Source organism: Suillus subaureus (assembly GCF_016647635.1).
Source record: "Suillus subaureus strain MN1 chromosome Unknown BJ212scaffold_1, whole genome shotgun sequence".
NCBI classification, from domain to species: Eukaryota; Fungi; Basidiomycota; class Agaricomycetes; order Boletales; family Suillaceae; genus Suillus; species Suillus subaureus.
The window spans coordinates 1-852,114 of record NW_024538557.1 but is presented as its reverse complement, the minus strand read 5'-3'; the positions used below and the strand labels follow the sequence as shown (position 1 = coordinate 852,114).

The following is an 852,114-nucleotide window of genomic DNA, read 5'->3' as shown; positions in this document are numbered from 1 at the left end:
CTACATCAGACTTTGTCCAATGTAGCCCCTATTCCTTCCAGACCTCCAGGTGTCCTGTCCTTCAGATGTCCTGCCCTCCATACCTTCATACCTCCAGACATCCTGTCCTTCATACCTCCGTCACCCTGTCCTCCTGTCCTCTGGACCTTCAGACCTCCTATCCTCCCATCCTGTTTCCTGTAGAAGTATTACCTTGCAGTGGGAACTCTTCTGAGCATTTCCTGCATTCCTCCGGAAGTCCTCCAGACTTTGTCAGACCATCATTGGACCTCATATGAAATGAAGGGCACATACTCAGGTAAGGGGCACAGTGTATGAGCTGAGGCCAAGCCCCTCTGAGTCAGTCTCTCTCTCCCTTGAGCAACATGGTTCTTAACAGCAAAGCACAGACTATGCACTCTACCTGTGGGGTTCCTATTAATTGCTGGGACAAGTTTGTCCTCACAGCGTGTTACCTCACTAACCGTGCACCCATCGCTTCCCAGGTCAGCCATACCCCATATGAGCACTGGTTTAATACCAAGCCCAATCTATCACACCTTTGTGAGATCAGTTGTCATGCATTTGTTCTGATTCAAAATTGTCATAATCCCAAGATTTATAACCACTCTGTGGAATGTGTGCTAATTGGTTATTCTCCTGACTCTAAGGCCTACCATTGCTACCATCATGAGTCTCACAAAGTGTTTGTCTTGTTTCACGTGTCTTTTATTGAATTGCATACCTCTAGTGACACTCCTTTTCGCCCTGGCCTTACTATCAAGAATTCCACTGTCCCTTCCCCTCCTTTGTCCCAGCATGTTAGCGTCACCAATGCCCTGGAGGACAAGACCCTACCTGAATAACCACAACCTACTACTCCTGGGCCATGGCATTCATCACACACTCCTGTTCCATCTGAGTGCAAATGTGCAGCTGAAGGAATCCCTTATGCTAATGCAACACAGCGGGCTGTACTCAAATCTATGGTTGATGCAGAGCATCTTTGCACACTTGACAATGAACAGGTTTACTCTGCAGAAGCAAGTGACAGCACATTGACTGATCTAGAGGATGAGATCACATACTTAATGGAGGTATTTGCTGCTATCCCTGATGACTTCAGGAATGAGCACCCAGATGACCCTACAACATGTGCCAAGGCCATGTGCTCTGAAAACATGTCTGAATGGACTGCAGCAATGCAGGAGGAGTTTGATTCCCTTCATGACCTTGGTGTCTACAAACTGGTCCCTCATTCCACCATTCCCCCTGGATGCAAAGTTATGAAAGGTTGCCCCATTTTTAAACTGAAGTGAGACCAACATGGAAACCCAGCACAATTCAAGGCCCAATATGTCTGCTGTGGATACTCTGCAGTTTGGGGTCAAGACTATACAAAGACATCCACACCAACAGTGCATCTAGAATCCTTCCACATCCTTGCACACATTGGCACAGCTCTTGACTGGGAAATAGAGCAACTGGACATCAAGACTGCCTTCCTATATGGCCTGCTCAATTCAGATGAAGTCTGTTATATGGAGCAGCCTGAAGGCTTTGTCAAGACCAGTTTCAAGGACCACATCTGGGAACTTCAAAAGGGCCTCTATGGAATGAAACAGGGTGGACTCATCTGGAACTGTACCCTCAATGAAGTGATGTTATCCTAAGGCTTTATTTGTCTTAAAAGCAAACACTGCATCTATTACCACCAAACTGACGTCAGCACCCTCCTCATCACTGTCCACATCAATGACTTCTTCACTGTTGGAAGTTCCAAAGCTGTCATTACTGATTTCAAAAGCCAAATTAAAACTAAATGGCAAGTGTCAGAGCTTGGAGACACACACTTCTGTCTAGGAATCTCTATTGCATGCAATTGTCTGGCTCGCACAATTTCCTTATCACAAACAGCCCTCATCAACTGTATAATCACACAATTTGGACTTAAGGATGCTGTACCTGTCTCCCTCCCTATGGAACCTGGCCTGCACCTATCATGCCGTGATCACTCCCCTTGTTCTGATGCTGAATGCAACACCATGTCTTGCACTCCTTACTGTTCCCTCATCGGATCACTGATGTATCTAGCCATTAGTACCAGACCTGACATAGCTTATGCCATTCAGCAACTCTGCAAGTTTCTAGACTCATATGGTCATGGGCACTGGGAAGCTGCTAAATGTGTGGCCCGATACCTTAAAGGCACTTGCAACATGCAACTTGTCCTCAGAGGTGACCACACAGCTCATCTCCTTGCCCATACCAACAGTGACCTTGCAAGCTGTCCAGATACACATTGATCAGTCAGTGGGTACTGCTACTCACTTAGCAGCAGAGCTGCTACCTGGAGTGCTCATCAACAAAAAATGGTTTCACTGTCAACATGCAAGGCTGAATATGTGGCAGCATCCAAAGCTGGCAAGGAAATCAGGTGGCTACATACCTTACTGCACAAACTTGGTTTCATGCAATCCTCTGCCTCTCCCCTCATGTGTGACAACAATGGTGCGATCATCCTCACAGAAGATTCATCCTTCCACACCCATGTCAAACACATTGATATGGCTTATCACTCTATTCATGAACATGTCTCCCTTCACCAGCTCAAACTCCACTATGTTCATTCCAAGGACAATGTGGCTGATATTTTCACTAAAGCCCTCACAAAGAAAGACTATGAACGTCTGTGCAACAACCTGGGCCTCTGGTGATTCAGTCAAGGAGGAGATATGCATCATGTCAAGGAGGAGTGTTGGTGCATGAATGTGCATGTGCAACACGACACGGTTGGAATTCCAACACAGATGCATATATATACTTGTTTCTCTGTGTTTTCCCTTTTCCCTCAGTCACTTACACACCACCTAGACACTAACAATATGTCAATAGATTGACATGTGTCTAGCTTTAACATTATAGACAGCCTTCACAGGTACAAATATTGACTGGCCAGCCTGTCACTTTGCTTTAGCTTGTGTGGAGGCTTTGTTGGGGTGTGGCATAACTGTCAGACTGTCAAGTACAGGGCAAATATGAATGGACTATGTTACAGGCAAACAATAAAAAATTAAATCAGTCCACATTTTGAAATATGGGCACTTAATTCAAAAAAGTTAGACTATGTGTCTTTTTAAGTTAGTAAGCCTTTGAGAAATATCTGATGAGGTTCTGAAGTTCAAAAAATGTGGTGTGGAGGAGTTGAAAAAGTGTTACGTGTACTGTAGTTAGTTGTCTACTACATAGTATTAGGTCAGTTAAGCATATGACATAAGCTGCTATGCTGTTGAATCTGCACAAATATTATTTGTGTTGCCCCGAAACAAAAATGTGTGACCACCGAGAAAATGTGTGTCCCCCTGAAAAAATGTGTGCCCCCCCCAAAAAAAAATAGTGTCCCCCAAAAGAAATAGTGTTGCCCCAAGAAAAATATTATATCACCCCCAAAAAACAAAGTGCAATTCCAAACGGTTTGTATGCAACTAGAAGACTACTTGATACAATCCATAATTTCACTTTTTCTCCTCTACAAGTTGAGTCACCATTGCTTTAACATCACCTTCAATTGCAATTGCCTCATTGAATGCTTTCTTAATGTGCCTTGAGAAATTGATTGCAGTTCCTTGCCTGCAGACACCCTCTTGAGCAAGGGTCGTACCATGCTTGAACTTGGGTTGCATGCTCTGTCACACATGTTATCAACAAAAATATCAAATCACAAAGAGAGACAAACTTACCATGACTGTGTCAGTGGCACATTTCACCACCACCCTGAGTGAGACATCAACATAATTCCCACCAGAACTATGATCACCATGAAGCTGGCATTGATCTGGATCCACAATACTATGAAGAGTAACCCAGTTCATTGCATATGGGACATAGAGTTGGTCAGTGTGAATGGGGCTAGAGGTGACATCAAGAGCAACTCTAATGAGATGCAACACACTTACGATTCATAGTTTTGAGACATGTATCCCTCAGAGGGAGCCCACTTAGCTGTTGAAAAGCAGAGAGGACCATTAGGTAAGTCCAGGGTATACCCAGAGTCTAGGTATCATATATGAGTCCCTATCATAGCATGGAGATTACATGTAAGACACTCACCTGAGCCATCACCTTTGATGGTCATGGAAGGCAGGCCTGCCCCATCAATTGCCTTGATACAGGATGCACTGACCTCAGCAGGGAGACTAGCTACCAGCAAATTCCAGCTCAAAGCCAAAATTCCTAAAGCACGAGAGTCCTTCTCCTGCCTTGCAGTCATCAAAAGCCTCTTATTGGTAAGGTTATTCACCAGACCAAAGACACGTGCATGGCAGGGACCTGCATTCCAGCCAAACTGAATCAGCTCCCCCCCATGAGTAGGCTATCCGACCTGTCAGAAACATATACTGAATTGAGACGGGAAAAAACTCACCCTGACTCCCTTGTGGTCATTGACAGCCTCATTGATGATATTGTTGACATAAGTCAACAGGTCAGGATGCTGGCTACACCTCCCACAGAGTACAGCAAGTGAGACCAAACCTATATACTAAACGAGTCAGACATGAAAGACAAAAGGACCATTCATACCATTGGAATTGATGAAAATAATGCTTTCATCTGGTTTGATCACATACCAAGAACCATAAACAGGAACAGAAAGGGTGGAACTCCCACTGTCAACCAGATCCTCATTGCCACAGTCCACTAAAAGAGTGCCCCGCTTAAAGCTGGTGTCATCAAAGTGATCATGAATGACTACTTTGACCATACCAGTGGCTGCAAGAGACTGGGCTGTCAGTGGGGTAGCATGTAGGCTGAGAGCCTTTGCCTATCAAGTACAGTGTAAAATAATTCAGCAACAGCAGAGAGAACACTCACAATGGTTCGTTTCTTAGAGCGAGCCACATTCCTCTTTCTGTGGCGATGGAGGGAATACTCACTGAGAGCCTCCTTGAGAGATTCTGGCACCAATGCAGCATTCTTGGTAGCCAGGAGCTGCATATGACTAGCCTGGATATACAAACACTCAGATCTTAGCATAGATATTGTAATAGAAACATACTTACAGATTTTGCAAGGCCTGGATCATCCCCAAAAGCAAGAAGATCCTTATCAAGATCTGATCTAATCTTAAGTGCATACATAAAGCATGTACTTCCAGCTAGATGCTCAAAGTCTATGCACCACCAGTATATTAGCCTAGATAATGATGGTAAAATATCACATACATTGTCCCAGATGGGTAGGATTTCTTGATTGTGAGGCCATGGTGGTGGTTGAAAGTGTAGTGGTCAGCAGCAGAATGGCTGACCATTTTCGCAATTTTGGCACTTTTCATATGACATATATTATTTATTTATTTTTACAGTATCTGCTGGATAGTGTAGTGGTAACTTGGTCCCTGTTGCATTGCTGTGCAGGATTTAGCCAGGAAGCTCTGCCATTCAACTCCCCCCATTGCCACAATTAATTATGCCATGTTATTCACTGTAGAGGTTATCCTAATCGTTTGTTGCTCATTTTCATTACATTTATGCTTTTTTTTTGATTTTTTGACATAAAATCCTGGCTTCTATGCAACAACCTATCGTCACACCCACAGTTTCTACTGGAAATATGTTACAGGGAGCTGAAATATGAAGTGACTGCTCTTATGACCCCCTCAATAATCCTCTCCTTGACCTTGAGCCCATCTAATTCTATCATCGCATCAACCATAACTTGTCTGCATGCAATATTCATACCATCAGGTAATGGGGCCTCAATGATGAGTTGGAGGGTCTGTGCCAGTGGGAGTGGGTTTGTTGGGTGGAGGATCACACAAGCTACTTTCTTCCACCAGAATCCTGACCATGCCTCCTTGCACTGGCTATGTAAGTGAGTCGAGCAGCTGAAAGATGGTGAAACAAGGAGTGAGGGTGGGTAAGCTGCCAATGCTCATTGTTTTCGCTCTATCACCTCTTTTGCCTGAGCGATAATTGTATATACTTTGAACCCCATCTGAGCAGCCTCAGTATCAGTAGTGTTCACAAGCGACAGTGATATGATCTCACAGATTGCCAGAGCAATCCACCAAGGTATGGAATATAACCGAGCAAGTTCTAGTCTGCAAGTAGGCTGCAGGGCAAGGTTTTCCAGCCCATCAATAGTGAACTTGATGCTATTGCTTATCATCCACAGGTGCAAAACCTTAAGGATAGCAACAAGCAATTGTTCCTCAGATGGTGGAGAAATCGAGCTGCTAGAACACACCAATTAAGCCACTCTATAATATACAATCTATATCATGGCTACACATACATGTGGTAAACCCAGTTGAGAAAATATGTAAAGTCCTCCTCTGAGATCTGATGTAGGACAATGAGAAGTTGCTCTGTACCATCAGTATCATAACCTGATGGCATAGCCAAAATTGCTTCCAAAGCAGGAGAATGCCAAACAAGTACACCTTGATGTACACAAAATAAGGTATTGCTAGCCTGTGGTAGAAGTAATCCAGAAACCAGCCAGAAATTGAGCAAAACTCGAGAGACATTCACTTTAGAACTTACTCAAAAGACAATGTTTCCATCTCCGAACCAAAACTCACCATGCCTGTGAGGAACCAATCTCTGATTGACATCCATGGTGGATAAGAGCTTCAGATAGTACTAGGTGGGCTTGTATAATGGCCAGATGAACTTCATATCGTCTCACCCACCATGGATTGACCAAATCAACAACAGTAAACACTTGGATGATTACATAACAAATATTGGTCAAAGTGCTGTGTTAACCTGACTCAAGCTACAATGGATCTACCTCCATTACCACAGCCTATTGATGGCTCAGGTGTCTGGCCTGATCATCTGCATCAAGCCCATGACACTCTGTTCTATATCTATCATCATGCATTGCAAGCACTCCAGACTTGCAGCAAACTGCACCACATACATTTTCATGCTGAGGCCATTGCCAATAATGCCATACCACTACTACATGCACTGTGTTGACTTTCACTATCTTTTGCCTTTTAGACTTCGTATTACCTTCTTGGCACTATCTGGTACTATCAGCTTCAACACCATATGCAATGCATCTTCCTGCTTCTTGACCACACGAACTCCTCTGCTTGTCCATTCACCGGTACAATTACCTAAGCTCTTGGTCTCTCATATTTAGTTCACGTCATCTCAACACATACCTCAGTTTGTTCTTGAACTTACTGAGGTATGTTATATCTCTTACTTGCTGTTCTATCTCATACTGATGTAACCTAGCGTGCGCTCCCACTAGGTAGATATCTTCAATGATAGTTTGTTCTTGAACTTACTGAGCATGCGCTCCCGCTAGTTATTCTAGTGATCACACTGGAGAATTCTTCTTTGGTAGAGGGCATTCCTATGTCCTGGGTTCTTCAAATCACAGCAAAACTTGGAATGCTACTGAAGCAGCTGCAGCAGGCTGAAACAACAGCACAAGGAGGGTAAGCCTACCGTATTTACTGCAGTAGTTCTAATATCTAGTCCTTTGCCAGTGAAACATCGAATATTTCAGTTCCACAGCCAATCACTACTGAACACACCAGAAAACCAGGGAGACCACGTAAGGTGCCAAATGTTCAGTTGTTGCATGAATTTGCCTCTCCTGGTCACCATCTACAACAAACCAAACTTGCACGAGTCATGGGTATCCACCGTAATACTTTGCACTCCTACTTGAAGCAGAACAATGTTAGCTACAAGTATAGCTTAATCTTGGATGCTGACCTGGATCATGCTGTTTGGGAGTTTCATCAGATGAAACCAAATTCTGGAGTTCACTATCTTACTGGCCATCTACGACAGCTGGGCTTGCAGATACAGCAGCAGCATATTACTGCCTCTATCCACTGTGTTGATCCCTTAGGAACTGTCCTCCAACAACACACTATGATTCAACAGCAACAGTACAAGGTTTCACGGCCAAATGCTCTGTGGCACATGAATGGTCACCATAAGCTGATTCATTGGGGTATCATAATCCATGGTATCATTGATGGGTATTGTCACACAGTAGGCTATTATTCTTGACTAGCCACCCATATCTGATAGATATTGACTTTTAGATGGTCACCATTCATCCCAGCACAAGCAATAGTGCATCCACAGTGCTTGAGGTGTTTTTGAATGCAGTCACTCTCTATGGTACACCTTCAAGAGTATGAGGTGATAGAGGCAGAGAAAACAAGAAGGTATCAGTTTATATGATCATGACTAGAGGGCCTAACCGTGCAAGCTTTATGTGGGGATCATTAGTAACCACACTTTAATTACTTACATTAGTTGTTCTAAAATCTGCTGCTTGCTAGATCAACTCACAACAGCAGGATTGAACGATCCTGGGTTGAGGTCGGCACTCAATTTGCTTGCATGTGGCATGCATTTTTCTACCAGCTTGAGAGGCTTCATGGACTCAATGTATCTAATGCCCAGCATCTTTGGCTATTACATGAGCTGTTCCTCAGACAGATTGAGTCTGACTGCAACACATTTCAAGCTGAATGGAATGTACACCCTATCTCTGGAGAAGGACATGATCAGAGCCCAAATGTATGTCATCTAATAGCTCAGACACAGCTAGCTAAATAAATTGATTTTGATTTTGTATCTATCAGGATATGAGGCTTATGGGCCAGCTCAAGCATGGACTATATGCTGACGATTGTGAAGGAGTCCATCCTGATATCATCAGACAATACTATGGAACTGCAGGAAGGCCTATTCATCGTGCACCCCATCAAACTGGAGCAGGTCATCCCTCAGATGAGGTATACTCAGCTTCTGGATCTACTGATGGAGAATCGGACGATGAAGAATCAGAAGAGGAATGGGAAGATATTAATGATGCAGAGGACATTGGTACAGAAGATCTACAAGAGCTTCCCCAGCTTATCGCTGCAGATCACAATGCCCATTTTCACCATAAGCCTGTCCGTGTCCCAAAACATGCCAGTCCTTTTTGCTCTGCTACTCTTTACGACACCTTTTGTCAAGCCCTTGATCAAGTACAAGAGGCAGAGCATATCCCAGATGGATTTGGTATCCTTCCACATGAATGGGATGATGATGAGTATCCTTCACATGAAATAATTCAATCAGGATAACAAGGGACCAAAGAACTACAAATTCCCTTACCTGACTTTATTTGGTGACCTAGGGCAATCCAGTGGTGTCGAGCACTCGATATTATGATCAGGCTTTTGGAGCTTGCTGGTACTGATGTTGAATCAGATAGTGACACAGATAGTACTACTGCTAGTGTTGGTGATCATAATGATTCTGATGGCTAATTACAATTACAATATCTAGACTATCAATATAAGAGTGATCAGTCTGAATTGACAATGTTAAGTTTAAAGTGACTATGCAATTATATGACATGAGCAGCCACAGATCACATGATGGGTAATGTGGTTGAATTCAATTATGACCACTTTCATACTACTACAATCTACAATCAACTTTCTTTTTTTAAATACTTCTGTCCTGTCTCTACCAGTCACTCCTTCACTACTCTTTGTTTTTTTCAATTCTTTCATATGGCTCTCAAGCATAAGTGACAAGCCAGCAGCTCTCATAAAACTTCATCTGGTTCCAATTTGCATCCTTCTACCTTGGAGTCTAAGCAGATGGAAACCTCTAGAAAATCAAGCTCAACACTAGCAGTTAACTCTATTCTGCAGGAATTGCTTGGAGGTTCAGCTGGATCTTCAACTGCCTATAGAAAGGCCAATAGTGAGGCCAACCAAGGTTTAAAGTCTGCTTCTCAATCACACAGCAGGTCTAAGGCCCAGATGGTCCCCAAAGTAAGTGCCAGCATGTTTGAAAAGGAGTTGTTGCTTATGCCATGGACTTGGAATACTTTTTTACTAGTCAAAGTCAGCTCATCCTCTTGACTTCCAGTTTATAGCTGGCAAAATCATTTTCATTCCTTGTGGGACAAAACAGGTAAGTAGTTGATATTGCGACTACTATTGGCTGAGATTACTGATTCTAACCTTGTTAGCCTAAGAAGACCTCACATTCATACATCCCCCTTCTGACACCTGTTCTTCACAATCCTCAAATGCCAACTCTGGTGGAAGTCCAGACTCTTGAAGTCATGAGACTAGTGATCACAGATCATGTTGATGGTATTGTCATCAGCAAGAACTGGTCTTTCATGCTCTTTGACCTCGAGCTTCACAAATTTTTCCCACAACTCTTCCTTTATCTCAATGCCTCGCCAAAGTTGCCTAATCCAGATTACGAGGAGCACCAAGATGAGATCTTTCAATATCTGCCCCAATACTATCTTTGTGTCAAGGAGAAGCAAAGAATCATAATCCCTCCTGGTATCCAATTCCCTGATGGATCATCGGTGGCATGAAATGCAAGGATGAATAAGAGAGGTGGATTTCGAGAAAATGTGGTCATTCTAGGTCAGTCCTTAGTTCATTCGCTTCACACAGACTACTGATAGCTTATTTCTTAGCCACTTGCCAGAGCATCCCAACATCAGTGTTACAAGGATGGGCGAAATCAAAAGAGAAGGATAAGATGCCCTCTCTCCCATCTAGATCAGCATCTCATGATCTCACTGAGTCTGAGAGCATATCTGATGACTCAGATGACAACTCCTCATCCAAGTCAAGCTTATCCAAGCCCCCCAAAAAAAGCAAATATCATCAAGGTACAGTCCATTGGTTTTGTTTGTTGATTGTCAATAGACTCATGATGAACATCAGTATTGACAGGAACTGACGATGAGATCCTGCCAGCATCAGACTCTGAAAACTTATCCAAATCAGCCACTATAGTTGACTTAACTGCAAGTGATGATGAATACCCTAATAACTTCTTCAGTTCCTTCAAGCTAGACAATCATGAGGTTGTAGCCAAGCCAGAGGTAGCAGTGGAGGCTGACCTTGCCCCTTTTGAGCCTTTTGAGTCACCTGGGCCTGTCTCAACACCCCCATCACAGACTGGTGAAATTTTTGCAACACCAACCTTACAGGCCTCTGGGTCTTTTGTTATTGATCCCAGTCTCGATAACCCATGGGAAGGAAATCGTCTCTTTGATTTCTAGGTCCTATCATTTAATTTGTAATTATTTTGCACCTATATCATCCAAGTCATACCCAACTTCCTATCACAAACTGACACTACAGATTTATCCCTCCTTTTAAATGCACTTTTCTCTATTGTGGTTTATATTCTGTTAATCGTACATAGTAACTGTCTCTTACTACAATCTTTTTAATTGATTTATTTCTTGTAAGTCCGAAGTGGAAATGAGCCTTACCATGATAAAAAAAACATACATAAATTGTCGGAATCATGCTTTGTTTTGGGGGGAGACATAATATAATTTTGGGGCGACACATTTTTCTCGGGGCGACACAATTTTTTTCGGGGGGGCACACATTTTTCCCAGGGGTCACACATTTTTGTTTCGGGGGGACACAAATAATATTTGTGCAGATTCAACAGCATATGGCTTGGCCTATTCGGCTGGCCCGCAGCCTGAAGCCGGGCCATGCACGTCACTACACGAACTGGACTCAGCCTCTCTCAGAGAAGGCCCAGGGTGGGCAGCACTCACTCTCGTATAGTCACAAACTGGAAGTGCCCTCCCCTCTGTGCTCGGATCCAGCCATCCATGGGTAGTATTCTGATGCTAATAAAGCCATATGTCATCACGCCCACAGCGACTCCACGTGAAAACAATGCTTCAGCGCGAGGCATGATATTGATGAGAGATTAAGGATGTGGTTGTGCAAGCCTAAGGGAGAGCAGGATAGTCGCCCATGGACTTCGAATGCTCCAATTAAGTATGTAATAGTGCTCAGCCAAGGAGTCCAGGCCCGGTACCATATGATTGCTGGTTATAGCGCTCACGATAAAGCTTCATGCACATCAGCAGGTCACAAATTTTATGCACGCAGTTTGCTCTTCCCAACAGTAAAGGCATAAGGACCTGAGGTACCTTACGTACAAGAAGCGGAATGATTTGTTTGAAGTCAGACGGTCCAAAGGCAAATAAAAGTACAATTTGAGTGGTCCAACTAGCCAAATAGAATCAAGAAGCCATCTAACCCCAGAGATATGCTTCATGGGTATACCTGCCACCCCTGGCTGCGCCAGCGCCGATAACACTGTTGATTTCTGTGATATCTTCAGTAGACAACTCGACATCTCCTCCAGCACAATTCTCTCGAGTGCGCTTTGCATGCCTTACAGCGATGTCAAGACCCATACCAATCACATGTCTAGACAGGAACTTACGAGGAACCTGGCAAAGGGATGACGTGCTTGCCCAGCGATGCAACCCAAGCGATGCTGAGTTGAGCAGAAGTTATATTCTTGCTCCTCGCAATCGCAGTCAACGCATCGACAATGGCAAAGTTGTGTTTGAAGTTCTGTAAACCTATGATGAGGTAATGATGAAGCGCATGTCGGGGAACTTACATCTTCCTGGAAACGAGGCATTGAGCGGCGGAAATCTCCCTCTGGCAAATGTGGTAAACACGGCAGATAAACGTCCCAGAGCGATGCTATTACCTGGAATGTCCTCAAGCCTCTTGATTTGACCAGTCAAAAACCCATGACCAAGCGGGCTAAAGATGATGTATGTCAGATCGGAAAATGCCTGTACTAGCATGGCACGTACGAGTATGCGATAACAGCAACGCCTAGCTCTTCGGCAGTGGCAATGACTGACAGAAAGATGAGTTACTCCAACGGAACATTATGTATGATGATGTACCTTTTCTGGCCTCCTCTCCGTATTCCCATGGGCTGACTTCAATCTCGACAGCAGCAATGGAGTGTACCTGAAACATACTAAGCAAATGTCTTGCCGAGACGCTCATATTATCCACGTACAGCATTACCGCGCCGCAGGGTGTCAGCGCTGCATTCAGACATGCCAATATGGTCTAGTTTACCCTCGTTCTTGAGTTCCACAAGAGCCCTGATCGATTCTTCCAAAGGAATATTGGGGTCTACACGTGCACTCTGGAACAAATCAAGGCGCTTGGTGCCGCGAAGCTTCTCATTGATGAGCTCAACGCTTCGTCTCAAGTTGGCGGGCCTGACGAGCAAGATAGCATCTCATTATAATGATGTGCAACCAAAACTTACGAGCCATCCGGCACCAGTGTGCCAGGCTTTACTCCTCCCTAAAAAAAACAAGGAGTTAATCATGATAAGACGGAAGCGGAATAGATCGTACCTTGATGGACAAGAAAGTCTTGTCTACGTAGTCGGGGTACTTCTCGAAGAACCGGGCGATCATCTCGAGGTTCGTGGTCGTTAAGTCATGCGCGTAGAATTCCCCTGTAGCTGAAGTTAGCACATATGTCTTACGTCGGAGACTTTTGCCTACCTCCGTTAAGGAACATCTTTGTTCCAGGAGGAAGGGCGTCCACGCCAGCCTTGATAGCTTCAAAACATTGTTCATCTGGGACTGGCTCGGGCGCCCATCTACACAATCGATGTAAACTTAATCCAACGACGTCAAAAGAAAACGCACGTCATCATCATCAATCCATGCTAAGAGGGGAAGGTCAGTGAAAAAAACAGGATAAAGACCAACATACATACAGCTACTTTACCGACAGTAACGTTAGATGCAGTACCGCCGAGAGACGTAGTGGCTCGAATAGACATTCTGATAAAGGTTCTGAGATTCTGGATTGACGATAGACCGCAGGAAGCTGGAGTGGTCTTTATAGCTGTCTAGGAAGTACGCATGAGCCGGCTGAGATATTTACGCAGTGTGTGCGGCAGATTTGATTATCGAGTGGTTGCATACTTTGTGAGAGGGGACGCGTTTGTCGGAACGTTGATTTTGATGACATGATCACTATTAGTCATCTTGCGACACAAAGCGTCTATCATGCGAGCGGGCCATCAGCGCTTCAGCAATGAGTCCGACCTTTCGTCAGCTTAGTATGCTAGGCTGATTAACGATTTTTCTGGCCATCAAAATTGCCCCCGTCATCGATATCATCAACGTTACGCTTCAAATTAGAACGCACTGCTCGCCGGGACCACCGAGTACCGAGGTAACGTTTCTCAATCGCCCCCTCGCATCACTGGTTAACGTCAATTTCGAGCGCCTGGAACAAGTTGACAACAACTCGAATCGCTCCGGTCGCGATTACCGACTGTTGCGGAACTTGAGGCCGAGGAGGTATTGATGAGCTATCATGATGTACTGGCAAATTTGATAGCTACAGAACTGGTGCAAGCCCCAGCAGAGCCTATGTATCCGCCTCAGCAAATCTGCAGAAGCCTTGAGTACGTAGTGTTGGTCGTTTGTCAGAACATCGATTTTGATGACGTGATCACTAGCCATAGCAGTCGCTCAGACATACGACTTACGTATCAACTGAGCACACCCTTTTGTCAGCTTAGTGTACTAGCCTGAGCCTAGGCTTCTTTTTGGCTTGATTCTAATCAAAATTGTCTCCGTTCTCGATACCATCATCAACGTAGGCCACACGACGAGCTCAAGGTTTGACTCTACGCTCGCACATAATCTTATGGTGATATCGCTAGGCTTGCAGATCATATCTCTCGTCGAGGAAAATGTACGCGGGCTTCAACGCTTTGACTACCTACCCATCTCCTTATCATTTCAGTCTCGCCCTCCCTACCGCATACCCGGAACACGGGTTCTATCTAAACTGTCTCAAATCGGCGAGTTAAATAAATTGCGTCAGTGCCAGTGCCGTCCCAAGTGGTTCAAGACTGCGATTCCTAGGGCATTCAATCACGAGATTATCATATACAGGAAGAATCACCTCGGGTACCCGTGGATGGCGCTGCTAGAGACCTCCTGGCAGCTCTGTCAACTCTGTCATGACTCACATGTTAGTCCGGTGTATCCAGTTGCGTCAGCCAGTTTTCATGATTGCTTATCACCCAAGGCCTCTTGCAGCCAGCAAATCAAAGGCATGATACATCTCATGATCTGCAAACAAGAACCCCATTAAGAACAGCTCAGGTCGGCCAGGGCGCCACACATGTCAGATCGAGGACCAAGATAACAAGTATATCAAGATAACATATTGTTTGGTTTGGGCTTGATGGCTCTGTTGATGTCATTGAACACTGCAGACCACCCAGCCCAACTCAACATTTTTTATCCAGGGCATTCACCGGAAAATTAGATTCACTCCGACCACCTAAAGCCTCCCAACCAAATACTTAGTGTGATAAGCGCCTCCACATCCACGTCATTCTTGACGTAGTTTGCGTTTGCGCTGTAAATATTTACATATATCAAAAACAAAGAATGCGATTACACCGTCCCATTGGCATTATGCACGAAGCAGCATATGTAGTATGATATTTGTCCGTCCACGAACCCATTCACTCTTTCTTAGCCTGTAGCTCACGCGCATGCGCACGCTCTGCGAGGTCCACTCCTACGAGGATTTTCGACGCTTTCCAGAGCTGCACGAGATTAATAATGTTCTTCCCTACACAGACGAATGCGCTGGGGATCGCGACAAGCTCGGGCCACGTGAGACCCGCGAGCCATGGGGAGTACACGCCGAGCCCGATAGGCGTGTCCACCCATTTCATGAGGTAGAGAGAAACGAAGAAGAGCTCGTTGCCTGCGCACATGAAGAACAGAGTGCGCTGTTTTACGCACGCGGTCAATTTGGGCAGCGTTAACGTACGAACGGAGTAAAACGCACGGAATCATTGTAGTAGTACCATAGGATACGACTGACTTCGCTCGTCACCAGCTTGTGGCTCCGCGAACCAGTTACGAGTGAGCTGAATGATATTCGGTGAGGACTAGTCAGGCCAGAACGAGAGCTCAGAACGCACCTGTACATGTGCATGTAATGGCTGGCGAAATCAAGTGAGATAAGGAGCTGGAATACCACTGCGAAATTCGGGTATGCAGACGATAGGTAGCAGAGCAAGCACGACGTCGTACACCTGGAGGTGCACAATATGAGTTAAAGTAGAAAGAATTGGAGGAATAGCGGGAAGAGATGACGCACCGATCTGTGACCATGTCCAACACTGCACCGAATTTCGATGTCTGTCCTAGGGCTCGTGCGGCCTGACCATCCACAGCGTCCAATAAACATGATATTACATATGCAAGAGTGCAGTATTTGGGGTGATAGCTCATGAAGTGGAGCGAAAGTCCAGCAAGGATGATGCGTGTGTACCCTATGTGGTCCGAGCATCTGAATCAGCGCATTGCAAAATCAATGCAGCAGAACTATCGCACCAATGAGATTAGGTATGAAAAGGAAGACATTTTCAGAATATGTCTGAGCTGTGGCGAGGTCAACTGCAACCTTTGCATCAACGACGTCGATTGAACCACGCCGGCGCATCTTGCGGGATGGATTTGCTGAACCGTTTTTTGTCATTGCAGGCGTACACTGCGGTGGGGAGTGTTGAAGGAGTCAATGAAGGAGTGAAACGCAGGTTCCGCCAAATTTGCACAGTTCTGAACTAACGTCAAACGCATGTGACGTAACATTACGAGTCTCGTTATCCTGTCACTACCGGCTGCCATCGGTAAAACCAAAAGTACCAGTCCATATTAAACAACTTAGTTAACTAATATCACTAAAGCAAGTCATGGAGGTAGCGTGGACCTTTGCAAAAGAAAGTAAGGGGTATACGACTCAGTCATGTCCGACTTCATTAACCACCATGATCCAGCTCCTTCAACCCGACGAACTCGACTTTGAGGGATGCTGGCTGAAGTACACACCCACACCGATGCCAACAGCTGCAAGGATGATAATGATGGTGAGCCAGAAGCAGATCCAGCGTTTTCGTCGGGCAGAGCGGGCGTGTTTTACTGCGACCTCGGTGTGCTTTTGTCTGCAAGAAAGTTAGTGGCTGTACGCATAGGTAATCATAACAGCTGCTCACCCTCCTTCGGTGTCATGTGCGACACCCGCAGCCGCCGTCTCGATAGCGTCAATTTTCTCTTCTTGCTCGCCTAGAAGGGTGGCCATCTGAAATAAGAAAAGAGCGTCCTTAGCAAATGCATCATACATGCAAATGTTGCACCTACGTCATTAAATAACTGGGCCAACTCTCCGAGGGTCTGTTCAATCCGGCGAATGTCTTGGTGTCGTTCCTGGACTTCTCGGTATGCAGCCCGTGAGTCCCCATATCGGTTTGAGGAAGTGAGCTGCGCAGCAGAGATGAACACACTCCTCTTCCAAGCGAATAAAGGCTCACTGCTTGCGCAAAGATTTGGCTTCCTCCGCCTTGATCATCATCATTCACCACAGCAGCAACTTCTTCAGGTGTAGCATCGGGTTTCACTGAATATTTAAATTAAAATGTGAGTGAAAGAATGGGAAATGAATGTACCTATTTTGAACTGTCGCTCCACACGCTGGCGGTACTGCTGGCGATACTGGCGTTCAACATCCTGGTACCGCTGCAAGGTGGCCATAAATTTTGTCCGAACCACATCAATCTGACAACCACGTCAACAGCTGTGTTGTACAAAATGGAAGATGACATACTCTGTTCTTGCGAATTTGAGCATCCGGGCCTGCACCAGTGGGTTTCTCGAGGGCACGGATACGGTTAGCGAGACTGTTGCTGAGTTGCCTGGTCTCGTCTGTGAGGCGTTCGAGCTGAGCTGCATTTGCTTGTGTTGCTGCATCATCAAGGGCGTTTAGGGAGCGTGAGTGGAATTCAGCGACGCGAGTGACATTGTCATCAAATTCTTGGATGGAATCTTGGATGGCGGTGGCCTAAGTCGAAATACGGGTTCGTACCGGAGAGAAATACGAGAATAAATAGACACACCTCTGCATAAAAAGCGGACAAAGGGTCTGTTCCTGTACCATTGCCAGTGCCGTTTGTAGAAGGTGAAGGGCGTGCTTGCATCTCATAGTCCCCCTGTCCTGGATCTGGTGTAACATTCTGCCGTTGCGCCTGAAAATGTCTCCGTTAGAATTTTTTTAAACATGAAGACTAGAAAAGTGAATACTCTGAGAGCAGCTAGTCTGTCGCGACCCATATTTTGTGATAAAGTCAAAGTCACAGATACGCCGGTCTGAGAGTGGTTGATGTGGAAAGGTGCACGGCCGCAGTGAGGTTCCTGTTACGTGAGAAACGAACTCGGCGAGAGTTACTTGGCAGTACACGTTGTAATGTCGTTGTTGGACTCAACAGACGACGGCCGCCAGTGCACGATGATGAGAAGAAGTAGTGCTCCGAGGACTAATATAATAGAATAAAATCTATGTGACAGCACAAGCTCCCAAGAAGGGAAGTTGTTTATTGTCTGAACAGCTTGACATCGCACCAGCATGCGAACACCTAGTGCTTTCATTCAAAGGTCGCGCTCACTGTTCAAAGCAACGTCGACGCGCAAGAGCATCCATCCTGCTATCCGGCTGGAGCGTATTTCACGAAAAGACGGAACACCGCCAGCACAGCGTGTGTACAAGCGTCTTGCTTCATCTACTCTACCAGCCAGCACGAGTTCGGATACACCAGAGCCATCTGCTGCTGGCCCTGCACCTCCAGAGGAACCTGAAAAGCCAACAAAAAAGACGCGGATATCTCCCGCTACTTCGAGTTCGCCGTCTACTCCACCTGAGGACAGCATACAACTGCCTCAGGACTTGAATGTCCTTTGGCTTCCAGGCGATGGTCCAGCAGAGACTGATTTCTTGAACAATAATAATCTACCTGCTCCAGAGCTCTTTGATGAAGCACTGACTAATCTACATATTACCCTTCATCCGCAGACTCAGCATAGAGCGGCCTATTCATCTTCATCAGGTCCTCCTTTAGAGCCCACCCTTGCCCTTTATTGTCCAATAGAGGGTGGTGAATATATAATCGATGCTACTGTAAAAGAGCTTGCTCACAGGACAGGCGCTGAAGTCCTCGTCATCGATGCAGTCCAGCTTGCTGCCGGTGAATGTGGTCATTTTGGCAAAGGTGCGCATCTATCCTATAACGAATACCCGTGTTTCTAACGCTGCACTTCATCAGCTGCAAACGCCCTCCAACTCCCCCGCAATCCCCTCCATTTCCAGCCCCCACCTGCTTCGAATTCCCAATCCTCCCCCCTTCGCGTTTCATTTGATGAAGACGACGACATGGACATGATGTCTCCGATTGCTATTCCTTCTCAAATGACCCTTCACCTTCTTGCGCCCACTTCAACACGTGGACGCACCTCCGTACTTGCCGCCTCTCGCAGCAATCCCGCCCCAAACCGTATTAAAACGTTCTTCGATGACCTCGTTAATCTGCCTTCTCCAAACGATACTAGCACGACTGGTACAAACACCACCCGTCGCCCACGTATCGTCTACGTTCGCGACTTTCCTATCCTCGCGTCCGCCTCTGCGACTTGGTACCCCCACCTACTTTCTGCTGTCCGCCAGCGCCGCATCGGTCCTCTCGCCCGCCCGTCGTCCCCAGTATACAACCCAATGACCATAATCTTTGGCATTACCCCACCCATCGCGCCCACACATGCATCTACATCCATGTCCGTGTCCTCTGCTGGTCCAAGCCAACATGGCCTCGTGAACGTAGCAGGACGCCGGAGGTCGCTGCACGCTACAGCCTCTACGCCTCCCCGCTCAGGTGTTGCTGACTGGGGCGAAGACGATGCCGCCGAGCGTGCCCGCGAGAAACGCCTCAAGGACCGACTACGCCGTTGGGAGAAAGACGGGGACACCGCTCTGCTCCAGGACCTCCCTGCGCTCTCCACTCGGCCTGAAGAGCCCGAGGGGGAACATGGGCCTCGGGGTGTTGTCGTCATTGGAGGATCGTCCATGCCGCCGATGCTTGAGTCTATGATTGCACAGCGCGGCATGGCGAACGGGAGTAGCGCACCGGAGAGCGAGGTAACGACACCTTTCTTCCGCGCGGCGGTGCTCGTGCCTGGGATGCGTCTGCAGGCGGAGGAACGCCTATGCCGCACGAGCCGTCGACGAGAAATCAATGAACTCGCGATGCGCATGGGTGTTGGCGCGGTCGGAGGTGTCCTTGAACGCGCGGAGGCAGCGGAGGTTAAAGGTGAAGGTGAAGGCCAGGAAGGAAGTAAGGAGGACATGTGGGATGACTGGAGCAATCAGTTCGAGCCGTGGACGAGCGTGCGGCAGATCGCAGACCGGGCGGTGGGGAGCGTCGTGTCTTCTGGACTTCCTCAACAGAAGAAGCTAGCGCTCGAGCCAACGCCTGTGCCGTGGACCACTGTGCACCATGCCTGGGCGGCTCAGCGCTCAGCGCATAATCTGCGCAAGTCGTTCATGCGCGACTCTGTGGTGAAGATAGTGAAGCAGAAGGATGCGGAAGAAGAGCATGAGGATGCGGAGGGCGAGGAAACAGAAGGAGAGAAAGTGGATGAAGTTGTGGAGCGTGTCAGGCAGGACCCGGACCTGGAACAGCATGAACAGAGGCTGTTATCTTGCATCGTGGACCCTGGTGAGCGGCCTCCGTATTCATATATATGCCATTTGTTCATCGTGATGATCCAGCTTCGTTATCAACAACTTTCAGCCAAGTTCACCTTCCAGAACATACCGTCGACGCTGTCCGCACAATCGTCTCCCTACCTCTACTCCACCCAGCGGCGTTCCAACAAGGTATTCTGAAGGAACACGGTATGACTGGATGTCTTCTGTTCGGGCCCCCAGGAACAGGCAAAACGCTGGTTGTCCGTGCGCTTGCAAAAGAAGCTGGTTGTCGGATGCTAATCATATTGCCCTCGGACGTCATGGACATGGTACGTTTCTCCCCGTTCTATCCCTCGTGACTCACTAAGCCCATACTTTAGTACGTCGGTGAAGGCGAAAAGCTCGTCAAAGCCGTTTTCTCGCTCGCACGCCGTCTCTCACCCTGTGTTGTCTTCCTAGACGAGATGGACGCACTCTTTGGGGCACGGGTGTCTGGGCGCGAGAGCGGCGGAGCATTTGCGCATCGTGGGGTCATCACCGAGTTTATGCAAGAGATGGACGGGCTGAAATCCTCGAGAGAAGATAGGGTGATTGTGATTGGCGCAACGAACAGGCCGTTTGATTTAGATGATGCGGTGTTGAGGAGGGTACCAAGGCGCTTGTTGGTCGATTTGCCAGGGGAGAGGGAACGCGAAGGCAAGTTTTGATCTTTTGATCTGATCTGTTTCATCTGACACGATTGCAGAGATACTCAAGATTTTGCTTCGAGACGAGACGTTGGCGCCTGAAATTGACCTTAAAGCGCTGGCAACGAAGACGGAGAGCTTTTCTGGATCAGACCTCAAACGTGAGATCAGCTGTGACGGATTTTGTGTCTCGATCTGACCCTTCTCTTAGATCTTTGTGTCTCTGCTGCTCTGGATGCCGTCAAGGAAAATGTTCAGGTTCCGTGGAAGCCTAATGTCCTCAAAACCTCACCAGCTAGCGAGCTCATCACACCTCCTGAGGTGGCTTCGCTGGACACTGCTTCTGCCTCGCAGACGTCTGGAACAGAGACTCGGACGGAGACTCAGGCAGATACCCAGGAACCGTCACTCGAAGAACCGGTGGTCGAACCACTGCCCCATGTTCGCGTCATCCATGCTCGCCATTTCACCAAAGCACTCAAGGAAATCACGCCTTCCTCATCCGAGTCTCTCGGTAGCTTAGCAGACCTTCGGAAATGGAACGAGGAGTTCGGCGAGGGCCGAAAAGACAAGAAGCGACACCAAGTGTGGGGGAAGGGTAGGTTCGGTTTCATCAACAAGACCGTACCAACACAAGAAGACGGGCGGGTGACGGCCAGCTGTGCATCACGCCCAAGCCAATCATCAATAGAGCAATAGTAGGCTAGGCTAGTATAGAGTACAATAAATAATACTCGTGAAATCAGCGAGTGCGCGTCGTGCGACGGCGCCCGTTTCCTTGTGTCTGCTGTGGGGCTTCGTCTTCGTCTTCTTCGTCTTCGTCGTCGTCCACATCCATATCTACAAGTGCCTTTTTCTGTTTGCCCTTGTCCCTTGCTTCTGCCCTTACCTTTTCGCTGTGACTGAGTCTGCGTCTGTAATGGTTGCGAAGGCTCCACTTCCATCTCCTCTTCGTCTTCCTCATCACTTCCATCCTCAGTACTTTTCCTCCGTACACGGCGTCCCTCGTCTTGACCATCCTTGATGGCTTCTTCGCCAACAGGGGTCATATTCTTGGGGTCCTGTGGCCAATCTTGCGAACAAGCTGGACACTTGGCATTCCGACTGCGATACTTCCTACAACAGTGGTAGTGCAAACGTGCCTTGCAATTCTGCGTGCTGCAGGCGACGCCACGAGTAACGATCTGATGTATTTGAGTCAGAAGCTGATGAGAAATAAGGTAGTTTGAGGGCTCACCTCATAGCATATGACGCATTCAAGACACTCTTCGGAATATGAGTTTTTGAGGTATGGAAGTAGTTCCAGCAACGTGCGTGTTGAGAGGGAATAGCGACCTCGCCTATAAAGCGGTGAGTCTCCTTGGATGTCAGAGATCTGAGGGTATCTCGCCTGCTCTTTAACAACCACCCCTTGGCGACAAAACTACCGAGCACGATTTCAGCTTGCGCTTTCGTCATGTTTGTCTTGAGAGAGTTGACTTCGCGTAGGGCGAGCAATGAGGATACAGAGTACGCCTCATGCGGGGCGAGCATGATTTGCTCCACCTGTAAAGGCACATGATGGGTAACATGATAGAAGGAATTTGGTATAACTCACGACTGCCTTGAAGTAGGCGATTTCAACTGGTGTGTAATCTGTAGCCATCTGTGCAATTTCATCATCCTTGCTGTTCACCTGTCATATTGTGAGGACAGTTAGGACCGCTAGTGTGCAGAATGACTGACCATAGCGTATATTTCCCTGCCAGTCTGTTCATCTGTCAGATGCCGAAACTCAAGGTCCAGGCAATTGAGAGAATTATTGATACTGATCACGAAGAGATCCCAGTCCTCTCTTTTGTCTGAAAAACGAATATCCAATGTCGGGTTTGCAACTGCAGATGGCCAAATGTCTACATCAAGCGAAAGGAGGTGAGAGCTGTGTACGTACCTTTGACAGCATCGATACATTTTTCCCAGAGGACCTGAGCGTGCTTGAAGGAAAGAATGCTACGTGAAAATATACCTTGGAGAAAGAGACGCTGAACGTCGTTTGCAGATACCATTGTGGCCAAGATACAAGACACGTAAAGCACGCGTCAATTAAATCGCGTCGCGTCGGTGGCTTCCGAAAACTCAGTCCACCATATATACGGCATGATAAAATTTGTTTGCAAGTCGTGTACTATCAGAGTCAAGTAAGTAGTCATATGCATATAGGCGTAGCGTCCGTGCCCTATCGTAATGTGCTCAAACAAGAGTAGTAAAAAATCACCACCCTACATTACAACTTTGGGACTCGAAGGGTTTTGCTGACCATCGCGGCTGCCCATAAACCGAAAATAACACTGACAGGATGGATATCCCCACGGCCACCTGGTGTTCCCCACAACGTAATGAGACCTCCTGGTATCCCCTGTTTGCCCTCAACCCAACCTCGTCGAACCCAGTATGACAAAATCGCGACGAGTCCGAGAGACGAAGGGATTGGAAGGCCCTCAAAGTACCTGGACTTGCCTGCTGCATCCTTAGGTATGATCGCAACAGTCGCGTTAAAGCGGGCGAGACGAGCAAGACCACAACATATGAAACCAGTCAAACATACGGTGTCAAGGTATGTCCGAAGGCCCACAGCAAAAGCAACCACAGCTGGTGCAACACCAAATGATACCTACCGTGCAATCAAATTAGGCGAATGAGGGGCGCTTATTGAGAGAAATTGCATACCAGATCTGCAAGACTGTCGAGTTCTTGGCCCAGCATACTGGATGATTTTCTCCACCTCGCAACTTTACCGTCCATGAAGTCAAACATCAATCCGGCCAGTGGGAGAGCAAGTGCCCACAACAAGTAATCATCATCGTTCGTCAATAAATACTGCGCAGATGAAAATATTGAGAAAGAGCCGCAGACACCGTTCATAATGGTAACAAGATCAGCTAGACGGAAGTTTCTGAAAGCAAACTTGTTAACAAGTCAAGAAATTAGGGAGAACACGAGGATCCGCACCTGACTAGGGAGAAATGGCCATCAGTATCATTGTATTGTTGGAGAGAACTGTCGTGCTTGTTGCCATTCACTGGACTGGGTTTACTTCGGACCATGCTGGCTTTATGTAAGGTAGTAGATGAGCAGACGACCAGCAAGAGTCACGGACGATGAAGCCAGCTTCGGGGTCCTTCCATTATAGCTCAAGGACTTCAAACACCGCATATAGATAATGATATGACAATCTATCCAAGTCTACAGACGCTAATCTACTCTACGGCCATTGCATCCCCTCGTTGCGCTTTCTCAATTTCTATGCTCTTTGCGGCGTACTGGTTTGGATGTGTGACACTTTCCCCTTCTCCGATCCCATCACCTTTCTTGACTCCTGCTGCTGCATGAGTGATCTCAAAAACTCGGGTACAGGCGACATGATAGTGTCCTTCTTTCACAGTACGCATGACCTCCGCCAGATCCGTCGATGTCAGTCCTTGTGATGAGTAAGTTGCTAATAAACTCGTTTGCAAGTTGTCTGGCGCAAAGTGGCGATATGGACATCCATGACAATCAGAAGGTCCGGGTTTGTCTGTTAAGAGAATCTGCTGACAACTGTATGGAATTAACCATCAGAACACTGGAGCTGGAATGTTACACGTTCATACCTCTTTGCTGGATAGTTGGCACGTTTCCCTTCCAGTCCAAACGAATGCCTGATATTGTACTTGTACTCTTTGTTGAACTTGTCGTCCGTAAGATTACTGAAAGACTTCCTCCAAAATGCAATCGCTTCGTCTATCGACAAACCAAGAACCTGATAAGTTACAGTCAACGAAGCTTCCACTTAGTTAGTAATAAATGTCCGACTTTGAGAAACAGGCCGTATTGCAGTCGACCAAAATGTTTCAAGTGACGGTCCCGTACGAGGCATTCGTGTAGGTTCCGCATGCACAAGGGGAAGTGTCGTTTTGCGAGGTCGTCTACCATATCTGCTCTGATCTCGTCGCCCGTAGCTGGACCAGAGTATTCTGACGCCACCCCCGCAACAAATCCTCGAGACATATGATTGAGTATTTCGGTTAGGCGTGTGTCACCATCCATGCGCATTATTGATCGAGCGGTTGACTGTCAAAAAATCAGGAAAGTTCTGGGGGGATCGGTAAAACGCTAACTGACATCGAGCGCATTTTCAAGGTTCGCCTCAAATGCTCGCAGAACAATGCTGAGTTGTTCCTTACTAGGAACGTATGCACAGCCGTCTTTTAGCAGGACACGCCGCTTATTGACGAGATCCGGCACTTGAGTCCACCTCACCTGTAGATAATGAGTAAAGAGCAGGAAAGGTAGACTGATCGACGCACCTTGTAAAGCCTCTCCGTCGTCGGAACTCCTTCCTCTGGCTGCTGTATTCCCAGCCCCTTCAGTTCACTAGCATACTGTAGCTTCTCCTCGGAGTTGACCTAGCAGTATCGTTAGTACGAGGAATGAGTGATATCATGCATTTACCTCAGTCCACTTAAAGTCCCGGGATTGTAGAAAGAGCTCTCGCTCTTTAGTATCATCACTCTCATATCTCACTCGAAAGAGAGCTGTCTCTGCTTTCACGAACCTCCTCCTCAAGTCCTCCCTACAAATCGGTTACTAGATGGGAGATCGATGATGAGGATGTGACGCACGATCGACAGAAAGCAAGTCTGAGTACGAAGTGACCCAGGTGGTCATTCCTCCTTTCAGTCTGCGTATCTACAGTCGAGGCACTACTGCTGTTGAGAGGGATGTGATCCTTGCACTGCCGCGTGGTCACACTCTTCAACTCCTCCCAAGATCTGTTACGCGCAAAAGACGACTCGATTTCTGCAAGAACGCGAAGGCGATCCAAGGCGTATCTTTCAAAATCCTCTAAAGAGACTTCATACCACGGGGACTTGTCGTAACTTAAAATGGATTGAGGTCACCTGCTGAAAGTAGGCGATAACATACATACAAGTTAAGACGGAAAGGCCACTCAAAAGAGTTTGCTGATTTGGACGAGTCAGATTTCGCTGGATCAAATTTCCTCCTTTCAGAATTGTTGTACATTGCGCGAAAACGATGAGTGGGCAGTCCAGTAGATATAATGCAGGGAACGCGTCAAGACACGAGGTGTCACAAACGCGTAAATATCCGTCACACTACAATGTCATGGAAAACTCACGGTACTATTAGTCAGAATCCAATCTGCAGTCCATGATTGATCATGTAATAGATCAGCAAGCTCGTCGAACTTCCCCGTAACTATCAATCATTTAATGAAATATTCAGCATGTGTCTATCATACTGGCTTTGACAGTAGACAACGGGGGAGTGTCAGTTTGATCGAGAACTGATGGCGGCCCAGGTTGGAAGTATACCTACCTCAAAAACTCCACGGCTATCAGTTCGATACCATTCTTGTTAAACCATAGATTACACAACATAATACGAAGACAATACTAAGATACTTCAAACATAGGTCAATAGCCATATATTCATCAGCGAGGTCCGGGAGTCGCAGAACGACCAGTTTTGCGCCGAACCAGCCGCGCGCCTTTCTGCTTGCCTGTAGCCCCAGGGTAAGGGTCAGGCGGGTCTTCCTCAACGTCAAAGGTCACTCCTGGTCGAGGTCGACTTTTCTTCCTCCTCTTCTGCTCCGCCTCTTCTCTATCCCTCCACTGGCTAGTTGCCACCATAGGATCGCGCGAAGGCGGCGGCATCATAGGCGGAAGAGGCTGCACTTGACTGACAGTAGAGTGAGCCGGTGACCCGATCACAGTGTTCGTCTGTGTGAATCATGATAAGACTCGACATCCGACAACATGAAAATCATACGTACTGCAGTGTTTCCATCACAGACGTCGAGAGATGCTCCAGACATGGTGCGATTTCTCTTGCTAGTCAGGAAACTGAATGAAGAGAACACATTGGACGAAGGCTGCTTGCGGTCACGAGGAGGATGTGCAGATAATGTGGTAATATCAGGGTGCTTCCTGGCTCTGTCCTTTGGTGCCTTTGGCTGAGCCGACGCTGATGAGGGCGGAAGAGTCGTAGTCTGAGCATGAGGTGCAGAAGCCACTGCCTTACCCTTTGATTCCTTAGGCAGAGAAGACGACTTAGAGTGCTGCATGGGCGGTGCTACAATCGCCGGAGACTTGTGCTGCTCCATAGATAGCTTTGGAGATCGAGCAACGGGACTCTCGAGAGGTTTAGAAGAGCCAGACCCCGACATGGTCCTGAACAACCCTCCAAGGAAACCACCCGGCCTCTTCTTCGACTCCTTAGATTCCGTTGACATCTGCCTCTGCCTCATTGGGGGCGCAGTTACTTGGTGTGGAGAGGCGAAATTCGTCTGCGGTATTTGCGGTGTCTTGGGCATTGAAGGTGCAATAGAGGAAGGCGTCATCAGCATCTCGGAATCATGGGAGAATGTACGATTCATATCTGGTGGCAGGTGAGCTCGGGACGGAGCAGGCGTAGATGGATGTCCTGAGACTGCAACACGGGCAGCCCACGAAGGTTCGGCTGTCTTGGAGGGGCGGGACGAAACGTTTCCTTGCGATGAACTGGGGAAAGGCTGTGTTGACGTAGCACTGGTGTTGACTAAAGGCTGAGAAATTTTACGAGGAGAAGGAGGACGTGCGTTGGTATTAGATGTGGAAACAGGCTGTGGAGTGGGTAATGATACAGTTCGATGATGGGGTATAGGATGCGTCGAATGCGAGGGTTTGGGTTGCTGAGTGGCGCTCGCTGGGGTAGCGTGACGATGAGATGCGGGGTATAATGAGTTCACGGCTGAAGCATAACGAGAAGCAGAAGAAAGTAAACCACGATAACGAGTAGAATCACTGGTATTAGGAGGGTCCTGCACTTGGGTTTTTGCAGATGGAGTGCTGGCAGCCGTACGGACGTTGAGACCTTGAGGAATGGTTACAGGAGTTATAACAGGACGAGAGGAATAAGGTTTCGCGTGGGCCTCTGCATTATGAGAGTGAGACGCGACAGCAGATGCAGCAACTGCTGCATATTGTCTGCTACCTTTTGATGCAACATCAACAGGAACGCTCTGAGCAGCATTCGACGGCGGAGCAACTGGTCGAGCGGTTTGCGTTGCGGCACCTGATGCGCTGGTAAGAGGTCGAGATGAATAAGATTTCGTGTGGGTCTCCGCAGTTGGCAAATTCTGAGGGTGAGGGGCGGTCACGGTCGTAGTAGGGGTCGCAGCGTATGATCTTCCTTTGGATGCAGCATCTATAGAAGCACTCTGAGCAACATTTGGTAACTGAGAAACATGTCGAGCACCTTGCGCTGTAATAGCTGGTGCGCTTATATATGTAGGCGGTGCTTTCGCGCTTGGCTGCACATCAGTCGACCGTTGGTACCCTCGAGGCTGTCCACCAGATGATGTCGTCCGATGAACAGGATCTTGGTGCGATGGAGCAAAAGTGGTCTGCGTTGGCGGAGCGGAAAACGGAGCACGAGAAGACGCAGAAATATATGCGTGCTGTTGAATCGATGGTGCAGGAGGAACATGGGATGAAGTTGACGCTACGGCGGTGAGAGTAGGTTGCACACTGGGGCTAGGCTTCACAATGGGGCTTGGCTGCACGCTCGGAGTAGGTTGCACACTGGGGCTAGGTTTCACAGTGGGGCTAGGTTGCACGCTTGGAGCAGGCTGCACACTGAGGCTGGGCTTCACACTGGAGGTAGGCTGCACGCTCGGAGTAGGCTGCACACTAGGAACAAACAAATCCTTCACCTTCGGTGCCTTCTCATGAGCACTCACATCCGAAGACTGCACTTTGGCAGCAGGAACACTCGAGGAAGCTACAGGAGCCTCAGGCTGAGCCGGAATATGCGTCTGCGTCTGCGGATACGTCTGCGAAGAATTCGCAGTCCACTTATTTCCGAACTGCGGAGACTCAGGAACTTCCTCGATGGTGACTTTGGGCCGTGTCGACCGAGGAGCCGGATTGGTTGGTGGATGTACGCTCGCAGGCGCTCCCTGGCTCGGCGAAGGGTGTTGTGAATCTGATGTGCCCTGATTAACTCCACTAGCAGGACCCGTACCCGCAGATGGTAATGCCGGTGTAGCTAGAGAAGCTTCGCGAGAGATAGTAGGTGCAGGAGCAGCAGCCTTTTGGTATGCGGAACTTGTGGTCGCAGGTGCATCACCCATTCCCCCGCCCGTCCAAGGCTTGCTCTTGTAGGAATCGGCATGTCCGTTGGGCAATGAAGGCTGAGCAGAAGAAGCAGAGGCTGCCATAGCCGAGGTATGAGTGGCAACTGGAGCTGGAGCAGGCTGCTGTAATGGAACAGCAGAGCCCGTGGGCGTGTAGTTGATTCCAGCGGGACTGTTGGGTGTCAGCTTGACAGGGAAAATGTCCTCTGGGATGTCAATCCCCGGTACTCTTGGTGGCGGAACCGGTAAAGGTGGAGGCGAAAACTGTCCAGCAGTAGCAAGTTGACCATATGACGAGGGAGACGGAGCTTGCGACATCGGAGACTGGGATGAAAATCCAGAATTCTGCTGGTGCGACGCTGCAGAACCAACAGGATGGACCGTCTGCGGCTGCGCGTCCGGTGGATGATCACGACTACCGGACGTCGTCCTCGAGATCTGTGAAGGCGGTGGGTACGATGGTGCAGGAAGACTGCCATATGGCGACGCCGGAGCCTGCGGTGCCACAGATTGTGATGTAAACGCTGGTGTCTGCTGGTGAGCCACTATAGAGCCCTGCCCGTGCGGAGGATGTTCATGGCTGTCGGACGTCGTCTTCGAGACCTGCGAAGGTAACTCCACAGTTTGGGATGGACGCCCAGGAGTCTGCTGTTGTGATACAGGAGGAGCGACAGGATGGGCATGCACGGTCTGTGGCTGCGTTTGTGGAGAATGCTCACGAGTACCGGACGTCGTCCTCGAGATCTGTGAAGGTGCTGGGTATGATGGTACAGGAAGACTGCCATATGGTGACGCAGGAGTCTGGGGAGTCAAAGACTGCAATGGACGCGCAGGAGTCTGCTGGTGCGATGCGACAGAGTCAACAATATGAGTATGAAACGTTGGCGTCTGCGGATGGTCGCGGCTGCCTGACGTCGTCCTCGAGACCCTCGAAGGTAAGGATGGCGTTGGAAGACTGCCATACGATGACGGAGACGGGGCTTGCTGCACCACATGTTGCGGTCCCGAAGCCTGCTGGAACGACGCAGTGGAACCAACAGCATGGTTGTGAACTGTCTGTGGCTGCACCTGCAGCTGTGTAGGATGGTCCCGACTCCCAGATGTAGTTCTCGACACTCGCGAAGGCGCCGAGTAAGACGGCGCTAGGAAACCAGAGTTGTGCGGAGGCTTATGAGGCAACTCTTGGTTCTCAGACAATGGCGTGGCTCCTATTACAGCAATCTGCGGAGGTGCAGGGAAGAGAAGGTATTTCGACTGCTCCGGCGTGGCTGCCTGCTCTGCATGTGAGTGGAACCTGCAAAGGTAGCTTCAATCTGCATACCTCTTTGACCTTCGCAAAGCGAGGTGAATTATCTGGAGAGCGCCGAGGTGTCCCGGAAGCATACACCTCCTTTGGCGTGCCATAAGGCGACGACCGCAGCGAGGGGTTTGGAGTTGGAGCTGAACGGTTTGCAGGGGGTGTTGTATAGTGGTTGTCTTGAGAAAGGACTTCACGCAGCTGTGGATGAGCTACCGTGGGCGGATCGACCTGATGATGTGAGCTGTTATAACCTGAATGCTTCTCCTCCCTGGTCACGTAACCATCCTTGAGCGGTTGGGCTCTTTGCACGACCCAGGATGATTTGACCGTACTCCCATCGGAAATCTGAGCGGTCGTCATGCGAGGAGCGATGATGTGAGGTTCTGGACGATCGAGTGAAGTTCGTGATGCACGAGCAGGTTGTGATGCCATCATCATCGTCTGTGAGGTGTTCATCGATGTTGAATGAGTAGGAGGTGTGGATGGTGATCGTTGAGTTCCTGTCGTATTATTGCCATGGGTTCCAGATGCGAGGTGAGTCTGTGAGCTCATAGGGGTTGGGTGTGCAGAAGGGAGGGATCCATAGCCCGACCCGATCTTAGGTGGACTCGAGTTCGTCTTATGAGCAGGTGATGAGGTTACAGGCGATTGGCTGGAAGCTACTAGACCCGATGAGGGCGTCGGTCTGGTCGACTCATTCTGATGATCTGCCGACGAAGATGAACGCTGAGGTCTTGGGCCAGAGACAGCTGGAGGATTGGAGAATGATGTCTTGTATGAGCGCGGTTGAGAGGGTTGCTGTTCCACTGGCGTACTGATCTGAAGGTATCGGGGCGGTGTGAAGTCTTCCGGTCGGTGATGACGGCTATGCGAAAGATCAATTGCTGCAGGATCTGTACGAGATCGGTCCAGCGTGGGTTGCTCCGGCCGGCTACGGGGGACTTCAGAGGATTGTGATCTGCCATGAGATGGCTTCGCCGCGGAAGCGAGGGATGCATGAGGATATCCTACACCATGCAGTTCATCTTTATGTAAAGAAGATTGTGACTTGTAAAGTACATCGTGAGCCTGGCGATCGGCAGGGCCCTCTCCTGCGACAAGAACAGGTATGGTACCCACATGTCCTCGTGATTCGTGTGGTAAAGGTGACGAGTTGAAGCCTGGCGTAACAAGGGGTATGTCCACAGTGTCAATTGACGTATGCTTTAGGGGCTGCCGCGAGTCATAATATGTGCCCTGCGTCGAGGTATACTTAGCCTGGGTGATTATCACAATCAGCTCCATCATTCAGTCGTCAAGGCTATCCAACACACCTCTGATTTGGACTTGGCGTCCTCACGCGGACCCAAGGGAGCGTCTGGACCCTGTCTCTCCCTTACGGCACTGTTTTGATATCCGTCACCTCTCTGTACGGGGCCTCCCGAGTGGTTTCTCTCCATGCGGTGCTGAAAAAAGGGTCAAAGGGAGTTAAGCAAGATTGTTTAGGTGTCCTACCTTCAGAGAAGCTCGTTCAGTGTCACTACCCGACTGAGCTCCTTGCGCAGCCGAGGACATATGTCGCTCGTGATGTGATTTGGAAGGTTTATGAGGAAGGTAGACAGGCATCACGCGAGGCGCGGGCGGTGGATTGCTTCCTACGCCTGGCGTATTACTCTGAGTCACAGCCTCTTGCTGGGGGCCTGTAGGCTGCATGTGCACAGCAGAAGTTTGGTTGTGGGAAGGGTCAGGATGAGGTCGGCGGGCCTTTGGCGCAGTATTAACATTATGTCCTCATATATAAAATCAGTTCGACATACCGATGAGACTCCGTCTTCTGTACGATGTCGCCTGTGACTAGTGATAGACTCGCGAATGGAGGGTTGGTATGCTTCCCTGCCAGAGATGGAAGCTTTGTCTGAATACACGAGGCCTTCAGAATCTGACTCGATCCTTTTCTCGCGTCTGTGCCTGGTTTGTTCCCTCTGCCTGTCGGCCTTTTCCTTCTCTCGATGCTGTTCAGATCTGTGTCTTTCACGATGCCTATCGATTTCAGCACTAGCCCTTTCTCTGTCGCGTTCTTTCTCCATTTCTCGATGTCTATCACGTTCCTGGTCACGATCTTTCGATCGTTTAGAGTAGATATCTTGAGCAGATGAAGGCCAATTAGTGGATGGTGTGGTTGAGTTTGCGGTAGTCTGTGGCTGGATAGGACGCGAAGAATAAGTTTGCCTGGAAGATCTTCCAACGTCTTCGGCACCGGAGACTTGTTCATATGATGATTTGGGGGTTGGGGCAGGTCGTCGATGAGATCTGGAGTCAATGGGTTCTGGTTGGGCGCGGCGTGAAGATGCCGATGGAGGATAACCCTTGGTGTTAGATGATTGGAGGGGTGCGGGGTTCTGGTAAGGTGTGGCTGAATGATAACCTGTAGATGGGTATTGGGCAGAAGAAGAACGTGTTCTACTGGCTGAAGGTGCAGCAGAAGAGTACTGGGGATGAGCACGAGATTTAGATTCACGATGACGGCGTTGTTCATAGTCACGGTCAGCAGGGTTCTCTGGAACCCAAAGTTTGTAACGATCGTCGTGAAGACGGTCTTCTCGTCTTCGAGTGGCCATTGAGTAAAAAAGCCAGAACGAAGCTTAAGCAGAGGATCCAGTTCTTGAAAATGGAACGAATAGAAGAATAAGAAAGAGAGAATTGACAGGTGCCGACCCGTCGACATGAGGCAATTGGACGTCCGGTAGTATGAAACTTCCTTGCTTAGTAGTGACTTACGTTCTTGAGGATGCTTGAGCGCTGGTAACGACAATTTGTGGGAACCAAACTTTGCAAATAGTGATGCGAGTTACTATAGTCAGTTCATTCTGACTTGGTGCTCATCAAATTGAACGGTACATGAGCGGCGTCGAGGGTAGCAGCACCATATACGCATGGCTCAGGCTCGATAAGCATAGCCATAGTTCATGCATGGGTCAAGGGCAGATAATGGCGGCCGGATAAGATTTCATTGCAAGAGTAAATATATAATACAACTAATGATGTCCACCATTGACCAGGAGCGACGATATCAATTGAACATCATCGAAACAAAGTGATCATGGCATCGTCAGAGAGTTTTGGAGGATTACTCCCAGTCTCAAAACGAAACTGGGAAGAGTCCAAAAGTCCGTCCGACTTGCTTTTACACGATTTTGACTCATTACCGACAGTGAGACAGCGGAAAGGCTGGTGGTGACACTGAGGTCAACCCTGTCGAGACAATTTAAGGATCGTGTGTAGGAACATAAAATAATCGAGAGCGTCGTCGACGTCGTTTGGTTGATCATCATCATAAAAAAAAAGAACAAGCTTCAAAGTTTCTAATTGGAGGGGTCGAATTTTTATGTGTGCTGTGGGGGGGTTGCTTACGAGAGCGATGCGGTCTATGACCGATTCCCACCGACCTTCGTCACTTCACTCACAAGCGTCACTTGGAGCATTATTGTCACGGATAATACTCTCTTCGCCGTACCATCAGCTTATTTCAATACGCTACAGTCCTAATTTCATCCTCTGAACTGCTCATTTGCAGACTTTCATGGTATGTCATATCATATCTTGGAAACGCCAAATTCACATTTCAGCCATACAAGAGTGATACCATGGATCATCTGGACGAAAAAGTCAACGGCGGTCCCTCCATGGAGATCATTGATGAAGTCGTCTCCGTTCGCGATCGTAAGCTCTATTTCCTCTGCATCATCAACTTACCCCTTCATATCATCTTATGTAGACGAAGCTTTTGCATCGAAGCACATGCCAGACCTAGGGCATGATGTCAAAGATTTTCAGGTCTTTACTTGGCGGATAAACAATTGGAAGAAATTGGAAAAGAGGCTCACAAGTCCTGACTTTGAATGCGGCGGTCACAAATGGTCAGTCTACCACAGGGCGCTCTTCTCCTCACCCTCACATTTCTCAACAGGCGCATACTATTATTTCCCTTCGGGAATTCAAATGCACCACCTAATGACACTGTCTCCGTCTACCTTGATTACGCTGATCCAAAGAAGTCCCCAGAGGGTTGGCACGCATGTGCCCAGTTCGCACTCGTCATTTCCAATCCCCATGACCCCACCATTTTCACAGTTAGCCGTAAGTTCTATCATTTCATTTCATTACTCCGCGATGCCACTACTTCATAGATGCTCACCATCGCTTTATCGCCGAGGAATGTGACTGGGGTTTCACCCGCTTCAGTGAGCTGCGCAAACTCTTCAATATTCAAGAAGGCCACTCGCGTCCAACTATCGAGGATGAGTCAGCCGATGTTACTGTCTATGTTCGCGTACTCGAGGATCCCACCGGTGTCTTGTGGCACAATTTTGTCAAGTGCGTACTCACCCTGCCGATCTTGGGCATTCTTATCGATTCCGTTCAGCTATGACTCCAAGAAGGAAACTGGCTACGTTGGCTTGAAGAACCAAGGCGCGACGTGTTACATGAATTCCCTTCTCCAATCTCTTTTCTGCACGCGTTACTTCCGAAAGGTAAGCGTGGCGTTGACATTTATTATTCAGCTAACGTGGCGTTTAGGCTGTGTACCAAATACCAACCGAGGACGAGCACCCTACCGAAAGCGTACCCCTCGCTTTGCAACGAGTATTTTATCATCTTCAGACATCAGATCAGCCCGTTGGTATGTATCACGTCAATTCACTCCGTGATCCTTCCCAAAACGTAATCCCCCAGGAACTACGGAATTGACAAAATCATTTGGGTGGAAATCATTTGACTCTGATCAACAACATGACGTTCAAGAATTTAACCGCGTGCTCCAAGACAAGTTGGAGACCAAGATGAAGGTATCAGAGTTCGGATCACATGCCCTGCAGTGTCTCATCCCGTCTAGGGTACGAAGGCCGAAGGTGCAATCTCCAAGCTCTTCGTTGGAAAGATGAAGAGTTACATCAAATGCGTGAACGTCGAATTTGAATCATCTGTATTTGAGGACTTCAACGGTAATATAGATTTTGTCCCATCCAGCACTATCTAACGCGTTATGTTATCCAGACATCTCTCTCAACGTCAAGGGAATGAAGAACCTGTACGAGTCATTCAAGGACTACGTCGCTGTTGAGATGATGGAGGGCGAGAACAAGTATCAAGCTGAAGGGTTTGGTCTCCAAGACGCGAAGAAGGGAATACTCTTCCAATCGTTCCCTCCTGTGCTCCATCTGCAACTGAAGCGTTTCGAGTATGATATCCAACGTGACGCGATGGCGAAGGTTCGTGGCACAAATCTTACTGTAATTCTCATTGATCAATCTCCTGTAGATCAACGATCGTCATGAATTCCCATTTGAAATCGACCTCGCGGAGTTTCTGGATGAGGACGCTGATCGTTCGCAGTCATGGAACTACAAGTTGCATGGCGTGTTGGTACATTCAGGGGATCGATATGGCGGACACTACTTTGCACTCATCAAACCCGATCGGGAGACGAGATGGCTCAAATTTGATGATGATAAGGTCACCCCAGTCACTGATCGCGAGGTATTAGAGGAAAACTACGGTGGCGAACCTTTGAATGGCATCACTCCTCCACTGCAACGCAATCAAGTACGAGCTATGAAAAGGTTCACCAATGCGTATATGTTGGTCTACATCCGTGAATCGGCCACCGATGAAATCCTTTCGGCTTGGAAGGACGAAGACACCCCGGCACATCTCAGTGGGTCACTTTTTTAACTTAAAAACACGTGTTGCTGACTATAATCACAGAACGTCGACTTGAGGACGAGAGACTGCAGATCGAAGCTAAGAAGCGGGAACGCGAGGAGCAGCATCTTTTCCTCACGGCCAAGGTTCGTGATGGTCTCGTGTCATTTACCTGTCCTCCTACTCACGTCAGCTTAGGTCATCACCGATGATACATTTGCTCATCATGAAGGCTTTGATCTTGCTACCTTTGACGAAAAGAACTGGCCACCGTCGGATCTACCGAGCTTCCGTGTTTTGAAGCAAGAAACATACAGTACTTTCAAATCGCGTGTTGCGAGCCACTTCAACCTTCCGGAGAACAAAATACGCCTTTGGGTTTTGGTCAACCGTCAGAACAAGACTGTTCGCCCTGATACTCATATTCCTGAGAATGAACCGACGCTGAGTAGGCTCTCGTCTTTTCACGGCTATTGATCCCTAATGGTTGCTGAAGCCGTCGAGGTGATTCGCAATAATATGGCAGCAAGGCAGAATGATCTTCGTTTGTATCTTGATATAATACCCGATCCAAGCAAGGTATGTCGTTATTCTGTGCTGCAGGAAGTTCATCGACGCGTTGTTACAGCCTGAGCCACCAGCGGGATCCATCATGATTTTCCTCAAGCACTTTGACATGGCGAAGCAGACTCTGTTCGGTATCGGTAAGGTGTATATGTCGAGGAACAGCAAAGTCCAGGATCTGCACCCTCTGATTAATGAACGGATGCGGTGGGCACCTGGCACTCCTCTGAAATTGTTTGAGGTGCGCTAGCAGAATTGCCGTTTGGGTGAAGTTCTTATCCTTGACTGGTTGTAGGAAATCAAGCCTGGCATGATAGAGCTGATGAAGCAAAAGCTCACTTTTGCTCAGAGTGAGATTCAGGATGGTGATGTCATTTGTTTCCAGGTCGACCACTCCGAGAAAGAGTGAGTATGCAATCCTTACTCTTAGCGATCTATGCTCAGTTTTTGTTAGGATCCACGACCTCGATGCCCAGGGTATGTATTCTAACCCGATACACTTTTACGACTTCCTCCAGAACCGCGTCATGATCATCTTCCGACCGAAGTTCGAGGACCCAGACCACGATCACCCAGAGTTCAGTCTAATCCTCAGCAAGAAGCACAACTATGACATGGTTGGTGCTCATCTCTACGTGTTAGTGGCTTGAGTAGCTGATGACTCGCCCAGATGTCGACGAAAGCTGGCGAGTTCTTGAGACACGATCCGATCAAGCTCCGATTCACAACGACTCACGCAACGAACGGATCACCCAAATCAGTCCTCAAGCGATCTCTAAACCAGAGCATCCAGGAAATCATGGTACCGAGTTATATCAATCCAACGACGACTGTCATTCTGTATGAGAAGTTGGATGTAAGCATCGTGGAGCTGGAGACGAAACGAAGCCTCAAGATTATGTGGACGGGGATCCATAATAAAGAAGAGGCTTCATACCCGTTCCTGCTGCCGAAGACTAGCTCGGTCCATGATCTTGCTGATCACCTGGCGAAGCAAGTAACGCTGAGCCCTGGAGGGACCGCTAAGATTCGTGTCTTTGAGGTATCGAAGGATGGGAAGTTCCAGAAGGAGTTTACGGGCTCAGAAATGATTGGGAACATCCCTGAACCTGTTGAGCTTTATGCGGAGGTATGCAAGCTATTGCTGGTTGTCTCTTTTTATCAGCGATTTAAACGTAAAACAGGAAATACCTCGAGACGAACTTGAAGCGGACGAAACTAGCAAGACTATCAGTGTCTTCCACTTCAATAGGGAAGTTGCACGAACACATGGTGTGCCTTTCCGATTCGTTGTAAAAGCTGTCAGTATCTTTGTCGTTTTACCATGGCTTGATTTTGACGAGTGATTCAAGGGTGAAAAATTCGCGGACACAAAGAAGCGTCTGCAGGTACGAATAGGTGCATCAGACAAGGACTTTGCCAAGTATCGGTTTGCCTTGATCCAAGTGGCTACTTTCAAGCAGCCGTCATACATTGAAGATGGTGAGCGCTTAACTTTATTGCGCAATATTACTGTTTTCTGACAACGACACAGAGGACACCATATACGACCACAAATTCGCGCCAGAAGATGTCCTTGGACTGGATCACATAGACAGGTCGGGCAAGGCAAGAACAGCAGGAGAGAAGGCCATCGTCATCAGAGGTTGATATGAAGCTGATATGTACGGTTTGGACTCGGATTGTGTTCTGTGCGGCGTCCTTTATCTTAAGCACATTGTACTTTTTTGTCTCAATTTTACGCAGTATCGACAATCGACTTTCAGCAAGACATGTGTATTGCATGAAATAGACAAGGTATGTATGAACGTGTGCTAGGGACTACTTCCGTTTCTTACCCTTCTTCTTGGACTGTGGGTAATGTGGCTTGAGTTGTTTGAGAGTGGTTTGGAAGTGGTACTTACGGATTTTGAAGATGGGGTATCGTGGCTCTCACCATCGCTTGACACCACGCTCTCTGCCTTTGTACTAGTAGCGCGAGGTAGCATAAGATTATTTGAAGGCTTAACAGGAGTTCCAGGAGCAGAATTTGGAGCACCTCCAGCTGCAGCTGCCGCGAGCGCAGCAGCATGAGCAGGGTGACCAGGTGGCGGTGGCCCGGGCATGAGGACTGGCTGGGGTAGGGGGAGGTCGATCTTGGCTCCTACTTTTCCATACTTTTGTTCTGAAAGGAAAGAAGTTTAGAAAGTTGTTCGGATATTACAGGTGAAGCAAAATACCTTTCAATTCTCTAGATGCTGGAGTCTCTTCGTAGACAGTACGCATCTTCTCATTCGCGATCATCTCACCGGCTGACTGGAATATTATGGTTCCCCATCCCTCAACAAAGGTATTAGCTTCTGCGACGACCTCCATTATTTCTGCTTCCAGCTCTTTCTCTGCTTGTAGGAGACTGTTCCAGAGGTCGTCGCCAATTGAGCCTTTCTGCAGAAGATTTTGTAGAGCGGGCTTGTCTTCACGGAGTCTAACCACGCGAGAAACGTCTGTCATTGCACGGCGAACAAGAGCAGCTTTAAGAAGGGCTTCATGAGCTGGAGGGTCTGTCTTCTGCAGTAAAGAAACGTAGACATCGCGTTCTGGATGTGAAGAAAAGTATGGTTCGTATAGCTTGCCTGTTACACGTTACACGTCAGTATGCACGATGATGAAACTACTGGTAGTTCTCACCTGCACTGCGTTTTCTGTAAAAATGACTGAAGAGTAATAAACTTGAAACAACTATTCCGACGTATAGAACGGGGACTAGGACTGAAGCCATGATGGCAGCTGGAGACGTGGACTTGCAAGATTGACCGTGACATTAAGCGCCACGCGGCAGCTTTGTCCATATTTGTATCCATGCCGGCGGAGCTGTCAAATTTGGCAACCTTGCTCGCCCCGGTTTCTTCAGTACCGAACTTCACATGCATGTGAGCGGACGTCTTATGTACTTGCGCTTGATCGGAGCACTTATAAGATACATCCTCTGCTTACTGCTTCCACCCAACTCACTGTTTTCACTATGATTGGTCGTTCTTCTTTTCTGACAAAGTCTGTCGCGAGAAATATCTCTACTAATGGCTTCAGGCGTCTGGCTTCCACCAAGGTACTTAATATCACTACTTTATTCGACATCGTCCTTGCTCAGAAAAAGCTCTCAAGTCTCTTAAAGAGACACTTCAAGAAGTGATCCCGGCGAAACAAGAACAACTTAAGAAACTGGTCAGTCACGCTTCTTCCAAATATAATAGCCTAACATTAGTCAATAGAAAGCCGAGCATAGTCAAGCTGTAGTGGGGGAAGTTAAGGTCTGAACAACGCCTCACGACCATTAAAGCTTATTAACGCGTCATATAGGTGGAGAACATCCTTGGTGGCATGCGTGGTCTCAAAGCCATGCTTTGGGAAGCTTCAGTCCTGGACCCGAACGAGGTTCGCGAAAATTCCCGAACTACAGGTGACCCGACGCTAAAGCATTATCCAGGGCATCCGTTTTCACGGATTGACTATCCCAGATTGCCAAAAGGTGCTCCCCCCAGCACCCGGTGGCAAGGAAATGACAGCTGAGAGCATGCTCTGGCTTCTTCTGACTGGCAAAGTTCCCACTCCGGAGCAAAGCCGTCAGCTGTCCGCCGAGCTCGCAGAGAAGGGAGAACTCCCATCTTTCGTCACACAGCTTATAGACTCGTATGTCCTTGCTATTGCGTCCATCGTCTGTTAATTTAATTTTGTTATTAGCTTACCAAAGACCCTCCACCCCATGACTCAGTTGGGCATGGGTGTTGCAGCTTTGAACCACGATTCCGAGTTCCAGGCAGCCTATGAGCGTGGAATCAAGAAACCGGAGTATTGGACGTACACTCTTGAAGACTGCTTGAACCTCATCGCGAAACTTCCTGCTCTGGCGGCCCGTATTTACCGCAATGTTTACCACCCCGAGAGGCCTCTAGAATCTGTTGACAAGAACTTGGATCTTGTTGGTTAGTATCTGGCTAGTATCATATGCAAAGGTATGCTTAGTGTACGTACAGGCAACTACTCCAACATGCTCGGGTTTGGCCAAAACGAGCACTTGACGGAGTATCTCCGTTTGTACATCGCGTTGCACGGTGACCATGAAGGCGGTAATGCTTCGGCTCACACTGCTCGTGAGTTCTCCTTTGTGTCGATGCTTTGTCCATTTTTCATGAGAACGATCAGACCTCGTCGGATCAACGCTCTCTGACCCGTATATCTCGTACTCCGCCGCTCTCTTTGCACTCGCTGGACCTCTTCATGGGTACGTTTTCAGTCATTGCACTTGTAGTTTAAACTTTATCATACTCCTTCAGTCTAGCAAACCAGGAAGTACTGAGATGGCAGATGGCCATGCAGAAGGAGATTGGTGACAACATAACTCATGAGAACATCAGGGACTACCTTTGGAAGACGTTGAAGAGCGGCCAAGTCGTCCCCGGGTATGTCCCGTGTGTGCTGAGTCTGACAGGGCATGCCCTAATCTGATGTTTAGATATGGGCACGGGGTCCTGCGTAACCCTGATCCCCGATTCGTTGCTCTCCAGGAATTCTGCAAGACTCGCCCAGAGCTACAAGCAAGTCCCATCATTCAGCTCGTGCAACAGGTCAAGATTTCTATTACCGTCATCTCCTAAATCATACTTATCTATCCGCTTAGACGGCCGAGATTGCCCCCGATGTTCTCAAGGAGCATGGAAAGGTGTGTGTGCTCGTGTGCGAGTGGCATAATCCTACTGACGCTATTCTTAAGACGAAAAACCCTTACCCGAATGTCGATGCAACTTCAGGCAAGTCCTTCTTCACATGGCATAGTCCTGGATCCTGAGAATCTTTATTAAAGGTTGCGTGTTGTACCATTACGGTCTGACTGAGTTCAAGTACTACACCGTTATCTTTGGTGTTTCCAGAGGTAAGATACCGCTCACTAACTTTCTCATATCACTGATGTGCCGCAATCTAGCTTTGGGAGCTTTGACCCAATTGGTGTGGGCACGAGGTCAGTATTGATGATGGTTTCCAATAGTGTGAAGGTTCTGATGTATGTGATGGATATAGCTCTGGGACTGCCTCTCGAGCGACCTAAATGTGTGTATCTGATGAAAATGGAACAAGTGATAGTGCTGATCGGTGTTTTTATTCAGCGTATTCAATGGACGCCCTTCAGAAGCTTATCAAGAACTAAATAGACATTACCATAGACGCTGGGATCTCTCTCATGGGTTGCCTCCCTGATTTTGTGTGGGCATCTGGTATTATTTTCGTTGGAACCACATTTATATCCCGCAAAATATGGAAAGACAATAAAACCGCAGCACATGGTAACGTACACTGGAGGGATTCGAAAGAGTGACAATATCATCAAGAAGGTCAAACTAGATCGATCACTAAAAGACGAAAGAGAGACTAGTCCAGAGTCAGCGAGTTCATGACGCCTATGAAGGTATCGGGTACCAAAAAATGACAAGGAGAGGGTAAAAGGGGTAAAGTAGACTGTCTCATAATGAGCTGTCCAGGTATACCAGAGTATCAGAAGCGTCTTGACGTTGGTTGCTGTTGAGGATGGGGTATTTGTTGTGGGTATGGCTGTTGTGGGGGTGGCGCACGGCCAGGGAGCATAGCAGATGGAGGGCCACTGGGGGGACCCGGCATGCGGTGCTGCTGAGGCTGGGGGTGACGTCCAGGAGCGAACCCTTGAGGATAACCGCCTTGAGCAGGACCAGGGGGGATGGACCCTGGAGGTGGCATGGACCCTGGAGGGGGTCCTTGTCCAGGTGCGAATCCTCGTGGAGGGGGGAACCCTTGTGGAGGACGACCGCCCGGGGCAGGTCCTGGCCCTCCTCCTTGGAGATGAGGAGGGGGTGGACCACGGGGTGGGTGCTGCTGCTGCGATGGGCCAGGGCGTGGTTGACTTTGGGGAGGGGGTGCGGATGTTGGACCGGGGTCATGAAGCGCAACAGGCGCCGGTCGACCACCAGGTCCAGGAGGACTGTTGGGCATGGGACCGGGTGCGGCAGGTGGAGGTGGGTTCTTCTCGGCGGCCTTCATGATCTCATCACTGTTTCACGTCAGCGTGGGATAGACATGTGATAAAGTAATGATTGACATACTCGAGAAGGTTCAGTACTGCGCAGAGAACGACCCATTCGACACAGTCCTCGTTTCCCTCTCCCAAAGTCTGCCAGACTGCTTTTTCCTCGGGAGATTTTCCAGTGATGCTAATTCTAGTTCCGCCACCGTTTGGACCTGGGGGGTTCTTCTGTACCTTTCCAAATTCGATGCGCTTTGGGGGTATATTGTGACCGGCATAAGCAAAGTAGAACATGCTCCAGAAAGCAGCATTAGGATTTGGTTTGGATATTTGAAAGAGGGGTAGATCGGGGGAGTCAGGGGATGGCAGGGAGAGCTTGTAGATAGGTGATATGACACCTGTATTTGCAATTGACCACTTTAGATTACGGGAAGCTTCGCATCGAACGGAGCGGGCAGCGGGAGGGTTTGAATGACCAGGGTCGGATGCAGTAGCTTTACCAGGATTCTGGCGTGGGGGGAAAAGCTTTGCGACACAGAGGTCACCTTGGGGAGAGGGAGTCAAAAGGTAATTCTCTGAATTCTAATAAGGAGAGATTAGAAGGGATTTAATATAAGTAATTATAACATACAAAGTTTGTATGAAGGTAAGAGTAGAGAATGTTAGACGGTTGACCTGTTGTTTCATTAATTAATGAGCAATTGGAGTATAAGAGGAGGAAGCTTGCCATGAGGAGTTACTATGAGAGTAGGAAGATGGTTTGGAATAGGCGGATGTGTAGGAGAGGTATATACGGCGTAAATGGCTAGATCACTGAAAATCAGCGATATGAATTTAAGAATAATTGAAACGTACCAGCCATACTGAGGATGATGAGAAGGATGAGGTGCAATGTTAAGCAAGGCTGGCACTCGTTACCATGATGTTCCTTCCAGAAAAGGAATATCATACCTTTCAGTAATTAATTCACTTTTTTTATTTCAAAAATTATTATACTCAGTGCTAGCTCCCTGGGTGACCGGCTGGTCAACGTTCATCTACTCTAATACAGTAGACTCGCTCTAATGTGGATTGTGGACAGTTTTATTGTTATAGGCATATGTTTAAAAAATTGTGACTTGTGACGGAAATGTGATGTTGAGTCACGGAGTGTTTCCTTCATCGATCCTGTCAGTGGCAGTCAGCCCTAGTACGCAACAGCAACGACTTTAGCTTTAATTCTGGTCAAGTGCAAACGATATAGTCTATCGCAGACTTTTGTTCTGCTATCATTATGAAGGGCTCAAGAAATCTTTCGTTAGTTGATTTATTCATCACTACCCGGTATCTATCTTACCTTTTCATGAACAGCTCAACAGGAAGAGTTCTCAAGATTCTTCCTCATCCAAGTCCAAAGATCAAAAATCTATATCTCCTTCGGCAGTAGCTCCTCCACCACCCCCACCAAACACTGGAAAGCCACTTCCTCAACCTGTTTCAACTGGTCTGCCAGGCGCATCAGTTAACAATTCTAGTAATCACTCTCTCACTTCACAAGCACAATCTTCCTCTGGTCGTTCCGCTTCTTCTACTTCAATCGCTCCTGCTCCACCAGATCGCAGGTACCCTTCCACAGTCAACCCAACCCCAATTCCTCCAATCGTCGTTGTTAGCTCAGACCCGACACCTGACCTAGCACCCCGCTCAGGTCCATATAGTTCTCCAGAGCGCAGTACAATTGGTTTAGATGGTAGTTCCACCCCTCCACGCGCCAACACCCTCAATCGTCTACGCTCTGGTCCACGCGATACAATCCCTATCGTCGGAAAACCTCCACGCAAGCAGCGTAGCAGTCGCTTCGTTGTCACCGAAAAGGTTGACATTGAAAAATTGCCTCCTTTCTCAGGTAATTACGCGTTCCGTCTAGACCCGTGTCGCGTTACTAATTGACCCATTTATCCAGATACTCCCCTCACTGAGCGTTCCATTTTATTTATCAAGAAGCTCAATCAGTGCCGCGTGTTGTTTGACTTCAATGATGCGAGTGCAGAGCTTAAAGGTAAACAAATAAAGGCACAGACCTTGCACGAAATGCTCGAGTATATCACTACTCAGAGGAACGTCATCACTGAAAACATATACCCCGAGGTTGTCAACATGGTTAGTCTCTCATCACCCAACATCCATCTTACACTCACCTCTCAAACTAGTTTGCTGTCAACCTCTTCCGATCAATACCCCCGCCCGTCAACCCCACCGGAGATGCTTTTGACCCTGAAGAAGATGAGCCTGTCTTGGAACTCGCCTGGCCTCATCTCCAGATTGTGTACGAATTTTTCCTCCGCTTCGTCGAAAGCCCAGATTTCAACACCAATCTCGCCAAACGATACATCGACCAACCCTTCGTGCTAAATCTCCTCGAGCTCTTTGACTCTGAAGATCCTCGGGAACGCGACTTTCTCAAGACTACCCTACACCGCATTTACGGTAAATTCCTCAACCTTCGGGCCTTTATCCGTCGGTCGATAAACAACGTCTTTTATCATTTCATTTACGAATCCGAGAGACATAATGGCATCGCAGAGCTCCTTGAAATCTTGGGCTCAATCATCAACGGCTTTGCCCTACCTCTAAAGGATGAGCACAAGACATTCTTAACCCGGGTGCTCCTTCCTCTACATAAAGTCAAGAGTCTTTCGCTTTATCACCCGCAGCTTGCATACTGTGTCGTGCAGTTCCTGGAGAAGGATCCAGCCCTAGCAGAGGATGTTATGCTCGGACTACTGAAATACTGGCCCAAGGTCAACTCCCCGAAAGAGGTCATGTTCCTGAATGAAGTCGAGGAAGTACTTGATGTCACCGATCCCTTGGAATTCCAGAAGATCCAGGTCCCACTGTTCCAGCAACTTGCGCGATGCATCAACAGCCAGCACTTCCAGGTCGCCGAGCGAGCCTTGCTATACTGGAACAACGAATATGTAGTCAATCTCATGAGTGATAATTTAGCTGTTCTCCTCCCAATCGTCTTTCCCGCGTTGTATACAAATTCCAAGAGCCACTGGAACCGGTGCGTCTGCCGTTTCTAATAATAGACTACTACTCACGTCTCGTTAGGACTATTCATGGGATGGTGTATAATGCACTGAAGTTGTTTATGGAGATCAATCCGGAGTTGTTTGACGATACGATGCAACACTACAAGCAACGGAAGATCGAGTAAGTTCGCTGACATTCCATGTTGGTTTAAGATGAACATAAGATGACAGGCAGCAACAACATGCTGTTGAGCGATATGAGCAATGGCAGAGAGTCCGCGAGAAGGCAATACAGAATGCTGGCGGGAAGTTGCCCACAGGATTTCAAGAGGTCGAACGTTTACCCCCACCGCCTCCATCGCCTAGCGATGATTCGGATATTCTGGACTTATCGATGGAGCTGAATGCAGTGTCACTTGATGGCGATCTTCCGGGTGACCTTGACGAATCAGGTATCGAACGAGTGCCCATGGCTGACCCTGGATTGGATGTGAGTGGCGTATCGACCATCTACAATCTTGGTGCACCTGTTTACCATGTGGTTTCAGCGTGAGTTTCCCCATATTGGAGGTGATCATTCGCCTGTTTCTCAGAGCCCTCATGTTCGACGAAAGAGCGTTCTTCCTGGTGCGTGCCTTTTCGTATTATTAAACCGCAGTTTAAGCTTATACCTCGTGTTCAGTGGATCCGTCTGTCATCCGCGACCTACAAGCTCATCGGAGCTTGGATGATACTCTTGGAATCGGGGGGCATCATACAAATGGAGCATAACTGCCGACTGCGTATATGATCATGACTGCGAATTGACAAGATACTATCAGACCCACATGACTGACGACATTTTCAATTCAATTCTGCGCTACCTGCCTGTGTTATATTTCTCGACCGACTATCGGGGCTATCTTACTTCGTACGCGGTATGTCATTTTATGTTCTGATGAGCAAGCCTGGAGCGTTTACAGCATTTCGTTATATGCTTCTGAAATTTCGTTTTACCACTACCGTACGATACATATCCTTTATAGAAGTATTTTGGACATTATCGTGACCAACAACATACCAATGTCATTTGTCTCAAGGGTTCATATAGGCGGTGCCATAAGGAGTATGCCGTGTTTATGTAATCGATCTACGTCAGGAAAGAACCCTCTAGAATGCTGAAGGAACGTCCTGGAATGACGAAGAATATCTTTCATATAAAAGGTGTCAGTTCGCGTTGGTTTTCCTTCACTGTTATCTTTTTCCTCAGTCCCGTATAGGTGAGCTCGCAGAGCTTAGACTTCCTCTAAACACATCCTTAATCCTCTCAAGAATCCTAATCTCTTAAAATGCCGGCCAAAGCTATTGGTATCGACTTGGGCACCACCTACTCGTGAGTTTGGTTTAGGGAGCATCATGGATCGTCATACTCATGAAATTATCATTATCTAGTTGTGTCGGCGTTTGGCAAAATGATCGTGTTGAGATCATCGCCAACGACCAGGGTAACCGTACTACCCCCTCGTATGTCTCCTTTTCAGACAACGAGCGGTTGATTGGTGACGCTGCCAAGAACCAGGTCGCCATGAACCCCCACCACACGTAAGTTTTATATTTTTGTATTTTTTCCCCTTTTTCTCGTGCTAACGCGTCTTGGTAGTGTTTTCGACGCCAAGCGTCTCATCGGTCGTAAATTCGATGATGCCGAGGTCCAGTCGGACATTAAGCACTTCCCCTTCATTGTTTTCAACAAGGGTGGTAAACCCTACATCCGAGTGGAGTACAAGGGGGAGCAAAAGGAGTTTTCTCCCGAAGAAATCTCGTCGATGGTTCTCCTTAAGATGAAGGAGACCGCTGAGTCCTACTTGGGTTACAACGTCTCGGACGCTGTCGTCACCGTCCCTGCCTACTTCAACGACTCTCAGAGACAGGCTACGAAAGACGCTGGCACCATCTCTGGAATGAACGTTCTTCGTATCATTAACGAGCCCACTGCTGCTGCTATCGCTTACGGTCTCGACAAGAAAGTCGTCGGTGAGCGCAACGTCCTTATTTTCGATCTTGGAGGAGGAACCTTCGATGTGTCCCTCTTGACCATCGAGGAGGGTATCTTCGAGGTGAAGGCCACTGCCGGTGACACTCACTTGGGTGGTGAGGACTTCGACAACCGTCTTGTTAACCACTTTGCGCAAGAATTTAAGCGCAAGCACAAGAAGGGTAAGTAGTTTTCTTATTTTTCAATTCCAATGCTAATAACGTAACAGATCTCTCTTCGAACCCCCGTGCGCTCCGTCGTCTACGGACCGCTTGTGAGCGTGCCAAGCGTACGCTGTCGTCAGCCACACAAACTTCCATCGAGATCGACTCCCTCTTTGAGGGTATTGACTTCTACACTTCCCTCACTCGTGCCCGTTTTGAGGAGCTGTGCGCGGACCTGTTCCGCAGCACGCTCGAGCCCGTCGAGAAGGTCCTCCGGGACTCCAAGATCGATAAGGCGAACGTTCACGAAATCGTCCTTGTCGGCGGTTCCACGCGTATCCCCCGTATCGTGAAGCTCGTGTCTGATTTCTTCAACGGCAAGGAGCCCAACAAGAGCATCAACCCTGACGAGGCCGTTGCATACGGTGCTGCTGTTCAGGCCGCCATTCTTTCCGGCGACACTTCCGAGAAGACCCAGGATCTCCTGCTTCTCGATGTCGCTCCTCTATCGCTCGGTATTGAGACGGCCGGTGGTGTCATGACCGCCCTCATCAAGCGTAACACCACTGTCCCTACCAAGAAGTCGGAGACCTTCTCGACATACTCAGACAACCAACCTGGTGTCTTGATCCAAGTGTACGAGGGTGAACGTGCACGCACTAAGGACAACAACTTGCTCGGCAAGTTTGAGCTGTCAGGTATTCCTCCCGCACCTCGTGGTGTTCCTCAGATCGAGGTCACCTTCGACATTGACGCCAACGGTATCTTGAACGTCTCCGCATCTGACAAAACTACCGGCAAGTCAAATCGCATCACGATCACGAACGACAAGGGTCGCTTGTCTGCAGAGGAGATCGAGCGCATGGTTAATGAGGCTGAGAAGTACAAGGGTAGGCTTATGATCTTCTATGTTATTTGCATACATAAATTGACTTTGTTATCTTACAGCTGAGGATGAGGCTGCAGCTGCTCGCATTCAGGCCAAGAACGGCCTTGAGTCATACGCATACAACCTCCGGAATTCCATCAGTGACGAGAAGCTTGCTGACAAATTCGAGCCCGCTGACAAGGCGAAGCTCGAGAGCTCTGTCAATGATACCATCTCGTGGCTAGATGCATCACAGGAAGCCTCGAAAGAGGAGTACGAAGGGAAGCAGAAGGAGTTGGAGAGCATTGCCAACCCTATCATGCAGAAGCTGTACGGCGCTGCAGGTGGTGCTCCTGGTGGTTTCCCTGGTGGTGCTGGCGGCTTCCCCGGTGGTGCACCAGGTGGTTTCCCTGGCGCTGGCGAGGACGGTCCTTCAGTGGAGGAGGTCGACTAAAGCAGCTGCCTGTTCTCTTGTTTGACTACGCATTTTACGTCATATCTTCATCGCATTGCACGGTACGAGTGTGTCATGAGCAAATAATGTCCCTACTACAACTTTGTATGCTACATTACCGCATTTCCTAGAATGAATTTCTCTCATCTTCGCATATATTTGTGGTGCAAACGTTCCTTGAATCAGATAAGTATAGATGATGTATTAATGAGTCCTGTCTCAGTATGTCATTTTTAGTCTTGCGTGCGTAAAGCAAGCTCCTACATCTGGAACGCTGAGCGTTCGCGATGGCACAACCACGCTCAAGAACAAGACCCCCTCAACAGATGACAAGGTTCGTTATATCGAAACTTATCAGGAAAAATCAGCACAAAACTAGTCCTTAGGAATATCTACGACCAACTCTTTCATCAAGGGTCAAGTCTCTCCAAGCTAAGAGATGCGATCGCAGCAGGCCGTCTTCTCCAGGCTTCAGATGGCGGTGTCGGTGTACCAGGGAGAAGTCTAGCATGGAAGGCAAGGCGAACGCAGTAAATCAGACTGTATGCTCATACCGACTCCTTTTAGCTGTTCCTCTTGAAGAATGTGCCACTGGAACTTCCGCCTAACGAAATACCAGTGCCTCCGCTGGAGGCTTTACGTGCCCATCGAAAGCAGTACTCTGAGCTGCTACTGGAGAAAATGCGTGCTCCAGATGGATCTTATGATGAGACTTTTGTCGTGCCAGGACTTACCATCCCAAGGAGGAACGCCAAGCCGCCGACAGATTTGGAGACGAACAACCCTCTCAGTTTGCATGATGAGGTACGCAACGCTTTTGCATGTACTCAACCATCGTGTTAATGATGCGCATTGAAGAATCCTTGGAGGGAATGGTTTGCAGCTGTGGATCTCAGGAAGACAATCCAGCAAGATGTTGAACGGACGTGAGTTCCCTTCCTAAAGATTTACAGTCCGTAGTACATCTTCCTCCTGCAGTTTTCCTGATATAGGCTACTTTCGCGACGATGATGTACAGCAGCAACTCACCAATATCCTGTTCCTATACGCTGTCATGCATCCCGATATTGAATACCGGCAAGGCATGCATGAGCTACTTGCACCCGTATACTATGCTGTAGGTATGTGATCCAACCGCTGTTATATCTTCCATGTGTCCGCAGTCTACGTCTCGTCTGCTTGGTCCGCTCATATAACTGTTTTCAAAGCTGAAGAATAAATATCTTTGGCTATAGATTATGACTCCACTGCCGATGACGCTACTTCACCGTCGGACGAATCTGTCTTTCGGGAGGTTTGCTCGCGGACGTGGATTGCAGCTGATTCATGGGCCCTTTTTTGCGCGATCATGAACGGCATCTCCAAGTGGTATGAGTGGCGCGAACCGTCATCTGTCGAAACGTCCTCTGCTCGTGGTCAAGTCAATTTTAAGCCATATATGTCGCCGATTACTCTAGCCTGCAACCACATTCAAAATGATCTTCTAAAATCCGTCGATCCTATTCTTCACGGGGTGTTGCAGAACTCGGGCATCGAGCCGCAGATCTATGGATTGTGGGTGGCTTCATGTTTTTTGAGCCCTCTCAGGCTAATGTGATCGATCACATCGTCAGACGATGGCTTCGCCTGTTGTTCACGCGTGAACTTTCTATGGACGATGCGATGATTTTATGGGATGGGCTGTTCACGAGCCCGATCCCAATTTCTGAGCTCGCTCAGTGGATATGCGTGGCTATGCTTATACGGATACGAACTAAGCGTGAGTTCTCGATATTCTCTCGGGTTGTATTCAGATAGTAATGATATGCAGTTATCCCATCGGACTATAGCATGCAGCTAACTTACCTATTACGTTACCCTCCCTCTCAGGCGGAAGATGGAGCCCCGCATCACGCAATCCTACTACTTCGTCAAGCGTCGTTGCTACAAATGTCCCGTACACCCTCCGCGGGTGCGATTGTGATGACTGAGAACCGCAACCTTCTAAACATTCCCCTGGAAGTACCGGATTCACCTGTCCAAATGAAGCGGAGGGCGCGTCCTCCAACCTCCTCATCAGATTTCCATGGAACTTCCTCTGGGCAAGGAGAGCATATGCGTCAATCTCCCTCATTCCAGATTGGGCTGCCAGAATTGATTGCTCGGGGGCTCATGGATCGCGGGGAGAGCCTTGGGATTAACAAGACTGTAATGAATGCGGTATCCGAACTGAGGGTAAGCCTAGGCAATATCGAGTGTGTGCTTTTCCTGATTTGTGGCATCGTAGCGCAACCTCCCCGAATTGGCCGCGTCTCTGGTTCGCACGCCATCCACGGCATCGGCGCCCTATGCAGCATATCCCTTGCTCGACGAGCAGATAACAGACGACAGGTACGTTTTGGAGAACGAACGCCGCATGGAAACGGAACGTGCTGCAATAGAGCTGAAAGCGCAGAATAAATGCCTTGGTGAATCGATTACTTGGATACTGAGCGTTTTGCAGTCCAAGGAATCATCGGAAGCTAAGGATGAGGATGCTGCGGGAGTTTCGGTGCAGCAAAAGGAAGCTCTCGAGTCACTAGCTTATGTGAGGGATATCCTAGGTGGGGGGGTTAAGGAGATTGACGAGCGCCGTCTGTGGGGGGCGGAAGAGTACAATAAGCGTTTGGAAGGTCAGAGCAAGCAAGAGTCTAGGGAGGCGTCTGTGTCCCAACCAAGACAACGTTCAATAACAACCCCTACAAACGAACATCCACCGCCGCCATTACAGCGGGAAGTTCGAAATTTCACGTCCGGAACTCCTGTGTTTCCTCGGTCAACGACATCTGCTCCATCACACTCTTCTTCGATGGCCTCAAAGACGATTCCTATGGCATTGTCGACTCATAATCGCTCTCAGTCATCGACTGGGGTGTTCTCCGTCAAGCCGATTACGATGCAGCGGACACCTCTTCGCCTATCATCTAATAATCCCTTCCAACGCACACCTGACGCGGGTGGGATTCCGCCTGCGCCCGTCAAGAGCGATCAAAGTCCGAAGGTCCGAAGTGAAGTGCAGCAGCACGACCCGCTGGGAGTTCTCAAATAGATTATTTGCTTGTAGTGGTTACAAGAGATGACGATCGCGCTAATAGATATCTGTGCATGGATTAATATATTTAGATTATGGTATGTACTAGTAGAAGGTCATTGCGGAGGTTGTACGGAATTTGATTGGGCGACCAATGGTGGGAAGGCCATTGGGCGACTCGCGCGTGATTTCCCATTGCAAGGCCTCCGGGTGTCAACAACTTTCCCGTAGCTCATCGGAGTCCCTCATTTATTTTTCTTTTTCGCCGTCGACGACGACAGCATATATGTTCAGGAAGTCGGTGTCCAAGGCGGTGCCTTCTCGGGCTCTACTTTGTTCTCAGCGCGCTTTTTCCACTTCACTCCCCGTCAGGAGAGTCGTCGCGTCTAATCCAGTCAAAGCAGAAGAAGTCAAGGTATATCTCTCAGCTCCCATGTCGCTTTCCCTGCTATTCTGACAGTTTTTAAGTCCTGGTCTTCAGGCAAATACCCTCTCATCGAGCACGAATACGATGCTATTGTCGTGTGAGTAGCGCTCCGGACCATCAAAGAATTATCAAAGTTGAGTATGCGACCCTTTAGTGGTGCTGGTGGCGCAGGTCTTCGCGCTGCCTTCGGTCTTGCAGAAGCTGGCTTTAACACGGCTTGTATAACTAAGTTGTTCCCAACCCGAAGTCACACTGTTGCAGCACAGGTATGTTGCGTCATGTTCAGCAGTATCTGACACACTCATATCACACTTTCAAGGGCGGTATCAATGCTGCTCTCGGTGTAAGTTTACCTTGAGGAGTTTTGCTCTTTTCACTGATGAGTAGCTTGTAGAACATGACGGAAGACGACTGGCGATGGCACATGTACGATACGGTGCGTGTCCTTTGATATGTTACGCTCCCGAGTCGTTTAGTTAAGCTGAATTTCGACAGGTTAAAGGCTCTGATTGGCTCGGTGACCAGGATGCAATTCATTATATGTGTCGCGAGGCTCCCAGATCCGTCTACGAGGTCAGCTTAAATCTTACGTGCTTGTTTCTTTGGCTTATTACTTTTTCCAGCTTGAACATTATGGTGTTCCATTCTCCCGTACCAAGGATGGAAAGATTTACCAACGTGCCTTTGGTGGTCAGTCTTTGAAGTATGGCAAAGGCGGCCAAGCATACCGTTGTGCTGCGGCTGCCGATCGTACTGGTCACGCCCTCCTCCACACCCTTTACGGCCAGTCGCTGCGACACAACACGAATTTCTTCATCGAATACTTTGCTCTGGACTTGATCATGCAGGATGGCGAGTGTGTTGGAGTCATTGCGCTCAATATGGAGGACGGTACGCTCCACCGCTTTAGGGCACATAAGACAGTCCTCGCAACCGGTGGTTACGGACGTGCCTATTTCAGCTGCACGAGTGCGCACACTTGTTCAGGTGATGGTAATGCGATGGTTGCTCGTGCTGGCCTTCCTTTGCAGGATCTGGAGTTCGTTCAGTTCCACCCAACCGGTATCTATGGCGCCGGGTGCCTTATCACTGAGGGTGACTGTCTTTCTGTAAGGTATCTGCATTGTGGCTGACTGTGCATTAGGTTCTCGTGGTGAGGGAGGCTACCTCCTAAACTCTCAGGGTGAGCGTTTCATGGAGCGTTATGCACCCACGGCCAAGGATCTTGCTTCCCGTGATGTCGTGTCTCGTTCAATGACGATCGAGATCCGTGAGGGCCGTGGTGTTGGGCCTGACAAGGACCACTTATACCTTCAGCTCAGCCATTTGCCCCCTGAAGTTCTCCACGAGAGGTTGCCTGGTATCTCCGAGACTGCTGCTATTTTCTCTGGAGTCGATGTCACTAAGGAGCCTATTCCAGTGCTACCTACTGTCCATTATAACAGTTAGTATATCTACTATACTGTCTTCTGGACTGTGGCTGACCTTCCGATAGTGGGTGGTATTCCCACCAGGTACACTGGCGAGGTGCTGACTGTTGACGAGGTGAGCTTGCGGTAGTTGTATTCGTCGCATTCCGCTCATAAGCCGTGGTCAGAATGGCAAGGACAAGATTGTCCCTGGTCTGTATGCAGCTGGTGAGGCTGCATGCGTGTCCGTTCACGGCGCGAACCGTCTTGGTGCAAACTCCCTCTTGGATCTCGTCGTCTTCGGTCGCGCGTGTGCTCATCATATCGCGGAGACCTTGACTCCCGGAAAGGCTCACAAGGCTATTCCTGAGGAGTCCGGCCTTGAAAGCGTGGAGTTCTTGGACCAAATCAGAAATGCAGATGGCCCCAAACCTACTGCCGATATAAGGCTGGACATGCAAAAAGCCATGCAAACCGATGCCGCTGTCTTCCGGTGTGTTCTACCAACTTCGTCCGAACGAAAAGGGATACTGACGATCCTCGCAGCACACAACAGACTCTCGACGAAGGTGTTCAGAAGATTCATCAGATATACAAATCGTTTAACAATGTTGGCATCAAGGATAGGAGCATGATCTGGAACTCGTACGGCCTTGTGTTTATATGATGTTGATTTCTCGCTCACGCGCTCACCTTAGTGATCTCGTTGAGACCCTTGAGCTACGCAACCTCCTACAGTGTGCCGTCCAAACTATCACGGCCGCCGCTGCTCGCAAGGAGTCTCGAGGTGCTCATGCTCGCGAGGACTACCCTGAGGTTGGTATCTACACCACACCTTATGAATCTATCTAACCTATTTGTAGCGTGACGACGACCACTGGATGAAGCACACCCTCACAATGCAACCCGATATCAACTCGCCTAATGTCACTCTCAAGTACCGAAGTGTCATTGGCGAGACTCTCGATGAAAATGAATGCAAGGCAGTCCCGCCATTCAAGCGGACATACTGAGTAGGGTTGTCTAATTCTAGATAGATTATATCTTCTTAACGGGTCAAAATTGCCGTCCACTGTATGCACGAAAAATAAATTCATGTATTTTGACAAAAATGGCAAAAATATCTATATATCAAGTTCCCGTGAAGTTCCCATGGTTGTTGTCTGACCACCATGTCGAGCAGAGCAGGTGGCCTGTACGGTGGTATCCAATTCTCTACTGGCGCAACCTTTAGCCTTTCTTCATCATCTACATCTGCTTCGCCTGCAACACCAACACCTGCAATCAAAGTAGAGAAAGTCGAAACTCCCGCAGCTCCAGAGGCTATTTCAGCACCAGCATCAAGTAATACAGGCAATGATGGAACCAAGGCAGAGGATGGAAGTATTGGAGGAACAGAGTCTGGGTCTGTAGGAAAGCTTTCAGCCGGTATCTCCCCCTCCTCTGCACATCGAGTCTAGAAGCAAAATATTGACCGTTGCAATCATCATGCTACTCCTCCGAACTCGCACAGGGTGGTCCGCTGCGCTTGCGTTTGCCCCCGTCCGTCGTGCACCAGCAAAACCCAAGCCCGCTTTAACTCGCCTTCCCATGGGTGCCAAGGCCCTGCCCACTCCTGCAACAACTACAATTTCCGCTGCCACGCCAGCTTCGGGCCTCTCCGCAACAGCCGTCGTCTTCGCTCCGCCGGAACTGGTAACTACGGATCAACAAGAAGAAGTCAAAGACAACACCGCCCAGAAGGACTCCACTTGGCGCAAAAAGGAAGGCTGGGGCAAGAAAGTCAAACCTCCATCCATGATACTTGATGAAGATATCAATGGCTTCAAGGCTCAGCACAAACGCAGGGCTGGTGGTGGAGGCGGTGGGAGGAAGGGGAAGAAGGTATGTATTTCTTTACCCAACTTGGTGTCTTCATTAATTCTTGATATGTAGAATAAGAATGCCCCAGTTGTGGCGATATGGGATCCGTTGGAGCCTTACGACACTCTCAAGCCAAATGACTACAACGAATATAAAATATGGAAGCAACGTGACCGCGTCGAGCGGGCATCTGAACGTGCGGCTGAAAGGAAGCGTGCTCGTGAGGCTCTCGACAGAGGAAGTGATCACACAGGTAGCGACAGTGAAAGCGAACGCCCAAAAAAGAGTGGTGTGCAAACTAACTCTGGATATGTGGGGAGGTTTAACTTCTGGTTTCAGGGAGATTTGACAATGGGTCTTTCGACAAATGGTCTCGTGCGGATGACGAACGTCCCCGTGGGCTTGGTGCCTCCGATACTCCCGCAGTTCATGTGGATCGCAATATGTCAGGAGAAGAGGCCTTTCAGCGGCGACTTGCGATGTCTGCTGGTGCTGCCGCTCGAGTACCGTCACCGACTCCTGTGCCTGTCGATCATAGCTTATCAGGTGAGGAGGCCTATCAGCGCCGCCTTGCCATGGCCTCGGGGGGTAACCGCACGCCCGCGTTCTCTGCATCTGCTTCCCCTCCTCATCAACCGTCACCGGGCGGCGCCGACGATGAGGAAAGTATCCCTGGACTGTCATCGAATACTCCGCCGTCTGTTTCCCAGAACCGTGACGAAACAGGGGAAGAGGCATATCTACGCCGGCTAGCAATGTCATCGAAGCTCCGTCCTACAGCTTCGCCTTTCGAGCCATCAAGCCGACCACTCGCTCCCGTAATGCAGCCAGCACAACTGGTGATCCCCGTGCCTCCAACGCGTTCTCCCCCTCCGTTGGCATACAACCCCTTTGCACCGCCGACGAATATTCCACCGCCACCACCTCCCCCATCATCTCAAATACCAGTTGCGCTTGAAGACAAGGTCAAGGCTGCTGCAAGTATCGCAGCACGCCTTAGTGCGCTTGCCGCGACTGCAGGACAAGGATCAAGTCTACCTGGCCCACCACCGCAAGAAGACGCTCAAACACGGTATGCTCGAGTACAATTACCATCGAATATGTCTGACAATTTCATCAGTACTGACCCAGAGGGTTTTGCAGCTCGTTTGATGGCTAAGTGGGGGCACAAGGAAGGTCAAGGTTTGGGTGCCGATGGGAGCGGTATTGTAAATGCTCTCACGGTCGAGCAAGTCGCTACCCAAGGCAAAGGCAAGAAGGGTCAAAATCAAACGCAGGGTCAAGGCAAAGTCAAACTAGCTATGGGCTCAAAGATGGGTCGGATCATCAATGACAACGAGGATGCGAAGGGTCGTGAAGACCGTTTAAGGTTTGGGGAGTCCAGTCGTGTGGTGGTACTAACCAATATGGTTGGACCGGAAGATGTGGACGATGGCGATTTGAGAGATGAAATTGGTCAGTCTCAGACGTTTCATTTGTCAGATTTCGATTGAATTTTTTCAGGTGAGGAGTGTTCGAAGAATGGAACCGTCGAGCGAGTTATTGTACATCTGACTCAACCTCCGCCGGCGGACCCAGAGGAATCTGTCCGCATATTTGTATTGTTTGCTGGCCCCTCTGGTGCGTGGAAGACCGTCAGGGAGTTGGATGGCAGGTACTTTGGAGGGAGGGCTGTGAGGGCAAGATACTTTTCGGAAGCTGCTTTCTCCCAGCATGACTTGGATGTTCCAATTGCTTAGCTATTGGATTGGCGTAGTTGGTTGATGTTTGGTTTATTAAAATATTTGAACTTGCCCTGATGATATGATGCTGATACTTAACTTAAGGAATCCTGACAATCGGTCACACCCAAAAGGGTGCAAAGTTATGATTGTAGCTCTACAGTATGGTGAATGCAGTGGATATAAGTCGTTGCGCCATGCATTGAAATTCTGTAACATTAGAAGGGCAGATTGAACAATGGCTAGCGTATCGCTAAACTACCACTCGGCAGTTGATCTTTCAAAATATTTCCGCCGCGCATCGCGGCTTAGTATATGGACTGCAAATTTGCCTGCATCAATCATAGCCCACCCATTGAGCATCCTCCGCTTAGAATTGGGTGGAAGAGGCAGCGGTGGGTCCATAGACAACAGCTGAACAATTTTCAGTTATTGCGAGGTAAGAAGGGCTGAGTAGACACACAGTTTTTCGCACTTGACGTACGACAGCTTCTATCGATCCTCGATTTTCGGTGCCTTCTTTCACCTTACGAAAGGGTGGTTAGCAAGAAGACAAAGAGGACACCAGTAGGATACACACTTGCGCAGTGACTACCCAGTCCCATATACCTCCAGGCTCTTCAACAAGACCTTCACCAGAGTATGTGCGCCCGCGTTTCCGGCGGCCCTTGGGTAATGTTCGATGTAATGGAGGACCAGGAAGAGCGGTGACAGGTCGTTCGACACTACAAAGTCGACGGCTCTAGCAAAGGCGATTTACTGAGTTGCAAAAACAATTGCCTTATCCCGGCGGAGATGTTTTCGGGAAGCTCATGGGTTTTCGGAGCAAGGTGAGGAGGAGTATGCCTAGTTATTGATTGGACTGGACCTTCAGTATCAATGAACCATGGTAGTGGAAGGAGGTGTTGCCCCAGTGATGCTCCTGGAAGTGAATCCAATACGCGATGGACCTGGGCCTGCAACCGCACGATGAATGCACCGAAGAGTTTGCATGCTCGCAATATGTGACTAACTATGTCACGTACTGACAAGTGTTCACGGATCTGTGTCGGAGTTCGATTATATGACGATCGTGGAAATTGGCATTGCTGCAATATTGAGCTGAACTGACTGGCGCACGTCGAGTATGTCCGCTGGCCGGCGAACGAAGTGATCAATCCATAGTCATAATATTCCTTTGCCAATATGAATAGTGCAGTTTACAAGTTGAAGGTCGCAATGCTAAAAGTGTGGATGAAGATATGTATAAAAGATGCAAGTAGTGTGGTATAAATGACCAATAATGATAATACCGAGTTCCAAATGAAATTGTGATGCCGATGATGATGATGATGATGATTCAAAGGTAATATGAGAACAAGATGAGAGATGAAAGTGAAGATTTCAATAGATGTTGTATTCGTTCGTAAACGAGGGCTGGGCCACTGAATACGTCGCATTGTCTTGGTACCCACAGCGGCCTTCAAAGTACCCCGAGCCGTATTTCTGCAAAAACTCGTCCAGCTCGGCTGGTAGGGAGTTGTTCAGATCGTTTCTGGAGACGGGCTGGAACTGAAAGTTGACATCAGAGAATAGCTCTTGGTCGAACTGCGGCATGTGGAGAGTGGAGAGATCAGCGGGGACAGTTGGGGGCCGGAGGTAGTGGGAGGTGGGGATGGGGAGCTGAGAGGGCTGTTCGTAGACAGAGGCGAAGCTCTCGGTAAGGAGATCGGGGAAGAGTCGCTCCCAGGGAAGTTCAGTGAGCTCCCCTGAGAATTGGGGGATACCGGAGTCGCTGGACTCAGCGGGTGAGAGCACATCGCAAGGGACGAGGCCTGCGAGCTCGGGAAATGTTAGGTCATTGAGATCCAGCGATGCAGGAATCTCTATCTCCGGCTTCATAAACTGAGTAGAGGGGTAAGGCGCCGCGGCGGACCGTCGGGCAGCTTTGTCACCGGTGTTGCGACGCGCTTTGGGTTCGTAGCCGTGTAGTTGCTTGCGATGACGCGTCAAGCTACCTGGATCGGTGGTGGCAAACGCGCACCCAGGGTGAGGGCACGTCTTCGAGCGTTCACGAGTGTGTGTCCTCATGTGCGTCTGCAGATTAGACTTCTGAAGGGTCTTGTAACCGCAGTTAGGGAATGGGCATGCATGCATACTGATCAAGATAGCAAACAAATCAGGAACCAGCTGAGATAGTGATAAGGTACGAGCACGTACAGAGCCTCCTTGTGTTCATCGTGAGTACGCATGTGTCTAGGAAGATCTGCCTTGCGGCTTATAGCCTTCTGGCAGACAGGGCAATCAACAGGTGTCTGAAGATAAAATGTCATAAGTACAAGGCGCGGGATGTGAGGTAGGCTGGAAGCGTACCATGTTACGTCCTGCAGCAGGCATATTGTGATAATGTTTAATAGGATAGAAGGAGTTATGAATGATCTATGGAGTGGAATTAAATCCTTGAAGTGAATGAATAGCGAGTGCGTTGTGGCAAATCCACACATCTTGCGCGCTTCTTTTAAAGCACCAAGCGTGCTATGGACATCGAGTATGATTGCTTTTCTGCGGCGCTCATTTCTGCCTTTAAAGGCAAAAAGCGCGAAGCAATCGTGTGCGATGGTCTGAGCATAAGGGACGAGCCACTCGGTTAGCGGGGAAGGCGAAAGAATTGGAGGAGGGTTCGATTGCGTCTCAACACTTTTCATTTTTTGCCTTGTAAGGTAATTTATGGCTACCTTCTCAATGTGGAAATGAGTGGCCCGCACCGGTGTTACGTTCAGGCCTGAAGGCCTGGGGAAGTAGTAGGGTCCCATAGACCCTTCTGAAGAGAGCTCCACCTCGATGCACCGTCAAGGGCATTGAGGTGCTGTCGAGTTTCATTCCATAGTATGAGCCTCAGGACGGCGTTCGCAGTCAATGAAACATTAGAATACTCGGAGCTCGAGGACAATGAAGAACAACAAGACCAAGTTAGTGAAACTTGAACTGTGACTGCCCCCGGCAGCAACATCGCTTACGTTATCAAAGGCAAAAGGCAACGATAGGGGCTACGTCTTGTACTAAACGAACACTACTGTCATATTCTGCCTCGCAGCTCCCGTTCAAACTAGCTTAGCAGCTATCAAGTACCGTAAATTAATATTCAACTTTGACGGGAATACTTCAAGTTCAGACAGTGATTCCAATGGATTATCAGATTATTCGATATCACTTTCGGGACAGCTTGGTAACATTGTGTTGCCGTCGATGCTTTGTGCGATCTCAACAGCATAAATGAAGCTTCACACTGACAGCGACTACTAGATGACATGATTCAATCGGACATACTTAAGAGAGAGCAATCGTGCTTTCCTGACATGATGTGACGCGTTTTTCGTGTTACAACGAGTAGAAAGGTTCCTTCTCTGGAGTTGCAAAGAGTTCATCTATTGGTCTTATCGGATGAATTTAGCCAAATCAAACTGTAGCAGCAAGCGAGGCATCGTTGAGTAGGTCGCAGAGGAACCACGGCTAAGGTGAGTGCCACGCGTGCACTGAGAGTACTGTCGCCAACTGGGTGACGCCCTCGTCATGATTCTGATAGAAATGTCTGTATTCTCCTTGAAGCTACTGAAGGACATAAACACGACGAGGAGTGTGTGTGATGGAAAAAAAACGACGTACAATTTACACATCTTTCCAGCAGTTTGTCCATTTGGCAGTTGATGGTCCCGGAATGCAGAAATACAGCATTCACGCATACCCAATGCACTGTCAACATCAAATTCATCTATTTTCCACCAGTCCATGAAGCCTGAACAGACTCGGAGATGAAAAGCATCCGCATCTGGGTAGCAAGCTGCAGTGAGGTAACCCACAAATTTCAGGTTCTACAAGCCGTCCTTCGTCAAACAGCCATTGTTCAGAAACGCGAAAGACCGCGTCATAATGAGGATTGGCTAGTAGCAATCGCTGAGGAGGTCAGGTAAAATGAACTCTGCGGGCTCGGAGTCAGAACGAGCGGTCATATGGATTGCAGGGCGTGCTGGTGTTCGACTTTGACATGGTGCTCCTAGAGGCGTGTGATATGTTGCTGATGGCATAAAACTTGCGACGGGGGTATTATGGTACGGTTTGTGAGGTGTAGACGGTAATGTGGGTATGCCGGGTAACACCCTGAGGCGGGGGATGTTTTTGCGGAAAGGAAAGGGTCATCAAAGTCTGTTCGGCACCGTTGTGTTATTCGTAGTAAGTTGACTGCGATTTATATGGTGTACATGCGGCAGTATCAATCTGGTTAATCCATGTTGTCGATATCCGCAATTTCTGCGTCACTCCATTCTATGAAGGTCGTCGTTCTACTTTACGACCCGGTACAGCCAGGGGTTGGTTCTTTATAGCCGCAAGACGTTCCATTGCACCCAATCTAAAGGTGGAAGGAGCAGGTAGGGTGGTTTTCAAAGAATCGGAAGCGGAGGACCGATGACTTGGCCCATTTGCTGTTAAGGCCGGCCGAATAGGCGTATCAACGGAACTGGGAGAAGTGACAAGCTGATCGTCTCCAATCAAGGCAGAAGGCGACTCTCCAGACGATGGAGATGTTGGGAAAAACAGCTTGATAGGCCGTTTCTGAGGATTGAAGGATTTTCTCGCCTTGTTGAGGCCACGCTCCGGCTTATCGAGGTCAAATAGCACGGGAAGATCGTCTTCGTCAGTTGCAATGTGCCGCCAGTCCTTCTCAGGTTCTTCGCTTGTGATGTGCGCAAACGGTGGGTTGATCGTTGGTTTCTTGTCTAATGCCCACTGCCCATCGAGCTTCATCGACTGCGCTCGAATGCTCTCGAGGCCTACACGGAGGTGTTGTATGAGATCGGGGAGAGGCATGCGGTAACTCAGGAGAGAAGGCGACATAACATATGTCCAGTCTTTATCCATGTAAGAGAGGAGGCAAAGGAACATTATTTTCAAAACGTACCTTGGAGGATCAGATGCTTGGTAGGCGCAGGATTCAATACCAGCCCAAGATTAGACGGGGTGATCGACGATGCCAAACTGGCAAGTTTTAACTCGCGACCCGAACGATTAATTTTTTTCTTGGGCTTTCTGACAACACTCGAGGATTCTTCAGGTCCACGCTCCTTGCCCACTTGTCTACCTTCGACGTTGTCTTTCGGCTCAGCATCAGCGCCTCGGGTAACAATGAGCTCAAAGGCAGACCTGATGCGCATCGCGATCCTGTTGCGCACCACTGCCCTTTTATTCGTATTCTTTTTCGAAATCATGAAGAATATGCTCATATCTAGTCTCTTGGAACCGTCCTTCCGTTCCCCCCGCGGCACCATGGCAGAGCGCTCCACCCGAGACAAGCGCTTGTCGAATTCAGGGCGCAGGAGCGCACCCTTGGGTACAGCGCGTAGCATGAATGCAGGGCAGGAGAAATGCGGAAACCCGTGGGCTTTCCACCGGGTGGCGGGGTGCGTTGGGTCAACGGCGCGGGCGGGGTTGTACGATGCAGTACCAGGGAAAAGTAATGGGAGAGGGGAGCCAGGCGTTACATTGCGACGCTTTGAGGAAAAATAATGAGAGAATGCGACATGAAAGAGAGAGGACGCACGTTGATTGAACGGAGGCCTGGGGCTTTGGGTAGTCTAGAGAGGTCAAGACATTTCGGCATGTAGCTTGCTACCGTGACGTTTCACCGTGATATCGATAGTGAGTTAAGTTAGTGTTTCCACGAGGTGAATCGAGTCGAATCGAGGTGGTAATTCGACCCAGCTAGGCACTTACAAGTTGTAACCTCGCAATGAGTTCGGGAGCGATACGGCCCTACGGACCGCTAGAGATGCTTACAATTATTTGTAGCTACACAATGAATAGACAGAACTGTAATAAACTAATTACAATCAATCTACCTTGCATTCACGAGCTCTCGAAGATTCCCAGCAGCTATCGGCTCGTCAGCTGCTCTTGGAGTCACAGGTCCACATATTGTGTAGTCCCGTTCGTTAGCCACCAGGTCCACTGTGAAATTGAGGCGGTCTTACTTGTAAACGAACTTCAGAACTTGTAGTGCTTCAAGCGTGGTCGGAGATAGATTACTGCGCCGTAGAGTGCAGGTCTCTTTGCTGGATGAAAACATGCGCTCGTAAGGCACAAACGAAGCTTGAGCAGGGACTCGGAACACATCCAAACCGACACAAAATAGAAGCAGGAATGTCTGTTCTTTTTGCTAGCATGACATTTGTTAATCCTATGAAATTAACGAAGGGATTGTATGACATTACTGACATACCTCCCAGAAACTAACTACATCTGGTATACCGCGGCGGTCAGCCGTTTCGAGTAGTAGATCTGCACCTTCGTAACGAGAAAACTCGCACTCAGCATCTTTCCTATCCTGTTTGAGTTCCTTGTGAATGCGTTCCTCCGCGGTGCCAGTTAGTGCCATCATGAGTTCGGAGACGATGGTGGTCATTGGTGGGAGCCGGGAGGAATAGTGCTAATAATAGTAGTAGATGCTGACTCGAGTTACATTGAGGTTCGTATCCAGCACACAAAGACCGAGAAGCAATCGCTGTTGAGCTCCCGCTGCGATACCAAACATGCAGATGGTTCCAATCAGGTCTGGGCCTGGCTAACTTTGATGGACGTACAAAATGAGGTCACCTGGACACCAAAAATCCTGTAATGCGCGAAAAAGATGCACCGCTCGTAGTATCTATTCTCGAGCATTTTCGACATCCTGGGCCTCCGTGTTCCTTCAACTAATCGAGCTTGATGCTTGTGTTGACAACTTTTGTTCATGCCATGAAAAGGAGTTAAAGGAGTCTGGTCATGGGTCAACAAGTGAAAAAATCGAAAAACACCCATTGAAAGTGCATATATGCGTGTTTTTCTTCCTTCGTTGATGTACCGCTTCAGTTTATCGAGATCAACATCAATATAGCGAAACAACTTCCATATCGTGCTTTGTGATTGGGTTCACTGATGACTGAGCACTTCGTAAGCTGACAGGGTTGGTATCCACTCTGAAGAAAGGAGTTCCTATGCTACATCAACTGATCTTAAGATTATTCTGAAATTATTGGTTTCACTGAACTTACTTACCGCTGGTGGTTCAAAACGCCTGTGCAGGCTGACTGCGACGGCTCGCACGTTTATTTCGCAGAATTTGGAACCATTTGTGCGGTCCCGAATAGTCTCGTGCTTTTGGAGTTTGTGGGGCGGCGGGGGCTAGAGCGTGAATTGACCACGTCAGAGTTTGCGAAGGACCTCCAGGATGAGCACATGCAAATATCAGTGATAGTGGCGGAAGCTTGCTTGATGATAGGACGGATGCTTTCAACATGTCCGTAACAGTACAAGGCGAAGAAGGTCCGAGGGATGGTACATTGGTAATTTTGAGAGCGGCTGAGGGCCATGGCCCGATAAGCGCCTCCAATCAGCGCTCCACTATCTCCCACAGCCGATCCAATCATCTCCTCCAGAAATAATTTTGTTGGGTAAACTCACAGCCTGCACTTCCGCGAGGCTGAGTGGGATAAAATAGATGTCTGCGTCATCTATTGGATACTAGTACACAATGAGTATCAGCGGAGTGACCAAGCAACTATGATAGGGAATACCAATTCACCGGCCACTGAGGAGGCTCATTAATGACATCATTTATTCTTCCCTGCATTGGCAGGTGGAGTCTTCGAACAATAAGAATCATACCGGTACGCCCTGTGTAGTGTCAGCACCACGTCTTATCAAGAGAGGTTCTAAGATCTAGAAGCAGTTAATGGCGGAAGCTCTGTCAAGAGGTTGGACTGGAAATTAGTAAGGGCGAGTCGCTTACTCGACTAGAGACGATATAAATTAGGGTGACAAGATAACTTGACGCAGGAGTGGTCACGGTATTAATGGAATATATATATATCAAACTTCCTGAAAAATCGAACGTTAAGACTGTTGCATCAATGTCAACAAGACCATAGCGTCGGGAAATCAAGGTCTTGTCGCTCGTCACATCTGTAAACGAGACCGCGTAGTAAACATGACGAGTTTAGGAACACATGCGGAGACCATCTACGAAAGGCGTGGGCAGACTGTGAGACTCGCGATGAGACCACTCACCGTGTCATTCAAGTCGACACAGAGGGCTACATATGTGTATAACCGATTCCAGATCGGCGTCTGGATGGAGAGAGAATGGCCCCGACTCGGTGAGTAGTGAGCGCGAGCACATATAAGCCTGAAAGTCAATGCTAGTGCGGAGAAAACCAAGTCACAAGACAACGCGGATCGATGACGTTTAATTGCTTCCGACGCAGGCCGTCCACATGCATACCAAATATGGTGCCCTTCCGTCCAGATCATAGCCTGTTACCAGTGACCCCGTGCATAGCTTAAACGGTCCTTTGACAAAGTCCAATACGACCAGTTGCTTTCAGATATCGCTGGACAAACGCGCAGTAATGGGTGTACGAGCTGGTGTTGTCGTTTGCATAACCTCCTTCTTACTCGGTCGGTTTATTTTTTCATGACCTCCTCGGCGTCGATGTGTCAGGCTAACATCTACGTTCAGGTTCGCTCTTCACTCATTGGATCGCAGACTCTCTGACTCTGTGGAAGTCACCGGTAACTGACGAGCATTTGTGGACCGCAGCCCTTTACTACTCGATACTGACCAAAGGACCCAGTACAAATTTTATATGTACTCTTTGGCATCATTATACTTGGCGGAACGACCATTTTTTGGAGTTTCAATGATTTGGAAGCGGGCAACTTGATGTTTGACGGAGGGAGCATCTGTATGTATCCCTCTCAAGTTCTTCATCAAAACGTTCATCATATGCTCTACTCTCTAGTCCTCTACGGTGTCGCTGTCATCATGTACGCGTACTCCGTCATTCCCAGTCAGTCGAATTATAAAACCATGGGTAGCAATACTAAGGAAGTTCATTCCAGATCTCATGGATAAATTCACGACAATTCCACCCCACCACATAAAGGACGCTTTTCCACGTTTACTGAGAACACCTACTCTCGACCTGGCGTCAAACCACCTCGTTTGCAGCGTAGCGCTGACAGGTGTCCTGATACTTCAGGCTGGTCGGTGGTGGGCTGAACTAGCTGATGGTGATGATGAGGAAGGCTACCTCTCTGAAAAAGTTGACGGTGACGTTGGAGAGGAAAAAAAGTCAACAACTCCCCTCGCAGCAACCGCATGATGAAAGCCACCCTTTCGCCCATTATTTCCATGCAGGGCTGCTTCCCAGTTATCCATATCTTTAGCACTTGTGCGTGCTCGAGTTTCAGTCCACTGTTGGATAGTCATAGCACCATCTAATACCCTTCACGATCATCACAAATCGCATATATTGGTTCCCGGGTCCTCACCTCTTTGTGCAGCAACAATGCTTCCATTGCACATTGCACGAGTACTATTTACAAGTCATTAGTTATTGTATTTTATATACACGACGATCGCAAAGACTTGAATGATGACAGTTTGGAGATTCCAGGACAATCCATACGATCTAGTCGCCTTTGCTGGCCGAAGCCTCAGTATGAAGTTCTTACGGTACGTAGGGATAATAGAGTTGTGCTCTAGTCTATGTGTAAAATGTCTGAATAGGCCTTACTCCTGAACAATGTCCTCCTTCCTTGGTCTCGAGTCCTTGATTTCTTTGCCCTGACCAATTAACGTTTGGGCCTCATCATCAATCTCGATACCTAGCCTCATGATCAGATCACGTCCCCATTAGATGACCGGGTTACTCACCAAGACCCTCTTCCCTTACAAGACCAAGCACGTGCTCCAGCTCCACAAACCCATCTTTGTCGACATCTAGCTTCTGGATCACTGCTTGTCCGACCACGTCGTCGGGCTTGTGCTTGATCACAGCGAGTGCCTTCTCTAGGTCCTTCACAGGTATGCGTCCCTGTGCATCCGCAGAGAACATCTGCAAGGAATTACCAACACGTGAATCGTATTCTTGCAATTGAGTGTCGATTTTTGTGAGCATTGTCCGGATACGTTTTGTCAGCGCCCCTGAAGGTGACTTGGGGTCCTGAGTGAAATAATTAGTATGGAAATTGCAACAAAATTCAAAACACTACCTCTTCCGCCTGAAGGTTCTCTTCCATAAGGGCACGAAGCTCATCACGTTCTTTAAGAACACTAGACTGTGCTGACAAAATCGACAACGCTTCGCCAAGCTCTTCAGTTGTTCAGTGGTCATGCGAGCGTTCTCCTCTTCAAACCGTTCCGGGTGAAGCTGCACCAAGCAAGTTAAAACATAGAAGCTAGGGTAGCAGGTCAAAGTCACCTCAGTGTCAGGTAGAAGAGACTGTGCGGTGCGTGCTTCTGACTCGTCAGCCTCACGCTTGGCACGGCGCGCATCTTCTTCCTTTTGCTCTTGCTCTTCTTCATCTTCAATGAGCTCCTCTTGTTGTTGTAGAACTTCGAGTTTCTGTTTGTAGCTAGCACTGTCCGAGTCAACCTCCTAGTTCAGCCTCATTTAGCTGGAAGTGGTCGGCGTCAATGATAGGGAGGAGAGTGAAAAGAAAGTACGAACCAAGTTATCTGGCAATCCGCTAAGGACACTTTCAAGGCTCTTAATTACAGTTGTTTTTCCATCTTCATCTTCACCTGGCTTGCGATCGAAATGAAAGGCTCGTCCGAGAATCAACAGTACACCAGAAACACGATTATGAAGATGTAGCTGAATCCATGTAGTCAACTCGTCCCGAAGTCGCGCAGGAGAAACGCCAGTGGTACGGATACCACGCGATTGACATGCAGCCTGCAACTCCGAGGTCGATAATTCTTCGACACCTTCAGAGTAAATGACTTGATCATCTCGGCGAAGGTTCATGAGACGGGAGCGAATAGCACCCCGAAGGAAATTGTCCGTGCCGAATGCATTAACGCCCATGTACCGACACATTGAAACGAGTTGCGGTCGAGACAAGTTATCAAGAGTAAGGTCATCGTCAAAGAGTTTAGCAACATTGATAATATCCGTCGCAGAGGGTGACTCTCCAGTGGAACGGACCCTCCTGAAAAACTCCTCGAAGGCGTCCGAGCCTACTATGTGGGCATTTGCCTTCAAGCCAGACTCTCGCAACGTTTCCTGAAGGAACTTTGCCATTTCGAGTCTCACTCGAAGGAGCTTTCGCTGTTTCTCTTCCTACTCGTACATTAGTCAAGCGAAAGGTGAAAATATGCGACAACCCCTTACAGCAGCAAATTTGTCTTCAAAAGTCGAGGGAAGCATATTGGGAAATAGTTTCAAAGCGACAGGAAGTAGGAGCTCCATGAAAGGCACAATGACGAAAACAGCAAAGGGTACGAGTCGAAGCAAGTCCTGGGTCGTACGCTTTAGCTAGATACCAATTATCATAAACTTGGCCGTCAGCAGTATCAGAGATAATATGCTCGCCTGTCGCCGTTCTCTTCGGGTCAAACTCTCTCCATGAAGAATCTTCCACTGCAGTCTGGCGGAGATCCTGACTTCTGAAACAAGTAGCTTCGAGCCATGCCAATAGTGCGCTGCTTCGTGTTTCACTTTTTTCCAAGCCCGAGTCATGAGCGGTGCGTCAGAGGTAGGATCCTTAGGTGCAGGGGGTGCAGCCTTTGGTTCAAGAGTGGAAGAATCATTGGTAACAATTTTACTCGTAGCATCACGGCTTGCGGGAGCAGATGAAGAAGTTGATGTGCTCTGGGCGCGGTGAGAGATGAGAGCATAAGTAGCAGAACGCGGCGACACAAGGTGGGTGTGTGGACCAAGAGAAATGTAACGAGTGGTTCGTGCTTCGACGAGTTGACGGCTATAACACCGCGCAAAAGCAGTTTGCTGGGAGCGCGGTAGCCATACCGACATGGACGTTAAGAGCAAATTTGAAGAGTTCTAGCTGGATTACTGGTCGACCATAAAATTCGCGGAATGACACCGACGTATGTCGTTCGGCAGATTGAAAAAGGCTTCAGAGCGCATTCTTTGTTCTTGTTTGTAGTAGGATCTAAATCTTGATCATGGACATCTATGACCCCTCCAGTGCAGCTTATAAAAAGGCCAGGCGACAGTACTTGAAGACGACAAAGAGTAGAACTAAAGATTTAGATGCAGAATGGACCCCATTCCGAGCAGCGGAGAAAAGATATAAAGCACGTTTCCCCCCTCCTGATCTCAGCCACGTCCTAGATTTATCATCAGCCACCTGTGATGCTGTGACACTAGCCAGTGGTCAGAGTTTTTATTGCAACGGGGTTGAGATCAAATTTCTTGATACGAATGAATCGACGTCTTCTGGCGTCGGTAAAGCATTTGCAGTCCCCCACGTCCCAGGTACGCAGGAGGGCATACCATGTAGATGAAATCAATAACCCATTAACCAGGTCTTGTTATACTTCCATCGTTTGTTTCCCCTCAGGATCAGCGACGACTAGTGCAATGGGCTCTTCGTGACCATGCACGGCATCCCAATGAAACAAACCTTGATGCTCATTATATCCTGCCCAACGAAGGGTTATGGAATGCACATCTTAATTCAGATGCGCCTTTGATCAGAACACGAGCATACCCAGAGTTGTCAGGATGCAAAATACGGAAACTCTGGATCAAGGCAATTGGTCTCTAATACACCAGCTGATCCCGCCAATTTTCAGTCGATGTTGCATTCACCGAAGCCTCCGCCTGCGCCGTCTCCGACTGTTTCGCCAGCTCTCACCCACTGCACTTATCTCAAGGTTGCGCTGGGCAAATATCGGATGGTCATATCATTGGGGTAGTAAGCAATATGACTTCACCAAGGGCAAAGGTCGTGTCGACAATGAAATCGGAGCCATATGCAAGCGGGCTGTCTCCGCTGTTAATTGGAAAGAAGTATTTGGACAATCGGACGAGGAAGGATGGGTTGATGAACATTGGAGAAGTTGGCATGAGACATATGGTATGAATTCTCGATTTCTCAACTTCGCCTGACTAACTGCGGCGCTTGTAGAACCTGATGCTGGCATCGTTAATTACTATCAAATCAAGGTATGACATATGCCCGAAATAATCGAGGAGTGTCTTAATAATTCCTGCAGGACACTCTCATGGCACACGTAGATCGCTCGGAAGTCTGTGCTACGTCACCTCTGGTTTCGATATCGTCAGTTATCAAGGCTTATCTTCGTTGATCATTAATAATGTTGATGTGGCGATTTCGCGACAGGCTGGGCAACGCCGCTATCTTCCTCATCGGTGGTCTTACTAGAGATGTGGAGCCAACGGCGATTCTTCTTCGCTCGGGTGATGTTGTGATAATGTCCGGACCTGCTTGTAGACGGGCCTATCACGGTTTGTCCGAGCCCATCGTCTGTTGACATGAGATCTGATCCAAATCTGCCAGGCGTTCCCCGTATCTTGGAGGACACTCTGCCTGATCACTTCTCCCTGAAATCGGATGGCGAAGGATTCTCTAGTTGGACATCATATGAATTATACATGCGGACAACTCGGATTAATATCAATGTCCGACAGGTTTTTCCAAAGGGGTTCGATCCTGGCCTACAAGTGGAGAATTAATGATATTTTTAGTGTCGTTAAACTACTGTATAATTCCACTTATTTAATGTTCGTTAATTACCCATAGCTGATTATGGATAGAGTGGAGAACGCCTTTTACTTTGACAGGCCACGAGGACGATGTATTCCAAATTGCTTTCAGGTTTACAATTAGCTCTTTTCAAATCGATCCATGGATCTTTGTACTACCTCCAATATCGGACCCGATTATCCAGATTGCAGTAAGCCTACACAAACCAGGGCGGCGCGATATTTGCCATATCGCGTAGGCTAGATATGAACCAAATGAAAAATTACCTTGTGCTCCAGCTTTCAAACAAAAGGCAAGTTCAATAACCATTCTAAGCGCGAGATATCCACATGGATACTTACATGACAGAAGTGCTGTAGCATGAAAAAATAAGAGCATCTGCACCGACTGCGGGGGTGCCTCGGGTCCAACCATCAGTACTCCTCTTCGTACCTATCCATACTAGTGCAATGCTTCGAAAAAGCATTCCCGGGCGAGAGGGGCCGCCAAGCGCTTACCTCCTCGGCAGCATCAGATTGAACGTGTCTTGGCGTCGCCGGCGCCGATAATCCGCTTTCGACCTCACACTCCTCGTCATCAACCTCCTCCTCCTCCTTCCCGCCTAGAATACGTGCCAGGGCTGCCATATCGACGCGTCCCGAGCCACGACTCACCTCCATTCTGGCGGTTTGTGGTCCGCGATCTGCGTGGTATGCGACTGTGTCATCTTCTTCTTGCCACTGCAGTCGGAATAGTGGCTTCAAGGCCTCTTGTTCCTCACTATTTCGAAGAAGCTCTTCTAGTTCACCGTCTACAAATAACTCGTCGTCTCGAATGTGTTCCGCAGACCCGCCACCTCGGCTAAGAGCCAGTAGCTGGAGACGAGAAGGAGAATGCTTCAAATCGTACGACAAAGTACTGAGGAGATGCGTCGTAAATGGAACAGTTGGCGGTGTTAAGATAGGCGAGGAAGAATCAGAACGTGCTGTCGAAGCGCCCGAGTCCTCGGATACCATAGGATTCGACAGAGTATAAGATTTCGCGGACAAAGGATTAAGCAGAAAATGATACGCATTCTCGACGCTATGATCCTTTGTCTTTCGTTTCTTGCGGGGCTGGTGATGGCGAAGCTCAGGAGGCTCGCTGATTGGAAATGTCTCCGAGAAAAATGCCTCCTCATCCTTCTTGCCGTCGTCGTCTGCCGGATCCGCCTCAATTACGATACTAGCCTTTCCAAGAGCGGACATTTTCTTCGTCCATATCTCCTCTTGAAATTGAATGACATCTATGATCCCCTTCGCAACAATAGAGCGTTTCGGAACTTTCGACCGAGCAGAGGGACCACGACCCTTTCCCTTGTACACGAACTGATCGAGCCAAGGGACTTCTCGAATCCATTCCTCAATTAGATCATAGGATGCTTTGTAACGCGATGTAACTACACCACGCGCAAAGCCAAAGCGCGACGCGAGCGCGTTAGCCAGCTCACTTAGGTGAGGCAGGGGGCTGCGCGTTTCCGCTTCAAGTGCAAGAATGAGCATTGCACAGGCAATAGGAGGGGTGGGAGACTGCAGTACGGGTATAGCGCAAGCCTCTCGGCTGATAATACCCGATAGGGACGTAGCAGTACGCAATACCGCATGAGGCGACAATGGTGTGAGGATGGCAACGAGATCTGGAGGTAGATGAGAAGTGGAAGCTTCAGGATGTAATAAGGACTGAAGATGAGACAGGAGGATGGGAAGATGAACAACTGGGTCTGATGAACTTAGGTCAAAATCCAGAAGAGATACCACGGCTACAAATGCGCGCGACAGAGACAATGGTGAGTCATCAAGGAAAAAGGCAATGTCGCGGAGGGAATCCGACTTGTGTGCCTCACGTAGGGCGATGGCCATGGATGCACCGGCAGCTAGCTTTGCCTTGCGTCCCCACCTGTATTTGCCCTTTGTCATAGCTTGTGTGAAGATGGCTTCCGCACGTGGGGACAGACCGGGATTTTTCAACTTGGTCAGGACGGATGTGATGAAAATGCTCATGGCGATCTGACACGGCGTGCGGGAGTGAGTAAATAGTGTCCAAGAAAAGAAAAGAAATAAAAAAATAAACCCACAGCGTTCCCTCTGTCACGCGCCTCTTTGTGCTGCCCAGCAAGATTCCATCCCTGCTTGTGAATATTTTTGAGAGGAGCCGCAGAGGAGGAAAGCCATGAAGTAGGTTGAAACTGGCGCACGGAAGAGTCATGGGATTCTGTATGGGAAGCAAGGACATACTGAGCAGAATTAGACAAGGTACCACATTTTGTGCAGATGGAAGAGCAGACGTCGTCGTCCCAGACAAAAGTTCCCCCACAGTCGGGGCAGGTCATGCATGTATGTATACTTTGACTAAGGACAACCGTGTGATGCTACAAGGTTGGTAAGACCCCGAAAACTCTGTACTTCCAGGGGTATCGATGGTGGTTCTTTGATTAGATCAACTCCGTTTGTCAACTTCAACTCCACTGTGCAGGACATGTTCGTAAGGTTCAACCGATTAAGACCCTCATTAACTCCTATTTCCCCCTCAAACAGATCCAGTTTAGGTCGCGTTGTCCTTGCTTGTCACTCAGATGTGATCAGGGTCTCTGCCTAACTCTATATGCAGTGTGAGTTTCTTATGCTTCTGGTGCACAAACTCCTCAACCAATTAAAGATTAGTCCCTTCCCCACTACCAGCGCCAATCTGATTCCTGATTCACTTAAATAGCGCGCTGCCCTTTCTGTTAACTTCAACTTAGGCTACCATGTCCCCTCCTACTACTGACTTTGAATCCAAAGGCTCCAGTCACGCCAAGCGCAGGCTTTCCAGCGTTGGCGCCGCGGGGAAACCTGCTGTTCATGCCTACTCCTCCCTCACTGTAAGTTTGATCGATCATTTCCTCTCAGTGCATCATGTTGATGCTGATTGCGTGTTATAAGCCTATGTGGGCAGGTATTGCTGGTGCTGTTGTGAATGGTGGACAAGGCTTTGAAATCGCAATTTCCATACATGACTCCGTCTACAACACCGATTTTGCATCGGTCATCGTGCCTTACACCTCCAGCGATCCCACCAAGTCCGCATCTGAGATTGCGAACCACGTTCTTCAGACCATCAAAAAGTTCTCTCAAGAGCACTTGTGCAAGTTCCTTGGTGCCGGTGTTACCCTCGGTCTTTTGAAAGAGGCGAGTATCCACTCTATCTCGTTTGCGATCGATCCTTACATATTCGTCCAGTGTCCCAATCTCTGCACTCATCTCTGGCTTGAGACTGATGTCGTCCCAATCGTCTTCAATATCAAGCCATTCCACACTGATTCTCTGACGCGCCCAAACGTCAAGCATCGCATTTCCTCGACCACTGGTTCATATGTTCCCTCTGGTGCTGAGACCCCCACAGTCTTTGTTGATCCATCCCCACTTTTGGATCAGAACAACAACCTCCAGTCAGGTGTCGCCACGAAACTTCCGATCCCCCGTACTCTCGATGAGCAAGCTGATTCTGCTGCCCGAAAATGTATCATGTATTTCGGCCCTAACAATAACCCTCGCCTCACCATCGGTCCCCGTAATCAAGTCACCGTCGATGCGGCTGGCAAGATCCATCTGATAGACGATCTCGACGTTTACAGGAAAACTGTTGGACCAGGTACTTGGAATGCCGTCAACAAACTCGCGGACGAATTGCGAGAGAAAAAGGTCAAGATCGGTTTCTTCTCTTCTACACCTCAGGGAGGTGAGTAGCTTATCGTCAACCAACATATATCTGATCATAATCCCGTGGTTTTTCCTGGCGCTTGTAGGTGGAGTAGCTTTGGTGCGTATTTTTCATGGGTCCCGGTATAGTTTTACTCACGCTTACGACAGATGCGACATGCTCTCATCAGGTTCCTCACTGCCCTGGATGTTGACGTTGCATGGTACGTAACAATCTCCGCACCCTCATGATTCTATTTTTGTCGTACCTGGGTGCTGATGTTCGGCGACGACTGCTAGGTACGTGCCGAATCCATCGCCAAGCGTATTCCGCACCACGAAAAACAACCACAACATCCTGCAAGGTGTTGCTGCTCCAGACCTTCGCCTCACCCAGGCGGCGAAAGATCAATTCGACGCATGGATCCTGAAAAATGGACTTAGATGGACTGCAGAGGGTGGTCCCCTGGCCCCTGGCGGCGTTGACATTGCTTTCATCGGTGAGTCCTTAGTCCTCATTCTCAGGTATCGAGCCCTCATCACTGTACCATTCAGACGACCCTCAGATGCCTGGTCTTATTCCGCTCATTAAAAAAGTCAGACCGGAGCTTCCCATTGTCTATCGGTCGCACATTGAGATCCGCAGCGATCTTGTGCATGTGAAGGGATCTCCTCAGGAAGAAGTCTGGAAATATCTCTGGAACAACATTCAACTGGCAGATCTCTTCATCAGTCATCCAGTCAGCAAGTTCGTCCCTAGCGATGTCCCTATCGAGAAGCTCGCATTGCTGGGTGCCGCCACTGACTGGTAAGCCAGGCTCAAGTTTATTGCTTCATTCGTTGATGTGTTTGTTTGCAAGGCTTGACGGGTTGAACAAGGACCTCCACCCATGGGATAGCCAGTTTTACATGGGCGAATTCCGGAACCTCTGTGTAAAGGAGAAGATGGCCGAGCTCAAATGGCCTCAGCGCGACTATGTCGTCCAAGTTGCCCGCTTCGACCCATCGAAGGGTATTCCAAATGTCATCGACTCTTATGCTCGCTTCCGCGTCATGCTCAAGGAGTCCGGAAGGGTTACCGAAGCCGAGGTGCCCCAGCTATTGATTTGTGGCCACGGTGCTGTCGATGACCCTGATGCCAGCATCATCTACGACCAAGTCATGAACCTCGTCAGCTCGCCTGACTACAAGGTATACCAGTCAGACATCGTTGTGATGAGGTTGCCCCCGAGTGACCAACGTGCGTGATCATCGAGTGTTCGAAGTTGCTTAGGAACTAATTTTCATCATGCACGCAGTTCTCGACGCTCTGATGGCTAACGCCAAGATTGCCCTTCAGCTTTCCCTTCGTGAGGGCTTTGAAGTCAAAGTTTCCGAAGCACTGCATGCCGGTATACCTGTCGTGGCTTCCCGCACTGGTGGTATTCCTCTTCAAATCGTGCATGGCAAGTCGGGCTACCTCACAGAGGTTGGCGATAACAATGACGTTGCCAAATACCTCTTCAACTTGTATACCGACGAGAAGTTGTACTCGGAGATGAGCGAGTACGCTCGTACACACGTCTCTGACGAAGTTGGCACTGTCGGAAACGCCGCTGCTTGGCTGTACCTCGCCGTAATGTACAATCGCGGTGTGAAGATCCAGCCTCATGGCGCTTGGCTCAACGACATGTTGAGAGAGGAGACTGGGGAGCCTTACGTTGAGGGTGAACCTAGACTGCCTCGTGGCGGGCTGAACATGCAAGGTTGAGGACACTAGAATCAAATGGATCACTCGCTTGCTTTTACGAAATTGTGAAGACTCATCTTGTAGTTGTTTCTAGATCCTAGCTATTGTGGCTAGTAGATGCTATGTATATCTCATAAACTGTTACCCTGTACTGTACATGTAGTCCTTGTTGCAATTCGTTGAACTCTTATCAGTTGAACAAAGTACAGAAAAGTACCATTAGCAACTGTAACCACAACGTTCGGCAGTAACTCCGAGTTGTGGCGACTCTGGTAAACTCTGCTTTGTTTTTTGACAAATGCTGATTCTATAAAAGCGGATTTCGTTGTAGCTCGTTGTTGTCTTTCTTATTCACGAATATTTTGTTGGCTGCAGCCCCTTGATTAATAGCTCGAAGATGATGGAAGTCGACACTCACTCGCCATCCACAAGGATGACACGCTCCTTCAACTATTCACTGAAGAGGTCCCGCTCTCCTGGCTCCCCAAGCCAAGAACGCCAGCCAGTGGGTAACTTCAACTGCTACAAGATAGAATAGCTCACAAGTGGTTTGTTGTATGAACAGAAACGTTCATCACTTGCTTTACAGGATACGTATCTGAGTCGACGAGCATCTTCCAGTGTATTTTCTACCAACCAAAACTCGAGCAATCATCATCAACCAAGCCCAGATGATTGGGTGAGGCAAGCTAGCGACCTCTCTATCGGACGCCCGAATAGTGTCGATCCTGTTCCTTTGCCAAGTGTGACTGGTGATGTACAGGATGAGAACATGGTAAGTGATGTTTGAACTTCGTATTGCTCGTCAATGTGTTTCTTTAGTTGTCCGATTGCTAACTACATCCCAGGCACTCGACCCAGATGAACATCTAAAGTCTTGCTCCTCGGTGCTTGTCTTTTCGCCACCACGGCTACTACAGCCATCACGGGCACACCCTACAAACACGCAATTAAACGCATCACAAGCGTACATTGGTCCTCCTCAGCGCCCATCTCAAATCGTCGTCGGACTGGCAGATGGGCAGCCATTAACACCAAGCTTAATCATGACACATCAGCAACAGCCTTCTTCGGTATACGTGCAACCTGGTATATCGTCGGACGGATCATCAAACCAGCAGGAATTACAGTCGGTCCCAACTCAAAGCCATGACTTTTTCCAGACTACATCATCTGAAATACCAATTCCACCGCCACTTCCGATCAGCCAATCTCCAGGACCTAAGTCAACCTCAGGGAGAAAGCAGCGCTTTACGATGGGGCCACGTGCAGACTGCCTGAAATGCAGAACGGGCGAAAAGGGGCACTGGATGCATTTCGACTAGACATTGGAGTAGCAACCTTACTTAATCTTAGAACTATAATACTTTACAGGTGATAGCTAACTTGTGCAGCCTACATCACATTCATGTTGTCTTGGTCTTCAGGATCCTGGACGAGGGCCCAAAATCATAGTGTTTTGCTTTGTTTACCGAAGCCGTTGGATTTAAACATGTCATAACAACCTAATCTGTCACTTCAGTTTTTGGTTTTGGAAATTTTGGAATGGAATCCCTGTACGACGATGGCCACTACTCTTTCCCTATTCTGGAATTTGTCATCAGCATCGAAAAAAGAACGTATCAATGCAACAGTCAAGCTTGTTAATTCCCTTGAGAAGTTTCAGGGACAACACACTCCCAAACCTGAGGTTTCGCCAGGCTCCGAGGATGATGAGGAAAACGTTGGTCCAACGGATGGCCTAGATGTCTTGAATGCGCATGATGTCGCGTACTCCATACGGCGGCTTATACGAGGACTTGCGAGTCCTCGGGAAAGTAGTCGGCTCGGCTTCAGCGTTGCGCTCACCGAGGTATGAGTCTCCACCTTCGAGAACTATATTGCGACTTCACATCTATTAGTTACTTTCTCGGCTGGACACTGTCACATCTGCTCAAATCATCTCAATGATCGTTGATGGATCGAAAATTCAAGGGTCTATGACTGGTCAAGAAGAACGTGATGTCTTATTTGCTCGCCTCTTTGGACTTGCCACTGTCATTCACTCTGGGCTCCTTGTACGGCAGACCCCGTTGTCGACATCTCCTTCGTCTGCCACAAATTCGTCGAGTCTTGAGAGTTACAAGGAGCTTGTCAGCCATCTTCTTGTTCTCGCTGAGAAGAAGTCCTGGCTACGAGAATGTGCTTGGTGGACCATCGGGGAGGCTATTGATGCTGTCATAAAGTCTTCCGTTTCTTGGAAAGAGGAAGCTCTAGCTTCTACGCTCGAAGTTGTGTACGAGCGTGAAAAGGACATTTGGACACCAGAAACGGTCGCCATAACGTTAAAATTACAGCCTGCAATGCCCAAGCATGACTGGAAAAGCACTCTAACGCCGACATTCAAAGATTCGGCCATTTTGGCTCCCGCTAACTTTTCGTCCCTTGGGCATATATTGAAGGTTTGAAGTTACATGTCTAACGTGAGAAGGATTTATTGATATTTCCCGTCTGCTTAGGAAACTCCTGGCGAGGATGAGTGGCAACAGAGTAATACGGGGACATGGAAAGCTCAGTTGCATTACGTATGGAATATCATTTTCGACAACTTTCTCCCTGAGAGCGAGCCAGGATGTCGCCGTAATGCATTATTTCAAGAGTTCTTCCGAGTGGTGGTCGACGGTATGTTTTCCATCACGATTTCTTGAATTTCAATCGATGCCCTATACAGAGACATTGTTCGGGGTGTCATCTTCTCCTGAACGGAAGTTCTGGGGGTTCCTTGTCTTCAAAAAAGCTTTACGCCGTGTGGATAGTACCGATCTTCCTATGCTTTTCACCAAAAATTTCATGCGGTCTTGGATCAATCATCTTTCTCACAAAGACCGTCACCTTCACAAAATTTCCCTGGATGTGGTGCGCCAGCTCTCGTCTTTTTACTCATTCGCACATTGCTAATACTACAATAGGTCAAAGACATCCAAAACCTCGTCCAGCAGAATCCTGAGCTTGGTTACACGTTGATTCTGCAGCTAACTGGGATTCATGGGAGCCAACAGTTTGATAAACTGACTAGAACGAAGACCATAGAATCAATATTGTCGAGGATGGACAGCGATGGCATCATGAAGTACATCCAAAGTTTACTCGAACAAATAGATGAGTCTAACAAGTATGTGCAATTTCGTAGTCTCCTAAGGCTTCTCATAACACAAGTACAGTGACGCTATTGCAGAAGAAGCTAAAAAAAATTGGATCGCAGACCAGTTCACGGCCCTCGTTCGCAACGGTGCCATCCCAAAACGTGAAGACTGGATTCAGCTCATTCTCAATTGGTTTACTGTGCAGGGGTTATACTTGGTCAAGAGAAAGTCTACCAAGGGGCTCCTTGCTGCGGTATGTATTGGTTTTCCGACCTACGAGACCATCAGGGTTGACACCATCGCAGCTCCATGTCACCCCCTCTAGTCTTGCTTCTGAGGATTTCCGGCGGATTTGTCGCGGCAAACTTCTTGGTTGCCTCGCTGATTTAACTCCATCCACCGTATCGCAGAAAGGTCTGAGATAAGATTGGCAGTTACTTGATGGCTCTGACTCAATCTGATCAGGTGACAAGGCGCCAAAGGAGGGGGCAATTGATGATGAATCCTGGATATCGAAAGTTTTCACTGTGGTCAATCATCTGGACAAGGACAGCAAGCACGTCACGTCTCTATCGGAGCCAAGTCAGGAGGAGCAACTGCTACTTCAACAAGCTCATAAGACAATAGATCATCTCAAGCAGGTTCGTCGCTCCAAACTTGCGTTTTATTATATTTATTGCTTCAAATCAGGTTGATGGTGACGTGAGAGTGGCAGCTAGAGGAGTAGAGCTTCTCCTGTCAGCCTCTTTGCTTCATCGTCGCTGCGCCAACTTAGACGATGATGAGGTTGATGCGGGGATACTTGAGGCGAGTATTTCTTCTACATTGTGCAGAATTAGCCTGATAGTCGTCGCGATTCAGACTTGTATTGCTGCTGCCGCAACCATGTTTTCTACTGACAACAAATCCAAAAATCGCAGAAAATCGCATACCATTTCACAACCAGACTCCGACTTTCCCAAACCGATAGACATGCTGGTTGATGTACTCATTGGTTTTCTTGAAAAGTCTACGTCTTACCTCCGTGCAATGGCCAACAAGACCTTCTTATGTATCGCTAGCGCAGCCACAGAAACTACAATAGATCTCATCGTTGCCGTCAGTAATCATTGCTTGCTTATCGGTTGTACATCTTCTGACTTTGTTTGTGTACAGCAATTGGAGCGCCGCAACCCAGCCGATCTGGTCGCTGATGAAGAAGACGAGACAGAGAGCACAACAAGTGAAGACGAGGAGGAGGATGCTGAATGTTCCGACGAAGACAATGAGTCCGATTTCGATGATGGTAACGAAGCTGCTCTCGAACTGCGGATGAAAATTGAGGACGCACTCAAAGCAAATGGCGCCGAGGCTGCCATTGGGGATACCGATGAGGAGTCTGAGGAGGAACTAGTAGATGACGAGCAAATGATGGCCATTGATGAACACCTCGCAGAAGTCTTCCGCTCCAGATCTAGTGACAACAAACAAAATAAAAGTATGGCAAATCATCATCATCGACGATCGCATAAGCTTAGACTCCCACAGATGTCAATGCACAGCGAGAAGCTACTCACTTCAAGAATAGAGTCTTGGACTTGGTCGACATTTTTACGAGGAAGATGCCCCAGAGTCCTCATAACCTGCGTCTAGTGTTGCCGTTGATCGAACTCACTACTAAGAGCGGTAATGACGAGCGCCAGCTATCTGACAAAGCTCGTGGCATCCTCAACAACAGGCTCGCAAAGCTCAAAGATCCACTCCAGGAGGTAGATCGAGAATATGCAGAGACTATACTGGATGAGCTGCATATCAAAGCTCGTAAGGCGCATTCATCAGATGCGCTCGTGACCCTCAGTCACTGCAGTCTTTTCATTTGCAGGGTATTAACGAACGTCGGCTGCGAGACATCTGTTCTTCGGTTGTACAGGGAGTCGATAGCAGACTTCATGACCCGCAAGGCTTCCTCGTTGAATATTACATTTTTCAAAGATTTCATCACTCGTTATCCGGCATTAGGATGGCGCCTCCGCGATGACGTACTGGATACGTCTCCAAAAGCCATCAATGCATATAGGAAATGCCAGGCTTTCCAGCTGCTTAACACAATTCTTACTCTATCGACCTCGGCGGTGAGAGCCTTAATTTACTGTTACATTCAAAACGGACTGATGAGCCTACTATCATTATTAGGGTGACTCACAGGATGTCTTATCTTTCATTCTGAAACTCCACACAAGTGTTCTCCACTTTATCGATTCAGCATGCGATGATCAAGTCTCTCTCTCGGCCGCACAAATCAAAGACCTTTTCAAACTAGCCATGCTTGGCGTTCGTCAAGCAAGCAAGGTCGATAGCAACAATCAAAACGTGTGGGACTCAGGGGCTTGGCGCACCCTGCATGGACGGCTTATCGCTTCGAAGCGGTTCGGTTCGTCGACAGCTATTCTCAAACTGTGCTCTCAAGTGGAATCGGCTTTACAAGCCCAACACGGCGGACAACATAATTTGATGGCATCAAAAAGGAAGGCTGAGGAAGTAGAAGCTGAAGGTGTCCCATCCGATGCTAAGCGGAAGAAAAAGAAGAGTGTCCCCACTAGCTAAGTCAATCGTAAACTGCCGTACTGTAGTTCGGAGCTCTTCCAGTCTCATTGCATCTTGCGTTGAAAGAGCACGAGCGATGGCACCCATAAGTTTGCGTGTCCTGTAAAAGTGTTAAGCTAAAAGGGGGTGAATGATAAGCATGCACCGACCTGGAGCGTCGTGTGCGCTGTTCAGTGACAGTCTTGCAAAGCTCAGAGCGCTCTGATGCAATACGAAGAATATCGTCCGGAAGACCTGCAAGGCGACCACACTCGACTCCAAACGACTCCAAAGCAATGCCAGGGGTGAGTTGATACAAAAATGTCACATCCCGAGTTCCATTTATTCGCATTTCCGTTGTATAGCTCATGTGCAAATTTTGCACTTCCTCGGAAATTTTCTTTCCAACTCTGTGGCTACTAGCGGATAATGTGTGATGAACAATGTCTTGCACTTCACGCGTTCCACTAGATGATGAAGGACGGCGTTCGCAATGGCCATCTGCATGAATGCTGTCACATAAAAATCTGATGAAATCAAAATTGCGAACCCACCCCATCAGCAGTGGATGTACCCCTTCCTAACTCGTCAAGAATTACTAGACTTTTGTGAGTTGCCTTTTGTAGTATGTCGCTCGTCTGTGCCATCTCTACCATGAAAGTCGATCGTCCGCGAGCGAGTTCATCGGACGCTTCACGAGCATCGAAATCAGTGACAGTGAAAACTAGAAAACAGTTGACGCACCTCCCATCCTGCTGAAAACCTCATCTAACAGGCCAAGCCTGACAGCTTTAGCAGGTACATAGGATCCAATCTGGGCCATAATTGCGATGAGAGCAACCATGCGCACAGCAGAACTTTTTCCACCCATGTTGGGTCCCGTAATTACGCTGCTCCTAGGATAATCACCTCCAATGCACAACGTATTGGGAACGAAGGGATCCGTTCGCAATGCCTCGATCATCGGATGTCGTCCTTCTACTATTTCCAGGGAATCCTCTTCGGTGAACTCTGGTCGAACGTACCCTTCTTGGTGGGCCACATGTGCCAGACTCAGTAGGCAATCCGCTATGCCTAACTTATTGACCACATCTCGCATTACTGAATAGTGGTCTGAAGCGATGGAACTGAGGAACGATGCAAAAGCTTTGTTAGCTTCCGCATTTAGAGCTTCTTTATACCGAGATAACTCATCAATGAGCCTCTTAGCCTCAGGGGTGTGATAACGCCTCAGGGACTTGGTTCTGTTGGTCATAAGTGTAGAACGTCTCGCCCACTAAAACACTTACGCAGACATCACCACCCAATTGGTGGGCACCGTTCGATCCTCCGACTTCTTGATTTCAACCAAGTACTATATTGAATGCTCAGCACAACGTTCATTGCAGTTATGTTTGACGCACCTCAATACCCGCGATAGTCGTCCACGCGAGGGACGGTTTACGGAGGAGTTTACGGACTAAACATGCAAGTTAGGCAACATCCTTACTTGTGGATGAAACTTGTTACTAGACTTCAACTCCTCATCAAGTTCTGACTTGACAGTTTCGATTAGCTTTAAATCTAAGGATTAATAGCATGAGAGAAAGGGTAAGGGACATACAGACCAACTTGTACTCGTTCAAGGCAGGAAATTGCTCTGGATCTGTCCACAACTCATCTTTTCTGCCACTGCTGGCTTTCTTGGTGTCAATTTCACCTAATAAAGCTTTTATCGGTGCCTTCAATTTCGGGAGGGCAGAAAAAATATCATTCAAGAACTTTGAATGAAACTCCTCTGAATGTTCCGGGAATGCACTGGCAACAGTTCCGAAAGCCGAAAGAAGGGAAGCGAGTTCTTGACATGTGCACTGGAGCACGATTATAATCAATATGCCTAAAACATGGATCTCCTACCTTCCCGTATTGGATACGGCACAGACCCTTGGCAAGGTCAGGGAGTCTTTTCAAGACACGGCAAAGCTCCACTAGTTGTGGTGACTTGCTGGACTTAATTTCCTCCACAGCATCTATTCTCTGGTTCAGGATCCTGGTCAAATAACGGTAAACGTTGCAATTGCGATGTCCCGGGAAGTACTTACAGCTTGTTTGTCAACGGCTTACCAATCCAATTCTTTAACAGCCGCGCCCCAAATTTCGTGGATGTGTGATCCAAAATCGACATCAATGTACCATGCGTAGTGAAATCAGTCTGGTTCTGGTATATTTCACTGCAGTTGTACACGTCAGGGACATTGTTATCGGATAACACTGATCCATACGAACAGGTTAGTCATGGTATTGCCGTTGAGAAGCATATGACTTCTCTCGGTGAACTTTGTAAAAAACTTCACGCTTAGAAGCGAGTCTGCAATGCTGAATGTTGAGAGGTATTTGATGGAGTGGGCTAAAGATATGACAACTAGTTGCGGAAGGCCAGCGACAAGAGCCAGAAGTTTGTCTGCAACGACCTCATGAACATTCACAATACGTAGTTGCAACATTATATCTGACCTGAGCTAAGCTCTTCAGTGCTAGCAGTGGCTTTGGTTGTGTAAAAGTTTGTGATAAAATCAAAAGCCTCCGAGCCGCTCAGTGTAGAGTTGAAATTTTCCGTCCTTATTCGTTGGTCATGAGAAGCGCTGGAGATTGTAAAAATGTCGTCAGCACAAGTTCTCTACCTGAGAAATAAGACCGCGCTTACTTCGCGAAATGCGCCAAAACCTTTTGAGTCATTTTGGTAAGATCTTCTCCGGGAACTAATAATTCTGCAGGCCTTGTGTGGACAAGTCTCGTCTAAATAGTGATGCTACAGCGTTTAAATTAGGATTATGTTAGACCTACCTCGAGCTCGACGCGCATGACGGTATCTGGATGTTTTGTTTGTTAATAATTTCGGGTGGTTACTCGATTGTCCATACCATGAAATTCGTCCCAAATAACGTCGCCGGTACTTGGCGTAATCGCAATCATACCAATGCTGATTTCGCCTTCAGCAGAGTCGGGTTTATGACTCTCGAGAAGACACAAGAGGGGCGGTGCAGAGTATTTATCGAGGTCATCGACAGAACCGACCTCGTCAACATAACTATATCAATGTAAGTTGATCGGTTCGGTGTGCAATAAGGTCTGTCCTTACGTTGCCGCCGTGGACAATTGAGTAAGTTTGCGCTCAAAAAGTGTGTTCTTGTTCTCGCTCGCTTTCTTGAGGGCGGCTGTCTCTGTTTGCTCGATAATACCAACTTTGTGACCTTTGGAGAGGAGCCTAACTCAGGGTCATATAAGTTTCAGGCAATAATTAAGGTTGAGACTTACTTCTTCATATGTACTTCTTTCCTATGAACGGGAATAGAGGCAGTGAGAAGGTTCCGCTTCATATAAGCAACAATTCCGAGTTCTCCGCTGGCAATCTATGGTGCCTGAGTTTGGCAACGCGCGAGGATTCCACGTCTACTAAATTCACTTACTTTTGCACTTTCCTCGTGGAAATAAAACTTGTAACCCTTCTCAATCATTAGGATCGTCCCGGGATGATCTTTAATGAATGATAAAGCCTGCATTAATGAAATAAATAAGCGAGCAAGAAGGTCGATGTAATTCAGCACAGAATACCTGAGCCTCGTAGGGTGTATAAGTCTCGCCACCAGGCCCGACCTCTGCGGCAGCTTTTGTCTTCCTAGCCATAGGCTTCACACGCGATTTCTTCCTGCCTTTGATGGGTACGAGAGAGAACATTGCTCGGAGTTCAGTGAACGCAGGGTCTGAATCATTTCCATCCTGAGAACTATCATCGTCCACACTCGAGTTCTCTCTGTCTTTAGCATGTCCCGACTGTGGGCCCGTTCCGAGTAGAATGCGTTCCAAATCTACTCGTGAGCGCGATTTATGATCTTACGCTCGCAGTGCCAGAATGCTCCCCTCTGGAGGAGGCGTCAAAACGCCATTGACTAGTAGGGGACTCAGGATGTTTCGACTTCAGTTTCTTTATAGGGGGTTGCCTTTCGACGTCACTGTCAGAATCATCTATAGTCAAGTCTATGGGGGAGTGCGAGGAAAGGAGTGAACGCTTCTTCGTCGCGGAGCTCTGGACGAAAAATGAAGATATCTGGGGTTGGGTTTGTCTACTGGCAGACTGTCTTTCCGGCATCCTGGTCGCGTCAAAGACTCTGAGTGAGGTCGCGTCACGACGATGGACTAGTGTTGTTACGTCACGTGTTTGCAGTGATTTAACTTTCTTCCAAAGTTCAATGTTCAACTTCAACAGGTTTGCTTCAACTTAAGTTGGATTTGTTATTTTCTTGTTGTCCATCCCTTGCTTCGTCCATGTACCGCGGACTATTTTCACGGTCAACGGCTCGTTTAAGGTTCTCGTGTGACTCGAGCGTACACTCTTTCTCTAGGTCATTCGCTACTGCTTCATTGCCTCCCGATGGTACAGTGGTGTCGGAGACAAATCGTGAGCACTACAAGACTGGCTGTTGTGATTATCTATTTATGTACTTTTAGGTGCTGAAGCCACTTTGAAGCGTTTCTGGGAGACAGTAGGAATTTCAAAGAGAGATGATGGACTCACTGTGACGCTTGACATGCGAGCGTTGAAAACACCGTCTGGCAATACTCTGCTGTTACCCAGGAACAAGCGTCTAGTTGCAACACTCATTGCAAGTGAATGGGAAAACCAGGAAACTCTGTTGAAACCTCATGCTCTTCCCATGGTATGATTGCTCAATAATGACCTAACTCCTGCCATTGACCTAGCGCAGACTTCCATAGCCTCACGGGCCATCGATGCCTTCCATGATGAAAAAACGTGCTCAGAAGTGCGAGAATCTCTTCTTAATTACTTGGATACTGATACAATCTGGTGTGTATTTATTTCCACAAGACCGACCGATCTGATCATAGCTCTATAGTTTCCATCACGATGACCCACCTCCGTTGGTAGAACTCCAACACAAGTACTGGGATCCATTGATTGAATGGGCAAAATCTACTTTTGACGTTGACATACAAGTCTTTACCTCAATTTTACTCCATTCACAACCGGCAGAAACGCGAGCTAAGCTTGACATCATCTTGACCAAGATGAATCCATGGGAGTTGGCTGGTGAGTGTCATGAAGCTGTCATTGAAGCCAAAGGGACCACATTGACCATTCTAGCCATGGAACGTGCGACATATGTGACGAAGTCTTTCTTGATCGCGCTTGCCCTTGTAAAGAGGCATCTCACTGTTGAAGAAGCAGCTGTGGCTGCACAAGTCGAAGTCTCGAGTCAAATTCAAAGATGGGGAGAGGTTGAGGACTGTGAGTTTGGCATTGCTATCCTGAGGAGGCGTTCCTTCTGCAACTGCCTCCCCGTCATGCACTCAAGGCGGTACTGATTATAGATCATTTTACAGCTCACGACGTCGATTTCCACGATACCCGCAGACAGTTAGGGAGTGCTGCCTGTCTGCTTACCAATAGCTTCTAGATAATAGAAATAAATATCCACCTCCTAATTGATCATAATTTCTCCAGGTATATCCATATCGGCCGTGGATCGTCCGTACTGTTCGTGCGGAAAATTACCCTGTCCAATTTAGTCGCCACCGCCTTGGTCACTTTGGCTGGCTCCGTGACGTGTCCAGACGCCTGTCTTGACTTCTTGCACTTTCTCAAAATATCGATCTCATCCCCGCGAGAACATCTGAATTTTTCATTGGCATGCCGATCTATGCCGCCTATCATCGCCGAGCTAGGTCTGTAGGCAGTTCACTTGTGCGATTCGAGCGCTAAATATTCTCACTGTCCTACAAGAGCTCTCCAGACAGATGATAATACATTTTTGTGTTGTGTGAAATTTAGATGCTTATCCGTCGATACCGCTTACAATTTACAGAATCGTTCTACTGCATGTGGGCCAAATTTATTGACCGTCGGCCTTAAAGACACGACGTTTTAGATGACCATCATTCGTTCGCAAGGTTCCTAGACCCTTGCCGGGCAGACCACGCCAACGGCAATCTCACAAACAAGCGCGAGGTAAGGTGCTTGCGCGGCAAGCTTTCTACTGACAGGAGGAATTGAAGGCCCATTGCGCTTTACACACTAACCCCCTTCAAACTATACAGGTCACGGTGGTGGAGGTAACCAACCTGTTTGATTGGACGCTGGGAGAATCTTAATTTACAGTGAGACTAAGGTACTTTAAGGCACCCCGGACTCAGAAACTCGATCAAAAGCTTATTGATCGATCATGATCTGATCGGGACAAGATCAATGCCCGACCCAATGGATTTGCACAACCGCTGAGCATGCCAAGGCTGTATGATAGCACTTCCCCTGTGACCGTGCTCATGACTAACTTAGGGCTTCTTCGGCACTGTGCCTTGGGCGAAGATTAGCGGTGGGATACGACTTCAAGTCGAAAGTTCCGATTGCCTCACATGAATGCTTTTATATTTTGAATATATAACACCATGGCATCATGCTGACAACGATAACGCAAGTCTTGGATCCGTACGCCCTCGTGTCCCCCATTATTCATGAACAATAATATCCTGCATTGCCTCCTCGGCATTTCCCATCTGCACCGGCCATTACTGTGATATGAAGCTAGCCCGAGTGTCTGTAAGGCTGTGTCAGAGTTCGATGGGGAATACAGACGATGAAAAGAGTCGTGAAAAGGCATTGCAAAACAGAGACGATGAGCGTTTCGTGCGAGAACGTTCAAGTCTTGTAATCTTTGATGATATGATCCACGATGAGCTATATATACGGGTGTGAGCAGACGTACTGGCGGAAACGTGAAAGGCGTGGCGGTCCGGCCGAAGCGAAGGTACAGAGAGAGAAAGCGAGGGTGGTGGTAACAAAGGCCATTGGGAGTAAAGATGTGAAAAGATAAGGCTGTGCGTACTATGTCCAAACGAGCGTCCAGCGCCAAAACCATAGGCTTTCTTTGAAAGTTCAATTTGTCAAAGCACAGCGTGTCTGACTGAAACCAAGTTTTGTAATATCGGTGTGTGCTGATTAGTATGATGATCAAGGACGAATAACATCAATCATAAACTGGGTCACCTCGGACGGGAATCCCAAGCTTGACCAAGCCTGTCCAGTGTGGAGCGTTCCAACTAACACGAGGATACGGGACCGAGAGCCAAGTTCCAACCGAGAGTTCCTCAAGTTCGTGCTTGTCGGAGTTCAAATTAGCAATGCTTCCTAAACCTCTCGACAGTCCATATACCTCATGCTATTGCGAGGAAAACATATATTTCCTTGTGCGTCGGTTTCTGGAACAAGCGCAGGTGAAAACTACATGGGATATTTTTGCTGTCATTATATCGAATGTGACCAAGACGGTAAATCGTGCACAGCCGAATCTGCGAACTTATGTCACGGAGTGTAGGTTGCGCTTTGGAGTCAACTCAAGGCACCTGCTGCAAACACAGCAGTAATTTGGGATTATCATGCCATCTTGGTTCTGCGCAGCCGAATGGGGTCTCATTGTCGGTTGCTCAACATGACGCCGAGCATCGAAGAGGAAACTTGGATCTACGATTTCGATTCTATCTTAGAGATGCCTAGTCGTTGGGAAGGTATGCAGATATAAAATGCACAGGCGTCATGGATAATTTAATTCCGGATCTTGTCAAGAGTATGTTGAGAAGACTTTCCCACCAGATTCAAACATACCACCACAGTATCGGTGGTAAGCTTGCATGTCTGCTCCTGTCAAGTTGCTCGGCATCAAATCTCTAATATTCATTAGTCTTTTCAGGGTTGTATCTGGAGAAGAGTACTTGCATTATTTTGCATCGGACAGATCTCATATGGTGGGGAATAAGAACCTCCGCTTTGCGTGCGACCTGTAATGATGAGTCTCTGAATCTCAGTTATTTCCCGCGACCGACTCATCGATCGAGTATATTTCTCCCCCGCCTCCTTACCCTGTTATTTGTGGACCCCTGACTGCTGCGCACGGTTTCGCCAACAACCTCATGACACATTTTGTTTCAATGGAGTCGACATCTAAAGGATACGGGACAGTGACGGATCGAGAGGCGTTCGTTAGCTGGTTGCTCAGAAGTGTGATCATAAACTTGTAGAGTCGTAGTGTATTGCCGTGACATGTGACCCGCAGCGTGACTTGGTTCCTCAGTACCAACGTTCTCGTGGCACTGCACACACAAGTAGTAACCTTTACTCACTTATTGTTCTCTTTCGTTGCGATGAATGCAACATCATCGACGTCCATAGTAGCTAATGGCCTTTCGAGTAACGGGGCTACACCTCCTACCGGACAGTCAGAATGCTCGTTCAATGACAGTCACCGTGAGCCGACAAATTTTGCTGTGGTAGCTCAGAATGGTTTCTCGCAGTGAGTTGGCTGATTTGATGTCTATTCCTTGCGTGAGACTTTCTGACATTTGGGTCTACCACTCGAACGCGTGGCAATTGTGAAATTACTCAACCTACGCAGTCCTCCGTACCAAATGCACAACGAGGAGATTGTACATCACCTCTATCATGCGGGTTTTCAGACTGGCGTATGTACAGGATTCTTCTAGGAGACGAAACCTAATTATCACCCTTCTAGAATTATGCCGACACCATACTCGTAGGCCAATTTTCATTGCATCAGATTATTGTACCTAATACATATTTTCCATTTAGCATGTGCATCAAAATACCTACCGCCTTCACGCCATCGTTCTTTCAAGATCGCCGTTGCTAGCGCATCTTATGTCAACCTCACCTCAGTCTGGAGCTCAGCGTGTGATATATGTACAGCTTGAACATGAGCCAGAGGTTACACAAGAAGTACGTGTGCCATTTTCCTTATTACTCCGTTCATTTCCGGCCACCGTGCGCGGGGGAGAGATACGAAGGTCACATTTGACTCGAATATTACTTTCTTATCGCGTACAACCACCGTCCTCGGAGCCCGTGCTGAGCGGAATTTCTCATCTGGAGACTACAAGAGCTGACAGAATTATTATTACCCCTGCAGGGCTTTGCCATAGGTATGCATAATCGTGTCCTTGGTCACGTCTTTACCTGGTGTTCATTTCCGGGAACATTTTCAGCGCTAGGATATCTATATTCGTCGGTTTCGCTAAGTCTCATCCGGCCCGACAATGCACGAGGAGTGCTCGCAGCCGGTTGTCTACTTGGAGGCATGGATGAATTATGCGGTTATGCTTATGATGCATGCAGACAGTCGATCAATGTGGAGACAATCAATGAATGGCTCGAGTTCATCGACACGATCCCTTCATCACCAGATGGATCTCTCACCCCTGAGCTATCGCTTACGTCTGTCTTTGGCCACTTTGCCCAAAGGTTGCGAGATGATGTTTTTCACTTCCTCGTGGTGACACTCCCAAATGCCTTGGAAATTAATTCATCCGAGTCCGACCCATCACAAGGCCAAACTGGTCGTGACACCCTGTTGCGTGTATTTTCCCTTGTGCCCTTCGACATGTTTAAATCGGCGGTCGAATCACGCGCGTTTGAAATTGGTAAATGCTGCTATCGGCTATCAACATTGTACCGAACATTTATCTTCATATTCACAGGATCTGATCAAGCCCGTTTTAAGTTTGCGAAGGATGTTATAGAGGTGAGGAAGAGGGGAATCGCACGAGGGCACGGAGCAGAAGAAACGGTTGTTTTAGCATTCGGCGGAGGGCATCCTGGGGGAAGCGCCGTTCACGTCACTCGAAAGATTCGAAAGCGGCCCCTATGGAAGGTCAACTCATGAAACCGAATCTTGTTGGAAAGTCGTATTACGTGACTTTTACTCCTGCCATCCTAGTTGACCTATTTTTGCTCCTCGTTGACTATCGCCAGATTACTGCTCGCGCGCCAATGCTCAGTGTTACTTTCCAGTAAAAACCTACAAATAGGCTGATTCGATTTACGATGTCGATCGTGTATACCTGATAGGCAATTATCTTGGCAGTGTGGTTAATATTAGCCTTTTAGCTGCCCAGAACACTCCGGAACTTGTGAATAATTACTTACCTTTTACAGCTTCCAACACTTTTTCGATGAGCATTGATTGAATGAACATGGACTGGTTCAACGACCCAGATCTTCAGTACTTCAAGTTTCAGTCTTCAAAACTCGTTGTTTGACAGCGTAATCAACCTGGTGACACAAAAACACCGCCCAGAAACCCGCCTCCACCTCCCCCCACAAACCCTTTGTTCCAAGTTATCCCGCGTTCTGCGTGAACGTATCCACGCACAGTGCATCAGATTCCGGTTTATTGTAAGTGGTCGCCCCATATAGTAAAAAACAGGTTCCGAGAAGTACCAGAACGCTGTTTGACATTCCGGATGAATCACAAATTGTCCACCTCAATCCCGAAAGTGATGACGCCGATTCGCTGAATCACCAATACCGGAACTTTTCGCGGCTTTTAGATGAACGATGCATCGCCTTGCATCGCTCTATCTATACGTGTCTTCTTCCTCCTCGAAGTGCACCATGATCCAAATCATATGATAATATCCAATTTCCGTGACTGAGTATCACGAGTTGCATCAACCTGGGGCTTGCTCGACATGCCCCGGGCATATAAAGCCTGCAATCCACCACCATTATGAAAAACAACCAATCCACATTCCAATGGCCCACTCCTTCGAGATTTTCTTCACTGGACGGGATGATCCTCGCAATGGCTGCATCGTCATCGGCGAGGACACCAAGCCAGTATTTTTCGAGTTCGAGACGCAGTACTTGTCACCTTCCTCAGCACGTACCACTGTCAGTGTCATCTTCCAGACTTGGGCGGGCAACGCCTAACTTGCGAACTTCTATTACAGATATCTAGCAATCGCAATCCCGTTGCAGCTTTGCATTGGTTAAACGGTGGCCTCGGTGTTGCAACTATTGGTGATCGTGAAATTCCAATGACACACCTGGTCCAACAGGGATCGAGTACGTCGTAAGTCGGTATTAGTACTGTCCCAATGATGCCTTAATATTAAGTCGGGTTTCAGCGCTCGTAGGTTTCCTTCTGCGGATGGCCGCCATTATGAATGGCGAAAGTGTCACGCTGACCCCAGGTCGTATGAGGCAAGTTCACCCTAATATTTTCAAATACCATCCGCTACATGTTGAATCTCTAAAAAGCTGTTCTCCGGACCCAATACAAGAATCGCCAAGTTCCAGAAGCTCTCCCAAGCCACGCCGATTGGTCCTTCACATGGAATACTACAATATAGCTTTAGTCACGACCTTCTATTGCTCGAAGCCTTGGTCACTTTGAATCTTAATAGGTGGCTAGATTGGACCGGGTGAGGTGTTGGTCAGAAGAACAAGGAATATGTATGCATGTATTACTGCCTCTGTACGAATATCGATATCACCACGCCCAATGTAGACACAAATTCTCCATGCAAGCAAGACCAAGCTGACGAGAAAAGATCAATATAGCATAAAAGATTATTAACTCCAGCAATCAAGGATTTCTCATCGATCCTAACATGTGTTCCAGTTTTTCTTCAACCGTCCAATGCATATCGGTGTCAGAGTGGAATGATGATGGGGTAGAGCGGTCAGGGGGTATGCTACCAAAATTGAATGAACCAGCGTCCATTCCCTGGGAAAGTGACTCGATCAAACGACCAATATGAGTGGAGGAGCTTGGAGTTAGACAATTAGTACCGAACTTCTGCGTACCGAGCGCAAGAACTGACCTATAAAAAACCTGCTACAGCGTTAATGACGTTTGATGATGATGGAAAATTATTCACCTTGGTTTCAGGTCGGTTCTTGCTCTGTGATGGCTTTTTACGGGAAAGGAACGACGAACCACTGCCTTTTGACGTCGATCTGCCGTGTTCCTTGACAAATACTTGCAGACCTTCAGTGTTATCGCGCAAGGAATATTCGGATGCAAGACTGGTTCTGCTAGCATAAACTGATTCAAGGTCATCGTCGCGCAAGCCGTTCACTATTGACCTAAAAAAAGTCAGTTGTCTAGTGGGTGGGGTGGCCTTGATACTCCCAGAGAGCAGTACAAACCAGATTGTTTCGCCATTTGCCATCTCAATCAGTTCAAGGGCAGCACCGTCGGGATGACCTTCTTCATGAGAGCCTCCAATGTCCACCGCATCGTCAGCGGGTGCATTTGGATTTTTGCTCTCACCAGCGTACATGTCGTATCTGATGGTAAAAATTAGACACGGAAAAACAGCCAAAATAATTACCCACAGAGAATCATACGCAGAGTTCGGCTTCTCGACAGGTGCACCTGACGTTGAAGGATGTAAAAGGGCCTCAGCTTGAGCGGCCATTGATGTGGGTAAAGGAGGTGACCGATCAGTCGAGAATCGCTTTCCTCCGTTCGACTTCGGTGGCGGTGGAGTAGGCGCGCGGTCATGCACTGAACGACCAGACTGTGCAGACGTGGCGCTACCCGGCCGACGATGACGCTTAACCGAAGGCTTACGCGCCATCTGGCTCAAGTCGGTTTTAGATGCACGAAAGTCCGAGGGAAAGATAAGCGTTCTCCTAACAATAGTAGGATTCTCAGGAATGCCTTGGTGGTTGTGACTGGATTCCCCCGTCTTGCGAATGGAGAGTTTTCTCACAGTCCTATCATCTCCTCCGCTGCTGATGCCGCCATCATCGCTGAATTGTGGTTCTGGGAGAGGTGATCGAGATCGCATAGCTGAGAGGTCACCTCGTGCGATTGATGAGCCTGCCGCGGCGTTTGACGTACTCTTTGACAGAGACCAACCCGCTGTACGTGATGATACCGAGGCGGACCGTGCTAACAGATCATTTAATGCGGCTTGATCAAGACCAAGATTGGTAGCTGCCTCAAACAACTGTTTGACGGCAGCAGAATCGTTGCTCATCGCTGGCGGTCCATCAATGCTTGACCGAACGCCACCTACTATAGGCACGGAAGCAGAAGCAGGGACGGGTGCCGATGCGAGTGAAACGGTATTAACAGGAGAACCAACTAGGCCTTGACCATGGCTGGACGAAGTCGTCGGAGAAGGAGTGGTTGGAGAAGCTCGCGAAAGCCCATTGCCATTTTCAGTTTGAGCATCTACTACACGCTTTCGGAAGCGGGACATGAAGCCTCTCAGGCCAGGGGTAGCTGAGGCCGGAGGACTGGATATTGATGTCGGTGACTTAGCCTTGCCTAAATCTGTCGAGCTTCCATAGGGATAACCCTTGGCAAGAGGTAATGTCGGCCTGCGATTCAGAGAAGCCGAAGGGGGCGGTGCAGCGCTGGGCTGGAGGCCGAGAGGGAAGGGAGTAACTTCTTCACCGCTCGGAACTGGCTGTTTGACTCTCAGCGTATTACGGAGACGCCTCATCCTCTGGGTGATGTTCAGAGAGGGCTGATGGGTGAGAGGAGTAGGAGTATGAGTCTTTGCCTGTTGTGGAAGAGGGATAGTTTCTACACTGGTTGGTGCTGATACTAAATGGGGTGCAGATATTTGGCTGGGGGTGATTTTCTTCCGTGTCACAGATATGCTTGAGGCATTGGCATCAGTAAATTTCTGGCCGGAAGACGTCTTCATCAAAGCAGCAGTAGCCGCTTCTGCTTTCCGCCGAACTTCGTTGACGAGTTCGGTCTCATCTCGAGGGCTTCGTACCGAATCCGAGCGCAATGGGAGGTTATACGGTGACGCATTGGACGACAGCTGAATATCATCCTGAGTATGCGACGCGACTGGCTGAGTTGTTGCTGGTGGTACCTGGATCTGCGATGGATTATTGGACTGCGGTACGTCTTCTACAGGTGGACTGTTATTCTGTGGTGAATTCACAGTTCCTTGCTCGTCTCCGAAGCCAAGGGCGCGAGCTAAATCCCTATTGCGACGCGTGGTAGTAGGGGACGTCTTGATCTCTGAGGGATCCTCCAATTCCACCTTGTTATCGGTCACGACGCCAATCGAAGATGTGCGGGGGATGCTCCCCACGACGGAATCAAGCAATGCATGAGCCTTGGCAGCTTGATCAGGCGCTGGGGAGCGCCGTCCGGTGGCGGTCGCCTGTGAAGCAACCGGTTGTGTCGGCGGCGGGCTTGCAACCTGTGACTGCTCGTGAATCGTAAGTAAAATTGGAGTGAGAGAAGAGGACGAACCCTGTTATCGCGGCCGTTCTGTGAGTAGTTCGACTGCGAGGTCGATGGCCTCCGTCTCCGCAGCGAGTTGGTCCGCTCTCGAGGCTCTGTATTATTTTCCTTTGCGCGCGCGGCGCTCACCAGCTTGTCTTGAATGACCACGAAATCAGATTTGGTCAGACCTGTATACCGCCGTATGATGTCTTCAAAGTCTTCATCATCCTGCAAGCTACCTGGAGTTGCGGAGCTCGATTTGTCCAGATCATGCCACCTGGATTGTTGTTCGACATCGCTAAAGAGGTCGACAGTTACATCTTTCTTCTGCTCAGCAGACCATGAGTGATAACTGGATCCAGTGGACTCCAGCGAAGACTGAGATGAGTTAGCCAATGCTGAAAAGGCAACAGGCTGAGAAAGTCCAAGAGAGAAATGCGAGGATGACTTGTGATGATGTCTTGATGAACGGACGGTGGCATGATTGGAGAAACCCGGAGAGTCGTTTGAAGAAAATGCGGGAGAAGCGGTAGTGGACCGAGACTGAGTGGGAGTGGGGGACCGTATACTGCGGCTCGAAAACGAAAGTGAGGACCCATAGTTGACGACACCCGAAAGGCTGGATGGGGAACGATGATCTGCAGGAGCAGGACTAGTCGAACGATTCCATGATCCAGCATTGGGAGCTTGAGGGTAAACAGGACTCTCAGGAGGTGCAGGCACTCGAACTGGCCGGTTTGGAGATTTAGATTTATCCGCATTAGATTGAAGATCGGTGTCCGTGCTCAGACTGCCATTTCTACTGTGACTGTGACTAGAAGAACTACCCCGCCTGTTGTGAGTGCGGTTGGAGTTGGAAGGTGTACTAGAGGGTGAGTTGACATTCCAAGTGATGTTCGATGGAGTACCCGGTCGAGAAGATACGACCATAGGTCGGAAGGCGGAGCCCGTCAATGGAGATACGGGTTTCCTCCTGAAGGCGGATGACACAGAAGCTTCCTGGTCAGTACCGCTCGCGCTCTCGCGTTGACTGTCCGACGAGCATTGACCGCCAGCACTACGTGACAAAAACGAACTTGCAGGTGGGGCCACGGACGGCGAGATGGGTCGTGGGGTGCTACGAGATGCGTCTGAACCTCGCCGGAGTAAGCTTGAAGTGAAGGTAGTGGTGATGAGTGACGCTCCATTCACGTTCGGAAGTGTAGGTGACATTGCACGTGGAGTTGCGGAATGCGCCCGCGCATCATCAGAGTCAAATGAGGGATCACGGGGCGTCATAGGACGGGGCATTCCAGGAATGTAACCCGGAAGACGAGGGGTGGGTGAGATGGTACCCGCACGACCTAACGGGGTCGGAGAAAAACGTTGCCTCTCGTTGTCGATATTCAACTGTTTATCTGATGATATTGCGGTTCCGCCTTCATAGTCATTGGGTGATTGAGTCTGACAACATAGTTCAGTATGTAATGCATGAAGAAATCAATTTCCCCACCGAAGCTCCTGACGTCGAATCACTAGCTGGAGATGAAGCACTCGACTGTTCTACGTCACTCGACCGCGGAGCAGGATGTGCCGTTCTAGGCATGAGTATCTCATCCTCAGCCTCCTCTTCAAAGTCCCGTATAACACACTCCAGAGCAAGTTCAACGCGCTGAACGCTAACGGAACTGTTACTTGATGGATGTGTGGTACTTTTGTTATTGTCCGCAAGCGCCTGCGAAGGAAAATCTTCGATAGATGATATTAATGACGTGGAACGAGCCAAGGGAGTCTTGTCGTTGGGGCTGGAAGGTACTGAAGATACAGGACCACTGCCTTCGGGCGTTGCAGGTCTCAAACTCTCGGAGTAGTTTGACGAGGGTTTCTCTCTAAGACTATGATCGGAGTCTGATGGTGTTGAAGAAGCTGCGCCACGGCTGCTGCCGCTTCTTTGCGACACAGAGCGGAGATAGCTGTACTCGCGGAACCGTCCAGATGCAAAAAGATTATTGCTGTACCTCTTTGTTGAACGCGAACTCGGCGACGGGGATGAAGTAATAGATGAAGCTGGGTATGTGGTCGAAGAGGTTGTGGTGGATATATGAGAGGTACGCTCATGAGTGTAGTCGGATTCCGTTCCCAAGTCGGTGGCATTAGCGCCAGAGCCACCCTCAAGTTTGCTGCTCAAAGTGGTACTGGGCGCAGCATTTTTGGTACGCATCCGCCCTAGCGTCTCAAGGATCATGTCCTCTTCCTCCTCTGATATCTGGTTTGGAACACCACGGGCTCTTTGTTCCGCAAACTTGGACCTAAGATCGTCAAGTGTAAGAGGATCGCCGGAGGGGGAGCGGAGAAGCGTGAAACGGCGAGTAAGACTGGGTACCTGTATTGTGAGAGAGCTGTAAGGCTGACAAGACAAGTCTGTGACGTACTCTGGTAGTATGAGTGATGTCCGAAAGTCACTAGCAGGTGGGAGTGCTGGTAATTGCTTGTGCTCAGATGTCGGTGTGAACCAGTCTTCGTCAAAAGGGCGGTTCCTGCTAGGGTCGGACCTTTTGCTAAGGCACGTCAACAATAAAAGTTAAAGCGAAGAAGCCGTTTAAACGCAGCGGTGAGGTGACGAGATATATGATACGCGAATTAGGCTCGTAATTGAAAGGGTAGAGGAGCAGCAGCCAAGCTTACCGGAAACGATGCATGGTTTTTGCTGGCAGGAGCCCTCGTTTAGTACACGAGGCAGGGCGCTTGGATTATTGGATCTCGAGACTTTTCTGGGAAATGAGTGTGCAACGTGGTGAACACGAGTTGGTGTCTTTACGGAAAATATTCTTCTTTCAAACTGCTTTGAATAGGACCCGTCAAAAGATCCTAATGGACCTAAACTCCACACGTAAAGCAAGATAACGGCGAGCGGAATAAAGAAGGAGGGTGTGAGTTATATTCTTTCGCTCTTCCGAGCCCTCAGCGAACTGAGCGTTCTGACTCTGAAGAGACTCATGAGAGTCCAAGGGAATTGCCACAATTTTAGGCGGTGATGATATGCTCAAGTAAATATTATCTTACTAACAAGTCCATCCCGCCTCCGAAGAAGTTCGTCCAGCTTTTCACCAGAATAAATCATCGTTGAATGTCCTCCACATTAATGCCAACGAAAGCCGTAGCACCCTGCATGCCAAGCCCTCTTTTCGAGATTCAAGATTCTGGACCGATGCTCTGCTGGCTAGTGTCTTCGTTCCAGGCCTCGCGAACACAGATCTAACTCCCTTCGCCCAGCCCACATGAAGTGAAGCCGCAAACTAGCTCAAAATATGTAAATAATACACACACGGGCTTCAGATCAGTAACGCCCGCAAGATACCGAAATTCATTTATGATGACCCCTTTATCTTCTGCTGACTCCCTATAGATTAGGATAACTCAGAGCTGCGGTTTACTAACGTCCGAGCCTACATTGCGTATCTGACGCCAGTAAATGATCATGAGTATACCTCATAAGGAGCCCTTTATGAAACAGGGTAAGACGCCGCTTACCTCTTCGTGTACTCCTTTGCGGTAGCTAAGAACTTTGCTTTGTCGTTCTTCAACAACTGGAAATGAAATCGGTTAGGGGTCTATATCAATCACGGTCAAGACCCAAAATCTCACTGCAGCAATTTCAGGTTCGAACGGATCGTCCGGGCTTGGATTATTCACTTTCTCTTGAATGACTGCCAGCACTACAAATAAAACAAGGATCTGTTAGCCAGAGCAAATTACAGAGGATATTTCTGAGGTAAGTTTTACCTGTTGACAGCGTCACTGATGGCTTCCACTTGATGGGGTGAATGGATGGAAGGGTTTGAGTATACTATCCCTGCGGATGAAGAGAACGTTGGCCTCACCTCATCGCGAAGAATAGGAACGCAAATATGGCCCTCTTCGTTGATGCCGGGATGGTAAATCTTAGTTAAGAACGTGACCTAGTGATGCCGTGGATGAACCCTCACGTAAACGACACGAAAACGAAGTAAGAGCTATGAAGGTTAGAAACTCAATTGAACTGATGGGCATAGTGAAACGTTTCGGGGTTCGACTCGGGTGGATAGATATGCAACGAAAATAAAGGTTGATAACTCACGCTCGGCGCCTTGAATGGGAAATTCATCGGGAGCTCGATCTTGAAGTGAAATGTTCCGTTTTTATATGGGCTATCTGGCTTGGTGCGCAGTGATGTGAATGAAAGAGGGGGGAATTAAATGCACCTAGTGATGCTTACAGAACCCTTTACTGAACACTTCCAAACGAGCAAGTTATCTGCTTCTGGTTCGGCTGTCATTCCCTAAAGGCCGCTGGTTAGATAGAGTTACATCTGCTATACAACGGGTTACATACATCAAGGGGCCTGTTCGTGATATCTTGGAGCTCCTAGACATCATCCAGGGGCGTCGGAAGGTCAAATTCGTGGCATCCTCATGAAAGAGAAGGAGGGCACCTTCTGGATTCGCCTGTAAACAATTAAGATCCTGAATCGATAAATGGTTCGGCAATTCATACCTAAGAGCAGTCATCGTGGGTCTTCCAAGTTGTGGACCAGCAGTGATATCGACTCGGAGGTAGAATGACTGTGACTTGACCAAAACGGAAATAACGACAAACTCGACCAAATCCAGACAGCCTGAGGTGAATCTAAGAGCGTTCGTGCTTTGTTGCGACCTACTTTTGCCCGTCATCGCAAGCAATGGTAGTTGTTACAGACTCAAGCGTAGTAGACGGGCCAAACGGTTCAAGGCCATCTACGCCTTTGTTAGTTCCTTCAAGGAAACGCAAGGTCGCGTCTAATCCTGAAGCATCTCCTGCACCCAACGACCCAAACAATCCAAGCACAGCAGCCAATGTTGCCCTGCCCACCCGAAATGACTTCTTCTCTCGGCCTCGTCTTACAATATCCCGGTGCCCTACCTTTACGGATACTTCTGTAATCTATCATACCACAGAACAACTTGTTATGAACCGTATGGCCTTCAGATACGTCCCAGCAGGCGTTTCTCCCCCTGGTTCTGCCCTCCCATGTCGAACAATCGAAAGTTTACCCACGAGCTACAGAGTCAGCTGGGAGGATCGCAGCTCTTTTGTCAAGGTCACTCCTGATGGCCTGGGGTTAATTGGTGAAAGAGGTTTCAGGAGTGCGCGATGTAATGCACCCGTCCGTGAGGGCAAGTGGTATATGGAGGTTCGCGTCGAGGATGGCGGAGGAGATCGCTCTACTCATGCCCCAGATATCAGCATGCGTCAGGGAAGTCATGTCCGACTTGGCTGGGCGCGACGAGAAGCGCCTTTGAATGGTCCAGTTGGCCTAGACGCATATTCGTACGGCTATCGCGACAAAAATGGTGATAAGGTCTATCTATCACGCCCTCGCCCTTACGGTCGTTCCTTCCGTAGTGGGGATGTTATTGGCATGTACATATCCCTTCCACCTCGATGCAAACCTGATCCCCGTGACAATAATGACCCCGCACATATTCGACGCGAACGCATCCCTATCGAGTTCAAGGGCCAGGAGTATTTCGAAAGTCTCGAGTATCCTCAGAGCAAAGAGATGACCGCTCTTATGGACTTCTCCAATAAATCAAGTAATACGGCATCACTCCCATCTGCCTCTTCAAACAAGAAGGCTGCATCAACAAAAAACCTCCCAGAGCGAGGCGCACGTCCTGGACAGGTACCAGAAGCTCCCGTTCTCCGCCCTCTACCAACCTTGTCAGGTTCTCACGTCGCGTTCTTCGTCAATGGCGAATGTCAAGGCATTGCGTTTGAAGACCTATTCGATTACCTGCCTTTGCGCACGACGCCTACATCGAGGAAGAAGGAAAAGGACAAGAAACGAGCGCGTGAAGGGGCCCCTCAGGAACATAAAGAAAACCCTTTTGATGACGGAACGCTGGGGTATTACCCATTCATTTCCTTATTCAACTATGCCCGCGTGCGCTTAAACCCAGGCCCAAATTTTGACTTTCCGCCTCCCCCTGACATAGACAGTGTGCTCAAGAACACTGATCATAATGTAAATCAAGCTCAGACTTGGCGTCCCATTTGCGAGCGGTACCCGGAATTTATGAAGGAGCAATGGGATCTGGACGATCAAGAAGAAGAAGAGGCTGCACTGGACGCGGCCAAAAGAGTCGAAGTCGAGAAAACCGAGGCACAAAAGAAAGCGCAGAGGGAAAAAAGCAGACAGCAGACTGAAGCTCGGAAGAGGGCAAAGAAACATGCAGAGCTACGAGGATCTTCGGTTACGAGTGCCCATGGCTCCACAGTGGAACCTGCGGCTCCTAGTGGCGACCGTCTTGGGTTGTCTGTCTTTATCGCATTTACATCGCAAGCGACAGAGCGTGGAGCGGATCAAATACACTCTCCTGCACCAACAGTTGCGTCAAGTGGTGATCTCAATCACGTCCCAGAAGCGGAGAGTGGGTATAACTCTGAGATCATCGAGGGAGATGGAGAAGAAGAGCAACACGATGGATTCGCGGCAGACGTCGATCATCACGATGACGATGACGACGATGACGATAACGATGAAGTGTTTAGGGAAGCCGCAAGCCCCTACCGTAAATCACGGACGCAAAACAATAGTTCTTCTCTCATGGACATTGACCTAGAAGATCTACTGTAATACATAAATGTATATTACCTCACATGTATAGTCAGATATGCAGATGAAGGACGATAAGAAACATGAAATATACAGAAGCAATGACCTCTTGACTCGCGAGAGCGCAGTATATTCTGGTCCGAAAGGGTCGTCACTGAGCCGCATGGAAGGGCATGGAGCCTTGGCAGATTGTCGCACATGAAAAATTTCAAGATAATTCAACTATCCGGTTGTAGTTAGGAAAGTGACATGGGACTCGGGGGACTGCAGTGGCTGGCAAAGTCGTTCAGAGCAATACTACGCACTCGCAGATTTCGAACTAACCCTTTTTCTACAAATAGATTGTGTTGCATGGCGCAAATGCAATCTACTCTGATGTCTAGGGGCTGCACACATCGAAAGGTAAGTCTTAGTGGTGTTGATGACACGATCATATAGGTGGCCATGTCTCTGCGTTAGGGCGTTCAGCCCACCTCTCCCAAGCATGTCCACCGATGCGGGGGTTCAAGTCTGGATATAGTGGATCATAATAGACGGCGCAAAAGAGATGGCGAGCTTGGACATGTGCAAACCTATGTAGACACTCATCAGATCAGTGAGGAAACTTCCATATGAAATGGAGAAACCCACCGCCACATCGCGAGGACGAAAACGATCTGTAACAGAACTCCCACCCAAACCAGATCACGATTGAAAGAACCATTTTCACCAGTGATAGTCGGCTAGTTGCGAGAATAATAAGATGCGATCATATCAGATGCACCCTTTGTCTTACCAAAAGCCCGCTTCGGTCTTCGGCTCCCTTGGTATATTTGTCCATTAAGTTACGCTTACACTCTTTCACCGATTCGATACGAAGGGTTCGAGCTAATTGATTCCGAGAACGCCGCGCTGCCCTCGAACGTTCTTCGAGTTCTTCCGAGTAGCTCGGGTTCAATGCGAGATTATCAGGAGGTCTACATTCCTATCAATCAGCCTTTTTTGCGAAGCCATATGCTTACAACATTACCTATCTTCATCACTCAGCCCACTAGCCCATTCCCGGAGCGTTTGCCGTATTTGAGCTAGGGCTGCAGTGCGACAAATAGGTGGATTATCATGTAGGACTGATGAGCATTCAAGGACATCTTCCTGAACTTCTCTTCCCGTTACATTGATAATGCGAATTTCACTCTTGCTTGAGACACGGGGAGTACAAGTTTTAGCTAATGGCGAAGCACGAATTGCGTCTCCCGCGTCCGCACGCCCGTTCGCAATTGGTATAGGAAGTTCGTCAACCCTTTCTCGACCGAATGCATCAACAACCTTTACGACGAAGGCTTTTCTCTGTGGACGTGATGGTGGTACGTTGGCACGAGGAGCGGGTGTCATGTGGCGTCCAGGAGTGACGGGCCTAGTTAACACTGGCTTGTCTACGGCACCACCTTGAGAGGAGCCGTTGTTTCTTGTTTGGTTGGCGTTCCTCGATCGTGGTGCATGACCATTAGGCAGAGAGTCGGGCGTAGACGAGGGCATATCAGTTATAGGTGGCATTTGATGTTCAACTTCAGCAGTTGACGCCTCTGATTCCGTCACATCAAAGCGCACTTTGAGAATGTGCTTTTTCGTTCTGTTAGAACCAAACTTGGATTGCTCGTCATACCAATTCTGAGTTGTGGTCGACATCCACGCGCCTGGGGGCGCTGGGGTGCGCACATGAAGCGATTTAGTACGCGACAGAGGACGCATCAGGCGTGAAGAGTCCATTCCCTGCTGGGGTCTCAGGCTTTGAGCGCCGCTCGGGTCCAGAGTTAGCTCGAGACAGAGGCGTCCATGATGGTGATAATGATGCAGTCGGAGTCAGTTCAAAGGAGGAGACTGGAGGTGGCGATGTCACCCTCGGAGCGTGCTTGAGTGGAACAGGCGTAACAGTCCACACTCCGGAAGGTCTTGGAGTCTTCATCGCGGTGTAGTTCAGATGAGCGAAACTATCCTCATACACTCGCACGGGAGTGACATCTACTTCGTGTGCCTCTACCTCAGGACCGTCCTGAGAGGCAGAACTAGTCAGCGGTGGCGTTCCATGAGTGGAAGAGGGTGGCATCGTCTGCTCCTCGTCCTCGGACCCAGAAGACTTTAATGGAGAGTCTGGGACAGAATGGAACGAGGCAGCTGAAGTTGAGGCAAGAGCTCTGATTTGAATAGGTGAGCCGCTTTCTTGTAATAGCGAGGATGGTAGAGATGCTTTGATATGTATTGTAATGAGATGCTAAAGACTACCATGGGGTAGTGAAGGGAATTGACACACTGAGTTTATCATCTTCATCGTCACCGAGACTTTTCATCTTGCCCTTGTGCGGTTCCCTTGCACGGCCGGCAATGGGGGTAACGTCCGTCTCGCTCATGCCGGAATTGTTTCTACCCGGTCTTGTGAGAAAATATCTTCTGCTGGATGAACTTGATGGATGTGCGAGTAAGGCGCGGAGGCGCGCTACTGGAGTGTCGGAGAATATCACAGAAGACGGATTCGCGACGACTGGCGTAAAGTCAATATCGTTACTTTCCTGAGCGCTATGATTCAGACCTGGTGTTTGGTGGAGGAGCCTGAGACGGGGTTTTAAGAGGATCGGGTGTGATGAAGGGGTCTCCATGATTGGATCATCATACACCATCAGCGGCGGGCCAACGTCGAGTGCTGAGCCCTCATGAGGCTTGGCTGGGTTTCAGACTTTCAGGGTTTGTGTGGATAAATTAGGAATTGCCGCTGGTCTTTTCATCAGTAACTTGAAACCGGTGAGATTGGGAGACATGCACGTCCAGTGGAGTGTTTGTCATTCAGTTCGAATGCCCTGTTCTGCCACGTCAGAAATTTCGGTTCTTCAAAGTTACTCGGCAGTGAGTCTCGGTCGTACTTGGGGGCACTGGCAATCGCAGGCACTGGGGAAATATTGTGCGCATCATATCGCGACTTAATTAAAAATAGACTATGGAAACAGTTCGAGTAAGACGAGGAGAGTATACGTTAGTGATACAGTCCAGTAGTAAGAAACAATAAATACAGGTTAGGGTCATAGGTAAGAAAATCTCATCTTGAAACATCAAGTGTCACGTTCCAGGAAACCACTTGGGTGGAGGACTTCGGACTGGATATCTGGGGTGCCACGCTAGTGAAGCTTTCAAACACAAACCAAAACGGATTATACGCTTACCCAAAGCTGACGCCGACCCCTTTCTCCATCTCGACACGGATGTCGAATTCCAACTCTTGTGTCTCAGGATCGCAGGAAACCGCACACCAATTCCGTCGCCCCATTATATACTTGTTTTGGACGCGATGGTTTCCATTTGGCTCCTTCGTAAAAACAGGAAGCTACAAGAATTTCCGCGTGAAATTGCTGCAAATCATTTCTAGAATTCGAGACATACCATGACTTCATCAGTTTCTGCATGATGCAGCGTTCTATGAGTCTTGGTCGCCAAAGTGGATACCATTGCGATCACTCCATTCGGAGGCCTTCAATTGGCTCAACATGCTGCAAGATCACGCACAACAGATGGCGACTTCACTTACGGTGTGTTGACGATTGCACCTGAAACAGAACTAAATCTCAGAGTTTAAGAGGGAGTAGAAGGAACATACTTGTCACCACGTTGATCATATATCTATAATCGGTTTCAGGTGGAACATCTATCGTCCGGTTGTTCTTTCCTCCGTTGCTGCGGACCAGCGTTTTAAGAACCCCTACGGCTGCGCAGTGCACGTCACCAGAAAGAAACGAAATACGCAAACTTTTCATCCTTGCTATTCCTTGCATCTGTTGAATGAACCAGTTACGCTCTTTCTGCAAGACATATCCTTGTTCAGTTGGAGCCACACATGACATTGTTTTCGAACCTTGTGACACTTCGCAGTCCAGTGATCATTCTGCCCAGACCATCAGCTACATTAAAAATGCGTCATGAGAGAGTGACACACCAAATCATCTAGCAACTCAGCGTCCGCGTTGAATTTGTTCACAAAACTACTGAATCCCGCGGTTCCGCTGCGTCCAAGGGCAATCAGAGGATTCAACATGGAGTCTAGTGCAGTTTCAAGGAAAACCATTCGCGGATACGCAATAGGGATGCCTGTGGATAAATATGAAATAGAATTGATGCTGTGATCTCATTGAAGGCCGCACCAAGTTGTACAACGAGATGTTTTACGTCCGGAGGCAGATACCTGATTCGTTCAAAAGCCTTTTGGTACTCGAACTCACTGCAGACCTGGTTCCTTTTTCTTTCCGCACTTGCAGCGGTCATACATCAGCATACATGCTTCCAGACAGTGTGATGTAGTAACTACTTACCGACAGTCCAGCATCAGAATATGCACATCAGGTCCCAGGTAAGACAAAAACGAATGTGACGGTAAACCAACATAGGGACCTTGAGCCCCCAAAATGAGTGACTTGAACATGTGCTTCCCCGTTCTATCGTCCAGGTTGTCATGGAGAGCTACAACGATGATGTTAGTCTATGGGAGAGATGTTGCAAACCGCAACACACGATTGATAAAGCATTGAAAAAGCAAATAGAAAAAGTAGCCTCGCACTCCGATACTAAAGATGTTATGAACAAGTGAATTTCCCAATATATGAAAGCTACTCACTGCTTGAACACGGGAGACTGTTGAAGCTCTTCAGGATCTGTAGGACAACAGGGTCATGATAAAAAATTGATCAACAAGCTGTAAGTCACGTACAACTCCCGAACCCATCTATCTTAAAACACGCGAGGTTAGTCAGTGACAAGAGAATGGAGCGTAATCATATGCACCAAATCTACACATGTGCATAGATTGGTCAAAAAGCTACCGTTACACACATCAGGGGCTTACCGTGGTCATCTGCAGATGTCATGAGTGTGTTATCAATTATATCCAATTCGAATATCTTACCACACATATTCAACATTGGACTTAAAGAAAGAGGGAGTTAGTCATGAGTAACATGGCATATCTATGATTATCTAGCCCACATACATCGAGCTGTTCGCCCTCGCGAATGCCCCCATCCTGAAGGAGCTGCAGTAGTGATTGAAGAAAAAACGATCAATGCATGAGGCAATTTCACCGGTCAGAGGAAAAATTTTCTTGATGGAAGGCTTTGCCAACATCCATTCTTGTATTTCGGGCTCTCGAGTCAACCTAGCAGAGAAGCGTAATTATTCAGGGTGGCAGAGGTGCATAGACGCATACGAGTCGCAGTATAACTGATCGCCTCCTCCCACAAGGACATGAAACGGTCGTTCGACATGCTTCCGCAAGAGATCAATCCACATGGGGTCATAACCACTCTTGAACCCTGGTCCTCTGAAGTCGTCCGGATTCACACCAGCGCTGAAACCATTACACTAAGAAGAAGTGAGAAAATATGCAGCAAACAGGTTGTTTTAACCTTACCGAGTGGGCTGCCCACCGCATGTTCTGATGACGAGCAGGCACGAAGAAGGACAATTGTATGCCACCATTGATACGATACTTGATGCAGATTTCATTGACACCCAATTGTATCTGGATGGGGAAACGCCAAAATGTAAAGGTGCTGCATACATATGTTTCAGCGTTCAAAGATCTCTTTCTACTGTATTGCTCAGTTGCACTCACCCGCCATTCCCTGAATAGACGTAAATTTCCTGACCAGTGACGTGCTGGGTCTGATCATCCCTTATGTTTCCTTTTCCCTTGTAGTCATTGAAGTATGCCTCGTTTGTGTCAGGTAACTGCGCTGATGGTCCGGCCATTGCAGTAGCGTGAGGATCTGCGGGGTGCGGGCCAAGGTCATAACCCGAATGAGAACCCTGTGTGCTTGGAGAAGGTCGGGCAATCTCTTCAGGGTCCCACTGATAAGTCAAGACTGGAAATGGCTCGTAGGATGATCCTGAATCTGCGGCTAAAAAGGTTGTAGTTAAAATGCTTGATTGACCAGCCGGCCACAAGCGCAAGTGAAAACTTACTGACGATGAGTGCTGCGCCTCGCCAAAGACCATTTTCGTCAACTGTGTCGTATCGCAAAAGGGGCCCGACCATAAACTGAAGATGGGGTTCCATTCTGGCAAGCCTCTGTGCTCTAGAGCGTTCCACCGCAGGCATCTGTTCCAAGGAGACACCGGAGCTACCAGACGCCAACCACTCAATAGAATGGCTAGCAGAAGCGGGTACATTTTGGGCAGGATTATCGGTAAAATATTTTGGGGGAACAGAAGGCAGTGTACCAGGAGTCGGGGACGACGAGCGTGGTACACCAAAACTACCAGCCTGAGTGCGCACACTCCCATCAGGAAGTGGATCAATCTCGTCTACGGGTAGATATCTCCCGTCTGGCCCTCTCTGAACTTCAGAAAATTGACGCGCTTCCTGTGTAACGTCAGACTTTTGTGTAAATCGCTTCCAGGGCAACCTGAAGCATAGACTATTACTCGCCTTACGGGCTCTGCGCTGAGCATGCCAGCCCACGGTGTCCATGATATGCGAGAGTCGGGTCGTTTGGTGGCGGGTGGTTGTACCAATCCTAGACGTATGGATTTAAATACAGGGCAGTGCTAGGCTAACGTCATATTGCAGGTAATGCCACCTCCGAGACCTGTTGGATACTTACAGTACTCTGACTATAGTCTCTTTGGTGTCAAAACGTACGCATGTACCCGTATACTAAGTAGTCCCGGAAATTAATTGCAAACGCACAAATAGCTAAGTTGAGATATGGGTAATTTGTCTAGCAGCTAGCCGGCGTGTTCCACAATCGTTGTGATCAATTTGCCATTCTGTACCACTGTCTTCAGCATCTCGGGCATGGCCTGCTCTTCAAAGACACCATCTTCCTCCCCTTCGACTGGCAAGCTGACATTGATCGCGCTGCATTTTGCTGTAGTGATCTCAACACCAAGACACTGCTTCGAGAGGTAAATTTGCCCCGAGTCTGTCGAGTCAATTTGGATAGTAGGTGCCACCCCTGTAATTTGCAGGGCAAACGATGGAGACTTCGTGATGGAGACAGAAGAAACCACAGATTCGACTAGCACGGAGGTTTTCGTGCAATTAACTGTCATAGACTTTTGAGTAATGATACTGTAAGACCAAACCAGCAAACACTGACCCAAGGTGACGGCGTTGACTTTCCCCTTGATAATGACAGTCGTGTTCTTGCAAGCAAAAAGGTTGATCACTTGTGTAATATCCGCATTAGCGACCTCCAAAGCGGATTCATTTTCTTGATATTCCTGCATAACTATCAGATAAGTTACCTTATTTGAAACGAGATACCTACAATGATCCACTTGTTGCCCTCCAGTGCAAATTTGGAAGGCTTCTTGCCCATCAAAGCTTGGGGTTTGGTTGGTTTCACAGGTTTCTTAGCAGCTATCCGCATAATGAAGAAAAAATGATGTGAGGAGTGCAAGATAACTCACCCGTCCCGCTACTTGAAGGGACGACGCTTCCAGCTCGCAGGGCAGGGTTCTTGTGTGTCATCTCGCTTTTGTCCACTTTACGTAGTCCCTTTGTGACGTCCGCGCCGCGGTTCAAGTCCGCAAATACAGCAGCAACCCCACCAGCAGGTGCTGCCGGGGAGGATATTGATCCAGCCTGAGGTGGTGGTGGTGGTGGTGGTGGTGGTGGTGGTGGTGGTGGTGGCGGCGGCGGCAGCGGAGGCGGAGGCCCACTGACTGACTGTGAACGGGATGAATTGTACTCTGAGACCAGGATGCCCTGCAGGAAGTGGTCTATGATGGTTTGTAATTCAATGGCAAATGAATACCCACGCTGGCATTCCAAACAAGACCAGTGGTGTGGAATTCCATAACATAGCGCTTCATTGCATCAAGAACCCCATTGAATGCCCGAATCCACTCCGCGTGCCTTGGGTCCCTAGATTGAACGTCAACTTAGACCATTCCAATAAGATATCGGTCGCACTTTTCTTTGAAATCCTTGAGTATCCTGTTCGTATAGTACGCGGTACTTTCCTTTATCTCATTCACGTGTGGTCCCGGTTTGGGTTCCTGCAGGCCGTCGTCATTCAACAAGTATTTTGGCACGTCAAGATCATACCACAGTGACCCATCCAACGCAAGCAGACCCGTCTGCGATGACAGTAAGGTGATTGAACCAGTCCCGCTCCTTTCTTGCAGCCTCTTTAGCACGAGTTACGGATTCAATGCCTGCCCGGAGTGGCGAAAGGATTTCGGCAAACGCCTTCTGGTCGGGCTTTCTGCATGCTGCGGCCTGGTGAAGTACAGACCGCAGGGTAGCAAGTACTTTGGCAAATAGATCAACCTGAGAGATGCATATCTTCAACATGAGATATAACAAAAAATCGCGGAAGTATATGACCTGCTCATTCAGTGGAGGAGGTGCGATGGCTTTATTGATCTCCAGAAAGGGTTTAAGCTTCCCCTCTATAACAATCTCATCGTATGCGGTGACTGCCCGTGGCACTGCTGCTTGCACCTCAATCGCAGGTGGCGGCGGCGGGGATGTTGAAGCCGATGGTGTTTCAACAACCGCTGCGCTAGTGACAGTGCTGGTACTTTGTCGTTTCAGATGTCCTGCACTCCTGGAATCTTCTACATCTTCGAGACGCGATGTGATTGCTTCAAGCCTAACCACAAATTAATGTCAGTTCCCATAGAACTGGCTTCTACATATTAATGATGCACACCGCTTGATGAGAGTGGCTAGTGAGTAAAGCCCTTGAGCGGAGGATGACATATCCACAGAAATCCAATCCCCCCGACACTAGTGAGTTCCAGCAACAAGAAAGTCTTCGGGAGGCCTTACACGGTGATACGTGTAGGTAGGATGCGTAATATGGTGAGAGATATACTCAGTGAGAGGGCTCAAGGCTGTGTTGTAAGCTGCACGACTTCACCACACCGGAGTATTCCGCAGCGCCGCCATCTGTTGATCAGAGGATGTGACAACATTTCATGCAGCTACTAAATTAATAACTCTGGTTCCTAGTACCGGGGACTCAATGAATGCTTAGACAGATCTACTAGCAGTCATCTCATCATGTATATATGGTGCGCCCTAGGGTTCATTACTTGGCCTGTGTTTCCAGGCAGTTCTTCTCTTGCGCTCGTGCGCTTGCCTTCTTCTTCGCCTTCTTCCGTCGCTGACGTTCTCTTTCCTGTTGCTTCGCACGTTGCAGTTCGCCCTTTGATAGGCCAGGGTTGTGTAATTTGTCCAGCTAAATGAGTCCAACCGGAGGTGCCGGTGTTCAATAGGAATAATTTGAACTGGTTAGCCTATCTATGTAGGCGTGACAAGATTTTCAGACACGCCTTTTGCAGGAGCCACCGCCTAGCGAGCATGCGATTTGTTTGGAGTGATCGAGTTTCCTGACATGCTACACGAAAACCAGTGGGTTTATGAAGAAGTTGAACATTATTCTGGGTCTTATTGATAGACTGCCCGCCAGGACCACTGCCTTGGTCGTAGGTCAGTGAATATCCTAATTAACTAAAAACAGTTCGCATTTGATCTTTCACCTACCTCTAACGAATGATTCCTCGATATCCTCCTCACGCAACTCCGGAATCTCCCGATCTTTGTGAGCCCTCTTGAGAGCGGAAAAGTTGCGCGGCATATTGGCGCTATGCTGAGCAGCAGGTTCTATACTATAGGTTAGCTTAGTGACCAACTGCACACTTTTTGACGATAAAATGAACCTTTGCCCGCCCTTCTCTAATTTTCGTGCTCGTCTGCTGGAAGGCATGGGAGGCGGATTCTTGATACTCTCGTTTTCGCCGAGTTCGGTGTCCTTCGTGAACCGAAGGTCTAAAAAACAATTTAGTGACTTCAAATGAATCCAATCGCAGACCACACACTCCAAGCATCATCTCCATCTTGGGTTTGTGTTCTACGAGCTTGCACAACATTTCTGCGTAGCATGGTCGCAAGGTCACGGGCGAGTTGGATTTTCTCTTCGACCAGTTTCACGTCATACTGCGCAGAGCTGTCCAAATACAATGCTTCTGTCCGCATCCTGTATCGGAATGCTGAATTAAATTCCTAAGTATGGGAGTTATTACCATTGAATGTGTACAAACCTCTTTGTATGGGCTCGTCGCCTGCGAATCAGGGTGAGATAAGTCCATAAAAGAAAATACAAGATGACCGACCATGGAAAGTAGAAGCTGAAGCTCGTAGCAAGTCACGGTACGCTGAGCGCGCAACTGCTCTGAGGGTTGGCGTAACAGACATTGGTTGGATGGAAACCTACTCGATACTTTTATGTAAGGCAACCTACCGGGAGATTCCGACGTCGATCAATAACACACATTCCAAAAGGGGACTGAGCAGCAATTAGGGCGTAAGACGCGCTCCTTTTTTGGACGCGTCGCGTTCTGGCTCATATGAGGAAAACATGTCTTCTTCCTGCCTGCCCCATAAATCGTCCAACCGACCAATAAATGAAAAACTGAGGTCCTGTAGGAAGCAGCAGCTGAATGCGCGTGCTCCAGCGCGTACGCAGTGAATATATGTGCAGTCCCTTGAGCATAACTGCCATTTTCAAGGATCAATATGTATTGCACGCTTGTGTGTTGCATTTTCCGCTTTTTTCAAAGGCTCATCCCTTACCGTACCCAATTTCACTCATCAGACAAAATAGCGACCTAGCGGGACTCTCTATGGAGTGTAGATAGGGTCGATAAACCTATCTCAAATATCGACTCACGTGACTCGCGCGAATTGAGTTTGTTGACTGCTCAACGCGCCCTCGGAGTTTTAACACATCCCTCTCTCAAACCACTACCATCTCCAATCCATCTGTTTCCGCCAGTTACTCTGGTCGCTTCTGAGCATCGCAATTAGCACAGACAGCAAGAACAACACTTACTGCACTTACTGCAATCGCTCGCAATATGTCTGCAAAGAAATCCAGTGCAACGAAATCGGCTGCTAAGAAGAGCAGGGCCTCTCCCACCCACCCATCTTGGGTAGATATGATCAAGGTCAGTCGGGCAATATTCTAGCGTTCTCACCTCCTTCCTATACCTTTTCTTCGTCCGATTTTGAGCATCACAGAAAGGGTGAGGCATCCGCACCCAGGGGGTACTATAAAAGGCAGGCCCCAGGGGGAGCATACGCAACCGCGGGTGACATTCGTTTTTCATCTCCCAATGACTTCAGGGACTTCGTATCATACATTTTCACATCGTGCAGCATGCTAGATGGCACAGAACAACTTTCCTAACATGATACATTACTAAATAGGAGTGCATTACTGCCAATCCTGACGACGCTCGCGCTGGCGTCTCCCGTCCCCAGATCAAGAAGTGAGTTTGGGTATTCCTACTAGACCGAGGGATGTTTATAATCACGTAGATTCGTTGAGGAAAAATACAACCTCGTCATGGACAACGCTCAACTGAGTCATTTGAGCAAGGCCATCGCCACTGGCGCCGACAAGGGGACTTTTGTCCTCCCCAAGGGTAGGAAAATTATTGCGTAGGTCTCACACAGTCCCGTACTGATGACTACTGCGTAGGACCTTCTGGTCGGGTGAAATTGCCTCCCAAGGCCTCAAGGGCCACTGACACCTCAGCCTCAAAGGAGGTCCGTGCACCTACTGACTTGAACACGTGATGCGGTGATTGACATAGTGAGAGTAGAACAAGCCCGCGAAGGCTGCACCCAAGGCGGCTAAGACTGCCACTAAAGCACGTCCCGCCAAGACTGCCACTACGAAGGCTACAACCGCAAAATCCAGTACGGCTAAGAAGCCAGCTGTGAAAGTGAAGACCGCGCCAACTGTCAGGGCCGCTGCCGCTAAGAAACCTGCCTCTCAAACTGCCGCCAAGTCTTCAGCAATGAAATCAGCAGCTTCCACCAAGGCAAAGGCAGTTCCTGCAAAAAAGACGATGGCAGGCAAGAAACCTATCCCCGTTAAGAAGACAACCTCAGCATCTAAGCGTGGTACCGCGAAGAAGGTCGGATCGCTGGTATTTTGTGCATTCCGCGAGCTGCTCACTTTCAATGTTTCTAGGCTGTGACTGGAACGAGCGCACCCACTAAAGCGAAGGTTGCAGCCGCTAAGAAGACCACCGCAAAGAAACCCGCAGCGAAAGCAACGGCCTCGACAACGAGCAAGAAGAAGGTACGCGAATAACTCAAATGCGCTGTGATTGTCGTGGCTTGACTTGTTCATCCAGGTCGCCAAGAAATAGGTGACCCCCCAGCTGCCATCGATGATACGCTCATTCTCCTGATCACGGTACACTAAGGTGTAGAACTCAGTCTACGGCTACTCTACCTACTCCATGCACTTTTCCTCGCGCCTCTGATTGCACCTTTCTTATTTCTCGTATTTGATTTGTATTGTAATTTATTGGGTCCTACTACCTACCCGCCTCTCGACTAGCAAATCATCAATTCTCGTGTATACTGGGGCCTGTTGTCACGATCATATCTTGATTCAAACCTATTGCGACGTTCCACAGCAAGCTAAGATTCAACAAATTAGGGTCGTGGCGTAGATCTAGGGGTGCGACGTGGAACTCCAGAGTGTTCACATTTGATCCGGTAAAGTGCATGGACCCACCGCGCATATACCAGTAAAGACTCCGATTACTACCAAATTGGTTGTTTCACGGTGGCACCTGCAACTGTAACAAGCTGTCACGGCGCGACTTCGAGAAGGGACATGTCCAGACAGCCAAGTAGCATACAATCGTCGTATTCTTACTCGCACCAGCATCAGCTATCTCGTTCAGCTTATCCTACATTTCTCTCTCTACAAGAAACGATCAAGCTGCAATTGACATGGGCATCCAGGGGTATCCTTGAAGCCTTTCGGTGGGACGTCGTTGTGAAGACTGCTACAAGGTACCTTTCATCTATTCACTGTCTCTGTATTTTGCCATCCTACACACAATTCCTTGGAAACCTTACAGCGACCGTGAAATTCGCTCAAATATTCTCAAGTCGTTACTACTCAATTCGTTATCATTGACTTCCATCTACGTGTTCGACTTACTTCTACAACCTCTCGTGCATAACCACCCAAGCTGGCTTCGCCGAAATGTCGGATGGTTCTATCGCATCCTTTGGTTGTTCCCGGTCGTCGGAGCATCTTACTATCTTAATGTAAGTCCATAACCTGATCTTAAGCCCTTGCTTCAGCCATAAATGAACCACAATCAATTTACCAACCTCTTCCATTCAGAGTTCCTGGTGCAATCTTATCGCAAAACGGTCCTTTGTCCTTCAGCATGGAAACCGTGCAGCACATCAGCAGCCAGTTACTTATCACGGTATGCTGACCATGCTCGCCACGTCTGCATACCGTGCTGTCATGATTCTTACTTCTGTTATCGTGTCGTTGGCATTGGGATCAATACCATTTGCCGGATCGTGGATCAGCTTTGCATTTATGTGCTGGGTTAATGCGTCAGTGTATCAGCCGTTGGTTGATAAGAGGCACTTCTAACTTTTCTTCAGATATTATTGCTTTGAGTAAGTTACATGGCCCAGAGATAGCCGTTCTCACTGAAATACGGGTGCCCTCAGGTTTGTCTGGGTGGCGCGTAATTCATCATTGGCCCAAAGAGTGCGTCATCTAGAAGAACGATGGGCATACTACTTCGCATTTGGTCTTCCATCCGCTGTGATCTGCACGTGCGGAAGTGGACTGGCGAATGCTGCATTTTTCGCACTCATATTCCCCGCTGTATGTCTCACAATATGGATTCCTTCCTTCTATAGTTCTGCTGCTGATTTCTACCGATGTCCAGTTCATCATCATGGCCATGCATGCACGACCCGTTCCACAGGATCCTTACAATCCTGCACCCTCCACGGAGTCTACGAACACCGTACGATTTCCCTCGCCACTTGTTCCGATCAGGATGCCAGTCTTCACGATCGTCATTTGGCTGAATGATCTCATCGTCAGAGTGCTAAGTGTCGGTGGCAGCACTGGTGTTCGACACCGGAGGACGACGAGTGACACTACCGAACAGGCAGAAGAAGGGACAGGTGTTGAATTAAAGAACATCGGCCGTACAGCAAGAGGGCTTTCCCCCGCTGTTCAAGCAAGGAATCTTGGAGACAGACTACCGAGTAATGGAAAGGCACCTATTGCTGGGAGGCGAAAGAAGGACTGACGGATTCTTATGGCATGGTCATGATCTTACAGGCAACTTCCACTCATATGCAATTAGTAAACATCGTACACAACTTTCACGATTCTGTGTTTCTATAGAATCTATACCTCTTTTCATAATAATAATAAAACCAGTGGACATCAGCTGGGGTGAAAGCAGCGCGGTTCTGAAGTTTTGACATGAGGCACAGTCGCTTCTATATGCTATTCAGGTTTCATCCAAATCCTGCCCATTCGACAGATAAATATGATACAACTCGTGTTTCATCATTCCATTCACACAGCAAATGCGCCTTCTTTGTCCCGGTGCCCAGACGGCCATGTGCGACAATTTCCATCGGGCGGAGAGCGGCATCCGGAGCCTCGATGACCGATGCAACAAAGTGCGAATGATAACGGAGGGGGTCACCTGATAAGATGAATAGCGCAGGTCAGCACATATTTCAGTAATACTACTGATTAACGAAAATAAACACGCTTTCGAAGATAGGCGTGGGTGGCGAAGCGGGAAGATCTTCAAATAGAAAGGAGAACATACCAGGGTAGACTAGGTATTCGCCACCAAATTTAATCCCCCCTCCCATGTAGTATCCTTTCTCCCATAAGTCGCGAAAGACGCCGCAGCGTGCGCGCTCTTGTAGGGTCGAGGGATAGAGCCATATGCCAGCTTCGCGTGCGATAGTTAAGGACGCGTTGGAGTGCGGCACGTACCATTCCAACTTGGATGAGGACGCAGGAATGTTGACGGTATAAGATCCAGAGGGCATTACGATAGTGCTGTCTGGGGCTTCTCCAATGATAGCCTGTGAGGGGTTTTCAGATGTGGGATGAGGAGATGGGTTATCTTCTGCAGGAACGCCGGGAGCGGCATTGGCCATCGCACGTGCGCGACGCTCTTCTCGTTCTTTGCGCTTGCGCTTAGCACTTTCAGACATGGCGCGGTCAGGGTTAGAAGCTTCGATGGACCCTTTCTCTTCAGTTAGAGCTATTTGCTGCCTTATATCGTTAAGGCGCGCTTCTTTCCATAGTTTCAGGGCTGACTGGGACGGAATGTGATGGGCGCTGGGGTCGTCTACTAATACAGCAATTCCTAGATACATGATCACCGCCGGTGAATGGGGTGCATAAATTTAAAGACGACTGACCATTTTCGACAAGGAGAACAGCCTCCTCCGGCATCAGCTGAAGAGGTAATCCCAAGAATATATTCTGCGAGGACAAGTGTGGAAGAGTCCCAGTGAGGATGCCACATATATGATGATGTGATCGTAGGATGTTGATATCTGTTCGTGCAAGATTAGAAGCGTCGACATCAGATTACGATAATGACCTGCCGTCAACATCCCACACGTAGGCTTTGAAATTTGAGACTCGAAGCAATATAGGTTGAGTCATACCTGCGGTTGTGGCAAGTTGCACTGGCCCTAGGGTGATTTGAGAATTGAAGGACAAGGATCAATAGGCTTTAATAAGTCACAACGTAACCCCGACTGGCACCAACTTGGCGTAATGCCGTAGCACAAGTCATCAAAGATGTGTTTATCATCATGACCCTTTTCTACCCCTTCATCTCAAACCGTCGAATAGAGCAATTGGATGAGCAACACAGGTGAATGTCTACCGACTTCGGACATCTATCGAACACTGATCGGTCAGTCGAAATCTAGATAGATATGGCCGCTATTGTACAAGATGTCGCCATGCTCGTCGGTGACTCCCTCACTCAACGTGGATGGGGTCAAGGAGGCTTCGCGCAGTTACTTGCAGGTACGTATATCACAAACATTTTGTACGAACTATAATCCGAGGCTGCGACGTATAGAAGCCTACAATCGGAAGCTCGATGTTATCAACCGTGGCCTCGGGGGTTATCAAACGGACTGGGCAATTCCAATTTGCGAGCAGGTGAAATCCAATATTGCCATTTATGAATTGTGCTGAGCGTATTCGTAGATATTTGCCAAACAGCATGAGCAACATCGCGTTCCGCAGGTCAAGTTACTCACAATTTGGTACGGCGCCAACGACGCCGCACCTGCTCCCAGCCCACAGCATGTCCCGATAGACAGATACAAATCGAATTTAAGCCATATCATCCAAATGGTGAAATCGCCGACTTCAGCATACTATTCCCCCGAGACTCGTATAATCTTGATCACACCGCCGCCAGTAAATACGAAGCAATGGGACAAGCCTGACAGTCCACGTGTATTTGAGACGACGAGGTCGTACGCGGGGGCTGTCAAGGAAGTAGGTGAGAAAGAGTGTGTTCCCGTCGCAGATATCTGGACAAAGATATTCGATGCTGCTGGTCGAAGTGAGGAGGCATGCGAAAAATACCTGAACGACGGGCTACATCTAACCAATGATGGTTACAACGTACGCACAAACTGATTTCTGACCTGTCAGGCTTGCTAACTTTCAAGATTAAAGATCGTCTTCCAAGCCATCATGGACATTGTGGAGCGCGTGTATCCCGAATTAGATCCTACTCGAGAAACACATGCGAGGATGCAAACTGTGTTTATACCGTGCGTTCTCTTTGAATTCATTTCTCGCTGTAGGACGCTGATGCATTTATGTGCAGCTGGGGGCGTGGCTATTTTGATGCGGTCTCGTCGAACGCAGAGGAATCGGAGGCGTCGGGATAGGTACGAGTATATTCGGTGATGGGACGGAGTGACGTCGGCCGAGGTTCGTCCTTGCAATGTTTCAACCTCATGTTATATTTCCTACTCTACCTGTACTATAAAGAATACCCTCCCCCGTCATGTAAACATCTCAGCCTCTTACAAGATACTGAGATGTAAGTCGTATATCTTTGTACTGCCTCGATAACGAGCTAACGTGCACGTAGAATATATTATTTACTAGCTTCAAGTCCATTCCTGCTCTTTGCTTGCCTCTGGATCACCAGAGGCTACGAGTCTTGCTAGGGCTATTGGATTCATCACTCCCCAGTACCAATTCCACATTGTTCAGTGTCCTGAAGCTAGTTGAGGACACCTATGATTCTCACAATACTGACTTAACTCTTGGCCATCAGGGAATTGACCTGAAAATGACATAGCATTATAAAGTTCCATCTAACATAAAATTCATATAATCTCTGACAATCCCTATCATAATTGCACTCAGCCTGACAAAGCTTTAGATAGCTGGACTATGCTGGGGAAAACCACCAAAAATACAATTATGATACACATTGCAAACATCTGCTATCCTTGACAAAGGTTTATAATGCCAGGCTGCTTCAAACAAAACTGCCATGAAATTGCTGAAAGTCTTAACATTGACACTCATTTTATTGTTTTATATATCAAATCAATTTTAATTGGGGTTGGGGTGCACATATGTGGTATCAATACAGGAGAGAAGAGAGACATAGTACAGTAGAAGGTAGAGAGATAGAGACATGTCAGTTACCTGCCTCAAGAGGGAACAGAAGGACCACCAGGGAAGGCCAGGGAGGACATCAGGGAAGTGACATGAAAATGGTAAAGTTTTGTCAAGCTTTACCTGATTTAAAATTTGTATAATATCTATCAAAATGATAGTTCACTAGAAAATGCTTTATATACCTGGAGTAAGTTGGATGAAAACTGCCAAAAGCACAATCATGATAGTCTACCTGCAATTAATTGCCATTTCTCACCAAACTGGCAAATGTTGCCAACACTTGGCAGCCATGACAAAGTTTGATAATGTTGGGTGGCTTCAAACAAAAGCTAATTTTTTGACCTTTGTACACACATTTTATTCCACAAAAAAATTCATTTTGTAATTAAACAAACAAGATGTAAGTACATATATACATATATAACACAACAAAAGACAGAAAATGAGTATAAGAGGGAGGAGGGTCCACAAAGGAGGGTCTGTGAAGGAGGGTCCAGGAAGTAGGGAGGATCCAGGAAGGAGGGTCTGTGAAGGAGGGTCTGTGAAGGAGGAACCATGGAGGAACCATGGAGGAGGGACCACAAAGGAGGAGGAATCAAGGAGGAGGAACCATAAGGAAGGGACCAAGAGGGAGGAACCAAGAGGGAAGGCCAAAGAGAGTGAGAGTTCAAGATTCAGAGAGTAATTAAGTGGTGGTGGTAGCATTGAGAGAAGGAGCTAGTAAGAAGACTGTAATGTTGAACTTTGAAAAAATTTCGGACTTACATAAGCATCCTATAGGGCTGAGCCTCTTGATCCCAAGTGGTCACTGGTATAGGGATTTCATTTACTGTGGGCTTGTATAGGCAGATATTACTTAGTGTTATGTTTGCTCTATGCTGATTCTTGAGAGAATGAATGTGATTGAGTAAACAACAGTGACACTGAAAGTAGCAGGCTACTAGCAACATAAACAGGTATGAGGAGCAAGGGTTTAAGAAAGCTACTGGAAGGATTAAACAAGTGTGTGGGCAAAACCCAGTGGGTTTTCGACCAAACATGTATCTACACCTTTCTTAAATGGGCAAGAGTGAGCTGAGATACCCTGAAATCAAGGAGTGTGATGATGCATCTAGCATGAGCTCAGCCCCAAACATAAGAAGGTATGCAACACTTACAACAAACTCCCTAAGGCAGCGCATAACACATGAAAGGCTCTAGAACTGGACGGTCCTGCAGATATGGCACTAGGATTACAGCATGCTTGTGGAGATAGAGCAGGAAAGCATCACTGCTCCAATGACCCATTGTTTTTACAGATTTGAAAGGCACACCTCACAACAGGTATTCCAGAGTACCCCCAATTCTAACCCCATGGGCTTTCAATGACTCCCCACCCAACTGATCACTCGCAGATTGAAGGCAGCTGAGAAACTGGCTTTTCGTCAAGGGTCACATGCTGGTGTGATGCTGCCAACTGAAAAGTGGTGCAGACATGCCTGGGCTATTAATGATGAAGTGGTTCATGAGAGCTGCATGAGGATCTTTGACCCCAGACAGTGCCACCCAATACACTTCCTCCCCAGTGAGTGCAGTTTTGGTATGTGGTAAGTGGAAAACTGTGACCTGGAAACTGTTCCTATCTGTGTCATTCCTCATATTGGCCACTTTTACATGAACTAGTGGATCGGAACCCCACAGTGTTGGTACTGTGAATTCACCCATGCATGTGATTGTGAGAAAGGAGGTTGTAAGGCAAGCATAGACAGCAGCATGGAGAGGAGTCATGAGATCCAGCACTGAGTGCAATTGCCTGATCAAGGCAACAGTGAAGGGAGTGCGCTTGGGCCTCATAGAGGTTGCAGGTGCAAGGTGCTTGCCACCTTCCAGTGCTGATGAGACTTGGTCATGGTGAGTGAGCCAGGGTTGCCCATGCAGGAGGTGCCACACCCAAACAGAGTAAAGGTAATTTTTGAGGCTCTTGCCAGAGTACATACAGTGGCTTAAAAAACTGTCTGCATGTTTTGACATTTTTCACTATCTATGATATTGTGTGAGAATGAACAAATGGCTCAAGGACATGCTTATACCACATTGTAGTATGGCTTCAGGGCTTTCATTTGAGCCCTACACCGTGGGAATCAGTGGAGATATGGTGGAGATACAAGGCTCACAAAATGGTGACTCATGCAGACAGTTTTTTGACTCAAATATTTTACAATAATAACCAGGTATTCTAGTATTTTGTATGACCTCCCTTGGCTTTAATTACTGCCTCTATCCTTCTAGGCATACTCTCAATTAATTTCTGGCAATCCTCAGCTGTGATCTTTCCCCATTCCACTGCTACTCTCTCCCAAAGCTCCCATACTCCTTTAGGGGGGTTTTCATAGGCTTGAGGCTTTTTCTTGAGTGTTCCCCAGAGATGTTCAATGACATTGACATCAGGAGACTGTGCTGGCCAGTCAAGAACATTGATGTTATGTTCTTCAAACCATTCCTTAGCTCTTCTGGATGTGTGCTTGGGATCATTATCCTGTTGGAAAATGATATCTTCTTCATTAATCCCTGATTCTGCCAAGCCAGGCAGCAAGTGGTCATTTAAAATGTCCACATACTGCTCAGCATTCATCTTCCCCTCAACCTCAGCAAGCATTCCCACACCATTCCATCCCATACAGCCCCATACCATTAAAGAACCTCTTCCAAACTTGACAGTCCCATTAACCTCTCTGTCTGTTAGGCCATCTCCCTTCTTTTCCCATACATATACCTTCCCATCTGACCCAATCCTATTGATTTTGGTCTCATCTGACCATATAACATGCTTCCAGTCCTCTATAGTCCAGTGTTGATGAGCTAAGGCAAAGGCTAGTCTTCTCTGCCTATGTTTGATGGAGAGAAGAGGCTTTTTCTTCTTTGTTACTGCCTTGAGATGAGCTGCCTTGAGAACATTCCTCACAGTTTGTGAAGAGACAGGGGTAGTGATGGTGGAATTGATATAATGGGTGGCTTGGACAGCATTATCAGCCTTTCCTGTAGTGATATGTTGGATAATAGCCCTTTTGTCAGTAGAGGTAAGCCTGGATGGATGTCCTCCACAAGAGTTTTCCTTGTCTGGGTGGCTTTCTTTGATAAACTTGGCCACAGTGGACTTGCATACTCCAGTTCTAGAGGAAATTTGGCAAGCAGAGAGGCCAGCATAAGACAGAGAGAGGATATTATCTCTTTGAGCAGAGGAGATGGCTTTCATGGTGATTATGACTATGATACATGAGATATTCTGGTTTATATAGTTAGATATAGTCATAAAATAACATAATGACACCACTTCATAATTTATATAATAGTGGCATGATTTTTGTGGTGTCATAAATAATGATTTATATAGTTTTAATATACACTCAAAAAACTGTCCACATGAGTCATCATTTTATAAGCCTTATGTCTCTACCATATCTCCACTGATTCCCACAGTGTAGGGCTCAAATGAAAGCCCTGAAGCCATACTACAATGTGGTATAAGCATGTCCTTGAGCCATTTGTTCATTCTCACACAATATCATAGATAGTGAAAAATGTCAAAACATGTGGACAGTTTTTTGAGCCACTGTAGTTTTAATATGTGCTCAAAAAACTGTCTGCATGAGTCATGATTTTGTAAGCCTTGTATCTCCACCATATCTCCTCTGATTCTCACGATGTGGTGCTCAATCCAAAGCCCTGAAGCAGCACTACAATATGGTATCAGCATGTCACTGAGGTCTTTATGTATTCTCACATAATATTGTAAATAGTAAAAAATGCAAAAATATGTGGACAGTTTTTTGAGCCACTGTAATTAGTCAATGCATCATGAAGACCAAGGTTAGTCCAGTAGTACAGCTCAACATATTGGCCTTTGTCCAATTTGTGAAGGGCAAAATCAGATACTAACACATCTTCCTCATTGGCAAGGGGACATGGGTGCATGGGAATTGCTAAGTGTTTGAAATGATTCTTCTTCTGCTCATCTGCCTTTGTGGCAGCATCTTCTACCCAAAGAGTGATCTGTTGATGCTCCTGTTCCTCATTGGCAAGACATTGTGTCTCTGCCCTCAAATGATCATCTTCTACTACTTGCTCTTGCCATTGCAGGCAGAGAGCCTCATTAGTCACGACCCAGATATTACACAGTGTTTTAGCTGCTTGAGCCTCTGTGACATTGGCAGTGACCATACTAGTGCAGCTGATTTGATACCAGTCAATCATGAAGTCTGGGCATGCCAAAAACCAAGGGTCGGAGTGAAGTCTGTCCATTTCTGAAACATTGAAGGAGAGAAGCAACTTGTGAGATGTGGGTGCCTTGAAAGAGGCAGACTCAAACAGAGAGTAACTGAGCTGAGAGTAGTATCTGTAGTCTCAGAGATATGAGTAGTGAAGGCAGGAAGAAAGAAAGATGTGAGTTTTCTCTACTCAAAATAGCATAGACTTAATTCTAACTACATGCTTGTGCCTCACACTAGGGAGAACACGAACTTTTGGTGCTTATGTAATCATCATAGTTTTCACCACCTACCAGTACCAGTCTGAGACTGAGAGTTATTAGCATGATTTCCTATCCTCTCTGAGCACTGAGCTTAGTCCAGAAACCCTTTAGGGTTGAATAGCAGCTAGGCATAGCACATTTGACCCAACTTTATAAGGCTACTTTCCAGTTCTCTTCTTGTTGTGTTTCCCACACTGGTGACCATAGGTGACCATGCAGTTAAGAAATGCTGGTACACTTGCCTATTTTCATCAGAATTATATATTTTTGCCATATCTTATCCTTTGCTGCCAATTTGCTTATCTTATATATTATTTTGTCTACTTTTGTCATTACAAATAATCACATGAATTTTTGATCTGATCTTACCAACTACAACTACAAAAACTGTTGCCTCAGCGATTTCCTGATGGACCAGAGAAGGCCAGGAAGGAGAAGGGCCAGGGAGGAACCATGAAGGGCTAGGGAGGAAGGCCAGGAAGGAGCCAGGAAAGGCCAGAAAGGGTCTAGGTAAGGCCAAGGAAGAGTCATGAAGGACCAGGGAAGAGGACCAGGGAGGGTCAGGAAGGAGCCATGAAATGCCAGGGAGGAGCCATGAATAGTAGGGAGAGGAGGATGTGGGCTTGAAGGGCTTGAAGGGTTTGAAGGGCTAGAAGAGGTGCACAGTTAGAGTGTGGATGAGATGAGAGAAGACAACTGTTGAAGAATGTGAACCACAACTTACATAAGCATCATGTGGCATGGCTACTGTAGTGCAATGTTACCTTGTGAAGCAAGGTCAATATGGTGTGGAACATTTTCTGCCCTACTATTACATAAACAGAGGCATGTGATAGATAATCATCAATAAATAAAGATACATAAATTCAGATAAATCAGAACTGCTGTGAGAATTCTGATGGTCAATGTGTTATAGAAGATGGCAAATGAAGCTTACATTCATACTTGAGACCCAGAAGAATCCTCATTTTCTTCATGACATGATTTTTTCTTCTCTGGTTCAGAACTGCATCACTGGGGTGTGGATGTTTGTAGTTAGAGGTGTGATGTCCATAACCCAGCTTCAAGATGATGATTTTCTCAATATTGGCCTGGAAACTGTCAAAGTCACTAATGTGCCAGTGAAAAATGCCAAAGTGAACTTCAACAATGGTGCCATTGATCACATTCTGTGCATGAGAAGGTTCAACAAGGGAAGAGGATCTGCTTGAAAAGTGTACTTCAACTTGTCAAGTTCACATACAAGTTCTTCTGCAATAGGCCAGTTCTGAGTTTCTTTGTCCACTTGAGGTGCTCCTTTGAGACTCTGACCATGTGGAGAATCCAGCACAATCCTCTCCTATTTTAAGTGAGCATAATAACTCATGGCAAATGATCCATAAAGACTCACTCTTTTTTCAAACACATTTCTGACAATGCGAATCATCTTTCCTGTAATATCCTTGACAATCATATTTTTATGCTCCTTGGCAGTCCCAACTTGGTTTTGGAGAGTATCCAAAACAGACATCCCAATGTCAAAGTCCATGCTGAGTTCATGGTCAGCTGGATGAGTAAGGTAAAGCTGGTATTTAGCTTTGGCAAGAGGACTGGTGTCTTTTTTGATGTGATTGCCAGCTAGTCAACATTTAAGTCGAAAAGGAGAAATATGGCCAGTTAAAACACCTATAAAAGGAGATTGGTCGGTTTGATTTGCAACTTTGAAACCATTACTAGTATGCTGCCAAGCAATAGAATCTAAGAGACCATGATAAGCCAGATAATTTGGCTCGTGATGTTTGTGAGTGTGATAAGTGTGTGCATCAAACAACTGATCTCCTATGATTCATCATCATCACTAGTTTACATAAGTTGCAGATTAGTCATAGTTCTGGGAGACTCCCATTGAATCACCAGTCATATGGCGAATATCGCAAACTCTAGCAAGCAAGATGCAATGCAACTTGCTGAATATCTCACTATGAAAGATATAATATTGGAAGCTTGTCCAAATCTGCTTTCAAAAACAGCAATACATTGTTGAAGTGACCTTCTTGAAGCAGTATGACAATCATCCCTATTGCAGGAGACTGTTAGACAAGCTTATAATCAGAAGCAAGAACGGCGCATAGAAGAAAGGCAGACATGTCTCAAAAAATCTTGTCTGAATGATGATGTGATTGGGAGTGATGAAGATGACCATGCATCTTTTTTCAGAAATCCTGATGAGGACATTAAAAAGAAATCACTGGCACAGTTCATTGATCATACCAGTGATATGCACACTCGTCAATCTAGCTGTCTTTCTTGTGCCAGAGAACAGTTTATTAATGATATGCAGGGCATCTATATCAATGAACTACCAAATCAACATCTACTTACTCCCACCTTTCGACATCGCACACAGTCTCTAGTCCATGGTATGCTATTACATGAACCTGCAATAGCTCAATCTGATGACAGACAGTGGGGAGCAATATGTGCTGATTGTTATCAGGATCTTTGTGCCAAAAAGATCCCACTATATTCACTTGCAAATGAACTTTGGATTGGAGACATTATGAGAAACATAATAAGAAGAGAACTGGAAAGTAGCCTTATAAAGTTGGGTCAAATGTGCTATGCCTAGCTGCTATTCAACCCTAAAGGGTTTCTGGACTAAGCTCAGTGCTCAGAGAGGATAGGAAATCATGCTAATAACTCTCAGTCTCAGACTGGTACTGGTAGGTGGTGAAAACTATGATGATTACATAAGCACCAAAAGTGCGAACATAACACTAAGTAATATCTGCCTATACAAGCCCACAGTAATGAAATCCCTACAGTGAAACAGTGTTGGACCTACTTGATTTGTCCTTGTAAATGTTGAAGTTGTTTTCTGCTTGTAATGAAATGAAGTACTCACCTTGTTTCTGTCATTATGTTACAAGTGTCTACTTTACTGATGCTGATGCTTTTAGTTGCACCCTTAATATAAACTATCATATTTCAAGGAGGCCAGATAGGGGCTGAATGGATTCAAGCTGCTGAGGGTATTGTTCATGAGGAGTTTGAGCATTCTTATACAAGCACTAACAAGGCTGACCCAGTGGATGATGCTGTGGATGAGGATGAAATGCTAGAAATATCAGCAGTATGTATTATCTTGTCCAACTTTACTATTTTCTCACCATTTGTTTACCAGCAAAAAGCTTGTAACATCTTTGACAAATTTCCAGCTTTAGCAGCACCCAAGCAGTCAGAGCTCTGTGATGAGCTTGATTCATACTTCAGCACAGATCTAGAATATGTTGTGGACATCTTAGCTTGGTGGACCAAATGGAAGGCAATGTATCCCCAACTCTTCTGAATGGCCTTAGATTATCTGTCAATTCCAGGTGAGTTTTTTTATTAGCCCTGTGTCTGTCAGCAATTTATCTCACTCATTTGTATATGTAGTGATATCAGTTGATGTGGAGTGAATTTTTGGCTGTGGCTACCTCTTGTTGTCTCATGTCTGCAGTCACCTATCTGCCCAGTCTGTTCATGTATTACTTTGCTTAGGTTCATGGAGTCTTTTAGGGTTGGTCAAAGACCAAGATGTTATGGCTGTTGCTGTGATGCCTGAGGTAGTTGGTGAAGAGAATAAGCTTGACAACAGATGGAATTTGATTCAATTGTAGTTCATATTGCTAGCAGTATACATATATGAAATTTGGATGCATAACCATAGTACACCCCAATCCCCATGGACATGTACCCAAACCCATATCCAATAACATGGGTAATGGGTATAGTTTTGCATGGGTATGGGTGCAGGTACAGCACAGAATACCCATGGGCTACCTGTACTTTTGCCTAGTAGGGGAGGGCTTTGTTGACCTCAAATATCTTCCTATCTGTCAGAAAAAATTACCACTCTACACACTCAGAATATGTGCATGCAATAAGCTCTGATTTTGGACTTCCAATGCTGAACTCATTGTTATGATACATCTCACTACCTTGGTCCTCCTGCTGATGGCCAGAACTACCTTTCTTTGTCCCACTTGCTTTGGCCTCCAAACCAAATTGTCCTCTCCATGACTGAATGAGTTGGATTGGTCTACCTTATTCTGGTGCACTGATCTATCTCATATTCATTCCTGTGCCACTTGCTTTTGCCTTCCATCTGAATGAACCTTTTACTCCAAGATTTTGCACTAAATCTGTAATGTCACTCTCCTTCTCTCTGTACCAATGGGCAGTATACTCTTCCCTCTTTCATAAATGAATGGTTTACAAATTTTATCTCCATAACATATCTGAAACAGGGGGCTTCCTTGACACCTGGTGTGAGCCATTTATCCTTCAATCTCAGACAACATATGAGATACCACAGGGTGTACTGAGTAGTACATTCACTTTCACATTGTCTCACCATGTTGATCATTCATGTGCTTCTCACATCCATGACATATATCTACCAATGACTTTGTCCACCTCCTGTCCATTCTCATCCTGTGTTTTTCATTTGCCATCATTTTACCTACCTTTGTATCACAAAATTAACCTGAAGTTAATATGATCAGATATAATTTGTAATTGCAAAACATTATTATGTATATAACCCCTGTACAACTTCTGTAAAGTCCTCAGTCAGAATATCATCTTAGATCTGTTTTCATCTGCTCTCGCATCTTCCAGACTTTAGTCCATCTGAGTCTTGTCCTTTTCCATAAGGCCTAGGGATAGATTCCCTAGGCTAGAAATCCAGACCTTTGGATTTGTCCCCTATGTCTCTGTCCCAAGTCTAGGGATTGTTTCCCTGGGCTAGAGTCTTGCCTTTCTGGCACTTACCCTCTCTCTAGACTTTGGTCCACTTCCTGTCTCTCTAACTCTATCTATGTGTAGTCTACCTCTGTTTGTTTCTACATTGGACTTTGTCTAATGTAGCCCCTATTCCTTCTGGACCTCTGGACCTCCTATCCCTCTATCTTGTTTCCTCTAGAGGTATTGCCTTGGGGTCTCTTTACCTCCTATGCAGTAGGAACTCTTCTGAGCATTTCCTGTACTCCTCTGGAAGTCCTTTGGATTTCATTAGACCAATATCAGACTTCATCTGAAATGAAGGGCATATACTCAGGTAAGGGGCACATCATATGAGCTGAGGCCAAGCTCCTCTGAATCAGCCCCTCTCCCCTTGAGCATGGTTCTTAACAGCAAGTGAGTAATATAGAACTTAGATTGGGGCTTGCACCAACTTGATAACCAGACCTTTGATAAGGAGATTAGCAAAGGATGGCTGATCATTTATATGGATGATATCCTGATCTTCTTGAAGATGCTCACAGAGCACTAAGAATGAACACAGCACATGTTGGAAAAGCTTAGGAAAGAATCACTCTTTCTTAAGCCTAAGAAGTATACCTTCAATGCAAAGGAGATTGAGTACCTTGGGATGATCATCTGCCCTGGCCAAGTCACTATGGACCCTGCCAAACTAAAGGGTATCAGTGAATAGCAGACCCCATCCTCTGTCAAGGATGTCTGATCATTCCTCAGTTTCTGCAACTTCTATCAACATATCATCTCTCATTACTCCAATATGGCATGCCCCCTCCTTGATCTTATAAAGAAAGATATATCTTTCTCATGGAATGACTCTTGCAAGGCAGCATTCCTGAAACTGAAAGAATGCTTCCTCTCTGAACCAGTTCTGTGGAACCCAGATGTGATGCACCAATTTACGCTTGCCACTGATGTGTCCCTCCATGCAACAGGAGCTATCCTCCTGCAAACAGATAAGAACAGGGCTTATCACCCATGTGGGTACCTTTCACAATCATTGAACCCTGTAGAACACAATTACCAGATCTATGACTGAGAATTACTTACCATCATACATACCTTGAAGGAATGGCACCATTTCCTTGAAGGGAATTTTCATCCCATGATCATATTCACAGATCATGAGAACCTCTTATATTTCAGGTCCACTCAGAAGCTTACATACTGCCAGGCTCACTGGCAGCTCACCCTTTGCAATTTTGACCTTGCTTTCTACCACATGCCTGGAAGCAAGCTCACTGTCCCTGATGCCCTTTTGCATCAACCTGACCATATATCTGCCGATAAAGATAATGAGGATCTTGTGCTCCTCCCAGATTCACTGTCTGTGAAACTGATTGACTCAGAGCTTGCTGCAGAATTCCAGCAGCTCTCGACTGACTCTGATGATCTAATGATCAAAACTGTACTTGATGCGCTGAATGGTGTTTGTGCACCAGCAATGAAGTCTACACTTTTGGATTGGAAGTTTACAGATGGAATACTGTTTTATAAGGATTGAGCCTACATCCCCTCCAACCTCCAGCATCATATATTTTCCCTCCATCATGACCATTCTACCGTGGGACACCCTAGCTGTTCTATTACTGAGTGGAATATGAAGAAATCTTACTGGTGGCCCAGTGTAGAGACTCACACCTCTATATGGTCATTATAGGACGATGCACCACCCCTTCCTATGCATACTCCAGCTCTGATCCTCAGGATAAGTCACTCATGCTATTATGCAACTGCCATGAGTATGCAAATGCACTTGCATGTCCTGCACACCCACTCTAGGTCCTCCACTACAGTCTGTCCACCCATCCATGTCCTCACTAAAGTCCACTGGTGTGTTTTTATTATATTCTTATCACTCTGATGTATCTTCCAGACTGATTACAGCACTGTAAGTGCACATGTGTGTGCTTAGATGCCATTACATACAGATATCACTACCTACTTGCTTTACTCCCATACTACAAGCATCACCTAGTGCTCAATATAGAGAAGAGACTTATAGTTTTTAGAGGATTTTTTATCCTAGCACTCCCCATCTCTGTGTATTAGCAGTAGTTTGTGCATTAGAGCAAGTTAAAAGCTCCAAAAGTCTGAATTCGCACACTACCTGCCTAGACACGACCACTTCACACCAGCTCAATTCCTCCTTCACTGGATTTAGTTTCCAGATAGCCCTTGCCTCTACACTTTAGACCCCTATTGCATGTGCTGTGTTTCCATGTGCGCACTCTTACTTTCTATCACCCCAGCATGCTTTCACGTGCATCTTGATCGCGCTTCTTCCAGCATTCATGCATCCTCTAGCACCCATTTGGTTTCAGAGTCTCCCTCAGTCATTTTGAGGACTCTCTCTCAGTAGCTGTCCTTTGGGTCGAGTTCTGTCTCATATCCAGGTCTTGCTGTAGAGTTCCCCTAGTAGTAGTCTGTTTCTCTCATAGTTCATAGTCCTTACCTTTACTGGTATGGGTACCTATGTACAGAAGTATGTTGATGTCTGTGCCATATGCCAGCAGATGAAGGTGAACACACACCCAATGATACCTCCCTTGATGCTGATCCTGTCCTCCACCATGTGGCCATTCTCTCAGGTGTCCATTGATTTGATCATGGGCCTCCCTGTGTTGGGGGACTACAATTCTGTCATGGTTGTGGTAGACCATAGTCTCATGAAGGGGGTAATTCTCACCCCTTGCAACAAAACAATCTCCACAGAAGGAGTAGCTGAACTTTTCCTAAAGCATGTCTATAGGAGATTTGGATTATATGATAAAATTATCTCTGATCAAGGCTCACAGTTTGCCTCATGACTCACCAAAGAATTAGGGCAACTCCTGGAGTACCAAGTCACCTTATCCACCACCTATCATCCTCAGACAGATGGCCAGACTGAATGAATGAACCAAGAGCTAGAAACCTACCTCCATATCTATTGTAGAACAACACCCACAGAATGGGCCTAATGCCTAGAAATGGCAGAATTTGTACATAATTCTAGGAAGCACAGCACCTGTGATATGTCCCCTTTCTTCCTGATGATGGGCTATGAGCCCTGAAGCATTCCCTATGCATTCCCTGACCCAGCTATCCTAGCAGCAGATGACCAAGTCCAATTCCTCTAGAAAATTCACGAAGAAGCACTTGCATGCCACTCCCTTGCACAGCAATGGATGGTAGAATGATCCCATGGGCAGAAGTATCAGCTATGGAAACGAGGCAGTAAAGTTTGGCTGTCAGCCACACATGTCATCACTGGACTCCCCTTGAAGAAACTCACACCAAAAAGATACAGATCCTTTGTAATCATTGAGGTCCTATCACCAATCACCTTCAAGCTCAAGCTACTGGCAGCTTGGAAGGTTCACCTCATGTTTCATGCCTCAGAACTTTTCTCCTATCAGGAGATGGAAGTGCATGGACCAAACTATTCTGAACCTCTCCCAGATCTTATCGATAAGAAGGAGCACTACAGAATAGAACAGATTGTCCAACACAAAGGAACCAGCTCATGCCACTGGTACCTAGTGACTTAGGTAGGGTATCCTGACTCAGAATGAATGTGGTTGCCTAAATTGAAATTGAGATCAGCAGTGGAGGTCCTTAAGGAGTATAAGAAGAGGATGAAAGCAATGAACTGATTCCCCAGTTTTATGATCACTACCACCATCATTGAACATGTTACCCTCTTTAGTATCTTCCTCTGCCTCCTCTATATTGTCCTCTCTCTCTTCAGCCAGCAACTTCATCTCTAGCACCTTATTCACTCACCCTATGACTTAGACCCAGCTTCATGTGCTTTGGGAGGCAGTCATTCTTGACCTCCAATATACCATATGCCTTGACCAATACATCATGTTGACTAGTGATTACATGCTGCCAATAACCTTGACGTTACAGCCCAAGAACTACAGAACTTCCCTGGCACTAAGTTTAGCACCATTTTGATCTGTTACCCCTAAGCACTCATTAAGTGTTTAGTTATGCTCCTGCTTGAAATCAAGAACTTCTCTGGTATCATTAATAGAATGCAGGAAGAGGATGCCTTGAACACTTCCCCTGATGTGTCCCTCAGGGTTGTTGAGCATAGCTCCACCCCATTCATACCCTCTAACCTACCACCTGATGATAAAGAATGAGTAGAGAAATCACCCACTGAGTTAGCTATCCATGTCAAAGAACAGCACCGTGTAGATGAAGACTATCAGCTATACACTGAAGTACAACATCAGGTAGAAGAAGACCACCAGCTAGCATTAAAACTAGCCATTACCAGTCCCACTCCTACTCCTCTACCTGAAACCCTATCTCACAATGAATTGGTCCTCATTGCCTCTCAGAGCAAGCTGACCCTTATGCATTCTTATTCCCTCAGTGATGACCTTTATATTACTGACCCTGACTACATCCTCACCTCACAGATGGAAGACTTTTTGATTAACACCCTGGTATCACTGCATACCTCCAACTTCATCAACACCCCAGCTCCACTTCCCATTTCCCTGCCCTTGCCTAAAACTCAGAAAGGAAAAGGAAAGTGGCACCTCTGCCTCCAAACCAACTCCCTTATGTCATTTAGTCTTCCTCTTTCTTGCATCCACCATAAACACATCTCTTCTAATCCTGCCAAGTCAGATACTCAGGTGTCTATTAAATTTGCCCAGATGGAGGCTACCCAAACCACACAAGAGATATGGTCTAACTACATCTGCTGCATATACCATGTTCTCAACCATAAGCAGAAACACTGCAGCCATCACTTCTGCTGGATCTGCAGGAAGTTCACACCCTGCCACCTCACCACTGAGTGTTCTCAACTTAAGGGATGCACTCTCTTACAGCATGATTATTCTGACCCTAACTTCTTTACCAAACTCAAGAAGCTTGAAGCTGCACATGATCAGGTGGCAGCCTACAAGGAGCAGCAGTGGGAGCTTAATGCTTTGGATACAGCTGACTGGATGAAAGATGTTGACATTGACCCCTGCTATTACAATAACATGGATGACTGAACTTGTTGACTTCAAGTCCTAGAAATGAGGGTAATGTTACAAGAACATCTGCTAGCTTGGCCCCTATTCATTTTCCTCTTACTTCTTGTGCTTCACTGGACCTTCTATTCTCAGCTGATTACCCATTACCTTTTCTGGCTCATCCTTCTTTCTCCTTATCTGTTTCACTTGTATCACTTTCACTAATCATCATGACAGTTGTACCTTTCCTTTGGTTTGTCCAATAACTCACCAACCCTATGCCCTTACTGCCTAACCAGTACAGTTACTTACTTTGATATTCTGACTTGTTGTGACTCATCTCGCCCTATGCCCTTACTGCTCAACCAGTACCCTTACTTACTTTGGTATTCTAACTTGCTATGACTTGTCTCACCCTCTACACTTACCACTAATATGGCAGACCTGCCCTTATTTCTTCCAATGGTATATATACCTCTTGGGTAGCACTTGTATTCCTTAACTTGATTCTAGCTATCTTCCTCTCAAAAGCCCTAAGCAAGCTTTCATCCTTTATCAAGTATCTTCATTGGAGCTTATCACTGCCAATCTCCTTAGCCTTGAGAAGAAGATGATTGACAATGTGCCATCATAATCATCAATAATCGATTGTAGACCTAGCTTGACTGTAATAGGAAACAAAGTTGAATCGAGCATTGATGAACCAAGGGAAGTATGATGAGGAAATCAGATTCACAATAAGTGAAGTAATTTCCACACAAAAAGCATGACATCTATTTTTACAGAATCCTCTCCCACTAAAGTGGATGTCAGGGATCACAATTGCCATTTGAAAAACTCTGGAATTTCATATTTAAACTCACATGATGCTGAAAACTACTCCAGCAGTGGGTAAATTAGCTTCTTACATAGGATGGGGACTGAATTGGTCTTGCTATGATACAGGCAACTTGAGGGAAGGCTTCAGTCGAGCCCATGTGCAGCTTTGAGAGGGGAAATATTATACATGTAAGCACTGGCCTATGCTTTCTATTCTACCCTTCAACAAACATTATATCAAGCAAAGATGTTAAGGTCATGTGCTCAAGGGGGTCGGATCACAAGGGCTTGGCCTCAGCTCATACACTGTGCCCCTTTCCCGAGTATGTGCCCTTAATTTCCGGGGGCTAGAACAGTCGTCCAGAGTTTCCGGGGTTTGACTAGGGTAGATAATGGACATCCGGATCTGAAACGTGAGATAAATCCAACGGACATCCGGATATTACCTGGGCAAGCGGATAAGACTAATCCGGATGAGGTCCGGACTAGAAACTAACAGAGGATGGACTACCCTAAGGTAGAGTCGGAAATGTAGTCTAGGATGCAATCCTAAGACTTGGAATATGACAAGAGACTTATCTCGAGTCCAGAGGACACAGGAATGAGCAGGAACTAAGATGATATTCGAACTGGAGTATTTCCGAGAGTTACAGGAGGTTTATATACTGTAGGTATCATATAGGAATCAGTCAGCAAACATAAAGGCTATGTACAAAGCATATGCAGAGTCTATTAGTAAGTAGGATGGATCACAAATAATGAACATCAGAAATGAAATGTATGTAACAGATCAATAATCAAAAGGGAAACATGGTTAACCGGAGTCCGGAGACAGGGGCAGTCTAAATGGAGTTGGGTGCTGATATAGGGTTTGGATTCTGGAAGGGAGATAAAGATAGATCAGATCATTTGAGATCCAGAGAAGCGGATTTAGAGTTGAGAGTCTGGAATGGCATATGACAAAAGACAGACATGATATTCAAAATGAAATATGAACAAATTTGGTGCAAGGACACTGTGTGGCTGCATTAGGGACTCAGGGGTGAAACAATGCTAATACTGCATTGACATGGTGTCTAGACCCTGAGATAGCCACCAACATCTTCACAACAAGAGAAAATGCACACATGCTGGTACAGGCTGTGACCTCCACTTACATGCCACTATACATTATACTGCCCAGTATCTCTCTGTGGTGGATCGATGCATCTTTCCCTATGGAGGCTGTATTAGCAGCTGAAATTGCAGAAGTCCATCAAGGCATTCTGGACCAGTATGGATTCATCATCTACAATCTTGTCAGGGATTTGGATTGGAAGACATGCCCACTGCTAGTCCCATTAGTGGGTAAGATCACTGATACCAGACTGGTACATTGTTTCTTCTGAGGCTGCATTGTGGATTTCAACAAGATTGCACATCATGATCTACTGAACCTTTTGATCAATCAAGTGCCAGTCCATTATCAATGGTTCCCTACTGACATTGGGCCTTTTGACTCACACACTCTCAAAGGCTGAAGACTATGATGACTTGAATCAGGAGCAACATTAAATGAGGGTTGATGGAACAGAGGCTGTACTCTCTTAGACTCATTGCAAAGAAACAACTACCATTGTGGGCATGCCAGTAGTGACACTAGGTGTTACAAATGCTGTGCCCTCTCAGGCGCATGCTAAAACTCCTTGTGGACAGATGTGCATGGCTATGGGTACACAAGTAGTGTTCCTAGGCATAAAGAACACAAATGCTTCACAAAATGATGGACAAGCCAAGACAGACTTTTCCCTAAAACATGAAGACATTGGCCTCACTGCTCTATAATTCCAATCAGTGCCCCTGATTGTTTTTTTACCTCCTCAAACCAGTCCTCACTGGCTCCCACCCTGTCCACCAGCCCTTGTTCCTAATATGCAGCACCCACAATCACAATCAGTCTTGTTATCCTCTAATGAAGGCTTGCACCTTATCCACAGCACCTATAGGACAGATGCATATCTAATCATCAGACCACCTGTATACCTCTCAGGCATTACATTTCCAGCCACCCCAGTACCACAGTTAGGTATACTAGTTATGCTGTTTCAATCAGCTATTTGAGTTGTGCATAACATCTGCATTAATTCTGCTGCCTTTCCCATAGCCTCTGTACCAACCCTGCTCCAGCATAGAGCATCATACTGTGTTCTCACAACCCACTCCCAGGTGATCTAAATCTCTTCCAAGACTGGAAGTTATCCAAGTTACTTGGACACTCATAACACCTATCCAGGGTTGTTGAACCTCAAGACTTGAATTACTGGAATATTTACCTAGCACAGGTACAAGCACTACTGAAGTGTCCTTATGCACAATGGTTCTTAATCCTAGGGGAAATCTATGGCATCTTGCCCTCCAATTTGGCCCAGTTTCCCTTCTGAATCACACTTTCACAGGCCCCTCTTTAGATGTCATGATATGGGAAATAGGAGACGTCATTAATGGTCAATGGGATGATTCTGTGATGGCAGCGGATATTGCCATGCTGATTGGTGTCTCAGAAGCTGGATCTTGTTGGCCAACCCACAACATCTGGAATGCATCTTGCCGATGGAAAGGGTTTTGGTCAGGCACAGATGAGCAGTGGTTTCAATCACACCTCCAGAACTTATCCTCTGGGAATGTGGAAGCTGGCAAGACCCACAAGGATCGGAAGTGTTTCTTCAGACCCATTTTAGCAGCAAAGTTGTCAGACACATCCATATGTCTCAGAGGCATTTGCTTGTGAGCTGTGTGGACAATTGGGCTTTTTCATGGATCTGGTCCCTACCTGGGATTTGTCAGTGGATAGGTAAATAATTTGCATGTGCTACTTGCATTAAATACTATGTGTGTATATCACAGTGGCTTACAACAAATATGTATGAGTTTGTATAAGACCTTGATAACTTTGATAGTACTTCTATAGTGGTGAGGGTAAGATATCATAGCATTATATGGCTGTGAGATAATAATGTATGGAAATTATAGCTCATAGCTGAAGGGTATATAGTGCATGCATAATATCAAGGGAAATTTGTATATTATGATAATAGCAGCTAATAACAAATATATAGGAGCCTGATAGCATTGAGTGACAGCATAACAATCCTCTACAGCCACAAGTTAGTGATCAATGAGAATTGTGGATGTTGGTGATAACATTATATTGCTACAGTGGATCCTGACAGGACAATGGTGGCTATGTAACTGTGAGTTACATGGTGCATTGTAGCTATTGGTGATAACATTATATTGCTATACAGTGACCATAAAGGGGGGAGTTGTTATGAGGCTATGACAGCTATGTATGATATAAAGTGCACTATATCAACCCTAATTTTTTCAGAAGCCTCTCCAGCCTTCTTTCATGGTCCCTCCCTGGCCTCCTTCATGGTCCCCTCCTTCCTGGCTCCTTTGTGGCCCCCTCCTCCCTGGCTCTTTGGTGGTTCCTCTTTCATAGTCCCTCCAAGTATTACTTTCCCTCTTCTTTCATGCACACTATATACTAGTACTGTATAGATACGCACTTAGGTTTGTCACAGTGTCACACACCTGGCAAATTGAACCTAATTTGTGTGATGGTCACACCAATTTTGAGACCATTGAACCTAAATTGTGACATGCAGTAAAAACATTAAAAAAATAACTAGTGCAGCCAAAAGTCCTTGTACTGAGTGTTTGCGACATGTCTGCACTTACCATGACCCTCAGCCTCAACTTCCTCAGACCCATTCACTGTGGATTGAAGCTCCATGCCATCCACCACTTGCTCATAGCTCTCCAACTTGTTGTATATAGAGAAGATATTGTGTTGCCAGGCAGAAATAAAATTAGAGACAATGTTTGTAGAGCGAGCACTTCCAGGTTGAGCATGAGGATCAGCACGTAGCACTGCACATGTATACGAAGGATATTGTCTGCCTAATGTTGGTTGCTTACCAAATGAACCTAATCACAGCATGTCACACATCACACCCCCCCTGCGAACCTTCGAACCTAATGCTCATTTGGTCACACCTAAATAGGGCTGAACCTAAGTGCGTGTCTATACAGTATGTAGCACATGTACACATTTGTCAATAAATTTGGTTTTTGAAGATAAACTATCATAATCATCTACAGTATTCAGCACCTTTGAGTCTTTGGTGAGTTTGTCCAAAGCCCTCTAGGCCTCTAAAGCTTTGTGTATATTTGCCAACTTGATAGGTAATTGCAAACTGACTATCAAGATTGTACCTTTGGTAGTTTCCATCCAACTTAGTCCAGGTATTTAAAGCTTTCTCATTTGGACTACAATTGTGATATATATTATATGTATTTTAGAATAAATAAAGCTTCACATGGTTTTATCATTTTCAGGTCAGTTACCTGGTGTTGTTAGCTTCTAAATCATGAGCATTGTATGCTATGGCCAGAGTCCAATTGGGAAAGAGAGTGAGGGAAGAGTGAAGAGTGATATGGTTATAACAGCCTCAGTCAGCTCAGGTAATGACACAACAATCTGTCATTGAAATCTTGTACAATATATGAAGAATGGTATTACTTGTATAACTTATCAGTAACAATAGGATAGTTTGTGAGTATAACATATTGAAAACCAAATGTATGGTAAGAGGACCAACATAAGTCCTACTAGAAAAATCCAGAGAACAAGACAGATCAGGTAGCAGGTTTTGCCACTTTAGATGGCACTACAGCTTATGGGAAGGCTCTAATATTATGAGGAGCAATCAATTTTTGAGAGTTGTGGGGAAATTCCTACAGTAGATTTCTGGTTATGCTTCAATGACTTCCAGGGAAGCCACACAGATTTTCAATGTCTGATGAGTGTTTGGTTTGAGCTTTATCATTTATGATACTCAAACCAAACACTAATCAGACATTGAAAATCCGTGTGGCTTCTCGGGAAGTCGAAGTGTAACGAAAAATCCCATAGGACTCTCGCAACCGGACCGCAATGCCGCCGGTAAATTGAGGCCTCCAACCAAAATTAGAATTTTCCGACAACAACATAACCATAACCCCGACCACATGACTCCCAACGCGGAATGCCGTAGTACAAGTCAAAGATGTGTTTATAAGATCATCGTGCTCTGTTTCTACAACCTGATACCCCTTCATTTCAAATCAACCATCGACTAGAGCAATCGGGTGAGTAACATGGGTAAATGTCTACGGACATCTATCGAACACTGATCGGTCGGTCGAAAGGCGAGGATAAGTCTAGATAGTAGTATGGCCGCCAATGTACAAGATGTCGTCATGCTCGTCGGTGACTCCCTCACTCAACAAGGATGGGAAAAAGGAGGCTTCGCGCAGTTACTTGCAGGTACGTATATCACAAGCATTTTGTACGAATTATAATCTGAGGCTGCGACGTATAGAAGCCTACAATCGGAAGCTCGATGTTATCAACCGTGGCCTCGGGGGTTATCAAACGGACTGGGCAATTCCAATTTGCGAGCAGGTGAAATTCAATGTTGCCACTTATGAATTGTGCTGAGCGTATTCGTAGATATTTGCCAAACAGCATGAGCAACATCACGTTCCGCAGGTCAAGTTACTCACAATTTGGTACGGCGCCAACGACGCCGCACCTGCTCCCAGCCCACAGCACGTCCCGATAGACAGATACAAATCGAATTTAAGCCATATCATCCAAATGGTGAAATCGCCGACTTCAGCATACTACTCCCCCGAGACTCGTATAATCTTGATCACACCGCCGCCAGTAAATACGAAGCAATGGGACAGGCTTGACAGTCCACGTGTATTCGAGACGACGAGGTCGTACGCGGGGGCTGTCAAGGAAGTAGGTGAGAAAGAGTGTGTTCCCGTCGCAGATATCTGGACAAAGATATTCGATGCTGCTGGTCGAAGTGAAGAGGCATGCGAAAAATACCTGAACGACGGGCTACATCTAACCAGTGATGGTTACAACGTATGCGCGAACTTGAATTCTAACTCGTCAGGCTTGCTAACTTTCAAGATTAAAGATCGTCTTCCAAGCCATCATGGACATTGTGGAGCGCGTGTATCCTGAATTAGATCCTACTTGGGAAGCACATGCGAGGATGCAAACTGTGTTTGTACCGTGCGTTCTCTTTGAACCTATTTTTGCTGCAGAACACTAATGCATTTATGTGCAGCTGGGACCAAGTAAACGTACAGAATCCAAGACCATCTCTGATGAAACGAAAAGCGCAACTTTAGTCCTGAATATTGAATGTCTTTTTCTTAGATTTGTGGCATATTAGATCGTGTTCATGCATGAAACGAGATGAGAGGGAGGATTTGGAACTGTAGGTGTAACTTGACAAGGACGCGGCTGACTTTCATATCGGCCACACAATCCCGACCACATGATTAGTTTGCTGGATGCCACTTCGAATTCATAGGTTGCTGTTGAGAGAGATCAGCAACTATTCCCGCTCCTGCTCCTGCTCCTACATACATACCCACATACCCATTCCAAAGTTCTCATTTCAAATAATAGCAACCCGTCGAACAGCACAAGCTGGGTACTGGGCGAATGCTTACTGAGTTCAAACTTCCGTCAAATCCTATCCTGATCAATCGGTCATAAAACAAGGAAATGTATGGCTGCCAATGTACAAGATGTTATTATGCTCATCAGTGACTCCATCACTCAACGTGGATGGGAACAAGGAGGCTTTGCGCTGTTACTTGCGGGTATGTAGACAACATACATTTCGGGAACTAGAATCTGCGGCCACGACATCTAGAGATAAAACTGATGTTACCAACCGCGGCCTTGCAGATTATCAAACGGATTAGGCAATTCCTGTATGCGAGCAGGTCAAAGACATGCCTTTGTTGGGGACGAAGACAGGTGCTCGGTGGATTTTTAACAGATCTTTGCCAAGCAGCCTGAGCAGCATCAGGTCCCAAAGGCCAAGCTAGTCACAATTTGGTATGGCACCAGCTTCCAATTCATGACACGTCCCGAGAGACAGATACAAAGCAAACTTGGTCAGATGGTAAAATTGCCGACATCAGCTTACTACTTCCCGTATAATCTTGATTACCCCGTCACCAATGAATAAGAAGCAACGGGGTAAGCCTAAGTCAATGTGTTTGAGACTACGATGCCATACACGGAGGCTGTCAAGAAAGTAGGTGCAAGAGAGAATGTGCCCGTCGGACATCTGGACGCAAATATTTGATGGCGCCAATCGAGGCGAGGAGGGATGCAAAAGATGTTTGATCGATGGGCTGCATCTTAACAGCGATGATTGCGAAGTACGCATAACCTGGGATTCTGAGGGTCTGTCAAGTTTGCTGACTTTCGCCAAAGATTGTCTCCAAGGCTATCGTCGATATCGTAGAATGAATGTATCCTGAACTGAATCATTCTACTGAATCATCACATAGTCAAAATGTGTTCATACCGTGACGGTGCGTCCTCTCTGAAATTATTTCTACTGCAGTCGGACGCTAGCGTTCATCACTGATGTGTTTATGTGCAGCTGGGACCAAGTATGTTTACAGAATCCAAGACCGTCTCTGACTTGTATGCATTATTATGTATAAATTATAATTTCGTACATACCTGCCTGATCAAGAAACAAAAGACAAAATGCACGTGACGAATATCAACATACGCCAAAGAAGGGGCAAACAATTGTTCTTTTGGCCAGTCTTCTCATCAGCACATACCACTGGGGCGAAATAGTGCGTAGGACCGAATCAGTTGCGGAGGCAGGACACCTCATACCCTCAGCACGCGATATTCTTGCTTCTTGCCTAGTTATACCGCTTAATTGAGCGCGTCGCTGACCGTTTTAGGACAGGATCCAAATTTGTTGGACCTACAGTCCGCATCAAAATTCGCTTACGTTTTCTATTCTGTTCAAGTTCGTTGCACTGTGAGCAATACTCTGGCTGAAGCCAAGTTGGTTAAGTCATTTAGCAACGATAGCTCACTCTTATTCTGTACGCACTACCCAGGCGCGGCCTCCTCCGTTAACACTATCATTACGTTCAAGGTGAGCTATGCTTCATCTTTGGATGACCAACGCGCCGGCATAAGCAAACCATGAGGAAATTCATTTACGCGAAACTCCCAGTGGTTCAGCTTATATGGCCAAGTGGATGTTGCTCATTTTCTATTGATGCTTTTCTTTGTTCAGCTCTTTTCGTACCCTAAGCCATATAAGATCGCTGATTTTATCGTTGACAGCCACTACTTTCGGTAAATCCACCGGCCACAATCCGTTTCTTTGGGCCACATCTTCGTTCGGTATGTGTTTCTTCTCATAATCAAATGTCTGTGGACCGTGGATGTTGTCCATTGACTATTTCCTCTCTTCTTGGACACTCCTTTCTCTTGTAACATCTTGTGCTCAACCTCTCCAACTACCATCTTGTGCTCAACCTCTCCAACTACCATCTGGCACTCAAACGCTGTTTATTGGCTCGATTATTTGACTTGTTTCACATTAACCTCTCACGAACCATGTCTGATTCATTCTTGAAACGACTCACAGATTATCATTCGAACAAGCTTCCAAAAAAAGCTCAATTCCAATCTTCCACTACGGTTTCTCGCGACATGACCTTCTTCTCTACCCTTTCTTCGGCTTCGGCTTCGATGCAATACCTACACGCGCCACCTGCTCCTTCTCGCAAGCGCAGCCAGATGCTCAATCCTAAACGTGATGATATTGATGATTTCTTGTCTTCTGACCTTGAGCTGTCGTTTGCTTCTACCATGTCTCTCAACTCTCCTCCACGTGACACAATGACGCTCGCGCAAGATCACGATGTCCCAATGGATATCTCGCCTGCGTACCGCCCCCTTCAGAAGGAGAATGAGAAGACGAACAGGCCTACCACGCGCCCCCGTGCATCCACCAGTGCCGCTCGCATTTTCGGTCAGGACATGAGCAACAGCAATTTCTCCAATGACTCCGTCAGCACAAAAACTGGCTCTCAAGCAAACTTCAAACGAACCCAGCGCAGTGCGCTTCCTATGGAGTGGATAGTCGCCTCTAAGCCTTTAAGAACCTCTCAGACAATGGGTGGAAACATGTTTGCTCCGGTGAGTGATCCTTTTAGTTTAGACCAGCAGGCTTGTTGCTTACATGACTGCACGGGCAGCCGCCGGATGTGTCTATTTCTTTAGCGGCTGATGACGCCATGGACGTGGATCCTGTTCCCGAGGTTTCTGCGCAGGACCTGTTGCCCTCTCCGCCTCTTTCTGCAGCACCCGCTGTGACTGAGTTTAACAATCTGTTTTATGGGGCTATGTCCCAATCTTACTTAGACACCCCTGGAGGGCTGCAGCCAAAAAAGCGTCGTTCTTTATCTCCGGAGACCATTTCGCGGGTTGATCATGAAGCTTCGTCATCGCCTGCTCCTTCGTCCCCTTCGCAGCACAAGCTAGATCGCATGGCTACCTTCGCCAAACCTGCACTTCAGGGCCTGGGAGTCCCTCCTAACGCAAGCAAACGAGCCCGGCGTATTGTCTTCTCAGCCTTGGTACAACCCGGTGTTCCTTCGCCACAATCCGCATACCCCACGCTTGATTCAAACGCTTCGTCAGAGAAGCAGTCATCACTCGAATTGCCTCCTTCGCGACGTGCCTTTTCTATGGTGCCATCCACTGTCCTCGAACACTTCTCTGATGAGGGTTCTTCTTTCGACGATCCTGACATGTCCTCTCCCGCCCAGGCATACGCCAAGCGACAGCAGGTCAAGGCCATCCGCAGACGCGACGGAACGGAGGATTTCAGACCTCTGACTGGCGCGATCGCTATGGTTCAGCGCGATATGTTTGAGAGTCCCTCTGCGAAATTCATGGCTGCAGGATTGCCAGGATTTGGTGATAATGAGACACTGGGCAAAGTCTTACCATGTCACCGCGTGCGCGAGGATGGCTTGATGAGGGTCGTACCGAAAACTGTGATTGTTTTTATCTGCAATGTTGGTGACAACACTTAACGCCTTGTTTCCATTTAGCTGGATGACCTTCTTGACGGTGCCTATAATTCCCGCATCGCAAGTTTCCACGTTATCGACTGCCGCTTTGACTATGAGTACAATGGTGGACATATTCCCGGCGCCGTCAACATCAACACCACCACTGGCGTGGAAGAATTCTTGCTTGGCGTGCAGAAGCCTAAACCATCTGTTAGTGGCGACTCCCAGAAAAAGACTATCCTGGTTTTCCACTGTGAATTCAGTGCAAAGAGAGCTCCAACATTGTAAGCCGAAAATGCCTCGCCGTTTTCCCTCCTGACACTAATTTTGCGATGCCCTTCAGTGCTAAACATCTCCGTGCCAAAGACCGCGCGATGAATAACCACATATATCCAAAGATTCATTATCCGGAGATTTACATCTTGGAAGGCGGGTACTGCGAATATTACAAACAGTGTGCTTCTCGCTGTCGTCCTCGGGGCTACGTCACGATGGACGACCCCAACTTTGCACTTTCCCGCAAAGAGGACTTGGATCAGTTCCGCAAGGGCAGATTTGGACGCACCAAGTCATACGCTTACGGTGACCTGGCTTCGAAGGTTACTGGCATGACTCAACAGTCATCCAAGAGGAACACAGCGCCTGCTGGTGCTCCCCAGCTATTTGCTGCCGCAAACGCCGCTCGTACACGCCGTAATGGTCTCTCAACTGTGACTGAGATCGGTAATATCACCCAGACAGACGACGAGGAGACCGACATCGGCGACAGCCCCTGCCCCCCTCCCAATAAAGGTACCATGCTGTTATCAAAGGCGAAAAGACTGGGTCGTGTCGGTATGACCCGCTCTGAAACTTTTGATGCGACTCGCATGGCTGCGCATTAATTTTAACCCGACCTCTCCGCCATTGCTCCATTTCCTGCACATCCAAAGTGCCGTTTAGCGCGTTTGCATTTTGCATGTCCAGCGATTTCGTGATCAGCCTGATATCTCCCTAGTCTTTCTCTACCCCCATACCTGTCGAACGGCTGGAACCCCATTACGCTTCCCCGTTTCGTCCAAATATTCTCTCCGACAACCTCAGAAACAACCATTTGTCATGTCATGTTACCGCACGCTGATCTCCACGCTCGTTATGCTCTATGCTGCTCAGGCCTGTAAGGTATATTTTCGAACTCACGGTGAAGCCTTCCGCGATACGTCCCGCCAAGCATCTTTTCACCAGTCATACAAAGCCCCTTCACCAACCATCTGATCCATTGGACACTCCATTTGTTTGAATATTGCATTAGTCATGTCCTATCTTCTGGTCGTGGCTGCTCAACTCTCCTACAACTGTTTCATGTGCCATAGACAATTTTCGCTGCATCTCTTATATATGTTCAACATCTCTTTCCTCTCACTTTGATTCTTTATTTGCCTCGCATCTAAGACTATCGATAGCTATTTATGTCCTTTGTGGTCTTGTCCGTTTCCTTTCGCCTCAGTATTTATCCGCTAGGATTCATCCCTTGGCATCTTTCAATCATCAAATGTTAAACATTTATTCACCCTTACCTCCCGGCCTGCTGAGTACAACATGAGCTTCGATTCTGTTTCTGCTGAACATGGTTATCGATGGACAGTTGGCTTGTGAGAGCGTGCAGATAACCACGATTTTCTATTCACTTTTTGTTCAAAATCTTTCATTCATATTCGTTGGCAATATTTTTCGTTATGGACATGTTATTGCATAGCTTCGCACCAGTGGAGGAAGCTATTGTAGAAGTTATTATGCCTGGTCTATCACGAGTCAACGTGCTTGGCTGATCGCTAGCAAAGTGTGATTGAGGTTCTCTATCCAACACGCACCAAGGTCAGGGCAGCTATTCCCCAGCAAAATCATAATTATTCATGTCGCTAGAAGTACATCTGACTCGGAGATACTGATGAACGTTGAAGCTGTACGGGGGCTTGCCTGCTATACCTTTCAAACGGTAAAGTGACATTTAAGTTAACACCCGCTGTGATATTTAAGATGCGCTTGTACAAATCACAGAGTTTTTTGCCGCAAGTACTCAAGTCACTTCCACTGGAAGCTTGGAGTTATGCACAGTTCGAACGACGTGAACCATAGGAGGCAATCTTGCGTAAGCAGACTGCAGCGGCACAAATGTCAGCAACTGTCCTTGAGTTGGAAGATCATCTAGACACAAGATGTTCCAACGCGATCCTCGAGCTGGCGCGTTTCTCGGTGGTGACCGCGTGTCAGGCCAAGATATACGGGATCAGAATGGTATGTGGTTTGGTAGTCATTAGTCTTCAGCTCAAATGGTGCGTCGGATCAGTGACCGCGGCCCTGGCCATCGCAAATATTGTCAAAAGTTCTCTGGGTCCACTCGGGCTCGATAAAATGCTCGTTGACAACATTGGAGTGCGCATCTTTTGCTTTAGGTCCAAGCTTTTCTTTCTTACTTTCATTAGGAAGTGACCATCTCGAATGATGGCGCAACTATCCTGTCTCTTCTGTCTGTGGAGCACCCAGCTGGAAAGATTTTCGTCGATCTCGCGCAAAAGCAGGATAAGGAGGTTGGAGATGGTACAACCTCTGTGGTCATCATTGCATCTGAGCTTCTTCGACGCGCGAACGAGCTCGTAAAAGCGAAAATACATCCGACCACGATCATCACAGGCTACCGACTTGCTTGCAGGGAGGCTGTCAAGTTCATGCAGGATCAACTCAGCATCAAAGTTGATTCTCTCGGTCGTGATGCACTTGTAAATGCTGCCAAGACTAGCATGTCTAGCAAGATAATCGGAAAGTATGTTGTTTGGAAACTTTTCGCAGTACATTCCCTCAAATCCATTTGAAGTGATGATGATCTATTTGCCCCTATGGCTGTGGACGCCATGCTTGCTGTCAAGACTATTAACTTGCGCGGTGACATCAAGTATCCGGTCAAGGCTGTCAACGTGCTCAAGGCTCACGGCAAAAGTGCCAGAGAATCCCTGTACGTCCAAGGTTATGCACTGAACTGCACGGTTGCTAGTCAAGGTCCACATACTTTTTTCTTGCGCGAATTAATCACTGAAGTAGGATATCTAGCAATGAAAAAACGCGTAACCAATGCAAAAATTGCGTGTTTAGACATCAATCTTCAGAAAGCCCGCATGCAGCTGGGTGTGCAGATCCTGGTCGAAGATCCAAATCAACTAGAGGAGATCAGGAAACGGTTAGTTTCAAAGTAATTGTTCATTTGGTCCTTGTTTGAATGTGCTTTTGTAGTGAAGCAGAAATCACGCTGGAACGAATTCGCAAAATTTTGGCATCAGGAGCCAACGTTGTTCTGACCACAAAGGGCATTGACGACTTATGTCTGAAAGAGTTTGTTGAAGCTGGCGCGATGGCAGTTAGAAGGTGCAGAAAGGAGGACCTCCGACGCATCGCAAAGGCAACAGGTGGTACGCTCATCTCAAGTCTCGCGAACTTGGAAGGTGAGGAGACATATGAGGCCAGCTACCTCGGTTCAGCGGACGAAGTTGTCCAGGAGCGCATCTCCGATGACGAATTGATCCTCATCAGGGCACCAAGGTGGTCAACTCTGCATCCATTGTTCTGCGTGGAGCGAATGACTACATGCTAGATGAGATGGAGAGAGCGTTGCATGATACCCTTTCCATCATCAAGCGTACTTTAGAAAGCGGAGCTGTTGTTCCTGGAGGTGGTGCGGTTGAATCTGCCCTCAGCATTTACTTGGAAAACTTTGCGACAACCTTGGTGAGTTTCATACTTGTCGGCATTCCCCTCGGTGAGTTTATGATTACACATCAGGGATCGCGGGAACAGCTGGCGATCGCCGAATTCGCTGCAGCTCTGCTTTCAATCCCAAAACAGCTTGCCGTCAACGCTGCGAAGGATTCCACCGATCTTGTCGCCAAACTGCGTGCTTACCATCACGCCGCGCAGAACGCGCCTGCGGGTGATCCGAAAAAGGTGCTACTTCGCTACGGCCTAGACCTTATGAACGGAGATGTCCGTGACAATGTTGTGGCTGGTGTGCTGGAGCCGACGATGAGTAAAGTCCGGAGTTTGAAGTCGGCGTACGAGGCTGCCATTTCGCTTTTGCGGATTGATGACGCTATTCAGTGCGTACCGGGTAAGTGATTGCCACCCACCCGGAAGTCTGTCTCACTGATCCTAACAGAGCCAAAGCCGGAAGCAGACTCACATGGCCATTAAACAAAGACAGCCTTGCGTTGACAGTCTTACGTGTAATTCATACGCCTATAATGCTTACTTACATTGAAAAGTATGCAATTGTCCTTGAGAATGACCGGAAATGCACGTAATAAACATCTACGCGATTGTCACGTGATTGTTCCACGCGCGGTTTGTTTGTGGGGACTCGCGTTGCACTGCTTAACCTTCTCCTCACTGCGCTGCATTTGCAAAGTCATCTTAAATTCCAAATACTGCCTTCTTGGACAGAAACGCTATTCTACGGGGGACTGGATTTAATCATATTTCTGCCTGACTTATATTCTCATGCTTTAGGCCTGTGCTAATGCCACTGGAAGATTCGAAAGCTGTTACCAGGCCTGCATTTCTCCCACAGATCAGACAGCGTTTCCAGACCCTCATATGGACTTGTCTTGATTTCGACCTCGTCAGATCTGCAGCTTTCTATGCGGAACTTTACCTTGTCATGGACGAGAACAACCACGATGCGCGTCATCTTTATGCCACAGTACTTCTTCGATCCGGTCAGCCACATTCAGGGCTACAATTAGTCACTGGTGTTCATCAGTCGAGATGTAGCGGATGCTTGGAGATCAAGGGAAAGTGTTGTGCTGCTCTCGGTCGGCATAGGTTAGCACATGAAGCTTTTGACGCTAGTTTACAGGATCCCACCTATACCCCAACGGGTACGCAATTCCATTCCATATCGCCGTACACTTACTGACCTTCTCTGCAGCTTCTATGGGCCCCCGAACCTCGCGCGCGTTTCCGGAGGAAGCTGCAACACGATGTCGATCTGGAACGATGGCAATGAAAGGCAATCTTCCTGAGCAGGCTACTCGTAGTTTCCGACAAGCTCTCGCACTCAACCCCATGTTGTGGGAAGCATTTGAGGGCTTGTGCTCTCTTGGTGACCATCTTGAACTTATTATCCCATCCTGCAACTAACCTAGTTGACTTCCATTCTTAGGTACGTCTCCTGATGTAGACGAGATCTTTCCAATGCGCCCCGTTCCAGTGAAACAGGGTCCGCCAGAAGAGCCCCCACCAGTCAAGGCCCTCTCTGGCCCGATTACTACTGGAGTTGGATTTTTTACGCCTGATATCACTGCCAATACCACTCTATTTCGTGGGCGCAAGAACGTCCCTCAAGCTTTCCGAATGGATCCTCCACTAGATCCACACGACTCCATGTAAAGCGGTTACGACCCTCTCATGATGCAATATGTCTGACATGGTCTTCTGCATCATTTTTAGCGCTACTAACGAACCGTTTTTTCATACGGAGAACTCATTTCTTCACCCTCCACCCCGTAATTCTAAATTCGAGATTGTAGGGCCTGGCCCGTCTCAGCCCGCCGCTCGACCACTATCTTCAGCAGATGAGACTGGTCCCGTGCAGAAGAGACTTCGATCAACGATTCGACAAAAGAGCACTGAGACTGTCGCATCCAAGCCATCCAAGCTGACTGTGGACGAAACCTCGAAAAAGGCACGCGCACGCCCGGCCCTAAAATTTGCTAATATCTTCTCATCACCGGGTCGTCGTTCTCAGCCCGTCATGTCATCCAGGCCAGTTGCTGGTGGAGGAATTACTAAGAATGAGAGAGGGAGTGCTGCTGTTGCGCCGCGGCGAAGCACGCGGCTCTTGAGTGGCACTACTAGCAAGCCTCTCAAGGTTAGTGGTTGGATTTCGAGCCTGTTTACCTGGTCGTGTTTTAGTCTAATATCAATCACTGACTTGTTTCTTGAAGCATCCACCTCCACGAGATCGTCGCCGACAGTTAACTACCTCGCGATCACGATCAATAGACTCGGATGGCGAGGATGATGCCAATCTGCACGGAGAGGTCGCGTCCTCGACCTCGCCAACTTCGAATGCTCAGTCACCTCCCTCTGAGACATCTCCTGCGCCAAGCAATTGGACCGCAGCGCATGAACTTGCTGCTCAAGAGGCGTACGATTCAGAGATGGCAGACCAATACATCTATGATCTGCTCCGGCGATTTGCACGTGCTACTCGAGCTCTATCCAAATATGATTGTTACTCCTGTCTTATGGAACTCGACCAGATACCACTTGCACACCAGCAATCATCGTGGGTATTGGCGATGGTGGGCCGAGCCCACTATGAACGACTCGAGTATGCGCCAGTACGTAATTATCATTGGCATCACCATATACTCCTTTCCATTTACGTTATTTTTATTATAGGCAGAACGAGCGTTCAGGGCAGCTCGAGCTCTGGAGCCTTATCGGTTGGGCGATATGGAGGTTTACTCAACTCTTCTATGGCACCTTCAGCAGAACGTGCAGCTTTCATATCTTGCGCAAGAACTTATGAACATAAACCCACGCTCTCCGCAGGCGTGGATTGCAGTTGGCAATCTTTTTTCCTTACAGAAAGAGCGGTCTCAGGCACTTACGTGTTTTCGACGAGCTGCTGAAATGGATCCGACCTGTGCTTACGCGTACACCCTTAGCGGACATGAGTCTATTGATGAAGATCTGGATAAAGCTATCGGATTCTTCCAAACTGCCCTCCGCGCAGATCCGCGACACTACAATGCTTGGTTAGGTTCATGTAACACATTAAGTGGCTTCTCATACTGATTGACTTCGCCGCAGGTATGGTCTCGGCACCTGCTATTTGCGGATGAGTAAAATACGCCTTGCTGAGTATCACTATCGCAAGGCGGTTGAAATTCATCCAAATAATGCAGTTTTACTAGGTTGTGTGGGCATGGTGTGTCGCTTGTTTGATATGACTTTCCTGACTCTAATCCACCCTTGCTGTGGCTATCGGCTTCTCAGGCTGTCGAACGTCGGGGAGACAAGGTGGCTGCGCACTCATTATTTGATCAGGCAGTTCGCGTAGCACCAGACAACGCGCTCGTTCGTTATCGTCGAGCAAAAATCCTTATCTCCATGAAAAGATACGCTGTAAGTGAACACCTAGTTACCAGGCTATGATCGGGACGTTGACCTCCATTTTTTTTACATAACTTTTCTCCCACGCTCACAGGAAGCGCTGGAAGATCTACTTCAGCTTCGTGACTCATCTCCCGAGGAGTCAAATGTGGTGTTCCAGATTGCGAAAGTATATCGGTTGACGGGTGATGAGGTAAAATCGGCGCACTGGCTCGCCATAGCACGCGATACATCCCCAAAGAGCGTCAACAAACTGAAGAAACTTATCGATACCGTTAAGGACGAAGAAGGCAGGGATGACCAGATGGATGAAGGTTGAGGGGGCCGTATCTGTCGGAACGGTGTTCAAGTCGTGTAGATAGCGAGTCGGTGCATATAACTTTTTTTTTATCATTTGCGTGGTGGCGTTATCGCAAAGGAGGTTGTTTGGGTATGTTTGTTTTATCGGCGGTGAGCCGGGTAAATGCTTCTTTCCGAAGTGTATCATTTTGAGTCATTGTCACGATTTCTCTATTTGAAAATTCCTATATAAGACCGTCTTCGCCCCCTGCCGTCCCCACTTTTCCCTCCCCGTCCATCACCATGTCTGCATAACAAGCTCTTCGTCTTTAAACAGAGCCCCCTCTCCGATTCATCATTGCCGCGTCCCTTTAAAGAGCGTAGGCCCATCATTCTACTGAAGTATGGTTAACAAACTTGCCCGTAAATCCAACAACGGCACGATTTTGTTCGAACCCTTCATCGTCTATCGTATACACCGGTCAAACCAGTTTCAACCCTGGTAGAACAATCTTCGATTCGGGTATGTTATAATATATAAGTATGCCAGCAAGGAATCATATGCTAACGTTCTGTTTTGGACGCGTTAGACGCCACTCCATCATACGTCTTGGAATTCACCACCTCCCACATGTCAGCAGAACCCGTAGACCTTTCCACCATGGCCCGTTCCAAGTTACATTCAGCTATGGGAGGCAGCCTCCACCGCTGGGTACTTCTCAAAAATTCCATATTTCGGCCACCTCGTGCCTCCTATGAGCCCAGTGTGGCGACCAGTTCTTCCTATTCGAAACATATTTATATTTCAAGCGATGATAGGGATAACGAAGACGATGATGATGAAGACGAGTTGGATTCGTTCATGTTCCCTGATGCTTCCAAACTTGTGGGGGTCGGAGCCAGTACATCCGAAGCTGAGTGGCTCGACTCACTTTTAGAATCCCTAGTCGAAGGTGGAGGGGACGCATCGGATACCGACGTTCGCATATCCGTCCTAGCAGCCGAGATGATGAAGATCCCCCACTTAGCCCCTTAACGTCACCAATGTCTTCGTCGGACGACCTACTCAGCCATCAAGCATATGTTGTGCCATATCCTGTGCCATATCCGCCATTCCATCCACCACTTGTTCATCCATATGACCTTGGTCCCATCATTGAGTCTCCTGTTTCACCATTTCCAGCGTATGACGCTTTGCCGTACTATGATGCCGATGAGTTAGACGATCTATCGGTCCCAGAAGCTATAGAGGACACCTCCGACGACGAGTCCGACGCCCTTTCTACACCTTCCCTAGGGCGCTCGTCAGAACTTGACTTCGTGGACCCGACGTCCCTCCCTCTTCCAGGGCAACGGAGGAGGCGACGGTCACAGCCTCATGTGTACATCCGACACCCGGATTCTTATTTTGATCGTTATGCGCTCGACCCCCTTCCATTTCCCGATGAAGATCACTCCACTTCGTATAATGCTGTCTATCATGAATGTTAGTTTAGCCTTTCTTAACCTAGATTCTGCTCTTCTGCTCTATAGTAAGTAGTGTACATATGCGTCAATTTGTTCATGTATGTTACGTCTCATTTTGGGAATATGGTTCTCGCTTCCGTGTCAGAGCCCAGAATCCCGTCCTCTCACGATATTACGCTACCGCTGTGGGAGGAACGGGATTTAATTGACAGGGTTGGCACTAAACGTCCTAGTTACCTTATTGCGAAGAGCGGGATAATGGCACCAATGACAGCGGAATGGGGTGCCTCACATGTTGAACCGAAATGTTATTGAATGCCGAAGAGAAGCATTCTAACGTGGGAAGAGGATGGCACTCAAGGTGCGGTACTGTACATCGTGAGATCAGCCTGCATTCGTTGTTACGACGATCAATCCCACCTAGACGCATCAAATATGGAGATTCGACTTCTAGCTTCGACTGGGGGTAGCTGCAGGGAGGGTCCATAAAACTCAGCCTATCAAATGATAGTGCACACGTACTTGTCTGTGTAATCGCTGAACCGGTTTGCAACAAAGATGATACGCGCCAGTTGCTCTTCTGACCAATTAGCACCAATAATGTTTTCGTACAGCTTTAGGTCACAATGCGGCATATACAGGATTGTTGGACGTTCTACCCCGTGCTTTCCATCCTGGAATAAAATAGACACCCGTCGGACAGTGTCATACATAACAGAACAAAAGACTTGCTGTGTCTGGCAAGCATCGCATCCCAAAGCTCTGGAATAGTACCTTATCTGCATCCGTAAACACTGGATCGTATACGGACACGTCTGATGGAGCCTATACAAAGAACCGGCGTCAGAAGGAGTAGCGCCGTGACAAAATGTAACTTACTATTCCCAAGACTGTGCATGAACTGATGAGGAAAGCCAGTTGCGCTCGGGCCTCACGCGACGATGAGGGACTCCCCAGACCGAGACACAGCACGTCAGGACATGACATATTAGTCTTCCTCAGGGCGTCTTGGACGAGACCTGATACCAATTAACAAGATGCTCAGACAATGAAAGCCCGCCCCCGACCTAGACAAGTCGTTATCCAGCCATTAGATTCAATATCCGTTTTGCAACGATCTACGAGATCTTTCAGCAGGGGCGGTTCGTGTCTGTCATTACCTCTCCTATTCTTCTTTCGAGTACGAGCACGAGTCGTAGCCTGCGAATACGCGAATGAGGTATCTTCCATTGCCGAACAAGACCGTGACAGGTGGTGTGAAAGATTCGGAACGAGCGAATGCGCGATGCGGCTTCTGTTTAGATGTCTCAGAAAAGCTCCCCCACCGGCTCGCACAATGGCAGAAGTGGGCCGGAGTTCGCTAGCATTGATCCCATCAGTGTTGCGCCACTGGAATGATGCAAGACTATCGGCTTGTACAGAAGCCTGGAGAACACTAGTACTATTTCATTGATCACCAATATTGGCAAGTGCCAGCAGCAAAGAAAGATACCGCATGGTTGGTTTGATTTATCAATTTGTAGATAAGGTTGCATATTGATCTGTTACAATACAGTCTAGTGCTGTAGAGGTACATTGAAACTACAGATTCTGCAGAGCCCACAAATCATCTCCCAGATACGTGACAATCTCGACAGCCACATCTTTGTTCAATTTCCGCATGTCTTCTGTGCTGAGCTCGGTGATCCCAATTCCAACAGCGTGCTCTTTTCCCTCGGCATGTACAGCAACAGCGGTACCTTTTGGTAATGCTTCCTCAGATGGCGGAAGGTAACCTCCAGCTGAAGTCAATCCGGGACACATCATGGGAGCACCTGCTAGCAGAAAGCGAATTGCGCCCCTGTCGACGCCAACTTTGGGTAGAATGGACGGATCTATAGGCGGTGCATTTCACATATGTGTCACACTGTCAGACCCGAGGAATATTGACTTACACCGGTGAAGCAATCGAAGGGTGGGGTAGAACGGCCCATCAAAATGCTGGAAAAAGAGGGGTACGCTTTGGACGGAGTATATTGAGATGTGTTCTCTGCTTCTTGTCATGGAGACCAAGTACATCAGACGTCAGACTCGTCAGATTTGGATACCTGGAAGGACGTACCATTTTACATGGATCAAACTCTCCTTCTTGGGCCAGATCTCTTCGAGTGTTTCTGGTCCGATCTTCCACTGCTGAAGCACAGCAGCCCTTATCGATCGTTGTACAGAGGACTTGGGCGGCGTTTGACCTGCGATATCTGTGGAAGGCGTAAATCTGCGATGCAATCGTGAGCGAGCTGCTGTGTGAATAGAATGCTAGTATATACTTTTTGAACATCGTGATGGTAATGAATAAAGCTTGGAACTTCCTTCACCGCGCACACTACCAAACAGTACGTATACGTATCATTGCAATCTTAGTAACAACTATACACTGATCTCGACAACCTACGCTCGCATCAGCCCTGTTCCTCAGTTTCAATATCGCTCTGCTTCTATGTTCTGGAAGTAGTTTCCTTCCCTTCATATCGTGGTTTTCAAATACAGTGTGAACTCTTCTCTTGCGTAGATTCGGATTTCGCAACCCTTCCTTGATCGACAGTATACTAGTGGACAACGACAGTGGCATGTCTAGATGAAGATAATCAACTGCAGAAATGCAATTCGCAGAACACACGGCTCATCGACTGCTTTCAACGTGTAGACGTCCTGAAAAGACTTCTGGAGTATATGACTGGTCAGATTGATGACGAAGATAACAAGAGATAGTCCAAGTACGCCATATCTCCGGTACTCTGCCTCATGGGCCTCTTCACTGATCAGTCATAGGTACCCATATGTCGCTACAGAAGTTCTCTGCAGTGAAATGAAATACGGCCGATAGTAGAAACCTGCGTCGATTCATCAAACCAGCTGCTGACTGAAATGGTTCTTGACAAATCTTCTGAAGAGGTGAGGATGGTGATAGTCACGACTTCTTAAGATTAATGCTATCTTCTTCACCAAGAAATCGGCGGAGGTGAATGCCTATCTTTTCATCGCCGTCGAGTCCTTTGACGAGCCCAGAGCTGTGCTCAGATGCCCGCCTTCATCCGATCCCAACCATTTGTCGTGGAACGCCTCTTACAACACGTTGAGATGCCATCCATTGTTGACCTTCTTGTCCAGTGTTATTCAAAGCCCTAGGTGATACAGGCGTTCTTGAAGTATGTTCTTACATGCAGTATTCTGCGTAGCAGCTTACCCAGTTTCGCAATCCAGTGACTTTTGTCGGAGCTGCTTTCCCCAGCGCACATCAGCGACATGCACACAGTAGTTTCAGAACTGATCAAGGGTATACCTTGCCGTGGCTACTGCGTCACCCGCGCTAGGACTTAAGATGGTTTGCTTTGAATCTCCGTTCCAGGGGGCTGATACGGTCCGAAAGTGCGAACGTTTACATATGCAATGATTGCTTCTGAAGTTCTGCAAATTTGCATCGAGGTGAGCAAAGCCAACCTCTTGTATTGTCTGATTTGATGGAGCACGTGAGCTAGTTCCCGTCACAAACGACGTCATATATACGTACTCCGCCATGGCTCAATGTCGACTACCACCTTCCCGGCGGCATTGTTCCAATAATTTCTGTACTACTGTCTTTAAAACAATGCAGTCAGTTCAGAGAGACAGACAGACACACCGATGGGTACAAATCATACCACGAGCACATCCCGCGATACAGATCGAACTGAGGAAGATCAAGGAAGAAGACTGGTCCATCAGCCAATCGCCCAACCGGTACAAGCTCGTAATGTATTGCCTGCCAGGTTCAATGACCGTGTAACTGCGAGTTAGCTGCGTATTAAAGCCTTGGATATTATCTCGCCCCGTCCAAGAGCCCGTCTTTAACAGATATATACTACTTTCTTGTATTGCCTGGCCTACACACTAATACATTAGATATCGAGAACACAAGAAATCTTCGATAGCAGAATGAGTTGCTACGACAAAGGATGATAAAATGAGATCCGTCCACTTTTCGAGGAAAGGGAAGTGAGACGTAAAGTGCATGCAGGGTGAGATGGGGCGCGAGGAGCTACAGTACGTGGCAGAAGGACCGGGACTTCTCATGAGATATCCTCGTCTTTGTCCTCGAGCTGCGAAGGTTTGAGCATGCCAGGAATACGCATGGCCATCTCTCGTTCTGCTTGGGCCTTCATCTGCGCTTCTGCTTCCTTTTCTTCCAAGTATAACTCGGCATTATCGCCAGAGGAGAACTCTTTAAGCTGGATGAGGAAGTCACGTAGAGCGAGCTTAAAGCGGTTGATATCGCCGTGGAACTCGCCAAGACCCGAGACGAAGACTTGAACTTGCGAGCTGCAGAAATCATTCAGAGATGCCAGCAGAAAGGTGAAAAAAGGGACGCACTTCTGCACATGTGGGAATGCTGTCTTTAATAGATTGGCACAATATTCCTTAAGGAACACGGAATTTGAAACGGTAGGATCTGCCATCTGCGCAGGATCAAACAGGGGTGCCTGGATCTGGTTCGTCTCAACCAGCTGGAACATGCGTGCGAGCAGAAGACTTTGAAGTTTGAAACCACTCTTGTGGTCCGTGTCCGTGAGTACAAAGAATATATCTTGCACAATACTCAGGAAGTACTGTTGGAAAAATGCGTTGCTGACGGCAGTCTCTGCGCCTGCAAAATTGTTGACCACCTCAAGGCACACTAAAAGAAACAGTAAGCATGCCATCTCCATGTACGTGAAGTACGTGCTCACAGTTGAGTCCGGTGTCAGCAATGTCGCGCATCGTATGTTTAATTGCCCAGATTATACTGTCCATAAACAACTTGAACTGTGGCGGTGGGATGCCAAGCAGAGCTGTAAGTCATTAGTGCAAGGTCATAATTCTAAAATCAAGAGACGCATACCAGGGAAACAATTAAGGTTAATTGCTCGGAGGAGCTTGAAGAACCCAACGCGATGTTCTGGGAACTCAGAGAAGTCTTGGTTGATCATGGTCAATGTAGGCTCGAAGACTGCGTCAAGAATGGCAGGGACTTGGGGAGTTAACAAAGGCTGTGATTGTAGGACGGGGTGAGCAAGCAAGCACGGTATCGGGCATGCTATGCACTTACCCCGAGACGACTTGTAATTGTGGCCATTACGTTCAACACCTCAGCATCTCGTGCAGTCGGCACATTGCGGTTGTAGTCACCAAGAATCGCGTCCAGTAGTGGGGGCATGAAATTCGTATTCACGGCTTCAAGATCCTCAGCCTTCTTGATATACGTCTCCATCAGTTTCAAGATCTCTTTCTTAACTGTGCGCAACTGCCGTATCTTTGGCGTCTTAGTGGCGATGGTGCCTAATGATTGTGGATGAGATACGACACAGGAAGGAATTGGGAGGGCTGAACCACGGACCTTCCCGAGCTACCGTCTCGCTGATAATGCCACTGACCGCCTTATAGAGACCCAGCATATCTAAAAAGACCCGTCCCACCTGAGGCAGGTAGAAGCTGCCGATAGATGTACAAGCAGACACGTTCGTTTTGAGGACATTGGATAAAATCTTGATATTATCAAGGTTGCTTAGGACATCCATATTCTGCGCCGCTTGAGCCATGAGTGAATCCCACTTAATGAAATTATGAGCAAGGGACTTCTCGCTAATAAAAACATGGTACACACAGCGTTATTCGGTAGTTCCATCAGCTTAGCAATGAGCTTCTCCTGCTGAGGTTTATTGGGCTGCGCGGAAATCATGTAACCGACCGCCTCGTAGAAGGTGTGTACCTGTTGGAAGAAATAAGAAGGTATACCCAAATGAAATCACGCGGCATACCTGCTGAGGCGACAGGTCGACAGTGATACGATGGAGTAGCCGCAATATTTCGTCTACGAATGGCTCCTGTTCTCCCGATTGTTGCATGACAAAATGCCTCCTACACTTCTGAGCAATCTTGATGAACGTGTCGCATGCCATGTCTTGAACACCTGGAGGTGTCGTGCAGACATGGTCAGAGTGACAAGAGTATTTCGGCAATGGGCTCCTTACCTTCATGGGTCTCGTGCATGAACTCGAACAATTTATTGACGACTGTCTTCAGAAATTTCCAATGTGCCTTCAAGAAGCGCGGATACTGGCCGACAATGTACATGATATCTGAGGCGACGACAGCTTTATTGTCTTTGCCTCGTTTGATTTCGCACAATCCCAATAGATCCTTGATGACGGTAACAAGGAAGCGTTTTTCAGGTCTCCTCATCTGTAGATCGGGGGAGGGGATTAGAGCAGATCCGACGGCTAAGAAAATAGCACTTGCTCATAGCTCCTGATATGCTTCCTATGGCCCAGCAGAGCGTGTTCAAGTTCTGCCAACTCCATTCCGAACCATCGACTTGCTTTGCAAGCTTTTCTGTCAGTATATTTTCGGTGTCCACAACGTCAAGATGCGTAAGATAGACCAGCAACTCCCGCATCTGCTTATAGAGGACGATTGTATCCGATTCCTTCATGAATTCACGAACGATTTCACCCTCGTCATTTTCGACAATTAGCACCTGGAGCCACCGTTATATCGAAGAGACAAGAGAGGAAAAGTTAACCGCACCTCCTCTGGCTTGACCATCCGCTCGATGACAACAAGTCTCAAATTACTCAAGACGTCGCTGTAGATGTTCTTCCTCAGAGACATGCCGTTAAGCATGTTTCCACCGCTGCTCCCGAGGCTCAAGCCCATGAGTAGTCCGCTCTCGCCGATAGGGAGAGCTTGGATCTCGTCGTAGAGTTCTGCCACGAGTTTCGACCAGTACTCAAGAGTGATCTTGAAAATCTCGCGCTCGTCGACTTGGGAGATCTTGACCATGTAAAGATGTGCATTTAACAGAACATCACGGTTCGCCTCGGTCTCAACAGCGCGCAAATGGGTGGACAAGAAATTGGAAAGGAAGAGGGCCAGGTTAAGAACGAGCTCCTGACCGGCGTCTGATGCTGAAGAATATGCCGCAGCAATGTTGGTGGAAGGAGGAATCATGCGGTTGACGGAGGTCATGACCATGGCGAACAAAATGACAAATTTGGGATCGTATTCTGGGCCCACGTTCAATCCTGCAATCTCTGCTAGACATTTGAGCGTCACATTCCTGAAGTCGGGAGCTTCCAGGAACTGCAGAACAGTCAACTTAGTTCGAGGAGGAGTAATGACGATCTTACGCGATTCAGAAGTGTATCGATTATCATGGTCTCGAATATATATCCCAGAGGTATCCAATTCAAGAAACGCAGCAATGTTTCAAGAGTTGCCTTGATCAAACTTGACTTCTGAGCCTCTTCCAAGACTTCTGAACAGAGCTTGAAGATCTCGCTGAATTCGCCGCACATCTGATTCTTGAGATTCTTGATTTTGGTTTGCGTCATCTGCTCAGCAGAGAAATCAAAGACTTCTTCTGAAAGCAATCGCAATATGACCATATTGTTCTCGCACAAGGAAAGATTGGTTTTTGAGGACTCCACGAGTTCAGTAATGAAAGTCGGCCAGTTGTGTGGCCACTCCTGTTTCAGAATCTGAAATGTTTAATCCATAAGATCATCTATACTCGTGTATGGTGTACCACTCACTTGGACGAGAGCGAGGTTCAGTTTGTTGATGTATGTCTTCTCTTTCCGCATGGTAGTCTCGTCAGATGCCACCTTGACGGTGACTCCAACAACGAAATTACGGATTCCTACACGCGACGTTAGCCACAGTCAGTTATCTAAAAGAATAACCTACCTAATCTCTGTCCCTCTGGTAGTGTTTTCCATCGCGTCACAATGAGCTTTTCTAGAATTTGCAAGCCGATGTACTGCGAGTACGGAATCAGCCATCATGAACCACCTTTCGTACGGCACAGTACCTTGGACTGCGGAAACGAGGATCTCTCCAAAACGTCAGGAACCCTGGTCCATGCATCGGGATGTTCTTCAAACTGTGTAAGCACGTGTTGAGCCATTTGTTGCTGTACAAATGAATGTAAGTTCATCGCAAATGGCGAACGATATCTCCGCTGCTCACTTCCTGGCCAGAGCCGGTGTAAAATGCCATGACGACTTTATCCAGCAGGGATACATCGAACTCCCTCGAGAAATCGAGCAAGCCCTGGATGGTAACTTGAACAAGAATAAACGATGATAAAGCGCGAAGAGCTTACCTCCATGGTTGCAAGAATGCACTACACCTAAGCTGCTACGATATGGCGGTCAATTATTCCAGGTTCCGCCTTCGTTGAAGCGATGATGAAGGAAGACTACGAACAGCAAGGAAGGGATGCTGGGCAATGGGCATTGGGCACAGGGTCCTCCCCCTACATCTAATCTGCTGACATAATATCGCTTCATAATCAGCTCCTGTGGGCTGTGGCTCTAGGATCCGTAGATAATTAATATAAACATTTATTAAAGTGCAGACGCGTGTTGGACGCGTGTACAGACCTCCCTAGGCTACAAAAATGGCCAGTGTTGCAAGTTGATATACATTTTAACTATAATACCATGACGAGTTCGTCGGAACCGGATGCCATCACTTTCTATCTGGTGATCAACTTCTTCGGCGATCCCGATTCGATATCAATTTCAAGGTAGAATCACCACCAGCCAGCAGTAATACATTTGCACGGGGTAGGAATGTATCTGCAGCAGACCAATACAGTACTTGAATAATATTCTCACAAGCTGCCATCTACTTTGACTACAACTTTGCCAGTAGCTCGTGATGTCATGATGCGCTCGTATGCACTGAGAACGTCCTTGAATCCATACACGGAGTCTACCACCAGTTTGAGCTTGCCTTGAAACGCGGTAAACTTAAGATGCCGAACACACGAAAAATCCAGTACGATACCTTCTGCCATCAAGTCGCGCAGTTTTGCAAGATCTTGTGGATTGTGAGTTACGCTTACCATGCTGTAAGCTAGATGTCAGTTACGCGTAATGATTTGGGAGAAGAATGCACTGACGTCCACTTTGCATTAACACCGCAGAGGTACGATGGCTCATGATTTCGTAGCCCAGAGAAAGTAACTTTGAAACGCCGGTAGATCCCCCCCATTTCAGGTCTGGCCAAGGTCCGGTCGATATGAATACGCCTTCTGGCTTCATATAGGCATTCGAGTGCTTGTAAAGAGCGGGGTCAACCAAAGCAACGGCATCAAAGATGATGTCAAATTTAGGTAAGGGAGGATTTTCCACCAATTGCTCATGAAGAGGCTTGCTTGTATAATCGAGAAACTGGTGAGGTGTTAGCAAAGGAGTCACCACAGAGAAAAGCGCTTACTTCATCTGCCCCTGCGTTACGACAAAATTGTTCATTTCTTGACGAAGCACTGGTAACAACCTTCGCCCCAAGAGCCTTTGCAATATAAATAGCATTCATGCCAACTGCTGAACTACCACCATTGACGAACACGCTCTGGCCAGCTTGAAGCTTTCCAATGCTGACTAGGGCCTGAAAGGCAGTCTCCCCAGCTACAGGAAGACCGCAAGCCTCGATCGCAGAGACATTGGGTGGCTTCAAGACTAAATGAGTAGCAGGAAGCTTTGTGTACTCTGACAGCGCCCCTTGCCCCGTCTTCAACTGCAATGCTATCAGACAACCTGCATCAACATGGTATGCGTACGAGAATACCAATACTCACGAACTGGTATAAAACCGATAACCTCATCTCCTGCAGAGAACTCGGTGCCATTTGCATTCACGACCACGCCGGCGAAATCATGTTCTGGTGTGATTGGTCTCTTGGCAAGGATATTGGGCGTAGTAGACATGATCTTCCATCCTCTAATGAAATTCGAAATTAGAAGGAGTTCGATGAATGTCTTGGAAGGCCACCTACACCGGATTAAGTGCTGCCGCATGAACCTTTACAAGCACTTCCCCAGGTGAAAGGGGAGGGATAGCTACGTCTGTCTGGAAAACAAGAGATTCGGAAGGTTTGCCTCGCTTCACAGCTCTCCAAGCTCGCTGTGTCTTTGGGAGATTTGGAATTGGATCAATGCTCATGGCGTCGCAAACTTGAGTTTGAACTTAGATGTGCGGCCAACCAGGCTTCATAAACAAAAATTGTGGTGATGACTATGAGGGGCCCATCAGTAAACCGGTGAGACTCAGATATTGATAGACGATGGTAGTTATATATGCAGTGCTACATGGCTGGCCGCATCAGTAAACCGGTGAGACTCGAATATTGTACCTGTTTCCGATTTCCTATACATGACGTTATGTATCTACAACATATACTATCCTCCTGCAATCGGCACCCCACAGACGTCGGCACTTTCACTAAACTCGTATTTCTAGCTACTTCAACACAGAATCCTTAGCATAGATATCACATACAACTCCTTACGAGGTTGAACGACCATGTGATTGAAACAGAATTGTGTCCTCAAGGTGCGGATTTAGCAATAACGTGGGAATTGCCACCAAATTAATAGTTTGCTGATGGCGTACTTGGCAGCTACTACGTGATTCTACATAGTACAGCACTGACCACATAGAGGGACTTGACTACGGAGCCACGCGTGCTACTCTGACTTGTAGTCAGCTTGTTTTTTCCTGATGAAACATTGACTAGGCCTGGGATTTCGAGCATCCTCAGGCCAAAAAGAACCGCGGCAGCAAGTGACATCAACATTAGATTACAAACTCCGCGACAGTTTAGATAGATCTTCAGCGCTGGCTTCAGCCCAAGATCTGCTCGTCCTGTTCGTCTTTCTGTAACTTCCACCTACTCAAACCAATAGCAAGAATTTTCTTGAATCATTTGACCCAAATTGTTCTAGGTAAGTGAAAAATGCTGCAGCACGTAAGGTGCGTTGATTGTGCAAACGCTAGGCATCGAAACCCCTATTCAATCGCACTAGGATTGAAAATGACAGACTCTCATCACAGCGATTCTTCCATCGAAATTATAAGCAGCATTTCCTGTTGTGCTACAGGAGTTTCTGAAGATGAAGTTGTCTGGAGCGTCAGTGATGAATATTCGTCAGAGAGTAGCGTTACCGACAGTGACGCTGACTATGTCTTGTTGCCCCGTATCTCAGCGGAGGACTTTCCTGACGACGCTTCCGACGATAGCGCCCAAGAGGATATGCTGTTAACTGCATTCAATCTATTATCAGTCAACAAAGCAGAGCATGAACCATATGCGAATAAAGTCAACAAACCAATCCAAAAGACCCGCAAGCCAGCAAAGCACGAGGCCAGACAGGCCAATGCTGGTAATTCCGGACTTACATGTTCATCGTCTACGAGCCCCTCTCTCCATCATAACAGTGGAGCGAAGACTCCCAATGGTTATGAAGATGCTGCAGCGTATATTACACAGTGCGTATTTGCTCCCACTTCTTGAAATAATTTATCTTTATTGCGGGCAGGTACCTGGATGCTCCTGTCAAGGAGAATGATCCTAGCACGAAGCTCCTATTTCTGCAGGCTCTCGTTGTAGAATTTGGTATTTCCAAACAGCTACCCGCCAGCATATCATCAGCCACAAAACTGCTGAAGGCCTCTGTACACGTCAATATCAAAGATTATATAGCGAGACGGGGAAAAGACCAGGGTGAGTTGCAGCAGATCATGCAGCCCAGCAAGAGCGCCCTACGTAAGGATATTCGGCGAAGCAACCGGAGGAGCTCTTTGAAGTGGGTGAAGGAACATGGACTAAACGTCCTTCTAATCGGCTTTTCCAACTAATTTGCGGGGGGTTCCCATCCATTCAGTGTTGCATGGACCTGTATTTTACGACGACAAATGGCATCATTCTCTTGTTTCCACTGTACTTCATGATTTGAGTTCAACTCAAAGGACAACAACATGACTTTTACATATGACTACGGGAACATATAACTAGCAAGTTCACAGTCGGCATATTTATGCAATGAAACGTTGAGGGTATAAACAGCACTGCAACAGATCTACGAGCTCGATATGTGCAGAAGAGCTGTTGGAAATATGAAGAAGCAACCGAGCAAAATATTGTAATAAAAATAGACACTGCAGTCCTGCAATCTGTGTCCAGATGAAATGTCCAAGAGGGCAACCTTAAATTCCGTCCTCTGCAGCTGCTAGCATGATCCCAATATCGATTATGGCTTGATTCAAGACCAGGAGATTCTGGGGGTTAGCGCTGTTTGGCGCAGCGACAGGGGACCCAGTGGGGACAGCAATCCCACTGGCCACACCTGAGCTGTAATTGATGGACGTAGATGAGGCCGAAAAGGTGGTAGAGGCCAAGGAGCTGAAGTTGGAAGTGGAAATGAAAGTGGAAGTAGAAGTGGTGGTGGGAGTGTATGAAGACGTAGGGGGCGTCCATGATGACGTTGAAGTCGAGGAGGTGGTAGGATCAGGAGTCGATGTTGTCGCTGGGGTCCAGGTCGTTGCAGGAGGAGTCCAGGACGTTGAGGTGGTAGTAGGGGTCCAACTGGTAGACGTAGTAGGACTATCGCTATTGAACCACCATGACCCGTAGAGCACACCCTCCGACTCGGATGCAAAGTAGTCGAAAAGACCGGTAGAGAAGTCAAGTCCACCGTAAGGGCAGCCCATACACTAGCCGTCTTTGGGTGAGGTCACAGCATTGAATTACATAGTCAAATACAGACCTCATCCATGATAACAGCTTGGGCTGTTTTTCCACCATAAGAAATTGTAATTGACAAGAAACACATTGGGCCAGGATATCCACTGCCGTACTGGTCGACATTTAACGCCACAATCTAGAAATGACACATGATATGAGAAGAGGACGCCATTCAGACATCTTATCGATACAGACAAAGTCACTGGGAGCACTGTAGTCTCCGCAAGCACCCCTTTGAAAAAAGGAAGTGATGAGCAATTTTCAAATAAGGCACATCGATGGGACTCACAAGCCGACATCATAGAAGGTGAACCGAGCATTATCGAAGGAACGCTTATGGACATCTACATCACCACGGGCGCGGATTGCAACTTCTTGGTGACGCCTGCTCCAGTGGTTGCCATGAGTGTTAGCGAAACTGAAAGGAATGATTGCAGAGAAAAAACCGAGAATCGTAGTGACCCGCATTGCGCGATTTGTAAGGCAGGAATGGCACAAGTTCCCGGTGCGGGTGATCTGCGTTGGACCTGAAGTTGAAAGAGCGTATACACAAGGGAATGACTAGCTCGTAAGATTACAGCTTTGTTACTTGAGTTGAAGCAGCCTAGAGAAGGGAGTGGTCTATGTTACAACGGAAAATAGTTAAATCTCTTCATACCAACCGCTATCACACTAGGACCCCGGGGACACCCGCAAGTTACTACCAAACCAGTCTGGTATTCAATATTCAAGAGTAATAACAGTACCATCGAGTAGTACTTGCCTAAAACCGCCCCCGAAAAATTTGGATAGGCAATGGGATGTACGGTATTATGTGGGTATAGCAGCGTCTGGCTGAAGAATAAGTCCTTTGGATCTTAACGAGCTCGAGAAATGTCCGCAAAGTAGATATAGCAACGCCATACTGTTGTCAATAAATCCGCAGCAGACTGCGAATCTGAAATAGCTAATATTACGTCTGAGCGACACCAAGAAATTCGCCAAGGTACACCATTGCCAAGTTGAGGTTCATGAGAACGGAAGAGCTTCCGACAGATGCAGGAACAGACCCAGCGGTCTGCACTACAGAATCAGCACTTGTTGTGCTCGACGCTGAAGACAGCGAAGAACTAAAAGTGCTTGAGGTTGAGGAGCTGGAGCTGGAGCTGAATGAACTTGAGCTTGTCGAAGATGGGGATGGTGTAGGGCTGGGACTCGAGGTTGTCGAAGGTGGGGGAGGCGGGGTCCAGGTTGTAGTTGGCGGTGGCGGTGGCTGCGAAGTAGTGGTTGGCGGTGGGGGCGGTTGCGAGGTGGATGTGGGTGACGGTGCCGGAGCAGGGGAACTACCGAAGGACCATGTACCATAAATCACCCCGTCACCAAGTGGAGCGAAAAACTGGAAAAGGCCTTGCGAAAAATCAAGGCCGGCATAGGGGCATCCAGGACACTATGTTGGGTGTCAGACTGATCTAACTAGTATCGTGATGGGCTCGTTGTCTTTACCTCGTCAGTAATCTGAGCCTGCGCTGTCAACCCGTTGACAGTGATCGTGATCATTTGGTAGCAATATGAACCACTGCCGAATTGCTAGAAAATTTCACTGAATTGCATTACAACAACGCGGAAATTTGAAATTCTTACCGCTGAATTCAGTGCAACAATCTAGGCAATCAAAGTTAGCCTCAAGTAATTGTATAATTTCAATTGGCCACATACAAAGTCACCAGGTTGGTTTGTCGTACCACAAGCACCTAGACCGACCGCATAGTATGTGAAACGGGAATTGGCGTAATCGCGTTTGTACATATCAACATCTCCTGGCGCCCGAACGGCGAGGTCTAAATCCAGACGCTTTCCATGGCGTCGGTTGACTTGGTGAGCACTACTGGCTGACACCGAGTACCATGATAGCACGAACGACAATAACACTGACAACTGAGCAAAGAAGCGCATGCAGTCAGCCTAGAAAACAAGTAGAGAGCGTGAGGGTCGAGACTCGACAAGCAGGAAAACCGAAAAAAGAGTGACTAGTCGTTGCTGTGAAAACTTTGAACACAGAAGGTGATGGTCAGAAAGTAAACGCGAGCCGACGCTTGAAATACAATATATTATACGGAGTCACTATCACACAGTTTCACTTACGGCTTTCAGACGCCCAGCGGCCCCAGCCAAGAACTAGCTTGATTGGCCCTTAAAATAGAATGAGGGCACTGCCGATTGTTCCGATGTTCGAGTCGCAACGGGCTGCAACAATGGCAAGCGTGTGATTTACCATGATGTCCACGAGTACTATATCAATTGCTATGCCCTTCAATATGTCGCAATTCGAGACTCAGTACCTGCCCAGCGATATATAGCACAACTATCTTTCTCAAATTACTAGTAAGTTCTAGGGTTCTAGCCGCCCTCATTCTTACTACACTGATACATTCGTAATTCGACATATGATCCCATCATTTGAGCTCCACTTGGGTGGGAGGGTCGATAAACATCGTCTATGAACAAATGAGCTTGGTATGGGAAAAAAACACGACAAACTGTTAATACTCACTGTCACAAATTTTAGGACCTCGTCGATGGCAATCACAGGAAAGCTGAGATACAAAACCATTTGCCATTCAGCCCAGTTCAGTGGCGTTATTTGAAATAGCACCTAAGAACAAACTATTTAACTTGCCAAATTTAGTGAGATTAACGTGGAAGACTGACCGTGAAGAATGGAATATACAAAATAGCAAAATGAAGTGCCATGCTGAGAGTTATTGCCCCAACAAGGAACGGGTTCTTCCACACGGGTAAACGCAGTAGACTCTCGTTTTCAGATAGCGAGTTCATTGCGTTAAACATCTCTACCGTTACCAGAATCGACAGACTCATGGTTGTAGCTCGATGCGCCATAACGTTCGTGAACATCTCGCACCCAATTTCTGGAAAGAGCGTAGAGCATTGGTGGAAATGTGTCTGTCGGACTCATCAGTATGGAACGGATGTTTGAGTGAGGGCAATACATACAAGTTGATGGAATGTGATCTGCGGCCCTTCTGAGTAGAAGACGAACCACCACGCATATCCGAACACGGTAGCACACCCGACGTAAATGCCAATGACCATGTAACGGAAGAACAGCCATTTTCCAATAAGAGGCTCTCGACTGTTTCTTGGAGGAACCCGCATAATAGAATGATCTGATGGGTTGAACCCAAGGGCGGTGGCAGGCAAGCTGTCTGTAACAAGGTTGACCCACAGGAGTTGTACTGGGATAAGGGCTTCTGGCATGCCGAGCAGAACAGTCAGAAATATGCTATGGTAAACTGTCAGTATCTACTCGAGACGATAACAGTATATGGTCCTACCTGACGACTTCGCCAATATTCGACGAGACTAGAAATGGTCAGCAAGAACGACTGGGACAAAGTGGATTGCTCGTACTTAGGTATCGGATGAACTGCTTAGTGTTGTTGTATATTAGTCTACCTTCTTCTACCGCAAGCTCTATAGTCGCAAAGTTGGAGTCCGCGAGCACCATATCGGCAGCCAGTTTAGCAACATCAGTACCGCTTCCCATGGCGACCCCGATATCTGCCTTTTTCAGCGCTGGAGCGTCGTTTACACCATCACCAGTCTAGAAAGAGATGTGTTAGTTAGTGTCGGAGATGTCAAGTACGCTGACCAACCATCGCTACAACCAGCCCGAGACCTTGGAGGATATCAACAAGTTGGCTCTTGTGTGCTGGTTCTGTTCGAGTAAAGAGACTAGCACGTTGTACAGCCTTGATCTTTTCCTCAGCACTGAGCATATCTAGTTCCCGGCCAGTGTAGCTCTTCCCAGTCAAGTCCTCATTCTCCCCGAAGATCCCAATCTGCCTGCAGATCGTTTCTGCAGTGCCCTTATTGTCGCCAGTGATGCAGATAACACGAATACCAGCGGCTCTACAGTTCGCAACAGCGAGACGGACCTCCGGTCTTGGAGGATCGAGCATTCCAACCAGAGAAACGAACACCAGGTCCTGTTCAAAACGAGAATAATCACTAGTGTTTTGACTTTGATAGTGAGCGGGATCAACGTCTTGAACGTCTGCGTAGGCGAAAGCCAGAGTGCGGAGACCGATGGACCCGTAAGAAACCGTTTGCGCGAGGAGTATTTTACGTAGCTCTGCAGTTAATGGAATAACCTTGCCGTGCACCATGACTGAAGTACACCGGTCCAATACAGACTCGGGGGCTCCTTTGACAAAAAGGGCACCCTTTCCATTCAGTCGTACAAGGACAGACATCATCTTGCGGTCACGTGAAAATTCCATGGTGAGTAGCTTCGGGATGGAGCGCTCATAGTACTCATTCACTACACTCGCCCTTACGGACGGCGAAAGTGTGGAGAGGGACTCGGATATTTCTTTGTCCGGACAACCAATCTTCTCTACGAGGACTTTCAATGCAGCTTCAGTCGGCTCCCCCACATTACTATACGAGGCCTTGTCCTAGGAACACCAATAAGGATAGAGAACACCGATCGGCAGTGTGGTAGAGCTTACAGAATTGTAGACGATGTTCGCATCATTGCAGATAGCGCTAATCTCCGCGAGACGTCTGATGGGATCAGACTGCAGACTCACGGCCTTTCCTTTGGTAGAAGTGATCGAGCCTTGTGGGGAATAAGTTGTACCTTCAACATTATGGTCTTGTGGAAGGCCACTTTGCGCATTGATGATGAGGAACTTGAGTAGCAAGATTGGGTGAGATGCATCTCATACGGCAGTGAATCGTACGTTACCTTTGAAACACTCATCTGGTTGGTGGTAAGAGTGCCTGTTTTGTCCGAGCAAATGACATTGGTACATCCGAGGGTCTCTACACTTGGTAAATTCCTGACAATCGCGTTCTTCTGCGCCATCTTCTTCGTTCCTAGAGCCAAGCATGCTGTAATGACAGCAGCAAGACCTTCTGGGATAGCAGCCACAGCAAGAGCCACGGCAATTTTGAAGTAATAGATAGCGCCCTTCATTACACCATGGTGTGCAGGGTCCCAGAAGTGCTGGAAATTGACCAACCATACCAGGACACAAATCACGGAGATTACTTTGGCCAACATGTCACCGAAATCGTCAAGTTTGCGTTTGAGCGGAGTCTTTTCACTGATTTGCTGTGAGATTGAATGATGGATGTGGCCGATAGCGGTCTTCTGGCCAATGAAAGTGACGACGGCTCGCGCACTCCCATTGACTACTGTAGTACCCTAGATAATGATGAATACCTCGTTAAACGTCAAGGTAAGGAGAGCGCTTACAGAGAACAACATGTTTGTCATGTCCTGTTTCACGGCGCCTGTGTCAGAGACAACGTCGACCGACTTGTTCACGCTAACACTCTCGCCAGTGAGGATGGCTTGGTCCACCTTGAAGCTACTAGAGGATATGGACAAGATTCTGCAATCTGCTGGAATTTTGTCGCCAACTGAAACCGAAACGATGTCACCTGGAACGAGTTCAGAGGCATGAATGTGGGCCAATTGGCCAGACCTGAGGACTTTAGCCTCATCTGGTGAATATTCCTTCAAAGCCTACACGAACACAGTTAAATATTGGTGCGCCACGAGATCACACAATATAACTTACCTCTATGGCTTTGTCCGCGTTTGTTTCCTGTATTACCCCAACAGTTGCATTCGCGATAAGAATGAGCAATATAACAGTGGGTTCAACGAATGCTCCAAATAAGGTGGTATCCTCAGAGTCATCTAGCAATGCCAAAACGAAGGATATAACTGCTGACGCAAGGAGGATCATCACTAGCTGGTCCTTGAACTGTTCTAGAATAAGTTCCCATAGTGGAGTCGGAGGTTCTTCTGGAAGCTCTGCACAAGATGTTAGCTTCCAAAACAAAATGCATGAACAACGCAGACTGACCGTTCTTTCCATACACTTCGGCATGCTTTGCGGCGCGAGCTGCAGTTAATCCGCGAGAACTGTCAACACCAAAGTGCTCCAGGACATGCTCCGGGGTACTAGTCCAAGGGTGCTCCATGACCGTCATAACGAAAAGAAAAGATAGTACAGACACGACCCAACACCTTTAAGCACAGGAATTTGCTTTGCTATGTCGCTGTGAAATTTGCTGACGTGTCCCATTTGTTTGCGCAAGTTGTCGACCACGAGGACCGCTGGACTCACGAACGTTGTGAGTTGCGCGCTCGAAATCTCTAACGCGGGCGGCATCATCTGTCGATTAGGTTCATATGTTACATTACACGGTAGCAAGAAGTTGATGATACATGTAATACATATAAACAAGCACGCCATCGCACAAATCACCTTGCGGGGTAAGGTCATATTCAAATGTTGTGATCGTAATTATTCCCGAATATAATGCATGTTGTGCACACCCAGAGTCTGACATTCCCCACTTGCCATATGCATAACATATGTGCCAACTCTTCCAAGGCGTGAACAAAGTCTCGTCTCTGATCATGACTCGAGTATCTCTACTAAGTAATGGTATCACCGGTCACCAAAATGGCTGACACTTTTGTATGTCAACATCATCCTGTAGTTTTCCAGACTCTAGCTAGTACGTTCGCAATATATGTGTGAAATGGGGGTGTAGAAAAACCGCGTGCCATGGAGCAAGGTGAAAGTCGGCAGGGCCAGAACTCTAGTATTAAAGGCGCAACTCTAATATTACTTGTCAGCATCATCTTCTAGATTTATGAATCTGCTAGGCCTTATGCATATATGTCCTCACAGAAAAGCCTAATGGCCAGCAGCTCAGCTACTTACTAGGCTTGGCTGGCTATGGCCAGCTCATGAGATAACGATTTCGGGCCGTCAACCTGCCACCAAACACAAACACAAGTAAATACACTACGGTGACCTAATTGGCAGTGAACAGTCGCGCATACAACGGTCTCGCCGTTCAATTTCGCTGGTCTCTCTGAACTTGCCAACACGCTATCGTCCTTGGAATTGAAGCCATGGGCAACACCAGCTCGTCGTCTTCACGCGGCCATCACGACGACACCGTTGACTATGGTCATCTCGCTCCTCAGGGCGTCTACACTGGGCCCAAAGACTGGAATCATGGGATCGTCACCCAGCTCATCGTAGATCGCAGGCTTGCCCCTTTCTATCGACCTCTAGAAGATTACAATGAAAACTGGGATGATGACCAGATCATGTCAGCTAGGAGGGTCCTTCCAGATACTGACAGCGGCAATTCCGACACTCCCCCTACAAGGGTCGACTCGCGAGATTGCACAAAGCCAGCTCATCAGTCTAAGCGGCCTGGTGCATTGAAGGAGCCCTCCCGTTATCCAGAGGCTGCCATTTACAGAGGTGCTGTAGAATGTCCAATATGTTTCCTTGTGCGTTATCTCTCACGTGCGTCACGCAACCACTGAGTAACTTGTGCCTCAGTATTACCCCCCTAACATGAACCATTCAAGGTGCTGCGATCAGGCAATATGCACAGAATGTTTTGTTCAGATAAAGAGGACCGAACCTACGGCTACACATCTCGTATCTGAGCCAGCAGCATGCCCATATTGTGTGCAGGAGAATTTTGGTGTCGTATATACACCTCCTCCATGGCGTACTGGAATCGGGAGCGATGGAACGGTTCGTTTTCCTCAGACATATTCCTGATTATAACTGACGAGGTAACTTCATTTTTTGCTCATTGTTATTCAGTCACTGCCGGTATGGCCGGACATTCCCAAAGGCTTGCAGCAGAATATACCCAGTGCAGCTCAAAAACGTCGTAAGAGCTTTGGTCACGATAGTCCGGAAGTGGTCACTACAGGTAAGTGACTCATGTTCAAATGTCACATATCATCATGTCTTCCTGTGCCATAGATTCTATAAGGCCAGACTGGGAGGCTAAACTTGCCGCTGTTCGAGCTGCGGTTACGCGCCGTGCAAATAGGCGAATAATCATGCGTCAAGTAGGAGACAGACTCATCCCAGTTGGTGTGACCAGTGGCCGTGTTCATCCCCTACCGACCGGTGAGGGTCAGGACGGGGGTGAAGTAGACGGCGGTTCAAGTCGAAGAAGTCGGCGACATAGAAATAATGGTGGTCAACCGGATATTAGCCAGTTGTTGGGTCAGATGGGGCTTGGTGGCCAAGATTTGGAAGAGGTATTAGCTTTGTACCCTGATGTATTTCAACTGATATCCCTTTTCAGTTAATGGTCATGGAGGCTATGCGCCTCTCACTCTTGGAGCATGAAGAACAGCAGAGAAAAGAAGAAGAGAAGCGAAGGAAGGAAGCTGCTGCTGTTGTTTCAGGGGGGCATGCAGAGGGAGATACTCCCGGTCGGTCGAGTGAGGATCAGACGACCACAGACACAGTAGGGAACAGCACTTCCAATATCCCATTGGCCGCCCGGAGCTTGGAGTCGGGAGAGACAATAGCCGAAGCGAATCGCGGTGGTGGTCGGGCAATGACCCCTGTAGCAGGTCAACCAACCTCTTCATCTCACTCGCAGACACCCGTTGATACCAGCGCTACTCGCAGTGATGGGGCAATCTCGATTTCAGCCCACCCACAATGCCTGATACCGGGCACTTCATCCCCGATAATTGGTGATGGAACTGTTGATTCCACAACATCGGCCGTGCCCGATGGAGTAACCGAGCTTTCAAGTCAGAATGCTTCCATGTATATTGACAGCATGCAGTCATCCGCAGGGACGCCTGGTGCGACCTCCATATCGTCCTCCATTTCCAGTTCAAATACTCTAGGACAGCCATTTTATGACGCACTTCCATCTTCACCAGAATCGTCAATGGAGCAACCGTTGTTGAACACGGACTCGGTTTTAGCCAGGGCTGCCGCAAAGGCCGCTAATTGATGATCACCAATTGCGTGGTACCAGGGGGTGGTGTTAGCTATCGTGTCATTCGTCGTTTATAGATCCTGGGGGAGCATCTTTCGTAATTCTTAATGTTTGCATACTTTTTGAGCTTGACATTTCAGCCTGTTGAATACATCACACTGTATCTATCTGACATGTCATTTCATGAATTTGATTTTGTTTGCCGCTCTCATACTATGGCATAATTGCCGCGGAAGTCGACAACGGTCAACCTTCGTGGAAGATCCTAATATCATGTGGGCTAAACTCGGTGATGGCGTATACCTGGGTTCATCTATGTATCTGCGGCCCGAGGAATGATGGTGAGATGTTTCTCACTATTGCGGCGAAAGGACTTCATGGGCGGGTGCAATGAGACTCGTGTTTGCCTCATAGACGGACTGGTCACGAGTCTAGGGCTCTATATCTTGCCGGCATCTTCCCTTGTCCAGTGTACATGTCGTCTCACGGCGGGTCTGGAGAACAACCAAAGAAGTCGTCAAGCGGTACCGAAATCAATAGACATTACAAATGATGCGGTGAATGAATACGTGGCATACTGTCCAATAAGAAAGAGAGCTCAGCTCTGACGAGCAGAGATGCCGAAGGAAAATCAAAGTTACCGCCGATTTTGTTGGTCGGCCCAAATAGGTTTTCCCGCATCTGGATTGCTCTAGTTGTATAGAAATTGAATAAGACGGTTGTCACTCCACAGCATGCGGTAGAATACTAACCTGAGCATCTATTTGACGTTTTATGATTTGCTCTTGGACGAGTCTGGCTGCACGGTTTGCGTCGACCTTTCGCCGCAAATCAGGTGACATCGCCTGCGCATATGGTGAGACATGGTTCTACTGAACGCGAATGCAAAGTATGCCGTAGCCTCGGAACAATTGGAATGGTGCAGCATGGCCAACGGCGAAAGACAGGGAAAGAACTCACGGCATATGTCTGTTCAGGTGTAGGCACGGTCGCTACAAATTAAGAACAAGGCAGTGACGTTCAATCAATCAGGAGGAACAGGACAGAGTCGTCCAAAAAAAATGGGCGAATCAGATGGTGAAGGTCCCCGGGTGATGGTAGTAGAATACGAACCGCTCATCAAAAGATAACCAAGACCCATCACTGGCGCAGCGAAGTGCCGTGCATCATGTGCGTCGAAAACAGTCCACATTGCGCCGAGATCCCAACTACAATCAGCTTCTGTATTTGCCAGTTCGAGATAAGACTCACGACTGCCTCCTAGTAATGTCATCCTGAACCACGGAAAACTCATTGTGTGAGATTCTTGCGATTGGTAAGTTATCAAGTAAGGTCCGAAGGCATGGCCAGGTGCAAGCCCAGTATTTACTTATTTGTATCTTAGCATCATTGGCGCATCATACCTGGAACTCCGGGACCTGGACCACCGCACTCACACAAGTATACCCATCAACTGCCTTGGAAAACCGAGGTTGCGATATCCATCAAACAGTATCCGAGGATATGCGCCAACGAATTTGATAAGTATGCAGTGATAGTAGAGTTGGACGTTCTACAGTGAGTCGTGCTACTAGACTATGAAGTCGATGATAGTATTGATGGTTGAAAAAAGGACTATGCAGAGAGAACCTATGCTAGAGAAGGAAAGCATGACAGCGGAAAGCGGTGGCAATAAATAATGTAGAATGCAGAGAATCCGTGTACTAGCCTTCCGCTTGCAGAAAAGTCCGTATGACTTGTTGGCCGTTCAGCTTCCTCCGCTGGGACACAAAATCCATCATATCCGCAGTACTTCTGCGGCTCACCAATTCTATTCTTGCTAGTTCTTCCTCCCACGCACGCATCTCTACTTGTCCGACTTTCTCGAACAACAAGCTACCATCTGCACGAGCAGTACTTTCAGGTATTGGCGAGTGGGCTCCTTCCGAGCTTGCGCTTGAACTAGAATGACCAAGCCGTGGAGCTTCCACCCACTTCTGGTTGAAAGCACCATGAGTACCGCGTCCATTAGTGGTGGGTCCACTGTATGCAGTTTCGGGGCGCAGAGGGACAGGGTGTCGATTGTTATGATTGTGAGGAGGGTTATATCCCCGTGAATCGTACCCATGTGGCGTGTCACGGGGCCCGGCAGAAGTGTGGGGTCTGCGTATGGACTTCAGCTTGTACTTGCTTCCGGATTGTGGGGATGATACAGAAGAAAACTTGTGACTATGTCCATGTGGTATTTCATGCTCATGGCCGCCTTTAGGTGCAATGGGCGCTTTTTCTGGTACTTCGGCGACTGCAGGAGGGCTACGAGGCGGTGATGGTAGTTGAGTATTTGTATTTGGACGTTCTCGCTTTGATCGTTTGGGGGACCTAGACTTGGACTGCCCTGCGGCGGAATAGCGTGAGAGAGCCAATTGACGCTGAGCCTCGTTGGTCGAGACTACAATAATTTCTTGGTCATCAAGCTCGACCGTTTCAGCGCTCGAGTTAGGGGAGGAGACGATCAACTGAAACGCATGATTAGGCAAACAACAAGGGGAAAATATGCAATATACCTTTACGCGAATAAAAAACCTGATAGAAGCCATGCCGGTCTGAAGCGTTTCTCCAACCGTCCATCGGCTACTGGGACTGGTATCGGGCCAAGAAAATGTGAGAGTCTGACGCCAGGTTCCAGTAGAATCCCGAGTGAAGCGATGGGAAGATTCAAGATGAGCAAAAATATGTGTCGTTGTTCGTTCGCTTGTGTGAGTCACTGATGAGGTACTAGGCACTGATGATTGTTGTTGTGGCAGAAGAGGTCGCGTGTCAGATACCAAGGAAGAGGTTGAGGAAAGGTAGTGAAGATCATTGGAGGATGACGCTGCGGATGTAATGTCGTAGGAGTTCGCTGCGACAGAGTGACGATCATGAGAGTTTGATTCTTGGTTTGATGTGGGATATGAGTGTGACGATAATGTAGGGGCCGATGGTGTCAAAGTACCAGAAGGCGATGTCGGGAACTCGGAGAATTGTATTCTTCTTTCAACGACGGCAGTCGCACTGCGAATGGATACTGCTTGATCGAGTGGTTGGACGGTGACTTGTAAAGAAACGATGTCGAGGGGGCCGACGGGTTTAGTAGGTAGTATGATACGATAGCGGAGTGAAGGACCTTTAGACTTGGTGGATAGATAAGATGTTGGGGGCGGGGTTACCGGAGAATGAGGAGATACATTTCCTGGTAAGTTATGGCGGATCAAATAGAGATCATAATGTTTAAGCAAGCGAGAACCGACACCCGGAATGGGAGCGTGATTGACGACTAAACAACGTAAGAGACGAATCATTGAATGGCTGAAAGCACATACCGGCCTCGATTCGCCAACATATTCGATACTCTTGAAAGTAAAGAGCTGTGCTAGGTCCAGTAGTATGAAGTGGCATGGACAGGCGGAATGGATATTCCGCATTTCCTATATCTGCCCAGTCTTGGCTGTCTGGTTTCCTCCATAACGAGACGGAGTGCTCTACCAAAATATTGGATTGTACTGTGCCCAAGCGGCCGTGACGAAACTCATAACAGCGAACAAAGACTGTTATATCTTTGGCAGGGAGATGTTTTCCATCCTGCTCGATTTCAGTTCGGACGACTGAATGAATGGATATTAGAGGACGATATGAATTCACAGGAAGGTATACGGACCTCCTTCAAACTTGAGAGGTGTCAAGCCGAGATAGCCACTGCAGGGAAAGAAGCGGACGCCATTGTTGCCTTTTGGAGAGAGAAGTGTGAGCTTCACCATGAAGGGCGATTGGGACGACGTTGAGGTTGGTGTTGAGGTTGACTACGACGATGAGCAATTTAAAGAGTGAAAGAAAAGAGAGTGATGGAGGAAGAATTTAAAGACGCCCAGAAGCAATTGGGATAAATAAGTGGCCAATAACTGATACCAGAATTAATATTCATGACAGCGAGCGAGAAGCAAGAGCATCGCGACACGATCTCCCGATCTCTGATCCAGATCTACGGAGCACCGGCATCCTATTACTGCATATGGTATCGTCACGCCGGCTACTTGTCACACCCCTTCGTTTTAGAAACCTGCAGCTCTTTGGCAGAGCCTTCGACGACCGACCAGCCATGCCTTCGTCGTTCTACATCCCCATTCTCCTTGCGGGTATGATAATCACGGTATGTATCCTACTGCCCCAAACGTGTACCAGCTCATGCGTTGCAGGGGTCGAGTAATTCTTTGTGGACCAAGTGGCAGGTATGTTCAGCCTCGCGTTCAGAGACACAGCATTCACCTCCAGGGTAGGACATGCAATGCGTGGAGAACTGTAGCGACTCCAACCCTGCAAAGCACGTTCTTTACGAGCAGCCTGTATGGCAAACTCTGCAGATGTTCCGTCCGTAGCCCTTGTGTTTGTTTGTACCACGTTCTAAGCTAACTGTCCGAGCTAGTCGGCGAAATGCTTTGTCAGTACCCAATAGGCAGTCCGTCTATTCATATCTCACTTTTTGCATCTAGGCTTTCTCCCTGTAATTTATACGTGGCTCCGTGCACGTCAGCGTACTGCACCCGTATTTCTCCCGTCAGATTTAGAAGAAGACGTTCATGAGTCCGGCAAAATCGAGGAAACTTGTGAAGAGCTACGAGGCTGGAAAATTCTTCTTTTGTGGTTACCCGCTGCTTGCGATCTCACCGGAACAACGGTCCGTCGATCTTCTATCTTTTCCATTTCGCCTTGCAATCCGTTGGTTTTAGTCTCGTCCTCATTATCGATTAATGTGCTGACAACAAATTCCATTCGTAATGGATATTAACAGCTTATGAATGTCGGTCTCCTCTATACTCCCGTTTCCATTTATCAGATGACACGTGGAGCTCTCGTTCTTTTTGTCGGCACCCTTAGTGTCATCTTCCTACACCGTCGTTTATGGCTCTATCAGTACGTCCTTTGCTTCTCCCGTCGCATAGTCCTAACTTCGCCATAGATGGGTCTCTCTCTTGACAGTCATGGCCGGTGTCTCGCTAGTAGGATACAGCGGTTCGCTTATCAAAGACGTTGTACAACCCACCTTGCGTCTCTTGGGTACCGATCAGTCAGAGCCTGAAATCACCAAAGTCCTCGTTGGTCAGACATCTTATTACTTTTAATGGGAGTTTACACTCATCATACATAGGCGTCTTCTTCATTCTCTTCGCCCAGGTGTTGTAAGTATTTCATCATCCCTTACTTCACCGACTAAGAATAACTCCCACCTAGTACGGCAACACAGTTTGTTGTGGAAGAGAAGATCATGGCCCGTTACTCCGTGGCACCTTTGGTTGCTGTGGGCTACGAGGGTTTATTCGGTACCCTCTCCATCATCATGTGCATACCCATTCTGGCTATGCCGTCAATCGCTTCTAGTTCGCCTTTCTTTGACCTTCCTAGGGGTTGGTACCAATTGGTGAACACGCCTAGTGTCCTTTGGTCAGGGATCGCCATTGCGATTAGTATCTCCTTGTTTAACTACTTCGGCTTGAGTGTCACCAGGCATGTAAGCGCCACAGCGAGAAGTTTGACCGACACCTGCAGAACACTCTCAATCTGGCTAGTCAGCCTCGCGCTAGGCTGGGAGAAACTTCTTTTCCCCATTTCGCTGCTGCAAGTACTAGGATTCTCCTTCTTGGTGTAAGGAAGTCCTTCATATAGTTGTTACGTGGCGCTCATAAATCTTTCATATTCTAGGTATGGCACGGTACGTCTTTACTCAACGTTTTGATGATAGTGGTTGTTTAACGCGGTCTTCTAGTTCCTTTTCAATGGTTTGGTCAATCCTCCCTCTTTCCTCCACCCGCCCTTGGTTGTAGAAGAGACGGTAGGTGGCGAAGCGGAAGAAGGGGAGGCCTTACTCGCGTCACAGCATCTGGACGATACTGCTGCTCTTCCTGTTGACCTTGGTCAAAGTGGTTACGATGTTTTGCCGAAAGATGTCAGAGTTCATGCGCAAGGTGTCTCGTCAGCAGAAGATTGAGGCTTGAGGATTCATCAAGATGATATTTACACATAATACGTTGATCCATGTACATGCATTGATGCGGACGCCACATAATTGATGCGTACCGCCGTTTATTAAAGACGCCGTTCACGGACCCGCATGTGAACAAAAACTCAAGCACCATATGGTCCTCGACAGGGATCAGATGTCACGCTGCATTTATTGGATACACAGAACAATGGAACAAGGTCAAGAAAGCCTCGTGCCTTTCAAGTCTCGCAATTCCCCGAAGCGACTTTTGATCATCATCTGTAGTGATAGCGAGCTTTTGCGCCGAGAACCAAGCGGCGAATTTCGGCAATTTGCACGACTACTCTTCCCGTCTTCTCTCATATCAGTAAGAGGATGGACGTTGTAGACTGGATATGGGTTGGCTTCGACAGGTTCTTCCACCAACACGAGGCAGATCGTTAACTTATAAGTACGGTGGAGTCAAGGCTTCTCGAAGGTACGGGCGCGAACAGAAAGCGCACTATTCAACTCGAACTACTAAGCACCTTGGCAAACTCTATCACTCATTCAAAAGAGGCTTGAACCACTTATCAACGCTGCGTGTGTGCGGTGAAGGTGGCGCATGTACAAAACCGCCGAACCTGAAATCGCGCTAACCAGCGACTGAGTATATATATATACTTCCCTAGGAGGTTTACACGGAATTGTACTTAATTCGCGCGTTCGGGTAGTAGAATCACCCTAATAGCCTTGCCCGTTGATTACTGCGATAAGCATGTACGAACCGAGCCCCTTGGGAGTTTCATCGATCCCGTCGCAAGAAAGTTATTTGCATTTTACAAGGTTATACAATCGACGGACACAACGTGTTTTAAATTGGCGATCATCGTGGGTCTGAAAGTCGTACCAATTTGGTTCATGTTTCACCCGCCAGCAAAACATGTTCATGCTGTTACCAAGCTGCTAAAGTCTTTTGAGTAAGAAGACGAACCCAATGGAGGATGTTAAATATGCTTACGAGGTAGTGTGTCAACTTGAACACGAGACGACTCCTCATAAGGTCATTCAGAGGACTCGTTGTCACTGTCGCCACTAGTAGTGTCCAGAAGGGTTGCAGCTTCTAACTTCTCGATGTTCCAGCCAATCATCGATTTTGTAATGGCCAGAGCTTTCAATTGCTGTGCGATGTCGAACAACACCTCATCGCTGCAGAAGTAAAGATGTTCATATAAATACTAGCCATAATATCGGAAAATTAAAAGGACGCCGCACCTCGCAGATGCTTGGATCCAAACACAGAAGTCATCGATCCAGATTTTGTTATACACGTAATATACTTCATGATGGTCCAAAACATGTTTCATCTCCAATAAGTAACGCGTGACCATCCTTTTGCCCTTCGCCAAAATGGCTGCTACGTCATTCCGACAAGCATCGGCCATTGCGAAAGAGCGATAGAGAGGGAACGCAAGAGAACGCCGATAAGACGGCATCAAAGCTGAAGCGAGGTCATGATCGGTGAACCCCGACGTGGGGATAGACAGAGGAACGCTTTCTAAAGATACGTATGAAGGGGGATCCAGCGCTGAAAACGCAGGTATGAGTGAGCATATGGTCCAGGCGCTTTCAGGGGTGGGGTCGTGCTGTGTCGTGCGCCTGTCATAGGCATATGCGAATAACAAGGTTAACAGTGTCAGATACAAGTTTCGCTGCTGTGATTTTGTAGGTAGGTCTGTCATAATATGCTCAGTGTCCATATGAAATAAAGCGGAAACATCCCTCACATTCTTTGCGCGGTAAATGGAGCATCGTCATATTCTCGCTCTCGGTGAATATACATTCAGCATTTCTAAGCTCGGGGTCTTCCCAGGCAAGAAGTTCTTGAATGCACTCATCATCCACATAGTCCGCCCTAAAGGAGGGGGCAGATGAGCGATCAATTTGATGTGTTGTTCAGGGATCCTACATATAATGCTCCTCATCCCATTTCACTTCTTCATGTTGCAATCTTTTCGCTCGTCGTTCTTCTGGTAAGCAACTTTCAGCATCACTCCCAAGTTCATTGACATCATTTTCTGTGTGAGCAACGTGGGTGAAGTATCCTGTGTACATATCCAAGAACCCATAATATCTCTTCGTGGATAGTTGTAATGGAGAAGAGGATTCTGCAATAGTCTGGGGAAACTGCCAGTCGTTTTCAGCAGCTGGGAGATGGTTTGACGACATTTATTGAAGTGTGAAGTCATCGCACGCACCTTCCAATATTTCCCGTTGTTCAAGCGAGATTGCATCAGTTAAATCCACAAGTTCTTCCAGCTCGCTTTGTGGTGAAGTCTCAGACCCGATAACTTCTATAGCCGGTTGTTTTGGAACTTCGACATGACGAGGAGCCAGTAGCTTTGCTAGTAAATCCAAGTCAGGAAATTCTTGTCCCTTCGTCTCTTTAGTCAGTGTGACCGTTAAATATCCACTGCTTGGATCATAGGTTGCAGAGGATTGGTCGTCGTCGAGGACTGAATGAGGAAAATTTATACGAAGAAAATAAGGGTTGATGTGAACGGTCAACAAAGTCTCATCAACATTGATCTCCACATCAGAGGCCTACTTCGGGGATTTCATTGATCAGGCTTGGGACCATAAGTGCTGCGCAGACGTACTCTCACCGATGGGCAGTAAATTGATACTGCCACTGCTTCAAGTGTTTGGGTACAGTAAAACCGTGGGGTTATCATATTGCGATGACCGAAGTTGACTAGGTTGAAGACCGAGATGAAATGGCTGTTCAGGTTTCGTGAAAAACCCAGTAAATATATATCCGATCCTAGGATTTGATCTAGTAGACGGAATGACTGTCTTTCTTAGACTACTGGAGACCAGATTTGATGCGATAACGACGAAATCAAACCAAGTTTCAGAATCATCCACACGGTGCGATGACTCGGACTTGTCATTTGTAGGACCGAAGCAGTAACCACATACTACTACTTATACTTCAGCCTGAGGCTGAACGGTGGATGCTCCAATCACCATAGCCCTCGAGACTAAAATGGACCCTCAGGTAGTCTTCATTTGGCATTGCATGGTAGGCTTAGACGCTAATGTTATTTGCTTGTAGAAATTTACAGCGTATCCATCGCTCGCCGCTGTAGAACAGCTCATCATTCGCGAGAAGAGAGGCAACTGCGTCCCAATATTTATTCAGCTTCCTGCAGACCTTATTACACCATGCATGGCGTATCTCCGAATAGCCAAAGACTCCAAGTACAGCTTCCTGCTGGAGTCGGTTATTGCGGGAGAGAACATTGCCAGATACAGTTTTGTCGGCGCAGGTAGGGTACCCACCCGATGTTACTAGCTTTCAATTGACGCACATTAGACCCACTGAAGGTCATAAAAACTGGACCAAAGGAGGAACTTCAGGGAGATCCACTTTCTGCTCTACAACGGGAGCTCGCCGTTCACCAATATGTGAAAATTCCTGAAATACCAACTTTCACCGGAGGCGCAATTGGATACGTGTCCTATGAATGTATACAGTACTTCGAGCCCAAGACTGCTCGAGAACTCAGTGATCCTTTATCTATCCCGGAGTCTTTGTTTATGCTTTGCGACACCCTCCTCGTTTACGATCACCTATTCCAGTCCATCAAGATCGTCTCTCATGTCTTCTATCCCAAAGACGCCGGCACCACGAACCTTCCATTCGTATATCAAACTGCTCAGTCGAAAATCCGTCGGCTAGCAAAAGTACTTCTGAGTAACACAACTCCAGAAGTACTGCAGCCTCCAATTACGTTAGGAAATCAAGCCGTGTCCAACATAGGCAAGGAAGGTTACGAGTCATTTGTGACCAAGCTCAAGGAGCGCATTGTTGCCGGTGATATCATCCAAGCAGTTCCATCTCAACGCCTTGCCCGTCCAACAAATTTACACCCTTTTAATGCATACAGACATCTTCGCCAGGTCAACCCTAGCCCCTATATGTTCTATTTGGACTGTGGAGAGCTACAAATAGTCGGCGCCAGTCCGGAGACTCTTTGTAAAGTGGAAGAAAACAAGGTCTACAACCATGCCATTGCTGGAACCGTCAAGAGAGGAAAGACTCCAGCAGGTTAGTTTTATTGTTTGTACTGGGAAAGCTATCTTGACACCTTCTGCAGAGGACGACAAGCTTTGCAAACAGCTCCTTTCATCTGAAAAGGACCGGGCGGAACACATCATGCTTGTTGATCTCGCCAGAAACGACGTCAATCGGGTTTGCAAGGCAGAGACCGTGAAAGTCGATCATCTTATGGCGGTGCAGAAATTCAGTCACGTCATTCATTTGACGTCCCAAGTTTCGGGAATGCTGAGGGACGGGTTGACAAGGTACTTCACCGATGATCGTGTTCTCGGCAACTGCCAACAGTTTTTAACAGGTTCGATGCTTTCCGCTCCATATTCCCCGCGGGAACTGTATCGGGAGCTCCTAAGATCAAAGCCGTCGAACTGGTTGCCGAACTAGAGGGTGAACGGAGGGGAGTTTATGCCGGTGGCGTCGGACGTTTCGACTTCGCCGATGATGCAATGGACACATGCATTGCCATTCGTACAATGACATTCATGGATGGGGTCGCCTACTTGCAGGCAGGTGGAGGCATCGTTTTTGACAGCGTGGAAGAAGAGGAGTATGTAGAGAGTATTAACAAACTGGGGGGTAATCTACGAGCACTGAGTGATGCAGAGAGTAAGTCTTGTTACTAAATTGTGGTGTCGTGTTTACTGAAGGAGGATACAGAATACTGGAGTGAGGTTCAAGCGTCATATTCATAACAACGTTGAACGCACGTAGTAAAACTAATCTCTGTCAGCTACATATCGCGTAGTACCTCGTTCTTGGGCACGCATGTATCGAGATTGTCGTAGCTCTTTACTCTGCTCTTCTCTGTCTCGCAAAACTCTCCCTTCTCTTCCGGCTATGCTGAGAACACCTGCGATTAACTCTGCTGCTCGAGGGCTCTCGTCATTCGCAGGAATGGCATACATGACCACGCGAGGATCGACGTTCGAGTCGACAATGCCAATGGTAGGAATATGTTGTATTGCGCACTCGCGGATGGCGTGGATATTTGCCAGGGGGTTTAGGAAGATGACCAGGTCGGGTGTGACACGCTGCTCTTTTGCGACGTCAGACCCAAACAGCTGCAGTTTGTTCGTAAGTGTGCCAGGCAGCCATCTTTCACCAACATGGAAAGCCTGCGGTCCAATCCTCTCTGCAGCTTTGCGCACAACAGCGCGCAGATCTGGACGAGTGCCCACGAAGACAACTGTGCCATCCCTTGCAACGATAGCGCGAGTGAGGTTCGCAGCCCTCCGCAACAGTGGGAGGGTCGAGTCTAGGTCAATTATGGTGATACCGGCGCGAACGCCGTACGCGTAGGGCATGAAATTTGGATTGAGCAAAGATTTAGCGTGCCCAAAATGTGCGCCGGCAGCTATTAGTGCGGATAATGTTGCTTCAGACGGAGCGAGAGGCCGGTGCAACTGGTGGTGGGGTTGGAAAGCGTTATCTCGCGTCACATTGGAGCCATGCTTGCTGAATAAATCGACTACACAAGATAATAAGCAAAAATTAGTCTCTCACACGAAGAAAGACACTCACCGAGCATTTTGAAACGTATCCGGCGGTCTTGCAACAGCTGCCAATCATCTGGTGACTGCAGAGGAAATGGTTGTTCACTAGAAGTGAATACATTCGTCTATGCTGTAGAGCCGAAAGCTGGCTTCTACGCATACATCTTGTGGCAGAAAGCCATGGTCTTAGACCTGCCTTGGTAGACATGTCGAAGAATGGATCGTGCTGGTGGCAGTGCAAAATTTGATACCACTGGTCAGGCTGCTTACTTCAGCTGCGCAATCGATTTTTTTCGATTGCTCTTCTGCCCATCACCATCATCCGGCTCATCTCTCTCCTTACTTTTCGTTTATCTCTTTAAAAAATGGAAGACGCATTTGACGGCGCTATTGGCATCGATCTCGGCACTACATACTCGTGAGTACCCACAATTCCCCATGGTCATTCTATTTACACCGTTTCTTAGCTGTGTGGGTGTATGGCAAAATGATCGAGTTGAAATTATCGCCAACGATCGTAAGTTTCTGTGTTGTACGGCGAATTCGCACATTTATCTGTGTGCGCTCTGCAGAGGGTAACCGGACAACTCCTTCATATGTCGCATTCTCTGCGGAGGAGCGTCTAATCGGTGATGCTGCAAAAAATCAGGCTGCTATGAACCCCCGCAACACAGTCTTTGATGCCAAGCGTCTCATCGGCCGTCGTTTTGAGTGAGTGTCTCATGAAGTGTCCATCGATGGCCCTGATAACATGCGAAAAATTTAGTGATCCCGACGTCAAGAAGGTTGGTATGAGGATCCATAACTGAAATGAGATGCTAAATATGTCACTCCAGGACATGACTCACTGGCCCTTTGAGGTCGTAGAGAAGGAGGGTTCACCTTTGATTAAGGTTAACTACCTTGGCGAGGAGAAGGTTTTCAGCCCCCAGGAGATCTCGTCGATGGTTCTCACTAAAATGAAAGAGATTTCGGAGGCAAAACTCGGCAAGACTGTCGCCAAGGCCGTTGTCACGTGAGTTATTCTTTTAGTACCATCTGTGAATTTGTTCCGAGATGCGAATGAACAGCGTCCCCGCCTACTTCAACGACTCACAACGTTTGGCAACCAAAGATGCTGGAACTATCGCTGGCCTTGACGTTCTCCGTATTATTAACGAGCCCACTGCCGCTGCCATTGCATACGGTTTGGATCGTCAATCGAAAGCGGAGAAAAACGTTTTGATCTTCGATCTTGGTGGTGGAACTTTCGATGTCTCGTTGCTCAACATCAGCGGTGGTGTCTTCGCAGTTAAGGCCACCGCAGGTGACACTCACTTGGGTGGTGAGGATTTCGACAACACCCTCTTGGAACACTTCAAGAATGAGTTCAAGAGGAAGACAAAGCACGATATCTCTGAGGACCCCCGTGCGCTCAGACGACTCAGAAGTGCTTGCGAGCGTGCCAAGCGCACCCTCTCGAGTGTCACCCAGACCACCGTTGAGGTTGACTCGCTGTACCAGGTTAGCATGTCATGTGCGAACTCGAAGCTGGATTTTATCTGATGCATCCACAACTAGGGTGAGGACTTCTCTGCCAACATCACTCGTGCCCGTTTCGAGGAGATCAATGCTGCTATGTTCAAATCAACCATTGAACCCGTCGAGAAGGTGCTCAAGGATGCCAAAATGCCTCGTGAGAAGGTCGATGATATCGTCCTCGTCGGTGGATCCACTCGTATCCCCAAGATCCAATCTCTCGTATCGGAGTACTTCGGTGGACGCCAGCTGAATAAGTCAATTAACCCCGATGAGGCTGTTGCCTACGGTGCCGCTGTCCAGGCTGCTGTTCTCACTGGCCAGACCTCAGAAAAGACTGCGGACCTTCTTCTTCTTGACGTGGCTCCTCTCTCGCTTGGTGTTGCTATGCAGGGCGATGTCTTCGGTGTCGTTGTCCCCCGTAACACTCCCATTCCCACCAACAAGTCACGGACATTCACGACTGTTGAGGACAACCAGACAACTGTCACCTTCCCTGTGTAAGGCGCACACTAATATATCTCAACGTTACGCTGACGTTTTAACCTCCAGGTATGAGGGTGAACGCACCCAGTGCCGTGATAACCGTCTGCTTGGTGAATTCGAGCTGACTGGTATCCCTCCTATGCCTCGTGGACAGGCCGAGCTTGTTACCACCTTCGAGGTTGATGCCAACGGTCTTCTTAAGGTCTCCGCACAAGATCGTGCTTCTGGCCGCAAGGCATCTATCAGTCAGTGGCGGTCTTCAGATTTTTTCTGCAACTAACACTTTTGTTCAGGCATCACCAACTCCGTTGGTCGTCTATCATCGGCCGAGATTGACCAGATGATCAAGGACGCTGAGCAATTCAAGCAGGCTGACAAGGAGTTCTCTTCACGTCACGAGGCCAAGTCCGACCTGGAGGCTTACATCCACCAGGTCGAGGGCACTATCACCTCACCTGAGATCGGCATGAAGCTCAAGCGTGGTGCCAAGTCCCAGGTCGAGACTGAGCTTGCCCGCGCACTCGAAAAGCTTGAGATTGAGGACTCAACAGCAGATGAGTTGAGAAAGTCGCAGCTTGCCATCAAGCGGGCACTTCAAAAGGCAACTGCTGGCATCCGGTGATTGATAATGATTTTGATGCGTATTATGCAAGATAGAGCAGCGTAGTATTTCCATCATGTTGTCTGTTATTCTTCCTGTTTTGCATACCAAAATTTGGCGTTGTATTCGCAATGCATTTTTCTTCGTATCCATACTACATTATGTCTGGCATGGGATGGCAAACTGATAATATGGTATGTGTATCACTAGAACGTCATGATGTGGTGGTAGCTGCTTTGTGAATACGCAACCCGACCTCGAGTACCCATAGTTCTTCGTCAGCACCGTCACACAGAGCCTTATCGGCTTCTGCAAAAGCGAGAGCACACTTTGCTTTTTGTCGTGCAGGCAGCGTTGGGTGCAGAATGATTGTGTCATGAAGCTACAACAATGTTAGACAAGTTCAACTGCTTTGATAGATCACTAGCCTGTGAAAGAGTTTGTGATGCTGAGTATCCTTCTCGCATGATGTCCTTAACCTTTTTCTGGACGGCATTGAAACCCTTTAGTTTCCTGTTTGCGGGCAAGTCATCGACATCCATGTCCTCGACGACGGGAACACCGAGAGTCCTCGCAAAATCGTTTATTACAGCAGTTGGGACAACACCTGCTATCTCCTGGATGTCGTGAGGCGTGATTGGCACCGGAGGGTTGGTGGAGGAAGATAATCGAGATGCAGATTGCAAATATGTAATAGAACGACGTAGGTCACCACCAGAGGTCTCGATCAGGGTGGAAATGACATCGGGATCAACGTCAATTTTCTCTGCACTTGCGATGTAAGAGAGTCGGGATGAAGTAGATGTCGAATCAAGAGGCGTGAAACGAAATTTTGAACATCGAGACGCGAGAGGTTCGATGATTCTTGTAGCAGTCAGTAGCTGCAAGGAGAAACAGAAGTGCTCTCACCTTGTCACATAATTGCAAACAAGACAGAAACGAGTTATCCGGGAGTAGGTTTCCATTATACGTCGTAATGCACCTTGCGCATCTTGTGTCATGGAATCTGCTTCGTCGAGAATGATGATTTTATATGGCGGACAGGGATAGACATTCCCATCTGATGCCATTGCCTGTGCTCGGGGTGTTTGACGGGCGAATGATTTGATTTTCTCTCTGACTATACTGATGCCTCTCTCGTCTGATGCATTGAGCTCGAGGACTCGGTTTCGAAAGTTATCGGGTCTGGCAGAATAGTGAGTTTGGGCAAATCAAAATGACATCAGCCGCACCCAAAGAGTTGCCTTGCAAGCGCGAGGATGGTGGATGTTTTACCAGTTCCGGGGGGTCCATAGAACAGCATGTGAGGGAGCTACATTGCATGAGGAAGAATCATGTCATAAGTGAGAAAGGCTTGCATACATTCGTCGAGACCAGTGTTTTCCGCAGTACTGCGACTGTATGCTCCTGTGCTGAGACATCATCTATGGTCTTTGGTCGACTGCATGTAATGAGAGAAGCCTCACACGAAGTAAAGAGAACACACTGACTATTTTTCTACCCACGGTTGATGTGCTGGGTCTACAGAATGCTTCGACGCTGTTGATGTTGACTTTGCTTGAAAAAACTCCATCCTTGAACAAGTTTTGGATGTTCTTTAGAAATTGTCTCCTCAAATCTCAAGCACGCGGAGCGAGATGAAGCGCGTCAGAAACGCGTGACTGTCACGTCACGAACACGTCTCGGCAAATGTTTTCCCACATCACAATAGGTCACAATCATCCACGACGCGACTGGGCTAAAGCACGCGCTTTTTAGTTTCCGACTACTTCGTGATTCTAATCTTTCTGCACAAATGGCAGATACAGAGAAAAAAGGTATGTCTTGCACAAAAAATAATATGTTTTATAACTGAAATTTCCGTCAGATTCTTTCAGTGCATCAACATCTACCGGTGAGCACGATCGACCAACGTTCTATCCCTGATGCACTCACCCAGACGCGTCTTTTTGTTGTATAGCAGCAAAGAAACCTCTTGCCGAGCTTAAAAATGGAAAAGTTATCTTCAAGCAGAAGTCCATATCATTTGAGAAGTCGTCAGAAGCGATGCAAGGTCTGTTCTCCTACCGTTTCGAGAGCGTTCGATCTAAGATCTATGTTTCGTAGAAATCGTCAAGTTCCGCGAGATGCTCGAGCAGCGAATTGAGATGCAGGAACCCTCCACTTACTGCTATTCCAGACGAACACAAACCACTGATAGTGAAGCTTGCGCAAGAGAGGTCAGCTTGTAACATGACGACCGATGTAGGTCGTTACTGACTTCTATATCTAGTGAGAAGGGTGTCACTCCGCTTGCAAAGCATATCCGCTCCGAACTTCTGCCGTCTTTCGATGAGGACGATGACTCTTCACGCGAAAGCATATCAGTTGCTTTACCTCTTATTGTAGTAGAACATACCATTCAGTCGCTCATGGTCAGGACAAATTATGGCCTGGATGGTCCATTGGATACAAACTCCCTCCTATTGTGTGCGTCTGGCGATGGGAGGTCAAAGACGACTATCGGGATTGGTTACCCAAGTCTGCTAAGGAGAGAGCCGAGGCAAGAATAGCTGAACGTGTCCAGGTGTGTATTGTCTCGAATTCAGATTTCTTCCTTGACATCTCTTTTAGGCCAAGACAGACCTTCGCGCAGTCTTCGAAAGTCTACCGCAGGATGAGCGGGATGCTATCCTCGATCCGAAAGGTATCAACAAGCTCCCCACTAAAGACACCAATAAGCCCAATCCGCCGAGCAATGCAACCGCCGAACAGGCTGATGCAGCGGAGCTCAAGGACTCGTCGTCCCAGCGCGAGCCGAGTGTAAGTGCCAACGAACCCGAAAATATCGATGTATGTTCTCCTCTCCCTTGCCCATGTCACTGACTCACTAAGAAGCTTGGGTAGTCCGGGAGTGGAACTCCAAAAGCTCGACAGCGAAAAGTTACAGATGCAGAGAAGGTCGCAAAGGTACGCTAGTCTCCTGTGTAGCAATCTTATTCAGTTGACGCTTGTGATTCCAGGCCAAAGAGAAGGAAGAGAAAAAAGCAGCCAGGGCGGAGAAAGAGAAGAAGCAAAAGGCGACCCAGGACAAATCCCGGTCTCTTATGGCTAACTTCTTCGGCAAGGCGAAGGCCCCTCCTCGCGAGTCACCTTCAAAACCCGTTTGCGGGGCTTCCAATAGCGAATCAGATTTTCAGAAGACGTTTAAGCCTTTTATCTTGAAGAAAGACGCAGAAATGGCGCCGGTGAACTGGTTCTTAAAGCCTAGCAAACGAACTTGGAAGAAGCAGACCTCGGGTTTCAGCCCTGCAGACGCTATCGTCGTCGATGATGCCCAAGCCTCGGGGACGAATGACATTGATGTGTTCGTGTATCGCACACCGGTATTCAATCATGCCGAAGCCAATGCGCAAGGTGTGTACAACGAAGCACTCCAGATCATGTCACTGATATTATATACAGAGCGTCTCCAGGATGTTATGCGGTCGTTGCGGCCTCTTCGGCTCACGAAGCCCTGCAACCGATCGAAATCCTCCTTCAAATCCTTCAGCGCATGTAACGCGAAAGATATATATTCCCAGCTTAATGATGCTGAGATAGCTGGGGATACATCTCAAGTTCGCTACTTATCAGACATTCTTTGGGACAGGAAGATACTTCCAGCGAAGGTCTTGATTTTCCATGAAGATGCGCGTCCTGGCTACTATGGGTCTTGGACGAAGAACTCGCGCATCGTTGGTCCCAGATCACCTTTCGCTCGCGATTTGCTTGCCCGAGATTACGGGTACGATTCTGGAGAGGAATGGGAAGATGAAGGCGCAGCAGATGCGGACAACGTTGACGACGACGACGACGACGAGGGTGACGGCGAGGAGGGTGATTCTGATCTAGAAAGCTGGCTAGTGGATGATGATGAGATTGAAATTGTTCCGGATGACCGGGACCTATCACCTTCACTCTTGGACATACCCCTTCCCCCTCCCAAGAGGAAAGCAGAGCCTCTTAGCAAGCAGCCTGAAAAGAAGCGGAAGATTGTGGTCCCTCTCGTCCCCTATACCAAAGGTCCTCTGTGGGAGTCGGTCATAGGTCAATGTGAATATGATCCTTTTAAACCATACCGCATACAGCTATTTAATGGTACGTTCTTCACGGAGTTCTCTGAACCTTTTCTGATCGCCTGTTACAGACACGCCATACCCGATCGACCCCTTCACCTTCGTTGCAAAGACTGCCGAAGAAAGTCAGCAACCAAATTATGAGTCTAAGTTCGCAATTCCCTCCCTACCCAATCGACTATTAGGAAACAACAGCGCTGCAGAGTCACCAGCTGCTGCTGCTGCTCAGGCTTCAGCAAACAAGCGTGCTACCCCAGCGTCCACGCCGAAGACCACATTCCCCGATGCACACGTCCCTTTTCTTATCAGCAAGATCACGACCTTAGCGACAGCAAACCTCACATTTATCGTGGAAAGCGTTCACCAGGAGCTTCGTGAGCACAAAGTGAAAAAGAATGCTATCGAGGCAAAGGTACGGGAGGTGGCTGAGAAGTCAAAGGAGAAGAAAATATGGGTTATCAGGGAAGGGCAACAACTATGATCGTCGATTCCCTCTTGATATAATCCCTGAACTACTGTGATCATTTTAAGTGTTCGTGGTTTTGATTACTTCGCTTTTGGGAGGAAGCATATGGAACCTTCTATCTCGTACAGTGGTCCGGAACCTGCACCGTCGACTGCGTATAACCAATAATTTGTTTCATGTAGATTATATCCTATGAATCAAATTGGTTCGTTGAGTGAGTGACCGCAAATAAGCGGCACTCCATAGTCCATTGGTATCAAAGCTTGACATTGGAAGAGGGGCAAAATAAAATAGATATACGCATAACCATCACAGTTTGTGTAGTAATAGATAAGATCATCATGAGATTGCCAGCCTCCAAAGCTGAGCAGCATCATCAAAATCTGATTTACTTCCATCGGACGGGAAGGAGTGGATGTCATTAGATTCGCTGCCTAAACCAGATATTAGAACAAGCCTCCAAGGGATAACTCAAATTTAATACACTCACGAACAAGCATCTTGGTCACTCGCCCGTCCTTGTCAAGAACGGGTTCGAACCCCAACCCTCTGTAGATCTTCAAGCGCAATCTAGAGAAGCAGCGTGGTCAATCACCCGCTCTCATGTCATGCAGCATGGTACTCACGCAGAGCCATCTAGCTGAGTCTGGTGATCCTTGGCAGGATCTGATTCCTCTAATGAACGCGCTTGCTCTTTCAAGGCTGCCAGCTCAGCCTCTTTACTAGCTAGAGAGCCCTCCGCGTCACGGATAGCCTTGGCTAAGGACAGCCTGGATCCGTCGAGGTCGTTGAGATGGGATGCGTGCTTTTCCAAAGAGGGCACGTTCGGTGGTCGCATTGAAGATTTCTTGGCAGCCTCCAAGACGCGAGACAAGGCTTTGGAATAGGATGGTGATCACTGGCAAGTCGTGAGTACGGTAGAGATGACCATACCTTTCAAATCTGCATACGCCTCTTCGTTCTCTTTCTTTCCTCGGGCATAATTGACCTTCATTTGCTCTTCGGCTGCGGTTATTGTGAGGTAGTCATCCGCAGGATCAATGATGCTTGTCATCTCCCGGATTAATTTACTGTATTGAAGAGTTCAAGATTGTGGCGTCAATGTACGTGAAACATGAGATGTTATCGTTCGCGCACATGCATTCTTGTAGCTGAGGATCTTTTGATTGAAGGTCCCTCGCCATCGCGTGATGGTGGTTAACAGAGTAAGCTACATTGCGCCACAACCGCGTCACGGTCATGTGAAACTCACGTGCAACAAGAACCATGTTATTAAGACTAAGTGGTAGACTACAATTCATCCCCACTCTCGATTATCTACTTGATCTTCCAATATATAATACTATTACCGTACCCCGCGACTGCACACTGCCCGACCTCGACTTTCTTCTTCCATACGTTACCAGTAAGGTCCATCACCGGAGCTTTTCGTTGACCCAGGATAAATCGACCCCCTTCAGGACGCTCCAAGGTGGTAGGCACAGGAAGACTGCTTCTCTTACCAGTACCAAGCTGATAGTCGTGATTTGTTCCCCAGACGACCAGATCCCGACCCAAGCCACCCGGGCCCCCATGCGCTTGTGTATCCAAAGTCAGCAGGACATGGCCGGTAGGAGACACCGAGATAGCGTGGGGAAGGATGGGAGACATGGTCCGGCTAGCTTCGTTGTCTATGAGAGGCTTATGAGTGCATATAAGGTTGTGATAATGAGGTGCTGACATTCCCGGAGACCGCTGACGTTCTTTGCGCGGACAGGGTTCCCTTGGGCGTTCGAGTACAGGTTGTTCCCAAGTCCTCCCCATTGTCCATTACCACAGGTCAGAAGGTCCACATAGACGAAGGATTCCCCGTCCGTGCGTTCGGCGACGAAACATGTCAGATCACCACCTGCGCAATGAATTTAGTTATAGACAGCAAAAGACCTGGTATTCTCACTTGCCTGCGGAGATGTCAATGCATCTAGTGCGGACAGAACCGGGTACGTTTCTCGACAGGACCACTTCTGTCGGCAGTATAATCGTGTTAAGAGTCATGTTTCCACCCAGTCCAATCTGACTAAAATAATAAGTGTTAGCGAATTTTTACATGTCAATAGGTTTCTTTACCCGAACTCATTCGCTCCCCAGCCGAGCACCCTACCTGAATCTGTGATTACAAAGCTGGTGCGACCTCCAGCTGCAATTTGAGAAACCTTGATGCCTTGGAGAGAGGGAATTTCAAAGAGGGCATCTGAAAATCTGATGTGCTGATCATCTATTCCATCAGTGTTGGTGAATGTGGAAGGCGGCACAGATGACGCCACGGAACGCGAGAAAGGAGAAGCTGTGGCGAATGGGTCAGCCACTACCCTTGGAACTAGCTCGATGGGAATGCGAGACGGAGAGACGACGTCGGTAGAACTTGAAGTAGGAATGTCAAACTTCCGTAGACCAAGCTGACCATGTGTGTTTGCGTTTTTGTTCATGGGATGAACCATTGTCCGACCAGAAGATGTCAATGCCAAGAGGTGGTTTTTGCCTGCTGAAATGGATACGAACCTAGGTTGGTATGAGCTCATAGTCTTGGATGGCAGATTGATACGCACTGTTCACCCCAACCGAGTTTTTGCTTAGGTGTAATCTCCATGAAGTCAATGGCATTTCCTTGCGCTCCCCATATCCAGCCGGGTCCCCACAAGGACGTAGTACCAGCAGGAAGTTGCTTCGGAGGGGGCGCTTTTTGTTGTTCTGCATTAGCCGCGATGACATATATTTTCCCCGAGGCCGATAGAGCATATATTCGAGATTCGGTGAGCTGAAGCTGGATGATGTTCTAACCAAGTCATAAACTGAGTAACAATGCCTTCTTCAGAGAGCAAACTGTCTTACATGACCACGTAACGTCAATTTCGGTCCCTGCGGCTCTGATTCTGATGTGGCACTTGAGCCAAAGAATCCGTCACCCCACTGGTATACATCTCCCCTTGCATCTACACAAGCAGCATGTCGCTCATGAAGTGCCAAGTCGCGCAGCGCGACGCCTTTTAGCCAACTAGCATTTACGGGGTACTGTACCCGTTGGACTCCGGGTTCGTTTGGGTTGATTACGTTGTACCTGAACATGAGTTTGCCATCTAGTGAACATTGAATCGTACAGCTCACTGGTTGGAACCCCATATGACTGCACATATGCTCCCGTCGTCTTCTGTGATTCCGGTGCTGGATGTAGAAGATTTCTGGACGGACTTGGATATATCTTCTGGCTTCGGTGTTATGATAGCATCGTTGTGGATGGTAGTACTAAACGAATACCAGAGTAGGCCCGCGGTAGCAGCCGCAGAAGAAGCTATTACTACAGACCGAGCAGGTCGTGCTCTAGCTGCTTGTGCCGTATGTGAAATATGGGAGTGCAGGCGGCGAGATCGCCATGCTTGAGCAGCAGTACGTTTAAACATTATGCAAGTACCGCACAAGGAACATTTTGCGAAGTCCAAGCCCGTTTAACTCACAGACTCACCCCTGTTTGGGGGGTCGCAACCACTTTTTCAGCAAGTTGCTCTTGCTCTGCAACTGACTCGTTGCATACAACGTGAAGATGGATCCTTCAGCCCCACAGACGGTAGCTAAAGGCGTACTCATAACATGCGAGTCCGTCTTCCACCATGGCCATTCTCAGATTAATAAAGCTGACAATTGTCTTCCTCAGCTACTGTCTGCGGTTTGACTGCAGGGTTGTATGGCGTCGTCAAATCGCAACCACCAGGACCTCTATTATTGTTTTCAGCTTTGAATAGCGGCATTGCATCTGCAACATTCTTCAGTATGATGCGCATTCCCTCGGATATCCAACATAATTGACTATGCATCCAGGCATACGAGAGTACCTAGTTGGGCCTGTACTCGTCTTGTCGATGCCAGGAAAACAGTACGAACAGCGCAGACAGAGACTCGAGGAAGCCGCAGATGGGGCTCCCACCAACGTATCCCGGTTAACGTGGGGTGACATTCGCTCTCGTAAAGTACTCGACTCTAGCATTAGCGGAGCCTTGGCTGGTAGCATCCTTAACACTTGGAAACGTGAGTCGCTCTCTTATATCTCTCAACAATTCTCATTCCATTATAGGTGGAAGATCGGGAACTGTTCCTGGTCTAGCGACGGGCGCTGTGATGTGCGGGCTCTTCCAATGGGCGTTCAACGAGTTCGACATTCTGAGGATAACTCACGTATCCCGAGTGGTGCATACACAGCCTGTACCTGTCACACCCGCGGTACCTGTTTCAACATACTCCTTGCCCGTTGCTGCCCCGGAATCACCCAAATCACTCACAGACCGAATATTGGCTATGTTTGGTCGTAGAATATCCGACGAGGAGTATCTTAATAGGGTGAAAGCTCAAAGGGATGATCATCTCCGTAGGATCGAGCAACTTGAACGTGAACGCGATGAAAAGCGCGAGACTTGATATCTCATCGCCGCTCTACAGTACTCGTACTGTTACACCATCCCATATCGACTCAGAACTTCCTTTTTCCCATATCTTTATTACACCTCACCTCTCACTCGAAATCTATTCCCAGCGATGTTTGATGTCATAATTGTGTAGATCGTGCTGAGCTCGCACAACGCTAATGCATGCAGAACTGCGTCTCTCGCCTTTGAACACGCGTATATGTATACCCATCTACTGTCCGATCTAATTCCAGCTATCAAGTTATGCAGTTCCTTGATTGCGAATAGTATGGAACCACTTTAAGAAGTGAGGAACATCCTGTAAGGTCATCAGTCCTGATTCACGGTGCATAAGACGATGTGATATTCACCGCAGATATTTGGCCTGGCATACTGCTTTCCGTAACGAAATTCGGAATACTTCCTCCAGGTGTACTGGAGGTCGCCATTCGCCACTCTACTGTGCCGTCATCTAACTCGAGCAACCGTTCGACAGAGACATATCGTCCCTTCGTGCCTTTCTCTTCAAGCTTGGCAAGATCTTCGTCACCTGGCCCAGACAAATCAACTGGAATTGAAACTACCATACTAGATGCTTTGTATCAGAGGACGCTCGAAAAGGTTCGAGTAGTCATACCCAATTCTTGGAGCCGACTCATAGAAGTGTATTGTTTGCAACACTGTGAAAACACGCGGAGAGACAGGGGGAGGGAAAGTGTAGTACAAAGTCCAGATGGACTGAGTCTCAGAGATTCGCTTGACTAGCGTCACTTTCTTGATCGCAGAGACGAACCTTGATCGCAGGGACGTTCATGCTGTGGTTGAACGACGACGGGAAACTCACTGCTTCTCGTTCTCAGCTTTGTTAACGCCAATTTTGCTCCAAAACTCATCGAACGTCGCATCCTCCTTGGTGTGCTTGGAAACTCTGCAGTGCCAAGGGGCTCCGTCCCCTGGTCCCTTTGCGCGGGAAAGTGTTTGGACGGTGCCCTTTGAAAAGGTCTTGCCTACTTTCCAAGACTCGGTGGTATCCAGCACTTGACGACCAAGCGCAAGGATAGTTTCATCATCAGGGAATTCTAGAGTTTTGTAGGCGTAGCGACTGTTCACCACTAGAGCGACACGTACCTGCAGGTCTAATGGGGTCAATGGAGAGTTGAGACAACATGATGGTCGGAAAGAAACCTCAGATGATGGGGACAGACGCAGCAATACCAATGAGATTTATCATCTATATATAAAAGATGCGCTAAAAATAATATCCTGTACTATTTGAAAGGAAAAGTGCGCACTGCCGGCCACCAACGCAATCGTATATAGTGCTGAATGCAACGGGCGTAGAAATGCGACGATGGTTATACAGCCGACATCTTAAAACTGCAGGAGAACCACCACAGGGACTAAGACAAACCCCACTCATGCACTAGTTTGTGATGATGGGCCGCTCTTGGCGAAAGCAGTCAAGTCGACGAGACCAAAGTATCGACTGCGACCTAGCGAGGTTTCATCCCTTGGAAGCTTCTCGCCGCGATGCAGAACTACACCAATAAACTTCCGGTCTCCTCGTAGCCATTTTTGTTTGTAGAATCGTACGAAGCCCGGGGTGGTGGCATAGATAGTATGGTCGCGACCCATTCTGACCTGAGGAACACATGAATATCGCAGTTCAATGAGTAGGAATGTTGCGTACATTCTGCCCTGGGTGGAATTGCGTTCCTCGCTGTCGTACTATGATGTTGCCGGGAATGACGTGCTGGTCTGCATAGTAGGTCTCTAGCATTGGCGAGGCGGGTATGCGTGGCAAAAGGACGCACCAGAAAACCTCTTGAGACCCAAACGCTTACCCGGCGATCCTCCATGGTTTCGAACCGTTCCTCCAGCGCGTTTGGTGGCAGTCCGCACGGAACCTTTGTGCAATGGTGGTTAAAAAAAACAGGATGTTGACAAGAAAGCGTTCACGAACCAAGTAAAGATAATGGACTTCTTGCTGTTTCACAGCACCGAGCAAGAAAAGAAAAGGACATATTGTGACTGAGCCTCGGTCGAGAGTGAAGCCCGATGGATGAATGCAGTGGATGTTGGCGTGAGGATAAATTAGGGTCACGCGTCGATCGTAAAATCTCAACTTCCATTTATCTGCAGTGCGAGTCTGAGTACGTGAATTGTGATGCAGCTAGACGTATGACTATGGAGGCTCCTCAAACATCAATTTAAGTCTGTCCTAATGCTGGACGTCGTTGGTATAACGAAAGAGATAGAGAAGATGCAAAAAGCCTTGTCCATGTCTTGTAAAGTCCCTTTGAGATGGTGTCAAGAAAAAGAAATGTGGTATATCAATTGCAAGGGAATAAAAGGGTAACATATCTTGTGGAAGATGTGGGAGTACACTTGCTGATGATCCGGGAGAAAAGAAAAGAAAAATGAAGAATAAGGTTAATGCATATGTCAAGGTCCATCATGTTCACCGGATGTCAACGTTCTCGTCTTCTACAGCCCCGAGGTCGATGAATCGCGTCATACGCCTCCTCGCGCGTCCCTCGTCACGTATGCGTTGTGGATCAGGACTATCACCTCTTGAGGACGCACAGCTGCTGCCTCCAGCTAATGCAACGTGTTTCTCACATAACATCTGACCATCTACCTCCCAATATTCTGCCAACCGCTCTCCGCAGCCGTTCTCAAACTCACATAGAAGATGGTCTGGATGATATCGCTTTCCTGTGTGAGTGACTGCGCACGGACCCTCTATTGGCTGGCCACATGAGACTGCAGCGCATAGTGAGTCGTTCGCCTCATGGTAGTGGTATGCACATAGTGGTTTGCCATCGAACACGTAGAATTCCTTGTCCGGGAACGGTTTCTGCAAGATGACACATTTAAATCCCAACCACAGCCGTAAAGACCACACAACTCACCTGACAGATGTGACAATTGAAACAATCCCTGTGATATTTGCCTTTCAGTTGACCGTCAGAAGACGACACGGCCTGCTTCTCGATGGGAAGATTACACCGGCGGCACTATGATGAAACTTATTAGATGGAAACAGCAATCAAACACATGATACATACCTTGGGAAGGTACATGTTCTTCCAGCATCGCTCACACAGGATATTCCCGCCATCCATCTGGATCCACCTCCCATCGTCGACCTTCGTATCACAGCTCGCACAAATGCGGTCCTTCTTTGCCTTGTACCGTTCCCCTACTCGCGCGACTTGACCCGTTATACCCACGCGTTCGGAATGAATATGCGGATGGTGCGGGCTCGTATAGGACCGCGCTGGTAGCTTCGGTGGTCTGCTTTCCGGTGATACAGGGCCTGGTACTGTATTCGATCGATTAGGCTTTCCCGAAGCGCGACTCCCGGAGGGCCCAGCCATTGAGGCGAGCACTGAACCTGAAGCGAGGACCGAGACAGATGCACCTTCCTCAATCAGCGTTTCCATTGCACGTTCCAACGCTCCAGTAGATCGTGTTGTTGTGTGGGTGGCAGCCGAGGCGCTGCGCGTACGGCTGGGACTAGCATCGATCGTTCGCGAGGTGGATGCAGTAGGAGCAGACGAGGCTGAAGCGTTCCGCGATGACCGCTTCCGAACTGTGGAAGACTGATGCCTATCTTCGATACTTGGGAACTGGACTTTGTTGATCCCAGACACTGCGTTTGACTTGCGTATATCGAGTGGCATCACCACAGGCGTGTCGTTGTCAGAATCATCTGCATAGGCTAGCCCCGCTTCTGAATCAATCGATGGGGACATGGGTTCTATGCCGCTTCTATGACCCCTCCCTGGTTCGGCCGTATGTGTCGTATACACGCTCTCATCGTCGGAATCATCGCAAATGCGGTTTACAAGTTCCTTATCAAACGCGTCGAGAAATGGTAGGCGGACAGGAACAGCTGCAAACGGTGATTGATTCACGGTCTCTCCGCTGAGGTGTCGTGAGAAAGGATTCGAAATGGGCGAGGGGGATCGTGATGGAGTAACAATATGGATGTCAGCAGGCGATGACGAAAGAGGAGCGAGTTTCTGATTTGGGGATGATGAGAGGAACTGCACCCCAGTCTTGTCATGAGGAGGTGTGGACGACGTCTTCGGAAACTGCCCAGTGGTCGGTGTTGTGTTGTGAAGAGGCGACAACGGCGACGTGGAGTGAGGAGAGACAGGGGAATGAGGGTGTCCCGAGTGTGGAGAGAGTGGGGGTGTCATTGCGGCTGCAAAGGCAGAATCAGTGAGTATCAAATGAGAAAAACAGGGACAAATGTGATCCAACAGTTATGCAAAATAATTCATTTTTGAAAGGTACAAGTTTAATGTACAATCCATTGCCGCAAAACAGTGATAGATGGACACATAATTATATATGGGGTGAGGGAATATAAACACGAAAGATGCATAAGAAAAAGTGTCAGAGAAGGGCGCTCACCTCGCATGACATGGTTCATGGTAGCGTTGAGGTCCAAATACTTGGGAGCATTTGCCCGACGACTGTCCATCGCAAGAGATGCATCCCGGTGTAGACCGGAGCCAGGGTGAGGATGAGATGCAGCAGCCATCGCAGCTCGTGCCACAGCTGCAAATCCTCTCCGTCCAACGCCAGCCATACCAGCCTCGCCTCCGCATTTTGTGTCAATATTACGTTCACTATCTGGCACTGGCGAGCGGGTTGCGGGTGGTGGTGGCGGCGGCGCAAGGGCAGACGACAGAAAGGATACACCCCCTGATAGAGGGAGCGTCGAAGTACTGCGGGGTGGACGCGGGACTGACACAGGTTGCGGTCGTGCATCGGTAGGGTGGTGAGGTCGAGATATGTCGAAAGAAGGACGTTGTGCATCAAACGAAGGTCTAGTAGGAGTATCAAAAGAGGGGCGGGGCTTGTCCAGCGATGGCTTAGATGTAAGAATAGAAGATGTTCGTGAGCGATCAAATGACGGACGCGGAGTGAGACTCGGTGGAATGATAGAAGTATGAGAAGGGGTATTCGATGGCGTCCTTGTCATGGATGATGGGAGCGGCGCCTGCGGTATAATGGGAACATTGTCTCTTCGAGCTAGTGATGTAGTTCCTGACCGACCCACTACAGGTTCAGATACACCTGACTGACGTGGCTCATCTTCGAAAGGATTGGGGAAAGATGACACAGCGAGGGGCGATCTGGAACTAGTGCTTCCCGTGTTTGAAGGAGTGCGTGTCCTGGTGGGTGTGGGGGGAGTTGCGATTCGAATGGGAGTGGTGACGCGCTCTGAAGTGGATTGGGTTGGAAAACGAACATGGGGCTTATTAATGGATGTTCCTCCGTTGAGAAGGATAGATTGTGGTATTGGAGGACTAGCTGGGCTGTTGATGCGAGTAGTACCTGGATTATAATGCACAGTTGGGGGTATTCGTTGAAAAGGATCATGTTGAGAAGACCTGGGTGGATAAGCATGAGGGGGCGGGGTGCGGGAAGTCACAGATTGCTGCTGTTGTAGCGCTCCAGCCCTATTAGAAACAAGAATATTCTGTAACCTCTGTGGTAGAAGAGAGTTTGTTGATTTTGGGGACATGGGCGGTTTGTGAAGCGACAGTAAGGTAGGAGGAGGTTCTGATGAACATACGTGGTCACCGAGCTCCGCGAGCGGGACTGGCTGCAAGCAGCTTGAGCATTTTACGGTAGGAAGAAACTGTGAGATTCTCGGTGGTTGCTTTGGAGAATCGCTGGCAATTTGTGCCATAAGAAAGCACCACTAGTGATGTAAACGACCAGCGGTTATTATGATAGTCTAGTAGTATGCAATGTTAAATAACGATGACATGGAAGTTTTGGAAGAAGACATCTCACTATCGCTTGATATTTGGTGCTCCGACCAAGATGCGTTTCATTCCAACTCTTTGACCACCTATTAGTTATTTTTTAGACCCTCCTGGGATCTGCAAGAGATGCTCTGTCCATGCAGATCTGAAACGTGATATCATGAGAGTGATCCGCCGGATAGGGTGTTGCTTCTGCACCAAAATGGTCTCAGCGCTCACGTTCTCTCTCTTCCCCACTCCACGTCAAAAATTCGGACCCCATCCCACCCGATAGCCTACCGAAAGAGCGCTGAGCTGCAGGATATACAAGTATGTGTTTCAACATAAATGCGTCGCCAGCTTGAGCAACTTGGCCATGAGGCGGCCGTCACGATCGCCGATTGCACCCTGTGGTGTTCTAAAGTTCAGAACGTTAATTCAGATTCGACATGCAAGCGAGTCACACGGCGTCCGGGTCTATTCAACATCAATATATAAAAAAGCCATCGCATTCATGTTATCATAATAGATATAGTGTGGCGTATGTATGACATGCCAATGTTCGCAGGTTTTTACAGATTACAAAAACACACGCTAGCTTAATTAGCGAACGAAAAACAAGTAAAAGACGAAGAGTCCATCAAAGTATAATAAAAAGCTTCTGCATACTTCGGAACCGAATAATAATTGGCACGAGGCATGTCGTGTCCATGCTAACTATGAGTCTGTTGGGGCTGCAATTGACCAGACTGAACCATCGATGGTGCGTTTACTCCTGTTTGTCGTTGTCCCCCCGCATTTTCAACACCAGCGACAGATGGATTGAACCGAGAGAAGAACGAGTCCCATTGACCTAACACACAATTTAAACACGATCACGTATTTTAGAGTTGAACGGAGGACATACCCCAGTCAAACATACCTCCAGGGATGCCCTCTAGGAGGCCAACATCAGCCATCGCGAATTGCTCCAGCGTATTCGATGCCTGCGGAACGTCAAGCACGTTAAGGACTTGCACGCTACTAGGCGTGTCGCTCTTGACACCATTCAAAGCAGGGTTCATATTAGGGAAGCTAGTCCCATCACCACGCGCAGACGGAAGTGGCGTTATAGTGACCATCGATGAGCCGCCACGCTGCGAATTCTCAGTGGCCTCTGCTAGCGATCAATCGCTTAGCCCTGTTTATGGATTCTAGTTGCTTCGTTAGGACGAACCTTCTACTTCATCATCAGATGACGTCACAATTGTGCCCCGAGGTAGATCCTCATAATTGCGAGCCTCACCATGCGCAACGAAGAAACCTCCACCAGGACGCGAAGGATCTTTCTTATACTCCAGACCACTCAAAGCCCGTTTGCCCTTTACGCCGCCCGTGGGATTCAGCAGAGGTGGTTGATCAAGAGGGAGGGGTGGACCCTGAGTGGCCTCATACAGAAGAGCAATAATCTCGGCTGTCTGGAATACGAATCAATCAACGATGCCGAAATATGGTAATGGGAAAGTGGGGGTTACCTTTCGTCGGGCAGACATGTGGTCAGGAGAGATTGAACCTTCCCATCTTCGAACGCAATCTCGAAGCTTTCTAAGCTTAGTGGCCGCTTCAGCATCTTGCCGCCTTGCCCATGTATGGTACTACAACATAATTAACGCAGGACTATAGGAACCACATGAGCACAAACCTGGACAAGTGCGCAGGACGTTGCCGCGTAAGGGACTAGTAGCCAAACGTCATACATTCGTTCGTGAGTATCGAGCCAATCGATCGATTCGCCGGTCAGTCGAACTAAAGAAGTCCATGTCTCGACGGTTAACCCGAATTTCAGATGTGCAGGGCAAGCATAGGATATGCGCATGAAGACCCGCCAGAAAATCATGCACACCGAGCAGTAGAGGAGGTGCAAGAGCCCTGGGGTATTATTAGACCTTCATCGAAAAGCTTCAAGAGCAAGCGATCACGTACCGGCATCTTGAGGTGTGTCAGGACCGCAATACTGTAGGTTCCCTGGGAGGTTTTTCTTCCACGACTCAAGGTCGGACAGTAGGCTATACAGCATATCATCCGTGGTGAACATCAGGCCAGACGGGCTATGGACAGTCACGCAAGTGAGTCATACAGTGATAACAAAAATATATTTACAGACCTGTAAATGGTCTTGAGCACCCTTCCCAGTATTACGCTCAACCTGACGAGCTCGTCCATGTATAAATCATTGGGATCGCCAGATGAGGGAAGCCTAGCATCGCAGTCTTGCACATCAATCATGTACGGGTGACCATACGTCAAACTCGTCCTTCAAAAACAGTCAGCGTTTGATAGACTCATCTCGATATCTCCATACCATCTGTCACATATGACACATGCACCCCACAAACGTCTTCGCAGTTCGACGCTCTGTTTGACCGACTCTGCTCGGTGAAGCCCCAAGTCTTGAGCCTGGCACGCTCAATCAAAACTAAAAGCAATTCGATACAACACAAAGCCTACCATCCGTATCGCCGTACCCAACCGAATCCAGAGTGCCGAAAGAGCATTCGGAACGAATTGAGAATGGCTATCACCCATCATACTAAGAATAAGCAAGGCTTGCACGTTCGCGATAGAGGCCGTAGACAAAACATCTTCAGCCTTGATCACGCCATTAACCGCATATCGAATGGAGTCAAAGACACTCTGCGGCACCTCCCTCCTTGCAGCAGCAACCAGACACATCGAGTACAAGAGGATGGGGGAAGGGGAAGGATTCGCCAAGAATTCTTCTTGCGATACAACAGGCAAGAGAGGAGCAATCTCTTTGAAATAAGCATTAAGGAGGTTTTGGAGGACTTCAGGTTCGAGTCGCAAATCGATGGGCTTTGGATGCGAAACTTGCTTCTCGTCCTCTGGAACATTTTGGACGGAAATTACACCGTCGCCGTTTTTTGATACTTCCCAAGTGTGGTGATAACGTTGGTCATAAGACTCGTATATCCGGGAAGAAATTATAGGTTGTGAATGCAGAAGATGTACAGCAGCCGTCGGTCCTGAAACAAAATAAGATCAAAGAAAAAACTACGAAGTATAATTCAAGACGAACCGAAAACCCTTCGATCCCCAGATTCAGCTTGAGGAGACAACGTATTTCGTCGAGTGTCCGTGGACTTCTCCTTTTCTTTTTCTGCGGCCTCTTCTTCCATTTTTTTCTTTTTGAAACGTGTTTCTGTTATAGGCAGGAAGAATGTGCACTCAAACCCATATTGTTTGCAGTGCTGACATAGTGGTGGTTCTGAGTCCGTAAGAACGTCGCATCTGACAAAGATAAAAAGCGAGTGGATGAGTCCGACAAAACCAAGGGAAAACCCCAACCGCACCTTATTTTGCGACTTCTGCAGCTATCACAAGCCCTTTGTGTTTTTGTACGCTTCTTCGAATCAGACGCAGTCGGCGTCGTAGCAGTGGGAGTGCTTCGTTTTGCTGGAACATCACTTCCCGACGGACCTTCTTGATCCGAATCCTTCTCCACGGTCACCTTGCTACGCGAGGGCTCCAACTTTCTTTTCCGCTTACCAATTGCCGCAGGGGCGGAGGCTGGTACGGGTGACGGTGCGCTGGGTGGCTGTTCTGGCACTGACGTAGTGGAGCGGGGTGCACCGTACATCATCATTTGTTGAGGATAATACGGTGCATAGCCATGTGGAGCGGGGGGATATGTCGGGTGCATAGGATAATACTGAGAAGAGGAGTGGCTAGGCATACCAGGGCCAGTGGCGCCATTAACAGAGCTGGTTGGGGCGTAGCCCCCGGAAGGGTGTTGTTGGGTGAAAGGGGATGGATTTATGGGGTGGTAATTGTGATTCATCATGTAATGAAGGGGAGCTGGATAGGAAGGGATCGGTATGCCTCGAAAACGCGCAGCGTCTTGTTGATGCGGCTCAGTAGCAGGCCGAGCTGCTTAACGGAGCAACAAAGCATGTAAAAAACACGACCAAGAATGTTTAAGAAACAATTCCGTACCAGCACTCGTTGTTTGAGGATTTTCAACTGTACTAGTAGCGTTATTATTGCTCCGACGGCCTGGTGGTCGGCGGGAGTTAGATGAGTTCGGCGCGGGGCGTGAAGATTCCGAAGAGTTTGTTTGTTTCTTCTGCCGTGTCTTTCTCGAGGACGGCTTTGCAGATTGCGGGTTCGGCTGCTGCGGCACTGACTGTGAGTCGTTTGCTGAGTCCCGTACAGTAGTAGGTTCCATTCGTCAACCGGTTATAATAATTGCTCCTGTAACCAGCCTGAATTGCTCCGAAATGGCATAGAACCGAAGGTTATACGTACAGTGGACCACAGAGCCGGTGACTAAATGGCTGAAAAACTGAACAACTCCATTAGTGAGACATATCCCTCGACTGCAATTTTGCTGGCTCCGCACCTTGACTGCGTTTCTAAACACACGCGTGAGGGGTTGACGACTTGAGATGCGAGTATGAGGGTGATGGCATAGAGTGCCGTGTCATCATTTTCAGTCTCCGATACAATTTCAGTCTCCGGCCAGCATGGCAGACTCTCGATCGAGGGCTCCTTTAGCTATTCTTGTACCTTACCATGCGCGCGGGACTACGACCATCCACACGCTCCTCACAAGCTCTTCTGATCGGCGCCGCCTCCGCTGACTCAATTGCGTCAACGCACGACACTGCCGTCTTAACGTTAGAGTTAAGTATACGTACATGCTGGCAGCGACCACGTTCTCAGGCTGTCATAATCCACATGAATCCATTTTGAAACGCGTTCATTCAACCAACATTTCACAATGGAAGCTTGCACGCATGGAGCTTCGGGCCTCCGCGCCCTCCTTTCGTACCATTGATAGTTTGCTCACACTCAAGGTATACGATGACACCCCGCTGCACGAGGCTCTTAATAGAAGCACACCTCCAGCGCAAATCAAAATTTGAATTGCAAGAGCAGAAAGGGATAGAATACTTCCAATTTTAAATCGCGATGATTTCTTCCACGGTTCTTCTAGTGTCCATCTCTTCCCACCTCGGGCTAGCATCTTCAAGACCAGGGTTTATCCGCCGCTTGTCTTCCGTAACAGGAGCATGAGCATCGAGCCATGAAAGTCCTGCTGGTCGGCACAACACTTCCATGAGGTTGTGTCGCCATGAGCCATATGAAAATGCGTTGGGAGGAGCGGGACCTGGCACAAGAGATTTGTGCGCTTGGTTTCTAATCTGTGGTCATACCATCAGTCTAATCAAGGGACAGTTGATGTCAACGACCCACTTGTTCAATAGTGGTGATGTTTAACAATAATAGCTGCGTCAAACATGTCAGTGAGCGGACCACTGCGTATGGGAGGAAAAGTTTGCAGCTCACCCTCATGTGATAGACAAGGAGGGCTGTGACTGGCCATATCACAGTGATAGCCAGCGAGAATGCCACAGCACTACCTGCGCCTTCTCTCAACGCACTACTGAATTTGATACCATCTCGACGAGTAAGAAGATAGAGGTGTAAGGCGGATGTGCAGATTACGAGGCATAGCGTCAACACCTAGGAAATATTACTGTTGTGCTCGGGCGGAGGTTTAGGGTACTTACAGCAGACACCAGGAACGCAAAGAAAAAAGTGTAATTGCGTCGTCCAACACAGTTGTTCACCCACTGACAATGATGATCACACCCGTCGACACAGTTATTGCACTGCCAGAAGTTGTGTAACAGTTTATTATGAAGATCATAAAACCACGTACCATTTTGCAATGGCTAGAGCGAGGTGGGCGATACGTTTTGCACGTTGAGCAGTATTTGACTGCGCACACTGAGTATGTGTGTTCATCACACATCGGCTTACTAGACGGTAATTACTCACCTCTCATCGCGTACCTTGAGATACCGAGGCACAGGTTGCCTGACAGCATCATCTGAAGGCGACGTAGGAGGGAAAGGCGGATCCGGGTCTAAATTACGAGGTAAGATGCCAGGATCACGACAGGCCTTCAAATTCATTGAGTGAGCAGTGGCGTCGCGAACGATCTTAATTACACACCGTAGTCAGCATGCAGGATATAGTCAACAAGGTCATGTACGCTCCCACCGCCGCGACAGCGGGACTTGCATTATGCCAATACCATACACAGGTTGTTCCAAACCAGACGCCAGATAGACCAAGCACGAGCGTGAGAGACGCAATGAAAGCCCAAGGAGAATCGCCACCTGTAAGTAGCCGGCCGTTGCAGAAGAATCGATTGTGTGATGGATGTTGCTGGTATACGCGTTGCATGGGAACAACGGGCATCGCAGAGAGTGGCGCATGATTATCGGGAGGGACTGATATAAAGACATTGTTTGGAGTTGGAGAGAATGATTGAGAGTCGCTAGAAGCAATGCGAATGAGTTGCGGGGAAGGAGAAGATTTTATTCGGTGTGGAGGGGGTGATAAGTTATCGACAGAGTGGAAAGGTGGGTGCTCTTCTGCATAAGATAAGCGGGGACTCAAAGTATGACCGAGGCTACTACTAGATCTCCGTATGCTATCGAAGCTGAGACCGCGGAACACGCGTTCGAAGCTGTTTCGCATTCGGTTTGTGCTAGTTATCTTGTAGGAAGGATCTAAATGCATGGAAGTGCGCGCGGGAGCGCTAGCACTTGTAACGACATGCTTGTTGTTGAGGGGAAGTAGAGGTTCACGACTTTGCTTTAGCCGCTTAGATAGTTGACCATTTGTGTCTCTTATGGAAGCAGGATCACCATAGCTCCTCAGGTCAGATTCGTGAGAGATACGGCTAGTCAAGTTAGATAAAGGGTGTTGATCTGGAGGAACCGAATGGACATTAGGAAGGATATCATTAGAGGTCAAGGATATGGATGATGAGGGACGAGAATGGACTGGTCTGGAAGGGCGAAAGAATGATGAGGAGGGTAGAATGCCACCTGCATGGGTTGTACTTGGAATTGGGACTTGAGGTAGCTGAAAAGTGGTAACAGTCGGAGGAGATGACAAGGGATAGTCTCGGGTGACACGAGCCGAAAAAGTTGGCTTGAAACTAGCGGCATTAGATATGGAACGACTGTGTGGACTTGCTGATGTTGAACCCAAGCTTGCAGACCTTTGAAGAGCCTGCACGCTGTCCTGAAGGCGCTGTACAGGGGCAGCGCTGAAGTTTGATGACGGTAGTGGTAAGTGAGTAGGACGGTGCTTCCTTGGAGTATTGACAGAGGAGGACGGGGAGAAAGAAAGTGAGACCTGTGGTGATGAAGCCATAGAAATATTATTTAACAAGTGACCAGAAGCTGGCCCGCTGTTATTAATTGGTGGTCCTACAGAGTGCAACTTGGAGCAACTCCGGTCAATATTGGATGTCTCTGAGGACAACAACTCGCGAAGACGGTGAGCACGATATAGAGAAAGGAAGGTGTAAGAATCGAGTAGACCGTTGAGAGCGTTGACGAGTAAACGTTGTTCGAGTACTGCCAACGCGTCGTGTACAATGTGAAGGTTGGAAAAGGGAATTAGTTCCCAGGATTATCCCTTTATTAATTAAAATAGGAATTTGTTTCTCACGTTTAGAGCAGTGAACACGATCGTGTCATCCGAGTTCGCCATCACTGGCCAATGAATGAGAAACAACGAAGGCATTGCTTCGTAGTATCCTGCGAGTGCAATTTTTAGCATGAGCAGTATTAAACGTACTGTCCTGTTTGCTCATCTACAGGACATCGGCGTTCCTCATCATCTAGGGCCAGCAATTGCTTCTGTGACCGCGGCTACTACAGAAGCCTTGGTCATCGTCTTGGTTTCTCAGTTATTCCATGCAGCAGAATCAACATCCAACCATGTCCAACAGTGGGATCATGTCCAGAGGCTTTTAACATATGTCTATGTCAAAGCAACCAAGACAGCCCAGGACTTAGGAAAGGTATTACTGGACATTAGCAGTAGTGCTAAAGGACCCTTCAGAGAGTTTCCCAAATAATTTCGGGAATGGTATGGATATGTGCTTTCGAATTCAGGGCGGTACGTCCCTCCAATTCGCTCATTTCGTACACATTCCTCACGGCAGAATTATTAAGACCCCCCTGTAGCCCATCTCCCTGACTCTATCGAGACCCTTCCCCAAGTCTTCGTTGTTCCAGATAAAGCCATTGAAGCGCACGTGCAGCATTCCGTATGCACCACTCCTAGCTGTGATACCTCCCCGTCATCATACCCCGTCGTCGTTCTTGGTGGCACTTTCGATCACTTGCATGCAGGACACAAAATCCTGCTCAGCATGGCAGCCTGGATAGCTAGTACCAAGGTCATTGTCGGTGTCACAGGTATGATAATGCCTTGCACCCTGTCGCTCCCGCGACTAAATTTATCCTCGAGACGACGAGTTGTTGAGGAACAAATCGAATAAGAATGTCTTGGAGTCAATGGCAGTACGCATGGAAAGAACACGCTCTTTCCTGCAGCTCTTTCGCCCTGACCTTGAATATGAAATTGTCCCATTACGAGATGTGTATGGTCCTACTAGTTGGGATCCTAATATTCAGGCGCTGGTGGTCAGCATGGAGACTCTGCCCGGCGCGGCATCAAGTGGGTACCTCAACGGTTTTCTGGAATTGTTTACCAACACTCTCATACAGTTGACAATAAACGCTCCGTCGAGTCATTGCCTCCCCTCCGTACATTCGTCATCGACGTTATTTCTTCAGAAAGCGAAAAGTTGGTCCATGAGGACATGGAGATGTTGAAGCAGACAAAATTGAGCAGTACATTTATTAGGGACTGGATTGTGAAGAACGCTGTATAACTTTGGTATCACTTATATGTAGTTGTAGCAACTAGGTCCGGACTCAGAGATACAGAATCCAGATCTGATCAAGCCAATGATTACCCGGTTACGTGGTTTCTCGAACATCGTGTACAGCTACTACCAGGGCAATATCCATTGCTTAAGTACCTTCAGCACTCTCGATGATTTCTCATAATATCCCTGCTATCAGGTAGTAACATCTACCCTGTGTTTCATATCACGTCTACTCCATGTCCTTACCCGTCACTTCAAATCGGGTGAACTTTGAATTCAATCTTATTTTCGCAGTCGATCAACTCGATCTTCTCGCTGCACATAGACCGCCGTCCGAACCTCCTACGATATCTCTTAAGTTCCGACCAATAGCTGTCTACAACCCGAAATCCATCGGTTACGGTCACTTCATCACGCGGAGACTGAGCCCACCGAATGGGAGAAGGCAGTGGTCAGGACCAGACATATAGAAGACAGGCATACCCTTGCACAACTATTGGTTATGCGAACTTGTGGTAACTGCCACCTAGTACTCGGCGGACATCGACGAATGCAGATGTTGTGATCATGGTACGGCATATGCATGTCACTGCCTGGTATCCGCCTTATGACATACTGTAAGTAATCCTCTTCCACGAGTCAGTAGCTACCAGAGAGTACGGAATAAAAGGCATTGGAGTATTCGGCAGAACTTAAAAGCATGACTGAGTTCCCTCCTGGAATCCTCGCGTATCAGTCATGCTACAGCCGCTACCTGACCTATGCGTTTCTGATCTCATGCAGCTTGGCCTCGGTGCTGTGGCTTGTCTTGGGCTAGCAGGAGTGATAGCTTGAGTTTACCTTCCCGAATCAGAGAGTGGACTTTTTCCGCCCTCCCCCCCACTTGGAGACTTCGGGGGCACTTCATACATCCTCGCAAGTAAAGTTTCACATTTCTCTCATTTTTTGTGATGTCTACCATGTGTCATCGCCATTCAGCCCGTTTATCGCTCTAGCGGAATGGATTAACGAGCACGGTCCCCTGGTCAGCATCTGATCAGGAACTGAGAAAATTGTTATTATCGGCCGTCACAACGTCAGTCCCTTCAATCCATGTCGTTACATCCAGGCTCAAAATTGAGTAGTAAGTCGTGGTGGATATTAGGGCAGCTTGATAGCTGACCGTCCTTGCACCCGCTAGGAGCATGTGGCGTCGGATGCGTAGATTCGTTTCATGCGCGCGATACTGCACCAATAGCCCCAAACTTATTTTTCAATATGATCTAGTGCACTTTATGTGCATCTCCAGCCTAAATCAGCTGAGGGATATCAGCCCCTGCAGATGTCACACGCAAAGAACAATGTCCTCGATATCCTTGAAGATCCACACAATTTCTGGAACCATGCGGCAACGTAAGTGCCATCATATCGTATTATGATGTGTTACTGATAAGTGTATTGAAGGTATACTGCAACAATGATCACCAAAGTGGCGTTTGGGAAGACCACCCCTACATTTACTACTGATCCTAAAATCAGCCATGTTCGCGAATACTTCGCATAGTCCTACGCCCTGGTGCTTATTCGGTTGACACGATCGTGTGGCTCGAACACCTTCCTTGTTATGCCGAAGTCTTGAAACGGGGGTTTGAGGAACACTGATCAACCGAACCGCGTGAAACGGCAAATTGTACGCATTGTTTCGCCGATCCTCATGCGATGTCTGAACCCTTCCGCAGCAGAGTAATATTGAGGTTGGCCCTCCATTCGCAAAATGTGTGCTAGAAAATGTCCAACTCCACGGCTTGACAGAGACGCAGATGGCCTTTCTTGCTGGCGCCTTTTTTGCAGCTGGATCGGATGAGGTGAGGGTCCTTGTGTTTTATTTCGGAAGATGTCCATTTGAACACAGGTATTAGATTACTATCGCAATATGCACGGTGCTGATGGCACCTGCATATTTCCCTGAGGAGCAGGCTAAAGCCCAGGTCGATGTGGGTATCATCAATATTGTCGGTCCCAAACTTGAAGTTTACAACGTTCACACAGCAGGGTTGACTCACCGAACGACCCAGGAGGTCATTTGGGCAAATATTTCTCGACCTACTGATTGTGAGAATCATCATCTGGCCCATCAGGAAACTATTGTATTCCAGCTGGGACTACCGTGACGGTAATCGGTCATCATTGGTTAGTCTTTGAGGGTAAAAAGTAACATGGAACTGGCGGATAATGCATCAGGTCCATCTCTTGAGACCCAGTCGTCTTCCCAGAACCTCATGCGTTCAAGCCTCAGCGCTAGATTAATGACCAGGGTCGCCTTAGGGACGATCTTAAATTCTTTGTCTTCGGGTTTGGTAAGCAACCGTTCTGACTCGTTTCAAGCATAGCCTACTATGCCTCGGTCAACACGTTGCAATCAGGTAAAGGTTTCCTTCTACGCACGCCACTTCACAAATTCATTTAGATTGTTGATGATCGGTGTTCATAAACTCGCTCCTTATTCTTTCACCTGACTTTGGATGCTCCGAAGCCGCTGCGATACAATCGGAGCATCTCACTTACATCAAAGATAAGATCTATCCCCGCGCTGAGCTCGTCATCCTTGCCTTGGAACGTGCTGTCGCAGCACATTTCGAGGCAAGGATGAAGGAACGCGGAGAGGCAAGGTTGGGTTTGTAGCACTATAGATGCACACCGATGATATCCAACGGTGTAAGCTGTATTTTGTCCAAAAATCTATGATCAATCTGTGATTCTGATCTCCGTAGTTTGACCGCAGCACCATCTTGGCAAGCTGCATCACTGAACCGTAAATATGTAGTAACACATCAAACTTCTTCCACTGATACTAAGTGAGATCACAGTTTTACAGATAATGGGCCTGTACTGGAGGCGCGGATAGTCACTATTGCTCTGCAGGTGCTGCGGATTGATCTGGTTCCTTAAAATACCAAGGAAGGACTCCACGTATTATCTAGGCGCGCTCTTCAACACATCTTCATACTGTGCATTCGTGATAACTCTTGTCCAGCTTGATGAAGTGTTCAGATCCACGAGACCTGCGCCGACGTGCATCTTGGGATGGAGTGTCGGGAATTTCACAGCGACAACTTCTTGATGATCTACAACGTCAGTATAAGATGAAGATATCTCTTTGTACTCCTACATGTTTTGTTCAGCCATTGACGTCTTGCCTCGCAGATCACACACCTTCCTCGACCATGATTCCCCAACGCCGCTTTTCTACCCTTACACAGCTGCAAGAGTATCAGCGACATCGCTGCCGCTACCACAGCTCACCTGTGGATCCATCTTCATCCTCGCTATTCAGTGACCACACATGCGACAAGGAATCCTTCCCTCGAAAAACAACTACCATCCTCGAAGTCCATTCAGACGAGGTGTGGAACGTGGCCTGGAGTCACGATGGTACTCGTCTTGCAAGCGCAAGTAAAGACAAGGCTGCAATGATTTGGCACATTGGGGTTAGTTGGACTGACTCGCAACCTCTACCATGTTAATTTTACCCTGCAGCTCGAGGCAGGACCATCATCTTGTGATCGTATAGCAGAATTCATCTTGCGCGATCACCCATATCCTGTTAGTTGTTTAGCTTGGTCGCTAGACGACTCTATCTTATCTACGTCTATGGACCACCTCATTTTGCTATGGAACACAAAGGTTAACTTTAAATTCTCATATTTAATTTTGCCTCGCGATACTCATGAATTGTAGACTGGAACTCTGATGAAGACACTCGAGAACCATGCTGAGACAGTGTCTACCTTGGTATGGCTACCCGACGGCTCAGGGCTTATGTCAGGTAGCCTTGATCGCAAGATTATATCATGGGTATACTTATCGTATGCCATGTTGTTATCGCACCTCACCTCATCTTTAACAGAACATGGAGGGCGAACTACAGGAATCATGGAATGATATAGCCATACGTGTCACTGACGCTGCGGTGACTCCTGACATGAGACGCCTGGTCGCTGTTGGGATGGGATACAGCCCTCCCCCGGCGTTGGCTCGTGCCAACGTCCGAGACGCATTGCCATTCAATGGCAACGGTAATGCAGTGGTGCCGCGTTCACCAGAGAATCGAATGATCATTTACGATCTCAAGACGGGACAGGTTGAGCTGTATGTTTCAAGCATGTTTGTTTCAGCATCTTTGCTCATCGATCTTTGCACACAGATCTGTTCACATGGAGGGTGAACTTACTAGCGTGAAGATTTCCGAGGATTCTCGGTATGCATTAATCAATCACACCCCAGATGTGACTACCCTCTTTCTTGTATCAAACCCAACCATATCACTGACCATGCATCGAAGGAAATCCACCTGTGGGACTTGGAAGAGTTCAGGCTTGCACGCAAGTTCACTGGGCAACGACAGGGTCACCATGTCATCCGCAGTTGCTTTGGTGGTATCGATGACAACTTCGTCGTTAGTGGGAGTGAAGGTATAAACGACGTTCATAGCGTTCGACTAGTTCGTACTCACTAAACATTTCCAGATCGCAATGTCTATGTTTGGCATCGCAACACAGGTACACTTCTAGAGGTACTGGAAGGTCACGGTTTTGGAAGCGTGAATTCTGTAGCCTGGAACCCACACAATAAGCGCATGTTTGCGTCGTGTTCGGATGATAACACGATACGTGTGTGGGAGGCACCTGTTTCCGCGGGTGGACTGCTTGGAGTTCGGCATCTCTGTGTCCGAGCCAGAGATGACTGGAAAGAGAAAGGGCAAAGTAAAGTAACCTTGGATCTATGATGATGGAGGGTTCGTGCTACTCTTGGGGACGCAGCGAGCATCGATGATCTTTTGTGAATGATTTTGCATTCTCACTGCTACTTTACCCTCATCGCACGACATACAGTTATCCGGACGCTGATAAATCATCTTCATCACGACATATCATACATAGTATATAGATCAATATTATTAAAGTGGCAACCCCAGCAAGGACGTAGGATAGTGTTCACTTGATCGTATTATTTTTCAAATGTCACGTGATCCTTCGCGCCGCGTCGCACTTAAAGCTTTGAAGCCGGACATCTCATGGATGTGGTCGCTGACCGCTTCACATTCTTTACTTTTGTTTCTGGCGCTTTGGGCATTCACCTGGAGCAAGGAGCCCGGGGAGTCCGCATAGAACGTTTAGACTCGGAGTTCAGAGACAGATGCACCAGGTCCATTCCGGCCCTATTACGTCCCACCAGGAGCAAAAAGTTACGGTTCGTCATCTCCGCTCTTCACTTCACTGGTTCTTGTTCAACTCCTTTAATGACATGCACGTTGCGACGACCCTGAGTCGGACCGACAAGGATTTAGAAAGGAGCTGCTGCCCGGATGACGTTCGTGGGCACTATCATCGAATGGTTTGGTGGTATGGACAGTCATGAAATCGCCGCGGTGTTCATCGATAGGAAAAGTGCAGGAGATCGATACCTGGAACAATATGTAAACAGCAACGGATCTTCTGGACTTTTAACCTGCCGTACAGGAAACTCGCCATCAAGTTCAGAACCCTTGGGAAGGGACAAGGTGACAGCTTGGTTATTGACATAGATACCTTTGTTGTCACGGAAGGTCATACGACTCTTCCCATGACCCTTCCTCTGACCCTTGACCTGTCAAACACAGCAACCCATCCAGGACAGATCCAGTCCTTAGCTTCGCAGAATCAATGGACATTGGAACAAAAGGGCGTAACTAGCTTATCCGCCATGCAACTTACCGTGATCTTCGATACTCACGCTCTTATCATTGACAAAATTGAACTTAATCCCGTGTCGATTGGGGCCTCCCAGCATGGGCTGCCTTGTTCAGCCTCCGGACCCATGCCGTTAGGCCTCTCAAGGTCGAATCCAACTCATTTTGTGCCGACGGGACATTTCTGAGCAACGGAATTCTGATAAATGTCGGGGGTAACTCTATGGTCGGTGGGTACACGAGTGCAGCGGACTTCGGAGACCTTGGTGGCTTACAGGCAGTTCGCATCTTCGAGCCTTGTCCACCTGCCTCCGCTGCTCATTGTAACATCTACGAGAATCACTCCCGCATCTGCATGATTAGCCATCGCTGGTATAATACAGTCATTCGAATCTCCGACGGAAGCACTATGATCGTTAGCGGATCAAAGAAGTGTGTGTAGATGAATAACGAGACAGTGAATAACCCTACTATCGAATATCGACCCCCAAAGTTGTAGGATCAACGAAATGTAGTGACATCGTCCCTGGCTTCGACTGACTAAACACTGTTACTGGTTAAGCAAGGAGAATTTCGGCAACGCCGCACCCTAGCTGTAGCAGGCCGCCAAGAGGACACAGATCATGCCAATACTACCGGTCCACGTAGTTGCTCGAACAGGTAAAGTTACCAACCCTGCCTCCAAATAGTCGGTCGGTCAGGGATGGGTACCGCGGAGAGTGCAGATCAGCTCCACTTTAATCTTCCCGCATACTGTGGGCCTTGCACCGGCTTGTACCCTTCTCTCTTTATAGGTTTGGTTTGAACTCTGGTTCAGCCGCCAGAACGAAAAGCTGAACGCGAGGCACGAAGAGCGCCTTGACAGCCGGGGAAACGCTGCCTTCGGATATACGGGAGACATAACTCTAGCCAATGCTCCTCCTGTCCTCTTCTTTGAGCTGCTCAGCAGGCTACCGCTGTGCCTTTTGACACCTTAGACCTGCCCTGTCAAAGTGGCACTGCAAGATACGTATTATCTACAGTGGCGGCGAGCATTTCACAGCCCATCTCATTGCAGAGAACGTGGCATGGACGTACGATGGGCAAGTAAACGGCGGCCGATCTGGGGGTGTCTCCACGAATTTGTTACATCTCTGTGAGCTTAATAGACGAGAGGCTCACCTTTGCGTCTACGCCCTACGCTACATGCTAGGGGAGTCTGCATAATCAACAACGTGCGACCAGTAATAAAATCAGGCGAGTAGAGTATCCAACACCCGCCCTGCGTTGTCGCTGATATATCCTTGGGAGTGTAGGTATCGCATCCATCCGAGATGCTACAGTGCGCTGAATTGGCGAACCTAGTTGTCGGAAAGCTCACCGCTGAGGTCGGCGACAGTGGTGACTGGCCGGGCTAGGTTAAAAGTTGCGAAAAAAAGAGATGAAAGTGTTGATCTCTTTTCTCTCCTGCTCAGACATGGCTGTCAGGATTGCGAACTTGCAGCGGTGGTTGATACACGCAGTATGTATCACAATGTGTATACTGTGGTAGTATGTTCAACGGCAGTGTCGTTGTACAACCCAGCGGCTATAACACCCCTATTACCGGTCCACGTGATTGCTTGAACAGCCTTCCGTTTATGTCGTGTACCCTAAGTTCTCGCTACGCAGTACTTTGGCAGAGCAGGAGAGTAGTCACTGCCTTAAGTGCTTACCAGCACCCTCTCGATGATTTATCACAATTGTCCTGCTATCAGGTGGTAACATGTACCCTCTGTTGTATATCACATCTCTTCTCCACATCCTTGCCATCGCCTCCGCAACTGTCGTCCCAAACTGGGTGAACTTCGATCTCCACCAACGATCCAATCTTCCTGTTGCAGACGATCAACTTCCTTTCACCGCTGCATATACACCGTCGTCTGAGCCTCTCGCAATCTCTCTAAAGGCCCGACCAACAACTGTCTACCGCCCGAAATCTCTCGATGCTCACGAGCACGCTCGGTTACGGTCACTTCTTCATGCGGAGACTGAGCCTATCGAATGGGAGCAGATGGTAGTCTCAGGACCAGACATAGAAGACAGACATACCCTCTCACAATTAGCACGCATGACTGCTAACGCGTACCAGCTTCCAGGCCACAATAACTGGTACGACCTCGATTCGTCCTGGAACGTCAACGCCGTGAGTGCGTTTACCTACTACTTATGCTCGCTCTCTAACAGCCCTTTCAGAGCTTTCCATTTGGGTGGGATAACGACGAAGACGGATTCCGCGGCCACGTTTTCACTTCTAGAGATAATTCTACAATCGTGCTTTCGATCAAAGGAACCACGCTTCAGGGACCTACATCAAAGAAAGATAAACTAAACGACAATCTACTCTTCTCGTGCTGTTGTGCCCGCGTCGATTTTTCATGGATGTTCTCGACAGTTTGCGACTGCTATTCCTGGTCGGCCCTACATCAACGATGCGACGATACATGCTTGTCCAAAGCTCTCGTACAAGACAGCCTCTTCTATTCCACCGGCGTCGTAAGTCATCATCTGCATCAGCCACCATGAAAACTAATATCTTCACACCACCCAGAAACTCGTGAAAGATCTAATGTTTCTATACCCTTTCGCAGACATATGGCTCGTCGGCCATAGTCTCGGAGGAAGTCTCGCTTCTCTCCTTGGTTCCACTTTTGGATTGCCAGCTGTCGCGTTCGAGGCTCCTGGTGAAAGGATGGCAGCGAATCGTCTTCGCCTCCCACTTCCACCTCCCGTCGGAGATTCTTCGCGACCTCCGGTGCCTATTACGCATGTATACCATAATGCCGACCCGGTACCTCAGGGAGCATGTACTGGTGTTGCATCGCCTTGCGCTCAGGCTGGGTATGCTCTTGAAACGAGATGTCATCTGGGAAAGAGCGTCGTGTACGATACTGTCGGGAAACTGGGGTGGCATGTTGATTTGCGTAAGCATGTCATTAAGGAAGTCATTTTAGAAGTCTTGGACCTGGAGGACCGCTGGCCGGATGAAGACGGGAATGAGTGGGATGTACCTGTCGCCCATGAAGAAGAGGACTGCGTGGTTAGTATTTTGAGAGTGCTTTCGTTATATTTCATTCCTCTGACACCTTGTTCATAGGACTGTTTTAAATGGGAATTCGGAGATTACAAGAAGGACAAGGACGGATAATATATTACCAGCCGCTGTATCTATCATAATTTTGTATTCTTGCATATCAGGGATCGCCACTGGTGGGAGCACAAGAGAGTCTGTCAGGGACTATCGTATATTACTGCCATAACCATGTAGGTATACATCCAAATCGTACATGCTTCCAATGGGTATTTACCGTGCCGGATGGTAATCCCGTCCACCAATCGTCCTTCCTTGCACGATCACCTTCTTGATATTCCTGTCATCTCCGCAGAACAAAAAGCGTTCCAACCATTCTATCAAGCTCTTGTCCGCGCTCTGCGCAGTGACACCTTGAGTCAAGTCGCGACCAGGGTTGTAGCCCCACACCGCAGGGTTCCCCGTATCGTCTTCTCGAACGCTTACAAGGAGAGCATCGAACGCCCTCTTCTGCTCAAACGAGCCAATGCGGTCCTGTAGACAGCAGACTCCCGCTCCACCGAGGGTGGCGAGGTACAAGAGAGTAGCAATAGATAGTTTTTGATTGGTGAACCGTCCGGGCTGCTTCTCATTGCACTCGCAGTCACATTGGCATTCGTGGTGCTTGTGACCATGACGACCGCGCGAATGACTGTCTTCTTCGCCCGATGATGATAACTCCGAGTGGCCCCCGCTGCACTTGCATTTCTTGTTATCGGTGGCTTGTATAGCGAGCATCTTGGATGCGATGCTAGCGTGTTGGACCTCGGTGAGTATGGACGGGGAGTAGCCGCCAGCGACATCTGTACCCAATCCGACCTGATCGAAGAAGAACGTTAGTTATAGCAATTAGCTATCTTGAAACGGAGGACCAACCTTCACGCCGTGATCTAGGAGCATACCGACTCTCGCCATGCCACTGCTCAAATAGAAGTTGCTCGTCGGGCAATGAGCCACCCCCGAACCACGTTTAGCAAGAAGCATCATTTCATCCTCGGTGAGATGGACGCCATGTGCCAAAACGGTGTTATCGCGAAGTAAATGAAATTTGTCATAGACCTCTGCGTAACTGTTAGTCTTGAATAGGCTTTTAGCCAGTTCGACCTCGGATTTATTCTCTGAGATGTGCGTCTGGATAGCAAGCTTTGGATTTTTCTGTGCAATTTCGCTGAGACGCGTCAAGAGTTCCTCGGTACATGAGATAGCGAAACGCGGGGTGAGGATGGGATGTAGCAATGACTCGCCGCAAGTAGCTTTCGGTAGCTCTTCGATGTACTTGAATAAAGCCAAGGTGGTATCGACAGATTCCTTGACAGACGGCTCGATATAATTAGGTGGACAATTCCAATTCATGTTGCATTTCTGATGTGCAAGTCAAACGATTAGAATTTGGTATACCTTTCCAGAAGGATACGTACCCCGACAAATGCTCTTTGACCTGTTCCATCGTGTCAGCTGGTAGTTCGGATGCGACGAGGGTAAACTTACCTGCGGCGTGAACGAGACTGGCTAGAACCTTGGTCGCTTCTAGATGTAAACTACCATAATAACAGCATGTTGTTGTCTAATTCAGCGTCAAACATGATGATCCAGAATATGGACGTTAAATTGATCGCTTACACCCGAGTTGACTATGCGCCGTACGACATCAGGATAAGCGCGTTCGGCATATTTGACGTCCTTGAACCTGGCTTCCGTCGGGAATGTGTAATTATCGAGCCATTGCAGGAGCTCCATCTCCCCACCACTGGAAGACGCGCGTTAGGAGAGGACTAATATACTTGAGTCAGAATACTTACACGCCGAGGTTGGGAACTTGACAAGCATGCTACAGATACAGAAGATGGTCAAGATATGAATGCTCTAATGAGATACTGGACGGACTGTATGGGTATCCACCAGGCCGGGCATGAGGAATTCCCCGTCGTCCAAGCGAACGAGAGTGATGTCAGAAGGGGCGCAATCGTGCTGAGTGAGGACATCATTGAGCTTTGTGCTCTCTACGTCCTCGACGATCCATTCGATGTCACCCTGTGGAGATACACAAATTAAACATTGGGGAAGAGCAAGGTAGTCTGTGACTGATTGTGGGTTAATGACTGGACCATAGTAGACGGTGCACATCGTTATGGTTAGCAGTATGAGTGGGTAGAGGATCGTGGGGTGTGCAACACGAGCCGCTAAAATATAAGTACCGAAGACACTTGAGATCCGACCATCATTTTACGGTCGCGAATTACTGCCCTACCGGTTCCACAAGGTACGGTTCGTACTAGCACACCTCGTTATTACAAGTGCATGATGGCCTTGTGCCGAAGAGCCTGCAGTATATTGACGTAGTACGAAGAGAAGACGTGCACGAGTCTTCGATTGCCGGACATGCGTATTATCATATTTGACAGCAATCTCCGGCCTAATAGCGTTTCCGACGGGTCCCGTAGCGCTGTACAGGGAGCCGAGTACTCAAGTCTTGAGACCGAAGTCAGGTACTACGATATTTAGCTTACCTCCATTTGAGCCAGGTACCTGCAGGTCTCCCGACTAATCGATGGTATCTAGTCTTATCAAAGGATTTTGGATCAGTTCAGGGTACTAAGCACATGATATTTCTTAATGGACGTGGGCGTTGATGGTAGGCTGTGTGAGACTGACAGCCGTGAGCGCCATAACATGATCTTTTCTTAACAACGTTGTCGTCTTTAGTCTGTCCTTCGGTTCTTCGAATCGAAGCGCAGTCCACTACCATCTAGCTTGGCTGTTTCATCGTCCCAGAACTAGTCTAGCTAGCAGTATGTAACCTATCGTTATAATAAAAAGTGCCTTGATGTGACGGCCTGCCAGGCAGTGCCAGCGGTTGGGTGAGCGTCTTCTTGTAAACCCCTTCAGACATTCACAAAAGTTCAGCGCTCTTCACATCGTCTCCTGGTCACATTGAAATGATTTATCCGAAATTATAAAACCTGGATATTTAGTTTCCCACATTCCTTGTCTTCCTCATCCTCGCTATCGTCCAGTGGGCTCTGCGGTAGGCAGCTCCTGGTCCTAAAATCTTTGGTTGGAAGGTCCCTCAACCCGTAGTTACATCAGTGCACCCATTCAATGCCTTCCCTTCGTCGTTCTTTCTCGTCCTTGTCAGTTCGTTCGAACCCATACCCGACTTCACTATTAAATGGTAGTGCAAGTAACGCTCGTACGCGTGTTGCTGGTCATGGCTCTCGTCGTTCTTCCGACTCGGAATTGACCGAACGTAGGGTCCTTGCGGACATTGAGTGGTGGCGGGTTTCTGATGGGCAGCGTGACCTTGATGTAGCCCAGGACCAGGCTGAACGAGATCAGGATGTACAAGACGGCGTATATGTCTCCGCGGGCGGCGCCATTACTCTGTCGGGCTTCTCGGATAGTCCACAGACGCCCCCGCTGATGTTACACGACCTTCCCCCCATAGACTTCGCCCAGGTAAGACCTTGATACTATTCATTGATAGTGGTCGTGCCTGACCCTTGACGTCACCATCTAGTCTATCCCTATGAGTCAATTTGCCGCACTCTCTATAGCCCCTCACTCTCCTACCGGCAGGAGACACGGTCGCGACTCCTCGGTTTCATCCCTCGAGTCCACTCCTGAGATCCCCGAAGCTCCTCTGGAGAGCATCCGCTTCAGTATGATTGATGCAGATGCTGGCTCTCATGACCTCGAACTTCCTTCCGAATTGCGCTACCTCCTATAGGCGTCAACTCGCGGCCTTCATTCGCGCTCTTCGGACCGCGCACCTACACTTTCGCAGAGTGTCTTGACTTCGGAGAGGATGTTCATCACTTTTCCGACGGAGCTTCCTCCTTCTCCCCCAATCAGAACATCTTTCAATGAGCTCCTGTCAGTTCCTCGTTCTCAAACTCCATCCGCTTCAGATCCACTTCCTCGCCGCCGCCGGCAGACGCCACCCCATAACTCTCCATTTCATCCATTTTAACCTCATTTTATCGCATCTTTTGCATACCATTCACAGTTTGTAATTTCACGCGTACATCTCCAAAGCTTTTCAGACTGGGCACATGAGGCTTTGCCTCTCCATCAAAAAGCTGTTTCTTGCCTGTTGTTACAGAGCTTTACAATTTACGCCTAAGCAACGCCTTTTACGCTCCCGCATATTCTCTCCATTCTCGCGCTAATAATGGCGTCAAACTCAAAAGCGCTACGTACTTGTTGCCTCCCTATCTCCGTCATCATCTGTAACGACTAGACATGCATCCGTGCCCTGCTTTCCACCGATCTTGTTCCCAAAATGCTTTCCATCCGAATCCATATTGGCTGTGCTTTTACGACGCGTCACGACGTTTCTCCTCACGACTTAGTGTACTTGCAGTCACCCCAGACTTTGTACACTTGATGTTTTTGATATTAAAACAAGACCCTGCCTACAACCTATTGTGTGAATGTATCAAGTGAAACAAATCGATAGCATCGGATCGAAAGGCGTTCCATTCTTTGGGTGTCAAGCGAGGACAGCTATTGTGTGGACCCGATTCTTCCACATGTCCATATCCGGCGAGATGCATCCCCGGAACAAGAACCGAGACATCACTCAGTTGCTTCACGGGCGATCTGATAGTGGTGGGTGCGACAGGCGATAACAGCCCGATGGACGCACAAATCGTTTGTAATTCCGGTTGCCTATCATGAAAACGATCCGATGCGTGACGTGATAGCTGGATCAGCGATGCATGCCAGCAAACACTGGGGGCCCGGACACTCTGCTCCACCGCGAAGTGGCAAGAGGGCCATATCTTAATGGTACATTTGGTGGTGGGCCATGCCCTACTGAGGGTCCGGTTGATGGCGTTCGTGTTGCAGTGTCTGGCCCTCTTTGAGAGGGCTGCTGTAGCCGAGCGCGCGCTTTCCAGGCGTTCCTTATTACCGCAGAGCGCTCGAGGAGCTAAATTGAAATCAAGCACATGATTCCTGAACAGCGCATGAATGACATACCGCATCCTTTTCGACTCCATCAGCAATGCTTTGGATGATATTCTCAACTACCGTCCGATAGTTGCCGTGGGGTTTATCATCCCTAAAGCGCATCTTGCGCCAATGGGAAACAACAGGATCCCAGTAAACCTCGACAATCCTGTCATCAATCTGTTCACCTGATGACTTCATCCTAGCAGGTTTATTCGTCAACTGCAAAAAGTACTGGATAAAAGCCCTTACATCTCCCACTCATCATCGTCAACAAAGAGTTCATCGTAAGATTCGTATTTCGGTCGTCCTTGTTCATCGCCACAGTACACATAAAGTCCGAAGAACGGTTTCGCGTGATAGTCTGGCTTTGATATATCACTTTTTAATGGAGGGAAACGCAACACGAGCTTGAAATCAATGGAGTTCTCGGAAGGAGGTTTCCACTTCAGTCTTGGAATTGGAATCAGCATCGTCCTCTAGCCATGGTTAATAAACTCACATGTTTGGATCAGTACCTGACGTATACGGCGTCTCTACGCAGGTATAGATGAGGCCGTCATTGCCGTGTTGTAGTGTTGGAATGACCACCTGAAACACTTCTTCAACACCATAGGAGAAGCTGATTTTCTTAACCTTGATGCTAATAGATGTGTCATAAATGACCATATGTCCAAGTCAGATCACTCACTCGAAGGCCTGACCAGCAGCCATATGAGGGAGTTCTTGCAGCATCATTGAGAAGGGTTTGAAAAACCATTCTTTGAGACGCTACAAACTCAATTAGTACCTATATCTCCGGGACGATGATGAAAAGTACATACACCATATCGTTTGTCCAGTGTTCGCGACATGACATTCTGTCCATTAACCACAAGGCAGTCAAATGCGAGAAACCGCAGTGTCTCCTGGGGAGAATGTGACATTTTAACAAAAGCGTCCAACGGTTTTGCAAATCTTGTTTACTTTTTTGGTGCGAGGGTCTACATCGATGACAAGCTCTCCATCGACAATGGTATCCCCCAAAGGCAACTTCCTTCGTTCGTGATGAGGAAACCAGAATCCTGGAACCTCGTAATAAGCATTGTGTCTGTCGATCTAGGTGACGTCAAGGAGTGTACAGAGGCGAAGGAGGACGCGCACAAGGTAAACTGCTTGACTGCCTGACGTGAGGTCGGTTTGAAGGAAGAAAAGTACGCGAACGCCATCAGACTTCTCACACACCCAGTAACTAGCCAGAACGAATGAGGCGTCGGCAGACTGATTTTCACACTGACAAAGTCTGCTACTCACTCACGATCTTCTAGCTTCTGTAGATGTTCCGAGGCAAAACTGATTGGTTGACCACCAGGAAACCTAAGAACAAGCAAGGACATAAGCTTCTCGACCCGGTATGTCGGTTTGAGTTAGGTACTGTACCGCTCATGATCCAGCCGGCAAAGTCTCGCTACATAACTCTTCAGCCACCGGTCTTGCTCAGAGCGTGGCGGAATGACAGCTCCTGGTATAGTTGGGATTCGTGGCATAAACGAGACAGAAAGGAGAACAAAAATTAACCGAAGTATGTACGTTTGAACTTTGCTTGAGAATGTGCAAGTAATACAGCTGCTGACTTTATGTAAGCACGTGCCAAGCTGTGCCGCGCAGCGAACGACCGCTGTTCCACAAGAAAACCACGAGTGCAAATCGGACTGTAATACTAAGGAAACTGGCAATGACACGAAGATAGAAAAATAGCTGGTACAGTAGACTCTATAAACTGATCCCTCATCGATCTTCTGCCCATTCCTGAAGAAGATTTGAGATGATTTATAAGAAAGAGTTAAATGGTTGAAACTTACGTTCTCTTTTTTGATTTGCGCCTTGGATCAAAATTTAGCTGGTGATGACAGTAAGGAAGACGAACAAAACATACCTCTTCCTCTGGAGTGAAGTCATTGACGATGTTAAAGAGACGACGGATTTCATCAGGGGTCTTTCCCTTGATCATGTTGGCAACCGTTTTGCATCCAACATCGCTATAAGGTGATAAGTGCAAGCCGTGTAACCATCATCTTCGTGACTCACAGCAGCGACTTGATATCGAGATAATTTGCAGCGAGGATGATTTCGAACAACATCTCTTGGTCAACAGTTATGAACTTCTGGTCCCATTCGCTGATATCGGTTGTCCGCTTGCGGGTCTCATCCTGATTCTGGTCGGCGTCTGCGCTAGGCAAGGGTTCGCCCCTATGGTGTTCACAGTACTCTATGACCTGTGCAATAGTGGAGTGTGAGCACGTGGTTGTCTGTAGAGCAAAGAAAAATGTTGATCGATAAATATCTATGATGCTAACCTTCCTCAGTACCGCCGACGAAACGTTGGCCAGAGGTATGGATTGATCGGACTCTCCAACATCTGAGCAAGATCAAAATTACTCCTATGGGTGGCAACGATAGAAAGAAGAGTACCTTCAAGCATGTTCTTGATGAGAACACTGCGCTCAACAACCTCCTTGTCGACTACGAACTCCACATTATCGGAAGTAACGAGATGGACCATGTTAATAGAGCTGGTGAAGTGGTGACTGTGGTAGCAAAGAAGACGGTACACTCGTAGAACTTCACAATATTGGGGGACTTGTAAGTCCTTCGTAACGCTTATATAAGTTTCCTATCATTATTTAATGGAGAGAAATTATATAAGTTATTAAATAACTACATCTATTATGACTTTGTCCTGACTCCCGAGTGGATCGGTCTCAGCCAGTCTGCCGTCATTGTGTTACTATTGGATCAAGGGTCTGTCTATTGTAGGTAGTGTCCATCATAGGGTTTGGACCCATTGGACAAGAACCAAGGATTCAAAAACAGGAGTCTGTCTATGTAGTGACGGGAGACTGGTCTCAGCCTATCGCCATCGTGTTGCCTATTGTGATAGCAAAGAGTCAAAGAAGTAAGTCATTGCATAGAATCAGACCTCGCATTACTACACCAAACCTCCCAGCCAAATTAACCTCTTGACGCCATACTCCATTTTGGCATAGATACTGGTCATCTTCTGAGCTTCAGTAAGACTGCCCCCGAAATGAGTATTGTGTGATAAAAGCATTCTCACTGTGTCGCCCACCTGACTACATCGCGATATATGATAACAGGGGAATTCCCTGCGTCTTCACAAGCTCGCTTGATGCTGTCTACCATCATGTCAACGACTTGTTTGCAATTAGTCGCTCCTGCGAGGTCATCTGCAGGCTCTGCATATCCAGTGCTGGATCCACTTCTAACTCGAGCAGGGTCCACTGGGAGCGCTTTGAAAGCCGCAAAACAGACATTGGTCGAACCAGCTGCGTTTTCCACAACTTTAGACATGATACCCGACAGGTTGGCGGTCTTCGTTGGCTCGCGACGTGGCAGCATTGGCTTGAACTGACTGGAGCTACTGACCGAGACTGCTGGCGGCGACCTCGTCGGGGTGTCTTCTGGACAGTTTCTGATTGAATAACTCGTCATGCGCATGCTAATTTTATCGCTGGCATGCCAGTAAACCGAAAAGCCAGCGTTCTGCACGGGATCCCTGCTCGCCTCTTCCAGAGGAGAGATGATATAAGCGCCTGTTTGATAGTTTAGCTACTTGACCCGTCAACGAAAACCAATGCGACCTTTCTCAAGTCGTGCGATCGCACTAAGAGGGATGCAGATATACATCTTGGCCTTCTCCAAGCTATAGTCATAGCTCTTCGGGGCAGTCAGATGTTGCTGTAAGTCAATAATGCGCCATTGGACGACGTACGACAATGTACAGAGCGCGGGCACTCTAGTTCATGGTCAGAATAATGGTGAACAGATCATGGTTGATGCTCACCAATAGCAACACTTTCTCCTCGAATCGATCGTCGAATTTAACATTTAATTGCTCCGGGCTAAAGATCGTCCACCCGGATATCAAAGTTTCACCCTCAGACAATACGCGAGCGACAGAAGTTGCTATAGCTTCTGCCCTGATCTTTGACAGGCGAATGAGTTCTCTAGGGTCGGTCGACTGTAGCTTGATGAGAAATTCTTCGAAAACAGAGAGAGTCCTGTAGCCAAGCATAAAGTCGATGACAGCTTGGCAAAACCAGTCGCTGAAGGTTGCGCTATACATTCTAGCAAGGGAGTTTACACCATCGTTGAGCATACCCCTCAAGTCTCGCCTCCCAGTTCTGACTTATCAAGTTAATAGTAAAAAGATGCAAGGAAGCATTAGCTGACCTAGTAAAATCACCCTACCGACAGACAGTCGGTTCATTCTGGTTAGGTTTTAGAAGTGGATCAAACACTTACCTTCAAGGCAGATGTGCCAGCACTTCGAGGGAAGACTAAGGTAAGAGCAAGCTTTCCGACAGGTCGTTCTACACCTACTATGCACGACTGATCGCATCACCATTGTTGGCCCAGACTGTGTAATTCTCATAATACCGTCATCAAAAGGAACAACAACCACTGACCATCATTAAAGATAACCTCCACTCCCGACTTCCCGCTTTGGGGAGGACTCAGAAGCCCTACAGCCTCAAGCTGCATGCTCATCACATGCCTTGCAAAGGCAGACTGGCTGATGTGAGAAAGGGGGACAGCAGCGGGACCTGCAGCTCACTTGGACAACATTAGTGCGGTCCAGGCAGTCAATGCAATTAACCCTGAATACACCCTTCTGTTTTGATAGGAGCATGTTGTTCGAAACCCAGAAGAACCTATCATATCGAGTTCGCAATATCGAAGAAAGTGGGATGACAGAAAATCCATACCCTTGGCTTTCAAACACACGTTCGAGTTGATTGACGAGCCTGGAAATATTTTCGTACCTGCTAATGATCAGGAACGCGTTGTCCGTAGGCAGATGATACTAACTTCATTCCCCTCGTTTCGCGGTGGAAATCGAACTCGCAGTATCTGTAACAACATTCAAGTCATGTCATCAGAGTTCATCATCGTGAACTTACCGAACATCCTTAGCATCCAGTTTAGTTGCATATTCACGATATGCATTTGCGATCATTCCCTCCTTCCCATGTTGTTCTGCAAGATTGACAATGGTCTAAGTAAAGGTGAATGGCGTGATCGTATTAGACGTTGTCGTGAGCCCTACGTGTGGACCGTAAACAGGGATAGCGCGACGGAAATAGCGTTTGATAGCGTCCAAATTCTGTGCAGGGGTTCTGTCGGGTGCAAGGACAGGAGGTGGCTTCATACTGTAACCCGATTGCGTCCAGAATAGCGGAACTTGAATTGGGTCATGCAATGCACCGCGTATTTATCAGACAACTGCTTACTTGAGCCTCGGATTTGCACATAGCTAAAAACGTTGCTTATTCCATTCCTCTGAGGAGACTCAAACTCGGCGGAACAGTGCAAACTGAGCTGCTCACCTGAACCCTCATGATTGCTTCCGTTTCCACAAAATTAGCTACATGAGCTTCGTCGTCCACACCCCTACGCTGATATCGCAAACCAGCCCTATCTCTGGAACGTCGCGAGATAACAATATAATCAACGGGCCCCGCTGAATTATCTTGCGTAGCGGATGTATCTTTGGGTAAATCAACCGAGGAAATCTGAATGTATCCCTGCATTATTGGTGTCACGTAAGAGTGAAGCTGAGGATTAGATCGATCAGTTAATGCTAAACGAATGTTTGATTCAAGGTGCTTACACCAGCGTCCATAAATGGCTTGGATAACCATTCATTCCACCAAAAGTGAGGGTCGACCCGTCTCCACAATGGCATTGTAGCAGACGGCTCGAAGAGAGCGTCCACTGTGTCGTCCAGTGGGTTAACAGTCGTATCTTTCGGAAGAGCATCCAGCTCTGAAAGTAGCCTGTTTTGAGCATGCAGCTTGATAAATTGCTCATGTTTGTTCTGCAAAGATCTTGTGATGTCTGAGGAAAATAATGACTTGTATGTCTGGCAAGCTATGATGCGTGCACTCACCGAAATGTAGAGCAAAGTACATGTCGCCTTTCGTGAATTCTCTGAGACATCCGCGTAAAATGCGTTTCTCTAGCTCAGAGTTACGCTCCCCTGAGCTATCCGGTGGTGGCGCAGTTGCAGCTATGATAGAACTGATCACCTTGTCAGGTACTCCCTCAGCATCATGTATTATGGAATTAAGTAATTCTTGTTCATCGAGGAGAGACTCCTCTATATCTGCTCCCTCGGATACGCTTGATGCGCGCTTCGATAGATGGCTCCAGAACGACATGTGATTTGCAATCGTCGATACGGGAGAATGGGTCATCGACACATCGGAAGCAGGAGTTGAAGCACCGGATGATACAGGTGAGGCAGGTCGATCGGCACTGTTAACGGAGAATTTCACTTGATCGCGTGGGGTCAGGATCTTCACTTCCTCCTCGTCTGCGAATTTCACGTGAGGCCCCCCCGAGGTCCCTTCATCAAGGAACTGGATATCATCTACATCGCTCACAAGAAGTGAGGGTCTGTTTACGGACGTGTTACGAGATGATATGCGTGAAAGGATTGATTTGGCACGGTCCTTGACAAGGGGTATGGATACAACGCTTTTCACGCCATAAATCAAGTGTGAGGCATCAAACACTGAGCCCCGTGTGAGTCTTACTATGTTTGAGGACTAGAGGTCGCTCACATTGCCCGACGTCAGATCGAGACGTTATGACCAAGAGGTATGAGGCTGGCCGGAGTGTATTCAGTCTTGATTTCACCACGGGTGAGCAGAAGGCGAAATCTTGTTACCATTGAACAAGGTCATCAAACCGACAATTCCATAGATGACTACGCTCTCTTTCCAATCAACAGAAGGGCTTCCGCCATCACTGGGCAGCTCTGCTATGTTTGCTGTCTTGCCCCATGAAATGCGGACATATGACGTGGGGTGAGGTAGTCCCGCGTGATGCGGACGCATGAGCAGACCATCCTCTGATGCGAGCAACGCAATATGCTCGTGAGGATTGGGGTGTGGGACTGGAGGAACGACATAGTTCGGTTGCAGACCAGTCGTGGCCGCGGGGAGTGCTGTTGTACGACCAGCCATTGGCAGCTCGCTGGGAGCAGAAGTTTTGGCAGAGCTCGATCTCGTCGCGTTCTTGGATGACTTGGAGAACAGACGTTTCATGATTGCATAAGTTTTCTGTCGTGCACGCCGTTGTTGTACTAAAGGACTACGTCAGGTCCACCTGACTCCACCGTGCCTACCGTGACTATATCGACTCACCCTTCTAAATTTGAGTCGTCATGTCACGGTTGTAAAGGTGCACGGAGTTGTAGCCAAATGAGAAGTCACGACAAGAAGTACATATTGTCAGATTGTAAATTGATTCCTGGCCCCCCCAAAAAAAACACCTTAGCGAATTTAAAGGTACACTATGACGCTTGGAAACACTGCGTTCGACTTTTACTACTACAGATACACATCCATACAGTAAAACATCACGCCTGTGCTGGCGTTTCAGGAGGGTTGGCTGAACTGCGTCCTTCTACACGCAAGTCATAACCGTAACCATGACCAGGTGAGCCGGCAACGTTTCCTGGCCCTTCGTAGTGCAACTTCGTGATATCATAGTTTCCTAAACATGGAAGTAAATCACAGTGGACATAAAGAAATAACTTGTAACGTACCGATGAACTTCCAGCCATCCTCCTTCACGTGGTAGAGGTTGCAAGTGTTACCTGAGAATGCATCTCGGTGTCCAGCGGCATAAATACTTCGCCGTCCTAATTCTTGTGCTTCCTCATCCGTAAGATCCCACCGATATCCCTGATCCAAGACACCATAGGCAAACGTGCTTCCCGAGCCCACTGAGAACAGATCGCCTTTTAACCGCGTACCGTCAGAGTCAACGTAGAACACTGCTGGACCCTTCAGCACGAATCAGTTGTGGGTTATCTATATATTTACACTGGCACTAACGGTCTTGTCCCAGCCACAGATCATCGTACCCTAAAAACTGTTAATGGACTAGGCGAGAGACATGGCATATGAAGACTGACCATGCTCAAACCCATTCCCTTATAGCTATACACAAGGTTGCTCAAGTACTTGCTAGCAGCTGATACTGATATCCGTTCTCGATTTCTGAGTTCATGCAATCGACAATGCATGCCAAGGTATGTTTCCCAGAACTGGCAATCAGCTGAAGAGGATGCGTCAAGGCTAATAAACACAGAAAGTCAATTTCATACCAGCACCACCGGCCATCGTACCCAACAAGTAAGGGTTGATCTCAATGACCTTCTTGACTGTTCCAGATGCTAAAGGCCGTGTTAGAAAAGTAACAATGCAACCTGATATATACATACCGACATAGCTTCCAGCGGTAGCACGCGAGTCGACAGCCACAATTACGCCGCCTTGGAATCTAAATGCAAGCGTGGTTGTTCCGTGCTGGATTTTGATTCTGCATGACGGATCTGCGTGATCATCGGTGTGTAACCTCAAGAATGCGGCAGGCTGCGAGAGTTTTTAATTGTGCTGAGGACAATAATGGTAGACCCACGTCTGGAACAGATGGGACAACGAAGCCTGGCACTCCCTTTGCCAAGGTGCCGAAGCCAGCCTGAGAACCCCACGTAGCATCAGAGAAATCGTTGTCCTCATCGATCGCTGATTTAGAAAGACCTCTTGCGCTTGGCCCCGAATAACGCTGTAAGATGGAGTTCATGGTAGTTGGACGTGAGATATAATAGGGTAGCTGACGCGGCTTATGATTGTGACGCGTCCAAATGATGGATTCTGTGTACTCCTGTTTGGCAAAGCCTTCTGAAAGTAATACAGCCAAATTCATTTCCGACTAGACTAGTTTGTACTACTTCCACGTTTCTAGCCAATTTCCAGCTTCCAGACTTGTCACCTTGGGTGACTAGGTTTCACAAATGGTATGACACCCATGTGCTGTTCATTCTAAATTCCTTTCGATATTTCCACGAGTGCCCTTCGCAAATCGTCCTTCAAGTCCTAAAGATGCGAACGTTCAACCAAAAGAAAATCGGTAAACCACGCTGAGACTCACTGCTACCTCTTCTACACCAATGCTTAGGCGTACGAGAAGGGGATTTTCCTTCGGATCCGCCCTGATGCGGTGCTCTACCAAAGACTCGACACCACCAAGACTGGTTGCTGGCTAAGGTACATCAGTCATCAACGCACTCACCTCCTAGTGGAAGTGTCTTACCACAAAATACTCCAGTGAGTGCGGAAGTTTCTCCGCGTACTCTTTTTTTGAAAGCTTTCATTCGAATGAGGACAGAATTATGCATTGTGCACGTGTCTACGCACCAAGATCGAGAAACAGGCATTGAATCCACCTTCCATTTGTACCGAAGGGTTAAACCCATTGGCATCAGTCTCCTGAAGGCTAGAGTGCCAAACTTTGGTGATCACCCCACCGGGAATACCATCGTACTCCTGACCCTCTGAAACAACGGCTCTGCTAAGCCATTGTGCGATTTCCGTGCCACTTGCCGACTGCCTTGGGATGCGCAGATGCATCGTTCGAAGGGATCGTAATAAAAGCCAAGATTCCAGTGACCCCATCATATTTCCCATGTATACACGGTCGTGCCAGAACTGACAAAAATGGGCTTCGATTGGTTTGGGAATTCTATAACGCGTACCTGTTCACGTTCAGCCTCGGTCCTGACGATAATAATTCCGCAGAGCAAATCTGAGTGACCTCCAAAATACTTGGTTCCTGTGACAGGTCAAGATGTTATCATGTCGTGCTTGGGATGAAAAGTACTATACCGGAGTGAAATACGCAGTCTGCACCCCATTTAAATGGATATTGAAGGGGCGGAGGACCGAAGGTTGAATCTATCAGTAACTTCCCTCCGACAGCATGGATCTCAGTGACGACACATGAGCACCCCTGCTGATAATCTGTGTTCTTTTGAAACATACCTTGTCCGCATAATATTGAATGTTTCTGATAGGGATCCAGATCATCGATTTTTAAAACCAAAACAGCTCAAAGACTTGCCTCGATTCGCCCGTAGGGTTCAGGGGGCTCTCAAGCCAGCAGAGATCTCCCTCTTGGAATTCATCGTCTAGGCCAATGATCGGGGTATCAGTAAACCTCCCTTTGATGTAAGTGGCTATGGCGCCGTGACAACCCATATATCCTCCGGAAATCGCAATGCGTTTGGGTTTGAAGTGGACAAGAGCCTACCAGACCACGGGGTCATTCTGGTCAACCACCTGCATGTTACATCAATACATAATTACGCCAACTCACAGAAAACGCAGCAGCTAATCCTGATGCATAGGTGATTGCATGTCCTTGCTACGCAGATAAGGCATGCTCCAACCATTCTTGCAATGAGACCTACATTAACCTTGCTCAAGATCTGTTCCACCCTCGATGTGACATTTTGCGAATAGCGGGCGTAGACATGTTTCTCGGGATTCATTGCTCCAAGCCCCTCGGGGTCGCCATGAGGCACAGCCCGGAACGCTACATAGATGATAAGCTGCTGTCCTAGCAAGTACCGGCGAACTCACTCGAGGTGACAGAGATAGAAGGAGCCACTTCACTTCCTGGTCCGTGGTCTCCATGGACGAGTTGTGTACCGCTGAGTTGGCATGTTGGGCTTTGGGGACTCATGCTATTTACCTAGTAGTGATGAGATGTCCGTGAGCAAATTTCTGACGATAAGATGATAGCATATATATGAGTGTAGGAAAGTGACCCACTCTAAGACAGACATTAGGTCAAGTGATATTAATATTCCGATAGGGGGCGGGCCGGAGGTTATGCGATCTCTTGTGGGATACATTAATTCCTTTACGACAATACCAGTATGTTGAGCTAATACTACGTAGTAATATGTCGGTTTGCACACGAGAGGCGTGTCACACTGCGCTGTAATCACGATCTTTCCAACAAGTTCTTTCGACTCCTGGCATAATCCGCCACACGATACATCAACCCTACCCAATCCTGCACCCCATTCTTCCCAACGTCTCTCAACCACTCACTCGAATCCCCCGACTTCTCCAAATCTTCCCATCCCGACCTCACTTCCGTTTTCAAATCGTATAATTCTTTCTCCCACTCTGTGACTTTGATGAGCGGAGTCCCAGACCCCATGCCCTGTGCAAACTGATACAACGCATCTCGATAATTCCATTGATCTTCCCTATCGAATCGGAACCAGGCTTTGGCGATGTCTAGAGGTCTTGAAGCACCAGCGTGTCTAAGTTTGTCAGTGCGAGTAATGATATCGACAGTTTCCGCGATAGGATTTAGAGATGAAGGGTCGGAAAACGCTCGCACAATCGCATACGCTTGAGCCTCCATAAGTGGAAACGGCGCGACCCTTATGACGAGGCCCATGAAGGCGATGGAGGAGATAGGATATCGAGCTTGAAGCGGGAATAAATGCTTTGCAAGGGGAAACACGTGGTATGTTGAGTTGAAAAGCTCGCCGGGAGGTAATGGAGGGAAGTCCGGTGGTATGTTCTGGTTGATCATGGATGCCCCCTCCAAGAAAGGGAAATGCATATGGAATCCGGTCGCTAGAATACAATGGTCGATATTATCTTCCGTCGTGCCATCGTCAAAAACTACTTGTCCGTTAGCCTTGAATTCGATAAGCCGACCTCTCTGGATAGGGTTTACAGCGTCATTCGTCATTGCGCCAGGGGCATCGACTGAATGGACAACAACTGAAGAAACTATGCACATCTCGGCAGCAATGTCCTGACCGCTGGGTCCGCCTCCAACAACAAGTATTTTGTCCCCCAGAAAATCAGGTTTTCTATACCATGCAGAGTGAGAGGCTCTACCATTCTTCATCCAATCTGTCAACCCTGGCACTTCTGGTATACGGGGTAAGTGATAATGTCCATTTGCGACGATCAAGTGGTCATATGCAAAGTGTTCGTCCATCCGAAAGGGTTACTGTCCACTGCGTTGATTCCCATCGTGCATCTAACACCGTGGTGTCGAACTTGATGAGGGACATAAGACTGAAGTATGCAGCATACGACTCGAGATACGTTTGCACCACGTGTGCTGACGGAAACAACGAAGTCTCTGGCGGAAAGGAGTAACTGGTATATGCCATTATAGGATGAGGCAAATTCGTAGTTAATGAATCGTAAAGAGGCGTCATGGGTGCATTGTAGGCGTCAACAACCGGCGGGGCAGGCAGCCTGGACGGGATGGTGCTCAGCAACTGTTCACGTTTTTTTTTGGAGCAGTGTGGACTCACCATATTCCCCCGACGTTTTCCCGGGTCTCATACGCGATGACCGACCATTTCCCTGACTTGAAGTAAGCGGACTCTGATATGACTTTCAGAGCAGCAAGGCCTCCCGGTCCCGCTCCAATGATACATATCCGCTTCTCACACTGCGAATCATGTCGCGGCAAGTGTAGGGGAACACCTTAAACAGAAGCGATTAAGCACTAAACAAAATTGAGGGAAGCGAAGTACTTGGCAGTATTTCCATGGACAATAGATACGGCAGTTGTAGAGATCAAGACGGCCGGTAATCACAAAAGTGAGCACAATCGGTATCAAGATATGGGAGTGACATATATAAAAAGAACGCAGAGACTTACCGCACGGCTCCGAGTCGTTTGTGGCTCGTCCTGGTTAAGGTGTTGACTCATGCAAGTGGGAGTATTTCAAGAGTATTTGGTATGACTGTTGTGGAATCTGCGGGAGCCATCTGAGTCGCTTAGAGACTGGGAGTAGTTAGTAGATTTATTGACTGTTAGGAAATCCGTGGGAGGAGACTCGCGAGGAAGGTAGCTAGACTGTGGACAGTGCCACAATTATTGGTGAATTTCACCCATCACCCGGGCCAGCCTCACGTTAAACTCGATCAATTGCAAGTACTTCCACTAGGTTTGCTCCCACCTGAATCTCAAGCTTGCAGTTCGATTTATTGCTTGAGTAACCAAAACTAACATCATTAGACTCCAACGTGGTTTGTAAAGCTAGCGAGAATGCTGATACCGCCAACCACCACTAGCTGTGTCATACCGCGTGCGCTGGCGGCACCATGATCGACGTTTATCCATCTTGCATGCCATCCGCACAAAACCCACTCAAGCGCCAAACTCTTCGTTGACGTCATCGATATCTGCCATCTCACCCTCACACCCTCACGCCTCCTTGAGCTCCCACTTCATCTCCGTCAGAGTCATTAGATCGACTCCGCTTATTGTTTCGAGTGCCTGCAGTTGCTACGGCATGACGTGAGGCTGCTTGTAAGCACGACACCTTGAAGTCCAGATCAAATGATGCGAACACAGGTAGATATTTCCATTTACTTACCCTGGATAGGAAGGAACGCAAGGTATTCGGGCGTTGTAGAGTTCGTGGTTACGATATTCAAGAGGGTCGTTTGGATTGACAGGGATCTTGAAGATTGCTTGAAGAGTCTTAAACTTGCGAGAAACGTGCACGTGATGTGTAGTCAGTGATGCATTCACGGTGGTTAATCAATCTGACGTCCGCAGTCTACATTGGGTGGGGGTGTATGTTTGGAATCAATCGATCGAGAGCCAGGGAAGCTGCGAGATGAGAGAAAAATGTTCTTCAAGTTGGATTACCGTTTGACGGCAGAGGCTGGTTGTGGGAATAAGTAATTATGTAGAGGGGCTGACGTCGACGCCGCACACCGAAAATCAAAGAAGCGCGATTTGAAGGGGTACAACCTAGTAACAGTGCGACTCACAGCTGCAAGTTTGAGCGTGAAAGTACACGGTGATAAAAACCGTCGACGAATTTGGCAGTTATTTTCGACCGGTGAATATAGCTAACAGAACAGGTGACTATCATAACCACACGTCAATCGGTGAATACAATATCAATGTCTTGCGAGTCGTGTGGTAATTCGAAATCCACCGGTCACCAACTAATTACCCATTCATCAACTTGGTTAAACATTCGAGGCATAGGTCATTTTGCAGCCTCGGAGGCACACGACCGATAATCCATAACAGATGGCAAGTGGGAAGGGACTAATGACTCAAGAAGAATACAGAACCTGACGATCTCTTGGAAGCTGGAGCAACAAATATAAACCAGGGGTGCCCCTTACGTGCTCGCTTTCAAGCCACCTACACCATTGACTGTACAGAATGCGACGTACGTGTCCATTTCTTCAAAGGCATTCCTTGGACACACATGTAATAGATCCGCCATCTTAAAAAGTGCATCATTCACGGCCAGTAAGGTTAGGAAGCAGAAGAGTCAGATCCATAATGTGAACATTGCCACTTGAGATTCTGATGTTCTCATTGCGGAGATAACTACAGACACACGGTTGTTAATTTATTTCGGTATATTCTCCCGGGCTTGCTGCCGGATTCTTCGCCTACGAATGGTCAGCCGGTGTTCCAGATGTCTTGCGACAACTTACTCGTAGGCAACCTTGTCGTTTCTTTGAGAGAGATAAACCCTGATATTCCCATGCCATATAGACCGGTGAAAAAATACGTACTTGAACATAGTGTAGGCGTCGCTTTGCGCCGGATCGTTTACATTCGGATCATCCAAAAGATCTTGGATGCCTAGGAGAATCTAATGACATGAAAATCAGATTGATAGCATGGATATTAATACTTCACGGACTTGTTTTATGGTAATTGCTGGCTTCCATGACTTTTCTTCGTCAAGGATGGAAAGACAGACGGTTCCTGACGGATAGACATTTGGATGAAAGAGAGGAGGCGTGAATTTACCTGTACGCCATACACTCATATTTAAGCGAATGTCAGGTTCGGTTGTACGTACACTTCGGTGGTTTAGACGGATAATCTACACGTTACGATTAGTCAGTGGCGGCAGTCCAGAAATACAAAAAGTGAATCACCTTCAGGGAAGGTCATGGTAAGCTTGAATAGACCACCTTCCCAAGGCGTCTGCGGGAGTAGTTATGAGTAAATGGCGCGCATATTGTGATTGAGACTTACACCAGCCTTTCCAGGAATACCCACTTCCCACTCCATGAGGTTCATGGAGCCATCTGCACCTTTCACTGGCTTTGCGTAGAATCCCTAAAATATCGAGAGGAATATTTGAATTGAGCAAGTGGCACAAGATAGCGAGTCCAAATGAAAGCGCTTCAAACGCATGGAAGAAGCGGGGGGCTTACGAAGGGATGGTCCTTTCTCCATTGCTTGCGCTCCTCGGCAAGACGTGGTCTACAGATTCCAGACATGCTAGGCGAGAATTAAGGTATGGACAACCGTCAAGGTGACAATGAGTCACAATAAACAGTTTCCCAAAGGAACATCTTGGAAAGAGCGAAAGGATTCTGAAGGGCGTGATCTGCTTAGTCATCCAGTGCTTTTAGTAATCGTGAACCTTACGGTGTTCAATCAGGTTCGGTTCCAGGATCCACTAAGTCTGTAAGTAATGGTAATATTAACCCTTGGTCTAGGCAGAAAATAACGACCTTACACACGCCGTGATGGCACTTCTGATTGCAATCTTCACAAATGCAAAACAGTCCAAGAGCCCGTTGTGACTCGGAAATGGTCGATTACGATAAGATGCTGAAAGTTCAATCGACACGTGGAATCAGCACTCTGATCTGTACAGAGACCAGTGGGCGCACGATCCACCCTCGACACCCGCAGAAGCGAATTTATTATTGGATGGCGTTTGCGCAGGCCGCAAAGAGGCATGCGTAAATCTACGAGGCACGTTGCTGGTGAGTTTTTAATAGTAGAGCATAGCTACCTGAGATAGATCATGCTAACCGGTCTAAGATTTCTAAACCATCGTAGCCTTATCACATGGCATGTAATTCAGACCGAAGTACAAAGTCGTGTCTCTCAATGTGTTGACGATTCTTATGTTTCCCTATGCCACCGTATTGGATATAACGTGCTTCCCGCATGGAAGATGCCACACCATTCCCCCTAGGTGGAAGTTCCTGGGCCTGGAGCAACTCGGAGTCTCTGCATTGCTCTGAAGAAGCGAAGGCGAAACGCCGGGCGCCCCCATATGATGACGGTATTTAATCATTTTGATGTTATCAACATTGACAGCATTATGAAAACGCCCCACAGTCGAGTTTGTTTCCCAAGAGTTCTCACTCCTTCTGATGCTGGTGGAAAACATTCGGACGATGATCGTGTGACCCTTTCCAGGGGATCGTCCAAGAGATTTGTACAGTATTGAAACAGTCGCTGTTATGCCTTGTTGCGATGGCACAAAGCTGATCCGCTTGGTATCCTCATCACAAGATGTATTCAACAGTTGAAGAAAACGAGTCATCGATTGAGCTCCGGGCCTTCGATGAGCTCGGCAGCTAGTAGCCGTGAACCTCGAGGTTCTGATATTCTCACACGTCATGCTCTTCAGCACTCAGCCGCGAATGGCATTAATAATTGCAATGGGATTGGTACCTTAAACAGCGATGCGGCCGCATAGCCGATATGTTATGAAGGCGCTGAGGGCATACTAGCCATGGATCATAAAGAATTGTCACCCACGTATGAGTGTGGCTATTCGTGTCACAGGTGATAGCACTCGCCATGTTCGGGAACTGGTGGGGGCGTTCTTGCTGTAGCCAAATGAAGGAAGAGAGCCGGCATGTTGGAGACTATGTCGCTTAGCAGCTATAAGAGCTTGTAAATATGTTTCATCCCAAAAGGAAATTGCCTACATCTAGTACTTACTATTGGGGCGAGGTCCGCGGAACAGCTACCCTCCTGGACTTAGCCACACGCGCACGTATAATAATCTGAAGTAAAAGTTTCTCATTCGAGCCGAGCATCCTTGTTTGGTAGTAATATCTGCCACTATCACCACGAAGATGTCAAATAGGTGGTGGCAGGCGGCGGATTAAGTCTTGCTTAATAAGCTCGGTGCTGTTTAAGCTAAAGTTAACAAAGGGCACGCGTTAATGATAATCAGCACCATATAATCATGCAGCGCGTATTCCATGCTTTCTCTCCAATACTTAAACATTTCCCGCCGTACTCAGATAGTACTCAACTCGCTTCAATCGTTTTCTTGAAAAGACCGTTCTCATCCTTGTTCGGTACTCTACCCTGTAGAGTTCCCTGAGTGCTATTCCGAGGACGCCCTGTCCCCCGGCGGTCTACGGCCCTGTGACACCCTTTTCAATGACGTCCCCAAAGCGACATCACTTGCGTGAGTTGGCACTACTGACCACGTCTGCCTTTTGCTGACGTTCTTTATGTTGCAGACCTAATGAAGAGACCCAAATATGAAGATGCCCAAGGCTCTGAATCTTCACTAGTAGAAGATCAGGACACTAAGCCAGTTAGGTCGAGAGCTAGGAGGGGAGGGCTCTCCCTATTACCCACCATGAGCTTGGATGTTCTTTTCGAAGTAAGCTTCACTTCCTATGTAGTATACATCCAGCTCAATCATTATCTATCGCAATAGATTTTCGGGTTTTTGAAACCGCTTGACCTCCTCAGTCTAGCTCGCACGTCTAAGGCATTTAGGAATTTGCTTATGCGAAAATCGAACGCTTTCATTTGGAGAGCCTCGCGGTCACTTGTTCCGAACCTCCCCGAATGTCCACTAGATCTGAGTGAGCCACAGTATGCTTACCTTACATTTGATCCACACTGTCACGTGGGTCGTCTTCCATCATTTTCATAAAGGCATCCTCCAACAAGAAACGTACAGAACTGCAATGGAATCGGGTTCAACATCATCTGGCAGTTTCGAGTAAAATATTGTGGGCCGTGTCTGAGAATCCATACAAAGTACGAAGTTCCCTTGCACGTTCTTGCTCTAAATGAATATTGTTTTCAGTATGGAACCAGCATATTCAAAACCTGTGATCACTCGGCTCTGTCCAAACTTAACTGAACTTCTCCCAACATATATATTCCGTGACTTGCGCTTACGTATGAGTACCATCTCTCATGCACCGGCCCGGTTGACATTGATAACGGATAGGGTTCACGGAGATGATCCAAACATCGCAGTACGAGGCTCTCAGTCTTCGGCTCAACGGTTTAGACTGTGCCGAGCAAACACTGGTCATCGAAGAAACAAAGAAGGCCGTGCGTGCTATTCGCGAGGTATGCCACATTTCACTCGCGGGTTTCATAATTATAAATGATGTGGCCTTGAAGCACGCTGATGCTTGCAAAGCATGGCTCTCTGGAGTCAACAGGGCCCGATCTGATGAGTTACATCAAATACGAGAGTCGCGAAAACGAGTGTAAGTTCAATCGTAAGCTAGCTTTTATGTTCGCTGACATCCGGTTCTAGCATCAAGGAGTGGTTGGAAACAGAAGGGTGGAAACCTGAGATTGATTATCATACTTGGTGGAAAATATCCAAACATCGTGCCATCAAAGATTCACGGCCTCTTACTACTCGAAGTTCGTGTAATGATTTTTTTTGAAGCTCTGTAAATAATTTAATCTCACAGTTTGGAGCCGCATCCGCCCAATTCTAACGGAATATATGTCAGAAATGCGAACCATTCGCATGGAAGAAACGCTCTATAATTCCCGACGGAGGATTCTCCTCCAGGCATGGATCGATTTCTTGAGTGAACCTGCATCATTTCCGAACACTGACGTCGACGTATTACCTCATGTCGCTGACGTTGCGCGGTTCAAACCTTTCGACGACATCATCAGATCACCCGCCCATGTCGTAGTAGAGCGTGATACCTTTTTACCGGCTTTTGTTGCTCTTCCTAACCTGGTGAGGAACTGGCGGAGACAGGTTGATCAACAGCTCGCTGCAATCATCACGAATGGGTACCCAAAGGAATACGTGCCAGCTGGAGATATCCACCAACTTGCAACCAGTGTCTTTGTCTGCAACTCATGTGAACAGTTCTTCTTCTGGATTGATGCTGTTGCGCACAACTGCAACCTTGATTTTTCAAAGGGCTCAAGCAAGGAAAAGAATGATTCTTTTAAGGAACAAGTGACCCGCATCGCATATTATTCGCTCGGCTCTTCTCCGTGGTCTCCGAAATTCAGGTCCTCCACAGTACTCGCCATTCATGTCATTCGCAGTTGCTATCAGGATCCTCGGACCGCTACGCTTGCACATATGGACAACACAAGCGGCCCATTTTACTGCTTCGCATGTCATCCTGATGGCAAGACTATCATGCATTGGAGGAAGGGCGTATGTTCTGTGTTCTTGATTTCACTCTTGGTATCTGAAACCTTTGCAGCTCGAACACAACCATTTACACAACAATCGAGATCAAGTTTTTGAAGGTAGCAAGTCACGACTGCAATCGCAGCTCCTATCTGTGAGGCCGCCAAGAACATATCGATGCCTTCTATGTCGACGAAGTGTAGGTGCTGGTAGGCTTCTACGAAACATGACTTGCCACATCGAGGAACAGTAAGTGATACATATTGTCTCATGATCGGGTTGGTGGCGAACATTCATATCCATAGGCATGGCATTTTTAGTGTTCGAGAAGGAACCCATTATGTGAAAGAGATAGATTCTATCCCAGATCCTATCACACTGTCGTGGGACAGCGGACCTATCTGGTCAGAGCAAAATCCATACTTGTGACGTATCCTATGCATTATTCCGTGTACAGCAAATGCTCAATATCATATGTCCATTTTACCGATGTGCTATGTAACAGTGACAATCTGACCCCTACCATCTTTGAGTATGACCAATTCACACTCGATTTTGTCCCCAGTGTCAAGACAGATGACCTCGGTAGGATCTATGGATGAAGTCTTTATTTGGCGTTTCTCAAAGAACGAACGGCCAAGCACGACGTCAAAGTGCGGCTCCTCGGATAAGAAGACGGGGACAGAAACGGTCTTTGACTTGCTGGGTCGCGAGTGATTCAAACTCTGCGGTGCATTTGAGACGCCGTTAGTATGTGTGCCATCAGTGAAATCCGCAGCTGTCTTCAAGGTGATCGGCCATTTGCCAAGGTTGACGAGGCCGCTGTAGCCATAGTGCCCTGGTGCTGCGTCTCCTGGAATAAACCCGTGCCTTAACGCAAACTTGCGTGAGATGTAGACATGGCGGTAACCGTTCTTTAAGAGCATGCGAACTATAAAGATCTTGAATTTCAGTGTGCATGTAAGACCAAACAAGCGCCTGCCTACCATTGTCAACTGGGCCGATAGTGCCCAAAACAGTACGTACACCGTTTTCGCTATGAAATCTCTCAAAATCTCTTCTGTGCTTCGCAGCCCCTGAGATCCCTTCGGCATCTGGTGGATTAGGATGAATTGCCCTAGACTTGTGAGACTTGGCGCTCCGCGCTGACCGAGGGCGCGGCGAAGCTACACGTGTAGAGCTGAATAGGTAAAAGGATGGGTTGCAATACGCAGGTGGCTCTGGGAGTTGGGCTGTGGGATCGTGGACGTGGAGGGTTGGTGTTATGTCGGATATAGGCTGTTCGGATGAAGACGGTGCTTTCTGCCTCCACACAAAAATGGTGTAGTCACTTTCTGCATCAGGCATTTTAGTAAGGAAAGGGCGGGTGGATGCATAGGGACTAATACCATCATCCATATTCCACACTGCGTCATTCCAATTGTACTTGATCCAACCAGGACCAACGCGCTTTCCATGAAAGCCTGTATTTGATTTCCTCGAAAGCTTGTCATACAATTGCTGTATAGTATCATCTTTGACTGATAGACATACGGTCAGCTTCATCATATTATTGTTGAAATGCTTACGAGAGTGGATGAGCGCGAAAGAAGATGTGGGCGTATGGACATTGAATACAGGAGGGGAGACGGACATATCGAGATTAATCAATTAATAGAACTGGTGTGGCGGGCGCCCTGCGCCAATGATCCAGGTATGTGGTGGTGGTGGTGGTACAAGTACACTGCTAGTATCCCCACATTTTCTCACAACTGTGGGTCTTCCGGTTTCCGACGGCGTTCCGGTGAATCAGCGCTGAGCGGATTTCAAAAAATTGGAGAATGGTGGTGTATCGTGTACCAAATAATTAAATATCCAGTGTTCAACATGTAGAGAGCATGTGAGTGAGAGGCAGGAAGGGCCGCCGCTTGCAAGTTAGATATTTCGGCCGATTCATGCGCCACAGCAATGTTGACCCATTTTGGTCGAACACTTCTCTTGAATTGTACACAACAGCAAGTCCTCCGAATCACTGTTACTGGCCAGACGCCAGAAGGAAGACACTTATGTCTTTCCTACCACGTCTTTTCAAATCGCCAGCGGCGAATTGTAGAGCATATTCCTCTTTTTTCTCGTCTAAACCAGGCGGAGGTCGATACTTCAATTCTGCTAAACCTCCCAAGCCTGTCATTTCTTCTGGCAGAGCAAAGGTTGATAATGGAAACACCAGCGTCGTATCCAGTGACGGAACGAGCAGTAGCAGCTCTGGGAATGGGAGCGGCAAGATGAAGGTCGGAAGCGCAGATGAAAATCCTTCAACTCCAGCCTCGAACGCAGTCGACGCAACACGAAGTAATCCTTCCTTGCCATTTACATCCCCTTCAGCGTTTTCAAGCCAATTTCATCACCAAGTTCATCCCACAATATCGTCACAGGATTTCAATCTCCACCAATTTTTCTCGTTGCACCGACCACTTCTGCTCTTATCTCAGCCGCCATCTACCATCTTTGAGTCTGCGCCCCAGGATGCGCCTCTTTTTCAGTTACCGGAAGAGATGCCAAAGACTCAATTGCAGTCGGCGCAATTTCCTACCCTCGACGAGCCGCCAGAATCCTCGTTCGAGACCGATGCTGATGCCGCGAGGCAGCTAGGTCATGCACTGGTCATGAACCGCGTGGGTGGAATAGTGTCCTGGCAAAACACCTTGGCAAAACTTGGTTTGGGTGGGGAGACTGCAGAAGATAGCGCGGTTAACGCGAAAGAGTCTGCACAGGAGTGGGTCACTATCTACGCTGATAGCACAAAGCGTAAGAAGCGAAAGAAGATGAAGAAGCACAAGTATGTTTCATATTCCAATGTGATGGGATGATAGACTGACTGATTTCTCTCCTATCTAGGTTGAAGAAGCGTCGCAGAGTCAGTCATCCCTCTTCGGATCAACTTCCTTACTAACACATCTTGTCCTCGCAGCTCACACGCATGCAACGTCAGAATGCAAAGTAGATGATCTCCATTGAACATTTGGCCACCTGGCATGTGATGTAGCCTATTAATTTCTCAGATACATATTTTACATCCCTCAAATTCCACCCTCGCCCAATCAAATTATTTTCATGTTCAATCATATACGTTAGATGATTTTTGATTTTTTGCGGCTGAGGATGAATTCAATGGATATGTTTCCAGACCCGAACAGCGCCCCTTCTCTGGCCCTCTCCTTCCCACTCAAACCCACCCTTCCATACCTCTTCATAGCCCTGATCCCGGAATAGGTCCAACACGCCCGGCTCCCGTAGAAGCGCGCCAAATAGCACTATATATTGTGGCCACTCATGCCGCCAGCCTAAATCCCAGGATCGTGAACTTTGTTCAATAACCTGAAGTGTTTCCATGAATGTGACGTTTGGTACCGATGAAGCGAAGGGTGAAGGAGGGTACGAAATGTCCACACGCGATGGAAAATGCGTTCGCATATATTCTAGAGGCGCTTCGAAAAAGATATCTGTCTGGTCCTTATAGTCGCTAGGATGTTGAAGCCTGAGGGCAAAATATCAAACCCAAGTGAAAATTATGACAATGATGATAATTTACCCCAGTGGTGGCTCACACCCGAGAGCCCACATTCTCCCGGGTGCCGCGAGCTCGGGCCGGTGAAGGTAGGCCTGCCATGGGGTCGAATGGCAAGGTGTCAAGAACCCCACGGACGTCAGGCTCTCGGGAGGCAAGCTCCGCAAATACGACATGACTTTGATTTGTCCTACGCAATGGAAGAATACCACATATATTGAGGCTGGGACGGCCAGTAGGAGAAGGCATAGATCTCGAGTGCGAATTGAGAGTGAGAAGGTTTTAGGTATCGCGTTCTCTCTCTTCCCCCGGGAAACTTTGACCTCTGCTTTCGCGCTGCGACGATACAGTTCCACTAGGGACCTTGACGCAAAGATGTGTAACATCGGCAGGAGTGGGTGGAGAAAACGCCATTCTTTATGTCCAACAAATGAGAATACCGTCAATGTCAAAACGATACAGCCGAGCATTGTCTTCAGTTTTTTCTCGTCGTTCTTGACTGCAAGGTGCATACCATGCAGCACGAATGGCAAGGATGTAGAACTGAGAATTGGAAGGGCCTGAGACAGGTAATAATGCCAAGAGCTGGAGCCGTAGAACAAAGACACGGGCGATGCATTGACACGCAGAAAATTGTACAAACTCAGCGTGGGCCTGCCATAAAAGGCTGAATCGAGCGCAAAGACTGCAAGGATAGTCATAACTCTGTGAAAATTCTGAGTTGCCAATTGCTTCGCGCAAATGGACGAATGCAACTAACCCGATGACACAACAATCGCGAATGAAAATGGACCCCTGACTCAGGCGGAGCCCAAGACGCAGGACGAGAAGGCCAAACATGTAAACCCAGATGATAGCATTGGTGGGTCTGATTGCGCACGCCAGCGCAGCGAACACAATACACAAGCGCATTCTAGTCCTGTTCCTTACATATGAGATGTCTTGTCACAATGACAGCCAGTTTGGGTGACTGACAACTGCACCTGCATGGACCGTGCATTGTCCCAGGGGTAGTAGCTTAGTGCAATTGTTGTCAACGATGTCTCAAGGGAATTCGACATGGAACGTGAAAGTGACAACGAATGGAATAGAGATGTCAGAGAGACAAAGTACTGCAAGAGATCAACTTCAGTCGTCAATTACACTCGAATCCAAGAAATCGCACCGCCGTTGGTACAAACGCATCGTTGAGAACTTGTCTTGTGACTTCACGGACCCCTATATCTGTGATGGCAGCCAACAAACCATGGATGATGCGTGGGCCTACTATCTGACTCGTCGAATGAAGGTGAAGAATTACAGAAGAAATAGAATGCTCACGAGTAGCTCAGGGTATCTTTCATCAAGGCCCAGCGTTTTAATGAGCCAAAAGGGAGGTATATTCAACGCAGGGTAGATGATGCTCCGAAGGGGTGCTGGACTAACCCACTCCCATGTGAGGTGGCCATATCCAAAGACGTAATGGTGGGCAGGTTCTAACGCCTGAAAGTATTCATCTGGCTGGAAGAATCCTTGGGTGCTAAGAGCGATTACGACGCGAAGGACCAACGCTAACGATGCCATAGACGCTGCTCATAAGTGAGACGAAGCGCGTTCTTGGGTAGATTTAATTACTTAGTCGACCAAATATATTATTGACGTGGGAAATCAATGGTATTTAGACAAGGACATTCTGATTTCGAAATTAAACATAGTCAACATTAATATCGTTTAGGGGGCGAGTCCCTCAGTTCTCTCAAGTGACCATCTCATATCCACTGTATGTCCAGATTGTATTCATATCTCCTCACAGAGTTACAGTGTATATTTTGTTCTATTGTTTTATGTATCTATTTTATGAACTCTCCATGTGGCATGCCAGTGATTAACAAGCTACACTCAGCATGCTTCGTACACAACCTACCTAACCAACTGCCATATTGTGACAGACTACAGTTACTATCGTTGGGCCAGAGTTGCAAAATCTGACGACCTCATTTCATATCTCATTGTTTGCTACACATTAAGATGAGAAAATTATACAAAACCGTGGCTACATGTGTAATAAGGGAGCTCCAGCTTACAGAATAAACAGATGTGCTGAAATGACACTGCCAGAAGGATGCCGACTCAAAATGTTAGGAACAGTAGAGAGTTGCAAAACTTCCCATGAGCGTGTTGGCGGAGGTGTCACACTTTGTCACAGCGGCACGTTTGAACTCCGACGAACAGCACACCCAAATCCTCGGTAGCGTTGGGTAATCAGAGTTGATACTCCGCTCACAATTGTCACGCTTGAGCATTCTCTAACTGTCTTGATTGCATCGTCGATAACAACAGTAACTCTGCTTTGCTCTCGCTATAAAAATGTGGAGGAGGTGAGGATCGGTATAGAGAACCTCTCAAAAAAAAGCTAAATTTTTTTGGCTGGGATCTACACTTCCTCTAATTGCTTTACATGAAAACAGATGACCTGAGGCGATAAATTTGATGCCGAGGGCATTCATTATGTTTTCTATTTGAAAAATAAAATAAAGTACTATAGATCAGTGATAAAAGGTCTCATATACAAGAGTAGGAGGTCCAGAATGTGTTGTGGTGTATGCTATGAGGTGTTTTGTAACTCTCTACCATTTTGCAACTCTGGCCCAACGATAGTATTATCTGCATTACATATAGCTAGTCAATATATGGGTTGATATTACATCTTTGATGGCCGCTCTTAGCATTCAAGGTTTCTTCCAGCTAGATAAATACTTCCAGGCATTAGAACCCACCCACCACTACGTCTTTGGATATGGACACCTCACACGGGAGTGGGTTGGTCTACCCCTTCGGAGTATTATCTACCCTGCGTTGAATATACCTCCACTTATCAAAATGCTGAGCTTTGATGCAAGATACACTGAGCTACTCGTGGGCTTTCTAATTATTCTGCCATTTTTCATCTCCATTCGACGAGTCAGATAGCAGGCCCGCGCGTCGTTCGTGGTTTGTTGGCCATCGAAGATATAGGGATCCGCGAAATTACAAAACGAGTTCTCAACGATGCGTTTGTACCAACTGCGGCGCGACTTCTTGAATTAGAGTGTGATTGTTACTTCTGTAGAGTAGTAAGCCAATTATAATCGTTCATCGTCCATCCTACCTGCACGCTGAGGTGCATCCTACATCCTCTCTGCTTTGAACCTAGATATCTTTCCTCCCGGAACGCTGGTAGCTGCATCTGCCGCGCTCCTCGCAGGACCTGCGCTTAATTCTGTCACAGTCGAGCGCATGACACCAAGACCAGCATTCTGGATGCGGCCATTGCCCACGGGACCAGCATTATGGATGCGGCCATTGCTCAGAAGCTCCAAGACCTCTCGGACGGCCTCATCCTCGCTTCCGCTTTCCCCCTCCTCGCCGCCAACAAGATGGTTGTTTTCAATTTTTCCCAATCGAATAGCTTCTTGCAAGGATTTTTGTCGAGAGGCCGGGATAACTGATGGACCAAGCGAAGTAGAGGTAGATTTGTCATATGCCATGGCCATACGATCAGCCCTGAAACGCGACACGCTAGGTTTTTGGCGCTGATTTGGGGTAATGTCCTGTAATCGACTTTTTGAAATTTCGGGGTTGAACAAGAAGAAATATACTGACCCCTTGGTTCCATTCTTCATCATCGTGCGTGTGCGAAGTCATCGCTTGGGCGGCCTCTGCACCAATAACATGACGCTTCTTATAATACTCCAGGGCCACTTCTCGGTGGTGCTGTGCAGAATCCCAATCAAATTCCTCTTCGAGCTGGTCCTCATCTGATTCGTCATCGGAGTCACTGCCCGAAGTGTAAGACTCGTGTGGCAAGGATTCATCCGGCGAGCTGGGATTAGCAAATGTTTTCGCGGCCTCCTTGCGCTTATGTATATCCTCCATCCGCTTCTCCCTTTCCTCTGCTTCGTCTCTTTCCAATTGCAACCGTTCCTCTTCTTCAAGCATGTCCAAAATATGATCTCGTGTGCGACGACGCTGTTCCCTCTCTGAAGCAGATAGAGATGATTCTGATGTGAGATCCGGCTCATGAAATGGAGCCGCTGGAGAGTGAACATCACTGATATCCGCAGCAGGTTCAGTGATGTCTATGATCGGGAGACCCTCGTCGTTAAGAAGCTTTTAATACAGATCAAAAATTCAATACATATAGTGGACATAGGTTTAAAGACGCACTTCGCCCTTCTCATTCCGTTGCAAGCCTTCACCGTCACTCGCACCTCCGAGGATCTCATCTATTTTAAGAGCGAGATGTTTGAGTTGTGAAGGTGTTAGCTTTGAGGACGGACTCGTATCCGGTCCATTGAGTATCAGCGAATTAAACAGGGCCTGCAGGGCTGAAAAGCTCTCTTTCTGAGCACATCAGAGTTATTGAAGTTGTAATTACCCTCAGTATGGCTGTCATTCATGTCCTTCGTGTGACCCGACATTTAGTCAGTTATGATGTCAAGGGCTAACGGGGAACGCTAAAAGTCAGCTTGATCGGCAGCTGCGCCATGGGAAGGGGAGGCTTACAAACGGTCTGACCGTTTTTCAAAGACCGACAGAGACCGTTTCGACCGATTCAAAAAGCACGTGAGTTTGAGATCACGTGACCACTTCAACAATTTTGCCCCAGGCGACGAAGGCAAACGGCGACAACTTAGCGGGACGACCGAGCAACGAGTCAATGAAACAGGAACATACCTACCCCTTTCTTTCTTATTCTTAAGATAAGAGCCTCTTCTGAATTAGCCCAATAAAACACAAGAACCGTGTGAATTGACTGGGGGGGGGGGGGAAAGACTGCATTGGAGTGGATGTGAAACAAGTAAACTATTAGTGGGAAGGAGAAGGGGAAAAATTAGACAGCAAAAAAATTAGATGGCAAGGCAAACACGAATCTCGACTCTCTACAGCTGCTGCTGCTGCTGGAGGAAGTTGATCCTGAGCCACTGCTTGTCATTGTGGGTGATGATGTGGTTGTGGGGGGTCGATGGGTCAATGACGAAGTCTGCAAACAGCTGGAAAAGCACTGCGCCATCCTTGCGGATCTCAGTGCGTGAGGCAAGCAGCTTCACAAAGGCCTCAGTTTCAAGCAAGTCCATCTCTCCTGGTCCCTGCATGATGAAGATGCACTTGTAGATGCACTGAACAGCCAACAAAAACGCGTGCAGGTGAAATGTGCAGCCTTCGGAGAACAAGCCTTGAGGCTGAGGCCAGGGAGGGAGATCCTTGCCGCTCTTTGATACCTGCTTGACACCATCAGTGCAGTAGCTCCACTTGTGGTTGAGTGGTGAGTTTTCAGGGCCAGGGTACATGATTGTTTGGCAGCGTGAGCATGTCTGCACTTTTCAGAGCTAAATAAGCAAGTTCAGCAGCATTGTGAACACACTGTGAAAGGGCTTGGACTGGGACTGACCTTTTTCCCTCACTCTTCCTTGATGAGGGGCATGACAGGCCAATGATGGCACCAAAATGTCTCATTGTTCCTCTTTGCTGTAATCTAGATGTCAGAAAACAGAGTGAATGCAAGGACTCAGTAACTCACAGGTATACTCATCTTTGATGATGCAGTTCATCAGTTTGGGCTCAATGTCACCCAGTGCATGCAGGAGGGCCTGCGGGTTCTTCTGGATGACTGACTGGCCCGTTTTCTTGATGAGATGGCGATTGTACTCCTCCATTGCCAGTGCCCAGCGCTTCAAAGTCATTTGGTATGACAGCCACTTGAACTCGTCTGAATTTTGGAAGGTGAGTGAGTGAGGATCAATACCTGTGGAGATGGAGAACAAGCGCTGGGACCGGGTCTGGCCTGCTTTGTCAATGCCTGTATATCATTGATCGGAGGTGATTGGTGAGTCATCGAAGCCAACATTGGCAGCCTGCAAGAATTCAGGATGTACAGTGGCTCAAAAAACTGTCCACATGTTTTGACATTTTTCACTATCTATGATATTGTGTGAGAACTCACAAATGCCTCAAGGACATGGTTATAGCACATTGTAGTATGGCTTCAGGGCTTTCATTTGAGCCCTACACCGTGGGAATCGGTGGAGATATGGTGGAGATACAAGGCTCACAAAATGGTGACTCATGCGGACAGTTTTTTGAGCACATATTAAAACTATATAAATCATCATTTATGACACCATAACAATCATGCCACCATTAAATAAATCATAAAGTGGTGTCATTATGTCATTTTAAAACCATATCTAACTATACAAACCAAAAATTTCCACATGTCATGGTTATATTCACCATGAAAGCCACCCCCCCTGCTCAAAGGGATAATATCCTCTCTCTTTCCTATTCTGGCCTCTCTGCTTGTCAAATTTCCTCTAGAACTGGAGTATCCAAGTCCACTGTGGCCAAGTTTATCAAAGAAAGTCACACAGACAAGGAAAACTTCTGTGAAGGGCGTCCATCCAAGCTCACCTCTACTGATAGGAGGGCTATTATTCAACATATCACTACAGGAAAGGCTGATAATGCTGTCCAGGTCACCTATTACATCAATTCCACCATCACATTCCCTGTCTCTTCACACACTGTGAGAAACATTCTCAAGACAGCTCATCTCAGGTCAGTAACAAGGAAGAAAAGGCTCTCCTCTCTATCACACATATGCAGAGAGGACTAGCACCCTTCTTTTTTCACATATATACCTTGCCATCTGACCCACTCCTATTTATTGTGGTCTTATATGATCATATAACATGCTTCCAGTTCATGTAATCCAATTCTGATGGGCTAAGGCAAAGGTTAGTCATCTCTGCATATGTGTGATAGAGAGGAGAGCCTTTTCTTCCTTGTTACTGACCTGAGATGAGCTGTCTTGAGAATGTTTCTCACAGTGTGTGAAGAGACAGGGAATGTGATGGTGGAATTGATGTAATAGGTGACCTGGACAGCATTATCAGCCTTTCCTGTAGTGATATGTTGAATAATAGCCCTCCTATCAGTAGAGGTGAGCTTGGATGGACGCCCTTCACAGAAGTTTTCCTTGTCTGTGTGACTTTCTTTGATAAACTTGGCCACAGTGGACTTGGATACTCCAGTTCTAGAGGAAATTTGACAAGCAGAGAGGCCAGAATAGGAAAGAGAGAGGATATTATCCCTTTGAGCAGGGGGGGTGGCTTTCATGGTGAATATAACCATGACATGTGGAAATTTTTGGTTTGTATAGTTAGATATGGTTTTAAAATGACATAATGACACCACTTTATGATTTATTTAATGGTGGCATGATTGTTATGGTGTCATAAATGATGATTTATATAGTTTTAATATGTGCTCAAAAAACTGTCCGCATGAGTCACCATTTTGTGAGCCTTGTATCTCCACCATATCTCCACCGATTCCCACGGTGTAGGGCTCAAATGAAAGCCCTGAAGCCATACTACAATGTGCTATAACCATGTCCTTGAGGCATTTGTGAGTTCTCACACAATATCATAGATAGTGAAAAATGTCAAAACATGTGGACAGTTTTTTGAGCCACTGTATATCATTGATTGGGGGTGAGAACTTTGGTGAGTTGTCAAAGCCAATGCTGGCAGCCTGTGAGAATTCAGGATGTATATTGTTGATTGGGGGTGAGAATTGACATACTTCTGTGGTAGGATGTATATCATTGATCAGGGGTGAGAACTGACATACCTCTGTGGCAGTACCGCCAGTGGGAGCCTGAGGCTCTCCATGCCATGTTAGAAGATGGCCTGAAGCAAAGTAGCTGTCAAGTGTCTTGGTGCTGGCTGGACCCAGAGCCTGAGGTTGTTTTGTAGTAGTGGACCTGCTGTTGGACTTGTCATTGGAGTTAGGCGAGATGCAAATGGCCTTGCATTTGATCAGAGAGGGAGGTGCGACTTTGGCAGCAAGAACGCTATTGTTGGAAGCTGTCTAGAAAAGTTTGTCAGTTAAACAAATGAAAAATGGGTGGATGCCCCCACTCACCATACTGTTCATTGGGGGCTTGGTACTGGAGCCATTGGCAGTGTGCAGCAGCTGTGCAGCAGGTTGATCAAGGAGCACTGGATTAATCTGCCAGTCCTCAATCATGATGCTGCAGCTGGCTTCAGTCACAAAATCTACAGTCCCACCAGTGAAGCTATCTGTGTGAACCTCAAAGTCGTGCATGAGTTCGGCGTCCAGAGTCTCTTCCTTGATGAGCAAACCACCAAATGTGATTGCGTTATCCGATATGACCAGTCCAAAGGTCTCACCAGAGTTGACATCTGGAAGTTCTGGTAGAGGAAGCAGCCATGTGTCCTTCTTGCACTGTCTTCATAACTGAGGGTCTTATATAAATGTGTGTAAAATGTAATGACACCACAATTACACTAGGATAAGACTTCTTGCCAGTCCTCGATTAACACAGTCTACAACTTTTCTTCTTTCATGGTAGATAACGTGTGAGTTCTTGGGAGGCTTGCTAAACCAATCTATGTGATTAACTTAGCTGGAGCTTTTGTGTTATATCCCAACTTATAAACTTGTCTAGGATAAACCGTCTAGACACTGGAACGTGGTTCCTTGTTAAGATAATCCTCTGTAGAGACTACAGTCTCAAATATGAATACATTGACCAAAGACTGGTTGGTCAAATAGGCACAAAGTGGTGAGAAACTGGTCTCATGAATGAACAGATTGACCAAAGCTCACGTTGGTCAATATCAGATAACTAGGTGAGAAGCTGGTCTCACAAATGAACAGATTGACCAAAGCTCGTGTTGGTCAATATCAGAAACTAGGTGAGAAGCTGGTCTCACAAATGAACAGATTGACCAAAGCTCATGTTGGTCAATATCAGAAACTAGGTGAGAAGCTGGTCTCAAATAAACTAAGTTTCTATTGTAAGAAACTTATGTAATCTCAAGGGAATGTCTTTTCCCTGCACTTGGTACTTCAAAGGGGCTTTCTTTGTAAGCAACAATCTTCACAGTGAGTAGCTCAAACTGAGATTCAAATGATTGCAAGTGGGAGATCCTATTTTTTGGGGGGAGAATGGGCCCTCCTTATATACATTTTGTGTGGGAATATTATGTAAGTAAAAAAGCGGAGCAATGACATCAGAAGTGGAGCAGAATATTCCAGAAAGTGGAGCAGAACATTCCAGAAAATTCCATAGGTGGAGTAATGACATCAGAGGTGAGTCATTGTGGAGCAGAACATTCCAGAACAAATGACATCATAACTTTCAACAGAATACTTGCAGGAGTATCTGTGGAGCCATATGACATCATTATGACATCATACCCTGTAGGTACAATTTTGTGAAGTATCTGATGGGTCAGAGCATCCCCATAGAAAAATAAATCAAGGAAATACTAGAGAAAACAACTCAGAAATAATAATACAATAACAAGACACAAAACATAGGCTTTTTAGATAGGTTTTTGTTAGGCTTTGAACTTTTCTCTATGGTTTTCTCTAGCCAAAGTGAATAAGCCAAAGGCAAGGCAATACCTTAACCTTCTTGCTTCACAATATCAACTAGGTCATTGTGTGATTCCCATCTCACAAATGACTTTTCTTCAAGATATAATAAATTCATGAATCACAGAGGGGAAACTGAACTATATGACCAAGGTTTGAAACCAAGGTATGGGTTGACTAGCCTGATGCCTAAGCTAACAGACTTTGTCTTTTAGGGGGGCTACCTAGTAGTCATGTCCATGCATGATTCCCAAATCATGCAGGACACTGTTGACCATAGAAGGATAGTGAACTTGGTGACTTTTCTGCCTTTCACATCCTAGCAAGACAACAGTGTCTGAGATGTGGGTCTGACAAGGACACAACTTGGGAAGGATGGACAAGCAAAGGACCTTGAGAGCTGCATGGTATCTTCTGCAAAGAGATGGCTCTTGGTGCTCAACTGCATTGCAACTGCTGCAAGGAGACGTCAAAGTCAAGGCCAAAAGCCAGGAACAGCACCACTCACAGTTCAGACTCAGAATCCAGCATCAAGGGCTATTGCTTCACCACAATGAGCACAATGTATTGGAAGTCCTGGGAGCACTGGAGAATACTGCATGAGTCTTGTGTGCATGGCAAAAGTAATTGAACTGACATATTTGGGCCTTGCAGCAGGGGGCATACCAATCTTTTTCTATCGGTGTGCGTTGATGCAGGACTTGTTTGATCTCCTTGTTGAGCTGCAGCCATCTCTGACATCTGCTGGTCTTGACGAACATATCCGACATAAGTATCCATGTGCTGTCGTTGATGTGTTAACTAAACACACCTACAATCAGAGCTGCATCTGTTTGAGTATAAGTGCTGAATGCTGGAATATCTTGAGGCATTCAGCACTTATGAGTCATCAAACAGCTCAAACTCACTCACACTTGGACATTACTTCAATGGCACTGCTGGTGGCATGACCGTGGGAAGACAACTTGGGCTTCAAGTATTCTCAGAACCAGACGACCAGCTCAGCTATGATAACAAGTCAATCTCGCATGAGATCATCACCAAGGTCTTTCTTGATTTCATGACTCACACCAGGCAGAATGAGAGCATGCTATACTTAAAGTCACTATCTGGTAAGTACTACAAGGCCAAATAGCACATACATAGACTTACTCACTGTTTCTTTGTCAGCAATATGCAGTTCTCTCGATAACACCTTCAAGGCAGCAAACAAGGCAACACTGACAAACAAGGATGGGCAAAAGGCAAGGGAGATCAAGGGTGGGATACTCACTGTGTTGAATTGTCATATGCCATTCTGGACTCTCAACTCTAAATCCGCTTCTCCAGATATCCGGATCTGAGATCTGGATCTCAAATGATCTGATCTATCTTTATCTCCCTTCCGGAATCCAAATCCTATATCAGTGCCCAACCCCATTTAGACTGCCCCTGTCTCTGGACTCTGGTTAACCATGTTTCCCTTTTGATTATTGATCCATTACATACATTTCATTTCTGGTGTTCATTATTTGTGATCTGTCCTACTTACTAATAGACTCTGCATATGCTTCATACATGGCCTTTATGTTTGCTGACTGATTCCTATATGATACCTACAGTATATAAACCTCCTGTAACTCTCGGAAATACTCCAGTTCAAATATCATCTTAGTTCCTGCTCATTCCTGTGTCCTCTGGACTCAAGATAAGTCTCTTGTCATATTCCAAGTCTTAGGATTGCATCCTAGACTACATTTCCAACTCTACCTTAAGGGTAGTCCATCCTCTGTTAGTTTCTAGTCTGGACTTCGTCTGGATTAGTCTTATCCGCTTGCCCAGGTAACATCCAGACATCCGTTATCCACCCTAGTCAAATCCTGGAAACTCCAGATGACTGTTCTAGCCCCCGGAAATTAAGGGCACATACTCGGGAAAGGGGCACAGCATATGAGCTGAGGCCAAGCCCTTGTGATCTGACCCCCTTGAGCACGTGACCTTAACATGAATGAAAGCAACGAGATCATTGCTTGGGTGAGTGCTTCCATCTGACTTTGAAAAGCTGAAGGCTGATAGATAGTATCGCCCTGTTTGAAAGCGGTTCTGTCAGACATGTGCAAATGCTGAGATCATGGAGCTACTGCATGGCCTCAAGTGGCACCACAATGTCCTCAACCTCCCACAACCAAAGATGATGGTTGCCAACAACTGTTGTCATATTCACAGTGCAGTGGCTTCTGCCATGCCTGAGACAGAGGCCAAGCTGGATGTCTGGCATTTCAGTGCCATGTATGTAACTTTGGCATGAGCTATACTACTCTCCTGGCTAACAGGAACCCTCACCAAATGCAGATACATTGCTGCAATCTTGAACACAAGCAAAAGCCCATTCCATAGTGCCATTGCTGCTGATATTTCAGGTGCGATCCTCAAGAAACATGCAGAACATGGACATGGAGCAGAGTATTGGGATTGTGGTGAACAAGAGCAGTGCCTTCTTGCAGCTTTTGATAAATGGGCCAAGAAAGGTGTGTGGTCAGCAGCAGCTCAGAAAGTAAGTCTGTCTGCTTCATTAGGAGTGGAAATTGAGTCTCACACCAATCATATTCTGCTAGGTCCATCAAGAGCAACTCAAACATGTCCAAAAATGGTGTCTCAAGTGCTCAGATCAAGACCTCAGGTCTGACAGCAGCTGTGTCAAGGGCACACACAAAGGCTGGAACTCATTGCAGCGCGCCCAACCAAGTGGGATTGTGATGTTGTCTGCACTCAGTCATGACTTTGTCCTCCATCAAAACATTCGGGTCACTTCCAGTAGGTGTCAAATGATGCTCTTTGTCAAATTCACCCATGGCTCCCACCACATCCGGCTCTCTAACCACATTGCAAAACTCTACAACAGACTGTGCTGTCCTGCATGATTTGGGAATCATGCATGGACATGACTACTAGGTAGCCCCCCTAAAAGACAAAGTCTGTTAGCTTAGGCATCAGGCTAGTCAACCCATACCTTGGTTTCAAACCTTGGTCATATAGTTCAGTTTCCCCTCTGTGATTCATGAATTTATTATATCTTGAAGAAAAGTCATTTGTGAGATGGGAATCACACAATGACCTAGTTGATATTGTGAAGCAAGAAGGTTAAGGTATTGCCTTGCCTTTGGCTTATTCACTTTGGCTAGAGAAAACCATAGAGAAAAGTTCAAAGCCTAACAAAAACCTATCTAAAAAGCCTATGTTTTGTGTCTTGTTATTGTATTATTATTTCTGAGTTGTTTTCTCTAGTATTTCCTTGATTTATTTTTCTATGGGGATGCTCTGACCCATCAGATACTTCACAAAATTGTACCTACAGGGTATGATGTCATAATGATGTCATATGGCTCCACAGATACTCCTGCAAGTATTCTGTTGAAAGTTATGATGTCATTTGTTCTGGAATGTTCTGCTCCACAATGACTCACCTCTGATGTCATTACTCCACCTATGGAATTTTCTGGAATGTTCTGCTCCACTTTCTGGAATATTCTGCTCCACTTCTGATGTCATTGCTCCGCTTTTTTACTTACATAATATTCCCACACAAAATGTATATAAGGAGGGCCCATTCTCCCCCCAAAAAATAGGATCTCCCACTTGCAATCATTTGAATCTCAGTTTGAGCTACTCACTGTGAAGATTGTTGCTTACAAAGAAAGCCCCTTTGAAGTACCAAGTGCAGGGAAAAGACATTCCCTTGAGATTACATAAGTTTCTTACAATAGAAACTTAGTTTATTTGAGACCAGCTTCTCACCTAGTTTCTGATATTGACCAACATGAGCTTTGGTCAATCTGTTCATTTGTGAGACCAGCTTCTCACCTAGTTTCTGATATTGACCAACACGAGCTTTGGTCAATCTGTTCATTTGTGAGACCAGCTTCTCACCTAGTTATCTGATATTGACCAACGTGAGCTTTGGTCAATCTGTTCATTCATGAGACCAGTTTCTCACCACTTTGTGCCTATTTGACCAACCAGTCTTTGGTCAATGTATTCATATTTGAGACTGTAGTCTCTACAGAGGATTATCTTAACAAGGAACCACGTTCCAGTGTCTAGACGGTTTATCCTAGACAAGTTTATAAGTTGGGATATAACACAAAAGCTCCAGCTAAGTTAATCACATAGATTGGTTTAGCAAGCCTCCCAAGAACTCACACGTTATCTACCATGAAAGAAGAAAAGTTGTAGACTGTGTTAATCGAGGACTGGCAAGAAGTCTTATCCTAGTGTAATTGTGGTGTCATTACATTTTACACACATTTATATAAGACCCTCAGTTATTAAGACAATGGTTCAGACAAATACCAACAGTTGATAACGTAGTCATTCATGGGGGACAGGGTTTTCTATTGAACTTTTCAAGCGAATGCTAGTGATGTAAAATGGGCAAAGAAGTGTGGAAATCAATAACTGGCTTGAGGCAGTGCTATGATCTCAAGTAAAGTCAGTAACTGGTGTGATGCAGTGCTATGACCTTCAGAATAATATGTTGCAGCTGTATGCAATGACTAGAGCTATAATATATCCCTGTGGATATTTCTTACTTATCTTCAGCAATGGAGATCAAATTCACTAGTGAAATCATCCCAATACATGGCCTCGAAACCAACTCTCTGCTGCTCAGGCACTCACTATGAGTATGATGCAGTCCAGAACAGAGTACACCCTTTGATGTAGTCTTAAGTGGCCAAGCTCTTAATATTCATTGACAGATTGTAGGTCTTATTTGTCTTCCCTAATTGATGAATAATATGTGTGATTCTCCCCACAGAACTTTTCCTGTGTCTAAAAGAGAACTAAAATGAATACTACTTGTGTAATCAAATATGGCTCAAGTGTGTGGCCTCAAATACTTCTGAATAATATGTGAAGAATGTGGTAAAAGAATGGAGTAAATAAGCTAATATTTCTCCTAGTTGTCACTTATTTGTTCACTTAGATAATAGGGGTAAAGAAACTTCAGGGGTGTATGCACTGATCCCCCTTTGATTTCCCTAAACTTTGTCTCACTCTGATTGGATAATTGATACTTTGGGAATGAAATTGATTACTTCACAAGAGGGGAAAAATGAGCCCCTTATATACTACTATACTAGTGGCTATGCTATTGATTACTAATGTACTTAAATTAAATTGGAGTCACATTTGAGTCATGCTGAGTCAGTATGAATCATTATGAGAAAGGACTATAGAATGCTCTGGAATTTTACAGAATACTTGGTAAGAATGCTTGGCAAAGGCTGTGTTAAGACCATAACACTGCCATGCTTTGTAATAATGCTTGGTAAGGGCTGTGTTGGCACTGCCTTGTTGTTGTGCTTTACCAATCATCATCTTTCTAATTATAGTATCAATTTGTCAGGTTCCACAGCTTTGGATACATAGATACAAATAAATGGCATAAAATGTTGACACATGTTTATTTCATATACAAGAAAGATAAGTATTTTACATGGACGGCTAAGCCATTTCTTGGTGAAACATGCTTTGAAATGTCCAAATAAAATTAATGTTGTGAGAAAAATTCAAGTGACTTCATAGTTTAAAAAAAATAAAGTGGCATAAATCATAATATGGTCATGACCATGTACAAAACAAGTTTTGTGTGTGTCACTGTGCAAGCTGCGGGTAGTAGAACAGGTGCACAATATTGAGTGGCTTGAGGTACTGTACCTTTGGCTCAACAGCTCCACCACCTGACTGCTTTTGGATGTGCAGGTACAATGCAGGCATAAACCGAGGCCCAAGCAATGGGACATTCACTCCTAGCTTGCCAGGCTCACCTCTCTTTGACCGTGTTCTTGTCTTCTCCCACAGGAACTGGACATACTCAACAATCTCAGATTCCCACTGTAGCTGAAACTGTGGATGTGGGTTGTTCATATGGCTGTGTGCCTCATTCCATGTGCTGACTCATTTTTCAACCTTTTTTTTTGGTTAGTTGAGGGATTAAATGTATGTACCAAGTGTGCTTCAAGCCACTTGAGAAACTCATGCTAGCCCTCCAATTTTTCTCAAAGGTGTTTTTCTCAAGAGGGGAGACAGCTGTTGAGTGCTTGAGAAGAGTGAGGACTGTCTTCAGTTCGAAGACTGACATGAGTGTGATGGTGAAATTGTGTGTGTACTGGGGTGGCAGGAGATGGAACAAAAATGTGTTTTAGGGGTCAGGACTGTTTTGCTTTTGACTACTACAACCACCATGCTAGCATTATTCAATTTTTGGTTTAACTGCTGCACCAAGTCACCATTGATTTTATTTCCAATTGGTGGGTTGAGAACATTTAAATTTCCTAGCTATATTCATTCAGGGAAGCAAATTCAAGCTAACAAGAGCTACAGTACACAGTAATATACTCAATGACTCCACACTTGCACACTTCCAAGTTTGCTTTCACAGAAACAGGTGCCAGCAATGGCCAGACAAACAAGATTGAAAATACCAAGAGAGCTGTCACCACCAACAGCAGCCCAGAGGCCAATGCCAGGGTCCCTCCTCACATAGACCCTCAAATCCACACCACAGATATCACACAGTTCATGCAGTTCAGGTTTGAAGAGAAAGTGGGGAGACTCGCAAACCACTCAGGCTTCCAGCCAAGCATGATATGAGATGTGTACAAACACTCAAGTACCTTCAAGCAGGCAGAAAATATTGCCAAGGCCATGCAGGTCACTGCTGTGAGGTGTGCAGTATTGAAAATAAACAGGCAGGTGATGCCAAACAGTGATGGTGAGGATGAAGACAACAAAGAAGATGAGGAGGAGGAGGAGGAGAAAAAAGAAAATGACAAGGGCAAGAATGAGGACAAGAATGAGGAAAAGAACAAGGACAAGGATGTCAAAGATGAGGATGAATGAAATATTGAATGACACACCATATTGTAATGAGCTGTAAGGAAGATAGAATGATGTTGGTAATCCAGCACAGGAAAGTAGTGAAGCTGAGTGCGAGCGGATGTGTGAGGTGAATAAGGAAGATAGAATGATGTTGGTATCCAGTGCAAGAGTAGGGAAGCTGAGTGCAAGCAGATGTGTGAGGTGAATGGGGAGTAGGAAGACAGTCCTAAGGAAGATAGAATGATGTTGGTATCCAGCGCAAGCGCAAGAAGTAGTGAAACTGAGTGTGAGCAGATGTGTGAGGTGAATGGGAGTAGGAAGACAGTCCTAAGGAAGATAGAATGATGTTGGTATCCAGCACAAGAATTAGTGTACTAGTAGCCTTACCACAATGTTAAAGAGAAGAGAACTATAATCCAGGGTGTAACCAACCTGCAGGAAAGTGTACTAGAGAAATATAATCCGGGGTGTAACCAACCTGCAGGAAAGTGTACTAGTAGCCTTACCACGATGTTAAAGAGAAATATAATCCAGGGTGTAACCAACCCTGCAAGGAAGAAGTGTTCTCACCGTTAAAATTAGGATGGGCTAAGGGTTAAATTAGATGTCACGTTAGCTAGGGTCTGAGTCAAGGAACACGAACCGTTATGAATTCCGTTGGAACTGTGAACTGTGTAGTAATAAAGTGTGGGTGTGGGTGGGTGTTCAATGTCAACTGTGCCGGTAAGTAATATCGAACGCTGGCATCTGAATCTGACATCAAAAATAAGCTATCTCGTTGGGACTTTGTCTTCACTTGTCTTCACCTTATGTATTAAATCATTTGGCCGAAAGCCAATGGATGCAGTAGCGAGGTTTCGGTACTCCCAGAGACTTCCCCCTGGGATGGTTTTCCGACTTCCGAGCGCCGACCCCTTCCAAGTTCCTCAGCTCGCCTGCGGCGAGCCTCCCCTTCCCATGACCAATTTTTCGCTTGATCAGTGACATCGAGGTCATGTGACTTGCACTAGTATTTTGCACAACATCCTCGAAGTATCCCAAGGCCTGAATCCTCAAGGTCTCATACTGGAACAATTTCATTTCCCCATCCATCATTAGCAGACATGGTCGTCGCACACTTAGAGCAGAACACGTCTGCCACCAAAAACCGCCGAAGCATGAGTAAGAAGAAAGCACGCACGGCCGCCAATACCACACAAGTTGACGGCGACGAAGAGATGTCTTCGGGGGTTATTCCCCCTTTGAACTCGAATCACGCGACCGAAGATGACGATTTGATGATCGAAATTGACCCTACCCCCGCCCTAGAGGCAAGCTCGGCGCCCTCTTTTCCGGCTTTGCCTGCATCTGCGACACAATCTGCTCTGAAATCGGAGACAAGGCGTATACCAATACCTCCGCATCGCATGACACCCATAAAAAAGGACTGGATAAATATTTTCAGTCCTCTCACCGAGATCCTTGGGCTACAAGTGCGAATGAATGTTCAGAGGCGGTGTTTAGAAATTAGAGTGCGCGTTCGCCTGTCCCTGGAGATTATATGCTTATCGCATCGCTGCAGACATCAAAAGCTACCACAGAAATCGGTGCTTTGCAGAAAGGAGCTGATTTTGTGAAGGCATATGCTCTTGGATTTGACGTCAACGTGAGTGCTGATCGCTGATATCTTTATGCATCTCTAAGATTGAATTACAGGACGCGATAGCACTTCTACGAATGGACGATCTTTACCTCGACTCATTTGAGATTAAAGACGTAAAAACACTTCATGGCGATCATCTTAGCAGAGCAATCGGTCGGTATATAAGCACGCATTATATATTACTTCGCTTATGATCGTTTCAGGACGGATAGCGGGACAGGACGGCAAAACCAAGTTCACAATCGAGAACACTAGCCGGACTCGTATCGTGCTCGCTGACACGTGAATCTGTGTTCTCTTATTTCATCTTGACAGCATAATTGATGCCTTGGGCACACAGGAAAATCCACATCATGGGCTCCTTCCAAAACATCAAAATTGCGCGCGATGCAATCGTCTCTTTAATCTTGGGCTCACCACCCGGAAAAGTTTATGCCGGACTTAGGACTGTTAGCAGTCGTATGAAGCAGCGGGCACTGTAATTTTTGTGTATAGACAGATTTATCATCTTTGTTTTTCATACTTCATCATCGGAAACAGCGATACAAAACGTTGTGTACAAATCTATTGCTGGCAATACATGTTAAGCTCAAACGTCAGTCCGTGAGCAAAATAGATAACAGGATGAGAGGCAAACGGTCGAGCAACCGTGGAAGCTAGGATAGCATATATATTACTCTGTGTTGTCGACATTCTTTCCTTTTTTCTTTCCTTTCGTCTTCTTCGATGCTTCGTATTGGTCTACCGCAGTCATTTTCAGCAAACTGTCAATAGATACTTCAGTAATGCGGATAAAGAGTGGGGAAAAAGCGGTTGCACTTGTCCCAGGCAGTGTGGTCTACAGGGGGTCCATCACCGTTCCCTACCATCACCTGAAATCCGACACTAGGAACACCATCCACGACGACGTATATCCAACCTGGTCCTGGTGGATATACGGCAGGTCTAGGCGGACCAGTGATCTGTAGCGAATGTCCATCACTGAAGAGTGAAGAGCTCAGATACACCAGACGGCTGTTCGCGTGAACAGCATGGGTTACAAAGCCAAGATCCATCAGCGCAACTAAAGTGCATAATCGTAAGGTTGGCGGCTCGAGCTGGGTGGTAGTAAACCCACCTTTGATATTCCGGGCTTTGTCTGTGGAAGGTGGGAATTTGACACTCAGGGTGAGGTTCTGTCCATACAGGAGAGCCTTAGGGGGCTTGTGCACGAGCGGCCTGTTCTTTTTCATGTATGGAGGACCGATCCACTCAACTCTATACTCCGTCCCATACTTCACCTCGCTCCGATCCAAGTTCGGGTTGCTCCCAGCCACCATGATATCGCCACTGGGCGTCAGTGTCGCGACCGAGTGGTACATCCTCGGAATCGTACTACTTCTTATTCCCTCAGAGGAAAAGCGTTGCCCAGCTGAGGCGATGGGATCATATAAAACTGGCGTAAGGACTGGATGATCTGCGTTCGACTGCCCGACCTGATCGACTAACGTTGCCGTAGCCTGAGATTCCAGTTCTCGCGCCATTGACAATTAGAACCTCGCCAGTTGGGAGCAAGACTGCATCCGGCATGTGACGCGCCTCGGGCATCTGTTCGACCACCCACCCTGCAGCAATTCCTTGGTCGGTAAGCAGCAGGCGAGAGCACTGAGAAGATGCCGAATCTTGAGAAGAAATCTCGTAACCTGGTTTCTTGTCATCAATCGTGGAACCTCCGCACAACAAGATCTCTGCAGTATAACCATCTTCGGGGGACAAAGGAAGGAGGAGGCCAGCAGCTGCCATAGGATACGTAACTCGGCATTCGTTAGGGATCCGCGGAAGATGCTGTTCCTGATTCGTCCGCCAGTCGTATATTATAGCGTCTTGATTGGCGGCCATGAAGATCCTGTCGTCTGGAAGCGAGAACACAATGGGGAAAAGGTTCGCGTTGAGGGTGCGGACCAGGAACGGTAGATGTATAGGCAGACCAATCGAGTTGTGGATGGACTTTGGAGGCCAGTATTCGATAGTGGGGTTATTCACTGTCTCATTATTCATCCACCCACCCTTCTTTGATCCCCCAACGATCATAGCGCTTCCGTCCGAGATTCGAATGACTGTATTGTACCAACGGGGGCTAGCCATGCGGATGCGGGAGTGATTCTCATAGATGTTGCAATGAGCAGCGGAGGCAGATGGACAAGGCTCGAAGATGCGAACTGCCTGCAAGCCATCGAGGTCTCCGAAGTCTGCCGCAGACGTATACCCGCCGACCACAGGATTACCCCCGACGTTGATCAGAGTTCCGTTGCTCAGAAAAGTCCCGCCGGCACAAAAGGAGTTGGATTCGACCTTGAGGGGCCTAACGGCATGCGTCCGGAGGTTGAACAAGGCAGCCCATGCTGGATGCCCCCCAATCGACACGGGATTATGTTCAACTTTATCAATGATAAGAGCGTGAGTATCGGAGATCACGGTAAGCTGCATGGCAGATACGCCAGTTACGCCCTTTTGTTCCAATGTCCATTGAGTCTGCGAAGCGAAGGACTGGATCTGTCCTGGCTGGGTTGCTGCGTTTGACAGGTCAAGGGTCAGAGAAAGGGTCATGGGAAGGGTCATGGGAAGGGTCATATGACCTTCCGTGACAACAAAGGCATCTATGTCGATAACTGGGCTGTCAACTCGTCCCTTCCCAAGGTTTATAACCTTGATGGTGTGTTTCCCGTACGGCAGGTTAAAAGTCCAGAAGATCCGTTGCTGTTTGCGCGACACGTTGTTCCAGGTATCGATCTCCTGCACTTTTTTCCCATCAATGAACACCGCGGCAATTCCATGACTCCTGTCCAGACCACCAAACCACTCGATACCAGTGCCCACGAACGTCATCCGGGCAGCAGCTCCTTTCTCGTCGGTCCAACGCAGGGTCGTTGCGACGTACATGCTATTGAAGGAGTCAAGCCAAGAACCAGTGAAGTGAATGAGCGGAGATGATGAATCGTAACTTTTTGCTCCTGGCGGGACGTAATAGGGCCAGAATGGACCTGGTGTGTCTGTCCCTGGAGGAGTCTGACCGTTCCATGCGGACTCCTTGCCCCAGGCGAATGCCCAAAGCACCGGAAACGAAAGTAGTGCAAAAATAATCATATAAGAAGACAAAGGGGTATGATTTAGCAGAGGTAAAGAATGTGAAGCGGTCAGTGGTGTCCTTGAGATATCTGGGTGGGATGAACAAATGCGACGCGACGTGACGCGCTCACGTGACATTTGAAAAATAATTTGAGTAAGCTATGTAAACACTATCCTCGTCCTTGTCGGGGTTGCTACTTTAACAATCTATACTATGCATGATATGTCGTGTGGAAGATAATTGATCAGACTTTATGTTGTGCGATGAAGGAAAAGTAGCAGTGAAAATGCAAAAGCATTCACGAAAGATCATTGATGTCCACTGAGTCCCTAAGAGCACCACTTCACTATAACCCCCCATCGTTATAGGCCCAAGGTTGCTTTACTTTGCCCTTTCCCTTCCCAATCATCTCTGGCTCGGGCGCAGAGATGCCAAACCCTCGAAGTAGTTCACCCGCAGAAGCAGGTGCCTCCCACACACGTATCGTGTTATCGTCCGAACACGATGCAAACATGCGCTTATTGCGGGGGTTCCAGGCTACGGAATTCACGCTTCCCAAGCCGTGACCTTCCAGTACCTCTAGAAGTGTACCCGTGTCTCGATGCCAGACATAAACATTGCGATCTGGAAGTGTTTTGTGAGTGCGAACTGGCAGGACGCTATGAAGGTCGTTTATACCTTCACTCCCACTAACGACGAAGTTGCCATCGATGCCACCAAAGCAACTGCGGATGACATGGTGACCCTGTCGTTGCCCAGTGAACTTGCGTGCAAGCCTGAACTCTTCCAAATCCCACAAATGGATTTCCTTTGATGCCTGGTTAGTGATATGGTTGGGTTTGATGCAAGGAAGAGGGTAGTCACATCTGGAGCATGATTGATTAATGCATAGCGAGAATCCTCCGAAATCTTCACGCTAGTAAGTTCACCCTCCATGTGAACAGATCTGTGTGCAAAGATCGATGAGTAAAGATGCTGAAACAAACATGCTTGGAACATACAGCTCAACCTGTCCCGTCTTGAGATCGTAAATGATCATTCGATTCTCTGGCGAACGCGGTGCCACTGCATTACCGTTGCCATTAGATACAATGGGTGGCGATGCATCTCGGATGTTGGCACGAGCCAACGTTGGGGGAGGGTTGTATCCCATCCCAACAGCGACCAGGCGTCTCACATCAGGAGTCACCGCAGCGTCAGTGACACGTATGGCTATATCATTCCATGATTCCCGTAGTTCACCCTCCATGTCCTGTTAAAAATGAGGTGAGGCGCGATAACATAAACCCACGATAGGCATACCCATAGTATGATCTTGCGATCGAGGCTACCAGACATAAACCCTGAGCCGTCGGGTAGCCATACCAAGGCAGATACTGTCTCAGCATGATTCTCGAGTGTCTTCATCAAAGCTCCAGTCTACAGCTCATGAGTATCGCAAAGCAAAACATGAGAATTTAAAGCTAACCTTCGTGTTCCATAGCAAAATGAGGTGATCCGCAGACGTAGATAAGATAGAGTCGTCTAGTGACCAAGCCAAACAACCAACAGGATATGGGTGATCGCGCAAGATGAATTCTGCTATACAATCACGGGATGATGGTTCAGCCTCGAGCTGTGGAGTCGAAAATTAGCATGTTAGACGTTGCGAGTCAGTCCAACCAACCCCAATGCGCCAAATAATAGCAGTCTTGTCTTTACTCGCGCTTGCAAGACGAGTACCATCATGACTCCAGGCCACATTCCACACCTCATCTGAATGGACTTCGAGGATGGTGGTTGTTATTCGAGGGAAAGATTCCTTGTCGCATGTGTGGTCACTAAATAATGAAGATGAAGATGGATCCACAAGTGAGTTGTGGTAGAGGCAGCGATATCGTTGATATTCTCGCGACTGTGCAAGAAGGGTAGAAAAGCGGCGTTGGGGAATCATGGTCGAAGAAGGTATATAATCTGCGAGACAAGATGTCAATAGCTGAACAAAACGTATAAGAGTACAGAGAGATATTTCTATTCGGATCTCATACTAACGTTGTAGATCATCAAGAAGTTGTCGCCGTGAAATTCCCGACGCTCCATCCCAGGATGCACGTCGGCGCAGATCTTGGGGATCTGAACACATCATCAAGCTGGACGAGAATTATCACGAATGTACAATATGGAGATATTTCAAAGAGCGCACCTAGATAATACGTGGAGTTCCCCCTGTTCTGACGTGGTACTGTAAGGAGCCAGATCGTTCCGCAGCACCTGCAGCGCAGCGGTGGTTTTCCGCGCTTCAAGTAATTCGAGATACTTCTGCTTTCCAATGAGGAACCGCGCATCCTAAAAATAGAACCGTCAGGGACTGAGGAGTATGTCCACCACAGGAAGATATGTATACCAGAAGAGCGTCAGCATTAGTCACCCCAAGTTCAACGAGCAAAGGTTCTGCATGAGCCCAGGCGCCGCGCAGAATATGTTGCCGAAACTCTGACACCACAGGTGCTTCTAACGAGTACCCTGACTCTGCTTCGAGAGTGGCAGCAGATTCTCTGAAGGGAACGTAATAAGGGAAGAGCATGTGAGCCAAAAAAAAATCGCTTACATATACCCGACGTCTCTAAGACTTTGGATAACTAATCTCACGAACTCTTCTCGATCAAGATATGGGTCATCGTAGAGGGTGGTGCCTGGCAGTGACACTCGCGGGATGGATGAACTGTGCTTGGCGAGGCCGTTCCCCATTGTTGGAGATCCGTTTGAAGTAGTGCCATTTGACACTGGAGCAGAGTACCCATTCTCCTTATTTATTCCATTGGAATGACTAGCCTTGTCCAAGGTGACGCAAGACGGGCCTGCCTCTGGTACAGAATCATATGAAGAAGATAAATTGGAATGATTATCAGGCTCAGGAATTCGCATGGCGCTTAGGGGAGAATTAGTGACGCGAAGACTATTGTTGACAGTCAGGGAGGCTGAAGTGGAGTCCAGAGTATTTGTGCTATCGATTCTTTGTCGTTTGCGAGGCCTTGAAACTTCAGTATCTGGATATAAAGGAATGAGTTGTTAGTAGACATGATCTGGACTTTGAAACCCAAACGAACCGCACCTGCTGATATAGTAGACTGCAAGCCACCTATAGATTCCTCAAGCTGTGACCGATGTCCGGTAGTCGGTATCGAAGTAGTTGTATGGGCTTGTACAGCAGCTGCCCTTGATTGTGTGGTAGTAGATTGGCCGTGACTCTCAACCGTTGCAGATTCCAGGCTTGGAGACGGCCCTAGGCGTGTAGGACAATTGTCCTCTGCAGTATTTAGCTGAGTAAGTGAATCAATGATGGCAAGTTGATGATTCTGTGGCTAGCTATGTTCATGCAGCACCAGAGGTGCAATTGCAAAACTAGAATATTTACGAGGATTTCTGGATGATTTAGCAGTAGTTGGTAAAGGATGAATACCTGACGAAGACAAACCTTCACCTTGATGGGTTGAAGGGGACTTGGGAGGGCTTGGTCTAGCCAGTACCGTAAGTTCCTGAAATGGAAGTCCGCCGTCGCGTGTCGAAGGTTCGCACCCTTTCGCACCAACACGCCGCGAACAATATTCTGAGCACAAGGCCCACTCTGCAACGTTAATACATTATTGCCATTAGCTGGTCCTTGCCCGTGCCCAGCCTCGTCATCGTGTTTGCTTGCTGGAGGAATACGTTACCGGGCTTTGTGGCTTATCTTTAGCTCACGAATTACCATGAAACACGTTATATTGCCGTGTATCAGCAAATGGAAAGGATCGGAGCTATTACTTCGATATGATACGGCCACTTGCGGCACCACTAATCACTGGACATCTACTGTAGTCACCTCTTGTCACTCAAGAATGATGGAGCTTAGGTCTGCACGTCTGCAACGAGGTGCATGCCACGGTCCGCCCCCATCTCTGATCTGTCGTGTTCACATAATTTTGTGGTGCTCAGTTACGTGGACTACAGAGGGAGAGCGAATATTATTGCACAATAACGTTGGGCAATGTATGGTACTTGATAATGATTCCCCTCGATCCGATGTGACGACCACAGAATGGTGAAAGTCAATGCTAAATGGTACGATGAATGCTAGTTTTGAATGTGACGACCACGAATAAGTAATGAATGGTGATGTGAAGACGAAGAATGCGTGCTATGATTTCCGTAAATTTTCTGCGACTACTAGAAGTTCTGCCGTATACTTTGATGAGGTAGATATGTTACGTATGGTCGATATAGAAGAGCGAGTGACAAGCTAGTGCGGTTATTTTTTGTTTGAGTGCAATGTGACGAGAGTACGATGCAGAAGGAGTCGATCATGGTCGTAGGCAGAGCCGAGGAAGTCGCTTACTCGGATCATTGGTTTTGTCACGTCTGAGGTGCAAAGACATATTGGCGCGGCATGCGCAACGAGAAATGAATTTTGGGGGCGCGGTTACAGAAGACCGGCATCGACACCGCGCTGGCGCTCTCGCACCCGATCTCGCAAGCCGCTCCTGCCATTCCCATAACCCGGCGCATCACGCGAGTTTGGTCCGCCAAGCTCGTTGCGCTTGAAGCGGCCCCTGCGTTCGTGTGTCTCATCGATGGAATTAACGAAAGGTGTTTCCTCGAATTGCTGCACCGAGGACATCATCTTCGGAAGTGGTGACGAGTTGCGCCGTACACTTGGACGACCCCGAGTCAACGGAGCACAGGTCCAATTAAAGACTTGCTCGACGCTGCTGCGGCTATCCTGACGTTCGCGAAGGCCAGGAACCAGAGTCTGTTGGCGTGCACGAGAACGGGAGTTGGAGCGACTACTCGCATCGGGTTCGCGTCGCCGCCCACGGGGCGTCGCTTCGACAACAGGGCGAATGCCAGAAATAGCTAGCAATGAAGCTAATTTTGGTGTAGGAGGGGAAGCACGATTGATTGTGTTTCCTGAACTAGTGGAAAGCGGCGGCGAGCTGCGTTGGGGGGAGCTGACCTGCAGAAGAGAGAAATATGCAGGGAGACTCGCACGATTGCGGCTCTTTTTATACTTGGATGTAACAGTAAGCTTGTTATGCTCCTGCCCTCGCTCCGAAGGTTTCTCGTGGAAGGAAACGTCATTTATAGAGTCAGCGTCATCTTCAGCGGAGGAATGAACTTGTCCGAAACCTGAGCTAGATGTAGAAGATGTTCGGCGGTGAAGAAGGGGAATGGTTGAGCGGTTGTTGGTAGCCGATGGTTGGCGAGTGTAGCTAAGTCCTGAGGACTTACACGGATGTAAGTAGCCTGCGGACCGTGCGAAGCCGTCACCGGATACACCTGACTCTAAACCATCTCCTTCATAGACGGCTTCGTCGTCAATACTGACAGAAGCATAACCTTCCTCTTCAGCGTCAGTGAAGAGGGACCACGAAGCTGAAGAGGTGGACGAAGACGATACGGAATACCGGCCTCGCTTCTGGAAATTACTGCTGAGCGCGGTTCCTAATGCAGATGGCATGAGCGGTGGAACTTCGCCACCGGGAGTAAAATCGATGTATGGAGACGAAAGGGCACTGCTGGCAGAAGAAATAGACGGAGAATTGTACATGTCCGAATTTTCGCATTCATCACTGCAGTAAGCACGACTATATTGATACATGAAGTCAGAAGTAGGTAGCTGGGCATAGGGAAGTGCATACCCATCATCGCGGAGGTGTTTGGAGCATGTTAGGCATATCTCCTCGAACATGAGGCCTAGTTGGGCAACAAAGGGTACCGTAAAGAACTAAGCTTGTTTATGGAGAACTAGAGCACGCTGTTGAAGGCGTCGTCGGAGTGCAGTGATGGGACTTATGAGAAAAATGGAAAGGAACAGCACGGGCTTAAATACGGGGGAGGCGGTACGATGAATGGAATATTTGAGAAATAATAAATACGAATTAGATGACTCAATTCAGACAAGACCGGAAATCCAACTTGAATCAAAGCGTGTGATCTCACCGGAGACCCAAGGAACCACGTCACATAGCGTCACATTCGCACATTTGTACATTAGATCATTTGTCAGCAACGTTCTCCATCCATTGTTCGTGCACCGTCGCACGTTTGATTGCGCGACATTGAGCTGTCATAGGTATCACTTGACACCATTACTCGTGCTTTAGTTGAAATTGGGGGAAGCAACCGTTCACGAAGGTGTGAAAGACGTGAAAGTAATGTGATACCTGGCATATCACAGAACGCCAAGCTCTTAGGTCCGTTTATTCGCCCTCAGAAGAGTGCAATCCACTGATATATTCATCTCATCCAGTTCTGTCACGTAGTAGTAGACAGAACGTCTGCGAGTGACGTTACCACGGGTGAGATTCATCGTTCGCACGTAATAAAGTTGAGGACGGAAATACTGATTCGTCACCTGAGGATAATATCAAAAGTCTCGCACAGCTCCTGCAGCATGCACCCTAACACCGTGCATCATTATTGGACTTGAGGTACAATAGCCGCCCGTCGCACAGTCGTGACCTTGAGGGTGAGGACCAGACCAGTCGACGCAAGTCGCCCGTGATGCCATTGGTACCGGCTCTCAGCTCTGGACTTTCCCTCAGTAAAGGCTAGTTTCTGTAGAACCGTAATGAAGATTCACCCATTTCTAGCTCAGGCGGTCTGGAACCATTTGGTCACCGTCGGTCAATACAATATTGGATACATCCCGCGTCATAACCAAGAGTGTGTCACGCGGACGTAATACACGATACGCTGGGCCACACATGTATCTGTCAGAGGCTGTCACAGAGCCAGTTTAACATTCAGGCCTCAGGACTTGCAGCATTGCAGCAGCACGATCTTGGCTTCGTGGGACACATCAAGCTCAGTTAGCGCAGCAGTCTGCTGTTATTAATAGTCGTTAATATTCTTCTAAATTTCTTCCTCGATTTTCGTTTCCCCACATTTGGATCCGAAGTGCAGTTAACGTTTGTGCGGGTCCCGCGTCAACGTAAGGGAACAAAGAGAGACAAAGTTTCAGTGGCTCCAACATCCAAACGGGGCCCGTCTTCAGTTTCCTTTGTTTGTTGCGGTATATAAATACAGTCTCCATATCTGAACGACCGGACAAGCACGGGAAAGGTTCATCTGACCAAAACAATGGGATCAGGGAATGGACGACCTGTCGGGCATGATATTTGTGAGGAATACGCCACCAAGTGTAACACTAGAATGTTCCGGTTTTCTAAAAATCTTGCAAGAACCCATAATTGCTATCTAAATTGCAATTGTCAACCAAAATTATCAACTATCGCCATTGCAAGGTAATATAGGAACCGCAGGTGGAACTTCGTCGTGGTTATCACTGATCTCACGCTCCTCCTTCCTATGGAATGCTGTCGATGCGGAATTACTTTCCATCTCAGAAGCGACACCGTTAGAGGTGTCGGCTTCTGAAAGTAGCGAGTGATTGGCGTCATCGGGAAGGGGTGGAAGTACATCCTTTGCCGCCACATCTACATCTCCGGAAGAAGATTCTACTTGTTTGAAGTCTGTTATCCCGCGGGCGCGAGAACTGCTTCGTGAGGGTGGCACCACAACATCAAGGGTTGGACTCCCACTTCGATATTCTTCCACGGTGGCAGCATGGGTAGGTGCCCCCTGAGGAGGTGGTGGCAGCGGACTAGATGTCGGAGAAGAATTGACTGCGGGTAGTGGCTTGTCCGGCTTGACACTGTTTTTCCGTGACAGCAGCCCCTTGATGCGCTCGTTGGGACTTGCTGTGGCTCGGATATTACTGAACGCCGACTTCCGAGACAAAACCTTTTCCACAACCAGATTCTTGAGCATATTTGTGGGCGCACCGACGTTTTTCAGAACGGAAAATTTCTCGTAAAGGTAGTGCGCATCAGCGAGCATCCTGTCAAAGTCGTCACGAGGCGCAAAGATAGGGCAACTATTCTAGTCACCTGTCTTTCGCTTCTTGACTTTGCAAGTCGATCTTGCTGTATTCTTCGGATAGGCGGTGATTGATCGTAGCGAACACCTGAGACATCACATACTGCAGTAGGTCACGAATGTAAGCGAACTTAGGTTAGCACGTATAACATAAGTATCACAAACCTCCACAACTGGTGCGGTCAGGTACCTCGAGAGCACCTTGTGAAGTGTGACAGTCTCCTTGACGAGAAGTTCCATGTAATTATTGACACTTTCTCCCTGTTTGGGCCGATCCCAATCAACGTTCTATTTGCACTGGGTTTAGCTTTCAAGGCCCCGAGCCGCGGGAGAGATTACGGCAGAGGGCGTAAAACTTGCCTGTAAAGATTTGACATGTGCACTAGTGCGATCGCCCATAATAGAAATCAACTTGGAATGAATTTCACTCTGATGCTCTTGGAAGTCCTACATTTAGGACACGAGTGAGATTCGGTGATGACGTACGGCGGTTCCGGACGCACCCTCTTGAGTTTATCAAATTCGATTAGCATCACTGCCTGGGTTGGACTCAGGTGACGACGGAAAGTTTCTCGTACATAGGGAATGAGTGCGATCATTATGGACAAGGACTGTGACGCCAGCGCTGAAGGGATGACGTCAGTGGTTCCTAAGTGTCAGGGAGGATGAACAGTGCCTACCAAGATGTTTTGCTGTGATATTCTTCAGACCAGCTGACCGCATGGCTCCAGCGCCAAGAACAACTTGACAGGTCCTGGAGTTAAACGCCTTCAGAAACTCTATCACTCGACCCATCGTATCGATGTTAAGCATGGGCAGATTTACGACAAGCTTAAGGTAATCGAATAACAGGCCGAGGACAGCACCTGTGGCAGAAACACAGAAGTACGGTCCTTCGATTCGAAGGTACTTGGATGACGGCGCGGATCCATTCGGATTGCTTGAAGGAGGTTGGGGTAGTAACGGATTTTGGGCCGAAGTCGAGCTATCTGTCTCTCCTACGATAAGCTCAGGGGAATCCCGGACTGCGGAATCTACCAAAACATCTGCCATGTGCTGCAGTGCTGCAGGCACTTCCGACATCGGATTCCAAAGCTCGTCTTCGACAAGTTTTGCTGATTGGCTAATTCGGGCCTGATGGAACGCTTGTAGGAAGTGCTTTGCCTAGGAGTAACATATTGTTTTCATATCTGATTGACTTAGATAAAGGGACGTACCTGACCAAGGACCACTCCCCTCAGCCCCATGATCATCCGCCGGCATATCACTTCGCATTGCACCACGAAGCCCCACGAAGCATTGAAAAAGGTAAGAAAGCCGGGTATATCAAGTTGCGCATGCTGTTCGGAACGATATCCAATAACTATTGCCGCTAGCTTGTTCGAGAGGTCCGCAGTTGAAGATAGAATATCCAAGAGTTCTTCTTGAAATGAGATGATATCTACTGATGGTTTCGGCGCTCTGTAAGATATGAACCAGGAAGTATGGAAGCACAGTGAGCGATAAGGCGGAGAAGGAGAAAAAAAGGTCATACAGCAAACTTTGCAACACTTCTATTAGTATGCCATTTTGGGCCTGAATACCCTTGATACCATTTAGAAGACTCGTATACAGCTGTGAGAGAAGCGATAGGAACTCCCCATGCTCTTTGGAGCGAAGAAGATTTGCAAGTCCACTATAAGGAGCATAAGACAGTTGATAGTGGTACCAAGAAAGTCAATGCCCCGCTTACCTTAAGGCAGCATTGGGACCTTTGGACTCCTCTTCACCCGTATTGAAAGACGGAAGGTGCTAGAGAATAGAGAACAATCAACGATCATGCACCATTGAAGTGCCCAGCACATACATGCTTCATAATACCTTGCATTTCACTTGTCACAACTTCTCTCCATGAAACTGTGGCTTCGCGAATCCCTTTGGTACGCAAAAGGCCTTGAAGAACGGGCCGCAACCTATCCTTAAAAGAGAGATTCACGTTACCATTCCGCTCAGGTGCTCCATTCACTCGATCTAGTAAGTCAAGCTTTAGCACATTGACGAGCTCCGTGGTAAGCGAGGACGTTATCTCCATCGTCAATGCACGAACGTGCGCAGGAAGAGAAGAGAATGCAGTTAAGGAGGATAGTGGTATTGATGGAGCCTTCCTAGTCACTTCGTTTTCTGGGGGAGGCGATTCCGGCATAGATGGAAGAGGAGACGATCGTCCATTGGTAGGGACACGGACAAGTTCTGCGCGAGCTTCCCTGCCTGAAACTGGAGGTTGTGCTTCAGCAGCTGCTGGATCCCAGAGTGCTTCTACGCCTTCAATGACTGTTAAAGCCTCGCCCCACTGTCCCGCCGCAACTAATCCTTTTGCAACACCAGTCATCTCCAGCACGCCCCCGACCTCTTTGACACCACTACAGACAGATTTGAGATTGAGCAGTTTACACTCTGTCCTCACAATTTCTAGTCCTCGTTTGGCGCCTTTTTCGTCGACCTCCTTGAGCAGTCCACGGAGCTTCGATATCCGATCAAGACATTCTTCCGATTCGGTCTGCAGGTCTTGCAAGTTGGTTAATGCCGCAAAGAATGATGTGGACCGAAGAGAAATTTCTCGAACGAGATGCTGTTCGATAGTATCTGCGTGATGGGAGAGCTTCTCAAGAAGAGGGAGCGAATACGAGAGCGACGAAGGGTCTGAGGAATCTTCATCTTCTTCCTGGTGTTCTATGACTGCATTGAATATCTGTGGGTCGCCGAGATTAAATTGAGCGTCGAAGAACACCTGAGGGACGGAGCTAAGTGGTGTTATTAGCTTTCCTGCACGAGGCGTGCGTGGCGTAAGCGGAGTGTCTGTGGAATCACGAGAACTAAATGATGCGTCCGTCTGTTCTTGACCATCCCGACCAAGCTGCATGTTTCGCTCAAACCTCTCCCATTCCGGCGCAATGGCTCGAAGATACGGATCGAAATCCTTGCGTTTCACACGCGGTAAATTAGCTGGGAGCACAGTTGGGAGAGAGGAATGGGCTTTTGGAGGTGCCTGGCGTCTATGAGGATTATTGAGAACCGTTGAAATCGCTGGCAACAATGAGCATCACACATCGCATAATGACAGCGCAGCCTACCATTGAATCCCTGTGTTGTGCTACTCCATTCCTGTGGTAAAGCGCCGAGAGCAATATTGGTCGTTGACAGATTGGGCAGTTCAAGGCGAAAAGGTGTTGCGAAATAGTCACCTCCACGACCTTCAGTAGTCTCTGAAACGCTCCCTGGACCTCGAACACGAGAGGATGTATCCCAGTTTAAGCGGAATGGACGTGCAACTTGTGGTATTTCTGGTACTGGCGTGGCTGGCCTAGAGGGACTTGACGCATGATCAGACATGTTCTACGCTTGCTTGTGTGCAAGCTCAGTATTCGGAAGTCACAGAACACGTGGCTCAAACACGAAGATAGAGTAAATCCAGCTCGGCACGTCTAATAAGGTTGCCAGTTGTTTGCCAGCAAATGTGGTCGACGCGAACGTCGGTGAGCAAGTTTAAGAAATCCCATAAGTTACTACTGATGCGTTCCTTGGGGACCTCGCGAATTTTGTAAGATATATATACCATAACAGGATTTTTTGGTAATAAATGTCTCGACTTCGGCTGTAATCTTCCTATATTAGTTAAGGTTTACTACGAAAATACTTCAACGTCTTCAACGAATAAATCGTAGTACTATGTAGTGTTCTTCGAGCATGGCATCGGTTTTCAGTCTTCCCGAACCGCTCCAGAGGTTCCTCAGCAAATTCCCCTTGCACACTTACCCGCCAATTCCGGTTACCTCAAGACGTCCTTTGCAAAAGCCTACGCTATGGATTGCACCTCCTCGGACAACGGCAGCCGACCAAACATCTAACTCCGATATTTTGAGCGCAGACGCCGAGTGTCTGAAATGGCAGGCATATATCGCTTTGCGTGGGGTAACTGACATCGCTGTACGGTGGGACATCTCTCCAGAAGGTGGAATCGATGGTCGTTTGCCTTGTCTACATACTCCTGCGCTTGGAGATGCTAGCAGTGAGCTGTTAGCACCACGCTCTATCCCTGGTTGGGTGGATGGACGAGTTGACGGTGGGAACGATCCTCTCAATGGTTACAGTGATGAAACACTCAAGGACGAGAGCCACGCATGGGTCTCCTTGCTAGAGGGAGTAGTACATGCTGCTTTGGTGCGTGCATTCTGACTCATATGTAGACCACATCCTGACTGCCCTTGCCAGACTCTATCAGAGCCTCCACAACCTGCTCTCTCTCAACTCCTCCGGACAGCTACCGCTGGAGGGAGGGCCCTAGCAGCCACTCTCAGCCCACCACCTGCTCCTCTGACCGGCTTGAGCTCAGTACTACCATCGTATGGAACAAACATTACACTCTCATCCATCCAAGGACAGTATGCGGAGGCCATCGCTTCACTCTCAGAACGACTTGGAACTGACAAATGGTTCCTTGGCTCAGAGTAAGTCACTATAATATTCGCGAAGCTGCTACTTAGGTATACTCATTGATACAATGCAGAAATCCCACTGGCTTGGATGCACTCGCATTCGCGTACCTACACTGTCTTTTTTATAGCATAGACAGCACAAGAATCGAGGTCACTCGACGCGTGAACCTTGTTGCCTGGGAGCGGAGAGTACGGACGCAAGTAGAGGCAGCGTTCACTGTGGCCTAGTGGTCTGATCCGTGGATTTAATCATACAATATCCGTTACTGCTGGCATTCAACCTCCAAAACAAAAAGATATCTAAAAGTTGGTTATATCTTGGTCTTTCCGTTGACGACCTTGTGACCATTGGGTTTTCCTTGAAACCTTTTCACAAGCGCAACTATCATCTTGGTGAACCTGAGGTTTATAAGCACAAATTAGCCCTCCAAGACAATGGCAGCGGAAGTCTTACCAGAACCAGTTGAGACCTTGGAGCAAGACGTTGCCACCTCCATAAATGACGAGGTATGGTGTCAAAATTTGGTCGTCCACGCCACTCAAAGTCACGAAGAAGTCATATGACTGCATTTAAAACATCAGTGTAAAGGACGTCAGATTCAAATAGGCACCGACCATCATTCCGCCCCAGATGCAGCGTACACAAAAGAAGGTCGTAATGAGAACAATGCCATTGACAAGCTGAAGGACACTGCCTGTTTTTCCTGTCTTGTCCAAGAACCTACCAGCGAAGCTCGTCTACATCATCATGAGCATATCTAATTATGACCTACCAATGGATATTCAAGAATACAGTGCTCCTATGAACAGCATGAACAAGGAACTAGACGTCTGCTGTAATACATCACTTACAGCTCCCAAAACAAGAAGCGTACTGCATAGTAAGGAACAAAGGGCGTCTAAATGAACGTGTTATATGGCCTCTCCATGAGGCTCTGATATGATCGTATCACTCACAAATGAAAGGCCATATATCAGAAGGCACGAAATGCCTAGGGCTAGTTTATTAGAAGCAAGTTTGCGAAGCAACTCGTTGGACACGTACCATGGAAAACGAATCCAACGTCACTGAAATGGATGATCGATTCCAAAGTGTCCCAGATGAAGTAACTGGAGCGAACTCAAAAAAAACAGTGTTGGCGTTCGCTCAGAGTTGACTCACCCCGTTGCGATAGCTATTACAAACCCTGCATCTTCATGCCAACCAAAGGCGCGATTTTGGTCAAGGCTCGGGAGATTGAGACAGCGCCCGGCAAGGAATATGATCAAGATAGCATGGACGAGCGATGCCACGCGTATATTCCTGTAGTTGTGGATTATCACCTGCCCAAGAGGTGTAGTGTAGTCACCCTCACCAGTTGTTCTTCGCTCTCTTTCCTGCATTCCCATATGAGACAGGAAAGAGCACACCGCTTACTGCAGGTGAGAAACTATTGTGCACAGTAGTAAAGAACACGAAAGAGAGCAAGATAACATCGGCAAAGTCAGATATCTTGCCGATGCCCAGTTTTTGCGCCGCTGGCGCAGCAAACTCGCGAATTTGCAGGCGCACGTCTTGGATCATGGCACAGAGAGGAGTACGTAACTGAAGGTGTGAACCAACTGTACAGACGATCGAATTTGTGGTGCACTTCCTAAAACTGTTATGTGAACAACGGAACGCGTTTCAGAGATGGGCGCGAGTAGATGCAGCAGGAATTCACGAAGAGACATCTGTTGTTTATAACGAGAAACTAGGATATAAGAACAAACTGACAGGACAAGACTCCTGGTAATAAGGACAAAGAGCTCACATGTTGATCGAAAGCTATTTTCAAATAGTTCACTAGGTCTTGGCTCAGAATTTAATATGATAGTAATTGGCTTTATTGTCGAAGGTCTCTTCCTCAACACATATATATCACATAGATGCACTTCCAACCGAGACAAGAACTGATAAAAACAAATAAAACACGGAGCCATGCAAAAAATGAGAGAATGAATCATGCAAAGAGTGACATGCTCGAAATGGATAGACCTTGGAATGACTCGAAGCAGCGAAGGGTTTGCAGCAATATGTATACGACTGGAGTGTAAGAATGTGCAAGCCATGAAGCATCGTCCATCTGGTTTTGGAAAGTCACAATGATGAGGAGATGTAGGATATGTGTAACGAGCGTGGGCAGTTTGAGTGTGCGTAGGATGCGTGGATGTGTCGCGCAGGAAAGGGGTGTTCGGAGTCTCCTTCGGTCTCTCCATAGCCAGAAAATGAAAGGGGGTATGTCACGGTATGGGGTATAAGGAGTAACATATCACATCACGATACAGGTGCAGCCTGTTTGTGGAGGTGCGTACGGGTCCTCACCCTTTCCAACAGGTCCCCACACAGAAGGTACCTGAAAATAGGTTGTATGAGCGTAAATCACATAGGCACACAAAACGAAATTGTGGAGCCAGTCAAGGCGCTGAAAGCATTGGCAGCACAAACGCACCAGATGGTCTTTTGTGGTCTTGCAGTAACGAATTAGACTGTAAGACGGAGGTCGAGGGTAAGATCTTATGTGCCCGACCATGGTGGGAAGAAAATAGGACGGTACCTTGTGCTAGCTTCGCTCACTCTCATTCGCGGTCGCGCGAGATCCTCTCGCAGTCGTTGGTTGTGCTCTGTGAGCCTGCGAAGCTTTAGCTCCGACATAGATTGCTTATGTGGACGAGCGTTCATAGTGAAATAGTGCGGAAATGAGAACAAAGAGGTTAGCGAAGCTCAGGAAATCTTAAGAAGGGAATCTAGTATGCGCCTGCAACGACAGACAGCTTATGAGCAAAGAAATCAGTAGACTTGAAGTGAAAAACAACGGACCTGCCCACCGGGCCAAGATGTTCGGGAGAGAAACGAAGAACGCTCAACAGTGGGACATACCGTGTCGGAGTTCCAATTCATAGGCGTTGCAGTGCAATCAGAACTTGGAACCTTCTTACAGTTTCAACGTATAACACTCATCATGGTACGCCTTTCGTCACCAAGCGATAGGAAGTCAACGTCGAACATCCGAATACGGTCCACTGTGTCGAAAGCGCTCAAGTCATGTCAGATGCCATCTACACGTTCGGCCTTCAGGGACGTTACTGACAGCAAGACTGCAGTGATTAATACAGACAGACCACGCGTAATGGCCCGTAATAGACTTGTTTCACCCTCCCAGAGGATTCGGAATCGGCATAAATGCACCTGCGAACCTTATTACCAGTCTCCTACTAGATCAGAAGAACCCCCCGGCTACACTGAATATCGCGAAGAAGACGAATTTACCGACGTGGAAGACGCCATTCAGAGACACCAGAATCATGAAGACGAAGATGGTTCCTCGGACTCTGACTGGGACGAGCATGCGACTTTAATTGCTCTCTTAGACGACGGGTATTCACAAGCTTCAGGGATTGCTTCGCTGCTCATCATCATCTCAGGGAGGAGGCTCCTGAATTTGCTGATGGCGTAGCTATCGTTGATCGACTTTCACCAGTATTCCTTGCTCATCGCCGAGAAGCAACAGAACAGTTCAGGGAGACTCTCGTTCCGGTGGTCACTCGAGTAGGAGAGGCTCACAAATCCCTTTCGCACGACAACAATCCAACTTTGCTCCGTGGAGTCGCCCTATTTGACAAAAGCTCGAGAGCCCTCGAAGATGCTACAAGGCGTGAACACGATCAAGTAGTTCGGGCGTTTACTAGGGTGAAAGTTAGTTTGTGAAAGCTGCCTTTATCTCCTCGTTCAATCCAGAAATGGCTTTCCAGGAAACGCTCGAAAATTTATCTCTTCAGCTCCAAGATGTATGCGCTGAAAGTGACAAGCTCCTCAATACTTATGAAAAGGCCATCGACGAACTTGGTATTTTATCTCGGACTTCTTGAATTATGAGCCTAACCACGGAATGGTCCTTCCACGCAGTCCAACGACTTGGAGGTTATTCGAAATCGGTGCCCGGGGACGTCGAGAAACTCATATGCAAACTTGACCAGACAACGAAATCTGTCGCAGCCGAAGATCATGCAAAAGCCAAGGAGAAACTTCTGCGAGGCATCTTGGACAGATACTGAGTACAATTTGCCTTCTATTGCACGTCATGTACCTTGCCCGGACTTTCATCATGTCACTTTACTGATTCTGTTCTCCATACAGCGTGTTCTTGCCAGTGGATTCATCACGGAATTTTCGTATTGTTTGTATGACTTACGTTGTTATTTAAATGCCAATCCTTCAAGCTGTTCTCCTACCGTTACTGGTTATAATTAATCGAGTGACTGAATTACACTAAGAAGCTCTGGCGCTGAGCCTTCAGTCGCGGAGCTCAATAGTAAATTGGATGTACATTTCTAGTCTAGAATACGTTTCTTGATAGTTCTGCCCGGTCGCCGACTCGCTCTTCAAGTTCGTTATCCCAATATCCCCATGCGGCTTTGCCGGATCTGGTTCAAGACAAGTGCTGAAGCTGAAGTGTTGAAGCTAGCTGGTTAGGAGAGAACCGTAGAAAAGAATTTTATGAACAAAATATAATTGTCCAAATTTGGATGTTATCATTTCATTGAGGTCAAACCGGGTAATTGTGCCGTTGCAGACTTGTCTCCCCACCGTGATCACCACATAGTATTACTACCGTCTAATCCTGTGGTACCTGACTTCTGTGTGACACGACGCGCGACAAGTACAGTTATACGGCAGTTTATACAAAGCTGGTGAGTATTTTGGTCTCCAACAACTGACCACACTCTCATATCTCATAGTTTTTACTAATCAGGGACTTTCACCATACACGAATACCATAAACATGAGCTCTCGAGGCGGAAGGCAGTCAATGTCGGAGCTACGGTATCGTCGGCTGCTGGAGCACAACCAGCGCCTTCGAGAAGACTTGGCAAGGCCAAGAATCCGAGTTAGTGAAGCAGCCGCCAGGTGAGTTCCATTCGTTTGTCTCATTAAAAACCAGGCTGACTTGTTCGTAGTTTAATTCGCTACTGCAAGACGACGAAAGACCACCTCGTATGTTTTCTTCTTTGTGCGAGTTTTGTGTTGAAGTTGTGACGAATGAAAATTCACCCAGGTTCCGTCCGTGTGGGGTCCAGTTACCAAGGCAGACGACGTGTACGGCCAACAAAAAGCTGGAGGCGGTTGTTGTTCGATACAATAGCCTGGACGGTTCTGCGAATCTTCATTCGCCCACTTTCCCGTCTATATGTTAGCGCCCAACACAGTTCTCGTTTATACCGCTGCATTACGATGTGGACCCCACTGCTTCACTGACCCCAATAGTTTGTTTTCATCTCCTACGTGTACCTATATTCAACCTTTCATTAACTCTTTACAAACTCTACACCGCTTTCGATGTTTTGATCCATTTTTTGGAACAGAGGGTTTCGAACATATATAACCATGTTCATCATGTAAGGATGCTACGTGTCTTCTACAACTTGGCTATGAATTCGCGAATGCCACTTTCATTCAGGGCTCCAACAAACTGGTCAACCTTCTGGCCATCCTTGAATGCTATAACTGTTGGCAGCGCCCGCACCTGGTGTTGATGACGGGGATGAGAACTACGCAAGTTCATGTTAAAGTATGCGTACCTGGTATCTTAGTGCTAGGTCGAACTCCGAGTCTGTGTCCACTGTGACCAGGTCAAGCGAACGGCCGCTACCAGTTTTTACTGTCTCGTCGCTGGTCAATTTTTCAAGCAGGGGCGAAATCATCTTGCAAGGGTTGCACCACCTATGATACGCAGCTATCAGCACATATGTTCAAACGCCTATTACACCCGAAGCTACGTACTCTGCATAAAAATCAACCAAGACGGCCTTGTCACTCGCAGACGGGTTCAGAGCGACTTTTTCAAACGTCTAGAAATTCAGGTGCATGTAGCGCTTGTGGTTATGTTTGACCAAGCTAGTGCTATGATACAGACAGGAAAGGGTGCTTACCTTTTCATCGGCATTCAAGTAGTGCTCTTGGCACTTCATGGATCCATGAAATTGACGCAGGCCAACTGTAGACCTCAAACTATGGCCCACCGTCGACGCAAAGGGCAGCCGCGTCGAAGCTTTGAAAGTGACGGATAACATTGGGGCAACAGAGCGTCACGGTTAAACACGCTATATTAAAACAATTCGGAATCCAGTCCCACGGTCGTTGTTTCCTGGCTGTTTGCGTTGGTCCGATAAATCCACAGCTGCGCTGGCGATACCATGTAGTGTATGGTAGGGGGCAGAACTACTTGTCAAGGGTCAGTTCTGCCGGTTTAACCGGCAGAATTGGCAAAACTCTAGGCTGTGTGTACGACATTCCTAATGAGCGGTGTTCCTGATCCAACTCGCTAAAATCAAAAGCATTCCTCGAGCACTTCACCAGAGTCAATATTTGCTTTGAACTTCTTCAAACCTTTTCAACTCTTCGAGAGCTGCAAATTCAGCGGCAACGTCGTCGGGCGAGATACTGCGAAGGATGCTTCAAGATCCTGTGTAATCTTGACAGCAACTTCACGAGTGTGCATACGAGGTCAACTTCCCAGCCTTCATGGCTTTCATGGCGCTGTGGTATCGAAGATTTACACAATTTTTTCCGAGTGTTTCGAATGTGTCGACTGAGAGATTATACGTCGCGCAGATTGTGTTGTGCCGAGATCAGAGAACTCAGAATGTGCCCTTTATTTCGCCTGCATGCCCTACAATTGAGGTTCATCACAGCAACTAGGCCTTGAGCGGGTGAATTTCGGACTTGATTGGAAGGTTTTTCTACCATGAAAGGCTGTTTGCTTGGCCGTCAGCACCAAGACTTTATGGAGCCGTCAGTCGGTTTTTGTGCTCTATTGAATTATTCAAACATCTATGATATCTAAATGATATCTCCGCGAGCCCCAGATACTCTGGAGTCCTGACAAGTTCTGCCGTGTGTCAGGCACAACCAGTTTTGCTCGACGATATAATACGCCAATAATGCATCGCCCAGTGTGCGGCTTCTGCGAACAGGCGGGCCGTAATGGTGTACTGATAGTAATAGATCGGCACTAAGAGCTTCATTGTATTTACAAATGATATTATGTAATGTATATATGATAATTAAATAAGTAAATAAAATTAATCCAGAGATAATCGGTCTGAATCTACTCAACTTCGCATATCCCTACCATGCCGGTCCGCTCACTCCCTCCCCCGACCAAAAGACGCAAGACAGCTGTTGAATCCACTTCGGTCAAGTCCCTGGAAGATCAGCTAACATCCGCCGTCACAGAAAATGGCTCTCTTAACCCACTCGCGGACCTGCTCATACTGGCATATGGCTCATCAGACGCGAGAGAAATGTCCAAAGCTGTCTATAGCGTTTATCGCGTATTTGTATTGATAATATCTCGTGGGATGTTAGTCCACGGAGGTGACGATGCTGCTAGGCTTGTCCGCAAGTGGATATGGGAGAAGTTGGATTCATACGTTGAACTGCTTGTTGGCTTACTGCAAGATGAAGAGCCTGCGCTGAGGGTACGTGTTACATTATTGATTGTGCTTTGTCTCTTCACATTGGTACCAGAAATCCTCGTTGGAGATACTTTTTTCGCTTCTGAAGCATCTCTCAACTTCACTAACAAAGTCTTCCTCGACCGCACAACCGCAACTTCACCTTGCGCACTTCAAACAAATTGTCCACGGGCTTCTATTGTGCCCTCCATCCCATCGGTCGAATAGAGGCAGTAAGCATAGTTCAAAAACGATGCTGGACGTGAGAGAGAACTTCGTGGAGGTATGGTTTAGCGTCTACGACGATGTTCGATGGTGTTTTTTGCGAGAAGCAACGTAAGGCCCAGTGCAAAATTTATATGCAGTGCTTAAATCTGCCTTTAGAACTGTGCTCTCGAAATATTCATCTACAAAATACCCTCACCTGCTCGACAATTTACTCTCCATTATGGAAAAGTTGTCAACATTTCCAACGGACCCGTCAGAGCTTAACTCGTGGTGGGTGGAAGAGCTCGGCGTAAAACCCCCAAAACACAAAAGTGCCAAAGGAGATGCTGAAGAGGACGACGCCGCAGAGTCAGTGGATGAAAACGACGAGGATGACTGGCGCAAATTTTTCGATGAGGATCCCAATGTGAAAGATGCAAAAAAAAGCGGTGTCAAGGCCCGGGCTTATACCCTGACATTCCACCAGTCTCTTTACTCCCTCCAAGCTCATCGTGCTGTATTCACGCGAACGTGGTTAAACTTCCTGCCCCAGCTGTCATCTATATCTACATCCTCCAATCGAGCGCTGACAACAAGAGCATTGAATATAATGCATCGTGGTGTCTTGCCACACCTCACTAGGCCCGTGCTTGTCATGGATTGGATAAGTGCATGCGTGGATCTTGGTGAGGAAACATTCCTGGCATTAACCACAATTTATTGAAGCATTCTGCTAGGAGAAACAGTTGGACTGCTTGCACTTAACGCTTTGTTTACCCTAATGCAAGACTACAATCTGTAAGTGCAAATCTTCACGTGCCACGCTTTATGTCTCACAAACCTTCATGTCGTAGAGATTACCCTTCATTTTTCACCCGATTATACGCATTCCTGCATCGTGATGTTCTACACTTGAAACATCGTGCTCGGTTTTTCCGTTTAACCGAGCTATTTTTGAGTTCTACGTAAGATCCATCTCTACAATTTCCACTTATCGTTACTGAGGCAGCCCAGGCATTTGCCTGCAACTTTATTAGCATCGTTCGTCAAGAGGTTGTCCAGGCTATCATTGAATGCTCCTCCAGCAGCTATCATCATGGTCGTTCCTTTCACGTATAACATTCTCAAGCGACATCCGGCCCTCATGGTAATGATACACAATAATTCTGGTACCGACACCGGTATGCATTCAGCTCCTTGGCCACCATCTAACTAATCACGATGTCAGACCCGTTCATCGCCGATGAGCCAAATCCTAACTCCACCAACGCACTTGATTCTTCGTTATGGGAGCTTCACTCTCATATCCATCATTATGATTCTGCAGTGTCAACTATGGCACGTATTTTTTCAGAGGCTTTTACCAAGCCTGGTTATTCAATGGAGGATTTCCTCGATCATACGTACGGAACGGTAAGAGAATCTCCTTTATACTCTTGTGCACGCGCTTACTGTGACAATGTTGAAGCTCATTGAAACCGAGGTTAGACGTAAAATAAAAAAGGAACCCGCGTTAGCTATGGAACTGAGGAAAGATCTCTTTCCACTGGCAGATGCAGCAAATACAGAAGACGGTTTGGCTGGTAAAGATGCGGTTAGCGAACTGTGGGTGTTTGGATAAATAATATACTGTGGTACAGCCAATACTCTAGCTTGGAAATGAGGTAGCGGCATCGACCATCATACTCATAAGCCATTGTCCTCAGGCGGAGTCCATGATATGTAAATAGGATCAAACATACCAGTATTGATTCCGTCTGACGTTGAGCCTGGGCTGAGGTCTGCTAAGGTCGAACGGCATCCACTTCCACCAGCTGCAGATAGATAGATGGATTCGATCAGAGTTTCAAAGGTGCGCTGCGCGCGAAACGCGCGATTGATATGCTCAACAGTGCATGTGCAGGTGGAAAAGGTATTATGTGGCAAGTCCGGCGGGGCTCACTATGGATCACTTCACCTCACTGCCCATCACCTTATTTTTCGCTATGAGGATTCTGAGAAAGAGGAGATGTGGGCGAGTTCTACATTCCGGTCTACGGCGTGCTCCACTTGATAACCCGCACTGCAGGTACCTTACCCGCTAATATCTCTTGTATTGAAGCTCCCGCAAACCTTGCATGGACAGAGCCCGTTAACGTTTCACACTCGCATGTTTGAAACATTTTCGCTGTCCTTTGAGAAGGAACGGGACGCTATAGATGTATTCGAAAGTGTCAAAGAGCTAACCGTGTGCAGTGAGCATTCCATCCCTTGATTTAAGTCGCATCGATTGTTAACATTTATTAGCCTCTGTCAACCAGCTGTATGCATTCTTCTACACCCCTAACACGCCCTTTGATACTACGGGTGGATGGTCCCTCTACTCTCCAAGAGAAGAATTCGGCCGTATGGGCGTTGGAACTCGTACAAAAGCTTGGCGTTTCACTGACATCAATAAGGACTATGCGGTAAGTATTGAGCATCCCTGTTGGATTATCCAGTGTCTGAAGATCAATTCAAAGTTCTCGCCTACATACCCGTCGCGGCTGGTAGTCCCGTCTCGCATCAGTGACTCGACGTTGCGATACGCTTCCAAATACCGCAGCAAATGTCGGATACCTGCGCTGACCTACTTGCATTGGGCAAACTTTGTTAGTATTAGGGCACCTGAGATAAAGTACACTGTTAAATTTACCCGATTCAGGGCAGCATCACAAGATCAAGCCAGCCGATGGTGGGCATCAAGCAGAACCGCTCACTGCAAGATGAGAAGCTCGTTGAAGCTGTGTTTCAGTCTCATCATTTCTCTGAATCACGCCCATCTGGACCGGTTTACGGTGCCACTAGCACAAATTTGATAGTTGACGCACGGCCGACTGCCAATGCTGTGGCTAACACAGCCAAAGGCGCAGGCACGGAAAACATGGATAACTATAAGGACGCCAAGAAGGTGTATTCGGGCATAGACCACATACATGCCATGCGCGAGTCCCTTGCAAAGGTGGTGGATGTATTGCGCGAGGCAGACAACGTTGCTGCGAGCGTTATCGGTAGCCTGCCTGGGGAAGCACAACAACTTGTGGTAGTCGACCGACAGGCGCTACGTCGTTCTGGATGGCTCAGACACATGTCAAATATAATGGAGGGCGCAGCTCTCATTGTTCGAAATATTCACATCAATTCGTCACATGTCCTTGTTCATTGCTCAGATGGCTGGGATCGAACGTCCCAGTTATCTGCTTTGGCCCAGCTATGTTTGGATCCCTATTACCGCACCATCCGAGGCTTCCAGATACTCGTCGAGAAAGATTGGGTGTCCTTTGGACACAAATTTCTTGATCGGTGTGGGCACCTCTCCTCCGACAAATTCTTTACCTCGTTACCGGAAACTGGGGGGACGGGTAGCGGCGCCGATGCGGCGCAGGCCTTCTTGGTTTCTGTCCAGAATCGATTTACGTCCCAGAGCCACCTGAAGGAGACGAGCCCATGTTTTCACCAATTTCTGGAATGCGTTCGTCAGCTGCAGCGGCAGTACCCCTCTCGCTTTGAGTTTAATGAACGTTTCCTTCGCCAACTGCTCTACCACCTCTATTCGTGTCAATTCGGCAACTTCTTGTACAATTGTGAACGAGAACGACGAGCTGGTGAAGATGGTGTTATTCCCTCAGAGCGGGCAGCTTCTATTTGGGACTTTTTTAACTCGACATCAGAGCTGGAGAAGAACAAGAATGATGCGTACGACCCCTCTTTGGATGATCCCTCCAGTAGATATCCTTCAGCTGACATGGGTGTTCTTTATCCGAATGCCAAGGATATTCGTTTTTGGCACGAGCTTTATGGCAGGACCGAGGAAGAGATGAATGGGAGAATAGTTGTTTCTCAGACGAAGGAGGGTCCAGAATTTACATCCCCGATCGATTCCCTGGAGGATGACCCCGTCAACTCGATTAGCGTTCCCGCGGGAATACCGCTTCCACCGTCACCTGCCAGAACGCCAAACCTTTCGAATCCTTCTGTTGTATCACCCAATGCTGGGAATACGTCCGAAGCGCTGACTGCAGGCCTTCGTGGACTTTGGTCTTCGTTACCAGACATTCCTCAGAGAACAACCGCAGATAACACTACAGCTCCGTCCTCCACATCACTGCGGCCTTCTGGCCCTCCCCTTCGACCATCATCTCCAGGGAGTAATCTTTCACATCCTACTCGCTCTTGGACCGCGAATTCCACGGATACATTGTACAACACTGGAGTAAGATCAGTGTGGGGGAAATTGTCCTCGAATGCTACGGCGGCATTCTCAGCGATGCAGGACGCTTATGATGGAGTTGCAAAGGACTTCAAAGCATTGCCGAGGCCATCAGGAGATAACGAAGATGCCCAAGGAAAAATCTCCGAACTCCAGCCTCGTGAGCGCCTTGGAGACGGAGAACGCTCTGCTTATCGTGTAACCAGCCAGTCACATTCCATCGGCTCAACGTACAACCCTTGGGATAATGCGAAACCCCAAAAGGCTATACATGACATTCCCTCTGATAACCCTTGGAGTACTACTAGGTCAAGGTCGCCTAGACAGGCTTCTTTGTCACAAGATCTCTTCGATGGGAAAAAATCATTACCGCTTGACCCAACAGTCGCACATCCACCTCGTCGCCTAGAGTCTGGAGACTCTTCAGGAGTCCGAATATCTGGGCAGAGCCAAGATGTTGGCGTACCCTATCTCACGGTTGTATCTGATGAGAGTCTTGTTCTAGAGCAGGAAGATCAACCTCCCTCGACAAATATAGATCCTCTTGGTGTAGGATTTTTGTAATAAGTATAATTAATTCGCTTGGCTATCAGCTACTATCAGTCTAAGGACCCACGTTACACATATTGTGAGGCTCGATTGAACTTTTTCCCTCCATCAGATTGCCACGTCTGAATCTGCTATCTAAGGCTATCCCTCGTGTTTCTGAGGACGTAACTCTGTTACAAGAGGATGGCAGGAGGATGGCGTGATTAATGTCCAGCTTATATAAGCCATATATTGAACCTTTAATTGTTTTGCGCAAACGTTTGGTTTCACATCTCCTTCCTTCCCAACTCTTTCCTCGTTCTTTTTTTCAACGTCTTTGTCTTATCATGACTGCTAATGGTCACTCGCGTCCTGCCCTTGCACCTGGGCATTTATTGTTCACCTCTGAGTCTGTAGGTGAAGGTCATCCCGGTTAGTTTCGTCGTGGTCAAAACTTTGCAAAGAAACTAATCTGTAACAGACAAGATTTGCGACCAGGTTTCGGATGCTATTGTGAGTACCCACTTGATATCAATCATTGCGGAAAACAATCTAATCAGCATCACAGCTCGATGCTTGCCTTGAGCAAGACCCTTGGTCAAAGGTCGCTTGTGAGACCGCATCGAAGACCGGCATGATCATGGTCTTTGGGGAGATCACCACCAAAGCTCAGCTCGACTATCAAAAAATCATCCGCAACACAATCAAACAAATTGGTTACGATGATTCTTCCAAGGGTTTCGACTACAAGACTTGCAACATTCTTGTTGCCATTGAGCAGCAGTCTCCTGATATTGCTCAAGGTCTAGACCATGGCTCTCTGGAAGACCACGGTGCTGGTGACCAGGGTATCATGTTCGGTTATGCTACCGATGAGACTCCAGAATTTATGCCTTTGACCATCATGCTTGCGCACAAGCTCAACCGTGCCATGGCCGATGCTCGCCGGTCAGGTCTTCTGCCCTGGTTGCGCCCTGACTCAAAGACTCAAGTCACTGTTGAGTACAAGAACGATGGTGGTGTGATGATCCCCCTGCGCGTGGACACGGTCGTTATTTCGACCCAGCACGCAGAGGAAATCTCCACCGAGGAGCTTCGCAAGGAAATTTTGAGCAAGATCGTCGCACAGGTCATCCCCGCCAACCTTCTCGATGACCGCATCGTTTACCACGTACGTGAATTTTTACTTCCTAGTGATGCTTGCAACTCACGAGTTGGATTAGATTCAACCGTCTGGCCGCTTCGTCATTGGTGGCCCTCAGGGTGATGCCGGTCTGACTGGCCGCAAGATTATCGTAGACACCTACGGTGGTTGGGGTGCACACGGTGGAGGAGCCTTCTCAGGCAAGGACTTCTCCAAGGTTGACCGTTCTGCGGCATACACTGCTCGTTGGATTGGTATGTTCATTGGTCTTAGATCGATTGTACGATATCTGAAATTTCGCACAGCCAAGTCTCTCGTTGCTGCTGGCCTTGCTCGCCGCTGCCTTGTTCAGCTCTCATATGCTATTGGTGTCGCCGAACCCTTGTCTATCTACGTTGACACTTACGGCACCGGCAAGAAGACGAACGAGCAGCTCGTTGACATTATTCACAAGAACTGGGACCTCCGCCCTGGTGTCATGGGTAAGTCTCCTTCCTCTGCCTGGAGAAGGACAATTGATCAATACTTTTTAGTGCGCGAACTTGACCTCCAGAAGCCCCACTACTTGAGGACCGCATCTTACGGTCACTTCGGTATGTTCTTCACGTTGTTAGGTGTATTGCAAAAACTAATCTTATACAGGTAACCCCGCATACACCTGGGAGAAACCCAAACAGCTTAAGCTGTAACCACTCTTTTGTCTCACTGGGTCGAATATCTCTTCATCTAGCATAGGAAGTTCATCCTTCCCTAATTTATCATCCATCATCGCACGCACCTTTTCTGTAGACTATTGCACGCCATCGCTTTCTACTCCGCAGCCAATACGCTGCCTATTATCACGACCATTACCGGCGACTCTGCCAGGATTCCAACAACGTTGCATGTTGATGCCCTACCTATATCCACTATATCACCTCGTAGTACGGAAGAATACAATCGCGTTCAACCGCGTATTTTACAGTGATTTTAGAAGTGATTGTGAACCAGGCTTGAAGTTGCTCTGCAAATCTCGATTCGAAGTGCGAGTAACTATTACGAAGGGACAAAGAAGCAAGATATGAGACCTAACTTAGGGTTCAACCGGTTGACTATTGATATTGTTGCAAGCTGTTTCAGGTCCCAGGACTAGTGCTGGGGGCATAATCATTTGCGAGCAATTGTGCCAGCACAATTGGCAGAAGTGGCAGAACCGCCACTTCTGCCACTTGGCAAAATTATCAAGGCGCTACAGGGCTGTGTGTACCACTAGGAAACATAATTAGAAGACATCAGCATGTCCACATCCCACTGTCCATCGTCGTGTGAGGTGTGATCAACTACCATGATCTCATCGTCAACAGATTTCGGTAGAAGACCTCGGTCAACATGCTTTAATTCTGCAAAACCATAAACTTGGCCTTCCAACACTTCGTTTCCATCATCCAGTGCTCGTTCCATGGCTTCTTTCTCATGTTCCAATAGTGCAAATGCTGCATCGATCTCGTCAAGTGATATGGATTCAGAACCTGCAAGATCGTCATCGATGTTCTGAGTCAGAGGCGCAAGTGGTGGTGCCCACGCAAAATTGGCTTCTAGATCGGCAGCTACATCGATGTTGATTCCTAGCTGGGCGCTGGTGTGCATGTGCGCATGACGTCGACGAATCGGCCTGCCATTAGCCACGGCCTTTGGTAACGAAGATTTGCTTGAATCTTTGCCAGTGCTTCAAATGTGTCTACCGTGAGATTGCAGCGCTTCGGAGACTGAGCGCTACCCACATCCGAGAAGAGGCATTCGACGTCGGCAGCATGGGGAACAATATATAAGAGGGTGATTGCTAGTGCCTTCAGAGGATGTCTGTCGGCACTGACTGTGGCGAGGCTTTCCCACCATGCCAATCCGTCAGCTTGTCCGCGTGAAAATGGTGCGCGGCACAGGTTATATGCTTTGAGGTTATCAACAAACAGGCTGTATTACTGAAAAAATTCCTACTCTACGGGAAGTCCAGTTGCTCTGAGTCGATCGACTATATACATGCCTTATAAGGTGAAGAGGGTTAACTGGGAATTATGGGGATATTCTTGAGGAAAATGTAGTTATAATGGGAGTAAAGCGTGTGATTGTTGGCAAATTTCTGGACCGGAGAATGTCTCATACTTCACAGCCGCATCGTAATTCACGCGTTTGTGCTGTGGCTATTGGAATACCTTTAAATTTCGCTGTGATCCCCTGTAGTTTGACATTCTGCCGGATTCTGCCAGCAGAGTTCTGTCATCTGCCAAGCAGAACCAGTTCTGCCAAACCAGCTGGCAGAATGGCAGACTCTTCTGCCCACAACACTACCCAGGACCAAAAAATTGCGACCCACGTGTGTGGTTTGAATTCGTACATGTACGGACCGAGGTCAGATTACATAATAATTATCAAGGAAAAGATTATCACGGCAAAGTTGCGGCAGAGCGATAAAACACCATGCCAGTTTTTCTTCAGGCAGTTTTCGGTCTGTGACCGATAGTAGTACTTGCACGTTTATCACGCGAACGGGCATCGCCCCAGCTTGCACGTTCTCTTTCATTTCACCCCTGCAACGCGAGTGAGTTTGCTTCTTGATCGTCAAGTACCAGATCCTCTGACGGATCTCCGATTTAGTGTGTGGTATTTTAGGGCTCCTGCTTCATGATCCATCGGTGGATGCAGCACCAGATATATGTGAAGGTCTCTCTTTACTGCAACACAGGGGACAGGATGCGTGTGGCATCGTGACCTGTGGCCCAAAAGGCCGATTCTTTCAATGCAAAGCCAACGGTATGGTTCGTGATGTCTTTGATGAGAAGGCCATTTCCAAATTGATTGGAGGGATGGGTGTTGGCCATGGTGAGCACTCGGGAGTAAACTGGTATTGCCGACGATTATCTGATATAGCGCATTGCAGTTCGTTATCCAACTGCTGGAAGTTCGAACCACGCTGAAGCTCAACCGTTCTACGTTAACTCACCCTATGGTATTGTATTTGCGCATGTGAGTTTGTTTTCGAGATTTGTCACTCAAGACTGAAGGTGATTAGAATGGGAACCTCATAGATGGCCCTTCACTCCTGCAATATATGGACGCTACTGCACACAGACATATAAATACTTCATCCGATTCCGAGCTCCTACTCAACCTTTTTGCCAACAATCTCCAGCAAACTGGCAAATTTCGCATAAACGAAGACGACATCTTCAATGCCATTGGAGGCCTTATGAAGCAGTGCACGGGAGCATATGCATGTGTTGCAATGCTTGCTGGCTTCGGGATCATTGCGTTCAGAGATCCGAATGGCATACGACCCGTTGGGATGGCTTCCAGACGTAGCAACTCTGGAAAAGACTACCTTTTTGCAAGCGAGAGTATTGTTGCTGATGCTCTGGGGTTTAGCGAATGGGAGGATGTGAAGCCTGGTCAGTCCCTATTTCTACCATTAGCCGCAGTTACTGATGTCGGTGACTGGTAGGTGAAGCAGTGATCATCACTCGGTCAGGAGTTTCAAGGAAACATGTTGCAGAGCATGCGACCTTCGCACCTGATATATTCGAATTTGTCTACTTTGCTCGCCCCGATTCAGTGCTTGATGGTATCAGTGTCTACCGCAGTCGAATGGCCATGGGCGATGCGCTTGCGGTCGAAGTTGACAAGGTTTTGAAAGCATGCGGCATCACAGTGGATGTCGTCATTCCTGTCAGTGGTTCCCCTCGTTCCACGATTTTGTTCTGATATGGTTTCAGGTTCCTGACACATCTCGTGTTGCAGCTTTGAATCTTGCTCAGAAGCTCAATTTGCCCTACCGAGAAGGCTTCATCAAGAATCGCTATGTTGGTAGGACGTTCATTATGCCAGGTCAGCAAATGAGGTCAGATATATTTACTTTCATGAATCCACAATATTGATGGTACTTTTCAAAGACGAAAAAATGTCAGACGGAAACTGAATGCCATGGCCTTGGAGTTTTCTGGGAAGAATGTTCTTCTTGTTGATGGTGAGTTGTGGAACGACTGAAAAATCATCTAGTCTTACCTTGACACACGGCTTCAGATTCCATCGTTCGTGGCACCACCTCAAAAGAGATTATCCAGATGGCGAAGGATGTTGGCGCAAAGAAGGTCATCGTCGCAAGCTGTGCTCCACCCATAAGGTAATTCCTTCTACCAACCACCGTCGCATTGCTGACGAACATTTGCTAGGTACTCTAATGTCTATGGTATTGATATGCCTTCAAGGACAGAACTTGTTGCATACGGGCGCACCACCCAGGAAATAGCTGAGGCCATCGGTGCAGACCTTGTCGTGTTCCAGACTCTTCCTGATCTCGTCGCATCTGTGCGACAATTCAACCCGTCCATTCCAACTTTCGATTGCTCCGTATTCACAGGGGAATATGTCACTGGTGGTGTCAGTGAGGAGTATTTGCATCAACTGGAATTGCTCCGTGCGGATAACGTCAAAAACAAGTTGGCCGCAAACTCATTGGAAGGCAAAGGTGAGGGCGATATGGTCAATGGATTCCACGATCGGGAGACCATGGTGGCGTCTAGCGGTCCAATCAATCGTGCGGACGACACAGTTGGATTGCACAACACCTGGAATATCAGCTGACATGCAGTTGCTTTCTTGCGTAAGTAGAACCTCTATCATTATCTCCTGTTCTATAATTTCGTCACTAAGAAGAGTAACTTGCTAAGTATCGCTATGTAGGGTGTTAGAGTTAGAGGGATATGTATTTAGTAGATGCTAATTGGATATAGATGGCGTAAAATTCTGGCAATGACGAAAAAACTGCGCATACACGATATTAGAGTATCATGCTGCAAGCTCACTCACTGGACAGATGCGAAGGAAAATGATTTTGCAGAAGGTTCAGGCGGTGGGACCAGGAATCAAGGCGGCATGAAATGAGATGAGACGATGATGATGCTTCCGGACGCAGAAGGCCACTCACAGAGCCCAGCACCGAATTAATCATATCATACCGTATAGCACTGTCTCCCAGATTGCTTATAACTGGAGCAATAACCTAAGTCTCAGAGGATGATATTCAATATCTTCGGCACGCACAATCTGTAGAGAGGACTGAATACAACGATCTTGTCAGTACGACAACAGACTCACACGCTGGCAACATGTGGCCGACGTGGACAAACGACGAGACTGGCTTCTGGGCCTCGGTTGACATCAGAGACAGTTAAAGTAGAGAGAAAGTCTTCCAGATAGACAACCAAGGGATTACGTCAAGTTCACAGTATATCTTGTTCCAAGTGCAAACCGCTTCAGGACCTCATGTGTTTGGTGAGGGTACCGATTTTGGATAGCTGCCCTCCTTCGATTTGCAAAGGTAATGTACATGGTACAAGGAACATGCCCGCCATTTTGACTGCTTCAATTAATTGCGGAACTCTCTGTTATCAAGGGAGTGTGATCAACAAAAGCAAGGTAGCTACGCCTGGACGTGTTTGTGCCAATTGTGGCACGAAACTGCTCGCATGGAAGCCGCAGCACTATGGTAATATTCAGCTCACATACAGAGGAAGAACTGAGATCCATGACCATGAGGTGGTGCGATGGACGGGATAGAGAAAGAACCTGTTCAATCATCCTCGTCTGACGGCTGGTCTTCGACATCTAATGCTTTCTCTTGCGCGTTCATTGCCCCTAGAATGTCGTCCGACTGCCCTTTTTGAGAAGCAAGTCTCTGACCTATTGACATAGTGTGAGCAATTGAAAATAAAGACGGGGTGAAATACCAAGCTGACGGATGAGAGTATGGACAGCTTCTTGAGTCTTTCGCTCTAGTTTCGCAAGTTTCTTTTCCATCTCGCGCTTCAAGTCCCAGTTTGGCCGTTTCGGGGCGATGTTGAATACGTCCTAGAGAACATGAGCAGCTGCAAACGCGGGGGTTCACCGTGGTATTAATCGGCATACAAGTTCTTGGGCACGCTGCCGTTCATCCTCGGCAATGATCTTTTCAGCTACTCCTTCAATAGCCTTCTCGACGGTATCTGTGGTCAGAACGTCGTTTTTTGAGTGCTTCTTCAATGTCCTTGTCTCAGGATCATAATTCCTGCTGAGAAGCACAGAATCTCTGTGGCTGGTTAAGATTATGCAGCATTGAAATTTTATCATCACGAACCCATTTGATACAGTCGATATGCCTTCTTTGCGGTTTCTCAGGGCGATCAAACGCGCTTTTCGAGCATCTGAGGCCTCCTGCAGTGACATTATGGTGGAGAAGACGTTTAATACTTATATGCTTAGTCAGCGTGACTGGCTATTTTGACGTTTTCGAAATTCAGGCTTTCGCACTCGGGAAATGCTCCCTGGCTGGCGGCATGCATGTCTCAAGGTGTTGCTACGCCGTCAACCTGTCCGTTGGTCAATTTCAAGGCACCTGAGTTCTACTGCAGTATGTCTGGCTGTTACACCAAAGTCCCTGAGGATGGAAGAGTTTCCTTGCGAAGTCATTAGGTACGATGATGAAGCGTCAGTATACGTCCAGAGTTGAAGCTTATACGTGTTAAACCGCGCTAGAAACTTTTCTATTATCGCGCACATTGGTAGTTTTATTGTTTGGTCTGCATGGTCTCTTCTGAATTTTGCTCACAGACCATGGTAAATCAACCTTGGCAGATAGGTGAGTTTCTATGCAAAGTAATTAAGTTTCTCTACTGACGAGATATAACACTGTAGATTGTTAGAGGTCTGTCGCTTCGTGCATAAACCTTGGTTTTCATGTTTAAATTACTCAGCTCACTGGCACCATTCAAATGAAGTCGACGGGAATTAACCAGCAGGTCCTAGACAAGCTAAAGGTGGAACGCGAGCGGGGTATTACCGGTGGGCCATCTATAGTTATAGATCTACTTCCGTTGAAGATGATTAACTTCGCGAAGTCAAGGCACAGACAGCAAGGTTTGCGTCACATTCTCTTCTCAAAATGGTTGACTGATGAAGCTCAGCATGATACACATGGCTCATGGAAAACGGCACCTGCTGAATCTCATCGACACCCCTGTAATGAAATTTCATACTTGGTCTTGACGAGGGACTTAGCACCATTTGTTTCACAGGGCCATGTTGACTTTGCTTGGGAGGTTTCACGATCCTTGGCTGCGTGTCAAGGCGCTCTACTACTGGTAGACTGCCTCGCAGGGCGTTCAGGCGCAGTCGATTTCCGTCTTTCACATCGCCAAGGAACGAGGGCTAAAGATCATCCCAGTTTTGACCAAGGTTAGATCTCACTTGACTATTGAATATGATGTCAGCCAACCGACTTTGCAGATTGACTTGCCCGCATCACAGCCGGAACGAATGGCCGCTCAGCTTCAGTCAACTTTTGGCATTGATCCGAGTGAAATTCTCCACATATCTGCAAAAACTGGCCAAGGAGTAGAAGCAGTTCTGAAAGCTATCGTGGACCGCATACCACCTCCTTCTGGAAATATACACTCCCCTCTCAAGGCCTTTATGTTTGACTCACTGTCCGTATATGTCTATCTGTACTTCCCCTTCTGTGGTTCAAGTAATGCCTTAGATATGACCGTTACAGGGGTGTCATTTCCCTCGTCAGCATTCAGGATGGTATCATTCAAAAAGGTTGGTTTATGTACTCTTCGCGCGTTGCCCTCATCACTTAGTGGCATGTAGGGGACAGGATTGCGTCGTGTCATACCCGAAAGAAATATGAGATCACTGAAGTCGGCGTGATGCACCCTGAAGAGGTCCCAACATCGAGTCTACAGCCTGGACAAGTTGGCTACATAGCGTGCAACATGAAAGAATCTTCCGAAGGTAGAATAACAGCCACTATTTTCTGTTGGTCATATCCTGATTATTGCTCTTAGCTCATATTGGAGACACACTCCATCGCGCCGGTGTGCTGGTTGATCCTATGCCTGGGTTCCAGCCGTCTAAGGCTATGGTTTGTTTCCAACATCAAATCTTCACGATCGGTTCCTTATTTATCTAGGTCTATGCCGGCGTATTCCCAGTGGATAGCAATGACTTCATCAAGCTCGAAGAATCCATCAAGAGGGCATGTTTTGATATTCAAATTCCTGCCCTACTCTTACACTTTCGTAGCTTACCTTGACGGACAGGAGCGTGACTATCCAACGCGAGTCCTCTACCGCGCTGGGGCAAGGGTGTCGCCTTGGTTTCCTCGGGACACTGCACATGGATGTTTTTCGACAGCGTCTGGAAGATGAATATGATGCAAACATAATAATAACTGCTCCAACTGTTCCATATAAAAGTATGTGACAACTCTAGCTTTGTATTCGAGCAATCACTGAAGATCAAAAGTCATATACAAAGACAAAACGGTTATAATCAGCAATCCTACGGAGTTCCCGGACACATCAGACACATCTAGCAAAGTGAACCAAGTACAAGAACCCGTTGTAAACGCTTCTATCATTGTGCCTGAAGGTCAGCACTCCGAAAAGTTGGCGAAAGCGATCTCGCTGATCTCTGAAATATCAGAATATATGGGGGAGATGATGAACCTTTGCTTTGCGCACCGTGCCGAGAACCTTGATCACCGATACCTGGATTCAGGAAGCACCTCAGAAGCGTCTGCACGAGCCATCTTGACGTGCACACTTCCCCTCAGTGAAATTGTCACAGATTTCTTTGATCAACTAAAGAGCCGGAGCTCAGGCTATGCCAGTTTTGAGTGAGTACTGGCGATATAAACAGGGACGAATGCTGAAATATCCGTAGCTATGAAGATGGCGGGTATAAAGCCAGCGACCTCGCGAAGGTGCGTGGTGAAAGTATCTACATTACACATTCCCCTGACATCATGTAGATGGTCTTCCTTTTGAATGGGAAACCAGTGGACGCACTCGCTCTTGTAGTCCATCGGTCGGCTCAACACGAAGTTGGCCGAAAGTGGGTCAAGAAACTTCGTGCGTGATGACGTTTTCCCTTCAAACGTGCTGATGTTGAAAATCATCGCAGATAAAGTAATCCCTCGTCAGCTATTCGAAGTTCCAATACAGGCTGCGATCGGCAAGAAAATTATTGCTCGCGAGACTTTATCAGCAATGCGTGCAGACGTCACCGCTGGGACTCTACGGAGGTACATACATAAACAGATCTCCGATATTCCCTGCCGCTCATGAAATTCCTTATATAGGCCACTACGAGCGCAAAATGAAACATCTGGAAAATCAAAAGGAGAGCAAGCGGAAGATGAAGCGCATTGGATCTGTTGACCTCCCCCAAGACGCTTTCTTCGATATATTGAGCACCAAGAGCAAATGATCGGCGAGCAGTGTGCCCAAGTGGTGCAAATACATTGCGTCTGCAGCGCTCTTGGTCTACATGACTCTGCTACAGTTCGTAATCCTCATCGTCATATGCCTCCTTGATAAGGCGATAGACCGACGATGGAGGGTGATCTCCGCTATATGGCACGTTGAGGAGAGAATAAAACCCGCATACAATAATTACTCACTCGTTTGTAATAAATGCATCGATCAACTCTGGTCGGACATAATCATAGAAGGGGTTGACCACATCAACCTTATCGACAAGGTTACCCTCTTCGAAACCTAGCACACTACTTGGATCTGCAAAGTCGAGCGCGCCATATTCGTGATACAGATTCCATTGCGGGGTGAGTTTAAATTGTCCAGCACAAACAACAACGGGGGTGCTATGCGCTCTAGCTGCCGTGGCAGCAAGCAGAGATCCTGTTATTGCAAACATGCCACCGTTGGCTAGTATCGCATGGGCGCCAAGCATGACTTTGTTGATGCGAGACATGAGTGCGTAGATGGATGAATCGGGAACGAGAACTGTTGAAATGCCGGCGGATGATAGAGATTGAGCCATATCATGTCCACTATATCTGATGTACGATGAGGACTAGAGATCATAGCAGGAAATATCAGGTACGAACGATGGTGCAGTGTCTGCAACGATAACAGTGTATTTCCTATAGGGCGCTGCAGCTTTAAGAAATGCTTCAACGGTACTTGACTTTCCGATGATCAGGATTATCTCGCTATCTGAACTCAGCAACAAATCAAGCGACCTCAGAACACAATAAACTCACTCGGAATGTATATGATCCTTTGCATTTTTTGAGATATTATCATATACTGTTTCCAGCTCATCCAGTACGTCCTGGATGGCTTCCATAAGAACAGGTTTAAGCGTTCGAGCAAATGCATCAGGATCATCCTCGTCGTTCTCCTTCAACATGACTTGCGACTTGTTCAAAGTCGTCTTTTGTGGAACGTTCTGTTTCCGTGGTTGTCCCTGCAACACGAACTTTGCGATCGACAATGTATCCTTCGATGTCGACACAACCGCAGTCCCTTGCGAAGCAGTGTGGTATTCCTCCCGGATATGATGTAGCACTTTCCGTACGGTGTTCCCAACCGTATGTTCTGACGATGATACAATATGATGAGATGCCAAACCATGTGGAACAGAATTGGAGAACCTTTAGGTTGTGCTTCCACGAGTTTTCGTCCAACGGATCGGATGATTTCGACAAGTTGGTCGATATTAGAGAATCGTACTTTTGAGATGACCTGTCTCAGGACAAGGACGGTCTCGAGCGCAGTTTCGCGGGAACCTACAACTTGCCTGTCATGATATGTGATGTAGGGGGTATGATTGGGGGTTTAAACTCACCGTCTCCGCAATCTAGATGCAAGGGTTTCAACAACTCGCTGGTTTGCGACACTCGATGGGTCAGTAGCCATAGCTTCTAGTTCCGTTCTTTGTGGTCAGACGGTGCAGGTATCTGGGATTGGTCACTGGATGCACTAGAAAAGGCTTGCATGATATTTGCAGCCACAACAGCAGAGTCGAGTCATGCTTGCCGAAAGTAGCATGTTACAAGTAGTACTACATAAGTACATCGTTCGTACATCATCTATAATTTTACCGCGACTTGGAAGAAGCTACATAGCCGCCTTATCGTTATTCGTTCGTACGGCTATCAACCATGGGCGCAGATAGTAATCCCTTGTGAGAGCCCATCAGCAAGCCTGGTTCTCAGATGTGCCAGTCAAGCTTGTCAGCCCATTTTCCAGGGAGCAATTCCGATATCTGTTCTACATCCTTATCGCCTCTCCCCGAAAGACACTGTATAATACTCTATGAGCACCGCGCAAATGGAGAAAATTGGATACGTACAATGACGAGATCAGTATCTTTTGGCAGTGTTTTGGCACGACGGACACCTTCCCAAACAGCATGCGATGACTCAAGAGCAGGAATGATACCCTCTAGCTGGGTACAAAGTCGGAAGCCTCTGAGAGCCTCCTCGTCTGTCGCGGCAACATACTCTGCTCTGCCAGAGTCCTTGAGCCAGGAATGCTCTGGCCCAACGCCAGGGTAATCAAGACCCGCGCTGACCGAGTGTGTCTCGATGATCTGGCCAGCCTTCGACTGGAGGATGTATGTTCTCACACCATGCAATACACCAGGCTGTCCTTTCGAGAGGGTTGCACTATGCCGGTCGCCATCCAAACCTTCACCGCCAGCCTCCACACCCACGAGCTTCACATTCTTGTCGGGAATGAAGTCATAAAACGTCCCAATGGCATTGCTTCCACCACCGACGCACGCGACGATGACGTCTGGGAGTTTCCCCTTGGCCTCTTTTAGTTGTGATTTGATCTCTTGTCCAATCACCTTTTGGAAGTCGCGCACAATCGTCGGGAATGGGTGTGGACCGATGCAAGAGCCGACAAGATAGTGTGTTGTGGAAAGGTTTGTGACCCAGTCGCGCATGGCTTCATTGACGGCATCCTTCAAAGTACGAGAACCTGACTCAACGGGTATAACCTAGATGGCGGTCAATATACACAAGACAGCGCAGGACAAAACAACAGACTTTGGCACCAAGCATGTTCATTCGGAAGACATTCAAGGCTTGGCGACGAACATCCTCTGCACCCATGTAGACGACACATTCCATGTCGAATCGTGCACACACGGTAGCAGTTGCGACACCGTGTTGTCCAGCACCGGTCTCGGCGATGATGCGTGTCTTGCCAAGACGACGAGCAAGCAAGATCTGACGAAATGTCACTACACAAGCAAGGCACGAATATGCAATCCTACCTGCCCAATGGCGTTGTTGATTTTGTGAGAACCCGTATGATTCCTATAGTCTGTTAGTATATCGTAGAACTTTTAGGCAGGTGACTCACAGGTCCTCACGCTTCAGCCAAATCTGGGCGCCGCCAGCATGCTTCGTCAAGCTTTCTGCAAAGTAAAGTTTTGACGGGCGATTCATGTATCCATAATAGCCTTGAAACTCCTCCCAGAACTTAGGGTCATTGATAGCCGAGTTGTGAGCTTCCTCGAGTTCCACCAAGCAATCGAAGAGTGCCTCCGGGACGTACTGTCCACCGAACTGACCAAAACGTGCGGGAAGTAGGGCTACTGTGGGTGATTTCAAAGCACCATTGGAAGGCGTTGAAGTGTTTGAAGTCGGCAGCGACCGAATGCGAGTAGGCTGCCCCTTCAAGCTAATCTGCAGGCAGTAATTCTCGACGTTTTGAGGTATCGAGTCGAGAGGTGCCTCCTTGATGATGCTCACGAGACGGCTACCAACAACAACACCATCTGCCCCAGCATTAGCGACAACGTCAAAATGAGCACGTGTCGCAACACCGAAGCCGACCGCCAGTGGGACAGCCGTGTATTCTCGGATGCGAGCAATGATGTCCGGAAGGGCAGCATTCATCGTCCCTAGGATAGAAGAACCAGTTGTTCCCATCTTCAGGATGGTCAGATATACATAAGTTATCATTAAGCGGGTTTGCATACCTTTGACACTACATAGATGAAAGAGTCAGCAATGGACGAGAGAAATTGGATTCGATGCAAGGATGTTGATGGTGCGATGAGGGGAACATACGACAAGCTGAGGAACGGAATAGGTCAGTAGAAGCCAAGACGATCTCGATTAACCTACTCTGCCTTTGTGCACTTGTCACGGAAGTTGAGGGCCTCTTCAGGTGGAAGATCAACCATGATAAATCCGTTTGCACCAGCTTCACGAGCGTCTTGGATTGCTTTGTCCTCTCCATATGCAAGCATTGGATTGTAATACCCTGGTGGAGACGACAGTCAGTCTAAAAGGTATACACAGAGTTGGATACAGCATACCCATAAGAAGGACCGGTGCCTTCAGTCCTTGGCTTCTTGCTTCTCGCAACATTCCAAGTACGGTGGCATATTCAATATCATTTTTAAGTGCAACCTATCTCGCGTCGGTATTTAAGTGATCACATTGAAAGTCAGACATACGGTATTGGTCTCTTGGATAGCTGGGCCATCTGCAACTGGGGTCGGAGAAGGGCACGCCAAGTTCGATTATGTCTGCCCCTCCAGCTTGCATGGCCAGCAAGATAGGCACAGTGTCTCGTGTCCTTGGGTATCCAGCAGTGACGAAGGTCACTAATGCTGGGATTCCCTATTCGAGTCTTCAATTCAAGCACAAATTTCAAAGAAATTCAAGTCACCTCCACCTTTTTGGCTTCGAATACGGCTTTGAGAGCGTCCATGATCTGTGGTGAAGGAAGCTGAAACGTACTTGAAACGAGTCACTGCTGTCCTTTTATCATGATCTATGCTGGCTTGATCGAGATCGACCAGTAACCAATCACGTGACAGTGTATATTTATCCTTGCTTCTTGCCGTTTTACCGTGACTCATCGAGGCGTAAAAAGTAAAACAACAACTTGATACTAGTACTGAGCAGGCGCAGCACATTCGAAATATGAATGGTCGATTTCGCGATACGCCGTGGTATCACTGGTTGTGATGAGTTTGAGAGCACCGACCATATTTTTGCTCTCCCACTGGCCTGTCTGGTTATCAGTCGTGCGTACATTGTAAAACTCTGTAACGGAATCTTCTCACTCAAGGGCAAAGTCACTGAACATATTTTCGGTGGGGCTCAGTATGGCCGCAGTATCAAACTCGCCTTACCCCCATTGCGGCTGACTGCAGTAAATGTCTTAACTCCACCGTCGGTCGGGTATCTTATCCTCACGCCCGTACTATGTAGCGATGGGTCCTCAAGGCCTTATACATACACTGCCGTCAAGTTATTGTATGTGATGGTGGTATTCGGCTTGCGAGTCACATTTTTGGGGAGTACAACGACATGTCCGCGTACTTGATGCGGTCCCTTCCTCTTTTGTTTCTTCAACCCCACTAGGTCACCTAACAGTTTAAGATCCCCGCTTTGATGACTTGAATGAGTTGGTCTACTTACGTTGATTCTCACTTGGCGGTGCTCTAATAGGGGATGTATTCAAATACAGTACTCATTTTCATGAAACGCCAACAATGCTTGAAACATCTAAGTGTTCCAGTACACTGTGAATTCACGCGTGTCTCTCGCATGAAATTATCATGTTTCAAGCTAGCTACGTTGGCAAGAAAGTCAAACGTAACCCTAGATCAGAACATGAACCTTATTCTAGTTGACGTCAGTAGCCCTACCAAACAACTCCCAGCTGCAGCTTTGTATCAACGTTCAAGATGCACTTTGACCTTAATTTCCCGGTCACTGCATCTGGATCCACTTCTCAACCAAAGAAGAATAAAGGCAAACAACCCCAGCAATCCTCGTCGACAGCTTTCACTCCTGCCCAAATAAAGGGAATCGAAGCTCGTCTGGACCTTCTTGAACATTGTCTGTTTATTTCGCACCATGTAAGGCAAATGCTAATCGCATCACAGTAGGATACACTGTGATTGCGTTCAATCAATCGGTGAACAAGAAAATTGACCCAAAAACCCATGTCAACATTCTGGATGAACTCCTTAAACAGCTGAGGGCGAGGCCAGGGACGGTGTTCTTGAAGCGACTTACAATTGTTCTCGATAATGACAGCGAGAAAGGCTTTGGCTTGGTGAGTACCTACCCCCCGTGGTCATCGTTAGCGTAACCTTCTTGAATGCAAGACGAACGCAAACACCTCGCTTGTTGAGCCCTACGATGTAATTGCTCTCCTGCCTACGACATCCGCGACATTTTCACTTGCTTGCCTCACGCATAGCCTCCCTTCGCCACTCACTGCACACATCATTGCTCTTCCTTTGACGCTCCCCCGACTGCCTTTTCAGTTGAAGCACACGTTGGTCAGAACTGCCATAAAGAACGGCACGGTATTCGAAATCAACTACGCAGGAGCTATTGGTGGTGAAAGTGACGCCAGTCTATCGACTTTTGGTGTCAGTGATACTGGTGTAAGTGGCAAACGGAATTGGTGGGCTGCTGCACGGGAAGTGGTGCGGGTGACAAAGGGCAAAGGCATTATTGTGAGTGGTGGAGTTGCCTCTGAGGCAGACTACAGAGGACCCAAGGATATCGCAAATTTGTGAGTCTATCAATGTTACTTGTTAATCTTTTTCGTGTTTTGGTTACCTTCCTTTCAGGCTCACGCTGCTGGACCTGGCACAAAATTTGGCTCACGATGCATCAGTTGCTGTGCCCAAATCGCTCATCTTGCGTGCACGTAAGCTACTTCATTAAAAAAAATTCATCAGCAGTCTGATCCTCCTCTTCCTCGTGGAAACCTGATAGAGGCACGCAAAATCTATCGAGCCGTCCTATCAGAACCTAGGTTGGTGGTTCCAGAAGCTGCTCAGGTGGTGCCTCCCACCCAGCAGACCAGAGATGGCGAGAACATACGTGACAACGTGAATGTCTCACAAACATCGAGTCGATCACCTCCGAACCCTACCCTAACGCTACCTCAATTAGGGGGAAGCAAGAAGCGGACTTGTGACGAAGTTGGTCTCGAATCTACGGTAAACGGACATGTCAACAAAAAAATACGAGAGATTGCTAATGTCGAGGGCAAATCCCGAAAAAAGAAGAAAGGGGGAAATAGAGAGAGAGCTGGTGCAGTCTAGCAATTGCCACATGATTAGCTCGTATCATCCTACAGAACATGCCTTCATGGACATCTGCGACCGCCCATTGGTTCTTCCATGGCAAATGAGATGGTATACGGTGGCTACGTAGATAGTTCAGATCTTCCTCTGTACCATCATCGATCCCACAATCCAGAGGACAAGCCAATGAGGGAGCCAATGGAAGAATCCGAAAATACGAGACTTGCCCCCCAGTGTCATGTAACTTGGGGGATTGGGACTGAGCACTTTTGCAACCACACGGCGTGCAAATTCATCGGTATCCATGCTCCCTTCGGCTTGACTGCCATTCAGGCGTTCGTACACCCGATCGAAGTAGGGCTTATAGATGGACGTGGGGGATAATTCCAAGGTGGCTGCCTGGTTAGCTGTGATATTTGACCGAACTTGACCTGGTGCTACCAACATCACTTTAACACCGAAGGGCTTGCATTCCATGGCCAAAACATCACTGAGCGCGCGAACTGCTGCCTTGGCTGCAGAGTATAATCCATTCCATGGCGTAGCGCTATGCAGAGTCAGACAAGGTCAGCTGAAAGATCGTATTATTGCACCATGCTCACATGTTTCCTGCAACTGAACCAATGTTGACGATAAGCCCTTGCTTGCGTTCCACCATGGAAGGTGCAACTGCCTGTGCAACCCGCAAGACTGAATACGTGTTGGTCTCAAAGGCTTTTCTAGCCTGATCCAAGGACACATCAAGCAATGGTCCTGCGAGAAATCAAACATCACAATCGGTTCATGGCTAGAGTCAACCTAACAAACCGATTGCAATAGCACCAGCATTGTTCACGACGATGTCGATCTTCCCCTGTTCTTCCAGATATAGACTTACGACGAGTTTTACATCATCATCGCTAGTCACATCCACGACGCGCTTTTGCACTGGATGTTTGAAGCCGTCCATCGTCTCCAGCCTGCGAGATGTGGCATACACGATACATCCCTGCTCAGAAAAGCGTTCACATCTGTTATAATGAGTTAGAGTGCCCGAGATTCTTGAAGACAGAAGACATACAAATAGAAGCCGATCCCGCCTTTTGAACAGCCAGTCACTAGAACGACTTTTCCAGACATGATTCTCAGACGAGGTTAGTCTTCCCAGACAGACCCAATTCAAGAAAGACAAGTCGCTCCTTTGTATCAGACGACTCTACCCGACATCCCACAACTTGTATATGTAATTCGGTAAATCAGAATTCCGTGATACGGACATCATGCATATCACAAGTTGCTAATACCGGAAGGGAGTCGAAAGGGGATGTGGTTGTCATGTGAATGATTCTCGGGAGTTATCCTGAAGAACGTGCCTTCATTATCACAGTCAGTCATATAAATGACCCTCACCTCCTATCATATCTTCCTTTCTATGGCAAGTGAGATAGTGCGCAGTGGCTAAACAAATGGCCCAGTCTTCTTCCACACCATTCACGATCCAAAAATCCAGAGGACAAACCAACGAGGAAGCCAGCAAAAGAATTCGAAAAGACCCGACTTGCCCCCAAGTGACATAACTTGGAGGGTTGGGACTCGGCACTTTTGCAACTACATGGCGTGTAAATTCATTGGTAGACATGTTCCCTTTGGCTTGACTGCCATGCATGCGGTCGCACATCCGATCGAGGTAAGGCTCGTAGATGGATGTGGGGGGTAATTCCAGAGTGGCTGCCTGGCTAGCAGTGATATTCGACCGGGCTTGGCTTGGTGCTACCAACATCACCTTAACACCGGAGGGCCTACATTCCATGGTCAGAACATCAGTGAAGGTACGATAAGTTTTACATCATCATCGCTGGTCACATCCATGGCACACTTTTCCACCAGATGCTTGAAGCCGTCCATCGTCTCCAACCTACGAGATGTGGCATACACGGTGCACCCCTGCTCGGCAAAGCGCTCACATGCTGTTATAAGTTGCACTGGTTTGATATTCTTGGAGACAGTAGACTTACAAATAGAAGCCAATTTGGCCGTTTGAACAGCTATTTACTAAAATGACGTTTGGAGATACGAGTCTTGGATCTGAAGGCAGGGGTGCCGACCTTATGTCCACTGCTTGTACATAAGTAGCCTCCCCCACACAGACTGAATAGAAAGAAGATTTAGTAAATATAATGGGCCAAGACTCCGTGTCTGACATATTGGATCGTGATCTTGATGTCAGGGTCAAGTCCATATACTTCACTGTGATCTGAGAAAGTTCCCTGGGTCGCTCACATGCGAAAAATTGAAACGGGCCTGCGGCAGGGTACATTCATCACACAGTCGGTTGGTCATGATAGCACATGCAATTGTCCGACGCATACGGTGGTCTGGCGGTAATTGAAACTTGATTACGCGTTGTCGGGAACGATCGTCGGTGTGCATTAATCGATGGGAAGCCCGCGAAGGCGCGGACAGGAGCGCAGGGCTAAAGGCGCCAAACCAGCTAAGACTGTAACGAAAACATAAGAATGACATAAATTGAAGTACAGCAAGATGTTCTTGCATCCACAATTACAGGTGTAACCGCAACCCATCGTCCCCATCGCGGTGTTTACTGGAAGGTATCCAAGTCGCTGTTATAAATTAGTTCCGTTTCACCCCGTCAAATTCAACAATCTCATCCACGAAACGCTCCCAGCGTTCCTCCCATTTCAGCGTCGCACGCGCCTTTTCATCGGCCGTGAGCATCGAGTACTGCGCCCGAACACATCCAGTTATTGCCTGAAGCGGAACAGAAATGGAGAAATGCGTACCTGGATACTGTCTCGTGCGATATGCCCCAGCGTGAGCAAGCCAGTGACGTTGCTGGCTGCAAGTACCTGTAGTTGCGCATGTCTGAATGGGGATGTGAGAGGGGGATGAAATGGACCAAACCTGGAAAAAGTCAAAGCTCAAACCCATGTTCTGGAACAGCGATGGGTCGTCTGAGCTCAGTGCCACTGGTACACCATGATTGATCAAGATTGGGAGAGGATGCATTGGCATCGATGCCGTCAATCTCTACTCGCCCCTGCAATCAGTGTCCAGATAGGATGAGATAGAAGGGGGCCAACGCACCAAGATCTCATTTGAAATTGGGCAGACTTCTAGCGCTACCCCGCGTTCCCTGCACATCGACATCAGCTTTGGGTGTTTCACAAGCGAGAACCCATGTCCGATCCGCTTCGTCCCCAACAGTAGTGCGTCGTATAGATTGTCATCTGCTATGGATCCGTCACCAGTGGTTTCACCCGCATGAAATATGAACGGGATATGATGGTGTTCGGGGAGTCCTTGAGAGGTTTGCAGGGTGCTGAAAGAAAGAAGCTGCGGGAGGTAGTCTTTGAGTGGCCGAAGAATATTTTCGTCCCCGACGAGGTCAAAACCTTGAGGAGTTCGTTGTCGGCGGTGTTATGATGCGAAAGAAATGTAAAAGCGTTTAAAAACATACCGGCAATTATACCAGGGAAAAGCTTTTTCATCTCTATACAGTCGTTGAGATACCACTCCAACTCCTCAGGCTCGCAGTTCCGGATCACCGTGTATATGATCTATTGTTTTATAGGCTTCAGACCCGAAACAAAGGATAATAAGCACCTTAGCACCGATAAACTCGTCATCTCTTCCTTGTGCTCGTAGGCTCCCGTTGAATTCAACCAGGACGTCCTGGAACATGCTCAGCCACTCTTTGTGTGGGACATTTTCTTCCCCGTCAGAACCAATCATGTACCTACCAATATCCAAATCAAAAACGAAAAGCACAACAGAACAAGCCTTACTTTGGGCTGAAGTTGATACGCGCCTCTACATAAGATACGCCATCTGTAAAGGTTTCCTCGAGGAATTGCCGGATATATGCGCGCCAAACTGGGGCAAAGTACACCAAGTTCTGTACACCTCGATGAGTATGGTGTCCACTAACCCCTAAATATGAGTACTTACGCGTGTGAGTGTAGCAGCTGCACGGAATTTGTCCCATATCTTTGCGGAGATTATGAATGTATTCTTTTGCCCGACAAGATATAAAGTGGCACACCCTGATGTTATTATTATGTGTGATATATGCATCGCTTGGATTGATTGTGAGGCAGCTTGCGACCCAGCGGTCAAAGGCTTGTGTGCCACCCAGGGCAGCATCGAACTGCTCACGCGCACGGCGAAGGGGTATCCACTGTCCTGGTTTATAGGTGGGTAGACACAGCGAGATGCACTGTGGAACGAAGCTGGGTGGGAGAGGACGAAATTCGAGCTCGACAGATTTGATGGAATCAGGCGTGACCCGTGTTGATGCGCGGATATGGATTGAGGCGTACTGTAAGGCGAGCGCCAGCAGGGTATTGCCATTGACAGTGAGATCAAGATGTACGTGCAGCAGCGCGCCTTTGGGCATCTTTGTAGTTTGACACGTCATAAAAGTCATGCAACTAGCTGTGACTGAGACCTCTGAGAACTTAGACATGGACAAACCTTGGTGATGATATTGAAGAGTTGAGTCTTGAGGATGATGTCCTTTCCTACGTGATAAGATATCAGTTAACACTCTATGTTTTGAGAGCTCGAGCATACCTGTGAGGAACTCCATTCCCGGGAACGGGTGAGGAACCTCTTCATGCTCTACTGCCCAAATCGACTTTGCCTCCTCCTCGCGAATGCGACGTAAGATCACATCTGCTTGTCGCGATTTTTCAGAGAAGCGATCTCCATTGACCGCATCGACACGAAGGGCCCGATCATCTGCAATGAGCTGTGTTCGTTTGCGGTAGTACTCGTCGAGGAGAGTCATCGCAACCGATCATCAATATGCAACGTCAAGATAATGGTTGCAATGTAGCACTTAGGTCATGTAAGCGATTATGGATCACGTGAGTCGACAATGCTTAGTTTCGGAACTGCACAAAGTGATTCTGCAATCAAGTCCTGGACGACGCCGTGAGCAGCCCTATAACCACTCAACAACATTCTATCTATTCGCCATCATAATGTCCTCGGGCGATGAAATGGGTAGGTCTGACCTTCATATCCCAGGTCAACTTGACTGATGAACGCACGTGAATGCAGACGCATTGAAGACTACGACGCGTCCAAAACCTCGTAAGAAACAGCGCACAGTGTCCCCGCAGCCGTCAACATCTAAGCAACAAAGTAATCACAAACCAATAACAGAATCTTCCTCTTCCTCCCCTTCCTCAGACGATATCGAGGTCATCGATCCGCCACCTAATATACCCGCGAGTACGGCCCGTCCACAGAGAAAGAAAGGGCTGGCCAAGGCGTCCGAAAGTCGCCCTAACGGGAAGGTCTCGGAAAGTCAGACAAAGGGAAAAGCGCCAGAGAGTCAAGCAAAGGGGAAAGCACCAGAGAGTCGAGCAAAGGCAAAAGACACTCACGTCAAACCAAAACCCGTCAAGCCCGATGCTAAGAAGCTTCCCTTCCCAGCTCTCATTACTGAAGATCCCTCAAATCATAGTGAACCAGAGCACGAGCCCGAGAAACCACCCCTGAGCCCACGTATTCACAAGGAGCTTGAGCGATGGAAGGTAAAGTCAAAAGATGTACGTTTCATAACCTCCATCGTTCGGACGAGTAACGCTCATGGTTCCATTAGTTGGAGCATCAACGTGACAAACTTTCGCAGCAACTAGAGGAGCTCTTCCAGGTCCGCAAAACAGATGCTGAACAAGCTCTTGATGACCTTACGGCTCTATATGATAGTCGTTCAAAAGGTGAGTGCCACCAACTTGACGGCATTCTAGCTAAATTAAGTCCTGTACCTCTGTGCTATCATCATCCCTTCAGCACAAGAATCCATCATATCAGCCCTCCACACACAACTCGCCTCCCAATCGCCCTTCTTCTGGACATCTGAACCTGAGCCCAATCCTCCGTCCAGGTCGACACACCCACCCCCCAATTCGAGCACTTTAGCCATTCCTCACTTCCTCACTCGTGCTACAGCTGATGCTGAACAGCGCACCCTGCACGATAAGCTCGCACACATGCGGGACGAACTCACAGCTAAGGACGCAGTTATCGAGGAGCGTGAACGGCGAATTGCCGAGCTTGAGCAAAGTGGTACGCCTTTTTTGCTGGGTCTGGTAGGTTCTTCCCATAGTGATGCTGAATCATTTGTGCATGTGCAGTGAAAGATATTCGTGTTGAACTTGATGCCGAGATTGCGCGCTCAAAGCAACTTCTCGCACGACAACCACACCCCCACACCAAGACCTTCTCTACAGATGCAGACCCAAAACATTCTGCAACCATCCAATTCTACGAGGATTTTTCAAACCTCCTGGTCCTGAACATCAAATGGGAGCCGCGCGAGGGCATGGAAGACGACATCGTGCATACCTGTGTGTATACGTATGTCGCGACGGTGAAGGATGAAACTGACGGGTGGGAGCATGTTGAGAGGTGTGAGTTTTGTTCCCCTTTTTTCCCTCCTTCCATGCGTGCCTACTTAATTGATCTCCGAAAATCAGCAATATCCTTCTCCCTCCGTGCCTACACTGAGCTGTCAGATTCGGAAGTCTCGGAAGCGGACCGGCGCGTCAAATATACTCCTCTCGAGCTTGACAAACTGAGTTATGATTTCAAGGAGCGCCTTGGCTTCCTAGCGAGTGGGTTTACGTTCCCGCACAAACAGGCTGCGCTATTTTTGGGGAGCCTGACGCGCCAGATGGAGGCTGCCTTTGAGAGTGAGAAGTCGGGAAGTGCAGCTGACGAACATGAGGAGAGGGGAGAAGAAATCGTTGATGTGGACGATCTTTAATGCCTATACGGTGGGTGAGCCACGAGTTCACAGATGCATCGATGTTTCCGAGTCCGAACCGTTTGGTTTATGTACGCCCCACATCACCCACGGCGATACCCACTATGTATACGGTACATACATGATACACCGGCGTTGTACTCTGTCATTACATTGGTTTATCTATCATAGATCCCTGGTTATGACCACCGAGGGCGCAAGTCATTTGACGTGCGTTGCCGTAAGATCATTCAGTGCATTCATACCCATTTCTAATACAAGGGAAGGGAACCCATACAAAACCAGTCCTTCTCAGTCACCTTGCCTTTCTAACCAAATAGATGTCATGGTTGTCCACAAGGATAGGTGATGGTCCACGGACGGCCAATCATGATGAAAACTCTCGACCTTGTGGATGCCAGATAGTCTTTCAGGTTGGCCAGGACGCGGGACTCCCTGTACGCTGACCATGACCAACTTGCAGGTTCAAGGCTATTACAGAACGTAGTATTCAACACATTGTGGAATAGTGACTGACGCACAAGGCGCCCATAAGCTAGAGGCCAGAGCACAGATAATATCGCGGAGTTTCAAAATCTTGTGCACATTCAAGAAACTCACCGTCAGTAGGAAAATTGATCCCATAGCTGCAATATGGCCCGTCTTGATCCTGTTTCAAGCGACGATGACGCGCCGGAAGCAGTTTCTCACTCTATTTCCAAACGGAATGCTAAGCGGGAGAAGAAAACCCTTCGTGACTTTGAGGCAGAAGAAAACGCGCGGAAGAAGGCACAAAACCGGGAAAGGGACCGGAAATTGAAGGAGCGGGCAGTTGTTACGCGTCTGGGGAAGCTTTCAGATAACGTGGTGCGGAAGGGCAAGCGGAAAGCCCCAAGGGAATTTAATGGCGGAAGTGATGAGTCCTCCGGTCAAGAGGACGAGGTTCTTGAGGATAACACGTTGGAGGTGCGAATGCGCCGCGCTATGGAGGACGCTGCTGCTGAAATGGATGATGGAGATGATGAGAGTGGCGACGGCGAGCTAGAAAATCTGACGGATGGAGGATCAGGTGACAGTGTAATAGATGAAGAGATGGCAGAGTTCGATGGTGAAAGCGGACTAGAAGAGGATGAGGAGACGTCGAGTGGAAGTGATGACGAATCAGGAGACGAAGACCAGCCTCCGTTAACGAAGTCATTGACCAAGGGAAAATATCTGGAAGATACGCTTTTCACGTCTGCATTTGCTTCGCAAAGTGCGCATGCAATGGCAGATACTACTGCAACCAAGTCACTACAAAAAGTGCAACCATCGAGAAAACGGCAGCGACGGCCACTCGCACGCGCCAAAGACATTCTTGTCGGGTGCGTGTCTCGGTTGTTGTGCTGTGAGCTCTCTGACTAGTCCACTACAGAACTCGTACTATCCGTACCCTACCCGATTCACTTGCGTCCAAAGTTCATTCAACAGCTCACACCATCCCATCACAAAAAATACGCAAATTTATCAATCAAAGCCTTGCTATTAAAGGTCGATTGGCGTCTGCTAAAGCAAAAGCGCGAGGATGGGAGAGACGGCCAGGTGAGTCGTAGTCTAATATTGCTTTCACTCATGCGAATGAAAATCTAGCGAATATCGGCGTAATGAAATGGACTGGGGCGCCTTCTGGTTTTATTCGCGACAAGCAATGATAAATTGCGCTACCAGTTGCTACGATTAAACCCAAAGACGAATTCCGAATGGTGATCGGTCAGGACACCTGTTGCATTCAGGAATTACTGATGGAGATGGATATCCGACTGTTCGTCCTGAGATGGAAGATATTGGCTAAGTTATGGCGACCTGCACTTACCATACATTCGCAATGATCATTGCACTTTCATGTAAGCGCGTCAGTGGCCTCGTGCGGACCTTGCTGGAGGCTTGGACTACAAGGGTTCTGAGTACAAGCCTAGCTAGTAAGACTTTACAGTTTCGACAAATTCGTGGAAAATCAGAATTCATTGAACTGATAATCGATCCAATGTGGTGTAGTACTATAGCATGGAAGATGGGGATCGATTAAAGCACTAAAAGTTCTCGCAGCAGCTGGTCAAGCAACTTGCTATGTCCAGGCGCTTATTAATTAGAGCTGTGCAGCACTTTATCAACAACCGATCTGGCGGTTCTTTTCTGGCCCCTGTATCGACGCACTGCTATTATAAAATAAGTACTGGGACAATGCATCACGATTCGGATTCCACTCGATTCCCAGACCTGCCAGCATTGGTCGACGTCGCTTCCCTAAGTATTTTCCATTCCTGGAGTCCGGGGCCCGGACTCATTAAGCGCCTTGTTCTTGTATATGCGTCACTGGCCTCACTGGCCTGCTATCGGATGGTATCGGCCTGCACGAGATGAGCGCTGATCACCACTGCTCTACTTCCTCACTGTATGTCGCCGTACGAGTCATTTATATGCTGAGTTGTTTAGGATTCCTGCCATGACAATGAATAATAATTGTTACCGTGACTGGGCGGTACATTTTGACCTTACCTAACCATGCACTGCCCACAATCGCTTACCATGTGCAGTACAGACGATAGTCTTGTCTTCCTGTGATCGATCTCCCGTTCCAAGTACACGGAACACCAATTAGTGCGATACTGGATAAACGCAATTCTGGCAGGTCTGTGCTATTCTTCTACGTATCCTTTACTGGATTGCTCAGGTTCTTTCGTAGACGCCCTTGATCATAGGTATAGCATGCATTCTTTTGTGATCAATTGTCGTTTATCTCGTGTCAGTCACCACAGCGTCCCACAGCAATCTCTGAGGGTCATGCGAATGTGCCCAAGCGAAAGTTTGTACTTGGGTCCACACCCGCCACAATGTGAATCGTTTATAACACTATTGAATTCATGGAAATCATCATCTTCCTCCTCTCTGCCAATGCCTTCACCAATGCTCGCCGACTACTTACAGAGACGTGATAAACTTATCGCAGAGGATCGCGCATTGCGAATAGACCGTGTTCGCGCAAATTATTCCGCGGCCGAGCTCAAGGCAGACGAAGTCGTGCGCTCCATCCGTGCTAAAGAAGCTGTCTCTTTTTGGGGAGTTGATCACGAGAACGTCCTTCACCCATACCCTGGAATGGAGTTCCTGAATGGTATGAGGCTCGACTCGCGCTTAGCACTTCCTCTCACATTCGCGTACAGCCAAAGAAATTATTGTAAAGACAGATCTCTACAGTAAGATAGTCTCCAAAGTAAGCATAGAAAATCACCGCGCTTCCCGTCACCGACCATCTCGACCGCGGTTTCCTTGTAGATGCCAAAGGGCGGACTGTTGCATTTGCACCAGAACGCCTCGGTAGAGGCCAGAACGCTGCTTGATCTGGCACTAGGTCATCCCGCAATACATATCCGTGTTCCGGGTCCGTTGGACGCGGCTTCTCTCGAAACTGTACTGCCAAAGATCCAGCCGATTCCCGTGGAACAGTATTCTGCCGCCGACGCAATTGGTATCACGGATCTTTTATACACTGGCGGCTGGGTTCCTATCAAGAAGGCGCGAGAGCTCTTCGATCCTGCACTAGGCGGCCCTGCTGGATTTGATAAGTGGGTACTTAGCGCCTTTGTGATCAATCCCAGTGATGCGTTTAAGACGTACAACACGCCGATGAAAGTGAGTTCTAATTAACGTGCAACCTGCTGAACATGTCCTTAATGTGAGGGACTCGCAGATCTGGCTGAAGTTTGGGAGTACCTTTGCCGTGACTGATGTGAGCATGTGGCATGCTGGAAGTCAAGATATAAGCCTGTACTGATGAACCTTAGCCAATCATTCGATTCGTGCCGATTCAAAAGGAATACTTGCGGATGTTCATCCGCTCGTCGATAGACGATGGCATCTCGTACATTGAGATGCGATCTAGTTTCTTTAACAAGTGAGTCGGAAAGGTATACGACTGCTTGAGATGCCCGACATTTCGTCAGATATATACTTGCAGAGGACGCGAAAACCAAACTTGAAATAAGTGAACTACTCTTGATGATTCGAGAGGTCACGAACGAAATGAAGGCGGAAATGAAGGCGAAAGGCCGGGAAAACGATTTCGCCGGGTTGAAGGTCAGCTCAGTCTCGGTTGAAGCTACTTGAGCTCAGACTAATCTTTTTCTTAGATTATCTATGCTACCATGAGAATTATCTCCCCCGAGGAATTGGAAGCAGAACTGGATCAGTGCTGTAGATTCAAACGGGAATTTCCAGACCTTATTGCTGGCAAGTCTCGCGGGTTTTTTTAATGTTAGCGGACCCGGATCTAAGTGTTCTACTCTCCAGGATTTGATCTCGTGGGCCACGAAGATGGCGCGGAGTGTAAACCACTAATCTATTATGCAGAGCCGCTTCTACGTTTCGCGGAGCAGCATCCGGACATTCCATTCATCTTTCATGCCGGCGAAACTCTAGGCGATGGCACTGCAGCGGATATGAACCTGTATGATGCTATTCTACTTGGAACAAAGCGTATCGGACACGGGTTAGGTGCATTGTATGGCACAAAGCGCTCGCTAACTCATCTTGCATAGCTTTTCACTAGCCAAGCATCCCAAATTAATGCAGATCTGTCGAGAGAAGAAAATAGCAATTGAAGTTTGCCCTATATCGTGAGTGACTAGTGTAAGTAGACGCCTCCAGTTTATCTTAACCTTCTAACAGAAATGAAGTGCTAGTAGGATTTTCTGTGTACTGCCTCCGAACCCACGTTGACTTAACAAATGATAGCGTCTCACCTCATCAATGCCTATGCACCCCCTCCCGATAATCATGAACCAAGGCATTCCGGTGGTACTGTCTTCCGACGATCCTGCAATGTTCAATAGTATGGGGTTATCCTTTGATTTCTTCCAGGTGATCTCTTCTTTGTTTCTCCCTTAGTAGAACAAGACTCATCAATCGCTTAAAGGTACTAGTAGCAAGTGAAGTTACAGGACTCCTTACTCTTAGCCAGATGGCCCGTGATAGCATTACTGTGAGTTATGTCATTACCCTCGTCTCTGGCATTGTGCGATGTTCCCTGGGTAGTATTCCATGCTCGATGAACGGAGCAAGCACACGGCTATGGATGCGTGGGAAAGACGGTGGACCAAATTCGTAGAAGAAGTTGCGGCGATGAGTCCATGAAACTTTGGCTCCCGGATTTCACTGTGAGTCGTGTCCTTGTGTTTTGTCCCTTGCATTGTGTAATGTTCCATGGGTAGTTTTTCGTGCTCGATGAACGGGGCAAGTGCTCAGTCATGGATGCATGGGAAAGACGGTCACCGGCCAAGTTCATAGAAGAAGTTGCGACGTTGAGTCCGTGAACCTTTGGCTCTCACTCACAGAAATACCGAAATATAGAGCTCAGGATGTTGTAGAGATACGTGAAATCATCAAACTTGTGTAATTGCTGTCCAATGATAGCAACTTATCGGCCACATTCCTATGTGCCTCGACCTAGTGCGGGGACTATTCACGACACTACCGTTACGAACGGTGTCAGTGTCAGATTAAACCCCTGCCGTTTCGCCCGCCTCATATCATGATCCAGGAGCTTCATGATATGTATTTCAGCGGTCAAGGTGGTAGCATATCTAGTGCGGACGTCATCGCTATACGTCCGTCAAATTCACCACTAACCGATATCTATAGTCTCGAGTGATTCCAGTTGGTGGCGTTGATCGATTTTGCTCGGGCCTGTACTTTCAGCTTTTTTGTAAGTTCGTGGAGACAGCACTGGAAAGTAAGTAGGATGATAACGCTGGTGGAGTTTCGCTCTATTTCAACTTTGATTTTGCAGATGCAGCCTTCATTGCGGTGGAATATGGTTGGGGCGAGCAAGATATATAATACGTATCGAGGGAATCGTGGATGACTCTATGATGTTAGTACTGACATTTGGATGGGAGGTAGGTTGATACTATAACCAGAGCAACCATCTCGCTGATAATGGCTTTTTAAGTTGTGAAGTAGTCTGGGTGAGCAAAGTCACAATCTCATGTCTCCCGGAGAAGACCAGCGAAATCAAGTATTTCGTGCAGAGGCGACGCTGGTCTCTCATGACTATTCTATAAACCGGTGTACGTACTACTTGGGTTATAATCTCAGTTAGCAGAACAGTTGTGCTGACTTCGACATGGTACGCTAGTAGGTTGGAATACTACACCCCGTGTGTGCTATCATTCCAGTCTTCTTAGTACACAGGAGTGAGTGATTCTTGGCTTCTTTCAAGTTGTTGGTTCAACTTGTATATATGCCGCGACCTGGATACTAGACACCATATCTATATATTATGGGAAGTTCTCGCACTGGGTCTTACAATCTGGATTGCTGTAAAACATTTTCGTGAACTGCAACGATTAACAGTAGGATAGACTGTTTCATCTCGCTAAAGTTCTGCTCGTGCTAGTTTTGCTTGCTTCACCTTCGGCTTGTTGTCTCGGATCCAAAGATCTCAGTATCCCGATCTACTGTCTGTATCAATATGGCCACTTCTCATCATCTCTATATAGAACTTATCTTTTTGAAGAGTTCGGATTTTTATCAGGTCGCCCGGCGTGTATAGATAGTGCTAGGACCACGCCTCATCCTTGGTGTTCGAGAATAGGTTTGGCAAACCGATGATTTTGTGCAGGAAGCATGTAGCTGTTCATCAGTACCCATAGCAATCGCACGAAACTGTAATCATGCGGAACTAGATCTCGCAACTACATAGCCCAAGTCGCTCTATATATCTAGGTCCCTTTGCGCTCGATAACTGCATTTAGGTTGCGGATCAATTACCTGGTGACCAGTCCATAAAGGAACGAGCTGTAAGTATCAGATGGAATGGTCTTGGAATGGTCGGTGACCACTTAAGCATCCGTAGTAATATTGGGGCTCAGGCTGGTCACTGTAACTGAGTCAAGACTGTCGTCCCTTAACTGTTATGCCAAAAGCCAGTGATACTGAAAGCTTGTGTTTCAGTATCGCAGACAGTATTTATGTAGACTATGGGAACTCTAGTAAGCCAGCGTGCTTACAGTCACGAGCTGTGTCCGTCGAACTACTATATTGTTCCATCTGGCTCTATGGATCTTATTTGACATTCCTGGAAAACATAGAGTAAGTCACAATATTTGCATAAGCACGCGTCATTTACTGGAAAATCGGGAAAGGTGGCCTTTAAAAGATGACATCTAGTTGCTGTATATCATACAGGAGATATACCAAAAATGATGTAACAACCGTAATACCAGCAGTTATCTGTCTTGCTCCGCAATGAGAATATCAGAACATCAACTTTTCGATCGCAATCTTGACATTGCGGATCTGGCTTTGCAGCTCCCTGGCCTCGCTGGTCGTGACGCTGGCAGCGATGACAGGCCTGGACACATTGCATGCACGTCCAAGGGCTGCCTTGGAAGGAATGAACACGTATGGAACATTCTGTATAATCAGCAGTCAGCGATTAACGGTGCAAATAAGCTCGAGAGAGAGCACACCTTTTCCTCGCAAAGAAGGGGAAGGTGCAAAAGAATTTCGAGAGGCTCGGTATCTGCGGTGAGGACGATGAACTCCGCCACACCACGGTTGAGGGTCTTGGTCGCTGTGAAGGTGGCCTATCAGATGCAGGGAACGGAAAAGAGATTGGATGTTGCCCACCTTCATTGGCACCTTTTTTTAGTTGTTTGTACTGACCGGCCTGTTGTACCAAGTCCAAGATCTACGATACCATGATGTCAGTTGTTAGTGATGAGCTCTCGAGAAGACTTACGGAGTTTGTTAGGCCCTCATCTGCAAGAGGCCATGCTTTTCCGCGTGCTTCAGCCATTATGAATAAACTGACCTCACTTTGGATTGATCCTTGGTCAAAAAAAAATATCGATATCTAGATGGTTTGCATTAAGTAGCAGAAGTTGGTTGGGTGTTGTGGCTGTGGTGTATTGGTATGTTTGTCGTTGAAGAAACCCAAGTCAACGTATACTGGACTGTCGTTTCTTGTGTCGTAGAAACTATTTGGGCTACAGGAGAACCTAGTTTCAAGTAAACAACGGTTATTCGTTGTATAAAACTTGTAAAGGAGGTAAGTCAATTTCAGTACTATTCAATCCGTATCCAACTCGCAATCCGTCTTCCTCACCACATCCACTCGTCCCCCATCAGACATTTCAAACCACACTACCATACGATACCACACTATCAAGCCCATCACTCCAGAATCCCGTCCTCCTAACCAAAAAAGATTTTTGAGCTGAATTTCGAAAATGGCAGAAGCAGACTACAATCGCAAGAGGTCGCGCTCTCCTTCTGACTCTGACGAGAAGAAGCATCATAAGCGTGCTAACACAGGCGCTACGGCTCACGCGGATGACTCACGAGTTGACAAACACCAGGGTTCTGGTTCAACAACCGCTACGTCTATGACTCGCGATGTGAACATGACGGAAACTTCCGCATCCGTAGCAGATACTACTGCGTCTACTCCTTCTCCCAAGGAAACTCCATCCAGCAGTCGACGCGACGAGTCTCGCACTCGCTCTGAAGAGGCCGGAAAATCAACTTCCATGTCTGCTCCACCTTCCTCGTCCTCGGCTCCCGCCCCTCCCTCAGCCATGATTCATATGCGTTGTTTGATCGTTACACAGGACGCGTCAATCATCATTGGAAAGGGTGGTTCGCATGTCAATGAGATCAGAGACAAGAGTGGGGCTCGTGTTATGGTCTCTGAGAGTATTCCCGGTAACCCTGAGAGAATTCTCAATGTCAGCGGGCCGCTTGATGCTGTATCCAAGGTAAGCTCCAGACATCTTTTTGGCATTTCTTTTTGTTCATCATAATAAACCTATAGGCTTTTGGTCTTATTGTACGACGGATCAATGACGAACCTTTCGATGTACCTTCAGTTCCTGGAAGTCGTGCAGTAACTATCAAGTTCATGATTCCAAACTCGCGCATGGGTTCTGTGATAGGGAAACAAGGTTCAAAAATCAAGGAAATTCAAGATGCCAGCGGAGCACGACTGAACGCAAGTGAGGGTATGCTCCCCGGTTCGACTGAGGTATAGTACAAGACTTCATTGTAAGGCGGCAACTAATTGTTTTGTGGGAATGTAGCGAGTCCTAAGCGTTGCAGGTGTTGCAGATGCTATCCATATAGCAACCTACTACATCGGCAATATCCTCATCGAAGCGCAAGAACGCATGCCTTCTGCGTCCTCTAGTCATTCTAGTTACCGCCCTTCCAGCTATTCTCGACGACCCCCGTATACTGGCTCATCATATGTGCCAGGGTATGCGAGCGCGTCGCAGCCTTACGGTGCCCCACCGCCCCCTAATCCACCACAGCAGCTGCAAACACAACAAATATACATCCCCAATGATTTGGTGGGCTGTATTATTGGGAAGGGGGGTAGTAAAATCAATGAAATCCGCCATATGAGCGCTAGTCAGATCAAAATCATGGAACCAGGTGCCGGGCTTAACGGCGCTCCAGCACCTCCAGGTAACGAAAACGAGCGTTTGGTTGTCATAACTGGACAGCCTGCGAACATTCAGATGGCAGTACAACTGCTGTATCACGTACGTTCCTCCCGTTTGAATGACGTTGAGAATTTCCTCACGCGTGAGCTGTTTCAGCGGTTGGAACAAGAGAAGCAAAAGCAGCTACGAACATCCACTTCATCTTCTTCTTGAGCTCGCACTGCGGCCCTTGGACTCATGCGCTGTTACTTTGTTTTCATTTGTCGACAAATCTTCAAGCATGCTTGCTGTGCTTTCTTTTCCTTTTTGATGTTATGGCTGTGAAAAGATCAACGCTTTCACAATGCAGATATGTACATTAGTTGCCTTGCCTGTCTTTGGTCCTTGGTCAAGCAATTTTTTCTGCTTGCCGCTGGTGTTGGTATGACCTAACAAGTATTTACATTTTTTAATGTGTTTTTTTTTGCCCTGTTGTCCCGCTTTCTGGTATTTATGGTGCGATAGTTACGTAAACCATGACCGAAAATTTTGTCTTTGAATCCACACTAGCTGTAGACAACCAGATGGCCCCACTCCTTACAGCTCAAAAAGCATACGCCGCGAAGCTCGATGCCAAAGGCAAACGAAAAATGGATGATATTGATGTCGACGGTGACGACGTCCAGCAACCTAAACAGAAGAGGAACAAACAACGCGTCTTGCTACTCTCCTCTCGGGGTATCACCCACCGCATGAGACATCTCATGAACGATCTCGAGACTCTGCTACCTCATGTAAAGAAAGGTAAGGTAATGCTTTTGTGGACAGATTCATCAGTTCTTAATGGGATCTATCTCAGATTCCAAACTTGATTCGAAATCACAGTTACATCTCCTGCCCGAGATAGCAGACCTGAACAATTGCAATAACACGCTCTACTTTGAGGCAAGGAGACATGAAGACCTGTACATGTGGGCTACGAAAACACCAAATGGGCCCAGCATAAAATTGCACGTTCAAAACGTGCATACGATGGATGAGCTGAAGATGACCGGAAACTGTCTAAAAGGAAGCAGAGGAATTCTCAGCTTTGACAAAGCGTTTGATGAAACGGAGTGGGGCAAGCTTACCAAAGAGGTTTTCACGCATGTACGTTCATGGGCCATGATCAAGGTAGAATGCTGACACGTGGTTATATTCCGTTCCTCCACGTAGATCTTTGGCGTTCCCCCACTAGCTCGGAAAGCCAAACCGTTTATCGACCATGTCTTAACCTTTTCTATTCTCGATAACAAAATCTGGTTCCGGAATTTCCAGGTATGCTGGTTCTTTCGGTTTATTGCCAAGCGTTGACTCGGTTTCCTCTCCGTAGATAATGGAAAAGGATCCATTGCAGCCAAACGGCCCGCCTCAAACGTCTCTCGTTGAGATTGGCCCCCGATTTGTGCTGACGCCCATCCGTATTTTTGAAGGAGCCTTTGGTGGCGCAACCATTTATTCCAATCCTGGTTCGTACACTGAAGCAAACTTGTTTCTTACTCAAGAACTCACTTCACAAATAGAATTCGTTACGCCTGCTTCCGTGCGCTCAGTAATCAGGCATGCCAGAGGTGACAAATACCGTCAACGGAAAGAAGCTCAGGAGGAGACATTGAAGAGAAAAGTACTTCGTAAGAGGGACGAAGATGCACTGGCAGTATCCAAGGTGTTCGCGTAGACGCCTACGCGTGTCATTAACGTGTAATCGTACCGAGCGGTAAGCACACCAACTTGGCGTGCTTATATGGTATTTCTGGATGATTATCTACGTGCTTTTGTAGCGTTATACACGTTTTCTCGCCTTTGCGATGACCTGTATCCATCTGCTCAACGTTTACGTGACAGACGCATCTGTTCTTCCTGCTTTTGGAGCGTTTTCTTCATACGGCTTGCTTTGTGCTCTAGCGCTCTGGCAGTAGCGCTTCTCCATTGTCTCGCACTTCAAGAGGTGCACAGCCACCAAACCTATGTTTGCTTTGTGCGCTCACAAAGGCAACAACCGGTTTAACGAAACAAAAGGAATTTTTGGCTCGGCAAACGTTCCCGCCTGACCAGGATAGCGTGCCTTGACAAATTTTAGCTGATACCGAAGCTCAGCCGTTCCAGACGGTGAGCCACGCGCCTTTTGTTCTGCCTTAGAAGTGCAGATTGGACTATGCGTGGGTGGATGTAACCGAGCGCGAATATATCCTATATAACGACTCGTGTTTGTCGCTTAATGGAAAGTCATTCTCCTGGCTGCAGTCGCTGATATCCCCAGTCTCCTATAGACAGCTGATATGCCTGTGTCAATAGACATCATCCCGTTTTCGGATTCTTTAGAATTGTATGGTGAACCAGACTTTTCGTGAGCTAGAACTGAAGTCAAACATCTCACTTGTGCTGATAGACCTCGCTAGATCTGCCTTCTCTCTGGCAGGCCATGTGTCGATCTCGCTCAGTTCACCTTCGTCCATGTTCCAGCGCCGGCGAAGCACAACACGTGCTTTGATGCAGTCGCTCACCGTCACATTTGAGGGACAATCCGAAATAATCACCCCAGACATTGGGTATGCCCCTCTGCGACTCTGCTCCATCACTCGCGAGCTTGTAAATGGTGAATCCGTCGACCTTTCCAACGATGGGCACGAAGATTCCAATAAGCCCTGCTCTTGGAATGTTATTTTTGACATCCCTGTTCCTGGCTGGTTGCCGACTACGTCTACGTACGGAGATCGCAGTGCAGTTGAAGTTGGGACGCGCTACGCCTTGTATGCCACTGCAACTTTTATCTATCTCGAGGATGGCAACTCCTCCATATTCAGCAGCTTTTGTTCACCTTTTGGCTGTCGTACTCACACAGTCAATGCGCCAAGATGTCCAGTTAGTCTCGCTCGTTTTGCCGAGGTCCCTTCTGGCCCCTCCTCCTTGTCCTCTACCTCCGTCTTCCCGATGGCATTGTTCATCGTCGATGCGCAATCAGGGCAAGATGACACAAAAACAGACAAAACGTCTATTCCACCTGAAATCCTGAAGAAGATTCAGGTCGTCGCGTCCATTCCAAATGCAGTGACTTTGGATGAGACATCTGTTCCTCTCATCTTGCGCTTACAAGGCAATGAACTAGACGGCTTTCAGCGACAGCGCCTTCAGATAACTGATTTCACTGTTGATGTTGAACAGATCGAAACGTACAGGTGTGTTGCGTTATTTTCCATCTATTGTTCGTGGTGCTAACGACACGTCTATCCAGGAGCACTACTTCTCTTGATTGCTTAGCTCGATTTATGGTCCCGCCTAGGACGCAACAACCTCCTTCTTTGCCCCTTCGGAATGCACACTCTGTACATACACTCTATGAGGTCGGCCTTCTCACAACTCCGTATCCCTCCAAATCTACCTCGACCCGTTCGTTTTCCCTTTTCGATCCTTCGAATTCTGGAAAGTACATTATTTCTGGTGACGGCCGCGTCTTTGTGCATGACTCTCTAAAGGGCAATGCGACCACTCCTTCTCCGTCAGAGAACTGGTATGTGCTCGAGGCAAATGTGCCTTTGGCACCAGAGCCCCACCAAATAGATTGGGCTGGGCTCCGCAGCCGTCGCATATCTGAAAATAGCCCTCTTTTCAGTGTGTGCCACCTGATGCACATTACGCTCCGGTGCGTCTACGAACAACCAGACGGTGAGGTTGTGTGTGAACGCCTCCACTTTTCACTGCCCATGCAGCATGTGCGGGTGGCTGTCCCACAAATTAATCCGTCCGCTGCTGATCGCACTATTGTGGGTGCAATGGAGTTCCCAAAAAGCGTTCCATACAGCCAGAGTCTTCCTGCATACTCTCAACTCTTCTACTCGAATGGAGAGCGCAAGATCGATTACTCAACTCCTCTTCCACTTTATGAGCCTCCGCCATCAGCTTCAACATCATCTTCATTCACTCTTGATCACAATGACGATGATCAAAATCAATCTCATAATAATTTTCTGATTTGCATATACACTAACACTCGCACTCCAAAACCGAAGACACTAATATTATCATGTAATATTTAAGACGTTCAGTCCACTACACTTTCCTTTCTTTTGATCCATTGTCGTACTGCTCTTTTGTCCTCTTTCGTTCTGCTGATCTGGCAGATTTGCTTGTTTCCTGCTTTCACTTGCGTTGATCTAGTCCGCATACCAATCGTTCCTCGCACCTCGCAACCAATCTCAAAGAAGAATTGTATCACCACGACTCCTTGTTCCGTACATCATGTAACAAACCTACACTGCAGTAATGAAGTCTTGTCGCTATTGTCACCATGATCCTAGTCCTTGATCCTAGGCAACGTCTGGTGTCACTGTTATTTTATGTAACACTTGCCAGTGTTGCACTGGTCCTCGCACCGAACGATCCACACTTCTGTGCCTTCAAAGCTCGCTAGGTACACACGTTCTTCCTCGGAGTCCCCGCAGCAAAGAACAACTGATTCTGCACCATCTAGGCCCGTCTCTGGACCCTCAACGACTGTGGTGGCCCGCAGCTCATCAGCGGCCTTCTTCCGCTCTGCAACCCCATCTTCATCTGCAATATAACTGATGGACATGTGCGGAAATACTGGGGCTGAAGGCGATGCTCCATCCTTGTCAAGCGCGACCATAATATGTTCATGCAGCGCGACGAGTTCGGTCGTCTTCTTCACAGATATGAAGACAGACCTAAAATAATGATCGCCGACTTCAAGCTTCTGGAACTCGACTGGGATTGGATACAAAGTAGATGGTATGGCTCGTAGAATTACATCCTGCGTTGCCTTTGTCGAGCTTGCTAGTGTGATATGAGGGGTTATCTCCGGATAGGAAGCAGCGGACACTGGACGTGTCTTGGGCTGCTTTGGCAACACCTTTTGGATAAGTTGCAATTGGGTGGGATTGGGCATCAGCCACAGCGAGAGACCTGCGACGTAGCCTGGTTTTGTTAAACCGCAACAATGACTGGTATGCACGTACCCATCTGGATCCAAAATGGTATCGATGAAGTGTACCTGGCAGATTGATGAAGAGCTAGTAGAAAAGAGAAGAGCAGAAGATAACTCCTAAATCAGTGCCACCTTCCCGAGCAGTTGCCATCAGACTCCCAGTAGCTAGACGATGATCAAGTATCACGTCCTCAATTTTCAGAACAAAGGAGTGTCCGCAGAAAATAGGTTGCACGTTGTAACGTGCTAAGTGGCACGAGTGATATTTGTTCGACACAGAATATACATGAAGTACACAAACAAAGCATCAGTGATCAGATCCTTGTCAATTAGCGGATTAGCATTACACAAAGCAGTCAATCATTGCGAAACCTAAACCTCATCAGTGGGCCCACGAGATCCCAAGCTCACCCAGCTACTTTCCACCGTAGATGTATCGCCATCGCCAGAATTACTCTCGAAGTCAGCCTCAGAGCCTGTCTCATGTTCACTTATGTCTTCAGGCTCGGAAAGAGGCTCGGTCTGCTCGTGCGCTGGAGCAGCTGCCTCTGGAGGTGACGGACGTGGAGCTGAGTGTGTTCTGCTCACTGTCAAGGAAGATGATGGAAGAACTACAGAAGCCGCGGTAGAGGATGGAACATTGCGAGCCACCTTTGGGACCGTGTGTGGCTGGGCAGGAGGCACAGGCAACAGCCGATTACGGACACCAACCAATATGTGGGGTAGACTCAGCAATGCATCTAGCAGCATGCCAGGGAGGAATGACGCAAACGTGTATGTCCCTGCTGTATGGACAACAATCGTTAACTCTCATACATGCGTGAAAAACGGAAAAACAACGAACCGCCAGCACCAACAGCAAATCGGTCACCACGAATCCAATCTCTAATTTTCTCGTACCCAACACCAACACGGATACCGCAGATCGTTTTACTTGCCATCTTGGTCTTTGTTCCGGCACTGACGACGCCAACTATGTTATTTACTAGGACAGAGATGTCCTCCGGTCTGCGAGACTGTCCCATGCTAGTTTCTCCGAGCGCAGCGAATGCTTGACCGTAAGTTGCTTTCTCTGAGGCAGTCCAGTCGTCCATCGCATGTGAATTTGCAAGACTGGAGACGGGGGTTTCGCCAACGACACCCACATCAACAGCAACAATACGGATGGAACTCATGCCTTGTCCAACAGCAACCTCACGGCGTAACACATCCAACGCACGAAGAGTGGCCGCTGCGCTCATAGCACTAACTCCACTGAAAGGCAGTCCAACACGTGCATCAGCGGCAGGGAGACACACGATGATGGACTTGCGTCCACACACACGCCGGGCGTCCGCGCGGAGTAATGGTAGGAGTGCTTGAAGTGCCTGGAGAGGGGCAAAGTGCGTGGAGAGAAGATGTGGAAGATAAGTACTCCGTAAAGATAGCTGTTCAATGGGGGTTGGTGCCGTATGAATGGATGGAATCGGTAGTGTAAGAAGAGATATTATGGAGTGGAGAAGGGGATGATAAGGGGTGGCTGCATATGGGTCACCAGCGGCTGTAATTGGAAACCGTCGGGACAAAGTGGATGCGAGCGACCGAAGGAAGATTGGGATGGTGCCAGGCTAAATGATCTTCGGTTAGATGAACTTGGGGAACAGGGATCAGCAATTGCACACCTCATTAGGGTCAAGAACAAGAGCTCGGACAAAGCCATGTCCTTTGTTTTCAATGCTGCTAACAGCTTCCGGCGTGGAGACGCTAGTAATAACGATGTATCCCTTCTGCTCAAGTTCGATGATAAGAGGGAGACCCAAAGGGTGATCGCCACCCAAGACAACTAAGAAGATATCAGCAATGAAAAGGCAATCCAAGCGAGTAGTAGAAGTGCTTACCAACAACCTGCCGTTTCTCAGGAGTGACAGTAGTCGACCGAACTCTTCTCTTATGGGTGTGCGTCATATGGAAGGTAGTATAGCCAGCAAGTAGGCCAGCTCCAAGAGCTGTTACTGCTATGCTAGAGCTCTTCCATGGGTGTTCTATAATCCAATCACCAGCCTTCTCTACGAGAGTCCTCGGGGGTGGAGGTGGAGGTGGGGGTGGAGGAACCTCGAATGCCCCAAGACCAGGGACATGGATGTCAGGGAATGAAGAAAAACCAGGTGGCCCAAAGCGAGAGATGTCAACCCAAAGACGGTGAACGGCCTCTCGGATGTTTGGAAGACCAGGCGAGGCGGCCGCCACGGAATTTGTCAGAAAGCGTTCGAGAGACTGAAAGTATTCCTCGACTTCGTCAATGGATGGGACCATTGTTGGAAATTTAGCAGGAAAATAACGTAGAGATCACAACCGAAGCCCAAGCACGAAATGCAAGCCCTTTGAGAGCTGGCAGTGCTACTTGTCGCTGATTCGTATCGATATCTCGGATTCTGCCTTGTGGCTAAGTATAGGGTCTACTACCGTCCGACGGTGCCGTTCGGTGGCCCAAAATGTTGTCATAGTCAACAAACGTCAAGTCAAATATTATCTGCACGAATATTTTTACGAGATAAAGCTCAAGGCCGAGCTTCGCCAACAGCAACCTTGTCCTACAAGTACTAATGTCGTGTACTATCATTTGGAGAATGCATCAAAGGTACAATAAATGTACATCATCAGCAGTATCATACTTTGGAAAGTAGCGAGCCAGGCCTGGCAACAATCGAGAAAAGCTGCGGAAAATTTGCCGTCGGACAATACGCAACATGTGTGATGAGAATAAGAAGATTTCAATAGACGGGCTCCGACAAATGATTGAGATGAATATAACTTTCAGAAAGCACAACTCAGAGGGTTGGATTTACTAGTAGTCAGAAGATGCTTGAGCGCCGTGACATTCCTTTCCTTTGAGAGGTTTATCCGATGAAGGGCCAAGTTTACATCATTTTAGTGAACCAGAAAGCTTAGGCAATGCATGTTATCGACTCGCGAAGGTTGGTTTCACTTGGTCAGATGAGATTGTGAGTGCATTAAGAGTGATGAACAAGAATAACTTGTATCGAATAAACAGTAAACAAGCTTGATGGAATCAACAGATCCTTCCTGGTAGTTCCACCTTCGTTAATCCACCGCTGAGCATCCTTGGCTAATCTCGCACGATTGGTTTCATGTTCATGCTGGAAAATGGAAGAGTAGAAACTATCGCCGGAGGAGGTACCACGGAACCCTTTATATCAATACTTGACGCTCCTGCGCGCTCGAGGCCACCGGTTCCCGACTTCTCCGGAAGGCCAGACGTGGCAGGTTCATCCGCTGAATCCGCTCGAGAGTCCTGTCGAGAGTTTGTCCCTTGTAGCAACTTCCGTCGGACACCCGTGAGTTTACTAGCCGCTGTGGAGGAACCGCAGACAGCGGAGGGGGACTCGGTGATAACTTTGCGGGTACTGAGGAGGTAGCCTAACACTTACAGCGTATGAATGGTGTTTGAGTTCTCGGCATCGCATTCTCGTTGAATCATCTTCATGAACAGACTATCTCGCAATGGCTGGGCCAACTAGCAGTTAAGATGGACCTCAGAGGGTCTATACACCGCACAAATATTGACAGTAGGTTTCGAACCAACTCCAAGAGAAATATATTTTGACTCTGTTGCGGCCAAGACCAGTTAGATGGAAACCATCCATGAGTCAATGTCAAGGTGTGTTCCGATAGAAAAAGACCTCTCATTCAGCAGGTTTCGAACCTGCGCAGTCGAAGAGAAACAGATTTTGATTCTGTTGCAGAAACCACTTGGCTAAGACCAGTTGAGACGAATATCTGACGAAACCATCTGTGAGTGAATGTCGAAGTGTGTTCCGATAGGCTTGTCGTTGGCAGGTTTAACAGATTTTGATTCCGTTGTGGAAACTACCTGCAGACTATAAGACCAGTTAAGGTTGAACTTCGTTGACCTCAGGAAACCATCCATGAGTGAATATTTGTCACTTCAAGGTACCCGGAGAATTTGAATCTAGGGCGCGAGTTTCTCACGCCTCCAGTCATGAACAACGAGACGGTCACAACCGATTCACAACCTGCGGCACCGCCATCGGACTCGATACGAATAACAAGGCAGGGCAAAATCAGATTCTGGGTCAAGCACGGATTAGACTTTTTCCAGGTCGTTCCGTGGCTCTTTCATCGACTGTTCATATGACAGAACATGGGCTCAGGAAAATCCTGACAAGCCATTGACGCTGCACACTTCCCCGGCCGATGTTGCACAATCTACGATCCCTCGGTTGATTTCAGTTGTGGAGATCCTGAAGCGCGAATATCTGAAAACGTTGGATTTTTGTGCAGGACAGCTGACGGGGCTGCATCAGTACAATGAACTACAATGGGAGCAACGTGGCGAGATCGCTGCAGAAGGGGAGGATCGAGCGAGTACCATAGCAAGAGCTTTGGAAGGTGAAAAATAGTGCGTGTTTTGTGTATGGAAGATGGTACTCAGGCTGACGAAGAGACAGTCCTAAGCTTACGCTTGCGCCTTATATGAAAGTCACGCTGTGCAGGACGGCTCTTCCAGGAATGCATGAGAAAAAAGAGGTGACGTGAGTGACGTTCATGCAGATTGTTGTCCGACCTGACAAACTTGCAGGTACCAGACACCACAGACACGACGACTGTCCAAGACTACAAAGGCGAGATTGAAGAAAAAAGCAAAGCAGCAGCAGATGCCTTAGTTTCGGGGACAAGTTAGACACGTTTTACGTATCTTGATCTTGGTTTCATCTGCCACTGCAAGCAACTCGCCCGAGACTTCCAACGATGTTAAGCCTGTCACATCACGGATCAATACTGGTAAGAGTTTCTCTTGCACTGTCCCAGTGTACAATGTCAATGTGCTGCAGGCCCCAGGTGGAAGTGCAGTAGGGGATAAAGTACCGCTTGGCAACATATGCATGTCAAAAAATCAAGCCGACCACGAAGATTCTGACAGCCTGATATAGGGACCACGGCCAAGACTGATGGAGAGGAAAGTAGCTGATGCATTCTTGAGTGTTTTACATATTGGTCTGCACAACATGAGTTTCATTTGTCTCTTGTTTGGTATTTTTCAGGCAAGGACTGCCGTCAGGACAACGTGTCGATAAAGTCGCTTATAGAGTACACTCTGGCAAGATCGAAGGGAGATAATGCCTCCCACGAATCACTATCGATGATACTACGTGATCTGCAGTGTCGAGTAAGACTCGTTCTATGTGAGCAGTGACCAACTGTCCATGAGTGAATATCAAGGTGTGATGAGACATTTGTCGGCAGGTTTTGAATCCGCACCACCCAAGATTTCTAATCGGTTCTGGTGCCAGTTGACCTGCGACTATTCAAGATCGGCCTTGAAGGATCCGATGATGCATGAGTGAATGTTCAAGGCGTGATCAAAGGAAAAAAGATTGTTGAGCTGGTTTCGAACCTGCAACAGATCACGCTTACTACTTGGCTAAGACTACTCAAGATGAATGTCTGCAGTACGAGTCGAAGAAGACCATGCATTGACAGTAAAATCACATAGGATTAGCAAACGCAAAATGAAATGAAAAGTGATGGATTCAAAACATACCAGGAATAAGCGAGTCAGGGCTGGGCTGGTTGCTAATAGCTGTTAATTCTCACGGAGGGATCGTACAGCCAGAGTTTGGACTGATATTGACCTTGTGGTACAAGGTAACACGCTACAATCACTAGCTATTGAAAACTCAAATAAAGAGTAGACCACGGAAACCTGTCCACCACCACCCCCGATAAAGCGCACCCCAACCTTCCTCCTGAATGACCAGCCTTGCGCAACTGATAAGTCCAGTATATTCATCTTTATCAATCCTGAGTCTGAGGGGCAATGACTGATCTCAGGATGGCCCCGGAAAACATTAATGAGAGAACTTACCTGATAGGCCCGACAGCTTCAGCCGGCGGTGTATCCAGAAGAAGTGTAACCGGCGTCGCCTTTGCTTGGATAGACAATCGAACCATTATAACTTCCAGTGGAGTAAGCACCAGAGCATTAAGAATGAACGAGAAAATAACGGCCCCGACCAAGAGAGGAAGGAGGGGCTTCACGTTCTCCCAGTCCCCAAATGTACTCGAAAACTGTTTGACGAACAAAAAGTGGCGTGCTCCAATAGTGCCTACGATGTATAAAACCCATGAAGTGCAGGCCGCGAGCAAGCCTAGGATGATAAATATGCGATAAGGGTGCCTTCTTTCAGTCGAAGAGAGCAATGCATCGAGCGCTCGTCGTAATGAGAATGAAGGAATGTCTTCCCGAGTTGTTACAGCCCTTGGTTGCCTTTTCAGCCCATGAAAGTTAGCCAGTCCCCCAGAGAACGCACCGATTGACAAAGACGGCCTCGATCACAGTTGCGATAATTTTGATGGGAGAAGCAATAGCAATGATGAGAACAGCATTCTGGTCGTACACCCCGAAGTGAAGATATCCGATAACCGCAATGGATGGGAGAGGCATCACTTGTTTCCAGAATAGCACGAAACCGAGAGTTGGGACTGTGTTATGGAGAGATGATTAGAAGTCTTAAGGAAATGAGTGCTCGGAGAACTCACGGATTCCTTTGTACAACCCGTCAATTCCCTAAGCAACAAGGAAGGGCGGTATCATAGTCTGCGTCCGAGCACCCACATGTAAATTTGCACACACCTCTTCTGCATTGACTCGTTGTAACATGCCTAGCAATGACCGAGGCTGGGAGGCATCATCGACCAAGGGCAATTCTGGAACAGGTTGAACTTTGGGAGTGAAGTTTGCCCGCCATCTTATCAGTGCTCCCTTTAGTGGAAACAACAACGTCACAATAATGAGTATGTAGATCATTGCGCTGCAATGTTAACGCGGACTTGTGAGGGTGAGTGATTTGGTATCACACATAGATTTTATGTGAGTCAACCATTAATTTCTAAAATGACAAAGACAAGTTAGACTGCGAGGCACGGATCCGTGATTGGCTGTGCCACGTTACCTGTACAACCGCAAGAGATTGCAAGGCACTGCAATATTGTGGCACCTGCCAGTCCCTGCTCGAGAGAGACTCGTGACCAACCGCCTTACACGACGGTAACAAGGCGCATATACGGGTCGTGACGCCTTGTCCGACGATCTACCACTGCTCGGCGACAAGGAGGCTGGTGTCAAGACTACCCTGAGCCCGAGTATCCTATGTTATCAAAATTCACGTATTCAGCGCTCAACCTGCAATCAAGCGTGGATTCAGAGAAAACGTAGTACCATGATCATCAGCACTGGAAAGATTCCCAACTCCCACATTGGTGGGAAGAGTTTTGTTGTTATCCAAATCCCCAGGCACCTGTACGTGGGAACTCTCTCGAAAAACCGTAAAATTGATAAATAAATGAATGCGTGATAGTCATTATGTTGGTCAATGGATCTATAGTCCGACGCTGTCGTCTCTACAGCGAAGCTTCTGTCTGCCTTTTCGGTTTCTCGGTGTATTCAAACGCTTTTAGTTTTATCAAGAAGCTGCCCAACAAGGTACTCCCCTCCCAACTGCTGCCTCATGCATTACGTCCAGACTAAAAGATGATCCTTCATGGCTTCCTTACACAAATGCTTGCTATGCAGAGAATTTGTCTGCTTTGTCACTGAGCGCTGAGCGCTTGTTCTGCATGGTGTTGCATTGCGTAAAAAATCAGATGCGCGAAGTAAGGAACGTAACGGTGTCAAGGTATAATCATGTCTCATTTCACTTTTTTTAACGCATAGAGCTTGCATGCATGTCATCCTCTTCAAGAGTCTCTTGACAGCACTTGTCCTACCTGCTTGCACAAGAGCACGGGTCTTTACTTGCTGCTGAGTTTCAGAACTTGTATGGCCCTGAGGTGGCCACTGTTCTACGTACTCCTCCTGTTATCAGCGCATCTCTTGCTATTGAAGCGGCTACACGAGCCTAGGCTAAAGCCATGTCTTCATTGATTTCGGCATCTGTTGATGATGTTGCTCGCCATTTAGAGAAGCTGAGTCCGGAACCGCACCGACATCCAGACGTGTATTCGTCGATTTACGCCGCACTTCACAACAAGCTCTCTGATCGAAAAACATGCAATGCACTCGCGAAACAAGTTCAGCAATGTGCACTAAGTTGTACTTGAAGCGCACTGCTTTCCACTGCTTTATGTAATTGGCCGAGAGAGAGTTTTTGGTAGGAAAATTGAAATCTCGGTGTTGAACGAGATGTTTAAAGCTTAAACAGGCGAGTCAAGCATCATTGGCAATCATGACTAAAGTGACTGACCGGTTTTGTGTATATGTCCAGACTCCTCTTGAGGGAGTCTGCAACTTGAACGCAGCGAATATGACCCGTCCGAAGAAGTCGGTGGAACCAAGGTACTGTTTCTTGTTGCAAAAAAGCACGTCCACAATTCCTCCCATCAACCTTCAGTAAAATGGGCGGGTCTGCTAGAAGGGTCTGTCTTGGTCCTCTTCAGTTGCAAGTTCGACCCGTTCGAACGTTCGAAGGCCATGAAAAAGACGTAGTCGCAGTCGCAGTTTTCCCCGATAGACGGCGTATGGTGACGACCTCGTACGATAAGACGCTTTGTTTGTGGGATTTAATGAAAGGTGATTTGCTGAAGAAGATCGAGGGGCATCGCAGTGAGGTGTGGGCATTAGCGGTATCACGAGATGGGCAATTCATCGCCTGGCATGGAGGCAGCGACGGATCTTTCAGGCACACCATTGCCAATGCTCACGAGTCACGTATGTTCAGTTTGGACTTTTCTCCAGATGGTACAACACTTGCAACCAGTTCATGGGACGAAAAGACTAAGCTTTGGAGCACGGAATCATGGCAGCTTGGGGAGGAGCCAATAAATTGTTGCGCTGCTCCCTACAAGTAAACAGTTGTTTACTGCGTTCGGTACTCGCCGTCTGGCGAACATCTCGCCATCGCGACAGAGAATGATATCCAAATATGGGATATAAGCACTAGGTCATGCATTACAACGTTCAAGGCTCACGCAGCAATCGCTCTCAAAGGAGACGGGGAAATGGCGTACAATAACACACTTCAATGGACACCGGATGGGGGACGCCTTCTCTCAGGGGGCTCCCACATCGATCCAACTATACGGGAGTGGGATTCATCCACCTGGCAGCAGATCGGTGACTCCTGGAAGGGCCATGATAATGCTCGCATCAGCGAGATTGCCATCAATACTGCTGGCACTCTTGTCGCCTCCTCATCTGATGACACATGTGTTCGCCTCTGGGAGCTCTTAGAAAAATCAACCGTCGCCATATTCAAGCACTCCGGCGCCGTATTCTGCGTCACGTTCTCCGTGGATAGCAAGCACATCCTCAGTGGGGGTGTAGATAAGAAGATCTCAGAGTGGGAAGTCCCTAAATGCTTCGTGCTGAAGGACGAACAGGCGCCACACCAGGTAAGTTCGCATTTATTTAATCGTCCCTCCATTATCTCATCTCGCGTCTTTTTGAAGGATCGAGACACTAAACCCAATGTACATGACTACAATTGACCTATGTTATGAAATTGAGCGTGTCTCGTTGACTCTTGCAGATTCTCGTTATAGACACGATAATTCATGAGGCATGCCGCAAAGGGGACTTGCGTGACGCTGAAGCGCGCCTCACAAGAGATATCATTGCTAATCCCAACAAGTACACATCCCATGCCAATCGTTCTTTTATCATGGCCTGAAAACTTGACTGGGATTCCGCACTTCGTGATGCAATAAAGGTCAGGAACACTGACCCACTATGACCCCCAAGTAGGCTACTGATCCTGACGTAGTCCGTCACCATACAGCCCTCGTTGACAGGCTTTATCTCCAAGGGCATTGCCCTCTGCGGAAAGAAGTGGTCCGAGAGGCGATGACGTCTTTCGACATTGCATCCACGTTCACAAACGGAGATTCAAAGACGAATCACCTACTTTTCTTGATCAAGGCAGGTCATATTCTTTTTAAATATTCTGTCTTTCTTACGGTCTTCAGTCCATTGCACTTTTTAGTGCAAATGAACATAAGGATGCAATAACACGCATCAAAGAGCTAGCTTGCGCTGGTTTTTCCAATGTTGATATCATTCCTTGTCGTATCGTTGAAGTGAGTATTGTGCATTCAAATAGCGCTTGGTTCGTGTACTGACACTGTATTTCGCATATCAGGCATATCTACGGCTCCAAGTTGGAGCCACTGCGTTGACGCTGATGCGTTACAACGAAGCTGTTGACCACCTCACTGCCGCTGTCAACGCCAGCAATTTTTTTGTGAACATGGAAATTCATTCCAAGTATGAGGTGTTTACCGAGGTACGTCAATCAATCCAGCTGAAATTCACTACATTCATGCTCAACCGCGTTGTTTGGCAGCTTTTCGGGTGGGACCTCGAGTCATTGCGGCAAACCACAATTCAGCAACGGTGTCTTGCGCTTCTTCGGGCTGGTAGACACGGAGAAGCTCTCGAATTTTACCACTCTGTCATGGAAAAGAGTGATGAGACTACAAAAGCCAGCTTACGGACTTGGTTCAGTGGTAAGCTCCGATGATGTCACTTATGCTACAGTCCTTAACCGTGCACCACTCAGCTCCCAAGTAAGAACAAAGCCCGCTCTATACTGCAAATGTATCCCCCCAAGCAAATGCTTGTACATTTTGAAACAAAGATATTTGAGTGTTGCTCATTTGTGTACCTTGTCACCTGCACATCCACACTTGGTTTGCTTGCTAAGTAAGTGCGGAACATTCGCGAGGTGGGGAGGGTCACGGCAGTAAATTTGGGTGAGATATAACATGTTTCTACTAAATTATAGACCGTCGAGCTTCAAGGGCGACTGACTGGGCTGTACAATGTCCAAGATGTGATAATACATAGTCTTGGTGTTGATAAGTGGCGCTCGCCAATGTCGAAAGGGGTTCGAGAAGTTTGAGAGTCAGGATCTTCAAGTTAATCGGAACTGCATGGTTCCCCCGCCCAGGAGAAAGAGACTGGGTTTCGGCTTCATACAACTAGACTTTATAAACTTCCAAGCATTACTTCGCTGACTTCTTTCTTACTTCCCTCAAGCTCCGCAGTGATTCTCGATGCTTGAACACCCAACCACTCCAGTGCAGTCGCAAAAGGGGGACCAACTTCGCCACCTGAATCGGTTATATGACTGGGTCAACTCTTACTAGAAAATGCTGCTCAAATTTTAAGTATCGTTGTCGAGCCACCTATGGACCCCCGCCGCCCTTGATTCTCATTCTAGAGCCTCAGTGAGGATCTGATCGATTCCTTCAGTGCTGAGTACTAATGAGACATGTTGAAAATATCCAAAAGACTCTCATTCAGGAAGACAGTACTTACGATAAAGGATCAAGACTTGTACATCAAAAGGAGTTGCCACCATGTATCAAGCAAGGTACACCAAATGTGTTACATATCGTAGCTAGGTATTCTCTACTACAGGGCTCCGCCCCAACGGATAATAAACAAGAATACCACAAAAAAAGAAGGATCGGGACTACATGAGACGTGGGAGTACGTAAAGCAAATGATTGACGAAATATTCTGCATTGTCTGCAAGCAAGCAGATTTACTCCTCATGCCACTCCGTTCGTTATGCGTTGACTGCGTGTTTCAGATGAGCCAGATGCAGGATGAACGGCTGGAGACTCCGATCGTGAGGAACCTCCAAAGAGATATCTAAACTTCAAAGCGCCCCTACTTATGTTCGGTGGACAAACATGCATAGGTATACCCGTCGAATCCAGATCTCTGATGTCAGTCATCCATATGGCCCTCAAGATCTCTCGCCGGTTTCGCAAACAGGTCACAGCAAGCGACGAGGTAGGCAGGGTGGCTATGCTTAGAGCGAATATCTGAAGGGTAGGGTTAGACCAGATATCGCCTCATGGTGTATAATTATTCACTGCTTACCTGGCCGAATGTCATAGAATAGGAGTTTGTGGGATTAGAAGCCACAATAGACTGAGCCCATGCTAGCGTAGGTGCTAGAATTAGGAGGTAAAATTTAAAGACGGGAGCGCTTTCAATCGTCCGAGACCTATTTTCATTCAAATGAGAAGATGAAGGTTGTCAGCAAGGGACAAAATGAAAGGTGCGCACCACAGCTGTGTCAGTGTATCCCAGATTGAACCAGACTGCTTGAATGAGTAGACTCGCCAGAGAAGGAACCACCCCGTTTGCGGGAATAGCACCGAGACAGAAAAGTACCATCCCATTGACACGTTGAGAATTGCGGTAATAGTGATGAAAAGGCATACGCTGAAATCAATAAGTTATCTGCTTTTCCAGAATTCAGCAAAGAAGACATAGGACTCACAACCACTTTCCAGCTGAAACATGATAGATCCTCGCGATGAGTAGCCAGCAAGCACTGTTTACGAGGTCCAAAGATGATATCCCCAAGAGTGGATTTGAGATTGCAAGACCAACACCGAACAGCACTATCAGAGGCAAATATGCTTTTGTCCGCATAGGGGCCAGCATAAGGCACACGACCGGTAACATCAGGATAGCGCCGAGTAGGCACGATTGGACTTCCCACCAATTCAAGAACTGAAATACCCATCTCGTATCACCTTCAATCATGATTGGGGAATTTGGTATGTTTGAAAGTTGCATAATCAAAAGGATGCTAGCAAAAAAGGGCGGAGAGCCCGCGTATCCTGCAAACTTGGATGTCCTTAGGAAGTGCGAAGTCCACGTTATTAGGTTGAGACTGGCTCCCTGTAAGGTCAATTTGCGCAAATAAGATAATCACAAATGACTAACCCATCGTTGGAACTGCGATTCTTCTGCTCGTATATCCGTGACCTGAGCAGCACCCAAGTTGCAAAGACCGCTTTAACAAGGAATTCTACGGACCAAGACAAATTGAAGATTTCAGATGGGCCGTACTCTTGACTACAGGCTGGCTGACTGAACACAACTGTGTTGGGGGGGGAAACGACCAACCCGAGTATAATGACCCAAAACATGAATGAGAAAATGGATAAGAAAACGAAGAATTTCCACTCGTGAACCGCGATCTTATTCTTGATGCGCCTTGGCGGGCGTTTTACTAGGTCCATAAAGGCTATGATCCAAAGATAGAGGGTGCCAGGCGAGATGATGGCCACGACAACAAAAACGGCGTCATTCCGCGTGAGCTGCCCTTTAGACATCGAGATGATTGCAGAGATGAGGAGGGAATAAATGTTGGCAAGGTAGCTGTAATACGCCAGGCGAACCTCATTGGTGTTGAAAAGAACTGTGATCGCTGGGAAGGGTTAACGCAAAATTCAGAATTAGATCCCCACAAACTCACCAAAGGTAGTCGCTGCGAATCCAACTAGAGTGCGGTTAGCTCCTTTTCGCCAAGCAGTAACAGAGGGAACCTTACGTGCAATTTGCTGTCCTATGCCAGTGACATCGATGTTTGGGCACGGCCCAAATTCACAAGAATCTGAGGGTGGATTCAGGCAATAAACTTGGAAGGACATTCGTTCAGGAATGTGATCGTGCAGAGTGCTCATCGAAAATACTGAAAGCTGGAAGGGCACGCATAGTAGACCCTACATCTGATTCTCAATATAAGTAAGAACAAGCGCCAAAAACTGTAGCTCGGTCCTACGGAGAACAACCAGATTCTCATTGGCACCACCCTGAAGGCAGGATGGCAGTCCACCTATGGATAGTAAGTCTTGAGTTCTGATGGAAGTTCGAGAACTCAAGATACACCAATCAAAAATCTTTCTGTTTTGGTATTCTACCACGAAGATCACGGTGAGATTGAAGGTCCGGCACAGGCTTAGATTTCGAAGCGCCGTACGCGCTTGAGTGCACCTGTAGGATTAGAATTCGTGCAGCAAGCAGCTGACTTCCCGCAGCATTTAGAATTCTAGATTTCGTCCTTAAAATTCGGAGGTTCGGCTAAATGGAATATACTAGACTTTGTGTGAGCGGTACGCACTAAATGGTCGTCGCGGACATTGAAATGTCGATGCGTTTGACGTGCGGAGTTTGAAATTGCCCACGTTTTACAGCGGCTCCTCGGCACACAAGGTTTGGAATGCATATCTAAACGCTGCGGGAAGTCACCCAGTTGTACTCGTACAGTAAGATTTCGAGCACGTCTCACAATGCAACAACGCATCCTAAAAAAATCGCGATTGACCATTGCTTTCTAATACATGTACTGCTGTATATAATGAAATCAGAGCGTGTGTTGTAGCCAGTGGTGAATGAATTAAAATATGGCCTTGATCAACCTATCATCGTCACTTGAATCGGTCCCAAAAACGGTTTTAACTTTATTTATACCAGGGTAATTGGACGAGCGCTCCTCAGCAGCCTTATCTTTCGGTGTCTGGCGGTGTCTGGTAACCTGTTATCGTTCAGACCTTTCTCAGTCCCTTCGAACGACTTCGAGCCCTGAACGAAAAAAGACCGGACGCCCTCACGTCAAGACCCCAGACTCTGCTCGGCATCTTCGCTTCAGGTTAATGTTGCAGTTAAACTTCGTTAGGATGTATCCTAGCATGTTGCACATCAATGAATACAACTATATGATGGATAGTCTTTTACAAGTGCGCGCATCCGAATAAAGCGCACCTTGAGTTCTGGAGCGGGACGAGAGCAGCGAAAGTTACGGAAGAATGGAGTCTCGTGCGATGAAGTGAATATTCGATAAAGTGGGGGAGCTTTACTTATGAGTTAGAAGAAGGGGAGGCACTCTGGACAAGTAAACAGATGAGTGATGAAGAGCACATAGCCACGAAGCCTGCTCATAGCCGTAAAATGGGTCAGAGTGTCTTGTTGTAGTTTGAGTAGACTGAGGTTTGGTGGCGCCTAGGCTATCATCATTCACACAGTGCACCACCAAGAGTACTGAGCTGTGAGACGGGAATATCGGCGAGGTGGAGTGGAACGAGTGAGTCATCGAACTCGCTAGTCACGAGGGCAGTGATGATATGATTGTGTATAGTATGCCGCAGCCACAGACATGGCTCCGGTACTCCTCGACCTCTATTAACAAGCGTGCAAGATCGCAATAGCGTGGCCGCGTGAATGCCGGTCCTTTATACATATATGCCATGAAAACATACCAGCAAGAATTGTGTCTAAATAATGTGATTTGGTGATGTTATTGCGCATTGATGCAAGCGACGGCGGCAACACTGGGCTGTCGGACCATGCTGAGGAGGAACAAAAAGTATACGACGCCAGCAGGATTTGAACCTGCGCTCGGAAACCGAAACAGATTTCTAATCTGTCGCCATAACCACTCGGCCATAGCGCCTTATCATTATCCGTTCTGCCTTCATCCAAGAGTATCTCTTATCTTCGTTTATCCTGAGCTATTGTAGACGCCAGAGGCAGGCGGAATGAAGTCGAACACGACTTCAAGTTATTTTCTGTGCTTAATATCTATTGCTCCTACTACTGGATCTCATTAACGTTAAACAAACTCCAGCTTGATCGCTAGTGAAAGGCAAACCAGATGAGAATGTGGCTTACCACCAGCACGCAGCACAGTTGATACGGGACTCGAAACGCTAATAACTGACAATGATTTCCAGACTCATGGACTAATGTTGACAAAAGAATATCCAGACAGTGATGATTTTGGGTGCATGTCCTTGCTCGATTCTACATGAGTAGCAGTATGGAGAAAGTACGATGAGTGCGAAGCGCCTAGTTACCACCTATTTCCTTGGCGAGCTGTTCGGCCTTGGACTTGACGTCCTCGATCGTACCAGCCTGTTTCAACACATCAGCCGATATCATAACGGACTTGAACATGTTGCACGTACCATGTAGAATGCGGACTCAGGGAGGTTATCATGTGTACCGGCAAGAATCTCCTTGAAGGAGCGGATAGTATCCTTCAAAGGCACAAGCTTGCCTTCGTAACCAGTGAAGACCTGTGCGACCTGGAAGGGTTGCGACATGAAACGTTGGATCTTACGAGCACGCTCGACCTGATATATTGTCAGCGCCCAGTTCTACATTAGTTTGTATGTGCACTAACCGTTAGCTTGTCCTCTTCCGATAGCTCGTCCATACCCAGAATGGCAATAATATCCTGGAGAGACTTGTAGTCTTGAAGAATCTTCTGGACAGCAGTAGCAACGTCGTAGTGCTCCTGACCAACGATACGGGGGTCGAGCATACGGGACTTGGAATCGAGGGGGTCGACAGCGGGATAAATACCAAGCTCAGCAATACCACGTGACAACACAGTGGTAGCGTCCAAGTGAGCGAAGGTGGTAGCAGGAGCAGGGTCAGTCAAGTCATCAGCAGGCACGTAGACTGCCTGCACGGAAGTGATAGAACCCTTCTTAGTAGTAGTGATACGTTCTTGCCTATCCTCAAGGTTAAATTGATGTGACGGTGAGCACAAAAATGGACATACATGCCACCCATGTCAGTGGAGAGCGTGGGTTGGTAACCGACGGCAGAGGGGATACGACCAAGTAAAGCAGACACCTCGGAACCAGCCTGGGTAAACCGGAAAATGTTGTCGATAAAGAGTAGCACATCCTGGCCTTCTTCGTCACGGAAGTACTCGGCAATGGTGAGGCCAGTAAGAGCCACACGGGCACGAGCACCAGGGGGCTCATTCATTTGACCGAAGACAAGAGCTACCTTAGAGTCACCCTCGAGGTTGATGACACCAGTTTCAATCATTTCGTGGTACAAATCGTTACCCTCACGAGTACGCTCACCGACACCTATCCAAAAAAAGATAGTGAGGTCATGATACGACGCGAAGTTCGAAGGCTAGCTAACCGCAGAAAATGGAGAAACCACCATGAGCTTTGGCAACGTTGTTGATAAGTTCCTGAATCAAGACAGTCTTGCCGACACCAGCACCACCGAATAGGCCAATCTTGCCACCACGGGCGTAGGGAGCAAGAAGGTCAACGACCTTAATACCAGTCTCCAAGACCTCAGCAGTGGTTGACTGATCAACGAAAGGAGGAGGATCGGCATGAATTGGGGAGAGCTTGACACCCTTGATGGGACCACGCTCGTCGATGGGTTCACCGATGACGTTCATGATACGACCGAGAGTTGCGGCACCCACAGGAATTTGGATGGGAGCACCGGTGTCGACAACTCTTTGACCACGGACGAGACCCTCGGTACCGTCCATAGCAATGGTACGAACGGAGTTCTCGCCAAGATGTGATGCAACCTCGAGGACGAGGCGGCCACCGTGGAAGTCCTGAACCTCCAGGGCATTGAGAATGGGTGGGAGAGCATCGGTCTCAAACTGAACGTCGACGACTGCACCAATAACAGTTTTTACAGTGCCAATGGCACCCTTCGCCTCAGTTGCATATGTACGAGCTACAACCCGAGTTAGGTTGGCCCGGATGGAACAAAAGACGCGAAAAAGCAAATAAGACACGGTCAGTGAGAGAAATAATCAGTCGCAGGCTGCCAGCTCACCGGGTTGGGGTGCTGAACTACGGGAAGGACGAACAGCTGAATTTTGTTTTGACGCGGAAGGGACAGCGACACGCAATAATGAAGGAGCTGCTGTTGCAATGAACCGAGAGTTCTTTGCACTGTTGACTGCTCTCCGTGAGATGCGGGTGACGCCGCGAGTTGTAAGCATTGCGGGGAACGACGATGAGGACGAAGACGACGACAAACGGAATGTAAGATTTAGTCCAAGAAATACCCGCGGCAACTTACGAAATTACACCATCCGATAATTACCGATTCAACCTCATGTCAAGTTCATTGATTCCAAGCCACTATTCGCGATGAGCGAATATATATCTAATTCCCGCACAAGGCTCAAGCCTCATATATATGAGTGGCCAATTATGAAGGAGCTGTAAAAGCTCAGTTTGTCACACTTGTTCATGAAATTCATTGTGCTTGATGGAAACGCTGACTCGGACTCTAACACCGTCCAGCAGTGAAATCCGGAAAACATTTATGTGAGTTGACGAGGATACTCAGAAATGAAAGTTCTCGAAGGATTTCCGATTCCGACACCGAAGGTACTAGGAGAGATCTAGGAGGAGAGGAATGACTTTGTTTGCAATAACCGTCGTGATCACCATGTGTGACGTTGTCTCCCATCCAGAGTGGGGGACTTGTAAGTGATTAGCCCACCGATTTCAGGTTCGGCTGTGGTAAGCCCGTTCTTGTCGGTGTAATGAGCAGGCTCGACGTCAAGAGCATCCTTAAAGTCTGGTTGAGAAACGCGAGAGGATAGAAGAGTGGTAACTAGCCTACAACAGGCTTCGTCCACCAATACGCAATAACGCCTTGCGACAATACCTAGTAATCGTGAGCGCGTTGTTCAGGCGCACGCGCGATAGTCACGACCAAACGAAAGGTACAAGTTTGCACAATCCCCAGTGTTTTCGAATCCACCCTCTTCTGTGATGAACACTGCGGAATCTTTCGGTGAAAATGCAACCAATTATAACTTCGATGGTGGGAAACGTTCTCCTTCACCAACAATGTCCATCGAATAAGGCAGACCCCCTGCTGACAGCACAAAAGAGGAGTTTTGGCTTCAACACAGTGGGCATACACGCCAAAAATGTGTGTTGATATAAAACCCGCAGATCGTCGTCGTCGCCCCCTACTAAGTTAGAGATATGATTCGACACCGAGCTGACTAGTGCCAATGTGACCGGGCCAACATTCAGCACAACGAAGTGATCTTGTCAAATTAGGCTTTATCCGAGTTCCTCTTAGAGTCAGCATGGAACCGTGCTCACTGTCGGAGTTGATGCCACTGAGATTGACTGGCGTAGGCTTATGTGAGGCAGCTCCGACAATGTCGTCAGGATCCGTCTTGGGGCCAGGCTGAGGCTCCAGGGCCGAGAGTATGTGATACTTCGCGTAGAAACGCGAAGTGTCTATACCCGTCAACACTAGAATGTGATCGCATTTCTCCATGTATGTCGAAGGACGGACCATATTTATAGCGAGCCGTAGTAAGTGAGCGCAGTATTCAACCCGCGTGTAGCTTGAGTTTGTGATTTCGTTTAGAAATTGGGGCTCATAGCCTCTTCAAGCTAAGACACGAACACGCTCAGTGTTTCAAGACAACGACTGTACAAATACAATACCTAAGACACAAACACGCTGAGAAAATTATTGTAAGAGACGGCGGGACGACGACGAACTAGAGACCACCGTGACGATTGAATATTGAGGCCTGGCGTATGAAAGTATAAGTAGAGAGCGAACATACACATGATAAACGGAAAAAGGAAATTCTACTATGCAATGATCATGACGAACAATAACCAATGACGACAATAACGATTTGACGTTCGACATCAGCTAGTTACATAGTCCATGACGTGAGGATGATGGAAACACCTTGCAGCCGGTAGTGAGCTACAATGAACGTCACGTACAAAACGAAACAGGACCACTTACTAGACAGCAGTGTTGCGAATTAAGAACGCAGCCGGCGGCGGAATTTAGACTTTCTATCATCGATGTCGTCAGCCGGTTGGATTCCGAAATCATCGTTATAGAATATGATCAAATGTAATATGTTCCTCATTGTATAGTCGTCGACAACAGGACTCCATAGCGGAGGGCAAGTGCCTACTTCAGCAACTTGGATAGCAGCAACAGGAGTGATCAAATCAACATGTTCTGGCCGGGACGCTTGTATTGCTAGGCTACGGCCGTGTCCGCTTGCCTGTGGTAGTAGATGCATTAGAATCGGGAAGAGCAAATATCGACTGTGACTCACAGTTTTCTGGAGTGGAGTGTACTCGTCTCGGTCACGGGGTACCATGTTATTTTGATTCGCCAGACGAATATTGGTGATCATGGCCTCATTCCTTTGCAGCATTGCGTGTTGTTGTTACATTACTTGCTGGATCGGTTGCACTGCTGCTTGAGCCTGTTGTACTGCTGCTTGGGACGTTGCCACCCCCAACAGCACTAGTTGCGTCTAAGATTTTCACTACGGCAGCTGCCAAAACAAGGAAATAATTCACTCACGAATTGTGCGAAGCATGTGTGCGCGATTTTTTGCACCTTCAACATGAGCGTGAGTAAGCTCCGGAATTATACCTAATTTTGAATTGACAAAGGTGCAAATATCCATCACACGAGCTCAAACTAAGGTGTTAGACTTACGCCTAAGGAATTCGAGTTCATGCACCGTCCTTTCTCCACTGTATGCAGCATTTTCATCAAGGGGGTCTCCAATAACTGTGCCTTCAGTGATCCTATGGTTTACCAAAACGGGGATCTGGGCCAGTTCAGGAAACATGTCTGCCAGAGAGCGAACAGCGATGGGATATATCAGAGCCGTTTCAAACAAACAACTTGCAATTGAAGAGGTGTGCAGTTAATTCTAAAGAACAATGTGAAGTCAAAGGACTCCTGACGGTGTTTGAAACTTTGCAGTGGGTCTATCAACGGCAGAAAGTGAGGCTAATGGGCACTCTAGGGGTAAGTCTGCCACGGACTCCGGGGGTATTGTATGGGTTCCACTCTAGGGGGCAGGAACGTTGAGAACTTAGGTCTCCAGTGAACAGCGAGATTCACAGACACAATGCATACAATGCAATTTACACCAGATTCTACCATTTCTTCTTACCCTTATTTCCCCCGGCCCCCAAGGCACCAGTAGCACACTGAGGCAGCGGTATTTTCTCTGTCAATATATTTGCAAGTGTAAGCGCCTGAGGATGGTATTGCAGCCAAATTTTCTGGCACAAATCAATGGCAATGTCCAATTGCGAGTCAGCGATCCACCTGAGCAACGAAGGGATATTATGTATGACAAGAACGGACATGATATGCTGGAGTGGGATTCTCTTCTACATTCATTTGCAGGGTTGCGTGATATCTGACACCGCGAAGCTGGTTAACACTATGCTGTGCCATGATTAAAAAATGACCAACTTGTATGAAGTTCTCAGAACATTTCCGGCATCCAAATTACTACGTATTGCATAGAAAGCTTGATCATGAAGACTATTCAGTCGAACCTGACAATTGTGTATTAGTATATGCGAAGAGCACCAAGTAAATTTACTTGAACCTTGGTGGCTAAACGATACTTCGTGAGCAAGGTCACGAAGTGCTAGGGTTCGCATCAGTTCCGGGCAGTCCCCGGAATGGCCTGGGACTTGAGTGAAGAGAAGACAATCTTGTCCGTATACAGATAGCAAGATCACTTTCAATCTGCATGTACGAAATCAAAGGCCCGCCACCATTGTGCTACTTACTGTCAGACGTCTCAGAATCGGCGCGGCACGACTCAATCAACAACAACGACAAAGACCTAGATACTGAAAAAATTGACCAGCACAATGTTACAGAAAATGAACTCATGCCCAAGGTGCGATCGTAGAGAAAAACTATTGTCGGCAGGTTTTGAACCTGCACCATCCAAGTGGGTAAGGTCTGCCTGACGGGTTGGTCCGTTCCGATGTGGCTGGCTGTGTAGGCGAAAACGACAGTAGCTGGAATATGGTCATGAGCTACTTGTCTTCGGCTGGTGACGAGCGAGCGAGGCATGACCATGAAAATCAACCACCGCATGTCATGGGAGAAACGGCAGGCGCACACGTCAGGGACGCTTCAGATTTGGGCTGGACGCAAAACAACAGTATGATCGACATGGAAGGCAGTCTTACAAACGACGGGTCCTACAGTGACCGGGATGAAATAAGATCGAAAATTAACAACTTGAAAATCTATGCCAGACGACAGCAATACGTAGAACTACACACCAATATGAATGAACACCATCCTCTGCTCAAGCGGCACTTTCGTCTTCATGGCGTTTGTAGCACGGTTGAGTGCCCAGGCCGCCTTCGTACAGCCCATGACACCACTATCCTCAAAATCCTTGAACATATTCTCATAGAAAGCTTCGACGACGTGTTGTGCGACAGCGTCGTCGACCACCCACAGAGTACCAATGACGCTTTTGAATCCCAAAAACTGGAGTCCTGCTGCGAGGTGGATGACTTCGTCGGGTGTCTCCTCATCTCCAACAGCAGTATGACACGCCAACAAGAACGCGAACTCGGCGTGCGGAGTGTCATTCTCCATAATATCAAGCAGCATCAGAGGTTTGTCTCTCATGGCAAAATTTGAATTTTAATGCTGCTCGCGGTCCTGCTTTCCATGACAAGCGAGGTGCACCCAGGTGTTGCGTCGCAAAGCGTCGAGTGCACCTGCTTGCGTGACGTTGTCGCCAGAAAGAGTGGTAGGGTTGGCCGTCGTGGGGATGAGCCTGCGGACGAGCTCGAGCTCGCTGTCGATAGTCAAGAGCGCCTCGCCTTGCCCCCGCGTCCGGTTCACTTTGTCCAATTGCAGCGAAGGACGGAGTCACACGTGTCTTCATCATCTGTCTAGATCTGATCAGAGCTGAAAGTGTCGGCGTGTAAGAACAGATGTAGACGTCCTCCAGGCATAGTTCCCGACTACGTCCGTCTGCCTTCGTTCGAAAGGGGTGAGCTGCGTGGAGAGGAATGAAAGTGAAGGCTGCAGTCGGACACAGCCAGATTCGAGAGCGGCCCGTTACTTTGAGATCACGCTGGAGGACGATGACGATGGGTAGCATGATCTCATCCCATACTGTTCGCAAGAGAACTTGCAAATCCTTCCTCGTCTCCTCTGGGCGCATAAAAGATGCGTGCCGTATCTCCCTGGCATCATTCTTGAGCTTCTCCAGATGTGCGAGAGTGATGCGCTGGAAGCGAACATGGTGTGGCTCTCCTGATGTCGGGACAATGATGGCGCTGCACAATGTCTTACTTGCAATGAGAATGATGACTGGGCCATGACGTGCTGCCGCTTGCAAGGCTTCGTATGAAGGTTGGAGCAGGAACCGCGAGAAACCTTGAAGATTTCGAATTTCTGCTACTACTACTCCCCACTGCTCCTGAAGTTTCCTGTACTGTGTTTCTGTGCGGTCGGCGGCGGCTCGGTCAGTGCTGACTGCGGAACTTTGCACGTCAGAAAGATGCGTGCCGAGCTCCGAGAACTTGTGAGCTAGGTTGGGATTTGTCAATTCGGGGTCTTCAAGTGGACTTCTCAGGCAAGAGGCCAGCGACCACTGATGGCCGCGCCCCTGCTCCACAAGTTCGATTGCGTCTCGTATGTTGTCAAGGCGCATGGCACATGATGCCGCATCCATAGGCAATGTATTAGCACGACGAAAAGCGGCAGTAGCTTCGTGCCGTGCAACAATCGAAGACTGTGTTGCCAAATATCTGTCAAGAAGCTCGAAAAATGTTTTGTAGGCTTTCAGTGCGGAGGCATGGCTGTGCCTCTCCGCTGCAAAAGTCCAATCAATCGCCCTGTCGATGCGTAGCGGAATTCCATGCGTGGGATGTCGTGATGCCAGTCTGAAGTTCTCCACAGGGAGCAACAAATCAGCAGACTTGCGTTGCACTCTGTAACGAGACAGGTAGGCTTCCTGCAAACGCATGTAGCTGATACATCTATCCGGGTGCAGTGAAGGTAGAGCCGCCAAAGACGACTCTTGGCAAAGTTGAATGGCCTCCTTGATATCTTCATTCTTCTAAGTTTGAGTGAAACAAGAACGGAGCGCTGAACTCAAATTGTGGAGATTTACGTGGCGCTCTGGATCGTCAAGCCGCGTGAATCCTAGTATAAGTTGATGGCCTCGTCGAGATCCTCACTGGTATCCAATTTGCCATATCTGATTTTGAATGCGAGGCCAAGGTTGTTGAGCACGGAATCACGACATGGATTCCCAGGCGGACGCAACATCAGTGCCTCGCGCTGGAGGCTGATAGCTCTGATGATGTCGTTAACGCCACTACAACGGTTGAAACGGGAGCAGAGGGCGCTTCCTAGGTTTTCCAATGGCATGTCACGAGATTCGTGCCCAACAGGACGCAGGCGCAGCGTTTCTTCAACCAAAGAGATGGCCTCGGCAAGGTCAGGAGAGTTGTCTTGGTGTTCGAAGCGGTAATATAGTGAGTAGGCCAAGTTATTCAGGTATGTATCACGTCCACAATGTCCCTCGGGGCACTGAGAAACGGCTTCACGACGATGTTGTATGCACTCATCTAGATCGCCGCATTGTTTAAAATGTGATATGAGAGCATATGCAAGTATGTTCAGTGATTCTGGGCGGTATTCATTGTCCAGAGGACAGAACTCGAGCACGATTCGTTGAAGGTGGGTCCATTCATCGGATGCGTCTATTAGAAGTTCGTTGCATTCGCGGATCACAAAATCGACACCATTTGCTCCTGCCACAATGCTACGAAGGTAGGTGCCCTCTAGGCAGAGGGTAATAGCTTGCAGGACGGTTGCGCGGATTCTTGGATATAGATGGTGGTGAAGTTCTCCTTGTCGTAGCGCCAGATCAATGCTTTAAGGAGGTGAAAGAGATATAACAGATGATCGGGGTGGCCCTGCGGACGCAACGCAGGGGCTTCGCAGAAGAGAGAAGCGATAGAGTCGATGTTTTGAAAATCGTTTTGAATGTAGCCTTCAAGGCGAACCCACGCGAGGTTGGTGAGAGCCGCTGGCAGGCCAGGTTGGCTGACTGGACACTGGTCAAGAACCAACCGAAAATGCTTGACAGCATTGTTCAGGTGAAAGACCCTCTCCGATTTACAGGTCACATATTTGGCAAATCGTGCGTGGCCTGCATCTGTGTCCCAAGCAATCTCGCAGTCGACGATAGACTGCAGTTGTCATTTGGTCAGCAAAAGCCAACAACAAAGGCAAAGGCCGACATGACTTACATCAAACAATGCACCGTCCTGATTGTCGCCAGCATGTAAAACTAAAACAGTGGCCTTTAGGGTGAGGGAAGGGCGGGCACCACAAACGCGTGGGAAAGACAGAACTGCGAGATGTTAGTACTAGTAGATGTGCATGAATAAGAAGCAGGTTACTCACTGAAGAGTTCATCTCCGTGATCGAGTAACTCATACCGTGCCATTTCTAGTTTTCCGACGACTTCCCCATTGCCTAGCATTCGATTGAGCTCGAAGGATGCCCATGATATGACCAGTGAGAATTTGGGTGATTCTATAAACAGAAGGTCGGTCCTCAAAATCGCGTTCAAAAGTCTACATGGGACTTTACAGGGTCACGGTCTCGCCCCACGCTGCAGATTCATCTGGTGATAGAACTCCGATGGTTGATTTCCAGCGTCTCCTAATAGGATCGACATTGTAAATTCCAGCGGGAATAGTCACTACGCTCGGAAGGGACTTTGATATTTTCAGGCTGTGCATCAGGGTACGCTTGAGTCCTTAAATTTTGAAGAGAAACCGGCCCTTTGCAGCCAGCCACAGACGCGTCGCGTCAGTTTCCCACGGTGATGCGTGTTTCGACGCGACTTTACGCTCAAAGTCACTCGTCACTCACTGTCATGGCAGATACATTTGTAGCTACTGGACTGCTCGGGCCCGGTCCATCGACCTCGTTGCTAGGATCCTCATCCACCACAGATAGGCTCACCTCCGTCTTCCTATCGAATGGCCTTTTGGGCGGTTTGTGTGTTGCCCCAACTCATGCACAACCAGAAGAACGAGTGCAGGAGCTTGAAGGCGTAGATGAGCCGAGTGCAAGTGAGCAAGCGGAGACGATGAACGCTTTTCAACCAAACGGTTTGTTGGGATCACAGGATGCGAACGGATGTGAGTAGACATCCACTCCTGTGGCTTGCTACCGACTCTCGGTCTATCAGCTCAAACCGATACTTTTCCATCAAGTGGAATATCACATGGATCACAAGGTAGTGTATTTCCGTGTTCTAAGACTGCTCATTGACTATTACGGTCCTCCAGACGATCATTTCCCTCCCATATCAGACATCCTGGGTCTCATCCCAAAGAGTTCCCGCAACACCGTGTCTTCATCCTCTAGATCATTTATCCCCACGCACATACGTGCTCCGCTCCGCGCTACAACATATGACGGGAATACAATACACATAGGGCGAAAGCGGTACGTAGGCACAACACAGAAGGCAAGATACGCACCCATTCCATTCCTAGTCTATACTCATTGTATTCAGACTTCTTCTGCTCCAACACAATTAAGCAACCTATTGGATGTGCCTATACATAGACTCAGAGATGAGTTATCGGCTGCTACTGCTTTGAAGTCGTCTCTTTCGTGCGTCTCTTTCGACTCCATTGGGAACACAACCTCATATACTTTGGTAGGAAAACTACTGCCAGAGCGTCTGAACCACACAAACCTTCAAGTCCAGTGCCAGAGGACACACTTTGGGTTGATCGATATCGCCCTCGGAAATTCACAGAGTTGTTAGGTAATGAGCGTGTTGCTCGTGAAACAATGGCTTGGCTGAAGCAATGGGACTGGTGTGTATTCGGCAAGAAGAAGAGCAAGAAGAGGCTGCTGGAAGATGATGAGAACTATAACCCTGACGATGAATACCACCGACCACGAGAAAAGGTAATCCTTCATATTATGCAACAGATTACGCACATTGTTTATCTGTGGCCTTTAACAGTTACTACTAATATCCGGTCCCCCTGGGCTTGGTAAGACGACATTAGCTCATGTTATTGCGAAGCAGGCGGGATATGAAGTAATGGAGATAAATGCGAGGTCTGCTTCTCCAATGGAATTTTTGGTCTGGTGCTCACTCTGCACAGTGATGCGCGTTCTGCACAGGTTATCGACGAGCGAATACGGCCGGCGCTGGAATCAGGGTCTGCAGTCGGAAGCAGTGAAACCTATGTTACTCATCATCGATGAGATAGATGGGGCCACAGGAGGCGGGGACAACGTATGCGTTATGAATTATGATCCCGACTATGATCACTGACACATTTGACTAGTCAAGTGGATTTGTGAACAAGCTGGTTTCGCTCACCTTTGACAAGCCAAAGAACAAACGTAAGTTTTCCACTCGGAATGATGACACTCCCCCGAGTTTTTTTGGCAGGGAAAAAGAACGACCAGAAAGACAAGCGTCCTCTTCTTCGCCCGATAATATGCATTTGTAATGACCAAAATGCGAATGCACTTGCCAAACTCCGTCCTCACGCTCGGCAAATCCGGTACACGAGACTTGCTGATAGTCATATTGTCAAGCGTCTCCGCGAGATTTGCGAGTTGGAGGGGCTACGAGCTGATACCAGGGCTCTGAGTGCCTTGGTTGGCGTGGCCAAAGGCGATCTCCGAGGCTGTCTCAATACTCTACAGGTGTGTACTTACTTGGTGTACACAGCGCACTTATAAAAACTCAATCTTCATAGTTCATCAAGTCTCGCAATGACGAGGTAACCGAACCTCTCATTCGCCGTGCTACAGTGGGCATGAAGGAGGGGGACACTACCGTAACTTCCGTAATTAACGAAATATTTGCACCTTTATCCCGAAAACGTCTTAAAGAGCTTGGCATGGGCGAAGAAGAAGAGGCACGATACGTGAACCGCCTAAGCCATACAATTGAAGGATTGAACAATCCTGCAAGTATAGCAAATGGTCAGTGCAAAATCTACGACATCCATTCCATTTATTTACCCAAGTATAGGGTGTTTTGCGCATTATATCAATTGTCACCGGCACGATGCGAACTTGAACCACTACGAGAAGGCTGGCGAGTGGTTGACGACCTTTGACTCCTTCTCATCGGTTATGTATACGGACGGGGACTTCGCGCTGCATACATACTTGTCATATTTCCTGGTCCCTTTTCATCCGCTATTCCGAGAGCGAGGCGAAAAGCGGGTAGAACGAGATAGTTCGGACTGGGACGTAAGTGTTTACTTTCTGTGTGGTTGCAAGATATTCATTCCTAGTAGAACTTGCAGCTGACGCGCGCAAATGAAGAAATTTACAAATCATTAGCAAACGGTATCCGCTCTACCGGTCGGACTGCAGGGGCCAACAGACACCTCGTCACAGGTGAAGTCCTTGCAACTCGAATTTGCGCCATTCGTCAATCGTATAATTTCACCTCCTTTGCGACCAGTAAGTGGATCGTGCCACAACTGCTTGCCATCTCAAGATATATATTTCCCAGGTCAACAGTCAAGTAATAAAACCACAAGAAAGAGCCCTGCTCTTGCGCTTGGTGGAGATTATGGTGTCTTTTGAACTTCGCTTTGTGCAAGAGAAGGCTGAGGATGGCCAAAATGTGTATAGGCTTGACCCGTGAGTTCTGCACGACGGATCCCCTCGCCGACTGATGTCATTCGTCCACGCAGTCCAATTGATGTTTTTGTTACCTACGACGGCAAGCGCGCCGAAGATATCGCAGTCTCTCGGTTTGCTGTTCGACAGTTAGTCGCCACTGAGGTTTGTGATTTTGGATGAATATGAGACTACCTTTCTAACTCGACCCAAGATTGACGCCGCACTCGTCGCAAAGCAAGCAGACGCAGTGGAGAAAGGAAAGGAACATGCAAAAGCCAACTTCTTCAAAACGTCTGTCTATCTGTTCATTCGGTATTTGCATCGCTCATTTGACCATTAGATCGAGGAAGGGCGTCACGGAAAACGACGAAGCTCCCGAGCCCATGGAAGTTATAGGAGGTAACGATGAACTGCGCCGCTTGAATGCCTCCTCTGAGCCAGGCCCCGAAAACAAACGAGCACGCACGTCCGAGAAATTGGACATCGCAGACAAGGTCAGGATGATTTTGTATTTTGCAGATCATCTGCTGAATTCGCCAACTAGCCACCTGTGGACTTCTTTGGAAGGCCGATCGCTATTAAGAAAGATTCAAGGAGGTCATCAACGTCGAAAAAGGTAGTCCCTGATTTTCGCATTGCATATAAACATCTGGAAGGAAACTCGGCGGCTGTTCGTCGGCCGACGAAGGTTTCATCGTTTCTCTGATCAAACCCAAAGTTGTTGTATCACCATAGCACAGTAATAGACCTTTATTTTGTACAATATATCAGCCCGGAAATTATAGCAAACACTGGAGTACCAAACAAAGGTATGGACAAGATGTAACAAGGATGTAAGGTACGAAAGATACAATATCTATCAAAACACTTGAGGACGAAAAACTAGAAATCTGAGATGTTTTTGGCGAGGAATCGCGCATGACCACTAAGGTAACACCTATAGAACATAGCGGAAGTCGCGATTTTGTTTGTCCGTAAGATCGAGGAAGGCCTTGTCCACCTTCCTCTCCGCACCCGATCTGTCCAGTATGTACACCGCATCATGCTTGTTGTCGGGGGTTTCACGCTCCCGTTTTGTGTTTTCACTAGCGAGCATGAAACGAAGAACCACCAAGGCGATACCGGCAGCAAAATTGCAAGACGTGATTACAGCCCATGGAACGTGGTTCCTACATCAAATTTAGTATAACCCGTGATGATCGGTGGTGCCGGAGAACGAATTCGTGACACACCTGGGTTGATATTGTGCCTTCCACATAAACTGACTGACAGCATTGCCAATCGCATATGAGCACAGGACGATACCATTGGTGGTTATCCCTGTACAGACATCATTGAGCTTGTGACAAATGCGACAAAAATAAACGGCCCATACGTTTCGTGTGTCCGGATGTTATCGAACTGACCCAACCAAGGAAGATGGTAAATGGCGCAATCGCAAAGACTGGACGATGAAATGAATAAGGCCCTTCAGTGCCTTACGCCTTGCCGAATGAAGTCATGATACGTACGTGAGATCCAGTACGAGAATAGTAAACCTATTTTGTTGGAGAACGGAAGTGTACTAACAAGTATCGAGCCGAGTATCGCAGGAATGTACATTAGTACACCAGCATATGACCTGCCGATGGATGGTTCTGAAGCAAGAACTACTCCCAGCCAAATGGTGAGAACTGCATACGATGAGATGAGCAAGTTATCGTACAGCACACTTGAGAGAAACACACTTTCGACCACACCATCGACACAGCCAAGGAGAGTTGTCTGGATACCATTGAAGCCGAATTGTGCGACAATTAACTGACGTTGATTAGTGAGCTGATATGTGTCAGTACTTAGTATGTAAGCTCGAGTTATTAAACAACATCTTACAGAATTCACGATGTTTCTAATAAAACACGTGAATGCTTAGACACGGAAATGTAATGGTTCAAGGACGTACGCAGACCCTGCGAAGAATGCCATTAACCACGTCTTTGGATCCTTGATAGTTTCGAGGAACCTGCAGAAAGGAGGATAACGTGATACGTCACAAACAATGGATATTAAAACTCACTGTTCCTTCTTGAAACGTTTGTTCTCTACGCCACTTTGATTCTCTTGTATTCTGCGAATCGCCGCGACTCTCTCTTCGGGAGTTAGGAACCGAGCGGTTGTGGGCGAATCAGGGAAGAACAACCTTGTTCGATCGAAAGGGATGAATAAATAATCTACATGATGATCATACTTACGCACCAGAAGAGCACGGAGGTGATCAGTGTAACGGTACCAGTGATAATCATGAGCCTCGTGCAATCAGTAAGGTACTGCGGCCCCCGCATCATGTAAGATTGTGTGACTCACCATTGCCAGGGCATGAAGGAGGTTGTATGTGTGTGAAGGAGGCCAAAACTGATGAAACCCAAAATAATCACAGCAAAACCATTCATCAAAACTGAGAAAAAATGAGACAGAGAATGAACAAATGAACCAGAGCTTACACCAATAACCGACACGCCTCGTTTTCTCGGCATTAGTATAGAACATGGATGTGACAATCATGAAGCCGGGGGTGATAGCACCTTCGCACATCCCCAACAAGAAGCGCACCGCTAACAATGATCCGAAAGATTTGCAAGCAGCATGACATAGTAGAACCACAGCCCACAGAAAGATATTGATGCTGAATGCCCATCAGAATATGAAACATATTGGATGCGAATGACTCTTAGCGCACCTCATCCATTTTCCAACAGGGAAACGCTGCAATGCCAAGTTCTGAGGGTATTGAAAAACGAGGTAGCTTAGATAAAATATCGTGCCAAGCCAGTCGTACTGGTTAGCAGTTAGATGTGCATCCTCGCTAACATAGCGAGAGTTTAACGCATGCAAACGTGACAATATGTGGGCAACACGCACAGTATGCCCAGCACCGCTGCCTCTCCCAGAGTGGTTTTATCCATGAACGTGATTCTACAGAGACCGATGAGAAGAAACGTAGCAAATGGCGGTAGGACGCTTACAAGTACATGCCTGTCCGAGTCAATGGGTCTTCGTCAAGCGAACAGCTTCAAGGGTCTCAAAGACTTACTACACATGAGTGGCATAATATGCCAATCGATTTTAGCCCTATGAGAACCCATGAATGGAAGGTCTAGGTAGTGCTTGCGATGAAACAACATACCTTAGGCGAGAAGTCTCCTGTGGAGTGAGGGGACTGTCTGTCTCAGCAATCAGCTGAGCACCGACATCGACGTCGTAGCTGTGTACGGTACTAGACACATGTGGATGGTCCTCCTTTTTCTCGGAATTGTCGCTGGCCGAGTCCATGCTTAATGGCTAATTGGGAACAGGGAAAGACGAGAGTAAGCTTAGACTTTATAAGCTCTAGCCTCTGCCGCGCCTTTACGGCATTCCTGATCACCGTCAAAGCGCAGTGGAGATCACGTAGTAGGTCATTGAAGTGACTATTAAGTTAGTGAATGCCGGCGGATGCCTTTCATCACGAAACCATCAAAGTAACATTAGCATCCGTTGTTAGCGGCACCTTGGACACGTCGGGTTTCAGGAATCAAAAGCAGAAGTTCAGATTGAACGGTCTTGAGAATAGAATTTAGAAGCAGAGAAGGCCATCCAAACAATCCCATCGAAACTTTGAATTTGGCGCAAAAACCAACGAAATTACAGGCTTTGCTTCTTTGCCATTCACTTCCTTCCGTCGCAATCAGAACCTTCCGCAAATACGTCGTCGCCGCGTGTGTCGTGGAACAACGCCGATTGATCTGAGCTCACGAAGCTGCGAAGGAGACCGCATTCAATCTCATTCCGTCTGTAGAAGAATCTTGAATCTTACCACCAATACTAGTTTCTGTCTTGAGAGACATCACTTAGTGGTCTATGATGTCTGATTCACATTTTGATGGAACGCAGCCTGACATGAAAGAATGGGTTCTTGAGCCAGAGACAGAGTATAGGTTCGAGCTCGATCCCGGTACCTCCCTAGCAATCAAGGTACGTCGGTACGCAACCACGAGGCAAATTCATTCTAGGCAGCCCCACACCTTCTGAACTCACTCCTCAGCTGGCTCATGGACAGGCCGAGGTCTTCGGAGCAGAACTTGCGGAAGGCAAGACATATCTTTTCGGGACCGAGTGCAGGGCCGCGGTTTTCACCTGGCAGGGTTGTACCTTGGAGATAAGTGCTACACCTTCCTCGTTACTCACAACTTGTGTTGCTGATCTATTTCCTTCAGCACATTACTGGCCGTCCCTCCACCGAATATGTATCTGAGGAAACTCCTATGGCGGCATATGCAAATGTGCACATTGCGTTCGAACAAATGCGTGTCAGAGCACTCCGTATTGTACATGGATCTCCTGCCTCAGACGATGATGCGAATGCCAACGCAGAGCCACCAAGAGTCCTTGTTCTTGGTCCCGAGAACTCAGGAAAGACAACAGTATGCAAAATCCTGACAAATTACACTGTTAGGGCAGGGCAAAACTGGTCCCCGGTGTTGGTAAATGTCGATCCGAGTGAGGTGAGCATGCGAGAAATAGATCTATCTTTCTTGTGTTGAGTCAAGAATCAGGGTGGTTGGGCAGTTCCTGGAGCCATCTCGGCCGCCCCAATTCGCAGTCCCATAGCTACAGCATCACCTGCTAATCCTCTTGGCTCTGCTGTTACGTCAGCTCCTACCGCCCTCTCTTCGAACGCGTTGATACCGCTAAGCTATTGGTATGGACATTCAGAAACTAAACGGAACCCAGTCCTGCTAGACCGACTTATCCGAAATCTGGGAGAGAATATCAGAGAAAGGGATGACGATGACCCGGAGGGTGCGGAGAATCAATTTCTGTCTCAAGCGCAGAACAATTAATGATCGTGGATTCCTAGCGCGCGTATCGGGTTTAATTGTCGACACCCCATCATCTTTTGCATCGAGTTCCGGCAGCGCGCCAGACAACAGGCATACACTCATAAAAGCATGTGTCGATGCTTTCAGAAGTGCGATTTATTGAATGCATTGATACTTCACCTGACTCTATAATAGTCAATGTAATTCTCGTGGTCGGGCACGAAAAGTTGACCGTTGAAATGCAACGGCTGTTTGGCAACCGGTTTACAGTGGTCAAGATACCAAAGTCAGGAGGTGTATGTGCTCTTATCAATCGATCCTGTTTACTCTGCGCCTCACAACACCCGACCAGGTGGTTGAATTGGACCATAGTTATCGGGAACGCGTGCGCAAGTACCAGCTGCATACTTACATGTACGGCCAAAAAATAGACCCACCTCCTGGCATAGCCTCCGCAATTGTTGGAGGCGAAGCGGTGGCAGACCTCGTCCTTTCGCCATCCTCATGTGTCCTCAAATTTGAGGATTTGGCAATCTACCGCATTGGTGCCGGTAGGCAATGTTTCTGCACGCATCAACACGTGGCTGATCTTCGGGACCGTCCGCCGTAGAGAACATGGCTCCCTCTTCCGCATTGCCCATTGGTGCTGCACGCATGCTGTCGGAGATGCAGCCCGTGCTCGTTGATCCTGCGTCCAGCAGTTCGGGCCTACTTAATTCCATTCTCGCCTTGCTTGCACCCTTCAACCCGGATGAGTCCGAGCGCTATGACGAAGAGATTTTGGACCTGAGCGTGGTCGGCTTCCTTGTTGTGTACGTCTTTTTGCACTTCACTGCGTAGTTCGGAATTTTCTTCCTTTCTCTTGTAGCTGCTATAGCGTGCATTGCTCACTCTTGCCTTGTCCATTTAGTACCAGCATCGATGCTCCCAACCGGAAAATGACAATACTCGCGCCCAACCAAGGATCACTTGCGGGCAAGACAGCCCTTCTGGGGTCCTTTGATTGGCAGGAATAAAGTCGAACGAAAAATTTCATGGGATTATCCTTCGAGAATTCTTGTACATGGTGTCCTTGACCAGACAAATGACTGAGGGGACTTGAGCAGTACATCTAAGGTGCCCTAGATCTGCGAGGGAATTTGCAGGGAATTTGCAGGGCACAGCTTTTACTCCATCACTTTAGCGTAACTGTACACAACATGAGTCCTTGCAAGATAAAGAGCTGAACTATTGTTTCCACAAGGAACGTCACAATCTCTACAGTTCCTAACAGTTCTAATTTCAGATTGGAGCATGATGAGTATGAGTTTTGACAACCTATTCAAACATGAGTTACTAGCTACCAAACTTGCTTTGCCAGTAACTGAGCTTCGCCCGCTTTTCTGATGACAAAAGACGACTTCCCTTGAACTTGCGGATCATTACACCAGCAACACCTGAAGGAACATCTAAATTCGAGGCGGAGTTGGCTTCCAGAAGTCCCGAATACTGGGTACGGATTGAACTCTTGCGCCTTTGCTACGTGGTTCAGCTTTCTTTTGCCGTCGCTGCACCGTATTCTTCCCGTGCTCACTCTGTACTAATGAATGTTAGGCTCCCAACCAAAAGATGACGACGGTGCTCCACATAGCCAAGGATCATTTGCCGGCAAGACAGCCATTTTAAGATCATGTGGTCTACAGAAATGAACAAGACTACGTGGGACCATGGTCTGTGGGTTTAAAATGTTCTACATGGAGTCCAGCGAAATTATGCGTACACGGTACACATCGTAGAGAGAAGAATAGGGTAATGAATGTGATGAAGGATGATATTGTAATAGAGTATCCTGTCTGATCAAAGCCTGGATAAGTCCCGACCCCATACGCCACTGCGAATGCAACCATCAACCATCAGCGTTGGCATAAATAAAGAATGCAAAGCCCGCACCGAATAATCCAGTCCATCATTAAGAGAAATCGTGTCCTGGCCGAAACCTGCTCGCTCCAGTAAACGCTTCGCCACGCGTACATGGCAATGAGGCCGCCCATGAACGACAGATTACCCAAATCGAAGACTGCGGCGTTGCCAATATACGCGAGACTGCCGAGATGAGTATAGCGGAATGGTGCGGATACAGCCTCATCCAGGTCTTGTATGCCGTTCACCTCGAGGATTTCTCGTTTCTTCGCTAATTGATTTAGCTTCTTGCCAAGATATTTTCCTTGCTGAGAAGCTACTTGAGCGGTCTGGACCAGGACAATACCAAAGTTAAGGCAATCGTAATACGACGTTTAAACCACTGAGCACGTACGGCAGGAAGTGCTGTTATCTTATTTCCAATTTCTTCCAACAGCTTGCACAGTTCATTTAGAGAAAGACTGTTGTCTGCGTCTGAGTCATACAGATCGAATAAAGTTCGGACCTGAGTGAAAGGATGGATTCGATGAGGCCCTCTCAGAACGTGCACGAAAACCGACCTTCTGCAACTGCGACTCAGCCATGGGTATCCGGTGTTTGATCCTTGCAACTAGTAGCCGTCAAAACAACGTTTTCTGAAGAAGGCCACCGACATACCCATAAAATCAAATTCATCAAAGTCGATCTTGCCATCTTTGTTCTTGTCGGCCTCATCAACCAACTCCAGCAGGTGACTCACAACAGACGTCTCGATCTAGACGCCACGGAGTCCACGCCAAGCACCAGAAAACAGTATAAATAGACGCACAGTTGCACAATCTCCAATAGCATACACATCGCCCAACGGCGCACCCTTTACACGAAGATGGGCATCAACTTCGATCGCTTTCTTGTGTACTTGATTGGGCAATAAGGCAGAGACACGACGTGTAAAGGGGTTCATCGCAATGCCAGTTGACCACAGGACAAAATTCGTCGGGATCTCATGTAGTAGTAATCGTCCCATCCGGGGACCGCACAGTGTACACGACGTGATCAGGGTGGACAGCACTGATCCTAGCAGAAGTTACTAGGTCGACGCTATCACGACGAAACTTTTCCTGATGGGGTTACTCGGTTAGAGTACTTTGAAGCGCTCTCGACAAGTCATGCATACCTCGGCATATTTTGAGATGGCTTCCGAATACTGCGCTCAAAGTAAGGTTTACACCTTGATTTTTTCTTAAGCATTTTCACGCACCGTGTTGAGAATATGCTCGCGTGACTGGATTACATGAATCGAGACTTCCTCGCGGCATATCTTGGGGTACTATACAGCACAAGTCAGGTACAACTCAAGATAAAACGACTGCAAAACATACGTAATTTACAATATCTTCTTGACAGAAATCATAAATTTCCTGTATTCGCAAGATTCATTTTTATTGGATATGAACACATTTTGATAGAGATAGACATACGGCTGCTGTCTCGACGCCTGTGGGGCCACCTCCGCAGACAACGAATGACAATAAACGCTTGCGTTCTTCAGGGGTCGTGGTAGGGAGACTGGCCGTTTCAAAGTTGTCTGAAAAGCCATGAATGAATGATAGAGGCGCAAACCGCAAAGGTCTCACCGAGGATTCGTCGTCGGATGGCTTGTGCATCCGATATGGTCTTGAGTTGGAAACAATGTTCTAGACCCTGGATGCCGTGCGTACTGGAAGTTGACCCGCATGCAATGATTAGTTTATCATAGCTATAAATGGCCATTAATGATGTCAAGTAACATGAGTGTTTTGACAGTGGTGACTCACGGAAGATAGACACGTTGAGGTTCGCCAGTCGAAGTCAGCGTTTCCAGTTCCAGTAACCGCTCAGACATCACAAGATCAATAGCCTTGGCATCTACGAAGTGGCCGCGAAGGCGCGCTACGATCTTGCGTAGGGGCTCAACCAAACTGCGAACTTGGACTGTACCAACCGCGGCCGCTACATACCATGAGCAGGTTTAGCTAAACTTGTGAAATGCCAATTTAACACTTACTCACAAGGTAAAAGCGGGGTAAATGTGGTGAAGGTTTCTGGCGACACGACGGTCACGTGCCAGTCACCAAGAGATAGTGTATGCAGGATAGAAACAGCCTGGTCGAATGTTCATGTCAGCAATAGCACCGGTGCATGAAAATTCAGTCATTACCCCCCAGCCTCCTCCTACAATCACCAACTTCGGTTTCTCCAAAAGTTTCTTTGCCTCATCATCCTCTACGTCGTCCACAAGTGCTCTTACAATTGGGAGGTTCTTTGGTCCCCCCTGCTCGGGATGAAGTGCGAGAGGTAAAACCGGTACGCGATGGACATCCTTATTCGTATAAGTAAAAGCGTCATGAATGAATATCCCTGCGCCCAGTAACAGAATCCCGAATGTCGAAGAGAATGCCGCAAGTCCAGCATATTTTGCTACCAGTAGAATACGGCTAAGTAAACGCGACCTTGGAAGAGGCTCAGTTGGTATCTGAGGCCTTGACCTTGAGGGTTTTGGTGGTTCCAGTGCATCTGTCGCCAGTAGCCGACTCGGAGGAGGTCTGAGAAGAGGTGGTCGTATTCCAATCCCTACGTGAACGAGTCTAGCCCTGCTTGGCTTGCAGACCCGAGTGAGTTGATACATTTTAGGGCTCGGAGCGTCGCTCTTGAAATACCCACTAGGTCAGGACTCAGCCTGTGTAGGTAGGGGCACAAGATAAAGCAGTGATTCGAACCTGAGTTGGGTGACGGTGACAATGAGGAGCGATTACATATAAACATGACTTGCCACAATGGCAGCATGTATATACTGAGTCATCCAATTCTGGTTATTCATAGAAGATTCGCATCTGACTGAGTAACAGTTTGTCCCTCGAACTTCAAACCTCAACAACGCATTAGTTTTCCTTGCCTTCTCTGACATGTATCAAGTACCCGTAATAATTGCACTTTAATGCACCGATTTCAGGGTGGTGAACGCCTCCCGGTTACACATCAAGCACGGATTTGGATTGCTACGGTAGGGTACAATGCGGGATATAAGTTGAGGGCAAATGATAATGACGAAGATGATAGTGTATAGAGAACCAATGACACAGAATAAACAATCATCCCCGATGCAAACCAAGGAATCTCCGTTAGCGACAACGTCAGGTTCAAAACTGACAATAATTGAATAAAGATTTGAGTCCGCTTGAGAGTGCCAGAGATCGTCAGGCGGCGATGCGTTCCAACTCTTTGACGACTTCAGACATAGTTGGGCGGTCATTAGGATCATGAGCCCACATCCGCTCGAGGAGGTCGATGATGTCTGGACACCATTGTTTCCGCAGGCCTGTGATAGACGGTCTAAATATCTCGTCAGTGTGCGAGATAATTGGACTGCAAGGTGACAATTCACCTCTGGCGTTTGGCTCCAACGATATCGTAAATAGCATGCTCGTTCATTCCCTTAAAAAGACTTAGTGCTGAAACAGGAAAAGAATGGTGATATACTCACCTCCCAAGGGAACTTCTTGCTGGGTACGTGCCATTGGAACATTTCCCAGTACACCATGGCGCACGAAAAGACATCAACTTTGTGGTTGTACTTGGGGTGCGCATGCCAAAGTTCGGGCGCTTGCCAGTTAACAGTGCCAACCAGACTGCGAACCATGGACCGCGTGGACTGTTTCACTTTGGCCAAACCAAAGTCTGCAATCTTCGCCGTGCCACGAGAAGTAATGAGGATGTTGGATGATTTACAGTCTCTGTGGATGACAGAAGGCTTGCGCATATGAAGGTATTCCATGCCACGCGCAATATCCAGCATAATGTTCAACTGTGAGGAAGATGCATAGGCAAGAAGAGAAATGGAATGTCAAGCGTACGTACAACTTTTTTCAGGGACGGAGCTGGAACATTGCGAATATAGTCGAAGAGGTCGCCATTTGAACAAAGTTCGCTGACTATCATGACGGGTGTCTCGCGGGTGTTCTCCGGTATGCTGACACCAAGCTGTAGAGTACAGTGTAAACCACGACTTCAACACTGTCTCCATGGAGATACCTACGAAGCGAACTATATTCGGATGATCAAAGCCACCGAGAAGCTTGAGTTCTTTGATATCCACTACAGCACATGTTCACAACGTGAAAACCTCGTGGATAGAAAGTGCGACGTACTTGAATTGAGCTGATCTCGAAATTCTGCAATGGCAACCCGTCTGCCCTTGAACTTACCGATGAATACATCCTTGAAGCCCCCACTTCCAATCTTCTCCAGCTTCGTGAGTTTATCGGGCGGAATTTCTCGATCTTCTAAACCCAGGCTTTCGAGATCCAATTCTAGCTCTGGCTCTGGCTGAGTCGTGTTCTCGTCAGACAAAGGAGGAGTACGCGGTTCGTCTTGATGAATTCGATGGGGGCGCAGGAGGACTGGAGGGGTATTGCTTTGGCTGCGGCTCTTGGTCTTTCTCCGGCCATTGGCACGGTGATGAACAGTTGATGGTGGGCGAATGGTGCCTGCGGAAGAGGGGGAAGAGAACTCGCTCGTTCGTTGATCTCGCCACTGAAGGAGTGAACGCGCGAGTTGAGGTTTCGTACCAGCAACATCCAAATCCCGAGTCTCACACATTCGTACAAGGTTATCACGACGCATACGGAGAAGGGTCTTCTTGGTGGCCACAGCAAGATCGACTGCGAGACTTGTGTGAGCAACATAAGAAACCAAGAAAAAACAAACCAACAGTCATCTCCATCCATGGCTTCATCAATCTCCTCATCCTCCCCTTCAGCGTCGATGTCAATATCCTCGGCCTCTAGATCAATCGACTCGTTGCCATCTTGCTCCTCGTCTTCGCCAGGCACTTCCTCTTGGCATTCTTCCCCAACCACCTTCCCATTGCGGAGCTTCCGTGGAGTAGTTGTTGGCGGAGGTGACGTACTTCCCTCCACATCTACATCATCATCTCCGTCCGCATCTTGGCTATCCTCCGACTGTTCTGAATCCTCGTCATCCATGCTCGAGCCATCCTCGTTCACCTCCACGTCCTCTTCGACACGTTCCTCATCGGCTTCTTCTTCGTCATCACCTTCCCCTCCGTCGCTTGGGGGAGTATGTGTTTGTAGTCTGCGAGGGCGAAGACGTCTTTTCGTAGGCGTCGCTCGATCTCGCATGGGCGGCGGAGTAGGAGATGGAGATGAAATAAGTTCATCGACCTCTTCCTCGTCCTCCAAACAATTTTCTGCCTCCTCCCCTCTCGAAGTCTGCCGTCTAGCCCTTCCCCGTTGCTTCGGCGTGTCAGATTCCTGATCATCGCTAATTCCACCGCGTTTCTCCCGACTTCGCAGCCGACGAGGACTGGGTGAGCCCAATGCAAACTTCTCTTCCAGCTCAGTGAGATCGGTAAGCTCGCTCTCCTCGCCCAATGCAGCAGATTCAGCGATCTTGACATCTTCGCTGAATTCGACTTGTTTGGCCTTACCCTTGCTCCTAGTGGAGGCGCGAGGAACGACAACCTCGGCGGATACTTTACGAGCACGCAATCTCGTAGCAGGAGGGGATGGGAGCTGATTGGAGAAACTTGGTGTGGGTGAAGATCGGCTGGATGTGGACCTGGTTGTCCGTCGTCTGAGTGATATATTAGGGCACCGAATTCAATTCAGAAAATTCAACTCACGTCAGGGCGACAGCACCATTGGTCTTAGAGGTAACCGGTAGCTCGTCGGGGTATGAGTGACTGGCGTTGATATGGCCAACAGATAAACTACGTGTTTTCAAGAAGCGCGAATTCGCCTGGTTTGTAGCCAAGTGAACTGTAGCACGGCGCCGTAGACCCGGGGGAACTCGATATCTGGTTCCAGCGTCCGTTTCCTCACCGCCTGCTGCATTTCCCTCGTCCGAGGAACAATCACTCGCGTCCCGTCCAGGAGGAGATGAGGGAGGTAACGATACGATATCGTCTCGCACTGCAATAATTGCTTCTGCAAGTTCCAGCTTTGTGAGGTTGTGGGCATCGTCCGATAGACCCGCTGCAGTGTACAATTGAAGAAGTTCGTCTTTTCGACGACGTTTGAGCAGGCCCAAGGACGCTTCATTTATCAGAAACTCATCGGCTGATAGAAGATTTTTTTTAAATCAGAGCATCAACGATCATAATGCACAAGGACTCACACGCTTCTTCGTCGCAGTCAATTTCAGAAGCGTCAGACACATTCCAGCGACCGGGAACATCAACTTCCATATCACTGAGTTCTTCTTCACTGGATGAGTCCCGGATCGGTGAAGTTTTTAACTTCTTCAGTTTTGGAGCCCCACGCGCGGGCCGACCGCCAGAAATGTTTTCATTAACCGACGCGACGCGTTTCCTTTTCGAACCAATAGGAACGTCATGATTTTGGCTCACATCTCGAACGCTGTTCTTCATCAATAGATACTGACGGGATGGCAGCCGTCGCAAATTAGGCTGTAATGTAGCCAGTATGGGACGCGAATCAACTGGTAGTGTCTGAAGATGATGGTGGAGACGCGCCCACTGCGTGGGAATTAGCCGAGGAACGCTGGAATCTATTCACGAAAGCAAGAGCGCGTCTGGCAGCGGAAGTTTGGCGGAGCGAATACTGTCTACGCGCCAGATTATTGCTGTTTTGAGGAAAGGAGACTCTATGTGGTGAACGGCGTTGAACCATGTCCACAGCAACAATTTGAACTGGTCCAGTCTATTGGATCTATTGTCACCAACCCTTTAGAGGAGGTCGTTGAATATCCAGTTTGTTGAAGGAATTAAGGTGCAAGTGCGAATGAGAATCGGTCAAAGGACCTCTTGGTCGTTTCAGCTGTCGTCGTTGTCGTCGTCGTCGTCGTCGGTGTTGAAATCACTGGTTCTAACACAGTTTCAACCCCTGCCACAACGTCAATAAAACCAAACAACTGGTGGCGTGGGCTTTATGTCCAAATATAGCATCCACTGTATTCACCAGTGCCATGGGCAGTCGACCGCATAACATGTTCTGCTGGCACTCTGATGGATCAGAATACGGGAGAATGTGATTAGATGGCATAGCAGACAGGCGGTAAGTGATTAGCAAGATGGCTTCCGCGCATACTAGATGGGAGTTTCTTAATGGGAGTTTTAGAAATTGTTTGACACCCGAGTCCGGCCGCCGATCAAAGGGACAGCTGAATCGAGCTTGGTGTACTCAACTGGCAGTGGCCTCCTTACCGCCGCACACATATGTCCTTATATATAAAATCTCGCTGTTCTTGAAGACAGAATTTCGCTCCCCCTTGCTCGTCGTTTTTCTCCCCATCTTACGTTGAGTCAACAGCAGGATGCTCCTTAAATTTTCAAAGTCGGATATCCTGAATTCAGCTCTCGTCTATCCTGAGACCGGTGCTCTTGGATATACCATCCTTACCAGGTCTCATTTTATTCGCGACAGTGGTAAGGATTCAGACACAGAAAGCGAAGACGACAATGGGGAGACTCGCAGGACGATCATATATAATAAACTAGGGAGGTCACTGCTGAGATCGGGTGGAAGGGCAAGCAGCCAATAGAGATTGTCATCGGCAAGGAAAAAATCATCGGAGCGAAAGGGATGTTTGGGTGCTCGAGTGCCATATTATCGTGCGTTCTCCTTATCCACATTCATATCCTCACGTCCTCAACACCACGAAGTCGCAATGTCCTCGGCATACCTACACGCTTCGACACGGAATACTTTTGGATGGCAGCACCAGATGCACTAACAGTTTGTGCTTTCCCTCAAGCCTAATATCACTACTGAACATTATGCAGCTTCTTGACTATGATTCAAATCAGACGAAAGGTTCTTTTCACACCAATAGTATGCGTGTGGGCGAACACTTCATTGCCGCTCCGATATCCGGTCTAGGACACGACTATCTGGATTTTGAAACGCATCCCCTCGCATCAACAGAGGAACTCCTCGGTACATCTTTCTTACTGTTTTCAGCTAGCGTCATCATCTGATATCACTTCGAAGTTTCATTCATCCTGATGGAAGTTCTCCGCCGAAGTCGCTTCAATCTCCATACAGACTCATCAGATCGTTCGAAGCTCTGGCGGAGTACACCGCTCGCCAATTGGGGCCGACGATTACGACGCAGATCTATTTGATCTGTTCGACTTGATGATCTAGATTTTTCATCGCTTTTTTGTTGCATCTATGTGCTTTATTCCCTGCATCTCTTGATACCACTGTATATTTATACTCTGCTGGTGATTGCTTTCGCTAACGTCGCTCGTTCCTGTGTAGCTCTATCAGTCCTATCTCATTTCGTTCAATCTCGTGCATTACTACTCTCTGGCGCTTAATTGCCCTTTCAATGTAATACGGTACCGGTGCTGAGAAGGATGCCTTCCATCAGCACGAGACTCAGGTACTGTATTTATACCTGATAGGCTTGTTGCTCATTATTGTTACAATCGTCTTGTGTACTTTTAGCTCTTCAACATGAAACCTTGACGCGTGTTGTCTCTTCTTGCTTCTGTGCTAGATATTACATGTTGACAATTCGCCTAACTTCCCAAGCATGGGAGCGGACGTCAAATCGAAATTTCTCTGCATGTCTGTTTTCGGTTCATCCTTTGCAATCACCAATGAGGGAACAAAGACTGCGATATAAATGGTGAGCTTCTTTCTTCACCGTCCCGAAATTAAGCAATGTGCTTACAGAGGATGCTCGTCTAGACTAAATCTGAAGTGTCCCTGACGCTTCTCCCGTTACAAGCGGTGCTTAATTTTCATGGTCATGATACCAGGGTTTTCCATAAGCTGCAAGATAGGGCGATATTCGATAGAAGGTCGCTATCTATGCCGATTGCGTTCATAACGCTCCCGATAGTCAACCAATCCCCGACTTCCACGAAGCGCCTTTCTCGGTTAGAAATGTACACATCAGCACATATTCATCAGAAGTTCATGAGTTTTCCCCTCATCATGATGACGCCGGATGATCACCCAGATCCGTTCAAGCATTCTACATCCACACAGGCAAACAGCTTCCACTTCGGTTTACATATGCCGGGCCCCTCCGGATACACTGAGTCGTGTAGTTCACAAATGTAGATATCGTCATGGATGCTTCTCAGCGGCTCGGAGACTTTGAGGCTTGGCTCGGAATTGTTACCCGGCCTCAGGTTCTCGCTCACTCGTCACCAGCTGAAGACAAGTAGTTTATCATCATATTCCACCTAATGTCGTGTCCGCCTCCGCAACCAGACTCATCGGAACGGACCGACCCGTCAGGGAGACCTTACCTGTTTGGCATGTCTAGCTTCAACTCATCGATCTATCTTAAAGTTAACTAGTCTTAGCAAAGTGGTTAACAGATTCAAAGTCTGTGCCTCTTGGATGGTGCAGGTTCGAAACCGACCGATAATAGTTTTTCTCTATGACCACACCTTGGGCGTGAGCTCATGTGGAGGTCTGCGAAGGTCAACCATAAGGTTCATGGCCGAGTGGTTAACAAATTCGAAATCTGTTCCTCTTGGAAGCTGCAGGTTCGAAACTTGCAGACAATAGTTTTTCCCTGTGATCGCACCTTGGGCATGAGCCCATGGAGAGGTTTGCGAGCATCAAGCACAAGTCCCATGGCCAAGTGATCAACAGATTCGAAATCTGTTCCTCCTGGATGGTGCAGGTTCGAAACCTGCCGACAATTGTTTTGCTCTATGATCGCACCTTGGGTATGGGCTCATGGAGAGGTCTGCGAATGTCGAGCACGAGGCTCGTGACCAAGTGGTCGGCTGATTCGAAATCTATTCCTCCTAGATGGTGCAGGTTCGAAACCTGCCGGCAATAGTTTTTCTCTGTGATCGCACCTCGGGCATGACCTCATGAGAGTCATGAGAGGTCTTCGAACGTCCACCATAAGGCTTATAACCAGGTGGTTAACAGATTCGAAATCTGTTCCTCCTGCAAGATGCAGGTTTCAAACCTGCCGACGATTTTTCTCCATGATCGCACTTTGGGCATGAGCTCATGAAGGGGTCTCCGAACGTCAACCATAGGTCTCATGGCCAAGTTGATCTAGGCTGACAGATTTGAAATCTTGGATGGTGCAGGTTGGAAACCCGCCGACAGCAATCTTTTTCCTCTTTTCACACCTCAGACATCCGATCATGATAGTTCCCTTGAAGGTCCATCTTAGTCGGTCTCGTGACTGGGCGGTACCATGTAACAGATTCAAAATTTGTTTCGCTTGGATGGTGCGTATTGGAAACCTGCCTGCGACATTTTTTTTATTCAACATCAGGGCGCTGGGTTCGAAACCTTGTGAGATCACTGTCCATGACAAAGAATCCACCTCCAGGCCTTCCCGCTCGACATGTCTAGCTTCAACCCATTGATTTATCTCAAATAGTCTTAGCCAAGTGATTCACATATTCGAAATCTGTTCCTCATGATCCATAGTGCAGGTTCAAAACCCGCCGGCCATGGTTTTTATCTATGAGCGCACCTTAGGCATAAGCTCATGGAGAGGTCTGCGGACGTCAAGCACAGGGCTTATGGCCAAGTCGTTGTCAGATTCAAAATCTGTTCCTCTTGGATAGCGCCGGTTCGAAACCCGCTGACAAATTGTTTTGTTTATGATCGCACCTCGGGCATGAGCTCATGGAGAGGTCTTCGAGCATCCACCATAAGACTCATGGTCAAGCCTGAGTGCTTGGTTGCCAGATTTGAAATCTGACGCTCCTGGATGGTGTAGGTTCGAAACTTGCCGGTAGCAGTCTTTTTTTCTCTTTTCATACCTCAGACATTTAACCATGATAGTTTGCTTGAAGGTTCATCTCAACCAGTCACAACTGAGCGGTACCATGTAACAGATTGGAAATTTGTTCCACTTGGATGGTGCATGTTTGAAACCTGCTTACCACTTTTTTTTACTCGATATCAGGGCGCTGGCTCGTTCGAACCCTTCTGAGATCCCTCGGGGGTCTATGACAAGGAATCTACCTTCAGGCCTTGTGAGGATAATGTCGGAAGCATAGATGTATATACATGCCACCTTAGAGAGTCGGGAATTGGTGCTGCGCACCACTACGATTTTATTTTTATGGTCTCCGTCAAGGCTTTCGACCTCTAGATCTACGTAGCACAATATTCGTTGGTAGGTTATTACCTCTAAAAATGTTACAACTACCTCTAGATTCTATCTATTCTTATCCTGACCATCACTCGTACACATTCGAGACCGCGTACATCTTTGTGGTGGACACAGGCTTCACTGCTTCCTCGCCATAGATCTTCTTCACCTTGTACATCGTCGAGGAGGGGACGGGATCGGCGTCGACGGTAGTCCCCGAGGCCGGCACTGGAGCCTCGACGGTAACAACACCAGGCTTCCCCGCCTTACTAGCCAGGTTGGCCGCGCGCCCATCCGGAATCCGGATGAACTCGAGTTTCCCATCCTCCGCAGTACCATCAAAGATGAAATAACCCTTCCTCTCAAACTGAATGATGTCCCCTTTAGTGAGCGTGCTTACGTTCGCATCTGCGAACGCCTCCTCCCGGAACTCGCTCACGGGCGTGACGAAATCTTTGACGTCGTCCGTCTCCTCGAGCTTCTTCTTCGTGATCAGGTAGTCGTAGTCAAGGAGCGTTACGTCAACTAAGGGGTAATCCTTGGAGGGTTGTGCAAGCCAAGTAATTTTTTTCTTCGTCTTGCGGAAATCGCCCTCAAGATGGAGGTCCATTGTGAGGGAAGTGACATCGCCCGAGGGACCCGTGGTCTTAGACCGGACGATGGCGTTCCCCCAGTCCATCAACGTTATCTGATGCGATCAGTGCGGATGAGATTTGTCTCTCGGCTATCGTTGGCATGACATACCTCCTCTTGATCATCGAAGGAAATGGCGTCTTCCTGCTCGACGAGGATGGTAGACGTAAATACGGTCTTTTTCTCGCCGACATCTGGATTCTTCTTATGCCGTGGTAGGGTCTTCACCTCGGGTGCAAGGGGGCCACCGTTGATGGTTACGAAGACACTGTGGACGGGTGTGTCAGCTTGCAGACAGGTATTTGGTGTTGCTGCTGACGGCACCTATTCTCCTTCACAATGGCCCAGAATCGCGGAGCAACAGGGTCAATTACTTTCTTGTTGATGGCCCAGATCATATCCCACTCGAGCGATACAATTGCTTGCGAAGGCCCCTGAGCCAACATGAACTGTGACAACGCATCCACAGTTAATCCACGTCTACGGATCCCTGTACCAGTCGCGTCAGAACAGCCTTGTGCTCTACGCTTGACAGGAGAACTAACCCCGAATGGTTGGGAAACGTGGGTCATCCCAACCCCCAACTATTCCGCTGTCTACGAACCAATGCAACTTCCGCTTGGACAAAAGTGTATAGATGAAATTGAGACGACTGCGGAGGTGTTAGTAGTTTTCAAATGCAGATCTGATGAGAGGGGTTGACCTGAAGTCCCAGATGTCAACACCGCGCATGCCAAGGGCTTTGATCATCCACTGATATTGCGCATTTCGCTCACGATACTCGTTCGTTCTGAGGGCATGGGTAACTCCCTCAAGGGAGTCCACGATTGGGCACGCAAAATCGTAGGTGGGATATATTTTCCACTTATCTCTGTAAGGTGGATCAATATTCGGTGCAAATCAGAGTAGATGGCTCCATACCCAGTTCGGTGATGAGAGATTAAGTTACATCGGTAAATAACGGGGTCACGCATAGCTTTGTTCTGATTGTCCACGCTAATTTTCGCGCGGATACACCATCTCAGACCTTCGGTAGATCCGGTCTTCATTTCCTCAAAGTGCCTCAGGTTGTCTTCGATCGAGTCATCTCGATGAGCAGATGCAACACCTTTGCCTCGTTCTTCGCGCATCTAATTTTTGGCCCAGTCGACATTTATGCATGATTCCTCAACTAAAGTTCCGCACCTGTAATTGCTCGGTATCATCGGCATAAGCTTTACCGCTCTTGATCATTTGAATGGCCAATTCATAAATCTGATCAAAGTAACCTGATGTGTGGGTCACTTTATCCCCGCGGATGTTCAGGAGCTCCAAATCTTGTAAGATAGTCTCCTCAAACTCAGCCTAAGCGTTCCATTGTAAGACCTCATAAGCTTGCGAATAAAACGGGGGGCTTACCCGTTCCTTCGTGGGATTGGTATCATCAAAACGAATGATCATCTTCCCATTGTACATTTTTGCGAAATACTGGTTCAGCATCGCGGCCTTTGCATGACCAATGTGAAGGTACCCAGAGGGTTCAGGTGGGAAACGCGTGACGACGTGACCTTCCTTTGCATTTTGGAGGCCAAGGGCGAACCCTGCTGCCGTTTTATTTGATCTGGCTTTATTGGCTTTAGCTGCTGCGAGGCCCGCGAGCGTAGCTTGAATGGAATCGAGACTCTCGATGTGAGACATCCACCGAAGAAGATGAACATACTGCTGCCCATTCTTGAGAAACCCGATAAATTTTGGTGCAACTGAAGACTGTCAGACGCGACAACATCAAGAATTTGATTGATCACGCTACCTTTGATTGAGCCCCAGATGATGAAATCGGCCGCGGTAATGTCGTGGCCGACGAGGAAGGTGCGATATGCGAGATGGCTATCTAAAGAATCAAGAAGAGCAAGGATATCCGGGATCGCTGTCAATGTCGGCACAGTTTTTGCGAGCTCAAAATATGCGGCAGTCTGTAAGTGATTCAGTTAAACTTGTATGAGTTATATCAAGATTCATGATACCTTTACGCTGTCTCCAGCGAGTCCTCCTGCGTTAGCCAACACGGCTACGATCTCATGGTCCGCAGAGATCTGTGAACCCTCAAAGTCTAGAGTGATACCATCTACTGATTCGTCGTAGTTTATGTCTACTTTCTGCGTGTATGTCGCGATGGCGATCGAAGCGTAAGGAAATGGGGAAGTTTTTGTTGAAAGTGTTATAGACATGGTCGTTCGGTTCAGAAAGTGGCGATTATCATGCAATGACTCGCTGCCAGCTTTTGCCAACAGAATAGAACCTAATCTTATCTACAGATTCTACACAATCTATCCTTAGATCTCTCAAGTTCTCCTACAAATAGATTGATTTACTGATCGTCGTGCAATCGATGTTGGAGGATCAGCGAACTGTACTAGGTGACCCTAAGCATGCAGTGTGATAAAACTACCCCCATGGATTGTCGAATATCACGGGTCCATATGACCCAGACTTCCGAACTTCTAGATCTGATGAACCTGAGGTTTCCAAGTTACTGAGGCAAGAGAGACCGCTACTCCGGATCCGCAGTGACTGATACTATGGCGCCGAGTCATGAACCGTCACTATGTACCAGGACTTGACAATAACTCCACTCGTACCTTGGAGCATTATTAAATTTAGTATTGCCGAAAGGGCTTTAAAGAATAGAATAAAAGTCGTTGTTGGCCCGGGATATCCGACTCTGACTCGACCTTGACCGTGACAGGTTTCTACCAGCTGCTCAAACTAATTCTTTCTTCTCCGAGTCCCATCTTCCTGCAAATACTTGGTTTCTCTTTCTTCAAGTTCGCCCACTATGCCTTGCATGCTGTCCGTCCTTTCTAGATTTATTTTCAGCGCTCTTCATTGATCACGCCTGTAGCATTGATCCAACTCAAAAGTACAGATCATACATACCACTAGTCCTCGACAATCGTCAATGGCCAACCAAGACATTCACCAAAGCTCCCATATGGCTTTCCACGGATCTTCGTGACGGAAACCAAGCCTTGGCATGCCCAATGACGGCAGATCAAAAACTCACCTTCTTCCGTTTGCTGGTCAAGTGCGGATTCAAGGAAATTGAAATCGCCTACCCTTCTGCCAGCGACACCGATTTCTCATTCGTTCGATATTTGATCGAAAATAATGAGATTCCGGATGATGTATGGATTCAGGTAAGTACTCTTGCGAAATCACTTTATTACGTCTGCTGATGTTTGGATCTAGGTTCTGACTCCAGCTCGCGAGGATCTCATCCGAAGATCATTCGAAGCTGTCACTGGTGCAAAGCATGTCATCATGCACATGTATAACGCCCTTTGTCCTATGTTCCGAGAGGTCGTCTTCCGTAACTCGAAAGAGCAGACAGTTGAACTGGCCTCTAAACATTCCAAACTCATCAGCGAGCTTGCTGATCAATACTCCGCATCACACGGGATGAAATTCCGTTACGAATACAGCCCGGAGACATTCACCCAGACAGAATTGGAGTTTTCTCTCCAAGTTTGTGAGGCTGTCAAGACCGCATGGGGTAAGGCTGGGCCAGGCATTGATCGCATCATCTTCAACCTTCCTGCCACCGTTGAAATTGCTCCTCCTAACCACTATGCTGATCAGGTGGGCGCTTTTATAAAAATCTTCCTCACATCCGTTCACCGTACCCAAAGATTGAATACTTTGCCGCTCATATATCTGAGCGAGAAAACATCATCATCAGTTTGCACCCGCATAATGACAGAGGTGCGTCATGGATACATTTAACCACGGACGTATTTTTAAAACATTATGAAGGCACTGCTGTCGCTGCTGCGGAGCTCGCAGTCCTTGGCGGCGCTGATAGAGTGGAGGGCTGTTTGTTTGGTAATGGGGAACGTACAGGAAATGTCGACCTTGTGACCCTAGCGTTGAACTTATACACACAAGGAATCACCCCCAACCTCGACTTCAGCGACATCCAGAGCGTCATTGACATTGTGACCTCCTGCAATGACCTCCCTGTACACCCAAGACACCCTTACGCTGGCGAGCTCGTCTTCACGGCCTTCTCTGGTTCGCACCAGGATGCCATCAAGAAAGGTTTCGAAGCACAGGGTATTCGTCACAAAAAGAATGCTGAAAATGGCGAGCTCAAGATGTGGGACATACCGTATATGCCCCTGGACCCAGCCGACCTTGGGTGCAGTTACGAAGCTGTTATTCGTGTCAACGCGCAGTCTGGAAAGGGAGGCGTCGCGTACCTTGTCAAGCAACATCTGCAACTCGACCTTCCGCGCAATATGCAGGTCGCATTCTACAAGGTCATTCAGCAAATATCCGACCGCGAGGCACGCGAAATCACCGTCGAAGACCTCACCACGGCGTTCCGCGAGACTTACCACTTCGGTGGATCGAAGTATGAAGGTAGACTGGCGCTCAAGTCATTCCGTATTACAGCTGAGCCATCACCTGATCCCACTCACGACGGTGAACCTTTCGACGAGCGTCGTCGCTTTGATGGTACTATGTTGGTGGATGGCGTGTTGCGTGTCATTCGTGGAGATGGCAATGGTCCCATCTCTGCTCTTCTCGATGCTCTGCGCACTCATTTGGAGATCGACATGACCCTCCGCGGATATACGGAACACGCAGTTGGCGAGGGAGAAACCTCCAAGGCAGCTTCATACATAGAACTCGTTGCTACCACCGACGACGTCAAGGAAACTCGCCAAGCATCTGAGTCATGGTGGGGTGTTGGACTCGACTCTGATATTGCCGCTTCCAGTTTGCATGCCGTGTTGAGTGCAGTGAACGCTGCCATTGGCGATCGTGTATTGCCTGAGCTGAAGCTCAGTGTCGGCTTCAATGCCACCTCTGGCCAATCGGACGTTTCGGACGCTATCGTCAATACTCTGGGCTTGACGCTCCCTCGCAGGTTGCAGACTTCCTTCTTCGAAGTCGTGCAGCGCGCCGTGCGCGAGTCAGATGGAAAAATCTCATATGAAGACCTTACCCGTCTCTTCCGGGAGACATATGGCTACGAGGTCGAAAACAAGGGCAGGTTTTATCTAGGTGACTTCTGTTTCGAGCGCGTCGAAGGTGGCGGCCCCCGGTTCAAGGGTGATATGGAGATTGATGGCGTGGTGTGCAAGGTGATTGGCGAGGGCAACGGTCCTTTATCCGCAGCCCTCGCTGCGTTGCACTCACAAGTTGAGGGTACTCTTGTCTGCCGGGAGTATTCGGAGCACTCTGTGGGAGAGGGTTCAGATGTGAAGGCTGTTTCCTTTGTGGAGCTTCTGTATGAGCTGCCAGGAAGGGTCAAAAAAGAAGCTGCTTGGGGGTTGGGCAGCGACACCGACATCACTGTATCTGGTATCAGGGCTGTGTTGAGAGCGGCGAGCAAGCTGGGTGTAGTTGCAAAAAAGGCATAAGCTGGTGTTGGGCGCGAAGAGGATATTTACGTAGATAACAATGTATCACCTGGATGTATATTATCAGACTTGGATAACTTGTCACTCCATGCAATTTCATAGGTTTATGTTTATGAGCGGAGGAGGACACAGTCACACCGTGACGCCACTAGTTTCTGAGCGTCTGTGTGACAAAGGACAAAGTTACGCGTCCTCAGACTGTCTGGCAGTGGCAGTACGAACACCGACGACGCCAATCCTGCCATATTCTGTCCATGAACTCAGTCTGAACGACTAAAAGCCGTAATTTACAGGTGATTGGTCCTCCGAATGTCGTCTCCACCCTCAACTCGCCCCTCAACGTCTTCCAGAGCAAATCTGCATGGCTCGCAGTCCATATACCCACCAGGAGGCCTCATGATGTCCAGTTCACGTCCCTTCCTCAACATGATTAATCCAATGAGCCGTACACACCAAGGCTATTTTCAAGCCAGCCAGTTCGTTGTTGAGGAAAACGAGAACGAAACCACCGAAGAAGATCTAGAAGCAGGCCACGCGACCACAAGGATCATGTCCAAGAGCACCAAGTCACATGGAAAACACAGGGTATCATGGGACGGCCAAAGCTCCGAGATGAACATGCTACGGCCTAACATACGAAAGGAGGACAAAACGTACGAACAGGAATCGGATGATGATGTCCCTCAGCGCTTCATGATAGAGGATTCTTCGGCGTCTGGCCGCCCCTCTAAGGGCAAAGGCCGTTCACAACCACTTTATTCCACATCCGCACGGTCGCTTCCACATGCAACAGTGCCTCCTATTGATACTCTACCTATGCTTTCAATACCCCCTAGACCGTCAGAACTAGACGTCGACGAACCTCCGCAGACGCCACCGCATCAACGGCCACAAGCATCACCCAAGCCTATGCGTGGGTTGGACGACTACGAACGTGCGCTCTGGAACTGGGTCAACGTCTATAATCTGGACGCATTTCTGCAGGAGGTGTATCTGTACTATGAAGGCAAAGGGATTTATTCCATAGCGTTGGCAAGAGGGCTCAATCTCCTGTCAGTGCTTGTTTGTGAATTCCGAACTAGATTGCTGACTGTTGATGCGTAGCACAGTAGGATTCGTAATTGGGTTCTCGACATTCCTACTTGGGTGTGTCGACTACAGCCGTATTCGTGAAGATGAAACTACTCGGCTGTCGGACGTGGTGGTCGACCGCTGCGTATCAAAGTGCGCATTTGCTTCCAAGACAGCTACAGTTGCGACATACTGACGTGCATGTTATAGGTTTTCTGGATTTACGCTACTCTTCTTTCTGCTTTTTGCTGCGTTCTATGTGTGGCAAATTATATCTTTTGTCTTCGAAGTCATGCGCTTGGTCAACATGTATAAATTCTACACCTACCTCCTACGCGTCCCAGATGTACGTACACTTCAGTCTTCAGTCTTACCCTGGTGCTCATACGGTACGCATATAGGCTGACATATCGACCATTGCCTGGCCCGAAATCGTGCGCAGGATAAGCGCAATACGAGAAGAAAACCCCATAACAGCCATATCTTCAGCGCATGGCACTAATGCTGCAACGCCAGCAACTGCTTCTCTCGACGCGCACGATATCGCGAATCGTATCATGCGGCAAGAGAACTACCTCATCGCACTGTTTAATAAGGACTTGCTTGATCTTCGCGTGCCCCTTCCTCCCAAACTTAAACAAATGTTGAGACAAAGTGATGACGGCAAGGGGCGGACGTTAACGAGGGTGTTGGAATGGAATTTGCGGTTTTGTTTGATGGAGTACCTGTTTGACCCGCAAGGACGCGTCAGGAAGGTGTTCTTGAAGACAAAGAACAGAGCTGTCTTGATTGAAGGGTACGCCTTTTCCTCAGCTAAACACGAGGAATTTTACGCTCGTGTGATTTAGGCTTCGTCGACGCCTCATTTTTATGGGTATCTTGAACGCTATCTTTGCACCATTTATTTTCCTCTATATGATCATGTATTCATTCTTCCGTTATTTCGATGTGCGTCACTCCTGCTATAACTCACGATGTCGCCTAACATTCTGCAGGAATACCACAAAAATCCGTCATCAATCGGTAGTCGGCGTTACACACCCTTTGCGCAGTGGAAGTTTCGCGAGTTCAACGAGCTCTCGCATCTCTTCATGCGGCGGTTAGACGAGTCACATCCACTAGCGAGCATGTACATTGGCCAATTTCCCAACGAGAAAATGACCATTGTCATGCGGTTCGTTCATGGCTTCTCTTTTCATCGACCGCACTGACCACCTGTTTAGTTTCGTGGCTTTTATTGCCGGGTCCTTCGCAGCGGTGCTCGTGCTCGCATCCGTCATCGATCCCGATTTGGTCTTGCACTTTGAGATCACGCCGCATAGGACTGTCTTATTTTATCTCGGTATCTTTGGGGCCGTGCTTGCCGTGGCGAGAGGGACGATACCAGAGGATAACAGGGTGTTCGATCCTGAGCTGCTCATGACGGAGGTCATCCAATATACGCATTACATGCCAGATGAATGGAAAGGGGAGCTACATTCCAAGAAGGTCGGTCCTAGCTTTCCATCGTCGGATTCACTTGTTGACATTGAATCGCAACAGGTTCACCAGGAATTTGGAGAGCTGTTTGCGATGAAGATACCCATTTTCGTACAAGAGATCGTCTCAGTCTTGACGACACCATTCATACTCTGGTTTTCATTGCCATCATGTGCACCCGCTATCGTTGACTTTTTCCATGACTTTACTGTCTGGATACCTGGGAGGGGGTATATATGCAGCTTTGCCGAGTTCGATTTCAAGAGGCACGGCAACGTCAGGGTGAGACAATCGTTTCAAGTTGTGGTCTACGTCTGCTGACTTGCATAGTTTGGAGCTCCTGCGCAGAACCAAGACGAGCGCATGATGTCTCGAGAGGGCAAGATGGAAAAGAGTTTTTTGAACTTCAAGGTTTGTGACTGTAATATGAAAGAGTCCGTATTTCTCACAACTATTCCTGTCATTCAGGCAGCAAACCCCGACTGGAATCCATCAGATCCCTCTGGTTCCCTGTATCTCAGCCGCATCGCCGACCTCAGCGCACGGCGCAGACTTTCTGCTTCAAGAACTGCATTAGATAATACCATTCTGCTGAATGATAGCAACAAGGACCCCACGGAGCGTGCTCACGAATACGACCGTGCTCTTCGGCAGAGTCAACATACTGCCCTCCGGCGAAGACTCCAGCTAGGTGGGGGCAACATCGTCGCGGGTGGAGGCGGTATCGGTTCTTCGACTATATGGCAGTCGGCCATTGGCTCGAATTCAACTATGGGCATGGCGCAGACCGCGATACTAGGCGACTCTCAGGGAAGTATTGCGCCTCTGCCACCGCCGATACGGAATGAGGATAGGAATTTAGATGATGGTGTTGGCAGTGGACTGGGCGATTCGTACGTTGATGGGAACACTCAGGGCAAGAAGCCGTACGAGTCGCAGGAGGAAGGGATCAATGACGAAGAGGAGTTGGAGGACGGTGGGGTGCTTGGGTTGCTGGCGCAGATATATGCCGCGAAGGGCCCTAAACATGTTCCTGTTATCTCATGATTTCTATTCTATCGCATTGATGCTTATATCTTGTGCATTTGTATATACTCGCACATATGAATTCTATCCCGCGCTTTTATAATGCCGATTTCGCGTCTACGTTTTGAGTCCATGTAGACTGCAATATTCCTAGATATATTGCTACAGCTGCAAGGATATCTTTCGCCGATAAGAGGGTGTAACGTACCTGCTATGGCTATGAATAGGAATAGGAGTATTTTATTTGGCATCCGCGCTGTAGGGTCATGTTCGATATGTCTGGGACTCGTGGTCGTGTTAAATATAAAATTACGTCGCATGTTGTCGAAAGCATGCAAGCAGGAAAATCGTACACTATTACCTGGCCGACCTTACAAAGCAGCGAAGACTTAGGATGCAGCTGCTCTGTCTCTCGCTAGGATCTCTTCTACACGTTTCACCTTATGATCGTTGCCATCACCCACGGGAGTGTCTCGATCTACGCGTGTACCAATGCGGATGTCTGTGGCGACTCGAGGGGCACCTTTGGCATGGACTGCAGCATGACAATCATGTATGGCTTGGGACACTTCGCTCCAAGGTCCCTCTAGCAAGAATATTCAGCAAAAAGACCAAGGGTTGGTCACCTCTTACAACGAACCAATATTAGTGCCGTACCCACTGAACATGTGTCGTTATCAGAAGTTTGACATATAAATAGTAAATAATCTTACTGCATCTAAAGCGAGATTGGTTAGATTGGACATGGCAACTCGTCCATGTGCTCACCTTGAACGTCAGCCCTGATTTTTCCAAGACTCTCTGGCACTCTGCAATATATTCTGCGACCTAAAATGCGTTTGCTTTGGACAATGATCCCCTATTTCCAGTGGACGTACAGAAGATTCTCCTGTTCCAATTGGGATGAGGCAGAAATCTGAGTGGATGGTGAGTTTCTCAGGTAATGGATGTTACTGAAACCACAAACCTGCTACGGCATAAAGATCACTGGGCATATTGGGCGTTATTTGTCAAAGTCGAAATACCCCCTTTTCTGTTTTAAATACGAGCTCCGGAGAGTGCCGAATTCGGTTTAGAACGAGTGAATAAATAAATAACGTTTATGGATTGCGCAGCGCTCTGAGCAGAGCCATAAGATGCCTTCAGCTGCGCTGCAATCAAGGATCAAAGCTTTCGAGGCTCTCGCCGACCAGCGTCCTTCTCAAACGACGACGAAACCTTCGTTTGTCGTTTTGAAGGCCAAATATCCTCCTTCATCTAGTACTAACCTCCTGGAATCACCTATCTCACCTACCTCAAACTCATTCCAACCAATTGCTCCATTTACCCCGCCAAAGTCTTTAAGCAGGTCACCGTCACCGTCGCCTCCAAATCTGGGTCGTAGAACCTCATTAATTGACCTCAAAGACTGGATTGTAGATGATGGTCCGAACAAAGCACCGTCCGGTGTTTCCCACCACAATGGCAGACATCTGAGAGGCTTTCCAGATCTCAGCAGAACACCCCCACAGGTTGCCCATAAACCTTCTGCTGCTCGTTCAGCACCGATGTCTTCAGCGCCACTCATTAACTTGGAATCGCCCCCAAAGTCACGCCCGCCCCTCCCACCACGTAAACCTTCATATACATCAACAAATTCTTCACCTTCAATTTCCAATTCTGCTATCTCTGACAGCAGTGCTACTCTACGACCCCCAGGGCGCTCAGATTCGCTCACCGTAGAGCACACTTACCCTCCACCCCGTTCACATGCTTTTGGCTCAGCTCGCGTAAGCCACGCGCCCGCTTCTTCCATTTCATCATTTCATTCCGTATCACTTTCTTCTGATGGAAACGACCCGAAACCCACAAGCCCAAGACTGTCCGTGCAGTCATCGCTTGTGACAAATGGCGATAACGATGGCAGCGTGGACGGGGACATCGTGAGCATCGCTGACTCATTTGAGAATGTGTCTGTGACTTCCGCGATAAGTCCCACCACCAACGTCCCTTTTGATTGGTGGAAGGCCATTAGCAATGGCAATGACATGCCTAGGCCAGAGCCTCCAAAACTACCTCAGCGACCAGGTACAAAATCGCTCTTGTCGCCCTCTGTTTCGAGATCAGTGTCAACGTCGTCATCTATGGTGCTCACCACTCACCGACCCCGACCTCCACCTCCACCTCCACCGCCACCTTCTCAATCACGTACCAAACTTCCTTCTTCCCGCACATCACCCGCATCCACCTCCGCATCTATCTCCGATCGCTCGTCCATCCTAAGCAACGCAACCACTAATTCCCTGACAAGCATAAGTACCACAAGCATAAGCACCCGACACAGCGGGCAGTCGACGCACAAAGCCTCGTTACTCCTGCGACCCACGCCAGTTCCGCCTGCCGCACGGGCACGCTACGAAGCCTTGTTTGTTACGACTGTGATCAGTCGACGGAAAGCTGCCAAGAAAGTCAAACCGAAGTCCCCACCATCATCCGCATTATCAGTAAAAAAGAGCAGGCAAGCTGCTGGCTGGAGAGGGCTTTCAGTTGACCTGATCACCAACCCGGAGGATCATCCTATACCTCCCTTGAAGGAGGCAGAAATCGATGACGACAACACAGAACTAGTTCCAGTTGGACCTGAAGAGAGACTAGGTGGCCGAATAGTGAGACTCATCTGGAGCGCTTCAAAACTTGACCGCAGTAAACTGCGAGATATATGGTATGCTTTGCAGTCCTTTTGACGAACCCACACTCATTCATTCTCACTACAGGAACGACTGCGATCCATCCTCGACTGGCCTTCTTGATCGTGAAGCATTCGTCAAGGGAATGTGGCGAATCGACGAAGAACTCCGGAGAGCCCAGCTGGCTAGACGAACGTCTGCGCTCAGCGCCGCTTCGTCGCAGCGCATTCCCCACCGCCCGAAGAATGCGAGCAATCCAAGATTGTTATTGCAATAGTAGGACGTGCTTCGATCATACCCTGCACTCTCTTTCATACCCATGGACTATGTCAAGACTATGTAATAAGTTATCTCTCGCACAACTATACAACACACTCACGATATAATTCCTTGTGCTGGACTGGGGTGCGTACATACTCTTTGCGGATTGTTTGTGGATTCCAACAAGCGGAGCACCAAAGCATGGAGTCTTGAATGCTGGTATCGACGGCCTTCATTTTTCCAATATTCAATACAGACGATCGCTACTGGAGTCATTGAGAAGCCTGGACCACGTCTAATTCGGAAAACCGACCATCACAAGGAGATAGCCATCTAATAAGATGAAGCTTCTGTTCCAGTCTAGTCAAGTCTAGAACACGGGTTGTGGTACTGCCAGCGCAATGCCAGCGGTTGCAGGGGTCGGAGCGAAGATGGACGATGTCATATTTCGCCGAACATTTCGCACAGTGGCATCATAAACACTAGAGCGCAATCTGCAGACGAAACTTGGACCTTTGCTACTGGTTCACGAAACTTCACATATCATACTCAATCATATTGGTCTTCTCGAGTGGGTGCTAGGTAGATAAAAGTTGCCGGTTACCGCTAGGTACTTCAAACTCGGAAACTGAATACACAAATCCCTATATTTTTATGAGACCCTTGAGCCGGTGAGATGACGCACAGTGCCTACTGGTATTGTGATCAACTTGCAAATCATTCATTCAAATTCATACAATGAGCAAGTCCTCCCGCCCAACTCAACGACAAATCCTCCACACCCCAACACCGTACCGAATAATTCGAGATGTGTGCAAGTCATAAGAACGAGACAAAACGTAGTGGGAAAGTGTGGTTGCTGTCGCTAGGAGATGCGAGGTGTCTAGATAAATAAATAAACAAACAGAAGTCAAACATGTGGTGATACCTGCGTCAAATCATTCAGGACGATATCACGATAATTGATAAAAGACATACACTGGCCCGTGCCCGCGGTCCACCTCATAAACAATATCAAAGTCAATAGTGTCTGCCATCAGAAACTAAACTGCTGGTACGCCTAGCGTTCCGCCAGTCTGCCTGATTAGATGCGACGGGTCGGTCTAGGCATTCCTGGGGAACCATGCCTTGTTCACCGTGCCCGTTCACGCAGAGAGCCCATGCATCATCATACTGAGCAAGCACATGAATACGCTCGCCCGCTGTGACCGAGAGCTCGTCAGGAAGCGTGGGGATAAACACGCGGTTGACAACTGCCTCGGAGGCAGTTGGAAACATGGGTCCAGACGTTGTAGCAGGGGCAGGTGGAGAGTACGGGTTGGCGCCTGCTGCTGCACGTGCCATGGGAACGGCAGAATTTCCAGGACTTAGAGAGGGTGGTGGTTGGGAATACATGGGCATGGGGTTATTATACGAAGCGGGAGGCGGGGCTGGGCCCGCATACCCCGTGAATGGACTCTGAATCCTCTGGATTGGAGGCTGCGGGGGGCTCGGATATAGTGATTGTCCATGCCCCTCAAAAGGCGACATTGGTGAATTCCTCAGGGAAGCAGGCTTTTCAGAGAAATCATCAATGGGAGCTGCAGGAAGCGGTTTGGTCTCGTTGAAGATGTTGTCAACAGGCCAAGAGAGACGACGGTTTTGCCTGCGGCGGAGATACGTCTTCCGAACGATGAATATGACCAGAGCCAGGGCGACAACTACGGAGGCCGCGATAATACCACCAAGTGCGCCGCCAGAGAGAGTCTGGCTCGACGCGCTACTGACATTGTTAATAGTTGTAGCGGTTGCGCTTGGAGTAGTAGTAACGAGAACCACAGTTTGAGACGTAGTTGGTGAGCGACTGGTAGTTAATTCTGTGGCAGCAGGGCTGCTCGTAGGCGAGGTATTTGAAGGTGTAGTGAGAGTGGATTGCAAAGGAGCTGAAGACGTCAACGTCTGTGAGGAGGCAGAAAGAGATGCAGACGACTGCGAAGAACTAGTCTTCGCTGTCGAGGTTACTGCAACAGGTGTGGTGGATGTCGCTGAGGTGGTTTTAGCGGTAGCACTCTGACTTGTGGTAGTAGTAGAGTTTGTGGTAGCGTCTTTAGCAAATACGAGAGGAGACGCATATGGGTCGTTGACAGGCTGGGCATGACCCAGCCGTTTTGCGTGCCGCACCCGCTCAGCAGGCATGCGTCGGAATTCGGAGTGCATATTGATACAAGGGGATTATGCACTTTTAAGTATATTTTGAAGGCAGGAGTGCTGAACGATTACAGCTTGAATTTTATAAGGAATGTGGGTGGAATCCTTGAGGGAGACCTGCCACGATGAAGATGGCGAAGAGAGAAGGGCGACTGGCGCTACGTAGACACTGGTTGCCCATTACGACCACACGACAGATCATTTACTATTAATACAGGTCACAACACCTTGTCAACAACATCAGACAATAGATTTTGGGTTCATGATAAAAAATAGTAAATGCACGATCAATGCAAACCACGAATAGGATACATAGCATAAAGACGACAACAGCGATAGAATACAAATGCCTAGAAATCGGACGCCTTTTCCAGTTGTTGCCGTTTCCGCGACCCACCACTACAGTGAGACCAAGAATAAGACAAGTCAGTACACCATCAACAGTAGTTAGCGCCCCACTCACACGTCGGTGTCAAGACCTCGTTTTTTCCCAGATTTTGCCTCGTCCAAGAATTTATCCAGACCGAAGACGTCCCCTGTATCCTTCTCAAATTGTACAGGTCCCTCACGGACTTCTTGATCCTCTGCCCCCTCAAATCCAACACGTGCCTTTCCAAGTCCGAATCGGTCAGTTATCGAGAGCTTTGCCAATACCCTCCTCGGTCCCACCACCGAATGACTCGTCGTTGCCCTCTGCAATATTACCCCTGGCCTTGTATATCGCCGCTGCCGCTGTCGAGCCGTGGAACAGCGGCCGATCATACAAATTGTAGTTGTCTTCATCTGCAAACGAACCACTAAGCGACTCCTGGTTGAACAGCCTCGAGTCCAGCATGCTTTCTTTCGACATGGTCGGCTTTGCAAGACCGAGCGCGATTTTCTCTGATATATCACGATTTTGTTGCCGTGCAAGCATCTTGGCGCGCTGCTCGGCGCCCATGTTCGACATCCGCATTTCACGTTCGCGTTCACGACGTTTCTCGGCACGCATTTCGTCGCGGAGCTTGCGAGCTTCCTGTTCTTCTGAATCTTCTGGTTCAGCGTCTGATGCAGAAGATTCACTGCCGCTACCATAGCCAGCAAGAGTTGACGTGACTGCCGCTCGAGATTCCGCTGTTGGTCGAGAAGGTGCGACACCACTGCGCTCTTGCCGGGCGCGCTGTGCAAGCATGCGGAGGTTCTCCTCTTTGGATTCTTTCTCCTTTTGTGCGAGTTTTTGCTGCATAAGTGCACGTTGCCGAACTTCTTCACGGGCATGTCTGTCTGCGACAAACAATGCTTCTGAGAACTTGGCAAAATTATCGTTGATGTGAACCTGTAAAATGAAACAAAAAAACAAGAACATTAGCCTGAAATCAAGAAAAATAGCACTACTAACATCTTGAAGACCCCGACCATCTGCAGCCAACCGTTTGTCGAGTGGGATAGTAAAACCTTTGTTGTTCTTCCAATTGGATATACACGGTGGGATCATCCACTCCTTCTGCTCTGCCGCTGTCGCCTTCCTTGGTGGACTCCGCAGAACAGGAGGGGGTGGACTAGGTGGTCCCCTGGGAATCTTCTTATGCTTAAACCTTGGCGGCTCCATTGGATCTTCCACAACCTCTGACATTTTGATAATCCTCTGTTTAAGCGCACCATTATCCCCTCCGTTCTGCTGGCCAGGTGTGTATCGGATATATGTCGTCTTCCCCTGCGCATCCGGGACATGCTTCGGTTGTGCAGCCTTGATCTTTCCAGAAACAAGTTGCTCAAGAGCGGCCCGAGTTTTATCTGCAGTAGCTTGAACCTCCTCCTCAGAAGGGCGCTCCATGGTCCGCTGGTCATCCGTGAGGTCTTTCCGATGAGCGATAGGAACGAGGTCCTTGAATTGGGACTGAATATATTTGCCAGAACGTTGGCCTTGGTGAGCAATAGCATCATAACGAACATTCCCTTCGCTATCGACTTGAAGAGAAATTGTGTTGCCTGCGGCAGTCTGCAGGTGTCGACTTAGTAAACTAGTGCAGAAGCATGACAGAACACTCGCCTTCTTCCGCCCGAGGTCTAATGGATATTGTGCAACATGACATTCGGGATATGAACCACCATCCCCTGTATAAAAGATCAGGAGATTCATAATCATGGGATGGGGTATACGTACCGAAGTCCTCAGATTTTAGCGGTTTCCATCCCACTCGTTGGCCGTATGGCGGTATTGGTGTGCGAGTGATCACAGATTGAGACGGAGTAGGCTGGGGAACTTCTTCCTCGTCATCTGAAATAGTTGGGGCATACGCGGGTGGTGGAAGTACACTGCATAGAAATATAAGCACCATTAATTATTATGCATAAACTGACTTACGCGGCGAGGGCAGCCATGGCAGAGAATCGTTCAATTGAATTGCTTATGGACACTCCAAGATTTGTCAATGAGACTTTTGTTTACCTTTGTTTGAGGCGGCGGGTGTAGCAAGTATTTTTTGGTTTGTGACAGAGTAGCACATAGCTATATAGCAGCAACGCGAGGGCATGAGCTCACAAAATGTTGACTCTGGTCCAAAAAACTAGCCAAGTACCCAAGTCCGGTGCAAGAGCAGCCTTGGAATACACTGGAATTCCACCATCCTGGTTGGACAAGCGTCCCAAACTTCCGTCCCGGAACTGGCTTATATTCCTCTCGGTGACCACCTCTATCGTCGCATACTATGTTTATGACCGCAGGGAGTGTAGACGTATCCGCGCCGATTATTCCTCACGTGTTGAGCATCTTGCCAAGGACCCACTGGGTACTACAGACCTGCCACGCAAGGTCACCGTATATGGCGCGAAATGGCCCGGAGACGAGGACCACGATAAGAGCTTGAAATTCTTCAGGAAGTACGTCAAGGTGCGCGCTATGTATCTGACTTTGAAGTACGCTCATCATGTCTATCTGTAGCCAATCCTTGTAGCAGCTGCCGTTGACTATGAGATGGTTTCGGGGCGCCGGAGTGGTGACCTCGCCAACCGCATTGCGGACGAGATCAAGACTCGTCGACGTGTTGATTCCGGTCTCGAGCCTCCATTTCAGAGTCCAATGCCTTTGCCTAACCAGCCAACTCTTGAGCAAAAACGCAAGCGAGAACTCGAGGGCGGCATCGTCCTTGTCGGTCGGCACACATTGAAGGAGTTTATGTCGGGGCTCAAATGCGGTTGGACGGAGAGCATGGATCGCGCTGACAGGGAAGACGTGCTCGCCCAGGAGTTGGCGTCGGATGGCCGATTTGATGAGCCAGAGGAATCTGTTGTAGATCCCGAGGTAGTAGATGGGGAGCCCTTACCAACCCGTTCGCGCCTTCCACCTTCGCAGAACGCGGCATTATTCTCTCCCTTGCAGATGCCTTCTTCAAGTCCATCAAAATCCATGCAATCTATTTCAAACATTCCTGCATATTTGGACACACCACCATCGACTATACCAACCCTGCCAACGCTTCTTCTCGTCCCCTTCACCAATCACATCGGCTTCAGACAGGTTCCTAATATGTTATGGGGTTTCTTCAATGAGCGGCATAAAGTCCGCGCTGGTTCTAAAGCAGCTTACTCTCTGGTAATGAGTCACACGCGACCGTTCGCAGCACCAAACACGACTGTTAGTACTTCAGAGGTTCAAGACTCGCAGGCGGGCGGACGTCAAGGAGGAGACCTTGATTTCGACCTTCCTGCCGAATCCTATTACGATGGTGCTTATACACCATCCGAAACGGAAAAGGCGCGTAAAACGTACTACGACGCACTGCCCGCAAAGTTAGCGACCGCACGCGCATTAGCACGAGGTACCCGAGCCCCTACAAAGGAGGAGGATAGTCATCCCCCGCCAACAGAAGTGGAGCTCCGTGCGGAACGATTGAAGAAGGAGATGAGATGGCGTGGCGATGAGGCTGGTTGGGATATTGTAAAACCCGGTCAGCCTGGGCAATGGGATGAACGATTTGCGGACGCCCTGCAGGTTTTCGACGAGCCTCGAGCAAACGACGTTGGTTGAAGCATGGCCCAGGAGCTGATCGCTGATTGTCATCCACTCAATTGACCCCATACAAATAATCTTACAACAAGTACTTATATGTTACAAACTTTCAACCCACTGCATACAACATCTCATTGTTATACAATGTCAACTGCGCCACTCTCTAACCAGCTCTCAAATTCAGCAAGGACATCAACATCAGCTTCGTTGTTGTCGGTTTTCATTCCTTGGTTCGTCTGCTGATTCTCGACAGTGGGGTTTGAGGTTCGTTTGTAGAAGACTGGAGGAGGGCAAGGCTGGTTGGTAGTACTGCTTTGTACATCAAATTGTGACTGAGATGTACTAGGAAGCCTTTGGAAACATTGCGATGTAGCCTGAAGTTTCGCGCCAGAATGTGCGATTCCTGTGGTCCGAGTGTGTGCCCGAGTTTTCTCTCCATCCTCACGAAGAGAAGGTTCCACTGCTTGTCGAGGCTCCGGCAGGATGTCAAAATAGGATTCATCAAAGAAGTCATCAGAAAGCTGTTGCTGGGGGATCTTGGACGGTGATTGGATATCGACGTCAACATCGGAGGATCCTGCAAGAAAGAGCGAATGGCGATTTGTGGACTGAACAGGAACATCGCCCTCCTAGAATGATCAGGGTCAGTTGAGAAGAGCATTTTTTTGACGCGTTACCTTTGCAGTCGGTAGAGCAGAGGGGGAGCCGAAGAGCTTGAGGCCGGATTTGAAGCGTTTGTGATGACGGCTGTCATTCGTTAATTCCTGCCTTGGCGAGTAAGATCCGTCTGACACGTTATTGCTCTTCGGACGCTTCCGAGGGGGCAAGCTATCGGGAGATAGAGAGTCACACGCCCGATTGCCAGTGGGAGAAGGAGTCAGGGAGAGAGCATCCATCACGGTGTCGTTAAAATCGTCGTCTCGAACCGGCGCATCAACCTCTGAGCTCGAGTGGTCCTTCAAACGAACATGCTTCCCTTCGCACAGAAACTCAGAAATATTCGCAAGGTCGTCATCTGATTGGGAGTCGCTAAGTATCTCCTTGGAGGAGGGCGATGACTGCGAGCACTTCAAGGTGACAAGCTCGATATCAAAATTTGGGGCTGGTTTGCGTTTTCTTGACAAAGGCGCTGGGGGATCTTGTTTCAGTCGACCTTCAGAGATCCCCAACCTTCGATTGACATCAGCACCTGTATGAGGCGAGTCACGCTGCTCAAGAACTGGATCGCCTTTGTTTGTCTTTTGTCGCTTGGGGGTTGGGACGTCGCCATGCAGCGCGGTGACACGACTTTTGGATCCAGTAGATGACAGGTCGACAGAGTCGTGAGTTTTCTTTGAACTCAGCAAATGGACGGGCTTTGTGTTGTTCTTTCTTGGGACACGAGAAGGTTCTGTGAGTCCGTCACGGCAACTATCGCGCACTCCTCGTCAGCAGGAAACTGCAGGATGATCCTAGGCAGAAAATAAATCCAGACGCTTGTGTCGAAACTCACCAAAAGTGACGGCAAGCAGATTTATCTTTGCAGGTATGATTACAGCTGTGATTTGATATTGACATTAGGCAACCTGATAACAATAGAAAGGACTTGCTTATATTTCCCGTCTGGGCGTTTTTTAGGCTGCGTGTCGTCTCGCACGAGCGTATTGGCCATCCTCAAACCATCTCCCTTCACTGTAGGGCGTGGGGGAGCCTTCGTTGTCTTCTCTTTGTAAGGGTTGGTATTCTTTTGTGTTGATGTGCTGCTTTGTAGCGGGCTACGGGGTCGAGTGAGATCTTTTACAGGGAAATTCAATTCGTCGTCGTCATCAGGTCCCATATCCCAAAAGTCGGCAACATCTTCAAGCCCTTCCAAATCCATTTCCTTGCAGAAGTGAGTCCACGTAACGCGATCTGCATTTTGCTTACCAAAGAAGTCAATGGGCGAGTATTAAGCGTTGGGTACCGGTTTGTGGGTAAGGAAGGCTTGAAGCTCTCAGTTACGGTAACCCCAGCGATATTGTCCTAGTTATATGAATCAGCCGAATGCCCGAGATGCGAGTGCTCCCTACTGACTGAAGAGATCGAAACGTTGATGGTCTGACTTGGTCTGGTAAGCTGCGCGTTTATTACGAAGGATTTCCTTTCCCTCAGCACCTTCGTCCTAAGGCGTTGAATTTAATGACGCTTCCCCTTAATGATATAAAACTCACGAGATACGGCGAAAGTCGATAAAAACGAAGTCGGAAGTAACGGTAAGAAGAGTTGTCATGTCGAATCCGTTCCTCTTCTGTTTCTTGGACCCCGCAGAAGCTCTCTTGTCCAAGAGAAGGCCACATTCAATGGAGAGTTCGATATCTACTGGAGATTTCCCATCGCTAGGTGAAACTTTCACTTCTGTCAAGGTGAGGAAATATTTCGGTAGCTCGTTAGCAGCCAACAAAACCTCAGACCCAAAGGGGGACCTGCGGTTCAGGAGCTAGCCGGAAGTTAGCTTGTTATAGTATTGCAGTCACGAGAGCTCACTTCTTCGAGTCTTAATGGGCTGGTACTTAGTAACTTGGGAATTGAGGAGATGTGATTCTCGGCCAATATCTACTCATACTTCTGCTTGTAGCCCGTTTAAGGTGAGTAATTTCAGATCTCTACCTTGATTCTGCAGGACCGATGTGATCAGAGTATATGGAAAGGCAAAGTGATCCACTGACGATTTTTCGCCGATATACTCTAGTTGTCTCAGGACAATCGGTCTATCTTCCCATGCCTTGGCATTAAGACAACGCACTCTAGACAATTCTTTTCAGCCATCTAAGAATTCCAGTCATAGCAGACGTACAATTCCAGCCCGTGCTTCACTTGCGCTCCGTTCTTCTTTATGATGGCAACTTCCGCAACCGCTGGAGTACTCAGGTTGAAGAATTAATGCAACTTTAGAGATAAAACTTTACCTAGGGCAATCCGGCCAACGTGACGAAAAACTGAGAATGCTTCAAGACACAGTTGACTCTCTCCGCTCCTGTATTCGGCATTATTCAAGGGTAAACCACCTAAAACCGCCTTCAAACACGTCATTTGAAACACAGGCAAGTGTGAACATAACAGCTACCTGCATAAGCAAGAACACTTTGTCACTGGTGCCTTGAATTTTTTTGACCGCGAACCGAATGTCATTATGGCGCCTAATTTTCTCATATACCTGAAAATGGTGGGCCTCAACAATAACATTTGTTTCACGTTCCTTACCTGCTTTTCACCACTTCGCAATTTGAGGTCGGACAATCTGTATAAAGCAGTTCGTGCCGTGAGGTCGAACTAGCTGTTAAAACTTACTCTTCCGAAGCGGATATCATCTCAAGCTGTCACCATGTTTCCATTATATCATCGCTGATGAAAGCCCATTAACTCACAATATCGCGTAAAGATGCGGTTGGAGAGAGGTCCAAAATTGCCTTCATCTATTCATGATCAGGGACATGCTGTTAAATGGCGCGAAAGTCTCACCGTCCCACGACGAATGTAGAACTTCATAGGGTGTCAGATTGTATGTGACACAGAGCAAAAAACAACACTTCACCTTGCTCATAATATCGCCGAATTCAGTAGAACTCAGCTCTCCATCGCGCGGCGAATAGGTGACCAACCCGGTTTCTCGTAGCTGCTCGATGCTGTCCATCACAATGCTGTCCATCTTGTCCTGCCAAGACTGGCGGTCATCTTTTCCTATATTATAGTGCTGTGGATTCTTTTGCATTCGGCGATACAGGAACGAGCGGAAAAGCCACTCCTGTGCTGTCTTGACGTCGGTGATCGTTCCCAAACCAATCTCAGAGTTTAGGTGCTCGGCCAAATTCGTGTGCAGACTACTCTCCAAAGGTGTGGTACCTTGAACAAGATCGCGATATTTTCTCTCGAGTTCAGTTTCACATAAGATGATAGCAACTCCTTCAGTGTCTGAACGCAAGGCGACAGATGTCAACAGAAAGAGTGCAGAGTGGAAAAATAGGTACCAAATTGTGGGCGACCCTATCATCACGACATCAGAACAAGCTGATAAATAGGTTGTGGACTGAGTGTTGCACGCACCGCTCGTCCCATCATCTGCATAATGTCGAGATCCGAGTACTCTTTGGATTCGCCATTTTGATATAATTTAACACCCTTTATGACGACCAGATGGGCGGCTAAAACATTGGATCAGTATCACCGATGACTACCGATAGATGGCACCTTACGCAAGTTGACTCCGACCGCTAAAGTCTTTGCGGGGCATTAGCAACATTCAACAGAGGAGAAAACAGATCCTAGTATTCACCGACGTAGCCAGAAGAACTCGTAGTACTTTACGCAAATACAGGTCTTCGATGGTCTTCCTGTCGCCGATAGTGAGTCCAGCATGATGCACGCCGATTCCCAAAGCAGCCAGAGCTGCAAGCAATGAGTACAGTAACAGTATTTCCTACCATGCAGTGCTCACGGGCGAGATCTTTGTCATGAAAAGTCTGGTCCATTCTAAATATCTATAAATATCTTGTCTTGTTTAGTGTCTCATCACGCACTGCAAAGGCATGCTCCATGGGAGCAGCTGATTCGCCTTCATTGTTTCTTCATATTCTTTAGCCAATTGTCTGGCGGTTGTGATGGTCCCTACAGAATGCCTGGTGGTAGTAGAGTGACTGTGACCAGTAATGACGATGTCGCACCTTTTCTTGTCGGACAGAATACGAGGATTGGTTTGTCAACGGCGTGTTGTTGTAAAACGGCGAATAGGCGAGTATCAAGAGTATGCGCATATGCAAAGTCATTCTGACCTTTCGGCTTGACCACACCATAAACAAACCGAGTGAGTCTACAGGGTCGATATTCGTCGCCAAACTGTATTGCCAATTAGCGCAGGCTATGCATAGGACCAAGCGAACCTCGACTCGATTACCTGGAATATTTGACCGGGATGATCGCTAGACGCATGATTGCTCCCAATCCAGCTTGCAACATCTTCGATGTTCGGGACTGTTGCTGAAACGAGAAGGAATCTAACATTGGATCCTCTTGCCTTCATGCGAGAGACAACGACTTCTAGGGTGCTGCCGCGAGATTCGTTGAGGATATGAACCTGACCAACCCTCGAATATTTTCTAGCGGGACGATATCAACAGCAGACTCACCTCGTCCACAAGAAAAAGTTTGATCTGAGATAATATACGACTGTGGTCATCCCTGAAATGAGTGTGAGCGTATGCTATTGTCACAATAAAAATGTTTTACCAATTCCTAGTGAGACTGTCCCACTTCTCGGCCTGAGATAACGTAAGTAGTGTTATCAAAACATGAGCAGACCGGGAACGTGCCGTAGTAACACTTTGGTAGATAAAGTTGCATATCAGAATTCATCAAACACTACCACGACTGAACTTACATGATTCTAGCGTTCTTAGCGTCACCCCACACGCCCTTGCCGAAGACTACGGTGTCACCGGTGAGCTCACAACCTAACTCTTAGAACGAGCGTCACATCTGAATTATAATACATTACATACTGGGTATCCCAAGACTGCCAAATTTGGTGGTCCATTCCCTGTATTTTTCCGTACAGAGGGCCTGTATTGACCTGTCAAGCGGCTTCAGGTTAACGCAAGAGTAACACAACTTTACCTTAGTTGGAGCGACATAGACACATTTAGCGGCTTGGTTTGCGCCTGAAGGGTCGGTGACCATGCGGATAATGCTCAACTCAAAAAGAACGGTCTTGCCACTTCCAGTGGGCGCTACACGCTCACTAAGCCCGAAGCATGTCGAGAAGAATGACCACACCTACCGCTGATAACCTGCATGCCTGTTTAGATATATCTCAAGTGATAAGAATGACGTACCATATTCTCATTCGAGTGGAGTACCTAAGAACAATCAAATCTGAAGAAATCTGAATGAAGCTTAATAAATCTTACTGCGTCAAAACAGATTGACTGGACAACGTTGAAAACACCAAACTTGAACATGCTGCGAAAAATATCCGCTATCCCACCAAATATTAGAGACTAAGAAAGTAGACGGCGGGAAATAACCCAACGAAGTTCGGAAACAGGGCGCAATCGCACTGGTTGGGACTTCTGTTGCGTATGACCATCAGGCCTGTGATTATACACGGTGTCGTAATTAGACCCGAAACTATCTTTAGTTTTATTCGAGTCTTTAAAGTAGTTTTCTCCAGAGTACTGATGCGGGTGGTCTAAGATGGCATTCATGTTGATTATAACGAAGGACGACGATACACATGAAAAGACTGACAATTTCTCTGTGGAACATCATGATGGGCCTGGATCTGGGCCTGCACGCCAGTATAATTTGCAGGGCTTGGGGTGTATTCGGGAGTAACGCTTCCATAGTCTTCCCGGTAAGGTTGTGCAGCACCTGAGTGAAACGCATAACTAGCTGGTGCATGATTTGCAAAGGTGCGAGCACGGTCGTTGATGCGTCCCGGTAGAGATGGAGAAGAATCTGGAAGAAAATGTAATATCCTCAAAGGATATTTGCGCGCATATACTCACCAAATTCAGTCCTCAGACCTGGCAAAATCATCGTAATAGTGTTGGTGTCTGTGGTGTAGTACGGCGTCAGCATGAGTACTGTCAATTTGAGGGGGGTTAAGGGCATACTGCAGAGGAAGCATCCCCGATGTTTTGTGTATCAGAGACCAACTCTGAGGTTGTTGCATTAAGCCGACAGTGATGCCAATATTGTTGATGGAAGAGAGCGACGCGTGACATGTCACGGACGCGCCTGCACGTGAGAACAGAAATCAAATCTAGTCACGTCTGTCACACAATACTTTGTCTCGACCAACGCTGTACTTATCTCATAGACGCGTTTCTAGAACTCTTCACCGTTCAATACCCTGTAATACCCTATTTTTTTCTCAATGGCCGATCGCCAAATTGCCAGCAAGATTGAGGAATATATCGAAAAGTTAGCCGCAATGTTTCTTCCGTTACGATACGCTCTAATTTTGACATGCAGGATCCACTATTCTGATCGCTATTCTGACGACCTATACGAATACCGTCACGTCATCCTACCGAAACCACTACTCAAGCTTGTTCCAAAAGAGTTCTTTGACGACAAAGCAGGCACCCTTCGTCTACTATCGGAAGCGGAGTGGAGAGGGATCGGCATTACTCAGAGCCTCGGCTGGGAGCACTATGAAGTGCATGGCAAGTGGCAATCTTAAATGAAGTCAATGATATCATTTTCTGACGAGATGCAATCAGCCCCAGAGCCGCATGTCCTCCTTTTCCGTCGTGCGAAGAACTATGGACTCCCCACGCAGCCGCAACCTGCCCCGGCTGCGAGACAAGCCAATGCGAGGAAAAAGTAGCATACTGTTCCACTTGGCTCCGGCATTTCGTCCTTTCGCTTGTCTTGCATCGCTTTCTTTACAGTTTCTTCAGTATTATCCAGTGCGTTTCCGATACATTGTATCCATTGTCTGTGGTGGCGTTTCTGGGCTTATGTCCGTTACGGTGCTTCCTCTCAAACCATCAAGTAGTCTCACTTAGCACGATATTCAGGTTTATCAATGAGGCTGTGAACATGCCTATGCTGTGGTATGCGGCACTTTGAGAGCTCCCTATTACCTTGTGCAATCCATCATCAGTCAACTCACAAGCGGGAAACCAAGGTGACCCAAAACTACATTGAACGCCTGAACTCGGCAGTCCCGTGAATGATGGGATTCCACATCCTACTTATGTTCGAACGCTGCAAGGACTTTCAGGAATCTTTTGATTCATGTCACTAGACTGATGTTATTGTACTCAGCATCACTATTCAGGAATCTTTCACTCGAGGTTTCGTTTCTGGATCCGCAGATTTTGGTAGGAGGTTTGTCGCTCACTGCGCTAATTTTTATGCTGAGCCTGCGGATAGGTCATGGAATGACATGCTCCTATGTTCAACAAAACAAAAATACTTGCGTAGGCGCACTGTGCTCGAACTCCGAATACACAAATTCATGGGTAGCTTTGTGACCGTAACATACGATTCTTGACACAGTTTAAATGAGGTTATTTATTACAATACATACGCATCCACTCGAATGCTCTGGAGAGCGCTTATTGCGCTTAAGGTTGTGACAAAAAATGTATGTTGTAAATTGGTTGTAAACCAAGGTAATTATGTCAGGTATACAGTACGGAATAAGAGGAGATACACGTCTTGACGAATTGATACAATACAATAACATTTAAATGGAAAGTACGAAGGTGCAGTACCACGTTGCCACCGGTGCAAGGCACACCAAGATCCTTCTAAGCTATGAATTTCAATTCCTCGGTTGTATGGCTGTCTGATGATGGCATTTCGACAATAGTAGTGAGGAACATGCTGCCTGCCGAGTATCGCCTGTGATTGAGGTCCAGGTCTTTGCTTCGAAAGACTTTGTAGAGACATGTGATTATAGGCAAAAGATTGCAGACAATAACAGAGAAAGCCATCTAGGCCGTCAGTCAGTTGTACTTCAAAAAGGATTGTGTGGCACAGTAAGACTTGCCTCGAGCTGCGCTGTTAAAATTTTCAAGATAGGATCGGCCTGGATGAAAAAAACAACGTGCACGATGCTCAGTAACGTGGTTATGAGACTGCCGGAGAAGACCGAGAGAATCAATATCCTCTGGTTCCGTGGAAGCTTGACCCGATGCAAGATTTGAGCAGGTAAAACCACCAGTGTCATGTCAGACAAAAAATCCGCTGAAGAGTAGCAAATCAACTACAGCATGTATTGCATCTCCTCCTACTTACCGATGACCTGTGTGATGGCTACAGAAGACGCCAGAGAGCAACTGAGCGGAGCGATTTCTTCCCAGTCGTGATAGCGAGCACAGAACCAGCATTTATAGACGAGTAAAGCGATGGCAATTGCTCCGAAAGCTGCTGCCGCACAACGAGCGATGGTTCGTATTCTTGTGGGCGATGATAATCTTACAATCGAACATATCATACTCAACCGAGACGACCTTCATTCACAATGATGGATAAGTCATTGTCTAAGGAAGTGAGTAACGCACCAAAGACCTATGGTAAAATTAATCATGAGAAGCCAGGACGCTATAATGGGGCCATCCCATGGCTTTGAGCCTGAACATAGTAACGAATAGTCATAAAGGATGGGGCATCACAAGTTTGAGTTGACATACCCATCGGTGTTCCAGAAAAAATCCAGACCGAGACCTCACTGGTAATGGTGGCTGCTAGCGCAACAGCCGCCCATACATCCTCCCACCACCAACATTGCTGGGTTTTTTTATACCAGAGTCGCCAAGAGGTTAGGACAATGGTGCACGTATGAACTATGGTCACTGATACTTGATATGCGTTAAGCTGCTTGTCAGCACATGAATCAACTAATCCCGCTGACCTCGAAGACCCACAACGGAAGGGTGGATATCAGACATGCTGGTCACCCATAAACGCAAGCGAGGCAGCGGATACCCAGTGGACCGCGTTGACGAAAGTCAAACCGATGTCCTGTCGATTGAGTTGGGTGACGTTGCGAGTTCGTTCAGAACTGGAAGTATGCTCGAGGAGACGTCGGGCTTGGGACAACGCACTTTCTATTGAGGCAGGAAAGCTTTGTAATTTGCCATCATTTCGACACAACAGACTCCAGCGAATCTAAGAGAACATCACACGAGATGTCAAACCTTACATGCTAATCAGCAAACTTTGTTTGTCGGAAGCGCTCAAAGATTGTGAATGAATGGTTTTCGGGGTTATTAGCCTGGAAGGTGACCCTGGCCCGGGCGAACGGGTTCCACAAATCATCGGGAACACCTTCGGTGCTCAAGAGCGTTCAGGCGTCAGTTTAGGTGAGCGAGCAGTACCTGCAAATTTGTACTTGCCTTTAAGGCTTCACGATGAACGACCCTGCAGGGCCGCCGTCAACACAGAGATTCATCTCGTCCCTGCAGTTCCGCAAGTCGCACAGTCGTGAATGACGGACAGCTTTGTCACACGTACTATTGCAGCTGCGGGCGAAAGAAATCGAAGAATCTCGATAAGGCCGCAATTTCAGTGAGAATAACAGAGAACGGAGAATGCTGGCAACACTGTTCCCATCACACAGACTTGGCACCGACAAGGCATGAGTCAGTTTCATAATGTGTAAAAATGCACCTTTGTAGCGCCGAGGTTGCCATTGAAGCCAGTCACTGGAAGAAAAGTCGTATACCCAGTCGATGCGTCTACAGGCTCTAGAATCTACTAAATAAGTAGTAGTACATAAATTCTGCAACTGAGTTGGTCTACTGCATGCGTGAAAATATTAGTAAATGAGACTCACAACAAAGTCATTCCCGTGCTGCTCGGCGAGAGTCGAGAGGACACTACGTTCTCGCACCGGTAACCTCTCCCCTACGAGAAGGGTCACAAACAAACATCGTAATTCACAACGGATTGCGTTTCTTACTATGCAAGGGAATGGCAAGGGAGGGAGGATGTGGAGTCCGAGCGTGTAGGCTAATTGTCCCGAGGCCATACTTAGGCCGCCGATCCCAGAACGGGCGCCAGATGAATATTTGATTTGTAACGGCGCCCACGCAAGCCTCCAATAGCCTCCAACTCGATTATTAACGATAATATTCTGTGCATATTTTGTGTCCCTAGGAAGTGACATTCACTCATGGATGGTTTTGTCAAAGGTCCCGTCAATTATAACTGGTCTGAGCCAAGTGGTTATTACCATAACAGAAATTGGATTGCGTAGGTTCGAAACCTGCCCATCACAAGGTTTTTTCTATCAGAACACATCTTGACAGTCGTTGACTCATGGAGTCGGATGGTTTCCATCTAACTGATTAACAACAGAGTCAAAGTCTGCTAACATTTTTGCGGTGTATGGATTCTTGGAAGTCCATCCTAGCCATTGCGCCGTCACCTCCTTTTGATGCGATAGTCTGTCCATGAAAAAGAATTCACCTTCACGCGCTTCACGCCCCATGAGGGTCATCTCTCGGAAACATAAGTTACCGAAAGTTTTGGGAAACTTGCTGGAAATTCCAATATTGTAGACTCCTCCCCGACGTGCAAGGTCACAGAACAGATAGATTCCGTGCCAAACATATCAGTGGCAAAAAAACGCGACATTCACATCCGAGATGATCCGAGAAACCTCCTGCAGTGTTAGAATCATCATGTGAAGCAGCAAATACATATTGATACATGACAACAAAGTAAAAGAGTAGCATCAATAACACCTAAAGCTTGGCTATGGGCAGGTCTCCCCATTCCACCAAGGGTTGCGGAAGCTCTGTAACTTCAAGGGTTGATTTGAAGTCTTTAACGTTTTCAACGAAAGTCACCCCTGTGGTCCGAACATGGGGTACTTCTTCATCGACTGGGTACTGCATCATCAACCCGGGGATCTTCTTCATCAACTCCTGATAATTGTCGAACCCGCTGAGTACGTCTTGCCAGTATTTTGCAAACTGCGTCGCAAAAGGATTCTCGTCAGCCATTTCCTCTCTCCACCCTGCAGGATCGACGAGTGTGGTTTCAGCTCTGACCAGGGCTTCGAAGGCCTTGGCGGCGGTGGCACTGATTCGCGGTGGTTGCGGCTTTCGGGACTGTAATTGGACGGAAAGTTTAGACCTTTTAACTCCCAAGGGATGAACACGAGAGAGAAAGAGTTCTAGGACGTCGCGCTTGGTAATGTCTCTTAGCAGGTCCGAATCATTATAACCTAGATCCTTATCAGTTGCAAGCAGCAAGAAACGAAAATGAATAAAACACACGTCTTAGGAAGTCCAAGTACCCTGAATCGATGTGTTCCCAAAATTTCGCGCGCTCCTTCTTCAAGTCCTTGATGACTTCAGTCCACTTTTGTCGTAGGCCAGTTTTAAACTGCTCGAAATCAACAGGTTCCATATCTTCAATTTTACTCTTCATAGCGTCCAGGAATGCTTCCACTCTCTGCTCTAGGTATGCAGGGTTCCGTTGACTTTGCACCACCAATCGCAGCCCCAGAAGCGATGCCCCAGACAGTTGCAATTCTGAGCAAAAGACAACATAACCAAGTTGTTCCTTTGTCCGAAGAATGTCGAAAGCTGGCTCCGACATCATGTGTATGAGGAGCAAGCTGGTCGTGCGTAAATGGGCATCTGTAGAACTTCCAAGTTGAAGATAATAAGTCAGAGAGGAATTGGGATCGTTGGAGTTGGGTATATGCGACTTCCAGATAAAATCGGAACCTGTCAAAGTAAAGATTAATCGCACCCTCGCCGCATGATGGGCTGAACATGCCTTCTGGTAAGATGAGCTCGCGTTGAGCGGTCTCGTCCGCCGATACTGGAGAAGTGTTTAACATGTTCTCCACCATCTCTGATAAACCAATGGCTTCCTAAACTCATGTTTGATTGCAATCGACCCGGTTGCCAGCCAGAAAAAATGCGTACGTCTTTGTGCATATTGCCGGTTACCAACATCTGAATGTTCAGGCGCGCCAAGAAGTCATTGATGTGTCTCTGCAACTCGTCATGTGTGACGTCTATCATAGTTGGAATGTTAAATCAATCTTCAAAAATATTGATATTATAATCGCTCACTGGAGATCTCCTGCAGTTTTTCTGCGACAGTCCAAGTGTTATGGGTGAGCATGTATTGTGTATAATAGTCCGATAGTCGGTAACCCTGGTCCATGAAGAAATTTTCCCAGTCGCGCTTAACCTAGTTGACCATAGTAAGCCCACTTGTGCTGGAGAAATATAACACGAGACTATAACCTTTTCTTTGATGACTGTTAATCTGTCCTCGCGGACTTGTAGGTTTCTCACAGTCTCCAAAACACGGCGAGCGAGGACAGGCAACTTTTCGTTGTACCCATCTAGTGTGATCATCAGCCCAAGGTGGTGTGAACCATTGTGGAAGACAAGTCCGGCGAGCTCTGCGTCATATACAAATTCTTGTAGCGAATCATTTACAAGGTCAGCAAAAAGCCTGGATCAAAATTATCGTCAGATCAAACAGGTGGGTTGCAAAGCAGCTCACCGTGTCATAGTGTCAGCGCGCGGAGACGAGCCTGCAACCGGACTACATTTATGATAAATCCACAGCCCGGAATTCTGGTGATCCAAAGTGCATACCTACGAAGTTCTAATACGAGCGACGCCTTTGGAAGCCAGAATTGGTCATCTTTCTTGTGCCACACGGACCCCATTGGCGTCTGTTTGATAAGGTGAGGACGTTTAGCAGGCTGTAAGTGATTAATCGCGGTCAGACAGTCGGGACATCGGTATGTGCGGCCATAGCATACCTCGAGGACGTCACGTTTCTCTACTTCTAAGTTAGTGGGTATAAATTCGTTCGGGCCTGGGAGGTACAGCTCCGCAATATCATTGGGTCCCTCAGCCTAGTCGGCCCGTCAACGAGTCTGATGAATGCCGCAATGGAACCTGACTTGCCTGTTCAATAAATGATGGGTCCCATCGCTCTACTCTGTACCCCGTACCATACCATTTCTCGTGCTCCCAATGTTCATTCTTTGAAATGCGCTCTAGTTCTTCTTTCTTCGCCATGAGCACTGCCCTGCCCTTTGTGATACGCATATCTTCTAAGATTTCACGAACTTCTTGCTCTCCGTCTTCAGAATTCCATTCACATGGGATGACCGCTCCGCGCAGTAATAGTTCAGGGGGGACAGGCTTGCCCAGCCTCTCGGAAAGCGAAACTGCATAGCCCTCCGCATTCTCCTTTGTGGCAAATTGGAATTTCGTGCGCGCAATTTTGACAAGCTCCGATTGGTACCACTTCGGGAATGCAGAGGACCGCAAAAGGGAAAGGTATTTGTATGTCGCAAGGGCCACCAATTGGTAGTTCTCAAAACCGAGCTTGGTCAAATGAATGGTGAATTTAAACATTTCGAAGCCTCGTGCGAGGGATTGAGGACCCGAGTTGAGCGATGTCGCCCACCCCTTGTTTTTGATGTACGAAAAAAGCGAACCAGGACCTTCGTGACCAGCAAAGTGTGAAATAAAATGTGCAGGCTTGTACCGCCAAAGCGGCGCCTGCCATACTAGAGGAAATGAGATTTCAATAGCATGGAAGGCCTTGACAGTCTGAACGGAAACTAAGGTCTAATGGGTTTCTATGTCAATAAATCATATTACCAGCAATAAGACATAAACTTACTCCCATTTCGTTCGGGCCAAATGGATGGTCAGCAAATACGGGTAGTGGATCTTGCTCCCGGTTCTTGATAGGCGTAAACAAAGTCGAGACCATGTCAGCCAATGCGTCGAGCGGCTCTGCAGTCGAGGTGACAAAGTAGTCACTCGCAACAGAAATGACGACGTACCTTTCCCAACAACACATAGTCGCATTCTGCCTGCACAGTATTCTCTATTCCACCACTCAACTAACCGTCTGCGGGTCTCACGCCCAACGACGCCGCCGTCTGGTTCATTCTCGCTGTTCGCAGATGTATTGGATGGGACTGGCGATGGAATACGCGAAGGTAATGGTGAGGGTGCTAGACTCCCATCAGATGATAATGGTGATGCTGGCGCACTCCCATCCACGGCGGTATGTGTCCCATTCGTTATTCCATTCCCGTTTAGCTTACTCGCCGTCTTGAATGTTCTCCCAGCGGCACTTAACGTCTCGCGATTGCCACTGCCGAACTTGCTCCACGGATGACCTTCCTTGGTAAGATGTTTGTTCACCTGAAAAACGCGCCATGGATCCGCCTGATGGTTCTTGGAATGCTCTGAGTCGACTGCATTCATCTCCCGCGTAGTGCACGAGGACGCAAAGAGAGGGCAGTGGAAAAACGCGGAAAAACGCGCTAACGCTCCAGGGAGCGCCGAGGTAGCGACACGAAAAAAGTAGTTGGTGTTGGCCGGCGCTGTATAGGCATTGGAATGGCCATTGTTCTTTGAAAGATACTAATTCAGAGCGAATCAGTTAAATGTCGAACGGTAGTCCATGATACACACTTCAGAGTACTCGTTTTCTTTCGGAAACTGTTCGGTACCCTATAATAGATGTTATTCGGCCGCCATCAGCCAGTATTTGCAAAAAGAAAAGCTCATACCATGAATAATAAGTGCTCGCAAAAGTGGGCAAGGCCGGGGATGTCATCCTATGAAATTTTCCGTTAGTAAGGGTTCCGATCTCCATCACTCTGAACAAGGAAAGATACAAGAACTAGCATCTCTTCATAGACATCCTTCAGACTGCAGACACACAATACGATGTCTTCAATCCTCCGAGAAATGCACTCACTGGGTCCGACATGTGACCAACTGCCACATCTAAGCTTGCGGCAGCGATATCGGCCTTGGCATCTTGAATCAACATGGCTAAGAGGCCATTTTCGAGCTTGATCAACCTGTACTCTCGCTCGTCAAGTTGGGACTTCTCTATTGGTTTGGTGAAAAGCGTGTAAGCAGGAACATTCGCGTGGTTCTCGACCCTCTGCCAATCATGAGCAACCATAGCGAGACTGCGACGATTTTTTAATTGGGGATGATGGGTGGTTTGTAATATGGAACGAACGTAAGCTGAATAAATACGAGGATGTAGTAACGGAAGCGCCATCAAGAGTGGCCATGGCGCTATACTTTGTACATACAACGGTCTAGTAGTATTACTAATATTGGAACACAAAGAGAACCATCTCAGTCCGGGACTCCGGGTACCGGGAGCTTTGATGGCCACGTCAGCCATCAATTGGGCTTTTAGCTTTTTGCGCTTGGTCGCAGATAACTCGTTTCCTCTGGTGTGGCTGTTTCAGTTTCAAATTAGTACACAGCAATTAAACTGGGCACAAAGAGAAGAACTTTGCGACTTGGAATTGTCCGAGGAGAAAAGATAGGGGCAATGAGACTTTTTGGCTGCCAGTACCCTCTTGGTTTCATGACCTTGAGGGTACTGCAGCTGCTAATTAAAAACACGTGTTGTACAAGAAAGGCATGCCACCAGTGCTCGGTTCACGTATGTGATGCACCATGCAGTATGTAGTACATATATAGTACCGTCATCATGATTGAATGTAGATACTACTAGTAGGGCCGGTAGATAAATTAATAAGTCCTTGCAATTATAACACACAACACTTGAGTCGTTCGTAGAGTGCCAGCGAAGAGGCTCTCTGAGATCCAGTAACTAAGTGACTAATAAGTCCTGCCACGGGTGCAGGGAAACACGACGTAAAACACGAAATTCTATGTCGTACGACCTTCAATGGTGACCAGTACGTTACGCTCATCATTAAAATCTTGAATATTATAATCACTTGCCAGCGTCGTGAATTGGTGGGGAGCACAAAGCCATGTAGGCTGTTTGATACGCCAAGTGTGGGTTCATAAATTGAGTAACTGGATAGAAGGTTGATTGAAATTCCGAAAACAGCTATCTCAAAGCTTTTTCGTGGATCGGCGGGGAGTATAAAGTCATGTCGGGTTCAACACTCCAGAGGTTTAGAGTTCATAGGTTTAGGACCTGAATAGATCTAAGTCGATGGAAAATTTGAAAATAGTTATCTCAAGCTTATCTAGCTAGATCTTGCTCACCCTTTCGTTTGCAGAAACACTCAACGACATCGTCTTTCTTCAAGTGAAGCCACAGATAGCATCATTGCACTCTAATGCGTGCATGTGAGGTATTCTAAAGTCAAAATATGTCTTGCGCCGAGCACTGGGGCTCAGGCAACTAAAATTAATAGTATATCCCCCGGACGCAGCGGTGATATGCGAAGCCTGAGTCCGGCGGCATTCTCTGTAACTCCACACCAACACAGAATTGCCATGTGGAGCTATGTGGAGACGAATTCCGCTGGCTTGTAGTATCGAAATTTCACGCGGCCCGCGGGGAGAAGGAAGATGGCTCGCGGGCTGCAATGTCGCAATTTATGAGTTTCGTATGTCAGACAGGTGCACCTCGGGAGCTTCGCCTATACTTCCGCGGTCAAGGGAGGGTGCCTGCAAATGAAGTCGAAGACCAGCGCTTGGAAATTCGGAATCATTGTGAGGGAAGCCACGGCCAGAGGGGAGAACTTACCAAAAACACGCGAGTCAATTAGTAGTTTGTAGGTTCTTCAAGTCTCGGAGTCTATCTCTGGCTCTGGGAGTACTTAGGAGTACTCGGACACGATATAGCGCCGCTGGGTTGTTTCACCTTTACCAAAGCAGGAAGTCTCAAGATCTTAAGTTCTGTAGACAAAACCGATCAAAGGAATGTTAGTATACTGCAGTGTCGGACTTGGATTATGTAGTGAGAGAATTTTTACTATTTGACGTTAAGCGGGTGACCAGGGCTCGAATCCGACGCGGCGAGATTCAGGCCGAATATAACCTAGTAAGACATTATCCATAAGCAGACTGAATTGAAGGAAGGAAGGTGGCCCAAGTTACTAGAGCGGCGACAGACAGGAAAACGGAGGTCCGAGAAAGAGCCTAGGATCATCATAGATCATGGATAGTCCAGCGATCAACGGAGGGGTACCAACAACTAGTAGCTGTGCTCATGACAAGGACGAGAGAACAAGACAATTCATTTCACCTAGGCACAGGGAACAGTGTCTATGAAGGGGACCTGGAGATTGGGAATGACACTACTTGGGCAGAGCTGTCAGTTGTAAGGGAGGGGTGAGTCAGGTCAGCGGTGATCAACATGTACAACCACTGGCAGGCAATGATACAAGGAAAGCCACAGCCTGCACGTACGCGGACTTACCACAGCGAAGCGAAATTTACTCAAAATGGCACCGCACACCCCCCCCCCCTGTCAGCAAACCAATGATGATGCAACGAGTATATGCCAAGATCAAGCCAAAGAGATCTTTGAACGGCCCATCAGCGCGCGCTAAAAATGTGATACTAAGAAGACTGACGACACCAAAAATTTCAAAAACTCATCTCGGGACTCCACGGGGCCAGCCTTCTTATTCAGTCGAGAACGGACTCATACGCCCCAGGTCAACATTACAAACACCTCGCCAAGATCAACAGACTCCACATTTGAAGTATGTCATCTGAAAGAAGAGACAGTCCGTCACTTCCAAGTCATGGACCAGAAACGTCACACTAAGTACCACAAGCGCCAATCAGGGAAACTTAGCGCGCTGAAAGAAACCTATTACTTCGAATGCCAAACAATTCGTGAAAGTCCTGCAGGGATCTAGCGGCTGGCCGCTCTGGGCTAAGCATTAACCATGTACACTCTGGGGCTTCGGCGGCTGGGTTCGAGCGGAGTCACAATATCAATCTATCGCGCCTCCCGGGGTCCCATCTGCCTCTCCTCCTACCCTCGTCCGCCGCGGCGCCGCCTGCCTCTCAGGTTGTATCCGCCTTACTGCCTACCAACTTGTGAGTTACATTTATTTATTCCTTCTGCTGCTTTGTTACAAGTACTAAGGGTATTCAGTGGATAGTCCTTGCCTGCTGCACCCTTCTGATTTCAACACCTCCTGCTACCTTCTCGCGCCTGATACCGCTCTCCTATACCTGCCGCCCTCTCAATTGCATTGAGTGTTCTCCTTCACTAATTGAACCATCAAGCGCCTCCTCTCGTAGGCTCTTGCGCCGTCTTACATGAGTCCTCCCACTGCACCTTGTGCCTGCTGCCATCCTCGTGTATGATCTGCACCCTTGCATACCCATGTTTCGACTGTCTTGTGCCCTGACACCTCTCGCCCACTCATGTGAACTCCCCAGTGTGTTTTGCTTGTCTCTGTCACTTAGTTCATGCATAGAGTAGTTTTGTGGATTTCTTCATAACATGCGCGACTTAAGTAAATAGACCAAATTTATTGATATAAGAAGACTATACGAGAGCGTGAGAACGTCCAGGAAATGGCCGACTCCAGGGCTATTCTACGTAGACTCCGGGGCCAAAGTCTGGGGCTTCGGCAGCTGGCTTTGGGCGGGGTTTAAACATTACTCAATGACAACAACTGTAGTGATGCATCATCGATACAGGTATACCCTTTGCTTTTCATGCTGATGTATCAGCCCACTCCATGTTGATGCACGCCCACCTCCGTTTGCTGAATGTGCGATTGCCTGTTTGCCGGTACTTGTACGACTCTTTCTCGAATGGAATGTCGGGTAAGCGTCATCCGAATAAATTAAAGCTTGACAGAATTTACCTAGACCTAGATTGGTGAATATTACAGCGGTCTGCAGAACGCTACTTAATGGGGCCAATCGTCAAAAATAAAACAAGACACGGGGTTTGTTTGAATTACAATATCCGGTCAGATTCAAATATTACCGCGAATTCCTGGGTGAATAACGGCCCATGGTAGAAGCACGATTAATTGTTGGAAGTTGACAACGTTGAAAGTCCATTGGTTTGACTTGCATTGTGTTACAGAGTGCTACAGAGCGCTCCGTAGTGAATTACATTTTTTTGATGCTTCTTGGCTAATGTTTGCTTTTTTAGCCTATGCACCGTTCTGCAACAGATGTAATATAACCTTTAACTGCACGGCGCAACGCTCCTTGCGCTCCCCATGTACATTTCGGGTCGGCTTCTCGTAAAAGAATCCCTGTTGATCCAAACCCCACCGGTCTGAATGTTATTCGGTTCTCTCATACTTATATACTTCTAAGCGAAGCGCGCCTACTCCTCTGTCCTCAACCACTCCTTCGATCAGGCCATCTGAACACGTCAAGCTATCGTTGACGTTCCGGACGTGAAATGGGCTTCTTCTCTAACGTGTCCAACTTTTTCTATGAGGCTAGAATCAGGTCTTGGGATGTCGTCCTGACGCTTCTCAACCTTGTGGAGAAAAAGCGTCGCATCGGTGGTGTCACTCCCGAGGGCCACCCAGGCTACGGAAGGCACTGGCCTGAGTTTAAGCCTCCTGGGGAGACCGACTCTCGCTGCTCATGCCCAGGACTCAATGCACTAGCGAACCACGGTTAGTGATTCTGCAAATTTTCATGGGCCTTGGTATGACGTCATCAAAATGTAGGGATCATCTCACGCAGTGGCCGTGACATATCGTTTGTCGAGCTTGATCGCCATGTCCAGGCAACCTACAATATCAGTTCTACCTTATCCTCATTTGTTGCCCATTATGCTGCTCGCATGCTTAAGAAAAGCTTCAACCGTGATACCCTTGATTTAGAAGAACTCGACTTACACAATGGTATTGAACATGACGCATCTCTCTTACGTAAGCAATTTGATGGGGTTGTTCTTGTATGATGTTCAATAATTTGCCTTTAGGCCTTGACGCTGCTTTTGAACCAAACCAATCGACGAAGCACGTACCTTACATCGAGGAGCTACTTGCAGCAGCTTCCAACAAGGACAAGGACGGCAATGATGTCGTTACCGTCAAGGATCTCTCCAAGCTGCTCGGCAAGCGTCGTGCAGTGTCGCGTGCAGTAAACAAGGAGTTCACGCTTAAACTTTTCCACAAGTTATTTGGTTGCGCAAAGTATTTGATTTCATCATCTGTTTCTGAGCACAATCCTAACCATCTTGTCAGTGCCTCACTGTTGCTCTCAACCATGGGAGGTCGTGTAGATGACTTACAGAGCTTTCTTCTCCATGAGCAGCTTCCAGAGGGCTGGGAGTCGCGCGTCCGTGATTCTCACGGACTGACCCTGATAAACTTCAACAAGCTTGCACTGAAAATTGAGTTGGGTGTGCACGAGAAGGATTGGGCGCAAGTAGCACAGGAGGCTGCAGAACATGATAGGGCTACTCCTGTTTAAATGACTCCCGAAACGGCTACTCGGATCTGACACTCGCCTGAATGTCACGGTGTGCTCTTTATGACTGCTACGTACTACTGACGACGATCGATTATGATTTTTCATTGCTTATTGGATACATATTGTAATGCTCTTACTTACTCGTTTCGTCTTTGACACAAATTAACGCGTTACAATGAAATCGATGTAAGGCCAGTGCTGCTGCATGCTTCCACATTCTCAAGGGTATTACAAAACTTCAGTGTACGTCCGAGCTGTATACCACTAAATTGTGAAAAAACCGAACTCGCTTTGTAGCTGTGGGCATCCGCGCTAGCTTGAAGCCTTGGACATGGAGGCCCGTCTATAAGGCAAGCTGTTGACGGTACCTTGCTGTAGTAAGACATGCATTTGTGTAATCTCGCAGGTTAAAAGCGGGGAAAATCAGAATGAAGTTCCGTCGAACACCGTGGCCACTAATTTTAAGTCGTCGATGAATTGATGGAGATTGCTGGTGGCCTGTTGGTTTTGCTGCGTCTGGCTAGGAACTTGTGGCCATGATCAATACATGGGTGGCTACATAGTCTGCAGGCACAAGATCCTGTTCCTTGCTTGTTTGTCAGTGGCCCACGTTCCGAGCGAAAGTGACAAGCCAGCGCCAGCTGCAGGGGGGAGGGTTACGAATCAGGTAGTCTACATGATAGTCATCACGTCGGCATAAGAATGATGGAACCTTGAGTTGAGTCTCCTCCGAAGCCGAGCTTGCTTGGCCTTCCGTTGAGTGTCGTCCAAAAAAGTGGTTGTTGGACCACGGTGTGATCAAAACGAGGTTTTGATGCCTCTTTTGTGTGTAACCGGCAACGCGTCTGTGGCAAACAAACTAAACGCGCCTTTCCCGCTGACTGATCCGCTTTTTGTTCTTCATTTCTTGCACAGCAACGAAAACGGCTTGCAGGCCTCTAGGCTACCCGTTCAGGCCTCTTTGCGCGCTATATAAGACAGCAGAACTTGTCTTTGGTTCACTTTTCCGCTTTCTAGGCTGTACCAGACGGTAGTGATATCAAAATACGCCAATCAACCATCATAACGCACTATTTTTACCAGATAGACACGCGAATTCCATGTATGCACCTGCGCAATCGCGACATGCGCGTACAATCAGTCCACCACTCTCAGCGAACGCATCGTCTCATACATTCACGGCGACTGCTCAGCAGCAACCAAAGTTAAACGTTGTAACGCGTCTTGCTATCGAGGGCAAAGCAAAGCAGGGTCAAGATGGTATTGCCATTAAGATGTATCTCAAGGTATGTGTGTTCATTTCAGTCGACTAAAATGAATGGGCTAAAGATCATCAAATAGCTTTCAATACCTATGGATGCTGTTTCTCCTGGTTCTACATTACCATTATTTCCCGGTAAGCGTCCATTCTCAGTTTTCCCTTCCTCCTACTCATCATCACTATCGAAGAGGGAAACTTGAAGATGCTGGGTTCAGAAGTTCACCCAACTGACAGTAACTCTGTTCCTTACAACTTTTCATCCACAACCTCTCCACTACTGAACAACACTGCACGCGCCCTCAATCTACCGGCCCGCTCTCAAAAATCTTATCTCTCCGTTTTTGGTCTACCGACGTCCAGCGTTTCTGTCATGAGTCCGGCCTCTCGTGCATCCTCTTCTACATCTACATCGACATCTCACACCGCAATCCCGCCTCTGGACGACAAGTACACTGGTCATATCCTTGTCAGCGGGTACAACATTTCCTACGTCCTACCCAAGGAATTTCCACCAAGGTTTGGTGAAGACAGTGCGATCAGGGTTTCCACATTCTCTGCTGCAAAGATGCGACGAGGCTCCGTAGGAGAGCGTAACAACATGCATTTCATGGCTGGTTTAGATCTCTGGGTTCCTTATGTCTGTCGTCCCCCGAAGGCTCCTTTCCTCGTACGTCATTTTTACCATGGCGTGAATTTTCATCTGATAAGTGCTCCATAAATACAGATATCCATTCCCCTTCCGCGTTGTTTGTCTAATAATGTCAAGCTTCGCATTTTCCCTCCGAGCCCTACAACAACATCATCCTCATTCGCCTCTCTTTCTTCTGCAGAGGAGGATCCCGGCGCATGGGAGCTTACGTCTGAGCCTCACGTCACACGAACCACGACTCGTCCTTCGCGTTCAGGGTCCTACGCAGACATGGCAGATGATGAATCGTCTGATTCTTCTGCTTACACGGACAGAGGCCCTGGCGGTATTGCTGTCCTGGGAACATTCCCATCTGCAGATCGTCTTCGTGTTCGTTGGGCAGCACCCATGAAGACTATGGACAGTAAAGATGGCCGGCGGCGTGTAGGAGTGAAAGAGGTGAAGGGTGAAATGTCATGTCATGTTCTTGGAAGGGACAGCGATCCTGCAAGTGGAAGGGAGGGCATCTTGATGAAACTGGAGTACAAGGGAACGGCAAAAGGTGTTTGGTTTCCTGGCGTGGCAACGATGCTGGGTATGGATGTAGGGCTGGAGGCGCGAGGATCCGATGTCATTTGGGCACCTGCAGAAGAACCGACCTGGACTGTCACAGGAGGTGCAGGTTATACGGGCTTCGACGTCAACCCCCCATCGACACCGGTTTCGAGGCAAGCCTCGCTAGAATTTCCTCAGCCGTCGCCATTGGAATCGTATCCGAATTCACGGCTCCAAGCACCTATGCTAGCAACACGACACGACTCTAGTTCCTCGGCCGGCTCGACCTCATCCTTATTGCGTGCGCCGCTTCCAGGAGACCAGGTGTCAGACTACTCTTTCGAGGGTTCCCCGACTTCTCTGATACCCTCAGGCACTCTGTCATCCATTAGCTCGATGCCTCTGACTTCGGAAGGACGTAGCCGCGCGAACTCAGATGTACAAAGCGTTCCTCATCCCCCAACATCATTGACCATTCACGTCAACATGAACGATATACTTCCCCCATCAAAAAATGTCTTCACATTCAACATCACTGGCACAATCCTCGTCATATCCCGTCCACGTGCTTTCAACAGGGGTTCAAATTCAAGTCCAGACGAAGAACCAGATCCCATCCCCATAGTCTTGCCCCGATTCTCTGTGCTCGCTGCCGATGCAGAAACAATTGCGACGATCATCCGCAATGAATGTGAAGCTGCAACAGTGGAGGTTTACAACATATCCGGCAATCTCCGTGATGCGCAGACACGCAGGACTGTTCTGCAACGTGGAGGATTGTCGCGTTGTGGATCTGACGGAGGGCGTATTGCTCTACGCTCCATAGCGAGATCGCTTATCCCAACAAGACATTCCACGGCAGATGATACCCTTGAAAATATAAGACGCCCTCCCAGTCGGCCACGCACGCCAACTGGGATGAACCGTGTAGCAAGTGGGGTGTCTCTCCCTCCGATGTTTAGCACCCTCTCGAGAAGAAAAAGGGGTGGTCCCCTCATGATCCCTTCCGTCATGGTCGTTGTGACACCCTTGCGTTTTGATCATGTAACATCTACCAACGCATATGCTGTTCGGGTAACCCATCCAGCTCCATGTGAAATGGAGACAGATTGGATGGAATTTGGACTCGTACATGCGGATGATGTATCATCCATTGACTGTTCTGTGGAAATTGCGAGCGCGAGCATCGATGGCATGCCTATCCGCTTTGAAATAAGCTCAGCTACCAAGCACGCGGAGGGGTCAAATGTCGACTTGTCATCCTCTCTGGATAAGTTAGGGACCAAGAATTGGACCGCCTGGATCAGGTTGCACGTAGGTGATCTCGTTGGGGACGTTCAGATTGACTATTTAGTCAAGACCCCCACTGACGATCTCCGCCGAGGAAAAGGCAAAGCCAGGGACGACGGGTATGTGGGCATACTATTGCCCACATTCACAATGTCTGTTGGCAAACTCGAAGTTAATGTGGAAACCTCAACAGGTAAAAGTAGCGAATATGCCTATCTCGATGTTTACTCACTCCGGTATTACAGGCCTAGACGCACATTTACTACGTTCCAATCTTGCTCACCAACACGCATCTCAACAGGGCAGCAAATTGGTCCATTACATATTGGAAGAAATGTTCACCCCAACACTTTCGTTGAGGGCCCAGCCCCACGTTCACCGTTTTCACATCAGCGTCCGGTTTCTGGGGAAACTACTTCAATTTTTGATATGGACAGCACCCGCTCTTGTTGTTCTCATGGTGTTATTTAACCTCGGAGCTGAAATCAGGCATATGAGGCAATCCCTCGATCGACGTACGCCACTTGATGATCCAGTTTGGCGCGATCATCATTCTCAGGCGCCAATCGAGACGGTGTTTATGACTACGACTATCTATGCGCCTCCGCATACAAAGCCTTCGGTTGATTACACTACAGCCTCGACAACGCCACCAACATCATACTTGACATCAACTTCGGTGATGAAGGGCCCTGACGTGCACACCGCCTTCCTCCCCCCGGTTTCCCCGCCTCCATCACAAATTTCATCCAGAACAGCTATGGAAAAAATGACACCCGCACCCACACCAAGTTCACCTCCAGATGAGACCTCGCTTTCTCTCATCGACGTACTACCCTTTTCTTGGCCATTGAATTTGGATTTACCCCCGGTCGCACAACAGACCATAGATATCGCTCTCGAAGGGTTTGGTGTGATGTGGCAGATGTTTAGGAAAGTATATCATTATCCTTTAGACCCCCCTTGACTATTTACTCGGACCCCGTAAGAGATAAAAGAACGTTTTCATTTCAGCTACTTGGCAAATGTTTACAGTATTTTTTGTCACAACGGCAAGCAAAAGTAGACGAGACCTAATGTACACGGACTAGACATATTAACGAAAGAATCACTTAGCCCATGGAGATTTGAGAAGGTCGACGAGATGTTTGGCTTCCTCGCGATAATCGAGAGAAGTGATTCTTGATATTCCGTAACGGACACGGGTTTGATCCTACGAAACCTATTCATTATTTCAAACCTGTAACAAATGGAAAACACTTACATTGTATGTGTCCTGCTTTGCACGGCAACTGAAGTTGAACGTGACGCCGCTGGCCTGGGCCATAAGAGCGTTGTACTCTGCTTCGTTTCGCTCCTATGATATGGTCGTCAGCATCAAGAAAAGTTACGCGAGATTGTACTGGCCTTGATTTCATGAACTTCATCTGCGGTTTTCCCGAAGACGGCTAGACCAGCCTCATTGAAGCCCTGCAACCACGCCTGACCGGACCAATCAGCCACTGCCATTGACATGATGTATCTGATAATCAAAGTTAGGTTTGGACCTGAAGGACTGAGCAAATGAACGTACCGATATTCCGGTCGCTCGAAAGTTTTGTCGCATTTTTCACACCTCCAGCCACTACCTAAATCAACCACCTTTTTGTTGCAACCTTGAGTGGGACAGGCAGGATAAGAAATACTTTCACTTTTGATGTGCATAATAGTGGCACGAGTGGAAAAGAATTCTGCCTTGTCGGACATGCCAAGTTGAGACTCTTTGACGTCACTAAGATGCCGCATCTCATTGCGATTGAAACCACCAAAGGATGCACCAGATGAACCACTCGTGTGCGACTGGAAATTTTTTTCAGTGCCAATACCATCGTACCATCCCCGTAGCAAATGTGCTTCTTCAATATCAGGCGATATTGTCATGATACTTGAGCTGACCATGGAGAGGGTGCGACCTTCGGTGGGGTGAGTTCCAATTAAGATGAGCGAAAGGAATTCATACCTCCAAAGTCGCCAACTTTAACACCTTTGAACGCAACGACAGGAAGATCATCGGCTGCAAACTGTTCTGCTTGTTTTCCCCACAAAGTCAAGCGAACAGAGAATTGCGACATGTCGACGATGGTCAAGTCGCGTTTAGGAATCTTCAACCGAATTAGAATCCCCAGGTAATGAACGGGTGGATCATATGACTTACCGTCCTGTTTGTCGCCTTTGATGTGATTTCGCCGAGGGGGCCAACTTCTTTGACGACCCCAATGACATCTGGTAGCGATGGACTACATGTGAGAGAAAAAACAACATAGATTGCAAACCACCTACCACAAGTATTATCCCTTTCCAATTTTTCCAACGAAGACAATTCCACGAAGTTATACTTCATCATAGGTACGCTGGTGGTCTCGAGGCACTAAAAAACATGAGTCCAGCGTTTCGGCGGTAGCGTGGTGGTACCTACCTCTTCAACTTCAGTGTTCTTCTCCAGACTCAGCTCATAATCGTTCTGAAGATTCGAGAATTTCTTCTTTGCGAGATTCACTCGGGCTTTGGAGATGTAGTAGACTTTGCCTTCCTCGAACTTTTCGTATAGTTCGTCAACGACTGCATTAAAACCGGTTCCCCGAATTTCGCCGGATTCGTCCATTAATGTGACATTGAAAAGTTTCCCCTCCCCACGCTGATTCGACCAAGTCCTAATATCAGACTTTTGGGTAACTCGAGCTTTAATGGTCCAATTGTTCTGGTAAGGACTAAGTCCTTCGATGGGGTACACTGACCTGCCCCCTCTGCCGGATGGGCCAGTGCGAGGCTGGGGCTGAGGCTGCTTCGCCTGACTAGTAGACGAAGAGGTAGCTGGTGCAGAAATGGATGAGGATGCAGTCTCTACAACAGAGGGCGCAGGCGCATCTTGGGTGGGAGGAGGGGCAGTAGGAGACCCGATTTTCTCTTCGTCTCGTGATACCACGTGGAGGTCAAGAATAATAATCAATCTGGATAAATTAGTAAAGGGGGTAGAAGTGGCATCAAAAGCTACTCACCTTTTGTCCTGCACGAAGTTACAGGCCAGCTTGTCGATGACCACCACAGTATTTTTGTTTATGTCGCCATTTGCTACGAGATCATTCAATTGAGTAGCCAACATCGCCTGGACAAAATGGACGCCATCGGAAATGATGATGCGAAACCTGTCGGTGGCGGTCGTCGAGCTAGGTGTCGGGGCCACTTTCTTGATGGAAAGTAGCTGCACAGTATGCCCAGAAGCAAGATGGTCTATCTCCTCCTGAGGAGCCTCGTTGAGACGGCGACAGATTCCTGATGAAAGTTGAGACATGGCAACAGAGTTGAAAGACAGTGAAAGTAATCGCAATGAAAGAGAACGCGCCCCTCAAAGTGTTTGTTGACATTAGTTTGCTAACGCGTTCATCACGTAATCAGGAACTGCCAAGTTGTGGCCTTCAGAACTGATAAGTTATGACTAGCTAGTACTTGGTTCATTCACAATTAGGTGTTGCATTGCATTTTCGCTATTCATTCAATGATAAATTAATGGCCCTGTAAGCAAGCATTCTTTGACCAGGGAAAGTGCATCGCTAATTTTATATAGCTCTCCTGTAGGCAGAAGTGGGTTTGCATTTTTCCTCGGACCGGTATTTCTAGTAGATATCTTTGTGCAAGGCTAGCTAGAAGATTGCACAAGATGCTCGTTCACTTGTCAAGTGTGGTTGTGAATTCAAATAGGCGAATATCGGTCGGATCCTGTGGGACGACAGCGAACATTGAAAATTCAACCGCTGGATGGGTCACCGGCCTGCTTGTCACAGTCACTTGGATTTGCAAAAATCATCCCATCTACAATCGAGCACTGGGGGAAAAAGAGATTATGGACCGGTGGGAAGGTCGCACGCATCTTAGATTCTATCTAGATTATCGCTTTATTTTGACCACATGGAACCGCGAGATATCAACGTGGTGCATATTCTCGTACGTATCCTCGACCTCACGTCACCATATATCTGGACTTGAACGCAAAATTTATTCTTGTCTTCATACCATAATGTTCACATGATGTCGACGTCGTCGATTATGGGTGCACATGTAGCTAGCTACGTAGTAGAAGTTGCTGCATTATAGTAGCCACGGCCCCGGTGGCCTTCCGATAGTCTCAAAGAAGACTCTGGTCCTATATGCCATGAGTACGATCGTAATCGAGGTCGGAGGAATATCGGTGCGCATGTGGGAGCGTCCATCCGACTCCATCGAGGGCTGCAAACTCATGTCAGTCTTCTTGTACTCGAACTCCCGAGTGTATGTAAGTTGGGAACAGTGCAATATATCAATGACATTCTGGCTATGGTATCATTCCATTGTAGTAAAGCTAACTATGCATGTGATCATCGCGCGTGCACCCTCGAGATTGCGAAAAATGAGTGAATGTGCTGCAGATATGTATATGATGTTCAGAATATGGCCTGGCCATGTAAATGTGTCGAGCTCTTTGCATCGATGTTCATTTCTTCACGATAACCTGATCAGAATGTCACAAAACATTTGGTGCGAATCTCGAGCGCTTGAGTTTGAGGCTCGCGCCACATTCTCGTTTCGTTGAAATATCTTTTTTCCCAGTACTATCATGGTACCCGCCGGCCACCCAAACTTCCTCCCGGGTTTCATTTAGTGTCGACAATCAATCTTTACCTTCCGTGCACAGCGTATCGCTATTGTTTCAGCGGTTTTGTCATGTTTCCGCTCCCCACTCTTGCCGTCCGGGTACCGGCGTCCTCAACGTCAAGCCTCATTTCAGAACAAAGTATCGTCAAGGCCATCTCAAGGCTTGGACCAAGACGACTTCTTCGTTCCAATTCGTTATAATAATACGAACCAGACACATGGTATTTCCTCGAGTCCCTGGCGCGAGCTGATATACGACTCCGGTGGTACCTATTTCGGACGCGAGCTGCACAGGTATCCGGCTTTCTAAGTATGCATATGCTTTGGAATCGGATGGTCTTGGCGAAACATTAACCCCGCTCTCTGGTTCCTTTTCTTGGTCGAAAAAAATTGCTTGTCAAGAAAACTACTGCAGCAATTGAAGTCATTGGCAGACTTTCTGCTATTTGTATCGATATAATAAATATGTGAACCTGGGTAAAGTATTACAATGTGAATGTATCATGCTCAAGGCGCGTCTAGGGCTACACAAAATAACGTATCTCGGTTAATAAATACTTGCCCGCTGCTCATTGTGGATAATATGGCTGCGGCTGAAATATAGTGGTGATTATTATGATAAAGTAAGTGCTTTCCGTCCATGTGGGTCCAATACCTCCTTCAGATCTTTCATATAGCAGTGCGTGTTGTAGCATCACGGTTGGACTTCAGCAACAGCGACAATTCATTGCCACCTGTACCAGTCGAGCGTCCTGTTTGCTTCCGTTGTCGCTCCATCCTCTGCATCATCGCAAATACGGGGCATCCGGCCGGTATCGCCGTCGATCGTGCCATAGAGACGACATATAGGCATGCGATGCGTATATGCGAGTCCCGGAACTTTCTGACTGCCGACACAGCTGCATTATATGACTCCTTCACAGCAGGTGTGCTCTTTGCGAGTTCTCGTAGGGGACGAGAGGTGTTCGCAAGATGGGAGAGATAATCTCTGTGTGCCCCGGGCATATATCGTCGCATTCTCTCCATAAAACCCAGATCTGATCGCTTATTTGATTCTGAGGGGGCTGGATGCCGACGCTGATGGAGTTTGAAGTCGACATCTAGGAAGGTGTCAAGTGCATGCATGACGCTACTTTGGCCAGCCGATGGTCCGCTGAGGTCGAGTGTGGAAGCGTCAGGACCGTCTTCAAAAACCCACGTTGGGTCAGATGGTCCGCTAGCACTTCCATTGAACCAAGGCCGCACTTGCCAGTAGAATGTGGAGGGGTCTACAAGATCGCGCATGGCCATCAAGGTTTCTTCAACCCGGTTGATGATTGTCACGAGGCGGGTCAAGAGCCGATTGATTTTGCAGACGGAAGCGAAGTCGGAAACATTGGGGAGGCTGTGGTACTCGTTGAAAAGGTGGAGCATCTCCACACCCAACATCTCAACTTTTGCGTTACCGAACCAAAAATTCCGCTCGTCCTCTGTGCCTGAGAAGAGCTCAACGCCAAAATGCATGTTTTCTATCGTGACAGGAAGCTCTGGGTTTACGAGATCCCAGTTCCATAGGACGGTGTCGGCGAATGTAAGCACCGGCGCCATTCGCAAGATATTTGATACTTCAAGCAACGGAGTCGCGAGAGATCGGGGGATAAGTACCGAACCGGCCGTCTGGTCCGGCGGTATGGAATGGACATAGAAATGAACAAGAAAGGCGAGCACTTTGTGAGCGCGACGCAACAATTGTTTGTCTGTTTTTAGATCATTGATGCTGATCACAGGGAGCTATTTTGAATGTAAGCCATGGTTTCACCCTCACATATCAAATTTACTTACCCCGCGCACTTGTGATCTCCAAAGTTCACCATCAGCTCGGCTCTCGGTATCTTGCTCTGTTAGGTTTTCCCCAAGTACGAGCACTTCCTGAGCTCGTGTAAGCGCGTTCTCCCATGCGCTATAAGCTTCGGGAAGCCGTGGGATGGGTTTCTCAGGGAGAAACCCTGTGTTCGTTTGAAGATTGACTTCGAAATCTGCAGGAGTTGGTTGTGCACCTGGTGCCTCTTTCCTGCTAAGAAGCTGGACAGAGTTGAGCACCGAGAGGACATTGCTAAACAGATGGGATGGGGATAGTAGGTCGATTGGATACATTGCGAGAGAATGATAGAGAATGACTCGCAGGCTTGGAATTTATTGTGATTCGAAAACCAGAGGACCCGGGCACCTTTTATACATGAACTACTAATGCGTGTCCTCGATTAGATCACATCATCGAGATTCAAGGTTACCTAGTCACAGTGCTTGCACTGATGTGTGCATCGGCAGCGCCGATATTGCCCAAACGGCATAACTGGGCGCGTATGCCTCTGTGAGAACTAACGGAACTTCATGCAAGGCAGGTGTTGACCGAAACTTGCGGGGTGTTGGAACGAAACCCCGATCATTTTCGGTGCCACACTCAGTCCTGTGAACTCCTTGTAATTCGTTGTCGAGTCTGGCTAATTGGTAGGATCTCACTCAGGAACCTTTGACATTGGTCCCATGAGTGTCACCATCTTGCTACGATCCTATACATTTCCCCTTTCGGTGCATAGCTCCTAAGAGCGACACATGCTTTTACACGTAAGGCTATTACCTGTTGGCACGCATTCAGCGCTGGCGAGATGTTTCGTTTCCAATGCTGATCTTCACAGCCTAGATCTGAGATTCAACAACTTCCAAAGGCACTGTGATGGAGAGATTTAGCAATGTTCGTTTGCAACTCGACGAGTCATGCAACGACCCAGTAACCATGTATTGCTTCTGCCGGATTTGAGTGCAAGAATTCCGAGTCATCATATCTGACAACGTCCAAGGTACCTGTATTCTCCGCATAATTTTGTCCGAGTACTCTCTGTTGCTGTGGAGAGTGTGAACATTTTCCGGTAGAAATTAGCCATAATCAGAGTGCCTTCTCATTCAGCTCAAGTGAGAGATAACTTGCTGTGTGAACGCTGGCATCATTACTTCAAAGTTGTTTGTTGTGGATGTTCCAGTAATTCGCATTTCGAGTCATATCACGTAATACAAATAATTTAGTTTGCACAGGAACTTTTCGAAGGACCTCAAAATAATCTTTGTTCACTTAGCTGTCTCGCAGCTATCATGCCGTGTGACAATGATCCGCGGCAGACACATATTCCCAATCTTATCTAATATATCGATGGTTTGGTCGCAAAGTTTCATCACAATTTTGGGCAACTTGGGTTCGAGTTAGCGTGATGGCCGTGCAGCATAATGGAAAGCTGCGCATCGCGCAACGTCAAACATCAATGTTGACTTTTCTCCTTAGGGATGAAGGACAAGGTTCAAACAGTCATCGCCAAGAACTAGCTGCAGTTCCGGTCCGCTGCGTTGCGGATGACGTGGTAACAACTGCACGCGTACAGCAAGATAAGCAAATTGTGATATCGAGGATGGTACACTGTGCAGCAACTACGGGAGTAAACTACAATTGCTCTTTGCAATTAACCACCTCCGAACCTTGACTACCAATGACATCACAATTGCGTTTCACTACCTCCACCACTTTCTCCGCGACGCCTTGCTTGCCCGAGTGAAGACCATCAAAATGTGCCAGTAGATCAGAGAGGGAGATAGGATCTTTTCTGGCCTTGGACTTGACGATTTGCAAGATGGCATCTTCACTTGGCAGAGCAAATTTCATCGGATTTTGCTGGCCATTCGAAAGGAAGTCCGGTGGTGTCAATGTAGGTACGGCGCTGAGATAACTAGAATTTCTCTCAAAAAATTGTCTCACTATCACATCTGAGACGCTATTGAGCTGATCAGGAGACCAAGCAGGGCGACCTTTTGTTTTGTCAACTAGGACCGCGGTTATTCCTGCAGTGAAATCTGTACTTGCACCGCTCTGCATTTTTCAAGTTAAACAGGTCACAAAGCATGATCACTAATTCTCAAACTTACACAGTAAGCTGTGGCAATGCCCATTTCCATTTGAAGGGCTTCGAGGAGCGTCATTTTCTTCCCGCGTCGGACTGCTTCCAGTGCTACTTTGAGACTAGTCGGACTCCGCATATGTAAGATCTCCAGTGTTTCCGAGGCCCACTTGGCGACTGAGTCATCAGAAGTTGAGGCCAACTTGGTGAGATCTTCCACAATCTCCTCAACTGTGTCGTGTCGGAATGCCATATCAAGAGCCTGGCGCTTACGACCCGTTAGTTTTCCAACCGGTTCATCCGGAAGGCGTTTTGCGTGATGGTCCTCGATGGTCCTATCAATCATAGCAAAAGTAGGGTCCTCCAAATCAGATAAACGAGCTAGTAGGTTGGGCACTGTTCTTGATGATACGAAGTGGGTAGCAAATCCTAGTTCACTACCAGAAGTCATAAGCCCGCGGCCCTATTGGGCAAAGATATGTCCCTACTCACAAGACTTCCCTGCCAGCAAGAGTTTCTGAGGTGAGCGCGAGATATGTGCCAATTTCACCGTCGATCCTGGACAAGAAGAAGCTCGCTCCAACATCGGGGCAGTAACCTATCTTGGTTTCTGGCATAGCAAATACTGATTTCTCCGTTGCAACACGAAAAGGTGCGCTAATGGCAAGTCCGACTCCTCCGCCCACTGCTGATGTCAGTGCTATGCATGCTGTGCAGAAAGAGAACACCAACTTGTGATACCATCCAGGATGGTTACGTATGGCTTTGGTAATGCAGACAAGATATAGTCCATTTCAAATCTTTGGGATAAGTTATTCAGGCGATCCGGAGCATGATTCAATGACTCACTCGTCTTTGAAGAATTCTATAGCCTTTGAACGAGTATCATCATGCAGTGAATGCTGTAGTACAGCTGTGCGAACTTGTCAGCAAGTATCCACATGGATTTGAACATTGAAACGCACTTGCAACATCACCGCCTGCACAAAATGCACGGCCGATGCCTGTCCCGACGATAATCTTGCATAGGTCGGACTTTGACCATTGCTAGAATACAAATAATCTTTGTAAGAGCCTGCACTTCCATATTTTGGTACTCTCACCTCCAGTTGAGGTCTCATTAACTTGAGCATGTCACCATTGAGAGCGTTCAGTTTGCTTGCTCGGTTCAAGACATAAGTGCGCGTCGCCCCATTCGACTCAAAGAGCACCGGCTGTATGCAAGGGCGATTTTCAAGGGACTGATAAGAATAGCACATGCAAATAACTTACTTGCTCTAGTGGTGTTGCCTGAGTGCTGGTAGACATGTGAGCAGCAACTGCACTCGTCCTGGCAAGAGCTGCTGATACACCGTTACGCGACATTCTTGTGAAAGCAGTAGCCAGCATACTCAGAACCAAACGTTCAACTCAAGGAAGCCCTTGGAAAGCCTGCGACCTGCAACTTTTCTGGGATTTTCGGAGTACCGTGTAGCCGAAGATTCAACTTGACTCGGAACCAAAGGCGATGCTTACGTGAGATTGGCACAGCCATTTAAGGACTGCTGTAGTAGATGTCAACATGAAGAACTTTCCACCACCGGACCACTTTGACCGATGCAGCATGTGCTTCCTGCGACAGGATCAAGAATATACCTGCCATCAGGTCATTTCGGCACTGTCAAGTACTTCGGACCACTCGATGGCACCACCGGTCTTTGGCTTGGTGTCGAATGGGACGACTCAGCTCGCGGCAAACATGATGGTATGAAGGATGGGAAGCGATACTTTGACTGCCGGTAGGACACATTGTCTCACAACGATACTTATTGCTCAGCGATCACAAGAGTCCCTCACAGTGGATCCTTCATTCGTCCATCTGCCTCCATTTGCTACGGCTGTACATTTTTGCAAGCATTGAAAAATAAGTATGTGGAAGCTGTGCATGGGACTGCGTCGCAGGAGAAGATCGTTCTTGGCTCTTCAAATGGTGCCATAGAGGTTGAAGCTGTAGACTTGGACAAGATCCGAGGCAAATTTTCAAATCTGGAGCGACTGCGCGAAGTGAGCCTCGACAATGAGATGGTTTCTTCCGGAAACAATCCAGGGGAAATCCTGTCGACGTGCCCTAGTAAGCCAGTGCGTCTTTCTGCAGATATCACGCGTTTGATATGATCAAGACATCTGCGGCCTGGATCTTTCTGCAACACTTTTGTCTAGTTGGGACGTTGTGGCGATGATAACCACTGAACTGCCTCAACTCGAGCGGCTAGCGCTCAAGTAAGCCTTATATTTTGCTCTTTTGATATACTGACGCTACAAATAGTCGCAACCGGCTGACGCCGCCCTCATCTCACTTGCCTGCATCGGTATGGCTGCGACTCTCAGAGGTCCAACTGAACGGTACCTGGACTTCATGGGAAGAATTTACAAGCATAGCGATACTCATGCCTCAACTTCGCATAGCGGAACTCGGATACAATGGGCTTACTTCGCTATCATGTGCGAAGATCTCTACAGTGTTGGACCGTATCGAGATCCTCAACTTTGATAGCAACAAGCTGGAAGATTGGCAACATATCAGCGAAGCATTGAAGCCGTGTACCTCGTGTGTCCAGTGTTTGCGGGGTTTTCTAACAAGCTAATGCGGTACCGCAGATTACAACGACTCATACTTTCATCTAACGGCATCGAAAGGATCCCTCCTCGGGGATCTTGTCCATCACATTTACAAGATCTCAAAGTCCTCTCTCTTTCTAGTAACAAACTCCATAATTTGCGCGATATTGATCAATTATATGAGTGGTGTCCCCATCTCGAAACGCTGAGCCTCGCCAAAAATCCACTGTCTGAGGGTTAGCACAAGATTATCGTCTTCTTCGAGGAAGCACATACTCATTACGCGCAGTAAATGACCTCTCTCGTTCTGCCAGGCAGCAAATTATAGCAAAGATTCCGTCTTTGCGGGTGCTTGACGCAACTGCGGTGAGCACAGGGCCGAAGCTGCGGTGCCTAGAGTTAATTTCCTTTGTCATCAAGATCTCGACGAAGGAACGATCAGATAGTGAATTATATTATCTTTCTTTCGTTACGAAGACCGTGCCTGGGGATGATGAAGCCAAAATGAAGGAACACCCGCAGTGGAAGATGCTGTGCATGAGTCAGTGTCTTGGCTCCACTGAGTCATTACTATATTTACCAAGCCTTTTGCTATGTGCCAGAGCACGGTAGACCTGTTGAGTCAACAGCTGATCGCGACGGTAGACTCAGTCGATATTTGATCGGTAGGTCCTTGTTGGATGATCGCGTCACCGCCTTTTGAACTATACCCACAGAGGTAAAAATTCACCACTGCTCTGTGCCCCCTGAAGGCCTCTTTACCCCGGAGATGGAAGGGGGTCTCATTGCATCTACTTCGCTGCGCGTGCTTTCTACGATGAAATTGGGGCATTTCCGGCTCAGAGTGATGAAAGCCCTGGGAGCAGGCAAAAATCCAAGGAATCGTGATAGTATTTGTGTATGGTTGAGGATGGGTGATGACACACTGGTTCTTCTTCAAAACGATGATCAAGAATTAGGGTGGTGGGGAATAGAGAGTAATTCACATGTTGTCGTACACGTATCACGGCAAACCGAATCTTGATTACACTCGCATCACTTATATTTGTACATGGATACTAGTAGAGGTCCCTAGGAATAGATGTGAGTAAAGTGACACACCTGAAGACGAAAGTCTGCCATGTGTAAATCATCAATCATCGTGCACTGAAGTGTCACGAATGAAGGACACGGTCACATTGGTGGGCAAATTCAGGATAGACGGTCCTAGGTACCGAGAGTAGTAGGCACGTGAAGTCTTCTTTAATTCCGTCACCGTTTCCAAGTTTCCGTGGTTTAACGCCACCGATATGGAAGATAACGCCAACGCCAATTCTCACGCGTTGCCTTGGATCTCCTTTAGCCAACCTTCAGCTGATGCTTGAAAGTACAGGTTCCACGCCAAATTCGGGACGCCTTCACCTAATCGTTCGACATACGGACCAAGAGGGAAATGACCTCTGTAAGACAAAAAAACAGTTCTCCGGTTCGACCCAACATACGCCAACGCCAAGCTCGAGGAGACCATGACCATCACAAGAGGGGGGAAACCAATAACGGATAGGATGCCCCTCGGCCAAGTGCAAAATATCCAGCGGCTGCCTATATCCTTTAACGCGCCCATCCACCATCGCCATTTGCGTGCCTCATTGCCCTGTCGTCGTACCGATCGTCTTTCTCGTCGCGTCTGCCACTGCGGTCTTCACGTCGCCGGTCATCGTCCCTGCGGCGGTCATAATAATAATCAGGGGCTCTGCGGTCATCATCATAACCTCCCCGTCGGTAATCATCGTACCCTGCAGGTTTTCTCTCATCAGGATCCCTCCGCGGCGGAGGTGGAGACCTGGGGCGACGATCCTCATAATCATTGCGACGAGGCGGCGAACGTGATCGTTCGCGGCGATAGGATGGCCGATCATCCCTGTAGTATCGTTCTTCTTTGTATCGGTCATCACTTCGAGGACGTTCCTCACGACGATCCTCGCGCCTGTAATTATCAGGTCCACCGCGCTGAGAACAGGTAAGGCCCGGCGCAAAACAATCAAGCTATCAAACTTACAGTATCGTCGTAGGCAACGCGGACAGGTCTACCGCGCAGGTCTTTACCGTCCAAATCCTTGACGGCACGGTCTGCATCATCTCGCGATAGATATTCAAGGATACTGAGAAACAATCAGCTCGGAACAATGCATTAAATTTAGTCACGCACCCCTGGCCAGGGTTGTCGCGATCAATGTCAGCGAAGGACACGCTACCAGCCTCGCGTCCGAAATCTTTCAAGTCCTGGGTGAGGAGTGTATGGTCAGGTTCGTTGTTGAGTCTGGGCAAAGCCGGCGAAAGTGAACATCAACGAAATACTGGCGGTCCTTCAAAGTTCCAAAATGACCACCCGGATCGATCTCCAGAAAACGGAAGCGCCATATGCTCCGCGAACGCTGCCAAAAGTGCGAACCGAAAGAACATCATACCTGCCAGCTAGTGTCGCGAGAAATACCGGAAACGATCAGGCGAATACCTGGAGGCCTGCGGGAGCGAGCAGCCCTAAAAATGCAACTTGTTAGGGAAAAGCACAATATCAACTTGGTGAGTCAAGAAATATACCCGTAGCCACGGTCGCTCTCATAGACATCCCGACGAGGGCGACTTTCTTTAGCAAATTCAACGACGATGCTAAAACAAGAAAAATAAGAATCAATGCAAAAGATGTTGCGGGTGATTACGATACGAACTTGGCTCCCATGAATGGCTTGCCGTTGAAATGATGCACAGCGTCCTCCGCATCCTATAAAAGTTTGGTATGCTGATCACTCTGATACATGGTGAGTGAATCCACCTTTGAGCTTTCAAACTCGACAAAACCGAATCCTGATGGAGGTCCAGTGAGTTCCGCATTTGACGCGCGCCTCTTGTCCGACGAACCGGTCATGACACGACAGTCAATGATACGGCCATAGCCATCGAAAAACTTAGCCACGTCATCAGAACGGGCATCAGGAGGAAGTCCTGTACAATGTAAACAATGATCAGAATTTTTTTATGCCAGGATCTGACGAGAAGAAAATTTCATACTGCCAAGGTACAAACGTCTTGCCATGGTGGTTGAAAGTGAAAGAGTGCAGTTATGGCGGAGATTCAACTCGCAATTATATTCAGTTGTTTGCCAAGAATTTGGGCACCGTGGACAATTAGTGGACAAGACCTCGAATACCGCCAATAATATCCTTCGAAAGTCCTTCATATCGTTGTACATAAAGTCATAGGCAAAACAATCCTCAAATATGTAAACGACAGGTAAAGCAAAACGCTGCGACGTGATCACAAATTCAGAACTATAAATTAATGTTGAGACCAATTAATCGAGTTGATGTCGATGCCTTCCTGCACCATCTCCCACAACGGGCTGAAGGAGGCGGTGAGCACAGCAGAAGCACTGAAATGCGGATGAGACTGTACCTCATATCACGAAGTCTGGTGACAACGCGGACGATGTGATTTACGACAAAATCAATTTCCGCTTCTGTGGTGAAACGACCGATGCCAAAGCGTAAGGACGAATGTGCCATATCCTCTGCCGCTCCTAGATGACTGTCAGGTACTACGACAAGTCCAAGCGCAAAGAAAACATACCAAGAGCACGAAGAACGTATGAAGGCTCCAGAGACGCAGATGTACATGCACTACCAGAAGACAAAGCAATATCCTGCAACGAAAACCATAAGATTTTCTCTCATCAGAGACGTACCATTATGCTTACCTTCAAGGCCATGAGAAGGCTTTCGCCTTCAACATACGAGAACGAAAGGTTCACACACCCCGGGTATCCATTGACATCTCCATTTCGAACTACATGCTCGACTTGGGAATTGATACCCTGGATTAACCTATCCGACAACTGCTTGATCCGTGCGTGATCCCTCTGGAATATACATCAGATTCGGAGCAACAGGTGGAATGATAGACAGGAAGTTGATCAGTACCCCTGCACAGGAATCGTTACCAAGCTAGCGGCTCATGCGGCCGTAAGCCTAGAGCATCACGCCACTTGATTCAAGTGCAAATTCAAACGCATGTGCGGATTTCATCATGAGTTATGCTAAGAACAAGAACTCACCGCCATCTCCAGCTTGGCTATGCGTGCTGCTTCGCCCATGCCAACCGCCAGCGCCGTGGGTAGGGTACCACTACGCAGCCCACGCTCTTGTCCTCCTCCACTCAAGATCGGTTCCAATCGCACGCGCGGTCGCCGGCGGACATACGCAGCTCCTACTCCCTTTGGACCATAGATTTTATGCCCTGATATGCTCATCAGGTCAATGTTGGCTTCATTAACATCGATAGGTATTTTTCCCACGGCCTGCGCCGCGTCGGTGTGAAGGTATAGACCACGATGCTTTCGCACAATAGCACCAATTTCCTTCATTGGTTGGATGACACCGGTCTCGTTGTTTACCGTCATGATAGAAATAAGGGAGGTATCAGGGCGGATAGCGGCCTCAAGAGTCTTGAGGTTGACTATGCCATTAGACTCGACAGGAAGATAGGTTATTTCAAAGTCTTCTTCGCTAAGTTTCCTGCAAGAATCTAAGACGCACTTGTGCTCCTGCAGGGATGATCAGCGTGGGTCATAAAACCAAGCAGCTCGACCCACCGTTTGTGTCGTGATAACGTGTCTCTTCTTGTCTTTATTGAACCGTGCGACACCCTTAATGGCCATGTTATTGGTCTCGGTAGCACCAGAAGTGAAGACGATGTCCTTAGCCTCGGCTCCAATTAGGTCCGCTACATGCTGGAAGATGTTGCAGGGATATTTTTACGCTCGTAAAGGCAGACTTACCTTGCGTGCAGCCTCAATAGCCTGCTCTGCTTCCCATCCATATGCATGGGTTCGACTATGTGGATTACCATACTGGTCTGTTAGGTACGGCATCATAGCATCGAGAACACGTGGGTCTACAGGAGTGGTGGCCTGAACCTCGTCAATACACTGAATAGTATCTAATTACATGGCCATACCTGCATATCGAGGTATATGGGACGAGTCTTTTGTGTTACGCTGTTCTCACGATTTGGAACCTCGAGCTTGAAGTGCATATCTTCCACGATGCGTGCACGGTCTGCACTAGAAGGTTGCACGAAACCTCTGCGAGCGCAGACAGCAGCCCGTCCTATGGAGTTTCTGAAAGTGGCTTTTCCTATCATACTGGGGGTGACTCTGGAAAACATCCTGACTTCTCTCGTTAATCAGATAGGGGAACCTGAATAGGAAGGAGAACAAAAAGCTAGTGCTCGCTGTTGTGAAATGACGAAGAGCAAGCGAGCACACGAATCGAATTGTCAGCAAGTCTAATGAGGTCACGTGGGAAAGTTGTTACGTAATACGGAGCCCGATCTCGGTGAGTTAAAGTTTTTAACAGCACCCACAACTTGGCAACAAGCCACCAAGTCGCTTATATGTACCGAAGCTTACAAGACCATCAAATGGAACCATCATTGCGGAATGATGTTTGCCTGCAGATTCGGCCCATTACCAGGCGACTAATAGTTAGGCTACCTTCATGTTCTATCTATACAATATCCGAGACATGCGTTCAGATCGACTAGCGACCTGAAGAACGACGTAATATTCGTGGTGACACGGCTAGACACGGTCAGATGTGCACTTCTCGACGGTGACTGCACAGTGGCCGCCGCTCATATTCTGCTTGGCCACCTGTTCTCGCAGCCTAGTACTTCGTACCGGTCATCCCTTCAAGTTCTATCGAAATCCATACCACAATCCCACGTCTTTACAAGCGATCTGTGTATTTTCCATCTCATGGCTCCATTCTTATCTTTGAAATGCGCATCCGTGGAAGATGGCCATTTCACACCGGGTGATCGTTTGCATTGCCTATCAACTGGCTAGCATGGATCATCTCCACCGTAGCTGGCCCTGCCAGTGGCATTCAGGATGCTCCCGATGGGAATGACAACAAACCTACTAGAGGCAACACTTTCACTTGGATGAGATGCGGATGAGCTTCCACATGAATAGACTATCTTTAAGAAACCACGTAATTGGTGCCCTGCAAGATGGTCGTCTCCGGTCTGATATATCCTTCTGAGTATTACTATTTGAAATTCAGCTTGGGTATTGCTCGAGTTCATGACCGGAACCTTTGACCGTGTGGCATGGGTCCATTACCGACGAGGCCCGAAAGTGAGTAAAAGGTAAGTAAAGAATACAGATCAACCTCCGAAACCCACGTGTCATTATGTGTTCACAGGTACGCATGTCGCAGATGAGTACAGCGCTAACGAAGTCCAGAGACTTCTGCCCAAATTTGAACATTGATTTCGAGCGTGTATGGTTTTGGTATTTTTTTTGAATTCAGTCTTCATGCGAAACAGTAGATGCAAAAAATGCCAAAATACTTCGGTGTTTAACATGATCATTTCTTCCGTCCTGATGAAGGTGGAGGTGGTAATAGCGGTACCCCTCCCCCTGAGTTACCAGTGCTTTGGGTGGAGGAACCTAGCAAACTCGTCCCGGGTGTTAATGATTTACTAGCTTTTCCCGGAATGGATATGGAAAACGTCTGGCCTTCCTTCAAAGAGTAGTCCTTCTTTGGACCAACCGGAATATGAGAAGGGGCTTCCTCATCAGGGCTAGGAGGGCTCAAAGCAGCTTTCAAACGCCTAAGCATAGGCGTACTGTAAGTGAGTGAGAGAAATTTCAGCGTTTGTTAGACGCACTTAGTGTAGTCTTGCAATGCAACGTCTGAGAGCATATGTTAAGATAGCAAGCAGACTGGAAGGAGAGCGCTCACTGAAATCAAAGCTATCTGTTCGTTCAGCGAATCCCATCCCAATAAAAGCCTTCTTGCCATTATCCTCCACTCTGATTACAAAATATCGGGATGAATCAAGGACGGATTCCACGCATGGTTTAAGAGCGTCATAAGGTGCGCGGGCAAATACTAACTCTACATCAGGATGCTACAACGTTAATTGTTCATGTTGAAACGTACATTCCCCTGTAGTGCGTCAATCACCCACTTGTACGCGGTGAGAAGCTGACAATGCTTACCTGTCTGAGCATCTTCAAACATCAGTGCTGCACCACTCGACTTCTCGACGATGCGCAGTCTGCCTTTCCATAACGGTTGCGCGAGGTCCCCCCAGTCGTTAGCGCGATGTCCCTCATTGGCCTTCAGATGGGGAATCTTGTAGACTAAGTATGCTGATGAAATGCTTGCTGGTGAGGTTCGCACAGCTTGGACCTACCTGATATTTCTCTTGCAATATATAAGATCGATTCGACCTCTTCGTCGAGCACATCCATGTTTGTAGCACTATTGCCTACGGGAGAATATGTAGCTTGTGGTTGCGAATGCGTTTCACAGCCTACAGATTGCTTAGTAAGCAGCACATCAGACACCTTCAGTTCGGCATCAGCAATGAGCGCTAACATCAATCTCGAAGTTAAAGCTTAGTATTCGATATATGGCTCAAGCACCACCCACACCACCTCCCATGAGCGCAACAGAGCTTCGCGATGAAGCTCGAGATTCCATTATTGCTTCCTCGGCGGAATCCATGGATCCCACCACATCATCTAGTAATAGCTCGGGCAGCGTGGAACCCCCCTCACAACTCCCCGCTGTCCAAGATATATACCATCAAGTTTTTCCACAGCTATCTGATCTGGCTGAGCAAAGGAACTTCATTGGCATCACTAATATCGCTGAACATCACGACTTGAACGTGAGCACTTCTTGAGATACCCCTCATACACATCACAGCATCTCGATAATATCCTGTAACAGGGTTCAAATGACAAAAGTTACTCAAGACTGCTTTTAATTGCCCCCTTGGTCCTAGCTTATATGGTGCTGGATGATTTGTATGTAAGACCCTCCCCTGATCGTACTCCTTTGTGACGCTTGTTCCAGAACACCTGCTCAACATGCCCTTGCACGGTTACCTGAAAATGTGTCCTCGCATCCCCTGTCGCATGCACTCGCAGCACTCTTAGCATCCGCTTTGGAACGAAAATATGAAAATACTTACGCTCGGGCCCAAGAGCTGTTCCAGATGTCGCAGCAAAGTGACTTCCCTGATCCAAGGCTGGGAAAAACCGTTGGTCTGCTAGTTAACGACTTCCTTGGTATGTGCAGATTTAATCAGAGTTTCATTGTATCGACTTTGTCGTCAGATGAGTTCCGCAAGAACACCTTTAACCTTGTTTCGCGAGCATTCTCGTGCCTCCATATTACGGAAGCTCAGAAATTACTTGGGCTGGGACGAAAGGAGGTGCTTGCAAGTAAGCTCGATGGCTAACTTCATACTATTCTTGCTGAACTGCCGTCCTTGTCTAAAGTTGCGAACAATAACCACTGGCAGTTCGACGCCGTCAGTGGTATATTACGACCCTCGAATGCTTCTCTTCCTGCTCTTGTTGCTGCGAAACCTGGTATGTGACAAAACTGTTTATACGGATTCATGCTTAGAGATGTATTTAGTACCGCCATCCTCAGTGATGACGTTCGATCTTGTCGTGAATAGTGTTACAACCTCAGGAGTATGTTGATGTCAGTAGATGTTTTTGTCGCAACCTCCACAATGTAATCATAATCATGCAATACTCAGACGCTGTATGTTCCCGTACATCCTGAGTGATACTGTACCCAGTGTAGTCGAATGCGGGACTGGACAACAACCTTGAGGCTTCTAGGACTACCATATCCCTTTAATATCTGCTACGTATGTAGAATCAGGAAAGTCCTGACATTAAGTGAACTCGACTAAGTTGGACTGAGTAGACTCCCCCAGGGATCTGTTCGTTGCAGTGCGAATTAACCTACAGTCCTCAAGGTCTCACGTACCGAAAGGGGAGTGGAAGGTGTCGGAGCGTAGGATAAGATGAATTGAGTCTAGGTGTGAGACGTTTGAGGCAGAATCGTGAAGACATAATATCTTGACGTTGCCATTGTAGCAACCAGGCTAAGTGATTACTTGGAGGAACTTCCAGAAAACGACGTTTGCGGAGAAAAGGTCCTAAGAATAGACTCGTGTCACAATCCTTCATACTGACTGAGTTTAATTTCACCTTGCCTTTAATGTCACGTTTCATCCGAAGCATGCTTTTGAAGTTTGAACATTCCGTAAAGTCGCCAGGGACGGGCACCTCACTGAGTATCGCAGGGTTGGAGCCTACCCCGCTTGGATGATCCACGTCCAGCGTTACGGGATCCACATAGCTATCAATTTTGAGACCAGTTTTCTTGCGGACTGTATGCCAATCACGGTCTTTTGCGCGCAATACTTTATGGACTTGGTGGAAGAGCTGTGAAAATACATCATTCCACACCGTCAAACTGAACAGGTGACTGAACATGCCTTGAGCCTTTCTGCAACAAAAGATCTTACCCTGTGCAGCTCGCCGTGGGCAAGAGAAGCACGGGAATGAGTTGTCTTCGATAGATTTTTCCTGACCACAGGAACACCGAATATGAAGCCAGATCCAATCCACCTTGGGATCACGTGCAGAGGCCTTGAATTGAGAGGCCACGGAGGTGTATCGCCCATAGCCATAGAAAAAAACCGAGTTACCGGAGACAGACCGGTGCCGTATACAACACCGCCGAAAGACGCGATGTAGCACACAATGAACGTGTCCGCACTGAGACGTTGGAGGACAAGGCAATATTTGCTAATATCGGGGGCGCTATTAATAAGAACGCGCATATATCGCCGTTCCATGGACGTCAGTGGAAATTTGTGACGATCCAAAAATTCGTAGAAGGCAGCCGTGATTCCACCGCCACCATCGACGTGAGCGATTTCGCCTGGTTCAAAGGAGCACTGGGCTTTCTTCTTTTCCTCTCGGCTGAGGCCGCTCAAGTCAGATGCGCTCTTAGTTCGCATCGCGACGTCGAATTCATAAGCCCAGCGGAGTCGATCCCATCGTAGATCAACTCCAAGCATGTACTGAGTAAAGCTGAACCTAGGATAAGTTCACATGAACGACGCGACGCGCATGGTAGGGGCATAGTAACGTACTAAGCCGCCGCAAATGATTTCCTGAACTGCAGTGCAGAAGGATACTAGTTCACTGAAATGAATAGGAACGACCTCCGAGGCTGGTGAAGAATTTGTTATTACGTTAATACTAGCACTACGAAAAAGTTGCACATAAATAGCACGGTTTTGTTACAAAATAGCTACGATTACAGAAATCATGTACAACAACAGTTACAATACAATATAGCTTGTCCCTACTATGTAGGCCTAACTCGTGTATCGAGGTGCCTTGGTATGAATGAGCACCGTAAGATAGAGTACGTCTTCGTTATGATTGCGTGAGTCGCCTTAGCTCATGCTTCCAGGTCTTTGAAAATGTTGACTAGTAAGCAATTTACAGTCGAGCAACAAACACAAGACACATGCCTTATGACGCAACGTCCGGAAATCTTCTATAGCGGCAATATGTACCATATACCGGGCTAATTTATGAAGCTCCCGGTCAGCTTGAGCCTGCTCTGTGTGAGCATTCTTGAAGGCATGGATTTTTAGTCCTTCGTTGGGATTCAATGCAAAATTCCGGCTCTACGACGGAATCAGAGACGACAGAGATAGGTCACACCTTCCTCTCACCAGGTCATCCACGTGAATAGTGTTCTTCGCTGAACTAAAAAGGGAAGTCAAGCATGTTCGAGTGTCCATATCAGAATATACTGACAACTGGGAAAAGTGATTCCAGATAATTTGCAGTGCCTTGACATGGTGTGCATATGGTTGACCATTTCGTTCTGTAAAGACAGTGAACATGCAAGTTTTGTCGAGGACTGCACGTCTTAATCAGCTAAGTGAGAGTTAAAGTTGGATGGTTACAGTCGTACCAAATGAAATCTGGAGTTGATGTCAGCCGTAACTTGCCATCATGAAAGCACAAATAAAACCTGATAATTCCTAGTAGATCCAACCATGCCAAGTTCTACGAGCTTCGCCTCAAGCCATATCCAGCTAGTTTGAGACCTGATGATTGGCTATGAGATGTTACACTCATGAGGTGAAGGAATCTTACCAGATACAGATGTCGTAGTAAGGGTATATGGCCTCTAGAAATTCATGGAGGCCAGGCCTCGCACATTCCGCAGGTGGCAATGAGCCAGACGTTAGTGGTTTGGTATCCAAAATAGCTGCATGAGATTTACTTTCAGGAAGTGGAAACACTCAAGAAGATTGGCTTACTGTAATCAATGTCCAGCACGAGTAAACGCTTTCCATCTCGCAGAGGATGAATGATGTTAATATGAAGTTTCTCGGTTGCCTCTTTGACTTTGCGAATGTTTCGCTGGTCATTTTTATATACCGCAGCGGCAGCAGGGTTGTCAGTGAAGTCTACATCAAGGTCATTGACAACATCAGGAAGGAATTCCAACTCTGACCATATGTTAGTACAGGCACCGAAGGTTTGAAAGATCGCGGGCTCACTTGAAGGGTCTTTGATCTCGTCGCCTTCAGGGGTTCCTACAAGTGTGAATGATTTCCCTGTGATTCGTAGATCTGCACTACGATCATATGTGGTTCAGAGAAAAAAACTTGCAGGAAATCGCGAACGCTCACATTTTCTCTTGATCTGGGGGTAGTTTTCCTTTCACTAGACCTAGAATTTTCTGCCTCTCTGGCGGAACCTTTGTCAAGCTCATCAGCGAAGTCTTGAGGTCGTACACTCTGGACAACCGGAGTCAATGCTGTGGATGACCACCCTAGGTTGGCAGCAATTCGGTTCCGCAGCTTACCTATCTGATCCAAGGAGATCTACCTTATATTCGCGTCCTGACCATTTGAAGGTAAGTGGGATCTTTGTTTCAGGAATTATTTCATCCTTCAAGTTGTACATCCGAGTAAGTGCCACTAACAACACTAGTAGCTTAGGCCAAGCGTACCTCTAGCACGGTGGCCATACTTGCACTGCCTAAGTTGATAAAACGCGATTTTTGAGTTAAATATCGCGTGGCCTGCGGAAGCTCGTACTAGGTGGTAGGCCAGCCCAAGGACGAAGTCTGGTAGGTTGAGGCAGTCTTAAAATACGGAAGTATTTGTCCTGGTCATCCGGATCCAACTTGAGCACTGCACCAGGTACCGGAACCAATTTAGACTACATATCAATGTGATAAGACATTCGATGAAGCCATGTTAAGGACTTGCACTCTACTTCTGACCAAGTACAGAACACCCAGTCATCTACATCAACTGCTGGAGTGAGTGGTTTGTTGTGACTCACATTGATTATTGACGTGTGGGTACATAGCAGAACATACACTGGTGGCATATCGCTCTCGCGCAGAGGTTTCTCAGTCACTGTTCCGAGTCTCTCCTCCGACCCCCCAATCAAGATGGCGGACAGTGAAAGTCCAAAGCCTACAGAGCCTCGTCTTTCAGCAAGCCTCATTCTGGTCAACAGTCGAAACGAAATACTACTTGTTCAGCGCAACCCACAGGCCAGGTCATTCGCTGGCCAACACGTAAGCAGAATCACTCTTTCATAGTTGTTGTTCAAAGGCATCTGGATTGGAGGTTTTTCCTGGTGGAAATTTTGAAGCTAAGCAGGATACGTCCCTAGAATGGACTGCTATCAGAGAAACCTTTGAAGAGGCGGGATTGCTGCTGGCTTTGTCGGATACTCCAAGCACATTACTCGATATCGACTTCACTCAGGCTAGAAAAGCCGTCCATGGAGGACAAACGACATTCTCGACGTTTCTTACAAACAACAACCTAAGAGCCGACGTAGGCGCTCTGATGCCGTTTACTACATGGGTGACACCACCGTCATCAGCTAGGTAAACAGGATCCTTGTCCCTTGTCCTTTAACCATATCTGACATCTAAGCAGACGATTCCGCACGGAGTTCTTTGTCGCGTTCCTCAAGGATTCTGCGTCGGGTGGGCTGTATTCCGGTAGAGAAGAACACCTTCCGACTCCTGATGGGGGACAAGAAGTCATCCGAACGCGATTTTTGCGTCCAGAATCGGCTATAGAAGAGTTCAGAACTGGGAAAATCGGCTTTTTCCCACCGCAGTACTACATTCTGGAAACGCTTCGCCCCATCCTTACTGGATCGTCCAGCACAGAGAGCCAGATAAATGCAGTTCAGATGTTATCTAGAGCTGCATTCGGGCGGATGGTGATCAATCCAAAGTGGTTCCGTATTAACGATGGAGTAGATGAAGCTTTCATCTACGAAGGCGATGAATTGAGAGGTGGTCCCAAGGGTCGGCTGCACCGCATGGTGGTAGAACGGAAAGGCGCGGTACGGCATCGTATTCCTCGTGTTTCTGATGGGCTTGCGTTGGTCTAATTGTTCATATAGTCATTTTCTAAGATGACATTGCAGCGCAACTTCGACTTGTCCACTCAATGCCCGGTCGAAGTTCATACACCCAAACTCTAAGAACTTCATATCGACATACCCTCACAACCATCTACTCGGAGTCAGTCAGTTCCAATACAATTATTCATATTTCCTGATACCGAGAACAACGCGATTGGTGTATTCAGAGAAGAAAGCAATTTGGGCTACAGTGGCGTTTAGCGGAGAGAACAACAGCAGAGTAAGGGCTACAGAGTATGATATGTGAAGCAAATATAGAGCAATTTGGGCAATAAAGAAGAATAAACATAACAGAACCCGAAATTCATTATGCACCTGGAGACCCATGAAGAGCATTAAGCGTGGAGATGAAAATAATGAGATGAATCCAGTATCCGGGAGACGACATCAAATCATGAACTTTCATAAGGGTGTTCTAGATATCGAATACTTGATAATCGTACGCGACACTTTGACCCCAGAAAGATGGGGTGCAATCACCAATAGGAGCGTCGCCAGTGCTGCCGAGCATGATGGCATTGACGTCTGACGTGCCAGCAGCCTGCCATTCGGCATATGATGAATCATCGGGGTTTGGATTCCCGTTATACAGGAATGACTTGTAACGGGCTTGTATCTCAGTAATCAGCGCTGACTGAGCCGAGTCGGGGTTAAGAGCAGTGCCAAACTAGAACAAAACATGAGTTGTGAAGAATGGAACATAGCAAGTATTTGCTTACCACTATCTCGATATCATCTTGATGACAAACAACGCCTGACTCGGTGCAGAAAGAGACAGCGGAGTTGCCGGGGTAGCTAGCGCCGACGGAGTACAATCCTACGTATGCAGTGCCACCATTAGAAACCCAGTTTCGCGCGAAAGTCCATGCGGCACATCGCCAAACCGAATCTGTGGCGAGCACTTGGAGCTGAGGACGATAGTCATCATTTTGAGTAGTCCCGACGGCATAGCTTTGCGAGCCCATGAGGGTCTCATACCGTGTCTCGCCGAACGAGGCGTTGACAATAGCAACGTACTCAGCTTCAGGAATGGGGTCGGGAAATGAGCCGTAAATCGTATAGCCTCCCTCGTCAAGAACATTAGAGAGCAAAACGGGCTTGGAAACCCGGGGGAATGGCGAAGTTGAGTCTAAGGTCGAGGTGATAAAGGTGCCGTCGTTCACAACACGCATTGGCTCCGATTGAGTTGCGGCTGGGACAACGTAAACAGAGCTGTTGAATTGCCAAAGACCGGCGCCATTGACGATGTTATCTGCAGTTAAAGCATTTAGACATGTTGAATCGGTTGCTGTACAGCCAAGATTTGACACGAAATATTGTTGAAGTTGGACCTGATCAGATAATGACAGGAAGCCATAGTCCTGACATGGCAATGAGGCTCGCATTCCTACCAGTGACATATACACCACTTACCATAGGGTCAGACTGCAAAATCGCAGATTGAAATAGTGACTGTGCAGAAGGCACAGCAAGTAGGGCGCGAATCAAATTCGCACCACTGCTTTGACCGGCTACAGTGATCTTGCTCGGGTCGCCGCCGAAGCTAGGAAGCACAGTCGTCAAAAATTTGAGGGCATTTACAGCATCTTCCAGACCAAGGTTGGTCTGATTGTTGGGAGCAACGAAGCCAAGCTTAAATGAACCATATGAGCTGATATGGATTACTTACAGTGAAAGCACTTACAGCTCCCAGGCGGTACTGAATGACCGCAACGATCGAATCAGTGGCAAGTGCCAGTGCGGATCCATCTAGACCAGGATTCGTGGCGGATCCGACCATAAAAGAACCTCCGTGAATCCTGCCAATATATATGACGGTCGCCATCACCAAAGAATGATCGTTATACATACCACATCAAAGTTGGTACACTGCTGCCGGCGTGTAGGGTAGTGGGAACATAGAGAATCATCGATAGGCAATCCTCGGTGAACGTGGAGTTATCCACAAATGGCTGCGGGCACATAAGCGGCAACGCTGAGACATTCGTAGAACCATTTCTGTCAGTGCAGTGTATATGTGATCGGGAGTAAATTAGGTGTGACGTGATTAACGTACGGGAGTGCCCATGCAGTCACCACAGCGGAAGGGGACCAGCGTCCTGCGGAAGCATACTTCGCAGCAAACCTGTTAACACCAGAGACATCGACTACACCCTGCGCGACGCCAAGGGGGGTATTCACAGATATTGCGGTTGACTCTTCTCGCAGGCAAAGTTTTTGAGCCAGTGTCATGTGGACGAGATGACAAAACCAACTTTTGGAGTCTAGCGACGGAAGTGATAGTCCCGAGCTCGAGAACCCGCGCAAAACAGGGGATGCATGCGATAGTGACGGGAGCAGCAGTGAGGAAAAGATGCAGATGATTGAAAACAAGACCATGCTTCTAGTCTAGGGACAAAACGAACGAAGGAAATTGGCCCAGACGTAGAGATCCCCCGACACTACTGCTGGTGAGGGAAGTCAACTTTGATGAACTGACGCTTTAAATACGGAATCCAGGTTGACTATCGTTCCTGCGAGACGACAGACCGCGGGTGTGAAAGACACGCTCAGTAAGTATACCGAGTACGCGAGGTGGTAAGGAACGACCGGTTGGCAAAGGTACAACAAGAAAATATATAGACGTGTGCGGGCATCTGTGATGTAAGGTGAGATTTGCATCCGTATGGAACAAATGCCCAAGCGAATAGAATAGGCAACGTTACTTCTTGCAAGCGCTCGTTCAACAAGTTCTGTTGGTATTGTTTTGCCGGCGTTTACCCAGGGTCCTTGTTCTCAAAACGTAAACGGCACATGCAACCGAGTTGCTTGGACCTTCTTCTGGTTTGTGCCTATGTAGTTCCAGATTTAAGCCGTACAAACCTCGCGGGGCACAGGTCTAGACCACACATCACTTAATCCCTTTCATCAGTCAGTGAATGTGAATGTAGTGAAGAACCTGAGTGGCAGAACTTGCATTGCGGCCGGTCTTACATGCTGTCAACGGAAGTGCCTCGCAACTGTAAGCTCATCGAGTCCCAGAATCCTTTAATAGATGGGCCCTTGTGGCGGTTGAGCTGCCTCAAGGTTGTCCTTTAGCAATGGTCGATGGCTCGGAGTCGAAGAGAGAGTAACAGGCGGGGGTAGACGGTGAGCAACACCTGAGACTTATGCTAAGTACCTTGCGACAGATGGTTGTTAATCACCGCAAGTGGCGACACCGACTCGGATTTGTCTCTCCGAGGAATTCAAGGGGTCAACCAGAAAACAAGGTGTCGCGCTTGCCACTTTGAAGGAATTTTGGACTCTAAGATCACGAGACAACTGAACATTCCCGTGCCTATCAAAATCACAGGGACGTGCGTCCCCATCGTGGTAGTAGTATCCCTAAGTCATGTTCACAGGAACGGCGTCTTGGCTTGTCTTGCCATTAGTAAACGGTCCCTGATGGTGGCCCTAATTCCTGACATATGGTTTCACCTGATCTCTGCCTTCCTCGAGATGACAGACGGTCGGGCAAAAATAAAGGTTGATCGCGGACCTTGCGCTATGCCAAACCGCGCGTAGCGGCTGCCACGCAACCGAGCAGAGGACCTATTGGTGGTCCGCAACGACTTTGTTCCTGGCTGTTTCCATTTGCGCTGTGCTAGATTATAGAAGAAACCAACAACACCTCCGAAACAGGTACAGTAATTTAATTTGGAGGAGGATCATCACAGCCTCGGGCACTGGATGGGAAAGAATACAAGGAGCGCACCGCGCGCGTGCGGCGATGATAAGTTTGAAATGTAAACAGCGTTCAACGAGTAAGTGAGGCGGCGATTTGGACTTTTGTTTCAGCATGAACCGGGCAGAGCTCTGTCGCTGTGAAAGACTGGCACGACATAGGGGCATTGAGTCGCGGAAGTAAAGTTTGGCCCACGTGGTAATTCCCTTTTTTCCAGTGCAAGGACGATCACGTGCTACGGAGAGTTTCATGGAGTCCTCCACTGCACCAACAGCGTCAAGTGCTTCACCCGTAAAAATGTAGGCTTTTAGCCACCATGAACGACCTATAAAACCAATGACAGAGCTCGCTTCTACAGACTCACGGTAGGTTCCGCCGTAGGGTCCATACGCGACCTTTTTGTGAAAATTAAAGCCATCGACGCGAAGCATGGTAAATTTGACTGTGTACTCTGCATCGGCGACTTCTTCGGTCCCTTGAAAGAGCCAGGGACATTGAGGGATGGAACAGATGAAACTGAGCAACTTTTGAACGGTGATATTGAAGGCAAGATCACATCTCATGAGTGCTATACTTCAACTGAACTCTTCCGTTCTCAGTCCCTTTGAAATGTTACATCATGCAAGGAGATAACCCCCTACCTGATTCTGTGATAAAGAAATACGCCAAGACTAGCGGGGAGCTATGCAAGGACGTATTTTTACTGAGTGAGTTTTGTCTTACATCACACTTTTTGTGGTATGAGATTGACCGAGTTGCTAGATAAATCAGGGATTATGACGACCGCTCACGGTCTTCGGATAGCTTGTCTAGGTGGCATCTACAACCCAGGCATCTATAGCACCGCTGAAGCCCCCCCTGTACGTGCTTGTGCGAATTTTTTCATGGTAAACGCTAAGCATCACATTCTAGGGGTTCGCATCCCCCTTCTTCTCCACCCACACCGTCGAACGCCTCCTCTCCAACACTCTCGTTAAATCATCCTCAAAATCCCAGTTCAAGAACCAAACCTACACTTCCCTTACCTCCATCCTTAACACTTCTTCTTCCTCACAGCTTGTCGACGTCCTCATCACAAACGACTGGCCTGCATGCATCACACAGCACTCCTCAGCACCTTCACCTTCTCCAGAGTTCTCATCTGGGGGCGCCATACCACTAGATGAGGTAATTAGGAAGGTCAAACCCAGATATCATTTTGCTGCGCTGGGTGGCCGGCCACCACAGTTTTGGGAGCGGGAGCCCTTCGTGTGGGATGATGAGGCAGGAAGGGTTTCGAGGTTCGTAAGTCTTGGCGCATTTGGTGCTGAAGCTACGGGTGGTAAGAAGCCCAGGGTACGTTGGAACTTCCGTCATGACATCAACCCATTGAAATAAATTCAACTGTGTTCGTAAACAGTGGTTTTACGCATTTTCAATCATCCCACCTTCCCCGTCAAACCCCGCTCCTGCCCGCCCCCCAAACGCCACCAAAAACCCTTTCACTGAATTAGCTCCCCGGCCCTCAAAACGGACACTTGAAACTTTCGAATCAGGAGAGAATTTCATATGGGGAAACGTCCCCCAGCCCGGCAAGCGTCCACGAACAAGTGAGTACTCAGCCTCACTCTGCGCACTGCGCACTTCATCTAATCAAAGTAGACGCACCGCAAGGTGAGGAAGGCAAGCCGCCGCCAGGGTACAAATGTCGGAGGTGTGAATCTACCGAGGTTCCTTTCTCCTCTCTCACCACAACCCGCGCTAACCTCCTGCAAACAGCACTTTATCACCTCTTGCCCTGAACGCCAGAAACCTCCTGAAGGATACGTGTGCCGTATATGTAATACGCCTGGGCATCTTGTCCGTGACTGCCCTACGCGCCATGCTGTGGGCGACACAGGTGGGCGAAAACCACGCCCAGGATATGTGTGCCGTGCGTGTGCGAGCGAGGAGCATTACATTGAGGATTGCCCGGTTGCTAATGCAGGGCAGCGTGGTGGGGAGAGGAGAGGGAAGAGAGATCAAGTCAAGGAGATCGGCCGTGAGCATAATCGTTTGAAATGTGATTTGTGGTACTTATGGCCTACAGCTGACGAATGCTGGTTCTGCCTGTCCAATCCCAACCTCGCGTATGCTCTCTTCCCTTACCTCTTTGTTTCCCGTTAATCCCCTCTCACGTAGAAAACATCTCATAGTCTCCATCGGGAGTGAATGCTACGTGACGCTTCCAAAGGGTCAAATCATTCCTACACAATCCAATGCCGTTGGAAATAATAGTAGTATTAGTACTGTCCCAGGTGGAGGCCACGTCCTCATCGTACCTATTTCCCACCACCCAACGTACAACACCATTCCTGCTGATATCGCGCCTCCGATTCTAGAGGAGACTGATAAGTACGTGTTCGGTTTTCTATTTTCTTTTCTACTGACTCTGGAAGCTGACAACTACCCCATAGATACAAGTCTTCTCTCCGTGCCCTCTATGCCGCCCACAACGCGAGTGCCGTATTCTTCGAAGTCGGACGTCTGAGTACAAAGGGGGGGCATGCACATGTACAAGCTGTCCCTGTGCCTACTTCACTCGTGGGGAAGGTGGAACAGGCATTTAAGTCTCAGGGAATCGATTTCAATGGCACGTTGGAAGATTGTCAAAGTTCAGGGCTACAGGGCAGGAGGGGCAGGAGTTATTTCAGAGTGGATCTGCCTGATGGGAGGACGTTGGTCCATTTAATCGAGGAACATGCGCCGTTTGGGGTGCAGTTTGGCAGGTGAGTGGGCTGTGGTAGTTTCCTTGTCCTCTTGTCTTTGGTATTTTTTTTTGCCGCGGGAACGGAGTTGGACCCACGCGTTGCTTGTTCTTGTCTCTGTTTCTGTTGCTTAGTTCTGCCGTTGTTGTTTGCGTGGATTATGCTCTTGTATTTTTGCAATTGCTGATGGAATTTTCGTATTGTTCACAGGCAAGTCCTAACCGACATACTAGGCATCCCTGATAGGGTGGACTGGAAGGCATGTATGCTTCCCGAGGAGGAGGATAAAGCAGATGTAAAGGCATTCAAGGCCGCGTTCGCGTCTTTCGATCCGTCGATGTAATCTTCACTTGTCAGCGTTCACTGTGACTACGCTTGTAGGGCACTGGAAACCGCGGTTATGATATCTTGTGCTTTATGCTACCCTGGCCATCTTCATCATACATTCAGGTATTGTTTTATTATTTTCTTGATCTGACTAGCATTGAGCCAGCATCCCTGCACGTCTATATCTACATGAGAAGTGGCACAAGGTCAAACAACACAACGCAGGCGAGTACGAAAACAAGACTACTTGTTCAGACGGATCAATGCATCGCTATAGCAAATTGTCTTGTCCCTGTATCCCATCGATGCGAGCGTTAGTAACTGTGATTTATCACTCCCTTTCTTATTGCCTTCATGCCTGCCTATTCCAAGTCCGGCTGTTCCATAGCATGCTGAGCATCGGGATGTGCCCGCTCGTGAAAACCACACTAGATCGATCGAAGTCTACTGGAGTGCAAATTGCGATAGCTTGATCAAAGATGACACCTGTAATCAAACCAATTTTCGTGTCGAATGTCGGCTGCGCTGCGACCTACTCAGCGTGCATACTGCACTGTACAAGTGCTTTGCAAGGCCGTCTGTTGATCGCGGATAGTATCCGCAACGGTGCCGGCCTGTGGAAAATCAACTTAGTTCTCATCACTCAAATACGGCTGAAGAATCCGTGTGTTGTCCATGATAGCACCTTCGTCACCCCAATTTTCTACTCAACTTTGCCATTCCCCAACATCTCTAAGCCCATAACACATATCGTTTTCTGGACTACGTTCCTATACATCTATACAAGTCTAAACAGTGAATGATTGCTTGACGCTACACACACAACTAGCCCACTGAGAATGGTACAAACAAATCGACATGCTTCATGATTAAATATACTGTCCAAACCTTTTGCCATTCCATTCTCAGTTATCTCTAACCATTCTAATACCAGCGGCGTACGATCACCAGGGGGAGGGGGGGACAGTCTATCGCGGTTTAGACGTTGATTCCAGAGCTGCTCTCTAAGCTTTTCTTATAGCTGTGTCCCATCTTCCTCGTGCCCCCCAGTCTTGCAGCAGCAACCACCCTACCGATGGCGTCGATACCTGTGTGCCAAGCTGATGTCAGTATCCATGGATAATACAGTATGCAGAAGGATGAAAACAACAAGAATACAGACACCCTCAGACGGGAGAACAGAAGAACCAAGTGCGATATCAAAGTAACAGCGAACTCACCCTTGTCTAAATCCGCGATAGGCGGCCCAAACGACAACCGCACGTAGTGATGACACGGGCTGTTGAACAGATTCCTACGGTGCGCCGGGTTGATGTCGAAGAAGATACCCGGAATCACGATCGTTTGCTCTTTCAGGAGCTCTTCAAAGAAGGTCTGACGTATAAAGAATCAACATTCGTTCTTTCCCTCCTTGCTTGGTTTCCCATGGTCCAAAGACAGGGGAGGCGAGGACCATAAATAACAGTTACTCACCAAACCATTGTTGAGCGGAGGGGGCAACTTCTCCAAGTTCAACCAAATGTAAAACGTCGCTTGTGGAGGAACGTCTACGTCCAAATGGAGTGCGTGCAAGCGCTTCAGTACGTGGTCCCGCTTGGCTTTGAAGTGTCTTTGGAGGGCCGTCTATTTCACGTTTCACGTCAGCTTGTTTCTTTGCTATGTCTGATAATTAGCCCACCTTCTCTAACTTGACACGCTCTGGCTCAAGGAGTGGGAGGGCTGCAAGCTGCATGCTGCACAAGGGTTCAATGAACGTCAGGGAAATGAGGGAACAGAAAGGCGCTCACGGATGATTCGCACCCCCATCAAGGAATGAACCCGATTGCGAAAGTGCGGTGATGAGGTTCTTGGGCCCGATGACCCAGCAGACACGCCAACCTGGGAGGCGCCAGTTCTACCGTAGTACACGGATTAAGATTAAGGAAGAAGGCACAGTGAAGGTATGTCAAAACGCACCTTGGTCAACCCGTCAATGATAACTACAGAATCACTATTTACATCCTCGACATACTCGGCAGAAGAGACACTCTTTCCAATGTCTTTCTCACTGTCGAAGTATATGTACCAGGAGTAGAACTGCGAGATTTTAAGCGTCAGCGTTGGGTGAAAGGTGGCTAATGGGAAGGCACATACCTCATCAAGAATGATCGTTGTGTTCTCCCGGCTGAGCGAAACGAGCTCTTTGAGCTCTTTGCCACTTTAATTAAAGTATCAGCTATGAAAAGTGGAGAAAGATAGGGAGAACACGTACGCAATTACTTGCCCTGTCGGATTCCTCGGGTTCGAAGCAATGACGACAGCGAGGCCTTGAGTGAGGATATCTTTCTGTTCGCATGATCAATCAGGATGTGTTTGTTTAAGTTTTGTCGGGGACAAACCTTGGTTTGTTCGATATCAAGACGGTATTTATTCTATGCAACGGAGTCCATTCAGTAAGTCATGGTACACGTTTTATGGGGAATGGAGTACCTTGGGATCCAATCTGAATTAATCCAAGGATTTGATCAGTTTGATATAGGCAAGGGAGGATAAAAATACGCACGCGGTGGGAACAGGTACGAGTCGCTTAAATGCACTCAGAACTTGATCGTAGGCGGTATAATCTGGAACCTGGTATGACTATATGTGCGCAGTTTAGTGAGCAAACAAAGAAGCCAGAGAAAAGACCCGTACACAATAAACGTCCCCAATGACAGCCGCGACACGAGAGAGCCCCGCACGTCCACCGGGTACAATGCAGACATTTTCATATGTATACTGACTTGCTTTGCCTTTACGATAATTATCGTTGTAAAGGTTCGCTACTGCTTCACGAAGGGCTGGTTGTATGATGCGTTTAGCGCTTATCGCGTTCACGGATCACAAAATATTGACCTTTAACACCCGTTGTGGGGGCATATTCCAAAGAATCCACAGGCAAGGGAATATTCTGTGGGCGGGGTGGGGCATTTGGGATAGGGCCTACCTCCGGGGCACCCTGGCCCAAGTTTGCCCATTCATGGGAATTAGCATAGTTGAAGCCATTCGCTATGGCACGATCTGAACAGTAAATAACACCCGTACTGCCAGGGTGCTCGATACCAGGGACGGTCTCCTCATCCTAAATGACGCGTCAAGTCACGTGGTGTGGAGGAAGCAAAAAACATACAGGGTTGATAGTCTGAGGAAGGCCTAGGGCGGCCTTGGGCTGATGTCCAACTTGTTGACGAAATATCTAAGAAAGGATTAGGTGATGATGATGTAAAGTCTTGGGGATATATACGTACTTGATGAGCTTCGGATTCTTTCTCGTGATGAAAGATTTTCATGACGCCGTGGACCTGATTAGAGATAGATTTCGAAGAAGGGAGATGGGGAAGGTGGAGGTGAACGTGCATGGATGAACTGGTTAGAGATAGGGAAAGGAAGAATGAAACTAAATGAACTTACGACGTCTCTTAAGGATGGAGTGCCGCTACGTGAAGGGTAGGCACTGTTGGGTCTAGTTGAGGATCTGGACATGCTGCAGCTGATTGGCGTGATAGAAAGAGACACAGAGAATGGGCAGAGGGCAACTGATAAGGGAACCAATAGTAGAAATATTGTCTAGCTAGGACTCCAGTGAAGTTCAGGTTCAATATATTTATACCATCCACTGCAGCGGCAGCTCCAACACTGCTCCTCACCCATTTTGGGTTCTGCTGGCATGCCAATATCAACAGGATCACAGAAAGATCACGACTTTACATAAATTTCTTGATATCCTGTGCCAACTCCAATAATAACCCTCTCGCCAACAAGTCAGGTAGAATTCAAGTTGTTCGCTGCTGTCAATGTCAGAGGCCCGAACCGGGCAGTGCCAGTGCCTATGCACAGCCAGGAAGGGACCAGTACTGGTTTCGCCTACTATTTATCCAGCCAGCGCATCATGACCGCTCCCACCTTGCATTTTTTTGCCCCGGTTGCACTGACCGTGTTGCAGATTACAACTATGATCGCTCCCGTTGAACACGTTTCCAGTTGCCGGCTACTGCCGGTGGAGCCAAATTCTCGCTGAGATTTGATGCTGCAGGGCAAAATGAGATAAGAGCTGTACTCGGACACGAGTGAAGATGAGAAATCTATGTTCACCAGTCTAATCGCGATTGAATTTTGCGTGCAGCCTACCTGCGGTCGTGAGGCCTAGGCATCATCAACAATGATTCAGATATTCAAGCTCAGCTCCGACCCTGAACGAGAACTGCATCGTGGACCATCATCATGATAACAAGAGCGTTAAAATCTGCATTAATATTGTGAAACCTGGGAGGTATGACAGAGTGTAGCGCATTTATACAGCAATCACAGTACTGCTCGTTCATTGAACCCTGATCGTTGATTATGTTTGACTGGTCACTGATCAACACGTCCGACAACGAACAACGCCGACCCGGAAAATACCGCCATGCGCGTCGGATCTTGCTAGCGAGGCTGGCCTTGTGATCAGTCTAGACTATATACAATTTTCTTCCTCGTTTCACCCAGATATCATTAACCTCGAAAAAGATTCCCTCGTCAGTCCCATACACCCACCTTAGTACCCGCTTTCACTACTGACGCTTTGACTTTCTACTCACCGTTAGCGTTTATGATGTCGTCAACGCCTTCTAACAAATTCCTGCCGAGCCCAAAGACAGTTGCTGTACGTGCGTTCTATCGGAATGTCTTCACCGTACTGACTTCTCATCTTCTCAGGTCGTAGGATGTCCGTTTAGGTGAGCATTCCAATGCCGGCTGCACTCGCGTGATGGGTAATTTTACGGCATCGGCTATAGTGGTGGTCAGGTCAGTTCTCTCAATAGTATCTTTTAAATCACCTACTCACTCCCCTTTCTCTCAGCCAAAGCTTGGCGTAGATAAAGGTCCTATCCATCTCGTCCAGGCAGGGCTTATCAACCAGGTTGAAGAACTTGGTTGGCGAGTCGTTTTTGATGGGCACCACCAATTTGAGGATATTTCTCCTCCATCCAATGGCATTCAAGTTAATGCCACCGATGATGCCGCTGTTGACACATTAAATGCATCCATCGCGAGGTTGAGAAGCCCTTTGTTCGTTGCACAGGTCTGCGAGAGTGTTGCATCTGTCGTACAGGCTCATGCAGAGATGGGACACCTCCCCGTCACCCTTGGTGGAGACCATTCCTTAGCCATGGGCACTATCTCAGGCACCCTGAGGTGAGCATCTCCGTTTAGATGAGTTGCTTTCACTGTGGTGATATTCCACCCACAGAGCATACGACCAAGCTTGTGTCATCTGGATAGACGCTCACGCAGATATCAACACGATCCACTCTACCGACAGCGGAAACATCCACGGCATGCCCCTCTCTTTTCTCCTCAAGCTTAACCCTCCTGCTCCATCCCCAGATTCAGTCCTTGCGAAGTTCGACTGGGTCTCTCACCTCCCTGCTGAGCGTCTCGTCTACATCGGTTTGCGGGACGTGGACAAGGGCGAGAAGGAGATCTTGAAGAAACACCACATCAAGGCGTTTAGCATGCACGAGGTTGATCGGTAAGTTTGAGTCTTGGTGGAGGGAAGGGCGCTCACGTTGATTGCACTTCACCTAGCTATGGCATTGGCAAGGTGGTCGAAATGGCGCTCGACCATGTCAACCCGCAAAGAGACCGTCCTATTCACCTGAGCTTTGATGTCGATGCGCTCGACCCGAGCGTTGCGCCTAGCACGGGGACACCGGTGAGTATTTCAGTATCTTGGCACGTAGTTTTGGAGTGGGATAAAGTCAACCGTGCGAGATGGGCGCTTCGTGACTTAGTGCGTGCTAAAAAAAAAACTTCTGCTTGTTGGGGGTGCGGGAATGTGTACGAAATGCCCATAATTCTCTATGCATCCTGACCCTGAAGGGTGAAGGGGGCTTAGAAAACACGCCACCTATGAAATAAGCGTATGTTGGCTTGTGCAGACGCTTTGTAGTGCGCATGTCCTGTGTCTTAGAAACATGGGCGCTTTGATCTGTGGCAGGAATGTCTAAGCCTACAGCGAGCAGATATTGTATACCCAAACAAATTAATTCCAAATGCCAGGTTAATGAGCAGAACTAACCGAAATCCTGCAGGTGCGCGGTGGGCTCACTTTCCGTGAAGGACACTACATCTGCGAGGCGATTCATGAGACTGGGTTACTCGTCGCGCTTGACTTGATGGTATGTGTCTTACCTACATCTTTGCTCACATTGATGTGATCTGACTTGGTCTACCACACGCAGGAGGTTAACCCCGCGCTTGCAGACGCTGAGAGCGTACGCCAGACCGTTACGGTGGGGTGCTCATTAGTCCGCTCTGCTTTGGGTAGGTCGTCCATCCACTGCTACGTTCGCTGTGTCCACTGTTCCTGAATGGGGACACATGCACTTCCGGGCATCCACATGGGCTACAACGTGGATGATTGATGACGCTCATTATCTGTTTGTTCCACAGGCGAAACCCTTCTCTGAGTTGCAAGTATCGTAAACTAATGTGGATGTGATATGATGTAATATGAATGATCTGATCTAGTGGCAGTGAGTGGATCTGTTTGTTAAACGCCCAATGATGATTAACTATTTGGTAACAGTGAAGAGGTGAATATAAACCGTTGTGGACTGGCAATCGGAGACACGTGCCCTGTCACGTGCCACATTGTTAGACGTGATATCTCTTATTCGTATCGTTAAGCATGGGACCCCTGTCTGATGTGTTGGTGTTGATAGGTTTTATCAATCAATTTATCGAGTATACAATGTTCGATGTCAATGGCTGCCAGCAGCATCTGGGGAAAATGACGCGTCCCTATGCACGAAGAAAATTCCATGAAAAGACACAGCCAAAGACGAAAGTAAATCTGAAATTCCGATGCAGCGCGTCGCGTCCGACGTTGTTGAGAAATGAGTTGTTGCATACTTCTCCCAATATTTGGAGCTCCGGAGGATGACAATCTAAACTAACTCAATTTCCTACAGCCATGCGGGGAAATATTCAGTTACACTGCGCGTTGTGGTATTGTCCGTTGGAAAAATCCATAGTCTGTGGATCTATCCCTTTGTGTAGCCTGCTTTGCGGGGGCGACGCGTTATGGTCCACAGCATGAAAAAGGAAGGTATGGCCTCAGCTTACTTATTGCTTGAAGCGTTGCTCAACGATTTAAATTCCTAGCACTTGTGTCTCTTCGCCCTTCTTCACTACTCTCTCACATAGCAACTTTCGCTATCTAACTTGTGTACTGTAAGTTACTCTTATCTACCTTACCTCCCTTCTGTTACTTACCAGGTCTGACCACGCGCTAGGGCCTACCTGCTACTGAAACATTCTCCATCCATGAATATGAACAACAACGGAGCCCATCGTGGTCTACCAACCCCATCTTCATCTTCCACGTACAATACACCTTTCATCTCGAATGGCACTTTCGTGGCGTCGGCTGAAGGGGCGCAGCCCCAGCTTCAAGGCCAACCACCTCTCCCATTGCAGCAAGTGTCTCAAACCGTATTCAATCGACCGGCCCAGCCACAGCCACAGCCCCCGCATTATCCAAAGGCCTACCATTTACCTGCCCAGACTACCACTGGGCCGTCTCTTAATGCACTCAATGCTATTGCCAATGAGAATGCGGGGTTAGGTATTAGACCTCCAGGAATGCCGGCTCAGACCTGGAATACTGCTCCACCTCCCATACCCAAAGTTCCTCAGGGTGCCTATCAGTGGCCAGCGTACGGCCACCATTTGCCCGTACAAAATTATTACGGTGGCTACTCCGGACCTCGCGCTCAAGGTGCAGCACCTTATGCAGCGCCTCATCAAGGCCCCCAAATGCATGCTCCCCCTGCTCCTGCAGTTCAAGCCACGCATCTTCAGCAGCAACAAGTGCTACCCAACGCTGCACCTCCCCCTCACGCTCAAAATGTAGCACCTTTCGCAGCACCTTATCAGGGCCACCGAATGCATGCCCCACCTGCAGGAGCAGTTCAAGTCCCTCATCTCCAGCAGCAACAGGTGCTGCAAAATGTCGCACCTCCCCCTCCAGCTACGCAAGAGCATGTATTCCGAACCCCCGGGGACGTGAATCTCCGTGTTCCTTCCCTTAATCAGGAAGTGCAGCAGGCGCCGCCTGCACACTGGCTCCCTCCCGCTCCCTTTGCTGGGCCACCATACCAGCAACAACAGCCTCAACAAGCAATGCCGCAAGTACCATCCGTAGGCCCAGCGGAGGGGAGTTCTACGCGGCCTTCAAAAAGGAAGGCCGTAGATAATGATACCACTACGCAATCGAGACAAAAGCGTCATCGTCCTCAGGGCGATCCTGATTTTGTGAGTCAAATTTATCTATCTGGTTCTCGCCATCCCACTGACGGTTTATCAGGAACCCGCGCCACCTGGCGAAGATGGTAAACCCAGGTGGAAATGTCTTAAGCAGGCATGTGCACATGTCAAACCGATGCTGGAGAACAGCGTTCATAAACATATAACGGCGACGGTGTCGCATCAGAAAGACTCTGAAGGAAGTCTTACGGCGAATGTATGCCCAGGGTGTGGCTTCTCGTGAGTACTCCTCTTATTTCAAATGTGACCATGGGGCTGAGATGTTGATTCTTATAGTTTTAAACGCCCAGATGCGTTGAAAAGACATGGACCCACTGACCAGTGCACCAGAAATAAGGCGAAGGCTCTACAAAGTGCTCAAGAAAGCTTTCAAACGCTTTGGAACAACACATTCGCAGCTGGACCATCCTCCTCAGGCTCTGCATCGAACTATGTTACCAATCAATCCCTGCCCTTGCCCATGGCTGCACCGGGTATTGTTCAGGCCGCTTGGAACAACACGTTCGGAGCTGCAGCCCCCTTCGCGATGCCTCAGCAACAATTCACCTTCAGAGCATCTGAACCGAGTTCGATGACACAACCATCCGGTGCGCAGGCCGCACGAACTGAACCCATGATCCAGCATGTCCCATCCTTGCCTGTGCTCCCACAGACAGTTCCATCTCTCCCCGAGCTGCAGGCTCCAGTTGAACAGATTTCTGTGCAGCAACAGCCGGCTGTCACACATTCCTTACATGCCATCCAGGGTCATTCTTCGACCTCGGAGCAGACTTCTACTCCACTCCCATTCGCATCTGTACGACCATCGTCTGGCGATGCTTTACCGATTATTGCGGGTGATTTTTCATTTTCGATGTTTGGGCAGACCGCTGCGTCATCGTCTCCTTCCCCGTCCGAGGATGAAGATGATTCATTCGACGGCCTCTTCTCCTCCCGATCGTCTCCTTCTCCGCCTGAGGATGTAAATGATTCATCCGAAGGCCCGTTCTCATCCTGATCGTCTCCTTCCCCGCCCGAGGATATAAATGATTCATCCGAAGGCCTGTCCTCATCCAAATCGTCTCCTTCCCCGCCTCAGGATGCAAATTATGCATCCACAAATATGTTTTCCCTCCATTGTCTCTTATCCAATCTGAGGATGCAAATTATGCATCCACAAATATGTTTTCCGCTCCCTTGTCTCCTATCCAATCTGAGGATGCATTGTTTTCTTTATACCTGTTCTCCGCTCCACCATCTCCTGGCTGAGAAAGCGATGGATGCCCCCCTGGCCCCTATATCAAGCGCATGGACTTTATATCTCTTCACATGAACATTTTATTTCGTCGTTTTTGTTTATATCCACTTCACTTATCGCATCTCATAGTCTCATAGCACCAGTGTTGCATCATTTATTCGTCATTTATCATGATTATTTTGAGATAGGTACGGGTACCTATACCAATCAGGGGTATACCCTATGTAATATGTATCAATACTTAGATAGTATTGCCCATGAAATGTAACCGTTCGAACATGGAGAAATCCAATGCAATTGACCTCGACCAAAGCAAATTGCCAAGGGGACGTTCAAACCATTTCCTGCTGTACCTGATTGTACGATCGACACATGCATGCTTATGCTTTTCACCGCAGGCATCCCCGAAGCAACTACCACAGACTGAGCTCAGCTTTTTCTCATTACATTAGAATACATGGATTCAGTCGGAGTTAACCCGCCGTAGCGCCTTTGATCAAGTTCTGCCTCACTGGAACCCTCCCCTGCCCATTACAAGCTGGAATACATACAAATTCAATGCGATACAATGCTGTCATGACGTCAGATTCAGAGCTATCCTTCATCCGAGAAATCTTCATAATGCACTGTCATGACTACTTATACACGGTATTGTTCGGCCTAGGGAGGCTTTGAACTACTGTCCAAAAGCAGCCTGGAATAGCACTGAGGTATCACGACGATTTGAACTGCTCATTGAACTCCCGTCCTATCAGCATCCTCCTTATCTCTTGCGTCCCGGCGCCAACTGCATACAACTTAGAATCACGTAAAATGCGACCCATAGGATAATCTAGTTTAGATGTGAGTAGCAGTTATCATGAAATTATAGATAACTCGTACCATTGATGTATCCGTTACCGCCAAGGCATTGCATGCCTTCAAGCGCAACCTCTATGGCTTTCTCGGTAGAGTAGAGGATGGCACCAGCGCAGTCCTAGCGTTGTAAAATCAGGAACCAGCAGCGTTTGGATTCAGTGCTACTTACTCGACGACTGATCCGGCCGCGGTCACAAGCTTTTGCAACAGCATACACATACGCGCGGCTTGCATTAAGACTCGTATACATATCCGCAATCTTGCCTGTAAAATCTTCATCAGTCGTTGTGTCGACCGTGGAGCTTGGTCAACCTGCCCTGCATCAATTGGAATGTTCCCACAGGTTGTCCAAACTGCTTGCGATCGTGGACATATTCTACTGCATAATCGAATGCAGCTTGCGCCAAACTTCAGGAAATAATATTTGAGCATATGGTCCTAAGCGTTCGGTGAAATAACCCCACCCCAAGGGACCGCCACTCAGGACAAGACGTTCAAGGTCAAGCCCGGACATTAAGACCCCCGCGCCTTTGTTAACCTGGCCGAGGACATTTTCTTAGGAGCAGCAAAAATTGATGATTTATCCACCGTTACGTGCCATAAGAAAAACAAACCTTCTGGGACTTTGCAGTTATCGAAGACAAGCTCGCAAGTATCACTGCCTCTCATGCCGAATTTATCGAGCTTCTGATGTGTGGAAAAGCCTTTGAACGTGTTCTCTATGATGAACGCGGTGATGCCCTTGGAGCCTCTCTCAGGAGCGGTTTTGGCGTAAACGACCAGTGTTGATGCTGTTGGTCCATTGGTAATCCTGCGGGACTATTAGAACAATACACGCATGACACGATTAATTATTACCAGAACTTGTTCCCATTCAGCTTCCAACCACCGTCTATTTTATCAGCCCTCAAACTCATGCTAACAACGTCACTCCTAGTTCACTGTAAGTTGTCATCTTCATGCACTGTAAGTCAGTCAACTTGCCCGCTCCCAGGCTCGCTCATAGCCAAACTGCCTACTTTCTTCCCAGCGATCAAGTCAGGAAGGTATTTCTGCTTTTGAGCCTCTGTGCCATGGCGATGAATTTGGTTTACACAAAGGTTCGAATGCGCGCCATATGACAGTGCAACAGAGCCAGAAGCACGGGAAAGTTCTTCCATTGCCAAAGTGTGATGGAAGTATCCAAGGTCCAAGCCACCATACTTTGACGAAACGGTGATACCAAGCAAACCCATGTCACCAAGCTTTTCCCAAACGTCCTGACAATACGCTTGAGTACGAGAAGGTCAAATCCATTTGTTTAATCTACTCACTGAAGGGAAGTTGTTGCTCTTGTCGATTTGTGCAGCACGCGGGGCAAGCTCCCGTTCGGCAAATTCGGCTACTGCATTGCGGAACTGAGTTATACTGCTGAGCTGTAGTTGAGGGCGATGATTTCATTGACACACCTCAGCTTGCTCTTCCGTGAGCCCTGCTATATCAACATTGTACGTTGAGATTTGGCGCGACCTTTGATTGGTGATTACAGGTCGGAGATAGCGGCGCAAGTTGCGTGCTGTAATAAGCCTACCAGACGTTAAGGCTAACATAATGGAAAGAGCTTCAGATTCTGAGACAAGCAAGTTGGAGAAGTGACGGGGTTCTACAAGTATATCAACGCTAGTCGTCCGAGGCGGAACATAATTATACTTTCGCGTGTCTGCTATCACGTGTCATGTGAAGGAAGTAAAATGGAAATACTGCATGTCCTTGAACTCGTCGGCTATCTATTGGCCTTGGCGTTGGACCATGACTGCAACACGTTTGTATTGGCGCTTATGATTTTCACAGCCTTGTGTACTATATAGCAACGTCCCTTCGCCCTGCTGCAACCGTGAGGAGTCTCATCGCAACTCGCATGACCTTCTATAGTGCAACTCAGTCAGGTGGGTATCCTGCTTTCATGATGGTTTTTTTGCACATATCCATCGTTCAAGCACTTCTCAGGTAACCACGAAGGGCTTACAGTACCACCCTTTGGTGCTCTTGACACTCCCAGTCCGGTCTCCAAATATGTTTCGACCCTTGTTGGAATTATTGGAGGGGTTGCTCTTGGAGTTTTGGTTATCTGGCTATTGGTCGTCCTGACACGCAAACTGAAGGCAAATGCCTCACCCCGTGGGACCTCCGAATCCGCCCTTATCCTAAACCCAGACCAAATACGAACTGAACTTCAGGTGAGGAACTCATTTGGGTCCCTGCTTACCCAGCGCTGTAGACTGACTGAAGAGGATGAACAGAGAGCTCATACTGTCACGTTAGACAGCGACGCATTACTATGTTCCGTCTGTGAAAAATTGGATTTTTACCGGATCTTCTTTGATGGCATCTCAGAGACAGAAGAGGTTCCGCTCGATTCACTATCATCCATCTTACAAAAATCGTACCAATGCAATTTTTGCCGCCTCATATCCTTTCACGTCCGTCGAACATGGATGTTAGACAAGTTCCCTGACGTTGATCTCTCAGGAATTCAATGTCGGCTGTTTTCAATGTCATGTGGTTGTCTTCGGGGGCCCTTCTATCCCCGACCCAAATTTCGTTGCTTTCGCCTCCACGTCAATATGGAGGGCCTAGGGGACTTTTGGGAGAGATATCCTGCTTCAAAGGGCGACAGCACGTTCGCTTACCATATACCTCATGCAAGAAGACGCTTTCAAGTTCGGGAGACCAACCGATCTTCATAGTCGCAGGGTGAAGAACACTGTGGATATTGATCTGGTAAAGAAGTGGATTAAGCTGTGCCAGGAGAGCCATGGGGATGAATGTCATAATGTGTGGAGAATAGACCACGGAGAGGACAAGAACTTGCCGGAATATGTGAGATTGGTGGACGTGGTGTCGATGGCCCTGGTTCCTGCACCTTCTGGCTGTCGTTATGTGGCCCTCAGTTACGTATGGGGAGCCGTCAGCACAGAGTATCGGACGACGACAGCTAATATAGCGGAGCGTTCTACTCCTGGCGGGTTGAATACGGCAGCCTTTCCAGAGACCATAACTGATTCTATTATATTCGTTCGACAACTCGGTCTCCGTTACCTATGGATCGATGCTATATGCATTATTCAGAATTGTTCGCAGGACAAAACCACTCAGATACAATCTATGGATTTGGTTTACGGTCTTTCTTATCTCACGATAATGGCCGCTGGCGGCGCGTCGGCTCGAGACCCTCTCCCAGGATGCCGTCCACGAACTAGAACACTACAGCAGCATATTGAGGTTGTTCAAGGCCTTCATCTCTGTGTGGGACCTCCAAGACTTCGGGAGGCTCTTGCTCTGTCCGTATGGAATACGCGTTGTTGGACCTATCAAGAGAGTGCACTCTCCCGCCGACGGATATACTTCACCGAGCAACAAGTCTACTTTGAGTGCCGGGGTGATATCTTCTGCGAAGACATCGCCGCTGAAAGCGAAGGTCAGCAGTTCTCCAATAACTTTCTTCGGAATTCGCGCGGAGAATACTTCCCTCAAGCGGACTTCTTTGGAACTTATATGGGGGCCGTCAAAGAGTGTACACGACGCAATCTCACCGTGGAATCAGATGTTATCGATGCTCTCACTGGAGTGACAAATGCTCTGGCGATAGGCTTTAGGCTCGGTGACCCCGCCAGAGTCTTTTACTGTGGAATGATATTGACAGACTTGCATCGCGCGCTTCTCTGGCAACACAATCCACACACACCTCGCGCTCGTCGTTCGCTCCCTGATGGAAGCAGTTTACCTTTGCCCTCTTGGACATGGGCTGCGTGGCGTGGCGCTGTTGACTATATGTCAGAGCATCGGTATCTAGGTATCGTCAACGATAGTGGCGAACCGTCAGTAGTAGAAACGTTTGTTAATTCTTGGTACATTGTGGACCATAGTGGTGCTACGGTACAGCTTGATGTTCACCAGATTTCCCGGATCGTTTCGAATCCCATGACAGAGGAGGAGAAGCTGGCATATTCCCCTCCATCAGGGATCTTAGACCCAATGGAGTTGATACTAGATATGGATCGACCGCTAGCACCAGGCACCCTCATTTTCCGCACGACTTCTAGCCACTTTAGCATTGCACGGCGAGGTAGCGAAGAAAACGATGAATCAAATGCATGTTTCCACCACGGTCTCTTCGATATTCTTTCCACATCCTCCCCTCCCATTTGGGTTGGCACTGCGGTCCTGCCATTGGACCCTACCCCGCCGCCGTCTCTCGAATTCGTCGTTCTTTCCCGTACCGCCTCGCGCCGCGTATGCGACGAACAGAGTCTTGGGTATTACCATGAATGTGTCTTACATGTGATGGCGATCAGTCAGAATGAGGGCTTGATGCAACGTGTTGGGTTGGGCGTCATTCATGAAGTCTCCTGGAATGCTTCACGGCCGGAGGAAAAGATAGTGTTTCTTCGATGATGCACTAGTCGTGATAGTACTTTGTTGAAAGGATCTCAAATTCATTATTATTCGGGTTGTATACGGCCCCGTATATATCTCATTCTCTGATCTGCTAACTCACGTAACAATAGTTTCTGCCCACTTCTCTACCATCGTTCTGACTTGTATCTCTAGTCACTTATGTAGGATGCTTGTGTGCAACCTCCGAGCAGTTTCTACAGTTTAGCGACGCCACCAACATAAACAGATACGTCTGTTCTGCAGTGCAGTTCTTCAATGCCTAGAATCAGACGCAGAGGATGAAGAGCTCCATCGGAATTTCAATAGACTGGTCTTACGTGCTGACATCTATGAATTACCTTCATACGCAGTCACAAGATACCAGAACCCACCTTGCTGGGCTTATCCCTTTTGATGACACCCCCATGCCGTTCCTTCAACCAAGTTTACGCCCCCTCCACACACCAACCAAGATGATATTATCTCTTCTCCTGAACAGGTCGAAGAGGGCTCTGAACTGCCCACCACGTGAATCAAAGCCAACGATCTGGAGTTCCTCACTCTCTTATTGGTCCCAATCACAGGTAGACATATTCTTTCACGCGTTATCGGTCTACTCTCGCTGGCGGCCGGACTTGATCGCAGGCCAAAGGTGAGGTCGAAGTTGTAGAGTTCAACCAGCGGTCGAGCGCACACATTGAAGATAATCGGTGTGAGGGCCTCCAGTCAGCAAGAGCACTTCTCAAAGCTCCTTGATCAGTACGAAATATTTATCCCCAGACAAAACGGAAATCCAAGCCAAAATATAGCCCCCCCCCCCTGCAGATGTGGGGGACGAACGAGCGAGCGCTGCACATTCTCCCGATACGGAAAGTTATGATATTGCACACTCGCCTCGTCGTGCAATATACACGCCTGCAAATGTTGCTTGCTCGCGCCTCGGTGTCGTGGACATTTTCTTCTCGGGTTGCGATGGACAGCTTCTATCGAAGCCCTGATTCACGCGATGGGATGGAGGGGTCGTTACTCTTGGATGAGACAAACGAGGAGTCTCTAGACGATGAGTTGATGGAGAACGAGATGTTGGATCAGGTTGATGTGGAAACTGGTAAGAAAGTTGAGGAGCAGCTATCAAGCCGAGGGAGAATAGATCTAAAGGGAGACGATGCAACTTGTGACGTGGTGATACTTGAGTGTGGATAATAAACTCCATTACATAAATAGCTACCTCGTCAATAATTTATAGTTGCTTGATACTTTGTTGATACAGATTGCCATTACAGATCAGCATATGTCGAGCATTGGCAAATGGCAATTGATTTGTGACTGATGCGACTACGAGTCATGGTCACAAAATGAGGGATGGGCGCTTTAACTGCATACAAGCTGTGAAGTAATCACGAGAATGTCACGGTGACTTGTGAACGTACTAGTTTGAACTTCCACAGTGTACTCGATTCTGAATTAACCTCGACGCTCCAAGTCGTCGTGTTTTGGTGTCAAAACGTCGAGGCCTGCTGTGAAAGATATCGTCGTAAGTGATGATTTGGACTTTGTTGGATAAAAGCTGACACGGCGGTAGAAAACGGAGGGACAATTCTTGGTCCAATCGAGACTGGGCATAGATGCGTATTCATAGTCGTCTACTCGTCAGACATAACCACGTTTGTGGCTGGTGGATATGACGGGCCCTCGACTCCTAGATCATGCAGTCAAAATCTGGGATTGAACTTGTTGGGTGTTTTGCTTGGCTTGGTCGGACTGGAAAAACTCTAAAATTTGTCTCCGGGTCAGCCGATCATGATCACTCGATTAGGACATGGAGTACTACAACTTGGAAACAGATCGCAGTAGACGACGCAGGTGTGCTCTAGGAGTGCGATGATTGCACCGCTAGAGATACCAGCGTTGTCTATGGCATTGCGATATATCCGAATGGCCGCATCCTCGCAAGTACATTATACGACACCATAGCACGATTATGGAACCTCGAAAACAGCCACTGCCATCGGTTCGCTTCTCCAACATCCACTCACAGTGTCCTGCATGTCCTTTCCGCCAGATGGAAAACGCACACACCTGGGATGTCACTGCGATATTAAATGATGAGCGTCCCTCATCAGTAGTTGACGTCCCTTATGCCAAGGGCAAACGCGCACGTTCCTCTCTTCTTTCTCCAATGTTCAATTCCGCCTGGCTTTATTTTCCTCTTTTCCCACGTTCGAACACTTCGTGTCACATAGAGAAACGCTTCAGCGAGAGGCAAGCAAAGGTCAATTCCGAAAAATACCTCATGCCCTCCCAAGAGCAATACCACACAGCAATCCAACGGCGTGCCTCAGGCCCAGTCATCTTCGCAAACACAGCCACAGGCTGCTCCCTCTACCACTCCCTCATCCATAACTTCGAGCACTGATGCTCATGCAACATTAAAATACGCCGGTTGCTTATGGCTCTTTGTCTGTCGCACATCTCCTGAGTATACCGACGGTCATCATTAATCTTTACGATGATCTATATGATGTTATCTCGTCCTTTGAGTACATACATTGGAGGCATAACGTCGCTTGTATATGTAAGTACTGGAAGCTCAGGTGAAGCCGCGGAACTAACTATTTCGTCCTTACATATGATAGATCTACGGCCTTGCGTTGGCCTGACTGTTCAGATCTGGACTTGTGGTCAACCACTTCCCCCTCCGTTGTCATGTGGCTAGCAAACTTCAGAATCATAAAATTTCAATTTATGAGTTATCGCGTGCGGTACCCGACCCCCACTTCAACTGGCAAACCATCAGAAAGCTCACAAACCAAAAATATATCCTGCTCAGACTCCAAAAGGTATACATGTTCGTAAGAAAATCCTCAAAGGATTTACTGGTACTTCGCACTGCCACATCTACTATTGGCAGTACGTGCTTTCTGGGGCTCCAGACAAATTCACTGACGTTGTATCCATAGCCACATATCGAAATCACAGATTACCGGGCGATTATAGCTAGACTCGCGACGTCCTGCCACTGCCATCCGATACATTAGACCATTGCCCAGGGCCAGCACTGACCCTATAGGGTCTTCAATATATTCATATATCACATAGTTCCGACTTGGAGCGCCACAGGGTCGTTATTTTCTCTCAAAGTCCTTTCCAGGACGAAACTGATTCATGAGGAATGACTGTCTTCATTCTCTCAAGGTCCGACTACAGTACTACGACTAATCAATTGGTCATGTATATTTCACTGGGCCTAGTCACATTTCTAACAACAGTCTTTCAGCTAGAATGACCCTACGATGCCGAGAGAATGCACACGTCTGGATGGTCCTGGATGAATGTTGTCATAGATGCCTTCTAGACTAGTTGGCCCTTGGCCTCATGCTCGAGTTTACATGTTGTTTCCAGCATGTTATCGAAACGCGCGGCCCCCTCGGTGCTGAGGCTGCCCGTTTTTATTTTGCTAACCTCTTTTTCGTCTTTGTGGAGGGAATTTTTCACCGGGGCCTCACTCAGGCCAGCAAAAAATCCTCGTTAAACTTGATGGGAAGCTGACAGTGGCAGATTTTGGACGTGCACGTCCAGCTGATGATGGCTGATTATTGGAACCCCGCCTCGTATGGCCCCTGAGGTCTTGTTCATATGACAACACATATGTGAACGAGAGGCATCGCATCATATGAAATGACCACGAAAGGATCACGAAGGATCACCCAGTACCTTTTTTTTCAATAGACCCTCTACATTGTCAACCGTTTTGTGGCAGGGGGAAAAACTCGAATTTTTAGGAGAATTGCCTCTGGCAGGTACAAGTAGCATACAAAGGCATCCGCGCGGACGCCTCCCTCGAATCGTTTCTTGGCCTTCAGCCGAGCATCATTTGGGTGTTAATACTTCCGTTCATTAACACTCATGGTTCGACGGCATCGGTTGGAATAAAATGCTGTTCGGCTGCTACTTGGTATATCTTTCTCGAGAAATTAGAATAGAAATGACTATATTATGTTTGACTAATGGAAATTCGGAACGTACTGTCTGGTAAGTCCCTTTAATTTCTGGAGTGCCTCCGCACATCCAAACGCAGTTAAGCTTAGAAGAAATGATTACATCGTATCAAAGTTTCTATACCATTTGTGTACCGCGAGCGAGAGTCCGAGTCGGACCATCTACTAGTACCCAAAAAAACAAGCACCGGGATGTCTCAAATGCCTGCCGTGTTTCGACTTTCGTTATCACTTATTCGCCGGATGATGACTCACCTGCATTGCATTACACAACCCTGATTGTCGCTGAATGGAAAGGCTCGAGTTAAAACACAGATCTGAGTCTAGCATGTGCATTGCGCAGCTTTGTGAAACCCATTCTGGGAAGGCTCGCCTTTGTTTGGTTCCGCTGTCAAACCGCTCTTCTCTCTTTCCCGATCAAGATCAATGGAGTTCAAGTGGGGTTAGTCACGTTCTTATCCTTCAGGGGACCGCTCGTCTTTTGTCTTCCGAGGATGCACAGGCGTGCCAGATCGTCCATTCTGATGTGGGGATGTTCGCTTCCGTTTACCCTATCACCTATTACACGTTTTACTTGCCTGCGTGAGATTGATGCTCACGAAGGTTTGGAGAACAATTGCGTGGAAGCTCCGAGTCGAGAAGCTATGTCTTAACTTTTTGTCTTGAATGCCTTCCCTTCTGGTATCTGACACAATTACAGAGGTCTGGTGCTATGTAGGATTTGATTAGCACAATTGTATGGAAGCTTTGGATTACGAGAAGCGGCTCTTTGTCTTGATTTTGTCATACACACATCCTGACACAATTAAATGTACTATGTCATAATCAGCACTGCGGATGCGAACGTAACTGCTGTGCCGTGGCGCAAAATACTTTAGGATAGCGCCGGTGCGGGGCGCCACGCAGTGAAATTCTCAAACTTAGTCAAAAAAATGGGGGTATCATGCATAATGGGGATGCGGTAAACAGATCAGAATGAATAAAGATAGACCAAAGAACATTGCCATGAGCAACAAACCATTATGAAATACAGTGAACTATTCGTAAAGATGTCAAATGCCTGTCATGCACCACACATCTGTAACTTGCCGCATAAGCGCGTCAAGGGCGAATTGCCCGTGTGCGGCCTCGTTCGAACTCTGCGATAGCATCTACATCCTCCGTGTATGAGCTAACCATTGAGAAATCATCGTCATCTGTCTCATCGTCATCGTCATCATCATCATCATCGAGTTCCAGCTCAATGTCAGAATCGTCATCATCTGTGGGCGGACGGGGTTCACAGCCGGGGCGGCTGTGTGCCGGAAGAAGCCAATTCCTGTACCACCGTCCCAGGAACACTTTGATGTCTGTGGGAAGTCCCAAGTACTCCACATTGCGCGCAATCCCCTCCCAGTGGACGACACCCCGATTTAGACAGTCTTCCATGAGTGCTGTCTGCCCAAAGTACATCCAGTGAAAAATGAGATGTATGGAAGATGGATCAGGCACCGGGAGAAAGAGAGTGGGGTGTGACGGCAGAGAAGGGAGAAGACAAGGAAGACGGCTTTCTGGGACATGCAGGGAAGAATGTCGGGGTTGAGTGGTGCTAGTGTGAATGAGATCATTGGGTGATGCACCGCTGAAGAGACCTCGTAGTAACGTCGAATGCGAAGAGAGGTAGTCCATATGCAACTACGAACGGAAAACAATAAGGACTATGCGTCTTTGATGAACAGCATGACTCACTCTTAATTTTATTCGAGGCACAGCATGGATAGTAGGTTCTGATCCCCGTCTTCCAGTGTCCACCTGAATCCTTGGTGAGGACTCTGGTGAAGAGTCTGACGAAGTGACTGGGGAATCATGTGCTAGACGTGGTCGATGATGCGGAACCGGTACGACTGCCGAAGAGATGAGAACGTTCCATAAATAAAACATTAAAACATACTTATGGTACAATCTGCGGTCTGTGGTCTATCCCAGTAGTGAGACTGCGAGACTCCTCAGCTGGTCGACTATATATTCATGAGGGACATCAGTGAGGGACGGAGGAGGGAAAGGTCTTGGTGCGAATGGACGTGATGAAGTTACGGGTGATGAATGCATGTGTGATGATGTTGGAAAAGGTCGGAGTAAATCAAGAGACGATGCCCTGTTTTAAGGGATCGGGCTATCCCATGACTATTGTTTACTAGGGGAGCATGCTGATATTGTTGCGTCCAAGGAGGGATATCCAAATAAGGCAACTTTGAGCCAGTTTTCGACCGTGAGAAACAATTAAAAATTCGGAAGTATCGGATGAAAATGTTTTTCGTGAACAGACATGATCGCGCAGGATCGCGTACTACGATCGCGTGCGCTTAAAACGTCAGCCCGCATGAACAAGAGCAGGTGTTTTACATCAAGCTAATACTCATTAGCAAATCTTCCAACTGGCGGGTAAACGAATTGGCGTCGCGTGCTGAGCAGCAAGCTACTCGCTTCTGAGGAGAGCAGTATTCCTCGAAGCTCAGGCCAGAGTTGTGATTTCGTTGCTTCTTTAGAACAAGGGTGAGTACATGATTGCTCCGAATTTATGACGACCGTACACGATTCGTCTAATCGCCCTCCTACCTCCTAGTTAGACTTTGAGAACTGTAAGCAATTATGGTAACCACACTTTTGACTTTATATTAACAGTGCGACTTATGTCCGAGTCGACGGCCTATCCTCCTGTCGAACTGGTAAGTTTTCGTGTCGGGTCTTATAAGCAAATTGATTGTGCCTTGACTACATGATGATGATAGTGTCATCCAGGCCTCAGGGGTTATCTCTTGTGCCGCACGGCCGCAAGAATAGCAGCGGGTATGCGGGCGGCAACTCAAGGTTTACTCGGCATCAATAGGTATGAAATCTCACCGCCGGAGGATGTTTTAGTCGTTCAAAAAGGAATTTTGGGAGTAAAACATATTCTCCAGTCACTCGGCCTGTGTCTTGAAACTCATCAATGTTTTGGAGATTATGTAACGACGAGGCCGCCTCATGTTTGGAATCAAGGTTTTCCGTCCTCCCTTCAGATCCTAAAACCACCTGAGTCCCGCTAATAATCGACAAGCTCGGCCCCATGGCATGGCAGCCAGGACAATCTGTAGGATCACAGGATCTTCGTGTGGTACCCCTACCGTCACACAGACACAACGTGATGAGCTTGATCAAACTATACGCAATGCAGTTCACCCTAGTATCCAGACAATTTGAAATTCGGATCAGAATTCGAGTCTCTTAAAGGATTATGCCAGGGTCCTCTTTTCTGCTCTAATTGAGAGCAGAGGTGTACTCGAAAGCGGTGACTTTAAAAAATGTGCTTGATGGCAACATGTTCTCGTTCAAGACACCGCTCAACACTGTACAACAACATCCTCAGCTACAGAAGATAATCCACAACGCCTGCAAGACAAGCATTTTTTCCTGCATTTGTGACACAGGTAAGTGTTTGAGTCAGCTATATAGTAGATGCGCCTCCACTTGACGGTTACTGGCGATGCAGAAATGCTGCATACGTGGCCCAAGTTGACTCGAGGTCAGCAGTTTGCAGAGGCTTTTATCCTGTGGCATCCCCAGTTTTATCTCACGTCAATAGTCAAGGACAAGGACGAACTCCTTTACGATCCATCCGTCAGTCCTTACATTAATTGGGGAAGCGGTGGACGGCTTTTACGAGTACCACAACATCCCAATGTCACACAAAATAGAATGAATCAGGATACCTGCGCCCCAGCAAGTAGTGCTCTCAGTAGATTTAGAACCTTGAGCAAATTTCATAGATCGAAGAACTGCAGGAAGTGATCATACTGTGGTCACATCGCTAGAACTTGCGTTCTCCTCCACTAGTCTCGTCATCAGGTTTGAGTTTTATTTCATTACAAAACACCATTCACAGCACAGTACTTGCTGCCCTTCATCGTCCGCGTTACAAGGAATTATTCCTCGATGGCTTGCGGGGCGGCTTCCTATCAATGTCTTCAACGTTTGACTGGCTTAGTAACTCGGCATGCAGCGAGTATACGAGCTCAGCGAATCAAAAAATAAAGAGACATTAATTTGCACGTTAACGAACTGGAAAACTGTGCGTCGGGGTCATGTATTATATTACCCACTGGTGGCAAGTCAGCACAGGAGTTGTTTGGAAAACATACTCGTTTATGGTATCACGCGGTATCAATTCGGAGGCAATGATCTTGTTTCCCCGCCGGCAGAGAGTCCAAAAAGGAACTTGACCGCTGCACCGCACAAACAAGCACCGAGACAAACGCGAGCTTGAAGATTTAGTTGTGAGCGGGTCTCGCAAGGTCTAGCATCTGGTAATACGGAGTTCCGACCAATCTTTTGTGGGTTTCACAATCATGTCTGGGACCGTGGGCATATTCGATGCGAACCCGTACGAATCGCACGCTAGTCTGACCGTGCTAGAGGCGAATGTTTTATGGGAGTACGCCAAATTATCGCAACACGTCAAAGATGTGGGTCTCATACTGTCGCATATTCGAGTGAAATGAGCATGATCCTGATCTGTGTGGCAGTTGACCGTCACTACGAGACGGCTATCCGAGGGACCAGATGAGAATCTTATTGCGCGTTTAAGAGTATTGGAGAGAAAAATGGGCTTGGTGTTGACATTGGTGTGCTGATACCTCTTCACTTCTACAATCTCAGGCTGATCTAGATGGTACAGTTCAAAGCATCAGTCTGGGGCGTTATCAATGAGCAGCCAGTCCAAGAGATTGAGGGTGGATACGAGCACGCGACGGCTGATCCACGAAGATGATACTCATCCAGAGAATAGAAACTCGATTCGTGCACGCCACTATATACCACACCATTCACTGTGCGATTAATTGTACAACAATTTATACATGGCTTCAAACCCTCAAGCCGCCCATCTTTCCAGTAAGGGCCGATACAGCATTGACATCCCAAATGACAAGCTTTCCATCCACTCCAGTAGTGCTCACCATACTAACGACCCCCTCACTGTTATACACATACGGCCTGACGCTGGTGATCGTGTTCTGATGCACAGTGAGCAGTTCCGTGTCAGAAGCAGCATCTCCTCCAGTATGTCCACGCGTATCTGCGTTCCTGAACGTGTTGAATGCTGCACTGTTCAACCTCCCAACAGTCCCAGTCCTTGCACCAGGAGCCTTGGATGCAGTGGAAGCGGTGGTGTCATCTAAAGTGCCGACAAGGGCCCAACCCTGCTCCGAGCCGGAGAAAACAACAGGCTGACAATCGTGGCCAGCCGCAACCAGAGCATCTTCGGAAGTCCAGGTCAAAGTCACGTATGGCAAAGAACTAATGCGAATATTGTAAACCATGGGACCACCAGGGTAAACGATGCTGATAGAGCTATCATGACCTGTGAAAATTATGGGTCTTCCCGCTGGCAATGCGAATATGCTGTGACTTACTGGCAAAAGCTAGGACATCTCCTGAAGGAGAAAATCCGACTGCATGAACCCATCCGCCTGCAGGGCTGCTGTATTCTCCGCAGATGGTGTTGAAAGGAAGCTTCTCGCCCCAGATGGTAGGCGAGGGCCTACAAATCAAAGGTAAGCAATATGACTGGAATCCACAACCTGCCATTACCTCTTGTCAACGTCTTTGATGTAAGCGGAGAACACGCGTGCCTTCATATCGGCGCTCCCTGCAGCGAGCAAGACGTTGTTCGGATGCCAGTCGACAGACAGGACAGTCGATCTGATTGGTTTCTTGAGCTGCCTCGCCACCCACCAATTGTTCTCGGGATCAAATGAACAAATAGCAATCGCCCTGTATATATTTGATGAAATGACATCATCTCGAAAGGAAGAGAATACGTACCTTGCACCACTGGCGACTGCAAATTTGTCTTCATTGGGGCTCCAACGGACAAAGGTAGCGGCTCTGTTGATACGAAGAAGTACCAAGGTAGGCTTCCACACCAACTTTCCAGTAAGCGGATCGGGAGAGAGAGACCAGACGTATGCATTGCGATCTTGTGAGGCGGTGACGATGCGGTTAGAGTTCGGGGCCCAATCGATAGAGGTGATAAGTTTATCGTGCTAAATAATTAGTAGTCAATGCGTTGACGGACTAGTAATGTGTACCGATCATCACACACCTCAGAGAGCGTCTCGGATAAAATCCACTCCTTGCCCTGCTTTGAATAAACCTGAACGTTGTTGTCGTTCAAGCTTATAGCAACCTCTGTGTTGAAGGTTAGCATTCAAAGGAGATATCGAAGTAGGACGCACGGCTGCGGTCTGCGTTGAATGCGTGGCACGTCACTGGAGTTTTGGCGATTGAATATACTTCTGGCGCAGACATGGTGTCGTAACTAGTTTAGATAGAATTGACAGCGGTTTAAGCGCAGAGGACGAGCAGTCTACTCTGCAGATGGAGTCAGAGGAGAAGAAGGGTTGAGTAGCTCGATACGGGCACGTGATAGGATGAGAAGGGGGTCGACTTTCAATATTGCTTTGCGGTACGGTCTAAAACAGTCACTTGGTTAACCAAGCACTCGTAACACAATAATTCTACAATGTCTAGGCAATGCGCATGCTCATTATGCTGTCGTTTTGTTGAATACTATCTTCCATACGCTAAATTGACATATGATTAGATTGGTTATGCATCTACATTCATGTCCCAATCAACACAAGGCACGTCGAGCGTCGAATTTGGGAATGGGAAGCATGGCTGCGATTGCATCAGGGGCAGAGATCCATCCGGAATACCTTGAAGACAAAGGCGCTTCTGCCTTGTTTGTATCGTGTCATCATCATCCACCACCTTCCTGCTAGCCTCCCACGTCGAGATCCCTCAGCTGGGTTTACAGATGGTACTGGCGGCATTGGTGCCTGGTAAGACTGAGTGGGGCTTGTCAGAGAGGGTAGGAGGGGGTAAGTGCACTGTCAGGCAGTTGGGACGCATGCTCTTGCGTGGGTGAAGCGGGAGGTGCAGCAGCGGCCTGCACTGGAGGATCATAATCAGACGCTACACTAATAGCCCGATGGCCCGGATACTCACCATAATGTTGCTGAGCGGGGTTGTGACCGCACATCGACAATGGATATATGGTGCTCTGAGGGACGTAGGGGGCAGGACTCACAGGAGGAGGAACATCAACATTCACTACCTGAGCCTGCATACCTAGAGGTTCATATCCAGCACCGAACTTCACATTCACCATTCCGTACATGACATTAGACGGCCCAGGCTCAGCCAGGTTCGGCAATGCATACACGCCTGGAGGGTACGCCTTTCGGTCTTCTTGATTTTGAAGGTAGGATTGCACCCGCTGAAACGCTTCTTGTTGAAGCGCTCTCGATGCCTTCAAACGGCCCCTCTGCTTGCGCAGATCCCTCCTAGGACGCAAGGCCTCCTCCTGCTCAGCAGGAGTACCAAAAGTAAGGGTCCCGTATTGGGACGCAGGGCCTTGAAGTGTATTTGTCGAGCTCGACGCGGCGAAGGTGCCATTCGGAACAAAAGGTGTGCTACCCGTGGAAGACAAAATGGAGGAACTCAAGGTGAGTAGACCAAACCGAGCTGCATCGTTGTTCATTTTGACGGATGGAAGATACTTCGGTGGCTGTAGACCCTAGCGCGCGTGGTTGGACTTAGTAAGTGGCAAAATTGTATAACAGTAGCTCGCAGCGCACAAGTTAGATAGCAAAGACTGGTATGTGAAAGAGAGTAGTGAAGAATAGCGAACAGACACAAGTGCTGGTATTTAAATCGTTGAGCTACCGCTTCAAGCAACAAGCAAATAAAGCGAATGATGCATACCTTTCCTTTTCATGCTGTGGACCACAACTTGTTACCCTGGCAAAGCAGGTCATACAAAGGGGTCGCAGATTCTGCCAACAGACAATAGCACGACATGGAGTCCACCCGGACTATGGGGAAACTCAAGTAGTTAGATTATCGATCCTCCAAAACTCAGGAACTTCCTAGAAGAAAGTAAAAAGTCATTTCTCAACAACATTGAACGCGACGTGCTGCATCAAAACTTGAGTAGTAATTTCATCTTTGGTTGTCCATGGTTGTGGAGTTTTCTTCGTACAGACTTGTCGTTTCCCCAGATGCTGCTAGCAGCCATTGCCATCGATCATCGTTACTCGAACATTTGATCAACAAAATCTATCAACACAAACACATCAGATAGGAGATTGCGTGATTATTGATACAAATACAAGATATCCCACCAAGCCCAGTGTGGGAAGGACGCATCGTGTCTCCGATCGCTAGGAATGGTCCACGCGGAATGCGACCCCAACACCTTAATATCCGATACCTCTCTTCTCTGTCACAGAATAGTTGATCGTCGTGCGTTAGTAACGTTGGGTGCCCATCTCAAAGACGAGTCATTGGAGGTCTTCAAGCTGGATGTTGAGCCGGGGTGGATAGGGCCTTTGTCTTCACCGAGTTTGCCTGAGAGGGGGATGAGTGAATGAGTCGTTGGAAAGAGACTGTTGGAAAAATTGACCTAGTGCGTGCCACTGGCGACATCACAATGGGTGGGAATTCAAAGCATCAGCAGTCAAAATGTGGCCCAGTGGGTACTGACGGATGGATCCATCTATATGGGCGTTACACGTACATACCTGCATGCTGACTGTTAACGTTCATCACCGTGTTAGTTAGAACTTAGAAGGCAAGTCACATTGTCAGATGAACAAATTCCCATGTTTGTTGTAACCTAGATTCGCGGACCTCCAATATTATCGGCCGACAGGATCGCGGTCCATCGCGGCGGGCCAAGTCAAGGCCAAGTAGGTTCAAACACAGCCTTACGCAACAGCCTTATCCAAAAAGTGGTACAATCATGTCAGTGTCTAAGATACATAGTGCGTGTCCGTGTATGTAAAGTGTTCTATGCAAGAAAATTGGTGGAATCGTATACCCTAAAGTGGTCCAAAACAACTCAGCGGCAGGCATCTGAGTCAATTATAAGATAGCCGCACGCCACCATACAGCCTAGACCTCAACGTCAACTGGGAATTCGTGACAGGCGGTATGCTGGCAGGTGCGGCATGCCGAACGACACGGAACAGAATTCAGGTGCTAGGTCCGGCGCTAGGCTGTTCCTCGTCCTGTTTGGTGCGTACTTGTTTTGCCCATCGTAAGCCACAGGCATTGCAAAGGGTTTTTGGCCCTTGGGGGCCCTGAGAAGATATCGGCCCAAGTCAACTACAGAGGATGAAATATACAAGCGACAGACCTTGCGCCATTCTGGGGAATCCGTACGCCCGCATGTAACGCAAACGTACTGCTCAGCGGCGTGCATCTTGCGGATCTGGGTCGCCGATAAGAACACATGTTTAGCCGAATAGACCCGTTCGATAGCGACACACACCTTTTTCCTTCGGGCAGCATCATCGCCATAATTATCTTCTGTTGGCTGTTGCGCTTGTTGACCGGTGAGAATGTAGCTACCGTATGTGAGCATGTTGGAAGGATCAGTAAAGCCTCGTGGTTGATGATGGTTTGTTTGTGTTACCAAATCATCATATGAGGTGCTGGTTTGATGGGTGGCATAACACGTGGGGGGCAAGTCGGTAACAGGGCGGTGGGTCCCCGTCGAACGAGAACTGGAAGGCGTAGAATACATGGAAGTCATCGGTTGACCAGTATGGGCAATAGAAGGTGGGGGCATTCGGACCCTGAGGTCTGCGAGGCGCTGTTGCAACCGTTCATTTTCAATCTTGAGCTCGAGGAATGTGTTTAACCTAGTTGGTGCAAGCAAGTTCCATCGGACAGAACCGAGTGAGAAACCGCGCCAAAATTAACTTATGTATTCATGCTTATGCACTTACATTGCTGTGTTCCGACTCGGATATGGTTTTGCCACTGCGAAAAAGCAGCGCGCGTATTGTTCATCATCAATGTAGTGTGGGTAACCCTTGACTTCGAAGAGAACCTCTTTGGCAGGAGAGGGATACTCGTTTTGATGCTTGAACCGAACATAGGACAACATTTCCACGCGCGAGCGTAGTGAATGCTCAAACGACGCACGGAAGGCATGCTTATCTTCGCCTGAAAAATGAATGACAAATGAGCCCACGCGGGTGACACAGCAAAGATGCTTACCATTGACCAAGTCGACGAGATCCTTGTCGATGAGTTCTGTATCTCGCCAACCCAGTAATTCTGAGACGGCCCTTGAGCAAAATAAGACCTTGCACTCGTTGGAGAGCACAAAAATAATCGCCTCTGACAATTCGTGTATCAGAAGATCTGCCCAGCGTTTCCGCTTGGTGAATTCAAAGGTAGATGGCATGGAATTGGAAGTGGACGGTATGGAATTGGGAGTGGAATTGCCAGAGACATTGGGTGACAACGAGGGTGCGGAATCTTGGGATCTAGACAAGGAGGCAGGCCTATTGGTGCCATTCGAGGGTTGAGACATGATTGAGGTAGGGTAAAAAGCCAGGAATTTGAAAGTCTAAATACCCAATACGTATGATGTCATGAGCATAACCGATACCGCCGGTTTAGGTTATCGCGCACTCGTTCTTTAACTTTCTTCATCGTTCTCGTACGTAGGGTCTTGAGCGTAGAAGCATCCAGAATACTGACTTCTCAGTTTCACAATAAGCTTGACCGCGACCCACAAAGCTATCCTCGGAAACGGGATACCATGTATTATAAATAGCTGAAATTACTCTAATGAAAAACTCTATGTGATGCTACTCCCAACATTTGGCATGGCAGACAGAATCCAAGAATAAGAACGAATCGCTTAAATAACGCAGTAGCCTCCATCCACGCGAACTTCAGCCCCAGTCATGAATTTAGATGCATCACTTGCCAAAAAGACAATGGCACCGGCCAAGTCCTCTGGTTCACCCATCTAGTTGTTCTCCCAGTCAATAGCGCGTCTAAATCAACTAGACTGAGCTCACCTTGCCCATAGGCGTCAGGCTCTCCCAGGTTTTCTGCACCACCATCAGCTTTCAATCGAACAAGTTTACCAGCGTGTACTAACCTTCAGATCTTGGTCATGGGCGAGGATCGTTTTGGTAAGCTTCGTCAACATATAGCCAGGACTTCATGACACGTATCAGCCCACAGCTAACCACGGGAAACATAAGACGAACCTCAGCGTATTAACTCGCACACCCTTCTTTGCCCACTCAACTCCCAAACTTGACGCCATGTGACGGACCGCTATCAGAACGTTATCGTGTCAGTGACCCATCCGATTTCCAGGGAGGATAGATTGCGGACGCACCCGCTTTCGAAGCATTGTAAGGTGTTTGCGGCTATCCCCGAGGCGATGCAGGGTCAGATCCTCTTAATGAATTTACCTCGGCATCAATAACTCACCTGCGGGATGTTGATAATCTGCACAAACACAGCGTCAGAGGCATTTCGAAAAGAGGAGCGTCTCCACAAATTAACATACCGATGCACTCATGCTAGCAACAAGGACGATGGAGCCCCCACCTTGCGGAATCATGTTCCGAGCGGCTTCTCGCGCAGTAAAGAAGGCCCCATGAACGTTGATGTCATACAAGCGCTTTATTCGGTCGAATGGGTAACTATGATGCGGTCGTCAGCTCCAAGGAGCGCTCCAACGCACGTCGAACGGAACTTACTCAAATGCAGAATAGTTCTCCACAATCCCTGCGCGTCACATCATGTCATTTCACGTTCTTGATAAGTGCTGCGGAAAGCAAAGGGATTTACCTGCAGATGCAACCACCGAATCCAATCGCCCGTACGTATCCATGACTTGCTCAAATGCGCGCTGAACAGATAACTCTGATGACACGTCGCATCCTACGCCAATCACGTTGAAGTCTTCCGGGGTCATGTCGCTGTTAACTTGATGCTCTTCAGTAGTGTCGTCAGCGCACAGCTAACTACGCACCGCATGCGTTTGAGACTAGTTCAGCAGCAGCAGCTTGCGCCTCACTCTCCTTCAGATCAACAATAGCCAGTTCCGTGCATCCCCTACAATCCAAAACGAATCAGGCCTTCATCACGGTAAAATTAAGCAGTTCAGAGAGACGAACGATTGTATGAATGCTCGACAGAATTCATTACCTAGACCTCTGGCAGCACCAGTGACTAGACAGACCTGAAAAATAGTTAGACAGCTCAATCGAACCAAAAGACGAACTGAAAAACTCACCTTTCCCTCAAGAGAGAATGAAGGAAGAACACGAGGAACACGTTTCGGTTTTGTTGGCGCTGTACTCTGGAATCTCACACAAGATTGAACAGTGCGGGTGAGGACAGTTGACCGCTGAACGGCGGGGACAGTACGAGCAAAAAAGCTGAAGAACATAACGATGTGGGAGACGGAGGGTGGGAGGAGGCAAAGTTTGGTTGAGAAATGGAATTTAAAGTCGCCGCCTTAGCCCAGGCTTGGTATGCTACATAATAAGCCGGTCCGACCAAGACACCACTTACGACATTTCTCCACTCAAATTTTGCGGGGAATACGGCCGCGGGGAAGACTCAAATTATTCCTCAAACCATTGTCAACATTCATAACAAAACCATCTTCAAACACATTGCTTCTTGTACATTCATAAACATCTTGGAAGGACTGGTATCGTACAGACAGCGTGGAGTAGTTTTCTTTTACCAGGTTCCCATGCTGGATGTCTGAGGGCACGTTGTACATGGGACTCGCGAACAGCGACCGACGTGAACGCCACGGTAACGGCACCTTTCAAGCGGATCATAACCGAAATACGAACTAGCAAAGATCCGAACTGTACTGTATTATATCAGGGAAGTAGCCAGTACGGACAAACATACCAGGGATACCCATAGTAGACGCGATAAACTAGCTCCACAGCCAAGGGGTATCAAGAGACAAGAGACAAACGCTAACTGATCTCGCAGCTCGCGAAAACTGGTATAATAAGCATGGTGCAAAAAGGATAGGCATAGAGGTCCGACCAGGGTCGCAACAGCTCACAGGCCGAAAAAATATGGATGCAGACTTGATAGGCACGCTATAGACAGGCAAACTTCGATTTCCGTTTTTGTAATTCCTCCATCCGAGAGTCGAGCTGCGCGCGAGCACGTTCCTTCGCACGTCGTTCTTCGTCAAGACGCGATTCGAGGGATTGTTTCTCTTCCACAATCGATTTCCGAACAGTAACAACCTCACGGCGCGCTTCCTGTAACTCGTTACGAAGGCCCTCATTTTGGGAATTGAGCAAGTCTCGCTCCCTCGCAAGCTCCGTTGCTTGCATGCGCGCTTTGCGGACTGCGAGACGGATATAAATGGTTAGTTCAAACATTACGGTAAGCAGGAAAGAACACATACGATTCTTCTCAGAGTCGCTCAGGGATGTCTCTAGTGTACTCACGAGATCCATGTGAGTAGCCAAATCACTCTCACAGTGAGATAGCTGTTTGTTGAGTGTTTTGATCATCACCTCCTGTTCATCGATATACTTCGCTTGGTCCTCGAGTTTGGCAGCGATGGCCTTGGAGTCCACTTGAGGGCCGTTTGGTGCAAGTACAGAGGCGACTGACGTAGCAGAAGAGTCGGTAGAGTCTTTCGAAGACGTAGTGGAAGATTGAGTAGATAAACTGAACTGGGATTCCTGAGTTTTCGGCGCTGGTGGCGGTGGCATGGATGGCGGGGGTGTGGGAGGAGGAAGCTTGGAGGCCATACCGTTGATACGAGTAAAAGAGATATTGCGATCAGGTGTTGCCCGTGGTGTCGAGGTCTCCTGGGCGATCGGCGTGCGTGCAATCTGCATTTGCATGTCGCGCAAAGCAGTCTCCTGCTTATTCTTCTCCACTTGCAAGTTATCTTTCTCGTCTTTAACGCGCTGAAGGTTCTCTTGCATCTCAGCGATAAGGGAGCGATGTTTGTCGAGCTCGTCAACCAATGACTCGCGTTTGGATGCTTCCTTGATAAACGTGGCCCGTTCTGACCGTGTCTTCTCCAGTTCAGCCATCAGTTTGGTGATCTGTGCCTGAAGGTCTACTTTCTCTGATTGTACACCAACCAAACGTGTTTCCAAGGATGACATCGCGGTCGTCTGTTCGGACACGGCCAATTCGTACTGTGCACGCACTGCCACAAAGTCGCTTGCGGCAGCTTTGTGAGCCTCAAGCTCCTGAGCAAGCGATTTGTAGCTTTCGCGCATCGTGGTGCGTTCAGCGGAGTGCTTCTCCTCGAGTTCAGTTACTGCCGACTGTGAACGCTGCCTCTCTGCAAGCACTCCTCGTTCATTTTGTTCCTGAACATCCAAGATCGTGACTTTGTGGGACTCTAGTTCTTGATGGAGACGATCTTGCTCCTTGCGGAGAGCATCACGCTCGTCAGAGTGTTCCTGCTCAAGGCCGGCAACAGTGGTAGCGAGGCGTTTCCGTTCCTCAGCAAGCACGCGCTCACTTGCTGTTCGAGACTCTTGGAGGTCGGAAGCGTGCTTTTCTTGAGTAGCGACAAGGGACGCTTGAACTACGGCGAGTGACATCTGGTGTTCAGATTCAAGATTCGCGATTGCTGCTGCGTGGGAGGTGAGGAGAGATGCGTATTCTTCCTGAGCCTTTGCAACCGCGTTGTCGAGCTCAGAGGTATGCGACAACTTGAGCCGAGCAATCTCTTCATCGTGGCCACGAGTGATCTGTAGCAGTGACACTGCGTGCTGTTCTGTCAGAACCCGAGTAGCGGATATATGCTCCTCGCGCAACTTCACAACTGTAGCAGCTGTGTCTTCTTCCAGACGTGCCAGGGCCTTCGTGAGCTGCTCCACTCGAGCTTCCGACTCCTCCCTGAGGACAGCCATGGCGGTGGCATGCTCGGATTTCAAATGCTCGCGCCTTGCTCTGTAGTCCTCCTCTTTGTTCGAAAGGAGGCGCGCATGTTCAGTTTTGAGTTTCTCTACATCCTCCGCATACGCAGCCTCCTTTCTTGCAACGGCAGCGGCATGCTCGTCCTGAAGGTCACGGAGTGCCGAATCACGAGATGACTCCGACTCTGACAGGGAGCATTCGCGAGCTTTCTCAGACATGCGAAGCTCGCTAGCGTGATCCTCACGCAAGCGCTCAAGCATCGCAGCAGCTTCGGTAGCTTGCCTTTGCAAAGCATCTGCGTGGTCCTTGCGAAGTTTAGTGAGCGCATTGTAGTACTCCTCTTCGGTGCGGTGGAGGTCGGTGGCTACTTGCTCGTCTTTAGACTTCAAGACTTCTGCATGGTCGGCCTTGGATTTGGCTATAGCATGCTGATGCTCTTCGATGGTGCGCTCGAGAATCTCCTTAGCCTCTTGAGAATGTCGCTGGAGGACCTCTTCATGTTCAGCTTGGAGCTTGCCGAACGCACTCTCATGCTCCTTGAGGGCCTTCTCGAGAGCTGCAGATGCCTCTGACAGCTGTTCTCGTAAAGTATCAAGAGATGTCTCATGCTCGTCTTTCAGGCAAGAGATTAATTCCTCGATCTCGATTCCTTTCGCACGAAGAGCATCCTCGTGCTTGAACTTTAGCCCCGCAAGCTCGGCAGCGTAACCCTCCTGAGCTATCTTGATGGATGCGAGAAGCTCCGCCTCACGCTGCTTGACTGCCTCCAACTCCAAAAGATCATCGTGGTGTTTGGCACGAAGACCTTCAAGTTCGGTCGACATGTTCAGCGCCTGTATGCCATCAGTATCTGATAGGCATGATAGTCGAGAGTTTTCTGCCTACCTGATCCCTAGAAAGAGTGGTCAACTCATCGTGCGCACGTTGCACCACAGCAAGTTGGCCATGAAGGGAGTCAACGAGTTCTTTGTGCTGAGACTCCTTCTGTGCCATAGACCTGGACAGTGGATGAAGAATCAGAAAACAGAATAGGATGTAGGCTATGAACATACAGCATAAGTTCATTTAACCTGTCAAGCGATTCATCGACATCGTTATCAGGTACATCGCTATCGACATCAGGGATGAGATCGTGATGTAGCTTCATGCTCTTTCGAACGGCGTCGAACTTCTGAATCGTCTTGGGCGAAAGGTGTGTCAAATCGTCGGCCTCTATAGATTGGAGAGCATGCGGTTCAACCGGAGTTGGCGCTGTCTGTTCCTTTTCGTTCAGCGAAGACTCAAGAGTGCTAATTTCAGCTTCACGCTCCCTAAGAACCTCTTGCAAGCGCATAATCTCCTTCTCCATACTCACCGCAGAGCGCTGATCACTGGGAGTGGTAGCGCCAGTAACACTGGAAAGAGAGATGGAGAGGTTCGGGCGATGCGATGGAGAATGCGAGACGGAACCACTGCTTCCGTGGCTTGATATCGAAGCCTCTCGAGACCTCACTGATGAGAGCTCCTGTGAAAGCGAAAGCGATGGCGGCAACGACTGAAGTAATGCCCTGCAAAAAAAAATCAAACTCGATGAAAGACAGATGTCATTCGAAACATACCTTCCGTGAAGAGAATCTACGGAGGCTGCCTGCCTGAAAAAAAGACGTCGACCAGCTGCATCATATACAGGGTCAGCAAGACTGTCTCGACTCTTGGATGACGTCTTTCGACGACGGAATAGCGGGGTGTCCGCTTTATCAACGGCCGAAGTCTCCGGGATCATCGGATTACTGAGTTTAGCTTCCTGGATTTGAGCAGCAAGATCAGCAATCTCCTGAAGGGCGTCCTGGTACTTCTTCGAAACAGACGAAAGATCTATGAGTGTCGCAGCGTGAGTTTGCCGTAGGGCGACCAATTGATTCTCCACGGAAAGGTCCACAGTAGGAGGCGTGCTGGCACCGGAAGCACTAGGAGAATTGACTTTGGTGCTCCCGCCGTTCAAGGACTCGAGACTACGTTTCGCCAGCTCAACCTCACCAACCACGTCACCAAGCCGGATGCGATCTTCGTTGACTTCCTTCCTCTTTCGCTCCCAGGCTTCCATCTTCTGCTCCAGTTCTTTAACCTTCCTCTCCCTTGCTTCGAGATCAGTCCGCCAACTAGCACCGTCTTGGCTGAGATTCTCCAAGCGTGTCGTCAGAGCCTCTACCTCCTCTCTTCGACGCTCACAGTCATTCTCGAGCCGCTCGATCGTCTGCTGCAGGGTTAGCACCGATTCATCGGAGCGAGCGAGGCGAGCTTCAAGGTCAGCTATGTACGAGGCTGAGTGCGATTCAGCCTCCTTATAACGAGAGACCTCGCGCTTCAGGTCAGTCAGTGACTCGCTCGATGACATAGATGTTTCGTCACAACACTTCATCTTCTCCTCCAGGTCACGGACGTAAGCCTGTGTTGAATAATTTGAATTAGAAATGTGCTTTGATTTAATAAAGTCATTGCGAACCTCAGTTGATGCTTCCCGTTCCGTAAGCTTTGCCAGTCGCGTACGGAGTTCCTCAACATATAATTCAGTCGCAGAATGTCTCTCGGTGATCTGAGCAAGCTCTTCTTCTTTTTCCTCCATCATGTCATTGGTCAGTCGAAGCGCAGCGCGATTGAGGCCGAGCTCAGCCTCCATGGCGCTGATGGTCTTCTCGTATTCCTCGATGACCGGTCCAACAATCTCCTCGTATTTAGCCGTACCGCCAACAGTTCCGCCAGATGAAGTGCGGTGACGCTCGCCAACCTCGCGACGTAAGCGAGTCAGGTCTTCCGTCCGCTCCACGTATTTCTCGCGTAGACTCTCGTAATTATTCTGAAGCTCTGTCATTTGTGTAAGGATCTTTTTGGAGTTTCCCTCCGTTACCTCACCAACGGCTGGAGAGGTAGAAGAAGTGATGGTGCCACCTTCTTTGAGTTGTTTGACCTCCTTGCGAAGACGCGTGACCGTTCCTTGTAGCCATTCGATATCATCCCAACCATCTTCCCTTTCGTTGACAATTGCACGGTTCTTGATATTTCGGGCGCGGTTGGCATACTTCAGAGTGTTGACAGTTTCACCAATGTTCCATTCCGTGGGACTGACACAAGCGATCATGAGAGTGTGTGCATTGCCCCCAAGCGAGTCTTGAAGGAGGCGGGTGAGCTTGGAGTCGCGATAGGGGACGTGAGAGTTAGTATGTGACTTCGCACGTGAAGGGTCACCTAGCGCCGATATGACGTTACCGAGAGCGAGAAGACCGCTGTTGATGGAGATTCCTTCTTTGATTCGCTCCCCCGCAGCAGCGGTACGTTTTAACTGTAATGTAAGTTAGCATATCAAAATTTAAGACCGAAATTGCATGCATAACATACGCGCTCCGAACCGGCCAGGTCGACGAAGTGAAACTTGGACACTATAGTGGTCCACTCGCCGCCCTCATCATCATCTTGCCGATTATCGGGAGGACGAAGACCAAGAGAGCTTGCAGGACGCAGTCCTCCGCCTCGTCCCATAGCTGCCTGGAAACTCGGAGTCGATGGCCTACCCATGGTAGGCGACGATACTCTTGCATTAGGAGAGCTGCCACCTGTGTATAATGATCCAGGACGAGCTAGACGCGAAGGAGAACGGCCGCCAGGTGGTAATGGTGAGGATGAGCGAGGTGGTACGCCTGAGCCAGTGTATTTCTTCTGGGTCAGTGTTAGAGAAAAGATCGCATGCGAACGAGACGATTGAGCGTTCATATCCGTTTCATTCGTTCTTCTTATCGCGGTTCCCTGTCGGATAAGGCTATAAAATGCGTCTTCTCAGCTAAGTCATTGCTTAAGGAATAAGACTTACTGCATGACTTCAGTGCTATTTCGCACCGTCACTTCACGTAGGCCGCCCCAAATTATGGATCCATCTTTCCCTTCCCTAATCTGTACCTCGCGCCGCAACCCAGTTGCCTCGTCGGAACTGAGCAAGTCGATCAAATCCTCGTTATACACTTCTATAAATGACCCTTTTATGCTGTAATTCCAGGTCCCGCCACGTTGTTCTTTAAGTTTTCTCGCCTGCGAGAATATAGTAGACACGGCTCTCGGTATGATACCCATACCATTATTAGGATCTGAGGGGTCGGCATCAAGGTCCACACCAGTCATGGTAAATGTCTTTCCGCTGCTTGTTTGTCCGTAGGCGAGAATTGTACAATTAAATCCTTCCATGAAACGTGATATGAGGGGCTGGGCAGTGCTTGTGAAGAGTGAATGCTGGGTAACGGTGGGAGGATGGACTTGGTCGAAAGTGAACACCTGCTTTTTCCCGGCGGCAGTGGATGGAGTTGCGACGGCAGTAGCAGAACCAGATGCAGTAGGAGCAGCGGCAGAAGCATCTACGGTCACACTAGTAGAAGAAGTTCCATGAATGACAGTCCGTTGAAAACGAGCGGGAATGGATACAGTGTCCTGTGTAGTCGTTGGTCGTATGCGCAGAGCTATATTCAGAAAGTTAGCAACGGGTACGATAAAAAATCCAGCGCAAAGCTCACCGACTTGCACGGAAGTCGATGCGCCCGACGACGACGAGGACGACGAGGGCGCCATCGCAGTTGCTGACGAGAGTACTAGTTTACTTCACACAAATCTCACAAGAATTCCTGTATAACACCAAGTATAGCGGACGTTGCCGAATCGCTCCCGAAGACCAAGTTTGGGTCGTGCAGAGATTAAGGCTGATTAAGGTTGTAATACTTTATGTGATGGGCTACGACAGAAAAATGATATTTCGCTGTTTCATCGTAAGTAAGTAAATATCTGCGATATCTCCTGAGATCATTTCAGTGCTTGTATTCACACTGCACCACGTTGCATTTCAGATCATTTCACAACCCGTTCAACGGGTGTATCCACTGCCAGTGTGCAGGACATCAATATTACGACAAGTCCTATATAGCTGGAGTGGCGTCGCAGCTAGAACTTCGGCCAACGGTCATGAACGTTTTGTGCGGTGACCTCATCCGCATCAAGAGCGAGAACATTTTCGCACTCACTGTGGTATGTCTGTCAAGTTGCTGAGTGTCAAGCGAATTCGAATCAACCTTTACAGACTTGGCAGCTTTTTTTATATAATGCCTTTCCCACCATACTTGTCACCGCATCAGACAGAACGCACTCAATATACTGCATTTTTTTCAGCACAAACATGGAAAGAAGGGACTTTTCTAGTATTATGTAAGGTCCTTGGCAAGGGTTCGATGAAATCAAGCAACGTACGTTGTGACGAGTCCTGGGAAGCTGTCGAACTTCATTTCAGGGACTCCGTTCTGATCAGTGAACAGGAAAGGCGCGTCGACACAAATCCGGTTCGTATCGGCGCACTCAGCCTATGTGTGAAAGCAGAAGCCGCTCCCTAAAGATAAGTTCCAGGCGATACAGATGCGTACGTATAATCACTATCATCCCAAAAGAAAAGAAAAACATAGATTCTATACTATATGTCAATTGCCCGTGTATACGTGGTTGTCGACGTTAAGGCGTTAATTTTTTTTTAATTGCCCAGGCTTCTTCAAGGTTCCTGTCTGCCGTAATGTATTAATTATGATTCCCCATAGGACGCCTGGTAAAAAGGATATTCCTGTCCGTCCATGTCCATTTTCCTCTGCGAAGGTGCATTAAAATTCATTCGTGCATTCCTTTTGTACATGAAATGGCATGCACCTCGATTATGTATATCAGGATATCCTCTGACGACAAGCTGAATAACGACAACAAAGTATCAGCCTTAGAGTCGAGTGGAAGGAGTAGCTAATGGGACATAACTTACAACCGTTTGCAAAAAGTATAAGGACTCCAAGGACAAAAGCCTTTGTCTATGGCTTTTGACCATTGGACAGCAAGGTGTGAGGGTACCTCAGTTAGATGAGGATATGTCGAGACACTGGTTCGCTAGCGGGCGATGAAAGGAACTTTCCCGGTCTGGGAAGTGACAACAAAGAAGAGTATTGCAGTATCGGTTCAAGATAGGTAATATTGTTGTATTTGCACATAGACAAACAGACATTTGGAGGTGCATCGTGGGACGGAATAGTGCGGGTGTGGCTAAAGAATTGAAGGCGAATAAAGCAATTGACCACTTCGAGCGCGCAGCTTTGTGCTCGATGTCATACAGTCCGAACTGTGAGCAGGAAGGGTGTCTGTAAAAGCATACCATCGTTTAGTATATAAACAGTAAGAAACAGCGCCCGAAGGTTGAAAAGCGCGTATATTTGAGATAGCACTTGACCAGGTAGCCACCGTATCGCCGGCAGAGGTATGAAAGACATCCGAATATCTGGCGTAGTCACTGAAGACAGGTTTGGCACGAACACCGAACTCTTCCAGGTAATTGCTTCCAGTGGCTTCAAACTCGTCGGCGATGTGCTCTAACAAAACCAAAACGACACGATGTTCGGATCCACCTTCAAACTCATTGGCAAGCCCCGAAGACAGTCCATATCATGCCGAGTATTGTGAATTTGATGGCACACAGTTTAACTGCCGTTTCATGCTGTTCCGTTTGCGAAGATCCCGAATTTATCTTGTATAGCTGTTACAACTTGAATATATAGGAGTAATATGGGTATGTTGAAGAAACCGAATCTTGAGAGCGAAAGAAAGTTCGTGAATGAATGATCGTGATGGATTTGTCGTAAGGAGAGTCATGATGCGCTGTGCCTAGTAGCCAAACTAGTAGTGCATATCAGCTCCTGCTACCAGACCCATGAGAAAGACACAAGGACTCACTAAGGCCTCGCAGAGGATGGGAACGAAGTACGAAAGCGCATATACTGCCAAAATTCAAAGTGTAGCTTAAGCTCTCTGAGTGAATGCATCATGGAAGCCATATCTTGATTATCTGGTCAACGCCAGCCGATGCGACAACATTCACAAGCTTTTCTGCTTCGCCAACCTTCGCGTCCGCGCCATTTGATTTCGCTGTGGAAACCCTCTGCCGACCCCATGCAAGTGTTGCTACAAAGTGAGAATGTGCCTCCACGGTCTTCATGCATCGTCCTGTGGACAGCTCCCACACACGTATTGTCTTGTCGTCTGCCGCCGACAGAAGGAGCTTGCCGGAGGGGTGGAAGACAAGTGCGCGCACCCAGTTGTCATGTCCAGCCTAGGGAAAATCAGTAAGCATCTGTGGCGAAGGAAAGTATACATACAAGGTTCTTAATCATCTGTCCGCTCTGGACGTCCCAAAGCTTGACGGTCTTGTCTCGGGATCCAGTAGCGACATAAGCCCCAGGACCCTTGGGACCTACGTTCTAGATAGGGATGGTTTGAGATGCATGATTGCTGCTGATAGTTATCTGGTCTTACTGGCAGGCCTGCAAGCTCGCGAATGGCGGCGTATGCAGCCACGGGTGCAAAGCAAACCGCCTCCAGCTCATTATCATGCCCTCTTAGCTCTCCTTTGCATTCTCCTGTCAGGGGATCCCATAGTTTTGCAGTCTGAATTCTCAAATATGAAAGGATGTTTGTTGAACGAAAGATGAAGGCTTACCTTGTCTTTTGACGCGCTTGCAAGTAACCGGCCGTCATCTGAGGGCACTGCGCAACGCACCCATTCTGAATGACCGGAGATCGTTCGTACTAGATGTCTTTATCATATGTGAAGTCAGCTTTCTAAAATAAATGCGGAAGGGCATTCCTACGTTGATGCAACATCGAAAACGCGAATTGTGCTGTCTCGACTTGCACTGACGATATATTGATCTCCAGGCATGAATCGCACCGAGGATACCGAGTGATCATGTCCTGATAGTGTCTTTGTGTTCTTCCACTCATTTTCAGAGTCCCATATCTTGATAAATAGGTCAGACGAACATGTCACTGAACGTCATCACCGATACGGACTCATCAACGGTGCTTGCACACACGTGCATGTCACTCACCGAGCAAGTGTCCCTTGTGGTCAAAATCGACATCATGGACGGCACGGTGGTGTCCCTTTAATGTCCGTTCGAACTCGCCTGTTTCCCAGTCCCATATCTTCACTGTTGCATCCTCGCTTGCAGAGGCTAATATCGAGTACTGTGGATGGAAAGCGACACGCGTAATGTGACCTCTGTGGCCAGTCAATACGTGTGCTGCGGGGGCGCGAGGTACCCAATCTGCCTGCATTGCGGCACGTTTTGATGGGGCAATGGATAATTCCTCTTGAAGAGATGCATTTCGGGTCTCGAGATCCATGATCTGCAATGACACATGAGTTCGATCATCAACATGATGATAGATGCACATCTCGGAACGCACCTTCTTCTGCAACCGTATAACGCTGGTCCATTTCTTCTCCAACAGACCCGCGTACTTGGCCTTGGGGTCTGGTGTATACTCCACTCCAGTGTCCTCCTTTAGTGCGTTATAAGCTGCTGTGAAATTGCTTGTATGCAGGTACTCTAGCATGGATTTATGTCTACATCGATACACGGTCACGGTCAGTAGTAGACAAATGTTCCGAAGCCCGGTTCACGCACAGTTCATCTTTTTGACGGTCTGAAAGGAGCGCCATTCTGATTTCGAAAACTTGTGGGCCGCTTGAACGCAGTTGAGCTAAAAGCTATGTGATACAACGCGTCAACAGATGTTGTCACTAGTACTGTGTGGTCCAATTCGACACAGGTCAAGATCTTGTTTTGCCTTGTTGATTCCACAAGTCGCGCTGTCCAAGTACTACCGAACTTTGGTAGATGTGGTTGTCATTGGTCTATCACACAATTTCAGTCTGCATTTCAACTATGGTTTATATGATACTTATACGCTGGATCATTCATTTCTCAGCTATCTAAATAAATTTGATACCTAGTGCTATCGGTATGCAGTGTCACTGGTAGGCCCCCTGTCAGCTGCTACCTCAATTGAAAATGGTCTGGCACATTTTCAATACGGTCACTGTGTGTTTTCACGGTCAGTTCTGACACTCGAATATGGTTTCGTTATTCTTACCAGGCGGGCAGTTAAACGGATTGATTTAAATTCCTGAGCAACCTCCTTCATGGCGAACTCGACTGGCAGCCGCTCGAGTGAACTAGCACCAAAGAACCCATGAATTCCCGGAACCCTTTCAATGACATATCTTGCATCTGATGGGGTGGCAATAGGACCGCCGTGGCAAAGAACTATGATTTCTGGTTTGATTTTCACAGCTGCATCCAGAATTCTCTTAACCCGGACCACGCAATCATCGAGGGTCAACGCAGTTTTGGCACCAATAGTACCGCTCGTCGTGAGGCCCATATGAGCTACGATGACATCAGCACCCGCCTCCGCCATTCGTTCGGCCTCGTCGACGTTGAAGACGTATGGTGTTGTCAGCAGATCGAATTCGTGTGCCATTCGGATCATCTCGACCTCCTTCTCATAGCTCATTCCTGTTTCCTCCAGGTTCTGTCGAAATACACCGTCAATGAGGCCAACTGTAGGGAAGTTCTGGACTCCGGTAAAGCCCAGGTCTTTGACCTCCTTCAGCAGCTGTGACATATCCCGAAATGGGTCTGTTCCGCATATGCCTGCTAAGACCGCCGTATCTTTTACGATAGTCAGAGTTTCACGGGCCATTTCTAGCATAATGGCATTCGCGTCACCGTAAGGCATCAGACCCTAAACGATCAATCAGCTGGTTTTCTGCGGAGATAGCAAGACCACGCACTGCCAGGGACCCTCGACCAGCCATCCGATAGCGACCCGAGTTGTATAGGATAATGAGGTCAATTCCTCCTGCCTCTTGTATTTTTGCACTCAGCCCAACACCTGCTCCTCCGCCCACAATCGCCGTCCCTCGGCTGATGTTATCTCTCAGCCGCTTTAGCACCTGCTGTCGCTTCGATATCGCCTTCCCCGTCATTGTGGACCTCTGATGAGAATAGTGCCCCGCATTTTTCCACGAGCAAAACGAGCTTCGTCTCGCATCCACATGTATGACATAATCCTGGGCGGCGCCCAGGCTTCATATCGCCAAACGTGTTGCGCCAAGGTCTCCCAAACCTTGATCTGCGTCAACGATGCCACCCACTGTTGCAGTCATAGGTACCTGCGACACCAAGTTGGAGGCTCTTCTCTTCCTTAAACGTACTGTTCAGTCAACTGTCATCTGCGATGCTATCCTGATCGACATCGGGTCCTATCATCCATCTGGTTTGCGGGACATCGACATTCCCCGCTCAGATGTGCTGAGGGAATGTACAACCACTATCCATAATGCATCTTCCCGCGGAGAAGTCCTGGAGACTATGACCATCGCCTTGACGCAACTTCTGGCACGTCTACACTCAACTCAAAGTATCGCAGGGGTCATTGGCGCGGGAGGCTCGGGTAATACGAGCGTCTGCACGAAAGCGTTCCGAGATGCCCTACCCATCGGTTTTCCTAAGCTGATGGTATCCACCATGGCATCGGGGAACGTCGCCCACTATGTGGGTGAAACGGATATCACAATGATGTATTCTGTCGTCGACGTCGCTGGCATGAATCCAATACTAGAAGTTATCCTAGAAAATGCAGCACGTGCCATCTCAGGGATGGCGAAACATTCTCTTATTCGCGCGGATTTGAAGTCATCACGCCCGACTATTGCAGTCAGCATGTTTGGTTTGACCACTCCCTGTGTGCAGGTTGCAACCCAGAAGCTGGAGGAACTGGGATACTCTGTAATGACGTTCCATGCCACAGGTGCTGGGGGTTTAGCAATGGAGAGACTCGTCTGCGAGGGCCATTTTGTTGGGGTTCTTGACATCACCACTACTGAGCTTGCGGATGAGCTAGTGGGTGGTGTACTCACCGCTGGTCCTCATCGCCTTGAGGCAGCAGCAAGATGTGGTATTCCACAGGTAGTGTCGGTGGGAGCCTTGGATATGGTAAATTTCGGACCAGCAGACACCATTCCGAAACAGTTCCAGGGGCGACTGTTCCACCATCATAACTCTTCAGTCACTCTGATGCGCACTTCCCAAGAGGAATGCTCAAAGCTCGGTCAGATCATGGTAGAAAAGCTGAAGGGAGCGCCCACCGATAAGACACGCGTTATCCTGCCCTCGCGAGGTTTCTCGGGTATCGACAAAGACAAAGGTCCATTTCGCGATGCCGAAGCAGACGGTGCTCTGCTGGACGCACTGAAGAGTGGTTTGCCGTGTCTGGTGGAAGAGCTTGATGTGGATATCAATGACCCTTCTTTCGCATTGAGGGCAGCCCAGGCATTGCACGAGCTATTGCAGGCGGACGGACAGTAGATTGCGATGTGGTGGAAATAGCAATGAAATTCTCGACTTCTGTAGTATAGATAGGGAATAGCAGGCAAAACAGTTACAATGTAGCGAACAAGCAGATATCCACGTCCATTCAAAGTCCCATGTCCATGGCCGTTGTACAGCTGCAGTGTAAGTAGCAATGATGACAGCATATCCGGTCTTGGTGAATGTGCGACAAGGGAGACAAGAGAGGCTATGGTTACATTATTGAACGAGAAAGAGAAAGATGGAGAGATGGAGAGATGGAGAGACTCAACATGGGTGACGGATATACAAACTAGGGAGTACATTCGGCGCAAAACATAGAAATCTATATCCAACGTTAGTGATCGAGGAACTTTTCGCAGCCCTCTGTAGAGGGAAAGGGAAAGGTCATAAAATCGTGAAGACGCTAGCTTTAGTAGGGCACGCTGCCCATACCCATGAAGTTCTGTCCAGGGGGCCCAGGGCTGGGGTGACGCATGACACTCTGGTGCATGGCCTGAGTCTGCTGCATGCCGAAGGGTGGGCTCATCATGCCCATCCCCATTTGCATGGAGAGCAAATGTGGAGACAAAGCACCACCCATGGCCGGCGACATTGTGCCGTACATAGCGGGGGTGTTCGCCATGTTCGCCATGTTCATCGGGAACATGGCCTGTTGTGGGGGAGGTGACTGCGATGGTGGTGTGGGACCATCGGATGTTCCCCCTTGTTGATGTTGCTGCTGATTCACCTGCATCTTCTGCATTGCTTGAAGCTGCTAGCGATGTGAACACCAACTGAAACGTAAACTCTCCGTTACGCACCTCGTAAAAAGCAAAGTCCTGCAGCAGAGAAGTTCTCGCAGGGTGAGTATGGAATATACGGAGCATTTCTTGACCAGCTTCAGGTAACAACTCCTGGGTGTCTCGGGAGTTTGTCACTGGCTTGCGTTCTTGAGTGTTGCTAACCGAATGGTAAGCAGACAAGCTCTTCTGTTTGCATAGCAGCTTACTTCAAGCGGATGTGCCTCAAATTGGCATTCGGAATATCACGAACGAAAATCCATCGCACTTTGAACACACCTTTCCATTTGTCGGATGCCCATACCGTACTGCTTCTTGTGTAGTCCACCTACAGGGAAAATTAATATGACCCTTTGGAGGTCCGGGAGCAAAGGATACGCACTGGAGTTAACATTTCCGCCATTCCGCAAAAATGTCCACTGGGGTGAAGGTGAGCATATTTTAGTATTGAATCACCAAATCACTTGCCTGGCATTCACGCTGAAGAAGAGGTAGATGGGACCTCTCCCACCACATTCTTTGAAGGCCTTGTCAAGTCTCTTATTTCCGGGATCAGTGGAGCTCCATATCTCGTACTTCAGAGATTTGTGAACGTCATCTTCTGTGTATGACTTGATGACAAAATAGCGGGCCTAGGCAGTGTTTAATAAAGGTAGTAACATCCAAAGGAAACGAGAGCTTACAAAACCAGGACGAACATCGAAATTGGGCGGGTTATAACCTTTTCCAGCAATCAGGGTTGGAACGTCAACCGGAGTGTTGACGAACCCGGGAACAGGTTGGGCGTTGTTATCACCTTGTGTCTGTCCCTGGCCAAAGGAATTCCCCATTCGCGGAGCTTGACCGCCTTGTTGATTAAGATACTGCGAAGGAATGGATGGTACATTAGGGATGTTGCCTTTTTGACCTTGATTGTACCGGTAGTTCAGGTTGGGGTTAGAAGTGCGTTGGCCAAGTCTCTCTTTTTGCTCCCAAGACGTAGCACCGGTGGCAGCCATTGCGCGTTCAGCGTCATTCATGGAACCAGCCCGAGATTGATGCATTTGCTGTTGAGCACCAATAGACTGGGCGTACGCGGGGACGCTGGCAGGCGCCGGTCCGGGCTGTGCGGTTGGGGTCTTGCGCCCATCAAGATCAGTGTTCAACTGCAATTTGCGAGAGCCGTTGCCGGCGCCCTGCAGGTTCCCCGAGCGCACACCAGGGGAAAGGGCGGGGGGCGGATGAGTGGGTTGGAACCGGGGAGGATGGGTAGATTGTCCTGCTTGATATCCCATGTTGCTGACATAGAGATTGTTGTTAATTTCGAGGCCGGACAGAGCACGCGCCAGTTCGTCAGGATTTCCAGTTCCTGCCACGGAAAATGATCCACCAGGGGTCCGCCACTCTCCAGCGCCGGGCGTGTTCCACGGAGAGGACCGCCCCATAGGGCTTGTTGGATACTGACCTTGGCCAGCATATTGCTGCTGCTGCTGTTGGGCAGGTGCAGGGGACCGGGAGGCAAAGTAGGACTCGTCTTCGTAAGGATTGACAAGCTCCTGTTCCTCGATATACTCCTCCTCTCCGTGCGGGGGGCTTGGGCTATGTCCGACTGAGGGATGACGTCCACTTCCTTGCACAGTCCCAGCACGCTTGAGCCCCGAAGAGGTCATTTGCCTGACACCACTCTGAGCCCCATAAGTCAGGCTCTGGTGACGCCGCACGCCCGACCCGGCGGGAGGTGGGGAAGGGACGTGCGAAGTTGGATATTGAGGTGACAGAGGGGATGGATTGCCAGTAGACGACTGCGACTGGGCGTCAACGACATGTTGATGCTGGGCAGACTCAGAGTTGGACATATCGTGCTGTGGAAAGACGGGTGAGCGAAAAAGTTGCCAATGGAAAGGAGAGGCGTGACAAGTCCGATATTAACATATCCGTGGGGTGGAATTGGAACGTTCACTAGTAGCGTGGAGGATGTAGATGTAAATTAAGCAGTGACTCACTTCGTCGTCATTCTGAAACCCCCTCATTTCGCTTTCCCAGTCCTCTTCATCGCCTTCGTGGCCAGCGATGGCGGACAAACTATTCATAGTCCTTGGGGTGAGATTCCCCGCCTGTCGTGAGCTTTTCTGCCCATGGAAGGCTGGAGGGAATAGGAATTAATATAACGGTAAGCTACGAGGAGGGATCTGATGTAACTTTCACATACTCTTATACTTGGTGGGGAGAGAGCTTTGTCGGTGCAATGAGACCGTTTTCTCTCCCACTGCACCAACTCCACCAACCCAATCCTCGTCAACGACCTCATCATCCATCCATGGTGCTTGCTCCTGTGTTTCTTCACAAATGGGAGCACGGGCAGCAGCCCTCGCTGTGCGAGATGATGCTGAGATCGTGTGATGACGCCGGACACCACCAGTTAAAGGAGGAGAAGCTGGTACAAGAGGAGGGGAAATTTGATGTGTCCCCTGCGATGACATCGGCAATAATTTTTACGTCTTCACTGGAGAGACCAGCCAGAGAAAGTAGCTACTGATCAGAGCGATCTAGCAAAAATCAGAAGAGAAAGAAGAAAAAAGGAAAACGTGGGTGAAGTTGCCGACTGGTCCGAACTTCTCATACGCTCTATGAAAGCTGTCCCGTATTCCTGACTCAACTCATGGCAAACATCGTTGCATTGCATTGCATTAACACAGCACACAGCTGTGCCGTGATATACAGTACGTAGGATTATTAAACGGATCGTGAGTGGCAAAAGGTACTTAGGCACCGCAAGGTAAAGTAATAAGTATTTAGGATTGTCGAATCTGACAGTTAACAATACTGCATGTCGTACCCATGCTGGACTGTGCAGCGCCAGTAATTACTACTGCGACGGCCGCTATTATGAAGAAGGGTTCGTTCTGTTGAGGTCTTAGTACAGGAGCTAGGCCGCCATAACAATCAGTCGAGAAGGAATACGATACCGAAAGTAGCAGGAAAATAGGATCCCTGGAAGGGTTTCGCAAACTTTCCACTAATAAAGCTTATCAGAACCACCTCGCAGCAACAACAGAGCACCGCACGCTAGTCTCCTGCTAAGACAGCTGACTAAAGAGGCCCGTGTTGTACAGAACGTCGATATGTTCCGATTTTTCCCATCTACTGTGTCACCAGAGAGTAACGCGCGAAGAGTGAATGGATAATTTTAGTCACTCATGATACCTCAAACGGACATACTCACGGGTACAGAAGGCACCATATACATGGTAATTGGTCTTGAAGGACTTCCACAATGAAGAAGGTTGGTAGTTGAGCATATAATGACAACCAATACGATTGCTGCTGCAGGCGAATGAATTTCATATGCACTTCCGGCGGTGCACCACTCACGAGTACTCCGTGAACGAGGGAATGAATGAATGGCAGTGAAATTTCTTTATGTTCACGTGGCTTTGTGTTGTAGTTCTACTGCAACATGAGGGCAGAACAAACCCCGAGGTCTTCTTGTGGGATAGTGTATCGGGATAATCATTCAGGATTTTGCGACGGTGATCGCTGAACCGAATTGGCAGAAGTAAAGCTCTCTCGATCTCTGTGCAGCTGAACTGTACAGCAGATTCACATTCCTCGACACAGTGACGGTTGCAATACGGTTGCATGTGCCTAATTGATCATCAAGATTCAGCATTATTGGGCTACTGCGGCTGAACGTACCGCTACTCAAGGTTTGTTGGTGCTCCGGCAGTGACCATATGGTGGAACGAGATCAGGCCAAAATCTTATAAGCGATCATGATAAACCAAGAATAACTCAACTTGCCACCCGCCAACGAAACCCTTTCGGAACGAGCGGTAGGAAACAATCAGTGTGGCTGGGAAGCACCAATTATTGCCACTTTACCAGGCCACCTGAACATGTGGTTCGACCACGACGATCAGATAGGGTGACATTGAGAGTTAATGCAAATTTTGGGCCGCTCAAAGCAGTATCGGAGCGATTCCTGAACCGAGGTGCCGTGCAATTGATGGTTTACGCTGGTAATCATTTGGTGAGATATGATAATGGCGTGCATGACTCCAGCATCCCCAAATTCGGGAACAGTGACGGTTAATTTCGCCGCAGAAGTTCTAGCTAGATGCAGAGTTGGGGCACTCCAGGTTTTGGGGAGGGGCCTTGCAAAGCTTGTTCGTGTGCGGGATGTGTAAGTACTGCGAATTCTGCAGATACTTGCTACTAGGCAGTTTTTGGAACACCTGATAATCAAGCTAAAGCGCAAGTGCTGAGGGCAGAATTATGTACAGGCAACTCAAGTTGTGCCAGCAATGCCCAGCATGACCGGTAGAATTCTGGCAAAATCATCATAATACTTCTGCTGCTTCGCAAAATTTTCAAGGCTATATGATAATATGAATGTCAATGTATGGTAACTGTCACTAAGAAACACCATTAATAGAAGACTCATCAGCGCGTCCACATCCCACTAGGTCCGTCATCGCATGAGGCATTATCAACTATCATGATCTTGTCGTCAAGAGATTTCGGTGGAAGACTCCAGTCATCAATGCCATATAAGATGAATTGGAAGAATTCGGGGTATTAGAGCCTCCTGATATTAAGTTCTGCCGGACTCTGCCGCATCTGCCTGTAGGGGTAGTAGTGCCGGACTTTCAAATTTCAGTCACAGTACAAGGCTACTATAAGCACAAGGGTGTTGCCAGTTGCAGTTGAACGTCTGACGCCTGGGCACCGAGCGCCGAGCACCTGCACCTTCGTCTTACCGTCGCAATCGTGTAAGGCGGCTTGTCACGAGTCTGTTGCAAGGCCAAGATGGACGATTACTCCACTTTGCAACTTCCAGATGGAACTCAGTTAGCATACGAGGTGCTTGGCTCCGACCACAAGCCTGAGGGGGCATCGGTGCCGCTCGTGTTCGTCGGTGGAACCACATCCTGTCGGAGGGACGCGAGCAAAGTATCATCGCTACTAGCTAAACATCGACAAGGTGCGTGGTTAGTACACTGAATAAGTTATGTGTATAATTTGACTCGATGCAGTGTTGGTCTATGACCACAGGTAAGTGTCAAAGACTGCTTTCCGACTCCTTGTTTCACCATAGACAGGGGCATGGGGGATTCAAAGACTCGCAAAGATGACCCTTTTACTATTGAAACACTAGCAAGAGACCTTCTCTCTCTAATTCAGCATCTTCAGTGGAGCGAGGTTGCTCTTTGCGGACATTCCATGGGAGGTAGGTTCAAGGAAGGCAACTCACACCATAGCTCGCACCTCACGTGTCTTATAAGGTGTTGTCGTTCAGAGTCTTTTATTCTTACCCTTTCACCGCACGAACCCGACTCCCCTACGTTTTCATGTAACACATGTTGTACTCGCTTGTACTACATTCACACCTGTCCTGGACCCAAAATACGGACTGAAGTTCCCGAGGAGACCGACAGGACCCTTGACACGTGAACTAATCAGAGAGCTTGTGCGCCTCACTATGCTACCCAACTATGACCCCGAGTGGTTTGCCAGTGAAGCCAACCAGAAGAGAATTGAAGAGATCGTAGATCGCGGGTTAATTGGCAGGTCGTGCTCTTGCCTTTATCCGAGATGATCAGTGCTGACCAAATTGATGCAATATTCAGGCCATTTAAGACCATATGTAGGTATCCTTCTCCGAGTCCTCTTAGCGTAACGTTTATCCTGTCACAGTACAGCAAAAACGAGCAGTCTCTCAATATGATTTTACTGGTTTTCATTCTCGTCTGTCGCCAGACACTCAATTCATGATCATCCACGGTGAACTTGATCAGATCTTGCCTTTCTCCAATGTTCAGGGCTTTTTGAGGCTTATTCCATGGGCGCGTGTGGTGCCGGTAGGAGATGCACCAGGTTCGGTACCAACTCTTCGTTTCGGTCATGATTGGGTCGAGTACTTTGATCCCCAGGTTTGGTATGGGGTTTTCGAAGTGTTTTTGCAGGCTGGATGTAGGGAGAAAGCTCGGCTGTAATAACGATTCGACCGTTACAATGTATTGTGATGTATGCGTAAAGGTATAAACCATATATCAGGTCGCGTCCAGTAGCCTTATGTATTCCATGGTCACCCAAGGCGCGTGCCCGAATGTGTCTACCTGTCCGTTGTCGATCAGTGTAGCATATGTAGTATCTGGATAAGAAGACTTTCGCAACACCACCTTGGGCCAATAATATTTTGTGTGGGGCTTGATTCGCACGTTCACCCCCGTCTCCTGGTATTTTCGTAGAGCTCCGACCAGTGTTTCTGGAATCAGTGACAGATCAAAGCGCACAAGGAAACGGCAGTCAAAGAGGACCTCCAAAGAGTCGTCGCCGCGACTCATGGCGATTGCAAGGCGTTCCGTGATATCGACATCCAACTTTGAAGATAATGTTGCAGTGTCCAATATGTGGTAGGGAACAGCAGGCAGTCTAGATGCCATCCAGGCAAATCTCTCGCCTGGTTGTAATTGGCGACCAAGACACTGGGTGCCCACTCGGAGTCGCCTTTTAGCGCTGAATATCGCAGGCTGCCAAAGTACTCCACCACCTGCAGTGAATGATGGGGCACCGTCAGACTGCCACAGAGTATCGATGATGTGCTGTATGCTACTTCTGCGTCGGTTGCCGTCCGCACGCAGAGATCCCCATGGATGGAACGATACATAACGCATGACCCGAAGGACGAAAGCAAGACGAACGGTTGGATCCACGATAGCAGGCAGCGCGTGCGAGGAAAGGATGAGAGTACTTGGAGGAGAAGGGAGAGTCAGGTTTTTAAGGTGGAACGTGACTAGCATAGCCATGAATGCCGTTTTGAAAGGTATTTGATGCAATAGTTACTCACCCTCATTATCCACGTCCTCGAGTCGCGACGAAAGAACTTTCACTGCCCCATGAAGCTGATGCAATCCACCTTCGAGATCCATCGTGGTTTCCTGGAGGTCAGCTGCAGCTATCTTTATCTTTTCAAGGGAACCAGAAATATGTTGTGGTAGCCCAGAAAGTGCAGACTGCGTAATGATAAGTGATACTGGATATATGTTCGAAACAAGATGTCACCATATCCTTGCCCTCTTCCTGCAGGGTCAGCATTTGCCTGATCGCATTTCTTAAAGTGACCTCGGGCTGGAAGTTTGTTGGGTCATTCACGTAATCGAGCTGGTGTTCTTCACATGTAGCAAGGATCCTATCCTACAAGTCAGTCATCAACAAATCAAACTTAAATCCATGTCAAGAAGCCCTGACCTTCCTGACCTCAAGAAGAGGTCTCATAATCCAACGGTTCAATCCATGGTAACCAACCCACCCAAGTCCACCTTCTACATCACCAGTGCCCATACCCCATCTGCGGCATCGTCGCATGCCTCCTGCGCCAAGTTCGGTCGTTCCCCTTGCAAGACGCATTAATGAGGTCTCTACTTGGTCGTCGGCATGATGCCCAAATGCGACTGAGTGTGCGCCAGTGCGCACCATCCCATCGAATATAACATGATACCGTGCCTCTCGCGCGACTTGCTCTATCGGCTGACCAGCGACAGGTTTTGCAGAAAACGGTGGTGTTCCCCAGGGTATGTCAAGCATCATATGTTCAACCCCCATGGCTGCTGCGTTCGCTGCAGAACGAGCTGCCATCGATTGCGAAGTTTCTTGGAGGTTATGGTTGACAGAGAGGGAAACAACTGAGGTCGGGATGGATTGTCCCGCCATGGCTTTTGAGCGCAGGTCAGTCAGCAATTTTTTGAGGAGGAACAGCAAGCAGGTGGAATCTGGTCCTCCCGAGTTGCCAACAGCTAAAGTAAATGCGCTAAATTTCAAACACGAGGTACAATGAAGAGGAACACACCGATCTTGGAGTTCACTGGCCACCCATTTGGAGGCATGCACCTCATGAACATCTGAAAAAATTCATTGAAGAGAATAGGTGCAGGACCCATGCCTGCCATAGTAGACAGCGCTCAGGTTTGACCTTGAGCGGAGTGGTCGGCAACTTTTGCCAGCTAGGGAATACTTCTTTATAAGAAGGAACTATGGTTTTCCTTCTATAAAGTTCGACCGGACGGGCGCTTTGGTCTGTGGCTGTGCAACATCTGGTACTCTCAAGCCAGTGACAATCCTCGATAAATCATCTAGTCAATCTAACCAGCAATCTCATATTCAAGGTTATGGTTGCGACGAGCTTTGCGCGAAATGTGCACAATCAAAGTCGGTACATAGAACGATTAAATCCGAGTTGCGTTCCATATCGATTCGCCCAATGAAATTTGCTACATACATTCTGACGGTTTACAGTGAATGTGAAGCGATCGGTATATTGTATTGAGTGAGAACGCGAATAGAAGTGGGACTGGCGAACGTAACTGGTGCGACGTATATCGACCAGTAAATACATGCGTCTAATCTGTGAACTTGATACTGTGACTTTGCATCTGCCACATCAATCAGGCGATGACCATATCGACACCAAAAAAAGAGCATGCTCACAGTGATTTCTCCGCCATGATATGAACCTCTTTTCTTCTTGTTCTTCTCCTTCCGGAACCCTGCACCCCGTGTAACAATCAAGTCCTGGTGTGCACGATTACCGTAATCATTAGTGATGCCGCCCTATACGAAGAAAGTGGTTAGGTCTCGTAGGTGGACCAAAGACAGACCTCACCTTTGCTTCGTACCCATTGTCCAGAAGTTGTTCCGGAGGTATACCCTGAGGTTTGATCCTCGAGAATCGCTCACTCACGTTCCGCGGGGGCTTGTTATTGCCATTTTTCTGGATATTTCTGTTCTTCACTGAAACTCGCACATCATCGGTAGTGAGTGACACCACAGCGGTAACTACAGCAGCTCCAGACTCAGATGTCTTTCGCTTTTTCGTTATCTGCATTTCCTCTTTCGGGATTGATGCGACGCCCGTGTTGGCGCCAGATTTGGACGCGACGTCGCGTTTGATGGTAATCTTGCCAGAGATGGCAGTGATCTCGGCTTCAGACTCGGACTCAGAACTCGAAGTGGTGGACTCAGAGTCGGACGATGTAGACTCGGAGTCAGAGGAGCTGGACTCGCTGGAGTCGGAATTCGATGATTTACCATCCTTTTTGGGGGCATCTTTGCGGGCTAGCTTTTTGTCGGACGCGGAATCAGTCGCAGAGTTATCAGAATCAGAATCAGATCCTGAGCTGGAGCTGGAGCTTGAGCTTCTCCCTTGACAGAGAGTTTCTTTTTGATGACTTTAGACTTGACTTCAGGAACCTTGGCATCTTTCACAAGTCAGTACTGATAAAGCTGACACTGATAATGGGAGTATACCAGAGGACAGGGTGGCACTCGTTTCGCGGTCTCCACTCAAGAGAGTCTCAGGGACCTTTTTACAAGCCTGGATTCCTTTTTTACTGTCGCTTTCGCTTTCGCTTTCACTTGATGATGAATCTGTGGTCGTGAGACGGCAGCACATCGTGACAACAAAATATACATGCCTGCTTCATCCCCTGAACTTTAGGCTGACTTGTAAGCAAGATAAATTATACGTCTCGGCAACATACGTTGAATCGGATGAGCTAGAACTGGAATCAGAGCTAGAACTTGTCGAGGAGTCTGTCCAAAATTACATATCGGGGCCCGTTTGTGCATAATTAGGATGACGCACCATCGGAGGAATCATCTGAAGCTATATCACACTCAGCAATAAAGCTCGTACGACTAGTGACAATAAATACACACAGTCAGAGTCAGAACTACATTCCGTGCTTTGAGTAAAAGAAATAGTACACGGAGAAAGTGAACACTCACGAACTGTCATTAGCATGAGACTCTTTCCATTGCTTGACTATCTCATCCAAGGGTGAACCCTCGAGCTGCAAATCATCCTTTAAGACGATTATGTTCCTTGCAGCTTTCTTCACAGCATCAGCCGCTTTTGTCTGGGACTGCTGTTTCAGAAACACATAGATTAAAGAATACGTCACTGTGAGCGACCTTTTTCAGTTCATCAAATGTGCTAATCTGGTGATGCACCTACCTGCAAGGTTCGCGTCCGACATCACTATGAGAATGACCAGCGAATTATGATGAGTTGAGGAGACAAGAGTGAGACTCCCGCCGTCACGAAAGTGTTCTCCATACAAAATTTAGAGAGATGCATAAACAATGTCAAATACAGTATCAGGTTACCTCATTTGTACCCCCTTCAATGATAATGATATTGATGTCGTCAACCATGAGTTCAATCAAAGGTCCATCCAGCGTTCAATTCGATGGCTCTAGTTTACGCATCGCCATCGTGCATGCGCGATGGAACAAGACTGTCATTGAATCACTCGTGGCAGGTACAATCGACAAACTAAAAGCATGCGGGGTTAAGGACTCCAACATCATCGTCCAGTCTGTCCCTGGTAGTTTTGAACTTCCTTTCGCATGCTCGAAGTACGTACCAGCTTTTCTGTCTTACATATCAGCTCAGCTATTCTATAGAATGATTGCAGGATCTCATGTTCAAGCAGCCACATCTTCTGGCGATCTGCTTGGGTTGAACTTCGGTGATTCTTCGACGTCGCTTCCATCCAACAAGGAACCTTCTGCTCCCACTTCAACACTTGTCAACATGCCAAACTGCTCCATTCGATGCAGTAGTAGCTATTGGTGTCTTGATCAAGGGCTCTACGATGCATTTTGAGTATATCTGCGACAGCGTTTCTCACGCCCTCATGAAGATCCAGATTGACACGGGTGTCCCTGTGATCTTCGGCGTCCTAACAGCACTCACAGAGGATCAAGCATTGGAACGAGCTGGTCTCGGCAGAGGGGCAGAGAAGGGTCACAATCACTGGCGAGGATTGGGGACTTGCAGCAGTGGAAATGGGAGCACAGAGCAAACGATGGGCTGAAGGGAAATTTCTCTGATTTTAATGGGCCGCGGCTACTCAAGCTCACTCGTGCGTCAACTTCTGCATCTTTTCTGAACACCGTAGGGGAGCGCTCTGATTGGTGGAAGGTCTCGGTTGTAATCGATAGCAACTATACCCCAAATTTTCACAAGTAACAGTAACTCAGAACGCTGTGTCTGAGTTCAGATAGCCGGGAAAGTATTCTGTTGTCAGGCTGTTGATGTAGGAACCTACTAGCAGCTCCCATTCCATCCAGGTCTTGCCCACTATACGCAGGCTCGTCAATTCAGCGTGTAACACTGTGTCCATAACAAATTCATGTGCCCAGTGCGTCTTACAGTTTAGTAAGATTACATGCAGTGTACCGGTGCGTATTTGATTTCTGTATTCAATTTGTGTCAAAGTTTGTATTAACGTTTCATGTGAAGACCTTTGACCTTCAAGTGGGCAAGCTGGGTGACTAGGTGTCCCACGTATCAGGGTCATGTTATACCCTCTATATACGTGTAACTGGTCGTTGCATGAACGTTTAAGCCCTTCTTCTCAGCCAGGAGTCCGCGGATGCTAGTTATATTTGAATTTTGGTTGGCAGACCGGTAAAATTTGCATACCTGGTAGGATGTTAAGCCTGGCATATTCCGACTGTGGTGTGACACCTCACTTGGCCACCTGATGGGCTGGCCTAGTACTACGGAATCTGAGGGGCTGGTGCTTTGCCGAGAACACTTAACGCATGATGGGCACATCCTGATGGATGCAACATTAACGGACGTAATGCGCAGACCTCAACCAAGCATACCCACACGTGTCACATCGTAGCTCAAGGAGGAGACGATCTCTCAAATGGTGAATATCAAAAGTAATAGGCATGCGAAGTTCTATCGTCACAGGGTAGAGAAGCTGTGAATGCTAGTGACGGTGTGCAAGTGGCCAGCGCTAATTGAGAATGATGAGGACGACTTCGATGTCTACGAGACTCACTCGCGCCAGTCTGATAATAAATATGGGACTGTACCATTAACACGATCTTGGCGTTTCAGTTGTCCAAGGGCGTTGAACAGTGAAGACAAAGGCCAACTCAGATAGATATGATATGTACCCCACGTCGCTGATTGAATCAAGTCTATCTATTTTAAGATAGTAAGGAACAACAACTACGGTCTTCTTGAACTTCTTCCACGGCTTGTACTGATAGCAGGAGCCTTCACATCTACTTACCAAGTCATATCGCTTCGAGATGAAGAAAAAAGTGCGCAAAGCTTTTACATCTGCCGTACAGGATAGTCATCGGGCGACTTTATCAGGTACTCTTGATGGGGGCGTCTGGTAGCGGGAAGACCTCTATGCGGTCCATGATATTGTAAGACACCACCGCCAGCTTCACTTGGACAAGCTGAACCCTTCTCAGCTCCAACAACCCAGCGTCCCTCACCTCCCGTCTTGGCGCAACAATTGACGTCGAACAGAATCATGTCCGCTTCCTAGGCGATCTTATCCTCAACCTTTGGGACTGTGGTGGACAAGATGCATTCATGGATTCCTACTTGAGTACGCAACGCTCAATCATCTTCTCGCACGTCGGGGTCATGATTTATGTCTTTGACGTCGAGTCCCGTGAGATGGAGAAGGATCTGGAATACTATCGGGACTGCCTGGAAGGATTGTCGCAGTTCAGCAAGGATGCGAATGTGTTTCTCTTGGTGCACAAAATAGACCTGGTGAGGGATACCGAGCGGAATGCGGTCGTGCAACGCAAGGTGGCAGAACTCGAGAAAGCCAGCGGCGAGACACCAGTGAAGGTGTTTGGGACGAGTATCTATGATGAGAGTCTTTACAAGGTACCGTGAATTCCTCTTTTTCTGCGACTGATTTACCACTAATTTTTGCGCAAGGCATGGTCAAATATCGTGAACACGCTGATCCCCAACGCTCGTAACCTCTCGAAACACCTCCGTATCTTCGCTGAAGCTTGCAGTGCTACCGAGGTGATATTATTTGAACGCACCACCTTCCTCGTCATCGCAACGTCTTCACGAGCCGACTCCTCCGATGCCTTCCCCTCCGGCCCTGTTGTTCTTCACGCACTGGATCCAAAGCGATATGAAAGGACTTCAGAACTCATCAAAGCCTTCAAACAGTCATGCTCACGGCTCAGGGAGGAGTTCCGCTCTCTTGAAATGGAGCTGGCAGAGTTCACTGCTGTGCTTGATGAAATGACTAAAAATACTTATGTGTTGGTTGTAGTCCATGACCCGGTTATCGGTCAGTTGGTTGCAACTAAACGGTCGGTTCGAGCTCACCCATATTCACACATACAGAGACGGCAGCCATTAAGATGAATATATGTATGGCGCGCAAGAAGTTCGAAGAGCTTCAGGGAGACAGCCTTATCTTAGAGAAGTGAACGTTCACATTTGCGAGTTATTATGAATTAATGTATGATGTTTCCCTTGGATAATTTACTACGGACATGTTTGAGTGACGCTTAAATAAATAGGATAGCGCATAAAAAAGTAGGTGGCACAGAAATTAGTTTATTACTGGCTTCTTTGGCCCCTACTATCAAAGGAACTTGGGAGGAGGGTACATCAGGGATGCGTCGTGAAATAAATATTGGTCCTCAATAATTACAATAGTTGATGGTATCTCAGGTCACCCAAACTAAAATGCGATCAAAATATAATTGAAGGGTTCAAGGGGCAACTCACATGCGAGGGCGATGACTAAGTAGAGGGTAATAAACATGAGACCTCCCATATAATTCGATTTTCCATCCCTGAAACAAGTGAGTTAGATCTCAATGGGACTGACATGCAGTGAAAAGGAAACTGACATGATTAACAGGTTGACAAAGAAAACAGATACAAAAAGGACGATTGTCTGAAGATTCGTCAGGAAATTAGTTAATCATGCGGAATATGCTCTGAACAAGCAGACCTCGAAATTGTGGAAGTTCAACGTTAGGGGTTGATCGACCCTTAAACAAAAAAGTGAGAACAACTCGCGAGATACAATACATGATCATACATCCAGCCGACGATCACAAGAAGTGGCACTACGAAGCAGGCAATTTGCTGTTCGATAGTCAGCACAATCACAAGCTTACGATGAACGGTCTACACTCACAATCGAACTCCCAACACAAATGGTGATGGTAATCTGGTATTTATTCTTCATTGCCATCCAGATTGCAGTGACATGGTCTGCAGCATTGCCCTACAGACGATCTGAGTAGACAGTGGGCCGGATACAGTTTGAAACATACTGCGATCGGCAGCAAGATAACACCAATGAAGGGCTTCGGAATGGAATAGCGCACTGCAGTTTCCTCGGTGGAGGAAACCACTAGCACAGTTGAACGTAAGACCAAGGGAACAAAGTGGGACACCTACGATACTCAGCACAAAATGCGGTGACCACAGTTACCGATAAAAGTCTTGAGCAATGAGGACGAGCGCCGAATGTAGCAAATGACGAAACCAAACTTACGCAACACCGGCAGCAGCTGTTCCCATACGAGGCACTGTTTCCTCACTGTTTGGCTCATCCGTAGGTGAAGCAGGCGAAATGAAGAGTTGAGGATGGGATTTTAACTGGACGCTTGGGTGGGTACAATAGGGAAGAAAGAAAAGATATTAGAACATGCCTGAAACCAAAGGTAGGCACAGTAAACTCCCAGGAGCAGTATGGCAGTCCCTCTGGAAATAAAGAGTAGACCCGCAGTGGGACATTCAGAGGCATCGCTGCAATGATTCTGCGTTCCGGCGTTTGTTGTACTGGCATAGGCCGCAGGAATAACAAGCACTATAAAATATTAGCAAAGCTCTTAAAGTTAGAAAATATTCGTACTGATGCACGACAGAGTCATAAGCTAGGCTTGCTTGGTTATCATGGCGATGAATAGGGCAGGTGACTTACAGAGGCAGATCTAAATATTATTACAATTCAACAAAGGATTTAAAGGCCAGAAAAACAGAGGACGCGCGTCTGAGCTCCAGCACTATTGAAAACTCCTTCTTTGTGATATAATCCACCTATGTCGAGTGAGCACACTCTCCCCCCAAAGCGAATGTCCCTTACCGGCGAAAAAGGAACAACCAAGGACGAGCAGTAAATTTGATAAGATCGATCCGAGCATCTAAACCAAGGTCAATCTATCGCAATTAGAGCCCGTATGAAGACACTCACGGACGTCTGAACAATTAGCAATTGGCCTAGGATCATCGTGAGTTGCGAACAATCATAGCGCGGTGGATAAACCGTTGAGTAAAGCAGCAATGCCGACGATAATTTCTACGGCATTCCCAAATGATGCATTGAGGAGTCCTGACATATTGTCCCCTAACTTGACAGACAGTTGATCTGTAGCCTCGCCCAACAACTAAAAACGACAATGTCACTCTTCCAAGAATTTGATGATAGGAGCAGTGTCTACCTTAGCCAAGGGGACGATGGCTATCAGGCTAAACAAAAATATTAGGCCAGCGTCCCAGTCCATGATGTGAGAGATAAAGCTCAAAGGTATAAATACGAGTAAGATATTGAACCATGTGCCAAAAATGAAGAAGTTGAAAGATTCTATCCATGATGGCTCATCCTCGCCTTTCATGAAGTTGGCAACGCGACGAGTAAGAGAGGGATTCCTATGATCTGGATAGCCGCCATTTTTGAGCAATGGTGAGGTTTCTGAGCTGGTCATAGATGATTGGGTGGGCGTGTTTGACCTTGAGAATTTGGAACGTTCTGCACGGAACTGCTTATATAGCCCCATCAGAAAACTCATGGGTACGAGTCCCTGACATGGTAGTCTCCCTTAGACAGCCCTTTCTAGATGAAGACAATCGTTCCTTCTGATATATGGCTATATATGTATACCGAGAGAAATTTGAGTTATCTATACTGTAATGGTTTTCCACGGGAAAATTATTTACTTTGGTTTTCTCCTTATAGTATCCTTGAAGAGCCCTCATGTCTTTTCTTATCGCATTTCTACGCGGACATCCATACTTTGTCAGGCTGCTATGAACAGGAAAAAATCGACCTTCATGTCGCTTGTCATTGCACGCAATACTTGGCATCCACTCTCGACGTTCGAATGGAATGTATCTTGTCGACAGAGTGCCTGGTTGTCTGTGAGCAATACGCACTGGAGTCGCAGACATGTTCTACTATGCGGAGTGGTTCTGTAGTTACATTGAATCTCTGTTGCACGTACTTCATCAATGCCAATACGGCTCTGACATTGAATTGCCCTTCGAGAGAAATGGATGCACTGATCCCTTTTTCTCATGTCCAGTGAGGGATGGTGTGAGCCGTAATATGGTTCATGACGGGTGTGAAATTGGACGATTGCGCGCGCCCCGCTCATCCAGTGCGTGACTATAACATCAATGACGAAAAAAATTTGAGCGTAATGTTCATAAGTCATGCAAGGGAAGTTCTCAATGATATGTTGAAGAGTAGGTGCAATTACGGGTAAGAAACGACCAACTGGATATTGATCGCAAACAGCTTTACGAACTCGAGAGATCTCAGCAAACCCGAAATAGTTGAGTGGAATGCAGGATAACACCACCGAGCTTCCGCCATCAGCAAGCCCTTGATCCGATACCACCAGAGATGGGAAGTGCCAAAGATGATAAAGAAACAGCAGCAGAGGAAGAACTGGAACCCATCACGATGATATACTGCAGCAGTACAGCGAGCACAGTAGAATGCAAAGCAGAATCACTCAGGCAAAGAGGTACAAACAACGGCTGACGACTATGTATAGCTTCAGACCAGGAATATTCTAGATCACGACAGAGAAAATTTTCAGATAGACCATACCCTTTTCGCGGGTCCTGGAATACTTGTGATGAGTTCCGGCCCGGCTGCAAGCCCCGGGCCAGCCGAAGCCAGGCCTAAACAAGCCGAGCCGAGCCCAGGCCCAGGTCACGGTAGGCCCAATGGGCCTGGGCTTCAATTTTGGAAAGCCTAAGCCGGCGGCTTGGCACTTGCTACTGCAATGCGGCTGCTGATCACGAAAAGGTGTGTATTCACTGGCAAGTTGTTTGTCTCCATTCAATTACATCGTTGACAAATTTTTTATGTTCTTCCACTGTTTTCCCCTTGCATGTTTGTGGTACACATCTACGCTCGCTCTCGCTCATTCCTGCATGCTTGCGCACGTCTGCACCTGTCTCCGTGCGTGTGCTGGCATTTACGTTTGTCTGACTCGTCTGGACTTTTCTGCATTCGTCTGGACTTGCCTGCGCTTATTTGGACTCGTCTAGACTCATCTGCATGAGCCTGTACTCGTCTTGGCTTGCCTTCATTCGTCTGGACTTGCCTGCACTCGTTTGGACCTGCTTGGACTTATTTGAACTCGCCTGGATTCACCTGCACTCATTTTTCATATCGACTCACCTTCGTCTATGCTCGTTCGTACTCGTTCGTTCGTGCTCGTTGTTCATCCATGCTCGTTCGCACTCGCTCGTTTGTTTTCATTCGTCCGTGCTCGTCCGTGCTCGTTCACCCGTTCATCGTGCTCATTTGCACTCATAACTGGTAATGTAGATTCATTGTTTCGGTATCTAATAAACGTCTTTTTGTATCATCGCAGCAATTCAGCATGTGGGCCGCAGCTTGCTTGGGCTCATGGCTCAGGCTTGAAATTTGGTGGGCCTAAGCCGGGCCGGAACATCACTAAAATTATTCACCAGCTTCAAACTTGCAAGTCGAAAGATAGGCAATGAGGCCCCTTTCTTCTTCCAGCTGCTAATGTGTGGTGGCTCTGCGAGAGGTGGTGTCATCTTTCCATGAGCCCATTGAATTATTGATACCTCATGATCCATGAGAATAGAGGGAGCGAATAGAGCCCATGCTCGAAGTATCGGACATGGTGGGCATAGAGGGACGGGTGCTACGAGGAGTTATAGATCTAGTACAATATCTACTGATAGTACTACGAGTCTACGACTCATCAGTTATGATACGACTGCTTTGACCTGACGTCTTGCCGGATGAACTGGAAAATCTCACGGTCATGTGGCTGGATCACGTGTTGCGAACATCATATTGAATTCGCCTGTCCAAATAGGTTCTTAAAATTGAGTGCTATAGACAGGAATCACGAAATAGTGGACCGTCCCCAATATAGTGTGACAGTAGATAACATCTGCGCATTGAATAACTTATACCGAGCAGTACCGACAAAAAAATTTCAACGTCATATGGTTTCGAGTTCACCATGCCAGCCACGCGATGAAAGACTATAGAAAAGTGTGAATTCAAGTTCCAGTACAGTTACGTAACTCAAACTTACCTTCGGATATTTCCTCACGATGGCTTTGCGAGTTTCGTCCACGAGCAAAATCCCCAAAGCGAAGGTAAACGGAAGACCCCAGAACATCCCAGGGATAGGCGTCGTGCCAAACACCCGCTGGAAGCCAGCTCCATAGAGGTTCACGATGCAGATCAATATCGTGCCTATCATGCCGACAAGTACCAGCAGGTTGCGACGCGGGCCCCATAGAGGATTCGAATGCAGTATCGATACTCGGCGGTTGGAAACTGCTAGAAGAGTACCGCACTGTCCGATAGCCACCGTCACATAGCTAGCGACTCTTAAAATTAACATTGCGAGAGGAAAGAATGGCGACACACTAAATGCCTTGACCAACATTGACGAACTGGGTCAGTTGAGCGAGGGTGTAACCCTGCCAGCCATCTTCCCATTGGTTGAAAGTCAAGATGACTTTATAGAAACTGAGGCCCTGCTGGTTCATGTACAAGAACCACATCGCCATCGCGCAGGGCCACAGCATCAGTCCATAGAACTGGGCAAGCATACATGAGCACGTTTGAGTCACCCAGGTCATGAAACATACCAAGTAGATATGGAGAAAAAAGCGCCAACCCGTAAGCCTATCGGTCCTGGCGTTGCGTGGTTTGCGCTGCATCAAGTCTACAACAAAAAGTGAGCACTGGAAAGCTCATGAATACGTGAGCACCTACCCCACTCCGGCTTCTCATACATTAACGAGATGGACATGATAACATCGTTGGTAATGGAATAGCAGGTTTGTTGATACGAATTCAAGGGTAACTGCATGCCTAGTAATACGTTTGCGACGATCGCCATGAATTGCGCATAACTTCCACCCTGCAACACTATGAGTATCAAACCCGCTGAGATTATATTGATTCCGCAAACGCGACTCACAGGCATGAGATACAAAGTGACTTTTTTCAGGTTATCAAAGACTAGCCGACCCAACTCTATCGCGACGGGGATGGAAGCAAAGTCATTATTTAACAAGATCAAGACGGCTTGAGAGCAATAGTGTTAGTGTCATCAAAAAGACCGTCAAGAAAATCCATACCTGCTTCCTTTGCCACATCACTGCCACTACCCATCGCAACACCAATATCAGCGGCTTTGAGTGCTGGCGCATCATTGACACCATCTCCAGTGACTGCGACTGTATTGTCTCCGCGAGCTTTAATCTCCTCCACAATTCGCATTTTCTGGTCAGGGGTAGTGCGCGCAAATACGATCTCTGTATAGGCCCCAACGACGACATTCCAATCAAACGAGGTGAGAGATGCGACGTCTTCCCCTGTGAGTACCAGGGAGCAGATAGGATCATCATCCGATGGCTTGGAAAGACAATAATCTTTCGGCGAGACCTTCTCAGATGCAGCAGCTCGGACATCCTGGATGGTGTCAACAACGTGCTGGGTAATGATACCGACCTGAAAAGGGGAGTTAATAGGAATTTTATAGCAGCGGAAAATAAAGAAAAATTACCTGGCGTGCAATAGCTAGAGCAGTGAGCTTAAAATCACCAGTGACCATAAAGACTCGAACACCAGCTCGTCGAATGATAGAAATCGACGGCGATACATCCGGGCGAGGAGGATCGTAAATTCCAATTAGACCAACCAAGGTTAAATCGCACATCTCCATGTACATGAGATCTTCCACGTCGTTCGGTGGAAGTCCAGTCTTGATTTCTTCTATGGGTTTCCTACATCTATTACCTCGGCAACGATATCAGATGTTAGGGTGCCAAAGTCAAAAGTACTCATACTCACAGTACAAGCACTCGTTGGCCTCGGCTTGACCAGTCCTCTTGAAGCGTGGCGAACGTCTGCCTCGCCCTACTTGTTAACTTGACGACCGTCCCATCACTCTGTAGCACACTGCTGCAGGAAGGGAACAAGACTTCAGGAGCTCCCTTGATGAACATCCATGTCGAATCTACGTTCTTTTCAGCAATGTTGACCTTGGAGACCACGGAAAGCATCCACTTGTTGCTGGAATTGAAAGGGATCTCAAACTTCTTCTGATAATCTTGCTGAAGAGTACTGGCATCCACACCAAGCTCCGGTATCGAAAGGGCCTCGGAGAAACGCAAAAGAGCAGTATCAGTCGGATCGCCCTTGACCGTACGATCTTGCACAGGAAGGTGATTAGTCGTCGCATCAAATTTCGCGCCGTTGCAAAGCCTCGCGATCTGATGGAGCACCCTGAACGCAGAAAAGTACGGTAGGGTCTGATGCCTTCGTAACCCTCTCGTTAACATCCTCGACACCAAATACGTCATCAAGGAAGGCAATATTCCCTACCATCTGTGGGTCCATCAGCAAGCTAGTAACAAGAGCAGATGCATCGTTCATCACACCATCTTTCCTGCAGTCAATGTGCCTGTCTTGTCGGAACATAACACAGACATGCATCCTAACGTCTCGATGGTCGCCAGATTTTTGACCAACACCTGACGTTTAGCCATGCGACGGGCAACAACAGTTAACGAGAGTGCCACGCAAACCGGGAGGCCCTGCAAGATGTCAACTAAGAAGAGAATATAAACTTTCACTGGCCGCCTACTTGGGGAACGAAAGCAGTCAAGCAGCCAATTGAATTTACGATTGCAGAAGACGGGGTGTCATACCCAGGATACGATGTCCGTAACCAAACGCCGTAAAGAAGAATCGATGAGCAGAAGAAAAAGAGTGCAACATATGAAATGATTTTGGTGAAAAACCACACTTCTCTTTGGATAGTGGTAAGCTTGAACTTTGTTTCTCCCGACATCTTGACAAGGCGTCCCATGACAGTTCTATCTCCCGTGGCAAACACGACTCCATGGCAAGTCCCTTGCACGACAAAAGTGGAAGTCAGTGCGAGGTTGCGAGTCTCCAGAGCATTGTTGGATGTTGCACTGAAGAGCTCCTGGTATCATTTCGCTGCAATTAGACTTCAGCCAAATTCAAGCACATAAGACAAGGAACAAACCTTTCACCCGTCAGGAGAGAGCGATCAAAGCGAAGGTCGGACGATGCCTGCACGACACGCATGTCGGCCGGGACACGATCGCCAGCGTTGAGCACAGTAACATCACCAACTACAATGTCAGCAGCTTTGATTATTTGCTGGTTTCCGTCCCTAATGACCGCAGCCTCATGTGCAATTAGAGATTTTATCGACTTCATGATTCTGTTCGCGTTCCAATCGATCAAAGCATAGAATGTAGCAGAAACGACGATGACGAATATCTGTAGTTGATGAGAAGGGGAAATTGAGCACTAGAGTTGAAGGTTACAAACCAATAGCACGGCAATACCAAGAGTGAGAGGTATAGGAGGCCCGAGTGGTTTATAGGAGAGCTAACATGTATATTGGAAAAGTCGCAATAGGAGGTGAACAACGGCACTCACGATAGTCAAGATGAACGAGATCCACATAAGAAAATTGAAGCCACCAAAAATATAATCAAGCATTTTCTTCCAGTAGACGGTAGGTGGAGGACTAATGATATTCTTGCCATCACGCTCCCTGCGACGAACAGCGGCAAGCTCCAAACCGACTGTGGGATGAGTGGAATACCGGATATACACTTCGTCGACACTCAATAAATGGGCATCTATGCTTCCAATTGTGTCCGCTGGGTCTGGCGGGGATTTGGAGGTCGTCTGTTTCTCTTCGACGCAGCCCGATAATGTACGGTATCTGTTCGTTGTTGAGTCAGCGATATACCACGCGAGAGGTAGGGATGCGAATAGAATACAAACGCGATTTGAATGCCATAGCCTTTCTCGGACCCGCGGCCAGAATCAGGAGAGGATGTTGTGTCTGACATCGAAGCAACCTACTTGAAAATCTTTGCTTCTCTTGTTATTTATCATGTACTATCCTCAAGGCAATCCGATATCGACTGTACCTTGCCAGACCCGAGAATTTTTAGTTGTGCCATTCCGAGTCATGGAACGGGTAAAACCCATCATTGTTAGTGATCTAACGTTGAAGACCCAAATAGAACAGACTTTATTTTCAGGTCAGGTTGGCGTGGCATGTCAAACGTGTCAGAATTGCGCCGCGCGCAATCCTTTAGTAGAGCAGACAGTCTTGGAGGCATCATGATAGCAAGAACTCGAAGGAACGGCTAAGTAGACCTAGAAAGGAAATCAGCCTATTTTTCGAACTCCGCAGTGCGCCACGTCAAGATAGGAGACTCTGCCGTCGAGGGCCATGCTGTCTGCCATTTCACGTGGAAATGACTTCCCTTATTGGGTACCGGGTGCCATAGGGTGCCGTGTCCGATGCTGTTATGTCCGTTCTATTTTTACCTGTACGTGTCTGATCAAACTAATAAATTAAGTACATCAGTGTCGGGGACTGGCGTGGCCAAGCGCCGGTACGATAAGTATAAGCCAAGGCCGTGCACTTGGTTCTTACTCGGTTCCATTCCTCCAATAAAGTTACAGCAAACGTACACTGCTATTCTAGTTAGCTCCTCGGTTTTCTGCAACTAAAGTTGGGGCGAGTTGTCGCCTTGTTGTCATCCAAGTCGCACTCACCTGTGACCTTTCCCGCTGGCGGAAGTTCCACAGCGGCCCTTGACTAGATGCGCACAGAAGAAACTCAATCTCCAATCCACATTCCTTTCTACGCTCACGAGCCTCGGAGCAGTCCTCAGGTGCGCCAGGTCGATTATCCGCTTGTATGCAACGGCAATACACAACTATAACTTGCAACCATTGCGCGGCGCTTTCATGACACTTCCCTTCTCGGTGTCTGCTCGTCCCGCCCTGGCCTCATACCATTCCATGGTTGTCCCACTAGCACGTACATCTAGTAGATGAGCATCCTCCATACTACCTCGCCAATCTAGTACATTTTGACTTTGGCAATTCTTGATGTTATTTCTCTCGCGAGTCACTAATTCACCATTCAGTGTGACCAAAAGACTACGCGCCACATCAACGACGACAGTGGTAACAACTACAGCTGTTTGCAGAGCTCTAGGCTAGTCCCTAAAAAGAAAACACAAGTCGGCAAGATTCAAACCACAAACTTTCAACATCAACTCCTAATCGCAATCAATCGCGTTCCTACCACTATAGGACATTACAAATTCGTGAAATCTGATCGGACATCGCAATTCAAATAATGCCGTCCTGTTTTATTTTTGACGACTGATGCAGACGGCTGTAAGTACCAACAAAGGAAAGATAAAGTGCTAACAAAAGAACGACAGAAAAGAAAGATAAGTCAATGATGGCGCGCGCGAAGAGATAACGAGTGGCCAGGAATAGTGTGTCCATATTGCACGCGTATAAGGCATAAGCTCGGATCAGGTTGTGAGCATCATGTTTGTGGTGGGTATACGAATGAGAGAGCGCAAATTAACACTGCTGCTCGTGCAGGCTTTATCTCTGCTATACAAATATAAGAGCACCTGATCAATAATAGATATTACAGAGGCAGCTTAATTGGTTGTTTGTGGTGACTCGCTGCGGTTAAAACGGAAGCACTCGACTTTGATGCAGATGAGTCTCGCAGACATACGATCTTTGATGATGAAAGGGGTCAAAAACATAACGGGAGCAAATGCTCTCCGAGTAAACAGGAAGATGCGTAAGCAACCTCCAGGGTTTAACGTTAACCGGTTATGCTTGGCCGGAGATTGGCCGGAGATCGCTTTCACAATGTCGTAAAGATTTTGCGGTGGTCGGGGATTAGTGTATATGTGGGCGAAGAAATAGATGTCTGGATAGATAGGGGCAAAATGACGGCATGCCAGTGGCATGCGGAATGGGCCCTGACATTGATAGCTGCATGACCGCTGAAATGAAGGCTTGGCTTACGCGCGTTACAGACACTTCCGACTTCGGCAGCGCACTCATCTGATTGGTGGAGAGCACTGGCGGGGCGGTTGGTGTCTTATCTGGGAATATGAAAAAAAATGAACAGTGGCATAGGAGCCTATCAGCTGCAGGGAACAGGTGAGAAAACAAAGACCAGTCGGATGCAGGCCGAAGTGACCGATTAATTAAGGGCCTTGGATTGAACGTTCAGAAGGTTCAAGCGTTCATAGCTACTTTCATATCGTTGCGCATGCTCCCAAAGGAAGGCTCGCAAGTATTGAATCTCCGGTAACTCCAGTATTATGGGTAGTTCCACGGGACCTGAGTTTGACACGACAGCGGAGTATACTACCATTTCTAATCATGTAGTACCATCAATTGGACGAAGGCACCAAAACAGCCTAAGTATTTTTAAGACAGTTTTAAACCTGAAATATTCCAAGGTAAAGACATACATTAAAATGCCAGCTCGAAAGCATGGTGATCAATGAACCGATTTACGTAGAATCTTCGAGAGAATGGTGGATTTGAAGACCCCCGGGCCTTTTGTGCTGCCCATCTGATTTCTTTCTGCTAAACATAGACCAATGTCGCCGTCGGTGCCCGCCTTCAAAACAAGCCAAGACGGATCTACATGTTTGAGCGACATGTGCCTTGCTTAATCATCTATCCTCCCTGGCTAGCATTGCCCTGAGATACCATCACAAGCAACTCACTTTCGAAGTTTGGACTCCTTGAGAAAGGTGTGCATGTACGCATGATGTTTTCTGAAGACGAGCATCGCCTACTTAGATGCGCGAAGCACTATCGTTTGACCAAGCTGGAGGCAGTGCGATATCCACAGTCATGGCAGTGATAGAACTGTATGGACACAGTGCGTCTCTTCGCATTCCCGCTCTCGACAACGCTGTCTACAATTGACCGTGAGCGAAGTGATCAATCCAGAGGTCGAGCGTGGTTCACACCAGCGTCAAACCTTGACATCAATTACATGTAGTTACATATGCGGGTCGCAGAGAAAATTGTCTTCGATTCACTGTCCAGTGTGGATGCAGTACGGGGGATGCAGTGGCTTTTGAAAGTATCGAGGAGTCAGACTTTAAGGAGGCGATGATGCAGTGCGACAACGCGTACGCACACATTTTTAACCGAACCTGTTCCTACCGAGATGTTACACATTCCAGAATGGTTAACATTGCAAGGTAGTCCAAGGTAGTCGGGGGTGTGTTCTGGTGTGTTCAGTGGAGTCTGTCAGCTTCTTTCAAGTTGTCTGAGCTAAAATAAGATTCTACATTGCTTCGTGAGTGGAATGTATGATTGATATCAGTTGCGATACTTACGAAAATCGCCCGGCAATTTGTCTAGAATTTTGTCGTTGAAGTCATCGACATAGACGTTCAGAGGGGAAAGGAATGCACGATCAAGACAGATGCAGCATCTTCGAAAATATGTAGTGGGAAGAGGAAGTCAATGGTATCACCGAAGTGTGTGGTCACTCCTATGAGGGCGATATTCTGTCGATTTCCTGAGTAGTCCTCCCCAATGCGATCCAAAAAAGCCGGGGTGTTGCAGTATTGAGGTTCATTTGACATTCTGTCCTGTTTACTGTACCATTTATTGTGTAAAGGTATTATGCCGATCACTGTTATGACTGTGTTCCATTGTATGAACAAGATCGATGAGTACTTGGCTCGCGCAAGCAAACTGTTACCTTGGTGGCTGCACGGTCGTCGACACCGTGGGAATTATATAATAGCGCCGGGGACTCGCTCAGTTCCTTGTGTCCATCAAACTAGTTTTTTATTTCATTTTGCGTTGGCAAATGACTGCCAATCCTACGCGATTCTACTGTCAACGCATGATGTTCTTCAACTTGTACTGCAGATGTCCATCTTGACCAGTCTTACTAACCAAGTGGTAAGCGCGATAGGACACAAATCTGTTGCAGGTTTGAAACCTGCTCAACAATCTTTTTCCTTGTATCATGCCTTGAACATTCACTCACGAATGGATCCTTCACTTGAAGGTCTTTCTGAAGTAATCGTAGCCAAATGGCGCCAGAACATATTAGAAATCTTGGGTGGTGTCTCGCCAATGTCTTCAATATCTCACCTTGATATTCACTCATAGACGGTTCTTTGGAGGTTCTTCTCAACTTGCGAAGCGTCCTGGCCCAAGTGGATTATTACCACAACGGAATCGAAATCTGTTTATCTTGGACTACGCGGCAGGTTCGAAACTTGCCGACAACAGGTTTTTTTTAGTCTCTCTCGGAACATTCATTCATGTCATCGGAGGCTCATCTAACTGGTGTCAGCTAAATGTTTACCACAACAGAATCGAAATATGTTTCTCTCGGACTGTAAGTTCGAAACTTGCAGATCGACCGTTTTCGTCTATCGGAACACGCCTTGAAGATTTGCTCATGGATGGATTTCTCGGATGTTCATCTCAAATCCATCCTGGCCAAAGTGAACCGCTATCACAACAGAATCTAAATCTGTCTCTTGGACTGTGCCCGTGCAGGTTCGAAACCTGCCGATGACAAGGTTTTTTGTTCTATCGGAACATGCATTCACTCATGGGTGGTTTCCCTAGAGGTTCGCGTTAACTGGTCTTAGCCAGGTGGTTTCCACAAAATCTGTCAAACCTGCTGATGACAAGGTTTTTTTCCCTATCGGAACACACTTCGACATTCAATCATGGTTTCGTCGGATGTTCGTCTTAATTGGTTTTAGCCAAGTGGTTACTGAACAGAATCAAAATGTGTTTCTCTTCAACTATGCAGGTTCGCAACCTGCCAAAGGACAGGTCTTTTTTCATCGGAACATACCTTGACATTGACTCATGGATGGTTCCTCGGAGGTCTCTCTAACTGGGCTTAGCCAAATGGTTACCATAACAGAGTCAAAAACTGTTTTTCTTGCCAAACGTTGGTTCGAAACCTACTGACAACATCTTTGTGCTGTATAGATCCTCGCAAGTCCATCCCAACTAGGCCCAGTCATTGCGCCGAAACCTCTTTTATGTGTCTGTCCATAAAAGGGAGTTCACTTTCATGCCCTGCACTGGCTCCAGCTTTTCCTCCGAAAGTTTTCCTGCTATCATCCATAGCTTATTGGCGTTCGAGAAGACAATTCAACGAGAATGCGATGCTGAGAACTTAAACACCATTCATACGCTGTAGGTGTTGATTCCATCAAGCTTGTTCACTGTTTATTCACTGTAAGTTGTTCTCGTTCATCACTCTCAGTTTCTTAATGCACTCACAATTTCATCTGGCCAATCTTCGCGAGTTGATCGTGTTACGGCTACTCTTAAACATGCATTGCCTAAGCTTTCCGGTTCAATGATGTAAACTTGGCGGTGGCCCTTCATCAGACAAACCTCTCAAAGGAAAGGAAAGTCGCGGTGCTCAAGCATCTTCCGACTACTGGTAAATCCAACCCTCTGAGTTGTGCTTTCCGAAAGCTATACCTATCTCAATCATTTGCCAGAACCTGTATTGAAATGCGCTCATTCTCATTATACATGTAGCATATTGTCCGACAGCGAATTTTCCGCAGCTTTCTCGATTGTTGCCTTGACTCGCTACTTTCCAAAGGATACCGCTGATGATTTACAATTAGTATACCTTTGATGCATTCTCCAAATGATAGTACATCACTACTTGTGGGACAAGGTTGCTGCTGGCGAACATCGGCCTTTATCTGGCAGGATGACCAATGCATAGGACACAATCGCATAAATGTGCCATCGATCATTACAATATTTATCATGTTGGACCTTGTGGGGGGTTCTCCGTTTTCTTATACCAGCTTACGATATCGAAGATAGGCGTGAAACCTAGTATCTGCCATAGAACGGGGACGTGTCCACTAGTATTTGAACGCACCACCTTCCTCGTCATTGCAACGTCTTGTTCTCCACGCACTAGATCCAAAGCGATATGAAAGGATTTCAGAACTCATAAAACCCTTCAAACAATCATGCTAACAGCTCAGGGAGAAATTCTGCTCTCTTAAAATGGAACTGGTAGAGTTTACCGCTGTGTTTGATGAAATAACCAAACAGACTTACGTGTTGGTTGTACTACGTCCATGACCGAGTTGTCGGTCAGTTGGTTGCAGCTAAACGGTCGGTTCGAGCTCACCCACATTTACACATAGAGATGGCGGCTATTAAGATGAGTGCATGGCGCGCAAGAAACTTCAAGGAGACAGCCTTACCTTAGAAAAGTGAAAGTTCACACTTGCGGGTTATTATGAATTAATATATGATGCTTCCCTTCGATAGTTTACTGCGTACATATTTGAGGGGCGCCTAAAGAAATAGGTGGAGCAGAAATTAGTTTATTACTAGCAGCTTTGTCCCCCACCGTCGAAGGAACTGAGGAGGGTGCATCAGGGAGGGACGCGTTAGGAAATATTGGCCACCAATAATTACAATAATGGATAGTACCTCAGGTCACCCAAACTAAAATGCGATCAGAATGCGATCAGAGGGTTCAAGGGGCAACTCACATGCGAGGGCGATGACCACATACAGGGTAAGGAGCATAAGACCTTCCATATAATTCGATCTTCCGTCCCTGAAAAAAGCGAGTTGAATCTCAATGGGACTGACATGCAGTGAAAGGGAAACTGACATCATCAACAGGTTGACAAGGAAGACAGATACAAAAAGGACGATTGTCTGAAGATTTGTCAGAAAATTAGATGATCATGCGGAATGTGTCCTCATGAACAAACAGACCTCGAAGTTGTGGAAGTGCAACGTCAGGGGTTGATTGACTCTAAACAAAAAAAGTGAGAACAACACCTCGCGAGATACAATGCATGATCATACATCCAACCGACGATCACAAGAAGTGGCACTACGAAGCAGGCAATTTGCTATTCGATAGTCAGCACAATCACAAACTTACGATGAACGGTCTACACTTACAATCGAACTCCCAACGCAAATGGTGACGGTAAGCTCGTATTTATTCTTCATTGCCATCCAGACTGAAGTGACATGTTCTGCAGCATTGCCCTACAGACGACGTTGGTAGACAATTGGCCGGATAAAGCTTGAAACATACCACGATCGGCAACAAGACAACACCAATGAAGGGCTTCGGAATGGAATAGCGCACTGCAGTTTCCTCGATGGAGGAAACCACTAACATAATTGAACAATTGAACATGAGACCAAGGGAACAAAGTGGGACACTTACGATACTCAGCACAAAATGCGATGACTACAGTAACCGATAAAAGTCTTGAGGAATGGGGGTAAGCGCTGGATGTATCAAATGACGAAAGCAAACTTACGCAACACTAGCAGCGGCTGTTCCCATGCGAGGCACTGTTTCTTCCATTTCCGTCGTTGCCACCGTTTCCTCACTGTTTGGTTCATCCGTAGGTGAAGGAGGTGAAATGAAGAGTTTGGGATGGGATTTTAACTAAATGCTTGGATGAGTAATTAGAGAAGAAAGAAAAGATATTAGAACATGCCTGAAACCAAAGGTAGGCACAATAAACTCCCAGGAGCAATATAGCAGTTCCTCTAGAAATAAAGAGTAGACCCGCAGTGGGACATTCAGAAGTATCACTGCAATGATTCTGCATTCCAGCGTCTGTGGTACTTGCATAGGCCGCAGGAATAACAAGCGCTATAAAATATTAGCAAAACTCTCAAGTTGGAGAAAATATTCGTACTGATACACGACAAAGCCATAAGCTAGACTTGATTAGTTGTCGTGGTGATGAATAGGACAGGTGACTTACAGAGGCAGATCTAGATATTATTGCAATTCAACAAAGGATTTAAAGGGCAGAAAAGCAGAGGACGCACGCTTGAGCTCCAGTACCATTGAAAACTCCTTCTTTGTGATATAATCCGCCTATGTCGAGTGAGCACACTCTCCTCCCAAAGCAGAGGCCCCTTACCGGCGAAAAAGGAACAACCAAGGACGAGCAGTATGTTTGACAAGATCGATCCAAGCATCTAAGCCAATGTCAATCTATCGCAGTTAGAGCCCGAATGAGGACACTTACGGACATCTGAACAATTCGCAATTGGCCTAGGATCATCGTGAGCTGCGAACAATTGTAGAGCGGTGAACAAACCGTCAAGTAAAGCAGCAACACCGACGATAATTTCTACGGCATTCCCAAATGATGCATTAAGGAGTCCTGACATAGTTTCCCCTAATTTGACAGACAGTTGATCTGTAGCCTCGCCCAACAACTAAAAACGACGATGTCAGTCTCCCAAGAATCTGGTGATAGGAGTAGTGTCCACCTTAGCCAAAGGAACGATGGCCAAAAAGCTGAACGAAAATATTAAGCCAGCGTCCCAGTCCATGATGTGAGAGATGAAGCTCAAAGGTATAAATACGAGTAAGATATTGAACCATGTGCCAAAAATGAAGAAGTTGAAAGATTCTATCCATGATGGCTCATCCTCGCCTTTCATGAAGTTGACAACGCGACGAGTAAAGGGAAGATTCCCCTGGCCAGAATGGCCGCCATTTTCGAGTAACGGTGAAGTTTCTGAGCTGGTCATGTATGATTGGGTGGGGTGTTTCACGTTGTGAATTTGGAACATTCTGCAAGAAACTGCTTATGTAGTAACTGTGCACAGGCCTATTATGTCATAAGCAGAGTCCAATGCTTATAGATCTTGGCGATCTGATTTTCAGTAGTAGGAAGATTGTTCTTTTGGAAGCCGCGTCAGGATTTACTTGGCTTTGACTTGGCTGGCGTTGCCTTGAGACGATATTTATAATCGTAGCGCCGCGCCAGTTCCCGACTCCGCCTTTGAATTCTTTGTGTGAAAATTTAGGTGAGGTTTGCAGTCCGGGATTGGCAGGTAGCGTAACAATGCATTCGTTGAGTATCTACAGGAATAAATGTCTGCTGTAGTCAGTGACTACTAGACTAGGTGAAAGTCAGGGATCTGGTCCCCCTGGAGCTATTCAACGTAGACGTCGACTCTAGGGCCAATCTGGAGCTTCGGTTCGAGCGGGACTTTCGACCACCCTCGCCCGCCAGACGCGCTCAGGACCTCCGAGAGTCCGCTTTCAGCTTAGACTCTGACTGGGGTACCGCGGAAGTTGCCGGTGAGTTAGGAACACGCAAACATGTGATGAATTTATGGGTGCCAGAAACCTTGACAAGCAAACTAATGGAATGTCTAAATTCAACAGCCACACAACAGAGCCACATCCAGTGTTTAAATGCAGCGCGTGAAGCACTTAACAGTACACAGTAGAGACCCACAATGATTTTGCTCACTCTCTCCACTGAACACGTTCGCAATACTATTATCACCAACGAGCACGGTCAAATTATTTACAAGACAGAAACTCCGTTCAAACTAGTTGGCGTCCGTACTACGACCATTCAGAAAATCAAGCCAAATGACGACCAGTATCATATGCACGACCAGTTCGCTATCTTGGGAGAGATCGAGTGGCACAAATTTGCTTCCTCAAAGTTTCGTTCTGGTGGAACTCAAGTAGGGACGAAGGAGTTCATCCCAAAGAGAGGCCTATGGGGTCGGTGAGTGCAGTGTCCTTCTAGGAAATCCGGGCCATCATAATAAAATTCTGGCAGGGAGCGCGTGTTCATAGGACCAGATAGCCGTCCCTATCGCTGGGACCTCAAGTCTAGAGTGGTAGTTGTGAGTGCGTTTCCACTTCATTAATGCTGATGCTCTGTTTCTCACATGAGGAGTTGGATTTTAGCTCTCACGGGATGACGCGTCTCGAACGGAGGTCGCCCGCTTTCACAGAGCGACTCTCGGAATTGTAGGAAGGAAACGTAAAGCTATGCTGGAAGTATCACCTGAAGTGACTCATATGATGGATACCGTCATCATGACGTTCATCTACGTTGAGAAACTCAGAATGGACAAAGAAAATGCCTCGAGAAGTGCTGCAGCCTCGGGTGGTCCATGATATAGGGTTGAGGAGCCTGGGTCCTGTGTTATGATTGATACCCTTTATGATAAGTAGCTTTCTCTTACAAGTACTAATACTTACAGTCTGCGGGAAGATGACGAAATTCTGGCCAAGTCTGGGCGGTAGGTCTGTTTTTATTCGCACATTCGAGGGTCTAGTGATATGAAATAGCTATATGAATCAATCTTCGGCCAACGATGGTAAGTTTGAGCGGTAACCTCGAGTTGTAACTTTAACCTTAAGTATTGGTGCCATATGCGTGCCGGAGAGCGGAAGTGAATTAGTTTTCTAACCCCTGAGATTTGAAAAGGGGAAGCGGGTTCTAGCTTCGTCTGGCTCGAGAGTTGCCAACATGATCTGATAGGTTGGACCGGACCGAGTGTTAGCTCGGAGTGGGACGCAAGCAGTTGGATAAATTCGATCGTTTCGAGTGATTTGAAGTCAAACACCAATATGCATTGACATAGCATAGAATGTTCGATTAAAAGAGAGTGGTGTAGGGATAAAGAAAGACCGCAGATACGAGTAATAAGGAAGTACGAGGTACGACGAACTCGACGTTGTGGAAGAGAAAAACGAATGTAGGAAGCGAAGTTCGGACGTAGGGTTCCGGGACATTCCGGCAAGCCACAGTGCACAACATTAGGGAGCAAAATGAAATCCGGTCTATCGATATGAAAGTAGAAACAGTATACTCTATGTACAGGAAACAGGTACAAAATCTGGGAATATCTGAGTCTCACTAGTTTGCTGATGCCGCCATCACAGCAACTTAGCTCTTACTGGAAATCAACAGCCACCCAACAGCCACATCCACATTAAATGCAGCGCATGAAGTACTCAACGGTGCGCAGTAGATACCACAATGATTTTGCTTACTCTCTCCACAGAACACGTTCGCAATACCGTTATCACCAACGAGCAAGGTCAAATTGTTTACAAAACAGAGACTCCGTTCAGACTAGCTGGCGTCCGTACTACGACCATTCTGAAAATCAAGCCAAATGACGACCAGTATCATATGCAAGACCAATTCGATGTCTTGGGAGAGATCGAGTGGCATACGTTTGCTTCTTCAAAGTTTCGTTATGGTGGAACTGAAGTAGAGACGAAGAAGTTCATTCCGAAGAGAGGTCTGTTGGGTCGGTGAGTGCATAGCGTCATTCTTAGAAATCCAGGCCATCATAATGAAATTCTGGCAGGAAGCGCGTCTTTGTAGGACCAGATGGCTGTTCTTATCGCTGGGATCTCCAGTACAGAGTTGTAGTTGTGAGTACGTTTCTACTTCATCAATACTGATACTGTTTCTCACATGAGTCGGATTTTAGCTCTCACGGGACGATGCATCTCGAACGGAGGTCGCCCGCTTTCATAGAGCGACTCTCGGAATTGTAGGAAGGAAACGTAAAGCCACGCTGGAAGTATCGCCTGAAGTGGCTCATATGATGGACACTGTCATCATGACATTCACCTATGTCGAGAAACTCAGAAAGGACAAAGAAGAGGCCTCGAGAAATGCCGCAGCCTCGGGTGGTCCATCATGATGAAATAGGGTCGAGGAGCCTGGGTGCTGTGTTATGATTGATGCCCTGTATGATAAGTGGCTTTTTCTTACAAGTACTGATGATTATGGTCTGCGGTAAGGTGACGAAATTCTGGCCAAGTCTGGGCGGTAGGTCTGTTTTTATCTGCACACTCCGGAGGGTGTAGTGATATGATACAGCTATACGAATCAATCTTCCTTCGGTCAGCGATGGTAAGTTTGAGCGATTACCTCAAGTCGTAGCATTGATCCCAAGTATTGGCACCATATGCATGCTGGAGAGCAGAAGTGAATTGGTTCTTTGCTAGAGCAGCTGGTTCTGATACTACGCACGACGAAGTGCATTCCAAGTTCGTCTGGCTCGAGAGTCGCTAACGTGATCTGATCTATCAGGTTGGCATGGAGCGAGTGTCAACTCGGGGTAGGACGAAAGCAGGTGGAGCCGCTCGGGAAGGCGGGATCCTGCTTACGGGTTTGATCATGCCGAATGACTCTGAGTCAAACAGAAATATGCATTGACACAGCATCATGATACTATAAGAATGTCCGATTAAAAGGTGGGTATAAAGAAAGGCAGTGCGAGGTACGACGATCGAACTGCAGAAGAGATTATAGGAAGCAAAATCCAGACGTAGGGTGCCGCCGGGGACCATTGCATATGCTGAGCGGCAACTTCCTCTGAACGATCTCCACCATCACGACATGATACATTTTTCGATTCACTCGCTCATGTATTTTCATCTCAACACTAGTAATCAGGTTCACTCGGATCATCTTCATGGCTCATTTGATCCTTTCCTTCCTCCGTTCCCTGCGCAAGCTATACTCAGTCATACGAGTCGTCCCCTCACTCTCTAGGTAGACAACCTTTTGGAGCCCGTGGTTCTTCATGTCACCTCAAGATTCTATCCACAGTCAGAAGGCTCCACCTCTAAGTACGAAGCAGCCTTCTCGTTATACGATACCCTTAAAGCCTCAATCTTCACTGCCGCTCTGGTGCGCTTCCCTTTGCCAGCCTTTTCCCCGTTGCCCCTAAGCCACACATACTTTCATGCCCCATTCATACCATTATCTGCGCACTGTAGACTCATCATATATTCTCACCATTGCGAACTGCTTGCCCGCTCTGCCACTATTGTACCCCGCCCTCAAATATTGGTCACCATCAAGAGCCTTGCTTCTCATGGGCTGCATGTCTGTTGCTACCGTCTTAACATATGCAAGCATCTTTCTCGTACACCTTGGGATTGTTCTCAACGCTCGCTGAGGGAAACTTTCCTAGCTATCAAAAATGTTGTAATGTGTAGCACTCATGCAGCTGCAATGTGTTGCACTCGAAATATTGTCGAGTTCGACAGAAAGATTTAGCTGATTTCGGCACAGGACTAACACAGCAATTCACATATTCAACAGATTCTGCCCTCTCCTGTCACAGAAAGTTCTTACTGGAAATATTTAACAGCCACACAACAGAGCCACATCAAGTGTTTAAATGCAGCGTGTGAAGCACTCAACAGGCGCAGTAGATAACCGCAATGATTTTGCTCACTCTCTCCACCGAACTCGTTCGCAATACCGTTATCACTAACGAGCAAGGTCAAGTTATTTACAAGACAGAGACTTCTCCATTCGAACTAGCTGGCGTCCGTACTACGACCATTCTGAAAATCAAGCCAAATGACGACCAGTATCAGATGCAAGACCAGTTTGATGTCTTGGGAGAGATCGAGTGGCATGCATTTGCTTCTTCAAAGTTTCGTTACGATGGAACTGAAGTAGAGACGAAGGAGTTCATTCCGAGGAGAAGCTTATTTAGTCTGTGAGTACATGGCGCCCTTCTAGGAAATCCGGGCCATCATAATAAAATTCTGGCAGGGAGCGCTTCTTTGTAGGGCCAGATGGTCGTCCTTATCGCTGGGATCTCCAATCCAGAGTGGTAGTTGTGAGTACGCTTCTACTTCATTAATACTGATACTGTTTCTCACACGAGTTGGATTTTAGCTCACACGGGATGATGCGTCTCGAACGGAGGTCGCTCGCTTTCATAGAGCGACTCTTGGAATTGTAGGAAGGAAACGTAAAGCCACGCTGGAAGTATCACCTGAAGTGGCTCATATGATGGATACTGTCATAATGACATTCATTTATGTCGAGAAACTCAGAAAGGACAATGAAGGAGACTAGATATTAGTTGTGGCCGGTCTGGGCACAAGTCTGCGCAGAGGTCTGCTTTTGGTTACAAAGTCTGTATACCCCTCGATAGGCTTGGCAAATTCAAGCGGAGTCAGCCACTCGCAGATGCGGCTCACCAAGACCCCCGAATATATAGGTGGGGAGGCCTGAGGCCGGCACGCTCACTATGCTCGATGACGAACACATGTTTAGAGCTTATTCCCCAGGCGCTGAGTGGCGAGCTTGCAGTACATGATAATAAATATTTATATTGCTAGGACGTGCATAGAGTAACCACATGAGCAGCACACAAAATAACGATGAACATGATTGCTGAATAGGAGTTCAGCCATCCAGGTACTCACTGCAGACGCGGCAAGCTCACTCGGTCGTTGTGCATATTCATTCATTTGTGCCATATTGATGCTCGTTGACATCTCTGGGGCTATGTGCTCGGTTCCGCGAGTTGCTGAGGTCGAGTGGAGTTGGGACGTGATGTCCACGGCCTGTGCGTTGGTAGGCAGCGCCTGGCGGTGGCAGGGGGTGGAGGCATGATGTGACTGGCGGGAAAGGCGGGCGTGAATGGTCACCCATACTCGGGGGGTGCCAGTGTCTTCAAATTCCGTCAGATCATCGCCACTTGTACCCAGACGTAGACCTGGAGTCTGCAGACTTGTACCCAAACCGGCCATTCACTGCCATTCAGAAATGCCCTCAAAGAAGAAGCCTCTAGAAGTGCCACAGCCTCAGCGTGGTCCATAAAGAGCTTGGGTGCTGTGTTATGATCAATACCCTTTATGATAAGTAGCTTTTCTTATAAGTACTGATACTTACGGTCTGCGGTAAGATGACGAAATAGGCTCTAGCCAAGTCTGGGCGGTAGGCTTGTTCTTATCCGCACACTCCGGAGGGTGTAGTGATATGAAATAGCTATATGAATCAATCTTCCTTCGGCCAACGATGGTAAGTTTGAGCGGTCACCTCGAGTCGTAACTTTAATCTTAAGTATTGGTACCATGTGTGCTGGAATAGATGTGAATTAGCTTTCTAGCCCCTGAGATTTGAGAAAAGGAAGTGTGTGTTCTCAGAATCTTTGCTAAAACGGCCAGTTCCGATACTATGCGAGACAAAGTGCATTCCAGCTTCGTCTGGATCGCGAGTCGCTGGCATAATTTGATAGGTTGGGGTGGATCAAGTATTAGCTCGGGATGTTGAAGAGTCATGCATTGACACAGCATATTATAAGAATATTCAATTAAAAGGGAGTGGTGTCTGGGTATAAAGAAAGACTGTAGGCACGAGTAAGGAAGTACGAAGTGCGATAAACTCGACGTCGTGGATGAAAAATGTGGGAAGCGAAATTCGAAGGGTGCCGGGACATTCCGGCAGATCACCTGGCACCAAACCAATTTCTTACTGACCGACACACGACTATGTTCGGACCTGGTACCTACCAATATGCTGTTCTGAACCATACTCTCTTGTCACACAGCCAAGCTCCACTGACCGCAGTAATGTTTATAGTTATAGGCAGCTTGTTGAGCGCAGCGACCTTAACTAAGAACTTCAGAACTTAGATGTAAGTTTGGCGGCCTGTGCCTTGCTTCTTCTCGGATAGTTCCTGGCTAGTATTACCCTTACTATCACAAGCAACTCGCCTCTGCAAAAGTTCGGACTCCTTGAGAGAGGTGTGCATGTACGCATAATGTTTTCTGAATACGAGCATCGCTACTTAGACGTCTTGACCGAGCCAGATATAGTGCGATATCCACAGTCATGACGGTGACAGAGCTCCCTGCTAGCCTCATCCTCTAATAGGTCGAGGCATGTGCGCAGTCAGCTAAACTACACTGTACAGACACCCCCATGGTTAGGTTCACTTCTTGACTGGAGACGTTAGCATCGGCCTGCCATCACCAACCGGCAAGGGCAAATGATTTACAAGACAAAAATTCATTCGGTTTATTTGGTCGCATCACGATAATTCGAAAGCGACAAGTCGCGATCTTCATCGAAACTTCGGTTTCGTGAAACTGAAGTCAAGGCACAGAATTTCATTCAAGTAGAGGCTGCTTGAGGTAGTAGGTATCTTCCTATCACGAGTTCTGGATATAGAAGATAAACTCAGTTGTGTATAACCAACTGTGTATGATATGTACCTATAGAAGATAAACCAGGTAGCTCGTTAGTGTCTGTAGTAGTAAGTAACGAATGCATCTCACCTCAGTTGTGTATAACCAACTGAGGTGTGTTTAGCGTATGAGGAGTCTAAACAATGAGCGTGATTATGTAAGCACATGATTGAATGTCCGCGCTATCTATTGATAACGATGTTTGACCTTCAACACTGGACTGTCTTAGTTCTTTTCGAATCTTTGGCAGGAAATCCATTTTTACAGGTCCAGATAGTCATTTCTATTGCTGGAACTTTCCAGCATACAGTAGTAGTTGTTGGGGCAGTTCCACTTCTTCCATTGACATGATACCCTGGTTCTCACATTTCAATTTTAGCTCTCACTGAATGAAGAGTTTTGAACTGAGATTGCTTGCTATCATAGGGTGACTCTCGGAATTACAGCAAGGAAACACAAAGCCATGCTGGAGGCATCACCTGGGGCAGCTCACATGATGGGCACTATGAGTTATAACTGTCATATGCCATTCCAGACCCTCAACTCTAAATCCACTTCTCTGGACATCTGGATCTGAGATCCAGATCTCCAATGATCTGATCTATCTTTATCTTCCTTCCAGAATCCAAACTCTATATCAGTGCCCAACTGTCATATCCCGTATGCCAGACATAGATCCCATCATATTCCCACGCTTTCCAGACCTGTTTCCAGACCCCATATCTGACTCATTCCTGGATCCCCTATCCTGTCCACCCTATGCACATTCTGTCCAGCAAGACATCTGGACTTTACCTCCTCTTGGATTCTGGACTACATCCACCACCTCACATATCTCAGTCCTGTTTCCGTCCTGCCTTCCGGATCCCCAGATCTCCGGACCTATTCCCACCCTCCATCCGAGATCCTGCGCCTATCCCCATTTAGGCATCTCCCCCTTTCCGGTTCTTGGTTATCTCTGTTTCCGTCTTGCTGATTGATCCTTGTACTAGTTTCATCTCCAAGTTCATTTACTTATGCTCCATCTTACTTACCAATGTGTTTCCGCATGCTCATACATAGCCTTACTCCTTTGCTTACTGATCCTCTCAGATAGCCTCTAGTATATAACCCCTGTACAACTACAGTAGAGTCCTCAGTCTGAATATCACCTTAGATCTGCCCAATCATCTTCTGGACTTCAGTCCATCTGAGTCTTGTCCTTTTCTGTAAGGCCTAGGGAAGGATTCCCTAGGCCAGAATTCCGGACCTTCGGATTTGCCCCCTATGTCTCTGTCCCAAGTCTAGGGATTGCTTCCCTAGGCTGGAGTCTTGCCTTTCTGGCACTTACCCTCTTTCCAGACTTAGGTCCGCTTCCCGTCCCTCCGACTCTACCTTAGGGTAGTCTACCTCCATTTGCTTCTACATCAGACGAAGTCCGATGTAGCCCCTATTCCTTCCGGACCTCCGGACCTCCTATCCGTCCATCCTGTTTTCCTGTAGAAGTATTACCTTGCAGTGGGAACTCTCCTGAGCATTTCCTGCATCCCTCCAGAACTCTCCCGCGCTCCTCCGGACGTTTCCTGCGCTCCTCCGGAAGTCCTCCCGCACTCTCCACCAGAGTAGCCAGCCTCCAGAAGTCCTCCGGACTTCATCGGACCATCATTGGACTTCCTCTGAAATGAAGGGCACATACTCAGGTAAGGGGCACAGTGTACAAGCTGAGGCCAAGCCCCTCTGAGTCAGTCTCTCTCTCCTTTGAGCATGGTTCTTAACACCAACCCCATTTAGACTTCCCCTGTCTCCAGACTCTGGTTAACTATGTTTCCCTTCTGATTATTGATCCGTTACATACATTTCATTTCTGATATGCATTATTAGTGATCCATCCTACTTACTAATAGACTTTGCATATGCTTCGTACATAGCCTTTGTGTTTGCTGACTGATTCCTATATGATACCTACAGTATATAGGCCTCCTGTGGCTCTCAGAAATACTTCAGTTCAAATATCATCTTAGTTCCTGCTCATTCCTGTGTCCTCCAGACTTGAGCCAAGTCTCTTGTCATATTCTGAGTCTTAGGATTGTATCCTAGACTACACCTCCAGCTCTACCTTAGGGTAGTCTATCCCCTGTTAGTTTCTAGTTCAGACTTTGTCTGGATTAGCCTTATCTGCTTGTCCAAGTAACATCCAGACGTCTGTTGTCCACCCTAGTCAAATCCCAGAAACTCCAGACAACTGTTCTAGCCCCTGGAAATTAAGGGCACATACTTGGGAAAGGGGCACAGTGTACAAGCTGAGGCTAAGCCCTTGTGATCCAACCCCCTTGAGCACACAACCTTAATAGGTAGTATAGGCATTGTGTACTCATCCTGTCATGTCCTGATGAGCACAACACACTCTATGATAGTCCCTTCACATAGCATCTGCAATACAATCTCTGTCCTCTGTTGCCTTTTGCCTTTCAGTACAGCCCGCCAGTCCTTCAGCAAGATCACCCCTTGGCTCACCTGGATCAAGGTCCACAAGATCCTTAATGGTGAATTCTTCTATTTCCTTTGGATCGAAAATTCAGATGAAGTTGTGAATGGTGCAAAGTGCTGGGGGAATTTGGGCTTGTGTCGACATGCTATATTCTGGTGGATGTATGAGTATCATGAACCACCTCTTGAGAACACCAAATATTTGCTCAATCATGTTTTGAGCCTGAGCATGCTGAAGGTTGTATATTTCTTTCGAATCCTTTGGCCTGCCATCCATGAGAAAATCAATAGTTCAAGTGAAATATCACTCACTGAACTGCAGCTCATCCCCACTCAGCCAAGTGGTACCAAACACTTCAGTATGGAATGAGAAGTGAATAGTATATTCTAAACCCAGCATCCACAAGGTAGTATCTTCCTTGCAGAATGTATAGGTCAGTGAGATGGATGTTATTATATAGAGTTGAGTCCAAGGTCAATCCATCCTAACTGCTGAGCACATACTGGAACCGAAAATCAAATGAACAGCACACAAGACAGTTTTGGCTGATGAAACCTTTTTGGTTTCAAGACAGCTGCCTTTCTGCTGCAGATGAACAACATGTGATGTGTGTACCATCTATGGCTTCAAGCACCCCTTCAAAGTGTGGAAAGAATTTTGGGTTCCCAGATATTTCTGGTAGAATAGGTGCATCCTCCTGTGGTAGATAGACAAATTTGTTGTAGAAGGGAGCCAAAGACAGAGCGAGCAGGACTTTCTTGAAATATCTGATGTGGCATGTGAGACAGTGAATATCTTGCAATAGTATGGACATACTTCTGTGTCATTGTGTGGGAGTGCTGAAAATGTTCTGCAACATGACGGCTTGAAAGCCCTGTCACACATGTATAGAGAAATATAGTGACTTGCTTGTCAAGCAGAATATATTTTGAGTTACATAGCCCACAGGTCCAAAGCTCATGTACAAGTGCATGGAAGATATGTTTCCTCATTCCAAGCTCAGTTTTGATCCCGTCAGGGTATCCATTGATGAGTTCTTGCACCCATGCATGTCCAGTGAGTACTGATGTATGGTAGGGCTGTCTTTCAAGAAAAGGAGTCATATATGCGATTATAAGGCCCATAATAAGTTGAGCAATCATTGCAGCTGCCATCTGCAACATATGGAACCACTGAATTTCATTAGCTGGAGCCTTGGTGTGATGTCATACAGTGTGTGATATGCCAACCTTGTCACAGTTGTTTGTACATATTGTTACAAAAAAAAATAAACTGCGAAATAAACTGAGAAATAAACGCAGCTGTCCAGGCTCTAAGGTAGCAGTAGTGCAGATTCTACCTACCTCACATGATTTTGACCAAGTGTGATGTTGTGCAGGATAAATGCCTAAGCATGTGCTGAATGATGCTGAATCATTGAAGGTAAAAGTATGTATTGACTTGGTGATGTAGAATAGCCAGCTGTATGTATAGTAATGCAAAAGTAAAGATTATGTATTGTAAATGTAGGAGAATTGACTCATTTGCAATACCTCCAAATCTTGTATAGTAGTCTCAAATGAAACTTCAACCAGAGCATGCAAAGCAGACCAGTTGTCAGGTACACAGATATCAGGCTGGACAGGACATATCTGCACCAGATAGTCCTTTTTTCAAATTACCTTCAGCAACTTAAGGGCCAAGAGTAGTGTTTAATTTGAAATTCATATTTTCCTTGTTACTGACATATTCTTTTGATTGTTTCACTTTCTTTGGATGCAGATTTGAAGTCCATATACTGTGGGCTTGTTTTCGTCGCCCCATTGCCAGCCTGAGTGTGCTGTGTGCTGCCAGCTTGCCAGGTTGTGCCGCCAGATGCTGTCATATCTGCATATCCAGATCTCAGATCCAATCCTTATCTCATCTCAGATCCGATTCACATCTTATCTCCAATCCTATCCACATCTTATCTCCCTCCAACATCTCATCATCCAATCTGTCCACTCATCCAGTCCAGTCCACAATTCATCTGAATCCACAACCAGCACTCATCCCCTTTCAGTAATCCCCTAACTCTGGTATTTTGGCTATCAGTATATCCGTCCTGCTCCCTGATCCATTACCTATGCTTCATTTCCGTTTCATGATTTGTGATCCATTTCTACTTACCAATAGACTATCCACATGCTTCATACATAGCCTCAGACTCTGCTGATTGATCATTCTGTTAGATACCTATAGTATATAACCTCCTGTAACTCTCTGTAGCACCTCAGTTTGAATATCAACTTAGTTCTGCTCATTCCTGTCCTCTGGACCTGAGTATCTCTACTCTTGTCACCCTCCGAGACTTAGGATTGATTCCTATAGTCTATCCGCATCCGCCTCTGTCTATGACAGTCACTACCGCTAGTTTCTAGTCTGGACTCATCCGGATTAGCCTTATGATACTTATCCCACATCCAGAAGTCATCTGGATCCACTACACTACCCGTCCAACCCTCCAGATGTGTTAGTCTTGCCTTCCTGAAATAAGGGGCAATACTCAAGTAAGGGGCACAGCACACAAGCTGAGGCCGAAGCCCTTTGGATCCAGTTAGCCCTTGAGTACGACCTTAACAGATACTGAACTAGTGGAGTTGCAGTACTTTACTCAATAATCAGCTTCATTCTAGTATTTACTTAATAACTCTCTCATTTTTGCTCACAGCACAATTCTGAAAATGCTGTTTTGATCCTATTCATCCCCTTCAACATATAGCAACACAGATTTCCTGTATGTTTAGTTGCTCAATAGATATTAGCTATTCACAATCTTGTCACAATGCTGGTCACATGAGGTAGGTAGAATCCACACAACTGCTACCTTATCTCAAAAGCAAAGCCAGCTTCATCACAAACTAGAAAGGTATGCTCTCATGCCTGTCTGTTTGCTTATCAGAATTCATACCTTCGCTTTTCCAGATTTCTGCTTAATGATACCCTGTACCATATTGCCTGAACTCAGTTTCTCTTCTATCTGGTGTAACATTAGCATGCTTCCTGTATTTTTTATATTACTTTATTCACATACAATTACTACTATTGCATATCATTTCACTGAGATTACTGACAGCTCACTTGCATTACAATTTCCGTGCTGAGCCAGACCAAAGACTCACTAGCACTGGCGACTGATGATAGTCAGATAGCAGTCAGGCTTACAGTGTATGCCCTTTACATGCTATCTGTGACCTTAGCATGGTAGTCAATCAAAACTGTTCATTGTTCATCAAGTGTTGACAGTTGCAATAGTAGTGTACGAGTGCCTTTGTCACAGGTTACCATTCTTTCTCCCTGACATAGGCTAGATGAATGTTATTGTTAAGGTTGTGTGCTCAAGGGGGTTGGATCACAAGGGCTTGGCCTCAGCTCATACACTGTGCCCCTTTCCCGAGTATGTGCCCTTAATTTCCAGGGGCTAGAATAGTTGTCCAGAGTTTCCGGGATTTGACTAGGGTGGACAACAGATGTCTGGATGTTACTTGGACAAGCAGATAAGGCTAATCCAGACAAAGTCTGAACTAGAAACTAACAGGGGATAGACTACCCTAAGGTAGAGTTGGAAATGTAGTCTAGGATGCAATCCTAAGACTCAGAATATGACAAGAGACTTGGCTCAAGTCCGGAGGACACAGGAATGAGCAGGAACTAAGATGATATTTGAACTGAAGTATTTCTGAGAGCTACAGGAGGTCTATATACTGTAGGTATCATATAGGAATCAGTCAGCAAACACAAAGGCTATGTACGAAGCATATGCAAAGTCTATTAGTAAGTAGGATGGATCACTAATAATGCATATCAGAAATGAAATGTATGTATTGAATCAATAATCAGAAGGGAAACATAGTTAACTGGAGTCTGGAGACAGGGGAAGTCTAAATGGGGTTGGGCGCTGATATAGAGTTTGGATTCTGGAAGGAAGATAAAGATAGATCAGATCATTGGAAATCCAGATCTTGGATCTGGATATCTGGAGAAGCGGATTTAGAGTTGAGAGTCCAGGATGGCATATGACAGGAAGTTAAGCATAACAATGTTTGTCATTTTTTCATTATTGCCAATGTTTTGGATTTCTTTAGCTTATATCTTGGTCAAATGATAACCAATTGACAAGGAAAGACTACCAAGACACTCACCTTGACTCAGACTACAACCTTCATTAAGAAAGTTAAGCATAATAACAACTTTCATTATTTCATCATCATTTGCCTATATTGACTACCGAGTCTTGAGTCCCAACACTCAGAAGTCAGTAGTACCAGGTTTCTGGTTTCAGGCTTCAGCACTCAACACTCAGTGAATTGTGTAAGGGTCTGTACGGACAGTGAAATAAAACAGAAAAAGAAAAAGAAAAAAGAAAATCGTCAGTCATGTGACACTATCACATGACCACCTGGAAACCCTAGATTCTCACTAGCACTGGCAGTGCAGTGATAACAATGACGTATCCTTACCAGCATGTTTTATTTGACCTCTGGCAGTGTGAGGAGACATGCAGACACTGCCTGGTTTTTATTGTAACATGCATAGTGTCCCAATTAGTGTACATGTATCAACTTTTATTCTTATCTCCTTCCCCCCACATCCCATATCACACATCAGCATTGTCAGGCTATGCATGGGTCTGTGAACTCCTTACAGGCCACCCAGACCACATCAAAAATAATCTTGGTGTCAGCCTAGAGGTGTTTGAAGCATTGGTGCAAGTTCTCAAGACCAACAGTTTTACACATTCTTGCAATGGTGTATCTGTGGAGGAACAGCTCACTATATTCCTGTACACCTGTGTTACAGGACTTTCAACTTGCCATCTTGGCAAACGATTCCAGCGTTCACCTGATACAATTTCAAGGTAATTCTCCTATGATTCATTTTATTGTGATATCTGATGTTGTATCAGATACTTCAGGCACTTGCTTGTTTTTTTTTCTGAAACTGAATTCTATGATACCCAAGTCAAGTTCCCCACTGGTGAAACACCCATCTCTTCGACCATATACAATGACCCGTGCTACTGCTTCTTTCACAACTGTATTGGCGCTGTTGATGGTACCCATATTCAGGTATTCTCAGCAGACGAAGATCACGATACCATGCATAACTGGAAAGGCTACCTGTCACAAAACTGTCTCTTCATCTGTGACTTCAACTTCTTATTCATCTATTCACTTTGTGGGTGGGACAAATCAGTTGCGGATGCATTGCTTTGGCACAACGCATGCCAAAATGACCTATGGATCCCAGGAGGGCTGTATCTGCTTGCAGACACGGGCTTCAGGTCCTGTGATGCTCTGTTGGTCCCATACTGGGGTGTATGCTATCACCTGAAGGAATGGCAGCAAGCAGACATCTCATGAGTTTTTATTCTCTCTCTCTGTGATTTCTTTCTAATTAGGTACCTATGTAGCCCTCAAACTCCCAAAGAACTCTTCAACCATCACCATGCTTGTCTACACAATATCGTGGAACGTATTTTTGGGGTCATGAAGCGCCAGTGGTGCATTCTACAATTGCCCCCAGAGTATGGAATGGAAGTCCAAGCATGTATACCTGCAGCACTTTGTGCATTACATAACTTTATTCGTAGATATGACCCAGCTGTATTTGATATCAATGATGATTTGGAGGTCTTTGGAGGTGATGGAGGTGATGTTGGAGAGTTGGCTGAAGGCCCTGCTGATAGAGCAGAACAGCAAAGAGCAGAGCAATGTCGGGAGGAAATCACTGCCGAAATGTGGGAGGATTATTGCGCAGAACATGTACGTCATGGTCTACCTGTGCCTGGTCAACAATAGTTTACTTTGTACTCAATGAATGAATCAAATGAATCAATATTTGGGAGCACAACAAGGGAGGACATGCAAGTGTACTACAAACTATCTAATTATTTGAGGGAGTATAGACACTACTTGGATGTGGCACGGAGCTCCTTGAGCCTCCTCAATATCCACATGGACCTAAGTTGAGCATCACTCAGAGCAACATATGCGACCGCACTGGCCTCATTTTCAGCATGTGAGAAGTGATCAACCATGTCTAGAATGTCCTCTACTGACAACCCTGGGTCATGATGAATAATGTCAATGGCTTGCACCAAATGAGAGGTAGCATTGGGGTTTGGTGAGCGGTGTGGAAATGGGGGCATGTGTGAGCTTTCAGTGAATGTCTTGCTCAAGTCTCCTACAACATCAATGAGCTTTGACATCGCAGCACTCCCCTCCTGTTGGGCCTGCATGCTAGCAGATGGAGTGCATGGCTTCTTCTGAGAAGTTTCACTGGCGCCATGGCCAAGAGCGCTATGTTTGCGCTTATTGCTGCTATGGCTGGCACTGGTCATCACAGAGGGGTTGGTAGAGGTGATGAATGAGTAGGGAGAGGTGGGAGTAGGAACCGGTGAGCTGTTGGAAGGAGAACTGGTGGTTAATAGTATATTGTCCACAGAGGTAGATAGAGAGGAAAGATTGAGCACATTCCCAGTTTCAGGAAGCATGGCACGACTGGATGAAGGAATGGGTGGAGGAAGCATAGAAGAGCTGGAGGCAGGCACCTTCTTTCTGCGAAGAACAAATGCTCCTTTGGCTTTGTTCTTCCCCTTCTTATTGTGCATCATTTCATCAATGGTGGCAAAGTGAATGAAGCCTTTGTTGGCAAAGGGCTTTGCTGCAGGGTGGCTCTTGAAAAAAAATATCAGGACTGATCACAAGTAGACCACAGCATACTCACCCTCACAAGTTCATTCCATACACTCTGGTTCTCAGGTGACACCCCTACTCCATCTGCATCACTCCATGTAAGACCAGAAGTGCTCTTGATGAACTGAACTTGGAGAAATGCGCCCTTAAGGTTCCTCCATTTGCTCTTGCAGGACCCAGGTAGTTTGTTGGAGTGCGTCTTGGACCCAGAGGGAGCAGGGGCTGAATTTACATACTCAGATGCACTCTTCTACACATGCTTGGGGAAGTTCAAGCTGTCACCAGAGGTAGAAAGCTCAGCAGTGAGATGATCAAGTAAAGCAGTCTCTTCAAATTCTTGCCAATGGTTAGAGACATTGACATTGGAGGTTTGTGTGGTCTCTGGGGTGTCTACAGAGCCTTGGGAGCAGAGGGACCGTCCAGATCCTGCAGATCCTACATTGGATTCCATCATGTCAATTGATAAGCGCTATGTACACTTTTGTCATATGCCATTCTGGACTCTCAACTCTAAATCCACTTCTCTGGATATCCAGATCCGAGATCCAGATCTCAAATGATCTGATCTATCTTTATCTCCCTTCTGGAATCCAAACCCTATATCAGCGCCCAACCCCATTTAGACTGCCCCTGTCTCCAGACTCTGGTTAACCATGTCTCCCTTTTGATTATTGATCTGTTACATACATTTCATTTCCGGTGTTCATTATTTGTGATCCGTCCTACTTACTAATAGACATTGCATATGCTTCGTACATAGCCTTTATGTTTGCTGACTGATTCCTATATGATACCTACAGTATATAAACCTCCTGTAACTCTTGGAAATACTCCAGTTTGAATATCATCTTAGTTCCTGCTCATTCCTGTGTCCTCCGGACTCGAGATAAGTCTCTTGTCATATTCTGAGTCTTAGGATTGCATCCCAGACTACATTTCCGACTCTACTGTAAAGGTAGTCCATCCTCTGTTAGTTTCTAGTCTGGACTTCGTCCAGATTAGTCTTATCTGCTTGCCCAGGTAACATCTGGACGTCTGTCAGATTTATCTCATGTTTCAGATCTGGACATCCATTATCCACCCTAGTCAAATCCTGGAAACTCCGGATGACTGTTCTAGCCCCTGGAAATTAAGGGCACATACTCGGGAAAGGGGCACAGTGTACGAGCTGAGGCCAAGCCCTTGTGATCCAACCCCTTTGAGCATGTGACCTTAACAACTTTGATATATCTAATATGTACCCGGGATTTCCCAGGTGGTCATGTGATAGTGTCACATGACCAACAATTTTCTTTTTTCTTTTTCTTTTTCTGTTTTATTTCACTGTCTGTACAGACCCTAATGAAATAAAAAAAATTCATGTTATATATATTTTTTTGAGATTTGGTTATTGAGTCTCGAGTTTTGGTTTGCAGTTTTTGGTTTTTGAGTGTCAGGTTTCAAGTCTCGAGTTTCAGGCTTTGTGTTTCAGGCCTCGGGTCTCAGGTTTCAGCACTCAACACTCAGTAAATTGTGTAATGAAATAAAAAAAATTCATGTTATATGCATTTTTTCAAGATTTGGTGTTTGGTTTTTGGTTTTCAGTTTTTGGTTTTCACATCTCAGGTTTCAAGTCTCGAGTTTTGGGGTTTGGCTTTTGGGGCTCAGCACTCAACACTCAGTGAATTGTGCAATGAAATAAAAAAATTTCATGTTATATGCATTTCTTTGAGATTTGGTGTTTGGTTTTTGGTTTTCAAATTTTGGGTGTCAAGTCTCGAGTTTCAGGCTTCAGGTTTTGGGCCTTGGGTTTTGGGTTTTGGCACTTGACACTCAGTGAATTGTGCAATGAAATCAAAAATTTCATGTTATATGCATTTCTTTGAGATTTGGTGTTTGGTTTTTGGTTTTCAAATTTCAGGTGTCAAGTCTTGAGTTTCAGGCTTTGGGTTTCGGGCCTTGGGCCTTGGGTTTTGAGTTTTGGCACTCCACACTCAATGATTTGTGTAGTAAAATAAAATAATTTCATGTTATATACATTTTTTCAAGATTTGGTGTTTGGTGTTTGGTTTTCAGTTTTTGGTTTTTGGTTTTCACATCTCAGGTTTCAAGTCTCGAGTTTCAGGCTTCAGGTTTTGGGTTTTGGGCCTCAGGTTTTGGGTTTTGGCACTTGACACTCAGTGATTTGTGTAATGGAATAATTTTTTTACATGTTATATACATTTTTGTGAGATTCAAGTTTGGAGTTTTGGGTGTTCAGGTTTCAAGACTCAGTGATTTATGGTGAATGAAAAATGGATGTGTTGCACACTGGGTTTCAGTTTTTGGGCTTTTGGGCTTTGGTACTCAGTGATTGGTGAATGTCAGACATGGTGTATTCAGGTTTTCAGGCTTTGGGCTTTGGTGGTTGATGGTAGGTATATGCACTCATATAGTGGGTATGTACTCCATGTGCTCGATTCTCTGGTGCCTACATCAGCACACTGATTTGTATGTTATCCAACTATCTCAGCCTAGTTATGTTTATTGCACTATTTACCTGGGCCCACCTGTGTATATGATAACAACTACCTGGACCCACCCAACATGAAACTTTGGGTGTTGGCATTCAGTACTTGGCATGGTGAAGAGTTTTGAATTTCAATGTTTGAGTTTCAGGTTTTGGTACTTGGTACTCAGTGATTCAAGACTCAAAACTCATAAAAATGTATAAGTTTTGAGTGTTGAGTTTTGAAGTTTGTTTTGATGTTTGAGTTTCTGGTTTCTGGTTTCTGTACTTGGTGAATGTCAGACATGGTGTATTCAGGCTTTCAAGTTTTGGGTTTCCATGGTCAATGGTAGGTATATGCACTCATATAGGGGTATTATACCAATACCTCAGCCCATATGTCTAAATGGTATGTATCTGGGCCCACCCATCTATATAATACATATTTCACCACCCCATCAGCCCACCCATATATATAATACATATTTCACTGCCCCATTGGCCCACACATATATATAATAAATATTTCACCACCCCATCAGCCCACCTGTCTATATAATAATATCTGCCATACATCTCTCTTCAGCCCAGCTGTCTATAATATATGTCTATCCTACTCTACATATTGCCCAGATGGGCTCATCCATCTCCATCAGTAATAATATTTCTTCTGGCCCATCCACCATCATCGAGGATATTTATAACATTGGCATAGATGGGCCCACCCATCCCCATTGGAAATAATATCCCTCCTGGCCCACCCATCAACATCAAGGATATACATAACATTGGCCCATAGTCCACTGGCCCGTCTTATATGGGATATTATGTAGGTTGGGTGACCCATATAATACGGAGTTTGTCACTGAAGTGGCTCAGCTTCTCACCTAGTTTTCTGATATTGACCAACACGAGCTTTGGTCAATCTGTTCATTTGTGAGACCAGTTTCTCACCACTTTGTGCCTATTTGACCAACCAGTCTTTGATCAACATATTTGTATTTGAGACTGTTGTCTCTACAGAGAATTATCTTAACAAGGAACCACGTTCCAGTGTCTAGATGGTTTATCCTAGACAAGTTTATAAGTTGGGATAAAACACAAAAGCTCCAACTAAATTAATCACATAGATTGGTTTAGCGAGCCTCCCAAGAACTCACACATTATCTACCACAAAAGAAGAAAAGTTGTAGACTGTGTTAATCGAGGACTGGCAAGAAGTCTTATCCTAGTGTAATTGTGGTGTCATTATATTTTACAAGCATTTATATAAGACCCTTGGTTATTAAGACAGCAGATCACATCAAAAGGAATGCAACTGGTAAGGCAAAGAAGGGAGATGAGAAAGCGAGCAAAAAGCTGGTCATGCAGATGCACAAGGACAGTGGAAGTAATTTCCTTAATCTTGCTGCTGCATTGAAGATCATCCTTGGTCAAACCATCAAGGATGCTGATATTCCACAAGCGAAACACATCCTTCATGAATATTTGATTAAGTTCATCAAGGTACATCTCATTTTAGCATGAAATTATTTGCTAATGAAGGCAAGCAGATTCATCCAAAAGATGTGAAGCTGACACACCATTGGGTGACACATATATTTGATCAACTGCATGATTATGGGCCAGTGTACAGATTCTGGACATTCCTGTTTGAAAGGCTCAACAAACTACTCTACAAACAACCATGGCACAGGAGAACTTGAGGTCAGCTTCTTCCATGCATTTGAGAAGGATCAAGAGCTTCAAATGATGGTCTGTATTGTCCAAATTGTCAATGAATCAAACTCACATTATGTCTCTAGCTTGGTAACATATTAGCAGCTGAAAAGTTGGCAGATGAGAATGACAGATCAGTCATTGATTGCATTCAGCTGATGTTAGCTACAGATAGCAACACCCTGAGGTACAGTAGCATCTCTTGCCCTTGAAACTGAGCAGTCGAGTGTTGATGGTGAGCCTTAATGATCCCAAAATATATACACTGACTTACAGGGCTCCAACTCAGTGAACATCCAATTTTGCCTGGGCACACACACAAAATCTGGACTATCACACAATCAGCAACACCAGCTTATCATTCACTACCAGAACACCAACCCACAAGCTTGCATTGTCAGCATTATGACCCATGCAAGCACAGAAAATTCAGACCTGAACTATCTCCTTACACACACAAATTTTTACAACTATATTATACTTGATGGTTGACATGTTGCCTCTTCATCATCACTGATCAAAGCCTTGAATTCTATCATCCAAGTGGACCTCAATAACACATGCTACATAGGACAAGTATTCGCAGTTATCTCACACAGCCAGCACAGAATTGAGCAAGAATCTGTTCTATTAGATGTCAAGTGGTTTTGCAGGAAACTTGACATAAATTTATGCCACTGGGTTTAATAGTAAGTATCATTTTTGTAGATTCAGTTCACTAATAGATGTAATTTTCAGCCCTGAACTCGAAGTTTTTATCTGGGAGCTGTTAAGAACCAGTTTGCTCAAAGCAGAGGGAGAGACTGACTCAGAGGGGCTTGGCCTCAGCTCGTATGCTGTGCCCCTTACCCAAGTATGTGCCCTTCATTTCAAATGAGGTCCAATGATGGTCCAATGAAGTCTGGAGGACTTCTGGAGGCTGGCTACTCTGGTGGAGTGTTAGAGGACTTCTGGAGGAGTGTGAGAGAGTTCCCACTGCAAAGTAATACTTCTACAGGAAACAGGATGGAAGGATAGGAGGTCCAAAGGTCCAGAGGAAAGGAGGATGGAGGACAGAAGGACAGGATGTCCAAAGGTACAGAGGGTGGGATGTCTGAAGGACAGGACATCTGGAGGTCCAGAAGAATAGGGGCTACATTGGACAAAGTCCAATATAGAAACAAACAGAGGTAGACTACCCTAAGGTAGAGTCAGAGGGACAGGGATTGGACCTAAGTCCAGAAAGAGGGTAAGTGCCAGAAAGGCAAAGGTCCAGCCTAGGGAATCAATCCCTAGGCCTGATGGATAGGACAGACTTAGGTGGACCAAAGTCAGAGAGGATTGGGCAAGTAGAGCAAAGTCTAAGATGATATTCAAACTAAGGAAACTACAGGAGTATGTACAGGGGTTATATACTGGAGAATACCTGAGGGGACCAGTAAGCAAAGGAGCAGGGCTATGTACAAGCATGTGGAAACACATTAGTAAGTAAGATGGAACATAAGTAAATGAACTCAGAGATGAAGACTCATACAAGGATCAATAAGCAAGATGGAACAAGAGGTAACTGAAAGCCAGAAAGGCAGAGATGCCTAAATGGGGATAGGTACAGGATATCAGACAGAGGGTGGGAATAGGTCCAGAGATCTAGGGATCCAGAAGATGAGGTGGATACAGGACCAGGATATGAGAAGGTAGATGTAGTCCAGAATCCAAGACTGAGGTGAAGTCCAGATGTCTTGCTAGATGGAGTGTGCATAGAATGGATGGGATAGGGGGGTACAGATCAGGCTAGCAGTGGAGATCCAATGGTCCAGAGCTCAGGGGTAATTCCACAGTGGAGCTGATCCTGCTGAGGTATAGGGCAGACAGTGAAGGGAGAACTGGGAATGAGTTGGATATGAAATGGGGTCCAGACATAGGCTCAGAAGGCATGGGAATATGATGGAGTGTGGGTCCAGATTGTGGGATATTGTCATATGCCATTCTGGACTCTCAACTCTAAATCTGCTTCTCCAGATATCCAGATCCAAGATCCAGATCTCAAATGATCTGATCTACCTTTATCTTCCTTCCAGAATCCAAACCCCATATCAGCACCCAACCCCATTTAGACTTCCCCTGTCTCCAGACTCTGGTTAACCATGTTTCCCTTCTGATTATTGATCCTGTTACATACATTTCATTTCCAGTGTTCATTATTTGTGATCTGTCCTACTTACTAATAGACTTTGCATATGCTTCGTACATAGCCTTTATGTTTGCTGATTGATTCCTATATGATACCTACAGTATATAGACCTCCTGTAACTCTCAGAAATACTCCAGTTTGAATATCATCTTAGTTCCTGCTCATTCCTGTGTCCTCCGGACTCAAGACAAGTCTCTTGTCATATTCCAAGTCTTAGGATTGCATCCTAGACTACATTTCTGACTCTACCTTAAGGTAGTCTATCCTCTGTTAGTTTCTAGTCCAGACTTTATCTGGATTAGTCTTATCCACTTGCCCAAGTAACATCTGGACGTCCATCAGATTTATCTCACATTTCAAATCCGGACATCCGTTGTCCACCCTAGTCAAATCCTGGAAACTCCAGACGACTATTCTAGCCCCCAGAAATTAAGGGTACATACTCAGGAAAGGGGCACAGTGTACAAGCTGAGGCCAAGCCCTTGTGATCCAACCCCCTTGAGCACACAACCTTAATAGGTGGCTTGAATGTGGTTGTCAATATCAATGGTTCAATTAGTTTGGTGAAATTTTACATACCAGAATTTTATCCTGTTCAGTGTGGTCAACTGGCTCAGTCTTAGTGATCTGAGCACACTTGCAACACCCAATTCTCCAAGCAGCATCATTATCTTGCTGTTTTGTATGAGGAAGCACATCCATTGCAACATTGCCATGAATGTTCAGAGGTTCTGAAATGTTGCAAGTGGCACTTCCAGAAGCAATACTAGTGGCAGATCCAGGGATATGACTCAGAGGTTGCAAGCTACCACCTCATAACACTCTTCCAGTTCAAATACAGTCTTTCTCCTCTTGCATACCAGCATTGCGCAGATGTCAGTACCAGGTTGCTATTGAAACAACATGGGGAACCCCATATTTCTTGCAGACACACTGTTACAGTTACACCTGCCCCTATTCATTTTTCCTTGCTTACATTTGTATTACGTCATGACTGCACCACGATGCGCCATCATTGACTCATTCATTTCTATACTTGTATTACATCACAATCGCCACCACCGTCGTTAGATGACTCATTGCTTATCTCTGACTTGTCACTTATCTCTGACTCATTGCTTATCTCTGACTCGTCTCTTATCTCTGACTCATTGTACTTGCCCTAAAGTACTGACTTACTATATATACCTGGTCATGTACTTAGTAGATCTTCACTTTAATCTTACTAGGTCTTCACCAGAACATTCTTTCGCTTAGGACCCCCAATCCTAAGTCATCTAAGAGACAGATATTCAAAGCAAAGACACTCTCTTCACTTTGTCTTACAACCTTTACATTTGTAGAGGTCTTGATTCAACTTCAGCCATTGCTCTTATCGAGTAGCTGTTGTTGCGACTATCCTAGTTCATAACAAAAGATTAAAGTCCTACTCCGACCCTCTCCATCAGAGAGGTCCCAGAACCCAGAAAACAGAATCAGACAGAGAGAGATGAAATGTCCCCTGTAATCAGACACATCACTAGACCAGACGATCAGGATGTTAGCACCTGCCACCACCTCAGAACTCAAAGCTGGAGCTCCAATGTCTTATGATGGGAGCCCCCAGCAGGCTTTATGATGGTTGTATGCAATTAAGGTGTATTTTGCGCTTAATGCTATGATCTACAACACCGACGAAAAGAAAGTCATCACTGCCCTCACATATATGACTGAAGATAGTGCCATGGGATGGGCCCTCACCTTTTACACCGAAGTTGATAATTCCGCCTCCAAATCCTATGGAACCTTTGCGAACTTTGAAACTAAATTCAAAGAAGCCTTTGTACCAGCCAATGCTATTGGCATGGCCATGAACAAGCTCTGCACCTTGAAACAAACGAGCGACCTCACCTCCTACATCACTAGCTTTAAAACCCTTGCCGCACAAGCCTCCATAAAGCAAGATGCCATTTTAATCACGTTTTTCAATGATGGACTGAAGAAAGGGATTGTCAATTCCATTTTCCAGATGGAAACCATTCCCACAGATTTCGACAAATATGTCACCGCAGCCATTAGGCTTGACAGCAATTGGCAGAGAGGTGTCACCTTCTGGCAGAACAATCGCACTACCACCAAACCAACTGGACAGCAATACATGCCTAGACCATCCATTGACTGGCATGATCCTAATGCCATGGAGGTAGATCATCTTTCTGAAGCAGAAAGGAATGACCATATGAAGAAAGGGTTATGCTTCATGTGTCACCAGAAGGGACACATGACCAGGGCTTGCCTGCAGAAGAGGAACAGGAAAACCCCAGTTCATTGTGAAGAAATAGAGGAAAGTGACAAAGAAGATGAAGATACAATGATCCGCCGCCTTGCCATGGATTTTTGATGTGGAAGACTGGATTGACATCAGTATCTTCCGATGTACCTATCAGACTTGTACAAAGTATTGGAATCAGAAAGGAACTTCACATTCCCATTTCCTGTATCTTGAAAACCTGTCTGAAAACTGTCGAAACAGCCGCAGTTGTTGACTCCAGCGCTGCCAGAACATTCATTTCTGAAGACTTTGTCAAAACCCATAACATCAGGATGCACAAGTTAACCAAGCCATTCAGAGTTACCACCACAGATGGGAGTTATGCAAAGGGTGGTGCTATCACTCAATATTGCGTCCTCATAGTGAAAATCAATGAACGATCAATGATTGGGAAGTTCAATATCACACGACTCAGTCGTCATGATCAGATTTTACTCAGAATCCCCTGGCTACAGGCCATGGATCCAGTAATCAGATGGAAAGAGGAAACGCTTAAGCTCTCTTGAACTGAGAAGAGCAATCTGATCAAGGAAGACATTGACAACGAACGATGAAAGAATGGCCTCCTGCTTCTCTTCCAATGAAGTCATTCTGCAAAACCAATTCCAATTGAAGTATCACCCAGAGAGTCATCACCATGAACCACCATCAAAGAAATCCCTGATGAAGAAGCATCTCCAGTCTTGCCCAACCTTGATCCCATTCCTGATGACGATGATGATTCCTTTGATACCAAAGAAGACATATGGACTTCGGACTATGCACCACCAATACACGAACTTGCTTCTTATCACCTTAACAATGACAAGTTTTTGGTTGAATATTCCGCTGACACTACCGAGCTTCAGGTCATCACCAACATTTCAATGGATACCCCATTAACCAGAGATGGTACTAGTGCTATGGAACAGAAACCTACGATTACTCCCTTATCACAGCCTGCAGAATATGTCAAGACCAGCAACAAAGCTCAGCAATTCACATTAGCAGCCGGACTTGAACAGAAGAAGACATTTGAAGAACTAGTCCCTTCCTATCTTCATGATTTCACTGACATCTTTGCTAAAGATGGTCTTAACCAACTACCACCTGAACGACCTGGTATCAACCATCGCATCAAAACCAAACCCAGCTTTATCCCTAAAATGTCAAAAGTATATCCATTATCGGAAGCAGAACGCACTGCCGTCAAAGCATTTATCAACGAAAATACTAAGAAAGGTTTCATTTCTGAGTCAAAGTCGCCACAGGTGAGCAGTTTCTTCTTTATAGGAAAGAAAAGCAGAGACCTATGCCCTTGCCAGGATTACTGGTATATCAATGATTGGACGGTCAAAAACGCATATCCCCTCCCATTACCACTCTTGCTAGTCTCTCGGTTGCATGGTGCGAAATACTTCATAAAGATGGACATCCATTCCAGTTACAATAACATTCGAATTCATCCTGACGATCAGTGGAAAGCCGCTTTCACTACAGAGTATGGATTGTTCGAACCAAACGTCATGTTCTTTGGTCTATGCAACTCTCCCGCCACTTTCCAAGCATATATGAACCGAACTTTCCAACAGGAGATTAACGAAGGATGGCTTGTCATATACATGGATGATATTTTGATCTTCTCCAACAACCTCGCTTCTCATCAAAAATGAACCTGGCATGTCCTTGAAAGAATTTGCCAAGAAAAACTGTTCCTAAAACCGGAGAAATGCATGTTTGATGCACAAGAAGTGGAATATCTAGGCATGATCATTCGTCCTGGATGTGTTGCAATGGATGTCGCTAAAACTGATAGTATTTGCGACTGGCCTATCCCTACAATGGTAAAAGAAGTTCGGTCATTTTTGGGATTCTGCAACTTCTATCAAAACTTCATTCCCCATTATTCCAACATCGCTAGACCCCTAATCGACCTCACCAAGAAAGATGTCAAGTTTCTATGGTCAGACCAATGTGCATCAGCATTCTCCACCCTAAAAGAATGCTTCCTGAAGCAACCTGTTCTTCAAAACCCAGTTCTGAGCAGACAGTTTGCAGTAGCTACCGATGCATCGCTCGTCACTACCAGTGCAGTGTTACTGCAAACCAATGAAAATGGTGTTCACCACCCATGTGGGTACCTGTCACAGACATTGAACCCCACAGAACAAAACTACCAGATTTTTGATTGCGAGCTCCTTGCTGTTATTCACACTCTAACTGAATGGCACCATTATCTGGAGGGCAACCCCCATCCTGTCATCATCTTCACAGACCATAAAAATCTGCTGTATTTCAGAACCACCCAGAAGTTAACCTGCAGACAAGCCCGATGGCAGTTGATTTTATCCTGCTATGATATTGAACTCCACCATGTCACTGGAACCAAACTCATGGCCCCTGATGCACTTTCTTGTGGCCCTGATCATGGGGTTGATTCCGCCACAGATAATACCGATGAAACCCTTCTTCCCGATTCCATGTTCATTTGCCTTCTTGATGTAGAACTCATGACCTCCCTTGCAAATCTCAACCCCTCTGACCCTGACCCCATCTTCAAAGCTGCTTCTGACGCCCTAGACAGCCTTTCCCTCCCTCCTATGAAATCCACTCTTGCAGATTGGACAATAAAGGACAATATCCTCTATTATAAAGATCATGCCTACATCTGTCCTGCTGGTCGGCACCTTATTTTAGAATGATGCCATGATCATGCTACTGCTGGTCACCCTGGGCATTTTAAAACTGAAGAACTGGTTAAGCAGGACTTTTGGTGGCCCTCTAGGGGTACCTATATCCGAAAATATGTTGAGGGATGTGCCCTTTGCCAGCAAATGAAATCCAATACCCATCCATCAACTCTGCCCCTCATCCCTATCCTGTCTGTTGCCACAGCCCCGTTCACCCAGGTCTCCATCGACCTTATCACTGATCTCCCTCCATGTGCTGGTTTTGATTCTGTTATGGTTGTGGTAGACCATGGGCTTATGAAGGGGGTAATTCTTATCCCCTGCACTAAAACCATCACTTCCAAAGGGGTTGCCAAGAAATTTTTCAAATACGTCTACTGCCGATTCGGCTTACATGAGAAAGTCATTTCTGATCGAGGACTGCAATTCGTGTCAAAATTCTCAAAAGCCCTTGCCAAGCTCTTGAAATACAATATAGCCGCATCAACTGCTTATCACCCCCAGACTGATGGTCAAACTGAACGCCTTAATCAGGAACTTGAAACCTATCTCTGAATCTATTGCTGAAATCACCCTGAAGATTGGGTAGAACATCTTCCAATGGCGGAATTCGTGCACAATCATTGGAAACACGACTCTTGTAACGCCTCGCCATTTTTCCTGATGATGGAATATGAACCAAGAGCCCTTCCTCACATACTCCCTGACTCTACTGTCCCTGCAGCAGAAGATAGACTTCGCTCACTCCAGAAATTGAAAGAAGAAGTACTCTCCTGCCATAACCTCGCTATGCAGTGAATGGCGGAATGAACTCATGGGCAGAAATATCACCCATGGAAGATAGGAGATAAGGTTTGGTTATCAGGGAAGAATTTGATCACACAGTTGCCATCATGGAAACTTGCACCAAAATGATATGGCCCCTTTCCTATCACCGCAGTACTATCACCTATCACTTTCACACTCCAACTTCCACCACAATGGAGAGTTCATCCCACATTCCATGCTTCCGAACTATCATCCTATCACGAGACAGAGGTCCATGGTCCAAACTTCCATGATCCACCCCCAGACATCATTGATAATGAAGAGGAATACAAAATCGATGCAATCCTGTCACACAAGGGCATGGGTAAATGAAGACACTATCTCGTATCCTGGAAAGGATACTCTTCCGCTAGTAACAAATGGATCCCAGAAGAGAACCTTAGCAACACTCCTGATATTCTCGCTGCATATAAGAAGGCTCACAAGTTGTAAACCATAGAACAATGTCTCTTGAATGCCTACGCCTCTGTATTCAACGAATTGAAGAGCTCACTGCTGCTATAAATGCTGTATCTGAAAATGTCGCCCACCCATTATCCTTAATCGACTACCAAACTGCAACTGCCACTGACCTCATCGCTAATGCATCCTCCCTGGTTGCTTCCCCACCATCATCAGACTCTACGCTGACCAACGACTCCATCCTCACCAATTACTTCTCAATCATTGACCAAGTTGAAACCAGTGCCCTGTTCAAATCCACTATCACATCACAGCAATACGCCATTGAAATAGATCGCCTCTTAGGAGAAAGAGGAGCAATATCTAGTGGGCTCATTATCCAAATCATCAGAGATGCTAGCCTCATTGAGCATACCACTAATCTTCTTGATGATGAATGTCACAAGACCATCTTCCATCATCTTCATATACACATTCATAATACTGCAATCCGCCTGTTGCCTGATGATACTAGGGAGGCTATCAGAGAAGCTATTCATATCATCACAGAACGGATCACTCTTGACCCGGTCGCGTGTCCTCCCTCTCCACATATTGCCATTCCAGTCCCACTGCCGATTCCTCCAACAATTACCATTGAGCATCAGGATAATGATATCCCTCCTATTGCTGTACTTGACATACCAGCTTCTCCGTCTCCTACCCCCATCACACCCACTGCACATTGATACCCTATTAGATGCAGATCCACCTGCATCACCGCCAAACACACTGTGTCAGCTTCCCCACACAAAACTTGTAAATGACAATTGAGATCCCCCTCTCCCCCAGAACAGTCGACCACCATCACCACAGTGAAAACAGCAACAATTGATAATGTCATATGCCGTAACTGCCACACTGCCAGACATCACCACAAGAACTGCCCAGTGTACTACTGTCAGGTTTGCAAGGAGTATGCACCTGGACACCTATTGGTCTTCTGTAAAGATCTTAAAGGAGAAGCAGTCATTCCACTGGTTTGGACTGACCCTGGTTTCTATGAAGCCCTTGCTCATTGGGAGATTGAGCAGGATGCCATTTATCACGCTGCTGAACTAGCTGACAGGTCGCTTCCTATTACTGAGGAACAAAATGATTTGTTGGACTCAAACTATGATGCCGACCCTATCTACTGGGCTAATCAGGATAACTGAAGTCGGTGACTTCGTTCCTAAATGAGGGGTAATGTTACAGTTATGCCTGCCCCTATTCATTTTTCCTTGCTTACATTTGTATTACATCATGACTGCACCATCATTGACTCATTCATTTCTATACTTGTATTACATTGCAATCACCACCGCCATCGTTAGATGACTCATCGCTTATCTCTGACTCATTGTACTTGCCCTAAAGTACTGACTTACTATATATACCTGGTCATGTACTTAGTAGATCTTCACTTTAATCTTACTAGGTCTTCACCAGAACATTCTTTCGCTTAGGACCCCCAATCCTAAGTCGTCTAAGAGACAGATATTCAAAGCAAAGACACTCTCTTTGCTTTGTCTTACAACCTTTACATTTGTAGAGGTCTTGATTCAACTTCAGCTGTTGCTCTTATCAAGTAGCTGTTGTTGCAACTATCCTAGTTCATAACACACACATATATTGACCAGTGTTAAGAACCAGTTTGCTCAAAGTGGAGAGAGGGACTGATTCTGAGGGGTTTGGCCTCAGCTCATACACTGTGCCCCTTACCTGAGTATGTGCCCTTCATTTCAGATGAAGTCCAGAGGACTTCCAGAGGCTGGCTACTCTGGTGGAGTGCTAGAGGACTTCCAGAGGAGCATGGGAAACATCCGGAGGAGCATGGGAGAGTTCTGGAGGAATGCAGGAAGTGCTCAGGAGAATTCCCACTGCAAAGTAATACTTCTACAGGAAACAGGATGGAAGGGTGGGACATCCAAAGGTACAGAAGGAATAGGGGCTACATCAGATGGAGTCTGATATAGAAACAAACAGAGGTAGACTACCCTAAGGTAGAGTCAGAGAGACAGGGATTGGACCTAAGTCTGGAAAGAGGGTAAGTGCCAGAAAGGCAAAGCTCTGGCCTAGGGAACCAATCCCTAGGCCTGATGGATAGGACAACTTAGGTGGACCAAAGTCCAAGAGAAGATTGGGCAAGTCTAAGTTGATATTCAAACTGAGGAAACTACAGGAGTATGTACAGGGTTATATACTGGAGAATATCTGGGGGGTTCAGTAAGCACAGGAGCAAGGCTATGTACAAGCATGTGGAAACACATTAGTAAGTAAGATGGAACATAAGTAAATGAACTCAGAGATGAAGACTCATACAAGGATCAATAAGCAAGACAGAACAAGAGGTAACTGAAAGCCGGAAAGCCAGAGATATCTAAATGGAGATAGGCACAGGATGTTGGACAGAAGATGGGAATAGGTCCAGAGTTAATATCCAGAGGTCCAGAGATCTGGGGATCTGGAAGATGAGGTGGATACAGGACCAGGATATGAGGAGGTGGATATACAGTGGCTCAAAAAAGTGTCTCAATGTTTGTGACTTTTTGTGTAATTGCTTTATTATGAGCCAGGGTTTGAGAATATGACTAAGCCATAGGGAGGTGTGGGAAGTATCTGCTTCTAAGCTTTATGTTTGATCCCTATAGCGTGGAAATATTATGTCATCAAGGGAAGATATGGTTAATTTAATTTGGTGACTCATTGAGACACTTTTTTGACTTTCAGTTTGACCAACACAATCTCTATAATTCTAGTACTTGGTGCTTCCTCCTGTTGCTCTAATTACTTCTCCCACTATTCTATGCACACTATCAATCAATTTGAGGCATTCCTCATCAACAATCTTGCCCCACTCTGCTGCAACTCTCTCCCACAGCTGAAATAGCCCTATTATTATCCTCAGCTCTTCTAATCTGTATACCAAGCAGACTGCTACTAAAACTGGTCTGAGCAGGGTTACTATCATTAAGATCATAAATAAGTCATTCCAGGTAAGAAAAATATCAAACTAGATTGTCTTTTCAAGCTTACACCATATAACAAAAAATCTCTTGTTCATAATATTCCAACTAGGCAGGCTGCCAATGCAACTCAAGCTACCAAATTTATCAATTACATCATCTACACTGCTCTCTCCACTCAAATAGTCAGGAATACTCCTAAGGCAGCCAATCTTAAAGCTGTAAACAGGCAGAAAAAGCCTTTCCTGTCTTCAGGCTATAAAGGGAGGAGACTAGCCTTGGCTTTAAAGCCTCAATATTGGATTGTTGAGGACTGGAATAGGGCTACCTGGTCAGATGAGACAAGAATTAATAGGATGAGGTCATATGGCTAGGAATATATGTGATCAAAGGCAGAAGAACTACTAGAAGAAAGAAAAGTCAAGAACACACTAAAGTATGAAGTAGGAAACTTGATGGTATGGTGTTGTATGAGGTGGAATGGAGTAGGAATTCTCTGTGAGGTGGGGGGGAGGATGAATGCAGAGCAGCACATTTTAATTTTGGAAACTATCTGCTCAGAAGCATGCAAGAATCAAGAATTAATGAAGAAGACATTACCTTCTAACAAGACAATGTCCCTAAGCATACTTCAAGTTGACCATGAAATGGTTTGAAAACTATGATATCAGTGTTCTATCATGGCAAGTCCTGTCCTCAGACCTCAACTCTATTGTACAGCCCTGGTAATTGCTCAAGATATCACTTGCAGTCTATCAAGATCCTTAATAGGAATTACACAAAAAGTCACAAACATTGAGACACTTTTTTGAGCCACTGTAGTCCAGAATAGGGTGAAGTCTGGATGTCTTGCTGGATGGAGTGTGCATAGGGTGGACAGGATAGGGGGGTACAGATCAGGCTAGCAGTGGAGATCCAATGGTCCAGAGCTCAGTTGTAATTCTGCAGTGGAGCTGATCCTGCTGAGGTATAGGGCAGACAGTGGAGGGAGAACTGGGAATGAGTTGGATATGAGGTGGGGTCCAGATGTAGGCTTGGAAGGCATGGGAACATGATGGAATGTGGGTCCAGATTGTGGGATATGACAACCAGTATCATTGAGCTGCTCCACACTTGGAATCAGAAACATCTCAATAGAACAAGTATGATACTTAGTTAATCTGAATTCAATTGATACTATCATACCTTGCAAGTTGCATAATAATGTGACAATGTACCTTAGTGGTACAAAGTTCATTCAGTGTTTACAAGATGTAATATAATGTTTTCAGAATGCAACACAAGTTTGTTGATATAAACAAAGGGGTGTGATGCAGAGGTTATGCATTGTGATCAAGTTGTATGAAGATTGTATTATTTATCAGAAGGAAGCATATTCTGGCATAGTATGAAAATAGAAATTCACATCTCATCATATGCTGCACATTCCCATAACAGTCAGTTTTCACTGGGTTTCAGGTACCTAGCACTGCCTACTGGCTGTGCTTTGGTTACTAATCCAAAGTTGTTTATTTGTATTGCCAACTTGTTTGGTACCAATGCCTTGGATACATAGATGTAAATGAAGTTTGCATGGCATATTTGTGCATGTGTTTTGCATATACATGAAGAAAAATAAAGGGTTATTGAAAGGTTAAGTGCTTGATTTGAACTGCTAATTTGTATCTTGGTGATACTACTCAAAATGTTCAAATAAAAGGTATGATGCAGGAAACAGGTACAGGCGACTGTATGGGTATGGGTATGGGTATGGGTACAGGTAAGTGTGCAGGTATGAGTAAGTATGTGGGTATGGGTATAGGTATGGGTTATTTTATTAACCCAAAGGTATATGGCCAAGAACAGGTTAGGAGTCCTGAAGGTAGGAGCAGTAATGCTAGGTTGTGAAAGGGATGTGCTAGGTATGTCTGGTTAAGGCAAGTATATCAAGGGCTAACTAAGGTGACTTCTAATAGTAGTAGGCAAGTCCAAGGAAAAGAAAAGTCAAGTATGAGTATGTTCAGAGTGTCCTTTTATTCTACTGTGTGAACTGTCTGGAGTCACCTAGGTGAGGATAGTAGTAAGATAATGGAGTGTATGGTTAGTATGTAATAAGACTTGCAAGTGCTACAGCCATGAGAATACATGTAATAACTGTTATGAACTGGTATAGTTCTAACACTAGGCAACTCAACTAGAGTTGGGATGTCTAGTGAGAGTTAAGTATGTCTCATGTATGCAAGACATTCAGTGAAGGAGATTCCAAATAAAACCCAGTAAGATTAAAGTACAGAACACAGTGTTAACTATGTGCTTAAATAGGTCATATGTGCACATGGACCAGACAGAGATGCATAAGCAATATAAGTACAACAGGTTTCAAGAAGACATAAAAGGAGAAGTGACATGTAAGCAAAATAGAACTGAGGAGAATAGTCAAGAATGAGAAGTCTAGCAGTGGCAGTAAGCAGCACATGATGTAATACAATGTAAGAGAAAAGGAATGATATAGGGGCTGTACAATGACTGTAACAATAACACCCATTTTCTCTTTCAGTAATGACAAGGATAGACTAATAATGCACCAATGGAGCTAGGTGGACATGGGCAGGACATGGGAGGATGACCAGGTGTAGGATGGGTGACCAGACCAGTATGGATATGTCAGCCATGGATAGAGTGGATGGGACCAGCCATCAGAGTAGTGATACTGAGGGTAAGACATGTCTTGGGTGGCCTGTCATGTAGATAGGAATAGGATCATACAATGCTGGAGCCAGGATGATTGTGACACCACTCCAACACAAACATGTACATAAACCAAAATCTTGTTCAAACATCATTGCTGAACAGGCTCTTACTGCAGAAAAATTTTGGTGACATATGAAACTGAAGCCATTCTCATCAGGCATCTGTATTAGCCAAATGAGTGTCCCATCTAATATCCCAACACAATCCAGAAATCTGTATACATTCATAATATACTCAGATGTCTCCTGGTGGTGCTCATCATCTCCCCATGCAACAACTCATATACCCAACTCCCACAATGCCCACACTACTTGCCAGCAGTACAGGAACACTGTTCCAAATCCAATTGCAAGTTTGTGGGCAGCTTGGAGTGGATTCATGCCTCATGAGCCATACCAAATGAGAAAGCATGCCAGTTGATATCAGACTGCACACTGTTATCTCTTGCCAATTAATTGGAAGATGGGGTTTTGTTCAAGCAGATGGTCAAGATGGTCAAAGGTGGGCCATCCAACCCTGAAAGATGTTAGTGAAGATAGCACTGATGATCCAATAGAAAATATACCTGTATTCATGTCAAAAATCTCAGTCTGGCCAGCTCAGAGAAATCTTGAAGAATTCAAAACACTTTCTCCATTGATTATATGGGCCACATGAGATACCAGACAGCATACTTGCAAATACTTGAAGTGCTGCACTTGTTCTTGTGAGAGATACAGCAGTATGGTGACTGCGGTCATCATTGTCACTATCAGGAAAAATGAAGTGCTCGAGTGCAAGGTGAGTGCATTTTGAGATGCCCAACATAGACGATGAGGCAGAAAGGACAGTTAAGAGCTCACAGAACTCTCGTTTTCGCTGCATAACCAGGACAGCGTGTTGTGCGATGGCGGGGTGATAAAACGGAGTAAGCTTGGCTTCGGCAACCCAAATGGAGTCTCGCCGGTCGGCTATGTTGTTTGGCTTAAGGCACGGTGGGACTTGACACACCTCGAACTAGACATCGTAAGAATTGAGCACGCCTGATGTGCCCTCTCCTGTCACAGAAAGTTCTTACTGGGAATATTCAACAGCCACACAACAGAGCTACATCCAGTGTTTAAATGCAGCGTGTGAAGCACTCAACAGTGCGCAGTATATACCCGCAATGATTTTGCTCACTCTTTCCACTGAACACGTTCGCAATACCGTTATCACCAACGAGCAAGGTCAAGTTATTTACAAGACAGAGACTCCGTTCGAACTAGCTGGCGTCCGTACTACGACCATTCTGAAAATCAAGCCAAATGATGACCAGTATCATATGCAAGACCAGTTCGATGTCTTGGGAGAGATCGAGTGGCATGCATTTGCTCCTTCAAAGTTTCGTTATGGTGGAACTGTAGTAGAGACAAAGGAGTTCATTCCGAGGAGAGGCCTATTGGGTCGGTGAGTACATGGGGCCCTTCTAGGAAATCCGGGCCATCATCATAAAATTCTGGCAGGGAGCGCGTCTTTGTAGGGCCAGATGGCCGTCCTTATCGCTGGGATCTCCAGTCCAGAGTGGTAGTTGTGAGTACGCTTCCACTTCAATGTTAATGCTGATACTGTTTCTCACGAGTCAAATTTTAGCTCTCACAGGACGATGAATCTCGAACAGAGGTCGCTCGCTTTCGTAGAGCGACTCTTGGAATTGTAGGAAGGAGGCGTAAAGCCACGCTGGAAGTATCACCTGAAGTGGCTCATATGATGGATATTGTTATCATGACGTTCATCTACGTCGAGAAACTCAGAAAGGACAAAGAAGGAGGGTAAATGTCAGTTCTGGCCGGTCTGCGCACAAGTCTGCGCAGAGGTCTGCTTTCGGTTGCGAAGTCTGTGTAACCCTCGGGAGGCTCGAGGCCGGCTTCCGCCCATGCGCTCACTGCGCTCGATGATGAACACATGTTTAGAGCTTATTCCTCGGGTGCTTAGTGGTGAGCTTGCAGTACATGATAATAAATATTTATATTGCTAGGACGTGCATAGAGTAACAACATGAGCAGTACACAAAATAACTATGAACATGATTGCTGAATAGGAGTTCAGCCATCCAGGTACTCACTGCAAACGCGGCAAGCTCTCTCGGTCGTTGTGCACATTCATTCATTTGTGCGATATCGATGCTCGCTGATATTTCTGGGGCTATGTGCTCGGTTCCGCGAGTTGCTGAGGTCGAGTGGAGTTAGGACGTAATGTCCACGGCCCATGCGTTGGTATGCAGCGCCTGGCGGCGGCGGCGGGTGGAGGCACGATGTGACTGGCGGGAAAGGCGAGTGTGAATGGTCACCCATACTCGGGGGGTGCCGGTGTCTTCAAATTCAGTCAGATCATCGCCACTTGTACCCAGACGTAGACCTGGAGTCTGCCGACTTGCACCCAAACCGGCCATTTCACTGCCATTCAGAAACGCCCTTGAAGAGGCCTCTAGAAGTGCCGCAGCCTCAGCCTGGGGTGGTCCAAGAAATAGAGTTGAGGCGCTTGGGTGCTGCGTTATGATCGATACCCTTTATGATAAGTAGCTTTTCTTACAAGTACTGATACTTACGGTCTGCAGTAAGATGATGAAATATGCTCTAGCCAAGTCTGGGCGGTAGGCTTGTTCTTATCCGCACACTCCGGAGGGTGTAGTGATATGAAATAGCTATATGAATCAATCTTCCTTCGGCCAACGATGGTAAGTTTGAGCGGTCACCTCGAGTCGTAACTTTAATCTTAAGTATTGGTACCATGTGTGCTGGAGTAGAAGTGAATTAGCTTTCTAGCCCCTGAGATTTGAAAAAAGGAAGTGTGTTCTCAGAATCTTTGCTAAAACGGCCAGTTCCGATACTATGCGAGACAAAGTACATCCCAGCTTGGTCTAGATCGCGAGTCGCTGATATGATTTGATAGGCTGGGCTGGACCGAGTGTTAGCTCGGGGTGTCGAAGAGTCATTCGATATGATCGAATGACTCTTCGAGTCCTGCATTGACACAGCATGGTATAAGAATGTTCGATTAAAAGGGAGTGATGTCTGGGTATCAAGAAAGACTGTAGGTATACGTACGAGTAAGGAAACGCGAGGTGCGACGAACTCGACGTCGTGGATGAAAGACAAATAAAATATAGGAAGCGAAATCCGAAAGCAGGTTACTGGGACATTCCGGCAGATCACCTGGCACCAAACCAATTTCTTACCGACTGATACATGACTATGTCCGGACCTGGTACTACCAACATGCTATAACTGAAGGTTAGGATGTTTCATTCGCGGAAAAATAGGACCTGAACCATACTTTCTTGTCGCACAGCCAAGCTCGACTGACCGCAGTGATGGTTTATAATTATAGGCAGCTCGTTGACCGCAGCGACCCTAACTGAGAATTTCAGAACCTAGATGTAAGTTTGGCGACTCGGACCTGTGCCTTGCTTCTTCTTGGATAGTTCCTGGCTAGCATTACCCTTACTATCACAAGCAACTCGCCTTTGCAAAAGTTCGGACTCCTTGAGAAAGGTGTGCATGTACGCATAATGTTTTCTGAATACGAGCATCGCTACTTAGACGTCTTGGCCCAGCCAGATGTAGTGCGATATCCACAGTCACGACGGTGACAGAGCTCCCTGCTAGACCCCATCCTTTAATAGGTCAAGACATGTGCGCAGTCAGGTAAACTACAGACACCCCCATGGTTAGGTTCACTTCTCGACTGAAGACGTTAGCATCGGCCTGCCATCACCAACCAGCAAGGACAAATGATTTACAAGACAAAAACTTCAGTCGGTTTATTTGGCCGCATTGCGATAATTTGAAAGCGACATGAGGTCATGATTGGGTGGTAGTCGCGGTCTTCATCGAAACTTCGTTTTCGTGGAACTGAAGTAAAGACAGAATTTTATTCAAGTAGAGGCTGCTTGAGGTAGTAAGTGTCCTATCACGAGTTCCGGATTATCTTAGTGAAGCTCGAATCTTTGGCAGGAAGTCCGTTTTTACAGGTCCAGATTGTCGTTCCTATCGCCGGAACTTTCCAGCGTGGAGTGCCGTGGAGTAGTAGTTGTCGGGGCACTTCCACTTCTTCCATTGACATGATACCTGGTTCTCACATTTCGATTTTAGCTTTCGCCGAAAGAAGAATTTCGAACCGAGGTTACTTGCTATCATAGGGCGACTCGGAGTTACAGCAAGGAAACGCAAAGCCACGCTGAAGGCATGCGGCACCTGGGGTGGCTCACATGATGGGCACTACAAGTTCTAACATTCATCTAGTCTGTCAGGGAGAAAGAACGGCAACCTGTGACAGAGGCACTCGTACACTACTGATGCATCTGTCAACACTTGATGAACAATGAACAGTTTTGATTGACTGCCATACTAAGGCCACAGATCACATCAGGGGCATACGCTGTAAGCCCGGCTATTATCTGACTATCACTGGTCGCCAGTGCTAGTGAATCCTCGGTCTGGCTTTGCACGGAAATCGTAACCCAAGGAGCTGTCACTAAATTCTCAGTGAAATGATATGCAATACTAGTAATTGTACACGAATAAAGTAGTATCAAAAATACAAGGAGCACGCTAATGTCACACCAGATAGAAGAGAAACCGGATTCAGGCGATGTGGTACAGGGTATCGTTAAGCAGAAACCTGGAAAAGAAAAGATATGAATTCTGATAAGCAAACAAACGGGCACAAGAGCATACCTTTCTAGTTCGTGACGAAGCTGGCTTTGCTTTCGAAGTAGGCTTCTTGGCGGCCTTGGTAGCTGCAGCCTTGGCTGCGACCTGTGTGAAGCGTGAAGTTGATTAATGTAGACTCAACTCGCTAGCTTACCTTCTTCTCTCTGCCGTCTTCGCGGTGGATGCCTTGTTAGCGGGTGCTGCTGATTTAGCCACAGGCTTCTTGGTAGGAGCACCGGCAGTAGTCTTCTTCGGGGCAGCTTTCTTCGGTGCTGCTGCGGTGGTAGATTTCTTGGCGGCAGCTGCGGTGGTTTTCGGTGCGGCAGGCTTCTTTGCCCTAGATGCGATAGTTGGCTTCTTTGTGGCAGTCTTCTTGGCTGGAACATCAACCTTCTTGGCTGGAGTAGGAGCCTTCTTTGCGGCAGGCTTTACGGCCGCCTTCTTTACAGGTACAGGCTTTGAATTCTGAGACATGTGCATGAGCGCTATAAAACCAAATCGTCAGTACTGCCACATACCTCATCATCAGATGCCTTCTTTTTGGGTGCGAGTTTGACCTTGCCAGAAGGGCCTTTGGGCAAGGCAAAGATTTCCGCCGTGACGCCAGATGTGATAGCACGATTGAGCTGGTACAAGTTTGTACCAGAGACCTCGAGGCGGTATTTTTCCTCGGCAAACTGTGGGTCATCAGCCAACATTAATCAGTGCAAACGACGTAGAATGCATACGCACCTTCTTAATAGTTGCTCTTGACACGCCACTGCGAGCGTCCTCCTTGTGAGCAGTGATGCATGCCTGATGACAGAGTTATAAAACTATGTTGGTCCGATTGCACTGACTAACCTTGATGATGTCCTTCCAAGAAGGATGGGAGGCAACCTTTGGAGCAACTTTTGCGGGGGCCTTCTTCGATGCGGGCTTCTTTGTTGCTGTCTTCTTGGCTTTGGACGAAGAGGCCGGGAGAGTCTCGATAGGGGGTGGAGAAACTGAAGTGTTGGAAGACATTGTTACTATTGAGTATAGTCTAATAGGCCGAGTAAAACAGATGTGCAACGATGAAATACAGAATTCACAGAATTCGGGCGTGGAGGTGACAAAAGATGGAGTAGGCAATCAAGTTAAGTCATCCACATTTATACCCAAAACGCGTTCGGTCACGTGTGGGCGCGTTTGTTGTTTGTTGATAAACAAAACGCGTTCCGAAACCTTATTCAGATGGGAAATTCAGCACCGCCACAGACATCCGCGGGATCAAAATCACAGCTACAATTGTGCTTGCCCAGTTGTCATCCTGTATCATGCAGCGTTATACAATAAAAACATGTACAGGGTGCCTTGGCAGCTTTGTGCAAGGCTGCCGACGTAGCACTTTCGATCACGAAACAGCTTCAGTTATTGTAATTGGATTCGGAAGTAAATTTAAATGTCACGGCTACAGCAGTACTACATAGTCTCGGGTATAGTAGTTGATCCAATACAATATATGACTTTCTAAAAAATGAATGAATCTAATATGGAATCTGGATATGCTTGTATGTCACAGACGAGCTTCGACTTGTCATAGCTTTCGAAAACTCCACATTCCGAGTATAAAGTTTTAACGTCAGGCCAGCTTTCACACAACTCAATGTCCCTGAGGAACTGATATTTGTTGTTCCAGATTGTAAGAGAGGATACGTACAACTGAATGTGGAGAGACCAGGGCAACTGACAGTAGATAGCGTACGATAAGATAGGGCATAGAATGACATGGACATAAGTTCGTCAGAAGTAAAACTCGTAGGAAAGCATGAGTGGGACGTCACGGAGATACATCCAAGACGTAAAAACAGCAAGATGAATGAAAAACAGACTGGAACATGTGACGAAAAGCAGTGAAGAAAAACCGTGTTTCTGAGGAGATATCAAGACGTTAGCCACGATTCGCCAGAAAGAGCGTGAAATCTGTCAATGTGACCATACCAGGTGAGCATCAGTGACATAAATATAGAATCCGATCCTACCATGAATAACATGCGTTACTTGCGAGAAGTCTTCCGGACCCTCTGCTTCGAAGCTGCTGCCCTCGTAGTCCTCTTCGAGGAAGTTGCCCCCCGCTTGCCAATCTTTGATGGAGTTGACCTTCCTGTGGCAGTCTGAGCAACGGCCACGTGTCAAAGATTAGCGCTCATATTAATATTACTGATAGTATATATACCTTCTTAGCTGTGACCCGTGCAGTGGCGGCCTTTCTTCCGACCGTCCTGCGAGTGGAGGAACCAATCGTCCTAGCCTTCTTTGCAGTGGAGTGATATTTCTTTCAATTCTTGACTTCGGCGGTGCGGCGGGTGCGGTGGTAGCCGCCGGCTTCGCGGCACGAGACGTCTTCTTCACTGCAGTTTTAGTAGCTGCCTTGATTGGGATGACGTGACTTTCTTTAGCAGCAGTGGAGCGTTTTAAAGCTGGCTTTGCGTTCTGCAAAGTGAGTGTTTAGTTAAGGTGAAGTGGCAACTGGCGGCAGGGTGACGCACTTCTTTAGCTGCCTCAATGTGCTGCCGGGGTGCAAGTTTGACTTTGCCGGAAGGACCTAATTGGAATCGCGTAAATAATAAGATAACAGACTCCGCGATAAAGGGAGGCTCGCCTTTTGGCAGGACAAATGTCCCCTTATCAGCGCCGTGATGGATTGCTCGGTTAAGCTGGCTGGACGCTAAAGGATTCATTTCCAGGTGATACTTTGAGTCGACGAACTACAGGACATCAGGCGTAACTATGCAGGAGGCTATAATGGAGGTCGTGTGCTTACTTTCTTGATCGTTGGGCGTGATACGCCGTGGCGGGTTCCATCGGGTGTCGTGGTGATACATTCCTGTGGACAGGGGTTATTTTCACACAACTCAGATAAGCGCACATCATCCAGATAGAATATGTGGAGTATTTAGAATGATGGTGACCCACGGTAATCATGTCAATCCAAGGGGGATGAGTTGTATGATGCGACTTGGAAACTGTCGCTTCCCGGGCAGATTTAGCGCCAGGCCCAGGCTCGGCGGCCTTGGTCGAGAACTTCTTCGAAGTAGCGCACATTGCTAGCTACGAGTGGCGAATGCAAAATTAGACTGTGACTGAGTATACTGCTTAAAAATACACGCAGGTGAAGGGAAAGGAATGGTTGAAGAGGGGAAATGAAGTTATGAGATACGTCACGTGACGATCAATGTCGTGCACGGTCGAGGTGCACTGACCCACTTCAGACACGCACCCTGAGGCTGTAGAAGATCGATCATATTATACTCGCCCCGTCGCAAAAACATTCATACGCAAAGCCCAAAACCTGGTAAAGTGGTCCGAGTCACCTATTGTTAGAGATCGATAGATAGATAACGCGCAGTCGTTTTATTTAGTGAACAGAAATCATTGCAGGGGTAAAGTTGAAGATATACGCAGCGCATCGAAGGATTGAATCTGCGCGGGCAGCGATTCTTATCATGAATGCGGCCAAGCAATGGCCAAGCAGACCCAAGCATGGCTTACAAGCCATGGCATTAGCTGCTTGGCTAGTAGCTAAAGCGCTAACTAGTCTAGTCATGCATTGATCACCTAGCATGCGTTAGTTGCGTGAGATTCTAAGATTTGTAATGGAGAGAAGTCGTGTCGAAGTGATTGATGATGCCAGCAGCATAGCGTAAGTAATACGTAGGAGCTGACACGTCGGCTTGTAAGCGTCTCTAGGCCTGTACCCTCTTCCGTCCCAATTTATTCTAGTAGTCAACTGGTAGTCATCAGTGCTGTCAGTCTCGGTCAGTAATACACCATGACCATCTCAGACTACCTGGTCACAGACGATCTTACCGTTCTTCTCGGCTTCATCGGAGTATCTGTATTTCTCCTCCAGAACCTCTACAAACCACAGCCTCTCGTCCACCCAATCCTCCTAGGTCGGCAAAGTGATGCTGGGCGTGTGAGGCATTCAGGCGAGAGCGCGGTTTACCGCAACTATGGGACAGGGCTCATGGGCAGGGTTCGTGTACTTGGGCACTTTGCATTAGACATCTGCTGAATCACTCTCAGTTCCCTGTCCGACCTGACAAAGACGTGAATGTTGTGACTGACTTTGTGAAACCTGAATTTGATGCACCACGTACTCTCTGGTCTACGAAAGTGCGTTCAACTGCCTTCTCGTAAATAATTAATGAACAGCTCATCGTGTGTTTTCACATTCAGATCACAAATGCTCAGCTGAAAGCGCGAGTCTCGGCGTTTGGCTCGGGGATAGCTACGCTTGTCCCAGAGGGTTCAACTGTTTTGATATTGCTTAATGATTGCATCGGTGCGCTTCGTTTCGTTTGGCGCATTTCGAGCATAGTTCAAATTTGTGTGCATTCTAGAGTTTGTTATCACTGATCTCGCACTCTCGGAGCAGTCCATTGCTTCCATTACTCTGAGCTCTCCCAAGTTGCTCGCGCGAGTCCTTGAGATGCATCCGCCTGACGCCATCATCACAGACAATACTTTTCTGCCACATGTTTCTCAGGCCGCTCGCGATGCACGCAACAATCACAAGCTTATCGTGGTCGACTTTTTGCCGCCTCGATTTTCGGAGACCGCGAGGGTGATGTACTCCTGGCAAGAGGTCGAATCTCTTGGTAAGGTACCTCAAACCCCCAAAAACGCTCCTCGTATGTCTCTGCATTTCCGTGCACCCATTGCCCTGATTATCGTTCAGAGCCCGGTAGTGCATACACCGTCTCATTCTTCGAGACCCCATCCGGTGGAATGCGGTGTGTGCAGCTCTCGCACGAGAACTTCACCTCTGGCGTGACAGCGATCAAAGCACTCTTCCCCGCTGCCATAAATCTTTCTACTCTAGACACCATTGTCTCTAGTCATTCTTTGAGCACTCCGTACGGACGTGCCATTGCCTATGCAGCTCTTTTCGAGGGCGCTAGTTTCGCGACTCTACCTTCGACAAGTGTCTACCGTGATGGCGGTACGTTTGATCTTGAGTCTATGTATCTCAAAACCTTAGGATATATACACAGATGCACCGGCTCTGGATGTGGCTGATATCCTTTCTGTGACTAAGTTCCCGATACCTTCTCCTACGGTCCTCTTCCTCAAGCCCGAACATGTCCAATCACTTACATCTTCGGTGACGGACCGTGCGAAGAAGTCTTCCTTCATTTTCCCCCTGGCATGGCGGCACAAATTTGCTGGCCTCACAGAAGGATTCCTTACTAAGGACAGTCTATGGGACCGTACTGTTTTTGGTAGCGCACGGGAAGATGTACTTGGGAAAATGGCTGACACAGTGAAGGCGATTGTGATCAGTGGTGGTGTGTTTTGTTCCATTCCTTACAAGAGTATATGCTCATCCGATTATAGGGCTTTTACCGTCTGACGTGCTTGTGCCTGCTCGCTTGGCGCTCTCCATCCCATTGATAAATACATATACACATGGTTCTGCTACTGGCCCTCTCTTCGCCACACATGCATTTGATCTGCAGATGCTCCCTTCCTCATCTCCAGCCGCGGAGCCTGCACATGCTGGGGCTCCAAGTGTCAATGTTGAGGCAAAACTCGTCGGTGTCAACGACAGCGTAGTCGAAAAGGGTGCAGACCCGATTGGCGAAATTTTGGTTCGAGGACCGTCAGTTGGTAACATGCTGGCGGCTGATGGAGAGGCTGGCGAGAAGAATGCATGGGTGCATACAGGAGAGATGGCGCGCGTGATGACGAATGGTGCGTTCAAAGTTCTTGGCTCTATATGAAAATCTTGTTGTAGAATTAGCTGCTTGCTTGTCTTGATGTCTATACAGTGCTGTTGTGCAATCACACCAATGTACCCTACTCCCACTAAAGTGCTGATCCCGATCCTTCACTGCCGGGACCATGCTCTCGTGGGTAACATAAGCTAAGCTGGAGGTGATCGGGCACGAGCTGCGCAGCATCATGACGACAAAGTACGAACTTTACCACGACGATGTCTGCGCGTTGCTAGTTGAAAAGAGTCTTTCCTTGGCAAAAGGATACCGGAGTGTCATGTTGGTATGTATATGGTTTAAAGAGGATGACTAGGACTCCTCAGTCATACAGCAAAGGATAACTCAAGTTTCTTTACACTCCACTCACGCCGTCATCAGTGATGAAAACAGGGTGATATGAACACTGCGACCGACTGCTGTGCCCGATCTGCTAAACTCAGCGTTGTGATTGATGTCATGATTAGCACACCCGGCTCCAACACGTGAGCGCTTGAGCCCAAGCGTGGATTCACACCTGACCCGATGCAGGACAAGGCTGATCGGTTTTACAGTTTACATTCCCCAAAGTTAGAGCATCAGCAGTGATGTCATCTCCCCCCTCCACACCTCGATCTATACGTCATGCATCCAGCCAGAGTATATATAAAGCACGAAGCCAGACCAATATCTTTCAATCCAACTCACTTGATTATACCTGATTATTCATCATGGTATATCATCTTTTTTTCTGTCAGACAAGGTCTAATATCGTTTGTTGTACAGGGCTCAATATTCTCAGCTATTGGCGGTGGAATTGAAGCTATTATATCTGCTATTGCAGCCGTTATAATGACTATCGTTGGGGCTATCACCACTGTATGTCTATCGTTCTGTTACTTGCTTGTTAGCACCACTAATCATCGCCATTCTGGAGGTTATTGTCACAATATTTGACGTCATCGTCGATATCCTGTGTTGTAGATGCTTTGGCTCGCGTCGCTCAAGTCGACGCACAGGACGACGCACAGGACGAAGCTCAAGGCGCGCCGGTGTCTATTAGGTGGATGCTAGGTGTTATATGTCACCCTGGGTCTGCAAAGGCTACTTACATACACGCTTACGAGCCCTGGACTGTGTTCCTTTTATTAATCTACCCATCTCGTAATTCCCATGACACTAGAATTGTCGACGAGTTCCATGGCCAGCCTGTATTCCCAAGCAGTTGACTATATCACATATTAAGTTCGCTGGCACTTGTGTCTGAGGTTTTGAGTGAACAATGGTGAGGATTGAGAGCAATGCCGGAGGTATGACTAATCCCCGCCTTTCTATTATCGCATACGCTTGGAGACTGCTGGCGAGAGAAATGCTTGGTCGTTGTTCTTCAGGGCGCTTGGCGGATAGTTATAAGCAGAATGGAATGTGGCCGTCCACACTGGAGGTGGGTCGTGTGAGGAAGATGAAGGTGCGGCAAGTTGATAATGCTATGGCCTATGCAAGTACGTCTGTCGAACGGGCTTTACCCGCGAGAACTGATTTAGGGCCTCTTCAGTGGTGATCAACAGGCGTGAAGCCCATTTGCCTTGATTCCAAACGTGATAGGGAGTTTCCTGTGCTGGACCGCGCCTCCATCTGACCTCCGTGATATAGAATGCAGTGCGTTCGATTATTGATCGACTGCATTCACTGTGCCACATGTGAGTGTTTTGGAATGTGATCATCTACCATGAAATAATTCCATCCGATCCTGAGCCCAAGTGAACATGCAGGCAATTTCTAACGGCCTTCATACCAGTTGAATCTAGCAAGCAACATAACTCAATGTTAGTGAATACTCTGACCATGGCCCCGATCGCCGTGCGAGACGCTCTATAAGTGACCTTTTCCTGTGCAGTCAAATGTGCACCATGATTGGAAGGGACATGCGAGTTTCAGAGCGTCCTGCGAGCCTCGCTACTCTCACTGTATGTCACCGAGGCGTAACACACTGAGGCAGAATGGAGAATTCAGTGTATTTCATAGTGCTCAGTGCCCACTGTGCTGAAACCGCTGAAATGACTTACGACGCGCACAGAAAAGCCGACGCATTCCACGAGACCAATATGAACTGGGTCGAATGTAAAAGCTTTTGGGCTTGTAGGGCATATTTAGTGATGAATTTTTACAGGGCCCCGAGCGTGGCTACTGGCATGTCGTTTGAGTGTAAACAACTGTCAATCACATATTATAATCCAGACAGTCATGTCATACTTCAAGATCTACTATGGGCAGTTCTCCATCTAAAGCAGTTCGTACGCTACCCAAGGAAAAGTCGTCATGGGCAGGTTCTCGTACACCCTTCAAACAAGACAGTGCTCAAGAAATACGACGTCCAAGACCACTGGCATTTGAAAATAAAACTGATGGTGCGTATGCCAGAGCTGTTCGCGTCACTCATGACCTGTTCAAATGTTGTACTAGCGGTTGAGGCTGATGCCAAAGACCCTCAATTTATGTCCAAGCTAAGCCAGCTAGGCCCTGTGCGCGTTGACCACCACATGCGGTCCGTCCGACCAGTGCGTGACCTGTCCAGTACCGAGTGCCACGCTCACTAGCCCGGTATTGGATTCCTCACAGGCAGATTACGTCCAGCAGATGTATCGTTCTCGCCTTCAGTCTGAAGTGGAGGCTTTGCCGTCACATTCTACTCAAAATCGTTTACTGGCCTCATCATTGAGCGAATTACTGGAGTCCCGGAAAACAGTCAAATCTCAAGCAGAACTTCAGGCCTTAGCAGGGCAGTATCATATCGACGTCACCAAGCTGGACGAGCTTGCAAAGTTTATCAACACACCCTCCATTGACGAGAGCACCATAGTCAGGAGCAAGAATCAGGATGGGGAAGAAACTCTGACAATGATGGCGAGTCTGTCAGTGTTCTACTAGGAGTACGAGTGACATTGTGATACTCAGGCTCGTTGGGTCGGCCCAAAACTTGAAACATGAGGAGAGCGATGATCTTTTGATTGTCCCCCACTTTCTGTGATGATACAAGTCCCATAGTACTTAAAATAGAGATGTGGAAATGATGGAGAAAATTACAATACAAATGACGAATACTCTTACATGCTAGAAGAAAACGGGCAGAGCGTTTGCTTGCGTCGACTCGGTGGGGCAATATGGACATTTAACACGTCTGGAACCATCATCATGAGTCGAGTAAACCAGAATCCGAAGGACGCAGACGTACCCGTTGGTCTTGCTTAGTTTGTGCAAACTTTCCTTTGTTATGACGTGCCCACATGTCATCATCATCGGGGGGTTCTGCTCAGTGGATTGTTCCTTGGAAACTGGACAAGCAAAAATGGAATGATAACGGTTCTCTGGTGCAAGCTGAATTTCGATCTGGAGATGCAATGAGACATAATTTCAACAAAGGAAAAAGTACGGACAGGCAGCTCGTCGCTCTGACTCCATTCACTCTTGCGCTCTTTCATTACTGTCCGAGCTTTCTCAATTCTGGCTAGGGCGCCCCCACCACCAATATCACCTATAACTCTCAGCGGTACCTGTCGACTCATGCCAAGATTCGTGCAGTATTCCTTAGCGAAAAGTGGCTCGAGATCTGTATGCACCGAGTCTGAGGCCAAGTCTGCGTACGGAGACCGCTGAAGGCGTTCCTTTGGGAGATACAGAACGGAAGTCATGAGTCTCTGGAACTCTGTTGCATGCTCTGGATAGAAGCTGCGCAATGTAGCATTTGCGTACGATATGGCAGGGCCAGCATCTGGTGGTTCTGCCAAGAGCAGACGGACGAATTGAGAACGGTGCAAATAAAAGACTAGCGGCGACGATCGTTTCCGGAGAAATTCGCGGTTCTTCAGCGACCACCTAGAAGCAGTACACATGAGATAGGGTGATATCGGAGTCATGAAACGTAGCGTACTCTAATGCAGGCCCTATATCCTGTCTCTTTAATGCCAACACTATGCGATGCAAGTCCTGGAATTTGGTTCGTTGCTCAGGTTCGATGACCATCTTGCACTCCTGGGAATGATTTCAGTTAAGTCTCAGATACCCCATCATTTGCTTACTTGAATGAATGTCTCCGCTGTTGAAAACTGCCCGGTGCGCAGAAAATGCAGGGCAATAGTTCTTTCAAGAGCCGCTTGCGCATCCTTCGATGCGAATAGAGGCTCATATGTCGGAAGGGGTTGAGTGAATTTCTGTGTCGTGTGAGCTCATGTTCACCGACATGGAGGATTGGTAGAACATGCAGACCTTGTCCAGGGCCTTCCCAAGTCTCGCAATTCCATTGTAGATTTCCTTCTGCTTCTCATCTATTTCCTTCTTCTTTGCTTCGACAGTTTGTGTTAGAAGGACATAGGTATCTTCTGTAACGCTCACTGCGTTGATGCGATCCTTTACTTCTCGGAGAGACTGAAGAAGATAGTCCAAAGAGCTCTCGATAGACGACGTTTTCCCTTTGGATCTTTCTGTGAGCCTTTCGAGCTTGGACAATTCTTTAAGTGGTCCGTCCATGAACGTGCTGTGTTGCATTGCCAGCATGGTAAGCTCACATAAACGAGTTATCGAAACGCCCATTTACAAAAATGGTAATTAGTCACAGGATATACTTCGTCACGCGCTGGTACTGTCACGCCAATAATGCCTCGATTTCTCGTCGGTGATGAACTGGGCAACATAAAATCGGTGGGGTACAACCCAGCTTTGCAAGGAGAATCAAAAACAGCTTTGAAAACTCTCTATGACGGCACTGCAACTGGCAGATCTAAAGGAATCCAAAAACTCGCGCTGAACGCGGAGGAGAAGACATTGGTGCGTTCAGACAGCCCCTCGCATTAGTAAAGCATCTAATGCTGAGAGAAAGCTGTCAGCTGCTCATGCTAATGGAGCGGTTTCAATTTTCTCTTTGAATGAAGATGATCAACTTGAGTTACTTCAAGAGTGGAAGGAAACTCGAATCAAAAGTGATCAGTCGTTCATCGGTCTTGCTGCTTCGGGCAGGTGAGCTCTTGTATTCAAGTCATTTGCTTGATGGTTCTGAAGCGGCGAAGCTCTGTATTCTCCTGTACTACTAATGGCGCCCTGCTAATGTCGACTTTGAAGGACGATAATAGCAGAGCTAGCCATAAACTTGCAGCCTTACCGTCTCGACTGTGCGACTGGCATCTCTCACATGATCGTCAAACATTTGCGTACGGAGGCGACGAGGTAGAAGTATCTCTCTGGGATACAGAGCGTGCATTTGCTCCTCCATCTGAAAGTTCAGCAAAAGGTGCACTAGCTAACAACAAAAAGCGGAAACAAAGCGATACACTCTTTCCTGGGGAAGTTTGGCGCGCTAAAAATGTCCCAAATGATTTTCTTGGACTGCGGCAGCCCGTTCACAATACATGTTTAACGTACCTCTCGCCTTCAACTTCTGCAAATCAACAGCATCTTCTTGCAGGCACACGTCTCGGTGATATGCGTCGTTACGACACTCGTGCTGGGCGGCGACCTGTCGCTGCGTTTAAAGGAATAGGGAAGGTTGGTGGCGTAAAAACAGTAGAGAAGGGATCCTCAGAACAGTTGGTGTTTCTTTGATCGACACTGATTTGCTTTACTGACCACTACATGAGCAGTGAGGCCTTCATCTCAGACTACGGCTCAAATGTGTACGCGGTTGACTTACGGAATGGGAGCATCTCATATGGGTACAAAGGTCTGTCTCATGATTACGTTCCTTAGTTCTCGTTGACTGATTTTTTGGTATCCAGGCCTATCGGGCACTGCCATCTCACTGGCTGCATCCTCAACCCACTTAGCTTCAGCATCAATAGATCGATATATACGCATACACAGCGTCGTCCAACTTCCTGATAAAGTTGGGCAGCACCTTGACAAGAAGGGCACGGTTTTGGAGCGCATTTTCATGACAACGATACCGACGGTTGTTGTCTGGGATCAAGAGCAAGATACTGTACCCATGGATGAGGATGAACAGGAAGGAGATGATGTATGGGAAGGTATGAAAAATGCTGTAGAGGGCGATGAAAATGCTTGAGTGGGCTGCTGATTTTTCAGTCCCACGTCTCATTCAAGAGGTTATTGCTGCATATTAATTCTGCATTACTAAGGTTTTACTTCTCTTTTCGTTGATAACCATGGTCCGTTGAAAGAAGATCCAATATTTTTTTCATCACAACTTGTATATCAAGCGACCCAAAGTATTAATAGTACATCCCTGAGTTATTACCCCGAGGAAATCTCGTGTGGAGCCCACTCGGCCCAATCGGTTGCTCACTCATCATATCTCCAAGCAAATGAGCCCCTGGTGTCCGTATGAACGTACCCCAAAGCCCCATCGTTACCTGGTCTACACAGTCGGAACCAATTGCGCGCCACGGTTTTAGTGCGAGGTGCGCCAAGTTTGCAATCCGTGGGAGGCTGATCAATGAGTTCTTCCACAGGGGGAAACCCCATTGCTTATATGTGCTGTTCGAAGAGTGCACGTCATCATCCACATCGCGAAGCTGCATGACATATGACTTCATGCGCGTGTCCCAGAACATGGAAGTGAAGTACTCTGATTTGTCGGATCCACCGAGTTGGAAGGAGTCTGTGATGTCTTGCCTGGGTGGTGTAACGAAGATGAGCTTCCAGGGGCGGAGGGGGGACGGCTCGTAAGCAGTGCATCGGACGGCGTCCAACAAGAACACAAGACCATGCGAAGATATTGGGCGTGGAGGTCCATAGGTCACCTGCATAAGCCACACTGTTGAGGTGCTGGAATCGAACATGATCGCATCAATCCCTGGATGCAAAAGCGCATGCTTTGGGGTGTGGAGAATGTGTGGATAGTTCGTTGCTAGCTTCACAAGTTGGTCTTGGGTCCGGTAAGCCAACTGGACCCCGTGTGGCACCTCAGATTTGGTACGCAGGAAAAGGCCTTCATCGGCCAGTTGACAATGCGCCAGAGAATCCCGATACCCAAGCTCGAAGGTCCCTCCGAATCTGGACATGAGGGCTACCACAACCTGACGATAGAACATCTCACCCTCCGCTTTGGTGTCGGGTGAGTGGAGAAGGTTGTAGACGACCTCTTTGGCAGCGGTTGGGTCGATGGAGACGAGTCCTTCCGCGAAAATCTTGCTGGCGACCTGTGATACCGGATAGGGAAGCGGTTCTGCGCGGGTATCGCCCGGTTTAACTGCAAATAGGCTGCGATTATATTGGGATTCTATTTCGCGTAGTGAGGCAGGCAGACTCCAGAAATTATCGTGGGCGTCCTCTAGCTCGTTCACATAATGCTCGGCATAACTGGGATCATGAGACACTTGCATACAAGTGTGCGCATTGGACCCAAAATGAGTGTATGTCCATAGCAGGAGCTCGACGTTGTGTCGGTCTGCAGTAAGAGCGCTGACGATGATGGTCATTGATTGTTAACTTCATATACATAAATTTCACCTCATAGCAAAGATCTCTTCCCAAGGACATGGGGGCATCCACCGCTGGAGTGCAACTTCATATCCAGGTGACCATTCAATGTTAAATCCCAGCTTATCGGGCCAGAAGGTGGTGAAAATAGCCTTGCCGCACGTGCCCCACATCAGCGCCTGGGTGTGGGCGGTGTTCGCGTGAATTATGGGGTCTTCGTGCGTGCTGTCGATGAGATGCCACACGTCTTTGCGTTGGAATAAAGGACAGTACTCGCTGTTCTGCTCTGGGAGGGTAAAGAAGCCGTCACCAGTAAAGCACAAGATACATGAGCCCGGTCGATCTACCTGATAGGTCACAGGTTGGCGAGCGAGAAGTCGCCTAATGAGAACGTATCCTAAGAAATTTGTCTTCCCTTCAATGTGGCGTTGGATTGAGCAGCAGCGTTTTTAGAAGAAACTTGACTTACCTATACCTGCTGATCCATGAACAATGAAATTCCGTTCAATATTGGAGGCGTTGTTAAAGAATAACTCATATTCTGAGCGGATGAGCATGGAGGTTGCTCCGTTTGGTAACATCGCACTAGGATATCGAGATAGATCAACAGCGTCAAAGGTGAACGGGCGCATCCTGTTTCAGATCGTTTAGTATCATCCCAAGTATCATAGATAGGAAACAGGCTGACTTGTCATAACCCTCCACATCTATGACATTACACTTCAATCCTTGCCTTACAACAGAGTGGTCTTGCTTCTGCCAAAGAGCATAATAGAGTACCGAGAAATTGGAGAGGTCAGTATACGACATGATGATGGTATTGAACCAAAATGGATTGGATGAAGGTCTACATTATGCTGGACTACAACCTCGGAAGCCGTCATGACGGATGTCTGACTCAAAGATTGCACGTGACTTTGAAGTTGCTTACTTGTATTGAAGTATGAAGCTGCTGACTAAGCCAGTAATTATGATTGAAGAAGTCGTGCTTGCAGTACTAGTCACCTACTTCTATGTGATAATTTATATGGACGACGACAACACCCTCGCACAGATAAAATCTGTAGTCGATAGCCTGCAGTCTCCTATAGCTGACCTTCAAATTCTGTTATCTTTACTTTCTCGCCCTTTGGACTACATAGGCCTTCTTCCACCACAATGTCGCCGGTTCAATCTCGAGCCGGTTCAAGGATCGCGAGCTCTTGATATTGCAAAGGTCTTTCCTCCGCTTCAAAGAGTGTTAATTGAGCACGTTCTGCCAACGTGGTCGACAGTCCTTGCTGACGAAGGCCATCTGCCCCTCATCGATCAATATTTCTGCCCCGACGCGTTTTCTTTTGCACTATCTGCTGCAGGAGATGTGGTGCTCTGCGCTTATTCCACATTGCTCTCTTCAGTGCTCACAGAAGAATCCATTAGATTATTAGCCAAGTTGTCAACTCAGTATCCTATTGACAGACTTTATACCGCTGCTTTCGCTGGCAACAATTTATCAGCTAGGAAGTCAGTCAGATGGGATGACTGTCTCAGAAACGTTTTCGCAGTCCCATTAAAAGCTGCCAACGCAGCTGGCACGCGAGACTTACCCCCAGAACTTGAGCTTGCGACTTACTTCGACGACTTCAGCAGCAGCACGGAGCGTCTAATATTCACTCTCTCCCGTTCACCATCGCAAGGTGTGTTTATTCATTTTATATCTGATATACACATGACGTATGTTCAGATAGGATAACATCTGTCGCACAACTTCTGATGAAACTTGTGAATGTCGGCGTGTTTCCATCCTTATCGTTCTTACCACAGTCCCAACCATCCTTCTTTCGTTCCACGCTAGCCACAATCCGCGTGAGGTTTAAACAGGACGACGACCACAACTACTCCAAGTTCTGGACAAATACACTCATTTCTCTCCCATCCACGGTTGCCCAGCAGACTATATTCGCGTCGTTGTGTTCTTCTCTGACGCAATTACCTAGTAACTTGGGCGTTACGGCGCGAGATAGAGGCATTGTCGTGCAAGAATCCTTATTGCTTCGTGCCATGTTCGGAACTCTCCGACCAGAATCAGATGTATGGAATGGGGTGCTAGGCACCTATATTATCACGCGATTGGAAAGAGAGCCATGCCAGGATATTCGTCAGCTGGGCAGCCGGTGCAAAAACAGGTCCAATGAACTCTGAAGGTCGGTATTCTAATCAGATTCTTGTAGACGCATGTCAATCGTGATACTTTCAGCACTCCGGGCTTTGTTGTCACGTACTTTGGATATGTGGTGCGCTCCAGAGCACATCAAGCACTCACTGCTGTTACGGCATCGTTGTGAGTTTATCTTAATGTAAGTTCGACACTGGTGATTAACTAGTCCACATGGATTAGATGTTACATCACTGCTTCTTCTCATTGTATCGTACTTCCCTCGTCAATCAGAATATGTGGTGTCAACCGCGCTTTCGCCTAGCTTCGTCACTGCGGTTGGTCAATATATCAGTCATCTGGACAATAATATTCGCCGATGTGGGATGCTGGCAGCTGAAGTGGTTGCGACACGTGCAGGCAAGAACTTAGATTTCGGAGATTGGGATGGAGATGCCGACGGGAAGCCCTGGGCCAGAGATCTAAGAGCACTTTGTTCGGTTCGAGACATTGATTTTAACCCTTGCACAGGCGATGAATTGGAGCCAGCCACGGAGGAGAGTACCCCAACAGAAGATATTATCACTGCTGGTGTTCTGGACGATGCTAAAATATCAGCGTTGAAGCTCATAGAGGCTAGTATCACCACTGGCTACGACTCAGACGACTCACTGACCGGCTACGCATCGCCAACCTCCTCCCGCTCCGCGTCACCCACGCCCTCAGAGCTCAACGAAATGGAGGAAGATCCCACTTTACGTGTTGGAGTCAAGAAAATTCCGCGACCTGTGTACCTTGCGCAGCTAGGCGAGATGGTGCGGAACGCTAGAGTAAAGCCCGGCGAAGAGAGCCAGGAAGCCGACAAAATCGAAATGGCACTCAACGTTGCAGAAGAGTTGATCAGGAGGAAAAGGGATTATGGGACTGAACTTGGTAGGTTCGGCATGACGTTACATACTCCAAGAACTAACGGCTGCACAGAGGAAAACGCTGCTAATTTGATCTATGGATTTACTTCGCTGAATGATAACTTCGAGCTTGACGGCTTCGAGAACAAGCGTCAGCGTACCGTCAATGCTCTGGTAGCGTGTTGCCCTCGGGTCTCTGCCGCGTAAGTTTCATTGCAAACTAGGGTTGACGAACATGTACGATGAAATTCACACAGGTGCATTATCGAAGAATTCTTCAGCAATCAGTATTCCACAGAGCAACGCTTTGTTATACTTAACGCCCTTGTGTTTGGAGCACGAGAACTAGCGTCACTCCCCGTCCATTCTGCAAGCTTGCAGCCTCTTAATAATCAGCGCACCGCATTTCCTAGCAAAACTTTGCCTCCTGCCCTTCATCAGAAATATCTCACTGCCGATGGCCAAGCCAACGGAACTGTTCAAGGCTTGCTTGAGGGTGCCACACGGGCAGCAATTGACAGGGGAAAGGAAGCTACCGCCGACAAAGTGCCAGAGTTCGTACGAGAACGGCAGCTGCGCATACGGACATCTCCTAAAGTCGCTGAGGTGTCGCCTGCAGAAAGGCGAAGTCGAGCTCTCTTGCCAGGCCAAACTTCACAACCCCATCGAACTGCATTCATAGACGTCGCAGCCGAATACTTCATTATGCCGTTTATCAACCGTTTCTGGGCATTCCTGCGGAATGAGCAGACACGCGAGGAGAGAACAGCACACCGTGATGCTCTGTATCGGTATCACGGTGCTGGCACAGGTCTTGTTCTCAACCCCGTTGTTCTGTCACAATTTATGGGCTCTCTGGCGTTGCTGGTGCATGCAGCACAGAATTCTTCGCAATGGCTGTCTATTATTGCACCAGGCGCACTAGAGCTCGCGGTCGCCTTGGGTACTCGACCAATCTCAAGGGCCGTCAGCAATGACACGGGACTCGACAGGACTAACTGGCGAAGCCCGGGGCAAGGAGGCTTCGGTACTCACAGCTGCTCTTGAGCTTTCCTTAATTGTCCTGGATGGCTGTCTCGAACTCGATGGGGGACGCTCGCTCGGTCTTGAGCACACTGCACTACTGTTGGGGGTTGGAGAATGGGCTGGGAAGATTTTTGAGCTACTTGAGAAGGGCACTCTGGTAGAAGGTGGTGGGGGAGTCCATGAGGTCCGATTGCGTAGGGCTGCCGCAGGGGTACTGCTGAAGGTCGATGAATTAACCTCAAAATGGCAAAGGTCAATGGTAGATGTCCGATAGTCGATGAACGTGAGACACCTGTCTCTGAAAATCTCTTGTTGGTGCACTATCGCCTACAGATTGAATCAAGTGATACTAGTACATTCGGGGCGCAAATGTTGCTGATTTATGCTACTTTGTATCTAATGCCAGTAATTGGCAGAGATGGCCTTGACGGAAAGCCAAGCATCACCCAGGGCTTTCACAACCTCATCGGCTGTGAAGAACAGTTCAGTCGCATGATAAAATAGTAAAAGCTATGTTGAACTCACGCAAAGGGCCCTTTTCAAGATCCAGAAGGTTCTGAAAATGATCAGTTCCTATGTGTTGGGCCAGAAGTAATGTACATGTGACCATACCTGTTCAGTGTGCTTCGCACTAGACGCTCCGATAATCACTGCATCGCCAGTTTCATGAGACAGGCAGCTGTGGTGAGAGATCCACCGTAAAGCCACTTCAGGCACCGTCAACTCATGCGCTTCAGCGACCTTGCGGACCAACTTGACGGCAGTAAAGTAGGTATCATTCCAATACCTGCACTTTGTGTCAAATACAAAACTTCATATCCTCGAATGAAGTTTTACCTATCACGATGGTGCTACAAAGTACAATTAGCTTTGAAGACAAGATAAGAGAAAAACTAAAATGACCTTGCCCTGCATTCTGCCAGGATCAAATCGGCTACCTGCCTCAGCCTGATCGTCTTCGCTGATGTACCGACCAGTGAAGAAGCCTCCTGCAACTAAATCAAATGGATTTCAGGCTCATGCGTAACAATGTCAAGGGGGAAGTGCGCACGAGGACTGAAGGCGTAGAAGCTTATACCATATTTGCGCAAGCAGCTGAACAGTTCTGGTTCTACGGTTCTACGCACCAAATGTGTAAGCACGATAGAAGGCGAGAAATACAACAGCAAACCTTTGTATCGCATTGTAAACGCCTTGGTACACTGTAGGTTGGATATACCCATTTGACTTGCATATCTCCATCATTTGCGCTACTTCCCAACTGTGCAAGATCAGGATCTATGATTGGCAAGCACATGGAAAGATACTGACGACATATAATTGCTGATGCCAAGAGCTTTGAAATACCCTTCTTTGTACAAATCGTTGACAGCTTTCAGAGTGACCTCGTATGGTATAGCGCGGTCGGGACCGTGGAGATACCACATGTCGACTTTGCTGAATAACGTCATCAGGACGTGAGCTTGCAATGGGGAGGATCACTTACTCGGTGTTCAGAGCCTTCAAGGATGCCATAAGATTCAGGCGCAAACCCTTGAATATTCAGGCGTAAATAATCTTGGCAACGAAGTGTAGGAAGCAGAACGGGTTCACCTCCGGGGAATGATCACACAACTCGCCCTCCTCAATAGGACGGCCCATCCGCTAAGTGACCTGTTAAGCCGACTTGAAAGAACAGGAAAGCTGGACATTACGGAATGAGGATAATGCTTCGTATCCATGATCAAGTTCCGGCTCTGCCAGTTGAGTTTTCCGAGATATTCTTCGCTGGTACCGAATGCGTAAATGCGTGCGGTGTCGACCTAGAGAAAATCGGCATATTGCAATGTTTTCATAAGTTGAGTGACATGAAACTAACCTCATTGTGCCCATGGCTCTGAAAGATGTCGAGAATAGTTTCCACGTCTTTGAGTTCGTGAACTCGAGCGCCTTCGGATCCTTCTACGCCAAAAGTCATAGCACCCTGAGGGCAACTTAGCATCAGTGCCATCAGGAGCGAGTGGCTGAATACCAACCATCACGATCTTTAAGGCGCTCTTTGGGTTGATAATTGCAGACATGGTTGTCAGAATGTGAGCTGGACTAGAAGTGTGTGGATTGTTGTCCTTGGGGCGTGTTTCAACTGCTTATATGTAGTGCCATGCCGAAAGGTGATAAATAGCGTGCATAAGCCTTCGGCAAAAGATAGTTGTTCAAGTCAGACTTTCTGACCGATTTAACCTAGATTATAGAATCAGGATGACCGTGAACTTCTGACCAACCAACCATGTTCAAGTTATTAATATTATGTACACAGGAGGTAATATGCCGGTTCAGGTCGTGTGAATTTCAGGTCTCTCACCCTACTGTTCCGACAAACCTCATCACACTTCCGCTCGCTGGTGGACAATGCTTGTAACCAGTTTATTGAGGCGTTCAGCGGCTTCGACTCCTTCGGTTTTCGGGAGGGCCTTTTCGAACTCATGCGCGCGCCACTCAGATGCATTATTCATGGTAGGTGAATCTTCCATTTTGAACTGAAAAGTTATTCATTGTGGACAGCACCGCGACACAGAGTACAACAACCCGAAGGTATGTGTTCCAAGTTGACAACCTTTTCACTTACTCAAGACCCTTATCTGAGTAGATACCCTTTGCGTTCACAGGGGACAACATGAAGAGGGCCGAAGAGATCATCTCCAGGTATCCTCCGCAATATAAGAAGGCTGCGGTCATTCCTCTCCTTGACATCGGACAACGGCAAAACAAGGGGTGGACGAGCATTAGCGTCATGAACTATGTCGCAAAGCTGCTCGAGATGGCCCCAATGCGGGTGTACGAGGTCGCGACCTTCTATACCATGTTCAACCGGTGCGTCAACTATGCTGCACTAATCAGAGGTCTGCTCTACTGACTATTGTATTGGCGCAGTGAACCCATTGGGGAGAACTTCGTGCAAGTCTGTACCACCACACCATGCATGCTGAGGGGCTCCACGGAAATTTTGAACACGGTTTGCAGTCAACTGGGTGGAATAACACCAGGAGCCACTACAAATGACGGTAAATTCACCGTTATTGAAGTTGAATGCCAAGGTGCTTGCAGCAATGCACCTATGATGGTCGTGAACGACGATTTTTACGTTCGTCGCTTTTCCACTCCTTGCAAGACGCGAGCTGAACTGAGCACAGGAAGACCTGACCCCGGCGACCACAAAGAAAGTCCTGGAAGCTTTCGCAAAGGGCCAAAAACCGAAACCGGGACCACAAAGTGGACGAAAGACGAGCGAAAACTCTGCCGGATTGACCTCGCTCACATCGAAAGTAAGTTCGCCTCATGCAGGCAATATCGTGTCATTGAACAGTTGTTGCTAGCCCTACGGACCAGGAGAATTCTGCACACCGGAGTTTAGCTAGATATTTCTAGAGCTGTATTTGATGGTAATGATTTAAAACACAAGAAGAGAAATGTGTGAAGTTCCACTACTGCCCGATATTACTCGAGATGTTCAATCATCACCCTCTCCATCGTCATAACCGTGTGCTCCATGTCCACCTTCTGGAAGCCTTTCGATCATAAACCTGCCCAAAAAGTGGTAGTCGGAACATGGGATCAGGACATACAACTTACTCAATCTCCTCTCTCAAGTCATCACAGTAAGTGTCTGTGCATGCAAGTGAATAATAAGAAGTACTGTATTGCACTGGAACGCACCAAGAGGCAGGTCATGCGGGTCATGTCCTGATGCTGTTTTCAGAAACATAATTGTTTGTCTGCGCAAAAAACTTACCAAAAGGCATCTCAATCTCATCTGCGATACCCTCGATGCCCATCAATGTAAAAGCAACTACAGTAACGATGGGAATTGTGCTCCAGCCGAGGTCATTGATGAGGGTCAATGGCAGGGCAAACAAGTACAAGGTTACACATTGCTTCAGATGGATTCCATCTAGAATACTATCAGTAATTGTTGAAGATATCAGTAAGGACCGAACTTACAAGGTGCGGGTATAGGAGTATTCGCCACCCTCTCCATCGAAGTCATTTGGTCGACCATTGACTGCACCCTGGACAACGATAAGATGTTTTTCAGGGGACTAACGCATCTGACTTACAACCCACTCATGGCATTCATACCTGAGTATCGATACGAAATTAATTGCCAAGACTAGGAATCATGTCAGGGTATCTTACCTGCCGGACCAACGGTTTCAAGCAAACCTTCCCGCTTGAACCTGAAGATGGCATTAGACAACTCATGAGCGATACTGTTGTTGCTGGTCAGTCGCAGTGCGATGTATTAAATTTCATCACGAACACGAGGGGAAATGGCATAGTCATTCGATCGGCGTAGGAGTGGAACTCAACAGTTTGATGAGAGTTCGAAAGCAGCGGGGTTGAAGCTGACGCGGCGGCATGGCCAACAAGTATTTTCTTGCTGCGCTTCCGACGAATTCTCTTGGTAGCATCAGGGTTGTTGTTTGTACCATCTGAAGCTGACGAGGCAGCATCGTAGGATTTAGGAGAGGATCTTCCTTGAGCCGTGGTGTAACCAAGGTCGTGGAATCGCGTGAACGATGCGGGAAGAATGCCGGTATAATCATCGTACTCAGGCCCGTCTTCATTGCGGAGGTAGTGCTTGACAGCAAATACAAAAGCGACGCAAAATTGCAGAGCTTCTATCTTCTGACGCCTCAGTTGAGCGGCGGTAAGCGCAGATATTGGTGTCTTTCCGAGAACGTGCGCGGGGTGATCTTCGGCGGGAGGTAGTGAGACATGAATCCATATCATACGGGACAGGTTGCGGACCTAGAGAAGAGTCAATAGTCGATGAAGCTGGATGCAGGCTATTATTAGAGTCCCTACATTAGACGTGATGGACGAGAAGCACTTTCGACCTTCCCAGAAACGGTCGTATGAAGTGCTAGGCTAAGATTGAATAGTGTTCTTGGTAACTTCGTGTTTTACGCACCCATTTCTGTAGAAAGCTGTGAGCTGGCCAATGTCGTGGACTACGCATATAACTCACCTGAATACGAGAATCAAACCAACCTGGAGATTGTGACATGTCAGCATATACATGGGTTGGCAACATTCGCAACTACTCACCACCACAGACAACAGTGGCACGACCGAATTTGTCAAGACCACTCTCTTCCCTTTGGACCACGCATAGGCGACCAACACAGCGAATACGGTGACAGTCAAGACTGGACCAATTATACGACCAATGATCTATATCACGAGCATCTCAGTTAGTCACTGCGTTTTCTCCTGCCAAACGACACGTACGCTGCCTTTTAATCGCAATACATCAGGGAGCCATGAGTACTGTACAATGTCAGCCACGGAGAAGCGGAGGAGCGAAATTCCAAATAACCTTGCGCAGGTACTTCCTTTTGATCCTTGAGGACTATCATCCGATTGGTTAGACAAAGACGCATGGTCATCTTGGAATCTTACCTTGAAGGTTGCCAAGGTGAACTTCGCACTCTGGCGGGGCTCCATGCTGTCTACTGGCAAACTGTGGGAGACACCGCAAGAGTTGAGTTCAAGCCTTGCTTCCTTGATGTCCTGTACACGTGTTAGGTGGTGGATTTGCTAGCGTGACATGTGCTATTGGAGTGGCCCCACGGTAAAGGTTACCGTAATACATCAATATTAATAATATTCATCATTACCGAGCTTGTATACAGCATAATAACTACAAAACTGTACAATGCATCAAAAAATGTGCGATAGTCGCGAGCTGAGGCCCGAGGGAGGCCTCAGTGAACCAAGTCCCTTGGTATTCTGCGCGGATAGTATCGTAAAAGGCGGGACATTTTTGTTTAAATTTGTCCAGCAAGATAAAATCCGAAAGTAGCTGTACTTAAATGATTGCATCAAAGTTGACCATCACAGCTAAATTTATATGCAACAGAGTCTAGAGCACGTACTGGTATGCCCGCTTATATCCGACTCTGAGCCAACTCCCGGAGTAAGCTTCCGGCAGGCTGCAGCTTGGTTGAAGTGTCAATTATTTCACTCTGCCTCGATAATAACAATTTAATGAATTCTCCAGTGGGGGCCGACATGTCCATACTATTTACTAATGCCCACAAGCTGTCCGAATGACGATACAGTACTACAACAAGAGTGCGATATAAAAATTTGCCGGGTATTAATGTACTGATGTAATGTTTACGAGTCATGCCATGATATCTGGGTGATCTTAAAAAGGTGACAGAGAAAACAAATAAAAACTACTGGTGCGTTACAAAACGAGGACGGGTGACAGATCCGGTGTGTGATCTTCTGAATGCGCATACACAGCGGGATATAGAGGTATCGGTTTGATGAGAGGTGTCGCAAGTGTTTCCTCCGCATGTGCGCACGGGTCATGAGGAAATCGGGAGTATGTCAGTTGAGCGTGCAGAAATCCTTGTGAAAACAAGTCCTGAGCATTCAAGGAGGAAGTGTTGTAGGCATGAGAGTAGGACAGCCTTTGAGCGTGGTGCTGGTCCTCGCGCTCCGGGTGAAAATCGCCCATGAAATTCATATCGAACGAAGGCTTGTTACGATTATATGAGATCGACGGCAAAGATTCTACAGTGTGCGCATGGGGTGCATACGAGTCTGAGTCCAGAGACGAGCCAGATATATGGGTATTGAGCGGCCAGTTCCAGCGTCTGTCAACGTTCTCTGGAGCGACCTGTCGGTTTTCGAGGCGCGTGATCTGCGGAGGCTGCAAAGGAGTGTGAAGGAGTTGGTCCACTGGAGTCAATGGGTGGTTGCAGGGAAAGTCCATCATCGTGAGGCTGGAACCATCGTGAGTGACGACGTGCGTAACCTGACATGCAGGGGAACAATGGACTTCGGAAGAGTAAACGGCGGTGGGCCGTTCCGATTGCAGGTTGAGGAGGGCCAGCTTGTTACCGAGTCGTCTCAAAGACAAGGATAATTCAGAACCAGTGCTGACTGTATCTTCTTCTGTTGGAATCCCCATCGGCAAAATCGGTCTGACCTGAGAAACCATCGAGGTGCTGAATACCTTCTCTTGTTCACTAAACGATGAATGGTGCCTGTTCTCGGTATGATAGTATGTGAAATCCGATCCGTTGGCAGAAGTGGCAGCCGGTTTTTGTCCTTCAAACCCATCCCGGACGATACCACCAAAGGGTGAAGCCTGATTGGAGGACGAAGACAGAGGCGGGGAAGTATCTGTCTGGATTCCTTCGGAAGATGGCGCCGGTTCTTCTCGGTCAGAATACCTTTGAGTTACCTGCGAGATCTCCAAGAACAATGCACGTTCTGCGAAGTGCAATTCAGTAGGAAAGCATGCCGACACTGAGAAAACAGACTGGTTATATCGTTCTTGTACTTCTTCTTCAGTCTTTGAAGATGACTTGATACTTGCTTCCGAGTACGATTCTTGCCGGTCTTCTCTAGAATGTACGACTGAATGAGTTGACACCGACCGAACGACTTGACGAGGCGGGACGACTCCGCGGTTTCATCTTGATCTTCTTTGAGTATACGTACATATCTGAGCCGTCGCTTTCCCATTGGCGGGTAGATGGCAATGGCTTGAATATACTCTCAGTTACGATTCTACAAGAACGTCAATTTCGGCGTAGTATGCGCTCCCTACCTTCCATGAATGCAGCGTGCACGTCCTCACTCCAGATATCTTCATATCGGGATTGCTTGAGTTTGATGTTCAACAATGGTGTCTTGATACAGAGGGCGGCGGGGACAACAGGTACCTCCCATGATTTGGGCAGGAGTAACAGTGGTGCGACTTCCTCCTTAATAGATTCCATTGATTTTTCCAGTTGAATGCCAGTTTTTAGGTGGCGCAGGAGGATGGCGGGCGCACAGTAAGTATCACAAGAAGGCACACAAGAAGGGGTCTAATTTGGACTTTCGTTGATAGTTGGCTTGAAATACGTCTGCGCGACTATCAAATTAGAACTCCGCGTCAATCACATGATGGAAAAACATCATCACGTGATATCAATATCTTGACGCGTGAAGTGCTTAGTGCAGCTCTGTGTCTCCCACCTTGAACCCGTGCAAGAGCGGCAGAACAAGGATCGCACCTGTGCTCATATCACTCCAAACTACTTTTTCGTGAATGACAGAACTTGAAAGGTCTGTAGAGGCGCTCAAAGCTGCCGTCAAACAAAGCGGAATCGACAAGCGCGTTGGCGACGTTGTCGGCCAGTTTACTTCGTACCTTATTCTTTTGGTGAGTGATCGACTTCATGTCGAAAACAGGAGCTTAAATTTACCTCAGAAATCGTCGTCTCCTTCTTCACAATCAATATCAAAACTTCGTTCTATCCTCCGTCGACCTCTAGTTCCCTTGTATGCTGCCGTTCCTGGACCTGCGCTCCAGCTTTCCTCTGCTGTACTTCGCAAAGTAATCGATGACAAACTAAGAAACGCTCTGAATGCTCAAAATTTACAACTAAGCACCTGGTGGAATGAGGTTGCGGTTGCGCTTTTATCAGGTGTCCTGGTATGACCTTTCTTCTTGCAGTGTTGTGACCAGACTTATCTGGATCAAATATAGGATTTTCTTGACAAACACAGTGATGGTACGATTAGATTCGGAGGTTCTTTCTTCTAAGTATCTGTCTAAGCCCCGAATTTGGTAGATATGACCAAGGAAACCATTGCATCAGCATTTTATCCGACTATATGCACACTCTTCTTTTACCAGGACGCCTCCTTGACACTTTTACCACGAACACAAAGGACTGTGAGTACTTACCACTTGATAGCAGTTTGACAGCAGCATATATGCGCTCATTTCTCATGTAATTTACGACGACTTTATTGATAGGCATATTCTCTATTACACGAAACGCTTAGCGGACATCCAGGCAATCAACGGAGATTACGGGATCCTGCTGTTCTTGGAGGGTAAATTTGCCTCTTTTTTATTCAATTATAATCTCAAACTAGTTCTTAGGTCGCTAATCGGCATCGCAATCTCACAGTCTAAGGGTAAGTCTGCATGAAGCTCTGTCGTAGGAGGTTTGTCTCACTCACTCAGACTACCTTGTAATCGAGGCCCTTCTGGACATAGTGGGATGGCTGATCCCGATAACGAATCAAACGGAGAAAGGGATGGCGAAACGGACAGAGTTCATCAACGACCTTTTTGGTTCCGAGAAGCATTTCGGCTGCAGTCCAGAACTAGTCGATATCCTTCAATACATCAGCAGCTCGCACTGGGAGGATACGGTCATGAAGATCATGGACGCTCTGGCCAGGAACGATATCACGTTGTGAGCATTTTGATTTGGTAATGCAGATCAGACTAATCCACTCCCCGGGGCAGCCCTCAATCATTTGCCTTGGACGAGTTTGATGTATGCGGCAAATGTTATCCTCAACCGACTGCATTCGACCGCTTGCACCTGGATAGAGAATTTTTCCTTGCCAACGTTGTTGGGCAGGTGAATATATCTACCATATTGTCGTGGGCCTCGCTGACTATTGTGGTCAGGACGATGTCTGCGATAGCTTGAAGATTTCCTATGGTCATATACGCTCTGTTACAATTGACGTGTCACAGGCGTCACCACACAGTAAAGTCATTGTTCATGTCGATTTAACAACTCCACCAAGTATAGGAGACGTGCCGTTGGACATCCCGGCAGGTCAGAAGTTTTACTTGAAGTTCGAAATTCAACGGGAGGATTTGAGCAGGCTCATGGAGGCTTTACGGAGGCGTGGTGTAGTGAGTGCAAGGAGGTTATCGATGGACTTCACTCACAGCTGCAAACAGGTCAAGCTCAGTTTCTTAGGTGAAAATCCCCAAAAGCAAGCTCACAAGCGGAGAAGTGTTGGCCTCGCACATAGCATTAGACTCTCAGGCGACTCCTCGCCACCGTCACAAGGGTCACAATATGAGGTTGTTACACCAATTTTATTCTCAACCCTCGTACTAATAATTCTGCACGTTACAGGATAAAGTTAAACATGTCGAAAATGGTGAAGTCTTCAGGTTCCAGTTCATATCAATATTAATCTTAGAGCCGACAGTGTACAAAACCAACTTCCCGGATGATGCACGATCTACCACCGCCAACAATGAACAAAAATCCCCGCCGGCGCAGCAGGCGTCACCCCGAACGCCAGCTGACAAGTCTGAGGTTCAGGAGTTCAAAGATCACGTCAGCGATAAATGCGCCAAAAAGATTGTTCCCCGACCTCGGCCTGTATCCAAGTCCGCGAAAAAAGTTGCACCTCTTCCGGTTACTCCGTCTCCTCCAAAAAACGACCCCCCCAGTGCAGTACACGTCTCAGCGTTTGGCAAAAGCGATGACAAGCTCTCCAAAATATCCGACGATAAACTTCCCAAAGCTGTCGCCAACATCCATCTCATAGTCCATCCGGCACAAAATGCCAAAGCCGAACCAGCTCCCAGTCTTAGCGCGAGAAGCAACAGCCTTCAACCAGCGCCTCCGACAAAACGCACCGCCAAGCGGAGGTTGATCGTGGATTCCGACGAGGAAGAGATACGAGCCACGCCCAAGACCGCGCAGAGGGCAACGGTTTCACCAGCCAAGTCAGGTATAAACGTAGAGACAACAACGACAGAACTTGGCAAGATACCCCGCGTCGATGACAGGCGTCCTTCCACCCTATGGTCGTCCAGCACTATCGAGACAGGTCATCCAGAAAATATTCCCCAGGAAGTCAAGAGGCCGTGTACGCCGTCCAGCAAAGAGGCCAGTCATCGAGGACCAACCGATAATGTTGTCAAAACACATCTCGACGACGACGCTTTCTCGAAGAATGGTTCTGCTTATGATCAAGTGCCACCATGCAAGATTATACCCGACACACAACTGACTGCGCACGGAATCATACCTGCTTCGCCTGTGAAAAAGAATCTGGCAGCAGGCAATGGAACTGTATGGCGCGTTTCCCCTTCAAAACCCGCAGATTTGGCCAATATACCAGCGAAGCTGGCAGGCACTCGACGCAAATGGGATGACGCGAATCCCCCCACGAGAGCACCCAAGGTTCTGGAGGATGATAATCCACCTAAGAAGAAGGCCCGTAACACTACTAGTGGCGACATACCTATCAAACGTGCAGCAAGTATATTATCCGACCCTTTCGAACCGTCAACATTATCGACAACTGTCGCGAAGGCTCCCAGAAAGTACGGGAAGAAAGGGAAGGCACTATCACCTGCCTTGCCAGGGAACGTAGACTTTGACGAAGTTCCTGGAGCAACTTCGAAAGGAAAGACTAACACGCGCGCCAAGGCAGTCAGGGTTTCAAAACCGGCCCCGAAGAAGGTTCTAGCCCCGATTTCTGGCAGACAAACCCGCGCGGGCGCTATGCGATGCAAGAACGAGAAGCCTACCGAGTTAGAGTCGCCCAAAGACATCAACCCGAAACTCCAGCCCGCAGAAGCTGATACTGGGATGGTAGCTGCACCAAAACCAGTTGATCGAATCACGAAAGTGGAACCTGTCCACAACGATGCGACCAATGGTCCCTCTGTGTCCCTTCAACCAGAGTCGGCATTAAGAAAGAAAGTCAATAAGGTTTGTCGCTTCTTCCTCTGATCACCCACCCCCCTTATTACATACAAGACGGACACGGACCAGGCGGGCGCGAGCACCATCGTTCCGAAGAATTTGACCAAGATTCAGACCGGAAACACCGATGCAGTGGTACATCAATCTACCCAAGTTATCACTAACTCGTCAAAAACTGACATCGTTTCAGATCACCAAAAAGAAATCATCAACTCCAGAGTGTGCTCATACTTCCAAATCGAAAAGGGCACCTTGGGAGGACCCGGTATTCATTGCACAACATGCCCTGACCGACGAAATGAAACCTTTGGGGGTCAGTCCCCCAGACAAGGATCCCCTGGAGCTCATTCAGGATGTCGCATCAGAAAATGTGGATGAAGCAGTCTTCGGCGATTTTATTAACTATTCAGTATCATTAAAAGGGAGCGAGGATCCTATTCTTGTATGTGACGATTTTTATGAGATTATGTTTGCTAAGTCTTTCGCAGCCTGCCTCCTCAGATCCCCCTCCGTTACAGTTGACCCCACGTAAACCCCCTGTTTGTATCGACCTCACACTAGATCCGACTCCAGTGAAACATTGCTACGACTCAGCAAAGGACCGTGACGTAGCCGAGGATGCTGGAATGCTCCCGAATAAAGGCCCGCATCCCGTAGAGAGCTTTGGGACGTCTGCTGCAGTTCCAATTGCCTTATACGCCACTGGACGTCAAGACGAGCATAGGACATGTATCAGAGTTTCAAAGCCTTCCACTGATGTTGCCATGGATGTCATCATGTCCCAGAATCCTCCCCCCTTGCCCAAAATTTTCGCTCGTAACGAAGAACCACGAGAACAGCTCGCAACATCGAATATCCCTCTCACTCCTGTCAGAACCAACGATGCCGACGGTTCTTTGGCCGAACCTCGTGGTGTGAAGCCCTCACTTTCCGTTCCGGTTCGTCGGAGGCAATCGGTAGTTTCGTTTGCATCACCACTGGTGACCCGGCCCAGTTTCGATGATGCTGGCCAGATCCCCACCATGATGTGCTTGAAGTCTAACATTCATTCTAACAACCATGGTGCGTTTGGAAACAGTATCCCCGAAACCAATACCTGCCCACCCAAGGGACCAACTTTGGACCGTGTCATCTCACTTGTTTCCGATGACGAGCTTGAATCATCTCATCCTGCGCGGAAGCCGCCCTCCAATCGAGTTCGATTTGAAAATGTTGGGTTACCATATTCGCTGTCTCCTCTCAGTCTGAAAACGAGTGCCCAGCCTGTCAAGCAAATGCCTGGTTAGTACACGGATGTGGCATTTTGGAACATCTGACGTGCTTTTTTTCACCAGTCCAAAATCCCCAAGAACAACGTGCAAAGAAGTCAGCAAAGGAGAACAGTCACCGTAACATCAAGTCCGATGAGGGTAACGATATCCAGGACATAGTGGATGTGAGGAAACCCTGCTCGAGTTTCTGCCGTGTTATTCATTTGTTTTGACAGGTACTGAGCGACATCCAGACTGTGAAGCTCCTGATTTTGTGACTGAATGCGCTCACCGTCTGACTTCTGTCTTAGGTTATAGTGAAGAGCATTGCGAACAAGTTCAAAGGCGTCAAAAAAGAAGTCCGCGCTGAGAGAGAGGAGCTCCTACATGACGCAGCTGAAGACTTACACGCGTTAGCAGATGCATAGTGAGTGAATCATTCCAGAGATAGGTTACTGACAAGAGTTCATTCTGCTATGACCAACCAGTGCAACGCAATACAACTCGTTCATAGTTCTAGAGGAGAGTTATTCAAAGTACCGAGCGACTATGACACGTCACTGGGAAGACTTGATCAAGTCCAGCGAGCAACTTCAAGATGATCTAAAGACAGCCCTCCAGAAACACGACCGCAGTGTTTCTTCCAAGACGTTTCCGAAATCACTACTTCCGCCAAACTCCAGGTTCTCAAAGCATTAATTCCGTATATCTTGATGGTCGATGAAGTGTACTGTAACCACCCGTACCTTGTCAGTAAGGAATCTTCTGTTGCTCAACTACTGTTGTTTGCGAATTGAAGTTCACGAAGTGGTGGTTTTGCTTGTGTGGGTCAAAATGATGGCGTGACGCAGACTACATACGAACAAGGACGACTTGCTTGAAATGAGTGGAGCTGATACGCTAAAGTCTTACGCTCATTAAAAATGAGGCTGCTATATTATTCCTCTGCACCGCTCGCTCTATAACCGATCACTCCATCTGGACGAATGAAAACAACTATTGGATGATTTTCATCATTCATCATCAACCAGAAACTCGCCAGAAGTATCAGTGTAATCGAGTTCGCTGTGGCTTGCAAGCTGTCGAGTGTAGCATTGCTTGTCCAAAGTAATTGATATCCAACAATATCGATTGGCGCAAAGGCTTATTATTCAACTCGGCCACCTGATTGAGCATGATTTGTATGACTACAAGTCATTCTTCTGGGGATGAGATGCCTTTTGCAACCATACCGAATTTCCACCCTAGATTGAATTGCATGAATCAATAAGCCGTTTAAACAGAAGCATGGTCACTGAACTTATTGCATCTTGTATGCCTGAATTCAGCGCGAGTCGTGGGAACTCGGTGTGCGGAATCTGGCATCGTGTATAAAATAACACTGGGGAAGAAGACGATAGCAGAACTAAAATCCTGCAAGAAAGGCAACCACCACGACCAAGTGTCCCCACCCTATTGTAGGCTCGAAGATCCAGACATGTGGGAAATTGAGGAGTGTTCTGACGGCGGCTAGAGTGGATCTACATGGACTTTCTTGACTTTGTGTTTCTAGAACAATCATGTCAGGCAAGGTTCACTTTCATAACGAGAGAATTTTGTAGAGATGTACCCTACAACTCGGAAAGTGTTGAAATCAAATATCTAGAAGAGTGACAAGAGTATTAGCCATGTCACGACCATTTGTACCGTACGACATAGACACTTACACTTCACGTTACGGGGATCAGTCACTTATCTTCGATGGACTGTGCGTATAAAATGGCTGGCGAGAGCGGCGGGCCAGCGGGAGATACCCTAACACCAGGGAATGCGCGAGTCCAGAGGTATAGCAGGACCATGCAGCCCTCAACTGGTTAGTACTGTCCAACCTAGGGTACACTTTGCCCCAATGAGCAGATATTGGAATAAAAAAACCACGTGTATTCGGAGGTGAACAATGCAACTCCGAGGCAGGCCCAAAGTTCACGCTACTGCAAAAAAACGGCAACATCCACATCTGAAAGGGCATTGTCTCTGACTGTAAAAAAGCGAAAAATCAAGACCCAGTCCCTCACCCGCCGACTAGACAGACATGGACCGTGTCGCCACCCAACATAGTAACATAACCCAAACGGCCGTGAACCGCGCCTACATGATACAGTGTGGCAGGTGTCAGGCTGTTATTGAGTATGACACTCACGCCGGCCGGCCCACGATCAGTCCTCATTGTCAACGAGCACTTGGACACCTGTCCAGCCAAGCATGGGCCAGCCCCATCTTACCCCTCCTGAAACATATGACACACAGAACATACCTAGTCATAACTCTATTGAAAACATGGGTGCCGATGACAGCAAGCACAATAATCAAATTATTGTGGGCTGTCGCAAGCTGAAAAGCGAGGCTCAGCGGAAACGGGAGCTCAAAGACGACGAGTACACCTGCAGTGTACGCCCTATATCCGTCAGGTGCACGGATGCGAGAAGGAGATCAGTTTGGACAAGCGCCCCAGATACTATCCTGAACTTTGGACCAAACACAGAAGGAAATGTCAAGAAATCAAAAAGATCGAGGTGAGCTAATTTCTCCTAAGAATAGAACGAGCAACTAACTAAATTTTAGAGAAGGATTAACTCGACAAACCCGTCACAAATGGAGACAATGTTTGTCCGTAGAGTGCAGAACAGCACTCGACAGCCGCTAGTTCATTTGAGATAAGTGGTCCCCGGCTGACGACATTTTGGGAGTGGCGAACTCTAGTGAAAGCAACAGTCTCAAGACAAACGGAGCTGTCGTGTAACGAAGGTCAGGACAGGGAGATCAGGATATTCCTTTCAGCAGTAAGTTAGTCCTCGATGTGAGCAAACACTGTTGTTCACCACTGCGAACTCTAGCGTTGAATGAGCAATTTTATAATGAGTGCTTGCAAAGGGGAGACAGGCCATGGGCGTACTGCTACTCTACCACGAAGGAGATCGAAGAGAGAAAAATCGGTACCGTTTACTTTGATACTGTGAGTGAGTGTCAAAAGCGAGAATTCAAAGCATGCTTACAAACCTTTTGTTTTGTGCACTTACTAGTACCAAACGTCCAAGTCCAAAACGGCGTGACTTCAGTTTTAACAACAACCTCCCTTAGATGTTCTGAAAAAGTCAGTGATAAGATCAATACACAAACGAGTAACTGCCAGTGTGTGCTCGGAAGGAACCGGCACCACCCGACACTTTGTCTTTCATTCACCACTGGCTCGAATCTACACACGGTAGAAATTTGACCTCTACATTGTATACTACACATGCAGTACCATTGTATTTGTGCTCATTCAAGATACCACCCAGAGTCAGCTTAGCTACTACAAATCGGCCATAAATAGAGACATACTTTTTATAATTTCACTCTTGCCGAGATTATGTACGTATTTACAAACTTTGAAGTCACACCTGCAGTGTCGAAGAACCTGGTCATCTGATTTCGATAGATGGCGTCGATTTTGGGAAGCCTGCGCGCATGTGCAGCCTTACCCCGGATTCGGTCTCACAGTAACACACATGTGTCCCGGATCCTATTCAGCACTCGCAACATTAATCAGCTTCTGCTATCATCTCGAATTCTATCAACAAGATATTGTTCAACAACATCCAACCTGATTATGACCACTGACCTGACGAACAAGCCTACCGACTCGGATAATTTCCGTCTTCCCCTAGACGTCAAGCCAACGCATTATGACGTGACTATCAAGACTGACCTACGGAACTCAATATTCGAGGGTGTGGTAAAGATCGAGTATGTCCGCGCACACCGTCCTTCAAAGATCATTGACTAATTCTATCAGCCTGGATGTCAAGAAGGAAACCTCTACCATCGTCCTCAACTCAGCCAACCTGAAGTTGAACGATGCGTCATTGTATTCCAATGAACTCAAGATAAACCAGGTCGATCTTTCTCCGTCTCTTGATGACAAGGCAGAACGTTGTGTACTTTCCTTTTCGACGCCTGTACCTGCCGGATCAAAGGCAACACTGTCAATTGGCTTCTCTGGAGACCTGACCGGGGCCATGATGGGCTATTACAAGAGCTCGTTCGAGCATGACGGAACCAAGGAGTACTATACACTGACCCAGTTCGAAGTATGTATTCGATCCCACTAGTTGCGCCCGCACTTACGAATTGTCGCTAGCCCATCGCCGCGAGACGTGCCTTCCCATGTTGGGATGAACCACTTCTCAAGGCGACCTTCGCGGTCACTATGATATCGCATGCTGACACGGTCAATCTGAGCAATATGCCCATTACATCCGAGGAAATTTACGAACAACGAACGACTAAAGTAGAGGATCCTTCATTGGAGGCGCTCTTTTCCGCGTTGACGACTCAAGATAGCCCCGAAGCGCAATGGAAGATTTCCAAGTTCCAGACTACACCACCCGTACGTCGACGTCATCTAGGCGGTCTTTTAGACTAAAATTTAGTCTACAGATGTCCACTTATCTGGTTGCATTTGCCAATGGACGCTTCGCGTACCTGGAAAGCTCTTATAAGAGTCCTCTGAGTGGGAAGACCCGTCCCTTGCGCATCTACTGTAGGGACCTGTCCTCACAGAATTTTGGGTGCAAATTGATGTGATTTGGACAGCTACTCCTGATGTGATTCATCAGGCTCAGTATGCCCTCGACATCAAAGCAAAAGTCCTCCCGATCTACGAGGGAATTTTTGACATCGAATATCCTCTCCCAAAGTTGGATACTCTAGTGGTAAGTGTCAAGTGTAGAATCCCCTTCATGACATTGACGAGGATCTGTGGTATGAAGGCCCATGATTTTGACGCGGGTGCTATGGAGAACTGGGTATGAGCCATTGCTTCCTGCGCATTTTAGTACCTCACTTCTAGCAGGGCCTCATCACTGGACGTACTAGCGCCTTCCTGCTTGACCCTAAGAAGGCAGACATGTTTGCAAAGAAAAGAGTCACTGTCACTCAGTCTCACGAAGTCGCTCACATGTGGTAGGTCCACCTCTATTGTTCGAAGGATATGTTGCAGAAACTTCCACTCAGGTTTGGTGATATCACAACCATGGAATGGTGGGACTATCTGTACTTGAATGAAGGTTAGTCTCATGCCACGACTTTCAATAGTGGTATTGAAATGCATCTTAGGTTTTGCAACCTTGGTAAGCTTAGCAGACATGAACTTGCAGATTCTGTACTGAAATTACCCGCTCCAAGATGGGTGAAGTCATTGTTGTTGGTATGTCTTGTGTCCATACGCACCCACTGAACCCATTGACACTATATTTTAGATCGGTAAGTCGATGTACTCCACTCTCAACATAGCCATAACGCCTTTTACTAGTGTGTACCCGGAATGGAAGGTTGACAGTTCGTTCATATCTGAGCATTTGAACGATGCACTGGATCTTGATGCTAAATTGTCTTCTCATCCGATCGAAGTGCATTGTCCTGACGCCAACCAGATCAACCAGGTATGACCAGATTACCATATCACATGGACATCTCATACAAGTGATCATAAGATTTTCGACTCCCTTTCCTATGCCAAAGCAGGCTCTGGTAAGGCATTTAATTTGTCCTGTCACTACCCCATCTCACGAGCGACGCTTTCAAGTTTTGCGTATGCTGTCCAACTTCGTTGGCCAGGAGCGCTTCCTGAAGGGTGTTTCGATCTACCTCAAGAAGCACCTATATGGAAGCACTGTCACCAAGGACCTGTGGCAGGGCATCTCAGAGTCTACTGGGGTAGATGTGCCGAAAATAATGGATAATTGGATTTCAAAGGCAAGCATGACAGTTCAATCTACTCACTCCACTCTAACATGTCTTATATCAGATCGGCTTCCCTATCCTCACTGTCACTGAGAGCGAGGATGGTATCCATGTCCGCCAGGATCGTTTCCTGGAGTCTGGACCTGCAGAAGAAAAGGACAATGAGACGATCTGGACCGTGCCTTTGGCCCTGCTGACTGTCACTAACGATAAAGTCAACATCGATAAGTCTGTCGTTCTTGACACTAGGGAGAAGACTCTCGCCATCGACACCTCGAAGCCGTTCAAACTCAACGCGGGGACTTATGGTGTTTGTAAGTCTGTTCTGTTACTGGTGGCGTTTGTATTCATGGATGATTATAGTCCGCGTGTTGTACTCTGATGAGCGGTTCACGGCGATCGCCAAGGAAGCTGCCAAGGGTGATGCTGTGTTCTCACTGAATGACCGCATTGGCCTTGTGCACGATATCATGGCATTATCCAAGGCTGGGTTTTGTAAAGTCAGCAGTGCGCTGACTATCGTCGATATTTTACATGACGAACAGGAGTGTCAGTGTCCTACACTTCAATTGGGCACGAGCTTGATAAACTTATTGAATACAATATCTTCTAGACCTTGTATGGGACAGTGTTGCCCAGAACATCGCTGCTCTAGTGTCAACGTGGTGGGAGCATGAGGCCGCAGTCGGTGATCTCAATGCTTTCCGCAGGGTGAATTGATCATTTCAAATATATGTTTTGAGTGCTTACCCAATTTGGACTTATAGGCATTGTTTGCGCCCATCGTCAAACGCCTTGGCTATGAATACTCTCCTTCCGAGTCTGTGGATATTTCGCAACTGCGCACCCGCGCTGTCGGTCAGGCGGCTGTTGCTGGGGACACTGCGTACGTATCTGTTGAATATTTAATCTAGGTAAAATTTGATGAATTTGCAGTGTCGTGGAAGAGCTCAAGACCCGGTTTGCGGACTATATGAGAACGCAGGATGATTCGGGGATACCTGGTGATCTGTTTAGGACGACGATCCTTACTGTGCGTCAGACGTTGAGTAACGTTGTGTTTATGTTGAGTGTTATATGCAGGCTGTGAAGCATGGAAGTCGTGAAGAGTATGAGTTCGCCAAGGCGTTGTACGAAAACCCGACTACGTCTCCGTCGAAGAGTATTTCCGCCGCGTAAGTCAGATCTGGTTTGTAAAGTGCATTCGTTTTAATACATTTGTCAGAATGGCGATGTGCGCCAGCCAGGACGAAGCATGTATCAAGGACACGTTCACGTACATTCTATCAAAAGTGCGGTCTCAAGACATCATATATTTCATCAACGGCTTCCAGACGAACTTCCGCACCAGGCGCAGCTGTGCACAGTTCTTCCAAGACAACTACACGGAGGTAGGCTGTCAGTTGAGACGCCGAAGAGTCTCACGTTGACATGATCATTTGATAGCTTGCCAAACGATTCGAGGGGAACTTTTCTTTCCAGTATATTGTCTCGGTACGTTTCGGGTTACTGTCTTGTTGTGGAAGACAGGGCTTAGCGGGCATCAGTCAAGTTTTGGGAATTTGACTAAGGAGGAGGACTATCAGAAGATCGAAGACTTTTTCAAGGTAATGGTAATTTCAAACGTCAAGGGACGAGCTGATGGCATGTGGTGATCAGGACAAGGACACATCCCGATATAACCTTGCGTTATCACAGACTCTAGAGTCGTTGCGTGCTTCGAGGGCGTGGATTGAGGTGAGAGAACTTGAGGAAATATGAGAAAACTGACTGATGAATGTGATATAGCGGTCCACGAGTGATATTGCGGAATGGCTCGGCGAATGGAAGAAGGGATCATTGAGAAGTTCACCGCCAAGAACGCGGTAGAGGAAGATGCGTGAGACTGCAGCGAGCGGGGAGGATAGTTACGTAACTCGATGGACTCTTCGTGAAAAGTTGTATACTGCAAAGACGCCGAGCTCGCCATCATCAACGTTGACGAACGTTTGCTAGCTAATAGCCTACTCGGTGATAATTAGCCATGCCAGCGTTTGATCCAGTACGAGATGCTGTTATGAATTCACCAGTCACTCAGCCACAATCACTTCCAAGTCACGATTACGGTCCACTCGAAATACCGTCCCCATCATCATCACGTCCTTCATCATCGCACGCGACGTCTAGCCCGTCTTGACACGTAGGGCAACAGATCTAGCTTCTTTGTTAAACTCTGAACCGCTCGAACCAAGAACTCCAAGCTCTGCACGACCTTCAAGTCTCTCTCATCTATTACTTTCTGATGACTTTGAATCAGAGAAGTTGAACTCTGCACCGTCATTGGGACGGAGATTGCCCACGGCCATCGACATTCCCCGTGAACAGGATCACTCATTCTCACGGCAGCATCCTTCACGTTCTTCACTCTCACTCAATTCATCTTCCCCCTTTCCTGCTGATGTACCTTCATCCTCCTCTCGTATCCTTCCAACGTCCCCCTTGACTCGTTCCCCAATGACACCAACATCATCCAAAACAACGTCCTCCCCTACGACAACGATGCGCCGGACTCTGCCCTACAACCCACGACAACGTTTGACTCCCGCAGGCTCCGTTCTCGCTCCCATGACGCAGGATGAAATAGAGCTCTACAAAAATTACCGCGGTGTCGGTACCCAACGTCTCATAAACAAACGCAAAAGAGTCCAAAGTAGAGAACCCGACGACTATCAAGAACGTCCAGCGAAGAGACACGCTGGCGACGTCGAAATGGTCATCGATCACTGTAAGCGTTTCCCCCCCGCTCAACCTACCATTAACACCGTTTTCCCAGATAATTTGCGTCCAGAGGTGGGCGTAAAACAGCGCAAGGAGTCTCCTATCATCGGACTCAAGAATTTCAACAACTGGGTAAAATCGGTCCTGATTACGCAATTCGGTCATCCAGCCCTGGCTGCTGCTGGCCCAGCCAAAAAACATGGAAAAGTCCTCGATATGGGCTGCGGCAAAGGTGGCGACCTCATCAAATGGGGGAAGGCTCGAATTCGAGAGATGCTGGCTGTTGGTAAGATTCTCTGCATTAGTTAGCACAGCCCGATCTGATCCGCGTTCGATAGACATCGCAAACGTGTCTGTCGAGCAAGCTCGACATCGGTGGGAAACTATGCATCCACGACGTTTTGACGCCACGTTCGCTGCGTTGGATTGCTATACAGAACCGCTTACAAAGGTATTTTCGCCTCAGCAGCTTGCACAGCCATTCGACGTTGTATCCATGCAATTCTGCATGCATTATGCGTTTGAAACAGCGCAAAAAGCTCGATGCATGCTCAAGAATGTCAGCGAATGGTTAAGACCAGGGGGGATATTTCTCGGGACGATTCCAAACGCCGACCAGCTCCTGTATGTCCACTTAAATCCACCATACTTCTCACGTCCGTGTTGCTGACCCACCGTGTCGATAGCGCGCGACTGGATCAACTACCACCTGACTCTGAAGATCTCTCTTTTGGAAATTCGGTGTACAAGATCCGGTTTGAAGAACGCACCTCTCGACCGCTGTTTGGCCACCGATACTACTTTTATCTCCGTGATGCTGTTGAAAACGTGCCAGAGTACATTGTCGAATGGGACAATTTTGTCCAGTGGGTCTTTGTGTCATCCTGACATCCCCCCCAATGCTAGAGTGGTACTAATATAACTTTGCATAGGATGGCCGCGCAGTACAGACTTTACCCTGTATTCAAGAAGGAGTTCCATGAAGTGTTCGAAGAAAATAAGGAGCACGGGGAGTTCAAGCAGTTGATGGTCCGCATGAATGTATGCGACGCGACCGGCGCCAGCTCCATGGAGGATGAAGAGTGGGAGGCAGTCAGTAAGTTCTGACTTTTCGGCATAATCTGTAACGGTGCTAATAGAACACATTCTATCCTTTAGACATATATATTGCATTTGCATTTGAGAAGAGGTGATGGTCTCACGATCTATGGTTTGTCTTTTATGATATTTTATAAATACCTTTCGCTGTTTGCCAGCTCATACCCACTTACTTATTAATACGATCGCCGGTGATAATTGCCCCACGATATACAGACAAAAAAAGGCCCTACACCCCATGCGTAAAGATATTGAAAGCAGTGCTCTGTACACGACATAAAGGCGGCATATAGAAACGGATTTTAACGAACAGCGAAGAATAAGGTCCCACTAGGATTACAAAAATATAGCGTGACATTGATTGTATGGATAGAAGCGAAAAAGTTGTCATACATAAAATTACTCCTGACCAAATCCAACAGTTTCCCTGGTAAAGAGTTTAGCGTGAGCTGACATGCAAATTATGAAAACGACTCACTCTACAGCAAGCGTGAGCTTCTGCTCCAAGCTAGCATAATCTTTGTATGGTGGAAGATCGATACGGTTGAAGCAGGTGTGACTCTTCGGTAGTTGTGAAGGGTCACCAGACTTTTCTATGGTAAAGCGGCGGGGTCCATCCGAGCCCTGAAGGTCCTTGAAACCATTGACAGGAATTCTAGATGTCCCCGTAGCAAACTGAAGCAAGCGGGACTTGCGCTCAGGCGGCCAGCTGCGAATGCACTTCCAGAACCACTGAATGACCTCATCATTCATCTCATATCCTCGGTAGTCGGTGTGCTTAGTCCAGTCATCTCTGAAATGACATTCAGCCAAACAGCCTCACGACTTCAATTAAAGAACGCACACGTCAATCTCCGACATACCGCCGATCAGGAGCTCTAGTTCGCGCTCGTCGAAGACAGTGATGAGGTCCTGTGGAATCAACTCGCTGAAGCCCGACATGAACGAGTCAAACTGTTCCTTGACACGCTTGGAGATCCGATACTCGACGACGGCATCCACGTATTCCTTTTTATTATCCTGAGTCACATTGACATCTGCCCCCCCTGGACGAAGTTCAATGTTGACCAGTTCACCGAAGCGTTCCTCGGTCGTTGTGAAGGTCTCATCGATCACGTCCGTAATATCGTTCTCCCTGAACGGGGGTTGGGAGAAATCATGACAAAAAATGACAAAGCACTTACAACATCCAAGTTAACCCACGGTGCAACTCAGCATCGACAGATTCAAGGTCTGCCAGTGTCACCTTCTTTTTCAAAATCATCTTGTAGAAGCTGACAATGAAGTATGCATCAAGGAAACGACGGTGAAATATTCCGAGACCGAGACAGCGACCGATGAACTTGAAGTAGTTCAAGTGCTCTGGGTTGACGCCTGAAGCGGGATTAATTTGAAGCGTGTAGTTATCGTGGGCGGAGTATTCGAATAGACAGTAGAATGGGTTGAACATCTCGTGTGACAGAAGGAAGAAGAACTCTCTGAAGGAACTCAGTAAACGCACAAACTCTGAGATTCAGTTCAGCTTACCGTGATAGACCACCGTAATCAAGACCATCCTCTCCATCAAACTTAATCATGAGTCGTTTCTTCAAATCGTTCGGCGTCTGTCTCATGATCTCTGCATAACTATCCTCGAAGATATGGTTCCGCCGCACTTTGATCTGGCAGTTACCCGGCTGTGCACGCATAGCAGGCTGGCTTCGGAAGTAAATGAGTTTCCTCCTAAAGTCACGCTTGTACTGTGGAACGTTGGCATCAAGCGTGGATGGCATGCGGGGATCATCCCATGTGGTTGTCTTCGTATTGTGGTCCACGAAATAAACACGTGCAGTGGATGTGAGACGCATCTCCCAACCAGAGGGCAATGGACCAAGCTGGGATATGGTCTGAGGCTGCAATGATGTGTTCTGACCATTAGGGCCCATAACACGGATGATGGTCTGGCGACGGGGATCGACCCAGGTGGTGGTGCGCGTGTTATGATCCACATAATAGGGTCGTCCTTCGGGGGTATAGCGCTCCTCCCAACCAGCTGGGAGACTCCCAGTCCCAGCCGTGGTAGTACTTCCACCTGAACCCACGACTGCTGGTGGAACGTTGGGCGGTGGGGATGGTGCCGACGTTGAGGAACTGCGGTACGCGTTGGCACCCGCAGCACCTGTGCTAGCAGCATCGACCATGTCATCGGCGAGTATGCGGCGGGAGTGCTGATCTCTCGCAGCATTTGTTTCGCTATCCTGGTTGCTGTGATTTACAGTTTGGTTAGGCGATGGTCGGTTCCAAGTTGTTGTCCGGGTATTATGATCAACATAATATGTCCGACCAAGTGGATCGATGCGACGCTCCCATCCAGGAGGTAATGATCCATACTGATCAACATTGGGATTGAAATTCCTCTGCTGTGCATTGGTAGCCGCTTGGCCTGGAGAAGTGGCCAAGGAAGGTGCTGTAGATGGGGGCACAGCAAGTGTGGCGTGCCCACCGCCTGAGCTGATAGGACGACCCGATGGAGACTGTGAAGACGACTGTTCCACCTCAGCACTAATCGCCGAAGGTGGTATGTGGGGCGTCGGCATCTGCATCAACGGTGCTGCGGCGGGCTCAGTAGCAGTGGCGTGTGAACTGGGTGGGCGAGATGGAGTATTACCTGTTGCTGGGGCGGCGTTGGGTGACAAAGAGAGACTTGATTCATTCATTCCCATGTCGGCCAATGCAGAGGTAACGCCTTGAACTTGGGAGGGTCCAGGGTTGCTCATGGGCTGGTTTACATTTGTTGACAAGTATATGATGAGCTTGCCATGAACCACGAGGTTATCATTGGACTTTTTTAGATCCAACGTCAGCATCTCTATCAAATTGGATAAGATTTGAATCAAAACACGCGTAAGAGTGATTTGACGATGGGCGCTTACCGTGACCACCTAGTTCAAGATCGAGCACATCGCTAACTTTCACGTTGACCACACCCAAAAACCCTTGGTCACGCCTCTTGAACTTCCTCTGGTCAAATATTTGGACAGCTACCACCGAGGAGTCTTTGACGGTGCTGTGCACATGGGACATCAATCATGCACTTACTGACTGCGCTCGACCGACACCAAACTTACATGTCAAAACTCTCATTCCAGTAAGGATTCAGGGTCTTCTTTATGACGCTGGTTGTGTGAGTCTGCTCTGCATCAACGGTAATGACTGCAAAAGGGTCCGGTAGGCGGAATACATCACGCTTAGACAGCCCATCTGCGGCGACAACTGCCCAAAACATACAAAATGAGTGTCCTCCTGGAAAAATATAACTGTAGAATCATACCTGTGACCCTTATTTTCTTCCTGCTACGATGAGAATGAGAATGGACAGTTGATGGTAAGATTTTGAATATCTGACTCACAGGGCATGCGGAGGCGTTGACATCAAGCTAGAAGGCGGGCCCAATAAGGGATCAAAGCCTGAGGCAATTTTATTCTTCGGCGGTCCGCGATATGAAGAGTGAACTCGCTATGTCGGACGTTGACGACGTCAGAAAGGTGTGGGGAGGACCAACGATTTTCAGATACCGACCGCATCGCCCACTCAGCGACCCCCCTCGGCACTAAACTTGACCACACTGCTTCGACTAGCCAAAATAGTATTCAGGTCACCATGCCATTGGTATTCACAGAAATCAATTGGGTTCAAATACTGCGGAATATAGTAAAATAGAATTTAAAAAAACCAGTTAAGGAAGTAGAGCCGCGATGCCGCTAAACAAATATTGTCTTATACACGCTAAATCTACCCCTTATATGGCGATTAGAATTGATAGTTTGTATATTTTAGACCAGTGACTAACTATTCGCTGACTAATATACAACTCAAGTCCTCGCCTAGTGTCTCCCAGTTTGTTAGTCTCCTCTAGTCAGACCTGGATATAGAAGAAGGACAGTCTTTATTCCAATATGTACTGTAGGAACAACTACGGTCCAATCCCTGAGCTACCTGGTGACTTCCACACATAATTTACAACTTCAATCAATGTTTCTAACATGTACGGTTCATCATGAGGTTGAATGACAGATTTTCATGAAGAAATGGTAAAGTTCTTTGAAGTCATGCTGGTGACAGCCAGCCGAACATTGCCGTGGCAGAGTTCTAAACAAATACCACGACTTCGACTGGCTGTGACGACTTATCGCTTGACAAAATAGCCACCCGAAAGGTAAGTCGCCCCACACATGTATATGAGCAGTGGATCCAGGTTCGGAAATCACGAACAAAGTTCTACAAGACCTTAAACATTATGTAATCCTACTAATCCTTTTGCAGCAGCATACCACCATATCGGCAATCATCTAGACCACACCAGCATCAAGTTCATTTGCTGCATCATGGAGCACATAATCCCATTCTCATGTAGCACATCCTGCACTGTACCATTATAATTACAGCCATACTCCGTACTAGTATATTCCATGCCATACCAGTCAATCGCAATCATAATTTTTGGCTCTAACTTAAGTGCTGACATCTTAGCCGAACAGACTTGGAAATGGCAGCTGTGACAAAAGCGTTACTTGACGACTTTTGGGATGGTATCTTTCAAAGTCCGTAAAAAGATATCGTTTTTGCCCACTATTTCCAGGTGGAAATTCTCAATTACAGTAACAAGCACGAGCTCGAGAGAAGGGCAGTAGTCTGCTGATTTCTGCTGAAGCTCGAAGGTTCAAGCCATGCAATATGTACAGGAGTTACCAACTGCTTGGGTCGCACATAATCCCTGCGTTCACACTTCGAGCACGAGGTACGTCAACTTTAACCTGATGATCTATTGAGTCCTTGTCTTTGATAGGGTTATCTTGACTTCGCGTTCGCTGTGAGATAGCACCCTGCTTTCAAGTCAGCTGAGCCTGCAGCCATATCAGGATGCTCACTTGTAAATAACCCCCGCTGGCACTCAACTTCAGAAAGAAAGCCTTTGCCTGTGAAAATGTACCACGAGGAATGGTAGGCCCGGGAAAACCTCGACTTGGGTTTACTATCTCAGCTCTCTCTGGCCATGCTCCGTTGATACCTGACACACAGGCGACTCTGGGCTTATGTTCTGCAGTGACAATATGCGAGTATCTCATGATATCGTGCATCGGATCTTCTCGCGTAGCGAAACTAGGGGTGTTCCCCGAAGGCGCAGCGTCGGCGAACGGGTTATCGGACATGTACATGAATGCGTCGGCTGAAGAGCTCTTAGGCCTCCGTGATGGCAGGGATGCATATTCATTCTATTGAAATGTATTAGATGGTCGTACTCATAGTACGTCCGAGAATATGTATTTGCCACCTACAGTTCTGGAGAGTGCCGCACCATCAACAGATGACTCCAGAGATATGCTTGGCTCTGAGCAGTGAGAATGGAATGACTTCTGAGCAGGAACAACTTACTACTTCGGCTTCCTTGGCGAGCCTGTTCAGGCACAAAGATTATCTAGAATCTATGACATGAATATGTCGAATGCTTACTTTGTATTCGTCATACTCGTGCACGGGTTGGTCGCTTAAGTTTTGCTTTGTGATTCCACTTAAGCGAGGCTAGTCAATCGGTACACGTCAGAATCATGGACACCAGTGTATCGGGGACGGCGCACCGCAGCCTCAGGAACGCCCGCAGGTCTGTTCTCCTGAAAAGAAGAGCTATGCAAAGCCATGATAAATGATAGAAGATGATAAAGGTGATGGATTAGGGGAAATACAGACTAGCCGTGCACCTTGGCCATACGCACGTTGCCGTCGCTCATTTCAAACATGACGGCGCAGATCCTCGCAGATGGTCCAAATTGCAATTCAAAATTGATCACCGATAATTATCATGCATGTCCGCTTAACAGTTGACCATACTCAGGACACTGCCTCTTATTAGTTCTAAACTTCGGCGGTCGAACGCACCATATGCTTATTGAACATACTCTCACCCATAGATTATAGAAGTGCAATCTAAAATTAATCGAGAGAAGGTTACTTCTTCCGATCAACTCATCGGAAGGAACAAACTGCCAGAATTGTACAACGCTCCCAGTGAAAATACGATCTGCGTGAGTCTGCTGCAATGCTCTGAAATTCGCTGCCAACAGGGACGCGTGACGAAAATTCTGGTGGTGAAAGATTCGTCCGGGCTATCTGAGCGTATTGTCTGCACGAAAGCGGCATGTGAACGTAGAGCACCGATCCGGATGCCGGCCGGGTACCCTGAACCATGCAGTGAATGAATTTATAACAAGGCAATGTAATGTTGAACCCCTCCATTCGAGAACTTCATGGTATGAACGGGACTCCTTGACAGGTTCTGGCAAGATGAGTGATCCAAAGTACGTCGAGGAAGCGGCGAACTGGATGCCAAGAACCAGCTTTGGCCCGTTCCACGTTACAGCGTGGACTATTCACAGATGCTGCATAGCACCACAAGAATTTCATCTCTGGCTGTTTTTAAGTCGCTGCAGATCCCACGAAATGAGTTACTGCCCGATAAGCTGTGAGAGTGGTGGTGAGACGCTGCAATCATCACGGCGGCAGCCATTACAATTGATGATTATATTTGAAGAGGAACTCCGTCTCCAAAGGGTCGCGTAACAGACTTTGTTATGCCGACGCCCGAACTTCAAAAAGGGAGAGCTTCATCAGTCTACGACGTTGCCATCATATATTAGTACTTACATTTACAAGAGTTAGTTGTAAGTTAGACGATGCCGATGCCGATGCCCGAACTTCGAAAAGGGGGAACCTCATCAGTCTACGACGTTGCCATCATAATACTTACATTTACAAGAGTTAGTCGCGAGTTAGACGAGTGAAGTAAACAAAAGGTGGCAGGCGAGGCTGATCAAGCATGATGCCTCGCCTAAAAAGACCTCTTCATTAGGTCACTTCAGCCAATCTAGTTCCGCGTCAATAAAGAAAAATTCTGCACCCTACGAGGTCTTCGTAGTTAGTCCTCTTCACACCTCTCCTAATCCAACGAGTGAACAAGTGAACAAAAAGATGGAATCATTACAAACGGTAGATGGTTGTGTGGATGTGATGCCATTCCGGTACTGATACTTAGTACAGGCGCACCAACATGCAGCAAATGCAGAGGATTACCGCAGCCAAGGGTTGCTCATCCCAGCTTCAGAAGAACACATGAAAGCCGCAGAAGCATTTCACGCTTGCGAAGAGAAGTCACAGGACGCAAACGTACGTATGAGTCCTTGTCTCATATCTAGTGCCCCTAGTGACCTGCAATGCCTCTCAGACAAAGACGACGCTCCGTATGCTATACAATGAACATGTAAAAGCCGGAAAGGAGCTACAGAGGAGAATTGCGAAACTTCGTGAAGAAAATCAGGACCCTACCCTGCCGCAAAAGACTATGCCGAGGCATGCACAGGTTCATACGCACAAGAATGGAGGCGGCTCAAATGTCTTCCCTCACGCGCCCGCTCCTGCACCCTCCGTCCCACTGCATGCTAGTGCTAGTAGTTCGAGTCGATTATTAGACTCCCACAATAACGTCGACGAATCATTCATGGTGCTTGGGCAACAGGTGTGATTATATATATTCTACCCAGTGACTTTTTACAATTTTGCACCAATAGTCTGATCCGGGTGATGCCTTCAATAACTTTTGGAGAATCATGGAGGGGATGCTTGACAATTTATCTCAGCCAGTTGCTTTCGCCACAGCCCCTTTGGGTACCGAACCGCCCCCGTCGGGAAAGAAAAGCTCGCGGCGGGACGGGAGCTCAAGTAGTGACGCCGATATCGAACAGCCCCACACTTCTACCTTTTTTACACGGCTGGGATTAGATGGTAAATTTAAGTCCAGTAAGTGATTGCCGAACTGCATTACCAATAACTCCTTTTTGACTTGCTCCTTCAGAAGTGGATACCTTGCTTGAGGAAACGGATGAGGAAGTATTTGCGGATGAAGGTATGTCGGGACATTGTCAATGGACTTGGCGTTACAAAACGAGTTTTCCAAGGTAACGAGCTATCAGAATCCTTTTACATGATTCCATCGGACTCGGAACCATCTCGGTCGGACTTGAAGAAAGAAAATGGATCTCTGAAGCAAGAGCTTGAGGCGATGTCAAAACGGTTGGCAGCCGCTGAGCGGATCATGCAGCTGCGCAAGGAACAAGACCAACAATTACGCGAAAGCATTGTGATGGCGCGACACCAGGTGATCTTGCGCTCCTTCGCCGATCTCTCCATCAGACTGACTCGTTACCAATACTCTCTCTATTAGGCACAGCGAGCAATGGGTGCCTCGACGGTAATAACAAGGCAATCCGGGCAACAACCGGTAGTAGACCTCAGTGCTCTGAATATCAATTTACCAGCTGTTCCAGCACCAGTGACAGCATTGAACGTTGGCCGTGATCGGGAGGCACAACTACTTAGTCGCATAAGGGAGTTGGAAGATGACGTTCGAATTGTTCGCGTGGAGAATGACAAACAGGTGCATTGCGAATACACGTGTGACGCCTTTGTCTGCCACTGACTTCCCTCGCAGAAACTGACAATCGCACGCTTTCGTGAGAGATGGGAAAAGCTTAAGGAATCATCAAAGCGCAAAAAAGATGCCAAAGCTGCTGAGGCAGCGAAGAGGGCTGTGGATGAACTGATCGTGGAGGAGCCTGAGGCTGAGCAAATGTTGGATGAGGGTTCAGCACGCCCGCCGACGTAGTTGGTATTCGCACGTGTCTCGCGGATGTGATCGTTGATGCTATCGTTGATCTGATATACCATATAATTTCCGTTTCCTATTCCCGAACCATTCCCGTTGTGTCTCGATGAGTCTCTCCCCTGTACATGACGTACTGTCCTGGTGGAAGCATGATACACCATGATATGCCCGGATACATGTTGTCGTTCCCACTGGGACCGCATTGTCAAAATGGGAAGAAGTCTTAGTTCTCATTGGTTCCCATCTGACCTATTAGAAACCCTGAAAGTGAGATCGACGTTTGGCGACTACATCCATGCGGAAGGCGGCCCCCATTTCACGGTATGGAGCGGAAACGAGGAAGCACCCCTGATCCTATGTACATCTTTCCACGAGGTGCTCCATTAGGAGTGCGATAAGTTGATGATAAAGGATGCAATCAAAGCGCTGATATGTATGAGATAGAGATCGAGTGTCTGAAAACAACGTTCATAACACTCATGAGAGATTGACCCCAAGATATCGACGTTAAGATCTGAAGATCGGGTCCGATAAAGTTGTGTTGAACTGTAGAGCCCGTTATGTAGGAAGTCTAGACTGCAAAAAGGTCGTAATCGACAATTCTCAGAGAATCCACTGCCCCGTAGAAATCTAATGCGATGAGCTGTTCCTGTTCCGTCGTAACGGCTCCATTTCTTCCACGTCCTTGTCCCGTTTCAGTTGGAATGTTGAAAGAGACGACGACATCGTGGTTCTTTCCTTTGACACGGAAAAGAGCAAATAGAGTGCGAAGGTGGTGAATTGACCCCGCCTTCTTTAGAACCTGGCGTCCGTCGAGCACAATTGGACGAAGTTCGTTGGTGATGGGTCTTTGAACGATGCTGGAATTATATTCCCTTGAATCATTGTCTTCTGCTATTGCATCGAGGTGGAATCTGTGATATCCTGCATCAGAGCTTCTTGAAGCACACGTGCAGCCGCAACGGAAGGACACTAACTTTGCTGCCGCTTCCGGATCTTCGATATCGACTTTTTGGAGGATGTCGATGATAATGCTTGCACCAGAGTCACGGTACACGAATATTTCCTGAGAATTTGGAATTTCCTGCGTGTCTCTAAGATTAATTTGGTCAGTCAGTGAGACAAAGCATTTAGCAAGAGTGAGCCATACGCGACATTGATCAAGTTTAAAGGTAGATTGGCCCTCATTCCATTATCTCCAAAGAGAGTCACTGGAGTATGGCGGTTGGACATGTTACGCAGCTCCTGGATCGAGGACGCAGTAGATAGCAATTGCAGGTAGTATATAGATAAGATCAAAAGTAATAACAATATTTTAAAAAGGGGTCTAGTGGCGCGGTCACGTGCATATGACACAAACACTTGTTTTACTGCTGATCGCGACGCACGACGCGTCCAGCACATCAACTTCCTATTACTCGTCGGCGACATGTCAGAACTGCTCCGCCGCTCGACCATGCAACCTGCCACTGATATATATGGCAACACTCGGTCAGGCCTACCAATGCCATCAACAGCAAAGAAAGCATCGTCGTCTGCTATGCGCATGTCGCTCGCTGGCCCAGCAGCCCGCACACCCTATTTACCCCCGGGAGGTTCTAGCTCAAATACAGGACATTCTGCTTATCGGTCGCAGAATGTGAATCCACTGCTACAAAGTACGAGTAAACCAAATTATGGGCGTACCCCTTTAACTAAGTAAGTGTCTTCTCCAATCTCGCCAACGTTCCTTTCGAACTGTACCCTACTCTCAGCTCCTCCAGGAGGGGTTCGGTATGGACAGGTGGTGCGTCTCTTGCCCCTCCTTCCGGCAGTCAAACATTCAAGGACCCACGACCAATTCGCGAGCGCTCATACCAATCGAAAATGAAACAAGAGATATACTCTTGGCTGCAAGCGACAGAATTCGACATCTCTATGCAAACGCTATCGAACATCACCGGCAAAGATTTTCGAGCCATGTTCCAACATCTTGTGACTATCGTGGATCCTGGATACCCGTTTGATTCTCGCCTTCGCTTCGAGGATGAATTTCAACCCGCTCTCAAAGCCCTGCGATACCCGTTTGCTGCACAAATTGACAACAAATGGCTGGCTGCTCCGGGCAGTATGCATTCATGGCCTACTCTGCTGGCAGCTTTGCATTGGCTCGTCGAGATGGGAAAGGTTATTCACACTTAAACCATAGACAACCTTGCATTAATAAATTGGTCCAGGCTCGGCTGAACTACTTGGAGAGCGAGGATGATCCCACATTACAAATTGTCGATAGAATTCCCGAAGAGTTCAGCGACCCTATTCATCATCAGGCACTTGCATTCGAATACTTTTCAGAAGCCTATGTTGCCTTTTTTCATGGCGCAGACGTATTCCACGAACAGGACAAAGCACTGGAAACTAGTTATGGTACGTCTTCTGTATTCTTAAAAGCAGTTCCCTCTGACGATAGAATTGAAGCGAAAAAGAACGAGAGGGTGGTCGGCGACTTAGAGGATAAGAAAGTACTACTAGCACAAGGAATGAAGGAATTGGACGAACTTCGAACATCAAAGGTAGGCCGCATGTATGATTGCTTCGGCTAATGTCGTCTGCTAAACATTGACCCGTTAGGCACCTCTGGAAAAACTCCAGAAAATCCGGGCTTGTATCTTGGATGATCGAGCCAAATTTGACGACGTTTTGCACCGCTTAGAGTCACGAAAAAGACAGCTCACTGAATCTGTAGTTCGCGAGAAAGCAGAACTCGCTGCTCGATGTGCGTCATGCAAGCTCGTAGCGGGCGAATCATCATGAACCCTGACTTTCAGCTCAGAATTTCGATCAACTCAAAGCCGAGCATGAAAAACTAACCGAGGTGGTCAAAGTTCAGAACTTGACACCAGAAGAAGTCATTCGCATGAACACTGACCATGAAACGCTCGCACGCAATCTGGAGGACCTCAAATACAAGATTTCTGAAGTGCGCAAGACAGTCATGTCTCTGGAAGTCATAACAACCAACCGTGGGGCTGCGGCAGAAGAGGCACTGGATCTCTATGGTAATCTCCTGTCTGCTGTGGGCTTGTTTCCCCCACTCCCGCCACCGTTCGACAACATCGACCTCAGGTTGGAGCTAAATACGGCCACTGCGAATCCTCAACAGCTATTGCTGGGCTCCGACATTCGCAAGATCATAAAACCCACACTAAGCAGTGTGGCCGAGATCAAGAGAACAGAACGAGCAGATATTGAAAGCGAGCGCATCAAGGTGGATAACGAGCTTGATAAGCTGACTTTAGAATGCGAGAATGTCGATGAGGAGGTGCGAGAAATTGAGAAGAAGGTGATGAGCCTGAACGAGCAGGCAGATGACCTTCGAGATGTGAGTCGTATCTTCTCACTACTGTGTTATAGTTCTCATTGATACACTTTGCCGTTATAGGCTGCTCAACAAGAGTCTATGGTCAGCAATGCCGAGGCTGCCCGATTGGAGAGAGAACTTGCCCATGCGCGCACGGCTGCTTTATCGAGCGGTATGGGAGTAAAATCAAGACTCCAAGCATTACAATTCGAGTAAGTCCCTTTTCTTGCCTTCAGCTAATCAGATTTTTTCATTATCGTCTGCCAGCTATCGAGAGCAAATAGCGAAGGTCTCACGATTGAAAGACGAGACTATCAGAGCTATTGCCAAGAACAGCAATGAGATCGGTCTCTTTAAAGAAGAAGTTTCTGCGCAATTGCGGCGCCTCAGAGATTTTGTTGAGGAGGGGAACTGATCGGTACCCTGTCAGGTGGCCGCAGTATTTGTTATGCATATTCTGATTATATGTTACGCTGTTCCGTAGGCGAAATGATGCTGACCGAGTCCAAGTGCATGCAAGAAGTTGTGTTATTCGCTCGCTTCCGCATGCCCTGATCCGACTAGCTCGGACACTTTGTTGGGAGGTTCGGTGAGCAATCGGTGAGGCACATCACTTGAGTTCTTCCTCATTCGAAGCGTCCTGTTGAGTAGGTAAGATCTAGGAGTATTCCGAAGATCAAATTTAGATTTGATTTTCCTGGATATTGCACCGTGTTGAAGTGATTGATCCGATCTTAATCTGACTATATATTGTATTGGCAAATACAGGGTGCCTTCTGAAGGACTGTTGTCTGATAATTATCTGATAACACGCACGCGTAACTCGCCCAGTAGATAAGATTAATGACATGAACTTTTTGTGCTAATTTATATAATATATTGTCATTTTTGCTCGAAAGTCAGTTGGCAAGAATGAGTATTTCCTTTTTGGCCACACGGGCTTCTGGGAATTTCATGTCGGTGTTCGCACATAGCTCTAAACTTGTACTGAGATCATTGAACATGATCACCACGCAGGTTGCGAACCCATGTATATTTTATTTGGTAGATCTGTGCTATCTACATATTTTGCTCCCGGTGACAGGCAAGTTCTCAAGCAGCACAGGAGTGTGTTCTCATTTTCGGGGCTTCGGCCAAATCAAGCTTTCATCTTCCCAGGAATACCTTGCTGCTTGAACACACGTTTCGGCGTGATCTTGCACGTAGGCCTATCGGCGCTTCAGCAATAGCATATGTGTAAGTCTCAATAATTTTCTGTTAGTTGGGATAACTATTTCAGTCACTATCCCGCGAACTGCTCCTGCACAGCGGAAAATTCCAAACCCTGTCGGAGTCGCGCACATGGTTATCGAACGAATGACCCGACGTGTGACGCCCTCCGAGATCCAGTACTCAGTGAGAGTCGCATCACTTTAAACAATGCGCTCCTAGGAACCCTAAGAAGATATTCAGTTGAGTTGCCATTACCAGTCTCCATCCGGCTTTGATCATCATGCTGTGATTGTGTTTCACGTTCTCCATATCTCTCAGTACCAAATGGTCCCCAGGAGCCGGAGTCTTTGCTGTGAACATCCTGTGTCGCATTATTCTTATTTTTTTAATAATGTGGCAACAGACTAATTCCGAGATCCACAGGCTCGATTGTCTTTCTCACAAGTTTCCTTCTTGGAAAAATCTTGGAAAGGACCCGCAGTCTCGAGACGATAAAAGGATTCAAACTGAATGTCTAATGCTTCGCGCTTCCTATTTTCTCTACGCCCAGCGGGTAGTCTTTCTTCGCGACTTCGGAGCACACGATGGCTACTAAACCTGCTTTGGCTTACAATGATGCAGAGAAAGGGACACTGGATGTCCGCTCTCCTCAGATCGCCGACCTCGCCAAGGACGAGAAGAAGGCATCAGACATAGAGGTGTTTGCCGTGCAGTCTCTTAAGAAAGATGCGCCTGTTACTCCCTCAAACGTCGCGAAGCCGCCGCCAGCCCCTGCCAAGCCAGCAAAGAAGAGTACACCTATGTGGGTCCTCTGGGTGATCTGGTATAACTCGTATAGGTATGGTTATTATCTGACAACACATGTGGTTGAATGCTCACCACTCTGATCTATTAAGGCGGTTTTTCACCGTCATTTTCATAGTCAACTTCATTGGACTTGGCTTTGCGATTGCTGGAAAATGGCCATACGCCGCAAAATATCCTGGTGCTTTGGTCGTCGGCAATTTGAACGTTGCGGTTCTTGTACGAAACGAGATATTCGGGCGTTGCTTGTATTTGTTCGTCAACACCTTCTTTGCCAAGGTTCGTACCATATATTTTTAACATTTTTAATTGATGTTAATGTATCTTCTGCTATAGTGGACTCCTCTGTGGTTCCGCCTTGCGTGTACCTCTACTTTGCAGGTCAGTTTGAACTCCAATGGCGATTTCAGGGAGCTGACATTTCTTTACAGCATCTTGGTGGTATCCATAGCGGATGTGCAATCTCCGGTGTAGCTTGGATAGTCCTTATGGTCGTGCATCAATTCAAGACGAAGTATCTCTTCAACGACTCTATACTTGCGTTTGGTGTGATTACCACAATTATGTTGTTCATCACAATCTGTGCTGGTCTTCCGTGGGTCCGTAACACCCACCACAAGTAAGTCTTCTTTTCGGTCATTCATCACAGCATTTTGACATCTGCGCCTAGTGTATTCGAGCGGAATCATCGTTTCTTCGGATGGACTTCCCTGTGCATGACCTGTAGGTTCTCTAACGTTGCAAAGCTTACGACTGCTAATTGTTTGAAGGGGTATACACTATCGTGACCAATGCCTATGATTCTGCGGACGGAAAGTTCGACCACGTTGGTCGATACGTCGTCCAACAGCAAGCCTTTTGGTACACAGTCGGAATGTCCGTCTTGTAAGTAATGCTTTACTTGCCTTCTCAATTGCGTTGCTCACAGCGTTTTTAGCATTGTCCTACCTTGGATCTGCACGAGACACGCTAAGGTCGACATTGAACTGCCCTCTCCGAAAGTCGCTGTTCTCCGCTTCGAGCGCGGTATGCAACAGGGTCTGCTTGCTCGTATCAGTCGTTCAGCTGTCAAGGAATATCACGCTTTCGGTATCATCTCGTGAGTCTTCAGTGTCGTTACTATGCGATCCTACTAACTCTTTGCAGCGAGGGTACCCATGCAAAATATCACTACCTGATTTGCGGTGTGCAAGGTGATTTCACTAAGAGCCTTGTCAATGACCCGCCGAGAAGGATTTGGACTCGTGAGCTGAAGGTAAAACGACCAAACCCAAATTTCTTCCGATCAGATTACCAATTTTTTTTCCAGTTCGCTGGTGTCTCCAATACGTCGACCCTTTACAAGCGTGGAATCCGTATCTGCACTGGAACTGGTCTTGGCGCTGCCCTTTCTACTTGCATTCAATCTCCCTACTGGTACCTAATTTGGATCGGTGCGACAATTTGAACCTCAGGTATCTGCATATTACTGACGTGTCCACTAGGCTCCGATCAAGAGAAGACATTCGGCCCAACCATTAGTGGTCTCATTCACAGGCATGTCGGTCCAGAGCGTCTCCTTCTTTGGGACTCCAAGATCCGTGGTGGTCGTCCACCCACCATGAAGATCTTGAAGGAGGTATACGACTCCTGGCAGGCGGAAGTTGTCTTCATTACTTCCAACTACGTGGGCAATTTTGAGATCCAGCATGGTTGCAAGGAACTTGGGATTCCTGCATTCGGAACTCTTTGGGACTTTGTGAGTGACTCGCCAGAATTTTGTTGCTGGTGGAGCTGAAGAGAATGCGCTTTGTCAGTAAATCTTCCATCTCGCATTGAGCGTGGGATGTGTCGGACGCCAAACCACCCACACCTTGTTTCCCATCCTTGTGTATCCAATACACTGCTCTTCTACACCTCCGGGAAATCTCTCAATTATGTATTTTCAGGAACCAAGTTAGCTGGTATATCAAGGTTCCGTCTTATCCAACTGTGGCCGCGAGTGGTACTTGCTGGCGCAGACGGCTTGGTTAAACAGAAGCAGCACTATTAGAGTTCGCTCGCAGAGGAATGGACACTTTTTTAGAAATTGATGTATTTTTAACTTTACATCACTACTCTCATTGTGCTAGAAATTATTAATTGGTAACAAATACTCCTAAAGCAATCACATTTCATCGTTGGAACGTTAGGGTGTACTCGAGAACCTCTCCAGGCTTTCCCATCCAATTCCAACGACGATTTGGATTGATGGATATCTTGGGTTCCAAACGGACTGCACGACGAGCAAGCTCAGTCATCACGCATGCAATGTTCCGTGCGTCCTGTGGGAAGAAATGATGGTGGGAGGACAAACAAGAATATCAGCAAGGCAGAGTTGCGTGAGGAAGTCGGGTACTGACGTCAATACCGCTGTGCAAACGGCCTTGAAACTCTGGCAACCCGAGGGCTTGCAACTGCTGCGGTATGTTCAGTGATCGAATATGAAAACGTGCCGAGGGCTGATAAGAGCGTCATGAATGAGTCCACATCGACGGAAATTAATAGGCACCTTGGTCGTAGTGTCCGGATTGGCGGACGCAGCTGCCCAAACTGAGACAACTCTCCTGACGTCAAGAACATCCCCTTTGAGCCACAATGGCATAGGCGCCTGACAATCGATAACCAGATAATGAGATTGATCGATTTTTTAAGTTGGCTTGCGTAGATCTGCTTAAACTACTGACTTTTGATATGAAACATTGCTTCACGACAAAATCCCTTATGTCAAAAGGTCCGTCGGTGCACCAGCAGAAGCGCTGTATAGGTCTCCCATTCTTTGGATCGATTAATCCATGATAAGCCAGAAAACGTGCAAACATCTTCAGGACCTTCTGGAAGGTTGGCGCTGAGTTGACTTGGGTCTAAAATCCAATCATGACTTGATCATGATACGGCATCGAAGCAGAAGCATCGGACGAACTTGCGTGATTCCTGTAAGATCCGTGCAAAATTGCGATAGTTGAGGTCTCCATGTCGGCTTGACGAAGCTCCGAAATTCGTCTACGATTTCCAACTGGCAAGCTTTGCCTTGGTCTGATTTATCTTTCCAGCGCATGAGGCAGACAGGCCACTCCTATGTTAGCAAAACATGGTCAGGAACTGGGTGTAAAAGGACCCATGTAATAGTAGATGAGACGAACTATGATTTCATTAGGCCACTCAAAGCCGGTCCCCTCTTCGCAAGTAGCCTCGACATCCAAAACAAGAAAAGCATCGTAGGGTTGCTTCACACGATGATCCTGTTTTTGAGCGACTTTCATGATCAGATCTTTTGGAGCTTGCGAAGACGACTTTGAGGTTGATCTGTCAGATATTTGCGAACACGGACGATGATATACTGGAGGAATGTCTGGACCATTTAGAGGCGTTTGGTAGGAGGGAGACCCCTCGACAAGCAACGAAGAAGACTCTTTCGACTGTTTTGCGCGGCGCGTAAAGACTGTAACTGACCAGATAAGAAACGAAGAGAGTAGTAAAAGGACTTTCCAGTTGGAGGCATAGTTAAGGATAGGAGAAAGGTCACAAAGGAAGATAGCCCGTCGAGGTCAGGGCTTGCTAGCTGCATGGTATCAGATTGGCAGGGCGTCCTAGGCAATTGACACTGGTAATTCGTAAGTGGTTCAACGTATATGTAATGGCCTGACAAGTAGGCCAAGAGCAGGTTATTAGACAGGGTCTACTTCGGCACCGTCCGGCAAGGCATCACGGATCGCGGAAGCAAAAAAAGGACCATTTCTAAAGCTTGTTTTCATCATTGTTCTCACCGCTACTTGTCTCACAGCAGCATGAATGGTCAGCGGGGTGATGACTTGGACGATGACTTCGTGCCGGATGAGCTCGTCGCTACCTCTGGCGAGGAAGATAATGGTCCAGGCGACGATATAGGTGGTCTTCTCAGTGCAGATGAAGATGCTGAGGAAGCGGAGGTTCATATCAAGGAGAAAACAACGACAGAAAAGAAACGCAAGCGAAGAGAAAAAGAAAAGGAGCGTAAGATCAAGGTTTGTGTCACCTATCGGATCATTGGTCTTTCACTCACAATCACTATCTTTCGCAGCAGAGGAAGTTGGCAGAGACAGTCGAGGTTATCAAGCCTCTTTCAGTGGCAGCGCAACCTGCTCACAAACTCGCAGACTATGTCTCATCTATGCAAGCCAAAGCTTTCCCTGCAATGTCTGGGATAGAACTTGGCGATGTCTTGATACCCGGTAAGCTCAACTATATTAGCCCTCACAGAATGATCTCAATTTAACAACTAGACAGAATCATCGATCGCGGACACGACGAAATGGACGGGATCGAGATCATTAGACAATCTGGTTGAATTCATTATCGACGGTATGTCTTTTCATCTGACATTCTGCAAATGTACATTGATGTATTGTAGTTCTCCCGACACTACACGCCCGTCTGTCCCAAAGGTCCAAATTGGCTGGAGCTCCCACATTGCTATTCATAGCCGGAGCTGCACTTCGGGTCGCTGATGCGACCAGAGTTCTCAAAGATAAGAGACTGCGTCGTGAGAAGGGTGCAGATGTAGCAAAGTTGTTTGCGAGACACTTTAAGCTGGAAGAGCACGTTTCTTATCTCAAGAGGTCAAAAATTGGTTCTGCTGTTGGGACTCCTGGAAGAATCGGCAAACTGCTATGTGAAACCGGTGAGCTAGATACTATCTTGGAATATCGTGATAAACACTTTCTCAATATTTCTCAGACGCCCTCTCGGTGTCTCAGCTCACACACATTATCCTGGATCTCTCACATCGAGACCCGAAGAACAGAAGCTTGTTAGATGTCCCGGAGACTCGGGTCGAAGTATTCCGAACCGTTCTAGGGGCGCCAAATGTACTCAAGGGCATTCAAGAGGGGAAAATCCAACTGGTGCTTTTCTAGTCGATCTCATTAAAAGTATAATACCGCACTAGTCTATATGCATAATTGTAAAGAGGCATCACTCAAAATCCCTTCGGGTTGACTCTTAGTGTGAGCTAATAAGTGAACGTTTCAATACAGAACATGCAATTGATAAGTGTGAACTCACTCTAGTCCACTTGGGCACCTTGTGAATGCCTTTTCGATAGCCTCGTGAGGTCGCACTGAACACCGTGTATTTGTCCTTGGGATCCATCTCATGTTCTTTAGGCAGCTGCAGTGCCTTTTCCTGAAAGTACAAAAATCTAAATCATATGAAATACAAGGAGAGAAACCCGACTAGCTCACCAATGCACTGCATTGTATGCCACTTGCTCTGACTGTTTCAATGACTGCGTCGACTTTCTTCAGACGAGCACGTGCATTGGCTTTTCGCGTGATTGACAACTTCCATGGCGTCTTCCTGAACAGCAGATATGATGAGCAAACGCCGCTGAATGGGCTACACGGCTTACCATAGTAGGCCACCTAGATTCACCGACGTAGGTCGGAAAGCACCAAACATTTCGTGTGCAAGCCAGTTAGTCGAAGTCGCTTAAGAGGTATTTGCCGACAGTTGCCGAACAACACCGTTTAGAACTCCGATAAGACTTAGTGACGGGCGTCGGGCGGCTCAAGGCAAGGCTTCATTAACGTCGCTCACGTCGACAACAACTATGGCGGTAGAAACACAAATGATGCCTGTCATGAACGGACATGCCTTTAATGGCGATGTCGAAATGGAGAATGGCATTCGGGATCCTTCACTCAGGTTTACCAGTGGACTCATCCTACCACCTCCAGAAATCAAATGTAAGGTCTTCCATTATATCGTGTTCGTTATTCTGAGATTTGCTTTTTTGCAGCTGTCATCGACAGAACAGCATTGTTCGTCGCTCGCTCTGCGAACCCGCCTCAGTTTGAGGATAAAATTCGCGAGAACCAGCGTCAGGATCCCAAGTTCTCGTTTCTCAACCCCGCGGATCCTTATCATGCTTACTATAGGCATCGCATGGAAAAGATAGAGGCCGGAGAGGAGCTGGATGAAACTTCGCAAGAAAAGGAAAAGGTGGACGGGGTAGAAGAAATGCCAATGACTCCAGAAGATCTCGGCGTCGAACCACCTCAGCCGCAGTTTGCTATGGACATGCCCAATGTTAGCCCTATTGACTTGTGCGTCGCCTCGTTATGTTCTGCAAGAATGCGGCTAATGATTTATGCTAGAGATATCATGAAGCTGACTGCACTTTTCACCGCCCGTCGCGGACGGACATTCTTGGCGACACTTTCACAGAATGAGGGAAGGAACTATCAGTTCGACTTCCTGCGACCCACTCATTCCCTCTTTGGTTGTTTCAACCGCCTCGTGGAACAGTACCTCAAAATTTTGTATCCAGGTAAGGAGATGCTGGCGGAGTTGAGTAATAGGGCGCAGGAAGGCGCGAAGGGGGCAACGTTAGAGCAGTCAAGAAAACACGCCCGTTGGGAACGCTTGAAAAGGGAGAAGGACAAGAAGAGACAAGATGACCAGGAAGCAGAAAAACGTACGTTACTTTTCCCTCGTGTTGACAACCAATTATGATTGTTTGCTTTAGGTGCATTTGCTGAGATCGACTGGCATGACTATGCAATCGTTCAAACGATCGATTTCACGGTTGCTGATGCAAATTCAGAGCTGCCTCCTCCAATGAGCGTACAAGAAGTGGAGAGCATGACACTCGCTCAAAAGAGAATGGCTGCTATGATCATGGAAAACACTGCGGATGAAATAGAAGCTCACAAGGCCAGACAGGCTGCAGCAGAGGCCGAAGCGGCCGCAGCTGTCAGCGGTGTTGGGATTGGGGCTGTTGAAGATGAGGACGCTGCAATGGAACAGAGTGATGACGAGGACGATGAAGCACAACTGAGGAGGAAGAGTGAAGATGAGGAGAGAGTGAGGGAACTTGAGCGCGCCCGCGCAATGCAAGCCAGTGCCAGCATTTCGGGACCTATGAAGATCAGGACAGACTATGTTCCAAAACGTACGTTGTCAGCATTGTTCCTTCTGATAGTCAACTTACCATTGAATATTGCAGTTGGTGCCAAGAAGGGAGCTGCCCTCACAACGTGCACGATTTGTGGACAGCAGATTCCTGTTGACGAACTTGATGAGCACATGCGTATTGAGCTACTGGATCCCAAGTGGAAGTCTCACCGTGACAATATCGAAGCTCGTAAAGCTCAAGCGTCCGAACTTCTGCGCGGTGCAAACGTAGTATCGTCACTCAAAAACTTGGCCCGTACACGTGTGGACATTTTCGGTGCCGAGGCTGACGAGGAGAGACGGAAGAAAGAGGAAGAAGAAGAGAAGGAACGCCGGAAAGAGAGGGAAAAGGTTGTGTGGGATGGTCACACTGCGACGAAGGTTTCTACGATGGACAAATACTCGACCAACGTCAACTTCGACGAGCAAATTGCTGCTATCCATCGTGCAAAGGGTCTTGGACCCCAGGATGCCAATGCGATCGGCCCTGGAATTGGCCCTGTGTCAGCACCTCCGCCTGCAATGACGGGTCTACCTCCTCCTCACGCATCATTACCTGCCCCTCCTGTGCAATCATCCGGGTCCGCTTCTTACTCTTCTGCCTACTGTTTCATCTGGTCCGCAGCCTGCATCAGCATATCCGCCTCAGGCACCGCCAGTTATGCTCCCACCTCTTCACTATCAAGGTCTTGACTCTGCGCAGCCGTTCGGTTACCAGCCCCCTGTCGCCGGGATGCATCCTTCTCGGATGGCAGGAATGATGGCTGGTGGTGTGGGAACACCGCCACACGCAGGTATGGTGCGCAGCGCAGACGAGATGGAAGGACTGGAAGAACAGCCTGCTATCAAACGGCAAAAAATTGCAAAACTGCCTGGTGGTGCTTTGTATCCCGAAGCAGACTGGGTTGCAATGCATCCCTACACCATATCACTCTTGGTGCAACTTCCCAACGACCCGTCTAAGCCGGAATGGAAGCTTGATGGCCAGACGGTCACTGTTACAGACCTTCCTCTCACTCTGTTGGTTTCAACGCTGCGTGATCGGATAAATCAAGTTCTTGGCAGCAATCTCCCTCTTTCCAAAGTTCGAATATCGTATGCGGGTAAGATGCTGACGAATAACAGTACTATCGCCAGCCATAACTTGGAGGAGGATGATCTTGTTGTACTCAGCATCACTGCTGGTAAGAAGAAGTGATCGCTTGTACATCTATTTTTGTAACATAGGGTGCATAATTCTATGAAGACATATTTTGACATCTGTGATAGTGATAATACAAGACATAGTAAGAGTGTATAAAATAAAGTAAACCACTCAAGCGTGAAATAGTTGGAGGTGGATGGACACAAGACAAGTTAAACCCGGATGAAACCTAAGACCCAATGAAACCTAAGACCCGATGAGACCCAAGACCCAAACAAATAGATATTACCAGAAAAAGGCAGAATATTGCCATGAATACGTAAGTCCGCGATGACGCTGGACTCATATTACCCGCCCCCGGGTGTCTCAGGCTGCCCGTCCGTCAAGTCAGAGGGTTGGCAACACTGACGATTGGGTTAGAGGAGACGACCATGAACGATGCATGATAGGTCTCGGACGTGATGTTGTACGATCCTGGAGCGAGTTCTCTGAAGACGATGGTGCTGACTCCTGTGACTCGGATGTCTCCCACTGCTTCTGAACTAAAGTGGCTAGCGACGACGCGCTCGAGAGATTTTCATCAAAAGCGCCTGGCTCCTTGTCCATGGGCACCATGTCTCTCAACCACTCGTCATCCTCCTGGGAAGGGGTTTTTGGCATGGCTGGTTTTCGACGAAACATGCTGTACGGCGACGAGAGGTGCGGTGAGTTTGTTAGGGATGGGGGTACTGGCGTGGGATCGCACCGCTTCAATGGGAGATGGAGCGATACAGACCTGCCCTTGCGCGTGTTTCGTGAGCGACCGTCTGACATCGTCGATGAGAACAAGACGAGTTGCAACAGACGAATTACTTGGTCTCCCCTGATTTTAAAGGCAGGGTCTTCATAAATACCATCACGTACTTCGGAGGTAAAGCACAAATTTAGTATTAGTAATAAAGTTTGTTCTGGTCAAGACCCTAAAACCAAGGCAGGCGTAACGACTAACAAGTCGCCGGCGGCAGCACTTCCCCGGGGAATCCCCGCATAACTAGGGTCAATGACAAATTTATGTTAACATAATGATCGAGTCCTCGGAAAAATATTGGTCGACGGTTATTCATCCAACGTGTAATCATCTAGAGCATGCAGGAGCGGTTAAACTATACTTACAACAAAGTTCTGAATACGAAACATACTATACCAGTACTAGTCACAGAACTCGACGACAGAGTAACGCTAGAACCAACACAAGGAGCACACAAATGGCAGTATCAAGAATTAGGGGAGGCCGATGTGAACTACGACGCGTAAATTGCGCAGTTCCACGCATGTGAATTTGTCGCTCTTCTCCGAGCCTATCGGACTGACGGACAGGAGTGGATACCACGGGGGCGGCCGGGTTGTCTTGAACAACTTCGACTTCCGCGGTGTCGGCAGGCGGGGTCGACGACGGTGATGGTACATTTGCATGCTTCAATGGTCCCTCCTGGGGATCAGGGAGATGCTTTAGATTACACTGATTACACTGCGGGCAAACCCACTCCCGTGACCTTAATAGTGACGTTAGATTTATTAAGTGCAATCTAGACAAATGCTTACAACTGGGCCAGACGCTTACGTTCCGAGAGGGGATATTCGACAGAACCAACACCAGTAGCTGCCTGACCCTTCAAGGGGAAAAATCCTTGGAGTCCGATTATAGCTTATGCAAAAGATAAGGCACGCTAACGCCGAATTGAAGCAGAAAATTACCTGTGCGAATACCCCATGCAGGTTGCCATTCCTCTTCATGATCTAGAGTACGACGGACGTTAGTGAATCGACTCCACAACAACGCATAGGATGACCAACAGTTTGTAAAGCTGATGCATATCTGATCCACGGAACCTCAACATAATTCTGATGTCTCATTGGCAAGGGGCGTACCTTGGTATTTAATTCGAACCGTCCATTGGGCGTAAGCATCATCAGAGAAGGCGGACGGAAGGGGTATTCTGCTGGAAGCACTATCCGGAAATGATACAGGCCACCTTCAAATTCTGTACCAGCGGGGCCACGAAGTGTGCAATGCCATTCCTGCAATCTATTATTCGACATGACAACGCACTATCTGTAAATGTCACATACAAAAATATCATCCTATGGTTGCAGAGCCCAGAGAAGTATATGTCGGCGGGGATAAGAGACTCGTGCGCGTGAGGAGCACGCACCTCAAGAGGAGCTGCATGATAATCGGTGCAGGGATCGTTTGCAAGTTCCCTTGCCTCTTGCATTATCCGCTTGACAGCTATGTGGGGGGCCGGTCAATCTGCAGCCAGAAGTAAGTAGAGTCCTAGTGTGGGCGCACCGGAATTGTTCTTGTTGAGTGCAGGCATCACCTCAGCGCTTCAGCTGTAGCGGTAATATGGTACGTGCTTGCAGTTCACAGCTATATACCAAAGATTAAACGGGCTGCTACCTGAAGCTGAAAGTAGTGGAAACCTTTCAAGATGATTGTAGACGTGGAGGGATTCAGGTGGGTGGGCTATTAACGCCGTAACGGCATCACGTCTTACTACTGAGGTCACGTGTATTGAATTTTCAGGTGTTTAAAGTCTTGCTCACGACGAGTCTTACTCCCTGTTTTCGCTCAAACTTACACTACCTCAGTTCTGCTGCAGTGTGGGTTGAGTACTAGGTTGGTGATCTACGGAGCAATGACGGTCCACATTGCCAAGGTCAAAGTCAGACCTCGGAAAAGTGAGTCCCAAAATTATCCTCTGCACAGGTCATTTAACCAATGCCACGCGTAGACTTACCCCCAAATGTCTGTGCAGTGGAGCTCTCGAATATGCTAGGGTGTTGGGCAGCAACAGGCGACATGCTAGCCAGTAATCAATGTCAGGCGGCTGCCGAGACTTTGTTTCAATGCATGCGCACCGCAGTGAGTTGCTCTCTGGACAGGCGTGTTAAATGTATAATGTGTTCACTGCTCCACTCTACAGCCTGTCCGCGGCAAACAACCTAGATCGTCGATAAATTACCACCTCGCTAGACTTGGTAGAAACTCCAAATAGTCTTATATGGTCTGCAGTGCTCCATGCATAACACGCACCCGCGTGAGTCTCAGTAATGCTCGGCTGTCATTCTACAGCGGCACACATCAAATCATGACATGCATTTTCCGCTCTGTGTTCCTGTTGTGCTGATTGCCAGGGTGTGTTGTGTTCCTCCAAAAAATGCTAGTTTCCCCTTGAATTTGCAAGGACGTGTTTTTCAATGGCATTCGACGAATTGCCCGACACGTGCGAGCGTCCAAAGCATAGATCTGTTGTGTTTCGCTCTTAACTCCAGTTCTCTGTAGTTTCCATGAAACACTACCCACGCGATAGCAGGAAAACCATCATGGACGACATATTTAGCATTCCGCAACATCACGCACTGTGCTAGTGTGTTTACGTTAATCATCGATCACCCCTTGCCACAATCAGAGACATCCTGACAGCCAGCGACCAGGATACTTAATTTGTACGTCTGAGCGAGTTAGTCTGCAGTGCACTAGATGTCACTTGATATGAAAGTATTCACGAGTCAGTCAGGTCCAAGAAGCAAGACTATATGTCTGTACTTTATATGCATAAATACTGTTACATAGAAAGCATATGCATGCAAATGCGAGTGACTACGACGTTGTTGTAGCATAATACAGAAAACAAAATTGCAAGAAAAAGAAAGAAAAACACAAAAGAACGAGACGACGAACAAGAACTAAGCTAGACGAAAGATGCAAAAATAAAAGGGAATTACTATCGGGGACTTATCTTCGAAGAAGACATCTGTGTAAGGGGCTGTTTCGCCATCTCTTGTTGTCGTTGCCATATTAACTCTGCCCATAATGGATTCGGTGGGATGTGCCCGACAAGCGCACGGAACACATCAAGCCTGGGAAGAGATGTCAACTGGATGACGTGCATAAACGAAGTTGAACACACCACTTTGCCTTCTCATCATCCGTGTCCGCGAAGAAGAATATTTTTTGGTTTCCAGGAAATATGAGACGGAAGGAACGCTCGACTGCGAACATCCCGTCGTAATCATCTACTGACCGAGCAGGACTGAGAGCGCCTGTACGTGTATCTTGGTTGTCCTCAACTGCGATGGCTTTCTTGAGGTTGATGGTGGCCGTTGCCTTCTTAGTGACATCGTTGAATGCAACTAGATTTGCGCCAATCACCCGAAGACGCCGCCGCCGCCATGTCTGCAGTGAAACTAAGTGGCCGTTCATGAAATGGTAAAAACAAATCGCGTACCATGCAATCTCCTCCATTCTGCGTCAGCGTACCCTCAAAATACGTAACTTTATGCCAGGCGACATGTCTTAAACCCCGATGACAGTCTTCGAGACTTTGTGGAAGCTGATTGCTTAGAACGCCAGGTAGAGGTGGAAGTCTAAACATCTGCAATACGATCTCTCCCAGCTCCATGGTAGTTGGACCCCCTGAAGTTTCGATGCGCTGTCCGATTAGTGGATAGCTAGTCTCGAATAGTCGAGTATCGCATCTCGCAGCCACATCTTTGAATGAAATCAATGCACGTGCAAGGGTTCCATCTTGTTTGAGATACCGTGCGAGATTATCTGGGAGTTTATAAGGAGGGTCAGGTGGAGGGGGTGTCGGTGTCGCGCGAGGTTGCTTTTTAGGCGATGATGAGAAGAAACTGAGCATGCCACCCCTAGACTTGGGTACGGATGTCGGGGGCTGCACACGAGGCGCAGGTGGTGGCACGAGAGCCTGTGATTGGGCGGTGATGTGTGCATCCCGGCGGACTTTGAGGGTGAGAGTGAATTCCAGCTTGTTGTGCTCGATACTGTCGTGAGATTAGCATAATCTACAAAATTATTAGTGACAAACTTACAGCTCAAACTCTTGGTCGATGCGCGAATCATTGGATAGGCGGGTTTCTGGAGTAGTAACAAAATGTATTCCGTTGTTCAAAGTACACGTGAGAGCTGTAGCTTGCTGGGGTATGGGCACTTTCAAGCCGCGAACACCAACGACTAAACATCAATAATCTTGTGAGCGATAACTCTTGAGGGTAATATAATTTCACCGACCTCTGACAAACACCTTGCCATGCGCCTTCCCAGGCTTTTCCATTGACCTATATTCCTTAATTTGCTTGGAATATTCATTCTAGCGCAATAAAAATGTCAGAATCAACGGCACATGAGGCAAACAATCAATTACCATGTCCGATGGTCGTCGGACGGCCTTCCATGCCTTTCCACCATTCACGTCACCAGCAAGTGACATATGAGAGACCTGCTCGGTATCGGCAGACGCAAAAATCGCCTCATGCTCCCGGATGCGATATTTCTGCACAAGGATCAACGTAAGCACCTTAACATGCACCAGAAAACCAATGAGCTGACCCCTTTCCTATGTTCAGGATCAAGTTTCTTCAGCTCTTTTGAAATGCTGTCAGCTAGAGGGTCGCCTTCACCGTCGGAAATACCGAGGTCGAGAAGCATATCGTTTTTCGCCGGAGCGCCAGCGTCACCAGTACTCTGACTCCGCCGACGTGAAGGTCTGCCAGCGGGCGCTGCACGGGGCGGGGTATAATATCCCAGCGACTCATCGTCGTCCCGTCTTCGCGCCGCCCGACGCTTCTCGAGTATAAGCTCCTCTCTCTGACGTATCGCATACTTCGACTGCGACGGTCGTTCCTCTGCTAGCACAGGGCTGATGAACGCTGGGGCAGTATACACTATCGAGTCTGTCGCTGCGCGCTGCAACGGCGCCGCCCGTGGCCGTACCACATGGCTGTCCATGGACATCGACGCATCAAAATCCGTCTCCGTACGCATAGACTCATCACCTGTACCAAAGCTGTTGTCGAATTGCCCTGCTTTGATGCCTTCAGTGACAGACTCGACGCGCATGTGCGTGGGCCTTCTCGGGCTTGAGCTCCTACTTGCCGTGCCTTTGACATCATCCATGAGTCTGTCGAGTGCGGAGCGCATCTCGCTGAACTGGACAGAGTTCACAGAATCTCCGAGACCTGGACCAAGACCAAGGCTGCTATTAAGCTCAAAACTCGCATCAACAGACAGACCAATGTTCGTAGGTGGTGGAGCAAGAAGGTCGAGGGAGTTCCTCGAGACGGCAGGATTCGGGGACCCCTGCTGATTTACTGCAACAGCCGCAGAGTTAAGCGTGCATTTCTCTGCAGTTTGAATAGTCGCAAGCTCGGCGCTAATATCTGTCATCACCGACATCGACTCGACGCGTTTTTCCTGTTCTTTATCTTCTTCAGTCTCTGCATCACTGATGATGCTGTCCTCCTGGAGAAAGTCACAGGGCGCGATTTGTTGGGGAGACTTTGGATTAGCAGCTGGCTCAGCCGCACCACCCAGCACCGAAGGACTGTCCGCACTGCGCTTGCGCGTGAGGCGCATCTGCGCAACCTTGTCAAGGGCGGAGCGCACCTCACTAAGCTGCACTGAGCTCATGGAGTCACCAAGATCAAAGCTGCTGGAAATGTCACATGTCGTGTCAAGTGATGAAACAATGCTCGCAGGCGGATGAGAAATAAGTTGGACGTGGCCCTTCGGCCGTGCAACGTTGGGACTCGGGGACCTTCGCTCTGTAGCTTGAAGAGTTGCAAGCTCGGCACTGATATCCACCATCACTGACATCGGCTCGACGTGTTCCTCATACTCTCCATCTTCTTCAACCTTTACATTGGCAATGTCATTGTCATGGGGCTCGGTTTGTTTTGGGAGTTGTGCATCTGTGTCTTGCTGAGACATACTACCCGACGTCATAGGACTATCCGAGCTGCGTTTCCGCATGAGGCGTGTATGGATATCCTCTCTGCTGATGCGTGTCCTTGGGGCGCGTCCTGCACTGCCGTCAATGGAAAGGTTAGGCGAGCTCGTGGACTCGCAGACCGGGGAGCCTTGGCGTAGGGCAGGTGACTCCTGATGGACGGCTGGAGGAACGATGGGTGAAGGAGGGTTATGAGGGGAGCCTACGAACTCCAAGAGCGCAGAGGGAATTGAATCGAATACTTTAACTGCCTGCTCGCTGTGACCAGGGCTGCCATAGTCATCTTCGTCAGAATAGAAGGTATTATCCCGGCCTTCTTCACAGTCCAATTCCAGGACATCGCCATCCGGGCGGACGGCTGGCAGACTTATATGTGACGGGAGAGTCACAGGAGGGTCTACTAACTCTAAGAGCTCAGAAGGAAGTGAGCCAAATATTGCGGCTGCCTGGTCGCGGTGATCAGGATCAGGGGTGCCATAGTCATCTTCATCAGAATAGAAAGGATCATTTTCCCCTTCCTCGCGGTCAAACTCAAGAACATCACAACGCTCATCCCATGTTACAGTTTTTCGCCTCTGGCGCCTGCGTTCGAGAGAGGGCTGGTCAGCAGTTCGCGGACCATGGAGGCGTTTGGTAACGAGCGATGAGCGTGTGGGGGTAATCGTCTTCGGTGGAGTTGCACTCCTAGCAGCGGAAGGCTCCGGAATTGGTGGGATAGGGATAGACTTGGGGGGTACTGGGGGTGGAGTTTCTTCTCGGGCGCCAGGAGGACGTTTGAAGGGACTCTTTGTCACAGGCTCCTTATCCATAAGTCCCTGGTAGACTTTCGACTGACGGCGCTCCCGTTTGAGGGCAAATGGACGCTCGTTTTCAGCTTGGTCATGCATGGAGTCGGGGCGGGGGCGCTTCTCGCCACTGACCCTACGCGACGGGGGTTTAGGGAGAGGGATGTTGTTATGTGCAGAGGTGGAAGGTCTGGACGGCGTTGGAATCGAAGACTTGAAAGGAGATTTGGAAACAAGATTGTTATTTCTGAGATGTCTGTAACTGGATGAGGATCGACGAGCGACAAGAGGAAAAGCTGGTTTAGAGCTATCACGCTTTGCAATTCGAAGAGGCGTTGTGCCTGTGCTAGCAATCGGTGAAGAAGACTTGCTCCAGCCCATAGCGGAATTGCGACGGATGGATGATTGAACAGGATCAGACGAGTTGGAAAGAAGTGATTGTGGGGACGCTGTGGAATTTATTTGTGCGCTCATTGTGAGCGTTATTATATGGTTTACCACCGATATCGTCGCTGTCGTAAATGTTGAGCTCGATAGTGAGCTGGTCGTTGGGGTCGTCGGCAGAAGTGTCTCGGTTGTGGTAATGAACAGAGTTAAAGAAGGTTGGTCAACAAACACCGTGGGAATTTACCCGCACGCGTCGGTACACGTGATCGCGAAGTCCGCCTTTAAGGTGGAGGTGGACATAGAAGGAAACGACTTGTCTTCCTTCTATTTGGTCTGGCTAGGGGGAGACTAGGTGGACATGCCAAGTAAAAATCTCTTGAACTCTTAACAGGACTTATCATGCCGTGGTTGTAAGTGTTGTTGTAGCAGGCTTAATTCCGCACAGATATCAACGTCCCGGCCTTTATCATTGGACGATTCCGTCCTTCCAAATTCCAGTGGATCAACCAGGATTAGTCTGGCATCTTTTACTACTGGGTCAGGCCGCGTGCTCGATGCTGTCCTTGGGCTTGATGATGGAGGTGAAGAATCGCCGAAGATGGAGATGACAGCAGCAACGATGAGGTTGTAAAGTTCCCGACTTAGCAATCGGAGATATCTCGAATTCTCTCCTGTCAATGATTTTCCCTCCACCACCCGCGTCTCGGATGTTAACGTCTTCATCAACTTCGACCCTTCCAATTTTAACGTTACAACGTAGAACGTCGAGGCAGGCTCTCAACAAGTAACCTCTGTCATTACTGATAATAAAGACAACCATTTTCAGGGCGTCAAACACATACAATCGTCTTCTATGCATAAACGTACCTGATGTGGGTGCGTGGAGCTTCTAGGGTGTGGTGCACCGTGTAACAATAGGTGATATGCTAGCGAAGGCCAGGACTTGTTTTTTGATATATACAGACCGCAGTAAGTGCTTGTTGGACGTATTCGATAAATTCAATTCACAACCCTATTGTGCAGCTTGTCCGCGGTAAACTTGCTAGATCGTCGATAAATTACCTCGCTAAACTGGGCAGATACTTCAAATGCTCATCCTACTTCTATCTGTAGTTCCCCACGCCTAATAATTCATGCATCCACCACGTGAATTCCAGCCATGCATGGCTTGGTGATTCTACAGCACGACTAACACGCATTTTCCTCACCGTTTCCCCACTTTTACATAATGAAGGAGAGCATTCGGCTGCTGCGTTCTTTAGGGGTGACTGTAGCGAGCGAGAGCCGAGAAGACTGGAAGCCGTCACTCACACGGCTGTGGGTCACTGGATTGTTCTATTTTGTATTGAATCACTTAATGTGGCGGAACAAGTTTGGTCAGATAAGGGGTTTGTTTCTCGTAAGTGCGCAGTGCGCACTGCCTCCGCACTAGTCGGACTTTGTTTTTCTCCATTCCCAAGCCAGCGGCACAGCAGCACTCCCGAAGTGCGTGTAGAACAGAATTTCAAGTGGCATTTACAGCGTTGAGGTAACGTTTACTCCTTGTGATGACTGTGCAGTGTGCATTAACGGTGTGTGCAAAACACTAGGCTGTGCAGCGTTAAGTAACGCCCAAAAATGGAAGGTGGTCCACTTAACGGCATGTTGGGTTCAGTACAAATTAAGGACTCCTGAGCTCACGAGACGCCTCACTTATTCCCCCTCCCCAATGAGAGTTTCATGTCCAACCATAGAAAGGTCGCTATTTTCTGGGACTATGGTGAGTTTCTACGTAGCCGTCTCTGATAGCTTATGGGGTATATTATTATCCTCTCTCAGAAAATTGTAGCCCTCCCTTGAATTCGCAAGGACATGCCATTGTAAATGGCATTCGACGAATTGCCCATGTCTTTGGTTATGTAACGTCGTTCAAAGCATACTTTGACATGTCCTCGCAGTCCTCCCCCAAGTCTGTCGGGTTTCGCTCCGACCTTCAGTCCTCTGGGGTGTCCATAATTGACTGCCCCCACAACGGCAAGAAGGAAGTTGTGGACAAGATGATTCTCGGTGTGTATTTCGCAAGGTGCCCGTAGTGTGCACTATGAACTTCATTGCTAGTGGATATGATTGCATTTGCCGTCGATAATCCTTCACCTGCCACAATTATTCTGATAGCCGGTGACCGAGATTATGCCTATGCCGTATCAACCCTCCGCCTTCGACAGTATGATGTTGTTCTCATCGTACCTCCGGCGCCAAATATTCCCCAGAGCCTGGAGTCTCAGGCCTCTGTCGTAGTGGACTGGAATTTTGCTATTCTTGGAAAGCCTACAGAAACCGATACAGCACCGGTGCGGCAACCTTACCGCAACCTTGATGAAGATATCGTAGAGCGGCTATCACGCGAAATTCGCGATTCGAACGAAGATCCTGCTGTCACCCTCCTTTCCTCGAATCTTCCCACAACACCAGGCCATACGCGGCGTGTCAGTGCAGCAGAGCTTGCTGCAGCCGTCAGTATCTGAACAGAATTCAGACACAGCTTCGGGTAATGCTACTCAGCCTGCTTCGACGTGGACGCCGAAGAAGGTTGCTAGCACAATCCCTGAGACGCCTGTACGTCCTAGATTCGAGTCTGTGGCGTCGCGGGTTAGATCCGCAACGCAGTCGACGCACAATGTCCCAGACATCGAACAAGGTTCAGGCTGCCCTCTCAAAGAGCACAAAGCACTTTCACATGAAAGTCTCGCAGACGGTTTCGTTAGCTGCGCTAACGAGATTCAGGATGCGACTCAAGATCCTTTTGCCAGAACCCTTACTGGCCTAGAACACAATCAGAACATTTCGGAGTCTAGTTTACCACCCACCACAGACTCAAGTAACTTCCCACCATCTCCACCGCCCGCCGTCACGTTCAACGTTAATTTGAAGAGCGCTCCCCTCCCTTCTTCATCACACACCCGTACCATTTCGGGTGGCACCCCCATCTCATACGACAACACACCCCAGAACATTCTGCCTGCTGTGGTGCCCTTGTCACCTGCATCCTCACGAGGGCGGAATGATATCATTACTGCACCGAATTCAGCGAACATCGACCCTACCTCAGCCATGTTGGATAATCATACCGTTGCGTCGGACAAAGCGGCGCTCGAGGATGCCTTTGGAATCGATGGCGAAGACGGAGACGACGACGATAACAGTGCCGACGAATTTGATAGCTCGGTTGACAGTCCACTTTGGACTAAGGTCGACGTTACGAACTCTCCGTCTGATTCTGCCCCCACTCCTGCACATTCTGTAATTATCATGTCTCCGACGTCATCTTCAGCATCGTCTCCGTCGACGCCGTCTTCGCTGGCTTTGTCTGTCTCTGATTCCAACGTTAGCACGTCTAGCGTTGACATCGATCCACAACAAGCAACGTCTGTTATCAGTGATAACGAAGATAATCCTTCAGGGTGTCAAGCGCTTCCTATCGAGTCCGTGGAGGATAAGATTCGACGCAATACACCTTCGAAATTCCTCCCCCTGATCAATCGGCTTTTGCTGGCGAGGTCAAAAGGGGAACTGAAATCATCAAGGTCCATAATTGCCACTGACTTGATTCAGTGTGACAAGAATGTATACCTGCGTGCTGGAGTGACCAGGTTCGCGCATTACACTGCACTAGCAGAACAAGCTTGTCTTATCCAGCTTGGTGGGCGGGAGGGCGATGCATGGATGACACTGCATCCGGATTTGTTTAGGCAGGACATCGACTCGGATGCACCTCAGTCATCATCCATTTCATCGGCCGTCCATGACAACAGCTCTCCTACACCACAAGACAACATTCCTTATACTGAGACGCCAACTCCATCTTCATCAGCTATGCCACTACCGAACACCGCGTCGCCAGAGGCCGCCAAACCACCCACACTGAACCCAAACGCTGAACCTTTCATTGCAGCTGTGCCGATCCCGCTTTGCTTCCGGCCGCTCATTAACGCCCTGGCCAAATTTCATAGGGATGGGGTACCCAGACCCGTTCGTTCAGCAGTTGGCCAAGTGCTTGGATTCGCGGCATATTCTCAAGCTGGCACGTCCAGTCTGAAAGAATATCTAGCTCAAGCAGTGTACGCCGGTGTTGTGGAATGTGGAGGAAGTGGTGGTTCTGCGTGGGCGAGGCTTCACCCCGATGTGCTGAATGGAAAGCGTTCTTATTAGTTTGGTTTGTTGTTTACGTGCGTTACGATTCAAGTGTATTACCTGTTGTATGAGTGTATATCGGGAATCAAGCATTCCCTAGCAGAGAGCTATATTTCATTGACGATACACAAGCGAAGTCCTCGTCCTTCGACGAGATTTGAAACACCATCCTCGTGGTTCCTTACCCATTCAGCGGTGCCCATACATCTCTGACCAGTATTTCAGCGTTGGGATTCTGTCAGGAGAGCGTGTCAACTTAGTACAACTTGATGGGCTCAGTTATCGGGAAGAGAAAATAAGGCTCACCTCTATTCTGCAACAGCCATTCTAGTCATTGACCCATTCATCGAAATCAAAGGAATACTGAATCGACTCTGGTGCATTGAACAGGTAACAGGTCTGTGTCGAGAGCGATTGTGAGGTATCCTCGCTGATGGGACTTGATTCAGAACTTGACCTGATATTCCCAGTCCACGCAAGTTCAGTGATGCCATGCGGAAACCGTAAAGTCTCACAGGTGTTGTGCAAGTCGCTCGGGATGCGTAACAAACGCAGGATTCCTGAGGAGGTTTGAAGGATGGAAGGACCTGCGTTGTCTTCGAAGCGGGTACGACGTGGAATGGAGTAAAATGCACATATAACATGACCTAGCTACCAAGCAGCATAATAACTTGTACTTTTCGAGTACTGTCCTCAGAAAAGTCGTCAAGAAAACTTTCATTGCGACGCACCCGTAGCCAAAATTTTCAGCAGCTCCTTTGTGTGCTTCCCAACATCCATGTGAGCCTTCATTATAATCTGCCACACCGACTATTTTTTTATTTGATGCCATCGTGATCAATCAGTAGAATAATTCAATGAAGAGTAGGCTAGAGCACTTTAAAATTATCGATTGACTCTTTATGTAATGACTAAGCGCTCTAAGTTAACCAATTGGTACCTGACTGGCTACTAAGCGCTAAGCATCTTCAACATCTACCCCAGTTCTCCCCACCTATGCATACTCCATCCACATTCAGGGCGACCCATCAGAACTTCATAGAGCAACCGTAGCTTGACGGCTTACGTCCGCTGCTCTCGAATGGATGCTAAGACCCACTCGAGAAATCGTCTGATTTCGAAGTCGTCCTCTATTGACAAACACTCTTCGCAAGCGAATTGTCAAGATGGAATCGACAGGGTGCGATACCGATCAGGGTTATAATACATAATTATGTGGCCAACCAAGTTAGTAAATCGTGCAACTGTTTATTTACATAAAAGCGTTGATAACATGCAGCAGCTTCAAGTTGTTCGGACGAACAGAAATAACTTTTAGGATCCGACTCACTCGATATATCAAGCCCAGCCATTCGTTTTTGTGTCTTTCACGTCTGGTTTAAGGCTCACCCGCACCATGACGACAAGTATACATCCTAACGCACAGGCAGGCTTCGCGACTGGGACGAATGAATCATACGATCGGTAGGTGGACTATTTGCACGGTCCGTATTCGTTAATCCTATTGATTTGGATGCATCTAGGGTTCGCCCCTTGTATCCAGCTGATTGTGTTTCGTATATTCGCAGACAGGTACCCAAGAGCACAACGCCGCTGAAAATCGTCGAGTGAGTTAAATCATTACTTGTACAGTTTCTCTCCTCAATTGGCTTTCAGGATTGGGGCAGGAACGGGCATTTTCACCCGTGCCTTGTTGACTCACCCCGAATGGGCGACGAGCATTGGCACCCTGAGAGCTATTGAACCAAGCGACGGCATGCGTAATTTCTGGACGAAGTGCGTCCAAGATCATCGCTGTACTATTGTTAACGGGACATTTGATAACACCGGTGTGGAAGATGGGTGGGCAGACCTCATCATCATCGCACAGGCGAGTAGCTCTAGGCTAAATTAGGTGCAGATGCTCATCCCTCGGTCATATAGGCATTTCATTGGTGTCTCGACTATGAGAAGGCATTCACTGAATTCGCTCGTATCTTGAACAAGGACGGGGCGGCTGTATTTATATGGTACCTTGCAGATAGGTTCTCTACTGTAATTCTCTCATACACTCAAACTTCTGACAGCACTGCAGGGAGGCTGCAGGTTGGGTTACGCAGGTCCAGCACTGTATCGAGGCCCGTGGGAACGGCAGTCCCCGATTTCGCCTCGATGTTTTGAGGCAGGCGTTCTCTATCCCCGAGTATACGTCGTTATTTCATCCCCAGGAAGAGAAACAATGGGCTCATCATGGTGTTGCTACCGAGCAAATTGTCACGGATCGCGTCCTCAGTTGGAGTTACATTGCGATACTCCCTCCAGATGAGAAGGCTAAGGTAGCGGAGGACATCAAAGTTATTCTTGACCGAGGAGATGGTAAAATCTGGATCAACAAGGAGCAGGGCACGTATCAGGACCCGCATGTGGCTCGCGTAATGATATCAAGAAAAAAGTAGGACTGTTAAGTAGCCGTGCATGGGCTCGCGGATCTTTGGAGGATCACTGGCTTGGGGTGTTCTGAACCATGTACTCAACAGACCTGGATACAGAAGGAACACAGTTGTTCCTATCATACTTTCATACTATATCGGCTCTCTCAATGCATCGAATAGTGATGTTCGTATGTCTGCTCTCGATCTCCCTAGCTCTCCCAGCGATTGCCCGACCTTCTCTGTCTCGTGACCCCCAGTGATTCTGCGCCAATGATAGTCGACACACGAGCTGCCATGACCTGTTTGGTCGGTATGGAGGACGGCACAGATAAATGTATAGTGGAACGAATGATCTAGATACCGATGAAAGGTGGTCAGGTCACAAAGAGGTACTTGCGTTGGGCGAGCTGGGCATCTGAGGCCTCTTGAGGTGAGAGGATAGGACGTTGGCGGCTGGGTGCTCCAATATATGTATCAGCGCCCAAGATTCAGATGTGCAAATGACGATCAGAGTTGATCGCATACTATTCCTGCAGCTGGATCTTCTTGCTGGATAAATAGCCGCTGAACGAACTTCTAGATTATCAGCGAACCAATGACCACACGCCAACACGGATACTTGTCCAACCCAGGTATACGTGCCGCGTGTCTTGGTGCGGTAGCCCCGATTGGCGTGGGGTATTAGAAACTCGTTCATGATTTAAATGCCCTGTCGATGAGGTCTATCCTATCGTCTTCGTTTCAATTCAATAGTCATGCTATAGCTGCCTGGCCTGCCCGTTTCTGACAATGCGTAGCTCATCCTCAGTATTGCGACTTGTCTTGGGGTGGTAGGACTGATTGCTCAGGCTTCTTTTGTTAGATCAATGGGTAGCTTTCCTCTTCCACCTTCCCCTCCAAGTTGGAGACTTCTGGGACACTCGCTTCCTCCTCCCAAGTAAATATCATTTTTTATTTTTTATTTTTTTCGAATGTTGACCGTGTTCAATCATCGATCAGCGCATTTCCTACTGTGGCGGAATGGATTAAGGAGTACTGTCCTTCGATTACCGTCCGCGCAGGAACTGAGAAAGTTTGTCATTATCGGCCGTCACAAAGTCAGTCGCTTCACGCTAAGCTGTCATTCCCCGGCTTAACATTATATCGCAGGATGCAGTGGCCATCATGGAGAAGCAGGGTGGATCACTAGCTGATCGTCCTCGCATGAACGCTGGACAGACGCTTACCGGCGGACTGATTATCGGGTTTGCGTCCACTGGGAAGAGGTTCCGTCAGATGCACCAGTTTGTCTGCAAAAGAAACAGACCACATTTAAATTTGCAACTTGATCCAGACCTCCCTACGGGTTTGGTTGGCGGTAAGCACCGTCTTTCAGGCTATACTATCTTTCATTCTATCATGCCCTGGTCTACGTGTTGCGAACAGGTAAAGATATCCTTTCGTGCACTTGGTTTCTCAGCTCATTTCTATTGGTGTAGATCGGTGTCGATAGATTCGTTCCTTATTCTTTGGGCTCACTTTGGATTCTACGAGGCCGTTGGATGACATGGAGTTCCTGCATGCGGGGGTGCCCAATATCCCATGCCCTGTTGATTTCAAACCGGGGGTTCCAGACATGGAGCTCAGGCGCATGATGCAGAATTGTCCTGATTTCGAATGAAAAGCCTCGAAGACTTGGAAACACAGACCAATTCTTCGTTCCTCTGGGCCTTGCATTATGACGTTGACATCCAACGTCTTGAATTTCTCGTATGAATATCAACACCGCACAATTTTTTGGCCAGAACACTGGAGATTAGAACTGGACGCTGCCAACTGGCACATTCGCCCGGGTTGTACTCAATCCCTCACTAGACGCAGGACACGTCTGATCCCAACGTGTGAGAACCGCACGCGCTCACACGCCAGGTTTGATCACCACTAGTGACACTGCACTTGTGTATGAGTACACCCATTTTATTCCATGTTCTGTGGGTCACTGCGCTATTTTGTATTGAATAGATGGCTTGACGCCCATGGAAGATATCTAGTGAGCTTCCGTGCTGGTCGGACTTTGCTTTCGTCCAATTTCAAGTCAGCGACATAATAAAGATACTTAGAGATTTGTTTCCAGAACAGCATGTTCAATTTGCATTTGTTCCTTCTGATGTGTGCAAGCGCTGGGCATCGAGTGAACACTGCCCAGGAGCGCCCCAAAATAGCCTGAGAAGCGGTTTAACGGCACCTTCGACGCCTCGAGTTCGAATCGAGGGACTACGTACCCGTGCCAGCCTGAGTCCACGACTTATACCTCCCTTCGCCAATGCGAGTTTCATGTCAAACCATAGAAAGGTCGCTGTTTTCTGGGATTATGGTGAGCTTCTAAGCATACTACTCGCCTCTGATCATAGGTTTATGGGGTATATCATCCTTCAGAAAATTGCAGCCCTCCCTTGAATTCGCAAGGACACGCCATTGTGAATGGCATACGACGAATTGCGCATGTCTTCGGATATGTCACGTCGTTCAAAGCATACCTTGACATATCTTCACAGTCCGCCAAGTCTGTCGGGTTTCGCTCTGACCTTCAGTCCTCTGGGGTGTCCATGACTGATTGTCCCCACAACGGCAGGAAGGACGTCGTGGACAAAATGATCCTTGGTGTGTATTCCGTAACTAGCGTCTATACCATGCACTATGAACTTTCGTTTGCCATTAGTGGATATGCTTGCATTTGCCAACGACCATCCTTCGCCTGCCACCATCATCCTGATAGCTGGTGACCGAGATTATGCCTATGCCGTATCAACCCTCCGCCTTCGACAGTATGATGTCGTCCTCATCGTACCTCCGGCGCCAAATATTCCACAGAGCCTGGAGTCTCAGGCTTCTGTCGTGGTAGATTGGAATTTTGCTATTCTTGGAAAGCGCACAGAACCCAACACAGCACCGGTACGGCAACCTTATCGTAACCTCGAAGAGGATATCGTTGAGCGGCTGTCGCGAGAAGTCCAAGATTTGAATGAAGATCCTGTTGTCACCCTCATTTCCTCTTCCCTCCCCACTAGCACACCGTCTGCCCATATACAGCGTGACACTGTAGCAGAGCAGCAGCAACCACCGGTGATAGAAAGGAATACAGACTCAGGTCATGCTGCTCAGCCCGCATCGTCGTGCACGCCGAAGAAGGCTGCTAGCACAATCCCTGCGACACCCGCACTTCCTAGATTCGGGTCTGCAGTGTCACGAGCTAGATTCGTGACAAAGTCGACACAGACTGTCCCGGACATCGACCGAAGCTTAGGCTACTCTCTCAAAGCGAACGATGCACTTTCAGTTTCAGATGAAAGTTTCACAGATGATTTCGTTAGCATAGCTGATGAAATTCAGGATGCGAGTCATGATCCCTTTGCCACAGCCCCCAGCTCGAGCTCGGGATCGGAACGCAACCAGAACATTGCAGAGCCTGACTTAACCCCTACCACGGGGTTGAGAAACGCTCCACTATCCCCATTTCCTGCCATCCCTTATAAATTGGATCCGCAGGACGCTCCTCTTGGCTCTCCGTTCCAGACCCGTATTATCTCAGGAGGCACCCCCGTCTCGTACGGCAACACACCCCAGAATTCTGTGCCTGCTGCGGTGCCCTTGTCACAATCAATGGACATCGACCCTACCTCAGCCATGTTGGATAATCGTATCGTTATGTCGGATGACGCGGCAGTCAAGGATGCCCTTGGATATAGTAACAAAGACGGAGACCATGACGGCAGCGTGGACGAGGTTGCAAATATCTCGATCAGCAGTCCACTTTCAACTAAGGTCGATGATTCATCGCACGCACAAGTTGTGAATTCTGCCGAATCGTACCACATTGCAGACGATACTTACATTGTAAACTCTACTCTCGTCAATGATTCTCCCCCCACCCCTGAACCTTCTGTGGTTCCCATATCTCCGACGTCATCGTCGGCACCGTCTCCATCGACACCATCGACACCATCTTCATTGGCACCATCTTCGTTGACACCTTCGTCTTCGATCGCCTCTGATTCCAACGTTACTATGGCTAACGTTGAGATTGGATTACAACAAGCAACGTCTGTTATCACTGATAACAAAGACAAATTCTCGGTGTCTCCTATTGACCCCGAGTCCATTGAGGATAAGATTCGACGCCTTACACCCCAAAAATTCCTTCCGCTGGTCAATCAGCTTCTGCTGGCGAGGTCAAAAGGAATCCTGAAACCATCAAGGTCCGACATTGCTAATGACTTAGTTCGGGTTGATAAGGATGTATACAAGCGCGCGCGCGCAACGAAATTCGCAGACTATGCTTTGCTAGCGAAAGAAGCTTCTATAATCGAGTGTGGTGGGGGGACGACTCGAAGCAATTCATGGATAACGCTACATTCAAGGTTCAGACAGGAATTTGAAGCACCAAAGTCCTCAACCCCTTCAACTGACCATAGTAACAACCCCCCTACACCACAGAATAATATTTCTTGTCCTGAAACTTCATCCACGGCTTCTACGTCACCGTCATGCACCGCACCGCAGGAGACCACTAAGCTAGCCCCATTGAACCCCAGCCCTCCACCAGTTGTGCCGATCCCGTCTTGCTTCGAGCCACTCATCACTTGCCTATCTAAAATTCACAAGAATGGACTGGCGAAGCCCTTTCCTTCAACAGTCGGCCTAGTGATTGGGCCCGAGATATATTCTAAAGCTGGGGCGTCCAATTTGACAGAATATTTTAGTCAAGCAGTGGATGCTGGTGTTGTGCAATGCGGAGGAGATAGTGGTCATGCGTGGGTGAGCCTCCATCCTGATGTGCTGAGTGGCAAGCGCTCTTGCTAGTTTGGTCTGTGCTGTCTCCGGGCGTTATGGAGTTTTATCTTCAATTTGTAATTATCCGTCTGTTGTATGAGTATGTATTATAGATCAAGCGTTTCCAAGCAGAGAGCTGTATTCCAGGGAAGTCGACACACGGGTGACATCCTCATCCTCTTCTAAAGCTTCGACGAGATTTGAGACACTGTCTTTTTCATCGTCGGTGCTTCCTTGCTCTTCCAGCGGGGCCCATCTAACCTCCCTGACGAGTATTTCAGCATTGGCATCCTGCTGGATGTACTGACGAAGTCCGTCTTCTAACTTGAACAACTCGTCGGGAGAGCATGCCAGCTAGGACTCGGTGGGTTCAGTTCTTGGAAACAAAATTTGAAGGCGTACCTCTATTCCGCGACTACCACCGGAGTCATCTTCCCATTCATCGAAATCAAAGGCACACTGGGTCGACTCTGCTGCGTTGAACAGGTCTTCTATATCGTTTGAGTCGAGAGCAATTTTGAGGTATCCTCGCTGACGGAACATGAACTTGACTGGAGCCTGTCGAGCACTGTAATGGTATTGAAGAAAGATGATAATGAAAAAGAAGAGAGGCTGGACGGACCCGTGACGGTTGAGGATTTCCCTCACATTATTGATGGTGCGGTTGATATTATTGGTCCTACATTCTCTTCCCGCCAGTTCGGCTACAACGCCATCAAGAGTTTTGGTAGGGGCTTACATGATGATGCCCACGGAGCCGTGCATCATGGCTTCATAAGAGACAGCTTGGCCATTATCGTTCTTACTTTTGGACGCCTGTAGGACTCGGTGAGGCGCAACAGCGGATGGTGAGCTTGTGTACGTGCCTTGAGCAATGCATTCTCAATGTTCTCCTTCGGAACACCGGCGTCTTTTGCGCGTCGGACAGCAGTGGCTAGCATAGAGTTTTCTTCAAGGATCGGTGACCCGCCATCTAAACGCGGGGTATAAACGACTGGAGAAGACGTGCACGAAACATACATACTCCTGGCAGCGGCAAGAATGTCCTATTAGCAAACGTGTGTAGCGCGTTCACTAGGAAGACATGCAAAGGAGGAGGCTCACGTTGGCGGCTTTACCGTACAAAATAGATTTCTTCGCGTCTTCTGCACCTTTTCGTTGCTTTATTTTTGACCACTAGACGCGTTTAGTATGAGTTCCTGAATACCAAGAGTTGAGACTAGATCCTACTTTATTATGACCTGAGAGCGGTGCTGAGCTCTTGGAAAACGATCGTGCATATGATGCGCGCGGCCAGGCAGTCGGTAGCCTTGAACGGAGCATCCAGCAAATCCAGCAAATTGTAGTGTACGCCAGTTCAGTTGAACTACTAGTGATCACGTGGAGTACTTTGAAGGAACTGCCTAATACATTGCTGTCCCTGAGTATAATTGGAAATAATTCTTCAACATCGCCAACTTGTCGCAGTTTAGGTCACTTGCTCTGAAATGAAGGTTATGAACCGTTATCGGCATGACAGAGTATCTAGATTACAAGGTCTTAACATATACATAGGTGTCCTTGTGACTGTACATAATGATATTGTAAGTAAGTAGTACCCTTTCGCAGTTGTCCGATCTTAGACCGTTCAACTTAAACCAATCAGATATATTTCGCCGGTGGAGTTTCAGCTCTCTCGGCCGGTTTCTCTACACCAGCCTCCGCGGCACGGACAGCACTAGTGAGATCGAAATGGAAGAAGGGGGTTTCAATGGGGACAATGGGCACTGTCCCCAAGGTTGGAGGAAGAGACTCGCTGTGGGCCTCGATATCTTCGAAGCCTGAGCTGGGTATATCACCCCACGATTTCTCGCGGCGACTGCCACCGTAGGGTACAACAGGTGCGATTTCGTTAGAGTGCTCGACCGCTGGGGTGCCGATGCCGAAACCTGCAGCTACGAGAGCACGCCGGATCCAGGGTGACAGGATGGTAGCAAAATGAAACTGTAGTGTTGCATTGCATTAGCTAGGCAGCGTGGTGAGACAAACACCATGACTGACTTCTATCGGACGGTTTGCCCATTTCTGGACCTCGTTTCGCGTGTCTACGAGAGCTTGGACAGCCGTGGTGTCGATATGAGATCTAGAATAAAAATGAGTGAATTGATTCGTAAAAGGAGACCGAGGTTATATGTCTTACACTCCAGAGAAGTCTAGTACAATGGCATGAAGAGCAGGTCTTTCATTGTTGGCTGCCTCCGCAGCTTGAGAGTTGCCACGAGTGGGTCCAGGATCGTTCCAGGGGCGATCGGCCAACTGTATCGTGCTGAAGTCAATCCCGCGTCTCATGTTCTCCTTCACGTAATCGACAATGGCGGAGTTGATAATAGAGCAATTGGGGTATAGGTAGCTTTCTTCGAAGCGGTAAATGACCACACCCGGAGTGGGAGGATCAACTTTGACATATTGATTCGTTACGCCATCCTTGCGCAACGGGACGAAGACTTCTCGTGATTCCGTTGAGTTATGTGTAAGGGTAACCTTCCCAATGAAATATCCTCTGGGGTGTGCCATGCGAATCAGAAGTAATGCGAACGATGCCGCGATGGAAGTGTAGATGCCGTCCTCGATAGACGAAAAAACGGTAACCAGGACTGCAGCCAACCAAATGATAAACTCAAGGGGGGAAACGCGCCAGTAAGTGTATACTTGGGAAGGTGACGCGACAAGACCAGCGACCGCGTGGATAATGACTGCTGAAAGCCCAGCGTTAGGGATCCAGTAAAAGGCTGCGGTAAGGCCATAGAGGGCAACGACGACAACCATTGCAGTGAAAATACCAGCCAAAGGAGTCCGCACGCCCGACTGCGACTTCAAGGCAGAACGGGAGAATGATCCTGTAGCGGGGTACGCATGGAATAAAGTGCCGAGCGTGTTCGTGACGCCGATGGCAATGAGCTCTTGGTTGGGGTTGATTTTATACCCGTTGACCCGTCCAAATGCTGCAAGTAGTATGTCAAAAGGGCACGACGGTCAGATAATCAGTGGCTTACATTTGGCAATGGCGATGTGCTCAAGGAGGAGAATTATGGTGGCCACAGGAAATTGTGGCGCGAGGGCCTTGACGAGCTCGCTGTCGATAACAGGGGAGCCCACGTCTTGAAACCCTGCAGGAACAGTTTGCAAGATTGCAATCGGATATTTACCAGAATGGGTTTTACGGTGTCGGCAATACAGCCAAGCAGCTATGGTCAACACTATTACCACAAAAGCATTTCTTGTAACTGAGACGAAAAACAAAAGTCGGGCTAGACAAGATACCATAAGAGTCTCGTCATAGCAAAACTACACAGATCACAGCTTACCTCGCCTTGGGTACCGCTTGGATAATTGTTTACAAGTGATGCTAATTGCATAGAGCGCAAAAAGGCCTGTGAGACCCCACGCAGCATTTAGATTCGTACTGGGAAGTCCCTTGAGGGTATTGATGATAACTTCGTACGTGGCAGCTCGAGTGCTATGAAGTATATCACAAAAATGCGTTTCGCTCGAAATGACACCGCTTACTTGAACCCAGTGATACCCATAAGGCTAGGAACCTGACCTGCAACTATGTTTATCGCAGATCCAGTCATATACCCGCTGACTGCCGGTGCGGGTATGAGCTCGACAAGCCAACCGAGGCGCAAGAGGCCAATCCCGAGTACGATAAATCCACAAACAAAGGCCACTGTAGTGGCTATCTGTGGGGCATCCCATTTACCAGGGTACCTCGAATCCACATAAATGATGATTTGAGCTATGGTTTGCGACATAACTGCCACTGGTCCGATAGAGACATCTTTCGAAGTCGCAAAGAACTATAAGCAAATTTAGCGGCGCGATTATCCAAAGTAGTGTGCACGTACGCAATATACAAGAACACCAACAAAAGATGAATACAGACCGTACTGTGGAGGAAGCGTCGCAAGCTACGAAGGCTTGTCAATAAACGAGAATGAGATTTAAGATAGAATATTACTTGTGCATATGACATTCCCTGTGGCACTAGCACCATTCCTACGGTAAGGCCAGCAACAAGGTCGCCAGTAAGCCATCCAAAATCTGAAAACGTGTACAATTAGTCTGAGCTTGTCACAAGGAAGAATGAAATGTCTCACTGTACCGCGAGATCCATCCAAGGATTGGAAAAAGACTGGTTAAGTAATTCACCGCCTGGAATAACACAATTCGAATCGAACACTGAATAAAAGTATATGGATTTCGTACCTCATGCCTTGGATCTTTCACGAGGCCCTTCAAATAGGTCTCGGTGGAGATTGTGGTCACTGTCTGCTCGGGATTTCCGACAATTCTATTGCCAACACGTTTAAGTGAAGGCATGGTCGAACTATTAGGAAAGCAGGGATCAAGCACAGTAGCTCAAATGGGAATGAGAGGTACTCCCGCGTAGCTGGGCGCTCGGCGCTCAGTGCGGAAAAATGCAGCAGATTCTGCGGCTTTGTTTAAGGCAGCACTGGTTGACAAGTGATTACGTCCGCACGTAGCACGGCTGTACGGTCTGTGATGATGGCTGCTACGCAAGCAAACCGGGATAATTTGATGACAGAAGTTTTGGAATATCTGATTTTTATAGATGCGGCAGTTAATCCGTCGGGGCACCAGCATACGTTCTTTTTCTGAAGGATATCACTTGGCTTCGATGTCGACTGAGCACGCCATTGATGGTTGAATTGACGATAGTTAGTACTTCAAACAGATCAGTACGGGATTAGGTACCGTGACAGTGCGCTGAGTTGAAATTTATCATCTATTCTCAGTTCAAGCATGATTCACAACAGCTTCCGGGCAAGATATGATACAACGTTAACGTTTCACGTTTGGGTATTTACTGAGCATACAACGTTCTTCTGCCTCCACGTTCTGGTTCGCAATGGATATCATGTGTATGACAATATTATGAGGGATTGTCACGTTTTGATCGTAAATATGGTGCTATTGAATATAGTATATAGCGTGATCCAGGGGCCCCTCCCTGCATGTCTGTAAATAATAGAACGCAGGTGCCTCCCGGAGCGAGCCATGTTCAGATTTGGCGTGGCATGGGCACTGATTCCGCAGCCACGGCATGGAGTCGGCGCGAACCGTGTCTGTCAGTCTTGTTTCAAATTGGCAAATGGAGTCACCAGCGACACGACCAAGTGCACAAGAGTCATATGGCGGCTGCATGGGTAGCTACCTTTAGGGCTTGGCTTGAAGTTCGTCGTTCGAAATTCAAATACCCTTCAGGGTACAATTCCGTTAGAGTCGTTCCCGGAACAGCGTGAGAGTCTCTTGAGTGTAGAGACAGGCGACAATCATTCACACCATGTGGAGAGAGCCTTTCCTGGAAAAAACACAAGTAATTATGTAAATTGTTGACGGAGTGTACCTGTATCTGCCAGTCAAATTCCTGGCAGTCAAGCAAGTTCGCGTTCGTCGATACAAGGCAAGGGGTGACAACATTGCTATGCCAGCCTGTGTTATCATCCACCAGGACAACGGTCCTCTCAGGGTCTTGCTTGACAAGTTGTCATTGACAGAGGCTTCACAATAACGGGGACCACATACAGGCTAATTGACAGGGTGTACGACGTACGCCCTAGCTGATATTGATATTAATTCGGATCAATTCGAGGGAGATGTGCGCTAACCTGAACGATTTGAGAAAGCCTGGCCTTATTATTTCAACTAGAAAGCTACACAGCAGTTAAAACCTATAAGAGTACCTCTGCCGTAAATAGTCACGTGTAACGTGCTGTTTTGCGCTGTCCACTGTGTTGCACTTGCGCCGCTGTCAAGACCAGAGCGCAGTGCGCCTGTATCACGAACAGATATCACGAACCTGTCAGTAACGATATCGATTTATGTCTATTCACCCAAAGCCTGTGCCTCTCGTGGCACCTGGACATACCCGCCCAGTAACTCACCTTTCTTTTTCACCGCTGCAAGACGATGGCACCTATCTTCTCGTGTCCAGCTGCAAAGATGGCAATCCGATGCTTAGAGAATGGACCGGAGACTGGGTAGGCACATTTTTAGGTCACAAGGGTGCAGTATGGAGCACAAAGCTCTCTCCGGATGCTTCGCGAGCGGCATCGGGAAGTGCTGACTTCACTGCGTGAGTCTGCCACCCTAATTGCCACCTTGGTTCCTTCCTTGCTAATCATAATTAAAACCAAGAAAAATCTGGGACACATATTCAGGAGATGTGTTGCACTCATTTCCTCACAATCATATTGTTCGAACTGTGGCAATCTCTCCGACGTGTTCTCACCTTCTTACTGGTGGCCAAGAGAAGAAGGTCAGAATATTTGACCTTGCACGGCCAGACGTGGAGGCGGACTTCCTTGGCGATGTTGGCCTACCATCCCATGATGGAACTGTGAAGAGCGTAGTTTGGGTTGGAGAACATACCGGTGTATCGGCTGGCGAAGATGGTATCATCAAGTTTGTTGTAATAACTCGCCATAGCCGAATGCCACTGACGATAATGTTGTACAGATGGTGGGACCTGCGCACACGAAAACTTACAACAACTATGACATTCCCTAATCCTATAACCTCGATGGAACTATCGCCGCAAACCAAGCGTCTGGTCGTGACATCGGGAAAAACTGTCGCATTTATACCTGCTTTACCTAGTGGTACTCCAACACATAGTCTCAACCTAGCGTACTCGCCATCATCCGCATCCGTCCACCCTATCCTTCAAGACCGCTTTGTCACAGGCAATCTTGGTGATGAGTGGGTCAGGGTCCATGGAATGGATGGGGAGGAGAGGGAGATCTTGAAGGGCCATCACGGACCCGTCCACTGCGTCGAGTTTAGCCCTGACGGTGAAGTATATGCAAGCGGCAGCGGTGCGTTTTCCTCCTCCTAACTGCGGGCATTCTTATCTGATAAGGCCTCAATTACATCACTTTTCAGAGGACGGTAAGGCTCGTTCGAACAAAATGGCCCGGACAATATTGACAAGTATAACGTCACAGGTACGATTCGGCTCTGGCAAACAACACCCGGGAAGGCATACGGCTTGTGGCAAGGTAATGCTAATGCTGGTTAGGAGAGAGCGGGAAGGAGACACCGCACACCATCTAACATCTTTAGGTCATACATTGTTGATTAGTTTGTGGAAATGTTCGTTGATCGAGCAAGGGTATATATCATGTAATGTCAGGAAGTTTACAATTCAATCATATCATACTGTTTTCAATCTGCATGACCATCTTCATTCTAGTGGTCTTGTAATCCGTTTCCAATCATACTTCCATTTGAGTACATACCGGGAGTGCCCATCGCAAGAAGAAAGGTAGTTACAATCTCGTCGGGCCCGCTGAAGCTCGCACATTCCCAAAAATAGTACGTCTCATGCTCATGTATGTATGCATCGCGTCTTACTTGGACAGCCTTTGCCATGACTCTCTCTATTAATATATATATTATGATTGACACCGTGACTCTTGTGCGACAACCGGAGGCCTTGTATTTTATATCATGTGATATATGAAGATTGGGCTAACAAATCTGAATTTAGACATCAGATGCACAAAATCAAGGGTATGCCGTGTAGCGCTATTACTCGCCTATAATACGCGCAAGGGATGGCTCATCTGATCCTGTATCCACGATAAGTGCTGATAAGTGACAGCTAACATGCTCACACCCATCGCCAGTCGCACCAGCCTAGCAATCTTGCGGCGCTCACAGATATCATCTATCCACAAGAATGGAGTCAGCTTAGCCTCCTTGCACTCTACGCCCGCAATCCAAAGAGACGGCTTGGGAGATTTTGCGTTAACAGACCGGGTTGCGATTGTCACCGAAGGCAACCGTGGTCTTGGACTCGAGGCCGCATTGGCGTTCTCTATGGCTGGTTCACGTGCAGTATACTGTTTAGATCTCCCGGAAAAGCCGGGTGAAGATTGGAACGCTGCTCGCCAGAGCATAGCAAAACTTGGGGGTGCAGGAAGACTCGAATATGTGACTACTGACGTTCGCGATCAGAAAAGGCTGCTCAAAACAGTAGAAGAAATTGCAACAAAGGAGGGGAGGATGGATGTTTGCGTTACAGCAGCAGGAATTTCTGGAGCCGCGCGGCCTTGCTTGGAGTATACAGAAGAAGACCTCGAAGAGGTGTGTCGATCTTCTGTATCTTATCGCAAGAACATAGCATAACTCCATGAGAGGTTTATGCTGTAAATCTCAAAGGAGTGTTCTTCGCTGCTCAAGCTGCTGCAAAGCAAATGGATCGGTTCCAGATACCGGGAAGCATTATCCTCCTGGCCTCCATCGCTGGCAGTGTTGCTCTGAAGGTAACTATAGTTCAGCTCTTCTAGTTTAGTACATGCACTTGACTACACTCATAGCACACGCCAGTACTTCCCTACAATACTAGCAAGGCCGCAGTGATACAGATGGCCCGCGTCATGGCATGTGAACTTGCACAAAAGAACATTAGGGTGAACTCGCTATCACCAGGTTTTATTGAGACACCGTTCGTTCCGTGTTGTGTTGAACTTCCAAAATCCTCTGACGCATAAGTTTGCAGTATGACGACAGCAATAATTTCTGCGCGACCAGAATTCCAAGCTATATGGTCAGAGCAAAGCTTCATGAATAGACTTGGCAAGCCTCGCGAACTGCGTGGAATTATGACGTGGCTGGCATCCGATGCATCGAGCTTTTGCACGGGAAGCAAGTGCGTAGAATCTTTGGTTCGAGACGTAAACATTGACGTGAATGTTTCTCAGCATTGTTGTCGACGGTGGATATACGGCATGGTAGAGCTGATTTGAGTTCTCATTTGATTTCCACTTGTGTATTTGTACACCAACAGAGTTTGCGCGGAGTCGTCTAAACTATGCACTGCCACTGTTATCTTATCTTATCTTGTAGGTTTCTCCATATTGGTTTAGGTGTGGAGTTGATCCACGTTCACTTGAACCTTGAGCGCTTGAGCTTGTGCTTGAACGTTTGAACCTGTAGACTCGTACGAAGCTTCATAAATGACCACCTCACAGGACACACCCTCCGTACACGATGTTTCACTCAAAAGCAGTGATTCAGCATCACCCACGATGATATACCACCGCCCAACATTGCAGATACCTCTTCCAATTCCAGACATCATCTACTCCGCTGCTGGGGGTGCCCACTACTCTGGAGCGCCTGTATCTGAGAATGACGATCAAGTTATTACGTCTCCTGGAAAGCCCAGCCCACCCATGGACGACACGATTCGGGATCGCATCATGGCTGATCTGAAGGAGCTCTATTGTTGTCGGCCGTCAGAAGAGATTTTTGAAAGAACTTGGAGGCCCGATGCAGTTTTTGAGGTCAGTTTCATACCATTATTCAGCTCCGCGATTCCCTCATTCTGGTAGGATCCTTTGGTTAAATGCGAGGGCTATGGGCAATATGCTCCCCAGGTGCGACTCTTTTGGTCATGATAGACTGCTCAGGCTTATTTGACTCGATCACGCAGTGGTTTGCCATGGCGAGTAATCGTATTCTCAACTGAAATGTCAGAGTCTCATAGGACTTCTTCAGCCAAGGATTGTTTCAAAATCAGAGACGATCTCGAGTCGGGTCATGTCGTTCACGCGCTTACCGAAACGTCTTATCTACTCGCAAACGCAAGAGTATACTTTCCGGTACATAGGAACCAAGAAGGTATGTAGTGCTGACTAACTTCTAAGAACGTTCTTCGCTCACTTCTTATTAGCGAATTGGGTCTATCATTGTCGTAGATTTGGATGATGACGACAAGATAATACGTATGACAGACCAGTGGGACGGGGAGGCGTTGTCGTCTTGGTTCGGTGTCAATCTCCTCAGACGCGCAAATGCTCTTGTCATGCCATGGTTCGTTGGCGTACCAAAAACTTGACGCCAACGCACAGAAGACATTTGGACGTCAAATTTGATGTTATATCGTAACTTGCTAGTGAGGCTAAGTACTTGTTTCTCGATGCCTATGCTCTCTTTTGCCTTCGTCACCGAAGTTAATCTATTGATACTTGTGTAACCCTTGTACTTGTTATCTAGGTGTCTCTCTCTCATTCGTCACTTAAGTTAATCCATTGATGCTTTCGCAGCCCTTTGTTATTGTATCATGATGTGCTGAAGTGCGTATCATTCATAATCTAGATTCACTGCAGTCGCACTGACCATACTTCATAGGTCTCACTAGTATTATGTCGCTCCACATACACGAACAAGCTCCGTCCTTTCTAGTTATAGTACTGCACGCAGAGACTTCTCTTTTATGTAGCACGCTAGCTTGTACGCCTCGGGATCCAATGTCATATGATATCAGATGTAGGAGGCAATGCCATCAATGATGGCCGTCCCTAATCCCCTCTCGCAATCTAGAACCTTAGCCTTACTATCAGATCGGGCCGATAACGCGGGTATTCTGATTCTCATGTGTCTTTATCTGCTATGGGAAGACTACTTCGATCTGCAAATTAACACTTCATGCTTATGTGGTCACTGAGAAATTCAGAATGCAGTGCTAATTTCGTTATTGATATGCCGCATCTTGCCTTGACTATGGTCAGGTGAGCTCACAGAAGGGCCTTACGGGGATGGAGATCCGTGCAGTATAAAGATTCCTCATACGTGATCGTTGCTGGGACAATCTTGTCGCAATCATCTATCCTCCAAGCCATGTCCAGGTAAGCCGTGTCGAATGTTTATTTCGATCTATCTATCTAGGAATGTTGTGGCTATTAGTATGCTGAATTTCCCATAGTCCCAAATTCCCAGCTCAATCTGCATCTCCTCTCGGTAAACTCGGTATCGAGGCTGCCCTTGAGGCTGCTGCAGACCCATCTATCGCACCAAAACCCAAGATCTTCGATGAGTTCGCGCTAACCGATCGTGTTGGGCTTGTCTCTGGCGGAAATAGGGGCCTTGGCCTGGAGATGGCTCTTGCATGTTGCGAAGCTGGTGCACGTGTCGTGTACTGCTTTGATCTTCCAGAAAAGCCATCGGATGAATGGATCGCAAGTAGAGATTACGTCGTGAAGCTAGGGAATAACTCGCGGCTGGAGTATCTCAGCGCGAACGTCACTGATCAGCAGGCGCTTTGGAAGAGGGCGGAGGAGATTGGTGATAAGGAGGAAGAATGGACTTTTGCGTCGCTGCGGCTGGTATTCTCAGGTCACACACAGACTGCCTGGAATACCCGGCACAGGATTACAGAGAGGTGGGTGGTTGTTGATGGATTGCTTGCCACCGATAATTTTTTGAAATTAATCCCGATTTGAAGGTCCTGGATGTCAACACCAATGGCGTCCTCTTCACTGCGCAGGCTGCTGGCAGGCAAATGTCGCGCTTCGGACGCGGTGGCAGCATCATTCTTATCGCGTCAATGTCAGGCAGTATCACTAACAGAGTGCGCATCTCCCAAAAACTGGCATGGCCATGTTTGTATACTGACCCTGTATAGGGCCACGCCTGGGTATCGTACAACAGCTCCAAAGCAGCTGTCCTGCAGATGGCTCGTAGCATGGCTTGCGAGCTTGGCGAAAAGAAGATTCGCGTCAACTCGCTGTCTCCAGGACATATCTACACCAGGTTTGTCTCGCGATGAGTTACACTGCAATACTAAATCATGATGGTTGTGATAGTATGACTGCGGCATATTTGGACAAACAACCGCACCTCTTCGATGTGTGGTCTGGCATGAACCCTCTGGGTCGGCTCGGACGTCCCGACGAGTTGCGCGGTGTAGTGACGTGGCTGGCATCTGATGCATCGACATTCTGCACGGGTAGCGAGTACGTTGTATTTCCTTACCTGGAAGTAAAGTTAACTGTAAAATTCGCAGTATTATCGTCAGCGGAGGTCACCACTCCTGGTAATGGAACACTCAGGGAAGAAGGACTTGCTTGTAGGGGAAGGCTTATTGTATCTGTGAAGAAACCAGGCTTGACAGGCGGGCGGCGGCGGCCCGATCAGAGAATTGGTGAGAAGAAGATATCGTCACATATCGTAACATATAGGAAAGGATTTCGTTACGTTGAAATATATAACCATGTAAAAGCGCCGTAATCAGTATAATTGCCAGCGAGAACTGAGTGAGCCTTGCACAGGATCATAGTAAGAAAGCACCCCTTCCATACGTGTAATTCGGGCACCAAAGGGATTGCTGGGGTGCATACTAAGCTGTAGGCTGATTTTCAACAAGCAAATTAGCAACCTCGAGCGTGGGTGGGTTGGAAACCTCTGCGAGCCGCGGCGTTGGGATCCATTCTACACGACAGCGAGCACGTTATCTCCGCAGCTGACCGCAAAATTGCTCTACCGTCAGTACTTGATGACCGCCACTTGTGGCGAAGTAGATAGAGGCAATTGACTGTGCCGGTAGCCGGTCATCGGTTTGGATGGTAGCTAGCAGCTGTGCGAGTACAGTCACTGCGACTGCTGTTTCATCGTGTTCGGCAGCAGACTTGCAACGTTGGGGTGGTGTATCCGCGACTGTGTGCTTGCGTGTCGCGAGCAAGGCCATACTACGCCCGAAGGACTGGCTGAATCATTCCGATTAAGCTGCGGTGCTACACAACTGCTCATCCCCCACTCCAAAGTCTCAATTAGCAGCCACTTGAGTGATACTACTTAGCTTGCAATTGGTGCTTGAATTTGACAAAATGTTTTTATCAAAAGTAGAAGTTGACAAAGTGAGGCTAAATTTGGATAGATCTTGATCGGCGCAGCCAAACGACTGCGGATTCTCGAAATGCGCAGTGGACAAGGAACGGTATGCCCACAGCGTTTGCTCTTGCGTTCCGTCCACTCATCTCGCAGTCGTACTAGAAGTATATCTTCGTTTTCATAGTAGCAGCACTTTTATCTTTTCGAGCTGCTACAGGTCATGGATTCAAACCATGAGCCAAAGCCTTCAAGGAGGCCAAGGGACCGTGATCCCGCTCAACCAACAGATTTTGCAGAGCGTATGGTTGCCTTCCAGAGAAGAAATGCCGTGTATGTTTTATTTCTTTCCTACGTAACTCATCTTCTAAATTTTATATTGTTTATTCAACTCACCTAGTGCAACTCGTTCCCGTGAACGCCCTGAGCGAACGCCCTCATCTCCATCCGCTTCTCGTTTGCAACCTCCAAATCCTAATCCGCCACCCGTCCCTCCCCGCAGCTCTGCCGCAGCGACATCTCCACGTAAGACTCACCTCGCACCCCATGTTATCGTCTCCCGTCCAGAGGCGGACCCAGATGATTTCTCACGGCGCCTCAAGATATCTACGTCCCCTCGTCCCCACCATCACATCAAGCAGGCCCAGCAGGGAAAATTATTCAATCCCAACACAGATCCCATTCCCATGAGACGGACAACTGAGCCTGAATCAATTTCCGATGTAACAAGCAGTTCATCCCCGCCGCGCAACCCCCCCACTTCCCATCAGAGGGAGCCGCCAGCAACCCGTCAATTGTTCGACCACAGGAAGGATGATCCTGTAAGATTTGCGGTCTCGGTTCTTGCCCGTCCATCATCAACTGGTGGCCGGCCTCCACCTACACCTAAATCATCAGGAGACTATGTTTCCGCGTCCTCGACTTCCTCGTATGCTCATTCGTTGACGTCGAGCTTCACCCTTTCTTCTGGAACGACGGATAACTCATCTGCATCTTCCGCATTATTCGATAGCAAGCCTCGCGAGGATGCAAGCAATAATGCATTCGCCGTTCAGCTTAAAAAACTGTACCGCAACATATCCACCCTAGAAACAAAGATCTTAAATGAAGATTCCGATGATCTCGTAGATGAAGGTCGCGTTGTTCTCAAAGGACGAGGTCGCGAAGTTAGCGACGAAGACCTTCAACAACAAAAATGGACGAAGCTGATCTCAGACCATAAACGGTAAGTGGTTCTCCGGTTTTCATCATGATATCATTGATTGAATGTGTGCAGACTCGCTGAGATGATGCATAATCTGATGGAGATCTCCCTCGCACCGAGCGTTCCGGCTTCCCTCCGGGTAATCCCAAGCAAGTACAATATCATCATTCGCCTATGGACCCACGCATTCCACAAACTCCTAGAGGCCTTGAGGCGTGCCTCGTTTTCTTCACCCCTTGCTCTTGAACATCTTCAAGACTTTATATATTACGCCTATACCTTCTACACCGGCCTTCTCGAAGAGCCGACTCTACGTTCGTTCCGATCCGGCTGGCTCGAGGCTCTTGGCGATCTTGCGCGCTATCGCATGGCCGTGGCTGCGATGGTTACTAATAACCAATTGAAAGGCTCGGCACTAACTACAGACGCTGTGTCTAAAGCGGCCGCGGCATCCGCAGATGACGAACCTGTGACAGCCAAGAGCAAGTCGCAGATGAGCATCAAATCATCTTCTGATCGTCCCGCTGCACGAGTAGACAATTCGCCGAGCCCGAGCATTGGCGTTGTCGCCGCGCGAATGATGGATATCGAGCCAGAGAAGGAGCGCTGGCGAAGTATCGCAAAGGGATGGTACGCTCAAGGCCTTGCGGATACCCCTGGTGCAGGCAAGTTGCACCACCATCTCGGTTTGTTAAGTCGTGAGGTCGACAACGAGGAACTACGTGCCGTGTATCATTTTGTCAAGAGGTTTGTTTTCCCGTCGACTCTCTCTGCATCATTTCTCATCAGTTGTTCTCCGTAGTATGACCACCCTCCACACATTCTCAACCTCTCGGGAGTCCATTCTTCCCATCTGGTCGTCAACTGCGCAATCACGGCGATCGCAACCTGACGCCCGCGCACCTGAACTATTCGTTCTTTTACATGGAATGCTGTTCACTAACATCCAACTTGACGACTTCTCGCCAACCCTCGCTCGCTTCCTTGAGCGCATCGAAATCGAGGGAGCCGAGGAACGCGAGTGGATCATGATGGCTGTCGTGAACATAGGTGCCGTGCTTGAATATGGTCGTCCGAACGGCGTGCTGCGTAAGATTGGTGGCGTAGGTGCTCGTGACACCGGCGCAGGCGGCCCGGCTGTAAAAGTTGCGAAGAAGTATCAAGCTGCGCCCGCATTTCGTGACGAAGACGGCGAAGAGAAACGGATGGACGTGGATGAAGAAGGTGCCCCACAAACATCTCCAGCTTTATCGGATGCAAATATACCTGCGGAGTTGCCGGTGTCATTCAAACTAGCGTTGGAACTTGCATTTTCAATGCTCTCATTCGTTCTCCGCAATCCGACGCGGAAAGCCTCACATTTTGCTCGTTCGACTCTCAATCCTTATCTCTCAGTCATGCTTACCTTCTTGGCTACTGTCACAAAACATGCTGAAACACTTTCCATAATGGAACGTTCGATACCTTGGCATGATCTTGCCCGGTTTTTTGCTACCATTCCCCGCGATATCGTCGCCGCGCAGGGATTGGATATCCCAGCTACTGGCGGTGAGCGGTGGGCGATGCTGACGAGTGGTTGTGCCCCGCCTCTCTCCGAGGATTGGTGCCTTCGAGGGATGGAGTGGATCGGTCGAAAAGTCTTCGAGCGTGGATACTGGAAGAGCGGAGAGGAGAGGCGGGTAGAGGTGGAGATTCTGGATGTGGAAGAAGGCGGTCAGCTCACCGATGGGATCATCGAAGACGAAGACGACGAGTCAGATGGTCACTCCCGTAGGGAGAGCCTGCGTGGAGAGACGAGCAAGAGATGGAGCCGACTTGTGCGCTGTGCGGTTTCCCTGTCAAGTGTTGTCGATGGGTTCACCTGGGTGGAGGGCACACGTGAATGGAGGGTCGAGGGTGCATTGGAAGCGAAAGTAGCGCGATGGCTTGAGGAAGATCGTCATGAGCGCGAGGAAGAGGAGCGCAGGCGACGTGGTCGCCGTTGGACAGACGATTCTATGGACATCGATGCTGAGGATGAAGACGATGATGAATCGTCAGAGCAGAGTGAAGACGACGAAAATGACTCTGCGGAAGTCAAGGATCTCAAGGTGGGTTGCCTCGTTTTTGATTTTCGGATGGTATCTGATGACGTTGACAGGCACGCCGGAGGTACTTGCGGTCACTTCTCGTTTCAGGTCAGCGCGCACCTGCCCATGTACCCAAACAACGGTCTCGCCCAGCCCGTTCCCGGAAAGTTGCGTCAATGCCATCTCTGAACATCGTGGCAGGCTATACTATTCTTGTACTGGATACGAACATCATTCTATCTTCCTTATCGGCTGTCGCATCCATCATCGAGAGTTTCCGATGGACCGTCGTCTTACCAGTTCCGGTTATTATGGAGCTCGACGGCCTATCCTTGAATCCGTCTAAACTTGGCGAAGCTGCTCAAGACGCGATTGCATACATTACTTCACACATCCGCTCGCACTCAGCCTCACTAAAAGTCCAGACTTCAAAAGGCAACTACTTGATGTCACTAAGTGTACGGACCGAGCAGGTTGATCTCACGAATGAAGACTCGTGGGATCGTTGCATGGACGATCTGATTCTCAAAGCCGCGATCTGGCAAGATGAACATTGGGTGGACCGCTCTGCGTTGCTGAAGAACACTCCACCTGTGCGAGATGATGCTACTGCCGTCAAGGTGGTGTTACTATCTCTGGATCGTCTCTGTAAGTCGTTAAATTTTTGATGTCGCCCACAACGGCTCATTTTTACGTAGTGCGTTTGAAAGCACGTTCACGCCAACTTGCAGCAGCTGGTGAGAAAGATCTTGCTGCAATACTAGCGTCTGGAACGTAATGCTTGCTTGCGGCTTCATGACATCGATGTCGTACATTTTCTAACCTTGAATGCGCCTTGCAAGCGCGGTGGTTGGGCTGGAGTTCCTCTTACGTAGTAGGTCGCATATCCCGGATCAAATCCCTAGGGTAGCTGGATCCTGCATACTATGGCACGCCGAGGAGTGTGTAGTAGGTGTTCGTACACACTGGTAGCTGTTGTCTCAAATTTATCCTATCATCATTTCTTGCACACATACCCTCACTCTTATTGCATACAATACCTTGTTCGTTCGCGCTCATTATCTTCATCTATTATCTACTCTGTTTCATTATTGTTTTAGTAGCAATTTACTGTGATGTCCTTTGATGGTTTGCATCTGTGTCGCGTGAATGCTGAATCTGATTCTCTAATGCTGCTGTGGTGGCCATTTTCCACATGCGGTCGGAATGGTATCTAGTTTACAACATTTGGCAATTATTGTTGCTATCCTTTTGTACGCGTCTAGATCTCGTAGACCTTTGCCTCGTTGGAGCGCGAATATTGGACCAGGCCCTCCGGGAACCAGCTGCACAGATAGTCAGACGGAATAAATCGAGGCGTTTTCGTGAGCTTACAGAGCGATCTCTTTTTCGGCGTTCTCAACGGAATCAGAGCCATGGCAGATATTACGTCCAACGGCAAGAGCGTAGTCACCACGGATGGTGCCTATGATAAATTTAGCACCTGAGTGTAACTCGATGACTACGCATGGACTGACCAGGGCCTGACTGAAGGGGGTTGGTCGCGCCCAACATGACACGGCCAGTTTTCACGGCATCCAAGCCTTCCCAGACCATGGCAAAGACGGGGCCAGAGAGCATGTATCCGATCATACCAGGGAAGAAGGGCTTATCGCAGAGGTCCTCATAGTCTGCAGACCGGATGCGATCGATCAACATGTTGGAAATCTGGTCGGATCCGGAACTCACGCTTCTCGAGGTGCTGTTTGGTGGGGGAAACGAGCTTGGCGGCGATGAGCTTGAAGCCGCGCTTCTCGAAGCGGGCGGCGATCTCGCCAATAAGACCACGGTCAACACCATCGGGCTGGAAGATGGCGCGGTCGTTCAGCGAATGATCATCTCGAGACGATGGATGGCTACCTTGACCATGATGTATGTGCGCTCACGGATGTTGGGGGCCATGTCTGTTTTGTCTGAGCGGAAAGATGAGGATATGGTTCTAACTGATCGCAATCAAGATTTGTTGCGAGTTTTATCTGTAAATTATCCAGATCTTATCTTTTCGGGAAAAAATAAGTCTAAATACAGCAGATGTAAATAGTACTAAATAATATCCCGGGTGGTTCCGCTTCTTGAACTGCAGTTTCGTGAAGAAGACAACACACTCAGTAGCCAACGCGATGAACGTGCTCGGCCCATCCCTCGCGCCATACATTCGCTCCTCGCGGACGCTCAAGAAATATGTGACACCCATTGCTCACTGGTATGCCGACCTCATGGGCTACCGCAAGATGGGCCTCAAATATGATGACCTCCGTGCGTGTCTTATGTTTAGTTCGGGGATGTTCAACGTGCTTAGATTGGATTTATGTAGAGGTTGAAGAGAGCTCACAAGTCCAAAGGGTGAGTTGTCCACTCGCTTTTGTGAATATATTTAACACTGACTGGAATTACAGGCACTCGGTCGTCTCACTCCGCGAGAGAGCTATGACCGCTCCTATCGCTTCAAAGTTGCAAGTGACTGTGATCTTCATCACAAACCTTTGCCAAAAGAACAGTGGTCTAAGCCTGAGGATGTATGTTGATGTCTCGCAGTACTATATAATGGATGGACGTTGACCGTTGTTTCAGGACAAGCGATACCTTCAACCTCATATCCTGAACGTCTCAAGGAAGAGGAGGAGAGATTGACCTGGGATACAATGACCGTTCAACGCAAATAGACGTTCGCTTCCATGTAGACTCGCAGTTGCGACTATCCTTATCCACACATATTGGCAATGCCTCCACCTGAGGTTTCATACTGTTCGCTTGAACCATAATACAGGACCATTGAAGGACCAGCTGTTTCCTTCAATTTCGTTTGACTACCCTTGCATCGTAACCTGTCAATCATCAATCTATTTGATTATGGGATCTTTACACTGTGCTTTCTACAAATAATCTAACCTAATTCCGGGACCGGCGATTTTTTTTAATGCTGGATACAATAACCTACAAAGCCTTGATGAGAGGAGACACAACTTGGCCACCCTTCTGCTTGTAGAATGCGATGACCTTCTTGCTAATGACGGCAATGTCTGGATCACAGTCAGTAACGTCCCAGCCTTGTATATACGCTAACTTACTAGGGCCAGTGATGCCAAACTTCTCATACACCTTGAGGTACGGTCCTGAAGCACCCCATGCAGGTAGACCATATTGCTGCCAGATATATGAGCTATTTAGCAAAATCGATGCGATCACGAATTCTCACCTCGTGGCTGTACTTTTGCCAACCAGTGGTCTATTTCGAGATAAGTCAGCCAAGTATGCCACTTCTTCAGCTATTCAAACTTACCGCGAGTGCCTCTAATGACAGAATGGGAGCACCGCTCCTGAGGACACTGAGCCTGTATTGCTCATCCTGCTTGTCGAACACCGACCAGCAAGGTAAGCTGACAAGCCTGACGTTGATGCCCTCTTTCTTGAGCAAGCTTGCTGCCTCAAGGGCGATCGGAACCTCGCTACCGCTGCTGACAATCGTCATGTCCTCGTTAGCAACCTCGTACAGCACGTATCCACCCCGTGCTGCACGCTCAATGGTAGAGCCCTCAAGGTTGGGCAGATTCTGCCGGGAAAGTGACAAGACGGATGGCGTCTGCGTGCTCTTAAGAGCGACAAGATAGGCCGCGGATGTTTCGTTACCATCTGCGGGGCGCCAGAAGTCAAGGTTGGGGATTGCACGCAGATGGACGGCAGTTTCAATCGGCTGGTGAGTGGGACCGTCTTCTCCAAGACCAATGGAATCGTGTGTGGCTTGACAGATTGTGAACACTGTTTCCTGGTTTCTGAAAAATTCTGTTTACTCACCGACCCAGATAACCTGATGTTTGCTGAGCGCGGACAACCTGACGGCACCAGCCGCATATGAAACGAAGTTCTAGGATGGGATCAGCAAGAAACGTTGGCTGAGGAAGCACACTATTCACCAAGAATGTAGCGACAAATGGCACAATACCACCATAAGCATGCAGACCATTGGCGATGGCGCCCATACCGTGCTCACGAACACCATATCGGATATACGTGCCAGCGTAGTTTCCGAGTCCGGTGCTAGGGGGCTGGAAGTCGACAGTTCCCTTGACCTTGGTCAAGTTACTGCCTGTCAGATCGGCAGAGCCACCCATGAGATCCGGGAGTGTGGGCGTAATCGCCGTAAGGACAAGCTCAGACAGTTTGCGAGATGCTTGAGCAGGATCGGCAGGGGTGTACACAGGGAGGTTTTGCTCCCATCCTTCTGGGAGTTTCCCAGAAATCCGGCGAGTGAGCTCTGCGTGCTCCTTGGGGTATGCTTTGGCGTACTCGGCGAGAAGGCTGTTCCACTGGGACTCGAGCTTTGCGCCGCGAAGTGCAGCTGCATGGTAAGTGTCGTAAGTCTCCTTAGGCACGTAGAACTTTTGGTCAGGAGGGAATCCAAATTTGCTCTTCAGGGATTGGATATCATCGGCCTTGAGAGCTGGAGGAAAGATGGTTCACACGCGGACACTTGATATGTCAAGAAATTACACGTACGAGAGCCATGAACACCATGGGTGCCCTGTTGCTTTGACCCGTAACCGATCGTGGTCTTGAGACAGATGATGGTAGGCTTGTTCTTCTCGGCACGGGCAGCGACAATGGCACCGTTGATGGCAGCAAGATCGCTGAGCACAAGTCAGATATCGAAAATATGGATGAAAAACTATCTCGTACTGGTCACCGTCATTGACATGGAGAACTTGCCAGCCGTATGACAAGAAGCGCTGCTCGACACTCTCAGTGAATGCAACAGCGGTGTCTCCGTCAATGGAAATATCTTAATGGGGATAAGTCACGGAACGGAGCCGCAAGCCAATGAGGACCCGACTCACGGTTATCATCATAGATCTGGAACGGACTGATTAATCGGGGTGAAAAGTCGCACGTGAAAGGTACGCACGACGATCAAGTTGCCTAGCTGCAAGTGACCAGCAAGGGAGGCGGCTTCGCTCGCAACACCCTCCATCAAACAACCATCTCCAGTGAAAACTGCAGATGCACAGTTGTAACATATTCCGAATTGTCGGAACTGAGAAAATACTGACCATACGTGTAGTTGTTGATAAGGTCAAACCTAGGACGGTTGTAAACTGCGCCCAAGTGTGCCTGAGCCATAGCAAGACCAACACCGTTGGCGAATCCCTGACCAAGGGGACCGGTAGTGACCTCGATACCTGGCGTAGTGTCAGCGGTCCGTCAATATGGACTGTATCACAAGTAGTACTTACCATCAGTGTGGTGTGCCTCAGGGTGACCAGGGGTCAAAGAATCAAGCTGCCTGAATGCCTTGAGGTCATCCATGGAAAGCTTGTATCCCAAGAGATGCAATAAGATGTACTGCAGTGCGCAGCTAGAGTGGGCATTAGTTAGGGATACACCAGTCAGGGGTAAGGTGCATACGCGTGTCTGCAGTGTTCATCAGTGAGTAGTCGGATATGAATCTGAACACAAACTCACCCATTAGATAGAACAAATCGGTCGCGATTAAACCACTTGGAGTTTTTGGGGTTCGCATTGAAGAATCTGGGGTATATTAAATAATCGTACGAGGTGGACGCATTCGTGATTTAATATCACTTGCCTTGTAAAGAGGACATGGGAAACAGGCGCCATACCCATGGGTGCACCTTAAAGATGATCATCGTCGTTATCGTTGCACATGATGAAGCTGACCTAGTCATGCTCACCTGGATGACCAGAGTTTGCCTTGCCAACGACATCGGCAGCGAGAGTGCGGATGGTAGCAATGGAGGTGTTGTCTGTTGGCTCCGGAGTGAACTGAGACATGATTGATGGATTTGAAAGAGAAAGGATTAGAATTGTTAGGGTTAATATATAGCCCTCAGATATAGCTGTAGACAGATTCTGATTTGAGTTTGCGACCGGCTTACGAAGGGTTACGTTACAACCATGGAACCATTTCGCACGTTGGTTCTCGCGTTAATTCTCTCGGGCAGGACGGTTGTCTACGGAAAACACACGACCGGAACTTGACCGGAGCTCTCTTCTCATCTTGGTCTGTGCGTGTATCGTTAACACTGGTTTTCGACAACTGCCTTGGATCTCACTGTCAGTGGATGCTGAATAGCCCTTGTTTTTTCATGCACCATTTCTCAGATGCACCCGCAGTTGTCCGATAAACGAATAGGTGCGGCGCGCGGTTCTCCTTCTATCCTTTCCTGTTCTAACCCAGCGATCAAAGTTTGCAGAGAATTCATCCAGGCACTGGATGCATGTCATGTTAATAACTGGGCACGACTAACTGGTGGTTGCAATCAAGAAAAGGACAGCCTTAACAAATGCCTTCGAAAAGAGGTTAGTGGCCTACCTTTAGTGCGCCCCTCCGAGTGCTGACATTTCCTTGGCTTAGCGCGTCGAGCGTTCGACTCGTAACCGCACCCAGGCCAAAGAGAAACGTTTGAAAACTGAACAGGCTTGGAAGGAACTTCATCAGGATGATTGAAATCTAGTCGTCCCTACCCACCACACCTCTCACGTAGTCGACATACGCATGATATTTTCTGATGTCATCAAATTGTCTCACAAAGCTTGACCGGATTAGTGTAAGCATCTCCCACCTGCGACGGGAAACCGATGGTTGTAAATCTCATAACAGCCTCATGGTAAGAGTGACGAGATAGCGCAAAAGAACACCTCTAACTACGCGTCGTCGTGAATGTAAGTGCATCTAGTGATGGCCGAAAAACGTCTCTTACCCAGCATTGGATTGGTATGATAGTTGAGAAACCTCAAATACATGAACCTATTGCATTTTAACAAAGCTATCAAATATACTTCGTCAGAGCAAGGAGGCTGATCACTTGTAACCACGTCATGAAAAGGTGGCGGCCATGCAATGATCTGATTTAAATGTCAATTAATCATCTCAAAGAATGACGCAGTCGTGGACTCACCGACACTGATAACGCTCGGATCTGGATTTCCCCACCACGTAGGGAAGCTTACGGCACTTCCTCCTGCCCCTTAAGTGGAGTGAGTACAACGGTGCCGACTTGCGAACAGAGAACTCACCGAACACCGCAAAATTAAGGATGAAGTAAACGATGGACGCACCTCCGTCCAAAGCGGCCGAGGTCAAATCTGCATAGTTATCCCTAGTTGGTTCGTTATCACATCTCCGGCCACATTACGCACAGTTGTATTTATTGTACCATCTTGGCTTCCTGGTCCTGACCCACCATTGCGTATACAACCCGATGATGAACCCTGGCCACCACATCCCTGTATTAATTATCAGCACAAGCTATGTGACATCGTACGATTTGTCAACGTACCATTGACCGAGAATGGAAGCCAACCAAGATACGTGAATATAATTGGCATGTTGAGGTAAGACCAGATCCGTTGTCTATTTCGTCCTAAGTATCAGATTTCTATAAGCAATACTACAGAGGAAATTACCTTGGGAATAGGCGATGCATGCCATAGAACAAGAAAGGAGCGACAAACCCGTATAGAAGTCCGAGAGGGATCTGGAAAAGGGTTGTGGGTCTGCGTTTGGAATAATCTACTCGGGAACTCACCTGAAAGTAAGTTTTACCTGGGCTGTATAGCTCCGCACTCAGAGCACCCCATGTAATTGCTGCTGAGTTGATCTCCTGTGAGTTCCACCCTGACCATATACGCGTTCCGATCGCTATAATCAATCTCGCTTGAGTTCGAGTAGAAACTATATATGTATGATATGACGCACGGTTTATCAAATCGGCTCTGTGCGCGCCTACGATAGACTTATAGAGGACATAATTGAAAACTCGATTAAGGCATTCAGCAAGATAAGCCTAGTAGAACACAAGTTACTTACTGGCCCCAAGGATCGTGCCGCTGACTTGCGCAACAAAAGTAGCTCTTGGTGGTACTTTCGCATATTGTCCTTCGAAGGCAGACGTTAAGTCTTGAGTCAAATCATCAAGCGAAGGACAGCACCTAGCTTCAAATCGGACAGCATGGCGAATGTCTGATAACCAGTGTTGTAACCGTACAACTTTGCATACATGTTCTGAATCGGTTGCTGAGGGTGGACGTATGCCTAAACACAGCCTGTTAATGTTGACCGCCACCATTGATGCAGGAAAACCACCGACAGCAATGACTTGTACAAAACCTCCGGTGGAGAGCTGGAATCCTGTCACAGCGTATATGAAACCAAGGATGACGGCGAGAATGAATGCTATTAAAGGGAACGTGAGGTGAAATCAAACCCCTCAAAGTCAGTAACTCACCGATGACGGTAAAAAGTAGGACAGACCACCACGGCAGGGTGTTAATGCCAACGTACGCCATACCAATCGCTAGGCCCAATGACACGATGAAAAGAGAACCGTACCACAATTGTGGAACCTCTTTATACACTTTCATTCGTCGAAAGTGAATACTAGAATGCGACGTTAAAGAAAGTCCGAAAGTGAGGGAAAGGGCATAGCTCACTCGTCAAAATCCTGCCCTGACTTTAAGAAGTTGAAGCCTCTGAAAGCTTCCCATAGCTCTGTCCAGTGCCACAACAATATGTGGGAAAATGCTGCTCCCATGGAAGCATAGGTCATAAGCAAGGATACTGCGTAGGTTGTTGTCATGAATCTGAAAGGTATTTTCAGTGCAAAAAGATTAGTTATGTCTGTTTGTGTACGCACGGGGGTCCAACTTCAGCATACTTTTCCGGGTCGAGTTGATTGTTGGAGCCAAGGATCGCGGATTGGTTGTACGATGAGCCATTACCACTGAATAAGGCAGTTGACATGAACGGTAACCCCCTCGAATACCCCTGGAACACGTCTGTATAATAGCATCCGGCTGATAGTGAATTGATGAGTGGTGTTAACAAGGGAATGGTATGACATGACACACCCAACAGAGCATAACCCAATCCCAGCCCAATCCAGGAAGAGACTTGAGTCTGCAGAGGCCAATATAGAGGATACGCTTGTGTGATCAAGGTCCAGTCAAAGCCGAATGACAGCAGACCTAGACCTTCGTTGGACCCTCCCGCACCAAAGATATTGCGAATAACAGGCGAGCGACCATTATCGGCCAGGCAAATAACAGAGAACGCCGTTAGAAGGGGAAACATCCAAGTCGGAATGATTTCCTGTGGGTGATAACACGAGATCAGTGAGGATGAGCTCGTGCTATACTGCTTCACCGACCCAACAAAAGATAGCCCAAAAGACTGAGGAGATCTTCAGCGTTCATGAAGAGGTTCGAGTTGAAAATGATTACCAATCCAGAAGTACTTCATCTTCTTGCGGTTGAGTAAACCACTGAAGTGCATGGATTGCAGAAGAGAGATTGATGGGAGCTGGTTCGGAAACAATGCGTAAGTTGGCCATACGAGGAGGGTTCTTAGAAGCCCCGCAAAACCATATCCAATCAACTGAATCATGGGGTCAATTCCAATATTAAAGTCAGCAAGCGGTTGGTAGCACCTGCGATGCGAACGTTTGGAAGATCGCGGCTCCAGGATTCAAAGTCACGCCGTAAAACAGATCAAGTGTTGCTACTATACCAATAGCATTGGCTGTAACTGATGCAGTGGACGCCATAATAGTGATGCAGGTGTGCTCCTTGATGTTAAACGGCCCAGGATTGAGGTGGCGCCAAATCCCTGTCGAAGGCATAGCATAATGCATCTTTGTATCCTCTCGATCAATCGAGACATAGTGAAGCAAACAGCGGAAACTCACTGCATTACCCAGAATATAAGATATAATCAGTTGAAATAAGGCCGAAACTACAGCATTCTGGGGCTTCCAAAAATAAATTTCGGATAGCACAGATCCTGAGACGGATTTAACGTTAATTTGCGTCGATATAGAGAGTAGGCTTCACCAAAAGTCGCTAGCCCAATGCCAAGGACCCAGAAACGGAAGGTCAGTGCGGGGAGCTCAGGATTATCCTGATCTGATATGATCTAAAGCAAATTCAATGAATTGAACCGACAACAACTCCTGTTGTTAGACCTACCAAGTTGGTAATGTCTCCTGCCCCGCGGATGACCTGCTCAGACTCTTGAGAGGGAGCCTCTTCTACGCTCTCTGCGCTGTGGATATCGAAGCCCTTCAGGCCTTTCTCCTGGTGCTCAAGCACATTCGATGGCTCTGTAAGATGAGAATGGGCCATAACTCGCACAGAGGATGTATAGGCAAATCAGCTTCCGATGTTGATTCCTTAAATACATGCCTCTCGAAGGAAACGAGAATATTATATGTGATGCTTAGATTGGTTGGGTTGACTTTTCTTGAGAAACGCAGACTTCCGCTGATAAGCAGGGTCAGACTAATGTCAAGTGACACATGCTCATACTCGGGAACTCAAACACTATGCAGACACAAATGAAGAACCAACACGTGGATTTCTGTGACCTGGCATTGATACTAGGTTAGGTCGCAAAAGCTTGAAAGGGATGCCAGGTACTTAACACCTTTAAAAGTTGACTCGACTCCCACGAAGTAGAATCAAGAAGGAACAACTGTCTTCCTTTCCAAGCTATGGTATATGAAGTGCCAGTGGCACATTCTGTCGAACGCTAAATAACTTCTGGCTGATGCTGAAGACAGCGAATTTCGTAATATTGCAGTCGAGTCCACCGTTACGTTACGTGGACTTACCGTGGTGATCAGCATGCCGGCATATGCACTAGCATCATACAGTGACCCGGTTGACCTACTCGACAATATTTTCTAGTATCTTGCTCTCATCGACATCACAATTATGGTAATCCTCTCACGAATTCCATGCGTTCGTCAGGGCTGGTGCCTTCCGCAGCTAGAAGTTCCGCGCGCCGTTGTATCTTATCACAATCTCTAGTAGTATCCACACATGACGCACAGCAGCCGTTTTTCTTGACATGATAACCGCCACTAGAAAAGTGGGTAGTTAATGCCTCGGCTCCAAGGGTATTTTTTCTGTTGCGAATCTAACATTACCAGTTATGTGTATGATGTCGATTCCAACGTATTCACCTAGCTTCATATTCACTTGCGAGTCCTGTCTACTTGACTGCCTATGCATTGTCCGGTAGCCGATCGATGGGTACGGCCAAACTCGTAGAAAGCTCATGGACCGACGGTGCTGACCTTGATCTGCCATCAGCCCCACTCAATTTCATTCTATTTTCCTCGCGAACGGATGAACGGGCGTATATTAGTATTGTCGTGGGGAACAAGTAAATATAACATGATACTTTTATTGGACTCTCACAACCGTTAGGTATGTTGTTTGACGCTCGTCACCGCGAAGTTTCAGCAATGCGAGCATGGGGATGCTACTTGTCTCCAGTACAATTAAATTGTCAATGCATCATACGTCACGGCGCTTTACGAAGTCTCGGAACAGGTCACTGAAGCTTGAAGTCTTTGCCATTGCACAACTGGCTGCAGCAGAAGACGATACGATGAACTTCTCAGCCTTGGTCTTGTAGCCCTTGCAGCAGACTATAAGCAGAAACCGCGAAGAAAAAATACAGCATCCGTGGAGAATACAATATTATACAACCAACTAAAGTCTAATTTAAGGGATGCTCGGTTCTAAAATGTCGTTGTCGTTTGTGACCTAGTAGCAGACCTTGCTATAGACCTGACTTACATAAACCTGACTTACATAAACAAACTCGTACCTAACCCTTACGGCGCGCAGCGCCAAGACTTGCGGTCTAGTAAACTTTAAAACACGTCCTAAACCCGGTGCTCCTAAACTTCGTGGTTTACATTCCTAACAATCAACAGGCCTAATCTTTAACGTTCCTAAACCTTTTCTAACCCTTTCTACAGAATATACTATGTTGCACGAATACCGTCCAAATGAATGTTTTCACCGCTCTTTCACCTCGGCCAGCTCTAACACGGCTTCGAGTACGTACCGGAGTACGCAGATCCAGAGTCTTCGTCCATCTTACCAGCATTGTCACGGGTCTTACGGCTGTGGTTTCCAAGTAAGTTGAGGGCATTTGTCGGGGACTCTTGCTTAATGAGGTCTTCAGTAACCTCGACCTGAACAATCATCAGCTCTTGCACTAGTCAAAATATCCAACGTGGCTTACCAAATCTTCCAACAGGCGGTCCACCAGCTAGACGATAGCCTCAATAAAGCTCGACAAGAAAATTAAGAGAAGAGTGCTGACCGCCTCAGTCATGTTCTCTTTGACGACAACCCGAAGGATTTGAACCTGTTCCAAGTCAGGGGCGAGTTCGTAGTTAGGGACAATCCACCCTTTAGCTCGCAAAAGAATCTGAACCCATTTCTGTTGGATTTCAGGGTACGACTCTTGGAAACTGTCAGAGAACCGGAATGCAACAACCGGAAGACCTTCTTCATAATTCTGCGAAACGTCAGAAAGTGTTGCTATCGAGCAGTAGAATGCTGACCTCCGGATTTTCTTCGTCGAAGTTGTTGTGGGTATTCTTCTGAAGGATATCTTCGGCTTTTAGTCGGTGTATGTCGCTGAGCACCGTGTACCAGCCAGACTTCTCGAGAGCACGACTCAAAAGCCTCGCATTCTTGAGGTTATCTTTGGCTACGGCGCGGTATCCCTCAAATCCAAGGTGGACAAAGTTGAAGTATTGAGCGATGATGGGTGCGGCAGGACGGGAGAAGTTGAGCGAGAATGAGTATTCAACTGAACCAAGGTAATGCAGCTCAAAGATGAGGTCCTTTGGGAGGTACTGCTTGGAGCGCCATACCACCCAACCAACACCTACGTAAGCCAGACCAAACTTGTGACCTGAGGTGTTGATAGAGACAACCCGCGGAAGCTTGAAGTCCCAATGGAGCTTTGGATGCGCAAAGGGCGCGACGAAGGCCCCCGAAGCTCCATCGACTGAACAGGAAGTCAGTGGATACGAAGGGAACAGGATATAAAAGATAGCTCACCATGGATAGGGACGTTGATTCCCGTCTTCTGCTCGTACTCGTCAAGAAGGTCAGACATCTCCTTTACTGGTTCGTAGTGGCCAGTGTAAGTACTGCCGAGGATGACATAAACACCAATGGTATTTTCATCGACGTATTCCATGGCTTTCTTGGGGTCGAGCCTATACTTGCTCTCAACACTGACTGGTACGAGGCGGCATTCAACCTCGAAGTAACGTGCAAATTTTTCGAGAGCGACCTGGGCATTGGCACCCATGACGATGTTGGGGCCGGGCTCGTGGATAGACTTGCCCTCAGCCTTGCGACGCTCCTGCCAGAGTCGCTTCATGGCGAGACCACCCAGCTGTATAGCTTCCGATGAACCGGTGGTGGCAGTCCCAATTGCCTGATGTGTCGAAGGTGCATGCCAAAGATCAGCAAGGATCGAGACACAGCGGGTATGAATCTCCTCTGCATGTGATCATAAGTGGTAATCATTGGATTGGTTACTATTTGTGACATACGCGTCATAGGGTACTCGTCTTGATCTATCAAGTTTTTGGACACGTTTTCCATCATCAACTTGTTCGCAGCTTCTGGCATCCAGGTTTGTACAAAGGACGCAAGACTTCAGGAAGGTGAGAAGACGGGAAATGATACAAGCCTCACAAGACTGACTTGAGACTGGGAGATCCATCAAGGGACAGTTCATCATGGATGAGCTGGTAAGCGGTCTCCCCATTGACCCCCTTGGAAGGGATATGGAACTTGGGTACAGATGTGATTCCGTACCGCGCTCCATACGGGTGAGATGTGGAATCGGAGTCCCTACCAGTCAGATTATGATGATGATGGTTGGACTTTTTATCCTGCGAATAGTCTATCAGTCTGAATATGATAGAATTTGGTCGCGAACTCCTAACCTTGGACTCGCGGATGAGTTTGTTCGCGTTGACGTGCTATGTAGAGGTAAAGCGAAGCGTTGGATGAGCTTGTACACTGAATACTCACCTTTGAGAGCATGGTAAACGATGGATGTTAAGACAGAGAGGGGGTCAGTGTTTGCGATTATCTTATCTCGTCTTATATAGTCCTCCGGAACATATGATGGGTCGATGACGTCGAACAAGCTACGGTTCTCAAAATAGATGACTCATACGTCAGGTAGTCTGATCACATGCGGCTTGCTGCGGGCCAGACTCGTTGAACGTTCCGCTATTCCGGATGACTTGATTTCAGTGGAGAATGTCAACTAGAGGGGGAATCCAAGAAAAGAATCGCTTACAAATCCAATAAACGCGTCTGACCAGTCGCGACCTAAAGTCTGACCGCGTCTAGCATCCAAGATGACAACTCTCGATTCAATGTAAGTAACATTCTTGAGACCTTTAGAAATCTCATTTATTTGCACAGACCAACTCCATCATGTCCACTTGTCCGACCGACAAGCACCATTCTTCCTCCAACTGAGATGACACCGTCTTTCTTGATAGACCCAAAGAACAAGTCTTACAAGCACCAATATGCCAACATATACTTCACTCGTCTGACATTGCTGAGAAATGCAGTGGAGGAGCGGGCAAAAGCTAGGTGGGGCGGACTACAAAGTACGCGACAACAACCTTCCATCCTTTTTGAGCGCTCACAATAGGTACAATTAGGTGAACCGCTCTATGTAGCACGCGTCCTTGATGTTGTTAAATCTCAACTATGTTGGGTAATTGGTACAGTCTACATGGACATGCCACTCAAGCCGAATGTTCTGGAAGACATTGGCCGGGATGTGAGTAACTTGTACATGGAATCGGCCATTCTCAGAGTTGATACGCGTAAAGCATTCCATCCCGGCTCCACCCCCGCGTGAGAAATTCTACTGCGATGAAGACAGCGTTATGTTGGAGGATGAGTCTGGTCGTATCAAATTAGTCGGTGACCGCGTCGGTGAGGAACGCCTAGTCACAGGCGTCATAGTTGCCGCTCTGGGTATGGAAACGCCCGCAGGAGAATTCGAAGTTGTAGATATGTGCACTGCGGGACTTGCAACATTTGCAGAGGATGAAATTTTTGGCTCAGATACCATGGATGTTGATGCGGAGTGAGTTTATTTCTTTCCAGATATACAACTGAGCCCGAGACGCTTTGTGACCTAGCTCTTCATCCACGCAAGATGAATATGTGGCCGTCATTTCGGGACTATCCATTGGGTCATCCTCACCTGCGGATGCGCAAATCCAAATGCTTGTGGAGTACCTCACCGGAGAAGCAGGTGGTCCTGAGGACCAACAATTGGCATCGCAAATAACACGGCTTATCATTGCCGGAAATTCGCTATCACTTGCGGAATATGGGGAGGAGGGTGAAAACGAGAAGAGACCAGTAAGTTAAGGTCTCTTTTTTGTAATGGAAAATGACCAAGTGTATACCAGAGAAAATTCGGCGCTTCAGCACAAGCACATTTTTCTCCCCATCCGAATCTTGCTCTTTCCGCTCATCTTCATGATTTAACTTCCGCACTTCCTGTCCACATATTGCCTGGAGAGGATGATCCTTCTGGAGTCATTCTTCCACAGCAGCCTTTCCCCCGTGCGATGTTCGGAAAGGCTGCAGCATTCGAGTCATTCCACTGCGAATCAAATCCGGCCTGGCTTCGCGTAAGATGTGATGAAACCGAGTCATCGATACCGAACGAAGGGCGAACTTCGTCTTCTCAATCAAATCATCCGCCTGTCACTCGCAGCCTATTGGTGACCTCTGGACAGCCTGTTCTTGACATGTACAAATATCTTCCAACCCCGCCCTCGAGCCTCGTGTCGATCGCTGCTTCAACCCTAAGATGGCGCCACGTTGCTCCATCTGCTCCAGACACACTGTGGTGTCACCCTTTTCGAGACCGAGACCCTTTTATTTTGTGGGAAACACCGGATGTTTACCTTGTTGGCGGGATGCCCCAATTCGGTACAGAGCTGGTGGGTTCAGAAGATGGATCGGGCAGGGCAGGAAGATGTTGCAGAATTGTTCTAGTGCCTAGCTTCTCGCAGACGGGCGTTCTAGTGCTTGTCAATCTGCGGACTTTGGAAGTGCAACGCGTGGATTTTGGGGTTGAGGGATTAAGTGCGGGTGGCGGAGAGCAGCAGTTTTTAGGAGATGATGGAGATGCCATGGCAGAAGGCTGACAAAATTTTACTGTTTTTTTTTCTTCTTCCGGTCAACAGCAAATCGCGATTTAGGCTGGAGATTGCATGGCTTTCTTGGGATCTTGCGCCACATCTGGTTGAAGCCTATCAATGGCAGCATCTTCTGATTTGCTTCTGATTCTGGAATTTGGGTTGATTCAGCAGGTGTAGTGTTCAGGGTCACGTGGATAATTGTCCATTATCAGCCGTGATTGTGAAAAGGCTGTCAAAGGTCGTCCTTTTCTTCATCCCCATTTGTTGCTGAAAGCCGTCGTCAAGTTTGACAAAACAGAACAAAACCAAAAGGCTTTGTTCCGGGGCCCACTGATCAGCTTTCTTTAGCCTCACTTACCGTTCCTTTCTCAAAGTGCTAGAGATTCTTTCGTCATTAGTCCAACGGCCTCGGGGGAGGAACGCCTAAAATTTCTTATCGGATGGCGCACTTCCCTTTTATGATGTGGACAAATGCTGGACTGCATTTGTTTGTTGTAGTGGGCGCAGGTTGTCAAGGAGTGAATGCCACTCGCTCAACATAATTGGGCAAACCACCGTGACTGATATTATTAGGGTCTTCTCATTGATCGTTTGATTTCCGATGTCAGGATTGTGACTCCAGCCCTCCAAAATATTCTTCCTTTCTGGACTTGTGAGCGTGTGGCATGTCCGCTTGAATCTTTAGGGTGGCGTCCATGACACAGCTTCTCACTTTGACCTTGCTTGGACCCATCACCATACATACATAAAGTGCGTTGCCCTAACTCAGATCGACCTCATTCCTCACCCTGCCTTGGGCTTACTTCTACTCACTCACGTACGCGCGTTACAATACGGACGTCCGTCAAGATACTCGTCGAGGCTCTGGGCCGATCTGCCCATCCTTGTAACGTTCATGCGCGCCGACACCGAGGTCTCCTCGCGAACGTCGAGCGCGCATGAGCCCGGTGGCGCTACAAGAGCAGCAATCTTGGCGTTGCTGTGCGCACGGGTGCCGAAGCCGTGCATCGCTGCAATACGGTGGAGGTTCGAGGAGCCCGGTAAAAATAAATAAAAGCGCCACTCCCCTCTGGATCGTGTTGGACACCCTGGACGAACCTATGGATCCCGCTTACACTGTGCGACATGCAGACAGCGATTGTCACGGTGGTCTCCAGCGCTAATGTCTTACTTTCCTCTTCCACATGTATATCTGTGGCATGTAATCTTCATACACCAGAGTGTTGAGGGCGGTAGCTTTTCCCCACTGGGGTTTTTAATGCACCCGTTCCGATGACGCACTCTTTGTGTTAACTCGGGAAAAAATAATCAAATAATCTTTGCGGCATCATTTTGTGTGATAACGACGAGTGAAAGTTTAACTGGCTCTGAGCAATGCATCGCTGATTTTTCTATTCTTGCTCTATAATGCGAGTTGTTGGGCGTTCAGTACATACTCAGTACTGAGCCAATGTAAGCAACTTTCTGAGTTCCCAATTTCGTCTGTCAACATGTTAAAAGGTCAAGTTGAGTCGGTTGAAGGAACTTCAAATCACAAAATACCAACTGAGAATATGACAGATTATTTCCGCATCTACACTGAGAAACACGTCTGGTATCACGTCTTTGAGGTAAACCTTCCGTAGCATCATCATGAATGGCACACATATTTACAATACACCAACAAACACACAAAACCATGAAATATCACTGATTGGACGAACGCTCGGGCCTTTGTCTGGTGGGTGAGAATAGCCCCCCAACGACACTTGACATCGTGTCCGTGATTTGCCGCTGTTGTGGTTGCGTGTGCTTCACAAAAAAGAGTCGCACGTTGGTGAAGTTCCATATCCCGAGAGGCGACATTCCATGCACATAAACCCCTCCCCATATGAGCGACGTCAACCAGACAATTGAAGCATCCGACCACTAATCGCTGGGTCAGCATCTTCCACATTTATGAGGAGAAGAACATACCACGAATCGTCTCGGATATAACGCTGGTGCAGGGGGCAGAACATCAGTCAATGTCACGCTTTGCAAGAAATCAGTGATAGCGCCGGCCGAGTTGGCCTTCTGCCTGCCAGCCTGCAGATTCTGGATCTTTGGCAAGAGCTCTGATATGACCAGCATCACAGTATCCAAGGGTAGCCTGACAACATTTAGGAGATACTCGAACACCAACGGGCAAGTACTTACCCTTGTTGCCAAGACGTAACCTAGTTTCGTGGAAGTTAGCCACAGACAACGTTCTGTTAGTATGAAACGAGGCTCACCCATTCTTGGGTGGGTAAAAACCCATTCCTACCAACGCCAGCTGCAGCCATGCGATCTCCATTAATCGTGTCCGACGACATCGACCGCCGAGCCTTCATCTTGCCTCTCGCCTTTTCTGACGCAGCTGTTATAGTCCCGGTACTTGTTGTTGGGTTATTCTCCGAAGGTGAAGACGTAAGCGGGCGGGTCTCGGTTTGTTCATGCCCACCCAGGCCAGCTTCAAGGTCCCTACCAGAAAACGAAGTAGACTCAATATCCAAAGCAATGGTGAAGGCAGGGTCGCTCTCGTTCTTGAGAAGGCGTAATTTCTCCTGATGTGCACTCTCCACAGACGCGCGCTCCTGCTGTGGGCCATCCTTTCGGTCGCGTTCTACCTTGCTTGCTTGCTCTTCCTTGATCCGCTGTACACGCTGGATCTCTCGAAGTCCGCGGGCAAGAGTGAATGTCCCTAGTTCTTCGAAAGTTTTTTGTGCGGTGATGACTGCATACAGAAGATTGGGGTTATCGGAAAGGTGATGGAATATTACTGAGTTGAAGACCTCGAGCCTTGTGAACAAGTAAGCGTCGTGCGACTCCCATACAACAATTACTCACATAAAAAATAGAAGCCTTGGGTGGCTCTCGTCGGATAAAAGGAATAGAGGGTTCGAGAATGAAGTGAAGAGCTGAAGCAAACGATTAGATGCAACAACAGACAGGTTTTTAAAATATGGAGCCGCATTCGCGAGCGCGATGATAAGTGCCGGGTATATGGAATTGAGGGAGCCTGAAGTAGTTGCAATGATGGAGTATATTGACTACGAAGGATCAATTTCCATAAATGTAAAAGTCACTTGTTCGCTCACAGTAATCATGAAATCTCCAGCAGTCCCATGCGATGCCCCCTGAGATACCCATTTTGTCGGTATTTGTATATTTATTGGTGACAAGAGCTTATTGCCGAATGCAGACTCAGCCGATAGTGTCTGAATGATGTATGAGAGCGCTCTGCAAAGGCCGTGTTGCTCTAGAAATCCATTGAAAATATGTACCTACTTGAGAGATAACTAGAGAAGACGTACGTGGCTTATCTTTGATCTCGAGTGAATAGCACAGAAGATATGCAAGAACATCAACTGCCTTATCTGAGTCCAGCAGGTAAGCACGGAATTTCTTAGAGAAATGATCAGACGTCAGATTGGCACTACTGGATAGACAATCTACTTACCTTGTTGAGCTCGATGATCTTCCAGAACAAAACAACTACACGGGATCAGAAGAGTGAGGCGAACATAAAAGACATGCGTACTAGTCTCAGGCACATAAGGAACCGACTTCCTGGATCCAGGGAGTAGATTGTTTGATATAGCTAGCTGCTGCTCTAGAATGGTAATGATGCCGCTCAAGATAAAAGCGAAATCCTGAGTGCGATGCTATACGCCATAAACAACAGCATTCTGAGATGGAGAAGGTAAATTTACCAATTTCGCCAAAAAATGACGGAAGGCATTTGTTTGTGTAGTCGGGAATGATGAAGTAGCGGCGTCTCCAGAATCTGAAACGATGTCTCTGGCTGGGCCACTCTGGAAATCCAATAAAACACACAAAACTTGCAGGCACATGCCTACAAGTGCTGTCCTGGAATCCTCGCCCTTGAAAACTAGGTGATTGTAAGGGACCTTTCCGGCCACACTGGCAATGGTCATGTTGTTGGTCGTGGCGGAGTTTATCACCGTGTTTAGCAAGGAGCAAAGTAATGTCAAGACATCGCGTCGGGGAGTTTTTCGAACCACATGCAGAGTGTAAAATGACGGATGTGTGAAGAGAGCGGCAGGCGGGATGTATATCTGACGTGATAAAAGGACAAGGAGAAGCCGTAAAACCTCGGTTTTATTGGAGTCATATGCATGATTTGGTCCGGGGTCAGTCGTTGAGCCTATACCCTTCTCCCTAGGTAATTGTAAGTCAGGCATACGTTTTGGACCAATGATGCATACCATATAACATAATTGATTTTGTAATGATCCACCTGTATCTTCGTTGGGAGACTGAAACCGCAACAAAACAGGAGATCGTTGACGCAAGTAAATAACTTTTCTCCTAGCGAAGGCAAGGTTTTCGTCCGTTTTGGTTGAGGAGTCCGTGATTGCGGGTTAGAGCCATGACCATTCTCACTCCCATCATCATCATCTTCAATGACGAACTGTGGTACCTGTTCCGGAGCTGTGGGTACAATTTCGTCGTCGACTTCAACCTTCTTCCACAACACCTCCAGCTCAAATGCGTTAGACTCTCCCTCAACCTCAAACACAACAGGCAGCACCCTTTGCAGGACTCGTAGACTGTTAAGAACCTCCTTCGTTGCGTTGCGCTCTGTGCTCGAGGTCTTCATGAAGGAAGTGGCATACGACGCCATAGATGCTGGTGGTGCGGATGGGAAGGTGTGGTCAGACACGAGATTGAACAGACGAGACGTCACAACTCTGATGAGAGTCGCTACATTTTCTGGCGAGTCAAGGAGAGCTCTACGAACTTGAGAGGTCTCATTAACCATCCCCATTAAGAACCAAATGCTAGGACGTACTGTCATGGGTTGATATGAGGGAAAAGACATCAGAGGGCGTGTCAAAGAGGGCAAAGTACTGAGATATATATTATTTAATCGAACATGTAGACAATAAACCAGGTATCACCAACCTGGTCCCAGTAGCTGTCAGTTTCGGCTATATGCTGCGGTTGACAACTTATCGTTATAGTCAGAGTCTAAAAGGGGATTTCATAAACTCACCCTCGTTGTATACAGCTTCGAGATTCCCTGGGGGCGACTGCGAAACGCTAGCTTCGCCTCGTCGGTCAATAATCCAAAAGGTGCCGTTAGCGTTTGTGGAAGTTTGGCGAACATTGTCGTATGAAAATCGTTGGCACGATATGCACAAGGTGGGGAGTCAAAGCCCTAAGTAGGACCGCCTTGAGTGTGTCCTGCCAGGATCACTTTCAGCGCCTTGTACAATATGGAGATGCGAACCGCAGCGACGTCGGATGCTTCCGAACTTCCACAGGCTCAGAATAGCCTAGACTCAATAGCTGGGAGTACCCAGCTACCAAACACTAAAACGAAGATGTTCGGTCCTTCTTTGCTATGTCAACTAATCAAAACTACAGATCACACCAAAACCTTCTGCTGTTCTTTATAGCGACCCAGAAATTTTCTCCATATATATGCGACGACATGGTCACCGGAGAGCGCAGTGGTAGTCTCTCTTACTACTCGAAGGGCAATCTTCGCTGTTGCCGTCTGGCGGCGTAGCAGTTGTCTGTGAACTCGGCTCGCCTTGAGAACATGATCGGGACGATCCAGGCCTTGCCCAATGCCCATACGAAATGACTGCACAGACTGCACATGCGGTGGATTAAGTCACTGCAATAGAAGAGACGCGCCAAACGGCCAAGCAGCTTTGTCACCGATAAAAGGTGTGTTCAAGGAACTTAAATTTTGGCGATAGCGAAGTCTTACCGCCTCATACTTCGAATTCATGACAGCCTCCCCGAAATCTTCTCTCCCCATACCGAGCAGCTGGTTCTGCACTACCACTGAAGTATTTCTCAGGCGTTGATGTATCGATGGAGCGATAGATCCAAATTTAAGTGTTGTTTTCCTGCAAAACGTGCTAGGCCGGCAGTCTGGCTGTCACCAATGGCTTCAGTTCCAGGCACGTTGGTGGACGTGATAGATGATGATGATATTCAATGACCCTGCTGATCACACATACGAGAACGTTCACTTTGAATGGCTCAGGCGCAATCGCCATCGCCCTAAAATTACACCACTAGGTGGCCTTTCCTTCCCATGCGCTTTTGCATTAGATAGCTCGAACTGATTTGCGTTTAATAGGACTAAGCATGTATCAAGCTTCCTGGTGAACTGCGCCACCGGCGTTTAGCATAATGCACCGGCTTCGCTCAAGATGGCCCCGAGCCGGTATGATAGATGAGTCTATTGGCGATTTGACGAATATATTATCCACAAATCTTAATTCCAATCCGTTGCTTCTCTTCGAACAAACGAAGATAAATCTATGAATTGTTTTCTGTAGCCGAGAAACCAATATCCATGCTAGCCCTCATGTGATCGCCATAACGGATCGTCAAGAAAATTATCGTGAAAGAAGAAGAATCGAAGTTATTCTACTCATCTTACAATCAAGAAGACCAAAGACCGACCGGGCCCCTAACTTACGTCGCTCTTCAGGAAATCACACACCTTCTTCCGCCATCTTCTGACTACAATGTCCGATAAGCGGCCAGCAAACGGTGCACCAACTGTTACAGATAGCGTCGGTGAACAGTGATTTCCATGGTGTGCACCTACTGAAGTTTGCCAGTCCGTTTGGGAAGAAGCACGCCCCGATGATGGCCTCGTTCGTGATACCATACCGAATGCCCTATGTCAGAAGACGATGAGACTCGGACTAGGATAAATTTGGGATCAAAGACTATTATAACTATAGATCATACCTAGGAACGAGGAAGGGACTAAGTAGGATCGTAGTTGGTAGAATATATAGAATCATAAGTAAGGGATCTCACCTCAGTCTGGGATCAAAGACTGAGGGAAATCATTCGACGGAAGGAAGAATTGATATGCTAATTGAGACGGAGAGTCAAAGAGGAACATGCGTCGAACACGTGTAGAAAGGAGTGATTGTGTATGTAAGATAAAATATGTACGAATGAATGCCATCTTGATACCCTACACCATGATACAAGATGGAAGATGACCGTCAGCTTATGATAGTAAATGCCAGCGGTTGTGAGAATGCACTATACAGTGGGAGTCGGCGCACCACAGTCAGTGATAAACATCAACGCAAGCATCTACATCCCACATCGAACTAAGAGTTTGTAACGAGTACGCGATGTACATCATGAATGCACTCACAACCGCCAATAGGTTCGGACTCCGGAGCAACCAGAGACTGCTGAGGATTTATGCATTTGATATGGATCCATCTCCTGCACGTTAGTTTGTCAATGCCCAATGTGCCAGGATGGTTTGTCTCAGGAAACGAAAGGTATACAAGAAACAGGCCGAGCAAGCCCCATGCAGCGAGGTAATAGTGCAAATTGCGCCAGGAACGATACTACGCCGCTGCACCTGTTTAAATGCATCGTTAGATCCGGCATGCCCAAACACCCAGAATATATTTACCTCCAAGAAGCGGGACAACGGCGAACCCGAAAAGTGTAGCTCGAGAAAGCCACGTCAGTTACACAAGAGCGTTCAACATTAGGATCACTCGCACTAATGAATACCCCAATAGCAGTCCCCCTCTCCTCCGATTTATAAATGTCACAGATATCACCAGCACCTAACGGTATTCCCGGAACACCCAAACGTCTGTACGAACCGCCAGAATAACAGACTCCGGAACAAAGCCAATATTGCGACATCGCAGCTCCCGGTGCATAACAACGGCATGCCCCACAAATACATCGATCGTCGTCCATCTGCAGGACTGCAGTTAGGAATCGAAACTACGGCGAGTTCACGACACGCTATGTATACGCGTACACAAAGACGAATAAGCGGCCCAAACTAATGCTCCGGCGGCACTCGCCAAGATCGACAGGCTGACGGTCAAACTGGGAAAATCGCTTGATCACGAAATATTATATACGATGAATTTAAGACACGCACCTGACGACAGCATGTATCGAGCCAAGATCCTTAGCTATTTTAGAGATGGAAGGCGCGAATATCGATGAGACAAACACTATTCGTGTTCACCAGCATCACCCACCGTATAAGCAGTACACTTCAACTACTAGCACTCACTAGGCAACAAACCCACAAAAGAGACGACAAACACGATCCACCTCTTCTGGTCGGGCGCAAACCTGTCATAGCTATCATAGCTTCATGCACGGTGGACGTCAAGAGGGGGTTGTCTTCTGAAACCATTGTGGATTGCGAGCAAAACCTCGATTGCAGTGCGGGAGAGATTTATATGCATGAATTTATATGTATACCCAGCCTCCGTCAAGACGATAGAAGACGAGTATAACAAATCATCCTGTAATCAAGATAAGTGCTACGAACCGAAAGAAGTAGCAGATATACTCGTGTTAACATTATACTTAATGGCTCGCCGAAGTAAATTTGCTGCCTCGAGGTGGGGAAGCTAGAGGTTTTCTCAGCATGTTGGTGCCGGGCTTGTCATGTTGAAAGACGGTATGCATTCGCATTAGGCCTTATCATCCGATTTGTATGGTGCACGTCTGGGAAAACCCTCAACGACAATGATCATATCAGTAAAACACTTTTTTTCCCACCACCAAAAAATGGCTGGCCACAGCTTGGTCCCTTCTGTACAGAGCTGTACAGAGCCCACAGAGGCAAAGTGATTTGCTGATTGATGGGAATCGTCAAACATGCATACATGTTTTCGATATCTGACCTGTGCGAGTCAGGAATGATCGTGTCACTTGAAAGTGAAATGCGAAGAACCAAAAAGCAACAAAATCAAATCTAAACCATCCTCTTGAAGTTGTAACTGGCATATAATCATTCGCGCGTATATAAAAAATCAAGTATTTAGTGGTACGGGACTTGTGCGGAATGAGGGGCTGCCTGGGCGTTTGAGACCGACACTAGCATTCACGACAGTCTGAAAAAAAAATAAACAGCCAGAAAGCAGTAAGGTACAGCAACAAGCCCCGACTGCCGCATCAAAAGCTCCTTGCTCTACTTCAGATTCGGGCTTCGTGACGCCAAGTTAAAGTGCAAGTGAGCCGGAGCCGGGGACTTGCTGCGTGAGCGGCGTTACCGATGGAGGATAGTGCACAAACCCATCTTCCGAAACCTTTTTTCAGCTCCAAAGCATAGGGCCCAAGAGTAGTATTGTGGATCCTACAACGCCGTGAAAGAGCACGTCGAAGCCATGGTGTGAGAGTTTAGTTAGGAAAGAAATGAGCGAGCGCATGTGGAGTTCAGAAGACACGTTGAAAAAGGTGGTGTACAATTGCAAAAAGAGGGCATTAAAGGAGACAGAATAGGGTGTAATACATTAATGAATGTGTGGTAGTATTAAATATTAAATAATAGAGCGACTTTGAATCAGACCTTCGCCGCACCCTCTGCTATCACGTCGGAGGAAGAGCTACTAGATACGGAATGAGAATGAAAATCGAACTGTTTATAGATTTGGTTAATAGGGCGATGCCAAAAATGGATGGTACTTCCCAAATAAGGTGGTGGCTGTTCCGTACCAGCAGTCTCGAGTTGCTGATTGGGCGGTTGGTTCAGGCGGGGGAGAAAGTTCCTGACAGCTATGATTACCTCAACCACCAAATTAGTGGCTTGGTTTACCCATTCGCTGGCTTGCTTAACAAGGTTGAGAACAAGGTCGAGAACACCTGTTACTAATACTTAAAATAGATATTTTTAGTAAGATCTCGAATCTGATGAATATTAGACTTACACATCAAGAGGCCTCCCACTTCGACGGTGATCCAGTCATGGATCTTCCCATAGACGTGAAGATGATCTTTGTTTTTCCCACTCCCTACCAGGATCCAGAATGGAAACTCCAAAACGGGGAAGAGGAGGATAAGCGCTATAAGAGTTGAGGTAATGGAAAAAGCGGAGATCTCGGCATCAAACAGCACTGATAATAGGGATTAGAAGACGACTGGTACTGATTTTGAAACTCACTTATAACAATGAGGTATGGAAGAATCGTCACCCAATTGAATAATTGGGACGCACATCCCCAGTCATGTTGAAGCCCACCCTGTGTGCCGGGTTCAAATCGTGAGTGCCATAGAGAGATAAGGACTTACGAGGTAATGGGATACCGCCGAGAACCAGTAATACAGATTGGCGATGAGAATGGTTACTCCGAGGGCCGATAGGGTGAACATGATGCGGTAACCATAGCTTTGGAAGCCAAGAATCGATGGAAGAACGAGTATGGTGTAGGGAAACATGAACGAAATGAATAGAATCATAGACGATAAACATCGTCTGGTAGGATTTGACATGATGGATGATAAGGTTATACGACTGGTTCAGGAGAAACTAAATATTGTAACAATGGTGGCAGTGGCTTAAGTAATCACGATGCGCAGGGCCCAATCAAAATCATTCATTGCGTACAGCAATTAATTTCCGCAAATTATACTGTAAGTTTCTTTGTACAATTACATAATCTGTACATTGTGAACATGACCAAATTTTGTCACCTCGAACCACCATGCTCTGTACTGGTCCTCATCGCATCCAAATTAGACAATACTTCTTTATCATACCCAGGCACAAGTCTGCTCCTCGAGATACTACACGGCAGGCGCCTCTCCCGCTCCCAGTCATACTCCCGAGACTCCGACGGACGATCCAATGATATGATGGTCTCCCAGCGCCCCCAGCGCAGCACCAGTCCAGAACCTTGGCTACCACTGCGAGCCGTTGCCTGAACATCTTTGGTGTATGGTGGGGGTGGGCTAGTGGAGTAAGAGCACGGGAACCCTCCTGACTTGCCTTGCCTATCGCCAGGATACGAGGGAAGGCTAGTGTGGTTGGCATCTGACACGTTGTGATGCAAGCAAGGTTGGATAAAGCTTTAGATTATAATGCCCGGGACTACGATCCATATGAACATGAAGAAGATACCGCAGTAATCGAGGTCCAAGTAAGTAGGGTATTATTAGACGAATGTGCTCAGGACTTACCGCTGAACCATGGTCGGGTGTAGAAGTGAGACTAGCTTGAGCCAGAGTTGGCGTGGAGGGCATCTGGGAGTCGAACGAGGTTGTATTCAACGGAGCAGGATCCTGTGAAATTATTATGAGGCTTCGTATTTCAAGCACCAGACGTGTATCAGAATCAGACCTTTCATGACGTATGGATCGCCAGGGCCATTCCATCCCTCGCAAGAGACCTCGACTCGACTGAAACGTAAAGAAGACGGTAGGTCTGCCTAGGTACAGCGACAAACCTTGACTGCCGCATCAAGAGCTCCTTGCTCTACTTCAGATTCGGACTCCGTAACGCTAAGTTGCCAGACCAGCGAGACATGTATGTACTGGTCTTGTCGGCACAGATAACGGAGGAATTAGTCATCGTCTCGCAGGAGCCTAAGACACACCAAGAAGTTCTCATTAGAGTGGAGAAGAGAACAATGCTGGCAATCTCCGCGATTAGTTCCAACAGGACGTTGAGCGTCACGGACGTGAGCTCAGGAATAGAACTAGATTAGCGACCATATTGCACTAGTACTGGTACTTGTAATGCAGGATTCCAATGATGATAGACTTGGGAAGGGATTGGCGAACGAGAGAACTGAAACCAGTTGGGCCGGGAGTGGACGAAGCTCGAAGTAGAGATGGATCACGAGCAGAGCGCTGGAAGCAAAGTGCTCCTCCGTCACAGGATTGGTGACGAGTTTGAGACGCCAGAAGAGAGCTTCTGCTGCATCCGGCGCACAAGCAAGTCTTTGGAGTCGACGCGATGAAGGGGTGATGTTGCAGTAAGGTATATCCATGCATTCGAATGAGTGACATGGTAATGCACTGGAATAGCTACTCGACCTCAAATTAGCCTCCATAAGGGGGCCCTGATCGGTCAATTATATCCCACATCGATTGCATTATCAAGCGCGTGATTCCAGTTGTGTTTTCGCCCCACGACGAATGGGCAATTGGCACAGGAATTATAATTGTTGGGATTAGTGTTGATCTCTTGCGCGAGTAGCTCTTCAGCATCCAGGGGTCACCAACCTGCTGCCAGGTCAATGCATCCCACTCCCGTACGGTAGAACCAACCCTACTGCCCCCTGAGAGAAGGCTTGTACCATCGGGCGTCCACGCGAGTAATTTGTTGAATTCTGCGTGACAATCGAAGGTTGCGACTTGTCCCCTCGTTCCTGTATCATAACTTGTGATATTGCTACCTGTTGCAATTGTAATATTGCCAGATGGCGAATATCGAACGCAGGAGACACGGGACCTCGAAGAAAGAAAGCCTGTGCTTGCAACTAAAATACGTTGTGAGACCTGTAATTTGCCTGGAATGTAATTGTTGTGCGGTTCTGTCGATCTCTACATTGAGACAGAAGTCATTGTGCCTTGGGCCTTAGTCCCAGAGTCTCGTCCAGAATCGGAGGCACATTAGAAAAGAGAAAAACGACTGGCACTTACTCACTTTGCTTGAGATGATCGATGCGGGTGGGCCAATAGCACTTCGTGTCGGCAAGTGAAACTTGACACGTTTAATGTTGAACTTGACGAGTAGTGGGAATGTGCGCGGCGCACGTTTTATACGTCTTCAGATGAGCGAGCCAACCTGTGCATTTCTAAGTAGCATCTGATCCAATCACACATCTCTAGGACGACATGTCACTAACACACTCCCATATGCCCCGCAGATTCTCCTTCCACAATGTGACTTTCCCATCGCCACAGCTAACAGCAAGAATGTTTCCAGCGAGACTCCATGATACGCGCCATACGACATCAGGGAATTTGCCCGCAGCCGCTGCACTAGGTGCTCCTGAGGCAGTCGATGGGTCAAGGGCAGTCTTCACCCACGGAGAGGTTAACGAGTCTTTTGTCCAGATCAACACTGTCTTATCCTTGAAACGAAGATATCTTCAGACAAAAAATCCAAGAAAAATACCTTGTGACGAACCTGAGATGCTGTTGCAATATAACTCCTTGGCAGACCGATGTTAGGCGCCCACGCAACATCACGCACCCAATCTGTGTGCCCATCAAGTGTCTCCTCCTCCACCCACGACTGCGTGTCTTCACGGTAGCCCCAGATCTTGACAAGATTATCACAACCAGCGCTGGCAAAACGTTTAAAGGGTGCAGAAGGCTGCACGCCAGGTTGTTGCGGATGAATGAGTGATCCAGGCTGTGTCGCGGGCGCCCAAGAAACAGAGTTGCAGCCGATGGCATGACCGTTGAAGATGTCAGCACCCCACTGACCGTCATCTGTTACCGAATGTTCGTCAGAGATGTCAGCTGTGAACAAAAGAGTGCACACCTTTGAAGGTGAGTACAGAAAGCTTTCCATCTGACGACGCGCAAGCCAACATCGCACCGAGCTCATGAGGAGCCCACGACACAGAATTCACCGAAGCGGTGTGTAACGTGTGCTCCTTCACCCTTGTCCACCCACTATCGGCCGTGCCTTGAGACCGTTCCCCCCATATCAATACTTTGCCATCGTACGAGCAAGAAGCAAGTATGTGTCCGAACTTCGGGTGTGCCCAGGCAACCTGCCACACTGGACCCGTGTGCCTGTCAGAAAGGATGCAGAATTATGAGCTTATTCAACATGTACATCAAACCACGGACCCCTTCAGAGTATGTCCACTAGATTTCAATGGTTCCCCACCAATAACGTCAAAGACCTTCACTGTTCTATCTGAAGAGCAGGTCGCTAAACGCTTGCCATAGTAGTCGAGTTGCGCATCATGCTAGGTTGAATTTTTGAGTACATGTTCAGGAGGCAATATTAATGCTGTTGCATACAATCATGTCTTCATGAGCAGTTTCAATTGGAACCGCTTCAGTCGTGGTCGCAGACGGCATGGTTGCTCGATGCTGCAGATGATTTGGACAATGTCAATGTGGACGTGTCGCAAGTGTATCAACTAAGTAATCTGAGTTTGAAACTATACTGTAGTACTGTACCACTTAGATATAGTTACTACTATCAGTATGACCTTAAGTCTCATTAATCTCATTCGTTGGCAAATGATATGACTTGCGCACTTTCAGACTGACCAGAAAGATGGATTCTGTTTCATTATCCTCGTTATCCAGCCTCTCCACATACCAGAAGTCCTCTCTTGAAAAGGGTGCGTCTTCAAAGATTATTGCATACGCGCTGGAAATAGTGATTGCGAGCCTGGTAGGAGGATACAAAAGTTTATCAGACCTCTTACTCAGTACGCCGAGTGACATCTCGCGTACGTCGCGCATTGCCCCATTAGAGGTTGCCAGAATTCTCGAGGCTGCATGTCGAGAACGGGCAGTGTCCATCAACAAAATCAAAGACCTGCCGCCGGAAGGCGAAGAGAAGTTCACGACGGGAGATGCTGAACTAGATGGTATGTTAGGTGGTGGAATTAGAACAGGAATGCTTTGGGAAGTTGTAGGTGAAAGGTGAATGCATCGGCGTGCCTATTAGCACAGAAAACTGATATACTTTCAGTGCTGCGGGCAAGACACAGTTAGCCCTTCAACTCTCGCTGCTTGTTCAGCTCCCTTCTAGGTTAGGAGGTATTCTAGGATCCGCTTTTTATCTGACGGTTGCGTCGCAACTGCAAACCACACGAATGGAACAAATCCTTAATACCCATCCACTCTTGTCGCCTTCACTGTGTTCTTTCGCAAATATACAACACGCATCCGTTCCCACTATCGAAAAACTCATTTTTGTCCTGTCTAAATCTTTGCCGCAATATATATCTGCAAATGACCAAAACACATCATCAAAACCTCTCAAATTGATTGTCATCGACGCTATCGCGGAACTCTTTCATACTTCCAAGAGAACCACCACACAGTTCCTAGTCGAGCGATCCCGCAGACTATCTGAAATAGGGACGCTTTTGCATTCGCTCGCCAGCAAGCATCAAATAGCGGTCCTGGTCCTGAATGAGGTCAGCGATACCATCGACAGGGACAGTGCTCCTTTGGACAGTGGGCAGATCGGCTACAAAAACCAGTTCCGATGGTTTGGTCGTGCAGACATCCTAGGGGAGGGCAGGAAAGAAGCAACGCTTGGTCTAGTCTGGTCGAATCAGTTGAATGTCAGAATATTTCTCTCACGAACAAGTCGCCGACGATATCTTGAAGAGAGCGAGCGCCCAAGGAAAATTCACGAGTCGATTTTAGCGACGTCATCGAATAATTCAGCCGGCGACCAAGAACCCGTGCTTATCAGGCGGCTAACCGTGGTGTTCAGCTCGGTATGCAATCCTGCCTCTTGTGACTACATGGTTACTGCGGAAGGCATTTCAGTCATTCCTGGCTCTGTTGTTCTGCTTGCTGTTCGACCTGCGGTAGGCAGAGCTGCACCTTCAGGGAGCGCTGATGTTTCGACATCACCTGGTGGGGACTTAACTCAAATGCGAAACACTCAAGTAGCACCATTGGATATCGGCCATGTTGTGGATAGCACAGCAGTTGACAGTAGATATTCCACTCCAGACAACGAGCCAGGGGATGACGAATGGGACGTTTTCTGGGAACGAAATGCGTTACCCGAGTGTGTGTTTGAGGAAGCAGCGAATCTGACTGAGCCCTCCTGATACCTAATGTCGTCCGGAACAACCGACCGTTTATGTATATGCTATTTTTTTATTAGCCACTGCGATATATACATGTGTGTAATATTCCACCATAATGAAACAATGCTGTCCCCATCAGTAACAGTACAACTACACAACCAACACATGCCTGTCTACAGAGGGATTTCAGTCCACCTTTCCTCCGTGTGCGCCTTCTTGGTATGTCTCGCCTTCCTGGTGGGAGGCTCAGAGTACACATTCTCCAACTCCACGTCCAGCGGGTATTGGAAGGCAGCGAAACGTGAACTCGCTGCTTTAGTGATCGGATACCGAGGCGAGACTTTAGTAATACCGGGGTGTGTATCGAAGCATGCGATTACGAAACCAATGAGAGCTAAACGATAGTGAGCGACTGGCATGGAATAACATGATTTGCCGAACATACCAAATATAGCGGCCATATAGAAAACAGCGAGGAGAGCATTAGCCATTGTGCAGTCACCAGACTGAGAAAGATCCCGACAAAGGGCGGTCGCGTTATTCTGACGTGCATGAACCGTTAGAGTGATACAAGATGCTGGTGGTATGTCAGAATGGCAGGCATGAGCAGCACAGTCATATTACGAACTGATATCCGAAAGCCACAAAGTACCAAAGGTAGCGATATTTCTAGTGTTGCTAGCTTCTGCATGTCTCCTGCAATATAAAAATGAGAAACTGTTCGAGCCGTCAGCTTTTCACATCTACAGTGTGTGCCATGATGAACTCACGTAATGGGGAATACCAACAGAGCTACGATGCTTGACGCAACGGCAATGACCTCGAAGGCTGAAACAAATTGGTGTGCATGAAGGCTAAAGCTAGGTTAAAAGCACTTACGTCCTGCGGTGTGCGTAACGATTACCGGCCTTAGAATCACAATAGATGTGATATTGCAGATACCAATAGCGACTTGAAAGAAATAGATGAGTAAACGTCTCGTATGAGAAGAACAGAGCATGGTGAGCGTACGGAGTAAGAGTCCACGGGAAAGAGCGAATGGGAAGGGCATGGTGTCACGGACAACCGATGTAGATGGGGCGATGCAATGAAAGTGATGATGCACAAGAAGATTGAGCCTGCGGAGGAACGTTGTGTGAAGTGAATTTGCCATGTGCTGAGGTTTTATATGGGCCAGTTCGCCTCGAGTGGACTGTGGCCTTTCCGAGTGGCAAAAGATAAAAGCGGCTTGTGGAGGAAAACGAAAGCCAATGCAAGGATATTATGACACCATTGTTCTCGGAAGTATGGTCAATGGGACATGAAAATTGCTTCAAATCTGTGTGGGCCAACTTGCGGTGCGTGGACCACCTTGCAGGCCTGGTTGATAATGCTCGGAGAAGATCATATGAGTTTAATTACATAGGGTGAAACACATAAAATGCTTGCTTTGCTAGACGACTCAGAAATGTCACAAAGAAGCCAATGCACCCCGGACATCGACATATCGAATGACCCCAATCCGGTACTCCTTACGCACATAGTTAGGAGGGAACTCGGAGTCCAGTAAAGTTAACGGCATAAGTGCTGCCATTTGCCCAGATTGAAATATCACGATCGGCCATTTCGGTATTACTTACTATGAAACTTGAGACGCCGAATAACATCAGTATTCACTGTTCGCCGAGCGGAGGGTGTCTGTTCAATACCTGAGTGTACGTCCGTCGCGCCGCACACTAGCACTAACACTTCAGGTTAGAATACGGGTCACCGTTTGTACCAGGATTGATCCCGAATCCAAGTCTGCGATAAGTTGGAGGCTCTCCTATGGCCAACTCGGAGCTCGAGTCACTTATGAATTTCTGACTCCTGCAGGGTTTCGGGCCATGAGCGCAACGCATTTTGCATGTGACAGAAGTGCACAGCTACGTGTGGATTTTCGAATGTGACCGTTAGCAAATTGCTGGTTGTCCGTGGTGTATCAGTGACGGTTCGAGTTAACGCTGACCAAGTGACCTTCTAGGCTAGGATATAAATATTCCAGTACGCACGCACTTATATATAGAACTTACACCCGAGAATCGTAAATATTAAAATAATAATATATCGACCCTCATGCATCATGTTCGCCGGCTTCGAAGGGAGACAACTTACTCACGACACAAATATTAATGACCTCGTTAAGGCCTACCAGCCTGAAGAGCACCTTACAACTTATTACGCTAGAATGAATGAAATATAATTATCCATATACAGGTGCAATCAATTCGATTTGAGACACCAAGGCAACCAAGCCAGAAGTAACAACTAGAGTACAGACGGTGAGCAAAGCGGACATAGGAAAAGGGTATGGAAATGGAGACGATGATAAAAACTTTCGAGACAAGACCAGACGCCCGTTGCCCAGGACGATCTATGGCTTTCCGGGGGCACCAGCCGCGCTGAACATGTGCTGTCGAACGCGCGCTTATAGTTCAATCCACCCCTCCTGCCCAAAAGTATTCTCGCCCGAATAACTGACATAAAGGAAGTTATCCTCATCCCTAGAAAACAATGAGATCTGGCCTGGTAGCATTCTGGGGTGCGCTCACTTATGTTCCTCATAAATAGCGCTCATGAGAGCTGCCGTCGGGGGGAGAACCTCGTCAACGAAGATAAAGATGGCCTTCTCTGGTGCAAGCTTGATACGCTTCCGGATGACGTAGACGAATTGGCCAACTGTCAGATCCTGTATAGGGAGCAAACATATAAAATCGACGATCAGTTATCCATCGGCACTCGTGATAAGCAGGGTGATGCGCACTGAGGGTACGAGATACTTCTTCTTGTCGATGGTAGGAATATCTGTCCGGTCAGCCTTCTCGCAAATTACCTAGAGTCGATGCCACTCCTGTCAGGGACAAGAAACGTGGCAAGGGATAAGAGGGAAAAGCTAACAGGAATACGGTCAGGGTACTTCTGCCTGATGCGTTCAGCCTCTTGCTTGCGCTTCTCTGAGGAAGGAGAACGCGTTAGTAAGTCATGCCTTCATGACGACTGCGGGGCGATGATAGTACGTACCAAACGGGTGCTCATCCTTGAATTTAGACCTCATGACGAACGTTACAAGCGATGATCGAGTTCAGTAAGTGGGAAGAATTGACTTCTGAAAAGAGAAGAAGGACTTTGTCGTGGGTGGTGGTCAGCGTTCAGGATGAAATGAGGACGGCTCGCTGTGCCGCAATATTCAAAGCTCCTCGCGGCCGTGACGCGTGACGGCCGCGTGACTCAGCTGTGGTGACGAGGCGATCTGGCAAACATATACTGACAAACACGACAAATCCAATGCATACAACATGGCAGTACACCTCACTAATACAAGACTACGATATGTATAGTATTGTGTGATAAACAGCTGACAGAGTCTGTGTAAGAGAAAAAAATGGAAGCAATGCCACAATTAAGCCCCAAGGCCATTGCCTATTCCGGCAGCCATGCCCACTGCCATCGCATTGCCCATCTGCACCCCAGTCCCGTCCGTAGGCACGAAGACAGTCTTGTTACCAAATGCTTGAACACGCGTGACCTCCACTCTACGCATCTCCATCCCGCGCGCGAATTGGTCCGTGACTTTGGCATCAGCAGCCGCCCTGACGCTGACCGCTTGTGCATCGGCCTCAGCGGTGAGACGGATAGCTTCCGCTTCTGCAAGAGCCTCGATCTTCGTGCGCTCAGCCTGGGCTTTGGCAGCGGCAATGATGCTATATGCCTCGGAGTCGGCTTGCGTCTATTATAAATACGTTTGTTATGAACAGCTTGGAAGATAAGTCAGCACTGACATTACGGCTTTGAGCCTTGATGCGGGCAACAGCGAGAGCTCCTTCTTCCTGTTTAACTTTATTCGAGTTTTCTCGGTCGACATTCTGCAGTATATAAATGAAGGGAATAGGCTATATCATAGAGGATGAAACTTACCGCGGCCTCGACCTGCGCCTGTAACGCCCTTGTTGTAAGTTTGTCCATAGTTGACGCAATTTCTCCCTTAAATTGTCGGTCAATCACGGCTAGAGTATGGTCAGGTCCAAATGTCACTTGCTATCAAAATGCCACGCTTACCAAGATCCTTCAAAATGATACCATACTCGAGTGCGGCCTCATGCATCTCGTCCATGGCCCGGGTACGTAGAGCGTCAAGGAACGCAGATGAAGGGTCCGTACCATCGTCGAGGTTGTCAGGTCCAAGAGAGCGCTGCTTCACCATGGAGCTGTAGTCAACTACAGTACTTGAGTCAAGTTATCACACAAGAATCATCGATGAACATACGATGAGCGACAATCTGCGTAAGGATAGACTGGGTTTTGTCACGTAGCGCATCATAAGGGGTGTTGTAGCCATGTGTGGTAAGCTGCAAACGGAGTGAGCAACCACTGGCGAAAGCCGTCAATTAGCCAATTCATCGAAAGGCGCACCTTTAGGGGTTCCATTAATTGCCTAGCAATTTTATTAATGACTGAAGTTATCAGATGCATCGTTCTCACTGCTCACCATTTTAAATAGATCCTCAAGCCGACAGGCACTTGGTCTCTTGTGAAACTGGAAGCCAGCAACGTAAGATAGGGTATCAATGGTTGGGCAAACTACTTACATATCCTTTGTAGGCATCTCGAGCTGATTCTCTCCGAGCGTAAACAAACCGCGCAATGTGACGTTTGGATTTGTTATATAATGTTGTCCAGCAGGAAGTAACTCGAGGTCGTCTCCGCGCTGGAGAATGGCACAGTTATTCGCCGGGATGTTCAAGCTGTGCACCACAATCAATCAGAACAAGAACATTGGAACGGGGAACAAATGAACAATAATGCCACAACGTATTCCTGTTCTTTTCCTGAAGCGATGCGACTCCGCATCTTAATTTCGGCAATCCTGATCAACATTCAATTGAGCATCATGAACAAGATGGGATACAAAGGTACGTACGAGCCTAGGGTAGCGCCTGTTACTGTGTCCTTGATAGAAGTAGACAAATGCGTCTGGTCGACGATGGCCAGAACGTCATATGTTCCATCAATTGCGTATGCAACAAATCCTGAATTTTTAATCACAAAAATACGATTCTGAGGATCGGAGATGACAGCTGCTTGGTTCTGGGACACCTGAACGACTGTTAGACCCTGAAACTGAATCGAGGTGTCCGAGACTGATGGCCGCCTTTCAGTATGACATCGCGTAGAATGTCGGCACACGCACGTCCTTTGGTACCACACCATTGGCGCGCCCACCAATTACGGAGGGGAAATCCAGGGTATCGACCAGGCTTGGTCAATATCTTGGGGAGACCACCGTGTTTGATCAAACCAAGGAAACCTGGAGCAACTTCCCTACCAGTCCACGACACAGGGACCTAGTAATAGTGTTGTGATGTAAGCCACCTTCCCAAGCAGATGTCAAATTCGAATTCACCTTGTTTGACAAGAGACCTGTCCGCCCGGACTGTAAATTGACGCGGTGAATACCAGAACGAAAGGTGTACAAATTACGATACTCACGTCCCGAAGTTGCCTGTCGATTTTCTCTAGTGCAATAATCACGCCGTCCTTACCAATGGGTACGAAGAACAGACGTTCTTCCAATGCATAATCCGCAGTTTTGGAGAACTCGTGCAAAGACACTCCTTTTCTGGGATGCGTGGAAGAACTATCATAGCTTTCGTCGATGCGGTTCGATTTCTTGAGGCCTTTGTATTTTACAGGGTAGGAAGAGCCACCGACGACCGTGTCGGCATCTTCATCGTCAATTCTGCTGCCCATTTGGTTTGTCTGTCTGAGGTTGTGTTAGGATATAAATATGGACGCGGGTCTTTGATATCATATATATAGGGGAATGTGAACGAACCTTCGCTGGCGTGTGAAGTCGCTATATTTGCCGGGGTCCAGTGGGCCTGGAGGCAGTGGTAAGGAACGAAATTACTATTGGAAGATCTCAAATCTGACAACCAAATACGTTGCAGTATCACGTCGCATCCAGTCCCTACATATAGTAGGTGGCTAGTGGGCCAGTAATATTGGGCTCAAGTGCAGTACATGTAGTAGCCTATGTAGATATGAATATTCAAACGAATCGATTTGCATGACAAGTGATAGGAAAATGATTCACCTTGGTCACTGCACAGATCTTAGAAGAAAGCTGCCGCCAGCTGATAATCGAATCTCTCTCCGGCAGCAGGCTATGGAAAGCGTAAATGGAGAATACACAGCCAGTCAGCGCTGCCCGCATGACTACAAGACCTAGCGCAGGAAGTACCTGGATTAACTGAGGAGGGTAACTTGAAGTAGCAAGACTCTATAATTACTGGCCCTATGAAAGTTGACTTAGCCGAAATCAGAATTTTCCATGGCGGAGTATGTAATTATAGCTACCTACTACGAATGCTATGACAAAGCTCCACGTAGTTTTGGCACGTGACATTCACGTTACTTAGTATGACTTTCAATACTGTAACTCAACCGTCACGGTAGTTTCGCCCCAATGCAGATTCTATGGCTGCTCTTGACACTGCTGCCGTTGGTATACTCGAATTTTGTTAACAACACAGAGAACCTGCTATGGGGAGCTTACAGACCCAACTTGTACTTCGGCCTCAGGCCAAGATTACCCCAATCCCTTATGACTGGTCTGGTGTGGTTCGGCACTCAGAACTATCAGTCTATAGCCAGTATGTGACCTAAGCATACAATTGCAGCAGATCAACTAAATACTTCATTAGAGGCTCGCCACGCGTGTGACCAGGGCGATGGCCTTGACAGCTACACCTGGACGCATTTCGATCCACGCCAGGGCGGTGTACAAATACTGCAGGACAGCCAGAACAATGTGGAAATTACCACCGAGCTTTTGAAGGTGCCTGGTGGCTCCCATGGTGGTAGTTGGGTTGCACGTATCAAAGGAACACCTATCAATCCCAGTGCGCTTTCTATCATGACGTTCCATACTCGAGGCATAGTCTATTAATACTCCCGGACAGTGTATCCATCTAGAATTTCCACTATATTTTATCTCGGCCTAGAAGGACTAGGCGGGGTGGATATGGTCACCGATGAGAGCGAGAATGTGAGTCCCAACAAAGTGTACGCATAGCCAATTGAGTTAATTGAATCACAAGGGAATCGACGGACCGGTAGAATTCTCCGGCACTACGCCTGACCTCGGTGATTTTACTATCCGCATAGTCGACGGTATGTTCGTTCTGTTATTACGTGATATTGAGTATCGCCTCATCCTGTGCAGCGCCCGACAACGAGGCTGTTACTACTGGCCCGCACTCTGAGGCTTTCGAGGAACGGCTAGGAAAAACTCACCTAGCAGGCTTGCGTCTGCCACCGGGGCAACTTTGGACCGCGAAAGGCAAGTAATTCCTCTCGGAGATTGTATCATTCCGTGACAGTACAAGACATCAGATCACATTATACAGAGCATCGTTAACCGTGCAAGCCCGATTGTTGAGAAATACCACACTGCTGAACAGGCGCCTGATCCTTCGTTTATCCTGCAGCTTCCTGATGATATTCTCACTGCAAGCAATCTTTTTGCTGTTCAGAAATCCTTTGAGGGAGAGTTTCAGTTTGATGTCTTCTTCGAGAGTGCCAGCGCGAACCAGACGTTTGATGGTCTGGTCCAAAGTACTTTTTATTTAAATGGACACTAAATTTCCACCGCAGCGAGCACCATTGATGAAGGCATTGCGGCTATTGTAGCGTCTTTCGACAGTCGCTTCGAGGAGACATTCCCAATCCCATCATCGTACGCAGCCAATGATGTTACACGTTTGAAGTCTTTTAGCAAGGCGATCACCTCCAACCTCTTCGGTGGTATCGGCTACTTCTACGGCACGTCTATCGTCGACAAAGGATTCGCATATGAATGGGACCAAGATGATGAGATCGACGACGAAGATGATGGACAGAACGGCGCACGGTTGACTGAACCACGTGCTCTGTTAACCGCTACGCCTAGCCGCAGCTTCTTCCCAAGAGGGTTTTACTGGTAACCAAACAATTGTTTGAGTCAAGTTCACTCATTTACTTTTACAGGGATGAGGGCTTCCACCTTTTACACATAGGCGCATGGGACCCAGAACTTAGGTATTCAAAGACAGCTCTTTGTCATATATCTCTATATCTGACCACTTGTAGTCTCGAAATTCTCAAGGACTGGATTAAGCTCATCGATGACAATGGCTGGGTCGCACGTGAACAGATCCTTGGTGAGGAGGCACGTAGCCGAGTCCCTGTGCAATTCCAGACCCAAGTGCCTACTTTCGCAAACCCTCCAACTCTGACGATGGCAGTAACAGCCATTATCAAACAATTCAATGCTGCGCATGATGGACCTTCCGCTGCAGACCTTGGGATGGACTATGGCATGGGTGGACAAATGCCCCTTGCCGGCAATCCCAAGTCCAGCGCGGCCCTTGACCGGACGGCTGTGCAGTCTGGCTTACGCGACATGTACAAGCCCTTGAAGCGGCACTATGAATGGTTCCGCCGGACGCAGCGTGGGCAGATCAAGCAATACGGCCGTCGGGCGCGGTCACGTACGGAAGGGTACCGTTGGCGAGGACGCTCTGAGGCACATGTTTTGACGAGCGGAATGGACGATTATCCGAGAGGTCCGCCGCATGCAGGGGAACTTCATTTAGATCTAATCAGCTGGATGGGCTTCTTCACCCGGACAATGAAGGACTTCGCACAGTTCATTGACGAAGAAGAGGATGCTGCAAGTTTTGCTGAGATTGAGTTGGCTATAATAAATAATATTGATGGTGACAAATTTCCGGGTTTTCAAGAGGCGCTGATTTGTTGTCGACTGATACAGATCTGCATTGGGACGAGGAAAACGAGATGTACTGTGACGTTGGGATTGACTCAGACGGTGAGCTCTTCCCTCCTGTATCGTTTAAATACCCATCATCTCTCTACTAGATGAATCGACCCATATCTGTCATGCGGGCTATGTTTCACTCTTTCCCTTCATGCTCTCGCTTCTCCCGCCGGACTCCCAACACCTTGGGCCCATCCTTGACATGCTGCATGATCCCGAACAACTCTGGTCGGAGTATGGTATCCGCAGTCTGAGCAAAAGTCATCCCGAGTTCGGGCAGGGGGAGAACTATTGGAAAGGTCCAATATGGGTGCAGATAAACTATATGGTGCTTGGCGCGTTGCATAACACGTATGCGCGCGAGGAGGGACCGTTCCAGGAGAGGGCCAGGGAGATGTATGAAGAGCTGAGGAGAAATGTGGTAAACAATGTGTTCAAGGTAGGTCTCCCTCAAAAGCGGTCTCGGGCGTTGCTCATCTTGGCATAGGAATATCAAAGAACAGGATATGTATGGGAACAGTACGATGCCCTTACTGGAGAGGGACGGAGGAGGTTCGTATTCTGTCTCTAATTATTTATCTCTGGCGCTGATCGTTCATTTGCAGCCACCCTTTCACTGGTTGGACATCGCTAATCACGCTCAGTAAGCATTTCCCCTCTACCTTGGCCTCGAAATTGTCTAATTTCTACCTCTTATATAATAGTCCTCGCAGAGAAATACTGAATCAGACCCTAGCCAGACATTAGCCAAGAGAAAAGATTCGCTACGTAGTGTGTATCTTGTATATACCATCGGCAGAATCAGCTGGACAGAAAAATCCATGTGGCATGATGGATACCTCCGCTTGGTGCAACAACGCTATGGAGCACATGCGAGAACTTTCGCTACCTGAGGCTCGCCAGACGGCACAACAGTGTGTCGTCAAGCCATAAATTACTTTCCGACTTCCACAACACTGTAAATGCAAGACGCGTGATATGTGACACAGATTTTGTTCGTGAGTTTTGCACATGGGCTCATTTTTACCCCAAGTTCCTACAATCACATTTCAGCGCGCGAAGTTGTCGGAGTATAAGTACGGTTTGAAATTCACTGAATAAAACATTGGATCTTCTGAGTGGTCCGCCTCGAGGACACTCGGGTCTTTAAAATTATGATGATCTAACTGAACTCTTCGCTTCTTCATTGTTTAAGGCAAAGGCACGTGTCTGTAGGAATGTGATAGACTTGCACGCGATCTCCGAAAAAAAGAAAACCCATCAATCAACGATATTTACATAGCGACATATTTACACAACGCAAACTTTGGACCGTGATGAAAATTGAAATATCATACTGCGAGGCATAGAGGGATATTGGTAATTCGTTCCGATTCTTCATCTCCTCTTTAGTGGCGATGACACATGCGTAGAGGCTTCTCATTCGACTTCAGGATAAATACACATGATGCGCCTGAGCTCCGCATCTGGAACCCTCGGTGTAAATACGATAGGGCAAGAGACATGTGGCATCGCCACACGCATGAAACCCACGTCATCCAATGGCTTCGTAGGATCTAGAGTGAGCCGGAATGCCCAAAAAAGAAGGACCGAGTTGATCCACACCGATCTGTACCGGTCGAAATGAGCTCGGAAGATTATGTACATGAAAGGATATCTTTACCGGTTCGCAAGGTGTAGACCGGGGCATACGCTGGAATGAAGGACAGTCAAAGAGAATGTATCTCGAAAGACAACACTGCTCACCGCCGACCAAACCCATAGATGAAAAATGCGAGATCGTCTCTCAAATGACCTTGATCATCAATCCAGCGCTGAGGCTTGAACACGTCAGGATCAGGGTAAACTTCTGAATCTCGCGAGATGGCCCTGACAAAGTAATTGTTAGGACCTTCGCAATTTAAAGGACGATATTTACCAATGGCTACCGAGAACCGTAGTCCCGGCGGGAATGCAATAGTTTTCCTGCCGAGTGGATATCATATTATCCTTCACGCGACAAATTATTTAAAGAGCACTTGCCCAAATCACGTCTTTAGTTGTTCGGTGAGGAAACCCTGTAGTGTGAATGACGTGAACTTCAGGTATGGGACAGACAATAAAGATACCCACCATTGGGACCCAGCGGTCTCCATCTCAAAGCCTCGGAGATGAAAGCCGACAGCAGAGGAAGGGCTTGTTGGTCAGCGAAGGTTGGTGCTTTGGTGGAGAAATCATTGAACCGACAGGACTACAATAGAATGCTACGGATCTACCTCTGTGCCTTCCTACGACTTCATCAAACTCAGCCTGAACTTTAGCTTGCTCCTCGGGAAAACATGCAGCTGCCATTAGGACCGTGCATATCGCTGCCGCAGACTAACGGTTGATATCAGCCACATATCATCGGAAATGATGAACCAGGCCCCACCGAATCGCTTCCAGCTGCAAAAAAGGTGCCAGAAAGAAAATGCATCTCTAACTCTGACAAGCCAAGGAGATGTTCATTTTCTAGCAAATATCTCCCGAACGAAGGACCGACGTCCACATCGCTCTGCTGTGGGACAGTTGAGATAATGTACGAAGACTGGCAGATCAGAGATACGTACTAATTATTGTTTCAAGCGGTTCATCTGACTAGCGAAAAGTTTCCGGTTGCTCTCAAACTCCCTTTTAAAATTTCTGCCGTACCAAGCAACGCATCTGAGCCAGGGGATCGTGTCCACCCAGTAAGCGCCAGGGCGCAGGACTGTCCGAAATACACTCATGAGCTGACGAACCGATCTAACTTCGGGATCAGCTGCAGACGTGGGCGTAGCCTTCCCATATGCCACTGTCAAAACCGTCGTCACAGCATAACTTCACAATACCCGTAAGTAAAAGCAATATACACCAGACCTAGGAAAGCACTAACCTTATCACGTGGTTCTGGAAGTTGGATGGGTCATCAAGAATGTTAAGGACCGTGTTCTTCGCGAACGACATCTGCAGAGGCTAATACGCCTCAGCTGCTTTAGGCTGGAGATGCGTATGAAGTGCTCTGGATCACGATGCAATGTCAGATAGGGGCTTTTCTGTAACAGTATGCAGACTACGAACCTATGTATCCGACGAAATCTGTCCCCAGCGCGTGCAAATGCGATGGTCAATCCACCGGTAAGCATTTGTCCAGCACTCATGGAAGGACGATCAGCCAGCACTCCGCCCCGCTTCTCCATAATGTCCACCGCAGCCTGTAGCAGGATGTTGAGCTTGGATGTGACAGCTCAGCAGAGAGGGACCGACTTTGTAGCGGCCGATAATAACAACTGTCTCAGTTCCTGTGCGAATGGTAATTAGAGGACCGTACTCGTCAATCCATTTCGCTACAGTGAGAAATGAGCTGACCACCAATAGGACATGATTAGCATTCAAGAAAAATACAGTGGATGAGAATTCTTACTTGCGAGTGGGAAGGAAGTGTCCCATAAGTCTCCAATTGGGAGGGGAAGGTGGGAGAGGAAGGCCATTCTTTAATCTAGGACGAGAAGCCCGAGCAATCACCACTACCACTACAAGACAAGCCACAATATCGAGGAAGAGCTGCGTGTTGTCGAGCAGTAGCGTGACCGATTGGAAGAGCGGATGATGGATAGGGCAGACCTTATCGAAAGCGCAGTTTAATACCCCTCACTGCTACCGCACATACCGGATGTGAGGTATACCTTTGTCGGACGCATCAGTGCTAGGAGGTGCTGCAGCTGGGTGGGTGCTGGCGCGTCATCATTGGTTCACTTCACTGATAACAGGTTGGAAGTTCGTTTAGCAGCTAGTAATCAAGGAGAGAACAACACGGAAACTTAACTCTTTTGGTTCTTTACGCGCGAGTACTGCACAAAGATTGAAACGCGTCAGCTTCGGACTTCCACCAAGTCGGTGTGTAATTGAAGCAAAAGATTGGTAAAGGTAGTATCCTTGTAGATACAGTGACACAGTGGATTAAATGGGTCTATCTGAGAGGGGCCTGGTCCTGGATAGAGATGTGCGCAGTTGTTGCACGAACACCCAGTTTGGACCGCCACTAGGCCCGATCGCCGTGCCCGTGTAGTTTATCCTAGGTAGACCTTTATAGACGATGAAATATAGTCGTTCCTTCTGGGTCCCGGATAAATGAGTCCGTATCCGTGATGCGCATACAGACTCTCCCTTCCTGAAATTCGTTCGCTTATACCACGATGAATACTTAGTAGTTGTAGTCATATCACTCCCGTTGAATTAATCGTCGCTCACATTAAGATTGACTGCCACTAGTACTGCAGTAGGGCTCCCGCCTTACAACCAGACTTTGCACTGCACTAAATATCTACACATGCCGCTGCGAATCATTCAGTGCGTGATCACAGTAACTTACAGGGAAGAATGGATACAATGAGGTCCACCGCACTCAGACTGTGACTAACAAAATGATACTTAAAGTTAACGTTTGTGACACAGAATTTGACGACGGTCCTTTTTGCAATTTCACCATGTACCGAAGAAGGACGGCTGCAATGATTGACGGTCCTATCTCTCGGCGGTGACCCACGGCAAACCGTTCTGGCAACGTGCTCGCTTCACTGCTGCTTATCGTGCCTTGTCTGGTAGTTACTCCTGCTCATTAATGTTCTGAGACTTCTTCTTAGACTAGATACTCAACGAATACATTTTTTTCTTTACCTCTTTGGACTGCAAACCTCACCGAAAGACCATCAACGAAATTGTTGACGAGCTACACTTTTATAACGAATTGCTTATCACATATCATGGCACCCACAGGCGACTACTCATAATTTCACAACTTAACTGTATCCCTAATCGACAGATCACTCATGTATTAAATATGGAACCCGTCCTTCTATGATCAAATGCCATTACTAGTAGGTGGTGTGCAATACATCATAGTCAGACCACGACAACAAGGGTAAAGATATCGCAATCTAGAAGTGAATGGCTTTCCCGTAGGCAGCCATTGCTGCTTCCTTGAATGCCTCGCTCAGGGTGGGCTATCGAGGAATGTATATTAGTATCACAGATTTAAAGGGATGACAAATTCCGTACGTGAGCATGCGTTGTCCGTGCAATATCCTCGGAACTTGCACCGTATTCCATAGCCAGAACAGCTTCTGAGACCATCTCGCCGGCGTTAGGGCCTAGAAAAGACAATCAGTATAGTAGGATAGTGCCCCAATTTACGAGGCTTACCGATGATGTGGACACCTAGAATGCGGTCCGTCTCCTTCTCGCTAATGAACTTCACAAAACCCTCGCTGTCCTGGTTGGTCTTAGCACGCGAGTTTGCAGCGAAGGGGAATTTGCCGATGTTGTATTTTACACCAGCGGCTTTAAGTTCCTGCTCAGTCTTTCCTACCCATGCTACTTCAGGGTGAGTGTAGACAACAGAAGGAATGCCATTGTAGTTGACGTGGCCGTGCCCTGCGTTGATGTACTCAACAGCAGCAATGCCTTCCTTTTCGTCAGTTATAAACCATAATACAGCCCGATGGGGCTCACCTTCCTCCTCAGCCTTGTGAGCAAGCATAGGTCCGAAGGTCACGTCGCCAATGCACTTGATGTTCTTTACTGATGTGTTGAACTGGTCGTCGATGACAATGCGGCCCTTGTTGTCTTTCTCGATACCGACAGCCTCAAGGTTGAGACCCTCAGTATACGGACGACGGCCGACAGCAACAAGGACAACATCTGCTTCAAGCTGTAGTAGACTGTCGGTAACAAAATAGACTAGCCCACAAATCACCACCTACGATTTCCTGCTTGTCGCCCTTGGCAGACTCAGTCTGAATGATGACATTCCCGTCTTGCTTGTCCGCAGAAAGGACCTTGGTGTTGAGTTTGAACTTGATGCCCTGCTTGGTAAGAATTTTCTGGAATTGCTTGCTGTTGGAACAGGTGAGCTTGAGAATTGTATTCTGATTTCGCGTAAACTTACGCAACCTCCTCATCAATACCGGCGCCTCCAATTGTGCCCAGGAACTCAACAACAGTCACTTCTGCGCCCAAGCGACTCCATACGCTGCCCATTTCGAGGCCAATGATGCCACCACCGATGACGACCATCTTCTCAGGTACCTTCTGCAATTCAAGGGCACCAGTTGAGCTGACGATTTGCTTCTCGTCAATCTCAATAGCACCGCCTGGGAAAGGTGCGACTTCGGAGCCAGTGGCAATGATGACGTTCTTCGCCTCCACCTCGGTCGACCCGCCATCATTGAGCTGAACCGCGATACGCGTTGCGGATACAAACGATGCACTGCCCTTAATGTAGTCGACTTTGTTCTGCTTGAAGAGCATCTCAATACCCTTGGTGAGGCCAACAACGGATTGCTCCTTGGCCTGCAGCATCTGCGGAAGGTTGAGGGAAACGCCAGTAACTAATTTCATCGTGAGCAATGAGTCAAGAAACATGCGCGCAAAACTGCACACCATCAATACCACGCTTTTGGAGGTCATGTTGCGTTTGGTGGTAGATATGAGAGTTGTTCAACATGGCTTTTGAAGGTATGCAACCGACATTAAGACAAGTGCCTCCAAGGCTGCCACGCTTCTCTATACATGCAGTCTGGGTAATCATCAGTGCTTATCCATGTTCCGTGATCCGAACAATACCTTCAATCCCAGCTGAGCAGCCTTGATTGCTGCAACATATCCACCAGGACCTGTGAATTTGGTACTCGTCAGTCTCAGTTTATTTTGAATTGCTGCAACTCACCTCCACCAATAACGACGGCGTCATATGGACCTGAGGGTGTAGCAAGCCCCCGGTGAGAGTTCCACGCGCCGAGCTGGACAGTTGCTTTATGCAACCTCCGTGCAACGTTCTACAATAGCAGTAAGTAATGCAGAGGGTCGGGAGGCAAAGTTTCATACTTTTTGCGCTGCTCTTTGAAGCTGGAGCATTGATGTGGTGGGAGCCGGACAAGCTATTTGTGAGCAAATTCTCTCGGTCGGACGGTATCGTGTAATCGTATTATTGTCACGGTGTCACGTCATAGTCACACCCTGTGTATAAGCAGTAATGATGAGTAAGAACATTTTGGTATGAGAGTCCAAGAGGCGCGCAATATACGAGAATGTTCGAGGTCAGCATAGAGGGATGGTTGAGTTGTATTAATGTGGATCGGCATCGTACAGTTTGTGAAATGAAGCACAGATAAATATGAAATGGATGATGAAACCTGCCACGACGAGGTCCAGCCTACGAATCATATGTATGTGTTCCGCAAACAAACTGTAACAATTGACATTTCATAACATACGAAAAGCGGAGATCACCGTTGTGAAATACCCAACCCTGAAGCTGCCAAGTTCATGCTCACATCAAAGTCCTCAGCGTTGAATGAAAGTGAGTCAAAGTGCAAGCTGTCAAGCCGCAACTCGAAGCTGATATCCCTTGGCCGTGAGGGTGAGGGCAACTCGTCATCGTCATCGTCACCATGAAGCAGGTCGAGATTGCGACCATACTTGCCTTCGATCTCCCTTCCGTAATCATCATCAACAAAATGCACCGCGGCGTATGGAACATCGGGATAAGAGAGTGTACTCGAGGTCGACGCGGATATGGACGCGGAAGGAACTGTGGAAGAGGAGGGAGGTTCTGGAGAGAAGGAGAAAAGGCGATGCAGCTCATTAACGGAAAAGCGTTTGCGCGATCTTTGGGTGGAAGGGGGGCTAGGTGACGTCGGGCGCTCGTCCTGCCGGAAATCATCCGAAGATACAGGACGCAAGTCTTTCTCTGGACGTTGAAGATCCTGTGATGAGACAGGTCGCTTCAAATCCTTGCTGGACTTGGACTCGGATGAGGGAGCTCGTTGAAAGTCGGCCGAAGACACTGGACGACGAAGACTATGGTCGTATGTGGGTGCGCAGGGAGTGAGGGGGCGCTCGATGAACTCATACGAGGGCCGAATCTCATCGATAGAAGGAGTGGTGTCAGAGTCCTTGAGATAAGGCAATGACGTAGTCGTCGAGCTCGAGAGAATTCCCTCCGGTGAGGAGGAAAATGGCTGTTTCTGGAAGAGGCTCGAAAGCTTGCGACTCGCCGTTGGTGGCACATCCTCTCTGGAATGCAAAACGCCTCTGAAGATGCCTGGCATGCTTTCAGTGGATGTCCATAGGTCCTTGACATGCGGTTTGGAGTTGTTTTGCTTGCCACGGGGGAGAGAGACATTCTTTATGGATAGGAATGCACGGGATGCACGAGCGCGGAAAGTCTTTGAGCGTTTTAACTGTGACTCTGGGTTAGACGGCGACGGTGGGACGTGATCTGTGTGATTGGATTTTTTGTCCTTGGGACGTTTGACCTTAACGACCTCAATCACGTCCGAGTCCTCTCGCACATCATGCGGGACAATGCGAATGAGGTCATTATTGTGCATTGAAGAGATGATGATATGATCTGGGTGCTGATGCTTCTCGCTCCTACTGCTAGATGTAGAGCTCCTGGACTGTGGGACAACCACCGGGCTTGCACTAGGCTGCTCATGGTGGAAGGAGGGAGTGGTTCTGGCTCGTGCAGCAAAAAGGGCACATCGAATAAGATGTCAGGCTGGTTAGCAGAGGACACCTCGATGGGTCTGCTATTTTCTGGAGGCAGGTCTGCATCAAAACAGCACCAAGGAGGATTTTGCGAGTGCTCTTCTTCGGGGGGTATAACGAAGACGTGAGGCACACGAGCAGAAGGGTCCATAAACATAATGACAGTGGCTTGAATGAACGACAGTGGGTTATAACAAAACGATGGTAAATGAGCGCGATAGGCGCAATAGCTTTGCGATAGCACTGACGGTTCGATTGCAAACAAGAGCCAGTCCAAAGTCAGCCACAATCTCTGTTCAACGTTCACTTGCCTTTTACGTACACACGTGAATGTAAGAACGGATGGAAATCTTGCTCTGAACTGTCAATGGCACGACACATGAATATATCTTTCCTGGGCACCTCCAGCGGTGGTGGCCCTTCAATTTCTCGCAACTGTTCTAGTCTAGGTATGGAATTTCACTTTGTGACACTTCATGTTGATCTTACAGAGACCATTAATATTACTTAGTCGCAGACGTCATGGGGGACGGCTCGCTATGGAGTATGCTCTATTTCTTTAACACTTGACTTAATTAACTAGCCATCATCAGTGGTCGACTGTGCAGAAGGGACGGTGCGGCAATTTCAGGTGCAGCATCGCGGCCAAGGAGACCCAGTCCTTAAAGCGCTCAAAGTAACCAAGTTATTTGTCACTCATATGCACGGTTTGTTTCATCAGATTTGTGGAATTTTTATCTTTACCCCGGTGTCCTTTTAGCTGACCATGTAATGGGAATAATCACTTTCCTTAGACATGTCCTCCACCCGCCACTGATAGCTCCCTCTGGCGACCTCCCACCTTCAGACGATTCTGTATGTTATAAGACTTTGTATGATATCCATCACTAGCTCCTTCAAAGCCCAAGATCGAGCTTCACGGTCCTGCTGGCCTCCGTACATTTGTTCGCTCGGTCTTTACCATGACCCTCACCCACACAGGAGAGCGCTACGTAGTCCATGAACTACTAACGTTATCTGACACACCCACTTCATGCAATCCTGCTATGCTTCATCCGAGCGAATGTCCTGGTCAGAATTTCCTTTGTGATGACGATGGGTTCTGGAAAGGTGTCACGAGTGGCACAGGTTATTACGGCGAGGTTGTAGTTGATGCAGGACCAATACTGCATCGGGGTGAGAAATTTAAACTTCTCTTATACGCCAGTGCTGAATAAATTCGCACAGACCCTTGCATAGGTTATGTCTTCCACGAGCCTAACCCTCCGCATCGCAAACTTGTCATTCTGGGTGATACATACGATGCATCACCGATTATCCCGCTTATACAATCCTCTACAACCGCGCCCGTATCACTCCTCATTCATGAAGCGACAGATACGTACATCTCTCGACAAATTGACCCCTCAGCACGACGAACCAAAGACGAAGTGGATAGCAAGGTTGCAGCAAGGGGTCACTCTACTCCGGTAATGGCGGGCACATTTGCGAAACAAATTGGAGCTCAGAAAGTTGTTCTGAATCATATTGGTAGTAGGTGAGTACACCACATGTTCTGAGATTGATCTCATTTAACTTGCTTACGTACTATTGTATCATTTCTCTCAAACGTCATCTTCATGCCCTACTTTCTGCCTTGCTACTAATTTTCTCGCTTATCGCAGATTTCCAGCTCCTAAACAACTCAAAAATCCTCACGACTCCCGTTTTGCTGTCATCGCCGAAATTGAACGGCAAGCGAGCGAAGCATGGGGAGGTGGCAAAGCCGTCGTCGCATGCGACTTCATGCGTATATCCATTGCTGCTGATCTGAACGAGGAAGAATTTTCGGGTGTGGCAATGGAGCTGGAGGATGAAGTAGGTGAGATAGCGAGAGGAAGAGAGCGCGGGAGAGGAAGAGGAAGAGGGACGCCCAGGGGAATGAGCCGTGGAAGATGGAGAAGTCAGTGGAGAGGACGGGGCAGAGGTGGCGGTGATGTGGATAGAGGTGGCAGTGATAGCGGTCTCGGCAGAGGCAAAAAACGCAGGTTTGGAGAATAGGCTCACTTCACGCCTTACGCGCGCGTGAGTCGATATTTTGAAGGGACACGTCATAAACGTAGCCGTAAGTAATCTTAATCATGTGTTGGTTATTGCAATGCCGTTAGTTTTTCTGGTGCGTCCAAGGGAGAAAGTGTTGCGGGCTTATCAGACGCGGAACTAAGTTTGTTTATCCTATGCCACGTCCAGTCTGTTACTAACTTTTTTACGGTACTCCAGGGTCTGCCATGGGGGTACGTTCGACGGCTTCTCCGAACATTTCTGATTTATGACTTTGGGCTATCAGAAGGTCGGATCAATGGCATTTTGTCAGAAGACTGCAATCATTGTCACAGTGTGCGTTCGGCTCAGAGATTTGACGGTCACAGGGTGCACGGAGCATGGTGTGCGGATGCCAATCGTAATTTGGGCCGTAATCGTAGGCAACTCAGATTTTCTTCTATGCACATCTCGCTCGACCCCTGAATGTGATTTGGTCTGATTTTTATAGGGCGTTTATCACTTCCTTCCAATCGCAGCACTGTGACACACTGATGCTGGAATCTAGTCTAGGTACAACTTAGATAGCCGACTGGAATTAATTTCGGTAGGCCCACCATAACAGGACTACCGCGGTCGCGAGTCAGTATCACACATCCACAGTAGGTGGTGGGACCTCGTGCACCCCTGTATTATTATACTTAATATCTCCCCACTTTCCTAACACTGTAGTACGTCAAATTTCGTCAAGTCTCAACAACTTGGGTGGTCAAGCGGACTGCACTCATCACATACGTGAGATATTCCGCACTACTATTGGACTATTTTTCTCAACATTCTTAAAGGTCAGGAGCATTCTCCACCTCATCATCAATCCCCAGAGCTTTTCCCGATCCATGGAAGGTCTATTCTATCTTGTATCTTTTTCCGGACCGGTTCTACCAGCGCTATTGTTTGTTTTAATGTCCCGGATTCATTTGCAACATCGTGCCGTTCGTCCTGACATCTGCCCGAAGGCACTCATTGATGTGCTCGTCATCTCGATTTGTCAGTCTGTCAAGACAGCCAGACAAATGTGACAGGTACCCAGCTTCCTGTCCATTCCACCTGTCGTTCGAAGAAGGACGGAGTCCCCAGGTATGTGTATCATTTTCAAGCGAGATCCTTAAGTTAATGTGCGCTGCTGCTGCGTCTTACAAGAATCACTCAACGCTTTGTCCACGCCTGTTGGCATTCGACCAGAAGTGTATGCCTTCGTTGGCCTGTCGTCTGAGCAGCAAAAGCCAAGCTGATACAGCTACCAGGCTTCACTTGATACGACCTGGCGAATGTGAAGGTGAAAGTTATTCGTCGTACGAACTGATATTTTACAGGCGAGGAAGGGTGGTTTCTCAATTGGGGCAACTGGAAGGCATAGTCTCCCTACCTTTTCCTGCGACAGAGGCACCGTTCACCTATCTGTACTGCAACTTCTCGACTGAGTTGTCGAATAAGGTAAGGAACATGTCGACCCCTTGATCACATGAACCATGACGAAGCAATATATGATTCTGGGACAAATGTACAGTTTTTACGAGGTGAAACGTAACTCAAGGGTCAAGACCTGGCAGTATTCGACGCATGGTGTGACTTGTCATCGCTACAGGAACTTCTGGTCTTCAAGTATGTAACAGCTCGCTCAATCGTATGGTGTGCATCCGAACTCCTCATTCATGTCGTGGAGAAGCCTGACTCGCTCATGGTGCGGACATACCTGATTTGCGAGATGAAGAGATGCTCGGGGATCAGAGCAGCATCCCTACATCGATACCGATGAATGAGTCTGATCGAGGGTTATGAGCAGAAATACGGGAACAGCTTGTCGATAGATGTTTTGAAAAAATGCATGTTTTTTTTTTGGAAAATTTCTACTCAGTAGACGAGGCGATGAATAATCCCTTACTGGTAGTAGAGACAACCTATTCGATGTGTTTGATCGGCCGCACTGCAAAGACACGTTCCTCCGAGTATGAGGACGTAGATCTGGAAGAGCGATGATATAGTGAACCTGTCCATTGGATAGAAAAACGAGGTGCACAGTGTCCCGAACGTGTGACTGCCTGTTATAGGTCTTGTCACATACAGAGCGCGGTGGTTTTTCTTTTCTTTTTGTCTTGGCTTTCGTACCTAACTTTGCTGCCAAGTTGAGGCATATCACTATGGCTAATCGCGTTTGAAAGGATTTGTGGGCTTCTAAAGGACTCAATACAGATCGAAAATTGTGAACTAGGAAGCGAACTTGAACGTTCGTCGAGTGAGTATAGTAGGTACAAGCCATCCGCGTACACAAGGACGTGACAGACTCGAGCTATAAATATGCCAGAAGAATTCCTCTTCATAAATATACCGAGGGGGCTGTGTATCGCGTTTCCCCCCTCCGGCTTCCTACAACTGTCGTGAACAAACCTCCGGCCGCGGTTGCATGAAGATCCTGCCATTTCCACAACCCTTGGCGTGTTTTCGCGCGCTATCATCTCGGGAGTATGGCGACGAGCAAGTGGGACACATCCACCGGAAGAAGTGGCTAAGAACATGCCTCTTAAAGCTCCCCTTGAGAATGCGGCTGTCACATTTACCGTCCCAGCAACAAATCCAAGGCTTCGAGGGACGATCGGATCTTGCATTTGTGAAAAAGCGGGGAGGAACGTGCATACAGGCGAAGTGCTTCAGGATGCTGGGGGCTCCGCCTTCGATTAGCGCCCCGCAGGGTCGACCTTGCACATGGTATTGACAGCGAAGGCCACCGGATGGTATGAGAGGAGGCGCTGGTCCGTTGTCCATCACATCACCGCCAACAATGGCTGGATAGTAGGGGTCATCTGCATTCAACACATGGGTATATTCCCAAACGGTCATGACATCTGCAGAATAATTATCATTAGACTCGATACACTGCCCTGGATTAGAACACCTGACCTTGTTCGTCATTCGCCAGCAAAAGTGAGCTATGGACGTGTTGATTGCCTTCGTTGCCGAATGACAACAGTGAGGAGGGTCCATGATGCTCCTCATTACGCATGAAGTTCTGAAAGTGGTTGTTCACAGGGAAGCCCGTTAAATCGCCAACAGCGTATTCGCCAGGTGGTGCGTATGCAGGCTGCGACAAATATGTCTGCAGCCCGACAATCAAGGAGTCACCGTGTTCATACCCAGGCAATGGCCAGAACGAATCGTCGAAACTACTAGAAACAGTATGAGATGAACCCAACGACAATCGATTCAGGACAAACCTTTCAAAAGGAAGTTGATCACCGTCATCTAGAGCGACGGGAGTCACAGATTGCAACTCAAGATCATCCTCATTACGGGACGCGTGAACATCCTGAAGAGGGCAGTGAGTTCAAGACGCGGGGATCTCGCAGAAAGAGCTTACAGGGATTTCCATGGTCACAGAAGTGGTATTGATGTTCGCTGTCTCCAATCACTCAAGTTTTTAAAGACGAGAAGGCGCCTACAAGCCAGAAATTCAAAAAACGCGGTGGAGGGCCTGCTTGCCAGCTAGAATACTAAGCACCCATGATTTGGAGCATCTCAACTTTTCACGTAAGTAAAATTCCCCGTGTTCAACGGCCCAGGTTTCATTAAGGTCGATCGGAGAATGATGTGACTGGGGTAGCGGGCAAGGCTCATCTAGGCACGGCGATCGTCGTTTACCCTTAAGAGTCAATGGACGTTCATAATCGATGCGGGATTACAAATTACCTCATCCTACACCATGCACGACGAATGCACGCACATGAGGATTACGCCGGCCAAGACACGGGTCGACACAGCAGTCAGGTTTAGAAGGGGGTGGTGTCCTCGTTCGCGTGGTCCAATACAAGCACCACGGTTTCATTCATTTAACCCACCTTGCTGTACACTGACGGGGGCAGGTTGTGCAGGGGCATTACACTACCATGTTTATCTTGAATGAACAAATGAGGTCAAAGATCGACCATACTTTCCCACCTACTACCGGAGTTCGACGGATGTGTTTGAGTCCCTTCAGTATGCCTAAAGCAACCGACTGTTAATCCTCACTTTTACCGATTTCTTCGATTACGCACCCTGCCTGTGTTGAAGCCCAATGGAGAGCTGGTAAGTATGGGCAGGGATGTAGTTGTATTTGATTTGCGACAACATGGAAAAGCCTTCCAACCTGCCTATTTACATGATATAGTATCGTAGCTGAAAGTTGTGCAGGGACAAATTTTGAAAATCGATCACGACAGTGCCCCCGGTTTGATGATACGACTTTCCTATTGCAATAGGAACGAGGATGAAAGTTGACTATTGGCGATAAGTGCATCAATAATTATCCGTGAGCCTCTCGATAGGGGCTAGACGCCCTCGTCGGAGCTCGAAGTGACCGAGAAAAACCGGGCGTTTTCGAATGACATCTGTAGCAGCGACTGCGTATCAGGGTTGTTCGATTGATCTGATTGCTAAATCGCCACGGAGGAACACACCCTGACTTAGCATCACGGTGATGCGTGGAACGTAGAACGAAGGGTCGCCCCGGAGGTATACCTGACTTGAAGTTCCGTCGTCTGATCAGAAGTTCGGCATGCGGCCTCAACCTGTCCACGTGATTAGTGGGAGATCTCAAGATGGGCTGTTCATCGAAGCCACACGTGAATCGCTTCCTTATACCTACGGAGAGCTCAAGCGGAAATACTAGTGATCAGGTCAACGGCAAGTGATCAGTTCGACAAAAATGGTATTTGTTTGGCTAGTACCCCTGCCACTCCCTTGCACGGTACCGAACAGCTTGCGAGTGTATCTATCGACCTACCACCTTGCCCATCGGAGCAATCGTGAGTCTGTTCATTCATTGACAGACTGTGAATGGGTTGATCCACCGTCGAGCTTGAGTCATGTTGATTGACGACATCGTCCGTCCGTACACAACCCTCACGACCCTGTCCGCGACCCTTGTGCACGGTGCCCTTCGTGACCCTCGGGATGATGTTCAATGTGATCCTCGTCATCTTTCCCGTGGTAGTTCTTGCGACCCTCTGCACCTACACGACCAGGTGACCATTACCATGTGCGTCATAGGGGGCGAAACTACTTTGGACTGAGTTTTGTCCAAGCGCTGGCACAACTGGCACTTGGCGCACTGGCAAAACTCCCAGACACGTTGCATCAACGTTTCATAATAACACTACTGGTTATTACATTGACGAGACACCCTTCGTACTAGTCAACGGAGACTGCACATCCCAAGACAAACCATTCTTTGAGTCAGATCCCACCTGTTAAATATCATCTTCGAAAGCTGCTGGATAATTCCTTTGCCAACCTGTTCTAGCTCTGCGAAGTCGTACACCTTTCCCGCCAATATTCCATATACTTCCAGTTGGGGATCAATACCTGATTTGCAATGCGTTGCTCAATCTCGTCAAAGGCAGCTGCAACCTCATCTTCTGACTAGTTGGAGTGCAATAGTTGCACTTCCAGAATTTTTGGCGGGAGTTGTTATTGACTCGTTCGAGTTCCGTGAAGTTACCAGGACCTTGCGGTGACTCACCACGAGGTTCTGAATCAGCGCGAAGTAACTCCAATTTTCGAATGCGACTCTCTCCACCCCCCGCGATGCCTTGTACTGGCACAATTCCCATCATTCCCGCTACCCTAGTGGTTCCACACCTCCAGATATTTATGGATCAAATGAGGTTCGCGCAGAGAGTGATTTCAACACTCGGGATAGCTCTCCTGCATCGGTTTTACTTGATCACTTTAGTCACGGTGAGCGGGAACGTTCATACCTAAGTCGATACAGCCTTATTTGGTACCTACTATGTTTTGTAATATGCTATGTCGATACCAGTATAGCGGCTCCAAAGCCTGCTTTTGTTTCATTCAGAACATCCCCCAGAACACTAAAAATCTTGCGCATGAATATAGATAAATACACTGCCAGACTCTGATATGTTTTCGTGCATCAGAAAACTTGAATCTATGAAGATCTCATCAAATATAAGTATCAAATGATTGAATAACATAAATAGTAACACGAGTGATGGGAAGGTACGAGAGGGTCATTATACCGACTTGTGGCGGCGGGAGAAGCTTGGTATTTGGACGCACCGGGGGCTCTCAGCGAGGTCTCTAAGATCGCCAGAACCTACCCTACCAACGATAACAGATGAGTCCATGGGGTGGCTTGCGAGGATGCTGTTGTACCTCTTAGGGAGTTGAGGGGGAGGGAAGGCCCTAGGGAGAGGCAGGCCTCAGAGATGCCAGGTTTCATCCTCCAGTCTATCAGACCGTGAGAACATCGGAAAAGTGCTGCCAGGTGGTCGGGGGTTTGACCAAATAAATACCATATTGGATGCTTAGCTGAAGTTGATCATTCCCTGCGTAAAATATGACCTTGAGGGTATTCTGACATCATGAAAGTGGGCAGACTTATGCGTCTAAAATTGCATCAAAAGTGGAGCCTTTGAGCTTCCATCCTTGAATAAAGGACTTCATTCCCTGAATCTGAGACCTATTACCTTTGAGCAACGCGAACTTTGCAAGGAATCACTGTATGATCGATATATTCAATATGGGGCACTTTAACGTCCGTTGAGATGGTTGGTACGCACCATGGTCCCCAGGCTGGCCACCCAAGGTTCATGCGAGGGGCGCGGAGCTCTGGCAAATCGAAGCCATGGAACTCCAACATTATTGAAACGATACCTTGATTAATGACAGGACAAGCAATAGAGTGGCAGTTCAGTGCCGCATCCGCGAACTTTAACCTTAGCGTCTCTTTGTGTTTCATATCTTGTAGATTGATGGTCAGATATCTGCGAAAAATTCGCGGTATTTGAATGAGACGGGCTGTGTGGAGTACCCATGTTACGTACTGCCAGGTTCATCAAGAAATAGACTACAAATCCAGACCAGCTTACGTGACAGTCAGGCTTATCAGGAAACAAAGCCTTGTTAAGTAGAACCCGTGAGCGGAACCACATGTGACATACAGTCCGCGGTCATGTGCCAGACGCCACTGCTGCGATAACGGAGTCTGAGACATTGGTCGACGCACAGACCTATCACGCATGGACAGCATCGATGTAGTGACCCCTGAATTGCCTAATTTGTATGCTTCGGAATGTGAGACCGATGATGAGTCCAAACATAACGGGGGACGCCAGTTGGCATGAAAATCTCAAGTTGACGTACCCTGAAAAGGACGCCACAAATGTCATCATGCTGTGAATTCCATGGATTCGCTGGAGGCATTGATGGCATCAAAAGCTGCTTCTGGAGTGAAGAAATCTGAGTGCGGTTCTTAGCAGCGCCTTGTGACGCTAAAGTTGAGATTCGGGCTGTCGGGCTTTGTATGCAGGGTCCTAAGAGCCGTTGTAACAGCTCAGTCTGGGACACGAACATGAGGCTATGGTCGAGTTAGAGAGGATATGGCACATAATATTGATGAATGTCGAGCGATATTAATTTGTAGAACTTGAATCCAAAAACTGAGCTTTCCACGTTGATGTAGTGATCAATGGACAACGTTAAACTTCAAGTGGATGTTTGCGTCTGCTTGGCAGGCGAGCACGATTGGGGTCACAGGATCTAAAGTCACCCTTTCTCCTGGTCGTTCACCTTCTCTTCTTCCCATCAACGAGATATCATTTTCAGCTCCCAACAAGCCTTCGTTAACATTTCCAGCACTAACTTTCAGTACCCCTACTCTTTTGCTATTTTTTTTAGCTGCGAGTTTGCTCTAATTGCTTTAGTACTGCCGCATCACCAACATCAAGTAGGCGCTCGCTACCAGTCGTGCCACTTGCTCCTTCCGATTTCCAAGAACACGTGCGATTTCTTGCAAGGAGCAGCTCTTTTTCACAAATGGCATCCAACGTTCCAATAAATGGTGTTAAGATATCTCGTGCGTACTCTCTCAATCAACTTCTACACTTTTCTACATCCAAATTTGGTCGCCATGTCTCTTTTGTAATTGTCATTCCTTCCCCGTCATTTCCCGTTTTTATTCATTGCCTCCTTCTGTCTTCATCATGTCTATGTCATCTTCATCTGATGACATTTCCACTCAATTAGCCATCGACGATCCCCACAAGGTTGTCAAGGTCGTCGCAACAGACGGTAAAACATCAGAACAGAGGGAGATTGCCTACACAAATTGTAAAGTCATTGGAAACGGCTCTTTCGGAGTCGTATACCAGGCAAAACTCGTAGGAGAGTCGAAGGACAGAGAGGATATAGCCATCAAGAAAGTCCTTCAGGACAAGCGATTCAAGGTACGTAATCCTTATTGTTCGTCACCCTGCGCTTCTGCGCTGGTTGTGATGTGGACCGCTTTTCAAGATGATGCTGATGGAACGGTTTTTGTTGGCGTGATATCATCGATATCGCGCGAATAGAATCGTGAACTACAAATCATGAGACTTGTATCACATCCAAACGTCGTCGACCTCAAAGCTTTCTTCTACTCCAATGGAGAAAAGGTTTGAAAAAATCTCGCTCCCTTCTCATCTTGGCGCTGATTTCAGCTTTATTCTCAGAAGGACGAAGTTTACCTCAATCTTGTTCTCGAATACGTCCCAGACACCGTTTACCGCGCGAGCCGTCATTACACAAAGTTGAAGCAGCCTATGCCGATGCTTCAAATCAAGCTGTACATGTATCAGCTTCTCCGGTCACTTGCCTACATTCACTCAGTGGGCATCTGCCATCGCGATATTAAACCTCAGAATCTCCTGTTGAACCCTGCTACGGGCGTTCTAAATTTGTGCGATTTCGGCTCAGCAAAAATCCTCGTCGCTGGAGAGCCAAATGTTAGTTACATTTGCTCGAGGTACTACAGAGCACCTGAACTTATTTTCGGTGCTACCAACTACACAACAAACATTGGTGGGTAACAATATTATTCTGTACTGTGTGGGGGGGGGAGTAACGCTGTTCTAGACATATGGTCGACGGGTTGTGTGATGGCAGAGCTGATGCTAGGCCAACCTCTGTTCCCTGGGGAGAGTGGCATCGACCAGCTGGTGGAAATCATCAAGGTTCTTGGGACACCATCGCGAGAACAAATTAAGACCATGAACCCAAATTATATGGAACACAAGTTCCCTCAAATCAAGCCTCATCCATTCTCCAAGGTATCACCGCAATTTTGTGGTGTTGTTACCTCGTGTACTTACGTACAACAGGTCTTCCGACCACGCACTGCGCCCGAGGCGATTGATTTGGTTGCGAAGTTATTGGAATATACGCCGGGGGCACGTTTAAGCGCAGTAGAGGCCATGGTGCACCCATTCTTTGACGAACTACGAGTGGAGGGGGCAAGGATGCCTAACGGGAAGGAATTTCCTCGTCTATTCGACTTTACACGGGAAGGTATTGACAGCAGTTTTTGCAATGTCAATGGCCACTCACCAGTTCATGACAGAGTTGTCAGTGCGACCGGACTTAAACCGACTTCTGGTTCCCTCACACTGTGAGGCTGAGCTACGCTCACGCTCGATCGACCTGGATACTTTTGTGCCGATACCTCTGGATCAGCTCAAGATCACGCTTGATTGATTGAGAGGAAGGAGGCTAGTATCTGATTTCTGCGTATCCTATAATATTGATCGATGAGTGCGTGTATCCTGTCTGTGTTGTATTGATTCTGTATCGTGTTCACGTCATATTTTTGTTGAATTGATTTTCCACGGTTCGTTCAGTACCACTGTACCACTGTACACATGATGTTTACTATTATGCCTGTCGTTGAGCAGATGTTTTGTTGCTGCTCCGAGCTTGTGTTGGCTGAAATTGTGACACGAGATTATGATGTGACAAGTGACGCGTTTGATTAGGTTGCGCGATGTTGCGTGAGATGTTCGCAAGTAGGGCAATATATAGAGAATCTTCGCAAGTCTGACTTCATTCGACACGGTATTATAACGAGCCATGGTATGAGATTATTATTTAATCCCTCACTCTTTCTTCCATGGCGACTTCAACAACTGGATCATACGAATGCGATACCTTGCCTGCTCCCCGTCTCGCTTCGGGCCTGACTCCTGATCTAGACCATAATCGATCTCCATCACCTTTCTCAAATTTTGAGCCTTCTTCTGCCGGTTCATCTCCGCTCTCGACAACCTCAGACGTTGAGATGTATATTACTCCAACCGCTCAGAGAAAATTATGTGTTCGCCATCAGAGAATGGCGGATGAGGGCACCAACTTAAAGCTTCAGCAGGTATGTTTGACATTAGCTGATGAATGGGTCAGCTGCTGATTTGAGTTCTACAGGCTCTTGATGCTTTGCCCGTACAAGAGCGAGAAGCTATAAATGCCATCTGGTCCGGTTTCTCCTCATCATCACATCCCAGGCGGGAACTCATTCTCCAGGGCATTCTCACCATGTGCTGTTTTTCTCAGCTCTCCTTACTGACGGAGCAACTTGGTCAGCTAATCCGCATTGACCCATTCACTGCCCTTCCCCGCGAGGTTTCACTCAGAGTCCTTGCGTGTCTGGACGCTACCTCTCTTTGTCGCGCTGCTCAGGTAAGCAAGCAGTGGAAAACCCTAGCCGATGACGACGTCCTATGGCGCGGAATATGTGAACAGCACATCGGGCAAAAATGCCTCAAGTGTGGATGGGGGCTACCTATCCTCGAACGAAAGCGCGCCGTCCGTATGAACTCTGCGTCTCCATCGTCGTCTCCTCCTTCATTCCCACCCCATCATACTCCCGACTTGTTCGTTTCCGAAATACCTGACATCTTGCCGTTCACACGACCCTGGAAGGATGTATATTCCGAGCGCTTATCAGTCGAGCGTAATTGGCGCCGAGGGCGATGTTCAGTCCGGACGCTACGTGGGCACACAGACGGTATCATGTGTCTCCAGTTCGATGAGACATTGCAGCATCCTTCTTTCCCGATCCTCATCACGGGCTCGTACGACCGTACTGTGCGTGTGTGGAACATTGAAACTGGTCTCGAGGTTCGCTGCCTCCGTGGACATACACGTGCTGTGCGGGCATTACAGTTCGACGAGGCGAAGTTGATAACAGGGAGTATGGACCACACCATCCGAGTGTGGAACTGGAGAAGTGGGGAGTGCATACGTACGCTCGAGGGGCATACGGAGGGTGTTGTTTGTCTCAACTTCGACTGCAACGTGCTTGCTAGCGGGAGTGTGGATACCACTGTAAAGGTGTGGAACTTCCGCACGGGCGAAGTGTTTACGCTCCGTGGGCACCGTGATTGGGTCAATTCCGTGCGGCTATGGGAGTCTGAAGAACCGGCGGACGTTGAGATGACCTGCGGATCGGGTGGTGAGCCAAGGATATCTCAAGGCACGCTATTGTTCTCGGCCTCAGATGATGGGATCATTCGCCTGTGGGATCTTGCACGGCGGACGTGCGTGCGCCAGTTCATGGGACACGTTGGACAAGTGCAGAGCCTGAAACTGCTGCAGGTGGACGAACGCTGTGACGAAGGCCCTAGCCGCCAAGAGCGGCGCATTGCGGATAATAACATGGCCCATGTCGCCCAAGTTGGGAACGCAACGAACCCGTTTGAAGTTTGCACGGTCATTACGCACGATGCTGATAGCGAGAGTATGGAGGACATCCAGAGCCTTGATCGTGTCACTAGGGAAGTGCTGGCAGGTAGCAGTCGGAAACGTGCTAAGAGGCCGGTGCTCATTTCTGGAAGTCTGGATAACACTATCAAGGTTTGGGATATTGATACGGCAAAAACCACCCAGACTCTATTCGGCCACATTGAAGGTGTCTGGGCGGTAGCAAGTGATAAGCTGCGGTTGATTAGTGGTAGTCATGACCGTACTATTAAGGTCCGTCTTGTTCTTGAATGATCATATACCTCGAAACTTAAATATCTGCTTTTAGGTGTGGAATCGCGAGGAAGGCCGATGCACAGCTACATTGGTCGGACATCGTGGCGCTGTAACATGTTTGGGTCTTGGTGAGGATAAGATTATCTCTGGTAGCGATGACGGAGACATTAGAATATGGTCTTTTGCTGGAGATAACCGACTTTGATGAAATATACACCTTTCTTCTTTTGTTTCGTTGTAATGGTATTCCCTGGCGTTCCCTGGATCTGATTGCTTTCGAGTTGCTCATGGAGTTCATTACGTAAGATTAGAATGTTGCAATATATATTAGTTTCTAGTAGTACAAGACAAGTGTATATTTCAAACACTGAATGCAATGGCATCTGAGTAGTGTAAGAGAACTGAACGCCCCCCTCACCCGCGCCCGCCGCGTTGTACAGCGGAGCAAAATGCTCTGCAGAGAGTGCGCCAGCGCGAAGCCATCATACTTGCCTTCATGAGTGACTACTTCCGTTTGTCAAGGATAAATCGTGAGCGATGCCAGTGAGATGAGATAACAAATGCAGGATAAACCTGGGACTGGAATGTAGCCACTATTGTTGCCTGGTCAAACATATTCACGTCGGAAGACGCCAACTTCTCTACAAAATGCTTTCGATCATGAATATCGTGGATGGCCAGACCGCCTGCTAAGATGAAGATTCCCTCTTCACTATCAGGGTAAGAACTGTCAGATATAAATGTACGAATGTGAAGTTTAGACCCAGGTACGAACCAGAATTTCGATATGATCTTTTCAACGGCCCAGTTCTGTTCGGGGTTGGCATCAGACCTTTCGATGGACGCTTGAACGATGGGCATATCATCGTCGGCGACGAATCTCGTCCCAAAACATAAGCTTGGAAGGAACAAAGATGCCGTGGTTCAATTCCGTGTCTCATAGACGAGGCGGAGAATTTTGACCATCCTACTTGCGGCTCCCGCGGACGTCAGAGAGCTTGGCTTCTTATCCCGTCTAAGTAACAGCAATTTCAAAGTAGGTATGGATAAAGAATGTCTTTCTGTTGAAACACCTCTTTGAACAACTGCACAAGGCGCTCAGCCAAGGTGTGGTCTCCTTTGGACTTCCGATTCGAATGTTTGTTGATAATATTAGTGGGTCTCAAACTCGAAGTAGTCCATGAGGAGGAATTCATATTTCCGTAATTCGTCACAGCCAGACTCGTCTATTTTAAGCACGCACCGAGGGCACACGGGGACCCCTGAGTACTACAACATACTGCGATCATTTCCCAATGAGCGCTGAATACAACAATGCCCTTCTGGCTTGTATTTGGCCCTTCGGCCGAAATCTCGCAAAATTTTCGCAAGGTGTCCGTCCGGTTTCATCGCTGGATTCTTGACCTGCTCAACCATGAGCATGCGGGACCCGTGCCCGGGGAAGAGTACGAGAACTTTCTCTGGAATAGGGGAGGCGCGAGTCTAGTACAGCTCGCCATTCATTATGTGTCTTCGGAAACAATATTCCGGAGTCAAAGAGAGAATGAACTACGACGTGGAAATACGGCGGTACCTTACATATTAGTAGTCCCCGACCGGTATCAAACCACCTTACAGAAGCAGCAGCCTTCCGAATCCCTGCTGCTGATCAACAATAAAATTAATGACTCCGCGGCAAAATATCGCGGAACCGTGGATAGACCAATGTTTGAAATCGATTTGAAATCTGACAAACGATGGTCCGTTCCGTTACGAGGCCAATTCATTGAGTATGCATTGTGATGTGGATCGCGACCTACGGACGGCACATAGGTCACCATCTCCACCACAAGGCAGGTGGGATGAGCGTGTGATCTGTGGTGTTGTCATCGGCCTCTTTTGCAAAATAGACCCTGGGTGTCACCGCCCAGCACCATCGGAGTTCGATTATGGCAGCCTGCACTCGTGAAGTTAGCGGGAGTCAGAAGCGGATGGCCAGAGTTAGTTAGGCCGTGCGAGATCAAGATCTCGATGCCAAAAACAACAGGTATCAACTAGAGTAATCTGATGGTCAAGTCACAAGAGCAAATATAATTTGGACATCAAGATTCAATATCATGACGTACCTGGGCGATCCCGCGATGTGCAACGCAGAGTCTAATGGAAGTAGAGCATAAAGAGTTGCCTGTGCGTCAACTACCTGTACTAAAGGAACCCATCGGACGAGCACTTAACTTACCACTGGCGGTGATCTTGTGCAAAAATGCAACTTGAACAGACAGACAAAGCGTGTCAGCGCATAATATCGCAGAAGACTCGTTTGTGAGAAATGTCAAACAATCAAGGTTAATCAGAAGTTTTCGCCATACGTACCAGAATGCCATTCGGACTTGAAAGATGCATCAATGTAAGCACCTGAAATTTATCATCATATTACTCCCTGGACTTCTGTGTTTATTGTCGTCATTTATTCCATACGTCGGTTGAAATATTAATGTCCATCCTGTTCGCAAATGCAACGTAGCTTCTAGTGCAAAGTACATTCTTCTGCGTGTCATCAAATACCGAATGCAATAGTTGGAGCAGAGTAAATGGCGCTGACGACCTGAACGCCCCCCTCCTCACCTGCACCCGCTGCAACGTACAGCGGAACAAAATGCTCAGCAGAGGGGTGCGCCTGCGCGAAGCCACCGTGCTTCATGAGGTCAAATAGCGACTGTTTCCTTTCGTCAAGCTGTCAAGGATAAGAAATAAGCAATTTTGATAAGAGATGACTATGCAGTACAAACATGGGACTTGGATGCAGCCACCGTTATTGCCTGATCGAACATCGTCACGTTGGGTGACGCTGACTTCTCTGAAAATTGTTTTCGATCATGAAGATTGTGGACAGTCAGACCACCTGCTAAGATGAGAATCCCCTCTTCTCTATGAGTACGAGACGTCAGAGATGTCGGCTCTTAGAAGGTGCGAACGTAAAGAGTAGACCCAGATACGAACCTGAGTTTTGATAAGGCCTTTCCAACCGCCCAGTTCTGTTCTGGATCGCCAGACCTTTCGATGGATACTTGAACGATAGGCACATCGTCGACCTTGTCCCCAAACATAAGCTTGAAAGGGACAAAGACTCCATGGTCGAATCCCGGGCCTTGACGTGGCGGAGAAGTCCGGCCATCCCATCCGCGGTTCTCGCGAACGCCGGAGAATCTGGCTTCTTCGCCTGCCTAAAGACATTTCAGACTTGGTATGAAGAAAGTGAATAAATCTCTGTTGAGACCTCTTTGTACAACAGGACGACACGCTCAGCCAAAGCGCGGTTTCCTTTGGATTCGAATGTTTGTTGATAATAATAAGGCTCAAACCCGAAGTAGTCCATGAGTAAAGGGTTCCTATCTCCGTAATCCGTCACTGCCGGACCCGATATCAGCTAATGGTTCCCTAGGAGCACATTGGAATCCTTACCGTGACGTACCCCTATCGTTTCCCAATGAGCGCTGAATACGACAATGCCCTTCGGCTTGTACTTGGCCTTCAAAGCGGGGCCGAAATCACGCAAAAACTTTGCGAGATCGCCCTCCGGCCCCATGGCGCTTGGCATGGGTGAGTTTGTGACCTGCTCCCTGGCAATGAGCATCGGGGACCCATGCCCAAAGAAGAAAGCAGGGATTTTCTCTGGACTAGAAGGGAGTGCATCTAACGCAGTTCGCCATTCGTTTTGTGTCTTCGGAAAGGACATTTATAGTGCTGAAGTTAAAGAGAAGGAATAACGTCGTCCCCAACGTTATAACTTGAACAACCCTATCAGATGCTATCCCTCCAATTTCATTTGATGCTGCCAGTGCCAAAATTGAAAGCGATTTCCCAAGTAACCTTGCGCTGATTAAGATTGTCACATATTGCAATCAGGTGATTGGTAGCGTGGCCGAGTTGGTCTAAGGCGTTGGATTTAAGAACTGATCTGAATCCCAATGGGCGAAAGTCCGCGCGAGTTCGAACCTCGCCGCTACCAAGAAGCTTTTTGATTTGATATTTTTTTGATCCTTGCTCATAGAAAAACACAATGATGCGCATGCCTTCACAATAAAAATAAAGTATCAACGGTATGCTAGTAGTGATGGCTACAGGTTGTTGGACAACAAAACAACTTTGGTACTTCTCGGTTTTGCCCCAGTATCTCCATACAAAATTCACCTTCAGAAAAGCTACCAGGAAATCAACACACAAGTCGAACCGAATTGTGCCGCATACTTACCCCTTCGATATTGTCTTCTCCTCCTGGACGTTGTCGCACCCTATAGCTGGGATAAGTGGAGAGGAGACAGCGAAGTAAATGTCACGTGCTTGCGAGTGGGAATAAATTGAGCCTGGGGTGGTTCACTACCGAATAAATTGCCAATAGAGTCATGACCACCCGGCTGCGTTCTTACGCGTCTAGTTAACCGCATTAGTTCGCATCACAAGACTGCTGAGGTTGTAATACCTCGTGGGCTTGAAGTCATCCGGGCTGCCCGGAGAACTAGTTTGAATAGGCTGAATGCTTTATGTTAAAATTGGAAAGTGGAGCATCTGAATGTCACTGCACCTGTGTCGCGGTTGGCGGCGGTGGCGCAGTGGATAATGCATCGTCTGTGAATTCTTCCGCAAGAAGTCTGTTGCTTTCTGATGAGGAGATTGTGGGACTCGTGGCCGTCTCTGTTTACTCCGACTTGTCAAAGACCAATAACCAGGTCACAAATTCCAGAATCACCAGGTGGCTCCTCTTCGGTGCTCGTTAGCTTGCCAAATTTGGCGTATCCTATGGATCAAATGAGCACTTCTCATTAAGAGAGACGTTCTCGATTATTCACGAGGCAGCTTCTGAATATTGCTAAAGCCAGGATCAACAGTGGTCCCTGTGTACCTGGATAGATCCTGAGCCTCGCAGGTATCAGGAAGACGTTTGACAGGCCACTTACTTGAGGAACTCGACCAGGCTGCGCTTGGTGAAGACAATGCTTGTGTCATCCCAGTCAAGCATCCCTATGATGGAATGTTGGGCGCATTTCACGACGAGCCATGAATGAACATACCGAGGTTCATCGACCAGTCCTTCTCCTTAGACATATCGACAGCTTGCGAAGGGGTAAACCTGTATGAAATCATGCAGCATGTTAAGGCATAGCCGTTATAAAAACACGTACTTCGAGGTCATCTCGATCGCGCAGATATAACGATATTAAAGTCTTTATAGGTTTGTGAACGATGGTCAGCTTGAAAGACGCGTTTACTTGAAAATACGGTTGTTCCCTTTTCTGGCCATTCCAACCGTGGAAAGTAACAATCTAAGTGCTGCCGTCAAAGTCACCACCAGCCTGCTCAGCTGCACGAATTGGCATGCGGAAGCTACAAATGTTGGCGGGGCGTTGTTTCCAGGCTGCGAATGCTCTACGGCCCTTGAGAAGAACCATCACATGCAGAGCATCCAATTTTTACACGGACCCCTCCAAGAACCAGGAGCCTGGGGTTTCTACATCCCCTGACATTCCCCCAGAGCAGCGGGAAATTCTGGACAAAGCGCTGCGCGTGGATCAGGCTGGTGAAATTGCGGCTAATTGGATTTATCGAGGACAATTCGCCGTCCTTGGCCGCGACCCACGAGTTGGGCCCTTGATTCAGGTGAGCTCAAACAACAATTCAACCATGCTCAATCAACTCATTCCGGCGGAAGGAAATGTGGGACCAAGAAAAACTGCATTTAGAAGTGATGGATAAATTACAACTACAACATGAGGTACGACCAACATTGTTGTCCGACGTCGCCAAGGCTGCTGGCTATGCACTCGGGGCGGCGACGGCCCTTATGGGCAAAGAAGCAGCCATGGCTTGCACAGAGGCAGTGGAGACTGTCATAGGGGAGCACTACGATGAGTCTGTCCTTGTTTTTAGCTGTTATATCCGCAAATCTTACGCTCCAGTAAATTCAGCCAACTGAAAGACTTTGAGTTGTTGCCATCATCCCATCCAAGCATCCCACTTCTGAGGGACGTTATCAAAGAATTTAGAGATGACGAGTTGGAGCACTTAGACACTGCTGTCGAGCATCACTCTCAGCGAGCTCCTGCGCATGCACTACTCAGCGCAGTTATCGGTAGTGGTTGCAAGGTGGCCATAGAGTTATGCAAGAGATTCTGAACTACGCAGACCTGATAAAATCCCGAAATAGAGACGTGAATTACGGTGGATGGGATATATCCACCTTACGGTAGTACCGCTCTGTCCAGAGAGTGCGATATATGGTCGAAAATCACGCCTGTGCCAATGCTTCTCCTTTTCGCTTGCCTGCCCAGTTCCATTTCAACTGCAATAATCATATCAATGAATCATGCTATATATGTAAAGGAGGCAACGTACGTGTGTTTTGCTTGCCAGGTAATAGATCGCTCCGGGCACAAGCACGAACCCGCACATCGTAACCCACGTTGTCCGTGGAGTAAATCTGAAATGCTTATACGCATCTTCACGCTAGAAACAGAGGAAACTTCAGAAAGACAGAGGCACGCGGTTGAACCCGACTGACCATACGGTTCCATCTTTCAATTGCGGGATCAACCTGGAGGACGTTAGAGAATGGGGCTTGAGTTCAAGAATACGTCCAAACCTTCAAAAAGCCTTGATTCGTTCAGATGTTGTCAGTATATCTTCCAGCATTGTTAAATTATGAACTGCTCACTGGGTACTGCCATGGTCGTACTGTTGAAGGAGTGGTGTTGTTGTAGTTTGTTTGGCCGCGCTTATTGGCAGTGTTTCTGTCCGCTGCGTGGTTCCTCGTGAATATCTTTTGCTTCTTGACTTTCATCATCTTTCAAGAGCATTTGTGTTAACTCTTTTTATTCCATGGCCTATAACCGTGACTGGGATAAAGGAAAGGACAACTGGGGCGACAGTGGGGCATGGGCTACTGACAGAGGAGGTAGAGGAAGGGATGATGACTACGGGGATGGGAAGCGTAGGAAATTTAACAATGGCGTGCGTGGTCCTTCTGTCAAACTTATTCCTTTTCTCATCCGCGCTCATTAGGGATATGACGCGAGCCACGCCTACGAAGAACCCAGCTACGAGACCTCCTACAATCAACAGTCTCAGGGCAGACCACAGGACTTTGCACACGATCATTCTCACGACGACAGGTACCAGAAGGGCTTTCAAGGAAAAAAGCGTCTGGTCCCTAGTGAACCCAGTCCCCATGTCATCTTCCTGGGACTGGATCCTGACTTTTCTGAGGCGGATGTTTGTCGACGCGCTTTACATATCTTCGAGTACCGAGCTGAATCTATGCTATACTTTAGCTGCAGGCATACCTGTCCAACAATGGATGCAACATTGAAACGGTCACCATTATAAGAGACAGATCAACAGGCACTTGCCCATTCGTATTCATATTCGTGCCGTGCATTGACGTTTGTGGCCATTGAATTTTTGAAGGTATCTCAAAGGGCTTCGGCTTTGCCCAGTTCGCGAGTGTTGAACATGCCCGTGCATTTGTGGATCCCATTTTCCCGTTTATTCAAGTGCCTCCACCCGCTTCACACGGCGCTTCAGCGACAGCAACATTCTATAAGGCCCTTGAGACCGGCATTCCCCACAATGGTCGACGGGTCAAGATCGACTACTCGCAAAGTGCTTTGCCTGACAAAGCTCGTGGTCGCCAGAACATGAACGATGGCACGCGTGACATTGGCAATACCCAAGGACCAGTGCTACTCTTCCGTGGTCTAGATCCGCTGTCGGGGCCGCAAGCGATTGCTCAGGCTATGATGAATTCAGCAGGCCCCGGGAAAAACGGAGCTAAAGGCATGAAACGAATTATCCTCATTAAAGATAGGGTCACATTGGCCAGCTTCGGTTTTGCATTTGTTGAATTTGTCGACAATCAGGTAACGGGACAAGGAGTGATACAACATTAGTTTCTGATCCTGGTTTCTTCTACAGTCTGCAGCTTCAGTACTGGCCACTAGCATGTCTCCTCAGATTCACCCTTCAGGTTTTCGAATCTCCGACAAGCCGGTCGCCGCTTCGTTTGCTCATCAATATTCATTCCAACCAGTTGATCATATGCTGCGCGACGAAACTGCGATTCCGTCGTCCATCAACCTGGGTGGAGTTGAAGGCGCATTTGTAAAGTATTGGGATGACTCTGCCATGGTTGCTGTTTTGGAGTTCAAGGTGGAAGAACCCGCACAACCCCAGGTCCAACCATCAACAGGACCCGTCAAAGAGAAGAAAGAAAAGAAGAAGAAAGGTATGCCAGCGAAATCCTTTCTCTCTCACTAATTGACTGGGGAAATAGATGATACCTTGCAAAAACCTCCTGCGCCTTCAGTATTGCCCGTCTCGGACAAACCTGTCACGCTCAATTTCAACAAAGGTGCCCTTGGAAGTAAGCTTAATGTATCGGCTGCGAAGGCTCCGGGGCAACTGTCACTGGGTTTTTCTGCCGATGACTTCGCCGATGACGAAGATGACGCTGAGCCAACAACCTCCACAGAAGATAATAAAGGTTCTTCCATATGTTCTCTGCAATTGTTTGAGTATGAGAATTGACATGTGGCAGTGACGGCGTCAAAGATGGTCGCTCCGCTCATCACAAGCAAGAAGGTTCGTTTGTTCGCGCATAATTTGTCAGGGAAATGATTTTCGGTCTTCGTATCAGACCGTCAGCAATATCCAGAAATGGAATCAGGTTCAAGAAGAACTAAAGGATGGCCCGAATGCCCATGCACCGGTTTGCAGACTTGTTATAGCACGAGGAAAAGGCAGCTGATCATTCAGGTTTCACAGGCCAATCCCCCGGCTGTTGTGACGCAGACTGTGGTCTCAGCAGTACTATCCAGAGCACCTTCTCCGGAACCCATCGAAACCGAATTCGAGTTCTCTGATACCACTGCCATGACATGCTTGCTTTGCGCCCGACAGTTCAAGAGCCTTGATCAATTGAAGCGTCACAATAAGGAGTCCAGTCTCCACAAGGCGCGCCTCTTGTTAATACAATATTGTCAGAGTGGGCTGACGGTTTCTCTCGTTACAATCCATCCTTTCTATCATACAGAAGAATTTCAAGGACGCTAATCTGAGAGATGTCGCACGGGAAAAAGCTGTAGCTGCTCGTCGAATTGCGGACAAGGCTCCTGATCAGCCCAAATATCGTGATCGAGCGTCAGAACGACGTATTATGCATAACCAGCCTGACGTACCTTTACCCGACAATATTGTCAGTACAATCGGTAAGAAGAGACGACACATTGAAGGCCCGCCCCCGCCACCTTCACCCCCGCCAGTGGTCAATCCTGGACAGGATGAAGCAAATGTCGGTAACAAACTCTTGAAAATAATGGGTTGGAAGGAAGGTTCTGGGCTGGGCACCGATGGCGAAGGCAGGGTGGATCCAATGTATGAATTACTTATTTTATGGCTTGGCACTGCTGAAACGTGCGACTCCAGTCAAACAAACATTTATGCACAAGGGGTAGGCTTGGGCGCCAGCAAAGGCAGGGAGTTGGGGAAGTATACCGATGGTTATGCTGGTTATGTGCACATGGCACAGGATGCGGTGAGTGTAGTCGCTTCCGGCCAAAATCAAATATACGACACGGTGCCTTGGTACTCATCTAAACACCCTACAGGCGAGAGAAAGATTTGGAAGCTAGTGGCCGCGTTGCTCCAAGACGCATCTCAGCTTGGATATCCTGTCTTGCTCGTGCTAATTTATGATTCATATGATTCGTACACATCGAGTGATTAAGTGAAAGTAAAAGTAACTATAACGCTACAAGCCACAGAAATGGCGCAAGTAAGATAGTCAAGTAATTGCTTGATGACGAGAATGCGCCATTGTGCTGAGCTGTTGTACCGGTAGTTGATGTGGACGGACCACTAGACCCTGGAGCCAGAAGAGTAGATGTCACAACAGGAGATGTAGGAGAGGGCGTGAAAGTAGCCACCCCTTCCTCAACCGTGAAGTAGGTTCCCTCAATCAAATTATTAGTGACAGGAGATGATGTATTACTCGCAGAATGCATACGGCAATTAGAGGTCCAATGTTTGAGGCCTTATGAGCGTTCTGTTAATGAGATATCTACATGAGGAAACGACCACACCTTAACATAATCCGTGAGGTGGCAAAATCCTGGATCATTGTTTTTGATAGGGAACCCCTGCGGCGGAGAGACGGTTGGAAACTGCTGAGCGTAGAGTAAGATAGCATAACTACGGGGACTGTCAGAATCAGGTTTCCTTTTGAGAAAGAAGATAATAGTAACCGATGAGGTCCGCTCCCGGACGGTGGAGCTGGACCCCTGTACTGTTCTACCACCACACTTCCATGTGTTAATACAGAGTGGTCTGTACATACAATACGTTAACCTCGACAAAGCAGATGTAATTAGGAGCATATCCGTACCTTGTACAGTCACACCGTTGACAATCCAGTGACAAATCTGACCCCGCGGGTCAGTATATCCTGGAGCCCAGGCATCAACCATCACAAGAGTGTATTTTTCATGCAACAGGGTTGTCATATTGGCAGGCGTGACCGTAAGGTTTGGGGCAGTTCGCGTTCCTGGCACTGGGGATAAACAAAATCCGTGACGGCGAAGAGAATTCACTTACGAGACTTTGGAAGAAGTTGACCCGGGGTCACGATACCGCCACCAGTGTACGTTGCGGTCAGAAGCGCAGTGGGGGTGAAGTTTGCCAATAAGTATGGCACGAGACCAGCCCCCTGAAAGCGAGCGCGGATAATTTCTAATTCTAAAGTCGTGTTGTCGAACTGGGTTGCATGCACGAGGGGTGAGGTGAGAAGTAGCAGAGAGAAAACCATGCGTCTAGCGGAAGGTATCATGTTCGAAGGGTATCTTATATATGGAGTATGCGAAGTCGTAAAGAGAATGGTTCAGGACTTGGAATTCTGAAAGTTGAACTTCATCGGATTCAACATTGACAAACAAACAGTCCTTCAGTTAGGTGTGGCGAGCAAGACTATTAAATGCAAAGAGATACGATACAGATAAAGAAACATCTAACGAAGGCGGATGGGGGAATTATGGCACGTCCGAAAAATTCGAGTCCGCTGTTATGTCTGGGCTGGGTAGATCTGGTAAGCTTACTGTAGGAGACAGGGCAGATTGTGAGTCAGCACCACCAAGGTCAGTCCTTCTCCGCGTCCGCCGTCGTGGCGCAGAGGGGACAGTAGGTGACAACGTCCCGAAGCCATCGGCTTTGAGAGCAGCCAGCATATCTCGCGCGACGTCAACGGTAGTGTCAAGTGGAAGCACGAGAGGTCTAGTGTCCGGTTTCAGACGAGCCCTTCTTGCGCGACGTGTAACCGTGTCTCCATTGCGCAACTTCTCCAGTAGATTGTCCAGAACCGACTCATCTTCCTCTCGTATGCTAGCATCCTTGGCATTCTGGCGCAATTGCCTAGTCTCTGCCATAGCTTGCTTCCGTTTCTCAACCGCAGCTTTCTCCTCAGCAGCGGTTTGGTTCTCCATCTTACATTTCTGTAAAATGCTAGGTAACCACATCGCGCCAACGTGTCGGGGCCACTGACCTTGTAAGAAGTGACGAAGGTTTTGAAAACCGCAAAGAACTCCGGTGATGTAATGTTCTTTTCATCCTCACCATAATACTTGACCACTTCCGTGAAAGTGGTTTCCGCGTGATTTACATCATCGACGAGATATTCTAGCTTCGACGTTGCCTTTCCGACAAAGGTCCACATCTGGTTGCTGAACCCGTCATTTTGTGTTAAGTCGGTGTGATAGTCATTCAATTCTTGGCGAATACGTTTCAAACCATCGCGAAGTTCGGCGAGATCCTTTCGGATATCCTGAGTATTCACTGATGTGAATTATGTCAGTTAATCTAGGTTTGTTGTACAGTAGGAGCGAACCTCGGTAGGCCTCTGCGGGTTTGGCGAGCTCGTCTAAAAACTCTTCCATGCTTGGAAAATGTTTATGAATTGTCCGCTCAAGGAAGTGGAGTAGTGTGGTATTGTTGACAGATTTAGTGTCAACAAGCTGTAGTGAGATTAAGCCAAGTGGAGAGGACAAAAGAGAGGCATCTACCTTGTTAATACTGCTCACTCTGAAACCAAAGGCGCCTCCCTTAATCCCTGTGCCATTCATGTAGTTGCCAATCATGAGTATGAGCTGAAAAAATATTTTAGGCGAAAACAATACTTTTGAGCTCGGGACCTACATTCAGAACTTCCTTGAAGTGCTTGGCATGCAGTAAAGCATCTCCTGCTTCGCCTACCTTCCTTGCGCCCTATGTAATGGCGATGAATAGCTTAAAATGCCCAATGAATAACCACATACGTCATCCAGAAGCAGCCGCTGTTCCTCGAACTTGCACTTGTAAAGCATACCCTCTATGCGGGGACCAAGACGGTCAATCTGTATGAGTTTGACCATGAGACGGTCGGAAGGGTGTAATCCAGCCAGTTCCTCAGGCTCAGCGTTACGGTATACATTGAGTTTGCCAATCTAGACATGACTTAACCACTAAAGTCCAAGTATTTAGTGGGTATCGCACCTGTTCTGGGGTGGGAAGGACGCCTTTGAGTTCGCTCAAGAAGTTTTCGGAGCACATCTCCTGGTCGAATTGCTGTATGCGGCGTGCAATTTCCTCAGGTTCCATCCTCTTCACCCGCTGGATAAGTATCTCTGGAAGAGATTTAAATGGCATGTCTAAAATTTTCTGGCGCTCAAAGAACTCACCAACTCGTTTCTTCGTCTGCGGGTCAAGGACACTCTTCAACTCGGCTTGCCTCTGTCGAGCTTTCCGGCGGGAGAAGGGTGATGTCAACTAAAATGACGAAATAATAAAGAGAACACACCCATGAGGTTGATCATCAACTGCTTGGCTTTGAAGTCCTCCTCCATTTCCATCCACACCCCGTCAGATTGTAATTTAGCAAGCATTTCTTTCTCTTTCTCAGGTTCTTCGTCTTTCCAAAGTGTCTTGCCGACTTGTTGTTGCGGAAGCTTGTCCCACTGCAATTGCTTCATCTTGGCACTAGGCGTAAATGGCATATCTTTGCGAGCAGAAAGTAGGACATTGAGATTTGCACTGAGGAACATGGATGCTCGAGCTGAACTAGATGCAGAACTTGGGATAGAACTAGCACCCTTCAGGAAAGAGGGTGGCGGGGGCGGTGGTGGCGGGGGCGGAGCACTAGAAAAAGTTGGAAGAGGAGGAAGATATCCAGGGGGTGGGGGTGGTGGCGGCGGCGGAGGTGGTGGTGGTGGTGGTGGTGGCAGAGGAGGAGCTGATGGGATTGATTCATCATCTTTCGGTGGTACTGGCGGCGGTTGCGGTAGCGGAGGGGGCGGCGGAGGGGGTGGAGGTGTTGTAATGTCAGATTCCTCAGCGAGGGAGGCAAGCGGAGATGGCGTTGGACTACCCTCCGAAACAGGTAGTGTTCGACCCCGGGATTGCAGTTTTCTAGCAAGCTGTTCAGTGAAAGATACAGCAGTGGGTCCACGAGACGCTTCTGAAGAGCCGTCCGAGCTAACAGAGGTGGGTTGGGTATCATCGGTCAAAGCTGTGAATCCACTGCGTGTGGATTGATCGAATTCGCTCTCCGCATCATGCTCTTCGCGTAATGACGATTCGTAATCACTGTAATCAAGTGCGTTGTCGTACCGAGGCGCGAGAAGATTGTTGGCACGATGTGAACGGGATAGTGATGGTGTGTCATCGCCTAGTATCATACGGTTTGTACGCCTGGGTGAGCGATTAATACTCCGAGGACTAGCGACGGCACCATCTTCGGGCGATAACTGTACGATACCGATGAGCATTTACAAGAATTGTTAATGAAAAGATCATACAAATTTGGCATTCGCTACGAGTTGATGGCTAATTTGTGCCCGTTCATCCGCCTCGTCAGCATCCATGAATTGCGACTCATGGCCGTTAAGGATTCCAGATATCCGGGCAGCTTTAGAATGTTGCGATCGGCCTCTTGAACCATTAGCACCCCGTTGGACATCAGACTTCCGAGGAGTGGCGTCGTCATCCGATTGGTCGTTTTCACCACTCCCCTGCCTGTTATCTTGAGTTTTCTTGCCATGCCCCTCAAGGATGCTGATGGTTTTGGTTCGTTCGAGATGCTTGTTCAGGGTCTCTATTAGGGTCTTCCGATCCATAGTCCCAGAACTAGAGTCGAGGATTTTCTCGTAACCCTTGCCAACCTCCCTTATCATTCTGAACAGTTCCAAGATTTGAGCTTCCAGTTGAGCGATTTGTTCCTCATACCCAACTTTCTGCGTCTCAAGTTGTCCTTGGAGACGCTTCGTAGTTTCCCGGTGAGAACCAAGCTTCTGTTCGAGGAGAGCGACCTGTGCCTTGAGGTGACCAACAAGACCATCTGACCCTTGTGACATCTCCTCTTCAAGGGCCTCCTTCTCAAGCTTCAAACGCAGGGCCTGGGAACGAGCTTCGGCAGCCTCTTGAATGGCATCCTGATATCGTTCAGCATCATTTAACTGACCAATAATCCGTTGAACGGTGTGCCCAAGTCTCTTCTCAGCGGTGGCAAGTTTCCCGTCCATAACCACATCGGTGACGAGTGAGTCCAACAACTGATAGAGGCGCATCATATCAGGACCTTCCTCCCGAATGAGTAGTAGATGCCGCATCATAGAGAGGAAGTACTCCTTGGCACCTGTGCTCTCCGTTTTGTGACGAAGGGCATTCCAAATGTCTTCAGCGCTATTGAGGTCGCGAAGTATTTTCTGGTCATACCGCTCCCGCAGTCGTTGCTCGTCTTCTTCTAGTATGGCTTGCAGTTCTGCGAGCTGTGCTTCCATAGGCTCAGTACCAATCTCGTGACATAGAGCAATGATACGCTGAAGACCAGCAGAGTCCATTAACGACCGATGGTGCAACCGTACGTCCAAGTCTTCTATGGCGTCTATGATATGAACAATCACGAAAAGATTGGTTGACTAAAGACATATTAATATCCTAGCCAGAGCGCGAGTAAAACATACATACTGCATAATCTGCGAGGGAATTGTCATGTCCAGCGCCTTTGCGAACTTCCTCGCTAGCTCCGACCAGACTTCCCATCTTACCCCTGCCCAGCAGGGCGCTCTCAAGGGACCTGAACCAATAGTCATAATATCCGTGTGTCTCGCCGTTGGCACCACTAACGGCTTCTAAAGCTGGAAATACTAATGAAAGAGGGTCTGTACCGTTGTAGATGATAGATAGGAGAACTTCGCAAATCACTTTGCGATTTGGCAGATGAGGTGAATTGAGAGAAGACGCGATTTGAGTGACAACACCATTCAATTTTATAGCGTCGCGCACTCTGGACTAAAAGCACCCGCGAGGATCTGAGCCCAATGAACAATGACGAGCAAATGAAAAAGAAACATACGGCGCTGTTGAAGATAATCTTCAAACACTTGGCGATCTCACCCTCGAGGTGGGTGTCAGATGGGAGCCTATGAGAAGCTTTAGTCGGGTGGATTTGGGTTTCAAACAACGGTGCTACCTCTTGGCACCCTTACGACTTATGTGCATCAGCGCCTGCGCCAATACAGATGCGCCCTGCAGCTCAATGAAGCGTTCAAGCCAACTAAATAGACCAAGGTTATTAACAATTACAGCGCAAAGACTAACATCCCACCTCGTTTCATGACTCTTCAAAGATACCCAGACACTTGAGGCCTGTTTCGCAGTGATGGTATTGTCGAGGAACTTCCTGATATACCAGTCTGGTGTTCCCTCGCCAAGAGAGCCTGCTGCACTTGAATCACCCTGCTTCCGAGCCTGTTCCTCTCGAGTCTTTTCCTCCTGCCATCGTAATTGTTCTGCACCATATACCAACTGCCATTTCTGTTCAATGGTGAGGGTGTGCACCGTAGGGAGGTCGCGAGTCGCTGATACGTGTTCAAAGAGAACTTCAATCTCCTCGTCTCTTTCTGGCCGGGGAAAGACGAATTCCTCCTGGTTCGAATGAGGTTTATGGAAGAAATGCGATAGATGGCTGGAGTGAGTATCGGAACTCGAGAAGCGAGAAGTGCGCTCGGCTTCCGACGAAAAAGGCATAGAGGAGCCAGGTCGAAGAGAAGAGTGAGATGCGGCCGGTGAAGATGGGAGAGGAATTGAGCCAAAATCAGTACCATTTGGACTACGTCTGCCGGATGAACCAGATGCTTCACTTCTGCGAAGTTTATGGGTAGGAGTCTTGGGTCGCTTTCCGGTGGTGAACGAAGCCACAGAATCATTGTAAAGGGTGGAAGAGTCTGCTGCACTAACACTAGAATCAGGACGAGAAATGTTGGCCCGATCTCGTTCAAGTCTGCTGCGCTGGTAAGCAGTGAAGTGACTGTAATTCATCTCAGTCCCATTGTGAGTCAGAGTGGGGTTTGTGAGGGGAGCTGAAATAACCGGATTTGAAGGTGTACCCCGCAAACCTTGCGACACTGTTCCGACGGGCATTGGGACCAGAGAGGCAGGAGCAAGCTTGTCATAGGGAATAGAATGCTCGGAGAGATCACGACCTGTAACCGAGGACTGACGGGGCCGTCCTTTCTTCCTGCCAAAAACGATGTCCATTGTTAAGGATGTTGCCGCTGGGCTGAGCCCGTCGACTCTGCAGAGACGAGTGAAAGTGTGTCTAGGAATAAAAAATAATTAAGTAGATGAACGCGTCCGTGCTGTTGTTACTATGTACTTGCTACCACTGCTGAGCAGTACATTGCCAGCCACTTCCAAATAAAGGTCAACAACACAGATTCTGAATCAGACCAAGGCCCCTATCAAATGCTACTACTTATTCGCTCGTCTTAGTACTGACAATGAACAATTCACTTTTGCAGCGTTACAAGAATCGTTACTCGTCTTGCATCCTTTCCTTTTACGCACAATCATTGACTTTGACGTCCATCGCATTATTCTCATTATCACCAGTCTTGCCGGTGAGAACGATCTGTCAGACTGCTGTTCATCTATGTCTGTGTCTGTCTCATTCAGCCTCGGTAAGCACCCGCGCATCAGACATATGAAACACATGTTCACAAACCTCAAGGTACCGTTGTCATGATCATTTTCGTCTTTATGGCCATGGTCACCGTCCTCGGCATACTCTTGCTTGTCATCGTGCGTGTCCGTCGCCACAACGATCGCTACGCCTGCCGCTCGTTGTTCTCGAGATTTCCTCGGAGAAAGGAGAGTTCGGACGACGACTTGACTGTCTCTATCTCCCCTTCCTGTCCGACGGTTGTTGGTCTTTCTTCTACCAAAGGCTTTCCTATGATGCACATGACTATCACCCCACCCACCCCAGCGCAAGCTCCCCCATGGCCACACAAGAGAGATTCCTACGAGAAGGATGAAGTTCGCCAGTTGTCTCGCAACAGCCACAGCGAAGGCATGGTGGCGTATGGGTACGCTATATGATGACCATTGCCCCTAAGCGTCTTCGTAGAATAGGCTCATAGTTCCTCAGTTTGAGTGTTACAAGTTTACGGGCATCTGTATCAACGGACAAATTGTGGTATAATCTGATGGTACACCCAGAATATCACGGTGCGGTGAACGCCGTAGATGTAAACAGACAAAAAAACAACCGTCACGAAGACGGGAGTATGCAAAAAATTGTTGGACTTCATGGGTCACAAGGTCATCACCCTTCGCCACTTGTCCTCACTGCCGCCAACCCACAGTGCCCATAAAGGACTAGGCTCGTCCACTTTCGAAGCAAAAAGCTTTCCCCACCCGGACCAATCCCAACCGTCGCGCACCGCGCCGGGAGGGTGGCACACGTACTTTCACCTAGCCACTCATTGGACTATCCTTGTCGTTCGCACAACTCGGACCATCCATCCACACTCGCACACCGCCCTATCACCGTCTCCACGACGTGCGTCACGGAAGTCGCATCCGGTCCAGAAAGTCGTTGACCACTCAGCCGTCGCTCGAGATCCGGAACACACTCCTAGCAACTTCCCAACCGCCTTCTTGCTCGTACGCCAATCGCAGTAAACCAAGACAACCACAACTCCCATGAGCCCTTCACCCGTCATCAACATGACCCTTCTAGATCTACCTGTCTTGTGCGTGATTCTGTCATCTGGGAGAGGAACATGCACACCACGAAGCCATCCCATCACCACTGAATTCGAGAATAAGTCTCTATCGCCCCTCCCGAAGGAAGAGTGATGCAGCGGAATGACAGTAGACTTGAGGTGTGAGAGCCGAACCCATGGTTAAAGACAAAAGAAGACAGGATCGAACCAGTTGAACCTGCGAATAGGGATCCCAAGTAACTCGTGGGGCGGGGTCGAACATGGGTACGAGGAACAGACCGGTGAATTGAAGGATGGTTGAAAAAGCAGAAGTACATTCGACAGATCAGGTCTTCGCGATGATCCCGCCGACGTACGTCAGCTTCGAGCGAATGCCCTTGAACATAATCTGAACCTTCAGAATGACAACGGTCAGTAGCATCGCAAATATGGTCACAGAACGTGTTAAAGTGTGGAACAAGCTAATCGTACGCGGCAACTCCGCAGTATGTCTCTGACACGTAGGGTAGGGGAGCCCAGGCTGCAGGGACGACAGCAAAGTTGCACCCATAACGCACTAGCCGAAACAGTCTTTAGTATCCCTTTCCTGTACGTACCGTACTCGCGACCAAGTGCATTCCAGACCAGGTTCCATGTCGCAAATCACCGCGAAGCCAGGCTGTTTGCTGCGCACACCAGCGCTCTGAAGCTATGCACATTTTCTTGTTCCAAAGGAAGCAGAGAAAACAACATGGCTCACGGCGAGCAAATCATAAGACGCCGGGGGTGAGGAGCGGGTGATCCCAGTGAGACCACCCACAACTCGAGGAAAGAGTCAAAGACTCGGACTACGGGAATCATGTGCGTTGACCTGCTGAAGAATATGAACCACGAGAGGTAAGGGCAAAGACGCAAGACAAGATAACTGATCTTCCAAAAGCGGCCCTGGGTAAATTGATCTCTACAGAAATCTGCGCGTGACCCAGGATGCACGCCACTGGCAGTTAACCACAGAATGCGAACCTGTGCGTGATCCGCTCCTTCTCTTGATAGTCACCAAATAAAATCCCGCGACACCTCTCTAGCACTCGTTCCGTGGTTCAACCTCTGCCCACAACATGAACCGAAGCATTTCCGGCACCGCCTTCCCTTTAATCGCAGCCGTGTCGGACATACGAAAGTGATTAGCTTTCTGTGCGTAATGTTCAGACACGTCCACAAAGGATTCCCGAGGCAACACATGCGAAGGTCTGTGCGTATGCATGAGTGGAGGTGATTCCGTGATCGGTTACAAGCGCATTCCGAAGAGGCGATGAAGGTGGCTTCAAAAGAGTTCATCGCAGAAGAAAACAGCAGCAAACGGGCAGACGCCCGAGGCGCACATGGAAAACCACCGTCATAACGCGGCCCAACCCCAGAACAATGCCGCGTTGTTTGTGATCCATGCAAGTAGAAGATATTCTCCCCGTAAGCGAAAATCATTAGGGTTAGAATTCATCCCGTTGGGATGGATGTTGTGGCTGGAAGCAGCGATGAGCTCGATGGTGGCCTGGATAGCATCTTGGTGCGAGTGGTCTCCCGAAGTGGCCAGGGTGATTGGAAAGTGGACAGCAGACGCTAGACATAGTAGAGCTTGGTACAGAGAATAGAAAGAGACGTGTCACCTGAATTTATTGACATCGTGTTGTTTGGTCGAATAACAACGCGCAAACTGCGTGACGTCACAATAAAATAATTCCCCTTCGTCTTCATTACATTTAAATGTATGATGATACACAATAACTCTAGCTACCATTACCCGTAAAATTCCATCTATGCTACATGACAAGGCCTTTGAATGAGATATCCTTTCTACTCACGTCCCACTGTACTAAACCATCCTTCACCGGGCGTTCCAGGTCCTTCATCGGCATCGTAAACACTCGTTTCTGGCCAGGCATGGGTCAACCACGCCGATGTACCGAATAGCTGGCGGCACAACTCCAATAAACTTTCTATGGTATCAACCATATCCCTCATGACCTCACCTTCCGCAACTGAGTATGCCAAAGAGATGCCCTTAACCGACACATCCACGTCGATACCCCTTCGCAAGGAAGCTTCTATTTGTGATTCAAGTTTTTCAAGTGCTTGTCTCGCAGATGGGAGGAACTGTGGTAGAGGTTGTCGAGCTTGAAAGACATGCTGGCTCGCAAACAGCGAGATGCAGATACAGGATATCTGACAAGGGCATCTGATACGGTTCAGCAGTCGAATTTATCGGTACTCACAAATTCCTTCCGTTCTTTCAGGACTGATGCAATAGTCTCCTTGCGGGGTATATTTTCCCTTATCTTTCTAAGACCAGTCATCAAGTCAAGAATCTTTTGTATGTTGAGGACCACCTCGCGGTAGTGGCGCATTGGTTTCTGTGAATGAGTTAGTTGTGGAATTTGAACTAAGTATTCAAGCCCACCGGCACTAGACTGAGTTCGTCATTCATAGTAGTCAGCAGCGACGAAGATCGATGAAGCGCATTGCGAATTTGAAGTTCTGACTTCAATGTCTCTTGCTTGTCGTGTGGCGTGAATACGTATATATTCCGAAACATCCCCCTGCAAGTGGTTTAGTGGAGCACATCATAAACGGAAGGATAACGTACTGTACGAGGAGAAGATATAACTGGCTGAGCAATCTCAATGTCCTGCTGGTCTGATTCAGAAACAACACCTTCTGGATATTAGCAAATGAGGTCGAGCATGAATAACATCGCCATACCCGGCTGTACCGAGGAAAGACAAAACTATTCATTGCCAACGCAGTGATGATGCCCAACGCAATCATTGAAGCCCTCATCCAAGCTAAGTCTGCGCAATCGTAAGATATATTCATGTCAGGTCCACAAGTGGAAATCGATACCTTGGGTAGACACTCCCGAATCCGGAGTTAGGTATTGGTATAGCACGATAGGAGGAAGCGTAACGGACCTGGATAACGATCAGCATCATGCACAGCAGGTAAAATGGAGACATTACGCGACGACACCCAAGGACGGGATCCTGCTTTTTGTGACAAGCCACGTAACGGGTATATCAAACAACTGACAGCGTTGGTCAGAAGATGCAGGGTGCTGTCAATTTATCGGAACTACTTACTGTGACCATTACCACTATACCAATAGAATTCCTTCCGCAGATAGCCCATGTCTAAGTAAATGTGATCAGCGCGTGAAAATGATGGTATCGCAGGAGTCAGGACGCACGATATAAGCATATATAGCTCCTAGAATGGTCCCTGACTATCAAATACATCAACACGCCGTCGCAATTTTTGATCAAACAGGATTTACGAGACGCAAATAACCGACGCGCCAGGTCGCTCCAGTATTTGTTTCAAGGACCCATACGTAGCTGATGATCATCCATTGGCCGTGAATCCACTTAAACCACTGGAAACCTAACATTGAATTTATGACGATTCACACTTGACTGGGGACACGAAAATAAACGAACCTGCTGAGTTGGAAGGAAGAAAAGCCGGAAAACTTAGCATGGCCACCCCAATGGCATTTTTCGTTGCATGCTGTAAATGACTGGAATGTTGCGTGTTGCGGATTACCTTTGATGCTCCTAGTCGAAGCTGAAGTATGACGGGATGGTTCCAAAGGTGTTGTGGTGTCGACAGCAAGTATCGTGGGAGGGACTTTAATGATAACTGGTGACCAGTGGGAATTCTTCTGATGGCATGGGAATAGGGAACCTCTTGACTTGTTACCTCATCCTGTCGATCGACAAAAGCAATGCCTTGTCGGACTTCCTCAGCTGATAGAGTTGTCTCTGCTTCGAAAGCATCATGGGCTATAGGTACACCGTATTCCTCCATTATGAAAGTTCGTGGCGCAACGCCAAGCCACTGCCATGTCAATCGCGGAAGCCAGAAGCGAAGTCGAGAAGCTTCGTGGTGCGCAGCAATGCTCTGAGATACTTGCAGTATGTGGCTCGTGTCGTACGCCATCTAACTTCGTTGGCGTATTCAGCTCAAATAATCCTCGGATAAGATCACTTGCCTGTAGCAATGACGTCACAAACAGGCACTGATGATGGAGATAGGAAGGAATGATGGAATCAGATGGGGAACCCGGTTCTTCGCTCAATGTTCGAATAGTGTTATGTAACTCGCTTTTTGCAGTGTACCATGCGAGATTGAGATTGATGGCAGCCGCAGTAACTGCATCTATCTCTGTACGCAATGACTTGCGCCATAGTGAGGCATGCGTATACACGCCGAGCACCAGATCTTCGACTGCTTTGATTGAGATCATGATGGTTTTACCGAGCTCTATCGCTGAAGCTTCGAAGGAGGGAGATGATGCACAATACGATTCGTTGGGCCAATCGGTTTGACCTGGCCGGGGAACCATTCCCCAGGATAATTCACGCCGCAAGTGTTCAACCATGCCCAGCAGAGGCTTAAGGGACTTGACTGGTATGGTATATTAATATGTGGAAAATGAGTATATGAACAGGATGCTCACCGCTAACGCGCCCAATACGGAGTTCAAAAGCTGCTTGATAGTACATCTCATTCAGTGTCACAGACCGGTGGACCAATTCTACATGTAAATCTTTCAAGTCAGTAATTTGCTGGGAAGAAGGATACGTGAATGGATTGTCCGTGCACACGGATAAGCATCGGTGGATAATTCTCAATGTCGACGCGACTTCTTCAGTAAGGTGAGTCGAGGACCAATGTAAGATCAGCATGCTAGAAAACAAGCAAACAGACGCGGCTGTCACGGTGATCCATAAAAATCCGCCCGAGTCCGAGAGGACAACCTGCGTGATTGTCAGACTACGTGTAGAGGGAAGGACACAGCAACATACAGAGGTTGTACCAATATTGTCAGTCAACAGCCATATGGACACAAAGCACGATATCCGCGCGGATAAATGGAGACGAGGAAGACGGCTTTTCGCCCAACCAGCTTTCAGAATAGCTTGTTAGCTGTGTCTGTATGGCATGCGGCGGGAGACGAACCGAAAAAGCTGATCATCACAAGGAATACAGCTGGTATGAGACGTGATGTCACTGATCCCTCTTGTGAAATAGCTGCAAGGTATTTGGCAAAGGTTGAGATGCCAATACCTGCCAGGGCACCTGCAATGTTTATAAAAGTAATTTCAAGCTGCTGGGCCAGATCCTCTTGGACAGAGAATACGAGCTCTTTCAAGCTCAACACGAGGAAAGCCGACGATCCCCCCAGCTGGGAAAACGAATGAATGGTCACAAAAAGTATGCAGAGAAAAGTAGAAACGACCCGGGCCAATGCACGACGGGAGATACGCTTTTTTACAAACTCATGCAGCATCGACTGGGTATGAAGACTTTGAAACGAAAAGACTATATCCCGAGATGAGATCTTATAAAAGGCTCTACATGCCTTCAAGTCACGGGCAAACTTGTTTCGTGAGTAAACGAAGAATGACCGCGAGCCGGCAGGAGTCAGCCAAGAGTAGTACCCTGAGCGCTTGTGCCTCCGCTGGGAGCTTGAGCTCCATGCTTGAGTTGACCATTTTTGAATATATTTACATACGTGATCCGAGTCCGCGCCGATTCCGGGGTTTGAATTGCTTAGGACTTCACCTTACTACAGTTGCGGCTGGTTTCCAGTCAAGGTTTGGATATCCGACGTTGATTGTCTATGTAAGTGGTTACGTTCTCTACGTATACGAGGGTCAGGCGACCGGTCGACCGGTCAGGTTGGGTAAGGTTCAGGCCCAGGTACTATACATATTATCCTGCCAGTGATACTAATATCCCCTACAGTCTATTCGCGCGGCCAGACTCAGTACGTGACGCTTTTTCGCAGGGATTTACTTATCGTTACATCGCGTGACAACCATCACGTTTCCACGTCAAAAGGTGTGACTCACGAAATGATGGGCTGAGTGCTGAGGCGGCAGGCCTGAGCGATAGACTGTATGCAGATAGACTATAACGTGTACGATTACGATAGGACCCTGAATTCCTGGACCTCCAGGTCTATGCGATTTTCTGGGCCTCTTTAGGTCCAGGTCTATGTGAAAAATTCCACTCAAAATTCTCTGTCACGCCCGATCATGCCGGCCCGCCTTACCATTCTCTCATGCCACAATTTCTCGTTGTCTTTTTCTATGTGCGCTTCATGACGCATACCTTCTTGTTTGTGCCAGGCAGACAGAATCATCCAATTCACCTCAGTATGCAACATTTGTTCGGCCTTCGTTGAGATGTCAGTGTTCGTGCATCCTCTGATCCCACAAGCATATGCGACGACGTTCGTGCGTCCTCTTCATTTGTTCATTTTCAATCTGTGTTCAAAGATGTCTGTAGCCCAAATTCTCATAGCTTCTGATGAGCAATTGACTAGCAGTCACGTACTACGCAGTCAGTTGTTGGAGGTAGTTCATAAATCAGTTCTGTTTGTCCTTCCTCACAATAAGTGTCTCCCTGAATATACTTTGAAGACCATTATCATGCCATCTTGCATCCAAGAGGTTTATACCCGACACCCACGTTACGTAATTACTTTCGATATCCAAAACCAGTCAACTGTAGTAAGTACTGTAAGGTGAAGCCCTAAGTCACTGCCCATTTCTGGATATTATGGACCGTGGGACAAATTATTCAAATGAAGGTCCCTCAGTACGAGTCTCAGTGATCACAACTCGACCGTGTTGCACTCTAGCTCTGGCGCACGGTCAACGTAGCTCACGACCGTTACCTACGACGCCTTGGCAATGGCCGAAAACATTTACAGCAAGGGAACGAGAGTCTGGTTTGAAGACAAGGATCAGGCGTGGATTTCTGCAGAGGTCGCAGCTGTTACTAAAGGCGCTGACGATTCGATAAAACTGGCGTTTGTCGATGAACGAGGCAAGGTACGCGTCATATTTCCTCCTGTTCAATTTACAGAATTCGCCGACATGGGTTGCAACGTGAATGACAGGAATTTGTCATTAATACCACTGGCAAGGATATCAAGGCCGGAAAGGAAGGCTTACCTCCTCTTCGAAACCCTCCCTTACTAGAAACGGCAGATGATTTGGCCACCCTATCACATCTAAATGAGCCTTCAGGTATCTATTTTTTTTTGGTGACCGTCGGAACCAGTACTGAGTGCTATTCAAGTCTTGCATACCATTCGTAATCGTTATGCCCAACATAGCATCTACACATATAGCGGAATCGTGCTTATCGCTGTCAATCCTTTTCAGCGAGTTACTCTATATGGACCCGAGATCATCCAAGCTTACAGTGGGCGGAAAAGAGGAGATCTGGAGCCTCATTTGTTTGCCATTGCTGAGGATGCATATACCGCGATGGCGAAGGAGGGCATGGGCCAGACGATCATTGTATCGGGTGAAAGGTAATTTCCATGCATCTGTAACTTGTTTTTAATGCTGATATACTTGTGTCGTCGTTTAGTGGAGCTGGTAAAACTGAATCAGTGTGTGCAGTGCTTCTTCAAGTTACTGGAACTCTAAACTATTTTCAGGCTAAATTCATTATGAGATACCTGGCATCGGTAAATCCTCCCGAATCCCAAACAAAAGCGAAGACGAAATTTTCTCTCGACGAATCTAGTGAAATCGAGCGCCAGATACTCGCCACAAATCCGATTCTAGAATCGTTTGGAAATGCCAAAACAACTCGTAACGACAATTCTTCGCGATTTGGTAAATATATCCAGGCGAGTAATTTGAGCTTAGGCCGATGAATATCTAACATGCGCTGTAGATTCTTTTTGATGGCAGACAAGAAATTGTCGGCGCACGAATCCGGACTTACCTGCTGGAACGATCACGCATCGTATTCCAACCAACGACCGAACGGAATTACCATATCTTTTATCAACTGTGTGCTGGCGCGCCGTCGAAAGAACGAAAGGACCTTGGCCTTGACACTGACGTGACTAAATTTCACTATCTGAAACAAGGAGGACCGACTTCGACACCGATAAGTGGAGTTGATGATGCGGAGGAATTCCGGGCAACGCAACAGGCATTATCGACAGTTGGAATCAGTGTAGAGAAACAGTGGGCCGTCTTCCGACTTCTCTCGGCACTGCTCCATCTGGGCAACGTGAAGGTTACCCAAACACGAACCGATTCGGCCATAGATGACGCAGATCCTGCCCTTCTTCTTGCTACTCGCTTCTTGGGAGTGAACTTCGCCGATTTCAAGAAGTGGACCATCAAGAAGCAGATCATCACGCGCTCAGAAAAAATTGTCACCGCACTCAACGCCGCACAGGCGACAGTTGTTAGGGACAGTGTGGCGAAGTTTGTGTATGCATGCTTATTTGAGTGGTTGGTGGCCATCGTCAATGAAAGTTTGGCTGGTGAAAATGGAGATGCCGCCGAGCGAGCTGAGATGTTCATCGGTGTGCTGGACATCTACGGGTTTGAACATTTTCAGAAGGTTGCATCCCATCCTTCAGTCAATTCACGACACTCAACTGTTTACAGAATTCCTTTGAGCAGTTCAGCATCAACTATGCCAATGAGAAATTACAACAAGAGGTGAGCGTGAAGTATCTGCAATGTGTTCATGGCTTAAGATATCAATATCGTAGTTCAATTCTCACGTCTTCAAACTCGAGCAAGAGGAGTACGTTAAGGAAGAGATTAACTGGACTTTCATCGACTTTTCAGACAACCAACCTTGCATTGATGTGATCGAAGGGAAACTGGGCGTCCTCGCGCTCCTTGATGAAGAGTCGCGTTTACCGTCTGGCAGTGACGCATCTTTCCTTCAAAAGCTGAGCACCCAGCTTCTGAAGCCTGCCAACAAAAACGTCTTCAAGAAACCTCGGTTTGGAAATTCTGCGTTCACCATTGCCCACTATGCCCATGATGTCACGTACGAAGTCGAAGGATTCCTCGAGAAGAACCGCGATACAGTTCCTGATGAGCATATGCTTTTGCTAGCATCCACGAAGAACCCCTTCTTGAAGGAAGTTCTCGACGCTGCCCTCGGATCTGTGAAAGTAGCCGATCCTCCACACCCCGGGTCACCCTCTCTGTCTGATTCCGGTAGTGGAGGTTCCCGTCGTTCATCCATAATTCCTGATCCCGGTCGTTCATCGTTGGTCGCAGCGAACACCGGCCCCAAGAGACCAGGAGCTGCCATCCGGAAGCCCACGCAAGGCTCTATCTTTAAGGCTTCCTTGATCACCCTGATGGATACCCTCAGCATCACAAACGTCCACTATATCCGGTGCATCAAACCCAACGAAGCTAAAAGACCTTGGGAGTTCACACCGTCTCAAGTTTTGGGTCAGTTGCGTGCTTGTGGTGTTCTCGAGACCATACGTATTTCTTGTGCTGGATACCCTTCACGTTGGACTTATGAAGAGTTTGCTGAGCGGTATGATCACTACTGCGGCCTTCCGCATTATTCATTACTGATCAATACACAGGTATTACATGCTGGTGCCCTCAGCAGATTGGCAGCCAATAATACAGCACATGGAACTCAAGCCTCTCTGCTCACTTATTCTTGAGAGAACTATCAACGACCCTGACAAATATCAGAGTGGTCTTACAAAGATTTTTTTCAGGGCCGGTATGCTCGCAGCGTTGGAGTCCCTCCGCTCAGAAAAGCTCAATGCTCTCGTCACGATTGTGCAGAAGAACATGCGCAGGCGCATGGCCGTAAAGAAATACCAGGAGTTGCGTCGAGCTACGATCAAAATCCAAACTTGGTGGCGTGGTATATTGGCCCGTAGACTCGTGGAGAGCATTCGTAGAGATTTTGCCGCAAGACGTCTTCAAACTGGTGTTCGCCGTTTCATTCAGAGGTCCAATTTCTTGCAAACCAGACAATCTATCGTATTATTCCAAAGCCGTAGGTATTTTGTGAATTCGTACAACAACATATTAAATTTCTCGTCACAGGTATCCGCGGTGCCCAAGCCCGACGGCTGTACAGAGAGAAGAAGACTTCACATGCTGCTATTCTCTTGCAATCTCTTTTCCGTGGAGTGTACGTCAGAAACAGTCAAGTGATAATATTTTACCAATTTTTTCCCCTAGGCTCTATCGTCGCAGTCACAAGACGGACATTAAGCGTGTCATTTATTTGCAATCTTGTGTTCGTCGACGGCTCGCTCGGAAAGAACTGAAGGCTCTCAGGGCTGAGGCCCGTTCAGTCTCAAAGTTCAAAGAGATATCGTATCGGTTAGAGAACAAGGTAGTAGAACTCACTCAAACGCTTCAGACACGCACGGAGGAGAAGAAGGTACTACAGGCGCAGCTTTGCGAATTGGAGAAACAGATTCAGCAGTGGACATCGAAATACGAAGAGGTCGACACAAAAGCGAAGTCCTTTCAGACTGCACTATCAACAGCCGAGGCTGAACTATCACGCCGTGATGAGCTTCTTTTAGCAAAGGCTGATGTAGAGAAGCGATTGGACGAGGCTGTTGCTAAGGTCGCGGAGAAGGAAGCGATAATGCAAAAGCTTTCAGACGAGCTCGTTGCGCAGGCAGAGAAGCTGCAATTCCAAGAGAAGGCCTTTGCTCATACCCCCTCACGCTCTGTCGAGGATGGCTCCGTTATACTGACTCTCAAGAATGAAGTCAGTAGCCTACGGGAGCAGCTAAACCGAGCCAATGCCTACAACGCCCTCACAAGGAATGCTCGGGTCGAAGCTCCTGTATCACCTACCTTTGCTCCGGCGTTGCGTATACCTGATTCTGGTGGTCTCTCCAACGGCGCAGCCCTTGTCCCGCCCTCGAGTAATCGTCACCAACGAAGACACAGTTCCGCAGGCGTTGTTCAACTCAGCCCGGCCGAAACCCGCACGTCCGTTGATGAACTCATGCTCGATGTCAAGAAGAATCAAGCTCTCAACCATCGCGCAGTATCTGTCGCATATAACGGCGAGGACAATGTCCTTCGCATGCGCAACAACGGCCTGGCAGATGTTCGCTCGTATGATGACCTCGCTGAGGAGAAGATCAAGCTTATGCAAGATACCAAGCGATTGGACGAGGATGTTCTTGTTGGTCTCATCAGAGGCCTGAAGATTCCAGCACCAAGTCTCACTAACCCGTCGGCTGTGAAGGAGATCCTTTTCCCGGCGAATCTCATTAGTCTTGTCACCAATGAGATGTGGAAATATGGGTTGATACCGGAGAGCGAGCGGTTTTTGGCAAACATTATGGAGTCCATTCAAGCCCATGTGATGGTAAGATTACTATTTATCATCAAGTGTTTTCATTTGCTAAACATGTTGGACCCTGAAGTCATTCAACGGTGAAGATTCCATTATACCCGGAATTTACTGGCTCTCGAATGTCCATGAGATGTTGTCGTTCATCTATGTGGCTGAGAGCGACATGCTACAGGGTATTGGCCCTGGAGAAGAGAATGCTGTCCGAGAGTTTGACTGGAATGATTACGAACGGCTTGTTACGGTCGTCAAGCACGACCTTGGCAGCTTGGAGTATAACATATACCACACGTGGATGCTGGAGACGAAGAAGCGCCTTGCGAAGATGGTCGTACCTGCTTTGATAGAGAGCCAGTCTCTTCCAGGGTTCACGACGAGCGATGGCGGTGGTCGGCTATTCAATCGTCTCCTGAATACAAACAGCCAGCCAGCATATAGCATGGACGACATCCTAAACCTTCTGAACATAGTTTGGAAGAGTCTGAAGAGTTATTACATGGAAGATTCAGTGGTGCAACAAGTCATGGCTGAACTCCTAAAGCTGGTCGGCGTCACGAGCTTTAATGACCTTTTAATGAGAAGGAACTTCTCCTCTTGGAAACGAGGTGTGTCCCTATCCATCGCACAGCATCGTTTCATTGATATCAAGTTATCTCAGCCATGCAAATTCAGTATAATATCACACGTATAGAAGAGTGGTGCAAGTCTCACGACATGCCCGAGGGGACGCTCCAGTTAGAACACTTGATGCAGGCCATAAAACTCCTGCAACTGAAGAAGGTGCGTCTTACTCTTACATTGGGTCAAACGTTGGTTTATACTCGTTGAACAGGCAACGCCCGCAGATATAGAGATCATCTATGATGTTTGCTGGATGCTAAGTCCGATGCAAATACAGCGAATGTGTACGAACTACTACGTGGCAGAATATGAGGTATGACACACACATTCTGCAATTATTTTCTTCGCTGACTCCTCCAGAACCCCATTTCTCCTGAGATTCTACGTGTAGTAGCTTCGCGTGTTCAGGCAAATGATCGGAACGACCATTTACTATTGTCTCCCGAGTCGGAAGAGGTCGGTCCATTTGAGCCTCCCTGGCCTCGTGAGGTGTCTGGCTTGGAGACATACGTTCCAGCGTACCTCAATGTGTCTCATCTACGCAGATTAGCTGCATTAGTAGCTTGATGTTTCGCCTGCGCCTGACCCGACGTTCCTATAATATACCTTACACAGCCCATCGATATAGCTCTAGCTACTTCAGGACCTTGTCAACTCCGTTTATGTATATGGCATCCCCGACTCCCAACGTTAGTGGAGCTCTTGTCGAACACGATCGGTTTCCCATCTCCAATCGACATCAAGTTGTCTGTTTGTCATTCGGTTCTCGCTGAGCCCCCTTTTTCGTTATGTATGCTTCAGTAGGCCGCTCCTGCATGGCGCATGGTGTCTCAAGCGTTTCGTTATGGAGCGTTCTAGAGTTTTGCGTCGACTTCTCTGTTGACATCGCTGTCTGGTGTCCGGGTCTCACCACGGCAATCCAAAGTAAGGCGGGTTTCGAACCTGCAACAGATTTCTGTCATGTCATACTTACTACTTGGGTTAGCAAGACTGGACATCTACAAGGCGAAGAACATCATGAATTGACAGCGGAATCACAAAGGAATGTCAGTCAAGTCGGGGGCTGGTGCTGGCACTGTTACGATTCAATAGACTTGTGGACAAATCCAGCGTAAAATTCAAATTGAGATCAAGACGAGTATCACGACATTCAGTGATCAATCACTTCGACTATAAGGAAGAGCCGACAACATGACAGTACAAGTGTCCTCCACTTGCTCAGACAACAACAGATCATTCTGGAGGGGTGAGCAACTTGAAGGATCTGAGACTGATTTCTCTATGAGGCATAACGGCTAACAGAACGATGAGGTTATCGAGATCGTGTTCTTGGGCAAATTTCACTAACTGTTTGATACGAGGAGGGAACCCCAAGATTCGCCGAGATCAGGTCCAATGCCCTGCCCGTGACCACGGACTACAAGCCAAAAGTGAGATAATCCACATATAAGCCCATCAAGATGGATGTTACCTTCCTGAACCAAAGTACGCGTTCTTGCATGGGCATCCCAGTCACCTCCAATCGAGCTTTGATGTGCAGGCGTTCATTGACAGGTACGGTGGATGGTTTGTCCCTAGGGTCCCCTGCAATAGCACTATGACGCATCTTCATGAGTGTAACTTTCTGTATCTGAGCCAACTTCTTTGGGTCCGTAGGAAGCGTCACTGTGCGTCGAATGGCCAGGGGAGTATGTGAAGGTGGATTGGAAAAATGGCGTGCAAGGATACTTTGAGCATGTTTCTTCTCATCGGACTCCTGCTTCTGCAGACCTGTACATGAGTGCAAATCTGGATGACGATGACTAGCCGGTTGAGTTTCTTGTATAAAATGATTCCGGAAGACATACTCGATACAAAATGACAGAAGGCATTTCGGGCATGCCGTAGATGAAGTTGGTTTCGTTTCGACGTTAGCCTCTTGGCTGATAGCACTTTCAAGGCTCGGTTTCTCGCAATTTCCAAGAGCACATCTCTGGCGTTTTACGACGGGGGCACGTCCCTCGGAAGGCCCATCATGATCCAGTGACGCACAAGTGTGTTTATCAGGGGAGATGTGGTACCTACAAAACACCTTGTTACAGTGGCACTTGATTGGTAGGAAGTCAACCTCGTGGCAGGAGGTTAGATCACAATGCAGTCCGACTGCATCAGGCTCCATAGGATGTTAATTCACTGCGGAAACGAGAAGATGATGGCCATATCCAGATTATTCCCAAACTGGATACAGGCCCTTGAAGGTCATCTGTTTGGTCCAAAACATGTGCATATGAAACGGCGCGCTATTCGGACCCTAACCGTCTGTATGAATCTACATAGTGGTTTTCAGTGCTGCGCATGCTGCCACATCATTGCCATCTCAAATACTGACATGTGGCAAACGCCAAAGTGGACAACAGCGTGGGCCAAGGGCCATTGCTCACTTCCTCAGTTATGGTTATTTCAGGCGACTTCAAGAATTAACAAAAACTGAACTGTGACTGTCTGCGGTCGCGCGATTCATTCTGCAGTCAGCGTCACTGCCATAACCTGGCAGCCGTGGACGGATTCTCATTGCTGATAAGTCCTTCGTGGTCACTGCAGCCGGAATACCCCTTATGATCGCGTCGCAACAATCATCCGCCTCACCTTTCAAATTTCTGTGGCGAGACACCTGAGCGTTCTGTGCGCAGTTGGCCGCCGCCAAGGTCCTGATGGGCACCTACCGCGGCGACCAGGCCCCAATCCTAGGTTGTTACACCTTTTTAACTAACACGACATTCACTGCACTTGTTGAAGTTGTTGACGATATATAGGCTTTGCATGCCAACTTCCCGTCCCATTTTAGGCAAAGCCATTGCATGAGTTCAATATTGAATCATCGACGAAGAGTCTCTGCTCTGAATACTGGCGTTGCAATGCTTTATTTACTTCCAACAGCAAAATGATGTTGGTAATTCCTCTTTTAATGGAAGGCGCAATGTTAACATTGACTTGACGTCCCACTCCGTGAGGGGTGACGGTCCCGGAATTGTCATTCTGATCATTTTTTTTCCCTCAGGTCTCTATCAAGACATGCATCCAATGGTTTTTTTTGGTTGCGAACTAATCTGGCCCATACAATTTAGTCTGCCAATGCCAGTGTGCGCAATCTTGTAATAACCACACAAGAAGTGACCGTTGTCAGTATCTCAGGTCTGCAGCAAGCTGACGTGTGCGTCTAAACAGGTACTAAGTCTGACTTTAGCATCGATATAACTCAAGCCTGTCTATAATACAGCAAGCTCTTGATCGTGACTAAAAGGGAATGAAGCCGCAGGGTAGGCACAGCATGCTCTATTCCTGCATCCTCCCCGATCACTGCCTGGTCCCGTGGTTCCGTGGTCCCGTGCTCTGACAAGATACGCTACTCACACTTATTACAGCGACACTATCGGTCAGATACTGGAATAAAGCGTCCGCAATTTCGCCAGTTCCATTTTTTCAAACCGATGCTTAACACAGATGTCATCGATATCTGCGTTTATCGCTCTCAAGACACACGAAAAGGCCAGCACTGAGCTTTCTTTCAGCGTGTGATCATTCCTTCCAAACACTCTAATCCGATTCTCTCGCATGGTACGCTTGACGAGAGGTCACTACCAGCCATCTGCATTCTTCTTTCCTGCGATTGGAGAATCGCATCGGACCGCTCTCACAACCCAGCACGAGGACTGCTATGGGTCAGTTGGCTGTTCTGGCCGCCTGAGGTATCTCATGTTGTGTCTGAGTCGTGTCTTCGTGGCACGCCAAAATTCTTCCACGCGTTGGCTGGCTGCTGCTGATTCTGACTCTTGGGCATGCTGTTTATATTCAAATGCACGGGGCGAAGTAGTCATTGAGCAACTATTTGCCGCGTAATCACACGCCGGTGATCATCGCTCGAAAAAACACTCTCAAGGCTATCTACCGCTCCAGGATAAACGCTGCGAAGAGAGATGTGTCTTCTCATCATCTTCATTTTCTTCATTCCACTGCTCTCCTGGCGAGAGCGTTTTCTATCGTGATGTTTACTCCAATTCTAATCGCTTCTTGTATTTCATCGATCAATGCTGCAGCTATAATATCTCGTTCACAATCCTACCCGTTATCTCAGTGAGCTCGGCTCCCAAACCAAACTTACCGTAGGCAATAAGGTCATCGCTCCCAATGGCTTCGAACGCTCGTGAGTCTACCGCCATGATTTCAAACCTCGCTCCTAATTTTTTAACAGAGCGACTCTTGTAAATGGCGTGTTCCCTGGACCCTTGATTTCAGCGTAGAAGGTGAGCTTCTATCGACCCTCTCGTCGTGCACCAGCACTGACCTCATAATAGGGAGATGACTTTCCATTGAGGTGGCTAGCGAGCTCACGGACACCTCGATGTTCACGAGTACTAGTGTCGTAAGCAACGTCAAATCGTCAACATTGATGTCGATTGACTTTTTAACCTTGTTTGCCGCAGCACTGGCACGGTATCTACCAGAATGGGACAAGCTATGCCAATGGGACGTCCTCCGTCACGCAATGCCCCATTGCGCAGAACCACTCTTATTTGCACTCCTTTTCCGCCCAGAATCAGGCAGGCACTTTCTGGTATCATAGTCATTATTCTATTCAATATGCAAGTGTCACTCCGACCTTGCATGCGCATTAAAGGACTGTCCTGTGGAACAGTGTGATGGTCTCAGGGGACCACTGGTAATTTATGATCCTGACGACCCTCGGGCGTACATGTACGACGTCGACGATGGTAAGCGAAAAATTGGTTCATATTAATCCTCTGACCATCATGCATTGCCAGAAAGCACCGTGATTACACTTTCCGACTGATAAGTTCCATGAACGCTGGTGGTCTGCCCGACTAAAGTATTATCTCTAGGTATCATGCTGAGGCCACCATCTTGCGCTATATCATAGGCAATGTCACTGACTCTGTGCTCGTCGATGGACTCGGTCGATATGCAGGCGGACCAATGTTTGATCTCGCTGTGATTAGCGTCGAGCAGGGAAAGCGGTATCACTTGCGCCTTGTTTCAACGTCGTGCGATTCAAACTTCCAGTTCTCCATCGATGGCTATAGCTTGACCGTCATCGAAGTGGATGGACAACTGACTGAACCTCTGGTAGTAGATCAGCTCCAAATTTATGCGAGTCAACGTTACTCTGTAGTTTTGGTAGCTGATCAACGGACAGACAACTACTGGATACCCAACCTTCCCAATACGGCCAATGCATCCTTCAAGGGAGGAACAACCTCTGCTATCTTACGCTACAAAGACGCCTCGCAGGCCGACCCGACTACGATCAATACAACATCCACGAACCCATTGCTAGAGACCAATTTGCATGCCCTGATCAATCCCGGTGCTCCTGGCATTCCAGAATATGGAGCGGCTGATATCAACCTCAACCTCCAGGTTTCCGCCGTCGACGGAAACTTCTACATCAATAACGTCTCACTCGCAGCCCCCACCGTTCCTGTCCTACTCCAAATTCTTAGCGGAGCTCAAGACCTTACTCAGTTGATGCCAAACGAGAGCGTCATCATTTTCGAGGCTAACAAAGTGGTAGAGTTGACATTGTCGACGACCAGTCTAGGAGGACCCGTACGTATATTCCATCATTCGACGCTTACTAATCCTTGATATCCAGCGGTTTTGCTGTGGTAATGGCTGAAAGTCCTTCTGAAACCCGCACAAATATGTAACAAGCGCCAGGTAGGTTATCTGTGAAGAAACCGAATTTCTATGGCTGAACTGCTTTCCAAACACATGGGATCAGTTGTGTCCGACCTTTAACGCTCTCGCACCCTCACAGTTGGGGGCTACGGGTCTCGAAGCAACTGCTAATAGTATGTCCGCTAACCTTTACCCACCATCATCGCCGCTCCCTTCATCTGCATAGTAGTAGATGTGCCACTCATTTTGATTTTTCAGGGTTTGCAGGACAACCCCTTCTACCTCATCATAAATTATGATATGGTACTAGCTGATGCTACATAGTACGATGTAATAACTAATGTCTAGCTTGAGGCCTGTCAGATAAACCATACTCGAGGTTGTGTCTTGATAGGAATCAAATATATATCTCCTCAGGTATGGACAGGGTATGGATCGAGTCTGCATTGCATCTAGATAGGGTATGATTAGCAGTAACAAGAGGTGCAACAGGTCGCCCTGTAGTGGCCACTATTCGAGAAACACGCAGATAGAAAACGCTACTAGTTGAACCGCCACATTGCGCAGTCTCTTGTCATGTGCCAGGAATACTCAGCTATGCAGTGCAAACAACCCTGTCCATTTCCCTTGTGTGTCCGTCGGAGAAAACTCAAATTACTTATCAGATATCCTGTGAAGACTGGGTGAAAGATATAATAGATCGCATCCCGCGTTCCTCACCAGTGATGACAAAGCAATTGGGAGGCATCGTGAAGACTCAGTGAAAGGAACACAATAGTGAGCGTAACACGTGAGATTGAGTCCATTAATGTTGGTGCAAGCTCAATTGACACATGCTCATGATGCTATCAAGGATGTACACCATTATTATGTGCATATATGCACTAATTGAGATGAATTTGAGCGCACCATGACAAAGGACCAACAGATCGAGCGGCGAGGATAATCAGAACTGCAGTAACCATGTAAGTAAGTCCAGAAGTCACAGTCACAGTAGACAGTGTTCACCATATTGTAGTACACACGCGAGAATTTGCTAAAGGTCTTTGTCTATAAAATGTAAGCTTTATAAGTGAAGATGAGATGTCAACATACCAGCGCTGGGCATCAGCATGTCTAGGAAGCATGAGCTGACCATGGCAACTGTCAAATGAACAACGACACCACAGAGCGACTTAGATGGTACAGATAGGGACGACCGAGGTGGCTGGATATGATGTGGCGTAAGACTAAGACAGAGGACTTGGTGGAAGTCTAGAGGTAGCTTGAACTGTCAAGAGGTCCAAACAACGTCTAGATACATGTTTTAAGTGTGCCGTGGTCCAGTTAGCATCGAGTTTGGGGCGCTGTGTGGTTTGGTGGTCAGTACTTGTATCTAAAGTATGGTTTGGGTATGTTTACCTGATATCGACTATCCAAGTCTGTCTGTCCGCCATTTGTAACTTCCAAACTCCTCGCGTCCAGTTCGAGTACAGAACTACTAGGTACGGATAGTGTTTAGGCAGACGGCTTAACCACGTCTAGATTCTAGAATAGGGTCTGATCACGTTTTCAATGAATGATTTGAATTCAACGTCGCTCGAAATTATTACGTAATTAAATTGATACGTAGTAGCTAACGCCAAGACCCAAGCTCAGGCGCGCAGCAATCCTGCAGCTGTAACTTCACCACCCGGACGCAAGTTGTCATGAATATCATAGTGCGCTCTCAAATTGTCACTTAACATCTACTAATGTTTTCAAAGGAAACTCTATTTGGAAGGACAGTCACGCCCGCCGAGCGATTGCGACAACATCAGCGTGCATTGAACAAAGCACAACGAGAGCTTGACCGCGAACGGTCAAAGCTCGAGCAGAGCGAGAAGAAGCTTGTGGCAGACATTAAGAGGAGTGCCAAAGCTGGCCAAATGGTACTTTTCTTTCCCTCGTTGTGTATTAATTTCAATGTTTTCAGTAGAACGCATGTAAAGTGATGGCGAAAGACCTCGTTCGCACTCGGCGCTATGTCCAGAAGTTTTACCAAATGAGAACGCAATTACAAGCCGTTGGACTAAGGATACAGACTCTAAGAAGTAATCAACAAATGGCAGATGCTATGCGCGGAGCCACGAGAGTGCGTTTGGCGATTCTTCACGTGTTCAACCCTGCGTCCTCATTGACACCTTTTCTAGGCCATGGCATCGATGAACAGGGGATTAAACCTCCCAGCTATCCAGAAGATCATGAATGAGTTTGAAAAGGAGAGCTCGATGATGGATATGAAGGAAGAAATAATGTCGGACGCTGTGGACGATGTTATGGAGGATGATGCTGAAGATGAAGAGGAAGAAGGTGATAAGATATTACGAGAGGTTCTTGACGAAATAGGTGTCAACCTTTCTCAGCAAGTAAGTGTGGTGCCATCCCTATCTCTCATATATTCACCCATCTGCAGCTCACGGACGCACCTACTGGTCTCGGCTCAATATCGTCACCACTGACGGAACGCAGACCGGTGGCACTGGGAGAATCGATTGGCGGAAGTGGCTCTCCCAAAGGCGACGACACGGCGGGGGGTGGCCCATCGGATGAAGATAGCCTCCAAGCAAGACTAGACGCTTTAAGACGAGGATGAACCTTAATTCATACATCCCGCCCTTCACTTCTACACATTCTCATTGACTGCCTGGCTATCTCATCACGGAATATATATCTCTTTTGCCTACGTGTAATGTTGCCGCAGAGGCGAGGTGGTAAATTGACACAGTTCGGACTAACGAGTTGAAACGAAGTGAACCTCGTTCACCTCGCGATTTAGAAATGAGTTCGGGAGTGATACGGACCGGTAGTCCAGCCAATGAGAAGCTAGGGACTCTGCATGCGACGATTATTTGCAAGTTACTAATACACGACCAGCAGATATCTATCTACATATTGTAAGAATTCTGGAATAATATCCAATTGGTGTCAACGCCATGAGTGCGCGAGCCCCTTTCATGCTCCGCTTTGGCTCAGAGACGTGCTCCACTTATGATTAATAACGACTCCGAGTCCTATTGACATGTTCCGAAGACAATATCACAAGAGAAACGGAAATGATAGACGGTCAGATATTCAAGGATTCAGGATATCATCTATCTATCAATTACAGATCGGCAGTTGGATCAAAGACCGAGCTCGGTATATACTTGAACATATCGCTTCTTGGACCGGTACCAAGTGGCACCCCGGCTAGGACCCTGAAAACCAGACCCCAACATCGCGCCCAACAGCGCCTACGCCGTCAAACGGCGACCCGCCGATCACCTCGGCCAACCCCAAACCCCATAGAACTTACTTCCCAATAACTTTTACCCTCTCTTCAACTAATAATATCCATAGAAATGGCGCGTGGCGGCACTCCAACGCCACCACCAATCTCAGCTCCTCTCACTAGAAAGAACAAAGCTACTTCCAGTAAAACCCTACTAACCCCAAGCAAAACCCTAAAAGAATATGTAGAAGGTGCAGACATTAGGATGGACATCACCACCATTCCAGCAGTGAGAAAGTTTTTAAGCACCAATGGCTTGATCCTATCAACAGGCAGAGGCACCCTTGAAAACTTAACCCTCGCTCTGTTCAAACTAAGCCTATCCCCTACCTTAGGGGCCACCCATACTGAAGCCTTAAGGGCAATTGCTATTATAGCCCATGAAATCAAGCAAACCATAAACACCAACAAACTAGTAGAGAAAATAGCAGCACTCATGGGTGGACCCATAGCAACGCTAGATGAAAAGGTGGAGGCACTAGCAGAATTCACAGACAAGCAAACAACTGCTCTAGACAAGGTCATGAATGAGGTGCATGACCATATCACTGAATCATCAAAAGGCATAGAGAAAGCAGTAGAGGGTGTCATTCAATCCAAGATCACTGAGTTAAGCACAAAACGGTCTGAAGGACCCAAATCATATGCCAATGCCACAAAGTCGGGGATGCCTGCACCACTAACCAGAATCCTAGCACGTAGCGAAGCACAGGCAAGACAAATCCTCATCAGCAAAAGATTCATCACTGGTGTCAACTCCCTCTGAGAACTTACAGAGGCACAACTAGTTGCAAAGGCTGAAATGGCCATTGAGTTACTCAAAAACACAGGAACGGACCTCCCCTCCAACATGGCAATCCTCTCAGCAAGAAAACTCGCCCATGGCGGCATTCTCTATGAACTCAGCAACCCGGAATCAGCAGCTTGGCTTAGCATCCCAGGGAACAGAAGCAACTTCCTGGAACAATTTAGAGCAGAGGTAATCATAAAAGACCACACGTACCACCTCATCATTGAAAATGTCCCTGTATCCTTCAACCCAACCTCTCCAGTGGCGACCTCAGAAATTGAAAGGAAAGGTGGCCTTCAACCAAAATCAGTGATCAAGGCCAGATACATCAAACCCATCGCTCGCAGAAATCTGAACCAAAGGACCACTCACATCACCTTATCCCTCAACTCAAAGACCTCAGCCAACCAGATCCTTCAACATGGAATCACCATAGAGGGCAAGAAGGTGTATGGCCGCAAACTGCTTCCTAAACCTACAAGATGTCTAAAGTGTCACACTTTTGATGGAGGGCACATAGCTGCGGAATGTCAGCAGGAACACAACACCTGCAGCATGTGTGGCAAGAAGCACCACACTGTAGATTGCAAGATTGACAATGCAGCAGCCTACCACTGCGTCAACTGCAAGTCAAACGGACACGCAGCCTGGAGCTGAGAATGCCTGACCTTCAAAGCGAAATGGGAAACACACAAGAACAGAAACGACGAAGCCCAGTACATATACTTCCCTACTGAGGACCTGCTAACATGGGAAATGAGCAGACACACCCAAGCCAACATTGACATCGACCACCACCAGCAGCAAACCTACCCAGCTGAACAATGACACCCACCACCCCATGAGGAGGACTGGAACACAGTCCCCAGCCGCCGACAACACAACAAGACAAACCAGCAACACACAAACTCTAACTGCAGTACCCCTAGGCACCCAAGCTCGCCTCACCGACACTTGGGGTACAAACACCCAGCAAGCTCCCCAGGAATGCAGTTCCAGACCTGCACCAGCAAACAGAAACCACCAACCTCCACTGATGGACATGCTCCCCCCCCCCCCGCCACACCACCCAATCATCTCCGACAGTGATATTGACCACCACAGCTGGGATTAATGCCTGACACAACTAACGATCCCCCCAACAGAATGGACCTCAAAATCTGGCAGCAAAATCTACACAAATCCCTCAGCGCATGGGAACATCTAATCTGTAATCTAAACCCTGATGTGTATGATATAGCTTGTATACAGGAACCTTACCTCAACCCGGTCAAACTTGCCAATACCTCAAATCTGGGTCGCTACTGGGACGTAATCTATCCAACACATCACCACACCAGCCCAGACTGCACCCAAACGATCATCCTCATCAACAAGTGACTTTCGAAGAACAAATGGCACACAATAAAAATCAACTCCTCAAATATCATGGCAATTGAACTACTGGGCCCCTTCGGAAAGGTGCATATCCATAATGTATATAACCCATGCGACCACGACAACATCCTCCATTTCCTGGAATGTCATATGCATACTGAACATAATGTACACTGAAACCAGACTAGAGACCATGCTCAAGGCACAGAAGATGACGCGGAGCACATAATCTGGATGGGAGACTTCAACCGTCACCACCCCATGTGGGACTTAACGTGTAACACTCACCTCTTCACAGCGGATAACCTGAACTCAGCAGGTACACTAATCAACCTTCTAGCACTGTACAACCTCACCCAAGTCCTCCCAACCGACGTCGCCACACTTGAGGCCTCGAACACAAAGAACCAAACCTGCCCCGACAATGTTTTCTGCTCAGAGGCCCTTGTAAATGCTTTCACCCAATGCGAAGTTAAGTACCATCTAAGACCAGTCATTACCGATCACTACCCCATTATAAGCACCCTGGACCTCAACCCCAACCGCACAAATCCAACCCCACACCTGAACTATAGAGAGGCAGACTGGGACCTAGTCAATGAAGCCCTAGCGACACGACTTGACAACATCGGACAACCTACCGAGCTCACTAACCAAGACCAGTTCCAAGAATTGCTGACAGCACTAACAGGAGCTATACTTGAGACCGTAGAAGAGCAGGTCCTGAAAGTCAAGCCCTCACCGTACTCGAAAAGATGGTGGTTGAAAGACCTAGACCAAGAACACAAGCAAGTCCACAAGCTCGGCAAGAAAGCAAGGAACAAGCTACCTCAGAAAAATCACCCCATCCATGAAGAATACCGAACAGTGCGCAACCGGTTCTCAGAAAATATCAAGAAGGCTAAGGACTCACATTGGGATGAATGGCTAGAAACACTAACTGAGACAGGCATTTGGAACTTCCACAGATATGCCACAAGCAACCCAGCAGAGCAAATCCACACAAGGATAACGACACTTCAAGACCCTCAACCTGCACCTGAAGCTAACACGAACAACACACAAGATAATGAATGAAAAAGCCAGCTCCTATATGAAACCTTCTTCTGTCCACCCCCAGACAACAACTTCATAGACCCCAACTATGAATACAAACCACCAATATGCGAATTCCATCCAATAACCAACCAGCAAATTCACAGAGCAATTGCGAGACTCGGTCCACACAAAGCCCCAGGACCCAATGGAATCAGCAACATAGTATTCATCAAATGCACTAACCTACTCGTTCCTTATCTAGGCCCTATCTTTCGCACCACCTTCCATCTCAGAGTCTATCCAGATGAGTGGAAACTGTCCTTGACCATCGTCCTTTGAAAACCAGGATGCCCGGACTACTCCCTCCCCAAAGCACATAGACTGATCACCCTTCTTGACTCAATGGCTAAGATCCTTTCATCTTGTGTAGCAGACGATCTAACATATATTTCAGAACAGCACAACCTCCTCCCCCCAATGCATTTCGGAGGACGCCCAGGCAGATCTACCACTGATTCACTCCATCTCTTAATGAAGTTTGTCACTGATGCGTGTGGGCCTCTAAGGACAGTTTCGTATCTATTCTCTTTTTGGACATTAAAGCAGCCTTCCCTAGTGTGATAGTCAATAAGCTACTCCACAACCTCAAGAAAGCACGCCTTCCCCAAGAATACATAGACTGGTACCATCGCAGACTGTCCAACCGCAAAACAACACTATCATTTGACGACTTCAAATCAGCCCCCTTCGACGTTCAAAACGGCATTGATCAAGGCTGCCCACTCTCCCCCCTCGCCTTCATATTTTACAACGCAGATGTCCTAAGAGTTCCAGACCCCAAACCAAGACAGGGAGAAATGGGATTAGGTTTCATAGACAACATAGCCCTCCTGGCACACTGCGAAAACATATGAAGAAGCCAACAACAAACTCAAGAACATGATGGAAAAACTGGGGGGCACCTTAGAGTGGAGCCACAAGCACAACACTGAATTTGAACTAGACAAGACTGCACTGATCTGCCTGTCAAGAAAGCACACCTACAGATGAAGACAACCCCAGAAAATCGAAACCCATGCATCATCCCTCAATCACAATAGGTAATCATACCATTAATCCCTCACACCCACATAAGTTTTTAGGAATAATAATTGACGGAGAACTGCAGCTTCAAAGAACATGCTGCATATGCCTTGGCAAAAGGCACAAAGTATGTGATGATGTGCCAGAGAATGATCAGAACGACGAAGGGCATGAAGGGGAGGTGGATGAGAAAACTATACAGAGGAGTAATCATTCCTAAGATGTTATACACAGCTGATGTGTGGTGCACAGACCTCATCTCAAAAGGAAGGGGCAAATCAGGAGGCAGAGGAGCAAGGGGTTTTGCAGTCACAGATGGTGCGAGTCCACAGGATGGCCACTATCCTAATCACTGGGGCAATGCATTCCACTGCATCAAACCTACTTGATGCACATGCTGATACTGCCCCTTTTCAGCAAATCTTGAGAAGCCAATGCCACTGCTGCCACACTGAGACTGGCCACCCTACACACGGACCACCCTGCTACATAAAGGTGTCGCATCAGCGCACCAATATTTAGCAAAGCACAACTTCACCAAACAGAAACGACTCCCATCCCCGATACACAAACTTTTCCACTAAATTCAAGATCAACCCTAACACCACCGAAACGATCCTCCCCATTCACCACTACCCCAAGTGGACCCCAGATGTCGAAGTACAGATAGTGGAGTCAAAGGAAAAGTCACTTGAGGAAGACACAAGAGCAGGAGAAGAGCTAAGGGTGTACTCAGACAGTTCGGTAATAGATGGAGGCATAGGAGGCGCAGCTGTGTTGATGGAAGGGGAGAGAAGAATCAGGGAGAGCAGATTCCACCTAGGAAAGGAGGAGGAACACATGGTGTATGAGGGCAAGATAGTAGGAATGATACTTGCGGTCAAGCTGCTGAAAGACAAGATGAGAGCGAGAGGAGGAAGAAGGACAATGGCTCTGGGAGCAGACAACCAAGCGGCAATTAGAGCGACCAATGCCTTCCAGTCAAAACTGGGTCACTATCTGATGGACAAATTCCACGATGACCTCTGCACCCTCTTCCCTACCGAGGGTGATGGAAAACTGGCTATACGCTGGTCGGCAGGTCACATTGGCATCCCTGGAAATGAACAGGCAGATGAACAAGCCAAAAGGGCAGCAAGAGGAGAAATGACAGACACCCACCTACTCCCCACATCACTCTGCTCGCCTAACAACGTGCCAGCTACCCTCCCAGAAAGCAAATCAGCCATAAAACAAATGTTCAATGCCTCAATCAACAAAGAAGCAAAAACCGTCCTGCACAACTCACCACGTAGCAACAGATTCCGGGAAATAGACCCATCCTACCCATCCAACTGCTTCGCAAAACTAGCAGACAAGTACCCAAGAAAGCACACTGCCCTACTCATCCAGCTCCGCACAGGCCACATCCCTCTGAACAAACACCTTCACAGAATTTCGAGAGCACTCTCCCCACTCTGCCCTGCCTGCAAGGAAAGAGAAGAATCAGTACACCACTTTCTTCTATCATGCCCAGCACACGCAAGACAAAGAGCAATCATGAAAGCAGAGATTGGAACACATGTGCACAGCCTCAAAGACCTCCTAAACAAGGGGAAAAGTATCAAGGCAGTCCTCAAATTCATTGCTCATACCAAACACTTGGCAAGCACCTTCGGAGATGTCAGCCCCCCAAAGAAGAATTAGAACCATCACAATGCGCTAAGTGCTTAGCCATCCCCTCTTTATATGCCTTAAGACGGCACTATCATCCTCGCACCAGCCCGGACCAGGATTACAGAACCCCCTCACCAGATTAGATAAACACCGAGTACCATAGAGTAACATACTGCATGTACTGTCTAACATAGGGCTACGCCCCAACGGACAATAAACAAGGATTCAAAAAAAAAAATATATATATATACTTGAACATTAGGGATGCAGGTGGCATACGCAGCCGCTGGAGTTATATGTTAAAGGTCGTATGTATAGAGCGAAAGATGAAGAGGAGGCTATGAAGAATTAAAGTGCGTTGGAATTACTTGATTTTACAAAAGTCTGGCCCTTCACTTGGGGAATTGATCTTGTGCCTGAAATTAATAAGGAGCGGATCTGGACCGTTTGAAAAAATGCTTATTTACTTGACTTTGATGTGCTGCTTGACACCTTCCAGCATGAAGGGCCGGTTTGAGCCATTGCAATGTTGGCAGAGATATACCAACTCGGTAGAAGGTTTAGACTTCCGGGTCGTGCCTGACTTTGAGGGCTTCTTGGTCTGAGGGGTAATGAAGAACTTCGTTGCTGGAGGCGGTCTCTCAACGATGCCTTGGTCATAGCTAAAGTCAATCCCTTCAGTCATAGTAGTGATTTTATGCCTACTACGCGTCAAAAAAAAGGTAAAGTGAAAGGTGAAAGGTGATGGCTTACGATTGCATGTTTAATCACGGTGACCTTTGTAGTTGGATCTCCGTGGTATACATGCACTTGTTACAACGCCACACCCGCTGAGTAGCTCCAGGATATTCGGGCGCACGCCAACTTTGCATGACTTGAAGTTGTTCGGCACTCAAGAACTCCCAACGAGGTTCTTTGTGCGATGGATCTTGTTGGTTGACATAATGGAAGACCTAGAAGACAGTAAGTACAGAGTCAAAGTCACAAACACAGGACGAACGCCCTGACGCCAGTTCATCGCCATCCGGAAGGATCCTCCATTCTCTGGCTTCGGTGGACAGTTGGCACAGAAAAAGCGACACTGGAGGTCGTCCATTGTAGTTGCAGTCGTAGTTTGGGCATCGAGACCGACCAAGCTTAATAAAGAACGTGCAGCGGCAACACAACGCTGAGAAATAAAAAATGTGCAAGATGATGTCAACACCGACGTCGCGTAACTTCGGTGAGCGTGATACTGCACTTTGTCCCATGTAATCAAGGGGAAGAAGCGCGGATGAGTGCATTGGAAAACGGAGGTCGCCAGCTGCAATAACACATCATCAGGGGCGTCGATTCCTTGGCTTCGTAGTGTCGTGGTATCTTGCGCTACATCAGTGGAGAGGGTAAGTAGTCGTGTCAGCTCGAGCTTCCTTTTATGCATATATTCAGCACAAAACTCAGGAAATCCTTCCGCGAAAACATAAATATCGCTTTCTTTGTCCTCAGTGGGTGGGCTTTTGATGAATTCGGCAACATCGCATAGCTTCAAGAAATTTTGAGGAGGTATGATAGCCTGTGGCAACGGCCGCACATGTTTCTGGCACATATCCAACAGGCGAGACTCCCGAGCAGACGATACCTTTCTTTGGTTCTCGAGGCGCCATTCTTCCTGCAATTCAGCAAGCTTACGCTCGACTTTTGGGATCAAACGCTTCCAGCCTGGAAATCAACAATATAAGGACAAATCTTTTCAAATGTAGCCGATCACTGACGTGCACCGGTAAGTTCCTTATCTAGCACACCATAGTGATGATACTCGAACATGCGCTCCACATCTTTGGCATCGTGGCCAAGACCGACCAGTCTAGCTTGAAACCTAGGATAGAGGATCAAGACATGATTAGATGACAAGTCGATTAAATTTACTTACAGCTCTGTATTTTGGCTACTAAGCTCGCGGGCACGCGACAATTGACGATTATCGTCCTTGTTGGACCAAGCGCTACAGACTGCTATATGCTTTGAAGCTGTTAGATTTAGTCAAACCGCCTGTAGGAACCTTACGTCGATATCGGAATCAGCATATTTGCGTGATTGCTTGAAGTCTTCTAGTGCTTGCTCGGCACCTGGGTTGAGGTACACCTCCAGCTCTTTTGCCATTCTCGGAACGTCATCTGACCAAAAAAGCTTGCAGTCAGTAGTGTGATTATGATCATCTCTACCAACTGCGCAGGAAGATCAGACATTGATGAACCATAGTAAGACAGCACCCACTGCTACTGAATGGGATTAAATCCATGATGATCGGATCGTATCCAGAAAATTCGAGTGGAAAGGCGCCGTCACAGACTAGGCTTGATGAATTGTTGGCCAGATAAAAGCATGATAATAATAAAGAGTACTCACTTCTCATTGAGGCATGGGGGACATACTCTGCGCCTGATACCGAAGTCTATCTCCTAAATTCCCTTCCTGCCACATTCCTGAGCTTGCGGTCATGAAAGTACAAAAGATGTAAACAGAAACCAGACATACTTGACAGTAAGAGCCGCCAAATAATAGGTCAGCCCATTCCACCTCAGACATGCCAGGTAGGCAGTCGGGAACGCCGCCACGGTTGACGCGAGCAGATTTCCAGACTGAGACTGCATTGTTAGATGATAGAACCTTACGGAAAGCCTTGTGGGTGCCAAACAGATGTAAAAGGTCTACAGGTTCCAAGAGGCCGAAGATCTGATTGGAAGTAGAGATCGAAACAAATAAGATGCATGTGCAATGCTCATTAACTTACCTCGAGAAGAATATCGGTTGGCACAGTGACAATGAGACCAGGAGGTTTATTTCTTCTGCCAGAACCTTTTGCTGCTGGTGCCGTTCCCGTATCAGTTCCTTTGTCTGCCCTGACACGCTTTGTCGCGGGTTGTCTATCTGGAACTTCAAAGCAAAAGTCGGCGAACAGTGATTACTATATACCTCTTCACCATAGTCACCTGCACTGTCTTCACTGGGCGCCTCGCCCAGACTGCTATGCTCGCTACATTGGCTACTACTATCTCCCGCTGAGTCTGTGTCCAGGTCCGTTAAATCGGGGTCCGAAGCATAGTCGCCGCAATCCCAACACATGTGAAGACCGTCGAGAGGATTGCAAACAGTAGTAGGTACCAGGGACGCCCACGACGACGGGCTGAACGTAGTGTAGAGCGGCGGCAAGCAAAACTGAAAAAGTTGCGCTTTATGATGCGCTGGCTTGTCTCAAATTTAAAGAGTTCAATCATTGATGCCGAAGGTGACGAGAGGTCACTACTAAATCAGATGGGAAAACAGAACGTACTCGTGTAACGTATATTGGCCCGGGAGTGGCGGAGGTCGCGAGCTCGGTGGTAGATGCTTAAACGCTTGAAGTTAATGCCTAAGGGCTGGCATTGTAAGTACCAGTAATCGCCTAGCTAGTTGCGCACATGATCGAGGGCTTATATCACAGAGTTTGAAATTTAAGTACAGGCAGCATATCGAACCGCTAGTTCGGACTTATTCCAAAAGAACGCCAAAACCAGAAACCCCTGCAGGCATGTGCCATCAGGATCAAATTCAATAGAACTGTCTGCACCCAGGAAATGATACAATTCACAACAACAACCGTTACTTATCCGCTAGCAAAATATTCGCGGTCATATCCTACCAACTCGTCATCCTCTCAGAACCATGATACAGATGCAGAATGGCGACATTTCGTCCACCCCGTTATGAACCTCTACTTGGACGCGAAGAAATCTTCCGCAGGAAATCTTGAACCAATTATAATCAATGTCCCTTACATTCTGGAGCATTTCGTCAACTGCTCCGAGAGTCACAGGTCCAAACATCGTGTTGTTCCGCTCGTCAGCCACCAGGTCCTCTGTAAAATTGAGGCGGTCTTGCTTGTAAATAAACTTCAGGACTTGGAGTGCTTCAAGTGTGGTCGGAGACAAGTTGCTGCACCATAGAGTGCAGGTCTCTTTGCTGGGTGGAAATATGCGCTCAGAAGGCACGGGTGAAGCTTGAGCATGCTAGACATCCATAGCGACGCGGAATAGAAGCGGAGATGTATATTCTATTTGCTAACATGATACCCGTCAATCTTATGAATTGCAGACAGAAACATATCACATACCTCCCAGAACGAACGATATCTATTGTGCCTTCAGCTGCTTCAAGTAGTATACCTGCATCTTCGTAACGAGAAAACTCGCACTTGGCATCCTTCCTGTGCAGTTCGAGTTCCTTGCGGAAGCGTTCTTCGGTGGTTTCCAGTGTCGAGGAATGTACCACTGGTTCAGAGACAATGCTGGAGGGATAGTGCTATTAGTAGCAGAAGATCAGCGCCGCACATCTACTTTGAGGTTGTTCGTGCGGCCAAATCCAGCAGATAAGGCCGCGAGGCGATTACTGTCGAGTTGGTGAGCACCTGCTGTGATATTGAAGGTGTAGATAGTCCCAGTTGGGTCTGGGTCTCGCCGACTCCAATGGACGTACGAAACGAAGTCATCTGCACCCAAAAATCACGTCATCCACAACACGCAGAAAAAAACGACGAACCGCTTGTAGCATCCATTCTCGAGTATTATCGACATCCGCAGCCTCCCAGTGCTCCTTCAACCACTCAAGCTTGATGCTCGGGTCAACAGCTATGGTTCGGTCGGGCAACTGCATCAGCATTTGTCTTCTGTCGCTTTTGAGTAGATGCGGTTCCATTATCGGTGAATGCAAGGGTGCATTAGACTGGTACTGAGGCAGTCCCCATATTGTGCGGAGCATCTGGAAATTCTGCAAAGGCATGGTCTCCATCAATTGTAGCTTGTATGACCCACATAACAAGTGAAGATCTTGTGCAGACGGAACCTGCGGCACTGGATAGTAAGGGAGAAGCCTTCATCACCATTCACACTGGGGGCAGGAGTTTGTTCCGAAGTGATTCAAAGATCCATGGTAAATCTCGAACTGAATCGAGTTCACATCAAGTCTAACTCGCCTCGACAACAACACTACAGGCTATGTGAGTTTATACCTTCAATGCCACGACATTTTTTGCATCCTGTAAACTGAAAGTCCAGGATATGCCTGAACCACTGTAGAACCCATCCACGTCTTCTTCCTAAAGAGCGCGTTAGTGACTGGAATGACATTCCATTCAGAAGTTTACTCACATTATCCAAGTTCAGTAACGAACTGATCTGCTGCAAGCGCACAAACTTCTCCCGGATGTCTCCAAAGATCGTTTGAGACGAGAGGTATGTCATTATTGATCGAAGGTCGCGGTCGAAACGGACGGCACCCAGCTATACTAATGTTACCTTCAAGACGAGCACGGAGAAGCGTGGCGCCTACCTCAGAGAAATGTAGCGTCAAAATATACTTCTCCCAGGGTCGAGCAACGACATCGAGTGCAAGCCCAAACAACACGCGGTAGTTATTGTCTGTGAACGCATCCTGTGCAAATATCAATATATGCCACAGACGTTGTGGCGGAAAGTTGACCTTGTACCCATCGACCAATCCCTCCCACGTTTTAATAAACCGCTTCCGAACTACGTCGTGTTGTTCTGCGGCGTTATAGGAGTCTTCGTCGAGTACATATGATACGTCTTTGAACACGTCTGGAATCAAGGTGCGTAATTTGGGTCTCATAAGCTGGTTGAAAAGCTGCTCTACGCCTGCCTGAAATCTAGTTCGGTGAAGTGATCCTCGGTGAGAATAAGAAAGCACATACTTTCAGCGCCGAACGGAACTTAGCTACAGATCCTGTTAGACTGGAGATTACCCTTTTCACGTGTGGCTGTTCTGCATCCAGGAAAAGTTGTGTTATAGTTTGGTGACCAAGAAGGTCTTTCGTCAATCGCTCCATGTGCGAAGAAGATAGATCAAGATCGTTGAGGAGAATCTTGTATACAATGCGTCAGCGTAAAATCCTAGTCCACAGGAAAGTACCTACGATGAAGGATGTGCGGCACTCTCGCTCAGATTTTTCCCCACGTCCGCCACCGCTCGTGTTCGCCGCCGTTCGATAAACCTCATCAAGCTTCCTCTTGATGCCGCCAGCATAATCATGATCCATAAAGTCCTTCAAGAGATCAGTCATTCGCTCAACATGCTTGAGCGAGCCCGCCGACAGGACTCGCGAGTAGACTGTCTTGAGAATGTAGAATACATCGTCTGGTGTTGTAGTAGTAACAGGCGATTGTGATAGATCAGGAGACGACAACCGGTGAGCCTGCAGAACAGTTCAGTTCGATGTACTGATGTGTGCGAGAACAAATACCTTGTCGATGATAGTACGTGTATACCATGTCTCCATCGGAACATAATAAGTCATGAGAAGTTCGTCAAACTCTTGATGAGATCGACTGGATTCCACGAGTTGTAGTAGATCTGGTTGAATGCCAGAGCCCCAAGCATTCAGATCGTCGTTGATATGTGACTGATGTCCTTCATGATTGGGACCTCGTAAAACAGGAGTGACTCGGCCGCTTTGAGTATCTTCCTCAACATCTTCGTCCTTGGCATGATAAGCTTCACGTGGGTTTTGTGAGGATGAGGGTGCTTACCTGTATCTGCTCCACAAGAAACTTGCGGAAAAGGTGCCATCGACCGCTCATACCCGCTATTTCAGATAAGAGTTTGTCAATCTCGCGAGGGTCAAACTCATCGTCATCTTGGGATGAAACCTGGGATGATTGCTTGCGAGCAGGTGCAATGGAGAAGGAAGAACTGGACACATCTAGAAGCTACTGGGCGCTGGTCTCGAACTCATCATCCGATCGTATGGATTAAAATACTTCACCTTTCTCTTTATTGACCTATCTTCTCTCCAGCTATCCAATGTAAGCCGCACAACACGATCGCATTCATCCAGCAAGCGCTTGATGACAGTCGTCATCTTACCTGCCCCATAATATTTGTCAACGACCGGTTGGTGGTGGTCAACTATCATGGCAACACTTTCCAGTAACGCTGTAAGTGTAGTCACGAAGTATAGAGGTGAGGAGGCTAAGTGAGATGTAAGAATGCGGTTATTGCCCAAGCCCGATATGGCGTACTTTTGGCTGATGTTGGAGCTCTCACTCGCACAAGATCGACCACGAAGGATGCATAGGCCTCGAGACCTTCTGCCTCCCAACCAATAGTAGGAAAGAGTTTGAAGTAACGAGTCGTGGCTGCAGCATCTCGTTCGCGAGATGCTTGTTCGAAGTGACTCCTGAAAATGGATAAAAGCTGTTCTCGTGCAGCCTGCAGGGTCTGGGCTGGAGGCAAGTGACTCTCAGCTGTAGGCTGCTCGGGTTGATGAGAAGAGTCTGATATGTTTCAAGTAGTTACTCACAACAACAGACTCTGCAAAAGGCCCTGAAATGATTGTAAAGGGCAAGGACATGGCACGCGCACAACATCTGGCGGCCGACTCCCAGTCTTGGTTTTCGATGCAAGACTGTAATTGAGCAAGAGAAGACTGCATGACAGTATTGACTGAATATAAAGGTGGTCGGACATTTGAAGACGTACTTTCAGTTCCATGACTTGCCCGACCCGCTCAGCAGCCTCTCCAACGCGTCTCATTTCCTCGTCAAGCGAACGTACACGTCCACCCACTCGTTCTGCTGTCTGCGCAGTGGCTGAGACCTTGGTCGAAAAGTTTGTTGCTTCAATTTGAAGGTCATCGAGACGCGGAACGAGAACCTCTAACTGCTGGAGTGACTCGTCAATAGATTGACGATTTGAGAGAAGCTCTGTCAGGGAGTTTGAGAGTTCTGTTTCAATGGACTGATACCACGACAAGCATGATAGTATCTCATTTAAAGAAGTAAGAGTCCGTGGATCTTTTGGGGATTGGAGGTCGTCTGGTGTTGTAATGAGGATGCTCCCGGACATTTGGTGACTGCTCAAGTTAGTAAATATAATAATAATGATCTGGTTCACTGGGCCCGATGCAGTACATAACATCATATTTTACTGACTGGCCGACGCCGTGAACTGCATCTTCTCTTCCAGTACTCGCAAGATGTCTCATGAAATTTCTGATGTACTCACAAACGTTGCTCTCCCAAAAACTCAGGCGACTATAACTCTTCGGGTAATCAAATCCTTTGAATACCGCACGGAACGCAGTCTTGTATTACACATGTTGAACCTTGAGATCACAACAGTTGGAGAGCTCAAGGATATGGCTCGGCGAGGTATGCTACGTTGTTTAGCATATTCCGACTTGTTTCATCCTTCGCTGCAGCTATCCAGACTGGATCGGGATGGAAGCCGTATCGAAACGTACACCTAGGTTAGCATCACGGCCTCTGCCTTGATAGGAGAATGTTCAAAATTTCCGGCACAGATACACTTAAGCTGTACACCAAAGCTCACGGTGCCAAGGTATGGTCCCCGAGCCGTACGATTTTGAGGCTTGGTCTAAAACCCCTGTCAGACGACCAATCTGATCATCAATATGGACCACGACGACTGGATTTTCGACGATGACGCCTGTCTCCTAGCTGAACTTGATATTGGTAAGTCCTCGAGCGTGTAGGTACAGGTGATTGTTGACTGTCGCGCGCTAGAAAACGAGACAGAGATAAGCTTCTTTAATCATGCAGCCTACAATGCATTCAAGGAAAATCCCGAAGTACAATTCCATCTCATCTTGATGAAGTCCTTCCTTCTCACTGCCGTCAAACTTAGATTCGATGGGACATTCCTCAGTAATGCAGAGTACCAACCAAGTGAAAAAGTGTCAATGAAATGAAAATGCGTATTAAATGTAACGAGTGTAACAACAGATGCGAGTCTCTAGCGCAACAGATATTATGCTAATCGACATGCACAAATCACTGATTTGCGCATTGAACACGCGGCTCTCCTTCATGATCCTCGTCCATCGACTCATCTGACATAGCATTTGCCTTTGACCGCGCGTCAGGCTCGTCCAGATCCACTTCCTCGAGATGAATGTTCTTAGGGAATTTCTCGATCTCTGTTCGTGCTGGTAGTGCCCTCTCAAGTAAGGGGATAACGGCCGGATCGATGTGTTCGGGGAAATTTACAGTGAACTTCACAAACAGATCTCCTGGCTCATGATGTCGCTGAGATGGCATTCCCTGGCCGCGTATGACTTTGACAGCATCTACCAAAAATATCAGCGCCATGTTTTATCGCCATGCTCTTCATAAATTCTTACCATTCTTGACAACCTCGCCAGGAACAAAGTTCACCATTAGGGCGCGATCATCGAGGTGACGAATCACAACTCGTCCACCCCCAAGGGCTGTCAATAGATCGATCTCTAGTTCCGTTATGAGATTGGTCTCTTGACGTTTGAAGCGGTCATGCGGTTTTTCTTCTATGACAATAACGACATCTCCTGACTCGGCGTTTGGCGACTGATCGCTTTCTCCACTGAAAATGATCGTCTGGCCACCCTTCATACCCTTGTCTATGTGCACTTCCAAAATCTTCTTCTCAGGCATAACTTTTTTGCCTTTGCATTGCTGGCAGCGATCCTTTGCATTGATCACCTCTCCCGTACCCGAACATTCGTCGCAGGCGGACTGAATCTGCTGGATCATGGGGCCCATCTGGCGCAATGTGACCTTGATACCACGTCCGTTGCATGAAGAACACGGTCGCACAGCGCCCTCTTTCCCCCCGCGACCGTGGCACTTGACGCAAAGTGCATTGCGAGTAAGGGCAAGTTTAGTTGTCTTGCCCTTGTAGAGATCCTCAAGCGTGACGTTTACGCGATGTACGAGGTCCTTAGTCTTGCGGGCAGCCTGTTGGCGACCGCCGCCGCCGCCACCACCACCGAAGAATCCGCCGCCGCCGAACAATTGACTGAAAAGATCCTAGGGGGTCCAAGTCAGTCTGACGCCACCATCGATGTCGACTAAGGCCTTACCTGGGGATCCATCCCACCCATTCCGCCTTGCTCGGAAAGACCAGCTTCACCTCGAGCATCATATATACTACGTTTTTGTGAGTCGGAAAGAATCTCGTATCTACAAAATGAGACAACGAATTCTGTACATGTAAAGTAAAACGTACGCATGTGTAACTTCCTTGAAGAGTTCTGGGTCACCACCTTTGTCAGGGTGTAGTCTCAAGGCTCTGCGAAACGGGTCAATGACGTTCAGACTCGCCGCAATTCTTATCTCACTTCTTCCTGTACGCCTTCTTTAAATCAGGCTCTGAAGCATCTACTGGGACTTCCAGGAGATCATAAAACTTTCTGCGCTAAGTGTTAGCACATAAATTGGTTTAAATATCACTAGCCGCACGTTTCTTTGACCATGGCGGAGGGAGGGTAGCTAGAAGACAGGGAGGTGGTTGATGCAGAAGTGAACGCTGTTCACTTTTTCTAAGGATTCCACCCGCGCTCAAGAATCTTGTGGAACCTACCAGAATTTTCTTTAGCTGTGCTAGCTTCTCTCAAAATGGAAACGGTCTTTTTTCGATCTTTCATCACTGCCACATTGCCAAGATTGTCACAGCTTTTGAGGTGCAAGGCTCAGACAGCTGGGTTCTTGCAGATACAGCTCGATGAATAGTACATCCGGACTCTCCAGAGTTCATCTACTAAGGCTGTAGTTGAGAAGTCGTAAGTCATGCTTCAACATTCCCCCTTGTTCGAAAGACATTGTCGATTATGGAAAGATTACATGACTACATACTACATAGCCACGTCAACAGCATTATCGCCCTATGCTCTTCATACCTTATCAAGCGCTCACATCGGGATAGACATCAAAACGACGCTGTTTTGTGACTGGTATTCCGGCTCTTACTTCATGGAATGGTTCAGGATCTAAATCCCGTGTCAAATTAGCAACTTGTGAACAACGTGAACGATGTTAAAATTCACCGATATCGATGTGCAGGATTGTCTCGTTCTCATCAGCCTCTGCGAGTACACGGGCACTGTAAGTTGCTTTAGTGCGATCCGGGTATGTTGAATGATGTGCCTTACTATGGGTCAACGACCATCGAGTGCCCCCACTATCAGGATAGTTCAGATCTCTTGGTCGTATGATTAATGTGGCGGTTCACTTACTGAGTGGTACCCAGCGGTCATATCCCGTGCTGGGCTGCACATGGAAAAGAAAACCTGGTTATCACTGGCCCTAAAGGCTACGTCAGGAACTATTAAGCACAGTTGGACAATGCGCTACCGAGCTCGTTGAAGGAGTTCCCAATGCAAAGGTCCAGTGGTGAGATTAAATGCCCCAGGATAAACTATGGCATGACAACCTTGAGGGGTTGTGTGTTTTTCGTTCCTCGTATAAATCATATAACCACGGACCTCGCCGTGCCGCTATCATTGCTAGTTCCGGGAACCTGACGTCGTAGCACAAACCGAGGCCAATACGTGCAAATTCTTGGGAGAATTTCATCGGGTGCGGCGCAAGCACTTTGTATGAGGTTCGTACCAGTGTCAAAATAGTTCGTCGTCGTTCCTCCTGTTAATGTTTCACTCTCCTGTAGGTACGATGAGATCCAGAACAGATGCTAAAGCGAGAACTAGTAAAGGATATACCTTGAATGTTATCTTCCCAGGGATATCGATGTCAAATAAGTGAACCTTGCGATGTGATGCAACAAGTGCACCTCCATCCACGTATGTCAGTGTTGATTGGAGTAAGTTTGAGGGAAATTAACACCTGTCGGAGAATACACAGTGCAGGTGTTGTAGATGTTGTTTGTCTCCTCATCTCTCTCGGGTATCGAACCTGTTAAACAAAATATAAACTTTCTACCTCCTTGCCACACGTTTGAGCGAGGTATGACCTCCGATGAGCCAGATTCCCGCCTCCTTCGCAACAGAAGACAGCATCTTAACACTTTCGCTTACACTCGCTTGAATATCATACTCCTTGCCAGCAGTGTAGCCAATGTTCTCGGCATACGCGGGAAAGTGAACAAAGCCGTACGGCGAGTTGAAACATTCCTGAAAACAGAATAAGATGAGATAGAGTCGAGTGAATCAAAATTGGCCCCATACCGGCAATACAATAACTTGAGGCTTGTCTGAATTGCTCTTTGCTGCCTTCACGATCATCTCGCGAGCATGCTGAAGATTGGCTGCCTTATCAGAGCCAATAGAACCAAGCTGAATAAGGGTGAGGGTGAATGGCTTGAAGACCGGAGGAGCGACTGAAGCCATGGTACGGCAAGTAAAATGTTTGAGATTGTGCGACAACAGCACCGCTCCGGATAGATGCAGGTGTGGAAACATATACACTGCTAAGTTTGCTTATCGTCGGACTTCTATGTCACCACTAGGCTCGGGCGTCGGCCCGGAGTACCGTAAGTATCTTATCAGAGAACGGCGAGGACCTTAGAACACTCCAACATCTTCAATCGAAAGTTTGTGAGCTAAATTCCAGCTGGTAACTAGCAGTATAAGGAATTCGTCACTGACTACATATTGATCAGAGCGCCATGGCGAGTTGTCCACTGCTGGTGATGTATAATCCCGTCTGTGGAAATGGCACTGCCGAGGCCTTTTTCAATGAACATGTCTTTCCTCGTCTCGAGGAAGCGCGTATCCAAGTTACCCAAAAGGTGGCAACTGGAGCCGCTGGACATGCTGGTACCATAGTGTTCGAGTTCCTCGAACGATATGAGGGCAACGTGACAGTCATACTGGGCTCCGGCGATGGAACGCTGCACGAAATCATCAACGCCCTCTCACTCGTAGCACTGAAAGGTGTACGCGAGAATGTTGTATCATCCTCAGTTCGTGTAGTTCTTGTCCCGTGTGGGACGGCAAACGCTCTTTACTGCTCCTTATTCAAGCCAACCTCCATGGATGAGGGCCCAGCATACAAGCTGAAGTCTCTGGAAGCATTCATCAGGGGCTCAAATGTCGTTCCCCTCACGTTGGCTGTCACGACCCTATCTTCTCCACCGAACTCAAAGCAACCTTGTTCCAAGGTCGCGGTTTCAGCGGTAGTGACCTCTACTGCTTTGCACGCCTCTATCCTCCATGACTCCGAGAGCCTGAGGAAAGAAATGCCAAGCATCGAAAGATTCAAAGTTGCTGCGAGGAACAACATCACGCAATGGTACAGCAGCCATGTCAAGCTCCTGCCTACGCCATCTGCTCAAGCTGTGGAGATATACGATCCAGACCAAAAGACTTTCGTAACTCACGAAGACTCAGATGATCATGGCATTGTAGATGTGTATGGCCCATTCGCATACTTTCTTTCTACTGTCAATGTCGATCGTTTGGAACCTGCTTTCCGAATCACCCCTCTTGCGTCCGATTTTGTTTCGTCGGAGGTCTCGCTAGACCTTGTCATGGTTCGACCTCACCGTGATCCTACCTTCGTTATGGATACCGTTGAAGCTCGAAATGCTTTTGCAGAAAAGTCACATGCCGTGCTAACTGCAGCATACCAAGATGGGAACCACATTAACTTAAGATACACCGACGATGGAAAGATAACCAGTGAAGGGACAGGTCCCTCGGTGGTAGAATATATCCGGTGCAGAGGATGGGAATGGATACCCGTGAGTTTCTCCAGGCTAATCTTTATACACATGCTGATAGCGAGTAGGATGACGTCGATGAAAAGGCCCACCTTCTATGCTCAGATGGAGCTATATTCTCAATTGTGAAGGGCGGAAGAGCAGCATGCAGGACAGCAGTACCAGCCGATGGTGCAGGATTTTTGGTATACGTCTAGTGTCAGGCAAGGTTGTTCCAATTTCAGGAGATATCTTGATCATAAAGTCAAGAAAACAACTTGCTGTCAGCAGCGCGTCTCGTACGATAGACTTCCTCAGTGTATATGTCTTTTGTTCCATCACTGGCATAGTTTGTTCAATGTACGTGCTTGAACTTATTGTCAATTGAGACAGGAATTGGGTTGACGATCGTTGCGTACGAATTATACGAGAGCGCTTGGCATTTTCACGTCCTCCGCTCCAACAGGCATCGCATCGCCCTCCCTGTCAGAGTTAGGCACGCAGTGTCCTCCCGCACCGTTACTTTGATTGAACTCCAGCCCGATCGAATCAAGGGAAGCCGGCGATCAAAAATCGGCCCTTGTCATACGTCTCATGTCCGTCTTCAATACTCGGTCATGGCATTCTCGAGAAGCTTAATGATGACATACCGGGGCCCAGATTTTGTCTTTCACGTAGAACTGGGTCTGTTCGCGAAGTTCAAGGTAGCAGACGCGTCAACAGGCTTGTTACATGCCTTTGCCCTTCCCTATATGAAACTTATCAGGCGAGCGAATGCGGAACTTTGAATATATGGATGTACATGGGGGGAACTTGTCAACCAGTATTTTGAAGGACAGCCGGGGTCCTCGCGAGTTGTGAATTTGTCGCAGGCAAGTGATTCAATATTACGGCAAAGCCGCACGGTCGCGGGCTAGCAGTACACAACTTCTGTTACATACTACGCTTCGTTTGCAGCTGTACTGTAAACTTTGGCGGAAAGCGGATCCTCTTGAATCCACTCGCCGTACATTCAGTGGACATGGACAGCGGAGTAGTGAGAATCAATCATGGATCAGACGTTTTTGTTGTTCGCGCATGTTCTAATGACGACGGAGCGGACTTGTTGGCTATCGCAGGCGAGCATTCAGTGGAAGTCTTCCGTGTAGTATGTGTGTTCCCAAGTTGCATGAACTAAGCCGTTGATCATATATTTTTCCCTTGAAGAGCCCACTCGTCAGTGAAAGGGTGGCGTCTTTTCATATTGGGAGACGCATAACAGCTCTAGCATGGTCGCCTCGATCCATTTCACCTAGTTCAAGTGATGACTGGGTTATTGAGTAAGGCAGTCCTCACTGTCCGCAAGGCCTGAAATTGAAGCTGTCTCAGGATTACTGCTGCTGCCTCAGACTTCAGCCTCCACCTGCTCACAAAGTCTTCAACATCTTCCGAGAACATGTTCGCGTTTGGTGGTGGTCTCAGCGGACACCACGGCAAAGTCAATGACATGTGCTTTTGTGGAGGACGTGATCAAGACAATGCAAGATATGTCGCGACCGTAGCAGGTGCATCACTCGTTCAAATTGCATAATACTCTGGACACTAAAATCTTGTGCCCAGATGACAAAATGCTGATGGTTTGGGATCTACATCCGACGTTGGATATTTCTTCTGGAATCCCTTCTCCAAAGAGGTCAATGGGTACCGATCCGTCGTCGTCACCCCATCCCCGTCCTCAACCAACTGCATATGGGATTTCGTTTCCCCATCCCCTTGTTACTGTGAATTGCCACCAATTCAGCAGCAAAGAATTTCTCGTATCGGACTGCCGAGGTTCTGTCTTCTTGACCGACTGGAGGTCTGATCCAGAGCCAAGTGAGCAGGGTAGCTGGAGGCATTCTAGTGTTATTGAGCTCGTTGAACCACACGCGCTGTCCAAGTCATTGATGGGCATTTCACCACAGTGGACCGGATTTGCAGCCTGGCGTCAAGATAATATCGATATGTTGGTGCACAATTGATTCTGAGTTCGACTTGGAGCTGACTTTATATATTATTTAGCGTAGGGGCAACTTACGGCTCCCGCTTTTCTATATGGGATTTGTCTAAGCCCCAGGGCGGAAAACCTTTACAAACAGGTATAAGTTTTCCTGAAGGTGGCCACCAATTCCGGTACGCTTTTGTCGATCCATTGTTTTTAACTACCGAAGCCCTCACATTGGCATTAATCTACAAGATGGTGTCCGACGAGTCCAGACTATTTTGCTGTTGCATCCCAGTGTTCAACTAAAGGAGCTGTTATTCACATTCACGACATGAATTATGTTCATGCGCAGCCTCACGTCATTAACATCGCACCCCGCCCCCATCGTGTCCGGGATTTTGATTTTATGGCTAGGAGGGGTAATCCAGTGCTTGCAGTTGCATACGGTGTAGAAGTTGTTGTTTTCCCAATCGGTGTTGAGTGACATTTCAATAGAGAATCAACCATGATGAAGTCATTCATAAACTAATACTACTGTGGTACTGAGGTGCTGCCAGAAAATTCCGTGTATGAAGAAAAGTGCAAAACAAGGAACGCTCCCATCAACTGGTCCCAAATCCATTTTGGCCCATAGGTGCTATGTGTACGTATGGAATCTGGGAATAAGAAGTAGATGTGTCTCCATAGGCAATGTTGCGGAAACCGTCGTTGGCAGGAACGGTAGTGCCGTTCTCTCCGAAACCAAGCTCGACTAACATACTGCGGTAGTAATGAAAGTCGGTTTCTGAGACATGCCCTATGTTATACGATAGTTGACTTGAAGGGCCATATGAGCCAGAAGCACGGCCTAACGCATCACTATAGTTCGGTCCTCCGGAAGGCGCGTTCTGGCCATTCATATCAGGATTCTGCGTTGGATACGCAGAATATGACAACAAAGAAGAGGATGATGAACATGGAAATTGCTCGGGTGCGCATGGAGCAGTTGGTGTATATGAACCTGACAAATCAAACGATGAACTGTCAACATATACACTACATAGCGTGGAGACGACGTACTTTGAATGTTTGGGTCAATAGGAATGTCTTTTTGAGCATTTTGTCGTGCTCGATCTATATCATTACGAACAAGACTCCACAGAAACCGAGCGTGGTAGGCAGCTGATGTTGAGGTGGGCGAAAGGTGAGAAGCTTCTTGATACGCATCGGCTGTTTTCGTGATTGCAGTATGAATCTGATGAGCTGCACCCTCCGGTAATTCTGATTGCAAGTCTGTGTGAGTATTAGAGCTGCGGAGTAACTAAGGTCGACGCATCAACTTCACTCATATTTGGAGGCAGCACATTTATTACCTTCAATAGAAATATGGCAGAGTATGCAGTCATAACGGAGGTTGTCTCTTGTCCGTAGCGCTGCATAAAGTGTCAATTAGTGGAAAGTGCGCTAAAGCAAGACTTACCAAAACACCAAATTCCCTAAAGTCTTTAGATGCGATTCCCAAGACATTCAATGCATTTTCAAAACACGCAGATAAGGCGCGAACATGACTATTTGTGCGATTTGCCTGAGAACGACAGTATAGCAATGATGCATCGAAAAAAAATTGCGTACTTACGGGTGGGACGCTGGATTGAACACCAAAACTATTCAAGAAAAGGCTCGAATAGAGGCAAAAGAGATTGGTGAAGGAAAAGTGAAAAGACTCTCCGTTAGCTATCAGCAAAACATGAGGTCATGCATCAAAATATGAGATGTCGTATTCTTCACCTTTTCTCATCTCATGGTCCCAGGTAGTGGTCCACAGTGCAAGCTTCCCATTGCAGTTTTTCAGCACCATATCGATATTGACTTGACTGTTTCCACCGTCCGAAAGACTCCGGTTCGTGTGGAACATGTCTGTAGCCTCGGCCTAATACGATTGGATTCTATCACGCAGTTGTTAAGGAAAGGGTCTCACCGCTATACGACGGAGTTGCGTGAAAGCAGAAACGATGACATCTTCGCATCGAATGGGGGACCCACCCTGCTCATGCCAGGTTTCAGAGTGCCTTATAAAGTCATCCTGCAGCGAGTGTGAACCGTCATCTTGGGAGAATAAAAATGCTTTACTTCAGGGAGCATCCAATGCCGACCCGTCTGCATGCTGAGACTTCGGTCATGCACAAAGAGGACGAGGTATGTCCTCTCTCTGTTCCGCCTTTCACGAAGCTGGAAATCGTTTTCGTGAGCAGGAGGTTTTGCATGATATCGGTTGAGGCCAAGTTCCACAGCCATTCGACAAGCCTGAAAAAATCCGGCAATTAATTTGTCGAGATCGATGAACTCTGGCGCGCTTACATATCCAATATACATCCATGTCCGCTTCGATGAGATTCAGCTTAAGTTGAGACAGGTCCAAAACACACTCACGTTGTCCTCTTGTTCTCTCCAATAAGTAAGGCACGCAAATGCTTGAATAACTTCTACTCGTTTCCAACCTTCTGCAAATGCCCGGACTGCAAGGTCATTAGCAAGCTTCAGACACTCCTTGTATAAGCTTGGTTCGAAGAATTTGCAGCCAGCCATTATCAAGGTAGTAAATAACAAAGGGCATTTAGATCGCACATAGGCGACAGAATGCAGAGCTGGATCGAAAAGATTAATAAATGGATTCAGTCGAAGGAAGATGGCGTCAAAGAGGATCTTTGCTTTGTTTTCGTTGATTAAGCCGGCTGTGATTGGATCACTGCAGCCGAACGGGAGAGGCGCCGGACGCAATGACTGTGGGAGGTAAGGATTTCGAGGCACATGGAGCATTGGCGACTTGTGTTCTGGGTTGAGGATGGTCCTGAAAAAGGAGTTTTCCCTTCTAATTAATTTGGCAGGGAATTTCTCGTCGCTCCTTTCCCCGTCCTCTTCCTCCTCTGGATCAACAGTGCGTGAACTGACGCTTGAAGCCGCATATCCGTCTATGATAACGTATTTTGAGTCACATTTTGTACTCTCGTAGCACAAAATAAATTACCAGCGGAACCATAAGCGTCAGAGGACTGGAGTCCGCCAAACTGAGTGTTTTCTGCCTGAGGAGTACGGGGATCGGCAGGGAATACTGTCGACAACGATGAATCACTTTGTTTGAGTTTCGCTGTGTTTAATCCTTTCTCTAAGCGTCGGAGCATTTTAGACGCTTCAGATAGCCTTGGGACCTTGTGAGAGGCAGTAAGCAAAGCAAGGGAAATATTCTGACTTTGATCCAGGTTTGCGCCCTCTGCGATGTTTCTCAAAGACACAACTTACAAAAAGGGATTAACGTCTTGGTGGACTATTGGAACAATTCATGACTTACTCTACACCTGTTCTTTTGCACCTTTGGCAAGACTTAAGACCGTCCTCTGCCCCGACGCATTTCATCTATCAAGAAGTCAGGTGATTTCTTTCTCTCGATGAGTCGACTACCCACCTTCGCTGCCCGACAAACGGTGCATGCTCTTGGATTGCGCACGATAGGCGCTTTTGAACTGGAATGAGGCTTGGTAAACATTCTTGATTGACAAGATTGCCGTCATAGAAGGTCTTACGCTGCTCTTGACTGCTCGTCTACAAACTCTGAAGTGCCTTGCATTCCTACTTGAGGTCGATACGGTTATCAACGTCAACGGTGACTCGGCGTCTCTTTATCGACCGGGGAAGGCCGGTTAATTTAGACTGAAATTAAGGTGTACTAGAGATGTTAAACTAGTAAGGAGGACGAGATGCTTCCACAGACGATATAGGGGAAGACAGAACAATGGGGGTAGGAGGATGAGCAACTTGAAGTGGTAGTACGCTGCGATATCGATGAGGCGGAGAGAGATGGGGAAGGGCACAGTCGCAGTGGGATCTGTTGCAAATAAAGCCGGGCGGCAGAAAGAAGTCGAATTGCCGAACGCGGCAATCATAAAAATGTCCGATTATTATAGAAAACCAGAAAATACAGAACAAAGCGGATAATTAATTTACATAAGATGGACCAGTCCCGATAGTTACTCTAGTAGGGCCATTAGCTATGGTCAAGTATATATATATCACAAACTGTCTTGAAATTTAGATTTTTTACCTAGGGATATCTGACAGTTGAATTTGCCGTATCTACTCACGGGTATCTAGGCGTTATCCTCATGTATCGCCTTATCCCAACATCCGAGAAGGGAGGGAATTCAATGAACGCAGGTTGCCGAGCTTAGGTACAGGTACGCTCCCTCCGGACTATTGGTTATTTTTGGTTGACCGAAATTAACTGTTACAACCTGCAGTCACCTTGCAGTAAGTCATCAACCTCTAGGCTCTAGGGATATCAAGCCGAGACAGCGTGCACATTAAGGCAGTACTCATTGGCACTAGCAATTGGGCGACTCTCAAAATAACGACCAACGCAACTCCAACACGACTGTACAGCGGCTCAAATAAAACTCCGACTCGCGCCAGGTTATTTTTATTGGAGTTCCTTCTGCCCGTTGGGTCAGATACTACTTATTGCGGGGGAACTACGCCCAGACCTGTGTCCAATCATCACTGTTTCCCCGAAATAATTTGATTGATTTCGACTTTAGATTACATAAATAACTGTTTTTCCTCAGCTCTCGATGATATCACTGCAGCCGCGACCGAGCCGTGCATGCCGCTGCATGATGGCCACGCACTAAAAATATTATCAGGTATTGTCCCGAGCCAGTGTTTGATGTGCACTATGACTAGAATCTTAGACTGTCAACTGGTAAACTGTTTTGTTCGAAGTGCCGTAAGCGCCTTTCCATCCCCTATCATTTCACCAGAGCCTTTGGCGCAGGATCGGGCCACCATGACATTGCATGGCACAGAGTACAAATAGTCTCCTCAGGGTTCTCACTGCGTAGGTCGCGGACGATCTTACTGAATGACAATCGGTGTTGCAACTAGCAGCTGGATTTGGAGTATTGACGTCAGGGACACCTCGTGCCTAACACGTTTATGCACCTATTCTTCGCGAACGTGACCTTGCGTGGCATGGCCCTTTGTAGTGCCTTGCCTACGGCGTATACAAGGACGGTATGTTCAGTCGATAACAATCCTCGGTTCCCTTCGCCATGCCTTCACTCACTGGTAATGTCAACGTGGCTATTCACCTCACTTCCAGCATCATTGGCGAGGTAACAATTTCAACGGATTCCAGCACAGCAACGCCTACGACAAGCACCGAACACGCTGCAGCAATCTCCATCCCAGCAGCCGTCGGCGGTACTGCCGCGGGAATAGCGCTTGCAGTGGCAGTGGTGGTGGGATGGAAATGGTGGTCATCGATCGTTAGACAACCGAACAAAAAGTGCCGCTGGCGAAGGGTATGTACCATGTAAATCTCAACTTTAATATCTTTGTCATTCATTGTGTTCAATAGCGAAATGTTCTCAAGAGACATGACAGAGCTACTCCAAACAAACCAAACGAGGAAGGCGATGGCCCCTCGAGCAGTTCGGATGGTACTGGGTGCTCATACGGGAAAAAGAGTTTTGCAGATTCATCGCCAAACACAATAGGCACTACATCACCCCACACAACTCCCGTTCAGCCTCCCTTAAACATGGTTGCCCTGTTGCCAGCGCCTCCATTAAAACCCCCGCGGAATCCAGCTCGTGCTCTGCGACGTCCTTCGGGCCAATTCAAGGAGAGCCTCGCGCGTGGAAGCAGGGCATCATTGGCCCGGGCTTCGAACAGGTTGTCTTATAAATCAACTATCAGCACTGCTTCGATGTATTCTACCGAGACTGATGAGGAACAACAAGTACGCGTGCCCGCAGCTGTCATAACAGCAGCTTTAGGTGGCACTAGACACCTTTCAAGACTTGGTCATAGCTCCGAGCCCTACACCATTGGTGAAGAGCAGACTGAGGTGGTAGTTCCTAGCTCAAGCCTGCGGGACTCTGCGCACATCGATGCACATGTCACCCAATTACATCGGGTGTCCAATATCAGTGCTGGGTCATTGGGCCTTCAGCAGGGGGCACTAACAACAGATTCGATTGGAGTGGCATATGGTGGTGAAGAATCGTGATATCGGACCATGAAAGGCTCACGGCTGGGGGGCTATTTCCAGAGGGCGAATGATTGGACCATGAAATCAATGTACTATCCATAGCATAGGATTCACACACTACTAAACTCTCCCATGAAACACGTCATGGACCATGCTACAAGTATGGTAGTGGGTCTTGGCTCTTGATGGTGCCTACCGAAGAGAAGCGAGATGTTGCTGGCAGGTGCATGCGGGACAGTAAGTTGAGAACCGAATGCCAGGAACAGTTTGCCTACCGATTCCGCTTGAGCTACACTAGCGTTAAACTCCCTCACTTCTCGCCAGCAGTCCAGGGGCGCGGTGGGATTTTGTCTGTGGAAGCGACAAATGAGTGATCTCAGGACGGCATGAACAAGTGAGATAGGCTCACCTATAGCATAACACAACTGCTTCGCCGCTTTCCTTGACCGCAGGATAATCACTGAGCTGCTTCCTGGCCTGGAACCTGTCGACCTTGGTACGAATCTCTTCAAGATCTCCCATCAACGTCATGCTATTCTTGACATCACCCTCAGCGACCTCGTCTGAAGGTTCTCCGCCTGCCGAGGACATCTCCCTGTCAATGTTCTCTCTCTCAAGAGCGAGTTCAATTTCCTTCTGTACACTTTCTTCTTCCGCTTGTAGATGTTGCAGCTCCGCTTGTATACGAGCACGTACGTGGGTATCGAGTGTGGATTGCCGTTCTGGCGAGGTGTCGGGTGACATTGAGTGATCTGAGAGGTGGTTCACGACATCCTGCGAGAACTTGACATTACACACAACTTCAGGAAACTAGCCTTTAGAATAGGAAGAAGACCAAACCTGTATGGGCGTCTCGTTGTAAAAGACTTTTTCTTCTGTGTCCGCTTTGGACTGGCCAGCGCCCATGATTGGAAAGGCTTTCACGATATTTCAGTAGTATTAGCGCTTAACTTTCTATGGCGTTTCGGACTTTTAACTCGGGGGAGCTCGGCAAGCTTTACTAACGGATGTATATTTCCAATGTATTTCTATCGATAGCTCCAGTGACCTCTTGCCAGCGCGGCACCCTCAATGCTACCTCACAACACGGGCACAACGTCGCCATATTCCAGGCAAAATCTGCACAAGGTTGACAGTGAAACGACAACATTGACCGACCACCAGAACCAAGTCCCGTCCATATCAAATTAACCCGCAGCATGCCTATGTTGGTATTTATGACCGTAATCGAGTAGCCTTCACCAGTTGAGCGAATGGAGTTCCAGAGGAGAAAATCGACTCACCAGTCTGGTTCGATTTCTGAGAGTATTCTTATCCTAACAAAAATCAAGTTTACGGCACACCAGACAAGTAGGTAGACATACTGCGTCTTTTTGGTTTCTTCCACTTCGTGGAAGACCACCCATCCAGTCCGCGACTTCCGAGTGAAAAGCACAGATGTTGGGTGAACATATAGAGTCTGCTTGAGTGAACAACGATGGATGTCGTACATTCAGCAGTATTGCTTACTTTGTTTCCCTTCACCGACCGGTACGTTCCATCTGCAACCCATCGGGCACCGTTGCGCCAATACCCACTGACCAAACATTGCCGAAGCCGCTTAGCATCACCTTCGCAGCTCTGGAGTGGTAAATTGAAGCGAATCATGTATTTCTTCAACTGGGACCGAATCGACACCGCTCTTGACATGGCGCGGAAGTTGAGAGCATGAGCTTTACACCATGATGAAGATCGACCGTATTTAGTGAAAGCATTATATGCTACCGAACGTAAGCAGTCAACTTTCGGGTGTAGCAAGCAAATACCATTTAAAAGGGTCAGATGATCCTGATACCAATATTGTCAGTCTGCTGAATTGAGGCGAGCCAGGATGGATCATACCCCTTCCTCGGCTGTAAATTTTCGTCTCTCCAGTTCGGCAATCGCTCCGGGAGCACCATCAGGTATAACAAAGGCATCCTATGATATAAACAGGTAAATACGATGGGAACGTTAGTCTAATGAGGCACTCACTTGTATTGAAATCATGGCAGCAATTGTGAGAATTTCTTCACCGCAATTGAAGTCCTTCGAGGTGAAAAGCTGCATGTGCATCAAGCCATGCAACAAAAGTCAATACTGATAGAAAGGCGCACCATTCTCGCTATATTGACCTCGATGGGGCATTCTGCAACTCGCTCGCCGATTGGAGTGAGGAGGCCATCGTCGCCAATCATTCCTGCAGCAAAGAGCCCCTCGAGCGCACGGAGAATGCTTTCTGCTGGAGGTGCGGAGACCCATTCAAACTTCATAAGGTCATCTATACCTAGGGACTTTAGTTGCAGAATTGGAGTGGTCATATCAGTGCGCGTGATCTCAGGCGGTGTGCTTGTAGGAAGAGAAGCGAAAACGGAATTAGGGTATAATCGATAGCAAATTCCTGGTGAGGTCCGTCCGGCGCGACCAGCCCTCTGTATGGCAGATGCTTGGGAAACAGGGACTGTCAACAGTGAGGCAAGGAAAGTGGTTGGATTGTACGTCCGTATCTGACGCCCATGAGAGAACGAGATCAATAAGGTAATGAAACTTACCTTTACGAACCCACTGTCGACAACAAATTTCACTCCATCGATGGTGACGCTGGCCTAAATGTATCATAAGACACCAAGTTGCCCAAAATAGCGCGACTCACTTCCGCGATGTTTGTGGCGGCAATAACCTTTCGCGTCCCTCGTTCCGCAATATTGAAAACCCTGAGCTGTTCTTCCGTGCTTAGGCCAGCGTGCAGAGCAAGAGGAATTATCTGTGTGGCTCCTCGCGGAAGTCTAGAAAGCATCAGAGTTTGCAGAGCATGGGAAAATACACAAGGAAACAGAATGCGCACGTAGGAAGAAGTTCTGCGAGTTCCTCTAAGCATCTTTCTATTTCTTCACGTCCCGTCAGGAATATCAAAATGTCACCAGCGCCGTGCTGCGTAATGGGGAGTGATGAGGCAAAGGGAAAGAAGGTCCAGGGGACGCACCTGCAGGTTAATGTTCCATGCAACCTCCACTGCCTTCCTCACATAGTCTGGAGCGGACTCTTGAAGGTAAGCAACTTCAACAGGAAACATGCGCCCTTCCAGACTAACAATAGTGGCGTCATCTGGATGCGTCCCCGAAGTGAAGTATTCTAAGAATGATCTAGCATCCAAAGTAGCTGATGACACTATCAGCCGAAGCGATGGGCGCTTACGCCTGATTCTGTTGCACCATCTTAGCTAAGTAGCCAAGGGGAAAGATTAAAGTATGTTTGACAGACTTCTTCAAGACACCCAGAAGTAAATCTGTGTAAAGACTTCGCTCGTGCGCCTCGTCAATCTGGCAACCCACTGAGCATATGTCGACAAGAATAATGCAGTACTAACCATAATGACGCTGTAGCGCGAGAGGAGAGGATCGATCAACGTCTCTCGAAAGAGCATGCCATCAGTCATGTAGCATATTCGGGTTCGCTCCTTGTCACTGACGTCTTCGAAGCGAATAGTATATCCAACCTATGGGAATGTTCGTGAGCGATGTAGAGTGCAGAGGCACATCAGCTTAGTGGTGTACCTCATCCCCAAGAAGGGTACCGACTTCTGCTGCAACTCTGATAGCGACAGACGTTGCCGCGACGCGTCGTGGTTGGGTGCAGACAATCACATTGCATTCGGACGCCCATCCAGATTCTAGGAGATACTGGGGTAGTTCTCAACCTGGAGTGAGATGGAACTGAGATTATCCGTGAAATTTGATGATTGCTCACGAGTTGTTTTTCCTGACCCTGTTTGACCGACAACGATTGTGACACCATACTGTTCTATGCAATGCAAAAGTTTTTGTCCTGTAAAACAGAGTTGGGTAGTGCTTAGAAGACAACGACAGTGAGTGAACATACGGTGTTGCCAAATGGGCAGTCGTTCACGCTGCGCTTGTATAGAAAGGGAGCCATGTGAAGGCGCAGATTGAACCACATTTCCTTCCTCCTCTGTTGCCCTGTCAAGTGTGCTTCCAGGTCCAGCAGTTCCTGGCTTCCAGAACGTCAAGGTGGACATGGAGTGTGAATTAGTAAGTATAACGATAGATGGTTGTTTGGATTCAAAGGCTTTGCACGCAATGTACAAATAACCGCCAATAACGCGCTGCATTAACATTTGTTGTTATCACCATTAATCGTTACTTCCTTCCTTTGCAAATGGATGCCCGAGAAGATCTACCTAAAATATCAGTGGAGACAGAACAGGACTGGCGACGTCTTCAGCGAAATATCTCAACCGCTTTCCTTGATAGATTGGACTTGGAACTTGAATCTCAGGGCGTCAGCCAAGACAGGGAATCATTTCTGCCTCACATAAATCAAGTGAGCAAAGTATCTTTCATCCAAACACAATATTCTGAAATCTGTTAGTTCCTCGACACACTTTTTGCGATAACTAGACCAAATCTCCGTATTAACGGACGCACCACCGAAGAGCCATACGACGACAACGACGAAGGTGAAGGGTACATGCTTGACAGGGAATTAATTTTGCTCATGAATAGTAGAGATGGAGCCTTTTGACGAGGCTCTTGATCGACATATTTGGTCGCTTTCCGATCAGCGACTAAAGTGGGATAGGGAAATCGGAGGTCGCCGCCGGATACGTCCCACCGAAATCGAAGCTCTGGTTCAGGGGGTTTGCGTTCAGCATCATAGTGTTGGCATGGATGTCGATGCGAATCAGGAATCATATCTTTCAGATCTGGATGGTACGTGAAGACATCGAATGGGGGAACACATCTAACTGACCAATAGGCAGCCAACTTGATCCTGCGATGGAAGAAACTTTTGTGAATGCTGTTACTATGTCGGCTCAGCTTTCTCAGGTAGGGTTCTTCTAACATCTAATTCAATGTACCTCATGATCTCGGCAGTCTATTTCCATGCAGTACGAGCGGGCAAACAGATTTACTGCTGTTTCGAGCGAGGTCAAAGCACTAAAACCTTGACATCTGCGCCCTCACGACGTGACGCACGCTGGGACTAACAATACTAAGCACTATTATCATGATCCCCTGAATCCGCCTCTTCCCCCTCGGGGTGCAAAACCTCCACTATTACCACGGCCACTTCCTCCTCTGAAACCTCCTCTGAACCTAACCGCCCCGGTCACCACCGAAGCCACCTCTTACGCCACCCCTGCTAGCCCCTCGTCCTCCCCGTCCTCGTCCCCCAGGGGCACCCCGTCCCCGTGGCCCACTGCCCCTTGCGATACCGCGCCCGCGTTCTGGAGATGATCTACAGTGAATGGGAAGCATATATGCGAGAGGAGAAAACGTACTTGTTACACCTAGAGAAATAAAGCTCAGGTGTAGAAGTAGAAAGACCAATAGAATAGAGCATACCTGCAACTTTTGGTTTTGGGAGGAATCGCTCAATGGGTAGCAATTTATCGCCTCCGATATATACTTTATCTCCTTGCTTGAAGCTGCTTGCAACCATACCTTCTCCCATTTTGACTGAGAAATAAACTTCATTGATAGGGCCAAGGATCTCGTCAACCTTGCCAATCACAGATTTGTTTTGGAGGTAAATGGGGGCGTTGAAGTAGGGAACCCTGTCTGATATGAGAGAGGAGCACAACATCTCATCCTCTACAGCATGCATGAATGTCCCCATTTCTGCAAACGGTGAAAATAGTGACGCGAAATTGTAAAGATAATAATAATCTTACCGACAACTGTAGCTGGAGGACCAAAATCACGCTGCTGGAATCCTCCACGTCCCCCACCGCGTCCTAGAAGATGAGCCAAATTGGACTCTCAATAAGAATTATACGCGTACCTCCTCTGCTAAAACCTCTTGCTCCTCGATTCATGGTGTTGCGAGGAATAAAAACAATGTGATTATGTAAGCGGCTAGCAGTTCGTTTGCGTGAGTAATTCACAGTGCTGCCACTGGCCAGACTGGTAGACTTACTGCAGTTGTATGCTTGGCATATGCATACATACGATTTCGCGTTTGTCGCATCCAGCCTTTAGAACACTGGCCGACGAAGGCAATATCTTTCGAATTCAATGAGCATATTTTTTCGTCACTCGCTCAGCGTAGAAGGCGAATTCACTCTCAAAGATCCTCCAGACAAGGCTGGTAACGATACCGTGCTCCTGAGCTCCCGATTGTGGACATATTTGTCTGCACCGCACGATTCCCGTGTTCTCATCCTAATATATTCGGACGACTCAACCGCACCCTTCTTGACATCCCAAGGCTTGGAATGCCTGACTTGTTGGGCGAATGAGGATCCTGATGTGCGTCCATTAAATATGGACGTGTTTTGTTCCACCTAATCATTGTCACAAGATCGAATGCATTACAGTTCCACCTCACTGGCCAGACCTGTATCCTCATATTTTCGGATCATTTAATGGCCGACAGAAACTACACGTGTCCCGTGCAGGAGACGTCTCACTCTCCGAAGTGGTAGTGACAGCTCAAACTCCCGATGCATACAGTTTTGCATTGTCCCACAGTTCTGCCCTTGAGGAATGGCTTTTCCACTCGTCGCTGATCATTCGAACTGGTGAAGAATTACACCTTCCCCGAACGTTGTTTCTCTCAAATGGGGACGCTTCTGAAGCGTTGTCCTCGGCGCTCTGCTCGTATCGCTACAAAATTGATGTTACATATCCATACTCTCAAGGGATTATGGAGCGCAATGTCACGCAGTTTGTGGTGGTCTGTTTCGACGAAGGAGCAGAAATCGGAGGAGGCACATCGACTATTGGCATATACTCATCTGAAGCTGAGATAGCTTCGGAGCCACTCGAGATCAGCGAATCTTTTCTCATCACTGCTGCACTTCCAGCAACCGCGCAACATAATGGTCCCTATGAAGGCGAGTGTGTGTCTGCCAGTTTGAATGTCCTGTTAACGTACCTGAATATTGCAGCCGCCACAGCGAACGCTTATTTTCGTCTTGAACCAATTTCGCGAGAGACTGATGTCCTTAATCGTGATATCGCTCTGTACCTGCGAACCTCTGATTTTCGTCGGGTTGGTATCCTCGATGGAGACTGGGTACGTTGTTTGCCTTATTTTGCGCGAAACTAAACTTGCTGTGCTCAGGCTATCGTGAGTGATCTCGAGTCATCCCACGCAAGGCTAGTGCGGGTGTTTGCGCATGATTATGAATCAGTCCCTTCGTACGGTTTTGATATGTGATCTTATTCCAATCTGAAGGGATCTTTAGTGGTGTTGTGAAAGCTTCGCCGTCGCTGATTTCCAGCATCCATGTAGACTCTTCTAGTCTTGTGTGGATTCGCCCGAGTCCTTTTGGCAATCGTCAACCGGCAATACCAGTGGCTCGTGCACTTACTCTCTCTCGCATCGCATCTCCGTTTTCTACAGGACGCAAGTTCGAGACTCTTTTTCTTCAAGAAATACAATCCTACTTCAGTTCCTGTAAACGCTTGGTCAAATCAGGAGATTTAATCAACGTGTTCATTGATACCGACAACGCAGAGCTTACTGATAAGCTCGACAATGGCAAGCTCCCAATCCATCGGTGAGCTTAATTTGCAGAAAATATCCGCAGCCTGCCTCATTTTGGCACCAGGCTGTCGAGCGGTAATGTAGTGGTGTCCTTCGTCGTGGACAAAGTTGACTACGACCCTACCAGTGCTGTTGATGACTATTGTAGTCATCCTCAGTTTACTCGAGGCGACTACGGCTGTTTTGTCGACTCCCAGCGCACTCGGATCGTACAGCTTGGAACACAACATAAAGGCTCACTAGACATACACAGCTGCAATGCCCTTCGTGAGGAATTTAGCTTTCGCAGCGTTGAGTGGCGTGTCGTTGACAAGCGAGTAGCAGATACTAGTGCCAGACCAGGGGAATTACCTTTTATGATGGATGCAATGACTCGTTTGTCAGACGCACCTCGGTTTAAAGGAGCTGCGGAGTTCGGCATCTGGCCACTTCTGCTTATTTCAGGAGCTCGAGGATCCGGCAAATTCACAATGGCCTCTTCTATAGCCCGACGCCTTGGAATCCATATTGCAGAAGTACGATCAATTACTGAACTCGTCCTTCACGAAATTTATTCATCTCATCGATAGATTAACTGTTTTGCGTTAATTTCGGAAAACGAGGCCAATACAGAAGGCAGCTTAAGAGCTCGAATTGAAATGGCAAGTTCATGCGCGCCGTGCGCAATTGTGATTCGGCACCTAGACGCGCTGTCCCAGTCTACTCCAGCTTCGGAACCGGGAAAAGGTGTGCAAACATCTTTCCTAGTGCGATATCACCTTCTTAATAATCTCATAGGTACTACATTGTCACATGCGTTGAACGATTGCCTAGCGGATGTAGAATCCCATATGCAATCCACGGGCAATCAGATCTTCGTTATCGCAACTGCGAGTGACACATCCAAGGTCTCTGCTACCCTCCTCTCGCGCTTCACAAACGAGTTTGCGCTAAAGGTGGGGCCGCTATTGATTCCCCACACAAACGCTCTGAGTAACATTCGTTGTACCTCTTACAGGCTCCAACCGAGGCAGAACGATCGAGTATAATATATCATTGCATGACTGATGTTAAACTGGCTTCTGATGTTTCAGTGGCTTCTTTTGCTACGCAGACTGCTGCACTAGTTGCCATTGATATAGTCGATTGTTTGACACAAGCGGAGGTTATTGCTGTTAGAGAGTCACTGTGCGGTGTGAGCTTGTCGAGTTAATAACCTCGCTGATCACGATGTTTGCAGTGACGAAATTGCTTGTCGAGCACGGTCCCTAAGTACGATAGCTATTCGAGCAAATCAGGTGGAATTGTCGCTTTTGAAGGCGAGGACAACTTTCGCTCGAAACATTGGGGCTCCGAAGATCCCTGCCGTCATGTGGGAGGATATCGGTGGACTGTCGAGAATAAAGAATGAAATATTGGACACCATCCAACTTCCATTGGAGCACCCTGAATTATTCATCGAGGGATTAAAGAAGCGTTCAGGTACACCTATTTTCTAGTCTAGCTACCCTGGTGCTGAATTAGGTGTCACACCCAGGAATCTTATTATATGGACCTCCGGGCACGGGAAAAACGCTGCTCGCGAAGGCAGTGGCAACTTCGTGCTCGTTGAACTTCTTTTCAGTGAAAGGACCCGAACTTCTGAACATGTATATCGGAGAGTCTGAAGCGAATGTTCGGCGAATATTTCAACGTGCTCGTGATGCAAAACCATGCGTCATTTTCTTCGATGAGCTTGACTCTGTGGCGCCAAAGCGAGGCAATCAAGGGGATTCAGGTGGTGTTATGGACCGTATCGTAAGTCAGCTTCTTGCAGAACTGGATGGAATGTCCGCTGGAAGTGGAGGCGATGTCTTCGTCATCGGAGCTACCAATCGCCCCGACCTATTAGACCCGGCTCTTTTGCGACCTGGAAGGTTTGAGGTAATATTCTTTTGCATAATCAGCCTTACATTCGTTGCTCAGGTTTGACCGAATGTTATACCTGGGGGTCAGCGAGACAAACGAAACTCAACTTGATATCCTTCGTGCGCTCACAAGAAAATTCAAGCTCGATCGTGATCTCAGCCTCGCGGACATTGCTAAAGAGTGTCCGTTCCACTACACGGGAGCCGACTTTTATGCTTTATGCTCTGATGCAATGTTAAATGCACTAAACAGGAAGGTTACTGAGCTGGATAGCAAAATAGGTTTGTTGAAACACACGATTTGTCATGCATTCTGACGACACACTGAACAGCACAACTCAACAAACAGTCAGAATTTCGACAGCACCAACTGACACCCCAGTACTATCTCACTGAAATTGCCAGATCGGATGACTTGCACATTTTGGTTACCCAGATGGACTTCATTCGTGCCCTGAATGAGCTAGTCCCTAGTGTTAGTGCAGTAGAGATGCAGCACTATGCTACTATTCAGAAGAGATTCATGCAGGAGATAGTGGAAGATATGTAACTGATGGTGCTGTTTGGATACCTTTTTACAATGTTGACTATTGGGAGTGTATTTGAGGTGTAGAACTAACCTGCAACATTGCTGCCAGTTGCAAGCATTAATACAGCAGCCAAGAGTGATACAGCTTGGAGGTTTGGTGGTTCTGGTTCTGGTACATTGAGCTTAGATACAGTCTACCCATGTCAGACAGCACCATTCATTGAGAAAAGATTTGTAAAGTGATTTAAACAAATATTTGTGGTGGTGATGGTGTGTCAGTTGGACCTGGCCCAAGAGATATGAATGAAGTCACTAGAAATAGGCTTGATCTTGAGCCCAAGAGAAATGAGGGAGAATATTATATTAGACACTGAGTGGATACATTGGAAAGTCATGACTACCACAATCTTCTGCCCTTAGCAGGTGTTACTGTCCTAATTCACACTTGGACCATTGTTACAGTCACATACTATGATTACAAAATATGCAGTTACCAATACTTGTACATACTGTCTAACATAGGGCTTCATCCCAATGGACAATAAACAAGGTTTTTTTTTGTTAAAAAACACCACTAAATACATAGCTGTAAGATGGTGAGAGGCAAAGTAAGCAAAAACATACCTTCAAGTCTTGTACAAGGTAATAAATACACAAAGTCCTTCAGGATCCTCACTGTCTTGGATGTTGAGACTTGACAAGTGATCTGATTTTTGCAGTCTAAATGTGACTGATGATTTATAAGATTGCATCTGCAAAAGTACTGCTACATCAACAAACTACAATTTTCCCAACAGACAATGCTATTTTACACAATTTCAGACAATAGCTCACAGTGTGTATATCATAACAGACATACATGCATAGACATATACTTCACACAGCTTCCAATCACTGACAGAACTAGCCAGTTTCCAGTGGAAAACATTGAAGTTCAGCACTACTACTAGACTTAGTAACTTGAAGTTTTAGCTACTAGTGGAACTTTAAGAAAACATAGTATTTCATCACCATCATGATCACCTAACTCAATGAGAGAACCTGTGGCTTGTTAGTATAGCACTATGGATCTCAACATATTCACAGACTTACCATGGAGAGGGCACATGTGGTAAGAAAGACCATGTGTTTAAAAGCAATCCACATGTAAATGAGATGGATCATAAGTAAATGAACTCAGAGATGAATCTCATGCAAGATTGATCAGCAAGATAGGAACAGAGATAACTGAAGGCCAGGAAAGTGGAGATGTCTAAATGGGGACAGACTACAGATATAAACAGATAGTAAGAATAGGTCTGGAAGTAGGTACAGATGAGGTCCAGAGATTTTTGAGCTCCAGTAAAGATGTAGAGGAGCAGAGGAGCAGAGCTGGTGTATGGATATCAACAGATGGTGGGGGTGGGGGTGGAGATGGATATGGATGAGGTCTGGAGTTTCAAAGTTCTGATGGGGATGAGACTAGGATGTGGACATGTGGTGGATGCAGGTCTGGAATTCTGGAGGAGGAAAAGTCTAGACATCCAACCAGAGAGGAACATGCTCAGAGTGGACAGCACAGTGGGTCAAGGAAGCAGGCTAGCTGCAGGGTCCAGAGTTTAGGGGTGCAATTGTATTGGGAGTAGAAGGGGTGATCCTACTGAGGTCCAGAGGTGGAACTGGGAATTGTGGTAGAGATGAGAACTGGAGATTTGACAGGTAAGATATGGAAATCAGACAGAGAGTAGGTCTGGAATGTGGGATATGACACAATCAATGAATCTAGTATTGTCATTTGAGTATATGCAAGATACATGAACATGTCATATAGCAAAAAGGGAGAGCATTAGTGTTGTAGGCAGAACTATTTTGAGGTAGTTCTGCCAGCATGGCAGATGGCAGAATCACATGCTTTTTTGCAGTGCTAGATTACCAACTACATGAATGTAAGACTACTCAATAGTAACATTGAATCAATATTCCAACCCTGTTAAAGTTGTACTCAAGGGCTAACAGATCCTAAGGGCTTCAGCCTCAGCTTGTATGCTGTGCCCCTTACCCAAGTATTCCCCCTTATTTCAGGAGGACAAGACTAATGTGTCCAGAGGGTTGGATGAGTAGCATAGCAGATTCAGATGACTTCCAGATGTAGGATAAGTATTGTAAGACTAATCTGGACGAGTCCAGACTAGAAACTATCAGTAATGGACTGTCATAGACAGAGGTAGTGAAGGTTCAACAACTCTGCTGGCTTGCAGAGCAGAAGAAAGAAAGATGGCTCTACCTCTGGGGTGAGAGGAAGCCACTGACTCTCTAAATGTTGGTTGAAGTGCACCAAGCAATGTATTTGGAAGCAAAGAAAGCAAGTATCCATGAAGTGACACCAGGTCAACTCTGGTGAAGTGCATGCAGGAATATGGAGTGTGTAGGTGCGTGAAGCATGGGAATAAGGCATGTGTGGTATGCAGACATATATGAAACTGGTAGAAGTCATGAGGATGTGAACTGGGGACTGCTGAATGGTGACTGATGATAATAGACTGTTGCTGAGGGCTAGGGCGACAACTAATGGATGCTAACTCATGATAATGGATTCTGACTGCTAGATGCTAAGTGGCATGGTAGTAGATGATGGTGCTTAGTTTTCTTTTCTGTATCAAAAACTTCCTAACTGAAAACTTCCTAGGCAACAGGTAAGCTGTGCCTAGGCATGCTCCTAGGGCTCAGAAGTGAATAGGGAGCACTGTATGTATGTCAGTGAGGTAAGGAAAGGGTCCATGATGGAATAATATATTGTACAATGCTACATATGGTCTGATAATGAAAATAGATGAAAAGGGACTCACTAGGGGACTGGTTGGACAATGGATGGAGGTTCTGGGATGCTGTGCAACCAAGTGCAACCAAGTGAGGGAAGAGCATGCTAAGCATGTGCATGGGAAAGTGTTGTGCCTCTGGTGCATTTCATGGGAAAGTCATAGGGAGTGAGTCATGTACTGTACCAATTGTCCTGAGTTGAAATATGTGTGATCTATGCCTGGAGGAATCTCATTCTCTACAGCGGATACAGATAGACTATAGGAATCAATCCTAAGTCTCAGAGGGTGATGAGAGTAGAGGTACTCAAGTCTGGAGGACAGGAATGAGCAGAACTAAGATGATATTCGAACTAAGGTGCTATAGAGATTTACAGGAGGTTATATACTGTAGGTATCTAACAGAATGATCAATCAGCAGGGTCCAAGGCTATGTATGAAGCATATGGATAGTCTATTGGTAAGTAGGAAAGGATCACTAATAATGAAACAGAAATGAAGCATAGGTAATGGATCAGTGAGCAGGGCAGATATACAGATAACCAAAGTACTGGAGTCAGGGGGTTACCAAAAGGAGATGAGCACTGGTTGTGGATTTGGATGAGTTGTGGACTGGACCAGACAAGTGGACAGATTGGATGAGGGGATGTTGGATGAAGATAAGATGTGGATTGGATCTGAGATCTGGATATGTGGATATGACAAAGCCCCATCTTCATTTGCATCATGATCCATGACCATAATCTCATCCTCTATTGCTGCAGGTACTAATCCCTTGTTAACACACTGCAATTCTGCAAAGTTGAACACTCTCCCTTCCAAAACTTCCTGCCCATCCACATCCCAGTCTGAAGCAAACTCTGTGTCCATGTCATATCCCATATGCCAGACATAGATCCCATCATATTCCCACGCTTTCCAGACCTATTTCCGGACCCCATATCTGACTCATTCCCAGATCCCCTTCTGCTGTATGCTCACACCTCAGCAGGATCAACTCCACTCTGGATTTACCCCTGAGCTCTGGACCTTCGGATCTTTACTACTAGCCTGATCTGTACACCCCTATCCTGTCCACCCTATGCACATTCCATCCAGCAAGACATCTGGACTTTACCTCCTCTCAGATTCCAGACTACATCCACCACCTCACATATCTCAGTCCTGTTTCTGCCTTGCCTTCTGGATCCCCAGATCCCTGGATATTAACCATACTATCTCTGGACCTATTCCCACCCTCTGTCTGAGATCCTGCACCTATCCCCATTTAGGCATCTCCACCTTTCCAGTTCTCAGTTATCTCTGTTTCCGTCTTGCTGATTGATCCTTGTACTAGTTTCATCTCCGAGTTCATTTACTTATGTTCCATCTTACTTACCAATGTGTTTCCACATGCTTGTACATAGCCTTACTCTGTTGCTTATTGATCCTCTCAGATATCCTCTAGTATAAAACCCCTGTACAACTCCAGTAGAGTCCTCAGTCTGAATATCATCTTAGATCTGTCCTCATCATATTAGATCCTGTTCTACTTGCCCAATCTTCTTCTGGACTTCAGTCCATCTGAGTTTGTCCTTTTCCATAAGGCCTAGGGATGGATTCCCTAGGCCAGAATTCTGGACCTTTGGATTTGTCCCCTATGTCTCTGTCCCAAGTCTAGGGATTGCTTCCCTAGGCTGGAGTCTTGCCTTTCCGGCACTTACCCTCTCTCCAGACTTTAGTCCACTTCCTGTCTCTCCGACTCTACCTAAGGGTAGTCTACCTCTGTTTGCTTCTACATTGGACTTTGTCCAATGTAGCCCCTATTCCTTCCAGACCTTTGGACATCCCATCCTCCTAACCCTTGGACATCCTGTCCTCCAGACCTTCAGTCCTCCTGTCCTCCATACTTCTGGACCTCCAGACATCCTGTCCTCCTGTCCTCCTGTCCTCCTGTCCTCCTGTCCTCCTGTCCTCCTGTCCTCCTGTCCTCCTGTCCTCCTGTCCTCCTGTCCTCCTGTCCTCCTGTCCTCCTGTCCTCCTGTCCTCTGGACCTCCTATCCTTCCATCCTGTTTCCTGTAGAAGTATTACCTTGCAGTGGGAACTCTCCTGAGCACTTCCTCCGGAACTCTCCCACACTCCTCCGGACATTTCCCATGCTCCTCTGGAAGTCCTCTAGCACTTTCCACCAGAGTAGCCAGCCTCTGGAAGTCCTCTGGACTTTGTCAGACCATCATCAGACTTCCTCTGAAATGAAGGGCACATACTTGGGTAAGGGGCACAGCGTACGAGCTGAGGCCAAGCCCCTCTGAGTCAGTCTCTCTCTCCCTTGAGTAACATGGTTTTAACAGATTAGTCTTATCTGCTTGCCTAGGTAACATCCGGATGTCCATTGGATTTATCTCACATTTCAGATCTGGATGTCCATTGTCCACCCTAGTCAAATCCCAGAAACTCCGGATGACTGCTCTAACCCCCAGAAATTAAGGGCACATACTCAGGAAAGGGGCACAGTGTATGAGCTGAGGCCAAGCCCTTGTGATCCAACCCCCTTGAGCACATGACCTTAACAACTAGTTTCATCTCTGAGTTCATTTACTTATGTTCCATCTCACTTACTAATGTGTTTCTGCATGCTTGTACATAGCCTTACTCCTTTGCTTACTGATCCTCTTGGATAGCCTCTAGTATAAAACCCCTGTACAACTCCAGTAGAGTCCTCAGTTTGAATATCATCTTAGTTCCTGCACATTCCTGTGTCCTCCAGACTTGAGTTAGTTCTCTTGTCATTATCCAAGTCTTAGGATTGTATCCTAGACTATATCTCCAGCTCTACCTTAGGGTAGTCTATCCTCTGTCAGTTTCTAGTCTGGACTCCGTCTGGATTAGCCTTATCTCCTTATGCAATCAATATCTGGAAATGTCCACTGGATTTATCTCATGTTTCATACCCAGACATCCATTGTCCACCCTTGTCAAAACCCAGAAACTCTGGACAACTATTCTAGCCCCTGGAAATTAAGGGCACATACTCAGGAAAGGGGCACAGTGTACAAGCTGAGGCCAAGCTCTTGTGATCCAACCCCCCTTGAGCATGCAACCTTAACAATCCCACATGCAGCTGAGGTTGGATGGCTCTTTTCAGACCTCAGTGGCACACAATCTGTTAAGCACTGCAATTTCTCTGTTGGCACATTCAAGACATGTGGCAGGATTCATACTGACCTTCACTATCATATTTGCCTTAAGAATGTCACTGATAGCAAGCCAACACAATGCTACCATGCTCATATGCATACAACTAAACTTCCAGGCATTGATACAGATGTTGCCAAGCAGCTCAAGACTAACTTTTTATTTGTTCCTCTACTTGCAATAGCCTCTGGTGACAATCTTGAAGGTCCTGAATCAGTCTCATTTGATGGCATTGATGCTGAGTTTTCTCAACTCAAAGATATTTGTAAGAAAGAATGATGGACTGTTAAGGTTGCATGCTCAAGGGGGGTTGGATCACAAGAGCTTGGCCTCAGCTTGTACACTGTGCCCCTTTCCTGAGTATGTGCCCTTAATTTCCAGGGGCTAGAATAGTTGTCCAGAGTTTCTGGGTTTTGACAAGGGTGGACAATGGATGTCTGGGTATGAAACATGAGATAAATCCAGTGGACATTTCCAGATATTGATTGCATAAGGAGATAAGGCTAATCCAGACGGAGTCCAGACTAGAAACTGACAGAGGATAGACTACCCTAAGGTAGAGCTGGAGATATAGTCTAGGATACAATCCTAAGACTTGGATAATGACAAGAGAACTAACTCAAGTCTGGAGGACACAGGAATGTGCAGGAACTAAGATGATATTCAAACTGAGGACTCTACTGGAGTTGTACAGGGGTTTTATACTAGAGGCTATCCAAGAGGATCAGTAAGCAAAATACAAGGCTATGTATGAAGCATATGCAAAGTCTATTAGTAAGTAGGACAGATCATTAATAATGAATACCAGAAATGAAATGTATGTAACAGATCAGTAATCATAAGGGAAACATAGTTAACTAGAGTCCAGAGACAGGGGATGTCTAAATGGGGTTGGGTGCTGATATAAGGTTTGGATTCTGGAAGGGAGATAACAATAGATCAGATCATTGGAGATCTGGATCTTGGATCTGGATATCCAGAGCAGATTTAGAGTTAGGAGTTTGGAATGGCATATGACAGGGATGATGGACAGAATAATTATGTTAAGAACCATGCTCAAGGGAGAGAGAGACTGACTCAGAGGGGCTTGGCCTCAGCTCATATGCTGTGCCCCTTACCCAAGTATGTGCCCTTCATTTCAGATAAAGTCCAAAGGACTTCCAGAGGCTGGCTACTCTGGTGGAGTGCGGGAGGACTTCCAGAGGAGCATAGGAAACATCCAGAGGAGTACAGGAAATACTCAGAGGAGTTCCCACTGCACAGAAAGTGGAGAGACCCCAAGGTAATATCACTATGGGAAACAGGATGGAAGGAGAGGAGGTCCAGAGGTCTAGAGGTCTGGAGGACAGGAGGATGTCCAGAGGTATGGAGGTCCAGAGGACAGGATGTTTAGAGGTATGGAGGTATAAAGGACAGGAGATATGGAGGTATGAAGGACAAGATGTCTGAGAGTTAGGAGGATGGGATGTCTGAAGGTACAGAGAGTAGGATGTCTGAAGGACAGGAGGATAGGACGTCTGAAGGTATGGAGTGCAGGACATCCGAAGGACAGGACATCCAGAGGTCCAGAAGGAATAGGGGCTACATCAGATGAAGTCTAATATAGAAACAAACAGAGGTAGACTACCCTAAGGTAGAGTTGGAGAGACAGGAATTGGACCTAAGTCCAGACAGAGGGTAAGTGCCAGAAAGGCAAGGGTCTGGCCTAGGGAATCAATCCCTAGGCCTGATGGACAGGACAGAACTTAGATGGACCAAAGTCCAAGAGAAGATTAGGCAAGTCTAAGTTGATATTCAGACTGAGGACTCTACAAGAGTTGTACAGGGGTTATATACTAGAGGCTATCTGAGAGGATCAGTAAGCAAAGGAGTAAGGCTATGTACAAGCATGTGGAAACATATACTAGGCATAGTTCCTACTTCTCAGAAATAAGGGCAAGTACTCAGGTAAGGGGCACAGCATACAAGCTGAGGCCAAGCCCATTGGACCTGCAACCCTCTTGAGTACAACCTTAACAATAGGTCCAGACACCTGGAAGGTAAAATATGAGATAAATCTGGTAGGCTTCCAGAAATGATTTGGTGAAGTGAACAAGGCTAATCTAGATGAAGTCCAGACTAGAAACTAACAGAGATAGACCACCCTTAGGTAGAGTTGGAAACTAGACTTAAGGATACAATCCTAAGTCTTGGAAGTGACAAGAGTCAGGACTCAAGTCCAGAAGGTCAGGAAAGAGCAAAAACTAAGATAATATTCAAACTGAATTTCTTCAGAGAGTTATAGGGGTTTATATACTGTAGGTATCATAATGGAATAGTCAGTCAGCAATGTCTAGAGCTATGTATGAAGCATATGGGAAGTTTATTGGTAAGTACAACAGAGCACAGGAAATGAAGTTGGATATGAAACATAGCTAACAGATCAGTGAGCAAAGCGGAACATAGAGATAACCAGAAACCAGAGATAGAGGGATTTCATATGGGTTGGAAACAAATGGGGCAAGTGCAGAAGTTAGGTGAAGATAAGATCCAGACTCCAGAAAGTAGAAGATCAGGTCCACATTTCTGGAAATTGGAGATCTGGTCTCGATGTCCTAGTAGATAGAGTTGAGATTGAGGTTCATGACACATAGCTGAAATAGCCTCTATTCTTGCACTCAGCTCCTCTAATCTGTCTACTAGACAGATTGCTATTGCTAGGGTCATCAAAAGGGCCATTGTAGATAAGAAAACATCAAACTAGGCCACCCTTTGAAGCTCATACCATATAACAGGAGATCTCTTGTTTATTATATTCTAACTGGGCAGGGTGCTGATGCTGCTTAAGTCCCCAAATTCATCAATTCAATCATCCATACCACTTCTCCCACTTAAATAGTCAGGAACACTCTTAAGGTGACCAATCATAAAGCTGCAACATAGAAGAAAAACTTCTTTTCTCTCCAGCCTTCATTTTCAAGCACCAGTATTGGACTGTTGGAGACTGGAATGAGGTTATATGGTTTGATGAGACAACAATCAAATGGACATTGTCAGATGACCAGACATATGTATGGGAAAAGGCAGAAGAACTACTGGGAGATAGAGAAGTCCAAGAAATAATCAAAATTGGAGGGAACCTGGTAGTATGGGGCTGTATGAGGTAGAATGGAGTAGGAATTCTCTGTGAGGTGGAGGAGAGGATGAATACAGAGCAGTATATCTCACTTTTGGAGGAGTGTCTGCTTATAAGCATGCAAGAATTAGGAATTGATAAAGAAGATATTATCTTCTAAATACAATAATAACCTCAAGCATACTTCAAGTTGGTCACCAAATGGCTTGAAAGCTATGATACTACTGTTCTATCATGGACAACATAGTCTCCAGACATCAACCCTATTGAATAGCACTGGTAATCACTCAAGAGATTATTTATAGTCTATTAAAAACCATCATAGGGGCTAATTAAGCCATGGAAGAGAGTTGCAGCAGAGTGGGGGAAGGTTGCCAATGAGAAATACCATCAATTGATAGAGAGTATGCCTAGAAGAGTGATAGAAGTGATTGGAACAACAGGAGGGAACACCAGGTACCAGAATTATAGAGTGGAATCCTGCTGGAGTGATGGCAGGAAACACTGAATAAGTTAGGTGAGAATCAACAGGACAAGATCATGGATTTCAAGGCATAATACAAATGGACAAGATGGTGGTATGTGAGAGACCTGAGTCTGATCTTGGTAAGGTGAAACATAGTGATATATATGGGGATTCTCCATGTGACTGTTGGTCTTGTATGTATCCAGTTTATACCCTCCTATTCTCTGAAAAACATAGTGTCTCATTGAATTTTTCTAGTATGTTGGTATCTTCAACCTTGCTTCCAGTCATCTAGACATCCACTTCAGGTTCATATCCATGTCATCTGTTATATTCTGCATATCTGGGTCTGAAGATCCAAGGCTCACTAAACCAATCAATTTGATTAACTTAGCCAGAGCTTTATGTTTTACCTCAACTTATAAACTTGTCTAGGATAAACCATCTAGACACTGGAATGTGGTTCCTTGATTAGATAACTCTGTGTTGAGACAATAGTCTCAAATACAAATATGTTGACCAAAGACTGGTTGGTCAATGTAAAGGTCGTGTGCTCAAAGGGGTCGGATCACAAGGGCTTGGCCTCAGCTCATATGCTGTGCCCCTTTCACAACTATGTGCCCTTAATTTCCGGGGGCTAGAACAGTTGTCTGGAGTTTCCGGGATTTGACTAGGGCGATAACAACGATGTCTGGATCTGAAACATGAGATAAATCTGACAGACGTCCAGATGTTACCTGGGCAAGCAGATAAGACTAATCCAGACGAAGTCTGGACTAGAAACTAACAGAGGATGGACTACCTCAAGGTAGAGTTGGAAATGTAGTCTAGGATGCAATCCTAAGACTCGGAATATGACAAGAGACTTATCTCAAGTCCAGAGGACACAGGAATGAGCAGGAACTAAGATGATATTCAAACTGGAGTATTTCGAGAGTTACAGGAGGTTTATATACTGTAGGTATCATATAGGAATCAGTCAGCAAACATAAAGGCTATGTACAAAGCATATGCAAAGTCTATTAGTAAGTAGGATGGATCACAAATAATGAACACTGGAAATGAAATGTATGTAATGGATCAATAATCAAAAGGGAAACATGGTTAACCGGAGTCCAGAGACAGGGGAAGTCTAAATGGGGTTGGGCGCTGATATAGGGTTTGGATTCTGGAAGGAAGATAAAGATAGATCAGATCATTTGAGATCTGGATCTCAGATCCGGATATCCAGAGAAGTGGATTTAGAGTTGAGAGTCTGGAATGGCATATGACAGTATCTCCCCTTGAGGCACAGGGGGTTGGAAATGAGGGTCCGGAAGAAATGAGTGTGAGATGATGGAGAAGTCAATGGGGGATTCCAGGGGATGGATTTCACAGATATAGTGTTGCCAAAGTGTCCTATTTGATTCTTACCCCCCATATTCTTCCATCAGTTTACTCACTATGTCTAGCAACTCTTCCAATCAATCTAACAAGCCCAAAACTGCCAGGGAGGAACTGGAACTGTGTCAGGCCCAGATGAGGGCAGAATTAGCTGAAGTGGAGGCCAACATCCATCTGGCTGATGAAGCAGAGGAGCACTGGAAGGTGGAAGAGCTCCAGAGGGCAGAGGAGCGGAAATGTCAGGAGGATGAGGAGAAGAAGCAGAGGGAGTTGGCTGAGATCCGGAAGGAAAGGGCTAAGAAGGCCCAGAGGGCAGAAAAGGTGAGTTTCCTGTGGTCTGGACTGGTCCAGAATTGAAAATGTGCTTGTCTTCAGATGAAATATGATCTGGAGGCATGTAGGAACTGTGTGACTAAGAGGAGGGACTGCTGTTGGGTTGAGGCTGGTAGTAGGTCCACTGTAAGTGACTATTTTCTGGACGTCCAGATCCAGTATTTTGACATCCGGACAGATAAAGGCTTGTGATGCTTGCCAGAAAATCAAGGAGAAGTGCTACAGACGTCTGAAGGGCCCTGAGGAGAACCAGAAATACTTTGACCAGGCCTCATCTGTGTCTTCCAACAAGAAGAGGACTCATCCAGAGGGGACCCCTTCTCCCAAAGGCAAGGGGAAGAGACGTCAGCGCAGTCCAGATCTGGATTCTGGAGATGAGGTGACCATTATCTCTAATCTGGCTACTATTATAGGGGTGGAAGAAGCAAATGTGGAGTATGATGATCAGGCTTGGGTTGCCGCGGCCAACAGTATTGTGGCTGAGTTGGTTCGGACTAATGGACTTCTGGAAAGGAGCATTCAGGTGGCAGAAGGGAGTAGAGCTGCAGCAGACCAGATGAGTATTGGTATGGCCAGATTCCTGGATCAGCAGAGGGAGTTCCAGAACACCCTTATGGAATATATCTGAGGTGGATCCCAGGATTCCGGATCCAGAGAGGAGAGCGCTCAGGAGGATGAGAGAGTGGGAGAGGCAGAAAAGGAGGCCAGAAATAAGGCCGGCGGATCTGGAGGTGACATGGAGACTGATGCCTGATTCCAGATTTCCACTCTTGCCCCCTAAATGTACTTATATATCTGCATGTATCTCAAGGTAGTGAAATGGGACCGGGTTTGTCTGGGTATGCAGAATGAAAGTTGGACACTAATTCCAAGGCATTTCCAAGCTCTGTGGCAAGTAACCAAGATGTTTCCTCATCTGTTCCCTCATATCCGGACCACCGGACAAGGTATAGGAGCTGACAGTGTCATCTCTGGCAGTCAAGTTTAGAGTCCAGAATTTCGGAAATTTCATACTCAGGCTCTCTGTCAACTTCCACTGGAGGTGGGGGTGCTTGGATGCAATTGGGGATGGTGTTGGGAGTTACGGGTTCTAACTGGGAGACATGGAAGATGGGGTGGACAGATTTCATGGATTCCAGAAGACATAGGGTAAAGGAGTGGGATCCAGGATGGGATATGATCTCAAAGGGTCCTAAGTTCTTTTCCGAGAGTTTCTTTGAGGGTCTAGTGGACCAGAAATATTGTGCTTTGATGAAGACTAGATTTCTGACCTTGAAGTCTGGAGTGGGTTTCCGCTTAGCATCTGCAGGGCCCTGATAGCACTCCTGCACATGGGACATTTCTTCTCAGAGGAATTGGTGAAGCTCATTGAGATCTATAGCATAATCCTGGGCACGGGCAGAAGAGAGGTCACATTCTGGATGAATGGAAATGTTTGGATGGTATCCCTTGTTGGCGAAGAAGGGTGAAACTCCGGTAGTAGCACTCAGAGCATTGTTGTATGTGAATTCTGCCAAGGGTAATAATTCCAACCAATTATCCTGCTGGTAGTTGCAGTAAATCCAGAGGTATTGTTCCAGGGTCTGGTTGGCTCTTTCCATCTGTCCATCTCCTTCCGGATGATATCCAGATGTGAAGTGGAGAACCATATCCAGTGCTTTCCCTAGGGACTAGAAGAAGTGGGACACAAATTCCATACCTCAGTCAGAAGTGACATGGGATGGGATGCCATGCTTAGAGAATACATGGAGTAGAAATAGGCGTGCGAGGTCTGGGGAGGTAATGGTGTCATGAGTCAGAACAAATATTGCTTGCTTGGATAGATGATCTATGATGACGAGGATGGCTGTAAAGCCAGATGAGTCTGGAAGTTGTTCTATGAAATCCATGGAAATGGAGTTCCATGGCTTTTCCGGGGTAGGGAGCTGTTTGAGCAATCCATAGGGTTTATGTCTCGGAACCATCAAATAAATGAAGCAGAAGCGGAGGGATTCTATATGTAGGGATTTTATATTTTCAGACAAAATTTGTATCTATAAAACAATGAGAGGAACCACAATCTACAAGAGATGGAAATTCAGAAATACTGGGATATGTCAGAATCATGATATATGGACAGAGTGAAGTCGGATCAGAAACAGAGACAGCGTTAAGACATAACTCCTTTGTATGGGTTGAGATAATGCAACCCCCATCCCATATGGAGTCAGGAGGGTCGCAGACTATTTTTTTGCCTCAGATGAGGCTTCCAGTTTGGCCTCCAGAGTGACTGTGGCAGCATGGCCTTTGGCAGCATGCAACATCAATTTGTTGCAGTCCCAGGCAGTGTGTCCAGGCCTGCCACAGAATAAGCAGAGCTTCTTATCCAAATGCCTCTGATGCTCCTCAGAAGTTAGTTTTCCATCCTTACCCAACTTGGAGGTAAGGTCCAGGGCCTTTGGAGCGGACAAGGTAGAGGATGTAGTGGGTTTTCTGGGTTTATGTCTGGAATTCTAATTTCCAGATTTGTTACTTCCGGATCCAGATGAGTGGGAGCTGGTCTGGTCAGAGGTTAACTGCTTAGGAGGAGTAGATGAGGAGGTTTTGGTTTTGCAGGAGATCTCTCCCTTGCATTCCCAATAACAGGCATCAATGGTTTGTGCGAGGGTCTTATATTCTGGGAGCGTAGTGGGTTTTCACATGCGGCTGATTTCATCTTTGATACAAGCTGGAAGTCCATTATAAAATTGTCAGCGTAGGGCTCCATTGCCCCATCCATGGACTTGTGAGGCAAGCTGCTGGAACTCCCCAATGTACTTATTGATGCATTGTCCATTGCGCATATTGAGTTGCTCAAGCTGCATTTCTGCATCTCCAGAGGGGTCATGAGGTCCGAAATTGGTCTGGAGCTCAAGCATGAACTTGGAATAATCATCCATCCAGTCTGGACGATTAGTATTCTTGTCAGAAAGGAGGTCCAGTTCAAACCATTCAAGGGCCATGCCTTTCAGATAGGATTGGGCAAAGTTGACCTTAGAGCTTCTGGTATGGAAAGCATTGGGTTTGCTCTGGAAATTGAGCTCGCACTGGACAAAGAATGCTCAAAGTTTTCAGGGCTCGGTGCCATCAAAGACATCCAGCTCATGGACTTTGACCTTCAGGTCTTTGGAAAGGGTGGTGTGACGATTGTTTTGGGCGAGGTTGTTGATAGCTCCAGATAGGAGTACCATGACATGGTCCTGAGGATTCAGGCCATTGTTTTCGTCGTCATCATCATCATTATCATCCAGATCATTGTCTGGATTTCCACCATTCCCATCCAGTGTATTTCTGCCAGGGGTATCATCATCATTATCATCATTGTCATTGTCATCCGGATCTCCTTTGCCCAGAGGGGCTAAGGCTGGAGTCTGTGTAGGGGTTTCTGGATGTTGACAACTCAGGAGTTCTGAGATGCTTCCAGCAGTAGCACGCTGGCTAACACGATGCTGAGAGAAGCTATTGAAGGTTTTGATGATAGGGGTAGAATCCTGGCGGGCGGAAACTAGTCCGGCTGCTCAGAGAGGGTTTGTTGTTTTGGTAGGAGCCATGATAGATCTAAGTATACTCAGAAAGGTGTGAGTTCAAATATACTGTTAAGGTCACGTGCTCAAAGGGGTTGGATCACAAGGGGTTGGCCTCAGCTCATATGCTGTGCCCCTCTCCTGAGTATGTGCCCTTAATTTCTGGGGGCTAGAACAGTCGTCTGGAGTTTCTGGGATTTGACTAGGGCGGATAACAGATGTCCGGATCTGAAATGTGAGATAAATCTGACAGATGTCCAGATGTTACCTGGGCAAGTAGATAAGACTAATCCAGACAAAGTCCAGACTAGAAACTAACAGAGGATAGACTACCTTAAGGTAGAGTTAGAAATGTAGTCCTAGGATGCAATCCTAAGACTCAGAATATGACAAGAGACTTATCTTGAGTCCGGAGGACACAGGAATGAGCAGGAACTAAGATGATATTTGAACTGGAGTATTTCTGAGAGTTACAGGAGGTTTATATACTGTAGGTATCATATAGGGATCAGTCAGTGTCATATCCCACAATCTGGACCCACATTCCATCATATTCCCACGCCTTCTGAGCCTACGTCCGGACCACACTTTGTATCCAACTCATTCCCAGATCCCCTTCCACTGTGTGCTCCACACCTCAGTAGGATCAACTCTGCTCTGGATTTACCCCTGAGCTCTGGACCTCCAGATCCTTACTGCTAGCCTGATCCATACCACCCTATCCTGTCCACCCTATGCACACTCCATCCAGCAAGACATCCAGACTTCACCTCATCTCAGATTCAGGACTATATCCACCTCACCTTCCAGATCCTCAGATCTCCAGACCTCCAGATATCAACCATAACTATCTCCAGATGTATTCCTGCCCTCTGTCCGATATCCTGTGCCTATCCCCATTTAGACATCTCCGCCTTTCCAGCTTTTAGTTACCTCTTGTTCCATCTTGCTTATTGATCCTTGTACAAGTCTTCATCTCTGAGTTCATTTACTTACGTTCCATCTTACTTACTAATGTGTTTCCACATGCTTGTACATAGCCTTGCTCCTTTGCTTACTGATCCCCTCAGATATTGTCCAGTATATAACCCCTGTAGATACTACTGTAGATTCTCAGTTTGAATATCATCTTAGATCCTGTTCTATTTGCCCAATCTTCTTCTGGACTTCAGTCCATCTGAGTTTGTCCTTTTCCATAAGGCCTAGGGATGGATTCCCTAGGCTGGAATTCCAGACCTTTGGATTTGTCCCCTATGTCTCTGTCCCAAGTCTAGGGATTGCTTCCCTAGACTGGAGTCTTGCCTTTCCAGCACTTACCCTCTTTCCGGACTTTGGTCCACTTCCTGTCTCTCTGACTCTACCTAAGGGTAGTTAGTCTACCTCTGTTTGCTTCTACATTGGACTTCATCCAATGTAGCCCCTATTCCTTCCAGACCTCCAGACATCCTGTCCCTCATACCTCTGGGTGTCCTGTTCTTCAGACATTCTGCCCTCCATACCTTTGGATGTTCTGTCCTCCTAACCCTTGGACATCCTGTCCTCCATACTCCAGACCTCCTATCCTTCCATTCTGTTTCCTGTAGAAGTATTACCTTGCAGTGGGAACTCTCCTGAGCACTTCCTGCATTCCTCCAGAACTCTCCCATGCTCCTCCGGAAGTCCTCTGGACTTTGTTGGACCATCATCAGACTTCCTCTGAAATGGAGGACACATACTTGGGTAAGGGGCACAGTGTACAAGCTGAGGCCAAGCCCCTCTGAGTCAGTCTCTCTCTCCTTTGAGCATGGTTCTTAACAGAGGTCTGGAGATCTGGGGATCTAGAAGGCAAGGCGGAAACAGGACTGAGATATGTGAGGCAGTGGATATAGTCCAGAATCCAAGAGGAGGTAAAGCCTAGATGTCTTGCTGTACAGAATGTGCATAGGGTGGACAGGATAGGGGTGTACAGATCAGGCTAGTAGTGAAGATCCGGAGGTCCAGAGCTCAGGGGTAATTCTGTAGCAGAGCTAATCCTGCCTAGATATGGAGCACACTGTCATATGCCACTCTGGACCCTCAACTCTAAATCTGCTTCTCCAGATATCCAGATCTGAGATCCAGATCTCCAATGATCTGATCTATCTTTATCTTCCTTCCAGAATCCAAACTCTATATTAGCACCCAACCCCATTTAGACTTCCCCTGTCTCCAGACTCCAGTTAACTATGTTTCCCTTCTGATTATTGATCCATTACATACATTTCATTTCTGATATGCATTATTGGTGATCCGTCCTACTTACTAATAGACTTTGCATATGCTTTGTACATAGCCTGTGTGTTTGCTGACTGATTCCTACAGTGGCTCAAAAAACTGTCCGCATGTTTTGAGATTTTTCAATATCTATGATATTGTGTGAGAACTCACAAATAGCTCAAGGACATGGTTATACCACATTGTAGTATGGCTTCAGGGCTTTCATTTGAGCCCTACACCGTGGGAATCGGTGGAGATATGGTAGAGACATAAGGCTTATAAAATGATGACTCATGTGGACAGTTTTTTGAGTGTATATTAAAACTATATAAATCATTATTTATGACACCACAAAAATCATGCCACTATGATATAAATTATGAAGTGGTGTCATTATGTTATTTTATGACTATATCTAACTATATAAACCAGAATATCTCATGTATCATAGTCATAATCACCATGAAAGCCATCTCCTCTGCTCAAAGAGATAATATCCTCTCTCTGTCTTATGCTGGCCTCTCTGCTTGCCAAATTTCCTCTAGAACTGGAGTATGCAAGTCTACTGTGGCCAAGTTTATCAAAGAAAGCCACCCAGACAAGGAAAACTCTTGTGGAGGATGTCCATCCAAGCTTACCTCTACTGACAAAAGGGCTATTATCTAACATATCACTACAGGAAAGGCTGATAATGCTGTCCAAGCCACCCATTATATCAATTCCACCATGACTACCCCTGTCTCTTCACAAACTGTGAGGATCTCAAGGCAGCTCATCTCAAGGCAGTAACAAAGAAGAAAAGCCTCTTCTCTCCATCAAACATAGGCAGAGAAGACTAGCCTTTGCCTTAGCTCATCAACACTGGACTGTAGAGGACTGGAAGCATGTTATATGTTATATGGTCAGATGAGACCAAAATCAATAGGATTGGGTCAGATGGGAAGATATATGTATGGAATATGTATGGAAAAAGAAGGGAGATGGCCTAACAGACAGAGAGATTAATGGGACTGTTAAGTTTGGAGGAGGTTCTTTAATGGTATGGGGCTGTATGGGATGGAATACTGTGGGAATGCTTGCTGAGGTTGAGGGGAAGATGTAAGGAATGGTTTGAAGAACATAACATCAATGTTCTTGACTGGCCAGCACAGTCTCCTCCCTAAAGGAGTATGGGAGCTTTGGGAGAGAGTAGCAGTGGAATGGGGGAAGATCACAGCTGAGGATTGCCAGAAATTAATTGAGAGTATGCCTAGAAGGATAGAGGCAGTAATTAAAGCCAAGGGAGGTCATACAAAATACTAGAATACCTGGTTATTATTGTAAAATAATTGAGTCAAAAAACTGTCTGCATGAGTCACCATTTTGTGAGCCTTGTATCTCCACCATATCTCCACCGATTCCCATGGTGTAGGGCTCAAATGAAAGCCCTGAAGCCATACTACAATGTGTTATAACCATGTCCTTGAGCCATTTGTGAGTTCTCACACAATATCATACATAGTGAAAAATCTCAAAACATGCAGATAGTTTTTTGAGCCACTGTACACCTCAGTCATGATGGCAAACTGTCATATCCCACAATCTGGACCCACATTCCATCATATTCCCACGCCTTCTGAGCCTACGTCTGGACCACACTTTGTATCCAACTCATTCCCAGATCCCCTTCTGCTGTGTGCTCCACACCTCAGTAGGATCAACTATGCTCCAGATTTACCCCTGAGCTCCGGACCTCTGGATCTCCACTGCTAGCCTGATCCATACCCCCCTGTCCCATCCACCCTATGCACACTCCATCCAGCAAGACATCTGGACTTCACCTCATCTTGGATTCCAGACTATATCCACCTTCTCATATCCCGGTCCTGCATCCACCTTGTCTGCCAGATCCCCAGATCTCCGGACCTCTGGATATTAACTCTGGACCTATTCCCACCCTCTGTCGTAGTATTATGGCTCCGAGTACACCTCTGATACTATTGTAATGTGTAGTCCATGGATGAGGATGAGGAGATACCAATTGAGTAGCCTTGATCACCAACTCCCAAATATACTAAGGATGACAACAAATCAAGTACCATCTTCACTCCTCTCTCATAACCCTCTGACAAGCTTATGACACCTGCTCCACATGCTAAGTCAGGGCCACCTTCTGTCCATTGTGCAAGTGGCCAGTCAATGCACAGCCATATTGAGAACCTTACCACATTCCTTGGTGAGTTGAGAGTGAAAGCTGCTCGAATGCTGGAGTGAGAGCATACTCTGTGGACCCAAGCAAAGGACAATCAAAACAAGGCTGAGTTTGATTCTTGCCTGCACTTTAAGGCTGCCAAAGCTGAACAACAGCATGCATATGTGCTCACTATGCTTGAACAGCAAATTGAACTGCAGCATCTGTAAGCTCAACCCAACTTTGCTGGTCCCCCACATCAGAGTGCTCCCCCTCCCATTCTGGACTGTCTATTCCATGGGCTGTTGATCTATATCTTAACTACCTTGTCTTCTACTGACATCACTAAGTTCCACTCCTGTCTATGACTACTAATTATTATCCAGCCATTCGAGTTATTCCTCTTTCAGAGTCTCTTGTTTAATCTTTGCTTCCAACAGCAGAACTTCACTGCTTTGATCCCATACCCTTTCAATATCAGCTGCTCTCTTTCTTTGCTTTTGTCACCACTCTCATTCTAGTTCTCATTGATCCTTGACATACTTGACTCCACTCCTGAAAAATTGATTGATTGTAATGTTGCCCTTATCCTTGTGTTGAATTGCAAAGCTGTGCAAGTGAATGCAGGTAGTAACCCAAAGTCCAGCATACAGGATCCCTTTTTGACCACCAATGTGAACCTGCAAACCTTTCAAGGATGGATAGACCTTAGAGGGTTACAGATCCAAGAAGGTCCAACAATGGCTAGCAGCTTTGATAACATCAGAAGTTCTATGGAATGCTATTACTGCTGTGGTGGCACCGGATCTTTTCCAAGCTGGCATCTCTGCATTTTCTAATGTTATCAAAGAAGCTTGGAAGCCAAAAAATAAACCCTGCCCTAGTGGAATCTTGGCCCTCGGTCTTTTCAGGGCTTGAAATTATTGCTAATCACATCACATTTAGCCACAGAGATGGTGGTGGATCTCCTTCCCTTTTGGATCTTCTGGTCAGTCTGGGAAGAAACCATCATGCAACATTGGCCTTGGCAGATCTCAATGCAGAGCTTGATTATTCACCTGGAGCAATGGTCTATATTGTGCTGGAGCACTTTGTTGGTCCTTGGGGTAATGGAGAATGGTTAGTAATTGCCCATTTCATGAAGGTGTTAAGGTTGTACTCAAGGCTAAATGGATCCAAAGGGCTTCAGCCTCAGCTTGTGCGCTGCGCCCCTTACTCGAGTATTATCCCTTATTTCAGGAAGGCAAGACTAATGCATCCGAGAGTTGGGTGGGTAGCATAGCAGATCCGGATGACTTCTGGATGCAGGATAAGTATTGTAAGGCTAATCCGGAGAAGTCCAGACTAGAAACTAGTGGAATGATCAATCAGCAGGGTCTGAGGCTATGTATGAAACATGTGGATAGTCTATTGGTAAGTAGAAATGGATCATGAATAATGAAATGGAAATGAAGCATAGGTAACGGATCAGTGAGTAGGCCAGATATATAGATAACTGAAATACCAGAGTTAGGGGTTCACTGAAAGGAGATGAGCACTGATTGTGGATTTGGATGAGTTGTGGACTGGACCAGACGAGTGGCAGATTGGATGATGAGATGTTGGAGGAAGATAAGATGTGGATTGGATCTGAGATGAGATATGGATTGGATCTGAGATCTGGATATGTGGATATGACAGAACGATGCTATGCACAACAGGGTGGGAGTGCCATGGCCAGCTTTTCCCATGCAGAGCTTCTTTTTAGAGTTAGTAGGAAGAAGACAGAAGGGGAAGAGACAGAAAAAGGGTAGACAATAGTACTGGGAAGTCCTGAAAATATTTGTTTTTTTTGGAGGGGCTTATCCAGTGTTTGTCCTGCTCAAGAGAGCATGCTTGGTGTCCCTTATGTGCTGTTAAAGCCCCCTGGCTTACATGTTAAAAAGAATCACTACCATGAACTTATGAGAGTTTCCTGTACTGTAGAGCCACAACACTAGGTTTGTCACAGGTCACAGCCCTTGACGAATCAAATCTATTTGGTGTGACTGTCACATGAATTTTGGCGGGACAAAGCTAATTTGTGACATTCAGAAAAAAACATAGGAAAAACATAAGTTGTGCACTAATGGGACCAAAAATCATTATACATCGAATTTGTGATGCATCTACGCTTTCCACTCCCATAATCAACCTTTGGAACACTGTTCGAGCCACCTTCCACATCTGAAGCATGACCATTGAAACAAGCCTGACTGAACTGATTGAGGAGCTGAGTGACGCAATGGAGCAGAGGAATTGACCATGCTGTGAAATCATTGGGAAGGCTGAGGAGAGGGGGATTTGTTGAAAAAATGATGGTGTCTGAGCTAAGATCACAGTCCAGTGATGCGCAAAGATCAATGTTGAGTAGCTGCGTGACAGACAGAGTCTGAGATGGGATGGTTGGCTGCATTGAAGTCGGGATGCTGAGTAACTGTTTGATCTCACATCATGCAGAGGGTGGCAGTTTTCTCTGGTCAAAAACATGACCATGTGAGAGTGACTCTGAAACAGTGAATGTATCAGTTTGTGACAGCATGACAGGCACTTGAAAATGGATCATAGACTCACCTGGCAGGCTTTAAGGCCACAGAGTCTCCAAGTCCACTTGTTACCATCATTAGCACTATGCGAGGCGAATCCTGAAGCAAGTTGTCACAATCACGAAGCAGTGGCATGTCATATGGTTGCAAGCAGTGAAGCATCTGTGGGCAAATCTATTTGGGTGTGGTCACAGGTCACATGGACATTCGAACCAGTGACACTGAGTATGACATAATCACATGCTGCACGTGATGAACCTAGTGTTGTAGCTCTACAGTATATGGAGAGATTTGGTTAATAGAATTCAATTTGGCTTTGGACACAAGACAGACAGATCTCCTGGTCCAGAGGATTTAGGTTGCATTATTGACAATGACAAACTGAGCTCATCTTTGTGGTTGGCAGTTGGTTAATTCTGCAAAGATATGTTGTGGGTGGAAATTTTACAGCACAACATATGAATATGAAGACTCCAGAAGATGATGTTTCACTAGCAGATGAAAATGGATACATGGTAACAGAGGGACCTTATCAAACTCACATAACAGAATTGATTGAAGAGAAAGAAGCAAGTTTTGTATTTCATGACATGTTTCCTTACAAATGTGGTCTGATATAATTTCAGAAATTGTCTTGCAATAATCACTGTGCTGTGAATGCAGCCAATGTCCAGAGAAGTAACCTAAGAGTCACAGGGGTTGGGGCAACAGCATGTGCTAGGCATGGATGTTTTGTTCCCCATGCAGTGGTGGACTTCCAAAAGGGAGAGTGGTCTGTGATTCCATTGTTATATTATGACCATGGGCTAACTGTGTAGTCAGGCAAATGAATATGGACTATTCCATTTGCAATGCTTTGAAATATCCATCAGAAGATATTGGCAGTGCACTCATAATCTATGATGTTGCATGCCAGTGGAGTATCCACTTCTGTCATATGCCATTCTGGACTCTCAACTCTAAATCCACTTCTCTAGATATCCAGATCCAAGATCCAGATCTCCAATGATCTGATCTATTGTTATCTCCCTTCCAGAATCCAAACCTTATATCAGCACCCAACCCCATTTAGACATCCCCTGTCTCTGGACTCCAGTTAACTATGTTTCCCTTCTGATTACTGATCCATTACATACATTTCATTTCTGGTATTTGTTATTGGTAATCTGTCCTACTTGCTAATAGACTTTATATATGCTTTGTACATAGCCTTTGTGTTTGCTGACTGATTCCTATATGATATATACAGTATATAAACCTCCTGTAACTCTTAGAAATACTCCAGTTTGAATATCATCTTAGTTCCTGCTCATTCCTGTATCCTCTGGACTCGAGCCAAGTCTCTTGTCATATTCTGAGTCTTAGGATTGTATCCTAGACTACATCTCCGGCTCTACCTTAGGGTAGTCTATCCCCTGTTAGTTTCTAGTCTGGACTTTGTCCAGATTAGTCTTATCTGCTTGTCCAAGTAACATCTGGATGTCTGTTGGATTTATCTCACATTTCAGATCCAGATGTCCATTATCCACCCTAGTCAAAACCTGGAAACTTTGGATGACTGTTCTAGCCCTCAGAAATTAAGGGCACATACTCAGGAAAGGGGCACAGCATATGAGCTAAGGCCAAGCCCTTGTGATCTGACCCCCTTGAGCATGCAACCTTAACAGTAAGTAGGAAAGGATCACTAATAATGAAACGGAAATGAAGCATAGGTAATGGATCAGTGAGCAGGACAGATATACAGATAACCAAAGTACCAGAGTCAGGGGGTTACCAAAAGGAGATGAGCACTGATTGTGGATTCAGATGAGTTGTGGACTGGACTGGATGAGTGGACAGATTGGATGATGAGATGTTGGATGGGGATAAGATGTGGATAGGATCAGAGATAAGATGTGGATTGGATCTGAGATGAGATGTGGATATACAGATATGACAGCAGCTAGCCCTTTCTTACATGCCGCAACAGCAGACCAGCCTATGTGGTATGAGTCACCAAAGGTCTGGCTGTCCTGCTCTGACATGCTGCAGAGGCAGGGCTGGCTGATGGTATAGGTCACAACCTGCCTTTTTGACATGCTAGGCCTGGTCTTGGGTGCAGTGCAGTGGTCCCACTCCTACATACTGCAGAAGTAGTTTTCACTTGTACAACTAGCCTCCTACATGGTGGAACAGCAGGCTAGCCCATATTGACATAGGTCACCATGAGTATAATACAGGTTCTAGAATGGCCTGCACAGGTACTGCAAACATATGATTCTATATGTTGGAAATTTCACATCTGGGTAGCAACCATGAGATTCTGAGATACATTGAGACCACTATTGAGGCCAACTTCTTTAAGCCTATAATAGGACCAAATTGGGACCCTGTCATATCCCACAATCCAGACTCACATTCCATCATATTCCCATGCCTTCTGAGCCTATGTCCAGACCCCACCTCATATCCAACTTATTCCCAGTTCTCCCTCCACTGTCTGCCCTACACCTCAGCAGGATCAGCTCCACTGTGAAATTACCCCTGAGCTCTGGACCATTGGATCTCCACTGCTAGCCTGATCCATACCCCCCTACCCCATCCACCCTATGCACACTCCATCTAGCAAGACATCTGGACTTCACCTCATCTCAGATTCTGGACTATATCCACCTTCTCATATCCCAGTCCTGTATCCACCTTGTCTTCCAGATCCCCAGATCTCTGGACCTCTGGATATTAGCTCCGGACCTATTCCCACCCTCTGTCTGATATCCTGCACCTATCCCCATTTAGGCATTCTCTGCTTTCTGGCTTTCGGTTACCTCTTGTTCTGTCTTGCTTATTGATCCTTGTACAAGTCTTCATCTCCAAGTTCATTTAGTTATGTTCCATCTTACTTACTAATGTGTTTCCACATGCTTGTACATAGCCTTGCTCCTTTGCTTACTGATCCCCTCAGATACTGTTCAGTATATAATCCCTGTAGATACTCCTGTAGTTCCTTAGTTTAAATATCAACTTAGACTTGCCCAATCCTCTCTCAGACTTTGGTCTACCTAAGTCTGTCCTACCCATCAGGGCCTAGGGATTGATTCCCTAGGCCAGAGCTCTGCCTTTCTGGCACTTACCCTCTTTCCAGACTTAGGTCCAATCCCTGTCTCTCCAACTCTACCTTAGGGTAGCCATCATTGGACCTCATATGAAATGAAGGGCACATACTTGGGTAAGGGGCACAGCATATGAGCTGAGGCCAAGCCCCTCTGTGTCAGTCTCTCTCCCCCTTGAGCAACATGGTTCTTAACAGTCAGCAAACATAAAGGCTATGTATGAAGCATATGCAAAGTCTATTAGTTAGTAGGACAGATCACAAATAATGAACACCGGAAATGAAATGTATGTAATGGATCAATAATCAGAAGGGAAACATAGTTAACTGGAGTCCAGAGACAGGGGAAGTCTAAATGGGATTGGGTGCTGATATAGGGTTTGGATTCTGGAAGGAAGATACAGATAGATCACATCATTGGAGATCCAGATCTTGAATCCAGATATCTGGAGAAGTGGATTTAGAGTTGAGAGTCCAGAATGGCATATGACAGAATCAATCCTTAAGTCTCAGAAGTTGATGAGAGTTGAGAGAACTCAGGTCTGGAGGATGGAATGAGCAGAACTAATGTGATATTTGAACTGAGGTGTTACAGAGATGTACAGGAGGTTATATACTCTAGGTAACTAATGAAATAGTCAGTAAGCAGAGTCTGAGGCTATGCATGAAGCATATGGAAAGTCTATTGGTAAGTCAGTTCAAGTAAAGGAAATGAAACCAGAAATGAAATAGAGGCAATGGATCAGTGATCAGAGTGGTGTCTTAATAACTGAGGGTCTTATATAAATGTGTGTAAAATGGTGACTAAATGTATAGTGGGAACAGCAATACACCATCAGACACCACATCTTTAAGATCTTGTAATAATGCTGTAAGCCTAGCAACTGTGCCTCACTCCTCACTAGAAATCCAGGGGAGTGCAGCAGAGTTCCAGAGGAGTGCAGGAGAGTTCTGGAGGAGTTCTCTCTGCACAGAAAGGGAAGAGACCCCAGGGTAATACCTCTACAGGAAATAGGATAGAAGGATGGGAGGTCCAGAGGACAGGAGGACAGGATGTCTGGAGGTCCAGAGTATGGAGGACAGGAGGACTGAAGGTCTAGAGGTACACAGGACAGGACATGGAGGTATGGAGGACAGGATGTCTGAGGGTTAGGAGGATGGGACATCCGGAGGTCCAGAAGGAATAGGGGCTACATCAGACTTTGTCCAATGTAGAAGCAAATAGAGGTAAACTACCCTGAGGTAGAGTCAGAGGGACAGGAAGTGGACCAAAGTCTGGAGAGAGAGTAAGTGCCAGACAGGCAAGACTCTAGCCTAGGGAAACAATCCCTAGACTTGGGACAGAGACATAGAGGACAAATCCAAAGGTCTGGAATTCTGGCCTAGGGAATCCTTCCCTAGGCCTTACAGAAAAGGACAAGACTCAGACAGACTGAAGTCTGGAAGATAATTGGGCAGATCTAAGGTGATATTCAGACTGAGGACTCTATTGGAGTTGTACAGGGGTTTTATACTAGGAGAACTTGAGGTCCACATCATCATCAGGTTGGGGGGATACTTCATCCAAAATGGTGGTCTGCTGACATGCTGGTGGGGGTGGAGGAGGTCGAACTTGACCCTCAGGTAGGTCCTCTACTACCTGCAACCCTGCTTTCCATTTTGTAGACTTAATATGATCAGTAAACCAGCAAATCAACAATAGATATGGACGTACCTTCCTTTGCATAGTTTTTGCCTTCTTCTCTGCTGAAAGCCTAGCTTTTTCAGCCTGCTTCACTGCAGCTGCATGCAGCTTAGCAACCCTCTTTGCTTCAGCTGCCACAGCCTTCTCATTCGTAATGCATGCCTTTTCAGCTGCATAAGCCTCCTTCCCTTTCTTCTTTGCTTCAGCTAGGGTATTCTTCTTGTCCATCTTCAGAGATGCCTGTAAAACTTTCTTGGCCTCCATCCATGTGATCAGTGCAACTTGCTGATTCAAGAGCTCCTCATCTGCATGACTTGGGAGGCATACACTCCACAACCGAGGAACCTGACTGATCAAGGGCTAGGACAAGTGAATTAATGTTGCATTGGATATTTGCTTACAATCACTGGCCCATAAACCATTGATAGAAGGAGCCATTGATCAGCCATCAACGAGCCTCCTGATGGCATTCCTATATCTGTCAGTAACTTACCACATGAGCCTGGTACAACAAACTTGAAGTGTTATTAGAATTGAATATCAATAGAGTAAAAAATTGTTATGTCTGCAAGCATCTCATGAAGGACTTCCAGCTCATGATTTGGTCATAAGATTTTGCTCTGCACCCATATGTTATAGAAATGAGTTTTAATGAAGCCTTTCAAGTGAGATATAGCATCAGCGAAATGACATCCAGACAAGAGAATAAGGCTTACCAAGGAACAAATTGTGCATTGGATCAATAACAATCTGTTTGTCATATCCCACAATCTGGACTCACATTCCATAATATTCCCATGCCTTTCGAGCCTACATCTGGACCTCACATCTGACTCATTGCCAGATCCCCTTCTGCTGTGTGCTTCACACCCCAGTGTCATATCCCACAATCCAGACCCACGTTCCATCATATTCCCACGCCTTCTGAGCCTACATCTGGACCCCACTTCATATCCAACTCATTCCCAGATCCTGATCCATACCCCCCTGTCCCATCCACCCTATGCACACTCCATCCAGCAAGACATCTGGACTTCACCTCATCTCAGATTCCAGACTATATCCACCTCCTCATATCATAGCCTTGCTCCTTTGCTTACTGATCCCCTCAGATATTGTCCAGTATATAACCCCTGTAGATACTCCTGTAGTTCCTTAGTTTGAATATCAACTTAGACTTGCCCAATCCTCTCTCAGACTTTGGTCCACCTAAGTCTGTCCTACCCATCAGGCCTAGGGATTGATTCCCTAGGCCAGAGCTCTGCCTTTCCAGCACTTACCCTCTTTCTGGACTTAGGTCCAATTCCTGTCCCTCCAACTCCACCTTAAGGTAGTCTACCTCTGTTTGCTTCTACATCGGACTTTGTCCAATGTAGCCCCTATTCCTTCTGGACCTCTGGACCTCCTGTCCCTTGTACCTCCAGGCATCCTGTCCTTCGGACATTCCACCCTCCGTACCTTCAGATGTTCTGTCCTCCTAACCCTCGGATGTCCTATCCTCCTGCCCTCTGTACCTTCAGACATCCTGTCCTTTGTACCTCTGGACATCCTGTCCTTCTGTCCTCCATCCTCCTGTCCTCCAGACCTTCAGACCTCCTATCCTTCCATCCTGTTTCCTGTAGAAGTATTACCTTGCAGTGGGAACTCTCCTGAACACTTCCTGCATTCCTCCAGAACTCTCCTGCACTCCTCCGGATGTTTCCTGCACTCCTCTGGAAGTCCTCTAGCACTCTCCACCAGAGTAGCCAGCCTCCAGAAGTCCTCCAGACTTCGTTGGACCATCATCAGACCTCATATGAAATAAAGGGCACATACTTGGGTAAGGGGCACAGTGTACAAGCTGAGGCCAAGCCCCTCTGAGTCAGTCTCTCTCTCCCTTGAGCAACATGGTTCTTAACACTGTTCAACAAGGTTGAAATACAGAAGGTGAGATAACTGTGTGTAGTGAGTTGCATGTTCCTTGACAAAATTTGTGTGCACTTGGTGTGGTGAGACTCTGGTACTCCTCCCCTAATCTATGCTGCTCCACATCTGTTCAAGGTCTAAAACCTAGAAACTTTTCAATATACATATGTTAGGAATATATGAAATGTACCTCCTTTCTCAAATGCTTTTGGTTTGTCTTTATTGTAGATTGATATCCAACATATGGTGCAAAAGTGAGTATGTGAGTGAGATGTGAACCCTCCAACTTTATGTGCTGCAGGTTTATTGCACACAGCAGTAACAAGAATCACATGCATGAGATGTCCTGTCGGACATGACTCTGTGGGAATCTTGATCCCATCCTTCCAATGATGAAGCAAGTCAGAGACAATTGGACATAAAAACTGCTGAATCTGTCCTTACACCCAGGTAATATGCTTGTGCACATGAGATTTGATGTGCAATATCTAGTGAATTAGCTGTAGTTTGTGAGATTGAGTGAACAATAACTAACCAATACTCTGGAGGTAGATTACATATTGAAAATGAAACTGGACCAGATGAGTGAGATGGTGCAATGTTGCTGTGAATATACAAGAACTGTCATATGCCATTCTGGACTCTCAACTCTAAATCCGCTTCTCCAGATCTCAAATGATCTGATCTATCTTTATCTCCCTTCTGGAATCCAAACCCTATATCAGCACCCAACTCCATTTAGACTGCCCCTGTCTCTGGACTCCGGTTAACCATGTTTCCCTTTTGATTATTGATCTATTACATACATTTCATTTCTGGTGTTCATTATTTGTGATCTGTCCTACTTACTAATAGACTCTGCATATGCTTTGTACATAGCCTTTATGTTTGCTGACTGATTCCTATATGATACCTACAGTATATAAACCTCCTGTAACTCTCGGAAATACTCCAGTTCAAATATCATCTTAGTTCCTGCTCATTCCTGTGTCCTCTGGACTTGAGATAAGTCTCTTGTCATATTCCGAGTCTTAGGATTGCATCCTAGACTACATTTCCAACTCTACCTTAAGGGTAGTCTATCCTCTGTTAGTTTCTAGTCTGGACTTCGTCCGGATTAGTCTTATCTGCTTGCCCAGGTAACATCTGGACATCTGTCGGATTTATCTCACATTTCAGATCTGGATGTCCGTTATCTGCCCTAGTCAAAACCCAGAAACTCTGGATGACTGTTCTAGCCCCCGGAAATTAAGGGCACATACTTGGGAAAGGGGCACAGTGTATGTGCTGAGGCCAAGCCCTTGTGATCCGACCCCCTTGAGCATGTGACCTTAACACCAGACAGCTGTAAGTCCTTTTGTTGTTCTATCATTTTATAATATTAAACATATATCTAGCAGTGCAACTCATTTCTAGCGCAACTTGAAGCTGTCAAGGTGGAAGCTTGGGTAATTGATGATAGCAAAATGGCACTGGAGTCAGAACTGCCTGCTGAAAATACCAAGTACCTAGTTGATGATCCAGCCAAGTGGTAAGTTGTTTTGTCTGATGTCAATTCTCCTCTTGCCCTGCTACCACAGACTGACCTTTCTGTTAGTGCTGGACCTGTGCCCAATGACAGTGAGACAGAACCAGAGTCTGAACCCAAGGCACAGACACCTGTAGAATTTATCATTTGGTATGAGGCTAACAAGGATGTGTGTATTTTTATTCTCTACTATGACTACTAAGTCGTTAACTGAGGTTTTTTTGCAGAAATTACAAAGCTTACAACTGCATCAATAAAACATAGAATGAGGTCCCTTGAACATCCTTTCATGTCACAGATAATTTGTGTAGTAAGGTTGGTAATACTACTGTAATGCACTCACATGACTCTAGACTTAGTACAAGCTCCTGAGTCCTGATGCATCTAAGACCAAGCATCCACATCATCTGCCTCACCATATGTTACTTCACTGCTTGTGTACAACCAACAAATGTGCAGGAGCCCTTGTTCCTACACATACCAAGTGAAATCATGAACATGCAGACCTCAAAAACTGAACCATCACTGAGCAAGCCAGTGCTCAAGTTGCATCATGCAAAAGGATGCCTGGACTTGTTTGAAATACACCTATCTTTTGACATGAGCCTGACCTTAACACCATCTGACAAGGTACTAATATCTGTGTCTGCATAATCATCAGTCAAGTATGTGCTCAATCTCCTATTCTTTGGCTCCAGTTGGCATGACAACAAGTCCTAGCTTTTGAAGTTTGCAGGAAGGATACAGAGAAGTGTCATTGGACACATGTTGTTTCAATTCAGAGACATGAAATGTTAGGTGAATGTTAGTATGTGTGGGTAAGTTGAGAATGTATGTGGATGACTCAGGGTATGCTGCAATGATCTTATAAGGTCCATTGAAATGGGGCATAAACTTGGCAATCTGTTTGCCTTTTCCATTCAAGTATTCTCATCTACAGTGCATCATTAAGAGGCAGACAAGATCATTGATGGTGAAGCATGGGTCTTCTCTTCAGTAAATATTGGCTAGGTGTGCTTGACTGATCTTTGCTATCTGTGGGGTGTCATGTGTGTCTGCTATGTCAGTCTTGAGAGCCATGATGGCCTCCAGTGTGCATTCTTCACATCTGCAGGGAAATCTTGTTGCATGACATGTACCTTTGTGGAGTTAACAGAGGTAATCAGCATGGTATGTGCCCTAGATATAAGTGGAAATTTATGTATTCAGTGTCCTGCATGATTTGGGAATCATGCATGGACATGACTACTTGGTAGCCCCTAAAAGACAAAGTCTGTTAGCTTAGTCATCAGACTAGTCAAGCATACCTTGGTTTCAAAACTTGGTCAAATAGTTCAGTTTCCCCTCTGTGATTCATGGATTTGCTATATTTTGAAGAAAAGTCATTTGTGAGATGGGAATCACATAATGACCTAGTTAATATTGTGAAGTGATAAGGTTAAGGTATTGCCTTGCTTTTGGCTTATTCACTTTGGCTAGAGAAAACCATAGAGAAAAGTTCAAAGCCTAACAAAAACCTATCTAAAAAGCCTGTGCTTTGTGCCTTGTTATTGTATTATTATTTCTGAGTTGTTTTCTCTAGTATTTCCTTGATTTATTTTTCTATTAGGATGCTCTGACCCATCAGATACTTCGCAAAATTGTACCTACAGGGTATGATGATAATGAAGTCATTTGTTCTAGAATGTTCTGCTCCACTTCTGATATCATTGCTTCACTTTTTACTTACATAAGATACAGAATGATGCAGTGGGTGAGTGATGAAGGTGAATCACAATATAGTTTCAAGAAGTGCAAGAAAGACAGAACAAGTAATGTGTGTGCCTGTCATATCCTGTATGCCAGACATAGATCCCATCATATTCCCACACTTTCCAGACCTATTTCCAGACCCCATATCTGACTCATTCCCAGATCCCCTTCTGCTGTGTGCTCCACACCTCAGCAGGATCAACTCCACTCCGGATTTACCCCTGAGCTCTGGACCTCTGGATCTTTACTACTAGCCTGATCCATACTCCCCTATCCTGTCCACCCTATGCACATTCTGTCCAGCAAGACATCTGGACTTTACCTCCTCTCAGATTCTGGACTACATCCGCCACCTCATATATCTCAGTCCTGTTTCCACCCTGCCTTCCGGATCACCAGATCTCTGGACCTCCGGATATTAACTGTTACTATCTCCAGACCTATTCCCACCCTCTGTCTGAGATCCTGCGCCTATCCCCATTTAGGCATCTCCACCTTTCCAGTTCTCGGTTATCTCTGTTTCTGTCTTGCTGATTGATCCTTGTACTAGTTTCATCTCCAAGTTCATTTACTTATGTTCCATCTTACTTACCAATGTGTTTCCACATGCTTGTACATAGCCTTACTCTGTTGCTTACTGATCCTCTCAGATATTCTCTAGTATAAAACCCCTGTACAACTCCTGTAGAGTCCTCAGTCTGAATACCATCTTAGATCCTGTTCTATTTGCCCAATCTTCTTCTGGACTTCAGTCCATCTGAGTGTGTCCCTTTCCATAAGGCCTAGGGATGGATTCCCTCGGCCAGAATTCCGGACCTTCGGATTTGTCCCCTATGTCTCTGTCCCAAGCCTAGGGATTGCTTCCCTAGGCTGGAGTCTTGCCTTTCTGGCACTTACCCTCTCTCTGGACTTTGGTCCACTTCCTGTCTCTCCAACTCTACCTAAGGGTAGTCTACCTCTGTTTGCTTCTACATCGGACTTCATCTGAGGTAGCCCCTATTCCTTCTGGATGTTAAGAACCATGTTGCTCAAAGGAGAGAGAGACTGACTCAGAGGGCCTTGGCCTCAGCTCATATGCTGTGCCCCTTACCTGAGTATGTGCCCTTCATTTCATATGAGGTCCGATGATGGTCCGATGAAGTCTGGAGGACTTCCAGAGGCTGGCTACTCTAGTGGAGTGCTAGAGGACTTCCAGAGGAGCGCAGGAAACATCTGGAGGAGTGCGGGAGAGTTCCCACTGCAAGGTAATACTTCTACAGGAAACAGGATGGAAGGATAGGAGGTCCAAAGGTCTGGAGGACAGGAGGACAGGAGGACAGGATGTCTGGAGGTATGAAGGACAGGAGGACAGGAGGACAGAACATCTGAAGGACAGGATGCCCAGAGGTACAAGGGACAGGAGGTCTGGAAGGAATAGGGGCTACATCGGACAAAGTCCGATGTAGAAACAAACAGAGGTAGACTACCCTAAGGTAGAGTTGGAGAGACAGGGATTGGACCTAAGTCTGGAAAGAGGGTAAGTGCCAGAAAGGCAGAGCTCTGGCCTAGGGAATCAATCCCTAGGCCTGATGGGTAGGACAGACTTAGGTGGACCAAAGTCTGAGAGAGGATTGGGCAAGTCTAAGTTGATATTCAAACTAAGGAAACTACAGGAGTATCTACAGGGGTTATATACTGGACAATATCTGAGGGGATCAGTAAGCAAAGGAGCAGGGCTATGTACAAGCATGCGGAAACACATTAGTAAGTAAGATGGAACATAAGTAAATGAACTCGGAGATGAAGACTCATACAAGGATCAATAAGCAAGATGGAAGAAGAGGTAACCGAAAGCTGGAAAGGTAGAGATGTCTAAATGGGGATAGGTGCAGGATATCAGACAGAGGGTGGGAATAGGTCCAGCATTAATATCCGGAGGTCCAGAGATCTGGGGATCTGGAAGACAAGGTGGATACAGGACCAGGATATGAGAAGGTGGATATAGTCTGGAATCTGAGATGAGGTGAAGTCTGGATGTCTTGCTGGATGGAGTGTGCATAGGGTGGATGGGACAGGGGGGTATGGATCAGGCTAGCAGTGGAGATCCGATGGTCCAGAGCTCAGGGGTAAATCTGGAGCATAGTTGATCCTGCTGAGGTGTGGAGCACAGTGGAAAGGGATCTGGGAATGAGCTGGATATGAAGTGGGGTCCAGATGTAGGCTTGGAAGGCGTGGGAATATGATGGAACATGGGTCCGGATTGTGGGATATGACACTGGACCTCTGGACGTCCTGTCCCTCGTACCTCTAGGCATCCTGTCCTTCAGACATTCCACCCTCCTAACCCTCAGACATCCTGTCCTCCATACCTCCATGTCCTGTCCTGAGTACCTCTGGACCTTCAGTCCTCCAGTCCTCCAGACCTCCTATCCTTCCATCCTGTTTCCTGTAGAAGTATTACCTTGCAGTGAGAACTCTCCTGTGCTCCTCCAGACATTTCCTGTGCTCCTCTGGAAGTCCTTCAGACTTTGTCAGACCATCATCAGACTTCCTCTGAAATAAAGGGCACATACTCAGGTAAGGGGCACAGCGTATGAGCTGAGGCCAAGCCCCTCTGAGTCAGTCTCTTTCTCCCTTGAGCATGGTTCTTAACAGTGCCAACAAGTGTGAGTACAGGTATATCTTGGGATAAGGGTATGGGTGGCACCTGTGATACCCTGGGGTTTACTTGTGCACATCCCTAGTGGGATATGACAGTCATTGAGGAGACAAACAAGATGTGCTGCCCACTCTAAACCTCTGCAACTGCCTGCCACATGACATCAGCCTACTGAACCACAGCCTGTTGTGATCAAGCCCCTGGCTTGGACTCACAGCTCAGGCTTTAAATTTACTAAGTTGTGATGCTGAGTCCAAGCCAGGCCAGAATATCTCTAGTAGTAAGCTAAGAATAGTACAGCATCTGTGAACAACACTGGTAGACATGTTGACTAAGTCTACTAGCGTTGTTCACAGATGCTGTACTGTTTTGTTTTTCCATGACTTGACAAAAGCCTGTATTGCCACTCTATTACATAGCAAGGTACAATGGGACCTCAGCTGCTCCCTATGCTGCATGTCTGCAAATTTTCAAAATTTTCCTTGTGAGGTGCAACACTTTTGAGGCTTGCAGGGCACACTTCAGACATGCATGGTAGCCAAAACATACCAAAAAAGGAAAGTTTCCGAAACATATTACTGTGCTACTGAATTACCTAGGCAAAATCATGGTTCTGCTTCTTGCAAGACTGTACCACAAACTGCAACACAAGAATCTCACACACTGCCACCATCCCAGCTGTAAACAGTGATAAATCTATGTTTTACAGTGTGTCATAGACTTTGAACTTGGTTTTGAAAGGCCCATGGTTTCATAGCATGATACTGGCCCTCTGAGACACTGAGTGCAGATGTTCTGAGATTGTAGACAAGCTCTTTAATACTGGCAAGTGTCCATAAGTGTCCTGTTGACTTACTGTGGTGCCAAAAAGAGTTTTCATTTTCTTTGGGATGTGTCTTCCAAAAAACCAAAATTTAGCATGAACATGTAGTGACAAGACAACAACTTGCCTGAATAAAAACATGTAGTCCTATGTTCATCAATGAAGGAACATCTTTGCTGCCAGCAAGGAGAATATTCTTGTGTCGAGTGCCTCTACCACCACCATTCTTCTTGTACATACAGACCACTTGGCTGAGATAGTGGCCCTGTGAGCATTGCATGATGGTATATGACCCAATTGCTAGTGGTAATATGTCATTGACATTCTGTATCACAATTCCAGGAACTGAAGCACAAAAATCAGGTGTTAGTGAGTATGAACAATTAAATGTGATACTCATGATGATTTTCAAGGTGCAGCACAGCTGAGATAAGCTGCTTCACAATGGTCCAATTGCCAATACCAGAAGAGCTTGCAGCAGGAGCTGATGTCGGACCACTATTGTTACAGGCAGGGTTTGCTGTTCAATATTCTGCATGTACAGTGGCTCAAAAAAGTGTCTCAATTTGTGACTTTTCATGTAATTGCTGTATTATGAGCTAGGGTGTGAGAATATGACTAAGCCATAGGGAGGTGTGGGAAAGCTCTGCTTCTAAGTTTCATGTTTTATCCCTATAGCGTGGGAAGATTATGTCATCAAGTGAAGATATGGTTAATTTAATTTGGTGACTCATTGAGTCACTTTTTTGACTTTCAGTTTGGCCAATACAATCTCTATAATTCTAGTACTTGGTGCTTCCTCCTGTTGCTCTAATTACTTCCACCACTCTTCTATGCATACTATCTATCAATTTGAGGCATTCCTCATCAACAATCTTGCCCCACTCTGCTGCAACTCTCTTCCACAGCTGAAATAGCCCCTATTATTATCCTCAGCTCTTCTAATCTGTATACCAGGCAGATTGCTACCAAAACTGGCCTGAGCAGGGTTACTATCATTAGGATCATAAAAAAGTCATGCCAGATCAGAAAAATATCAAACTAGATTGTCCTTTCAAGCTTACACCATATAGCAAAAAATCTCTTGTTCATAATATTCCAACTAGGCAGGCTGCCAATGCTACTCAAGCCACCAAATTTATTAATTACATCATCTACACTGCTCTCTCCACTCAAATAGTCAGGAATACTCCTAAGGCAGCCAATCTTAAAGCTGCAAACAGGCAGAAAAAGCCTTTCCTGTCTTCAGCCTAGGGGAGAAGGAGACCAGCCTTGGCTTTAAAGCCTCAATATTGGATTGTTGAGGACTGGGATAGGGCTACCTGGTTAGATGAGACCAAAATCAATAGGATGGGGTCAGATGGCTAGGAATATATGTGATGAAAGGCAGAACAACTACTAGAACAAAAAAAGTCAAGAAAACACTAAAGTATGTAAAGTAGGAAACTTGATGGTATGGTGTTGTATGAGGTGGAATGGAGTAGAAATTCTCTGTGAGGTGGGGGGGAGGATGAATGCAGAGCAGCACATTTCAATTTTGGAAACTATCTGCTCAGAAGCATGCAAGAATCAAGAGTTATTGAATAAGATGTTACCTTCTAACAAGACAATGTCCCTAAGCATACTTCAAGTTGACCATAAAATGGTTTGAAAATTATGGCATCAGTGTGCTATAATGGTAAGTCCAGTCCTCAGACCTCAACCCTATTGAACAGCCCTGGTAATTGCTCAAGATATCACTTGCAGTCTATCAAGAACCTCAATAGGGGTTATTTCAGCTATGGGAGAGGGTTGCAGCAGAGTGGGGCAAGATTGTTGATGAGGAATGCCTCAAATTGATAGATAGTATGCATAGAAGAGTGGTGGAAGTAATTAGAGCAACAGGAGGAAGCACCAAGTACTAGAATTATAGAGATTGTATTGGCCAAACTGAAAGTCAAAAAGTGTCTCAATGAGTCTGTCATATCCCATATGCCAGACATAGATCCCATCATATTCCCACGCTTTCCAGACCTGTTTCTGGACCCCATATCCAACTCATTCCTGGATCCCCTATCCTGTCCACCATACGCACATTCCGTCCAGCAAGACATCCAGACTTTACCTCCTCTTGGATTCTGGACTACATCTACCACCTCACATACCTCAGTCCTGTTTCCGTCCTGCCTTCTGGATCCCCAGATCTCTGGACCTATTCCCACCCTCTGTCCAAGATCCTGCACCTATCCCCATTTAGGCATCTCCGTGTTTCTGGTTCTCAGTTATCTCTGTTTCCGTCTTGCTGATTGATCCTTGTACTAGTTTCATCTCTGAGTTCATTTACTTATGTTCTGTCTTACTTACCAATGTGTTTCCGCATGCTCGTACATAGCCATACTCCTTTGCTTACTGATCCTCTCAGATAGCCTCTAGTATATAACCCCTGTACAACTACAGTAGAGTCCTCAGTTCGAATATCATCTTAGTTCCTGCTCTATCACCTTAGACTTGCCCAGTCTTCTTCTGGACTTCAGTCCATCTGAGTTTGTCCTTTTCCATAAGGCCTAGGGATGGATTCCCTAGGCCAGAATTCTGGACCTTTGGATTTGTCCCCTATGTCTCTGTCCCAAGTCTAGGGATTGCTTCCCTAGGCTGGAGTCTTGCCTTTCCGGCACTTACCCTCTTTCCAGACTTAGGTCCACTTCCTGTCCCTCTGACTCTACCTTAGGGTAGTCTACCTCTGTTTGCTTCTACATCAGACGAAGTCCAATGTAGCCCCTATTCCTTCTGGACCTCCGGACCTCCTGTCCTCTGTACCTCTGGACATCCTGTCCCTCATACCTCTGGGCATCCTGTCCTTCGGATGTTCTGTCCTCCATACCTCTGGACCTCCTGTCCTCTGTACTCCGGACCTCCAGACATCCTGTCCTCTGGACCTCCTATCTGTCCATCCTGTTTTCCTGTAGAAGTATTACCTTGCAGCAGGAACTCTCCTGAGCATTTCCTGCATCCCTCCAGAACTCTCCCGCACTCCTCCGGATGTTTCCCACGCTCCTCCAGAAGTCCTCCCGCACTCTCCACCAGAGTAGCCAGCCTCCAGAAGTCCTCTGGACTTCATTGGACCATCATCGGACTTCCTCTGAAATGAAGGGCACATACTTGGGTAAGGGGCACAGCGTATGAGCTGAGGCCAAGCCCCTCTGAGTCAGTCTCTCTCTCCTTTGAGCATGGTTCTTAACAGAGTCACCAAATTAAATTAACCATATCTTCACTTGATGACATAATCTTCCCACACTATAGGGATCAAACATGAAGCTTAGAAGCAGAGCTTTCCCACACCTCCCTATGGCTTAGTCATATTCTCACGCCCTAGCTCATAATACAGCAATTACATGAAAAGTCACAAATTGAGACACTTTTTTGAGCCACTGTAAGTCACAGGCACCACTCTCAGCCTGAGCAGCAGTGAGGTGGAGTGATGTTGTATTCTCCAAGTCATCATCATCATTCTCACCATCCTTACTGTCACTTTGATCCTCACACCTGGCTTTCCGTTTCCCAGCCTGGGTGAGTCATGCAGCCTCAGTTTTGCTGGCTGTGAAAACCAATGGTAGTAGAGGTATGCTTGAGACACCAAGTACCTGTCAGGCAGGTTATCAGCCATGGTACACATGTTGATGGACACCATACTCACATCATCAAACACAGCTACTACATTCTCCTAAGCAACATTTGTGATGACCTCCACTTGCAAGTGAGATGGGATATCAGTTAACTTCTTGAGGTCTTCAGTGCTTAGCTTCTCCAGTGTAGTGTCATAGACATAACCAGATGATTTCTCCTTGTGTTTGTGGACTCTGGACTGTGCCTGTTAAGAACCATGCTCAAGGGAGAGAGAGACTGACTCAGAGAGGCTTGGCCTCAGCTCATACACTGTGCTCCTTACCCGAGTATGTGCCCTTCATTTCAGAGGAAGTCTAATGATGGTCCAATGAAGTCTGGAGGACTTCTGGAGGCTGGCTACTCTGGTGGAGTGCTAGAGGACTTCCAGAGGAGCACAGGAAACATCTGGAGGAGCATGGGAGAGTTCCGGAGAAATGCAGGAAGTGCTCAGGAGAGTTTCCACTGCAAGGTAATACTTCTACAGGAAACCAGATGGAAGGATAGGAGGTCCAGAGTATGGAGGACAGGAAGACTGAAGGTCCTGAGGACAAGATGTCCAGAGGTACACAGGACAGGACATGAAGGTATGGGGGACAGGATGTCCGAGGGTTAGGAGGGCGGAATGTCCAAAGGACAGGACATCCAGAGGTCTGGAAGGAATAGGGGCTACATCGGGCTTCATCCAATGTAGAAGCAAACAGAGGTAGACTACCCTTAGGTAGAGTCAGAGAGACAGGAAGTGGACCAAAGTCCAGAGAGAGGGTAAGTGCCAGAAAGGCAAAACTCTAGCCTAGGGAAGCAATCCCTAGACTTGGGACAGAGACATAGGGGACAAATCCAAAGGTCTGGAATTCTGGCCTAGGGAATCCATCCCTAGGCCTTATGGAAAGGGACTGTTAAGGTCACACGCCCAAGGGGGCCAGATCACAAGGGCTTGGCCTCAGCTTGTATGCTGTGCCCCTTTCCTGAGTATGTGCCCTTAATTTCCAGGGGCTAGAACAGTCGTCCGGAGTTTCTGGGATTTGACTAGGGTGGACAACGGACATCCGGATGTTACTTGGGCAAGCAGATAAGACTAATCCAGATGAAGTCTGGACTAGAAACTAACAGAGGATAGACTACCTTAAGGTAGAGTCAGAAATGCAGTCTAGGATGCAATCCTAAGACTTGGAATATGACAAGAGACTTATCTCAAGTCTGGAGGACACAGGAATGAGCGGGAACTAAGATGATATTTGAACTGGAGTATTTCTGAGAGTTACAGGAGGTTTATATACTGTAGGTATCATATAGAAATCAGTCAGCAAACATAAAGGCTATGTACAAAGCATATGCAAAGTCTATTAGTAAGTAGGATGGATCACAAATAATGAACACTGGAAATGAAATGTATGTAATGGATCAATAATCAGAAGGGAAACATAGTTAACCAGAGTCTGGAGACAGGGGAAGTCTAAATGGGGTTGGGTGCTGATATAAGGTTTGGATTCTGGAAGGGAGATAACAATAGATCAGATCATTTGAGATCCAGATCTCAGATCCGGATATCCAGAGAAGCAGATTTAGAGTTGAGAGTCCAGAATGGCATATGACAGTGTCATATCCGCATATCCAGATCTCAGATCCACATCTTATCTCCCTCCAACATCTCGTCATTCAATCTGTCCACTCATCCAGTCTGGTCCACAACTCATCCAAATCCACAACTCATCTGAATCCACAACTGGCACTCGTCTCCTTTTGGTAACCCCCTAACTCCGGTATTTTGGTATCTGTATATCTGTCCTGCTCCCTAATCTGTTACCTATGTTTCATTTCTGTTTCATGATTTGTGATCCATTTCTACTTACCAATAGACTATCCATATGCTTCATACATAGCCTCGGACTCTGCTGATTGATCATTCTGTTAGATACCTATAGTATATAAGCTCCTGTAAATCTCTGTAGCACCTCAGTTTGAATATCATCTTAGTTCTACTCATTCCTGTCCTCTGGACTTGAGTATCTCTACTCTCATCACCCTCTGAGACTTAGGATTGATTCCTATAGTCTATCTGTATCCGCCTCTGTCTCCAACAGTCCATTACCATTAGTTTCTAGTCTGGACTTGTCCAGATTAGCCCTACAATACTTATCCCTCATCCGGAAGTCATCCGGATCCGCTATGCTACTTGTCTGACCTTCTGGACACATTAGTCTTGCCTTCCTGAAATAAGGGGCAATACTCAGGTAAGGGGCACAGCACATGAGCTGAGGCTGAAGCCCTTCGGATCCAGTTATCCCTTGAGTATGACCTTAATAGATAGGGACAAACTCAGATGGACTGAAGTCCGAAAGAAGATTGGGCAAGTAGAACAGGATCTAAGATGATATTCAGACTGAGGACTCTACAGGAGTTGTACAGGGGTTATATACTAGAGGATATCTGAGAGGATCAGTAAGCAACAGAGTAAGGCTATGTATGAGCATGTGGAAACACATTGGTAAGTAAGATGGAACATAAGTAAATGAACTCAGAGGTGAAGACTTGTACAAGGATCAATCAGCAAGATGGAAACAGAGATAACCAAGAACTGGAAAGGCAGAGATGCCTAAGTGGGGATAGGCGCAGGATCTCAGATGGAGGGTGGGAATAGGTCTGGAGATAGCAACAGTTAATATCCGGAGGTCTGGAGATCTGGGGATCCAGAAGGCAAGGCAGAAACAGGACTGAGATATGTGAGGTGGTGGATGTAGTCCAGAATCTGAGAGAAGGTAAAGTCCAGATGTCTTGCTGGACAGAATGTGCATAGGGCGGACAGGATAGGGGTGTACAGATCAGGCTAGTAGTAAAGATCCAGAGGTCCAGAGCTCAGGGGTAATTCCATAGCAGAGCTAATCCTGCTGAGGTGTGGAGCACACAGTGGAAGGGGATCTGGGAATGAGTCAGAGGTGGGGTCCAGAAATAGGTCCAGAAAGTGTAGGAGTATGATGGGATCTATGTCTGGCATATGGGATATGACAGTGCCAATTGAAGGAGAACCTCTTGTTGCTGCTCAATATGATGCAATATACCAAGGAGTTCAACATAGCTGAAGTTGGTGAGAAATTCACATGTGATACCAAAAATTTTCTCCAATGGTAATGAACCATGCTGCCAAGGTAGGAAAGGGACAGTGGGGTAGTACTCCTGGTAAACAAGTGTGAGTTTTATAAGTGCATCACAACATGAGTTGAGTGACTTGAAATTTTGGGAAGAGATACAGCTGCAGTGGTGTAGGAAGAAGTGGCCATGGATGGGATGTCTGTTTTTGTCAGTGATGTGACTGTGCCAAAGTTGAAGGAAAAAATTTGCTTGCATTGCAGCATGTACTTGTTCAGCATGTGAAAGATCATGCTTGAAGTATGCATAAAACAGTTTGCCTATCTACATGTCAACTTTGGAGGTAGCACATGAAGAGAAGCAGAATCTTACCACAGATGAAATGCACTGCAAATGCAAGATGATAGGGCTTCTGTATCGACTGGCCAACATCTATCAAACATGCTTGTAGTGCATTTGAATGGAACCATTGAATTGCTGCTCCATCATCCTGTTTATCTGTGTTCTCAACATCCTTCTTTACCATGCCACTGTTGGGCTCCTTGTGTAGTGCAACAAGTGTTTGATGAGTGAGACAATGGTCACCAACACAGAGAAGGTGTTCCACTTTGTTCATTGTTTCACAACACCTTTTGAACATGGCTTGGGTCAGGAACAGTCACCAGGGGACCAGTTGAATATATCAGAACACTAAATGTAAACCCAAACTTTTCAATTGAAAATGTCAAGTGTTCAGATGCTGAGTTATGGATGACATCATGGGCACTAACTTCACTTGAGGCACCATCTGATCCACATGAAATGACAGCCAGTCCTGCACTTCAACATAGAGAGAGGCAGTCAAGCAATGTGCAGGCATTGTCTTCAGCAGTCTCCTTGCCTTGGCTAGGAGCAACTAGCAGTGGTATGGGGCAAGAACCAGGGAGTGGTGTCTAACAAGTGTGTTTGTACTGTAACCAAGCATTTGTCTTATTAAAAAAACTCACCTTTCCAATCAGGACACACACTTGAGATGCTAATGAGCTTTCATTGACAACTTCCTTGATGATCTATTCAATATCTTCATGTGTTTTCACATCAGCTTTGGACAGTGGTTTCATACCTCCCAAAATATGGGACCTGAACATTGTGCAGTGTTCAAGTCAGCCCTTGATCTAATGACTTATGTACATCAGTGACTAGAAAGAAACTTTTGGCCATGATCATGAACCACAGTGCAGTCCATAGCAAGTACAATCAGAACACCTTGGTGGCCATGGTAGGTGATGTCATCAACAAGACAGGCAATATTATGAGGTGAAAGGTATGGGCTGTCCATGTGGCAGCTGGTTTGAGCTGCAATAGCACTTTCAAGTGATTGTATGTAAATCATCAACTTGTGATACTTGGTGAAGGATACTCACCATAAACAATGCTGACAGACTCCCCTGATAACCTGGCTGAGAAGGCCATATTGTGCTGCACTTTGGCTCCCATATCCATGCATAGCAATGAAAAAATTCATCACCTCTGAGTCATAGCATGCACCATGCTTCATGTTTGGATTGTCACTATGGGTTTGTCCAACTTTATCAGCTAATGCTTCTGCAATTTTGACAAATAAGCCATGCTCCTGTAGGTGCCCACTCTTTGGTGTTGTCATATCCGCATATCTGGATCTCAGATCCAATCCATATCTCATCTCAGATCCAATCCACATCTTATCTCTGATCCTATCTACATCTTATCTCCATCCAACATCCCCTCATCTCATCTGTCCACTCATCTGGTCTGGTCCACAACTCATCTGAATCCACAACTAGTGCTCGTCTCCTTTTGGTAACCCCCTAACTCCGGTATTTTGGTATCTGTATATCTGTCCTGCTCCCTAATCTGTTACCTATGTTTCATTTCTGTTTCATGATTTGTGATCCATTTCTACTTACCAATAGACTATCCATATGCTTCGTACATAGCCTCGGACTCTGCTGATTGATCATTCCATTAGATACCTACAGTATATAACCTCCTGTAAATCTCTGTAGCACCTTAGTTTGAATATCATCTTAGTTCTGCTCATTCCTGTCCTCTGGACTTGAGTACCTCTACTCTCATCACCCTCTGAGACTTAGGATTGATTCCTGTAGTCTATCCATATCTGCCTCTGTCTACAACAGTCCATTACTGATATTTTCTAGTCTGGACTCATCCAGATTAGTCTTACAATACTTATCCTACATCTGGAAGTCATCCAGATCTGCTATGCTACTCGTCCAACCCTCCAGATGTGTTAGTCTTGTCCTTCTGAAATAAGGGGCACAGTGCACAAGCTGAGGCTGAAGCCCTTAGCACTGCAGGCATTTACTCATTTTCCTCCAAAGAACATCCAAAAAACATTGAATTAGAAGATAGAAAATTCCTTGTATTTTACTTGTGAAAACATTGAAAAATAAAATTGATGTATCAAAGATTTTCTGTACATAGAACCTGATTCAAAAATTAGTCATTTTTTCTCAAGGAAAATGCTAAATTTTTCATTTATTATCTTTTAAATAACAGCTTACAACAATGTTATTTTTTTTTCTGTGTTTTTCAAATGTTCTGTGCATCAAAAGTCTCAATTACTTTGTCCAGTTCACTACATGTTTGATCCAAGAACATTAAGAAAAAAGATAACAAAAAATACAAAATATTTTTTGAATGTTTTGTTGAGGAAAAGTAAAGAAACTCTCAAAAGTTCCTTTTCATATTTGGTAAGAGAAAATTTGTGAAACATTTTCCATGTTTTGTAAGAAAAAATAAATAATGTTTGCAGTATATTCCTCCTGGACAACACTTGTAAAAAAATTATTATGTTCAGAGAAAAAAAGTGAAACATGATTGCATGATACTCCTCCTCAGAACATGAATGAATTATACATTTTATTCTGCACCATAAAATACAATATGTTCTGCAAGATATCGTTAAGACATACATTCCACTCACTTGTTTTAAGTCTTGCAGCTGTTACAAACTAGGGTGGTTCTAACAACAGATGACTCGATAAGAGTCAGGACCTCTGTTGAGATTCTACACAAGGTGATAAGCCAAGTGTTCAGAGTAAGCTAAGGTTGTCATATGCCATTCCGGACTCTCAACTCTAAATCTGCTTCTCTGGATATCCGGATCTGAGATCTGGATCTCAAATGATCTGATCTATCTTTATCTTCCTTCCGGAATCCAAACCCTATATCAGCGCCCAACTCCATTTACAGTGGCTCAAAAAACTGTCCGCATGTTTTGACATTTTTCACTATCTATGATATTGTGTGAGAACTCACAAATGCCTCAAGGACATGCTTATACCACATTGTAGTATGGCTTCAGGGCTTTCATTTGAGCCCTACACCGTGGGAATCGGGTGGAGATATGGTGGAGATACAAGGCTTACAAAATCATGACTCATGTGGACAGTTTTTTGAGCACATATTAAAACTATATAAATCATCATTTATGACACCATAACAATCATGCCACCATTAAATAAATTATAAAGTGGTGTCATTATGTCATTTTAAAACCATATCTAACTATACAAACCAAAAATTTCCATATGTCATGGTTATATTCACCATGAAAGCCACCCCCCCTGCTCAAAGGGATAATATCCTCTCTCTTTCCTATTCTGGCCTCTCTGCTTGTCAAATTTCCTCTAGAACTGGAGTATCCAAGTCAAACTGTGGCCAAGTTTATCAAAGAAAGTCACACAGACAAGGAAAACTTCTGTGAAGGGCATCCATCCAAGCTCACCTCTACTGATAGGAGGGCTATTATCCAACATATCACTACAGGAAAGGCTGATAATGCTGTCCAGGTCACCTATTACATCAATTCCACCATCACATTCCCTGTCTCTTCACACACTGTGAGAAACATTCTCAAGACAGCTCATCTCAGG

The 852,114-nt window shown here is 47.5% G+C and overlaps 320 protein-coding genes and 3 non-coding genes across 323 annotated transcripts; 138 read left to right on the top strand and 185 right to left on the bottom strand.

The window, feature by feature from the left end:
* Window positions 1–3,487: 3,487 nt before the first annotated feature.
* Window positions 3,488–5,244, bottom strand: BJ212DRAFT_1572539 (uncharacterized protein; the record flags this gene model as incomplete). Its single annotated transcript, XM_041342073.1, has 9 exons — window positions 3,488–3,665; window positions 3,720–3,888; window positions 3,936–4,032; window positions 4,090–4,351; window positions 4,403–4,512; window positions 4,561–4,801; window positions 4,852–4,983; window positions 5,040–5,149; window positions 5,202–5,244. 9 exons carry the CDS (start codon window positions 5,239–5,241, stop codon window positions 3,495–3,497), a joined length of 1,332 nt encoding a protein of 443 aa, XP_041199871.1. The 3' UTR covers window positions 3,488–3,494.
* Window positions 5,245–8,303: 3,059 nt separating this feature from the next.
* On the top strand, window positions 8,304–9,097 carry BJ212DRAFT_1257563 (uncharacterized protein; the record flags this gene model as incomplete). The annotated part of the gene is made up of 3 exons (XM_041329866.1): window positions 8,304–8,543; window positions 8,609–8,761; window positions 8,819–9,097. Coding segments are annotated over 3 exons (672 nt in total), but the record flags the coding sequence as incomplete, so codon positions are not given.
* Window positions 9,098–11,164: 2,067 nt separating this feature from the next.
* BJ212DRAFT_1309914 (uncharacterized protein) lies at window positions 11,165–11,473 on the bottom strand (the record flags this gene model as incomplete). The annotated part of the gene is made up of 2 exons (XM_041333961.1): window positions 11,278–11,473; window positions 11,165–11,227 (listed from the first exon to the last, which is right to left on the bottom strand). A coding segment is annotated over exon 1 (189 nt), but the record flags the coding sequence as incomplete, so codon positions are not given.
* Window positions 11,394–11,753, bottom strand: BJ212DRAFT_1309912 (uncharacterized protein). Its single transcript, XM_041333960.1, has 2 exons — window positions 11,578–11,753; window positions 11,394–11,521 (listed from the first exon to the last, which is right to left on the bottom strand). Exons 1-2 carry the CDS (start codon window positions 11,718–11,720, stop codon window positions 11,479–11,481), a joined length of 186 nt encoding a protein of 61 aa, XP_041199868.1. The 5' UTR covers window positions 11,721–11,753; the 3' UTR covers window positions 11,394–11,478.
* A 147-nt stretch (window positions 11,754–11,900) lies between these two features.
* Window positions 11,901–13,892, bottom strand: BJ212DRAFT_25451 (NADP-dependent oxidoreductase domain-containing protein). Its single transcript, XM_041342756.1, has 12 exons — window positions 13,581–13,892; window positions 13,510–13,529; window positions 13,363–13,460; window positions 13,210–13,313; window positions 13,119–13,156; window positions 12,861–13,068; window positions 12,742–12,808; window positions 12,646–12,691; window positions 12,537–12,592; window positions 12,444–12,484; window positions 12,261–12,394; window positions 11,901–12,208 (listed from the first exon to the last, which is right to left on the bottom strand). Exons 1-12 carry the CDS (start codon window positions 13,644–13,646, stop codon window positions 12,067–12,069), a joined length of 1,020 nt encoding a protein of 339 aa, XP_041199867.1. The 5' UTR covers window positions 13,647–13,892; the 3' UTR covers window positions 11,901–12,066.
* A 1,274-nt stretch (window positions 13,893–15,166) lies between these two features.
* BJ212DRAFT_25424 (CDP-alcohol phosphatidyltransferase-domain-containing protein) lies at window positions 15,167–16,490 on the bottom strand. The gene is made up of 5 exons (XM_041342753.1): window positions 16,240–16,490; window positions 16,004–16,178; window positions 15,825–15,938; window positions 15,689–15,770; window positions 15,167–15,629 (listed from the first exon to the last, which is right to left on the bottom strand). The coding sequence occupies exons 1-5, from the start codon at window positions 16,382–16,384 to the stop codon at window positions 15,357–15,359; spliced, it is 789 nt and encodes a 262-aa protein (XP_041199866.1). The 5' UTR covers window positions 16,385–16,490; the 3' UTR covers window positions 15,167–15,356.
* BJ212DRAFT_1309887 (t-SNARE) lies at window positions 16,478–18,266 on the bottom strand. Its single transcript, XM_041333959.1, has 8 exons — window positions 17,980–18,266; window positions 17,796–17,924; window positions 17,507–17,740; window positions 17,349–17,457; window positions 17,214–17,299; window positions 17,044–17,163; window positions 16,899–16,984; window positions 16,478–16,847 (listed from the first exon to the last, which is right to left on the bottom strand). Exons 1-8 carry the CDS (start codon window positions 18,007–18,009, stop codon window positions 16,688–16,690), a joined length of 954 nt encoding a protein of 317 aa, XP_041199865.1. The 5' UTR covers window positions 18,010–18,266; the 3' UTR covers window positions 16,478–16,687.
* Window positions 18,267–18,301: 35 nt separating this feature from the next.
* Window positions 18,302–21,798, top strand: BJ212DRAFT_1443205 (uncharacterized protein; the record flags this gene model as incomplete). Its single annotated transcript, XM_041337791.1, has 6 exons — window positions 18,302–18,941; window positions 18,996–20,441; window positions 20,495–20,742; window positions 20,794–21,078; window positions 21,161–21,260; window positions 21,311–21,798. 6 exons carry the CDS (start codon window positions 18,302–18,304, stop codon window positions 21,796–21,798), a joined length of 3,207 nt encoding a protein of 1,068 aa, XP_041199864.1.
* Window positions 21,799–21,841: 43 nt separating this feature from the next.
* Window positions 21,842–23,144, bottom strand: BJ212DRAFT_1443204 (Nse1 non-SMC component of SMC5-6 complex-domain-containing protein; the record flags this gene model as incomplete). The annotated part of the gene is made up of 7 exons (XM_041337790.1): window positions 21,842–21,939; window positions 21,989–22,283; window positions 22,337–22,439; window positions 22,490–22,644; window positions 22,697–22,774; window positions 22,825–22,973; window positions 23,030–23,144. 7 exons carry the CDS (start codon window positions 23,142–23,144, stop codon window positions 21,842–21,844), a joined length of 993 nt encoding a protein of 330 aa, XP_041199863.1.
* A 218-nt stretch (window positions 23,145–23,362) lies between these two features.
* Window positions 23,363–24,182, bottom strand: BJ212DRAFT_1257555 (uncharacterized protein; the record flags this gene model as incomplete). Its single annotated transcript, XM_041329865.1, has 3 exons — window positions 23,363–23,749; window positions 23,806–24,031; window positions 24,088–24,182. 3 exons carry the CDS (start codon window positions 24,180–24,182, stop codon window positions 23,363–23,365), a joined length of 708 nt encoding a protein of 235 aa, XP_041199862.1.
* Window positions 24,183–24,270: 88 nt separating this feature from the next.
* On the bottom strand, window positions 24,271–26,229 carry BJ212DRAFT_1309879 (DNA primase large subunit). The gene is made up of 8 exons (XM_041333958.1): window positions 26,048–26,229; window positions 25,740–25,997; window positions 25,570–25,690; window positions 25,425–25,523; window positions 25,240–25,377; window positions 24,931–25,188; window positions 24,729–24,877; window positions 24,271–24,675 (listed from the first exon to the last, which is right to left on the bottom strand). The coding sequence occupies exons 1-8, from the start codon at window positions 26,140–26,142 to the stop codon at window positions 24,336–24,338; spliced, it is 1,458 nt and encodes a 485-aa protein (XP_041199861.1). The 5' UTR covers window positions 26,143–26,229; the 3' UTR covers window positions 24,271–24,335.
* An 84-nt stretch (window positions 26,230–26,313) lies between these two features.
* BJ212DRAFT_1309873 (uncharacterized protein) lies at window positions 26,314–27,850 on the bottom strand (the record flags this gene model as incomplete). Its single annotated transcript, XM_041333957.1, has 2 exons — window positions 26,314–26,861; window positions 26,915–27,850. Coding segments are annotated over 2 exons (909 nt in total), but the record flags the coding sequence as incomplete, so codon positions are not given.
* A 5,665-nt stretch (window positions 27,851–33,515) lies between these two features.
* On the bottom strand, window positions 33,516–33,880 carry BJ212DRAFT_1309866 (uncharacterized protein). Its single transcript, XM_041333956.1, has one exon. It carries the CDS (start codon window positions 33,869–33,871, stop codon window positions 33,635–33,637), a length of 237 nt encoding a protein of 78 aa, XP_041199859.1. The 5' UTR covers window positions 33,872–33,880; the 3' UTR covers window positions 33,516–33,634.
* Window positions 33,881–33,995: 115 nt separating this feature from the next.
* BJ212DRAFT_1309859 (uncharacterized protein) lies at window positions 33,996–38,573 on the top strand. Its single transcript, XM_041333955.1, has 20 exons — window positions 33,996–34,256; window positions 34,312–34,453; window positions 34,504–34,673; window positions 34,724–34,910; window positions 34,960–35,068; window positions 35,115–35,217; window positions 35,271–35,383; window positions 35,431–35,539; window positions 35,592–35,806; window positions 35,856–36,252; window positions 36,303–36,385; window positions 36,438–36,687; window positions 36,736–36,818; window positions 36,868–37,044; window positions 37,099–37,208; window positions 37,258–37,420; window positions 37,474–37,932; window positions 37,988–38,104; window positions 38,156–38,285; window positions 38,338–38,573. The coding sequence occupies exons 1-20, from the start codon at window positions 34,181–34,183 to the stop codon at window positions 38,451–38,453; spliced, it is 3,309 nt and encodes a 1,102-aa protein (XP_041199858.1). The 5' UTR covers window positions 33,996–34,180; the 3' UTR covers window positions 38,454–38,573.
* Window positions 38,551–39,592, bottom strand: BJ212DRAFT_1309852 (Pre protein translocase subunit Sec66-domain-containing protein). Its single transcript, XM_041333954.1, has 4 exons — window positions 39,471–39,592; window positions 39,023–39,415; window positions 38,708–38,967; window positions 38,551–38,654 (listed from the first exon to the last, which is right to left on the bottom strand). The coding sequence occupies exons 1-4, from the start codon at window positions 39,559–39,561 to the stop codon at window positions 38,625–38,627; spliced, it is 774 nt and encodes a 257-aa protein (XP_041199857.1). The 5' UTR covers window positions 39,562–39,592; the 3' UTR covers window positions 38,551–38,624.
* An 85-nt stretch (window positions 39,593–39,677) lies between these two features.
* On the top strand, window positions 39,678–42,085 carry BJ212DRAFT_1309846 (citrate synthase). Its single transcript, XM_041333953.1, has 16 exons — window positions 39,678–39,888; window positions 39,945–40,004; window positions 40,052–40,090; window positions 40,140–40,214; window positions 40,267–40,469; window positions 40,521–40,762; window positions 40,814–40,930; window positions 40,983–41,061; window positions 41,114–41,239; window positions 41,293–41,404; window positions 41,458–41,499; window positions 41,551–41,587; window positions 41,641–41,709; window positions 41,761–41,796; window positions 41,856–41,885; window positions 41,942–42,085. The coding sequence occupies exons 1-16, from the start codon at window positions 39,805–39,807 to the stop codon at window positions 41,980–41,982; spliced, it is 1,392 nt and encodes a 463-aa protein (XP_041199856.1). The 5' UTR covers window positions 39,678–39,804; the 3' UTR covers window positions 41,983–42,085.
* On the bottom strand, window positions 42,080–43,889 carry BJ212DRAFT_1309845 (uncharacterized protein). The gene is made up of 6 exons (XM_041333952.1): window positions 43,780–43,889; window positions 43,684–43,732; window positions 43,556–43,633; window positions 43,460–43,503; window positions 42,908–43,410; window positions 42,080–42,855 (listed from the first exon to the last, which is right to left on the bottom strand). Exons 2-6 carry the CDS (start codon window positions 43,688–43,690, stop codon window positions 42,327–42,329), a joined length of 1,161 nt encoding a protein of 386 aa, XP_041199855.1. The 5' UTR covers window positions 43,691–43,732; window positions 43,780–43,889; the 3' UTR covers window positions 42,080–42,326.
* Window positions 43,890–44,101: 212 nt separating this feature from the next.
* Window positions 44,102–46,613, top strand: BJ212DRAFT_1474203 (phosphatase 2A regulatory B subunit-domain-containing protein; the record flags this gene model as incomplete). The annotated part of the gene is made up of 8 exons (XM_041339053.1): window positions 44,102–44,124; window positions 44,187–44,713; window positions 44,771–44,967; window positions 45,018–45,874; window positions 45,922–46,023; window positions 46,074–46,332; window positions 46,391–46,469; window positions 46,525–46,613. The coding sequence occupies 8 exons, from the start codon at window positions 44,102–44,104 to the stop codon at window positions 46,611–46,613; spliced, it is 2,133 nt and encodes a 710-aa protein (XP_041199854.1).
* A 371-nt stretch (window positions 46,614–46,984) lies between these two features.
* On the top strand, window positions 46,985–49,499 carry BJ212DRAFT_1309838 (heat shock protein 70 family). Its single transcript, XM_041333951.1, has 6 exons — window positions 46,985–47,101; window positions 47,154–47,214; window positions 47,274–47,423; window positions 47,482–48,038; window positions 48,086–48,910; window positions 48,969–49,499. Exons 2-6 carry the CDS (start codon window positions 47,171–47,173, stop codon window positions 49,340–49,342), a joined length of 1,950 nt encoding a protein of 649 aa, XP_041199853.1. The 5' UTR covers window positions 46,985–47,101; window positions 47,154–47,170; the 3' UTR covers window positions 49,343–49,499.
* Window positions 49,500–52,549, top strand: BJ212DRAFT_1309820 (rab-GTPase-TBC domain-containing protein). The gene is made up of 9 exons (XM_041333950.1): window positions 49,500–49,676; window positions 49,729–49,858; window positions 49,910–50,146; window positions 50,201–50,268; window positions 50,321–50,463; window positions 50,578–50,896; window positions 50,956–51,101; window positions 51,153–51,556; window positions 51,609–52,549. The coding sequence occupies exons 1-9, from the start codon at window positions 49,630–49,632 to the stop codon at window positions 52,407–52,409; spliced, it is 2,295 nt and encodes a 764-aa protein (XP_041199852.1). The 5' UTR covers window positions 49,500–49,629; the 3' UTR covers window positions 52,410–52,549.
* A 128-nt stretch (window positions 52,550–52,677) lies between these two features.
* Window positions 52,678–55,366, top strand: BJ212DRAFT_1420789 (minor succinate dehydrogenase isozyme, Sdh1p; the record flags this gene model as incomplete). The annotated part of the gene is made up of 13 exons (XM_041337629.1): window positions 52,678–52,806; window positions 52,860–52,915; window positions 52,973–53,084; window positions 53,138–53,161; window positions 53,213–53,254; window positions 53,314–53,391; window positions 53,442–53,913; window positions 53,963–54,262; window positions 54,314–54,363; window positions 54,416–54,720; window positions 54,774–54,872; window positions 54,926–55,043; window positions 55,091–55,366. 13 exons carry the CDS (start codon window positions 52,678–52,680, stop codon window positions 55,238–55,240), a joined length of 1,935 nt encoding a protein of 644 aa, XP_041199851.1. The 3' UTR covers window positions 55,241–55,366.
* Window positions 55,367–57,897, top strand: BJ212DRAFT_1309804 (uncharacterized protein). The gene is made up of 6 exons (XM_041333949.1): window positions 55,367–55,655; window positions 55,741–56,111; window positions 56,163–56,379; window positions 56,430–57,162; window positions 57,211–57,545; window positions 57,594–57,897. Exons 1-6 carry the CDS (start codon window positions 55,400–55,402, stop codon window positions 57,827–57,829), a joined length of 2,148 nt encoding a protein of 715 aa, XP_041199850.1. The 5' UTR covers window positions 55,367–55,399; the 3' UTR covers window positions 57,830–57,897.
* A 31-nt stretch (window positions 57,898–57,928) lies between these two features.
* BJ212DRAFT_1309802 (uncharacterized protein) lies at window positions 57,929–58,931 on the bottom strand. Its single transcript, XM_041333948.1, has 5 exons — window positions 58,753–58,931; window positions 58,586–58,679; window positions 58,392–58,551; window positions 58,275–58,337; window positions 57,929–58,225 (listed from the first exon to the last, which is right to left on the bottom strand). Exons 1-5 carry the CDS (start codon window positions 58,802–58,804, stop codon window positions 58,070–58,072), a joined length of 525 nt encoding a protein of 174 aa, XP_041199849.1. The 5' UTR covers window positions 58,805–58,931; the 3' UTR covers window positions 57,929–58,069.
* Window positions 58,932–59,194: 263 nt separating this feature from the next.
* On the bottom strand, window positions 59,195–60,187 carry BJ212DRAFT_1474199 (uncharacterized protein; the record flags this gene model as incomplete). Its single annotated transcript, XM_041339052.1, has 3 exons — window positions 59,195–59,948; window positions 60,011–60,105; window positions 60,164–60,187. 3 exons carry the CDS (start codon window positions 60,185–60,187, stop codon window positions 59,195–59,197), a joined length of 873 nt encoding a protein of 290 aa, XP_041199848.1.
* Window positions 60,188–61,146: 959 nt separating this feature from the next.
* BJ212DRAFT_24402 (uncharacterized protein) lies at window positions 61,147–61,844 on the bottom strand. Its single transcript, XM_041342731.1, has one exon. It carries the CDS (start codon window positions 61,576–61,578, stop codon window positions 61,225–61,227), a length of 354 nt encoding a protein of 117 aa, XP_041199847.1. The 5' UTR covers window positions 61,579–61,844; the 3' UTR covers window positions 61,147–61,224.
* BJ212DRAFT_24274 (uncharacterized protein) lies at window positions 61,845–63,668 on the bottom strand. The gene is made up of 3 exons (XM_041342730.1): window positions 63,384–63,668; window positions 62,745–63,333; window positions 61,845–62,694 (listed from the first exon to the last, which is right to left on the bottom strand). The coding sequence occupies exons 1-3, from the start codon at window positions 63,441–63,443 to the stop codon at window positions 62,111–62,113; spliced, it is 1,233 nt and encodes a 410-aa protein (XP_041199846.1). The 5' UTR covers window positions 63,444–63,668; the 3' UTR covers window positions 61,845–62,110.
* Window positions 63,669–66,089: 2,421 nt separating this feature from the next.
* Window positions 66,090–67,272, top strand: BJ212DRAFT_1309775 (uncharacterized protein). Its single transcript, XM_041333947.1, has 6 exons — window positions 66,090–66,142; window positions 66,181–66,277; window positions 66,339–66,391; window positions 66,447–66,564; window positions 66,622–66,669; window positions 66,722–67,272. Exons 1-6 carry the CDS (start codon window positions 66,107–66,109, stop codon window positions 66,982–66,984), a joined length of 615 nt encoding a protein of 204 aa, XP_041199845.1. The 5' UTR covers window positions 66,090–66,106; the 3' UTR covers window positions 66,985–67,272.
* On the bottom strand, window positions 67,273–69,747 carry BJ212DRAFT_1309773 (LETM1-like protein-domain-containing protein). The gene is made up of 7 exons (XM_041333946.1): window positions 69,202–69,747; window positions 69,001–69,144; window positions 68,335–68,949; window positions 68,086–68,262; window positions 67,877–67,975; window positions 67,539–67,827; window positions 67,273–67,489 (listed from the first exon to the last, which is right to left on the bottom strand). The coding sequence occupies exons 1-7, from the start codon at window positions 69,640–69,642 to the stop codon at window positions 67,395–67,397; spliced, it is 1,860 nt and encodes a 619-aa protein (XP_041199844.1). The 5' UTR covers window positions 69,643–69,747; the 3' UTR covers window positions 67,273–67,394.
* A 47-nt stretch (window positions 69,748–69,794) lies between these two features.
* On the top strand, window positions 69,795–71,331 carry BJ212DRAFT_1474195 (uncharacterized protein; the record flags this gene model as incomplete). Its single annotated transcript, XM_041339051.1, has 7 exons — window positions 69,795–70,107; window positions 70,158–70,350; window positions 70,428–70,711; window positions 70,763–70,800; window positions 70,851–70,915; window positions 70,979–71,103; window positions 71,156–71,331. 7 exons carry the CDS (start codon window positions 69,795–69,797, stop codon window positions 71,329–71,331), a joined length of 1,194 nt encoding a protein of 397 aa, XP_041199843.1.
* A 444-nt stretch (window positions 71,332–71,775) lies between these two features.
* On the bottom strand, window positions 71,776–73,709 carry BJ212DRAFT_1257689 (uncharacterized protein; the record flags this gene model as incomplete). Its single annotated transcript, XM_041329879.1, has 2 exons — window positions 71,776–73,386; window positions 73,455–73,709. 2 exons carry the CDS (start codon window positions 73,707–73,709, stop codon window positions 71,776–71,778), a joined length of 1,866 nt encoding a protein of 621 aa, XP_041199842.1.
* Window positions 73,710–73,846: 137 nt separating this feature from the next.
* BJ212DRAFT_1309754 (glycosyltransferase family 4 protein) lies at window positions 73,847–77,011 on the top strand. The gene is made up of 9 exons (XM_041333945.1): window positions 73,847–74,240; window positions 74,302–74,547; window positions 74,599–75,097; window positions 75,165–75,178; window positions 75,229–75,281; window positions 75,358–75,557; window positions 75,613–75,865; window positions 75,918–76,297; window positions 76,356–77,011. Exons 1-9 carry the CDS (start codon window positions 74,127–74,129, stop codon window positions 76,805–76,807), a joined length of 2,211 nt encoding a protein of 736 aa, XP_041199841.1. The 5' UTR covers window positions 73,847–74,126; the 3' UTR covers window positions 76,808–77,011.
* On the top strand, window positions 77,012–78,292 carry BJ212DRAFT_1309752 (uncharacterized protein). Its single transcript, XM_041333944.1, has 3 exons — window positions 77,012–77,291; window positions 77,352–77,561; window positions 77,635–78,292. The coding sequence occupies exons 1-3, from the start codon at window positions 77,184–77,186 to the stop codon at window positions 78,109–78,111; spliced, it is 795 nt and encodes a 264-aa protein (XP_041199840.1). The 5' UTR covers window positions 77,012–77,183; the 3' UTR covers window positions 78,112–78,292.
* Window positions 78,293–78,350: 58 nt separating this feature from the next.
* On the top strand, window positions 78,351–82,491 carry BJ212DRAFT_1443187 (DNA polymerase phi-domain-containing protein; the record flags this gene model as incomplete). The annotated part of the gene is made up of 13 exons (XM_041337789.1): window positions 78,351–78,638; window positions 78,688–79,227; window positions 79,285–79,447; window positions 79,497–79,681; window positions 79,735–79,937; window positions 79,987–80,161; window positions 80,214–80,322; window positions 80,374–80,549; window positions 80,599–80,719; window positions 80,756–81,006; window positions 81,064–81,385; window positions 81,436–82,019; window positions 82,081–82,491. 13 exons carry the CDS (start codon window positions 78,351–78,353, stop codon window positions 82,489–82,491), a joined length of 3,528 nt encoding a protein of 1,175 aa, XP_041199839.1.
* Window positions 82,437–86,662, bottom strand: BJ212DRAFT_20335 (muts domain V-domain-containing protein). The gene is made up of 19 exons (XM_041342626.1): window positions 86,062–86,662; window positions 85,917–86,003; window positions 85,765–85,859; window positions 85,589–85,714; window positions 85,371–85,537; window positions 85,294–85,319; window positions 85,154–85,245; window positions 84,964–85,091; window positions 84,736–84,910; window positions 84,552–84,680; window positions 84,367–84,499; window positions 84,078–84,320; window positions 83,980–84,025; window positions 83,874–83,929; window positions 83,760–83,824; window positions 83,215–83,714; window positions 83,025–83,161; window positions 82,641–82,971; window positions 82,437–82,591 (listed from the first exon to the last, which is right to left on the bottom strand). The coding sequence occupies exons 1-18, from the start codon at window positions 86,182–86,184 to the stop codon at window positions 82,837–82,839; spliced, it is 2,463 nt and encodes an 820-aa protein (XP_041199838.1). The 5' UTR covers window positions 86,185–86,662; the 3' UTR covers window positions 82,437–82,591; window positions 82,641–82,836.
* Window positions 86,663–86,772: 110 nt separating this feature from the next.
* Window positions 86,773–87,923, top strand: BJ212DRAFT_1443185 (ATP12-domain-containing protein; the record flags this gene model as incomplete). The annotated part of the gene is made up of 6 exons (XM_041337788.1): window positions 86,773–86,905; window positions 86,956–87,164; window positions 87,213–87,313; window positions 87,363–87,556; window positions 87,611–87,754; window positions 87,850–87,923. 6 exons carry the CDS (start codon window positions 86,773–86,775, stop codon window positions 87,921–87,923), a joined length of 855 nt encoding a protein of 284 aa, XP_041199837.1.
* A 563-nt stretch (window positions 87,924–88,486) lies between these two features.
* Window positions 88,487–89,897, bottom strand: BJ212DRAFT_23362 (uncharacterized protein). The gene is made up of 5 exons (XM_041342715.1): window positions 89,676–89,897; window positions 89,510–89,621; window positions 89,229–89,426; window positions 88,879–89,060; window positions 88,487–88,820 (listed from the first exon to the last, which is right to left on the bottom strand). The coding sequence occupies exons 1-5, from the start codon at window positions 89,678–89,680 to the stop codon at window positions 88,793–88,795; spliced, it is 525 nt and encodes a 174-aa protein (XP_041199836.1). The 5' UTR covers window positions 89,681–89,897; the 3' UTR covers window positions 88,487–88,792.
* On the top strand, window positions 89,644–90,537 carry BJ212DRAFT_1256689 (N-terminal glutamine amidase-domain-containing protein; the record flags this gene model as incomplete). Its single annotated transcript, XM_041329806.1, has 5 exons — window positions 89,644–89,790; window positions 89,838–90,027; window positions 90,086–90,140; window positions 90,201–90,264; window positions 90,325–90,537. The coding sequence occupies 5 exons, from the start codon at window positions 89,644–89,646 to the stop codon at window positions 90,535–90,537; spliced, it is 669 nt and encodes a 222-aa protein (XP_041199835.1).
* Window positions 90,428–92,436, top strand: BJ212DRAFT_21023 (uncharacterized protein). Its single transcript, XM_041342646.1, has 7 exons — window positions 90,428–90,809; window positions 90,912–90,978; window positions 91,029–91,049; window positions 91,106–91,252; window positions 91,443–91,455; window positions 91,519–91,953; window positions 92,011–92,436. Exons 1-7 carry the CDS (start codon window positions 90,661–90,663, stop codon window positions 92,193–92,195), a joined length of 1,017 nt encoding a protein of 338 aa, XP_041199834.1. The 5' UTR covers window positions 90,428–90,660; the 3' UTR covers window positions 92,196–92,436.
* Window positions 92,437–92,861: 425 nt separating this feature from the next.
* BJ212DRAFT_21901 (uncharacterized protein) lies at window positions 92,862–93,941 on the top strand. The gene is made up of 4 exons (XM_041342678.1): window positions 92,862–93,205; window positions 93,265–93,386; window positions 93,442–93,517; window positions 93,575–93,941. Exons 1-4 carry the CDS (start codon window positions 93,068–93,070, stop codon window positions 93,740–93,742), a joined length of 504 nt encoding a protein of 167 aa, XP_041199833.1. The 5' UTR covers window positions 92,862–93,067; the 3' UTR covers window positions 93,743–93,941.
* Window positions 93,903–99,551, bottom strand: BJ212DRAFT_1451825 (uncharacterized protein; the record flags this gene model as incomplete). The annotated part of the gene is made up of 7 exons (XM_041338833.1): window positions 99,189–99,551; window positions 98,936–99,061; window positions 98,017–98,878; window positions 96,552–97,967; window positions 94,658–96,498; window positions 94,198–94,609; window positions 93,903–94,115 (listed from the first exon to the last, which is right to left on the bottom strand). Exons 1-7 carry the CDS (start codon window positions 99,200–99,202, stop codon window positions 93,903–93,905), a joined length of 4,884 nt encoding a protein of 1,627 aa, XP_041199832.1. The 5' UTR covers window positions 99,203–99,551.
* A 479-nt stretch (window positions 99,552–100,030) lies between these two features.
* Window positions 100,031–101,050, bottom strand: BJ212DRAFT_1443181 (ubiquitin-conjugating enzyme; the record flags this gene model as incomplete). The annotated part of the gene is made up of 8 exons (XM_041337787.1): window positions 100,031–100,090; window positions 100,149–100,238; window positions 100,352–100,462; window positions 100,621–100,698; window positions 100,759–100,821; window positions 100,875–100,907; window positions 100,975–100,987; window positions 101,037–101,050. The coding sequence occupies 8 exons, from the start codon at window positions 101,048–101,050 to the stop codon at window positions 100,031–100,033; spliced, it is 462 nt and encodes a 153-aa protein (XP_041199831.1).
* Window positions 101,051–101,358: 308 nt separating this feature from the next.
* BJ212DRAFT_1245969 (concanavalin A-like lectin/glucanase domain-containing protein) lies at window positions 101,359–102,756 on the top strand (the record flags this gene model as incomplete). Its single annotated transcript, XM_041329657.1, has 1 exon — window positions 101,359–102,756. A coding segment is annotated over one exon (1,398 nt), but the record flags the coding sequence as incomplete, so codon positions are not given.
* A 466-nt stretch (window positions 102,757–103,222) lies between these two features.
* Window positions 103,223–104,756, bottom strand: BJ212DRAFT_1309670 (uncharacterized protein). The gene is made up of 5 exons (XM_041333943.1): window positions 104,147–104,756; window positions 103,913–104,093; window positions 103,768–103,859; window positions 103,462–103,709; window positions 103,223–103,410 (listed from the first exon to the last, which is right to left on the bottom strand). Exons 1-4 carry the CDS (start codon window positions 104,668–104,670, stop codon window positions 103,568–103,570), a joined length of 939 nt encoding a protein of 312 aa, XP_041199829.1. The 5' UTR covers window positions 104,671–104,756; the 3' UTR covers window positions 103,223–103,410; window positions 103,462–103,567.
* A 1,565-nt stretch (window positions 104,757–106,321) lies between these two features.
* On the bottom strand, window positions 106,322–109,621 carry BJ212DRAFT_1257581 (uncharacterized protein; the record flags this gene model as incomplete). Its single annotated transcript, XM_041329868.1, has 17 exons — window positions 106,322–106,486; window positions 106,543–106,630; window positions 106,688–106,706; window positions 106,757–106,958; window positions 107,012–107,041; window positions 107,093–107,244; window positions 107,298–107,404; window positions 107,466–107,613; window positions 107,665–107,717; window positions 107,768–107,804; window positions 107,861–107,879; window positions 107,935–107,968; window positions 108,140–108,304; window positions 108,356–108,510; window positions 108,560–108,701; window positions 108,764–109,049; window positions 109,114–109,621. 17 exons carry the CDS (start codon window positions 109,619–109,621, stop codon window positions 106,322–106,324), a joined length of 2,310 nt encoding a protein of 769 aa, XP_041199828.1.
* A 257-nt stretch (window positions 109,622–109,878) lies between these two features.
* On the bottom strand, window positions 109,879–111,865 carry BJ212DRAFT_1256417 (adenylate cyclase associated N terminal-domain-containing protein; the record flags this gene model as incomplete). The annotated part of the gene is made up of 9 exons (XM_041329788.1): window positions 109,879–110,198; window positions 110,253–110,376; window positions 110,424–110,515; window positions 110,566–110,863; window positions 110,917–111,022; window positions 111,071–111,156; window positions 111,206–111,430; window positions 111,488–111,755; window positions 111,816–111,865. The coding sequence occupies 9 exons, from the start codon at window positions 111,863–111,865 to the stop codon at window positions 109,879–109,881; spliced, it is 1,569 nt and encodes a 522-aa protein (XP_041199827.1).
* A 162-nt stretch (window positions 111,866–112,027) lies between these two features.
* BJ212DRAFT_1309620 (RF-1 domain-containing protein) lies at window positions 112,028–113,453 on the bottom strand. The gene is made up of 6 exons (XM_041333942.1): window positions 113,281–113,453; window positions 113,209–113,229; window positions 112,987–113,157; window positions 112,648–112,936; window positions 112,441–112,582; window positions 112,028–112,346 (listed from the first exon to the last, which is right to left on the bottom strand). The coding sequence occupies exons 1-6, from the start codon at window positions 113,360–113,362 to the stop codon at window positions 112,197–112,199; spliced, it is 855 nt and encodes a 284-aa protein (XP_041199826.1). The 5' UTR covers window positions 113,363–113,453; the 3' UTR covers window positions 112,028–112,196.
* A 571-nt stretch (window positions 113,454–114,024) lies between these two features.
* Window positions 114,025–115,329, top strand: BJ212DRAFT_1474180 (uncharacterized protein; the record flags this gene model as incomplete). Its single annotated transcript, XM_041339050.1, has 7 exons — window positions 114,025–114,114; window positions 114,377–114,438; window positions 114,488–114,594; window positions 114,651–114,718; window positions 114,775–115,092; window positions 115,149–115,259; window positions 115,315–115,329. 7 exons carry the CDS (start codon window positions 114,025–114,027, stop codon window positions 115,327–115,329), a joined length of 771 nt encoding a protein of 256 aa, XP_041199825.1.
* Window positions 115,330–115,805: 476 nt separating this feature from the next.
* On the top strand, window positions 115,806–117,267 carry BJ212DRAFT_1257490 (etoposide-induced protein 2.4-domain-containing protein; the record flags this gene model as incomplete). The annotated part of the gene is made up of 6 exons (XM_041329860.1): window positions 115,806–115,987; window positions 116,056–116,248; window positions 116,328–116,551; window positions 116,603–116,617; window positions 116,672–116,831; window positions 116,896–117,267. The coding sequence occupies 6 exons, from the start codon at window positions 115,806–115,808 to the stop codon at window positions 117,265–117,267; spliced, it is 1,146 nt and encodes a 381-aa protein (XP_041199824.1).
* A 107-nt stretch (window positions 117,268–117,374) lies between these two features.
* BJ212DRAFT_20216 (uncharacterized protein) lies at window positions 117,375–118,836 on the bottom strand. The gene is made up of 5 exons (XM_041342622.1): window positions 118,744–118,836; window positions 118,601–118,690; window positions 118,412–118,549; window positions 117,805–118,356; window positions 117,375–117,675 (listed from the first exon to the last, which is right to left on the bottom strand). The coding sequence occupies exons 2-5, from the start codon at window positions 118,659–118,661 to the stop codon at window positions 117,482–117,484; spliced, it is 945 nt and encodes a 314-aa protein (XP_041199823.1). The 5' UTR covers window positions 118,662–118,690; window positions 118,744–118,836; the 3' UTR covers window positions 117,375–117,481.
* Window positions 118,837–124,421: 5,585 nt separating this feature from the next.
* On the bottom strand, window positions 124,422–124,943 carry BJ212DRAFT_1257574 (uncharacterized protein; the record flags this gene model as incomplete). The annotated part of the gene is made up of 1 exon (XM_041329867.1): window positions 124,422–124,943. The coding sequence occupies one exon, from the start codon at window positions 124,941–124,943 to the stop codon at window positions 124,422–124,424; it is 522 nt and encodes a 173-aa protein (XP_041199822.1).
* Window positions 124,944–125,550: 607 nt separating this feature from the next.
* Window positions 125,551–126,700, bottom strand: BJ212DRAFT_1474175 (uncharacterized protein; the record flags this gene model as incomplete). The annotated part of the gene is made up of 4 exons (XM_041339049.1): window positions 125,551–125,821; window positions 126,118–126,341; window positions 126,416–126,511; window positions 126,563–126,700. 4 exons carry the CDS (start codon window positions 126,698–126,700, stop codon window positions 125,551–125,553), a joined length of 729 nt encoding a protein of 242 aa, XP_041199821.1.
* A 1,912-nt stretch (window positions 126,701–128,612) lies between these two features.
* BJ212DRAFT_1256971 (uncharacterized protein) lies at window positions 128,613–128,813 on the top strand (the record flags this gene model as incomplete). The annotated part of the gene is made up of 1 exon (XM_041329825.1): window positions 128,613–128,813. A coding segment is annotated over one exon (201 nt), but the record flags the coding sequence as incomplete, so codon positions are not given.
* Window positions 128,814–144,342: 15,529 nt separating this feature from the next.
* On the top strand, window positions 144,343–146,596 carry BJ212DRAFT_1257364 (uncharacterized protein; the record flags this gene model as incomplete). The annotated part of the gene is made up of 4 exons (XM_041329848.1): window positions 144,343–144,831; window positions 144,891–145,694; window positions 145,752–145,996; window positions 146,056–146,596. The coding sequence occupies 4 exons, from the start codon at window positions 144,343–144,345 to the stop codon at window positions 146,594–146,596; spliced, it is 2,079 nt and encodes a 692-aa protein (XP_041199819.1).
* A 1,311-nt stretch (window positions 146,597–147,907) lies between these two features.
* Window positions 147,908–149,930, top strand: BJ212DRAFT_1443173 (chaperonin Cpn60/TCP-1 family; the record flags this gene model as incomplete). Its single annotated transcript, XM_041337786.1, has 9 exons — window positions 147,908–147,986; window positions 148,039–148,124; window positions 148,175–148,512; window positions 148,564–148,745; window positions 148,797–148,923; window positions 148,977–149,232; window positions 149,274–149,468; window positions 149,523–149,847; window positions 149,896–149,930. The coding sequence occupies 9 exons, from the start codon at window positions 147,908–147,910 to the stop codon at window positions 149,928–149,930; spliced, it is 1,623 nt and encodes a 540-aa protein (XP_041199818.1).
* Window positions 149,931–150,255: 325 nt separating this feature from the next.
* BJ212DRAFT_1258008 (uncharacterized protein) lies at window positions 150,256–153,180 on the top strand (the record flags this gene model as incomplete). The annotated part of the gene is made up of 9 exons (XM_041329907.1): window positions 150,256–150,616; window positions 150,667–150,840; window positions 150,901–151,123; window positions 151,188–151,608; window positions 151,685–152,083; window positions 152,145–152,503; window positions 152,559–152,676; window positions 152,745–152,873; window positions 152,956–153,180. The coding sequence occupies 9 exons, from the start codon at window positions 150,256–150,258 to the stop codon at window positions 153,178–153,180; spliced, it is 2,409 nt and encodes an 802-aa protein (XP_041199817.1).
* Window positions 153,181–153,771: 591 nt separating this feature from the next.
* On the top strand, window positions 153,772–154,631 carry BJ212DRAFT_1443169 (uncharacterized protein; the record flags this gene model as incomplete). Its single annotated transcript, XM_041337785.1, has 2 exons — window positions 153,772–154,093; window positions 154,147–154,631. The coding sequence occupies 2 exons, from the start codon at window positions 153,772–153,774 to the stop codon at window positions 154,629–154,631; spliced, it is 807 nt and encodes a 268-aa protein (XP_041199816.1).
* A 476-nt stretch (window positions 154,632–155,107) lies between these two features.
* On the bottom strand, window positions 155,108–155,837 carry BJ212DRAFT_1443168 (SRR1-domain-containing protein; the record flags this gene model as incomplete). Its single annotated transcript, XM_041337784.1, has 4 exons — window positions 155,108–155,281; window positions 155,319–155,432; window positions 155,487–155,626; window positions 155,675–155,837. The coding sequence occupies 4 exons, from the start codon at window positions 155,835–155,837 to the stop codon at window positions 155,108–155,110; spliced, it is 591 nt and encodes a 196-aa protein (XP_041199815.1).
* Window positions 155,838–156,081: 244 nt separating this feature from the next.
* BJ212DRAFT_1309549 (uncharacterized protein) lies at window positions 156,082–156,947 on the bottom strand. Its single transcript, XM_041333941.1, has 4 exons — window positions 156,914–156,947; window positions 156,709–156,861; window positions 156,542–156,639; window positions 156,082–156,481 (listed from the first exon to the last, which is right to left on the bottom strand). Exons 1-4 carry the CDS (start codon window positions 156,922–156,924, stop codon window positions 156,189–156,191), a joined length of 555 nt encoding a protein of 184 aa, XP_041199814.1. The 5' UTR covers window positions 156,925–156,947; the 3' UTR covers window positions 156,082–156,188.
* Window positions 156,948–158,692: 1,745 nt separating this feature from the next.
* BJ212DRAFT_1443166 (CRM1 C terminal-domain-containing protein) lies at window positions 158,693–162,771 on the bottom strand (the record flags this gene model as incomplete). Its single annotated transcript, XM_041337783.1, has 17 exons — window positions 158,693–158,942; window positions 158,994–159,297; window positions 159,350–159,451; window positions 159,502–159,649; window positions 159,709–159,938; window positions 159,997–160,210; window positions 160,264–160,368; window positions 160,418–160,569; window positions 160,631–160,833; window positions 160,895–161,136; window positions 161,187–161,741; window positions 161,789–162,139; window positions 162,194–162,300; window positions 162,348–162,420; window positions 162,472–162,573; window positions 162,630–162,713; window positions 162,766–162,771. 17 exons carry the CDS (start codon window positions 162,769–162,771, stop codon window positions 158,693–158,695), a joined length of 3,228 nt encoding a protein of 1,075 aa, XP_041199813.1.
* A 507-nt stretch (window positions 162,772–163,278) lies between these two features.
* On the bottom strand, window positions 163,279–164,612 carry BJ212DRAFT_1258070 (NAD(P)-binding protein; the record flags this gene model as incomplete). Its single annotated transcript, XM_041329910.1, has 6 exons — window positions 163,279–163,400; window positions 163,455–163,523; window positions 163,576–163,840; window positions 163,887–164,194; window positions 164,248–164,390; window positions 164,446–164,612. The coding sequence occupies 6 exons, from the start codon at window positions 164,610–164,612 to the stop codon at window positions 163,279–163,281; spliced, it is 1,074 nt and encodes a 357-aa protein (XP_041199812.1).
* Window positions 164,613–165,483: 871 nt separating this feature from the next.
* Window positions 165,484–166,307, top strand: BJ212DRAFT_1474166 (uncharacterized protein; the record flags this gene model as incomplete). The annotated part of the gene is made up of 2 exons (XM_041339048.1): window positions 165,484–165,938; window positions 165,989–166,307. 2 exons carry the CDS (start codon window positions 165,484–165,486, stop codon window positions 166,305–166,307), a joined length of 774 nt encoding a protein of 257 aa, XP_041199811.1.
* Window positions 166,308–166,655: 348 nt separating this feature from the next.
* Window positions 166,656–167,661, bottom strand: BJ212DRAFT_1443164 (uncharacterized protein; the record flags this gene model as incomplete). Its single annotated transcript, XM_041337782.1, has 4 exons — window positions 166,656–167,162; window positions 167,216–167,329; window positions 167,389–167,425; window positions 167,483–167,661. 4 exons carry the CDS (start codon window positions 167,659–167,661, stop codon window positions 166,656–166,658), a joined length of 837 nt encoding a protein of 278 aa, XP_041199810.1.
* A 484-nt stretch (window positions 167,662–168,145) lies between these two features.
* On the bottom strand, window positions 168,146–169,125 carry BJ212DRAFT_1257220 (RlpA-like double-psi beta-barrel-protein domain-containing protein-containing protein; the record flags this gene model as incomplete). The annotated part of the gene is made up of 4 exons (XM_041329839.1): window positions 168,146–168,619; window positions 168,676–168,759; window positions 168,814–168,834; window positions 168,889–169,125. The coding sequence occupies 4 exons, from the start codon at window positions 169,123–169,125 to the stop codon at window positions 168,146–168,148; spliced, it is 816 nt and encodes a 271-aa protein (XP_041199809.1).
* A 465-nt stretch (window positions 169,126–169,590) lies between these two features.
* On the bottom strand, window positions 169,591–173,307 carry BJ212DRAFT_19101 (uncharacterized protein). Its single transcript, XM_041342598.1, has 12 exons — window positions 173,076–173,307; window positions 172,785–173,023; window positions 172,457–172,729; window positions 171,944–172,405; window positions 171,705–171,887; window positions 170,847–171,650; window positions 170,602–170,794; window positions 170,526–170,553; window positions 170,185–170,473; window positions 169,882–170,133; window positions 169,724–169,825; window positions 169,591–169,667 (listed from the first exon to the last, which is right to left on the bottom strand). The coding sequence occupies exons 1-12, from the start codon at window positions 173,200–173,202 to the stop codon at window positions 169,626–169,628; spliced, it is 2,994 nt and encodes a 997-aa protein (XP_041199808.1). The 5' UTR covers window positions 173,203–173,307; the 3' UTR covers window positions 169,591–169,625.
* Window positions 173,308–173,875: 568 nt separating this feature from the next.
* BJ212DRAFT_1309523 (uncharacterized protein) lies at window positions 173,876–176,221 on the top strand. Its single transcript, XM_041333940.1, has 7 exons — window positions 173,876–173,924; window positions 173,964–174,529; window positions 174,582–174,782; window positions 174,855–174,966; window positions 175,020–175,303; window positions 175,351–175,864; window positions 175,915–176,221. The coding sequence occupies exons 2-7, from the start codon at window positions 174,140–174,142 to the stop codon at window positions 175,923–175,925; spliced, it is 1,512 nt and encodes a 503-aa protein (XP_041199807.1). The 5' UTR covers window positions 173,876–173,924; window positions 173,964–174,139; the 3' UTR covers window positions 175,926–176,221.
* BJ212DRAFT_1309518 (uncharacterized protein) lies at window positions 176,222–176,986 on the top strand. Its single transcript, XM_041333939.1, has 3 exons — window positions 176,222–176,695; window positions 176,757–176,849; window positions 176,965–176,986. The coding sequence occupies exon 1, from the start codon at window positions 176,340–176,342 to the stop codon at window positions 176,610–176,612; it is 273 nt and encodes a 90-aa protein (XP_041199806.1). The 5' UTR covers window positions 176,222–176,339; the 3' UTR covers window positions 176,613–176,695; window positions 176,757–176,849; window positions 176,965–176,986.
* Window positions 176,642–177,298, bottom strand: BJ212DRAFT_1257094 (uncharacterized protein; the record flags this gene model as incomplete). The annotated part of the gene is made up of 5 exons (XM_041329833.1): window positions 176,642–176,695; window positions 176,757–176,849; window positions 176,965–176,996; window positions 177,118–177,147; window positions 177,256–177,298. 5 exons carry the CDS (start codon window positions 177,296–177,298, stop codon window positions 176,642–176,644), a joined length of 252 nt encoding a protein of 83 aa, XP_041199805.1.
* A 409-nt stretch (window positions 177,299–177,707) lies between these two features.
* Window positions 177,708–179,777, bottom strand: BJ212DRAFT_1257978 (uncharacterized protein; the record flags this gene model as incomplete). The annotated part of the gene is made up of 4 exons (XM_041329905.1): window positions 177,708–178,499; window positions 178,548–179,296; window positions 179,343–179,624; window positions 179,678–179,777. The coding sequence occupies 4 exons, from the start codon at window positions 179,775–179,777 to the stop codon at window positions 177,708–177,710; spliced, it is 1,923 nt and encodes a 640-aa protein (XP_041199804.1).
* Window positions 179,778–179,945: 168 nt separating this feature from the next.
* Window positions 179,946–182,120, top strand: BJ212DRAFT_1309485 (uncharacterized protein). Its single transcript, XM_041333938.1, is given in 10 exon segments — window positions 179,946–180,111; window positions 180,116–180,166; window positions 180,213–180,245; window positions 180,294–180,384; window positions 180,507–180,691; window positions 180,806–180,927; window positions 180,974–181,113; window positions 181,163–181,193; window positions 181,246–181,654; window positions 181,778–182,120. The coding sequence occupies 9 exon segments, from the start codon at window positions 180,116–180,118 to the stop codon at window positions 181,997–181,999; spliced, it is 1,284 nt and encodes a 427-aa protein (XP_041199803.1). The 5' UTR covers window positions 179,946–180,111; the 3' UTR covers window positions 182,000–182,120.
* A 511-nt stretch (window positions 182,121–182,631) lies between these two features.
* On the bottom strand, window positions 182,632–184,920 carry BJ212DRAFT_1309469 (SHQ1 protein-domain-containing protein). The gene is made up of 7 exons (XM_041333937.1): window positions 184,633–184,920; window positions 184,231–184,576; window positions 183,942–184,179; window positions 183,760–183,887; window positions 183,248–183,707; window positions 182,994–183,181; window positions 182,632–182,938 (listed from the first exon to the last, which is right to left on the bottom strand). The coding sequence occupies exons 1-6, from the start codon at window positions 184,705–184,707 to the stop codon at window positions 183,037–183,039; spliced, it is 1,392 nt and encodes a 463-aa protein (XP_041199802.1). The 5' UTR covers window positions 184,708–184,920; the 3' UTR covers window positions 182,632–182,938; window positions 182,994–183,036.
* Window positions 184,921–185,010: 90 nt separating this feature from the next.
* BJ212DRAFT_1309465 (ADC synthase) lies at window positions 185,011–187,063 on the top strand. Its single transcript, XM_041333936.1, has 5 exons — window positions 185,011–185,304; window positions 185,352–186,086; window positions 186,136–186,343; window positions 186,394–186,736; window positions 186,803–187,063. Exons 1-4 carry the CDS (start codon window positions 185,205–185,207, stop codon window positions 186,716–186,718), a joined length of 1,368 nt encoding a protein of 455 aa, XP_041199801.1. The 5' UTR covers window positions 185,011–185,204; the 3' UTR covers window positions 186,719–186,736; window positions 186,803–187,063.
* Window positions 186,812–187,796, bottom strand: BJ212DRAFT_1443157 (ribosomal protein S2, flavodoxin-like domain-containing protein; the record flags this gene model as incomplete). Its single annotated transcript, XM_041337781.1, has 3 exons — window positions 186,812–187,563; window positions 187,617–187,671; window positions 187,695–187,796. The coding sequence occupies 3 exons, from the start codon at window positions 187,794–187,796 to the stop codon at window positions 186,812–186,814; spliced, it is 909 nt and encodes a 302-aa protein (XP_041199800.1).
* Window positions 187,797–187,890: 94 nt separating this feature from the next.
* Window positions 187,891–190,357, top strand: BJ212DRAFT_1309458 (heat shock protein 70 family). The gene is made up of 9 exons (XM_041333935.1): window positions 187,891–188,006; window positions 188,056–188,105; window positions 188,161–188,299; window positions 188,355–188,373; window positions 188,425–188,603; window positions 188,659–189,091; window positions 189,149–189,606; window positions 189,659–189,837; window positions 189,886–190,357. The coding sequence occupies exons 1-9, from the start codon at window positions 187,954–187,956 to the stop codon at window positions 190,212–190,214; spliced, it is 1,839 nt and encodes a 612-aa protein (XP_041199799.1). The 5' UTR covers window positions 187,891–187,953; the 3' UTR covers window positions 190,215–190,357.
* Window positions 190,311–191,850, bottom strand: BJ212DRAFT_18313 (P-loop containing nucleoside triphosphate hydrolase protein). Its single transcript, XM_041342579.1, has 6 exons — window positions 191,684–191,850; window positions 191,556–191,634; window positions 191,426–191,505; window positions 191,103–191,378; window positions 190,622–191,057; window positions 190,311–190,575 (listed from the first exon to the last, which is right to left on the bottom strand). Exons 1-6 carry the CDS (start codon window positions 191,764–191,766, stop codon window positions 190,408–190,410), a joined length of 1,122 nt encoding a protein of 373 aa, XP_041199798.1. The 5' UTR covers window positions 191,767–191,850; the 3' UTR covers window positions 190,311–190,407.
* Window positions 191,851–191,988: 138 nt separating this feature from the next.
* BJ212DRAFT_1474155 (uncharacterized protein) lies at window positions 191,989–194,771 on the top strand (the record flags this gene model as incomplete). The annotated part of the gene is made up of 11 exons (XM_041339047.1): window positions 191,989–192,010; window positions 192,061–192,087; window positions 192,154–192,246; window positions 192,300–192,412; window positions 192,473–192,577; window positions 192,613–192,759; window positions 192,807–193,025; window positions 193,080–193,142; window positions 193,196–193,589; window positions 193,638–194,312; window positions 194,362–194,771. The coding sequence occupies 11 exons, from the start codon at window positions 191,989–191,991 to the stop codon at window positions 194,769–194,771; spliced, it is 2,268 nt and encodes a 755-aa protein (XP_041199797.1).
* Window positions 194,772–195,095: 324 nt separating this feature from the next.
* On the bottom strand, window positions 195,096–195,940 carry BJ212DRAFT_1443153 (uncharacterized protein; the record flags this gene model as incomplete). The annotated part of the gene is made up of 5 exons (XM_041337780.1): window positions 195,096–195,190; window positions 195,247–195,326; window positions 195,383–195,632; window positions 195,690–195,826; window positions 195,894–195,940. 5 exons carry the CDS (start codon window positions 195,938–195,940, stop codon window positions 195,096–195,098), a joined length of 609 nt encoding a protein of 202 aa, XP_041199796.1.
* A 64-nt stretch (window positions 195,941–196,004) lies between these two features.
* On the bottom strand, window positions 196,005–198,201 carry BJ212DRAFT_1309448 (regulator of chromosome condensation 1/beta-lactamase-inhibitor protein II). Its single transcript, XM_041333934.1, has 7 exons — window positions 197,898–198,201; window positions 197,625–197,850; window positions 197,342–197,568; window positions 196,863–197,294; window positions 196,697–196,812; window positions 196,477–196,644; window positions 196,005–196,426 (listed from the first exon to the last, which is right to left on the bottom strand). Exons 1-7 carry the CDS (start codon window positions 198,188–198,190, stop codon window positions 196,074–196,076), a joined length of 1,815 nt encoding a protein of 604 aa, XP_041199795.1. The 5' UTR covers window positions 198,191–198,201; the 3' UTR covers window positions 196,005–196,073.
* An 8-nt stretch (window positions 198,202–198,209) lies between these two features.
* Window positions 198,210–199,363, top strand: BJ212DRAFT_17981 (uncharacterized protein). The gene is made up of 4 exons (XM_041342573.1): window positions 198,210–198,379; window positions 198,442–198,555; window positions 198,606–198,812; window positions 198,859–199,363. The coding sequence occupies exons 1-4, from the start codon at window positions 198,331–198,333 to the stop codon at window positions 199,197–199,199; spliced, it is 711 nt and encodes a 236-aa protein (XP_041199794.1). The 5' UTR covers window positions 198,210–198,330; the 3' UTR covers window positions 199,200–199,363.
* A 35-nt stretch (window positions 199,364–199,398) lies between these two features.
* BJ212DRAFT_1309434 (uncharacterized protein) lies at window positions 199,399–200,387 on the bottom strand. Its single transcript, XM_041333933.1, has 4 exons — window positions 200,315–200,387; window positions 200,031–200,265; window positions 199,824–199,979; window positions 199,399–199,774 (listed from the first exon to the last, which is right to left on the bottom strand). The coding sequence occupies exons 1-4, from the start codon at window positions 200,352–200,354 to the stop codon at window positions 199,528–199,530; spliced, it is 678 nt and encodes a 225-aa protein (XP_041199793.1). The 5' UTR covers window positions 200,355–200,387; the 3' UTR covers window positions 199,399–199,527.
* On the bottom strand, window positions 200,388–201,305 carry BJ212DRAFT_1309433 (ribosomal L27 protein-domain-containing protein). The gene is made up of 4 exons (XM_041333932.1): window positions 201,150–201,305; window positions 201,001–201,093; window positions 200,877–200,944; window positions 200,388–200,827 (listed from the first exon to the last, which is right to left on the bottom strand). The coding sequence occupies exons 1-4, from the start codon at window positions 201,208–201,210 to the stop codon at window positions 200,603–200,605; spliced, it is 447 nt and encodes a 148-aa protein (XP_041199792.1). The 5' UTR covers window positions 201,211–201,305; the 3' UTR covers window positions 200,388–200,602.
* On the bottom strand, window positions 201,306–205,002 carry BJ212DRAFT_1309431 (uncharacterized protein). The gene is made up of 4 exons (XM_041333931.1): window positions 203,615–205,002; window positions 202,258–203,402; window positions 202,102–202,206; window positions 201,306–202,046 (listed from the first exon to the last, which is right to left on the bottom strand). The coding sequence occupies exons 1-4, from the start codon at window positions 204,900–204,902 to the stop codon at window positions 201,648–201,650; spliced, it is 2,937 nt and encodes a 978-aa protein (XP_041199791.1). The 5' UTR covers window positions 204,903–205,002; the 3' UTR covers window positions 201,306–201,647.
* A 431-nt stretch (window positions 205,003–205,433) lies between these two features.
* On the bottom strand, window positions 205,434–209,484 carry BJ212DRAFT_1309416 (fungal-specific transcription factor domain-containing protein). The gene is made up of 13 exons (XM_041333930.1): window positions 209,360–209,484; window positions 208,954–209,302; window positions 208,311–208,890; window positions 208,037–208,248; window positions 207,448–207,983; window positions 207,302–207,396; window positions 207,104–207,253; window positions 206,923–207,047; window positions 206,642–206,868; window positions 206,475–206,594; window positions 206,177–206,417; window positions 205,868–206,119; window positions 205,434–205,813 (listed from the first exon to the last, which is right to left on the bottom strand). Exons 2-13 carry the CDS (start codon window positions 209,183–209,185, stop codon window positions 205,674–205,676), a joined length of 2,910 nt encoding a protein of 969 aa, XP_041199790.1. The 5' UTR covers window positions 209,186–209,302; window positions 209,360–209,484; the 3' UTR covers window positions 205,434–205,673.
* A 21-nt stretch (window positions 209,485–209,505) lies between these two features.
* Window positions 209,506–210,486, bottom strand: BJ212DRAFT_1309411 (uncharacterized protein). Its single transcript, XM_041333929.1, has 3 exons — window positions 210,310–210,486; window positions 210,217–210,249; window positions 209,506–210,164 (listed from the first exon to the last, which is right to left on the bottom strand). The coding sequence occupies exons 1-3, from the start codon at window positions 210,313–210,315 to the stop codon at window positions 209,922–209,924; spliced, it is 282 nt and encodes a 93-aa protein (XP_041199789.1). The 5' UTR covers window positions 210,316–210,486; the 3' UTR covers window positions 209,506–209,921.
* BJ212DRAFT_1309403 (DHHC palmitoyltransferase-domain-containing protein) lies at window positions 210,323–212,513 on the bottom strand. The gene is given in 4 exon segments (XM_041333928.1): window positions 210,323–210,635; window positions 210,686–210,785; window positions 210,805–210,929; window positions 210,982–212,513. The coding sequence occupies 4 exon segments, from the start codon at window positions 212,194–212,196 to the stop codon at window positions 210,480–210,482; spliced, it is 1,596 nt and encodes a 531-aa protein (XP_041199788.1). The 5' UTR covers window positions 212,197–212,513; the 3' UTR covers window positions 210,323–210,479.
* BJ212DRAFT_1309398 (uncharacterized protein) lies at window positions 212,514–213,818 on the top strand. The gene is made up of 5 exons (XM_041333927.1): window positions 212,514–212,851; window positions 212,883–212,949; window positions 213,006–213,251; window positions 213,304–213,513; window positions 213,564–213,818. The coding sequence occupies exons 1-5, from the start codon at window positions 212,606–212,608 to the stop codon at window positions 213,728–213,730; spliced, it is 936 nt and encodes a 311-aa protein (XP_041199787.1). The 5' UTR covers window positions 212,514–212,605; the 3' UTR covers window positions 213,731–213,818.
* Window positions 213,819–216,930: 3,112 nt separating this feature from the next.
* BJ212DRAFT_1257436 (WD40-repeat-containing domain protein) lies at window positions 216,931–218,492 on the top strand (the record flags this gene model as incomplete). Its single annotated transcript, XM_041329855.1, has 7 exons — window positions 216,931–217,194; window positions 217,244–217,390; window positions 217,445–217,561; window positions 217,614–217,855; window positions 217,911–217,992; window positions 218,049–218,178; window positions 218,233–218,492. The coding sequence occupies 7 exons, from the start codon at window positions 216,931–216,933 to the stop codon at window positions 218,490–218,492; spliced, it is 1,242 nt and encodes a 413-aa protein (XP_041199786.1).
* A 689-nt stretch (window positions 218,493–219,181) lies between these two features.
* On the top strand, window positions 219,182–219,927 carry BJ212DRAFT_1492131 (uncharacterized protein; the record flags this gene model as incomplete). Its single annotated transcript, XM_041341498.1, has 1 exon — window positions 219,182–219,927. A coding segment is annotated over one exon (441 nt), but the record flags the coding sequence as incomplete, so codon positions are not given.
* Window positions 219,928–221,178: 1,251 nt separating this feature from the next.
* BJ212DRAFT_1256582 (alpha/beta-hydrolase) lies at window positions 221,179–222,600 on the top strand (the record flags this gene model as incomplete). Its single annotated transcript, XM_041329800.1, has 4 exons — window positions 221,179–221,598; window positions 221,649–221,948; window positions 222,004–222,492; window positions 222,550–222,600. The coding sequence occupies 4 exons, from the start codon at window positions 221,179–221,181 to the stop codon at window positions 222,598–222,600; spliced, it is 1,260 nt and encodes a 419-aa protein (XP_041199784.1).
* A 156-nt stretch (window positions 222,601–222,756) lies between these two features.
* Window positions 222,757–224,646, bottom strand: BJ212DRAFT_1294350 (uncharacterized protein; the record flags this gene model as incomplete). The annotated part of the gene is made up of 7 exons (XM_041332200.1): window positions 222,757–223,341; window positions 223,399–223,884; window positions 223,941–223,960; window positions 224,011–224,086; window positions 224,143–224,269; window positions 224,322–224,350; window positions 224,407–224,646. The coding sequence occupies 7 exons, from the start codon at window positions 224,644–224,646 to the stop codon at window positions 222,757–222,759; spliced, it is 1,563 nt and encodes a 520-aa protein (XP_041199783.1).
* Window positions 224,647–225,621: 975 nt separating this feature from the next.
* BJ212DRAFT_1474143 (uncharacterized protein) lies at window positions 225,622–226,249 on the top strand (the record flags this gene model as incomplete). Its single annotated transcript, XM_041339046.1, has 2 exons — window positions 225,622–225,978; window positions 226,040–226,249. The coding sequence occupies 2 exons, from the start codon at window positions 225,622–225,624 to the stop codon at window positions 226,247–226,249; spliced, it is 567 nt and encodes a 188-aa protein (XP_041199782.1).
* Window positions 226,250–226,894: 645 nt separating this feature from the next.
* BJ212DRAFT_1309373 (mRNA capping enzyme, catalytic domain-containing protein) lies at window positions 226,895–229,039 on the bottom strand. The gene is made up of 10 exons (XM_041333926.1): window positions 228,895–229,039; window positions 228,769–228,831; window positions 228,619–228,706; window positions 228,442–228,573; window positions 228,300–228,383; window positions 228,167–228,246; window positions 227,978–228,118; window positions 227,728–227,928; window positions 227,506–227,677; window positions 226,895–227,455 (listed from the first exon to the last, which is right to left on the bottom strand). Exons 1-10 carry the CDS (start codon window positions 228,999–229,001, stop codon window positions 227,234–227,236), a joined length of 1,290 nt encoding a protein of 429 aa, XP_041199781.1. The 5' UTR covers window positions 229,002–229,039; the 3' UTR covers window positions 226,895–227,233.
* Window positions 229,040–229,242: 203 nt separating this feature from the next.
* Window positions 229,243–230,017, bottom strand: BJ212DRAFT_1256624 (Skp1 family, dimerization domain-containing protein; the record flags this gene model as incomplete). Its single annotated transcript, XM_041329803.1, has 6 exons — window positions 229,243–229,263; window positions 229,317–229,337; window positions 229,391–229,493; window positions 229,543–229,730; window positions 229,812–229,873; window positions 229,927–230,017. 6 exons carry the CDS (start codon window positions 230,015–230,017, stop codon window positions 229,243–229,245), a joined length of 486 nt encoding a protein of 161 aa, XP_041199780.1.
* Window positions 230,018–230,143: 126 nt separating this feature from the next.
* On the bottom strand, window positions 230,144–234,754 carry BJ212DRAFT_1451734 (SacI homology domain-containing protein). Its single transcript, XM_041338832.1, has 19 exons — window positions 234,212–234,754; window positions 234,105–234,149; window positions 233,429–234,055; window positions 233,150–233,376; window positions 232,866–233,093; window positions 232,770–232,818; window positions 232,586–232,719; window positions 232,440–232,534; window positions 232,348–232,389; window positions 232,094–232,301; window positions 231,945–232,047; window positions 231,859–231,895; window positions 231,781–231,802; window positions 231,709–231,722; window positions 231,320–231,659; window positions 231,248–231,271; window positions 231,117–231,192; window positions 230,585–231,068; window positions 230,144–230,531 (listed from the first exon to the last, which is right to left on the bottom strand). Exons 1-19 carry the CDS (start codon window positions 234,588–234,590, stop codon window positions 230,444–230,446), a joined length of 3,222 nt encoding a protein of 1,073 aa, XP_041199779.1. The 5' UTR covers window positions 234,591–234,754; the 3' UTR covers window positions 230,144–230,443.
* On the bottom strand, window positions 234,755–236,210 carry BJ212DRAFT_1309314 (proteasome component pts1). Its single transcript, XM_041333925.1, has 7 exons — window positions 235,972–236,210; window positions 235,775–235,925; window positions 235,658–235,726; window positions 235,466–235,608; window positions 235,386–235,415; window positions 235,094–235,334; window positions 234,755–235,041 (listed from the first exon to the last, which is right to left on the bottom strand). The coding sequence occupies exons 1-7, from the start codon at window positions 236,134–236,136 to the stop codon at window positions 234,905–234,907; spliced, it is 936 nt and encodes a 311-aa protein (XP_041199778.1). The 5' UTR covers window positions 236,137–236,210; the 3' UTR covers window positions 234,755–234,904.
* A 165-nt stretch (window positions 236,211–236,375) lies between these two features.
* On the bottom strand, window positions 236,376–238,180 carry BJ212DRAFT_1565236 (cystathionine gamma-synthase; the record flags this gene model as incomplete). The annotated part of the gene is made up of 12 exons (XM_041341949.1): window positions 236,376–236,429; window positions 236,485–236,595; window positions 236,647–236,700; window positions 236,751–237,041; window positions 237,089–237,165; window positions 237,219–237,318; window positions 237,375–237,399; window positions 237,454–237,638; window positions 237,709–237,756; window positions 237,803–237,927; window positions 237,975–238,045; window positions 238,167–238,180. 12 exons carry the CDS (start codon window positions 238,178–238,180, stop codon window positions 236,376–236,378), a joined length of 1,155 nt encoding a protein of 384 aa, XP_041199777.1.
* A 161-nt stretch (window positions 238,181–238,341) lies between these two features.
* BJ212DRAFT_1583612 (uncharacterized protein) lies at window positions 238,342–239,944 on the bottom strand (the record flags this gene model as incomplete). Its single annotated transcript, XM_041342328.1, has 4 exons — window positions 239,915–239,944; window positions 239,690–239,864; window positions 239,378–239,630; window positions 238,342–239,265 (listed from the first exon to the last, which is right to left on the bottom strand). Exons 1-4 carry the CDS (start codon window positions 239,928–239,930, stop codon window positions 238,342–238,344), a joined length of 1,368 nt encoding a protein of 455 aa, XP_041199776.1. The 5' UTR covers window positions 239,931–239,944.
* A 1,565-nt stretch (window positions 239,945–241,509) lies between these two features.
* Window positions 241,510–242,727, bottom strand: BJ212DRAFT_1309300 (ubiquitin-conjugating enzyme/RWD-like protein). Its single transcript, XM_041333924.1, has 8 exons — window positions 242,589–242,727; window positions 242,407–242,490; window positions 242,307–242,355; window positions 242,228–242,251; window positions 242,066–242,175; window positions 241,935–242,014; window positions 241,854–241,874; window positions 241,510–241,808 (listed from the first exon to the last, which is right to left on the bottom strand). The coding sequence occupies exons 1-8, from the start codon at window positions 242,652–242,654 to the stop codon at window positions 241,766–241,768; spliced, it is 477 nt and encodes a 158-aa protein (XP_041199775.1). The 5' UTR covers window positions 242,655–242,727; the 3' UTR covers window positions 241,510–241,765.
* A 1,845-nt stretch (window positions 242,728–244,572) lies between these two features.
* On the top strand, window positions 244,573–246,985 carry BJ212DRAFT_1474135 (uncharacterized protein; the record flags this gene model as incomplete). The annotated part of the gene is made up of 9 exons (XM_041339045.1): window positions 244,573–244,600; window positions 244,656–244,801; window positions 244,859–245,009; window positions 245,384–245,508; window positions 245,563–245,651; window positions 245,702–245,814; window positions 245,865–246,580; window positions 246,630–246,805; window positions 246,862–246,985. The coding sequence occupies 9 exons, from the start codon at window positions 244,573–244,575 to the stop codon at window positions 246,983–246,985; spliced, it is 1,668 nt and encodes a 555-aa protein (XP_041199774.1).
* On the bottom strand, window positions 246,861–248,191 carry BJ212DRAFT_1492089 (uncharacterized protein; the record flags this gene model as incomplete). Its single annotated transcript, XM_041341497.1, has 3 exons — window positions 246,861–247,487; window positions 247,543–248,076; window positions 248,125–248,191. 3 exons carry the CDS (start codon window positions 248,189–248,191, stop codon window positions 247,051–247,053), a joined length of 1,038 nt encoding a protein of 345 aa, XP_041199773.1. The 3' UTR covers window positions 246,861–247,050.
* A 410-nt stretch (window positions 248,192–248,601) lies between these two features.
* Window positions 248,602–249,405, top strand: BJ212DRAFT_1256348 (uncharacterized protein; the record flags this gene model as incomplete). Its single annotated transcript, XM_041329784.1, has 1 exon — window positions 248,602–249,405. One exon carries the CDS (start codon window positions 248,602–248,604, stop codon window positions 249,403–249,405), a length of 804 nt encoding a protein of 267 aa, XP_041199772.1.
* Window positions 249,406–249,703: 298 nt separating this feature from the next.
* BJ212DRAFT_1257613 (glycosyltransferase family 22 protein) lies at window positions 249,704–251,666 on the bottom strand (the record flags this gene model as incomplete). Its single annotated transcript, XM_041329871.1, has 6 exons — window positions 249,704–250,073; window positions 250,128–250,808; window positions 250,864–251,022; window positions 251,079–251,215; window positions 251,269–251,373; window positions 251,424–251,666. The coding sequence occupies 6 exons, from the start codon at window positions 251,664–251,666 to the stop codon at window positions 249,704–249,706; spliced, it is 1,695 nt and encodes a 564-aa protein (XP_041199771.1).
* Window positions 251,667–252,910: 1,244 nt separating this feature from the next.
* On the bottom strand, window positions 252,911–254,711 carry BJ212DRAFT_1309252 (uncharacterized protein). The gene is made up of 4 exons (XM_041333923.1): window positions 254,500–254,711; window positions 254,289–254,449; window positions 253,725–254,231; window positions 252,911–253,672 (listed from the first exon to the last, which is right to left on the bottom strand). Exons 1-4 carry the CDS (start codon window positions 254,540–254,542, stop codon window positions 253,250–253,252), a joined length of 1,134 nt encoding a protein of 377 aa, XP_041199770.1. The 5' UTR covers window positions 254,543–254,711; the 3' UTR covers window positions 252,911–253,249.
* Window positions 254,712–255,142: 431 nt separating this feature from the next.
* Window positions 255,143–255,445, bottom strand: BJ212DRAFT_1247085 (uncharacterized protein; the record flags this gene model as incomplete). Its single annotated transcript, XM_041329671.1, has 1 exon — window positions 255,143–255,445. A coding segment is annotated over one exon (303 nt), but the record flags the coding sequence as incomplete, so codon positions are not given.
* A 77-nt stretch (window positions 255,446–255,522) lies between these two features.
* On the bottom strand, window positions 255,523–255,805 carry BJ212DRAFT_1474129 (uncharacterized protein; the record flags this gene model as incomplete). Its single annotated transcript, XM_041339044.1, has 2 exons — window positions 255,523–255,590; window positions 255,643–255,805. 2 exons carry the CDS (start codon window positions 255,803–255,805, stop codon window positions 255,523–255,525), a joined length of 231 nt encoding a protein of 76 aa, XP_041199768.1.
* A 4,577-nt stretch (window positions 255,806–260,382) lies between these two features.
* BJ212DRAFT_1474126 (uncharacterized protein) lies at window positions 260,383–260,875 on the top strand (the record flags this gene model as incomplete). Its single annotated transcript, XM_041339043.1, has 2 exons — window positions 260,383–260,644; window positions 260,703–260,875. The coding sequence occupies 2 exons, from the start codon at window positions 260,383–260,385 to the stop codon at window positions 260,873–260,875; spliced, it is 435 nt and encodes a 144-aa protein (XP_041199767.1).
* Window positions 260,876–261,642: 767 nt separating this feature from the next.
* BJ212DRAFT_1294336 (uncharacterized protein) lies at window positions 261,643–262,463 on the top strand (the record flags this gene model as incomplete). Its single annotated transcript, XM_041332199.1, has 4 exons — window positions 261,643–261,800; window positions 261,864–262,065; window positions 262,127–262,325; window positions 262,414–262,463. 4 exons carry the CDS (start codon window positions 261,643–261,645, stop codon window positions 262,461–262,463), a joined length of 609 nt encoding a protein of 202 aa, XP_041199766.1.
* Window positions 262,464–265,166: 2,703 nt separating this feature from the next.
* Window positions 265,167–265,439, bottom strand: BJ212DRAFT_1258201 (uncharacterized protein; the record flags this gene model as incomplete). The annotated part of the gene is made up of 1 exon (XM_041329922.1): window positions 265,167–265,439. The coding sequence occupies one exon, from the start codon at window positions 265,437–265,439 to the stop codon at window positions 265,167–265,169; it is 273 nt and encodes a 90-aa protein (XP_041199765.1).
* A 383-nt stretch (window positions 265,440–265,822) lies between these two features.
* Window positions 265,823–266,744, bottom strand: BJ212DRAFT_1309242 (uncharacterized protein). Its single transcript, XM_041333922.1, has 3 exons — window positions 266,723–266,744; window positions 266,651–266,702; window positions 265,823–266,556 (listed from the first exon to the last, which is right to left on the bottom strand). The coding sequence occupies exon 3, from the start codon at window positions 266,432–266,434 to the stop codon at window positions 266,063–266,065; it is 372 nt and encodes a 123-aa protein (XP_041199764.1). The 5' UTR covers window positions 266,435–266,556; window positions 266,651–266,702; window positions 266,723–266,744; the 3' UTR covers window positions 265,823–266,062.
* A 926-nt stretch (window positions 266,745–267,670) lies between these two features.
* BJ212DRAFT_1256607 (uncharacterized protein) lies at window positions 267,671–268,517 on the top strand (the record flags this gene model as incomplete). Its single annotated transcript, XM_041329801.1, has 5 exons — window positions 267,671–267,904; window positions 267,955–268,038; window positions 268,089–268,188; window positions 268,239–268,317; window positions 268,376–268,517. The coding sequence occupies 5 exons, from the start codon at window positions 267,671–267,673 to the stop codon at window positions 268,515–268,517; spliced, it is 639 nt and encodes a 212-aa protein (XP_041199763.1).
* Window positions 268,518–268,638: 121 nt separating this feature from the next.
* Window positions 268,639–271,234, bottom strand: BJ212DRAFT_1309237 (putative copper radical oxidase). The gene is made up of 4 exons (XM_041333921.1): window positions 269,524–271,234; window positions 269,153–269,501; window positions 268,855–269,098; window positions 268,639–268,799 (listed from the first exon to the last, which is right to left on the bottom strand). Exons 1-4 carry the CDS (start codon window positions 271,156–271,158, stop codon window positions 268,709–268,711), a joined length of 2,319 nt encoding a protein of 772 aa, XP_041199762.1. The 5' UTR covers window positions 271,159–271,234; the 3' UTR covers window positions 268,639–268,708.
* A 148-nt stretch (window positions 271,235–271,382) lies between these two features.
* BJ212DRAFT_15851 (WD40 repeat-like protein) lies at window positions 271,383–274,489 on the bottom strand. The gene is made up of 12 exons (XM_041342352.1): window positions 274,233–274,489; window positions 273,729–274,167; window positions 273,525–273,675; window positions 273,324–273,466; window positions 273,173–273,270; window positions 272,808–273,094; window positions 272,610–272,756; window positions 272,444–272,560; window positions 272,143–272,393; window positions 272,006–272,087; window positions 271,820–271,958; window positions 271,383–271,765 (listed from the first exon to the last, which is right to left on the bottom strand). The coding sequence occupies exons 2-12, from the start codon at window positions 274,043–274,045 to the stop codon at window positions 271,488–271,490; spliced, it is 2,010 nt and encodes a 669-aa protein (XP_041199761.1). The 5' UTR covers window positions 274,046–274,167; window positions 274,233–274,489; the 3' UTR covers window positions 271,383–271,487.
* Window positions 274,490–275,579: 1,090 nt separating this feature from the next.
* BJ212DRAFT_1565226 (uncharacterized protein) lies at window positions 275,580–277,092 on the bottom strand (the record flags this gene model as incomplete). The annotated part of the gene is made up of 7 exons (XM_041341948.1): window positions 276,799–277,092; window positions 276,437–276,744; window positions 276,180–276,403; window positions 276,053–276,158; window positions 275,904–276,025; window positions 275,833–275,879; window positions 275,580–275,811 (listed from the first exon to the last, which is right to left on the bottom strand). The coding sequence occupies exons 1-7, from the start codon at window positions 276,846–276,848 to the stop codon at window positions 275,580–275,582; spliced, it is 1,089 nt and encodes a 362-aa protein (XP_041199760.1). The 5' UTR covers window positions 276,849–277,092.
* Window positions 277,093–278,386: 1,294 nt separating this feature from the next.
* Window positions 278,387–282,409, bottom strand: BJ212DRAFT_1474119 (Vps54-like protein-domain-containing protein; the record flags this gene model as incomplete). The annotated part of the gene is made up of 11 exons (XM_041339042.1): window positions 278,387–279,002; window positions 279,052–279,143; window positions 279,206–279,328; window positions 279,380–279,487; window positions 279,544–279,665; window positions 279,721–280,204; window positions 280,258–280,501; window positions 280,575–280,715; window positions 280,773–280,831; window positions 280,887–282,103; window positions 282,151–282,409. 11 exons carry the CDS (start codon window positions 282,407–282,409, stop codon window positions 278,387–278,389), a joined length of 3,465 nt encoding a protein of 1,154 aa, XP_041199759.1.
* Window positions 282,410–282,671: 262 nt separating this feature from the next.
* On the top strand, window positions 282,672–283,310 carry BJ212DRAFT_1309209 (uncharacterized protein). Its single transcript, XM_041333920.1, has one exon. The coding sequence runs from the start codon at window positions 282,764–282,766 to the stop codon at window positions 283,250–283,252; it is 489 nt and encodes a 162-aa protein (XP_041199758.1). The 5' UTR covers window positions 282,672–282,763; the 3' UTR covers window positions 283,253–283,310.
* Window positions 283,311–283,579: 269 nt separating this feature from the next.
* BJ212DRAFT_15509 (TLC domain-containing protein) lies at window positions 283,580–285,323 on the bottom strand. Its single transcript, XM_041341911.1, has 9 exons — window positions 284,868–285,323; window positions 284,675–284,815; window positions 284,558–284,622; window positions 284,470–284,504; window positions 284,365–284,411; window positions 284,286–284,312; window positions 284,128–284,233; window positions 283,967–284,076; window positions 283,580–283,911 (listed from the first exon to the last, which is right to left on the bottom strand). The coding sequence occupies exons 1-9, from the start codon at window positions 285,074–285,076 to the stop codon at window positions 283,824–283,826; spliced, it is 828 nt and encodes a 275-aa protein (XP_041199757.1). The 5' UTR covers window positions 285,077–285,323; the 3' UTR covers window positions 283,580–283,823.
* BJ212DRAFT_15529 (uncharacterized protein) lies at window positions 284,685–285,899 on the bottom strand. Its single transcript, XM_041341925.1, has 2 exons — window positions 284,868–285,899; window positions 284,685–284,815 (listed from the first exon to the last, which is right to left on the bottom strand). The coding sequence occupies exon 1, from the start codon at window positions 285,748–285,750 to the stop codon at window positions 285,073–285,075; it is 678 nt and encodes a 225-aa protein (XP_041199756.1). The 5' UTR covers window positions 285,751–285,899; the 3' UTR covers window positions 284,685–284,815; window positions 284,868–285,072.
* BJ212DRAFT_1257371 (G-protein gamma-like domain-containing protein) lies at window positions 285,804–286,213 on the bottom strand (the record flags this gene model as incomplete). The annotated part of the gene is made up of 3 exons (XM_041329849.1): window positions 285,804–285,887; window positions 285,984–286,020; window positions 286,089–286,213. The coding sequence occupies 3 exons, from the start codon at window positions 286,211–286,213 to the stop codon at window positions 285,804–285,806; spliced, it is 246 nt and encodes an 81-aa protein (XP_041199755.1).
* Window positions 286,214–286,394: 181 nt separating this feature from the next.
* BJ212DRAFT_1309187 (uncharacterized protein) lies at window positions 286,395–287,992 on the top strand. The gene is made up of 5 exons (XM_041333919.1): window positions 286,395–286,909; window positions 286,957–287,227; window positions 287,284–287,377; window positions 287,438–287,614; window positions 287,669–287,992. The coding sequence occupies exons 1-4, from the start codon at window positions 286,494–286,496 to the stop codon at window positions 287,584–287,586; spliced, it is 930 nt and encodes a 309-aa protein (XP_041199754.1). The 5' UTR covers window positions 286,395–286,493; the 3' UTR covers window positions 287,587–287,614; window positions 287,669–287,992.
* A 322-nt stretch (window positions 287,993–288,314) lies between these two features.
* Window positions 288,315–288,674, top strand: BJ212DRAFT_1257665 (G-protein gamma-like domain-containing protein; the record flags this gene model as incomplete). The annotated part of the gene is made up of 3 exons (XM_041329875.1): window positions 288,315–288,439; window positions 288,490–288,526; window positions 288,588–288,674. 3 exons carry the CDS (start codon window positions 288,315–288,317, stop codon window positions 288,672–288,674), a joined length of 249 nt encoding a protein of 82 aa, XP_041199753.1.
* A 273-nt stretch (window positions 288,675–288,947) lies between these two features.
* On the bottom strand, window positions 288,948–289,380 carry BJ212DRAFT_1256887 (thioredoxin-like protein; the record flags this gene model as incomplete). The annotated part of the gene is made up of 3 exons (XM_041329819.1): window positions 288,948–289,055; window positions 289,111–289,252; window positions 289,313–289,380. Coding segments are annotated over 3 exons (318 nt in total), but the record flags the coding sequence as incomplete, so codon positions are not given.
* A 1,260-nt stretch (window positions 289,381–290,640) lies between these two features.
* On the top strand, window positions 290,641–292,956 carry BJ212DRAFT_1309166 (CBF/Mak21 family-domain-containing protein). Its single transcript, XM_041333918.1, has 8 exons — window positions 290,641–291,012; window positions 291,062–291,324; window positions 291,373–291,881; window positions 291,933–291,993; window positions 292,050–292,160; window positions 292,210–292,376; window positions 292,424–292,608; window positions 292,664–292,956. Exons 1-8 carry the CDS (start codon window positions 290,665–290,667, stop codon window positions 292,814–292,816), a joined length of 1,797 nt encoding a protein of 598 aa, XP_041199751.1. The 5' UTR covers window positions 290,641–290,664; the 3' UTR covers window positions 292,817–292,956.
* BJ212DRAFT_1309163 (phosphatases II) lies at window positions 292,957–296,086 on the top strand. The gene is made up of 6 exons (XM_041333917.1): window positions 292,957–293,047; window positions 293,099–293,209; window positions 293,264–293,429; window positions 293,482–293,642; window positions 293,697–293,825; window positions 293,879–296,086. Exons 1-6 carry the CDS (start codon window positions 293,024–293,026, stop codon window positions 295,985–295,987), a joined length of 2,700 nt encoding a protein of 899 aa, XP_041199750.1. The 5' UTR covers window positions 292,957–293,023; the 3' UTR covers window positions 295,988–296,086.
* BJ212DRAFT_1309156 (methionine adenosyltransferase) lies at window positions 296,087–298,173 on the top strand. Its single transcript, XM_041333916.1, has 7 exons — window positions 296,087–296,383; window positions 296,433–296,464; window positions 296,520–297,122; window positions 297,175–297,349; window positions 297,401–297,577; window positions 297,629–297,688; window positions 297,738–298,173. Exons 1-7 carry the CDS (start codon window positions 296,179–296,181, stop codon window positions 297,782–297,784), a joined length of 1,299 nt encoding a protein of 432 aa, XP_041199749.1. The 5' UTR covers window positions 296,087–296,178; the 3' UTR covers window positions 297,785–298,173.
* Window positions 298,174–298,208: 35 nt separating this feature from the next.
* BJ212DRAFT_1309153 (uncharacterized protein) lies at window positions 298,209–299,066 on the bottom strand. Its single transcript, XM_041333915.1, has 2 exons — window positions 298,856–299,066; window positions 298,209–298,800 (listed from the first exon to the last, which is right to left on the bottom strand). Exons 1-2 carry the CDS (start codon window positions 298,885–298,887, stop codon window positions 298,344–298,346), a joined length of 489 nt encoding a protein of 162 aa, XP_041199748.1. The 5' UTR covers window positions 298,888–299,066; the 3' UTR covers window positions 298,209–298,343.
* A 247-nt stretch (window positions 299,067–299,313) lies between these two features.
* On the top strand, window positions 299,314–301,897 carry BJ212DRAFT_1451682 (phosphoribosyltransferase-like protein). Its single transcript, XM_041338831.1, has 9 exons — window positions 299,314–299,670; window positions 299,727–299,951; window positions 300,010–300,095; window positions 300,142–300,517; window positions 300,571–300,794; window positions 300,842–300,966; window positions 301,019–301,092; window positions 301,149–301,248; window positions 301,298–301,897. Coding segments are annotated over exons 1-9 (1,623 nt in total). The 5' UTR covers window positions 299,314–299,669; the 3' UTR covers window positions 301,710–301,897.
* An 800-nt stretch (window positions 301,898–302,697) lies between these two features.
* On the bottom strand, window positions 302,698–303,329 carry BJ212DRAFT_1257884 (cwf18 pre-mRNA splicing factor-domain-containing protein; the record flags this gene model as incomplete). The annotated part of the gene is made up of 4 exons (XM_041329898.1): window positions 302,698–302,807; window positions 302,864–302,975; window positions 303,033–303,198; window positions 303,241–303,329. The coding sequence occupies 4 exons, from the start codon at window positions 303,327–303,329 to the stop codon at window positions 302,698–302,700; spliced, it is 477 nt and encodes a 158-aa protein (XP_041199746.1).
* A 217-nt stretch (window positions 303,330–303,546) lies between these two features.
* On the top strand, window positions 303,547–306,377 carry BJ212DRAFT_1443120 (translation factor GUF1, mitochondrial; the record flags this gene model as incomplete). Its single annotated transcript, XM_041337779.1, has 19 exons — window positions 303,547–303,607; window positions 303,639–303,680; window positions 303,714–303,741; window positions 303,808–303,811; window positions 303,857–303,958; window positions 304,062–304,121; window positions 304,248–304,337; window positions 304,389–304,588; window positions 304,642–304,703; window positions 304,755–304,898; window positions 304,952–305,028; window positions 305,077–305,142; window positions 305,190–305,361; window positions 305,412–305,537; window positions 305,592–305,784; window positions 305,832–305,871; window positions 305,920–306,019; window positions 306,072–306,161; window positions 306,250–306,377. The coding sequence occupies 19 exons, from the start codon at window positions 303,547–303,549 to the stop codon at window positions 306,375–306,377; spliced, it is 1,785 nt and encodes a 594-aa protein (XP_041199745.1).
* A 69-nt stretch (window positions 306,378–306,446) lies between these two features.
* Window positions 306,447–307,831, bottom strand: BJ212DRAFT_1474108 (uncharacterized protein; the record flags this gene model as incomplete). Its single annotated transcript, XM_041339041.1, has 6 exons — window positions 306,447–306,519; window positions 306,571–306,966; window positions 307,018–307,122; window positions 307,174–307,510; window positions 307,567–307,712; window positions 307,761–307,831. The coding sequence occupies 6 exons, from the start codon at window positions 307,829–307,831 to the stop codon at window positions 306,447–306,449; spliced, it is 1,128 nt and encodes a 375-aa protein (XP_041199744.1).
* Window positions 307,832–307,927: 96 nt separating this feature from the next.
* BJ212DRAFT_1309127 (bifunctional tryptophan synthase TRP1) lies at window positions 307,928–310,740 on the bottom strand. Its single transcript, XM_041333914.1, has 11 exons — window positions 310,610–310,740; window positions 310,431–310,560; window positions 310,395–310,405; window positions 310,254–310,347; window positions 310,060–310,198; window positions 309,912–310,008; window positions 309,290–309,861; window positions 309,201–309,243; window positions 308,971–309,153; window positions 308,268–308,921; window positions 307,928–308,216 (listed from the first exon to the last, which is right to left on the bottom strand). Exons 1-11 carry the CDS (start codon window positions 310,649–310,651, stop codon window positions 308,127–308,129), a joined length of 2,055 nt encoding a protein of 684 aa, XP_041199743.1. The 5' UTR covers window positions 310,652–310,740; the 3' UTR covers window positions 307,928–308,126.
* A 765-nt stretch (window positions 310,741–311,505) lies between these two features.
* Window positions 311,506–313,291, top strand: BJ212DRAFT_14751 (RNase P subunit p30-domain-containing protein). Its single transcript, XM_041339197.1, has 5 exons — window positions 311,506–311,790; window positions 311,838–312,010; window positions 312,063–312,478; window positions 312,537–312,616; window positions 312,685–313,291. The coding sequence occupies exons 1-5, from the start codon at window positions 311,637–311,639 to the stop codon at window positions 313,014–313,016; spliced, it is 1,155 nt and encodes a 384-aa protein (XP_041199742.1). The 5' UTR covers window positions 311,506–311,636; the 3' UTR covers window positions 313,017–313,291.
* Window positions 312,895–314,240, bottom strand: BJ212DRAFT_1492004 (NAD-binding protein). Its single transcript, XM_041341496.1, has 4 exons — window positions 314,059–314,240; window positions 313,806–314,008; window positions 313,601–313,751; window positions 312,895–313,545 (listed from the first exon to the last, which is right to left on the bottom strand). The coding sequence occupies exons 1-4, from the start codon at window positions 314,115–314,117 to the stop codon at window positions 313,134–313,136; spliced, it is 825 nt and encodes a 274-aa protein (XP_041199741.1). The 5' UTR covers window positions 314,118–314,240; the 3' UTR covers window positions 312,895–313,133.
* A 1,368-nt stretch (window positions 314,241–315,608) lies between these two features.
* BJ212DRAFT_1258238 (adenosine deaminase-like growth) lies at window positions 315,609–317,787 on the bottom strand (the record flags this gene model as incomplete). Its single annotated transcript, XM_041329925.1, has 11 exons — window positions 315,609–315,719; window positions 315,779–315,844; window positions 315,900–316,025; window positions 316,083–316,390; window positions 316,456–316,555; window positions 316,602–316,734; window positions 316,784–316,893; window positions 316,947–316,985; window positions 317,041–317,394; window positions 317,472–317,518; window positions 317,571–317,787. The coding sequence occupies 11 exons, from the start codon at window positions 317,785–317,787 to the stop codon at window positions 315,609–315,611; spliced, it is 1,611 nt and encodes a 536-aa protein (XP_041199740.1).
* On the top strand, window positions 317,762–319,985 carry BJ212DRAFT_14472 (uncharacterized protein). The gene is made up of 6 exons (XM_041338364.1): window positions 317,762–318,005; window positions 318,063–318,556; window positions 318,610–318,727; window positions 318,801–319,076; window positions 319,145–319,420; window positions 319,487–319,985. Exons 1-6 carry the CDS (start codon window positions 317,858–317,860, stop codon window positions 319,774–319,776), a joined length of 1,602 nt encoding a protein of 533 aa, XP_041199739.1. The 5' UTR covers window positions 317,762–317,857; the 3' UTR covers window positions 319,777–319,985.
* A 337-nt stretch (window positions 319,986–320,322) lies between these two features.
* Window positions 320,323–321,604, top strand: BJ212DRAFT_14067 (uncharacterized protein). The gene is made up of 2 exons (XM_041337425.1): window positions 320,323–321,119; window positions 321,170–321,604. The coding sequence occupies exons 1-2, from the start codon at window positions 320,410–320,412 to the stop codon at window positions 321,345–321,347; spliced, it is 888 nt and encodes a 295-aa protein (XP_041199738.1). The 5' UTR covers window positions 320,323–320,409; the 3' UTR covers window positions 321,348–321,604.
* A 541-nt stretch (window positions 321,605–322,145) lies between these two features.
* Window positions 322,146–325,326, top strand: BJ212DRAFT_1309083 (Metallo-dependent hydrolase). Its single transcript, XM_041333913.1, has 15 exons — window positions 322,146–322,423; window positions 322,478–322,906; window positions 322,956–323,005; window positions 323,068–323,424; window positions 323,483–323,521; window positions 323,577–323,686; window positions 323,736–323,868; window positions 323,922–324,021; window positions 324,082–324,280; window positions 324,330–324,407; window positions 324,460–324,472; window positions 324,526–324,651; window positions 324,707–324,772; window positions 324,826–324,947; window positions 325,002–325,326. Exons 2-14 carry the CDS (start codon window positions 322,501–322,503, stop codon window positions 324,922–324,924), a joined length of 1,776 nt encoding a protein of 591 aa, XP_041199737.1. The 5' UTR covers window positions 322,146–322,423; window positions 322,478–322,500; the 3' UTR covers window positions 324,925–324,947; window positions 325,002–325,326.
* Window positions 325,327–327,048: 1,722 nt separating this feature from the next.
* BJ212DRAFT_1443112 (L30e-like protein) lies at window positions 327,049–327,592 on the bottom strand (the record flags this gene model as incomplete). The annotated part of the gene is made up of 4 exons (XM_041337778.1): window positions 327,049–327,207; window positions 327,264–327,367; window positions 327,424–327,484; window positions 327,536–327,592. The coding sequence occupies 4 exons, from the start codon at window positions 327,590–327,592 to the stop codon at window positions 327,049–327,051; spliced, it is 381 nt and encodes a 126-aa protein (XP_041199736.1).
* Window positions 327,593–327,704: 112 nt separating this feature from the next.
* Window positions 327,705–329,756, top strand: BJ212DRAFT_1309052 (uncharacterized protein). The gene is made up of 4 exons (XM_041333912.1): window positions 327,705–328,553; window positions 328,610–328,819; window positions 328,875–329,339; window positions 329,397–329,756. Exons 1-4 carry the CDS (start codon window positions 328,026–328,028, stop codon window positions 329,451–329,453), a joined length of 1,260 nt encoding a protein of 419 aa, XP_041199735.1. The 5' UTR covers window positions 327,705–328,025; the 3' UTR covers window positions 329,454–329,756.
* A 47-nt stretch (window positions 329,757–329,803) lies between these two features.
* On the top strand, window positions 329,804–330,936 carry BJ212DRAFT_1257405 (ribosome biogenesis protein BRX1; the record flags this gene model as incomplete). The annotated part of the gene is made up of 5 exons (XM_041329850.1): window positions 329,804–330,023; window positions 330,079–330,368; window positions 330,435–330,536; window positions 330,592–330,727; window positions 330,782–330,936. 5 exons carry the CDS (start codon window positions 329,804–329,806, stop codon window positions 330,934–330,936), a joined length of 903 nt encoding a protein of 300 aa, XP_041199734.1.
* Window positions 330,937–331,537: 601 nt separating this feature from the next.
* On the top strand, window positions 331,538–333,292 carry BJ212DRAFT_1443109 (uncharacterized protein; the record flags this gene model as incomplete). The annotated part of the gene is made up of 3 exons (XM_041337777.1): window positions 331,538–331,605; window positions 331,658–332,434; window positions 332,491–333,292. The coding sequence occupies 3 exons, from the start codon at window positions 331,538–331,540 to the stop codon at window positions 333,290–333,292; spliced, it is 1,647 nt and encodes a 548-aa protein (XP_041199733.1).
* Window positions 333,238–334,340, bottom strand: BJ212DRAFT_13966 (uncharacterized protein). The gene is made up of 2 exons (XM_041337217.1): window positions 334,232–334,340; window positions 333,238–334,178 (listed from the first exon to the last, which is right to left on the bottom strand). Exons 1-2 carry the CDS (start codon window positions 334,233–334,235, stop codon window positions 333,586–333,588), a joined length of 597 nt encoding a protein of 198 aa, XP_041199732.1. The 5' UTR covers window positions 334,236–334,340; the 3' UTR covers window positions 333,238–333,585.
* Window positions 334,341–334,397: 57 nt separating this feature from the next.
* On the bottom strand, window positions 334,398–336,726 carry BJ212DRAFT_1309045 (uncharacterized protein). Its single transcript, XM_041333911.1, has 4 exons — window positions 336,078–336,726; window positions 335,862–336,022; window positions 335,045–335,807; window positions 334,398–334,985 (listed from the first exon to the last, which is right to left on the bottom strand). Exons 1-4 carry the CDS (start codon window positions 336,490–336,492, stop codon window positions 334,573–334,575), a joined length of 1,752 nt encoding a protein of 583 aa, XP_041199731.1. The 5' UTR covers window positions 336,493–336,726; the 3' UTR covers window positions 334,398–334,572.
* A 1,105-nt stretch (window positions 336,727–337,831) lies between these two features.
* BJ212DRAFT_1309042 (uncharacterized protein) lies at window positions 337,832–339,122 on the top strand. Its single transcript, XM_041333910.1, has 6 exons — window positions 337,832–338,008; window positions 338,078–338,320; window positions 338,373–338,620; window positions 338,670–338,753; window positions 338,801–339,003; window positions 339,061–339,122. Exons 2-5 carry the CDS (start codon window positions 338,201–338,203, stop codon window positions 338,883–338,885), a joined length of 537 nt encoding a protein of 178 aa, XP_041199730.1. The 5' UTR covers window positions 337,832–338,008; window positions 338,078–338,200; the 3' UTR covers window positions 338,886–339,003; window positions 339,061–339,122.
* Window positions 337,883–337,964, bottom strand: BJ212DRAFT_t2. The gene has a single exon. It is a non-coding gene; the product is annotated as a tRNA-Leu (tRNA).
* Window positions 339,123–339,899: 777 nt separating the features above from the next.
* BJ212DRAFT_1474095 (uncharacterized protein) lies at window positions 339,900–341,029 on the bottom strand (the record flags this gene model as incomplete). The annotated part of the gene is made up of 5 exons (XM_041339040.1): window positions 339,900–340,023; window positions 340,088–340,480; window positions 340,533–340,704; window positions 340,762–340,789; window positions 340,856–341,029. 5 exons carry the CDS (start codon window positions 341,027–341,029, stop codon window positions 339,900–339,902), a joined length of 891 nt encoding a protein of 296 aa, XP_041199729.1.
* A 4,538-nt stretch (window positions 341,030–345,567) lies between these two features.
* Window positions 345,568–347,937, bottom strand: BJ212DRAFT_1309018 (uncharacterized protein). Its single transcript, XM_041333909.1, has 8 exons — window positions 347,811–347,937; window positions 347,580–347,757; window positions 347,505–347,528; window positions 346,970–347,456; window positions 346,518–346,916; window positions 346,301–346,459; window positions 346,112–346,238; window positions 345,568–346,053 (listed from the first exon to the last, which is right to left on the bottom strand). Exons 2-8 carry the CDS (start codon window positions 347,710–347,712, stop codon window positions 345,775–345,777), a joined length of 1,608 nt encoding a protein of 535 aa, XP_041199728.1. The 5' UTR covers window positions 347,713–347,757; window positions 347,811–347,937; the 3' UTR covers window positions 345,568–345,774.
* A 561-nt stretch (window positions 347,938–348,498) lies between these two features.
* Window positions 348,499–349,379, bottom strand: BJ212DRAFT_1309007 (uncharacterized protein). The gene is made up of 3 exons (XM_041333908.1): window positions 349,285–349,379; window positions 348,791–349,204; window positions 348,499–348,740 (listed from the first exon to the last, which is right to left on the bottom strand). The coding sequence occupies exon 2, from the start codon at window positions 349,116–349,118 to the stop codon at window positions 348,882–348,884; it is 237 nt and encodes a 78-aa protein (XP_041199727.1). The 5' UTR covers window positions 349,119–349,204; window positions 349,285–349,379; the 3' UTR covers window positions 348,499–348,740; window positions 348,791–348,881.
* A 17-nt stretch (window positions 349,380–349,396) lies between these two features.
* BJ212DRAFT_t1 lies at window positions 349,397–349,478 on the bottom strand. Its single transcript has one exon. It is a non-coding gene; the product is annotated as a tRNA-Ser (tRNA).
* A 395-nt stretch (window positions 349,479–349,873) lies between these two features.
* BJ212DRAFT_1257252 (ATP synthase F1 beta subunit) lies at window positions 349,874–351,806 on the bottom strand (the record flags this gene model as incomplete). The annotated part of the gene is made up of 6 exons (XM_041329840.1): window positions 349,874–349,939; window positions 349,993–350,160; window positions 350,211–350,544; window positions 350,595–350,913; window positions 350,972–351,535; window positions 351,638–351,806. 6 exons carry the CDS (start codon window positions 351,804–351,806, stop codon window positions 349,874–349,876), a joined length of 1,620 nt encoding a protein of 539 aa, XP_041199726.1.
* Window positions 351,807–352,256: 450 nt separating this feature from the next.
* On the bottom strand, window positions 352,257–353,134 carry BJ212DRAFT_1294306 (uncharacterized protein; the record flags this gene model as incomplete). The annotated part of the gene is made up of 3 exons (XM_041332198.1): window positions 352,257–352,434; window positions 352,516–352,606; window positions 352,933–353,134. 3 exons carry the CDS (start codon window positions 353,132–353,134, stop codon window positions 352,257–352,259), a joined length of 471 nt encoding a protein of 156 aa, XP_041199725.1.
* Window positions 353,135–353,621: 487 nt separating this feature from the next.
* Window positions 353,622–354,029, bottom strand: BJ212DRAFT_1474090 (uncharacterized protein; the record flags this gene model as incomplete). The annotated part of the gene is made up of 2 exons (XM_041339039.1): window positions 353,622–353,873; window positions 353,928–354,029. 2 exons carry the CDS (start codon window positions 354,027–354,029, stop codon window positions 353,622–353,624), a joined length of 354 nt encoding a protein of 117 aa, XP_041199724.1.
* Window positions 354,030–355,774: 1,745 nt separating this feature from the next.
* BJ212DRAFT_1294304 (uncharacterized protein) lies at window positions 355,775–359,165 on the bottom strand (the record flags this gene model as incomplete). The annotated part of the gene is made up of 9 exons (XM_041332197.1): window positions 355,775–355,890; window positions 355,927–356,245; window positions 356,345–356,481; window positions 356,504–357,728; window positions 357,783–357,814; window positions 357,850–358,550; window positions 358,688–358,869; window positions 358,930–359,033; window positions 359,087–359,165. The coding sequence occupies 9 exons, from the start codon at window positions 359,163–359,165 to the stop codon at window positions 355,775–355,777; spliced, it is 2,895 nt and encodes a 964-aa protein (XP_041199723.1).
* Window positions 359,166–359,303: 138 nt separating this feature from the next.
* BJ212DRAFT_1308982 (uncharacterized protein) lies at window positions 359,304–363,057 on the top strand. The gene is given in 19 exon segments (XM_041333907.1): window positions 359,304–359,832; window positions 359,883–359,930; window positions 359,983–360,164; window positions 360,213–360,313; window positions 360,364–360,616; window positions 360,675–360,772; window positions 360,820–360,904; window positions 360,924–360,953; window positions 361,006–361,063; window positions 361,113–361,372; window positions 361,426–361,654; window positions 361,704–361,927; window positions 361,975–362,041; window positions 362,064–362,143; window positions 362,196–362,326; window positions 362,380–362,470; window positions 362,520–362,599; window positions 362,649–362,802; window positions 362,853–363,057. The coding sequence occupies 19 exon segments, from the start codon at window positions 359,514–359,516 to the stop codon at window positions 363,012–363,014; spliced, it is 2,652 nt and encodes an 883-aa protein (XP_041199722.1). The 5' UTR covers window positions 359,304–359,513; the 3' UTR covers window positions 363,015–363,057.
* A 188-nt stretch (window positions 363,058–363,245) lies between these two features.
* Window positions 363,246–365,617, bottom strand: BJ212DRAFT_1443105 (MFS general substrate transporter; the record flags this gene model as incomplete). The annotated part of the gene is made up of 14 exons (XM_041337776.1): window positions 363,246–363,477; window positions 363,541–363,628; window positions 363,684–363,752; window positions 363,820–363,981; window positions 364,036–364,126; window positions 364,247–364,310; window positions 364,365–364,487; window positions 364,544–364,594; window positions 364,652–364,742; window positions 364,789–364,970; window positions 365,025–365,150; window positions 365,207–365,260; window positions 365,375–365,416; window positions 365,472–365,617. The coding sequence occupies 14 exons, from the start codon at window positions 365,615–365,617 to the stop codon at window positions 363,246–363,248; spliced, it is 1,521 nt and encodes a 506-aa protein (XP_041199721.1).
* A 606-nt stretch (window positions 365,618–366,223) lies between these two features.
* On the top strand, window positions 366,224–368,417 carry BJ212DRAFT_1451643 (Pre-mRNA cleavage complex II protein Clp1-domain-containing protein; the record flags this gene model as incomplete). Its single annotated transcript, XM_041338830.1, has 9 exons — window positions 366,224–366,302; window positions 366,337–366,518; window positions 366,541–366,828; window positions 366,880–367,126; window positions 367,185–367,295; window positions 367,342–367,442; window positions 367,499–367,697; window positions 367,757–367,958; window positions 368,057–368,417. 9 exons carry the CDS (start codon window positions 366,224–366,226, stop codon window positions 368,160–368,162), a joined length of 1,515 nt encoding a protein of 504 aa, XP_041199720.1. The 3' UTR covers window positions 368,163–368,417.
* A 565-nt stretch (window positions 368,418–368,982) lies between these two features.
* BJ212DRAFT_1443103 (uncharacterized protein) lies at window positions 368,983–371,971 on the bottom strand (the record flags this gene model as incomplete). Its single annotated transcript, XM_041337775.1, has 16 exons — window positions 368,983–369,016; window positions 369,076–369,374; window positions 369,440–369,550; window positions 369,606–369,655; window positions 369,703–369,799; window positions 369,854–370,027; window positions 370,065–370,145; window positions 370,202–370,231; window positions 370,286–370,354; window positions 370,407–370,445; window positions 370,506–370,612; window positions 370,662–370,783; window positions 370,842–371,016; window positions 371,076–371,169; window positions 371,225–371,609; window positions 371,934–371,971. 16 exons carry the CDS (start codon window positions 371,969–371,971, stop codon window positions 368,983–368,985), a joined length of 1,905 nt encoding a protein of 634 aa, XP_041199719.1.
* Window positions 371,902–373,875, bottom strand: BJ212DRAFT_12041 (kinase-like domain-containing protein). Its single transcript, XM_041329125.1, has 6 exons — window positions 373,212–373,875; window positions 373,100–373,158; window positions 372,922–373,044; window positions 372,548–372,868; window positions 372,449–372,498; window positions 371,902–372,396 (listed from the first exon to the last, which is right to left on the bottom strand). Exons 1-6 carry the CDS (start codon window positions 373,684–373,686, stop codon window positions 372,261–372,263), a joined length of 1,164 nt encoding a protein of 387 aa, XP_041199718.1. The 5' UTR covers window positions 373,687–373,875; the 3' UTR covers window positions 371,902–372,260.
* A 2,484-nt stretch (window positions 373,876–376,359) lies between these two features.
* Window positions 376,360–377,170, top strand: BJ212DRAFT_1443101 (uncharacterized protein; the record flags this gene model as incomplete). The annotated part of the gene is made up of 5 exons (XM_041337774.1): window positions 376,360–376,564; window positions 376,588–376,657; window positions 376,709–376,781; window positions 376,829–376,982; window positions 377,037–377,170. The coding sequence occupies 5 exons, from the start codon at window positions 376,360–376,362 to the stop codon at window positions 377,168–377,170; spliced, it is 636 nt and encodes a 211-aa protein (XP_041199717.1).
* Window positions 377,171–380,230: 3,060 nt separating this feature from the next.
* BJ212DRAFT_1258107 (tRNA synthetases class I, catalytic domain-containing protein) lies at window positions 380,231–382,982 on the bottom strand (the record flags this gene model as incomplete). The annotated part of the gene is made up of 10 exons (XM_041329912.1): window positions 380,231–380,830; window positions 380,887–381,043; window positions 381,100–381,265; window positions 381,321–381,427; window positions 381,479–381,646; window positions 381,697–381,905; window positions 381,961–382,119; window positions 382,174–382,514; window positions 382,565–382,727; window positions 382,779–382,982. The coding sequence occupies 10 exons, from the start codon at window positions 382,980–382,982 to the stop codon at window positions 380,231–380,233; spliced, it is 2,274 nt and encodes a 757-aa protein (XP_041199716.1).
* A 307-nt stretch (window positions 382,983–383,289) lies between these two features.
* BJ212DRAFT_1308933 (uncharacterized protein) lies at window positions 383,290–386,301 on the top strand. The gene is made up of 5 exons (XM_041333906.1): window positions 383,290–383,604; window positions 383,657–383,951; window positions 384,004–384,393; window positions 384,444–384,516; window positions 384,568–386,301. Exons 1-5 carry the CDS (start codon window positions 383,591–383,593, stop codon window positions 386,181–386,183), a joined length of 2,388 nt encoding a protein of 795 aa, XP_041199715.1. The 5' UTR covers window positions 383,290–383,590; the 3' UTR covers window positions 386,184–386,301.
* Window positions 386,302–386,492: 191 nt separating this feature from the next.
* Window positions 386,493–389,780, top strand: BJ212DRAFT_1257075 (putative transmembrane protein; the record flags this gene model as incomplete). The annotated part of the gene is made up of 10 exons (XM_041329832.1): window positions 386,493–387,235; window positions 387,288–387,407; window positions 387,465–387,600; window positions 387,656–388,050; window positions 388,103–388,202; window positions 388,250–388,428; window positions 388,478–388,742; window positions 388,797–389,015; window positions 389,064–389,144; window positions 389,202–389,780. 10 exons carry the CDS (start codon window positions 386,493–386,495, stop codon window positions 389,778–389,780), a joined length of 2,817 nt encoding a protein of 938 aa, XP_041199714.1.
* Window positions 389,781–389,995: 215 nt separating this feature from the next.
* On the bottom strand, window positions 389,996–390,816 carry BJ212DRAFT_11975 (uncharacterized protein). The gene is made up of 6 exons (XM_041329035.1): window positions 390,727–390,816; window positions 390,638–390,675; window positions 390,528–390,587; window positions 390,473–390,477; window positions 390,400–390,419; window positions 389,996–390,345 (listed from the first exon to the last, which is right to left on the bottom strand). Exons 1-6 carry the CDS (start codon window positions 390,752–390,754, stop codon window positions 390,149–390,151), a joined length of 348 nt encoding a protein of 115 aa, XP_041199713.1. The 5' UTR covers window positions 390,755–390,816; the 3' UTR covers window positions 389,996–390,148.
* A 79-nt stretch (window positions 390,817–390,895) lies between these two features.
* BJ212DRAFT_1294295 (uncharacterized protein) lies at window positions 390,896–392,702 on the top strand (the record flags this gene model as incomplete). Its single annotated transcript, XM_041332196.1, has 2 exons — window positions 390,896–392,460; window positions 392,513–392,702. 2 exons carry the CDS (start codon window positions 390,896–390,898, stop codon window positions 392,700–392,702), a joined length of 1,755 nt encoding a protein of 584 aa, XP_041199712.1.
* A 677-nt stretch (window positions 392,703–393,379) lies between these two features.
* BJ212DRAFT_1308929 (uncharacterized protein) lies at window positions 393,380–394,538 on the bottom strand. Its single transcript, XM_041333905.1, has one exon. The coding sequence runs from the start codon at window positions 394,214–394,216 to the stop codon at window positions 393,707–393,709; it is 510 nt and encodes a 169-aa protein (XP_041199711.1). The 5' UTR covers window positions 394,217–394,538; the 3' UTR covers window positions 393,380–393,706.
* A 509-nt stretch (window positions 394,539–395,047) lies between these two features.
* On the bottom strand, window positions 395,048–397,336 carry BJ212DRAFT_1308910 (SKIP/SNW domain-containing protein). The gene is made up of 7 exons (XM_041333904.1): window positions 397,218–397,336; window positions 397,017–397,168; window positions 396,903–396,967; window positions 396,252–396,851; window positions 395,528–396,188; window positions 395,337–395,457; window positions 395,048–395,272 (listed from the first exon to the last, which is right to left on the bottom strand). Exons 1-7 carry the CDS (start codon window positions 397,232–397,234, stop codon window positions 395,224–395,226), a joined length of 1,665 nt encoding a protein of 554 aa, XP_041199710.1. The 5' UTR covers window positions 397,235–397,336; the 3' UTR covers window positions 395,048–395,223.
* Window positions 397,337–399,001, top strand: BJ212DRAFT_1308909 (inner membrane protein import complex subunit Tim54-domain-containing protein). The gene is made up of 2 exons (XM_041333903.1): window positions 397,337–397,742; window positions 397,794–399,001. Exons 1-2 carry the CDS (start codon window positions 397,398–397,400, stop codon window positions 398,877–398,879), a joined length of 1,431 nt encoding a protein of 476 aa, XP_041199709.1. The 5' UTR covers window positions 397,337–397,397; the 3' UTR covers window positions 398,880–399,001.
* On the bottom strand, window positions 398,687–405,592 carry BJ212DRAFT_11969 (uncharacterized protein). The gene is made up of 39 exons (XM_041329034.1): window positions 405,488–405,592; window positions 405,380–405,427; window positions 405,120–405,329; window positions 404,902–405,060; window positions 404,780–404,847; window positions 404,705–404,728; window positions 404,650–404,659; window positions 404,487–404,599; window positions 404,372–404,432; window positions 404,251–404,323; window positions 404,183–404,192; window positions 404,100–404,131; window positions 404,000–404,051; window positions 403,768–403,947; window positions 403,538–403,709; window positions 403,394–403,481; window positions 403,312–403,346; window positions 403,150–403,262; window positions 403,070–403,094; window positions 402,921–403,018; window positions 402,845–402,860; window positions 402,412–402,788; window positions 402,339–402,359; window positions 402,245–402,292; window positions 402,168–402,193; window positions 402,081–402,117; window positions 401,944–402,033; window positions 401,786–401,894; window positions 401,674–401,734; window positions 401,546–401,623; window positions 401,487–401,493; window positions 401,364–401,432; window positions 401,051–401,316; window positions 400,914–401,001; window positions 400,767–400,862; window positions 400,451–400,722; window positions 400,354–400,398; window positions 399,539–400,271; window positions 398,687–399,490 (listed from the first exon to the last, which is right to left on the bottom strand). Exons 2-39 carry the CDS (start codon window positions 405,408–405,410, stop codon window positions 398,999–399,001), a joined length of 4,485 nt encoding a protein of 1,494 aa, XP_041199708.1. The 5' UTR covers window positions 405,411–405,427; window positions 405,488–405,592; the 3' UTR covers window positions 398,687–398,998.
* A 158-nt stretch (window positions 405,593–405,750) lies between these two features.
* On the top strand, window positions 405,751–406,206 carry BJ212DRAFT_1443092 (cyclin-dependent kinase regulatory subunit; the record flags this gene model as incomplete). Its single annotated transcript, XM_041337773.1, has 3 exons — window positions 405,751–405,797; window positions 405,849–406,042; window positions 406,100–406,206. The coding sequence occupies 3 exons, from the start codon at window positions 405,751–405,753 to the stop codon at window positions 406,204–406,206; spliced, it is 348 nt and encodes a 115-aa protein (XP_041199707.1).
* A 798-nt stretch (window positions 406,207–407,004) lies between these two features.
* On the bottom strand, window positions 407,005–408,432 carry BJ212DRAFT_11889 (uncharacterized protein). Its single transcript, XM_041329031.1, has 6 exons — window positions 408,244–408,432; window positions 408,023–408,184; window positions 407,894–407,963; window positions 407,628–407,842; window positions 407,380–407,576; window positions 407,005–407,265 (listed from the first exon to the last, which is right to left on the bottom strand). Exons 1-6 carry the CDS (start codon window positions 408,278–408,280, stop codon window positions 407,152–407,154), a joined length of 795 nt encoding a protein of 264 aa, XP_041199706.1. The 5' UTR covers window positions 408,281–408,432; the 3' UTR covers window positions 407,005–407,151.
* Window positions 408,433–409,914: 1,482 nt separating this feature from the next.
* Window positions 409,915–414,457, bottom strand: BJ212DRAFT_1308881 (Metalloenzyme, LuxS/M16 peptidase-like protein). Its single transcript, XM_041333902.1, has 15 exons — window positions 414,105–414,457; window positions 413,914–413,961; window positions 413,816–413,854; window positions 413,176–413,764; window positions 413,010–413,125; window positions 412,283–412,954; window positions 412,135–412,230; window positions 411,965–412,074; window positions 411,870–411,911; window positions 411,605–411,818; window positions 411,428–411,548; window positions 411,278–411,369; window positions 411,126–411,222; window positions 410,618–411,073; window positions 409,915–410,565 (listed from the first exon to the last, which is right to left on the bottom strand). The coding sequence occupies exons 1-15, from the start codon at window positions 414,417–414,419 to the stop codon at window positions 410,081–410,083; spliced, it is 3,492 nt and encodes a 1,163-aa protein (XP_041199705.1). The 5' UTR covers window positions 414,420–414,457; the 3' UTR covers window positions 409,915–410,080.
* Window positions 414,458–418,523: 4,066 nt separating this feature from the next.
* On the top strand, window positions 418,524–420,043 carry BJ212DRAFT_1491806 (Chloroperoxidase; the record flags this gene model as incomplete). Its single annotated transcript, XM_041341495.1, has 3 exons — window positions 418,524–418,746; window positions 418,801–419,004; window positions 419,058–420,043. The coding sequence occupies 3 exons, from the start codon at window positions 418,524–418,526 to the stop codon at window positions 419,549–419,551; spliced, it is 921 nt and encodes a 306-aa protein (XP_041199704.1). The 3' UTR covers window positions 419,552–420,043.
* Window positions 420,044–420,651: 608 nt separating this feature from the next.
* On the top strand, window positions 420,652–424,252 carry BJ212DRAFT_1474069 (uncharacterized protein; the record flags this gene model as incomplete). Its single annotated transcript, XM_041339038.1, has 5 exons — window positions 420,652–420,837; window positions 420,893–420,947; window positions 421,001–421,479; window positions 421,537–423,478; window positions 423,531–424,252. The coding sequence occupies 5 exons, from the start codon at window positions 420,652–420,654 to the stop codon at window positions 424,250–424,252; spliced, it is 3,384 nt and encodes a 1,127-aa protein (XP_041199703.1).
* Window positions 424,253–424,393: 141 nt separating this feature from the next.
* Window positions 424,394–426,613, bottom strand: BJ212DRAFT_1474068 (uncharacterized protein; the record flags this gene model as incomplete). The annotated part of the gene is made up of 9 exons (XM_041339037.1): window positions 424,394–424,498; window positions 424,550–424,642; window positions 424,708–424,807; window positions 424,859–425,237; window positions 425,285–425,426; window positions 425,480–425,547; window positions 425,605–425,692; window positions 425,741–426,272; window positions 426,321–426,613. 9 exons carry the CDS (start codon window positions 426,611–426,613, stop codon window positions 424,394–424,396), a joined length of 1,800 nt encoding a protein of 599 aa, XP_041199702.1.
* Window positions 426,614–428,619: 2,006 nt separating this feature from the next.
* On the bottom strand, window positions 428,620–430,083 carry BJ212DRAFT_1294283 (Indoleamine 2,3-dioxygenase; the record flags this gene model as incomplete). The annotated part of the gene is made up of 2 exons (XM_041332195.1): window positions 428,620–429,720; window positions 429,772–430,083. The coding sequence occupies 2 exons, from the start codon at window positions 430,081–430,083 to the stop codon at window positions 428,620–428,622; spliced, it is 1,413 nt and encodes a 470-aa protein (XP_041199701.1).
* Window positions 430,084–431,306: 1,223 nt separating this feature from the next.
* Window positions 431,307–433,368, bottom strand: BJ212DRAFT_1308819 (ClpP/crotonase-like domain-containing protein). The gene is made up of 9 exons (XM_041333901.1): window positions 433,262–433,368; window positions 433,143–433,210; window positions 432,974–433,084; window positions 432,836–432,917; window positions 432,720–432,783; window positions 432,603–432,670; window positions 432,363–432,555; window positions 431,899–432,307; window positions 431,307–431,842 (listed from the first exon to the last, which is right to left on the bottom strand). Exons 2-9 carry the CDS (start codon window positions 433,176–433,178, stop codon window positions 431,420–431,422), a joined length of 1,386 nt encoding a protein of 461 aa, XP_041199700.1. The 5' UTR covers window positions 433,179–433,210; window positions 433,262–433,368; the 3' UTR covers window positions 431,307–431,419.
* BJ212DRAFT_1308805 (CAP Gly-rich domain-containing protein) lies at window positions 433,369–435,469 on the top strand. The gene is made up of 8 exons (XM_041333900.1): window positions 433,369–433,648; window positions 433,697–433,980; window positions 434,030–434,129; window positions 434,176–434,457; window positions 434,508–434,704; window positions 434,758–434,834; window positions 434,889–435,133; window positions 435,185–435,469. The coding sequence occupies exons 1-7, from the start codon at window positions 433,467–433,469 to the stop codon at window positions 435,078–435,080; spliced, it is 1,314 nt and encodes a 437-aa protein (XP_041199699.1). The 5' UTR covers window positions 433,369–433,466; the 3' UTR covers window positions 435,081–435,133; window positions 435,185–435,469.
* Window positions 435,470–436,058: 589 nt separating this feature from the next.
* Window positions 436,059–437,541, bottom strand: BJ212DRAFT_1443084 (uncharacterized protein; the record flags this gene model as incomplete). Its single annotated transcript, XM_041337772.1, has 8 exons — window positions 436,059–436,457; window positions 436,507–436,609; window positions 436,657–436,730; window positions 436,916–436,988; window positions 437,049–437,117; window positions 437,177–437,229; window positions 437,281–437,450; window positions 437,517–437,541. 8 exons carry the CDS (start codon window positions 437,539–437,541, stop codon window positions 436,059–436,061), a joined length of 966 nt encoding a protein of 321 aa, XP_041199698.1.
* A 19-nt stretch (window positions 437,542–437,560) lies between these two features.
* BJ212DRAFT_1308781 (pyridoxal phosphate-dependent transferase) lies at window positions 437,561–439,756 on the bottom strand. Its single transcript, XM_041333899.1, has 8 exons — window positions 439,461–439,756; window positions 439,282–439,413; window positions 439,096–439,233; window positions 438,559–439,047; window positions 438,202–438,363; window positions 438,075–438,147; window positions 437,901–438,024; window positions 437,561–437,847 (listed from the first exon to the last, which is right to left on the bottom strand). The coding sequence occupies exons 1-8, from the start codon at window positions 439,668–439,670 to the stop codon at window positions 437,784–437,786; spliced, it is 1,392 nt and encodes a 463-aa protein (XP_041199697.1). The 5' UTR covers window positions 439,671–439,756; the 3' UTR covers window positions 437,561–437,783.
* A 1,122-nt stretch (window positions 439,757–440,878) lies between these two features.
* BJ212DRAFT_1572408 (uncharacterized protein) lies at window positions 440,879–441,992 on the bottom strand (the record flags this gene model as incomplete). Its single annotated transcript, XM_041342072.1, has 7 exons — window positions 441,912–441,992; window positions 441,714–441,847; window positions 441,517–441,660; window positions 441,458–441,463; window positions 441,257–441,406; window positions 441,183–441,207; window positions 440,879–441,140 (listed from the first exon to the last, which is right to left on the bottom strand). The coding sequence occupies exons 2-7, from the start codon at window positions 441,769–441,771 to the stop codon at window positions 440,879–440,881; spliced, it is 645 nt and encodes a 214-aa protein (XP_041199696.1). The 5' UTR covers window positions 441,772–441,847; window positions 441,912–441,992.
* On the top strand, window positions 441,933–442,910 carry BJ212DRAFT_1256515 (uncharacterized protein; the record flags this gene model as incomplete). Its single annotated transcript, XM_041329797.1, has 5 exons — window positions 441,933–442,193; window positions 442,256–442,332; window positions 442,382–442,596; window positions 442,645–442,752; window positions 442,810–442,910. The coding sequence occupies 5 exons, from the start codon at window positions 441,933–441,935 to the stop codon at window positions 442,908–442,910; spliced, it is 762 nt and encodes a 253-aa protein (XP_041199695.1).
* On the bottom strand, window positions 442,880–444,566 carry BJ212DRAFT_1308744 (uncharacterized protein). Its single transcript, XM_041333898.1, has 4 exons — window positions 444,492–444,566; window positions 443,829–444,435; window positions 443,544–443,775; window positions 442,880–443,486 (listed from the first exon to the last, which is right to left on the bottom strand). Exons 2-4 carry the CDS (start codon window positions 444,414–444,416, stop codon window positions 443,299–443,301), a joined length of 1,008 nt encoding a protein of 335 aa, XP_041199694.1. The 5' UTR covers window positions 444,417–444,435; window positions 444,492–444,566; the 3' UTR covers window positions 442,880–443,298.
* Window positions 444,567–444,805: 239 nt separating this feature from the next.
* Window positions 444,806–446,334, bottom strand: BJ212DRAFT_1443081 (HAD subfamily IIID h; the record flags this gene model as incomplete). The annotated part of the gene is given in 11 exon segments (XM_041337771.1): window positions 444,806–444,834; window positions 444,875–445,037; window positions 445,086–445,119; window positions 445,171–445,276; window positions 445,323–445,362; window positions 445,382–445,466; window positions 445,516–445,630; window positions 445,683–445,874; window positions 445,926–446,002; window positions 446,058–446,165; window positions 446,234–446,334. The coding sequence occupies 11 exon segments, from the start codon at window positions 446,332–446,334 to the stop codon at window positions 444,806–444,808; spliced, it is 1,050 nt and encodes a 349-aa protein (XP_041199693.1).
* A 496-nt stretch (window positions 446,335–446,830) lies between these two features.
* BJ212DRAFT_1256158 (NUDIX domain-containing protein) lies at window positions 446,831–447,795 on the top strand (the record flags this gene model as incomplete). The annotated part of the gene is made up of 3 exons (XM_041329770.1): window positions 446,831–446,959; window positions 447,012–447,277; window positions 447,327–447,795. The coding sequence occupies 3 exons, from the start codon at window positions 446,831–446,833 to the stop codon at window positions 447,793–447,795; spliced, it is 864 nt and encodes a 287-aa protein (XP_041199692.1).
* Window positions 447,796–448,243: 448 nt separating this feature from the next.
* On the bottom strand, window positions 448,244–450,060 carry BJ212DRAFT_1257422 (Alpha/Beta hydrolase protein; the record flags this gene model as incomplete). The annotated part of the gene is made up of 6 exons (XM_041329851.1): window positions 448,244–448,495; window positions 448,548–449,189; window positions 449,242–449,460; window positions 449,513–449,627; window positions 449,680–449,826; window positions 449,885–450,060. 6 exons carry the CDS (start codon window positions 450,058–450,060, stop codon window positions 448,244–448,246), a joined length of 1,551 nt encoding a protein of 516 aa, XP_041199691.1.
* A 1,833-nt stretch (window positions 450,061–451,893) lies between these two features.
* On the top strand, window positions 451,894–454,603 carry BJ212DRAFT_1257542 (nuclear protein; the record flags this gene model as incomplete). Its single annotated transcript, XM_041329864.1, has 11 exons — window positions 451,894–452,068; window positions 452,134–452,241; window positions 452,297–452,394; window positions 452,447–452,869; window positions 452,934–453,123; window positions 453,173–453,243; window positions 453,293–453,554; window positions 453,603–453,642; window positions 453,695–453,907; window positions 453,970–454,281; window positions 454,471–454,603. Coding segments are annotated over 11 exons (2,025 nt in total), but the record flags the coding sequence as incomplete, so codon positions are not given.
* Window positions 454,604–455,565: 962 nt separating this feature from the next.
* Window positions 455,566–458,088, bottom strand: BJ212DRAFT_1257495 (pyridoxal phosphate-dependent transferase; the record flags this gene model as incomplete). The annotated part of the gene is made up of 16 exons (XM_041329861.1): window positions 455,566–455,675; window positions 455,808–455,961; window positions 456,061–456,210; window positions 456,266–456,320; window positions 456,375–456,481; window positions 456,544–456,663; window positions 456,721–456,784; window positions 456,839–456,912; window positions 456,966–456,998; window positions 457,057–457,069; window positions 457,130–457,206; window positions 457,261–457,406; window positions 457,462–457,687; window positions 457,736–457,801; window positions 457,854–457,907; window positions 458,017–458,088. 16 exons carry the CDS (start codon window positions 458,086–458,088, stop codon window positions 455,566–455,568), a joined length of 1,521 nt encoding a protein of 506 aa, XP_041199689.1.
* A 1,108-nt stretch (window positions 458,089–459,196) lies between these two features.
* BJ212DRAFT_1257586 (Ureohydrolase) lies at window positions 459,197–460,958 on the top strand (the record flags this gene model as incomplete). Its single annotated transcript, XM_041329869.1, has 8 exons — window positions 459,197–459,247; window positions 459,301–459,320; window positions 459,381–459,390; window positions 459,446–459,780; window positions 459,836–460,117; window positions 460,174–460,300; window positions 460,680–460,766; window positions 460,830–460,958. 8 exons carry the CDS (start codon window positions 459,197–459,199, stop codon window positions 460,956–460,958), a joined length of 1,041 nt encoding a protein of 346 aa, XP_041199688.1.
* Window positions 460,959–461,752: 794 nt separating this feature from the next.
* BJ212DRAFT_9901 (uncharacterized protein) lies at window positions 461,753–464,046 on the top strand. Its single transcript, XM_041344523.1, has 3 exons — window positions 461,753–462,906; window positions 462,959–463,137; window positions 463,195–464,046. The coding sequence occupies exons 1-3, from the start codon at window positions 461,917–461,919 to the stop codon at window positions 463,913–463,915; spliced, it is 1,890 nt and encodes a 629-aa protein (XP_041199687.1). The 5' UTR covers window positions 461,753–461,916; the 3' UTR covers window positions 463,916–464,046.
* A 678-nt stretch (window positions 464,047–464,724) lies between these two features.
* On the bottom strand, window positions 464,725–466,756 carry BJ212DRAFT_1308691 (acyl-CoA dehydrogenase/oxidase). The gene is made up of 10 exons (XM_041333897.1): window positions 466,462–466,756; window positions 466,327–466,410; window positions 465,998–466,272; window positions 465,872–465,946; window positions 465,628–465,824; window positions 465,478–465,568; window positions 465,330–465,421; window positions 465,183–465,277; window positions 465,038–465,131; window positions 464,725–464,987 (listed from the first exon to the last, which is right to left on the bottom strand). The coding sequence occupies exons 1-10, from the start codon at window positions 466,600–466,602 to the stop codon at window positions 464,869–464,871; spliced, it is 1,263 nt and encodes a 420-aa protein (XP_041199686.1). The 5' UTR covers window positions 466,603–466,756; the 3' UTR covers window positions 464,725–464,868.
* A 154-nt stretch (window positions 466,757–466,910) lies between these two features.
* Window positions 466,911–469,447, top strand: BJ212DRAFT_1443071 (heterokaryon incompatibility protein-domain-containing protein; the record flags this gene model as incomplete). The annotated part of the gene is given in 5 exon segments (XM_041337770.1): window positions 466,911–466,999; window positions 467,052–467,246; window positions 467,271–467,610; window positions 467,630–469,308; window positions 469,348–469,447. The coding sequence occupies 5 exon segments, from the start codon at window positions 466,911–466,913 to the stop codon at window positions 469,445–469,447; spliced, it is 2,403 nt and encodes an 800-aa protein (XP_041199685.1).
* Window positions 469,448–474,214: 4,767 nt separating this feature from the next.
* BJ212DRAFT_1308645 (uncharacterized protein) lies at window positions 474,215–475,629 on the bottom strand. The gene is made up of 5 exons (XM_041333896.1): window positions 475,402–475,629; window positions 475,358–475,376; window positions 475,156–475,310; window positions 474,529–475,101; window positions 474,215–474,464 (listed from the first exon to the last, which is right to left on the bottom strand). The coding sequence occupies exons 1-4, from the start codon at window positions 475,513–475,515 to the stop codon at window positions 474,529–474,531; spliced, it is 861 nt and encodes a 286-aa protein (XP_041199684.1). The 5' UTR covers window positions 475,516–475,629; the 3' UTR covers window positions 474,215–474,464.
* Window positions 475,630–477,791: 2,162 nt separating this feature from the next.
* Window positions 477,792–478,213, top strand: BJ212DRAFT_1256343 (DASH complex subunit Dad3-domain-containing protein; the record flags this gene model as incomplete). The annotated part of the gene is made up of 3 exons (XM_041329783.1): window positions 477,792–477,908; window positions 477,969–478,067; window positions 478,121–478,213. 3 exons carry the CDS (start codon window positions 477,792–477,794, stop codon window positions 478,211–478,213), a joined length of 309 nt encoding a protein of 102 aa, XP_041199683.1.
* A 94-nt stretch (window positions 478,214–478,307) lies between these two features.
* Window positions 478,308–479,754, bottom strand: BJ212DRAFT_1256513 (WD40 repeat-like protein; the record flags this gene model as incomplete). The annotated part of the gene is made up of 6 exons (XM_041329796.1): window positions 478,308–478,804; window positions 478,857–478,984; window positions 479,035–479,217; window positions 479,269–479,489; window positions 479,549–479,634; window positions 479,682–479,754. 6 exons carry the CDS (start codon window positions 479,752–479,754, stop codon window positions 478,308–478,310), a joined length of 1,188 nt encoding a protein of 395 aa, XP_041199682.1.
* Window positions 479,755–480,310: 556 nt separating this feature from the next.
* On the bottom strand, window positions 480,311–480,991 carry BJ212DRAFT_1474049 (uncharacterized protein; the record flags this gene model as incomplete). The annotated part of the gene is made up of 2 exons (XM_041339036.1): window positions 480,311–480,402; window positions 480,457–480,991. 2 exons carry the CDS (start codon window positions 480,989–480,991, stop codon window positions 480,311–480,313), a joined length of 627 nt encoding a protein of 208 aa, XP_041199681.1.
* Window positions 480,992–482,232: 1,241 nt separating this feature from the next.
* Window positions 482,233–483,854, bottom strand: BJ212DRAFT_1308616 (uncharacterized protein). The gene is made up of 5 exons (XM_041333895.1): window positions 483,520–483,854; window positions 483,246–483,465; window positions 482,786–483,158; window positions 482,651–482,725; window positions 482,233–482,594 (listed from the first exon to the last, which is right to left on the bottom strand). The coding sequence occupies exons 1-5, from the start codon at window positions 483,836–483,838 to the stop codon at window positions 482,487–482,489; spliced, it is 1,095 nt and encodes a 364-aa protein (XP_041199680.1). The 5' UTR covers window positions 483,839–483,854; the 3' UTR covers window positions 482,233–482,486.
* Window positions 483,855–484,008: 154 nt separating this feature from the next.
* Window positions 484,009–485,978, bottom strand: BJ212DRAFT_9068 (uncharacterized protein). Its single transcript, XM_041344315.1, has 12 exons — window positions 485,570–485,978; window positions 485,451–485,515; window positions 485,306–485,388; window positions 485,122–485,259; window positions 485,031–485,058; window positions 484,838–484,973; window positions 484,759–484,776; window positions 484,664–484,694; window positions 484,530–484,599; window positions 484,418–484,478; window positions 484,335–484,367; window positions 484,009–484,282 (listed from the first exon to the last, which is right to left on the bottom strand). Exons 1-12 carry the CDS (start codon window positions 485,723–485,725, stop codon window positions 484,172–484,174), a joined length of 930 nt encoding a protein of 309 aa, XP_041199679.1. The 5' UTR covers window positions 485,726–485,978; the 3' UTR covers window positions 484,009–484,171.
* Window positions 485,979–486,404: 426 nt separating this feature from the next.
* Window positions 486,405–492,792, bottom strand: BJ212DRAFT_1474046 (kinesin domain-containing protein; the record flags this gene model as incomplete). Its single annotated transcript, XM_041339035.1, has 9 exons — window positions 486,405–486,661; window positions 486,722–489,038; window positions 489,091–489,202; window positions 489,258–489,752; window positions 489,804–490,630; window positions 490,688–491,521; window positions 491,578–491,995; window positions 492,047–492,683; window positions 492,738–492,792. The coding sequence occupies 9 exons, from the start codon at window positions 492,790–492,792 to the stop codon at window positions 486,405–486,407; spliced, it is 5,952 nt and encodes a 1,983-aa protein (XP_041199678.1).
* Window positions 492,793–495,058: 2,266 nt separating this feature from the next.
* BJ212DRAFT_1256204 (WD40-repeat-containing domain protein) lies at window positions 495,059–496,741 on the bottom strand (the record flags this gene model as incomplete). Its single annotated transcript, XM_041329774.1, has 8 exons — window positions 495,059–495,346; window positions 495,393–495,494; window positions 495,550–495,681; window positions 495,734–495,830; window positions 495,885–496,062; window positions 496,125–496,425; window positions 496,486–496,645; window positions 496,707–496,741. 8 exons carry the CDS (start codon window positions 496,739–496,741, stop codon window positions 495,059–495,061), a joined length of 1,293 nt encoding a protein of 430 aa, XP_041199677.1.
* Window positions 496,742–497,083: 342 nt separating this feature from the next.
* BJ212DRAFT_1443063 (TIM-barrel-protein domain-containing protein) lies at window positions 497,084–498,073 on the bottom strand (the record flags this gene model as incomplete). Its single annotated transcript, XM_041337769.1, has 3 exons — window positions 497,084–497,098; window positions 497,176–497,829; window positions 497,879–498,073. 3 exons carry the CDS (start codon window positions 498,071–498,073, stop codon window positions 497,084–497,086), a joined length of 864 nt encoding a protein of 287 aa, XP_041199676.1.
* A 157-nt stretch (window positions 498,074–498,230) lies between these two features.
* On the top strand, window positions 498,231–499,454 carry BJ212DRAFT_1474044 (uncharacterized protein; the record flags this gene model as incomplete). Its single annotated transcript, XM_041339034.1, has 1 exon — window positions 498,231–499,454. One exon carries the CDS (start codon window positions 498,231–498,233, stop codon window positions 499,452–499,454), a length of 1,224 nt encoding a protein of 407 aa, XP_041199675.1.
* A 207-nt stretch (window positions 499,455–499,661) lies between these two features.
* Window positions 499,662–503,053, bottom strand: BJ212DRAFT_7852 (YT521-B-like domain-containing protein). The gene is made up of 8 exons (XM_041344072.1): window positions 502,428–503,053; window positions 502,222–502,361; window positions 500,923–502,080; window positions 500,708–500,871; window positions 500,622–500,658; window positions 500,449–500,567; window positions 500,261–500,399; window positions 499,662–500,211 (listed from the first exon to the last, which is right to left on the bottom strand). Exons 1-8 carry the CDS (start codon window positions 502,696–502,698, stop codon window positions 499,870–499,872), a joined length of 2,370 nt encoding a protein of 789 aa, XP_041199674.1. The 5' UTR covers window positions 502,699–503,053; the 3' UTR covers window positions 499,662–499,869.
* Window positions 503,054–505,027: 1,974 nt separating this feature from the next.
* On the top strand, window positions 505,028–506,214 carry BJ212DRAFT_1256779 (Alpha/Beta hydrolase protein; the record flags this gene model as incomplete). The annotated part of the gene is made up of 6 exons (XM_041329813.1): window positions 505,028–505,202; window positions 505,255–505,273; window positions 505,321–505,448; window positions 505,504–505,792; window positions 505,849–505,865; window positions 505,916–506,214. 6 exons carry the CDS (start codon window positions 505,028–505,030, stop codon window positions 506,212–506,214), a joined length of 927 nt encoding a protein of 308 aa, XP_041199673.1.
* Window positions 506,215–506,271: 57 nt separating this feature from the next.
* BJ212DRAFT_1258126 (PP-loop family-domain-containing protein) lies at window positions 506,272–508,158 on the bottom strand (the record flags this gene model as incomplete). The annotated part of the gene is given in 5 exon segments (XM_041329913.1): window positions 506,272–507,014; window positions 507,069–507,254; window positions 507,274–507,415; window positions 507,470–508,014; window positions 508,068–508,158. 5 exon segments carry the CDS (start codon window positions 508,156–508,158, stop codon window positions 506,272–506,274), a joined length of 1,707 nt encoding a protein of 568 aa, XP_041199672.1.
* Window positions 508,159–508,255: 97 nt separating this feature from the next.
* On the bottom strand, window positions 508,256–510,354 carry BJ212DRAFT_1308551 (SRP40, C-terminal domain-containing protein). The gene is made up of 7 exons (XM_041333894.1): window positions 510,234–510,354; window positions 510,005–510,179; window positions 509,758–509,796; window positions 509,468–509,631; window positions 508,881–509,434; window positions 508,706–508,828; window positions 508,256–508,650 (listed from the first exon to the last, which is right to left on the bottom strand). The coding sequence occupies exons 1-7, from the start codon at window positions 510,253–510,255 to the stop codon at window positions 508,618–508,620; spliced, it is 1,110 nt and encodes a 369-aa protein (XP_041199671.1). The 5' UTR covers window positions 510,256–510,354; the 3' UTR covers window positions 508,256–508,617.
* Window positions 510,355–510,431: 77 nt separating this feature from the next.
* Window positions 510,432–511,098, top strand: BJ212DRAFT_1474039 (6,7-dimethyl-8-ribityllumazine synthase; the record flags this gene model as incomplete). Its single annotated transcript, XM_041339033.1, has 3 exons — window positions 510,432–510,637; window positions 510,686–510,809; window positions 510,868–511,098. 3 exons carry the CDS (start codon window positions 510,432–510,434, stop codon window positions 511,096–511,098), a joined length of 561 nt encoding a protein of 186 aa, XP_041199670.1.
* A 1,313-nt stretch (window positions 511,099–512,411) lies between these two features.
* On the top strand, window positions 512,412–513,502 carry BJ212DRAFT_1256207 (Gtr1/RagA G protein conserved region-domain-containing protein; the record flags this gene model as incomplete). The annotated part of the gene is made up of 4 exons (XM_041329775.1): window positions 512,412–512,458; window positions 512,507–512,936; window positions 512,991–513,360; window positions 513,417–513,502. 4 exons carry the CDS (start codon window positions 512,412–512,414, stop codon window positions 513,500–513,502), a joined length of 933 nt encoding a protein of 310 aa, XP_041199669.1.
* On the bottom strand, window positions 513,443–515,942 carry BJ212DRAFT_1308513 (Sodium/calcium exchanger protein-domain-containing protein). The gene is given in 15 exon segments (XM_041333893.1): window positions 513,443–513,459; window positions 513,470–513,596; window positions 513,617–513,669; window positions 513,745–513,759; window positions 513,807–513,874; window positions 513,932–513,978; window positions 514,116–514,172; window positions 514,225–514,314; window positions 514,364–514,443; window positions 514,616–514,691; window positions 514,745–514,902; window positions 514,948–514,969; window positions 515,080–515,132; window positions 515,359–515,479; window positions 515,534–515,942. 12 exon segments carry the CDS (start codon window positions 515,879–515,881, stop codon window positions 513,746–513,748), a joined length of 1,134 nt encoding a protein of 377 aa, XP_041199668.1. The 5' UTR covers window positions 515,882–515,942; the 3' UTR covers window positions 513,443–513,459; window positions 513,470–513,596; window positions 513,617–513,669; window position 513,745.
* Window positions 515,943–517,084: 1,142 nt separating this feature from the next.
* BJ212DRAFT_1308506 (uncharacterized protein) lies at window positions 517,085–518,111 on the top strand. The gene has a single exon (XM_041333892.1). It carries the CDS (start codon window positions 517,515–517,517, stop codon window positions 517,833–517,835), a length of 321 nt encoding a protein of 106 aa, XP_041199667.1. The 5' UTR covers window positions 517,085–517,514; the 3' UTR covers window positions 517,836–518,111.
* A 213-nt stretch (window positions 518,112–518,324) lies between these two features.
* BJ212DRAFT_1294254 (calcium ATPase transmembrane domain M-containing protein) lies at window positions 518,325–522,227 on the bottom strand (the record flags this gene model as incomplete). The annotated part of the gene is made up of 16 exons (XM_041332194.1): window positions 518,325–518,351; window positions 518,405–518,696; window positions 518,746–518,918; window positions 518,970–519,046; window positions 519,097–519,244; window positions 519,305–519,411; window positions 519,465–519,837; window positions 519,893–520,118; window positions 520,180–520,601; window positions 520,633–520,716; window positions 520,770–520,925; window positions 520,976–521,309; window positions 521,384–521,643; window positions 521,695–521,754; window positions 521,806–522,097; window positions 522,160–522,227. The coding sequence occupies 16 exons, from the start codon at window positions 522,225–522,227 to the stop codon at window positions 518,325–518,327; spliced, it is 3,099 nt and encodes a 1,032-aa protein (XP_041199666.1).
* Window positions 522,228–525,218: 2,991 nt separating this feature from the next.
* Window positions 525,219–525,377, bottom strand: BJ212DRAFT_1256989 (uncharacterized protein; the record flags this gene model as incomplete). The annotated part of the gene is made up of 1 exon (XM_041329827.1): window positions 525,219–525,377. The coding sequence occupies one exon, from the start codon at window positions 525,375–525,377 to the stop codon at window positions 525,219–525,221; it is 159 nt and encodes a 52-aa protein (XP_041199665.1).
* A 2,874-nt stretch (window positions 525,378–528,251) lies between these two features.
* On the bottom strand, window positions 528,252–530,994 carry BJ212DRAFT_1420472 (Sodium/calcium exchanger protein-domain-containing protein). The gene is made up of 20 exons (XM_041337628.1): window positions 530,527–530,994; window positions 530,352–530,472; window positions 530,280–530,305; window positions 530,172–530,229; window positions 530,077–530,125; window positions 530,010–530,019; window positions 529,941–529,962; window positions 529,737–529,894; window positions 529,554–529,684; window positions 529,457–529,500; window positions 529,322–529,401; window positions 529,183–529,272; window positions 529,084–529,130; window positions 528,991–529,030; window positions 528,884–528,930; window positions 528,759–528,826; window positions 528,702–528,711; window positions 528,393–528,629; window positions 528,316–528,327; window positions 528,252–528,267 (listed from the first exon to the last, which is right to left on the bottom strand). Exons 1-18 carry the CDS (start codon window positions 530,830–530,832, stop codon window positions 528,533–528,535), a joined length of 1,404 nt encoding a protein of 467 aa, XP_041199664.1. The 5' UTR covers window positions 530,833–530,994; the 3' UTR covers window positions 528,252–528,267; window positions 528,316–528,327; window positions 528,393–528,532.
* Window positions 530,995–531,516: 522 nt separating this feature from the next.
* BJ212DRAFT_1239570 (uncharacterized protein) lies at window positions 531,517–532,159 on the top strand (the record flags this gene model as incomplete). Its single annotated transcript, XM_041329575.1, has 3 exons — window positions 531,517–531,788; window positions 531,843–531,909; window positions 531,974–532,159. Coding segments are annotated over 3 exons (525 nt in total), but the record flags the coding sequence as incomplete, so codon positions are not given.
* Window positions 532,160–532,774: 615 nt separating this feature from the next.
* Window positions 532,775–533,914, top strand: BJ212DRAFT_1308437 (uncharacterized protein). Its single transcript, XM_041333891.1, has 4 exons — window positions 532,775–532,902; window positions 532,958–533,335; window positions 533,392–533,458; window positions 533,518–533,914. The coding sequence occupies exons 2-4, from the start codon at window positions 533,055–533,057 to the stop codon at window positions 533,731–533,733; spliced, it is 564 nt and encodes a 187-aa protein (XP_041199662.1). The 5' UTR covers window positions 532,775–532,902; window positions 532,958–533,054; the 3' UTR covers window positions 533,734–533,914.
* A 1,287-nt stretch (window positions 533,915–535,201) lies between these two features.
* BJ212DRAFT_6970 (uncharacterized protein) lies at window positions 535,202–536,043 on the top strand. Its single transcript, XM_041343843.1, has 3 exons — window positions 535,202–535,551; window positions 535,608–535,674; window positions 535,734–536,043. The coding sequence occupies exons 1-3, from the start codon at window positions 535,268–535,270 to the stop codon at window positions 535,914–535,916; spliced, it is 534 nt and encodes a 177-aa protein (XP_041199661.1). The 5' UTR covers window positions 535,202–535,267; the 3' UTR covers window positions 535,917–536,043.
* Window positions 536,044–536,178: 135 nt separating this feature from the next.
* Window positions 536,179–536,596, bottom strand: BJ212DRAFT_1474030 (uncharacterized protein; the record flags this gene model as incomplete). The annotated part of the gene is made up of 2 exons (XM_041339032.1): window positions 536,179–536,237; window positions 536,290–536,596. The coding sequence occupies 2 exons, from the start codon at window positions 536,594–536,596 to the stop codon at window positions 536,179–536,181; spliced, it is 366 nt and encodes a 121-aa protein (XP_041199660.1).
* A 10,535-nt stretch (window positions 536,597–547,131) lies between these two features.
* Window positions 547,132–547,391, bottom strand: BJ212DRAFT_1216249 (uncharacterized protein; the record flags this gene model as incomplete). Its single annotated transcript, XM_041329306.1, has 2 exons — window positions 547,132–547,200; window positions 547,251–547,391. Coding segments are annotated over 2 exons (210 nt in total), but the record flags the coding sequence as incomplete, so codon positions are not given.
* A 3,660-nt stretch (window positions 547,392–551,051) lies between these two features.
* BJ212DRAFT_1294249 (uncharacterized protein) lies at window positions 551,052–551,897 on the top strand (the record flags this gene model as incomplete). The annotated part of the gene is made up of 5 exons (XM_041332193.1): window positions 551,052–551,192; window positions 551,316–551,441; window positions 551,492–551,592; window positions 551,628–551,640; window positions 551,682–551,897. The coding sequence occupies 5 exons, from the start codon at window positions 551,052–551,054 to the stop codon at window positions 551,895–551,897; spliced, it is 597 nt and encodes a 198-aa protein (XP_041199658.1).
* A 13,712-nt stretch (window positions 551,898–565,609) lies between these two features.
* BJ212DRAFT_1249386 (uncharacterized protein) lies at window positions 565,610–565,777 on the bottom strand (the record flags this gene model as incomplete). The annotated part of the gene is made up of 1 exon (XM_041329700.1): window positions 565,610–565,777. A coding segment is annotated over one exon (168 nt), but the record flags the coding sequence as incomplete, so codon positions are not given.
* An 80-nt stretch (window positions 565,778–565,857) lies between these two features.
* On the top strand, window positions 565,858–566,249 carry BJ212DRAFT_1308406 (uncharacterized protein). Its single transcript, XM_041333890.1, has 2 exons — window positions 565,858–566,018; window positions 566,068–566,249. The coding sequence occupies exons 1-2, from the start codon at window positions 565,912–565,914 to the stop codon at window positions 566,114–566,116; spliced, it is 156 nt and encodes a 51-aa protein (XP_041199656.1). The 5' UTR covers window positions 565,858–565,911; the 3' UTR covers window positions 566,117–566,249.
* BJ212DRAFT_6951 (uncharacterized protein) lies at window positions 565,998–566,406 on the bottom strand. Its single transcript, XM_041343836.1, has 3 exons — window positions 566,177–566,406; window positions 566,068–566,129; window positions 565,998–566,018 (listed from the first exon to the last, which is right to left on the bottom strand). The coding sequence occupies exons 1-2, from the start codon at window positions 566,364–566,366 to the stop codon at window positions 566,122–566,124; spliced, it is 198 nt and encodes a 65-aa protein (XP_041199655.1). The 5' UTR covers window positions 566,367–566,406; the 3' UTR covers window positions 565,998–566,018; window positions 566,068–566,121.
* Window positions 566,407–566,649: 243 nt separating this feature from the next.
* BJ212DRAFT_1256309 (uncharacterized protein) lies at window positions 566,650–567,296 on the top strand (the record flags this gene model as incomplete). Its single annotated transcript, XM_041329779.1, has 3 exons — window positions 566,650–566,930; window positions 566,987–567,053; window positions 567,114–567,296. 3 exons carry the CDS (start codon window positions 566,650–566,652, stop codon window positions 567,294–567,296), a joined length of 531 nt encoding a protein of 176 aa, XP_041199654.1.
* Window positions 567,297–567,705: 409 nt separating this feature from the next.
* Window positions 567,706–569,418, bottom strand: BJ212DRAFT_1583527 (uncharacterized protein; the record flags this gene model as incomplete). The annotated part of the gene is made up of 5 exons (XM_041342327.1): window positions 568,920–569,418; window positions 568,699–568,724; window positions 568,368–568,483; window positions 568,069–568,164; window positions 567,706–568,027 (listed from the first exon to the last, which is right to left on the bottom strand). Exons 1-5 carry the CDS (start codon window positions 569,050–569,052, stop codon window positions 567,706–567,708), a joined length of 693 nt encoding a protein of 230 aa, XP_041199653.1. The 5' UTR covers window positions 569,053–569,418.
* A 1,242-nt stretch (window positions 569,419–570,660) lies between these two features.
* On the bottom strand, window positions 570,661–571,180 carry BJ212DRAFT_1258159 (uncharacterized protein; the record flags this gene model as incomplete). Its single annotated transcript, XM_041329918.1, has 3 exons — window positions 570,661–570,852; window positions 570,908–570,970; window positions 571,019–571,180. 3 exons carry the CDS (start codon window positions 571,178–571,180, stop codon window positions 570,661–570,663), a joined length of 417 nt encoding a protein of 138 aa, XP_041199652.1.
* An 845-nt stretch (window positions 571,181–572,025) lies between these two features.
* BJ212DRAFT_6373 (uncharacterized protein) lies at window positions 572,026–573,587 on the bottom strand. The gene is made up of 8 exons (XM_041343714.1): window positions 573,417–573,587; window positions 573,113–573,247; window positions 572,961–573,023; window positions 572,799–572,904; window positions 572,686–572,741; window positions 572,373–572,629; window positions 572,179–572,310; window positions 572,026–572,119 (listed from the first exon to the last, which is right to left on the bottom strand). Coding segments are annotated over exons 2-8 (744 nt in total). The 5' UTR covers window positions 573,242–573,247; window positions 573,417–573,587; the 3' UTR covers window positions 572,026–572,118.
* Window positions 573,588–573,968: 381 nt separating this feature from the next.
* Window positions 573,969–575,925, top strand: BJ212DRAFT_1474021 (uncharacterized protein; the record flags this gene model as incomplete). The annotated part of the gene is made up of 7 exons (XM_041339031.1): window positions 573,969–574,175; window positions 574,226–574,315; window positions 574,379–574,484; window positions 574,543–574,833; window positions 574,881–575,144; window positions 575,197–575,490; window positions 575,540–575,925. The coding sequence occupies 7 exons, from the start codon at window positions 573,969–573,971 to the stop codon at window positions 575,923–575,925; spliced, it is 1,638 nt and encodes a 545-aa protein (XP_041199650.1).
* A 2,190-nt stretch (window positions 575,926–578,115) lies between these two features.
* BJ212DRAFT_1308343 (uncharacterized protein) lies at window positions 578,116–578,992 on the top strand. The gene is made up of 3 exons (XM_041333889.1): window positions 578,116–578,303; window positions 578,359–578,453; window positions 578,515–578,992. The coding sequence occupies exons 1-3, from the start codon at window positions 578,162–578,164 to the stop codon at window positions 578,821–578,823; spliced, it is 546 nt and encodes a 181-aa protein (XP_041199649.1). The 5' UTR covers window positions 578,116–578,161; the 3' UTR covers window positions 578,824–578,992.
* A 14-nt stretch (window positions 578,993–579,006) lies between these two features.
* BJ212DRAFT_1443049 (RING-type zinc-finger-domain-containing protein) lies at window positions 579,007–580,419 on the bottom strand (the record flags this gene model as incomplete). Its single annotated transcript, XM_041337768.1, has 6 exons — window positions 579,007–579,073; window positions 579,128–579,282; window positions 579,330–579,768; window positions 579,824–579,924; window positions 579,972–580,103; window positions 580,159–580,419. 6 exons carry the CDS (start codon window positions 580,417–580,419, stop codon window positions 579,007–579,009), a joined length of 1,155 nt encoding a protein of 384 aa, XP_041199648.1.
* Window positions 580,420–580,545: 126 nt separating this feature from the next.
* On the top strand, window positions 580,546–581,947 carry BJ212DRAFT_1257170 (uncharacterized protein; the record flags this gene model as incomplete). The annotated part of the gene is made up of 5 exons (XM_041329838.1): window positions 580,546–580,716; window positions 580,769–580,905; window positions 580,956–581,471; window positions 581,526–581,605; window positions 581,661–581,947. The coding sequence occupies 5 exons, from the start codon at window positions 580,546–580,548 to the stop codon at window positions 581,945–581,947; spliced, it is 1,191 nt and encodes a 396-aa protein (XP_041199647.1).
* A 112-nt stretch (window positions 581,948–582,059) lies between these two features.
* Window positions 582,060–583,758, bottom strand: BJ212DRAFT_6332 (uncharacterized protein). The gene has a single exon (XM_041343708.1). The coding sequence runs from the start codon at window positions 583,320–583,322 to the stop codon at window positions 582,114–582,116; it is 1,209 nt and encodes a 402-aa protein (XP_041199646.1). The 5' UTR covers window positions 583,323–583,758; the 3' UTR covers window positions 582,060–582,113.
* On the bottom strand, window positions 583,409–584,227 carry BJ212DRAFT_6355 (uncharacterized protein). The gene is made up of 4 exons (XM_041343711.1): window positions 584,012–584,227; window positions 583,793–583,956; window positions 583,671–583,738; window positions 583,409–583,609 (listed from the first exon to the last, which is right to left on the bottom strand). The coding sequence occupies exons 1-4, from the start codon at window positions 584,131–584,133 to the stop codon at window positions 583,529–583,531; spliced, it is 435 nt and encodes a 144-aa protein (XP_041199645.1). The 5' UTR covers window positions 584,134–584,227; the 3' UTR covers window positions 583,409–583,528.
* Window positions 584,228–584,350: 123 nt separating this feature from the next.
* Window positions 584,351–587,665, top strand: BJ212DRAFT_1443047 (telomere length regulation protein-domain-containing protein; the record flags this gene model as incomplete). The annotated part of the gene is given in 9 exon segments (XM_041337767.1): window positions 584,351–584,846; window positions 584,868–584,999; window positions 585,047–585,393; window positions 585,413–585,488; window positions 585,560–585,643; window positions 585,701–586,390; window positions 586,439–586,568; window positions 586,623–587,308; window positions 587,358–587,665. The coding sequence occupies 9 exon segments, from the start codon at window positions 584,351–584,353 to the stop codon at window positions 587,663–587,665; spliced, it is 2,949 nt and encodes a 982-aa protein (XP_041199644.1).
* On the bottom strand, window positions 587,600–589,648 carry BJ212DRAFT_6252 (Aldo/keto reductase). Its single transcript, XM_041343688.1, has 13 exons — window positions 589,407–589,648; window positions 589,250–589,354; window positions 589,086–589,193; window positions 588,985–589,035; window positions 588,878–588,924; window positions 588,703–588,828; window positions 588,563–588,652; window positions 588,443–588,510; window positions 588,295–588,386; window positions 588,229–588,242; window positions 588,004–588,178; window positions 587,917–587,947; window positions 587,600–587,861 (listed from the first exon to the last, which is right to left on the bottom strand). The coding sequence occupies exons 1-13, from the start codon at window positions 589,449–589,451 to the stop codon at window positions 587,788–587,790; spliced, it is 1,026 nt and encodes a 341-aa protein (XP_041199643.1). The 5' UTR covers window positions 589,452–589,648; the 3' UTR covers window positions 587,600–587,787.
* Window positions 589,649–589,779: 131 nt separating this feature from the next.
* Window positions 589,780–590,786, top strand: BJ212DRAFT_1257295 (thioredoxin-like [2Fe-2S] ferredoxin-domain-containing protein; the record flags this gene model as incomplete). The annotated part of the gene is made up of 6 exons (XM_041329844.1): window positions 589,780–589,884; window positions 589,933–589,962; window positions 590,018–590,241; window positions 590,302–590,512; window positions 590,562–590,693; window positions 590,745–590,786. 6 exons carry the CDS (start codon window positions 589,780–589,782, stop codon window positions 590,784–590,786), a joined length of 744 nt encoding a protein of 247 aa, XP_041199642.1.
* Window positions 590,787–590,889: 103 nt separating this feature from the next.
* BJ212DRAFT_1308309 (Bestrophin, RFP-TM, chloride channel-domain-containing protein) lies at window positions 590,890–592,996 on the bottom strand. Its single transcript, XM_041333888.1, has 13 exons — window positions 592,834–592,996; window positions 592,751–592,783; window positions 592,663–592,701; window positions 592,480–592,605; window positions 592,400–592,422; window positions 592,343–592,348; window positions 592,237–592,294; window positions 591,689–592,179; window positions 591,565–591,638; window positions 591,486–591,507; window positions 591,370–591,437; window positions 591,161–591,319; window positions 590,890–591,111 (listed from the first exon to the last, which is right to left on the bottom strand). Exons 1-13 carry the CDS (start codon window positions 592,876–592,878, stop codon window positions 591,014–591,016), a joined length of 1,242 nt encoding a protein of 413 aa, XP_041199641.1. The 5' UTR covers window positions 592,879–592,996; the 3' UTR covers window positions 590,890–591,013.
* A 432-nt stretch (window positions 592,997–593,428) lies between these two features.
* Window positions 593,429–594,444, bottom strand: BJ212DRAFT_1308305 (uncharacterized protein). The gene has a single exon (XM_041333887.1). It carries the CDS (start codon window positions 594,386–594,388, stop codon window positions 593,627–593,629), a length of 762 nt encoding a protein of 253 aa, XP_041199640.1. The 5' UTR covers window positions 594,389–594,444; the 3' UTR covers window positions 593,429–593,626.
* A 65-nt stretch (window positions 594,445–594,509) lies between these two features.
* Window positions 594,510–595,281, bottom strand: BJ212DRAFT_6101 (TEA/ATTS domain family-domain-containing protein). Its single transcript, XM_041343650.1, has 2 exons — window positions 595,004–595,281; window positions 594,510–594,938 (listed from the first exon to the last, which is right to left on the bottom strand). The coding sequence occupies exons 1-2, from the start codon at window positions 595,173–595,175 to the stop codon at window positions 594,631–594,633; spliced, it is 480 nt and encodes a 159-aa protein (XP_041199639.1). The 5' UTR covers window positions 595,176–595,281; the 3' UTR covers window positions 594,510–594,630.
* A 107-nt stretch (window positions 595,282–595,388) lies between these two features.
* On the top strand, window positions 595,389–596,190 carry BJ212DRAFT_6069 (uncharacterized protein). The gene is made up of 3 exons (XM_041343642.1): window positions 595,389–595,603; window positions 595,652–595,876; window positions 595,931–596,190. Exons 1-3 carry the CDS (start codon window positions 595,490–595,492, stop codon window positions 595,985–595,987), a joined length of 396 nt encoding a protein of 131 aa, XP_041199638.1. The 5' UTR covers window positions 595,389–595,489; the 3' UTR covers window positions 595,988–596,190.
* Window positions 596,191–600,682: 4,492 nt separating this feature from the next.
* On the top strand, window positions 600,683–600,874 carry BJ212DRAFT_1257644 (uncharacterized protein; the record flags this gene model as incomplete). The annotated part of the gene is made up of 1 exon (XM_041329873.1): window positions 600,683–600,874. A coding segment is annotated over one exon (192 nt), but the record flags the coding sequence as incomplete, so codon positions are not given.
* A 366-nt stretch (window positions 600,875–601,240) lies between these two features.
* Window positions 601,241–602,069, top strand: BJ212DRAFT_1308269 (uncharacterized protein). Its single transcript, XM_041333886.1, has 4 exons — window positions 601,241–601,419; window positions 601,476–601,723; window positions 601,785–601,816; window positions 601,882–602,069. The coding sequence occupies exons 1-2, from the start codon at window positions 601,384–601,386 to the stop codon at window positions 601,686–601,688; spliced, it is 249 nt and encodes an 82-aa protein (XP_041199636.1). The 5' UTR covers window positions 601,241–601,383; the 3' UTR covers window positions 601,689–601,723; window positions 601,785–601,816; window positions 601,882–602,069.
* A 123-nt stretch (window positions 602,070–602,192) lies between these two features.
* On the top strand, window positions 602,193–603,264 carry BJ212DRAFT_1491535 (uncharacterized protein; the record flags this gene model as incomplete). The annotated part of the gene is made up of 5 exons (XM_041341494.1): window positions 602,193–602,602; window positions 602,623–602,727; window positions 602,830–602,994; window positions 603,075–603,167; window positions 603,235–603,264. Exons 1-5 carry the CDS (start codon window positions 602,417–602,419, stop codon window positions 603,262–603,264), a joined length of 579 nt encoding a protein of 192 aa, XP_041199635.1. The 5' UTR covers window positions 602,193–602,416.
* Window positions 603,265–603,542: 278 nt separating this feature from the next.
* BJ212DRAFT_5539 (uncharacterized protein) lies at window positions 603,543–607,946 on the top strand. The gene is made up of 25 exons (XM_041343492.1): window positions 603,543–603,940; window positions 603,990–604,284; window positions 604,335–604,583; window positions 604,634–604,736; window positions 604,790–604,908; window positions 604,966–605,001; window positions 605,049–605,158; window positions 605,210–605,262; window positions 605,312–605,325; window positions 605,381–605,402; window positions 605,455–605,458; window positions 605,508–605,637; window positions 605,689–605,725; window positions 605,781–605,950; window positions 606,003–606,252; window positions 606,302–606,487; window positions 606,552–606,649; window positions 606,706–606,824; window positions 606,875–606,971; window positions 607,022–607,113; window positions 607,164–607,329; window positions 607,385–607,432; window positions 607,486–607,545; window positions 607,598–607,675; window positions 607,727–607,946. Exons 1-25 carry the CDS (start codon window positions 603,633–603,635, stop codon window positions 607,805–607,807), a joined length of 2,925 nt encoding a protein of 974 aa, XP_041199634.1. The 5' UTR covers window positions 603,543–603,632; the 3' UTR covers window positions 607,808–607,946.
* Window positions 607,947–608,476: 530 nt separating this feature from the next.
* BJ212DRAFT_1257957 (guanine-N(7)-methyltransferase domain-containing protein) lies at window positions 608,477–609,888 on the top strand (the record flags this gene model as incomplete). The annotated part of the gene is made up of 6 exons (XM_041329904.1): window positions 608,477–608,702; window positions 608,751–608,981; window positions 609,034–609,319; window positions 609,382–609,561; window positions 609,628–609,791; window positions 609,854–609,888. The coding sequence occupies 6 exons, from the start codon at window positions 608,477–608,479 to the stop codon at window positions 609,886–609,888; spliced, it is 1,122 nt and encodes a 373-aa protein (XP_041199633.1).
* Window positions 609,889–610,192: 304 nt separating this feature from the next.
* Window positions 610,193–613,205, bottom strand: BJ212DRAFT_1474009 (uncharacterized protein; the record flags this gene model as incomplete). The annotated part of the gene is made up of 9 exons (XM_041339030.1): window positions 610,193–610,220; window positions 610,272–610,586; window positions 610,638–610,928; window positions 610,978–611,271; window positions 611,321–612,641; window positions 612,706–612,839; window positions 612,901–613,045; window positions 613,104–613,126; window positions 613,183–613,205. 9 exons carry the CDS (start codon window positions 613,203–613,205, stop codon window positions 610,193–610,195), a joined length of 2,574 nt encoding a protein of 857 aa, XP_041199632.1.
* Window positions 613,206–614,378: 1,173 nt separating this feature from the next.
* Window positions 614,379–615,626, bottom strand: BJ212DRAFT_1308246 (uncharacterized protein). The gene is made up of 5 exons (XM_041333885.1): window positions 615,410–615,626; window positions 615,285–615,353; window positions 615,207–615,228; window positions 615,110–615,162; window positions 614,379–615,046 (listed from the first exon to the last, which is right to left on the bottom strand). The coding sequence occupies exons 1-5, from the start codon at window positions 615,467–615,469 to the stop codon at window positions 614,663–614,665; spliced, it is 588 nt and encodes a 195-aa protein (XP_041199631.1). The 5' UTR covers window positions 615,470–615,626; the 3' UTR covers window positions 614,379–614,662.
* Window positions 615,627–616,796: 1,170 nt separating this feature from the next.
* Window positions 616,797–618,486, top strand: BJ212DRAFT_1474007 (uncharacterized protein; the record flags this gene model as incomplete). The annotated part of the gene is made up of 8 exons (XM_041339029.1): window positions 616,797–616,814; window positions 616,866–616,991; window positions 617,050–617,340; window positions 617,393–617,621; window positions 617,677–617,727; window positions 617,780–617,979; window positions 618,046–618,258; window positions 618,313–618,486. 8 exons carry the CDS (start codon window positions 616,797–616,799, stop codon window positions 618,484–618,486), a joined length of 1,302 nt encoding a protein of 433 aa, XP_041199630.1.
* A 343-nt stretch (window positions 618,487–618,829) lies between these two features.
* BJ212DRAFT_1308214 (uncharacterized protein) lies at window positions 618,830–619,842 on the bottom strand. The gene is made up of 3 exons (XM_041333884.1): window positions 619,637–619,842; window positions 619,464–619,580; window positions 618,830–619,400 (listed from the first exon to the last, which is right to left on the bottom strand). Exons 1-3 carry the CDS (start codon window positions 619,717–619,719, stop codon window positions 619,058–619,060), a joined length of 543 nt encoding a protein of 180 aa, XP_041199629.1. The 5' UTR covers window positions 619,720–619,842; the 3' UTR covers window positions 618,830–619,057.
* BJ212DRAFT_1420419 (HEC/Ndc80p family-domain-containing protein) lies at window positions 619,843–622,534 on the top strand. Its single transcript, XM_041337627.1, has 8 exons — window positions 619,843–620,184; window positions 620,241–620,652; window positions 620,703–620,892; window positions 620,944–621,038; window positions 621,097–621,241; window positions 621,294–621,847; window positions 621,908–622,038; window positions 622,094–622,534. Exons 1-8 carry the CDS (start codon window positions 619,916–619,918, stop codon window positions 622,239–622,241), a joined length of 1,944 nt encoding a protein of 647 aa, XP_041199628.1. The 5' UTR covers window positions 619,843–619,915; the 3' UTR covers window positions 622,242–622,534.
* A 1,088-nt stretch (window positions 622,535–623,622) lies between these two features.
* BJ212DRAFT_1257263 (uncharacterized protein) lies at window positions 623,623–625,619 on the top strand (the record flags this gene model as incomplete). The annotated part of the gene is made up of 10 exons (XM_041329842.1): window positions 623,623–623,876; window positions 623,935–624,121; window positions 624,179–624,223; window positions 624,274–624,461; window positions 624,513–624,565; window positions 624,613–624,727; window positions 624,780–624,941; window positions 624,989–625,097; window positions 625,152–625,275; window positions 625,327–625,619. 10 exons carry the CDS (start codon window positions 623,623–623,625, stop codon window positions 625,617–625,619), a joined length of 1,530 nt encoding a protein of 509 aa, XP_041199627.1.
* Window positions 625,620–625,763: 144 nt separating this feature from the next.
* BJ212DRAFT_5386 (ribonuclease H-like domain-containing protein) lies at window positions 625,764–627,360 on the bottom strand. The gene is made up of 6 exons (XM_041343438.1): window positions 627,004–627,360; window positions 626,784–626,936; window positions 626,548–626,691; window positions 626,373–626,471; window positions 626,224–626,280; window positions 625,764–626,145 (listed from the first exon to the last, which is right to left on the bottom strand). Exons 1-6 carry the CDS (start codon window positions 627,121–627,123, stop codon window positions 625,996–625,998), a joined length of 723 nt encoding a protein of 240 aa, XP_041199626.1. The 5' UTR covers window positions 627,124–627,360; the 3' UTR covers window positions 625,764–625,995.
* A 569-nt stretch (window positions 627,361–627,929) lies between these two features.
* On the top strand, window positions 627,930–628,755 carry BJ212DRAFT_1257589 (U3-containing 90S pre-ribosomal complex subunit-domain containing protein; the record flags this gene model as incomplete). Its single annotated transcript, XM_041329870.1, has 4 exons — window positions 627,930–628,071; window positions 628,127–628,201; window positions 628,251–628,520; window positions 628,577–628,755. Coding segments are annotated over 4 exons (666 nt in total), but the record flags the coding sequence as incomplete, so codon positions are not given.
* A 62-nt stretch (window positions 628,756–628,817) lies between these two features.
* On the bottom strand, window positions 628,818–629,299 carry BJ212DRAFT_1294224 (mitochondrial 54S ribosomal protein YmL31; the record flags this gene model as incomplete). Its single annotated transcript, XM_041332192.1, has 4 exons — window positions 628,818–628,850; window positions 628,904–629,023; window positions 629,083–629,197; window positions 629,250–629,299. The coding sequence occupies 4 exons, from the start codon at window positions 629,297–629,299 to the stop codon at window positions 628,818–628,820; spliced, it is 318 nt and encodes a 105-aa protein (XP_041199624.1).
* A 151-nt stretch (window positions 629,300–629,450) lies between these two features.
* BJ212DRAFT_1443034 (Pre-mRNA splicing factor PRP21 like protein-domain-containing protein) lies at window positions 629,451–631,994 on the top strand (the record flags this gene model as incomplete). The annotated part of the gene is made up of 6 exons (XM_041337766.1): window positions 629,451–629,586; window positions 629,640–629,946; window positions 629,998–630,317; window positions 630,369–630,794; window positions 630,849–631,403; window positions 631,432–631,994. 6 exons carry the CDS (start codon window positions 629,451–629,453, stop codon window positions 631,992–631,994), a joined length of 2,307 nt encoding a protein of 768 aa, XP_041199623.1.
* Window positions 631,995–633,132: 1,138 nt separating this feature from the next.
* On the bottom strand, window positions 633,133–634,440 carry BJ212DRAFT_1491423 (ubiquitin-conjugating enzyme/RWD-like protein; the record flags this gene model as incomplete). The annotated part of the gene is made up of 7 exons (XM_041341493.1): window positions 634,133–634,440; window positions 634,050–634,061; window positions 633,849–633,998; window positions 633,774–633,795; window positions 633,675–633,716; window positions 633,522–633,624; window positions 633,133–633,472 (listed from the first exon to the last, which is right to left on the bottom strand). The coding sequence occupies exons 1-7, from the start codon at window positions 634,193–634,195 to the stop codon at window positions 633,133–633,135; spliced, it is 732 nt and encodes a 243-aa protein (XP_041199622.1). The 5' UTR covers window positions 634,196–634,440.
* Window positions 634,441–634,618: 178 nt separating this feature from the next.
* Window positions 634,619–634,978, top strand: BJ212DRAFT_1257858 (uncharacterized protein; the record flags this gene model as incomplete). Its single annotated transcript, XM_041329895.1, has 3 exons — window positions 634,619–634,661; window positions 634,715–634,845; window positions 634,907–634,978. 3 exons carry the CDS (start codon window positions 634,619–634,621, stop codon window positions 634,976–634,978), a joined length of 246 nt encoding a protein of 81 aa, XP_041199621.1.
* A 560-nt stretch (window positions 634,979–635,538) lies between these two features.
* BJ212DRAFT_4722 (uncharacterized protein) lies at window positions 635,539–637,304 on the bottom strand. Its single transcript, XM_041343287.1, has 5 exons — window positions 637,015–637,304; window positions 636,816–636,957; window positions 636,212–636,767; window positions 635,894–636,159; window positions 635,539–635,843 (listed from the first exon to the last, which is right to left on the bottom strand). Exons 1-5 carry the CDS (start codon window positions 637,055–637,057, stop codon window positions 635,708–635,710), a joined length of 1,143 nt encoding a protein of 380 aa, XP_041199620.1. The 5' UTR covers window positions 637,058–637,304; the 3' UTR covers window positions 635,539–635,707.
* A 1,894-nt stretch (window positions 637,305–639,198) lies between these two features.
* Window positions 639,199–639,357, bottom strand: BJ212DRAFT_1253071 (uncharacterized protein; the record flags this gene model as incomplete). Its single annotated transcript, XM_041329735.1, has 1 exon — window positions 639,199–639,357. A coding segment is annotated over one exon (159 nt), but the record flags the coding sequence as incomplete, so codon positions are not given.
* A 2,265-nt stretch (window positions 639,358–641,622) lies between these two features.
* On the top strand, window positions 641,623–642,407 carry BJ212DRAFT_1258106 (NYN domain-containing protein; the record flags this gene model as incomplete). Its single annotated transcript, XM_041329911.1, has 3 exons — window positions 641,623–641,662; window positions 641,722–641,949; window positions 642,001–642,407. 3 exons carry the CDS (start codon window positions 641,623–641,625, stop codon window positions 642,405–642,407), a joined length of 675 nt encoding a protein of 224 aa, XP_041199618.1.
* Window positions 642,408–645,154: 2,747 nt separating this feature from the next.
* Window positions 645,155–646,799, top strand: BJ212DRAFT_1491415 (S-adenosyl-L-methionine-dependent methyltransferase; the record flags this gene model as incomplete). The annotated part of the gene is made up of 6 exons (XM_041341492.1): window positions 645,155–645,253; window positions 645,422–645,537; window positions 645,597–645,680; window positions 645,730–645,943; window positions 645,997–646,097; window positions 646,148–646,799. The coding sequence occupies 6 exons, from the start codon at window positions 645,155–645,157 to the stop codon at window positions 646,506–646,508; spliced, it is 975 nt and encodes a 324-aa protein (XP_041199617.1). The 3' UTR covers window positions 646,509–646,799.
* A 1,998-nt stretch (window positions 646,800–648,797) lies between these two features.
* Window positions 648,798–649,370, top strand: BJ212DRAFT_1257484 (limkain-b1-type NYN domain-containing protein; the record flags this gene model as incomplete). The annotated part of the gene is made up of 3 exons (XM_041329859.1): window positions 648,798–648,837; window positions 648,900–649,124; window positions 649,183–649,370. Coding segments are annotated over 3 exons (453 nt in total), but the record flags the coding sequence as incomplete, so codon positions are not given.
* A 1,995-nt stretch (window positions 649,371–651,365) lies between these two features.
* On the bottom strand, window positions 651,366–652,775 carry BJ212DRAFT_4202 (YebC-like protein). Its single transcript, XM_041343156.1, has 8 exons — window positions 652,524–652,775; window positions 652,398–652,469; window positions 652,318–652,339; window positions 652,160–652,266; window positions 652,033–652,109; window positions 651,916–651,981; window positions 651,696–651,861; window positions 651,366–651,647 (listed from the first exon to the last, which is right to left on the bottom strand). The coding sequence occupies exons 1-8, from the start codon at window positions 652,614–652,616 to the stop codon at window positions 651,408–651,410; spliced, it is 843 nt and encodes a 280-aa protein (XP_041199615.1). The 5' UTR covers window positions 652,617–652,775; the 3' UTR covers window positions 651,366–651,407.
* Window positions 652,776–652,934: 159 nt separating this feature from the next.
* BJ212DRAFT_1473994 (sulfate transporter family-domain-containing protein) lies at window positions 652,935–655,655 on the bottom strand (the record flags this gene model as incomplete). Its single annotated transcript, XM_041339028.1, has 10 exons — window positions 652,935–653,276; window positions 653,334–653,415; window positions 653,473–654,274; window positions 654,326–654,580; window positions 654,638–654,789; window positions 654,840–655,132; window positions 655,181–655,243; window positions 655,294–655,376; window positions 655,433–655,487; window positions 655,542–655,655. The coding sequence occupies 10 exons, from the start codon at window positions 655,653–655,655 to the stop codon at window positions 652,935–652,937; spliced, it is 2,241 nt and encodes a 746-aa protein (XP_041199614.1).
* Window positions 655,656–657,178: 1,523 nt separating this feature from the next.
* On the top strand, window positions 657,179–658,377 carry BJ212DRAFT_1473993 (WD40-repeat-containing domain protein; the record flags this gene model as incomplete). The annotated part of the gene is made up of 5 exons (XM_041339027.1): window positions 657,179–657,432; window positions 657,495–657,761; window positions 657,816–658,174; window positions 658,242–658,247; window positions 658,304–658,377. 5 exons carry the CDS (start codon window positions 657,179–657,181, stop codon window positions 658,375–658,377), a joined length of 960 nt encoding a protein of 319 aa, XP_041199613.1.
* A 504-nt stretch (window positions 658,378–658,881) lies between these two features.
* On the top strand, window positions 658,882–660,304 carry BJ212DRAFT_1308106 (uncharacterized protein). The gene is given in 8 exon segments (XM_041333883.1): window positions 658,882–658,932; window positions 658,997–659,447; window positions 659,501–659,626; window positions 659,681–659,808; window positions 659,863–660,012; window positions 660,065–660,110; window positions 660,133–660,175; window positions 660,187–660,304. 6 exon segments carry the CDS (start codon window positions 658,916–658,918, stop codon window positions 660,096–660,098), a joined length of 906 nt encoding a protein of 301 aa, XP_041199612.1. The 5' UTR covers window positions 658,882–658,915; the 3' UTR covers window positions 660,099–660,110; window positions 660,133–660,175; window positions 660,187–660,304.
* A 15-nt stretch (window positions 660,305–660,319) lies between these two features.
* Window positions 660,320–661,203, top strand: BJ212DRAFT_1256463 (uncharacterized protein; the record flags this gene model as incomplete). Its single annotated transcript, XM_041329790.1, has 4 exons — window positions 660,320–660,649; window positions 660,698–660,742; window positions 660,843–660,986; window positions 661,039–661,203. 4 exons carry the CDS (start codon window positions 660,320–660,322, stop codon window positions 661,201–661,203), a joined length of 684 nt encoding a protein of 227 aa, XP_041199611.1.
* An 804-nt stretch (window positions 661,204–662,007) lies between these two features.
* Window positions 662,008–663,222, top strand: BJ212DRAFT_1565134 (uncharacterized protein; the record flags this gene model as incomplete). Its single annotated transcript, XM_041341947.1, has 7 exons — window positions 662,008–662,050; window positions 662,085–662,457; window positions 662,481–662,526; window positions 662,590–662,715; window positions 662,770–662,897; window positions 662,951–663,100; window positions 663,151–663,222. The coding sequence occupies 7 exons, from the start codon at window positions 662,008–662,010 to the stop codon at window positions 663,182–663,184; spliced, it is 900 nt and encodes a 299-aa protein (XP_041199610.1). The 3' UTR covers window positions 663,185–663,222.
* An 844-nt stretch (window positions 663,223–664,066) lies between these two features.
* On the top strand, window positions 664,067–668,372 carry BJ212DRAFT_1308088 (uncharacterized protein). Its single transcript, XM_041333882.1, has 6 exons — window positions 664,067–664,304; window positions 664,372–665,196; window positions 665,248–665,922; window positions 665,978–667,265; window positions 667,316–667,892; window positions 667,943–668,372. Exons 1-6 carry the CDS (start codon window positions 664,195–664,197, stop codon window positions 668,020–668,022), a joined length of 3,555 nt encoding a protein of 1,184 aa, XP_041199609.1. The 5' UTR covers window positions 664,067–664,194; the 3' UTR covers window positions 668,023–668,372.
* Window positions 668,373–669,250, bottom strand: BJ212DRAFT_1308086 (nucleoside diphosphate kinase). Its single transcript, XM_041333881.1, has 5 exons — window positions 669,144–669,250; window positions 668,973–669,087; window positions 668,762–668,914; window positions 668,619–668,709; window positions 668,373–668,569 (listed from the first exon to the last, which is right to left on the bottom strand). Exons 1-5 carry the CDS (start codon window positions 669,183–669,185, stop codon window positions 668,506–668,508), a joined length of 465 nt encoding a protein of 154 aa, XP_041199608.1. The 5' UTR covers window positions 669,186–669,250; the 3' UTR covers window positions 668,373–668,505.
* A 120-nt stretch (window positions 669,251–669,370) lies between these two features.
* On the top strand, window positions 669,371–670,119 carry BJ212DRAFT_1308082 (cytochrome b-c1 complex subunit 7). The gene is made up of 4 exons (XM_041333880.1): window positions 669,371–669,539; window positions 669,598–669,626; window positions 669,680–669,799; window positions 669,896–670,119. Exons 1-4 carry the CDS (start codon window positions 669,404–669,406, stop codon window positions 669,944–669,946), a joined length of 336 nt encoding a protein of 111 aa, XP_041199607.1. The 5' UTR covers window positions 669,371–669,403; the 3' UTR covers window positions 669,947–670,119.
* BJ212DRAFT_3650 (Transketolase, thiamine diphosphate binding domain-containing protein) lies at window positions 670,030–673,235 on the bottom strand. The gene is made up of 16 exons (XM_041343018.1): window positions 672,971–673,235; window positions 672,865–672,910; window positions 672,741–672,806; window positions 672,684–672,689; window positions 672,512–672,633; window positions 672,329–672,457; window positions 672,184–672,272; window positions 672,116–672,131; window positions 671,958–672,060; window positions 671,778–671,908; window positions 671,195–671,721; window positions 671,076–671,145; window positions 670,564–671,021; window positions 670,480–670,509; window positions 670,352–670,427; window positions 670,030–670,303 (listed from the first exon to the last, which is right to left on the bottom strand). Exons 1-16 carry the CDS (start codon window positions 673,068–673,070, stop codon window positions 670,218–670,220), a joined length of 2,055 nt encoding a protein of 684 aa, XP_041199606.1. The 5' UTR covers window positions 673,071–673,235; the 3' UTR covers window positions 670,030–670,217.
* A 165-nt stretch (window positions 673,236–673,400) lies between these two features.
* On the top strand, window positions 673,401–673,746 carry BJ212DRAFT_1443020 (uncharacterized protein; the record flags this gene model as incomplete). The annotated part of the gene is made up of 3 exons (XM_041337765.1): window positions 673,401–673,431; window positions 673,486–673,598; window positions 673,654–673,746. 3 exons carry the CDS (start codon window positions 673,401–673,403, stop codon window positions 673,744–673,746), a joined length of 237 nt encoding a protein of 78 aa, XP_041199605.1.
* A 176-nt stretch (window positions 673,747–673,922) lies between these two features.
* BJ212DRAFT_3867 (OPT oligopeptide transporter protein-domain-containing protein) lies at window positions 673,923–677,528 on the bottom strand. Its single transcript, XM_041343069.1, has 21 exons — window positions 677,265–677,528; window positions 677,130–677,211; window positions 676,985–677,079; window positions 676,727–676,930; window positions 676,521–676,674; window positions 676,448–676,470; window positions 676,149–676,389; window positions 675,935–676,094; window positions 675,732–675,881; window positions 675,527–675,678; window positions 675,389–675,474; window positions 675,231–675,333; window positions 675,109–675,177; window positions 674,998–675,057; window positions 674,828–674,940; window positions 674,706–674,776; window positions 674,579–674,652; window positions 674,439–674,525; window positions 674,198–674,384; window positions 674,000–674,144; window positions 673,923–673,943 (listed from the first exon to the last, which is right to left on the bottom strand). Exons 1-20 carry the CDS (start codon window positions 677,418–677,420, stop codon window positions 674,069–674,071), a joined length of 2,343 nt encoding a protein of 780 aa, XP_041199604.1. The 5' UTR covers window positions 677,421–677,528; the 3' UTR covers window positions 673,923–673,943; window positions 674,000–674,068.
* Window positions 677,529–678,899: 1,371 nt separating this feature from the next.
* On the bottom strand, window positions 678,900–681,410 carry BJ212DRAFT_1308067 (pyridoxal phosphate-dependent transferase). The gene is made up of 9 exons (XM_041333879.1): window positions 681,159–681,410; window positions 681,071–681,106; window positions 680,826–681,016; window positions 680,672–680,775; window positions 680,169–680,618; window positions 679,664–680,115; window positions 679,420–679,617; window positions 679,339–679,365; window positions 678,900–679,288 (listed from the first exon to the last, which is right to left on the bottom strand). The coding sequence occupies exons 1-9, from the start codon at window positions 681,168–681,170 to the stop codon at window positions 679,136–679,138; spliced, it is 1,623 nt and encodes a 540-aa protein (XP_041199603.1). The 5' UTR covers window positions 681,171–681,410; the 3' UTR covers window positions 678,900–679,135.
* Window positions 681,411–681,618: 208 nt separating this feature from the next.
* BJ212DRAFT_1256886 (DNA polymerase alpha/epsilon subunit B-domain-containing protein) lies at window positions 681,619–683,320 on the top strand (the record flags this gene model as incomplete). The annotated part of the gene is made up of 5 exons (XM_041329818.1): window positions 681,619–681,754; window positions 681,809–681,930; window positions 681,983–682,242; window positions 682,298–682,523; window positions 682,574–683,320. 5 exons carry the CDS (start codon window positions 681,619–681,621, stop codon window positions 683,318–683,320), a joined length of 1,491 nt encoding a protein of 496 aa, XP_041199602.1.
* Window positions 683,321–684,706: 1,386 nt separating this feature from the next.
* On the bottom strand, window positions 684,707–688,581 carry BJ212DRAFT_3422 (high-temperature-induced dauer-formation protein-domain-containing protein). Its single transcript, XM_041342957.1, has 15 exons — window positions 688,338–688,581; window positions 688,247–688,279; window positions 688,134–688,191; window positions 687,547–688,081; window positions 687,031–687,499; window positions 686,859–686,982; window positions 686,778–686,812; window positions 686,632–686,722; window positions 686,416–686,576; window positions 686,165–686,367; window positions 685,570–686,116; window positions 685,493–685,512; window positions 685,271–685,445; window positions 684,861–685,222; window positions 684,707–684,796 (listed from the first exon to the last, which is right to left on the bottom strand). The coding sequence occupies exons 1-14, from the start codon at window positions 688,449–688,451 to the stop codon at window positions 685,001–685,003; spliced, it is 2,787 nt and encodes a 928-aa protein (XP_041199601.1). The 5' UTR covers window positions 688,452–688,581; the 3' UTR covers window positions 684,707–684,796; window positions 684,861–685,000.
* A 2,027-nt stretch (window positions 688,582–690,608) lies between these two features.
* On the bottom strand, window positions 690,609–691,908 carry BJ212DRAFT_1308037 (uncharacterized protein). The gene is made up of 6 exons (XM_041333878.1): window positions 691,883–691,908; window positions 691,671–691,828; window positions 691,448–691,623; window positions 691,248–691,323; window positions 690,759–691,192; window positions 690,609–690,704 (listed from the first exon to the last, which is right to left on the bottom strand). The coding sequence occupies exons 3-5, from the start codon at window positions 691,509–691,511 to the stop codon at window positions 691,096–691,098; spliced, it is 237 nt and encodes a 78-aa protein (XP_041199600.1). The 5' UTR covers window positions 691,512–691,623; window positions 691,671–691,828; window positions 691,883–691,908; the 3' UTR covers window positions 690,609–690,704; window positions 690,759–691,095.
* A 420-nt stretch (window positions 691,909–692,328) lies between these two features.
* Window positions 692,329–693,590, bottom strand: BJ212DRAFT_1308035 (uncharacterized protein). The gene is made up of 4 exons (XM_041333877.1): window positions 693,392–693,590; window positions 693,264–693,342; window positions 693,031–693,216; window positions 692,329–692,977 (listed from the first exon to the last, which is right to left on the bottom strand). The coding sequence occupies exons 1-4, from the start codon at window positions 693,557–693,559 to the stop codon at window positions 692,667–692,669; spliced, it is 744 nt and encodes a 247-aa protein (XP_041199599.1). The 5' UTR covers window positions 693,560–693,590; the 3' UTR covers window positions 692,329–692,666.
* A 1,867-nt stretch (window positions 693,591–695,457) lies between these two features.
* BJ212DRAFT_1308029 (WD40-repeat-containing domain protein) lies at window positions 695,458–697,214 on the bottom strand. Its single transcript, XM_041333876.1, has 5 exons — window positions 697,088–697,214; window positions 696,911–697,032; window positions 696,597–696,853; window positions 696,237–696,544; window positions 695,458–696,180 (listed from the first exon to the last, which is right to left on the bottom strand). Exons 1-5 carry the CDS (start codon window positions 697,145–697,147, stop codon window positions 695,932–695,934), a joined length of 996 nt encoding a protein of 331 aa, XP_041199598.1. The 5' UTR covers window positions 697,148–697,214; the 3' UTR covers window positions 695,458–695,931.
* Window positions 697,215–697,251: 37 nt separating this feature from the next.
* On the top strand, window positions 697,252–698,980 carry BJ212DRAFT_1308027 (P-loop containing nucleoside triphosphate hydrolase protein). The gene is made up of 3 exons (XM_041333875.1): window positions 697,252–697,416; window positions 697,474–697,723; window positions 697,773–698,980. Exons 1-3 carry the CDS (start codon window positions 697,350–697,352, stop codon window positions 698,872–698,874), a joined length of 1,419 nt encoding a protein of 472 aa, XP_041199597.1. The 5' UTR covers window positions 697,252–697,349; the 3' UTR covers window positions 698,875–698,980.
* BJ212DRAFT_2924 (uncharacterized protein) lies at window positions 698,951–700,343 on the bottom strand. Its single transcript, XM_041342844.1, has 6 exons — window positions 699,865–700,343; window positions 699,733–699,804; window positions 699,624–699,681; window positions 699,482–699,570; window positions 699,299–699,430; window positions 698,951–699,247 (listed from the first exon to the last, which is right to left on the bottom strand). The coding sequence occupies exons 1-6, from the start codon at window positions 700,004–700,006 to the stop codon at window positions 699,027–699,029; spliced, it is 714 nt and encodes a 237-aa protein (XP_041199596.1). The 5' UTR covers window positions 700,007–700,343; the 3' UTR covers window positions 698,951–699,026.
* A 644-nt stretch (window positions 700,344–700,987) lies between these two features.
* On the bottom strand, window positions 700,988–702,084 carry BJ212DRAFT_1308020 (autophagy-related protein 8 precursor). The gene is made up of 5 exons (XM_041333874.1): window positions 701,893–702,084; window positions 701,770–701,825; window positions 701,636–701,704; window positions 701,424–701,560; window positions 700,988–701,375 (listed from the first exon to the last, which is right to left on the bottom strand). Exons 1-5 carry the CDS (start codon window positions 701,924–701,926, stop codon window positions 701,300–701,302), a joined length of 372 nt encoding a protein of 123 aa, XP_041199595.1. The 5' UTR covers window positions 701,927–702,084; the 3' UTR covers window positions 700,988–701,299.
* Window positions 702,085–702,114: 30 nt separating this feature from the next.
* BJ212DRAFT_1308015 (uncharacterized protein) lies at window positions 702,115–704,751 on the bottom strand. Its single transcript, XM_041333873.1, has 13 exons — window positions 704,359–704,751; window positions 704,273–704,302; window positions 704,060–704,213; window positions 703,790–704,009; window positions 703,667–703,735; window positions 703,458–703,613; window positions 703,358–703,405; window positions 703,282–703,303; window positions 703,136–703,217; window positions 702,928–703,086; window positions 702,787–702,875; window positions 702,651–702,734; window positions 702,115–702,598 (listed from the first exon to the last, which is right to left on the bottom strand). The coding sequence occupies exons 1-13, from the start codon at window positions 704,617–704,619 to the stop codon at window positions 702,272–702,274; spliced, it is 1,701 nt and encodes a 566-aa protein (XP_041199594.1). The 5' UTR covers window positions 704,620–704,751; the 3' UTR covers window positions 702,115–702,271.
* Window positions 704,752–705,253: 502 nt separating this feature from the next.
* On the top strand, window positions 705,254–708,543 carry BJ212DRAFT_1308005 (glycoside hydrolase). Its single transcript, XM_041333872.1, has 14 exons — window positions 705,254–705,524; window positions 705,576–705,773; window positions 705,834–705,919; window positions 705,972–706,044; window positions 706,097–706,213; window positions 706,267–706,476; window positions 706,528–706,852; window positions 706,900–706,950; window positions 707,002–707,630; window positions 707,684–707,740; window positions 707,791–708,128; window positions 708,177–708,241; window positions 708,295–708,332; window positions 708,394–708,543. Exons 1-14 carry the CDS (start codon window positions 705,338–705,340, stop codon window positions 708,411–708,413), a joined length of 2,394 nt encoding a protein of 797 aa, XP_041199593.1. The 5' UTR covers window positions 705,254–705,337; the 3' UTR covers window positions 708,414–708,543.
* Window positions 708,544–709,108: 565 nt separating this feature from the next.
* On the bottom strand, window positions 709,109–711,387 carry BJ212DRAFT_1443010 (cytochrome P450; the record flags this gene model as incomplete). Its single annotated transcript, XM_041337764.1, has 15 exons — window positions 709,109–709,298; window positions 709,353–709,382; window positions 709,436–709,558; window positions 709,608–709,654; window positions 709,712–709,746; window positions 709,802–709,888; window positions 709,945–710,047; window positions 710,100–710,225; window positions 710,251–710,255; window positions 710,307–710,527; window positions 710,670–710,708; window positions 710,768–710,901; window positions 710,954–711,050; window positions 711,111–711,250; window positions 711,373–711,387. The coding sequence occupies 15 exons, from the start codon at window positions 711,385–711,387 to the stop codon at window positions 709,109–709,111; spliced, it is 1,392 nt and encodes a 463-aa protein (XP_041199592.1).
* Window positions 711,388–712,623: 1,236 nt separating this feature from the next.
* BJ212DRAFT_1473974 (uncharacterized protein) lies at window positions 712,624–714,601 on the bottom strand (the record flags this gene model as incomplete). Its single annotated transcript, XM_041339026.1, has 10 exons — window positions 712,624–712,689; window positions 712,745–712,836; window positions 712,889–713,149; window positions 713,198–713,396; window positions 713,449–713,581; window positions 713,634–714,075; window positions 714,128–714,263; window positions 714,311–714,360; window positions 714,414–714,522; window positions 714,572–714,601. The coding sequence occupies 10 exons, from the start codon at window positions 714,599–714,601 to the stop codon at window positions 712,624–712,626; spliced, it is 1,518 nt and encodes a 505-aa protein (XP_041199591.1).
* A 371-nt stretch (window positions 714,602–714,972) lies between these two features.
* BJ212DRAFT_1473973 (uncharacterized protein) lies at window positions 714,973–716,396 on the bottom strand (the record flags this gene model as incomplete). The annotated part of the gene is made up of 2 exons (XM_041339025.1): window positions 714,973–716,178; window positions 716,232–716,396. 2 exons carry the CDS (start codon window positions 716,394–716,396, stop codon window positions 714,973–714,975), a joined length of 1,371 nt encoding a protein of 456 aa, XP_041199590.1.
* A 154-nt stretch (window positions 716,397–716,550) lies between these two features.
* BJ212DRAFT_1307981 (beta-lactamase-like protein) lies at window positions 716,551–718,442 on the top strand. The gene is made up of 7 exons (XM_041333871.1): window positions 716,551–716,688; window positions 716,751–716,783; window positions 716,833–716,946; window positions 717,000–717,094; window positions 717,142–717,415; window positions 717,467–717,776; window positions 717,904–718,442. The coding sequence occupies exons 1-7, from the start codon at window positions 716,607–716,609 to the stop codon at window positions 718,277–718,279; spliced, it is 1,284 nt and encodes a 427-aa protein (XP_041199589.1). The 5' UTR covers window positions 716,551–716,606; the 3' UTR covers window positions 718,280–718,442.
* A 661-nt stretch (window positions 718,443–719,103) lies between these two features.
* On the top strand, window positions 719,104–719,919 carry BJ212DRAFT_2555 (uncharacterized protein). Its single transcript, XM_041342758.1, has 4 exons — window positions 719,104–719,395; window positions 719,459–719,504; window positions 719,556–719,752; window positions 719,826–719,919. The coding sequence occupies exons 1-4, from the start codon at window positions 719,285–719,287 to the stop codon at window positions 719,844–719,846; spliced, it is 375 nt and encodes a 124-aa protein (XP_041199588.1). The 5' UTR covers window positions 719,104–719,284; the 3' UTR covers window positions 719,847–719,919.
* A 720-nt stretch (window positions 719,920–720,639) lies between these two features.
* Window positions 720,640–721,713, bottom strand: BJ212DRAFT_1307970 (uncharacterized protein). Its single transcript, XM_041333870.1, has 3 exons — window positions 721,671–721,713; window positions 721,528–721,619; window positions 720,640–721,479 (listed from the first exon to the last, which is right to left on the bottom strand). Exon 3 carries the CDS (start codon window positions 721,307–721,309, stop codon window positions 720,683–720,685), a length of 627 nt encoding a protein of 208 aa, XP_041199587.1. The 5' UTR covers window positions 721,310–721,479; window positions 721,528–721,619; window positions 721,671–721,713; the 3' UTR covers window positions 720,640–720,682.
* A 2,833-nt stretch (window positions 721,714–724,546) lies between these two features.
* On the bottom strand, window positions 724,547–725,518 carry BJ212DRAFT_1294197 (uncharacterized protein; the record flags this gene model as incomplete). Its single annotated transcript, XM_041332191.1, has 5 exons — window positions 724,547–724,669; window positions 724,783–724,813; window positions 724,876–725,079; window positions 725,257–725,300; window positions 725,459–725,518. 5 exons carry the CDS (start codon window positions 725,516–725,518, stop codon window positions 724,547–724,549), a joined length of 462 nt encoding a protein of 153 aa, XP_041199586.1.
* Window positions 725,519–726,130: 612 nt separating this feature from the next.
* Window positions 726,131–727,825, top strand: BJ212DRAFT_1256508 (Pkinase-domain-containing protein; the record flags this gene model as incomplete). Its single annotated transcript, XM_041329795.1, has 7 exons — window positions 726,131–726,170; window positions 726,341–726,540; window positions 726,664–726,747; window positions 726,805–727,153; window positions 727,208–727,401; window positions 727,453–727,639; window positions 727,692–727,825. The coding sequence occupies 7 exons, from the start codon at window positions 726,131–726,133 to the stop codon at window positions 727,823–727,825; spliced, it is 1,188 nt and encodes a 395-aa protein (XP_041199585.1).
* Window positions 727,826–728,237: 412 nt separating this feature from the next.
* Window positions 728,238–730,304, top strand: BJ212DRAFT_1443006 (WD40-repeat-containing domain protein; the record flags this gene model as incomplete). The annotated part of the gene is made up of 3 exons (XM_041337763.1): window positions 728,238–728,492; window positions 728,546–730,096; window positions 730,152–730,304. 3 exons carry the CDS (start codon window positions 728,238–728,240, stop codon window positions 730,302–730,304), a joined length of 1,959 nt encoding a protein of 652 aa, XP_041199584.1.
* A 177-nt stretch (window positions 730,305–730,481) lies between these two features.
* On the bottom strand, window positions 730,482–731,273 carry BJ212DRAFT_1307938 (uncharacterized protein). Its single transcript, XM_041333869.1, has 2 exons — window positions 730,875–731,273; window positions 730,482–730,826 (listed from the first exon to the last, which is right to left on the bottom strand). Exons 1-2 carry the CDS (start codon window positions 730,958–730,960, stop codon window positions 730,604–730,606), a joined length of 309 nt encoding a protein of 102 aa, XP_041199583.1. The 5' UTR covers window positions 730,961–731,273; the 3' UTR covers window positions 730,482–730,603.
* A 1,275-nt stretch (window positions 731,274–732,548) lies between these two features.
* BJ212DRAFT_1983 (Extradiol ring-cleavage dioxygenase class III enzyme subunit B) lies at window positions 732,549–733,957 on the bottom strand. Its single transcript, XM_041342614.1, has 5 exons — window positions 733,541–733,957; window positions 733,356–733,486; window positions 733,079–733,302; window positions 732,868–733,006; window positions 732,549–732,812 (listed from the first exon to the last, which is right to left on the bottom strand). The coding sequence occupies exons 1-5, from the start codon at window positions 733,812–733,814 to the stop codon at window positions 732,636–732,638; spliced, it is 945 nt and encodes a 314-aa protein (XP_041199582.1). The 5' UTR covers window positions 733,815–733,957; the 3' UTR covers window positions 732,549–732,635.
* A 33-nt stretch (window positions 733,958–733,990) lies between these two features.
* On the top strand, window positions 733,991–734,087 carry BJ212DRAFT_t13. Its single transcript has one exon. It is a non-coding gene; the product is annotated as a tRNA-Leu (tRNA).
* BJ212DRAFT_1307931 (uncharacterized protein) lies at window positions 734,000–735,370 on the bottom strand. Its single transcript, XM_041333868.1, has 10 exons — window positions 735,259–735,370; window positions 735,148–735,206; window positions 735,034–735,097; window positions 734,926–734,978; window positions 734,826–734,873; window positions 734,661–734,770; window positions 734,559–734,608; window positions 734,420–734,509; window positions 734,331–734,370; window positions 734,000–734,280 (listed from the first exon to the last, which is right to left on the bottom strand). Exons 1-10 carry the CDS (start codon window positions 735,267–735,269, stop codon window positions 734,272–734,274), a joined length of 534 nt encoding a protein of 177 aa, XP_041199581.1. The 5' UTR covers window positions 735,270–735,370; the 3' UTR covers window positions 734,000–734,271.
* Window positions 735,371–735,466: 96 nt separating this feature from the next.
* On the top strand, window positions 735,467–736,249 carry BJ212DRAFT_1443004 (COQ7-domain-containing protein; the record flags this gene model as incomplete). The annotated part of the gene is made up of 3 exons (XM_041337762.1): window positions 735,467–735,733; window positions 735,786–735,985; window positions 736,042–736,249. 3 exons carry the CDS (start codon window positions 735,467–735,469, stop codon window positions 736,247–736,249), a joined length of 675 nt encoding a protein of 224 aa, XP_041199580.1.
* A 112-nt stretch (window positions 736,250–736,361) lies between these two features.
* Window positions 736,362–736,579, bottom strand: BJ212DRAFT_1258016 (uncharacterized protein; the record flags this gene model as incomplete). Its single annotated transcript, XM_041329908.1, has 2 exons — window positions 736,362–736,415; window positions 736,469–736,579. Coding segments are annotated over 2 exons (165 nt in total), but the record flags the coding sequence as incomplete, so codon positions are not given.
* A 250-nt stretch (window positions 736,580–736,829) lies between these two features.
* On the top strand, window positions 736,830–739,817 carry BJ212DRAFT_1307896 (uncharacterized protein). The gene is made up of 12 exons (XM_041333867.1): window positions 736,830–737,083; window positions 737,135–737,344; window positions 737,404–737,473; window positions 737,540–737,991; window positions 738,047–738,356; window positions 738,405–738,614; window positions 738,669–738,712; window positions 738,768–738,839; window positions 738,896–739,084; window positions 739,164–739,504; window positions 739,556–739,664; window positions 739,738–739,817. Exons 1-12 carry the CDS (start codon window positions 736,952–736,954, stop codon window positions 739,759–739,761), a joined length of 2,163 nt encoding a protein of 720 aa, XP_041199578.1. The 5' UTR covers window positions 736,830–736,951; the 3' UTR covers window positions 739,762–739,817.
* Window positions 739,818–739,872: 55 nt separating this feature from the next.
* Window positions 739,873–740,933, bottom strand: BJ212DRAFT_1258155 (phosphatidylethanolamine-binding protein; the record flags this gene model as incomplete). Its single annotated transcript, XM_041329916.1, has 6 exons — window positions 739,873–740,082; window positions 740,136–740,162; window positions 740,212–740,320; window positions 740,374–740,455; window positions 740,514–740,672; window positions 740,723–740,933. The coding sequence occupies 6 exons, from the start codon at window positions 740,931–740,933 to the stop codon at window positions 739,873–739,875; spliced, it is 798 nt and encodes a 265-aa protein (XP_041199577.1).
* A 137-nt stretch (window positions 740,934–741,070) lies between these two features.
* Window positions 741,071–746,689, bottom strand: BJ212DRAFT_1491205 (uncharacterized protein; the record flags this gene model as incomplete). Its single annotated transcript, XM_041341491.1, has 14 exons — window positions 741,071–741,612; window positions 741,663–741,952; window positions 742,005–742,131; window positions 742,180–742,263; window positions 742,313–742,381; window positions 742,432–742,599; window positions 742,649–742,779; window positions 742,834–742,893; window positions 742,953–743,898; window positions 743,968–745,068; window positions 745,118–745,441; window positions 745,506–745,582; window positions 745,633–745,706; window positions 745,758–746,689. The coding sequence occupies 14 exons, from the start codon at window positions 746,687–746,689 to the stop codon at window positions 741,154–741,156; spliced, it is 4,842 nt and encodes a 1,613-aa protein (XP_041199576.1). The 3' UTR covers window positions 741,071–741,153.
* A 501-nt stretch (window positions 746,690–747,190) lies between these two features.
* Window positions 747,191–748,117, top strand: BJ212DRAFT_1473961 (uncharacterized protein; the record flags this gene model as incomplete). Its single annotated transcript, XM_041339024.1, has 2 exons — window positions 747,191–747,519; window positions 747,799–748,117. The coding sequence occupies 2 exons, from the start codon at window positions 747,191–747,193 to the stop codon at window positions 748,115–748,117; spliced, it is 648 nt and encodes a 215-aa protein (XP_041199575.1).
* A 1,758-nt stretch (window positions 748,118–749,875) lies between these two features.
* Window positions 749,876–753,652, bottom strand: BJ212DRAFT_1307858 (uncharacterized protein). The gene is made up of 15 exons (XM_041333866.1): window positions 753,157–753,652; window positions 753,003–753,103; window positions 752,654–752,954; window positions 752,186–752,601; window positions 751,632–752,133; window positions 751,469–751,575; window positions 751,382–751,417; window positions 751,275–751,325; window positions 751,155–751,219; window positions 751,039–751,106; window positions 750,898–750,986; window positions 750,782–750,849; window positions 750,596–750,734; window positions 750,411–750,548; window positions 749,876–750,360 (listed from the first exon to the last, which is right to left on the bottom strand). Exons 1-15 carry the CDS (start codon window positions 753,485–753,487, stop codon window positions 749,992–749,994), a joined length of 2,781 nt encoding a protein of 926 aa, XP_041199574.1. The 5' UTR covers window positions 753,488–753,652; the 3' UTR covers window positions 749,876–749,991.
* A 1,246-nt stretch (window positions 753,653–754,898) lies between these two features.
* Window positions 754,899–760,527, top strand: BJ212DRAFT_1473959 (myosin 5; the record flags this gene model as incomplete). Its single annotated transcript, XM_041339023.1, has 15 exons — window positions 754,899–755,039; window positions 755,108–755,237; window positions 755,290–755,527; window positions 755,587–755,608; window positions 755,657–755,837; window positions 755,921–756,582; window positions 756,630–756,683; window positions 756,737–757,530; window positions 757,583–758,010; window positions 758,061–758,148; window positions 758,199–759,354; window positions 759,413–759,944; window positions 759,998–760,119; window positions 760,172–760,273; window positions 760,321–760,527. The coding sequence occupies 15 exons, from the start codon at window positions 754,899–754,901 to the stop codon at window positions 760,525–760,527; spliced, it is 4,857 nt and encodes a 1,618-aa protein (XP_041199573.1).
* A 525-nt stretch (window positions 760,528–761,052) lies between these two features.
* Window positions 761,053–762,284, bottom strand: BJ212DRAFT_1307846 (uncharacterized protein). Its single transcript, XM_041333865.1, has 4 exons — window positions 761,808–762,284; window positions 761,432–761,762; window positions 761,309–761,377; window positions 761,053–761,255 (listed from the first exon to the last, which is right to left on the bottom strand). Exons 1-4 carry the CDS (start codon window positions 762,116–762,118, stop codon window positions 761,118–761,120), a joined length of 849 nt encoding a protein of 282 aa, XP_041199572.1. The 5' UTR covers window positions 762,119–762,284; the 3' UTR covers window positions 761,053–761,117.
* A 1,629-nt stretch (window positions 762,285–763,913) lies between these two features.
* On the top strand, window positions 763,914–765,960 carry BJ212DRAFT_1442997 (Cupredoxin; the record flags this gene model as incomplete). Its single annotated transcript, XM_041337761.1, has 9 exons — window positions 763,914–763,960; window positions 764,072–764,140; window positions 764,189–764,233; window positions 764,320–764,359; window positions 764,421–764,585; window positions 764,633–764,708; window positions 764,764–764,767; window positions 764,838–765,564; window positions 765,895–765,960. 9 exons carry the CDS (start codon window positions 763,914–763,916, stop codon window positions 765,958–765,960), a joined length of 1,239 nt encoding a protein of 412 aa, XP_041199571.1.
* A 1,364-nt stretch (window positions 765,961–767,324) lies between these two features.
* On the top strand, window positions 767,325–768,250 carry BJ212DRAFT_1442996 (Snf7-domain-containing protein; the record flags this gene model as incomplete). The annotated part of the gene is made up of 5 exons (XM_041337760.1): window positions 767,325–767,336; window positions 767,382–767,546; window positions 767,594–767,749; window positions 767,808–768,023; window positions 768,071–768,250. The coding sequence occupies 5 exons, from the start codon at window positions 767,325–767,327 to the stop codon at window positions 768,248–768,250; spliced, it is 729 nt and encodes a 242-aa protein (XP_041199570.1).
* Window positions 768,251–769,778: 1,528 nt separating this feature from the next.
* On the top strand, window positions 769,779–770,375 carry BJ212DRAFT_1258211 (uncharacterized protein; the record flags this gene model as incomplete). Its single annotated transcript, XM_041329924.1, has 1 exon — window positions 769,779–770,375. One exon carries the CDS (start codon window positions 769,779–769,781, stop codon window positions 770,373–770,375), a length of 597 nt encoding a protein of 198 aa, XP_041199569.1.
* A 5,524-nt stretch (window positions 770,376–775,899) lies between these two features.
* BJ212DRAFT_939 (uncharacterized protein) lies at window positions 775,900–777,338 on the bottom strand. Its single transcript, XM_041344394.1, has 9 exons — window positions 777,258–777,338; window positions 777,132–777,205; window positions 776,916–777,076; window positions 776,782–776,870; window positions 776,624–776,727; window positions 776,491–776,570; window positions 776,309–776,424; window positions 776,113–776,237; window positions 775,900–776,040 (listed from the first exon to the last, which is right to left on the bottom strand). The coding sequence occupies exons 2-8, from the start codon at window positions 777,148–777,150 to the stop codon at window positions 776,192–776,194; spliced, it is 615 nt and encodes a 204-aa protein (XP_041199568.1). The 5' UTR covers window positions 777,151–777,205; window positions 777,258–777,338; the 3' UTR covers window positions 775,900–776,040; window positions 776,113–776,191.
* A 2,551-nt stretch (window positions 777,339–779,889) lies between these two features.
* On the bottom strand, window positions 779,890–782,750 carry BJ212DRAFT_1257766 (COG4-domain-containing protein; the record flags this gene model as incomplete). The annotated part of the gene is made up of 12 exons (XM_041329890.1): window positions 779,890–779,982; window positions 780,035–780,166; window positions 780,216–780,317; window positions 780,366–780,545; window positions 780,598–780,768; window positions 780,820–781,098; window positions 781,147–781,368; window positions 781,433–781,612; window positions 781,669–781,874; window positions 781,925–782,156; window positions 782,206–782,331; window positions 782,385–782,750. 12 exons carry the CDS (start codon window positions 782,748–782,750, stop codon window positions 779,890–779,892), a joined length of 2,289 nt encoding a protein of 762 aa, XP_041199567.1.
* Window positions 782,751–782,755: 5 nt separating this feature from the next.
* Window positions 782,756–783,596, top strand: BJ212DRAFT_1307803 (uncharacterized protein). The gene is made up of 6 exons (XM_041333864.1): window positions 782,756–783,055; window positions 783,106–783,153; window positions 783,208–783,245; window positions 783,298–783,379; window positions 783,431–783,495; window positions 783,552–783,596. The coding sequence occupies exons 1-6, from the start codon at window positions 782,881–782,883 to the stop codon at window positions 783,573–783,575; spliced, it is 432 nt and encodes a 143-aa protein (XP_041199566.1). The 5' UTR covers window positions 782,756–782,880; the 3' UTR covers window positions 783,576–783,596.
* On the bottom strand, window positions 783,597–785,260 carry BJ212DRAFT_1307798 (uncharacterized protein). Its single transcript, XM_041333863.1, has 6 exons — window positions 785,144–785,260; window positions 785,023–785,094; window positions 784,911–784,973; window positions 784,765–784,864; window positions 784,048–784,711; window positions 783,597–783,993 (listed from the first exon to the last, which is right to left on the bottom strand). Exons 1-6 carry the CDS (start codon window positions 785,155–785,157, stop codon window positions 783,698–783,700), a joined length of 1,209 nt encoding a protein of 402 aa, XP_041199565.1. The 5' UTR covers window positions 785,158–785,260; the 3' UTR covers window positions 783,597–783,697.
* BJ212DRAFT_1307791 (carbon-nitrogen hydrolase) lies at window positions 785,159–787,104 on the bottom strand. Its single transcript, XM_041333862.1, has 12 exons — window positions 786,865–787,104; window positions 786,651–786,810; window positions 786,524–786,592; window positions 786,400–786,470; window positions 786,293–786,341; window positions 786,166–786,240; window positions 786,035–786,113; window positions 785,917–785,986; window positions 785,833–785,861; window positions 785,728–785,783; window positions 785,265–785,670; window positions 785,159–785,210 (listed from the first exon to the last, which is right to left on the bottom strand). The coding sequence occupies exons 1-11, from the start codon at window positions 787,096–787,098 to the stop codon at window positions 785,585–785,587; spliced, it is 978 nt and encodes a 325-aa protein (XP_041199564.1). The 5' UTR covers window positions 787,099–787,104; the 3' UTR covers window positions 785,159–785,210; window positions 785,265–785,584.
* A 44-nt stretch (window positions 787,105–787,148) lies between these two features.
* On the top strand, window positions 787,149–788,782 carry BJ212DRAFT_1420298 (ATP-NAD kinase-like domain-containing protein). Its single transcript, XM_041337626.1, has 2 exons — window positions 787,149–788,381; window positions 788,429–788,782. Exons 1-2 carry the CDS (start codon window positions 787,305–787,307, stop codon window positions 788,555–788,557), a joined length of 1,206 nt encoding a protein of 401 aa, XP_041199563.1. The 5' UTR covers window positions 787,149–787,304; the 3' UTR covers window positions 788,558–788,782.
* Window positions 788,783–789,168: 386 nt separating this feature from the next.
* BJ212DRAFT_1451360 (uncharacterized protein) lies at window positions 789,169–790,810 on the top strand. The gene is made up of 6 exons (XM_041338828.1): window positions 789,169–789,486; window positions 789,546–789,658; window positions 789,708–789,883; window positions 789,939–790,323; window positions 790,380–790,490; window positions 790,555–790,810. Exons 1-6 carry the CDS (start codon window positions 789,361–789,363, stop codon window positions 790,784–790,786), a joined length of 1,143 nt encoding a protein of 380 aa, XP_041199562.1. The 5' UTR covers window positions 789,169–789,360; the 3' UTR covers window positions 790,787–790,810.
* BJ212DRAFT_1307766 (fungal-specific transcription factor domain-containing protein) lies at window positions 790,811–794,301 on the bottom strand. The gene is made up of 14 exons (XM_041333861.1): window positions 793,860–794,301; window positions 793,742–793,799; window positions 793,628–793,692; window positions 793,529–793,573; window positions 793,307–793,479; window positions 792,712–793,250; window positions 792,640–792,663; window positions 792,412–792,585; window positions 792,260–792,364; window positions 792,070–792,211; window positions 791,918–792,015; window positions 791,762–791,866; window positions 791,655–791,714; window positions 790,811–791,602 (listed from the first exon to the last, which is right to left on the bottom strand). Exons 1-14 carry the CDS (start codon window positions 793,901–793,903, stop codon window positions 791,198–791,200), a joined length of 2,037 nt encoding a protein of 678 aa, XP_041199561.1. The 5' UTR covers window positions 793,904–794,301; the 3' UTR covers window positions 790,811–791,197.
* A 965-nt stretch (window positions 794,302–795,266) lies between these two features.
* BJ212DRAFT_291 (uncharacterized protein) lies at window positions 795,267–796,515 on the top strand. The gene is made up of 2 exons (XM_041342842.1): window positions 795,267–795,635; window positions 795,692–796,515. The coding sequence occupies exons 1-2, from the start codon at window positions 795,384–795,386 to the stop codon at window positions 796,343–796,345; spliced, it is 906 nt and encodes a 301-aa protein (XP_041199560.1). The 5' UTR covers window positions 795,267–795,383; the 3' UTR covers window positions 796,346–796,515.
* On the bottom strand, window positions 796,433–797,266 carry BJ212DRAFT_280 (uncharacterized protein). Its single transcript, XM_041342811.1, has 4 exons — window positions 797,168–797,266; window positions 796,737–797,101; window positions 796,603–796,678; window positions 796,433–796,543 (listed from the first exon to the last, which is right to left on the bottom strand). The coding sequence occupies exons 1-4, from the start codon at window positions 797,231–797,233 to the stop codon at window positions 796,520–796,522; spliced, it is 531 nt and encodes a 176-aa protein (XP_041199559.1). The 5' UTR covers window positions 797,234–797,266; the 3' UTR covers window positions 796,433–796,519.
* Window positions 797,267–797,606: 340 nt separating this feature from the next.
* Window positions 797,607–800,381, bottom strand: BJ212DRAFT_1442987 (P-loop containing nucleoside triphosphate hydrolase protein; the record flags this gene model as incomplete). The annotated part of the gene is made up of 16 exons (XM_041337759.1): window positions 797,607–797,643; window positions 797,692–797,786; window positions 797,837–798,087; window positions 798,133–798,154; window positions 798,209–798,286; window positions 798,341–798,409; window positions 798,463–798,852; window positions 798,898–798,951; window positions 798,999–799,131; window positions 799,191–799,276; window positions 799,329–799,548; window positions 799,607–799,665; window positions 799,713–799,841; window positions 799,900–800,036; window positions 800,093–800,170; window positions 800,225–800,381. The coding sequence occupies 16 exons, from the start codon at window positions 800,379–800,381 to the stop codon at window positions 797,607–797,609; spliced, it is 1,995 nt and encodes a 664-aa protein (XP_041199558.1).
* A 67-nt stretch (window positions 800,382–800,448) lies between these two features.
* On the top strand, window positions 800,449–801,708 carry BJ212DRAFT_1307722 (uncharacterized protein). The gene is made up of 5 exons (XM_041333860.1): window positions 800,449–800,686; window positions 800,735–800,822; window positions 800,872–801,075; window positions 801,122–801,192; window positions 801,241–801,708. The coding sequence occupies exons 1-5, from the start codon at window positions 800,522–800,524 to the stop codon at window positions 801,313–801,315; spliced, it is 603 nt and encodes a 200-aa protein (XP_041199557.1). The 5' UTR covers window positions 800,449–800,521; the 3' UTR covers window positions 801,316–801,708.
* Window positions 801,468–802,265, bottom strand: BJ212DRAFT_1307715 (H/ACA ribonucleoprotein complex, subunit Gar1/Naf1; the record flags this gene model as incomplete). The annotated part of the gene is made up of 4 exons (XM_041333859.1): window positions 802,151–802,265; window positions 802,041–802,103; window positions 801,712–801,987; window positions 801,468–801,593 (listed from the first exon to the last, which is right to left on the bottom strand). Coding segments are annotated over exons 1-4 (499 nt in total), but the record flags the coding sequence as incomplete, so codon positions are not given.
* Window positions 802,258–806,514, top strand: BJ212DRAFT_1307712 (P-loop containing nucleoside triphosphate hydrolase protein). The gene is made up of 14 exons (XM_041333858.1): window positions 802,258–802,617; window positions 802,670–803,204; window positions 803,259–803,386; window positions 803,435–803,511; window positions 803,559–803,873; window positions 803,925–804,127; window positions 804,182–804,375; window positions 804,430–804,586; window positions 804,638–804,795; window positions 804,858–805,027; window positions 805,080–805,321; window positions 805,377–805,755; window positions 805,805–806,028; window positions 806,079–806,514. The coding sequence occupies exons 1-14, from the start codon at window positions 802,384–802,386 to the stop codon at window positions 806,294–806,296; spliced, it is 3,234 nt and encodes a 1,077-aa protein (XP_041199555.1). The 5' UTR covers window positions 802,258–802,383; the 3' UTR covers window positions 806,297–806,514.
* A 21,955-nt stretch (window positions 806,515–828,469) lies between these two features.
* On the top strand, window positions 828,470–829,062 carry BJ212DRAFT_1257706 (uncharacterized protein; the record flags this gene model as incomplete). The annotated part of the gene is made up of 3 exons (XM_041329880.1): window positions 828,470–828,631; window positions 828,680–828,825; window positions 828,876–829,062. Coding segments are annotated over 3 exons (495 nt in total), but the record flags the coding sequence as incomplete, so codon positions are not given.
* A 3,592-nt stretch (window positions 829,063–832,654) lies between these two features.
* BJ212DRAFT_1473938 (uncharacterized protein) lies at window positions 832,655–833,274 on the bottom strand (the record flags this gene model as incomplete). Its single annotated transcript, XM_041339022.1, has 3 exons — window positions 832,655–832,807; window positions 832,856–833,185; window positions 833,227–833,274. 3 exons carry the CDS (start codon window positions 833,272–833,274, stop codon window positions 832,655–832,657), a joined length of 531 nt encoding a protein of 176 aa, XP_041199553.1.
* A 14,818-nt stretch (window positions 833,275–848,092) lies between these two features.
* Window positions 848,093–848,723, bottom strand: BJ212DRAFT_1256923 (uncharacterized protein; the record flags this gene model as incomplete). The annotated part of the gene is made up of 2 exons (XM_041329820.1): window positions 848,093–848,521; window positions 848,586–848,723. The coding sequence occupies 2 exons, from the start codon at window positions 848,721–848,723 to the stop codon at window positions 848,093–848,095; spliced, it is 567 nt and encodes a 188-aa protein (XP_041199552.1).
* Between the last annotated feature and the right edge of the window lie 3,391 nt (window positions 848,724–852,114).

Coding starts and splice junctions, on each gene's coding strand:
- BJ212DRAFT_1309912 (XM_041333960.1), bottom strand. CDS start 11,720: ATGCCTCGCGCTGAAGCATTGTTTTCACGTGGAGTCGCTGTGGGCGTG. Junction 11,522..11,577: donor CAGTTTGTGACTATACGAGA/GTGAGTGCTGCC, acceptor CAGTTCGTGTAG/TGACGTGCATGGCCCGGCTT.
- BJ212DRAFT_25451 (XM_041342756.1), bottom strand. CDS start 13,646: ATGTCTATTCGAGCCACTACGTCTCTCGGCGGTACTGCATCTAACGTT. Junction 12,692..12,741: donor CGGAGAGGAGGCCAGAAAAG/GTACATCATCAT, acceptor TCTTTCTGTCAG/TCATTGCCACTGCCGAAGAG. Junction 12,485..12,536: donor GAGGCTTGAGGACATTCCAG/GTAATAGCATCG, acceptor CACATTTGCCAG/AGGGAGATTTCCGCCGCTCA.
- BJ212DRAFT_25424 (XM_041342753.1), bottom strand. CDS start 16,384: ATGACAAAAAACGGTTCAGCAAATCCATCCCGCAAGATGCGCCGGCGT. Junction 15,939..16,003: donor TTGGACATGGTCACAGATCG/GTGCGTCATCTC, acceptor GTGCACCTCCAG/GTGTACGACGTCGTGCTTGC. Junction 15,771..15,824: donor CATTACATGCACATGTACAG/GTGCGTTCTGAG, acceptor AATATCATTCAG/CTCACTCGTAACTGGTTCGC.
- BJ212DRAFT_1309887 (XM_041333959.1), bottom strand. CDS start 18,009: ATGGGTCGCGACAGACTAGCTGCTCTCAGA. Junction 17,458..17,506: donor CTCAAATTCGCAAGAACAGA/GTATGTCATCTT, acceptor CGTGGTTGTCAG/ATTGATGTGGTTCGGACAAA. Junction 16,985..17,043: donor TGGCCCAGTTATTTAATGAC/GTAGGTGCAACA, acceptor TTCTTATTTCAG/ATGGCCACCCTTCTAGGCGA.
- BJ212DRAFT_1309879 (XM_041333958.1), bottom strand. CDS start 26,142: ATGTACAACAATTCTGAAAGGAGGAAATTTGATCCAGCGAAATCTGAC. Junction 25,691..25,739: donor AGACTTGCTTTCTGTCGATC/GTGCGTCACATC, acceptor ACCGATTTGTAG/GGAGGACTTGAGGAGGAGGT. Junction 25,378..25,424: donor CGACGGAGAGGCTTTACAAG/GTGCGTCGATCA, acceptor CATTATCTACAG/GTGAGGTGGACTCAAGTGCC.
- BJ212DRAFT_1309866 (XM_041333956.1), bottom strand. CDS start 33,871: ATGATGATGATCAACCAAACGACGTCGACGACGCTCTCGATTATTTTA.
- BJ212DRAFT_1309859 (XM_041333955.1), top strand. CDS start 34,181: ATGGATCATCTGGACGAAAAAGTCAACGGCGGTCCCTCCATGGAGATC. Junction 34,674..34,723: donor CACCATTTTCACAGTTAGCC/GTAAGTTCTATC, acceptor ACTACTTCATAG/ATGCTCACCATCGCTTTATC. Junction 37,045..37,098: donor CTCCTCTGAAATTGTTTGAG/GTGCGCTAGCAG, acceptor GACTGGTTGTAG/GAAATCAAGCCTGGCATGAT.
- BJ212DRAFT_1309852 (XM_041333954.1), bottom strand. CDS start 39,561: ATGGCTTCAGTCCTAGTCCCCGTTCTATACGTCGGAATAGTTGTTTCA. Junction 39,416..39,470: donor TTACAGAAAACGCAGTGCAG/GTGAGAACTACC, acceptor AACGTGTAACAG/GCAAGCTATACGAACCATAC. Junction 38,655..38,707: donor ATACCCCATCTTCAAAATCC/GTAAGTACCACT, acceptor CATTACCCACAG/TCCAAGAAGAAGGGTAAGAA.
- BJ212DRAFT_1309846 (XM_041333953.1), top strand. CDS start 39,805: ATGATTGGTCGTTCTTCTTTTCTGACAAAGTCTGTCGCGAGAAATATC. Junction 40,091..40,139: donor CTGTAGTGGGGGAAGTTAAG/GTCTGAACAACG, acceptor CGCGTCATATAG/GTGGAGAACATCCTTGGTGG. Junction 41,886..41,941: donor GCCTCTCGAGCGACCTAAAT/GTGTGTATCTGA, acceptor GTTTTTATTCAG/CGTATTCAATGGACGCCCTT.
- BJ212DRAFT_1309845 (XM_041333952.1), bottom strand. Junction 43,411..43,459: donor CTTACCTTCATACAAACTTT/GTATGTTATAAT, acceptor TCTCCTTATTAG/AATTCAGAGAATTACCTTTT. Junction 42,856..42,907: donor GCAGTACTGAACCTTCTCGA/GTATGTCAATCA, acceptor GACGTGAAACAG/TGATGAGATCATGAAGGCCG.
- BJ212DRAFT_1309838 (XM_041333951.1), top strand. CDS start 47,171: ATGCCGGCCAAAGCTATTGGTATCGACTTGGGCACCACCTACTC. Junction 47,424..47,481: donor GCCATGAACCCCCACCACAC/GTAAGTTTTATA, acceptor GCGTCTTGGTAG/TGTTTTCGACGCCAAGCGTC. Junction 48,911..48,968: donor TGAGGCTGAGAAGTACAAGG/GTAGGCTTATGA, acceptor GTTATCTTACAG/CTGAGGATGAGGCTGCAGCT.
- BJ212DRAFT_1309820 (XM_041333950.1), top strand. CDS start 49,630: ATGGCACAACCACGCTCAAGAACAAGACCCCCTCAACAGATGACAAG. Junction 49,859..49,909: donor GGAGAAGTCTAGCATGGAAG/GCAAGGCGAACG, acceptor GACTCCTTTTAG/CTGTTCCTCTTGAAGAATGT. Junction 50,147..50,200: donor CTCTCAGTTTGCATGATGAG/GTACGCAACGCT, acceptor TGCGCATTGAAG/AATCCTTGGAGGGAATGGTT.
- BJ212DRAFT_1309804 (XM_041333949.1), top strand. CDS start 55,400: ATGTCGAGCAGAGCAGGTGGCCTGTACGGTGGTATCCAATTCTCTACT. Junction 55,656..55,740: donor TGTAGGAAAGCTTTCAGCCG/GTATCTCCCCCT, acceptor GAACTCGCACAG/GGTGGTCCGCTGCGCTTGCG. Junction 57,546..57,593: donor CGATTTGAGAGATGAAATTG/GTCAGTCTCAGA, acceptor GAATTTTTTCAG/GTGAGGAGTGTTCGAAGAAT.
- BJ212DRAFT_1309802 (XM_041333948.1), bottom strand. CDS start 58,804: ATGCAAACTCTTCGGTGCATTCATCGTGCGGTTGCAGGCCCAGGTCCA. Junction 58,680..58,752: donor TGCAGGCCCAGGTCCATCGC/GTATTGGATTCA, acceptor TTGATACTGAAG/GTCCAGTCCAATCAATAACT. Junction 58,226..58,274: donor TACGTCAAGTGCGAAAAACT/GTGTGTCTACTC, acceptor AAAATTGTTCAG/CTGTTGTCTATGGACCCACC.
- BJ212DRAFT_24402 (XM_041342731.1), bottom strand. CDS start 61,578: ATGGACTGGTGGAAAATAGATGAATTTGATGTTGACAGTGCATTGGGT.
- BJ212DRAFT_24274 (XM_041342730.1), bottom strand. CDS start 63,443: ATGCCGAAATGTCTTGACCTCTCTAGACTACCCAAAGCCCCAGGCCTC. Junction 63,334..63,383: donor CAGGCCTCCGTTCAATCAAC/GTGCGTCCTCTC, acceptor TTTTCCTCAAAG/CGTCGCAATGTAACGCCTGG. Junction 62,695..62,744: donor CAAGCATCTGATCCTCCAAG/GTACGTTTTGAA, acceptor ACATGGATAAAG/ACTGGACATATGTTATGTCG.
- BJ212DRAFT_1309775 (XM_041333947.1), top strand. CDS start 66,107: ATGGTGCCCTTCCGTCCAGATCATAGCCTGTTACCA. Junction 66,278..66,338: donor CATAACCTCCTTCTTACTCG/GTCGGTTTATTT, acceptor ATCTACGTTCAG/GTTCGCTCTTCACTCATTGG. Junction 66,565..66,621: donor GTTTGACGGAGGGAGCATCT/GTATGTATCCCT, acceptor TCTACTCTCTAG/TCCTCTACGGTGTCGCTGTC.
- BJ212DRAFT_1309773 (XM_041333946.1), bottom strand. CDS start 69,642: ATGTCGGTATGGCTACCGCGCTCCCAGCAAACTGCTTTTGCGCGGTGT. Junction 68,950..69,000: donor TTGAAGACAAATTTGCTGCT/GTAAGGGGTTGT, acceptor ATGTACGAGTAG/GAAGAGAAACAGCGAAAGCT. Junction 67,976..68,085: donor CTCTTCTACCTGACACTGAG/GTGACTTTGACC, acceptor ACAACTGAAGAG/CTTGGCGAAGCGTTGTCGAT.
- BJ212DRAFT_1309754 (XM_041333945.1), top strand. CDS start 74,127: ATGTCCCCTCCTACTACTGACTTTGAATCCAAAGGCTCCAGTCACGCC. Junction 74,241..74,301: donor ATGCCTACTCCTCCCTCACT/GTAAGTTTGATC, acceptor GCGTGTTATAAG/CCTATGTGGGCAGGTATTGC. Junction 75,282..75,357: donor CTGGATGTTGACGTTGCATG/GTACGTAACAAT, acceptor GACGACTGCTAG/GTACGTGCCGAATCCATCGC.
- BJ212DRAFT_1309752 (XM_041333944.1), top strand. CDS start 77,184: ATGATGGAAGTCGACACTCACTCGCCATCCACAAGGATGACACGCTCC. Junction 77,292..77,351: donor CAAGCCAAGAACGCCAGCCA/GTGGGTAACTTC, acceptor TTGTATGAACAG/AAACGTTCATCACTTGCTTT. Junction 77,562..77,634: donor ATGTACAGGATGAGAACATG/GTAAGTGATGTT, acceptor ACTACATCCCAG/GCACTCGACCCAGATGAACA.
- BJ212DRAFT_20335 (XM_041342626.1), bottom strand. CDS start 86,184: ATGTTCTCTCTCGTACCCATCAAAGGCAGGAAGAAATCGCGTGTGAAG. Junction 84,500..84,551: donor AAGCCGTTGACAAACAAGCT/GTAAGTACTTCC, acceptor TTATTTGACCAG/GATCCTGAACCAGAGAATAG. Junction 83,930..83,979: donor TGATGAGGAGTTGAAGTCTA/GTAACAAGTTTC, acceptor TTGCATGTTTAG/TCCGTAAACTCCTCCGTAAA.
- BJ212DRAFT_23362 (XM_041342715.1), bottom strand. Junction 89,427..89,509: donor GCTTGGGATTCCCGTCCGAG/GTGACCCAGTTT, acceptor ACTTGGTTTCAG/TCAGACACGCTGTGCTTTGA. Junction 89,061..89,228: donor CGCCTTTCACGTTTCCGCCA/GTACGTCTGCTC, acceptor ACAGCCTTACAG/ACACTCGGGCTAGCTTCATA.
- BJ212DRAFT_21023 (XM_041342646.1), top strand. CDS start 90,661: ATGAATGCAACATCATCGACGTCCATAGTAGCTAATGGCCTTTCGAGT. Junction 90,979..91,028: donor ATGCGGGTTTTCAGACTGGC/GTATGTACAGGA, acceptor TCACCCTTCTAG/AATTATGCCGACACCATACT. Junction 91,954..92,010: donor ATCACGCGCGTTTGAAATTG/GTAAATGCTGCT, acceptor TCATATTCACAG/GATCTGATCAAGCCCGTTTT.
- BJ212DRAFT_21901 (XM_041342678.1), top strand. CDS start 93,068: ATGGCCCACTCCTTCGAGATTTTCTTCACTGGACGGGATGATCCTCGC. Junction 93,206..93,264: donor CTTCCTCAGCACGTACCACT/GTCAGTGTCATC, acceptor CTTCTATTACAG/ATATCTAGCAATCGCAATCC. Junction 93,387..93,441: donor CAACAGGGATCGAGTACGTC/GTAAGTCGGTAT, acceptor GTCGGGTTTCAG/CGCTCGTAGGTTTCCTTCTG.
- BJ212DRAFT_1309670 (XM_041333943.1), bottom strand. CDS start 104,670: ATGCCACCTATAACTGATATGCCCTCGTCTACGCCCGACTCTCTGCCT. Junction 103,860..103,912: donor AAGACCGAAGCGGGCTTTTG/GTAAGACAAAGG, acceptor TCTCGCAACTAG/CCGACTATCACTGGTGAAAA. Junction 103,710..103,767: donor TTCGTCCTCGCGATGTGGCG/GTGGGTTTCTCC, acceptor GTGTCTACATAG/GTTTGCACATGTCCAAGCTC.
- BJ212DRAFT_1309620 (XM_041333942.1), bottom strand. CDS start 113,362: ATGTCTGTTACGCCAACCCTCAGAGCAGTTGCGCGCTCAGCGTACCGT. Junction 113,230..113,280: donor TTCAGCTTCTACTTTCCATG/GTCGGTCATCTT, acceptor CCTGATTCGCAG/GCGACGAGCCCATACAAAGA. Junction 112,937..112,986: donor AGATGGAGATGATGCTTGGA/GTGTGTGGTCTG, acceptor ATTGTTTTTTAG/ACCTTCGGTTCACGAAGGAC.
- BJ212DRAFT_20216 (XM_041342622.1), bottom strand. CDS start 118,661: ATGACTCAACCTATATTGCTTCGAGTCTCAAATTTCAAAGCCTACGTG. Junction 118,550..118,600: donor CTACGTGTGGGATGTTGACG/GCAGGTCATTAT, acceptor TTGCACGAACAG/ATATCAACATCCTACGATCA. Junction 118,357..118,411: donor TGTTCTCCTTGTCGAAAATG/GTCAGTCGTCTT, acceptor TCATGTATCTAG/GAATTGCTGTATTAGTAGAC.
- BJ212DRAFT_1309549 (XM_041333941.1), bottom strand. Junction 156,640..156,708: donor AGTTTGATCCATGTAAAATG/GTACGTCCTTCC, acceptor CATGACAAGAAG/CAGAGAACACATCTCAATAT. Junction 156,482..156,541: donor CCTTCGATTGCTTCACCGGT/GTAAGTCAATAT, acceptor CACCGCCTATAG/ATCCGTCCATTCTACCCAAA.
- BJ212DRAFT_19101 (XM_041342598.1), bottom strand. CDS start 173,202: ATGACGGTCATGGAGCACCCTTGGACTAGTACCCCGGAGCATGTCCTG. Junction 170,795..170,846: donor TCGGGCTGGTTGTAGCGATG/GTTGGTCAGCGT, acceptor ATCTCTTTCTAG/ACTGGTGATGGTGTAAACGA. Junction 169,826..169,881: donor TGTATATTCCATTCTTCACG/GTCAGTCTTCCA, acceptor GTTTGTTCTTAG/GTGCTATTTCAAATAACGCC.
- BJ212DRAFT_1309523 (XM_041333940.1), top strand. CDS start 174,140: ATGGGCAACACCAGCTCGTCGTCTTCACGCGGCCATCACGACGACACC. Junction 174,530..174,581: donor AATGTCCAATATGTTTCCTT/GTGCGTTATCTC, acceptor CTTGTGCCTCAG/TATTACCCCCCTAACATGAA. Junction 175,304..175,350: donor GTGGCCAAGATTTGGAAGAG/GTATTAGCTTTG, acceptor ATCCCTTTTCAG/TTAATGGTCATGGAGGCTAT.
- BJ212DRAFT_1309518 (XM_041333939.1), top strand. CDS start 176,340: ATGATGGTGAGATGTTTCTCACTATTGCGGCGAAAGGACTTCATGGGC.
- BJ212DRAFT_1309485 (XM_041333938.1), top strand. CDS start 180,116: ATGCCTTCGTCGTTCTACATCCCCATTCTCCTTGCGGGTATGATAATC. Junction 180,692..180,805: donor GCGATCTCACCGGAACAACG/GTCCGTCGATCT, acceptor GGATATTAACAG/CTTATGAATGTCGGTCTCCT. Junction 181,655..181,777: donor TACTAGGATTCTCCTTCTTG/GTGTAAGGAAGT, acceptor GCGGTCTTCTAG/TTCCTTTTCAATGGTTTGGT.
- BJ212DRAFT_1309469 (XM_041333937.1), bottom strand. CDS start 184,707: ATGATAACCCCACGGTTTTACTGTACCCAAACACTTGAAGCAGTGGCA. Junction 184,180..184,230: donor ACAACGGGAAATATTGGAAG/GTGCGTGCGATG, acceptor ACCATCTCCCAG/CTGCTGAAAACGACTGGCAG. Junction 183,888..183,941: donor TGGGATGAGGAGCATTATAT/GTAGGATCCCTG, acceptor CCCCTCCTTTAG/GGCGGACTATGTGGATGATG.
- BJ212DRAFT_1309465 (XM_041333936.1), top strand. CDS start 185,205: ATGGCGTATCTCCGAATAGCCAAAGACTCCAAGTACAGCTTCCTGCTG. Junction 186,087..186,135: donor GAGAGGAAAGACTCCAGCAG/GTTAGTTTTATT, acceptor CACCTTCTGCAG/AGGACGACAAGCTTTGCAAA. Junction 186,344..186,393: donor CTGAGGGACGGGTTGACAAG/GTACTTCACCGA, acceptor AGTTTTTAACAG/GTTCGATGCTTTCCGCTCCA.
- BJ212DRAFT_1309458 (XM_041333935.1), top strand. CDS start 187,954: ATGGAAGACGCATTTGACGGCGCTATTGGCATCGATCTCGGCACTACA. Junction 188,106..188,160: donor TGAAATTATCGCCAACGATC/GTAAGTTTCTGT, acceptor TGCGCTCTGCAG/AGGGTAACCGGACAACTCCT. Junction 188,604..188,658: donor GTCGCCAAGGCCGTTGTCAC/GTGAGTTATTCT, acceptor GCGAATGAACAG/CGTCCCCGCCTACTTCAACG.
- BJ212DRAFT_18313 (XM_041342579.1), bottom strand. CDS start 191,766: ATGGAGTTTTTTCAAGCAAAGTCAACATCAACAGCGTCGAAGCATTCT. Junction 191,506..191,555: donor AAACACTGGTCTCGACGAAT/GTATGCAAGCCT, acceptor CATGCAATGTAG/CTCCCTCACATGCTGTTCTA. Junction 191,379..191,425: donor CTTGCAAGGCAACTCTTTGG/GTGCGGCTGATG, acceptor CTATTCTGCCAG/ACCCGATAACTTTCGAAACC.
- BJ212DRAFT_1309448 (XM_041333934.1), bottom strand. CDS start 198,190: ATGTTTAAACGTACTGCTGCTCAAGCATGGCGATCTCGCCGCCTGCAC. Junction 197,851..197,897: donor GTCATATGGGGTTCCAACCA/GTGAGCTGTACG, acceptor ACTCATGTTCAG/GTACAACGTAATCAACCCAA. Junction 197,295..197,341: donor AAACTCGGTTGGGGTGAACA/GTGCGTATCAAT, acceptor ATACCAACCTAG/GTTCGTATCCATTTCAGCAG.
- BJ212DRAFT_17981 (XM_041342573.1), top strand. CDS start 198,331: ATGGATCCTTCAGCCCCACAGACGGTAGCTAAAGGCGTACTCATAACA. Junction 198,556..198,605: donor TGCATCTGCAACATTCTTCA/GTATGATGCGCA, acceptor CTATGCATCCAG/GCATACGAGAGTACCTAGTT. Junction 198,813..198,858: donor CATCCTTAACACTTGGAAAC/GTGAGTCGCTCT, acceptor ATTCCATTATAG/GTGGAAGATCGGGAACTGTT.
- BJ212DRAFT_1309434 (XM_041333933.1), bottom strand. CDS start 200,354: ATGTTGTCTCAACTCTCCATTGACCCCATTAGACCTGCAG. Junction 199,980..200,030: donor AAAGCTGAGAACGAGAAGCA/GTGAGTTTCCCG, acceptor CCTGCGATCAAG/GTTCGTCTCTGCGATCAAGA. Junction 199,775..199,823: donor GAGTCGGCTCCAAGAATTGG/GTATGACTACTC, acceptor CAAAGCATCTAG/TATGGTAGTTTCAATTCCAG.
- BJ212DRAFT_1309433 (XM_041333932.1), bottom strand. CDS start 201,210: ATGTCCTTTTCTTTTCTTGCTCGGTGCTGTGAAACAGCAAGAAGTCCA. Junction 201,094..201,149: donor AAGTCCATTATCTTTACTTG/GTTCGTGAACGC, acceptor CATTGCACAAAG/GTTCCGTGCGGACTGCCACC. Junction 200,828..200,876: donor AATTCCACCCAGGGCAGAAT/GTACGCAACATT, acceptor TGTGTTCCTCAG/GTCAGAATGGGTCGCGACCA.
- BJ212DRAFT_1309431 (XM_041333931.1), bottom strand. CDS start 204,902: ATGGCACAAATTGCCAGCGATTCTCCAAAGCAACCACCGAGAATCTCA. Junction 203,403..203,614: donor CATGAACCATGTCATGCGAG/GTGAGCGCCCTT, acceptor CTGCCTTTGCAG/CCGCAATGACACCCCCACTC. Junction 202,207..202,257: donor AGAACATGTACCTTCCCAAG/GTATGTATCATG, acceptor GTTTCATCATAG/TGCCGCCGGTGTAATCTTCC.
- BJ212DRAFT_1309416 (XM_041333930.1), bottom strand. CDS start 209,185: ATGGAACCTACTACTGTACGGGACTCAGCAAACGACTCACAGTCAGTG. Junction 206,595..206,641: donor CGTCCTGCGCACTTGTCCAG/GTTTGTGCTCAT, acceptor ATTATGTTGTAG/TACCATACATGGGCAAGGCG. Junction 206,418..206,474: donor ACATGTCTGCCCGACGAAAG/GTAACCCCCACT, acceptor TTCGTATTCCAG/ACAGCCGAGATTATTGCTCT.
- BJ212DRAFT_1309411 (XM_041333929.1), bottom strand. Junction 210,165..210,216: donor ACATCACCACTATTGAACAA/GTGGGTCGTTGA, acceptor GTATGACCACAG/ATTAGAAACCAAGCGCACAA.
- BJ212DRAFT_1309403 (XM_041333928.1), bottom strand. CDS start 212,196: ATGGCTTCATCACCACAGGTCTCACTTTCTTTCTCCCCGTCCTCCTCT. Junction 210,930..210,981: donor TATCCTGCATGCTGACTACG/GTGTGTAATTAA, acceptor ATGAATTTGAAG/GCCTGTCGTGATCCTGGCAT. Junction 210,636..210,685: donor GCTCTAGCCATTGCAAAATG/GTACGTGGTTTT, acceptor AACTTCTGGCAG/TGCAATAACTGTGTCGACGG.
- BJ212DRAFT_1309398 (XM_041333927.1), top strand. CDS start 212,606: ATGAGCAGTATTAAACGTACTGTCCTGTTTGCTCATCTACAGGACATC. Junction 212,852..212,882: donor CAGCCCAGGACTTAGGAAAG/GTATTACTGGAC, acceptor GTAGTGCTAAAG/GACCCTTCAGAGAGTTTCCC. Junction 213,514..213,563: donor TCTGCCCGGCGCGGCATCAA/GTGGGTACCTCA, acceptor ACTCTCATACAG/TTGACAATAAACGCTCCGTC.
- BJ212DRAFT_1309373 (XM_041333926.1), bottom strand. CDS start 229,001: ATGCCACGAATCCCAACTATACCAGGAGCTGTCATTCCGCCACGCTCT. Junction 228,707..228,768: donor CAGAAGCTAGAAGATCGTGA/GTGAGTAGCAGA, acceptor CGTTCTGGCTAG/TTACTGGGTGTGTGAGAAGT. Junction 227,929..227,977: donor TCAGGTACTGATCCAAACAT/GTGAGTTTATTA, acceptor TCCAATTCCAAG/ACTGAAGTGGAAACCTCCTT.
- BJ212DRAFT_1451734 (XM_041338832.1), bottom strand. CDS start 234,590: ATGAAACGTCTGTTCTCCAAGTCATCCAAGAACGCGACGAGATCGAGC. Junction 234,150..234,211: donor TTTGATGACCTTGTTCAATG/GTAACAAGATTT, acceptor CACTCCGGCCAG/CCTCATACCTCTTGGTCATA. Junction 233,094..233,149: donor AGCCATTTATGGACGCTGGT/GTAAGCACCTTG, acceptor TCTAATCCTCAG/CTTCACTCTTACGTGACACC.
- BJ212DRAFT_1309314 (XM_041333925.1), bottom strand. CDS start 236,136: ATGAACTCCATCTTACAGCGTTATTCGGGGCCAAGCGCAAGAGGTCTT. Junction 235,335..235,385: donor TCTGTGGCTGGGACAAGACC/GTTAGTGCCAGT, acceptor TTCGTGCTGAAG/GGTCCAGCAGTGTTCTACGT. Junction 235,042..235,093: donor GGATGGCTGGAAGTTCATCG/GTACGTTACAAG, acceptor TTCCATGTTTAG/GAAACTATGATATCACGAAG.
- BJ212DRAFT_1309300 (XM_041333924.1), bottom strand. CDS start 242,654: ATGTCTGGAATCTGTAGACCACGTCTTGCCGAGGAGCGCAAGCAATGG. Junction 242,015..242,065: donor CAGCAATTACCATAAAACAA/GTCCGTGAAGTA, acceptor TCATGTCATTAG/ATTCTCCTAGGCATCCAAGA. Junction 241,875..241,934: donor GACGCCTACACTATGTTCAA/GTACGTATTTTT, acceptor TCTCTCTCAAAG/AAACGACAAGGTTGCCTACG.
- BJ212DRAFT_1309252 (XM_041333923.1), bottom strand. CDS start 254,542: ATGTCGGGTCACACGAAGGACATGAATGACAGCCATACTGAGG. Junction 254,450..254,499: donor GAATGACAGCCATACTGAGG/GTAATTACAACT, acceptor AGAGCTTTTCAG/CCCTGCAGGCCCTGTTTAAT. Junction 253,673..253,724: donor ATGAAGAATGGAACCAAGGG/GTCAGTATATTT, acceptor AGTCGATTACAG/GACATTACCCCAAATCAGCG.
- BJ212DRAFT_1309242 (XM_041333922.1), bottom strand. CDS start 266,434: ATGGTGTGTCATTCAATATTTCATTCATCCTCATCTTTGACATCCTTG.
- BJ212DRAFT_1309237 (XM_041333921.1), bottom strand. CDS start 271,158: ATGATTATTTTTGCACTACTTTCGTTTCCGGTGCTTTGGGCATTCGCC. Junction 269,099..269,152: donor CAAAGCCCGGAATATCAAAG/GTGGGTTTACTA, acceptor TATGCACTTTAG/TTGCGCTGATGGATCTTGGC. Junction 268,800..268,854: donor GACCACACTGCCTGGGACAA/GTGCAACCGCTT, acceptor ATCTATTGACAG/TTTGCTGAAAATGACTGCGG.
- BJ212DRAFT_15851 (XM_041342352.1), bottom strand. CDS start 274,045: ATGCGAATTCCTGAGCCTGATAATCATTCCAATTTATCTTCTTCATAT. Junction 273,467..273,524: donor CTAATGCTGACGCTCTTCTG/GTATACATATCT, acceptor TTCTATTTTTAG/GATGCGCGGTTCCTCATTGG. Junction 272,757..272,807: donor CTATTATTTGGCGCATTGGG/GTTGGTTGGACT, acceptor TCGACTCCACAG/CTCGAGGCTGAACCATCATC.
- BJ212DRAFT_1309209 (XM_041333920.1), top strand. CDS start 282,764: ATGGCATCGGTTTTCAGTCTTCCCGAACCGCTCCAGAGGTTCCTCAGC.
- BJ212DRAFT_15509 (XM_041341911.1), bottom strand. CDS start 285,076: ATGATCCAAGACGTGCGCCTGCAAATTCGCGAGTTTGCTGCGCCAGCG. Junction 284,313..284,364: donor CGCTTCTTGTTTTGGGAGCT/GTAAGTGATGTA, acceptor TGCTGTTCATAG/GAGCACTGTATTCTTGAATA. Junction 284,234..284,285: donor GTATTCTTGAATATCCATTG/GTAGGTCATAAT, acceptor CTTCGCTGGTAG/GTTCTTGGACAAGACAGGAA.
- BJ212DRAFT_15529 (XM_041341925.1), bottom strand. CDS start 285,750: ATGGAGAGACCGAAGGAGACTCCGAACACCCCTTTCCTGCGCGACACA.
- BJ212DRAFT_1309187 (XM_041333919.1), top strand. CDS start 286,494: ATGGTACGCCTTTCGTCACCAAGCGATAGGAAGTCAACGTCGAACATC. Junction 287,228..287,283: donor GGGCGTTTACTAGGGTGAAA/GTTAGTTTGTGA, acceptor ATGGCTTTCCAG/GAAACGCTCGAAAATTTATC. Junction 287,378..287,437: donor AAAGGCCATCGACGAACTTG/GTATTTTATCTC, acceptor CCTTCCACGCAG/TCCAACGACTTGGAGGTTAT.
- BJ212DRAFT_1309166 (XM_041333918.1), top strand. CDS start 290,665: ATGCCGGTCCGCTCACTCCCTCCCCCGACCAAAAGACGCAAGACAGCT. Junction 291,325..291,372: donor TGTTTTTTGCGAGAAGCAAC/GTAAGGCCCAGT, acceptor ATCTGCCTTTAG/AACTGTGCTCTCGAAATATT. Junction 291,994..292,049: donor CTAATGCAAGACTACAATCT/GTAAGTGCAAAT, acceptor TTCATGTCGTAG/AGATTACCCTTCATTTTTCA.
- BJ212DRAFT_1309163 (XM_041333917.1), top strand. CDS start 293,024: ATGGATTCGATCAGAGTTTCAAAG. Junction 293,430..293,481: donor CAAAGAGCTAACCGTGTGCA/GTGAGCATTCCA, acceptor AACATTTATTAG/CCTCTGTCAACCAGCTGTAT. Junction 293,643..293,696: donor ACATCAATAAGGACTATGCG/GTAAGTATTGAG, acceptor ATCAATTCAAAG/TTCTCGCCTACATACCCGTC.
- BJ212DRAFT_1309156 (XM_041333916.1), top strand. CDS start 296,179: ATGTCCAGCTTATATAAGCCATATATTGAACCTTTAATTGTTTTGCGC. Junction 296,384..296,432: donor TGTAGGTGAAGGTCATCCCG/GTTAGTTTCGTC, acceptor AATCTGTAACAG/ACAAGATTTGCGACCAGGTT. Junction 297,350..297,400: donor ATACACTGCTCGTTGGATTG/GTATGTTCATTG, acceptor AATTTCGCACAG/CCAAGTCTCTCGTTGCTGCT.
- BJ212DRAFT_1309153 (XM_041333915.1), bottom strand. CDS start 298,887: ATGCTGCCGACGTCGAATGCCTCTTCTCGGAT. Junction 298,801..298,855: donor TCGAATGCCTCTTCTCGGAT/GTGGGTAGCGCT, acceptor ACACATTTGAAG/CACTGGCAAAGATTCAAGCA.
- BJ212DRAFT_1451682 (XM_041338831.1), top strand. Junction 299,952..300,009: donor AGGGATGGGTGTTGGCCATG/GTGAGCACTCGG, acceptor AGCGCATTGCAG/TTCGTTATCCAACTGCTGGA. Junction 300,795..300,841: donor CAGTGGATGTCGTCATTCCT/GTCAGTGGTTCC, acceptor ATATGGTTTCAG/GTTCCTGACACATCTCGTGT.
- BJ212DRAFT_1309127 (XM_041333914.1), bottom strand. CDS start 310,651: ATGGACGCTCTCAAAGCCGTATTCGAAGCCAAAAAGGTGGAG. Junction 310,561..310,609: donor TCGAAGCCAAAAAGGTGGAG/GTGACTTGAATT, acceptor AGACTCGAATAG/GGAATCCCAGCATTAGTGAC. Junction 309,154..309,200: donor TCAACAACGCCATTGGGCAG/GTAGGATTGCAT, acceptor ACATTTCGTCAG/ATCTTGCTTGCTCGTCGTCT.
- BJ212DRAFT_14751 (XM_041339197.1), top strand. CDS start 311,637: ATGCACTTTGACCTTAATTTCCCGGTCACTGCATCTGGATCCACTTCT. Junction 312,011..312,062: donor GCGAGAAAGGCTTTGGCTTG/GTGAGTACCTAC, acceptor CTTGAATGCAAG/ACGAACGCAAACACCTCGCT. Junction 312,617..312,684: donor ATCGCTCATCTTGCGTGCAC/GTAAGCTACTTC, acceptor GAAACCTGATAG/AGGCACGCAAAATCTATCGA.
- BJ212DRAFT_1492004 (XM_041341496.1), bottom strand. CDS start 314,117: ATGTCTGGAAAAGTCGTTCTAGTGACTGGCTGTTCAAAAGGCGGGATC. Junction 313,752..313,805: donor TGCTGGTGCTATTGCAATCG/GTTTGTTAGGTT, acceptor GATTTCTCGCAG/GACCATTGCTTGATGTGTCC. Junction 313,546..313,600: donor GGTTCAGTTGCAGGAAACAT/GTGAGCATGGTG, acceptor GACTCTGCATAG/CGCTACGCCATGGAATGGAT.
- BJ212DRAFT_14472 (XM_041338364.1), top strand. CDS start 317,858: ATGGATCACGTGAGTCGACAATGCTTAGTTTCGGAACTGCACAAAGTG. Junction 319,077..319,144: donor TGCCGAGCTTGAGCAAAGTG/GTACGCCTTTTT, acceptor GTGCATGTGCAG/TGAAAGATATTCGTGTTGAA. Junction 319,421..319,486: donor GTGGGAGCATGTTGAGAGGT/GTGAGTTTTGTT, acceptor TCCGAAAATCAG/CAATATCCTTCTCCCTCCGT.
- BJ212DRAFT_14067 (XM_041337425.1), top strand. CDS start 320,410: ATGGCCCGTCTTGATCCTGTTTCAAGCGACGATGACGCGCCGGAAGCA. Junction 321,120..321,169: donor GCCAAAGACATTCTTGTCGG/GTGCGTGTCTCG, acceptor AGTCCACTACAG/AACTCGTACTATCCGTACCC.
- BJ212DRAFT_1309083 (XM_041333913.1), top strand. CDS start 322,501: ATGCATTCTTTTGTGATCAATTGTCGTTTATCTCGTGTCAGTCACCAC. Junction 322,907..322,955: donor TGGAATGGAGTTCCTGAATG/GTATGAGGCTCG, acceptor ATTCGCGTACAG/CCAAAGAAATTATTGTAAAG. Junction 323,687..323,735: donor CGATCTAGTTTCTTTAACAA/GTGAGTCGGAAA, acceptor ACATTTCGTCAG/ATATATACTTGCAGAGGACG.
- BJ212DRAFT_1309052 (XM_041333912.1), top strand. CDS start 328,026: ATGGCAGAAGCAGACTACAATCGCAAGAGGTCGCGCTCTCCTTCTGAC. Junction 328,554..328,609: donor CGCTTGATGCTGTATCCAAG/GTAAGCTCCAGA, acceptor ATAAACCTATAG/GCTTTTGGTCTTATTGTACG. Junction 329,340..329,396: donor CAGTACAACTGCTGTATCAC/GTACGTTCCTCC, acceptor GAGCTGTTTCAG/CGGTTGGAACAAGAGAAGCA.
- BJ212DRAFT_1309045 (XM_041333911.1), bottom strand. CDS start 336,492: ATGGTCCCATCCATTGACGAAGTCGAGGAATACTTTCAGTCTCTCGAA. Junction 336,023..336,077: donor TGAGAAACGGCAGGTTGTTG/GTAAGCACTTCT, acceptor ATATCTTCTTAG/TTGTCTTGGGTGGCGATCAC. Junction 335,808..335,861: donor TTGTTCTTGACCCTAATGAG/GTGTGCAATTGC, acceptor AAGATCATTTAG/CCTGGCACCATCCCAATCTT.
- BJ212DRAFT_1309042 (XM_041333910.1), top strand. CDS start 338,201: ATGAACAACGAGACGGTCACAACCGATTCACAACCTGCGGCACCGCCA. Junction 338,621..338,669: donor GCTTTGGAAGGTGAAAAATA/GTGCGTGTTTTG, acceptor ACGAAGAGACAG/TCCTAAGCTTACGCTTGCGC. Junction 338,754..338,800: donor CATGAGAAAAAAGAGGTGAC/GTGAGTGACGTT, acceptor ACAAACTTGCAG/GTACCAGACACCACAGACAC.
- BJ212DRAFT_1309018 (XM_041333909.1), bottom strand. CDS start 347,712: ATGAGCACTCTGCACGATCACATTCCTGAACGAATGTCCTTCCAAGTT. Junction 346,460..346,517: donor GTTTCAGCTGGAAAGTGGTT/GTGAGTCCTATG, acceptor TATTGATTTCAG/CGTATGCCTTTTCATCACTA. Junction 346,054..346,111: donor ATTCTATGACATTCGGCCAG/GTAAGCAGTGAA, acceptor CCTACCCTTCAG/ATATTCGCTCTAAGCATAGC.
- BJ212DRAFT_1309007 (XM_041333908.1), bottom strand. CDS start 349,118: ATGACTCACTCGTTCCACTCCACCTCGCCGATATTCCCGTCTCACAGC.
- BJ212DRAFT_1308982 (XM_041333907.1), top strand. CDS start 359,514: ATGCGTGTTTCGACGCGACTTTACGCTCAAAGTCACTCGTCACTCACT. Junction 361,373..361,425: donor GCTGTCTCAATACTCTACAG/GTGTGTACTTAC, acceptor CAATCTTCATAG/TTCATCAAGTCTCGCAATGA. Junction 362,803..362,852: donor AATTGGACATCGCAGACAAG/GTCAGGATGATT, acceptor TTCGCCAACTAG/CCACCTGTGGACTTCTTTGG.
- BJ212DRAFT_12041 (XM_041329125.1), bottom strand. CDS start 373,686: ATGCGTCGTGATAACCTTGTACGAATGTGTGAGACTCGGGATTTGGAT. Junction 373,159..373,211: donor TCGAGATCAGCTCAATTCAA/GTACGTCGCACT, acceptor CATGTGCTGTAG/TGGATATCAAAGAACTCAAG. Junction 372,499..372,547: donor GCAAGAAGTTCCCTTGGGAG/GTGAGTATATCA, acceptor AGTCTTTTTAAG/GGAATGAACGAGCATGCTAT.
- BJ212DRAFT_1308933 (XM_041333906.1), top strand. Junction 383,952..384,003: donor CGGATGATGTATGGATTCAG/GTAAGTACTCTT, acceptor GTTTGGATCTAG/GTTCTGACTCCAGCTCGCGA. Junction 384,517..384,567: donor GCACCCGCATAATGACAGAG/GTGCGTCATGGA, acceptor AACATTATGAAG/GCACTGCTGTCGCTGCTGCG.
- BJ212DRAFT_11975 (XM_041329035.1), bottom strand. CDS start 390,754: ATGCCCAGTGATCTTTATGCCGTAGCAG. Junction 390,588..390,637: donor TTGGAACAGGAGAATCTTCT/GTACGTCCACTG, acceptor AACGCATTTTAG/GTCGCAGAATATATTGCAGA. Junction 390,346..390,399: donor TGGGTACGGCACTAATATTG/GTTCGTTGTAAG, acceptor TATTCTTGCTAG/AGGGACCTTGGAGCGAAGTG.
- BJ212DRAFT_1308929 (XM_041333905.1), bottom strand. CDS start 394,216: ATGTCGCCTTTTGAGGGGCATGGACAATCACTATATCCGAGCCCCCCG.
- BJ212DRAFT_1308910 (XM_041333904.1), bottom strand. Junction 396,968..397,016: donor GCTAAAATCTGAGGACTTCG/GTACGTATACCC, acceptor TCTTTTATACAG/GGGATGGTGGTTCATATCCC. Junction 396,852..396,902: donor TAGACCTCGGGCGGAAGAAG/GCGAGTGTTCTG, acceptor CGACACCTGCAG/ACTGCCGCAGGCAACACAAT.
- BJ212DRAFT_1308909 (XM_041333903.1), top strand. CDS start 397,398: ATGTTGACTCTGGTCCAAAAAACTAGCCAAGTACCCAAGTCCGGTGCA. Junction 397,743..397,793: donor TCTTCAGGAAGTACGTCAAG/GTGCGCGCTATG, acceptor GTCTATCTGTAG/CCAATCCTTGTAGCAGCTGC.
- BJ212DRAFT_11969 (XM_041329034.1), bottom strand. CDS start 405,410: ATGATTTTGCCAGGTCTGAGGACTGAATTTG. Junction 400,272..400,353: donor TCTGCTTGCCGTCACTTTTG/GTGAGTTTCGAC, acceptor AGTGCGCGATAG/TTGCCGTGACGGACTCACAG. Junction 399,491..399,538: donor CTGCTCTACCGACTGCAAAG/GTAACGCGTCAA, acceptor TGATCATTCTAG/GAGGGCGATGTTCCTGTTCA.
- BJ212DRAFT_11889 (XM_041329031.1), bottom strand. CDS start 408,280: ATGTCTGATATCCACCCTTCCGTTGTGGGTCTTCGAG. Junction 407,964..408,022: donor TTTTTCTGGAACACCGATGG/GTATGTCAACTC, acceptor TACTATGTTCAG/GCTCAAAGCCATGGGATGGC. Junction 407,266..407,379: donor TTTTAACAGCGCAGCTCGAG/GCAAGTCTTACT, acceptor GTCTCTACAAAG/TCTTTCGAAGCAAAGACCTG.
- BJ212DRAFT_1308881 (XM_041333902.1), bottom strand. CDS start 414,419: ATGGCGCTTCCGTTACTACATCCTCGTATTTATTCAGCTTACGTTCGT. Junction 412,231..412,282: donor ACCCATCATTTATTGAACAG/GCAAGTCAGGTT, acceptor CGGGCCGACTAG/GCTGAGGGACCCAATGATAT. Junction 411,819..411,869: donor CGCGCTGACACTATGACACG/GTGAGCTGCTTT, acceptor ATTTTGATCCAG/GCTTTTTGCTGACCTTGTAA.
- BJ212DRAFT_1308819 (XM_041333901.1), bottom strand. CDS start 433,178: ATGTCTACCAGCACTCAGGCAACACCACTAGAGCAA. Junction 432,671..432,719: donor ATAGAATTCTTCAAAGACGA/GTGAGTCATTGA, acceptor CTTATCCCAAAG/ATTTGAAATGGACTATATCT. Junction 432,556..432,602: donor CATCCTGGATGGTATCACAA/GTTGGTGTTCTC, acceptor TGACATCAGCAG/TGGGCGGAGGAGTCGGACTT.
- BJ212DRAFT_1308805 (XM_041333900.1), top strand. CDS start 433,467: ATGCAGCATGTGCTTCCTGCGACAGGATCAAGAATATACCTGCCATCA. Junction 433,649..433,696: donor AAGCGATACTTTGACTGCCG/GTAGGACACATT, acceptor AGCGATCACAAG/AGTCCCTCACAGTGGATCCT. Junction 434,835..434,888: donor GGGTGCTTGACGCAACTGCG/GTGAGCACAGGG, acceptor TTTGTCATCAAG/ATCTCGACGAAGGAACGATC.
- BJ212DRAFT_1308781 (XM_041333899.1), bottom strand. CDS start 439,670: ATGTTTTCCAGAGTCACCCCCAGTATGATAGGAAAAGCCACTTTCAGA. Junction 438,364..438,558: donor TAGCCAAGCTGGAGATGGCG/GTGAGTTCTTGT, acceptor TGTATATTCCAG/AGGGATCACGCACGGATCAA. Junction 437,848..437,900: donor ACCAGACTTCGTGATATGAG/GTACAGTCTCAT, acceptor CGCCTCCTTCAG/CCCGTTGTGGGAGATGGTGC.
- BJ212DRAFT_1308744 (XM_041333898.1), bottom strand. CDS start 444,416: ATGCTTGGAGTTGATCTACGATGGGATCGACTCCGCTGGGCTTATGAA. Junction 443,776..443,828: donor TTGTTGCAGAAAGGCTCAAG/GCATGTTCAGTC, acceptor GTATTTTCACAG/CTCTTCCACCAAGTCCATAA. Junction 443,487..443,543: donor GATGAAACGTGACATTAAAG/GCAAGGTGAAAT, acceptor GTCTATTCTTAG/GACCTTTTCTCCGCAAACGT.
- BJ212DRAFT_9901 (XM_041344523.1), top strand. CDS start 461,917: ATGAATATGAACAACAACGGAGCCCATCGTGGTCTACCAACCCCATCT. Junction 462,907..462,958: donor CTCAGGGCGATCCTGATTTT/GTGAGTCAAATT, acceptor ACGGTTTATCAG/GAACCCGCGCCACCTGGCGA. Junction 463,138..463,194: donor TGCCCAGGGTGTGGCTTCTC/GTGAGTACTCCT, acceptor TGATTCTTATAG/TTTTAAACGCCCAGATGCGT.
- BJ212DRAFT_1308691 (XM_041333897.1), bottom strand. CDS start 466,602: ATGTTAGCCTTAACGTCTGGTAGGCTTATTACAGCACGCAACTTGCGC. Junction 465,569..465,627: donor TAACTGCAAAGTCCCAGAAG/GTTTGTTTTTCT, acceptor GCTGCTCCTAAG/AAAATGTCCTCGGCCAGGTT. Junction 464,988..465,037: donor CGGTAACGGATACATCAATG/GTACGAGTTATC, acceptor CATCTAAACTAG/ATTATCCTATGGGTCGCATT.
- BJ212DRAFT_1308645 (XM_041333896.1), bottom strand. CDS start 475,515: ATGCATTCATCACCCGTAACTTCATCACGTCCATTCGCACCAAGACCT. Junction 475,102..475,155: donor TGCCTCGAATAAAATTAAGA/GTGAGTCATGCT, acceptor TTCCGTTCGTAG/TTGCATATGGACTACCTCTC.
- BJ212DRAFT_1308616 (XM_041333895.1), bottom strand. CDS start 483,838: ATGTCTCAACCCTCGAATGGCACCAATAGGCCTGCCTCCTTGTCTAGA. Junction 483,466..483,519: donor TCTCGTCGACTTGGTCAATG/GTAAGCATCTTT, acceptor TTCATTTTTCAG/GCGAAGATAAGCATGCCTTC. Junction 482,595..482,650: donor ATTCCCCAGAATGGCGCAAG/GTCTGTCGCTTG, acceptor ATATCTTCTCAG/GGCCCCCAAGGGCCAAAAAC.
- BJ212DRAFT_9068 (XM_041344315.1), bottom strand. CDS start 485,725: ATGTTCTTCAGCTTTTTTGCTCGTACTGTCCCCGCCGTTCAGCGGTCA. Junction 485,389..485,450: donor TGTCGAGCATTCATACAATC/GTTCGTCTCTCT, acceptor TTTGGATTGTAG/GGGATGCACGGAACTGGCTA. Junction 484,974..485,030: donor GAGAACTATTCTGCATTTGA/GTAAGTTCCGTT, acceptor ACCGCATCATAG/TTACCCATTCGACCGAATAA.
- BJ212DRAFT_7852 (XM_041344072.1), bottom strand. CDS start 502,698: ATGTCATCGCAGGGGACACATCAAATTTCCCCTCCTCTTGTACCAGCT. Junction 500,872..500,922: donor TCGATGTTCGTCCTGGTTTT/GTAAGCTCTCGT, acceptor AACACTGCCTAG/GCCCGCTATTTTGTCATCAA. Junction 500,212..500,260: donor AGGACTTTGCTTTTTACGAG/GTGCGTAACGGA, acceptor CATCGCTAGCAG/CTTCAAGCAATGCAGAAGAT.
- BJ212DRAFT_1308551 (XM_041333894.1), bottom strand. CDS start 510,255: ATGTCGGACGCGAACCTTGCAG. Junction 508,829..508,880: donor ACAATGGGTACGAAGCAAAG/GTGAGGTCTGTC, acceptor TTCTTCGTATAG/GGCGGCATCACTAATGATTA. Junction 508,651..508,705: donor ATCATGGCGGAGAAATCACT/GTGAGCATGCTC, acceptor TTGATGTGGCAG/ATGCAAAGTCACAGTATCAA.
- BJ212DRAFT_1308513 (XM_041333893.1), bottom strand. CDS start 515,881: ATGAGTTTTCTGATGGGGCTATATAAGCAGTTCCGTGCAGAACGTTCC. Junction 514,903..514,947: donor TATGACTCTGTCGTGCATCA/GTACGAATATTT, acceptor AATATTTTATAG/TGCTTGTTATTCCTGCGGCC. Junction 514,173..514,224: donor TTTGTGTTGGGAGTTCGATT/GTGAGTGTAGAC, acceptor ACTATCGAACAG/CAAATTGCCTGCTTCGTAGT.
- BJ212DRAFT_1308506 (XM_041333892.1), top strand. CDS start 517,515: ATGCTCGTTCGTACTCGTTCGTTCGTGCTCGTTGTTCATCCATGCTCG.
- BJ212DRAFT_1420472 (XM_041337628.1), bottom strand. CDS start 530,832: ATGTTCCAAATTCACAACGTGAAACACCCCACCCAATCATACATGACC. Junction 530,473..530,526: donor CCATCGTTCCTTTGGCTAAG/GTGGACACTACT, acceptor CGTCGTTTTTAG/TTGTTGGGCGAGGCTACAGA. Junction 529,402..529,456: donor CGCATTTTGTGCTGAGTATC/GTAAGTGTCCCA, acceptor CAATTATGTTAG/TGGTTTCCTCCATCGAGGAA.
- BJ212DRAFT_1308437 (XM_041333891.1), top strand. CDS start 533,055: ATGATTTTGCTTACTCTCTCCACAGAACACGTTCGCAATACCGTTATC. Junction 533,336..533,391: donor AAGAGAGGTCTGTTGGGTCG/GTGAGTGCATAG, acceptor AAATTCTGGCAG/GAAGCGCGTCTTTGTAGGAC. Junction 533,459..533,517: donor TCCAGTACAGAGTTGTAGTT/GTGAGTACGTTT, acceptor GTCGGATTTTAG/CTCTCACGGGACGATGCATC.
- BJ212DRAFT_6970 (XM_041343843.1), top strand. CDS start 535,268: ATGATTTTGCTCACTCTCTCCACCGAACTCGTTCGCAATACCGTTATC. Junction 535,552..535,607: donor AGGAGAAGCTTATTTAGTCT/GTGAGTACATGG, acceptor AAATTCTGGCAG/GGAGCGCTTCTTTGTAGGGC. Junction 535,675..535,733: donor TCCAATCCAGAGTGGTAGTT/GTGAGTACGCTT, acceptor GTTGGATTTTAG/CTCACACGGGATGATGCGTC.
- BJ212DRAFT_1308406 (XM_041333890.1), top strand. CDS start 565,912: ATGCCAGTTGATATCAGACTGCACACTGTTATCTCTTGCCAATTAATT. Junction 566,019..566,067: donor CAAAGGTGGGCCATCCAACC/CTGAAAGATGTT, acceptor TAGAAAATATAC/CTGTATTCATGTCAAAAATC.
- BJ212DRAFT_6951 (XM_041343836.1), bottom strand. CDS start 566,366: ATGCAGCGAAAACGAGAGTTCTGTGAGCTCTTAACTGTCCTTTCTGCC.
- BJ212DRAFT_6373 (XM_041343714.1), bottom strand. CDS start 573,241: ATGTGCGCTACTTCGAAGAAGTTCTCGACCAAGGCCGCCGAGCCTGGG. Junction 573,024..573,112: donor CTTGGATTGACATGATTACC/GTGGGTCACCAT, acceptor CCCTGTCCACAG/GAATGTATCACCACGACACC. Junction 572,311..572,372: donor CACGGGTCACAGCTAAGAAG/GTATATATACTA, acceptor GCCGTTGCTCAG/ACTGCCACAGGAAGGTCAAC.
- BJ212DRAFT_1308343 (XM_041333889.1), top strand. CDS start 578,162: ATGGGCAGTTCTCCATCTAAAGCAGTTCGTACGCTACCCAAGGAAAAG. Junction 578,304..578,358: donor ATTTGAAAATAAAACTGATG/GTGCGTATGCCA, acceptor ATGTTGTACTAG/CGGTTGAGGCTGATGCCAAA. Junction 578,454..578,514: donor ACATGCGGTCCGTCCGACCA/GTGCGTGACCTG, acceptor GATTCCTCACAG/GCAGATTACGTCCAGCAGAT.
- BJ212DRAFT_6332 (XM_041343708.1), bottom strand. CDS start 583,322: ATGACCATCATCGTCAGCGCTCTTACTGCAGACCGACACAACGTCGAG.
- BJ212DRAFT_6355 (XM_041343711.1), bottom strand. CDS start 584,133: ATGTCGTATACTGACCTCTCCAATTTCTCGGTACTCTATTATGCTCTT. Junction 583,957..584,011: donor GATGTGGAGGGTTATGACAA/GTCAGCCTGTTT, acceptor GATCTGAAACAG/GATGCGCCCGTTCACCTTTG. Junction 583,739..583,792: donor TCATGGATCAGCAGGTATAG/GTAAGTCAAGTT, acceptor GCCACATTGAAG/GGAAGACAAATTTCTTAGGA.
- BJ212DRAFT_6252 (XM_041343688.1), bottom strand. CDS start 589,451: ATGTCTGCAATTATCAACCCAAAGAGCGCCTTAAAGATCGTGATG. Junction 588,925..588,984: donor TGTGTGATCATTCCCCGGAG/GTGAACCCGTTC, acceptor TGAATATTCAAG/GGTTTGCGCCTGAATCTTAT. Junction 587,948..588,003: donor GTGCGAAGCACACTGAACAG/GTATGGTCACAT, acceptor GATCATTTTCAG/AACCTTCTGGATCTTGAAAA.
- BJ212DRAFT_1308309 (XM_041333888.1), bottom strand. CDS start 592,878: ATGGAGCCCCGCCAGAGTGCGAAGTTCACCTTGGCAACCTTCAAG. Junction 592,423..592,479: donor TGCCACTGTTGTCTGTGGTG/GTGAGTAGTTGC, acceptor CACAATCTCCAG/GTTGGTTTGATTCTCGTATT. Junction 591,438..591,485: donor ATGAATGCCATGAGTGGGTT/GTAAGTCAGATG, acceptor ATCGTTGTCCAG/GGTGCAGTCAATGGTCGACC.
- BJ212DRAFT_1308305 (XM_041333887.1), bottom strand. CDS start 594,388: ATGGTTTCTCAGGTCAGACCGATTTTGCCGATGGGGATTCCAACAGAA.
- BJ212DRAFT_6101 (XM_041343650.1), bottom strand. CDS start 595,175: ATGGAATCTATTAAGGAGGAAGTCGCACCACTGTTACTCCTGCCCAAA. Junction 594,939..595,003: donor GCACGCTGCATTCATGGAAG/GTAGGGAGCGCA, acceptor AGTATATTCAAG/CCATTGCCATCTACCCGCCA.
- BJ212DRAFT_6069 (XM_041343642.1), top strand. CDS start 595,490: ATGACAGAACTTGAAAGGTCTGTAGAGGCGCTCAAAGCTGCCGTCAAA. Junction 595,604..595,651: donor CTTCGTACCTTATTCTTTTG/GTGAGTGATCGA, acceptor AATTTACCTCAG/AAATCGTCGTCTCCTTCTTC. Junction 595,877..595,930: donor CGCTTTTATCAGGTGTCCTG/GTATGACCTTTC, acceptor GATCAAATATAG/GATTTTCTTGACAAACACAG.
- BJ212DRAFT_1308269 (XM_041333886.1), top strand. CDS start 601,384: ATGAGATGCCTTTTGCAACCATACCGAATTTCCACC. Junction 601,420..601,475: donor AACCATACCGAATTTCCACC/CTAGATTGAATT, acceptor TGGTCACTGAAC/TTATTGCATCTTGTATGCCT.
- BJ212DRAFT_5539 (XM_041343492.1), top strand. CDS start 603,633: ATGGCGTCGATTTTGGGAAGCCTGCGCGCATGTGCAGCCTTACCCCGG. Junction 604,737..604,789: donor CCGTCCCTTGCGCATCTACT/GTAGGGACCTGT, acceptor TGATTTGGACAG/CTACTCCTGATGTGATTCAT. Junction 606,488..606,551: donor TTTACATGACGAACAGGAGT/GTCAGTGTCCTA, acceptor AATATCTTCTAG/ACCTTGTATGGGACAGTGTT.
- BJ212DRAFT_1308246 (XM_041333885.1), bottom strand. CDS start 615,469: ATGGCTTTGCATAGCTCTTCTTTTCAGGAGAACAGACCTGCGGGCGTT. Junction 615,354..615,409: donor CGGGCGTTCCTGAGGCTGCG/GTGCGCCGTCCC, acceptor CCGATTGACTAG/CCTCGCTTAAGTGGAATCAC. Junction 615,047..615,109: donor GTGCGGCACTCTCCAGAACT/GTAGGTGGCAAA, acceptor ACATTTCAATAG/AATGAATATGCATCCCTGCC.
- BJ212DRAFT_1308214 (XM_041333884.1), bottom strand. CDS start 619,719: ATGTCCAACCGCCATACTCCAGTGACTCTCTTTGGAGATAATGGAATG. Junction 619,581..619,636: donor TTAAACTTGATCAATGTCGC/GTATGGCTCACT, acceptor AATTAATCTTAG/AGACACGCAGGAAATTCCAA. Junction 619,401..619,463: donor GATCCGGAAGCGGCAGCAAA/GTTAGTGTCCTT, acceptor AGGATATCACAG/ATTCCACCTCGATGCAATAG.
- BJ212DRAFT_1420419 (XM_041337627.1), top strand. CDS start 619,916: ATGTCAGAACTGCTCCGCCGCTCGACCATGCAACCTGCCACTGATATA. Junction 620,653..620,702: donor GGCTCGTCGAGATGGGAAAG/GTTATTCACACT, acceptor AAATTGGTCCAG/GCTCGGCTGAACTACTTGGA. Junction 622,039..622,093: donor CTCCAAGCATTACAATTCGA/GTAAGTCCCTTT, acceptor ATCGTCTGCCAG/CTATCGAGAGCAAATAGCGA.
- BJ212DRAFT_5386 (XM_041343438.1), bottom strand. CDS start 627,123: ATGAAAGTCGCTCAAAAACAGGATCATCGTGTGAAGCAACCCTACGAT. Junction 626,472..626,547: donor AGCAATGTTTCATATCAAAA/GTCAGTAGTTTA, acceptor ATCGATTGTCAG/GCGCCTATGCCATTGTGGCT. Junction 626,281..626,372: donor ATCCGGACACTACGACCAAG/GTGCCTATTAAT, acceptor AACATACCGCAG/CAGTTGCAAGCCCTCGGGTT.
- BJ212DRAFT_4722 (XM_041343287.1), bottom strand. CDS start 637,057: ATGGAAAAGCCTGGGAAGGCGCATGGCAAGGTGTTTGTCAGAG. Junction 636,958..637,014: donor TGGCAAGGTGTTTGTCAGAG/GTCGGTGAAATT, acceptor ATTGATGTTTAG/TCGTTGGTGTTCGCGGCTTG. Junction 636,160..636,211: donor AGAATGGAGGAGATTGCATG/GTACGCGATTTG, acceptor GTTTCACTGCAG/ACATGGCGGCGGCGGCGTCT.
- BJ212DRAFT_4202 (XM_041343156.1), bottom strand. CDS start 652,616: ATGCTCCGTTCAAGGCTACCGACTGCCTGGCCGCGCGCATCATATGCA. Junction 652,340..652,397: donor TGTACGGTAAAGCCGCCAAC/GTGAGCCTCCTC, acceptor GTTTGCTAATAG/GACATTCTTGCCGCTGCCAG. Junction 652,267..652,317: donor CATTCTTGCCGCTGCCAGGA/GTATGTATGTTT, acceptor CCCCGCGTTTAG/ATGGCGGGTCACCGATCCTT.
- BJ212DRAFT_1308106 (XM_041333883.1), top strand. Junction 659,627..659,680: donor CTGGCAGTGTTGCTCTGAAG/GTAACTATAGTT, acceptor CTACACTCATAG/CACACGCCAGTACTTCCCTA. Junction 660,013..660,064: donor AGCTTTTGCACGGGAAGCAA/GTGCGTAGAATC, acceptor AATGTTTCTCAG/CATTGTTGTCGACGGTGGAT.
- BJ212DRAFT_1308088 (XM_041333882.1), top strand. CDS start 664,195: ATGGATTCAAACCATGAGCCAAAGCCTTCAAGGAGGCCAAGGGACCGT. Junction 664,305..664,371: donor TTCCAGAGAAGAAATGCCGT/GTATGTTTTATT, acceptor CAACTCACCTAG/TGCAACTCGTTCCCGTGAAC. Junction 665,197..665,247: donor CTGATCTCAGACCATAAACG/GTAAGTGGTTCT, acceptor GAATGTGTGCAG/ACTCGCTGAGATGATGCATA.
- BJ212DRAFT_1308086 (XM_041333881.1), bottom strand. CDS start 669,185: ATGGCCCCCAACATCCGTGAGCGCACATACATCATGGTCAAG. Junction 669,088..669,143: donor GCACATACATCATGGTCAAG/GTAGCCATCCAT, acceptor GCCATCTTCCAG/CCCGATGGTGTTGACCGTGG. Junction 668,915..668,972: donor CAAACAGCACCTCGAGAAGC/GTGAGTTCCGGA, acceptor TCCGGTCTGCAG/ACTATGAGGACCTCTGCGAT.
- BJ212DRAFT_1308082 (XM_041333880.1), top strand. CDS start 669,404: ATGAACGTGCTCGGCCCATCCCTCGCGCCATACATTCGCTCCTCGCGG. Junction 669,627..669,679: donor AGAGCTCACAAGTCCAAAGG/GTGAGTTGTCCA, acceptor CTGGAATTACAG/GCACTCGGTCGTCTCACTCC. Junction 669,800..669,895: donor AGTGGTCTAAGCCTGAGGAT/GTATGTTGATGT, acceptor GAACGTCTCAAG/GAAGAGGAGGAGAGATTGAC.
- BJ212DRAFT_3650 (XM_041343018.1), bottom strand. CDS start 673,070: ATGTCTCAGTTCACTCCGGAGCCAACAGACAACACCTCCATTGCTACC. Junction 672,458..672,511: donor TGAGGCACACCACACTGATG/GTAAGTACTACT, acceptor ACACTACGCCAG/GTATCGAGGTCACTACCGGT. Junction 670,510..670,563: donor TGTCATTAGAGGCACTCGCG/GTAAGTTTGAAT, acceptor ATCTCGAAATAG/ACCACTGGTTGGCAAAAGTA.
- BJ212DRAFT_3867 (XM_041343069.1), bottom strand. CDS start 677,420: ATGGCCCATTCTCATCTTACAGAGCCATCGAATGTGCTTGAGCACCAG. Junction 677,212..677,264: donor CAGGAGACATTACCAACTTG/GTAGGTCTAACA, acceptor AATTTGCTTTAG/ATCATATCAGATCAGGATAA. Junction 676,931..676,984: donor CTTATATTCTGGGTAATGCA/GTGAGTTTCCGC, acceptor GAGGATACAAAG/ATGCATTATGCTATGCCTTC.
- BJ212DRAFT_1308067 (XM_041333879.1), bottom strand. Junction 681,017..681,070: donor AACTCATCCGCGAGTCCAAG/GTTAGGAGTTCG, acceptor GACTATTCGCAG/GATAAAAAGTCCAACCATCA. Junction 679,289..679,338: donor ACCGCCTGTTGGAAGATTTG/GTAAGCCACGTT, acceptor ATGATTGTTCAG/GTCGAGGTTACTGAAGACCT.
- BJ212DRAFT_3422 (XM_041342957.1), bottom strand. CDS start 688,451: ATGTTCGCCAAACTTCCACAAACGCTAACGGCACCTTTTGGATTATTG. Junction 686,813..686,858: donor TCCTTATGTGCCTGAGACTA/GTACGCATGTCT, acceptor GATCCCGTGTAG/TTGTTTTGTTCTGGAAGATC. Junction 685,223..685,270: donor TATATCCGAGACGATTCGTG/GTATGTTCTTCT, acceptor CCCAGCGATTAG/TGGTCGGATGCTTCAATTGT.
- BJ212DRAFT_1308037 (XM_041333878.1), bottom strand. CDS start 691,511: ATGGTTTCAGAAGACAACCCCCTCTTGACGTCCACCGTGCATGAAGCT. Junction 691,324..691,447: donor AGCTATGATAGCTATGACAG/GTTTGCGCCCGA, acceptor GAACACGAATAG/TGTTTGTCTCATCGATATTC. Junction 691,193..691,247: donor TCGATACATGCTGTCGTCAG/GTGCGTGTCTTA, acceptor CGATTTTCCCAG/TTTGACCGTCAGCCTGTCGA.
- BJ212DRAFT_1308035 (XM_041333877.1), bottom strand. CDS start 693,559: ATGATTCTATTCATTTCGTTCATGTTTCCCTACACCATACTCGTTCTT. Junction 693,343..693,391: donor CGGCGGTATCCCATTACCTC/GTAAGTCCTTAT, acceptor CCCGGCACACAG/GGTGGGCTTCAACATGACTG. Junction 693,217..693,263: donor TCCATACCTCATTGTTATAA/GTGAGTTTCAAA, acceptor CCCTATTATCAG/TGCTGTTTGATGCCGAGATC.
- BJ212DRAFT_1308029 (XM_041333876.1), bottom strand. CDS start 697,147: ATGCCGTCTGCGACCACGACTGAAGCGGTTCCAATTGAAACTGCTCAT. Junction 696,854..696,910: donor AGTGGACATACTCTGAAGGG/GTCCGTGGTTTG, acceptor CCTTTCTGACAG/GCACACGGGTCCAGTGTGGC. Junction 696,545..696,596: donor TTCTGTACTCACCTTCAAAG/GTGTGCACTCTT, acceptor ATTCGGTAACAG/ATGACGGTCAGTGGGGTGCT.
- BJ212DRAFT_1308027 (XM_041333875.1), top strand. CDS start 697,350: ATGGATTCTGTTTCATTATCCTCGTTATCCAGCCTCTCCACATACCAG. Junction 697,417..697,473: donor GAAGTCCTCTCTTGAAAAGG/GTGCGTCTTCAA, acceptor CGAGCCTGGTAG/GAGGATACAAAAGTTTATCA. Junction 697,724..697,772: donor TGGGAAGTTGTAGGTGAAAG/GTGAATGCATCG, acceptor ATATACTTTCAG/TGCTGCGGGCAAGACACAGT.
- BJ212DRAFT_2924 (XM_041342844.1), bottom strand. CDS start 700,006: ATGGCAAATTCACTTCACACAACGTTCCTCCGCAGGCTCAATCTTCTT. Junction 699,682..699,732: donor CGTTACGCACACCGCAGGAC/GTAAGTGCTTTT, acceptor AATTTGTTTCAG/CCTTCGAGGTCATTGCCGTT. Junction 699,571..699,623: donor CTGTTGGTATTCCCCATTAC/GTGAGTTCATCA, acceptor CGGCTCGAACAG/TTTCTCATTTTTATATTGCA.
- BJ212DRAFT_1308020 (XM_041333874.1), bottom strand. CDS start 701,926: ATGAGGTCTAAATTCAAGGATGAGCACCCGTTTG. Junction 701,826..701,892: donor CAAGGATGAGCACCCGTTTG/GTACGTACTATC, acceptor CTCCTTCCTCAG/AGAAGCGCAAGCAAGAGGCT. Junction 701,561..701,635: donor AGAAGTATCTCGTACCCTCA/GTGCGCATCACC, acceptor CTCCCTATACAG/GATCTGACAGTTGGCCAATT.
- BJ212DRAFT_1308015 (XM_041333873.1), bottom strand. CDS start 704,619: ATGGGCAGCAGAATTGACGATGAAGATGCCGACACGGTCGTCGGTGGC. Junction 703,218..703,281: donor AATTAATGGAACCCCTAAAG/GTGCGCCTTTCG, acceptor CTCCGTTTGCAG/CTTACCACACATGGCTACAA. Junction 703,087..703,135: donor TACGCAGATTGTCGCTCATC/GTATGTTCATCG, acceptor CAAGTACTGTAG/TTGACTACAGCTCCATGGTG.
- BJ212DRAFT_1308005 (XM_041333872.1), top strand. CDS start 705,338: ATGCAGATTCTATGGCTGCTCTTGACACTGCTGCCGTTGGTATACTCG. Junction 706,951..707,001: donor GCATGGGACCCAGAACTTAG/GTATTCAAAGAC, acceptor GACCACTTGTAG/TCTCGAAATTCTCAAGGACT. Junction 707,631..707,683: donor TATAATAAATAATATTGATG/GTGACAAATTTC, acceptor CGACTGATACAG/ATCTGCATTGGGACGAGGAA.
- BJ212DRAFT_1307981 (XM_041333871.1), top strand. CDS start 716,607: ATGGCACGACACATGAATATATCTTTCCTGGGCACCTCCAGCGGTGGT. Junction 716,784..716,832: donor GGGGGACGGCTCGCTATGGA/GTATGCTCTATT, acceptor AGCCATCATCAG/TGGTCGACTGTGCAGAAGGG. Junction 717,777..717,903: donor CTGAATCATATTGGTAGTAG/GTGAGTACACCA, acceptor CGCTTATCGCAG/ATTTCCAGCTCCTAAACAAC.
- BJ212DRAFT_2555 (XM_041342758.1), top strand. CDS start 719,285: ATGTGCTCGTCATCTCGATTTGTCAGTCTGTCAAGACAGCCAGACAAA. Junction 719,396..719,458: donor AAGAAGGACGGAGTCCCCAG/GTATGTGTATCA, acceptor GCGTCTTACAAG/AATCACTCAACGCTTTGTCC. Junction 719,753..719,825: donor CGACTGAGTTGTCGAATAAG/GTAAGGAACATG, acceptor ACAAATGTACAG/TTTTTACGAGGTGAAACGTA.
- BJ212DRAFT_1307970 (XM_041333870.1), bottom strand. CDS start 721,309: ATGAGGAGCATCATGGACCCTCCTCACTGTTGTCATTCGGCAACGAAG.
- BJ212DRAFT_1307938 (XM_041333869.1), bottom strand. CDS start 730,960: ATGCCCATCGTTCAAGCGTCCATCGAAAGGTCTGATGCCAACCCCGAA. Junction 730,827..730,874: donor AAGATCATATCGAAATTCTG/GTTCGTACCTGG, acceptor TATATCTGACAG/TTCTTACCCTGATAGTGAAG.
- BJ212DRAFT_1983 (XM_041342614.1), bottom strand. CDS start 733,814: ATGTCCTTTCCGAAGACACAAAACGAATGGCGAACTGCGTTAGATGCA. Junction 733,487..733,540: donor AACGATAGGGGTACGTCACG/GTAAGGATTCCA, acceptor CGGGTCCGGCAG/TGACGGATTACGGAGATAGG. Junction 733,303..733,355: donor TCGTCCTGTTGTACAAAGAG/GTCTCAACAGAG, acceptor AAATGTCTTTAG/GCAGGCGAAGAAGCCAGATT.
- BJ212DRAFT_1307931 (XM_041333868.1), bottom strand. Junction 735,098..735,147: donor GGACTGGTCGATGAACCTCG/GTATGTTCATTC, acceptor ATTCCATCATAG/GGATGCTTGACTGGGATGAC. Junction 734,609..734,660: donor CGCCGCCAACCGCGACACAG/GTGCAGTGACAT, acceptor TAAAGCATTCAG/CCTATTCAAACTAGTTCTCC.
- BJ212DRAFT_1307896 (XM_041333867.1), top strand. CDS start 736,952: ATGGCCTATAACCGTGACTGGGATAAAGGAAAGGACAACTGGGGCGAC. Junction 737,345..737,403: donor CTGACTTTTCTGAGGCGGAT/GTTTGTCGACGC, acceptor GCTATACTTTAG/CTGCAGGCATACCTGTCCAA. Junction 738,713..738,767: donor CGCTCATCACAAGCAAGAAG/GTTCGTTTGTTC, acceptor TCTTCGTATCAG/ACCGTCAGCAATATCCAGAA.
- BJ212DRAFT_1307858 (XM_041333866.1), bottom strand. CDS start 753,487: ATGCTGCATGAGTTTGTAAAAAAGCGTATCTCCCGTCGTGCATTGGCC. Junction 751,576..751,631: donor TCTTCCTTCCAACTCAGCAG/GTTCGTTTATTT, acceptor ATTCAATGTTAG/GTTTCCAGTGGTTTAAGTGG. Junction 750,735..750,781: donor TTATATCTTCTCCTCGTACA/GTACGTTATCCT, acceptor AACCACTTGCAG/GGGGATGTTTCGGAATATAT.
- BJ212DRAFT_1307846 (XM_041333865.1), bottom strand. CDS start 762,118: ATGGAGCCTGATGCAGTCGGACTGCATTGTGATCTAACCTCCTGCCAC. Junction 761,763..761,807: donor CTTCTGTCATTTTGTATCGA/GTATGTCTTCCG, acceptor TCAACCGGCTAG/TCATCGTCATCCAGATTTGC. Junction 761,378..761,431: donor GCGTACTTTGGTTCAGGAAG/GTAACATCCATC, acceptor TTTGGCTTGTAG/TCCGTGGTCACGGGCAGGGC.
- BJ212DRAFT_939 (XM_041344394.1), bottom strand. Junction 776,871..776,915: donor ATGCTGATTCCGATATCGAC/GTAAGGTTCCTA, acceptor ACAGCTTCAAAG/CATATAGCAGTCTGTAGCGC. Junction 776,728..776,781: donor AGTAGCCAAAATACAGAGCT/GTAAGTAAATTT, acceptor CCTCTATCCTAG/GTTTCAAGCTAGACTGGTCG.
- BJ212DRAFT_1307803 (XM_041333864.1), top strand. CDS start 782,881: ATGTCTCATGAAATTTCTGATGTACTCACAAACGTTGCTCTCCCAAAA. Junction 783,056..783,105: donor CAAGGATATGGCTCGGCGAG/GTATGCTACGTT, acceptor CCTTCGCTGCAG/CTATCCAGACTGGATCGGGA. Junction 783,380..783,430: donor CCTAGCTGAACTTGATATTG/GTAAGTCCTCGA, acceptor GTCGCGCGCTAG/AAAACGAGACAGAGATAAGC.
- BJ212DRAFT_1307798 (XM_041333863.1), bottom strand. Junction 784,974..785,022: donor AAGAAGGCGTACAGGAAGAA/GTGAGATAAGAA, acceptor CCCGTTTCGCAG/AGCCTTGAGACTACACCCTG. Junction 784,712..784,764: donor TGGGTGGGATGGATCCCCAG/GTAAGGCCTTAG, acceptor TGGACCCCCTAG/GATCTTTTCAGTCAATTGTT.
- BJ212DRAFT_1307791 (XM_041333862.1), bottom strand. CDS start 787,098: ATGTTTCCACACCTGCATCTATCCGGAGCGGTGCTGTTGTCGCACAAT. Junction 786,811..786,864: donor CTCAAGTTATTGTATTGCCG/GTATGGGGCCAA, acceptor TTCTGTTTTCAG/GAATGTTTCAACTCGCCGTA. Junction 786,471..786,523: donor CACTGTGTATTCTCCGACAG/GTGTTAATTTCC, acceptor ACGTGGATGGAG/GTGCACTTGTTGCATCACAT.
- BJ212DRAFT_1420298 (XM_041337626.1), top strand. CDS start 787,305: ATGGCGAGTTGTCCACTGCTGGTGATGTATAATCCCGTCTGTGGAAAT. Junction 788,382..788,428: donor GAGGATGGGAATGGATACCC/GTGAGTTTCTCC, acceptor GATAGCGAGTAG/GATGACGTCGATGAAAAGGC.
- BJ212DRAFT_1451360 (XM_041338828.1), top strand. CDS start 789,361: ATGGACAGCGGAGTAGTGAGAATCAATCATGGATCAGACGTTTTTGTT. Junction 789,659..789,707: donor AGTGATGACTGGGTTATTGA/GTAAGGCAGTCC, acceptor AAGCTGTCTCAG/GATTACTGCTGCTGCCTCAG. Junction 790,491..790,554: donor GAAGGTGGCCACCAATTCCG/GTACGCTTTTGT, acceptor TTAATCTACAAG/ATGGTGTCCGACGAGTCCAG.
- BJ212DRAFT_1307766 (XM_041333861.1), bottom strand. CDS start 793,903: ATGCAAGGCACTTCAGAGTTTGTAGACGAGCAGTCAAGAGCAGC. Junction 793,800..793,859: donor GACGAGCAGTCAAGAGCAGC/GTAAGACCTTCT, acceptor GCCTCATTCCAG/TTCAAAAGCGCCTATCGTGC. Junction 791,867..791,917: donor TTCAATCCAGCGTCCCACCC/GTAAGTACGCAA, acceptor TGTCGTTCTCAG/GCAAATCGCACAAATAGTCA.
- BJ212DRAFT_291 (XM_041342842.1), top strand. CDS start 795,384: ATGCCTTCACTCACTGGTAATGTCAACGTGGCTATTCACCTCACTTCC. Junction 795,636..795,691: donor AAAAGTGCCGCTGGCGAAGG/GTATGTACCATG, acceptor TGTGTTCAATAG/CGAAATGTTCTCAAGAGACA.
- BJ212DRAFT_280 (XM_041342811.1), bottom strand. CDS start 797,233: ATGGGCGCTGGCCAGTCCAAAGCGGACACAGAAGAAAAAGTCTTTTAC. Junction 797,102..797,167: donor ACAACGAGACGCCCATACAG/GTTTGGTCTTCT, acceptor AAGTTCTCGCAG/GATGTCGTGAACCACCTCTC. Junction 796,679..796,736: donor GCAGTTGTGTTATGCTATAG/GTGAGCCTATCT, acceptor TCGCTTCCACAG/ACAAAATCCCACCGCGCCCC.
- BJ212DRAFT_1307722 (XM_041333860.1), top strand. CDS start 800,522: ATGGATGCCCGAGAAGATCTACCTAAAATATCAGTGGAGACAGAACAG. Junction 800,687..800,734: donor TTCTGCCTCACATAAATCAA/GTGAGCAAAGTA, acceptor GAAATCTGTTAG/TTCCTCGACACACTTTTTGC. Junction 801,076..801,121: donor ATATCTTTCAGATCTGGATG/GTACGTGAAGAC, acceptor ACTGACCAATAG/GCAGCCAACTTGATCCTGCG.
- BJ212DRAFT_1307712 (XM_041333858.1), top strand. CDS start 802,384: ATGAGCATATTTTTTCGTCACTCGCTCAGCGTAGAAGGCGAATTCACT. Junction 802,618..802,669: donor GGGCGAATGAGGATCCTGAT/GTGCGTCCATTA, acceptor CATTGTCACAAG/ATCGAATGCATTACAGTTCC. Junction 805,756..805,804: donor GCTCTTTTGCGACCTGGAAG/GTTTGAGGTAAT, acceptor TTCGTTGCTCAG/GTTTGACCGAATGTTATACC.